The sequence below is a fragment of the Phalangium opilio genome, unplaced genomic scaffold (genome assembly GCF_054372755.1).
Source record: "Phalangium opilio isolate 3A_F unplaced genomic scaffold, DU_Popi_V2 ptg000017l_1, whole genome shotgun sequence".
Taxonomy (NCBI): domain Eukaryota; kingdom Metazoa; phylum Arthropoda; class Arachnida; order Opiliones; family Phalangiidae; genus Phalangium; species Phalangium opilio.
In genome coordinates this window covers 3,895,004-5,016,940 of record NW_028324151.1, presented here as the reverse complement: position 1 = coordinate 5,016,940, position 1,121,937 = coordinate 3,895,004, and the positions used below count along the sequence as shown (strand labels likewise).

Below are 1,121,937 nucleotides of genomic sequence, written 5' to 3'. Positions count from 1 at the left end.
ATTTGTGATCATTAATCTCAAATATGGTCTATATTTGTTTATTGCATTTTGCATAAGTTTATAAGTTATGTTCCATAAGTATGACACTACCTATAGGCCTACTTCGTAATAGTAGACAGAGACTTACAGCTTGAGATAACTAGTTCGAGAACGACGGAAGCGAGAATTGAAGTCCTACACTCGGTGGTTAATTTTGCAGGACTTCCATCTAGGTCCTATTTAGTCTGCATTACTAAGCCTTTGACAGCGCCTCACCAGGAAATCATGGCTTCACCTCGAATCCATATGACCTACCTCACTCACTTCAAAATTACAAGCTCCAGTTTGTAACCATGCAGAGATTAACAAACTTATGGAAGAAACATATCCTATTAACTTATGCATTTAGTTATACCTTTAAAATATAACTAACATAGTGTATATCGATTTTTTGGAATGTTGAACCACACCACATTTTAAATTTATGTAAATTTATTTTTAAATCTCCCGAAATAAGCGCGATTGGCGACGTTTTTCCTAGTACTCTAAAAATTTGTATAAATCCAGATAGCAATGTCTACGACTCACCAAGTTATAATTGGCTTAGTGGTTTTAATAGCGAAATTCTCGGGAAGGATCGAAACGTTTAGCCAGGGTCTAACAAGCATCGAGAAAGAAGAAAAAAAATATACAACTCTTTTTTATCAAGCGGAAGTAATGACTTACTTAAAAGCCTAAGTCAGTCATAACTACTTCCGCTTTTGACGAATCAAAAATTCCCCGTTTATAAAGAAGAAATAAAAAGAGATAAAATATAACATAAACGCCGGGATAGTATACTTTTGAAAGGGAAATTGAAACTACAAAAGTTTGGGTTTTGAAAAAATGTTTCAGTAAAGGTTGAGAATTAAGTGATCAGTTGTGGTAGGGCTACATTTCATTGGAAACGATTACATGAGCAATTCTTGCAGCTATATGGCTACTTTCGCAGCTTGATTTCATTGGAAGCGATTACATTAGCAATTCTTGCAGCTATAAGGCTACTTTTGCAACTAGACGGCTACTTTTGCAGCTAGACTTCGTTAGAAGCGATTACATGAGCAATTTTTGCAGTCGGTTCTAGAGATAATCACCTAAATAAGCAGCTGGAATGCGGCTCTTTAACAGCTTTAGCAGTCAAATTGCAGATCGATTTTTATCTAAATAATTTGCAAATGAATCTGCAGTGAGGTGCAGTCTAGGTTCAGACAAGATCCAGCCATGGAGCCTATTTAAGATACAGGCTCCATGATCCAGCCTAATATCCTAAAAACAGCAATTTTGCAGCTTATTAGCAGCCCTAAATTCTTGTACCGGAAGTTATCTGAAAAGCGAACAGAGAAAAGTTATAGAAATACCTTCTTTGAAAAGATGGGGTCGAGAAGAGGTCGCGAGAGTGTTGCCCTTGTGGAAGAGATCATATAATAAAAGTTGAGTTCGGAAGAACTGAGCAGAATTGTTTTTAGAAATTAGTTTAAACAGCCAAAATCTTTCGTAAAAATTCATACGTTTCACCTAGTTTACCCTCCCTTTTATTAAAAAAAATATACTATAATAAAATACATAAAAATTGATATATAATAAAGAAAAAAACATCTGTTCGATGGAAATGAAAGGCGAAAGACACGACGACGATAATGTTAAAGAGTAAATGACGTAACATCTGTCGAAATGGGCAGACTAGTGTCCTACGGGGGTATACAGTATATAAAACCACAGTAATAGGTCAGCGTGGCTTTCAAAGACTTCAGAAAAAAAAGCATGCAGCAGCTAAAGGCTCGCTTTCTCTATACAGTTGCGAAGGAAGGGAGGTCATCGCGGAACCATTAAACCTTATAGGAACCCAAGTATTATTCTAGCAACATTTTCTTCTTCTTATTCCATCAGGCCAAATAGGCGCCAGAGGCATACCCTTATAGCTTCCTCCTTCTAAAGGCTCTTTCAGACGATCCAAATTTTTGACTCCGCTCGATGGGTTAAAAAGTTGTATCAACTTGCCCAACTTTTGAAGGGAAAGTGTAGTAAATCCTTCCTTTTCACACGACTAAACTTTTACCGCCAAATGGAACTTTTTAAGCGCCACCTACTACCTTGGAACTTACGAAATGACCCGCGAAAAAGGCTTTTTTTAGTAATTCATTTTCATTGGCTGAAGAAATGTCAGCAAAAATTGGATCACTGTTCCAACTTTTCCTAGCCAACATTTTTCGACACTCAACTCATTCAGCGTCTATTCACACGATCCAATTAGTTGATTCAACTCGAGTTGACCCATCAAGCTGAGAGAAAAAGTTGGATCGTCTGAAAGAGCCTTAAGGCTCCAACCCTGCCTGCCTGCCTTACTCAGTCCAAAAAAGAGAAATAAAGCTTTTGATACCGCATTCTGTGTACTGTGTTGATAGTTTTGGGGCAAAAAAAAGAGGAAAACGAAAGGGGGGCGGCGACTCCCATGCAGAAAAAGGGGAAGTTGATTGCCCCTCAACCTTTGACGGAAGAAACATCAATTAGGGAGAATATCATTAGAGAATCATTGATTTATTCGCCTTTATCTAGAGTGTTTCTAGACGATTTCAATTATGATTAAGCTAACTCAACCGTTAGACCACCCTCTTGAAAACAAAAATCAGCCTACGCCTTAACACACAAATTATTAACTTTAGCCAGTCTATTACATGTACTAAACCGAAGTTATTCCCATCTACTTCCCATAAGTTTATTATAAGATATGTTCCATAAGTATGACGACACTATACCTATACTTCGTAATGGTAGAGACTTACAGCTCGAGATAACTAGTTGGAGAACGACGGAAGCGAGAATTGAAGTCCTACACTCGGTTAATTAATTTTGCAGGAATTCCATCTAGCTCCTATTTAGTCTGCATTATTAAGCCTTTAACAGCGAATCACCAGGCGTCGTCGCTTTACCTCGAATCTATGACCTACTTCAATCACTTCATGACAAGGTCTCAAAAACCAGTAACCAGTGACAAACTTATGGAACATATGCTTAACCTCGCGTTGATACCAATCAACCAACTAATGAAATCACAGTAGAAAGGAGTCAGAATAGTACTCAGGCCCGGCCCACAAAACCCACGTAGAAATTAACACGCGATATATAAGGACACAATGATTCCTCGGAACTGTATGTATTCCTTGTATAAAATTTTTGGAAGATCTGGTCAATAAGTAACTGTAATTGTCAAAATTTAACTTAAATTTATAAAGTGTTTGGGTACTACAAGATGTTTATCGCTTCCTCCCTTGAGGAGGAGAAGCGCGTGGATTTCAAAACGTTTATCTTTTCGGCTTCCGGAAGCAAGCGGTTAGTTATATAAGTAGCTCGATTTTGTCTCGATCGGGATGGAGAAGATACCCGGGGGTTTTTAATAGCAACGATTAATAATAAGGGCCGTCTAGCGCCACCGAAAAAAGCAAAAAAAAAAAAAAAAAATTAGGGAGTCATCCGTTGGTTCTTCCTTTCCCCTGCATGATTCTTCACCTCTCCGGCCGCGCCGCTATACAGTTATAGCCAAGACTTCCCAGTCTCCAGAAAAGAGAAAGCTATAGGGAGGGAGAGAGCAAGCGAACATGCAGCCGGCTCGAGACTAAACTAAACTAAACTTCTCGTTAACTCGCGGAGAAGACTGCTGAACACTGAAGAAGAGCGAGATCAACGACGCTTTGATTCTTTGAAAGAAATCCGCCCCGCTATTAATCCAATTTCACATCCCCTCTCTCTCGGGCAGCACACCCAGGTTCGATTCTATAGTAGTACTTGGTCGTGTCCGCTAGCCCGCCGGCTCTCAGACGATCAAAACGTCCTTTTATCCGCGGAAGAGAGTTAGAGAGAGGGTCTAGAAACGTCCGGTTGTAGGTTCCCCTCCCCCCCGCCGTCCATCGAAAGGGGCGCCAATAACGTAATAAGAAAGAGAGAGAGAGAGTAAAGGAGCTCGCCTTCCTCTTTAATATCGGCGAAAAACGGCCGTCGACGCGTTCTCTAGAGTAGGACTCGTTCCTTTTCGCCTAAAGCAGCCGAGTCGCGAGCAGCAGACACGCGAGCGAGTGGGGCTGACTAGCAGCGCCCCAGCCGGAACTCTTGTCGGGTGTCCAGCTACCCCCGGTCTGTCCCAGAAGAGTCCAGATGCCGGCCGGCGAACGGAGGCCCTTTTCGGCGGCCACTCATCCCGGTGGTCCCTCTCTCAGAGGAGCGTCCGACCTAGTCTGTCTCCTAACGGTTTTAGTGGCCGTGGTCAGCGCCTCCTTGCACCCGGGTGACTCGGACGCCGGGCCCAATTCGGCGGGAACCACTTCGGGGGGAGCCGCCGAAATTAGTCGAGCCGGGCCACCCGAAAGCCCGCCGCCGGTCACCGCCTGTCCGCGTTGCCTGACCCTGGCCGACAGACAAGAGGCCACAAAGTTAAAGGTCGAAGCCATCAAGAGGCAAATTCTGTCCAAATTGAGCCTACAAGCCAAGCCCAATATCACCGTCCCATTGGCCCCGAAAGAAGTCGTCCTGGAAGTCCTTAAAAAGTCCGGAGGATTGCCCCGGGACGTCGAAAGTCAGGGTCATTTCGACCATTTTCACAGCACGAGTGACGCCTATCCCAATGACGAACGCTTCCGGGAAGATAGGGACGATTATTACGCAAAAACTTCAGAAATTGTCGCTTTCGCCGAACCAGGTAATCATTATATCTATTTTAATATTTCAAAGATATAGATAGGCTTATCATCTCTTCCGCACTGCATAATATTATAATTGATTAACTTTAATCGTTAAGTACAGAGAGTTCAACCAAAAATTTAAATTCCTTATAGGAAAATAAGATTTTATAGGAGAAAAAGTGTTTTATAGGAAAATATGGGATTTAAACTGCTCATATATATCATAATATTTTGGCTGAAACTATGTAGAAAAATCTGAAAAATAGAATTTTACATTGGAATTTTGGTCAAATATAGTCAAATGTGATCTCAATAAAAGAGACGAGTAAATTTTGATAAATTTGAGCTAAACTATAAGAAAACTTCCCCAAACTTAGTCCAAAATATAGGATATTATAGGACCTTTCATGAAGTTATAGGAAAATATAGGACAGGTTTAAAAATATAGGATTTTTACAGGAATTATATATTTTACTACATAAAAAATGTCATAAAAAACCTCCCAAAAAAAACTGGAGCATTCCAATACGATCAATGTCAAATTACGTATTCCGACAATATTGGAATTTCCAAAAACCGGAGAAATTACATAAAATGTATAAAATATTGAACACGAGTCTGAGAGTCTCCTTGTCCCGAATAACTTAATGCAAAACATGTTTAATAATAAATATATTCGAACTTTAACCTTTCTCAAAAACATTTACGGTACTATTTCACGAGCATAATGTATGCAAAAACTTATGTATATAACGATACAAGCGTATATATTCCATGGCTTTTATAACAAAATCTATTTATATCTGAAGCTACCTTGAAAGTTTATCTACCCTCAACAAACAGTTGCACTATCATAAGCTTAAACGATATGTTCCTTCCATAAGTATGACACTACCTATACTTCGTAATGCTAGAGAGTCGCCAGCTCGAGATAACTAGTACGAGAACGACGGAAGCGAGAATTGAAGTCCTACACTCGGTTAATTAATTTTGCAGGACTTCCATCTAGCTCCTATTTAGTCTGCATTATTAAGCCTTTAACAGCGAATCACCAGGCGTCGTCGCTTTACCTCGAATCTATGACCTACTTCAATCACTTCATGACAAGGTCCTACACTCGGTGGTTAATTTTGCAGGACTTCCATCTAGTCCTACTTAGGCCGCATTACTAAGCCTAAGTCCATCTTAATTTCAATTTAGTCTGTACTAAGCCTTTGACAGAGCCTCACCAGGCGTCCGTCGCTTTACCTACGTCATTTCATGACAAGCTCCAGTTTGTAACAAGTGACAAACTTATGGTGGTGAACATATCTTATGAACTATCTAGTAGCATCCCAGATTTGTAATAAAAGGGGGGGGGTTCTGTTGGTCGGACAAACGTTAGGGATATAGTGTATTATGGCGTGACAAGGCGTGACCAGATGCGAACTAGGCGAGCTTCCGTGCTAAGCAACGACTAATTCCTTATGAAATATAAAAAAGAAACGTGAGAGAGAAAAAGAGCATCGGCCAGCCAGCCACTCAACTCACTCAGTCACTTCACGATACACTTTCCATGCTCATAATCTAGCAGTTTACATTCCGCTCATGATTATTAAATGATCCTATAGCTATAAACTCTTTTTTCTCAACTCAACCCTTGTTACAAAGTATCAAACATTACTATGGAATGGACTTTTATCAAATTTTTTGATACCCTCGTTGAATAAATGCATTTTCTTTTTCATTTTTTCTCAAACATTTTTTTTCCAACTTTAGGTCAGTCGTTCTTGCTTTCATTTTTCAAAAATTTGCTCTTTCATTCTTGTGTTATTGAATAACTAATCTAACCTAATATAATATGATATGATATAATACAATATAACCTATATAAGTATTGTCAAATTTTATAATACTAATTAGACTAATTAAAATGATATAATTATACTTAATTTGGAATATTTTTATTTGTTTCCTAACCTCCAGTTTGACTAGTTTTAAAATTACTTTCTAGTCAATTAAAATTCTAAATCACTTTTGATTAATTAAAAAATTGTTGCTCAACTTTCCATTAATTTAAGGATAATTTAAAAAAAATTGCTCTAGTTCCCAATAATTTCAGAATAATTTAAAAATTGCTTTACTTCCCATTAATATAAGAATAATTTAGAAAATTGCTCTACTTTCCAATCATTTCAGAATAATTTAAAAATTGCTCAGCTTCCCAATCATTTCAGAATAATTAAAAAAACCGCTATAGTTCCCAATCATTTCAGAATGATTTAAAAAATTACTATAGTTCCCAATAATTTCAGAATAATTTAAAAAATTGCTCAACTTTCCAATAATTTCCGAATAATTTAAAAAATTGCTCTACATTCCAATAATTTCAGAATAAATTAAAAAAAATTGCTCAACTTCAAAACCATTTCGGAATAATATAAAAATTGCTCTAGTTTAAAATCATTTCAGAATAAAAAAAAATAAAGAGGAGACTTTCCCAAGTTTAAATTTCTTGCACAATACAAACCCACTCTAAAGATTTTATGGCAATTCAAAGCTATTCATTTAAATTTTGAGCCCTATAGGCCTAGATATCAAATATATTCAAAACATGTCCTTCTAAATTACATAAATAATGGCTGGTTTTCAGGCAGTTATTTCAGGATATCTATGTCTCATTCAGAATGAGATATTTTGGATGGCAGTGCACTGGATTTTAATATTTGACCTTAAGTCTTGCCTCACTTGTGAAATTGTAAGGACATAAAAGACGAGGGGAAATTTTTATACTTAACATATTTCATTTAATCGCTGAAAATCAAATCAATAATTGCAACGATTTCCAATCGGAATCTTAAAAACTCCATATGATACCCAATTCACCTTCTAAGACCTTCTCATTTCAAAACTAAACTGATTAGAACAAGATGGCCCAAAAGCTTGGGTCCTTAATTCTTGCCACGTCGTTTCACTTCAAAAGAAAAAGTTTAATTCACCCGATTTGTTGGCGGTGAAAATTTAATGGATTTACTTCTTTGGGAAAAGTAACCTTAATTCCATTGATGCAGTTGTTCATTAAGAATTTCCACTGCCAAAATAATAGTCATGGATGATGTCCTAAATTAACCGACGCCGGTATCTAAATTTTTCTAGTACCGATACCGATTTTAACCGATTATCAACCGATTTGTACCAGTTATCAACCGATTTTTCCCAATTATCAACCTATTATTTCCTATCATCAACCGATTTTTTCCAATTATCAACCGATTTTTTCCAATTATCAACCGATTTTTTCCAATTATCAACCGATTTTTCCCAATTATCAACCGATTTTTCCCAATCATCAACCGGTTCCTCCCAATCATCAACCGATTTTTCCCAATCATCAACCAATTCCTCCCAATCATCAACCGATTCCTCCCAATCATCAACCGATTCCTCCCAATCATCAACCGATTCCCCCCAATCACCAACCGATTCCTCCCAATTATCAACCAATTTCTCCCAATTATCAACCAATTTTTCCCTATTATCAACCAATTTTTCCCTATTATCAACCAATTTTTCAAATTATCAACCGATACAAATCGATTAAGTAACCTCGAAAAGAATAATCGGTAAATTTACTATATCGGTCATACCGATACCGATCTCAGATTGATTTGGGCCCATCAATACAAAATAACGAAAATGTCAGCTAGTGAAAAACGTTTAAAACAAATCCTACTATTGAAACTACTAGAAATCCTACTACTAAACTAATAGCCCCATTGTATATTTGTGTCTAAAAATGGAGAGTATCTTTTCAACAAGAATACCATAAGAAATGCTTTATCACGTTGCTCTTATCCACGGTTTTTCCGCAAAACGCTGAAGATTTAGTGTCGAAAGAAACCAGTGACGACAGAATAAGCTTCCTTCAAAGAGATGCTTCAAATTTTCGAGTAAAATTTTATAAAATTCGAGATGGTTAAATTCTTTTTTGAGCTCGATTTTTTTTCCATTAAATTAGCTTATAGCTAATTTAATGGACTTCTGGCTATATGTAGAGTTGCAACAACCAATGGCACTCCAGCGTTCCAATTTGTAAATGACGCTTTCTTACAATAGCAAATTTTCAATAAATATTTAAATAAATTAGCAGTATTCAATAGAATATACTTGACGTTTTGACATACGTCGTTTCGCAACTTAAAAGGGCGATTTACCGTTAACCCTAAATTATTTAAAAACCACGAGAGAAAATATTTGAGAAAAGTTCAAAAGAAAGGTCACCCACCGCCTATAAATTATAAAATATTTCTATTCAAATATCCCTGAATAACTTTTAATATATTCAAATAGACCTATAATAAGATAGAAGAAAAAAAACATTCTTTTGAAATTTTAGCCCAAGGTTTCCTCTTCAGAAAAAAATTTAAATTAAAATTTTTTTTTAAACCTATTGAAAATTGTGGGGTGCAATCATGTTGAGAAATAAATCAAGGATTTTTCTTTGTCTCTTTTAACTTCTGTTAAACGTTTTTTAAATATTAAATTTAAATACATTTAAAATTATATACGGGTTCCCTTTAATTAGAAGGGGCGGGGCACGATTTAAGTTTCTAAACACGTGATACGTCTAATTTTTAAGCATTTTAATTAAACAGTAAGGTAGCAATTATTTTATAATCCGCAATTTTGGGTAAAAAAATTTTTAAAAACTCAAATATAGATTTAATTTGAATCTTTATTGGTTATTTGAGTGTTTTGGGAATGACCCCATAATTAAATTAATTAGAAATCATTGTCTAAATCAGTTTCTTAATTAAATTTAAGGGGTCATCCGTGAAATACTTTGACCAATCTTAACTTGAAAACAGTGCTCTTGTGGAAAACCAAATGGAGATAGAAGTTACATTACATTTTCGACACAAAATCGATTTTCCAAAGAATCCCCCTTAATTTATTTATCAGACTTATCAGAAACACCCTGTATATATAAGATATCAGACCTAATTTGCATATTGCTATAAATAGATGAATGTTTAAAATATTTAAACTTTTCATTAATTTAAATGATCTTTTGAATAAAAATAAAAATTAATAAATGCCTTTTTCTCTCTGAAGAAAATACAGGTTTAGGAATTAAAACGATTAGAATGTAACAAATATTTGCGATTAAAAATTAAAAGAAGGTAACAGATTAAAAGAAGAGTTTAAAAATTAAGAAAAACCTTAACTTTAAATGCCGACCTATCCCCAGATATCTGGGCTAGACAATTTTTTATCACAGCCCAATACCGAAAGGAAATTTAAAAAAAGAAAGATTAATAGGCGGTTTCTCAAACACCCAAATAGCTTAAAGACACCGTGAAACGGTTAGAAATAAAAAAAAAACATGTCTTATGTATGTATGTATTAATTTATCAAGCCATTTAACCAAGCCCCAAGGTATAAATAGGTAACAAGATAAGCGAGGAAATATTTTCCCCTTCTAAAAATATTGGGTTGAATTTCGGTATAACTCTTTACAGCACGCTTGAAGAAGTAATTGGTTCAATTATTGCCAGACGTGGTTTTAGAGTCCACTATGTCTCAAAGTCCGAGGGGCCTAACACTTCTCCGTGAAATCAAATGAAATTACTGAAATTCTTCAAGAATTAATTGAAGACAAAACATTTTAGAAACTTCTTCAAATTTCATTTATGTATAATACTACGCCTAGATGTACAGAATTTACGGTAGCCATCGATAAAAACGTTTAGAGATAATCAATAATAAATTCTCTGGCCAATAAAGCTCATATTATCTTAAAGGGAGGATGAAATGGAAAATATAGTGATTTTTTTTAAATATTCATCTGCGTAATGAAACATCCAGGATATGCGTCTCCGAATGATTTTAAAATTCAAATTAGTTTTATTGGATTTTATGGATAATTTTAAATTTGCATATCCGACCAATCACGTTCCCTGCCTTCTTATTAACAAAATACCCCTTCTTGTCCATTTTTAATTATTTTATAAGAAAAAGAAAAGATTGATGCGCTAGCTTGGGCCAAACTACCGGCTTTTTTATGTTCAAACTCGGTTTATGTAACCTTTGGGCTAAAATTGTGGCGGTGTGGTTCACTTAGAAGCGCCCATCGAGTCTGGTTTGACTTCGCGTCCGTCAAAGACAACCAAAAGTTTAGCTATGGTTTCCCCGCCAAAGTTCTAACAGGAACTAGAATTTATTTTAAAAAAAAATCCCGGTACTCAGAACTACATTGAAACGAAGTTATTCATAGCTCTAACCATGTACTGATAGCGCAAGAGAGCAAGAATGCAGAATTTAAGGAATTGCAGTGATCGGGTAAACGTTATGTAAACTCAGAATTTAAGGAATGTTAATGAAACTTAAAGTTGATTTCTTTATTAATCGAAAGACCGTGCGTATATAAAATAATGGAGTTAAAACCACGTTAATGTATCAGTCGCCAAAACATTATTAGCGCTTAATTAGCTTGGTAATTAAAGTTAGATACATTTAAAATGATGTTACGAAGAAAATATTCGACGACTCAAATAAAGTGATTAAAATATTTATCAACTTCTGATTGAAGCAGCATTTACCCGCACACAAGCTCTCCATTTTTTCCTCTCTTTTTTAGATGTCTACCGACTAGATAATTAAAGAGTAAGATATTTCGGCAGACGTTTTAATTATAATAAATGGATATTAATAGGTTTCAATTCGAAAACATTTAATTTATTTAATGAAAGAGCCGCAAGAAGTAGTCTGCCGGTTAAACGGTTTTAACAAGTTGTTAAAGACCAGATCGCCTAAAGCGCCATTAAAAAATGTCTTTCTTTTTACGGACACGTTTTTTGGGGTTCTTGGGAACGATCGTTTTATCACCGACAGACATTTCGGGTTTTCGAGGGTTTTAAATTGATGTCAAATAGCGGGTTCAGTGGATGAAAGAAATTGGGTAGTTTTAATGAAAGATAATGATTGTGGATGAAAGAAATTGGGTAGTTTTAATGAAAGATAATGATTGTTCGGAAGAGGGACCCATTAACCGTACCCGCAAAGTTTGAGGTAGAATGTTGAGGTTGTTGGCGTCAAGTTGACAATTTAAAGTTTATTCGCAGGTGCCAGCATCAACGGGCATAACTTGATTGACCTTCGGCACCCGCACGACAATCCACGGAGGTTGCAAGTCATGGAAGCCAAACTATGGATACACTTGCGTCCGGACGGAAACGCGCCTAATAATGAGTCGCACTCGGTTATTTACTTGTTCCGCGCCACCCGCAAGTCGAAGAGGGGCGGACATGGCGGAGACTCTTCGCTGCCGTCCACGGCCAGTTACAACACGAGTTCTATCCTAGATTTCGATCTCGAGCTCTTGCACTCGCTGTCTTTCAACGCCTCGACGGTCGGTTGGAAATCCTTCAACATGATCAAAGTGGTTCAAAAGTGGTTCGCCGAATCGCCCCAGAACAAATTAACCCTGCTGATTGATTGCAACTTGGGTTGCGTCGGGGTTGTGTCTCTCTTCGGAGGGGGGCGACACCATCATAACTACCCGTCCGACGCCGATTTCGGCGGGGGCGGCGATCCGTCGCGTCGCCACCGACACAAAAACCTCCGTCCATTCCTCGTCATCGCGACGCAACCGGCGCCTCGCCGGAGATCGCGTCGTCACGTCATCACGTGCAACGAAAACACGTCCGGCTGTTGCAAGCAGTCCCTCTACGTCAGCTTCAAGGAATTACATTGGGACGATTGGATCATCGCCCCCAAGGGTTACTACGCGAATTACTGCGTCGGCGAATGCGTCACTCGGACTCCGGACACGCTGGCCCATTTCCACACGCACGTCATCGAGGAATATCGCAGTCGCAACCCTTACGCCTCCATCGTCCCTTGCTGCGCTCCCACTCGCCTTTCCTCCATGTCCTTGATATACTACGACAACAATTCCAACATTATCAAAACCGATTTACCCAAAATGATCGTCGAAGAGTGCGGTTGTACGTAACGTCCACGGTGAACGACGGACATTTCCCCCGACCAACGCCGCCGCGCGGCAAGGTCCGCCTCGCCCCACGAGGCTAAAAATCAGATTCCACCTTGGCAGATGTCCTTGTTGGGCTTGTTAAACAACCGCGCGCGGTATCACGGACGCACCAAGGCTAACTACCCCCAATAAAAAACAATCCTTCCGGCGCCAAATTCAGCTGATTCCCGCGGAAGCCGACGACTAGAAGGTGACGGAAGTTAAGAGAAGGTCAAAAAAAAAGGTCGCGGAAATAAAACAAAACCATGTCATGGACAATTGAAAACTAAAAGTAAAAAAAAAACAATCGCCTTTCCGCTTCAAAAAATAACGCTGGCCTGGGTTTCGCAAATAAACGTTTCGCACCAAAATATATCAAAAATTTAAAAAAGAACTTAAAGATTCCCAAATGTCCTAAGTAAACTAAAACAAATTACGTTAGGAGTGAGTGATTCGATTATGGCCACTAAGCTAAACCTCACGCCAAAAACAATAATCGAGTTCCAAGAGCTCTTGAAGATCTTCGCGTCCAAACTACTACTTAACACGTTTCAAAAATTTAATTTTTTTTCTTCTTATTCTTACGCGCTTTAAATTGCGTTTCTAACTTAATTTCCTTTGACAATCTTTAATCTAATAATCGAGCTTGAGTTTCTTTGTCTTTCCGTGCCTCAATCAACGACCAGGGAGAAACAAACTAAAGAGGAGTAGTTATTCTTCGCAAGGACATGGAAACTTGCAAAATCCTTGCGTAACTTTTGCATTTATTTAATTACGAATTCCAAATGAACGCAAAAAATATTTGTGAATATCAATCAACACTTTGATAATATTCAGACTAGGAAGATTGCTACCATTTACAGCAGGAGGTCAGGCAACTTGTCGGACAAGTGCAGTACAAAGTAGCCTCGCCTCCTGTTGTAAGTGGTATCAATTCTCCTAGCCTGAAAACTATGTATACTCCTCTTTCCTTCGTTACTTCCCGACTATACGGTCAATGCAAAAAAAATATATTAAATTAAATTTACTAGATTGTGTTAGCCAACGTAACGTTACGCATGGTCGATTCTCCAAAGAAATTTGGACAATGAAAAAGAGAGATATCAAGTTTGGAAAAGATTTATCACTATTCTTGTTAAGTTTATCGAGTGCGCCAATCGTTACTTTTAATTAAAAAAAACTACGACGATACCTCTCTCTCTCTCAAGGTTTTTAAATTAAAATAATAAAGGTGTTTAAATTTATGTCCTTCTATAGACAAGTCAGAAGAAATCTTTCTCAACTCTTTTGCCTTGAACCGATATGTTTTAATCGAGAACTTATGTAACAACTGAGAACTTATATAAGAACTGAGAACTTATATAAGAACTGAGAACGTACGTTAGCTTGTCGACAAGGTTTTGGAGTCTAAGTGAACAGGGCATTGTGGGTAAAACAACAGAAACTGAGATAACGGTGATACTCTTCAATGTTCTCAGTTTTTGTATGTGTTCTTGATTTCATTTGTTCAACAGATTTTCAGTGAATTTATATTTTCAATGCTATCTCTGTTTAGGTATTGTTAAGGGCTGAACTATGGTAGCGATAATTAAAACTTATTAAGCCAATTAATTAAATTTTTTACTTAACCCTATATGAAGCGGACGAAATTTCGCCTCTCCTTTTGATTATGGTTTAAAAAAGAAGAACGTTATTGAGGAACTAGTCTTTGAGTGGGTTGGAAAACGCCAACATTCTGATTTAAAAAAAAAAGAAAAAATCTGGATGGTTTCTCAAAGACTACATATATTTTAAGTTTCATAAAAAACTAATTAAAAAATACATTTAATTGCCCCTAGTCACTTAAAAATGATGAAACAAAATTAAACTAATTCGCAAAAAGAAGGGCATCGAATAATAATAATAATAAAAGCTCAAAAACTTAAAATATTGTGAAAGGATTTAAATTAATTAGTGGTGACGAAAAAATTAAGATAAACTGTGATTTGAGGGGTTAATTATTATCCGTCCTATTAAATGATAAAAAGTCACGTGGAATTAATTAAAAATGTGTTGATTTTTTTTTCTTCCCAAAGACAAAAACTACTATGAAAATGTTTTCTATAATTAGTAAATGTTAGGTGTTAAAATAAAAAAGTAAACGGTTCAATAAACGCGCAAATAAAAAAAAAATATTAAATAAAAATTGCCTCCCAAGTTAAAAACGAGGCCTTAGGGTATAGGTCGGATATGTGATATTTCTAAAAAACTTTTTGACGCAAAAAATTAGGCTATGTCAATGAAACATTAAATAGATCTCAATAAAAAAAAATGGTAAAAATTTGTAGTTTCAAATTTTAAGTTGATCTGTTCTAAATACTCGTTTTCTCGAAATTTATAGAAATTTTAAATAATTTTTCTTCTTTTTAATAATTTTTGAAATGAATTCAATTGATACGATTTTATTAAAAATTAAATAACTTAGGTATAATGTTAATTTTTTTTCTTTAAATTAAACTATATAACGTTCATTTTAAGCTCCCTTAATTTGCGAATATGATCATTAAAAATTTCCTAAAATATTGAATTTCTAATTAAATTGTGTCATTTCACTTGCAAAATATAAATTAAGATTAAACTTAAATTTAAAGATTAAAATTGCTGATAAAATAAATTAACTAAGGCAAAAAAGTGGTGGTGTATAAGTCTTTCATATTAATTAATTCGTAATAAAAAACAAAAATAATTAAAAAAATTGTCTTTCAAAAGTGTTGAAATACGAAATTAGCGTGTCTTTTTGTTTTTCGGATTTTTTTTAAAATAGGGTTTAAAAATAATAATAAATATTAAAATAATAAAAAGGAATTTAATAAAAAATCCTATGGAAATATAAAAAAACATAAGCCAATAAAGCCTCTCGCATCAAGTGCCCGATATGCGACAAGACGTAAAATTTAAAATAAAATAAACGACCAATTTTGGAACCGAAATATTTTTAAACGAATATTACAAATTAAAAATTTAATATCGAAAATATTAATAAAATAAAAATACCAATAGAACTTAGGTCTTTGTTCGTCTGTAAAATCATTTTGTATTAACTTTGACAAAAAAAAGAAAAGAAATCGACAGTGCTTTTGGTCAGCATTTAACAAAACAAAAACGCCTTTTTGGAAAAAGTTCAAAATAAAAAAAAATAATAAATAAAAGAGAGAACTATCTAATAAATAATGACCCGTTATTCATAATCATATTCACTTCTTACATCATTAGTAAAAATACACTCAGATGAAGATAGGCTCAAATTACATGGGAGAGATGGAATATAGGCTCAAATGGGAGAAATAGAAAATAGGCTCAAATTGCGTGGAAGGTCGGCTCAAATTGTATGGGAGAGAGGGAAGATCAGCTCAAATTGTATGGGAGAGATGGAAGATCGGCTCAAATTACATGGGAAAGAGGGAAGATAGGCTCAAATTGCATGGGAAAGAGGGAAGATAGGATCAAATTGCATGGGAAAGAGGGAAGATAGGATCAAATTGCATGGGAAAGAGGGAAGATAGGATCAAATTGCATGGGAAAGAGGGAAGATAGGCTCAAATTGCATGGGAAAGAGGGAAGATAGGCTCAAATTGCATGGGAAAGAGGGAAGATCGGATCTAATTGCATGGGAAAGAGGGAAGATAGGATCAAATTGCATGGGAAAGAGGGAAGATAGGATCAAATTGCATGGGAAAGAGAGAATATAGGCTCAAATTACATGGGAGAGATGGAAGAAAAAATAATTTCTTCGTTTACTTATGACGGTAAGATAGTTGCGCTTCTAATTACGATAATTAAAATCTTATATAGTGTTAATAGCTACGACAAAAATCTAAATTCAATCTAATACGCTAAGAATCCTTTCGATAATTAAACTTAATAAACGGTTTCAAGTTAGGGAGAGCCCAACTTATTACAAAAATCATTTTTTAAAGAGTTAAGAGGGAGCCGTCTCGACAGTTCAAGTGGGCGTAATTCATATTTCAAAAAATTTAAATGCATATGAGAGAAATTGCAATATTTCGACGACTATACCGCCCTATAATTTAGAGGATATATATCCTTTCGGCTATATACAGAAAGAATTACCGTACATTTCTGTTTGGAATTTAAATCCTTTGTCGGCAAATTTAACTAATGCGAGGGAATCTTTTTCTCTGGGTGGTCAACCCGTTCAAGCACGTACAGACATCGAATGAAAAAAAATGAATTTGAAATCTAGGCTGAGAACCGTCATTTTTCTTACATAACCGATTGAGAAAAGACAAGCCAAGCCGGCAGCAGGGAGGTCTTTACTTAACCAAGAAGAAACAAGATGGCCCAAGGGCTCAGCCTTAATAGTAGCCACATCGTTATCTACTTAACTAGCACATAAATAAAATGAAAATAAATATAAAAACCCCAAACATAAAAATTCAGAAGTATCCGACCCCACAGATAAAAATTAAAAAATATCCTTCGCTACAGATAAAAAAGTATCACCCCCACCCCCGACACTTTAGAAACAAACTAAGGGATGAAAACTCAGACGTCCTACCAAGTCTCTATGGTTCAGTGGTAGCGTGTCTTACTGCTGCGCCGGCGACACGGCTTCAATTCCCGGGTGCGATGTGAAAATATTTTAATTAAAATAAAATCTCTAAACGAGCTCTGTTACCCCCTATTGGTGGGCTAAGGTACTATAGAGTTCCTTTTAAGCTAAAATCTGACGATAACGAAGCGAAAACTCCGGCCACTACTACTACTACTACAACGGCTTGGGTCAAACTAAGAGCCTCATCGTATACCACAATGTGGCTAAAAAGAGGGATAAAAGACACCGGGGCTTGAACTGCAGGGTTCATAAAAAGAGTTTCCTACTCGTATTCTTGGAAATAAGACTTAATTTCGGTAGATTTATAGTGAAAATTAAATGGCCTAGCTAGTCTAGACACAGTTGGTCTTCCTGAAAAGTCTAGTCAAAACATTCCAGATATAGAATCAAGTTTTTTACATGTATGGTCTCTTTAAAAAATGCGCCCTCGATTGATGGGGAGGTTATACGGTCTTATATAGATACATATTCTAAAAAAGGTACACTGTCTAGCAATTTCCAAAAATGATTTGTGCGGCATTAAGGGTATACGAGGGTTAGTGGCCCCAGGTATGGTTTTCTATACTTTTTACCTTCGACGCGTATATTACCTAATCGGTCCTTGGCACTCTTCAAGGTACCGTTTCCCAGATTACCCAAATTCGCTTCTTGCTCTTAGCAAGGTACAGCTTCCCTGATTACCCAAAATCCGTTCTTGCTCTTAGCAAGGTACAGCTTCTCAGATTACCCAAAATCCCCTCTTGCTCTTAGCAAGGTACAGCTTCCCTGATTACCCAAAATCGATACTTGGTACTCCCCAGGTAGTAGGTACAGTTTGTGGTAAGACATCTTGCCATCATCGAACACAATCGTTCAAACCAATCGCTTCTTGCATCATGGTAGGTACACATTACACTCCTCGACCAAAACCAAAATTATTTTGTACTAACAAAGTACCTATTTCGTGCAACAATCTACTAGGCCTACCCTCAAATGAGTTTAAGGTTGTTCAATTGCAGCACCAGCAAAAAGGACGTACTCTAACGCAGGTGCAATCAACTTTATTACAGAACCTTTACCCTGAAAAAATGCATGCACTAATTATCACGTAGAGCTGAATTCAAGGACTAACGTTGACCCCATAAAATAACAATTAACCACCAACCGTTGGTTGTAGTTCTTCTCGGCTCATGGGGTCAGGGAAGCCTTGGTGCTTTTACATTGCGGGGTCCCGGTCATCCGCTTGGCTTTGGCGGGAAGATTAATGTTCACTTAAGGGTTCTTAAATCAAGGGATGTAGTGGTGGTCAAAAAGAAGGGATCAAAACCAAGGTGGCATAATAATGATCCCCTCTACTATAGTCAGGCTGCGAGAATGAACCCCCCCAAAAAAAATATTTCTTGTCGGAGAAAACCCCTTTGAATCCTCGATTCGAAACATTACTCAACGAGGGCATAGAGTAAAGAGTTGAATGGAATGGCCCAAGGTATTGCACACGTTTAAAAGCCAAATATTGGTAACTCCAATCGACTCAAATACCCAAAAGCTTTAAAGCTAACCCAAGATTTACTGTTAAACAATAGAGAGCTTTCGATTGGGGGAGGAGCTAAGATACGTGAGATAATTTACACCGCCATATTGGTGGGTTCATTGCATAAACTCAAAATTTCCTGAAGATGGAGTAAAATTTATCTCAAACATTCCTCATGATGAACGAAATTCTACCTAAACATTCCTGGTGGTCCGAAATTTAGTATTAGGAGAGTTAAATAAGTTGATGAGATTTGTCAAGGTAGGTCAAACGAAATCAAAGTCGTAAACGTTGCAAAGGGGTACCTAAATAGAAAACTCGGGATTTTTCGATGTACATGGCTTTTGCACGGAAAGACTCGTGATATTCTGTCGAGTGTTTCCTCACGCGCTGGGAGTTAAAAAAAGGCACGTGTCCACGAGCTATCGTCTAGGTCTCGAGCACCGAAAGAGTGAGTCCCGGTCGCAACAGACAGCACGGGAGTTTTAATTGGCTCATGAATAATCACGAAAAATCTGGGGAGCTACGTATAGCTCCGAGCGAAGCCATGGAGAAAGATTTTCTCTTAAAGGCGCGCTCTTAAAAACGTGCATGCACCGTGCCTTCCGCTAAGTACCTTTTAGTTCAATCACGTAGACTCAATCCTTTTACTTGGAATATTAAAAGAAAAACGTCGTTTTTCTTACATATAACGAATGATTTTTTCCCCCTTTGATAAGCATCTCTTCTTAAGAGGGACCACCGGCTAGAAAAATTTCTATACCGGAGGGTGTACTTAAATTAAAGGAGATAGAGTCATTATGGACAACGACAAAAAGAGCCGACAACTTTTTAGGAGGTCTGCAGGGGTAAAAATTAACTTTTTTAAAAAAATATCCAAGAAGGGCCTAAAAAACGGTCTGGGATTGGACACCTATGAAGATAATTTGGGTACGGTTTTTGCCTTTTTATTTTTTGAAGTCTAAAAATACAGGGATGGGTTAAGCAGCTAAAGGATTAAAGACTTACGAAGAAAGAAAAAAACGTTATAAAGAATCAAGTTAATTTTAACGGTGATTTAGTATTTCATGGTCAATTTTGGACACACGTGTATGCAGGTTTATTTGGGTTAAGGCCCATTCACACTCCACAGTGGTAAAATCTTATATTCCCGTTGGTCGCTTAGGTATGTTCATTTCCCTGTTCCAAAGAGCCCAGCCAAAAATTTCAATTCTTTATAGGAAAAATGGGATTTTTTTCCCCTGAATTATACGATTTTATTGGCGAAACAATGTGGCTCCTCCCATTTTACATCTACATGGTAGAGGATTTTATTAAGTGGAAGGCTAGTGGGGCAGTAAAGCTGATTGGGCGAGCAGGGGTATTACGTTCGGTAGTAGGGTTTTATCCTGTACTGCTGTGTCCCTATTGCCATAGGCCAAAACGAATAATTTTAATTTTATCCTCAATTTCTGACCAATTCAAAAATCCACAAAACACCGTTTAAGTCTCCCTTTAAGAGAAAAACCTATAGAGGTATATTTACCCAATAAAAATTGATGACAATAGTTATGTATTTTTGGCGAGACAAGGTGAAATGAGATATTTATATTTTTCAGGTTCTTTGACCCCTTGTGTCTCTAGTCAGTCAGTCAGTCTCTCTTTCCTTAAACCATAACCATTTCTCCTTTACTTTTCAAGGCACAAGTATCGTAAAAAAGGAACACAGACAATAAAAGACTATGGAGTTTATAAACCATAGACGGGATAGGAAAACTAAGATTTTTCAATTTCACTTTATTACTTAATCCCTAAAACACATTAAACCTGTAAACAGTGACCCAAGCTTGTGGTAAACTGTCATAGAAATGACATTTTCGACTCAAAATTGATTTCCCAAAGAACCCACGCATTGCGCTTCGTTTATAAGTTATAATTAATTTAGAAATTTAGGGATAACCCACTTCAATTTAAATTACTTCATTAAGAAATTAAAAGACCAATAGTAATTTATTAAGGGGTAGTGACAACCCTAAAACATTCAAATCATGCCATTTGTTTAAGGGGTGGCTCTTATGGCACACTGTCATAGGAGATACATTTTCTATACGCAGTTTTCCGACTAGGAGAATTATTACCATTTACACAAGGAGACTAAGGTTTCCCACAGTTCGGTTCAAATCGGTTTTGGACAAAAACTGAAACTGAACTGAAACTTTTCAGTTAGGATTTTCAAGAACTGAAACTGAACTGAAATTATCAGTTCGGTTCAGCCAAGAAACCGAACTGATCAGTTCAGTTTTCAGTTATAACTGAACTGAACCGAAAACCCCAGATTGTAACTATTAACCGCTAACGTTTTCTACTACTACTAAATATTTTGGAATCGTTAAGTGCCATACCTTAAGAGTCGTGTTTATTTCACAAACTACTAATTATTAACATTGAACAATTTAACTTTGACTAATTAACTAATTATGATACCCTTTTTCTAATGTTGTTAATTTAAATAAGAACTGCTACTTCATGGAGTAGCAGTTCTTATTGAAATTAACAACATTAGAAATATTAAAATACCGTGGATCAGAAATTCAATATCTACGATATGATACCCTTTTTAGTTACTAATTATTGGTATTCTTTTAGCCTGTGTCTCTCTGCAGAGGGTCCCAGCTAATCACGGGACTTGAATTATTAGCTTATTTCTATGCATAATTAAATATACGCGACATAAATGATGAAATATGCGCGACTCTAATATGGTAACTTTACGCGACACATCCCCCAAAATATCATACAGCATGCAATACTAAACGATGCCAGTTTTCTATTGTTCAACTAAAGTTTGCGGGAACGTATTGATATCGTTTCTCGCGATAGATCGAAAGAGTACTTAAATATCTCTTCAGTTCAGTTTTCATCAGTTCAGTTTAAGAAATAAACCGAACCGAACTGAAAACTGATCAGTTTGGAGATGTGCAAACTGAAACTGAACTGAAGCAATCAAATCAGTTTAGTCCCTAAACTGAAACCGAAAATAACTGAACTGAACCGAAAACTGAACTGTTTGAACTGAACTGTGGGAAACCTTAAAGGAGACCAGGCTACTTTACGGACAAAGTGCAGAACTTACCAAGTAGCCTGACCTGTCGTAAATGGTACCAATCCTCCTAGACTGAAAACTGTGTATAGAAAATGGTAAAAACCACTGCACTGTAACACCCTGTTTAATCTCTAGTATATCAAGGTGTTAAAACGTAGACGCGAACGAGTGGGGAAAGTAAATTGAGCTCTATTGTTATTGTTTGCAGGTCCTCTTTGGAATGACAAAGTCCATGATGACAGCGAAAGAGAGAGAGAGAAAAGAAAAACTAGCTTTTATTAAAAGATCATTTTTTATCCACACTATACTGCACCGGACGGAGAAAAAAGGAAGGGTGAGGAAAGGGGGAAGTGGGGAGCGGAGAAGGAAAAGCCCGACTAGAAGACGGCGCCAAATCCAAAGAAGATTCTGCATCAAAAACCAAGGATTTACTCTCCACTACACCCCGCGAATATTCCACACAAATGACAATTTGCATGTCTTTCGGCAATTCATCCCTCAGTCGTTCAAACAAAACAATTTTAAAGGTGTAGTAGCAAAGGCGTAGATTTTGTGTTCAAACAAGCGTTGCACTACAGTCATTTGCATCTAAGCTTTGCCTATGAAGGGATTTTCACACTAAGCCTGTGGCTTGTTTTCAGCAGGTGCATGGTCCCTTTACAATGCATAGCCCCTATGCCACAGCTAACCAACAGCGCCCTACACTAACTATTACCGTTAACCTCTGCAAGCTTTGATGGATTTGGTTGGATTTAAAATTAAAACCATCATATTTAAATTATCATTCATGGCATCGGAGCATATGTTCGAATATTGTATCCTTCTTTATATTTTTATTCAAAAGTATATATTCCATGGTTCCTCATTTTTGTTTTAATCAAGCTAGAGAAGCACCATTAACACCCCTTACTGATGAACCAATAGTCCTTGTCCAAAACTTATTTTGAAAGTCATATGAAACTCTCCCTTTAAAATGGAAGACTCGAAACGATACTGGGCAAAGGCGTTAATACGTTTAAAGCCGAAAGAAATGAACGTTTTGAGATATTGACTTCTCCAGTTCTACTTCCGCCGTTTCTTTTCATCAGGGGGAAGGAGGGGAAGTGACGTCACAACGCGGTAATAATTACGAATTCAAGCCGTAGCGGTGCATGGATTTATAGTAGTCAGTCATGGAAAAATATAATAAAAAAAGGTCGTAAAACAAGGGAGAGAAAACGCTAATTATTCTACTCGCATTTCCAACACTGTGCGATTGGTGGTGGATATTATAACAATGATAAAATTGCAATGGAAGTTACTTGACCCCAATGCATGGTAGCCTAAAATAAATAAAACTCAACTGTGAATTGAACTTGCAAGAGGGTGAAGAAAATTCTATCGTGATGGTCCTTTCATTTAACAAGAAATAGATTTTAAAATCAAAGCATGGTCGATTTTCCCCGACCTTTTTAGACTCAATTGTAATATTTTAAATGTAACTAAACAATTGCGTTTAAATTGCATTTTTTGAATATTTAACAGGCAAAACATTGCGGAGCAAGCGAAGAGAGTTAAGCGATTTTAATGTCTGGTTAAACGTGGCCTCGGTAAAAGGCGTTTAAAAAGTCATTCAGCTTGATGATTGAATTGCAGATATTTTAGCTACTTTAACCAAATTCCCTGACCTTTTTGACCCCTTTTGATATTCCGTGACCTGTGGCAACCCTTAAGTAACTAGTCATAAACCCAATTAATTGTTCACAATTTTATTTCACGTGCAATTCAAACTAAAAAGCCAAAATTAAAACACCTCTGCGAGCATTTTCAATGAATAAAAAAAACCCTTAATTTTTATTAATAATATTCATAACTAAACGGCCTTGGAATGAAATTCTTACCCGGGACTTTTGCGGGTATCGATATATGGTAATTTTCATTTAATATATAAAGAACCAAAAAAAAATCAGTAAGTTTTATATAGAAAAGCTCGTCAATTTTAAATAGACGTTTAATTTGAAACCGGCGCCTATGATCCCGAACCTGTGGCGACTAGGTGTTGACGCGGCCTTGGCTTTGCCAAGAAATCCTGCAAGAATATACGAATTTATCCCAAAAACCTTTAACAAATGAAACTTTTCTTTAACTTTGCTTCCAGGTTTTCACACCTGTCAATTATAACCTTCAAATAGATTGACCCATTAATTAAAACAAATAATAGAACGCTAATTGCAACGTCAGATCACGTTAAGCCTTGGCGTAAAAACAAGAGTTTAAACCAATGAAGAAAAGCGACTGTGCAGTGTGCACGTGACCCTTAATATGTAAATACAGCCCATGATTCTAAACTAAGTTCATTTGCATATGGCTACGTCACCTACGCAGTCTCATTAAGGGGGACATTTAAACCCCCTATTGTTTGAAGGGTCAAGGGTTGGTTACTCTCATTGCTTGACAGTATATATTCGCGGGAGATTTGAATAAATTCGTGAACACGCGTAGTACAGTTGAGTTGGTTCCGAATTAAAAAATGGGGAGATTAAGAAAACTAAAATCGCCGGGGACATAGAGAAAAATTCTCATCGAATATATAGAAATAACAAAGAAATTAGGCCTATCCGAGTTACCTAGATAGAAAAAGGAGAAAAATATGAAATATTTGAAGATCGTCGGCGCCAAAATACCAGATGAGGCCTACTCTGCAGACACACTGTTGCCGCGTCTAGCTAATATAGCTACTATCCCGGAACCCACACAAAACCCGAGAACATGCAAAGATACAGTATGCCTCTTGGAAGTTGGATGCAACTAAGAGGGGAAAGACACGGGGGTAAACATTGCCTTTCATTTCGCTTCAATTTCGGTGCCTGCGCTGCAGAGGTCCTGAGAGAGTGCGGAGAGACGGCTATGGGTGAACCCCCCCCCCCCTTTACACCCCGATACTGAAGGTTGCCTACCCCTGTTTCACACCGAAGACGCTTATTTTCAAGCAGTGAAAACTATTAGTTCAAGGAAGGAAACCTAACTTGGAAATTCGTATGTTCTCGTGTCGTTTATGGGTTCTGGGCTACTATATCATTTTCAACGAGTCCCCGGAATTTTTAAGGTGTGGGTTGGTTTTTTTTAAACGATCTATTAAAATAGAGGGCCATTAAGCAGTTATGTTAAACATACATAACTTGATTAGAAATTCGTAAACAGGATCATTAAAAGATATAAGTTAAACTGTCTTTCGTTTGCGCTTTTACAAGCCAAATATGCTAATGTAAAGTCTGGCTCAGGCTTCACGACAACGAACACCTGTCAACTGCAGGTGAAATTAAAATAGATTTTAAAAATAGTAACAAAAAAACTATACAGTGAAATTTAGAAAGTTACCAGAAATTAAAGGGAATTTGCGTGCCCTGTCAATTATGCAAATGCAAATAAAATACCCATTTTCCAGACTTATTCAGAAGTCTGCGTTTCAAAAGTTTCTTTATATTTAAGGGTGAATTCAACAAATCGGAAGTATTCTGAAGTTTTCAACCCTTTTAACATTCGAGGAATTACGATAAGGCCTAGTTCTTGGAAAACATTTAGATATTTAAGTATATAGTTTCAAAAATACTGACACAATTATTTTTTGAACAGCTGAACATGCTTAATATAAAAAAATTCATGTCAGTATAGCCCTATCTTGGAACGAACACACTTTCAAACTTTTTGGAAAGTTAGATACTTTAGCACCAAATAAGTTACTAAAATGAACATTACAAGCAGACAATATATAAAGTTTTGAACTATTGCCGATCAATTGCACTCGATCATTTTCTGATTGCTACGGCGAATAATTTTCAAGCATAATGCGGTTTTGAAAAGGTAGATTACAGGCCTAACTTTGAACAGTCTGAGTCAGTCCTAATTTGGATCACCCCCTTCCAAATTTGGAACACCCCCTTCCTAAATTGGAACATCCAAAAATACAAATGCGAGAAATCCAAGACTGTGTAGCTAATAATAACCAAAATCTTCTATCAAATTACAAAAATCATCTTACGCCTTCAATAAATCGGTTAATTATTAAATTCAACGACTTTTCCAGGTTTTTCCATGAAATTTTGCATCATCGCTACGGTCGTAACCCAAATGTTTCAATAATAAAATTATAATAATTTTCGATAAATTCCAGTTAAAATAGAGAAGATATTAAAAATCATACTATTACTATCATTTACAGTTTCTCCGCAAGTAATAAATGGAATAATCTATTATAAGAGACCATGCAAACTCTTTAAATTCTTCTATAGTCCATCCCCATGAAAAATGTTCCTTTGTCGAGCCCAATTTAAATATTATCTACTTTAAAAAAAAGTTATAAAAAAAGGAAAAGAAACAGATGGAAATTGAGTCAACCCTAGCTATTGACACGCGTCACTCGCTCGTTATACTTGAACGAGATACAACACGACGACGAGCCAAAGAAATCGGGACAAGGAAATCTTCAAGCAAAGAAAAAGACAAGAGAGTGAGAGAGAGGAATTCTTGATCATTTTGGAAAGCGGTGCCGGCGTAGGCCTGATTTTTTACCCCGAGAGGATGATAATATAGAGATGAAGGAAGGAGACCAAGAAAAAAAGAAAACTTTCTCTCTCTCTCTCTCTCTCTCTCTCTCTCTCTCTCTCTCTCTCTCTCTCTCTCTCTCTCTCTCTCTCTCTCGACCATGGGATGATAGGGAAAAAGAGGGATGGATGGATAGAAAAACTAGAGAAAGATCAAAAGGAGTGTACGGAGTTAGAGGAAAGGAAAAGCATGCAGCAGGGTTGGGGACGCGACGCGGTCGCTCCAGAGAGAGAGAGAGAGAGAGAAAGAGAGAGCTATAGGAGAGAGATATTATTCGGACGACTCTTCGGCGCCTCTCAACGCCCAAAGAAGAAGAAGAAGAAGAAGAAAAAGATAATATTATATCCCAGATTTCATCGTCGAAGAAACGAACGAGTAAGGGATACGCGGCGGCAGCGGCGGAAAAAACAGTGCGGGGGCATTCGGGATAGCTAATAGTCATAGTGCCATTATGAATTGATTCAAACCTTACATAGTGAAGTCAGGGATAGATTTAATTTTAGAATTAGGAATGGAGAACGGTTAGTTAGTATTTACTTCAGTTATTCCGACTCATAGACCACCCAGTATAGAGCCCCTCCCTCCAACACGTAACGAAAAGTTTAAATTATCTTATTGGCTCGCTTAAACTACGTTTTGATGTCGTTGCTGACGGGGACGGCGAAAAATACGTAGTTTCTTTTTATCTCTGTCGCTATGACCCGCCTCTTCTTTCATACCCCTCCGTCCCGTGGAAGGGGATCCGGGACATAGATTACTCTGTTCTCTATTCCTACTTCTAAAATTAAATCTATCCCTGATGCGGTCTATAGACCCTAACCCCTGTGTATTGGTTTCTCTGTTTCTATTAAATGAATTTGTATATAGGGGCTTTACTTTATTAAAGCATCACCTGTCTTGAGTGTTTTAGGGATGACCCCTTAATTAAATTATATATAATCATTGTCTTTCAGTTTCTTAATACTTCCGACAAGCACAAAAGATCGTTCAATATTAGTGGAAGAATGGTTTAAATTCTTAGTAGTCGTCTTGGTACTGTACGAATAAGGATTTTATTAGCCAGTGAAACAGTTTTGACCTTTCAATGGCATGGAAACGTTTGCATCCCAAAAGCTATCGTATCATGTATAGTTATTCCTGAGCCTTCCTTTATACTTTAACCCGATTTTTGGATCAAGAAAATACTTCAATAATAAATAACGGGCTTATTTTAAATTGTAAAATCCCCAATACTTAATAATATTATATACAACCATTCAAGAAAACAAGAAATGTTTACTATAACCTTCTTATATACTCAAACTTGACAAAGTTCCTTGAATTATAGCATAAGTTTATAAGATATGCTCCATAAGTATGACATTACCCATGCTAGAGTCTTATATCACACTTCCTATGGTTCGTAATGCTAGAGAGTTGCTTACAGCTCGAGCTAGTTCTAGCAGAACGACGGAAGCGAGAATTGAAGTCCTACACTCGGTGGTTAATTTTGCAGGACTTCCATCTAGGTCCTATTTAGTCTGAATTACTAAGCCTTTGACAGCGCCTCACCAGGGGTCGCTTTACCCTGAATCTATGACCTAGCATGACAAGCTCCAGTTTGTAACCAGTGACAAACTTATGGTGAACATATCTTAGAAAGCACAATATCTATTGAAGTCTAAATCACATGCACAATTGCAGGTTTAAGAGGACTTTGATCTCGGTATGGGGCAAAAGTAACTTTATCACCACAAATTTCCCTAAGGCCAAATTAAGTTAATTTTCGTATCAACGTCTCCAGCAATCAATCAATTAAGTATCTTTATAATTAAGTGCCATCATCCCAGGTATACAAATATATATGAAACAGGGCAATAAATTTAAACGGCCTATTACAAGTAATTTATCTATTAAAGTATAGTGGACTCGGAGTGACCACAATAGGCGCCATAGGTCTCCCGATAACACAACGTCTTTTCCTTCCTCATTTTCCTTTGACATGATATTTAAAGAAAAGAAGCAAAAAAAAAGGAAATTTGTTCTTTTCAATGAACTCGTGTGGCGGCAACGGCGGCAGACTTAAATACATGTTACGTCTGACGCCAAAATTTGTTTACACAATGTTCTCCGGCGAAATTTATTCTCTGGGTAATAGCCTATTAGGTTTCTAGAAAAGAATGGGTTTGGCGGGAAACTCTTGCGATATCGCGTGAAGCGGTAAAAGAAGGAATTTTGGCGCCAAAACGTAAGTTATAATGGGAATGGGTCTGCCACGTAAAAGTAAGAAAGAAAGAAAGAAAGAAAGTCTCGTAGACTAAAAAATATTCAAATCACATAGTAACACGTGTATACGCATCTTGGCGGACATCAACCTTATGACCTTGGATTCACACCGGACCCTGACTACGTCATAAAACAAATTACAAGTATTACGGTCGACAATGGAATGAAACACGTGATTTCCCAGTTGGCCCCTAACCTAAAGACGAGCTTTCTAAAGCTATTATAGGTTTGAAGTTCGACTAAGTTAAAGACTAAAGTTCTATAGTGTCAAATTTGTTCAAATAGTTATTTAGAACATTATTAGTTCGAGTTCTGGTTGATAGAAGCCTAAATAGAGTGGTACTGAGAGAGGAGGAGCTAAGGGGACGTGACGTCAATATTGGTACAGAGAGCTTTCAGATGGGATAGTAGTACGTCACACCGCTGTTCTGGTAGCCATATTGGGTGGTCTCAGTTTCATTCCTGCTTTAAACCCACCAATATGGCAGCGTAAATTATGTCACAAGACTCAGCTCCTCCTCCAACTGCTATAGTCTAAATTGTATGGCCTGAGCTAACGACTTTCAATATGACCACCAAAACCGGGGTAAGAGATAAGAGGATGTGACGTCACGAGAGAGTTCGTAGTAGTAGACTATACATAGTACTGTTGTACAAATGACAATCTTATTTATCTATTGAACCCACCAAGAGTTCCCCCATTAGCGTTTAATTCTACAAAGTTATGTCCTAAACTTGGTCTATACATGGTTTTCAGACTAGTCCTGAGGATTGGTACCATTTACAACAGGACACCAGGCTACTTGGTGAGCACTGCATGAACTTTGCCCACCAAGTTGCCCTGCTTCCTGGTGTAAATGGTATTAATCCTCCAAGTCTGAAGACCATGTATATCCTAACCCACGTGGCACGGCGATTTAAGAACGTTTTATTTCTTAAATCGGTTTGTATCCGAAGAGAGTGGTAAAACGAAATAAAATAATAAATGCATTCTGGGAGCGGCGAGCTCAGCTAGGCGCCAACACAGCGGCCCAAGCAGGCGCCCCCCAACGTGCTTCGTGTACCGAAGCTCACACACACGATATATTTAACCTTTTAACACGCCACAAAGTGCTAATTGGTTAGGTAACCAAAAGACATTTCAAGAGGCTGACCCGTTAAGCCAGCCGTTTAATAGATTTTCGCTCAGCTGACTTCTCTCAACACGCAGTCCAGTCGAGAGAAAGAAAAGGGCGGGAAATAAGGGGTATGCAACCGCAGTCTTTTGCTTTTGTGGTATCGGCCTCTTACCCCCCAAACCCCAAATCTTCTCTAACTTCCTTTATATTTCATTAAATATTAAATCAACTTCAAATGTACTTAATTACAAGAGGATTAATTGTCATGAACTAAATTGTAGCATTAGTAATGGTATTTTGGAAGATTTAGATTGATTTTGGTCATATCAATAGAGTGCTGTCAGAAGCGCCGGTGTGACGTCACCCATGCTGTTTTCCCATAAAGAAAAAACGGTAACTGTCATGGCCGCCCATTGCTAAAGGCAGACTCGTGACGTTTAACCTTGGATCTGACGTCACAACTGACAGCACTCAATTCGGCAAATACCAAGCCTGTAACTCAATTAGAAACTGAATAAAAAAAAGGAGGGACTCACCACAAAATTTGATGACAGGAGATCATGTTAAAGTTCTGGTTCTGGGCTTCTTGCTCCCGCCAAAATATTCGAAGAATAGATAATATATTCATTAAATTATTAGGAAAACTATTGATAAAATCCATAATTAGGCTTATTTTTATCATTAAATATTACGATAAAATGATTTCAATCGATTTATCACAAACACGCGGACGTCGTCGAGCGGGTGCACATCAAAAGAAAGAACGAAAATTAAAGGTCTGCTAAAAAAAAATTTAAATGCGTTCAGCACAGCTCAGCAAACTTACCGGTTCTTCGGTTTATTACACTGCACCGGTAAACTGATTATAGATCCTGAACGAACTGAAAAGGTCAACCAATTAATTTAACCCTGGCGTTGATTGACCTTTTCAGAACTGGTCTAGTCGTCTGCTAAATGTAATTTAGGGTTAAAATTGATTAAATTTAACATTTTTATTGCATTTATTTAAATTTTATTAAATGTTTTTGCTATTTCTAATGAAAGAAACATTTTTTTATTGAATTATATAAAAGATATTAACAAAAATATGGCAAAATTGTATTTTAATTTATATAAATATACAACAAAATTATTATTTCATTTTCTACGTTTGAGCACATCTTGTAACACATTTTGAAGCTTCCTTTAATTTGTCAACAATTCCCTGTAATATTTAAAATAATTAATTAAATTATTATTAGATACAAATAAGGCCTAATTATTAGGCCTATTTTTTTTTAAACTTTAGGCACTAACTTGTAAATCTTCAAGAGAACATGAAAATGTCAATGTTTCTTGATCCTTTGAATCTGTCTGTTAGTTAAATCAAAAGATTAAGGTTAATTAGCTTTAATCTTAATAAAATAATTAATTAATCTTACCTCTGTATCTAAAGTAATTAAGTACTTTTGTTGCCCAACTTTGGAGACCCAACTATTCTGTAGAATTAATAGTTTAAAATTAAATTAATTAGAATTTAAAAGATAATATTAATAAATTAATTTAAAAGATAATATAAAAAATTAATTAATTTAAAAGATAATATAATAAATTAATTTAAAAGATAATAAAATAAATTAATTTAAAAGATAATATAATAAATTAATTTAAAAGATAATAAAATAAATTAATTTAAAATATAATAAAATAAATTAATTTAAAATATAATAAAATAAATTAATTTAAAAGATAATATAATAAATTAATTTAAAAGATAATATAATAAATTAATTTAAAAGATAATATAAAAAATTAATTTAAAAGATAATATAATAAATTAATTTAAAAGATAATATAATAAATTAATTTAAAAGATAATAAAATAAATTAATTTAAAAGATAATAAAATAAATTAATTTAAAAGATAATATAATAAATTAATTTAAAATATAATAAAATAAATTAATTTAAAAGATAATATAATAAATTAATTTAAAAGATTAAAAGATAATAAAATAAATTAATTTAAAAGATAATATAATAAATTAATTTAAAAGATAATATAATAAATTAATTTAAAAGATAATATAATAAATTAATTTAAAAGATAATATAATAAATTAATTTAAAAGATAATATAATAAATTAATTTAAAAGATAATATAAAAAATTAATTTAAAAGATAATATAATAAATTAATTTAAAAGATAATATAATAAATTAATTTAAAAGATAATATAAAAAATTAATTTAAAAGATAATATAAAAAATTAATTTAAAAGATAATATAATAAATTAATTTAAAAGATAATATAATAAATTAATTTAAAAGATAATATAATAAATTAATTTAAAAGATAATATAATAAATTAATTTAAAAGATAATATAAAAAATTAATTTAAAAGATAATATAATAAATTAATTTAAAAGATAATATAATAAATTAATTTAAAAGATAATATAATAAATTAATTTAAAAGATAATATAATAAATTAATTTAAAAGATAATATAATAAATTAATTTAAAAAGATAATATAATAAATTAATTTAAAAGATAATATAATAAATTAATTTAAAAGATAATATAATAAATTAATTTAAAATACCTTTATAACATAATCTTGTCGCCAATCAACATTAACTATATGAGGATAATGGTGTCCAATGCTACAATTTTAAATAATTAAAATTATAAATACAATATATTAAATATAAATTGTTAATTACCTTCCAAGAGACGCTTTGATCTTGCTTTTATTAGTCTTTAATCAAGATTAAGTTTTAGCATTTTAATTAAAAATTATATTATATTTTAATTAATTTAAATTACCTCATATAGTTTCATAAGAAAGGTTGCCCTCTTTTCATCAAATTGACAATCATCAAGCTGTGCTCTAAATTAACATTATTTAATGTTAAAACAATTAAGATTACATTTTTTTGTTAAATTAACGAACCTCAGAATTTGGTTATCGATATCTGACTTGGCAGCTTCTAAAATGAGAGTGGCAACTGAGGCATAGCACTGTTTTAACAAACCTGCTGCGACTCCATTTATATCTGGGGCTAAATAATAAGCGTTAAATGAAAATTCAGCGTTAATTAATTTAATTTAATTACAATTAAACTAACCTGGTAATTTGATCTGGTTTTGAGATGCTAATATACTGTCAAACACAAAGGTTGTTAATTTCTCAAAAGCCGGCTCTGGAATAGTATTTTGATCACCGGAAATAGTTAGACCGTCTAATATGGGCTTTGATAGTTCCATTTTATTAAGTAACTAAAAATAAATCAAGAATTATCTATAGTAATTTAAATTATTCATCAAACAAGAACTAAGCCTTGGCTTCGAAAATTATTTTCAAACATTGTTTGGCACTGAATAGTGGGAAGTCTCAATTTTATTAAGAAAAATAAATTTACCAAATATTTATTTGCGATTTAATTAATTATATTTAATTGAAGAAAGAGCTATTTAATATGAGAACACTATCTATTAATCAGTTTATCAATTGTAATCAGTGTTAAGCAGACGCCCATCAAAATCAAACCAGTTCTAGTTCAGTTCACCCCTTTTTTTCAAACATCGTCAAAATACCAACCGGGAAATTTGAAAAAGCTTTTACGACAGTATTCTCCTACCTAAAATGATTTATTCTTTTCAAAAAACATATAATCAATTAAATTTCAACAAAGAAATATACAAAATTTAAACAGTTTAATATTTGCGAGATTATTCTTTTCTCGCTACAGCGAAAAAGCACTTGGTATTATTAGTAATGCCCTTCAATCCATCCTTGTTGCTCAAGGTGTCTTCACCCATATCCGATACTTCAAGTCCAGCCTTTCTCAAAGACCTGTTGACCAAAGCCAAATCAAACTGAAGACACGGGAAAACGTCCTTCTCTATTTTGATATAATTCCCTCCCATGAAACCAGTTAAGACGAGATATCCCCTGGGTTTCAAGTACTTGGCAAGGTTTTTGGTGTATTGTATGAAATCGTCAAAGGTCACGGAGCAAAACTCGATGCAAGCGCAACTAATGATTACGTCGTATAACTTATCGTTGGACTCTAGCATATTCGTATCCGACACGTCACATCGTTGTACGTCGCGTATTTTAACCTTCAAACGACTTTCAATGGAGACAGATCCCTCGGACAAGTTCCTGAGAAGGAAGTTGCTTCAGATAAAACGCAACCCCTTAATTGCAACCCGGCAGCATGTACCCTACTTACTCGTATCCTTCTAGCCTGGCAATATGATGGAATAAATGTTTGAACTCCTGGGTGGGAACTGGTTGAACATCGCGATAGTGCTTCAAGAATCTTAGGTTGTCTCGCGATATGTCACTGAAGGATATAGAATCACACACCCTGCTCACAGACGCGACATGATGGACTGTTGGTCCACAACCAACTTCCAAACAATCTCCCCCGTTTAGTATGCCTTAAAATTAAACATATATATGATTATCTAACTGGACATTACGGATTTAGTTGCGTATTTCAAACCTTTTCGAAATGTTTCGTGAAGTTTCCTGAGCATGTACAAGTCCCAAGGAGGAATATCATTATCCGGGTTATAAAATTCGGTGAGATACGCTCCGGCACTAAAATCCTCTTCGTAATGCCTTCTTAGCTTATTTCTGTGATAGTCGAACGCCATAATTACTAGTTGATTCTGTAATTCCTTTTAAAATATACTCTGATATGTTGGTATAGTTACTAGATCATATTTTGAACACGTTTGTAGAGTGATAAGGTGAAATAGAAACAAAATAATGAAAGCCTAAGACTAAAAAGTTATTCCTATATGGCTTATTTTTACAGTTATCTCCAAATGTCCCCTCTAATCTTAGTCGAGTTTGGTCTTTATACCTTATCTCTTCAGGCGGTTTTTAGATTTTTGCACTCGTAGAAAAAGTTCTAGCATTAATTATAGATTATAATCAGAACGACCCTGAAACTCTAGTACAAACAAAAACGTAACTCATGAAAATTTAATAAAACATATTATCGATACAAGATACGCGTTTTAAGGTCAAGCCAGCGGAATGGCTGGTCCCTTGTTATAGAATGGTACCGCGAGATTATTACCATACTGGCATTGGCTACCGGTACAAATGGATCCTAATGGACAACAGTGCACTTTATCGGGACAGCAACTAGCTTGAGGTAGTGGACAGCAGCCCCATTCGCCCGAAGTCAGTTCGCAACAAGTACTTCCATCGGGACAAGCATACTGACCACCGGGACACGGAACTAAAGTGCCAGAGGTGGAGTTCTCGACATTTCCATCTTCGCTCAATCCCTATGATTTTGGTCTCAATATAGGGATTGCCCCATTTTTTTTAGATAATTAGATCTTACCTTTAAGACCTCCATTTTGTCAATTTTGTCGCAAGTTTGCTGGGCTAAATTACAAGTGGTACCCATCGGACAGCAATGCAAACCATCTGAACAGCATGCCGCGTTCGCATATGGGCAGCAAGCGCTATTTTCGGGGCCAACTTGGCAACAGGTTTCATTTCCACGACATATCTAAATCACCGTTGTTATATTTTCGATAGTTTTCAAAGTATTTAGTAGTGTTGTAATTTACCTCCCCGGTAGAGCAAATTTGGTTTGGTTTACTTAATTTTACTGAAGCTGTTGCGTTAGCTGCTATAAAGCATGTTCCGAGAAGACAAACGCTGAAAGCTGGACAGCAATTTATCTGGTCGTCGCAACAAACGCCGTTTGCAAATTGGCAACAAAAGTTTCCACCCGTGGATACGGGACAGCAGGTTTCATCTTTAAAAATTTAAATTCACGATGTATATACCTTTTCATTGGCAATATGAGCCCATACTTACCCCCTGGACAAGAACCACCGCTAGGACACTCTTTATTAACACCACTAACACTGTGGGCTTTAATCTCAGTCGCGAAACAATAAGTAATTGTAATCGAGACGCATAAAACTATGATCGCGAGAACCTTCATTTTGAAATGATGTACTTAGAATGATTCGTTTCAATGGACAACTTCGTGCTTTTATACTCTATTGGGTACTTGCAATCGTGCGAGATAGTGATGTAAAACTGTCATGACATGTTCGATGAATTAAGATCTTAGTTTTCCATCAGCTAAAGCTGGAGGTTGATGACTTTGATGACAAATTAAGTCTCGTTTCAATTTTGGCTTGGGTAACATTGCCAATTTCGTATTCAATACTAGAGCATTTACGAGATAACAATAAGAATAAGCAGATTGAATTTTTAATCTCATAACCCTTTCTTATCGTTTATTCTTATCCAATACGAATGTAGCAATAACTCAAGAGTTGGTCAACCATAAGCTCAGTGGTAAATTTTGTATGCTTAATTAATTAGGAAATATGATCTTATCGGTGAAACGGAGACGATTAAAAAATTATTAACCTAACGATATAATTTAAGTATTAATGTATGTTGTTGTTTACATTCATGATATTAGTTCTTTTATTAATTATAAAAGTATGTCATGAAAATTTAATAAAAGATTATCGATACAGGATACATATTTTAGGGTTTAAGTTGTTTAACCATCGGAATGGCTGGTACCTTGTTATAGAATGGTACAGCGTGGTTATTGGCATATTGACATTGACTACCGGTACAACGGGTCCCTGATGGACAACAGTGCACTTTATCAGGACAGCAATTAGCTCGAGGTAGTGGACAGCAGCCCCATTCGCCCGAAGCCAGTTGGCAACAAGTGTTTCCGTCCGGACACGCATACTGACCTCCGGGACACGGAACTATATTGGCAGAGATAGAGTTGTCCTCGACGTTGTCCTCAACCTTTCCAACTTCGCGGAACCCTATCATCGGAATGGCTGGTACCTTGTTATAGAATGGTACAGCGTGGTTATTGGCATATTGACATTGACTACCGGTACAAGTGCTCCCAGATGGACAACAGTGCACTTTATCGGGACAGCAATTAGCTCGAGGTAGTGGACAGCAGCCCCATTCGCCCGAAGCCAGTTGGCAACAAGTGTTTCCGTCGGGACAAGCATACTGACCACCGGGACACGGAACTATATTGACAGTTGTGGAGTTGCCCTCAACCTTTCCAACTTCGCGGAACCCTATCATCGGAATGGCTGGTACCTTGTTATAGAATGGTACAGCGTGGTTATTGGCATATTGACATTGACTACCGGTACAAGTGCTCCCAGATGGACAACAGTGCACTTTATCGGGACAGCAATTAGCTCGAGGTAGTGGACAGCAGCCCCATTCGCCCGAAGCCAGTTGGCAACAAGTGTTTCCGTCGGGACAAGCATACTGACCACCGGGACACGGAACTATATTGACAGAGATAGAGTTGTCCTCGGTGTTGCCCTCTACCTTTCCATCTTCGCGCAATCCCTATAATTTTTTATTTGAATACAGGGCTTGGACCCATTTTGAGAGTCCTAATATTAGATCTTACCTTTAGGACCTCCATTTTGTCAATTTTGTCGCAAGTTTGCTGGGCTAAATTACAAGTGGTACCCATAGGACAGCAATGCAAGCCATCTGAACAGCATGCCGCGTTCGGGTATGGGCAGCAAGCGCTACTTTGGGGGCCAACTGGGCAACAGGTTTCGCTTCCAGGACATATCTATATTACCGTTGTTAAATTTTCCATAGTCTTCAAAGTAATTAGTAAAGGTAAATTTACCTCTCCGGTAGGGCAAATTTGGTTTGGTTGACTTAATTTTACTGAAGCTGTTGCGTTAGTTGCTAAAAAGCATGTTCCGAGAAGACAAATGTAGGAAGCTGGACAACAATGTACGAGGTCCGAGCAACAAACGCCGTTTGGATAAGGACAACAACCTTGTCCACCCGAGATTATGGGGCAACACGTATCAACTTCGAAAAATTTAAATTTCAACTATACACCTTCCGATTATTAATTTAAAAAAAAGTCCATCCTTACCACCAGGGCAAGAACTACCGTCAGGACACACGTTATTAACACCACTAAGCTTAGCCGCGAAACAATAAGTAATTGTAATCAAGACGCATAAAACTACGAGAACCTTCATTTTGAAATGATGAACTTGGAATAATTTGTTATAACGGACAAACAGGTGCTTTTATACTTTATCTGGCATGGGTTGGGAAGCCCTGGGACAAAGGAGATAGTGACGCGAAACTGCTGTTGGAGGTTGACGATTTTACCGACAAAGAAAGTTTCATTTTACTTTTAGGTTGCGAATTTAGTATTTCGAGATAACAATTCCGAGAAAATACCCAACCCTTTTAGTTATCAGTTGTTATTTAATCAGTCTGGTAGGTCTGTCCATGCCTAAACCCACGCTAAAGCTATTTACGAGGGGTAGACACTCTGGATCTCTGTGTACACCTGAGTTCAGCTTTGACTGTGCTTTGAGTTCCAATCCTTCGGAACTCAGAGTTCAGCTTTGACAGTACATTGAGTTCAAGTCATATTGTACACCTGAGTTCTCAAGTGTCTACCCCCTCGGCTTTTTATTCGATATGTAAGATATAACTCAAGTGTTCTTCAATCTAATTACCTTAGTAAATTTGGAAATTATGTATGCTTAGTTAATTAATTAATTATTTAGATCATATGATTTTATAGAAATATATTTTACCAGGAAAAGGGAGTGATTACAAAAAATTATTAACCAAACATATCATTTAACATTAATTAATGTATGTTGTTGTTTAGATTTATGAGATAAGTTCTTTGGCGATTTCAAGTAGATTAATTAATTTTATTAAAAGTTTTGATGAAAGTTAGTAGATTGGCATTGACTTGGCTTTGGTCTTAGTATACCATGGAATGGAACGGCCGCTTCTTTGGCATTCCCCGGCCTTGCAAGTAGTACCACTTGGGCAACAATGCTCCATATCATCGCAACAAACCGCTTCTGGTAGAGGACAACATCCCCATTCACCAGTCCTCAATTTGCAACAAGTATTTTGATCGGGACATTGGTACTCTTCCCCTGGACATACTACGTTCCTTACTCGAGGTGTGGATTTGACCTTCTTGTACAATGGGGTTTGGATATTGGAACTTAAACAGCGACCTTGGGAACATTGGGTTCCTTCGGGGCAACAGTGCTCTTTGTCGTCACAGCAAACAGCTATCAACCGAAATTCTTTTAGATATGTCCTAATAGATTAAAGTTATAAGGATTTACCATCAGGCAAGGGACAACATCCCCATTCTCCCGTAGTTAATTCACAACAAGTGTTGTCGTCGGGACACTGGGACTCTCCATCGGGGCATACAACAACTCCAAGATTTTTAATTTTGGAAGCTAAACTCTGTCCAATGTATATCAAAACATTAATTAAAATTGCTAGCATTGCTAATCCGGGAAAGAAAACTTGGGAATGCAATTAAATGCACCTGTAACTGAAACATGGGTCTTGGTTCTCCCGCTTCTTGGCAACCACCTTTCTCGCATTTCATTCCAGAAGGACAGCAATGAACGTGGTCATCGCAACACACAGCATCAACTGCACATTGGGCGAAACAACAAAAGACCGAATTGTAGATGTTTGACCTCAAAAATGCAACAAGTGATCGGGTTAACTTAACACACCTAAAGGACAGCAACCCCATTCTCCGTTGGGTGTCTTGCAGCAACTACTGCCATCCGGGCAGGATTCCTTTCCTGAAAAACTCGTAAATTGAGTCGGTCTGTATTTAAGAAAGAATTTAAGAAATATACCAGATCCGCAAGGTACATCCGTGCTCTTAACTTTCTTGACCTTTGAACTCTTCATAATTTCAAGCTTGGGTACAAATGCGCCACGTGTGATGCATGTACCCTCGGACAAGTTACATACCGTATCTTCGGGGCAGCAGTGCAAATTATCGGAACAACAAGTAGCGTTAGGTAGGGGACAACAAGCGTACCTTTGGCCACCTACGCTACAGCAAGTTGAATCAGATGGACAACTCGACTATAGATACGGATTCAACAGTTAACTTAATTAATTGGCAACGTTTCAAATATCCGCGAGGCGATATTCACCTGTCCTCCAGGACAAACAACGTCCTTTTTGGGCAGTAGAGTAATGGGAACATTATAATGCGAAGTTTTAGGTACGCATTGATCACCGTCGCATTTTAATGACGGAGCGCAACAATGCTTGCCATTCGGGCAACAAACGGCACTGGGACAGTTTACAATTAAGGCTTGTTAATTGTAGTTCAGAATAGGGTAAAATTAAAAACCTTACTTTGTTATATTACAACATCCCCAAACTAACTCTGGTTGCATTTGCATTGGACAGCAAGTAGCGTCTTAATGTTGGCAGAAATAATGAATATGTAATTATATTTTAATTATGGGCCTACATCTAAATAAGTCGAACCGGACATCTCATTGCAAACGCGGAATCCGAAATTTTGTCCCTATTGTATTTGTATATGTTCCTTCTTTAATTTATATTTGTTCTTAGTTTTTTAATGAATAAGTTCATTAGGGATGATTAAATTTACGAGCATATCGTGTTTTTCGCTTTAAATTTTGAGTTTGCTGGCTATAAAAACCATACCGAGTTGAAATTATAGGATAATATAGGAATTTCTATGAAATTATAGGATAACATATTTTTTGGTAGTATTTTTCATATCTTTTAACTTTCCCATAGAAAATGTCTTTTGAATGAGAAATGTCCTTACTCCGACACAACAGTAAACACAAGTTCTTTCGTCAAGTACTTACAATCCACGCATATTTTTTCACCACCAGGACATACTACATTAGCCAAAGTCGCAGTAACCACCAACATAAGGCCCAAAAGAACCATATGCGAATACGACTTAAAATCGATCATTTTCGAATTAAAGTTTCCGAAATAAAATCTACAGATACCAAAATGAAAACCCAAAAACTTCAGTTGTCTTTTGTTATCAACATCATTAACATAACGAACAATTTAACCTCAAAATACTTACCAACTATAACGTCTGAAAGACTGTTGCCACCCGCGTCTAAAAAAACTTTTTAACTTTCGGATTTATATCTATCAAATCAGTTCTAAAATCTTTTCATAAACTAAGACTCAACTACTTCCTTGTAAAGTTAAACACAAACAAAAAAATCTCCTCTAAAATTTTTCGGGGTTTGAAAATTGATATAGGCAGTGTGATAAAGTTCAACTAAATTTTTATCTCTTGAAAAATTTTTTGTTTAGTCGTACCAGTACAAGAGTCAATATGGAGTGTTTAAATTCCTATTACGTTATTTAAGTTAAGTGGCCTTGTTTCGTGACCGACCACCCTCTTGGCATCACAAAAAAGAGAGACAAAAACACTTAAGTAATAACGGCACAAGTTCATAAGATAATGTTCCTTCCATAAGTTTGTTAATCTCTGGTTACAAACTGGAGCTTGTCATGAAGTGATCATTGAAGTAGGCAAAGCGACGCCTGGTGAGGCGCTGTCAAAGGCTTAGTAATGCAGGCTAAATAGGACCTAGATGGAAGTCCTGCAAATTTAAATAACCGAGTGTAGGACTTCAATTCTCGCTTCCGTCGTTCTCGAACTAGTTATCTCGAGCTGTAAGTCTCTGGCATTATGAAGTCATACTTATGGAAGGAACATATCTTATAAACTTTAAGGCTTAGTAATGCAGACTAACGAAGTGTCATACTTACCGGAACGTAGACTTATGTAACCGTTAAACATTTTTCCAACTGTCGCGTTATTGCATAACGGAATAATAAACAGTCAAAAAAATAAAATTTCTTATTCAAAGATTTCAAATAACTCTTTAATAAAACCTAACCAGCAGGTTTACTTTTTTCTTGTTTTTTTTCTCAAGGGACTTTTTTTTTTGTCACCAGGATACAAACCATGTTACAAACTTTCTTACAAACGTTATCCAAAAACTTTCCGCGACAAACTTTTAATCACCGTGTATACATATCTTTAGAGACAATTATCGTTAATTTATTCATGGATGTAAAAATGAATTCTCCATCACGGCAGGGAAAGTCTGACTTTTAATTACATGGCATTTGGATCCTTTATTTATTTATTTATTAAATTAATTTTGCATCCCATTCAATTAAAGCTTTCAATAAGGTACAGACAGCAAAGCTTTATCTAGAATATGTTTCATTTAACTTGACTAAAAAATACGTTGCTGCTAAAAACCATTTTACTTAATTAGATTAATCTAATTCGCAGTACGTTTACGTTAACGTAAAACTTTGTTGGCGAAAAGAAACCTTTAATTTTCCTCTGTTGTATTGACTAAAACCATGGATAGATTAAATTTTAGAAGTAGGAATGGAGAACAGAGTAATGTGGGCGCGCGTCAAAGTCCCGGACCCCCTTCCACGGGACGGGGGGGGGGGGTATGAAAGAAGAGGCGGGTGGGTCATAGCGACAGAGGTAAAAAGGAATTGCGTATTTTTCGCCGTCCAATGCAGTAACGTCATCAAAACGTAGCTTAAGGAGCCTATAAGATAATTTAAACTTTTCGTTACGTATTGGAGGGAGGGGCTCTATACTAGGCTATGAGTCGGACTGAAGTAAATACTAACCGTTCTCCATTCCTACTTCTAAAATTAAATCTATCCCTGCTAAAACATTTTCTAATGGTGTAAAAATGGCGCAAACATCAAAATAAAATTTGGAATTACTTGCACAAATTTTAGGGCCAAAATTGTTTCAGAAAAAAAAATATAATTAAGCACTAAATATAAGAGAAATAAATTTTCCCGTTTCGTTTTTGTTCGCAAACTAATAATACATAATTCACCACAATGTGACTAGGACACGCTAAAATAAGCTTATTACTATTTGGCTTTAAAAATTTTTACTGGGGGCGATTATAAGCGATTTCTTTGTTTTTCTATTTCCATGTTTTCTAGTTTAAATATATATTACATTATTTCAACAAATATTTGATTTGTTGTTGTACTACTACATTTATACACAATCTTTCAAAAACAATTTAAAAGTACGACAAAACTAAAAAAAAAAAATGTTACGATTACTTCAAATATACAGGGTGTTGTTCAAAAACGGAGGGTGGTAAGACCAAAGTACAATGATAGTTCTTTTGAGTTGAAAATGCCCTATGACATTTACCCTTAGGGCCACCGTTTTTTACGATTCAAGGACTACACTAATTTAAGGAAAGGGGGGGGGGGTCAAAACGGCCCATAGGTTAGTACGGTCCTACCGTAACTTTTGCTTTACAACACCCTGTACATCCTGAATCGAAATGAGAATTTTGAGATTTTTTTTGGTATTTTTGAAGAGAGATTTGATTTTAACGGTATACTAACTTTAAATTAACGTTTATTAAGATGAGAGATGAGGTGGTATTGTATTCAAAATTAATTAAAAAAAAAGATGGCACGTTACTGAGCTTAATTTATGAATTAATATTAATATGATTATCAGTGACTGTAACACCACCAAGGTATGGCTGCTCTTATCGTTACTAAAAGATTCAATCTTGAGGGAAAATATATATTTTATAGATCATTATTGACCATTTTGATTGATAAAAGATATTATAATTAATAATTAAATATAGACAAGAAGCGATATCTAGTTTACTACATTTCCATCTTTATCTCCAGTCCAAACGTAGCCCGTCCGGAGTTAATCCCCCCCTCAAAATTACAAACAGCGTCTCATAGGTTCTTGAAAACCCACGTCAACGCGACGCGAATGACGAAAATTACAGTCATATTTTCCGACTGCGGAGAGGCGAAATAGCCCGGCGTCTCCTTTTACGTCCCCCACCCTTGTATTTTGAAAGGGGACTGGGACTATGGCGCGCAAATACTTAGGCATATTTTACCTTCTCCCTATTAAACTAGATAGATATCGCTTCTTGATATAGAAACTGTTTAATGGAAAATTTTCAATAACTTGGGTTTATCGGTGATATGAAAATGAAAGGAATCAATATCAATTCGGGAGAGCAAATATAATATAGTGTTTTCAAATATTTAAAATTTAATTTATCAAACAAACAATTCCGAAACGACTTCCTTAAATAAATTCTAAGAAAAGTCATCGATATCAACTTTGAGATGAGCGATAATCTAAAGTGTTTGTTATTGTTTTTTAAATTTTAAGTAAATGCGCTTTGCTTTAAAGTTTTTATTTATTTAGACGATATAATTTAGGAACTTAAAAAGAGGTTCAAATATTTAATAGTATCAACGTTGTTGCTAATATTAATATTAATATTAAGAAAGATAAATTGAGATTAAGAAATAAGTTTCAAATTAAATATCAGATCAATAAAAAGTATAAGTGAGATAAAAGTAAGTAAGTGAGAAATAAAAAGAAAAAAACCAAAACAGATAAGGATGGGATTGTTTCAAATTTCGCAATAATACCTAACGATATCGGAATTTTTTAATGCAATCATTCCCTAAATCGACTACGTAAAGATGATCATCCGGTGTTACCGCGATTCCACTCGGTCTCTTTAACTTATCATCCCAACTGTCTATTGTAAATTTCAGATCTCCCGCGGCGTAATTATAGACGTTAATATAGCTTTTTGATTTGCAACTCCTAGTAGCTAACAAGTAACCTTTACCATCGTAACAAATACCCCCAAAATGTCCCTTTTTCTCCGTACCGGTAACTTCTCTAAGAAATTCCCCACTCGGACTAAAAATATTGATAACACTCCCGGCAATTAAGATTTCATCTTGGGGTCCGCAACATATGGAGGTTATTTCTTGGGTCTTACCATCAACTACCTTTTGTCTAATTACTTTCAACATTTTCCCATTTATATCAAGGACAAACACAGCGTGGGCCCCGTTATCCGCCACCAAAACATGACCTTTACTGTTAATAGCAACGTCAATTGGTTCAACAAACATGGCGTGAGTAAATTGGCTAATAAGCTCCCCGTCAAAATTAATTTGCGAGACATTTTTATTCCTCCAATTAATGACTAGAAGTGTATCACAGGGAGTGACGGCTAACCCTGTCGCGGACCTATCTTCCAACCCGGGTCCTTGAATGTATTTAAGCAACTCCATATCAGTAGTCATAACTACTATACGGCTATTTCCGGTATCGGACACCAAGACTAGACCATCCCTCTGAATTGAACACGTGGCTACCCCAACTGGTTGCGTAAGCTCTTTATCCATACAACCCCTTGACCCGTACCTTCCCACGGCATTGATATGCTCGGATACGTTTAAAGAGAACGGAGTTCCCTTAATAGGTCGTTCGAAGATAAAAATATGAAGTAAATGAGCTCCCGGATGATTAGGAGTGAATTGTATTTCGTAGGTACCATCATTTTTGTCTACAACGTGAGTTGGGACTTCGTCACCATTTTCGTGACGGAGTTTAGCGGTCACGGGGTCACCACCCGTTTCTTGCCATGTCCCGTGATAATCTACAGTTTGCAAAGTCGCTTTTGAAAGCAAATGCGCCGAGGCTTCTTCCAAGTTTGTGAAACAAAGGGAAGGCATGGTTTTGCTAGTTTTAATTTTGCCAAAAAGGGATATGTCTTTCTGTAACGAGTTTAAGGCCGAATTGTGTTTGCAGTCAAAACTAAGGAAGGAATTTTCCCTAGGATCTAAAAGTGCTCCGATTGAATCCATTTTCTCATTCAAATCGCTAATTTTCGAGCTAATGTTACGTATCTCGACTTGATGTTGAAGACCTGAACAATGAGTTTCAACTTTCGTTTTTTCGCTTTCGATAATGGACAGATGTTCTTGAAGGATGGTTTTCTTCTCCGCGCATATTTTCGCACTTTCCTCTAACAGTTCCGCCTTTCTCTTTTCAATCATGGAACAAATGTCCATGAAAGCTTCGTCTATCAACCTTAAAGTATCCTGCGAGTTTTGTTCCAATTTGCTTATTTCACTGTTGACATTTTCAGCCGCTTTTCCCAACTTATCCATGCACTTTTGCGCCTTATACAACAATATCTCGGACATTCTTTTAATAGCCGTAGAAAAGGGGACTATGGTATGATCGCATCCCCCATTTCCATTTTCATGCGCCCCTCCGGTACAAACGCAACAAAAGACTATATCGCATGTTTCGCAAAACATTAACTCTTGCGTTTGGTGTGTGGAACATTTTGGTATTATCTCTCGCCTTTGTCTAGACATTAAATCGAGTAATTGATTTACTAAAAAGCTCGGAGGTAAAGCGACTATCCCACCCCTGGGCATGGGTATAGTCTCTCTGCATATTGGGCAACGAAATGATCCAGCATCTCGAACACCAATGCCATCGGCGATTCTTTCTAAGCATCCTTGACAAACAGTATGTGAACAGGCCAAGAGTTTTGGAGTATGATTTGGTTGATCATTGTACAGGCACAAGCAACAAGCGCATGTTAAGAAGATGTCGTTGAAATCTTCATAGTCTAAAACAACATTACATTTTCATTTGGAGGGATGGTGCCCCATGTAAACTCAACTTTCTGAATTTTGGTGTCACAGGGTTCAGAGGAAATTATTATATTGAAAATCCCAGACTTTTCCACCTTATCTCTGACAACACCTTATCTCTGACAAAATTTTACCAATATCCCTGACCGTTTTTAAGGTGTTTACCAGAGCCCACTTCATCCCCCCTGGCCAGTGTTGGGCAAATCGCGAATGACGTTGTACTACCAAGCCGGGGGGGGGGGGTAAATTCGAGCAACGATCGAAAAATTCGCGAATTTGCCCACCACTGCTCCTGGCCCATATTTAGCATTGCTCGAAGTAGAGAGCTGCATGGAAAAGGTAAATGGAAATTTACCATGGTAATCATGGAAAACCGTGGGAATGGATGTGGTTAAATTGATATACATTTTAGTTTGGAAATGGTTGGTAAAATGTATTGAACCTATTTTCTATGGAAGATCCTAAAATTCTAAGAAGACTGAAAAAGGGTTTTGCCACTGAGTAATGGCAGCTCTCTGCCTTTGACTGTATTAGACGATGTATGGCAATATAACATAGGGACCACTATTACTCATCTCACTTAGTTTGTTGTAGCCTAGTTACTAGCTAGCTAAGCTAACAGTACCGTCTTCTAGCTCATCCTTTTATTACTTTAGCACACAGATTCACGGCTATTATAGCTGTCAATCAGTCCATTGTAAGTTTTCACGCCAAATTCTCAGAATAAATATTTAGGGAATTGACTCATGCTACTTGGCGACTGGCGAGCAAGAGTCCCTTAGTCCAGTCAGATTTTTCTACAGTTATTAAGCCCCTTATTTTTACTAAAATTCCCGATGCAGTGGTAATTTTGGGCCAGACTAAGACACTCAAGGCTTATATTCTTTCTAACACTATGGTATGGAAATGGTTTTTTGCTATTGTTCATTTGGAAATGCAATAAGGTTTCTTAATTGGGAATGGGGGTAATGGTTGAAACTGAAATGCAGCTCTCTAGCTCGAAGCGTGGTTTTACATACCAAACAAAATCCCTGACATATCCCTGATTTTTTTAGGAAGAAAGGTCTGAATTATCATTGACCTTTTCCCTCATTTTCCAAAATCCCTGACTTATCCAGGTTTTGTATGAACGATGCATAATAATATTGCTCGAAGCATGGTTTGATATACCAAACGAAATCAGTGACTTTTTAGAAAGAAACTTTAAATCCCTGACTTATCCTTCATCTTTTCTCCCATTTTCCAAAATCCCTGACTTATCCAGGCTCTGTATGAACCATGCATATTTAGCATAACTCTGAGCATGGTTTGATATACCAAACAAAATCCCTGAATTTTTAGAAAGAAACTTTAAATCCCTGACTTATCCTTGACCTTTTCTCCCACTTTCCAAATCCCTGACTTATCCTTGACCTTTCTCCCATTTTCCAAATCCCTGACTTATCCTTGACCTTCTCTCCCATTTTCCAAATCCGGGACTTACCCAGGTACTGTATGAACCATGCATATTTAATATTGCTCAAAGCATGGTTTGATATACCAAACAAAATCCCTGGCTTTTTAGAAAGAAACTTTAAATCCCTGACTTATCCTTGACCTTCTCTCCCATTTTCCAAATCCGGGACTTACCCAGGTACTGTATTAACCATGCATATTTAATATTGCTCAAAGCATGGTTTGATATACCAAACAAAATCCCAGACCTTTTAAGACACACTTTAGATCCCTGACTTATCCAGACTCCTTACGAACCCTGTGTCAATTCACACTCCCAATTAAGCATAAGTAGCTACTAATTTCATGACTAAACCGAGTTTTGAAACTTAGTGAGTAGAAAATTATACCCCAATCCCCAATCTTAACTTCAGCAATGCATAACTAATTCAAAAATATGTATATTCGGCCATTTCTTTAAAACTATTTAATATTAAATACGAGAATTAAGAACATGCAAAGCTGTACTTACTTATTGAAACAGTTTCAACTAGTGTTGAGGATGCTGACATCATTGTTATGGTTAATTAAGCGCTTGGCTCGTTAGTACTGTATTACTGAAAGTTTAGAGATACCAATTAAACCATTGAACAACATAATTACATTTCACGGCTATAAGCTTGGCCCCTAATACTGTTACGCAATAATTATGTATTTACATTTTGCGTCGCACGCGATATTATTATTAAGAAAATAGGCCTACGGATGTTGTGTATTTGTATGAAGACAAAGGCTTACCTTTTGAGTTTCTTTGTTAGCAAATGTATTAATCGTACTGGATTTAAGCCGTTACTTTCTTAAGATGAACCTTTTTCGAATTTTAAAACAGTTACAATGAGGCATTCCCGTTATAAAACTTCACCATCCACAAAACACTCGTAAAAAATCAATAACTTATTCAAATTTTGTTGTCACGACTGCCTTTTCTCGTCTGACAGGAAGCAATTATATTTTTTTAAAGATCGTTGAGTACCTACTTCTGATTGGATGAAGAAATAATTATAATCCTCAAGGTTAGCTTTTGATTGGACAAGACTACTTCCAGCTGTTACTTTCGTCAGGCGGGAAGGGTTTTTCCCGCCATTTTATGCCTGTCATAATTCTTACAACGATTCTTATTGGTCAATAAATTTATGGCGGGATACTTGTATATACATCGACCACGAGACTTACCCATGTGCGAAAAAACATGCCTTTTCTCGTCTGACAGGAAGCAATTACATTTTTTTAAAGATCGTTGAGTACCTACTTCTGATTGGATGAAGAAATAATTATCATCCTCAAGGTTAGCTTTTGATTGGACAAGACTACTTCCCAGCTGTTACTTTCGTCAGGCGGGAAGGGTTTTCCCCGCCATTTTATGCCTGTCACAATTCTTACAACGATTCTTATTGGTCAATAAATTTTTGGCGGGATATTTGTATATACACGGAGCACGAGACTTACCCATGTGCGAAAAAAACATTCTTAAATTCTAAAAATTAAAAGTAAAATTAATTCATACTAACTTTTAATGAGTGTAAAAGTTGTCAAATATCTTAAATTCTATATATCAAGGGGAATTTTTATATATACACTCGGAAATATTAATATTTACTGAAAATACTATCCTTTATAATTTCTCCGTCGTCGATCGAGGCTCTGAGAAATAAATTAACTCAAAGTATATAACAAGCTAGATCAAATTTATAAATAGCAGGATCACTTATTAATAATTACAAATACGTAAAACATATTTACATATTTCTTTTTTTCATCTATATTTAATTATAATTAATTATCAATCGCCTTTAAAACTCGAGGGACTCTTTCTTAAAAAATATAGAAATTATAATCACAGTGACTTTTTATATTTTTAATTTAATTTAATTTAAACACTAAAGAAACAAAAGAGGAAATTTGATTGTGTCCGGCGTGGCAGGGTTTTGAACTTTAAAATATAATTTATTTAGAGTGATATTCGTTATTTTCAATTGGCCTTATTCCTGATCAACGCCACCGAGGCGTAGCGGCGACTTTTGGAACTATAATAATACGGTAGCCAATTACAGGTGGCGCTGGAGTCGATGTACTCTGATGGAGATCGGTTATTTTCTATGTTTTGTTGATCTTTCTGAATCACGTGAATAGCCAAGGCTTAACGAGCGATATGGTTTTAAAAGTATTTAAAGTTGATTTTACCTTTCTTATTCTGTCTAATATTATGAAATAAGACTTTCGGAGTAAGTTTTCATTCGATTTTGGTCTATTTGGAGATTATTCGGTTAATAATAATTAGTTAAAACATGTTTTTTTGAAGTTGAAGCGGTAATAATCAAAACAGAAAATAACCGATCTCCATCAGAGTACATCGACTCCAGCGCCACCTGTAATTGGCTACCGTATTACTATAGTTCCAAAAGTCGCCGCTACGCCTCGGTGGCGTTGATCAGGAATAAGGCCAATTTCTCTCTCGCGTTTTAAATAAATTTAAGATTCATTTGGTTTTGTATTATTAATTTGATAAGGTCTAACGGCAGCCCCTATTCTCGAAGAAGAAGACGAAGAAGAAGAAGGGTATTGCGATAAAGCTAAAGGTAAAGGTGGGATATGACGATTTTTATCTTCGTTACTATCTAAACGAATGAAAGAAGAACGGTCCCAAGGCTGTTCGCCGGTAACGCGAGGGCTATTATGACTCGATAATAAGAACTCCGCTTTAGCGTTGGTAGAGGGAAGAAGATTGCTTCGATCAAATATTTGGCCCTCGCTAGTAGTAAAAATGTTACCAGAATGAGTGGAATACGACGAAGGCATAGGTGGTATGGCGGCCGAGGACACCGAGCTACCAGAAAATGCGTGTAAAGAAGGAGTACGAGCACTATCCCCGTGGTACAATGGCAGAGAGGTGGTAGAAGAAGAGGGAGTACCGGCCACGACTGTACTATTGCCACTAGAACTAAAACTATTGCCTTTGGAGTAAGTTTTGGAGGCGGAGGCGGAGGGTGTGCAGGCACTGATACCCATTTTAGCCATTTTTGGTTTTTCCATCGAACCACTCGGATAATACGAGAGACTCGCACTCGCGTAAGGCTTGGGAACGCCAAACAACAAAGGGGAGGTGGTTGGTTTTATGGGAGGTGCTAAGTCGCAAGCGTAGGAATACCGTCTTTGGTTGTGTATGCTTCCAGTCGACGGAGAATTGCTTGGCTTGACATTACGTAGCTGAACTGGACTAGATGAATTGTAGGATTTTGTACTTTGGTCTCCTTTCTTTAAGTTTAAACTAAGAGTATTTTCTATCGATGAACTAATGGAATCTAGTTCATCATCTGTACCAAAGACAATAAAAACCAAATTAGCCTTATTCCTGATCAGCGCCATCTACCCATAGCGGCGACTTTGAGAACTACTGTAAGCGGTAAGCCAATCAGATGTCGCTAAAATCTGGTAACGTCACTGACTGGCACTCTTTGGGGTCTTACCAAAAATGACGTCACCAGATTTTAGCGACATCTGATTGGCTTGCCGCTTACAGTAGTTCTCAAAGTCGCCGCTATGGGTAGGTGGCGCTGATCAGGAATAAGGCTAATTCGCTCAACTTTAACTACTACGAGATTGATCCTTCCAAGGTTTCAAACAAAGATACTGAGGGAGCGCTTAGTTTCGACATATCAAGAAAAACCTTTTTGAAAAACGAAACCAAGTGCTCACCTTTTGGGGGGGGGGGGGGTTAGGATTGAGCAACTCAACACAGTCACTAACCCGAATGGACGTTGTCAGTTTCCACTCTGGACGCGGAGGCGACGTTACTACTACTATTACTACTAGTAGCGGCGACTCCTTCGCTGACAGAGTCGCTATTGTGTTGCTTTCTATTGAGCAGATAAGTGAGGAATGAAGGATCATCGGCTACGTAATCTAAAAGATCTTCTTGCTCCAATTCCCGTTTCGCCTTTTCCCATTCTTTCTCAATTTGTTCCCATTCGACTCGACTTTGGGACGTAGAATGGTGTCGCTGATTCATATCCCTTCTTAGTAAAGCTTTGGTTTCCTTTTCAAATTTCTTAATTCTCTCCTGGGTTGATGTTTTTATTTTATCGTAAGTGTGATGGACAACTTCGTCGCCTATCAACCTGGAGATAAATAATTGCATCTTTCCTTTACAAAGATGGAATAAGACGCAACGTGATTGCAAAGTGACCCGACGCGATTTCAAAGTGACCCGACGCGATTGCAAAGTGACCCAACGCGATCCCAAAGCGACCCAACGCGATCCCAAAGCGACCCAACGCGATCCCAAAGCGATCCCAAAGCGACCCAACGCGATCCCAAAGCGATCCCAAAGCGACCCCAAAGCGATCCCAAAGCGATCCCAAAGCGACCCAACGCGATCCCAAAGCGACCCAACGCGATCCCAAAGCGATCCCAGAGCGACCCAACGCGATTCCAAAGCGATCCCAGAGCGACCCAACGCGATTCCAAAGCGACTCAACGCGATTCCAAAGCGACCCGACGCGATTCCAAAGCGACCCAACGCGATCCCAGAGCGACCCAACGCGATTCCAAAGCGATCCCAGAGCGACCCAACGCGATTCCAAAGCGACTCAACGCGATTCCAAAGCGACTCAACGCGATTCCAAAGCGACCCGACGCGATTCCAAAGCGACCCAACGCGATCCCAGAGCGACCCAACGCGATTCCAAAGCGATCCCAGAGCGACCCAACGCGATTCCAAAGCGACTCAACGCGATTCCAAAGCGATCCCAGAGCGACCCAACGCGATTCCAAAGCGACTCAACGCGATTCCAAAGCGACCCGACGCGATTCCAAAGCGACCCAACGCGATCCCAGAGCGACCCAACGCGATTCCAAAGCGATCCCAGAGCGACCCAACGCGATTCCAAAGCGACTCAACGCGATTCCAAAGCGACCCGACGCGATTCCAAAGCGACCCAACGCGATCCCAAAGCGACCCAACGCGATCCCAAAGCGACCCAACGCGATCCCAAAGCGACCCAACGCGATCCCAAAGGCGGCCATCGGTCCTCCGTGTACACCTACCTTCTTTCACCCCATCTTCCCCAATTAATTAAATAACAACTGAAATTACACACCTCTCTTCCACAGGTTCATCCGTCTGACTGTGTCCGCTGTCTTTTCGTTCATTTTCCATTTCGGCTATATCCTCTTCTTCAATGGACATTCTGTTGACGGTATTCCGTTGTCGGCTCCTTTCTCTTCCACTTCCGTAACTACTAACGGAAACTTCGTCGGGAAAATCTTTACTCGGGGAAGGAGGGGCCGTATCATTATCATTATCGTGTTGCTCCATTAACTTATGACCACCACTCGGTAACCCAAAGGGAGAACACGGTTCCGAATCACTATCGGAACCTTTTGAAAAATATCCGACGGGTCGAGGAAGCTTTTGATGATCTTTTCTGGTAGGGTTAGCGGATTTTCGACTGGCTACTGCCATCGTAGACAGAAAGTCACGAGAAAAGGAATCTCGATTTTTACCTATTAACGTACGTCATGACGTGTTAAGCAACGAGTCCCTATCATTTTATTTAATAAAACAACACCCAAGAGCGGCGGGGATTCATGCTACACGCAAAACATGCGGCGTCAAAAGTAGTAAAGCGAGGGGTCGGACGTTCGGCATTTTAGTGTACGAGATTTTAAGATTTCGGGATTTTAAAGGAGATTTTCAGATTTTGAACGCGATTTTCAGATTTCGAAGAAGATTTCGGAATTTTGTTCAGGATTTTCAGGGCTTTGGAACAAGATTTTCAGATTTTGAAGGACATTTTCAGGTTTTGAGGAAATTTTCAGATTTTGAGGAGATTTTCAGATTTTGAGGAGATTTTCAGATTTTGAGGAGATTTTCAGATTTTGAGGAGATTTTCAGATTTTGAGGAGATTTTCGGATTTCGAGGAGATTTTCTGATTTTGATATTTTAGGATGAGATTTCGGGATTTTACGTTAAGATTTCGGGATTTCTAGATTTTAATGTGAAATTTCGGGATTTTAGGTGAAGATTTCGGGATTTTCAGATTTTAAGGTAGGGATTTTGGGATTTCTCGATTTTGACGTGAGATTTTAAAATTTTCAGATTTTGACGTGAGATTTTAAAATTTTCAGATTTTGACGTGAGATTTTAAAATTTTCAGATTTTGACGTGAGATTTTAAAATTTTCAGATTTTGACGTGAGATTTTAAGATTTTTAGATTTTGACGTGAGATTTCGGGATTTCGAGATTTTCGAGAGAGATTTTAAACAGATTTCAAACGAAGTGTACGGGATTTTGACAAACGTCCGACCCCTCGTAGTAAAGTCAGAAAAATGTTATGATGACGGTTAGAGCAAGAGAAACATTCCAAAAAAAAATAAATTTTATTTATAATAATTAAAAATATTAATTAGCGCTACAAAAAATATATAAGGCAAGCATAATTTAGTTAAAAAAAAGTAAAATAAAAAGAATGAAGAGGAAAATTATATTTGGTTATATAAAAAAGCCGATGTCGCTGCGGGTTGAGAGGACGCAGTGTTGTTATTATTGTTATTAATAATGTTATATCTTTTTTTGACTTTGAAACTGCTAAATTTGGGATCAAACATTCGGATAATATTAAAGAGTTTATCCCTACCAAATTGAGCATTATCCATTTTTTGAACGTTTCGCAGCAAGGCTTCCGAATGCGTTATTGGCAAGGGATGCGACATTCTCCTGGCGCTGCTGAGATCTTTCAGGTACTTTCCATCATCGGGGAATTTATCACTGAACAGCCACTCAGACTGTAACGCGTAGATTTAAAGCTTTCTCTTTAAATTTTGGGGGCTTTAAAGTGTAATTAATTACGCCTAATTACGAAGAACACTTACGAAATTAATCATAGTTTCAATAATGTAGCACTGATGCGACATATCAGTAACTAATGATAACATGCTAGAATCGGAGGGGCGAACGAGTGTCGGGCCAAAAACGATAGCCAAGTTTCTCGATTCCATCTTAATTAAGTATCGCAAAAATATATAATTAACACACATATCACGGGGTTTATACAACTTTTAAAAAGTTTTTTATCATATATAACGTATGTTATCGAACATTTTGCTTAATTACTCGGCCCCTGTTCATTGTAACCCCAAGTATGTAGTATAGTTGGAAAGGGGACATATAGGACTATAACATATTCAAAGGACATCCCCGTATCTCTAGTAGAACCAGAGTTATGAGCCTCCAAAGTATAGTGTAATGTTAATCCTATGGAGGGAATGTTCACAAACATTTTGCTTAATTACTCGGCCCCTGTTTGTCGTAGCCCTAAGTTTTTAGTATGGTTGGATGGGGGACAAATAGGACTATAACATACTCAAAGGGCATCCCCGTATCTCTAGTAGACACAGAGTTACGAGCCTCCAAAGTTGGGTCTAATGCTATTCCTATGGAGGGAATGTTCACAAACATTTTGCTCAATTACTCGGCCCCTGTTTGTCGTAGCCCTAAGTTTTTAGTATGGTTGGATGGGGGACAATTAGGACTATAACATACTCAAAGGGCATCCCCGTATCTCTAGTAGACACAGAGTTACGAGCCTCCAAAGTTGGGTCTAATGCTATTCCTATGGAGGGAATGTTCACAAACATTTTGCTCAATTACTCGGCCCCTGTTTGTCGTAGCCCTAAGTTTTTAGTATGGTTGGATGGGGGACAAATAGGACTATAACATACTCAAAGGGCATCCCCGTATCTCTAGTAGACACAGAGTTACGAGCCTCCAAAGTTGGGTCTAATGCTATTCCTATGGAGGGAATGTTCACAAAGATTTTGCTCAATTACTCGGCCCCTGTTTGTCGTAGCCCTAAGTTTTTAGTATGGTTGGATGGGGGACAAATAGGACTATAACATACTCAAAGGACATCCCCGTATCTCTAGTAGACACAGAGTTACGAGCCTCCAAAGTTGGGTCTAATGCTATTCCTATGGAGGGAATGTTCACAAACATTTTGCTCAATTACTCGGCCCCTGTTTGTCGTAGCCCTAAGTTTTTAGTATGGTTGGATGGGGGACAAATAGGACTATAACATACTCAAAGGGCATCCCCGTATCTCTAGTAGACACAGAGTTACGAGCCTCCAAAGTTGGGTCTAATGCTATTCCTATGGAGGGAATGTTCACAAACATTTTGCTCAATTACTCGGCCCCTGTTTGTCGTAGCCCTAAGTTTTTAGTATGGTTGGATGGGGGACAAATAGGACTATAACATACTCAAAGGGCATCCCAGTATCTCTAGTAGACACAGAGTTACGAGCCTCCAAAGTTGGGTCTAATGCTATTCCTATGGAGGGAATGTTCACAAACATTTTGCTCAATTACTCGGCCCCTGTTTGTCGTAGCCCTAAGTTTTTAGTATGGTTGGATGGGGGACAAATAGGACTATAACATACTCAAAGGGCATCCCCGTATCTCTAGTAGACACAGAGTTACGAGCCTCCAAAGTTGGGTCTAATGCTATTCCTATGGAGGGAATGTTCACAAACATTTTGCTCAATTACTCGGCCCCTGTTTGTCGTAGCCCTAAGTTTTTAGTATGGTTGGATGGGGGACAAATAGGACTATAACATACTCAAAGGACATCCCCGTATCTCTAGTAGACACAGAGTTACGAGCCTCCAAAGTTGGGTCTAATGCTATTCCTATGGAGGGAATGTTCACAAACATTTTGCTCAATTACTCGGCCCCTGTTTGTCGTAGCCCTAAGTTTTTAGTATGGTTGGATGGGGGACAAATAGGACTATAACATACTCAAAGGGCATCCCCGTATCTCTAGTAGACACAGAGTTACGAGCCTCCAAAGTTGGGTCTAATGCTATTCCTATGGAGGGAATGTTCACAAAGATTTTGCTCAATTACTCGGCCCCTGTTTGTCGTAGCCCTAAGTTTTTAGTATGGTTGGATGGGGGACAAATAGGACTATAACATACTCAAAGGACATCCCCGTATCTCTAGTAGACACAGAGTTACGCGCCTCCAAAGTTGGGTCTAATGCTATTCCTATGGAGGGAATGTTCACAAACATTTTGCTCAATTACTCGGCCCCTGTTTGTCGTAGCCCTAAGTTTTTAGTATGGTTGGATGGGGGACAAATAGGACTATAACATACTCAAAGGGCATCCCCGTATCTCTAGTAGACACAGAGTTACGAGCCTCCAAAGTTGGGTCTAATGCTATTCCTATGGAGGGAATGTTCACAAAGATTTTGCTCAATTACTCGGCCCCTGTTTGTCGTAGCCCTAAGTTTTTAGTATGGTTGGATGGGGGACAAATAGGACTATAACATACTCAAAGGACATCCCCGTATCTCTAGTAGACACAGAGTTACGAGCCTCCAAAGTTGGGTCTAATGCTATTCCTATGGAGGGAATGTTCACAAACATTTTGCTCAATTACTCGGCCCCTGTTTGTCGTAGCCCTAAGTTTTTAGTATGGTTGGATGGGGGACAAATAGGACTATAACATACTCAAAGGGCATCCCCGTATCTCTAGTAGACACAGAGTTACGAGCCTCCAAAGTTGGGTCTAATGCTATTCCTATGGAGGGAATGTTCACAAAGATTTTGCTCAATTACTCGGCCCCTGTTTGTCGTAGCCCTAAGTTTTTAGTATGGTTGGATGGGGGACAAATAGGACTATAACATACTCAAAGGACATCCCCGTATCTCTAGTAGACACAGAGTTACGAGCCTCCAAAGTTGGGTCTAATGCTATTCCTATGGAGGGAATGTTCACAAACATTTTGCTCAATTACTCGGCCCCTGTTTGTCGTAGCCCTAAGTTTTTAGTATGGTTGGATGGGGGACAAATAGGACTATAACATACTCAAAGGACATCTCCGTATCTCTAATAGAACCAGAGTTATAAGCCTCTAAAGTTGCGTGTAAATAACTACCAGTGTGGTATTTTTTATAGTTGAAGCAACCCCTTCACAGTAAACTTATTCAAACCTCAGGCATTTCCCCGATTTCCCTGAATTTTAAGAATAATTCTAAACTTCCCCGAGTTTTCCATGTTTGTATGAACCTTGACATAATTAACGAACAAACACTAAATGTTCCCAAAAGAAAGAAAAAAATAATAATAATTCTTACTTTATTGACATCAGAATGATCCACGACTTTCTTAAGATGCCTGATGAGATAATTTAATGTTTCAAAGTGATGACGGGGTAACTGATGAACCTTTCAAAGTGAAAATAAAAAAAAAACCCATAAAAACCCACTATAGTAACTTCTATTTGCGAGAAAAACAAATTTAATTTAATTTATAAATAAATAAATAAATAAATAAATAAATAAATAAATAAAAGAAATGAAATTAATGTTTAACTTACGAGAGATTTTAAGGCTGAAAGACGTTGATCAGGTTCATCAATTTTACTGGCGTTGATGAATTTATTATACAGATGAGAAGTGAGTAAAGGTTCTGGAAGTTTACGGAAAAAAGCTTTGAGAAGACTAGAGACCACATTGACGTCATTCCAACGCTGATCTTGAAGATTAGATTGTTGGAATCCTTGATTGACTGTATCCATTAGCAAGGACACTGCCGCGTTATTTCCCGGAACTCTATAAACTCCCACCAACTCCAAACCGTTCGCTTCCACAATCCTGACGCATAACTCAACTACTAATGGCACATACTGAAAAGAAACAAATTAAATAAAGTTGATTAAAATTAATTAATTAAATCCAATTAAAAATACAGGATAATTATTATTTACTTCATTTTCCGAAGCAGGCGGACAATCTTCGAGTCGAACACCAATCGAAGCGCCTTTGGGTAAAACTTCCGCTTGCAAACTGTGCATCTTTTTCCATCCAGGAACGACTCTGCTCTTGATAGCATTCCCTAACTTCGGACCTTGACCTAATTCGTCTGTAATTAGGATTAAAAATAATACTTCATACAACAATATATATATATATATATATAACAAATTTAAAGGTTGTTCCAGCATCTGCTTCGCAACATTTAAGCAACTTTTGGGGAAGTTGCGTAACACAGTAGCGGTAGCAGTCTATATACTTTAAAGCGGGAAAAACCATTTGTTTTGTCATATTTCGACGTTTCCAAACATGAAAAACCATGTGTTTTGTCATATTTCGACGCCTCCAAACATGAAAAAACATTTGTTTTGTCATATTTCGACGCCTCCAAACATGAAAAACCATTTGTTTTGTCATATTTCGACGTCTCCAAACATGAAAAACCATTTGTTTTGTCATATTTCGACGTCTCCAAACATGAAAAACCATTTGTTTTGTCATATTTCGACGTCTCCAAACATGAAAAACCATTTGTTTTGTCATATTTCGACGTCTCCAAACATGAAAAACCATTTGTTTTGTCATATTTTCAAGTCTCCAAACGTAAAAAACCATGTGTTTCGTCATATTTTCAAGTCTCCAAACGTAAAAAACCATGTGTTTCGTCACATTTCGACGTCTCCAAACGTAAAAAACCATGTGTTTTGTCACATTTCGACGTCTCCAAACGTAAAAAAACCATGTGTTTCGTCACATTTCGACGTCTCCAAACATGAAAAACCACGATGTGTTTTGTCACATTTCGACGTCTCCAAACATGAAAAACCACGATGTGTTTTGTCACATTTCGACGTCTCCAAACATGAAAAACCATTTGTTTTGTCATATTTTCACGTCCAAACGTAAAAAACCATGTGTTTTGTCACATTTCGACGTCTCCAAACATGAAAAACCATGTGTTTTGTCATATTTCAGCGTCTCCAAACATGAAAAACCATTTGTTTTGTCACATTTCGACTTCTCCAAACATGAAAAACCATTTGTTTTGTCATATTTTCACGTCCAAACGTAAAAAACCATGTGTTTTGTCATATTTCGACGTCTCCAAACATGAAAAACCATGTGTTTTGTCATATTTCAGCGTCTCCAAACATGAAAAACCATTTGTTTTGTCACATTTCGACTTCTCCAAACATGAAAACTATTTATTTTGTCACATTTTAACGTACAAAACGTAAAAAATATGACAAAATACTTCTGCTAGCGGGATTTTGACAACAGCGTTACAAAAACTAGGTACTACCATTGCTTTTTAACATAAAAAACGCCATAAAAACTTAAAAATGTTCAGCTAAAAACTTTAATAAATAAATAAATAAATAAATAAATAATAAGTCAGCAGCCACTCTAACCTAACATCTCTTAATCCGTGTTAAATTATGATCCCTTACGTGTGTAAGAATTCTTTTTAAAGTTTTGGTTTTCGTAAGAAAGGTATTTTCCCGCTCCTAAAAGGTAATAATAATATTTTCTTTCCATATTTCTCTCTCACATTTCGGGGGGGGGGGGGGGTCGGGGGTTTTGATTTTAGAAATTTTGAATTTAGACCAAGAATGAAAAAAAATTGTGGATGAAACGTAACATACCCCCGTGAGAAGCTCTCCTAGTTTTAACAGTCGGAGGTTGACCTGTAGGAGATCTATGCCTGAAGGGAAGTCTAACGCCCTGGCGTGAAGGTAGCGGAGGAGAGACGCGGCCGTTATTACCATTGGCACTCGTCGTTGTTTGAATTGTTCCTATTTGTTGTTCGTAAGCGGCGGCTTTCTCCAATACACTCGCGTGATGCCATAGAAGTTCCTGTCCAAAAAACATTTTTGAACAATTATTTACAACCCCATCATCCAAGAACACTTCCTTTAAAACCGAGGGGGTCGGACGTTTGTCAAAATCCCGTACACTTCGTTTGAAATCTGTTTAAAATCTCTCTCGAAAATCTCGAAACCCCCAAATCTCACGTCAAAATCTAAAAATTTTAAAATCTCACGTCAAAATCTGAAAATTTTAAAATCTCACGTCAAAATCTAAAAATCTTAAAATCTCACGTCAAAATCTGAAAATTTTAAAATCTCACGTCAAAATCTAGAAATCCCAAAATCCCTACCTTAAAATCTGAAAATCCCGAAATCTTCACCTAAAATCCCGAAATCTCACATTAAAATCTAGAAATCCCGAAATCTTAACGTAAAATCCCGAAATCTCGTCCTAAAATATCAAAATCCGAAAAATCTCCTCGAAATCCGAAAAATCTCCTCGAAATCCGAAAAATCTCCTCGAAATCCGAAAAATCTCCTCGAAATCCGAAAATCTCCTCGAAATCCGAAAATCTCCTCGAAATCCGAAAATCTCCTCGAAATCCGAAAATCTCCTCGAAATCCGAAAATCTCCTCGAAATCCGAAAATCTCCTCGAAATCCGAAAATCTCCTCGAAATCCGAAAATCTCCTCGAAATCCGAAAATCTCCTCGAAATCCGAAAATCTCCTCGAAATCCGAAAATCTCCGTGAAATCTGAAAATCTCCTTCAAAATCTGAAAATCCTGAACAAAATCCCGAAATCTCCTTCAAAATCTGAAAATCGCGTTCAAAATCTGAAAATCTCCTTTAAAATCCCGAAATCTCAAAATCTTGGACTAGATTTCCAGATTTCTAAAAATCTGAGTCAGAATCTCAAAAATCTGGGGCAAAATCTCAAAATCTTTGTCAAAACCTTGAAATCTGAAAATCCCGTACACTAAAATGCCAAACGTCCGACCCCTCGTTTAAAACTGTGTTTTAGTTTTTACCTTTTCCGTTTCTAAACCAACTGATCTCAATGCTCGAAGCCAGTCGAGCATATTATTTTGATTGTCAGCTTGGAATAAATACTCCGTTCCATTAGCTAGTCTTAATCGTAGAACATTCTTTCGTTTTGTGTAATCGTGGGCTATACTGCCAAAGGTCGTTTTCAAATTTATTACTGTATCGTACAGTTCGGAATTATGCTACAAAGTTACACCAATCGAAGATTAGACATTGATAATATAACTAAAGGGGATCGTAAAGGTAAGGTAAAATCACCTCGGAAGTTTCCTTTTTATCTCTAAATAAATGTAAGCACGTCCCTTTAAATACAGCCCAGACTGTTCTCCAAGAACGGTCAGCGGAGCGCTAGAAGTTTAGGGGGGAAAGTTAGGGTAAAGGTCCTCGATAATCCCTTGGTTAAAGCAAGAAGTGATATCTAGTTTATTAGGGAGAAGATGCCTAAGTATTCGCGCGCCATAGTCCCTGCAGTCCCCCTTTCAAAATACAAGGGGGGACGTAAAAGAAGGCCGGGCTATTTCGCAGACTCTCCTCAGTCGTAAAATATGATTGTAATTTTCTTTGTCATTCGCGTCGCGCTGACGTGAGTTATCAAGAACCAATGAGATGCTGGCTGGTTGTAATTTAGAGGCGGCGGGGATTAACTCCGGACCTACGTAAGTTTGGACTGGAGATAAAGAGCTAGATTATAAATGTGGCCGCGAATTTATACCTTCTCCCTAATAAACTAGATATCACTTCTTGGTTAAACTTAGACGAGAACATTCAACTAACTTTTCCTTCACTCCAGACCATTTTACAAATAAGCCATCCTTGTATGCCTTTATGTTCTTCGGGTTCCTCAATATTTTCAGGTAAATGTATTGCCTGTTGTATTTTTGGGGTCTGCGATAATAATTAACTATCTTAATTAATTAATTAATTAACATCGTTAAAGGGGGGGGTCAAATGTCAATCAAAGTTATCTATAACCTTTTCCCCAAAGAAAGACTTTAATTTTTCTATCCGATGTTCTCGACTTTCATTAGCTGCTACCGGAAGTCTAAAGACATTGAATAAAACGTATACATTCATGGGCTCGTTTTAAATCAATGCCGTGTCATTTTTGAATTTGACATGATTTTAAACTAAAGCATACGGGACCTTTTAGCCGCCGCTTTTTCGTCATCTTCACTGAGATCTGACTCAACGAGCATACGCTCTCCAGCTGTCGCTTTGAGGTAGGATATCCTTCGAGCAACGTGTCTATCCTTGTCTTAATGATAAAGGAATTTGTCAAGAGTTGAAATTTAACGGCTGTTTAACCCAAATGTTACATAAACAGGGTTCATACAACTTTTGGAAAACTAATTTCCCTGAGATTTATGAAAGGTTTTTCCCCATATACTTCCCTGAGTTTTCCCAGGTTTTTCCCCTATATGGAGTATCCTATGGAGCAAATGTTAACGAAGAAGGGGTGGGGGCAAATAGGACTATAACATAATCAATGGACATCCCCGTATCTCTAGTAGAACCAGAGTTATGAGCCTCCAAAGTTAGTGCAATGCTATTCCTATAGAGGGGGGTATGTTTTTGAACATTTTGCTGAATTACTTGGCCCCTGTTTGTCGTAGCCCTAAGTTTTTAGTATGGTTGGATGGGGGACAAATTGGACTATAACATACTCAAAGGACATCCCCGTATCTCTAGTAGAACCAGAGTTATGAGCCTCCAAAGTTAGTGTAATGCTATTCCTATAGAGGGGGGTATGTTTTTGAACATTTTGCTGAATTACTTGGCCCCTGTTTGTCGTAGCCCTAAGTTTTTAGTATGGTTGGATGGGGGACAAATTGGACTATAACATACTCAAAGGACATCCCCGTATCTCTAGTAGAACCAGAGTTATGAGCCTCCAAAGTTAGTGTAATGCTATTCCTATAGAGGGGGGTATGTTTTTGAACATTTTGCTGAATTACTTGGCCCCTGTTTGTCGTAGCCCTAAGTTTTTAGTATGGTTGGATGGGGGACAAATTGGACTATAACATACTCAAAGGACATCCCCGCATCTCTAGTATAACCAGAGTTATGGGCCTCCAAAGTTTAGTGTAATGTTAATCCTATGGAGGGCGGTATGTTGACGAACATTTTGCTTAATTACTCGGCCCCTGTTTGTCGTAGCCCTAAGTTTTTAGTATGGTTGGATGGGGGACAAATTGGACTATAACATACTCAAAGGACATCCCCGCATCTCTAGTATAACCAAAGTTACAAGCCTCCAAAGTATAGTGTAATGTCAATCCTATGAAGGTAATGTTCACGAACATTTTGCTCAATTACTCGGCCCCTGTTTGACGCAAATTTCCCTGATTTCCCTGAATTTTACTAAAAATTATAAATTTCCCTGAATTTTCCCTGAGGTTTTTGTCAACTATTTATTTCCCTGATTATTCCAGGTTTTCCCTGTTTTCCAGGTTTGTATGAACCCTGATAAACTATTCTTTGAAACAAAATAAATATGGTACCCGTCATATGTTTCTTTCTATAGATAACTCCAGGTACGTGGTTTTGTCGCCCCCTGTAGCTTGGTGAGGTTGCACTATCACCTTTTATAAAAATAAGTTGGGGTTTATTGAACACACGTCATTTTTCATTGATGGGTCGGACAACCCATTCTTTTCAAATGAAAAACTAACTTTCATAATGGCAGACTCCCGACAATGGGGAGCAAGTTTCATCAATAAACTGATTCTCGAGGGAGTAACCATTAGCCGAATCACTCGACCTCTGCATTTGAACATAGTTTTTAAGTTGAGCTTTACTCGGTGGATAACTTTGTAGACTTAGAACCGAATTATCCATTCCAGGACTATTACCGGGACTCCCAATCCTTTCAAACTGCGCCGCCCTTTGGGAGACAATCTGACACGGACTAGGAGTCGACACTCGCGCAAATTCGTGTTTGTACATATTAGTCCTTTCTTGAGCCTTATCGTTGATAGAACCAGATTCAAATTGGTGCAAACGTTGAGCCACTAAATTGACCGCTCCATTTTGGTTATCGTGTACATCCTCTTCTAAACTGCCCAATCTTTCCTCGCTTTTGGCGTTACCGTAACCATTAGGTTCGCTACGAGTCATTCGAGAGCTTTGTCCATTGGGATGGTGATGATGTTTATCCTGATGCCACGAATGCGAGGCTTCCGCGAACATTTCCGGATCTGACCCCGCGTGGTCATCAAGGTGATGGTGGTGATGATGATGGTGTCGATGCGAATCCTGACCCGGTATAAAGGCCTTCATTGTTTTTGTAAGTAAAGAACCAAAACCTGGTTTGTGTCGATGATGGTGAGGGTGATGTTGGTCATTAACCGAATCTGACGACATTCTGATTGACTGTTTCGTGTAATCTGGTAAAAAATATGGCTGCGGTTGTTGTTGTTGTTGATGATTATGATGTTGCTGCTGATTAATCGAGTCGTACGAGCTTAAAGATTGCGTATGATGTCGACGGGGAGATTTATGAGGATACCACATATCAATGAGGAGTTTAGAGAAGGTATCTTGGAACCTATGCGGTCGAGCCACGATGGCGTTCGTAATTCCATCGCGTTGTTGTTGAGGGTACCTCGTTGTTGTGGCTGCGGGGTTAATGGGTGCGCTACTACCATTTTCCGCTAAAACGTCGTTATCGTAAAACACGTCGCTACTAACGCTACTATGAATGGATCTAGGTGGAGGAGGTGGTACCGTAGAGTTGTTAAAATGTTGGAAAGGCTTATTTACTTCTTCTAAAATTTCACTAGGATGAAATGTATCACTCAAAGGAGACGAGGTACTATTTGTCGAGTAGCTAGGAGTACCGCCGCGTAAGTCCGATATGTCCTTAACTGATGATTTTCGCGCACCACTACCACTTTGTTGTTGATAGTTTAAAGGTTTAACGTAGTTCGTTTTATTAATATCCAATTGTTTCGTTACTAAAACCGAATCGGATTGAACTCGGTTAGTTTTTTTCGCCTTGTTAACTTTGGCGTAAATTGGTTCGCTCGAATTTGTCGTATTATTAAAAGAGGCCGAACTAGTCCTTTGACGTTCCGCGGGACTACCTTGATAGAGCGAGGTTGGAAGAGAGCGATATTCCGGCGTTTCGTACGGTCTATCAACCGGTTGATAAGCGGAACCCGAAAAGTACTGAAAGAAAATACATCTAAACACACTTTTCCGTGATGATTTCACTCAATTATCCCAATGTTTCCCTATTACAGGGTTCGTACGAAATTTTTACATTGAAAATCCCTGACTTTTCCAGGTTATCCCTGACCAAATGTTGCCTATAACCCTGACCATTTTAAGGTGTTTACCAGAGCCAACTTCATCACACCTGGCTCATATTTAGCATTGCATGAAGAATGGTTTGATATGCCAAACCAAATCCCTGACATATCCCTGACTTTTTAGGAAAATGTTTTAAATCCCTGACTTATCCCTGACTTTTTCCCCTATTTTCCATATCCCTGACTTATCCAGGTTATCCAGGATATCCAGGTTCCGTACGAACCCTGCCTAAGCTTCAAAAACCAAAAAAATACCTATTCCACTTAAGGCATGTTCACCGTACACTTTCAAAATATATTTAATTCCTCTCCAATTCAATTCTCAAATTCGATAATACAAACGTTTTAATTTCCCTATTTCTTCTAGCCATATCAATATAACTAAAAAATACTACCATAGACGCTTCAATATTAATAAACAAACTTCGCTAAGCTACTTTCAATTGCATATCATATCATTTTGAGCCTATACCTACACCTCTACGTAATTAAAATTAATTCGTGCATGCAAACTACGACAAAATTAATAATATTAATGAAACGAAAATTAAATGAAATTAAATTAAAATTAAAAACCAAAAAGATTTAAATGGACCGTCTCACCAGTTGTAGGATATCATCTTCTTTAGGAACAACAAGCAAATGTAAGGTGTTTCCACTATTACGGACCCCCAAAATCGAATTTTTTTTATATAACATGGAAGAAAAAAACCAACAAAAACGTGCAAAATGTATACTACTTTGTTAATTAAATTTATTATTCTCGTAAAATAATTATAGAACGTCAAGAAGATGAAGTTATTTAAAGCCAAAACATGCGCGGAAAAAGAAAAAATTAGAGTATATTAATTATAATTAAAGAAGGCAATTTTGAGAGAAGAAAGTCAGATATTATAAAAGATGCTTTCAAAGACAAGAGATTCACGAAACAAAAAATCATTCCATTTCGGTAACGAACCTGTTTTGTATGAGATCAATTACTTCGCCGTAACTTTTGCCCGTTACTGTTTGGTTATTAATTGTAATAATTCGGTCGCCCGTGACTAGACCAGCTTCGTGAGCGGAACTCCCTTCTTTCACTTCCCGAACAAATATGGTATCCATCGCGTCTGTACTGTTTGATTGCCATGGTTGGTCTGTTGTTCAATTTTGTGTTTTGTTTTTTTAAAGCGTTTAAAACGAAAGTGTGGGAATTTGGACGAAGAGAAACTTAAATCTTATAAATCTTAAAACGAATTCGAGCGATTTCTATCTAGTCAATTAACCCTTGCTGGACTTTTTAATTGAAAACTTTCCAGTAGGTGTCCGGGAACGTTTTCGTGGTCTGTACCAAATAATTCAATCAACTTCAAATTCAAAGAGGTCTTTCTGAAGAATTCTTCGTGACCTCTTCAAGTAATTTTCCTTTTTGTGTTAAGTACTACATGTAACATTTCATCTGAAGCTAAGGGTGTGGGTCAGAAGCTGCTAGAAACGCAATGTCGCAGTTGCACATGGACATGGGTATGTACCAAATAATTCAATCAACATCAAAGAGGTCTTTCTGAAGAATTGTTGGCGACCTCTTCAAACCAATTTTTGTTTTGTTAAGTACTACATGTAACATTTCATTTGAAGCTAAGGGTATGGGACAGAAGCTGTTGGAAACGAAATATCGCAATTGCACATGGACATGGGTCTGAACCAATTCAATCAACTTCAAAGAGGCCTTTCTGAAGAATTCTTCGTGACCTTTCAAGGCATTTTAAATTTATGCTAAGTATTACATGTAACATTTCATTTGAAACTGAGGGTATGAGCCAGAATCTGTTAGGAATGCAATTTCGCAATTGCACATCGACATGGGCATGGGGATGGGGATAGGGGCTTCTCAAAGCTAGTAACTGCACTATGCGTCAGAATCGGTTATTACAACGTATAAGTCCAAGGGTAAATTAACCAGAATAATTATAATATCAATTAAATGAAAGTAATTATCTTACAAAAATCGTCTATTTTATAACTCAATGAAATCTTTGAAGGAATTTTATCTTTTTTTGGAGCAAGGTACCAAAGAAACGCCAAAAAAAACCGGGAATTGAAAAAAGTGAAAGAAAAATATTTCAACTAACCATGTACACTCACTCAAGACTCGCGGTATTATACATATATATATATATATATATATATATATATATATATATATATATATATATATATATATATATATAATTGCAATAATAAATATAAGTCTTTTAAAGAAAATTATTATCTCACCACTTTGGTTTTCTGCCAACTGATTCTGGAGAAGAAGGAAAACGAAAGAAAGAAAGAAATAAATAACGTTTTTATTTTTAAAAGAGTTAAAAAAAAGAGAGTCAAATTATTTTAAGCGCAATGTGCCAGGATAAAAGCGGCTCTGCTTAATGCGAATTTACGTTAAGTATATTTTAGTGGGTGGGATGGATATCTTAGTGACTTAAAGTATATATTTAAAGGAACGATTGATACCTTTATGCTATCTGGAGGATAGACGATAAAATGACGGAGAGTGAAGCCAAAGCCTCCGCTATCGCGATGTATTACCACCGTTCTTGGACCACGTTTATCGAAAGACTTTAATTTTTCCAAAGGAGTTTGTTGAGGTTGCGACGCCTAAACGATAAATAACAAACAATATTGTTTGTTTTAAGTTTATAAATTCTCGATTTAAGGAATTTAATCTGGCTGTATTTCAAACGCAAATTACTGTATTTAATTTGTTTTGGCGCTATAATAAATTGTAATGATATATATTTCTAAATACTTTCGCAATTCAATTGTACTTGAGAATGAAAATAGAAGGGTATAACTTAAACTTTCGGAAAATAATAACATGTTTCACGAAAGTGACTGCAAAGTCTCGATTTTGGTACAAAAAATACCACAGTTTTCGTTGAAAAGCATTTTATAGACTTTATAACTATCAGCAGAAGGGGGTAATAGATGAAGGATGACACTCTGTATTGGTCATCTTAACACTTTAGTTTATGTAATATGATTCTTCCCAGGCTCACGTACCCTTTCTGTTTGCTCTACCGCTCAAACTTCAGATGGGTAACTATCGCTCCGTGCTAGGGTGAAACCGTGAATTCTATAACTGTTTGGTACTAAATCCCTAGAAATCAACCCACAAACATTGATTGTCTTGACGAAGTTGACGTGGGACAAAAATCTACAAGTGCATGCGCCTTGGCAAATAGTTAAGCAGCGCTAATAGAGTAATGATGAGGGAACTATTTACATGGCGTATGTGATTCGGCGCTAATAGAGTAATTAGTAAACTTGCTATAATAAATGTTAAGGGATGTTGGGAAGAATCATGTTACAATTACCCCGTCCGCTTTGTGGTTGGTACACTTCTCTCGAAGAGAAGTATTATATACTTCTTCTAACAGTAGAAAAATCTATCGACTAGAAATTTACTCAAGTATATCAGTAAAAATTGAAAGGACAACACGTTTAGCTCTATCATTGAAAATTATAATCACGAGTGGATCTTTGATACGAGCACTTTTACATTTTTTAATAGTTAGAGACGTCAATATTTTTTTCTATTTTATGGTAAACAACTTATCTTAAAAATTGCTGCACATTTTATGGAATATTTTGAGCGATTTCCCATCAGTTATTCCAAATTTCGGTGGAACGTTTGACATCACATCAGATAAAACTTTACGTGCAATATAATATTTGGGACATTTTTTCAAAGGGGTACCGCGTAAAAAATAAACTACGTCTTTCACGGCACACAAATCACGAGTGTACGTACAAGTTAGAAATATTAATACATTTAGTTCAAAACATGTAAGCTATTTCAAAATCACCCCAAAGGAATTAGGCAATATCAAACATACAACCGAAAAATAAGATAAATTACTTTGGCAAGCTAGCAATCCGTTCAGTGGTTAAAAAAGCGTAAAAGAAACGTCAAAATTCCACGGTAATTATTTGTAATCAATTAAGAGAGTTTTACAAATTGGCGGATGGCACTTCGAAGACGAAAAGCGTGGTGGTAATCATTCATTTTACTTACAGTTTTAGCTAAAAACTTAAGAGTGAGGCTGGCAGTAGTGGTTTTTACGCGTAGGGTAAAAAGAATCGGAGTCTGGAATGGTATCAAAATTCAGCCTCTTAAGCGAGAGAGATCTACCGAGTCACTAGCTCGCTAATGAAAAAAAGCTTAGTACCTTCTTCACTTCTCCCACAACTAACTAACAAAGCGTTCAACAAGAGGGCGAGATATTTCTTATTTTTTTTCGTCTTAGCAAGTAGGTTGTGCCACTGACTATATTTAGATGTGTACTTATGTAAAGGGTATTCTACCAAAAGCACCAGCACCAACGACGAAAGACAGAGGGCCACCCTCTTTTTAAACAATTTACAAAAATCTACAGTCATATACAGAGATGTGTATATACTAAAAACGTAAGTTCATAAGATACGTTCCATAAGTTTGTCACTGGTTACAAACTGGAGCTTGTCATGCATGAATTGACGTAGGTTATAGGTCATATAGATTCGAGGTAAAGCGACGCCTGGTCAGGCACTGTCAAAGTCTTAATATAGGGAGCTAACAACTGGCTAGGGGGAAAGAGATAATCTGACGTCACGCAGCCTCTCTCTGGTTGGCATTTTTGCGCGTAGAATACCGTTTCCAACCGTTAGGGGGGATGAAACTCCAGAAAGTGATAGAAGGGTGTGACGTTTCAGGGTCAGAACTGTTAGCTCCCTATAGAATAGAGTAGTAGTGTCGGTAGAGAGGGGAGTAGACTGTTTATCCCTCCCTCTAGGCGCGATTTTGTAAGAGGGGATACTGTACGCGCCTGGTAGGGGGGATGACACTGAGCTAAAAGATAGAATAGAGTAATGTCACTATGTCAGTTCTACGTATCTCTTAGCTAAGTGTCATCCCCCTACCAGACGCGTACAGTATCCCCTCTTACAAAAGCGCGCCTAGAGGGAGGGATACACAGTCTACTCCCCCCTCTACCGACACTACTCTATGGTATGACGTTTGCATAGTAGAACTGACATTACTCTATAAATATGAAAAGATGGACTGCAAAATTAAGCACCGAGTGTAGTCAATTCTCTCGAACTAGCTCGAGCTGTAAGTCTCTAACATTACGAAGTATAGGTAATGTCATTCTTATGGAACGTATCTCATAAACTTATGCTAAAACCATACTTCTTATTCTCTAGCTACCTTGACATTTTGCCAAAGCTTTAGCCAGGCAACATAATGGTACGTTAAAAACTTAAAAACCTTTCCAACAATAACAAATGGCAAGATACACGCGCGCACACTTCTGCAGTACCAACGGAGAGGGTGAGGTATAATTTTTATTTTTTTTTTTATTTTTCTAAAAAACTTTTATGAGCAGGAATGTCAAGAGACAACGACACCCTCAAATATGCTCAGCTTCTTTGAGCTCTCGCGTACGCTAGAAATATCTACAGTGAAATTCTTCTAGTTGAAATACACAGAGGGGGGAAAAATGACATTAGCTCACCATCTTTCGTCTAGACTTTGTAATTTCAGTTCTTGTTTTAAAAAAAATATATATTTGAATATTCACAACCCCTTTTAAGATAGTTTATACTTGAAAGTAACGAGTTTTAAATTCTATTAATGAAAGGAATTCTAAACCGAGTGACGGAGAGTAAATTTTAAAACAACCGGGACTCCGGGAGTTGTATAACCCAGCCAGCTTTCACTCCGATTCAAGTTATTGTATATGTATTAAGGTAGAGGTTATTTTTGACAAAGGATGTTAAAACGTTAGTTATGAAAGCTTTGATAATAGATTACGAATAACTGATAAGGACACTCCTTTATATATATAAAAAAAATACTAGGAAGAAATATTGGGGGCAACACAATAGAGGAGTTTTAACTGTTGTTCAATGCATATTTTTATCACTTAAATGTTGATAAGTCTGATCCCAGCCATGCAGATTGCAGGGTTTATATACAACATTTTGACAATTATAATTCAGCCTTATCATGTACCTGTTTACTTCTAACTAGGACAGGTAGCTTAATGAATCAAAAAACATCTACTTCACAAAGGTCATAACCTTGTTCAGTTTCACCAGTCCATTAAAACCCTTTGCTGGCTATAAAGCCATGGGTTGATGGTAAATTTAGAGGGACATGGATAAAGAGCAGGGCATATTAAAACTATAACCAACAACATTCTATTTTTGACTTCCTCATTCTTTTAGATTTAAATACTGTTCAGTTTACTATGCTCTTTTAGTTAGAGTTATTGTCAAGTACGTGGAACATTTGAACAATGAATATGCACTAATTTCTGTGTCAATATCATACAGGTATATTTTAAGAATGACTTTTGAATGTTTGAGGCTTCTGTTACTAACAGGGGTTTATAGTACATCAATCAAATATATTAAAAACTACTAAAGCAATCAATGGCTTCCTGTGATCTAAATAATGGCATAGTTGCATATAAAATTGGGCTAGTTTGTTGATAGGGAGCATCAAACACTCTGAAAGTCTTCTAAGATAAAGTTAAACCCCAATTCTATCTGGGATTTTAGAAGAACACCAAAATAGCCCTGTATCTTTAATTACAGGTCCTGCAACACTACACTACACAACCCTTTCAATAAAAGCTGCATTGCATGACTCACACTGTGATTTCGTTAGGGTTTTCCCTTATTGGATTAAGAAGGGATTAAAATCCCATCTCTACGTAGGTCTATAGGCATTGTAAATTGTACAAGCTCATAGGTAAAGGAAACCATTACAAAATTTTCCAATCCATGATAGGCCTAACCCTAACACTACCTAAGCCTTTGTTAGTGAAATTAAAATGATTTCTTACCTGCGCAGACATTTTCCGTTATCTCATGTGGAATGATTTCTTGTAAAGTGACGCGTTAGTAATTCCAGATAATTATTTTTCTTGCAATTTAACACAGACATGTCTTTTGAATAATTTAAATAAAACTTGAAACACACCGCACAAGCGAGTAAACTACCCTTCTGGCTTTAAAAATTAAATGGCGCCCAAATAAACAAAAAAATGCACCCCCATAGACAAATATCTAGCCCACTATGCAGTTAAGTTGACATAATCTCAAAATCTTTGAATCAAGTAGAACTTGAAAACAAAATTGTTCAACTCGACCTTAAAGCGCAGGGGAAAGTGATAACAGTCATAACGGTATAACCGAGTCTGTTCAGTTCAGTTCGGCATATGCGACTTACCATTGGAGTTGCCCATGGAGTAGTTTTACTGGAGTGATAATGTAGATTCCTTAAAAGTGCCTTCCATTTGAATAGAACTCCTTGAATATTGCTCCATAGCAACTTGAGGACGCCGTAATGCAGTGTTCTCCATCTAGCGGTGATCCCATATTTTGACCTTCTCCGTTCCGTTTTAGGCTTAAGACTTATCTCTGAAATCCTCGCTTGTTCAACGCCGGGGTTGATTTGATTACCGTTTAATTAGTTCTAAATGAATATTAGTAATTTAGATTTAAGTATGGTTTTCCAAAAGCCCGTAGTTTCGGCCCTAACCTCCGCTAGAGCGGAAGAAGAACCCGAAGTAGAAGATGAAGAGGTTGATTTGATCGATCCCCAAGTTGAACTGAAGGAAAAGTGTGCTGAGGAAGCTAAATGTGTAGCACTAAATGAGCGTATGCAGGAATGTGCAGCCAAATTAAGCGCCGGTAAGTTAAATTTTACATTAATTATGCAAAAAAATCACGCAAGGTTAGTCTTAAAAACTAATAAAAATGATGTACCTTATATATTACAGGTGAAGGTCAACCGGGTGAAACTTGTACTGAGGAGCTTTATGATTTCTTGCACTGTGTGGATCATTGTGTTTCTAAATCATTATTTGACAAATTAAAATAGAAGTAAGTATTCCCTGGACCACTTTTAAACACTAATTAAATTTCTAATTAATTATTTTTCTCACAGCATTCAAGAAATTATTATATCATCTATAAAAAGCATAGGAAATAAAACACAAGAAAAGAAGACTAATAATAATAATGTAGTCTTTTATTAATAAATTATATTTAATTTGTGTCTGTTTAAATTAAATGAGAAAAATCAATTAAATAATCATGTTTTTGAATTGAAAACTTCATATTGTTTCAGTTGCTCAATAAAGCCTGCATTGGGACAAATTGAGGGTCTAGCTTCTTTAGTTTTGTTAAACGCTTCTTCATAACTTAATTTTAATCTATTCATGATGTAAGCAATGATTATGGTGGCGCTTCTTGAGACACCAGCATTACAGTGCACTAAAACACACCCTGATTTAAGAGATTCATCAATAAATTCAAAACATTCATCATAATATATGTCAATTTTAGTTTCAGGAAGGTCTAATATGTTTAGAGTCTTAACTCTAATCTTGAGATCTTTATTTAGGCTTAATTTGACTCCAGAACAGTTCAGAATGTGTGTTATGTTATTTTGTTTCAAAAGAAGTTCATCTTGGGCTACATCTTGGGAACCTTTTGAAATTACGTCATATTGATTTTAAGACTTGGTTGAATAAAAACAAAACCTCCAAAGAGATGACAGACAGACCTAAAAGTAGCCCCGGTAAAACGCGCCCAATTTGAATATCCGGTTTTAGGTCAACAACAAAGCCATGACCTTTCTCAGATTCAACATTAGAGGTCACAAAACTTCCATCAGCTGATTTTCTCTCAGTCACAAAGCTACCATCTATAAATTGAACTTTAGTTTCTACTTTTCTTAAAGCTTTCTGCGAGGGCAGTTTTTTGATATCATCAAGAAAACTCATTAAAAAAATTTATTCAAAATGACCTCTACATGTACTCCGCGACTAAGCCTTTCTCAGGGTCTCATCTAGGGCTGTACATAAGCATATTCTTTCATTAGTCAAGTTGACTAGTGAGCCACCCCCCCCCCCCGGATTCCGATTTCTTTTAGTAGTCAAATACCTTGGCTAGTGCCTTATGAACAACCCTGGTCTTACCCCACCAACCACCACAAAAAAAAAATACAAAACTGATGTCCCAAGGCGGCAAATTCAAAATGGTTACAGTTCATGATTGTATTTTATACTCGTTTTTTTAATCAGGAGTTTGCACTTGCTAAAAAATATGAAGTTAGATATTGCGAAAGGCAAAATTGAAGTTATTAACATCAGTGTAATTCAAAGGTACTAGTTCAGCCTTCAATTTGCGGATCGCTGTACTGGAATCATAAAATGGCCACCGCCGCGGAAGAAATTTCAGAAAAATACGCGTTGGAGGGCGTCAGTGACAATGACATTATTATGTCCATTGATCGCGTTTCTCTTATATTTTTGGTGAACCGTTTCGAACGTCGCGTTACCGCGGAACATTCAGCCGCGTCGAATCTTCTACCACATTCACCGAGTCGTGATATTACTAAGAAAGAAAACTTCAAAACTGCTGATAGAGTTGACATCTTGACCCTAGCTCAGAACCCCGACAGGGTTTTAGCGAGTAAATACCTCCTTTGTCGCGTTATCTCATTTGTCTTCAAAAGCACGACAAACGCCTGTTGCAAGAACAAAGGGAAAACCTGCGTTATCTTTTTGGCTGAGGATCCGCAGTGTGATTTGGCAATTCGAGTCAGAATATGCAATTTTTTGAGCAGAAACGAAGACGTGCAGAACTTGCTATGCGTGGGTTGCGTTGTTACCGTAAGAAACCCAAAAATCAAGATCATTACGAAACTTGATTTCTATGAAGTAATTTGTAAAAACCTAGAAGACTTCTTCATCTTCGGTACGGATTTGAAGAATACAATCTTCAGTAACTTAGAATTTGAAAAGCCCTTACCCGAAATAACGGAAGACAGTCCGGATGTTGAAGAAGTATTTATTGATATGCGCTACCAAGACTTCAGGCTGAGAATTGAAGAAGGTAACAGAGAGCTAGCCAAGAAGAACTACAGAAGGGCTCTGATTACATACGACGCAACCTTCGACATTTTCCCCAACCATCCTGAACTCTTGGTTAACCGGGCCACTGCCTATTTAGCTATGGGCATGTATGTTAAAGCCGAACAAGACTGTAATCAGGTGTTATCTAAAGAGCCGGATAATTACAAAGCCATTTCGAGGAAGGCGAAATCTCTCAACGGGCAAAAACGATACGACGAAAGTTTAAATTACTTGAAGGAGAGACTGGACAATGGAAAATTCGAGACCAAAACAGCTCGCAAGGAAATAAGTCGCTTAATGAACCACACAGAGTTGTTACTGAAGCAACGGGAATTGGGGGAGTACGATTTCTTGCGCTTGTACTCGAGTCGAATTTCAAGGACGCGCTATAACTACGCTGACTATGACAAATTGGTTACCATCTTCGAACGCCCAGAATTAATTTTCACAAACAGAGAACGAAAAGGATTGAAAATTAACCAGGATATTGAAGCGGGATCTTTGGTTCTCGCGACCCGTTCCTTGAATATCGTCATTCCGGAAGTTGGTGACGAATACGCCTTCAATTACGAATACGGGCGTCTATGGATTGATAAACAACATCCGATGAGTTACCTTCTTAGTTTAGGTGTTAAGAACGGTTTTAATGACAAGACTCTCGATGGAAAGACTGTTTACCAGATGTATGGAGGTCCGAAATACGGATACCTTGACAATTACGGTGAGATAGACAAACCCAGAATTGATGCCATTGTTAAGTACAATGGCTTCGCATGCCAAGAATTTCCTCCAATCTTTTCGCAATACGGACTCTTCTTCCTGCCATCCTTCATCAAGCACAATTGCATCGAGGCTAACGTTTTGTGGCGTGTAAATGGAGATTTCCTGATAGTTCGTGCTCTGAGAGACCTCAAACGGGGCGAAGAACTAATCATGGCTCACGTCGATCCAGCTAAGATGTATTCCGAACGCCACAACACGTTGAAAGAGATGAGAGACGTCGTTTGCCCATGTCCACTATGCCAATATGAAACCACCATACCGGAAGAGATGCGAAAGAAAAGGGAATTCGCTATCACCAGGCTGCTAGATTTCATTTCTGCTAGTAAAATTTTTACCGATCGTCCAATAGACTTGGAATTGCTTTTCGAGCACCTGAAAGAAGTAACGGACCTTGGCGACGAAGAACCTAGTCAGTACAGTGACGTCTTTAAAGCTGTGGCGTATTTCAACGTCTGTGAAATGGCCTACAAAATCTCAAACTATCCTCTGGCCCTAGAAATGGGTGAAGAAACGTTGAAATGCTTGAAAGAAGTTCCGGCAAGTCCATTGGTCCTCGAAACCTCCGTTCTCTTGGCGCATTGCTCAAAAGACGCCAGAGATAGGCAGGAACAAAAGAGGTTCATGCAAATTTACCGCCAAACCATGAAGCTTTATGAAGGTGTCGATTTACCGGAAGTTTGAACAGTTGATAAAGTTCCAAACCCGGAAGTTTATCTAAATAAATTTCAATTATTCTTTACCATTCTTTCCTTGTTTTGCAAATTGACCTTTCGATTACGTTTTTTTTTTAATTTCAATATTTTAATAAGAAATTCGTTTGAAATTGATAACTTTTTTTAGTACGAAGTTTGTTCAAAATTGATAAATTTTTGTAAACAAAGGTGATAAATTCTTGTAAACAAAGTCTATAAATGATTTTTATAACGTCATTCTAATTACATTTTACAAACTATAAGTGGCTGGAAACCTATTGTTGGGAAACTACAGTAGAATCCTACATTAGACTGGCTTATGGAACATCTAAGGTTGAATTTTAGTATTTTTAAATAAATAACTTGTAAATTAATTGTAAATGTACGCGTGTAAGCGAACCTTGGATTTTCTATTATAAGTAAACATTGCAAAGTCTACCTACTACATACGAAATAAACTTCATTAAATTCCTTTAAACATATATAGAACTTCATTGTTCACTACACCATGATTAAACGTAAAATAATCAAAATGAATTTCGAGTTAATCGCGTTATTTTACATCTTCAATAGTCTCTTTGGGGTAGCTTTAGGACAAAATGACCCTAAAGGTCGAAAGGACATCGCTAAAGAACTTGAAGCTAAAGGAATAAAAAAGTGCGTGGGTAAGTAACGAAACTGGGGGGGGGGTGAAAATTAAGACGTTCTAGTTAAAGTTGGTCATTCCAGCTTCGTCAAAATTACCCCTTGCATTGGAAGCTAGTCATTGCGATGGAACTTGTAACGTCAAAGTGGGGCACAACGTTTCAATGAAAATAGATATAATCCCGGGTAAGTTAAAAGAGTCAAACCATAAGTTTATAAGATATTTTCCATAAGTATGACACTACCTATACTTCGTAATGCTAGTCTTAGACTTACAGCTCGAGCTAGTTCGAGAACGACGGAAGCGAGAATTGAAGTCCTACACTCGGTGGTTAATTTTGCAGGTCTTCCATCTTCATATTTAGTCTATACTAAGCCTTTGGCAGCGCCTCACCAGGCGTCGCTTTACCCTGAATCTATGACCTACGTCACTTCATTATAAGCTGTCACAAATCAGTGACAAACTTATGGAACATATCGTATGAACATATGGTCTCATTAAATAATAATCCCGTATTAATTCCAAATTAGGGGCTTGCGCGTCCTTGACCATGAGGGCCCAATACTCTAGCGCTCTGACTGGTAACAACTTCTTACCAGTGGCACCAGGACCCATCGATTTATGCACTCAAGGAGTCAAATGTCCTATTCTACCTGGTCAAACAGTAAGCATACAAAAAAATGAACAAGTGATGCCATTGGTCGTAACCAAAGTAAGAAAACTAAAATTTAACACAACCTTGTTGTGATTACAACTGGTTTCAAAACCATTACCGTCATTACGTTACAGATGGAATTTCAGCTGCTCGTTCGTTTATGTTGCGAATCAGTCCCAGGATGGCAAGCTGCACTTGGCCCTAATTGCTCATTTCCGAACGATGAGGTAATGTGCGTCAAGCTTAAGCTTCAAGTGGACCCAGCGGAAATGCCCAAAATGCCTGCGTTTCAACCATTGCCACCAGCGACCTTCCCTGGATTTCCAGCTCCTGGAGGAACTGAGGTTCGCAGTTTTCCAGCACAGCCGGCTTTCCAGGGATTTCCCGGTTTTCCCGCTCCAGCCCCAGCCCCAGCTTTCCAGGGATTCCCAGGTTTTCCCGCAAACCCCCAGCCCGCCATGCCCCCGATCCAAGGCTTTCCTGCTAATCAACCAATCCCACCGCAAGGGTAAAATTCCGCTGTGGTTTGAGAAATGTTTACTTATTTGTACATCAACAATTATCAGTAATAAAAATATTGTCCGCGTATCATAACAAGATCAATGTCCATTCTTCCACGAATTCTTAATTTGTTTAGCGCGATCTCGAACAGAATATAGGCAAATTTAAAACAGCACGCTGAGTAAAATGGCCATGACGCAGACCTTTGTGATTAGCTTTGGATTATTTTTAATTTGGGGAGTTGGTGTTAATTGTCAATTGGAGAATAACGAAGTACGATCCTTAGTTCAAGCTTGTGGTAAGTTACATAACTAAATTACTGAGTTTAAATCAACGGTAATTAAATTTTGTGAACTCTGTTTGATTTTATAACTCGACTAATTGATCATTTAACCCCCAAAATTTGAGTCCATAAATTAAGCGACTTTCAAAAATGACGACCGTGGTAATTTCATATTTCTTTCTTAACTTCTAATTATGGTTACAGACGATACCACAGCGAAACCGCCATTAGCAGTTGCCGGAAGTTGCCCACCTAACCCACCATGCGTAGTTCAGAGCGTAAACGATCAACGAATGAACATCACCTTTTTCTGTGGTAAAAATTTTAAAATGACGCCATGCCTTATAAAGATTGGCGTTTTACCAACACAATTTTCAGTACATGAATAAATGGTATTTGTCATTGTGTACCCTTAGATCGGAACTGTGTCAACGTTACATCGAAGGCTTGGTTTCAACCCATCTTACCCGGACTCAACTTTCCCTTTATCCCATTGGCTTTGGTACAACCGAATGCCTGCGAAGACTTCAAGAATACATTGAAATGTCCACTGAAAGCTAACAATACCTATTCACTTATAAAAGCGGGTCCCATCTGGTTCATACCAGCTGTAAGTACTGTATTTAATGCGAAAACAAGGAGAATATCAAGTATCTCATGCAATAATTTATATTGAAATCACTTTAACTGATTTCCGCAGGGTACCTACGTATTAAAGTTGTCCTTGATTTGCAACGAGGATGAAAGCAGACCGCTGTTTTGCTTCATGTTTACATTTCAAATATCTATTTTACCACCCATAAGCTCCCAACCTCTTAAGTTTAATTTCAATTAAATGTAATCAAATTGAAGTATGATTGTAATGTAAGGCCGTTTTCCATTGGCTGCTACTAATGTTCCATGGAGCAATAATTAAATGTGCTTTTATTTTCACTCCATTAAAATTACTCCATGTGCACCCAATGGAAGGCTATTTTTGATTTCTCATTAAAAACATTGATTCCTTAAAAAAACCTGGTCTAAAATTACTATTTTGCAACTGTGAAAATACATGATTCACTTTAGTTTAATTGAAAATTATGACGGTTTCCTGTTCAATTATGGCAGACTCTAATCCTAAGATTGTTGGTGTTCAACTTGAGAAGGATGCGACGACATTGGAGTCAAAGAAAACGAGTGAATTGATAATGGAATGGGTTACAGCGAAAAGTGGAGAAATTCCAATTGACCTGAATAGGGTGCCGCCAATAATGAACCACGCCGCCTTGATAAACCACTTCAAATTCGAAGTAGAAAAGAATAGAATTATGTGGTTGAAAAGCAGATTTCGAGAAGAGGTAAGTAAATTAAATTATTTCCTTATAGGTTTTAATGGTAATAGTTAGTATAGGGCGCTGTAGGGTAGCTGTGGCCAGGGATAGATTTAATTTTAGAAGAAGGAATGGAGAAAAGAGTAATCTGGGCGCTCGTTAAAGTCCCGGACCCCCTTCCTCGGGACGGGGGTATGAAAGAAGAGGCGGGTCGTAGCGACAGAGGTAAAAGGGAATTACGTATTTTTCGCCGTCCCCGTTAGCAACGTCATCCAAACGTAGTTTAAAACTGAGCCAATAAGATAATTTAAACTTTTCGTTACGTATTGGAGGGAGGGGCTCTATACTGGGTGGTCTATGAGTCGGACTGAAGTAAATACTAACCGTTCTCCATTCCTACTTCTAAAATTAAATCTATCCCTGACCATTGTTAATCTTATTTACTTTTCTTTTCAAACGGCCGTCTACCCTTTAAAATTAAACAATAGGCAAGAAGAGTATCCCCACCAGGAACCAAATTAGAGCGACTTAAAGCGCGTCGCGAAGAATTGAAACGGCCGATATTTCGAGTCTCTAAACAAATGCTCATCAAAAACGCATTCAATTACCCAGAACCAGACGAAAATCATTGCGTAAACCCTTTCGCCTACGTAAGAAAATCCAAATTAGCTCCGTATAGACCACACGAACAACCTTTTTTGGAAGACGACCACATTGACACAACTCCAAGTAATATTATCGGGGATATCTGCCGTAAACACGTGGTTTGTAACAACCAAAATTATCAACGTTGTCCCGGTGATTTTGTAGTTTTACCACCGTATGACGCGTCTCGCGTTAGCAGCAGTAATAGTAGTCATGACTCGACAGCGAAATCATTGAATAATTTTAAAATGAATCGATACAAGTCTGGATACTTTGTGTCCAGCGACCAATTGAATTGAAATTATAAGGATTTTATACGTTACTTTATACGTCACGTGACATATTTTTTTTAAAACATTACGCGGTTGTTAGCAGTAATAGTAGTCCTGACACGACCGCTAAACCACTGAACAATTTTAAAATGAATCGATTCCAAGTCCGGTTACTTTGTGTCCAGCGACCAATTGAAATTATAAGGGTGCAATATTTTAAACGTTTCTCCACGTTACGCTACACATTTTAAAATATTACGCGGTTGTCAAGCTGCAATTGACAATTTTAATTGTTTTACTCTAAAATATACATACAATTGTATAATAAAAGTCTCTTAAGGTGAATTTTTACTTTTTAAATAAAATTTTTTTATAATAGGAAAAGATTTCACGTTCTTGCATAATTAAACAACTCTTTTCCTTGGTAACCGCATTTCTATAGAAACCTGTTTTTGGTTGTCTGTTTCAGCTGTTAGTGAAACAGTTTATTTGTATGTGGTTCGTATTATCTCATGAATATTTCAATCAATCAAAACTCTCACGCAACTAACAAATAAATTATATCAGAAGGGGATAACAGAAGAAGGATGACAAACTGTATCTTCTTAATACTTTAGTTATGTAACGTGATTCTTCCCAAGGTCACCCTTTTCGTTTGCTCTTCCGCTTATCAAACTTCAGATGGGCATCACACAGTGGGGTGAATTCTGTAGCTGTTTGGGTGTACTAAATCCTCAGCAATCAACCCACAAACGTTGATTGTCTTGACGTGGGACGAAAATCCAAAGGCGCATGCGCCTTGGCAAATAGTCAAGCGTTAATAGAGTAATGATGAGGAAACTATTTATCGTGTATGTTATTCCTTTTAGTAACCATACTCCAAATGTTAAGGGATGTTTGGAAGAATCATGTTACAATCACCACGTACTCTTCGTGGTGTACACTTCTCTCGAAGAGAAGTCTTATATACTTATGACTATATCTTCATTTTGAACCATCAAAATTTATCTTTCTTTGAAAAAACTTTTTAATAAGATTAAAAACGTTTATTATGACGTAAGTTGAAACGAAATGTGAATGGATGTATGAACAACAATATTCAGGATAAAATCATATAAATTCATTTCTGCTTTAGGAAAATTTTGAAAAATTCATTTCGTTTTCTTGCGTCAGAAATTACGCCGACGATTTTAAAAGTATCTTAACTTTTAAAGAACTCAGAAAAGTTTTGTTTCGCCAGCCATGCAATCGCAACTAAGTTCAAAACGGCAACAGAATATTTCCGAGCGCTACATGTCCTATGAAAATTATATAACGCAATTCAGAGCGTACACCTTTTATCTAAAATTAAGGTAATCTAATCTCAACTTATCTTATCGAATGACGTACATGAAAACTACATTTCAATCACAGAGCTAGGGAAAACAATGAGTGAAGTCATTAGGTGCGAGTAAAATTAGAACTTAGTTAAATATGAAGGGAGGTAAAATGGCGACCTCCGTGTTGCTGACCATTTTGGCCGCTACCATTGTGTCCGGTAGCAGCTACGAAACTTGTAAGTTTAATTGTACCTTTTCTAGAGAGAGCTTCTGAATCTTGAACTAAACTTCATTTCTTCAGATCACATGGACGCAATAACTAATTTGAGAACGATAAAATTGCGTGAACCAAATTTGGCCATCATCGTTAAAGGTTCCGAACATGAATCCTACCGTCCAGTTAAAAAGACCACCGCTTTAACCGTGATAGCCCAACCCGGTTATGACATGCTCGTTTCAGTGGCTTATTTCAATATACCAAAGATTCGAGGAAAATGCCAGGATCATATAGAAGTACAGTACCTAAGCATTAATGAATATAAAACTTCATCCAGGGTTGTCACAGTTTTTCATTTCAAAATTAACATTGTTTTTTAACTATTAATAGTTTGAAGGACTCGCTGAACCCGGTGACGATGTGGAAATGTGCGGTTCTCAAAACGAAATAGCCAAAGTATTTCATACTTCAGAGAAACGGGGTCCAAAAATCTTGAAAATCACTTTTCAAACGGTGACACGTCCGCAAGATTTTGATGAAAAGGCCAATTTTGAATTTGTCATTACAGCAGTGAAAAAATCAGGTATGTACGTTCAGCAGCATTTTATTGGTATGACCAGATAAACATATAGCTAATAGAAATCACTGTATAGCAGCCATTTTGTCAACGTATCTAGGCGGATTTTGTGGGAAAAGCTAGACTAATCATTATATATGACCAATTTTACTTCGCGAATAATATATCTCACTGCGCGTGCCTGACCTCGCGTTGCTACCAACCAATGAAATCACAGTTAAAAAGACGTCATTATTATGAGACGTGACGGATAACAAGTTCTCAAGCCCGGACCACAAAACCCGCATAGATATTAACGTAATAGATATGGGGGCACAATGATTCCTATTAGCTGTATGAATTCCTTTTCAGTTTGAGTTCATAGCCATACAAAAAGAGAGGGTGCAAGTACGGGTTTTATCTTGTTGTTGATCAATTTATATGACGCTAAACTGACAAACACCACCTGCTGTGGTACATCATAGGTCATTCCATTAATTCCAGAAACGAAAACAAACACCACAGGGGCGGGGGAGATCATCTTCTTGGGTTATTACCCTCGCATCAAGGACTACCGCTAGAGGCAGTTCGAGTTTAGTGAACTAGGGCTCGGTTTGGCGTTGCCTCTTGGTTAGAGCGAGGGGGATAACCTAAGAGGGGGGTCTAACCCAACCTATGTGTTGTTGGTTTCTCTGCAAGTAACCAATGAAATGGTCTATTGGTATGACAAATATTAAAATCACATTTCATAAAAATTCTAGGAAATTGCCGTGCAACAGAATTCCACGAATGCTCCAACAAGTACTGCATTCCAATTATCTACAAGTGCGACAAACACGACAACTGCGGTGACAACTCTGACGAAAATAAAGACAAATGTCCAGCTGAATTAAATTCCAAAAAACCTAAAGATCCGGGTCTATCAACATTCAGTCTTATAATCATAATCTTCTCATCCTTCGTCGGTTTGATTTTACTCGCCGCGATTACTATCTACAAATGTCGAAACAGACCAAGCACTTTACCGGGAGAACTAAGTCGAATATCGACTGTTGAAGGTCAATTACACGCCAGTAATTCCTACAACGCCGCCCAAATCCCTAACGACCCGAGAAGACCGGCTTCTACGTCACCAGTTAACCCACCCTACAGCCCGTATTATCAAAATGAAGGTTACCAACCGTACCAAGGTACGGCGCCAGACCCTGATGAGGACGCGGCACCTCCTCCTTATGAGGAAGCCATAACAATAAAGTCTTAAGACTTAACAGAAGTCCTGTTCTTGAAGAAAATCATTCCCTGACTTGTCTTTAAAATTTGTATTTTAACCTCAGGCGAAATTAATTAACATTAAGAGTTAGTTGGAGCTTAAGATATGCAAAATTTTGCCAAAGTAATGAAACTTTAAACGGTGGTTCAAATCTACTTTATATACTTTACCCAATATTATGGTCACTAGTTTGGTCATTTTAAATTCAGTTCAGCGCTATCTGGATTAGAAAAAAAGCAGCTCAGGTCAAGGTTGTCTAACTTTATTTCACTAGTGGATTAAGTCGGTCAAGATCGTCTGCTAATTTCATCTTGGAGGAGAGCGGTGTGATGGAGTAGCAGCCTTAGTGGCGTTTTGGTAGGGCATACGGTACGAAAACTACTACAATTCATGAGAATTTATTTATATCTTCAAATGGCGCTACGCGGCAGCACTTAACAATCCAATTACTTAAGGGCGTGCGCAAGGTATTCTGGGAGACTTTCACGGCTGTGCATGGCCCTTGACCATTACTGCTCCATTTCACCTCTCTCCTCCATTATTCCATCTTACCTATGGTCAATTTATACTAAAGATCATACTAAAGAATGTGCTTACGTATACAACATACCTCCAAGCATCAAGAAATAAATTAGGCTTAACAGTTCAACTCTAATGAACTCTCGCGTTACTTAACCCTTAAATTTTAATAAAAGGACCAACCCAAATATGGAACAGGAAATGTACATTGTTTCCTGATCAGAAATATCTCAAAAATACAGCAAAACATGGACGCTTAATCTTCATCGATGGTAATCATGGGAATAATTTAATTTAAACCTCAAGTACGGGACTTCTGCTGGCAAAGTCGACAATAAAACTCTATAGAACTCTGTAAATTTTGTAAAAGCCTCAATTACAAGAAGACATTATACTCGTTTACTATTATCTCTCTTTCTCGATTCCTCCTTAGCTGTCTCTCCCAAATCCCAAATAAATTTGGCAACTGATGTCTCGACCCATATTACGCTAGCATGTAGACGTTAAACGTCGCCAAAACACCTATACTCGTCACCAACGTCACTTGACATCAAAATATATCGTTTTAACACGTTAAAAACAGCCTTTACATCAAACCCACACGATGTTGTAGACCGCGGAAAAATATCTAATAGTCTCTATACCTGAGTTTAAAACCCTCAGTTACTTTTGTTTTAGGGGTAGCGCTACGTACATTTCAAGAATTAAAAATAAAAGATAGAGAGAGATGAAAAAATATGTAAATTAACTAATTAACAAAACGTTTTTAAGTATTCAATCGTTAATTGTTAATTTTAAACAAACCGGTGTAGAAAAAAATCCAATCCACGTACTTCAGATAAGTTTGCAAAAATACTTCTATAAATTATATTACAAAAGTTTTCTTTTAAAAACTTATCGTCAAAGGCTTAATGAAAGACGTTGTTATTTATTATAGTGTCGTTGCTAAGCGATTTGTTTTATTAATACTAGATTTATTAATTAAATAAATAAAAAAACAAATAATCACGTGAAATTAAGAAACCATAATAATAAACGGTATTCTTGACACTATCAAAAATGAAAACGAAACTAATAATAAAAAATCTAATATCAATTTTTAACTCCGCAACTACTGCAACTAAAATAACGGTGGTTTACAAGTACATCAACATACGGATATATAAAAAGGTACATATCTATAAACACGTGTTATATTTTTGCTAAAGACTCAGTGTCATATACCAGTATACCTTTTGTCGCATTCAATATCAACTCTGAAATATCAGCCTGTAACCTCTAAAAAAGATTCTAGTCATTCATTTTTGTTCCTCGACCTCAACTAGAAAGGTTAGTAGTGTCTCGCATCCACGCACCGCGCAGTATAATAATAATCTAAAATTAAACCTACTGAATACGTGAATAATTAATTAATTAGATCAACTGTTTTTAATTTGTGTAAATGACAAATGATATTATTTAAAATGAAACCTCTACAAGCTTCTACGTGACAACGTTTGGACATGAGAGATTAAATAAAACAGCGAATTAGAGTGGACTATTTTTTGTTCTTGAAAAAAGTTAAGAAGGCAAAGTTCTGATAAGAGATATTATAACGTCTTGATTGAGAAACTAGCGAGCGGCGTGCGATAATCTGATAAAAATTGAGGACTAAGATTTGGGTGTTTGCTAGTGGATTTTTATTTTTGATTTTTTCGCGCAGTGAAATACTACACCAGACATAAAGATAAATAATAATTATGTTGATCGTCATAAAAATGAGTCGGTTGTACGTGGTGTTCTTATGGAATTACTTCCTAAGTATCGGGATTGCGTTGTGCCATTATCATTACTTGGATTTTCCAGGTGAGTTTTAATTTCTATTTTAATTACCTCGAAGTATATAAGCTTACGTGTTGTTCGTGGGTGGTTTGTGACAATGTATGTATTTAATGATATAAGTCGAGCGATTCGTGACCCTATCCTGAACCTCTCACGCGATCAAGGGATATTAAAATGATATAACGCGAATCACAGCTAGGGTTCTTATGCAATTTTCGTATTGCGTATTCTTGAATTTCTGAAAGGTTTGTCAGAGATTAAGGGGGATGTTCTTTGGAGTCTTAAATTTTCTGTGACGTTTTGCCTTAAGAGACACTGTTTTCAAGTTAAGATTGACCGAAGTATTTTACGGATGGCAAAACAATGCAATGATTTCTAATTTAATTAAGGGGTCATCCCTAAAACGCTCATCAAATCATAACTTGAAAACAGTGTTCCTTGTGGCAAAATGGAGATAGATAGAAGTTATTACATTTCGACTCAAAAATGATTTCCCAAAGAACATCTATTCCCCCTTAATTTCTGACACAACCTTCAGAAACACCCTGTATACTTCACGTATCGGCTAACAAATCTTAGCATATGAAGCATAACTCAAATTTCTCTCGGTGTTGCCCAAAAACGGGCGATAAGTTGATATAATAATAGACTTAATACACGTTTCTAATCTACAAGTCTACTTCAAACTTCTTGAATTTGAGTTGGACTAATTTTGCATACATCATTTTTTATAGATTCCGCCGATTCATTATGCCACGAGCATAACAACCAAGTTTACATGTACTTGCACGGTCAAGAACATTCTGCGAAGATACTTAAAGCGACAAACACGGACCATTATCGGACAAGTACGCGGGAATGCAAGATAACCATCAGACCAGAACGTGGCTACGGAATAATCGCCTTCGTCAACCGAATAAACCTTAGAACTAACTCATTTCTAAAGTGCGAAGATTATGTTAAAGTGAGTAGATGGGAAGACGAAGTAGGTCCAAAATTTGAAAATGTGGCTTAGTTTTAGGTGAGATCAAATTAGATACTGGGTTTGGGTGTAAGTGTAGAAAATTGTACGCGCAGTTTAATTTGCATTTGCAAACGAATGATGCAATGAATTACTACACCTCTACTTCATAACCTTGGAAGAACACTGATTTAGCTGGAAAAAGGGGGTTCTATCCGGTATTTTTAAATAGTTTTAGGATTAAATATTAGTTTACGTATGTATTATAACAGGAATACATACAGCTAATTGGAAGCATCGTGCCCCAATAAAACTGTCTGGACTGATGTATTTTGCATATAGGCCTACCTCTTAAATTTTACGTTGACCATTTCAGATTGGTTATCGTGGTCATACGTCGGTCGAAATGTGTATCAAAGAGGGCACTCAGCTGGCTACTTACGACAATGGGACGCCACTCGTCATCGAGTTTTACCGGAAACAGATTTACGGTCGAAACTCGACCGTTCAGAATCATAATTTCGAGATCATCCTTACCCAGTACTCAAAGTGTAAGCGAAAAACATTTTGTGTTTTCTTTGTATAAAGATAAGATTTATCTTCTTTATCTTTATAAACGGCGGGCAATTAAGAGCGTTTAATTTATAGCTTACGAGGAAGACACGTTTCAGTGCAGTAATGGGAGAAATATCTGGAGTGCCTTAACCTGCGATTTGAAAAACAATTGTGGCGATGCCTCTGATGAAATGTGTTGGGGAAGTACGTACATATACTTGACATAAACATGTTCAGTTTGCCATGTAATGAGTGCCTTATATCGGTTCTCGGTGACCATACAAGTTGTTGCAAAAAGGGAGGGTGGTTGGATTGAAGTAAAATGGGTTTATCATAAGTTCATAAGATATGTTCCTTCCATAAGTTTGTCACTGGTTACAAACTGGAGCTTGTCATGAAGTGATTGAAGTAGGTCATAGATTCAGGGTAAAGCGACGCCTGGTGAGGCGCTGTCTAAGGCTTAGTAATGCAGACTAAATAGGACCTAGATGGAAGTCCTGCAAAATTAACCACCGAGTGTAGGACTTCAATTCTCGCTTCCGTCGTTCTCGAACTAGCTCGAGCTGTAAGTCTAAGACTAGCATTACGCAGTATAGGTAGTGTTATACTTATGGAATATATCTTATAAACTTATGATAGTACTTCCCATTGAAAGAGAAAATTTGTCTGAGGGGTTAAGGCAAGAGAAAGAGGCCAGGAAAACGTTTGTTGAGACGAAAACGTGATTTCCTGACATTGGAAATATCCCGATAACAACTCATTAAGTTATTTCAAAAACAAGTTGAAGTGTTTTAAGTGAAGTGTGTACTTTATCAATTATTTAACCGTGAGACGATGATTAATGTGTGGAATCGCGTTATCTCGAATCGGGAGAAAAATTTAAGATAACCTAAATAATATAAATTATTCCTATTTTTCCATAGATATTAAAATAATAATATTTCGAGTTTAATTAAATTGTATCAAACGTTCATAGATATAAACAAGTTGGGAAAACCAAAATATTACCTCTCCGAGTCAAGAGAAGAACTACTTACAAACTTATTTACCCAGATATGGAAATGTTTATTCTTTTTTTATGAACAAATACTGAAGTTATAATTTATGAAATATTAAAGCAGTATACAAAGCATAGCAAATATACTGTAAATCAGACGACATTTTACATCCAATAAGGATATACTTGTACACATTAAAATCATCCGATGGGGGAAAAACGGGAAATAAAGAGATAAAACTTTGGAGGGATATTACCTTTATCTGTTTGTAAAGGCCCAATTTGCTACTCCTCAACTGTATATCCTCTATGTTCAAAGCCATATTCACAACAGGGTTGCCATGTAAACACTATCCTCTCGTTTCACCTCAACAATTTTCTTAGTTTGTCAACATGACGATTAACGTTACATAACACCAAAGCTTATTTGTGGCTACACACACTGAAAGTAAACGTGCACCATAAAATCATGATAACACGAAGCTATAATCCGATAACGATCAGACCTTCACTGATCTGGGCTGCGTTCAGCAGAGCTCACCAATAAAGACAGCGGATTTTGGAAAACGTTTACCGGTGAGATCTGTCGTCATAGCTTTTCTCCGGTCATCGGTGTTTTAAAAATAAGCTAGCGCAATAAAGCGTGCAAGGTATAAAGGCTTAACAAAAATTGTATGATAACATATTTATGGAGATAGATAAGAACAACTTTTATAATTAAACATAGAAACTAACATATCTCTTAAAATTCTCGCGTGATCAACTGGTTTCACGTCAAATGAATAGCTATAGCCCCATCAGAATCAGCAAGAGCTATTTATATTAATTCCTCCATGTTTTTTTTTCGCCAAGCTGTGAACTACGCGTTTTACGACACGTTATCCAACAACCCGACTAATGTCTTTGGTGACCGTGCTGGCTCAGCGCTGAGCACCGTGACGTCAAAATTCAAAACCAAAATCCCGTTCTGTAGGACACTGCTAACAGCGCTGAGCTCTGCTTAACGCGGCCCAGATTTCCACCATGATTATAAAATCTAAGCCTGATTATTTAAAAGTGTAATTAACTTTCGGCTCACTCTGAACCGTTAATGTCTCTGCATTACAGAAACGAAAACCAAGCGTTTACTATTTGGTTCACTAGGCCTATTGACAAATGATAGTTCATTTGACCGATATAGTGGCGTTCTTCTTGAAATCACTTTAGAAAGGATTATGCTATAAACAGATGTAGTATAGCTTACGTAATATATAAACATCGATTTCAAATAATAATATTAAAAAATATTCTTGGGATATCAAAATGAAACAGAGCTTTATAGCTACAAAGCCACGAAAGGCATCGAAATTACGAAAAATATTTCCATATATTAATTATACATTATGAGAAAACAAAATTTTAAGGTTTTGTAGGATTTCTTTCCACAAAACAAAGCGAACTGCTAACGCGATGCACTAACGGACGGACATACACAGACTAAAACATAGACTGCTTTTTAACTCTTTCCGTATTAATTTTGAATTGATAAACAAGATTATCTTAAATATTAAAATAAATATAATTAATATTTAACATTTTCTTCGTTAGTTATTCGCCTTATTGAACGTTACATCGTTTTAAAAAAGAACAATTAAACATTCTTGAGAGACTTGACTAATATTGGCGTTTGAAATGAAGCATACGACGGTTGCTTCCCCTTACTCAAATAGGTAGTATATAAGGGTTTCGAATCGCAGCTATGGATAAGAACAGCGCAATTGCGTGAACCTTTGGTGGAAGCCCCACCTTAGGGAGGCCGGACGTTTCTCGTAACCCTGGCCGATCGCCGCGTATGTCTTAACATTAAGGATGATGATGGAGTAGAAGCCAGGTGTACAGACTGGCGTCCATGTGGGATGGACAATAAGAACAGCGCAATTGCGTGAACCTTTGGTGGAAGCCCCACCATTGGGAGGCCGGACGTTTCTCGTAACCCTGGCCGATCGCCGCGTATGTCTTAACCTTAAGGATGATGATGGAGTTGAAGCCAGTGTGTACAGACTGGTGTCCATGTGGGATGGACAAAAACAAAGACCAGAAGATGGTGGTGTTAGAAGCCAGTAAGTACAGACTGGTGTCCATGTGGGATAGACAAAGACCATAAGAGGGTGGTGATTAGAGGCCAGTGTGTACAGACTGGTGTCCATGTGGGATGGACAAAGACCAGAGGCTGGTGGTGTTAGACAGGCAATGGAGTAATAGCCTGCAAGTGTAATACAATTTCCGAAATTTCCGGAAATTGAGAACACGTTTGCTCCGATTTTCAAACTGCGAACGCGGTCCCCTGGGGTGTAAGTCAATAACAACAGACAGACAGACAGACAGACAGACAGACACACACACAGACACGTCGAAATTAGAACCTCTCCGTGACATACGTCACTCGGAGAGGTAAAAAGTATACTTCGTCGAAGCTTGTTCCCTGCTCGCGCTTTGCAATATGCGAACACCCCCTTTACCCTTAGAATCGTGTCGACCCCCTCTGCGCATGACCGTTTCACAGGGAAAACGCGACGTGAATAGGCACCTGAAGTGGCAGATACTAGCTTTAGTACCAAGAGGATTTTAGCATTTTAAAAGTCATATTGACAGACAATAAATTTAAGAAACGTTACCAAATAGGGTTTAAACAAAATTCTCACCTTTTTGAAGACTTTATACAAACCATAAACTTTCTGTTTTTTCAGAGACCAATATTGGTTCGCTGGTTGGAGCCGTAATTGGCGGTTTTCTAGTGATTTTTGTGATAGTGGGTGTATGCTATTGTTTGCGAAAGAGACATTTATCCCACAGTACCAGTGTTTCGACACTATATTCAAACTATAATTATCCAACGCCATTGGAAAGTACGGTTGTGGTACCACCCCAGGAACCCAGTTATTCGCCACTACCCCAAGAATACCCGCAAGAACACCCATTGTTTCCAAACCCCGTTACGGAAAAGGACAAATCGTAACCAACAACAATATATAAAATAAACAAAAAACACTTCAGGCTCTATGTAATTTGCTCAATTCTATTTCAGTGATATTAATACTATGTAAACTAACTTAACTATAGTGTATTAAGGCAGACATTTATGTATATTTAACGAAATAAATAATTCCATGAGGAGGTGGATCATTTTTAAATAAAAATAAAAGTTTTTAGAATTTGATCAATATTTTTGTCTTCGCAAAAAATAATTTCCACCGGACAAACTTAATTTAATTTAAGTTAATTAATTATATAGGCTTAATAATAAAATAGGCCAAAATTTAAAAATAAAACACTTCACTAACCTCTTAATTTATTCTCTACATAATTAACTGCCGTTTCTAAAGCCGGTTCCAATTTTTCTATGGATCCTTTTACCATAGACCTTTGTTTCGATTCTTTAAATTTAGCTACCGCGCGATCTTGTAGCGACGAACTTACGGTATTTGTCCAAGAATCGGCTGATATTTTATTCAAATACTCCTTCAAGAGATTAAAATCAATTACTGTAACTTAGTTTGAAAACAAAATATATTAATACCTTTGGGACCCAAGCGTAGAAACACATTTTACCCATCTCCCCTTTAAATACGATTAACGTTGGCTTTTGATTGTCGATTAAATTTAAATATTTTAAATAGAATTTTTCGTTTCCAGGGGTTTTAAGAATTGAAACAATGTAATTTTTATCTTTGTGGTTATCTTCGATAATTTTCCATTCCTCGTTCAACTTAAAACGTAATTAACGCAAGTTTAATAAATTAATACGTAGTTTTCAGACAAGGAGGATTTACACCAGGCTGTTTGGTGAAAAAGGTGCATCACCAATTAGCTTCGCCTCCGGGTGTAAATTGTATCAGTCCTCCTAGTCTGAATTAACTTCGTATAAATTAACTTACCAATTCGTTAAACATCGTTTTATGATATTTTCTAACTAAACTATTAATCTTTAATTCTAATTCTTCTAACTGAGCTTCGATCTTCATTTTACTTCGTAAGGCGATTGTGACATTTTTAAGTAACTATTTCGAAATAACCAATAATCAGAATATTTTTTCCCGTTTCAATTAATAATAGAAATAGAACTAACCGATCTAGTTTTCCTTATTTCTTTTAATTTCGCCTCAAATTCGTCATAATTTGACGCGTTTGCTTCTTTCAAATTTTCCACACATTTTTGCAATTCATTTGTGACATTGTGAACTTTTTCACTTTCCTCCATAACATTTTTCGCGTCTGAACCTGTCATAGCTCTAATACTTCTTATTGTTTGCGATAAGGCTTTTTGCCCAACAATAACGAAATTTTCCAAGTGACTTGTGTTATAAACGTGTCTAAAACAACACGAACACTCGTGACCCTTTTGAACTTCCCTCACATCCATTTACACACATCTCTAAATAATAATGAAATCAAAAAATGTAATTACGTTCCACAACAGAGCTCCTTTGAAGTCCACTGCTGATCTTTCGGATGTTTTATCACAATAACATTAACAACATCAGGATAAATTTCACCGGGAATCATAATTAAATTATCTTCGAATTGCGCTTCGATAAACGTAAGATTTTTTCGTTCAACTGGTAAACTCATTTTGATGCTTTGATTTAAATAATCCTCTAATTTCGTAACAATTTCGTGATTTAATCCACCCTTTAGAAATCAAGCGAGAGACAAACGAATTAAAAATTAAATTGCCCTTAACCTAATCTAATTAAAAATACGACAACAGACCTTACAAGTAAAATCAAATCTAAAATAGGATGAATTAACGCTGGAAGATTTTTGAATCGAATTGGGCAGTGTTTCCTTAATAACTTTGTTTAATAAATGCGTCGCGGTGTGATTTAACATGCAACCACGTCGGTGATTTTCGTCAAGTTGTAGATTAATTTCTTGACCAACTTTTAAAACACCTTTTTCAACCATTCCAATGTGTAAAACATAATCAGAAATTGTTTGGGTGTCACCAATAAAACAGACTGTATCCTAAAACCGACAAATAATTCGTCAAATAATGGCCATTTAGTCAGAGCAAGAAGTGATATCTAGTTTATTAGGGAGAAGTTATAAATTCGCCACATTTCCAGCTTTATCTCCAGTCCAAACGTAGGTCCGGAGTTAATCCTCGCCTATAAATTGCAATCAGCATCTCATTGGTTATTGAAAACTGACGTCAGCACGACGCGAATGACGAAAATTACAGTCATATTTTCCGACTGAGGGGAGGCTGCGAAATAGCCCGGCCTCCTTTTACGTCCCCCTAGTATTTTGAAAGGGGGACTGGGACTATGGCGCGCGAATACTTAGGCATCTTAAATCCTCCCTAGCAAACTAGATATCCCTTCTTGGTTAGACTAAAGTTGGTAATTACATCTTTAACAATGTATCCCTTATCACCATCTTGTCCTCCTGCCTCGCTATAAAAATTTGTCTTATCCAAAACGACTGAAAATTTATCTCCAACTCTAACTTCTTCGACAAGTTTATTGCCTTTAATTATGGCCAATACTTTGCTTTTAAGGGGTTCAAAGACGTATTTGTTATCGCAAAATGCGTAAGAATATTTAGCGCGATCGTCAGTGGCAGGTAGATTCATGTTTTTGAGTAAAGATATAAGTACTGTTCGCAATGAGTTCATTTGATCAATATCGCTAATCATTTTGCTCTTTTTCTGAATTAAAATTTAAAATAATTTGTTAAGAATGCTAATTAAAGTTAATTAGGCGGGGTGTTCCGTAAAAGGGTGATTATAGGAACGAAGTATAGCGGGTTCAATGGGAAATAAATTATGAGTCGAAAATGTCACCCAAAATCTCAAAAATAAATAGGGGAAAAAGGGACTTTTTAGGATAAAAATAGGGACATAAAATTTTGAAAGTAGGAACCAAACACTGATAAAACAAAATATCATCTTTAATACATAAAAATGTCATCAACTGACACGTTTGTAAGTATCAGTTGAAGTTAAGAACATAATATAATTGAAATTTGTTCCGATTTTCAACAAAATAGCAAGTTATTTCGGACTTCTTTTTTACAGATATTTTTGTTTGGACTGACGAGTTTTCGTTACTTCTTTGCAGAAACCGTTAACTCCCCTTGACTAACTACTAAATAAATGCCTCTTTCTGCGGTTTTTGTTAAATAGGGTTATTTAAAGGACTAAATACCGATTTTAGGATAGATTAAGGACCTTGTAGCAAAATACGGACTTTTAGAGACATAGTGGGAGCTCAGTAACATCTACGACATTTTGTCCTAATGGACACCGTTTACAAGTTCTGATTAGAATGTTTTACGAATGACCCCTTAAATTTAATAAGTTAGAAACTGAAATACTATGATTCATTCCTAATTTAATTAAGGGGTCATCCCAAAACAATCCTATTATATGTTGTAAACCGCGTGTCTCTTAGGGACTAATGTCACACACATACATTTTCGACTCCAAGTCGCCCAATAGAACCCACCGTACTTTGGTCCTATGACCTTTTTTTACGAAAACCCCTCAACATATTTTAATTAAGATTCGTACTTTTTCTTCATTTCGAAGAAACTGAAAAGTTTCCCAATCTACTTTAAGGCCATGTTCGGAAACCAACAATTCTATTAAATCTTCCTGAACACCATGTACGAAAAATAAATTCCAGGCATTCTCTCCTATATTTCATAACTTATTACAAAACTTAATTACCTTAAATTAAATTAACTAAATTTTACCGGAAAAAACGTGACTAGACGAAGCTGCCACCATTTTGTTCATAACATTAATGGCATTATCAATAATTTTAATAAATTTTTCTTCCTCTTCCGAAATAATATTTTTAACTTTTTTCAAATTTTTAATAAGTTCGGGGTAAGTTTCCCCAAGTTCGTTCGAGACAGTCGTTGCTAAGTCACTTAAAAGGCCTTTAGAGCCATTTAAGTCAAGTTTACTAGTCAACAACGCTTTTCTAATAACCCTCCTCAATATATTACTGTAAAGTTTTAATCAATGTTCAGCTCAAAACCTTTAACTACCAAAAACACTACTACTGTCAACGGTAAAAGCAAATTTTTTACCCAGCTCCAACTTCATCTGGTAAAAGACCATCAGCCAATGCAACAGTTATCATTCTAGAATGATCAGCGACTAACCTATAAGCTGAATCAACCTTTGACCCTGGTTGAGCTCCAACAGCACCTTTATAAGGTTTTATATTGCCTTTCTACCAAACACCCAATATTATAATCAAAAATCTACAACAACAATTGTAGATAAACCCAAAGTTTTACCAACATATCTGATAGTGTGTTACCACGAACTTTGTAGTGACGTCACATGCTCTTATCTCTTACCTTATTTTCAGGCGACCATATTGGCAGTCGCGAGACGTCGTCAGCTTGGGCAATACAAATTCGGGACCCAATATTGACGTCACAGTTTTACCCCCCCTAGCTTCGTGGTAGCACACTATATTATGGTAATCCTTCAAGTTAATCTACTTCTGATTAGATCATTACTCTTTGAATGACATCAAACAAGGGTTTGAACAAATCAGTATCATAGTTCGATACAGTATTTTGCAAAATAGCCGTCATTCTTTCAAATCCCATCCCAGTATCAACATGTTGCGTTTTCAAGTATTGTAAATCACCATTTTCAAGCCTATTCATTACGTTTGAACTTTAGTTTTGGGTTGACACTGTGAAACCCCAGAACGTAATACCTATTGTACTGAATAAAAACTAGATTCCATATCTCTGTCATGTCTGGTCGCCCTGTATTAACTCGCATTTTACCGATAATGGGATTAGAAGGGTTATGATCATAATGAATCTCAGTACAAGGGCCACATGGCCCACATTTCCCCATTTCCCAAAAGTTGTCACCCATTCCAAATGGTAAAATGCGATCCTCTGGAACGCTAATACAATAAATGGGTCCAATATAACCAATTTTTACTGAGGGAATGGAACTACACACTACAATGACAACAAAGTATCGAAGTAATTCAAAAATACCCAATTTGTTGCCAGACATCTTTACATTCCAAGTCAGGCTGCAATTTTTGCAACACGTCACCTCCAAAATAAGTAACATAAAGCCTTTCTTTTGGAAGACCATAAATTTTAGTGAGTAAATGCCATGCCATGGTGCAGGCTTCTTTCTGACAAAGGCAAGTCCCAATTAACAACAATTCTGGCCTACAATTCAACTTCCCACTGTCCTACTTTGAAATATTTTCCAAAAGACCAATTGCCAAGCATTTCAAAAAAGGTATGATGGTAAACGTCTTGCCCTACTACACTTAAATCATTATGTTTCCCTCCAACTCTAATACACTTTTGACTATTAGCGGCAGACTTTAAAGAGTGAAGCCATGTGCCTGATGGAACTTGGTCCAAGAATACAGACTTAAACTAGGTAGTTATAACATGGAAGAGTATTTAAATATTGACGAAGATGCCCCTTAAGTTCAAAATTATCATTAGAATACCTGGTTCATTCCTGCATTAACAAACAGTAGTGATGGGTCATTAAATGGAATGACAGAACTTGAAGGTATAAAGGTGTGTCCATTTTCTTTCACAAAATAGTCCAGAAATAACTTACGAACGTCCTTCGCGGGAAGGTATAAATATCTAACTAATTCGTAAGTATGTTTAGTCCTAAAACCTTTAAATCGCGTAATAACATTCATCTTCGTACGTTAAGCCTTGGCTAATTTGAAATGAAAAACAACTTTTAACGAATTTTCCATAGGAGTTTCGCGAAAACAGCACTTTAAACAGAAATTAAACGTTCAATTCATTACTAAAACACGGTTATTATCACTAATATTAATTAAATTACTATTAATTTCAACTAAAATATTGGTAAACAACACATAATACCCATACCGTGCAAACTTGAAAATTTTAAAAGAATCGTCTGCTTCTACATAACGGAAGCCGGCACTGCAGTTCATTGGCCAACATCCGGAATCCCTGGGAATCCAGGATCGATATTTCGATTGGTTGTTGTGTCTCAGGCTTCTTGAGGCGCTAAATTCAAATAATAAAAATAGCAAAAATACTAAGTACTTCTAACTATAACTTAATATGTCAAACTTATTTGTTAATTTTTACTTAAAAGTTAAAGCCGTCCATTATGCGACTAGATTATTATCTTTAGTAAGGAAAGTGAAGCCTTAACGAATTTTTCACGGATGAATAATTTTAATATTTGAAAAGATTTTCGCAAAACTCCAAAATTCAAGTTGACGCAAAGCGTCAGAAAATTATTTTTGCATGAATTGAGAAGCTAGAAGCGTAAAGAACTTATAACCCTATGGTTTTCCTTTGCACCTTTTACAGTGTTTACAAAAGCGGCGAAAAAGCATCTTGTAATATATTCATCTTTGACCCTAATTTCGCTAATAAGTTCTAAGTCAATGTACACTTCACCAATTTAATTTCCAAAACTTGGCCTTTGAAGTTTGGAAATGCTTTTATAATATTCCCTCAACGCAAAAGTCGTCGTAAAAGTCGTTTAGGAAAGAATGGGGACGCAATAAAACAAAATACGGTAAAGAAAGACGAATCAATAAAATGTTGAGCTAAAGACTAAATTACGTCTTAAACAGAAAATCAATTGTTTAACGTGACTACATTTATTTCCCTTCACAATTGTGTATGATTTATCATATTAACAACGTCGCCAAGGTGGCTAGGTCTATGTTAAGATTGTGAAGAACGATCTCCTTTAATGGAGCCGTTAAAAAGACCGGTAAAATAGTAGTATAACGCCTCCACGGATTTTTAAAAGTTTATAGTCGTTTCCTATAGTAAACGAGGTGGGGAACACGATGCCGTCAAAATTTTTCACCGCAAATGATTTTGAATTTTTTTTTTTTTTTTTATGAAAATTGCAATATTTTGGAAAAGGACAAATCTAATAGAAACCTAACCTAACCTAACCTAACCTAACCTAACCTAACCTAACCTAACCTAACCAAACCTAACCAAACCTAACCAAACCTAACCAAACCTAACCAAACCTAACCTAACCAAACCTAACCTAACCAAACCTAACCTAACCAAACCTAACCTAACCAAACCTAACCTAACCTAACCTAACCTAACCTAACCTAACCTAACCTAACCTAACCTAACCTGAACCTAACCTGAACCTAACCTGAACCTAACCTGAACCTAACCTAACCTAACCTAACCTGAACCTAACCTAACCTAACCTGAACCTAACCTAACCTAACCTGAACCTAACCTAACCTGAACCTGACCTAACCTAACCTGAACCTAAAATATCCCAAACATAATCTAAACAAGTGTATGCGCCCCAAATATCAAATATTAAAACAACCATAAGTAATATGTGCTACCTTTTTCTTTTTTTTTTTTTAAAAAAAAATCATTTGCGGTGAAAAATTTTGACGGCATCGTGTTCCCCACCTCGTTTACTATACGAAACGACTATAAACGTTTTAAAATCCGTGGAGGCGTTATACTACCATTTGGCCAAAAGACCACGAAGGGGCAGCAGGCTTATTCGGATCTAAACATTTTTGGTAACTTAATATTATCTCTTTCTCCATATTCAGGAAGTTGCTCTCATGTGTAATGCTAGCACATGACTTTTGAAATTAAACTTATTAACCTCTACAGACCATTAAATTAATTTCGGAAGTGAAAACTATGTACAAGTAACATTTTAACCAAAAACGCGTGTTCAAAAGACATACTGGAGCCTTGGCAATAACATAAAAATATTACAGTCTTTTTGCGACTTAGTTACCATTCAATTTTGAGTTTTTGGATCAAGCCAAGCCTCTCAAAAAGATTGGGAATATAAGGAAAATATTTTCCTTAAGTAATTTTAACCATTTCGCGACGAAAAGTTAAAAAAATAAATAAACCAAAGTATTTTCTCTAAAACTGTAAAAAAAAAACGTTAGGACTAGAAATATTTTGTTTCATATTAAACAGGACCGACTATAGCAAGGCTTAACTATAGTTTCATCGTGGTTTGTCGCTTTCAGTTTCTCAGATTTCATCAAAAGGCACATTCCATAAGTATGACACTACCTATACTTCGTAATGCTAGAGATCGACTTACAGCTCGAGATAACTAGTTCGAGGGAGAACGACGGAAGCGAGAATTGAAGTCCTACACTCGGTGGTTAATTAATCTTGCTAGGTCCTATTTAGTCTGCACTACTAAGCTTTTAACAGCGCCTCACCGGGCGTCCCTCGCTTTACCTCGAATCTATGACCTACTTCACTCACTTCATGACAAGCTCCAGTTTCTAAGTTACCAGTGACAAACTTATGGAAGGAACATATCTTATGAACTTATGATTTCATAGATGGAGTGAAAATGGGCGATACAAAAATTCCTAGGGATAGAAAGAGGAAACTCCTTAGAGAGGAGCGAAATGATATAAATTGAAGGAATTTAAAGTTAAAAGCCATATATATATTCCCAGATATTTAAATATATAAAGACGTCTGCCGCGTGCTGCTACAACGTATTTTCTGTTTAGAATATTCTATTTACCCCGCAAATATCAATATCTTATTGATTTAGACCTCGCTTTTAAAGGTTAAATTACATTGGAAAGGTTCTATTTATAATTTCATAGAGAACTCCATTCCTTAATCAACCTGAAGTATCTAATCTCTTGAGTTAATTTTTAATCAATTATTCATTAAAAATAGATTTTTTTGGGATTAGTTAAAACTTCAAACCTTTCTATTTATTTATTTTTTTTTTTTTCAAATCCATTTCGAGATTGCTTTATTTCCAAGTTAAAACGACTTCAAAATAAGACTCGATATTCTCTTCTTACATATACAGGGTGTTTCTGATAAGTCTGCATACCATAAATTAAGGGGGATGTTCTTTGGGAAATCGATTTTGACTGTAGAAAATGTAACTTCTATCTCCATTTTGTTTACCCAAGGGACATCCACTGTTTTCGAGTTAAGATTGGTCAAAGTATTTTACGGATGACCCCTTAAATTTAATTAAGAAACTGATTTAGATAATGATTTAATTTAATTAAGGGGACATCCCTAAAACACTTAAATCAAATCATAACTCGATTTGAAACAGTGTCCCTTGTGGTAAACAAAATGGAGATAGAACATAGAAGTTACATTTTCTATAGTCAAAATCGATTTCTCAAAGAACATCCTCCTTAATTTATACCGTCCAGACTTATCAGAAACACCCTGTATAAATAAAATAAAATGGTAATAACGGAGCCTTGTTAAGTTCTTTGACTTAGAGACAATAACACCTTTATAAAACAAATAACTCTTAGGACAAAGAAAGCGAAATAATAGGAAAGTCGTATCGTTTAGTACATTACACTTCAACAACAAAATGAAAATAACTTCCAGCTGCAATTTAGCTCGTTATTAAGTACCTTACAAAGGGAGACTGAAACCAACTATTTTTGAACTATTCTTCGTTAATTAATAGATTCATGATACTTCTAAATAAATTGAACATTTCTTTTAAATTAGAAAGAACGTATAAAATAATGAATATTATAAATTGAAACAGCGTTTCTATCTACAATATTAAAGAAGATACAAAGCAACTAAGATTTAATTGGCCATTCTGTGAAGCAGATGATGACGTCAGGGGTCTAATGAGACTGTATTAGAAACTGCATACCTCTGACGTCATCCGCATAGGCCCTGTAACAAACCGTAATTACTCGTAACCTCTTTAATATTGTGGATAGATGAATAGGTAATTCTAATTTGAAATAATCATTATTATACACAAATTATTTTTAAACAAGCAAACAATATTTTCCTTAAAATCAGCTTGATTTCTTGACACCTTTAAAAGGTATTTCTCGTTTTTATCAACGTCTATTTGGGAAGGTAAAAAATGCAATAAAATGACGCCAGAAAAGAGCATCGCATCCCATAATTCTAATATAAAAGAAATTAGTCCTAAGCTATATAATCTACAAGTGAATAAAAAGGGTATTCAGCTTCTGAACCCATTAACGGGTTCAACCTTTTCTAACAAAGGTCGCCCCATTTGTCTGTAGTAATTACATTAAAGGGATAGTAGTAACGATTGCAGTAACTAGAGCAAAAAAGGAAACGTCATAACAGTGTCGTTTTCTTTACGATATGCTACAACTAAAGACTATTTATTTGAACATCAAAATATATAATTTATATTTTTACAAATTTTGAATTTAAATTTCAATTAATATGTAAGCTACTATCACTTTAATGCATTAGGTTTATTTATTTATTCTGTTGTTTTTAATTCTTTCGAAAAGTCGGCTTTGTTTCGCAGTAAGTAAACATGAAATGAAAGGAAAACATGTTCTTTTAGGGTAGGAAATGACTGCGACGAAAGCTAATGGGACAACAACAAGTTGGGAGTGACCAAACGGATATATCGGTTAAATAGTGCTAAGAAGTTTACAAGAACGAAAAACTTTTTTTTAAATATATATTTTAAACATTTATAAACGAAAGAAGCGGAGGTATTTTTAATCCAAACTCTGATTATTAAAATTTCAAGAAATTATTTAAATTATTCAGAAAATAAAAAGAAGAAATATGGTGGATAAAAAAAATAAATAAAATAAAACTCCGTAAAATAATTTTCGCGAGAACCGAAACGGTGAAACTAATCTCCTAAAAGGTTGCCTATGCCTACGTTTCGTTGGCACATTTTATAAAACGCATTTTGGGAATAACTATCAAAGCGAAAAATAGCGGTTCCAATAAATCTTCGATTGAAAAAATCGTAAAATATTTAGCCAGTACTGTTTTAGGCGTACATCCCCTTTGACTGGCTTATTTCAAACCCAAAATTCCTTTGAAAACACGATACTTCAAAGGCACGTTTATGCCAAACAAAGCCACTCAATGTATTTAGAAAGCATTGCAACTTTAACGCCGTTTTTACAATTTCAAATATATTTATATTTTTTTTGTCAAATCCAACTTTGTTTTTGATGCTAACTTTGGCTTGAATGAGAGAAGGATGAAGTTTTCTTTTTCATTTATTTAATTTTTCACCTAATACCCGTCCGTTTGATATTATAATCAACAGGCTAGAAACGATAATTTGACAATCCTTCCAACCTAACCTAACCAAGCCTTTACCCAAACTTATTTAAACTATAACACACCATAAACATAATGGGATTACAAGTTAACGTCTTGTTCTCTTTCAACCAATGAGATCGAGGGTCGAAAAAGACGCCTACATATCGGAAATTGAGACTTGAGAGGAAAACGCATGAAGCCACAACAAATCTGCACGAAGATCTACAGAAAACAGCAAGATTATAGAAACAATTAGCCTTATTCCTGATCAGCGCCATCTACCCATAGCGGTGACTTTGAGAACTACTGTAAGCGGCAAGCCAATCAGATGTCGCTAAAATCTGGTGACGTCATTTTTGGTAAGACCCGAGAGTGCCAGTCAGTGACGTCACCAGATTTTAGCGACATCTGATTGGCTTGCAGCTTACAGTAGTTCTCAAAGTCGCCGCTATGGGTAGGTGGCGCTGATCAGGAATAAGGCTAATTGGCCCATGCACCCTCAAATAGGCCGCTTAGCAACTTATCGAAAATTACTATAATAATAGCGAGATTCAGATCTGCTAAACCATTCTATTTGAATCAATATCGGAGCTCAGAAGTTTTCTTTAGTCTCAATACAGGGTGTTTCTGAAAAGTCTATCAGAAATTAAGGGAGATGTTCTTTGGGAAATCGATTTTGAGTTGAAAATGTAATAACTTCTATCTCCATTTTGCCACAAGGGACAATGTTTTCTTGTTATAATTTGATTTAAGTGTTTTAGGGATGACCCTTAATTAAATTAGAATTAGAAACCATTGTCTAAATCAGTTTCTTAATTAAATTTAGGGGGTCATCCGTAAAATACTTTGACCAATCTTAACTCGAAAGTTGTCCCTTGTGGAAAACAAAATGGCGATAGATAGAAGTTACATTTTCTATAGTCAAAATCGATTTCCCAAAGAACATCCCCCTTAATTTATGGTATGCAGACTTTTCAGAAACACCCTGTATAATTGAAAGCTTCAAACTTTTCGCGCGAGTCTTCACTTGCAGCCAGCACGAAAAGACCATCAACAAATCGGATAACAAGGAAGTTAGTAAGAGAGAGAGGGAGAGAGAGAGTGAGAGAGAGAGAGTTAAGAGGGGCGAGTGGCGAGTGGCGGAACCCGCGCAGTTTTTGAACGGAATTCCACACCAGCGATTTTCTTACTCCAAAAACACAATAGCGATTTCTTATCAATGACCAAAAAAGGATGAAAAGTTATTTTGGGGGTTGCATGCCTTTACCCTATAGCCTATTTCCTGACTCTTTTCTCTTTCTACACAATATATAACTTCTTCAGACACAAACACAAAGGCAAATCAGATATTCATCATTTAAAGTATTTAAACAACTATGGTTTTCCGTCACCAAAGTTTCCAGATAGAACGATTGTCCTAAACAAAGGCGTAGATCACAACGTAGGGATGGATATACAGGGTGTTTCTGATAAGTCTGATAAATAAATTAAGAAGGGGATGTTCTTTGGGAAATCGATTTTGAGTCGAAAATGTAACTTCTATCTATCTCCATTTTGTTGACCACAAGGGACACTGTTTTCAAGTTAAGATTGGTCAAAGTATTTTACGGATGACCCCTTAAATTTAACTAAGAAACTGATTGAGACAATGATTTCTAATTTAATTAATTAAGGGGTCATCCCTAAAACACCAATCAAATCATAACTCGAAAACAGTGGCATGTATTGTCAATTCCATTTATCATTTTGAAATAGGTGTTTTCGTTAAAATTATTTATATTTAAAATGACTATACTTCTGTATGCGCGAAAAAATGTGTCAATTGAATTAGGCTATAGCCTTTGACCTCAAATATATCTTAGGTCATCAAGACCACGGATCATTAAAATATCTTTAATTAAGTTAGAAAGCGGAATAGGATTTCTTCCGACTCCCCAAAATCACTAGACTTAAAAAAAATAAATTAAAATAAATAAATGACTTTGGGGAAACGTTTAGCAATTAAAAAGCGTCATATTACTTCAATTAAGGAACGTCAGATTTTAGCATAAAGATCGAAAAGATCAGAACGGCACGGAATCCGTAAATAAGAAGAAAAAAAAGAAAAAATCCGATAAGAAAAGCATTTCTTTAGGGCCTTTTTGAAGGATTATCTAAAGGCAAAAATCTATCGGAGAAAAATATTTCTAGTTCAAGATTTTCTCTAGATTTTTCGATCTGAACGGAGGGGAGGAGAGAGGGGGTGTGATGCGGTTTATAAAACGTAAACTCTTTGTTCGCTGATAGTTTAAATGTTCGAACAGGCAACGGCTCATTTACGCGAGGCGCTAAAGTGAATCTCAACCCTTTTTTTTCCATCCCGAATAAAGGCGACATAGTTGAACTTTGACCTCTATATCATAAAGAACATTCCATTTATTCCAGTGGAGAAGTAAACACCTTCAAGGGGTAGATCACCTTCTTGGGTTATTTCCCTAAGGCTAAGAAGCACCGCTAGAGGCAGCGCGAGTCGGCTAGTGTGTTCATGTGTGTAGTTAACTTGGGCTAGCTCCAACTGGGGTTGCTTCTTGCAATTGTGTTTTGGTTACACTGCAAGTAATAAATGGAATAGTCTATTGCCTCAAAAAGGGACTTGGGCCTTGGCTGGCTCCCACGCGTTTTAAGGAAATATGATTTCAACTATATTTAGGATGATTTATTTTAATTGGTAAATGAAGTCAGTTGGTTTCGTGTTAATTCTAATTAATTAATGAAATAAATATTTCAAGTAGAAAATGGATTTAATGACGGATGATATAGTAAACTGATTGAAACATAACCCTTTTTTGGTATTCCATTTCGAAGTTTTGAGTGAGGTCTTTCACAAAACAGTAGAATGTTGTTTACTCATCTGTCGAATCCTAGAACTAAGAATTCAAACAAATCTTGATGGAAATTATCATATTGGTTTTAAAATCATTTTCCAATTTGTCATGGAATTATTTATTGAACGATTTAATCCTTCCCATCTCACTTGAATTGAAAATTATCGTTATTTAAGGAACACTTAAACGCCTATCTCGTGAGATGTGAAAATACATTGAGTTTTTCAAATAACAATTTGATGTAATATGTTTGGTACGAGGTAAAATACTTGTTCTTTCTTGCATTTAAGTATCACTTCGACTAGACTTAACATTAAAATCTATCTAATTTACATATTAAAGCGATATTTAAAACCATGTAAATGGTCCCTCTCGAAGAAGATAGGGCATTTGAAATCGAAATAAACGATAGTATCACAACAAAAAAATGTAAAATGTCTATCAAACCAGGAATACATACAGCCATAATAGGAATCTTTATGTCCCAATTTCTCCAACGTGAATTTCTACACAAAGGTGCAATGTGCAGGGAGATGGAAGTTTCGCGAAGTAACATTCGTCATGCCATACGTTTATAATTATTATGCACTAAGCCATTGACAGCGCCTCACCAGGCGTCGCTTTACCTCGAATCTATGACCTACGTCAATCACTTCATGACAAGCTCCAGTTTGTAACCAGTGACAAACTTATGGTGAACATATCTTATGAACTTAAGGTCATACCAAGAAGTGATATCTAGTTTATTAGGGAGAAGGTATAAATTCGCGCCACATTTCCAGCCTTATCTCCAGTCCAAACGTATTTATTTATTTCGGAGTTAATCCCTGCCTCTAAATTACAACCAGCATCTCATTGGTTCTTGAAAACTCACGTCAGCGCGACGCGAATGACGAAAATTACAGTCATATTTTCCGACTGAGGAGAGTGTAGCGAAATAGCCCAGGGCCTCCTTTTACGCCCCCCTTGTATTTTGAAAGGGGGACTGGGACTATGGCGCGCGAATACTTAGGCATCTTATACCTTCTCCCTAATAAACTAGATATCAGTTCTTGGTCATACATAACTTTTTCAAACAAAATCCGCCTAGATACGTTGCGAAAATGATTCCTTTTGGCTGTATGTATTCCTGATGAAACCTAAAATGGAAAGAGGAACCGCTTTAAGCTGAATCGATGAGACTATAAGATAGAATCTAGCTAAAATGGTAGCCGGCCAGCTATCTAGGGGTGAAAGGGGGGGGAGAACTCGGTTACCATTGATGTTCAAGAGAGGAAGACCCGCGCAGCGCTTTGGCCAAACATAACATCACCCAAAAAGAACAACTCAGACACGATGGCGTCCTGAGACGAGCGTGTACCCATACAGACAATAAATGTCTCTTAACACTACCACGTAAGTATGGGTTATCCACGTATTTAGCCGAGATTTGGGGCAAAGTGACACTGTTACGATACAATGGAAGATATTTTTGGTTGTTTCGGACCTCATCCACCATCACACTGCCGCCACGTTCTACCCCCGCACGCCAAAGTTTTCCATTCGGACCCCCGATTTATAGTATGACGTCATTTAAAGTGAGCAAATCATAATGCGCAAGTTTGTTAAGGTGCCTCCTGTGTGTTCTAACCCTTGTCCTTGTTTAGGACCGCAGCCTACGCAAATAAGAATTCTAATTGAGTAGGTTACGTTCGGACACATTGAGTTAGTGAGAATTCAAAATTTATGGTTCGTTGGTTTGATATATTCTTTTTTCTTACTTGACAATCATTGTTACTTTCAACCGATTTTACTGAAATTTCGTACACATGGTTATTATATCAGAAGGTAAAGCATAGTAGTTTTTGGTTTTAAATTATTTGCCATATTGGTTAATGGCTACCACTAACAGAAAGTGAATTTTTCTGAAGACATAACTGGGCCCATTAATTCGAACCGATTTGAGTATGCAGGGTAATTATGTCAAAATTTAAAGTGCGTTAGGTTTTGGTTTTAATTTGGTGGCCATATTGGAAAATGGCTACCATAAAATATAAACAAAGTTTTCCTAAACGATAACTGGGCCCATAAATTTCAGCCGATTTGAGTGAAATTTTGAAATCAGGGTAACTATATCCTACAAAGAAGCTATATATTACTTTTGCTTTAATCGGTGGCCATATTGGAAAATGGCGACCGAAAAATTAAACAAAAATTCTTAACTGCCTTCATTTTAAACATTTCACTGAAATATATTAATATAAGGTTCACAATATATCCTCTAGTAGAGCTAGTTTTATTGTTCGAAAATCGGAGGCCATTTTAAAAAATGGCTGCTCTGTTTTTTCTTCTATTTCTCTTACTCTATTATCAGTTAAGTATTTATTCAATTAAATCTTTAATTTTTAAGTATTCCAGCTTCAATTCCACTGTTTGAAAAAATCATTCGATCGAAGCATACAGTGTGATCATAATCACTAGCTCGCCCACACAATAAGTAATAACGAAGACAGTGAAATACATCCATTGGGAGGAGTTACGGTGTAGTCCCGCCCCCCTTTAATTCAGCCTCTGACGATCCACGGATGCTAGCTACTCTGTAAAACTTCCTCCTCAACTTTTAGGGAGGGGGGGGATACCGAGATTCCTGGGATATAAAAGTCAGGCGATCCGGGTCCCAGGTCCTTACTCAACTTCTAGATACCGAAGGAGCGAAATTCGAAAGAGACCAAGAGCGCGAAACAACCCTAGCTGTTTCTTCACCGTAATAGTACCATTCAAGTTCGCAAATCCCAGTCTTTAAGAAGTTATACTTAAACTTAACTAAAGTTTAAACGAACTACGACCCTCACCCAAATTAAATTTACTAAACTCAAATTCCTGAATTCCGATTTTTGGAAACACTTGATCGCTACTAGAACCAAATCCGAAAAGAGTAAGTTTTGAATAAATAGTTTTCTCGTGATTTGAAATTTGTGATTCTGTTTGTAAATGGTTTTCGTTTTCAATGGGGAATTTTACCGTATAGTCTAAGAAATAAGTTAGAGATGCGAAATTATCTTAATTTTTAAAAAGGGTAAACTACCTTTTCCAATTTTGGGAAAAATAAAATTACCGTTCTTTTGGTAATTTATGCTAATTTATTCTTTTACGGGTTTGTAGTATATTAAACCACCTTGAATTTTAAACACTTTATACCTAATTTAGTTGCTTTAAATAACGCTAACTAATGGGAAATTAAGGAAAAACTAAACTCTGAAGTAATAAATAGGGTAAGTTTAGTCTTTGGCAGTTTAGTACACTTAGTTTTACTCAAAAAGGTTTTGACTCGGAATGCCAAAATTTGGAATATGTTTGGTAATTTACAACAGTAAATAGTACTAATTTCTCCTATGGACGTTTGTAACCCACCACCGTGGTTAAAATTATTAATAAACTAATGAATTGAATGCAAAAAAAATGGTTTTACCACCGTTTTAAACCGTTTGGGAAAGGTCAAAAACGTAATATTTGTCTCCAGATGTTAAAAACAGAGATCTTTTTATAAGAAAATTCAATCATTATTCTTCAAAAACGGTTCAAAGTGTCAGGTGAAAACGAGGCTTCGAATTAATTGAAAAAAAAAATAATAATAATAATTAAATAAGAATAAATAAATAAATTCAAGAGTTCTAGACTGAAAATTAAAAAATAAATAAATTATTTAGAGGTTAGTATATTTTGTATATTTCCTGATAAGAGATAACCATGTGCAGAAAGATTTTTTTTGTAACATATTCTAAATCTCCACTATACCTCAAAATTTACGAGAGCGCTGTGAGATAAAATATTAAAGCCGCCGCACCAGGTCTATTTCATCCTCAAAAAGATAAATTTTTATTATAAAACCTACATTTTCCGGCGCCAAAAAATTGAAACTAACGACTATGAAAATATATTTTAGCAAGTGTTCGTGAAGTGAAATTTTAATAACTTAAGCTTGCACCGGGTCTCTATGTTCTCAAGGTATTATAAACCCAAGAATAAGGCTACAAACTATAAGAAAAAGAGGATATATATAATCCCTTTGGAAAACTATTAAGGTAGCTTTTGTCTTTGGTAGCAACTAAGATTGAAAAACGCTGCTGAGGTTTTAGAGATATACGGTAAGCTGAGAGAGAAATATATATTTGCCCCAGGAGAGAAGGAAGAGATATGGAGTGAGTTCTCAAGCGAAAGAGAAACTTAAAGAACACTAATTTAGACATTTTTCGTCTACTACCTATAGCTTAGCTTCCTCTATTCCCTTGGCTTGTTAGCAACGCTTCTGTGTGGGCATACAGGGTGTAAATTGTTTCTGAAACTGTCCGATTTTGGGTCAAAAATGTAACTTCTATTAAATTTTTGTCGCCCGGGTCGCAGTTTTCAAAGTTATTTATGTTTGGATTGTTTTAGGGATGGCCCCTTAATTAAATTAGAAATTATTGTCTAAATTAGTTTCTTAATTAAATTTAAGGGGTCACCCGTAAAATGCTTTGACCAATCTTAACTCGAAAACAGTGGTCCCTTGTGGTCAACAAAATGGAGATAGAAGTTATTACATTTTTAACTCAAAATTAATTTCCCAAAGAACATCCCCCTTAATTTATGATATACAGACTTATCAGAAACACCCTGTATAATGCGTAATATTCTTGGAAAGGCTATAATTTCCAATATATACACTATGAGATGTTCAAAGAGAACTAAACCCTTCAAAGGTTGGTTGAAATTAAAAAAAAAAAACATTACTAATAGTAATAAATAATTAAGGCATTTTTATAACGAAAAACATTTATATTTTTTTCCCATATAAAATATTTAAGCGCTATGATTTTATTAAGAAACTTTTAAAATGGTTTAACTCCATACACTCTTACTCCAACAATCAAGTTCAGTTTGCAATAGCAGAAGTTCCTAAGCGGTTTAATACGTAATGTTAAATCACACAGAAAAGAAAGCAGTCCTAACATCTCAAGCTCCTCTTAAACTAAGAGATAACAATGATATGTCGCCGAGTAAACTAAACCGGGTGGCCCCTTAACACGACGAAAAGTTTTGCATTTCAAATTTATCTCAAAATTTCAAAACTTTCTTGTTAAGAGAAATTCTATATTTAAATTAGAGTTGTCGTTAAGTGAAATAAAGTAATGTTTATATAATGTATTTTTAATTAAATTATATAAGGTAAATATTAATTTAAACTTTTAAATAAGAAATAAGTTTTCGAATAAACCTCGAATTGCATCCCCTTTAATTTGTGATGAAAACACCAAAGTTCAGAGGGAAAACCCTTTCTACAGGCGCTTAGCTTAAAATAGTGCTTTTCTCAAACCCCTGTAAGTTTGCTTCACTACTATATATTATTTTTCAAAATACTTTCTACGTCATCACAAAACCATCGCTATCAAGGGATTAATTTCCTATTTTAAACCTTGCATTAAAACTAATTAAATTAACCTCGATATAATGTAATTACCAATTAATTGGAATAAGCAGTCCTTCTAATTCTAAGTACTCCAGGCTATTAGATAGATCTTTCACCCAGTTTTACAAATTAAAATTAATTGTACACCCTTAATTAGATAACAATCCTAAATAATTAGTAGATACAAAATGGAAGGGAGGGGGAGAAGAGAATGGCAAACATTAACTTCGTTACCGAGTTAGAGAGTAGTTTCAGATCGTTATAAATTAAGTAAATATACTAAATGGGTTTGCTATTCGGGGTCCTTAGTCTTGCCTCAAGTGATATAATTATGATAAATTTTAAAAATGGTAAATACCTGTACTATGAAGCTAAACCAACCACTCTGTTCAAACTTTGTTCCCAAAAATAGCCTATGGCCTCTCACCATAGTTTAGTATAATTATCAATTAAGTTAATGGCTAATTAAAATATGAAGGGCTGTAAAAATTATTTATATATTTTCAGGTATATTTGAATTAAGGTATGAAAATATAGGAAAAGTTTGTTTTTGAAAAATCCCCAGGATAATTTTGTAAAAGTTTAACTTTAGAGTTTGATTAAATTCAAATGGAAGTCCATTGAATCTTAAAACAACTTAAAACTCAATTTAAAATTTAATTATTATTAATTGCATTTAAAATTGGCATTGATGGCTTTCAATGGGAATTCCCCGAGGTGAAATAATGCAAATTAACTGCATTAATAAATTAATTAATTAACAACAAATTATCTTCTGTATTTTGTTTGTTTCCCAATCACCACGTGAAAATTACTTACCAACAAAATATCAAAGTACCTGACCTCTTAAAATTGAACAACAAAACCATTAACGTTTGTCCCAATTATCTCAGTCCATTAAGAACCATATCCCGAACCAATTGAACTTCACCTGAACCTAAAACTAAAATATTCCAATTACAGGCTATGGTCTTAACATCAGATAAGTCAAAGCCTGGGTTAAGATCATAATCTCTGAAAGGATGAGGTTGAAAATCACTCACCAATAAACTACTTGAAACGAACAAAGACGTAAAGACGTAGGAGCTTAAAAGCTTGTAAAATCGAAATAATTATTTATTGTAATAGAAGCTGGAGAGAGAGAGAGAGAGAGAGAGAGAGAGAGAGAGAGAGAGAGAGAAGGAGAGAGAGTTGTGATCTTTAATACGGTGTTTACCTCCGGAAAACAGTAAAGCGCCGCTATAATTTGCGAATCCATCACATCTCTAAAATCCTCAAAGATCCTTTGATTATGATATGCAAATCAAGCAATTTATAAATTGGTATAGCCTAGGCCTTGTATACCCTATCTAAACTTTATACCGTAAATTTTAAACGTTATCTCGCGTGTTATTCCACGAGAGTGGTTTAATAAAAATATTTGTCCAGAAAACCAGGCGTTTTAATATATAAAATATTAAATATAAAATTTAAGGAGTTAAAATTTCTTGACAGGTTTGACGGGGACTTAAGATGCCTGAGAGTTAGGCTTGATAAATACCCTGTCGTTTATTAATGCAATAACGTATACAGGGTGTTTCTGATAAGTCTGGATGGCATAAATTAAGGGGGATGTTCTTTGGGAAATAGATTTTGAGTCAAAAATGTAACTACTATCTCCATTTAGCAGTCCGGGCCACTGTTCTCAAGTTGAGATTGGTCAAAGTATTTTATGGATGACCCCCTTACACTGAAATGCAAATACCCTAATGCGTAAAGTTAGCTACCTTGTAATTAACCCTCAGGCTACGAAATAAATTAAATGCAAATTTTAGAGAAATAAGACTCGTATCTTCTCCATTAACAGCAGGTTTTAAATTTTTAATGATATATTCGCGTTAATAAAATTTAATAAATCTTCATATCTCTGTCCTCTCTATCAAGATACTTCAATTGCTCGAATTAATTCTGTCCTTGTTAACATCCACCTTAAAATCTTTACCTTACTTATAAACCGTTTTCTATCGAATACTTAACTTAAAAGGGTATTTACAGGGTTCATACAACCTTTGGAAAACCGAGTTTCCCGAGTTTTCCAGGTTATTTCCCATATATTTCCCCGAGTTTTCCAGGTTATTTCCCATATACTTCCCCGAGTTTTCCAGGTTTTTCCCATATATTTCACAGAGTTCCCCAGGTTTTTTCCCATACATTTCCTAGAGTTTTCACGGTTTTATCCCATATTTCCCCGAGTTTTCCAGGTGATTTCCTATATATTTCCCTGAATTTTCCAGTTTTTCCCCATACAATGAGTAATGACAACGGGAGTGGTTTTATAGTTATTCAAAGCAACCCCTTCAGGAAAAAACTTACTTAAATTTCACAAATTTTCCTGATTCCCTTGAATTTTACTAAAAATCCCTGAGATTTCCCTGTGTTTTTGTGAATTATTTATTTCCTTGAGTTTTACCTGTTTTCCGGGTTTGTATGAAGCCTGTTTCTATGGCGAAATGGAGCATACTCTATTAGGCCCATATGGTTTTCGTAAAATTTTTAGTTCCCTTAGTTTTCCAGGTTTGTACGAACCCTGGGATATGTCACGATCATGTTTACTAATTGATCAAACGTTCATTCAGGCGTCTTTAATTCAAACAAACACCTTTTAGAAATAATAGGCCTTGTCCCGGGCGGGCGCCCGAGTTTGGAAGCATTTAATTAATGACTTTGTTGGTGTAAGTGAAGCTATAGAACTCTCTATAGCTGGACATAAGGTTAGTAAATACGGGATGTCGCAAATATTAGGATTTGAAACTCTCGGAAAGTGTATATACTGTAACAAGGGACCGAGAGAGAGAGAGAGATTCTATGGTTCCATCGGGCTTTGGGGATTCCGGTGATCTCCCAATGGGGGGGGGCGGAAATCTATCAGGGGCCCCTCTTAATACACAGTAACTAAACCGTGACTTGGAAACCTTATAATCAAAGGCCACTGTTTAGCGACTTTACACAGTTTGCGTCGAGTTTGATCGATGCCTATATAGAGTCATAGTAATTAGTTAACGCTAGTTAAAGGCTTATTAGAGAGACGATTCGAATATCATAAAGCTATGATACGCTATGATAAGTATAGGTTGGAAACAGGGTTCGAAAAAAATCCATGTCTACCGGGTTTTATTGGGTTTTTATTTATATTTAGCAGTTGCGCGAATTCAAAAGTTGCTGCTTAGAGAAAATCTTAAAATAGTTTTTATTAAAAATTAAAATTATTATTAAATAATACTTTTGAAGTTGAACTATAAAATTCAAAATCTTAATATTTTTCATTACGAAATTTATTTTCAATTGCCGAACCTGCAGGGGTAAATCCGATAATGTATTTCCTACCAGCCCCTGTAAAACTCCAACCCGCAATACACCGGTGTGTACTATATAATTTTATTTTTCACTTTAAATTCATATCTTTCTTGGTTTCGAAACTCAAGGCGGACCAATACTTATAAACATTATATATTTGCGATGTGTGCAAATATCTCAAATTAATCAGATGATAACTTAAACGATTAGTGCAGCTTTATTATGAATGAATGAGTGATTCGACCCATTGTTGGAAAAACATTTGATATTAGTATCCCAATAAGTATTTCTGTATTTTGTATAATTCAGATTAGTATTTTGATCCCTGTTTTGTCTCCATTTAATTTGTTTTAGCTTAATTTATTTTAAAATCAAAATTTCAATTGCCGAACCTGCAGGGGTAAATCCGATTATGTATTTCCTACGAGCGCCTGTAAAACCTTTACCCGCAATACACCGGTGTACGATACAAAAATATATTTTTTTTTAATATAAAATTCATATCTTTCTTAATTGTGAAATTTAAGGCGGACCAATACTTAAAAATATTATATGGTTATAATATATGCGGATATCTCAATTAATCAGATGATTAATTTATCTTTAACCATTAGTGCAGTTAATATTATAATTATGCCGATTAAAAGTGAGGTAGTTAATTGTTTCCTCGCGTTAATTAAGCAGTCCTTCAACTACTACGCATAAATTTAATTAAAACTATAAACGCGATTAATATTAATTAACGTTAGTTTGTATTATAAAATTCTGTTCTAATTAAATTTCAATGAAACGTTTAAAAATTAAATAATTGATTTACCCTAAAAGTTTTATAAATTACGTAATTGACTTACCCAAACTTTCAAAACTCCAAATTTTATTAAAACCATACAAGACCCTTCCGTCATCCATAAAAATCTGCAATAATTAAAAAAAAAACCTTTGTTAATTAAGACAGCGTAACGAAAGTAAAAGTTTAAAATATCTCGTTAAACCAAGCAATAAAAACGTAATCCAATATTGCCAAAGCTTATAAGTGTCAAACCAAAAGGGGATTATCTTGATTGAAAAATCACTTGAAAGAAAAGCCGGCCGCCTTCTTAAGAGCCGCGAGAAACTTTTCGCTTCCTCTAAGGGACAATACATCGTAAGAAAAAAATAATAATAATATAAGAGAAAAGAAAACCCGTATTCGAGGCAAAAGGGTTAATTGAATTATAGTCGGCTTAAATAGCTTTTCTTAAATGATATATATTTAATCTTAAAGAGGGCCATGTATTTATTTAAGGAAGAAATCTTACATAAAATTGAGTGAAAATTGTTACTCAATAATTCCAATTAGCTGTATGCATTCCGGGTCAAATTTTAAAATGCCAAACATACACAAATTTATTACTTTAATATCAATAAATTCTAATCTTATTGCGGGATTTAAAACTAGGGCTCTCATTGGTCAGGTAGATTTTTTACAAGTTGCAATGGAAACCAAAATAAACCTCTCCGAGTCGAGACGCAATTAAAAGGTACTTAAATAATTAAATAAATATAACTGATATTAATTTACCGTAATTCTAGTTAAATCGTTTTAAGAAACTTTATCCCTAAAATCATCGTCACTCGGAGAGGTAAAAACCTTTTAAACAGAAATTTCCACCTAAAGAAAGACAACACGATTTTCCACTCCTCTTACTAACAATATAATAATTCTCTCTGTGTTTGGACCTAAAGGGAGGTAGTTTCACCAACATTCACAAATTAATCACGAACGTCTAAAGTCACTAATACGAGCGAAAAAGGTTGCAGCGCGAGAAGTTGTTAAGTAGAAAAGTGACAGCGAGGTCAAATTAGGCCTTAATTAGCGCATCTCAGTCCAAAGCTTGGAAAAAGAAAAAAGCCCTAAGCTAAGACGCCCTCGTCATTGGTTGAAAGCCAAAGTAGAAGGAGAGAAGAAGAAAAAAAGATCCTTCTTAACGAGCTTAGTGCGGCCATGATAAGAAAACGACAAGACTTAAAGAGCAGCGCGTGTTAAAATGCTCTTTCAACGTCGACAGCGAGTCATTAATGTTCTTATAGCCAAGGCCTATATACTTTTTAAACCTCCCAAAGGGTGATGAACAATGGTGGGAAGAAACCGAACATGAAAAGGACATATAAAATTCAGGGCTTTTAAGAGATACAATGACGAACAACTTCATCAAATTCATCTTCGAGTAATCTATTCCATCCAGGCCAAAGAATATTTACGAGAATATGGGGAATAGTTGCAGGTTTTATAAGAAAATATTATGGTCTCTAAGTCATGTGACCTAGATGTATTGTAGGGTAGTATTCGCTTTGATTAGTCTAAGCCTTGGCCTTCGAATTTTTGGAAGCGAGAAAGTTACGCTTTAATATTAAACTGAACACTGATTCACATTCATTATCTTATACTTAGATTTTAAAATGAATGTGAATAAACTAACCTAGTCAAGGCCTAATGGCGTCGCAGGATTGCGAAAAGCAAACAACCTGCTTGCATCAGCCCACTAGATCACGCTTTATGCTTGAGCAGCTAAGGTGATCGAGTGGGCTACGGTTCAAGGAAATGCTCGGCTTTCATTCGCTCTAGTGAGATGATGTATAAAATGACGTCGAGGGTTAAATTTTCTCTATAATCTCCTCCTCTTTTATACAACCAACTATGTCACATCGTCACAGTCTTTAACCTTAAGCATTAGGGTTTTATAATTACCAACCCTAAACTATATTACTCCTTCGAGATGGATTGGTTTTACCTTACCAAGGTCACTTCACGGAAGATCCAATTGATCAGATACTTAAATTCTCTTCATTAACGTATCTCATTGAATCTCGCGTTTTTTCTTATTCTTTTCACTTTACTCACGCTATATCGCGTTACAATTTATTATTAATGTCTTCTAAAGTTATCTACTCAAAAAAAGAGACTCGGGAATTGTCGTGTAAAATCTCAATTTAAATGCAAATCTTTCAGATAGAAAATGAAATTTAAACGTAACCTTTTCTTTGAAAATTAGTCTTATTTTTTAAAAGAGACTCGATCGATCCTTGAAAGTAAAAATTTATTTCCAAGGCAAATACAAAAGAACGCGAAAGAAAAGAGGATGGCAGCAAGTTGAAATATGCTAATTTAAACAATAAAAGGTTTTGTTCAAGACGAATAATTGTTGCTGTACCGTGCGAGTACCAGCATGGATCCTTTATGTAATTTGTAAGCCTTTCTTAGTTATGCAAAAACCCACCCAAAGTAATAATGAACAAATTACGAAAGCTATTAAATTTTTACGACATCTAAAAATTTAATATCGAGATGTGAAATTGGAATTTGAGACTATTTGCATTATAAGGAATGCATACAGCTACCAGGAATCAGATACTGGTTTTCTTCCTAGGCTCACCCTATTTGTTTGCTCTCCTGCTCATCAAACTTCAGATGAACATCGCACCGTGCTGGGGTGAAATTTATAACTGTTTGATACTAAATCCCCAGCAATCAACCCAAAAACCTTGATTGTCTTGACGTGGGACACAACTCCACAAGCGCATGCGCCTTGGCAAATAGTTAAGCAGCGCTAATAGAGTAATGATGAGGGAACTATTTACATGGCGTATGTGATTCGGTTTAGTAACCTTTCTCTAAATGTTTTGATGACGTTGGGAAGAATCATGTTTCAATTACCCCGGTCGCTTTGTGCTGGTTCACTTCTCTCGAAGAGAAGTATTATATACTTCTGGCTGTAATTATTGGAAACTATTACCGTGAGTGATTTCTTGAATTCCAAATAAAAACTTTGGAGAATAAATGATATAAAATTTATATTTTAAACCATTTCAACGCAAGGGGGAGGCAAAAACCTTCCCATATTCAAAATGGCCCTCAAACTATAAACCTAATTTGCATACAGGCAAGACTTATATGATCCATTTGGCGCTCGGAAAAGACGAAAAGAAACAGAATGTTTCGAGCGATAAAAACTTCCATATATTTATTTATTCTCATCCATTTTTTTCATACGAAACGATATTATATTATTCAATCTAATTTACATATCCCGGAAATATTCCTCCTTTTTCGTTAGGCCAAGAAAGGCATTCATCGCCTCATTTTATAAATTGAATCTAAAATATATTTCTAGATTTTTATATTTTAAACCTGAATATTAAATCAGAGAGTTGTTTGCTTCCAAAAAATACGTATTTTATTTTACACGAAAAAAGAGATATCTGATTCTATCACAAAGCGCACCCCGCAGACATAAATCAAGACCCTGTCTGTTAAAACCAGAATATCGCGAAAATCAATCAAAAAATATGTATAAAGAGAAGAATTTCTCAACTGTCAGAAGTGAGGACTTTGTATAAAATTTTAGAATTTTTCCAAAAAGAAAAACAAAACATAATTATAACTTAAATTAAAAATGTTTGAATTGCAATATATTTATCAAGTTAATTCATCTGGTTAATTTTATAATGTCTACACGATGATTCCAGTTATCGGTATGCATTCCTGTCTAAACCCGTTCGTAATAAGCTTGTTGTGGTCAGTATCTACTGCAAAATATTGTAAGACTTGATATATTTGTGGGGAATTATTTTGATATAACGCAGGATTCCTTGCAAAGTATAAACATAACCAGATTGTGTAAGTATATAGAAGAGCCTGAGTATATCGCGAGCTACACTGACACCGTTTGAACACTATTTGCATCATTAACAAATAAATTGAAATCAGTCTATTTCCATTAATTGATATTTAAGAAACGGGGTCATAAAGTCATAGCATAAGTTCACAAGATATGTTCATTCCATAAGTTTGTCACTGGTTACAAACTGGACCTTGTCATGAAGTGATTGAAGTAGGTCATAGATTCGAGGTAAAGTGAAGACGCCTGGTGAGACGCTGTCAAAGGCTTAGTAATGCAGAATAAATAGTAAATAGGAAGATGGAAGTCCTGCAAAATTAACCACCGAGTGTAGGACTTCAATTCTCGCTTCCGTCGTTCTCGAACTGTAAGTCTCTCAGTAGCATTACGAAGTATAGGTATTGTCATACTTATGGAACATATCACTTATAAACTTATGCTTGTATGGATTTCGATATAAATTAATACAGACATCTCTGCAGTAGCCCACGATTATTTCCCGGCCTTTAATAGAGAAAACTAAAATGAAACCGCAGTAGGCACCACCAAGAGGGACGTAAAAATGGATATAGTAAGAGTCTAACATCAATTCGCGAATTATGGTATGTTCATGCAATCAGAACCAATAGAGAAAAAGGGCGGAAAATGCTGAATTAGCGAAATAAGAACGTATAAACGTACGTAGCAGTGAATGCTGGCCTTATACTTAAGACCCCGGGTTATGGCTATTAGTTCTATAAAGTGGACAGTAGCAAAACTTTATCGCACTCCCCATTTATCAGTCCGGGGTCCGGGGGTTTTTCTAGTGTCGCTATAGAGAAAAATAACGCCGGGTCTCTTATCATGAATCTTGCCAGTCCCGTTGGGCGGGCGCCACACTTAAATGCGCTTCCGGTGAGTCCGGATTGCCTGGAAGATATTTTTCCTTGTGTCCTTTACGGCGTTGGCGTTTATTAAAGGAAATGGCGGGAAATTCGTTGCAAAAGGAACAAACCTCAGGCTCATGGACGTCCTCGTGGATTGTAAAACAAAATATATGAGGGATAATGACAGGCAATAACTTATATGATATGATATCCGATATTGGGATAGTTCTGTCGCAATGCTACCGAGTGTTTAACTCTCTAGTTCAACCTGCCCTCAACCTTCAGGGTTGTAATAACCATGAGATAAGACCTTTCAGAATCACCCTGTATAGTTGAGCTTAAGGAGCAAATTAATTTCCGAAGTAGATGCAAATTTCAAGCTAATACCCTTTGGAAAATGTAATAAATTTGTAACATTAACGTATGACTGAGCCGATTTCTTAAGTTTGAAATAAAGTCAATATCCCAAAAAAGTTTCAATAAAAAACGTAAGGCGTTTTACTTATTTTCAAACTACAGAAATCAATTTAGATTATTTGTTAAATTCAACCTTGATAAGCTGCGAAAATTCGACATGGATTCATCAGTACACAAGAAACCCTGTTGCATAATTTTAACCCTTTCCAAGATTGCAAATTAAAAATACACGTGGAATCGTACAAATAATCCACATAAAAAAGTTCGAAAATTACATTCAATCGAAGAATCAGAATCTCATTTATTTTTCAACGCTAGATTTTATCTAGAGAGTGAAAGATAACTTGTTTACCTTAAAACCATCTTTGCACTGCAGTAGCTTATTCTTCAATATAATCTTATACCCTATAAGAGTATGTATGTTTGCTCGATAGAAGTCTAAAAAGTGGCACGGGAATTTCGTTATATCTTGTATTTTATAAACCTCAAGTAACTCGTATCGAATTCCCTATGTAAATTTGGCTAAAATGCAGAGGGATGGTCTAGAGGCTGCAATAGCAAATCCTTTTCAAAGACTTTTGAAAGGACCGCGACGTATAGCGAAGCCGCGAGCAAAAGGGGCCACCAAAACAGAATTCATCAATCTTCCAAGAAAGTATTTCCAAGTATATAGAAAGAACTAAAGGGGCGATTCAAGGCCCCTTCAGACTATAGACTGGAATCTAACGTTCATGCACGTCGGTGAAGTCGCTTTGCACGCTTAATTAGACACGTGACAACAACTACGTAAAATATTCGATTGGGTTTAGTTTTGAAAATTTTCATTTTAGTACATGTCGAGATGGCACCACCCTCGTTAGCACCTTTTCTATAGTCATAGCTCACTAAATCATGCCTTACTAACACGTGATCGAGTGAGATACGCATTAGCAGACGATGTATGAAAATTTTAAGGATTCTAGGCGCGGTATTTGTAATTTCATTTTGGATGAGCAGCTATTTTAGTATTCAAAAGTCTTGGCTCAAAAATCACCATATAAAGTCGTCTGCTTTTACGTCTGAACGTACACCTATGCTACCTAAACGAAATTAACAACTTGGCGTACGATTTAGCTCAGTCTGAATGGGCCTTAAGTGTGCGGGATTAGGGAAGCAGTCACTCGAAACTTGCAAGGGAGTTGGAGGAGGAGGAAACTGTAGAGCAAAAGTCTTAGCATAGTTTTATAAACTCCGTAAATCGAAAGAACTTAAGTGACTCGGATATTCGTGTCAACTGATCTGTATATAGTCAGTCGCGTTCGTATTAAACTTAAAAACGTTTTGGCCACCAAGAGAGCTGAAGATTTCAGAATTAATCAGTTCCCGAAATTATTTTAATTGTCTTTGAATCTCAAATTGAATTCACCCACATTGGTCCTAATTTGGACTTCTCACGCTTATTTTTGGGTGTTCAAAATTAAACACAGGTTGTTCTAAGTTTGGGACGGGGTGTTCCATTTTAGAGCTGACTGTTCCAAGTTAGGACTGTCAATAAAACACATTTTTTACTTGAAAAGTAGGCGTCATAGAAGTCGTACTGTGACGAATGTTCTATTAATATATTATTAATTATTACGACTATATTCTTATATGTAATTATTTAATTCATTTGTCGATTAATTTCTGGACACTTTTTCTAACAATGATTTTTGAACATTTGAATTTCCTAAATCCCTGCCTAAATAAATACGATTTTCGCAAAAGAATTATTTTTGTTATTATCCAATTTATCCCTTACTTCCGGGTCTTTCAGGGATTCCACGTAAATAAAAACTCTGAAATAAGTACTGTTAACGTATCACGTATTGTCACCCGTTCTAGTATAGTTCATTCCTAACTTTATATACGATCTATCAAATACTACCCCGCGTGTAACAAAACACCACTTCTGAAGGAGTAAGAAAAGTGATGGAAAAGGCGGCGCAAAATGACATTTTGGTACAGGACATTCCTTGAAAAATACGGTATAACCCAGCACTATATGTCGTGTAACAAGCCGCTGGACACTATTCGGAGTAAACACAGGACAGGTGGAACTGACTATCTCTTAAAGAATGGAGCGCGGGTCATGCACCCTTTCCTGGAACAAAATCTTATCTTACAATGAAGTTTCGGTCGGTCAACTGAAAACCAAAAATGAAATCGGAAAAGCCCAACAGAAGCTCTTTGTTATAGTCTGATAAAAATTGTTCTGATAAAGGCTCAGTGTGCTGATAGTCTATTATATAACTCGGGGGCGATGGTTTGGATCGAGTTTGTTTTTTGTCGTCAAAAAATTTCTATTTTTAGAAAGAAAACTAACGGTTTTTGTTTTGTCATTTAACAGTGACTTCAATCTCGAACATCGCCTTCCTCGCTGTCCTGGTTATCATTGTCTACTGCGGTGCATGGAACACCGTCGAGGGACGTTATTTGCCAACTAGGGCTGACGAATCCAGGAGGGAACAAATGAAGGAGGTTCTAAAAGTGGTAAGTATAAGATATGATGGACACTTACGATTCCTTATCGTAATATTATGTTTGAAATTCGACGCGGGATAAGTCGAAACGTTTCAGTAGCGAGTGAGAAGTCGCTTATATACTTGACCTTTTGACCCTAAGAAATTTTAGGAGTAAATTTTGGAGATAAAAAAATGTCCAAATTATTTGTTAAATTCTAGGTAATTTAATTAGTTTATTACAACTACCGATAATAAGTTTTATTAAAATTTTGAAAAAGTTAACTTTATACAGGGTATTTCTGAAGTGCAATTTTTAGTCGAAAATGTTCTATCTCTATTTTGCCGTCCGGGCCATTGTTTTCAAGTTAAGATTGGTCAAAGTATTTTAGGGATGACCCCTTAAATTAAATTAAGAAACTGATTGAGACAATGATTTCTAATTTAATTAAGGGGTCATCCCTAAAACACTTTGACAAATCATAACTCGAAAACAGTGTCCCTTGTTGCCAACAAAATGGAGGTAGAAGACTCAGAATGGCCCAAAGAAAACCCCCCTTAATTTATGCCAAACTTATTAGAAACACCCTGTATAAGAAAATGTTTCTTTTGAAAAGAAAGGGTTGGTTAAGATCGAAACTTCCTTAAAACGCGTTAAGTGTTCGGAAGTTCTTGAAAACCTTTGATCTTTGAGTCGAAAAGTTCAGCACGCGTGGCCAAAAGATTCAATTATTACCATTAACAACTTGGGGTGAAATTCAAGAGGGTTGACTTCCCATACAAGCATGCCCTGACTGAAGTGATGTATGCTTGAAAAACAAGTTCTAAACTCCTTTAAATTTCTCATCAAAGTAAGAACTGATCTTAACTGAAGATAGCTATAATGCGAATAGATTTCCAACTAAGTTTTTTCATTAAAAAAAGGGAAAAAGATAAACTTGAAATTGAAAATAACTCTCATATTTCATTTCATCATCTCATGGGGCATCGTCAATATCTTATATCTAAAATACATAAATCTTGAGCTAGGCCTATATGCCCTGCAAGGATAAAAGATCTAGGTAGGGAGTAAAAGTAAAATGATTTGAAAGCATCTGTTTTTACCCATACCCCGCAGACTGATTTTTATATCAAATCAGGTAATACGGAAGAAGATCTCTCAAAATATGGTTTTTCATTTTTCATAATGCACCAAGGGGACTAGATAAAGTCCCCAAAAACTTTAGCTGTACGGTGCAAGAGTCCATTAGCAGAGAGTAACAATCCTACCTTAAAGGCATGAACCACGCGTTACAGAAGGGGCGTGTCAAGAACTATACTTTGAAGTAGTAGTGTTACTATAATTCCCTGAGTAGTGATTGGGTAATATCACGTGACAATAAGCGTGTAACACTACTCGGCCGATAGATACATTGAAAATTCATGGTGATTCTAAATCCCAATGCACTGATAAAATTACGAATTTCACGCATGCCCAGAAGAGCTCTAATTTGGTATTCCGAAAAGCCAATGGAAAACGAAAGAGTCTGTGCGCTTAAAAATATGGGTGATGGAAAAAGTAATAGACCATAACACTCTCTAATTGTTATCAACTCTTGATTTTACCGCAGTTTAGACTAGAATGCAAAAAAAAAATATCCGCATCCATTTTTTTGACACGTTTGAAAGAGAGATGAGATTCAAAGTCGAGCCGAGAATTTTCGTATTTTCTTTTGTATATTTTTATCCCAAGATATAAAAATTACTCCTTTGAGAATAAGTTATATCATAATACAAAGTTTCCAGATTTATGAGTAGGAAACTTGGCGCTCTGCCTCTAACACATATCTTTTGCCCTAGTTCAAAAGATATTAAATTGATATACGACTTAGGAATAGTACGAAACACATTTTTAAATAATAAATGTTAAAAACTCTACTCTAGGTTACGTTTTCATATAAGTCTCAAAATCCCATATAGGGTTATGTAACTTCTGATTGAAATTGGTGCACTTTATGTCAACAACTAAAATCTGAGGCGTAAATATAATATGTATAACTTGAAGGGGATAATAGAAGAAACATGTTACAATTACCGCGCTTTGTGCTGATACACTTCTCTCGAAGAAAAGTATTGTACACTTCTGCAAGGTTCCCTGTATTTCTCGCTCCTTCAAAATATTTGAGAGGTTCTATAGGGTTTTAGCACTATAGTCAGGGTTCATACAACTTTTGGAAAACAAATTTCCCTGAAATTTCCCGGTTTTCCCCCATATACTTCCCTCAATTTTCCAGGTTTTTCCCCTATATGGAGTATCCTATGGAGCAAATGTTTACGAAGGAGGGGGGGCAAATATGACTATTACATAATCAAAGGACATCGCCGTATCTCTAATTATAAAAATATAACCAGAGTTATGAGCCTCCAAAGTATAGTGTAATGTTAATCCTATGGAGGGAGGTATGTTTATGAACATTTTGCTTAATTACTCGGCCCCTGTTTGACGCAAATTTCCCTGATTTGTCTGAATTTTATTAAAAACTCTAAATTTCCCTGAATTTTCCCTGAGGTTTTTGTCAACTATTTATTTCCCTGATTTTTCCAGGTTTGTATGAACCCTGTTATAGTGGCGTTTGATAACTTAAGTTTGATCTATTTCGCGTCCCCTCTAATTTGTTCTTAAGCTATAGGGAACTTTCAAGATTCTCTCCGATGTATTCCTTTGTCTCAAAACGTCCACTATCGAGACTCCTTTTAATTAAAGCCGAAACCACGTATTTTGGTTACTTAGGGAAAGACGAAAGTTGAGTGATTTTAACCAGAAGCGAAGGTTTTGTTCTGACTCTTTAAGTATCTTCTCTAATAAGAATTACAATAAAAGATCGTTAATGATAATGGCTCGGCTTTTGCCTTAATTACATTCAAGAGGGTGCTTCTAAAAGATAGTGAGATACGCGCGCGTTGGTGGTAGATCCTGACTCCAGTATTGACCAATAGGAAAATTGGAAAATACTGAAGAGCTTGGCAGCTATATACGAGTCAACAGTCTAAACAGTTTTTATTAACGAAAGGTTAGTATTGCAAGATGCTATAATTTTATCACTGCCTTAGTATTTCTAATAAAGACTAATACTTAGTCTAAATCTAAGAGCTCCTACAGAAGTATATAATACTTAGTTACCCATCTGAAGTTTGATGAGCGTGCAGAAGAGCAAACAAAAAGGTGCATGAATCATGATCCTGGAAAGAATCATGACATTGCATAACTAAAGTATTAAGATTATACAGAGTGTCATCCTTCTTCTATTATCCCCTTCTGATTATACGCATCGGCATTTTCACCCATGCTTAATTCAATGATCGCTTTTCAGTTCGCCCTGAAACCCTTTTCGTTGAAATTCGGCCTTAAAAGCTAAAGATATAAAAGAGGTAACAATTTATTCCGTAATAAGAAAGCGTAAGTCCCATAGCTCGAAAACGGAAATTTTAAGTTCTTGCCCGCGCATTTTTCCCTCCCAATCACGGACTGTCTAGGGATTAAAGATAAAAGAGAAACATTTCGCCAGGAGAGTCAAGTTCGACTATAAAAATCTAAAACCTTTTTCTCTTGGAAATTAAGTTAAACGCAGCGCGGGCGACATAAATATTTTATACAGACGAGAGAGAGAGTTCTAACACTTTAAGGGAAAAATAAGGTCTGAAAGGTCTGCATTATAAACAATAAAATCGTGTCGAGGGGCTAATCACTCGCATTTTCTCATGCCAGTGGCGTCGCTAGACCGTTTTTTGGGGAGGGGGCATCCCTGGCAAAAACTTGCCAACCATGTGCAGCAATAATAAATAATTCCATGGAAATAGTCTATGCAAAAACGGAAAATTGAAATTATCATGTCATTCAACCCTTTATTAACATAACATAGTTAAAGTAAACTGACCTAAATATTAAATCTAAAATAGACTATTTCAATATGCAATAGTAGATTAAAAACACAGCGCCCTTCAATAGCTATTAGCGTAAAGAATTAAAAAATAAAATTGGAAGAAGAAGACCCAAGACCAACCCCATGTCTAGAGAATGCATTAAGACTAATGACGCGCTTGCTTCTTTCGTGCTGCTCTAAGAACCCCTCTGGGAACATTCTAAAATACATTGGGTGAATGGGATTTGGAGCAGCTCGGACCATCCCAAAGAAAAACGGAATAAACTACACAGACAGAAGTCTAAGAAAAATCTGAGCGAATATCCATTTACAAACCAGCTAGAGATAGTGTTCTTTTACAGAATAAATAAGACTGTTTTAATGGGCCAAGAGACCAGTGTAATCCAACCCTCTATCTCAAAAGAGTTAGGTTATACCAAGAAGTAATATCTAGTTTATTAGGGAGAAGGTATAAATTCTCCACATTTCCAGCTTTATCTCCAGTCCAAACGTAGGTCCGGAGTTAATTCCCGCCTCTAAATTACAACCAGCATCTCATTGGCTCTTGAAAACTCACGTCAGCACGACGCGAAGGACGAAAATTACAGTCATATTTTCCGACTGAGGGGAGGGACGAAATAGCCCGGCCTCCTTTTGCGTCCCCCACCCTTGTATTTTGAAAGGGGGACTGGGACTATGGCGCGCGAGTACTTAGGCATATTCTCCCTAATAAACTAGATATCGCTTCTTGGTTATAGTCTAGAATTTTGGATTTATATTAATGAACATTAAGCACTTAGCTGTTGCGTGGCAAAGAACTTGGTCCTTGGATTCCCATTTTAAAAAGGGAAACGAAGAAGTTTAGAAAAGATTGCACTGCGTGGATCTGTGATGAAAAGACACGGGATGCTTTTTATCCTTTCACGGAATGTTTTTCATCTTTTTGATTAAGGTTAAAGTATGATGATAGGGGGACAAGTTCCATTCACGAAGGACGACTATTTCATCTTTTACGATTAAATTGAGAGTAAGATTAATCGTTATTCCGTTGTAAAGAAAAGTTTGTTTGAAAGGAACATAAAAATACTACCCCAAAATATTTTGGAAAAACCTTTCCGGAGTTGTGAAATGATTATGTATTGGAGTTTCATCAAAGGCAACAAATAGCGTATCTTTCGATACATAATCAAAACATTGTAAAGTTGTTATTTACGTTTCAGAGTGGCATCAAAGGGTAAATCGGAATAACATACATATAGTGAAATAGGAGAGCTGTAGGTGAGGACTGACGACTCAAAAGCCGAATTTATTGCATGGAAACAAAGCTTCCATAGCCATACACTATACGTTTAAGATTATCATAATTAAAGTTTATGAATTATACAGGGTACAAAGTAGCAATTAACGACTGATCAACATGGTTCTGCCTAGTTGTTTCCTATTGCCCGTTAGCGCTTATTTCCTTAGACCAATGGGAGAAATTTCACTGCATTTTCGTTAAAATTAATTACTCAAAATATAAGGGTGTCTAATTATGGTTCTATCTCCTCTAGAATCTACGTTAGAGTCTTGAAACCGTGTTCTATAAATAGACATAATTTAAATCTACAAAATAAGCCCTTAAAATATTCATTTGAAGCTACCAAACTCAAGTTATGACGATTTTAAGAGAAGTGTTCCTAATTAGAACTGTTCCAAGTTAGGGCTGGTAGCCCTAGTACTAAAAAAAATTCAAGAAATAGACTAAAAAATTAACGAATATTGCCCTATAAACAGACAGGTCTATTCTCCAATCAGGATTATGCAATAAAAATACACTATACTTGGAAAACAGCCCCACATGTATAGTTTAGTTTCTCTAATGGTTTTACAAAAAAAGCCATTAGCGAAATATAGGGGTCGCTGTATACAAGAGAAGGAAGGCTTTTACCTTTATGTGTATAAAATACTTAAGGGAATTTAGCGTTTTCCCAAAATAGAGCGGTAACACTCAATGTTATCTTCCCGTAGAGTCTAATATAGGTGAAGGTAAGAAGCTGCCAAGTACTTATGAAATAGAAAAGCTTATAAAGTAAAACCCCCTTGAGTAGATTAAAAGCATCCGTGATAAACTTAAAAGAGGATGCTCCCAAATACTCTTATAGAAAAACCAAGAACCCATATCTAGTTTACTAGGGAGAAGGTTTAAGATGCCTAAGTATTCGCGCGCCATAGTCCCAGTCCACCTTTCAAAATACAAGGGGGGACGTAAAAGGACGCCGGGCTATGTCGCAGCCTCTCCTCAGTCGGAAAATACGTAATTTTCGTCATTCGCGTCGCGCTGACGTGAGTTTTCAAGAACCAATGAGATGCTGGTTGTAATTTAGAGGCGGGGATTAACGTTTGGACTGGAGATAAAGCTGAAAATGTGACGAATTTATACCTTCTCCCTAGTAAACTAGATATCGCTTCTTGGAAACCCCCACCCCACCCCCAATAAAAATGTTTTCCGTAGAAGAATCACTACATAATAATCGAACATCTTGAGAAAAATAGACCAATTTACGATCGATCCACTCTTCCGCTATTTTGCCTATTTTTCTAAAACAAGTTTAAAAGAAGCCCTAATTAAAAAGGAATCACGCTTATCACTGAATTAAATTATAGTCCTGCATATAGTATGCTAATAAAGAAAATTTAAGCGTCTATCTCTAAATTCCAGTATTCAAAATTTATTATTAGCCCCAGCTACGTCAGAGGTATTATACTATACCACTACAGTGTCTTATAAAAGGCATGTTTAACTTCGTATTAAAACAAGCTAGGGATCAAAGGTCAGAACTCAGGATGCGATGCTACACCGGGTACTGGGTTCTTGACTTAATTATAAGCCTACTTTACTTAATGAGCGGAAAGGCCCGCGTCCGTGCAGCGGTCGTTGCATCTACAACCTCTTAACTTAAGCCTAATGAAAGACCGCTAGAGCTAAGTATATCCACTTCTCTTAAAGCCTGCCTGAGAGAGAGAGTTAAGAGTCGTTTAATCAACTTTTAAGAACTAGATTAAAATTATCTATAAATAAATTTTGTATGTCCCTTAAATTTATCTACGTATTTAGCTACTGGACTTGGCTCCCGACGGCCGAGAATACGGAGCCCCAGCTGAATTCGGAGGATACGGACGCCACCAAGCCATCGAAAAGAGGTCCGTCGTACAACCGGAACAAGTCATAGTGCCAGAAAATTCCCACGATTCCTCCTCCCACCAATCAGCGGCAGCCCCAAATCACTGATCGCTTATAAAGGTATGGTTAAAGCATAAGATTATAAGATATGTTGCTTCCATAAGTATGACACTACCTATATATACTTCGTAATGCTGGAGACTTACAGCTCGAGCTAGTTCTAGCAGAACGACGGAAGCGAGAATTGAAGTCCTACACTCGGTTAATTAATTTTGCAGGACTTCCATCTAGGTCCTATTTAGTCTGCATTACTAAGCCTTTGACAGCGCCTCACCAGGCGTACGTCGCTTTACCTCGAATCTATGACCACGTCACTTCATGACAAACTCCAGTTTGTAACCAGTGACAAACTTATAGAGAAACATGGTCTATAATTGGTTAGGGATTTTACAACATCGATAGGTTTCCCAAAAGGAGATAAAATGGGTATTTTAATTACTTTAGTTTGGTTGCGTGGTTAGTATTAGTGACCAGGGTCCAATTAAGGTATTTGGGGGCTGAATAATAACAACCATTCTTAAACTTATATGGGACCCATGTGATCGGCCCAGTTGGGTAATATAGAGACTATTTCAACCATCATAATAAGTTTAACTCGAAAACAGTGTCTCTTGTGGCAAAATGTCATAGATAGAAGTTACATTTTCGACTCCCAATGAACATCCCCCTTAATTCATACCAGCCTCATCAGAAACACCCTGTATAATACTCACTTTCCAATTTAAATTTAAATTTAAAATTAAACTTAACTCAAATACAAGAACTTGCATAAAGCTTAATTCAAGTCCGGAATTAATTAAATCTAACGCAACACGTTAACTACTATAACTTTCTTAATTGAACTCTCTCTAAAACACTTGATGAATTCCTATTCTAGCTACATCATTACGCCGACTATAAATTAAATCATATAATTCACTAAGTAATTATTCAATTACAGAAATCCCAATGGAAAGTTGAAGAAGAAGAATAAGAAGTTGGAGAAAGATGAAGGAATAAGGATGTTCTAGAAAAATCCAAAAAGAAAAATAAACCGGCCTTTCTGTTCGTTCATTCATTCATTTAAGTCAAAAACGTTTTATGAGTGATTACTCTTCGTATATATATGATCGTCTCTATTTCTAAAATTCCGAATTTGATTATACATACATATATATATATATAAATATAAGAAGATCTCAACTTTCAACGCCACTCCACCATACCACCTTCGAACCAAAACCAAAAAAAAAAGATAAAAACTCTTCTCTTTATTTTCCGAGTTCTTTCGCGTCGCTACGCTCATCTCGGGAAAACGCGGGAAATGTAATTAATCTAGTAAAAAGTTTTGCGCGCGAAAAAATATAAAAGAAAAAGGCGCCAAAAGGGGACAGGGAGGGGACGGAGTGGTACAGTACCTCGACCTTCCAAAGAACATTTCCTTAATGAAGAATTATTGCGAAAGCCATCGTGGCAAAAATGAGATAAATTATTCAAATTTTTCCTTTTTGAGTATATACGATTTTTTTTTTGTATCCATTTATAGTTTTATATAGGTCCTTGATTTGATTTTTTATAGCGACGCCGAGGATTTCGGAAAATTATGTATTTTATGGTTCGGGTTCTTAATTATTATTGTTATTCAAATTAAGGTTTAAGTTAAAAAAAATAAAAATAAATAAATAAATAAATAAAATTGTCTAAAATCTATATCGGTTCATGATTTTTAAAATATTATAAAAATTACGAAGAATATTAACAAATTTACGATTAACTCGTTGTAAAACTTGATTATTATATATTCGCAATAAAGTTTGAAAAAAAGGTATTCAGGAATTTGTACGAAAATTTTCAGTCATTTTTTGAAATTAAGCTTATTTATATTGAGCATCTTGGTTTTTCCAAACCGCTAAAAGACTACAACGAATAAATTTATTGTTCTTCCTATTCCTATCTACAGTTTCCTCCCCTCTCTCCAAGCTTTAACTTCAGTGCAGTGTTGCCAGGCCCTCTCTTTGCCACGTTAGTCAAGTATACTGATTAAAATTGAACTGCTAGCTCTTTGCTAGTATATTTTGGACATTTTCCTGGTCGCCATTTTAAAAGATGACAGCGTATTACCCAGCAGACCTTTGTCAGCAAAATCGGTCGAAATGTACGAGACTCATAAGGAAGGAGGCGGTATTTTTACATCATTTGAATATTGCGTAACTTTTCCCATTAAGTAAGTTTTAATTTCGCCCTATTATAAAAACTATTAAATCAAAATGAACTCCACTTCCAGTAAACTTTAACTTCTTCCTAAAGAAACATTAAAATAGTTCGAAAATTTTTCTTTTGCTTAATCTAAAGGACTAATTTTTATTCCAAAGAATACTAAACTATTTCTATGACTATGAATAAGCTGCTTTACAATATCAAAAACCTTGAAAAGTTGTTTCTTATAATTTTTTTTTCTTTTGGTTAAAAAATGCGACCATATAATGACGACGTGCTTCGAACCAAACATTTTATCACGTAATGCCGGTCCCAAGAGTCAGCCAAAAAATTCTAAGATTAACAAGGAAGCCAAATTGACAAGTTAGACGTTCATAACATAAAGTATATTAAATGCGAAATTATTTGACCCCTTTCCTTTCGAAAAACATTATCTCGCCAAAATATATATTTACGTGAACTAATGAACTTCTATTTTGATATGGAATGCACTAGAAGTAAATGAAGTCGAAGCTATGGTTTTATATAAATGATTTCAGTTGGGAAATTAGAGTAATTTAAAAACAGCATTCAATTCAATTTTAGTTCAGGGGAAAACTAAGATTTAATAATGCGTTGTCCGTAATTAATATTAATTACAGCATAAGTTTATAAGATATGATATTCCATAAGTATGACACTACCTATACTTCGTAATGCTAGAGAGTCCATCTTCCTATTTAGTCTGTACTAAGCCTTTGACAGCGCCACACCAGGCAATCATCGCTTTACCTATACATGAATTCATGACAAGATCTCAGTAACCAGTGACAAACTTATGGAACCGTATGAACTTAAGCTAACATTTGTCCTTGCGTAGGTAAGCTTCTTAGCGTAAAAATTCTACAATAATTTACAGCTGCATTTCGTAAATTACCGACTCGCTTTGCTATCCATTTCATTTGATAACTTCCATTTAACCCGGATATTCTCAAACAAAACCTTAAAAAGTTAGGACAATCCTTATGGCTTTCCGTAATAAAATCCGTAAATTTTCAAGAAAGTCCAAGCTCGGCATAGAAAAATTTGCATACAGTCAAATCAGCTATTTGACATCAAAACTCTCTAAGCCATTTTTGAGGAAGACGTATCTTAATTAAGGGAATAAAACTAAAATATTTTAAAAGCCGGGAAGAAGTAAGCCAAAAAAATTATTATAAAACTCTGTGTTTACTAGAAAATTTTCAATGACACGGTTTGAACGCGTGACATGGTCCGAGTTAATTTGAAAGCATTTGGATTCAAGCCAAAATCTTAAGCGCGTGTTTCTGTTAGGCCTAAATATAATATTTGCATTTTTGCAATTTTTGATGGCGAATTCAAACAATGAGAAGATAATGGTGGTGTACACTTTAAGATAAGTGCTGTTTAACAATCTAGATACAAACCAGTAAATCAAATAAGTAATTTAGAATTAGCCCTAGATTTATTACGAAATCATTTCAAAGGTCAAGGAAAAATCCCTTAAAGTTTCAGACTAGGAGGATTGATACCATTTACACCAGGAGGCGAAGCTACTTGGTGAGCACTGCATTTTGCAAGCCAAGTAGCTTGGTCTCCTGGTGTAAATGGTATCAATCCTCCTTTACAAAGAAAATATAACCAAATTTTTCCTCCAAATATAAGGAAAACAAAGAAAGAAATTGGCGTTAAATATAAGAATAAATTCAAGAAATTCCAAGGCCCATTAGCTCAGTTGGTTAGAGCGTCGTGCTAATAACGCGAAGGTCGTGGGTTCGATCCCCCCATGGGCCATTAAAATAATTTTCTTTCTTTTCTCTAGCGATTTCCCCTTTTAACCTTATCAGGGATAGATTTAATTTTAGAAGTAGGAATGGGGAACAGAGTAATCTGGGCTCGCGTCAAAGTCCCGGACCCCCTTCCCCGTTAAGGGGGGGGGGGTATGAAAGAAGAGGCGGTTCATGACGATAGAGGTAAAAAGGAATTACGTATTTTTCGCCGTCCTCGTCAGCAACGTCATCAAAACGTAGTTTAAGTGAGCCAATAAGATAATTTAAACTTTTCGTTACGTGTTGAAGGGAGGGGCTCTATACTGACCTATGCATGTCGGACTGAAGTAAAGACTACCCGTTATCCATTCCTATTTCTAAAATTAAATCTATCCCTGACCTTATATTGTTTCCACTCAGAAATTCAACATTTTTTTCTCTGATGGTCAGATGTTTTCAAATTAAGTTAACTTCCCATGCAGGTTTCCCCTAACCCTAACTATTTACAACCTACGTATATACCCAAACTAATCTCAAGAGAGACACTAATCATACATTCATAATTAACAATAAACAAGAAGTAGAATCCCTAGTAAGTACAGAAGAAAATAAAAATTCACAAAAAGGGTATTGACCTATTAACAAAGATCCACAAAAAAAATCTTCCAATCACGCGGATCAAAAGGTGTTAGCCAAAAATAAAACACCGCAATGCAATAACAGGCCCAGCTCAAAAGAGGTCGAGCGAAAGAGCTTGTATACTGAAATCGACAATGTTGCGGTGAGACCCAATTCAGCCAAAGCAACGAAAAACTAAAAGGTCAACCCTTAGCAGCTCCAAGTGTTGGAAGGCGAGGATGAAGGTCGTTGAAGCGTAATGAAGACAATCTAAGGAAGAATGACAAGAGAGAGATCTTTGGGAGCTTCTTATAGGACCGTCCGAGTATCCCTAAAATCGGAGCTAGAGACGCTCATCTTGGCTCATTAACCCGATCCAGGAAGAGTGAACCCAAGGATCCTCAATAGCCACGAAATGGTGTACGGTGTATTCATCGGACATCAAAGAGACTGAACAACTTTGAGAAAGGCGCCCAAATTACGCCCGCCGCATGTACATACCACATTGCATCGCGTTCCAACCCGCAACAAAGAAAGCCTCGCGCAGATAATATCAGAAGTATATAATACTCCTCTTCGAGAGAGAAGGGTAACAAAAACAAAAGCAGACGGGGTAATTGTAACATGACCCTTCGCAAAATCATTTTACATTTGGAGCAATTAAGGTTACTAAACCGAATCACATACGCGATAAATCGTTCCCCTCATCATTACTCTATTAGCGCTGCTTAACTATTTGCCAAGGCGCATGCGCTTGTGCGTTTTTGTCCCTCCACGTCAAGACAATCAAGGTTTGTGGGGGTTGATTACTGAGGATTTAGTACAACCAAACAGTTATAGAATTCACGCTAGCACGGTGCGATGACGCCCATCTGAAGTTTAATGAGCAGCGGGAGAGCGAACAAAAAGGGTAATTCCCTCGCCTGGGAAGAATCGTGGTACACAACTAAAGTACTAAGAGGATACAGAGTGTCACGCTTCTTCTATTATCCCATTCTGATGATATTGAAAAAAAGAAAAAGCAAGGGTAGGGGTCCTTTATCGAATCGCGTAGGATCGGATGAAATCTTTTCGGTACAAAACTATTTTGTCGCCTCATTCCTCTAATACGCTATAAGTAATTCGATATACCCCAGAAAGAAGAAACGCGAATAAATCGTGGGCAATAAATGTAATTGGACGAAAAAAAAACCATGTGCGCAATATTTCTCGTGTTTTTTCTATAAATACATAAAATAAAGGTTTTTTTTTTTATTCTTATAAAAAGTATGGTGAAGTCATAACTATGTTAAAGGGATTGTAAAGTTAGATGCGGCGAGTGGGTTAAAATTATTGGCTTATGTTAGAGACACGTGACCGAGGAGAGTCGTGGTTCAAAGAAACTTAGTTTGTTTTATTTCGAAAACTAACACTTGGAGCGAGTCACAATCTCGCGAAAAGAATGGGCTATAGGTGTTTAGTTCCACTCCACGTGGAGTCTATAGACCGTGGCGTCACGTGGTCTTTTTAATCGAAATAGTTTATAAAATAATGAATATAGCAATTGGAGCCATGTTTCTATCTACAATATTAAAGAAGATACTAGCAATTAAGTTTCCGTAATGGACACTACGCGTTAGGGGAGTACCACCTGACGGAATCGTCCAATAGAAGTAGTCCCCAGTGCTTCTCGGGAAAGCCTAACGCGTAGTGTCCATTACGGAAACTTAAATCGCTCGTATCTTCTTTAACATTGAAGATAGAAACATGGTTCCAATTTATATATTCATTATTTTACACGCTCTTTCAAATAAGCACGAATTCATTCTCCCTTTAAATGGGGCGTCACGAGTCAACATTGACCTACATAAAATCAGAGTATGATGTAAATTCAACTGGACAAAGAAAAAAAGATGTCTTACACAGAAAACGGATTTCGAGACTGAGCCTTTTATCCTAATAGACTATAAAAAGAAAATTCTCCTAAAAGATACCAGTTTTACTTCTGACATTGATGTAACGTAGGAAGATACCAACGCGACGCGGCACTACACCAACTATACCGGAAGGGACATTCACTAAGAAACCGGAAACACTAGAAAAGCGACGATACAACGGACAAACTCTTGGATTTACACGCTTGGGTGAATTAAGATTGAACGAAAATAGTAATTCGGAAATGCGCTGCTTCACGGTATGCTTGAAGACACCAAAGAGTAAGTGTTATTCAAGGATATCCGTAGATTATGCTTATTTTTGATATTAAATAAAGTGTTGGGGACTTTATTAAACCCGCATAACTAAAATGAGCTAGTTTCGCAAAACGGTAGAGGGTGATTCTGATAAGTCTGGTGGCATAAATTAAGGGGGATGTTCTTTGGGAAATCGATTTTGAGTCGGAAAATGTAACTTCTATCTATCTCCATTTTGCCACAAGGGACACTGTTTTCAAGTTATGATTTGACGAGTGTTTTTGGGATGACCCTCTTAATTAAATTAGAAATAATTGCCTCAATCAGTTTCTTAATTTAATTAAGGGGTCATCCCTAAAACACTTATCAAACCTTAACTCGAAAACAGTGTCCCTTATGGCAAAATGGAGATAGATAAAAGTTACATTTTAGACTCAAAATCGATTTCCCAAAAAAAACACGCCCCTTGATTTACGGCAGACTTATCAGAAACACCCTGTATATTAGCGACATTCTGGACACTTTTATGACGTCACGACTAAATATTAATATTAGAGATAATATGCTTATAAATAGTACGTATATCTTAGCATTGAAAAGGATTGGTACATACGAAACGCGACGACAAATCTATCAAACTGCCTGCTTATGTAAACGTTACTTCACCCTTAATGGACGTTGTCCTGCACTAATACTCTCAAATTTCGCCGCGATTTTCAACGGAGCTTACACTTTGTCAGGGTTCATAAAACCTTCGGAAAAATTATTTCAGATTTCCGTGCAAAATTACCTCAAGCCCCCCTATCCGATGAAGTGTTGTTGTTTATTTTTGTTATTGAAGCAATCACCTTACTCAAGCCTCATGACTTCACCTGATTTCAAATATTTTTACAAAACGTTTTAAATATTCTAGAAAAAAATATATATATTCCACCAGAAGGGGATAATAGAGAGAAGTATTATATAATTCCGATTTCACCGATATTTTAACCCGGTTTCCAGCCTCCAGGTTTGAAGCAACCCTGATTATACTGTCTTCTCGTATCTAGCATATTTTTCGAAGGCAAGGCCGATAGTAAAATATAACGCCTGACGCCAAGATTCAGAAACAAACAAGCAAATAAAAAAAAAATGGAAAGATTAAAAAAAAAAAATAGCATCCAATTCTCTTAAAAGGGCTTCCCCTCGATTGCAAAACAAATCGTGGTATAGCGTTTGGCAAAACAAAAAATGTCCTAACCAAAATATAAATTAGAGAGCCTTCCTAGCTCACTATGTATGTCAGCAGGAATAGATACAGATACTTGGAATCTGTAAGAAGTCATAGACCCCATACAAATTATCTTATTGAAAGCAAGAGGAAGGGCTTAAAACTTTGTTAAACCGCTCGCTCCCCCTTCCTAGCGTTTCATTGGCTATTTACTCGCTCGTTCACACAACGTAAAGATATAACTTCTTTACAATAGGGCTCTTCGCGGATAGGCCGATAGCTAAGTCAATGTCACTCGGCTTCTAAGTTCAAATACATTAGGTGTGACGTCAGGGGTGACGGTTTCTACATCTCCTCCCCTTTAGTTCAAGCAGAAAGGTCTGCAGAAAATGGCAAGTTAAAGATTCCAAGTGGAGGAAAACTATCTATTCCTAAATAACTATAATCTATAGTATTTGAGAGGTTTCAATGTGAAAAATATCGATCTGTTTACAATTTTCAATATTTCTAAAATATTAGAAAAATGTAGGTAATCTAATTAAAAGTAAATTTCTTCGAAAATAAGATTTAGTAGACATTTTTTTAACCCAAATTCGTGTATAATTTTGTGAACCAGAAAAAACATATTTTAGAGTTGGGATGACCCCTGGCTGGAAATATCGCTGATTTCATATAATTGCATTCTAAAGATGAGATAAACGGTAGAAAATAATGAAAATGGTATTGAAAGCCATGAAACGTATCACCTCAACTAGTTAGTACAGCGATGTACTAAAACAGGCGCAAACAAGCAAGCTGGACACTCAATCTACGCGCGGCCAAAAAGGACCACAACAAACGGAACGGTTCGATGTTTACATTCTGAATAGGCAAAGGCTTGGGGTTTAATATTTCCTTTTGTTTCACAGGATGTCAATGATATTTGATACCATTGCAAAGGTCGGGGGATTACTTTTCTACCCACGTATTTAGTATAGAGTTATATTGATCATAGTTATGTGGGTAGAGAAGCACTTTTCCAAACGACAACTTGACAAATTTGTGTTACAAAAAAGTGTCGTTGGGAGGGGGGAGGGTTGTTTAATAAAAATGGGTTACGATTTTTTGGTAACCAGTATGTATATTTAATCAAAAGTGCTTTTTACTAAAAAAAGGTAAAGGTTAAAGCCTAACTTAAAGGTTAATAAATAGAAGTAACCTTTTCGTGAACGCATGCCCCCATTATGATGTTTATCATACATTCTTATCTAGATTCTTCGATTGATCGATCAGTGTGCTATTAATTAAATGGGTGTAGAAGTGTGCAAAGCTAATTACTTCACTGTGGGACTAAGTATTTTCTGGTTTTAGTGGTCAATAAATGTTATAGAGCCCTGCACTAATTTAGTGAAATCGTCCAAATCAATTGCGTTTTACTTCAAATATTGTATTTCTAGATTTAAGGATGTTCTAAAAATAGTCTTAATTATTGGCTTGAAAATGAGGGACGAATTTATTTATTTTTTTTATATTTATATAAAATAGCGCGAGCTTAGTAATTAATTAAGACGTCTAGGTTACGCGAAAATTTATTTGTTACAATTTTTCCCGGAACAAAAAAAAATTGTGATTTAGGGGAGCTGGTTGGTGGGTCTAGAACCGAAAACAAATTGGTTTTGACAAACACTTAATCATACATAGCAGTCGCCCTTTTTCTCTGAAGTTGATTATGTATTTTAATTATGGGGGGAATTTTTTTTTATTCAAAATATTCTCTAGGAAATAAGAATATTTTTAATTTGGTATAATATTTTTGGGGAAATTGTGTGACTTTGTAAGGGCCAGTTTTGGTTCATTTCATACACCCTATTCTTTTTTGCTTTTTCAATTCAAAAGTATTTTAAAGAAATTTTAGTTTTCTTTGTTTTATAATAAAATCAAGGACTCATTTTTTTGTATCTAGTTCCTACAACCTCCATGTCCTCGAGGGTTAACCCAGCGAAACGGATGGAGATTTTAAATATTTTATCAACACCTTCCTGAACTCCTGATTTTATTAGCCCCACCCCCCAAAGACAAAAAAGGGTTTTACTCAACTTAGTCGCAGTTTTATTCCGAATCTTAAACTCCAAACTTGGGATTTATAAAACATTAATAATAAAAACTGAGCAGTTCAAAAGGAATTTCAAATATTTCTTTCTAGATTAAAAAAAACCTTTCCTTTTTAAGCACAGTCAAGAAGTGATATCTAGTTTACTAGGGAAAAGGTATACGTTCGCCACATTTCCAGCTTTATCTCCAGTCCAAACGTAGGTCCGGATTTAAGTCCCGCCTCTAAATTACATCCAGCATCTCATTGGTTCTTGAAAACTCACGTCAGCGCGACGCTAATGACGAAAACTACGTATTTTCCGACTGAGGAGAGGCGAAATAACCCGGCCTCCTTTTACGTCCCTCCTTGTCTTTTGAAAGGGGGACTGGGACTATGGCGCGCGAATACTTAGGAGTCTTATACCTTCTCCCTATAAACTAGATATTACTTCTTGGTACAGTGCAACCCCTTCACTCATTCCGTTATAAAAAACACTTCGAAGTAAGAACTTAATTTCGACAAAAATTGGTGATCAATTTGATAGGAAACAAACCGTACGCTTTTACCATGGATGTTACAAACTTTGGGGAATGTAATGAAAAAGTAGAGAAAATTGAACTACCTAGAAATGATACCCAATAAAATTATTACAGACAGCTGCTTCTTGATCAATGTCAATTCCAGTAACACTTAATTTAATCTTACGGTGGAAGCTCGCTCGGTTCAATCTAATCCAGCCATGGAACGAATAGATTCCTTCGTATAGGTGGGAACAGAAGGGGATAATAGAAGAAGAGTGACACTATGTATCCTCTTAATACTTTAGTTACGTAACATGATTCTTCCCTGGCGAGGGAATTACCCTTTTTGTTTGCTCTCCCGCTCATCAAACTTCAGATGGGCGTCATCGCACCCTGCTAGGGTGAATTCTATAACTGTTTGGTATTTACTAAATCCTCAGAAATCAAAACACAAACATTGACTGTCTTGACGTGGAGGGACAAAAACGCACAAGGGCATGCATGCGCCTTGGCAAATAGTTAAGCAGCGCTAATATAGTAATGATGAAGGGAACTATTTATCGCGTATGTGATTCGGTTTATAGTAACCTTGCTCCAAATGTAACCTTGATGTTGGGAAGAATCACGTTACAATTAACCTCGCCCGCTTTGTGGTTTGTACACTTCTCACTCGAAGTGAAGTATTATATTCTTCTGGTGGGACGCGGAAACTGAGAGAGTAGAAAGGGTATAACTATATTTTCACAGGGGTGCCTCCGGGGACGATAACAGACATTATCTATAGACAATCACAAATGCTATCATCAAAGTCCAAGTAAAATTGGGGATTGGTGCCGGAACTAGAGCAGGGAATCGACTCGAAATTTGCAGAAAATGAAAAGATGGAAGAAGAACAAAAAACAAGACTTCTAAGTCTAAAAAGAGTTTTTGCCAGCCCCCTACACCAAAACCTTTCCAAATGCAACACTAGCATCGAGATATAAATCCCTTTACGTGGATCTTAACCCTAAAATGATGGGAAGAACCAGAGGAAGAACTCCATGGAGGACGTTCGCGACAGATTCGTATCTATTTTTACGCTCAAAAAGGATAGCCATGAATCGCGAAGCAAAGATGAATTATGACTCTTGCTACCTTAATTGCACTGGCTAGGGAAAGTTCAAAATGGATGAGGATGGGATAGACAGCGTAAAAACTAGACTTTATCAGGAAAAGCGAGCGTTTGATTTTGATTTTGTCCTGGGTTAGAAAAATGAGCGATACCGTCTAGTTTCTCAAATTCAAATGATGTTTGTCATCATCAAAACGAAACAAAGAAACGCAAGATCAAATAAACAGACGATATCGAATGAGGCAAATTTTGCAAAGCAATTTTTAAGACAATGCAACACGAATGCAAACTTTCAGGGGCACGCCTCGCATCCATGCTGCATAAGTTCCCTTCCGCCACGAGAGGCAGCTCAAGCTCACTACATAAGAGAGATTAGCCAACTAACTCGGTCATGCCTCTAGCGGTGTCTCCTGGCGTGAGGGAAATTATCCCAAAGGGGGCTTGCCCCTGGAAGTGTACTTGTTTCCCTTATGTAATATTCGTATTGGTGTCTACAAAATTACTAATCCAGATTTGATTCATTTCTGTAATCGTTAATGCAGTCTTTAAAACTGTCAAAACAAGTCGATGAAGTGATCAATTTGAAATTTCAATTTAAACTTGTTCACGGATGACTGACGTATATACCCTTTCGGTATCTTTCCTTTTTAATATATTACATAATCATGCCTAAAGGGGTTACGATGTGAAATTCCCGGTAAGAAGACGGGGGGGGGGATTCTGGGACCTTGCAAGATGTTATTGAGGTCAAAAGAATCTTACGAATGCACCCCGGAATACGAACTAATGAATAAATGATGGGAAGAGTTGCATCATCTCCTCCATCCGAGAGGGGATGCGATAGAAAATATTTTCACCTCGACGTGCGGTGTCGTCGACTCCGATTTCAACGCGTTAAATATCTTTGTAGGGAAATCATCAAGGGGTATCGTAACTAACGCTTTAATTTTAGTTTGATAACTACAGTCTGGTTAAATGGGGTTTGTCAATGAAAAGATGTAACGTAGCCCGTTCTTAACTAGGATCCGAGTGTAATCCTCAACATGGACAAACCAGATTTATTTAACTTCATAAATAATAGATGGCGAATTTTAGATTTGCTTTGATGGGCAAAGGCGTAATGACGTGCACTCGTAAAGAGTACAAAAAAAGGAGTATATCGGGAGTCCTGCTTGACTTATTCTTACCAGGGATAGATTTAATTTTAGAAGTAGGAATGGAGAACGGTTAGTATTTACTTCAGTCCGACTCATAGACCACCCAGTATAGAGCCCCTCCCTCCAACACGTAACGAAAAGTTTAAATTATCTTAATGGATCACTTAAACTATGTTTTGATGACGTTGCTGTCGGGGACGGCGAAAAATACGTAATTCCTTTCTACCTCTGTCGCTATGACCCGCCTCTTCTTTCATACCTCCCCCCCCCTCCGTCCCGTGGAAGGGGGTCCGGGACTTTGACGCGCGCCTACATTACTCTATTCTCCATTCCTACTTCTAAAATTAAATCTATCCCTGTTCTTACCTAAGCCTAATTTACGTGAAAGATGCGCGAAAGTCAGGTACTCTAGTTACATATTTAAATAGAGATACTTGAGCCGGGAAAAATAGAAATATATGAAAAGCCACTTAGATCGACGATGAATTAACGAACCATAGCAAAATTCTCTTAAAAGAGATGTAAGTGATCTCTTTGGGCTTTAGTGGTAATTAAAAACGGGAAAAGTAGGTATATCTTCATTTAAAGTTGAATAGTTGATTTTAAGTAAAATAAAATATTAACAGTTTCTCTCAAAAGAGCAATTTGCAAACTAGAAAGCCATGGCCAATTAATTATTACGCAGTGTTATATAAGAACTATCATAAGTTCATAAGATATGTTCCATAAGTTTATAAGATATGTTCCATAAGTTTATAAGATATGTTCCATAAGTTTATGAGTTAGGTTCCATAAGTCTATAAGATATGTTTTTCACTGGTTACGAGAGCTAGTCATGAAGTGACGTAGGTCATAGATTCGAGGTAAAGCGACGCCTGGTGAGGCGCTGTCAAAGGCTTAGTAATGCAGACTAAATAGGAAGATGGACTGCAAAACCGAGTATAGTAGCACTCTCATAATACATAAAGACTATAGAGCTATGTCAGTTGAAGGGGGGAAACGTCACAGTTGGGCCTGCCAATAAACGGAGCCGGTTTTCACCCTCCCTACGTGCGGGCCGCTGAAGAACTCTATGCTAAATTTACCGCACAATATGGCTCCTAGGCGGGGACTGGCGAAACCACGCCTCAAAAGCTCTCCTTTTCCCCCTAATTGAAATAGCTCTATAGCGCAGGCGCAAAAAACGAAGTGGAAGGCAAATTTTCACCCCCTTGCCCTTCCCTTCTAGTTACATCGAAATGGTATATATTATATTGGCACCATAGAAGCCCTTAAATTACTTGACAATTATTCCTGTTCAAGGACAAGTACTCTAATTAAGCAAAGTTGTGTCAATTAGAACAATAACTCGTGATCACAGTGAATAAAACCACAATGCCTATAGGCTAAAAACAAACTCCATCGACTGTAACCTTAATTTTTTTTTCTTTTTTTTTTTCAACAGTGGGGACGATGTATTGTAGAAATAGATCCATTATATGTTTTAATCTAATTTGGAGTCGCCTCGAAACCTATTAAAACCCGGGTAATGACACTGACGAGTAGGGGCTAATTATGCTTTTGTTTTTGGGGTCCTCCATCCCCCATCAACAAAGAAACAGCTAATTAAGTTTTTCCGCGTTCATCAAACTGTTCATTAGGGCCAAAGAGGATAGGGTAGAAATATATGTCTATATGTATTTTTTGCGTTCACCATAAAAACAAAGAATGATAAAAGGGTGTTTGGAGACCTAAATTGCTTTTAGGAATACTGAGATTCGCTAAGCCAATTTTCTCTATTGTTAAACCTTGATTGTATGATTAAAAAGAATGTTTTCAGTACTTACGTATCTCCTTAACCATTCTGCTATAGTTGTGAATCGTCCCATAATCGAGTATTGAGAGCTTAAAATTACATGGGTGAACTATTGGTGCTCATCATGCCCTTGAAGTCAATTTTAATTGTTGAAGGTTATTTCCCAGCTGTAATAACAATAAATTTGATTTCTTTAGTGTTATAAATTTGGGATAGTAATGTAACAGTCCATTTCTTCTCTTTATTTGAAGACAATGAAATTCACCTTTTGTCCTCGTAAAGATGGTTCACACTGTACAGAGTTTCTGTTTATTACTGTAGAAGAATTTAGCTTTTATTCTACGTAAACTTCTGTTTAGCGTGTTTATCTTTACTTTAAATGTATTAATTCACATTAAAATTTCATCACAAAACAGAAAATTCTATGAAATTCATTAACAAGTTGGAATTATGGCTCAGTTCATCACCTAACCGCGGAAAACCGTTTGAACTTGCAACTTTTTTAAAACCGGAAAAGAATGATTATCACGTGATTTGTACCAGCCAATCACAGCCTAGAAAATGAAAACCGCGCCAAATAAACTCTTAAAATAAATGCTTTTTTATATTTAATACATTATGAAACGAAATATTTGATTAAAATTTAAGCTCAATTTTTTTGTAATTCAATGTGTATTTTTCACTAAATTAGCGCATTTATTAAAATTTAAAATAATTTGTATATTTCCGCATTCGCCACAAGTGCTGCCAGCACAGAGAATATAAGGGAGGAGTGGAAGCTCCCCCGCTCCACAAGCGTAAATAGTTATGTCTCGCTTAAATTATACTAGCGGCAAGGCTAGCGGTACGAGGGAGTTTCCGGCTCAATAGCGCCACCTACGATACCATTTAATGTCTCAAACGGAAATGCCTCGGTACTGCGCATTGAAGATGCGCGGTAGAAAAGCGAGACAAGTTTTGCCCCTCTTTCCACTCCTCCCCTGTACTCTCTTTGCTGCCAGTTCGCCGGAAACTCATTCCTTTACAAAGACGAACCGCATTGTAGCGTGTTCGTCGTAATCACATGTTCACAAATAATAATTAATTTAACCAATTTTCTATTTATTAAATTTTAATCTAGAGGAAAACTAAAACCAAAGGTAAGCGTTTAAATTTTAACTAGGAATTATTTCCGGCTCTTTTCCAATTAAACTTAGTTCTCAAAGATTAAATAAAAATGTTAGGCCTTGGTTAGTTGCTATGTAGTTTTTTTCAGGGTCCGCTATTAGTGACTAATAGTGTTACGTGTAATGCGGAGTATTCTGTTCAAACAAAAAATATTTATTTGGATTAATTTTGATTAAAATACTAAATATATTTTCGATTCGTTTAAATTTTAGCCGAAAATCATGCCTTCCGACTCAAAAAAACGTAGGGATGCTAAGAAAAAGGAAGCGGCAAAAACCAAACAAAAGAAACCCTTAACCAAAGAAGAAACTAATGGAGCCGATCCAAAAGATAGCGACGAAGAAATTACTGAAAACGGAAAAATTCCCGATGGTGAAGAAGCGGCCTTGGTTAAGAAGCTTCAAGAGGATATGGATTTGAATGCCCAAGCTAGAGCCTGTACCGGAGTATTAGCCGTACATCCTAGATCTCGTGATACAAAAATTGAGAATTTCTCAATCACATTCCACGGTGTGGAGCTTTTAGCTGATACCAAATTGGAATTAAACTGCGGAAGAAAGTATGGTTTAGTGGGACCTAATGGAAGTGGTAAGATCATACTATTCACGATGCTAAGAATAATGGCTTGACCGGTAAATATAAATAACATCCATGTAGGAAAATCAACTCTTTTGGCCGCAATTGGGCGTAGAGAAATTCCAATTCAAGATTCAATTGATATTTATCATTTAACTCGTGAAATGCCACCTTCAGAAAAGACCGCTTTACAAGCTGTACTTGATGTTGATCAAGAACGTAATCGTTTAGAGAAAATGGCTGAAGAATTAGCTCAGTATCATGATGATGGTATGTTTTACTAAAACCTAAAGGCGACTTTATTGTCCTTGACGGGGCCGCCTTTATTGTCCTTGACGGGGCCGCCTTTATTGTCCTTGACGGGGCCGCCTTTATTGTCCTTGACGGGGCCGCCTTTATTGTCCTTGACGGGGCCGCCTTTATTGTCCTTGACGGGGCCGCCTTTATTGTCCTTGACGGGGCCGCCTTTATTGTCCTTGACGGGGCCGCCTTTATTGTCCTTGACGGGGCCGCCTTTATTGTCCTTGACGGGGCCGCCTTTATTGTCCTTGACGGGGCCGCCTTTATTGTCCTTGACGGGGCCGACTTTACTGTCCTTGACGGGGCCGACTTTACTGTCCTTGACGGGGCCGCCTTTACTGTCCTTGACGGGGCCGCCTTTACTGTCCTTGACGGGGCCGACTTTACTGTCCTTGACGGGGCCGACTTTACTGTCCTTGACGGGGCCGACTTTACTGTCCTTGACGGGGCCGACTTTACTGTCCTTGACGGGGCCGACTTTACTGTCCTTGACGGGGCCGACTTTACTGTCCTTGACGGGGCCGACTTTACTGTCCTTGACGGGGCCGACTTTACTGTCCTTGACGGGGCCGACTTTACTGTCCTTGACGGGGCCGACTTTACTGTCCTTGACGGGGCCGACTTTACTGTCCTTGACGGGGCCGACTTTACTGTCCTTGACGGGGCCGACTTTACTGTCCTTGACGGGGCCGACTTTACTGTCCTTGACGGGGCCGACTTTACTGTCCTTGACGGGGCCGACTTTACTGTCCTTGACGGGGCCGACTTTACTGTCCTTGATGGGGCCGACTTTACTGTCCTTGACGGGGCCGACTTTACTGTCCTTGACGGGGCCGACTTTACTGTCCTAGACGGGGTCGACTTTACTGTCCTAGACGGGGTCGCCTTTACTGTCCTAGACGGGGTCGCCTTTACTGTCCTAGACGGGGCCGCGTTACTGTCCTTGACGGGGCCCCGTTACTGTCCTTGACGGGGCCGACTTTACTGTCCTTAAAGGCAAACAAATCTTAAAACCGCGTAATAACTTATTTAGAATCTCAAGACCAGCTAATGGATATTTACGAACGTTTGGATGAAATTGGGGCTGACCAAGCTGAAGCGAAAGCCGCTTACATTCTACACGGTTTAGGATTCACCAGAGAGATGCAACAAAAAAGATGCAAAGATTTTTCTGGTGGTTGGAGAATGCGAATTGCATTAGCTAGGGCATTATACGTTCGCCCTCATTTATTGCTCCTAGACGAGCCTACAAATCATTTGGATTTAGACGCTTGCGTCTGGCTTGAGGAAGAGCTCAAAACGTAAAAGAAAACAAAATAACATCCCAAGTGTCTCTAGTATTTCTGAAAAAATCGTTTCCTTAACAGTTACAAGAGAATCCTGGTGATCATTTCTCATTCTCAAGATTTTATGAATGGTGTTTGCACTAATATCATTCATTTGGAAAAGGGAAAACTGAAATATTACGGAGTACGTTAAAATAACGATTTTCGACAGTTTTAGGGTTTAAATCTTAATAGAAATGTTGAATTTTAATTAACCTTAAGGGTAACTACGATGCCTTTATCCGAACAAGAATGGAACTTCAAGAAAATCAGGCCAAGAGATATCTATGGGAACAAGCCCAAATTGCCCACATGAAGGTAAATATAATCCCAACGACGTCATTAAAACCCCGCAATTAGCGTTGGGACGAGAATGATGACATAAAAGGCCGAATTAAAGTGTCTTCGGTTAGAATTTGAGACATACATTTTGTTTCGTTCTAACCGTAGACTCCATGCTTAAAACCCTTGAAGCGAACTAAACACTGACTCTCCCTTAACGCAAATATTGCTATGGGGAAGGTTTTAATTAAATTAAGTTATTAATCTTAATTAAAGTAGAGAATGATGACCTAAAAGGCCGAATTAAAGTGTTGATTGAGCTAGAGACTGAAAAGTCTCGCTCATACGTTGACATCATGTTTAAAACCCTTGAAGCGAATCAAAACACTGACTCTACTTAATTAATTGAATAAATATAGCTTAACTCATTAATAATTGTTAAGAAAATGATAAGTATTATTAATATTTTTCAGGATTACATCGCCAGGTTTGGTCACGGAAGCGCGAAATTGGCTAGGCAAGCTCAGAGTAAAGAGAAAACTTTGGGTAAAATGGTTGCGGCCGGATTGACTGAGAAAGTGTCAAGTGATAAAGTAAATGACTTTCTTAATTAAGTTTAGATAGATTGCCCAGAAATTAATTAATATTTGATGTTCTTTAGGTGGTTAATTTTTATTTTCCTTCATGCGGAGATATTCCCCCTCCTGTTATCATGGTTCAGAATGTCAGCTTTCGTTACACCGACAAGGGGGTATGAAATGAACAGTTCAATTTGATGAAATTGTTCAAAAATTGATTAATTTTCGTTCCATTTTTTTTTCAGGAATTGATTTATAAAAATCTGGAATTCGGTATTGATCTAGATACTCGCGTTGCATTAGTCGGTCCAAATGGTGCCGGAAAATCAACCTTATTAAAACTACTGAGCGGTGATTTAGTACCCTCTGATGGCTTAATTAGAAAACATTCTCATTTGAGAATTGCACGATACCATCAGGTTAATATCAAAGGATGATTAATGAATTATATTTAATTTAAAAGGATTAAAGATAAAATGTTTCTTTCATAGCATCTTCATGAATTGTTAGACCTCGATGTATCAGCTTTGGAGTACATGATGAGGGCTTTCCCTGACATCAAGGAAAAGGAAGAGATGAGGAAGATTATTGGACGTTACGGTTTAACCGGTCGCCAACAAATATGTCCTATTCGTCAATTATCAGACGGTCAAAGATGCCGTGTCGTTTTTGCTTGGCTTTCGTGGCAAACTCCGCATTTGCTATTACTTGACGAACCGACGAATCATTTGGATATGGAAACGATTGACGCTTTAGCCGAAGCTGTAAATGACTTTGAAGGAGGAATGGTCCTCGTTAGTCACGACTTTAGGCTAATTAGCCAAGTAATTAACGCAGCAAAATTCTCCAAAAAAACTCTAAATCAAAACTCTAATGAATCATTCGTTTCTTTTCTACGTTGCAGGTAGCGAAGGAAATCTGGGTTTGCGAAAATCAAACTATCACCAAATGGAAGAGTGATATTTTAGGTTACAAAGAACATCTACGAAAACGTATAATGAAAGAAATGGATAAATTAAACGGAGTTAATTAACGCTTTGTTAAAAAATTAATTATTCCAAATTGTAAAACCTAGGAAATTAATTAATTAAAAAGTAACAAATTGGATTATTGTAATAACCGCAAAACAAAAACAAATTAACCTCTTCTGATAAAAACAAAAACTTAAACGTGTAAAACCTTTTTTAACTTATGTACCACCAGCAATTACCGGTTAATCCATTAAGGAATCTTCTTTTTTTTAAAAACTATGTAACGTGTTTGTTATAATCTTTGAGTTTCCGCTACTGGAAGTTTCCTTTGCATCGACATACGGTTTCACTCTTGGTTATATATTTATTTTCCATCTTTTGCAATGCAAACAAAACAGAATTGGTTGGCTAAATTCAAAAGTTATTATTGAACAATAAAGAAAAGCCCTTTAGGAATACACGTGTTTATTTATTTATTTATTTATTAACAAAAACAATATATAAAAATATTTTAAATATATTTGGAAGATACTTAAGTTAAATATGCGAGGGGTTTCTAACTTTTCTCACCATTTTAAACCCATTTCCATAAAACCGAGTTTGTTTTTCAGCCAGGGGGTTGAGATTACTTATATTCTCTACACTTTTATTTGTTGTTTTGTACCATTACCAAGTTTACGTGCTTTGGCTATTAAATCTATGACATTTACAGCGGCATCGGGAATCCTCGTGCCTGGTCCGAATATAGCTGCAGCTCCAGCTTCATACAAGAAATCGTAATCTTGAGGTGGAATAACTCCTCCCACTATCACAATAATGTCCCTAGAAATAATTATTTTAATTGTAATTAAAATTATGAATTAGTTTATCAAGGACAATCCGACCAGGTACAACAGAACTAAGGCAGTTCGTAATTAGTAATTGTTTCAGTTGTTAGGGAGAGGAGACGGGAGGGTTGTCTTGTCTAGTTCCTGGTAATTACTGTATAATTATTATTAATTAATTACTCTCTGTTAATTGCTTTCATAGCTTTGACCAAATCAGGAATGAGTGTTTTGTGTCCAGCAGCCAAACTACTGATCCCTACAACGTGGACATCAGCGTCAACAGCTTGTTGAGCTACTTCTTCCGGGGTCTATAATGATAAAAACCCCAACATGACGTAATTAACTACCTACTTTAAAGGAACTGCAAAGAAGGCATCGGTGGGTGGGTAAAAATGATTTGAAATACGTCACAAGACATCACGTGATGCCAAGATACAAAGACTCCTCATGGAGTGGAACTAGTTAACATCTAGTCCTTGTTTTTCGCGAGATAGCAGCGCCAATTCCATGAAGTGGTAGTTTTCGACATAAAACGAACTAAGCTTCTTTGGACCACGCCTCTCGTCGGTCACGTGCCTCTGACGTATTTCAAATAATTTTTACCCACCCGCCGATGCCTACTTTACAGTCCCTTTAATGCATTTTCCGACCGAACCACATAAAGCCATTAATCTGGCCCTTGCTTTGTTACAAACAATTAAGTACTTACTTGAAATAAAGGTCCGACATCAACATCAAATCCTAAATCAGCAAAACCAGTTGCTATAACTTTGGCACCCCTATCATGGCCGTCTTGTCCCATTTTAGCCACTAAAATACGTGGTCTTCTACCTTCCATGTCCACGAATTCATCAACTTTCTTCATGACTTTTAAAAGCTCGTTGTCTTCTCCGTATTCCGTCTTATAAGCGCCCGACACGAGTCTATCGGCTGCTATATGTCGGCCATAAACCTTTTCCATGGCGCTAGTTATTTCTCCAACTGTAGCTCTTTCTTTCGCGGCTTCAACCGCCAGACCAAGTATATTACCATTTCCCGAAGCAGCAGCTTCGGTTATGGCGGCTAAAGCTTGTTCAACTTTATCCTTGTTTCTGGTACTCTTGATATGTTCTAATTTGGCTACTTGTTTTTGTCTAACCATGGAGTTATCAACGACTAAAACCTCAATTGGGTCTTCCTTTTCCAAACGATACTTATTTACGCCGACAATAACCTCTGAAATATTAATTATAACTTTCATTTTTCCGCTTATTATGCCAATATTGCTGACGATATTAAGGTGTTCCGAATCCTCGACTTTTACCACCATGTTCCGAATCCCCGACATTCTACCACAATGTTCCGAATCCCCGACATTCTATAACAATGTTCCGAATCCCCGACATTCTACCACCATGTTCCGAATCCCCGACATTCTACCACCATGTTCCGAATCCCCGACATTCTACCACCATGTTCCGAATCCCCGACATTCTACCACAATTTTCCGAATCCCCGACATTCTACCACAATGTTCCGAATCCCGACATTCTACCATGTTCCGAATCCCCGACATTCTACCACCATGTTCCGAATCCCCGACATTCTACCACCATGTTCCGAATCCCGACATTCTACCACCATGTTCCGAATCCCCGACATTCTACCACCATGTTCCGAATCCCGACATTCTACCACCATGTTCCGAATCCCCGACATTCTACCACCATGTTCCGAATCCCGACATTCTACCACCATGTTCCGAATCCCGACATTCTACCACCATGTTCCGAATCCCCGACATTCTACCACAATGTTCCGAATCCCCGACATTCTACCACAATGTTCCGAATCCCCGACATTCAGGTTAAAACCCTGGAACGGAATAACTGATCATACCTTGAGCGCTATCAATCCTGGCTTGACGTCTAGCGGCGCATTCTTCAATTCTCAACTTAGGCATACCACTGGCAACTGCCTTGGCCATTCCACCCATTGATTGTACTTCATCAATAATGGTCTTAGCTTCATCGTATACTTCTTGGGTTAAGGATTCCATCATATACGATCCTCCCCAAGGGTCAATTACGTGTGGAATTCCCGTTTCTTCTTGCAATATGATTTGAGTGTTTCTAGCGATTCTACTACTGAACTTTGACGGTAAAGCCAATGCTTCGTCAAAAGAATTGGTATGTAAAGACTGAGTTCCTCCAAAAATGGAGGCCATGGCTTCTACAGTAGTACGAATGATATTATTGTACGGATCTTGTTCAGTTAAGGACCACCCTGAAGTTTGCGAATGTGTTCGAAGCATTAGAGACTTATCACTGCTTGGATTAAAGTTCTCTCTGATTAAATGCGCCCATAAACGACGCGCGGCTCTCATTTTTGCTATTTCCATATAGAAATTCATTCCAATTCCCCAGAAAAAGGATAAACGAGGAGCGAATTTATCAATGGTTAAACCAGATTTCAATCCTGGATAAAGATGACTGAATTAAGTTAATAATAAACGCGGCAAAACCTCCGTTAGCGTCATACCAGTTTTACAATACTCTAAACCATCAGCAATTGTAAAGGCTAACTCTAATACAGCGTTAGCTCCCGCTTCTTGCAAATGATAGCCTGATATGGATATTGAGTTAAATTTTTTCATTTCCTACAAAAAATACTTGGCCATCAGCAAGAATGCTAACCTACACGTTTGAATACAGGGTTCATACAACTTTTGGAAAACAAATTTCCCTGAGATTTATGGGAGGTTTTTCCACATATACTTCCCTGAGTTTTCCAGGTTTTTCCCGTATATGGAGTATCCTATGGAGCAAATGTTAACGAAGGAGGGAGGGGGAAAATAGGACTATAACATACTCAAAGGACATCCCCGTATCTCTAATATAACCATAGTTATGAGCCTCCAAAGTATAGTGTAATGTTAATCCTATGGAGGGGGAATGTTCACGAACATTTTCCTCAATTACTCGGCCCCTGTTTGTCGTAGCCCTAAGTTTTTAGTATGGTTGGATGGGGGGCAAATAGGACTATAACATACTCAAAGGGCATCCCCGTATCTCTAGTAGAACCAGAGTTATGAGCCTTCAAAGTATAGTGTAATGTCAATCCTATGGAGGGAATGTTCACGAACATTTTGCTCAATTACTCGGCCCCTGTTTGTCGTAGCCCTAAGTTTTTAGTATGGTTGAATGGGGGACAAATTGAACTATAACATACTCAAAGGACATCCCCGTATCTCTAGTAGAACCAGAGTTATGAGCCTCCAAAGTATAGTGTAATGTTAATCCTATGGAGGGAATGTTCACGAACATTTTGCTTGATTACTCGACCCCTGTTTGTCGTAGCCCAAAGTTTTTAGTATGGTTAGATGGGGGACAAATTGGACTATAACATACTCAAAGGACATCGCCGTATCTCTAGTAGACACAGAGTTACGAGCCTGCAAAGTATAGTCTAATGCATTTCCTATGGAGGGGTTTGTTTGTTTACGTTTTGCTCAATTACTCGGCCCCTGTTTGTCGTAGCCGTAAGTTTTTAGTATGGTTGGATGGGGGACAAATTGGGCTATAACATACTCAAAGGACATCCCCCTATCTCTAATATAACCAGAGTTATGAGCCTCCAAAGAATAGTGTAATGTTAACCCTATGGAGGAGGGAATGTTCGCGAACATTTTGCTCAATTACTCGGCCCCTGTTTGACGCAAATTTCCCTGATTTCCCTGAATTTTACTAAAAATTCTAAATTTCCCTGAGGTTTTCGTCAACTATTTATTTCCCTGATATTTCCAGGTTTTCCCTGTTTTCCAGGTTTGTATGAACCCTGTATTACATTACAAACGTACTTTTGATGTAAAGGAAAATATATCTCCTATTAACCTCATGGAAGGTTCAGGAGGATAAATGTACGTATTTCTAACCATAAACTCTTTTAAAATATCATTTTGAATTGTTCCGCTTAAATTTTCTCTTTTAACACCCTATAATTGATTTGAGTCTTACGTATAGTAATTAACTGCTTTGGAATTTTGGATTGGACATTTGCCAAAAATTACCTGTTCCTCGCCAGCTACTATGAACATGGCTAGAACTGGAATAACTGCCCCATTCATTGTCATGGAAACTGATATTTTATCAAGTGGAATACCATCGAACAATGCTTTCATGTCTTCTACACTATCAACTGCGACACCAGCCATACCAACATCACCTTTGACTCGAATATTATCAGAATCATACCCGCAATGAGTAGCTAAATCAAACGCAACTGACAAGCCTTGTTGACCCATCTTTATGTTTTCTTTGTAAAACTTGTTACTTTCTTCGACAGTACTAAACCCAGCATACTACATACCATACTTCGTCAAATTTTAACAAATACCTTTGTTAAGTTTAACAAATGCTAACCTGTCTTATAGTCCATGGTTTTTGAGCGTACATAGTTGGATATGGACCTCTGGTAAAGGGAAATTTACCTGGTAGCTCATCTTCAATGTTTAACGTATCATTTTTTGTATATAATGGTTTCAAGGTTATGCCCTCCGAAGTTGGTCTCATTAAGGTATCGATACCCTTCCCTTTGAGTATTTTCTCGGTGACAGCCACCCATTCTGGCGGTAAAGTTGAGGAATGTGCGTGTCGTAAAGACTTTTAAAACAATTGACCAATATTACTAATTATTATTAGGTATATGTAATCAAATTCGAAAGCAACTTTTTATTCCAAAATCGAAATTGCGTGTTAAGCCTTGGTCAAAATAAAGCAATATTTTTAGCCTTTTACTGCTTTTACCTTATAAAATAAGCCATAGTTTCCTTTGTAAGGTTTTCGGATTGAATTCAATACTTTCCACATTTTAATTTGTTAGTGTCAGACTATTTAAATAATTGTTTTCATGATAATTACACTAAAATAGAGACGAAAGTATTCTTCAAAAACACATTGGAAAATGGAGTCGTATTTTTGCAAAGTTTTCCCCGTTCCTATTGGTTGATGGCAATTTGCCAGCATGGAGTAGAAATAAGTGAGACTTCCTTGTACACTGAATGCACGTTAATGTAACGTTTACTTCTTACTCCGATACTAATACTCCATGGAAAATTTAAAAAGAGATGCAAGCGAGGGGGCCGTCGCTCCTTCAAATCTCTTACACCTGGTTTTTTAAATCATTCAAATCACATAAATCACTTCCCAAATCTAGAAAATCACATAAATCACTTCCCAAATCTAGAAAATCACATAAATCACTTCCCAAATCTAGAAAATCACTAAAATCGCTATGAAATCAATCAAATCCTTCAAATCGCTGCACAAATCAGTGAAATCGCTAGTAAATCATTCAAATCAGTGAAATCAATCGTAAATCAGTCAAATCAAGAAATCATCAAATCATTAAAGGGGCTGTCCGACCCCCTCTCCTTTTTAGTTTTGCCGCTCTTTAGAGCTGGAAAACTATTGTTCCGCCCTCTGTTGGCTGGACGGCTGGCTGGATTTGGTGTAACCGCATAATAAGATTCTTCATAAATAAACTTTTTAAATTTCAAATTTCCCGCGAATTTTCGACTCGAAATTCATCCGTAGTTCACCTTACACCTCATAGGTGGCGTAACGTATTTAATTTCAATTGAAATTATTTTTCCCGTCGGTGCCGGGGTTTGAACCTGCCATGTCCTAATCCATACGAGACGTCAGTGAAGACGGCCGAGCGAGCGCGTTACCACGAAGCCACGCTTGCTTAGTACAAAACCCGAGTTAAGTTAGACTGTAGAGTAGAGAGAGGTAGAAGTTTGTGGATCCCCACCCACCCTCCCCTTCCCGACGCGCGGCAACCAGCTGCGGCTGGATTTTGTAAGTGGGAGAGGAGAGAGAGTAGAGAGAATGACTGCCTAGCGCCCGCCAATAATTTTTAGCAATGCGATTTAAATCAATGAAACATACTCATTTAAAGTTAAATAATTATAATTAGCTAATATGATTATTATATTTAAAAAAAATTATATTATTTAAGTAATAAATTTAACGATAGTTGTTGAGAGATTCAATAGAGGGCAACATGAGATGTCATAAATAGACTGCGAAGTTTGCGAACTCCGTCTAGTCTGCCTATTGCAAGGTGGATGATCGATGATTAGTTTAATCAGGTGTTTAAATGTAACTTGATTCCGGCGATACCATTAATGACAAACGCAATCAACATACTCATGGTTTAATTAAAGTTAATTAAATTGAATTGCTCAAAGATAATTATAAAATTAAATCAACAACTCAACTATCTGCTCAACGATAATTTGGCTAGTTTTTGTCAGATTTGCTGTTTATTTAAACGTAATTAAACAATGGTTAAATACTGCAGCGTGTATGGGTGTATAAATAATGAGAGGTGTCCGCTTTCACCAATTTCCGCGCGACGTTAAATTGTCGAAACAATGGGATATAGCTTTAAAAATGGGTAAACCACACACCAAGTCCATGGTTGTCTGCTCCCTTCATTCCGAAATATGAACATTCAGGTATGTTTTAAGCGTATAATATTAATTTAAAACCAATTATAATTAGAGTTATTATTGTAGATAAGTTAAGTTACCCTCCCAGACTTGGACCTTTGGCTGTTCCTTCCAAAAAACTCCCGTTAAGGAAACATGATCAACAACAATAGTTCAAGGCTAATGGGAGATTGGAAAGACTGAAAAAAAAAGGAATCAGCTCTCACAATCTCCAACTTTGCATGCAAGTGAAACAGCTGAAATAAATGGACCAGCAGACGCAGAAATTCTAGCTGAAAGATTGGGGATTGATGCTGTTCAACAAACTACCGAGGAAACTACGACCGACAAATGCACCACTCCAAACCCCAATGATAAATCAGGGTTGCCACGGGTCAGGGAATTTGAAAATGGGCCAAAAAGGTCAGGGAAAAGTCAGGGAATTTGAAAAATTTCAGCAAAGTCAGGGAAAAGTCAGGGAATTTTATTTTAGTAGGTAAAATTTCTGGGGATAAGTCTTTATTGAAAGAGTAATGAAAGTTTCTTCTCATCCTCTCTTAACACAGAGTGAACTCTAGAGCAATCCTAAAAAATGTCTAGAATTGTTTTTGTAAAGTTAATGCTCTCTAAAGAAATCTCTCAGACTGTTATTTATATCCTAGATAAAATTTTTCTTAATCATTTAGGTGAAAATGGTTCTTAATCTTTTTGGTGTGAAAAATACATTGGAAAACTTAAATGTAGAGACTTTATTTAATTATAAGCACCACTTAAAACGTGCTGTAAACATTTACACTTTCGGCCGAAAAGGTCAGGGAAAATCTCAGAAAAAGGTCAGGGAAAACCTGGAAAAGTCAGGGAATTTGGTTTTGAATATTCCGTGGCAACCCTGTAAATGCATTATGGTCAACACCTTGGAAAATCATACATGTTATGTTAATGCTTCTAATGGAATATTGAATGCCCCCTCTATAATTTCATTAACAGGATTAAAGAGTACTGGTCTATTTGATGCAATCATTAAAAATATTAACAGTAAATTCATACCCCTTTTTCATGGACAAATAAGGTAGAGAGGGCCAAGAATGGGGGAAACTACGAGTCTCGAGATAGGGTATTTTTGACACTCATGAAACTAAAACTTGGCATTTCATTCACCGCTCTATCAGCTTTGTTTGGAATAAGTAAAGTTCAGACCTCAAATCATTTTAAATTAACTCTTACGCAGTTCCCAAGCTTGCTAAAACCCGTGAAAAAAAATGCAAATGAATAATGCACCCAAGACTCGTGAAATTTTGTAAAACAATTTTATTTAATAAATTTGTAAGATTCTATCACATTTTAAGGAACTTAAAAATATCACTTCAGCCTTATTTGCTCCATTATTTTTCCATTTCAAATAATTTGGAATGTAGTAATTAAAATAAGCAAAAAAACCTTTTGAAATAAGTAATTTGTAATCTTGGTTAATTGATTGTTAATAAATTTTTGGTCTTTAGGCACATATAACAAAACAATCATCTTCCAGTTTGAATAAATTACATAATGACAACTTTGAAGTCCTAAAAGGGCCAAACTAAGTTGCACTTGCCCATAATACATTTGTTTGGGTTTCAAAGAAAATGTTCTGTCCTTCTTGATTACGTAAGGAGTTTTCTTGAGGACTGTTTCTAAGTTTCCTTTTTCACCAATGACTGGACACTTCATTTCGACCAAATTATCGTTGACTAGACCGTCAGGGGAACACCCCAAGAATCGATAAGAAGGGTTGACTTCAAACCAATCTTCGTTACTTTTAAATTAGACTCTTTTTTAAAGCAACAAGAGTTTTTTTCGTTTATAATTCCATACTGTGTGAATTCATTTCCCTTAAAGTTTGACTGAAGAGCTTTTCGAATTTTTTCAGTAGGATCTTTTGGAAAATATGTGTAATACTCGTAGCAATTTTCACAAGAGAGAGAGAGCAACAGGTACTAAACAAAACAAAACAGTATGACCAATTTTATACTCGTGTTATGACCAAGGCTTAAGAGTTTACATAACTAATCTGGTTAATATTAGGGTGATTAGGTTTTCAACACTTACCATTTTTGAAAATATTCTCTTCTGAAAATTGTGGTTCATTCATTGCAAAAAATTTCGAGTACTAATTTTCATTAGGCACTTAATTATAAGTTTAAACGTCACATACACTGCCGTTGATGCTACAGGTCTCAGGCCTGCCATTTTTGTTTCACCTAGATCAAGCTTCGCGTTTTCTCCGGACGATGGCACTAGTGAAACTTTTCGTTCTAGGCGCGGAATCTGAGAAAAATTTCCTCACTAAGTTTTTACTTTCGCGAGTTTTAGAGGTTCGGAAAAGTATTGGTCCGACCCTGCCTGGCAGGCTGGGCGTACCTTCTACCACATTTTTATTTATAAATTATTTCCTTACTAAGTTTTTAGTTTCGCGCGTTTTAGAGGTTCGGAAAAGTATTGGTCCGACCCTGGCTGGCAGGCTGGGCGTCCCGTCAACCCCATTTTTAGTTCTAAAATTGTTTTATACTAAATTAAAATATATAAAATTGTTTTTAAATTAACTTTTTTGGCACAAATATTATGAGATTTTTGTAAGTTTTTTCGGTTCCAGCTTCTCTGATTAATTAACGCTTAGTACATCATAAACAAAAAGGATCTTTATCTCCACCATCCGTTTCCGTGTCCCGTCTAGCGTTGTTCTTTAGGGCTTATGCAAATTACTTCATTTCTATTGCTTCAAGTTTCAAGAGAACATGACTCGGGGCTAATTCTAAGCGCTTGTTGCATATTGCATATTGCATAAGCGTGCAATCAATGAATAATTTTAGTACCCAAACGCATCAATTATCCCACAAATATTAGGTTTGCAACAAAAATATCAAGAAAATTGTTCCATTTCATAGGACAGAAGTTGGTTATTTACTTGTTTCATAATCTATAACCCAAAATCAAGCTAGATTATTTTTGTTCATAATTGGAATGATATTTGATAATTAAAAGAAAAAATAACCGTAAAGTATATAGGCCGGGGTCACCTTACAATAAATTTAGCTAGCCAAGGCAAAACGTTAATATGGCCGGGGCCATCTTGTTTACCCACCCGCTATGTTAAGCTCTATGAGGAAGATCGTCGTTTGTCCCACTGTCCGAACAGCCCCTTTAAAATCACAATGAAATCAACAGCAAATCACTCGAATCCCTACCAAATCATTCGAATCATTAGCAAATCATTCAAATCACTACCACCATAAGTTTATAAGATATGTTCCATAAGTATGTCACTACCTATACTTCGTAATGCTAGAGGCTTAATGAGAGCTAGTTCAAGAACGACGCGAGAATTGACTACACTCGGTTTTGCAGTCCATCCTTCTATTTAGTCTGTAGTAAGCCCTTGGCAGCGCCTCACCAGGCGTCGCTTTACGAGAATCTATGACGTTTCACCTACGTCACTTCAAGACAAGCTCTCATTAACGAGTGACACACTTATGGAACATATCTTATAAACTTATGCTACCACATCATTCATATCCTCGACAAATCATTCGAATCACTAGCAAATCATTCAAATCACTACCACATCATTCATATCCTCGACAAATCATTCGAATCACTAGCAAATCATTCAAATCACTACCACATCATTCAAATCACTACCACATCATTCATATCCTCGACAAATCATTCAAATCCTCGTTAAGTCACCAGTCATTCAAATCATACAAATCGTTCAAATCATTTCCAAATCCTTCAAATCACATAAATCGAATCGAAATCATCGTAAAATCGTGAAAATCACTCCCTAATCATTCAAATCGGCTCCAAATCAGTCAAATCATTCTTAAATCAATGAAATCATCAAAATCGAGAATGATTTCAAATCTCGTACGCTCTCATGAGTAATGACGGCAGGGCCGGAAATAAGAAAAATTTCTTATAGGACATGTGTCCAGTGATCCCCTGTTTGACTTGAAAATTTATAGGACATTGTCCACTGGAGTGTGCAAAAATAGTACCCCATCTCCATAGTCAAGCTATCAAAACTTCGGAAAATTTATTGGTCAAACAGTCCAGTGACCCCTTTAGTTTTTAACAAAATTATGGGACATTTTAAAATTTTATTGGACAATGTCCAGTGTCCTGTGCTTATTTCCGGCCCTGAATGACGGCCCCCTCGGATGCAAGCCAAAAAAAAATTGGGCATTTAAATTTGTAGTCTGCTTACTACGAATACGAACTTCTTAAGCCTCGGCATGCCGGAAATTAAAGTGACTCCTTTGGGTAAATCGTGTTAATTCATTATAATTAATTAAATAAATATTACTAATTTTTAAATTAACCCTAAATATTTAGGAGCCGGGCAAGATGTTGGTAGAAGCTGCATCCTGCTTACAATCGGTGGAAAAAATATTATGATGGATTGTGGAATGCACATGGGTTATAATGATGATGTAAGTTATGTTCATTTAAACACTTATTAATTAATTAAAATTAACCAATTGACAATATATATATAAATCTATACAGCGGAGGTTCCCCGACTTTTCCTATATCGCTCAAGAAGGTGGTCTTAGCGAACACCTTGATTGTGTTATAGTAAGTCACTTTCATTTGGATCATTGCGGAGCATTACCATATATGTCAGAAATGGTTGGTTTTGACGGACCTATTTACATGACACATCCTACTAAAGCTATCTGCCCAATTCTATTGGTAAGTAGAAAGCCTATTTAATTAAAATAATCTCAATAAAATATCTGGCAACACTTAGGAAGATTATCGTAAAATAATGGTAGATAGAAAAGGAGAAACAAACTTTTTCACGTCACAAATGATAAAAGATTGCATGAAGAAAGTTATCGCTGTTAATTTACATCAAACAGTACAAGTAGATGATGAACTTGAGATTAAAGCTTATTACGCTGGACATGTTTTAGGAGCTGCTATGTTCCATATCAAAGTTGGATCGCAATCAGTTGTTTATACAGTAAGGAATCAAATTAATTCTTCAAACTTGCATTGTAAGGATGGAAAATTCCCAAATTCAAATTTCCATAGGGGGATTATAATATGACACCCGACCGTCATTTGGGGTCAGCTTGGATTGATAGGTGTAGACCTGATCTACTAATAACAGAATCAACGTACGCGACAACTATCAGAGATTCTAAAAGATGTAGAGAACGGGATTTTTTAACCAAAGTTCATGATTGTATCGAAAGGGGAGGAAAAGTAAGTTATAATTTAATTAATTAGACGCTAATTACTAATTAAAAGAGTATTGCTTAATTACTTTTAGGTATTAATTCCAGTTTTTGCTCTGGGAAGAGCTCAAGAATTGTGCATTTTACTCGAAACATATTGGGAAAGAATGAATCTCAAAGTTCCCATATATTTTGCAGTTGGATTAACGGAAAAAGTAATGTATAAATAAATAAGTTTATACTAATATTATATTATTTATACTATTTTGCTTAATTATTCGGCCCCTGTTTGTCGTAGCCCTAAGTTTTTAGTATGGTTGGATGGGGGACAAATAGGACTATAACATACTCAAAGGGCATCCCCGTATCTGTAGTAGAACCAGAGTTATGAGCCTCCAAAGTTGGGTCTAATGCTATTCCTATGGAGGGGTTGTTTGTTTACGTTTTGCTTAATTACTCGGCCCCTGTTTGTCGTAGCCCTACGTTTTTAGTATGGTTGGATGGGGGACAAATTGGACTATAACATACTCAAAGTACATCCCCGTATCTCTAGTAGAACCAGAGTTACGAGCCTCCAAAGTTGGGTCTAATGCTATTCCTATGGAGGGGTTGTTTGTTTACGTTTTGCTTAATTACTCGGCCCCTGTTTGTCGTAGCCCTAAGTTTTTAGTATGGTTAGATGGGGGACAAATTGGACTATAACATACTCAAAGGACATCCCCGTATATATACTAGAACCAGAGTTACGAGCCTCCAAAGTTGGGTCTAATGCTATTCCTATGGAGGGGTTTGTTTGTTTACGTTTTGCTTAATTACTCGGCCCCTGTTTGTCGTAGCCCTAAGATTTTAGTATGGTTGGATGGGGGACAAATTGGACTATAACATACTCAAAGGACATCCCCGTATATATACTAGAACCAGAGTTACGAGCCTCCAAAGTTGGGTCTAATGCTATTCCTATGGAGGGGTTGTTTGTTTACGTTTTGCTTAATTACTCGGCCCCTGTTTGTCGTAGCCCTACGTTTTTTGTATGGTTGGATGGGGGGCAAATAGGACTATAACATACTCAAAGGACATCCCCGTATCTCTAATATAACCAGAGTTATGAGCCTCTGAAGTATAGTGTAAATTAATTACAGGCCACAAATTACTACAAGATGTTCATAACTTGGACTAATCAAAAAATTCGGAAAACATTTGTTCAAAGAAATATGTTTGATTTCAAACACATAAAAGTAATTTAATTTTTGAAATTTAATATTTATTTATTTAATTTATTTTCCGTAACTTTTGAACTTATTTTAACCCTTTTAGCCCTTTGATCGGGGGTTTATTGATAACCCCGGTGCTATGGTTGTATTTGCAACCCCTGGAATGCTTCATGCTGGTCTTTCCTTACAAATCTTTAAAAAATGGGCCCCTAACGAGAACAACATGGTTTGTAGTTAATTAATTAATTTAATTTCCTTCCCAATTTAATATCAAAATAAATAACGTTATTTTTCATAATAATAACATTATTTAATTTATTTTTCATAATAATAACATTATTTTTCATAATAATAACATTATTTTTCACAATAATAACATTATTTCCTAGGTCATTATGCCTGGTTACTGCGTAGCCGGAACAATTGGCCACAAAGTATTGGGTGGAGCTAAAAAAATTGAGTTTGAAAACCGTCAAACTGTGGAGGTCAAAATGTCAGTCCAGTACATGTCCTTCAGTGCACACGCGGATGCTAAGGGAATCATGCAACTAATTCAACATTGCGAACCTAAAAACGTCCTCCTGGTTCACGGGGAAGGGTCCAAAATGGGGTTTTTGAAAAAGAAAATTGAAAAAGAGTTTGGAGTTGAATGTTATATGCCCGCGAATGGAGAAACGTGCACCATCAAAACTAATGTTGAAATTAATATTGATATCTCATTGAGTCTTTTGAAACGTCAAATGATTAATGCAGGTAATGTATAAAGCAAGATAATGGTTATGGGTTCATACAACTTTTGGAAAACAAATTTCCCTGAGATTTATGGGAGGTTTTTCCCCCCATATACTTCCCTGGGTTTTCCAGGTTTTTCCCCTATATGGCGTATCCTATGGAGCAAATGGTAACGAAGTAGGGGGGGGGCAAATAGGACTATTGCATAATCAAAGGACATCCCCATATCTCTAGTAGAACCAGAGTTATGAGCCTCCAAAGTATAGTGTAATGTTAATCCTATGGAGGGGATTTTGATTGTTTACGTTCTGCTTAATTACTTGGTCCCTGTTTGTCGTAGCCCTACGTTTTTAGTATGGTTGGATGGGGGACAAATTGGACTATAACATACTCAAAGGACATCCCCATATCTCTAATATAACCAGAGTTACAAGCCTCCAAAGTTGGGTCTAATGCTATTCCTATGGAGGGGGGGGGGGTATGTTCACGAACATTTTGCTTAATTACTCGGCCCCTGTTTGTCGTAGCCCTAAGTTTTTAGTATGGTTGGATGGGGGACTGTGACGTAATGTAGGCTTATCATCTAAGTTAGTTGCAGTTGAACTCTAACTAAACAGGGACAAATTGGACTATAACATACTCAAAGGACATCCCCGTATCTCTAGTAGAACCAAAGTTATGAGCCTTCAAAGTATAGTGTAATGTTAATCCTATGGATGAGGGAATGTTCACGAACATTTTGCTTAATTACTCGGCCCCTGTTTGACGCAAATTTCCCTGAATTTTACTAAAAATTCAAAATTTCCCTGAGTTTTCCCTGAGGTTATTTATTTCCCTGATTTTTCCAGGTTTTCCCTGTTTTCCAGGTTTGTATGAACCCTGAGTTAGGACGCGTAAAATGTAGTTATATTTGGTTTAAAACTTATTAGAACCCGATGCCAAGAGACCCAAGACACTACATGGTGCCTTGGTTATGGAGGACAATGTAAGTTTGTTCTGTTTAGATTACTTTAGAAACCATTTTAGGATTGATATTGGTTCGTTTTGGGATTTAGATTAACTATTTTAAACATTTAAGTGCATCAAATTAGTTGAACCAGAAAAAGCAATGGATGAAGCTGGTATTGTAGGTCATCAAATTAGATTTACATGTACTGTTCGTATGGAAGATACAACAGCTACAGCTTCAAAAATATCAGACTCTATTTATCAAAGAATTAAAAGGTGTTTGTTTGAGCCAATTGAATCCAAGTCCACTTTATTCCCGACGCGTGTGCCAAGGCTTAAATCGTGGTTTTAAACTTTTAACTGACAAATCTGCGTCGTCTGCTTCAGTATTATTAGTGCGTGATAAGCCTTGCCACCTTATTCAGTTATTCCGGATACCGACCCGTGGGCCAAGGCTTAAATCGCGTTTTTAACTGACAAATCTGCGTCGTCTGCTTCAGTCTTAGAATCGCGCCATAAGCCTTGGCGCGCGCATCGGGAATAAGGTGAATGGAAACGGGAAAGTTCTTACTAAGTTACTAACAAATATTATGGAAATATTCCATATTAAGTAAATTGAAGGACAAAAACATTCAATTACTTCCTGATGGAGCCATTGCTGTTATGTCTGTTTTGATTAAAGTGGACACCACAGATAATGACAATAAAAATGTTTATGTATCGTGGGCTTATCAGGTTTGTACAGTTTTCGTAGAAAAATGGATTTTTTCTGAAATGTAGGCCACTTGTTCACTGATGCATTGGCGAAATTTTATTCTTATAATTGTAGGATGAAGAACTGGGAAGTTATCTATTATCTCTTGTTCAAGGAATACGCGGAATGATACAGTGAACCAGTAAACCTTGGGCACTACTTATTTGTATTGTTGAAATAAATATTTGTCAAATAAAATAAAATTACTGTGTATTTTTTGGTTTGATTGAAAAAAATGAGTCCAAGGCCTATTCTAGTGGGGATTTTTCTCAATTTAAGCTGTTTGGGTAGCTTTGAGGGACAAATGAGGGGTGTAATTGAGTTCTATAAACGTAATTTGTGAAGTATTAATTACCATACAGCCGTTAAGCAACTCTACAATAAGCTAGGCCTACTTTTATTTGAGTTTAGAGGCTCTAAATCTGTCAAAATTATACAGCAACTTACATCTTTGTAGAAATAATTCCAACGTGGTTCTAATTTCGCTACAAATTTTATAAATTATAATGATAAAACGTAATTAAATTAATTATTCGCGAAACGTAAAGTATTTTCGACCAAAGCGTCAGCGGGCGCTCTTAATTTGAAAGTTTGGCACCAAAATGATGCCGCTTCTCATTGGCTGCTGCTAACAATCTTTCACCATGGAGCAATATTTGAGTAGACGTATCCACACTTTGTACATAGCTCACTCGATCACGCACTCGACAACGCAAGCTGCTCTCGCTGTAAAACGCTTATTTTACCATGAACGCTGAATCTCTAAAGGGACTGGTAAACGGAATAGATTTTTCTCTATAGCACGTTTGCTTTGTAAAAAAAATAAATAAAAAAACGGGTACGGCCAAGGTCGTTTAAATTTTTTTCAATAGGTTTTTGAAGAAGCACAAAAGACCGAATGGCCTTGAGTGTTCCCAAATTGACAGCCCCCATTCCTCCCCCCAATGCTATGCTAGAGAGGAATCGGTTTGTACAGTGGAAGGCGGGCGTTTTCCGGTCCCTTTAGAGATCCAGCGTTCATGATTTTACTTGAAGGGTGGCCCTGGAATGAGCTTTTTAAAAAACCGAGCTCCGAGGGGCCCCAAAACGAGCTTACAGGGAGAGATGGAAATTAATCTGCATAATTGAACATTATTTACATACAAAACAAACAAAATACTTCAAAATATTAGGCCTCAAGGTGTTTGACTAATTGGTTTTATGTACTAATCAAGAACCTAATATTCCTACATTTCAGTGAAAGAATGCAATAATCTTAAATCCTGATATCTGTATTACCATTACCAAAAGTACTTACACTAATTATATAAACAAGAGATACTCGAGGCCCTGAAGTTAATAAAGAGAGCAAAGTTCGCCTACAGATAAGGGCCTTCTTATGGGAATCCGTTTGATATAAACTGTACGCAACCATGTCGATGGCTCTAACTCCCACCCAAGACTTACTGTCGGAGAATACACCTCTCCTCAGGTAAATACAGTATGAGTATAAAACCAATATAAATATAGCCTGTCCTTATGGTACCGTTTATAACGAGATAAGATTCGTATTGTGTCGCAATAAGCCTAATTAAATTATGGCTTAATTACGCTAAATGACGTTCGTTGGAATTAAAAGGATGCGGTCATGTCCATAATAAATTTCTATTTCCATTCCGAGAAGAGTTTGAACCCAAGAACTATCTTTTCTCGTCATGAAAAAATTACTCTTGTAATGGCCAAGAGTCTTTGACGTTGTTTCTTGACGCATGAAAACGTTCCTCGATGTTATGGCCCAATATCTTTGACGTAGTTTCTTCTAAACCCGCTGTTTCGCGTGTTTCTGAACAACACGAAATTCGAACAAAATTAATATAACACAGGAACAGATGTGTATTACCTATGAATCATATCAGAAATATATTATACTTCTCTTCGAGAGAAGTGTAAAACAATGCGGGGTAATTTTAACATGATTATTCCCAACGTCCCTTAACATTTGGAGCAAGGTTACTAAACCGAATCACATACGCGATAAATAGTTCCCTCATCATTACTCTAGTAGCAGTTAACTATTTTCCAAGGCGCATGCGCTTGTGGATTTTTGTCCCACGTCAAGACGATGTTTGTGGGTTGATTACTGAGGATTTTGTACCAAAACAGTTATAGAATTCACCCTAGCACGGTGCGATGCCCATCTGAAGTTTTATCCGCGGCAGAGCAAACAAAAAGGGATCCCTCGCCTGGGAAGAATCATGTTACATAAATAAAGTATTAAGAGAATACAGAGTGTCATCCTTCTTCTATTATCCCCTTCTTTTCATATTCATATTGAACTTAGACTACAATAAAAGGCAGGGAGACCCCTTTACTTCCCTTCACGTAACGCTAGAATCCAACGATTGATCGTAACAATCTGTTTCGGCTAAAATTCGCAACGCAATCTAAGGTTTCACCTACAGTATGTATGGTTAAAAATATATCCTTGAAGTACTCGTCTAAACCGTAACGACTTGTAAAACTACAAGTATCATTTATCAGAGACTGGAATAAATAGTTAACCGTTGAAGTTAGAAATATTTGCAGAGCTCTCAAAGTTGCCGCGATATAAATCTCAAACTCTGTTATTTCTGTGGGTATATTTGAATTGTAAAGGTCTTTAATTTCAAGCAATTATTTTTATTAAAAGTTGGTAGATTACTGTATTTCGATTAGATTTAAGGCGGTTTTACAGTCGAAACTGCGTAGAAAACCACCTGAACTAAATTGACAAGACTTCAAACATGTAAGAATTTTAATTATTTACTTAATGTTAATACGCGGTGATCTTATAAGGAAAAGTCTTAACTTCCAAATAATTAACGCCTAGACCAGTCACCAAACCCGTTTAACAAGGAAGGTCAAATTTTCTTTGGACGTTACGTTTTTTCGAGAGAAGCGTAATTGTAACACGATTCTTCCCAACATCATTTTACATTTATTATAGCAAGGTTACTAAACCGAATCACATACGCGATAAATAGTTCCCCCTCATCATAACTCTATTAGCGCTTAACTATTTGCCAATGCGCATGCGCTTGTGTGTTTTTGTCCCCACGTCAAGACATTCAAGGTTTGTGGGTTGGTTGCTGAGGATATAGTACCAAACAGTTATAGAATTCACCCTAGCACGGTGCGATGCCCATCTTAAATTTGATGAGCGGGAAAGCAAACCAAAAGGGATCCCTCGCCTGGGAATAATCATGTTACATAACTAAAGTATTAATAGGATACAGAGTGTCATCCTTCTTCTATTATCCCCTTCTGCTACAGTTTATAACCGTTCCCAAGCCGCTCATAAACTATATTTAAAACTATTTAAGACGAAATAGTTGGCATTGAATAATATCGGTGCAATGACACTGCATTGTCTTTGTACTTTTCAAGGTACACTTTGCTAAATAGTTATCTTTAATTGGTGATTACCAATCGCTAAAGTTACGAAGAATTTTTAAAAGGAACCACGAAATAAACCACGAGACTTTCGATAAGAATTCAAAATCAACTTTGATCTTATTGTTGTACGTGGAAGGGCGGTTTTTCTCGCCAAAGGAACGTACTGCATTGTTCTGAAAATAAAATGTTTAAAGATAAAAAGTGGTTTTATGACCAACAATCAATGTTGTAAAAGAGTCACACTGTTTCATCTGACGCCTACACCGGGTCATAAATATTTCAGTAACCGAGTTCTAAATTTTGCTTGAATCCGTTCTATCGCAGGGATTTTAAAGAAATCCTTGAAAGATTGTTATATAGGTATAAACTTGGCGTAACCTTTATTGCCCCCCAATATCACGCGTTCCCTTCTCCCCTTATTGTACTTAAGTCACCGCGTCATAAACCCAATAAATCCCAGAACTGCATGCATGCACCAAAACCTTTTTATAATCTTAGGTTTATTCCTAAAGATAACGGTTTAAATTAAGTTGATTCTTTCATTTCGCCGCCTATTACAGACGATCCAACATGTCTATGAGAGTAGCGGATAGTCAGTCCTACCTGACCGACCCGTGAGTCTAATTAAATTAAGTTTTGGTTGGTATTTTTTATTCAATTTTACGTAAATTTAAGGGAAAAGGGAGGTTGCTGGGCTAGAAAATCTGGATTGGAACAGAAATTGATTATTTTCTCAGCGTTTTTGGGAGTAGCGTGTGTTGGGTTAATCATAGGATTGGCAGTTGCCGTTGGAAAAACTAAAACGGATTCCGATACTACAAGTTTGTGATCTACTACTTTTAATTCGGTTGTTTTTAAAACAGTATTACTAATCCCGTTTTTGCTTCATTTATAGCTACAGTTAGTACACCCACTTCTAGCGATGGTACGCTGCTACTCAATATTCACAGCGACTTTAAATTTTCTAACTGTATTTGAAACTTTTCAGCAACACCTTCAGGTATTCCTAGTACCACACCTGTGGGACTATGTACCAGTGAAGAATGTCAATCCGCAGGTTTGTACCGATTGCGAATGTAATTGTACCTAATGAAATGTGGTGATGGTAATTACTGTATGTTTCGTAATTATTTAGCGAATTTTTACACGGGTAATATGAACCTTACCATCGACCCTTGCGATGACTTTTACGGTTACGTTTGTGGTGGCTGGGAAAGCAAGAACGAAATACCGGAAGACAAGAGTAGTTGGGGCGTTTTCAATGATTTGAGGGTTAATTTGTCAAAAACGTGTATCGACCAATTAGACGTAATCTTATCAGACAACGAGACCAAAGACGCCATTTACAACGCGAGGAAAATGTTCAAAACTTGCATTGATACCGGTTTGTGCACCTCATTTTGTTAGTTGTTAATCAAAATAACATCGATTATTTTATTATGCTTTTACAGAAAATGTTGCGGAAGAGAAAGTGAAAGGACAATTACGTGGCTTCCTCATGGATGTAAGCGGTACCGAGACAATTATTTCAGTCAATGGTACCACCGTCCAACCTGGTCCGGACAAAAGCACAGTTGCTGATACTACTGGCGAGACAGATTCGTCAGATGCGACCACACCAGTATTACAGAACACAACCCCTACCAAGGAACCGGTAAACACAGATAGCACACCAAAACCCAACACAAATAAACCTTCCGAGACCAGTCCACCCACCAAAGAACCTTCCGAAACTAGTCCACCCACCAAAGAACCTTCCGGGACCAGTCCACCCACCAAAGAACCTTCCGAGACCAGTCCACCCACCAAAGAGCCTTCCGAGACCAGTCCACCCACCAAAGAACCTTCCGAAACTAGTCCACCCACCAAAGAACCTTCCGAGACCAGTCCACCCACCACAGAACCATCTGAAACTACCACCGTTACTGATCCAAAACCTGGCCCTGACCCTGGTCCAGATCCTGGTCCAGACCCTGTCCCTGCAGAATTTATGTATAACCAACCCTTGAATCGGCAGGTTAGATCCGCTGCGCAGTATGAAACAACTGAAAAATCATGGGTCGATATCATGACCACAGTCTCCAATAAATTTGGTTTTAGTTTCATTTTCGCCATTCAAATTGGAGCCGATATCAAAAACACCCAAGAAAATATTATCTACGTACGTTAAACTGTTAAATCACCTTTTCTATATTAATCCGAAGTTATCAACCATAATTTGAAATGGAACAATATTTCAACCTCCAAACCAAAATAGTTCTGGATGGGGTAGAAAATAACTTCGGTTTAAAGTGTGCCTCGACTTCAACTCAACTAATGAAGCGTTTGTCTATCTATCTTTCTTTAAAATCAGATTGATCAACAATCTTCTTTCCCTGTCGGTCGTTTAACTCTAATAAATGAAACCACCGAATCTGACAAGAACAAGATGAGTGCTTATAAAAAGTATATTACCGACAGCGCCTGCTACTTGGAGACAAGGTTTTGTGCCAATCCTTTAGGTGTAGCCGAAGAGGAAGCCATCCAAGGCATAATAGAATTTGAAAAGTTTTTGGCTCAAAGTACGAGAGACCCTGTCGCCAGACGAGACGCGAGTACTTGGTATAACCCCATGACCATTGAAAATTTGCAGACAAATCTTTCTCAAGTCAATAATCAAGTTAGTAAAAGTTTGATATAACAGTTCTAGTGTTCAGAGAAAAATTAATAGACACCACGTTCCTTTTCTTCGTAGTTTGATGTTCAATCATTCATCAAGGCTAACATTGAAGGAAACAGTAACTATACAGTTGATCAAAACACCATCATTATTGTCAAGGAGTTGGAGTATCTTAAGAAAGTTCTCGCCAGAATCGATGAATATGACGAGTAAGTTGGATTGGTTTTAACTATTCCAAGGATGGTAGTTGATATGAAATCAATCTGCAGGGAAGCTAAAAACTACATGCGCGTAAGATCGGTCCAATCCGTCGCACCTTACTTGTCCAAGGAATTCCGTCAACGCGAATTCGAGTTCAACAAAGTGGTCAGTGGCGTCCAGAAACAGACGCAAATCAAAGAAAAATGCTTCGATTTGGTTAACGGTCATTTTGATCACGCTGTCGGTCGACTTTACGTTGACGCGGTTAATTTTACCGAAGAAGCCAAATCAGACGTAAGATTTAGGCTTTGGACAAATTGTGAATTAGGCTTGAGTACTAAAAATTCCAATTTCAGCTGGAAGAAATGGTTAAGAACTTAGCCAATGCCTTCAGAGGTTTAGTCGAGAGAAACGATTGGATGGACAATGCTACTAAAGTAGCGGCCAACTTAAAGGTAAACTGTAACTATTACGACGTCACTAATGGCGATCAACTGACGACTGTAATATTGTAGTTGGATGTCATGAACGAAAACATCGGATACCCCGATTGGTCAATGGACGATGAAAAATTGAATGAATACTACAGAGTAATATTATAAGAAATCAATTGATGATTATCCCAATGTAATCGAACTATTGATTTCAAACCCATAGTTGAACGCCGAGTTAACTAATGACATGTTGGAAAACATCAAAACCGTTTATGGATACTCCGTACAAAAAGTATTGGATAAATTATCTAAACCAAACAACAGATCAGAGTAATTATTGAGTTCTTTAACATTTTGACGGTTGATAAAATTTATAATTTATTCATTTTTAGATGGGTATCATCAGCGTCCATCGTAAACGCCTTTTACAGTCCAAGTGCCAATGGAATTAGTAAGTCTGCAAGTTAATATTATATAGTCATTTCCTAAACATCACTTTTGACTTTTCCTCACAGCGTTCCCGGCTGGTATTTTGCAAGTACCGTTTTACAAAGAGAAACGTCTTAGGTAATTTGAAATGACTTTATTTCTAATAGTCGGGGCCCATCGGTGTATAAACATCCCTTCTCTAAGATTTTACTATTGAGGTCTTACATCTGTTCTTGCTAAAACTATTTCTAAATCTTTTAGAGCTTTGAACTATGGCGCTATTGGTTACGTTATCGGACACGAAATTACGCACGGTAAGATATTATAATCAATGGTGAATGGAAATAATCAGAAAGAACAATACTGTAGTGTCCAGTATGATATTTACCTCTTACTCTGCTAGATGTTATTTGTACTAGATTTGTTAAAAGTGATATTTATTCTTTAAAACTTGCGGAATAACAACTGGTAACATGTTCTGTATTATCGTCAGTTTCGGGGAAGTGTATTCATCCGCGAACTCGCGCCAAAAAAAGCGCAATTCTGGGATGGCGCAAAAAAGCCATAACTCGACGCCTCGCGAAACCCCTTTGATACGTACTTCCCTGTATTTACTTCCGGTGTCATTCATATTTATAGGATACGATGACCAGGGCCGCCAATATGACGCTGACGGAAATTTCAATAACTGGTGGAGCGAAGCAACATTGCAGCAATTTAATGACAAGAAAAAATGCTTCATTGATCAGTACAGCGAAATTACGGACGAATTAACCGGACTTAACGTAAGTTTAATGAAATGAATTGATATTATAAAAGCATGAACACCTAGACGATTGGATGACATGTAATGATTTGAAACTCATCTTTATCTTTGTTTATAGTTGAAAGGAGATCAATACATCGGAGAAAATATCGCGGATAACGGTGGAATTAGGGAATCGTACGAGGTATGTTAAACCTAGTTTTAATCCTTGATAGAGTTTAGAAAAGACCCAGTTTAGTAACGCTCTGACAGAAATTCACCTTTCGAAAATGATTGGTGACAGCTATCCAGGGTTCATACCCGACACCTGCCATTATGTAGCCCATCCCATGACGGACTAACTCAATAGACCATTTCGATGTAGGCCTAAATAAGTGGGGAAGACACGGTGGTAAAACTTTGCCTTCCATCTCGCATATTGGCGCCTGCGCTGTAGTCATTTTGTATCATGAGAGTGCGCAGAGACGGAAGGCCATGTATGCCCCGGAACTGAGGGTTGCCAACCCATTTTTTTACACCGAAAAGGTCTATTACTATAGTTAGACATAATAATTAATAACTTAATTGTGATCTCAGGCTTATATGACCTACGCTAGAGAAGAGGCGCTTTTACCAGGTCTAGAAAACTTGGATGACAGACAATTATTTTTCGTTGGAGCTGGTTCGGTAATTAAAAAAATTTTAAAACCATATTTAGTAACTTATGGCCAATCTCCTTTGAGTAACTAATTACTTGTCCGTAGGTTTGGTGTACCAAATTCCGTAAGGCTGCTTTGGAAGAACAAATTAATTACGGTGTTCACAGTCCTGGCATGTACAGGTAAATGAGGAACATGTTCAAATCAATTAAGGTTCATTTAATTAATACAGATTAATTAAATTAATTAATTGTTAACAGAGCGACGATACCCTTGAAAAATACTAAACAGTTCGCCGAAGTATTTCAATGTGAAAAGGATTCAGAAATGAATCCGGGCAAGAGATGCGAGATATGGTAGGTCATGATGGTAGTATTAGGCAGTATTGATGTTATCATTTAGGAAGGTGTACCAGGCCCGAAGAGGGCTGGTCCACCAATGATATCTAATTTTGTAAATAATACGATTATACCAACAAATCCTATTTATACCATATACCATAAAGTTGTAAACCAATTTTTATAAAATAAACATTCCAAGAATTGGTATTTAATTAATTAAAAATTTATATTTGAACATTTAATTATTTAATCTCGTCAATCTGCATGGCTTAAAAACAAGATCATGTAGAGTTACTAAGAGAAAAGGCATCCGGAGCTGACTGTTGCAACACTTTTATTACATTTTTGGCCGCCATTTTTCAAGATGGCGACGGATTGGAAAAATTCTTTCTTAGTGCATGCGTACTACTAAAGAGTAACGTCCCTGCAAATTTTCAGTCTTCTAAATAAAGCGGTTTGGACTGGGCCTTGATTATTGGTCAGTCAGTAAGGACTTACCAAATATATCCAACGCAAGATCAAAATTTCAATACTATCAGAAGTATATACTACTTTTTTTCAAAGCAAAGCGGGATGGGAAATTGTGACATGATTCTTCCCAACATCAGATCATTTGAAGCAAGGATACTAAATCGAATCACTACCATTTCATTCAGCCAAAATTTGAAAAGAATTTGTACGTGTTAATCCTAATTTGGAAATTAAAATTGAAAAGCACGTGTCATTTTTTTGGCGCCAAACTTGAAAGATCTTACGTCTGGTTCGCCAGACGTTTTCGCATATAGACGTTTCTCGGTCAATTTTTTTTTTCAACTCTAGAGTTATTATAAAATATCTCGGTCGTACGTGTATAACGAACGAAGGTAGTAAATATTTCCAGTTTTTCTTGATAATTATGTACCTTTCTTTCTATTGCGTAATAATTTTGTAAAAACACCCCAATTTTTCTTTGGCGCTCACTGTCTTTTGCACCGCCTTCAGATTGCGTAACGGTTACTGGCGCTCGCTTATTTTCTTCAATTCGCGTAACGGATTGAAGAGAAGACGTTATGTTTAATAATTCGTTTTAAATTGTTTTTAAACAGTCCAAATTTGTCTCGTACCACTTTTCAGAACTCAACGCGTGTTGAGATGGTTGGGGAAAGAAGTTAAATGGTGACAGCTTGATAATTATAGTACGGTTATTGTTAGGAACTAAAGTAAATAACTGGACGTAAAAGCAACTCTAAGCAAGATTTAACAAGTAAGATATTGACCTAATTAACGTTTAGTAGGATCGGGTTGCCATCTTGTAGGTAATATTATAGGTACACCTGGTTCTTGTTTCCAAACGTTTCTATGAATCTTTATTGATTGTTTTTAATTAAACTTACTAGTACAATTAAAGTTAAATATTATTATTAGTAATATTTAACTGCGCTGCTGTTAATAACATCAATGTTACTTTTATAATTGTAGCATTTAAAGTTTCCAATCAGAGAAAAAGTTAGCCTTTTATTATTATTATATTAAATATATTATAAAAGGGCATTTCCAAGTTTTAGAGAAGTACTTCCGGTTTATGGTTTATTCTCGGCGCTCTAATTGCTATAATTGTATTTTCTATTAAATTAAGTTATAGGGTCTTCCGTTAGTATTAAGTTAATGCGTGTTATCATAAGTTTATAAGATATGTTCCATAAGTATTACACTAGCTATACTTCGTAATGCTAGCTAGAGATTTACAGGGAACTAGTTCGAGAACGACAAGCGAGAATTGAAGTCCTACACACGGTGGTTAATTTTGCAGGACTTCCATCTAGTTCCTATTTAGTCTGCATTACTAAGCTTTTGACTGTGCCTCACCAGGCGTCGCTTTACCTCGAATCTATAATTTACCTCCCTCACTTCATAACAAGCTCCAGTTTGTAACCAGTGACAAACTTATGGAAGGAACATATCTTATAAACTTATGGTGTTATAGTAAACCGGAACTTAAAAAAAGCAATATCTAATAAAACGGAAGTAGAAACTGAAACCTCCATTACTTACTTACCATTTCACGGTTAAACTTCCCCTTCTGTTCTGTTCCAACTCTAAATAACTTCCTGAAAACCGCGCCATAAAATTTACAACGGTTCAAAATGAAGACTGTACACTTTTACTTTACTTTACAAACTTCCGCTAATAGTTGTAACAATACCTTGATAAAAAAGGAAGGCACGTTTCATTGATAGAGTAGATATTTTTTATTTAACATTCATTTTATTTCCTCTCTAAAAACGTTTGTGAATTTTCAGATAAAATTTTCTCTCTCTTTCACCCTCTCTGTAGTCGCAACAAATAGTCTCCGGAAAATTCAAATCATGTGGTATGTAATTAATGATAAAATATAATTAAAAATTACCATGACTTGATAAAGTTCATAATTTTCCATTAGGAGACACGAAACTCTGTTTGTCAAGTAAAAACCATGATCGTTGTCACAACATTACATCGATTTTGCGCAGTTGTTTTGTTGAATTCATTTGTACTGTAGACGCCGCGTGTTTGTGGAGGAAAACCGATTGAAGCCTCTACCCCGTAAACACGTAACGCGCGTTTTGGGATTTTGAATATAAAACTGAATAACTGGTATAAAGCACGCGGGAAACGCTGGAAATCTACGAGTTAAAATATATTGGTAAAACGCGACGGCATATCGCGTTACTCCAGTGACAAACCAGGCCGGTTCAATCCCGTATATCGTTATTATCATGTTTTATATCCGTGTCTTTTTAATCGTCTTTCTGTTCTACAACTGTAAAATCGTCCTTGGGAGATTGTATCCTATAGAACCAAGACATTCCTTATTGGTAAGATTCATTGTTTTATGTTTTTCTTTATTTTAAATAACTATAAACCGGCTGGTCCAATCGTACGCTGCACCAAAGTCGAGTTTATTTTTGAATGTGTCATCAGACACCACTATCTTTAGTTTTTGCAAAGTTCTTCTTGGGTTTTCGCAAGATATCCAGAAAAAAATGTATATTTTAAATTTTGTTGTAATATTTTTTTATAATTTATTTATTTTCGTTTGAAGTTTTGGCATACTAAGTACTCTAGAACGATGCAGTACCTTTACACTTACAGATAAACGTTGTTGAATTTCAGCCTACGCGATTAAGAGAACTTTGTTATCGCGTTTATGATGACGGAAAACTAAAATAAATAGAAACTGTCAAAAAATACTAAGAGCAGAAGATGTCAACCTAACCCCTCCCATTTGAACATAATCTAATCTAATCTAAACTACACTAAATTAACTTAACCTAACCTAACCAGTTACCAACCACTAATTCTATACCCAAACAAACCCTAACATATCCCTAGCCAAACAAACTGATTGAGAGTTGGTAGGCAACGGAAATCTCAATTAAATTAATTGAAATTAAAGCTTTTCATAAACCGTATCGAACAACATACTGTACAGTTCACCTGCTAGGTTATACAGGTGTTATAAAATTACACAGAGGAATCAAAATAACACTAAGCTAAAAAGCGAGGAGTAATAACATAAAACTATGACATGGTGCGGTAGAGTATAGAGGTATATATTAACACTCTTCCGTCTTTGTAAGGAGGGTTATCATCACAGGGTTTTATCAAGAAGTGATATCTAGTTTATTAGGGAGAAGGTGTAAGATGCCTAAGTATTCGCAGGTCATAGTCCCAGTCCCCCTTTCAAAATACAAGGGGGACGTAAAAGTAGGAGACCGGGCTATTTCGCCTCTCCTCAGTCGGAAAATATGATTGTAATTTTCGTCATTCTCGTCGCGCTGACGTGGGTTTTTAAGAACCAATGAGATGCTGGTTGTAATTTAGAGGCGAGGACTAACTCCGGACCTACGTTTGGACTGGAGAAAAAGCTGGAAATGCGGCGAATATATACCTGCTCCCTGATAAACTAGATATCACTTCTTGGTTTTATATACAAAGGATGGCAGCGAATTTTACCTCCGCACTGTAAACCAAATTTAAACACTTTTACTTCATCACTATTTCTCAGAACGGAGAATTCGATTTCGGGGTACCTCGACCAGATTATCCGGGCTCATTATGGCCTCTCGCTAACAAAGAAATTCTATTTTGGAGTCGGAAGTACTTAAACCCAGCTAACTTCCGATTGATAAGCGAGGCGATCGATTGCGATATCATATCGGAAGCCTTGAAACGCTACAAGGAACTATTGTTCTTAGATGGACCTACTCAATGGTCGAAGCTTCAAGAGGGGGAGCAACAATTTGAAAGATTGCAGGGGCTAAAGGTCATTGTCAACAATTACGACCCAAAGCTAGGACACTGCGGATATCCACAGATGAATGATGATGAAAGTTGTAAGTTTTAATAAAAGGGAAATGAATTAGATAGGGATAGGAATAAGTTTTGGCAGGGATAGATTTAATTTTTGAAGTAGGAATGGAGAACGGTTAGTATTTACTTCAGTCCGAATCATAGCCCAGTGAAGAGCCCCTCCCTCCTACACGTAACGAAAAGTTTAAATTATCTTATTGACTCACTTAAACTACGTTTTGGTGACGTTGCTCACGGGGACGGCGAAAAATACGTAATTCCTTTTTACCTCTGTCGCTATGACCCGCTTCTTCTTTCATACTCCTCCGTCCCGGACAAGGGGGCCCGGGACTTTGACGCGCGCCCACATTGCTCTGTTCTTCATTCCTACTTCTAAAATTAAATCTATCCCTGGTTTTGGTAACTTTGAGATAACCATCTTTTCTTACAAAATTATCAGAAGACCATTATGTAACATAAAAAATTGATTTCCCAAAGAACATCCCCTTAATTTATGCAGGATATGGGTTTCAAGAACTGACTTAATTTTCTAGATTCTGTGAAAATTTTCCCACTCAATCCGTATGCCGAAATAACATCCGAAACCGTATGGGGAGCATTAAGAGGTATAAATTTAATCATGATATTTAATCTTAATTAACTATTTTTAATTCGTAAATATATATATTTAGAAACACTTTAATTCTCACTTATAGGTCTGGAAACATTTTCCCAATTGATTTACTATAACGAAACTTTGAAACTAGTTAGTATTTACTGAGTTATTTTCTCTTAATTTTATGTAAATTAACATTGAATATTTATTAGCTCATTGTGAATGAAACCACCATTACTGACAGGCCAGCTTTTTCTCATCGTGGAATTATGTTGGATACGAGCCGGCATTATATATCCGTAGATGTACTAAAAAGCAATTTGGTAAGTTTTATGACCGTATTGTCTATTGTTAACCAATAAAGTATAATAAATTTGATGCCGGAATTTCATTGTCAATCCAAGGATGCTATGGCGTACAATAAATTCAATGTTTTCCATTGGCATATTGTGGACGATCAATCTTTCCCGTTTCAAAGTCAAATTTACCCGAATTTGAGTCTACTCGTAAGTGAAATCAGGAATTAATATATTTAAAAGAAGCAGGGATGAATAACAGTTTATTTATACTTGCAACGCTCCAAAACTTAACACTCCATCTCACCTCCTTCCTCTAAGATATATATAAATATATATTTTTCTACCTTCAGGGCGCTTATACTCAAAAACATATATATACGCATGATGACGTGAAGGGAATAATAAATTACGCCAGATTGAGAGGTAATTAATCAAAGATATTATTGATTAGAAACGTTTAGTGATTTTAATTTTATTGTTACGTTGTAATTCGTAGGAATAAGAGTCATTCCTGAATTTGACAGTCCCAGTCACACCCATAGTATTGGAAACGCATTTCCTAGTAATTATGCCTTTTTTTAATTTATTAAATTATTAAAATGACTTGGGTAGAAGAAGAAAGAATTAAACAGGTTATCATGGTTCTTTACGCATCTATACATCAGTTGTCACTTTGTACAAATATCCCAATTTATAAATGTAGGCCACATTTGTACCGTACCTTTACCATTGAAGAAATGTTTTACTTCACTTAATGAACTTTCATATCAAAGTTATGACATTTCGTATATTAGCGCTTCCGCCAATGAAGTATATGTAAATAATAAAACTGGAACGCACGTTTTTGAATCGAAAAACAATCAACGAAGTAGAATCCATGAATATATTTTTGTACACTACCTAAAATATTATTGTAAAGTATCAAAATTACCGTGATTTTTATCATGGTAAATTTTTAATGGTATAGTACCAGTTAATATTAGCAAAGGCAAACCTAACAGAAAGTGTGGCTATGGCAACATTCTCTGTATGATAAATTTTACGACTGTTCTTTGGTCTATCAATCAGCGTTCTACTTGAATATTACGTTACATTTTCTCTCTACCCATAGGGAATTTTTAAAACTATATTAAACCTAATAGCGCAGTCAGAGTAAATGACTTATTTAGATTTGAAATTTTATTTTTATTTAAATTTTAGACTTAATCACACCATGTTACGTCGATGGCAAAGCTCACGTTGCAAACGGAGACGAATATTCCGAAGACGAAGTTTTGAACCCCATTTTGGAAGAAACGTACGATTTCGTCAAGACGATCCTAAAAGAATTCCGCGGTTTGTTCAAAGACAATTTCGTTCATTTGGGGATGGACGAAACTAACCTTAACTGTTGGCAAGTTTCATCTAGTTTTCCATAACCATTTTCCATGGAGTGAGAGCATAAGTTTATGAGATGTTCCATCCATAAGTTTGTCACTGGTATCTTAGAAACTGGAGCTTGGCGCATGAAGTGATTGAAGTAGGTCATAGATTCGAGGTAAAGCAAGGGAGGCCTGGTTTTGGCGCTGTCAAAGGCTTAGTAATGCAGGCTAAATAGGACCTAGATGGAAGTCCTGCATGCAATATTAACCACCGAATGTAGGACTTCAATTCTCGCTTCAGTCGTTCTCCAACTAGCTCGAGTTGCAAGTCTAACACTAGCATTACGAAGTATAAGTAGTGTCATACTTATGGAACATATCTTAAAATAAACTTATGGTAAGAGTGAGAGGGAAAGTTCAATAAATACTGCTCCTTGGAAATGGTATATCGATTCAAATTTGGTCATAGAAATTGAACCTATGCCCAAATTACAATTAATATCAATAACAGGGCATCAAATCCAGATATCAATAAGTTCATTCAGGCTAAAGGTATGAAATCCGTTATGGATTTACACGAGTATTATTCCGAAAGAGTTTTGAAAATAGCCAATGATTTGGGATATAAATACGTCATCTGGGAAGATCCTTTAGAAGGTGGTGTGAATGTAAGTTTATTTCACTTTACAAATATAACATGCATATCTTTGAGTTCGAACTCATTGGCTGTTTCAGGTTAGTAAGGACGCTATAATTGAAGTATGGAAGCCGGCTCACGCGTTTCGAGCCAATTCTATTGTACAAAGGGGCTACAACGTCATTATATCGGCATGTTGGTATCTGAATTTAATCTCCTACGGACCTGATTGGATCCAATACTATAAATGCGACCCAGCTGATTTTCTTGATGGTGAATTTGTTTAAATTGAAGTTATTTCATCTATTTTATTACTTAGGATCTAGTTGCCATCTTTGTGGTGTTTGAAAGGGTCTATTGTTTGTGATTTATCGTTTATAAGGAGGGTCTCGAGATGTAATATATTTATAACCTAACCTTTGACCTATTCTACAGATATGAAATACCGTAACCAAGTACTTGGTGGAGAAGCTTGTTTATGGGCTGAATATATTGATAATAACAACTTATTGGAGACATTATGGTATGTTTAAATAAGATATAAATGGCATAATTAACGCACAGATTAATTTGTTCGTAAATTTAGGCCCAGGGCTTCCGCCGTAGCTGAACGTTTATGGTACAACGCAACGAAAACAACCGCTGCTGATGCCATAAACAGGCTAGATCGACACAGATGTAGAATGCTCAGGTAAAAAAGAATTCATTTTATGCAGAATATAATTATTTGCGGAAGTACATTCTGTCAGAAGTATATAATACTTCTCTTCGAAAAAAGTGTACCACCAAGCTGGGTAATTGTAACATGATTCTCCCAAACATCATTTAAACATTTATTATAGCAATGTTACTAAACCTAATCACATACGCGATAAATAGTTCCCCTCATCATTTCTCTATTAGCGCTTAACTATTTGCCAAGGCGCATGCATGCGCTTGTGCGTTTTTGTCCCACGTCAAGACAATCAAGCTTTGTGGGTTGATTGGTGGGGATTTAATTAGTACCTAACAGTTGTAGAATTCACCCCTCGGTGCGATAGTTTCCCATCTGAAGTTAGATGAGCGGGAGAGCAAACAAAAAGAGATCCCTCATATGGGAAGAATCATGTCACATAACTAAAGAATATTAAGAGGATACAGAGTGTGACGCTTCTTCTATTACCCCCTTCTGATTTTGTCTATTTTTCATTTGAATTTCGTATAGAAGAGGTATTGAAACTAAACCTATACTGAATGGATATTGCGGCGAGTTCGAAGTTACGCCTATTGAAACGTCGGTAGAAGTTCATGAATTATATCGAACTATTTTGATGAAAGTTCCTCGACCTTGGGAGGCTAGTCACGCCACTCTCTCAATAATTAGTATTTTAATAGTCATTATGTTTTTCGTTAAATTCGGTTTAGTCTCGAAATTAATTAAAATTATCGCGACAAAAATAAGACGTTGCCGGGTGCAATACACTTAAAAAAATAAATTTAAATTTAACTTTTTTCCAGGCGGACTTTTAGAGGAAGTAAAAATTGCTCAAATAACTTCCGATTGATCTATTTCAGAAAAAGTACTTTTTATTTTTTTCTGAATTATATCGTGTTATATACATAAAACGATAATTATGTATATTTTAATACAGTTGATTTTATACATGCTTTAATTAAAAAAAAATATGTATAATTAGTTAAAATATGTGTTTTACAAATTTGCTTTGAAACAAAAATATCGCGACGAAAATCGTCGCCAAAAACTTGTCAGTTATTACCTTTGACCCCGAATTAGGGCAGTTTGTTGAATTGACGAAAAGTATTCTACCCTCAACAGGCGTGAAGACCGGGCTGTATCTTTGAAGATACTCCACAATGATGTCCGTGTCCAAGTCCCCTAAATATTTAACCCAACCAAGAGTCCCGTTTAAGAAAAGTTACGCTAAGCCTTGGTTAACTTTACATAATACCTGATAGTAGTATATCTAGGGCGTACTTTTGGATACTGGTGTATCCGTCCCCACCTTGAACCGTGTAAGTTGGTATAGCCACGGTGTAATTGGCCTCATCTTGTACATCGAAGTATTTAGGAACCCTACATTCATTGCATAGAAGTTTCAAACTAACCACTCTTTGATTGGGAGGTTGACTTAAGTCGTATTGGACTTGGATCCCTTTGAAAACAAAAAGGACGTCTTAGGGAATGGCGGTGAACTTTTGACCTTGGTTTCAACCTACCTGAGACTTGTAGGAATCCTCCTGGAGGGTTCATCCCAGTTGGGTCGTAGTTTGCCACGGAATGTTCCATTATTTCACGAACACCTTTGCCGGGTAGTACGACCAAGTCGATGGTGTTGCCAAATGGCGCCACGGTTGTCACATCCTCCATGGTGATATTGCCTAGATGAAATTAGGCTTATGTTTACCGCAATTTAAGTATGAGGAAGGGAACAGTTTACCCTTGTTTATAATCTCGTCAATGGAAGCTCGAATTCCACCGGAGTTCCATATGCTGATACTGATTGCACTCTTCCCGGTGGTGTCGAAATTCTTCAACCGGAAATGAGACACGACAGCGTCTGTTAAGAAATTACCCATGTTGCATTCTTGCATCCTACAGATCGTTCTTTCCCCTCGTAGTAACACTCCCGTGCGTCCAACCACCTTTTTTGCTTGCGCGTCTACAACGGCCTTGTACGGAGCCAGAATTTCCAAGGATTTTTGATCTGCAAGTAATTGCGCAATTATTGCAGTTCTAGTGTTTCAGAACTGGTTGTTGGAAATTATACCTTCAGCAATACTGTTATCCAAGAGTATCGGATCACCGGACCAACTGTCTACGTCTCCATTATCCTTGAAATTGACTTTTAGGTATCCCAAGTACTTGCCGAAACAATAACCCTGTAAGACAAGTGCCTTGGACCCATCCCCTCGTGTAATCTCAATTGGATAAAGTCCTTGTGGCTTTTCAGATGATGGAGGGGGACCTTAATTGCGTTTAAATTTAATTACAATTATTATTATCTTCATAAGTACATTTACCAGTATATAGGAATGTATGCGAGTGTCCTCCAACTACGATGTCAATTCCAGGAACTTTTTGGGCTATTTCCTGGTCCCTCGTAACACCAGAATGTCCCAGCGCAATTATCTTGTTTATTCCAGAATCTTTTAATTTTTGGACAATTGGGGTTAGAGCCTCTACTTCGTCCACAAATTTAACCGTAGAACCTTGTAATTTAAATTCAGGTCTTTAAGTATTTTAATTTAAGTCTTTGGTGTTGAGGTAGGTTGAGTTACCAGGAGTAGCGAGGAAACTGGTTTCAGGTGTAAGGTAACCGACTACCCCAATATATTCAGTCTTGCCGTTTTCGGTATAATTGAACGTGGTAGAGCAACCAATTTTCCCTTGTAATCTGGGTTCATTGGTGACGTCAATGTTGCAAGCCAAAACGGGAAGACTAACTTCATCCAAGAATGGGACAAGTCCTTCGACGCCATCGTCAAATTCGTGATTTCCCAAACACTGAGTGAATCAAAATTTATTTAATTGGAATAGTTTACCTAAAAATATTATCTTGAAATGGTTAGAAAATATTAATTTTTTGATTTTTAGTAGAACTCCTAAAATAAGCCTTCAAAAATTCACTATCACGCCCGCGCCAAAAATTCAAAACGATCACGTGCGTTACGCATGCGCGACGAAAGAGAGAGAAATGAGAAATCGGAAATCAGAAACCGGATGTTGTTGAGAGTTTTTGAAAAGAGTTCGCGAATTTCTGTTGAAGTATCGTTTGAAAGTGCATGAATAATCGCGTTTTATGACCAAAAATATACTGAATTTGTGATCAAAATATGCCCAAGACTGTATATTATTTGTGGAATACTTCTAGGAAAAAACGGCGATGGATTTTTATTAGGTAAAGTGAATATTTTTTATTACAGCCAAGGCTTAACAATTTTAATGGGCTTTAAAAGGTTGGTTTTGAATTTCAGTATATGTTTTAAGATAAATTAGTGATAAGAAAACGATAATTTAGTTTAAAATTGTGTCACTTTCCTTTTGATCTTACTTAATATATTGAATTAAGTTGGTATGAAAGAGGTTATCTTAATGTCCGTGATATGATAACTTAAGTGGCTCAGAATGATGATAGTACGCTATCTTCCCTATTCAGTTTGTGCTTATCATACGCTTACCATAGCTTGGTAACCCAAGTAGTTAACAAAAACGGAAGTAATATTCGACTTGAAAATAGTATAGTAAGATGTTCCTTGAAAATAGTCGCCCGCGTTGAGAAATAGCACATTTTTCTCACTCTTATTGGCCCGAATTTCATTCACCTAAATTATAAACAAAATTTTTAATTAATTAATTGCGTGTTTTAAGCGTAATTAAACTACATGCCATTAAGTAATTATTAAATTAGCAAATCAAGGTCATAGGTCAATTATATAGTAAAGTTGAAACGTCATACTCTATTATTTATTAATAGGGAGGTAACAACTGGCTAGGGGGAAGAGATAGTCTGACGTCACTCAGCCCCTCTCTGGTTGGCATTTTTGCGCGTAGAATACCGTTTCCAACCGTTAGGGGGGATGAAACTTCAGTAAGAGATAGAAGGGTGTGACGTTTCAGGGTCAGAACTGTTAGCTCCCTATACAGTTCTCTCCTCCCACTTTATAAAACATATTGCAGTTGAGTTTATTTTGATATTTGAAATGCAAACACACGCTCTAGTTTGTGTCATAGCATGTAGTAGCAGAGGTAGTGGCTTAAGCTCTTTTTTCCTTAATTTTTTTCCAATTTTCTTGAAACGCAATTTATAAGCAATCACTTTAAAAAGTAGCTAGAATTTTTAACATCAGCATAAATAATAGCAACAAATACTTTTATATTCCTTTTATATTATAAGCAATCACTTTAAAAGGTAGCTAGAATTTTTAACATCAGCATACATAATAGCAACAAATAAATATTCCCTTTAAAATATAATACTTTAAAAACTTTTCTTTTGCAACACACATTGAATAGATAAACTTCTACATATTTTACCCCATAATAATTGCCGATAAGGAAACATTTAAATAAAATTATTTTTCCCCTTAAACAATATAAGGCCAGAGAGAAAAAACGCGTAGCTGTTTCTTCTTTATTTTAAATTTCATAGGTCAAATTTACCTTTGTAGCCAATCGAGCGGTTCCTCCTGTACATCCCCCTTTATCTGCTTCACTTTGGGGACATCTCCCCCCGTATTGGTTCATCTGTTCATAATGCGCGTGCACATCATTTGTGTGCAGTAATGTCAATTCGAAGCCACGCGTAACGCGATTAGTTACACACAATAATAGACTTAACGCGAATAATAACTTAACCCTATCCATATTAAAACGACGCGATATTCAATATTATTTTTCCTCCTAAATTCACAGGCTCATTTAGTTTTATTTACCTGTAAATATAGGCCAAGGTACGTGAAATATGCGATGATATTTTATCAAAACCGTGCGCGTATTTTTCCAAAGTCACAAACTCTATCGGGTTATATGACAGCAGCGCTTTTGCGCTAGGCTGTTTGTTGCATCTAATTCTGATAGAAAATGTAGTACCGATCGTTGCGTGAATAAGATGAATTACCTCAGTTTTCCCGGCGAATGTTAAAGGTGCATAGTGTGAAACAACACGCAGAGGATGTGGGATGCGCGACTAGCTCTTCTGTGGAAGAATGAAAGATGGGGTTTTTTTATACGTCATTATGTTCTGATAATCCAAAAGAATTTGTCGAAAAGTTATAACTGATTTAGATACTGTATAATCGGTATAGCAGATAAAAATTAGGGATTTTCCTGATCCGCTATCTTGTCTGTCATTGACAAACATAAGTATGCGTCTTTTAGTGGCAAAGATATTTTGAAGGGGGTAAGGGGGTTATATAATAAAGAGCTGTTTAAGATTAGAACAAATGATGCTCCAATAACTTGGGTGTTATTTATCTTAATTGATTCCCAGTCCAAGCTCTTCTAATCTTATTTATACAGGGTGTTTCTGATAAGTGTGGATACCATAAATTAAGAAGGGGGTGTTCTTTGGGAAATCAATTTTTAACTATAGAAAATGTAACTTCTATCTATCTCCATTTTGTTTTCCACAAGGGACACTGTTTTCGAGTTAAGATTGGTCAAAGTATTTTACCGATGACCCCTTAGATTTAATTAAGAAACTGATTCAAGACAATGATTTCTAATTTATTTAAGGGGTCATCCCTAAAACACCTAAATCAAATCATAACTCGAAAAACAGTGACCCTAGTGGCCAACAAAATGGAGATAGATAGAAGTTATTACATTTTCGACTCAAAATCGATTTCCCAAAGAACATCCCCTTCTTAATTTATGCCATCCAGACTTATCAGAAACGCCCCTGTTTAATAATAAGATTTTTAATTATAAAAACATATAATTATAAGTTACAGTTAAATATTTTACAAATAATTAAATAAATTCTTGTTAACAGTACTGTTCATCCTTGTCACAGACTCAACAGTAGTGGTTGCGTAAAAAATTGTGTTTTAAGGGGAGAAATTATTGGAAGTCTTACAGAAAAAAGCTTGTTAGGAGACTTGAACCAAATATTATTCTCTGCATCCCTAGATTTCTTACTATTTTTATTTTTTTCTCTCTTCTCTCCGCTGCTTTTAACAATGATTATTCAGTTGTGAAAAATATTTTGGGGTTTTAAGAGCGAGGTCTTATTTTATACAGGGTGTTTCTGATAAGTCTGAAATAAATTAAGAAGGATGTTCTTTGGGAAGTGGATTTTGAGTCGAAAATGTAACTTCTATCTATCTCTATTTTGTTTTCCACAAGGGACACTGTTTCAAATCGAGTTAAGATTGGTCAAGGTATTTTACGGATGACCCCCTTAAATTTAATTAAGAAACTGATTTAGACAATGATTTCTAATTTAATTTAATTAAAGGGTCATCCCTAAAACACTTAAATAAAATCTTAACTCGAAAACAGTGTCCCTTGTATCAAAATGGAGATAGAAATTATATTTTCGACTCAAAATTGATTTTCCAAAGAACATCCCCCTTAATTTCAGAAACACCCTGTATAAAAATACTCTTCTGTATTTTTAGCTAAGCGCGTAATCTTGAGGGATGTTTGGGGGGGGACACCACGCGGATTCGCATTGGTTTTTGCAAAATGAGTTATTAAATTAATGGGTTCTCACTCTCCGAGGGGTTTTCACGCAGTTGTTGTCTCTGGAGGTTGATCAGAGGTCGTCATCCGAATCCAAAACTATCAGGGATGCCTCTGATAGACAAAATGTCAATCGCGATACGCGATGAACGGTAGAGATAGGGTGGTACGTTAGGGTAATATCCTCGTTCGGTTGCACTTAGCGTTATTAAAGAGAGGGTCAAATGTAAATGAAATCTTATGAATTTTTTTAGTCTTTCTGTTTTCGTCATTGAATTATTTTAGCTCATTGCCCCTCCTTGCTTGCAAAGGACGTTAGTAAATAAATTAAGGTATTGTTCTTCATTGTTTTTAATTCAGACGAAATGCCCTACTTATTTATAACATGTGGTTTTTATTAAAGCCACATACAAATACCGCTGCATAAGTTTATAAGATGTGTTTCTTCCATAAGTTTGTCACTGGTTACGAACTGGAGCTTGTCATGAAGTGATTGAAGTAGGTCATAGATTCTGGTGAGGCACTGTCAAAGGATTAGTAATGCAGACTAAATAGGTAGATGGAAGTCCTGCAAAATTAAACACCGAGTGTAGGACTTCAATTCTCGCTTCCGTCGTTCTCAAACTAGCTCGAACTGTATCTAGCATTACGAAGTATAGGAAATGTCATACTTATGGAAGGAACATATCTTATAAACTTATGACACTGGTAAATAGCATATTGAGATTCCATAACGGCTTTACTGCCTTTCATTTCAAATTACATTTTGTCTCCTCTTTCATTTTTCACATCATTGAGTATATATGTCCAGCAATTTTTAATCAAATACATAGTTTGAAGACTAGGAGGATTGATACCATTTACACCAGGAGGTAAGGCTTCTTGTAACTGCATTTCTCCACCAAGAAGCCTGGCCTCCTGGTTTAAAAGATTTCAATCCTCCTAGTTTGAAAACAATGTACACAGAAAATTTTAATATTTGTACTTTGATTTGTGGTGTTTTAACAAATTATACAAAGGGTGGATTTTTATTAAAATATTTGGCATATTTATTTCTAGCGCATTCTAAAGTAATTTTAATATATTTTATTAACATTATCCTAATATTTATTTATCATGGTTCCTCTACAACTTCGTTAATCCTCCTTGGTTAAATTATGAAGTCTTCACCTATACTATTACAGTGCCATCTTTAGACAAAATATAAATAATTATTACTCGATCTCACTTCTTTAATTAATTTTAACAAATACGTCAAGAAAAATGCTAGAAATAGAGAAACATTTCACTTTTATAAATAACACGATATAAATGGGTTATTAGATAGTTTTAACTAAACTTCAATAGATGGCGTTCGTTTATTAGACTGCGCGATTTTGGGTGAGGGGTGCGGCGTGGTGCCTTTTATTGCCCAATGGTTGCGGCCACGTTTTGGCGCGGAAAAGAGTCTACCCCAATAGAGAGAGGGTTAAAATTTAATAAAGAGTACTCAAGAGTGAGTGCCGAAATAGTTTCCTGTATTTTACCCTTCACTTTCCTAATATAAATTTGAAATAGCAGCGATTGTAGAGGCTATGGTCTTCCTTCTTACACGTAGATAGAAATAATACGAAACGTAGCTTTGTACTTGGTGTCATTTCAAGCTGGGTTTTGAAATGAGCACGCTTCTCTCGAATCTTTTCCCATCTCTATCCATTTTTCAATTGTACTAATTTTCTTTTCTTTTTCTTCTTGCCTTTCTCTTCCCAAACTTCTTAAAAGCTATTAATCCTATTAATCTTGCCTTCCACAGCGCGAAATTCTAAACCGGATGATGTCAATTCTTGTTAGCCTTAAACGTGAAAGAACTTTTATAACTTAATCTTTATATTTTGGTTATAAGATTATTGTCTTGTTTTGCACAATCTTTGCTATAGCTCTTGGTTTAAGGTTAATGCATGTACCTGTTAATGGCACGTTAATATTACTATAGTCCTTGAGCGGCTTGATTTGACCAATGAAATGCGAAAATGTGAAACGTATCCAATCTTGGCCATGCAGAGCAAGATTTTTTTGGACGATTTTGAGTCGAAAATTTTCTATGGCCTTTTGCTCAAAGTTATGATTGGAGTATTTTATGGACGAACCCTTAAATTTAATTAAGACACTGAAAAGCAATGATTTTTAATTTAATTAAGGGGTCATCCGTAAAACACTCCAATCATAATTTGAAAACGTTGACCCGTCCGGCAAAATGGAGATAAAAGTTACATTTTTGACTCAAAATCGTCCAAAGAACACCCACCCTATCTTAATTTCAGAGCTGTGCTAATTAATTAGTTAGCTAATTGAATTTCTAATTAATTAGCAACATTTACTAATTGAAAATGGTAATTGAATTTTAATTACCTTGTGCTAATTGAGAAGTAATTCTAATTAATTAGTATGAATCGGAAAGGTAATTATCTAATTAAAATTTAATTAGATTTAGGATTAACTAATTAGCCAATTGGATTTTCAATTAATCTTTTACGCCAATTTGTTGTAAAAAATCGAGGAATTAACTCTTGATTCATCTATTTGAATATGAAAAAGCCTTATTATATCGATGAGAAAACCTTAGTGCTACTCTAAATTTTTCAGCTCCTCAAATATGAGAGAATACTAGTACTAGTAGAAAATTTCGTAGTTCGCAACTGCCCCATTTCAAAATTTCGACTGTTTTACCTACTCGAATTTATAGCAGTGCGCATGTATTTACTACTCAGGAGTCCATTATAGGTACTGTGGCAAGAAAATGAAGAAATGAGAAAAATTTTAAAATGACGGAAGGCTTGAGGCTTGTCTCATTTTTCGAGAATAATTCATGGCTTCCGTACCCGTTTTTCAATGGCATTAAAACATCACCAAAGTACTAAACCCATGAGCACTTCTAAACTTTTATGTTTACTTATGGTTTCTTTTTTACCTTAATTAGAAAATAGTAATTCTAATTAATTAGTTTGATAAATAAATGTCTAATTTCTAATTGAATTGAATTAGTTTCTATGTCTAATTGCTAATTTGCTAATTAATTAGTTCATAAATATTTCTCTAATTGCTAATTTACTAATTAATTAGTTCATAAATATTTCCCTAATTGCTAATTCTAATTCAATTAGTTGTCAGCTAATTAGCACAGCTCTGCTTAATTTATGACCAAACTTTCAGAAACCGATTATTGCGGCGTTTCACATTCCTTTTAATAACCCAAAAGTTATTCGAAATGCCTATGCAGATCGATCATTGCTTCAATATTTTGTTTTACCCAAACTTTATTATTATTTAAACGTTGTTTAATCTTATTACACTGTAAAAAAAAATTGGATTTTGATGTGGTGTATTTGTACCCTTAAAGGTATTTTCTTAAAAAAACACCTTAAGGTGTTTATTCTAACCCTATAGGGTGTCAAAACAAGCCTCAGGGTTCTCTGTTGGTGTGTTTTTGTACCATTTGTAAATATTTTATGTTGTGGAGGGTGTTTATTTATACCTCAAAAGGAATTTTTTACTTGAAAGTCACGTGCGCACGCGCCATCGTGAAATAAATTCGCGCGCGTCGCGTGCCATATTTTTTTAACCCTAAAAATTTCAAACTAGGCTTAGCGACACTCATTTAAGCGACTACGTCCATTTGAAAATTAGTTACGCTCACAAGTCCAACCAAGGTAATAATTATGTGTAATACATTAATATAAACTGTGTGAATTTTAAAAATGTTTCCAATTTCAGACTTGTTTGAATCAGGAGCCATAAAAACTAAAGTTCTGACTAACGGATCTCATCCTTTAAAGTAAGGCAAGCCTTTGGCCAGTTAATTTTAATTTATTCTATATTTTCAGCCATCAGAAGGCAACTTTTCCGTTTACACTTAGCATTACAAAAAATCATTACTGATGGATTAGTTCATGAATCACAACTTAAGTGATGTGAAATTTTGAAACAGCTGAAACCCAGGTTGGTATGAATTTAGGTATTTTCCACGTAAGATGTCAATGAAAAGAATTGTGGTATTTGGTCAAAAATGATAAAGTTTTAGGTAAGTTGTAAGTACATCCATAAGACTTTTGGAGTCCCGTTTTCCCTGACAAATCCAGGTTTTCCCCATATATTTCTCTGGCACCACCAAATAACTCCACAGGTTTTTTTTTGAGTAATAGTTTCAGGATGTATTTTAGAGTGGAGTAATCTTCTAGCCTCACGAAGTTGCTTGAATTTTACTGAAAATTTCCCTCAGTTTTTAGTCAAAAATTTATTTCCCTGACATGTCCAGGTTTGTATGAACCTGATATGTAAAATTTCATGGAATGCTTACAAAAAATACAGTAAATAGCAGTCATAACATCATGCCTTTAAAATGGAATCTTGTTGTGTAATGTTCTAGAGTGTTGTAACAGGAAAGGATTAAATTTAAATGTGAGTTTGAAAATGTCTAAAAACGGCGGTTTGATATTTTAAGATAATTTTAAATCAGTTCTATAATATTTTCATTGCAGGGTTATATTAATCGTGATGACTTCGACTGAATAATCTTTATTAAGTCAAAAAAGGTCGACCAACTATTCAAGCGGTTTATAATATCTGTTTCTGTGGTGGAAATTTTAGTACAAATGTAACAAAGTCATCTTTCTTTAATCAAATATTTTTTTTCTAAAAATATTGTTAAAAATCTTTGTTTTTGATTTGACTAGAGAAGATTAATTATGGTATAAATTAATTAAATTTTTATATAGGGGTGAGATATCATTAGTTTTTTAATATCTGGTTTCTTAAGAAATAGTTTCTGGTAAGTGTTTAGTTTTTCATAGTACTAAATATTTAGATTATCAGGTTTAAGCTTAATGTTCTAATAATTATATTGTAGTGTGAAATTAATTTATAGGCTTTAAAGTAGCTATTTGTTCAATAAAAATTTAATTTTTATTAATGAAGTATAAATAATTTAAAAATAAATCAAAGTGTTAAAGCATTTTAGTCCGAATCTTAATTGACCCCGATAAAGTTAACTATACACTGAAGTTCTTTTAAAGAATTATCACAATAGATACCTCATGGCTATAAAACTATTTCGTCGAAAATAATCACATTTCCTTGCTCAAACTTTTAAACCCCTTTAATTGTAATAAAATGCACCTTAAAATGGAGAAAAATAATATTTTCGGACCCCCGAGTCAAATTTTTAAGGTACGGGAAAATACCTTTAATGGTCTGAAAACGCACCTATAAATGGAGAAAGGGCGCTTTTTGCACCCCTAATTCGAATTTTTGATATCCAAGAAAATACCTTTAATGGTCTGAAAACGCACCCCTAAATGGAGAAAGGGTGCTTTTTCGCACCCCTGAGCCAAATTTTTGATATCCAAGAAAATACCTTTAATGGTCTGAAAACGCACCCGTAAATGGAGAAAGGGCGCTTTTTCGCACCCCTAATTCAAATTGTTGTTGTCCGGAAAAGCACCATATATGGAGTCTATTTATACCCCAATCACTCAAGAAGGGTACATATTTATTCCCTTCTGTTGCTTCAAAGACAAATACTATGTTACTAATATGTACCTATTAAGGAGCGAAAAATTACCCAATGGTATAAAAAAACGCCCCTTATCTAGGGGTTCACATTAATACCCTATATGAAGGGTGCGAATTCATACCTTATATGGTACGTCTGGGGTGGGGGTCGAAAATACCTTTATAGGAGCGTTTCCGCCACATTTTTTTTTACAGTGTACAACTTCTAATCATAACTGTATAATGCATAAGTATGAGCCTCCCGTGTGAGCTTTTTGCGCATGCTACAGCGCCATCTGAGTTTAAACGTTTCTTATACATAGTTTACAGGCATGGTGGATTCATGCCTTTAACACAAGGAGACCAAAAGACTTAGAGTGTAAAATCGTCTGCTATTTTACACTCTAAGTTGCCTAGTCTCCTTGTGCAAATGGTATGAATCCTCCTTGCGTGTAAACTATGTATCCATTTTTAGTCAGAAATTCAGAATAGAGGCGGGGCCTGCAGTGATTTTAGTCCTTAGTCGAGTCAGATTTCTGATGAAAATAGAGGTAATGGTAGGCGATGGTTTCTGTTAACTGCAAATCAGCCATTACGAGACGCACCTCTACACTTTCATAAAGAACTCGAGCTCTTAGCAAATTTCCTTTCGGCCCATACTTACCGAGAATATGATAGACTTATATTCTAAGTCGATAAAGGCTGACTTCCCGCAGAATATCAGCCTAGAAACTCGTGAAACTTTCTTTCTATTAAGGCTGTATATTTTATACTATATATTTGAAAAACCCCGTCCTGTACTTGATGGTTTTTTATTGGTCTTCGTGACCCACTTCGGAGATCATGGGCTCATGGCGATCGAGGATATCCGTAAAAAGATATACTCCTCTCCAACCAAAGTACTTTGAAAAAGATCTCAAGCTGCTTACGGAATATTAAGGACCATTTTGTCCGATCGTGTGTACACTTGTACTATTGTTTTATGACATAAACAGTGGTCGTTGAAACGAATATGTCAATATGTTATGGTTACGGTTTGGGTTTAATAGGTTTTTTTTGAAAAAGTTTTAAGTATGGATACATTATAGACAAGTATGGTATATAATAGAAAATCTATTTTTAATACCAAACTCCCAAAGAAGGGAACCTATAGCTTAATGACATTTTACAAAACTTTTTCTGTATGGATCGCGAACGCAAAATTGATTTTCGATATATTTATTTCGTTATATACTTTTATGCAGCCCGAAAACACGTATACTAATCGGGCCTAAATGGATTTTCTACTAGTCAATACCCATCAAATATTGTAGAATACATTTATTATAGTTCAGAAAACCCTTTCATAACTATTAGCATAAGTTTGTGAGATTTGTTCCTTCCATAAGTTTGTTAATCTCTGGTTACAAACTGGAGCTTGTCATGAAGTGATTGAGCTATTTAGGTCATAGATTCAGGGTAAAGCGAAGACGCCTGGTGAGGCGCTGTCAAAGGCTTAGTAATGCAGACTAAATAGGACCTAGATGGAAGTCCTGCAAAATTAATTAACCACCGAGTGGGACTTCAATTCTCGCTTCCGTCGTTCTCGAACTAGTTATCTCGAGCTGTAAGTCTCTCAGTAGCATTATGAAGTATAGCAAGTGTCATACTTATGGAAGGAACATATCTTATAAACTTATGGTTTAATATGAAACAAGTTGGGAAAGCTAGTGACAAATAACACGAGGTATACAGCGTTTAGTTGCGGTGATATTGGTTTCCAAACATTGATTGGCCCTTGAAACAAGGGAGCAATAGAGTAAGACATATCAGCAATTATTAGTACGTCCAACTAAGGGCTTTGTCCACGTATCCCAAATGGCCATGGAAAGGAAGACAAAGCTTAATTTTTAAATTAAAAAAAAAAACTGACAGAAGCTAGACAGTACTGCCAATTATTTCCTTTGATGACACTATTGCTCGCGACCTCCGTATTAATTATCCTTGAATTTTAGTTAACAAAGCCGGATATTACCAAGGACAAAAATAAATTTTTTCTATTATGATACATTTTTTTATTATCAATTTTGCGAAGTTACAGTTTTAACTCGATAGTTTAAAACAATAAATAAATAATTCTGGGTTTTGTCTCAGATCCGAGCTTATAAAGTATTCCCTATAATGTCCGATGATATAATGCTCCAATTTGGTGGCTTTCTTTTTGGGGTCGATTTGTCTCGAAATTCTCGATTTACTCACTCCCTTTTTGTAATTTTCGTAACATCTGCTCGCGAATGCGGTACATAAAAAGAGGATGATTTAATGTTGAATAATTTAATAATTCGGTTTCTTTGAAAAAGAGGTAAAAAAATGTTGTAGATCAGAGCGCCGGCCATAAGTTGGTTTCTCGTGGGACAAAACGTTTTTATTTATGTAACTAACTTATGTGTAATAGATTTCAAAGGTAGCAGACAGCGCCTGTTTTTATTTCCATTATATTAAGGGATAAAAATAGTTTGTTTTTATTATTTTTATTTTAAATTATATTTTTCAAATCCATTTGCAATAAGATTATCTGATCAGAGATTTGATTCAAAACAATTGAAAAATGTTGAGAAATAAAACCACTTATAATGGAAAAATAAAATACTTGAAGTAAAGTATTTTTGATGAAAGTTGACTAAATAAAAGTCTGATAAGTAAATTAAGGGGGATATTCTTTGGGAAATCGATTTTGAGGCGAAAATTTATAGAAAACTTCTATCTCCATTTTGTTTGACACAAGGGACAATGTTTTCGAGTTAAGATTGGTCAATATATTTTACGGATGACCCCTTAAATTTAATTAAGAAACTGATTTAGACAATTATTTCTAATTTAATTAAGGGGTCATCCCTAAAACACTCATCAAATCATAACTCGAAAACAGTGGCCGAAAAAGCGTGATGATAAGCGTACATTCACATTTTCTTTAAAAACGTTTCTTCCCAAAGAATAAGAAAGTAAATGTATAGTAAATACAAGCGATGTTAAGGGACATTACCTGTCCCAGTCCCGTTATGTACCAAACTCACAACAAAAAAACCCCAAAAGATAATATAGAAGAAAGAAAAAAAACTGTTCACATCTTGCATAAATGTAAGGTAAACAAGTCCCGAATTTTTATTACATAGTTTTTGTCCTCTTTTTCATGGGACAGAGACAGACTCGAGTCTGCGCGACTGTCTCGGCTCCCTTTGGGTATTATTGTATTGTATTGTATTTCAAATCGATTTGCTATTGGGGTTGGAAATATCGGAAGAAAGCAGTTTACTCCAGTGCCCTTCAACTTAAGAACGAGTACGCCAATAGGCGATATTGCATGAATGTAGAGAGAGAGAGACACACACACACAAAAGCTTTTAATGCCTATTTATCCCATGATGGCTGCAGTCTGCAGTCTGCAGCGTTGAAAAGAGCAAACTTCCGTTGCCGGTATCCGTTATACCTGTACAACTACCGTTCCTCGCTTCCGGCGAAAAAATGGGGGAAAATCCGATATAGCCTGCTCTAGAAATCACTGAAAATTCAAACATTATGTTGTTGGTTGGTTGCTCACGTAGAGTTTCTTAGAAAACCAACGTTAGAAAGATTTTTATTTTTCGGTCGTTCGTCTGTTTGTATAAATGGAACGGATACGGTGTAAAAGTATAAAACGTTTGACCACTCCTGGGACCAGGTGTGACCTATTGACCTTCTTTAAATATATAGGATTACTGAAATATTGGTCACTCCTTTCGTATCGAAGTATCGTTCTAAAACTTGAAGTATGTTCTCACATACACGCGTTTTTGCAGCAGGTGCTATCGGGAATGCATACAGCTAATTGGAATCATATGCCGGATTTTGTGGGATGAGCTAGCTAGACTAATCATTATGTATGACGAATTTTACCTCACTGGGCGTTCTATCTTACGCATGCGCCTAGGAATTCGCGTTATACCCAACCAATGAAACGACAGTTAGGATTCGGAAGACGCCGTCAGAACTATGAAACGTGACGCGTAGTAAGTTCTCAAGCCCGGTATACCCACAAAGCCCGCATAGAATTTAAAACAGGAGATATGAGGGCGCAATGATTCCTAGTAGCTGTATGCATTCCTGGTGCTATTAACGAATGTTTTGCTTTTTCGGGGATGATTCTCTAGGTTTTAATGGTCTGTTGCCAGATATAATGACCACACATGTATATAACCAATTGAATGACGTAATAGCTGAGATTCCTGAAATAGTATGACGTAGTTTTGAACGACCTAATGAGTTATTTCGAAACTAAATGTCTTCAAATTAAGGTTCATGGAATTTCTGTACCAATTTATATCGCTTTAAAATGGGCCATTTTTTTTCTTAAAAAAAAAATGGCAAATTACAGCAATATATATGTTTATCATCTATCTCATCATGAATTTACCATTAATCCAATTAAGTTTTTGATAGATATTGCCTAGAAATTTAAGAAACTCGAGGCCATAGACGTAGTATTGTGGGCTTTGCAAATGGATTTGGGACCGACTCAAAGTCTAGTTACCGTGCCTTTGGCACACATCCAAAGAAAGTTTTATTTCCAGCGGAAGTGTCCGTATAGTCTTAAAAGACAGGGATTCAGGGAAGCGACGCTCCCTCCTAAAGGCCACGTCCTTCTTTCTTCCGATAATGACGAGATAGAATATCTTTCTACTGAACTTTAGGGATGAAAAGGTCATAGGTTAAGAAAAATGCCTTATACCAAATCGTGTACATCTACCTACTTTTGGTCTACTTCTACTGGTTTTTTTTATTATTTTTTTGAGACCCCCTTTTTGACATTAAAGTAATGGTCGTTGTGACGTCATCATCAATGAATGCCCTTGATTGGCTTATCTTTTTTTATTGGTTATAGTCAGGCGGAGTTTGCTTGCTCTATTTCAAAATACGCAATTTTAAATTAAAAAAAATAATCATTAGCAATAAAGATTTTATTGAGATTGTTGGTAGCTTGGTAATGATCGGGGTTTTCGTCACCTCGTATCGTCCAAGTCACTGAAGGAGTATAATTTTAATAAACATATATATATATATATATATATATATATATATATATTTAAAATCAAATATTTAAAAATTTTCGAGGCCCTCAATGTTTCGGGTTTTTTAATTATTAAGTTAACAATGAAAAAATAACTCGAAAGTTTATTGTTTTGTGATTCCGAAGGCGGATATTATGCTTAACAAAAGCCATATTTGTTTCGGTGGTTTAATTAATTTTGAAGGCGAAAACTTTTATTAGAGTATGTGCAGTTTTTGAAGGTCAATTTTAGCATTCTCGCCTAGTATAACGTCTGCACACGCAAATGTTGTTTTCTCTGCCTTGCACCGGCGTTAGGGGCAAAGCTATAGGCCTAAGTCTGTTTAATTATCTTTAAAATAATGCCTAAAAGTTGTATTATTTTCATAAACATGGTTCGAAAACGACATTAGCTATGGGCACATATATTTTATAATGACGGTATAGGGGGCGTTTGCGTTGGTGTCTCATGGACCATATACTAGAAGCCCCTACTGCAAACCCAATACTTAGGCATTATAAGTTTATGATATTTTTAAGAAAGTGTCCGACAATTTGCATATTTCCTCTCTAAAACACTTTATGGATTATTTAAAGCAAGCTAAGTCGGTCCGCAACTCTGTTTGACCCACATTCTTAGGTCACGTTATGCTATACAAAAACATAACGATCATATATGATTTATCCTAGACCTGTCTCGTGCACAAACAGTCTCTGAGTCCTTGGTACGTGGACCAAATAATTATAAAAGAAAAATTATTCTCACTCAATTCTTTTTTAAATTCAAACTAAGTATGTTTGGTACACAAGTTTAACTACTTAGCATGCAAACAGCAATAGGTTATCAGGGAAAATTGCTTGGGCTTCGTTGTTTGAACAATATGCGGAGAATTGCTAGGAATATGGGCCACCAGCGTCGTTATTCTGTCTTGATTTACTCTTAAATTGAAGCCACCGTCACCCTAGCAATTATCACTGTCAAACCATGAATTAGCTCCGAAAATATTGGACAGTATGTCTGAATAGATCATCTCAGGAGGAAATGACAGATTCGAAGACAGTAGAAAGAAATGGAATAACTTTTCCCGCCCTTTTTACGTAAACGCGCCTAAAGTTCCCTAAACTTCTTGTGACGCGGTTGACGTCTTTGAAACATGACGTTGGTGGCAACGCAGCATGGACTCTGGTGGCTGGCTTATATAGGTTTCTCCGCGCGTACAATATCGAACCAACAGAAGCAACCAAATGTAATTCGCGCCACTGAGAATGACGTTGCTCTTCACCACCACCAGGACTCAGGAATCGTCGGCCCGCGCGCACGTGCAAAGTAGCGCCAAAAACAGTTTTTGGCGGTTTGTTTTCTGGATCTCAGCTACGGAGTAAAACGCCTCGGTAAAACGACTATAGAGTCTGTTCTGTTGAGTCAAGAGTTTTACACTCTCTCTCTTCTCTCTCTGTTAATCTTTATACGTGTTTCGCGCGTATACATGCGAAGTTTCGTACAACTGTTACATTCCTAACGCCGTTTTTCTGCACAACACTCGCGCAGCTATGGAACGTAATGTGTGATGTGTTGGATATATGAATCGCTTCCGCCAGTTCGCAACCCTTTTTATTTTGGTTTTGTTTCTTCAAAGGGTTATTTATTGAAGTTTTCTTGAGTTGTTGTTGTTAAAGACCGTTTTGCTAAATCCTTAATTCTCATAAGAAAAGGGGAAAAGCTGTTCGAACTTTCGTTTTTACTTGCGAAGTCTCTCTATTACATTTTGTGTTTAAAGTGAGTATGTTTCTCGCAACATTTTTCAACTTTTTTTCACGGTTTTAACCAGAAATAGATAAACGCGAAGTTGGAGTTTATAGAGCTGTTTTTAAAAATGATAAAAACACTCTTGTTAAGTTCATAAACTAGAACATTTTAGAGTAGGCTTTTTTAAACATATTATGAAGCACAAAACAGCGTGTAAATTAGGCATAACAACGCGATATTCTTATGAATTTTTGACCTATATTGGGTCAAGGGTCAGATACTGAATTCGTTGGCAGACTCTGTCATTGCATTAATTCCAGTTGGTTCTTAAGTATCTATTGTACCTTCCTAGCTCTTGAATTGTGAACAAAATATCAAACGGGATTTTTGCAAAGAAAGAGACAAATTTCATTACTTAAAGGCCGACATCCAGCAAAAAGTGTATGCAAAATGGTTCTTGAGAACTGAAGATGAACAATAGAAATCCTTTTAAATTTTTTCCCTCCCGAATTTAGTAGAACCCTTACAACGTTTACCCCAGAGGGGATTCGAAAATCGCACCATTCCATTGTTAGTCTCGATGCTCGGTTTCCAGTTTTGCTAGAACCAACCCTTTTCGCTGGAAGTCGGCCTTTAAATTAGTTAAGGATCATAATAAATTGATAACTTTAGGGTTATTTACTTTAGAATTAACGGAACCGTTTGTATTTTGTCGCGGAGTGACGGCTTCCGTAATTTTTCTGCTAAAAAGTTTAGTTTCCTTCACGGTGTTATATACACTCTGTTACTTGTCGTAAGGGTGCCAAACGCGGACCCGGCAGTGTCTTTCATACTCTACACAAGTTTTAAAGTTATCTTCTTTTTTTTTTTAAGAAAATATAGTATTTACCCTCGATAATACCTCTATTCATGCAGGAGGACTCGGGGAAGCTAATCTATTTTAAGAAAAAGGTTTTTATCTCTCTCCGCAACTAAACCTTCCGTAAAATATTTGTGTAAAACGTATATACGATTCTCCTCTCCCATCTCTAATGTATATAGTATTCTAGAATGTTTCCTGGATGAAGGTTCCCCCTGAATATAATCTACCTATAGAGTGCTGTCAGTTGTGACGTCAGATCCAAGGTTAAACGTCACGAGTCTGCATTTAGCAATGGGCGGCCATGACAGTTACCGTTTTTTCTTTATGGGAGAACAGCATGGGTGACGTCACACCGGCGCTTCTGACAGCACTCTATTCGTTTACAGTTAGTTATTTTGTTTTGGGGGTTATTTTCCTCGCGCCAAGACGTACCGCTAGAGGGCGCCGCGAGTCGACTCGTCCAGGCTGAGATATGTCCACCGGGCCAGTTTAAATATTAATTAATTACTTGGTGGTCTACTAGCCCTTTGGTCACTTTATTAATTAAAAACTATCCATGGTTAGTCATTTTAACTAGCCAATGTCCAGTTTTTTTAATTAAAAGTGTTGGGGCTCTACCGGCCACATGTCCACCTTACTTCTCTGCCTGGACTAGCAAGGCCACTTTATTAATCAAAAGCTATCCAAGGTTAACCACTTTAAGTGACCAATGTCCAGTTTTTCAATTAAAAGTGCTTGGCTCTACTGGACATTTTAAAAAAATTCCTTACTTCTCAGCCTGGACTAGCCCAGCCTCCCGCTTGTAGTGAACTTTTTCCTTCTTTCCCCCTTTTTTAACGGGTTATTTTCTGCCCTTTCAAAGGGCATGATCTTTATAGCGGTCAGTGACGCTAAGGGTTTTTCGGTGGGCTTGGATGGACTACGTCTTTGGAAAGGATGTACTAGTTTGATTTCAAAGGATGGGGCAGGGCTTCACGTCAAAGGGGTTATTTTCCATGAAGCCCTCACCTGCTAAATTTGTAAGGTTGACCCTTGAAGGCCCGATTTTGACATTTTTTAAATAGAGCATTGAGTTTTATAATCTCACCCTTGACCGTATTGTTATTAGGAAGGTTGGGTTTTCTGCTCATTTTTGTACAAGGGTCCTTGAACTTGAATTGAATAACCGATGAAAAATATAATCTTAAATAAATAAATCCCTTCATAGTACGGGTTAGACATAACTAAAATATTAATATTTATTTGCTTGCGTCTATACACCTGTATAAATGCGCCGCAGTGTTACGCGCGGTATAATAATACACGAAAGGTATTCTAAATAATGCATTTCTTACAGGTACGTGTATAGCAAAAAGCAATTCTCGAATACACTGATCCATTCCGTAGTTTCCACGATCTAATTTAAGTTGTTAAAAATGCTCAACCTTTTACTTTTACTCGAACTTGGCGTCGTTGGTATTTAGAAACCGTGTGGTTCGAGTTAGAGAAACGATCTTCGAATGAAAAAGAAAATGAAAATTGAATCTTTTTGGCACGTGTTTGAGGGTCGCCCCGAAAACCCTACGTCATTATTTGCTATAACTGCGCAGGACCAAGATCAATCTTAGTTTAATTAGGTTAAAGAAAGAAACGAAGTATAAGAAAAAAATAAACCAGGAAGTGATTTCGGGGAAAACGAAAGGTATGCCTACTTCGGTACTTGGCCTTTTAATTAACACACCATTATTTTGTGGTTGGTTGTTAGCGTGTGTCCGTAATTCGGCCTTGGCTTAATCACGCACATTGATTTACTTTATATACACCATTAATTTATGTTTGACGACTTTTACTATACCTATACATACCTTCCCTATACGTCAATAGTAATTGCGATGGAACAGATGTGCCGGTGAATTAAAAAAATATTGCCATAACTTACTGATTTATATCAGGGATAGATTTAATTTTAGAAGTAGGAATGGAGAACGGTTAGTATTTACTTCAGTCCGACTCATAGACCACCCAGTATATAGCCCCTCCCTCCAACACGTAACGAAAAGTTTAAATTATCTTATTGGCTCACTTAAACTACGTTTTGATGACGTTGCTGACGGGAACGGCGAAAAATACTGCGTAATTCCTTTTTACCTCTGTCGATATGACCCCGCCTCTTCTTTCATACCCCCTCCGTCCCGTAGAAGCGGGTCCGGGACTTTGACGCGCGCCCACATTACTCTGTTCTCCATTCCTACTTCTAAAATTAAATCTATCCCTGTTTATATCATATACCGTAATTTTACAATGCCGTAATTTGCCGTTGTAAATTACCAAACAGTTACCCAATTTTCTTAATTAACAAGAAGGCAGGTCGTTACGCGATTGGTCGGAAGTGTAAATTTTAAATTATCTTTATGAAATCTAATTAAACTAATTTGAATTTTAAAATAGTTTCGAGATATGAATTTCCTGTGTGTTTCGACCCCTATGCAGATTGGTCATATAATTAGTAGAAGAATCGATTTTCCTTTTCACTCTCCCTTTTAAGTGACATTTGTTCATGTGAAAAGTTCATTAATATACATGTATAGCTAGTGGCATTTTGTCAGTATAAACATGTTATGTGTCGATAATAGACCGGTCACTCACCCCGTTGCTCCCGACTTCGGCCAACCGAGAAGTTATCAGGCTGTGCATAGACACTTTGGTTTTTTTTTGTATTGTTCAATATTAGAACCTAATTCTGACCATCTACAAATGTCAGAGTTGCTACAGTAACTGGAAAGTCGCGGTAATTTTGAAAATGTGTACCTACGGCAGAGAATTTTTAAATTTTCATTAAAGTCATGGAATTTCCAAAAATTTTGTATATTATTTCGGAAATTTTCGTATAGATTGTGTGGACAGGTGTTGCCAGGTATTTGTGAGTGCGATTCAACCTCTATCTAGCTCGTAATTCTGCCCGATTCAGTTCCAAACCCGAGAGATGCTCTAATAACAAATTACTGGCAACATTCTGATTTTTTGTTTATATAAAATTTAACTGGGGATTAAAATGACTTAAGATGGTCAGAAAAAACGTGGAAAGTCAGGGAATTATTTGAAATATAGAAAATCGGTAGCAACCCTGACCCTACTTTAGTCGGTACAAAGTGGCCATGCACGTTTACGGTTTTCTAATCGCTTATTGCCCTAGCGATGTTCTTTTCGCTTGATAGAGTCAGCTGCTGAGACAGCTGGTTCTTCTGAATAGGATGGGTTAAGCTATTTAGCTTAATTAAAAGTCGAATATACAAGATTTAATTAATACTTTTTTCTAAGTCATTCGTTTCACCCTGTCACGATTTCATCGGGCTTCAAAGAGAGATTATGAAGGTTTGACGACGAAAAGTTAATAAAATTGACCGAAAAACTTGATACCCTGGACATTCCGAGCTTCGTGTTAATACCCGAAGTCGAAGCGTCGCAAATGTCACAAGAGTTAAGCCTAATTTAAAAATGAAAGATGAAAAGCACGTGTGATTATTCTCGCGCCATTTGAAATTGAAACGTCTAGAGCGCTATGACGTTTTACACGTGTTTTCTGGTCAAAATTAAACTCTTTTTATTAGCAATTTTGCGTATCATTTAAACTCGGTTTAGTTGTAAATGAAAATATGCAATGTTTTTTTTTATTATTTTTATTATTTTTATTATTTTCTCTTTTATTTCCATGATGCTAAAATATCTGCTGTCAAAAACAGATATTTGTCGTGACTTTTGGGTTCAAAAACTTATTCAAATTGAAAATCGATTTCAAGCAAAACTTTCCAGGAATTCTTTAACGAAACGATATTCAGGTTAAAAAATTCTCTTTGTAAATTAGAAAGCTTTTTAAACAAATATTTTTTCACGCGATATAATACTTATATAGGTATATACTTTTATATTGTTTTTATATACTTTGAGAAATACTTCGAAACTTGATAAACACCGTATGCAAGAATTTAGAAAACAAACTAACACTCATTTGGTATGAAAGTAAATAAATTCCTCATCCTCTTTAAATATTAGATGATATCCTCATCCTCTTTAAATATTAGATGATTTCCTAATCCTCTTTAATTAGCAGATAATTTCCTAATCATCTTAAACTTAATGAAACGTGCATTCTTTTCTCCATATATTACCTCTCTCTCAAAACTTGTAGAACTTTCTAAACTTTCATTTTTATAGGCTTAATTTTAGTTTTGATTCAATTATTTCATTTGCCAAACGGTTGATAACAACGGAACAACGATAAGTTTAGGTTAGGTTCAGTTCCTGTATATCAGAGACTTAGAACATAGTTTCCAGCGGAAGATGTACCACGTTTTTAACGAGTGTCTTGTTGTTTCTCGCAGCAATTCTCATCGAGGTTTTCTATATTCATTTCGCTTTTAAAAGGATGTTGTTTCCTTTGTAAAGCAGCATGCAGACACGTTAACCTTCACCTTCTTTTTCTTTACATTTCATCTTCTCCTTTGGATGTTTAAATCAAGTTTAATACTTCTTAAGGGGAAGAAGAAGAAGAAGACCTTGGGGTTTTGAAATTTATATTGTAAGTAATAAAATCAGAATGAAATATATTTTAGGGTTAAGGATTGTCTGTGGTGGGATGGTGACTTCTATATGGTTTCGCGCCCAATTACCCTTTAGAAACCGGTTTGGTTCTCAGCAGGATGTTAAGCGGCTCAAATACTATAGTTTTCTTTTTCGTGTCTATGCGTAAAGTTTCTTTCTGGCGCTGTGAATTTCAACGAAATTGTATGAAATTTTGAACACTAGGCCTAGTTCATTATGTTCTGTTCTAAAGTATAAGATATGTTCCATAAGTTTGTCAATGGTTACAAACTGGAGCTTGTCATGAAGTGACGTAGGTCATAGATTCGAGGTAAAGTGACCCCTAGTGAGGTGCTGTCAAAGGCTTAGTACAGACTAAATAGGACCAAGATGGAAGTCCTGCAAAATTAATTAACCGAGTGTAGGACTTCAATTCTCGCTTGTCGTTCTCGAACTAGTTATCTCGAGCTGTACGTCTCTCAGTAGCATTACGAAGTATATAAGTGTCATACTTATGGAAGGAACATATCTTATAAACTTAGGGCTTTATCTATTGCCGGTTGGTTTTTGGACATCTAGAAAATTTTCCACTCGCTTGAATCATATTTATTCTTCGTTCTTCTCAATCTTTGATTCTACGCTATATAATTATGTTTCGAAGAAAATCCAAAGAGTTTCCTCCTTTGGCAAATAATAGTATGAAATAAAAAAGGAAAAGATAGAAGCAAGATTATTGATTCTTGTTGTAATAGCAAAGTCTCCAAAGAGTCGGGGATTTAAATTTTGGTGGATCAGCCCTTATCACGTTCACCATCAGGATCAGGCTTAAACGTTGTCGGGACTATTGCAGTCGAGGCATCCTGTCCATCTTATCGGGATTAGGCCTTGGCGGATTTGCCACTAAATTTCTTGGCAACTTTCTCTATTTATTACGCAAAGCAAGCATTGTAGTATAAGTTCATAAGATAAGTTCCTTCCATAAGTTTGTCACTGGTAACTTAGAAACTGGAGCTTATCATGAAGTGATTGGAGTAGGTCATAGATTCGAGGTAAAGCGATGATTGCCTGGTGAGGCGCTGTCAAAGGCTTAGTAATGCAGACTAAATAGGACCTAGATGGAACTTGGTCCTGCAAAATTAATTAACCACCGAGTGTAGGACTTCAATTCTCGCTTCCGTCGCTCTCGAACTAGTTATCTCGAGCTGTAAGTCTCTCAGAAGCATTACAAAGTATAGGTAGGGTCATACTTATGGAAGGAACATATCTTATAAACTTATGTTCTATTTATTGTTCAGAGCAAGCATTGAAGTGAACCGAAAATGTTCATCTGTCTTTAAATTGCATTCAATTTTAAAAGTAAAATGAAATTATAAAGCATTGAATGTTTTTAAAGATACGATGATTGAATTTCGTACTATTTTGCATTTAAGGAAGTTATCAGAATGGCAAAAAAATCGGAATTTCATGTTTTAATTCAGTTAGCGAACAATTTTGCATATATATTGGATTACGCCTATAAACAGGGTGTGTTGGTGTTCCGAAAAGGGTAATCATAGGTCCGAAACACAATGGGATGGCTCTATGGGAAATACTGGTCGAGTTCAAAATGTAGCTATCTCAATTTTGCCATATTATGGCCACTGTTTTCAAGCTATGATTTGATGGGTGTTTTAGGAACGACCCCTTAATTAAATTAGAAATCATTGTCAAAATCAGTTTCTTAATTAAATTTAAGGGGTCATCCCTAAAATACTTTGACCAATCTTAACTCGAAAACAGTGGCCCTTGTGGCAAAAATGGAGATAGATAGAAGTTACATTTTCGACTCAAAATCGATTTCTCAAAGAACATCCCCCTTAATTTATGGTAAGCAGACTTATCAGAAACACAGCTCACTTTTGTATCGACAAAGCACTCTCCCACTTCTTTCCTTTCTCTTATAGGGTTTATAAGGTCCATGGTATTACGTATACCGTCTTACATAACCCAATTCGAAGCGGACTAGCGGTATAAAACTTTTTGGCATCCATAAATTAACATGGACCATCTCCCCTGAATAGCATCGTCAAGGCATAAAAGATTCAAGCTATAGAACGTTGAATATGGGGAGCTGATTTCCCTTGAGGAACTGACGGGTCCACCATATACTTCTACAGTATAATCATGAACATACTCATTTAACACGTAAATATTGATCTTGGTAAAACCCGGCATGGAAATTGTAGACAACATGTTTATTGACTAGTGCATGGACAACGTTTATAAACGGTATATCTAATTTGGGGCAAGCTTTAACACAGATAAATTGTATTAGTCTAACCATAAGTTTATAAGACATATTTCATAAGTATGACACTTCCTATATTTCGTAATGCTACTGAGAGACTTACAGAGAGCTAGTTCGAGAACGACGGAAGCGAGAATTGAAGTCCTACACTCGGTTAAATTAATTTTGCAGGACTTCCATCTAGCTCCTATTTAGTCTGCATTACTAAGCCTTTGACAGCGCCTCACCAGGCGTCCCTTTACCTCGAATCTATACCTACTTCAATCACTTCATGACAAGCTCCAGTTTGTAACCAGTGACAAACTTAGGGCCAACATATCTTATATGTCGTTAGATATTCATAAGAAAATAGGATAAATTCATATTCTTTCGGGATACCCTAGCGGTTCCGGACTGGTAAGACCATATACCATCCTTTACACTGGTCTTTCCTGTTAAAGTCCTAATTCCTGTTTAGAACTAAGCCTCGGCAATGGTATTGCCTTATAAGATAATACAAAAAATGATAATATTATTGTTTCCACCTATATATATATATGTATGTGTAGGGGTATGTAATCTAGGCGCTTATTTTGACGCTATTTCTATGGGGGGCTCCAACCAGACTGGTGACGTCGGTATAATGTTTTGCAGGCGCTCTGCACAGCGCGCGTAACTTCCGAGCCCAAAATAATATTGGCTCGCTTCTCGGAAACTCTACGTCCCGTATAATATAACTTTCCATTTTTTAAACTGACGTCATTTTTCAATATTAAAGATAGATAGGCCTATGCTGCGCAGTAGGTAAAATGAAGTAAAGGCCGAGTGTATTTCCCAAAAAATAAATAAATAATAATAATAAAAAAGTTCGCCTTGGAGTTGTAACGGCAACCAGTATGTTTGATTGAGGTTTTCCTTCGTGATTCGTCAGTGTTTGTGTCGAATTGTAATTTGCAGAGACCCAAGTTCAAGATGGAACATGGAAAATAGGGAATACAGGGTTCGAATCCAAAAAAAAATGCTCAAAATACCCACGGGCGGGTTTCATTGGCTTTTTACTCGCCATGAAAACCCTGCTCAAACTACCCACGAGCGCTTTTATTGGGATTTTACCCGCCATAAAAACCCTGCTCAAAATACCCACGAGCGGTTTTATTGGGTTTTTAACCCGCCATAAAAAACCCATCACTAAAATCTTAAATTTATTATGAATTTAAATGCAAAAATAATTTATTTTAAGAGATTTATTGTTTCAACTTCAATAGCATTGTTTTAATAATATTTATTATTTTTTATGAAAATTGAAAAATTTTAAGAATTTTTTTATTAAATTTTAAAAACCGAATAAAACTCTGCTGTGGGCTGGGGTTTTTTTTTTTTTTTTAATAAAACCCCATGATCGAAGACCCGGAAATATCAACCCTTTTTTCACTTTACGTTATGGATGTTTTTGACAATGTAACAATGCAGCTTATATAGCAGCTGAGAATGCTATTTCTTCGCCAACGAATGATGATACTATCAAATTTGATTAAAAATAATCGGAACCGATTAAGCGTTGGCATGTATTGAATTCTATTTATACTTTATATTGAAGGATGATGTCTTTTTTTTATTTTATTCGGTTTCCGCATTTTTTTTCTGCTGCAACGATGAGAAACTTAAGTGATAGTGATACGGCAAAATGTGGTTGAAATACAATATATGCTTAATAGTGACAAATGACTTTACAAGCAGGGTTCAGATTTGATTGTGGTCGTCTTATAGATTCTTCGTAAAATCTCAGATTAGTTTGAGCAAATTTTAGACAAAGTTTCATCGGGAATGTATACATTTAATAGGAATAATTGCGCACCCAAGCATCTTCTGTTAGTTTCTATGCACGTTTTGTGGGCCGGGCTTGAGTTCTTTCTGCCACGCCTCATAACTCTAACGTCTTTCTAACTGTGATTTCATTGCCTGGTAGCAACGCGAGGCGCCTAGTACCACCTGACGGATTCGTCCAATAAGGGTACTCCCCAGTGCGTCGCGGGAAAGCCTAACGCATAGTGTCCATTACGGAACTTTAATTGCTCGTATCTTCTTTAATATTGTAGATAGAAACATGGTTCCAATTGCTATACTCATTAATTAATACGCTCTTTCGATTTAAAAAGTAAGAGAGAAAAAATTCTAGATTAGATTTCCGACTGTTTCTATACGCGTTCTTTTTACCTTGTTTCGTTCCTTCTGAAGGTAATCGCTTTAAGTGACTTAGAAATCTCTTACATAAATTCTGATTTAAGTTCTTCTTTGCATTCTCTCTCCTCGTTCATGTGGTTAATGAAATGGAATCAAATGCATACGCCTTGCAAATTTGCTCTCTCTCCCTCTCTCTCTCACTCTTTCTCTCTCTCTCTCTTTCAGTAAAAACCTCGAGGAGTTTTTAAGGGTTTTTATTTTGTTTAAGAAAGTAAATGATCGTATCTCTAGCGAGATTCTAGAGTGTGTTCTTAATATGCACCGAAAATCGAGGGCAAACCATTAACACCACTTTCGGAAGCATTTTTTTATCAAGTGATTTCTTTTTAATTTTTTTTCTCTCCCTAAATCTAAAAGCTCTTTGTTTTTCAGCTACGCACTTTTAGATAACGCTCCAATTGGCCAGATGTTTCCGCTAGCCTTTAAAAAAAAATATTCGGAGCATAGGAAAACGTTGTGTCCAGTATACACAGGGTGTTTCTAATAAGTCTGCCATAAATTAAGGGTGTTCATATAAGATATGTTCCTTCCATAAGTTTGTAACAGGTAACTTAGAAACTGGAGCTTGTCATGAAGTGAGTGAGTTAGGTCATAGATTCGAGGTAAAACGACGGACGCCTGGTGAGGCGCTGTCAAAGGCTTAGTACACACTAAATAGGACCTAGATGGAAGTCCTGCAAAATTAACCACCACAGAGTGTTCTCGAACTAGTTCTCTAAGTCTCTAGCATTACGAAGTATGGGTAGTGTCATACTCATACTTATGGAAGGAACATATCTTATAAACTTATGATATTTCGTATTGATTCTTTTACCATCTCTTAGCAAATATCCTTTTCGATTTTATATTTCATTAGAGTATGATATTCTTGCGCTATATTATTACTATTATTAAAGAGTTTTTTCTTCTCTTCTCTCTAGAATTGATTTTGAAAATAACGCCTTCCTAACTGTTTTGCATTCATAACCCTTTCTTTTTCATTATCCCTTTATGATAAGTACCTTTCTTCCGATACTATCTTTGATTTTTCCTTGAATCAATTCTTGCCAGGAAAAGTCGATTCTTAACAAAAAGCCGCAACCTTGAGTCAAGTTATATAAAATAAGAAAAGAAAGATCTGAAGTCAGAAATTATTTACGACCGAATGAACCAATGTTCCATATATATATTTATTGTACAAATCACGGTACAGAAATTTGTCGAATAAGAGCTCCATTCGCACTGTCTTAGCTTGTCCGCCCGCTACCATATAGTAATATTAAAGGAGACCTAGTTACAATGTAAAGATACCTTCTTTCTTACTCCAGTTAATTTACTCCATTTAAATGACAATTAAAAAACGGCATTGTGTAGTTTGAGGATATGTAAAGTACAAAGTATTTTTGTCCGCTTTGATTGCAAAACGTTCTGACCTCTTGCAAATTGTTAGTATGACCATAAATTCATAAGATATGTTGTATAAGTTTGTCAATGGTTACAAACTGGAGCTTGTCATGAAGTGATTGACGTAGTCATAGATTCGAGGTGAAGCGAGGGACGCCTGGTGAGGCGCTGTCAAAGGCTTAGTACAAACTAAACAGGAAGATGGACTGCAAAAGTAACCGAGTGTAGTCAATTCTTAATTCGTGTTGTTTAAGAAGTAGTGGACTTTTCCAACATAGTGTCGTGTGTGTGTGAAGGCAATCTTCGCCAAAAAAATCTAATGATTCTTTATATATATAAATGGTTTTCAGACTAGAAGGGTTGATACCATTTACACCAGAAGGCCAGGCTACTTGGCGGTCAAAGTGCAGTACCGAATAGCCCCGCCTCCTGGAGTAAATGGTATCAATACTCCTAGTCTGAAAACTATGTATACTTGTACCCTCTCGATACATATTTTACGATGTCATACTGTATTTATACAGCATATATAAAACACGCAGGCATGTTCCCTTTAGCTAAGTGTTAACAGTATTTGCAGTTTCCCGCCCTTTATTTAAGACCAGCATCGAGTCCAGCACGCAGTTTACTCTAACCCTAAAACTTCGCCCATTTTTCAAGCCGTCGGTCATTTTGGGGTCAAGGTCATTACGATCGTTTGTTCTGATTTAAATAATGACCCATTGTGCGCACGCGCCAAGAGGTTCGAACGGTTCTATATCATCTCAAATTTATTTCGTGACATTAATTTTGTCACATTCAGAGTTGACAAATGAGATTAGAGAGACGCGGATTTTTAAATATTTTAAAGGGATAATGAAATTTTCATAGAAGTCGATTTTACTTGAGTCTAAGAGATTTCGGTTTGGAGGAGGGGTTAAGATTCTAGAGATATATTTACACGGCCATACTGATAGATTGAATGTAAGAGGAAAACTGAAATCCACCAATAAAAACAGATTTCAGTTGGATAAGAAGAACGTCACACCGTTCTATGTCTTACCACGATTCTGGATTTCAGCTTTCCTACTGCATTGAATCCACCAATATGGCCGTGTAAATTATCTCACGAATCTTATAGCTCCTCCCCCAAACGAAAGCTCTCAATATGGCTGCTAGAACAGTGGTAATTTAGGAGGGTGTGACATACCACTCACGTTCACTTTAAAATTCTAAATATATTCTTTGTTTATCACATCGATACATGAGAATCGACGTTACGCCCATTTATAACAAACGAAATATTCCACCGAAATTCGTGCCTTTAAAAATTTATGAAAGATTTAAGCGTAAAGAAACTTCACTGGCGTTTTTTCTACTCTTTTTTTTCTACTTTTTTTTGTGTCGCTTGTATAAGGGAAAGATATTCTGAGACTGAATTTGATGGAGTAGTTTTTATATCCTGTCGCCTTGGCACCTTCAATGAAAGCCATAAAAACTGTTTAAATCCTATTACAGGTTGCTTTGGTTATGGGGTAGAACAAAAATAGAAAAACGTTGCTTCAGTTTATAACTCTTTGATAGTATAATGCCAGTATTCAGCAAAAGGTGTATGCCTGTTTAGTCAGAGAAGAAGTCAGAGGTCATTTTGATAAAGTGAATTTATATATATATATATATATATATATATATATATATATATATATATATATATATATATATATATATATATATATATATATATATATATATATATATATATATATATATATATATATATATATATATATATATATATATATATATATATATATATATTTTTGTATTATAATGCCGGAATGGGTTGCGAAAATGTGAATTCCAGTGTTCCCAGACCGATCATGATGACTTTTGATATTTCGGTATAAAATGTGATATTATCAAATCACCATTAGTTTGGAAAAAAAGGTTGTTTTGGGTAAGTCACGTGCACCAAAGCTCTTTCTGTTAGCGTGCGGGAAAACGGTTTATCATTGGTCAATTTTTCGATCTCTCGTCCAAATTTAACATCAAAACATTCGTATTTTAAACTTGGTTTGACCATAAGTTCAACGTATGTCGTAGTTAGACTGCCGCGTATTGATCGATTTGAGCTATACATGTCTATTATATAAAAATCATATACGATTGTTTTGCACGAAAAACGAATCGGATGAGTATATCTAAAACATTAGTTTATTACTTCTTGGTGTTTATACATATTGGCTTATCTAACTTGTACTAAAGTTTTGACAAATATCGAAGTTTGCAGGCTTATACAGTGTGCCCCTAAAAAGTTGGTACAGTGGGATGGTTCTGGGAAATCAATTTGAGTCGAAAATGTAACTTCTATGATCGATTTTGCCACAAGGGACACCTTAAATTATAAGTTATGATGGGAGAGTTTTAGGAATGACCCCTTAATTAAATTAGCAATGATTGTCTTTCAGTTTCCTATATTAAATTTAAGGGGTCATCCGTAAAATACTCTGGACAATCTTAACTCGAAAACAGTGTCCCTTGTGGTCAACAAAATGGAGATAGATAGAAGTTACATTTTCAACTCAAATAGAACCCAATGTACTTTAGTCCTATTATTACCCATTTTGGAGTGTATGATAAGATCTAATACCGTTGGCGATTTTAGTATAATGTCACATTGTCTCTCTCTGTACAATATTTGCTCATACATTAGTGCGTTCGTTCGTTATACGTCGACTACATTTTCGATTATTAAAGTTAGAGAGCTTATGCTATATTGTTCTATTTTTAGACATTTGAATATAAGAGCTATATAGATGTAAACACCATTAGCCTAATATTGTTCGAAATCATAGTTTAATCGTGCTTTGCCCTACAAAGAGTATATACACTCGTGTTATGCATGAACTTGAATGTCTACAATGCATTCACATTCTACATTTACCCTTTTAACTCTTAACCCAAAATAAAGGAAGTTATAGCTAGACCAAGAAGTGATATCTAGTTTATTAGGGAGAAGATATAAGGTGCCTAAGTATTCGCGCGCCATAGTCCCAGTCCCCTTTTCAAAATACAAGGAGGGACGTAAAACGAGGCCGGGCTATTTCGTCCCCTCTCCTCAGTCGGAAAATACGTAATTTTCGTCATTCGCGTCGCGCTGACGTGAGTTTTCAAGAACGAATGAGACGCTGCTTGTAATTTTGAGGCGGGGATTAACTCCGGACCTACTATACGTTTGGACTGGAGATAAAGCTAGAAATGTGGCGCGAATTTATACCTTCTCCCTAGTAAACTTGTTATTACTTCTTGGCTAGACTGTCTAAAAGCATTGCGTTTCAGGTCGTTTTCATTGGCTTTGAAACCATTTATTTTTCGTACATAGAAACTAGGTCTTGAAACAAAACGGTTCGTTGTGTGTGCAGCCGAGAGTTTTTTGATTGATTAAACGTGCCGACGTTATATCCACGTGTCACATACACGAGCTGCTATACTCGGTTGTTATTTTTATATTTATTTTGAAGGAGCTCTAGTAATATATCGACGGCTCTGGTTTCAGTGTATGTGATTGCAATTGCTAAAGCTAGGTTGGTAAGTGAATTCAATCTCGGAAATAATGTTGGATATTGTTCCATGTAGTTCATGCTCAAATTCTGAGATGTGTTATTGATTTTTTTTTGGTTCCTCGAGTTTAAGATTGAAAGTTAAAGGGATTTTTGAACGCTCAGTTAAAACAGAAAGAAATTTTTTTAATTCCTCCTCGCATTTCGAATATCAAAACGATTTTTGGGTGCAATTTGAATTATTACAAAAATTGTTATCTTAAGGGGTGTTGTGAACCAATATCAACGAATTTTGTCTTATTTTAAAGAGATATACACCCCCTACGTCATTAAATTGAATTTGAAAAGTGCATTTTTAATTATACTTGTCCTTCAAGTATTAAGAGTGAATTTATTGTCTTCAATGACAACGATACTAAATAGTCGCTGTTCTTTAAAACATGTCTTGAAAAATAAAACGCTATTATGAAGAGCCCTTCCTCGTAACCATTTACCTCATCATAGAGGCTGAACTAACTGGGAGGGGCTTAACAGTGGTACTGAGAGGGGAGGAGCTAAGGGGACGTGACGTCCAAATTGGTAGTCTAAATTGTATGCCCTGACGACTTCCAATATGGTCTAAGAAAACCGTGGTAAGAGATAGGAGGTTGTGACGCCAAGAGAGAGTTCGTGGTAGCAGACTATTTACCTTTTTGGGGGCCACCATAGTGAAAGGTTTCCAAACTTTGTATCAATATATGTGTATATTTCTTTGCAGTTCCTTGGGTCAGTGCGAGGCTGCTTGTGTTTGAAGTACGATTTGAACGATAGCTGGAGCGGGTTCCGATGGGAAGAATCTAAATGCGGCTGGCTAATGCCGACCATACCATCACGTTTTCTGGCGTGGTGCTGTCCGTCTCCTAGTTCGAAGTGCATCCGCTTGTTCCTTCGAATCGTCCTCGTTGTTTTCCTGTGCGGTTTGATCGCCGACGGACTTCCTCCATCGCTGAGAGCTGACGAACTTTCCTCTCCATCCTTTTCCGACGACGAAGAGACCACTCCTTTGTCTTCCTCCACTCGAGGTAGGGACGGGTTGAAGCCACCTCGCTTTATTAATTATTAATGAAACATATCACGTACCCATCAGTATTCTGACACGCTGTCACGCTCTGTAGGATACTAGTTGACCACGCCTTCTTTTGTTACGAATTAACAGATTAAAATGGATGGAAAGAGAGTGTAACTGAATTAAAAAAAAATTGGTTTTTTTCGTCAGTTAATTTAATATGAAAGCTAGCATGCTATGAATTAAAAAATTCATTAATAAATAAACAAACTTTAATACAGAAGTAGGCTATATCTAAACAAATATTATTAGGCCTACAGGAAATACGTTTATGGGACAAACTCAGAAATAAATGTAATAGTTTACCTTCACTTTAATGGTCAAGGGGCGTGGCGGCTTCCGCAACACGTTCTCTATATAATTAAATAAGCCCATCCTAATATAAATTTAGCCAATTAACTTTTAATTCATTCCGTTTTCTGTATCTCTTCTACCGCTCTCAGATGCGTACGACGATGACCCTGAAATCCCAGAGGTGGCGACCTTCAACCCACGTTCTAAACGCCAAGTCGAGACGGAACGTTCCACGACACTGGACGCTAAAAGCACAACAACGGTGGACCCGACGTTGGGCATGTGGTCACCACCCGAGAACGACACGGACAATCACACCCACTCCGGACACCGTAAAGGTCACGGCGGGGTTCACGTGGCTCAATGGCGTTGGGAATATGTTAAAACACCCTTCATCTATACTACCTTCGTTATCACAGCCGGATTATGTAAAATAGGTCGGTGACCTTTGAACTTTTGACCGCTTTTTAATTATTATTTGACTGTTGGGCTTATGAGGCGGCGTTTATTTAATTATAGGTTATCATCACGCGGACTTTCTATCCTCCATAGTTCCAGAGTCATGGTAAATAACCGCGTTAATTAGATTAAGCCAATTAACTTAATTAATATTCATTAGATTTAATCCCGTAGCCTTTTAATTATTTTGGGAACCGCCGTCGGGAGCATTCTATAGTGAGTCTTGATGTTTTTTCTTTGAGCTTATGTTAACTTTTAAAGGGAGAGTGAAATACTTTGAGTGTAAAGTATAAATCTCTTTTATCAATCAGAGCGTTTAGAAGGTGAACCTCATGACGCCTAGTTATTTAGAAATTAGTATATTTTATTTATTTTTGAATATTTCACGACATAATTCCGCTTCTATCAAGAACCCATTAATCGACCCGATAACGTATGAATCTTACAGAGAAAATTTTAATAAGGAGAGGCCGATTGATGAAAAGTTTTAATTTATTTGCAAAGGGTCTTTCAGATTCAGACGATCCAACTTTTTGACTCAGCTTTTTGGGTCAACTCGAGTTGAATAAACTAGTTGGATCGTGTGAATAGATGAGTTGAGTCACCAAAATGTTGGCTAGGAAAATTTGGATCAGTGTATGAGGTTAATATAATAGCAGTATCGACATTTCACTCTCTCTTTGTTAAGTATTTTATATTACATCATATTTTTTTGTCTTACGTTGGAATATAATTAATCCTAATTAATCTCGTTATTAACTTTCCTCCTCTCCCCCGCTATTTTGTCTGGTTGATGGGGAACGTAGCGCTACGGGTTCCGAAAATTTGCTTCCACAGTTCGACTCCAGAACGTTTTTTCTCTTCCTGCTACCTCCGTAAGTCCATAATGATCCTTTTTTGTCCCTTCTCCCAACCCCTTCCTCATGCTTCATTATTTACATACACTGAAGCCTTTGACAAAGTTCCGCTTAATCCGTCCATGCGCGAATCTAATCTTTAAGGAAAAAAGGGCCCCTGGGCATTTTTTATATTTAAATCTCATGGACAATTAAAATTCCTTCTGAAATTATGCAAGGAACGAATAGCTCGGTCTATCTCCCTTAGATAAGACTTTATACTTACTGACTTTAATGTATTATTATTAAGGGTTGTTTATGCGTAGTTTTATTAGCTCTATTCATCATATTTTATTTATCGTTTCCGCCTTTTATCAATATTGTTTCTAATTGTGTGGACCATTAAAGTTCATATGGGGTAAAATATTACTCAAGGTATCCCCAAAACAAAACAAGTCGGGGTCGCCCACGTCGAGGTAGGACAACATAGGTTTCTGAATCATAAAATGTCTTGGTATTTGGAAACATTTGCTCATTTATTACAAGAAGGATTGTTATATACCACCAAAAGTAACAGGCTAATAACTATAAAAAGCTCATAGATCACAAAACTTCACAAGTGTACACTGTTGCATCACTTCTATTAAACCTAGTTCACACAAACGAAACACTATGAGATCACTCCTGGACCACTCCGAGTGAACTAAGAGTGTACCCTAGTGATCCAGAAGTGCTTTTATAATTTGCAGTGCAGGGCGATTCCCATGAAGGGCCAAGATTTAAGTTTCATGAATCGTGAGAATAGCTGAGATTTTTTCGATTTGTAGAGTTCATCCTCTCTTTAAAATCTGGAATTTATACAGGGTGTTTGTGAAAGGTCCATCAATAATGAAAGGGCGTATTTATTGGGCCATTTTGAGTCGAAAATGTTCTATGACATTTTTCCGTTCGGGCCACTGTTTTCAAGTTATGATTGGAGTAATTTACGGATGACCCCTTAAATTTAATTAAGAAATTGAAAGACAGCACTAATTTAATGAAGGGGTCATCCCTAAAATATTCAAATCATAACTCGAAAACCGTGGCTCGGACGGCAAAATGTCATAGAACATTTTCGACTCAAAATGGCCCAATAAATACGCCCTTTCATTATTGATGGACTTTTCACAAACACCCTGTATAGGGTAGTAGCCAATCTGAGAGGGTTAGTAATGTTGGGAAAGAAGGGTGGATGGGTAGGGGAGTTGTGAGATTTTTCGAGGGAACTTGTACGCGAAGTTTCCCCGGAGAAGATGAGTTTATTGATCGGAGAAAATTCCCGTGCCACCTTCAGGCTTTTGGGAACGCGTATATACTTAAAGAAGAACGATTTAGCGGTGCAAAATCTCCGTCGAACACCCACCTGTCGCTTCAGCCCCCCTCCTTGCATATATCATAAGTTTATAAGATATGTTCCTTCCATAAGTATGACGACACTTCCTATAGTTCGTAATGCTACTGAGAGACTTACAGCTCGAGATAACTAGTTCGAGAACGACGGAAGCGAGAATTGAAGTCCTACACTCGGTGGTTAATTTTGCAGGACTTCCATCTAGGTCCTATTTAGTCTGCATTACTAAGCCTTTGATATTCAGCGCCTCACCAGGCGTACTTCGCTTTAAGAAGGTGAATTTATGACCTATTTCAATCACTTTACGACAAGCTCCAGTTTGTAAGTTACCAGGAACAAACTTATGGAGGAACATATCTTATGAACTATATAGCCTTTCTTCCCATTTTCTTAGTTCCCAAGGTACTGGTTGCTATAGGTACATCAATGCCCCCATTATTGTTCTCTTTCTCGATAGAATCGTCCTGGAGTCGGCCTATTCCTTACATGACAGGGCTTTCTTTGGAAATTTGGGGACTATTCTATTATACGCCGTTGTGGTAAGTACAACACGACATCTTCCTTTTTAATGATTTGTTCATCGCCCTAAGCCCAGTACCAATTCTCTATTTATTCTGACTAATTTGAGGAAGTTCGAACCTTATATATCACACACAAGAAGTGATATCTAGTTTATTAGGGAGAAGGTATAAATTCGCCACATTTCTAGCTTTATCTCCAGTCCAAAAGACGTAGGTCCGGAGTTAATCCCCGCCCCTCTAAATTTAAATTACAATGAGCATCTCATTGGTTCTTGAAAACTCACGTCAGCCCGACGCGAATGACGAAAATTACGTATTTTCCGACTGAGGAGAGGCTGCGAAATAGCCCGGTTTCCCTTTTACGTCCCCCCTTGTATTTTGAAAGGGGGACTGGAACTATGGCGCGCGAATACTTAGGCATCTCATACCTTCTACCTAGTAAACTAGATATCACTTCTTGATGTCACTTTTGCCCATCATCATCAGAGAGAATTATGAAGTGTAGCACGAGGAGTAGAAGTTTAGATGATGCCTCTGTGGCTTTAGATTTCTACTTAATTTTTTAGTCGTAAATAGATAGGGATTGAGCAAATGAAAGTTATATACCTAAAGCACTTAGTTTTTAATTACGCATAAGTTTATTTAATTTTAATTATTGTTCTTGTTGTTTTTCGTTCTCTGTAGGGGACGTTACTCAATTGCTTCGCCATTGGTAAGAAAGTTTTCTTTATTACCTTGTTTAGTTTAATTTAAATGAGGCAAAATAATTAAATTATAAATATTAATGACTTTGAAAATAGGCGTAGTTTCATTTCAACTTTTATTTATTTAATCATATTAACTTTCTTAATTGAGTTTATAGCTTAACAAAAGTTGTCTAACTTACCAGGCTTAGAGTTTTTAAAACTCACCGATTAGTCATAGCAATTAGACACGCGTTGTAAACAATTAGCAGGAGGGGCTAATCACTGTCAAATTTCGCGTATATGCACCAATTTCGAATAACGTGTAATAATTTTAACACTGTTAAAGGCATAGCTTTTAAAGATTACACATTATAAATTTAGTACAGACAAAGGTACAGCCTGGTACACCGATTACACTTAGTGAACGGCCCCTCGAATTAGCACTCTTATCTTCTTTAATATTTTAGATAGAAAAATGGTTCCAATTAAGATATTAATTATTTTATACGCTCTTTCAATTAAAAAAGAAAAAAATAGCCCTTTAAGGTTTAATTAAATCAGAAAATTACATTCATTTCCCCCTTTTTACTTTTAAGGTCCATCTTTATACGGTCTTTCGGAATTAGGCGCCTTAGGTCCTCTGACGTTAGGAGCTTTAGAATGTTTGATTTTTAGCGCCCTTATCTCCGCCGTTGATCCAGTAGCGGTAAGGAAATTTCTTTTATAAACCTCGTCTATCTTTCTTCGTGTTTAAGTTGAAAACGAAAAATTACGTAAGATGAAAACTTCTTATTTTTACCTTTTTCTTATTTTCTTCATCTTTTCCCGCCTTTTCTCTTTTCAAAAAGGTCCTGGCGATATTCCAAGAAGTTGGCGTTCACAAAGCCCTCTATTTTCTCGTTTTTGGGGAGTCTTTACTCAACGGTATAAACGTGTCTAGAACTCTAGACAAAATTAAAAAGATTTATAATTATTAATTGTTTCTTGTCATCTCTAGAGAATTTCAAGTTATTAATTATATTTTTCTGGGTATTTTTTTTTTATTATATTTTTTAGACGCTGTTACAGTCGTTTTATATACGATGATGGTTGCATTAGCAGCCGAAAACTCAGTTACTGCCGGACAGGTAAATATGTCTCAGTTTTTTTAGTGAAGACACTTTTTGAGCTCATTTTAAATTAAAAGCTAGGCCTAATTACGTGGAAAAATAAATCGGAAATATGCCCTAGATGATTATATTTCTAAACTGAAACGCGGGTTGTAATATTGGCTATATATTTCGCATTGTTTTTTCAGTTTTAAATTAGCTTTTGAGCAATTTTTTAAATTAAAAAAAAATATCAATTTCAACCAAATTATTTCCATATATTTAAAAATTTGCAAATATTGAATTCTAAGATTTTCACAAAATCTCGTAATAAAAATAGAAAACAATTAAAATATTCGTGTTCTGCTCTAGCACGTTTAATACTCACCTCAGTTAACCCCCCCCCCCTGTAAAGGCGTTAGATAAGTGGCAATAAGTCGCAAGATGACTTGGTCCAAGTAGCTAGCTGAACTTTAACTTTAACCCTGTTTGATTTTAAACAAACTGTACAATCATTTTCTAATATTTTCTTTAAAAAAATTAGTCTCAATTTGAATATTTAATTTTCGATTTTCTTTAACAACTAGTGTTTGTTTTTCTTTTTGTAAGGTTTGAAATTATAGACCATTTAATTAATTCCAGACACCACCTTCTTAATTAAGTAATTAATGGAATAGTCTATTCCTTGGTTAGAAAGAATCCCACCCTTACCATTTAAAAAAAAAAGAAAAGAATTTTCGAAATCGAACATTTTATCGCTGAGAAACAAGTTTTATCGACATTCGAGTATTGTAGGTGAAGCCATCTTATAGGCGAACCCAATCCCATGTATTTTCAATACAACCCCTGTAGAAATGTTTCACCCGCTGAACATCAATGTCATCTGAAAAGCTGTCTACCAGTGTTTATATTTCATTTTATATTTTTATTATTATTATTTTTTTTTCATTCATCTGACTTGACAATCGTTAATCTTCTTCATTATATTGACTGTTTATGGTCATAGAATCCCACCGGGTGTTTATGACAACAACAAAAGGGCGTTGATTAATATTTTTAATTATTTGTTTTTTTTTATTTTATATAGTTGGGCTTGGGTGTTATTTCGTTCTTTTGCGTCAGTTTGGGAGGTTTAGCCATCGGATTGTTGATGGGGACTTTGACGGCTCTTCTCACCAAAAATACTCATAACGTTCGAGGTAATGATAATTTTGGCACGTCATAACACGCTTATCTCTAATTTATGCAAATTAGATGAAACAGAAGTTAATGTTTTTTCTTTACGTTAATATTACATAAATGATATTATGCGAGAAACTTTATGCAAATTAGATGAAGCAGAAATTAATGTTTTTTCATTACGTTAATATTACGTAAATGATATTATGCGAGAAACTTTAGGCAAATTAGATGAAGCAGAACTTAATGTTTTTTCATTACGTTAATGTTACATAAGTTATATTATGCGAGAAAATTTCATAAAGCTCATATTTTCCATTGGAATATAAGTTATTTTATGAATATTTGATGAATTGGGTAACCGTTTTTTGGCATAAAGTTCTTGCGGGGTTTTCTGTATTAAATTCAAAGGGTTGCGCGCATACCTAATTAAGTACTTAATGATAATTGTAAATTATTTCTTAACCTTTTCTTCCAATTAATTTACTTTTGTTTGTAATGGCTCGCTGCAGAAATACATAAAGCTTACTGGAATTATTGTGTTATATCCATTTTCACTCAACGTATCTAGGCGGATTTTTGTGGGAAGAGATAGCTAGACTAAACATTATGTATGACGAATTTTACCTATAGCGATTAACCTATCTCGTTACCTGTTGCACCTCGCGCGAACCTAATAACTCGCGTTAGAAAGACTCCATCAGAATTATGAGGCGTGACGTATATTAAGTTCTGAAGCCCGCCCACAAAATCCGCATCAGAATTTAACATGTTAGATAGGGGGGAGCACAATGATTCTTAGTAGCTGTATGCATTCCGGTTGATAGGTTGACACATAATAAATTGCTATTAATATATAATTTGTGTCTATAGTGGTGGAACCTCTGGCTATGTTAGGGATAGCGTACGCTTCGTATCTTCTTGCTGAAATGGTTCATTTTTCGGGAATTATCAGGTGTGTTTTGTTTTTACCAATTTGGTTAATTTCCCCAGAGAGTGGCTGGCTATTCACATTACTGGATTAATATTTTTTTTTTGATTTTTTGTTTCGTTTGATCAGTATAATTGGGTGTGGATTAGTCCAAGCTCAGTACGCCTGGCCTAATATTTCCCAAAAATCCTATACTACAGTCAAATATTTTAGTAAAATGTTAAGGTTAGTTTCATTGGGAAAAAAACATATACAGGGTGTTTCTGAAATAAGTCTGCAGCCATAAATTAATGAATTATTTTCTTTTCCTTTAATTGAAAATAGTGCCGTATGCGATACGGTTATTTTCCTCTTTCTGGGTATGGTACTGGTCAATGACCAGCATGTGTGGAACACCGCGTTTGTCCTTTGGTCAACCTTATTGTGCCTTATATTTCGTTTTGCTGGTAAGTTACTACTTCTTCATGAAGGAGAGAGACTATAAGATGGAGTAGTTATGTTCGTGGGTCGTTGCCGTCCCGTAGATGGAGGTACAAAGGCTACCTATTTAGAATACTACTCCATCTCATCTCCTTCCTCCAAGGTAACTTAACCTCTTGAGTCTTGACATTTTTTTTGTCGGAATATCTCTATCATGTTGAGCATCTAATTAAAATTTACCCTAAATTTCTCGGAACAGGTGTATTACTCTTAACTTATCTGGCGAATAGGTTTGATAGAATACGGAGGATTAACTTAGAAGAACAGTTTATTATGGTGAGTAATTATTTTTAATTAAAGGAAATCCTTAATTGGACACGTGGGTTTTAAAATCTTCTTTGAAGTTTTGTTCGAGGAACTGGTTTAAGGGATAAACGGAAGTTATTTTCGTCTTATTTTCAAAAGATACTCGAGAGAGAGGCTTAAAATTTGGGATTTCGAGGTTTTGTTATTTGAAACTTGTTACTAATTAGTCTGAGATTCCCTGTATATCGAGTGCGGTTTAAGTTTAGTCATTGTCCGAGGCGCTAATCACTCTAATAGTCCCTGTAAATCTATTGAGGTTTAAATGTAATCTCTGTCCAAGGTGCTAATCATTCTAATAGTCCCTGTAAATCTATTGAGGTTTAATTGTAATCATTGTCCAAGGGGCTAATCACTCTCATACTCGGTTTAAGTTTAACCCTTGTCCGAGGGGCTAATCACTCTCATACTCGATTTAAGTTTAACCCTTGTCCGAGGGGCTAATCACTCTCATACTCGGTTTAAGTTTAACCCTTGTCCGAGGGGCTAATCACTCTCATACTCGGTTTAAGTTTAACCCTTGACCGAGGGGCTAATCACTCTAATAGTCCCTGTAAATTAATTGCGGTTTAAGTATAATCACTGTCCAAGGTGCTAATCACTCTAATAGTCCCTGTAAATCTATTGAGGTTTAAATGTAATCATTGTCCGAGGGGCTAATCACTCTCATACTCCCTGAGAACTGCATCAATTATAACTTCAAATAGAATATTTTAATATTAGTTTTGTTTATGAAGTCGTAGTTTTTTAGCAAGTGTCCCACCCTTTGTTTAAGATCCATTACTCCCCATTTTCCCGTTAATGTTCCACCCCTCACTCTAGAGGTAGAGACGTTTTTAGACTTTCAATACGGACTTAAATCAATTGAAATAACATTTATATGTAAATTAAAGCGGTATTTCATGTAAAGAAGGAATGAATGGGCCTTAGAGTTAAAGTTTTAAACCTACCTTTTATCCCTAAACATTTCATGTCCTTTGCCATGATACTGTAATGTATTTTCGTAGTATATTTCGCCCACTCTTGGGTTTTATAAATCCTATAAGAAAACTGCTGGGCGCTTTGGCGACGCAAAAACCACGATCCTGTCATAAAACTCGAAATCTCAGCAAAAAACTTTTCAAAAACATCGTCATAGAAATTACCAAGAAGCGATATCTAGTTTCCTAGGGAGAAGGTATAAGACGCCTTTGTATTCGCGCGCCATAGTCCCAGTCCCCCTTTCAAATTACAAGGGGGGGGGACGTAAAAGCAGGCCGGGCAATTTCGCCGCCCCTCCTCAGTCGGAAAATATGACTGTAATTTTCGTCATTCGCGTCGCGCTGACGTGAGTTTTCAAGAACCAATGAGATCTTGGTTGTAATTTAGAGGCGGGGATTAACTCCGGACCTACTATACGTTTGGACTGGACATAAAGCTAGAAATGTGGCGAATTTATACCTTCTCCCTAAATAAACTAGATATCACTTCTTGAAATTACTAAATATTGCTATTTTTAAACTCTTAAATATGTTTTTTCGATGATTTTCTTCTGGTGAAAAAATTAACGTTATATAACGTTTCTAACAAACGCTATATATGCGCCTCGACTTAACTTAATCCATTTGCCGAAATGCCAATATGAAACCTCTACCATACGGAGACAATTTTAATGGTTCACGAATCGATAGCGTAATACGTTGTGGTACATACATTTTAGGGTTACGGTGGACTTCGTGGCGCTGTGGCCTTTTCTCTCGTTATCATGTTGGACAAAGAGACAGTTCCTCATAAGGATATGTTCGTCACCTCTACCCTGTTTATTGTTCTCTTCACGGTTTTCATACAGGTACTTATGCTCGTATTGTTGTTTATTGCGAGAAATAAAGTCCGTTCTGATTCTCTATGGTGTTAGAAGTTCGTAGCTTGAAGTACAATTACTTTTGGGTTGGGGTGACCTTTAACCTCAAATGGGTCGAATTATTGAACCCGGTCGGTTAGGAAAAAAAATGTTTTAGCGACTTGAAAAGTTCGTAGATAAGGCCAAAAAGTATGTCCTATACTTCCTTCACAGTTCCCAGCCTTTGGCTGTAGACGTCATGTAAAATGAGAAGCAAATGACCCTCCTCCTTACCCTTACACGACCTAACCAATCAGAGAAGAGCTTTTAGTGCGGTCGAATGCTTATAGAAAATAGTACTCTAAGCTAGCGATCCAAACGTTAGATCTTGGTACTAGAACTAGCATCGGCATTGTGCCTATAGAGTAATGTCAGTTCTGCGTATGCAAACGTCATACCCTTATATCTCTTAGCTCAGTGTCATCCCCCTACCAGGCGTGTACAGTATCCTCTCTTACAAAAGCGCGCCTAGAGGGAGGGATACACAGTCTACTCCCCTCTCTACCGACACTACTCTATTCACGAAATTTCCCTGTGCTACGGTCGTGATGGGGGGTCGACACTATTCTGAGGGTAAAGGGGGGTTTCTCATATTACACGGCGCGAGCAAACTTCGACGAAGTATACTTTTATGTTTTTATCTAAGAACCTTTGGTGGTATTAACACAGACGGTTCTCTACTTCATTTTACGAGCTTTCCGCGCTCTTCTACTTAATCTTCGTAAAGAGCAAATTCTGATTTTCAATCAAAGTAGAAAACTAGCACGTATTCAGACCCTAATTTCCGGTGTAAGGGGCTATAGGGTCTTTACGTGAATGTTTGCTTTGTACACCCTGAGAGTTTCATGGGCGATGAGGTTTTTCTAGGCTTTTCATGGCATTGAATGATTTTGATGATAATACCTGATTTAGGGTGGCACGATCAAACCCTTGGTTAATTTGTTGAAAATACGTCTTCAAACTGGACAAAAACATTGTCTGTTTGTCGAGATTAACACAAAGGTGGTCGATAGTGTTATGGCGGGTATTGAAGAGATAACCGGAAGTCACGGAGATAATTATTGGACGGTACGTTGTTTTACGATCATTTGAATTGACCGGAAGTGACGTGATTGTTTTTTCAAAAAAGCTAAGCCTAGTTTTCTATATATATATTTAGCACGTGTTATATTATTACGATGAGAAATATTTGAAGAAATGGCTAACGAGAGAGACCAACGAAAACGCCTTGACTAGAGTTTATACCAAACTAGTTCTGGCGTAAGTTTAACTAAATTCAGGGATAGATTTAATTTTAGAAGTAGGAATGGAGAACGGTTAGTGTTTACTTCATTCCGACTCATAGACCACCCAGTATAGAGCCCCTCCCTCCAACACGTAACGAGATGTTTAAATTATCTTATTGGCTCACTTAAACTACGTTTTGATGACGTTGCTGACGGGGACGGTGAAAAATGCGTAGTTCCTTTTTACCTCTGTCGCTATGACCCGCCTCTTCTTTCATCCCCCCCCCGGTCCCGTGGAAGGGGGTCCGGGACTTTGACGCGCGCCCACATTACTCTGTTCTCCATTCCTACTTCAAAAATTAAATCTTTCCCTGGTTTAAGTTAATTGAATTATAATTAATGGGAATCGAAATATATTTTAATTATAATAGAGATCACTTTGCTCATTTATACGGACCCGCGACGGTCATTGAAGAGAATCAACCATTAAAATTAATTGAGTAATTAATATTTAACATCTAATTTTAATTTTTAATCGTGACGTCATGGTGACGTGTTTTTTTTAATTCAATTTGAAGCGAAACGGAAGATATGGAAGAAGAGGAAGACGATGACATGTTGAGTGTCACGTGTTCCACCAAGAATGACGTAAATAACAAATTGAACGTCGATAAGTCCGGTAATTTTGAATTATATTTATTATTAATTTATTTTTCTTTATAATCGTGTACTAAATTACTAACACTATAATGAGTTAATTTGGTTATGAAAAAAAAAACTAATTTTCTTACTAACACTTTAAAACATATTTAACCTTAGCAAAGCACGTTCGTTTTGAAAACGGAGGTAAATTACTAACCAATTATCTCTCGGAGTTTGCAATGCTATATACTGTACCAAGAAGTGATATCTAGTTTATTAGGGAGAAGGTATAAGTTGCCTAAGTATTCGCGCGCCATAGTCCCAGTCCCCTTTTCAAAATACAAGGGGGGGGGCGTAAAAGGAGTCCGGGCTATTTCGCAGCCTCTCCTCAGTCGAAAAATACGACTGTAATTTTCGTCATTCGCGTCGCGCTGACGTGAGTTTTCGAGAACCAATGAGATGCTGGTTGTAATTTAGAGACGGCGGGGATTAACTCCGGACCTACTATACGTTTGGACTGGAGATAAAGCTAGAAATGTGGCGAATTTATACCTTCTCCTTAATAAACTAGGTATCACTTCTTGACTGTTCTTATTTCAAATTTGAGGACCCATTTCCAATTATGCATTGAAAAATAGTTTAGGCAGTGTACTCGCGTATTCTTGAGATGGACAGACGTTAGACGTTTATAAAAATAAGTGTCCAACCCCTCGGTAAAATGACGCAACTTTGTCTTGTACCTAAAGGCTTGTGTTGCAAATTCTGGTTGAAACCACTCTTTATAATCACCCATGTGAAATTCGTTAAGTTTAGTTCTTACCATTGATTTAATGTTTCATGCCAAATTTAGAAAATCGCAAAGCCTCAATCCAAGAATCTCCTCCCCCTACTCCTAAAAGAAGGAATACCATCGTGTCACCCATCGCTTCATTGCGCAGGCGCACTACATCAAGCGGTCCACCCCCCGAAGATGACCCTGGAAAGTTACTTCAAAAAGCCCTGCACAACAATCCTTATAATAAAGTGAGTTTATTATAACGGAAGACACGTCGAATGGGGGTTAACCTTTGACCCCCTGTTACTTAGCTCCATTTCAAGTATAACCCTAATTTGGTGGAAGATGACCACCAGGAGTTGTTGACTCATTTGAGAGCGCGTCGATTGCGAGCCCGCAGGTTGACCCTGGCCGCCATGAGTAGTCTCGGTAGTAGTCCATCCAGCTCCACCGAGGACTTGCGCATGAATACCGGAAGTCAATCCCTAAATTTGCCCGGCGACGCTAAGGTTTCCGGTTCCCCCATGTCCCCCGTCAAATCTGCCAGTCCCATCAATGACCAGACTATCAGCTATTTGTTGGAAAGGGCCAATCGGAGGCGCTCCATCATGAGTGGCAAATCCACTGGGTCCAAAATGGAGCGGGCCAACACGATAGCCTCTGGAGGATCAAGGGTTTCCTCTATCAGATCCAAAAAGGGCCGTGAAGCCGAGGAAACCAAAAGAAAGGTAGGCTATATTGATTAAATGCAACTTTTCCCGTCGAATACCTAAAAGTATATCAAATGAACCAGGAATGCATACAGTTAATTGGAATAATTGTGCCCCCATGTTAAATTCAATGCGGGTTTTGTGGGTATACCGGGCTTGAGAACTTACTACCCATCACGCCTCATAATTCTGATGGCGTCTTTCTAACTGTGATTTTATTAGTTGGTAGCATAGATAATAAACACCAGGATCAGAAGGTCGGGGGAGACCTTGCCGCGCTTTGTACAAACTGGGTAGGTTCTACTTCCGGAAATCAGCGCATGCGTACGGCGAGTCATGCACGAAAAACGAGCAGGCAGACCTCGTCTGCGCAGAAGCGGAAGTCAACTGCAGAAGTTTGGCGTGCGGCCCCCCCGCACAGGCGCGGCAAAGAGAGATACACTACGGATGGCATACCTTCCGATCCTTGTGTATATTATCTATGTTGGTAGCAGGTGTGGGAGTAAGGATAGACTAATGGCACCCCATGTTGTTTCCCCATAGAGATTAATACAGTCGAAGGCAGAGGGCTGCCATTACTCTATAGATTATTCGCGTTGTAAAATTCGTCATACATAATGATTAGTCTAGCACCTCCCACAAGATACGTTGAGTGAAAATGTGTACACAATAATTCCTATTAGCTGTATGCATTACTGAATGAACTTAAACAATACGAACATATCTTGAATTGAATTGCCCCTTATTTTATGAAATATTTTACGAAACGAAATGGGTATAAAAAATTATTAGTAAAAATATAAATCTGGGCTTCACTATGACTACAGTATTTCCAACAATTTTTAGGGGACTCCCGAAGTCCAGAAGTCAACTGTTAAACGTTTCTGAATAGACCTATCCATTGTTGACCTCAAAATTTGGGTGAAAATTCTCTCAGATTTTTTACAATAGTTCTAGAAATCACATTTCTTCAAATTTTAGAGGCACGGTTTATAAACCTTATTGTAGAACCCCGAATATGGATCACGATTAGATTACACCGTGAATTTATTAGTCTTAACCATGAATATCTAACTGGCGACCCTTTGAGTAACCTCTGTCCCTGACGCAGGGCCGTTGAGAGAGATTGCGGACCCCCTAGAAGATATGGGCCCCGGGAAAACCGACCTAATTACCCCTTCTCTCGACGGCCCTGCCCAGTGCCCAGATGGTATCAGATTTAGAGGAACGCCTTTTAGATGATCATAGTTCAACCATAACTCTATAATACTCTCCATAAGTATGGTTCTGTCGTAGATGGTGTGTTCTAGTAGCAAATATCCTTTTGACTCGTACTTCTGCAAAGAATTATAGGGCTATGGGCTAAACTCGATAAATCCATCAACGTCTTTACATTTATAACTTTCGACACTTGATTACAGCAGGGATAGATTTAATTTTAGAAGTAGGAATGGAGAAGGGTTAGTGTTTACTTCAGTCCGACTCATAGACCACCCAGTATAGAGCCCCAGCTACCTCCAACACGTAACAAAAAGTTTTAAATTATCTTTTTGGCTCACCTAAACTACGTTTTGATGACGTTGCTGACGGGGACGGCAAAAAATACGTAATTCCTTTTTACCTCTGTCGCTATGACCCACCCGCCTCTTCTTTCATACCCCCCCCCCGTTCCGTGGAAGGGGGTCCAGGACTTTGAAGCGCGCCCAGATTACTCTGTTCCCCATTCCTACTTCTAAAATTAAATCTATCCCTTATTACAGTTAGATCAATCTATTTTTTTCTTCTTTTTTAACCCAAATGTTTTAACCCTTTCTGTTTTCAGCTCAACGATAAGCGGGTCAATTCTGGCGAAAGTAGGGTTAGCTTTGGGAGTTTGGATAGTATAGGCGATAGCCAAGGGAGATCGGCTTCCCCAATTAAGAGACAAGCGACAAAAAAACCAGTGAAGGACCCAAAATTGAAGAAAAGTTTGACTTTTGACGTTTCATCACTGGATAACGAGGATATTAGTGATATAGACGAAATTGGAGAATCCAAATTTTGATCAAAATATAAATATAGGCATATTATCACCTATACTGTATTTTTAAATTAAGAATTCAAAACAGTGTCAAAGGTTAATTAAGATAAGAAAGATAATCGTATGTTTGTTAAACGGAATGTATACAGTATTTTTCGAAAAGGTTTATTTCAAATAATCCGGAATTAGCCTTATTCCTGATCAGCGCCATCTACCCATAGCGGTGACTTTGAGAACTACTGTAAGCGGCAAGCCAATCAGATGTCGCTAAAATCTGGTGACGTCATTTTTGGTAAGACCCGAGAGTGCCCGTCAGTGACGTCACCAGATTTTAGCGACATCTGATTGGCTTGCCGCTTACAGTAGTTCTCAAAGTCGCCGCTATGGGTAGGTGGCGCTGATCAGGAATAAGGCTAATTTAATGGTTGGGTGGTGGTTTTTGGGTGGTTTATGGGATTGAACATTTGAAAGTTACGTTGTTCAGGTACTGAACCGATAGGACACCGGTTTAAGGACCTGAACGTACGGCACGTCGTTATTGAAAACACTGTTGTTGCGCATATATAGTATAGAAAAATCATAATAAATTTTTAAGAAATGAAGTATTTTAGGGTCAGTGAACTTTTATATAAAACTCTCTGTAAAAGGGATATAGTATCGTGTATCCTTTTATGTTTCCAGGATATCCGGTTTTAAGGCGTTAAATTTCGCGCGCTTTATTTACTAGCGGATTGATGACTGGTCATTTTAAGAGTATATAAATATACATACATATATATATATAACCACTAACCGCCATTTTTAGACAAACCCCCCTTCCCCTCATAGGAAATCGTTATATTTGAGAAATTGTTGAGTGTAAAGATAAGAAATTTTTATTTTTTCTCCTACAATACATGGTAAAAAGTCAACTTTAAGTTGTAATCTACTATCATGATTAAAATAATGCTGTTGTCTTTAGATAAATACGTTGCGTTTTGTTTTAAAATGTACTTAAGGTATTTTAATAATTCTACAACGATATGGAAGCGAAATCATTAAACTAAACGTGAGTAATATCAGCTTAAAACCACTTCGCGTTTTGCGCCTTAAAATTCCCACGTTCCGGGCCTTGGTTAACTTTATAGTCACGTGACTCAATCGATAACGGCCTCTTATTGGTCGGCAGGCTGTCTGCTGTCGGTAGTTGATTTTTTTTACCTATACCGTCACCGTGCGCCGACGATTATTTTGTAATGGCTGACGAAGCTCCTAATGCCGAAAATACTGAAAAGGAGAAAGTAAATTCAAATGAAAAGAATGATGGACGTAAAAAGAGCCACGAACATAAAAAGGCGTAAGTTATTTGTGTAATTTATGCATGGGGAATATTAGAGAAAGTCGAAGAGAAGAAACGAAATGCTAAGCCTTGGCTATAACACGCTGCAATCATTATGCCCTATCCACAGCTTCCCTGAGCCGCCCAAGTGCTTTTAAATCTGTATAGTCATGATTTTAGGGGTTAATTGCGTTAATTACTTCCTTGTCACAACTTTAAACAATCGTAAAAATGCTCAACAATGGGTTATTTAGGTCCGATAAAAAGAAAAAGGCTCAGAAAGAGAAGCAACCTCCTCCCACGGAAGATGAAACTTCTGAATCAGTTTTAGAACAACAAATTAGTGAAATTAAAGTAAATTATTGCGTAGACACAATTAAAAAGGGAGATTATACAATATTAGACATTTATAGAAAGCTATGGAGGCAGCAAATTTAAATTCTATGCATCAAGGTCCCGCTAAAACGCGAGATGAAGCTTTAAGAAAACACTTTGAATTTTGGGACACTCAACCTGTTCCTAAATTAGACGAAGATGTAACTGCCAATGAGGCAATTGAAACAGAAAAACCTGTAGATGAAATACGTAAAGAACCTTACTCTTTACCATCAGATTTCCATTGGGAAACATTAGATCTAAATGAACCTTTAGTTGTAAGTTCTAAACTAATTACTTCAAGGCCAACTTTTTAACTAGTATCATTTTTTGGTGTAGTTAAAAGAACTTTATATTCTTCTGAACGAAAATTACGTAGAAGATGATGATAATATGTTTAGATTTGATTATTCTCCTGAATTTTTGAAATGGTAAGAAAGTGTGTTAATCTTTTATTTCATTTGGCAACTTAACGTCAATGTATTTAATTCAGGGCTTTGCAACCACCTGGTTGGCAAAAACAATGGCACTGTGGTGTTCGCGTAGTCAAAAGTGGCAAACTAGTTGGATTTATTAGCGCTGTACCTGCAAATATTAGGATATACTCAAAGTATGGATCGTACACTCGTACTTTTACAGGGTTCATACAAACATGGAAAACAGGGAAAACCTGGAAAAATCAGGGAAATAAATAGTTGACAAAAACCTCAGGGAAAATTCAGGGAAATTTCGAATTTTTAGTAAAATTTAGGGAAATTTGCGTCAAACAGGGGCCAAGTAATTGAGCAAAATGTTCGTGAACATACCCCCTTCATAGGATTAACATTACACTATACTTTGGAGGCTCATAACTCTGGTTCTACTGGAGATACGGGGATGTCCTTTGAGTATGTTATAGCCCAACTTGTCCCCCATCCAACCATACTAAAGACTTGGGACTACGACAAACAGGGGCCAAGTAATTAAGCAAAACGTAAACAAACAACCCCTCCATAGGAATAGCATTAGACCCAACTTTGGAGGCTCGTAACTCTGGTTATATTAGAGATACGGGGATGTCCTTTGAGTATGTTATAGTCCTATTTGTCCCCCATCCAACCATACTAAAAACGTAGGGCTACGACAAACAGGGGCCGAGAAATTAAGCAAAATGTTCCTGAACATACCCCCCTCCATAGGATTAACATTACACTATACTTTGGAGGCTCGTAACTCTGCGTCTATTAGTGATACAGGGATGTCCTTTGAGTATGTTATAGTCCTATTTGTCCCCCATCCAACCATACTAAAAACGTAGGGCTACGACAAACAGGGGCCGAGAAATTAAGCAAAATGTTCATAAACAACCCCCTCCATAGGATTAACATTACACTATACTTTGGAGTCTCATAACTCTGGTTATGTTAGAGATACGGGGATGTCCTTTGAGTATGTTATAGTCCTTGCCCCCCCCCCTCCTTTGTTAACATTTGCTCCATAGAATACTCCATATACGGGAAAAACCTGGAAAACTCAGGGAAATTTGTTTTCCAAAAGTTGTATGAACCCTGGCTGTTTTAACTAAATCCCCACTTATCTAACTGATATTTCTGATTTGATAATCACTAATCAGAGTTCAGAAAATGGTAGAAATTAACTTCCTTTGCGTACACAAGAAACTAAGGTCCAAACGCGTGGCACCGGTTCTAATCAGGGAAATAACTAGACGGGTCAATTTAGAAGGAATATTTCAAGCTGTTTACACCGCAGGCATAGTCTTACCCAAACCAGTTGGAACTTGCCGTTATTGGCATCGGTCTCTCAATCCCCGTAAACTTATTGAAGTTAAATTCTCACACCTGAGTCGTAATATGACCATGCAACGAACTTTGAAGCTTTATAAACTTCCTGAAGCAACAAAAACTGAAGGTTTCAGACCCCTAACGTTAGTTGATATTCCAGAGGCGCATAATCTATTAAAGAAGGTAATTAGGACAAAGAAATGAACAGTTCTAGCATGGATGAAGGATGCGCGTGAGCTTGAAATTTGTTTTCACTCTACAGGATAGGCAACTCCCTATCTCGATCGACAGAATATTCTGTATATACTCTGTTACAACATCGGTTGTCAGCACGCGCAAAGCTAGGTCTCTATGTAACGTAGCTTTGTACGTGCTGTCAAGAGACAAAAAACTTCAGGATCTTCAGGATTTAAAATATCCGCGAGATTTTTAGCTCGAGTGCACGGACCTCTAGGCCTTAGTTTCAAATACGTGTAGTAGGCTGTAGGCAATTTCACACGTATTTGAAACTAAGGCCTAGAGGTCCGTGCACTTGAGCTAAAAGACTCGCGGATATTTTTAATCCTGAAGATCCGGAAGTTTTTCGTCTCTTGATAGCACGTACAAAGCTACGTTCCATAGAGAAATAGCTTTGCGCGTGCTGACAACCGATGTTGTAACAGAGTATATACAGAATAAGCTGTCGTCCGAGATAGGGAGTTGCCTATCCTATAGCGTGAAAACAAATTTCCTCACGCGCATCCTTCATCCATGGTTCTAGGGTAATTAAACAAATTACACACATTTTTCTTTCAGTATCTGGATAAATTTGATTTGGTGCCTGTATTTTCGGAGGAAGAATTCGCTCATTGGTTTATGCCAAAACAAAACGTGATAGACAGTTTTGTAGTTGTGGTAAATATTCATTTGTTCAAGAGATTTCAGGCAATGTCTGATATAAATCTCATCCAATCTCAGAAAAAAGGGAAAGTGACGGACTTTGTCAGTTTCTACACGCTACCGTCTACTGTCATGCACCATCCTTCTTACAAGTCTTTGAAGGCCGCATACGCCTTCTATACAGTCAATAATGCAACTCCTCTTATTGATCTTATTCAAGATGCTCTTATAGTTGCAAAACTTGTAATTATTTATTATTATTTTTAACACAGAGTTTTTTATTAATTACTTGGTCTTATAATTCATATAAAATACTCAGGGTTCGTACAAACCTGGAAAACCGGGAGAAATCAGGGAAATAAATAGTTGACAAAAACCTCAGGGAAATTTCGGATTTTTAGTAAAATTCAGGGAAATCAGGCAGGGAAATTTGCTTCAAACAGGGGCCGAGTAATTCAGCAAAATGTTCGTGAACATTCCCTCCATAGGAATAGCATTAGACCCAACTTTGGAGGCTCGTAACTCTGTGTCTACTAGAGATACGGGGACGCCCTTTGAGTATGTTATAGTCCTATTTGTCCCCCATCCAACCATACTAAAAACTTAGGGCTACGACAAACAGGGGCCGAGTAATTAAGCAAAATGTTCGTGAACATACCCCCCTCCATAGGATTGACATTACACTATACTTTGGAGGCTCATAACTCTGGTTCTACTAGAGATATGGGGATGCCCTTTGATTATGTAATAGTCCTATTTCCCCCCCCCTCCTTCGTTAACATTTGCTCCATAGGAAAAAACCTGGAAAACTTGGGGAAGTATATGGGGGAAAAACCTCCCATAAATCTCAGGGAAATTTGTTTTCCAAAAGTTGTATGAACCCTGATTTGAATCTGTCCTATATTATCCTATATTCTTAATTTACATTACAGGATGGCTACGACGTTTTTAATGCCTTAGACTTGATGGACAACAAAGAATTTCTAGAGAAATTAAAATTCGGTATCGGAGATGGAAATTTACAGTACTACTTTTACAATTGGAGGTGTCCACCGATGCCAGCGGAAAAGGTAAGTAATTATAATACCCTAATTAACTCCATTTAAATTAAAATCTTAACTAATTAATCATTCTTTTCTTTATTCAGATTGGTTTAGTATTACAATAAAAAAAATTAAGTTTTTTTTTTTTTAATTTCATAAAGTTTAAAAAAATAGTAACATTAAAAATAAACAAACATGATAAAGGAGGACGCAATACATTAATTAATTTGGACCATTATATTTAAATTAATTAATTATATAAAATCATCATGGAGAATGTAGTAATTAATAATTAAATCAAACCCCAAAAGAAATAATGTGGCTAATTAAAGAAAGGGGTAAATGAAGCTCCGATAAAATAAATAAAAAAACCCCCATAGTGAGTCATTAATTACTTTTTCCAAAAAGCTTTTAGAGGACTTTGAGAGCTTAATTTTATTAATTACAATCCACTAAGTCTTAAATAATTAATTCCTAATTAAAATTAGTTGACTTGAGAATAAGGATAATTTATTGAAAATTAAAAGATATTCACGATACTGAGTAATCTTTCTACTCTGAGAAACAAATGATACAAAATGAAACAACAACCCTTGTAAGATATTTCCCGTTAAAACTAATAAGAAGAAAAATTAAAATACAAAAACAATATACGAGGTTTTTTTACCAAAACAAAGCATTTTTAAATTCATCTTTAACAGTCTATGGTAAAATTATTCCATCCACTTAATGCAAATACTTTTGCTGCCTACGTGAAAACAAATTTGAAATTAATGATAAACAAATTTGAAATTTGAAATTAATTAAGCATATTTTATTGAAATTAATGATAAACAAATTTGAAATTAATTAAGCATATTTTATTCTTTTTTCATTTTGCAAAAAATAAATAAAAACAATTATTACACCATTTTTCTAGGCCTACAAAGTCAATTAAAAAAGTCTCCTAAAGAGAAAGATATTAATTAACCAAAATTAATTAATTACAAATCTGATGAAAATTTCTCCTGAATGTTTACAACAAAATTAATTAAATAATAATTATTAATTAGTGAAATTTAAATTTAAATTATTTTTCATCTTTGTAATAAATAATTTATGACAAAATTATTATAATAATAATAATTGTAGAGTAGGTTTAATTTTTATTACGCAAATTGTTTTATAATTAATTAATTATTAATAGAGGGAACGCTTTATCTATTCATTAACTATGACGTAAATATGTTTAATTAATTAATCCACCTTATTTCCTTTCGCCGGAAGTTAGGCTTAGCTCGGGATTCATGGGGGGGCGAGTACCGGGAATAAATTTGTCTGTCGTCTGCTACAGTACATATTTTTGGCTTATGTAGCAGACGACAGACGAATTTCTTCCTGTTATTCACCCCCATGAATCCCGAGCTAAGCCTAACTTCCGGCGAAAGGGAATAAGGTGGATTAAGTTAGGGTAATGAGTGGAAAATGCAGTTCTCTAATTACATTTATTACGCCCATGTTTGAATTTTGAAATTTCCTCTCTCTCTCTCTCTCTCACTTGAACAAATGTTTCTGTTTTTACGTTCTTTGCGTGTGCCTGTAAAAAAACCATATTCTAAGGTCATAAGGAGGGTCAAAAGGGGTCACAAAGGTAATTTGTATATCTATGAATAAGTATATGCAGTTTGGAAACCCTAAGTATCACCCTTGGGCCCCTTGAACCCTCGTTTTGACCTTGGTCTATGGCACAATGAATGTACATCTTTAAAAAAAAAAGTTGCATAAAAAGGAATTTATTAAAAATTATCATTCCTGTATGGTAAAGAGTTAATTATTATTAATTATAGTTAATTTTAAAAAAATAGTTCAACCGTTAAAAGTAATTTTTTATTTTATTTTCCAATTTCTACTCCAGGGGCATGAGTTTATTGCTCCTTGGCGCTTAGGTTTATTACTCCATGGCGGCATGGATTCCCGCCATGTGCTCCGATGTTTATCCTTCATCTGTCAAATGTTTTTGCTGCCGCGTGATAATTTAAGGGCCAGTTAATTAACAGACATCATTATTAATTAATCAGCATAATTAACTTATGGGGATATAGAGTGCTATACTATTTAAACTGCCAATATTATTTTTGGGCACCCCAAACCCTTTTTTGGGTTTCATAGTACATGCCTAGCTTTTTCATGTTACTGGAAGTTCTGGAACCAAAAAAAAATCACACTTTCTCACATATTGATCCAAAATTTTACTTGAATCCTAATCATAACTCATTTTCTTTATTAAAATATGAAAATTATTCGAATCTGCAATTATGACGTCATCAACGCGAGTCGTCCTCACTTCGCGCCCATGTTCGCGCCAACCCCGCCCTCCCTCGTCCTCCCCAAGTTAAGTGGTTTTTGTTTGTGGGAACTTGTTAAGGTCGACGAGGTTAATGAATTTTTAATTTACGGTTTTGTGTTAATTTTGGTGCCCAATTAATGGATTGCTGTTTCGACAACCTTTTAAATGTAAGTAATCTAAGTATTTTCATTAATTATTTACAGTAGAACGGATTATTTTTGACAATTGAAAGTGATTTAAGTTTGGGGGCGATGGGGGTTAGGGTTAGCAACCTGTTGACGGGACGGGGCGCGGGAAGCCACTCACTCATGTCATGCCGGTTAACTTTTAACGTGATAGAAGGCTTTATTCGCATGAAATGATTGATTTAAGGGGTTATTTCTAGTTAATTTGATTGATTATCATTATAATCTTCCGTGATGGATAGATATTAAGCGTGATTGAATCTCGTAGGGCCTGGATTTGGGTGTTGTAGACTGCAATAGTCAAGAATTTTTTTTGTAACAAGGAAGAAATAATTTACGCCATTTTAAATTTTTTTGAAGAAGAAAGGGGGCGGGGATTGTCGAAGAGTGAGAGTCATAGGGTGCATTACTGGTTCGCGGCAGTCGTAATGAAATTTTGTTATAGGCTTTTAATATTTTATTCCAAATTAGAATACTTATTATTATAATTTATTTATCAAAACTAAAAGGTTTTAGGCAATAAGAGGGACCCGTAGACTTTATACCGGATTATTTTAGCTATGATTAGGTGTTTTTTTTTTTCATTTAGGGCTAGTTTTAGATTAGGTTATCATGCAACTCTATGCCGGTCTCATGGATGATTACTACGTCAGACCCTCAGTTCTGGCAGCCATATTGGTGGGTTATAGCATTCCTCCTTCACTCAAAATTAAAAACTCTTTTATAAAACTTTTATTCCAAACCCAGTCATAATCAAACTCCGTTCGTTATCTTACATCGTAACAAAAAGCACGACTCTAGTATTTAAAATATCGTCCCACTTATATATCACGTGACGTAACGTTTATTTTAGTGAAAGTATAGTACCCTCGTTGTAGTTTTCACTTGACCGCGGGAACCCAATGTACTTAAGAACTCAAAACCTATAATCTTGACACTTAAATCTAGGTCTCAAAGTAAAACGAAGTCAACCGAGTTTATGTACACAAAATGAGACGTAACGCTATTCGCCCACCTTGTACCTAACCCTACTCTTGGCATACAATAACCTAACTCCTAAAAGGAAATAATAATAATAAAAATAGGGTAATATGCCATTGCCTTTTTAAAACAAATATAGATCAGTCGTTGTACGTACGACCATGGTACGACCGGCCCTGACCTTATAATACTAGTGGTACACTTTATAGCTTTATTTTAGCGTTTTTTATCCCCTAAATGCCCTTCACCGGCCCGAGAATGTCCTCCAAAGATATTCTGGGTTATGTCCAAGGAACTCCAGTGCCCCACTACTCTGATAACATTCATATAAGCATCGTAAGGAGGGGGGGAATCAAAATGACTTTCGATTTCTAACCTTGAAAGATGCCAAGGATGTTTAATATGGTTCTTGCCTTCCCTCTCTCACTCGCTCGCTTTGTAAGCCGTCATTTATTAATATCATGAATTTATTCAATTCTACCACGAATATTGCACCGTATTTTTTCCATATCCATCATATTATTAAAAAGAAATATTTAATAAGGATTGAAAATATGACCTATGACCCCATGTAAATAAACCCATCAGTTTGAGGAGTATATAACCCTTTAGCGCACGCCATTATGTTTAAATATTATTAAAAAGAAACATTTAAAGGCCTTGAAATTCTGACCTATGACCCCATGAAAATAAGCCCATCAGTCTGTGACCTATGACCCCATGAAAATAAACCCATCAGCCTGTGACCTATGACCCCATGAAAATAAACCCATCAGCCTGTGACCTATGACCCCATGAAAATAAACCCATCAGTCTGTGACCTATGACCCCATGAAAATAAACCCATCAGTTTGGGAAATATATAACCCTTTAGCTTACGGCATCTATGTTTAACTATTATTAAAAAGAAACATTTAAAAGCCTTGAAATTCTGACCTATGACCCCATGAAAATAAACCCATCAGTTTGAGAAGTATTGAACCCTTTAGCGCACGCCATCTATGTTTAAATTTAATGAAATATTTCAACTTTTTCAATCTTTTCGGTGCAGGCATACTAAAATGTAAAACTCAAACACAGTGTATGAAAAATACCCCCATTTACAAACATGCCAAGTGCTATTTTCAGTTCAATATTCATGATTAAAATGAATAACCTCGTACAAATATCAATTATAATCCGCCCATTTTATCCCCGCGCGACGAGTGTGTGTGTGCCTATATTTATTTAGGTTGGGGGAGTTCATTGTAGCGTCACGTGTCTAGCCGGGCTGAGCGCGCCGTACCGTTAAGCCTCGCCGCCTCTCTCTCTCTCTCTCTCGCTCGCCTGCTCGTTCATCGTCGAGTCGTTCGTTGTTTCTCCCTTGGGTAACTTTACCTCTCTTGGCGTTTACTCGGTCAATGGGTTACTACAATCCTTCTCCTTGCTTTGGCGAGGCTTTCAATTCGGGGACGGCCGCCGTACTAAGGTGTACTAGGCTGGCTGGCACGCGTAAGGAAGACACTGACCGTTTGTCGTCGCTCGCTGTCCTCCAAAATTATCTAGTTCTCTCGTCTTCTTTCCTCGTAAATAACCTAGGCTTAAAGTGTAGAAGGGGTGATGATAGACGAAACCATCTTTTGGAATGATCCAAAGATGCGTACATAATTATGGCAAAGACGTAGTAACTCACTGTTATAACTATATATGCATAAGTTTATAAGATATGTTCCTTCCATAAGTTTGTCACTTGTAATTTTGAAGTTTTTGTAGTAGGTCATATATTAGGTTCGAGGTAAAGCGATGATTGCCTGGTAAGGCGCTGTTAAAGGCTTAGTAATGCAGACTAAATAGGACCTAGATGGAACTTGGTCCTGCAAAATTAATTAACCACCGAGTGTGGGAATTCAATTCTAGCTTCCGTCGTTCTGCTAGAACTAGTTATCGCGAGCTGTAAGTCTCTTCTGTAGCATTATGAAGTAAATAGGTAGTGTCATACTTATGGAATATATCACTTATAAACTTATGATATTAACAGTGATGAGTAGTTCTTTCCTGGTTCCCCCCCCCTACAGTTTATGGTTTTAAGTTAGTTATGGAATTTTTCCTCTCAAAATTCTCCCGTTTTTCAAATAGACGCGGCCACCCCTCCGTTTTAATAATGATGGCTTCTTTAGTTTAGTGTAGCGTGGTCAAGGCCAACTTCGAGCCCTCGATATAGTTCCCGTATTTTCTACCTCTCTGAGTCTCTGCCCTTCTAAAGCTTATGTTGACTTCTTTCTCTTATCTGGAACATCGATTTATATTAAAAGCATTCATTTTTTTATTCTTTTCAAGAGATGTGGGTTAACAATGGGAATCATCTTGGCTCGTGCCGGCCGCCGTTTTGAGGGTGTTTTTACAAGCAAAACGGGGTCAGTGTCAAGGTCTAGTTTTCTTCATATCGCCGCTTTAGTTTTAATAGATCGGTTGAATTCGGTTCAGGGACGTCGCCTTCGTTCACCGAGCGGCTCATTGGCATATTTTTTGACATGGTTTTATTTTTGTAGTCGAAATGAGATCTCTATATGACCACGCGAGGTCGTTTAAGTTTAATCTGCCCGAGAATGGACCCATTGGAGGTTTCCAAAGTCATTGGAAGAGTCTATTTTTTCTAAGGAAGAGTACTGTACTGTAGCAATTTAGGCCTACTTTGGAGGGTCCCATTTTTAGAGGGGATTTATTAGATAGGGCTGAGGATAGGGGTAAGAATACCATGCGAAGTCGTTTAAGTTCTATCTGCTCTGCTAGAGAATGGGCACGTTGGAGGTTTTCAAAGTCATTGGAGGAGTCTATTTTTTAAGGAAAGGTACTAGTAATTTAGCCTACTTGGGAAGGTCCCATTTTTAGAGGGGTTTTATTAGATAGGGCTGAGGATAGGGTTAAGGATACCATGCGAGGTCGTTTAAGTTCTATCTGCTCTGCTAGAGAATGGACCCATTGGAGGTTTCCAAAGTCATTGGAGGAGTCTATTTTTTTAAGGAGACATTTGGCCTACTTGGGTAGGTCCCATTTTTAAGGGGGGTTTATTAGATAGGGGTCAACATAGGGTTAAGAATACCACGCGAGGTCGTTTAAGTTTGATCTGCTCGGTCTCAGAATGGTCACGTTGTAGGTGTCCAAAGTCATTGGAAGAGACTATTTTTAAAGGAAAGGTACTATTTTAGGCCTACTTGGGAAGGTCCCATTTTTAAGGGGGGTTTTATTAGATAGGGCTGGGGATAGGGGTAAGAATACCATGCGAGGTCGTTTAAGTTTAATTTGCCCCAGAATGGTCACGTGACGTTGGAGGTTTTCAAAGTCTTTGGAAGAGTCTATCTTTTAAGGAGACATTAGGCCTACTTGGGCAGGTCCCATTTTTAAGGGGGGGGGTTTATTGGATAGGGTTAAGAAATGAATGATAGCAGTTACTGAATCGAGCAGAATACTACAAGCTTTTCAGTCTGCATGTTGTAGGTAGCAAGTGAATTACATTCGCCACAAATGACTGGCAACACTTGTTAGCACATTATCCATATATGTATACCGAACTTTAACTTACGAAGGCCTGAAGGAATACGATTTGCACTTGCAAATAAATTCGCAAGATTATCAGGACTTCATATTTTGAGAGAATTGACAATACAGTTACGCGATTTCACTGAAAATTATTTAGACTTCTGTCAGTGCTTTAACATCATTTGCGCAATCTGATTTCTATAGTGATTTGCCCAAGGATTTGCCCCTAATAACCCCTAGGAAGTTAAGAAGCCATGCTATATACAGTTTTCAAGCTAGGAGGATTGATACCATTTACACAAGGAGACCACGCTACTTGGAGAACAAAATCGCAGACTATAGATAATTTACACATATGGAGGATGGCTACCATTTACACCAGAAGGCCGGGGGCAACCTGGGGTCCTGGAGGACAAAAGCTGACGGGTTTTTGTCCTCCAGGTAGCCCGGCCTCCTGTGCAAATGGCATAAATCCTCCATATGTGTAAATTATCTACTTTGCCCTCCGAGTAAACTGTGGTCTGTCTCCTTGTGTAAATGGTATTGATCATCCTAGCCCTGAAAACTAATACTAAGTATAAATAGCCAGTAAAATCAGCCATATAAATAGAAAGTGTACTAACTAAGTTCGTATTAAAACTTTCCTCCGTATTACTATTTTTAATTCAAAAACAAATAGAATAGGGGGAAAATATTCCAGAATAATCCCATTTTGAAGAAGTGTCTTTAAACCAATCAGGGATGTAGAATGGCTCTTCAGTCTCTTCCCTAAGGTCGGGTGGGTGGGTAGAAGGGGAATGAGCAGTGCCATCAGTCGAGGAGGGAAAAATGAGGGAAAAACGGTCAAGGCGAATAAAAGTGAAAGTAAAATAATTCCAACTTTCCCAACGACGTAGTTTAGCCTTGGCCGTCTATGCTCGAATCGTCCTCGGAGCGCTTTTCTTTCGCGTCTCTTCCGCGGTTCGACCTAGAACGGAGCCCGAGTGATCTAGTTTCGTCGGCGGCAAGCTCCTCGTCACCTACTTTCTACCTCTTCACTTCCGCGATACGTCGACTTTAGCCTTGGCTTTCTCGCCTATACCCGAATGAACGAGTCGAAGTTTTAAATGTTTATGTTATGGCGAGGGGGGTGCTCGGAGTAAATGAATGGGGTAAAATTGCCTCCTAAACCCTATCACCCCTTCTTTTTAGTTTTTGGGATTAAAAGGGTTAGTAGTTAAGTAGGCGAGGACATTTATGTTTTATCTCGCCACGAGGCACGAACACTCCTCTCTATCTCTTCTTCTCCCTCTTTTTGTTAAAATGGCAGAGGTCTTGTTAGGTTTTTTGTTTTGTTTCGTAAGCTATATATCATCACCGTTATTATTTTTTTTTTATTATTAAAAAGGGGGTCAAGGAGCTTCGTCGGTTTAACAATTTTTGTTAATAATTATTGGATTATAGGAAGTTATCGCTGATAAATTATGTTTGTTCTTGAGAGGGATTTTTTTTCCCCGAATTTTTATTTATTTATTAATTTATTTGCGCGTGTTTTAATGTAATTTAAGTTCAGTTCAGTTTATGTTATCATCCCTGGTGTGGTTTTGCTAGTAAATCTGCGAAGTTATCCTTTATCTTTTATATTGGTGAGGTTTAAATCACCACTAGAAAACACGGTTTATACTTCTTATTTGAATATCGAGTATTTAATTTTCTAAATTGGTTTATTTATTTTTGAAGCCCATTTCTTACAATAGGGATCTAACAGTTCTGACCCTGAAACGTCACACCCTAAGTTCTATCTCTTACTGGAGTTTCATCCCCCCTAACGGTTGGCAACAGTATTCTACGCGCAAAAATGCCAACCAGAGGAGGGGGGGCTGCGTGACGTCAGACTATCTCTTCTCCATATAGCCAGTTGTTACCTCCCTATTGTTTTTTTTATAATTTTATAACACCAGTTTTTTCCTAGGTTTTCTTATATTCCAAAAATAAGTTCCCCCATCTTTGAATTTTCACTTGTCCCGCTGTCCCATAATTTTGGTTATAATGGAACATTCTTTGGTCTAAGACTGTCCCTGATTGGCTATCACAATTCTATCAATTTCCTTTTATAATTAATTAACTTCAGTACAGCTTTCCCCATTTTTTAGAACTCCACAAAGAATTATTAACTAAAAATAACTTAATTCTCTCCCACCCCCATTTCATCCTTATTTCAAAATGGACTCGTACAATATTATTGAATTCAACGCTCTCTATACAATTATATTGACGCTTTCACGCGCGCTCATTGAACTTTTGTACTTAAATAACCCCTTTATTTACCTTTTTGTATTATTATTATTATAAAGAGGCTTGTTCTTGTTCTGGTTTTTAAAAATACACGTTTTTCTAGGGTAAATATGGTTGGGTGATCGGGGTAAAGGGGTGTTTACAATTCAGTACCCTTAAGAGATAAGTACGTTAACCCATTGGCCGAGATCTAGTTAATTCAACCCGACTCTTCTATATATGTGTATATTATAAAATATACGGGATTATAATATAACCATGTTATATACATAAGTGCGAATCTAGGTTTAATGAACTTGTTGTACTTGTAAATGGGGGAATGGCAGGTCGTTTCCTTTGTCCGTTATACGGTTTACGATTATTTGATACAAGGTGTCATTAGACTATTCGCTCCAGCGCGCCATAAATAGTTTTTAGCGCGAACGGTCATCACCTAGTTTTGTTTTTAGATTTTTCCGACGAAACTTTCGATTTTTATGGTAATGTTTTGTAGTTTTGAAGGGCAATGAAAAGGAAGTTCTCGGGTTTTGATTCTTTGAAGGCCATGGAAGAGTCCATTGCGCTCAGACTCCCGTAATGTTATGGTTTAGAGCTCTAAAAGCGAAAGCGCTGTTTTTAAAATCGAAAGTGAAACTTTTATTTTTTTTTAAATGTCAAGGATAAATTTGTATTTTTAGATTAGTGTTTTTTTTTTATTTATTTTTTTTTTTTGGAAAGTTCCTGTCGTGTTTTCCGGGATATAAAATTATATTTAATATTGTAATGGGATAAGGCGTCATCTATGGGCAAGTTGAAGACATTTGTCAGGTTTAAGTCGGAGCAAATAAATAATTAATGAAATAAATAAATATGTAGGGTTTCCACAGTTCCTGGGTTTTGAAAAATGGATGAGAAATATCAGGGAGAACTCAGGGAATGTTAGAATTGTCTTCTGAAAGTCGGGGATTTTTTTTAATATTTTCGTGAAAGTCAGGGGATTTCTAATATTTTCGTGAAAGTTAGGGGATTTTTTAATATTGTCGTGTGAACCTCAGGGAATTTTAAAATATTGTCGTGTGAAAGTCAGGGATTTTTTTAATATTGTCGTGTGAAAGTCAGGGAATTTTAGAATATTGTAGAGGAAAGTCGGGGAATTTTAGAATATTGTAGAGGAAAGTCGGGGAATTTTAGAATGTTGTAGAGGAAAGTCGGGGAATTTTAGAATATTGTAGAAGAAAGTCGGGGAATTTTAGAATATTGTAGAAGAAAGTCGGGGAATTTTAGAATATTGTAGAGGAAAGTCAGGGAATTTTAGAATATTGTCGTGTGAAAGTAGGGGAATTTTAGAATATTGTCGTGTGAAAGTAGGGGAATTTTAGAATATTGTCGTGTGAAAGTAGGGGAATTTTAGAATATTGTCGTGTGAAAGTAGGGGAATTTTAGAATATTGTCGTGAAACTCAAGGAGTTTCGTAATAAATCTAGCACCAACAAATATATTTATACATTTAATTCATTAAACAAGTCATTTCTAACCACGATATTCTTATAATTTTCCACTGCAGCGGGGGAAAATTGTCCTGGGAAATGGCTTTAAACTGTCAGGGAAAAACCAGGAGAATTGAAAAAAAAAAATAATAATAAAATAAATCTGTGTATGAATTCTTGTTATTGTGGATATACGCGTGGTTTCAATTTGAAATATTCAAACATTCATTATTTTACGATTTTTTTTATCCTCGCAATAATAAATGCCTTAAAGAAAACACTAAAATCTAAATTAACCAAATTACACTGGCTGACGTTTATCCAGAGGCTATGGATCATTATAATATAGCAGTTGAGTTGCCTTATATGGTTTTTCTATTGGTGTCTATTTAGCATGAAACTCTTATATTAAGTTTTTCCGAATTAAAAAGCCGAGGCCGCGTTCTTAAACCCCGCGGGGACGTTGCACGTTACCCAAGGCAGCACCAAAGCGGGAGGGAATATGTATCATTAACTAATAAATACTCTATAATCATTGACTTAGCATTCCCATTAAAGAAGCTATATAGGGGAACCTGCAGAGGTTCTAATTATCTTTAAGTACTAGCTTCGTAATTATTTCTTTTACCAACGTCTCTAGCTCGGTTAAAATTCTTCCAAGGGAGGACGCAGGAGAAACCCGCCTTCCCTTTCTTTCTTTCTTTCTTTAAAAAAAAAAGTCAAATTTGGTTTTTGGGGTCCGCGCCACATTTGATTTAATTAGTAATTTAGTTATAAAATTGAGGTTTTTATAGTATTTTTTATTTTATGGAATTATTTTGAATTTTACGTTTGCAATTTTAGTCGGTTATAATTTGCAATAATTTTTGTTTAAACGTAATTGGCACAATATATAAAATCAGGGAAAATATATTTTTGTCTTTAACTATTTCGCCTGATTTCATCTTGCTTCTAGCAAAATTCATTAGATTATAAAATTTATATGTCCTGAATTAATTTTTTTCTATGACAATTTTAGTGTCTTAAGCACTATAGCTTATAAGTTTTAAAGCAAACATTCTGCGAAAATTGCTTGAAAAGGGGTAAAATTCATGATGAAAAATTAGGATATTTTAGGAGTTGCTATGAGTGAAGGCAAGCCCACTTACAGGCGCAAACTATCTAAGGTATTTTCTACCAGCCCCTGTAGAAGTGTTATACCTGCCATACATCGGTGCTTACATAGAAGCTTCATTGCAAGCCGAACCTATAATAGAGAGTTCTGAAACTTATCGGAAAAAGGCGTGAGGATCCCCAAGACTATTTGCACAAGTTTTAATTTCGTTAAGTTTAAATTTCACATGAACTGCTGAGCTTAATTTTGAAATGAAAATGCAGAAGCACATGGGGTTGTTTTTTCTCCCGCCACTTTTAAAGATCCTTTGTTTTTGTAGGCGTTTTTCATGTCAATAGACTAATTCGGATAGTAAAATAATTAGTAGAAGATGTTAGTTATTTTAGTTTACGCCAAGAAGTACCGCTAGAGGCAGCACGGGTTTTCTAGCGTCCGTCTGTACCATAGATCTCGTGCTTCAAACTGCGGTCATGTTTTTCTAAGGTTAAGATAACCATAACTCTCCCACTCCCACTTCAAGAGCAGTTTACAAACAAATACTTCATTGTATTTTAATCCGTATCGGATGTCGCTAAGCCTATTTTAAGGAGTAAACTAGCTTGAAACAATATCGCGATTTCTTCAGATGGTTTTATACTAAGTTTCGTAATTATTGCAGTCTTGAGACGTTAGTAACGTCACCTTTTGACCTTTGATAACTTTAGTGTTTATGTGAAGTTAACGGGTGGTGACGTTACTGTATTTAGGCTTAGCGTTTTTGTAACGGTAACTTCAGGAACCCTCTTACAGATGGCGGCACCATGTAACTCGCTGAGGAGAAATTGAGGAAAAATACTTTATTACGAAAGTAGGCCAATGTAGCCTATACCCGCGCGCGCCATTCTACGTTGTAGATGATTTTAGGTCACACTGGATTTTATAAATAATAAAAAACCTATAGTTTTAATCAATGCAAATCGAATTGGTGTGAGCGCAATTTTTATGTCACGTCATAGCCAAGACGTCACCATATGCGTCAGCCATTTTTTCTTTTGACTGGGAATTAAGACAAATGCCTTATAACTGAATAGTTAGACTATAATTAGGATTTAGCCCTTTTAATTAATAATAAACCTAAATCGGTATTTTTAAGGTATTACATTATTTTGGAATACTTCACCCTCCCTTTAAAAAATACATTAATTTCGTCATTATAATATTTATGACCCATAAATTCCTTTCCTTTTGCGCCAATATTATAATAAACCGGTTTTAGCCCTTTTTTAATAAAAAAAGTACTAAAGATTGAAGATAGATGGCGTTGGCGATTTGATTCCACTGATCCGATTTGCCTCCCTTCTATCGCCCTTATTCCATTAATCACGTCTCGCGAACATGGTAAACAGGGGAGCCAGCCAGCCGAAGGGAGTTACGTCGCAGAAATTCCCGCTTATTTCCCCCCCCCCCCTTTCAAGCTCATTGACGGTTGCCTAGCAACCGCCGCATTCTACCATACATACCACTCTCTAGCGTAGCCTAGCCTAGCCTAGGTTCTCCCGCGCTATTCTCGCGCCAAAAATTCCACGCGCTCTTTTCCAGATTGAGTCTCTCTTACCCCCCTCCACACACCCCCTTATCCTTCTTCCTCTCCTATATTGGTTAGGCCATTTTCTTTTTTGGGGGAAACTTGGGATTGGGAAGCCCTGTTTGACGGAGATTTTTGGCACGATTCACCGGGTCTAAATGCGTCGGATCGCCGCGAGATTTGTAGGGAAAATTACCGTCGAAAACTCTACGCTTATAGATTATGTAGTATGGGCGCCATTTTCTAAATTTTTGGTTGGGTTTGGTTTTTTTTATTTGGCGTTTTAGGGTGTTGGTAAATTGACTATGGAGGCATCGTTTTTATTTTTGAATAAATTATGGTTTTTTATATTAGGGTTCTGTATTGTTTATTGGAATTGTTTAGACAAATATTTGCGGGTTTTTTCTCGTGCAATGTTCAAAATTAGCCGAAGAAATTGGTGCTGTTTTTCAATTAGCATTAAATGATAGCTACAGAGGGACTTTTTCGGTTATGACCCCATAATTGGGGTGTCTCTTTCCTTCATTATCACTGTTGGTCCCCTACTTATTAAATTAATCCCATATATAAGGAAGAGCGCTTAAAGAAATTCGAAATGTTCGGATGTTTTACCATATGTGAACACTTCAAAGAGGGAGGTGTTACCAAAAGGGTGGTGGTATTGGGTATTGGACTGAAGTACAGTGGGATATATGTTGCCGATTTCAGTCGAAAATCTTCTTTTAAAATTTTGCCCCAAGTTTACAAGTTACGATTTGATTGTTTTACGGATGACCCCCGGTAAATTATTTTAAATATGGAAATGAAAGACAATGTATGATTTGCTATTTTAATTAAGGGGTCATCCTTAAAACACTCTAATCGTAACTTCTTTAGGGATGTCCGTTATAGGAAGGCAAAATCGGTCATAGAGGTTAGATTGTGGGGGAGAAATAGTTCGTTTTAAGGGGGGAGAGCTAATTTGGCACTAAAACCTTGCCGACCGAAAAACAAGGTTTCTAAGTTATTATTTAAGTCACTAAACCAAGAGTTGGTTCGAAGATGAAGGTCGAGTTTTAACAAGTAAAGTAAGAAGTCCAGAGTTATAACAAAAAAACACAACTAAATTTATTTTCCTTGCCTGCTAGTATAGCGAGGTCTTTCCCGTACAAGTTTTGAAAGTGAAGTGGTAATAAAAGGGTTAAAATTGTAATCTCTCTTTTTTACTCAGCGGAGCCTCCCAGTTGTTTACTCAAAAAGATTCCTCTCGCGTGGGGTTGCGGTAAATTTCCATCTCGAGGTGAGGTCCGATGAACTCTCTTGCACGTGTGCTTATTCTTTAGCTACGGAAATTAACCTATTGAATTCTAGAGTTTAGATCTATTGAAAGGGTTTTTTGGGGGCTCAGCGGGGATAAAGAGGGACTATTCACAAAGTAAAGAAAATATTCAAAATATAAAGGTTTTCACAAAATGATTAATAATAGATAACAGTTTTTTCTTGAAGGCGATTAAAAATATTCATAAACAATGACACTAATAATTCCTCATCAACATAGATTACATTTTCGACTTAAACATGATCGTAGAAGTTACATGATTTTCGACTCAAAATTGAACATAGAACATACATTTTGGAGTCAAAATTTGTCATAGACGTTACAGGGAAATAAACCTGGAAAAATCAGGGAAATAAATAGTTGACAAAAACCTCAAGGAAAATCAGGGAAATTTGCGTCAAACAGGGGCCGAGTAATTAAGCAAAATGTTCATAAACATACCCTCCATAGGATTAACATAACACTATAATTTGGAGGCTCATAACTTCGTTAACATTTGCTCCATAGGATACCCCATATACGGGAAAAACCTGGAAAACTCAGGGAAGTATATGGGGAAAAACCTGGAAAAGTTGTATGAACCCTGCGTTACATTTTCGACTCAAAATTGATTTCCCTTCGGTCCCTTTTTAGTTACAACACCCTGTATATTCCAAAGTACTAACTACATCCGCATCGATCGCCTATCTTGCCCTTATCTTCTTAAATGTTTTTTCTTTAACGTATGTTAAATGTTCCCACGCTTCTTTCCCTGGTTCTTGCAAAATTTTGGGTGTTTGTTTTTTTTTTCTTCCGCTAATTCGTCGTTGGTGGCGATAATTGGGAAGAAGATCCGCCCCTTTTCGACTTGGCGGCCCGCGTTACAACCGTTTTATTACCCCTCGAGAAGGCTGCTTTTCGCCTCTCTCTGCATGGGCTATTATATCCCCAAAAATACAGCGGTTTTAAACCCAAAAAGTTTAGGTTTTTTGGGGAAACAGTCCTATTATATTGGCCCTCTCTCTCCATCTCTTTCATCGGACCAACCTTGATTTACGATACCCTTAGACAACCCTCCAAATTTTGGAGCCCAAGCTTGGTCTCCTATATATGTTTCTGATCAGGGAATGGTCCAGCCCGGCCCGGGCTTCTATATACCAATACCGTGGGAACTTAAGTGTTGGTACACTTAAATGAATGTAAATGAATTAACTCCGCGTGGTGATAATGTTTTTAATTTTAAAGGGGCTGCATGCATGCGCGGAGAAGAGGACATTTTTGGGTGTTTCAGTTTGACATTTGGGGGTGCTATAAGTGCGCGAGACCATAACCTAACCTAAACCCCAAATTTCGCGCGCACCTAAGGTGCCGTTAACCAGAATGTTCCGTGGTAATGTTCACCCGAATGACGCTTTCAAGTAGCGGAAGTGTCATGGGCTTATAGGACCTTTGTGAGTTTGAGAAAGAAGGCATTAAAGAAGAATTAAGTGCAAGTTTCAAACTGATTCAAATTTAACTTGGGCCTTTAAGGTTATGATTACGGCTTTAGAAAGAGGTTCTGAATACCGCTTTAGAAAGAGATTGTGATAACGGCTTTAGAAAGAGGTTGTGATTACGTCTTTAGAAAGAGGTTAGGATTACGGCTTTAGAAAGAGGTTAGGATTACGGCTTTAGAAAGAGGTTAGGATTACGGCTTTAGAAAGAGGTTAGGATTACGTCTTTAGAAAGAGGGTTAGGATTACGTCTTTAGAAAGAGGTTGTGATTACGTCTTTAGAAAGAGGTTAGGATTACGGCTTTAGAAAGAGGTTAGGATTACGTCTTTAGAAAGAGGGTTAGGATTACGTCTTTAGAAAGAGGGTTAGGATTACGTCTTAGAAAGAGGGTTATGATTACTTCTTTAGAAAGAGGGTTATGATTACGGCTTTAGAAAGAGGGTTATGATTACGGCTTTAGAAAGAGGGTTATGATTACGGCTTTAGGAAGAGGTTTATGAAAACCCTTGTTCAGAAGCACTTACTGAACATTATACCATTTATCAAGTGTGCCTGAACCGACAAAGAGAGAAAACGATGGAAAATTGAGAGCTTTTAACTAAAACTTTAATAGTAATAGTTTAGCGTAAAAATCCACTTATGCTCGTAGACTGTGGATCGGGTTCATGTGGCTAACCTTCTTTCATTCAACTTTTGAATTTTTCTCGATCACCTTGATTGAAAAATTCCAGTCCAATATGTTACGATCAAATTCAACAATATTGTTTTTAATTAAATAAGCTAAAGAATAAATAACTTTTATCTTTTTAAAAAAATGAAACATAGTATCGAGTATATCAGTTAATTAAAATAATAATCTAGATTGAATATACTAGATAAAGGCTTGTTATTTTCTAGTTTATGATTTAAAAACGTTTACGAGGCAAAACGAATTCCCCCGCTGCTGATAAAACCTGATTAAATTAACGACCCCCAACACATTTTGTTTTTATAATCGTTCGCAAATAACTGCATGTATATACTCGTGTTCGGTTACTCGGTAACACTGTAGAGCTACGCTACTTTCTGATCTATGAGGTTTAACATTGTGTATTGATACGCCGTCAGTTTTGCTAGTTTTATCAAGTTAACTTGAACTATAGTACTTACATAAACATTAGCTATTTTTATGGTGAGACTTGAAACGCGTGATTTTATGTATATCCAACCGGTTTTCCAGGTAGCCCTTCGGTTCCAGAATACTTACTTGAATTTGCGAATCATGTTTTGACTTTTTATATTTTCTTGTAGCAAAGGTATACAGGGTGTTTGGTAAACCGATTTTGACTTCTCAGAAACACCCTTTATGTAAATATAGGCTTAAATTTAATAAAACATTAAGCCATATTTTTATTTTCAATATCTCTTTTTAATACGTATATAAGATTTCTACGGTAATATTATTTACAACAAACGATAAATTTTCTGGTCTTACAGTAATTATCGTAAAAAAACAAAAATATTAAACAATAGAGGAGGGGTCCGAGAATTCCTCGAAAAAGTTTTTTTCGTACGCGGCGGAATTAATATAATCAATATATATTTCCTATAAAGGCCGCGAAATATTAAAATAATAATAATTATAATTATAAAGGACTAGGTTCTTCTACTTTGGAACAACAAAAAATGCGGCGTTATTTTCTTTATACTTCGCCCCCTTTTAAACTATCCTACAACATATTTTTTGTTTTTGTTTATTACTTTATACCCTCCAATTAAACAAAACCACAAGGAAAAAGATTAAATTAGGGAGATTTTTGACAATTATTTCCCCCTTTTTAGAGAGCTACCCCAGCCAACGCCACGAAGCCAGTACCTTTAAGATAAAATTTTAAATGGCTTCTCTGTCAAAGTTTTCAATTCAGAAAAATTTTTCATTTTTTTTATCAAGTCTCAAGCTTTTTTTTTTAAATTACATAAACAACTATACATATACTTTTTATCTATTTATAATTCTCGTAGCGGATTAAATTTCTTACTTTCTTACTTACTTCATTACTTCCGCTTTTGTTTTTACTTCCGCTAAATTTTTATATTTTTTAAACGGATATAAGCCGTATTTTTATTTATATCCTTAAATAGGTTTTATATAAATCAATTATGTGCCCAATTTGTGTATCCGATTTAATTATTGTTTTAGAGAGCGTAATTATGTTAATTTTTATTTTTAATTATTGTTCAGGTTAACAGAAGTTTTTTAGTTTGTTGTGAAATAAGCCTGAATTGAAGTTTTTCTTTTTTTTTTAGAATTATTTATTAAAAGGTTTTGGAGATTTCTTATTCTTAAGAGTCTATTAAGCTATGTTTAAAAATATTTGGGCATCGGTTAGTTAATTAGTTTTATGAATTAGGCACATACTATCGAAATTTCATATTTTGAAAGAAGTGTGGTTTTTTATTTTTTTTTTTTGTATAATTTTAAATAATTGAAAGACTGGTATCAAAATTAGTATGTGTGAACACGTGACCTCCACGTGCGACTACGTTTTTTTAACCCTCACATATTTTTCAAATAATTGTCAAAGAGAAAGAGAGAGAGTTTGGGAGTTTTAATCGCCTAATTTCGATTAAAATTAATTAATCAATAAAAATAAAATGGCACGTGAAATTATAAGAGTGAAAATTAGTGTTAAAAGAATTATTATTAATTTTTCTTTCTTCACACTGAAGGAACCGTTTATCTAAACCAACCGGGATTGTTTAATTAAACATTACTTTATACAGTATAATTTCTACTCGAAATTCTGTCATTTTAAACTTATCTTTATCTAATAGCTCGAGAAATCTGGAACTTTATAATAGCTTTACAATCATTTATAAATTGCTATTAATTCCCTTTTTTTATTTAATATTATTTTGCGAGGTGACAATATTTACAATTAGAGAATAATTAAGAAATATATAGAACCAAATTGTTTTTGTACTAAAACTTCAAACGCTATAAATACATTACATACTCAAGTTCACTTTTCGAAGAGAAATAATCGATTTTTCCGCTAGTGAAGTCCACACGTTAACGCGTAATCGATAATGTATTTTCGATATTTAAATTTTCTCACGGCTTCAACCGATTTCTTTTTTTTTTTAATCAATTTTCTTCTGTGAGAAAAGCCAAACCGCATTTTTAAAATTTTTTTTTTTTTTACAATATTTTAATAAATCTTCATAAATTAGCACGAAACCTCAGGCAATTGGCACAAGTTAGTTTTACTAGTGGCTATATTGTTTTCTTAAGCCTAAACACAGCGCGACACGAACTTCAATTAGTCACTTTTACGTGGATCGTCTTTAGGTTAATTAGGAAATTAGGTAATCTAGATAAAGTGTTATTAGACCAACATTTGACGCAGTTTTTTTTGTCTATTTAATTTAGGACCTGTTATGATGATGATGGGCGTGATGATCAGTGGGCATCGATTTGATCACCAATTTTGGGATATCACCACCTGGTTGGTTTATAACCGTTAAGTTTTTCCCGCTACTACGATGGTGATAACTTCGCGAGGGATCGGATCTTTTCATCATGGATGACGAGGTACCCGCTATGTTAGAAGAAGAAGAGGAGGAGGATGACGATGATGCACATGAAGATGACGTAACTGGTAAGTTCAAGTTCATACTTGTAGAAGACGTCATAGTCATAGATGACGTCGAGGGAGTATTGGTACCACTTAGCATTTGGTTTACCGGATTCGTAATGATTTTAAGTGAGGGAACTTTATTGGGGGCTTGCAAACACGTGGCGATTCTATGTTTGTCCAAGACTGGTGGGTTAGCGACTAAATTTCTTTGACGACTTGGGATAGACGTAACCGGGCGATCGTGACGGGAAGCGACTGATAAGTCCAACGCCCCTATATTGTCTTTGGTTGGCTCGGGTATTCGCGATACAGCCGGTGACCCGGCTCTGTTACTACCACCGCAACCGGAAGCCCCCGATGACGCTGAAGGAGTAGGATGCGAGTGTTCCTTACGCTTGCGTTCAACCCCGCTAATGTTCTTGTTAGTTACCGTATGATGAGAATTTTGTTTAACAATCAAGGGTAATATCGTGGGTTGGTTGTTATGATGTGAAGAGTTGCATTGCGGTTTGTTGCTCTTGACGGTTTTACCACCGCCACTGTGGTGATGACCGCTTTGTTGTTGTTGTTGGGGAGGCGAGAACTGGCGATGAGGGTTGTAAATATGATATTGGGGTGACCCCGAGGAATTCCTGTGTTGCGGGGAATGGTAAACCGGAGGTTGTAGAAAGGACGCCGTGGTAGGAGGACTGGCCGATGGGGCGGAAGCTACTGTATTGCCCACAGCGGCAACGGGAGGTTCGGCCAATTTGGGACTAGCTACTGGGGGAGGTGGACTGCGGACGCTTTGCGCGTTTTTGTCCTCGGAAGATGAAGATGATGATGTCGTTCGTTGGACAGTCGGACATAAAGGGGTTTTAATAGATATGGTGATTGTTTTGTGTTGTGGCGGCGGTTGTACCACTTCCGGTTTGCTGCTGCTGCTTTCCGGTGCCTTTTTCACAAACTCTTCCTTATCGCCGCCATTGTTGTTTCCACCGTTATTATTTGACGAGTTCGTAGTGGTAGTGGTTTTGTTTGTACTTGGTTCGGTGGCTTTCTTAGTTTCCGTCACGGAAGCCTTACTGTCAACCGTTTGTGGTCTAGGCGTGGGACTTCTGGTAACCACCACTTCCGGAAGTATAATCTTCTTGTCCGTATTCACTTTCTCAATCTGGTTGTTTTCCAAATTGATACGGATCGTTTCGATCGGTTTGGGTTGACTTTCCCTGACCGATTCCGTTACGCTCTTGGGGATTGTAGACGCGTTAAGCGTCACGTTAGGACTCGCCGGTTTAACCACCACTTCTTTGGTCAAGTAACTGGCCTTGCTGTAGGTTTTTATGTTACCGCTTAAGAACTTGTCTCCGCGGCGCATATTATCATCGTATTTCTTGACTTCAACGACGGCTTTACGACTCAAGGCCTCGTTTTTAGCGCTTTCAAACAAATCGTCCATCATTTTAGCGCGGCTGCCCGTTTCTCTGGGTATGACGGTTTCAACCGGTGGAGTGAATGTTTTGGTAACGGTGATAGTTATTGGCGGTGACGTTGTCGGTACGCTTATCGGGGTTGACGATGACACTGGTGTCGTAGCCGTGGTGGGTGAAGGCGACCCTATATCATCGTCGCAACTGGATCTGACTTCGGTTCGACTGGAGAAGTCGCTACCGCGTCCACTGTCTGCCTCATCCGGTATTTCGGCTTCGTCGTCTTTGTCCGCTTTAGTATCCGGGTCTTCGGGAAGCTTTTCTTCAGGTTTTACTTCTTTCACTTTTACAACTGGTTCCGGGCCGGAGATTGCTGCCGGAGTTGACGAGGGTCGTTTTGGAACAACTTCACTAGGATTGTCCGAATTTTGAACTTGATCAGGCGGGGCTAAACTCGAGTACAGTGGCGATGTTGGGAGGCTTCTACTGTTCAAAGGACTTTCACTACTAGGCGTAAAACCCGGTATCACTAAGGTGGCCACTTTAATTTTACACGAATTCTCGCGTTTTGAGGTTGAACTTGTAATTTTTACTATGGTCTCATCCGCGGCCGGTTTCTCAGACACAGTTTCTGTCGGTTTCTCGACAATTTCTTCAACCGTTTTTGTCGGTTTCGTTACAATCGGTTCGGGTATCGGCGATTCCACCACGGGAGTAACGGAGGGCACTGGCGCGTTTTGGGTTGGTACCGGTTGTTCTACCGGAGGAATAAAGGTTTTAGTGACGGTAACTTCCATTGTCGGACTGGGGGAGAGAGCCGCGGTTGAAGAACTTCGTCTCTGTTTGTGAGACTTGTCCTTTTTCTTCTCTTTCACTTTGGGTTGTTTTGGAAACTCGCGGTATTTGACGTAGTCCTTGTTGGATTTCGTTACGGTGGATAATTCTTTGGATTTTGAAGGATTTTGCGTGAATGTGTACACTTCCTTGTACTTTTCCTTGTTTTTAAGAATCTCCTTAATTTTTATCGGAGGTTCTTTGGCCACCACTGGTACTTCCTTTTCGACTGGTTTAAATTCGGGCATGTCCTTGATTTTGACCGTTTGCGTTGTCAACTTGGGCATGTCCTTTAGTTTCGTAGCCATCTTAAGCTTCGGGATGCCTTCCTTTATCTTGGGTTCTTTGGTCTTTGAGGAACTTTTCCCCTTGGTACCATCCTTGTTCTTATGATGATGGTGGTGGTGGTGATGCTCCTTGGATTTACCACCTTCGCGAGATGACTTGTCCTTAACTCTAGTACCCGATTCTTGGGCCTTCAGGTACTCTTTTATCCTAAGCAACTCTTTGGAAGATTCTTTGTGTTTCGAATGATGCTTCGACTCTTTATTCTTGCCCTCTTTGTCCTTCTTGTGTTTATGTTTGGAAGATTTTCCCGAGGATGACTCGGACGTTGTCGAAGATGACGTAGAAGGGCTGGATAAAGGTGACGCGAAAGTGACTGACGCGGATGACGGCGAATGATGCGAAGAATTGGAAGGAGACTTAGAAGGGTCCGTCACCGCCACTTTTAAACACAGTCGCTTAGTACGCGGTTCACCGTTCGAGTCATCCAATGACGCGGAACGTTTCACGGTAGCCGGATTAACCGGAGGAACTATGGTCAAAGTTTGCACCAAGGACGTAGAGGCCGAACGTTTACTCGACTTGCTCATTTTAGGCTCCGTACTAGTCGACGCGCTGACCAGGATTGGTGGTTGCGGGATTTTCATCTTGGTTTTGACAGTTACTGGGGATTCTTCAACCTCCATGGGTTCTGGTTCCTCTTCCGGGATTGCGGGTAGAGTACCAACGCCGCCACTGTGGCTAGCCGGTACGCTTTCCGTAATTTCTTCTATGACCGGTTGTAATTGAGGTTGGGGTATCGGTTTGACTTTCCTCCTGATTCGGTAGAATAATCGCATTGGACCAATCTGTTTGAACGAATAAAACAAACATATGGGGGTTTTCGATTAAGTATAATGCACCTAATTTTATCCCAAGACAAAAACCTTTAAAGCCTACATTTATTGTAAAGAAAACCTTAAACCTTATACAGTTATGCCTCAAAATTAATTAGTTCATATTTATGAAGCCTAGAAACGTTTCTGGCTTTTGTCATCCGAATACAATCGGCGTCTAACAGTATAGGACCCCACTTTGTTCAAGTCAAAAACATGTCTTGGATTTACGAACTTTTTAATAGTCCCTGATCAGAAAAACAAAATATAACTTAATAGGATACTGACCCTTCTCCAAGAGTAAATGTAGGCAATATCCATCAGGGACAAATCGTCTTCAAGATATTCCTCCAGGTACATTATGTCCACCTACGCGTTTGTAAATAAACGAAAGATTGTTGTAAAAAAACCTTCAAAACCTTTTATCAATACACAGCCGCTAAGCGAGCTTAGAAATATAAATATGCCTACGGTATATGCATATTTTTTTTTATTCTTTTTTTTCCATAAAGGTGATTTGAATAAATAAACCATTTAAAACGCGGTGGGGAGACACTGACCTCGTAAAAGGGCGTTAGATCGTACTTCATGATAATGAGTTTCTTCATATGCGCCACTCGAACCGCTGCTTTGCACAGCAAGAATCGACGACTAGCAGCCTAAAGACATAATATAGAAAAAATAGGGGGACCAAGTTAAGAGCGAGTTGGAAAATGATAGGTTTATTTCTACGAGTCATTAACAATTAATTGAAAGGATGAAATCTTCCCTTGTTTGAAAGAGGTTTATTGTTTTGATATTATTATTGTTGTTATGACTTACATTATCATCAGATGCCGTCTCTTTCTCCGCGGCTTGGAGTTGTTCCTCCGTTTCAGGCCTTTGATTCGTGCTGGAAGTATGAAAATTTAATTGTTTTTGTTAATTAAATTGACTTCAGTGTGTAAAGGGTTATTTATATTTGTGTTGGTTTGTTTGTTTGTTTGTGAGAGGATTAAATTGGTAATTAGAAATGGTTGGGTACGAGGTAGTAACAGGGTTGGTAAGAGTAGGGGGAGAATCTATGTTCTCGGACAACCTGCTGCTATACTTTTAACATTAGCAGCACCTGCTGCTATACCTTAACATTAGCTGCATCAACTGCTGCTATACTTTAACATTAGCTGCAGCAGCACCTATACTTCAACAATCAATCGATGGTATCGCAAACATATTTTCCATAAAATTGTTATCTTTCCTACATTCAAATTTCTTATCTTATCTATCAAACCTTCATCCCCTTCACAAAGACGTAGAATTGTTATAACCATAACGAAATCATTCACCTTATATTCTATGTTATTCGGGGTCAGTGAAAAGCAGTTACATCACGACCTTCAAACTAGAATAATAGTTAATGCTTAGTTTAATGTATAACGGTATGGTTTATAGCAGTGCAACGTATATTATTGTATACATCTATCGAGGAAAATAATTAGTTTTAATCATATTTATTTAATTATTCGAAAAGTGGTGAATATTAAGATCATTCTAGACTATTTGTTTACACCCTTATCAGTATGATTTTTGACGAGAAATTCAAAATCATGCTAAATCTAATCGGTTCAGTTCCGAGTTTCACCTTTATCAGTAGTTGAATATCGATTGGGAAATTTTAAAATGCTTAACATAGACGAATCATATTCAGATAGATGTAACATCCGGAATAAAAAACAATATACAAATATCAGAAATCATAATATATGTAAATCAAACACCCTAGTATAGATCCACATCAGAAGTGTCCGACGGACCATATCTATTCTATTATTCCAATATTTACCATTCACACGCTATTTTCTTTACCCATTTTTGGGGGGGTTGGGGGGGGGGTTTATGATGAGTCATCCTTATACCCCTTATCTTTTAAGATTAAGAGCTATTAACCAATGAGAAGCCTGCTCCAGTTCTAGTTCTAGTTATAGTTTATCATTATCAGTATCAAATGTTTGAGGTGTATGTAAAGCGATTGATTAGGGTGTTAGAGATCATTTTCGTAAGACACGAGCTATCGACAAGTCATACATACATTAAGGAGATTAGAGTTTCGTTAAATCAGAAACTTTTACCCAATTTAAAATGTTTCATTGCGATAAATGTGACGCAAAGTTTCCCGCTAAAAGAAGTCTACTGCAGCACATACGTTCGCTCCATGAGAATATAAGGTTCGCGTGTGTTCAATGTTCGGCATCATTTACACGGAAAACCAACTTAAATAAGCACATCGAGAAAGTGCACGGTCTACCTCCTGGAACCTCTGATACCCCGCAAGGTATCTCTCTACCTAATCCGCTCACACCCGCCGAATCGGATCCCAACACCCTCACCCATTCTCCACCGACCTCTAACCAATCTAGGAAACGTCGCCATTCGGGTGGCGATTCTGCTACACCTGTTAAACGTCCATCACCGTTTCCAGAACCTCGAGATGAGTGGGAGGAGGTTGAAGCACTGGACGATGCCGTTTTCGCTGCCCGTGCGACCCCGAGTGGGGTGGAAACAGACGCATCAAGATTAATTAACAGTCACACCGAAGCTATTTACGGGTATATCGAGAAAAAACGTGAATCAAAGAAAGGAGTGAAATGGTACCTTGTTATTCGTGCTCGCTATACACGCTCCCTGGCCAATATCGACACCGTCGTCGAAGCTCTACCATATTTTCGTGGATTCACCTACGCTACACTAAGTTCTGATGTTATTCGGGATCAGATCTCAACCTGCATTCAAAAAATTGAGCAATCCATGTCCGAATATGAAGATAAGGGATCTGGATGGGTGTTAGATCGAATCGAATTTCTACAATTAAACATTATCGCGTACTCTCCACTGCAAGGAGGATCATACATTGAATTACCTCAATGGATTGCAGACAAGAAAGCCGTCATTAATATTAAAAACGACGACGACCGATGCTTTCTGTACTGTATTTTAGCTCAATTACATCCAACTAACATTCACCCTGAACGTGTTAATAAATATACGGAATTCGCCGAGGAACTGAATTTAGAAGGGATATCCTTCCCCTTTAAATATGATTCTAACAAACTGAAAAAATTTGAGAATGCGAATAACCTCTCGATTAACATCTTCGCCGTGGAAAAAATAATTTTCCCTATCCACGTTAGTGAAAACAAAGTAAAGGCGGAAAGACAAATCGATCTCCTATTACTAACCTGTGGTAAGAAACAACATTACTGTCTGATTCGAAGTTTAAGCCGGCTCTTAAGCGATTTGACTAAAGATTGTCGTTCAACATTCTACTGTCGCTATTGTCTACACCGTTTTTCCGGTGCCAACGCTAAAAACAACCACAGCAAACACGTGAAAGATTGCAACGTCCACGGACCTCAACGTATTGAAATGCCCACTGAAAACCCCATTTGTAGATTCACAAAGTTCGGATGGTGTATGAGGGTTCCATACGTTATTTACGCCGACTTTGAATCTATTATGCCTAAAGTCGATACCTGCCTGCCCGATTCGACACTGTCATCAACTACAACATTAGCCCATCACATCTCTTGCGGTTTTTCATATGTGGTGGTCGGCCCCGGCGGCAAGGCCAGTAAACCGGTTACGTATCGAGGAAAAGATGCCACGAAAGTCTTTTTCGATAAATTAGATGTCGAGGCGAAAACTATTCAGGGTAAAATAGCCGAAAAACTTCCGCTGAATCTATCAAGTGAGGAGGAAAAGACCCACCGAGAAGCGTCGACCTGCTATCTATGTGATAAACCCTTCACATCGAAGGACTGGAAAGTTAGGGACCATGATCACTACTTGGGGATGTATCGTGGAGCGGCACATAATACCTGCAACCTGAAACTGAAACCGCCGAATCATATTCCCGTCTTTCTCCATAACCTCAGCCGCTACGATGGGCATCTTCTAATGCAGCAGATCGGACTAATCAAAAATAAAAGAATCGATTGCATTCCGAGCAATAGTGAGACGTACATTTCCTTTTCGCTGGGACATCTACGTTTCGTCGACTCGTTTCGGTTTTTAGCTGCACCCCTGGAAACCCTCGTGGGGAACCTGGCTAAAGGAGGCTCCGATAAGTTTCCCATTTTAAATTCCGTGTACAACCCTGATGAGGTCGCCCTACTGTTGAGAAAAGGAGTCTACCCCTACGATCTCATGGACAGTACAGAACAATTCAACCGAGAGCAACTACCCTCGAAGGACAGCTTTTTCAACATTTTAACTGATACACCCATCAATGACAATGACTACGAACATGCCCAGAAGGTCTGGGAAACTTTCCGGATACGAAATATGGGAGAGTATCACGATCTCTACGTCACCGCCGATACTCTTCAGCTGGCTGATGTCTTCGAATCATTCCGGAACATTTGTATGAACTACTATAAATTAGATAGTGCTCATTCATATACGAGCCCGGGTTTCGCTTGGGAAAGCGCCCTCTATATGACGGGGGTGGAGTTAGATCTGCTGCTAGATCCGGATATGCATCTGATGATCGAGAGAGGGATTCGCGGCGGCGTTTCCATGATTACCCACCGTTTAGCGACAGCCAACAATAATCTCTTTCCCGATACATATGACCCAGAAAAACCCACGACCTTCCTGACATATTTAGATTGTAACAATCTATACGGTACAGTCATGATGGATCCCATGCCGATGAGGGAATTTCAATGGAGCAATTCCATCCCAATCGAGGATATACTCAAACACCCAGATGACGATAAAATCGGATACATTCTCGAGGTCGACTTGACATACCCTGCATCATTACATCACGATCATAATGATTTACCTCTGGCACCACAAAAGCGGTCTGTTGTAACCTCAGAGTTGTCGAATTATACGAAGAAGCAGCTAGAGCATTTGAATATCCCGCTGAGAGACTCCTTACCGAAATTGATCCCGGATCTTCACCCTAAAACCAATTACGTCGTTCATTACCGTAATCTGCGGTATTACGTCGAGAAAGGGATGAAAATCAGTCGAGTTCACCGAATTCTATCCTTCGAGCAGGGAACTTGGCTCTCCGAGTATATCGCCTTCAATACAGAAAAAAGAAAGATAGCCGCCAACGATTTCGAGAAGGATTTCTTTAAATTAATGAATAACGCCGTCTTCGGTAAAACGATGGAGAATTTGAGGAATCGAATCAAGTTCGACCTAGTTCAACACCCCAAATTAGCTATTAAGAAAGCTAGCTCTCCAACATTCGAAAAATTCACCATTTTTCATAATGATTTGGTGGGAATTCACTCAATAAGAAAATCAATCACCTTGAATCGACCTATATATACCGGCTTCACCATCCTGGATCTCTCGAAGCTACTGATGTACCGGTTCCATTATGACACCATCCGAGCACAGTACAACGATAAAGCCAAACTTCTTTTCACCGATACGGACAGTCTCACGTATTACATCGAGACGAATGATTTATACAAGGACTTGGCTCAAAAAGCACACCATTACGATTTCTCGGGGTACCCCACCGACCATCCGCTTTTTAGTAATGAGAATAAAAAGAGTCTGGGGAAATTCAAAGATGAGTTAAACGGTCTACCTATCCAAGAGTTCTGCGGCTTACGGCCAAAGATGTACTCCATTCTGTCTGCGAATGGTGAGAAGAAGACGGCCAAGGGCATCTGCAAAAGAGTTGTGAGGAAAAGCGTTTTTCACGCTGATTACCGAGATTGTCTCCTGAATCGGAAAATTACCACTGCAGAGATGAATCGCATCGTCAGTGCAAAGCATAATCTCTACACAATACGGCAAAACAAGCTATGCTTGAACCCATGCGATGATAAGCGCTACATACTTGAAGATGGAATCACGACCCTTGCTCATGGACACGTTGATTTACCAACATAGACCCTCATCGAACATAACTCTTGCTATTAATTTATATACATTTTTGAATATATTCTGTATAATTTTAGTATAATTCATAAATATTTGGTTCATATTTATATTGTTTTAAGTGTTATTAAAAGTGAAAATTAAAGTTAAATACATTATTTTAATGAAAACCTGACTGAAAATTTCTTTCCTTTAAAATGCGTCTTTATCGTAAAATTCTTATCTCCAGAATCCTCTATCTTATCTACTAAGCCTACACTTTTTTCAGTGAAAGCGAGCGCCAAAACCCTCTAATGTTCAGGAAGATACGATATAATGTATGTTTTGATATTATCGCAGTTTGGTTTCTAATATGTTTATAGGTATTTACATAACAGAAAACTCTTCAAATTACTGAATTCCGATTAATTTTTGCTCGTAGGAAACTAAAAAAAGCGGTTGAAAGTGACATGAAATGTCTATAGTTCAATTAAAAGTATCAGCAAAACACTAAAAATTGGTTAATGTTTCGCTAATTGTATAGTAAAAGTAACGTTATTCGACTTAAATACATCTGATATTATTAATAAATGACAATTATAAAACAGATAATGAAGTTGAATGACGAAAAACTGGTCGAAAGTGTTGCTAATATACTAAAATGCGGATCGAACTGATGTAAAATGAAAGCGCTCGATTGAAAGCGAACTAATATGACTATAAGAGGATCAAAGTGTTGTCAAACTACTTAAAGGTGGTTCCAATCGCATTCAATGGAACTAAAAAAGCAGTTGAACGTTCATGAAATGACTGAAGTACAATTGTAAGTATTGAAAAAAACACCAAAAAATAGGTTTAAGTTTCGTTAAATGTCTAATAAAGACCACACTATTCCACTTACATTATTTGTTTACATTCTTATCAGCATGATAAGGAGTGCAAACCTAGTTTGATTTCTAATATATTATAATCATTTAAGTAACAGAAAGCCCCTTCAAATGACTGAAATGCGGTTGATTTAGTTCGTATGAATCTAAAAAGTGGTTGAAAGTGTCATGAAATAACATGAAATCCTTCGGTTGAAAGCGAACTATTATGACTAAGAAAGTGTATCAAGATGCAGTTAAACTAGTAAAATGTTGTTGAAAACGGCGTCAAACGAATAAATTTCAATGAAAAGTAACGTGCAATGAATCATAATGTAGATAAGAGTTACGTCATTCGCCTAAACTACACTTGGAATATAAAACAATTTATAACTGTTAAGTCACAACCTGAGCGGTGAAGGGACGGTTCTCCGAATTCTAAGACCATAGGGGGCGCGTTTTTGAAAAAAAAGGTGGGTGGCGGCGCCCCCTACGGTCTTAGAATTCGGAGATCCGTCCCTTCACCGCTCAGGTTGTGACTTAACAGTTATAAATTGTTTTATATTCCAAGTGTAGTTTAGGCGAATGACGTAACTCTTATCTACATTATGATTCATTGCACGTTACTTTTCATTGAAATTTATTCGTTTGACGACGTTTTCAACAACATTTTACTAGTTTAACTGCATCTTGATACACTTTCTTATTATTATTATTATTATTGTTGATGAGGAGGGTACGCGCCCTAGCACCGATGCCAAAGGCATATTGTGCATCCTCGTAATCAGGCCTTGAATAGGCCTGTAGCTGCAGCGTAGCTAAGAATTCGCTCCACCGTGAGAGAGGAGACCCTCGAGGGTTCCAGGGTGTGTGAATCAAAATATTCTAATCTAAGCGAGGCGAAGTAGTCGCACTCGCAAAGTACGTGGGCGGATGTTTCTTCCATCTCCTGACACGACCTACAGAGAGGGTCGTCGGCAAAACCCATCAGATGGAGGTGCCTATTAAGCCGGCAATGCCCGGTCAAAAGACCGGTGGCCAGCCTAATATCCCATCTGCCGAGCGAAATTAGGTCCCTAGCACGAGACCTGCAGGGACCATCGACAAACAACTTTGTCTGTCTCTGGCCCTCCATGCTGTGCCAGAGCTGATTTTGTATGACAGTCAACCTGTCATGCAGACACCGTTTGACGTGCCTGTAGGGGATGGGGACGGCCGGCTCCGGCCCCAAGAGCTTGGCCTCCGCACCCCTTTTCGCAAATCTATCGGCTTGCTCATTGCCATAATATCCGCTATGCCCTGGCACCCAGTACAGCAGAACCCTGTTGCAGGATGCCAGTCGCGCTAGCAGGTCGAGGCAGCTACGCACCAGTTGAGAAGAAATCTGACACTGGTTCAGAGCGTTCAGGGCAGCCTGACTGTCAGAATAAATTCTCACAGTCCGTCCGGTATACCCTTTGTTAATACAGTAATCTGCGCAATAACAGATCGCGGCAATTTCAGCCTGGAACACACTAGCGAAGGTGCCCAGGCAAGCAGAAAAGCCGACCCTTGTGGTTTGACAGTAATAGCCGGCGCCAGCGCCGGAATCAGTCTTGGAGCCATCGGTGAACCAAATGGTTTCACCCCCAGTGCCAAGAGGCAGCAGGTTAGTCCACTCTGCCCGACTGGGGAAGTGGATACTGAATGGCTTAGTGAAATCAAAACTGGTGACGGTTTTGTCAGAGCACATCGTAAGCGACGGCTCAAGTGCGGCGTACTCCCGAAAGAGCTTCGTATGGCTGTAATCCCAAAGTCTTGGAACCCAACAGCCACTAATGTTGAGCCTGTAGGCTCCCATGACAGCCTCCTCCTCAATGAAGAGATGAAGAGGAAGCATGTCGAGGAGCACCTCCAGGGAAGCAGTTGGGGTCGATCTCATGGCCCCCGTAACACCAATGCAGGCAAGCCTTTGAAGCTTGCGCAGGGCAGCCTGCACCGTCTTAAGCCGGACCCTTGTCCACCAGACAAGTGCCCCGTAAGATAGTATGGGTCTGATGATCCCAGTATAGAGCCAGTGTACAGCCTTGGGGTTGAGGCCCCAAGTCTGGCCGACAGAGCTCCTGGTCCTCCAGAAGAGCATCTTGGCCTTCTTAATACACCGATCAAGATGCGGCTTCCATGTGAGTCTACAATCAAAAGTCACCCCCAGGTATTTCACCTCGGAGGACTTTGTCAGGACCTGGCCAAAGAAAGAGATATCATTGAACAGATCCTTAGTATTCTTCCTCGTAAAAGGAACAAGGACAGTTTTATCAGGATTAACGGTGAGGTTAACCGCCTGACACCATTGCTCCACGCTAGAGAGAGCAGATCTCATAAGCGCGGTAACAGTATCCGGGAACTTCCCCGTAAAGACTATCGCTACATCGTCCGCATACCCGAAGCAGCAACAGCCCCCAGCACCCCCGAGCCTCCCCAGGAGCTCGTCCACCACCAGGCACCACAACAGGGGGGAGAGCACTCCACCCTGAGGGCAGCCCCTGCTGGTAGTCACCCCTAGAGAGTCCCCAAGGAGGGACGCCGACACCTCGCGGTCGGTAAGCATGGACTTGATCCAGCGGCCAAGAGTGGCGCTGATGCCAAATCTCTCAACAGCTTCAGTAATAACCGAGCTAGAGACCTTGTCAAAGGCCCCCTCGATATCGAGGAAGACAGCCAGTGAAATTTCCTGAAACTCGAATGCCCTATCCAGGCAATTCGTAAGGCCGTGAAGGGCCGTCTCAGTGGATTTGCCTTTTTGGTAGGCAAATTGTGAAGAAGAGAGAGGAGTTACCGAAAGTACCTCGTCTCTGATGTACCTGTCCACCAACTTCTCCAGAATTTTGAGGAAGAAGGAGGTCAGGCATATGGGTCTAAATGCTTTCGCCTCGAGATAGGAAGCCTTCCCGGGCTTGGGAATAAAGATGACCCTAGAGCGTTTCCAGTCACGAGGTATGTGACCGAGAGCAATGCAAAGTCTGTAGATCTTGCATAGCGGAGAGGCGATGTGGTCTAAGCCCTCCTGCAAAAGCAGAGGGAAGACCCCATCGGGTCCCGGAGACTTGTAGGGCTCAAAACAGTTGACAGCCCACCGAAGCTTGGGAATCGTGACAACCTGTCTGGCTACAAGCCAGTCTTCCCTCTTAGCCCTGTACAAGACAGGGTAGAGAGAGTCAGGGTTTGTTGGATTAATAAAAGTAGAATCAGGAAAATGGACCTCCAGCATATGCTTGAGAGTCTCAGCCCCAGATTTAGTGTACACACCCTCCCGTAGCTTAATAGCATTAAGTCGATGTGTGCTGTCGTGCGCTAGAATCTTCATGACCCTAGCCGTGGCAGGGACATTGGAGATTTGCTCACAGAAGGTCCGCCAGGAGTCCTTCTTAGCAGCTCTAATGGCCCTGTTGTAGGCGTTAAGGGACTGCCTGTATCCAGCCCAGTCACCCGTGCGCTTGGCTTTGTTAAAGAGCCTGCGCGTGTATTTACGAAGCCGGCTGAGATCCGCGTTCCACCAAGGGACAAGCCTCGAGCGGTTGACGGTCTTAAGTGGGCAGTTCCGGTGGAACGACTCCATGATGGAGCACTGTAAATCACCAGCAGCCCGATCAAGATCCTTAGGTGAAGTAAGTTTAAGAGTGTGACCCCCTCCGTAGCGTAGGATTAGGTCTTCCCTATAGCCGGCCCAATTAGTCCGTTTTGGGTTGCGTATCTCCGTCCCCGCCGGGACAGAAGTAATCGCGACAGTAAAGCAGATGTGCCTATGATCCGACAGAGACGGTTCATTTGACACATGCCAGTTAGACACGGAAGACACGAGGTTTTCTGTGGCTAGCGTGAGGTCAATGACCTCCCTTCTATTAGAAGTAACAAAAGTAGGTTCATTGTTTTGATTAAGAATATAGAGTTTACAACCAACTAAATATTCTAGTAAATCATCACCCCTCTTGTTGCAGTCAGAGCTGCCCCACGTGATGTGATGAGCATTGGCATCGCAGCCAATGATTAGCTTGTCCCCTCTCTTTTCACATTGATTGACCAAATTGATCACCTCAATTGTCGGGAGAGAGTCCGCGTCGTGGGCAAAGTATGCGGAGGCAGCCGTGATAGTCAACTTGGCATGCCCAGTGGCCAGGACTAGATTCACGGCCGCCGTGTCCTGGGAAGTGTACAGCGGTAGAGAGATACAACAAAGATCCCTCCGAACCAAAATACACGCCCTAGGTCTAGCAGCAGTTTGGTCATAGAATAGTGACCCCGCCGCGTCAAGACCGAGGATTTTGCCATGGCAAATCCACGGTTCTTGTATGAGGGCCAGATCAAGACCCTCTATAGCAAACCTCCTGCAGAGTACCGCAGAGGCCGCCTTACTGTGGTGCAAGTTGATTTGAATTGCACGTAGCGTCCCCATGGTCCCTAAGAGAGGGGTTCAGAAGGGACCTAGCTACACCTCATCGGTCCCGAGAGGGCTAATGGCACCTCCCCCCCCGACAGGCGAGCTCCCAGTCCCAAGATCCTCCCCCTCACCAGGACCACTAGGACGCTCATCGGCTGAACCCCGAAGGGTCCCATCCGATTCTTCCAGTAGGGTGGACTCATCCATGGAAGAACAGACTTCCGAATGAGCCACCCCCCCCTCCCCCTCTGTGCCTAGAGCGACACCAGAGAGCTCCTCCGCGAGATCCCCCATCTCGCTAGTCCCACCCCCCGCCGCAGACTCGGCTACAGTGGTTTTAGTGGTTTCCGTGTTCTGAAGGAGTTTGAAGGAACCCTTGTCCACTCCAGTATAGCCCACGAAACCAGCATTCTTAATGGCTTCCAATGAGGAGCCATCAATTAGCAGTACCCAGTACCGTACGGCCCTGTCCACGTACGTCCGGATACATTTCCAGCGTTCAGTGGCAAAACCTGCATTAAGGACCTTTAGGCGCCGAAACAGCACCGCCGGCTCCTTGGTGATCTGGTCCTTGGTGCGGAACATTACCTTAAACGGCTTAGGGAGTTCGCTAGCTCTCATTACTGAGAGCACCGCATCCCCCACCACCGAGTAGGCTAAGTTGTCCTTCAACCATTGCCCAGTGAACGAATCCTCACAGGAGTATACTAGGGCCCCGGTCGTCAGGCTAAAGTTCGCAAGGCGCGGTAGAGGGCTCCCCGAAGGTATCCCATCCAGCGCCCTTAGAATCGCCTTCTGAATTGGGCCCACGTCTTCCTCCGTGATGACCGCCGTCGGATAGCCATACACTTTCTTAGTCATAATAGTTCGCTTTCAACCGAAGGATTTCATGTTATTTCATGACACTTTCAACCACTTTTTAGATTCATACGAACTAAATCAACCGCATTTCAGTCATTTGAAGGGGCTTTCTGTTACTTAAATGATTATAATATATTAGAAATCAAACTAGGTTTGCACTCCTTATCATGCTGATAAGAATGTAAACAAATAATGTAAGTGGAATAGTGTGGTCTTTATTAGACATTTAACGAAACTTAAACCTATTTTTTGGTGTTTTTTTCAATACTTACAATTGTACTTCAGTCATTTCATGAACGTTCAACTGCTTTTTTAGTTCCATTGAATGCGATTGGAACCACCTTTAAGTAGTTTGACAACACTTTGATCCTCTTATAGTCATATTAGTTCGCTTTCAATCGAGCGCTTTCATTTTACATCAGTTCGATCCGCATTTTAGTATATTAGCAACACTTTCGACCAGTTTTTCGTCATTCAACTTCATTATCTGTTTTATAATTGTCATTTATTAATAATATCAGATGTATTTAAGTCGAATAACGTTACTTTTACTATACAATTAGCGAAACATTAACCAATTTTTAGTGTTTTGCTGATACTTTTAATTGAACTATAGACATTTCATGTCACTTTCAACCGCTTTTTTTAGTTTCCTACGAGCAAAAATTAATCGGAATTCAGTAATTTGAAGAGTTTTCTGTTATGTAAATACCTATAAACATATTAGAAACCAAACTGCGATAATATCAAAACATACATTATATCGTATCTTCCTGAACATTAGAGGGTTTTGGCGCTCGCTTTCACTGAAAAAAGTGTAGGCTTAGTAGATAAGATAGAGGATTCTGGAGATAAGAATTTTACGATAAAGACGCATTTTAAAGGAAAGAAATTTTCAGTCAGGTTTTCATTAAAATAATGTATTTAACTTTAATTTTCACTTTTAATAACACTTAAAACAATATAAATATGAACCAAATATTTATGAATTATACTAAAATTATACAGAATATATTCAAAAATGTATATAAATTAATAGCAAGAGTTATGTTCGATGAGGGTCTATGTTGGTAAATCAACGTGTCCATGAGCAAGGGTCGTGATTCCATCTTCAAGTATGTAGCGCTTATCATCGCATGGGTTCAAGCATAGCTTGTTTTGCCGTATTGTGTAGAGATTATGCTTTGCACTGACGATGCGATTCATCTCTGCAGTGGTAATTTTCCGATTCAGGAGACAATCTCGGTAATCAGCGTGAAAAACGCTTTTCCTCACAACTCTTTTGCAGATGCCCTTGGCCGTCTTCTTCTCACCATTCGCAGACAGAATGGAGTACATCTTTGGCCGTAAGCCGCAGAACTCTTGGATAGGTAGACCGTTTAACTCATCTTTGAATTTCCCCAGACTCTTTTTATTCTCATTACTAAAAAGCGGATGGTCGGTGGGGTACCCCGAGAAATCGTAATGGTGTGCTTTTTGAGCCAAGTCCTTGTATAAATCATTCGTCTCGATGTAATACGTGAGACTGTCCGTATCGGTGAAAAGAAGTTTGGCTTTATCGTTGTACTGTGCTCGGATGGTGTCATAATGGAACCGGTACATCAGTAGCTTCGAGAGATCCAGGATGGTGAAGCCGGTATATATAGGTCGATTCAAGGTGATTGATTTTCTTATTGAGTGAATTCCCACCAAATCATTATGAAAAATGGTGAATTTTTCGAATGTTGGAGAGCTAGCTTTCTTAATAGCTAATTTGGGGTGTTGAACTAGGTCGAACTTGATTCGATTCCTCAAATTCTCCATCGTTTTACCGAAGACGGCGTTATTCATTAATTTAAAGAAATCCTTCTCGAAATCGTTGGCGGCCATCTTTCTTTTTTCTGTATTGAAGGCGATATACTCGGAGAGCCAAGTTCCCTGCTCGAAGGATAGAATTCGGTGAACTCGACTGATTTTCATCCCTTTCTCGACGTAATACCGCAGATTACGGTAATGAACGACGTAATTGGTTTTAGGGTGAAGATCCGGGATCAATTTCGGTAAGGAGTCTCTCAGCGGGATATTCAAATGCTCTAGCTGCTTCTTCGTATAATTCGACAACTCTGAGGTTACAACAGACCGCTTTTGTGGTGCCAGAGGTAAATCATTATGATCGTGATGTAATGATGCAGGGTATGTCAAGTCGACCTCGAGAATGTATCCGATTTTATCGTCATCTGGGTGTTTGAGTATATCCTCGATTGGGATGGAATTGCTCCATTGAAATTCCCTCATCGGCATGGGATCCATCATGACTGTACCGTATAGATTGTTACAATCTAAATATGTCAGGAAGGTCGTGGGTTTTTCTGGGTCATATGTATCGGGAAAGAGATTATTGTTGGCTGTCGCTAAACGGTGGGTAATCATGGAAACGCCGCCGCGAATCCCTCTCTCGATCATCAGATGCATATCCGGATCTAGCAGCAGATCTAACTCCACCCCCGTCATATAGAGGGCGCTTTCCCAAGCGAAACCCGGGCTCGTATATGAATGAGCACTATCTAATTTATAGTAGTTCATACAAATGTTCCGGAATGATTCGAAGACATCAGCCAGCTGAAGAGTATCGGCGGTGACGTAGAGATCGTGATACTCTCCCATATTTCGTATCCGGAAAGTTTCCCAGACCTTCTGGGCATGTTCGTAGTCATTGTCATTGATGGGTGTATCAGTTAAAATGTTGAAAAAGCTGTCCTTCGAGGGTAGTTGCTCTCGGTTGAATTGTTCTGTACTGTCCATGAGATCGTAGGGGTAGACTCCTTTTCTCAACAGTAGGGCGACCTCATCAGGGTTGTACACGGAATTTAAAATGGGAAACTTATCGGAGCCTCCTTTAGCCAGGTTCCCCACGAGGGTTTCCAGGGGTGCAGCTAAAAACCGAAACGAGTCGACGAAACGTAGATGTCCCAGCGAAAAGGAAATGTACGTCTCACTATTGCTCGGAATGCAATCGATTCTTTTATTTTTGATTAGTCCGATCTGCTGCATTAGAAGATGCCCATCGTAGCGGCTGAGGTTATGGAGAAAGACGGGAATATGATTCGGCGGTTTCAGTTTCAGGTTGCAGGTATTATGTGCCGCTCCACGATACATCCCCAAGTAGTGATCATGGTCCCTAACTTTCCAGTCCTTCGATGTGAAGGGTTTATCACATAGATAGCAGGTCGACGCTTCTCGGTGGGTCTTTTCCTCCTCACTTGATAGATTCAGCGGAAGTTTTTCGGCTATTTTACCCTGAATAGTTTTCGCCTCGACATCTAATTTATCGAAAAAGACTTTCGTGGCATCTTTTCCTCGATACGTAACCGGTTTACTGGCCTTGCCGCCGGGGCCGACCACCACATATGAAAAACCGCAAGAGATGTGATGGGCTAATGTTGTAGTTGATGACAGTGTCGAATCGGGCAGGCAGGTATCGACTTTAGGCATAATAGATTCAAAGTCGGCGTAAATAACGTATGGAACCCTCATACACCATCCGAACTTTGTGAATCTACAAATGGGGTTTTCAGTGGGCATTTCAATACGTTGAGGTCCGTGGACGTTGCAATCTTTCACGTGTTTGCTGTGGTTGTTTTTAGCGTTGGCACCGGAAAAACGGTGTAGACAATAGCGACAGTAGAATGTTGAACGACAATCTTTAGTCAAATCGCTTAAGAGCCGGCTTAAACTTCGAATCAGACAGTAATGTTGTTTCTTACCACAGGTTAGTAATAGGAGATCGATTTGTCTTTCCGCCTTTACTTTGTTTTCACTAACGTGGATAGGGAAAATTATTTTTTCCACGGCGAAGATGTTAATCGAGAGGTTATTCGCATTCTCAAATTTTTTCAGTTTGTTAGAATCATATTTAAAGGGGAAGGATATCCCTTCTAAATTCAGTTCCTCGGCGAATTCCGTATATTTATTAACACGTTCAGGGTGAATGTTAGTTGGATGTAATTGAGCTAAAATACAGTACAGAAAGCATCGGTCGTCGTCGTTTTTAATATTAATGACGGCTTTCTTGTCTGCAATCCATTGAGGTAATTCAATGTATGATCCTCCTTGCAGTGGAGAGTACGCGATAATGTTTAATTGTAGAAATTCGATTCGATCTAACACCCATCCAGATCCCTTATCTTCATATTCGGACATGGATTGCTCAATTTTTTGAATGCAGGTTGAGATCTGATCCCGAATAACATCAGAACTTAGTGTAGCGTAGGTGAATCCACGAAAATATGGTAGAGCTTCGACGACGGTGTCGATATTGGCCAGGGAGCGTGTATAGCGAGCACGAATAACAAGGTACCATTTCACTCCTTTCTTTGATTCACGTTTTTTCTCGATATACCCGTAAATAGCTTCGGTGTGACTGTTAATTAATCTTGATGCGTCTGTTTCCACCCCACTCGGGGTCGCACGGGCAGCGAAAACGGCATCGTCCAGTGCTTCAACCTCCTCCCACTCATCTCGAGGTTCTGGAAACGGTGATGGACGTTTAACAGGTGTAGCAGAATCGCCACCCGAATGGCGACGTTTCCTAGATTGGTTAGAGGTCGGTGGAGAATGGGTGAGGGTGTTGGGATCCGATTCGGCGGGTGTGAGCGGATTAGGTAGAGAGATACCTTGCGGGGTATCAGAGGTTCCAGGAGGTAGACCGTGCACTTTCTCGATGTGCTTATTTAAGTTGGTTTTCCGTGTAAATGATGCCGAACATTGAACACACGCGAACCTTATATTCTCATGGAGCGAACGTATGTGCTGCAGTAGACTTCTTTTAGCGGGAAACTTTGCGTCACATTTATCGCAATGAAACATTTTAAATTGGGTAAAAGTTTCTGATTTAACGAAACTCTAATCTCCTTAATGTATGTATGACTTGTCGATAGCTCGTGTCTTACGAAAATGATCTCTAACACCCTAATCAATCGCTTTACATACACCTCAAACATTTGATACTGATAATGATAAACTATAACTAGAACTAGAACTGGAGCAGGCTTCTCATTGGTTAATAGCTCTTAATCTTAAAAGATAAGGGGTATAAGGATGACTCATCATAAACCCCCCCCCAACCCCCCCAAAAATGGGTAAAGAAAATAGCGTGTGAATGGTAAATATTGGAATAATAGAATAGATATGGTCCGTCGGACACTTCTGATGTGGATCTATACTAGGGTGTTTGATTTACATATATTATGATTTCTGATATTTGTATATTGTTTTTTATTCCGGATGTTACATCTATCTGAATATGATTCGTCTATGTTAAGCATTTTAAAATTTCCCAATCGATATTCAACTACTGATAAAGGTGAAACTCGGAACTGAACCGATTAGATTTAGCATGATTTTGAATTTCTCGTCAAAAATCATACTGATAAGGGTGTAAACAAATAGTCTAGAATGATCTTAATATTCACCACTTTTCGAATAATTAAATAAATATGATTAAAACTAATTATTTTCCTCGATAGATGTATACAATAATATACGTTGCACTGCTATAAACCATACCGTTATACATTAAACTAAGCATTAACTATTATTCTAGTTTGAAGGTCGTGATGTAACTGCTTTTCACTGACCCCGAATAACATAGAATATAAGGTGAATGATTTCGTTATGGTTATAACAATTCTACGTCTTTGTGAAGGGGATGAAGGTTTGATAGATAAGATAAGAAATTTGAATGTAGGAAAGATAACAATTTTATGGAAAATATGTTTGCGATACCATCGATTGATTGTTGAAGTATAGGTGCTGCTGCAGCTAATGTTAAAGTATAGCAGCAGTTGATGCAGCTAATGTTAAGGTATAGCAGCAGGTGCTGCTAATGTTAAAAGTATAGCAGCAGGTTGTCCGAGAACATAGATTCTCCCCCTACTGGTAAGGGTCAGGGAAATACCTGGGAAAGTCAGGGAATTTCAAAAGAGGTCGGAGAAAGGTGAGGCAATTTCAAAATAGGTCAAAAAGGTCAGGGAAAAGTCAGGATATTTCAAAATAGGTCAAAAAAGTCAGGGAAAAGTCTGGAAATTGCAAGATTGGTCAAAAAGGTCAGGGAAAAATCAGGAAATTTCAAAATAGGTCAAAAAGGCCAGGAAAAAGTCAGTAAATTTCAAAATAGGTCAAAAAGGTCAGGGAAAAAGCCAAAAGGACAGGGAAAACTCTGGAAATTTCGAGATAAGTCAAAAAGGTCCGGGAAAAGTGTGGGAATTTTAAGAATTTCAACAGAGTCAGGGAATTTGATTAAAATACCCCGACCATAGTGATATTAAATCAATAAATGGGGTTTCCCCAATAGCATTTTAAAAAGTAATAATAAAATAACACACAATTTCTATCTAAACTTTTCTAATTTGGGCCGGCACTTGTTACATAAAAAGAAAAGAAAATAATACTATACACCATACACCCCAGCTGTTTAATAATACGCTTTATAAGCCACAATATCAGTTCCCCCCCCCCCTTTTGGCAGGGCTGGCAGTCGACGCGTCGCCTTGGCCTTTATCTATAAAGAACCCTAATAAGAAACGTCGGAAATGGAGGGCAATTCGTCTGTCGTCGCCTTCCTTACTTCCCTAAACTATAGCTTTCCTCGCGAGCGCAGTCTCTTCCCCGTACGGACCAAGGAAAGCAAGCATCCCCCCTCCCCCGCCCGTTTCCCCTTGACGGATCGATCGATAGGTTAGGTTTTCGGAGGAGGGGGGAGGCTATAGCTAGACTCCTCTTCAGAGAGGAGAGGAGAGGAGCGTCTCTCTCTGATATCGAAAGCAATTTGGACGCAGTTAGGTGTCATTTCAACCCCGTCAGACTCGAGGGTTGTTGCGGGTTTCTTTTCTTTTTTTGTATGCTGTGCTGTACTATAGGGTGCTGCGCCTCCTGGGTGTACCACCACCTTCTCCACAACTCTTCTCTCTCAGGGTTCATACCACTTTTGGAAAACAAATTTCCCTGAGATTTCCAGGTTTTTCCCCCCACATACTTCCCTGAATTTTCCAGAGTTACGATTACGAGCCTCCAAAGTTTAGTGTAACGCTATTCCTATGGAGGGGGTTGTTTCTTTACTTTTTGCTAAATTACTCGGCCCCTGTTTGTCGTAGCCCTAAGTTTTTAGTATGGTTGGATGGGGGACAAATTGGGCTATAACATACTCAAAGGACATCCCCGTATCTCTAGTAGAGCCAGAGTCACGAGCCTGCAAAGTATAGTCTAACGCTATTCCTATGGAGGGGGTTGTTTGTTTACGTTTTGCTAAATTACTTGGCCCCCGTTTGTCGTAGCCCTAAGTTTTTAGTATGGTTGGATTGGGGACAAGTTGGGCTATAACATACTCAAAGGACATCCCCGTATCTCTAGTAGAGCCAGAGTTACGAGCCTCCAAAGTATAGTGTAATGTTAATCCTACGGAGGGTATGTTCACGAACATATTGCTTAATTACTAGGCCCCTGTTTGACGCAAATTTCCATGATTTCCCTGAATTTTACTAAAAATACGAAATTTTCCTGAATTTTCCATGAGGTTTTTGTCAACTATTTATTTCCCTGATTTTTTCAGGTTTTCCAGGTTTGTATGAACCATGTCTCTACTATCTTCTCTGGTTTTCAATTTATTTTAGAGAAGGGTGCCACATTGGCGCTAATCTATGTCCCTATCTCTATTTCGATACTTTAGTTCTTCAACTTCTATCTAAATCTTCTTCTCCCCCTTTTCCTTCTCCTCCGACTCTCGCTTGCTCTTGGTCTTCCCCAGCATCCCCATCCCCAAATAGAAATGGATGGATTTAAGAAGAGTAAACTCTTTTGAATTGGAATGGAAAACCCTGTTCAAACGGTTTCTTTTTTATTTGAACTTCAACAAGGAAGGCATTGCTTTTAAAGGCTTGAAAGGGTCTTGTATTGATACCTATTTGTGGAATAGAATGTCGTAGTGGCGGGAAACTTTGGGGGTACCCAGGTCTTATCGCGTTTCAAAAGGGAGATCGAAATTCAGATTCTAAAGATAAGAGATAATTCAATGTGTCTATCCGCGGATTAATTTAGTTTTAATAAACAAATTATATTTCGTTCCCCATAACTTTGCGGTTCTTTGGTCACATGATATTAAAATACTTAATGATGGCAATTTTATCTGCACATGACTGAATCGGATAGAAGAACTACAAGCTTTTCAGTCTGTTGTATCGGTTGAATTGCACACGTCACAAATGACTTGCAACATTTATTTGCACACGTGAATTAACTAGCTGCATACTGCGTAGATTTGACCCAAAGTTCTGCAGATTCCCTGATTATTTTTGTTACCAGTTGATGGTCAATAGAGGTATAATTTTCTGCATCGTGCACTTTCAGGGTGACCTTTTTATAGGGTATAGATAAAATTCTCTGCACCGTTCACCTTCACTTTAAGACGCCATTAAGGCCCTAGGAGCTAGTATCTAGCTAGCTAACAAATGGAGAGTGAAAATTGCGCCATTTTGAGTCGACCCCATTACAAGGAGGGAGTTTTTTAAGCCTTAGGGAAGGAAGGGAGAGAGGGAGCTACTGCTGCAGTCTACGGAACTTTGGAAGGGCCCTTAATTGAAGATTAAAGCCTGGAATTGATAGCTAGTAGAGGTTTTTTTCTTTTTTTTCTTTTGGTTCACTTTGGCTTTCTTCATCGAGTGAATTGTTAGGTAATGCAGTGGACTCCCCGCTGTGATGGATTTAGGGAATTTAAGAATGTTATATACCTGACTGCCCGCTTCACGGTATCTTAACGAAAGTGCAAGTTTGTGTGGGTTGAACGAAACACGCACGAAGTTTGTGATTTTTAAAAATTTTCTTTAACTATATTTTATCTACGTATTAAGTTGGAAACTGTTTAAATATCAGTTTAAATGCTGCAGCTGCCATAGTAGAAGTCGTGATGCAGACAGATTTTGAAATAAGAATGCTGAATATATACGAGAAATTCCATTCATTTTCACCATCACCAAGAAGTGATATCTAGGTTATTAGGGAGAAGGTATAAATTCGCGGCCACATTTCCAGCTCTTTATCTCCAGTCCAAACGTATAGAGCTATTTCAGAGGGGGTAATGGCTACGTCACCAATGCTATTTGCCCATAGAGAAAACCCTCATAAAATGTCCGCCCTACACTCAAAGGCAGGCCCAATTTTCGTAGCAGACGAAATTTTTCCCTCACTGAAATAGCTCTATAGTAGGTCCGGAGTTAATCCCCACCTCTAAATTACAACCAGCCAGCATCTCATTGGTTCTTGAAAACTCGCGTCAGCGCGACGCGAATGACGAAAATTACAGTCATATTTTCCGACTGAGGAGAGGGGACGAAATAGCCCGGCCTCCTTTTACGTTCCCCCTTGTATTTTGAAAGTGGGACTGGGACTATGGTCTGCGCGAATACTTAGGCATCTTATACCTTCTCCCTAATAAACTAGATATCACTTCTTGATAAAATATTACAAGCTATCATCGCGTTTAACTTCAAAATACGTCGTTTTGAAACATATTTAATAATTCCGAGTACACTTATTCATAAATATAACTAAAATATTATACTTCTGATAAAACATTTCCTCTTTATCATTGCCCTAACTTTAAACTTACCTTACCTTACACCATAAAAAGCGAGAAGAAAATTACTTCCGGTTAAGTTAGTAAACGGGCGTATGTCACGATTTCACCTCGGTAACCCAACCCCTCAAAATATATAAAAAAAATCCCCCCCCCTCTCTGTAAGGAACAAGTGTATCAAATTTAGAAAACATTAACAAAATGAAATGGCTTTTAAATCTCCTTTTTTGCGTTGTCACGTCGGGATCGGGGATAACGATTCGGCACCAAGTTCAAATTCCGCCCTAATCTATATTAGTTTTAAAGGCAGGGAGGTGCCCTTACCCTGTTAGGGGGTACCCCATTTTTTGAACAATCTCGAGTCTATACACCACGGGATGAATTCGTTCGTTCGTTCGTTGCTAGGTTTTTCCCTGATTGTATGTATGAATGGCAGGGAGAGATTTTTTTATTCTACCCTCCTCTATTACTCTTATTATACTTTGGGGCCCACTCTCTCTCTCTATCTCTCTGTTGAGTTTGGATGGCTTTTATGTAAGTTACTGAAGTTCATTTGTGTTCAATGTGAGCGTGCAATGAGGGTAAAGGCTACTAGATGGCTTGGTTGCAGACCTGTTCAAGTTTTACAGGTTTATAATAAGATTACACTGCTATTTTTATCAGGTTTTTTTTTGTAGGCCAAAATAGGGCATCCGGGCCACTGTTTCGAGTTAAGATTGGTCAAAGTATTTTACAGATGAACCCGTTAAATTTAATTAAAAAACTGATTAAGACAATTATTTCTCATTTTAATTAAAACACTCCATCAAATCTTAACTCGAAAACAGTGTCCCTCGTGGTAATCAAAATGGAGATAGAAGTTATTACATTTTCTATGGTCAAAATCGATTTCCCAAGGAACATCCCCTTTAATCTATTTATCAGACGTATCAGAAACACCCTGTATATTCAAACTTCTAGACAACCAATTTGTAAATTAATTATTTCATTCCAATTTCAATCAAAATACCAAATTTCTATTTGTATAATCATTTTCCCACGCTCCTAAAACCCCCCTCGTAACCTTTCACGTAATGACTTTTCCACGTGTTACAAAACCATATACTTTAAAAAATAAAAATCGTGCTAAAGAGGACGGCGAAACTCATTTTGAAGTAGCTACCATTATAACTTATAGTTCATACCAAGATGAAAATGCATCTGATAATTCAATAAGTCTTTACCCCCTCTAATAGCGTACACCTACGTTAAATCTACGTTCTAACCTCAGTACAGTATTGAATTCTCAAATTGAAACAACATAAACTTATTTTCAACCTAAATCTACACCAAGGGCCAACCCTCGAAAGCTGAAAGCGTGCATTTTAAAGTATATATTACCCCTGCCTATTTATATGGTACGCTTTAATAATGAAAAAGAGAAAGAAGGAAAGGGACTTACCCGTAGCCGTATTCCAAAGAGAGGCTGATGTTTTCATCAGGATCGTAGATGACTCTTTGCTCTACGCATTCTCCCCGATCCTCCGGTGACGTCAGACGACCTGTATATTGGTGGGGAGGAAGAGAAAGAGAGAATCTTTTGTTAGTATTGAATAACCCAAACATAATGTTAGGTGGATACCACTATATTTTTTTAATGGGTGATACCGTCTATGCTATGTACACCCATGATTTGGGGTTGGGGTGTTTTTTTTTTTTTTTTTTTTGGGTGAGTATTGTTACGTTTTTCAATGGAGTTGTCTGCAGGAGGGGAAGTGTGTCGGAATTACATGTTGCGAGGTGTGGTTCACTCTCACCTGCGAAATTTCCGACCGACTTCTAAAGCCTTTTTTGTTATTTAAATGTGTTTGAAAAAAAGGTATTTTTTTTATTGTTTTTTGTCTTCATGAGTGATGGGAGATGCTTTATACTAAGTATATTTATCAGCGCATGTTCAATTTCCGACTAAAATCCTTGCCCCTCTAATCCTTTTCTAGTTTCCTCTAACAATTAAGAGTAAGACATAGAAAGAGAAATGATTTCACTAGTTAAATGTCATTTATTAATGAGTGACAAAGTTATCTGTCCTTTTTCGTTTAAATTCCTATAACAAGCGCCACGTGCCCCTTCGCTTCCCCGCGTCAAGCTGCTGTAAAAAAAATTGAACCAAATCCAGGGAATCACAATTTTAACGAGAACAGACGTCACTAACGCTGCTCCGCTCATCTCGATCCACCCCCCTAACAAAAAAAAAAAAAATATCGCGTGGGATGGTGACGTTGGTGCATGGGTGTAGTTAGTTGGTGGAGTCTAAGGTCCCTTCAGACTATAGTCTAAAATGTTACGTTCTTGCACGTCGGTGAAGTCGCTTTGCTCGTTTAATAATCACGTGACAACTGGCTAAATAAAAGATTCGCGGGTTTAGTTTTTGAAAATTTTTGCAGTTTCGTCGGGTTGTGTCGAGATGGCACCACAGTCGTTAACTCCATTTTCTTTAGCCATAGCTCACTCACTCCATCATTCCTTACTGACGCGTGATCAAGTGAGCTACGCTTAGCAGACGATATATGAAAAGTTTTAGAATTCTTGGCGTGCACGGGTACTTTTGTCATTTTGGATAAGCAACTATTTTAGTATTCAATAGACTTGGGTTTAAAAATCACCATATATGCGACTAGTTTTAAATCGTCTCCTCTGACGTCTGAACAGCTAAATGAACGTACCGACGCGACCGAATCGAAATTTACGAGGCGAGCGACGGGAACTTTTAACTTTGGTCTGAGTGGGCCTTAATTTTAAGATAGAAAAAAGCCAACGTTCCGAAGTCCGTGTCGCCGCATTCATTAAGACCGCACGGATGAATCCCTTAACTAGAACAGCACCCCTGCCCTAGCTGACTCGATCTCGTCTGAGTTTTGACTTTTAAAACGAAATCGGCGTGGCGGAATAATTAGAAATCTTATACCACCATTAAGGGCTACGTAAAAATTCTTTTTTTGAAATTTGAATTTTGAGTTATAGTCCGTTAGCACATTGAGTAACGATTCAGGGCTAGTTGAAATTAGAATTTATTTACGAATCCAACCAACTTGGATAAACAAAATCTTGTTTTTAATTCACTTAGAAGGTCCAGGACCTCATTTGGTGTTATTTTATAAGCTCGTCATAGCGCCATGGAGCCACCACCACTTTTCTTCATTTGTTATGCCGATTAAAGTCTAGACGTTTGTAATTATTTAACTGTTTTCTTTTTCTGTTCATATTTTTCTCTCTTTAATGAAACTATTAGAATTGCAAGCACGATTAATTGACAGCTATTAAATGAGACGCGTATGACTAGTAATGAAAACATACTCCATGGTTTGGCCGAGGTGCTAATCACTGTCAAATTCCCTTTACACAGATCACGCGTAATAATTTTTAACATGGGCAAGGGCAGGGGTTTTAAAGATTACCATGCACTTTAGTACAGCCGTGGGCGTGTACACAGCGATTACGCTGAGTGAGCGGCCCCTCGGGTTTGGCTATTTAGTTAATGGAATTTCTTTTCGTGATTGGATTTAAAATCAGAATGTGTCGTGTTTGTGGGAATTTTGAGCAATTTTACCATGAGTATAGAAACTACCATTTAAGGCATTTATTGCAGTTAATAGAGCGTACGAAATAGACCATTTCATTAATTCCAGAAGAGAAGAAAACTTTACAGGGGCGGGGAGATCGTTTATCTTCTTGGGTTATTGCCCTCGCGCTATGAAGCACCGCTAGAGGCAGCACGAGACGGCAAGCCTTCCTCTACGTGTAGTGAACTCGGGTGAACTCCGCCTGGCGTTGCTTCTTGGTACGAGGCAAATAACCTAGCCTCCCCCTACCTGTGTGTTGGTTTCTTTACAAGTAATTAATGAAATGGTCTCTTTTCTCGAATTTGCCTCGGCACCTTCTAGATCCATCTTTATAATGAACTGCAATTTGGGAATGAATATTTTGCAATTTTTTGGGGTTGTTACTAAAGAAAGTTCTCCCATTTAGCCAGCCTTTAGGCATTATTCGGGTGGCGTGAAATAAGAGTTCAACTTTAAACCACCATGCACCTAACTAAAGTGTAAATACCTGGGTGGTCTCTTAATAAAATTTCCGCGGTTTCTTGGGTTTCTAATCCCAAAATACTTGAGCGTCTCCCCTCTCTCTCTCTCTCTCTCTCTCTTTCTCCAAGCTCTTCATTAAAAGCGAAAATTTCTCTGATGATACCGTAATTTATAGCGTAAAGGCTGTTCAACTTGATCCAATCCAACAGCTCTCTTTTATAACGAGACAGCATTTTAGTCGCGGTTTGTATGTACTGAGCGTCATAAATCTTCCCCAAATTAGAACTAGAATTCCCCGTTCTCTTCCATTCCAACCTTGTGTGACAACCTCCCAACATCCTCTAAAAACCACCACCCAATGTGACAAAAAAATAAGCGCGTTTAATCAATTGACAAACGGGTGACGTCAGGTGTTAACTCTCATGTTTTATAGCGGAGGGACACGCGAGAAGAACGCGGTATCCAAGTTGATGGCCGCACCGCGAGCCAAATTCTCCTTGTGCCTGGATGTATAGATTTAACCATGGCCCAAATGAAACTAAATTAAACCGAAGAAATTAAATTTTCGGGTAATATTTAGTTAGGGTAGGGTAGATTAGATAATCGAGGACACTTATTTCTACAGCGTGTAACGGACGGTACCAAATGCAAACTTGTAGAAATGGCAGAAAGTGGTTCTGTGGTATGGAGAGCTCCGGTGACGTAGGAGAGTCACAGTGGAAAAAGATAACGAAGTATTAAAGTAGAGAGAGCTCTGATTGGTTGATCATAAAAGCTAGGATAGAGCGTGAAATTTAGAGTTGTAAATATCATACTGGGCACTATGGAATGATTACATCTATTCCAGAGAGTTATCTGTTACTGTCCTCTATTACCTTAGCCACTCTTTAGTGTCCTAATTGCTCTGATTGGTTGATCATAAAAGCTAGGAGACAGTGCGAGATCTAGAGTTGTAAATATCATACTGGGCACTATGGAGTGATTGCATCCAGCCTAGAGACTATCTGTTATGTCCTCTAATACTTAGCCACTCTTTACTGTCCTAATTGGAGTAGTAACGTCATTTTTGCTTCATGATTTTGAGAAGCGGGACTTGTATACATTGTAGTCACCCATACTATGTACATTATTACTTAATAACTTTGGTTTAATACTTGTACAGCCAGTGACAGTCCAGTGAAACCAGTGGGTGTAAAAAAGAGATACGGACTAAGAGATAGAGATACCCTCTCCGTCGACCCCCGGCGGTACGGACGTAGGGTCACGTGGACAACCGGGTTATAGGGGGCGCTTCAATGACTGAGAAGGAAGGATATTCGGTATCGACGGCGTAACCGACGTTTCAGCACGTGCGAAAATTTAAGGGGACGAGACCAGCCATTTCCGGGGTAAGCATTGCACTCGTCGTGCGTTCGGAAAGGCTTTCTTTTTCCGGGCGTCGTCGTCCCCCGCAAGAGGCTAAGTTCTTTTTCGCGAATGTGAAACCACAGAGGCCGCAACCCCCTACACTATTCCCCCCACCCTGGTGGCAACGGTTCTCCTTCCTAAACCGTTCCCGGGGTTCGCTCCCTTTTCGAGTCCCTCAAGAGTAAAGTAACAATCTCGGCCTCACCAGCAACCGTTTACATTTTATATCTCCATCTACTATCTCGGCTCCCAAAGTTACTCTATCTATACTAATTTTCTGGGGATATTGTTATGGTTCGTTCGCTTGCCAGGGGAGTGCCATTGGAAGGTTACCATGTTGGGAAGATCTGGGCGCATCTCTGTATTGGATTGTTTAAAAGAGAAAATAGTCCTGGAATAGATGGTACCTAGGGTACAATGTTTTTGTTAAAAGCAAAAGCGGTCTCCATCCATTTCCGGTTACGACAGTGTCAGAACTATAACTCGACTAATCAGAGACAGTCGCAAACGAAAGGAGTTGTAGTTAAAAAGCCCCTAAAATACGTGCAATGCAGGACCATCTATTCCCAGTACTAATTTCTCTGGTTTAACCTATTTAGAGATAACTCGGAGTACTAACTAACGAACTAGTCTCGTTTGAAGATTGGTTAGAGCCTCAACTGTGGCGCAACGATGTCCACTATCCAGGGAAAATAATGTACGTAGGGGCAAAATAATTTATAAGATCGAGACCCTCTGTGTTCCTTTATCGCGTCCTATGTCCTCCGTGTTCCTCTACAGAGGACATTGTCCCTTAATCGCGTCCAAGATCCTCCGTGTTCCTCTTCGAAGGACGTTGTCCCTTAATAGCGTCCAATGTCCCCCATGTTCCTCTACGAAGGACATTGTCCCTTAATCTCGTCCAATGCCCTCCCGTGTTCCTCTACGAAGGACATTGTCCCTTAATCTCGTCCAATGCCCTCCCGTGTTCCTCTACGAAGGACATTCTCTCTTAATCGCGTCCAATGGTAAACAATACCATTTTTGTAAAAATTCGCGTCAAATAATGGCCTTCTATGGTTTTACCAGGACAGCGGAAGATTACGTCGTACGCGCTGTACTTTACACTTGAAATAGACCGGGAATGATATGGGGGGAAAACCTTTTTGCGCTAGATGGCTCCCATCGGATATCTCGGTAAAAGGACCCGCCCGGGTGGTGGTACTTTGGTTTTACGTTACGATGGGAATATTTTGGTAAATCGAGTTGCACGGAGGGGAGAGTGAGAGTCTGAGTGCTTCCCCCTCTTCTCTCCCCCGGCCTGGACTTTAGGGTTATGGATCATGGTATGTTAGAGCGGGACTGCAGGGAGGCTACACTACACCGTGCGTGTATACATGGACATGGATCTAGTGACAGTCTTTGCAGTGTGTTTCTAACGTGGGATCTAATGAACGGGAAAGTTATTGAAGGGAAAATGTAGGCCTACTTAGAGGCTAGTCTCTCTAAGCCTTTGCGTCGTAATGTTGTTAGAGATGATTAAGGAATACGTATTATCATCAGTTTATAAGATATGTTCCGTAAGTTCGACACTACCTATACTTAGTAATGCTACTGAGAGACTTACAGCTCGAGATAACTAGTTCGAGAACGACGGAAGCGAGAATTGAAGTCCTACACTCGGTGGTTAATTTTCCATGCAGGACTTCCATCTAGCTCCTATTTAGTCTGTACTAAGCCTTCTACAGCGCCATACCAGAAACTATGACCTACATCGCTTCATGACAAGCTCTGAGTAACCAGTGACAAACTTATGGAAGATATCTTATGAACTTATCATGGTATTAGTTAAGAGGCCAGAGCGTTAGGCTTACCAGCGTCCGGGTGTTTTTCGTAAAATTCTCTACGTCTTCTCATTTCGTCAATGAAGGCCTTTGGTACCAGTTTGTAGACGATGTCTTGTAAAGTTTTGTCAGATCTGTTAAGGATAGAAATGTTCTTTATTAACTTAAATTATAAATACAGAATATGTTAGAAGATTAATTGATTCCACCAACAATAATTATTAATTAAACAACTAAGACATAAATTTTGTTTGTTCGCTTGACCAATCATTTTCAGTCTTACAAATTGGAAATCGGAAAAGTATAAATATAATTTAATCCTTCAGTTCAATATGAAACAAAGTATTTTCGAGTATATAATATATAGCGCAGAAGGATTAATTACGAGAAAGCCTACCTTAATGAGGCGCGGGCGGAATTAAGTCGCTTCCGCTAGCTAATACTTGCTAATTAAATGCCGCACTCACTCACTCCCTAGAGAATTTCCGAGAATTTTCAGGGATTATTTTTAATTTGAAAAGAGCGGAGCGGTAAAGGGGAAATTTGAGGAAACCTCGTCTTCGTGGGTGGTATTGACATTTTTGACTTGAAAAATAATCTTAAATAGTTAGTCTCTCTCTCTTTGAATTCAATGCGGTATTATATGCCGGAAAAACCTTGGAGCTGAACCGTTAAAGTTACGCTTTAATTAGATGTAGGCTGAACGTGACAACAACCGTGTTTGTGTTCTGTAGTATACGAAGGAGGAGGGAATTCAGCCAAACCCCTTTATTTATTTACTAAACCAGTAATTATCATGTCATTTTATAAACGTATGTCAAGAATTATTTTTAGACGATGATTACGGTATTTTCAAAGTAAAGGGTTATCCAAAACCTGCTGTATCTAAACCATTTCGAAGTTTTAAAATGAGTTTGTTTTAATTTTAAGCAACTAACCGCAAAATCTGACGTATAAACCCGAAACCTTTAGTACTTTAATTTAGTTAACTTTATTTGAGCGTATGATTTTTTTTCGCGCCAATATTTAGAAAAGCACGTGCGATTTATTTTATTTATCTTTTTTTTTTCGCGCCAAAATTGAAAAGCACGTGTGATTTTTTTTTCGCGCCAAAATTAAAAAGCACGTGCATTTTTTCGCGCTAAAATTGAAAAACACGTGCCTTTTTTGCGCCAAAATTGAAAAACACGTGCTTTTTTTTCGCGCCAATATTAAGAAAAGCACGTGTGATTTTATTTTTTTCGTGCCATAATTTAAAAGCACGTGCTATTACTCTCGCGCCAAATTGCTATCAAATACAAAACTAACCGATAAACACGTTCCGCAATCTTTTATTTTAATTCACAAGAACTTGTAGAATTTAGAATGAGTCGCGCATTGCCGTTTCCACCCAAATCAAACTGTAAAATAATCCTCCTACGGTGTGGTATTTTTAACCTAACATAATAATTAAAACAACACGCGTATCTTTGACTAACCCTAACGCTTAATTGATTCAATAACCCTAAGGGGAACATACCATTTTAAAAATGAATAATATTAAAATAGATTCAAGGCAAGGCTGGAGAAACTGTTTGGAGGCTGCACAACGCGAGACCGCGACCTCGGCGAGAGAAGTTTTACCTGAATCCCGTATCGTCGTAATTGCATTACGTTTTAGTGTGTGTATGTCAGTACTATGGCGTGATAAAATTATTCGGTCTATTTGACCTTGGGTACTACGAGGTTCGCGTTCGTAAAACATTCTCTCGCCAGTTACCCAATGAAATTAGTTAAAGCTCTTTCTTTCTCTCCCTTTTGCTCCTAACCATAACTAAAAAGGGGCCCCGCCCATAATCTAACTGCCTCGGGAGGGTCCGGGCTTCTCCTCTCTACGTATATCTAACTAAAGCCGACATCGAAGCTACCGTGTAATTTTTAGCAACCTATAGCACCCATTTTTCTGCCCCCCCCCTATGCCGCGTGTGTCCATTATTATTATGGATATAGCGCGTCATGGAGTTGTCGGACATTTGCCTTTACGTTTTGTTCTACCAAGAAGTGATATCTAGTTTATTAGGGAGAAGGTATGAATTCGCGCTACATTTCCAGCTTTATCTCCAGTCCAAACGTATAGTAGGTCCGGAGTTAATTCCCGCCGCCTCTAAATTACAACCAGCATCTCATTAGTTCTTGAAAACTCACGTCAGCGCGACGCGAATGACGAAAATTACAGTCATATTTTCCGACTGAGGAGAAGCGGCGAAATATCCCGGCCTCCTTTTACGTCCCCCCTTGTATTTTGAAAAGGGGGACTGGGACTATGGCCCGCGCGAATACTTAGGCATCTTAACGCTTCTCCCTAGTAAACTAGATATCGCTTCTTGATTCTACTTTGCCGTTATGATTTCCCATTAATTCCACTAAGGATTTTCATATTTTTCCCAGTTTAATTCATATTCTTTTTGTAATTTACGACTAATGTCCGACCCTTCGCACGTGCCACCCGTTCTTCTTTTGGAATATATATACAGGTGTGTTATGGCGGGTAAAGTTCCCGCGCTTTTTTTATTATTGAACGCGTCGTAGGTAACCGAATAGATTCGGCAGCGCGCGCTGAAACCGCTCGTGCTTTTTTCCTTTTTTTTTTTAGCTAAAAATCGATAAAAAGCAATCTTCGACAGAATAGAGCGGCGCACGCGCCGTATATAATACCTTTTCTCCCCCCCCCCACTCCTTCTGGGAGTAGACGGGGACACAGAGAGAGTGCGGGGGTCACGTGGCGGTTAGTTTAAAGGTCAACGACGTGAGGTTGCGCCTGATACTAAATGTTTCTGATAATACAATTAATACGTTGATATCAGTCACAGTGAAAAAGTGAGATTTCATATTGAATGGGTTGGGTTTTTATTTAATATGTAAAGGAATTTTGGAAAATAATTGTGGTGCACCCAGTGACTGGTCCCTCGGCGTCGCGAAGAATGTTAGTTACATTTAAAGCGTGACGTTTAATATGATTAAATTCGGTGTCTCTTATATTTTCCATGCAAATTATACACAACAGTATATATAGAAAAATAATGTCAGCCTCAATATGTCCCTAGCTGAGATAAACGTTATTTCAAAACACGGGCATCATCATTTATCTACAAGGGTTGCTTAGCTATTCGAGGAGGACCATTTAGTTTCTACAATCTAGTCTCTATACAGGGTGTTTCTGAAAGTTCTGTCAGAAATTATGGGGTGGTCTTAAAATTGTCGACTCGAAATCGTCCAATGAACATTCTCCCTCCCCCCTAATTTCTTGACGAGAAAGACCAATATTTAGAAGGTACGATCCCTCCTCGAATAGCTAAGCCACATTGTATCCTGAGTAGAATAATATTTGGAGGTATGCATTATTTTACTTCTAAGCCCCGGCCTCGCGCACTTTGTGAGCTATTATTTGAATGCTCTTTTGCCATTTCATCCCCGATGTTAGTAATAATAATAAGCTTTTGGCGGGAAACAGTGGCGCGCGGGAAAGGCGTCTATAATTCTCTTATTTCCCGCTCTTTTCTAAGGAGAGAATCTATATTTTCTCCTCCCACTCTCCTCTCTCTCTCTCTCTCTCTCTCTCTCTCTCTCTCTCTCTCTCTCTCAACAGTACATGTTATTTTCATCAAGCGTTCATAAAACAGGGTTCATACAACATTTGGAAAACCGACGACTTGCCTTAGTTTTCCGGAGCTAACAACTGGCTAGGGGTTAGAGATCGTCTGACGTCACGCAGCACCCTCTGGTTGGCAATTTTTGCGCGTGAATACTGTTTCCAACCGTTAGGGGGGATGAAACTCCAGTAAGAGATAGAAGGGTGTGACGTTTCAGGGTTTGAACTGTTAGCTCCCTATTTATTTCCCCGAGTTTTCCAGGTTTCTATGAACCCTGTAAAAGTGGAGATCGAGAGAGGGGGGGTCAAGGAAAGGCTTTCTTCTTGATCCCTCTTTTCCCTCGCAGACTAACAGGTGGGGATGATCTCTATGCACTCTCATCATGATCATACCCATCATTTTTTTAATATCTTTTTGATCTTTTCTCCGTTGGGAAAACACAGCTTTACCCCAGCTACACGCGTTTGTCTTTTGATGTTCTCCCGCATATTTATTTAAAGCATAATGTAATAATATTTGCCCTAACGCGTTAGGCGTTAGAGGAATGCCTTTATACGTGTATTGTTAAAACAATGTGCTTTGGTATTTTTTATACCTGTTCTATAAACTTTAATCAGTCCGCGGTTTAGCTATTTGAGGTAGAAAATAGTTTGGCAATGTAAGAGGAAATATATTATCATAAGTTCAGTAAGATATGTTCCCCAAAAGTTTGTAAATTCTGGTTACAAACTGAAGTTTTTCATGAAGTGATTGAGGTAGGTCATAGATTCGAGGTAAAGCGAGGGACGCCTGGTGAGGCGCTGTCAAAGGCTTAGTAATGCAGACTAAATAGGAGCTAGATGGAACTTGGTCCTGCAAAATTAATTAACCACCGAGTGTAGGACTTCAATTCTCGTTTCCGTCGTTCTCGAACTAGTTATCTCGAGCTGTAAGTCTCTAGCATTACGAAGTATAGGTATTGTCATACTTATGGAAAATATCTTATAAAGTTATGATATTATCAATAGACTCTTTTGCCGAAAATCTCAATCAATATCAAGAAATTAATTGACAGAAATGTCGGGAACGTATTAAGAAATTGTAGAAAGTATAATTGAATTTCTATGGAAGAAAACGCTACAACCAATCAGATACAGGAAACGAAATGAGAACTAATAAACCGTGTATAATAACACGTAGAAATGATGCGGCACCTTCTATTCCAGTTATACTATTTTCTCTACAGCGTCAGTGTAGAGAGAGAGAGAGAGAAAGAGAGAAAGAAAAAGAAACCCTGGAAACACACTTCCCTCTTTTATTTTTAAAAACGCGTTACAAAAACCAGGTTTAACTTCTTTTTATTTTTCTCTCTCTCTCTCCTTCTTGCAAAAGTATACATAGCTTCCTCCCTAAAGTTAAATTTGAATTATTCCATTCCCTCCTTACTCGATTTTTTTCCCGCAGGCTTCTTGCTTTGGCGCGCACCTATTTATCTTAGCCCCCCCCCTGCACACCTCTCCCCTCTATATCTTTCTGTACACTATTATCTGGGATTTGTACGTGGCCTACAGCCCCACTTTATTACACTAGGCTAGACTATACACACTTTTATAAATGCTGAACGTACCTATACAGAAGGAAGAGAAAAGACTTTAAATGAAAATGAAGTAAAAAAAAAAAAGAAAAAAAAAAGGTTTTTATCTTTTCGGTTTTAACGACGTAGGATGCCGATTGAATACTCAAGGAGTTTTTTATTTAATTTTTTTTTTAAGATTTTTTTCCCTAAAGGGATTGTAAAACGACTCGTATTATTTTACAGTTTAAAGGGAGGATGGATTTATTTTTTTATATTGATTCTTCTACTAATTATAAGACCAATTTGTGTAGCGAAACATCCTGATTTTAAAATTAAAATTAGTTTAAGATTTCACAGATGATTTGGAATTTGAAACTGACCAATCGCATAAAGCCACGCCCTTCTTGTCAACAAAATTTACGTATTTAGAATAATCTTAGACTAAACTACTCCGAGGCAACTTTTTGCGCTTTCGGAAATTTCATAACCCCTTCGTGTTTGTGATAGGGTGATTTGTACGTGGCGCCCCTAACCGACGGGCGAAGGAGTTATTAAATTAGAACGATAAACAAATACTGTAACGTTGCATCTTGCACATGTTTTAAATTAATTAAGGAAAATAATAGAAATTAAATATATATTAAACGTCCCCGGCGGGATTCGAACCATGGGTTGGTTGTCTCCCTCCCAAGTACTGACCGCGCTCGACGCTGTATAACTTATATAGTTTTAATAAGGGGTTTAGCATAAGGTTTATATGATACGTTCCTTAAGTATGTCAATACCTATACTTCGCAATGCTACTGGGAGACTTACAGCTCGAGATAACTAGTTCGAGAACGACGGTAGCGATAATTGAAGTCCTACACTCGGTGGTTAATTTTGCGGGACTTCCATCTAGGTCCTATTTAGTCTGCATTACTAAGCCCCCTTTGACAGCGCCAAAACCAGGCGTATGTCTCTTTACCTCGAATCTATGACCTACCTCATTCACTTCATGACAAGCTCCAGTTTATAACCAGTGACAAACTTATGGAAGGAACATATCTTATAAACTTATGCATGTTTCTGTATCTCGCGCCACTATTGTCGTCACATCGCGCGCAATTTTTCAATCAAATCTCGCGCCAAATCAAATTTAATTCGAGATGAAGCGTGCCACTGGTTATAAGCTTCTGACTACACACATTCAACCCACCCACTTTTTTTTCTGGCTCATAATTTAAACCAAGGATTTATGATTCGAGTGTTTATTCCCGGGTCTCTTTTTATATTTAATTTTTTTTTCTCTCTCATTTAATAGGTCACGATTTATTCTGATATACGTGATATTTTTTTTTCGGAGAGCTATACTTAGTTTTCAGACAAGGAGGATTGATACCATTTACACCAGGAGGCCAGGCTACTTGGCGGACAAAGTGCAGTACCAATTAGCTTCGCCTCCTGGTGTAAATGGTATCAATTCTTCTAGTTTGAAAAATATGTATAAGCTAAGACCGCGCTCTGTTTTGAATGATTTATAGTGAAACTTATAATTAGTGTACTTTTATATCTAAGAAGGGATGTAGAAAGGAGGGGGGGACTTAAGTGCTGAATTTCACAGTTTCTCAAGAGAAATAATTTGAATGAGATGATTAATTGTGTTGAAGGAATTTATTTATTTTTTTTTGAATTATGAATTCAAGTTTATTTTAAATTCAATATAAGGGTTGGGGTTGTTAATGGTTTAAGGCGAATTTAAGGAACGTAACCTGCCTTTTCTAAAGGGAAAGTAACCCTTTGCCACTTTGTGGAATGTGCAGGATTAAAGATTAAAGTTTATAATGAACTTTTTGGTTTGATAAAAGAATTTTTTCTTAATTAAAGTAATGATAACGTGAGTTTAAACTTACCTAATATGAAGTAACGGCTTCGTTTTGTGTACTTGTACATCGCAAATGGGACAAAACTTGCTCGTTTCCAAGTACTTGACGATGCAAGATTTGCAAACTGTTGAATGGAAAATAAAAATAAATATTTAAGTTATAAAAATAAATAAATAAATATTTAGCTTGTAAACAATAACACGAATTCTCATCACGTTTATTCTAAAATAACTCTTGATAAATATAAATCTCTATAGGCCCATTCAAACTACAGTAAAATCTTACGTACTTGTCGCGGTATACTTTCATTCCCTGTTCAGACGTGAGAGCAGACGACGTAAAACTTAAATAGCCGCTAAGCCGAACCCAAAATGGTTAACAAATACCGCGCCAAGAATCCTAAAAGTTTTCATAATATCGTCTGCTAATGCGTAGCTCACTTGATCATGCGTCAGTAAGGCGTAATCGAGTGAGCTATGCGGCTAAAGAAAATGGTCTAACTAACGAAGGTGGTGCCATCTTGATAACTGCCCGACGAAACTGCCAAAAATTTTCAAAAGTAAACCCGCGTATAGTCGTTGACACGTGTCTATATAATAGACCAATTCGATGTAACTAAGAGGGAAAGACACGTGGGTAAAACTTTGCCTTTCATCTCGCTTTTTGGCGCATGCGCTGAAGTCTTCTTTTTGTATCATGAGTGTGCTCAAAGACGGATAGCAATGTATCAACCCTCTTGTACGTCCCGATACGGAGGGTTGCTTATAATCTGCTACCACAAACTTTCTCGTGACGTCATACCCTTCTATCTCTTAAGTTATACCTCGATTTTAGCGACCATATTGGGAATCGTCAGCTCAGGCCATACACTTTAGACTATACCAATAGTGACGTCACGTCCCCGTAGCTACTCCCCTATTAGTACCACTCCATACACCCCTTTTTTTAAGCGACTTAACCGACCAACGTGAACGTAATCTTCTGAATGGGCCTTGTGTGAAACGTCTTGCATATAGTACATATGCCCATCATATAATTCAACAAATATTTCTACAAAACAGCTATAAGGCGCCCGCACGCTCCCGGGGGGAGGGGGGAGACGAACGACACTTGGCTTATATTTGAGGTTAAAAGGCCCTTTTGATATATATAGAAAGCCTCTACTCTAAAAGCCATCAAACAATCGCTTGGCCCAAAGTTTCTTCTTATATTCTCCGAAATAGAAATAGCAGCGTGAATCTCTTTAAGCTCTTTTTCTAGAAAATGTCGATGGAAGAAGAAAAAAAAGAAAAAAGCTTCCACTCGAAATTTGAAAAGCTAAATAAACATTCGGGGCCCTCAATATATACATGTATACTCGAACTTAAACTTTAGTTGATATAACATTTGGCCTTTTTTTTCTCACCATTTAATCTATACTTTTAGCGGCTTGGTTTATCGTTTTGAAACCTGTATATCTAAAGAAATTTCTGGGGTTTATTTTAAATAATACAAGTTCATCAATAACTATATAAGTTACGTTTTCTATTTCTAATATAATTCCTTTTTGGATATAGAAGTTGATTAAACCGAGCTTATAAAATAATAGGGAGTTCACAACTCGCTACGGGGAAGTCTGACGTCATGCATCCCCCCTCTGGTTGGCATTTTTGCGCGTAGAATACTGCTTCCAACCGTTAGTGGGGGATGAAACTCCAGTAAGAGATAGAAGGGTGTGACGTTTTAGGGTCAGAACTGTTAGCTCGCTATAAAACGAAAAGCTTCAATTGCCAATACGTCTAAAGGCGTGATAAACTAGCTATGCCATAGCAGTTTAAGTACTTATGGAGTTCGAGCCTCGAGCAGGCTTGTAACAAGCGCAATGCATATCTGCAATTGATTAGGTATTAAATAAAAATAGATTTGGACGCGAAGCAAGCGTGAACTTGAAAGGGTTCCTTCCACAAGTCGCTCTAACCTTACGACACGGGCTGATCAAACATTGCAACCCCCGGCAAGTATTTAACTTACTAAGCCCTTTTAACTTGATAACAGCCAAGGAAAATCTTTCAATGACATTCATTGTAAAGTCTTGCAAATTATAATTCGAAGAAATTAAAATGTCTTATGCATGCAGGGTTCGTACGGAACCAGAGATTTGGAAAATGGGGGAAAAAATCAGGGATAAGTCAGGGATTTAAAGTTTCTTCCTAAAGTCAGGGATATATCAGGGATTTCATTTGGTATATCAAACCATGATTACTTCGAGCAGTGCTAAATATGGGCTGGCCATCAGGTGTGATCATGAAATGGACTCTGGTAAACACGTACTTAAAATGGTCAGGGATAATGTCAAAATTTGGCCAGGGATAAGTTGGAAAAGTCGGGGATTTTCCATATAAAAGTTTCGTCCGAATCCTTGTATGATTGATGATAATTTCGCGTTTAATCTACTTTTGTCTAAGCTAGATACTAACCATAAGAAAGAAAGAATAGTCCTCATGCAGTTCTTGGGACTTAAAAACTTACGTTTTAGCAAGCTTTCTGACTAAAATAAGTAAAGGTATTTAAGATGGGTACTTACAAGAGTGCAAACACTCTACTATAGTTGTGGCGTCTATAAAATATCCTTGGCATAAGACGCAGGTCATGTTGGTATTCAATTCCGTCAGTTTAAGGCGCGAATTTCGATTCATGGTGACGCCTTGATCGGTCGCCCCGTTGGCAACCGAGGAATTAGCGGCGGCTCCTTGCGTCGTCTGCCGCGGCACGAAAATCTCTCTCTTCGGTAAAACGAACGACGACTCTTCTCGGTCGTCGACGATTCGAGTCTCCGCCGCTTTTGAAGCCGGAGTCTGGTTGGCTACCGCCTCGACCTTCTTCGAAGGCAGCCGAAGGGAGACCGAGTCTCGACCGTGACAGCTCGGAGGGAGCTCCGGCTGAGGACCGATCGCTTCTCGTACTCCTGTAAAACATAAATTAAAACGATTTTTCATTAAGACACGTGATTGGAGGAGACTTAATTACGTAATGGGTGTATGGTACACATTGTAAAGAAGCCTTTGATACCTTTAGAAAGTCAAAGGGACGCGTAGTTTTTAAGATATTAACAAATGTTCCCGGCTAAGACACGCAGCTAGGGGAGGAATTTTGTGCATACTTTTGAACGCGGGTTAATTATGATAATTACGGTATTGTTATGGGGTTTTTAAGGTAATGGGGTTGTAGTACACATTAAAGGGAACATTTTGGTACCACCAGATTAATTATGGGACCGATACTTTAAAAGATATTAACATTTTTAGGTGGGCGCTCGTAATACCACGAACTAACTTCTATAAATAATTTTGATATCAACTTATTCAGGGCTGAGTTCTGACTCACTGATAATCTCGGCGTTGTTGAAGATAAGGGATTTAAAATATCTTCTGGAAATATCTATGCAACAATTTAACATCGTGCGCGGTTATAGTAGATATTTAAAAGTGTTTTGTTATGATAGAGCAAGCACATTTATATCTTATCTTTCAATATTTATTTAATTAATAAGGCTCCAGGGATAGGGTCACGAAGCCACCAGGGTTTCGATACGACCCCTCTTTGTGGTATTAATAATATGTGGAATATCTTACTTAAAACAACTGAACATGGATGAATTTTTCCGCTTAAAATTCGCATCCTGATTTCTTAGACTGACTATACGATGACAAAATTGTTTAGCGCACTGTGACTATCTGCAGACAGTTTCAGCAATCTGTAGGTTCTTATCGGGTTAACCGCTCCTCTGACGAGTCCACGCATGCCCCGTTTGACCCGTAACCCTAGCTACGAAAGTGTCCTTGTGGAAAATATTCGAACTACATAAATAACTACCTGCCAATTTCTATTTATAAGCACAAAGGGTTTTTTCTCCAGAATTTCTTGCGAATTTTTCTAAGATTCCAGCGCACCTGCAAACTATTATGTACCCCCCCCCCGAGCTAATATACCTCGTGCCATCAGTTTGCAGTTTAACAGCGCTTTCTTGAACTATATAGCCAACCAGGGGCAGGGGACCGGGGTCTCCTTTACCTGAGTAACTTCTCTGGACTGTTCCCCTTATATTGACACTTACTTAGCCCTCCCGCGGGGACAACCCTTTCCTTTTGAAAAACTGGATATACAACATGATGGATTACTACTCTAGTTTTATTTTTTGAAAGGATTGCATTGCGTTGTTGAAGGACTTACTAGATGGTTAAGTTTTGGAAACGTGCATAGTAACTGTTAACAAAATCGGCCGCGATGAATAGCAATTTTTGCTTTAAATCCAAAATAGATATTTTTGTACAGGGTTTTTCTTATAATTCTGCCATTAATAGACCATTTGGATGACATAACTAAGAGGGAAAGACACTATGCCTTCCATCTCACTTTTTTTCACCTGCGTTGAAGTCTCTATTTATATCATGAGACTGTGCAGAGATGGCAAGGTATCAACCCCCTTGAAAAGGTATATTAAAGGGTATGTTCTTGGATCAAACTGAATGGATTAAGTGTCTACATCATTTAGTTTCGGAGATATGGGCCCCCGAAAATTATTTGGCCCCTAAAACAAGGACATATTTAAGTGTGTCGAGTAAGACATCATCAACCTTCTAAGAGCGTCATAATCGTAGACTTATCAGAAACACCCTGAATATGTTTTGATGAAACCGCCTTTATGGTTGACATGAAAGAGTCCCCGTTTCATTTGCCATGCACGAAATTTGGTCCCTGTTTCGAAGAACATTTCTTATCGTCGGATTTTATTTACCGCCCTCGGAATTACAATTGACCAGCTTATAGGCGGACTATTGGAAACTATCTATTACAGGTTATTCCGCCGCACACCTGAACCTCAAACGTCTAGATCGAGACTTCATTCTCATTCAAACAATTCCTCGACGTTCGCGTTCAAATTTTGGTCCCCTTTGTTCACGACGACGTTTCAATCTACTATTTATACTATCTATATAGCAGACGACAACTCGTTGTAATAACCCCAAAATACAGCAATGGCCTCTCCCCTAATACCACCACCACACCGCAAATATTATTAGAATCTTAGATGAAGTTATTGTTGACTCATGTGGGGCGAGTTAAAAAAGAAATATATATGGACTGTCGTCCGCCGTCACGACGTGTCAGTCATACTTTAACTAGCTAGCGTCCTTCAGAAATCTCTGGAGTAGAATACGTCTGCACCATCCGCTTTGCCATGGTTGGATATAATATATAATATTCACGGTACGGTACGGTCCTTTGCAGATATGAAATATATATATATGTTCTCGTTTGGGATTAGGCCCAAATCTACTTCACCCGCGCCAACCAAATCCCTGTGGCATATTTGAAACGCTATTTTTTCCAGCCCCGGCAGCGTAGCAACAGAAGCCCAAAGGCAACCCCTAGTTACCCCAACACGGCCCAAGGAAGGGGCAAAAATTCAGCTCCCGTAAAACGTATTTTCATGGAAATTTAATAAAAAAGACGAGTGGGGGATTCCGGAATGTCGCCATGGCAGCGTCTGTAACGTTTCTATTGGTCGTAATACAGAGGGAACCGGGGAAACTGCCTTTACTGGATGGCTTCCCAGTTTATCTTGTACTGGTGATGGTGAGAACGCACCCTGATATGTATGGAAAGCTGTTTTTCACGGTGAAGAATTGACAATGAAATAGCGTTCCTACTGCCTTTTACTTTGGTATCAAATAAAGTTGAAAATTCCTTGGTATAACGATGGATGATGGGACCAGAGAGATGGGACAAGGGATCAAGTCTATATTGAATGACAATCTGTTGAGCTCGGTTCAGCTACTTGCTCGCCGTGCCGCGCTCCCTTGGTTCCCTTATCAGGGAAAAAACCCGAGTAGAAAGAGGGAGGTGACAGAGAAAGCCGCGAGCGAAGAAAGGGTCTCTTTTTATTATAGTTGCCTTATAGACAGACTGACTGACGAGTTTCCGACATGTTCCCGAGGTCCCCAAGAAGGATTTGGCAAGTTTTTAAACTTCTCTCCCTCTCCCTCTACGTTCAATCATAAGTTTATAAGATATGTTCCGTTCCATAAGTATGACAATACCTATACTTCGTAATGCTTACTTAGAGACTTACAGCTCGAGATAACTAGTTCGAGAACGACGAAAGCGAGAATTGAAGTCCTACACTCGGTGGTTAATTAATTTTGCAGGACCAAATTCCATCTAGGTCCTATTTAGTCTGCGTTACTAATTAGGCCTTTGACAGCAGAGCCTCACCAGGCGTCCCTCTCTTTACCCTGAATCTATGACCTACTTCAATGATCACTTCAAAAATTACAAGCTCCAGTTTGTAACCAGAGATTAACAAACTTATGGAAGTAACATATCTTATTTACTTATGGTTCAATCCTTGTAGAGAAGGCTTTGAATTATTATGCCAAAGGTCGTGCCAAAAGATCGTTCCGCAGATTTTATTTCTTGTATACTATATAAGTATAGCATAGAGGCCGTACAAACGGTGGTTGGTAACGTGTTTTTTTAATTTTACACGGAATTTTTCCGTTTAAAATTTAAGAAACGGCACCAAAACCCCTGTCCCTGTCCCTGTCCCTGTCCCTGTCCCTGTGCCGGACGCGTCCGCGAAACGAACGCTTACGATAAGAGAGGGAAACCGGTCGCGTCCGCGAAACGTACGCTTACGATGAGAGAGAGAGATCGCTAGCGTACGCGGTGGCGATACGAAGCTCCGCGTAGAGAGAGAACTGCCTGCCTGGTATATTAGTGAGAGGGGGAAGAGGGAGAGGGGGCATCCCGCTCGGAGAGAGAGGAAAGAAAGGTAGTTTAAATCTCGCGGGCTTTTTTGAGTGAAGGGAAACAAGATGATAATTTTCGTGCACTACTGCACTTTTTTAATTTTACACGGAATTTTATTCCGTTAAAATTTTAGAAACGGCACCATGCGCGTGATACATCAGAGATTATGCTGAATGGTTAGGTTAGGTTAGGTTAGGTTTCGTAAAATAGAGGGGACGGTTTACGGTCATAGTGATTTCTGGTTTAGGGGATCCAGGATTTGGTTTTAGATACATTATTTGATTCGTATGGTTTTGAAAAATTATACTTTAGTGGGGTGCACAATTTAGTTTCATTAATATTATTTGAAATGTGACGTTATTAGAAATTAAGGGGATACACGATTGCGTTTCAGAAATGTTTTTAGTTGTACGATTTATTGGAGATCAACTATACGGGGGGTCACGTGAGCCGTGTAAAATTACTATTAAGGCCCAGCCCTTGGGCCATCTTGTTTCTTCTTAACACGGTCAACAAGTGGCGTTGCCTGGTGGTGGGAAGTGTCAACAGATAAAAACTTGTTTCTTAAGACTCCATCTCCTTAAATACAACTTTTCTTTTTATTTATTTTTTTATTTATCTACATCTTTATTGCACGTGGCCTCTTTCTTTTTAAAACCGATAATTTTTGATACGCAAGGCTAATCTCGCTTTTTAAGGGGTGTTATATAAGGTGTGGTATGGTGAGGAATTTTAAAGTTATTTAGAACAATAAAAACAAACGCGTACGAGCCTGAGTAGTTTTGTTGATTCAACCTGATTTGACTGGAATTTTTGTTTTCTATAATGAAGGCTTCTGTTGTAGTAGTTCTATAATTGTTTAGTCGGGTTTCGGGTATTGATTTTTTTACACAATAAATTGCGGGACTTTAGAGGTGTAACCCGTCTGGAAAGTTATGTCTCTATATGTGTTTGAGAAATAGGTCAAAATTAGTGGAATTATTATGAAGGGGAGGTTGGTTTTAAGTTGTTCTAACGGGGACACGCTGCCAAGTATAGCCATGGGCTGCCTGGCGCCGGGAGAAAAGAAAGAGGTAAGATGGAGTGGTAAGGATGATGATGGGTAGGGAGCTGCGGTATGCAATGAAAATCTCCCAGAGTACCTTGCGCATGTACACCCCTACTCTTCGGAAAAGGCGATTGTTAAGTGCTGCCGCGTACCGCTATTGAATTTGTACGAGAACTAGCTTCTATTTTTAAGACACAGGAGGGCGTCATTTACGTGTCCGTACCGTACGACCCTACCCAAACGCCCAAAGAGGATGCTGGGAGGACTTTGTTGCCGTCATGTAGATGGGGGACAGACAGACTGAAACGTTATAGATCCATTCCTCAATCCTTCGAGCATCAATTAGCTAACTAGCTGCCCTAGCTGATCGCCCTAAGTTTTAGGACTATGACAATTGGGCCTAAAAAAATCAGGGAAAATCGTTAAAAATGGATCATGTAAAACCTGGAAAAGTCAAGGAATTTGAATCTGTAAACTTAGAGTGGCAACCCTGTTACAAGGGGAAACAATATGGAAATTTTATCTGAAAATATTCCGGCAGCTCCGTTATAGCATATATATAAGAAGAAATTTAAGGCTGAAAGGAGCTAACAACTGGCTAGGGGAAGAGATAGTCTGACGTCACTGATCAGCCCCTCTCTGGTTGGCATTTTTGCTCGTAGAATTCTGTTTCCAACCGTTAGGGGGGGGGATGAAACTACAGTAAGAGATAGAAGGGTGTGACGATTTATAGGCTCAGAACTGTTAGCTCCCTATATTTTTTTCTATGAGTGAAGAAAAGCCAATAAACGCAAACCAACCAAAGTATAGACACGAAATGCAATGCCAGGAATTCTTCTTAGAAAATTCCAGCCCATCCGAAGAAGTCGCGATCCCCCCTAAAAGAAAACTAAACTGTCGAAACAAAAGGCGATTCATTCCTTGCAAGCAAGCAGCCACAAGAAAAACTAATCACGGAAACTAACTTCCCGCTCCCTTTCGACTTTGAGAGTGCGGGAAGAACTCCCAAAACTTCCAACAACTGATGATAAATATCTGAGGAAGTGAGACGGACGCGAGAGAGCTCTGTATAATCCCCAGAGTGTATACTATAAGCCTCCCATTTTTCCCCAGCAAAACAACCCACAAAAGAAAATAGATGGGGGAGAGCCAAACTTAGCTTATCGCGAGGGCTCCACGCCGTTTGGGTGCCGGCGTTTTAGTTTTCCTTAATTATTATTCTTTCACGGGTTTTGAAAAGTATACATTCCATTCTAGAGAGAGTGGATGGGACCTCAAAATAAACTGATGCATCCAACCAAATGTCAACGGAGCCTTAGATCAGTTTTACTATAGTTATTGTTAAGAAATGTACGCATATAAGCTTTGTATGACGCGTTATAGTCTGCTACTACGAATTAATGCAGACTTATCAGAAACACCGTGTATAATATTGAATTTCATATTTCTTTATTATTGTTCTAATTTCGTCCCTTCCATTTAAGGCGCTAAGTGACTACATTTGTCTAAAAAATAATAAAAAAAAATAAAAAGCCAAGGAAATTATAGAAATTTCTCCAATGGTAGGGCAATTATTAAACCGCGAAATGAAGAACGCCTTCGGGCTGATACCGTATATTTTAACACGAGTAAAAAGGCGAGCCCCTCCACATCAGGTCTCACTCGCGCCACTGTAATCAAGAACGCCAACCAAAGAGAGTAATCGTTATAGCTTGCTAAAGAATTAACCTTGAGGAATTAATTTATTTTTCATTTTTCATTTCAACTAGAGGATTTGAAAAATAATTTCTTATTTTTTTTTATTTTAATTCGTTCTTTAATGAGTAAATTCCTTTTATTTTCGTCGTTGGGAAACAATTAAGGGTGGTTTTTTTGTCCTTTGTTTTATTTAATTTTAATTTAAATTAAAGGGTTATACAGGGTGTTTCTGATAGTCTGGCAAAAATTAAGGGGGATGTTCTTTGGGAAATCAATTCTATCTCCATTTTGCCACAAGGGACACTGTTTTTGAGTTTTGATTTGATTTGAGTGTTTTAGGGATGAGTCTTAATTAAATTATATATAATTATTGTCTAAATCAGTTTCTTAATTAAATTTAAGGGGTCATCCCTAAAACACTCCATCAAATCATAACTCGAAAACAGTGTCTCTTGGGGTAAACAAAATGAAGATAGATAGAAGTTACATTTTCGAGTCAAAATCGGTTTCCCAAATAACATGATCCCCTTAATTTATGGCAGACTTATTAGAAACACCCTGTATATGGGGTGAATATATTTTCAAGGCTTTTAGAAGAATTGGAGGGAGATCTAATTAACTCGTAATTATAAGTTGTAACTAATTTTGGTTCTAGGGGTAATTAATATGATTAGCAACCAATTAAGGGTCCAGGAGCGTGTTGTTTTATATCAATTTCAAATTACGGACGAAAATCTTTTCCATTTTTATATTCGAGGGCAAGTTTTATAGTCTTACAGGTACTTTCTTTGAAATAGCTCGTTTTTGTTCGACGATATACAATTAAAATATAGTGATTATTTTTAATTACTTACAAAGCAATAACTATTTGAATATAAATTGGTGATTTTACAAATTTAATATCCATAATCTATCTACCTTGCTATTGGGAAGAATAATCCAAGGTTTTTACGTCGAATTATTTTACTTATGTCATTTCGATTAAAATTTTATTATCGACCCTTTGCACGATAAAATAATTAACGATTCTTATAAAACTCGGTTCTTGATCATCAACATTTTTAAATGCCAGAAATCGTTTATTAAACTTCTTATTTAAATTCACTATAATTTGTTATGACATATGTCAAATAAGCAATTATTTATATTATTTACGATGGGCGAGTACACTTTAATTTCAAATTTAATTTTTTGTTATTCTCAATATTCTGATTAAAATAAATAAATAAAAAGTCGCTTTATAAAAACATAAAATTAATTAGAAAGATTAAATCCCGCTTGCTTGAAAAGATCTCGCGATAAGCCTTACTTCTTAACTTATATTAAATTTAAGAATTAATCCCATAAAAATAAAAAAATAAAACCCCTAACAACTTCAGTAACAATTAAAATCGGCGTAAAATTTGTTTAAAATTAACAACTTTTAAACTCTTGCGTATAACGTCAAGTTAAACTGACGTTTCAACCCAACGTAATATACCTTTTTATAGTAGTAAATAACCTAATCTCCGTCTTGTTAAGTTGGTTATAAAGAAAGCCGCCGCCGCCGCCGTTTATTATTTCACCCCGTGGGTAATTTAAACGTCTATTCCTCCCGAACCCCGCTTAGACTAAGTCTAAGATCATTAGCGTAAAAATTTTCAAAGGCCGCCTTTCGCTTCACTACCAGCTTAAGGTGATACGTGATAGCAAACCTCTATGGACGTTTCAACTTAAACTTGAGAATGAATTCCAGGTTATATAACAAATCTTCTTCTCTCCATTCAACAGTACGAGAAAAATTTCTCCCTTTCAACGCCGCCGCTTACGCTATTTATACGTATACTTAACTGGGGAAGAATGACATGATTGGTTTGCACTGAGGTTTAAACGCGGTTACCAGGGTTACGAGTATAGTGTTAGAAGTCAATTCGTTATGGCATTTTTGGTGGTGCATAGTTAACGTATAGGGTTTTGAAGGGCTTTTTGATTCAATGATAATTCGACGAGTGAGAAATTCTGGAAAACGGTGCCACGCTCGCTCTGCTTGTTTAATAACCGATATAATAACTTGGTGTTGGGATGGGGAAGACCCCTTCTTCTTCTTATTGGCCCGAAGCGGTTGAAATCGTCTTTCGTACGTCACTTGATTGAGGTATTTCAACGTGAAATTCTTTGGGAAATCGATTTTGACCATAGAAAATGTATAACTTCTATCTATCTCCATTTTGTTGACCCCAAGAGACACTGTTTTCGAGTTAAGATTGGTCAAAGTATTTTACGGATGACCCCCTTAAAATTAATTAAGAAACTGATTTAGACAATGATTACTAATTTAATTAATTAAGGGGTCATCCCTAAAATACTCCAATCAAATCATAACTCTATTTGAAACAGTGTCCCTTGTGGAAAAATGGATATAGATGGAAGTTACATTTTCTATAGTCAAAATCGATTTCCAAAAGAACATCCCCCTTAATTTATGGTATGCAGACTTATCAGAAACACCCTGTATATAGTGTCAGATATAAAGAACCTTTATACTGAAAAAGCATACAGTTTTAACCTTCAATTGGATGAAATTACACCCTAAACTCAATGACCTTAGAAATACATTCATTTCCTTTTTTTCTGCTATCGCAATTCGAAAAACATAAATAAATGAAACCTTTTTACCCAAGTTTTATTTATTTAAATGTCGGCCTCGCTAGAATTAATCCGTACAATGGCCGGGCTCTATTCACCAAGCGCCGCTGCACCGTTCCGAATGTACACCTTTAATTTACATTATACAATATAGTTTTCAGACTAGGAGTGTTGATAACATTTACACCATGAGATGAGGCTACTCGGTAATGCACTTTGTCCACCAAGTATAGTCTGGAATCCTGCAGTGTAAATGGTATCAACACTCCATGTATGTATTGGAGGTCTACGCGCCGAGGAGACCCTTTGGGTGTAGAAGAATTAAGGCCCCGATCACATCCCGTCCTGCTGTATGTATGGGTTAGGTTGCAACTTAGGACTGGTTATAATTTGGGATAGCTATATGGCTACTATCGGTGTACGTATATAGTTAGAAGAAGTGTACTCTTCAAGGGAAGCCACGCGTTCACTTGGGTTTGGTTGCTTGGATCGGATCGGGATCCCCGGTCTCGCCGTTATTTCCGCTCTGTTGCACTTATTCCTATCACTCAAGCCCCAGCCCATTTCAACCCGCCGAAGCCGCCTTGGGTTGGGTCTCTTGCCAATCGGCAAAAAAAGGGAGATTAAATCGTATTTAAAATTCTATTTCTTGATTAAATGTAAGTTCATAAATAGCCCACGCGGTAGTAGTAAGGTTTCGGTTCAGGAAAACTCTGGTTTTTGAGAAATTCCTCCTAAGAAACCATATTTTAGTTAAAATTTAACAAATTTCATTTAGAAAAATTCCTGTTTCAAAAAATTACAACTGTATCACGAATCTACTCAGAAAAACTCCTGTTTTCACAACTTTCCACAGCAAAACTATACTGTTTTCACAACTTCACAACTTTCCACCGCAAAGCTAACTCTTTTCACAACTTCACAACTTTCCCCCGCAAAACTAACTCTTTTCACAACTTTTCACTGCAAAACTATACTGTTTTCACAACTTTTCACTGCAAAACTATACTCTTTTCACAACTTTCCCCCGCAAAGCTAACTCTTTTCACAACTTTCCCCCGCAAAACTATACTGTTTTCACAACTTTTCACTGCAAAACTATACTGTTTTCACAGCCTTCCACTGAAAAACTATACTGTTTTCACAGCCTTCCACTGAAAAACTATACTGTTTTCACAGCCTTCCACTGAAAAACTATACTGTTTTCACAGCCTTCCACTGAAAAACTATACTGTTTTCACAGCCTTCCACTGAAAAACTATACTGTTTTCACAGCCTTCCACTGAAAAACTATACTGTTTCAATTTCACATTTTCAACAGCCCTGTTTTCACAAAACCAGTTCTTTTACGATACAGCTTGGATAATGATTTTCCCCTCCTATAACTTCAGGTTAATCTACAATTTAAAAGAATAAATGGGTACCAAAACGTTGAGGACCAAAAGAAAAGCGAACTTTTAAAAGCGAAAGTGATTATATGGGGCGGAATCGAACTTCTTTTACGCTTTTCACGGCTATTTCATCCTCTAAAACAAGGTTAATACCATGAAACCTATAGTGCCGGTGTTCCTAATATATATATATAATTCCCCTGCCTTTGTGTTCATTGAAACATTCCCCACGAATAATATTTCCAAGTGTGTGTGGTCTCCTTCCTTCTTTCCGGCCCGATTGGTCCGAAAGATCAATCGGTTTTCTTGTAAGAAAAATCTTCGAATGATATAGAAGTCCCATGAACCAGTGGGGAGTTTAAAAAGATAAGATATAGTGCCCAATGTAAATGAGAAGCTAGCTTAAGTTCATAATAGAAATAACCCGCATACTAAGAAATGTCACAAAATGAAGTTGGTACATCGGTAAAATTAAATGTTTAAATCACAGCAAAGTACATTGCCTCTCGTTAAACTCACTGTAGTTTCGTATTGGGGTTTGTTTATAAATTATTCTGGAAGTCAATTACTCAAAGAAAGGTAATTTATGTTACGATAATATCTAAAGGGTAGGGCTTGATTTCTGGGGCTCGAGGACACGCAGTTTAATCATTTCATTTACGTGGGATACGTCGACATTTATAACTTAGTAATTAAAGGGTAGATAGATTAACAGCGCCAGATTAGATTGATTTATAATTAAAGTTTTAATGGATAAAGTTGGGAGGTTTAATCGTTTTTTTTTTTGTTGGAAATATGAGGTTGAGTTTTGCGAAATAAGTTATTTATTAACTGGTTGAGTTAAAGAGAAATAAAAATTTGATCATATTTTCAATGTTGGAAGTAAGCTTCGAATAATTTATCGCAAGATTTGATGAAAGTTCCGCGTGTCACGTAAATTTAGCTAACAAGAAGGCAGGGCGTTACGTGATTGGTCGGAGGTGCTATTTTCAAATTATCTATGAAATCTAATAAAATTAATTTGAATTTTTAATATCATTCGGAGGTATATATTTCCTTCATGGTCCACTATGAAAATTGGTCTTATAATTAGTAGAAGAATCGATTTTAAAAAATCAATTGATTTTCCATTTCACCCATCCTTTAAATAAGCTTTTAAAAATTATTGCCACTCTTTTCAGAACAGTAGAAATTTGAGCTAAAATTGACAGTGAATTTTGCACTAAAATTACACAAAGAACTCTTTTTCAAATAAAATACATAATTTTCAGGATTGATAAAATTTACACCAGGAGGCCTAACTACTTTGCACTGCACTTTATCCACCAATTAACCGTGCATCCTGCAGTGTAAATGGTATCAATCCTACAAGTCTTACACTAAGTTAAAAAGAGGCTCTCGTTCGAAATTATAACGTAAAACACCGGTAATTCAAATGTACACCACGTCATCCCTATTTTTCTCTATCTCTCTCTTTGATTTGAATCCCAAGATTGGATCTCTTGGGGCGGACAGGCGTATCTTCGAAGTGACACTCACTCCGTAACACCCTCTCTAAAAAAACCTAAACCATCTTGATACTAGGGACAGGGACCTCTATGAAAACACAAGGCGGAGAAGCGCTATAGGGTACGGAGTGGAGAGGGAATCCCTTTTGGCATATATTTTTAGAAGAACGTCCGCCATACGTGGCATGCATGGAAGGAAAATAGACAGGCTTCCATTATTCCTTCCCGGGCCGAGTACAACCGTATTTAATTCCTTAGTAAACTCGCGAAAGAAATAAGATTTTTTTAACTTTGCAAGGATGTATTTTATATTAAGGCTCATCAGTGCGTGAAGCAAAATGTCAGAAAAGTCGGCAAACAAACGCTTGGCTACGCGTTTATTACATTATAGCGGCATACAACGTGGGTACTTTTATCAGAGGTGTATTAAGTCGAAGTTACGCTTAGGAAATTTTGCCTTATAAGTGAAATCAAACTGTGAATATTATAATCTTATTGGATAAAGAACGTATAAAAGTTCCATGGAACTTCATCCTCGATCGCGTCGTCTGCTCAAAGATGTAACTTTGAGGGAAGGACACGGGGGTAAAACGTAGCCTTCCATCTCGCTTTTTGGCGCCTGCGCTGTATAGTCTTTTTGTATCATGAGAGTGCGCACAGACCGCAATGTATCGACACCCTTGTATGTCCCAATATTGAGGGTAGCTTACCTTCTTTCTACAACATCGGAATGGTCTATTGACGGAAAAAATGGGTTGGGTTGGCAACCCTGAGTATCTGGACGTTTAGATACATCGCCGTCCCTGCGCACTCTCGCGACACAAAATCTCTACTGCGCAGATGCCGAAAAGCGACAATGAAACATGGAACTCGAAGTTTTACCGCACAGAGCATTTTTCTCTTAATTCCATTGAAGTGGACTAATGACTCGGGGGGTCGCAATTGGACTGGCATTCGGACAAGCTATGACCAAGTGAAACCGTGTGACCTTTAAACAATGAACACTTCCTCCATGATTTAAGGAAGTCCTTCCACAACTCCACGTTCATTTACTTCTAATTTAATATTAAAAGAACACGATGCGAGGCGTTTTCAAGCGGTCGTCTCCGCTGCGTCAAAAAATAGGCTAGGGAACCACCCGCCGATTTTTCCACACAACCATTCATCCAAATGCATCGTGGCAGTGAACTACAGAATAGACTTTATAGAACAGGAAGGGCCTTGGCTGTTGGAGACTTGTGTATAATAACCATGAGACGGGCTTTTCAAAGTGGCGGAATGCCCGCGGGAGGTTTTGAGGTTAAAATCTTTTCTTGGTTCGCGCGTCGATGCCAAAACTAAAGTACGCAATCCTTTTAAAAGCGTCCATGCTCCCTCCTGATTCGTGGTGGCCGTTCCCCCAAGATCGATCTGTGTTCCGCTTTTTCGTTTGGAAGGTTCAGTGATTCAGCGCGCGGTCTCTGATGTTAAAGACCAATGCATGGGAATAATGGGTTAAACCGTGGCCACTATATAGCAGAAACGCGTGTGTCTTCACAGAAGCCATTTCTGAGTCAGGATTGTAATGGTGTTATAGTTAAAAAAATTACTCGAGGACGCCTAAGGCAATATAACAGTCCAAAGCATTTTCCTGACGTAGCCAATAATAGATCGAACTTTTTCCTGATGAATCCAATTATGGGCCAAAGAGTCAGTATCTTCCTGACGTAACCAATAATAGACCAAAGTATTTTCCTGATGTAGCCAATAATAGACCAAAGTATTTTCCTGATGTAGCCAATAATAGACCAAAGTATTTTCCTGATTTAGCCAATAATAGACCAAAGTAATTTCCTGGCGTAGCCAATAATAGACCAAACTATTTCCTGACGTAGCCAATAATAGATCAAACTATTTCCTGATGGACCCATTTATGGACCAAAACTCCGAGTATTTTCCTGATGTAGCCAATAATAGACCAAAGTATTTTACTGACGTAGCCAATAATAGATCAAACTACTTCCTGATGGCTCCAACAATAGACCAAAATCCCTTACTATCTTCCTGACGAATATAAAAATAGACCATCGATCCCTTACTATCTTCCTGACGAATACAACAATAGACCAAAATCCCTTACTATTTTCCTGACAGAACCAATCATAGACATCAAACAAAAATCTATAACACTATTTCCCTGATAGACCCAATAATAACCTAGCAAGGACACACTATAGAACGCAAAGGGTTTTTTAGCAGGCGCCGGAATGAACATGAAGGCACCTGCCCTTCCTGCGTACAAAAGAAAAAGGTCTCTGTGTGTACTCCCCATCAACCACCACACCACACTGGGGGATTCCCTGGGTAGAAAAACCTCCCAGGAACAATAAAATACGGCGGCGTATTCAGTCAGTCAGTCTCCTCCTGACTTGGCCACCCTACTGCCCCGTAAACGTGTTGACCCCCATCCATGTTTCATCCTTGTCAGTGTGTCGAGACTCGCAACCTGGTTCCCTTCTCCTCTTCATGCAGGCCGCGCTTCTGCCTTGCCTTGGGGATAATTTGTTCAACCGCTTGTTGGAGTCAGTTTAGGGAGAGAGAGAGAAAAAGAGAGAGAGAAAAAGAGAAAAAATTGTGAATGGGGAGAGGAGACAGGTGGGATTTTAGCATCGGAAAAATTACTTTGCTTCTTTCGCAAACCAAGGCTTAAGATGCGTGCTTCTGGCTCTTCCACCCCTTTATGGTCTTTGGGGTTCCCTCAGGGTCCTTTAAGGTATTAGGGAAAGTGAAGTGAAGCCTGCTCAGGGCGGTTGCTTGGTTGGTTATCTCTGGTTGTTTTCATCTTGGGTTTACCGCGGGTTATGGGTGGTGGTGGTGGACTTATCTTGGGTTTATTAAGTTTACCGCAATGCTTTGCCGCCTTTTTTTAGTTTTCTTTGGTTCCAAGAAACAGTTTCGTCTTTCGTGACCTTTTCACCGATAACAGAATTGGTGGGGTCTTTTTCTGTACGCAGTTTGTGTGTGGGGTTGGGACGGTTTACTTGTTGTCCCTTATCGATTGGAATGTTTAGGGAATTTTGTAAATGATGGTTAATGGTATGTACTTGACGGAAATGGCTATAGTTTAAAATATATGTCGGGGAATGTCAGGCCCGTAGCCAGAAACGTTACGCAGAGGGGGCAGTATTTTTCTGTGAGGGGGCATGGCAAATGGAATTTTTTTTGTAGAATAACATAAATATCAAAATGTCAGACAATAAATATTTCCGCAGGTATTTCATTATTGACACTCATTTAACAATTGAAAATCAAACTTTTTTTAAAAAGTTTAAAAAAATAAATTGTTAATAAACAATTCTAAATCTAAATTTCAAGTCAGATTTCTTTCAAGTGACATAGCTCGTCGTTAAAGTGAAAATACGCGAGTAGGGCAAGAAAAGCTTGCCTCGCAACTTCGCAAGTCGCTGTTGAGGCGTCAAATGTAAGTCTGTACCCCGAGGGGTCGGTCATTCATTAATTCCCGTACGCTACCCGTGAAATCCAACTTAAGAAATCCGAAATCAATGCTGATTTTGAAATCAAATAAAAAATCAGCAACGAAATCACAAAATCATTAAAGAAATCAAAAAATCAGGAAAAAAACACAAAATCTACTAAGAAATCACGAAATCAACATAAAAATCACGAAATCAGAAGCGAAATCACAAAATCGGTAAAGAAATCGTGAAATCCATTACAAAATTCACGAAATCCAAAATCCAAAGAAATCACAAAATCCGACGAAATCAAGGGGAAATTCTCAAAATCCGAGGATATCACGTAACAAATCTCAAAATCCAACGACATCAATGGAAATATCGTAAAATCCGTCGAAATAACGAGAAAAATAGCAAAATCCGACGGAATCATGGGAAAAATCTCAAAATTCGATGAAATTCATTGCATTTTATCGAATTCTGAAATCAAACGGAATCCGAAGAAATCAAATTAGATTTCGAAATCCCGAACACTTTTTCCAAAACGCCCGACCCCTCGCTGTACCCCGACATAATATTTTGGTCCTGGATGACAAAACCAGCGATATATATCAAGGATAACGACAAAAGCTAAAAAAAATTCAAGTGTATCAGGAATATACACAGATAAAGATAATAAAGTCTAAAATATGTTGATATACATTCTAAATAGTTTTAATATTTGTGTACCAAAATAAAAAGTTAATTTGATAAGGGGGCATTGGAAAATTTTTAGGGGGCATTTAGGGGCAAACCGAAATCTTATTTGAGGGGGCAGGATATATTTTTGAGGGGGCATTGCCCCCTGGTGCCCCCCCGTGGCTACGGGCCTGGGGAATGTAGTGGAACTATACTAATCGTCCATGGAAACTCATGGAATCAGTACTAAATAGAAAGTAATAGGTAGAAACATGGAGTACATGAATCACTCAAGGAATTGCTTGAAATTAACACGAAATCCAATCTAATTATTGAGCCGCTAACCCGTTAATTTTGATAATTAGCTGAGCCGTCGAGAAAGTTTGTGGAGCCCAGTAAAATTGACGAAATGGCGGGCCCCCATCAAGATCCGGGCCTCCTAGAAGGTACGGGCCCAGGGGAAACAGGCCAAATTGCCCACCTCTCTCGACGGCCCTGGTATTTAATAAATAAACATTTCTCATAGCCTAGAGCTTTATGGGAAGTAAATTATTTTATAATATTTATCAAAAGTTGAATTTAAATAAAATTCATCAACTTTATATTAAGGAAATGTTATCGTAATATTTCTCTTTTATTTATTTATTATTATTTGTTCAAAAGAACATTTGAATAATTTGAAATTGGAACTATAAAAAGGAGATATAAACCATATTCATTGACTAGCTTGGAGAATATATCCTAAAAATTGAACTTAATATTGCTTTATACTCCCTTTAAAAACAATCATTTCCTGATCAGTAACTCACTTGAACACAAAACTCCATTGTTAGTAAAATATATTTAGTTTTTTATTTTTTTCTTGCCCCATACAACAGAGGCAATATTTTTAAAACACGGAAAAAGTTTGCTTTTTCGACTCTCTAATCCGAAGAGTGAAGGCTTATTTTTCATTCTTTCTTTTTAATTGATATGGAAAATAAACGAGATATCTCAGAGGGAAAGTTGTACGTAGAAAGTTTTAAGAAGAGGGGGACTTAGAAAAGACAGGGGGCCATTTCTTATCGTAAATAACGAGTCCTTTTATTTAACTGTCCTTCCCCTCCCCTCCTCCAAGAGATAAGCGATGGGCGGATCTTAGCTGCCACTCAATCAAACCTAGGGGTGATTAGCCTATTTAATTTTTTTTTCTTAAAAGTCATTTGAAAAGAATTACTCTTTTGAGTAAGGAATGATTTCGAATTCGAGAAAACACTACTATGTTTGGATATATGTTTTTGAGACTGTGAATTAGCTTCGTTATTGGGTTCTTAATTATACAGGGTGTTTCTGATAAGTCTGGTGGCATAAGTTAAATTAAGGGGGATGTTCTTTGGGAAATCCATTTTGATTTTGAGTCGAAAATGTAGTAACTTCTATCTATTTCCATTTTCTTAGCCATAAGGGACACTGTTTCAAATCGAGTTATAATTTGATTTGAGTGTTTTAGGGATGACCCCTTAATTAATTAAATTAGAAATAATTGTCTTAGTCGGTTTTTTAATTAAATTTAAGGGGTCATTCGTAAAATACTTTGTTTGGCCAATCTTAACTCAAAAACAGTGTTCCTTGCGGGCAACAAAATGGAGATAGATGTTACATTTTCGACTCAAAATTGATTTACCAAAGAATTAACATAATCCCCCTTCATTTATGGCAAACTTATCAGAAACACCCCATCCTGTATTAGGTCGAATTTAATTGTATCCAATTAACAAGTATTAATTTAAAATAATTCTTAGTTTTGAAAGAATCTAAAGTTGGTATTCCGAATTTGAAATGATTTCAATTGATGCAAAATCTCACGAGATTTTTCAAGAACATTTCTCGCCAATTTCATGCATGGAATTCCATACATGAGTGATTAAATCCTTCCATATTTATAGATTTAATAATCCGGAATTCCAAGCTTCTGATTTACTCAATTTTCTATAGCCCTAAAAGAACAAGTTGGCCCACAAAATTGTCAGGACCAATTCAATTACGTGCCGAAATTATATAAAATGTATTATATATTGAAAGTACTTTAAACCGGTTCTTATTTCCATTAAGAACAAAAACGTAGACTTGCATTTTAATTCAATATTTTTAAAAATTATAGAAACACTCCATTATTTCTACTTGACCAAGTTTCGGTCTCATTCTGTAGATATTACCAATATATAATTCATCATTAATTTCTTTATTAAATATTTTTATATACAGTATATTAAAAGAAAATAATTTGATTAATTTTTTACCTCTCATCTAAAAACCTTTGATGAATGATTATGGGGGGAATGATTATGGGCCCGCGGAGATCTCTCAATTAAAAATCTATACCTATGCCCGCCAAAAAAAAATATATGGGTTTAATAAATACGTAGTAAGGTTTTCAAATAACTCGTTTAACCACTGACTGCTACTTGAAAAATTATTTTTCATTTAGGAAATTAAATGTTACGAAAGGTGGGGACTGGGGAGATTAGAAAAAAAAATTAATCACCAGGTACTTTTGGCTACTAACCCGATTTTTTTCAAGATTTATTTTTTTTATGTTTCATTTTCATTTTCACCATTATCGTTCAATCAATTTCTTATAATTAAAAACTTCAGCTTAATAATGTTGTATTTTCCGGTAAAAAGAGGGGGGGGGGTATATAATTCGATTTGATTGCGGGTTCAATGAAACTGGTTTCAAAATAGATACGTAATTTGTATTTTAATTATTTATGAAAATGTGTTCGAATTATTATATTTATTTTTCAGGGAAAACTCAGGAAAATTTATATTTTTTACTAAAATTTAGGGAAAAATATTTTAATTGTTAGTAGAATTCATGGAAAACTCAGGAAAATTTATAATTTATAGTAAAATTTAGGGAGAAGTCAGGGAAATTTATAATTTTTTAGTAGAATTAATGGAAAACTCTGGGAAATTTATAATTTTTAGTAGAATTCAGGGAGAAGTCGGGGAAATTTATAGTTTTTAGTAAAATTCAGGGGAAACTCGGGAAAATTTATAATTTTTAGTATAATTCATGGAGAAGTCAGGGAAATTTATAATTTTCAGTAAAATCCAGGGGAAACTCGGGGAAAATTTATAATTTTCAGTAAAATCCAGGGGAAACTCGGGGAAAATTTATAATTTTCAGTAAAATTCATGGAAATTTGTGAGACTAGATAGAGTAAGTTTTCTCTGAAGGGATTTGCTAAGAGTAAACATTTAAAACACTCCTGCAATTACTAGGTTACCTTGCACCTGTAAATATATGGAAAAAACCTGGAAATGTAAGGGAAAATTGGTTTTCCAAAAGTTGTATGTATGAACCCGGCCTAATACAGTTGACCTATTTGTCTAAAACTACATACAGCCTCTCTTATTTAAGTTGCAATCACGGTACATGTTCAACTCGTGTAATCTTCTCCCCCTTTGACTCCATCATACATACATACACGCCTGACAAAATTCCAGTCATGACTAGCTGCAACTGTTGGAGGATAATTTCCCCAGTAGTAGTTATTAATCAAAAACTATGGGGTTGGAAAATAATATAACCCTGTGTAATTTAGTCTCCTCCATCCACGAGCGCATTTCTCGCTGCAGCATCGCCAGTATACAAACCCTGTCATTTAGTTTTCAGGGCGTAAAGGATCTATCTATTCGTCTATTCCCAAATCCCAACAAAGAAGGTTCTCATCAGAGATAGATACGTCCGAAGTTATCAAATACTAAAGAGATTTCTATATACGTTGTAAACAGTATAAGAACATAAAAATAAGGGTCTCACGTGGTATTTGGGATAGAAGTACAAAAGGAAAACTAAGGGCCTGACCTTCCTTATGAAATAGATATGTGTGCAGGCCAGTGTTGCCAGTCAATCGCTATCCACAACAGACTGAAAAGCTTGTCTTCTGTTCAACGGTTCAACCCTGATCGAAGCCCAGTTAAAGTTAAGAAACGGGGGATGCAATTTCTCTATCACAACTATTTCTTATGAAATGGTCCCTGAAAGTCACGGTATTTTAAAATGATCACTTAGTCAGGGAATTTCATATTGGTTCGGTAATTTTTCTGTATGAACTAATTGCTTAAAAGTTCCAAATTTTTTACCTATTGAAAATTGTAAAAGAACTTTAGACTTGCAGAAAAAATATAGAAAAACCAGCGAGATTTGAAGTGAAAAATTGGTGACAAGCCTGATCCAATGGGGTATTTGCAAAGAAAAATAAGGAAAACTCTGCAATTGATGACTTTGGATTTTTATACTTCTTACTTTATCCATTAGCTAGCGAAGATGGACGCTGGTTATACTATAGATGCTATAAAGCGTTACTCCCTTTCCCTCCCCCCTCTGTTTTTGCAGAGGTCGCTAACAGAGAGCGCGGCTGGCATCGAGTCCTCGGTGATCGGTCAATGTCAGATATCTCGTATATTACTCTTGCATGGAGCACATTCGGATCTATCGTTGGGCTTTCTCTCTCTTCACGCGCCCTCCAATTCCGCCCATGATTCTCTACCCATCCTTAAAAATGGGCTTAGATGGCCATTAAACTCCCCTTGATGGCGCGCACGCTCATATAATATATCTCACAAACTAAGGGGTCTTATTTTCCAGGGATTGATGCCTGTTGGCCCGTATGTCTACTTGTTGTTAAAAGAATTACGTTCTGCGTACGAGTAATTGTCTTGATGACGTTCGTTGGGGGTAAGGGACTCTGGGGGGCCCATCGACTCTGCCATGGGGTCCGTGTCCCACGCTAAGCCTATGGCTTCTTCCGATAAGGAAAAGGCTAATTAATTTTAAATTAATCTTTGTTTTGAATTAGGTAATTAGTTTGAAGTGGGATCGTTAAATTTCCTAATTTATTTATTTGAAATTGTCATTATAATATGTAGCTGATGAAATATATATTTTTTCATTTCAGGTCGTTATTTCACTTCTGAATGATGATGTCACGGCGATGGGAATTTCTTGGAAGGGCCACGTTTGGTCATCGGCGAGGGATCAAGATTTTGGCGGTCCACCGTCCAGTGCACAACCGAGCTGCACGGAGGATCGCGGGAACCATATCACAAAGCATCTTCTAAAATGACGTCACTATGGTTCCTGAACGCGTAGTGTTTCGCGGGTTACTTGAACTTTGTGTGAACTTTCGGTTTCGCGACGCGTTTCAACTATAACCTTTGAACTTATCAACGCGGATTTATGGTCATCTACGAGTTCATCGGGACGCCGAAAAACGAGTGAGTACTAAACTAAACGCTGCGAGCGCGTTAACGAAATTTCAGGCTGCATAGCGCTGCGTTTACCCTTTCAATGCTGCGTCCCATAGTCCCTATCCTTACAGGCTTACGGTCAAAGCTCTGCGTCCCATAGTCCTTTTCCTACAGGCTTATCATTATAGGTTAAAGCGCGCGTCCCATAGTCCTTTACCCTTTCAAGCCATTACGCTGCGTCCCATAGTCCCTTACCCTAATCTGGCTATCTGAAGATCAAGTCATCATGGCGCCTTGAAACATTTAAAAGTGAGTAGTTACTTCATATCTCCAATATGGACTAACTGTTAATTATTTTTCTCAGGGAAAACCGTTCAACAATGTTCTATGGATTGCATGTTCAAACATAAAACCTACACTTGTTCATAAGAAACTGTTGACCAACCAAGCTGCTATGTAATTCAACCCTTGGTCGAGGACTTAGTCTTCAACCACACACATCTCGAATCAAATCACGGTAGGATTTGCCTTAGTTTTCATTCATTTTCTTTAAAGTAATTACCCAATCAAATGCACCCACCCGTTTCATATAGATACCAACTACTAAATGATCATGTTACCGCGGTCCCTTACGCTCTCGCGTAACTTGTTTTCGCGGTTTTTTGCCCTCGACTGACTGGTGTAGACTTCTTAATGCGTCTGCAGGCTTTCCCTATCACTAGTGACAACTATAGATATATCTCCGAAAGTCCGAAGTCGTCGTTTCGTTTTTACACGAAGGGTTTTAGGGGCTCTGATTAACCAGGGGGGGGGGGTAAGTGTCTAACTCGATTAACGCCAAAAGGGTGCCACTGGCAGTGGCACTACGACCAAGGTCTTGGGGGCGCAAAAACAAATTCGACTTTTTCCTTTTTGCCGAGCTGCTGCGCTGCGCTGCGTTGCTCTTCGGATAAACGGATTAAGGCTTTCTACCCAAAATTCCCCTCAAGCGACAAAAACAGGCAAATTCTTTTACTCGCCGTTTTTATCTGGAGATGGTAATTGACTTTGAGGGTATATGCGCCACGTTTTCATTCCAATGATGGTGCGGTTTTCTTACGTTGGTTGAGGTACACTTTCGTCTTGAAAAACATCGATAAGGTTCTTAGGGGATTTAATCTATCGTTTTTCACGCGGCACTTCTGATAATTGGATGAAAAAAAAGGAAAGTAGAGTCCCCGGAATTTCTCCATGCATCTTGAATATTTGAAAACAGGGTTGCCACAGATTTTTCATTTCAAAATTCCCTGACTTTTCCAGGTTTTCCCTGACCATCTAAAGCCAATTTCTTTGACCAATTTTGAAATTTACACTAACAGAAAAGTCAGAATCCATCATTTAAAAATTCCTTATTTATCATCAGCTTAGTACCTACAATTATACTAATTTAATCATAGTTTTTAATTGAAACTACTATGTAGTAGTTAATAAAACTTTATTAGGAACTATCAGAAACAGTTAATGTAGGCCTATAGAACCTTATCATTGTCCCGTATTTGAGCTGGTGCGTCTAGTTGGCTGTGACTACACATTTTCAAGTCAGTATGCCACGGAAATTCCCTGACTTTTTACACCCTTTTTCAAATTCCCTGACTTTTCAAGGATTTCCAGGTACTGTGGCAACCCTGTGAAAAGTTTCAAGAATCTCTATAGGCAAATTCATTTATAACAAACAGAGAAACCAACGCACAGGCGCGAGGTCGCCATTGGGGACGTTAATGTCGCGTTGGAATCAAATTTTCCCCAAGTTATTTCGTAAACAGCGATCATATATTGTGAGTTAAACAATACCCTATTGCTAATTAAACAGTTTAGGCTTCCGGAAAATAATGATGACACATTTTAGAAGCCGCATTTGGCATTGTGGTGTTCCCCTATTGAAACAACAGTCTACATATCGGTATGCTTTTTAGATAATCCCATAGTATACAAAGTTATCTTAACACTCTCCTCGGTAGCTGTAAGATATGAGTCTCTCTCTCTATAATATAATATACGCGTGTTGGAAACGAGATAGAGGTTTTCGGTTCGGTTTATCGGGGTCTTCCCCCTTTTCTCTCTCTCTCTTTCTCTCTCTAGTTCTCTCTCTCTCTTTCTCTCTGTAGTTCTCTCTCTCTCTCTTTATCCATTGTTTGTCTAGCTGCTTCCATACCACCGCCAAATGTTGTTCCGAAGCGAGAGAAGAGAGAGAGGACGAGCGTGGTTTGAATTCACGTCATCCATGAATTACTTTACGGCGCACGCGCCACCGTGAACCCATAAAAAATGTAGCTATGGCATTCTAGAGTTCTAGACGCCGAGGCATTCGCGGTTTTCTTCAAGACCCGGCCAAGGAGTGAAAAATCCGTCAGAAAAAGTAGAGAAATGTAGGTCTTTATCGGTTTAGATGTAGCGAAGGAATTAAATCATGCCCAACAGGAATGGGATGGGAAATACATATTACCAACCCGATATAATTAAAATTAAATTAATTAATGATGGGCCCAAGGTATTGTTTTATAGTTCAGGTTAGACGGTGGATTCCTTTCATTCTTTGGCTGTACTTAGATCGTTTTAATAGCTGTTTAAAGTTAATGATTTAGAAAGATATATTTTATATTTTACTAAAGAACATATGGAATTTACTACCATTGATGTTGAACTTATTTTGGGGTTCGTTTATACGAAGACCACGAGTCCCTTAGGTGTATTTTCTTTTAGATACTAATGCTTTTACTTTTATCGGGAATTCATACAGCTAATTGGAATCATTACACCCAAATATATCTTCCATGTTAATTTCTATGCGGGTTTTGTGGGTCGGGCTTGAGAACGCCTCATAATAATGACGTCTTTCTAACTAGGATGTCAGTAGTTGATAGTAACTTGAGGTTAGGCGCCCACGCAAGGTTCAGACTCGCAGCAAAATAGATTATTCGCCCGGTAAAATGATTAGCCTAGCTCGTCCCACAAAATCCGCCGCCTAGATGCGTTGAGTGAAAATGGCAAACACACAAGGATTCCTATTATAACTGTATGCATTCCTGCTTTTATCAATACAACACGTCGCGCAGTTCCCATCGACTATTTTCAAAAGTATATCGAATTTATCACAGCGTCGTAATCTTCCACTCTAGCTTTCGCTGTCTTGCAAAATACCCATGAACCCTACTGTAAGAGTCGTCAATTATATGAAAGTATGTGGTTGGAATATTAACCATGGATGAAGAAAAAAAACATATATATATATATATATCCATCTTGCATATCATTTGCTTATAAGTTGATTTCCCTCGTTATTTTTTTCACCTTGAGATTTATTGGATTACGCGGCGATAGAAACATCCTTGTCTGTCGAGACGATTCGAAGTTTGGTCCATTTTGATACGCCGAATAGGTTTGAAGCGTAGACCTTACGTATTTTTAATGGTTTTCATCACGAAGTCTTTTCGCCGTGCACGCCTATTTCCCGTCTTTATTCCTACTTCTTGCTTGGACGGATTTATTAGAAATGGAGACGCGACTGGTTAATAAATTAAAGGATATACAGGGTGTTTCTCTTAAGTCTGGATACCATAAATTAAGGGGGATGTTCTTTGGGGAATCGATTTTAAGTCGAGTAGCTTTTATCTATCTCCATTTTGCCACAATGGCCACTGTTTTCGAGTTAAGATAGGTTTTTTTTAAATTTAATTAAGAAACTGAAAGACAATGATTTCGAATTTAATTAAGGGGTCATACCTAAAATACTCAAATCAAAACAGTGACCCTTGGTTTCCCATAGAACATACCTCTTAATTTATGGTATGCAGACTTATCAGAAACACGCTGTATTTATTTATTTTCTGGAATGGTCGGATCTGGTGAAATGAAATTGGCCATGCGAGCGTTTTATTTCGTTAATGTATAGGATGTATTTTATTTTCTATACCCTTTTTTTAACGCGTTTATGTTTGGTGCTGGTGTATGGATTATTATTATCGGTTATATATAGGGATCGCTATTACTATAGGCATGCCACGCGGACGGACTCGGCTAGCTTGGACCAGTTGTTTTCCTGCGGAAATAAACGTTGAGAGAGCTATTTTCATTTCCTGAATTTAGGGCGGGGATATTTGTTGAAGAAGGGGGTAACGTCCTGTTATAGTATATACGGTCCCCAACCCGCTTAATTAATTTATTTGGAAACATTAATTGTAGTCGATTTATTAACTTTTCGGATGGGTTAAGTTATGGTATGACGTGTGCTCTGAATTCTTCATGATATTTCTGACGAGCTACCCAAATTCAGATTGAACTTTGACCCTTGGATTTGTGGTTATTATACTGTTTTAATGAGTTACTTCCTCACTAAATAATTAATTCTCTACTATAGTTAAATGGCAAGGTAGCTTAATTCCTCCATGAAAGGATAAACTCACTTTACATTTGAAATTTAAAATGGAAAGAAAATAATATGCATTCAGAAGATGAGTGTTTTCATATAGTGAAGACACTGCAGTTTTAAATTTTAATATAATCCTTGTTTGATTAGTTATTGCAACAGTTGGTTGTGATTATATATTTTATTTATATGAGAACCCAAGCTGAGTATACATCGCGTCGTCAAATCACTTGAAGTCTCTTATGAAATGAGTGAAAACGTTTTGAACGGAAAGGAACCATTCCACGCATGGGAACACGCAATTACTTCTTAGACAATTACCCATGTCCCTGCACCTTAACTCCCAAAAAACCCTAGTATACCAGCACCCATAACCCATACAGTTATTTTGAACATTAAAGTCCATACATGCCGGCCACAATGATTCAGTTGCTTGGCTTGACCACCAGAAACCCTTGTAAACCAGCACCCATAACCCATACAGTTATTTTGAACATTTAAAGCTAGATTCCCACTTGACCGAAAAAACACGGCGGAAATCACGCAGTCGACGGTAGAAATTTTAACTTACGCCGGCGTCCGGCGGTAGACCGTTCACACTACGACTGAATTTTGAGTTCGGCGGTAGATATTTTTCGATCACGTGACAGATGGGAGTGTTTTCAACGACATCTATTTCACACTCTGAGTAAAATTATTAAATATGGAAGATCTGTCGGAATCTGAGTTTTGTAGCGACACACTGAGAATTTTAAGTGTTTGTAATTATACATTACTTAGTTATTTAATGTATAAAAGCTATCGTCAGAGTCAGGAAAGACGATTTTGGGTACGTGATATATTTAAAAGGCGCCAAGAGCTAGGTTACCAAGCTACTTTAGTCAAAGAAATGCGAGAATTGGACAGCCAAAAACATTTCCAGTAAGCCTTGGCTTAATAATTTCTAGTGTTTAATTTAGTTTGCCTATGTTCAATATCATGTTTTTAATAGGTTCTTTAGAATGAATCGAGATGAGTTCGATGAGCTTCTTGCATTAGTAAGACCTCTTATTTATAAACCTGACTCTAGGTTTCGCAAATCTGTAACTCCTGAAGAAAAGCTCTCATTAACGTTAAGGTAAAATTGATTTGACACTTGACAAGTTGACAGTGTTGGCCCCAGTACCATGGTGGAGTAAGTCTACTTCCTTGGTGCCAACACTGTGATGTGGTTGTTAATTTATCATGCATTAGAAAACACATTTATAATCATCTTCACATTTATAAATAATCAGATATCTAGCAAGTGGCGACATGCAAATAAGTCTGTCCTTCGCTTATAGACTTGGGACCGGTACAGTTAGCAAGATAGTTAATGAAACATGCCGAGCCTTGTGGATCGTTCTTTCACCAATCTACTTGACGGTACCCAAAACGCCTGAAGATTGGAAGCTTATAAGCAGTGAGTTTCTGTCTCGATGGAATCTTCCGCACTGTGTCGGAGCCCTTGACGGCAAGCACGTCAACATTCAATGTCCTGCCAAAAGTGGTTCATTATACTATAACTATAAAGGAGGGTTTAGTATAATTCTCATGGCCTTATGCGACGCAAAGTACAAGTTCACCATGGTGGACGTTGGTGCTTTTGGAAGCCAGAGTGATGGAGGGGTCTTTTCTCGATCCAAATTTGGAATAATGCTTAGTAGAGGGCTGCTTTCGCTTCCTGACCCAGAATGCCTTCCAAATTCAAATCAAACATTTCCATATTTCATCGCAGCGGATGAAGCGTTTCCTCTAAACAAGAACATAATGCGGCCTTATGGAAGGAGAGGTTTAACATTAACTCAAAGAATTTTTAATTATCGTCTGTGCCGTGCGCGAAGAATTATCGAGAATACTTTTGGTATTTATGCAGCCAGGTGGAGGATATTTCACAAAACCATCCAAGGAAAGCCAGAAAATATAGACGAAATAATCAAAGCCACAATTTGCTTACATAACTTCATAATAACAAAGGAGTCTTTGAAAAACGAAGATCAGAAAATGTATGTACCCTCCACAAACTACGTTGATCGAGAAGGAATTAATGGTGAAATCATCCCTGGACAATGGCGAACTGAAATAGGACCTGCAAATGCTATCGTACCTCGACATAACATTCATCATTTAAACCGGCACAGTGTTAATGTAGGAAATATTAGGGATACTTTAGCTACATATTTATGTAACGAAGGGAAAGTGTCGTGGCAAGTGGAACGTGTAACCAAAGGTTCAGTCACACCATAAATAGGCAAAACAACTTCTTTCTATCTTGGCAAAGATTTTAACGTATTTATTTTTGATGACTTTCAATAAAGAAAATGAGAAACTGTTTTTAGAGCCAGAAATGAGGAACAATTATTTCATTAACCAGAATAATCAAACTTTATTGTTTTTCCAAATTATAAAATATTTTTTCTATTTCAAATCTTGCTTGGATTTGATCGTTCTTGGAAAGGATACGAAATCTGCCCATTAAACTATTGAAATAGTAAAAGCTTTCGTCTTTTTCAGACGTTTGAGTTGAGGCTAGTTGAGCATAAATGGTTTTCTCAGATAATTTTAACATTTTATCAAATTTGATGTCCATCTCAGTTTGTTTTCTTTTCCTTTGAGAGTTTGGGTGTTTTGCGGGTACATCAATGTCGTTCTTGCCCTGCAGTTTTGGGGACCCAACAGGTTTAGTTGAAACGGCGCCTGATTTTTTGGCGAAAGCACTCAATGCCATGTCATCATCTGGATCTGACGAATCACTGACAAAATAAAAGTCTCAGATGCGAGTTAGTTCTAACATACCGTTTAAATATAGACCAACATACATGTTGTCATAGCAATGTTCAATAGAATTGAATATTTGAGTTGCCATTTTATCTTGAGACTCTTCTGTCTCTTCGTCCTCTTCCTGACAGTCTTCCCTGACCGGTGCAACTGACGAACTACTTGAGGCCAGAGAATGACTAGATTCGTCTTCAATATTGGTTGATGTTCTTCAAAATAACAATTTAAAATTATAATTTAATATTTGTTTAAGTGTAATTTATCTTAATGTAATAACACAAGGCTTCTATGAGCAGGTTATTGTGATTAACAGCTCTTGGAAGCCCATGTAACTTATAAGGCCGTTTGGTTGTAGGATTACTCTCGTGATTCCATGGTTTGTTTTAAAAAAGAATCAAGAATAGTAAAAAGCTTCCACTTTGGTTGTGTAATTTCTTCAGCTCCAGCCCCGCTTTTTTTCGCTATATCAATAGGTTTTTTTTCTTTCCTGTACCGGTCCCTTATCGCTTTCCATGTGTTGTAAGCCTCAACACCTTTTAAATAGAATAGTTAATTTCAATATTCATACATTTCAAATGGCGTTTAGGAAGGTAAAATCAAAAGTGTGCTTACCAGATATTTTAAATAGGGCACCAATAGAGTTCCAGCGGTCGTCTTTCATAGTCGTATCTTTGTACCACTTGTCGCTCAAATCGTACAAGTACGGATATTTCCTTACCTCCTCAATAAAATCTTCTTTGTTAACCTCTAATCTCTTTTTACTTACAACTTCACTTTTCTTTCTTGGTGGCATGATTGGGAATTGCGATAAGCCTTGGTCACCAAGTTCTATTGTGATGATAGCTCTCAAGGAAATGCCGGCTATCTCGCGTATGCGTGCGCACTTTAATTTATGACGTAGCCAGTGGGATCATTTCATTGGCTGAGACACCGGCGTAACGCCGAACACGACCGAAAAAATAGAACACAACTTACGCCCGGCCGAACGGTAATTCCGTCGGGCTCGGCGTAAAGATTTTTCTGTCGAACCCCTTTCTGCCGGGTTTCCGTCGTGTTTTCGGTCGAGTGGGAATCTAGCTTAAGTCCATACATGCCGGCCACAACGATTCAGTTGCTTGGCTTGACCACGAGAAACCCTTGTAAACCAGCACCCATAACCCATGTGGTTATTTTGAACATTAAGTCCATGATTGCATGCAGGCCACAACGATTCAGTGTAGGGTATTCCCACTAGCATGCAGCTAGACGCGATAAAGAGACCTTTCATGGTTTGACCTTTTTTCGTGTAAGTTTGGGGAAGATAGTAAATCCCTGGCCTATTCTTTACCAATCTCTCTCCAAGGAGTTCCTTAAACTATATAGTAGTATAAGTTAAAAGGGCTGGAGGGGGGGGGGGGGTAAATGTTTTGAAGCTATATGCTGCAGTGCTGGCTGATGATGTATTTCTGCTACGGCGAGGCGCCGGTCCGGTCCGGGAGTATCAAAGGGCAACTCGCCCGTGCTCGTGTCATGTCTGTTCTGTTATCCGCTTGCCTACCTACCTACCTAACCTTATTGGGAGTCTGGGTGCCCCTGCGCGTGTATATAAAGCTCCTACAGTTGCTGCTGCCTGCAGCCTGCAGATCCGTGTCTCGGTCTCTCCGCTCCTAATCATCATCGTCGGAAGGGGCCCCTCTTATTCCGCCTCCCCCCAATATACCATTATGGTGTGCATGGCGGACGCCAGAGAACCCAATCCAACCCCTCCTACTTCAATACTTTGTATGAACGTATACTATTCCTTCTACTCATAGAATTAAATCGCGATCTTAAAGCAAAAACCACGTATTTCGAGTTACGACGTACGTACGTTTTAATTTTCCCAAATAAGGAAGTTTATAATACTTTCGCGTTGATTTCTGAATCCATTGATGCGGAAAATTGTTTTGATGATAGCGACGTAAGAAATAATTATACCTATTAAAATTATTAGAATACTTGAAATATTGGTGGTTGTGGTGGTGTTTGGTTAATCCGGTGGGGTTGAAGCCATTATTGCTCATGCGCAAAGAACGAAATACGTGACGTCGAAGTTCAATGGTTTGACGTTCAGATTGATTAGCAATTTACGCGACATCGTGGCAGACAAGGCATACGGAAATGATTGTCTAAAGCAATCAATTGACGTCTGACGTTAATTGGCGTTAGGTTTGCTTGTTTTTCGCTTAAAGTATGCCAAGAATGCATGCTCCAAAAAGTGGATGAATTAGAAAATTATGCGGTTTCTGTTAAAACGAGTTAGAAGCTGTGGATAAATTCAGAATGAACCGAAGTCCCTAATATTTTTACTTTTATTTGACCACTTACGACGTTTATAGTGCTGGTCAAGAAGATTTTGTCCATAGGGTCCTTCCTTGTTATAATATTATTCCTCAACTTGGTTAAAAACTCAATGTCGAATCAAAATTAATTACTACGTCTTTCACTGATTTGTTTTTACCAGAAACGTCTCGATCCACGTGGGTTTTGCTTGAAATAAATTTTCAAATGACGTATACGCTCTACGTCAGAAATCACCTCGTCTCCATCAGTCAGCTCTGTCTCTAACGCGCCCATTCCCATATCTAGTCTAGCTGTATATATTGTAGTACAGAGTGAGTGGGGTACGTCGTCTCTGATACCGAGGTGCTGCTATAGCTATATAGCGAAGTCTGACGCGTTGAGGTTGAACCTATCCTGACGCGGCCGTCCACTGCACCGGAATAAGGATAGCGCGCAGCGTGTACTGTCATTGTAAAGGTGCGGGCAAGCGTGCCGAACACGCCAAGAACCTTTTTTTTCTATATACGATATGAAATGTGCTGTTGGCTCTGGGAATCACAGAGTTGAACGATAACGTGCCATCGCTCGCGGGACCCCAGATGACGATTGCGTTCTAAACGTATACTATCTAGATACAAATTAACTCAAAGTTAATAACTAAGCCTATGAAATTCGGAAGCTAAGCTAAACCAATCTTCTTTTGAGAGTTCTAATTCTCTGAGCTTAGATACAGGAACGTCTTTCTTATCCATTGGATCAGATAGATGGGTACTTGCCCAGGGGCCCTATGATTCAAGTATATTTAATTGAATAGACCACTGCATTAATTCCAGGAGAGTTCTAAGCAATCACCACAAGGGCAGGGTAGGTCACCTTCTTGGGTTATTTTCCTCGCACCAAAAAGCACCGCTAGAGGTAATGCGAGTTAGCTAGCCTCCCACGTGCAGGGAACTTGGGCTCCGTCTGGCGTTACCTCTAGGCGCCTGGGGAAAGGGTTACCTCTCGTCTATGTGTTGGTTTCTCTACAAGGAATATTGGGTGTATACGAGGCCAAGTGTAATGGTTGTTATGACGGCACTGCTTCGATTTAATTTACTTCCGTTATATGGGGATGAAAAAACTCCTACGTCAATGACATAGCATGACGCGGAAGGTTGGCTCCACGGTTTATCCCGTCGTCGGGAAAGACTCGGGTTTACAGTAGTATTAAAGGCGCACGATGTCAAAAAAATAAAAAAATGATAGGAACCGCCGCTATGGTATTAGTCTAGTCCCCCTCCTTATTCTATAGTAATTCCGGCGCCTCTAGGCACGTATTTTTGTTCAATGGATAGGGTGATGGTTGTAGACTAAACACATGCAAGGACATCTGGTGGGGCTTGAAAAGATTCATTAAAAGCTAGCTTGGAGTAATTGGCGAAATGCGGTGCATGCGGGAGCTATAGCGCGCGGTCTTGGGGTTGAAATTAAAGCTACAGGGGCGTCGCGGCACTAATTGTTCCAGGATCGTAAGATCATTTTGGAATTAACGCGAGAGGCCCCAACTTGGAATTATATTAATGAAGATTTGGTTTGCTAAAATGGTGGGGCGAGATAACTCGCGTTGCGTCGTGGTTTTTTATCAAGTTTTGTTTGGGTCCTTCATGACAAAGACGACGACAGAGCAGATTTGCAATTATTTCTGGTGTATTGATTGATTTACCAATCCAGTACTTGTTTTGAATCCCTACCTATTTTCAAATTCTATCGAAGCTTCGAGACCATGGACCCCCTGAACTATCCACAATATCTTGGATCCTTCTTTAAATTTCCTAACTTAGAACTCCGTATACTTTAGGCCTTTGCCTTTCAAACAAGTATCACCCCAGTAATGACCATTCTCCTGGCCCCCTTTATGACGGTAAAGGAGTGTCTCTTGGCTTCTCACCATCATCGCAACAAAAGATATATAATTCTATGGTCTTTCATGGATGGCGTTGTCCTCCTAAATTGTCCTATCAGAGAGAAACAAGTAAAAAATACGATAGTTGACTGACTGATCGGTACCTCCCTTCATGGCCATTGTGCGTGTCGAAAACGGGGTCGCTATTGCTTGTATTTTCGCGACAAAAGTCGTAAAAAAATAGTCCCCATGGTATACTGATGATACAAGAAAACGGATGGCTACATGCTTTACGACCGTCTCAGTTAAAATGTGTAAACCTCCCGTGGCTGATGGTTCTACACTTTTTCCCGCCACCTTTATTATATCTTTTGACCTTCATAATGGTGTGTCCAGGCAGAGAGTTTAGGTGGGTTCGAACCTTAGACAAATAATATCGCAGTGGCAACAAATGTGCTGAAAATTTCGGATGAAACTGCGTCTATTTTGCGAGGGGGTAGACACTTGAGAACTCAGGTGTACAATGTCTTGAACTCAATGTACTCTCAAAGCTGAACTGTGAGTTCCGAAGGGTTTGAACTCAAAGCCGAACTGTGAGTTCCGAAGGGTTTGAACTCAAAGCCGAACTGTGCGTTCCGAAGGGTTTGAACTCAAAGCCGAACTGTGAGTTCCGAAGGCTTTGAACTCAATGCACTGTCAAAGCCGAACTGTGAGTTCCGAAGGCTTTGAAGTCAATGCACTGTCAAAGCTGAACTGCGAGTTCCGAAGGCTTTGAACTCAATGCACTGTCAAAGCCGAACTGTGAGTTCCGAAGGCTTTGAACTCAATGCACTGTCAAAGCCGAACTGTGAGTTCCGAAGGCTTTGAACTCAATGCACTGTCAAAGCCGAACTGTGAGTTCCGAAGGCTTTGAACTCAATGCACTGTCAAAGCTGAACTGTGAGTTCCGAAGGCTTTGAACTCAATGCACTGTCAAAGCTGAACTGTGAGTTCCGAAGGCTTTGAACTCAAATGCACTGTCAAAGCTGAACTTGAGTTCCGAAGGCTTGAACTCAATGCACTGTCAAAGCTGAACTCTTTTGAACTCAGGTGTACACAGAGGTCCAGAGCGTCTATCCCCTCGCTATTTTTTAAGGATATCTTTCGAAAATCGAGGAAAATGACCTTATGGAATATATATTTTATCCAAGTTTGAAATGAAAGTCATGGGTGCCAACCGCGCCATGTTTGTCAAACTATCACCTAAACTTGAAAATACAGAACTAAAAAAATATGAAGGTCGTCCGTGATATTCGGTCGTCTTGAAAGTTTACCGAATGGAAGGCATGGAAGCCACTATTTTGATACCACCCTTAAATAAACGGTGACCCAAGGTAATGCTCAGTATAGATTAAACTTGAAAAAATATTGAATTGAAAAGAAAAAAATGGCTCCCAACGTTATTGTGGCGCGTTACCAAGACGTTTTCTAGGGTCGATGGCGTCTTTTTTTATCCGTTTTTTTTTTTTTTTTTACTTTCCTTTTCTTCGATCGGGAGGGAGTTTTCTCCATTTTATTCCTCAAGTTCCCTTTTTGGGTCTCTCTCCTCTCGCTTTCTTTCCTCAACGCTATCTACTTCGTTATAAGCGTTCCGTTTCGCCTGATGGAATAAAACTATTTACAGCCAGCCACACCGAATAGAAAACGAAAATTCGAACTCGAAGAAAAAAATCCATAATATTATAGACTTAAAATGTATGCAAAATAAGACTTCGAAATTCAGGTTTATTTGATGTTAAAGATCTGTGGTCTATTATCGGATCTGTTTACAGTTCTAGTGTTTATTTGCTGTGAAAACATTCGTATCTGACGTAAAAACGACGCATTTTCTCTTACGTATACTATCATCCATGATTTAGGGATACTGATGAAAATCCATAATATTAGACTTAAAACCGTATGGAAAATAAGACTTCGAAATTCAGGATTATCTGACGTTAAAAATGCATTTCTGTGGTCAATTATATAATTTGTTTACAGTTCCAGTGTTTATTTGCTGGGTAAACATTCATATTTGAAGTAAATACGACGTAATTTCTCCTAGACACATCATCTTCCGTGCCTTTCGGAAATTGATGAAATTAATAGCTAATACGCGAATAAATTTCTACAATTAAAAAGTCAACCACTTCTCTAACGAAAGACTACGATAGTAGGTGTAGTGGGGGAGGCAAAAGTTTCCAGTTGAATTCATACACTCAAACGCTAATCAAACATTCAAACACAATCTCTTCAATTGATGTTGAAATTCCTTCGAAATGCTTGGTTTGGTTTACTATATACGTTTCCTATTATCTCCACAATATAGCTTTTCCATCGTAAATGACTGGAAAAATACACTACCGCCGTCCTTGTAGAGTAATACATCAGTTTATTTAATCCTCGTATGAATATTGAACAACATCGGAATTTTTTTCAAAGTCGCTACTTCATGGAAAACTTTTTAAATCACGTGTGAAAATGCACAAGACGATTTGATTAGTTAGTTTAATCTAAAACAGTTTTTCTTGTAGTGAAAATAAATAATTCCTTGAAAGTCCGCTAAGTTGCAACTACGTTGTACCTGAAACGTCACTGCGTACGTCACGTGGTAGTCACGCCGTCGTGATTCGCGAGAAGGGTGTCACGTGATGCTTAACGTCACGGATGACGCGTCTGTTACATAGAAGCAACTCCCTTTTTATACAAACACCCAAATCGCTAAAATATTCAGTATCAAGACGAAAGTTTTCCAAATCAAAGACCTTAAATTTTACTATATCATGGTTTTATTTTTCAGCATCCAGGCAAATTAAGTGTAATTTTCATGGATACATTAAACAAACGCGTGTTTCAACGTACAGGGGGGGTATAATTTTCTATCTCGTTCTATCAGATCTTACGGAAAGAATGTTACTCCTAAGTTTTACTACAAAAAATAAAGAAAAAAGCTAGCTTTTGTATCGTCCGACTGGGATCAGAATGTAGCCAACCGTCACAATGGATAATGACGAAATTGTTTTTGCTCGCATAATATAATGGCTACGAGAACTCGGCTACGTAGGGGTTTTTTGACGGAATTTTCTCATTCAAGGGGCTTGCTTTTGCTGCCATATGAAAAAGGGGGAGGGAAGGGAAGGGGAATAGTTTTTCCCATGGTATTGTATGTACGAACATGCGTGACATAACAAGCAACAAAAAATATATACGAAAATGAAACATAGAAAGGAACGTGGGACGAAAGACAACACGGTTTTTTTTTTTGTTATGAAGGGAATTGAGGGAGAGACAAAACAAAGGAGTACTTGTTATAAATCACAGAGACCTCAGTATTTATCACGATGAGACTAGTGTATGCGTGCGTTGATTTTAGAGCAGATGACTGATTTAACTCAAGCTCATGTAGTCTTTTTTTGTTAATTTTTGTTCTACAGAGAAAATATGTTCATTTTACAGTTTTAATTATCTTTAGTAATAATCTAATGACAGAAATTTGTCAATATTGACTTAAGGGATGAGATTAAGGTAATGATTCTGCATGGGTCCATTTAATTGTGACATCAGTTATATGTCAAGGTGACACGGGAAATATTTAGGCTGCATGCAGAGATGATGATTGCTTACGTAAGTTTGTAGCTAGCGTATCCCTTTTTACTGACGTCATATCATGGACAGACTGTTACGAGCTTATACTAGACTATACGCCCACATCGCAAAGTATCATCACTTACATAGTAGAGATGTGGAGAGAGGAATGGCAGAGGTGACGCCTCTAATTTTTGCTGAACTTCTACCGGTGAACCATAATGGGGCTTGGACTAACTAACGTATTTTGCGTACTCTCTATTTCCATTCGCTGCCATATTGGAAAATGGTGGCCAAAAATATAAAATCCTTCCTTTGTACAGTGCGTGTTTCAACCACTGTCATTAGGGATGCTGCACTTCAGGTTTCAATATATGCACCGCCATTTTTTAAAATGGCTGCCTTTGAATTTATGACTCTGTTTGGTTAATTGTATAATTTCCCTCAAGATAACGATACCTAAATCCTTAATTTTTCCAAAACATAATCATAGTGCTCATACTGCTTTCTCATCGTGATAAACACTTGAAAACCATGCACACACAAACATGCACCAAAATTTAGTTTAATTTAATCGTAATTACCTTTATTTGGGGAAAATCTTTCATAGTCTAACTTCATAGGAAAAATTTATTGAACATGGCAGCTATAAGTTTGCAATTTTGTGTCGTGGAATTTAGCGTATAATCCTTAAATTTAAATTCTTCTTCTTATGTTTTTTTAACGAGTGACTCGAGTTGACATATATATCCAAGGGTGCGCAAGTATTTCGGTTAAAATTATTCCCAGAGATTAAATATCAAGATAATGTCAATTCGAGGTTGTATCTTTTTTAAAAAACTTTTTTAACTTTTTAATGGAGCTGCTGGGCCACGTTTTTTATACGAGTGACATTGGAATGATTTTTATTTTAAATTCCGTATTTTTTTCTCTTTTTTTCGCTTAATACTTGGAGTGTGACAGAGGATAAGGACCTCCCGTTCACGTAGGATTTGGGAGGTTGGACTTTTTTTATTGATGGGTTGTTTTTTGTGTGTGTTTTTTTAATGTTTTAAACACAATGTTGGTTTGCACAAAGGCGCACGCTCACTGAAGTTGAAGCCCGAAATTGCACAACACGTAATCCAAAAGGGGTTTTCTTCTTAGCACTTTCTTGAATATCTTCGGTTACTTGAAAACCTAATCCATTGAGAGTGATTGTACTTTAAAATTAAACACCATGATTTATAAGAATTTTTATACGCGTTTTTTGTTAAGGCAATATTTGTTATGTTTGAAGGAGGTATAATTATGGTATTTTGAAGTAATCCAATGTGGTGGTTTCAAATCCATTGAGGTTTTCGGCTTGGGACATTAGATTTTGCATTCAGAACTGCAGTTTAAGCTCTTGTCGTCTGATAAGCTCTTGTCAACTGATTTGGCCTCTTGTCGTCTGATTTAAGCTCTGGCCAACTGATCTGACCTCTTGCCAACTGATTTGACCTCTTATCGTCTCATTTAAGCTCTGGCCAACTGATTTGACCTCTTGTCATCTGGTTTAACCTCTGGCCAACTGATTTAACCTCTTGGCAACTGATTTAACCTCTTGTCATCAGATTAAAGGTCAAGTTTATAAAGATTGGTCTTTCTAACATCTGTTTTAAGCCTTCGTCATAAACTTTCGTCTACAAACATCCAACCAAGCCTTAAGCTCTTTTCATAATGAAACATAAACTGAATCATATGATGGTATATCAAACTCGTTGTCACCACCAGAAATCCAATTTAGAAGAAAGATTCAACCCTTGTTGTTACAGTCATCACAAATTCACTTTCAAGAAACACACAAACACAGCACCAGGTTTTAATCACTTTCCACATAAGAGACGCACTGCACCGCACCAATCGAATAAATCATTTAATTCTTAAAATCACCACGCGCAACAAACACTATAAAATGATGAACATCATCCAAAAGTAATCCAAAGAGAAAGAAAATGCGATGGAGATGATATTTTTTTCAAGAAAAACGAAGATTATAATCCACGAGGGGGAACTTCATCCAACAAAATAATAAATGAAAAAGAAAAAAAATCGTACAGAAACGTGGAAGCGGCCGGAATTGATCCCTGTAAAAGCGCCGCCGCCGTTGGTCCCTCGAGCGATTCCGAAATATCCGAGAGAGGGGGTTCTCCTCTATCTCCTCTCTCAAAATGAACGCGATTCACGCGAAACTACTTTCAAAATATCAAGCTCAACGCCGGACTCAAAATCCCTAGCCTATGCCTCTCTCTCTCTCACTCACTCTCTTCTCTATTTTCTCTCTTATCCGCTGGTAAAAGCCGAGCTCAGCTAGCTCCGGGATGAGAGAAGCACGATTCCCGCTTGCCCGAAAATTCGTTCTCGCTATCGCAAACTTTCGCCCTTACCGGCCACTACGGGGCGCAACTCTGGAATAGTGTTCTTCGCTTTTGCGAGCGTCGAGCTCAGCCAGCTCGAGATCTCGAGCCTGAGATGGAGGAATGCGGCGGAGTCTATAAGGGAATAGTCCACTACCAAATATCCAGGGGAGGTTGTGTTCAGGTTTTTGGGAGAAAGAGAGTAAGTTCTCCGGTTTCGACAGCCTCGGGGAGCGAGGAACCCGAGCTTCGTGCTTAGAGCCTAGAGTTCTGAACTGCAGCAGAGAGGACGAATTTAGGCAGAGGGCGCGTTCACCGAGGATCAATGACGTCGTTTCACTTTACTTACTACCCTCCCCCCAAAAATGGGCAAATGGATTCTTTCTTTCCTTCGTTCGTATCTTTGTTGGATCCAGAAAGTGAATATATATGTGTGTGTGTGTGTGTGAGGAAGAAGGGTCCTATTAAAGAATAGCGCCGAGCGTCTTTTCAGGGGTTGCGTGGATCTTGCGAAATTGCCATTTGGTTTGGTTACAAAGGAAAATTTACGTTTTTTTTACTGTTCTTTTTCGTCTTTGTATTTTTTAGTTTTTCTGCTGGAACGTTTATTTTCATCCTATGAGGTAAAAGGATGTTGAAAGAGGAGGTTCTTGACAGTAAAAGTATATTGTCCTTCTCTCATATTCGTTCGTGTCTGCTCCGTATACTCGTTAATATCTGCTCCTTCGCATACTCAATATCTGCTTTTTGCCGTCTTCACACTTGATGTCCGTCAATATCATCACCTTCGCCAATAACTTCTCTTTCGCACATTCGTCATTAACTTCTTCGCCAATAACTTCTCTTTCGCACATTCGTCATTAACTTCTTCGCCAATAACTTCTCCTTCGCACATTAGTCATTAACTACTTCGCCAATAACTTCTCTTTCGCACATTCATCATTAATTTCTTCGCCAATAACTTCTCTTTCGTACATTCGCCAATAACTTATCCTCCGAACATTCGTCAATATCTGCACCGTTCATATTCACCAATAACTGCTCCTTCACACGCTTGTCAATATTCATTTTTTCCCGACTCGATAATACTCTACAAATTCCACAAAATCGTCACCAACCGACTGACAAATGTGTATTTCATTTATAGTAGTCGAACCATGTCAATTGACATTCGTAAACCAACCCTTCCTCTACACAAAGGCGCATCATCCCTTCATAAACCACGGCAATTGGCAACACACAAGTTCGTTCTATACGCTCTGTCTGAACGTTTTGTTCTGTCCGTTTTTGGTAATTCCGACAAACAAACCTTATAGTTGGGGGGTACGTGGCAGGCGCCTTTAGTCAGTGAGATACAGATACCATGAAGAGATAGTTTATTCTTTCGTGCTTTCATCATCATCATCTTTCTTTCTTTCTTTTGGCTCTTCCGAAAAAGAGAAAGGGATGCTAATCTTTCTCGCTTATCTACACCCTACTGTTACGAAACAAGAACGTGCCTTTTAGACCATCTTTTTTCTCTCACCGCCGCCGCGAACTCGACTTAACTTTATCATATTCTTTTTATTATAAAAATTGCAGTTCATCCTCTTTGTTGATTCGCATGTATACGTGAATGAACCTACGGGAATAGCTTTAATTCTTACAAGAATCTAGCTTAACAAAGAGAAATTAGTCGCTAACTCGTTATCAAATAGACCCATTCCATGGCTTTAGTGTATGTTTGGCTGCCTTTACACGGGTCTTATCCTCTCCAAAACTTGTTACACGTATCACATCAATTTGCATCTGAATTGATTCATGGGCCTAGATTACTAATTTGAGGAATTAGCGTAATTTTAGTTCAGTTAATTAACCTTTATTTAATACGGTTTTCATCTATCGTAAACTGTAAACAGTACATATCAACAGACTAACAGTTAAAAATGTTTACAGAAACCTAAAATTTCATGCCGACACAAACAGCAACAAATACAACTCAACTTCTTCGCCTTTAGCTATAGTGACAGCAATCCATGGATATGCAGTATTATAACATAACGCCTGCAGTAACCAGCCTGTTTCGTATATGCATTCCCGCCCTTTAACTCTACAAAAATAGGGGTCTCTTGCGCTACCAGAGCGCCCCCTGTCGGAGTATGGGGGCATAACTCACCCCAGCGCCTTCTGGACAGGAATCTATAGCAAAAGCGGCGCGAAAAGTAGACTGTTAGAGCCGAGCTCTGGAATAAAAACCTCATAGGCCTTACTTTCAGGCCTATTGGGAAACACATCTATAGGGGAATGGGAGTACCTCGATCATGGAGTTTCGACGAAGAAGGAAGTGTAGGCTTAGAACTTAGAGAATGCGTAGCACGCGGGGTTTTAGCGGGTACAAAAAAAAGGGGGGGGGCTCCTCCGATCCGTCGGAAAGGCCCCCGGTAATGTCTCTCTTTCTCTTTTGACGAGCGTCGCTATGGCGCGCATATCCTATCGGATTCCCAAAAGAGGGGGATCGGATCAACTTCAGAATCATCGGGGATCGACTACACCCCTTCCCCACACCCTCCTCTAATATCCCCAGGTTCAAAATTTAGAATTTTCTAAAGGCACCCACTCCACCTATATGGAAAAAACCTAATCGAGCGGAAGGGATGTGTGTGTGTCTATGTGGAAATATGGATTGAATAGGGAAAAAATATATGGGATATTGACAAACTCTTCATGTTTGAATGGTTTAATCAAAAAATGGATGGGGTGGATAACCTTATGTTTTCCAGCCTTTTCAATTAGGAAACCTTTTTATTTGTTTTGAACGATGGAAGTTAATTGAAATGATTGAATTTATAAACCATTAACATCCATAAATTTCTCTTGTAGTTAATCCCGCTCTCGTGAATTTCCATTGCAATTAATACCACTCTCGAGAATTTCCCTTGGAAGTAATCCCGCTCTCGAGAATTTCCCTTGCAAGTAATCCCGCTCTCGAGAATTTCCCTTGGAAGTAATCCCGCTCTCGAGAATTTCCCTTGCAAGTAATCCCGCTCTCGAGAATTTCCCTTGCAAGTAATCCCGCTCTCGTGAATTTCCCTTGCAAGTAATCCCGCTCTCGTGAATTTCCTTTACAATTAATCCCGCTCTCCTGAATTTCCTTTACAATTAATCCCGCTCTCGTGAATTTCCCTTGTAATTATAACCACTTTCGTGAATTTCCCTTGCAATTAATCCGACTATCGTGAGTCGCGAATTTCCATTGCAATCAACCCCACTCTCGCGAATTTGCATTGCAATTTATCCCACTCTCGCGAATTTCCATTGAAATTTATCCCACTCTCGCGAATTTCCATTGAAATTTATCCCATTCTCGTAAATTTCCATTGCAATTTATCCGACTCTCGTAAATTTCCATTGCAATTTATCCGACTCTCGTAAATTTCCATTGCAATTTATCCGACTCTCGTAAATTTCCATTGCAATTTATCCGACTCTCGTAAATTTCCCTTGCAATTAATCTCACTCCAGTGAATTCCCTTTGCAATTAAGCCTACTCTTTCGAATTTCCCTTGCAATTAATCCCATTCTCCAACTCTCTTACCATGATAAACCAAGCCCTCCAGCTACAGAAATTGAAATGAATCCATACACCTTTTCTCGCCCCCCAAGAAAACAAGTGAAAAATATCTGCAAGTAAAATCGTATTGAAATTCGGCAAAAACTTGTATATATTTCCAACCCTTTTCCCTTTAAAAGCCTATTTCTATTTGAAAATTCTCAGCCTGTACCGACACCGAACATAGCCTCCTTTATTATTCCATAAATTGGCGGGAAAGGAAATCCGCGCATCGCATGCGCGCGTGAAAATCCAAAACTGGAATATTTAGGTACACCAGAAAGAAAGAAAAAGCGGGAGAAAAAGAAAATAATATTATTTAAGTAAAAATAAAATCGAAGCCGCGCGCCATAGCTGGCATAATGCACACGACGAAACAGGTTGTTGGCAAAATGAAATATTAATTTTTCTTCCAGGCCTATCTCTCTAGTGTAGCAGCCTCTCCTATATGGTTTCTGTATCGAAGTTTCTCGTAATACAAAGAAACAACGAGGGCTCAGCTCTCTGCATGCGCAGGTGCATCTAGATAATCTTTGGCGCACGTTGCGTGGCGCGAAACTTATAGTCCGTAGGCGCGCGAGATATATGCGCGCTGTTAATACGTATGTACGTTTATTAAGACTAATGCATGCCGTCTGCCTACCTACTTACTTACTTATTGTTTGAATCTATATTTTTGTAAATTATATATTATATATTATATATTATAAGCGCATGATAAAAACAGGTGGTATATTTTATAATTTTCTATCAAAAGTTTTACCTTTACTTGTCGTGTCGTGTAGTGTATAGTGCCTTGATTTTATATAACGAATGGATTTGGGACGTACGTGTACAGTGAAGGATAGATTTATAATATATTGTACAATACGCGTGCAGTGAGCGTGAAAGAGATCAAACTATAATTTTTTATTTTGTGTGATTATTGCAATATTGCCGATGGATGAAATTGGTAAACTAAACTAGCTACTGAAACTATGTATCAAAATAATTAGAAATGAACAAGATTATGACTTTGATTTCACCATTTCATTTAAATGGATAGTAAGAAATTTAAATTTAAATCAAACTAATTCTTATTACGGTCTTGCTATAATTGTACGCTTAGCCTCATATCTGCTGTTTTGTTTAGTATATACCGATTTCTTGCTGTTGCCTGTTTTGCGGTTTTCAGACGAAATAAAAGTGTTAGTTCGATCTTTCCCACATTGTTACACTGCAACTTATGATAGGGGTTTTGATATACGGGTTCGAAAGGGGTCAAAAGTTCAATTCAGAATGTAAACTTAATTAACACGCTGGTTTGCCTTGGATTAGTTAGGTACAAGCCAATCACGGTTTCGAAATAGTTTGAAATTCGATTTTATAAACCGACTTTAGGCCTAATTTTTTTTATTAAATCATCCTTTCATGTTTGATATTTCACGAAAAATAAACGTGTTTGTAATATTTGTGCTTAATATTTAATGTAGTGAAAACTTTTCAAGTTATTAGGCAGGTTTGGAAAAGGCCATACTTAAAAAAGAATACGCGTTATCCACGAGTTTATTTACTTCACCGATATAATTACAAAATTATATAGCATTGTTATTTCAAAATCATGATTCGATGAAATATAAAACTAAATTGACAAACGGGCAATCGCAAATAGCTGACCGTGCAATCTCTTTGACGCTTTCCGGGGCAGATGTTCGAGTTTACGTTGGGTATATATTTTCTTCACGCGATTTTCAGTGAAAAAAACTGAAATAAAATGGAAAAATATACGCCACCAAGTAGTCATAGATAGAAATTACACGTGTTGGACGATCGACGTACTCGAATTACTGCTGGTAGGAAAACCCCAAAGGCCTTAATTCTTCTCACACTGCATGCCGTACTCTATCTCATTCGAGTACACACACACCAAGTTTTCGCCGGGAAGATGTAATAATCTATGACCATGCAGAGTCCCTCAATTTAAACGAATAACCATATTTAAAAAAGTGTAGAGATGAGATTCCCCTTGTGTGCTAAAACCGATCTCTCTTCTTGGTAAAAATGAAAATGGCCTTAGGCTGACAGCTCTAAAAACAGCCTCCCATTTTGGGATTTCTAGCACTCTGCGCCAGTTTAGTTTAGTAGTCGCGGACGCCGGGCGTGCTAGCGTGGAAAGAAACCCTCATATATAAAAGCAGGGCTAAAATTATCATCGAAAAACTCCGGCGAAGTTCCGAGAATTTTATATATATAATATTTTATACAGGGAGCTAGCATGCCTGGCTCTTAGACAGATAGGCAAAGATTGAGACTTGTCACGAAGACTCTTCTGGGATTGATTTCCGTTTGATTATTTAGGTCTTTTTCGTAAAAGGGGAATTTATATCTTGCATGCATGCACCGACTAAATAAACGTTTTACGATAGATAAAGACGTCTATACTGGTCTTATATTGAAAGGTTTTGTTTCGTACAGTTTTCTTTGTAATGTCTTGAGAACAATTAACACGAGAATTGGATATACGCCGCTGTTTTCTTACTGTGCTAAGCCTTTGACGTGATAACCTACATATTGACAACATCGACTTCACAAACTCCGATATATATATAGTAGCCAAGGTCAAACTTATAATTAAACGCTTTGTTTTCGCTTAAAAAGCGTGTACAAATTTAATAACGAAAGTTTTAATTATTCAAAGTATGTTGTTGTATCATTTTGCTCGAGATATAATTGGTGCCGAAACCCGGGAAATTAAAGTTTCAAATTTTCGAGTTATTAAGATGGAGGGAAGAGTCGAGTTTAAAGCTTGATTATTGCCTTATAATTAAACGCTTAAAAGAGCGCTTACGAATTTATTATAGAAAGTTCTAATTATTGAAAGTACGTGTATCATTTAACCGAAAAATAATTGGTGCCGAAACCCGGGAGATTAAAGTTTCAAAGTGTCGTGTTATTAAGAAGTTAGGACTGACTCATGTTTAAAATTTTAAATTTATGAGTATGAAACAGAAAATAGAACTTTTAATAACATTTTAGCGTATAATAAAATAAGTTTTACCGCTGCTTCGCATTTGCAACAACTCGCTGAAAGGTTTTTTCGGAAAATACTTTTATCACTTATAGTCGAGGGGACTTCTATAGGTTATTTAAAACATTTTCCCACGGATTCGTTCGAACCCCTTATTTGTTTATTGCTCATAAATCTCGGACTTTATTTCTATTTCCCGCAATAACACTTCGACGTTAAAATGTAAAAACATTTAGACTTTGAGACTAAATTGCACTTTAACCGCAGAATTTAAAATGAAAAGAGACCTCATAGGGCTTTAACCTTAATAAAAGCCGCGCCTGTAATCGTTCAGGGCGCCAAAGCTTATCCTTAGAATGACGTAGAAAGAAAGTCAAACAGCTAGAGTTATAGTGTGAAAAGTGACGAGGAGGCCGAAAAATCGATACTTAAAAGATAGTTTCATTTGTTCTCACTGCATGGGAAAGATTGCGAAACTCAACTTTATTGGCTATTTATAGTTATTTGAAGTTTTTATACGAAGAGTTTGCCTGTAAACTGATTTCGCAATTTTGATTACCAGCAGAAGATTACTGGGATAACGCGAAGCAGTACGTCCAGATTGTACGAGCCTAAAGATTACGCGGATTACCATCAAGATTACGCTACGATTACGTCATAATTACGAACTGTGTCAATTACACCATACGTAGTGTGTATAGACCCTCACATTTTGTGTTGACCATAGTATCACTGTTGAGTAAAACGTCTGAAATCAAAATTTAATTAAATGTACTTAATTGGTCCCTATTGTTTCCCTATACTTCTCACTACTACAATGTTGAGGAAATTAGGGGTAGCATTTTCCATTTTTATTTATGATACAGTGAACTTAACGAAGCTCTCCGTTTCTTTATTGTATTTAATAGTTATCTGCGCATGGGAAAGAAAATTGGTACAATAATATAAATACTTCAGCTGCTTTTATCATGGCGCCCGTTTGCCTGTCACAATTTTAGGGGCTGTCGTAATTCTATCACGGCGACCGTAGCGAGTTCCCCCCTTTTTTAAAAAAGGCAGAACCATTGTCTTCACGCTGTTATAGCCTCGTAAATTGGCCCGAAATATTCTAGGCACTCCGTTATGAAAAAGCATTTTTTTTTCTTTCTTTACTTGAAGAAAAACAACCGCAACCACCGAGCGACCTCTACAAAAACTTTATATATATAAAAAAAATGGTTTGAATAATGATAGTTCAGCGAAGAGGCAATCCATGTTAAAAGTGCAGGGTTTTTCTTTCTTTGGGGATAGGTGGTGCCATTACTGCTTGTAGGGGAATATCAAGTTGGCAAACCAACGGCGAATTCGCGTGCAAGGTTTATTCTTCCGTCCTCTTACTTCGAGGGGCACTTCACTCTCAGATTTCATGTATTGCTAGTTAAGTGTAATGATCGTTAAATTTAGAACAATGGCCCAGTGACTGTCCCCTCGACTAAGTCCCGCGAACGTCAATTGTTTATAAAAAGATAGGTGTAGTATCATCAATTTCCGAAAATTCTTTTGACGTTTCTTCCATTTTTGTTCTAACGATATATTATTATCGTAGGGTCGACCGTTTGGGTTTTATTTTTTGTTCACTTCGAAAAATCATCAATTTTTTTGACGCCCCTATTATACGCATTTGTCTAAATCAGTTGCACCGTAATACACGTTATCTTTCTGCTGATACTTTAACGATTGAAAGGTTAAAACTGTATTGAAAGAAATATAGAAGCAAGCAGATGGTTCACTTTGTTGTTATCGTGATGATGGGGACATTGTGAGAAAACATGGATGGATCTTTTGACCCCTACTGTTTCTTTTCTATGAGATTAAACATTGAGTATTCATACGCCAAAACCTTTAAACGCGCTTGAACTTGGGTGTATAAGACCCGCACTTAAACATCCTGAATTAAATACGTAATCTCGTGTGGAACCCGGTTTCTCCTTTCCATCAAAACTTGCAGAGGTTAACGGTAATAGTTAGTATAGGGCGCTGTCGGTTAGCTGTGTCATGGGGGCAAGCCACCACCCCTCTTTGCATTGTAAAGGCGTTAGATAAGTGGCAATAAGTCGCAAGATGACTTGGTCCAATTAGCTATGACAAAAAAACTAATTGCTTTATGTACTGTCTATTGCAGTTATATTTGACGCATTTTGCGCTATTGAAATTTTATTTCATTACGATTGTAAATTGAGGTTTTTTTGGATTACCTTAGGCTAAACGGTAGTTAATTTTAATTCTGATCAATTCAAGCTAGGACAAATGAGTGAAATTGATCAGCAGCCATTAGAATTCAATCATTTCGAACTGCAAGCCATCAAATCGAACAAATCTTTCAATAACATGCATGGGTTTGAGTTCGATATAATTCATCAATGTAATACTAATACGTTTGATCTCGCGCATAACCCGTAAAAACATGCGGTAATTTTAAAAAATTTTCGCCGCACACATCACATTCACAACCAGCAGATACCATGCAGTTCAAACATCATAAGCACGCTATTCATTACCCTTTAAATAATCAGTCCTTAGGCTGTGTAAAGAAGTAAAAAAGGGACGCATGATGTATGCTGCATCATGATGATGAAAAAGAAAGAAGAATAAAAAAATAAATGGTTGCCTCGACGAGTTTGAAGAACGGAAGGCCTTCAAGACTAGAGGCATGTCGTGACAAATGAGGGAACACGCCACGGCGGCGGGTTGCGCGTTTCTTGCATGCTTAATTTATCGAGCAAACTATATATGCGGAACAAGCTTCCAAAGCACTGTGAGTATACAGCACGGCCCCTTTTTATTCTAACGAGATATTAAACAAAAAGGAAAATCATATAATGGCCGCATATGAACGTACAAAACTCGGGACTTGATTTTATTAACGTGACTAAACACGTGCGCATGTGCTATAACTGATGATCCGTTGCATGCCGCAATTTTAAAAGCTTATTTTGCGAAGTAGAACTAGTGATTCTTGCCTCCATCGGAGTGGTGGTCCTATTTTTTCTTATATGGGGTCTCGTAGATAAGTAATTGATTAGTTTTGAAGTATTAATTTATTTCAAATACTAATTTACAGAATCGTGAGCACTTTCTAAGTTTATTATTACGTATCACGCTAAATTGTCTTCGATAATAAGCGTGGTAAAGGAATTTTGTTAGCTTGAAGGCATGTCATTAGGTGATTGGCTAGCCAGAAGGTGCAACTTTTAATGTATTGGTGAAATATAAATCTGTTTTAATTTTAATTTATTTTTTATCACTCACATCGTTCATTTTCGGAGTGTTTCATGATGAAGATGGGGATATTATTATAATTAGTAAAAGATGCGATAAAAATAGTACGAATTTCTTTCTTCATCCGCCCCTTTACTTTTACGTATAATTTTCATAAAAAATTAAAAAAGGAACCGAATAATGATTATGCTAATGGTTTAAAATTGTCATGGTTGTTAAAAACCGGGAAGGGAAGGGTTATACATTCATAAATATATCCAAGAAAAAAACTCCCCTGCAGATTTGAGCCGCGATATAAATGGTGCCGAAAAACCCGGGAGTTTTTATATTTTATTTTAAACAGTTACTAATTGTCCTTTAAAAGAATTTATCAAGTCTGAGATTCACGATCTCTTACTTCAAATCATTAACCGTCGTTAAATAGAAAACAAAAAAAAAAAATGTATGAAAAACTAGTCCCCACCTTAGTTGGGCGTACGTTTATAGTTAATGAAGGTTTACATCGGTAAAAATAAAACATGGCCTTCTACTTTAATCATCTAAGTGCGGATCAGATGATGACTAGCATTTTAATCATGTACACCGGAGAACATAGCTACTAACACTAGCAGCTAAGCTAAATTATCGCCTTTTAGAATATATAATTTTTTTCTTCGTACGAACAACTTGTTTTATAAAACTTTAATAATAATAGTTTGAGAAGGTTTAGAATGAGATTTCTATCTCAATTTTAGTCTGGCTGGCCAATTTAAGTGGGTTAATGGTTTTTACCATTTTTAAAAGATAAAGACATTTTGTTTGATAGTGCATGCGAGATAAATATTGAGACTCGGAATTTTATTATGCACACATGGTTTCGACATCGTGTCATCTCTTATTGACTATTCGATATTGATTTCAATATGGCAAATTGATAACTCGACGTATCTTTTACGAAACAATTTTTTTCCCAATATCTAATCGGTAATTTGTTAACGGATAAATGATTATACGCTTTATTTCAATTGCTTAGTAATTTACATTTTTTTCAACGATGATTACGAAAGATATTGCAAGTTTTTAATATGTTTCTTCTTCAATTACTTCCCAAGCCGGATTTTTTAAATAGTTATTGCGTATTGCAGTTTCTTGCATTTGCTACTAACTCGTATGCCTTTTAAGTCGTATTTTCAAACGTATTAAGCTAGTGCACTTGAGGGTAAAGTTGAGAGATAGATAAGTTGGTAAAGATGAAAGTGGTCACAGACAATTCAAAATGTAACTGCAGAGAACAGTCCTAATTTGTTTTCTTTTCTCTCTGTGATTTACACGTGGTTCTACATGTAACCTACTTGAACTCCGATACTCAACTGGTAGACATAGAGGTTTATAATTTTAAAAACCGAGTTATTAGCCCCAAAATTAAATTTTAATGAATTAAAGTAAAAACCCTTTCAAGAAATCACATCGGCAATTAGACATCCGAACGATCGAAACAAACTTTTTATGACATACAATTAGACAAGTTATTCGGCAATAACACGCCGCGGTGACTATTCTGTAACAGCAGCCATAATTCCTACATTAAGTCGTAACTGTGTAAATAAATCCGGTTGTTAATTAAGCGACATAAGTCATTCAGAGTCAAGGATCAGTAGCAATTAAGCGTTGACAAACTAACTAACTGGCGAGCTGGAAGCGTATAAGATTCGCTCGGTATCGTGACCGCGCGATTGAAAGAGCCATTAAGAAGGTAGCTCACGTAATGACAACACCCCTCCCCCTTAAAAAAAACTCTACCCTCCCCCTAACAGGCATGCATGAACCCACGTATATTTTTCCACACATTCTTCCACACGCGTCCGTATAAATTTGCATCTTTTTAAGTGAATTAAAACGTGGTGGTGCTGGCGGCGTCGCCCTTTCACCCTCTTTCCCCTAGCTGCGCTAGAAGCAGAGGCAATCTCCACCCTAGTCACTCGTAAGTAAGGGGCCCCCTTGTTCCCTGCACCGGTCAACATTAGGTGTACACGGGATATCGCGTGAGTGCACGGACGGTGTAGCGTATTTCTGCTCTTGGATCGGATCGGGTGACTGGAGCTCTCTCTCTGCTCTGCTCTGGTTCCATGGTTTCCTCTAGAGCAACTCGATTCAGCTCCATCATAATACGACAATGGGATAAAAGGGAAACCCCCATTTTATTAGCCCCTTTTTTCTCTTTCATTCATAGTGGGGTCCCTCTCAACCACCCCGAAAAAAGGAGAGTTTTTCAGAGTGGGAAGAGAAAAAAAATTGCACCCTCTTTGACAAGCCCTGGGTTTCCCTAGGTTCCCCCGATTCTAGAGACAAGGCGGTCCAGTAGCCACGCCTCGTGTACACACGGAGAAAGCGCACGCCATAGACGCATTTCGTATTCCGCAGGCTGGTCATCCCCGCTAGCTCGCTCACTGCTGCTTCGATCCGCGAAACCCCCTCTTTACAACAACCTCTCTGTTCCTTATCACGAGCAAACTTTTCCTCTTCTCCGTCTACGAGCCTCCGAGGTGCGCTACTCGCTAGGCCTTGGCTACTAACCAAGGCCCGAGAACTGCGCCACCACGCGGAATAAATCTACAAAACCCTCCCTCGCCCTTTTGGTTAGAGTTTTCCATCAACGATGGAAAAAAAACCAAAAACTTCACCCCAATTTTATTTTTTCCTTTTTTGCGATCTCCCTGGCCTACAGATGACGTTGTTGAAGTATATTCCGCCACTACCAACGCCATCCACGTCACTATGGGTTCTTCTGACTCTAAAAAGACTAAGAGCCATTTTCTTCCTCACTTCATCCCCCCGTGTCTTCCCCTTTAGCGTCATCTTCTGGTTTTCAGTATTTCAATTCTGAATTTCTGACGCTCTCCCTCCCATCAGCCCATCTTCTTTCGAAGCAGTTTTATCTCTATACAACTTGCAGTCCTCTCTCTCTCTCTCTCTCTCTCTCTCTCTCTCTCTCTCTCTCTCTCTCTCTCTCTCTCTCTCTCTCTCTCTCTCTCTCTCTCTCTCTCTCTCTCTCTCTCTCTCTCTCTCTCTCTCTCTCTCTCTCTCTCTCAATATTTCTCACGGTTGTTTAGTCTTTTCATCAGAATATTTTTTCTTGTGGTGATGGTAGACTTCTTGCTATTGCTACATTACATTTGGCAACAGAAATAGCTATGGAACTCTGGCGGTACTTGCGACTAGGGAAAGAAAGTTAAGATTAGTCTACTCCCGTGTCCGAATCAAGCTTGATGGACAGCGTGTCTTTTGGGAAATAAAGATCCTTGGCCTCGTTGGGTTGTTGCCGGAAAAAGGTTCTAGGAAAGTTTCACCCCATCCATGTTCTAGTAGACATCAAGGACTAACGGAATGTTAAGGCGTATTTTCAAAGGTGTCTCTTACGAACGTCAATATTGGGTGGCCAATAAAGGAAAGAGAAAGCATAGGTGTGCAAATAAACCAACCTTATCTACTTCAAATACACCCTTACAATAGAGTCTATTAGGGTTTTTGCGCCATGGCAAACTTACCATACGTGGAAATAATGTTAAAATTGTGTATTATTCAAATTTATTCATCGTAAAACCTCTCCTAGCACCTTACGAAGTACGTAGCGAGCGTAAAGCAAGCCGTAACCTTGATTTTTCACGATCAATATTTTGGGTGCAGGTTGAATTGTGTGGAAAGTCTTTATTTCCCGTTCTGAATATAGTTTTCCATTTGAGCTTCTCGTAGCAAATATTTCGATTTTACAAAATATGTTCCCAAAAACCGTATAAATCACGTTTGACCTTAAACCTTATTCCCAAAACTATAATGCCTGACCCTTTGGCTACATCAATGAGAAATACCCCTTCCTATTTATCGGTGGTCCATACGGTACCTTTCAAAAAAGGTCGAACGTTCCGAACCATAGATAGGGAAAAGCGGGACCCCCCCTAAGAATCTTTTTTTCCCCTTCCTTCATTCATCCTGTCGGATTTCCCAATTCTAAAAAAAGAGACCTAGGGCGTCTCGTACAGTACCGAGTTCGCGCCATCGCCATGGTTATAAACCGGGATTTGACGAGAGAATTTTGTGTCAAGAAGGGCGGGAGAGGGACCCTTAGTTTCCTTCCTTTTTCCTTCACCCGAATTCAGGAATTCCGAGCGGGAATCCCGACTCGAGAAAAAAGAATTCCCATCTTTTCACACGCCCATGCATACATGATTCGTAGAGATCTTTGTAAGACATTTTTCTGACTAAAATATTTTTGCCATTTTAAGATTGATAATTGATGCTGGAAGATTGTACCGTATTTGCGAGAACCTCTTCAGTATTTTTAAAAATAAGGTAGAGACGATTTTTTCGTCGATGGGATAAGTGGAAATTAATTTCATAATTCATTACTACGGTGATGGGAAAAATTAATCTTTTACGATCAAAAGAGCTCTAAACACAACCTGGGAATTTGATAAGGGATTCATTAAAGGCTAAAGCTAGTCAGGGGTAATTAAAAACGGAGTTAAAACGTTAGGGAAAGTTATTTTTGGAACAATAGCTTCTGCTTTAACTAAGCAAGACTTTTAAATGTCGCGATCCCAAGGAATTAAGGTCAAATTGACGAGGCCTTTTTGATGCAGGGTAATTGTGATAATTGGTCAGAAAAATTAACGAAAACCGCTCATGAAGAGCATGTAAATTTAGTCAGGGAAATTTAAGAAAAACGCTCAGGGAGAGCAAGTAAAGTCAGATGTAAATTCAGTCCGAAAACTTCATATCCATCATTTCGTATTTTGTCGCCCGTTTTCGTTACTTTGCCTTTAATTATATCCTGATTCCTGAATAGAAGTTTTCAAAACGTTTCACGTCACGAGTCTTTATAACTTCTGTGTAATTTACATTCTTAATTAGTAAGGCTTTACTTATGGTCTTAAACCCTAAAGAATTATATTACAGCTTCCAAAGCCTGGCACCGCAAATTATTCCGTAACGTACGTGACTCATTATCGTTAGTTGAATTCTTTTTTCGTTCGCTTCATTACGATTTGTTTGGATTTTTTGGGGTACCCTATAGCTCGCTCGCTCCCTTCGTGGTTTTTCGTTTTCTTGTGGCGAATACTCAAGTGCGCAGTGGCTAAAGAGTCGGCGGCCTTCGCTGACTTCCCTTTAAACGTAATTTGTAAGGCGGCAATAATGATGCAGTGTAATACCAGAAGGGGATAATAGAAGAAGGATGACGCTCTGTGTCTTCTTAATACTTTAGTTATGTAACATGATTCTTCCCAGGCTCATCACCTTTTTATTTGCTCTTCTGCTCATCGATGGGCACATGGCACCGTGGTAGGGTGAATTCTATAATTGTTTGGTATTTACTAAATGCTCAGCAATCAACCCTGCACAAACCTTTATTGTCTTGACGTGGGACGAAACAGCTCAAGCGCATGCATGCGCCTTGGCAAATAGTTAAGCGCTAATAGAGTAATGATAAGGGAACTATTTATCGCGTATGTGATTCGGTTTAGTAATCTTATGCACTCAAAATGTTGGGAATGATGTTGGGAAGAATCATGTTACAATTACCCCGCTTTGTGGTTGGTAAACTTCTCTCGAAGAGTAGTATTATATACTTCTGGTATTATCATGATAATTAAAAATGTAATTTTTACTCTTCGTAAGCAGCAGGATCTTATTAATTTATTTGCTGAAAATTGTATACGGACGTCATTGGATTGACAGATTAAGAAATTAATTCACGTTCATTTTCTTTTCTTTAAATAAAATGATGGGTTAAATTATTTTTTCCGTAAACACGAGGCAGGATTTCTTTTCCTCAAACTGTCAAATAGCGTAACAGGAGATTATAAATCATACAAGGATTTACTTGGTTACCCTCTCAAATTGTTTTTATTTCTTTTATTTAAAATGTTTAGAAATCATGGAAGCGTTTCGTAAATTATTTTTAAGCATGATTTAAAGAACTACAAGTAATAAGTAATAATTCAAATTTTATGACGTGGTTTTCAGAAAAACTAAGTGATTCAACGCACGTCAAAAAACAAATAACAATAAATTTAATCAAAATTCAAACAAAGTTAGTTATTCTATATTTTTGTTTACAAGACCTTGACAAAATTGCGGAAATATTTGTCAATTCAATTTTATAACCCTATATAATTTCGGTGCTTTATGAGCGAGGGATTTTAGCGTTGACCAAGAGTGCAAATACTTGACTTTATTAATATTTAAATTTTCAAATAATCTAAAATAGAACCTAATCAATCCGAGTAGTATGCAGGGTTCGTACAAAATTTTTGGAATGAAATTCCCTGACTTTTCAGGGTTATTCCCTGACTAAATTCCACAAATTTCCCTGACCACTTGCAATAACATACATGGCGAACATGTGAAAACCAATGTAAATTCACTTGAATCATTTTTGCACGAGTTATTGTTAAAAAATAACTATTTCGTTTAAATTTAACTTTATATAAGCAAAGCATAAATAACCGGAACGAGAGAAGCTGAGCTCCGTGAATTTGGGGCTCTGGTCAAATCTCAGACAACACATTTTCTGGTCACCCTTATACTGTTATCCAGACTTTAAATTTCCCTCCAATATACTTTTCCCTGACTTATTATGTCCATTTTCAATTTCCCTGACTTTTTACAGGATTTACAGGTCGTGTACAAACCCTGTATAATGTAAAATTTGCCCCCTCATGTGTTTTTTGGAATAACCTTTGTCCCCAAGGGAAAGTTTAAATCAACGACGCGTTACGCCAAAAGGCATCCTTATCGCCTGGAAATTTTGTGTCAGTCCATGTCCTGACATTGACATTCAATCATTCTCACACCCCGCGTTGATGTAACAATCCTCTAGAAAAAAATTGTAGATAAGGACGTAGTATATAGGGTGGGTGTCTTGTAGGTTGGTAACTAGGCCTATCCTGGCGGAATCGGACTCTCTTCAGTCTTCATGGCATGGCGTTGCGTTACGTATCGAGCCAACTTTGCAGGCAGTTTTGTACGAGGAGGGACTGTTTTTACGTTTCGTGGTGGCGCTGCGGCCTGGATCGAAAGTTCTAGCTTAGCTTCTTTGCCAAAGATTTCTTCCTTCGTTCAGCGCCCAAACTATCTTCTAGTTCGCCATTGCCTGAGCCACGGATATGTCTTCCTCTTTTCCCCTACAAGCTACAACACGCGAGTTCTCGCAGTGACTTGTAAAAGAAAAGTTCTTCTTCGGGTTGCTGCATGACGTCTCCTTCCTTACTTTTGAGGATGGCAAGGCATGAACAAGCGGAAGGCTTTGCTTTTCTACTTTTGGTTACGGCCTATTTCTATCATTTTTTGGTATTTAAGCGTTGGCCGCCTATATTATATTAAAATATTAAAAAGATATGGTCCTTTTCGAACTTATCCTAAAATGGAATCAACTTAGAATGTTTGAGAGATTTTTGAAGAGCATTGGGTAGTAGGAGAAACTGATAGAAAAACCATGTTTTCCTTATTAGGGTTCGGACAGAATTTTTGTATTGAAAAATCCCTGACTTTTCCAGCTTATCCCTGACGAAATATTGCCAATATCCCTGGGACCATTTTAAGGTATTTACCAGAGCCCACTTCATTCATCACACCTGGGCCCACATTTATAGCATTCCTCGAAGCATCTTCTGATATACCAAACAAAATCCGTGACATATCCCTGACGTTTTAGCCTAACTTTAAAATCCCTGACTTGTCTTTCCCATTTTCCAAATCCCTGACTTTTCCAGGTAAACCAACCAGGTTCCTTACGAACCCTGTGCTTAAGGTTCTATCTCTATAGTTGGTATAACGATGAAATGATATAAACGATATATACGTCAGTTACTATATTTTGAAATTCAGATCACACACACTCGCACGTATTACGTATACTTTCCCCTACACCAATGTCTGTAACTCAGAAGAATCTCTTCACAGATGGCGCGTTTCTTGCGCCTAAATAGCTCGAAGAAACGAGCTCTTTGTAATAATAATAAAAAGAAAGAAAAAGCGAAAGCAAAAGCGGTGCAGCTCTTGACTTTCTTATCGAATCTTGGTTTCTTGGCCGCCCAAGGGGAAGCGAGAAAAGGAAGAAGTCAAAAAGTATACGGTTATACTCGAAATTTGCTTTTCTTCTTCCTTTTTTTTAATTTCCCTTATTTTTAATATTAAAAAGAAAACTATATCGTGCAGTCCACGAATCGTGTTCTTTATATTTTAAATCGAATCAGCTGCACCCTCCCCGCGTCGTTCTATTTTGAATGGCTTTTTTGCGTAAACTCGTTGGGTGAAATATAGTTGTTATTGAAGGAAAAAAAGATGTAACTATACCGTGGGCTGATTAGACGTCGATTCTTTATCTCTAGGGGATTAATTTGGATGTTTTTCTCTGACAAATTTCGCCCCTTAATCAATTTTTCTTACGTATTCGAGGAGATAAAAGATAAGAGAAGCAAGCCATTTCTTTTTTATCGGAAAATAACGACGGTTGGCGGCGTCTAAATTTGTAGACACGAATTGGCTCGTTCTTTTTCAAGTTGCGATATAGGCCTAGTATAATGGCGTATTTGTACAGGATTTGGGAAACCTGGAGAAGTCAGGGAGGTTTAAAATGGGCCTTGAAACTTCAGGTAAACGTCGGGAAATTTAAAATTGGCTTGAAAGGGCAGGGAAACGGCGGGGAAATTTAAAATGGGCCTTGAAAGGTCAGGGAAACGTCGGGGAAATTTAAAATTGGCTTGAAAGGGCAGGGAAACGGTGGGGAAATTTAAAATTGGTCAGGGAAATTGAAAATGAGTCTGAAAGGTCAAGAACAACTCAGGAAAATTGAAAAATCGGATTGAATGGCGAGTATACACTACAGCCATACAGCTTCTTCAAAATTTATATTTTGGCATGGAAAATATTGAAAAATGGTCCGTGAAATATGGTCAAAGAAATCATGGAAAAGTCAGGGAATTCCATTCTGAAAGTTTTGTACGAAGCCATAATGACTTAGAACCTTTCTGTATGCTTTTAACGTTGGTAAAGAAAAGATACGATGAATGATGTTACGTAAGAAAACATGGTAGAACTGGAACGAAGTTACATCAATTCCTACTAACAAATGAATCCTTTAAACGGACTTTAAGTATAATAATAATTCACTAGATAGAGCTTAGGATATTAATCTTTAACACAACTTCACATCTCATTTAATTAACTAACCGTCTTTAAAATGACTTGTTTTTACAAAATAATTCACTTGAATAGAAGATATTACAAAGGCGTTGACTTGACTGTGACGCAAAGGAATTTGGCGCTAATTTAACTACTTTTTTAACGGGTTAGCGTGAAAAAATACTTCTCCAAGCACTATAACTCAAACGAAAGTTAATACCAGGGAAACCAGAATTCATTCGGTTATACAGGGTGTTTCTCGTAAGTCTGCATACCATAAATTAAGAAGGGGATGTTCTTTGGAAAATCGATTTTGAGTACCTTCTCCATGACATTTTTCCCTTGTACAAGGGACACTGTTTTCGAGTTAAGATTGGCCAAACAAAGTATTTTACGGATGACCCCTTAAATTTAATTAAGAAACTGAAAGACAATTATTTCCAATTTAATTAAGGGGTCATCCCTAAAACACTGTTTTCGAGTTATGATTTGACTGTGTTTTAGGGATGGCCCCTTTAATTAATTAAATTAGAAATCATTGTCTTAATCAGTTGCTTAATTAAATTTAAGGGGTCATCCGTAAAATATTTTGACCAATCTTAACTCGATTTGAAACAGTGTCCCTTGTGGTAAACAAAATGGAAATAGATAGAAGTATTACATTTTCGACTCAAAATTGATTTCCCAAAGAACAAACATCCCCCTTCATTTATTTATGGTATGCAGACTTATCAGAAACACCCTGTATATACCTGGAAAAACTTTTCAGCGATGTGAAAAAAATCGTTTTCTTCATGTTTGTAATACTGACTGTTGAAAAGAATAAAAAATGGGGAAGCCATCCATGTTTAGCTAGAGAGAGAGAGAGAGAGCGAGACGAACCGGTTTTCTTCACTCAAAAGTCGTTAAACGTATAAGAATCGGGCCCGACAAACCGCCATCGTAAGCCCTATACCTCTCTATCAAAATGGTATGCATCTCATTTGCATATTTGTAACTATAAATTACCGAATTCTTTACAACCATTTCGTTTTTGTTTTTAAAAAAAAAAAACATAACCCAAGCTCATGTGTCTAATAGAAACAGTCGTTAGTTCTACTCTTTAAAATTAAGACTAAATCCTGTTGTAATAAACAATTTGGGTAGTAGTCTCATTTGCATATTTACGAAGATTTGTTGTAGCTATAAATCACCGAATTCTTTACAACCGTTTAGTTCTTTTCGAAAAACAATTATTATAAAGTCTAGGATATAAACAGTCTTTTTTACAGTACATTGAATGAGATTTATACTTTTTAAAATTAAGACTAAATGCTGTTGTAAATTGTAAGAAACAAGGGCACGTGACCTTTTATGTTATATTTATTTAATTATAAGAAAATTACGTCTGAATAACAGATCAGAGAGCCTAACAAATCTCAGGTTACGGTTATGTGTAGTAATAATTTTAACTCTGTTAATGGTAGGGTTTTTTAATATTGCGCGTAATAATTATAGTATACAGACAAAACTGTAGCGTAACTTCAATCGCGCTGATTGGCTGGTGCCTCGAATAGAACTCGGAATTCGCATAATTTTAAATTTATTTTAAAATGCATGACGTCAAACCTTCCTTCGCGACTGTCAAAAATTTTAATATTAATATTAAAATGAATAATAGGTAACAATATTCTCTCTCCACGTCTTTGCTATTTAGTAAATAAATAACCTTGCCTTTCTACAAATTTTCATTTAATTAGCATTCATTTTCTCATCCCAATTATTAAGAATTCAAAGATTAAATTGAAGAATTTGAGAAAATTTAAATTTTAATTAACAAGAACTTGTATGAAGTATACGAAAAAAGTCGTAATTTCAATGAAGAATTCATGAAAAAAAAATACGGAGATTGAAAGATAAGTCGCAACAAGAAGTTCATTTTCGTACACGTTTTTCGTTAAATTTCTTTAAAACTTTATATGTCCTCGGTTAAATATATATAATTTTTTTTAAAAAAGCAAATTTCACATCGTAACCCTATATACTATACTGGGAGGAAGAATTTTTGGCGGGACAGAAATTTGAGATTATACCAACTATATTCCCGCCTCAGCGCTAATGTTAAAGCGAGCGTCCCGTGGTTTTACAACCTTGAATATGTGCGCCTATATGTACGCATATATAGATGCATTCCGCCAGTTTCCTATATTATGTGCTTCTTTAAAAAGTGCATGCGAGAGCACGTTCCGATACCGCGTTCCCTAAAACGGAAAGAGAAAGAATTCAGTTTATGAATTCTAGGAGCCCAGCGGTCTAATAATTCCTATAAAATCCTATATTTTTGAAAATATCCTATATAATTTCATGAAAAGGTGCTATAATACCCTATATTTTTGACTTCCAGTCCATGTTTTTCTATAGTTTAGTATCAAATTTTAGCTCTTTTATTGAGATCACATTTTATTTGACTAGACACCGAAATTGCGGAGCTTGCTCAGGATTTTTTTATATATTATATTTTAATTAAGTTCCTTTGAATTTTCAAAGTAAAATCCAATTTGTTATTCCTATAATTTCCTATAAAAACACATTTTTTTCTCCTATAACATCCTTTAATTCCGGAAAAAATTCCTATTTTTTGTATAAGGAATTTAAATTTTTGGCTGGGCCCTCTGTTTATATTAGGATGAATCTCTTTTTTATAAAATAAATGTTAAGAACCTGATACATTTATTATAATATTAAGAGAGACCAATCCAATAATGATGCATTCATTGTCTGCGTGTTTGTTTGTAACTATTGAGGCAGCATTTAACTCGCAAAACATGATTCTAACTACGCGACCCATTTTCTCCTAATGTAAATAGAACTCTTCTTTTAATTCTTTATTACCTCTCCGAGTGACGTATGTCACGGAGAGGTTCTAATTTCGACGTGTCTGTGTGTGTGTCTGTCTGTCTGTCTGTCTGTCTGTCTGTCTGTCTGTCTGTTGTTATTGACTTACACCCCAGGGGACCGTGTTCGCAGTTTCCGAATTGAAGCAAATGTGTTCTCTATTTCCGGACCGTATTCACAGTTCCCGGAAATTTCAAAACTTGAATCTATCCACAAATCAACTGGCCACTATTACTTCATCTGACTAGTCAATTGTCTATTCTACATGAATACCAATCTGTACTTATTGGCTTCAAACACCACCATTTTGTGGTCTTTGTCCATTCCACATAGACACCAGTCTGCACTTACTGGCTTCTATCACCATCATTTTCCGGTCTTTGTTTTTGTCCATCCCACATGGACACCAGTTTGTACACCTGGCATCTAACACCACCATCTTCTGGTCTTTGTTTTTGTCCATCCCACATGGACACCAGTCTGTACACCTGGCTTCTAACACCACCATTTTCTGGTCTTTGTTTTTGTCCATCCCACATGGACACCAGTCTGTACACCTGGCTTCTACACCACCATCTTCTGGTCTTTGTTTTTGTCCATCCCACATGGAGACCAGTCTGTACACCTGGCTTCTAACACCACCATCTTCTGGTCTTTGTTTTTGTCCATCCCACATGGACACCAGTCTGTACACCTGGCTTCTACTCCTTAAGGTTAAGACATACGCGGCGATCGGCCAGGGTTACGAGAAACGTCCGGCCTCCCAATGGTGGGGCTTCCACCAAAGGTTCACGCAATTGCGCTGTTCTTATCCATAGCTGCGATTCGACACCCTTATATACTACCTATTTGATGAAGGCGAAGCAACCGGCGTATGCTTCATTTCAAACGCCAATATTAGTCAAGTCTCTCAAGAATGTTTAATTGTTCTTTTTCAAAACGATGTAACGTTCAATAAGGCGAATAACTAACGAAGAAAATATTAAATATTAATTATATTTATTTTAATATTTAAGATAATCTTGTTTCTCAATTCAAAATTAATACGGAAAGAGTTAAAAGCAGTCTATGTTTTTGTCTGTATGTGTCCGTCCGTTGTTACAGTAGTGCGCTGCGTTAGAAGTTCGTTTTGTTTTGATGTGTAAAGAAACCATAATATTCCCTTTATCCTTAATATAAAGTGAATATGTGGAAATATTTTTCGTAATTATGATGCATTTTGTACTTTTGTAGCTTTAAAGCTCTATTTCATTTTGATATTCCAAAGATTTTTTTTAATATTATTATTTAAAATGGATGTTTATATATTACTTAAGCTATACTACATCTGTTTATAGGATAATCCTTTCTAAAATCACAGTGAATACAAGCACAATGCTGCTATGTTGGTCAAATGACCTCTTATTTGTCAATAGGCCTAGTGAACCAAAAAGTAAACGTTTGGGTTTGGTTTTCGTTTCTGTATGCAGAGACATTAACGGTTCAGAGTGAGCCGAAAGTTAAATACACTTTTAAATAATTAGGCTTAAATTTTATTATCATGGTGGAAATCTGGGCCGCGTTCAGCAGAGCCCAGCGTTGCTGAACGCGGCCCAGGGATTTTGTTTTTGAATTTTGACGTTACGGTGCTTAGCGCTGAGCTAGCGCGGTCTTCAAAGAAAATAGTCGGCTTTTTGGATAACGTGACGTAAAACGCGTAGTTCTCAGCTTGGCGAAAAAACCTATGGAGGAATTAATACAAATAGCTCTATGGGACTATAGCTATTTAATTGGCGTGAAACCAGTTGATCACGCGAGAATTTTAAGAGATATGTTAGTTTCTAATTTTAGTTATAAAAGTTGTTATCTATCTCTATAAATATGTTATCCTACAATTTTTGTTAAGCCTTGGTACCTTGCACGCTTTATTAGGCTAGCGTCATTTATAAAACGCCGATGACCCGTTTTTCCCCCATCGGATGATTTTAATGTGTACAAGTATATCATTATTGGATGTAAAATGTCGTCTGATTTACAGTAAATTTGCTATGCTTTGTATACTGCTTTAATATTTCATAAATTTTAACTTAAGAAACATTTCCATATCTGGGTAAATAAGTTTGTAAGTAGTCGTCTTGACTCGGAGAGGTAATATTTTGGTTTTCCCAACTTGTAAACTCTTGTAGCTGTGACTGACCATATTGCTGCATGTCTTAAAATACGTCAATATTCCTTATTTCTGGTTCATATCTGCATATACATTATTCGTTATAGTTATGGCGAATGCATAAATGCAAAGGGAAAGCGTATCTACAACTACAAGAACGTCAATGTTACCATAACATTTGTTTCTAAAATATAATAAGGACCTCTATAAAGAACTCTATGCTAATTGAATTTTTAGGGCCTTAATTGCACATGTCCACCAGGCTTAAAGCCCAGCTTCTTTGAAATTGGAAGCTTCTTCCACTGTTATCCTTAAAGGTATATACTCCGGGATAGAATTTTTCACTTTTAATTGAAAAAGTGTATAAAATAATGAATATTTTTAATTGGAACCATGTTTCTATCTTCAATATTAAAGAAGATACAACCAATTAAGTTTCCGTTATGGACACTACTCCTTAGGCTTTACCGCAAAGCACTGGGGAGTGCCTCTATTGGACGAATCCGTCATCCAATGAGGGCACTCCCCGGGAAGCCTAACGCGTAGCGTCCATTACGGAAACTTCAATCACTCATATCTTCTTTGATAATACAGATAGAAACATGGTTCAATTTATAAATTCATTATTTAAATAAGCTCTTTCGATTAAAAATAAACAAATATGATCCGGAGGATCCCTTCAAGTTCGCAACGCAATCTGAACCGCTTCGAAAAGAACAACCATCTTATTTATTATTTAGCAATCTATAATTTATTTCAGCGTCCCTTTAGAAACGCGCTTGTGCTAAAACCGTTATTCAGACACGCGTAAGACCGTTAAGAATGAAAGAAAGAAAGGAAAGAGGAGGAGATTGTGGAGAAGAAAAAAAGAAAAATCGATGAAGATTTTGGACACACAACCTTCTACACTTTCTCCCAGTGCCAAGCTTTTTCCCTGGCTCTTCCAATATTGCTGCCATATTTTGTCTCGAATTTAGTGAGCCTACAAGTTTAGCAAAAAATTGTCGTCGCTAGAGGCGCTGGCTGTCTGATGTTATGAACTATATGAAACTCTCGTAACCTTTTCTTTAAAATCCTTGGGCGTATAATGACATTTTAATTTATCATTAAAAAAAGAAAAAACCTCCCACGCGCCACTAATCACGTGAAAGAAGAAACACGGTTTAGAAAATTACATAAATAAAAATACATGTTATTAATATAATTAACATAAGTTCATAAGGTATGTTACTTCCATAAGTTTGTCACTTGTTACAAACTGGAGCTTGTAATTTTGAAGTGAGTGAAGCAGATCATAGATTCTAGGTAAAGCGAGGAACGCCTGGTGAGGCGCTGTCAAAGGCTTAGTAATGGAGACTGAATAGGACCTAGATGGAAGTCCTGCAAAATTAATTAACCACCGAGTGTAGGACTTCAATTCTCGCTTCCGTCGTTCTCGAACTAGTTATCTCGAGCTGTAAGTCTCTCAGTAGCATTACGAAGCATAGGTAGTGTCATACTTATTTAACATGTCTTATAAACTTATGATATTATTAATAAGCTCGTTGAACGAAATTTAATACTGTTAGTTAATTTTTCTCGCGTTATTACTCGCAAATTAACTTTTACATACATAGTTTAATTAGTTTTGTAAATATTAATTATAGTTGTATATTCTGGTTTGTCTAGCCATATTTATAATCGACGGGGTGTCTCAAATGTTAAAAATTATTCGAAAAACGTGGTGGATATATATGTGTAATAATTATCCGAGGATTTATTTATTTATTACCTGGCATTGCGTGTCGACGCTCGCTGCATGCTTTGATGATGTTTTTAATACACATAAAACCAGTTTCATTCAATTTTAAATTCGGTTTTGAATTTTGAGATATGAATAATTTAATTCGGTGTTAAAAAAATAAATATCGGCAGTATTTATTTAGTCTGAAAATCGTAAAACGTCGGAAGAAATCAGTGGTGTATACTAAACTGCGGACCGTATGAAAGTCCAGGAGATGTAAAATTAGACATGAGCAAGATATCAATTATAATTATCGTCTAATTAGATCATCATTGATTACAGCAGGTGAAATGAAATGTGTATACGATCTGGCTTATTTATAATTTTACTTTCTCCCATTTTCAATTTCATTGGTCTGCAATTTACCATACGGATTTAGTAGTATACAAAAGAGTCTTTCGCGCCAGTGACACCCTGTTGACACCTGACACCCTGTTGACACCTGACACCCTGTTGACGCCTGACACCCTGTTGACGCCTGACACCCCGTTGACGCCTGACACCCTCTTGGCACCTGACACCCAAATTGGCGCCTGACACCAAGATGGCGTCCTCACGCCAGATGGTACTGTTGGTACAGTTGGCGACTGACACCGAATTGGCGCCTGACACCAAGATGGCGTCCTCACGCCAGATGGTACTGTTGGTACAGTTGGCGCCTGACACCGAATTGGCGCCTGACACCAAGATGGCGTCCTCACGCCAGATTTTTTGGCGGGGAAAACCAGGGGAAAGCTTGACACCATGTTGACTTTGTGAATGGCGTGGAAATTTTCAATTTCGGCGTGGAAAACCAGGGGAAAGCTTGACACCAAGTTGGCGCCGTTGCCGCTGTTGACGCCGTTATCACTGAAGTCGCTTCAATCTCCCCTTTGACGCCAGATATTCAATGCGCGCCTTATCCTTATTGACTTTGATAAGGGAAAACATATGTTAGGCTTAAGACTAAGCGCCATATTTCCACAACTTCTCCTGAAACTAGAATTCAATTATGGCGCCAGATATTTGTGGGCGCCTTATTGACTTTGACAATGTGGCGGGGAAATACGTATGGAAAAATACGCGACCAATGGGGGTAAATAAGTGTGGGGAATTTTTCGTTTTCAATGGCGTCTTCTTATTTTCAAATCAATACGTTACACTTATCTGTCTAAAAATATCTAGGTATATTGGCTCGAATTTCTTAAATACGGCGCTGGAACCGTTATCTTAAATAGTATCCCTACACCTGCTTCAAATAGCGTATCATTAACGTAAGCCAAAACAGAGACGTACAATACAATGTGTTTGACCTAAAATATATTATTGGAATACACTATGTTAGGCTTAACATTTTTAACGAAGTAGGCGGGGAATATGAACGGAAAAAAGAGTGTTCGGTTTTCGGATACGACGGTGTACGTGATTCCTCAAGAGGACAGGGTGAACCATGAATTTCGTAACCTGCAATGGTTTAGAATGCAATTAAAGTGTAAATACGAATACATATTATCCCCGATATTGGAGTTGAAAATTGAACTTTTCGCTAACCCTTGTCTTACACGCGACTCGAGGCTTTCTACGTCACGTTAACTTTCGACAACGTGGTGGGAGGGGGAAATTATATATGTTAGGCTTAGAGATTAAGTGTCATATCGTCGTTCGTCAACGTGTTTGAGGATACCATGGTAAATACCCGGGTTCAGAGCGTCACGGTAAATTCCCGTTACGTCGTTGATTGAGAAAATACACCCATCATATCTTGGGTTATCGTCTCGCGATAAGATCCTATAAAAGACGCGGTAGTTTAAAAGATAAGTCATTTTACGACTCTTCAAGCTTTTCACCCCAGCTAACGATATCCACGTGTCATCACTTAGAAATGGACTCAGTTAAATTGTAAGTATGTTCTTAACAATATAGTTAACCCTTGCATGTCCATTTGTATCCAGACTTATAATTAGAGTATTCGGTTAATTTTTTCTCCATCAGGGACGGATCAAAAGCGTTCTCCGAAACTGACAATACGCCGGACACGCCTTCCTGTCCTATTTGCTGTAGTGAGGATGGTAGAATGAATTCACCCATTACTTTAGAAGCCGCCGTTAGACGAAACAACTTAAGACGAATTGAAAAATTTGGTGCTATCGGATGGGATAAAGATTACGGAAAATCCGAAAGGACTGCAGATCCCGAAACGGGGGATTTACTAATAAACCCCATACCGAATGAAGTCTATAATGTAGACGATGGTGAAGGTTATATATGGCAATACGTTAATGGCCCTAATATAAATTTTGGTTTGAAACACTTAGCGATGTACAGATTACTAACTTCTACAGTACAATTACCCGCAGGGTCATTAATTGACATGTATGCTAGACAGTTTCCATGTATCATAAATAAGAAGACCCATCAATTCAAATTGGAAGAATTTGCGGGAGATACTATCCTCGAATTTCCCGTACACCTCACACCACACAAAATGTACGGAATGCCAAACCCAAATATTTGCCATTTAGGGAGTTGTCACCCCCGCAATGAGGGGGAATGTAAATTTCGCACCTTTTATTACGGTGGATACGAATTTCATTGTCCATATCAGTACTTGAGAGTTCTGAACTTAGCTCTTCATATGTGTATGTTTATGGTATACAAAACTAACAAAACCGTAAGGAAAAATTATAGTGATGAAAACGACCTAGCTACGCATTATATATTCAAGGCCCTGCAGATTTGCAGGTTAGCCAAGTGTCTGTGTGATAACACTCACAGTTTAATGTTTCACGAAGTTCATTATCACATGAGATCCAATGACGCGAATAATTATTTCGCGAATAAGTATTTCGCAGACTTTCTTTAACTATGATTACCCCCGATCGGTTAAGCGAGGGAGTATAGTGTTTCAATAAAACGTGTTTGAAAATGCTGTGAAATTAATAGTTTAAACGATGTTAAAGCGCGAATAATAATTTCGCGAATAAGTATTTCGCAGACTTTCTTTAATTAATAAAACGTTTGTAAGTTCGACATTTTGTAGGCGAAGCATAGTGTTAAATGCTAAATAATATTTGTAGAATCTCGAATAAAAAGAAAATGGTTGAATGATATGGGTTTCTAATTATTTTACGTAGGTTTAATATAATTAATATTTTAAGCCCATTTTAAAACCTTAAATTTTGGCCATTTATTTAATTTTCAGCATTAATTCACATATCAAACGATATATATCAATAATAAGTACATCTGACATCACTAAAATACAATGAAACCCGGGAGTATTATTCACACGTACCCATCTCACGGTCCATGAAATCTTGTACATCACGGTATTCTTGGCTTGTTAAATCATCCATCTCGTCGGAATCTGGGAAATGCTCAAGCATGTGGATGTTCAAAACATCAAGGTCGTCAAACCATTTATCGCAGATGTAACAAGAAACTTTCGGAGGCGGTGTGTCAGGCAGCGTGATGACATCTGGTTGGTCATACTCTTTAATCGCAGCGACACACTCAAATCGATCCATGAGATCATGTAGGGTCTGATTTTCCTGGTCTGTTAAGTCATCGAGGGTAAGGATGCAGGAATGCGACGAGGTAGGAGGGTTGTCACCGGCAGGACGGAAAGAATCAGGAACAAAGGGGTATGCAACCCCAGACGTCACCTTAGACCCCTCAAGTCCATCCCCTTGGGCTGAAAGGACATTTCTATGGTCGGGTATACAAATAAACGGAAATATAGATTAGAATGGTGGAATGTTATTACATCATACAATTACACCTTAACTAAATATACCATCACTTACTGTACGTACTTGAAAATTATTAACTTATTCGCTATTTCACAGAGTAGCCCGTCTAAAATAACGAAGTTCCTCACACTAACCCCAATCAAACCCCACATCCAATAACCCCTCATGAAATTCTACACACTAAAAACCATACCCATAAATTACTAATAAATTATTAAGTGAATTCTCTAAATATAAGTGTAAAGGGATGGGTATACATTGTTAAGAGTATACTTACAATTTAACTGAGTCCATTTCTTTGGGTTAACACGTGAATTTCGTTAGTCGAGGTAGAAAGTTTGAAGAGTCGTAAATGACTTCTTCCTTTGACCTACCACGTCTTATAAACCATCCGTTTTATCTTAGGTTTCAATTATAATCGAATAAATGCACGTGGGGAGAGGGATTGATTTATTCGCAATATTTGTTGTGTTTCGGAAATAAGATTTACATCTTGCGAAAAACGTTTTCAATCAACTTAACCACACTATTGTTTACTAGACATGATTAGAAGAAGAAGAACATTTCCATTCTTTTTATCTGATGTTTAATCATGCGCGCGGGAAGAGGGTTTGATTTCTTCGCAATATCTGTTTGTTGCGTTTCGGAAATAAGATTAACATCTTCCGATATTTGTGTGCTGTTTAGGGGAAACATATATTTATGTTCAAAAATTCACTATTTCTGTTCAAAGTTTCACTATTTCTTGTCAAAGTTTCACTATTTCTGTTCTATGTTTCACTATTTTTGTTCAATGTTACACTATTTCTGTTCAAAGTTTCACTATTTCTGTTTAAAGTTTCACTATTTCTGTTCAAAGTTTCACTATTTCTGTTCAAAGTTTCACTATTTTTGTTCAATGTTTCACCATTTCTGTTCCATGTTTCACTATTTATGTTCAAAGTTTCACTATTTATGTTTAAAGTTTCACTATTTATGTTCAAAGTTTCCCCCAATTTCTGTTCAATTTCTCCCTTTTTCTGTTCAAACGTCCCCATTTCTGTTCAGACATTTCTGCGTGGGAAGAGGGATTGACATCCTCGCAATATCGGTCTGTTGGAAATAAGATTAACATCTTTCGAAATTTGTGTGGTGTTTAGGGGAAATATTTACTTACGCGTCGAAAGAAATTGTAAAATGTTTTTCTTTTACATCAATACGAAATATCTGTCTTTCTAAACTAATTTGTTCATTCAGCGTTGATGGTAAATATGGAGATAAGATTTAAAATAGGCCTACAAATAATTAAAAATTAGCTTAAAATAATAATTAATTCAATTCTCAGAAACATATATACTAGCAGCAAAGGTACCCGGCGTTGCACGTGAGCCCATAAGTCCGTCGGGGCGATTTAATTACTTTTGCCGAAATTCTACATCGCTTTACTAATTTCTATGGTTTTGAAATCGAATTTCAAAGTTCCATAACTAAAATTCTAATGTGATATAAATGTGTTGAATACCTTATTAGCTAATAATGTATGAATTCCTAGAATATAAACGTCTTACTCCTAACCGGGATACATTAATTTATAATTTTAAATTACTTTAGTATTGTGAGATTTAGAACTCTTGATAAATTCCTAATCCTACTGCAAAAGTTTATATCGAAAACGATTTTTCAAGGTGAAAGATACGTAGTGTAAAATGGATGATTTCAAAGTTCAGACTAAATACAAGAAAATCAATGAAACACCATCTCCTCATTAACATTAATTTATGTTTTGATATTATTGCAGTTTGGTTTCTAATATGTTTATAGGTATTTACGTAATAGAGAACGTTTTCAAGTGACTGAATTTCGATAAAGTTTTGTTCACAAGAAACTAAAAAAGCGGTTGAAAGTGTCATGAAATGTCTATAATTCAATTAAAAGTATCGGCAAAACACTAAAATTGGTTAAAGTTTCGCTAAATGTTTAGTAAACGTTTCGTTATTCGACTTAAATATATCCGATATTGTTAATATATGACTATTATAAAACAGATAATGAAGTTGAATGGCGAAAAAGTGGTCGAAAGTGTTGTTAATCTACTAAAATTCGGATGAAACTGATGTGAAATGAAAGAATTCAATTGAAAGCGAACTAATACGACTAAGAAAGTGGATCAAAGTTTTGTTAAACTACTAAAATGCGGTTCAAATCACATTCAAAGGAACTAAAAAGCAGTTGAACGTTCATGAAATGACAAAAGTACAATTGTAAGTAATGTGTTTAATATTTATATAAATTTTGTAAGAATATAAATACTTCTCGCGGATCTCAACAGTGTGTGAATGTTGATCACACGAATGTTAACAGTAATTGGTTCATTAACGCAACAAATGTGGATGATTACCAAGAAATAAACCCATTTGATTTCAATCGTGATTTAATACTATCATAACCAAAACCTCGGTACATCACGACGTTTCGAGGAGACCATTAGACACGTAATACTAGTCAAAACTCATTGGTGAGCAATTAACAATTGCTAATCTTGTTTGCAATATAAACCAGGGCTTTGAACGCAGAATTTATCCCAGTTTGTTTATTTTATCAGTAAAGATCTTCTCAAGACACACTTTCTTATCAGTTCGATAAATGGAAATTTTATTGATGATAAATTATAAAGTGCAACGCCTAATAATTCCGCATCTCTTTTATCAGTATCATCGTCTTTTCGATCTTACGTTGAAATTTCAAAATATCATTTAACCACTTTGGAACAGAAAAACTCCAATGCAAAAACAGATGGACACGCGTATTTTCAATAGAATATGATTTACCACAGACATTGGATGGAAGTGTCAGGGCTACCAATCTCATGACCGGGGTCATCCATTTTACACTACGTATCTTTCACCTTGAAAAATCGTTTTCGATATAAACTTTTGCAGTAGGATTAGGAATTTATCAAGAGTTCTAAATCTCGCAATACTAAAGTAATTTAAAATTATAAATTAATGTATCCCGGTTAGGAGTAAGACGTTTATATTCTAGGAATTCATACATTATTAGCTAATAAGGTATTCAACACATTTATATCACATTAGAATTTTAGTTATGGAACTTTGAAATTCGATTTCAAAACCATAGAAATTAGTAAAGCGATGTAGAATTTCGGCAAAAGTAATTAAATCGCCCCGACGGACTTATGGGCTCACGTGCAACGCCGGGTACCTTTGCTGCTAGTATATATGTTTCTGAGAATTGAATTAATTATTATTTTAAGCTAATTTTTAATTATTTGTAGGCCTATTTTAAATCTTATCTCCATATTTACCATCAACGCTGAATGAACAAATTAGTTTAGAAAGACAGATATTTCGTATTGATGTAAAAGAAAAACATTTTACAATTTCTTTCGACGCGTAAGTAAATATTTCCCCTAAACACCACACAAATTTCGAAAGATGTTAATCTTATTTCCAACAGACCGATATTGCGAGGATGTCAATCCCTCTTCCCACGCAGAAATGTCTGAACAGAAATGGGGACGTTTGAACAGAAAAAGGGAGAAATTGAACAGAAATTGGGGGAAACTTTGAACATAAATAGTGAAACTTTAAACATAAATAGTGAAACTTTGAACATAAATAGTGAAACATGGAACAGAAATAGTGAAACATTGAACAAAAATAGTGAAACTTTGAACAGAAATAGTGAAACTTTGAACAGAAATAGTGAAACTTTAAACAGAAATAGTGAAACTTTGAACAGAAATAGTGTAACATTGAACAAAAATAGTGAAACATAGAACAGAAATAGTGAAACTTTGACAAGAAATAGTGAAACTTTGAACAGAAATAGTGAATTTTTGAACATAAATATATGTTTCCCCTAAACAGCACACAAATATCGGAAGATGTTAATCTTATTTCCGAAACGCAACAAACAGATATTGCGAAGAAATCAAACCCTCTTCCCGCGCGCATGATTAAACATCAGATAAAAAGAATGGAAATGTTCTTCTTCTTCTAATCATGTCTAGTAAACAATAGTGTGGTTAAGTTGATTGAAAACGTTTTTCGCAAGATGTAAATCTTATTTCCGAAACACAACAAATATTGCGAATAAATCAATCCCTCTCCCCACGTGCATTTATTCGATTATAATTGAAACCTAAGATAAAACGGATGGTTTATAAGACGTGGTAGGTCAAAGGAAGAAGTCATTTACGACTCTTCAAACTTTCTACCTCGACTAACGAAATTCACGTGTTAACCCAAAGAAATGGACTCAGTTAAATTGTAAGTATACTCTTAACAATGTATACCCATCCCTTTACACTTATATTTAGAGAATTCACTTAATAATTTATTAGTAATTTATGGGTATGGTTTTTAGTGTGTAGAATTTCATGAGGGGTTATTGGATGTGGGGTTTGATTGGGGTTAGTGTGAGGAACTTCGTTATTTTAGACGGGCTACTCTGTGAAATAGCGAATAAGTTAATAATTTTCAAGTACGTACAGTAAGTGATGGTATATTTAGTTAAGGTGTAATTGTATGATGTAATAACATTCCACCATTCTAATCTATATTTCCGTTTATTTGTATACCCGACCATAGAAATGTCCTTTCAGCCCAAGGGGATGGACTTGAGGGGTCTAAGGTGACGTCTGGGGTTGCATACCCCTTTGTTCCTGATTCTTTCCGTCCTGCCGGTGACAACCCTCCTACCTCGTCGCATTCCTGCATCCTTACCCTCGATGACTTAACAGACCAGGAAAATCAGACCCTACATGATCTCATGGATCGATTTGAGTGTGTCGCTGCGATTAAAGAGTATGACCAACCAGATGTCATCACGCTGCCTGACACACCGCCTCCGAAAGTTTCTTGTTACATCTGCGATAAATGGTTTGACGACCTTGATGTTTTGAACATCCACATGCTTGAGCATTTCCCAGATTCCGACGAGATGGATGATTTAACAAGCCAAGAATACCGTGATGTACAAGATTTCATGGACCGTGAGATGGGTACGTGTGAATAATACTCCCGGGTTTCATTGTATTTTAGTGATGTCAGATGTACTTATTATTGATATATATCGTTTGATATGTGAATTAATGCTGAAAATTAAATAAATGGCCAAAATTTAAGGTTTTAAAATGGGCTTAAAATATTAATTATATTAAACCTACGTAAAATAATTAGAAACCCATATCATTCAACCATTTTCTTTTTATTCGAGATTCTACAAATATTATTTAGCATTTAACACTATGCTTCGCCTACAAAATGTCGAACTTACAAACGTTTTATTAATTAAAGAAAGTCTGCGAAATACTTATTCGCGAAATTATTATTCGCGCTTTAACATCGTTTAAACTATTAATTTCACAGCATTTTCAAACACGTTTTATTGAAACACTATACTCCCTCGCTTAACCGATCGGGGGTAATCATAGTTAAAGAAAGTCTGCGAAATACTTATTCGCGAAATAATTATTCGCGTCATTGGATCTCATGTGATAATGAACTTCGTGAAACATTAAACTGTGAGTGTTATCACACAGACACTTGGCTAACCTGCAAATCTGCAGGGCCTTGAATATATAATGCGTAGCTAGGTCGTTTTCATCACTATAATTTTTCCTTACGGTTTTGTTAGTTTTGTATACCATAAACATACACATATGAAGAGCTAAGTTCAGAACTCTCAAGTACTGATATGGACAATGAAATTCGTATCCACCGTAATAAAAGGTGCGAAATTTACATTCCCCCTCATTGCGGGGGTGACAACTCCCTAAATGGCAAATATTTGGGTTTGGCATTCCGTACATTTTGTGTGGTGTGAGGTGTACGGGAAATTCGAGGATAGTATCTCCCGCAAATTCTTCCAATTTGAATTGATGGGTCTTCTTATTTATGATACATGGAAACTGTCTAGCATACATGTCAATTAATGACCCTGCGGGTAATTGTACTGTAGAAGTTAGTAATCTGTACATCGCTAAGTGTTTCAAACCAAAATTTATATTAGGGCCATTAACGTATTGCCATATATAACCTTCACCATCGTCTACATTATAGACTTCATTCGGTATGGGGTTTATTAGTAAATCCCCCGTTTCGGGATCTGCAGTCCTTTCGGATTTTCCGTAATCTTTATCCCATCCGATAGCACCAAATTTTTCAATTCGTCTTAAGTTGTTTCGTCTAACGGCGGCTTCTAAAGTAATGGGTGAATTCATTCTACCATCCTCACTACAGCAGATAGGACAGGAAGGCGTGTCCGGCGTATTGTCAGTTTCGGAGAACGCTTTTGATCCGTCCCTGATGGAGAAAAAATTAACCGAATACTCTAATTATAAGTCTGGATACAAATGGACATGCAAGGGTTAACTATATTGTTAAGAACATACTTACAATTTAACTGAGTCCATTTCTAAGTGATGACACGTGGATATCGTTAGCTGGGGTGAAAAGCTTGAAGAGTCGTAAAATGACTTATCTTTTAAACTACCGCGTCTTTTATAGGATCTTATCGCGAGACGATAACCCAAGATATGATGGGTGTATTTTCTCAATCAACGACGTAACGGGAATTTACCGTGACGCTCTGAACCCGGGTATTTACCATGGTATCCTCAAACACGTTGACGAACGACGATATGACACTTAATCTCTAAGCCTAACATATATAATTTCCCCCTCCCACCACGTTGTCGAAAGTTAACGTGACGTAGAAAGCCTCGAGTCGCGTGTAAGACAAGGGTTAGCGAAAAGTTCAATTTTCAACTCCAATATCGGGGATAATATGTATTCGTATTTACACTTTAATTGCATTCTAAACCATTGCAGGTTACGAAATTCATGGTTCACCCTGTCCTCTTGAGGAATCACGTACACCGTCGTATCCGAAAACCGAACACTCTTTTTTCCGTTCATATTCCCCGCCTACTTCGTTAAAAATGTTAAGCCTAACATAGTGTATTCCAATAATATATTTTAGGTCAAACACATTGTATTGTACGTCTCTGTTTTGGCTTACGTTAATGATACGCTATTTGAAGCAGGTGTAGGGATACTATTTAAGATAACGGTTCCAGCGCCGTATTTAAGAAATTCGAGCCAATATACCTAGATATTTTTAGACAGATAAGTGTAACGTATTGATTTGAAAATAAGAAGACGCCATTGAAAACGAAAAATTCCCCACACTTATTTACCCCCATTGGTCGCGTATTTTTCCATACGTATTTCCCCGCCACATTGTCAAAGTCAATAAGGCGCCCACAAATATCTGGCGCCATAATTGAATTCTAGTTTCAGGAGAAGTTGTGGAAATATGGCGCTTAGTCTTAAGCCTAACATATGTTTTCCCTTATCAAAGTCAATAAGGATAAGGCGCGCATTGAATATCTGGCGTCAAAGGGGAGATTGAAGCGACTTCAGTGATAACGGCGTCAACAGCGGCAACGGCGCCAACTTGGTGTCAAGCTTTCCCCTGGTTTTCCACGCCGAAATTGAAAATTTCCACGCCATTCACAAAGTCAACATGGTGTCAAGCTTTCCCCTGGTTTTCCCCGCCAAAAAATCTGGCGTGAGGACGCCATCTTGGTGTCAGGCGCCAATTCGGTGTCAGGCGCCAACTGTACCAACAGTACCATCTGGCGTGAGGACGCCATCTTGGTGTCAGGCGCCAATTCGGTGTCAGTCGCCAACTGTACCAACAGTACCATCTGGCGTGAGGACGCCATCTTGGTGTCAGGCGCCAATTTGGGTGTCAGGTGCCAAGAGGGTGTCAGGCGTCAACGGGGTGTCAGGCGTCAACAGGGTGTCAGGCGTCAACAGGGTGTCAGGTGTCAACAGGGTGTCAGGTGTCAACAGGGTGTCACTGGCGCGAAAGACTCTTTTGTATACTACTGGATTTCTTTCGCCGCGGTACCGCGATTTCCAGACAAATAAATAAGTGTTGGTCTCTTCCAACTTTATTGTTTCGTTTCAGTAACACCAAATTATAATTTTACTCTCTCGAAGTTTCACTGGTCTAGCAATTTACCATACTTATTTTTTTCGTCCGCGGTACTGCGATTCCCAGAGAAATAAGTGTTGGTCTCTTCCAACTTTATCCTTTGAGTAACTCCAAATTATAATTTTACTTTCTCCCAGTTTCACCAATTGGTCTGAAATTTACCATACTTATTTCTTTCGTCAGCGGTACGGCAATTTCCATACAAATAGGTGTTGGTCTCTTCCAACTTTATTAACGTTTCAGTAATGCCAAAATTCATAATTATTTCCAACTTATTCCCAAACTTCTAATATTCGAACACTATATATCGTTTAACAACACGAGTTTTCCAAATATGAAACTGCAGAATTAACTTATTTTCAACATTTTCCAATTAATGTCAAAGAACTGACGTTATTTCATTAATTTTATACGTTATGCTGTCAAATGTTTTACGATCATTTTAAATATACTGTCAATCTTTATTATTTTAAAACTAACATCGAGTTAATTCCCTAATTAATCGATTCGGTCCTTAATTACAAATCCTTTAAAATAAACCTACGTATACGTCAATATCATCACGAGACTCGATCGTCATTAAATTTTTCATTATTATTATTATTTCTTAATTTCTCAATTGGGTCTGAAACATAACATACGCCATCATGATTATGGTTTGTAGAACGGTTCTTACATTGTTTACCTTTATATATATATCAAAACCTTGTTCAAACATCATTATTACGTATTGAAAACTCGCTTACAAATTGTGTAATAAACCGTGCATGCATGCAAACAATTTTTAAATGAACTCGTGTTCTACGGATATCGAGGCCTCAAAAGAATTATTAGAAAACACGTGTATAGATAGATATGTAGATAGGGGTACGTACACGTATATTACAAATTTATTAAACAATGGCGCTCTTATGTGTGTTTGTACGCCATGGCGTGCGCTATCCATTAAAATTCAGTACCCGCTTAGCTTAAAGGCTTTAAATTATATTAAAAAAAAATATAAGGTATTTCGTGGCCACTATAAAATTACCTGCCCGTCCATAAACAATGCTATAAACCTCCTATATAGTTTCCATCATAATTTAAAATACATACGTTTGGGTGGATTGTTTTAATTAAGTGGAAGGCAGGGTAATTGCAATTTTAATGAATTTCCTTGAGTTTCAACTTAATTCCTAATTAAACCGCGAATAAACTTGAAATATCTTTTTAAAAAAGCATTGTTCTTTATTTAAAAAAATTAAATTGCCTAATTTTCTTTCCTAAAACTATTTGGATATTATATTACCGATGATATCGTATTTTATTATAAAATGCTTTTAAAATTATGCAAATTTTACTTTATTTTTTTTTTTGGTTTTCCCAACGTGTGGGATGATACTAAAGGATAGACGTTTTTGGTAAAAAGTACAAGCTGAACTAAATTAGCCCTTAACAAGGTTTCGTCATTTTATTTCAACGCACGCTCCATACTTTACTTATTTAGTGAAGAAGTCTTAGAGCGCACGCGCCATTCTTTCGTATATTAAAATAGCCTATATAAATATAATTGGCCGTCTCTTACTGTTCAAAAAAGACATCTGTGTTGTTCGAAAACTCTTATATAGACGTTTTGAATATTATAAGGTTTTGGAATAATGGAATATCGCTTAGCTTTTTTGAAAAAAAAACTGCAGCTGCTATAAGTAAGAAGACAAATACTTAAACGCGACAGTTTTTGCCGCGATCTCTCTTCAATTTTCGTATAAATTCGTTTAGAATTAAGTAAGTCAACGAACCGTTCGCGAGTGAAACTTTGTTTGAATCTCGACTAGAGAGTTATCCCTATATAGAAAAATGTTTTCTCTCATTCAAACGTCAATCAAATCCCAATTGTAATTGTTGCGCATGGTTGAATTAATTGTTGCGATATTGTACATGGTTTAATTCCCTTAACTTATTTAATTAATCTTTCATTTAAAATGACTATGTCCCTGTCCCGACTTAATGAAGACACCTTAAAGTGAGGATGAAATGATTGAGAATATAATACGCTTCTGGGCATATTTTTTAGCTACGCTTGGTTATGTTATAACCAACCACACTAGGTTATGCGATACTGATATGTATGTGTGTCTGTTTGTTTGTTTGTGAAGCCTCGGTACACGAAAAACAAGCGTGGCTACAGTTGGTTATATTTGAATCGTTGTGATTAGGGGTGATTATGATGAGAGTTAATCGAGGGGTCGGTCATTCATGAAATCCCGTACGCTACCCGTGAAATCCAATTTAAAAAATCCGAAATCAATGCTGATTTCGAAATCAAACAAAAAATCCGAAATCAGCAACGAAATCACAAAATCAGTAAAGAAATCATAAAATCAGTAAAAATAATCACAAAATCAACAAAGAAATCACGAAATCAGAAGCGAAATCACGAAATCAGAAGCGAAATCACAAAATCAGAAGCAAAATCAGTAAATAAATCATGAAATCCATTACAAAATTCACGAAATCCAAAATCAAAAGAAATCACAAAATCCGACGAAATTACGGGGAAAAATCTCAAAATCCGAGGAAATCACGCGAAAAACCTCAAAATCCAACGAAATCAAGGGAGATATCGCAAAATCAGTCGAAATCACGGTAAAAATAGCAAAATCCAACGGAATCACGGAAAAAACTCAAAATTCGATGAAATCCATTGGATTTTATCGAATACTGAAATCAAACAAAATCCGACGAAATCAAACGAAATCCGATGAAATCAAATGAAATCCGATGAAATCCGACTAAATCAAATTGGATTTCGAAATCCCGTACACTTTTTCCTAAACGTCCGACCCCTCGGAGTTAATCCTCCATATATATTGAATAATCAGCTTTGATTTGCTATTTTGGCTACCTTACCTTGCAAAAACAAAGATTTCAATATTTGAAATGAAAATTGCGAAAAACACTATAAGATAAGGCATTTAATCATGAAAAATTTGGCCTATTATGGTCTAATTGACTGTATACAGTATAACAGTGTGATTAGAGAGTGATTATGCCTGTTAATTATTCTTATATATTGAATAAGCAGTTTTGATCTGCCAAGATGTAAATATTTGAAATGCAAATTGCGAAAAACACTAAGATCTTAGCATTTAATCATGAAAATTTGGCCTATTTTGAAGTCTAATTTACTGTACACAGTATAGAGCATGGTATTCGAACGTACCGTTAATCAATTTGTTCAGAAGCAGGTGTACACGATTATACAAGCAATTTAGGTAATTATGCGAAATTACTTAATCTTTAAAAGCTAACATGATTACACGTTACCCGTGTAATCTTAAAAAGAGTGATTAGCCCGGCGCTACTAGTTGCTACTGGTTTTCAAGTCAAACCATTTCTGCAATTACATTCTCATAAAAACCAAAAACCCTAATCAATCTTATAAATATGACTTATGCCTTTCAAAGGATATGACCGAGTATTTTAGACCACGATATTCCGTAGCTTATCTTAAAGGTAACGTTGCAAGTTCCTATAAGGTAACGGTTTTATATAAACGTACAGTCGAAATTTTCTGTAACTTCTATTTTATATCCGAGACATGAGAGATGGGAGGGAGTGGGTTCGACTTGTGGAAGATTTTTTTTGGGAATGGGAATATTTGGTAAAAAACGAAATAAAAGTTCGTCGGCGGTCACGTTTTCACGCCTGCCTTGAGACGGCGCAGTGCTCGGTCTCTTCATGGAGAGCCAGCCAAAAGACTCCGGAGTCAACCACACCAAATATCTCCTACCCAGTACCCAAGAAAGAAAAAATAAAAAAACATAACTCTCAAACACATAGACAGACATACACACTCGGATCTCTCTTTAGGATACAAGCCGGCTAAATCTATGGTGCAGCGGCTCTATAGCTAGCTATCTTGGGTTCTCAAACAGAAATAAACTAATCCAAAGTAACAAGGATGTATTGAATTTTACTTGCAAATGACTAGCTGGCAACATCTCATAAGGGTGGTTCTGATAAGTCTGATAAATAAATTAAGGGAGATTTATGTTTTTTGGGAAATCCATTTTTTAGTCGTAAATGTAACTTCAATCTATCTCCATTTTGTTTACCACAAGGGACACTGTTTTCGAGTTAAGATTGGTCAAAGTATTTTACGGATGACCCCCTTAAATTTAATTAAGAAACTGATTAAGACAATGATTACTAATTTAATTAAGGGGTCACCCCTAAAACACCTAAATCAAATCATAACTCGAAAACAGTGTCCCTTGTGGCAAAATGGAGATAGATAGATAGAAGTTATTACATTTTTGACTCTAAATTTATTGATTTCCCAAAGAACATCCCCCTTAATTTATGGCTGCAGACTTATCAAAAACACCCTGTACATTGGCAGTCTTTAAAACGATTCCTTTCAATTATAACAGATGATCCGTAATCAATGTGTACATAAAATCTTAACGTATATAATTAACCCTTCGATTACTGATTGACGACGGAGTCATTGAAGAAAGAAAAAAATTGGTTTTAATTATGAATACGTCGAGTTAATTCACTTCTGTTTTGAGTCTATTTTGGCGAGTCCTCTCTCTCTCTCCTTATTATGGATGAGATTAGGTTTAGCGCACATACGTGTTGGCCGCTTGCAATATTTTTAACCTTTCATCAACAATGACAAGCCGTTTTGCTGCCTCCCCTGTATTTTCGTAATCCCCCCGTATATACAGTTTGATCTATTGATTTCTCGATTCTCAACTTCTCTTCCGGCTTTTCATTATTAATTTTAAATTCGCACCTTGAATTTATAAAGTTGTATCTATGAATTCTTTTTACGCTAAATTTGACAAGATTTATAAAATTTAAGCTTTGCAAAATTGTAAAGTCATTTTTCTCGAGCAAAACTTGAAAGATCTTACGTGTGTAGGGTTGTTGTTATAAAAAAATCGATACTTAATCGAGTTACTCGATATACAAACGAGTATAAAGAGAGATTTCAGATGGTATAGTAGTACGTCACAACCTCCCAAGTCTTACCGCTGTTCTGGTGACCACCATATTGGGTGGTCTTAGCTTCATTCCTGCTTTAAACCCACCAATATGGCAGCGTAAATTACGTCACGAGGCTCAGCTCCTCCTCCAAATGAAAGCTCTCTATACTATAGCGCCCGTGACTACGAAATCCATAGTATTTTCCCTAACATCTTCAAAATCTCCAAAACTACACACAATCTGTGGTTTGTCCAGAATTTCTGAAAACTCTGTAGTTACTATTACCAGAAGGTTATAATAGAAGAAGCGTGACACTTTGTATCCTCTTAATACTTTAGTTATATAACATGATTCCTTTTTGTTTGCTCTATTGCTCATCAAACTTCAGATGCTCATGGCACCGTGCTAGGGTGAATTCCTTAACTGTTTGGTATTTACTAAATCCCAAGTCAGAAATCAACCAGGCACAAACCTTGATTGTCTTGACGTGTGGATGGGACAAAAATTAACACACAAGCGCATGCATGCGCCTTGGCAAACAGTTAAGCAGCACTAATAGAGGAAGTAATGATGAGGGAACTATTTACATGGCGTATGTGATTCGGTTTGGTATAACCTTGCTATAATATAAATGTTAATTCTGATGTTGGGAAGAATCATGTTACAATTACCCCGCCCACTTTGTGGTAGTTACACTTCTATCGAAGAGAAGTATTACATAATTCTGCTCTTACGATCGAGTTTACGTCATGTTAAAACACGATGTCTCCCAAAAAAGGCAAATGTAATTTCTTCATTTTAAAAAAAGAACTTGAAAGGGATCTAGCCTAACTCACTTTCTAGTTTTCATTCATGTCTGTCGCTATCAAAACATAATACCGATATTTCTTCGGGGCATTAGTTTGAAAAAGTACGAAGCGACTTTGCCAGTGTACCATGCAATATCGACTGTTTTGCCCGCAAAAAATATAAAACTATGCATGCGAAGATACAAAGTTATATACCTAGCAAGCTAGCTATATAGATAAGAAGTCGATATTGGGTTGACGTTAGCAATGTACAAGTTTTTCTTAAACCCTGGGTGTTCTTTAACTGGAAGGGCTCAGCTATGCAGAAAAGAAATAAGAAAAAACTTAAGTAAAATGATTAAAGAAATGTGTCACGTATCCAATTTATATTCGCGCAGATATTATTAAAGAAATACTTAAAAGTATCGTAAGATCGCTTTTAAAGTTGAAAAAAAATATAAATATGCTTTCAAAGCATGACCAATTCCTTACAGTGTTTCGATATTATTTTATTTCAATGGTGATTTCACGGGCAGGGCCGGAAATAAGCACGGGACAGGACACTGGACATTGTCCAATAAAATTTTAAAATATCTCATAATTTTTTCAAAAACTAAGGGGTCACTAGACAGTTTGACCAATAGATAGTGTTCACACATGGAGGATTCATACCATTTACACCAGGGGCGCGCTACATGGAGGACAAAAACTGGTCTGCTTTTGTCCTCCAGGTAGCTTGGCCTCCTGGTGTGAATGGTATGAATCCTCCATGTGTGAAAACTATCAATTTTCCCAAGTCTTGATAGCTTGACTATGGAGATGCGACACTATTTTTGCACACTCCAGTCAGTGGACAATGTCCTATAAATTTTTCAGCCAAACAGGAGGTCACTGAACACATGTCCTATAAGAATGTTTTTCTTATTTCAGGCCCTGTAATCACGTGGTGCATTATACAGGGTGTTTCTGATAATTAAGGGGGATGTTCATCGGGAAAAACTACCCCAACAATCGGGTAAACATAATTCAAATTTGAGAAGAAAATCATAAGTAAATATGATATCATAAGTATCTCTCTATCATTGTGAGGAATATTTCCAGTGCTACTCGTTACAGTGACATTTTAGTATCCCTTGTTTGAATATGTACGCGCGCGCCGACGCTGCCAGCCACTGCCACTAGAAATCGAAAATGTATGATCGTGAAGTAGATCGATTACCGGGCTGACTCCAAAATGTCAAAAAGAGCCGCGGTTGAAAAATGGACTCGCGCGTTTAATAATGAGCGCGCGTGTCCCGAATTACCTGCCTCTTTTTTGGCTTGTACCGGTACCGCCGCCATCCTTTACCTTTTATATACTAACAACAAAATACCTACTAATAATAAAGCCATGCCTCCCGGCAACCTTTAACTATAGCTGGACATTTGTATTATGATCAAGGATTCATTAACATTACTAAGAATATGGTCGCATTACTTATAAGAAATTGTACCATACCTTCGGGTATGTGCTTTGTAGGAAAAATTCGACCGCTTATGTTTGTTGTAACAGTCAGGCTTCGAAATAAGACAAGTCTACCAGTTTATTAATTCCGTTGGGACCACTTTATTACTGGACCAAATAACTACTTTAATAATTTTAACTTAAATACATAGAGTAAGGGACACTTACTGGTCCTTGGGCTATAGTTTAATTACTCAAAACACCACATGGGCCCATATTCTAGAGGACTTTAGGGCTTCGAAATAGGACAAGTCTACCAAGTCAAAAACCAGTATATTAATTCCGTTGGGCCACTTTATTACTGGTCCTTGGGATATAGTTTAATTACTCAAGACACCATGGGTCCATATTCTAGAGGACTTTCGGGCTTCGAAATAGGACAAGTCTACCAAGTCAAAAACCAGTATATTAATTCCGTTGGGCCACTTTATTACTGGTCCCTGGGATATAGTTTAATTACTCAAGACACCATAGGTCCTTATTCTAGAGGACTTGCAAATTTGTAACAACAAAAAAATAGTTCAATTACTAAATATTAAATATGAAACATGACCAGATTGAGGAGCTGAGATGCAGCTAGGGTTTAGAAACTTATAAGTCTCTACATATTCTTAGGATAACGTGTATGAATTCTTGGTTTTATTAACTTCTTATATTCAACAAAGTATGTCTGTAAAGAACTAGGTATACTTCTTTTCAAGTTTAGTATATAGTGACAGAGCAATTAATCTTAAACTTCAAAACTTTAGTTTGCGTCTCGTGTCGGTAAAGATTATAGTATACAAGTAGTTTGACAGAATATGCTTGGTTGAACTCTATAATCAAGTTCAATTGTATAAAGGTGTGTGTAACAGACCAGCTCTGCTCGAGGAAAATCTGGTTTTGTAACAGTCGCGGACTCGCGGTCTACTTATATAACTCCGTTGACAACATTTCAAACGTTGAATTGTGCCTATTTCTAAAGTTCTACAACTGAATTTTGAAAGTAATTATTATATAGTTTTAAAGAATTCATGATACAGGATTGTAAACTTTGCTATAGTGACTAGTCTATAGTGATACTTCTCCTATAACGTGTTGGTGTTCAGGTCCATTCAGACTATCTTACGTTCATGTCGGTGAAGTCGCTTTGCACCCTGAATTAGACACGTGACAACTAAGCAAAAGATTCGATTGGGTGTCGAGATAGTGCACCCCTTCGTTAGCGCCTTTTCTTAGAGATAGCAGACTCGATCACGCCTACTGACGCATGATCGAGTGAGCTACGCATTAGCAGACGATATAAAAGAAGTTTTAGAATTCGTGGCGCGGTATTTTTCAAATCATTTTGTATGTTCGGCTATTTTAGTATTCAAAAGGTCTTGGTTCAGAAATCGCCATATATGCGACTTGCTTTGAGTCGTCTGCTTTTACGTCTGAACAGTGAAATGAAGGTACAGACTACAGACGCGACTGAAATGAAATTAACGAGGAGACCCACGGTAACGTAATATTTTACTTTTGTCTCAATGGGCCTTTACTCAAGTACAATTTGTACAAGTCTAGGCGCTATTGGCGACTGCCCGCTAAGGTTTTTAACTTGAATACGTATAAGATCTTTCAAATTTGGCGCGAGAAAAAAATGGCACGTGGTTCTTAATTCGATTTTAATTTTCAAATTATTCTAGGCTAATAATAAGTAGGCCATAAGTTGTTTAAATTTCGATTGAACGGAAAAAAACTGAAATTCGGAACATCAAAGGGTAGCCGCGCTACACAGCAGCCTACACGTTTTTGCGGTCAATTTCTCAACCTATCTGTATTAAGTTGTCTCCTGATACCCAAAAATGAATATTACATAAGCATCTATCTATCTATCTATCTGAACGGTAAATTTTTACGTCGAGAGACAACTGCCAGAATGATGGAGTACACTCATAAATTAAATTAAATACAATTTATTTAATTTTACAGTGAGCTTGTTTAGTAGTTAGAGAGTTGTTTGAACTCGTTTCGTATAAGCGTACTAAATTGAATAATTTAAGGGGAGTGGCTGTATAAGTAGAATTTCGAGGCAATGTTTAGGATATGGCTTATTATATCTTGATTAGTAATGGTTATTTTTTATTTTTCGGCGGATGTTGCTGCATGCATTCGAAGTTTCCGGTATTGTTTCGATTTGTGTCCAAGTTCTAGAAATACTTTTAAGAGATTTCAACTTCCGGAACGTTATTGCGAAAGTATTATAAAAAGCAACACTTAACCGCCGATTATCGTGAAAATATTTTTAGAAATGGATTTAAAGAAATGGAAAATTTAAATTTTATTGCATTTTTATTTACTCTTTTTTGTAAAGACCGTGGAATTCTTTTGGTCATATGGGGATTGCCCCGAAGAGCCCAATAACGTCGTCTGCTTATCATTCCGCGGCCTCTTCAAAAGGCACTCGAGAATCTTATTTCGCGGAGTTGATATCCTTTTTTTTTGTCACAAGAAAGTTTACTTTTCGCATAGAATATCTTATAGTTACTTATTTCACAATAAGAAGTATTTAGGCGGAGATGTCTTTTTGAATTTATCGTTTATTTAGAACAAGTCCGTAAATGCTCTGCAAAACGTGACCAAAATAAAGCACGTCTACAGGCCTTGGCTTAAATTAAATGGCTGGGGCTCAGGGCCTTTATAGAAAAAGCCTGTTAAGGGTCCGCAAAACATGACCAAAATAAGGCCCTTCTGCAGTCCCTCGGTTAAATTAAATGGATAATGCTCGGGGCCTTTTAAATTTATCGTTAATAGAACAAGCCCGTAAATGTTTTACAAAACATCGACCAAAATAAGGCCCTTCTACAGGCCTTGGCTTAAAATTAAAGGCTGATAATCAGGGCCCGATATTTAAGGGTTTTTATTTTGAGGTCCCATGCAATGACGTGTATTATTGTCCAGGGCCTTCAACTAGTTAACTCCCCGCTCAATGGCTTCGAGTTTACTAAAGCATAGGTGCATGGAGACCACAATGGTCTATTACACGCTTTTGAGAAATATTAACGCTCCAAGGAGCCTATGTTTAAATCCCCAAAATCCACACGATTCTTTGGACCCAAGACGCCTGTTAGGTCAATTAATACTTATATCTCGCTGTTGTATTATACTGAATTGGTAACGCGTAAGTTAGCGCCTATACTTAATCATCATCATAGATGTCTATTCCGAAATCGGCATCGACTTCGAAAAAAAAAAAAACTAATATGGAGGAGACGACGCGTCGAGAAAAATCTCTCTTGGAAAAATAATAAAAAAATAAAAAAGCGATAACCTTCCGCGCCATGGCGGCTAGGAAGAAACGTCCTAGCGATTTAGTAGCAGGCAGCATCAGCTAGGCAAACGCGAAAGCGAGCGAGGTGCTCTCGCTCCTGCGCTACAGCGTAGTTCTACAAGAACCGAGGGCCGAGATGCCGCCGCAGCAGGCACGACATTTTCATCTGCATACGACTCAGTACCTCCCCCAAACTAAGTTCCTAGCGATTCACCGCTTATCTCTAGCGATTCGTGGTTTTTTGTGACGTAATCTAAACATTGTAGACTATACAGTCATAAACCGACTTAACCCCCAAATGTCAGGGGTTAAACGGTAATCGATGGAGAAGGTAGACCATTTCTCCCGTAGCGTTTCGCCACTATCGGGGAAACCTACCCGCTCTTGGCTTAATTGGCTAAAAATGCCACTTACCTTTAAGTTACGTTCCAGCGACGTGGACCCCTTTTAGGAGACCATTTGGCCCATCCCCTCCCCAAGTTTCAACTCCTTGACCTTAAGGGTTTAGGAGTTATGAACCCAAAACCCTTTGGACAGCGAGCCGAGTCCCAACGCCGCGAACGCGCGCCACGTCGTGCATTTTACGACAGGCAACGAAACAGCGCCAGGCTAGCTGAAAAGCCCTATTCGCCGGCCTAATTTAACCCCTGGATTAAACGCGCTCTGAGGTGACCCCTGGGTAGTTAGGGCCTGGACGACGGTGGGTGCTTAATCAGGGAGACTTTGAGCACCCGGAGTAAAGGTTGTAGGGTCCCTAAAGGCGCCGTCTTGGACGAAAGAGAGCTTATTTTTGAGGTGCCGCGGCGTTGGAATTCTCTCTCTCTTGCAGCTCCGAAGCCCGCCATGTTGTCTTTTCTCTAATGGAAGAACGCCCGTTGCTCGACCTACCCTCGCGAAAAATCGGGCCTGGTGCAAAACCAGAGACCCCTTGACCCCGTCCACGATCACAGACAGATAGAGGGGGTTTCAAAGATTCAAACTCACCTTGAGTTGACCTCCAGGCACCAAAATTAAAGGTGTGACGAGCAAAATCTGGAAGCCCTTTTTCAAATTTCTCGACTGGAAACAGGCCTTGGCCCTTGGTTGGATCGGCGGCGCTCTCTCGCTTTTCCTGTAGCTTTGGCTTGGCTGCTGCCGAGTTCGATGGGGATCCGTCTCTCTCACCGTTGCTAGCCGTATATCGCCGCTTGGATAACCGTGGTTGTGGATCGCCTCCGAGCTCTCTCTCTCTCTAGAGTTGCTCCCCCCTTTTCCAGAGCCCTGCAAGCTAGCGTTCTACGGGGGGAACGGCACAGCACTCGGGGAGGTCGTCGCGCGTCGGCTTCTCTCCTGCACGCCCAATGGTTAGATACGATCACGTGCTTAGTTACCCGGATCGCTTTTGCGAGGAGGGAGCTAGCAAATGGGCGCCCAGCGAGCAATGGCGGATTCTCAGTTTAGTTTTTCGGCCGCCAAGTTTTCCCTCTCTCTCTATCTCAATATAAAACTTTTTACGGGATATGGCTTGGCGTCCTCTTTGGGGTCCCGTGCAGGAAATTCCATCACGGGACTCACGTGATGTGGCGTGGGGTTCCTATAGGTGCCATAGGGGGAGCAGGCCCGGGGTACAGACTCTGCAGTAGAGTAGAGCTCCACATTTTTCCACAAGAACTCTCGGCAACCAAGTAGCCATTGTTTCGATTCTAAGAAATATTTCATACCTCTGGGGTCTGTCTGTTAGTGCCTACACTACACAGATAATTAGGCAAATATCGCTGGATGTCAAATACTATACCCAACGTTATTATGTTTCGCGTGAAGCAGGACCAACGAAACCAAAATTAATATTCCCCAGACAGAGGAAACCCCAACGTACGCCTTCGTGACTTGTCCGGAGTACTTCGGAGTAATATTTAAGGGGAAGCCATTTTTGCTCTCTATTTCTTTCATTGTTTTTCAACTTTTATTTGTCATCGGAAGGACAAAACATACATAAGAAACGTCAGAACGATATTTTATTTCTAGACAATTATTTCGGGCCCCAATTTGAAGTTCTATAACATTTTTCTGATGTTGCTAAGCGTTTAAAACCGTCGTAACGGGTATTCAGTCACGTGTAGACATTTTTCAGCCAATTACGTCTCAACGTTTTCTGATTTTTGGCGCGTTTTAAGTTAAGTTGGCGCTACAGCGCGAGCAGCTCGCGTCGTGATGCGCGTGATCGAGTAGGCTATAGTTGGCCACATCGTAACATATACCTCCGTAATTCGGCAACCGGCATGCAGAAATGGTCTTTAAATTTTTTTCGTGTTAAATTATCCATTTTTAACCAGACAACTAGATTTTTGTGGAACTCTTTTGCGCACGACGCCCTGCCTTCGCCTGTACTAAATTGCTTTGCGTCCGACGTTTATGAATTCCACCTTTAAATACAGCGTTATGAAAGATCCTGTACTCGACCAAGGCTTAGGAAACGTAATCTTCATTGGTGAGCCATTATTTCGTTTTATTTTACGCAGACTCGTGAAACGATTCAAATGAATCGTTGATAAATTAGAACAATTAGATTTGTCTGTGATTTCGCTATATGAAAACTATAAACTTAAGCCTTTGCCCTTTTGTCAAACATTTTACATGTTTGAGTCACGAGTGGCAGGGGTATTTCTTTTATTGTTATTATCTGAAACACAGTACGATTCGAATATTTTATTTATCCTTGATTTGAAGGAGGTATAAGAGTGTACAACGTCATTAGCGAAGTATCGTTTATCATGTGATTAGGCTTAACGCTCTGTACAGCGCCGGGGGTTTTAATCTTATCGCGTTTAGCAAATAACTTCCCGTATTTCCACTCTCTCTCTTTTGTTTGTAGCCTAGTATTTGTATACGGTCAAATGTACATCATTACGATGAGTTATTGGCCCCTCGAAAATTGTGGCCGTCTAAAACGTTATGAAATAAGTAAATAAATAAATAAATAGCAAAAAACGAAAGATTAAGGTCAGTTAATGCCTTGAAAAATGGATTGATTCGCGAAACTCGAAATGTTATAGCGGAATTGCATAGTTTATACTTGAAGCAATAGAAAAACAACTTAATATAGCCAACTCCTTAAAAGTAAACAAATATTTGACAGTATGGGAATGATTACTGAAGTAACTAGGTCTTTGTGTGACGTTGATTTCTACGTCATAGTTTTCCATCGACATTTAACTTCACTAATCGCATCTTTCAACGCCGATAGTTTTGCTTCAAAACCGTTGAATTTTGGTGCAAATATTTGGGGGAAAATTGCGTTTATTTTATGATAGGAGGGATTTGTTTTACAAGTATTTGATGCTCGCTAAGAAAGCTTTTTAATGCAAGTCTATCCATATTGGGGAATGCCGACCAGATTAAGATAATGAAACTCACGACGATGTAAATTTCTTCCACCTTTCTTAAGGTCTGTCATAAGTTAAGGGTTTGTTCTTTGAACGATTTCGAGTCTAAAATGTAACATCTATGACATCTTGGTGTTCGGTCCACTGTTTTCAAGTTATGTTTGGAGTATTTTACGGATGACCCAAGAAACTGAAACACGATTATAATTTCATTAAGGGGCCATCCCTAAAATACTCTAATCATAACTTGTAAACGGTGACCCTTAGGGTAAAATACCATAGAACATTTTCCACTCAAAAACGTCCAAAGAACACCCCCCTCTCTCCTAATTTCTGACAGACCTTTCAAAAAACCCTGTCTTTCTACGTAATAACTTCATATTTAATACACCATATCATTAGCTAGCTACACGAGAGGATTATGTTTTATCCTTACAACTATAAAATTTTAATGAAACGTATACTGACAGATACTGTCAGTGTCAGTATCCCTTGAGGAAACGTTTCTTGTTTGAACATAGATAAATGGAAATGTCTTATAGTTTTCCGCGTTTGTCTGTAACATTTAGGCCATTGAGGCAACGTTAGCCAATTCATTTTTTTCTTTTTAAATATTAATAAAGTAAAGAAAAAATCTCTCTAGAAAACCGTAGAAGTCGCGGCCTACATAAGAGAGCGCGCAGACCAGAGCCGGTACAAGCATAGCTTGCGTAATTTCTTTTTTTTTTATTTCCTACGTAACTTTTTCTCCCTTTGCATATAGAAAGCCAGTTTTTTTCTTTCTTTTTTGTGGTTAGTTTAAAGTGTCAATGACATGTAATTGATATTACCCCACGATGACCGAGAGACTTCGGCCGGACCTGCACGGTGTACAGGAAAATAGATGTACTTCGTTTGTTGCGCTTATAAATTTATATATTTATCATTGGCCTGAGAAACATAAGCTCTATTTTATTTTGATAAAAACAAGTTTTCAATTAGATCTGGATATATTTATCAATATTTGTAAATCATGTTGGTCGAAAGGCTATTAGATACAATGGGAACTTCCCCATTCGTTATAATCGCCTTTAGACCAAACCGTGTAAGCTCGATGTTGAATTTCACCAACTTTCACAACCTCGAGAACTAATTTCACCAACTGACATAACTTTGTCAACTAATTTCACCAACTGTCACAACCTCGACAACTAATTTCATCAACTGTTATAACCTCGACAACTAATTTCACCAACTACCATAACTTCGCCAACTAATTTGAATATAGCTACAGTATACTCCTGAGTATTTTAAGCTATGCTTTATTTGAAAACAAAGTTAGTAACTTTAATTTCAATATTTGGCCTTCACTCGGCAAATGGTTTGTTACATCGTGAAAAAATGTATTCACTAGGGCCTAATACAAAGCCACACATAGGTTATATTTTATTTTGATAAAAACAAGTTTTAAATTCGAAATATTAATATTTGTATAAGGAGTACTGAAAAAAAGCGTTCGTATAGTTGCTTTATCGACGTTTGCTCCTCAAATAGTTTGATATACGTGAAAATAATGACGCCGCGGGTAACAGCCATATAAACTCCAGGAAATTTATACGAAAATTTCTATTTAAAACCCGGAAATATCAGTGAAATTTCTTTCCTTTTTTTGGTTTTGAAAATTCACTTGGAACTGTTATAGTTTGATTGAAATGCTTGAAATATGGAATTTAATGAAGAATATCAATATGCTGGTGCAATTCCAAGTTTAAATTCCCTTTCGTCAAAATATTTTTACATTCAATTGCTTACGTGTTTGTTCATCATTTTAAAAATTCGATTTGAACAATTCAGAAAAAAATGCAATAATTTGTTTATATTCATGACATATTTGCGTTCTGACCTGTGATATCTCCAAAAATCTTTGACCACTTCTATAATTCTTATCAATTAAAAACAAATAATTATCGAAGTCAGCCCTTAGAAACAATAGAGATATATTTGACTCGATCCTTAATTACAACGTTTCAACAAATTTATAAGCATGAATTTAAGTGATAGTTAAATAATATTGAAAGGCAATTAAGCAACATTAATTCATAATACTTTAAACCTTCTCAGCCTCACGGAAAATCATGTCGTGGACACTTGAACGTTTTTTTAAAGTTATAACAATCCCTCGAAGCGATTCGGTTTCCCTCCTTCATATTCTCGAATGAATTATATTTAAAAATCATTTTCGTTAATACAAGCTGGCTCTGGCACCCCAAACACGTTTCCGTCACCGCTAAATGAAAAACCGTTGCTCGATCGTCTTAATTTCGAATATGAAGCCTTGGGCTATGGGTCTTTTACTCTCTTATCTTACTCAAGAACCCCTTATACCATTAAATCCCCCCAATGAATCTAGCTAAATCCCGTTCTAAAGTAATGTAATGGGGAATTTGAAAAATCTCTTTTTCGAATGATTCAATCTTTAATAATCTAATAGAATTGGATAATTTAGACTTTAAATCACGAAGTTTTATTATATTCTTTTAACAATGCTCACGAGACCAAGGTAATCTAGTCTTTAATGAAAGTTGTGGTTGGTTAAAAGAATGTTTTCAGGGCTATATTGTGGGTTGCGATTGTTATTGCAAGCTGCATTTCGCATCTTGTGGATAGGTTACTTGTAATGTTTATCGGCTAGTATAGTGTGCCATGAATGACCTATACCCTTAAAATATGTACCTAAAGGGATTACAAAGGTGGGTGCGGGTAAGAATGATTTGAAATACGTCAGAGACCAGTGACCGAGGAGAGGCGTGGTTCAAATTAAGAAACTTAACTATAACACTTCAGGGAAATGGCGCTGCAATCTCACGAAAACACCGACTATATAGGTCTCCTATCCCACTCCATACGGAGTCTCTGGATCTTGGCGTCACGTGGGGTCTGTGACGTATTTCAAACACTTTTTACCATACCCGTCGCTGTCTTCTTTGGAGTCCCTTTAAACAAGTTGATTGCGAACTTTCATATTCGATTGTGCATGCATGGACGGTAGAGATTCAAGGGACAAATAGGCTTTTTATTTCACTTTAAATTCAGCGTTGTATGAAAGTTATTGTATACGAATAACACTTGGGCGCCTGTCAACCTCAGTTACTTTTAAAGTTAAAACCAAAGTTAGATTCCAACATCATTCCATTCGTTTTGATTTTCGATATAGTTGTGTTAGTGCATCATTCGGGGCCGAAACTTGACATTTTGCTGACTTAAGAATTAAGATACTTTAATTCCCAAAATTAAATTCATGTGATTTACATCGATATTTCATGAAGCTATTCCTAATAGAAAAGGAAGGTTGTTTTTTAATTAAAAAATCTTCTTACAATAATGTATTTTAGACATTGTTAAAAGTCTTTTTGTATCTGTAATATTATTTGACCAAACTAATAAGTATTAACAAGACCAATGGAAGCCGCATGCAGTTTCGGAAGAAAAAACCCCAATCCAATTACGCCCATGGCATTGCCAAAAGCCAACGTATATCCGGTTCCCTCAAAACTTTTATTTCTGCACACATCTATTAGATTTTAGGGCCGTTGGTTGTCGACAAAATGGGGGATTTATGGACTTAGACGCTGCTGGGGCTAGGAGGCATGGACGAGGGTGATACGCCGGCATCAGTCTTTAGACCCACTAGTATTCAGACGAGGCTAGATTCAGGCTGCTGCATGCAGCTCTTGGTTCTTCTCGAACCTCAGGCGACACAGCCTTATAACTCTCGCTCGTGCCAAATACAGTACTCGGCCATGTACAGGAATAGATAGATAGGCGTAGAGGAGGAAGCCTCGCTCTCTTGGCTCTCTCTCGCTAAGAGGGAATTGCTGCTGGGGATATATCGATTTTTGCCCCTTTTCGACAAGGCTCGAAATTTTCCAAATAAAACGGCAGCTTTGGCTTATGGGAAAATTGAGAAACCTTTCTCTTTCTCTCTCTCCCTCTCTCTCCTTCTCTTTCTCTCTCTCGCTCTCTTTTGTTATTGATTGCCGCCAAGCTCTTCAGATAAGATCTATAAGAAAATATATCGAACAATCTTTCTCAAGCTTTGTTTATTACGCTTTAACAGTACTACCTCCCACGCATTGCTTATTTCCGTTGTAAATATAAATATGTTTATGATGACTAAACTGTAAATATCGAGTTTATCGTGCTGATATTTGAATTTCAAAACTCTATAGGCCTGGTATCGCTAAAGTGATTTTACGAGGAAAAATGTGTTTACCAGGGATTGTGGTTTTATCATTATAATATTTTTCGCTACTTATGGTTTTATTTCGGCATTTACTAATTATTTAGAGCTGTTTGTTATTCACGTGTTTGTGGATATAATCTGTTCATTATGTGCAACGTCGGGAAAGCCTGTTCAACTATTGTTAGCTGAACGCGACACTTCAGCTATTTGAGGTGGACTTCAATAGAAGCTCCCGTAACTGAACTGAACTGCTTATGTTGCATTTCCATCTATAAAACGGAGTTTATTTTGACTCCTGTTTTAGACGCAATATTCTACACCCTCAGTTCAGTGAAAAACTGAAAATCACTATTGCTCCTCAGTTAGATAAACCGAGCTAAACGACTCTGTACCACTCGTAAGAACTCCGGCAATTTTAATTCAGCAATTGTGTGGGTGGATTCAATGCTATAATTTTGTTCCTCGGAACAATTGAACGCAAGTACACAACCTAATAATAGTAATTGATGATTCGGCCACAAATATTGTACATTGTTCGAAACAATGCATGGTTAGATTAGATGCTATGATATTTTTTTTAATATTATTGACCAGTGGCCACTAAAGGGGCTAGAGAAATTTCCTCCGCAGTTTCTTAACTCCAACCGCCCCTCAAGATTGCCAGTAATTTGTCTGAGTATCTCATGCAGGTTTTGAACTAAGTTAATGATCACTGAATAGATCAGACTACAACAAGCTTTTCAGTCTGTTGTAGATAGCGGTTAAATAATTGCACACGTCACAAATGACTGGTCAACGTTTGTCTGCAGACTATCCATAGCTTCTTATACATATCTCTTCGGAATAATTTAATCTATTTTGGAAGAAATCTTTCTAATATCCCCCCATAGTTTAATAATTTGCTTATTTCCGTCCCTGCATGGTGTAATGTTACATCCTCAAGCACGAATTCATCAGTCATCGTAACAAATAATGATGAAATCCCTGGCTTCAAGAGTTAAATCCGGAACCAAGCAAGCAGTCCAAGCTCTCTTTTTACGTCACTGCCTACGTACGTACAAGGGTATATCACTTGGGTCTCCAGCCAACCGCGTTGCCCTGTCAAAACGATATGGCTTTTCCACCTCTCGCTACTTCGACGTCACCAGGAGATATAATTCGAAGGGCGCGATTATGGGGAGAGAGAGAGAGAGAGCTCCTGGAGACGAAATAAAAAAAAATCTCTGGCCTTCAAACAGACGAAATGCATTAATGCAATTCTGTTGTAGGGAAAAAAACCGGAGGGAATGGAACTTAGCGGAGATGGAAGGGAATATACAATATTTTTTTTTTATTTTCCACAGTAGGCGATAGCGCTACAACTACGCCAGTATATATATATGGTATGGCGTAGAAAAAGCTACACTAACTCCCGTTGCCTTCTTATTAGGGACGCCAAATCTCCACACTCGTCTCGTCTCCCGCTGAGGGTAGTTTTTTTCCCTCAAAACCTTTTCTCTCTTACTTTTTTTTTTCATTCCTTTTTTTCCCCCCAAAAAAGAGCTTGTTTTTCCACGATAAACTATGGTAGCACGGTGTAGAGGAAACGTACGTGTTAAACGTTCCTAGATGGCGCTGTTTCTGAAGGGCAATTTGTGTCGTGATTACCGAAGATCTTTGTGTAGATTAGTCAGACTGATTCGTGTCAGACATCATTGGTTATATACGGTACGGGGTGGTGTTGGGTTTTGGTACTTAGGCCTAGTCCCCAAAAGGTTGAATTTATTTCCAAAAAAACAAAAATGTTTTTGCTGCGGAGAGATTAGGAATTTTTTCGCAACGTTTTTTTTGTGGGGAAAAAACAGAGGGGACTGCCACTCGGCGTAAATGGTGTACAGGTAATTTTGAGAGTGATTAGTCCCTCGAAGAAAACTGTACAAACCATAGACTATTCCAGTAATTATTAGCAGAAATACCCCAGAAAAAGCATCGGTAGTGGCCCTACCATTTTGCCAAATAAGCATACATGAATGGGGGCAAGGGTTTAAGCTAACCCCGAATTGCCAAGACCCTTTTCCAACAAGAGGTGAATAATCCAGAGTAATTTGTGATTTTTAATTTGAATGTGGTGAACTGTTACATCATGGTAAAAGCCCATCTTTGTCCGATTCATATAGAGGTATTTTGATCCATTTTCGATATCAATACGAACGAGCATCTTAGAACACCTGTCCAAATAAAGAATTTATCTAAAGGTAGTGAGTGACATACCAATAGAAACGCTGTTATTGCTAAGCGTTTTGACGAACTATTTTTGAATTAAAATAACCGCGTTTATAGTTTACCTCTACATACGGCGATCGTTTCTATGATGTACTGGTTACCCTATAATTCTGGGTCAAATTTTAGTATTCCCGTAGTTTCCATTAGTGTAGTTGTGTATTATCAACTTTGATCCAAAATATTATTTCGAAGCAATTATTTATTTCATTGTGGCAGTAATTCAGTATTCAAAGTATATGATCCAGGGTTGCCACAGTACTAAGCTTCAAGGAATAAATGTTGGCGTATTGTCATGTTGTTGTACAAGCATGCCCTAATATATCATCAGCTTATAAGGACTTATAGCTCGAGCTCGAGCTCGTTCGAGAACGGCAAGCGAGAATTGAAGTCCTACACTCGGTTAATTAATTTTGCAGGACTTCCATCTAGGTCCTATTTAGTCTGCATTACTAAGCCCTTGACAGCGCCAAAACCAGGCGTACATCGCTTTACCTCGAATTTATGACCTATGTCACTTCATGACAAGCTCTCAGTAACCATGGTAACAAACTTATATGGAACATATCGGATGAACTTATGATATATTTATAAGTTCATAATACTCATTTCTAAACGCAAAATTTCCCATAAATTTTTCCTGCAGACTTTCCCACAAATGAAAGTGACAAAAATTGGTCATGAAATAATTATTTTAGACTGTCAGGGAAAACCTGGAAAAATCAGGGAATTTTAAAATTAGTAAATGTGTTTTCTGGCTGGGCTGGCAACCCTGAATTCGGAATTCAAAGTAGATGCGCTGCGCATTCGTATAAGATAGAATAATAATAATGGTTGATGCATACGTAACGTTTCTGTCTGCATTTAGGATATAATAACTAAGAGTAAGAGGTCGTTTAGAACTTTGGTGTAGAGGTCGGAGGAAGGAATGAAAATTTGGCTTCTTTCCAGCATGCAGCGTTCGTATATATACTTCGTAGCTTATTTATCCCTCCGCCGCTTCTGTAATCGGAATAGCGGAGGCTTTTATTTTCATTTTGGCTATAGGTGTGTGGGTGTGTAACACCTGTCTCTCACACAGAGAGTATAATAGGATTTGTTTTTTTTTTCCTGACGCCTAATTAACCGCGATTTAATTCTGCCTCCCTATACTCTAAAGAATATATAGTTTTTGGGACGCGAGAGAAGCGTACCAAATTGACAAACAATTCAAATTTACCTTCGTAACTTTCCTCCGATACTTGGTACACGTATACATACAAACGTTGGTTGACCTTTTTTATATAGGGTCTCAATTTCACGCCATATAATACTCCATACTCTAATTCGTGCAAGTAATTTGCCGTACACTGCAGCTTACTATGATGACGCTGCTGGGTTTTCTAATTTATCGGTAAAGGCGCCTTTATTCGAGAATGTTAATGTTGGCGCCATTTAAATGTATACTACGAATTAAATTTCAGTCAATTCCAATTTAACCGCTATATTTTTCTCTTTTATTATTTAACGCAATTTCTCGGCTGTTTGTTTGTTATTTGTTGAGATGACTCAACTCTGGTGTCGACATCTGACTGGTTGTGTACTAGAGAAACGATATAGTCGCTAGACTAAGTATGTCCGACAAAGAAGCGTCTGTCCTGTGTGGTTATCATAATTAACTCTAGTTTCCATCGCTCGGAATTAAAATAATTATGCATTCAACAAAGTCATATACTTCTTGTTATAAGTCAATAAAGACGTAATTAGATTTTAAGTAATGCGAGGTTTCAAACGGTCACTTGGAATGCTATGATGACCCCACAAAAAACTGTGTCTAATTCAGTCCCATTTGAAGTTATACTCGTTACATCATTCGTGTCTGAAGCGAGCGTGTTTCCTAGGAGACCCATCCCATAATCCACACGAGTACCCTATATGTACAGCACCATGCACTTCTAGAGAGACACCTCTCTGCACTTATCCCTCAGAGTTGTCGACGGTTGATACCGTGGCCGTGATAGTGTGGTGGAATTCTTTTTTACTCTCCCAAATTGAAATAAGCTGTAGGGTATCTATAACGCGGATCCACAGCTCGTTTATAGATGAGGCCCTGTTAATTTTTTCACGTCCCCCCCCCCCTCGCGCTTCGTTAAAAGTGATCTTTAAAGTCCCTACGCATTTTGCCCTCCTAGCTGTATAAGCTCGCGTAGATGGCGCGTGCCAGCTGAAATCGACGTTTGAATGGTTGCCCGCATCACTTCCAAAATCCCCTCACCCTTCACCCAGGCCCCGCTGCTTTCTTCTCTAAATACTCCCCTAAGTAACTTTTCCCAGCTGTCTACCCTCCCCTTGTTTTTTATCGATTTTTCTCCACAAACTGTACACTCTCTTGCTCCAGGACTTTTCTCTCTACCAAGCCCTAGCGCGCCTTGCCCTTACTTGCACGTCAGCAAAAACACTGGCGCGTGAGCAAAAATTTCCCGAGAACCTAGATGGAGATACAGACCGCCAAACCCCCTCTTCTACAGTCCACCCTGAAAGCACACTGCACGTAAATAGAGTTACCAGCTACTTGCCCTTAACATCTTCGAAAATAATTCATACTCTCCAGCTAGATCTGAATCTGACGCATTGGGTTACTTTAAAATTTAACCTATTTTAGACATCCATGAATTTCTATTCTATTTATTGTTCTGATTGGCTGTGGCAACTCTTTAATTTAGTCTAATATCTTACCTTTAAAAAGTAAATTAGGCTTTTGTACAAAGATTAAGTTAAGATATTTTTCCTTATAATGCTTCGAATTGGTTAGAGCGTCTCGCCATTTTGAAACGAATTTAAGCCTTCAAACATTGTCTTAATTTTACATTTACATTTAATCTTACGAGGTTTTGGCTTTTAGTGGAAATGATATTTTCGCTGGTAGAGAGAGAGAAAGTACCTCGGTTGCCCTGGAAACGGCCGGAGAGGGGCTATAAATGGGACCCCTATAGCGATCGTCCCTTGTCCCTAGGCTCCGGTATACTATAAGGGGAATGGGGCTAAACCTTAAAACCCTCTTCCAATCTCGTATAGGTCTAAAGCGGGGTTCGTTCGACTCTCCAGGTAGGCCTTTGTTCCCCCCCCCCTTGAGTTTTCAAGCAAAGGATGGAAAAGAGAAGCCTTAGGAAACTGCCGTTCCCTTTTGCCTGACTTCCCCTTTGTCTGCGGGAGCCGAGCAGCTCGTTTTCTCTGAACCCTTGTTGGCGGGAAATGGGACGAGCACTTGCCGCGGCGTGCTCACTGACCGTATCATATCCGTAAACTCGTCGTGATTAAACCAACTTGTTTTTCTGCAGAGGCACCACCACGTTTTTGGCGCGAAGAACTGAATGCTGCCGCCGCCGTTAGGGACCTCGTGCCTTTGATTATATAACACGTTTTTGGCGCGCGCCTGTCTCTGGAATTTTGATAGTAGGCGGTTCTTACAGATCTCATTTTCTGTAGCTTCTAGCTATACTATAGCTTGGTTGTAACTCCAATTAAACGGGTGAAATGAAATGATAGGGATTGTAATTGTAATTAGGAGGTTATTTGGTGAATTAAACATTTTTATCACATCGGGTCTCGGTTTTCGGAGTTGGGGCAATTCACCCTGGGCCTAATTGTAGCTTGCGCCTGATTTGCAATTCAGGTGGCTTTTAAAAGGTGTTACCGTAGATTGCATCTAACTATAAGACTTGCAAGAATTAATTCACGTTAACTAAGAATATTGACAGGCAATGATCCTAAAACCGTATCCTAGAATACTTCGTGACACTTAATTTATGATATAATTTTCATTAAACGTGGTCTAAATTCTTTAAGGCAGTGTTGTCAAACTTATGGTGAGGCAAGAGACTGCAGAGATAAAGAATAGCAGTTCGGTTCAAATCGGTATACTTTGACTGAAAACCCTGAATTTTCTCTAACCTCTTTAGTGAAAAAAATTCGAATAAACTATGCATTTATTCCAATTGAGAACTAAGAATTCAATATTAAAATGCTCTTTGTAAAACACGTTATCAGTGTTAAAACAAAGATTATTAGACGAATTTTCGCTTCAAAATACGCATTCTACAAGTATAACACGACGACGCGTCAAGAACATGTTATTAGTTCCTTTGGGTCTTATTTACTTATAACATCTTTTTTCGTTTAGTTTAAATTGATTGTCGGGCGTATAATTGGAACCTACGCTGACTTCAATTCAAACACTAGTGCGTTTTGTTCTCGCCGAATTAACCCGTTAAACCTGAGAATCCCCATCGTTCCTTGCGTTTCCCGCTCTTGTAGATTGATTCGAAATATACCGTACGTAACGTTTCATGGGAATTTTAAATTTATGATGCGTGTTTCCCCCCTTTGTGCATGGCGAAAGGACGAGTTAATAACATTTCTCTGAAATTTTGACAATTCAATAAGCGCTTGCCGATTGTTCGCGTATATGTAACCCTATTTCTCTCTTACTTACGTAATGGTATAAAACTCGATGTAGGTTGTCGAAAGGCGAGTTTCGAGCGACCCCATTTGCTATATGCCATATATCCCAACGTTTCCCATATTTTTTCTTTTGAGTAATGAATTGATTGTATTCGACGATTGATTGTTGAAGTTGATCTCTTACAAAATATTTAATGGAAAAGAAAGGTTGTTTTTTTTTTTTGCGTTTTTGTTTTGGTTTATTTATAATGGTAAAAGACGATTTATCGGAGCGTGAAACATAGGGTTCGTGTACATGAACATGTATGCAAATTTAGTTGAGGCCTGGATATATCAGGGAAATTGGTTTGGTTTGGGAAAGAAGTCGAGGAAAATTCAGGAAAATAGGTTTGGTTTTGGGGAAAGAAGTTAAGGAAATATCAGGAAAATTGGTTTGGTTTGGGAAAGAAGTCAAAGAAATATCAGGAAAATTTGTATCAGGAATTTTTTTTGGGAAAAAGTCAATATCAAGGAAAAGTCTAGTTATTTTGCAAATAATGGAAAACTATTTATTTGTAAAATTCCTAACCATGGACAAAGTAAACTTACTAGAAAGTAGGGGTTCGTTATTCAAACATCATAAACTGAATCTAAAACAACACACTTAACATTTCAATTATACCTAAACTAAGGGGTACGTCGTCGTTAAACAAGGGAATGCACTTTTTCCCTCGCTTATAACGACGACAACCATTTATTTTGCATTAACATTTAACGTGCCCTAAATTTTAATTTCTTTAATTCCGTCTATCCTAGCCTCGTAGATCGAGCTATGCCGCGTTGTCACAAATCCTCGTGGCTCCACAAACAACTTTTTAATATTTTTTTTTCTTTCTTTTTGGTTTATGAACTTCTGGTCTCAATTTTCCTCTCCTTGGTAAATGTAGTTTCTAAAAGCTTTCCCCTACTTAATTTTCTCTCTCTCTCGGTTTTTTATTTTTTTCAAAAGCCGAAGGAGAAACTACTTTTGGCATTTAACTTTAAAACTATTTTTTGCCCTATTTTAAAGATAGAATTTATTTTTTTGGTCGCGTGGCAGACAACTTCGAGGCCTTGGGTGATGCGAAAAAAATTATTTAAAATTTATATGTATATTTTTGCTCGCGGTGATGCGATAAATGTGTGGTGTATAGATTCAAGATTGACGCAATCTGAGTAACCACTTTTACTGACAGATTTGGAAAGGGTTGTTTTTTTTATGCAATTTTGTACTTCAATCCAACGCTAAAAACCCACTTAGCGGATTTTAAGCCACCAAAAATTAAATCATTTAAACAAATCATAGCTTCGGAGCCTATCTCACTTATAGAATAATGTGGAGCGTGTTAGGTTAGTTTAGAATTTAAAGAAAAATTCAAGCAATACCTAAAAATAGAAAGAAAAACGCTGACTACTGCCTTGCCGTTTCTGCTAGCCAGAACCCGCATTGGATTTGTTCAACCAATCCCGTGGGGTTAGGGGGTTCTGGCTAGCAGACGCCTCTAAACATGTCGAGGCAGTAGTCAATATTTTTAAGACTAATTGAATGCTAATTATTTTATCGTAAGAGATCATTTATTTCTTTTTAAAATTGAATGCCTTTTATTATTAGATAAAGGCCGTTCTTTTAATCTTTTCCTCTAGGACCGGGTTGTCATCGTGGAGCTGAAATGAATGGAAATTTGTGTTTTATTATGTTGCTACAGATCTACACATTATAAATTAATTAAAAGAACGGCCTTTATCTAATAAAAAAAAGAATTCAATTTTAAAAAGAAATAAATGATCTCTTATTACAAATTAATTAGCATTCAATTAGTCTTAACAATATTGACTACTGCCTCGACATGTTTAGAGGCGTCTGCAAGCCAGAACCCCCTACTCCCACGGGATTGGTTGAACAAATCCAATTATGAAAATTTTAAATCTTTAAGTAATTTTGTTTTTAACTTACTTAGAAAAATAACTAAACCATATACAGTCCCTTTTTTAATATAAATTTTCCTGAATATTTATTAAAATAAAATTCTGTTTAATTCCTTGTAGTTTAAGTATTTAAAAATAATTAGGATTAATTTCGCCTGCGTATTTTTCTCGAGTCTCGATCCATCATAATTTTCCCTTACATGGTGTTGAAATAAATGGGCTTCCAAAATTGCTACTTAATTTTTAGTCTATAGCTCTTTTTAAAAAAAGCCACTATTATCCAAAAAATATTGTTTTAATAGGCATGTTTTTTAAACGCGGTATTTCCCGCTTCCATTTAATTATCCGTTATCCTCTCTACCAATCTTTTCCTATTATTACTTTTAATAATAATAAACGTTTTGCACTAGTATATGCCATGCCCTGACTCGATCCTCCAAATAGCTCTACACATTTTAGAGGGGGTATATGCCCTATAGTTTATCTTTAATAACCTGTCGAGGATGGCTATAGCCCATCGCGCCATCGTGATCCAGTCGAGGGTAAAAATATATATATACATTTTTTTGTCCCACTCCAGTTGGAAGAGTCCAAAAAGTGCAACTTCCCCGCTGGAGTTTTCCGTAGGCAAGCGTGTGATTGTGTTCAGGGAACATTTAAGTTTCGAAAGTTTAGGTTTAGGTTATCTCAAACCATCATCAGGTGACGAAGACGAACACGGTTTCATATTTCCATCGATGGAGTCCGGCCTTCTGGGGCGCCTTTATTCTAGGGTAATTTTAGAATGAGTATAAAGCGGTCATACGTGGAAGTGGGAACTTAAATGGATTACCCCTTCTAATGGCGGCATTTCCCCTTTCGTCACCTCCTTTGTTTGTTCGTCTTAATAGGTGGGGTAAACGTCAGCCTTAATTAGACCACTTAATGCGTGTTTCACTGTTGTTTAGAGGTGATGGCTATTGCTGTTATGAGTCCGTTAAAACTACTAAATTAAGTCTGCAGCCAAAAAGATCCCTTGATAACTTTTATACCCCTTCACTTATTAATTCACTGCTGACCGTTGTCCATTCCATGGATGGTCAATATCGCTTACTTGTTTGGCATCAAATATAATTTCTCTCATGATGCCTTGAACCGTGAAGATAATACCCATTTAGAAATCTATTAGAGAAGGTAACCAAAAATAAGCTGAGCAAAGAGCCCCTGAAAACCTTAATACCCCTTCACGTATTAATTCACTGCTGACCGTTGTCCACTTCATTGATGATCAAAATCGTTTGCTTGTTTGGCATCGAATTTTATTTCTCTCATAATGCCTTGAACCGCGAAGATATTACCATACCATTTAGAAATATATTAGACAAGGTAACCAAAAATAAGCTGAGCAAGCACAACCTAGATAATTCATCCGTAGACGTAACTACTTCGTTATAACGTGAAATTTTCACATGCCCGTATTCCATTCTTCCCCACGCGCTATCGGGAAAATAGCCTTTCCCCCCTCAATGTACCTGCTTATGCGGTTCTCCCCATTCCGGGTTTCCATCTCGCATTCAAAGCGCGAAGGCCAGCTTCGTAACCCAACTTTTCCTTACTCTGGATGATTCCATTTTCCAAGAGGGAACGAAGTTGAGTTGGGGAGTAAGTTTCCCTCTATTTTTTCCCTCTACTAGTAGATTTCCTCTTCTCTTCTTCTACCACCCCATCTCCCTCCCGTGATCAATCTATTCCCCCCTCCCTCCCACGGGTTCCTAGTGTGGTTGGGAGAACCTTAGACCTCGACGACGTTACAAACGGGGCGAAGAGGCCCCTTCTCCCTCTCTCTCTCTCGGTAACGTTATGGAAAAGCACGACGTAGCTATGGCTATAGATTCTCGGAATTTAACCAATAAGACTAACACGGTACTAACGCCATCTAGGGGTGCTCCGAGGCTTTTAAAGCTCTTTTGGAAGCTTGTATTTGGAAAACCTATATCTTGGTCCTAGGCTCTCGTAAGGCTATTTAGAGTATCTCTTAGAAGGGATTAATTCCGTTATCCACGAACCGCAAATCCCGAGTCGACCGAGTGGATAATTTGAAGGGGTAAAGGGACCGACTCTTGACGGGGTTTTTGCGGTCCCGACGCCTATTTTTCCTCCATTTATAAAGGGTTTTTCAGAGGACATAATCTTTTGTTTCCGCGTTGCCTTAGCTTGGATATCGGCTTTCGATGAACAGCGCGTCTACACTGTTTCCTACGTTATGGTTCTCGAAACGTTGATGGGTGGGTGCCGGGGGAACATGGTCATTGTCTACCGCTGTCGCCATTTGGGCTGAAAGTATTCGCTAATCCTCCAGTTATCGTAATGGGTATTATAAGGGAACCAGCTTATGGGATACCCGATCGTACATTAAAAGATTCAATTTGTAAAATTTCTTCCGTAGGCCTATGCACTGTAGAATTTGCTTGATTCTAATATTAAACTTGTGTGCAAATGTACTATTTCCCTTTTTATGTGATTTAACATTTTGATTGATACAACTTTACCAGTTGCGCTTGTACAGAACTAGTTTGCTAGAAAGAAGCTTGTTGTAATCCGAGAGCCTTTATAAGTATACCAAAATGTTGCGGTTAGCTCCAAAATTCTGTTTCCCTTCAAACTGGTATAACGTTTGTTTCTTTTACTTTCCTATGGCTAGCTTCCGATGATAAGGATTAATTTAATTTTCTAAAGAATCTTGTTGGGTGATCGCTTAATTTTCAAATTTATGCATATTGACTTTATGCTTATGATTTTCAGTTTATAAATGGAATTTCTTTTAATTTCAGGTTTGTTATTTGACTGACTGACGGAATAGAAGGGCCTGTAAGTTTGGACATCGAGGGATCAAGAATTTAGCGGTCCAGTGCACAACCGAGCTGCACGGAGGATCGCGGGAACCAAATCAGCCCGCATTCTGACAATCTTTAAATGACGTCACTATGGTTCCCGAACGCGTAGTTTTTCGCGCTATTTTTAAATCGGGTTTCGCGAACTTCGTGTCGCGTTTCAATAGTTACTTTTGAATTTTACGCTATTTACGGTGCTCTACGAGTTCATCGGGATGTCAAATAATAAGTGAGTACCAAATGTTGTTTTCTCTTTGGCACGCATATTAACGAACTTTCAGGTCACAGCGCTGCGTCCTATAGTCCCTTTCCTTGCAGGTCAAAGCGTAATTGTGTCCCATAGTCCCTTTCCTTACAGGTCAAAGCGTATTTGCGTCCCATAGTCCCTTTCCTTACAGGTCAAAGCGTATTTGCGCCCCATAGTCCCTTTCCTTGCATGTCAAAGCGTAATTGCGTCCCATAGTCCCTTTCCTTACAGGTCAAAGCGTATTTGCGTCCCATAGTCCCTTTCCTTACAGGTCAAAGCGTATTTGCGTCCCATAGTCCCTTTCCTTACAGGCCAAAGCGTAATTGCGTCCCATAGTCCCTTTCCTTACAGGCCAAAGCGTAATTGCGTCCCATAGTCCCTTTCCTTACAGGCCAAAGCGTAATTGCGTCCCATAGTCCCTTTCCTTACAGGCCAAAGCGTAATTGCGTCCCATAGTCCCTTTCCCTACAGGCCAAAGCGTAATTGCGTCCCATAGTCCCTTTCCCTACAGGCAAAAGCGTAATTGCGTCCCATAGTCCCTTTCCCTACAGGTCAAAGCGTAATTGCGTCCCATAGTCCCTTTCCCTACAGGTCAAAGCGTATTTGCGTCCCATAGTCCCTTTCCCTACAGGTCAAAGCGTATTTGCGTCCCATAGTCCCTTTCCTTACAGGTCAAAGCGTATTTGCGTCCCATAGTCCCTTACTATAAATCAGTCTGCTAATCTGGAGACCACATTATCGTGGCACCTCATGATAAACTTAATTTTAGAGGTTGTACATTAATAGTAACCAGATAAAAATACTTTGGAGGGGGGTCTTAGTCTACTCAGAAGAATATCCTGCTGCGCTGCCTCTTCATGAGTCGCCTGCTAAACTTATTAAATCTCACGCTATACCTCATGAGCAACCGGTATCTTTGTAAAACTTACGACCGTTAAAATTCATTCAAGTTCTTAATCGATAATTCCATTCTATTTTTAATCAATACGAACTATTTTATGCCGTTCTTTTTGAATCGCTATATAAAAACATACATTAGATCTACTATGAATTAAGGATATGGTCGATCTTGGGGCCTCGTACACTCTTTATCCAAACGTTCAATTATCACTTCCACGCACCGTATATAATAAAATTGACAATCTTAAAAAGTAAAATTAAATATAATCGTCACTTAAAAACGCCATTAGACTTTAAACAAGATAAATGTATTATATTGTCGATTATATACATTTTTGTTTAGGGGAACTATCTTTACATCACAGTCATTAAACGTATAAAATGACGACTATTTTTGATGATGCTAAATTGATGACGGCGCGCTTGAACGCGTTCCTCGAAACGCGATGTCGTGTGTGTGTGTGCTCGCTGACTCTGAGCACGCTTCTTTTACTATATATGGAAATTGTTGCGTTTTAAAAAAAAATCTCCTAACTAGATAGAATGTATAAAAGACAGACAAATTGAGGACTCATTCTAGGATTGTCGGCGCCAACCATTTCAAGATTTCCTTACCCAGCTTTCGAGATAAACTCGTAAACGTGCGGTGGGTTTAATAAAACTCACCACTATACACCAAAGTTCTCAAGTCCCGTGCATGCATGCTTGCATGCACTTTCCGCTTTCGATGTGTAAGAGTACAATATATCTTGTGGTATTGTTAAGGTTTTCTTTTTTAGTTAGTGTAATTGGACTCGTCTTTATATACGGTGATACATTCCGGTATCTTTAAAAATCACGCGAGAATAGTTAGTAATTGTTAAGGCTCTATTAAAAGAGGCGATATTGTAACCGTTCATATTTTGAGTGGAGAGAACCTTATTTTTAATACTTATACTTTGCGGTTTAGGTTAGGGTTAGCTGACAGCATTAAGAGTTTCGTGGTTTGAGTTAGGGTTAGCGAGATAGCATTTTCGAAACTCATGGAAATTGTTTTTAATTGTATTTAACAATTTTTAATACTTTAGCAGGGTTCAAACCCGACACATGTCTCGCCATGAAACAAGGCACTCACCCTGATGCGCCAGGGAATCCCTTACCCTTTATAATTTATAATAATTATAATAATCGACTTATAATAATTAAAGGTGGCTAAGTAGGACAACGCAAAATTGAAATTGAAATGATAGTTTAATTTATAAAAACAAATCTACGTGTCATATGACTAAGACTAAGTTTCCAATGTAATCAGAAAGAGCCAAGACTTGATTAAATTCCTGGTTAGTATTTAAAGATCTTATCTTCATGCACTATCCGGATGTATAGCCTATAGAACCATTTTCCATGAAAACCTTAACGAAAACTCTAAAATATCAAATACCATGAAGTGTCTTGGTGATATCTGATACGAGAATAGCATAGCGTTCCGCTTTTCGTTTTTAATGGGCATATAAAGTTTTATGGATCTCTATTCGATTTCTTCGGAGAAGAGGGTGAAATAGACGACCATAAAAAGCCAAGGAAAATATCATCGGTAATAAAGTATGTGCCGGTATATCTATGGTGCAGCATGCCTGGCATGCGATCGATCGATCGCTGTGGCTCTCTGAACCTTATACTTATACCAGCATCGAGGTTTATTGTTAACGGCACAGGGGGTGTATGGGACGAGTGGAGGAATGATATAGGGTGCAGTGTATTGGTATATACTTAAAAGATATAGTTATTGTTCAATTTATTAAAGTTAATGAGGTAATTCAATGGGAAAGGAAGAAGTGGATGGTTTCTGTACATTGGGACTGCATGTGCTTCTTGGGGCATGTTCTGAAGAATTGGGTACTGTATATATTGGACACTGTGCGTTGTATTTGCCTGTTACGTTTTAGCGTCTTAGTTGGGGGTTTGTTTAAGCAGTTCAACTGTAGTTCCGAATCAATTTATTCAAGATAAACCGCCATAACTATAGCTCTTTGTGTCTAGCTGTTTCGTTGGCTACCTTTTGAATTACCCTTTGATCTCTGCATGCTTTATTCAGATTACCGTCTCAAATAGGTTACCTAACAGGAATTAATTATTCAAATTAAACTAAACGCTGAAATCTTATACTCTTTACGTATATTCTAATAATTTTTGCGCCAATTGTTGGGGATGAAATATATTTTGTATAAAACATGTACTTAAGGTTAAACCTTGAGAGGCACGACGGTATATTATGCAAATTACGCGAATAATGTAATTATAAATAATCGTGAAGTAACGTCTAACTGAGGGAGTAACCACTCCTATGAATTGTCTAGACTATATGGGATGATTACAAGGCGAATTCCCGTAACCCTATAGTTAATAGTTTAGTGGATAAACCCTTCGTGTGCTGTAGTCGCTACAACCACAACGCTTAGTTCATGAATACAAATTAAAATTACCTTGCCTTTCTTTAAAAAAAAAAAATTAAAGAACCTTGGCTCCGTTTTAAAATAAATCGTGAAAGAGAAAACCTCTTGGCTAACAACTCACAACGTTACTAACTTATCTGTCCTAAATTAAGCCTCTACTACTACTAGAAACACAGAATTTAATTTTATATAAAGAACTAGAAAAAACTGCAGATGCGATTTTAAGTAAGAATAAAAAAAAATTATATATTTAATTCATGGACCAACCAACTGTTCTAACTTCACTTTGAAGAAAAGCCCAGAATTTTTATATATTTTTTTTAAATGTATATAAAAGATAAGATTAGCATTAACGTCTTCTAGGAGTTGGCAGCATAATATACTCCAAGGCACACTGTGTCTCTTCTTTTGCGGAGTTCTATATAATTAAGTCTATTTTTTTTCATTTCGGGACACTCTTCTTTCGTGGCGGTATGTAGTGTATGTATGAAAGGAGGGTAAAATAATTCTTTTCATCTTTGGTTCCTTCCCTATTTGATGCCCCCTAATTTTCATCTTCTACCATCCGTCCATGAGTTGTTTACACCTCACTTCCTTCCCTCGGTAACTCGAAATCCGTTGTTCCATCACGTTCCTGGCTGCTTGCCAACCGTGTCACCGAGGCCGGTCAATGCCGTTGCTAGGTTACGGGTGCGAGTTCATTTTCCTCGTCAAGGGGAGTTCGTAGTACTTCGTGAGGGAACGTATTGGATGGGTGCGATAAATAAACTCTCTGATGTACTCTCCCCTCTCCTACCTCTCATGGAAAAAAAGTGTAGTCAGCTATAAGTACGTTTATCTCCCTCCCTTTTGAAAAGGGGGAAAGCAAAACAGCTTTTACCAGCCAGTTCGGCTCTCTCTACCTCCCCTGAATCTATATATATACTCCTGATACTCAAGAGTAGTATGCGGGGACTGCTTTTATCGCCGTTGGAATTAACATCGAATATTAATCCGCGTACGGTTTCGCTATATTGAAAACTACTATGAGATGAAATTATATAGCTTTTATCTCGAGTTTGTTTCACTTGGAGTTTGCAATTGGTGTAAGGGTAGCTGAAGGAGGATGGGTGGGCAAATTTGATAAGGTTGTTTTTTAGGGTACTGAATTTTTGGGTGTACCAACCAATGTTTACCTTTTATGACCGTACAAACGTGTACCTTAATTTGGAATATAGTGAGCCCTGTCAAAATTGATTTTTGTTCATGCTGGGTGTCATAATAATAAGTCAACATGAAGGAAATAATGCGAATCATCAAATGATGTCTTTCTGTACCTTTACTGAGTTATTTAAAATTTCCTCGCCGATAAACCCCTACGTAGTCTCGTTGTATCTCGGTTCTGACACTTTGTAGAGTAGACCACATTTCAGTTCAAACCATCATCTAATGAAACCTTTATTTTACTTAGCGTAGAATATGGGTTCGAGCCCATGGAATTCTCGGCTCGAATCTACCACCAAAATACCCCTTAATTTTCCACCCTCCCGGTTGGGCTCAATTCTTCCACGGCTTCCACCTCTTATTTTTCTCTAGGGAGTGGAGAAACTAATCGCACGACTTCTAATGTATTACCCTATACCTTTCCCTCGTATCCGTAGTCAGTGGACACGGCGTAGTTTTAGAGGAACCATAAACACGACCTCGTGCCTTTGAATTTACCCGGTGTTTTGCCGCGTTGTAACTATCGACTGTAGTGTTCTTTATCTCAGGGTTTCTTTTTATCTCGGCCCTTTTCTAATGGTTGAGGATTTTGTCGGATCTAGCCAAGCTCGCCTGAGGACGAAATTTTCCTCTACCACCACCACATCGTTGCGCTAAAATTGAGAGGAAGCTGGGACTCTGGGAGTAAACTTATAATTTAGTATAGTGGGGTGGCCTCTGGCAGCGCCATCTACTAATTGGAATGTTAATTATTTATGTAATTAGCATATTTAATTAACTCCTAGCTCTTATGTACATGGAGGAGGATTTGAAGTGGGCTTTAAAGTGTAATGAGGGTTAAATTAAGGTCGAGTCGAAGGGAAATTCGAGGATTTTAAAGGAATTATTTTTCCCAAATGGAATATTAGCGTTTTTCTAGGTTAAACGGAAGGGTAGAAGTACATTTTGAGGTTAATCTTAGTGATTGTTTTGGAGTAGGGTTTGATTTACATGTTTTACTTGGTCAGTCGGTATTTTTATTTGTGATTATATCACTTATATTGTTAAGTAAACATCAGTTGAGTCACTTTATAAACTGGCGAATATTTGCCCAAAATTGTTGAAATTTTCTTAAAATTATTCCAATCTTTGGGTCGCTAAAACCTCACTAAACCTCGAAGTGCTGACCTTTTTGAGCATAAAAAGTTCTCTCTCAACTTATAACCCATATATTTTTTACCTTTGCATTATTGCAATAACGTAGTTGTTTTCATTTAGTGGTAGACTCTTCAATACTCATAGAATTCCACGGTTTTATGTGTAAGTTCTGGTGTTAAAGACCCCCTTATTTGTTTGCCTGAAAAATTCTAATTCAAAGTTTGGTAGGCCCTAGAATTAGAACAGCTTAGAGCTGGTGATCGTAAACCTTTGCTCTCGTACGAACGTGTATACATTTAACTGAATTTATAGTTTCAAAACAAAATTCAAATTGAACTTCGAGCCTTCGGTACCCTTTTTGCATTTTTCTTCTACCGCAGCGATGACGAGCAAATACACGAAGATCTATAATATAATGAAGAAACTTAGAGAAGGTTTTTACGGATTTTTACGATTCAAGTTCCTTGATTAATTTTCGAGATATTCCGCAGTTCCCCTGAAAATGAAGCAAACAAATCAGTATTAAACATTATCTTATTATTTATAGAGAGAAAAAGCCATAGAAAACGGGTCCAAATCAGGTTTAACAAAAATCATCTTTCTCTTGACTTTGAAATCGGACTATTTCGACGTTTTCACAAACTCCAAGACCTAGTTGGCACTTTACACGGTGAGTATAGTAATACAACGAGGGATGAAAATATCTCCAGAGTCCCACCAATCTTGTTTTATTATTAGTTCATTTTATTTTCAAATTTCCCTGATTTAAGTTTGTAAGAAGGTTATTTTTATAAGTCTTTTTCCTGATTGGGGCGGGTGCAATGTCGACTTTTCCTGGGTCCGGGTCCAGAAGAAAAAAACTTGTTTACGTGTTTTTCTTTTACTTCCTTGCTCTCAACGGATGATTTGGCATCGGAGACGAAGATGGAGGCCAAGAAGAGGCTGAGGCCACGACGATAGCTAGCTAGACTGCATGGGCCCCTGAAAGTTTTTCCCAGTAAACACTGCTGCAGTCTGCTATAGCTAGATACGGCACGGCGCTGTGCATGCTCCCAAATTTCCCCAGTGGATAGAGAGAGAGGAGCTTGCTCTAACCTACTTCCTCCAAGGAGAGAGAGAGAGAGTGTGAGTGGAGAAACGGATGAGAATATGTATGGGATGAGGAGAAAGAGCCAGGGATGCTGCATTGATGGAGAGAGCGTAGTATCGAGCCATGGTATGCATGCGCGTGCTGCATGGGCTCTCTCTCCTTTTCAACATGACGGCTCCTAAATCTTTCTTCTCTTCATGATGCGGCTTAGTCCTTCCTCCCCTACGCCACCAATTTATACGACTTTTTTAGGCCCGCCTTGTAACGATGGATTGGAGGATATTTAGATGGGGTAATTCATTTTAATATTTTAGCCGCGTTATAGTCAACAATCTTAATTGTTATGAAGGTCTCAGTTGCAGTGGTCATTCGTGAGTGCAATTCAACCGTTATTGAGGCCCACATACAACAATCTGAAAAGTTTCAGTTGATCGTCCAGTCTTTTGATCTTAATGAATCCCTACTGTTTTTGACCCCAATTTTTTCCGTGGTTCAGAGAGCTGGCCTTAAGAGGAATATTACGTTGGTGAAGTTGATCTGTAAATACTATAATTGCACGCTTATATTTATTTTACTGTACTTTACTCGATTGTGAATATATGGTCAATTAGGTGCATAATGTGGTTTGAAGAGAAAATTATAAATTCTATTAGAAGTTCTAAACGCTACAGTTAATCGCGCAAAAACCGGCAAAAACTTATCCTAAGTGTGTTAATTAGGCTCTTGACAGTGCTACATAGGCAATAACACAATGACACAATAATGCCTTCCACTCTGGAATCATCAGAGTAAATACAGAATAGAACCCTGTCATTATTGTCCTGTTTAAAAAAATTTAAATCTTGATGATTGTGAGTTAAACGCAATTGGTATCTTAGCCAACTTGTTTAGTTGGGTGTATTGAGGAGTGAGGTGGAAAAATGGGGTGCAGAGTGTGTTCGAAATAGTCTGGGCCACGTCGGTATGAGGCACCCTTGCCTCTGAGGGCATTTTGAGAACCTCGGTTGCCTAACTCGAGGCGCGGGTTGCCATGCAAGGGGAGCTGGAATGAAAAGGGCTTTATAGTCCAGGGGTGCATGGTAAGATGCTTGTAGTGACATAACCGCGCTCGTTTCCCCTCTCTGTTCCTCTTATCGTCTATAGTTCCGCCGACATCCGCCACCAGTCTAATGGCGCTAGTGTTTTGCTAGCTGCGTTATTTTGCTCCAAGGGGAATGAGACTTTGTAGTCTCGTAGGACGACAGGACCGGGGTTGTAAAAGCACAGACGACGAGGGAGAAGAGAGTGAGGGGGACGGTATAGTGGAGCAACAACGCGTTTTTAACGAGGGCGTGACGAAGCAATTTAAAACGGATCAATGATAACCCAATGAGACTACGAGAACCCAGCGCCATCTCTAGACGCTCTGCTGAACTAACGAGGGAATGTTTTTGTTGCGTTTTTTTTAAATACCTTTTGGTGGCGTGCTCCGATATCGAGTACATTGAAGCCAAGGTAGCTTTGACTTATGCTCAAATGGAAGGCTGTTTTTTCCTGAAAATAACCTTGTGCTACTTAAACCCATACTATTTTCTCGTATAAAACGTAAATGGTGCGCTAACGGAACTGGAGATATTCCTCCGCCTGTTTCTTAAATTTAACCGTACTTCAGGGCTGCCAGCCAGTAATTTTTTTATTAGAGCATCTCCTGTATGCATAGCTTTGGAACTGAATGATCACTGAATCGAACAGAATCCTATAAGGTTTTCAGTACGTGTTGAATTGACTGGCAATGTCACTTGTCGGCACACAATCTATAGAAAACCTTAATGTTAAATAAATACAATGTCATCGAAGTCATGTGAAATACTTCAGTATTTAACGGCATCTTCAGATCTATTCGACTCCTCAATGTAGCTCTGAGTAAACTTTAATCTACAGCGTAATATTTTAGGATAATAGAGTCGTGGTCCCAGCTAGTTCATTTCATTGTTTTACAACTTTCAACTCCTATTTAATGCCTCCATGCTTCCCGTAGAAAAATCGGCAAAGCAAAGCCATCAATTCGGAAAAAAGATTTTAAAGTAACGAAAAGTTTACATTAGAAATTTTTAACTATCGGAAAAATAAGGCTTCACTTTTTCGTAACTCCATAACTTTGACGTGTAATATTTGACAGCTATTGTTGACATCCAACCTAAATTGAAACGAAACGAATATTCGGTCGATTGATTTATAGTCCAACATATCGGGAAGCTTCCACTCTCACTCTCTCTCGCTTTGTCATAGGACAACTTCCGTTCTATAAATAATTAAAAACATTATTGTGAAAAACCCCGTGTAGGAAAGACGAAGGTGGGAAAAAGAATATTTTTGAGTGATTGCTAAATCGATATAGAAATGTTTGCAATGTATATACAGTGTTGTTTTTTTGCCCCGAAGACTTTTGTAGTTTAAAGGTGGATCCGCACGCTAAAGAATACCATCCATCGGCTTGCAAGCACACGTGCATGCACGATCTTGACTTGCAATTGCCATAAGTGTGTATCCGGCTTTGTTTGCCTCAAACTTCCGTGAGAACTGCATGCAGAATATCGATGCCCGGACTATAGGGGTTTGTTTCGTATATTTTACCCTCGAACAAAATATCAAAGGTACAGTTAGATCTTCTATTGGAAGTAAATAATGTAAAGTAATTAGGGAGAATGTACAATTACCTCCTCGGGGTACATGCATCTGCAATGACTGGCAAGAGCTAATGTAACTCTAAGTCAGTCGAGAGTATGTAATCTGCACATCTATGTTAATGAGATTGGTATGGTATTTTTAATCACTTGACTGAATGAAGTTGAACTGTAAATTACGTAAGTTTGTAAAACCAATTTTATCCGGTTTCGTGAATGCGGCTATACCATATTGCCCAACAACTTATATTTATTTCGTTCAACTCTGAAATTGTAGGACAAAAACGAAAACTTTTAATGCAGAGGGCGGAGTTGTGACTTATGTTGGAAGTGTTTGGTTTAGTTCGTAAATCGTAATGTATAGTTTACTATACACTTGACATTTATATGCAGGGTGGCTTAGATATTCGAAGAGGGCCAGTAGCTTCTACCCATCAACCTAAACTGAGGATTTAAAAATACCATCTAAGACAGGAGTTAATATAAACTCTTCATTATAAGGAGATTCACCATCCTCTGCACTTCACTTGCTTGGGAACTGTGACAAAAAGAGATAGATTAAAGAATCGGTCCTAATCAAATAGCTAACCAACCTGTATGTAATATATACGTGACATTTTGTCATAACACGCAATTTCTGATTGATACGTGTCAGTTTAGAACTTTAGACAAAGCTCTATAACGTTTTCGTTTCAAAAATACGGTTCTGACCGTTTGATATGTGGGAGATTTATAGGTTTCTGGTATGTGAAGGTCATTGTAAATTACGTAGTCAGTCACTTATGGGGGACGGCAGTGATTATCTGTGCTTCTTCTGGTATGTCAAGCTCCCTCAAATCACAAATCCATGCTTAGTGTAATAAGATTATAAGAACATAAGGTTTTCCAATGATTTTAGATTTAAATTCGTGCAAATTTCGCCGATATGAACTCTCTCTTGAGCGACTGGACAGTTACGAAATTTGACCATTTTTGGGGGTTTACATAATCGAATAAATTGCACTTAAATCTTAAGAAGCTCGATCGTAGTCGTGAAATTTAACATTACATTTTAAGTTAAATCGTTTAATGGTGTTTGCGCGTCATGCGGGTTAATGGGTTTTGCGCATTTAAAACCTTTTTCGCAAATAGAGGAATGTCTATAAACGACCTATGGAATGTAAAGGCGGATACCTGCACGCTAAACTAAACTTACTTTCCATTAATTTGGAAGGACCGTAACTCTAGTGACTATATTGCTTTTGCGTGCAAAACGCGAGCTGCAAAGTGCAAACTTATAGCTCCGCTTTCAACAGAATTCATGTACTATTTTTATTTACGTTTCTGTAACATTTCTTACCTTTATAGTTAATTCAACTGAATATTTTTAATAATAATAAAACAAGAAGGGTTTCTCTGATAAGTCTGCTGTCAGAAATTAAGGGGGATTTTCTTTGGGAAATCGATTTTGAATCGAAAATGTATAACTTCTATCTCCATTTTGCCACAAGGGACACTGTTTTCGAGTTATGATTTGAGTGTTTTAGGTATGACCCCTTAATTAAATTGGAAATCATTGTCTCAATCAGTTTCTTAATTAAATATAAGGGGTCATCCTTAAAATACTTTGACCAATCTTGACTCGAAAACAGTATCCCTTGTAGGAAACAAAATGGAGATAGAAGTTATCCATTTTCGACTCAAAATCGATTTCCCTAAGAACATCCCCTTAATGTATGGCTGCAGACTTATCAGAAACACCCTGTATATATACGAGCTGCCTATCATTTGTATATAACCCTTGACCTGTTGAATTTAGGTCAAAGTTTGCGAGCGAAAAACATCAATTAATAATTATAATAAATGAACATCGCGTTCATATATTAGAGATAAACTAACCTATTTAATCACTTCTCCTTAATCAACTTCTATATATTTCCAATCAATTCTTAAACTAAAATAGTTTCTATGGGTTGAGAGCTTTTTTGTTCAGTTCAGGGTCTTGTTGTTCGTGCATGCCTTTTCAGACATCGCCTGACAGATTTCTATTTTTCTTTTCCCATTCAGATATTTAAAACGTTTTTTTTTGCGCTCTAACAGTGACAAAGCTCCTGTTGCCAATCCTCGAAACCTTAATATAAATTTACACTTTTTATACGTGCTTAAATATATTGATATTTAATACCATAGTTGCGAAACTTTGAGATTAATACATACTATGACGTTTTGGGTTCAACCTTGGGATGTTTATTCCCAAGCACGATTGGTTTATACATAGTTTTCAGTCTAGAAATATTGATACCATTGACACCAGAAGGCCCGGCTACTCTGCGGTCAAAGTGAAGTACCATGAAGCCTGGTCTCCAGTTGTAAATGGTGTCAATCCTCCTTGTGTGAAAGCATTCCAGGGAAAGGAACTTTTAGAGCAAAAATAGAGTACTTTAAATACCTAGAGTAATAACGTTTAGGTGGAATTTTAATTTTAAAATACGTTAATTTTTAATACCAGGGATAGATTTAATTTAATTTTAGAAGTAGGAATGGAGAACGGTTAGTATTTACTTCAGTCCGACTCATAGACCACCCAGTATAGAGCCCCTCCCTTCAACACGTAACGAAAAGTTTAAATTTACCTAGAGTAATAACATTTAGGTGGAATTTAAACTTGAAAACACGTTAATTTTTAATAACAGGGATAGATGTAATTTTAGAAGTAGGAATGGAGAACGGTTAGTTTTTACTTCAGTCCGACTCATAGCCCAGTATAGAGCCCCTCCCTCCAACTCGTTAGGAAAGTTTAAATTATCTTATTGGCTCAGTTTTAAACTACGTTTTGATGACGTTGCTGACGGGGACGGCGAAAAATTCGTAATTCATTTTTACCTCTGTCGCTATGACCAGCGTCTTCTTTCATACCACTCCGTCCCGTGGAAGGGGGTCCGGGTCTATGACGCGCGCCCACATTACTCTGTTCTCCATTCCTACTTCTAAAATTAAATCTGTTCCTGGTATAGCGAGTAAAAGTTTTTAATTAATTTTTTTTATATATATTATTTTTAATAATATTGTTTTTATTTTGAAACATAAGTACATATACTTAATAACGATTAAAAATATAAATACCCGCGCGGTACACGTAAAAGTTGAAGAAGTATACAGCGCGTTTTATTGTCCCTTTTTTAATGGCTGCATTTTTTGCCATACATATACTTTGACTGACGTACACGTAACATTGAATCAACGTCAAGCATGTGTCGCCTTTAAAAGGTGGTATTGATCTATTTTATTTTTAACAATCAACCTTGGATTCGGTCGCTTTCATGTCGCGATCAAGAACTAAAAGTATATATCATTATTTATTTGTCTCGAGTTTTTGATTATTATTATTATTTAGTGTATATACTTTTGAACGGCATTTTTTACACCCCAACTTTTCATATAAGGCACTCGCGGTGTATACAGGGTGTTTCTGATAAGTCTGATAAATAAATTAAGTCTGGGGATGTTCTTTGGGAAATCGATTTTGAGTCGAAAATGTAACTTCTATCTATCTCCATTTTTTTTTTACCACAAGGACACTGTTTTCGAGTTAAGATTGGTCAAAGTATTTTACGGATGACCCCCTTAAATTTAATTAAGAAACTGATTTAGACAATGATTTCTAATTTAATTAATTAAAGGGGTCATCCCTAAAACACTCATCAAATCATAACTCGAAAACAGTGGCCCTTGATTCCTAAAGAACATCCCCCTTAATTTATACCAGACTTGTCAGAAACACCCTGTATAGTTCGTACACAATTCACCGCGATTTTTGTATAATTATTATTATTATTATTTAGGACGGGTTGTTTGTTTGTGCATTGTACATTATTAAATACACAATTTATATTTATATATAGATATATTTATGCTGTTAAATAACATTTGATTATGATTATAGTATTAAGTTATTACTTGTTTTTTAAAATGATCGCCTAAAAGGCTAAAACCAAGTTAAAAATGTCACATTTGTGTATTTATACTTGACTTGACCCACGGATTTATAATTAATTGGAAGGCCTTTAAATGTTTCTTTAGCCCTATTTGATATCCGATTTAATTGTAATTAAATTAAATTAATGTCAGATCTTATTTATTAATTTAAAATAATATTGGTTTTTATTGTATATTATTTGAAGCGCATAGTTATAAATTTAACGTGAATGCAGGAATACAGTATTGTATAGGAATATACAATTATAGCTTATGTACACCGAAATGTTATTCGGTAATTAGCAATCACAGTGATGCAGTGTCATAATTATAATTTACAGGTACCGTTAATTATTTTAAATTATTCGTTGGGATTTATTTATTTTTTTTTACTTTAATTATTTCATAATTAATTTAATATCGTAATTAGGTTAAGCAAAAATATATACGCATTTCATTTAATTTAATTTAAGTTTGTTTTATAGCCGTTAATCATGTTTTATTTATACGATATAAAGAATGGTTTAATTATATTTTTAACATGTTTTAAAAAATTGTTCTTTGACCGTAACTAATCCGATCCACCATTGTTATTGTCCCTGCATATCAAACGGTCAATTAATTAATCACTCGAGTCGCTAGAATTTTAATGAAAGTATATTGTTTCCATTTATAATTCTTAATGGGCGGCTCGCTTGACCTGTATGGTCCGTCTCTTACTACCTCCACGGTTACCTTGTATTACCGACCGTTTTTGGTATCTCTGGTGTAGGTGACGTATCCTGGTGGTAGGGTTATCTCGCCTCCGTTTCCCGTTACTATCCTTACGGACGAGACGGTGACCGGTTGGGAGGGTTGATAAGCCGGGGTCAAAGGACGTGTCGGCGTGGTCAGTCTGCTGCAAACCTTGAACGGGGCGATGGCCGCGGCTAGGAGACGATCTTCGGGCGTAGTTCCCGTTGCGCCTTGTAAGGCTAGTTCCTCTATGATGGCGTCCCGGTGACAGGACTTGACCGGTTCGCTGCAACAGTCGGTGTTGGCCTCGTACGGGTATGAATCTTCTCCGCTCCCGGCGCCGCTTCCACCGTCTTTGCTGCTGTCCGATGTCCTTTTTCGAGCCACCGCTTTTTGGTAAAACATCACGTCCGGACGGATAATGCCTTGCGGGTCTTTGGCTGTGATGGAATTACAAGAAAATAAAAATTCTTTTTAGTTATTGATTTAAAGAACCGAATTTTTCTGTACTAAACCGGTGAAAGGCATGCACTAAAGGAAGAGTGTTTTTCTTTCTTTTTTTTAGGAAAGTTTGGTGCAAGGACTTGATCGATGTCTTTAAGGCACGCGTGGGAAAATGGAGTTCAGTTTTTTTTTATTATTGGTTTTATTTTTTGGATAAGTTGAAAAATTTCCACGAACATGCATATAATTCTCGGACATAATTTATTAAATTGACCTGAAAAAGTGTACGTGAACGTATAGTTATAGATTTGTCTCTATTTTTTTGAAATCAATGACTATAGCGTATAGTAGTTAGGTTCAGGTGTATGTATTGATAATTCAGGGGGTCACTGGCTTTGATTTATCAATATTTCCGGGTTCCCATTGACCACTATGGTATATACGCCTCCATGGATCAATTACCCCAATTATATGGATTACGCGAAATAAAAAAATCGAATACTGTATACTGATACTATTACTATTCAAGTACCTTAATTGTACGAATTTATGAAATAATGAATATTTGCAAAGGCTTTGGTTATAAACAACTTCTCATACATTGTCGACTTGAGCTTGTTTCAGTGAGCTTATATACACAAATTCCAGAGCGAACATGCTCAAAACTACATTCAAATACATTAAAATTCAAACTATTTTGCTCAAAACTACACTCAAATTCCAGCGCCCCATATCTTGCTCAAAACTACACTCAAACTCCAGCGCCCCATAGCTCGCTCAAACAAGCTACACTTCCCCTTTTTTATCAAGGCTGCTTCCATATAATGTTAACCATATCAAGCTTAATCCAAGACCATTAAACACATTGTTTAATGGTCTTAGGCTCAATAATCCCGGTTTGACCTCTCACCTGTTTTGAGAACGGCCGCCGGTATGGATTGCGCAAAGTTGAAAACGGCGGCATTTTTCTTCTTGCGACGACAGCACAGTACGCACGCCACTGCCACTGCCACGATAACACACGTCACTACTAGTAGCGCTATCCTGTAAAAAAATTTCAAATTAACAAAGTTAAATAAAAACAAAAACATGGTCAACATCTCCTCCAATTCAGAAGGTTTATTTTTTAAATTTAAACTCTATAAATAAATAAATCAAACTTACCAAAAGTACCATGCAGTATAGAAAGGTGCCAGGTTGGCGGCCTAAGCCTGCCGCCACTTTTATGAAATTTGGTGGTGACCTCTCGGCCTCGAATTCTTCGGGACCACTTTCTCTTGCACTGGGCGTCGATTCAGCACAAGTGCAGGGGGAGCTTCGATCGAAGTGGTCGTTCTTGGTCTTGTTGTTGATTGCGGCTGGAATGGTCAAATGCTCTGCCAAAGCTGCGGCCGCCCAGGCTATTCTAAAAGCCAGCTGTATATTGTCGCCGCGGCCCCCGATATCGACGTAATGGTAGCCGGCACGGAATGACCCACGGACGGCCAAGGGAGGGAAATAAGCGATGTTACGATCCAATCGTTCGTTTTTTTTTCATGGAAGAGACGAAATGGGGAAAAGTTCATGGGGATAATGGGAAAATAGAGAAATGAGAAAAACAATAAGAATTATGTAGCTATGTTTAGTAACTTAACCTCGTTCCAAAAGAATAATAATAATAATAATAAATAAATAAATAAATTAGTAGGCCTAGTAATTGGTAAGGTATTTTCATACTGTTTTGGTTGTTCAAAACATATTTATTGACTCCCGCTGTTTACCAGTGGAAAACTGTAGCGTATGAATTAATATTTGAGCGAGATACAACAGATCTGCCCTACGATATAACCAAGAAGTGATATCTAGATAACCAAGAAGTGATATCTAGATAACCAAGAAGTGATATCTAGATAACCAAGAAGTGATATCTAGTTTATTAGGTAGAAGGTATAAGATGCTGCCTAAGTATTCGCGCGCCATAGTCCTAGTCCCCCTTTCAAAATTCAAGGGGGGGGGACGTAAAAGGAGACCGGGCTATTTCGTCTCCCCTCAGTCGGAAAATACGTAACTTTCGTCATTCGCGTCGCGCTGACGAGAGTTTTCAAGAACCAATGAGATGCTAGTTGCAATTTAGAGGCGGGGATTAACTCCGGACCTACTATACGTTTGGACTGGAGATGAAGCTGGAAATGTGGCGCATTTATACCTTCTCTCTAGCAAACTAGATATCGCTTCTCGATATAACTAAGAACCAAAAACATTTTAAGTTTTTAACGTTAAGGCCCATTCACATTAGACTAACATCTTAATTTCACGTCAGTGAAGTCGCTTTGCTAATAGCTTAATTTGACACGTGTCAACGACTACATAAAAAGATTCGCGGGTTCAGTTTTAAAAAACTCCTTATGGCAGTGTCAAGATGGCACCACCCTCGTTAGCTATCACCTTTCTTTAGTTATAGCTCACTGGATCATACCTTACTGACGCGTGATAGAGTGAGCTATACTTTAGCAGACGATACATGAAACGTTTTAGGATTCTTGACTCGGTATTTCTTACTTTCTTTACTATTTTAGTATTCAAAATCATGGCTCAAAAATCATCTTATAATATGCGACTGTGTTAAGTCACGTCTGAACAACTAACTATACAATCGAATTTGAAAAATCTTTAAATATAGTGAATAAATTCCTTTCTTTATTGACCTCGTTCGGAAATCTTATATTCCCATAAGAAACCTTTTTGTTTTCGATTTAAGGAAGCACACGTCGCGCGGTTGTATTCGACCCGCTTTTTCGGATGGCGTGAGTGATTGGTTTCGTTGTAAGATTCCAATTCCATGCTTACTATGTTTTGTTTACCACATATCGCAAATGGAAAAGGCCGCACCCCAGTATATAGGCGCGCGTTACCATAACGACAGAGATTCGACTGGCCTTTAACTGTATATCCCATAATGTTGAAAGATATGCTGTGTTAAATTATCATAGCATCTAAACTCATTAGCTAGTAATGATAATATGAAAATAAAGCGATAAAATTGCTGTTAGCAAAAGCTCATAGATAGAACCATAAAGTATACTTTCTTTGGTTGTAGACGCCATGTAAAATGAGAAGAGAACGATCCTGCTCTAAACCTTTACACGAACGAACCAATCAGAGAAGAGTTTTTTTGACTATGGTGGCGATCCAAACGTTAATTCTTGGTACTAGAACTAACATCTGCCACTTCAGGAGCCTATTTACGCATAGACATTCGCAGTGGGGGGTCGACACTATTCTGGGAGTTAAAGGGGCGTTTCTCATATTACACGGCGCGATCAAGCTTCGGCAAAGTATACTTTTGGTTTTTTATCTATGTACCTTTGCTATTAACCTGCATTTTCTATGAATAATTTGCCCTTACGTAATGACGTAAGCGTAAGTTTGGCTCAAAACGATACTGTGATCTCTATATCTAATTGCAAACTGACTCGACTATAGGTAATCAAATGGAGGCAGGCCATGCCTCTATATTTTTTCGGTTTTAGAGGACATATGTTTTAACAAAGATGGCGCTGCATTCTGTTCAATTTCATATCGCATGGACAATTGGACAGGGTGTCTATGGCAAACCCGTACTCGTGTAAATTTTGTAGGGTTATGGTAATGATAATGATAATGGCAAAGCCCAAAAGTGACTCAATATTTTCGAAATCGTGAAGGAGATTAAAATAACCACCAAAGGCGAAATTATTTTCAATACCAAAATAATAAAGGTTATGTTTGTCTATATAGTAATGATGATGGTTTATAAAAGTCAATTGAACGAAGCAACGCGAAAACATTGCCGCAATAGCAAACAAACTGTTTCTGGCAAGTTATTAAATGTTCGTCCTGACCTTAGAATTATTTTCAAAACATTTATGTTGCGTGGACAAAGCTCATAAGTAACTTAAATTCCGTTGCCTTTATGCAAAATTTCTTGTGGTTTTGCATGGAAACTGCGGATCGCCAAGTTTATCGCAATTCTAAAATCATATTTTTCCACTTTGTGTTTATAGTTACTAATTGACTTTTCCTCACTAGGGACTGTTTCCGCGAAAGCTTTGACACAAATAACAAGTTTCGTTGACGGAAATAATGTTTTACTGGTAATTAAGGAATTTCATTAAATGTTATACTTAGTTTTAAATCGAAATTATACATTCCCATAGGTTAATGAGCGTTAATAAGATTATACAGGGGGTTTCTGAACAGGGATGTTCTTTGGGAAATCAAATTTGAACCAACCAGGCTGTACACCTTAACTCGAGCGTCACTTGAGACAGAACAAAACGCTTTAAATGGTTAATTACCTCGAAATTACTTCATATCTCCATTGTATTCGCCGCCATAATTGTAACGTAACGTTTTGAAATCGCGTTGTTACTAACGCGACCAACCGAATGCAGTTGTTTTCCCCTCACTCTCTCTCTTTATAAGAGTCCAACTGGCAAATAAAGAAGCTGGTTTTGCCTTCTTAAATATTGATCGGAAGTTAGAGACGCGCGGCTTGCATGCAACCTGTGGAGTTTCTTTCCTTTTGGTGTCAGTCGGAAGTGACATTAAAGCTAAATGCTATTTCGGAGTGATACCCAATGTTGATTTAGGTAGGCGATAAAGTAGTCCAATCTTTTTCGCGACTATAGGACATTGCGTCAAACTATTTATGGTGTAAGGGGAGATGAGTATATACTTTGAAAATTCATGTTGCAAAAGCGTTAATAACGAAAAATGGTGCACGCGAGTAATAATTTTTATTCAGTTCTGTAAATAATTTACTAGCTAATCTTCCAATTATTGAAAACTATTTTAGGTTTATCCGGTTTAATTTTATGGGTATTTTGAAACCAAATCGTTATACCTTTCAACTTTGCTATACTAAATGAACTCGTTTAAAAAGGTTAGTTTTTGGCATTTGTCCAACACCTCGGTACGAAACTAAATCTTATTATTTTTAAATCAAATATTTTTCTGTTTGAAATCACGCAATTTATTTTTGGCGTTTGTTTTCAAGGTTTTAGTATATTTGATTTCGTAATTGTTTCTTTTGAGCTTTGAAAGCCTAGGTACGTTGATAAATTGATGACTTTATAATGAATTTTCTGCAATATTTGCATAATATAAGGTAAACACGCGATGGTAAATAATTTATTTGGTGGTCTGTAGTATAAGTATTTTCTTCCTAACTATTCTTTTAAAATTGCCTCAACTACGATGTATCGGGTTATGCAACAGTCTGTTAACATTCTTGAAGACCATAATTTTCAACTTTTCTTATTCTGTTATTAGAGTTTATGCTGACTTTCGCGACAACATGTTTCCGAAAAACGCATTGACAAACCTTTATGGCGCGAAACTTGCCTCTAAATTGCAGGCTTGCTTGCTTAAAATTGCCTTAAACTATAATTCTCTTTAGTTAAGGTCAGATTTGAAGAAGGTGTACATGTTTCAACACACACTTATTTTAGTTTAATACATAAATCGTGTTGTTAAGGTTCATTTTTAAAAGTTTACTTTCTAACTGATAACACTTGTAAATTTGACCGTGAAACTTCGTGGAATAAATTATACTTGTTTAATTAAGTTGGTTCTGGTTCCCAGCCGCTCTTAGTTTTGTTAAACTTCTTTCGTGACGCACTTTGAAATATTCCATAAATAGTAACCTTTTGACGATAAGTATGACATTGCTCTAATCAGGGATAGATTTAATTTTAGAAGTAGGAATGGAGAACAGAGTAATCTGGGCTCGCGCGTCAAAGTCCCGGACCCCATTCCACGGGACGGAGGGGAATGAAAGAATAGGCGGGTCATAGCGACAGAGGTAAAAAGGATTACGTATTTTTGCCGTCCCCGTCAGCAACGTCATCAAAACGTAGTTTAAGTGAGCCAATAAGATAATTTAAACTTTTCGTTACGTGTTGGAGGGAGGGGCTCTATACTGGGCTATGAGTCAGACTGAAGAAAACACTAAAGGTTCTACATTCCTACTCCTAAAATTAAATCTATCCCTGCTCTAATTCTAAACTTCGTAAGGAAGGAATTTGTTTTGCCTGAAAACATAGGAATGTTTATAGCAATTAAAACGTTAATTGTTTATTTTATTTAGCGGCATACTTATTGTCGTTCAGTCTAGTAATAATGAAGTAAATGTTGGCAACTGAGCGTAGAGGTTTCACAAACACCCGCTAAAGTGACAACGGTACACAAAACCGCGCACGCCCCCATGTCCACCGAGATATCGCATGCTGCATGCACGCCTTACCAATGAAGGAACTCTGGGGTCTTTTGTCTATTGCTGGTCAAGGCCTATCGATTTTAATTACGGGCAAACCCTCCTCCTATACGTCTTCAGTATTGCCGCGTAGATATTTTTCCAAAACTGTCTGCTGTTCAAGAGACAATTTCGTTTTGCGACAGATAATTATATTAAGTTTTGCATATTGCGTTATCAAAATAAATTTTCTATTTTGATAAAGTTTGATTAGTCTTACGTCAAAATTATATTGGATGTTTTTATCTTCAAAATGTTATTCCGTAAAAACAATGTCAAAGTTATTAAAGTTTTGACATGTTCGATATAGTTGTCAAATTGCCATTTTAATCAAATTGACAACTTCGCTCGGTGGAATCAAAATATTCAAATTCAAACAAGAAGAGTTTTATAATATAAAGAGAGGTAAACACTTCAAATGTTAAAAGTTATGCACCCTTACTACGTCAATGATCAGTTAAAGTACGGACCCTTGGTTAAAGTAAAGGTCAATGATGTAATTTTTAGTTTTTAAATTGAGAAAACGTGTAAAATAATAAACAAGTTCATCTACAAAGTAAATTTCGGTCATTTTGGTCCAGATTTGCTATATAATTGTACATTGCCCCTATATGGTAGCTTTACCCCGTGAACTTATGTACGGTGGGTGAAACACTTTTACAGGGGTTAATAGAAAATACATTGTAAACATTTTCCCTGTAAGGCGGCTTCTCTTTGAAGGTATTTTATTTATATCAATAAGGGAGAATGATTTTCGGATTAATTCTTGGAGTTAATTATATTTTCATGTTAATTGATTATTGGAAATTGTAAATATGTTAGCAAAGGCAAATTGAAATAGCAGATAGTGAGCACGTACTGTCGACGGATTGGTTGATCAAGAAGGTTGAGAAAAATTATACTCTTCATTATAATCATCATATTGTGCTTTCATCCATCTCAGGGTCTTACCTTTTTATATCTATTTACTTAATTACGCTTGCAAAATGAATTTTATTACCGTCTAATTAAAACTAAGACTAAAACATTGACCCAAAAGCACCCAATGATTGATGTAACGCGAAGTTACGGTTGTAAAGGTTTGAAGCGAGTTAATGTTAGTATAAAGGTTGTAAAATGAAATGCTTTTATTACTGCTAAATATTTTATTTAATCATTGCAATAAAAGCCTGCAGTTAATACTGGTTTTGGTTAAAAGCCCAATTTCGGAAGCTGAACTGAATAACCTTAGGGGGTTATTTTCAATATGAATTATTTATTACTTCACGGATGAAGAGTTATATCGTACTGACATAAAACATTTTATGAATATGGGACAATTTTTATTATGTCCTATACCATAACTCCATAAAATTCTCTCCATAAGTAAGGATCTAAAGGATATTCCTAAATGTGTAGAGTGGCGTCTCCTGACGGGAAATTTGTCGGAGAACCCAGAAACCATCATAACCTACCTCTATCTCCATACCCGTAACAAGACTGGACAAAGATATTAAAAGCACACTGAAGTCTGTATTCTGTTTCAGTTTTGAGGCGCTTATTTTTAAACGTAGATGGCGTTACAGTCTCAATTTTCTCTCTCATAGACAATAGGCTCTTATGGTAGACGCGAACTTATGGAGAGGATTACAGGGTTACTATGGTACCCGGCATTTAGTGATTTAGTGTAATTATCTATTTCATGAATACCAATTTAACCTTTTTACCCCTGCAGGGTAGCATTATTTCCACGAAATGAATTTCAACATCATGACGTGTTATTAATAGACCTTCGTGCATAACGTGTTTGTTCATGATCTAAACATAAAATCGCTTTTTGTACGTCTGTACTGTACTGCACGCGTGAATTAACTTTTGACATTTTGAAGGATTTTCTAAGTTGAATTTAGAAAAAAGAAATCAAGTTTGGAAAATGGATTTAATTTCTGATAAATCTGGGATGTTCTTTGGGCTGTTTTGAGTCGAAAATGTTCCATCTCCATTTTGCCGTCCAGTTTTCAAGATAAGATTGTACATAGTATTTTACGGATGACCCCTTAAATTTAATCAAGAAACTGATTTAGACAATGATTTCTAATTTAATTAAGGGGTCATCCCTAAATCATAACTCGAAAACAGTGTCCCTTGTGGTAAACAAAATGGAGATAGAAGTTACATTTTCGACTCAAAATTGATTTCCCAAAGAACATCCCCTTAATTTATGGCAAACTTATCATAAACACCCTGTAAATATGCATGTTTTTCACAGAAATGAATCAATCACCATTAGAGGCAATTATTTTGAAATTGATTGAAACTAGATTCGCAAATATTTAGACACGACAAAACTACAAATTAAATTAGGAATGTTTGGTACTATACCTCCTTGGTCTGTTTTACATTTTGCAAATTCGCGTCATACCAATTTGATAAGGGGTCAAAAGTATATAATGACACATAACCACTTAGTCATATACAATTTAAATATTTTCAAGCCAAAGTTATTCAAATTTACATGTGATACAAATTTATAAACCATATAATATAATATAATAAATGTATCAATGACTTATAATATAAACCGCCCTAATTCTTCATAAGTACGTTAAATCAAACAAGGGACAATTCAATAAGAGGCTTTCCAAATTCCAACCTACCTCGATATATTTATCCGATTCGATTCTGTTGGCTTGTCTAACGGGCGGGTTGATGATCGGCAGCGTTGTCCTATCTCCTTCAAATCGAATCGAACGTTTACAATCCAAATCATTGGTTGCGATGCAAATCCTACATTTTGTAGTCGCGTGCAACTCGAGTGTCTTCCTTTCCAAAAAAACCGCGAAATTTCCTTTGGCGGGAAACTCTTAATGACTGGTGACGGACATACGTGTTCTGTCCGGTTCTGTCCGTGTTCTACGGCTACTCTCTCCGGTTCACCTCCTTGCACTCGGTACTCGAGGCAAGCCTGAAAGGTGGACGTATATTAAGCAAGCTTGAACTCGAACGAAAATAGCTTCTAAGTGCATTAAATTCAATCCCCTTTGTTTTCCCCCCACAGTTTTGCGGTATAAATCTATAATTCCAGGTATAACATCAGCACACGATGGGGGTTTTCATACTATGGATAGTAGGTTTCTTTGTAAGCTTGGTTGATTTTCAGCGCGGGCCCGCGATTGACGTAAGCGTAAGTTGGATTAAAAACTTGGCGTTTGTTTTGGTTTGTTTGGTATTGCGGAATTACCCTATTTTAGAACAGCCAATCATGTTAGGGGCTTGCGAAACCTCAAGGGACTTTGAAATTGACTGGCTTGCTTTCTCGGTATTGGTTTAATTTACTAGTAAAAGTAAACATTACGAGAATATGTATTTTGCTTTATACGTTTATTTTTAGAAGGTTTAATTTATAGTTTTGATCGACACCTTAACACTTAGTCTGGAAATGGTGACGGAATACATCTCTGCACTGAACTGTAGACCGATAATAAATTTGGTGTAAAATTATAAGCCAGATAACTTTAATGTATTTATTATCTTGAAGAATTATATATAGACCATTGCATTAATTCCTGATGGGAAGAAAACACTACAGGGGGCGGGGAAGGCCACCTTCTTGGGTAGGGTTATTTCCCTAGCGCCAAGAAACATCGCTAGAGGGCAGCTCGTGTTGGTTAGCCTCCCTCCGTGTGCAGTGAACCTGGGGTGAACTCCATCTGGCGTTGCCTCTTGGTTAGCGCGTGGGAAATAACTTAAGATTGCGGCCTCCCCTTTCAAGTAATTAATGAAATTCCGTGGGATTTTGTTAATTAATTTGGATTTCATTTTTAGTTATTAGTTAACGCAACGCAGCCTTTCTCGTAGTCCAACATACATCCTTAATTATTACTTTCTATTATTAGAAAACTAATTACCTTGTTAAACAGAGCAGTCTAACTAACCTTCGCAGTTTTATTGGTAAACCGTATAAACATATTTACAGTAGAAAAACTACTATATTTGGGACTAATTTTTGAAGGTCTAAACCCTATCCAACCAAACTAAATTTCGATTCCCCTCTGTAATGTGTGTTGATCGATGCATTTGACCCAACCAACCTTCAGGTTTTTTTTCGCTTTGGGTCTTTACCAGCACCCATAGACTCACATACCGCCATAGCGACCTTTTTACTTACTATCAGCCCCATTTTTTGATGTCCCCCTCTTTTTTTCCCGCCAAATCGGTCCATTTTCTCCGGTATTTGGTTTTCTCTTCATGGCCAGGAAGGCCAAGCCAACGTCGCGGAGAGGGGCCCATTTTCGAGGCGTTGGATACTTACGATATTCTACAAACGTGATTGTAAGCTATTCAGTATTATTGAGTGTATTATGTCCCTTTCCTCGGAGGGTGGGGTAAGAGTTTTGACAATCTCTCTCTCGCGCGCCTGTTCTATTGACGATATTCCCCACTGTTGGCTTTTTCGTTGTCATGGCAACGGAGACAAATCTGCAGACATTGTAGGATTTAGTCAATGTCATTTGGGACTGAAAATATGGGTAACTGGGGATAGAGAATGGTTTATTAGGAATCCCCAGCAAGATTGGTATGAGCTAAAAAAGGGAGGGCATTGGAGGGTGAGATTTAGTCTGGCATTTTTCTAAAAGATGTCACTAGGCCTACGTACTCAAAGGAAGTAATCCACGGTTGGTGGTTCTTGGTTGGAATAGAGAGCTTTCAGATGGGATAGTAGTACGTCACACCGTCCCAAGTCTTACTTGGCTGTTCTGGTGACCACCATATTGGGTGGTCTCAGCTTCATTCCTGCTTTAAACCCACCAATATGGCGGCGTAAATTATGTCACCCGACTCAGCTCCTCCTCCAACTGAAAGCTCTCATTTGGAACACTTTTCTATACCTATCAAATAGGTATTGACGCGTCACGTGCAAAAGTCAAATATTTATACCGTAAACATAACATTAAAATAAACAAAACGAAAATACTTTAATGCAAATACAATATTTATATGTCGATCCATCTACAGTGAGTTAAATGATTTAAAAATATGAGGTATGTTTATGGACTATAATTCTTTAATCATCCTTAGTTAATTTATGAGTTTTCAACACCCTTGTTTAATAATTATCTTAATAGGGGTTTAGTTTCGCTGTACGTTGAATCGTCCATATCCGTACCTCTCTGGATTCGAATTCGTTTGTTAAATTCTTCCGTTTCCATCGCGGTTCGATCGTAGCGTTTAGCTTCTGTTTCGTGACCTGTATATAAATAAACAATGCACTATTGTTATTATTCAAAATATTTTTTCGCCATTTCCGTGAATGGGAGAAATAGTATTGAATAATTTAGAATAATAAGCTCTAAGTGGAATTTGCCATTTTTTGTTCCAACTGGATACGTAATATTCCGAGATGAATTTTCTTAACAAGACGGCAGGGCGTTACGCGATTGGTCGGAGGTGCTAATTTCAAATAATCTATGAAATCTAATAAAACTAACTTGAATTTTATTTAAATCTTCGGAGATAAATATTTCCTGGATGTTTCACTATATGTAGATTGGTCTTATAATTAGTAGAAGAATCGTTAATAAAGAATCGATACTTGACTTTCCTTTTCACCCTCCCTTTAAAACTTAACAAGTTGGGAAAACCAAAATATTACCTCTCCGAGTCAAGACGACTACTTACAAACTTATTTACCCAGATATGGAAATGTTTCTTAAGTTAAAATTTATGAAATATTAAAGCAGTATACAAAGCATAGCAAATTTACTGTAAATCAGACGACATTTTACATCCAATAATGATATACTTGTACACATTAAAATCATCCGATGGGGGAAAAACGGGAAATGAAGAGTTAAAACTTTGGAGGGATATTACCTTTACGTGTTTGTAAAGGCCCAATTTTCTACTCCTCAACTGTATGCCCTCTATGTTCAAAGCCATATTCACAACAGGGTTGGCATGTAAACACTATCCTCTCGTTTCACCTCAACGATTTTCTTAGTTTAACAACATGACTTAACGTTACATAACACCAAAGCTTATTTGTGGCTACACACACTGAAAGTAAATGCGTACCATAAAAAGCATGAAAACACGAAGCTATTATCCGATTACGATCAGACCTTTCACTGGTCTGGGCTGCGTTCAGCAGAGCTCACCAAAAAAGACAGCGGATTTTGGAAATGTTTACCGGTGAGCTCTGTCGTCATAGCTTTTCTCCGGTCATCGGCGTTTTATAAATGACGCTAGCGCAATAAAGCGTGCAAGGTACCAAGGCTTAACAAAAATTGTAGGATAACATATTTATAGAGATAGATAACAACTTTTATAATTAAAATTAGAAAATAACATATCTCTTAAAATTCTCGCGTGATCAACTAGTTTCACGCCAATTAAATAGCTATAGTCCCATAAAGCTATTTGTATTAATTCCTCCATGGTTTTTTCGCCAAGCTGAGAACTACGCGTTTTACGTCACGTTACCCAAAAAGCCGACTATTTTCTTTGAAGACCGCGCTAGCTCAGCGCTAAGCACCGTGACGTCAAAATTCAAAAACAAAATCCCGTTATGTAGGACACTGCTAGCAGCGCTGGGCTCTGCTGAACGCGGCCCAGATTTCCACCATGATTATAAAATCTAAGCCTAATTATTTAAAAGTGTATTTAACTTTCGGCTCACTCTGAACCGTTAATGTCTCTGCATACAGAAACGAAAACCAAACCCAAACGTTTACTTTTTGGTTCACTAGGCCTATTGACAAATAAGAGTTCATTTGACCAACATAGCAGCGTTGAGCTTGTATTCACTGTGACTTTAGAAAGGATTATGCTATAAACAGATGTAGTATAGCTTAAGTAATATATAAACATCCATTTTAAATAATAATATTAAAAAAAATCTTTGGAATATCAAAATGAAACGGAGCTTTAAAGCTACAAAAGTACTAAATGCATCATAATTACGAAAAATATTTCCACATATTCATTTTATATTATGGAAAACGGAAATATTAAGGTTCTGAAGGATTTCTTTACACATCAAAACAAAACGAACTTCTAACGCAGCGCACTAGTGTTACAACGGACGGACACATATAGACAAACACATAGACTGCTGTTTTACCCTTTCCGTATTAATTTTGAGTTGAGAGACATGATTATCTTAAATATTAAAATAAATATAATTAATATTAAATATTTTCTTCGATAGTTGTTCGCCTTATTGAGCGTTACATAGTTTTGAAAAAGAACAATTAAACATTCTTGAGAGACTTGACTAATATTGGCGTTTGAAATGAAGCATACGCCCGTTGCTTCGCCTTCATCAAATAGGTAGTATATAAGGGTGTCGAATCGCAGCTATGGATAAGAACAGCGCAATTGCGTGAACCTTTGGTGGAAGCCCCACCATTGGGAGGCCGGACGTTTCTCGTAACCCTGGCCGATCGCCGCGTATGTCTTAACCTTAAGGATTAGAAGCCAGGTGTACAGACTGGTGTCCATGTGGGATGGACAAAAACAAAGACCAGAAGATGGTGGTGTTAGAAGCCAGGTGTACAGACTGGTGTCCATGTGGGATGGACAGAAACAAAGACCAGAAGATGGTGGTGTTAGAAGCCAGGTGTACAGACTGGTGTCCATGTGGGATGGACAAAAACAAAGACCAGAAGATGGTGGTGTTAGAAGCCAGGTGTATAGACTGCTGTCCATGTGGGATGGACAAAATCAAAGACCAGAAGATGGTGGTGTTAGATGCCAGGTGTACAAACTGGTGTCCATGTGGGATGGACAAAAACAAAGACCAGAAAATGATGGTGATAGAAGCCAGTAAGTACAGAGTGGTGTCTATGTGGAATGGACAAAGACCACAAAATTGTGGTGTTTGATGCCAATAAGTACAGATTGGTATTCATGTAGAATAGACAATTGACTAGTCAGATGAAGTAATAGTGGCCAGTTGATTTGTGGATAGATTCAAGTTTTGAAATTTCCGGGAACTGTGAATACGGTCCGGAAATAGCGAACACATTTGCTTCAATTCGGAAACTGCGAACACGGTCCCCTGGGGTGTAAGTCAATAACAACAGACAGACACACACACACACACACACACACACAACACACACACACACACACACACACAGACACGTCGAAATTAGAACCTCTCCGTGACATACGTCACTCGGAGAGGTAAAAATTACACCTTAATTTATGTCGTTCTACTGAAAATTTTTTTTCACCTTTCGGTAATCAGTAAAAAACATCTAAGGCGGCCGGGTGAAGCTTTAGAAAAAATACTAATTAAAAATAAAAAAAAGCACCTTTTCAAGTAGAGGCCTCTAATTTTTTTAAAAAAGAGAAATTTTTCCATTCCTTAAGGGAATATTCCATACGGTTGTCAAGACCTTAAAAAACTACCGAAAAAATACCGTTTTTCACTTTTTTTTTCCGAAGCGTGTTTTGAATTTTTCAATTTTTTAATACCTCGGTCCGATAAATAGTATCGATAACCGGTTTTTATGAGTGATAAACTTTGGTAATTACTCTCTAATCATATATTTTTAAGTGTTACCTTAACACCCAAAGAAACCTTTTTCTAATTGAAAACATTAATCGAAACCAATTTATTAAATGATTTCTTTCATGAAAGTGCTTGAAAATTCTGATTACGTTGTATTCCAACATGGACTTTTATGTAAAATTTTATCATGCACCAAGATTAGGTTTATAGATATCGCGCATGCGCTTTAAGGGCGTGAAACATTTACTCGAACAGAACTCTACATAGTTTTCAGACAAGGAGGAATGATATTTTTTTACACCAGGAGACCAGGCTACTTGGCGGACAAAGTGCAGTTTACCAAGTAGCCTGGTCTCCTGCATGTGTAAATGGTATCAATTCTCTTAGTCTGAAATCAATGTATATAGCCGTTGAATTTCACTCGCAAAAGCACAGCAACTTTTGTCCGCAGAATATCTATAGAGTGTAGTTTCAGCTTTTATAGTCCTTTAGCGCCTTGATCTGTCCGAAAGGTCACATTCATAACCGCAGTTTTTCATTGGCTAATCAAGGCGCATATCAAATTTTTTAAGCCAATTAAATTATACCGATTTAATTTTTGCTTCATGTGCATAACTTTATATGTAAAAGTTGGACAGTGTCCTTGGGTGGTGACTTACTCCAAATTCACTGTCCGTTTATCTCTAATACATCCCTAATTACAAAACCCTGAATTATCACATCCTGATCGCGGACAAAAAAGACAAAAGTTTTTTCCAAACTCAAAAACAAAAATAAGTGAAATAAGAACTCGTATAGAACAGCTCCCTAATCCCAACATAATTAACTTCAAGTCACGTTTCTTCATTAAAAAACGTAGGACAGAATGACAGGTATACCAAGGCCTTACGTTTTTTATCTTGTCATAGTTCATGGGTGATGGTTTTTTAAATAAATCCTTAAAAACAACTTACTCGCAGTTCCTTTGGATCGGTGCGAGAGTGTCCTCGAGTTTATTGTCAAAACCACGATTGCTGAAAATAAGGCCATTCCTCCGGTACCCCAAGCTAAGACGTAACGGTAGAAAAATATGCAGTTGTCGTTGCAGTAAACCCTGGTAAAGTGGAAAGGTTCATGGTGAATTAAACGATGTTGATGGAACCCAAGGGTTACTTTTAAACACTCACCCATGAAGATACTGAACTAGCAAAACACCAAGTCCATTTGACATTTTGTCGAAAAAACTCATGACTCCATAGACATAGGCGCCATTTTCCTATAATTGTGTAGGTTGAAAGGGAAGATCTTTTTATATAGTCTAAACCAGGAATACATAAAGCTAATAGGAATCTTAATGTTGCCATTTTTCCAAGTAACGTATCTAGGCGGTTTTTGAGAGAGGAGCTACGCCAATTATTATACATGACGTATTTTACCTCGCCAATAACTTATCTCTAAGCGCGCCTGACCTCGTGTTGCTACCAACATGTGAATTATAGCTATAGAAAGGGTTGACGGATAGTAAGTTCTTAAGTCCAGCCCACAAAACCCGCGTAGAAATCAATATGGGATATATGGTTGCAAAATTATTCCTATTAGTTGTTATTATTCCTGTTTAATCTCATATATACTTACAACATTTGTGCCTATTAAATCCGGTACGAAAGATAGAGAACAGACTACCATGGCTGAGGAACCAATTCCCACTAAAACGGCAACACCGTAAATACCCCTGGCGCAAAATGGGTAACCCTGATCCAGGCCAATCCATATGCAACCGGCAACTCCAAATATCACACCCAATATGTAGGAAGCCTAAAAAATTGCACTTTTATGGTCAGCGTAATACTTTGTACAAGAGGAATTAATCATCTTCTTTATTCGAAATTTCATAAAATTTAATTATATTGCAGTGCATGGGCCTTTCAATTAAACGGGTTTCTTTTAGTCTTACCTTTTTTCCAAAGCACCCAATGCTCTTTTTTAAAGCCAAAGACGCGGCGAACCCACTCAAGTTAATCACCAGCGGAATTTTGGCCATTAAATCCTAATTATAATCAAAGTTTATAAATTTCACATCGTTATCGTGGTTTGAATCAAAAAAACTCGGGATTCGAAATTGATTTCCCCTAAACTAGCTTGTGCAATATATTCATCTCCGCAGAACCATAAGTTTATAAGAACGTTCTATAAGTCTGTCACTGGTTACTGAGAGCTTGTCATGAAGTGATTAAAGTAGGTCATGGATTCGAGCTAAAGTGACACCTTGTGAGGCGCTGTCAAAAGCTTAGTAATGCAGACTAAATAGGACCTGGAAAATTAATTAACCACCGATTGTAGGACTTCAATTCTGGCTTCCGTCGTTCTCGAACTAGCTCGAGCTGTAAGTCCCTACCATTACGAAGTATAGGTAGCGTCATACTAATGGAACATATCTTATAAACTTATGGTAGAACCCCATTGGGTGTTTTAATTGATCCGAAGCACTCTTTATATAACTCAGTTTGTGGCGCTTTTACCAACCTGATGGGCTCCTAAAGACTCTTGTAGATAAAGTGGTATGAAAACGGTCGTGAAGTTTTGGCATAATCTCGTCGTTGTGTACAGAAGGGCGATCTATTTGCGTTAAACGGGAGAACGGGGTTTAAAATTTCCCCGTACCGAAAGTTAATGAGATTGAGGTTGTATACGAGACTATATAGTCTCGGGGGCCTACTTGATAGAATTTGGGCTCCTTCATCCAGTCGCTCCATGTCATTATGCTGGAAGAGATGCCGGCGATAGTGCCGCTACTGGAAGATGACGAGCTGGATGATGGTTCCTCATCCTCCCTTCTCCAAGGGATTCGAGTAGGACGTGGTTTTTCTTTGACACCCACTTGAAAGATGACCGAAAAAACGGTCCCGGCAATTGTGATTATCAATACGATTAACTGGAATTTTAAAGTGAAAATATAGTAGACCATTCCAGAAATTACATGTAGAGAAAGAAACCAACACACAGGCGGCGGAGACCGCGCCCTCTTATGTTATTTCCATGGCAACGCTAGACGGAGTCCTAGTTTGCTAGCCAACTCGCAGTGCCTCTAGCGGTACTTTTTGGCGTTAGGGAAATAACCCAAGAAGGCAATGACCTCCCCCGCCCTGTGGTGTTGCTTAAAATTATACGCCTACCAAGAATTTTCCCGCATCTTCAAAGCCAATCTTATCTTGATCTGCCGGACCCGTAGAAACGAAATCAAATACCATCCAAGCTACCACGTAAACCATTACGTCAGCGATCACATCAAACGAGTATCTATAAGCGAGCGCGCGCGTTGTAATTAATTTTAATTCACGGAGAAATTAGATAATTTGTCTCGAACCTAATTATATTAAGTAAATCTCTTTCGCCTTCGTCTTCGGTTAAATCGGGTATGAGAGCCAAGTGGGCGACTTGCGTCGCTGCCCAACCAAATTGGAACACGCAGACGAGAGGAATTAATAGAAAGAACATGCCCATGTTGGACGGGTGACCCGGACATCCGGGACATCCCGAGAAGATGAATGGGAAACTAATAATCACAGCCACTGTACCTGTATATTTGAAAAATTATAATTACCTGAAGTTATTTCGATGTTACAATAATTAGTAGGATTATACTTGTGGGAGGGGGCTGAAAATTGTTACCCCTTCTAAACTCGAAGGGTGATGAGAATTAAGAGGGGAACTGAGAGCTTGTCATGAAATGACGTAGGTGATAGATTCAGGGTAAAGCGACGCCTGGTGAGGCGCTGTCAAATTTGGGCTTAGTAATGCAGACTAAATAGGACTAGATGGAAGTCCTGAAAAATTAACCACCGAGTGTAGGGCTTCAAGTCTCGCTTCCGTCGTTCTCGAACTAGCTCGAGCTGTAAGTCTCTCTCTAGCATTACGAATACTTATGGAACATATCTTATAAACTTATGATTAGAGTTAGTACAAGAGCAATAACTAATTAATCATTCATAGTTAATTCTAAATAATTTAGGCGTGCTCTTAATTGAGAAATTAACTGATATCTTTACGAATCACGTGAATTTTTTTAAAGCCTCCATGCATCGTCTCGTGACTTCTTTTATCAATATTATATGCGTAACTCCAAAATTATAAAATATTTTAACAATAATATCGAATTTCGGTAACGCATTTCAGAACATCGGTGTGCCGGCAATGACTCTTGAATCAAAATGCCGCTATCCTTATAATTCTAACGAGTTTCTAAACGTTTTATCTTTCATTCCACTTCTGTGGTGCTTAATCAACTAATTTGTCGTCAACTTCAAGAAATATTTAAGCTTAACGACCTTAAGAACAAGATTATATTAAGAGGGGGTACTTTTGAAAGATAATAACTTTAACTTCCATATAGATTATATCGAATTACCATTTCCCAATCTAGTCTATCTTAAAGGTGTTAAATTTCCCCGTGTCCATTATTCTTCTCAGTAACTTAAAACGCGTTCGTGGCCTCGAAACGTCCGCTCAAATTAAATTCATTCTCGCAATCTACCTTTTCTGGCCCACAAGTTTCGGATTTTATTACTGGCCAGCCAATGGTGAGAATAATTGTTCAACCTTTTTGTGGTACTTGGATCCGTGGTACATACGGATTCGTATACTACGGTACCCCTCCTTAACGCGCCCTGGTTCCAAATGACGGAGAGTTTGTATTCGACGAGGGGCCCTGGTTAGCTCGTCATAAACATGTCAAAGTGTCAACCACCCCCAAAACGTTTCCGGATAAATTTCGCTTTGACATTGTCCAGAACAAGCCTTAGGCCTCTAGTGCCGCGTTCGGGATGATTTTAACGCCATCTATCCACCTTCTCTTCAGTCTTTTTCATCAATAATCCCTGGCCCTAGTCCCTAGAACGCCTCAAGGGATTTTGGGTCTAGAGGGGGAACTCTAACTCTGGGTTCGGAGACTCAAACTGGCATTGTGATTGTGTGAGAGGTTTCAGAGGATTTTACCACCACCGCTTTGTGCGTGTGTTGCGTTGAAGTTGTATAAGTCTCTCTTCAGTAACCTAACGACTTCTATCGGGAAACTGCGAGACGCCAAAAGTCTGTCCCACTTGGATTTGCAGTACTTCCGGAACTAACTAACCCGCCTGCCTTTACCATCTCTTATACTTAATTGATACTTTAAAATATGGAAATTGTGGATTTTCTTTTGGAACCGAAACAAGTGGTGGTTTTAGTTGACTTAATTAAAGTTAATTAAATAAAGATACGTAGAAACATATTTTTGTAGCTCTTTCTACTCCTCTTTCTATGGTTCTCATTGATGTAAATTGTCATATTTAAATTCAATCAAACTCCGTATTGTAAAACTGAACCACATGAACAAAACCTTGCGAGTTTCTATAATTCCTTTGCATTTAATTACGTCAAAATCTCCTCTGTACCCTTTGGCATTCCCCCTAATCCACCGCTGATGCTTCATGGCGTACCGGTTCAACTCTACTGCATCGCTCCATGAGACAAACTCGTAATAATCCATCGATATTCGTTCCCAACTCTCATCCTATTCATTCATTTTTGGGGGGTAATTCGGTTCGGAGACCAATTTCCAGTGTTGTTGGCGTACCACCTCCCCCCGGACAAATCTCCGCCTAAAAACCAACTGACAAGAAAGGAAGAGAGGAAAAAAAAACGGGCCCAAGTACCAGCAGCCAGGGTCTATTCCCCCTAAACCCCTATAACATAGAAGCGGGGCTGAATTCGGCGTATGTATTTGTATGGGGAGACCTCGGTCGGAGGGGTGCTGCATGGGGATCGATTTGTATATATGTATATAGGAATAAAGCGCCCTGGTTAGCTAGGGTCGACAACTCACCAATCAAATGTAGGCATTTCCGCCTTCCATACTTTAAGCAAAGGTGGCTTCCCCCCGCCGCGTCCCCTTCGTATCCAATCAGAGGGGTGGCTATCGCGTCCGCCACTTGGCCCACCATCAGAACTAGACCGGCTAAAGACGTGTCGAACCCTAGGACGAACTGTAGATAGACCATCAGGTAACTGAACCAGATGGACGCCGTCAGGTCGTTCAGGACGTGACCGACACCGTAACTGAGTCTTTGAGACCATGGTAAACGTCCTCGACGTGGCAGGAATGATAGTAAGTCCAAACTCTCTTGGTCCAACGACGATCGCCCTTCGCCGTCACCTGAAGCTCTCCTAATTCCCATGCTTTTTTTTAATTACTCAAAAAAACGTCACCTGAAAATATAATAAATCATGTAATTATGTTTCAAACACCCATAATTATGTTATAAAAATAAAATTATTAATTTACAAAAGAAATTGGTTTAAAAACCAATCAAACCAAAGCTATGCAAATTGATATTTTATACAAAAATCATGCCATGACTATGAATTAAAACGTGCGATTTTTTCATTTAAAATTACGGAAGGGTGTCATGTCATATCTACAAGGGACTATATTTTGTCCAAAACCCCAACAATTGACCATCAAATAGATTTATTTCAAAATAACTTCGCGTGCATTTACTTCTAGTAAGGTGTAAAATTTATTGGAAATCACGTATGAATTTTTTTAAGCCTGCATATATTTACTATTGCGCGAGAAGAGGTAGACACCTCAATTAAATGTTTAAAAGTGACACGACAGGATCCTAATTATCCCCCAAAAACGTGGTGAAAAAACCCCGAAAAAAACCTAAACGCTGGGAGTGGTTATCCCTTAGTAAACCCGTCTAGACAACTGTACAAAATTATAGCAAAATCCTGTATTTTAAAACCAAATTTTGGTGGTATTCCTTATTTTCTGAATATAGGCTATTAAGACTTATATTCCAATGGAGTTTTCTGAATTAATTTTGGGTCTTATTTCGTTGGAGAGAAATTTACAATTAAAATGTTTCCATAAGCTTATCGTTGCCTTATGGGTGATTTATTTCTGGTAAATTTTAATTATGCAAAAATACTGGAGTTCTATGCTAATTGTGGTCGTTATTTTCCCGTGATCATTGATTTCTGCGAATAGCCCAATTTTTAATCTACAATATGAGCCTTTATAACATTCATTTAAAGCACCCGAACTTAAGTTATGACAATATTAAGAAAAATGTTCCAAATTGTATCTGTTCGAAAATAGGCGACTTGTCGAAAACGTCGGAGTGTTTTACTGATGACTCCTTAGCATTGTCTGTTCAGGTAAAACACTCCAAACATAACTCGAAAAAGGTGGGGCCTCTGGACTTCAAAATATCATAAAACATTTTCGATTTGAAACCACCCCATAAATTCTCGCAGACCTTTCACCCTGTTTAACGGTGTTGTAGTAAATTTAACTGATAAATCAATCTGTTTCTTAAACGATGGAACGAAATAGAATTTTCCTAGGGCTATTTTATGTAATCTTAATTATAAATCTGTAGATACTTAAAGATTTTTATCACGACCGGTTCGATTTTGAGAAAATTAAAAAAATATATTTTTGTCTCACTTATAAGTGTTATTTAGAGAATATCTCCAACTCTCCTATGTGGGAATCGCACATGCCTTCAAAGTAGTATAAAAGCACACTCACGTTTATAATTATACGCATCCCGAAAATGTTATATAACACGCACGTTTTTTTGCAAGGTGTTGCCCTAATATTCTAAGGCTATTTATTTTTTGAATAATTTTATCCATTTGAAAACTTCGCAAATAAGTACGAAGAGTTTGAACTATGATTTAAATAACTTAGACAAGAATTATTCTTTAAAAGGAAGTATGAAAGTGTGAACTATGCTTTAGAAACTTCGAAAAGATACCCGAAAAATGTGAACTATGCTTTAGAAACTTCGAAAAGATGCCCGAAAAGCGTCAACTATGCTTTAGAAACTTCGAAAAGATTCCCGAAAAGCGCGAACTATGCTTTCAAAATTTCAAAAGATGCCCGAAAAGCGTGAACTATGCTTTAGAAACTTCGAAAGATGCCCGAAAAGCGTTAACTATGCTTTAGAAACTTCGAAAAGATGCCCGAAAAGCGTCAACTATGCTTTAGAAACTTCGAAAAGATGCCCGAAAAGCGCGAACTATGCTTTCAAAATTTCAAAAGATGCCCGAAAAGCGTGAACTATGCTTTAGAAACTTCGAAAAGATGCCCGAAAAGCGTGAACTATGCTTTAGAAACTTCGAAAAGATGCCCGAAAAGCGTGAACTATGATTTAGAAACTTCGAAAAGATGCCCGAAAAGCGTGAACTATGATTTAGAAACTTCGAAAAGATGCCCGAAAAGCGTGAACTATGCTTTAGAAACTTCGAAAAGATGCCCGAAAAGCGTGAACTATGCTTAAGAAACTTCGAAAAGATGCCCGAAAAGCGCGAACTATGCTTTAGAAACTTTGAAAAGAGGCCCAAAAAATGTGAACTATGCCCGAAAAGCGTTATCTATTCTAGAAACGTCTTAAAATTGTAAAACAAAGGCTTGAATATGAAGCATATTACGACCAAAATCTGTTAAAAAACAAACGCATAAATCCATGAAAATTTGCACTTACTTTTTACAATCATGATCACCATCACATAATGCGAAACAGTTAATTGAATTAAATTCAATCATGAAACGATAGTTTTTTAAAAACTAAAACCAACTTAAAAATAAGAAAAAAGGATGTCTTCGCCTCTTGGATTCCCTTTCAAGAATGGGGGATTATTCGGGATAGAAACGAACACGTGGTACTACTTTAATCACTATCTTTTCCTCTTTTTATTTTGACCCTCCACGTTCCTGCACTCCCCCCTCTCCCTATGAGAGGCCATACTATGACTTCGGTTTCACCGACGCCAAAGTGCTTAGAAGTACACGTTCTACATTAAAATTCGAATACCGTTCTATACGTAAGATCACCTTACAGGTGGTGCAAATGTACTCTGACTTGAAACAAAAATACTTTATTGCCCCCTAAATTGTATCGCCTCCCCAGTACGTCACTTATATAAGGCTTCATTACTTATGGACAACTCCTACAGTACGTAGGCCCTATAATGGGTAGAAATTGTCAATTCGGATGTAGGATATCCATAGTGTGTGCCCCCTCAGGTGTCATTATTAATAGTATCACATTTTAAGATAAAAGCAGCTTCATATTTTTTTTTTTGGTTTTTTATACATAGTTTTCAGACTAGGAGTATTGATACCATTTACACCTGGAGGCCAGGCTACTTGGTGCTTCATTTTGTCCGCCAAGTAGACTGCCGGCCTCCAGGTGTAAATGGTATTAATTCTCCTAGTCTGAAAACTACGTAAGTATTAATTAAAATGACTTTAAGCGACATAACTAGGACGTGTTAAAGATTCAATAACTGCTAATAGGCTTATAATGAATTGATTTTAATTAAACGCTAGTACGTGAATAATTTTGATAATAGCTCATTTGGGGTCGTGCTTCACGTTGAAGTACACGTTTATCGGTTAAAACGTCTGGATATTCTATAGCTGCTTATATCTTGGAGAAGGGATGTTTTATACTGGAGTAGCGTTACCACGAGAGGGCATTTTCCCATGCATGGCTGTAAAATTTACCCATACACCGGTTTTAGGTGCCACCTGGTTATAGCGACAAAAACTACCCACTATTTACACGTGACTAAGTTAGTAAAATATTTTCACCGAGAGGTGGAGTGCTGCGCTTAATGATTTCCGACCTTGAAAAGCATGCTGGGATTTTTAAACAGTTACGGATGCCCCCCCCCCCCCCAACTTTACCACTCCAGTATCAAACTTCCCTCCTCCAAGCCAAGGCAGAGGATTAAATTTTCCTGATTTTGTGTTTCGAAGTGCAGATCTTGAATAACACCTTTCAATAAATTGTGTAGACCTTAGGACTTTAAAATAATTTTTTAATTAAATTTAACGTAGGTCATATATAGTGAAAGAAATCATAGGCAATTTCAAGAGTTACTTGTCATCGAAAATCCAAGTTAAACCCTCTTTTGCACCAAAACTGGTTTTGATCTTATCAGAACCGTAAAAACTACTCGGTTTTTCAACTTTCATTATTGACGTGTTTTAGATACATTGTATTAAAGTTGTTACCAACGGCAACATGCAGCTTCTAACATCCGTGTGTTTGAAAATAAATAAAATAAAGAATCTTATAGATCATATGTCAATAATTATATAAGTTAATTGCCACACGTGATATAAAATTGCAATGGCTAAGGACAGGATCTCATCGTGCTGGTGATATGAGCTTGGAAAAGGCGTGGCTTATTTCACTTAATCGACGTCATTGGCTCTCCAGATCTTGAAATTAGAGGGTGCTTGATGTAGTTAACTGGAGACGTATGTATACTCGATGCTATTTCTCGTAAGAAAGAAAGTAGTATTTATTATAAAGCAATCACCAGGCCCATAAGTATAGAGTATACTGCAAAAATAAATTGTTAATTAATCAATGTCAAGTTTGACATAATCTGGATCTAGATCGAACGTTGTACGTTATTTTCTTGTTAGAAATGTTAAGAAATTGAAAACTTGTACGAAAATCTCTCTTCTCTTTAGACTCTTTAGCTATATTTAAGGTATTTCAAGGATGATGGGGGGAGCAAAGGCGATCCCATCATGCCTTAGATAATTCAAGTTTGGTTAACGTCACAAAAATCCCACACGTATTTTTCAGTTTCCTTTTTCAAGCAAGGTTTAACGAGGACAAGTAAAACTTGAACTGAACGAAAATTAAAATGCGGATCACGTCCAGAATTTCACGCGGTTTTCGGTTAGCGAAAGAGCTTAAACGTACTCAAGCCTATTATGAATTTGAAAAGTATGCGATTTTTTTAGACGCCATATTTGTATGAAAAAAAAATTAATCTTACGTCACACGCGTTTTTCGGCTGATTTCTTAAACTCTCTAGTGTCTTGAGCTCTCTATTAATTACCAAAATATGTTTATCGAGAATTTGACAATCCGTTATCAAATTTTAATATTAGATTTATTCGAGACCTTATTATCTTTTCCGCTCATTATCAGATCATGATTTTGGGTGAAATGGAATATTTCACTGGTATTCACCAACGTCAGCGTGAAAAACGTGACCATATTGAAACCATACACGCTACTTTCTTTTCTAATAGGTTTAACATTATGTGTTAATGCGCCTCAACTTTCGCATTTATATCAAGTGTGACTGAATATTTAGAGAAGAGTGTAGTGGTAAAGAAATACTGTTTTCATATTGATTGAGTTGACATTTTATACAACGCCATCTAGTGGAGAACTCGTATATTATATTAACTCGTTTCAAAAAATTTAATATATTAATATTCAGCAAATTAATTAGTGACCAAAAATGCCTTATTTAAAATAAGTTTAACTTTGAAATAACTATAACTACCTTCAAAATTGAATCGATTATTTTAATCAATATTGTTTTATTACTGTTATTTTTTTTATTGAAATTCCAGCCCCCACGCTGAGGAGAAATTTAATCAATTGCAATTTTATGCGTTCCCCTATACATAATTTATTATCCCTCCTTTATTATTTAAAGTTCCCTTTAAACAAAACAACAAGAGAACGTTTTAAGACGTAATTTATTTCGAAATTATGCACCGGTAAATGTTTATTTAAATCTATCTATTTTTGGATTTTATAAGGTAAACGTTATTTAATTCTGTCGTACAATGATTGAAAGTTAGTGAAACAAACTTATATTTTCACAATGGTACTGGTGGTACCCTTTACGTTATTTGAATTGGACACCATGACCATGATCCAATGACGGTGTTTTAGGTTCTTCTATCGCGTACCGACTACCGAGACCGGGATAGATGGTAAAGCTTTGCGTGGGGTAAAGATAAATGCGAATCGCTTTCTTTCGACACGAAGCCTCAATTTTTGGCCAATTGGGAAAAATATGGGGTTTTCAAAATGACAAAAAACGAACGAAATGTTAGGGACGTGTGGCGAGGTGCGCATCACAATGCGTACACCGTTTTCGTTAGATACGTGTTCAAATACAGCGTTTACAACGTCAACCGGTTCTTCAAGATATGGCATCTTCTGTATGATTTTGTCAAACTTTTCATTAATGGGTTTTTAGGTTATGTATAGAGCCCATTGTCCACCAAGGGACTATAAAGAAGGTATCGGTGGATGGATACGTCACAGGCACCACGTGACACCATGATCCAAAGACTACAACATATGTTGTTGGACTTTACATCTAGTCCTTATTTTTTTTTTTTTTTGCAGTGTCAATTCCCCAAACCCGAAATGGTAAAGTTTAAAATAAATAAATCGAACTTAGTTTGTTTGAACCACGCCTTTCTTTAGTACTGCCAAGTGTCCATGACGTATTTCAAATAATTTTATCACACTCACAGATGCCTCTTTACAGACCCTTTAAATCTGTGAGCTGCCCCTCGATTTTGGTTCGGATCCTTCCAGGGTTCATGGATGTATTTCTGTTTTATCCCATCAGTCTTCCGTTTCGTCCCTGAATCTATGTGGTTGTCATGGAAACGCCTTTTCCATCTTTTCTCATCCACAGCTTCTCCTCATCCTCTTTCGGGAGAAGGGAAGACTTCACCAGTCTTGTTCCGTTCCGAGTGAGAGATAGGGGTAGGGAGAAGAGATGCGATGTAAAATTCCTGCGTAAGCTTGGACGCGAGGTGCTGCGTTTTAGAAGGAAGCTCGCGTTTCCTCCCACACTTTCCTTTTCCAAATCTGAAATCTTCACTGTTTGCCATCCATTTCTCCTAGCACGGTTTTATACAGAAAGAGGTTTCAGTGTGTTTGTAGGCTTAACACTATTTTAAAATTGTATATTTTAAAATGAGTTGGGGGGTGGCGTCAGTTTTTAAGGCTTCCTTCACGTACCCTTATATGGTTTATTATAATATGAGGTTAAATTATATTTTGAATATTGGAATAAGTTCTGCTTAATTATAATATTGAGGGTTTTTTTTTTAATAATTTTCATCAACGTGCTTTAATTGATTAATTTCATTGACCTTGTCTTGGTATTGTGATTGAAAACGGGTGATTTTAAGAATTATCTTAACTGCAAACTGCAGCTTCCGTTAGATTGCGAGCCCGCGTCCTCAATTTATGCAGAGTAGTTGATTTGATTAAACCTTATTCAAAGAGCACGTTTCATAGAAATAAAATTTATTAGAATTTAATTCAAATTTTACTTTTTATGTGCAAATAAAAATTAAATTATCTGATAACGTAAACCGGAAAATAAGTTTCGGCTTAAATTTCTTAAAAGTATAAAAACTTGTATTTTTATCAGCTCCTTTTTCTGTTCAGAATATTGGTCTTAAATTACCCTATTTTCACATTTTAATTTGACAGTTCGAGAAATTTGTGGAATTTAATTTTTTTTAATTAAATTTCACATTAACCTGAGACTAATTTGAAATGAAAATTTAAAAAGTACGTGTGATTTATCTCGCTTGAACTTGAAATATCTTGTGTTGATATCACTAGACTTTTTCTTATAGACCCAATAAACCTTTTTTAGTCACATCGTATGATTTTATTTAAATTTCTCTCATTCTGTTTTACGGATGACAATTTCCCAACTGGTTCAAGGTATTCTGATAAGTAGTTTATAGAGTTATTTTGGGAAAGATAAAACAACTGTCAGTAATTTATAATAATATAATATAATACAATTTATCTGCAAATTATCATTGTCAAATTACGAATTCTAAATTACCAACTCACATGTTTTTCAGCATTTTTCAAGATGAAAAGCTAATATTGAGCCTAACTCGTTACGCCCAAACTATTGTAATTGTCTTGCCAGCGTGAACTTTTAATTATAATTAAGTTACGTACATGTTTTATCGCCAAGTCCAAGTTGATGACTTGCTATGGGGGAAGCCCACCGATGGATGATTTATAGTTATATCAGCACCTAAAGTTATTACGTATAAACGTGTACCTCATTTGCTGCGATGGCAAAACCATTCATTTATATATATATTTTTTTGCTCTTCTTGCTCGCCGAGCATCAGGGGCAGATAGGGTCATCTCAAACTAGAAGAGATAACCACATTCCCCCGGAAACTAATGTCTAGCGCTATCATCATTTTTTTTTCAGCCAGTCCTGACCCGCGTATGACCCCGGTCTCTCTGGACTGCTTTCCCTTAACGAGTTGTCTTCTCCCGGGATACGTAGAACCCCCTTCATAAAAAAAATAGGAAGCTGGCAACGCCTTTGTTTATACTTGTACAGTTTACCGAGTATACCCACAAACCAACAGGGTTGGAAAAAAGGTCATTTAGCCATTCATGATGCTGACAAGATATCTTGCACCTTATTATTTTATTTGCAAGTTTTTTTTGTCTTTTTTACTTTTCATAGTAATGTATGGGTGGAAATGTATCAATTTGATACCCATTGGCTGGGTGGTGGGTTGGTATCTAGAGATTGGAAAGGTGTGGATGCAATGAATTGGGATACATCTATTAAACACCTGCTTGTAGAGCTTGTATTTCGTGAAATTTACACCTTGTAGGTGTAAAAAGGGTCGGACCATCATATTGTTTGAAATACATGTAGGAAAGCAGTCGATTATAGAACCTATTGGCTCCTGTAGCGCCATCTTCCGTTCAAATAATTTAGAAACAAACCCTAAACCGAAACAAACCGTCGCCATTACAGTTACCTTCTTTTGGTGGTTGGAACAGGGATAAATTAATTATGAGCAGTACTTGTTGTGTAAGTACTTGTCGCAAGGAAGGGTTGTAAATTCTAAAATGTTTAGTAGGGCTTGATCCTCTTGTTTGGAGTGTTAGCTACGCGACTACATGTCTAATCGTGTTAGTTCAACGGAAAACTGGTTATTCGAGGAACTAACGGAAGAACACGGTAGTAGAGATATGCCTAGCCTATAGTTATACATTCCCGTATGATCATTAGGTGTCTCTTCACTTTTTACTTTTTTTTGTTTCGCTTTCATTATCCCGATACAAGTCACGTAAATTAATATTTTCGTATCAGCTAGGTGTGGTTGGGGTTGTCGAGGGCGTGAGCTAACGAAGTACAGTATCCATGTTTTCTAACTCGCTATTAAGGTAATATACGAGATGGCCCAACGGTTTGTGTACATAACTATGTACCCCATAACACTAACTAACAAACAAGATGATCCGATGGTTTGTGTACATAACTAGGTAAACTAACAGCACTAACGAACTAACAAACGAACAAAACATGATCGCGTGCCTAAGTGTGTTACATAACCATACCTAGCAAAAACGACTAGGTACTCTTTTGGAATTAACGATTTCACGGAATTTGAGCTGCTTAGTTAAACCGGAAGTAACGGTCAAAGTGGTTAGACGATATGTTGTCTGGTTCTTTCGTTTACTTTTCTGAACGCCATTTTCTAAGATGGCTGCTTATTTGAAAAATATCTCTAAATGAGTACCTGATAGTTAAGAGTAATGTATGTTTGTTCGAGAAAAGTTTCAGCTTCGTAGGTGAACCGCCGTGATCTGAACATTGATGAATCAGTATTACAGCTTTTACTTACGTAATAGATAACAAAAATGACTTCTAGGTGCTTTATAAAAGCTTGAACCACTACATTATGGTTAAAAGAAAGAAAAATCTGAAACCAGGGAACTCGATTCTAGGAAAGACTTATGAATCTGTCACATTACCTATGATTTATAGCGAAAAGAGGAGACCATTTTTGGTATCGTCTAACCTAACTCGTGTATTACATTTAATCTTCTGTGACGTACCCGCCTTTTTTTCGTTACCTTTTTTTTTTTTTTGTTCTTGTGGTTTTTTGGTTATTGTGTAAGACATATTTTGTACTGGGCATTTTGAATTGTACTTTATCTAGGTTTTCCACTCTCTCGTACATAAGTCATGTTACGCATTTTTAACTTAGTTTTTTCTGTATTTGTATCGTCAAGTATTCAAAACGTTTATAAGGGTTGTATGTTATTTGGAAAGCATGGAATACCTGGAAAAGTTGGGTAATTTGATGATGAGGTTGAAATGTCAGTTAAAATCAGGTAAATTGATAATGATGTTGAAATGTCAGTTAAAATCAGGTAAATTGATAATGAGGTTGAAGTTACAGTTAAAATCAGCAGGAAAATTGAAAGAAAAGGTTGAAATATCAGTTTGAATGAGGAAAATTAGAAATAAGGTTGAAATATCAGTTTGAATGAGGAAAATTAGAAATAAGGTTGAAATATCAGTTAAAATCAGGAAAATTAAAAAAAAGCTTGAAATGTCAGGTAGAACAAGAAAAATTAGAAAAAAAGGTTGAAATCAAAGTTAGAATAAGGCAAATTGAAAAAAAGGGTTGAAATGTTAGTTAAAAATCAGGCAAATTGATAATTAGGTTGAAATATTAGTTAAAATCAGCAAAATTAGAAATTAGGTTGAAATATTAGTTAAAATCAGGATAATTAGAAATTAGGTTGAAATATTAGTTAAAATCAGGAAAATTAGAAATTAGGTTGAAATATCAGTTAAAATCAGGAAAAAAAATAGAAATAAGGTTGAAATATCAGTTAAAATCAGGAAAAAAGAGAAATAAGGTTGAAATATCAGTTAAAATCAGGAAAAAAAATAGAAATAAGGTTGAAATATCAGTTAAAATCAGGAAAAAAAATAGAAATAAGGTTGAAATATCAGTTAAAATCAGGAAAAAAATAGAAATAAGGTTGAAATAACAGTTAAAATTAGAAAAAAATTGGAATTAAGGTTGAAATATCAGTGAAAATCAGGAAAATTCGAAATAAGGTTGTAATGTAAGCTACCCACTAAAAACATAGGCCTAGAGCTTATGATAATCTAAATGGCTTTTAATTCGATCTCGGGTCTTACGTAAGGGTTCTTGTTTGGATATAATAGGCAATCAAGCATTGTACCGAGATTTCAAGGCGAAATTACCGCTGAGTTTGATGAATATAATTGAGATATATCCTCACGCGGCACACGGCGCTAATGTATTGGCGTTCTATAAATAGCTTGTTTCTCGTCTACGGCTCGAATCGCCTTAGGCTTATTCTAATTTAATTCGGATAATGAATGCAGCAGGAACTCCCACGGTAATTAGACACACGATTACTTAGGCCTCGGTTATCTACTCACGTGGTACGGTGCTTCGTGGAAACCGGTGGAAACTAAACGCGGAGCTCCGATCGAGTTTCTATGTACCGAGCAAAATAGAATTCCTAATCATCTACTCGGGCTTTCCTGGAATTTCCAAACGAAGCCCGTGATAAATACTTAACTGCTGCCTGCTAGGTTTTGGCTCAGAAAAAAATAAAACCTATTTAATTGGAGTATTTCGAAGCGATTGTTTTCTCAATTTATTTATTTTTCTTGATAATCCGATGGAGATTTGTTGTTATGGTTGTTGTCATTGACTAGAGAGGCTGATTACTAAACGTAATCGGTAATGATTACGTAATCAAAGCGAAGTTGTTTGATCGTTTGGATGTTGTTCCAAATTTGAGGACAATTATAATTCGTTATCAAATTTGAACAAACTGCGTGATTGATATGAGTAACACTGGGGGGCAGGTTAACTAGAAGGGGTTTGATTGGGTTTTGGTCAAGGTTAGGACGAACTATATCCCTTAAGCTTCTATAAAGAACCTGCTATTCTAGACCCGTAAAATTTTAGAGTATGATTAACCGTTAAATAAGAATAGTTAAATTGAAAGTTTAAAAAAAAACATCGTCACGCGGATATTTGATATTGAGGAGCTCAAAGGCTAATTTAGTGTTTAGTACGTGTCTTATAGATTGATGGGAAACTCTTCCTGTTGTCCAGTCTTTCAAACCACCCCGTTAAAGCCGGGTATCCTAGCTATAGTTAACAATATTTCCGAGAAATTTATTTACGGAAATAAATCTTTCTCCCCTTGAGAATTCAATTCAAGGTCACATTGTCTTCGTCGTCGTTGTTAATGAGTAATAAGCGGAACTAGAGCTATAGAAACAAAAGCCGTGTACAGAAATAGAAATTGAATAGAGCTGGCCAACAATCAAATTATCAAATTACTCGGGTCAAAAAGTGCGGAAGAGAATAGGACGCGAGCAGGATGTAAGTCGAGGACGTACGAGACAAAATAGCTAGCTCGGAAACAAAAGGATAAGCAATGGAATCACTCGAGAGGAAATGGAAGAGATTTGGAAACAAAACTTTCACTCCTCTTATAATACCTTACCATAAGTTCGTAAGATATCTTCCTTACATAAGTTTGTCACTGGTAACTTAGAAACTGGAGCTTGTCATGAAGTGATTGAAGTAGGTCATAGATTCGAGGTAAAGCGATGATTGCCTGGTGAGGCGCTGTCAAAGGCTTAGTACAAGACTAAATAGGACCTATAGATGGAAGTCCTGAAAAATTAACCACCGAGTGTAGAACTTCAATTCTCGCTTCCGTCGTTCTCGAGCTGTAAGTCTCTAAGTAAGCATTACTTATGGAAGGAACATATCTTATAAACTTGTGATACTTCGAAGGCAAGCAGGGGTTTGCTCGCTCGCTTGGAAATTGGATAAAAATGAAGAGTTACTACGTAATATCCGGCAAATGATAGCCAATACTGGCGATGGTGTACCCGTTACATCCGTATTGAGATTTCCCGCTTCCTTATGAAGTTTCAGGGTAAACTGTCGCTTGTCGTTACAGTTTTAGATAAATTACTTCAACTATCTTTAACAGGGGGGAGAGTGTAGTGTCGTTAGACGCATCTGCACCCCAACGTAAACTCATTCGCGACGGGAGAAGGCGCCTCCTAACGGAGAAGAAAAGATTTAGGGGAATGGAAGCCGGTCTTTGGAATCGATGATAGCCAGAACTAACATGAGACTTGAGAACGTATGAATCATTAACTAACTATCTTAGGTCATATTCCTACTTTGCGCTGGCCGATATTGTTGCTTGCAATGAGATAACTCACCTGAAAATAGTTGGGACCAACAGATCAAAGCACAAGAGCCCAATTTTTGTGTTTAAACGTTCTCTGGTCATTTATGGGTTCTTGATGATAGCTGAAAGGGAATGTAACAGAAAATCAGAAGGATGGGAAAGAGTAACTGCTCTCGGTGACTGCCCTAACTGCGGTTGCTTCTTTTTTTGAAGAAAATAATCCTAAAGTTAGTCTTAACGGTGTTAGTCTCCCATTCCAGCAACTTCTATCCAATTTCTTCTAAACAATTTGATTAAAGGAACAGTATCACTTAAAGTAGGTTTAGAGCAAAATACATTTTAGTATTCACTGAACGTTTCTGGTCAGTTATGGAACTTATGACGTCATACCCTGGCTCTGGGTTCGTTTTGAGGAATAGGTCTCTCTAAAATTCCGTCCTTCGAGTTTCCCCATTAGTTATTTCCAATATCCGCTATGATTGTTACCCCTCCAAACCAAACTTTTACGTCACCAAACTTCCTGTACAATTCTGGCATCTTGTTTAAATTTCAGTTATTGAAAGATGAACTAAGTCTGCACCGACTGGCATGCGGTTTTTAGGTTTGAGATAATACTATACCTTTGTTGCAAGTACTCCTAGCTGCACGTGGACGATACCTCAGAAATTAAATATTCATGGGGAAAAAATGACTAAACCTTATATTTCCTGAAGAAGGTTGTTGAGGTACAAAGCATTGTCTTGAAGTTAAAATCGCGTTCCCTCGAGTTAATTATTTACATACATATTCGAGCTAAAGGATTTACATATTTTAGGGTTTGTATCTCTTGTTTCAAATAAGTTATGGTAAGAGGAAACGAGATTCGTATTGTATAAAATGCGCGTATTTTTAAAGAGAAGTTTAAGTTAGTGGGTGTAATTGCGGGTGACCTCCTTACTATTTTATTTTAGTGAAAATATTATGACTAAATGAAGATAAGGAGCCCTAGAGAGTTAAAGAAAATTGTTCGCTAATATTTACGTAGCTTCGTTGTTAATAATATCTTCAACAAACTGTCATAGAAAAGTGAGGTATAAAATAGTTAAGGCCATCAAAAAATTTGTTGTTCGTTTCTCGCTCCATTTCCGATTGCTCTGAGCTGTTAGTTCCCAAGTTAATGACAAATTATACTTTGACGTCACAGCTTTTGTAGACCATATACTTCTAGTTGACCTACATTTTCTTTATTAATAAACACCAACAGAAGGGGATAATAGAAGAAGGATGACACTCTGTATCCTCTTAATACTTTAGTTATGTAACATTATTCTTCCCAGGCGAGGGAGCCCTTTTTGTTTGCTCTCCTGCATGCTCATCAAACTTCAGATGGGCATCGCACCGTGAATTCTATAACTGTTTGTTTGTACTAAATCCTCAGCAATCAACCCACAAACCTCGTCTTGAGTTCAGTTGGGACAAAAATGCACAAGCGCATGCTCCCAATAGAGTAATAATGAGGGAACTATTTATCACGTATGCGATTCGGTTTAGTAACCTTCCTCCAAATGTTTTAGCTGATGTTGGGAAAAATCATGCTACAATTACCCCGCCCGCCTTGTGGTGGTACACTTCTCTCTAAGAGAAGTATTATATACTTCTGACATCACCTATTTTTCTTCACTCGGTTCTGTACTAAACATTTTCGCTAAGCCTTGTCTAACAGTACGTGAAGACCGAGGCTTAGCGTGTTTTCTTATGGAGCGCACGCTTCAAAACAAATGAAGCTAGAGATGATGTAAGAAGTACTTTAATACCTTCGTTCTTCTTCTCCTTCCGGTCAAGTGACCGCTGACCACTTACGAGTCAGACCGCGCGGTCGTGTGTCTGAAGAGTTGTTTCGTTTAGAGGGGAGTAAGTAAGTATAGACTAGCGCTGCACCAAGGGAGAAATATAGGGCAACCAAAGAATGATACCCTTTTTTTGAAACGGAAGTAAAGGCAGTAATAAGGAAAAAAAGAGACGTGCTGAGAGAAAGGAAGAAGAAAAAACGTGAAAATTTAGTTTAGCGCTCGTTCGAACTCTCTTCCGGTCGATTTTTCTTTCTATATATCCTTTCATTCACTTTCAAAGGGGTCGTGGTCCGCACCAAAAAAAGTCGTCTCTGACGATATGAAACTTAATGGTGTATATAGTCCAGACTGTGGGTTACGATATTTTTTTTGATAGAAAGTGTAATTCAATATGACCCTTTTCTGCTCCTTGACGGAACATCCGGGAGGGTATGTTAATCCAAAGACGCTAGATAAGGCTTCAAAGTTACCAGTCCGTATTGTTTGAAGCCATTATCTTCTTTGTTGTCAACATACCCAATCAATTTTTAGTCTTAAGAAGAAATCGTTTGAGGTGGTCCAACAGCAGACTCCGTTTGACCCCTGACTTTTAAAGAGAGTCTATAAGGTGATGTATGAAAACATGGGCTGGAAATGAGCAGAGGACACTGACTGGACATTGTCCAATTAAATTTTAAACTTTTTTGAAAAACCAACAAATTTTTCCCAAGTTTTGATAACTTGACTACGAAGATGCGACACTATTTTGTCACACTTAAGTGGACAATGTCCTATAAATTTTCCAGTCAAGGGGGGGGGGTAACTGGACACGTGTCCTGTAAGAACGTTTTCTTATTTCTGGCCCTGGGAACGATGAACTCGATGCAGAAACTCTAGCAGACAGACGTCGAATATGATTTAGGTTATCATCGTATGCTGTTTTTTTCTTTGAAAACGAGAAGGATTCCAACCAAGTTTTCGATAAATGACAATTTCAATTGCAGCCCTGGTGACATTAAAACTTTTCGATATCACTTTCTTCGGAACGTAGAACCATGCATTCTTTTCTTAGAAAAAGGGGGTTGGGGCCGAGCTTGAACCCATTTTCGATCGCTCGGTGTACTATAGCTTTTGGCTATATAGCATCATGGGGAATGTGCTCCCGAAAAAGACTCCACAGAGAACGCTTTTCCGGAACAGCAACACCAACATCAATTTTTGTACGCCATCATATAGTTAATGGAGTTCGTGAAAGTGATGAGGTAAAGTCAAAAGGTTCCTTTAACACCTGACCTTCGGTTCATTCAATGATTCCACGCGAATGAACGTTATACGTCTACCAGAAGTTTATCAACCCAAAGTTTTCAAGGAAACGTAGCTTGATATCAGAAGGGGATAATATAAGAAGGATGAAAACTACTAGGAGTCTAGGATGGAAACAAATTGTCATTCTTAACTTCGGTTTAATATACTCTCCGCGTTTTCCCATCTATTTTTATCCGTTCTCGGTTGTTACTCCTCTCTCTCTATCTCTTTCCCAAGAAACATTACAAATTTCTCTTTTTCTCTCAAAACTTCTATCCAGTTGCTGCGAGTCTAGGCCTATAGAAACTCCTTTTTTGTTAAATTTTTAAAGAACGTGGATGGATTAAGAGGAATGGGATTGTAATTAAATTGCGATGGAAGGAAGATCCGCATTTAGTTTGCTGCGTCTATTGACCTTTCGTGTATTTTATTTAATTCTTATTTTTGTTTTACTGTGAAAATCGTAATCTCTTTTGTTAGGTAGTTAGTCGCGAATTTCCCTCGATGGTTGGACCTAAAAGCCTAATAAATAAAGACCTAATTGAGTGCATTTAGACGGTTTCAATCCGAAATATAATATTTTTCCTGTCGTTAGATCGGAAGTACTAATAACCTTCGTAATAGGGCAATAACCTTTAAACCTTACGTAGGCATAGGGTTTTATTTAGTTTGGTCAAAAAGTGATATCTAGTTTATTAGGGAGAAGGTATAAGATGCCTAAGTATTCGCGCGCCATAGTCCCAGACCCCCTTTCCTTTACCAAGGGGGGACGTAAAAGGAGGCCGGGCTATTTCGCAGCCTCTCCTCAGTCGGAAAATATGACTGTAATTTTCGTCATTCGCGTCGCGCTGACGTGAGTTTTCAAGAACCAATGGGATGCTGGTTGTAATTTAGAGGCGGGGATTAACTCCGGACCTACTATACGTTTGGACTGGAGATAAAGCTGGAACCGTGGCGAATTTATACCTTATCCCTAATAAACTAGGTATCACTTCTTGGTTTTGGTATATGTATGTAGAGAAAGTGTACCTTAGTGAAAACTAGGGTATATCGGATCAGTTTCGCGCTAATGAGGATGCTATTTATTACGTCAGTTTTAAGAGGAATTCTAAAGATCAAATGTATGTTTATCCGTGTTTTATTTATTAATTTTGTGGTGATGATGAAGAGCTTCAAATTGAATGATTTTAATTAGAGCAAACATTTAAAATGTCGCTCAGAAATGAATTTGAGTGAACGTATAGAGATTTTTGTTGTAGCGTACGTCAAATGTGATAATAGATAATGTCGTTTTAACGCGGTGTTGTCATGGCGATGACTCGAAACCAACTTCGATAATTACGTTTTTAATTAAAGACATGTCATTTTGAAGGTTCTTGTTGTTGCGAAGAGTTGATATTTTCCAAACCTACATAACCAAACCTTATCACCTACCCTCTGAAAGAAACGTATTTTGGAATAAAGGGTCTTTTCCCGTTCCGAAGCCCAATTTTCAGATATGTAGCGTGAGATGTTTTAGGTCATAGGTCATCATATCAAAGGCAAAATTCAATTGGCATATATTTCAATTGTGTAGATCGGAAGTACCTAATGTTTTTAAATATAAACAAACCATTTCTTGTTCGAATTGAACTTCTTTTTGCAACTTTAACGTCAAAAATAGCCCAGTTTTAGGTCAGAGGTTATCATATCTAAGCAGAGGTGGCCTAATCCACCTCTGATCTAAGGCAAAATTCAATTGGCACATATTTCAATTGTGTAGATCAGAATTACCTAATGTTTTTAAATATAAACAAACCATTTTTTGTTTGTTTTAAGATCAAAATAGCCCAGAACATTATTTTCAAAATGATAAACAATATATTTAATTTATTGAAAAATATATTTAATTACGCCTCAGTCTATAATAGAACCTATCATAAATTTACTAATAGATTTATTTTAACATAAAAAATTCAATCGAAATCCATTAATATATTTAATTTATGGTAAATTAAACAAACATTAAAATGATCAACAACACCATCCAACTTTAGAATGACTTAAGCCCTTCTTTTTCCGTCTCTCTTTTAAAGTTAGTTAAAGAGAAAAAATTAATGAACGAAACGTTTCGTTCGTTAAGTACGCTTTGAGTGAGAGAACGGCATCCTCGTTATCAGTGGGTATATACGTAGTATTCAAATTAATCCGGGACCCTTTCTTTATCATGTTTATTTAAATCTGAACGGTCGTTAAACAAGCATTAAGTATGATAAAGGGGGGAGGAAGGAGGAAGGAATGTCCGGGCCTCGAGAGAAGAAAAGCTTAACTCTTTTATTCTTTGGTGTAATTACTTCTTCGTATAACAGAAGAAAAAAAAAAAGAAACACTTTAGATTATTAAATTCTTTCAGCGAGATAAGACATTTCATTTCCCTAGTACCTTCTTACCGACTTCGCCCCCCCCCACAGTTTTTCGTTTAGAATGTAACATGCATTTCAAGGTGTATTAGTTGAAGCATAAGCTTATAAGTGATATGTTCCTTCCATAAGTATGACAATAAATATACATCGTAATGATACTGAGAGACTTACAGCTCGAGATAACTAGTTCTAGCAGAACGACGGAAGCGAGAATTGAAGTCCTAACTACACTCGGTGGTTAATTAATTTTGCCGGACCAAATTCCATCTAGGTCCTATTTAGTCTGCATTACTAAGCCTTTGACAGCAGCGCCTCACCAGGCGTCCCTCGCTTTACCCTGAATCTATGACCTACTTCAATCACTGATGACAAGCTCCAGTTTCTAAGTTACCAGTGACAAACTTATGGAAGGAACATATCTTATGAACGTATGGTTGAAGTAAGGACGCCTAGGAAAGACTTTAGGATTAGGAGGTGTGACGGATACTAAGTTCTCAAGCCCGGCCCATAAAACCCGCATAGAAATTATCATGCAATTGCAGCCACAATGATTACTATTAGTTGTATGCATTCTTAACAGAATTTACAAATATTGGCACAATTTGTGTTATGCCGAAGAAGTTCTGTGAATTTTTGAAAGGGCGCAACTTGCAAAGCTGGTTTTATAAAACAAAAAAATCACTGCTCCATTAAGTTCAAGATACTCTTAAATTAGTGAATTTAGAAACACATTAGAAGTTTCATTTCACGGACAAGTACCCCAAAAACTAAATCAAGGAATTTTGAACAACTTCCAACTAAATGCAAATGATGCAACGCTCTCAGCGTATGTATGCTGCTACCATTAGGTCTTTCCCTTTTCTTCCATATATATTTTACCCAAAAAGTCTCTTCTAAATTCACTCACTCACTATCTTTGCAAATTTCTAAGGTGAAATACTCGGCGTAATTTTTTTTTAAAAAAAATAAGAACTAGCCTATACACCGAGCCTTGGAGGAGAACCAGAGAGAGAAAAGGGATTTATATTTGATTAAAACCTTTGGGGGGAAGAGAAAATCTGGAATCTCTTTAAGTCTTGCAAGGAATATATATATATCCCCCGAGTTACCAACCAATAAGGAAGGCGTACGAATCAGCGCATGCGTAGGAAGAGGAGACATTTTGTACCCAGAAGGCGGCTAGGATACTCAGTCGTCGTACTGTACATTTTGACCTCGAGGATGAAGTTTAAAAATAGAAACTCTTGATGGGATGTTTTCTCCGTAGAAATAAAATGAATCTTTCATAAGATTTATCCTGTAGTGGGAGAAGGAAGATATATTTTTATGGAGGCATTCCTTAGGGATGAGAAAGAAAAGGAAGATGCTGCTTGCTTATACTTACTTAGAAATCTTGTTCTCTTTACCTTCTAAAGAGATTGTAAAAAGGTGTTGACATTTTCGATAAGTGCTAGCAGTTGTCAGTATTTACTGATGTCAACAAAATTGATCAGAAACTGCCCATAGCTTGTTGTATTTATCCTCGTGTTAGGGTAACTGACTGACTCAATACACGATTAAGTTTGTTTTTGCTTCTCTTGAATTTGTGTCATTGCAAATGGATTATAGTAGAACAGGACAGAGTTTAAGCCTACTAAGTTTTTTATCTGTAAGATCTGTCAAATGAAATAATTAATTTACTAATTGGTTGTCTAGAAGTTAGGATATACAGGGTGTTTCTGATAAGTCTGCATACCATAAATTAAGGGGGATGTTCTTTGGGAAATTAATTTTGAGTCGAAAATTTCTAGAAAACTTCTAGCTATCTCCATTTTGTTTTCCACAAGGGACACTGTTTTCGAGTTATGATTTGATTTAGTGTTTTAGGGATGACCCCCTTTAATTAATTAAATTAGAAATATAATCATTGTCTTAATCAGTTTCTTAATTAAATTTAAGTGGTCATTCGTAACTTCTTTGGCGACACAATTAAGACGTAACCTTGCGTACCAATATCTCTTGTAATAAAGATTTCACGTTCACTTTAATCTCGTGTTTTATTTGAGGTTTATGACAAGGTTCCTGTTTCATGTTTTTTGGAAAAATTACAAACCAAACTCTGAAATACTTGATAACATTTTAAAAGTGCGATTAATAATATATTATTCCCGACGAGATAATTCTTTTTATTGCGTTCATTGTTTACTGTTTACTGGCTGTTAGCGTGTTAACCCCAAAATACCTTAAATTCCAAACAAAGTTTTAGATCTATTTCTTTTTCTTTTTTGAAGTCTGGCGTATATAACCTTTCAGGGACTTGTACGCGAAAAATTTTTTCTTTTAAAAATCAGTTTTGGAATGCGGAAGCGGAATTTAGTTCACTTCTAAGCAGCTCAAAGAGTATATACTCTGATAAATATTGTCTGGAAAATGTTTTGTTGCGATGAGTTAAATTTCCGTGATTGGTTTGTGGAAATCTAGAAACTGAAGTACATCATCCAGTCTGTCCAATTTAATCTTAATTTGTTATCTAACACAGCCTCTCTAAATTCGTCTTTTATTAATAAAAAATAAATCAGGAAATTGTAGAGGTGACACCGGGAATTATTATCATCTTGTTACTTTATATTAACGTCAACATAGAAGCCAAGCATCTCGAGTTTACTATAGTATCCGTTCACATATCGAAATTTCATCACTTTAAAAGAGGAGAGGTAAGGATTCCATGTGTCACCTCTACAATTTCCTGTCAGTAGTAATTTACTTCAAATAAGGAAAATACTAGTAGTTTATAAAGACATCGATCGAGGTCACGTGCACACATCCAATAAAGTATGTTTACTACTGCACTTTAAAAATAGACTAAACCCTTTCCAAATCCCATAAAATCCTCAAATAACAAGAGACATAACCTGGAAAAACCAAAATAACCCAGAACGTTCTCAAAACCTTCAATTTAAATAAAACAATAAAAAACCAAAATGCAAGATTTTCAGGAATAAATACAACTAATTGGAATAATTATCTCCCTATGTCTAACGTGTTAATTTCTACTCGGGTTTTGTGGACCGGGCTTGAGCAGTATCCATCAGGCCTCATCATTCTGGTGGAGTCTTTCTAACTGTGATATCATGAATTGATTGCTTTGTAGCAACGCGAGGTCAGGTGCAACAGGCGATCTATAATTCGTCATACATAGTTAATGATTTGTCTAGCACTTCCCACAAATTCCTCCTAGATGCTTTGAGTGAAAATGCCGACTACACAATTATTCCTGTTAACTGTATGCATTCCTGAATTCTAAATATTCGAAACACGTAATGCGGGTCATTTTAATAAATTCAAAATTTTGCCCATTTTAAAACGATAAACGTCTCTTTCCTATAATCTCTAGGGACTTAAGTCTTTTTTATTCATTCCTGGAATCCATTTTAAATTTAAAGGACTCGACTGCTAACCAAATTGGATCGAAGTTTCTAAACAAATCAGGGCGTAACTACCGTAAAAAAAACGGGTTCGAAGAAAACCCCCTTGCACGCAATTCGTTTGTAAGTTCAACCACTTAATAAAATACGCAAATTAAGAGCCTAATAGTTTGGAAAGGATTAATTGGAGCTCGTGGTCTTTAATGCTGCCTTTCTTACTTTTGAAATTGCATGCAATATCTCAGGATCTCTTCTTCTTCTTACTTTGACGTAGGGGTAATAAATTGAACCACTAATCTATCCCGTTCTTGTTAGAGATGAAAGAAGAAGAAAAAGGAAATTAAAATTAATTAAAAAAATATCGGCCAGCCTTTAAGGCTATGGTATTGATAAATTAATTAGTTCTCTTCCTCCATGAATATTTTAGTGAACCGCTACAAAACTTTGCAATTAAGGGTCAAGCTTGTTCAAGATTGGTTTTCTTTCTCCTTGGTAAATACAGTTAGCTAATGTATAGTTTTCTTACAGAACTCGAACCTTCCATAGACATATGAATGCTGCTAAACACTCACGTATTATCAGAAGTAAGATAAGGGACTAGAAGTACTGAGCTAACCAAATTCTTCACTTGGCGAAAGTGAATATTCTTGATAACACACCAACGGTTGGCCCTCTGGTAGCGGTTTTCTCTGAACTTTCCCTCCAAAACGTGAGACGCTCGCGGTGGTAGACGATCGAATTAGATTCAAGCACAGGCGTCCGTGTTCCGCGGCTTTAGGTTGAGGGGAAGGGGGTAGGAAATGTTCTTGGAACTCGACCAATTTTTTTCTCAGTAGTGTAGGCGCCATGGAAGCTGCATAAAATCCTGAAATTTGTTCACTATAGTGACAGGATCTATTACTTCTAGTCCCTTATCCTACTTCTGATATTATTAATATGCGGGCTAAGATAACTTTCCTTGGAAAAATTCCTGAATTCATATTGGCGTAGATTGATTTTTTCTTCATCTCACCATTGGGGAGAAAAAACAAAATTATATTTCTATGGTTTTACTTCTCTTCCAGAAGAATTTGACCCTCATTTTTAGTTCATCGATTTTATTCCATGATCAGCCAATAGCTTTTCGTTTATTGCGTCACGAGTTGGCAGCCGGAGTTAAGGCTCGTTTTCATAGAAGCTAGAAAATTCGAAAACGCTCACGCTTCACGAGCTTGAATACGCGCGGTAATGTATTTTTTTCAAACGTTTCCGCTTTCGCTCGAAATTTTCACGCAACTCGCGCCTATGAAAACGAGCCCTTATACTCTAAGATGGAAGCTTGAAATGAAAGTCACCCTATGGAATTTTGCCTTTAAATAGAATTTCTTGAGCTAAATTCCGGGTGACCTTTATTGATCTTAGAACAAGCCGAACAAGTTGTTCCATTGGTGATGGGGTTCGTTTGTTCGTAGCCAACATCGATCTGGGACCAATGGACCAATATACCATAAGACTGTAGTTGTTGTGGTTCTACCGTAAAATTGCACTGAACGTACAGTTTTGTTCGACATAGTTGATATCCTTCTTCATTTGATTGATGTCCTTGCTAGAGAAAAAAATAATAATACTTTTTTATATTTATATATAATAACTGAACCATACTAAAGTTGCGTCTAAGGGTGTGTGCTTCGTACAGATCCCATAAGTTAGAAGCTAAAGACCTAGTTTCGAAATCAAGTTTTGCTAGGAATGTGGACAAATTGCTCTGAAACTATTACTTTAATCATAAGTTTATAAGATATGTTCCTTCCATAAGTATGACACTACCTATGCTTCGTAATGCTTACTTAGAGACTTACAGCTCGAGATAACTAGTTCGAGAACGACGGAAGCGAGAATTGAAGTCCTACACTCGGTGGTTAATTAATTTTGCAGGACCAAGTTCCATCTAGGTCCTATTTAGTCTGCATTACTAAGCCTTTGACAGTAGCGCCTCACCAGGCGTCTTCGCTTTACCTCGAATCTATGACCTACCTCCCTCACTTCATGAGAAGAATAAAAATGCCTTTTTTAGATTTGTGTATATTTGTTCAATTTCAATGTTTAAGGATACATTCCTACAAAAGGAATGAGTGGGAAAAAAACGCGGGAAAGTTAAAAATTGGTGGCATGGGGGAAAATATACCGGAAGTCAACCAGAATTGACTCTATCACCCTATGCATTTAATACTTTCCCTGTACGTTTACAGGCAATGTAAGCTCCGAATGACGCAAGAATAGTATAGAGTTAAGCGGGGCGGAACGAGACCGCCCTCTCTTCTCCCCCCCATGGTGGCATCGCTTCGTTTTCTCCACTCTCGGTCTTCTTCGCTCACTCCATCTTGTTTCTCTCAGCTTGATAAATGTAGGGGAAGCTGCCTTTCTTATATTAAAATTGATAGTTCATCTCTCACTGGGAATTCCTCGTCTTTAAGGGTACCTCGTGAATTGTCTACCATTACACGTACGGAAGACTTAAACTGACGAAAACGTAAACTCGAGATTGTACCACAGTCAAAGGCTTAAACCATGCTATTTCAAGGCGCGCTTGTTTTAGCTTGAAACTTACTTTAAGCCTTGGTTCCTGGTTCCATCTCTTCCTGAGATGTTTCTAAGCGGGAAAAGGGTGGGGGGTACGCAAGTCAGGCGTATAATAAAACGACCGCAAGGCGTCTTCTACGTTTTCTTATATCTTCTATTGGGGACCTTTAGAGTTAATTTCAGGCTAGGGATTCATTCGATTTATTCCCGTTTAACCTTAGGGATGGTAGAGAGGAAAACACACAGACAATATAAGGGCATTACCAAAGGTATTAAGGAAACTATAAGGTTCGGGAATTCTTGCGATGGTTATTTTAATTTTATAATCCATTTACTGGACTTTCTGTATCCCTAGCTGGTTTAAGGAGTTTTTCCCACGGTAATGGGCGTTTTGACCTATTTAGACTTAATATATGTTTTAGTTGTTTATAAACGTAATAATAGGAACTTTAAGAAACACCTTTTTACGTAAAAACGTGTACAGACTAATGCCTAAGCCTTGGTACTTTGCTTAAACTGGGTAAATTAACGGTATGTTTATATAGCCAAGTATTTTATATGAAATTAGCCGTTGTCTAGGTTACCCAATGTGTTAGACTGTAAGATTTTCGCCAACTAAGTTTGGCTGGCTGGACATTATTGATTTCTTTTAAAAATGGTGTGAAAATCAATTATTAATGGAAATCAATAATACTTTACTTATTGAAATTTTCCTATTTTTGTTTATGAAATAATACTTAGTTTTATTACTAATCTTCCTGAGTGGTAGTAAATTCGAATTTTTGAACATTTGTAAACATTAAGTGTGTTGTAACATAAACCATATATACTTATATTTGAAGCACATTTAGACGTTATGAACGTTATGTAAAATTCCGTATTAGAAGTTTTAAAATTTTCTTGCCCCTATATGCTAGCTTCTCCCTGAAATTCGGTGTGTAGCGTGTGAAACACTTTTACAGGCGCTGGTAGAAAATACATGGGAGAGTTTCCCCTGTAAGCTTGCTTCCCTGTGAGTGCTCTTCTTCAAATTATAAATAATTACTGAGAACTAAATTTATGTAAAGCGCTAAATCAAGGACGATTAAGCATGATGTGGAAATAGGGTACTAAGGATAAATAAGAATAATGTGGGAATATAGCTAACTAGTAAATAATTATTATTATAATTAAATAAATACAAAATAGTTATAATATATTAAGATTCATTTTTAATGTCAACCTTTTTTTGTATTTGTACAAGACACATTTTCTCAAGACAGGGAGAAAAAGATTATATATTTATGTATATATGTATACCAGGAAAATGTTTTGTCGTTATCTCCGTTATTCGATAAACAATATTTTTTTTTATCATATTCTGCTTTTATCTTTTCATCAATATTTTTTTATTTCATATCGATTTAAGATCGTTTCTCTACATATTTTTTCTTCCATTTTCATCAGCTTTCGTTTAATATACAAGTGGCATGACCTTTATCTGTTTTTCTGTTTTTTCATGAACATTTTTTGTTGTTGTTTATTTATTTATTTATTACCTCTAAGTGTTGAAATATTACAATTTATATTCTTATTTTTTATTTTTTCACTCGTAATAACCTGCGTTTGGACCATTTTTTTTACGTTGTATTCACAATAATACTTCAAATATTTTTTCAAAATATTTTACCCAATAATCGCGGTTTATTAAATTAAATAATATGTTTATTTTATTTTTATTAATTTTTAATTTTATTCTGAGAAATTTTTAATCTGAGCATTTTCATGTTTTTTTTTTAACCAAAAATGGGCTGGAATAGTTTTTATTTTTTTTTTACAGATTTCTATCATACACAGTTCGTTTTAATACAGTTTTAATTTTTATTTAATTAATATGTTTAATTATCTACTCACAACCATAATTGGCTGACAATTTATTTTAGTACAAACTAATATTGGAAGTGATTTTAACTAGAAGCGTGACATAAAATTTTAATTTTTTAATTAACATCAAGTGAATGCTGTATTATTTAATTTAATTAAAAACTATGTAGTTAGTTGTATCCTTTGAAAGATCACATTTAAATACTGTTTAAATAAGAAAAACATCCCTTTCAAGTCTGCAGTTGAAATTATTTCAATTAATCAATTAAGTTAATTAATATGAGGTAAATAATTTTAGTTAAAAGTTGTTAATTACACTTGAAATTTTAATTTTTCTCCTTCATTATTTAGTTAAAAGTTACAATAGTTAATGAGCTATGCATAATTAACTATTCAATTAACAATGTCACGTTACTAGTTAATTACTTAATCACTTCCATATCTATAATTATATACCTATAACTGCTTAACTAATCACGGGTACAAATAACCACTAAAACTTTTAATTTCTTAATTTGTACTTGATTAAAAAATAATAGATAAATATTCGCGTATTAATTGAATTAATTAATTAATATCTAATTTAATGTTTTTTTGTTTGGCTTCTTCTTCCTCGTCGTCATCGTTATCATTTAATTAGTAATTATACACAACTTCCGTTTTAAATACTTTTTAAATATCCTTTCTTTTTAAAAACATCTTTTGGCCTTTGCACTAGATCGCTTAGAACTGACTCCTACAATAAAGGCGGAGTTTATGAGGATATAAGGTGTATCTTCACTTTAAAATAAAACACATTTATTATACGTAACAGTGTTTTTAAAAACAAAATCGTTAAAGCAACGTATTATCAATGGCAAATAGAAGTTATGGGAAGTGACGCAGTAACGAGAGTGTTGCCTATGAGATAGGGTAGAACGTATTTACTGCCCCACCGCGGGGAGAACTCGCGTATTAATACTAGCACTCAGGGAAATATATGGGAAAAACCTGGAAAAATCAGGGAAATATATGGTGAAGAAACCCTGAAAACTCAGGAAAATATATGGGGAAAAACCTGGAAAACTTAGGGAAAACGGTTGTTCTAAATTTGTATTAACCCTGGTAATGGAAATATATTGTCACAAAGCAGAGCTCTGATTGGTCGACCAAAGAAACTCGCGTCGTAAACGTAATACTGGGCCCTGCCTGAGGCTTCGTTAATCTCCCTACCTTTTTACTTCCTATTCTTTCTATTTGCCATTGGTAATATACCGCGTTGAGTGAGGGATATGTGTAGTTTCAGATGCGATCCCTCTTACTACTACCACGCCCTAAGAGTGTACCTGAAAATGCCTTTCTCCACCCTTTTTATTTCCCCCGTGAAGGTGGTATGAGTTATTTCTAAATCAAGTACAGGCTATCACTAAAAAAATGTCCACTCTTCTAAAGGTTATAGGGTCACGGATATCAGTTTTTCGAATTGTAGGGTGTGACTCAATGTTGTGTTTCTGATACAAGAGCAAATGATTAATAAATGTTGGTTTGGTTGCGGATTTGGATAAATCACGTTTAAATCTTTAAATTGATACGAAATAGATCGAAATCGTATAATAAATAAAAGGAGAATTGAGATCAGGGAGAATCTATAAAGGGAGAATCGAAATCGGGGAGAATTTATAAAGGGAAAATTTAAATCAGGGAAAATCTATAAAGAGGAATCTAGTCGAGAAACAAAATATATGACGAACTTAATTGTCTTAATATTTAGTTTAATTTAGTTAAATCAAAGGGCACTAAGGCTTCGGACGAACAAACTGCAAGGCCAAATATATTTACGAAAACTCTAATTTATGGTATATTTATCACGAGACAAAAACGAAATCTTTTATTGTCAGATTTCGAGCTTTGTAGATTTTTCCAAATCCCCAACTTTTTTTAAAATACCTTTTTGAATTTAAACAGCGACATTTTTCAAAAATTATAAAATTAAATCACAGTTTTATAAATGACCACCATCCAAATTACGATTACGTGGGAACTGGCATTTGCTTAAAAATTAATAATTGCAAAAATTGTGTTGAAAGGTTACGATTTTTAGGGAAATTAAAATCACAGTTCGAAGCTATTAGTTATTATAAACATATAAAATTATTTAATTCTTTTTTCTTTTTTGCAATTGCGGTATATTAAATCTTTTATCAGTTTATTTTAATTTTATAGTCCTATGGGCTTATATTATGTAGACCTTTTAATTATAATTAACCCAAAAATATAATATTAAAACACTATTATGAATACTTTAAACAAAATTACCCATTAAAACCTATAGAATTTAGTAATATCTTTCAAGAACATTTTATTAGCTTAACAGGCTAGTAATATGTATTCGTGAAAGTTTAAATTAAATTCGAAACGAATTAATTAAATGAACATGCGGTGTAAAATATTGCACGAGGCTTAAAATTTACTCAAAACAAGGAACCTTAGGTTACATTATTGAGCTTGCTCGCGTGTTTGTTTCGTTTAAAACAGAAAAATAGGCTTAAAAATAGAAAAACAAGGTAGAGCCAATTCTGTCATTAAGAAGTTAGACATATTTGATTAGGGTTATTTCGATTTTCGGCAAGTAAAGCTTAGAGTCGCGAGTTTACTAATGGGACTTTTCCCTCGAAAAGCCAAGCTAAATCGTTAGGCTTAACGCCCTCCCGTCTCTTTACAATTCTACTATTTCAATTCAAGCTTTCCCTTTTCCCAATTTTGATTCCCGCCTTCTTCCTCGTGGGAGGTTTGTGAATTTAGGCGCGAGCTGAGGCTCTCGTTAGTCCTAAGCCTATTTCTCATCTCTCTCTTTAAATAATCAGTTTGTTAATAAAGGGAAAAGCGGGAAGGAAAAGGCGCTATGCCTTGGTCACTAGAGAAAAGCAATCTTCAGCTTTCAACGGTATTCATCGGCGATTCGCGGATGCATTTTGTCGGACGTATACGTCACTTTCTGGCTGGCCAAGCGGCGACTGCGTAGTAAGCGGTTCTTTGGAACCTTACAGGGATCGATACGAGACCCTTCTCCGCCATTTTCTGCCGGCTATTCCGAGTATTCTCTACATCTAGAGGCTTCTAGATTCTCTTTTCTAACGCTTTGATTTCCCGAAACTTAAGCCTTAGCCTTGAATTATTCGTATGCTATGGGTAGATGTATAATTTTACGTTTCCCCCTTCACTGCTTTTCTCCGTCAATGCGATCTGTTTAGAATCTTAATGCCAGTTCTTCGCTCTACCTTTTTATTTATTTATTGAAATTGAAATTTTCCACAAACCCCGGCTATTATTTTTGATAAATTCGTGATTTTATTAATAATTTATACGTATATATATATTATTTTGGGAGTATTTCCTTAAGTCTACATTGCACAATCGGCCGAATAATAATTTATTTTAATTATTTATTTTTTTTAAACGCGAATTATTTTGGGATGGATTGAGCTTTTTTTATTTAAAGCTATAGGGATTTAATGGCAGTTGAGACGTCATTTAACGATTAAAAAATTACTTGTATTATATATGGAGTCATTTTAATTCAAAAATATTAAATATTATGTTATAAGGGTAAGCTAACAAACAGGGTGAAATGATAACGTGTATTTCCTATAGCCCCTGTAGAAATGTTTCACACGCTGCACACCAAAGCTCAGGGAAAAGCTCGTTTACAGGGGCTCGCTTAATAATATATTGAGAAAATAGTATTAAGTTATGACAAAAATTAATAAAAAAAATATCTTACACGGGGTAGAATGAAAATTAATTAAACAGTTAATTAAATCAATCATTAGTCTCTATTGTGTTCAGTGAAAAATGAGATTCAATGAGAGAATGCTAATTGGGAACTTAATGAAGCCATATACTATAATTGAAAGAGATTTTTTCTTGTTTTATAACTTGATATTATAATAATTTAAGAAATTTACCGAAGATCGCAATCTAAATTATTATACTCTTTAATTAAAATGCTCCATATATAATAATTCGTAATTAAATTGTAGTTGATATCGAGGAATTGCCAAATTTTAAATATATGACGTCACTTAGCCATAAAATAACACCCTATTTTTCTTTTGAAAAAAATCTAAATCATCAGCTTGTTCGAATTGTCTTAGCACCCCATCATTTTATAGTTTCACTGGCATTTTTTTCAATATTATTTCATCTTTACAATCACACCGTATCAAAAACATTTATAATATTTTCATATATTGTTCCAATCCCCATATTTCACAAATCCCTTTGGTTTTTTTTTGTTTAAATTGTGATAATTTTTATATAAGAACAAGACCATACTCGCGCAACTTTTTTGATGACTACTTTATAACATTTTTTTGTTTTTGTTTTTTTCGTTTGTTTCTATTTAGTTACGTTAATTAATTATTCATTTTTCAATTAAAACTACACGCTACTAAAAACTATATCGCCTCTACAACCTGTATCAATCTTTGTTGTTTTTATGTATTTATTGGTTAATTCTAATATTTTTTAATTTTTTTTTTTTGCATCTGAATGTCAGACATTTTTGAATTTTTCTTTAGGTTTATTTTGTTTGGTTTTTTTTTATTGTATTTTATGCTTGGTTTCTTGGTAAGAGTTTGCGTCTAGTTTCAAAGAATTCTGAGTGTTCTGACAGCTTGAAAAGCAATTCTGACTTTTTCCTAAACTTATCTCAAAATGTCTGAGAAACTAGACACGCTCAATTTACTTTTCAACTTATTTACAGTAACGTAAATTTATTATTATGATTCTGATTATGTGTAGTTCTTATTTCGGTTAAATATAAGATGTTTTAACTTGTGGGAGGTTAATTTTCCAGGGAGGAGAGAGTTAATTAATTAATTTATTTAAATAACTATATTTATATCAATATAATATAAATTAAAATGTTCTGCATTATCTCATAAGTTTAACGGAAGATTTTCTAAGTATTTTTTTCTTTTTTGTTATAAATACATGATTGTTTTCTCTTGGTTTGAAATAATAACCCTTTTGGCCTTTTTTTAATCCACTTTAGGCGAAACACTATCTTATATTAATTTTAAACATTTCCCCCATTTAATAACTTAAAGATAAACTCGTTATTTTGGCTTTGTTTTTTTCTTAATTAATGTATTATTTATCTGGATGGGTTGATTTTCATCAATTTTTTTCTGTATTTTTTGAATTCTTTCTATTAGAAAGAATTGTTGACTTTTGTGAGAAAGATGGTGGATCAGATTATAATCACTTTATAATCCCCATTTTTTTTGGTAATTCAGATATTGCGGATAATAATATCTAAGTAATAACGTTGTATTTTTTCAATCTATGAATAGATTAGATTAGGTTAGGTTGTGTTTTTTTAGATAACGGGGGAGCAGCAAGCCTTTAGCTCCGTAAAGACTTCGGTGAAGAAGCTGGGTTCGCTGTTAATCCTCAGCATGTTTCCGCTGAGGGAATTAATGATGACTAAGCAACGATCCCAGAACTTTTCCTTGTCCTCTTCGACCAGAAAGGGTTTCAGCGGGTAGGATATCTCGTTGCCCATGTAGGCGTAGGAGAGATAGAGACAGGTCAGCACCATGGCCTGCAATTCTCGTTCGCTGTCAATGTCTTCGGCAACGAGATCGCGGATCAACATGTAGAGAAAGACGACGTTGGCCGGGTTAATGAACGCGATGTCTTGCCAGCCTTGCAAGAGCAAGGACCGGTCCACAGTTCTGAGCCAAAGCACGGCGTCGCCCGGTTGGAAGTCGTGAAGACGGCGGCACTTGCGCGACAAGTATTCGCCCAGGCAACGAAGCAGTTCCGACGTGGACGCTTGGATGACCGTTTTCTTGCGCGGGCTGGGTAGAACGCTGGCCGATCTCGCGGCTGCCGCTAAAGCCGAAGAGGCGCACGTAATGGTCGTGGTAGTGGTGATATTTCCGTTGACCGTGCCGACGGAGGAGACGTTATGGTGGTGCGAAGACGGAGTGGTACCGGGCGGCACTCGAACCAGACCGTGAGCGGACAAAATGGCCGGTTTCGGGGGCAATGGCGGAGGCGCCGCTTTACCCGTCGACGAGGTAACGACCAAGTGGTTGTAGTTGTTCTGATTTTGCTGGAGTCCGCCATTCTTCTCGGAGTGTCGATTATCAGCGGGGCTGGTGGAATTCCCTTTTAGGTTGTAACAGGACAAGGATTTCTGTATGTTGCGGTTATTGTCGACCAGCGAGTTTATGTTATCCAAAGGTTGACGCTGGTTATGGTGCAGGTGGTGCTGATTGTGGATTTGTTGAGACGGAGGACATTGTTGATTTTTGTTCTTCTCGGCCGCCTTTTTCTTGCTAGAAACGTTGAAGTGTTTCCAGCTGAGGGCGTTGATGAAGAGGGAGTGTTTTTTCAAGGTATTGTTGTTCCCCCTGTCCCCTTGCTGCCCTAACCCTAGGACCCCGCCAACCCCTCCTCCGACATCTTTGCTCCCGGAGTTGACGTCTTTGCCATCGCGGAGCAGGACCCCGTTCGTATGGTTGTGGTGCTGGTGGTGGTGGTGGTTGTTGTTGTGGTTGTTATTATTGTTTATGTTCAAGTTTAGCTTTTCGCTGACCGACGATTTCTCCTTGTTTTTGACATTGTTGAGTTGCTCGTAGTTGAAGCTATTCAGGTTGTAGTCGCCGTACGCCGGTTTCCGGTCCCTGGGCGAGAAACTCAACACGGTGCCCATTTTACTCTCGGTGACGGTGGTGGAAGGAATTATGACGGTCTTACTCGAGGACGTTTTGGACAAAGAAAATGGCGCGTTAATTTACGCGTGATACGTCTAGTTTCTTTAAACTTTAAAACGGAAGTTGTTGTCCCTCGTGGGATTTTCTATGGCCACCTCTCGTAAAATCTTCTAATTACGAAAACTTTAACGAAGATACGAAATTATCGAGAAGGCGCGGTTCTGTTGATTTAAAATATGCTATTCAATCATTTACCACTTTCAATATTGGCGTTTATTAACGTAAAGTATGAAAAGTTTATTTATAGACCTAATATTGACATTACAGATAAAATATATTTAAATAAAATTAAAGTTGTCTCAAGTTGATAACTCCTAAAAAAATATTTAGACAAGGATGGTATTTGAACTTTGATATGGAAAATCCTAAAATAAATCTTGAATTAATAAAACAATGCACTCTATTAAAAAAAACAAGAAAAAAAAACATATCAATGAAAAAATCTTAATGATAGTCAAACAGAAGCGTGGGAATTTAAAATATTGGTTCGAGCTTAATATATATTCTAAAAAATATCGTGGCAATTTTCGTACGATAATAAATATCTTGGAAGTTCTCTTATCGCAAATTTAGATCGATTGACAACTTCGACTTATACATTTTTTCATGTCTAATTGGATTTTATTCCGAAAACACGGTTATAATCCAAGCTGTTGTCGATTTTTTAGGGATACCCTATGCGGTCAGACACACTATGACGTCATAAATTTTCGTGCTAAAAATACTTAGTAAAACACGATTTCGATTTGAAATTTGAACGATCGGAGGTTCATACTTTACGTTAACACGGAATACATTTTGAAACAAATAAAGAGACAGACACTCAATCAAAGTGAAATATAATATAATCTTACCCAAAAAAGACCACGTAGGAATTTTCCTTTCTGGGGTGGAAGGGTGCTATCCCACGAATACGAACAAACCGAAGCTTTTACGTAACTTTCGCGACGTCATTTCCCTTTTCCCCTTGGCTTGTAATTTTCCCTTTAAAGAAATCGTTCCTTTTTCTCGAAACAATCCCGAGTTTTGTCAGTCAAACTTATCATTTTTTAAGTGACGAACGAACAACTCTATCGGTACTTGTACGATTAATACTCGAATTTAGTCGTATATTGAGAGCATTATTTTTTAAAGGTCACTCTCGGAGACTGCTCGATAATGCGGAAAAAGGGCACCACCGAAAATGCCGTAGCAGCGGAGTGAAGAAAGCTTCGTAGGGGCGAGAGACGAGAGTCGTACGCGTCGTCCACTAACCCTAGATCCAACCAGATATCGAAAAATTTTCGTCTCTGGTAAAGGAGGGTGAAAGATACGCGCGAACGACTAGTTTCGATTCTCTTCGCTCCACACTCGGAGAGACTGAAGGGAAAGCCTGCAATAGCGCAACCACTGAATGGGCCAATCTCAGGGGCTGTTCCGCGATTCAATATAGACCGTAACCTAGCAACGACTCACCCAGAACCATAGGACAGTGGACTAACTAACCCAGCGAAGGCTATACTCTAACCATTCTAACGCGAACGTCTGGGTTTGCAAGGAAACCATCGTCAAGTTCCCCTTATTCAATAGAGTGGTACTGAGAGGGGAGGAGCTACGGGGACGTGACGTTAATATAGAGCTATCTCAGTTGTGACGTCAGTCCCTAGGTAAAAACGTAAGAGGTTAGCTTTGGCAGTGGGCGGCCATGTTTGGTACCGCTTCAGTTCTACGGGCAAATACGTCTATTGGTAGTCCAAATTGTGTGGTCTGAGCTGACGACTTCCAATATGGTCGCCAAAAGCTGGGAAAGAGATAGGAGGGTGTGACGTCACGATAAAGTGGGAAATGTATTCCTGAATTTGTCGATAGATAAGCGTAAGTTGATAAGAACAGACTCTTAGCTTTGAGGCTACGCATGTTGCTGCAGTTTCTTACTCCAACCCAAGTCCAAGGGAAATATTCAGAGAGAGAGAGAGGGATCAAATGGAGAGGCCTAGAAGTAGGTAGTCTCATCTTTACAGAATAGAAGGGAACACGACCGTATATTACGGAGAAATTCGGCCTGGGCAACTCATAAATTATTCACTGAACGATTCTCGCCACAGCTCTGAAAAATTAAATGTAAATGAATAGGCCTTGGCGTCTATATTTTCATTTGTTAGATATGTCCCTTTTTTTCGATGGATGCAGCGACTCGAATTTCAATGTTTTCGGGTTAGGCGTGGGGCTATCGTTTTTCACAATAACTCAGAGATACAATTGGGCTGTAGGTTAGCGATATCGGTTTTTCATCCATTATTTCCAGTCCTCCCACAGTGTACGACTGTCAGCTGGTAGAAACCTAAGCTGGCTTTTCATACGTTCTCAGTTCTTATATGGGTTCCTCTTTTTAAACATTATTCTTTGGTAGAAAGCTCTTTCGATTGGTGTTTATAACTTAATAATGTAATGTGTTATTTATGTTTTGGGGTAAAGTTCCCTCTTAGCACCAATGTGCAGCGGGTAGAACATTTATACAGGCGTTAAGCATTGTAAACTATCATTGGGTTCAAGCTCATGTACCAATCAAAAAACTCTTTACCTTGAAAATGCGTAATCGCCTTACTTTTAACTACACAGTACCTTTGCCATGATTCGGAATTGATTATAGTACAATTTCTACAATTTAAATCAGGCCTGGTTCTCCTCAAAAGATTAGATATCATTGAACTGTCAAAATCCCTTTAAAATATATGAATTGATTTCATTCTCAATTTTCTAAAATCCATGTAGTCGAGACGCTGTATATTTTAGTCGGGTATCAAAATTTCTCTGGAGAAGTGGGGTTACCATGGCAACGGGATCTAGGAGAGAGAAAAGGTTCGGCTTAGTCTGCCCATGCGTTAGTTTAGATCCATGATGTCATCTAACGATATAATCATTGGTTTAAAATCTATCCCTGCCCTTTTTCTAGCTACAACTTTTTAACAAGGTCCCCCTTAGGCGAATCTTCCCAAAGCTTACTCATCATATTAATATATTTTTTTATCAACGTTCTATAATATGAAGTAGTAATACTCCTTGATTAAATGGAATAGCATCCCTTGACAGTAGAATTTGGGGCTAAAAACGTTTTTTTTTTCTTTCACTTTTACGTCGTCGTAGGGTGTCATTTTCTTTGATATATTTTATAGACCTTTTGTCCTTGAGAAATACTTAAATTTTAGGGCCAATATTAGGCTTAATTCCATGACTATTGAACCTTTTTTTAAGCTATAATTAAGGTTTTAATGCATGTAGAGTTCTTAGTGATTCCAGTTCCAGTCGTCTGTCTTATCTTGACCCCTCCCATGACTTACAGATGATAGCTGGGATATTCATTGTCAAAATATGTGTATTCATGACTGATAACTGACATGAATAGCTAAAATAGTGTATTTCTTTATTTATTTATTTATTCTGCACAGGTCAGGAAGGCAAATAGACCCTTTCGAGGTAAAAAATGGGTAGGCAACCCTCAGTATCGGGACATACAGGGGGGGAGGGGGTTGATACATTGCCACCCGTCTCTGCGCATGCACTCTCATGATACAAAAATACTACAGCGCAGGCGCCAAATAGCGAGATGGAAGGCGACGTTTTACCCCCCATGTCTTTCCCTCTTTATCTTAGTTTCATCAAAACTGTCTATTCCCTTTTTTTGACCAGCAGTATAAGGTATTGGTAAGAAAAACATCGTTTTATTTTTTACTATTATACAAATATAGGCCTAGTTATTTTAATTGTTATGATAAATAAAATTAGTTAAGATGGTCTAGTCCTTAATACTTACCACTCTACCAAGATGCTAAGTAACTATAGACTTCTAATAACAACTAAAAGAAAACCCCATTATCATTCTTTCAAAGACGAAAATAAGTTCTCTTTATTATTTTTTTTTTCTTAACAAATTTTAAAATAAAAATTCAAACAGCGCTTTTTTAGTTTTTTATTAAATGAAATAAGGCAGAAAAAAAAAATATGAAGAGATTTTTTTATATTTATTTATTTATTTGTGGTTTTTGTTTTTTTTATTCCAAACAATTTTATAGGCCAAAAGAAAAAGAAACAGAAACAGGTCAAATTTATTTTTAGCATTTTTATCAAATATTCAAATTAGTTAAAAAGTTATAGTTGTTAAGTCTTTTATTTAGGATAATTTTTTCGCTTTATGATATAAAGAATCGACCACTTTTCCCATGCTTTGTATTGTTTCTAACGCAGCTTCGTAAGTTTTATCTACAGCTGTATCTTCAAATACAATGAGCACACCTTCACCTTGATCTAAAATACCTATTGACCCCCAAAAAATTAAAAAAAACTCCTAAAATCTGGAATAAAATCTTAATTAATTAATTAGTACTTAGAATTAATTACCATTAAATTTTTTATCCAAGATCATTTGAGATAGCTTTTTTTCAACAGTGTCCATTGGAAGTGCGATAGTTTTTGCTATGTGTTCAACCTAAATGAAGAAAAGGTGAAATTAAATTAAATAAGCTAATTAAATTAATTTAATTCCTTTTATTTTAATTAATAACCTGAACTCTGGAGTAAGGTTCAATAATACGGCAGAGATTTTGTTCAAGCATATTATCGTAAAGTCTATCCAAATGAGCTTGAATAATTGGATCTTGAACCAATTCTTTTTGATAAGTCACTAATGCGCTTTGAAAATCAGCTAAAGATCTTTTATGACTGGCTTGGGCAACGGCTTTCATAGCGTTAACTTCGCTACCCGCGTATCTCAATGCCAATTTGCCCAAAATAATAGAATGAACATCTTCCGGTCTACAAATTAGTGTTTTTTTGTTTTAATTAATCCCAAATTAATTAATTAATTAATAATTAGCTCGTGGTTTCCCTTACAAATTTAACATGACTTTGGATAACAACATGTACTTCAGGGCGGTTAATGCTTTGGGGTTATCAATGGAGTCATATCCTTCAAAAGCTTCGTAGAAATATGAGAAGGCTGTTTTGAAATCTCTTTCATCTGCAGCGTGCAAGATACCAGATTGCAAATCTAAGGCTGCTTGAAGTTTGGGTGGACAATAAATGGCATTGGCCGTTGTTCTCGCTGATGTTAAAGCGGCTCTGGCCCTGGGTAAATTGCTTAGGGCATGGTAGACTTTGCTTTCCAATAGTTGAACCTCGACAAGAAGGTTTTTGTCATCCAGTTTTTTAAGTTCACGAAGAAGCGTGCTGCCTAATTGTAGGGCATCTGTGTATTTACCGGTATCATAATACAAAGCGATTAATCTGGCCTCTAAAGACTGCCTAAGAAATGTTCTCTTTTCTTGTTTGGCCCATTCTATGCATTCATTGCAAAGTTCGACCTATAATTTGTTTTTTTGTTCCCTTTAAGATTATGCTCTTAGATCTAACCTTAATTTTAACTTACCTCTTTACCAGTACCGGCTTCCATGTCTAAAAACATGTCAACTAAGGCGCGTACCAATTTAGCGGCTTTAGCTTTACTTATTCGATTTACAAAAGGCCGGGATATTTTTATTAACGTAGCCATTTCTTCCGCTTTGCCATTTTCGCATAATTGTTTGCCAAAATCCAATATCTGTTGTTCTTTAATTTTGATGTTTTCTTCGTCCAAAACCTCATCGTGAAATTCGGCTAAAGTAATTTGTTGAAATTTAGAAAATATCTCCGACATTTAACAAGATTTTTGAAATTCAAAGGCTTAAAATTATTCGCATTTGCTTTTGTGAATGAAATATCAAATGAGTAAGCAGTTTAGAATTGCGAAGCCTTGGCCTAATTTAATGTAATACTTTTCTAGTATGTTTAAGAGTTAAAGAAATAGCGGTTTTGGGGAAAAATTGTTTAAATTATCGAAACTTAATTAATATTTACCAATTTGATTTATCATTTCTATTTCTTTCTGTTTGTGACCAGTTGAAATCGGACCGCGTTCGATAACCATAGCGCTTGCCATTTTTCCAAACTTTTTATTAATAGAAGATTGCTATTACTAGCATATATGATTACTAGCGCCTAGCAGAGCGCAGAGGCGTGGTGACGTAGCTAGCTGACAAGCTACTTTTACTCGGTGCGTTCACTTACCTAGAAACCGGTTTTTATCTTGATTAATATTGAAATTTCTTATTTATTTATTGGAAGCAGGTAAAAATATTTATTTTGTAACCAAAGTTACTGGCAGGTAGTATGTTCCTGGGAAATAAGGAATTATATATTTTATTACGATTATCCGAGTTTGTGATTTCAGTCAATCACGAACGCTCTTATTTTCGGGGTCATGAACCTTTTATACAAAATCTTTGTACCGTGACGTCACGTGACTCCGTGACTTAGCAGTCCGCGGGAACGGCCATTGAGTTGAGAAAATTACCACTAGAGTGGCCTTATGTTTTATTTTCTCTTTTTGTTTTTTTTTCTTCTGTGTATTTTTACTTTATATACAACTAACTGTGATACCTATAACCAAATGTATGCATTTCTTACTTTTATATACAATAACTGTGATAATCATAACCAATAAGACAAGGCGGTCTTCAAAAGTCAAACTATGACTTTATGTACCAAACAACAAACAAATTTGCGTTAAGCTGCCTATTGGGGGAACGGGGGACAACTTTTAAAGCAATGGGACGGACGGACAGGCACCAAGTTTATCAAACGATGGTGTCGCCATCTCGAAAACGAACTTTAAATTTCCGCCTTTAACATGTATTCTTGAAATTAGTCAAATTTCCCGCCTTTTCTGTTTGTTCCCTTTTTTGCACCGGGATGGCGCCACAAGCGCGTGATAGAGTTCATTTTGGTCTACATCCTTGCGGATGAAAGGCCACTCTAGTGGTAATTTTCTCAACTCAATGGGGACGGCGGCTTGGCGGGAAAGGAAGGGGGGTAGTGCGTTCAGTGCAATGTTTGCATATACCGAAACTAATGCTGGAAAGTGTAGATTTCAGGGGTAAACAATAATGCATATTACGTAGTGCTATGGCTATGGGTTACTCGATACAAATTTGATAAATGCATCTTCATTGAGAATTAATTTTAGTTTTTAAGATAGAAATTAAATGATTCAGGGGTGATAAAGCCTTTAGATCATGACTATCAAAATAAGTCTCTCTCTCAACACAGTTATGTGTAAAAATAAGATGATTTCTTTATGTCTCATATTTTTCATGGTATTTGTTGAATCTCACGGAAGTCAACAGGAATGCACACTTCACGCAAACACACCTAAAACCGAGCAGGCTCTTTTAAAACGACTGGCACCCCTATATGGCAAAACGTAAGCAGATATTTACCCCAAAAACAACAAATTACTGGTGTAATTTGTTAATTATTCATGTTTTAGACTTGAAGCTGTTGAGTATAATAACAAAGGAAAAGAGGAATTTTTATACAAAATAGGAATATGTGCCAGTCCTGACCCTGCTCTAACAAATTCAGGGGTGGTACAGTACAAATTTTCAAACAAATCAGAAAATTACACTTTGGGAAGATTTAACAATACAGAAATCATTGCTGGGAGTAAGCAAGCTCTGTCATAATCTTGATGATTATGTTGAGTATGCTTATGTGTCTTTATTTCTTCTTAGCCAATTGGCTTCTTTTGACTTATTTTGGTGGCGATAGTTACACAAATGTATGCAACAATTCAAGTAGAATGGCTAATATCATGATTGTTTGTGATCCTGAAACAATTGGAGTTAGTTTACACTTTTTAGTCAACAATTTCAATCCACCCTATTCCCGATGCGCGTGCCAAGGCTTAAGGAGCTTTTTTCTAACTGAGTCAAGATGCGTCGTCTGCTTCAGAGCCAAAATCTGGTAATATTTTGGACTCTAAAGCAGACGATGCATCATTTATGCCTTGTCACATGCGTTTAGCAAGGCTTAAAGAGTTCTGAGTCATGATGCGTCGTCTGCTTCACAGCCAAAATCTGGTAATATTTTCAACTCTGAAGCAGACGATGCATCATTTATGCCTTGGCACATGCGTTTACCAAGGCTTAAAGAGCTCTGAGTCAAGATGCGTCGTCTGCTTCAGAGCCAAAATCTGGTATTATTTTCCACTCTGAAGCAGACGATGTATCATTTATGCCTTGGCACATGCATAGGGAATAAAATTACTATTAGTAAATATATTTTAAAATATGTTAGAAAGATTTGAGAGTTATCGGAGAAACATTAGCCATGGAATCTCCCCATTGCTTTTATTGGTTTGAATTTGGAAGTAGTTTAGCGTGTGCTGAAAAAGAAGAAAAATTAAGCTCTGGTTCCATATTTTGTATTCTGTAAGTCTCTCGAGATTTATTGGTTAAAAAACAACGGCAATGTATATAATATTTATTTTGGGGTAGTGTTTTCACTGGATTTGGATTTTATTTGTTACTGGGATTTTTCTACCGACGATTTGTCGTTGGTGCCCAAGGCTTAGAACAAATTCCAAATTATTCCTTTTGGAAGGACTTTGGCAACCTCCAAGCTGTTAGTTTGCCTTACTTATTTCTATTTTAATTTTACCCCAAGATGTCTGTTTATTTTGAACAAGGAGTTTTTTAGACTAAACCATAGCCTACTCGATCACGCGCTCCTCGAGGCAAGCTACTCGCGCTAACAGTTTGCGTGATTGCGTCATGGAGCACGTGATCGAGTGGGCTATGTCTAAACAGATAAAAAAACGGACATATTGAGGTTATTCCATTTCTTTTAATTTTACCCCAAGATGGTGGATAAGAGTCGTCTGCTTAGTTTAAATAAAGATTTTTTAGTCTATGTAGAAAAAGAAAAAAAAAAAGAATTGACGCCATATTGGGGGTGATATCAGAAACCATACTTACTATGTTAATTCATAATTTTTGATATCATTTAAAGGATGGTTGTGATTTTGTTTGCCGATGTGGTGGAAGACGGGAACAAAATGCTTATAGGGGAATCAATGAAAATATTCCTCGAAATGAGGACAGGGATCGCGATGATCAACTTCTAACCATGTAGGAGGGACATTTTTTGCAGGATGCAGACCGAGTTTGTGATATTTTTGTTATTCAACAGAAAAAGTTAGTGAAACTCCTATTTAGAGTAAATAATCTCAATGCATTCTGGGTAAAAAGGGAGGGAACATTTTTAAAACTCGCGAAGATCTAGCAAGGAAAAAAAAAACCTATATATTTATTGAAAGAATAATAGAATATAGTACGAAAGTAACTAAGCCTTTGCAGAATTTTAGATTGAAACATGGTTAATTGCACAATTTTTACATTATAAGCTTATACTAAATACTTAAAACATTAGTTAGTACGTGTTATTTAATTTAATCCAATGATATTATGCACTAAAACTCGCTTAAAATGTATATAAACAAGTCGTAATAATAATATTAATTTCGCGCGTAATCAGTTAATATAAATGATATTCTAGTCAAATATTTGCCCATATTTATGTGTTTGGTTTGAAAGGGGTTTTTTTCTATAAACATTTATTGTTCTCAGTTTTTTCTAATATTTGTAGCATTTGTTTTATTAGTTTTTCATCAAATAAAAGTGTTTTTTGGTAAAGAAATTAATTTCTAAAATGTTCCAGCCAACCAACCGGGTTCAGACTAATATAAACGGTAAATTAGACGTTTTTGGCGGGAACAAAATGCATAGTTTTTAGACTAGGAGCGTTGATATCTTTTAAACCAGGAGGCCTAACTACTAAGTACCGCAATTTGTCTGCCAAGTAGCCTAACCTCTTGGTGTAAATGGTATCAATCCTCCTAGTCTGAAATGCGAAAATCATAGATGGCGCCAAAAGTCTAGTTGTTTTGTCCTTTTTGGCGCGCTTTTTGCTAGGCTTGCGCGTGCTAGACTTTATTTCACCTCCTGACTCCCACTGGGCCCCTGTCTGGTGTTCGAGTTCGACACAAAGATAACCTTTCGTAACAAAGAGGCCAAAAGTTGTCTGAGCTCCGACTTATAATTTTAAAATAATTAATTTAATTCAGAGTTAATTATTGGTTGTAAAATAGTTTCTGAAGAGATTATTCCTTATTGTTTTGACAACTAAAAATTGGTGAGTTTATTTTTAGAGTATTAAACGATATGTCATTAGTAGGCCTAACCTTTGGCAGCCAGGCTTTTAGACTAAAGAATAGAGTAGTGGCACTCCATGTTAACTACCCATAGAGCTTAATACAGTCAAAGGCAAGTAGGTGCCATAACCTTTAGCAGCCAGGCTTTTAGACTAAAGTGTAACGTAACGTTTAGACTAAAGAATAAATAGAGTAGTGGCACTCCATGTTAACTACCCATAGAGCGTAATACAGTCAAAGGCAAGTAGGTGCCATTACTCTTATAGACAGGTTTAGGCTTAATCGTAATTTTTGTATAAAATATTAGTTTGAATAATTACGTTTAATTTTAAAATTAGAGAATGGCTTCAATTGAGAATGTAGATATTTCTGTCAAAGCAACTGAAGAATCTAAAGGAGGGGTTAAGTTTGAGCTGATTTTAGCGGAACCAATGACCGCTACCCCACCTAAGGCGCGTGCCATTTCCCCCGCTGTTGAGTCTAAGCCCCTAACAGTTGAGGATATTGATAACAAGCTTAAAGCCGCGTTGGAAAGAAGGCAGTCATTGGAAAACCTTAGAGTAAACCAAATGAACGAGAAGTTTAGCAAGATCCAAGAAGCTAAGGAAAAACGACAAGAATATTTCGAGAGCTTCATCCAAAGCACGAAAGAAACCATCGAAACTAAGATGGAAGCTAATAAAGAAAATCGTGAAGCTTTGATTAAAGAGAAACAAGATAAAGTTAAAGCTGTTTTGCAACACGTTGAAGAAGTTCGTCAAACTGTTTCATCTCAGATTGAAGAATTGATGAATAGCATTGAACGCAAGATTGGACACGCTACCGAGGTCCGTGAAGCTCAAATTGCAGCTTTGCAATTACGTTTGAAAGAACACGATCAACATATTGAAAAAATCCGTAAATTTAACGAAGATCAAAAGGAGCAACTCCGTGAGAAGCAAAGCAAAAAGTTGGAATTGGCTGAAGAAAATCGAGCCATTATTCTGAAATTATTGCAAGAGAAAGTCTCCGAACGAATTAAACGAGTTGAGGAAGTTCGTCAGAATAAAATTGCTAATTCAAGCCAAAGTAACAGCAGCAACGATGTCACTCCAACTGACGAGAATCCAGCCTCCCTGGAGGAATTAGCCACTACCGCTGTTCAAAATATGTCTATTGATGCTGATACTAATGGAAATGAAAACCAGTTGATCATTAACAACAAAACTGATGAAGAAAAGGGAAACGATAACAAGGAAATTGCAGCTTAAACCCTTTAAACTTAAACTTCGCTCCGTCATTACCAAAAAAAAAAAAATGTTTCAAGCGAGAACCCAACCAACATTATTAATAAACCTTAATAATTAACTTTAAAGTTTAAACTTAAGTAAGATCTTAATAAAAAAAAAAAAAAACACTAATGTAATATGAGATTTAAAAATTTGTACCTGAAACTGTTGGGCATTATTTTCTTATATAATTATTAATTAATAAAATAATAACACAACTTAAGTATTGTTTTTTGTTTTGTTTTTTTCAGCCCCTTTGTGTGTAATAGTATTATTTTAATTTTCACAACAATTTTTTGTTTTTGTTTATTTCATTTCCTTTAATACAACTTAATGTTAATTAAAATAATTAATTGTAAATGCGTCGTCACCCAAAAAATATTGGTTTTCAATAAAATGAAATTAAAAAAGTGTTAATTATATTTTTAGTCATTTAATTGGCCTATTTTCTTCATTGATCCCTTTGCCTTGGATTAATGTGAACATCTTGATAAGGACTATTAATTAAGGACTCTCTTTAGATAATGAGACGTTTTAAAATATTTCGTTTATTTTTATATCAGAAAATATATATATGGAGAAATTTAATCATCTAGACTTTTTGATATCATATGGCGCTAAATTTTTTCCCGCCCGCATTCTTGGGTTCTGCTTTTATCCCTCATAACGCGGAGTCCATCCCATCCCAATTTGCAGTAAATATATACTGTTTTATCAAACCATCCCAAAGGAACTTAAGAATAACATGGAGGGTACATACCTTTGTATCCTGTATTTGTATTTCGATAATAGGGATTTTTACCGAGTTAATCATTTATTAGATGTTCGAAAATTACTTTCCAATTTTGTTTACAAGATTTTGAGGCTTAATTATGGTTTGTTTAAAAAAAAAAGATACTTAGATTTAATTTCATTGTAAAGAACATAAATTGATTTTAAGTACGTTCCCGGGTACATAGTATAGTTCATCCTTGGTTATGCATGAACCTCTACTGCGGAATCCTTATGAAACGAACTAATCTCGGTAATCTAGGGGTTCGTCGAGAAAAATCAATAATCTTGACCCCTGTACTTCCTTCCTTCGAGAACAAACCCTGTATATTTCAAATAACTCGTGTTTCTGTTGAGGAAACCCGCTTTCGCATCTCTAGAGTCTAGAGTCCTTATTCTAGCATATGGTTCTTTAGTTTCCCATAATTTTGGATCTCAAGAATTAGGTAAATATATCCATTGGAATGGAAAGCTACCGCTTATGCTTATCCGCTTTTGACATTCATTGCACGCAGCATGCTTATATAAGTTGTTTGTTCTGGTTCGAATCCAAGTTTGAATTTTTTTGAATTGGTACCTAGTCTTTCTTTAAAAATAAGAAAACTGATAGCGATATTGTACCGCACCCGCCTACGGCTAATTAAGAAGTGAAACTTCTGACTGGCTGATAGTCAACACCTCGTCCAAACCGCTTTACTTTTATACATTTGGTTCACGTTGAATTTAAATTTTCCAAAAAATAAAAGAAAGGTGAAAATGAGTATTACCATAAGTTTGTATGAGTTAAAGTCCTAAACTACTGATAATCAACGCCCAGCTCAAACCACTGGCTTTACTACTAACATAAGTTCATAAGATATGTTCCATAAGCTTGTCATTGGATATTGAGAGTTTGTCATGAAGTGACGTAGGTAGGTCATAGATTCGAGGTAAAGCGACGCCTGGTGAGGCGCTGTCAAAGGCTTTAGTAATGCAGACTAAATAGGAGCTAGATGAAAGTCCTGCAAAATTAACCACCGAGTGTAGGACTTCAATTCTCGCTTGTCGTTCTCCCTCTAACTAGCTCGAGCTGTAAGTCTCTAGCATTACGAAGTATAGGTAGTGTCATACTTATGGAACATATCTTATAATAAACTTATGCTACTAAGCAAGCTGAAATGTCGGTACTGTACTACTTTTTGCAATCATGGAAAATGGCGGGAAATAATATAAAATAAACTTTCTTATGGAATAACGTATCGAAAGATTTAACTAATATTTAGTATATTGATTCATTAGATCTTATGGGTTTTTGGGTTTGAATACGACAACATCTTTTAAAATGGCGGCCAAAAAACTAACTAAGACCGTCCGACTCCAGACTTTGTAACAGGCAACGTCATGGTCATGCAGCTCTGCTACTAGGCTCTGATAAACTTATGTTGCCTCTCCGTTGCGCGAATTTCGGTTTGGGTTAAATTGAATACAATGAAACTAGCTAATTTTCGTAACTATCGTTATCACTTTAAGAAAGGTTAGAGTGATGGAGCATTTTTTCGCAATTCTCCTTATACTTTATCTGTCCAGGTATTGTTTATATTTAATTGATAATCTATCGATTATCTATTAATGAAAAGGGAATTATCATTGCGCGTAATTTACGGTGTCTATTAATTGGAGTAAGAGTAAATCGTTCCACGAGACAAATTAATTAGACATTATCTCTCAACGAGCCAATTATCAAGTTCAGTCACTGGTTACGAGTTGTATTCCTTGAACCATTGAACCATAAGTTTCTAAGATGTTCCATTCCATAAGTATGACACTTCCTATGCTTCGTAATCCTAGAGACTTACTGAGAGCTAGTTCAAGAACGACAAGCGAGGAAGATGGACGCCATCTTCCTATTTAGTCTGTACTAAGCCTTTAACAGCGCCTCACCAGGCGTCGCTTTACCCTGAATCTATGACCTACTTCAATCACTTCATGATAAGCTCCAGTTTGTAACCAGTGACAAACTTATGGCCAACATTATCTTATGAACTTATGCTTGAACATAGTAGGGCTTTTTTAATTTTGACAGAACCTATGTTGCTATAAAATTTAGATAATATGTTCGGGTCAGGGGGCTTTGAAATAAGACAAGTCTACTTGCCCAAAACCAGTTTATAAGTTCGTTGGACCACTTTTTTTACAAACCCCGAACCTCACTGGGCCCAAGGACTATTTAAATTTCAACTTAAATACATCTATAGGGTAAGGGGAAGTGGTCATAAAGGATTAGTTTAATCATTCAAGACACAAGGGGTAACGAATCCGGAGGACCAGTTTGGAATAAAAAAATTCTTATTCCCACGCTGATAATAGTATTCTAGTTTTGAAGCGCATGACTAAGTAATTAAAGGGTTTTATTATGTTTTGGTTGAAATTTGAGAGATGAATTCGTTTAAAGATCTTTGAATCTTGAAAAGTGTTCAACACCATGGAAATTTTATTACTTTCCATGATAGACTTCATAACCCTAATTTTAGGTACATTTTTATCCAATCAATCACCGTTTGTTGATTAAATTTTGCGATTAGTTTTTTATGTGTACGTGACTGTTTCAGCACGATTCATGAACATAAAAAACCTATAAAAAATCAAACTTTATATTTTGAGAAAGGAATCACGGGACTGAAGTTAATTACGTGACACTAGAATATGCGCGTTATCACGTGACAGTTATTGGGGGAATCATAGTAAGTGTTGAAAGGTATAAAACTAGATTAACTACAGGTTAGAATTTTAATGTTTGCGCAGGTACAAAGCTCAGTACATCGTTGCATTTATAGCAATTCATTAATTTAGGAACGTTACTTAGTTAGTTCATTTGTGATTTATTAAGTTTTAATTAAAAATGGAGGGGAAATCATCAAATATACCATCAACGAGATTTGGTAATTATTTTAATTTAAAATTTTTATTAAATTAGTAAGACGATTCCTTTGTCAAATTTAATTTACTACCATCCTTTGTTACCCGCTTTGAGCTTAAGTTGACGTTGTCGTAATATTTTCTATGTTCACGGTCCTGCCCACCCCCCTTAGTACAGGTGTTACCAGGAGGATAATGATAATACTGATCATAGGAGGAGATATTTGAATGCGTTATTAATATATAACTAACAATGCTTATTAATTTATTCCGAGTTTCCTTGTTGGCTGAGCGTTATTTTTGACTTATTTTGCATGTAATAACCATATAAAATTAATTAAAAGTGGTATAAATCAGGCACAAGCAAGCGCAAGTTAAACTTTCGTATCCTGTTGCATGAAGTGTTATTCATCCTAGTTAGGGTTAGTAGTTAGCGTGTCCGTGTCTGCATAACTGACACAAATATTATTCACGAACTACATTCGCGATTTACTTAGCGAAATGTAACTGCGTCGCTTCAGTTATGTAAGTCTTATATATTACTTCTTTTATAATAGTTTAGAATGGTTTAAAAGTTTTGACATTATCAATTTTTCATGTTTTTGAGCGTTTTTCGTTAAGCCTTGGTTGTATAATGAATAATTAATAGGATGAGTTTGAAGTTTTACTTGTTTTACCATGTAGATTATTATTGTGCTTGCTTTTGCGTTTATCCACTCTATCCGCTCGTGAATTTTTGTGCTAAACATTTTAATCCATGGCCAAAGTTACTCCCGAACGTCCTTCTGGTAATGTTTTGAACTGTAGCCATATTGTAGTTGAATGCCCCCTGCCCTGCCCCTGATTAATTATAGAAGATATTAAAAGTCCGTTATCTGCCACCACAGTTCAAGCCGAAAGTGGCGGTACAAATCCTACTAATAACCAGCCAGCAACCACTATGGATCTTGAAGAACCTCAAAATGCTAGTGTAGGAGTACACTTTGTAATTGGATTTACAATTTCCCAAATCTTGGGTGTCATTTGCATCGTTCTTGTTTGGATCTGGACTGGAAATTACATGAAAGGTTTCGCGCAATCCAGTCTGGGTCTAAATTTCAACTATCATCCGTTGTTCATGGTTATGGGGATGGTATTTCTTTACGGAGATGGTGAGAGAAGTTTTTAACCATTACATATAAGGAACGAGCGATTTCAAAATCCTTCTAATACATCGTTTAGCCATTTTGGTTTATCGTATCTTGAAAAACACCTCTAAACTCCGATTGAAATTGATTCATGGAGGTTTGCACACTGCTGCATTCTGTTTGGCTATTGTGGCTTTAAAAGCTGTCTTTGATTCACACAATTACGCTAATCCACCGATACCAAATTTGTATTCGCTTCACAGTTGGATTGGTATAGTGACAGTAGTTTTGTTTTCGATGCAGGTATATTTTAATATCAAATGTTTATCAGGGTTTGCGTCAGAATTGTTTTAAAAATGATTTAATACTTTATTATTTAAGTTTGTCTTTGGGTTTGTATCTTTCCTCTTTCCGGGATTATCTCGTTCGCTAAGAAGCGCATATTTGCCACTCCATATCTTTTTTGGAATTTTGATCTTCGCAATGGCGATTATTTCCTGTTTAACAGGAATGACTGAGAAACTTATATGGACCATGTAGGATTTCTTCTTCACTTTTAATTACTTTAATCAAAAGTGGATGAGAGGAAAAGTATGAAAATGGCCAAAAGTCTCGTCATCAGAGTTTCGCTGTAGTTGACCGTTTTATTGGCGTAGCTATACTGGGCCTGTTCACTCCCTTAAAAAGTTAAAATAGGTCTTGTGTTAATTCGCGGTTACCGTCGTCTGCTATTGTGTATGCTAGAACTTCCTCGATTTGTGTTTGTAGTCAGGACAGAGTAGCTGGTAATGTTTTAAAAGGTATTTGAAGGTATAATGTGGATTTTAGTAAGGTTATCGAAGCCATAGAAGAGCGCATTAAACTAGATACGTTTAAAATAAATCTCGGTAATTTAGCTATAGCGCGAGCAGCTTGCGTCGTGATGCGCGTGATCGAGTGTGCTATGGTTAAACCAAGGAGCATAAATGTCTGAACTACTTTCAGTCGCGAGTTTGCAAGTCCATCAGTCACTAGTAAACTAAATAGTTATTGGCGAAACTTTGATGTCCGCGGTTTTTAACACAGGCTCTATGGCCATTGTCATACTTTCCCTCTCATCCACTTTTGTTTTAATCAATAACTTAATTTATAATCAAATCAACTTATTGATTCTGTAATTTCATTATTATATAAAAGTGGATTGAGTGGAACATGGGCTAAAAGGGAACCACCGTCAACGCTGGTGAACTTTTTGGGGCTTTGTATTGTCGCGTTTGGAGCTCTTGTGGGATACTTAGTAGCGATGCCACAATTTAAACGTAAACCACTTCCCGAAGAAGCTCATCTGAACATGATGGATAGCGGCTCTCTCAATTAAACTTATTTCTTTCTTTCTTATTCTTATCTATCAAATCTTATCACCAAAAAAAAAAAGAAAGCATATTTTAAGCCATTGTTGAAGAAATGGACAATTATTTTAATTATTTGCACGCGATATATTTATTTTTGTTATGTATGTAATAATTATTTTAAAAGCATAGCACGTCTCGGAGTCTAGATGGCGCCAGCGTCGCTGAAAGGCCGAAAGGTTTGTAAATATTTTAAGGGGGAGGTTGGGGGGATTTGGTGGTCCGTGTGGTGGTCCTTTAGTCAAACAACTATTTAATATAATAAAGAATATCAACCCCTTTTATTTAATAATCTAATATCGAGTTAATAGCACGAATAATTTCTTTTATGGCGGTTTAATAAAATTAAACGAATTCATAATATTTTAACTTAATAGATGGCGCTGAAATCAGTCTAGTCTTATTTTCAGGGAAATGATAGGGAACCTTAACCTCCCCTTTAATGTTTAAGAACTCTTACTGATATCGATTGAAATAACTTCGTGAAATTTGCCTTGTGGTTCGAAATCTGAAGTGTACGCTTTAGATGTTGTATAAACACTTAAATTGGCCCCTTTTTATATCCTAATGTCAGGTTGTTGTTATAATTGTCTTTAAGGAACAAACGCCAAGTCAAATATATGAAGTAAATTTGTGATATTGCCAAACTTTTGACCCCCCCCTTGTGTAAAATTTTTGATGACCTCTAAAATATACAAAGGCATATCGTTTCCTAAAAAAAAACAAATGGGATACTAAAAGACTGATATTAAATGTATTTTACTTGGAAGAAAATAAATTAAAAAGAGATAATAAATATTAAAGAATAGAATACATATTTATTTTTTGAAGGCTTACAACTTAGGTAAAATGGTGCCTAAGCTCGCCGCCATATTGGGATTTGATTAGGGTTAAATTGCGTGATTAATTAGGAAAGTAAATGATGGAAGGTAAGTCACCGTATGGGGTTTGATCAGAAGTAAATAATAGTTCTCTTTGAGAGAAGTATACCAAGCACAAAGTATGATTCTTCTAAACGTCATTTTACATTTGGGGTGCACAAGATTACTAAACCGAATCACATACGCGATAAATAGTTCCCTCATCAGTACTCTATTAGCGCTGCTTAACTTTTGCCAGGGCGCATGCGTTTGTGCGTTTTTGTCTCACGTCAAGGGATTGCTGAGGAATTAGTACAGAACAGTTATAGAATTTACCTTAGCACGGTGCGATGCCCATCTCTGTAGTTTGATGGGCGGGAGAGCAAATAAAATGGGGTGTAAGCTTGTGAGCAATCATGTTACATAACTATTTGTATTAAAAGGATACAGAGTGCCACCCTTCTATTACCCCCTTCTGTGGTTGATGTATGGGCCAAGTAATTGGTATTGTTGGACAGAAGAGCGTTCTGTCACACACACCTCGTCCCAAAATATGTCATCACATGAGGGGTATATTAAAATTAAATTTAGGATTTCTGGAAATCACCCAATATTTCCGAAAAATTACTAATTTGAACCAAATTATATAAGAATACGAAATGGCTAATGGCAATTTTTGAAAATCAGTTTGACATGAGTAATATTGCTACAATGTCGCGATAATATATACATATTTTCTTTTTATCTTTTAATGAGATGGTATAATTGAACCCTAAGGTATGAATTTTATTACAGTGTAAATGAGAATTTTTTGGGGAAATATTTGATCGGTGAATCGGTATTGACCCCAGGGTGGTGATTTCCGGCCCCCTACTTAGCCCCCTCCCCCCCTTCTGTCTGAGAATTAAAAAAGGTCTTTTTTTTCTACCGGCTGGTAAAAGTGGCCTCCCATATGATAATAAGGAACGATTTAGCACTTTACAGAGAGAGAGAGGTTTACTTGGCCCTCCAGGGGTGAAAATTCGGATTGCCTGTTTCTTTTGGTTTTGTCGGGGCAGACTTAAGAAGTCTATATCTTTGTTTGGGTGGGTTTTTTTTAGCGCTAAAAGACCAGACAGCCATATAGGTTAGAATGAAATAAGTATACATGGTTTTCGGACTAGGAGAGTTGATACCATTTAGACCAGGAGGCCATGGTACTTCGCGGACAAATTGCATTATTGACTAGATTGGTCTCCTGGTGTAAATGGTTTCAATCCTCCTCGTATTAGAAGTAATGATTCCACTCAATTTTTGGTAATATGGGGTTCAACACGCGATGTTGAAGACGGGGTCAGAAAAATACAGAATTGTATAGATTTAACTGAGTTGTACAATGGTCAAAATTCAGACCGGTTAATTGACCCTTTTAAGGCAGACAAGGATCTATAGAGGGCTTTCATTTGGGGCTATTGATACAGTATGTGGATGTCACACCTTCTTAGGTCTTACCACGCGGTTTTGGCAGCCATATTGGTGGATTTCAGCTTTTCCCGCGCGTGCAACCCACCATTATGGCCGTGTCTGTCACTAACAGAAAACCCTCCATGGATAGCATGCAGCAGATCACAAATGTCGAAAGTCATTTGTGACTCGTGCAATTCAACCGTTATCTACAACAGACTGAAAGGCTTGTCGATTCAGTCTAAAGTGACAAATATCAGTCATCGAGATTATGGGTGACAAATTTAAATGTGTCCTTTAGTTGTGCAAAAAAAATTACACTAGTTACCAACATGGGTAACAAAAGAATGACCTTGGGTATACAACAATTTTTTTCAGCATGCTTTTTTTGTGCCGATGTTAGCCAAAAAATTGCAGACAGTTTTCGATGTCTCGCGTTAGTCTGCAAGGGGTTCGACTATTTTTTAGGCCCGTCGTTACAAATATTTATACACTAGTTTTCATATGATTTATTTTTCTGGCTCAAGCCTTAAACCTTAAGAAAAAAAATTAGAAAGAAAGAAAACCGCAGCCACAAAAAAAAAGTTGTTCCAGACGGACTGCGTGTCGTGGAAATTTCAATTTTTCTCCAAAACAATTTTTTATTAAACATAAAAACGCGTCTAGGGCTGAGGAAATTTTATATTTTCCAGACAGACTTAAGTTGCTGTTTTTATGCTTTTTTATTTTTAAGTTGCGCGCCTTTTTAAAAATTTAAGAGAAATTTTATTCTCACCCAGGCGTCCTATATAACCTCATTCCTGACCTTAAACGTATTTTTCGAGATAGAAACAAAAATATTACGAAATCATTGAATTTATTAATAATTATATAAAAAGAACTATAACCCAAGACGCCCCTGGTGAAGCTGGTCCCTGTGGTGTTAGCTTTTCTCTTGGAATTAATGGAATGTGTTATAGTATATGTATTGTCCATTCGAGAGTTCGAGACGTCCGCTACTCGGCCATTATCTTGCTTCGTTTAAAGGGTTACCTTCGAAACCGGAACAGAACAGACTGTGATTTTTCCTTATACTTGGTCTACTCGGGTTACGGTTAGGCAAATATGTCGCCAGGAGATTCCCATCAACCCTTTCATTAATGAAGGGAACTCTTAGCGAATATCAATCGACCCATACTTATGGAAAATATTGTAGGGTTATGGTCTGCCTGATAGTGGTCTATTATACGATCTCTCTAGCAACGTTTCATCATCAGAACATCTTTTTGCAAACCTAATGAAATATCGTGCTCAGAGCAAGAAGTTCAACAAGTCGGAAGTGTGGTGCGCACTACCTCCTGTAAGCCAAGTTTCTGTGCGACAAAGTTTGAAAGAATACGACACATGTTGGCGATCGTCCCTAAAGGTACCGACTACCCCTTTGTCTGCTGGTGGTGTCTTGACCCTACCACCCTTTCCGACACCTAACAAGTAAACCTCATTCCTTTCCTGGTTAATCACGTGATGACATCTGACCAATCGCATCCATGCCTAAGACCCCAACCAATTTACATTGAAACCATTAATATTAAAAATAAGTTCAGCAGGAAACCATTTTATTCAAATCCTACTTCCATGCTATTTTCTATATTTAGACTTTTACCCTACTATTTAATTTAAAGTGAAAAATTATATAAATTTTTGGCAATTAGGTACCCAAAAAATTATTAGAAAATCCAGGGTAGAATTGTAACTCGAATCCTTTAAAGAGTTGGGGAAACTTGGAAGTGACCCCACTGAGCACATTTTCTCAACTCATTCTCGTGAATGATTTCACTGTATCCAAATTTTCGTCCTTCAGATATTCTGGAAAAGATGTAAACATACAGTTACGCGAATGAGACATATTTTTTTTTCTGGTTGTTTAAGTTCGCAATCAAAAGTGACTTTAAATTAATGAGTTCCGAATGTAGCCAGCAGCAGCAGCGTGTATAACTGCGTCTGAGAATCTGTCTGGATAAAAATATAATTTGGGGAACATTAAACCTAATCCGCGCCTAATATTTTGCGGAATATATACTAGCTGTATCAAAAGCATATAGAACGAACGTAAAGCAATGTGTACCCAGCCATTTTCTTAACATATCTAGGCGGATTTTGTGGGAAGAGCTAGACCTCAGACCACCTAACCGTGGACAGCCAATTGAATAGGGAGCTAGGTTTGCTTAGAGCAACCAGCGCTGGACACTAGCCCTGTGGCGGTGGGTGTAGCAAGTTTATTATCAAACCCTAGCAAAATAGTAAACTTCGGCGATAAATTGCGGTCGGTAGACGCTTGAGGGCGCGTGCTACGCATTGCCATTTGTTAACGCGGGTTAAACATGGCTTTGCTTGTCCATGGTTAGGTGGTCTGAGGCTAGAGTAATCATTATGCGTGACAAATTTTACCTCGCAGCGCGTTGCAACTTGCTTCGGGTTGCATACCAACCAATGAAATCACAGTTAGAAAGACGTCTGAGTTATGAGGCGTGGCGGATAGTACTCAAACCCGGCCCACAAAAACCGCAATAAATGTTTTTTCTTTTGCTCAGGGACAATGAGTATCAAGCATCGCCTACACTCTTCTTCTGGTTCACTTTCCGTTATTCCTATATACATTTGGTTTTACGGGGCAAGATGGGCCAGACAAGAAGAGAGAGAGGTGTTTGTAATACCAAAGATAGACTGTACGATAATGTCAACTGACTGCCAAAACTAATTACCCAAATCAATCAACGGAGTTCTTTCGAGCGGGCCGCTATTTCGTCCGCGTTTGGCAGCCTATACTTAAATTCGAAAGGCGGGTTATCTCATCAAAGCTATATCACTTCGTCAAGTCGCGCTCTCCAGTTACTTTGAAACGTCAATTTAAATGTGAATGAAGTTTATCAACTTAACCTGGTACCGAATGACCAAAAGATCCGTAGTTAATTTCGAGTCGAAATTAAAATACACGCTCTAATTTATACACGATTGCTATGTTTCGGAAAATAAGCAAAAACATTCTTTATACTAAATTAAGAATAACAGAGAGACTTAAATATTTCTAGAATTTATTAGCGACATTAGGAATATGTTACCTATATGCCTGTCCTGAAGGTTAATTTTTTCTTGGACTAACTTCCTATTACGCGACGTTATGACCTCGGTTTATGTACTTGGTGACCATTCAACCTCCTAGATTATAGATTTCGATGTAAGTAAGAGGGGAAGACACGGGGGTAGAACGCTGCCTTCCATCTCGCTTTTTAGCGCCTGCGCTGTAGTCATTTTGTATCATGAAGGTAAGCAGAGACGAATGGCAATGCACGTCCCGATACTGAGGGTTGTCTACCCTCTTTCTTTGCGTTGAAAAGGTCTGTTCTAAAAATGCAATGGATATGGGTTGATAATACAGAGTTTAGTAGCTAAATTAACTTCGCAATATTAAGTGATTAATTTAAATTTCAACAAATAACGTTGAAACTGTTGTAACCAAGATTAATTGGAATTATGTCTATTTTTAGGTTAGGATGAAATTCCCTAGACAATCCCGCGGCTAGAACAAAACGTAATTAAGATCATATATACTAAATACAGTTTTTGAAAGATGTCTTCCGACGATCGGGTTTAGGGGAGAGGTATAACTATAAACCTTTGAAGTCTGGGAGAAAAAAAGGGAAAATTATAAAAACGTCTGATCCCCACCAAATTGTATCAAGTTTTAGCCTTTTGGCTAAATTAGTAAATTCGCAGGCAATTAAAAAATACGGGGAGACTATTTCTACGAACTGATTATTTTCGCGGTAAAGTATTAATGAAATTCCACGCGTTCTTTAAGTTTCGTCATCGTCGTCTCGCCAGGTTCTTGTTACGTTTAGCCATAAGTTTATAAGATATGTTCCTTCCATAAGTTTGTCACTGGTAACTTACAAACTGGAGCTTGTCATGAAGTGAGTGAGGTAGGTCATAGATTCGAGGTAAAGCGATGATTGCCTGATGAGGCGCTGCTGTCAAAGGCTTAGTAATGCAGACTAAATAGGAGCTAGATGGAACTTGGTCCTGCAAAATTAATTAACCACCACCGAGTGTAGGACTTCAATTCTCGCTTCCGTCGCAATCGAACTAGTTATCTCGAGCTGTAAATCTCTCAGTAGCATTACGAAGTCATACTTATGGAACTTATAAACTTATGATTTAGCGTGTTTTTAATCGCTTGTTTATGTCTTGAAGACTTTTTTAGAGTTATTTTAAACCGTAATTATATTATTCTTAAGTGTTGAAACTTAAGAAGTTGAAAACAAATTAAAGCTTAAGTCGTATTTAATGGTTAAAGTGTCTTGATTCCAAGACGTGATGTCTAAGTAATCAAAAGGAAGTAATATTAGGACAATATTTTTTTTCTATTTTGAGAGTTCATGGTAATTTAAATATAGTTTCTTGGCATGGAACTCGGAACTGATGACTGAAAAACATGTTTACAGTTCACGCAGTTTCGACGGGAAGGGTTTTCAGTTGCTAATTTGAGATTCAGGAAATTATGAAACTTTATTTTCCCAATTGAAATGCATTTTTTCTTTAGGGTAGGGTGTAAATGAGTATAGGCAAGAATCAATATAAAACTTGGGAGAATTTCAACGAACTCATGCTTTTGCACTGCGCGCCCTACAGCGCAATGCTATGTTTGTAGGTTCTTAGGTTTTCTTATTTGGGTTCTTGGCATAGACCATGAATTGCAAATTTCTTATTCAAAATTATTTTTGAATTTTCTTGGCAATCTTGTTCATTTTATCATACTGTCGAATTTTCTTGCCATATTTTTATTTTCTTTATAGAATTTCCTGAAATAAGTCCTAAAAACTTCAATGTCACCAACCATAGTTTTATTCAACCACACTACATCCCATATTGAAAGTTGAATCGCAATAAAGTTAATTTTAACTGTCGCAATAATGTTAAACATAATTTGAAAGAAAGTTACGGTTTAACAAGGCTTATTTTGATACTAAATTTCAAATCTCGAAGGCCGAATTGACATAATTTAAGAAGAAATTCCGAGAAAACAAAGTCTCACGAGATGTAAACAAGGTTATACAAGTTGCGCTTCAAGATGTTTTCTTCCTTTGGGCACTTTTTCTCCCCGGTCCTTTACAATTGCGAATTGAATTTTGGGAAAGGGTAAAAATCTGGGGTGTGCAGATAATGATTTAGTGTAGTTCCAATACAAATCCTTCTTTGAAACCCGATTCGGTTAATCAATAATCAACTTTTCGGTTGATAAAAAAATAAACTTTGATTGATCTTCTTTTAAACAATTAATCGATTCAAAAATCATTTGTTTATTCGACTATTTCTCAAAACATTTTCACATCAAATCATTTCTTCTTGACTTTAATTGATAAGTTAATATTTTGTTCTGAAATCATTCATTTTAGAATTTCGCAAATTCGATTAATCGTTATTTCGAATCAAATGTGGTAGATTGAAAGTCCTCTAATATTCGCACACCCTTTGGTAAAAATGCTGAAAAAACGTTAGTTCCGAAACGATGATTTCCAAGAATCGAATATATCTTTCCAGAGAAAGTTAGAATTAAATGTCATAACCCTCAGCGATAAAATGCCTCTTCTTTTTTCGTAGTTTTTCATTCACCACGCGTATCATAATAAAAAATAAAAAAATAAATAGATATAGGCCCTATTTCATAGTTAGTTATCAATGAAGTAGGGATCATCGAATTTGTGTGTTAATTTTTCATTCAATCCAAGATTATACGTTATTTTTAGATTCATACATATTTATTTCCCCCCTTGTATTTTTTCAAAATCTTGAACACACTTTTCCGCCCATGCGTTTAAGCCTTGCCGGTCTTTGCCTTTTCAATTGAAAATTCAAAGAACCGTAAATATAAAAAAATAAATAAAATTAATCGGAAACCTTAAAGAAAAATGTTCGATTTGTTTTTATATATTTAAATATTTCTTTCAATTTAAATGTACTATGTATTTTTTGATGAGTTTGGTCTACGTTTCTCTCCTTTGACATGATTAAACTGATTGACATATTGACAGTGTGGTTTTTCAAATTGATAATAGATTTATATCGCCTCCGTTCTCTTTAATATTTCAATTTGAAATCAGATGAGTTTACGAAAATTGTGATTGGACATCCTATCCGTGTACTTATGTCAAAGTGAAGACGGGGTAATATACCCAAGGTCCCCTAGTTTAGAATCAGAAGCTTATAATTCACACCGAAGTTCACGTCAGAAGCCTCTCCCAATACCCTTCAAATATTTTTCCCTCTCTAATGGACAATTTCGATATAACTGCCTTTCATTTCGCTTTTTTGCGCCTGCGCTGTAGTCTTTTTGTATCATAAGAGGGCTTAGAGACTTATAGCACGGGTAGCAATGTATCAACCCCTTTGTACGTCGTCGAAAAGGTCTATCTCATCGCCTTTCGACTTCAAAAAGGTGGAAACAATTTCAACCCCCAGGTGTGTACTAAAATAGGGAGCTTTCAGGCATTGCTAGTTAGTAATTAACTCCCATGAAATACACTCCTGCTAGAACATGTATAAAAGCTGAGAACATTGGGCTGTATTATTCCCAGGGGGATACCTAAAATTTATGAGACATACTGGTGTATTTTTGGGAAAATACCATGCCCAATTTTGGGGTGTTAAGTCAGAAAGAAGTCTATTATTTTGTCAGCAAAGTTCAAGACCGATTTCTTTTACAATTCACCTTCCCTTTACATCAGTTAATCGCGAACAGTTTTAAAACTCACGCGAGAGAGTCAAACGGCAAAGTTTGGCGTGTATCGGAAGACTCTCTCGTACGTAGCAGATAGGCAGGCGACGGGACAAATCGGTCTAGTCTGTCTGCGTGTTTTTCATCCCAAAAGCGTCCCTCCGACGTGTACCAACCTCGGACCACTTTTGAACCTACCAAGTTATAACGTATCTTAACTATATTGTCGGTTTGCGCGGGGAGACGGCCGGGGAAGTTGAACCCCCGCTTTGTACGCGCCAACTAAATAGACATCAGGTTTGGTATAAATTGGGGGCACCGGCCATTCCTCAAAGTTCCGGAAATTCTCGTCTAGACCGTCTTAAGACCCCCGTTCAATCTGATTTTTCCATCACAACAAGCCCACAAAACGTCTGCACCGCGACGTTTACCCTTAAAAGGATACCCCATTATTAATTAAATACCTAATTTCAACTTAATTTAGTCCATCAAATATGTAGTAGACGACGCCCTTCTTCCAACCATTAAACTTAAAACAATGAAACTTTTTTAAAAATATAGGCTTATTTATTTTTTTTTCTCCGAAGTTTCCATAGAATAATTTGTATTTCATATTGTTTTTACCCCTACACGTTAGGCTTCAGTGTGAAGCTATTAAATGCTGCGGAACCAATAAAATTTAGTATTTAATCGTCTGCTTAAACTATAGGTCTTATTTTAACCTATTTGGTAGACATTTCTTTAAGTGTTAGCGTACAAATGTTTTTTTTTACAGTATGTACATTCGTAATTAATTTTAAAATACCAGATAAGGCAGAGCGTGCATGCATGCGACACTTTCTAACTACGTTCATGGGCTGTTGCCCTCTTATCTGTATTATGAATCAAGGTTGAAATTCCATCACGTTCAAAGTTAAGGACCGTTTTAACCCCATCATATCTTTAAGGTTAAATGAAGACAAGTTTTGTCTAACTGTTAACTGCCGCTATGATTAGTCATGGGATGTCTTTAAATATAGTAAAACCAAGAAATGATATCTAGTTTACTAGGGAGAAGGTATAAATTCACCATATTTCCAGCTTTATATCCAGTCCAAACGTATAGTAGGTCCGGAGTTAATCCCCGCCTCTAAATTACGACCAGCATCTCATTGGTTCTTGAAAACTCATGTCAGCGCGACGCGAATGACGAAAATTACAGTCATATTTTCCGACTGAGGAGAGGCTGCGAAATAGCCCGGCCTCCTTTTACGTCCCCCCTTGTATTTTGAAAGGGGGACTGGGACCATCGCGCGCGAATACTCAGGTATCTTATACCTTCTCCCTAATAAACTATACATCACTTCTTGGTAAAACCATGGGGACTAGCTTTCAAACCGTCCAATATAAACTATGGAAATTTAAGTTTTGCATTTTATAAACATTCTGACTGTGGTCAACCACGGGTCAACAGTTCGCCACCTTCGTAGCTCTGGTTTTTAGGGGGGGGGGGATTGTATAGCCTCAAAAACCTTGGTCGTAGACATTCTTATATTTAGAAGCACGAGCTCCTTGCCGCCAGGGATCCGAGCGCATGGACATGTAGTCAAAACAGTCTAGCTCCAATGTTATTGACCACAGATACCTTTTTCTTTTTTTTACCATGCAGGGGATTTCCAGGAACCCAGCCCCACTTCCTGTCTAGTTACCTGAATAGCCGTTCTAAATTTAATAATAGTGGCTGTAGCCCAAATAAGAATCGTCTAAGAAATACTTTTCTTATACATAGTATCACTCTCTCTTTAAGTTTGAAGTTCCATCTTTTGATACATTGTTAAATTTAGACCTATTTTTCTTGAAAAGATCTCAATTTATTTTCTCGGAAATCTTTAGATGTATTTTGGGAGATCGCCCGTATAACTATATCCACCCACAACTTGTTGCATTATATTGCCAATTCCAGTGGTAAAATGCACCATTGACAATGGTACAGTGGAGTGACATATAATGTAAAGGCTCGTAGACAACAAAATAAATTTGATAAAATATATTTTGAATGGAAGCAAATATATTTTATTCGAATCTAAGCAACCCCGTAATATTCTTCGTAAGTTTTTGCTACGACCGTGTCTGTTGTCTGTAGTTGCAAAATCAGTACGAGCGGTTATATTTGAAAATAGTACATTTTGTGTTGGAGAGATGGCGTTTAATAGTTACTTAATATACAAACCGTAACCCATGTGACAAGAAGAAACCCCCTTTCTCCTACAGTGGGAGGTAGGGCCACCCCACAATACGTCTCAGTAGACTATGCCTCTAGATGGCACAGCGTCCTATTCAATTTTGTCTCTCCATAGAGAATGCCAGGGCGGTAGACCCAAACTTATGGAGGAGATGGTAAGGTTGCGGTACCAAGCATGCGCGACCATTTATAAATCTCAAAAAGGTTACTTTTGAATCGGAGCTATTTCTAAAGTTCGCTTTTTTACAATTCATACAAAGCATGGCTTCCTGTTTGCGCTCTGTAAGCCCTTTACTTAAAAATAGTTTTATACCCAAAATAGATCTTTCTTTTTTTTATTTTTTGGGAAGGAACCACGCCCCTCTATTGACTTCATTTTCAAGGTTAAACTTACGCACGTATACACTCTCAAAATCACATATTCTTACACCTGGTACCAATTAAGTTATACAATTTTAGTCTCTTTGAAGCCGAATCGGTTTCAATTTGCCTTGAACGCGCCTTATTTCTTGGCGCGCTTTTTTAAGCTTGGGCCAATTGTATTATAACTATACAGTCACGTGGCTTAGTCTATTGTAAGTTTTGTCAGAAAACGTTTATACTAGGTCTTTTTAAAGAGCAAACTCGGTAGGGAAACTCTGTTCGGGTCGTGAACTTTAATGAATACTACACTTAACTTCGTGAAAGGTTAATGGGGTCATTTTCTCGATGTTTCTAAGGCAAAAATTTTATAAAAGGCAGACCCTTTGGTGTAAAAAAAAGCGGGAAATCAAAGTGTTCCATGCTAAATGACTGCACGTGACACGTGACAGGTATTAAGGTGTGAAGAATTGTTAGGATGCGACAGGACGATGTACTTGGCTGAAACCGTCTTAAAAGGATCATTAACGAAAAGGTTTTAAGGAGAACAGATAACCGAGCAGAGGACTAACAATGGACAACTGCATGCATCCATGTCGTAGCCCTTGCTCTATCCAAATTTCGAAGAGTTCTAGGCGGCCGTCGGCAACCATGAAGGCGACAGATCGCGCCGTACGACAGAATCATGTGCTATAAATCTCATCGTGTGCCTCCAAACGCGTGGACGTTCCTAATACCTTAGCACTTTCTTTTTCCTGGCCCAATTAGACCAAAAAACATCCTCCTGTCCAGGTAGCCATAAACTATCCTCTGTAAGAAAAGGTCCAAAAGGTAGAGGAGGGAAGGTGTTTCTTTCAAACCATAAATAAAATGCAATTTTTAAGAAAAAAAGAAATTGCACGTGTTCCAAAACATGGATGGGTCTAAACGGTTCCAAGATGACTCTTTTTGTGCAGGGGATATTTATAGAAGTTGAAAAGTAGCGCGCGGGCTACCCTTTTGTTAAAAATAGAAGAAAAAGACTGGTAAAAGTCTTTTAGAAAAACATCTTTAAAAAAATAAATGTATATCTGTACTTTAAGTGGGTACGATGACCGTTTGGGTTGTGGTGTCACTGATGAAGACAATATTAAATATTTTTATAAGATAAATTTATCGATACCGGTATTACTAGACTAAGGAAGATAATAACGAGACTAATATATGGAGTTTTTGAGTTTTCAAAGTTTTAGTTCATTCCGAGGGGATGCTCACACCATCGTGTCTAGAGACCCACCTTTTGAAAACTTGGGTGGTGCAGGACGAAACATCCGGACGATATATATGTGGAAGCAAAGACGTTAGAGATGTCTTCGTAGTTACTAATCCACTAAAGTTCTTTTGTTTAAAACCATTACTTAATTTACGTCTTTTGTTGTCCGCATACTGTCCGGCTGTCCCGCCTTAAGAGATCAAGTGGTCAAACACATGCTCTATTTTTGACAAGGGTCATATTCCGCTATAATACTCTTAATGCTTAAAGAACGCCACCGGAGGCTTGGGGTCGCGGTACCTTTGAAAGAAGTTCCAGTCCGCCTTTGTTCAGAGCTCCATCAAACCTCTGGTGGTGCCCTTTTATTTCTATATTTTCTTCGCTATTCTTACTAAATTTAATGTTCCTTATCATGTTTTGCAGTCAGATCAGGTCTTTCTTGTTATGATTCTTTATAGTATGAGTTTGTTGACTATACATCAAGGTAACCTGAGTGCGTAACACTTGTCTTACCGCGTTTTACATCCCCAACATTTGTACGTTTCTGGTAGAACAGAGTTAATGCATTTGTCTTAAAATGACGAAGAAGCTTTGAAAATAGATTTGATCATTCCATTAAATATCTGCTGAAAAACCAACGCACAGGGGCGAAGGCCACCATCTTTGTTTATTACCCTTCTGTTAGAGTTGGACACTTCTCACCAAGGGACAATCATATACTTCGGTTAAAAATGTTAGTATAATCTAGTGAATATTGAGAACCTATACGCAATATCGTAATGTCTCTAAAAATAACTTGTAATATTGACCTTAGGTCTAATAAGAGTTACTAAAGGCATCATTGACAAAATATCGAATGATATTTTTATGAAAAAAACATAAAATTCTTCAATTACCAAATATAATGATAGGCCTTCGGCTAAATGGTTAAATTAATTGAGGCGTACTAGTACAAATAATTAGAAAGCGGTTTGCCCCTTGATTTAATCGGATACTTTAAAAAAAGAAATTGCCAAATTTTTTTTTTCTTTTGGCCCTTTCCAAGAATTCATGGAAAATAAATGGATAATAGCTTGGAGCGTACGTCTCGTGACGTCAATTGTGACGTCAATACTTTAATCTAAAGATTAGAGATTGTTTAATAGTACTCGATTAATGAATGGGAAGACGGGGAAAGGAGGTAGACAGTGCATAATAGGTTTTAATAAGAATACAGTTTCCACAGAATTAACTCGGTAAACCTGGACGAAACTGAAAGGGTTGAGTCTAGGGTACACGGGGTTATATCGCGGTTATTTTTCTCAAGTAACTCGAATTTCTATTGGACAATTCTTAGATAAGGATCGCTCTGTTCTGTCCTGATCAAAATATTTACAATTCGTCGCGTTTATCTAGTGTAGGAAATGAATGAGGAAGAACAACTTTTTGATAATGTTGAAATTCGAATGAAAAAAAAACTATGACTGACACCTCAAGTTATCATTAATTCATAAGATATGTTCCTTCCATAAGTTTGTCACTGGTTACAAACTGGAGCTTGTCATGAAGTGAGTGACGTAGGTCATAGATTCGAGGTAAAGCGATGATTGCCTGGTGAGGCGCTGCTGTGAAAGGCTTAGTAATGCAGACTAAATAGGACCTAAATGGAAGTCCTGCATGCAAAATTAACCACCGAGTGTAGGACTTCAATTCTCGCTTCCGTCGTTCTCGATTTAGCTCGAGCTGTAAGTCTCTTCTGTAGCATTACGATGTATAGGTAGTGTCATACTTATGTTAGGAACATATCTTATAAACTTATGCCGGTTAAATGGACCTTGGGTTAATCTCAATGTACGGTTTGGTATTCGTAATTAATTATATGCAATAAAGAGAGAAAAACATTCGGTCATGTGAGGGCAATCAAATTTTCTTGTTTGTTTTTTTTATTGCGTTGCATAATTATTTGTAAATTCTTCAGAGGACTGCAGTTTTTTGACTTTGTAAAACGGAAGAGAGTTGATACGTCATTACTTTGATATGGAACTTTAGCTCGATTTAGGCAATATTTAATTTTAATGTTTTCAAGTTAAGATTGGTCAAAGTATTTTAAGGATGACCCCCTTAAATTTAATTAAGAAACTGATTTAGACAATGATTATATATATAATTTAATTAGGGGGTCATCCCCAAAACACCTAAATCAAATCATAACTTAAAAACAGTGTCCCTTGTGGCAAACAAAATGGAGATAGAAGTTATTCACTTTCTACTCGAAAATGGATTTCTCATAGAACATAAGCTCCCTTAATTTATGGTATGCAGACTTATCATAAACACCCTGTATATACCAAAACCTAGACCGAGTTTTCTGTTCTACTTCTTTAAAAAATACGCCAGACACAAATTAAGTAAAGCAAAAGTGATCTTGAAAATATTGACCAAAAATGATGTTGAATTAAGTTACGATAATTTGTATAAATTTCTCTTTTTAAATTCTGTTGATTTTTGGAGATACGACGTAATTTCTCCTTTTTGGCGCGGGATTAGCCTCCGGGACTATTAGAGGCTGGAACATTTTTCTTTCTTGATCCTAGAGAGAGGGGGAGAAGCCCAAAAAAAAAATTAAAAAGTTAAAAAAAAGAGAGTAAGAGTGAGATAGAGAATCAGGTGTAAGTCTGTCTGGTAGGCCAATTTCTTTTTTTTTTTTTCAAAACCAAAAAAAAACTTAAAGAACCAAAACGTCTCCCAATCCCCGGGGAAAGTCACGTTTCTCCTCCTCCCCGACTCTTACGCTATTAGCTCCATTTAAAAAAAAGCGCGAAACCCCTAACACAACTCATAGACAGATATTTTTTTGAAAAACTTTGGATAATGTGGCTGGCCTGTTGCCCTAACAAAAAGATACAGTGAATTTGTACTGCACCTCATTCTAAAACGATATAATCTCAACACGTTCGTTATGGACCTAGTGTGGACTGATCTCCTTTTGAAATGAAACGAATGGGGGTTGCCTAATGTAACAATATAGAGCATTTTATTAATTATAGTAGAGAAGCAAACATCACAGGGGCAGTGGAGATCATGGGTCTTCTTGGGTTCTTGGGTTATTTCCCTGGTGCAGAGAAGCACCGCTAGAGGCAGCGCGAGACGCTTAGCCTCCTTCAGCTTCTCTGCAAGTAATAATAGAATAGTCTATTGTAGACAGGTCTATCCCGTTCCCTTTATAGGGTTGCTAGAGTACCTGGAATTAAGCCTTGGAAAGGCAGTGATCTACAAAATTGTTGTGAAATGTCTAGTTTTACTCTACTAGTATTAGCATTAACCTGAACTAATATATTTGTAAGCTAATTTTACTATAGTCATTTTAAAAAGCAGCGTTGTAACTTTTCCACAAATGAAACTGGGGAAAAAGACCTTTGAACTGTCAGGAAAAAACATTAAAAATGTGTTGAAACAAAACATTTGCGGCAACCCTATTTGCGTTTAGCAATTACTAAAAACATTACTATCTTAGTTTAATAAGGTTTGATCATAAGATATGTTCCCCATAAGTTTGTCACTGGTTACAAACTGGGGCTTGCCATGAAGTGATTGAAGTAGGTCATAGATTGTGGTTAAAGCGACGTACGCCTGGTGAGGCGCTGTCAAAGGGGGCTTAGTAATGCAGACTAAATAGGACCTTGATGGAAGTCCTGCATACAAAATTAACTACCGAGTGTAGGACTTCAATTCTCGCTTCCGTCGTTCCCGAACTACTCATCTCGAGCTGTAAGTCTCTCAGTAGCATTACGAAGTATAGGTAGTGTCGTCATACTTATGGATGGAACATATCACTTATAAACTTATGTTTTGATGAAATAATAAGATTTCTAACCTATTAACCCACCCAAAAAGATATAGCTACGGAATAAAAAACATATATATATATACAAATTTTTCCGTAATTATTTGTCAATCACTATTGGTAGGAGTGTATGTATATACTGCGCATGTTCACAACGTAACGATCTTTAAGAAATTTGCGAAACGTTAACGTATACTACACTATATAGTGAAGGAAGCCACGCACACCGCTCTCCGCTCTGTATTCCAGAGAAAACTTTTATCCATCTACAAGTTTTAGTAGAGTTTTCCATCTATGATCCTTACGAAGTTAACTTTTTCTCTCTCTTTCTCTTTCTCTCTCTCTTCTGGGAGTCCTTAGTGAAGAGGGTATCTTTTCCCACCCGATAAGATCCCATCCCCCCAACGTTTCTGGTGATCTTTTTCATTCAAGAGGAGGTGGAGTAAAGTTCTCTCTGGTCTCGTGATGCTATATAAACGCTAGTAGGCACCGAAATTTTACGATATCATTTGAAAAGCTAGAGGCAAATCCATAGTAGCTCTCTCCCGCTAAACCAAACGGGGTACTACTATTCTCTTAGTATCACAAACTATACTACTCAAGTTGTTTTTTTATATAGACCTTAAAACTATATATATTTTTTATAGAAAGATAAAATTTAAAGAAACACCTCCTGATTATGGGTTTTTTAGCGAAACTCTTTTTGGGGCTATGCCTTATTTATTGTATAATGGAACGTGTCAAAGGTCAAACGGAGGTTCGGGTTCAAATTGGGGCCAATGATACGACCATTTTACGTATCGAAGACGAGAGAAACGCCACCCACGCGGTCATTTTACCCACAATTCTACGCATTTTAAACGCTTCTTCCTCGACCTACGACGAATCAAGGGGCATCTCCATCGCGCCACTTTCTAATACCCGATTCAGCGATTTGGAAAATGATAACAGCAGTATTCAACTCCAGCAAAGATACAGAGCGAGGTAAGATTAATTTATTTATTTTTTAATTACGCGTAATTAATTTAATATTCGCGTGGTTTGGTATAACGAGATGTTGGGTGGTGGTTTTTATGTTGTTTGTTGTTTATTCAACCCTCGTTGATATGTTTATTTCTTGGAATACAATTGATATCATATCTATCGTACATTGGAGTTTGTTCATGATTTTTTTTTGCTTTTTTGTAGACCTATTATGAAATAGGGTTAAGGAACGTTTAAAATTTAAATCGTTTGGCAACACTAAGTTTTAACTTAACTCTTTCTTAAGGCCTAGAAATTAAACGTTGTAGGCAAATATATTGCACAGTGAATTGAAATGTTGATTTGAAGAAAATCATCATCAGATTGAGTGGTTGCGCATGTGTTGAACTTGATAAATGATTTTTATAGTAAAGTTTTTAGTAAACACGCGTTGTTTTAAAATTTTAACAAAAAGGAGGAGATTAACGCGAGCTTATAGCTATTCACAAATTTAGGTTTTTTTATTCCTAAAGATTTATTTATTAACAGATTCATTTAATATTGAGTTAAATTTTCAAAATTTATAGCTTTAATATCGAACTTATTTGCCCTTAATTGAAAGATTAAGACTAAAAAGGGGTATAAAAATACACGCAACATTAGACCATAAAATTCCACTTATTTACAGTTAATTTAGGAAATATATAAAATGTAACTCTAATTATTTATTTTTAACTTAACTTGGAAGCCGTCTTTCCTAACCTCTCCCAAAAAATAAACAAAATAAAATCAAAAATTTCCTCGCGTTTAATCCTAGACTTTTCCAAATAAACCATGATTTTATATTTAAAACCACAAAACCACCAAAAAATACAACCCTTTTATACTCATCACACTGATTTAAAACAAGAAGGAGCATGAAGTATCTTGTTGTAAAACGAGGAATGAATAACCCATAAATTTTCACTAGCCGATTACTCTTGCTGCCGTTCGCTGACGGGAGTTTCTCCTAAGCTTCATCCATCCCTATATGTTATATAAATATATACCTCTCTCCATCCTCCAGAGTCGTAAAAAGCGGCTACTTAAATTCTCTAACAGACTTTGGAATTAAAAATCTTCTTGAAAACGACCATTTTTTGTATGGTTTTTAAATTGAAATTTTTGTCAGGAAAAGTTTAATTAAATATCTTTTGATATTTCAATTTAAGCTAATCTACCCGGTGGAATTGAAACCGGGGAGAGTTTCCAGTCTATAAACTAAATAGTCTGTGGCCTACCCTTATAAGATATCTGCGTGATTTTGTTCATATTTATTTTTTTTAAAAAAATATTCAAATTCAATTAAATTACGTTTAATTTAGTATAGTTAATTCTAAACTAGAATATACCCTTTTTAATTAAAGGGACCTAAGGTGAAAAGGAAACTCTAATGATTTTTATCAATTATAATACCAATCTACATAGTGAAACATCCGAAGAATATCTCCGAATGATTATAAAGTTCAAATTATTTAATGAAATTTCATATAGTTAATTTGAAATTTGTACCTCCGACCAATCGCGTAACGCCCTGCCTTCAGGTTAATAACAAAATTCCCGTGGCATGCTCTATGTCTCGCGCCACGATTGTCACATCACGCGCAATTTTGATCAAACCTCACGTGCTAAATTTCACAAATTCAAAATGGAGCGTAAATATCTAAATATCTTGAGTACCCCTTTGATATGATGCCTTTCAAGAAAAGAGTTAAAGAGAAAAAGAGCGAAAGAAATACATAACACTCGCGGTAGTCGGGGTACTTTATTTTTTATACAACAATTGACATCTTTGTTTTATAATTTAAAAGCGAAATATTTCAAAGTGGAATGAAAAAATAGTGTCGGACTGGGAAATGAGAAAATATAGTTTGGTTGCCGCTGGGGTTGTCGGGGAGGGGTCAAGGCTGGTCCAGTACCACCGATTATCACAAGACCTCTTTGTTGTCTGGCTTCAAAATTTACAGAATGCTCTATACGGATATGTGTATTATATATGGATGTTTTTGGGTACGATGTAGTAGTAATTAACGGGTGCCTGCGACTTAAGCCTGTCTCTGTTGCGCTAAAACGTTTTAGTCTCGTACGACTTTTTCGTTTCATTTCTCACATGTATAGTTTATGTTATGGTTATGGAGTCTTTAACACTAAACACGAGTCTGGTTTTCCTGAACTTGTGGAAGTGTTTCATCCAACCTTACCATTTTATAGTTCTGATGTTAAAAGTATACCACGTGTTCAAACTTCAAAGTGGTTCGATCCTTAGCATTTAAAGTAGCGGTTGAACAGGATGATAGGTGTTCCGCTTTTATTAGACATAAATATAGGCGTTAATTTCAACTTAATTTAAATGTAAAGTACTTCAGTTATACCAGACAAGCGCTCATTCTTCATTACTATTAAGCTTTAACTTAAACATATCGATGTGTTTTTATTGATATTTAAAATTGAGGAAATTTTTAATTAACGTTGGCCAAATTATGGAAAACGCCTTTTTCGATTGCAATTTTCCCGAAATGTTTCCAGACAGTACATCTAGTCAATAATTGTCAATTTCACACTCGTGTTATTATTGATCAGTTCTAAGATGAACACCACTTACGAATAGAGATATAAAATGACCATAATTAAGAAATTGTGATTAATTTAAAGTTTACGTATAGGTGATAGGTGATACGTCATATCTTAATTTACAAAGAAAAATCGCAAAGAAATGCCCGATAATCCGTGGGTTTTTGAACCCCGACCCAAAAATTGGCATTTCTCAAAATTCTCCTTTAGTTTCCAACCTGGAGCAAGGCCGTATTAGGTCCATAGCCCCGTGGTACAACAAAAAAATAAGTTAAAAAAGAAATTTCTCCGAAAGATTAAGTTGTTACGTTATAGTAGCGACACCACTTTGTGTAATGCAAGAAAGTATCTTCTTTGGATTGTAGACTATAGAAAGAAGCAGCGTCAAGCTTCGCTTAAAACTTCCGCCGAATTGAGCGCGGCTAGACTTAAAAGTAAGAAAAGCGTCGCAAGAGTGATATAAAGTTTCAAGTTGAATACGTTTTTTGGCCCACCAGACAAGGTTAATAAGAAGGAAATCCTTCGCAGCCAGACAGTATACAATGAACGAGATCAGGCCGAGGGAATAACCACTCTATTGACGCGTTTCATTCAAGTCTTCTTGCTGTAGAAATCAGCCTGGGTACTTACTTCTCCCCAACGCCTTGATGTTATGCAGGTATAATTTGTACAGAATTTACAGGCGCTAGTAGAGAGATCTTTAATTGAAAAAACAAAATGAAACACATTCATTGGTCACCGGACTTCGTAACTCATCACTTTAAATGTTCTAATTGCAACGACTTGCGGCAACCATGGCCCTGTTAACATTGCCACAAGATCAAATTAACCATCCTTTTTATAATAAATGTTGAAAATATCAAACCACTGAACGAAAAGTATACATCTTCATCATCAGGCGTTGATAGGTAGCTTTTCGCCTAGCAAAATGAGGACTAAATCAATGTACAAGAAATGTCAGAGTGGTTAGTCCCTTGAATAGGCCAGAATTACCTTTTCTTTTCTATTTTCAAAGCTATGGAGAGAAAGGTCCGCGCGAGACAGATTATATCTTTTGCTTTACTCAGTCAGTAAAACTTTTGGAAACACTTTGCGCTCCCGAGATTTTGTTGCTTATTGCGTAGACAACAATCCATTGAAATATCTGGCACCTTCTCAACAACACTGTTGCCATGTGAATATAATACCGGCTAGACTGTAATAATAACAGAGTTGCCAGCCATCCCTCAAAAAAAGTAGATTCTGAACATTACAAGCTAAAAGAGATATATGGCCCATCATTTTATTTCGCTCCATCAAAACTGCGGAAAGGAAGTAAATCTAAGTGGACTTACTAGGACCAAGAAGATCTATTATTTTCAATGGAAACAAAATTTATTTCCAATTAATCCATAGATCAAAGATGTCTGATGTAGTCTGAATATGATTTGCCTAGAGTTTAGCAATTACACAAGGTTTTTTAGGGATTTCATTGGGTTTTTAGCAGTTCAAAACGGTTTTTATGTTAATTACATGGTTTTTTAGGGATTTCATTGGATTTTTAGCAGCTCCAAACGGTTTTTATGTTAATTACATGGTTTTTTAGAGATTTCATTTGATTTTTAGCAGCTTTAAACGGTTTTTATGTTAATTACATGGTTTTTTAGAGATTTCATTGGATTTTTAGCAGCTCAAAACGGTTTTTATGTTAATTACATGGTTTTTTAGAGATTTCATTGGATTTTTAGCAGCTCAAAACGGTTTTTATGTTAATTACATGGTTTTATAGGGATTTCATTGGATTGTTATGTTAGAACACAGCGCAAAACGGTTTTTCAGGAATCAAGCAGTGTTTTTAGCAACAAATGGAAAATTTTTACTTGTAAACGGAGTTTTAAACAATGCAATTTTCTTATTTTTAGCAATAATCTTTTTTTTTTAACAAACTCATTAGGTAATTAAAAGAATTTTTTATGCAATTCATTATGATTCACTGAAATCTTAATCTCAATAAGGTTTAATTTGAGTACCATATAGATTATGTTTTTTTATGCTTTTGAAATTTTGAGAATATATGAAAATGTTTTCTCGGAAGTGCAAATAACCCTCGACTTAAACTTCAACATATCACGCGCCATATGATGTTTAAATGATAATAATTAAAATTAATCACTAATGATTAAATAAATTACCATATTCCCTTGAACCTCCTAAACACGATAAACATTTAAATTTTAATTATGTTACGTTAATTGGCTAAAATGAGGTAATTGAGAAAAAAAACTTGATTTTCATATCTTATTTATTTATCAAAAATATGTCGATTAAAAAAACCTGTCGCTAAAGGCCTTAGGATATTTTTCTTTAAAATTAACTTTGCTGTTTTGCAAATCCGGATCAAATGTTTTTCGATGATTGCTTTTAATGGTGATATTCGAAACCTGATTGGTTGAAAATTTGAACCAATTAGATATGAATGAGATAAACATTTATCGAATAACACGCAACCGCCTTTCAGACGATACGCCTTTTACCTAACAACACTAATCAAGGCGAGGGAATTTTGTACTGTCGCCAAAAAGTAGTTCCCCCTTTATCTCCCAGCCCATAATCTCAGACGACAGTGACTCTTATTATTTAAATAATCCTGTTTTTCTCATTTAAATTATATCTGAACTTAAATCATTTAATATATATTTATATTTGTGAAAAACATTTCTTCGTGGTATCTCCAGAACCCCATGACCTAAGATACTGAAATTGGTTTTGTATTGAAGTTGCTTTTAAAGCTTTCTTTTTTAATAAGCGGCCATGTTGGAAAATGGCGGACTGATAATTTACTAAAACGGAATATGGAGTCTATGGGAAATCAATTTTAAGTCGAAAATGTAACTTCTATCTCCATTTTGCAATAAGTAAACCCGAAACAAGTTACAAATTAGAGAAGATGCTTTAGGCATGACCCCCTGTATACTATTTAGCAATAATACAATTAAGCTTTTTAACCATATTTTAAAATTCTATTGCTTTGGTATGAACGCGACTTTTCCATCAGTGTAGGTAAAACAATCCCCGGATTTTCGGTAAAAAAAAAAAAAATAAGTCAAATTAAATAAATTTGACCTATGAAATATACAGTAGAATGAGGATATAAGAAATTTAATAGAGTATTATTCTAGTATAGTCTGGGAATTTTATTTGAAGACTGAAATATGCCGTTTTTATGTCGGAATGAAACCGATTTAATTCAAACAGATTAACTCGAAGTAATAAAAACATTACAAGGGTTTGTTCGTCCATTAATTCCGGAGGAGAAGCTAGCACCACATGGGGCAGGGGAGAGGTGACCTTCTTGGGTTATTTCATTCACTCCAGAAAGCACCCGCTAGAGGCAGCGCGAGTCGGCTTCCCTCCAAGTAATTAATGGAATGTTCTATAATTTTGATAACTTCGAGTTGGAATGACATCTGTTCTTAGAGTTGTTTTTCCGTGCTGGTTCAACCTAACACCCTGCCATTTAGATGGAGTCGAGTGAGTCGAGGACGAATGAAGAATTTTCCCAAAGTCTAGCCTGATTTCTTTGACGGGGTTATGGAGTTAAATCACGGCATATTTTTCAATCGTTTAATAAAAACATAGTCTGAGAATTTGGGGTTGGACTTTGTATTCTCAAATTTCAACACGTTCAACCAAGGGCGAAACACTTCTGTTGTTTTTTTGGGTTTATTTTTTTTTAGATGGGTTGAAAATTAGGAAACGATTACGGAATGTATAAATCTTGGTTGGAATGTTTCCACTCTAAATTTCATAGCAGACTATTTCCGGAATTGAAATTAGACCACTACCATAGCCGTTGCTGCCTACCTATTAACATTATAATAAAATTTGTTTAACGTTAATTTGTTTTGACTAATGCTGACAACTTTAAACCTGTCTGGGATTAATTAGTCTAAATCAATTTCTTTTTAGTAGCGTAAAATTATTTTAATAATATCGGTATTAGAATTTTCTGGTGAACCACTTGAGTCGCAATTCGTTAATTTCTTAATTGGACCAAACTGCTGTGGTTGATAACAGTACCACCAGGTACCACTAGGGAAAAGGTTTTTAGAAGTGGTTTGATTCAGTTCACTACAAGATTTGCCATTAAAAGTCTGTCAATAACGACATATCCTATAGACCCGTTACATTTTAAGCATGTTTTGATGAGTTTGAAAGTTGTTTCTTCAAGAAAACAACATCATGTGTGTATCTTAGTTAGTGTCAGCTATAGGCAACTCTTCTCGGTTGACAATCCATTAAAACACCCGGGTTACACCGGATAGCTTAGCTTGTGATCAATAAAAGTGTTTTAATAATGAGAAGGTATTAAATTTTAATTATTAAAATTATCCCCATTAATATGAACGGACGCATTTGATTATATTATCGTAATTTACTCTTAGACAACCAATTATCTTACCAAATTTCATTTAGATTTAATTTACTTTAAATGAACCGCGTTAAAACATTTGACTTTGGAGCGTAGAACAATCAGCCGTCTGTTTGATGACGTCATAGTATAATCTTACGTCGCAAATTTTATCAGCTCATTTTGCATTAATATAAGCGTATCACGTTACCAAGATCAAGGCCACTCTATGGCGAAATAGGTGTATCAATGGTATATTTAAGATTGAAGTCTTATAAACGACCCTCCAAAAAATTTGACAATGATGAATCGGCACTTGACTCTAGACGGACGGTTTTACTTTTCAACGCGCGTCTACTTTTTCCGTAGACATAGTCTAGAACCGAAAGTAAATAATAAACAAAGCAGACCCTGTAACTAGACACGTGGGGTATTTGTATAGTTCCCTCAAGTCCTTTTGAAGTGACAGTGAAACGTATAAACACTATATAATTTAGATAAAAAACTTAATATGTCGTGGCCGCGTGAACGAACATTTTTCCGTACTTCCAAGTATATTAGATTTTAAGAGTATCGCGTTTCAGTATCTCTTTACCAGGACCGTAATATTTCCCGCCGTTTTATAGCCTTATTGGCGTAAACATTAACTCTATGTTCTAATTTGGAATCGGTACAAAAATACACGTTTATAAACTACATCGTTCGTGTTGTTTATTTATGTTTACCACTTGTCTGAACGTTAAGTCATTTAACAAATAAAAATTTCACGGCGTCTGGTCGCGGGGTTATTCGCCGGGGCTGTTAATTCTTGGTCTGTCTGTTAATCTGAGAACTGTTTGTTGATTTATTTTTTAGGTATTTAATGGAATATTTATTTATTTATTTTTTATATTTCTTGTAATTTAGGAAAAAGCAAGAACGATTGTTCATGATTCAAGCCCAAATTTTGCAACGTCTTCAAGTGACTCCCAATAGAACAAGTAATTTAACATCGCCACTATTTTCGCAAGAAGAAAGGCAACGAATGGCTCAAATATTTGAGAGAATGCGCCAATTACGCCATCAAAATCACGGACATAATGAGGCTGAAAGATCAAATCAAATATACGCCGAAAGATTTCAAAGTTTCTATCCTTCATGTAAGTTAATAAAATTAGTTTCCTTTTTTCAGTCCGCAAGTTAAGTAACTTTGACCTTTAACCCTATAAAGGTCAACTTCCGAACAATACGGAGAGAAGTCTTTGGGAAGCACCCGGAACAATGCATCTGTACTACTCCATAATCTTCCCGAGACCATCGCAAACGACAGAAACCAGTATTTTGTCTTCGAAATTGAGACTATACAAGTTTCAAAGTCCAGAGGCTCAACAGTCCAACTGCGTCGATTGTGGCGGTATCCCTTCATCGTACCCATCCTTCCTGATACCAGCTCAAACTTTAACCGTTTCCGTGTACTATTTCACCAAACCAATGAAACTTAATCGTAAAGGTATGTAGAATTTAAAGTTCCTATTGTATTTTTGTCCGTCTCTATTTTTCCCTGATTAAGTCTTATGGGTTCATCTTGATTTAGAAAAGAAACGGTACATCGATTCCCGAGTGATAGCCGCCGATTTGGAAGGTTGGATCGAACTGAATATCGCCCCCTCCGTCCTACATTGGTATCAAAATAGACACAAGAACTTTGGTTTGGATATCGAAGTCGAAGACAATACCGGAACCAAGTTAGATCCCAGTCTCTATTTCCGAGTCATGAACTGTTCCGAAAATGCTTGTAAGTATTCCCATTTTCATTATGACATTATCATTCGTTTGATTATCGTTTTCACTTCGTCAGCTTATTGTTTTAATTATTGCTAATTAATTTATAAAGCGACATTAACTAGGCAACTTGATTACCATACTGGGAATGGGGTTGACCCGTCTAACGAAAGCATTAATATCGGTTAAGACATTCTTGGACAAAGGCTTAGCTTTGATTCGTATACGTTCAATATACTTTAGGCCTAATTAACTCGTAGCTAAAACAGTAATACGTTAGTTAATTGGCTTTTGCTTGTGATAACGTGACTGAGCTAATAAATTGACGTCATATCCCTCGCTTTCCTTGTGCTTCCCTTTTTCTCTGTCCACGTTTTTGTTGGCGTCATTGCGCAGCCGGTCGGGAACCGCCCTTCCCTAATTTGCTGGAAATACATCCAGACATGGCCGAGAACGAGTCATCTCTCTTCGATAACGAGACGTACCCGACCCTTGACCTTCAAACGAGGGAATTCTCACGCGAGCAAACACCAACAGCCCAATTACTAGTCAGTCCTCGATCAGGCCATCGAGGTTCCATCCCCGATTCACTCAACACTAACCAAACCCCCGGTGCCGATAGTAGGGCCATCAGAAAAAGGCACGCCGGTACCGTGTACCTTAGGCCAGCTTGGTACAGAGCGTGCCGTCTTAAACGCATCTACGTGACTTACAAAGGTTAGTCTCAACCACCGTGGCCTGATTATAACCAACCGAAGGTTTTACGAACCTTTGTCTTTTTATTTTTGTCAATTAGATTTGGGACTAGAGGACATGGCTTTAGACCCGGAAGGAGGTGTCAACGTCGGTTATTGTTCGGGTTCTTGCATAGAGGAGGACCATAGGACGCATCAGGATTTGGAAACTGTAAGTTTAGACACTGTTTTTTTAAGTGATGTTTTTCTGGGCCACGGAACGCGCAGTGCGTCATCATCTCGTGATTATTTTCAAGAGTTGTTTTTAACTTTTCGCGGGATTTTCCGCTTGAAGAGGTCGATGCGAGCTTGGGTAGACTTTCTCGGAAGTGTTGTTCGGGACCGGGTCCTTTAGAAGTTGAGGTTTTTTTTTTTTGGCAAAGCTTTTATTTGGGTGTCTGAGCGACTAATTTTGGATCTTCCTAGACCGGGTTTTTGGGTATGGAATGATGAGACTAAGTCTCTCAAACTGTTTTTTTTTCTTAACGTACTCCTTTTTACGCCGACCGAGACGTGAAAGTATCATGCAGCCACCTTCGAGCGATAGTAAACAGTGGAAGTGTTTATAACAGTTTTATTCTCCCCTACATCTCTTAATTTACTATCTCACCCATCCCACGTTTGGGGAGTACTTAATCAAGATCACATCTTTTTTCTCTGGAACAACTTAGATTTCATCAACAAGGAGAGATTTTATAGTACATACTCTTTCATGAATTCATTCATTTCAATCATGAATTGTCAAGTGCGTTCATTATTAAGGGTCCCTTTAAGGGTCCTCGGTAAGGATGAGATTAGTTATTTTTCATGACGCGATTAATCAGACAGGGAATGAGGTACGCTTGGGAGGTGACGGAAGGCGTAATGGGGTCAAGTTACCTCCGGCGACCATGGGGCAGTCGCCACCAAGTGTCTTATTCCCTCAAACTTTGTCGCCCAGAAGCTTGGCTTACAGGAGTACCTCACACTCCCAACATTGAAGTGCGTCTTTAACTGGCAGCAATACATATCATATGCTTGGAAAGCACCAAATATTAGATCAGCCCATCGCACCTCTTTATGGAAACCCCAACTGTTTTTATTATTCAGTAAATTTTTTCCACGGTAACGTTTCAAGATTACTGGTAAATTAGACTAAACTCTCGTTACTTTTATACAAAAACTTGCGTCAGACGCTTTCGCAATCGGGGTAGGGTCTCTTGTTGTTTTTTTGGCAAGCGGGTCACCCTTTTCAAAAAAGATGTAGTCTGATTCTTTCGCGGTGTATTTTTTCACCCTCTCAGCAAATTTTAAAAGTCGCGCTGCTCCTGTTATGTCGCGGTTTTTCCGTAGTCACAACACAAGCGACGCTGGAAACTGTGCAAAGAGAGATGTTTTTAAAGATTACGCGTAACGCGAATTTACCGGCGAGACTAATTATAGCCACTGTCATGCGGTGATTCCTAGAATTTCTTTTCTCGCATCTTGTTTTTTTACACGCGTTAGATGAAATTAGAGAAATCAAGGGTTTGTTTGGTATATCTCTTCATACAGACCTTTAAATTAATTTGAAGGATAAACTTGGGTATTTCAAACGTAGTAGTTAGAACCATGAAGTGATATATGGTTTATTAGGGAGAAGGTATAAGATGCCTAGGTATTCACGCGCCATAGTCCCATGCAGTCCCCCTTTCAAAATACAAGAGGGGAACGTAAAAGGATGCCGGGTTATTTCGTCTCTCCTCAGTCGGAAAATATGACTGTAATTTTCGTCATTCGCGTCGCGCTGACGTGAGTTTTCAAGAACCAATGAGATGCTGCTTGTAATTTAAAGGCGGCGGGGATTAACTCCGGACAGGCTACGTTTGGACTGGAGATAAAGAACTCGAAATGTGGCGCGAATTTATACCTTCTCCCTAATAAACTAGATATCACTTCTTGTTAGAACTTAAAGGGTTTTAAGCTTTTGGTGTTGTGAGGTTTAAGATTATGAGATGATGTATTGTCCAATAGGGGTATGTCTAAATTGTAGCCCTAATTGTTACGTTTATTCCTGTTTAGCGGGATTGTGTTGCAACGTCTTTTGTACCATTGCATTTGGAATACATGGATGAAGACGGCGAAGCAAGTGAGCTGATACTTCACGACATATCAGCGATGACCTGCTCATGCGCGGCGTAAAACAAACTGACCGAGTCCACAATAAGTAAAAAACTAAACCCCTCGGACCAATCATCGTTCGCCGATGTAGCTCATCTTTTTGAAACTGATTAGAAAAACGGTGTTCATCTAAATTTGTTTTTCAGTAGTTTTGTTTTGAAATCTGTTAATAATGATGATTAAGGAACAGTTAATGGCGGGAAAACCATAACCGCGTCATAGCTCCGGAGTTGTAGATAGAGTGAAAACATTTTTACGTACCGATTCAGCATTTTGGGTTTTTTTTTAAATATATATATAAATTATTACAGTCACCCAGAGTTTTGTTTTTAGAGCTTGTAGAACAAACAAACAAACAAACAAACAAACCATCGAGTAAATAACACACCCTCATTGATGACGTATGACGCGATCGTCCAATGAAAACGCCGGGACTCGTCGTCGAATCAAAATGACGGACATCAAAATAATTAAAAAAAAATATATTCATTTAATATTGCAAAGACCGGAGTTGTTAAATGACAGCAGTTTTTAAAATGAAATTTATTTACGTATTTAAATAAGAATTAAATATGGCTAACATTCCAGGAAATACGTTAACAATATACGTATGCCACATACCCCCTCTTACGGAAATATTTAATAATAGACCGAATACTTATTACATAATAGTGTCCTCTGCTTAGCTTTGACGGTGAAATTTTAGGCTGTCAATAATCAAACTTGGATCAAATGTTTTGGTCCAGAAACAATGGACCTTTTCTGAACAAATAGGATAATTCAGTAGAATTTGAATGGACATATTGAAATGGACAATAATTACGCTCCCGAAATGTCTCCACATAACATTAAGAGATATTGTAATCTTTGAAGTTTTAAGGAAACTTTAGTTTTCACTCCCATAAAATTACTCCGTGGGAAATACCAATAAAATATAAAATTGCAGACGCATTTTTCAAAAATTAGCTGGACATGTGGCCGCCCTCTAGATCAAAAACACTTCGATAAAAAAACTGGACAATGGCTACTTAAAATGGTTAGCCTTTGAACGTTTTTAATTAATCAAGTGGCCACAAGGGATTGACCCTGCTAACTGGACATTTGTCCAGGGCCACTGCGTCGTTTATCAGCCTACCACAGATCAGACAAAGTGTAAACTCTGACGTCACGAAATTGAATGAACGGCTAAGCCTTGGTGACCTTTTTTTACAGAAGAAAAAAAGAAACATTTATGCCTAGTCTACTTGCTGTTTTTTATTATTATAATAATCATAACAATAATTTCAATCATAAGCTTTGTATTTATTGTATTTTTGACCAACCGATGAGTGTAAAAAATGTTTTAATTTATTTATGCATTGACATTTAATGAAAACCTAAATCTCTCTTAATAATATTAAAGAAAAGACAAAAACTATCTTTAAATATTTAAAAATATATCTTCACATTTCCTTAAATATCTCGGGAAGGGTTTAATCTAACCATATTTCTGTATAATTAATGACATTTTAAGCAATACCGCATCACGAATGACGTCAATATAACACTTGACATCAGATGGCGCTTTAATTTAAATCATAAGCTTAAATTAAATTATAAAATTTAAAAATTAAAACCTCGATATTCGAAGTTTACTATAATATTTAATATATAGGCTCAGTTTTGTACTTTTAAAACAATATCGAATCTAACCCCATTTCACACACGCAAAGTCACAAATCAAGCGTAAAAAATTAGACTTTTTGACGTTTTAAAACGATCCAAAATAATAGGTCAAAATCTTACGAATTCTTTGTCTATAATAATTTGTTAATAGAAAAGCAGTTTTAAAAAATAAAAATACATAAAATCAAACATCGAATGAATTTTTTTGTCCTTTGGAAATTGAAAAATCATTTAAAAAGCCTTCATAGGGGATGAGAAACTGACCTCGCTGGGGGGGGGGACGTAGGATCTAATGTTTCAAGGTCATTCCAAATTAAAAAGCATTTTTTAATAGTAGGGGATGTAAATGAAATGTATTCCCTTCCCCAAACTGTGCCAGGGTCTATAAAAATATTCCCGCTGGTATCCTAAAGAGATGCCAAAGTCCATTCATATGCATTATTTGAATAAACTGAGCATTTTACTGAGCATCGTGGGTCATGTGACGTCATCTTGTCTCATTATCGCGTTGGAACTTTGTCGGAAGCCACAACGTTGTGCCGTTGTTCTATTTCCATGATACCAATGTGCAGCTGCTATCATTTAGTTTCGTTTCTAAGTTATTAACATTTAATTGAAATACATTTCAACGTTTAATAATTATTTTTTTCTGTGGGACATTGGAAGAACATTCATTATCGCGTTGTTTTAAACAATACTTATTCGGGAATATTTCGTATCAGCAATGCCTAGTTGGTTATTTGGTCTACTACATGGATTTCAAATGTTATCGTTGTGGTACTACGCCACAAGAATTCAATGGTGACCCAACGAGGGTTAGGCAAAGGATTTTAATTTTTTAATTATTATAAAATATGGCATGGAGGAATACGCGACTCCTTGAAAAGCGTAGGCTTAAATTTTTATTTTATTTCTATAATTAAAAAATAGCTCAGTTGAGATGAAAAATATTTTAATATCAAAAATGAGGAAGAAAAATTAAGTATAATATAGATATATCAGATATGTTAAAATTTCTTAATGACCCAAGATAACTGACAAATGTTTAATTGTCGGTCGTAGCCAATTTAAAGGGCTCTCAACCATTGACAAACGTCCACTGGAAAGATGGGACTCGCTCAAAGTGCTCTAAAATGGGGATTTTGTATAAAGAATATATTAGGGCAACGAAGAGCTATACTAAGTTTTAAATTCAATGTTTGTAAAATATTGCAAGAAGGAAAACTAGGGCGTCCGATTAGGTAAACTGATACTAATATGCAATTGAATGGGTTCCGTCGACGAATTATCTACAATTCCGGGGTAGGGTGGTGGGGGAGTTTCCAATTCTTTGTACGGAGGAGGTGGGTCTTGGTAATTGCTACAGTAATTGAGCCTTTCTCTGGGTATTTGGGTCAACAGTGATAATACAGCGGGTTCCGCGAGACGTTGTCGTTCAACCAAGTTGCTAGTTGTTGTTGAGGTGGTTTCCGAAGATGCGGAACTACATTTCAGTTTCCCCCACGTTATTTTGCGACAAGCTGTCATCATTATAGCGGTTGCGATCATTAGAGCGGCCAGAAATATGATGAATCGCAAACCATTTGAATCTAAATGGTGCGATAATAGTTAATATTTTTGCAATTTATGTTTTAAATGACGCGATGCGAATAGATTTAAGTACCTGGGTCGCAATTGCTTTCATCGCGGCCATTTTTGCAATTGACTCTTCGGTCGCAATGAAAGTTGGCGTAAATGCAGAAATCAACACAGTCGTAACGGGCCGGTTCGCAGCTTTGCTCTATCGCGATACTTAATAGATTAGACCACAAATTCTCAATACTTGATTATTTCCTTCATCTCACCGAACAGTCCCCACTTTTCACCGAACGCCGTGAAAGTAAACTCGAAGCCAGAGTTTTTTCCGACTCCGTCATTTTCTCCAATTTCTAACTCTATTTGTATGCCCCTTTTGTCATTGTTAGACTTTGTGTTAAATATCTCCAATGTTTCTGGTTGGCATTCTTCATTGTACACGGTGTCGTAACCATAACCGTTCCATACTTTTATCTGCAAAGGTTAGAAAGTTAATCAACATTACAAGAACATTGAATAATAACCCTATATTGCGTAAGTATGGGTACCATACGGCCATTTTCCATGCGAGACAAAATAAAAGACAAGATTAGAGCGTACCAAAGTGTTTACAAATCTATGAATTTCGCAATTATAAATAGGCTCAATTATCTAATTTTCCCCTTTATGGCCTAGATTGAAAATTATTGCGTAATATCAGAAGGGGATAATAGAAAAAGGATGACAGTCTGTATCCTCTTAATACTTTAGTTATGTAACATGATTCTTCCAAGGCTAACTCTCTTTGTTTGCTCTATTGCTCATCAAACTTCAGATGGGCATCGCACCGTGCTAGGGTGAATTCTATAACTGTTTGTTACTAAAACCTCAGTAATCTACCCACAAACAAGCGCATGCGCCTTTGGCAAATAGTTCGAGTAATGATGAGGGACTAATTTATCGCGTATATGATTCGGTTTAATAAACCTTGCTTCAAATGTACAATGATGTTGGGAAGAATCATGTTACTATTACCCCGCCCACTTTGTGGTACACTTCTTTCTTATATACTTCTGGTAGCATGCATAATATCCCATGACGTACCGTTAATTTATCAATGCATTCTCCTTGAGGTGTCTTCCTGAGGTTAAAGTACTGCGCGGAACCAACTAATCCATTGGGACGACGCACCGTTGTGGGTGGCAACACGGTCAGAAAGTACTTCCCTTGCCTAGGATACTCTCCGTTGGCAAGGGTTAACACCATTCCGGAGTAATGGCTGTTTTGCGATTGTAGCCTAATCGCGTTAGTGCTACCTTGGCTGCCCGGAAATCGACTCATGTAATCTATTAGAGAACCCAGATTTGTTACGTAATGGTGTCTAGACGCGTCATAGTTTTACGGTTAATACTCACGGTACTGGTAACATTGTATGACGGTAAAATTTAGGCTAATTAGGAAGACTAAAATTCCTAATTGATGGACGTACATTTTTCTTTAAGCTTCTTACATATTTAGTGTCTTGTTATTGACTGTCAATAGAGCTGCCAGGGCTCCTTTTTTATCTTAATTCTTGATTATTCATTATCTCTTGTACAGTACGTGTCGTAAAATTATTAGAGTTTTTATCGGTTATAACCGACTTGCTATATATACGAGTAATTTTGTTTCTGATTTAAAAATATGTCCTTCATATATTTAAGTACTCAGTGACACCTCTAGGGGGTTTTAATCTGTATGTGGGATAAAGCTTAGTTTCCTAAAATTATTTTCACCTTGAAATTGATTCTGGTTTCAAGGGTTATGGTTTTTTAAGACACTTGTAATGGTTATAATACAAGGAAGTTATACAGTTATCACGATTTGATTGCGTTTTCTGGCCACCATTACCCGAGATAATATTTCTTGATTAACAGTTACAAAACTATCATTTAAACTTATAGGTAAAACAGTTTGGGCCGGGACTTAATTATCATTCATTACTGTTTTGTTTCTCACTTACGAAGGACTTTCGTAATTGACTTATGCTTTCGTTTTATCATTTTATTTTTTTAATTCGACGCTACATTAAATGCTAGTAGTTTATGCTATCAAAAAGTTGATGGAGAAACTCAAACAAGATTGACACGATTATATTGGATTTGGTGTTCTATATTTACGATTGAAATCTTATTTACAAAATTTTAGAGACTGTCCAATTTGTTATACAACAACTAGACAGAATTAATATAATGTTAACCATAAATCTTGGTAGCTCGAGTATTTTGACCCATGGTCAAAGAATATCCTCTTAATACAAAGTATTTAAGGAATGATTTATACACACAACAGCTTATCTCGTTTTGTTTTGTAGAGCGGTTTAGTTAGCGACACAATCACCAATTAGCTATAACCCAATTTTAAATGTTAATGATGAGGAATGACATATTGTTTGAATGGTTTTTTAAAAACATTCTTAAATGACTTAACAATTATGGATGGTTATTGTTGACTTAGTTTGTTGAGTAAGCGGGAGGATGTTGTGGATATGGTTGTTGTTGTGGATATGGTTGTTGTTGAGGATATGGCTGTTGTTGAGGAACTTGAGGGTAAGGAGCTGGCGGATATTGTCCTTGTACGGGCATTTGTTGCATGTTCAATGGGACAGATTCCTGTATAGAATATCCTTGATTTTGTGGTGGAATGACTACAGTTGTCGTTTTCCTTCCGTATCTTCTACGTAAAATAATGAAACACGCCACTACGATGATGGCCAGAATAACGACTCCACCAATAGTGAACCCAACCACCATTCCTCCTTGAATTTTAAAATGTTTATCAGTTTTCTGGTAGAAGTGACATTAGTATTATGTTTTAACTGAATGACTTACTGTCCGAGCAAACTCCCTTCTCTTCGTCAGAATTGTCCCCGCAGTGGTTGATTTTGTCACATTTGAAGTCTTCGTTGATGCAATATAGATTTGAACATGCGAATTCGTCATCAGTGGGGTTGTCTAGAATTTGAACTAAGGTTATACTACTGGCCCATTATAGACAAATCAATACCTAGCTTTCACTAATTTGGATAGTATCTACAAATCAAAGGTCTTAGGCTAATGGTTGAAATGGAAGTGATCACGACGTTGATGGTATTTGAACTCAAAATCCAAACATATTAGCAAAACTCACTGTAGCAGTTTCTTGCCGCTGTCAAAGTGATCTCAAACATCCTCATTCTACGTCTTGACCTAAGTTCTAGTTCGAACACGATCCTGTTGTAATTAGCCAAATTATCGGCGTAAAAATGAGATGGCATTTCTTTGGAATCCCCAGCGTAGCGAGTATCATTGTATTTGCCTGTACCCATGATTATCTGCCATTCAAAAGCTATTAAGACTTCATTTTTAAATAATTTAATTTGTTTTCGTTACTTTAATCTGATCGTCTGATTTGTTGTCTTCCTCGGGTGTATCCAACCATTGGACAGTAGCTATGATACGATATCGGGAATCGGGAGATTTAACCGTAAAGCTGTAATTTCCAGCTTCTTGATATGGACCGTCAGACAGTTTCAATACTATTGACGAATCATCACTCGATGATTTATCCAATGTTTTGTATTTGTTGGATCTTTGTTGGACCAAATAATCTGAAAATGTAATCAAACTTTACATACCATAACTTCTGATATGCAAGATTTTGTCTGAAAGATTTTAGCCCGCCACATCGTACGATGTGGTAGGGTATTTAGATTGTCTTGGGATTGAAGTAATGGTTGTGGTCACGGTCGCTTCGTCGGTGTCAACATCCAAGGTGACCTTTTGAGTCAAACAAACTCAAAATAGGTAAATACAATTTGAGTTATTGTACTCGAAAGCAGCCCATACTTGGGCATTAATAGATGCTCAAATTCCACACCCATTAGGATGACCCAATTTCCTCTTGAAACACTTGTTCATCTCTGGAACTGTTCACCTGGTAACTCATAGACTTCAATGATAAAATATACTTACAAAATTTACGATCTCCATAGACCAATTGAACTAGTAGCAAAAGAGCTGCAAATTTCCATAGTAACGTATCCATATTTTAACAAACCGTAAGTTCACCGACAATACGAATTTTCATTAGTATTTCGTTATACTCTTTTGCAAGTCTGAAACCTTTAAATGAATTTATCACATTCACAAGTGCCTGTAGCCGGTCCCGAGATAAAAAGCTTTAAGCGGCAGATTAGGTAATAAGCATTTGTGGCATTTGTTGTAAGAGGGCCTTTTTATATTTTACTGATAAAACTGAGCCCTAGCCTATTCAGTAATCACTTTCCCATTTTTGCTCGTTGTAACAAAGGAAGTTTGCAATTACATTTTTCGCGGGAAATGTATTTCCCATTGTAATTAGTCAGATTGATGACGTTGTATATTAGGTTTTATTTAATTTTTTTATTAGAAATTTACAAGTATTTACAGAATTAACTTTAAAATTAAAGCTCTGACGTTAGTGTGTTGCGTGTATAAGTTTCATTGACTATTTGGTTATTAAATTTGAATATACAAAACATGTCTCTTTTGTGACATAGCTAAATCTATATTTATATATAAAAGGTGAAACACCTTTATGGACGGTTTATTTAATTTGCGTTGCAATGCAAAGGTATTGCGGATTTAAAGGTATAGTGTCGAAAACTTTATAGTTATCCTTGTTTTTGATAACTTAGCTTACAAAATTCGGTGTTCAAATTGATTTCACCTTTAAAAAAGGCACAATTGTAAAATTAACAAGCCAAACTTTGTATTTGACATGTCGAATATTAATATTTTATACAAGAATTAGTTAAAACATTTCAGTTATTTTTTGTAAAGCTCTACTGGCAACATTTTAGTGGGGATGTACTCCGTTGTAGGGAGGTGGTGACTGAGCGTAACCTTGATTGACTTGTCCTCCTTGTGGTGGGTAAACAGGGTAACCAGCTGCGGGATAACCCGGGTTACCCGTAGGAGGGCAACCTTGATTACCAGCTACAGGATAAGCAGGATTACCAGTTTGAGGATAGGCGTTATTGACTTGTCCCATTTGAGGGTATGAGGTAGTCCACGTTTGAGGTTGTTCAGGTTGTTTGGGGTAGGCGTTCTGGTTATTCCCAGTAAGAACGGACATAATACTTGTCCCACTTCCAGGTGCACCCGAGTTAGCGTTTCGTCTTCGACGGTAAAAGAAGAAACCAATTGCTGCCGCGCAAACAGTGAGGAATACGAGTGCAATTATCCAGCTAATTTTCGGGGTTCCGATCTTGAAAGAAGTGAAGCCATACTCTACACGCTTGCGTTTGCATTTCTTAGCTTCGTCACTATTGTCTCCGCAATTGTTGCGTTGATCGCATTTCAAATCTTCGTTGATGCAATAACTGTTTTCGCACGCGAAGTCGTCCTTATTGTCTTTGCCTGCAATTGAAAGATTTAGGTTTAGTTTTGTGTGGTGCGATTTTGACGGATGAATGAGGACATTACCGTTGCAGTTTCTGGCTGCTGTCAGGACAATTTCAAACTTTCGAAGTACCCTGGAATTTTTGATTTTAAGCTCGATGATTAGGCGGTTGTAACCCGCAGTTTCGTCCATGTAAAAGGAGCGAGGCATGTTTTTCGTGTCCCCCGAGTAGTGGGTGTTATTTTTGCTACCATTGGAACTGATTATCTGTAAGGTTTAAAAAAATACTTTATCGTTATGCCAATCGAAAGAGAATTAAGTGTAGGTTAACACCCCCGCATAATCCCACAATGACTAAGAACCTGTCGTTTCAACAACTTCTAACCAAGGTGAAATTAACTTCAACTCGGTACCTTACTCATAACATGTTAGTTATCTTTCTATAGACCACCACGCAAGCAGTCAAATTAAGACGGGATTCCAAGCTACATGATTTTATTACTCGTTCGTTACGTAATTTTCCCGTATGTCAAGGAAATTAACAGGTAATTTCTATTATCATAAATTTAAATTGTTTAAATTTAATTGAATTAAATCAAATCGATATTCAAAAATCGAAATATCAAGTTATTCCATTAACTTCCTTGTGCTTTGGAAAAATCGAACAATCAAGCGTATATACATACATATTTAAATTACTTGTGTATTTAGTTAATTACCCGTGTAGACTAAATCTAAAGCCTTAAATATTTTTACTAAACTATTTATTACAATCGCTTGACTATGGAATTTTTTTAAATTGCGAGATATAAAATATTTCTAGATAAATTTACTGATCTACATTATATTTAAATATATTCCAGATATTATATTATCATTCCAAAAGTCAACGGAATAATTTCAGACCAAATCAAGTAGCACTTTAGTTGTTATTGACTTAAATATACAACCGCGTTTAATTCAATATAAACAACAGTCACAAACGAAGCGAAATAAATTTCCATAATTTAACTATAATTTCAAAACTTGGTCTTACTTGTATGGAGTCTTCGCTTTTCGGATCTTCTCTAGGCGTTTTATACCAAATAACACTTCCCAAAATCCTATGATTTCCATCCGGTGGCAATATACTAAAGGCGTAATCACCTTCCTTGGGTGAAGAATTATCAGAAGCCCTTAAAACAACGTAGGAATCCTTTGACTTTGACGATTCTAAAGTTATAGTCTTATTTTTGGACGTCTTATACTCATCCAAATAATCTGTACACGAATACAAAAAATTAACCCTAATTAGGCTTAGCTAAAAAAGTCATTTAAAACTCTTTAGAAATCGACCTTGACGAATAAACGTCAACAAAACCTTCTACCCTAGAATTACACAACGAAGTTTAATTATCAAAACAGACTTACATAATCGTTTTCCATAACAAATCTGTATTATTAGAAACAAAACACTGTATTTAACTATGCAGATGTTCATGATGATATGTTAGTCCTTGTTACTTGGCCTAGTTATCGCGTTTTAAGTTTTCAATCGTTACTGAATTAAATTTAGCCACCAAATAAAGCTGTTATACATCAGTGATTCTCTCGTTTGGGGGAGAACAAAATTCTCGTTATACCTACGTATACGAACGACGAATGTAGGTACAAACGCATACACGCGACTTTAAGGAAATTCGCGCCACTACATGACTCGTTCTACGAGCGAGAACGGCTCACCAGCTTATTACACACAGTTGTGTAAAAAGAAAAGAGTTAAAATAAATCAATCGCTGTACCAGAAGTAATTAACTTGATGTAACTCTTTAGAACTGACGCCTGTAAGGCAACATACACATTTAAAGAAAAAATTTCATACTAAGAACCTCTTTAAGAACTTTGAACCTATGAACAATCAGCTTAAGGTTCCATGATCTCACTTTTTGAACTCGGTCCCTACAAGAACATAGATTTCTTCTACTTGAAACCTTTAAGAGGCCATAAAGCCCATAGCAATATCTCATTGAAGATAAGGGGAAGTGCTTAAATCTTTGTTTAACCACCCGCTCCTCGATCCTTCCTAGTGTTTCATATATATAGTGTTCACATATATAGGACAACCGTCGACCCTAGATTTACTCGTTCAGAACATGCAAAGAGAACTTGTTCACATTCGGGTTCGACACTCATAGGCCATGGGAGTCGCGACACAGGTCGGTAGCTACGTCAGATGTGACGGTTACTGCACCTCCCCTTTAATTCAAGACAAAGATGTAGTGCGAAGACCACGACCCAATTCTGTTTCTCAAAGTTCTCAGTTCTTATATGGGTTCTTGATCGTACTTCGGGTAATGAGCATTTGGCGATACGCATGGAGGTTTCATTCTTTTTTTCTATCAAAGAGCAACGCCCCACTGCATGGGGGTGTTTTAGTTCTTCGGGCGTCATTAGAACCGGTTGTGTTGCGTTGCATGCTGCATGAACCTTTAGTTTCCTGGATCGAATCGAAAGCCGCCGTTCCCAATTTTATTTGGCTCTAGCACGTTTTAGAGGTTCGATAAAGGGGGATGTGAATTGTGTCAAAAGGTATATGACGTCATGCGCTGTTGGGTTTATTTAAAGACTAAATAAATTAATTAATAAATAAAGTTCGGACAGGGTTTAATTGAATTTATTTAGTAATTACTTTATCATTACGCAAAGAATTTTGAATATTCACAATTTTCCGTAACTATTAAGGTTTTTGTGTTGAATAGACCATTACATTAATTTCAAATGAGAAGCAAAACACCACAGGGGGCCGGGTAGAGCGCTAGAGGCAGCGCGAGTGGGCTGTCCTCAGGTCTCGTTTTAGTGAACACTCGGGCTCCGTCTGGCGTCGACTCTTGGCACGAGGGGATTAACTCAAGTGGATGGCCTCTCGCCTAGGTGTTGCTTTCTCTACAAGGATTTAATTGAATGGTCTATTCATAAATCATTACATGTTCTTTTTTTCGTATAAATGAAGGTATATATGAATAACATGGGTTTTCTATATGTGAACTTTGTAACTAGTAATCAAACTTTGGATCTTCTCTACAAACCGAAAATGTCAATTATTAACGAGGAAACAATTACGGTTTTACACTTTACCATCCCTTAGTTAACCTAGAAATATTGATTTATTACTATACTTTATTTAATTATAAAAGTTTCGTATTATAAAGAAATATTCTGGATTAATAATTAATTTGTTGATGGAAGAGAATAGGGTTTGGTTAAATAGCAAGTAGCGTTTAAAAACACGTACAATTTCTTCGAAATTTAATCCTTTCCTCACATTATTTCGCTTTGAACTTATTAAATTTAGTATAAAACTTTAATTAAATTAATCTTTAAGCGCCATAATAACGTGGAATGTCTAGATGTGCTTGATATAAGGGTTGATTCTGAGGAGGTTGGGGTACTGGGTTGACGCATCTGCGATTTAAATAATATGCAAGCCGGCACGAATATACCAAGGTTATGCAGCCCATCGTGATTCCGAAAATGGTCCAAAAGCCTAGGCAAACTAAAAAAGCTATGGTATTTGGTGGGAGTTGAAGTTTATCTTTCATTGAAGGAAATTTACGTTCGTCACTGTTGTCACCGCACTTCCGCTTCCCATCTCGAACAAAATTATGGTCGATGCAACCTGTAGTTACGAAAGTTTAGAATTACTTTTACAGTCTGACCTGTTAATGACTTAATTGTTCCTCTCCCTGGTAACATTTCAACGTCAATCAAATTTACAGTAGATTTCATCAAATAAAATATGTTATCTTTGTTTCGGTACCGTATTTTTAAACACGTGGTGTGCATGCAACTTCATAGTTAGTCACATTTCGAAGTCCAATGTACAAATTATTTTGAATTCACGTAAAGGTCTTCGCAATCAAGTCTCGTGTGAAGTCCAGGCGAAGGTGACCGGCCTCGTGAAGTATTTTCAATTAAGTTAATGTCAGTTGTACAAGTGTCTTCGAAAAGTGACTCCTTTTTACTTCTCATAATGGAACAAAGCAAAATTGCGAAACTTACTCTGTCCCATGCGACGTCGACAGTTTCTGAAACTTGTTAAAGTTATTTCAAATTGCACGGCGATGGATGAATTAACTATTTCAAGAATGAATTTTAGAGACTCTTGCAAGGAAGGCTGCAATATCAACGGGTTAGGAAACTTAATTTTGGAGCAATCTGAGTAAATTAACTCGTCCGTCATGTTGCTTAACGTATTCCATTGACTCCAAACCTGCCAAAGACAAGATCGTAAACCATCTTCCATTCTTCCTTGATTAAGTGCAAAAGCCAGGGTTATAATGGACATCATTACCAATACCGCTTATTCTATCTTAATCCTTTCACTCCGTCAGTGCAAGTGTCCAGGATATTTACCTGTAGTTTGTTTTGGCACACTGAACTTTCATTTCCTATGAAATTGAATTTTCCCAAGGTTCCCACGATGCCTAGTTTGTAATTACTTGGTTTTATTGCAATTTCGAATGTTCCCAAATGTGGTAGTTCATGTTTGGAAGCCTTTAAGATAACGACGGAGTCTCCATTTGCCGTTGCACCGAGTGTAATTGTTGCGTTTTTCATTTTTGGGCATTCATCCATGTAGTCTGTAACACAGTCCGCGCAAGTAATTTTCATAATTGCTATTTGCCATTTATATCATGGATTTTATTCTACGCAGTCGGTATATGGTAATAAATTATGTTAAAATGGTTAAATATTTTCACTTACAAGTTTCACACCCTCTATTTTCTCGAATTAAAGAGAATGAAATTATGCACGGAATTAGAATTATTTGTATTTTCAGTGATATCCACTCCATTTAATTTGTTTTATTTATTCTTAACGCGGTTGCTACCCGGAAATAGATATATTTAAAAAGCTGGGTTTCGCAAGACATTGGAAATCGTATCTGCGTCAAATAAAACGACGTTTTCAAAAGCATCAACAGTCAAAACGACTGAAACTAAAGTCTATTTTCATTTGTTTCAAACATTTTTAGCCCAATATTTCTCCAGAAATATCCATGCAATCGCGCGGAATCACTATCTTCAGGAATACATAGATCTAATTCGAATAAATCTGTAGACATTTTCACTCAACCTATCTAGGCAGAGTTTTTGGGAAGAGCTATGGACTAATTATGTGATCTCTCTAGCTGCGCCTTGCAACTTTCACGCGCCTGACCTGCCGTTGCCGTTGCTCCCAACAAATGAAATTACAGTTAGAAAGGCGTCAGAACTAAGACGTGACTAATAGTAAGTTCTCAAGCCCGGCCCACAAAACCCGCATAGAATTTATGGGGGCACAATGATTCCCACGAGCTGCTTGTATTCCTGCTATCTTTACTCTACGTACTTGAAATACCATTTTTGTTTGGGTTTGTTTTTTTCCTATGTTTTGAAAAGTTATTCTATCAAAGTCTAGTTTTTTTTCAACTTGCTATTATGTTGCTATTTTCCAAATTAAAAAAGAAAAACAAAGCCTAGATTATTATTATTATGTTTAGGCAGCCTTTGACAAATTGAAATTTTACGCAAAACTTTACGATATTATGACTAACGTCCATCACAATACTTTTCAATAATGCCGTTGTTTATTATTAGATAGTAAAATTTACATAACTACGAAATTATATGTATAAATAAATATTAGTAAATTACTAGGGATGGTAAGGTTTTTCTGGCGCTGAATAAGGAGGTGGTGGAGGTTGCTGGTAGTAACCTGGGTTTTCAATACCGGCTTGATACATGGGTTGCTGTTGAGGTTGAAATTGGGGTTGTACCGGATAAGGATTTGGCGGGTACGTGTAATTCGGGGGTGGTGGAGGAGGGGCATGGCTTCCGTAAACTGTGACGTCATGCTGGTGACGGGATTGTCTCCTACGGCGATAACGTTTGCAACAAACTATGACACAGCTAAAGAGCATAATTGAGCTAATAACAATCGCTGCGATTCCCCAGCCGCTCATCCTAACTGAAACATTAAATTTAATTAAGATGACTTAGGCCTAATTTGTTGATGGTTATTTTTACTTGAACATGTTTCGTCGCTGTCGTCACCGCAGTTTTGCCTCCAGTCGCACTTAAAGTGCTTGTTGATGCATCTATGATCGTTACAATAGAATTCAAAGGACTTTGCGAAAGATGGAGCTATGTAACAAAGTATAAGACTCGATTTAGGCCTAGTAGTTGACAACTCGCGTCCTAATAACCGAAAGTTCATAGATTAAAACACAAAGTGTGTAGCGCCGTGTAATAGAAAACCCATTTTACCTCTTAGAATATTGTCGAACCCCTTCTGCGTATTGATTACCTTCACGACCGTAGCTCAGGGAACATGCGTGAATAGGCTCTAGTGCCAATAATTAACGTTTTTATCACCACCATAGAGTACTATATTCTATAAACCTTTGACCCCCCCCCCCCAAATAAAAAAACCTCTAGTCTGATTGATTAGTTGGTTTTGTTTAGGTTGAGAGGGGGATCGTTACTTTTCATGTAATATGTCGCCTACTGCCAAAGGCTGCATGGGAACTGTGAACGAAGTATACTTTTTGGATTTATGTATGAACCTTTGCTATAACATAATGTGCTTTCGTTCCTTTAAAAGGATCATTGGAGTTTTGAAACTTTAATGTATGAAGTACTTACTTGGGCAAGCTGTGAAACTGGTTAAGGTTATTTCCAAACCGGATAACAGCCATGTTGACTTCTTTTCTAGTTTGAAAGTTAGAGCAGTTTCGAAAGGGGGCGTCAACACTAATGACTGAGGAAACCTCTTTTCTGAGCAATCAGAGTAAATTAAAACTTCGCCAAAAGTGTTCGTCTTCCATACCTTTCAATCAAAACATTTTCATCGTTTGACATTAAGGACGCGAGAAAACTTAGGTGTTTATTTTCTCATACGATAACGGCTTACTTGTAATTTATCTTTGCAATCCGAGCCAATGTTTTTCTTCAGATTCAATTTTTGCAACGTTACAACGATACCTAGCATGACGTTACCCGGTTTGACAGTAATCTTGTATTCGCCGGCGTCTGCGAATTTATTTCTAGCAGCTTTTAATATAATTGAGGAGTCTCTACTCGAAGTTGGACCTAGCGAGATAGTCATGTCTTGTTCTTCAGAATAATCCTCCAAATAGTCTGGAAAACGGTTCTTTAGTTATAGATTAAAGTACTTAGGAAGAATTCTGCCGCTTACAAGTCCTGTAACCATGACTGATTTGACTTAAGAAAATCACAAAGATAGACTGTATTAGAATAATTTTAATTGAGGTCTTCTCCATGTTTAGAATCTTGTCCTTAGGCGTTGCTAAGCTTAAGTAGAGTGAATGTGATGTGATGTGATAACTACGCTAGTTTCATAAGAGGTTGATATATCCTTGGATTAAATAAACAAGGCTGATTAAACAATCGTTTTACGATTCTGTAACCCAACTACACACGTACCGAATGTAAAACTCACTATCATGTCTATACTATATAAACTCTTGATGATAGCTTTCTAGAATCAATTTCGTCGATAAGAATGATAAGGAGGCATCAATGCAATGATAAATGAAGTATCCCTAGTTTTATATCTCCAGGCTGTTATTCTTTCATGGAATTTTACATCAATACAATACTATCAATATATATATATATAGATAACTGTGCATGCTGATAATTTCTCTCTGTGATCGTACATATGTAAATAATATGGGTATATCTATTTATCTCAATAAGATACTTGCACTCTATATGTATATTAGGCTTGAAATCGGCAGGATAATTTTTGTTTTAGATAATCCATTATTTTTCTCAAATTTGGGAACTGTGCATACGATAGTAACTCATGCAGAGGTTGGAACTTAATCTTATTTGGGAGTTGGTCCTGGGTTAATGCAAAGCATAGGGCTGTTCCATTGGAATCCCATTTTATTTCCTGCTCTATGCTTTGTACCAAATAGGTTTCATTAAATTTTGTAATGAAGGCCAAGTTTAGTAAAAGATTAAAAATTTGGTATCTTTATTATAACTTCGCATTTAATTTCTTCTAGCTACACTTTTACATTTACTGAAAAAAATCACAGGTTAAGCAACTTCAACGTGTACGTGTGGCCACTCTCAACAGTGCATTGGAGTTAGTTCTACATAAATAATGGCCACAAGTACGCGTAAATTTGCTTAACCTCTTACAGTTTTAACATGAACGGTTGACACATAAATATCACTCTTTTAATAATACTTTGGTTAAAAAAATTATCGTTTATATTTCAAAACGATTTGCTGCCATTGTTGCTTTAGTTACAGTTAATGAAACTTAATTAAACTTTAAAGTCAGTTTCATACAGAGTAAGGTGGTGGAGGAACTGACGGTTGAGTTGGTGCACTAGAACCATTGTTAGATGTTACATCCGTCATTCGTCCGTATGGTACAACCATTGGCGGCATCATCATATCCTGGCAAGGTTTTCTCGTGAGTCGAACGCAGACGTAGAATGACAGCAGTACCAGTTTAATGACGATTATTATCCATATCCAATGATATCCAGAAACTGTAAATAAGAATTGAGCCATGTCATGTTAAACGGCCGTTATACACTACTAGTCAGGCGACCATCTTGGAAAATGGTGTTCAGCAATGATAGGGAGTAATATCCCAACTTATCAACCGATTTTATTGACATTAAGTAGAGATAGATTTCAATAATGGGGCTTTATAAAATACCCCCTCCCTATCTCAATGCAGTGTTGTCAAACCCTTTGTTAGCCAAGATTGTCAAGTACTATTACATATTGAACTACAAGCCTTCTCTCTGCAGTCTCTTGGGAACAGGTTTATGTATGAGACGAGCTGTATGGTTTATAATTTGATAATCCCGTCATGTTATAAAATGTAGGCTTGAAAAGTAAACCAAACATTCTGACGGTAAAAATCCTGTATATCCTATTTTACTTAAGTTTTTAGAACATTGGTTAAATTGAATAATTTCGGAATCAAATGATTTATGATCATGAAAAGTTGAATTGACCCCTCGAAAATGCTTCAAAACTGTATCTTAAAGGTGTAGGTGCAATATTATTTTACAATTTAAATACCTGAATCGTTTGCATCTTCTAAATAAGTATTAAAACCGTCGGTCGAATTGAGGCTGACCTCCTCTGGTAACCAGAGACCTTTATAGTGTTCTGTTGTATCCATTATTACTAAGTTAATCAAGAAAATTATAATATGAAATTCGATATTTCGTGGCTTAAAAACAACGCCTCTACACTGTCGAAATGCGAAATTTGGAATGCCGACTTAGTTCCCAACTGAATTCTCTATTTTGAAGAAAAGTTCACTCTTTTTAGGACCAGTCGTGAGAAGACGTCATTACGATTCTGAATTTCGTGGAAAACTGTTTCGTTTCGTTGTGTAATACCGGGTAAATATTGACGTGTGACAACCCGTGTTATCTACACTTAGTCTCTTACATTATCAAAGGTTCAAAGCTGCTGTTACTCTTCGTTTTAGAGTTGCTTGCTACAACTTGATCTTGATGTTCTTTCTATCCTAAAGTTGATAAACCGGTTTTGGTTCTTCAGATCGAACTTTTTGTGTTGGACTGGAGGTTTTGAAATAGTCGTATTGTTAAATCGTTGCATGTTGTGGTGGCATGGAGACTATAAACTCCAAGGAGTGGCAGCGCAAAATGATGATGTTGCTCCTAAATTGGTACATGAGAGCTTCCGGTCCGTTTATTTTGCTTAGCGGAAGTCGCCCTGTACCAGGAAAAAAGGGGCAACAAGTTGAGGCATTCCTTCCACTCCTTGGGGTTTATAGTCTCTATGGTGGTGGTAAACGTATGTTCTTAGTATGCATAACAGAATATGAAGAACGAAAAATACAGTTTTGGGTTGATTTCGAACACTTTTGAAATTATCGGCTTGTTAAACTGATTTTTATTACTTGTTTAGTTATTATTAAACTGTTACAAACACTTAATTCAACTTAAATATATTTGGATTCAAATTAAAAGTAATAGATGGCGTAATATAGGCCTACTTATACTTCGCTAAAGCAAAGTACTTTATTTCTGCGGGAAAAAGCACAAAACTTAAAATTCAAAGCTTGTCATTTGAAGTCATTAAATTTTCAAGTCCACCGTTTCGTACCAAATAGTGCCGAAATAGTGGGAGAGGCGAGTTTTTATACTTTTACAGGCGAGGTCAGAGGTGAAACAAGTTAAGGTGTTTGAACTTGGTTTTGCACGTGTGCTTGTAAAAGGTCAGAGGTTGAAAGGGATTATAAGCGATGGCTATTTACGGAGATAGAGGTATTTCAATTTACACAAAAGGGAAAGGGTTGTATAGAAATCTTTGAGAATAACACTTGTTAATTTAGAATTGTACGGTAGAAGTTTATAATGTGAAGTAAGGAGCACGTTTTGCGTAATTAAAGCGAGGTTTCGAATATTAGATTCGACAGAGGCGGTTGTGGTGGTGGTACTTCGGTTCGAGGCGGTTGCGGTGGTGGTACTTCGGTTCGAGGCGGTTGCGGTGGTGGTACTTCGGTTCGAGGCGGTTGCGGTGGTGGTATGGCGATGCGAAACTCTTGCCGCGGCACGGTTACTGCTCTATTTGGTTGAGTAAAACTCGTTTCCGTTTGACTTGCAGATGATTCTCGGCGATTTCGACAGTTGGAGCACTTCATCCACCGAGGAATGTACGGTAACTCTCGTTTTTTTCTGTATCTCATGTAGCAGTATAAGACCATTAACAATACCAGATATAATAGGAATATCATAAGACTCTTCGGTACACCTTGAATTTAAAATAGGTTAACAGTCAAATTTTACAATTCAAATCAGTTCTGGCATTCATTACCCGTCAAACAATATATCTTATCCCTTTGGTCCTTCTTGTTCCCGCAGTTTACTGTCCCATCACATACGAGGGTTTTATCAATACATTTTTCAGACGAACAGGAAAATTCGTAATCCGGCAAGATTGTCAAGTACTAATACATATTGAACTACAAGCCGGGGGGGTAGACACCTAAGAACTCAGGTGTACAATATGTCTTGAACTCAATGTACTGTCAAAGGTGAACTGTGAATTCCGAAGACTTTGAACTCAATGCACTGTCAAAGCTGAACTCTTTTGAACTCAGGTGTACACAGAGATCCAGAGCGTCTACCCCCTCGCTACAAGCCTTCTCTCTGCAGTCTCTTAGCTTACTAACTGCTTACCAAAAGTCTAGCAACATTTTGAGATCGGCTTTATGTATGAGACAAGCTGTATGGTTTTAAATTTGATAATCACGTCATATTATAATAAAATGTAGGCTTGAGAAGTAAACAAAACATCCTGACGGTAAAAATATATCCTATTTTACATAAGTTTTTAGAACATGGGTTAAATTGCATAATTTTGGAATCAACTATCATGAAAAGTTGATTTGACCCTGCGAAAATGCTTCCAAACTGTATCTTAAAGATTTAGGTGCAATATTATTTTATAATAATTTAAATACCTGGGTTCTTTAAATCTTCTAAAGAAGTAATAAAACTAGGACTGTTCACGAGCTCGAGCCAGCTCGGGCTCGTGACGAGCGAGCCGAGTTCGAGCCGAGCCGAGCCGCCACTTTTGCGGCTCGATTAATTAACGAGCGAGCTTTTTTATGGTCGAGCCGAGCCGAGCCGACTCGCGAGCCGGCTCGCGAGCTTAGTCACTGATATAGTGCTTTCCTTTTAGTCTTTATTCTCTCCACCAATAGCGTTCCGTTGTATTTTTACATGAAATAAAGCGTGGGAAAAATCTCTCGTCTCTAACCTTGAGCATATTTTAAAGAGCGGGTTTTACTGAACCACTACATTCCTAAACATGGGATGGCATTTATAGTCATTCTCAAGTTTGACGTTGGTAGTAGCAATTTTTTTTAAACATGTATATGTTAATCGAGCCAGCTCGGCTCGGCTCGATCATTTTCGAGCCGAGCCGAGCTAGAGCCGAGCCAAGACCCAGCTCGGCTCGAGTCGAGCCGAGCCGCCGTTTTTTTGACTCGAGCCGAGCCGAGCTTTTAAAAAGCTCGCTCAGCTCGGCTCGTGAACAGTCCTAAATAAAACCGTAGGTGGAGTTGAGGCTGATATCCTCTGGTAGCCAAATACCTTTATAGTTTTCTGTTGTATCCATTATTATTAATTATTATTATTATAATTATATTACTGTAAGTTGTCCTAATTTATTTTATGGCCCTCGGGAAATTATTCCCTTGAATTAAGTTTATTCTACTGAGGGTTACATTATTATTATTATTATTATTATTATTATTACAAAGTCAAACAAACAAATTATAATATGAAATTTGATATTCCGTGGCTTATATACAACGTCTCTACACTGTCGAAATTCGAAATTGGGAATGCCGACTGAATCCTCTATTTTGAAGAAAAGTTCACTCTTTTTAGGACCAGTATAATTCTGAATTTCGTGGAAAACTGTTTCGTTTCGTTGTGCGTTGCCTACGTAATAAGAATTCTTATTCCGTAGGCAACGCGTTGTGAAATACAGGGTAAAATTTGACGTGTGACAACTGTTTCGTTTCGTTGTGAAATACAGGGTAAAATTTGACATGTGATAACCCGTGTTATCTGCACTTAGTCTCTTACATTATCAAAGGTACAAAGCTGCTGTTACTCTTCGTTTCAGAGTTGCTTGCTACAACTTGCTCTTGAAGTTCTCCTAAAGTTGATAAACCGGTTTTGGTTTTTTGGATCGAACTTTTGTGTTGGACTGGAGGTTTTCAAATAGTCGTATTGTTAAATCGTTGCATGTTGAGGTGGTAAACGTATCTTCTTTAGTATAACTGAATATGAAGAACGAAAAATACAGTTACATTTTGGGTCGATTTTGAACACTTTGTGAGATATAAAGTTAAACTGATTTTTTTAATTATTAAACTGTTACAAACACTTAATTCAACTTAAATATATTTAGATTGAAATCAAAAGTAATAGATGGCGTAATATAGGCCTACTTATACTTCGCTAAAGCAAAGTACTTTATTTCTGCGGGAAAAAGCACAAAACTTAAAATTCAAAGCTTGTCATTTGAAGTCATTAAATTTTCAAGTCCACCGTTTTGTACCAAATAGTTTTCCACTTTAAGTGATTGGCATTTAGCATTATCTATTAACCACGGTATCGTAAGAGGGTGGTGGGTCATGAAAGTATTCTGGGCTTACGGGTGGTTGTGCAGGGAATTCCATAGGTGGCGCTTGAGGTGGTGCCGTTGGTAGGGCCTGACGTGGTTCCGTTTGTGCATCTTGATATGATGTAGTTATCATCACTTGATTTATTTCTATTCGAACTGATGGAGGAATTATTTGGAATCCAAATGTTTCTTGTGGAGGTGGTACTTCGGTTCGAGGCGGTTGCGGTGGTGGTACTTCGGTTCGTCGTGGTTGTGGGGGTGGTATTGCGGTGCGAATCTCTTGCCGCGGCACGATTATTGCTCTATTTGGTTGAGTAAAACTCGTTTCCGTTTGACTAGGAGGTGATTCTCGGCGATTTCGACAGTTGGAGCACTTCATCCACCGAGGAATGTACGGTAGCTCACGTTTTTTTCTGTATCTCATGTAGCAGTATAAGACGATTAACAATACCAGGCATATTAGGAATATCATAAGACTCTTCTTTACACCTTGAATTTAAAATAGGTCAACAGTCAAATTTTACAATTCAAATCAGTTCTGGCATTCATTACCCGTCAAACAATATATCTTATCCTTTTCGTCCGCGTTGTTCCCGCAGTTGTCTGTCCCATCACATACGAGGGTTTTATCAATACATTTTTTAGGCGAACACTCAAATTCGTAATCCGGCACTGAATCAGAATCACCTGAGAAATTATTTGAGAAATTATTACCTAACATCTATGGTTTATTTTCTGTTAAAAATGCTCTATTTTGCGAATAAATCCGACGAGACGAAACGTCACAATACCAGTGAGCACGTTTAAGAAGGAGCGTCAAAGAGGGAAGGTAACTTTAATGGCACAGCCCAAACTCTTTCTCTCTCTGTTGCACCGACTGCGCATGTGCCGAACTCTGATACAGCTCGGTATCGGTTTTGAGAGGGGGCTGACTGAGAACTGAACTTGGTCTGTCCGATCCTCGTCCTTAGACGTGCTCATTAACAATACGTAAACAAGCACGACAAAACTGTGAAGAATTAGGCCTCCAGTTTTTGGTTATATAAAAAATAGAACTCATATAAGACATGAGAACGTATGAACATCTATCTTAAGGTTCTAAGGTCTCGTCATACTTTCACTTTGGGTCGTTAAACATTTGCAATGACAACGCCAAATGGAACCGGAAATAACTTATGTGGATTCTTGACTTACAAAATAAGTTTTAGTTTAACTTACAGTAGGGATTGTAAATTGTGACGGTTATATGAAATCCTTTAAATATTTTAGAACTGTCTGCTATATCCAGATCGAAAAACAAGCTGCCGTTACTTGAGTCTCGATCAGCCTCAAAGCTAAATGAATTCGATTGACAACCACTGAAAATTAGGTTCTGCCTGTCATATCTGACGCTTGTTATCTGTCAATTAGTGCGTATGAATCAGTATTGAAATAATTAGTTTAAAAATAAAAGCGGATTCTTGCACGCTCGGCCAAGAAATATTTCAAACTCTCATACATTCAGTGTATCTTGGCAAGTTGATTCTATTTGTCTGAGATTTATGTACGATACTGTTCCTATTAAGGCGTAAGGAGTAAGAGATACCGGGCTAAAGGTTAACTTATAGCGGCCCGGTTCGGGATTTTCGTTAGAGCTTGTGGCTTTTAAAATGACTGCGGAATTTGCTTTGTCTTTCTTTCTCCATGGATGTGTTAGATCGTAATCTATCCTGTCAAATTCATCCATGTAATCTGAAATTAATGCACACTTATATTAATTGATCCAGCAGTATAGAGAAGAATTAGAAAGCTTAGAAAGGAGAGAGGTCAGATTGCTTAGAAACCAGCGTATCTATAACCATAAGTTTATATATGTTCCATAAGTGTGACACTACCAATGCTAGAGACAGTTCGAGCTAGTTCGAGAACGACGGAAGCGAGAATTGAAGTCCTACACTCGGTGGTTAATTAATTTTGCAGGACCGAGTTCCATCTAGGTCCTATTTAGTCTGTACTAAGCTTTTGACAGCGCCTCACTCACCAGGCGTCGCTTTACCTCGATTCTATGACCTACCTCTTTCACTTCATGACAAGCTCCAGTTTGTAACCAGAGATTAACAAACTTATGGAACATATCTTATGAACTTAATCATTATTAGCTTCTATTTTTAAATGACGTAGGGTCCGTTTATCAGTTTAATTTACTAAACCCTGAGGCGAAAATTATTTAAAACCCCAGAGTGAATTTGAATATCCGACTTTGGGTCACCGTCCCAATGGTTCATTTCCACTTTGGGAGGGTGTTTATTAATTTTCTCCTCGCGGTTTCGTTTTAATGACACTTTAAAATCTCTTATTAAGTTTCACACTTACATGTATTATAACCATGAGTTATTTCAGTAAACAAAATTATTAAAATTAATCGATATAAAATTATAGGGAGACTTGGGCCTATTATACGTCCCATTATGAAGCTGTTCTTTTAAAAAGTGTTGAGGTCTATTACTTTAGTCCTTATTGTCTAATCTGTTTCTGATCCGGTATGAATAATTTTGCAAATCTGATACGTAAAGATAAGGGTTTAAATTATTAAGGTCGGTTTTTCCCCGGGTTTATGCAATTTCCATAATTGAATTAACTATTGAACTTTCGTTTCATTATCGAAACTGCAGTCACTTTTATTAGATTACTGTATATTCGAGGGAAAGACGAGGGCGATTCGCGTTAAGAAGCTGCAGCCTTAAACAGCTTAAGTAAAACCAAAGGTGTTGTTAGATTATCACGTTATCAATATGACGCGTTTAATAATCATCATGCAATACATCATTCGGCGCTAGCTTCTACGGCAAGACGGACATTCCAAAGTGCTATTATCTATGCAATTTCCTGATTAGCCATTGATAATCTTATCACTGTTGTCCTGTTTTACGATACTGTGATACGTGAATAATTAACATCGTATGCTCAATCTTAAAGAGAAAAATGAAACGCAATTTTATTTCCAATATAAAATCAAGAAGTGATATCTAGTTTATTAGGGAGAAGATATAAGATTCCTAAGTATTCGCGCGCCATAGTTCCAGTCCCCCTTTGAAAATACAAGGGGATACTTAAAAGGAGGCCGGGCTATTTCGCCTCTTCTACGTCGGAAAATACGTAATTTTCGTCATTCGCGTCGCGCTGACGTGAGTTTTCAAGAACCAATGAGATGGTCGTTGTAATTTAGAGGCGGGGATTAACTCCGGACCTACGTTTGGTCTGAGTTAAAGCTATAGAAATGTGGCTGCGAATTTATACTTCTCCTAATAAACTAGACATCACCTTCTTGATAAAACTTTTTTATTTTTGTTTTTGTAAAGTTTGATTATAAGTATTTTCAATGATTCACTGGTTTTCAAAAGAAAAGTTATATTTTATAAATCTTACTCAATAGTTCAAGAACTTAATTTTGCCCAGGATTCATAAATAATACTTAGAATTATCACCTCTCAGTAAAATGTAGTCAAATTAAAGGAAAGTTGTTAAAGAATTAGGAAAATTGTACTTCAATTATCGTAAAAGGCTCTTATTCAAGACGGTTCGTTTGTACGAGGAATTAATCTAAAGAAACCGTGGAATGTAAAATTTGTTCCTTTGCCCCTCCCACTTAGTTCAACCAGATGACAAAAAACCCCAGTTGAATTATACATATGATTCATTCCAGACTGTAGTTTTATAAATAATTCTATGCCCAAAAAAATATTATTTATAAATAAATTAACATGTTGGTTTAATAGCGGTTTGTGTTAGAATTGACAACGGTAAAATAGGAAGGAGGTGGTTCTGAATATTGCGGGTTCATCGGTGCATTTGTCTCTTGGTCCGGGGGATAGGGAGTGGTCCATGGTTGAGGTAATTGTCCTTGAGGTACTTGAGGAGGAGGTTGATTAGTGGCCCATGGTTGAACAGGATATATACCTTGTTGATTTGAATATTGTGTTGGTACTATTTCTCGTTGTTGCGAAGTGACAGGAATGGTCAATGTCACGAGGCCTGGACTTCTCCTTCTATGTCGCATGTAACAGCTAACTGCGGTAACGAAGATGGAAAATACCACTATCACTATGATTCCAATTTGATAACCTTTTAAAGCTTGAAAAGGACAAACAAAAAATGTATATTATTATTAGACTAAAATATCACGTTAGGCTTAATGTTTGGCAATACCAGGTGAGCAAGTACTATCGCTCTCGTCCTCATTGTCTCCACAGTTGTCGCGTCCATCGCACTTAAGTTCTTTATATATGCATTTATTATACGAACAATAGAATTCATGGCCTTTTTTTAATGTTCCAACTGAAAAATATTAATACAAATACTTAAGAAATTATTCAATGTAGACAATTTACAATGAGTTCAAGAGTTGTCGAGTGTTCGATCTTCATTACAAGTATAACCATATTTCATAAGATAAGTTGCGTAAGTTTGCCAAGAGTTACTGAGAGTTTGTCATGTAGTGACGTAGGTCATAGATTCAGGTAAAGCGAAGGAGGTCTGGTGAGGCGCTGTCGAAGGCTTAGTAATGCAGACTAAATAGGAACTAGATGGAAGTCCTGCAAAATTAATTAACCACCGAGTGTAGGACTTCAATTCTCGCTTCCGTCTTTCTCGAGCTAGCTCTAGCTGTAAGTCTGTAGCATTACTAAGTATAGCCTAGGTATAGTTTCAAACTTATGGAACATATCTTATAAACTTATATGATTGCTTCCTTATGGAACTTCCGTTATAAATTTTTGTTTAATTCTATCATTTAACTTACATCCGCATTTATTAACAGCTGTGACGGTAATTTCGAAACTTTTAAAGGTTTTGTAACTGTCTCCTACGTCCAGTTTGAAAGTCAGACTGTCGTCGTCATAGCTAAATGCTGCATCAAGCGCAACTGTGAAACTTGATGAACGGCAACCGCTGAAAACTTTTTTTGCACGATTCAGGTAGTCTTCACTTTTCCAAATCTGAAAAACAAAAACAAACAAATCAAAAAAATATTTCGATAAATTAATCCTTGACATTTTTAATAGATAAAATCAACGTCATACTTCCAAATTGTCTATACAGGTGTAACCATCCTGTCTGAGATTAAGATCTTTCATCGTTGCTACTAAACCATAATTTTCAAAATCCGATTTTTTTGGGGGCGGTTTAATGGTAAATTGGTATCTTCCTTTTCTGGAATTTGTCATAGGCTTCAAAATGAGTGTGGAATCCATCGATGAGGGTAATCCGAGCGTTACACTTCTTGTATCTTCGTATATATAATCTGTAAAGATAAGTTCAATCGTCTGATTACATAAAAGAAGAAATGCATACGGCTAATAGGATTCATTTTGTATACATTTTCACTCAACGTAGCTAGGCGGATTAAGTTGGAGGAGCTAGACTATTCATTATGTATGATCAATTTTACCTCGCGAAAAATCTATCTCGCTGCCTCTTAATTCTACCTTGAGTGCGCCTAAATTCGCGTTTACCAACCAATTAAATCACAAATAGAAAGACCTTAACGAAGAACTATGAGACGTGACGGATAGTAAGTACTCAAGCCCGGCCCACAAAACCCGCATAGAAATTAAAATGGAATACATGGGGACGTAATGATTCCAATTAATTGTATGTATTCTCGTTAAAATTTATAGATTGATTCGATAAAATGTCGTTTAAAATACATAAAAAATTAATTCTCAAATAAATCAGAAAGCATAAACATTCAGAACGCAAGGCGTGTATTTTCTGAAGAATGTTATATTGGTAACAACCATACAGTATAATACTTCATACATTATTGTGGAACTTTAGTTGGAAAGAATATTTGCTACAGCGAGTTATTTCGCACAGGGGGCGTGTCCTGTGATGTCAATATTTACCTTTACCTGACTATATCACGCATTAATATCATTAAGGAGACGCGTACTTATTTAAAGAGTTATACCTTATGGTTATACATTATGTTATAGCTGATCTAAAGGAGGTAGATTTTCCCGTACATCGCAATATGTTAAATTCTAATCTAACTTATTACATGATTAAATGAGTTTGATTGAATTTACTTACATACTTGATATCCGTGGACAATTTGAACTAATAAAGTAATTAGAACCGTGATAGAAATACTTCCCATTTTAATTACGATTAGGCCTTGGTCTCTATAAATTACTCTGTTCAGCGGTTAACGTCTATTCATTAACAATATCGTATCTAATCTGTCGGAAAACCCGTGTGTTTTGCAAGTGTAAGGGTTTCGAAGAACTGATAAAGACTGTATAGTGTGTTTTCCTGCTTAACGCAATATCAGTGAAATTCATAATGCAAACATTTATTAGTAAATTTAACATCCTGTTAGATAGTTCCTCTCAAATAGCAATTTGTTTTTATTTTTATTTGTTTAAGATATGTTCCTGGTTAGGCAAAGTATTTATTTAAGTTAATTCGAAATGCTTTTTAGCCATAACTACGTGACCTTCAAAGAGGGGCGTGTCCTATGCGAAACTGTAGCCTTCGCCTATCCGACTCGATCAAGGAAACAAATAGCAGTAGGTCATGAATATATTCTCTTCCGGTTTGGAGGGAAAAAAACGTTTAAACTTTTCATTGCTGGTAGAACCTTTCTAGTAATGCATAGCGTACCTAAACTTGACATTAAAGCCATTATCATAAGTTTATAAGTCATATGTTCCATAAGTATGACACAAGCTATACTTCGTAATGCTAGATCTAGACTTACAGCTCGAGAACGACGAGCGAGAATTGAAGTCCTACACTCGGTTAAATTAATTTTGCTGGTCTTCCATCTAGGTTCTATTTAGTCTGCATTACTAAGCCTTTGACAGCGCCTCACCAGGCGTCACTTTACCCAGAATCTATGGCCTACGTAATGAAAAGCTCCAGTTTGTAGCCAGTGACAAACTTATGGAACATATCTTATGAACTTACGCTGCCACCTAATGTAGGCTTTCACAATATAAATGGAATTGACAAGAGTTACGTCACTTACTTACGTGTCACATCAATGAAACTATTCTCTCTGGAGATTTAAAAGTATACCCTCTTTCTGATCTTACCCATTGTTTATCAGTACTTAATTGTACCGGAAATAGTAATTTTTATTCAAAATAAATATCTGGTTTTACATTACAGTAAATCTGAAGTAATTTCCGTTATAAATGAAGTAAAAAACACCTTATACCTGCCCAATATTTCTACTTCTATTTGTTTGTTTACATTTTACGAATCAAAGTCATATTGCGTGATAATTCAACCCCTTGTTGACAAGTTTTCAAAGCGCGTACAGTCGAACCAATGAAAGGGTTAATCTTCCTTTAAGGAGAAACGTCAATTGAAAAATTGCGATATAATCGACACTGTTTCTTTGAATTAAATAACGAACTTGTGTACTTAATAGCGACTTCTATCATTACTATTTACAACAGAATCATAGGGAGGTGGTAAATCGTTCAACATTCCTTTGTCCGGAACTGGTTGCGCGTAAGGATTAGTCCATCGCCAAACTTGGGGCATTTGAGTTGGATCATGGTGTACGCAAGGCGCGGATGGTTGAGTAAGAGTTTGAGTCGGTGGTCTGGTTGCAGTTCTCGTGGTAGGCATGGAGATGACGCTTATCGTCTCTCGTGGTGTGCTTCTACGGTAAATAACGCTAGCAATGACCATCAGTATGAAAACGAATATTAGGATTCCCACTATGATGCCAATTCTCGACGAACTTAAGGACCCTAGTAATTTAATACATAGATGATTTAAAAGCCTGTTTCAAAACGCTCTAATGTGTAGTAAAGTTACTTGTGCATGTGTAAGTAGATTCATCCGTGTTATTCACGCAGTTTTGTCTTTCGTCGCATTTCAAGGCGTTGTAAATGCACGTTCCATTGGAACAAGGAAATTCGTAATGTCTTGGACCTTCTACGTGTAGGACTGAAAGAAAAGGCGGGTTTTTATTTCGATATCATTGGGGGGGGGGTCGAGCTCCTTATTGCAATAATAAACTCACAGCCACATCGTCGCAGCGTTGTGATGGTGATTTCGAAGCCTTCCAGCTTATTTTGACTGTGTCCAATGTCCAGCTCAAGAAATATACTAACTTCTCCACCGTTGGATTGATACTCGTCAATTACAAATGAGTCCGGTTTTGACAAACATCCGTGGTAGTGAATATCTTTAACAGAATCGAACCTTTTCACTATCTGTAAAATATAACCCTTGTTTGTCTTATGGGTCTTTACATTCAAATTACAAATAAGAGAGTTTTAGGTAAAATTCTTCTGACATTAAATCGAGACATTATAGAGATGAACCAAGGAATTTGTGGGTTACGATGATGCTGATAGATATGGGAAGAGCTTTCTTCGGTTAACGTCAACATTGTACAAACCTTACTAAAGTACCCACACATATCACCTTGGGCACGTGAACACTGGGATATAAGGGTTCCTTGGGTCACCTCTATAATTTCCTGGTCAAATATTATGTTAATAGGAAATCAACTAAAGGTCTACGGGTTGGCATAAAGCTAATTCCTATCATCAGAAGGGGATAATAGAAGGATGACACTCTGTATTATATACTTCTAATGAAAGTATTTGACACCATTACAATATCGTCAGTCTTTTAACTAAATTATTTATAAAGCTTAATACGCGCTAGAAATTATGTACGTACGTTGAGGTGGTCGCTGCAATAGGGTCTGTCTCTGGATAAGTTAAACATCTGTGTTGTAAATATCAAACCATTCAGTTCTTCATCGTATTGACCGTACGGGGGTTTTATTATTAAATGGTACGTCCCAATCCTTGGAAAACTTTTCTTAGACGCCTTTAAAACTATGGAAGAATCTTTTGAATCTGTATCTTTAAGTGTGATAATCTTCGCATTTTGTTTGACAGGGTATTGGTCCAAATAATCTACAGTTAATTTGTTCATTTATAAAGATATAAACTTAATTTGAAAGTTCATACTTACATGTTCGGTACGCTGTACTTAATTGCGTAAACGATATCAAGCATAAAATCCATATCAAAAACCGACGATGCTGTGTAATAAAGTACCACATTTTAAGTACTTTTTGCAACTGTTCAATGCAAATGACTTAACCATATTCTCTTGAAACAGTAGTTTGTTTCATTTTTGCTTTAATTAATTTTCAGGGAAAATATGTAATTCTTTTTCTCGTTAGTTCCGATCTAATCTCAAATATAATAAATTTCAACAAAAGATAAGGATTTAGCGTTATTTGGATTATTGCTCTGTGTGGCTAAGGTTCACTGTACGTCTTTATTGATCCTTCAAAGCCCTAATTGGACCTTACGAGCCTTGTGGTTGGTTATATTGGAATAGAGTTATGTAAATGACATTTAGAAAGTCGAAAGTAATCCGCGCTCGGTTCTTACGAAAAATAAGAGTCTGATTAAGATAAATTTTGTGAAATAATTCTACGTAAAATTTAAACTTGATATGTTCCTAAATATTAAATTAGAAACGGTTTCAAAGTTACGGTATGTTATCGCGAACAATTTTCAGTTGTTATAATTTTAATAAAATCGTAATAACATTTCGATATAGACTTTTCCAGTAATTACACACAGGGTTAATTCCCTCGCGTTAACCAAGAGGCAACACCAGAGGGAGCCCCAGTTCACTTCACGCAGAGGGAGACTAGCCGTCTCGCACTGCCTCTAGCGATGCTTCGTGGCGCCTGGGAAATAACCCAAGTGGTGTTTCCTTCTCTTCTGGCATTAATGAAATAGTCTATTATATAAATTAAAGAATTTTAATAATTTCCTAAGCTAAATATAAACGCGAGGAATAACAAAGCCTTCGAAAGACTAAATCGTAAAATATAACTGACATTAATGGCAGCTATGAATTATTGTGTCAAAATAAGAAACTTACTACAAAAACAGTTAGATCTTGAAGGCAGGCTATTTTTTTACTTTAATAAATACAACAGCAAGAACCAGAACAGGCCTTTGTAATTAGAGAAAAATAATTTTTAACATCTACTTACCAATCAGTATACCAATTACCGCAAATCCTAATAACATCCCCGCCAATAAATGGACGATTATGTAAAGTACAATTAAGTGAGAGTAAAATGTTGATTAGTGTACAAGTATAATGGGAAAACTTAATTATATCCTTATAAACCGGTGTTTAATAAATAATAAATAAATTTATAAGATTTGAAAACGATATTTATTCGAATTTGTCATAGTTAAAGGGTTATTCCCCGTTATCATTTTAAACTTTAACTTGTCGTTGAAGGTATGGAGTAATTAACCAATTCTTGTGGTGCGTGTGACGGTGGTAGTGAATACGACAACTTCGCCGGTTGGTCTCCTTCTCTGTTGAACTTTCGCTCGAATATACCAGTAACAAGGTACCGAAACGATCATGGTTATCACAACTCCAATGATGACTCCGATATTGGTGGATGTCACACCTAATAGTTTTAGATTAAAATTATTTCATGAATTCTAGAAAGAAAAAGCAGAAGTATATAAAACTTCTCTTCGAGAGAAGTGCACCACAAAGCGCGGTAATTGTAACATGATTCTTCCCAACACTAGAACATTTGGAGCAAAGTTACATGCACTTGTGGATTTTTGTCCCATGTCAAAACAATCTAGGTTTGTGGGTTGATTGCTGAAGATTTAGTAAATACCGAACAGTTATAGAATTCACCCTAGCACGGTGCGATGCCCATCTGAAGTTTGATGAGCGTGAGAGCAAACAAAAAGGGTGACACTTGGAAGAATCATGTTACATAACTAAAGTATTAAGAGGATAAAGAGTGCATCCTTCTTCTATTATACCCTTCTGGTTAAAGATAAAATCTACTAAACACTAAACCACTCAAGTAAAGTACGCCTAATTTGTTAATTAATTACTTTCTGAGCAGGTTTTCTTAGTTTCGTCGCTATTGTCTCCGCAATTATTTCTGCCATTGCATTTTAACTCTTTGTTGATGCATTTATAATTTTGGCAAAAGAATTCATTCCATTTCTTGAACTCTTCCACTATAAATATTGTAATATTTCTCATTAATTCTTGTTAAAAACCCCCTTTGACCTTATAATCCTTACCTGAACAAGGCCTGTATGTTGTAATAGTCATTTCAAATTGAAAGTATGTCGTGAGCGATCTACCTATATCCAAATGTATCATTAAGTAATCTTGAAAAGGGTTTTCAATCGCGAATGTAATAGGAATGTTTCTGCAATTCCAGAAGAAAGGCACGTTTCCATAACTGGAGTTAAAAAGCTGTAATATTTAAAATAATACAATAGTTAGTTTAATTTAGTAATTCGAAAACGCATAATAAGCATTTCAAATAGACAATTTTTACCTTAAGCGTATCTGTACAGATGGAATTACTCTTTCTGAAATTGAAGCCTTGTACTGTGGCTACGAGACCATATCGTTCATAGTCCTTTTTAGGTGGTCTTATTGTTAATTGGTATCTTCCCTGGTTCGGGTACGTTTGATTAGTACCTTTAATGATTATTGCTGAATCATTGTAAGAAGTGTCGCGTAAAGTGATTTCAGAGTTATGTATTTCCGGAAATCCGTCCATGTAAACTAAATATGGGGTCTATTACTTATTACCGCATCATAAGTTCATAAGATATGTTCCATAAGTTTGTCACTGGTTAAGCCCTGTCCAGACTGACACATTTTGCGCGTTCGCATCTTCGCTTGTTTGCAATATCGCTCTACTGTCCAAATTGGGTTTTAGTTACTTTGCGTCCTCATGTCGCGAAGATGCAAATTTCTTGCGACTAGGCCTTCGCGAGAAAAGCACCAATCACAGACGAGAGTACGGGTGGGGTGTGGAGGGTGTCGATTAGTTTCGCTTTTATCACTTTTTCACAATGGCGGAAGCAGCGTGCAGCTCAGTCGAGTCACTATTAATAAATATGGTCAACGTAGATGGCGCAATGATTTCTCAAAATTTATTGGCTCTCAGAATAGGAAAAGAAAAATAATTGCGTGTATCTGAACAGTAGGGCAAATATAAGGCGCGAACACGCGAGCCGGGGCTCAATGTGGACAAAGCTTTTTCATGAAGTGACTTAGGTTATACATTCGAGGTAAAGCGACGCCGGGTGGGGCTGTCAAAGGCTTAGTACAAACTAAATAGGAAGATGAACTACAAAATTAACCACCCAGTGTAGGACTTCAGTTCTCGCTCAGTAGCGTCGCTAGGGTTTGAAATTTGGGGGAGCTAAATCTGGGCAAACTAGTTATTATAAGAACTTAATAAAAAAAATTGCATAATAATGGGTTCATTGGATAATGTGTAGACCTTTAAAACTACGTAATTTTGTGTCAACATGAAATTATTCGTATTTTAAAGATATACAGCCTTTTATTGATAAAAACGGAACCGATTATGAAGGATTTTCACTCGTCTTAAGCTTATTTTTAGTTTTGGTTAGCTTTTAGTCCACACTATTGGAACTCCCTTCGAAAGAACATGAATCATTTTACTTGTCTCCATCTGCTCTTTTCTTCAAAATTGTACTGTTTGATATTGAAATTCATCTCTGCATGAATTTAATTTTTTATATATTGCCAAAGAATTTCAGGATGCTAACCACAATTTTTTGGTGGGGTTTACGGATTTTTTTGGGGGGCTAACTTTGGAATTTGGGGGGGGGGAGGCTATAGCCCCCCAAAAAAAGGCCTAGCGACGCCACTGTTCTCGCTTGTCGTTCTCGAACTAGCTCGAGCTGTAAGTCTCTCAGTAGCATTACGAAGTATAGAAAGTGACATACTTATGGAACGTATCTTACCTTCAATGAAACTTCTGCGTTGTATACGTACCAGTCTTGATTCCATGGCTCAGTTGAACCAACCATATTAGGCATAACGCTTGAAGCAAAAACCGTCTCATCTTTCTACTAGGCTAGAGTTGAAACACGAACTAAAAATTGTGGTATATTATTTCAACTTTTCCATATCATTGTATGTTTTAATCAAACCGAAAGTAGTGTTTTCTCAAACGTCATTGGCTAACTTGCATAGGGGGTAAGGGAGAGGAGAGAGAGCTTCTAAACATAGAGGAAACCCACAGTCAAAGGTGGAGGATCATCCTCGAGCTTTACTTTCCCCCTATCTACTTTTGATCTAACATTTATCTCAAATTCCGGTAAAGCGATTTATCTATGGGCAGATAAATGTTATTCGAATGTAGGCAACCGAATTTACTAAGTTGCTTATAGTAAGGCCGCTTCTATACCCCAACAGAGGCATTGGGTAATGATACCGTTGCGGAAAGCATTGAAAGTGGCACTGCAAAATTGAATTATTCCCCTTCTAGTATTAGCTATAATTCTTAATTGGCCTTATCAAATAACAATCAAGGAACAAATCTTATCTTTTTCCAACGAAATATTTAATTGAAATAACACTTATTAATTATTAACACTATATTATAAAAATACACTTATTACAAAAACCAGGTAGATGAAGAAGGCAGGTTATTTGTTTACTTTAATAAATACAACAGCAAGAACCAGAAAAAAAGGCAGAAATGACCTTTGTAATTAGAGAAAAATCATTTTTAACATCGACTTACCAGTCAGTGTACCAATTACCGCAAATCTCAATAACATCCCCGCCCATCCATAGACGATTATGTAAAGTGTTGATTAGTGTACAAGTATAATGGTAAAACTTAATTATATCCATATAAACCAGTGTTTAATAAAAAAAATAAATCTATGAGATTTGAAAACGATATGTATTCGAATTTGTCATAGTTCAAGGGTTATTCCCCGTTATCATTTTAAACTTGAACTTGTCGTTGAGGGTAAAGGAGTAATTGTTGTGGTGCGTGCACTGACGGTGATAGCGAATACGCTAACGCCGCCGGTGGTATCCGTTGGTCTTCCTTGTAGAACTTTCATTCCAACATAAATGTAAAAAGTTAGCAAAACGACGATGATGGTTATCACAACTCCAGAGATCATTCCGATGTTGATGGGTCTCGTACCTAAAAGTCGTTGATTAAAATTGTTATTTCATGACTTCTAGAAAGAAGTATATAAAACTTCTCTTCGACAGAAGTGTACTAAAATGATTCTTCCCAACGTCAGAGGTCAGAACCTTTGTTGCTGGGTTACTAAACTGAATTTTATGCGCGATAAAAAAATTCCCTCATTAGAGCTTAACTATTTGTCAAGGCGCAGTTTTAAATTTTTGTCCCACGTCAATACGATGTTTGTGGGTTGATTGCTGAGGATTTAGTACCAAACCGCTAAAGAATTTACCCTAGCACGGTGCGATGCCCATCTGAAGTTTGATGAGCGGGAGAGCGAACAAAAAAGAGTGTATGAGCTCGGGAAGAATCGCGTTACGTAACTAAAGTATTAGGAGGATACAGAGTGTCATATCCTACTTCTGGTAAACGATAAATAAATACTAAGCACTAAACGACTCAAGTAACCGTACGCCTAAATTGTTAATTAGTTACTTTTTGAGCAGGTTTCCTTAGTTTCATCGCTATTGTCTCCGCAATTATTTCTGCCGTTGCATTTTAAGTCTTTGTTGATGCATTCATAATTTTGGCAAGAGAATTCATACCAATTCTTGAACTGTTGCACTATAAATATTGTAATATTTCTCATTAATTCATGTTAAAAAACCCCCTGTGACCTTATAATCCTTACATGCACAAGGCCTGTATGTTGTAATGGTCATTTCAAATTTAAAGTCTGTCGTGAGTAATCTACCTATATCCAAATGTATCATTAAGTAATCTTGAAAAAGGTTTTCAATCGCGAATGTAATAGGAATGTTTGTGCAATTCCAGAAGAAAGGCACGTTTCGATAACTGGAGTTAAAAAGCTGTAATATTTAAATAATACAATAGTTAGTTTAATTTAGTAATTCGAAAACGCATAATAAGCATTTCAAATTTCTGAAACACATTGTACCTTAAGCGTATCTGTGCAGATGGAATTACTCCTACCAATATTGAAGCTTTGTACTGTGGCTACTAGACCACATCGTTTATGGACATTTTTTGGTGGCCTTATTGTTAATTGGTATCTTCCCTGGTTCGGGTACGTTTGATTAGTACCTTTAATGATTATTGCTGAATCATTGTAAGAAGTGTCGCGTAAAGTGATTTCAAAGTTATATGTTTCCGGAAATTTATCCATGTAATCTAAATATGGGGTCTATAATTTATTACCGTATCATAAGTTCATAAGATATGTTCCATAAGTTTGTCACTGGTTACAAACTGGAGCTTGTCATGAAGTGACGTAGGTAGGTCATAGATTCGAGGTAAAGCGAGGGACGCCTGGTGAGGCGTTGTTCATGGCTTAGTAATGCAGACTAAATATCAAGATGGGAGTCCTGCAAAATTAATTAACCACCGAGTGTAGGACTTCAATTCTCGCTTCCGTCGTTCTCTCTCGAACTAGCTCGAGCTGTAACTCTCTCAGAAGCATTACGAAGTATAGACAGTGACATACTTATGGAACATATCTTACCACCAATGAAACTTCTGCATTGTATACGTACAAGTCTTGATTCCATGGCTCAGTTGAACCAACCATATTAGGCATAACGCTTGAAGCAAAAAGCGTCTCATCTTTCTACAAGGCTATAGTTGAAACGCAAACCAATTGTAGTATATTATTTCAACTTTTCCATATCATTGTATGATTTAATCTAACATTTATCTCAAATTCCGATAAAGCGATTTATCTATGGGCAAATAAATGTTATTCGAATGTAGGCAACCGAATTTACCAAGTTGCTTATAGTAAGGCCGCTTCTACCCCAACAGAGGCTTTAACATACCGTTGGAAACCATTAAGAGTGGCACTTCAAAATTTAATTATTTGTCTTTAATATTAGCTATAATTTTTAATTTGCCTTATCAAATAGCAATAAAGAAACAAATCGTATCTTTTTCCAAACCAAAAATTTTATTAAAATATACATTTTTATCAGTCGGTATATTACGGTTAGGTTATCGAGATTACTACTCCAGCATATGGTATTAAGGCAGTGTTCTGTATGTTTGAGTAGGTTGAGACATCCTGCCATTACTAACTGTCGAGATCAAAACACGATTTCTTTGCAATCTGGACCTTCTACTCCAATACATGATTATTATTCCTCCTACGAACACCACACCGAATAGAGTCCCGAGAATCAGAGCGAATTTAGCCCTTTGCGTTTCTTAAATCGAATTGATTCATTAGAAATGAAACGCCCAGAAATTTTAGTAATACGCACTGCAATTGGCTCCACCATGCATGAACTCGTCACTAGCATCTGCGCAGTTTGATCTCCGATCACAGATAACTTCTTTCGTAATAAAGTTCCCATTATCACACTGAAACAAATACGGCTGATCGCGGTGTAATTGCTCTAAAAGTTATATAAATTTGCGATGCAACTTTCAAACACACTAGTTAAATCAACCTACTAATTAATTAACAGCGAATTCCATCTGAGCAAAACTCGGACCGAGCATGCGAACCATGGAATATGTGAAACCATAAGTTTATAAGGTATGTTTCATAAGCATGACACTTCCTGTACAAGTTCGTAATGCTAGAGACTTAGAGCTCGAGCTAGTTCGAGAACGACAAGCGAGAGTTGAAGTCCTACACTCGGTGGTTAATTTTACAGGACTTCTATCTTCCTGTTTAGTCTGAAATAAGCCTTTGACAGCGCCTCTCCTCGAATCTATGGCTCTCTCAGCAACTAGTGACAAACTTATGGAACATATCTTATGAACTTATGGTAAAACCGATGGAATTCGCTATATAAGTTTATGTAATATCACAATCACCTTTGGAAAACACCGTTAAAGTCAAATCAAACCCCCTTTTAATTGGGTCTATATCCATTGCAGTTTTCATGTCAACTTGAATCCCGCCTTTATTGGGAATTAAGTCAGTGAAAAACTGTTTTTCCAAGCTTTTACATCCCTGATACACTTTATCGTAACCAACTCCTTCCCATAATGATATCTAAGAATATCAAACCATTAGGCCTAATCACTTTAATTCACTGAAGCGTGCGTGCTACTACCGTACTATTAAAAATTACCGTGATATAGTCCATACATCTTTCATTACTGAGTCTTTCCAATCTCATTCCTAAATATTCTATTGAAGCTACTAAACCGTAGTCACCGTCTTGCGGCGGGTAAATGGTAACTTTACACGATAAACCTCTTGGGTAATCCAGGCTTCGTGATGATTTTATAACGGCAGTTGATTCGTAAAGGGTGTTTGGATCCTTTAGAGTTATGTTATGAATATTGTTTTTGCATAATTCGTCCATGTAATCTAAATTTTAATGCAGTTATAACGAATAATTAATTAATTATGTTCTATATTCTACTTCACGAATTTAAGAATATGTAAAAGTTCTGATAAAATACTTTTTAGTTCTGAGACACTTACATTTAGGATAAGATGAACGAACGCTATAAACGCAACTTAACAGTACATAACCAAAATTTATTAGCTTCATTGTTCTCGACAGTTTAACATCGTTTGGAGTTTTGAACCCGCGTACTGATTAGAGAAATTAAAATTGTTTTAGACTTTTAGCTCACGCAATCTTTGACCCGAAATCATACTGATAATTTCGTACTGATTTTGTTTATCAAATAAAATTAGATGTATATATATATATATATTGTTGCTTGGATAAATATTATCTTCAAAATTAATTTAAAACTTATACCGATTTAAGATTGCAATAGAGATAATGGATATCTAAAGCAATAGCAATGTATAAATTTCACTGAGAATATGCATTTTTTCCTGAACCTTTGGCGCTCAACGATTTTCCTATAGTTTGAATCAGAAATACTTAGATTTAATCTACTTGGAATCATAATTTAACTTTTAATTTTCTGGGCCTTTCGGCTTGAACTAAAGGGGAGGACATGTAGAAACTGTCACCCCTGACGTCACACAATGTATATGAAATTAGAAGCCGAGTGACGTTGGTGTAGCTATCGTCCTATCAAGTGCATGATCTTTTGCTTTGTGTGAATGAGTTTACCTAGGGTGAATAGCCAATGAAACGCGAGGAAGGAGGAGCAAACGGTTTAACAAAGTTTTAAGCCCTTCCCTTTACCTTCAATCAGATAGATATTGGTATGGGCTCTATGACGTCTTACAGATTCGAAGTAGAACAAATCTATATGTATTCCTTTTTGAACATGAAACCTTTCCACTGTTTGCTGTGATACAAATCAAATTGATGAATATTGTAAAAAAAAAATCGCGTAGTCCAAAGCCGTTTTTCAAAAGAGTTTCATATATAGGCCATAAATTTAAATATAGTCAAGATATTTGGCCTATTTTTCTTCTTTATTTGATGACAATGAACTGTCAGCCGATTCGTACAACGGATTTTCGGCTTCAACTTCGGCATTGGCAGGTTCACTATATTCAAACTGTTGCGTTTTGACGTCGGTTTCGTTTTCGAATCTTTCGGTTAAAGGAATAGCGGCTCCTTTCTCGGGGTATTCCGTTTCAGTTTGGGCTTCTTTCATGACCTTTTCTTTAGCCTTCTTGTTGTAGTGTCCAGCGATAAAGATGATGGCAGCTGCGATGGTCAAGAATACTATAACAAATCCTCCCAAGACAATTCCCAATAGCATCCAATTGGCACCTTCATCTGCCAGTAACGATAAATTAGTTTGGGGTAGAATTAGTTCATTATTTTGCATTTTATCATATTACCATGGTCGTCGTCATCGTGTTCGATTGGTGGGCAGTTTAACTCTTGTCCCTCGTCGCTGAAATCGCCGCAATTATCCCGACCGTCGCATTTTACTCCTGGGTTAAGGCATAGTCCGTTTTGGCACGTGAATAAGTCTCCACAGCCACCTATAACGTCAGGTGTCGATATAAAATGTTTCCGTAAGGTCTGGAATGCATACAGCTACTAGGAACCATTGTGCACCCATATCACTCATGTTAATTTTTACGCGGGTTTTGTGGGCCGGGCTTGAGAACTTACAATCCGTATGACGCCTCATAATTCTGATGGCGTCTTTCTAACTGTAGTTTCATTGGTTGGTAATCAACGCGAGGTCAGGAGCGCCTTCAAGGTGCTTCGCTAGGTAAAATTCGTCATACATAATGATTAGTCTAGCTAGCTCTCCCCACAAACTCCGCCTATAGATACGTTGAGTGAAAATGGATGTAACACAATGATTCTAATTAGTTGTATGTATTCTTGGTAAGGTATGTTACCTTTAGAATTTGTGTTATTTTGTTCCCTAACCGCGGTAACTACGAATGTGAATGGAATTCCAAGTGAATCTTTACTAGATTGAGATCTAATTCGTATTATCTCGTTCCTAGTGGTTATGTAGGAGAAATCAACCAAAGATTTGCAACTGTTGAAGATAGGTTTGGTGTCGTTAAATGTACCGACTGAAACCTGTGAAATGTAAACATCAATATATTGTTAATTGCTATTAAGTACTTTGCACAGTTCGAATCAAGAGAGAAACATATAGTTATCAACGTCAAACAGCTACTTCAACATGGGAGAAATGAGGTAAGATGGAGCGGTAATGATGATGGACGACCTGCGAAATCCACCGTAACTCTCCCAGTGTACCTTGAGCTCGCTCCTACCCTTTAGTAGGCGATTGTTAAGTGCTGCCACGTAGCGCCATTGTATTTATATGACTACTAGAGCCTTCTATTTTTAAGACAGAGAGGGCGACCTTTACGTTTTTGTACTGTACGACCCTACTTAATCGCTGAGGATGCTGGGAGGACTTCGGTGCCGTTCCGTAGGTGATGGTACAGAGGCAACGTTATAGGTATGGGGGTTTCAAGCTTGAACGGGAGCCAATAACGATTGTATAAACAACAAAAACAAATAACACATTACTATTGGTTAAAATAGCCCGCTTGACCAACCTCAACGTAATCTTTGCATGAACCAGTGTCTTTTGTCGATTCTACGCCTCCCGTAATTCTTAAACGAAACTCCCCAAATTCAGATTGGTATTTGGTTCGAGTAATATCTAGGGAACAATTCCTTTGGAACGCCGTGTGACGATGCGATTTGGTCCATGTGATCAAAGCTGTCGATAGGGGCGGTGGACGTTCCGGGTGTTTTACGCTAATTGGTAATGGCATGAACGTTTGATAGGCTTCGTCGTAATATTCGGTGCAAAACTCGTTCAAAAAATCTGTCAAAGATATAGACATTAATTTATATTCATACATTGTATCATTCATGGACCAGTGGACAGCGAACCATGTCCATTTTCTGTAAAACAATACGCGTGAAAGTGTAGATTAAAGTTAATAGCCGTCCGTAGCTGTTGGGGTGAAGGGGGTTAAAACTTCTGGTTCGCATATTGCTACCCGCAATTCCTTATGTTCCTGGTTGTTTTTCCCCGGAACTAATGGTGGACTTCTCCCCAACATTTAATCAAATGTGAATCTACTTCGGAATCTACATTAATCAAACTTTTAGTCACTGATACGTGATTTTTAGGAGCGAACGTGAAGAGCATTGAAAGTATCTAATTACTTAAAAACAAAAGAAAATTACTGGCCCGCAAAGTTCGTAAGAAATTTTGTAAAGCGAAAATGGCTTCTGTATGTAACTTGATACTTACAGATATTGTAAGTTTCATCTCGTCCTGATGTGAAAGATATTGTCATTAACAATAATGTCAGTATAGCGGTTGACTGGAGTTTCATTTTTGCTGCCATTTTGCAAATTAGGCTTAGCTAATTTTTGTTTTAATAACGAAACAGTGGTTTTTCTTAGGTAGGGGATAAGGTAATGTCGTGTTATCTGGAGTTCTTAAAGCGCGTGCGCGTAGGTGTTGCCTTTAAATAAGATTAGATAGCTCTTAAAAGTATTATGATACAAAAATATATACATAATTAAGAACCCATTTAAGGCCTGATAACTTTTAGAGGTAAAAATATAGCTGTAGTGCCATGCGTGATCTCGGGTTTTTGTCGCCTATTGTTACTCTATCCCGGTTCCGTCACGTGGTATTACTGCCATATTGGCAAAAGAGAGCTCGTTGAAACCTAAGGTAGCTGCCGTTCATATGGTCTCTGTTATTGTATAGGGAGCTAACATTTCTGACCCTGAAACGTCACACCCTTCTATCTCTTACTGGAGTTTCATCCCCCCTAACGGTTGGAAACAGTATTCTACGCGCAAAAATGCAAACCAGAGGGGGGCTGCGTGACGTCAGACTATCTCTTCCCCTTAGCCAGCTGTTAGCTCCCTATTGGTTCTTGCCTTACAGTATTGATAACATGAGTCGAATTTTGAAATTTTCCTAAGAAATTAGTATATGAATCTGAATAACAATGAAATACGATAAGAGAATCGATAAGACCTAACTATTTGTGAACTAGAAAAACATCTCGGTAATTGTAATTTAAAAAGTATATAGGTTCATTATTGATCGAAGTTTTAAATGTTAACTTTTTATTTATTGAAGATTTATACATTTTCTTTTATATTCAAACACATAAATCCTTGGTAACTTCTACGTGTAGCCCTTGCCTGTGGTTACTATGCGTGTATACAGGGTGTTTCTGATAAGTCTGCCATATAAATTAAATTTAATGGATGTTCTTTATGCAATTTTGCCTCACTGTTTTCGAGTTAAGATTAAAGTGTTTTAATGATGACCCCTTAATCGACTCAAAATTGATTTCCCAAAGAACATCCCCCTTAATTAATGGCAGACTTATTAGAAACACCCTGTATATAAAATAAGCGATCAAACGATGGGCGTTGACGATTAAGAATAAATAAATCCCCAAATAAACTGTTTAAAAAGGGTTAAAAACCGAAAGTATCAATAACATTTAACTTGAAAAACTTTGGAAAATGTTGTTAAGAAGAAAAAAATCCCCTTCAATTATTTGTAACAATTACAACATACGGAGAGACTTTAAATTATAAATTGTAGGTCAGATTCCAAAATGCGTTTATTAAGTAACCAGGGATTTTCCAGCACCTTGGGTCTAAAGAAATTAAGAATTCAGTATCATGTTGTAGGATGTTTTTAATCTTAGTTATATATCGTTGCATTTTGCAATTATTGAATAATATTGAAGCAAGAAGTGATATTCAGCTAGCTTTTATTCAGCTAGCTAATTGGACCAAGTCATCTTGCGACTTATTGCCACTTATCTAACGCAATATCTAGTTTATTAGGGGAAGTGATATCTAGTTTATTAGGGAGAAGGTATAAATTCGCCACATTTATAATCTAGCTTTATCTTCAGTCCAAACAAAGGTCCGGAGTTAATCCCCGCCTATAAATTACAAGCAGCATCTCATTGGTTCTTGAAAACTCACGTCAGCGCGACGCGAATGACGAAAATTAGGTATTATCCGACTGAGGAGAGGCGAAATAGCCCTGCCTCCTTTTACGTCCCCCCTCCTTATATTTTGAAAGGGGGACTGCGACTATGGCGCGCGAATACTTAGACATCTTATACCTTCTCCCTAATAAACTAGATATCACTTCTTGATTGAAGTATAATAAAATTTGGGTAAATTTATTACTTTTTAGTTTCGTAGAATTATAGACTAAAAATTACAAGGATTTCCAGAAAGTGAAAATCTTTCTTAAAAAGAGATATTTAAATAATTTAGGGTATTTTATTTTTATTATATTGAAAGATAATTCGGGGAAGGTTTTAGCTAGGATATTAAAGAAACTTGGGAATAATTCGATGTTCTCTCATTGGAAACTACCTGTACGTGATCTGTTTCATTAAAATTTTTGCAAATAATCTAACACCCCTTTTTTCTCGCCAATTGGTTGGCATTTTTTCTTTTCTTTTTTATATAACAAGGGGAAACTAATTGAACGCGACAACGTGGTGACCCCACGTGCGTCTTGTCTGGTTGATAGTGAAAGTAACGTGAATAATCGAATGGAATTATTTAAAAACTACCGTCTTTAACGACAAGGCTTCATTTTATATCGAACCTCCATCGATTATCGACCAGCTGATCGATTGTTAACATCGCGGGTTCGATATATATAATATTTAAAGACAATATCATGATTTTGATTCGTGTATTGGATAAATTATGGAATCTTTTAAGTTACGTTTTATCGTGTTTTAAAATGATTTTGCCAAATAAATCTAGTATCGATTCGGAAGCTGATAATTGTTCGTTTTCTTCGATTCCAAGTTTTGGAAAATATCTTTTGACTTGTACTTACGAGGTGTTGAATCCGGTATTATGGAACAGTCGAAAGCTAGGGACTACTACAAGTAAGATTTTGAATTTAATTTTGAACATGAAGTATAGTGTGGGAGCCCTGCAAAATTTTCTTGCTAATTATTTCGGATTCTATACCTATAGTTGCCCTGGAAATATTGAATGGAATGCATTTTTTGACCGGTGGCAGTGGCATAAGCAGAATTCAGTTTTTCAACGTCAAGTGTGTACTACTTAGTAAAGCTTCCACAGTTAAGGTTACAAACTTTAAAATATTTTATTAATTTTGAAACTGAGAAAATCTGGATTTTAAAATAACGAACGTTTCTTAATGCTGAAATATAGTTTCATTTAAATCAAACACTAATAATTAATATAGGCTTTGTTACGATGCAAAGAAAACGTCTCGAAATCTCCACAATATATATTCATGAAGCCTTGGTTAAGAAATTGTTTGCTAACAAGGTATTTTATTTATTAAAAAATCAAGGTTTAATTAGTTTATTAAATTTATAATTCTTCGCAATTATCCATTTAGTGATAAAGAGACTTGGAGAGTTCATCGTAAACTATTAGCCCCCACTGTTTACCCCAAAATAATCCAGTCTTACTTGCCTGTTTTCAAAGAGCAAGCTTTGGTCCTAGCCAATAAGCTGAAAGATTTGCAAAACCAATCTATAAACGCCGCTGATATCATGAGTTTTTGTACACTTGATATTATTATAGGTAAAGTGATAAGGGTTATACTATTTATATTACAAGGTTTACACTGATTCGAAAATCAAGTCATTTTTAATTATCATTAATTTCCCATCATAAATATAAAGTAATGAGAACGTTTATCAAAATATTTAGTCCGAAGTAGATAAATTTGAAGTTACGAAACTTCGATTGTAAAAAGAAGTTTCGGTTAATATGCCTTTAACCATAAATTCATAAGATATATTCCATAAGTTTGTCACTGGTTACAGACTCGCTTGTCATGAAGTGAGTTAGGTCATAGATTCTCGTAAAGCGACACCTGGTGAGGCGCTGTCAAAGGCTTAGTAATTCTCGCTCAAACTAGCTCGAGCTGTAAGTCTCTAAGTAAGCATTACGAAGTATGGGTAGAGTCATACTTATGGTACATATCTTATAAACTTATGCTTAAACGTCGTTAAAAATATGTCTAATTGTATGATCTAGGCTCGTTTAAACTAAATTTCGGAATGAAAAACTCTTAATTGGCATCTTATTTAACTGAAAAAGACTTGATTTTCATGAACTTCAAAGTTTTATAATAGCATGCAAATAGTTAATTCGCAAATTATGCCGATTTTAACGTGATTTCCATACAATTCTCCATACATGTTAAAAAGCAATTCGACTCAGTCGTTACGTATAGATATAAAAATTCCACATTTTTAAAAGCTATAACTTTTTACCACAGAAACGGCTATGGGGGTTCAACTAGGCCTTCAGAAAATGGAAGATTCTATCTACTTAGATAGCGTTCACACGTACGATCAAAAACGTTTCAAATTAGTATTCCAAAACCATTCACTCTTAAAAGAGTCCATAAAATTACTTATAATAATTTTCCATCACGTTTTGCACGTAGATTGAGCTTCTGTTGCATTGATAGAATTGGTAAAGTTTGGTATTGGCCCTACTGGTTATTTAAACTGTTCCCGCAAGGACGGAAATGGAGCAAAGCGCTCAATTACACCCGAAACTTCACCATGAATGTAATTAAAATCATAGTTTTCTTGTTACACGCCAATTTAAAATTTCATTGTGGTAAATGAAAGATATTGTTTTCAAGATAATCGAGGAACGAAAACGAGAACTATTGAAAGATAAATTCGCTAATAACAATGATATTGAAAATAAGGAAATCCTTGAAGGCGGCAAGACGAGGAATTTGTCGTTCTTGGATTTAGCGCTCGAATTGCATCTGGAAGATAAACGTTTCTCAATAGAGGACGTGCAAGATGAAGTTGAAGTTTTTCTACTTGGGGTAATTTTTACTTTGCACTCTGCATTTCATTCTACTCTCCCTGATCTCGTGTATAATAAAACGATTGCCTTCGTCAGAGAATTAAGGTACCAATTTTTACCGATACAGAACATCATGTAAAAGGTTGTGCATTGAATGTAGAAAGAAGCGCATAAGTTCCACAACTTTCGCTATCTTACTTTTGTGTTCATCATGACACTTTCCACTTGGTTTAGTGAATTGAATATACGTAACTCAATGGTTGCTTGAATCATTTTTGTTGCATGTACAAACTTCTCATTTCAAATGAAATTAGGCTTAGCAATCTCTTTCGTTGGTGAAAACTCCCGCAACTTAGTACCGTTAGTTTTTTTGATAGTGCACGATTCCTCAGCGAATCTAGAAATTATTTTAAATATAGGGACACGAGACCTCAGCCATGACAATGAGTTGGGCCTTATACCTCTTGGGTCAAAACAAGAGTGCCTTGAACAAAGTTCACAAAGAACTGGATGATGTCTTTGGTAATGATCCTGATGTACCGATTGAATTGGAACAACTCAAAGAGTTAAAGTACTTAGAATGCGTCATTAAAGAATCCGCTAGGTTGTATCCACCTGTTCCCGTAATAGGAAGAACTTTGGATCAGGAATTAATTATAGGTTTGACCTTTAACCTTTAAAAGTTAATCATTGCCTATAGGTGTTTCAATTAAGGTAATTTCCATGCATCTTAAATAGACGGTAAAGTTATTCCAGTCGGGACGAACTGCGTCATTGGCGTCACTCAGGTTCACCGGGATACTGATGTTTATACCAATCCCGAAGCATTTGAACCTGAAAGGTTTTTGTCCAATGGCGAAAATAATTTAGATCCCTACGCGTTTCTGGCATTTTCAGCGGGACCTAGAGGCTGTCCTGGTACGTTGTAATGTCAAGTAAATGTCTTGAATCATAATCCCTAATTAGTCAGTCGTTTTTTTTTTTCCAAAGGTTACAGATACGCCATTTTACAAATGAAAGTCGTTCTTAGTACAATCTTAAGACGATTCACGGTTTCTTCGGATATTCCGAGGGACAAAATGCTCTTAGGTTTTGATATGGTGCTTAGTCCCAAGGGTGGAATATGGGTCAAGGTTAAATCTCGATCTTGAAGAATTATAGCTATCTTTAAGTAGTATTTTCTCTGAAGCATGATCAGCCCATTGTAAATTTGACCTGCGTTTGTCACAACTTGAACAACAATCGTTTTCAGAATGTCAGATGCATTCATAGAAACATAAGTTCATGTTCCATAAGTTAGAAATCATACTGTTTTTGTGTGAGCCTTTGAAGTCACGACGAAATATACCTCATACGTTTTTTGTGTGTGTTACATCATCAATTCAAGATGAATAGCGTATTATAATTTAAATAAGTGTACTATTATATTTAATGTTTGTTTCCTAATAAAGAATTTGTTTTCACCTCATTTTGTGATAAAAGGCGTAGGTTTCTTCGTAATATTACAAAGTTAAGTGGAAAATAATCTTTGTTTTTTTTTTCTCCTTAATTTTTCCCAATAAGTCTATTTTTAGAACTAATTATCGGAAGGGACTCGCAACATTAAATATAAAATACCCAGCAATTAAAAAATAAATATAAGACGATCCTGTATTTAAAAGTTATTGAAAAAGAATTCGGTGCTAAACGCGGTAAAGCGTCAAGTTTTTATCGAATTGGCGTCCCATTAATATAATAGATATTAAATTTACATAAAAATTCCATATGACATATAATGAGGATCGCATGGAAATTAGTGTTTAAATATCCGTGATATAAGAAATTCGGGGGGGGGGGGAGGGAGTGCGTGTAATATATTAAATCAGTATGATACTTATTCTAAAGCATAATTAATCATTCGTGTTTTAAATTAAATCAATTCGATAATTTTTGAAACCATTTGATACGCAATAAATTGGGCGAAAAATAAAGAATTCAAAAAACATAAATAATATTATTTTTTTTTCTTTGAATTATCGGGTTTTTAATCAAAAAAAAAAAAACCTTAGAGTACTCAACACTTGTAAAGAAAGAAAGTCTTTATTCGTTAAAGGAAAAGTTTAGGTAACATAACATTACACCTTAAAATAACCAAATAACCACCTTTTTCGAAATATAAAAGGAATTGAATATAAAGAAAAATAACTTATCTCTTATTACAAAATAATTAGTACATTTAATTAGTCTTAAAAACAATCAAGGACAACTGCGCCATCAGCCACCCTTATCTCTCTATCTGTTAGAATTCAACCAATACGATAGGGTAAGAGGTTCTGGCTAGCAGACGCCACTAAAACAATGGCGGCATGCGCAGTAGTCCTTGATTATTTTTAAGACTAATTAAATGTACTAATTATTTTGTAATAAGAGATCATTTATTTTAATTTTAATATTTAATTCTTTTATATTTAGAAAATGGCTGTTCTTTTAATTAAGGTATAATATTATGTTACCCAAACTGTTCCTTTGATAATTGAGAAATCATCTGGATTTAATCTCGTAGCACGTACTGACCCACGGGTAATTTAGTTCCCTTTCGAAGGATTTCGTGAAATAATTGGATATACCTACAGTTTTTGTGTTGAAGCCCTTGAAATCAAATCTTGAGGTTATTCACAATTTCGGTAATAGTGTTTTTGTAACACTTTTAAAAGGTTCTTTTCAATATTATTATTTTATAACGTTTTGTATCTCGAGCCGGAAGGATGCACGACATAATGTATCGCGTTTTCGCACCATTTATTTGCGTTTTTGGTTTCATTAAAGAAACCCTTAAAATTAAAGAATCGTTTAAAACAATACCTGGTATAGAAGGAAACTTTCTACTCTCAACTTTCAAGTTTTTGCAACATTTATTTGCTTTTAGAACGCCGTTTCATAATACTTGCGTTGGTAAGTTATATGTATGATTATGTAAATATTTTTTATAATTCAAATGTTAATATTGAAATTATTTTAGCCGTAGCGGAAGTGTTCCCTGGTTTGAATAAAATTTTCGGAAGTGAGGGTTTATTTAAATTCTGGCTTTTTATCAGTCCAATTGTTCTATTGACAAAAGCGGATACCGTCAAAGTAAGTTTAATTAATTTTAATTTTTAACCACTTGTCCGGTGTCTAATTAACACGAGGTTTAATGTACTGAATTAGTCGTTGTTGAAATGCAAAGAAAACGTTGAAAAATCTATTCAGTATTCTTTTATGAAACTGTGGCTTCGTAACGGATTGCTTACAAGGTATGTAATTGGTTTACAGTTTTTGCAAAATTGCCATGGACGCTTTGTTTACAACATTTCAAATGTTTTCGATCAGTGATGTTAAAACTTGGAGGCGACATAGGAAACTTCTAGCTCCAACGATGTACCCCAAAATCATCGAATCCTACCAAGATATTTTTGAAGAACAATCTTTGACATTAGCTGAGAAATTGTCAAAAACCGCTGGTGAACCCGTAAATTTTTTGCCCCTTGTTAGTTACTGTACCTTGGACATAATTTGTGGTGAGTGGAAACCATTATCTTTAGTTCATTAATCCTTTGTTATGACATTTATAAAAATTCGAAATAGATTGATTTTAGAAGTAGGAATGGAGAACAGAGTAACGTGGGCGCGCGTCAAAGTATCGGACCCCCTTCCCCGGATAGGGGGGTATGAAAGAAGAGGCGGGTCATAGCGACAGAGGTAAAAAGGAATTACGTATTTTTCGCCGTCCCCGTCAGCAACGTCATCAAAATGTAGTTTAAGTGAGCCAATAAGATCATTTAAAGTTTTCGTTAAATGTGGGAGGGAGGGGCTCTATATACTGGGAGTCGGACTGAAGTAAATACGAACCGTTCTCCATTCCTACTTCTAAAATTAAATCTATCCCTGCTGAAACGTTATCGTAAAATTGTGTTTTAATAAATATTAAATTGTGTGTGTTAGAAACGGCAATGGGAATACAGCTTCATGTACAAGAAGAGGAAAATTCAACGTACTTCAAAAGCTTGCACAAGTAAGCTAAATTATCTGTCTGTCTGGGCGTAACGCTCCGATAGTGACTAGTTTGCGAATATTACGAAATATTTATATTCTTAATTTATGTTTTAATTAGGTTATGTTCAATATGCGTCGACAGAATGTCGAGGTGTTGGTTATGGTCTGACAGAATGTTTCTCATGTCGTCACGTGGTAAACTATGGAGGCAAGCCATTACTCATACCAGAAATTTCACCGAGAAAGTAATTAAGTTGTTTCATAAATTCAATAAACAGAATTAGAACTATAAGAAGGTAAATTGTTCTTCAGATTATAAAGGAAAGATTAAAAAGGGTCATATTTCGTCGGGAGTCGTTGAAAAACAATAACATACCTGTGGACATCGGTCAAACCAAACGAAGCTTACCATTTCTGGATTTGGCGTTGGAACTGCATTTGGATAAAAAGTCATTTACGTTGCAGAACGTTCAAGATGAGATTGAAGTCTTTCTACTTGGTGTAAGTTACTTTAAATTTGTTATCTTGGTAGGGTCGATTAATGAAAGTCAATCTTTTCAGGGCCACGACACTACGGCCGTTACTTTAAGTTTTGCCTTATACTTATTGGGCCTACACCAAGACATTCAGAGCAAAGTTTTCGATGAACTGGACTTGGTTTTTGGTTCCGATTTGAGCCTTCCCGTTACTGTAGCAAGTACCAAACAACTTAAGTACATGGAATGCGTCATTAAGGTTCGTTTGAATGTAACATGAATGTCAGAAGTATTTTTTTCTAAGAACTCATTCACGTTACTAAGAATATTGGCGACTGCGTACCTTTAGTCTTTGGTACGTTAGAACACCTTGCAGAGAAAATTAATCAATTAATATTGATTTAAAGTCTGATAAAATGTAACGAGGTCAGCATGGCATTTTAATTTAAAATTTTTAGTTGTAGATTTGATTAGTTTAATAGGAAATTAAATTGATTATGGTAAATAAATGGTCAAAAATGACCGCAATTTGACGGTCACGAGGTTGAGCTTAGAATTTGTAGTATATACATATTCTTAGTAACGTAAATGAATTCCAATCGGAATTAGGTCAAATTTGCTTAAAAATTATGTTCCCTTATGGTAGTTTAATCACTTGGGGGTTTTTGGCTTCAAGGCGATTAAGATTAAAATTAGGTATTCTTATCAGTTTCTCCAATTAATTTCTTGTACAGGAAACCTTGCGTCTTTTCCCTCCGATTCCAGTTATTGGTCGTAAAATCGTTGAGGACTTAACTATAGGTAAATTAATTTGACCTCTTGAATTAATTCAGACACTCGTATTAAGAAATTGCAATCTTCAATTTAAACCAATATAGGTAATAAAAGGATCTTGAAGGGCACGACATGCTGCGTGTTAATCAGCGAAGTTCACCGAGATCCCGAGATTTATCCAGAACCGGAAGTATTTAACCCCGAAAGGTTCTCTCAGAATGGGACCAATCCTCCTTTGGATCCTTTTGCGTTCTTGGCATTTTCCGCCGGACCTAGAGGATGTCCTGGTAAGTTGACGTCACCTCTTCTATAGGCCTCTTCGATGCAACCCTCATTATCGGGACATACAAGGGGGTTGATCCCTTGCCGTCTCTGCGCACTCTTTGAACCCAAAGCGCCTAGAGCGCAGTCGCCGATAAGCGAGATAGAAGGCCCCTATGTCTTTCCCTCTTAGTTAAATCATAAGATATGTTCCATAAGCTGAGAGCTTGTCGTGAAGTTACGTAGGGCAAAGGTTCTTGTAAAGCGACGCCTGGTGAAGCGCTGTCAAAGACTTAGTATGTACAGACTAAATAGGAGCTAGATGGAAGTCCTACAAAATTAATTAACCACCGAGTGTAGGACTTCAATTCTCGCTTGTCATTCTCGAACTAGTTATCTCGAGCTGTAAGTCTCTAGCATTACAAAGTATGGGTAGTGTCATACTTATGGAAGGAACATATCTTATAAACCTATGGATACATCGAAGAGGTTTATTTATCAGTCGAGGGACAAATATGAACCAAAGCATTGTTTTGGAAATTACAACCTTTAAAACATTATATACATATAGTCCCTCGAATGTGACTGTACCACATTTGTTCAATCACTGTTGACGAAAACTACTTTATTTCCGATTAGATATAAAGTTATATATTAGTCCGCCTACACTCTCTCTATTTTGTCAAGTGTGCTTGAACAAAAATTACAAATTATTCTTAAAAAACTTAATTATTTTTACGCCCCCGCCTTCTTGTAGGTTCAAAGTTCGCGATGTTGCAAATGAAAACCATTTTGAGCAACGTTTTAAGACGATTTTCCGTAAGGTCAACTCAACCTCGAGATAAAATCATTTTATCCATGGAAATGGTTCAAAGGCCGATAAATGGAATTAATTTAATATTTAAATCTAGATAAGAGTTAATTTTTATAACAATTGAGTTTAAAAATTCAATGAAAGAGTGCTTTCCCACCTTGACCTCTTTATGCCTTATTCTTCAGTTAAGAAATATCGATGTCTGTTATTTTTTTCTTTTCTCAAATTCCTCAGGGTTGCGGCGGGGCCAATTGAACATTAACCCTTTACGTGTAAAGATTAAACAAACGCGGACCGACCGGTTTTTAAAGCTAATACGTGATATAATAGTTTAATTAGCTATAGAAGAAAACTGTTCTGAAGTCATTAATGCGCTACATCTTAATATAAACCATGTTACTGTTAGCTAACTGCTATATATTGAATTATTTATGATATGTCGGGCCACAGTTTTATGTAGCGTAAGACCTTATATTTATTTTTCTTTTTGGAAATGTCCGTCACCACGAATTTGTGTCTACAGGTGTTATCCTTATCTACCCCTCTTCACTGTGACAGTATCATCACCCTATAATAACAATTCTTTGTGTCACTTCTATAATTTCTCAACGGAATTTTCGTGTATATTTGTTTGTAACAGTGTGTTTCATGGGAATTCAATTTTGAGTCTAAAATGTTCTATATGACATTTGTAATACTGTTTACGAGGTATGATTGGGGGGCTTTACGGTTGACCCCATAAATATAATTGAGAAATTGAAAGACAATTAATTATTGTGAATTTAATTGTTTAGGGCGGCCCATAGAACATTTTAAACTCAAATCGATAATTTTATTAGCTAGCTATATTCTTTTTAATCCCAGTACCAATATTATTGAGTGCAACTCGGTACATAACCGTAATCCTGATGTATTGAGTTTATATTATCTCAATATTCGTTTATGTAAATTTTTTTATAATTAAAAAATGCTTGCGTAATTTAATCTTGTTTTTACCCCTAGCGTGGGAAATTCTTTTTATCAGTAGTTCTAGAGTTACATCCTAGACTGCCAGACGCGGAGTTCGCTCATCTTACGAAGTTCAGAAATCTACAAGAAATTTGACAGTTGGAACTTTGAAGATAAAATGCTGTAAGTCAAAGGTTTGAAGGTTTTTTATTTTAATTAAACAAATTTTAATTCGATACGCCCCTGAAATTATCCTTGCAAAGTGAATCAGATTTCGAGACACGATTATTTAACACGATGAATATTAATTGGCATTCGCCTTCGAATCTTTTAATTGGGGTTGCCATTAAAAAATTTAAAAAAAATTTATTTTAAGAAAATTGCCTCAGTTTCGTGAAATGTGTAATGAATCACTTTTCATATACCATGCTTTCCAAGGTGCTTAGAGACTATAATTGGTTTTTTTTAAATTAAAGATATTAGTAGAATTTCACTAAACTACAATTAATTAACTAACAATTAAGGACGTAACAATAAAATTTAACCTATAATTTCATCCAAAGACCAAGGTCCTAAATTTTGTAGCCTAGCAAAACATTACACCAGAGCCTGTAACTCAATTAACAAGTCAACCATCCATCATTTCTAATTAGGCTTAACTAATTATGTCTTTATACTCCATTCAAACCCCCAAAAATGTCACTTTACATGCAGCCTAGCCATAACTTAGATAATATCATAATTTCGCCGTTTATCAGCGGTATATTAGTTTATTTAAAAAAAATAGGAAATCAGGGTCAGATAGGGTTTTGTGTATTCGTTTTATCTTGTTATCAGTTTGGAAGAGCTATAAACGAAAGATTAAAAAGCGAGGGACGTAACAGACGCTTAAGAAAATCCTCTACATTTTGGCCCAAAATTTACCAAATCTTCAAAATAATAAAAAATTAAAATCAAATCTAACACTTCACTCGAAATTTCATTAAACCTTACCTAAAAAACATCAAAAATCAAATAGAAATCTTTAAAAATATTACACCGTAATTATTGCTAGTGTCCAACACCTCGGGCATTCGGATAAAATAAACCCTTAACATTTGATATTTCAAAAAATTAATAAATAAATTTTTTATGTAGGCCTAGAGTTATAAGAAAGTTAAGTATTGCTTTAGAGCTAACTCCTCAACAATATTGAATCGCCCCAGTAATAAAAAATAAATATCGGAATCTTCTTTGAAATACAAAACTCGATCTGGTAAATAACCCAATTGTCGCCGCGACGTGTTAATCTTTATTACTAATTAAATTTAACCGAAATTAACTTACATTAAAAGTGAAACAAAAAACATCTCAGGGTCTGCGGAAGATAGTATGTCGGTCTTTCGGAAGTTTCGTTCGACTCGTAACCTTCGTTAACCATATTATCTTAACGTAGTTCCGTTTTTCTGGTAATTTTTCTTTTGTCAATAAAACGCCTTGACTTCCCCCGGGAAATTGATAGCAGCAGACTTCCACCCACATGTTCTCGGTAGTGCAGGCGGTGGCATGCAGAAGTGACGTGAACTTAGAAAAATAAGAAGACATTAATTAAATATACTAGCAGATATTACACCTCAAGATGTAACTCATTTCCTTTGGGGTTTTAATATTACGATATCCAATCAAACCGCGCTCACACTTTTGAATGCGTGATTAGCCTAACCAGTTGAGTAACAGGGAAGTTTTGGAAAAAAATTTTCTTAGCTTTCGTTTGTTGGCACGAGTTCATTTCCTTAGAGCGCGGGTTGGTTGTAAAGAAAAACAGTTTGTATGAATTATTTGTGAGGATTTTTTGGCGTACATTTATGGTTTTGGTTTCTTAGAATATATCCTTTCGATGGAGAACTTTGTGTCATTGTAAAATTGAATTGTAGATAACCGCAAAAATGAATTACCAATCGTTAGGTGTGTTAATGTTATTGTGCTGTCAATGGACATTGGCTACCCGTATTCAAGTGTCACCCGAAGGTGGTTATTCGGAGATAATAATAGGTATTGATCAAGATGTGGACGAAGATGAGGATATTGTCAATCATATTAAGGTAAATAAATAATTATTTATTTATTTACATATCTGGGGTACGCAGAAATTAAGGGGGTGTTAATTTTTTGCGATTTCGAGGCGAAAATGTAACTTCTATGACATTTTGACCTAAGGGACACCGTTTTCAAGTTTTGATTGGAGTGTTTTGAGAATGACCCCTTAATTAAATTAGAAACCATTGTCTTTCAGTTTCTTAGTTAACAGATGGATTATTAGCGAGGTAAAATTCCTCAAACATGAAGATTGGTCTAGCTTTTAAAACAAAATCCGCTATACAAGGATTAATATTAGCTGCATGCATTCCTGTTTCAAATGTGTGAAGTTTTTAATTAAGGAATACCCAAATTGTAGCACATGATAGAGACATTATTTAATGTTTCTCTCAACCACGGTTTAAAATATATATTTTTATGTTAAAGTGCCTTTAAATTGGTAAAATATAAGATAGGACGTTTTGATTAATTGCGCTGGTTCAAACCAAAAACCATTTAGACTATTTAACTAAAGGACTTTACAGACGATACAACATTTGACTCAACTAGATGGGTCAAAAAGTTCAGTCAGAAAAAATTCATCAGTGTTCAATTTAAAATTTGGTGATTCAACTTGTCTAGCTTCCGTTCACACGACCCAAGTAGTTTCCTCAACTCAAGTTGACTCATCTAAATGAATCAAAGGCCTTTAGTATATTAGTCAAAATTTCAAAATTTGAATAATTTACAGGAACTACTGACGGAAGCCTCGGAGATTTTGTACGTGGCCACGAAAGGCACTGTCTTTTTCGAAGAAGTGACTATTGCCTTACCATCGACATGGACTCATAAACCCGAGTACGAAAGCTCGTTGAAAAACAACATGAAAGACGCCGATATCGTGGTGGCCTCGTTGGAATACACGGATGAGCCATTGACCATTCAACCAGGAGGATGTGGGGAACAAGGTTTAAACATCCATTTGACGCCCAATTACTTGCGCAACATGAAGGAAAAAAGTAGCATCGCTATTAGCGGAATTCCAGGTTAGAGCTAACATGTTTTTAACTTTATGGTGAATAAAATTTTAATTACCTTAATATTGAAGGTAAAAGGTTCGTTCAAGAATGGGCCAAATTTCGATACGGTGTTTTCGAAGAGTTTGTCACGCAAGAGATGGAGAAAGATAAAAGGTTTAGCAGATACTACGAAGATGACACTGGAAAGGTTAGTGCTAATGTTATCAAGAATACCCATACAGCCAGAAAGGGATAATTGAAGAAGGATGGCATTCTGTGTCCTCTTAATAATTTAGTTATGTAAAATTATTCTTGCTAGGCGATGGAGCCCTTCTTGTTCGCTCTCCCGCTCATCAAACTTCTATTGGGCTAGGGGGAATTCTATAACTCGGCAATCAACCCACAAACCTTGATTGTCTTGACATGGGACAGAAACGCACTAGCGCATGCATGCGCCTTGGCATATAGTTAAGCGCTAATAGAGTAATGACGAGGGAACTATTTATCGTGTATGGGTGATTCGGTTTAGTAACCTTGCTCTAATAAATGTTTAAATGATGTTGGGAGAATCATGTTACAATTATCCCGCTTTGTGGTGGCACACTTCTCTCGAAGAGAAGTATTATATACTTCTGAATAAGGAATCTGGGGGAACTGGTATCATTGTGTCCCATTTTATATATTTATACAGAAAGTACCTTCCATATGCACGGCTAAAATGGGCGAAGAAGTTTTCTACCTTGACAAGCGAGGTCTACCTTGCGACCCTAATGTGAATCCAGTTGGTTGTTACTATCGTATGTACAACGAGTACGTTAGTGAAAATGCTTCCCTGATGTACACTGTCTCATTTGATTCGGTAAGTTTAAGTATTTAAATACTCGAAATAAAAAAACCATTTTCAAAGAAGTAAATCATCCAACAGGTTAATACGTTTTGCGACGACAAAAATCACAACAGGCGTGCTCCTAACAAACATAACATAGTGTGTGGTTACAAGAGTGTTTGGAACGTTATAAGCTCTCATAAGGACTTTAAAACCGTTCCGTAAGTTAATCATTATTATTGTTAATATTAATTAATTGAAATGAGGATAATAAATAACGTAAGGTGTACTTTATTTGTCTTAATTATAGAATTGCCAGCGTTTTTCGACCACGAAATACTGTTCCAAATTTCACTTTCGTCCGAACCATCAAAGATAGTGGCAAAACTGTTCTGATCTTAGACATTTCGGGCAGTATGGGGGTAAGTTTCAATAATCACACAAGCCAGGATTATGATGTTCCAGTATTGACCTTACCTTTGTAAAGGTCATATTATTATTCACTAAAGTTCATAGCTAAATTGTTCTTGGTCTGAATAAATAGAATGATGTCAAAAGGTTGAAATATCGGAAATCATAATCAAAGCTTAAGTTTCTGAATTAGTCAAATTTGGGTCTAACGCTTAATATAAATTACTTAGTTCTTCAATAAAGCTCCAATTAAGTTACTGCACCAAACTGCTACCAGTCACATCCTCGAATCTGTCCCAGACGGTAGTCAATTAGGTATTGTTGTATTCGGGACTAACTCCAAGACAACACACCCCATGACCAAAGTGGACAACTCTACCCGTAAAACATTAGCCGCGGCCATTCCCACTGAGGCGAATGGAGGCGGTACCGCAATTGGTAAAGGCTTATTGGAGGGACTTGAAGTTCTTAAACGGTCTGGAGTGGTTGAAGGAGGGGTCTTGTTACTGATCACGGACGGTGAAGAAAACGAAGACCCGAGAATTGCCGACGTAAGGGAGACACTTTTGGAGGAAAGGGTGGTAATCTCGGTCATTGCTTACGGAGACAAGGCCGATAAAAAGTTAGAGTCGTTAGCCTTGGAAACAGGTGGCCGGGCGAGTTTCTTTCGCGATATTACCAATGCTGAAACGGCCAATACACAGCAACTCAACGATATGTTGTTACAAGCCAGTACGGCTCAAGCCGACGTTAAGTTTGAACCAGTTAGAGTAAGTCGTTTAATTTCAGTCAAAACTTGCAGAGAAATGTTTTAAGCGACCCTAATTCTAAGATAATATTTTAGGTGAAGAGCAGCGGTTTCATTTTGCACACCCAAGAAACGAAAGACATAGTGATTCTTGACCACGAGCTGGGAAAGAACACTGTCTTTTATTTCGCATGGACCCGCGACGTCTCACCAGAAATAGAACTTATCAGTCCTTCCGGTATCCACTACAATTGGCAGAGTCAAGGGACCTTTTACGCAAAAGAAAAAAATAAAATTCGATACAAATTCCCGGATGCCGAAGTTAGTGAACATTCAGTTAAAGCGACCAGCTTTTTATTATAATCTGAACTTACGACTTTCAACTCACAGACGGGATCTTGGACTGTCGTAATTCGCAAAAGACTCGACGAAAATCCCGACATTACCTTCACTTTAGTCTCAGAACCAAAAGATCCTCGAAAACAACCAGTTAGAGTTAAGAGTTGGATGAGTAGTGTCGAGATTGACCCTGTGGCCAATCAGAGCTTCGCCCGGATTTATGCCAAGGTCACCAAGAGTGATGTGCCTGTTTTAAACGCTACTGTAGTGGCGATCATATCGGGACCAGGAAGCAGCAAGAAAATACGACTATCTGACGATGGAAAAGGTACAATATTGTTCTGAATCTGATGACAAAGAATTAAAGTTAGGTTAAATTTCCTTCTTGCAGGAGAGGATACCACTGAGGATGATGGTCTCTACACAGGGGCAGCAACTGTGAGTACTTTTACGGGTAACGGTCGATACACTGTCCGAGCACGAGTGTCTGGCAGCAAAAGAGGCGCCAGTTTGAAACTCCGTCGAAAGTACAAAACACGTAGGACCAAGAGTGGTAAACGACCAAAAAGGTCTTCCGACGTCGCCTTTGAATGGTTGGTAGCGGGAGGCGATGATGATGATGAAAACGAAGAAAATCCTGTTGAAACCAATCGATCCGAGCGAGATGGTGACGTGACTCGAGAATTCAGCCTTCCAGATGATTCGCCTGACGATGAAACCGATGTGATTACAACGGTTCAACCACTAGAAACGGATGAGAATGGTGATGAAATAGTTCCCGGATCTGATGAAGATGTTGACGAAGATTATGATGAAATAATTGAAGAAGAATTTATTGGACCATTTGAAAGAGACGAAGAGGCTGGTACGATTGTCGTTAGTAATTGGACACCTAATATCAAAGACACAGTGAAACCCAGTAGGGTTAGTGATTTGAGTTTAACGAATGATACGTGGGATGGTGACGCCAAAAGGGTGACCTTGTCTTGGACTGAATCCGGAGATGATTTAACTAATGAAATTGGTGAGTTAATTAAACTAAATTTTTCGTCCTAAAACTTACAAAGTTATTTTAAAAAAGCTACCAGCATTGAAATGAGAATGTCCAACGTTATCGACGACCTTATTGATCATTTTGACAATCAATCACTTAAAATTGATTTTCTGGATGGTGATTTGGTTCCTGGTAACCCTGGTGAGGTTAAAATGGTGAACCTATTGATTTCTGCTAATGTTCCGAACGTTCGGAACTACTTGGCAATAAGATATATTGACGAGGCTGGAAATAAGGGTGATGTGTCCAACATTGTTACTGTGTCTTTCGTAAAACCGTTGGGTAATTACAATTTTAGAAGAAGAAACGTAAAGAAATTTAATTAAAAGTTGTGTAATTATAGATATTTGTCAAAGAGAAGGGGACAACAAATGTGCAGATCTAAATGGATTTTGTGTCTTAGACACTTTAAAATCATCGGGTTATATTTGTAACTGCTCCTATGGGATACCTTTACAAAACGAGGGTGAAATTTGTACAGGTGAATGAATTATTTTAGTTAAATAAAAAGTGAGTAAGAACTAAAGTATAATATTATTTTAAAGACATTTGCACAGCTAAAGGAAAACACCTTTGTTCAAATTCTGATGCAGATTGCGTAGTAGACGAACCTGAAAATATAACTTTTAGTTGTATCCCTCGAAAAGGTACAGGTCAATCATATTGTTTTTGCAATTAATAAAATTTATGTCAAAATTAATTGTAGATTCATGTGAGTTGGGTGGCGATGTTGCCTGCGCTGTTTTTGGAGCAAATTGCGCCGTGGACCAGTCTGATAAATCTCAGTTTCATTGCGTATGTCCCGAGGGACAATCTAAAAATAATGACGGTGCATGCGTTGACGCTTGCGAATTAATTGGTAACCAAGAGTGTTCTCAAGTCAACGCTCTTTGCAACCTTAATCAAACTGACAACTCAACATACGTTTGCGAGTGTCCAGTCGGTTTGACATTCGACGTGGACGGTATATGTTCGGACATTTGCGTAACAAAAGGCCGAGAGATATGCGAAAATCGTCATGCTATTTGCGCCGTGGACGAGATGGACAATGGTACTTTCACTTGTCTATGTCCTGCTGGTTTATCTTTCAACGATGATGATAGATGCTCCAACATTTGTGAACTAAAAGGCGATAGTCACTGCGCGACATTAAGAGCTAACTGCCACGTAAATGACGAGGATAATTCAACCTTTACTTGTTTGTGTTCATCTGAGCTTACGTTTAACGACGAAGGTAAATGCGTGGATTCTTGCGAGCTGATTGGTGATAATCACTGCGCAACATTACGAGCCAGCTGTGCCTTAAACGAAGAAGACAATTCAACGTTCACGTGCCAATGTCTCGAAGGGCTTGAGCCTGATATGGACGGCATGTGTTTGGATGGCTGTGAAATTGCTGGTGATGAAATCTGCTCTACTAAGAACGCCACTTGCATTTTGAACAGCGAGGACAAGAGCGACTTTAGTTGCCAGTGTCCCATCGGACTCTTCGAAGACGACAACCAAATTTGCGTCGATATCTGCACACTCAAGGGAGACACATCCTGCTCGGAGTTCAAAGCCGAATGCGTCATATCGGACCAGGACAATTCTACATTTTATTGCAAGTGTCCAAAAGGCTTCTACGAAAATTCTGATGGTATTTGCGGTGACATTTGTGAATTGAAAGGTGACAGTGAATGTCAAAGTCGTAAAGCAGAATGCCGTGTTAATCAAACTGATACTTCAACCTTTTACTGTGAGTGTCCATCCGGACTATTTGAAGATGAAAACCGAATTTGTGGTGATATTTGTCGCGTGAAAGGTGACAGTGAATGCCAGGATTTTAGAGCAGAATGCCGTGTTGATGAAACTGACAACTCAACCTATTACTGCGAATGTCCCGCTGGGCTGTTTGAAGATGAAAACCAAACATGCGGTGATATTTGTCGAGTGAAAGGTGACAGTGAATGCCAGGATCGCAAAGCTGAATGCCGTGTTAATAAAACTGATAACTCAACCTATTACTGCGAGTGTCCCGTTGGGCTGTTCGAAGATGATACCCAAACATGCGAAAATATTTGTAGAACAATGGGAGATAATGCCTGCTCAGAGCTTAAGGCCGAATGCGTCGTATCGAGTCAGGAAAATACTACATTTTACTGCGAATGCTCAGCTGGTTACTATGAAAATCAGGATGGCATTTGCGGCGACATTTGCGAAGCGAAAGGGGATATTGAATGTCAGAATCTTAATGCAGAATGTCACGTTAATGAAACTAATAACTCAACGTACTATTGTCAATGTCCCATTGGTTTGTTCCCTGATTCCGATTCGAAGTGCGTCGATATATGCGAAATCGAAGGAAATAATAATTGTTCCGACATTAAAGCCGTTTGCGTCCCCAAATCTTCCGATAACAGTACTTATAAATGTGAGTGTTACCCGGGATTGGTCTTAAGTGAAAACGGTAAATGCGAGGACGTTTGCGAACGAGAGGGGAAGGAAATATGCGCCAAAAATAACGCGCATTGTGTTCTGGATATTAGTTGCGAATGCACGGACATTTTTTGTTCTATGTCTCAAGATAGTTCCAAATACACTTGCAAATGTAATGAAGGATTCACGATGGATGACAACGGAGTTTGCGCGGGTATATATTACTAGATTTCTACGGTCCTGAACCATTTAATTAAGTATTAATCTCTTAGATGCATGCACGATTAAGGGTAACGATATCTGCAACAAGTCTAATGCAATCTGCGAAGTCAAGTCTGATGACCCATCATCATTTTCTTGTGTATGTCCCACCGGTCTGGAAAAGAATGAGGAAGATATTTGTTCGGGTATGTTTAGTTGTTAACCTATAATCTTTGATGGTGATATTTTATCCTGGAATTAATGTAGATACTTGCGAATTGTTGGGTAACGAAATTTGTAGCGAAAAGAACGCAGTTTGCATTTTGGGGGTTGAACCATCAACTTTCAAGTGCGAATGTCCTGATGGTCTGCTATTAGATGCTGATGGCCTGTGTTTTGGTATGGTTGAGGCGAAAAAACTTATAATTTAAAATTTTTTTTATGAATAACGTGTTTTGTTGCTTAGATGTTTGTGTTGTTAATGGAAGTAAAGAGTGTTCAAAATTGAACGCTACCTGCGTAATAGACGAGTCTAACCCTTTATTGTATGACTGTCAATGTACCGACGGATACTCCAAATCTAAAACCACTGGTTCTTGTGTTGGTAAGTTTCACATAACTTTACAATGTGTCTTAGCTTATTGAGGTCAATAGGGTTCATACGTTGAAGCGACACGATGACACTTGGAGATGTGCGACGAGATTATACCATACACCAATATTGATTAAATTTTGATAAATTTCCATAGATGTTTGCCAAAGTACTGGCGATGAAGTCTGCGCACTTTTGAACGCCGTATGTACTGTAAGCCCGAATGAGGTTTCAACTTACAGTTGCAACTGCCCTGCCAATACATATCCGGATAGCAAGGGAGTTTGTGTTGGTAAGACTTCAAGCGTTTGATAACGTACTGAAAGCTTAGGTGTACGAATACTCAATGTTAAATCTCATAAAATAGAAAAGTAGCGTTGATCAAGTGCCCCTGAACATGAACATGATTTTATATTTATTTATTTTTTCCATCTCTACCAGACGCGTGCGCAGCTAGAGGTTTTAAAGAATGCGCTGTCCAAAACGCCAAGTGCGTATTGGATAATACGAACAAAAACGGGTTCACGTGCGATTGTCCGATTGGTCTATTTCGAGATAGAAATGGCGCATGTGCAGGTACATCGGTTAAATATACTTAAAATGCATTATTTACAACAAAAAATTAACTGACACTCGTAACAGATATATGCCAAGCAAAGGGCAAAGAAATTTGCGAGCGAAAGAAAGCCTTTTGCGAAATTAATCCGTCAAACCCTACAGTTTATTCTTGCAAATGTCGACCTCCATTTTCACCATTACCCAATGGAAAATGCACGAGTATGATTGTATAAAACCATCAGATTTGTAAAATTTAAAAAGTAACGAAAGAAAATCTGAACCTTCAGATAAAGACGTAGATGTAAGGATATACGACAAAAACCAGACGGTTTTGCAAGGACAGAAGGTGATCTTTAGATGTCGGGATGAGGGTAAGAGGAGACTTGAGGTGAAATGGGCCCGTAAGGATGGCCGCGCTTTACCATCACTCACCAGCGATCATCAGGGAGAGTTAACCATTAGATATGCCCAACCACATGATAGTGGCATTTATATCTGTCACGTGGTCGGCGCTCCGAACCGTAAAGGGTACAAAAAGAGAGCCAAACTACGCGTCCTTCCTGGTAACTTCTTATCATGTCTCATTTTTCAACTGACATTATCATAACATGTTTGTATTTTGGTTAGTTTCCTGTCCACCCAACACTTTTCAGTGTCGTAGTGCCAAATGTATCAATCGCAATCTACGCTGTAATGGTCGTAAAGATTGTCCCGGTTCTGATAACTCTGACGAACTGTATTGTCCTTGGACATCAGTAAGGCCTATCAAGCCCGTCACACCAGTTAACAGAGAAAGAATCACCACAACACCGTCCCCTTTTACACCATATAAATACGCTCCTCTTATGGGTAAAACCTCAAATCCCTGGCCATAAATAGGCTTAATTAATAACTAATCTCGTCTCCATTCTGCAGATGACCCCAATAGAGTCTCCAATGTGAATATAAAGGTTTATGATGGTGAACAATCCATAATTCAGGGTTAGTTCTTGATTGGTAAAAAATTAGATTAAAAATATTAAACTTAATTGGTTTTTGCCTGTATAAATGTCAAGGAGGTAACGCCATTTTCCGATGTCGAGACGAAGGTCCAAAAAGATATCAAGTTCAATGGTTAAGGGCAGATGGAGACCCAATGACCACGAGGGCTAATATAGAAGGCGGAAGGCTTAAGATTGTGGATGTCCAGCCCAGTGATGCTGGTTCATATATTTGTAAAGCCGTAGGGGCATCGCAATTGGACAGTGAAGCTAGTCAAACTGCGGTTCTAAAAGTGGAACCCTGCCAAGGATACTTTTGTTCAGTTGTGAGACGATTTAAACGATTCATTGGAAATTAAATACTTTTATTTCAAATTGATCACTAGTATCATTTATTTCCCCAAAACGTTCCTTTTATAAACTAATCGGTGACGACGAATGGGGGTAAACATGTAGAAGAAATGTTTTTTTAGTCAAAGGAACCCCCTATTTTTGGGGATGAAATTCAGGCCCAGGGGGCACCTAAATTTTAGCCTACGTGAAAAAAAAATTTCGGTGCCACTGAAACCAATTGACTCGATCATAACCTTCCAATATCATCATGATCTTATTTGATCAATGTATGCTAACTAAGTCGATAGGTTAAAATACAATTGTTTTACATACTTGTCTTAAAAGAACAATTTCGACTACTTATTCAACATCCCGTATACCTTTACCTCTTTTTATGAATTATATCGTCAGCGATATAATTATTAAAACCTTTGGCTAGACTTATAGTCACTATCTGTGATAAGAAATAGATATTTTATGTATGGGAAAAAACTATTTTCCGTATTGCAAAGACGCCGCTGTACAGATAATAAATATTAGTTGCTATTGCGGGCGTATGTAATAGAGAGTTATAGATATGGACTAAAACCCGATTAAAAGAACTTTTACTACCTTAGAGGTAAGATATTTACTCGAGATAGACGCCCTCGCACTCGTGCTCTACAATTTTAATTTTGCAAAATATACTTAACGCAAAGAACATGACAAAGACGTTTTAGCGCAACAAACTTAATTACACTTTCTTAAACTCTCTAGAATTGCGTTTGAAGTTTATCTGATAATTTGCTACTTCATTTTCGATTACTAAAACTAAATTAATTTGTTGCTAATAGAGCCATGAATGTGGTGATTTTTCTAACGCTCCTTTTGGGTCTCTCACTGGTACATTCGGAAATTATTTCACTTCCGGAAGATGGTGGATATTCAAATATTGCCGTGACTATCGGAAACGAAGTTGAGGATGATGAAAGCATGTTGACAGCAAAAACGGTAATTTATTAGAAAGGGAAATTGAATTTTCTTAATTTTCCATTGATATCTTGGTGATTGTCATACTTTTTCTCCTATTGTCTCTTGTAGGACCTTCAGACCAACGTTTCCTCCAATATAGTTTCTGTTCTGCTGAAAAAGGATGACACACCACCGGCAACTGTAGTTGACCTGACTATTTCAAACGTAAGCAGAGACGATGAAGGATTTAACTTCACCTTGCGCTGGACAGCGGCTGGTGATGATTTGTGGGAGGGAACAGGTAAGCGCAACTTAATCCAAATTACAATTATCAAGTAGCCTAAAGTACTTAACCTCCATGGTGTTTTTCTCAGCCGATTTGTTGGACTTACGCGTGTCCTCTCAACAAGACAATCTCATTGTTAATTTCACCGAACAGACGAAGATAAACGCAGATTCCCTTCTTAAAGGTAGTTTATTGCCAGTGGAAGGTGGTACGCAAATGGAAATATCTCTGCCACTTTCCAAGGATTTATTTCAAAATGTGACTCAACTTTACTTTGGACTTAAGTACTTTGATGAGGAAGGAAATGAAGGGAATGTGTCTAATATAGTTCAATTTGAACTGAACTCGATCGCGTATTCGGAGGGGGAGAGTCGGGAGATCAAGAACAGTCAGATGAAGCGAGAGGGGCAGACAATCACGATTGGTGTTATCATAACGATAGTGTTTATGTTAGGTGTACTTGCTGGATTGTTTTACTTTCTTAAACGTAACCATGATTATAAACGGGTGACCATGTACAAATCAAATGCTTAGATATCATCATAAGTTTATAAGTGATATGTTCCATAAATATGACACTACCTATACTTCGTAATGCTAGAGACTTACAGCTCAAGCTAGTTCGAGAACGTCACGCGGTTTTGCAGTCCATCTATACCTATTTAGTCAGTTCTAAACCTTTGCCAGCGTCTCACCAGAATCTATTATACGTTTCACCTACGTCACTTCATGACAAGTTCTTATTAACCAGTGACAAACTTATGGAACATATCTTATGATTATATCTACATATATTAAATCCCAGTTTTTCCTTCCAATGGTTTTAACCTCCTGAAACACACAGTTTTATGTGAATTCTCTTTGAATTTGTCAAATTCTGAATGAATAAACTGAATTTTTACAGTTTTTACTGAATTCGCATAAATGTTTAAGGAATTCGTGAGCATATTTTAATAAATCGTCTGAAGTTGTGAGATTCACTTGAAATTATAATACTTCATCATATAAGCCTTGAGCCACTCCCTATTATATTATAAAGACTTCGTGAAAATCTATAAGTTATTGAAGTTAAATATTTTAGAATTTTTTGGGGGGGGGGGGGAATTCCCTTGAATCATACTTGAATGCAAAGGGATATTGTTGAATTCAATTCACAGAAACTATGGGTTAAAATGCTATGTTTTCAAAATGTCTTAAAAACCCTTTCGGCTATTTTTTTTTTCAACAAGCCGTATACCCTTACCTTTTTTTTATGAATCTAATTTAGAACTATATAAGATTTTTTATCGTCAATTCCCTTTGGCTAGACTTAAAGTATAGTCAGTATCTGTGATAAGAAATAGATATTATATTTATCTGGTTGTACTCGTAACTATTTTCCTTTATTATAAAGACACCGGTGTACAGATAATGAATAATAGTTGTCAGCGTATGCATTACTTGCGTAGGTGTACCATAAATAGAGAGTTTAAGAAAATTACAACAAAAAATGTGCACAAAAACGTCTCCTATCCCAGACGTAACTAAGTTCTTAAATTTTAGTTTTAAATAATTTTTTAGACAAATACGTAACTAAAACTAAAAAGTTAATTACAGTGGGGAGCGTATAATGTGCCAGACGATTTCAGTACAAGTTTTTGTTTCAGTTTCTTAAACCCTCTAGTCTAAAATCACGTTTTGAACTTTAACTGATAACTTGACAGCCTTTAAAATTTATAAAGCGTTCTTTATCAGTCTTAAAGAAGGTATTCGATATTCAAATTGCAATAAATTAACGTCCGCAGTTCCTAAATGTCTTAATATCAAAATTCAACGCGGCGGCATTAAAGACCTTACTTGTTTAATTAAATTCGTAACCATTGCGTAACAGTTAGTAACGTTAAAGTAATTACCCGTCAGGCTCTTCAAAGGTTTTACTTTAAAATTGCCTCGCTAGAAGGAAATGACACACGAAACGTGATACTTATTCATCAAATTAGAAGGCAACCTTGATAAAAGACCGGTCTTTAGTTTCGATAACTAAAACCGAAGGGATAATTTAAAACGGAGCCGAGTAGTGGAAATAAAACTCTAGATTAATTGGCAGCTAATAGAGACATGAATGCGGTGATCTTTACAACATTCGTTTTGTGCCTGTCACTGGGGAATTCGGCAATTATATCAGTATCTATAGATGGTGGATATTCAAATATTGTCGTGGCTATCGGAAAAGAAGTTGACGAAGATGATAGATTGTTGACAGCAATTACGGTAATCATTTTTGTTCTTTAATATTTTGATTGGAATTTGAAAGAGTTTTTTTTTTCACGAAAAAATATAGTTTTAGTGTGGCAAAGAAAAAAATGGACAAGTGGCATAATTTTTCATTCATATTTATGTAATTGTCATGTTTTTTTCTTGTATTGTCATTTGTAGGAACTTCTGACCAACGCTTCTTCCTTTTTGTACACTGCAACCAAGGGGACAGTTTACTTTGAACAAGTAACTGTGGTTATTCCATCATCATGGTCACCTAAGTCGCAATACGCGGCAACTCTGAAGGATTACTCCGAGGATGGCCATGTGATCATAACCGATAAAGAAAACGACGAACCATTAACCGTTCAACCAGGAGATTGCGGTGAACCCGGTGAAAGAATCGAATTGACCCCCAATTACTTGCTCAATATGAACGACCCCTATTATATAAGCCTCAACGGTCATCCTCGTAAGTACACCGACATGTTTATGCTATAAAAAAATCAATCTGAATTATCTTTCAATTGCAGATAAAAGGTTCGTCAAAGAATGGGCAAAGTTCAGGTACGGGGTCTTTGACGAGAGCGTTACTCCTAAAGCTGCGAGAGATGATTCGCGTTTAAAAACCTACTATATAGATGAAGGAAATGTAAGATTGTCTAATTAAATATACATATATATTTCTAATGATGATTTGAGCCATGTAGATTCATCCCTCGACATGTACCAAAGACATTGGTTCAGTGGGTGACTTCCTGGCACAGAATATGCCATGTGATCCATCCAAGGAGAAGAATTGCGTATACAAGATACTTGATAGCATTTACGTCACTGATGAAGCCTCAATCATGTACTCCACCGCGTACGATTCGGTAAGTACTTATAGTTCACCAAAGTACTTCGAAAAAGGTATGAGAATGTAAAATTATTTGGAGTAGATAAACTCCTTCTGCAACGAAACCCAACACAACAAGAAAGCGGATAATCTGCATAAATTGAAGTGTCAATTTAAAAGTACTTGGGAGGTTATCACTAGCCACGACGACTTTAAGAATGAGTATATTTTCACAACATTATATAATTAGAATAAATTTTGACACTGTATTACTTATTTTATAGAGTACCCCCTTCAGTAGTTCCAAGAGATACGATACCAAAATTCCGTTTCTTGCGCGCAGTAAAATCTAGCGGGAAAACCGTAATGGTGCTTGACATATCAGGAAGCATGCAGGTAAGATGCCTAATCCGTAAAATCATCTTCGATCCTTGAAAAAATTTAAGGTGTGTTAAATTTTACAGGGGGTTCCTATACAACTACTACATCGTTCCACAACGAGACATGTCTTGAAATTTGCTCCGGATGGTAGCGAGTTGGGTATTGTTGTTTTTAGTAATAACGCCATAATTAAGCAAAGGATGACCAAAGTTACCAATGCAACGAGAGGAGCTATAGCTAGTCAGTTACCTAGTCAAGTCGGAGGTGCTACTGCTATTGGAAGAGGGTTACAAACAGGCCTGGAGGTACGGGATACTTTGAGATTTGGAGTTTTCATAATGTAAAAGAAAAACTTAATGCGTTTTAGGTTCTTCTGTCGTCGGATGTTGCGGAAGGTGGGGTGATACTTTTGGTCACGGACGGAGAAGAGAATGTAGAGCCATCCATTGAATCTGTATTACCCAGTATCATTCGGAAAGGGGTTGTGGTGAATGTCATAGCGTATGGCACTAATGCCTCGGAAAAGTTGGAGAAAGTGGCTCTTATGACTGGTGGAACCGCTACAATTTTCAAAGACATAAAAAGCGCCGAAGCAAATGTGGACGAGCTGGCTTTCAAGATTTTGGAAGCTACCGCTTCCCAAGCCGACATTGAATTTAAACCTCAGAAGGTATGGCCACATATTTCATTTCAAACACGAAGTACTTAAGTAATATTCTTCAGGTGAAATCCGAGAAATTGGTATTCAGAGATTCCGAAGAACTGACTTTGGACGTTCCGTTAGATTCAGACCTTGGAAAGAATACCGTTTTTAGCTTCAGTTGGAATTACAATGTCCGGCCTGATATACAACTGGTCAGTCCGACTGGGAAACAATTCGATCGGTTCAGCGATAAATTCTCCGGCACTGAAAAGCACGTGGAATATAAATTTGAAACTGCCGAGGTATAGTGATACCATTATGTTTGAAGTACATTTTATCTCACAGTGATAATTATCGTAGACTGGCATTTGGAAAATCATTGTTCGCAAGCAACCCACGGAAAACGTTGATATTTCATTACTTTTGGTATCAGCACCCGCCGATTCCAAAGTGAAACCTGTGATAGTTAAGGCGTTTTTGAACGGTTTTGATGTTGATTTTGCTCGAAAGAAAACTATTGTCAAAGCTTACGCCGAAATATATAAAGCAAAACAACACGTTCTCGGATGTGTTGTTACGGGGTTGTTTAACGGACCCGATGACACAATAGAGATTCCTTTGACGGATGATGGCAAGGGTAAGTATAACTCGACGAGGCTCTTTCTAAATCTAATTACTTCATAAATATATTGCTTCAGGGGGAGACAGTATTGCGGATGATGGTTTTTACACTGGTGTTTTAACCGAATTCAACGCCAATGGGCGTTACTTGTTTACTGCCAAAGTTTTTGGAGGGTCAGATGTAAGAATTAGAAAAGAACACAAAATCGGCAAAAGATCAATAGATTCAACCGACGATGTCCAAGACTATGACATGGTACCAATGCACTCCATGTTTGAACGGTTGTCCGAAGGGGGCGTCATTGTGGTTCGTAACTGGTCCCCTAATCTACCGGATACAACCAAACCAGCTAGAGTTGTAGATTTAGACGTGAAAAATTCCTCATTCCTACGTGGTGTCAGAACAGTGTCTTTGACTTGGACGGCATCCGGAGATGATTTCTTTAGTGGAAACGGTAGGTGAACGGGCTCTTCGAATTCGATTGAAACGTCGCTTTAAATTAGTATAAATATTTCAGCGAGCCGTCTCGAAATTGCATTGTCCGTCAACCATGATAGCCTATTTGAAAATTTTGAGGATCAGTGGAAGGCGAATATTTCATACCTTCTCGAGGGTAGTATCTCTCCCACGGAAGGTGGTGTCCAAACGGCAGCGACTCTCCTTATTCCGGAAGAACTATTTGTTGAGAGAGGTGATAACGCAACGTCAACTGCCGCGATACAACAGGTTTTCATCGCGTTGAGGTACATTGACGAAGCCAAGAACGAGGGAGACATATCCAATATAGTTTCTGTTCTGCTGATAAAAGATGTAACACCACCGGCAACTGTAGTTGACCTGACTATTTCCAACGTAACCAGAGACGATGAGGGGTTTAACTTCACCTTGAGCTGGACTGCGGCTGGTGACGATTTGTGGGAGGGGATAGGTAAGGCCAACTTATTCCAAATTACAATTGTCAAGTACCCTGAAGTACTTAACCTCCATGATGTTTTTCTCAGCCGATTTGTTGGAGTTACGCGTGTCCTCTCTACAAGACGACCTCAGTCTTCATTTCACCGAACAGACCAAGATAAACGCACAGTCCCTTCTTAACGGTACTTTATTGCCAGTGGAAGGCGGTACGCAAATGGAAATATCTCTGTCACTTCCCAAGGATTCATTTCAAAATGTGACTCATCTTTACTTTGGACTTAAGTACTTTGATGAGGAAGGAAATGAAGGGAACGTGTCTAATATAGTTCAATTTGAACTGAACCCGATCGCGTTTTCGGAGGGGGAGATGAAGAAGGGTCGGATGAAGCGAGAGACGCACGTTATCATAATTGGTGTTATCATTGCCATGCTTTTTATACTGGGTGTTCTTTCCGGCTTGTTTTACTTTTTAAAACGTAGCAAGCCATACCAACTGGTGACAATGTACAAATCAAATATATAGGCATAAGTCGATAATATAATGTAATGTAATGAATAGGTAGTACAACAAAATTTTACCTATTGTTGATTGATTATATTATTGGTTTAATTAAGGTAGCTAATAGACTGGTTTGAAAAATAGCAGCGAAGAATTTATAAATCTTGTGCCTTCATTTCTCCCATGTTAATTTTTGTTTGTGCCTTCATTTCTCCCATGTTAATTTTTGTTTGTGCCTTCATTTCTCCCATGTTGATTTTTGTTTGTGCCATCATTTCTCCCGTGTTTAATTTTTGTTTGAATTCGACGCGCGCATTGCGCAATGATTTTCCTAGCATCCCCCCTCCCCCCCTAAAAATTCAGGAGGACATTTTTAGAAGGTTCCTACACTTGTGTCTATTCCTTCATTGGATTTTACCAAAAACGGATTTATGTAAGAAGAACGTTGAACGTAGCAAATTCACTACCCATCCTCGCATACTTTATTGAGAAACTTCGTCTGCTTATATTTTGACTCCACCCACAAATTCTGTATATATAGCTACTTCTAGAGATCGAAATTTGTGGGTGGAGTCAAAATTTAAGCAGACGAAGTTTCTCAATAAAGTATGCGAGGATGGTACTAGAGGCTAAAGCTACGATCTGACGTTCTTAGTACATAAATCAGTTTTTTGATTTTACCAAGAAATAATTTTATTCCCAGCTTATTCCCAGTGAAATTAGTTTTGCCTAATTGACGGAATAGAGAATACCAAATGATTAAGACTCCTCAATTAAAATAAAAAAGTTTTTATTTAAAATACATATATGAAAATTAAATATTTTAAGGATCATCAGTTTTCTTTTTCTTCTTTTGAATTTCTTGTTCAAGCAACCCGACTCTTTTTTCTAATTCAGCGCAAACTCTTTCAATTTCATAGTTTTTACTGACTAGACCGACCCAACTGAAATAAAATTTTAATTATAATTAATAACTTAATATTTATTACCAAGGAAGGACCATTTTTATACCTTGATTCTAACGAGTATAACTTTTCCCCAGCTTCGGTTTGTTTGGACTTTCTTTGCCAATTTACATCTTGGATTTGTCTTCTCAGCTCCTGAAGTTGCTTTTGAGCTTGAGTCATCATTTGACCCAGAAGATTGTTATATCCTTTCCAAGCTTCGCATCCATACATAGACATTAACTCTAAATTAGCAATTCTCGTTCCTTGATGTTCTAATTGAGCCAAGGAATTTTCTACACATTCCGTCCAAGCTGCAATGTCCGTCATTTTCCCAGCTGGGGGTTGAGGTAGCTCGTAACGTTTCATACTCATCATTTCCATTGGTTGTCTGGCTTGAAGCCGCTCAAACTCGGCTTTCATAGTTTCTGTCTATCAAATCAGTGTTTCCAAGATCATTCAATAAAAGTGATTTTATTAATTCTCTGTCAGAATCTTACCTCAAAACTATGCATATTTATAGGTGGTAATTGTTCTAGATAATTTTTAGTCGGTCTATATCTTCTAGTCTCTTCTTCAACCATAGCTAAAACCTTCAAGAACAATAACATAACGTTAATTTATACCCTAAGCCTTGGTCAACGAAAATGTTTAACTAAAACTTACAGCTTCCCGAACACCTGGATCTTCATAACCTTGATCAATATATGGTAAAGCATCTACAATTACTTCTCCAGCCATGTTTAATAGATAATTTGCAAAAATATTGCAACTAAACGCTATTATTTTGAATAACAAAGTTGTATTTGTACCGGCAAACTTTACAAACAAAACCGTGTGGAGAATGTCGTCTGCTTGGGCTCCTTAAAGCATTCCCTATTATGGACCAGGCTGGGAAATAAGGATATTTTTTAAACTAGCGCTTTCTTTACGAACCTTGGGGACCAGTGACCCCACTAGTCCCCGAAATAATTAACTGGTCTCCGGACTGGTCTCCGGACTGGTCCCAGCCTTTGTTCTCCAATAGATTTGCAATTAATAAACTGGTCCCGAGGAACAGTAACCCCCACTTTTTGAATTAAAAAACTAGTCCAAGCAATTAATAAACTGGTTTTGGACCAGAGGAAGTGTGCTATTTCCCAGCCTGATTATGGACAGCCCTCTTCATCGTTTAAAGCTGTCTACTTTGACGTCTGCTACTTTTTCGCTGCTCTTATTTAAATCGTCAAAAGTCACGTGCGCGTTTATCCGGTATCTAATAAGTTTTTAATTGAATTTAATCGGTATGGCGGTAAATTTATTTGGAAAAATGCGTTCAGTAATCAGTTTAAACTGTAGGCTATCATTAATTGCGAAAGTTAACCGATATTCAAGTGTTGAAAACACTATGAACATTTTGCCTAGGCCTTGTCGCGCCTTTAATTGCGCGATGATGAAAATAGATCAAAATAGGCTTAACGCGACTACTGTTTCGCCGCCTCTGCAACTTTATTTTATTCGTTTTAAAAGTAAAAAAGGGAAAAACAGTTCGAAAAGAGCTGACACCCTGAGTGATGATGAATCAGATGATGAAAATCAAGATGAAGCCCAAGATGATGAACTTCCTGGTGTGAAAGACTACAAAGATATAAACGCGAACTTAAATTCGCTACGAATTGATGGTGTATTAAAAGCGGGACTTGGAATTCCTAAAGCTAAGATAGAAGAGGAGTTTTATGACTCTAAAATCTATGTAAATGGTAAAAAAGCATTGAAAAAAAGCTACCAAGCTCATGTTGGAGATGAAGTGGATTTAATCATTGGCCCTTCAAGTTTGAATCCGGAATTTCTACAAGTTGCCAGAGTCGTTATTAACAAGATAGAGCAAACGGATTCTGGTAAGATTATTGTTAAATTAAGAAGATTTAAAAATTTATTAGTTGAAGATTACACTAAAGTGTAAGAAACCAAGTTTTTTTGTTGCATAAAATAGATTAAAATTTAAATGTCATTAGTGTGTTAAATTAATTAGTGCTTAATCGGTTTTCACGACGACGTAATCTTTTCTTATAGTAACAATACTTAAGTAAATAACCCCGATAAATAATGAGCTCAAACACATAACATAAGAAAGAGATTGAAAGGCCTATTAACCAAGCAGTGAAGGTCTCTTCAAATGCCGATATGGTAATGGCATTAAGGAGGCCAATTGGGTCAGGTATTGAGCCAGAGTTTAAAGTAATTGTTGAAGTCAAGGTATATTCTTCTAACCACTTAGCTACCAAACCACTTTGCATTAGGGATGATGTTCTATGTAATGTGAAAAATACTTGTAAACGGATAAATATTGATCTATCTTCAATCTTACTTTAAAACTATTTCCTTCTTTAAATCGTTATCGAGGTATTTCCTCATTGTCATAGCCATAACCAAATTTCCAACTGACAGTGGTTGACTGATGTGAAAGTTACAATTTTCCGTGTTGTTTTCTAAACTAGTTAAAGCCATGCTGCTTGATTTTTCCGTGATTACTACGTGTTTTTTAGAGCAGATTTTTCGCAGTGTTGATTGAGATTGCAGTTCGTTTATGCTTAAGCGTTCCCCTTCATTATTAATTTTTGACCATACTTCCTGCATCATTTCGTCGCCTGAATGCTATAAACAAATCAAAACCGTTGAAAATTACGTCAATTTTGAGCTAAAGACCAATTGACAATAGAGTAGCGTCGGTAGAGAGGGGAGTAGACTGTGTATCCCTCCCTCTAGGCGCGCTTTTGTAAGAGGGGATACTGTACGCGCCTGGTTGGGGGGATGACACTGAGCTAAGAGATAGAAGGGTATGACGTTTGCGTATGTAGAACTGACATTACTCTAGTCTCGTCACAATTTTATGAGATATGTTCCATAAGTATGACACTTCCTATACTTCGTAATGGTAGAGACTTGCAGCTCGAGCTAGTTCGAGTGAGAAAGACAAGCGAGAATTGAAGTCCTACACTCGGTCAATTTTGCAGTCCATCTTCCTATTCACTATTCAGTCTGGTTTACTAAGCCTTTGACAGCGCCTCACCAGGCGTCGCTTTACCTACCTCCCTCACTTCATGACAAGCTCCAGTTTGTAACCAGTGACAAACTTATTATGGAACATATCTTATGAACTTATGATGAGATTAACGTTAAATATAGAAAAATCTACATATAATATTGATTCTATAACTGCTCCCTTTTCGACTATCGGTATCATTTTCGATTGTACAATGTCTTCCAACGAATCGCAGTTTTTCTCGGGCGATAATACTAAACTCGATAAAACTTGGCAATTAAATGCAAGCCCCATTAGCGTTGAAAGTCCAAGCCAAAACGCGAACAGCGTTTTTAAGAAATTTTCTTTTGGTATAATCGCTACGCCTAGAATATAATAATACAAATATAATTATTGAAACATTTTTACGCATCCCCAATTTACTTTGACCCATGGAGGTAGTGTAGAACATGAAATTAGCTTTCCAAACTGTCTTTTTCGGTGGCCGGATTTGTCTCAAAACCGCGGAAGCCAAACAGATGAAAATGAAAGAGGAGAAAAAAGATAACCACAACTAAAAAAGATGACGAGTTAGTTAATACTTTAGTCAGGGATAGATTTAATTTTAGAAGTAGGAATGGAGAATAGAGTAATGTGGGCGAGCGTCAAAGTTCCGGACCCCCTTCCACGGGACGGGGGGAAGGGGAAGAAAGGAATTACGTCACTATTTTTCGCCGTCCCCGTCAGCAACGTCATCAAAACGTAGTTTAAGTGAGCCAATAAGATAATTTAAACTTTTCGTTACGTGTTGGAGGGAAGGGCTCTATACTGGGTGGTCTATGAGTCGGAATAACTGAAGTAAATACAAACCGTTCTCCATTCCTACTTCTAAAATTAAATTAAATCTATCCCTGGTTTAGTTATATCAGAAAAAGGGTTGCAATCGTGCAGCCAAAATGAACGAAAAACTTTATTTTTAACCTCCCAAGTGAAAATGTTCAAAATCTTTAATTGCATCTTTTTGGTTGCGGATTTCTTGCTTAAAATTACGACCGAATCCATGTGAATTGGACTCGTGAAGACGGCGACCTTTGTACGATCTTGAGAGTAGGAAAAGGGACCCAAAGCTAAATCAGCTTCCTTTAAAAAAAAAAGAAATAATTTTTACTTAAGTTTAATTAAGAATGATTAACCCACATTTCTATGTAACATTCCCATCATCCCAGTAAACGTTCCGTCCGAATTTTCGTAACCCCATAGTTGATCGGGTGGTCTCTTCATCGTGTAACTATGTAATGAAATGTGATGTGAAAATCAAATGTTTAAAGCGATGTACAATGTGTTAAGGGGCGGGGCCTATATCAAATAGAGGTCAAATGGGCATGCGTGAATTTCGTAGCGTTATCACTGCATAGATGTATCTAAGAGGGAAACAGGGGGGTAAAACTGTGCCTTCCATCTCGCTTTTTGGCACCTGCCCTGTAGTCATTTTGTACCATGAGACTGCGCAGAGACGGCAATGTATCCCTTGTATGGTTGTCTACCCCTTTTTTACGCGCAAAGTCTATTTTGAATGGGTCATCGGCAATTCCGTTGAATCTATCCTCCCAGTGAGCCGTTTTACGCTTACAGTCACGTGAAATTACCCAATCACTACTCCAGGAAATAGTACCCCCACTACTACTTCAAAATATAGTTCTAGACACGCCCCCCCTACATAACGACGCGTGGTGCATCCCTTTAAATTTAAAATTGTAACAGAAACGGTATTTACTTGAAACCTATTTTATCCACTAAATGTTGCAAAACTTTAAACATCGGACCTTTCAAGCTTGTAATATTATCGTGTTCTTGTATTTCCAACCACGGTAGCCACTGTAAAATGCAAATTAGCTAAGCGATAAAATCAAACTTTTCTTACTAATTTTAAACGGAATAATAGCGTTTAAGTTAGCTTTGTTATTTAAAAATGGAAAATTAAATAGGCTGACTAGTTGATGACATCATACGTAACTGTGTCACATTTTGGTGGCTCACGACTGACGTTTGGTCTAACTAAAGTCACAAATCGACGTCATAACTGTGTCATTTTCCTCAATATGCCCCAAAAGATAATTTAAATCTCAATAAATATTTCTCTCGAAACATTTGGAAAAACAAAAAATGTTTGGATCCAAAATTTAATTATAAATTTTATACGCTACTATCCCTTTAATTAAGTAAAATAATAGTTAATAAACACTTAAATCTAACCTGGAAAACCGTGACTACCATATTCAAGACCATTTTTAACTAAAATCTTGATGAAAATGTTAGACCAAACAGGTTTAATTTGGTTTGATATGTAGTAGTCCAGAATCTAGAGACACAAAAGAAAGTGTTAGAAATAGATACTTGGTATCGATTACCGTGGGATCTTCACGTGCTAGAAAAGCTGTAAATTCTAAATTTCCTATCGGTTTTTCTTTCTCACGCTATTGTCCTACGCCAGAAGTAAATAGGGCCTACGCAAATCAATTTATGTTACTTATATACCACCAAGCGATCAAAGTAAAAACGTGTGTTTTTCTTCAAGAGTAAATTAATTTCAAGTAATGTTAGTTTTAACATAAGTTTATAAGATATGTTATATAAGTATGACACTTCCTGTACTTCGTGATGCTAGAGACTTACAGCTCGAGATAACTAGTTCGAGAACGACGGAAGCGAGAATTGAAGTTCTACACTCGGTGGTTAATTAATTTTGCAGGACTTCCATCTAGGTCCTATTTAGTCTGCATTACTAAGCCTTTGACAGCAGCGCCTCACCAGGCATTCCTCGCTTTACCTCGAATCTATGACCTACTTCAATCACTTCATGACAAGCTCCAGTTTCTAAGTTACCAGTGACAAACTTATGGTGAACATAGCTTATGAACTTATGGTTTTAGTTTGAAGTTACGCGATGTTTTATCACACGTTTAATATGATTGCTTTACAAAGCTACGCCCCTTTTTTTTTGCTGAAAATATGGCAAACTTGGATGAAGCTAGTAATTTAGAAAAATAGTTTAATGCCATGTATTAGAACAAAACATTTGTAATATAATAATTTTATTAGGCATTTTACATGAACTTTTTTTGCATAGTTAAGGGAAAACCTGGAAAAGTCAGGGAATTTCAAAAAGGTTAGAGAAAAGTCAGGGAATTATAAGAATTTCAACATAGTCATGCAGTGGGTAACAATTTAAACGCCGTTTTACCGAGATCACGTTTGACGGTCCAGACACCGAAATATAGAACAATAATATTTGGGCCTAAAAACGTCAGGGAAAATCGTAGAAAAAAATCAAGGAAAACATGGAAAAGTCATGGATTTTGAATCTGAAAATTTCGTGGCAACCATGTTAAGTCTTCAAACACGGAACGTGTCAATTCTGTTTCGAAACGAATGGAGTTTTCGCGTGTTGAATCTCGAAATCAGGTGATAAAACGCTGGTGCAACTAATTGCGCTCTTGCATCTGGAATCCGATTCCGAATTACTCGTTTTTCTTCGAGCAACTTCGACCTTATTCAACCTGAACGGTAAACGGCATCTTTCCGCGACAAATCCCATGATAGATACGAACATTCCGACAACCCATAGCACGAATGTTGAGTGAAAAGCCTTCAACGGTATTGGATCATTTTTGCCACGGTTGGCCACTCTCTCATCAGCCCTGGTTAAACACTCCGTAGCGTTGGTTGTGAATGTCTTTAACCAATGGATAACTACGCCACTTTCCATTATCATTGCAGTCCTGTGGAAAGCCATGCAATATTCGTTGCATTAATATAAATAAAATCTAAATTTACATCGTTTTTGCTAGCGTTATCAACAAAAGATCTCCCACCATTATGGCAAAAGTATCGTGCTTAACGTTTTCTAGCATATTAGATAATGCGCTATAAAGGGGCTAGATACTTTTCCTTCCCCGCTTCTTAACTTCAGGGCTGCCAGTAATTTGTTATCGGAGCATCTAATGCAGAAAATACTATAATGCCACAGTTGTTTGCCCACTATCTATAAAATAATTGACCCAAAGCAACTGATCTCCATTCCTACTTCTAAAATTAAATCTATCCCTGATTATATCTTACTTATTTCTCATTTCCCGTCTCAAATTAATATCCAAATCCTTTCGAACGGCCATTGCCAAGATGAAAAAATTAAAGGCTTCTTTACTGACGTGAAAATCGCAATCGACTTCCTGATCATTATTAGCATCAACGCGATCCCTTTTCGCCTGAATTGACAAAATAGATCGAACGGTTGAGGATTCCGTTACGATGACGTGGGATCGTCGGTAGACTTTGATCAAAGTGGGCTCGGATTGCAAATCTCTGTAAGTCAATCTGGTGTCAGGGTTCGAGTTCAGTCGTTGGCGTACACCGATTGACGTGGGGTCAGAGCCGTGCTCTATTATCGCTTCGATCGTACCTCCAGACTCGATGATGGGAATCATATCAGTGTTAATCAAGTCATTAAAGTTTTGTATGTTATTTGCCGTTAAGGTTACGAGACTTGACTGGATTTGACAGTTGAAACAGATTAAAATGAGTAAGGCGAAAGATAACCAGAATCCGAAGAGTAATTTAAGGTGACTTTGACGCGGTAGTCGAATGCCTAGGTTAAGATAATTAAGGGGTCTGTATCAAGGACATCGGCGGGTTGGTAAAATTTTATTTGAAATACGTCATTGACACGTGACCAGGGAGAGGCGTGGTTCAAAGTCTAAAGGGGATTTGTATTCGGTACTCACTTTGGCCAAGTAACGATGAGTAGAGTTGAACAATAGTTCTTGAAATTGAATACTTCGGAATGGTAAATATCCTTAAGAGAAAAGCCACAAAGCACACAGCCATCAACGTGAAAATTATAGCGATCCAGAGCTTATAAATTATAAAATACGTAATTTTTTAAAGTAAAAGTGAAAAAGAAACAACTTAGAAACCCAATATGTCACCTCTAAAGTAAAAATATTCATTAAATTAAACGCTCGACCTTTCGAGATGGATTGCCTCGATAAAATTGCGATAGAATCCAAATAAATTGGTGGCGAAAAATGCGCCACTTCGAACCTTTCTTCGGTTGTGGCGAAGGGTCCCAGCGCTAAATCAGCTTCCTTTATACACGTAATTGCGTGAATTTTACCTTATTTAATCATCAATTTACTAAAATCACCTTTCTCTCCAACATTCCCATCATTCCTGTGTAATTATTGTCCTTATTTTTCGATCCCCATTTGCGATCAAAAGGTTGTTTCAAAGTATAGTTGAATCCGATGCGAGTCGACATATGGTCCAATATTTCTCGCATCGGTCCCTTTAATTCCAATTTCTTATCTGGACCTTCGAGTATTTTCAACCAAGGTAGCCACTGTAAACAAAAGAAATGAAAGAGCTGATTAGTGGCCGGAGCTGAAAATCTCCTTGACCTCGGTTTAAAACCGCGATGACCCCAAATACCACGCCTTATAGGTAACCTTGAGGATCTTAAAAACCTTTAAAACGGTACCCCGGTGACCCAAGAAACCATTGATGCCCTCAAAAACGATTTCAATGATAATTGTGGTTAAAAACATACAAAAAAAATATATTTACTTGTTCAACAGCGACGATCAGATGCACGTTTCCGGCAACCATTGTAAATCAAACTTTCAATTACGTATTTATTGAAAATAGTAAATTTTCGAACCTCGCCTTAACCTCAAAGGTTTGTGTCTCTTTGTATCCTAGCATTACTAATTCAGGTTCACGTCCACGAATGACTTCGTGCGAAAGTAATGTAATCTATAATTTTATCGAACGACTATGGGTTCTCAGAATGTACGTGGGAATGTTTTTAATGACAAAAAATACCGTGAGTATATACGGAAACCGGCTATAAGGTAAGTCATTTAAAAATAAACATAAGCCTTTCCGAGTCTCTGGTAATTTCTAAAAGGTCTGGTGAAATTCCAAAAAATTCTCCACTTTCTGTGCCTAATTCGGTGGTAAGAAGCTTTGCGTAAATTGATTTTGCATTTCAATGCCACTTGAAAATGGATTTCACGGAAGAAATACGCTACATTGTATTAAATATTAAACAAGATCAGATGGTCTCAAACATAAATATTCTCATACTATTCTTTATAAACTGCTTTGAACAAGGAGCAGGTGGTGTTAAGATAAAACATTCTCACGCCCTCCTTTTTAAATTACTTGGTTTGTAAAGTAAGAAGTGTTTAGTTCTTTGTTTTGGTCGGACGTGCGCTGAAAACGAAATATACCGATAAACTTTTAACTTATTTCCAAAATGAACACGATTTGTGGGAGGGTCAGTCACACCATCTTATAGTTTGATCTCTTGAAATAGGATAGCGCAACTTTCAGTATGGAAAGTTGGCACTCCTCGCTATATTGTCATAGAGGCTAATACAGTCAGAAGCAGGGACATGCCGCTTCTCTACAAACAGCCACCAAAAATATTTTTAAATTTTCGCGGCTCATTCTTCTGATTCGCTCACTGCAGTCAAGGGCCCAGGGCCGGAAATAAGCACAGGACACTGGACATTATCCAATAAAATTTTAAAATGTCCCATATTTTTTTCAAAAACTAAGGGGGTCACTGGACAGTTTGACCAATAAAGTTTCCCAAGTTTTGATAGCTTGACTATGGAGATGTGATACTATTTTTGCACACTCCAGTGGACAATGTCCTATAAATTTTCCAGTCAAACAGGGGGTCACTGGACACATGTCCTATAAGAAATCTTTCTTATTTCCGGCCCTGGTCAAGACCAACTATAATATTAGTAGATTTTCCATGGAGTAGTTTTACCAGAGTGGAAATGAGAGTTTCGGTAATAATTCTTTTATTTTAGCTGAGTCTCCTTTAATACTGCTCCATGGTGAGGGATCAATTCAGTTCAGAGCCGGCCCAGCTCTGGGTTCAATCCTCCAGCCTGAGTAGTGGAGTGGAGCAGCGGAAGACGAATCGACGTTGTCTCCTTTTTCAGAAATAAAAATCTGTTATTATAGCTTAAAAACTAAATACCGTAGTAATTATTTATTTTAAGTTATAAAATATCATGGCAACTAATAGAAGGAATAGCGAAGAACGCCGTAATTCTATCGTAAGTCTTTTAATATCATTAAATGTTTGCCATGTGTACTTTTGTTTTGATAGGAGCCAAGGCTTAGAGCCCCAAATCGAAACCGAAACTTGGGGCCAAAATTTCCCTATTATTTATAAACCCTTATGTTTTTTTTTTAAGTTAAGTCTAATATATTAATGACATTTAATTTAAATATAACCAGGGTTTTACTGGTCCTGCCCTGGACGAAATCATTAAAGAAGTTAAAACTGTAAAAGGAAATATCAAAAAAGTTCCTGCTTTGGTAACTAGAACTTGCGCATGTCTTTGTTTGTTAAACCTTTTAAGTTTAGATAAATTATAAATAACCTATGATACTTTATAGCACGCTGGATTTGTCACGAAAAAAACCTTTTTAGCATACACCCCACCACCTTTATGGACTGCTTCCGATCACAATGGTAAGGGACACCCTAGCAGATATAAAGTAGCGGCTGAATTTGCCAATGCTGCTATTGAAGAATGGCTTTGTTCCACTTATTCCATTATAAAAAACCTGAAGTGGTTGTTACAACTACCTCATAGCAAGTAAGATCTTTGATATTAATTAATTAATTAAGGCATGGTATATATTATATAATTACTTATCATTAAAGATTTTGGTCTCAAGTGACTTACGATGATTCGGTACATAAGACCCTTCAGTCCTATTTATGTAACGCTCCAAGGTGTTACGACTTGTATAATCCAATGGAAGATCAGGGTTTACATCCCATTTGGTCAAAGGTCAAAGAGGATTGGTTAAAAATCCATGATTTAGTCTTTAAAATTTTTGTTAGGATGTCTACTTATAAAGAATCAAAGGTAGGTGTCTAATTTTGATTATATTTAACTATTACTTAGTTTTTTAATTAATTTTAGAATGCTCATATAAATCCTCCTGTATTTGGTGATCTTATTTACGATGAATATTTGTTTGACATTCCTACACTTTTGGATTTGTGCGTTTTATATGGAAGGGAAAATCAAGCGATCTTGAATAAGATGGTTGATAATGTTTTCTCGATTCAGCCAAAATATTTTGATGATCTAAACGCCAATATTATGGGTTTTATTAAGGTAAGGGAAACATTTTATGTTCTTTGGTATATTAACAGGGTTGCTAAAGGGTCAGGGAAAGTCAGGGAATTTAATAAAGGGCCAGGGAAAGTCAGGGAATTTAATAAAGGGCCAGGGAAAGTCGGGGGAATTTAATAAAGGGTCAGGGAATTTAATAAAGGGCCAAAAATGTTAGGGGAAGTCTAGAAAAAAAATTTTTTAGTTTAAAAAGACAATTTGACATTTGCAACTCATGGAAAATGACTAGAAAAATTTATTCATGGGAAAATGACTAGAAAAATTTATTCATGGGAAAATGACTTGAAAAATTTATTCATGAGAAAATGACTAGAAATATATTCATGGGAAAATGTACTAGAAATATGTTCATGGGAAAATGACTAGAAATATTCATGGGAAAATGACTAGAAAAAATATTCATGGGAAAATGACTAGAAAAAATATTCACATGGGAAAATGACTAGAAAAAATATTCACATGGGAAAATGACTAGAAAAATATTCACATGGGAAAATAACTAGAAAAAATATTCATGGGAAAATAACTAGAAAAAATATTCACATGGGAAAATGACTAGAAAAAATATTCACATGGGAAAATAACTAGAAAAAATATTCACATGGGAAAATGACTAGAAAAAATATTCACATGGGAAAATAACTAGAAAAAATATTCATGGGAAAATAACTAGAAAAAATATTCACATGGGAAAATGACTAGAAAAAATATTCACATGGGAAAATGACTAGAAAAAATATTCACATGGGAAAATAACTAGAAAAAATATTCATGGGAAAATAACTAGAAAAAATATTCACATGGGAAAATGACTAGAAAAAATATTCACATGGGAAAATAACTAGAAAAAATATTCATGGGAAAATAACTAGAAAAAATATTCATGGGAAAATGACTAGAAATATATTCATGGGAAAATTTATTAGAAATATATTCATGGGAAAATGACTAGAAATATATTCATGGGAAAATGTACTAGAAATACATTCATGGGAAAATGACTAGAAATATATTCATGGGAAAATTACTAGAAAAATATATTCATGGGAAAATTCACTTAATATATATTCAGGGGAATTAAAATAGAAACTGAAATATTTCTTGGTCATTTTATTAGACATTGGAAAATATAGAAGTCAGTCTTGGTTTATCGAGTAAAAGCAATTCAGAGAACTGGTTTGAACTAAAATCTCCCAATGCCAGAGAAGAAAAAGCCAAAATTGCATTACGCGAGTTCAAAGATGTTAAAGAAGCGGTTATGGATGTGGTGGAAATTTCCATGACCATTGGTGCCTTAATAGATGTTTTTCCCACCATTTCTAGTACTTTTCGCGGCCATAATTTTGAAATTAGGTCAGATATTAATTTTATTTTATTTTAATCCGACTTAATTAGTTAATTAGTTAATCCTTATTAATCATTTACAGAATAGCCGCGTTTTACGAAAAGGTTTTCCCAGTTTTGGAAGATTATCTGAAAGGAATCATGGAAAATGAACCCCAAAATTCAAAGTATTTCAAATACCTCATTCTTTGAATTAATTATAATTAATTTTAATTCAAATTAAAATTAATTAATTTAATTTTAGAATGGCCAAATTATTATTAAATAGAATTTCAATGGCAAAAGTGTCAATTTTGAAACTATTCCGCGATATCATATTTTCAACTTGTCTGCAACCAATCCTAGACTCAGAGTAATTCAGTTTTTTTTTAAGTTCAGTTCAGTTCAGTTCAACAATTAAATTAACTAACTCTATTTAAATAAACTATTTTAATTATTTCTTTTGCAAATTAATATTTAGTTCAAATGACAACCAAGTGAACGTTGATAATTTCCTCCAAGTTCTCTGCACTTGTTTGAGTGAAAAAAGGTAATTATTATTAATGTTTTCTGATTGAAGTGTTATTTAACATTGTAAATAATAATTAGGATTATTTTTAATTAGCTTTATCTGTGATTATGAAGTTAATTTTCCTTTTGAGGATGATGTTGATATGATATGCCAAACAAAATGTCAAGTGTAAGTGTATAGTCCTTTAATTTTACTACTATATGGGGGGGGGGTACAATTATAATTATTATCTGTTTAAATTTATTAATTAATTAACTTTGAATATAATTAGAGACGAAACTAGGACATCATTTATACAAAATAGTATTAGAGTAATTATGGGAAAGTCAGATACAAATGAAGCTAGCCCGCTCTATTTTGCTTTAAAGAAAAAGGAACAGCGGAAGTTTTCAAAAGTAAGTCCGCGTGTAGCTTAAAACAAAGGTTCAAGTAACGTAACATTTTACCTTAAAAGAATGGCCTTTTTAAAAAGGAATAAATAAATGATCTCTAATTACAAAATAATTAGTGCATTTAATTAGTCTTAAAAAAATCAACTGCCCCATACGCCATTGGTTGAATTCTTACAGGCTTAGAGAGGTAAGGGTTCGGGCTAGCAGACGCCACTAATCCAATAGGGGGCGCAGTAGACCTTGATTGTTTTTAAGACTAATTAAATGTACTAATTAATAATGAGAGATCATTTATTTTACTTTTTTTAATTAATATTTAGTTATAATAATAATTATAGTTAGAAAAAGCAGCCGTTCTTTTAATTAAGGTATAATCAGTTATGTTACCTGAACTATTCCTTGCTTTAATTAGATATATTTTTAATTATTAAGTTTTCCCTTTAATTAGGCTGAGGAAAGCGCGTCACTCACGGAGGACTACTCTTTATTGGGAGCAACGGCAAATCCGCAAGTTCAAGTTGATGGTGTTGAACTAGAATCACTCATGTCTAATATTCAGGATTTCTTTCCTGATATCGGACGCGGATTTATTCGAGTATAAAAAATTGTTTGGTTTTTAATTGAATTTATTTAATTAATTAATTATTAATAACAATTAATTAATTTCAAAACATTTGCAGTCGTGCCTTGAATATTATAACTTTGAATCGGAAAAAGTTATCAATGCTTTATTAGAAAATAGTCTTCCAAGTTGCCTCGCTAGTTTAGATCGAAATTCAGCAGTTTACCAGTAATTAACTTTAATTAGTTAAAACTGTGATCAGTTTTGAACTAAATCATTAATTGGGGATGGTTAATTAATTTTTTGGTTTAATTAAAAGGCCAAGTGTCAGACCAAAACAAACTTCATCTTTTGCCAAATCGAAACCAACCTTCACTGGATTGTTATCAGAAAGAAAGAATGTTTTTGATGGAGATGAATTTGACGTTTATTCCAGGGAGAAAGTTGACACGAGTAAAATTCATAAAGGAAAGTAAGTCGATTCTTATTTTATAAAATAGCAAACAAAAAATAATGCGTAATTTAAGTTTAATTGATTCTTATTTTATAAAATAGCAAACAAAAAATAATGGGTAATTTAAATTTGTTCACTAATTTTTTTTAATTGTTATTAATTTATTATTAAAGGAAGACGGGACATCGCGACATTTCTTCGTTACTCAATGATAAAGAAGATGTTCTCGCTGCCAAGGAAGTCTACAAAAAATTCGAAATTACGGTAACAGAAAGACAGGATGACTTTGAAGCTGCAACTGATGACATGTTTACTTATGATGACGAATATGATGACACTTACGATGATACAACTACTACAGCTTGGGCTGATGCAACAGCTCCTGGGGATGATGTGGCTTTTGGAAAGTATGTTAACTTATTTTTATTCTCTTAATTAGTTTAAATCCTTTAAGATTTTCTCTCTTAATTAGTTTAGATCCTTTAAGATTTGCTCTCTTAATTAGTTTAAATCCTTTAAGATTTGCTCTCTTTAATTAGTTTAAATCCTTTAAGATTTGCTCTCTTAATTAGTTTAAATCCTTTAAGATTTGCTCTCTTAATTAGTTTAAATCCTTTAAGATTTGCTCTCTTAATTAGTTTAAATCCTTTAAGATTTGCTCTCTTAATTAGTTTAAATCCTTTAAGATTTGCTCTCTTTAATTAGTTTAAATCCTTTAAGATTTGCTCTCTTTAATTAGTTAAGTTTAAATCCTTTAAGATTTGCTCTCTTTAATTAGTTTAAATCCTTTAAGCTTTGCTCTCTTTAATTAGTTTAAATCCTTTAAGATTTGCTCTCTTTAATTAGTTTAAATCCTTTAAGATTTGCTCTCTTTAATTAGTTTAAATCCTTTAAGATTTAAATTAAGTAATTGTTCTAGGAAATTCACAATCCCCCGAGTGTTAAGGACTAAAGAAGATGAGGAAGAAATAGATGAAGAAGATGAACTTCCCACAAATCCTAATTACGTAAGTAGAGTTTGTTTCCTCATTCATTTGGCTATTTCATTTCTCTAGGAACTGAAATGAACTGAACTTACGAAATTTAACCTACTTATCATAAAATTAAATAATCAATCAGCAGGACCACAAAATAGGTCAACAGCCACTAAAGAATGGTAATACGGACACTCATCAGTCCTCCAGTTCTTTTGGAGCAGCAAAATTTAGGTCCAACGATGCCAGTGAAGCTGGAGGTGCTGCCGGTAGCGGAGGATTTAGAAAGGGAAAGGACTTTAATAAACCTAAAAAGGAGTTCACAAACGTTCAGGGTAAACCTAAGGGTCAAGGACAAGATGATAAGACATTACACGCTCGAAGGTCAAAGGAACAACATAAGGGCGCCTATGGAAACCATAATAGAAAAGCTCAGGCTGATCGCAAAAGGAATAGAGGAATGATTCCAACGTGACAGCGTCTTAATAAAAAAATATGTTGCTAGATAGTTTAATTAATTAATTTCATCCTTCCAGTCAATTAACTCTCATACTTGTTTAATTGTTGCCTTTATAAAGGTTGTATTTAAATAAAAACTTAATGGGATGATTATAAAGTGTTTGTATAATGCTATACTTTTATAAAAATAAAACAAAATCTTTAAGTCTTAAGTAATTAAAAATATCTTGTTGATTAATTTATTTCTACTCAATTTCTTTTCCCATTCATAATCACTTCAGTAATCATGGTAAGTAGCTTTACGCGTGCTTGGGACAATTCAAGAATTAATTGTGACAATTATTTCTTCAGATTTCCAAAATATTTAGAAAGGTAATAAATATTTATAATATTAATGTGTATTTATGCTGTTTTATTGTGTTTTATGCTGTTTTATTGTGTTTTATGCTGTTTTATAGAAAATATTATATATTATTTTATTAGAAAATAACAGTAAAATTGAATTGAAACGCACGCTCCCGCCATATTTTGAAGTCTGCCTAACTTCAGCAGCGCCATCTAGCGGTCCATGTTTGCACCCAATAAGCCTATTCATTCTGGGTTCTTTTCGGGGCGATTTCCGTGGGAGCTAGATGCTGTGATTTTCTGAGCGATCTTTGCTGGTAAATATTTTGATTTTATTTATATTTTAAGGGTTAATTTTGATTAAATACCCAATTTTTATCGCAACCGATCGAAAATTAAGCGTTTCAAGTGGAAAATTTATGGTCAACCGTGCCAAATACATCTGTTAATTACGACCAAGGCTTAAGGGACTACGTTGACACCAGCTGGTGCTACTATTACCAAGGCTTAAGGGACCACGTTGACACCACGGAATCACGGATTCAAGGAAGCTCTTGCCTCTTTCGGTAGCTAAAGAGATCTTTGCAGGTAAATAATTTATTTATATATTAAGGGCTAATTTAAATTAAATACCAAAGTTTTATCGTAACCGAATGGGAATTAAGAGTTACAAGTGGAAAATAGGTTTGTTAATTGCTACCATTGTCTGTTTGAAGAAAACATAGCCTTAGTTGATTTTATATATTGGTTACCAAACATAATGGTAGTTATTTGGAACTCCATAGTTCTAAATAACTAATGCACTTTTGTTGCTTTGGTTATTGGCTGTATATTGCCCTTAACTGAAGCGAGTAGAAAACCTTTAACGGCAGAACTGTAGTTCTCTAAAATGTTTTCAATTAACAAATCTATTGGTGTAAATATGGGTGTCTAGGGCCGGAAATAAGCACATGCCACAACATTTTAAAATGTCCCATACTATTTTTAAAAACTAAATAAATTTTCCCAAAGTTTTGATAGCTTAACCATGAACACGCGATACTATTTTTGCACACTCTAGTGGACAATGTCCTATAAATTTTCTAGTCAAAGGAGTTAAGTCGTTTTTGTCTTTTGAGTATGTTATAGTCCTATTTGCCCCCCCATCCAACCATATTAGAAACCCAGGGTTACGACAATCAGGGGCCGAGTAATTAAGCAAAATGTTCACAAACATATCCCCTCTACATAGGAATAGCATTCCACCCAACTTTTTGGGTTCACAACTCTGATTCTACTAGAGATATGGGGGTGTCCTTTGACTATGTTATAGTCCTATTTGCCTCCCCCCTTTCCACCATAATTACACCCAACTTTGGGGGTTCATAACTGTGGTTCTACTAGAGATACGCGGAGTTTTTGCACACACTAGTGGACAATGTCCTATAAATTTTCTAGTCAAAGGAGTTAGTCTTTTTTGTCCTTTGAGTATGTTATAATCCTATTTGCACCCCCCCCCCCATCCAACCATATTAGAAACCCAGGGTTACGACAAACAGGGGCCGAGTAATTAAGCAAAATGTTCACAAACATATCCCCCTCCATAGGAATAGCATTCCACCCAACTTTGGGGGTTCATAACTCTGGTTCTACTAGAGATACGGGGATGTCCTTTGAGTATGTAATGGTCCTATTTGCCTCCCCCATCCCACCATAATTACACCCAACTTTGCGGGTTCATAACTGTGGTTCTACTAGAGTTTTTGCACACACTAGTGGACAAGGTCCTATAAATTTTCTAGTCAAAGGAGGGGACAGATGTTCTATATGAAAGTTTTCTCATTTCCGGCCCTGTGGGTGTCAAGCCCATTTGTTTTCACCGTAACAGCACCAAGAAAGAAGACAAATTTTATGGAATTTTAAGGAAACTTTCATTTTCGCTCCAAGAAAGTTACTCCATGGAATACGCCAACGGAAAAACGGTATTACTCCTTGGTTGGATTTATACCAATTAGTGTCGTCTGCTTTTAACACCACGAGGCTGTAATCTTGCGGGAGAGACCTTTGTTCTTGAGTAACCAACCGTCCGAAATTTCTTTCTTTGATTGGCATCGTGGAGTCAGGATAGTTCCATGCGCTGCTCTTGGAAATCAGGCCCTTCGCCGACGATCAGCCATTTTTCTTTTCGCCGTCGAGGAATAAATCCAGAATCTAGAGCCCTTATCCGCCATTGAATGTTCTTTTGGAGTCAATTTAGCAAGGCCGTGTTGGAATGAACAAACTTCTCAATGCGCAGCAAATGTAAGCCTTTTAATAATGATTAGCTTATTGTTTTAATAAATTCAGTAGTTTTAATGAAACAGGCAGTTAATTATTATTATTTACGTAAATTCAGTCTATTAAATAATAATTTTAAAATTAAATAAACCACGACCACGAGGTTAAGACATTTGAACAAGGCTTAAGAAATTTAGCTTAGATTATTAAAAAAATTTCATAGCAATATATCGCCAGAATTTCGCTAATTGTTTAAATGTATGGGATTATTTCGGTAAATTATTATTTTATTAGGCTAAAAGTAGCACTTATTTCCAATTTGGCATAGCCTTAATATTTGTTATTAATTTATTTTAATTTTTAGACACGAATTATTTTCTTGGATAATCTGTTGCTGGTCATTCAGATACGTTATCAAGTAGACTTGGAAGTTCATCCGATGTTAAGGACCCTCATTCCAGATGACATCTTTCTTGGATTTTCGAAACACGAGGCCTTAAAACTGATTGGACCGTGAAGTTTTTCCGCTAATTAACTCAATTTTATTCTTAAATTTAAACGGTAACTAGCCTACCCCTTTTAATTTTACGCTGTCAAATTTTAATTTATGGAACGCTTTAAATATTTTTTTGTTGAAAATTTTTGTAAACACCTCAATCGTTTTTTTCTCAATAAAAACTTTTTACCTTGGCTCACGTTATTTGTTTTCTTGAAATACTTTCGATATGAGGGATGGTTTGAATTTTTTAGGGTCTCGACTTACGGTAGTATTTTTGAGGTCCTTTTTAGGCTTTTTTTTTACTTTTTTAAGCAATTAAGCTTATTTTTTTTAATTTTTAAAAAAAATCGATCCTTTTATCATTTAAGCTTCTTATATAAGCTAAAAGAAGCCTAAAAGAGGGTCCCCAAAAATAGGCTATCTGTTTAGAGCTAAAAAATTCAAACCTTCCCTCTTAATCAAATAATTTCCAAGAAAACAAAAAACGTGGTTTAAGGCAAAATTTATTAAACAAAGTAAAAAAATCAGGTGTTTACAAAAATTTTCAACAAAAAATAATATAAAGTGTGCCGTAAATTGAAGTTTGAACGCGTAGAAAGAAACTAAGTAGTTGCAAGTATAATTCTAATAAAAATTTGAATTTTTCTAGATTCGGTTATGTTCATCGCCAGTAATTGTAGAGAATGGTTGCAAGGCCACATCAGGTTGAAAACATCTTGTATCGCAAATCCAAGGAAGATGTCAAGTGGAATGAGCGTCTCTAACAGCGGATGAACTCCAGAGTTTATCAAAGGTTGAAATCATCTACTAGGAAACGTCTCTGAATTACCAGCAACAGAATGTCCAAGAAAATCAGTCAAATCTAAAAATGAAAATATATTAATAACAAATATTAAGTCATTGCCTAGTAAGAATTAAAGGGGTCCTAACAAAAAATATTTTAAACTTTGGTAATGTTTCCGTAAATTATTGAAGGAATATTTCGTTAAATATTCCCATAAAAATCACACTAAATATTAAGCCATTACCAAATCGGAATTAAAGGGCTACTTGAAGGTCCTAGCAAAATAATAATTAAGGAAAGAATACCTTAGATTAAAATAATTTAAGAAAATATTCCCTTGAGAAAATTTAAGAATCGCACTAAATATTTAACCCTTTCCAAACCAGAATTAAGGGTTGCTTTAAGGTCCTAGCAGAATTATGATTTACGGAAACAGAATCATAGATTAAAATAATTTAAGAAAATATTCCCTTGAGAAAAATTTAAGAATCGCACTAAATATTTAACCCTTTCCAAACCAGAATTAAGGGTTGCTTTAAGGTCCAAGCAAAATTATGATTTACGGAAACAGAATCATAGATTAAAATAATTTATGAAAAAGCTAAGTAAAATATTCCCCTAAGAAAAAATTAAGAATCTCAAGCCTTAACTTTGCGTTCACGGCTCTCATAATAGGATTATTAAAAGGACTTAATTTGCACTAATTTACTATCAATTAACCCTAATTAATTTAAAGTATTTAATTAAATACCGCCATAAAGAAATTTTAAAATCTCAAATATTTAAAATAACTTAATTTGCACTAATTCACAATAATTTACTATCAATTAACCCTAATTAATTTAAAGTATTAAATACCGCCATAAAGATATTTTAAAATCTCAAATATTTAAAATAACGAGGGTATTTTTGAACTTTTGCGCGTAAATTAACTTAAATTAAAATGCCGGCATAAAGTAAAAGCTTAGAGATTAGTTCCAGGCCCGGATAAATTTCTTTAAAGGTTTAGCCCAGCCTAGTGCAACTTAGTCTCGCCCCGTTAAATCTATACTCGAGACTTAATTTAGTTTCGCGCCGTTAAATGAGACCTAATTTGCAAACAGTCGAGGTTTATTATTTACATAAATGTGGAATTTAATTTCCCCTAAAATAAGCCGAAGTACTAGATTTAAGATGTTCTAAATTAAGCCTTGTCTAACTGACCTCGTGTCTGGAAATTTCTTCATATTGTACTTAATTTTCAATAAATAAACATAATTAACTAACAATTAATTCTACCTAAATAATTTAAACTCTAGGATTAAATGAAATAATAAAATGCTAGCTGGATGGCTTTGGATTATTAAAAGCCTTAAACACACATACCGTAGTAGGCTTAACCTTTCCTGTTGGTTTCAATGTTCCAATGGACATTCAATGGCGGAGAGCTTAGAGTCTAGTCCCAACATCGGCGTAAAACGTGGCTTTCCATCTAATACTGCCTTCGAAAGTCAGGATTACGTGGAGCTGATCAAGGAACGATGTTGACTGGTCGCGAGCGCAGAGAGAAAAGAAATCTGCACAAGTGGCGTCCGAGTTTTATAGTAAATTCCGTCGTTGGGGGCGCTTCGAAGTGTGATGTGGGCGCTAATTCAAATAAGAGAACACACCGTTAGGCCTATATAATATATAGACAGCGCCCCTAGCGGCAAATTTGTTCATGTATTAGATGTCAGTAAATACGTAACTACGTATACAGCGCCCCTAGCGGCAATTTATGAACTATCTATTGCTTACAAGAATGTCTAGCAGAATTTTATCATGTTTTAGATGTCAGTAAATACGTAACTACGCATACAGCGCCCCTAGCGGAAATTTATGAACTATCTATTGCTTACACGAATGTCTAGCAGAATTTTATCATGGTTTATATGTCAGTAAATACGTAACTACGTATACAGCGCCCCTAGCGGCAATTTATGAACTATCTATTGCTTACACGAATGTCTAGCAGAATTTTATCATGTTTTTGATGACAGAAAATATGTAACTACGTATATGGTAAAATAATATTAACCCGTAGCCCCTAAGTTACCCATAATCCCAATCCCGTTCAAAATCGCTAGCTAGTTTTTAGTGAGTAGCCCCTCGATTATTACTCGTAATGCAGACGCAACCATTAATCCCCATACATTTTAAATCACCAATGAAACCCTATCCTTTTTTAAAGCATGAATAAAAATCACCATTAAAAGAAAATTTTCATTAGTGAATAGCCCCTCGACGCGCTGCCTTTAACAGTGCTAAAGTGATTACCGGGAACCTCTAATTAATCCATATTCCCAATCCATTTTAATCTAATTAATCAATTTTAAAATTCTATATATGCCTGTAACTTAATTGACAAGAATTTAAGGAATAAAATTGAGATTCATTAAATCGACGAACAATTTATTTATTCTATAGTACATTTGTGAAGTATAAACAAAAGTATATAGATATAAAAACAAAAAGTAAACTTCGTTGAAACTTGCTCGCGTCGTGTGATATGAGAAGCTGTCTTTTATCACTGAATGGCGTCGACCCCGTCCCCTCTGCTTGGCACTGGGAAGAAGACGTGAATTGGCTCATAATACAGCAGATGCTTGTATTTTTCTTTGAAATTAGAAAAGTTCATTTTTAACTCATTATCGTCATAAACACTAGTATTAATACATGGAATGCTTTAATTAGCAATTTAATATGTTGTAACAGTGTATATATAGAATATACAAAAACGAGTTTTGCTTCGCAGTCCTTAAAAAACTGCATTTATACACAATCCGTGACACTTTTTCAAACCCACAAAGGGCCAGAAAGTAGAAATTATCATACGTATTGCAGTTTCAAATTAAGTTTAATCGATATGGGAAATTGGGATTTAATCGCGTAGTTCAAACATTCGTTATGATTAGAAATTTTACAACAAAAACGGCTATAAATCGGAGTTTCGAGATAATTGAGCTTAAATTTTCACGTACGAAATTGTATAGAATATGTTCTCGTAAAAACTTATCCATGTCAAGTAATTAAGGCGAACAAATAAAAAATGAGCTTTTAGCATTTTAATTTTTCAGGGTGCAACAGAACACTTATTTAGTACAGACAAAGGCAGGGAGTTGCGCGCAATATAATAATAGTAATAAATTTCGTTTCGTCCGACGTTTATGAATTCCACCATTACGATAAAAATTTATTATTTTTATATAAAAAAAAATAAAAATACTGTTATTTGCAAAATTCCCGTTAAACTTGTCTCTAACGCGAAGGCCTAAATCATCAACTTCTTATAGGGTTTTACGGTCAACTAACAATATTTCCAAATATATACTCCACAGGGATTCCACGGTATTCGGAGGGAACGCGCGCGCTCAGCGGCACCTTTGAAGACAGGGCGCCGACGCGGTGGGGTTTCCCAGATGCGAAACTCGCTAAACTTCAAGGATGCCGTTTTAACAGTGCAGATACTACATACCAACGGGTTGGGAACCACCTTCAGGAGGGTTTTCCCCAAGAATTTAGTATTCCCCAGACAGATTGGAGAATGCGGAAAAATGGTACCGGAAACAGACGCCAAAGAAGCCGCCTATTTTGGGAATGCGGAAAGATTAACACTTCCTTTTTAGCTCCATCCACAATTATATCATGACTGACTTATAATTTAACGCCCAGACCGAACCGCTTTACCTAGGAAGTTGAAATTTCGCAGGGACGTTATTCTTAACTAGTAGATGATAATTAAGAAATATTTTTGTAATCCGCCGCCATCTTGAAAAATGGAGGCCATCCCTACCCTAGTCGCTATTTACGTTAATCGCGGAGTACTTATTAACTTATTAAGTATATGATTGTAACTAACCTTTAGCCCAATAGACGCGCGACAATAGCATGAATCCTCATTGGCATAATAGATCCACAAACCAAATGGGAGCGCGGTAGTACTTTTCGTACTTCATGAAACATGATACAGTATTAAAACGTAAAAAATGATCTTTATTGAACAGTACACATCAAATTCTCCTTATCAAAGCGCGTTTGTTTCTCTTTCGTTACCCACGTGTCCTCTGACGTAAACACGACAGACGTGTCGAATATTACTTAACGCCCTATTTTAGATTGTTTCTTCCATTCGAATGGCGACCACTCAACGGGTTCGAGAACCCATTCTTGAGATCGTCCACCGTTACATTTTTGTAGAGTTAAGCCATCCGGGCTTTGTTTACTTGGTAAATCCAGACACAAATTAGTAGACTGGTGACGAAGTGTTTTTTTCTACATTGCACATTATATTCAGTTCACAATAAAACTTACACAAAATGATTTACTTACCCATGGATCGTATTTCCAGTTTTGTCTCTTGATTTCAATGCAAGCCAACATGACAACATTCGTATCTACTTTTCCCTCCGGAGAATCTAAGCAAACTGACTCGTCGGACATTATTTTACCCTCTCTGGTGTAAACGAAGCACTTTATACCCAAAACAAAATAATTTAGGCCTACTACATTTATTTATTTATTTATTAAACTTCCGGTACCTGTTGCGGGTAAACTTCAATGACGCATTCCTTAACAGGTACTTTGCCTACTGTTTGCCTGACACCCGTCTTACTCAAGGGCCGATTGATACATTTTAAATTTTCTTCGTTTCTAATCTACTAGGCATAGTTTTTAAAACCGTATTTTTAAATTTTTCCCAAATAACTTCCGAAAATCAAACCGTGCACGTGGGCCTTACCTTTCCGAAAAATCGGCTTTCTGTTGGTAAAAAATGCTCCGGCCAGACATTGTCCAAATACCATTTAAAATTTTGGCACTTTAACCTTTCTCGTAGTTTCAAACGATTAGTTACATTTAAATTGGGACGCACTTTCGCAGCTTCTAAATTTGCGTAATAAATTAAAGTACACATACTCACCTTAAAGGATTGTTCTTAAGTTACTTACCATAGTTCAAAGTGTAAAAGAAATCTTTGTAGTCATCCATCCAAACTTCGGCAACTCGGGCCAAGTTGGAATAGAGAATAGACCCAATTCCACCATGTCCGGGAAACTTATAGGGCGAGGAACGTCGAAAAACATGGCCAACGTGAGAACAAGGAACTATCTCTACTGACCCTCCACACTGCCATATCTGTTATGATGACGCACAGCAAGTTCACTTTTTACTGGTTACAATAAGCCTCGAGTAAGTCACTAACCCTGAAAGACATTTCTAAATTTTCCCCGCCCCAAATATCCATTCCTTCGTCATACGTTCCCATCTCTTCAAAGTACTTCCTATCGATGGCAAAAAGACCTCCAGCCATGACAGGAGACCTAGTTACATAATTATGGATTAATATCCAAACGTCCACGAAGATATAGAGTGGTAACTGGGAGGGGAGGAGCTACGGGGACATGACGTCAACATTGGTATAGAGAGCTTTCAGTTGGAGGAGGAGCTGACTCTCGTGACATAATTTACGCTGCCATATTGGTGGGTATAAAGCAGGAATGAAGCTGAGACCAGAAAAGCGGTAGGAATCGGGAGGGTGTGACGTACTACTATCCCATCTGAAAGCTCTCTATAGTCAAAATTGTATGGCCTGCATGAGCTGACGACTTCCAATATGGTCGCCAAAAACCAAGGTAAGAGATAGGAGGGTGTGACGTCATGAGATAGTTCGTGGTAGAACACTATTAAGCATTATATTTACTTGAACGGTAGTGTGACGTCGCCCTTCCTTCTTCTTAACTCCTTTTCGCCAATAGGAAACCAGCGAAAATGAAGTTCCCAATTGAAGGCACCCCAATGAAGTTCGAAACTCTTAATGTAGGCGAACGTTTCGTCATGTATGATGTCAATAACTGGACAAACAACGCGCGTCCTATTTGGAGAATGCCGCTTCATTATGTATAGCAGTTGCAACAGAAATCCTGGTCTTGCTACGTCATGCGTGTGTCCATCCCCAACGGTAAACAAAAAGCGTTTCCCATCCCAAACACACAATGGTCTTACCTGTTTTGCGCGATTCGGGCTAGTAACGGTTCCAACCATCCTTCAGAGCATTCGCAATGCGCGTCCAAGAAGGTCAAGACTTGACCAGTGGCCCGTTTCCATCCTAAGAGCCTCGCTCGTATTAAGCCAGTACGGTTAAGTGACCGAACGACTTTTACAGGCACTGGTAACTTCTTCACGTAGTCCTCTAACGGCCTCTTTAGAAATTCTAGGAATATATTGATAAGATTTTCATGTACCTTAATTGCTACCAATTAAGATTAAGCCTACACCAAAAGCACAAATACTGTTTAAATTCTTTGTACAAAATTTATTTCAAAAGGAACTACAAGGTAATTTTTCATTTTTAATTAGCGAGAGAAGCGGTGCGCGTTAATTTCTTCTACGTGTTCAGGGTGGCACGTTGGACACAAAACATACTGTCCCGGACAAGCTGCGCACATATAACTGGTTTCTTTCCTAACACCGCGTTTATAACACCTGCGACAACGTCTCCTGGGTCTTGGCTTCTCCTCGGAAATAAAAATCAAATCGTGTCCATCAGCGGGCAAATTCAACCTCAAATCCTTGTCTCCAACATGCTCGATGGACATAACGTCTTGGGGTGAAACAGCGATAGGTTCCATGGGACCATCCTGTTCCACGATTTCGTTCAAATGATGATTAAAACTGTTATGGTCCGCGTAGGGAAGAAATAGAGTTGTACTATCAATCATTTCTTCTTCAACTACAGGTGTTGGGGTTAACGCTTCAACTAATAGTGACTGGATCAAGTCATTCCGAAACTCCAATAAACTGTCCTCGTTATGTGAGAACCTCGAGTTGAGAATAAAGGCAGTGTTAACCGTTAAATTTATGACGTCAATGATGATACGCGACCGCCAAGATAGTCTAGACCAATTGCGACAACGATTACCAAAATCGACATTGGTTAGAAATACATTGTTCAAGCCATCAAATTCAACCATGGCTTCGCGATTTTTGATTAAATTAACCAACAGAAGTTCCTTCTGTCCTCCTGTTGCTGATCCGTCTCCGACCTTAACTGACTTGACCTCAATGTCTATAAATTTCCAGACTGAGTTGATCCTGTCGCTTCTTCTCTTTTCTTTGGTATTGACATCTTTGGAGACCACGGCCAACTCCATGCCAACGTACACGTCACATCTATTGAACAACCTCCCAAAACCGCACGATTTTCTTAACAAATCCATGATAATGTCGACACTCTTGGCTCTTTCAGACTCCTTTTTGTGAATTATCTTCAATATTAGTCCGTCATCGTCAGTCAAAACGTAGATGGACGCTTCGACTCTCGACTTTGACGCGTCCAAGTATCGTCTTATGGCTACCTTACCCCTCCAGATCTGTTCTTTATTATTGTTGTATTCAATTCTTGAGTGGCAAAACTCCTCGAGTGATCCATTGATGGCTTCGATAAAGGTTTTGCAATAGTCACTGTCGCATCGTATGGCCTTGAAGAAATCCTCAACTTTCATGTTATCCAACCATAAGTTGGAAGAAAACGTAGTCTGATCAGTACTCCAGTACTGCACCATTTCCGGTAACTTAACAGCACCCATTTGCAGCAATAAAGCTAGGTATATTTTGGATTCCTTTGTCGATCCACCAAACTGATCCCAATCTCCCTTGCACTCCATCATCTCATAGACGGTTTCTGTGAAAAATAGCGAGATCCAGTCCTTGGGAGTTGAATTGACCGATAAGACGTTGTCCGCTTGGCTACGGTGTCCAGGGTCATCGTGAAACAGGAATGTGTTGAATATGTCATCATTCGAAAATTCCTCGTCAGTCAAAGAGGAGGAAATCTCTTCAACCTTGTTGTTGTTGTTTATTTTTGGCTTTTTGTAGAGTTGCACGGCTAAACCAGCATCAAATCCATCTAAAATAACATAAATCAATGATATTTAAACTTCAATAGGTAAAAAAGCGACAAGTAAACTAGAACCTAGTACCAAAGGCAAATAAAATAATATAAAGTGACGTCGCACTAAGAAGAACGACGTCACGTGTCTCTCAGCCAACGCAAAAGCAATTAGCCCCCCCCTTCAAGTATTCGATAAAAAACGCGGGAAAACCCAATTACTTTACCATGAAACCCCAAATTAATCAAAAGCCTAACTATTATCGTCGAGGAGAAAAAAGGATCACTAAATAAAACAAGCCTGAGAGAACTCGTCTCAAAACTAGATTTTGAATTCGGCGCCAACCACAGCCGACTCCATCACGATTTTTCCATGCGTGATCGAGTCGGCTCTGCATCAACCCACGTGTCTCACTATTAATTCTATTTGCCTTTGCTAAACATGGTATGAGAACCAAGCAGCAGAACAATCCCCCTTAATGATAATGTATCGGACAAAGATAGTAATCCCACCTTACCCTCCCACAAAAACTTTCCTTAAAATTACAAAATATTTTGGGGTTCAAGGGTTGGACGAATGATCAAATTGATAATTAAATCTCCCCGTCATTTTAGGGTTAATTTTTCTTTCTATTCCATGACCTTTTAAACTTACTCCAAACTATAGAAGCTAAATACAATCCTATCCAAGTGACTTAAGTTATTCGGACCACGCTGCAAAAACGAGAGAAAAGAAAAAAAACTCACTTTGACGCTGTTTAGATGAAGCCGGTGCTTGCATTTCGACACCAGGGCTGGTATTATCTCTCCTCTTCTGGCACTGAGTCTCAGCCATTACCGCCTCTCTCTTGATTCGAAAAGGTGGAATTATCGTCGTATCGCTTAAGGCCGTTGCGTCATAACCACGTTTATGTTTAGATCTTTTAGACATATTCATTATCTTTAAACGCGGGATACAAGTAGTTAAGCCTACTTTTAAGCCTAAAAACTCGGGAATAAACAATGCGGTACTGGTAGACCTCGCGACGCCGGTCTAAAAGTGGTCTTCGCTTTACAATCGCGAGAGTTCGCAACGCCGAGGGTAGATTACCGTGACGCGTTGGTGGTGACGCGAAAATTCCGGTTCAGCGCATGACGCGTCGATGCCTTTTCGTAAGGGAGAATAGTGAATAGGGGAGGACACACCAGGGGGGACGCGCGTCCGTCGACGGTCTCTTTCCCAAGGCAACGGCGGCGCGTCAAGGGATGCGTATCGATTTTTTGAAAGCTTGGAGAAAGGCCGAACGGGAAATGGTTTTCAGGACTTACTTCTATCGCTGGCATCATCCACTAGGATTATTTCTCGTATCAGTTGTCGGGGGGATCTCAATATGACGCTGTGTACTGTACGCAGTAGCGTAGACCAAGCCTCGTTGTGAAACACAATAATGACGCTCGTATCGGGAAGTTCCGATGTTGGCGGATAACTCAAACCACGGCATCTTTTATAATAAAACAAAATCATCACGCATTTTTGGTGCAAATGTTTTTTAACAAGCAAATAGATAATTTAAAACGTTTTAAAGGGGTTAAAAACCTGAAAGTTCATGGTATCTACTCTTTGAAATCCGCCGGAAGTAATTTCCAGGGGTTTCAAAATAACCCATCTTATCCCTGACTGTCTGACGTAATTTTCCCACTTTTATTTACAGAATATTACTATAGGAAAATTACCGAACCAATGAAATTCCCTGACGTTCATGACAATTTTCAAACTGACAACCCATCCCCTACTTTCCCGGGATTTTAGTTACTGTGGCAACCCTGTCTTGAAGAAAACAAAAATCCAGCCTTGGTTTTCACCGTCCCTTTACGGGAGGCACGACGCTTCACCCTCCTTTGAAAAACCCAAAATACCTCGTACGAGTACTTACTTTTCCTTTCGCACGTCCAAGAGAGAACGATTTAGGGATATCCTGTCGCTAGCCAGTATGTTGAATCGATTTATGCTGAACAAAGCTTTCATCTTATTACTTTCGTGCGGTCCCACGTGAACCGGTTGACCTTTTTCGCCCGCATTTGGTAAAGGTGAATAATTGTTTCTGTCCAAAATCTCTGAAATTAAAAATTGCGAAGAACAAAGTTGAATAAATGAATAAACACCAAAATTAATATTTATTAAATAAATTTCACTAATTACCTTGCGTTAAATTGGGTCCAGTTTCCCACGGTAACTCATTCCCTACGTAATGTCCAACTATGACGTGTATACCCTTCTTGTCAATGTATTCTTTCTGTAAATTAGTTTCGCGAATAATTCGCATGACATCAGTGTCGTCTGCTCCATCTGGCTTTTTGTGACGGAACAGAATGGTAATTAACGTTATCAAAGCCGGTAAGGTCAAAAGGGCCGTACAGGTTAGCCGTAAACGTCTACGGCAAACGCGAAAACAGTACATGACGTCATTTAGTTAGACTAGATTTTACAATCTGAAAAATAAACACTGACGTAATGGTCATTTAATAATACCACTTGGGTCTTTGGCGGACTGACTCGGCTTACCATTTTTACGTAATGTTTCACACGAGTTTCTAAGTTAACTTTAACGTAATTAAATTTGAAAGTTATTCAAGTACCACAGTCCAAAGAATACATTTTGGACATTATTTAAAAGCCGGTACAATTATAACGAGTTCAGTTTGTGAAAGAAATTTAAAATTCGGGGCTTAACCTTTTGACTAAAGCGAAATTCTTGAAAATCCGGTCCTAGTCCCACACAAAATTATTTTGGTAAAAGTTTCGCGCGAAATTATGGAGGCATGAAAAAACCAGAATACAAGATAGACAGACCACAGGTAAAAAATAGCCCGCCCTGTGACGCGAATAGCATAATACAACTAGACTGAACCTCCTGTAACTTCCATATAGGGGAGATTGACTACGTAACCAAATATTATGAAGATAAACTGGTTTTTAGCCAGACTACAGTAGAGGAATTTTAAATTAACGTACCAGATTATCTTGAAACTGGAAAGCGAAGGTCGAACATCGGAAACGGGCCTTGCCACAAGCGCCATGCATACTATACCCAAAGTTCAATAAACTCCTGATAACGCATAGAGGCTGAAAATTTAGGCTTACACTTGTACAAATAACAATAAAGAATTTCAAAACGAAGTGTGTTTAATGTCTTTTTCGAGATTTTTTTTTACAATTATAAATACAATGTTAGTTGGGTTTTTTTTATACAGTTTTACATATGAAATTAATGTACAATAATTTTAGATCATGTTTCAAAAAAAAAACCACTAAAATTAAGAAATTTTATCTAAAACACGTCACGAACATTTAATTGTTTATATTTTGATGAAATATTAGAATTTGAACTTCACGGGGGACAATGTTGATTCAATATTTACCACCACAAAGTTCTGGTGAAATGTCCGTGTGTGTTTTTATTTCGAGCTGGTGTACTTCGTAACGGCCTTGGTTCCTTCTGATACGGCGTGTTTTGCCAACTCTCCTGGCAATAGAAGTCTGACGGCAGTTTGTACTTCCCGAGATGTGATTGTCGATCTCTTGTTATAATGAGCTAGTCTGCTAGCTTCGGCGGCGATACGCTCGAAAATGTCGTTGACAAAGCTGTAAAAGAGAATTCAGGGCGTTTATTTTAATGCGGAATGACGTAATAATCATTGCTAAGCCTATTGTGATCATAAAAAACAACGAAACGTGGCGGGTAAAAGAACAACTAAGGCGGGAAATTCCACGCCAGCTGATCGAAATTGCGCCTATTTTTAAATACCTCTACATGTATAAGGAAAATAAACGATACAAGGCTGAAACTGTACACTATCGTACATCAGAAACCAGGGAATGAATCTAACACTAAATCTACACAAACAACCCGATTTATAATTACCTATTCATGATGGACATAGCCTTTGATGAGATACCAGTGTCAGGATGTACTTGTTTAAGTACTTTGTAGATGTAGATTGAAAAAGATTCCTTCCTCCTCTTCTTCTTCTTTTTGCCCTTGTCGGCCCTGACGGCCTTTTGGGCTTTCCCACTCTTTTTCACAGCTTTTCCGGAAGGTTGAGGGGGCATGGTGACGTCGAAACGGCAATCAAAGGTTCAGGAACAGACCGCCTAGCAACTGTACTATGTTAGAGGAAAGGCGAACTCCGTAGAAATGAATACGCTCCCTTGCCTCCAAAACCTTTTTATGTCGAGTCTCGTGCTTGAAACCACATTCTACGATCGAATCAAATCTCTAGACGGCCGTCCAATCCCAGCGCGCGATTCTCTAAATTTTCCGTCCGTTGAACCAATCACGGCGCTCGCCTAGCAAGAGGCATCAATTTCCTCTCTCTTGTTCCCCGTCAGCTTTAACTGGGAGTGGGGCCCGTTGTTTTAGTTACAAAGGTTATCCAGATAAACGTTTGTACAAAGTTCAAATATAATGCAACAATATTTTTTAGGAAATCAAACAATATTTCCGTTAAAACTGAACATATGTATTGAGTTTTTAATTGCTGAAAATGTAATTCAAACAATAGAACAATATTTCGCATTCGAATAATATTAAAGCGTATTAAAGTCTCTGTATTTGATGCTTTATACATAAGTAATGTTTGGACAATAAAATTGAACTCAACACAACTTTTGTGACAAAAATATATTCGATATAGGCTTAGTAGAATAAATCATTTAGAATTTAATCAATATATTTATCCAATAAGGCTTTTTTTCTGATTTCCCCCATTTAATTAATTACATGTAGAGAAAATTAATGGAATTGTCTATTAAATAATCTCGGGGATAGACTAATGGCACCCCATGTTATTTCCCCATAGAGCTTAATACAGTCGAAGGTAGAGGGCTGCCATTACTCTATAGCTGCCTCCCTAAGTATATTTTATCTCTCCACCAATGAACGCGTGCATCTAGAGACGCGGCGCGCTGATTGGAAGTTCGTTTCAAGTCGACTTTTGCAAACGCTCGAGGTATATAAACGCGCTGCGGCCGGAAAATGTTCAAATCTACTCTCTATCTCTCATTGCGAGAGAAGTTCTGTTGTCTACAAGTTTCCCAACTTTAATAAATTTATAATGAGCGGTCGTGGAAAAGGGGGCAAGGTATTTATATCTTTAATTTCGTTGTTAATTAGTTAACAATTAATTAAATTTTATAACTAATTTTAAAGGTAAAGGCCAAGTCGAAGACTAGATCATCCAGGGCTGGACTACAATTTCCAGTTGGTCGTATTCATCGTCTTTTGCGTAAAGGAAATTATGCCGAACGAGTTGGTGCCGGAGCTCCAGTCTATCTAGCAGCCGTAAGTTTTAATCTATTGATTTCCGTCGCGTTGTCAGTTTTAATTCCAAATTTAAGCCTTGGGATTTAAGCCTAATCGAAAATTTCGTTTTATTTTTCTGTTCTTAAAAGGTTTTGGAGTATCTCGCCGCTGAAGTGTTGGAGTTGGCGGGAAACGCGGCTAGAGACAACAAAAAGACCAGAATCATCCCGAGACATTTGCAACTCGCCATTAGAAACGACGAGGAGTTGAACAAACTCTTAGCGGGAGTTACCATCGCCCAGGGCGGCGTGTTGCCGAACATTCAAGCCGTACTTCTGCCCAAGAAGACCGAGAAGAAATAAGGTGGCTCCGTCTAGGCGCTGTAAATAGAACTTTTCCGTCTCTTTGGAAAAAAAAAAATCTCATCGACACACCCGAACATTATATTATATCTTCGTGCTTTCGCGTTCGTATTAAGACAAAAAAAATCTTTATTATTAGAATGTAAATAAATTCGTGATTTAAAAGAAAAACCATCAGCTTTTTTCCTATGTTATAAAAAAAGTGTATATATTTCATCATGTCTGGTATTTTTAAGGAAAAAAAATAACGTCCTAATAAAACAAATTATTTAAGTCCGAAATTATTGGTCTCGTTCTTAATTTTAAGCTTATAACACTTAATTAATATTTGAATTTTCGAAATGGGTATACTTTGAACGAATAAGCATACACTAAGAAAATAAATATTAACAAATAATGTAGATTTTAGCTTCAGTAAAAATGATCTATTTCTTAATTTATTTACTAATCTAACCATGTTTGTGTGAACCCTGCACATGGACTGCAAAGCAAACGTGACATTCTTTCATAATTCTGATTATTTTATCAAAGGCTAACAGATTAGTGCAAATATTTCAAGATACAAAAAGAGTGAATAATATATCTTGAACTTTGATAACGATTAGTCAAGCTCCCATTCTCAAAGTTCACCACTAATTTTATCTTTCTACCAGTTGCTTAAATTGAATGTATTATCTTTTATGCAAATTTCGTGGGTTTCATGTCTAAACTATAACTGTTAAGTTTACCGTGGGAAAATAAACAAAAATGTTGATAAATCTACATTAAACGGTTAAGCCTTGGTCAAAACAAACCTACGTAACTCCATGGTCCATGGATATAGTATAGAAGCTTACGCTTCATGGATATATTACTGTAGCCTTCGGTAAGGCAATTCGATTTTAACCACATTTATGTCATAAAAATCCGTGAGGTTGGAGACAGTCTGGGAAATAGCACACTTACTCTGGTCCAAAACCAGTTCAAGAAGTGGGGGTTACTGGTCCAAGGAACCAGTTCAATAATTGCAAATATATAGGAGGACAAAGGCTGGGACTAGTCCGGAGAACAATTTATTTCGGACACTAGGAGGGGGGGGGGTCAGTGGTCCCAAGGAATAGTTTAGAAATATCTTTATTTCCCAGACTGGTTGGGGGTACAAGCTCGCTAATGACGTAGAATTGGTAGAAATTGAGGCAAATTTGTTTTTCTTTCGACGCGCCTGTTACGCACCTCCCCCCCCTCCTCTGAATATGCTTCAAATTCTACGTCCCAAACGCTCGTACTGTACCACTCACCTCCCCTCCACTAAATTTGCCTGAAATTCTCACAAACCAGGTAGATAAAGGAATAAATGTCATGCGTTTTAAAGGTGTGATATATCCATGAAGCCTAAGGTTCTATACCAGGGTTCGTACGAAATCTTTACATTCAAAATCCCTAACTTTTCCAAGTTATCCCTGACCAAATTTTCGCAATATCCCTGGCCATTTTAAGGTATTTACCAAAGCCCACTTTTGACACCTGGCCTATATTTAGGATTACTCGAAGCATGGTTTGAAATACCAAACAAAATCCCTAACATATCCCTGACTTTTTAGGAAAAACTTTTAAATCCCTGACTTATCCCCCTATTTTACATATCGCCGACTTATCCAGGTTTCATACGAACCCTGCAGTATACTAAATGGTTCTAAGACTAAATACCTAAGCCTTGGCCCATAACACGAAAGGTTTCTAGAACTTTTAAATACGAATATAAAGCTCAGGAATCATAGAATGTTATTTATTCTAGCGCTGTAGGAGGCTTAGTAATAATATCATGTAATTTGGGGGCCTGGATTTAACTTTGATTAGACTAACATAATCATTTTGTTTTATAAGCCTACTTCAATTATTAAAGACAACAGGATTTAAAAGTACTTGAACGTACAAAATAAAGTTTATTCGGAGAAAGTAAATGCGGTTCAATAATTTACCAATGTTGATAGTCAAAATAAACCATTACATCACCGAGAATGTTATGAAAATAAGTATGAACAATACATTTGAGATAAAACCTCTATATCAAAATGTGGGGTTGGCCCTTAAAAGGGCCGTTTTTTTTTTAAATTTTTTTTTTTTTAGTTGTTAACGGGAGATAGCAGGAAATTTAACCACCGAATCCATAGAGGGTACGGCCTTGTCTCTGTAAGTAAACAAAAGACAATTTGGGTTAGATACATAATTACAATAAAGACTAAACACAACTAAAGGTTTAAGAGAAATAATTAGAAAAACATAATTACCTTCAAAGCGTAAACAACATCCATGGCGGTGACGGTCTTTCTCTTAGCGTGCTCGGTGTATGTTACGGCATCCCGGATAACGTTTTCAAGGAAAACTTTCAAGACTCCACGGGTCTCTTCGTAGATCAAACCGGAAATACGTTTTACACCTCCACGACGAGCCAAACGACGAATGGCGGGCTTGGTAATTCCCTGGATGTTATCTCGAAGAACCTTTCTATGACGTTTGGCTCCTCCTTTACCCAATCCTTTGCCTCCTTTACCTCTTCCGGACATTTTAGAAGTGCGAACTTAACTTTTACAACGAAAGCTGGGAGAATATCGCTCGTCTGTACTCGATGAGAGCAGAGAGAAGAATGATACTCAACCCGCCAGACCCTACGCTTTTATAGGGTTTGGCGCGTGACGTCAGCGCGCGGACGGAATCTACAGAGGTGGTTTTTCAACTTGCTATTTGCTTCAGCCTTATCATATTCGAATGCAAATAACATTATACTTTTAACTGTGTTTTACAAAATAATATTTTTAAATTTTAGGCCTTACATTTTTCGATTTTTTTTAGACCAGTATATTTAAAAACAGTATATTTAAAAATGAATTTACTATTTTTGAAGACAAAAAATAATAGCCCTAAACCACTGCCGAAGGCCGGAGAACTAGGCACGCTAGGTGTAACGTGATTTAGGCCTATTTCGCAGTTTTCGTCTATTTTTAAAAGACAAATATTCGGTTTGAAAGCATGTCTAATTTAACGTTGTGTAGACTTGTCACACGAATCTCGCCGGAATTTGCAACGGGCCAAGGCTTAGCAAAATTTAATTCAAAATCGGGATTAAATTAAAATCATGCGGACTAAAAATATACCCAGATTATATGCACACTAATAAGAGTGGATGGGATAAATGGTAAAAGTTAATTGCAAATATATAAGCCTATTAAATTAACAAATGTTATTTCTAAGATCATCTCAAGAGAAAATTCCACGAAAGTAAATCTCTCTCAATGTTTACAAATAAGCCCTTTCACTGCATACTTGCAATGACATGAATAAGAGAGGTAAAAATCTCGGAGCTTAAATTTTCACCGACTTGAAACGGCGAAATATTACCCAATGAGATCCCGCCATTTCGGGCCAATCAGAGGTGAGCAAGATAGCGCGGAAAAATTGTCAAACCATTTCGTGGAGTCGTGGACCGTCTCCAAAGGAAACTACAATGTACATTTAGGTATCTTCCCGCCAAATTCAACGCAAAGTATTTTGTAAGATATGTCTTATCTCAACCGTTGCATTCTAGTGATGGGTTTTTTCCTCGTGTTATTGATTTTTAAAACCCACGTGCCAAGTAATGTCATTTTTCAACATAAGTTTATACTAAGGTTAAAGGCAGGGGCCATGTTTGTACCTTTGACATGTTTAAGCTTGTACCTAGAGTGAATTTCAGTAAACCCTTGACCCAAAATTTTGAATTAAAACTAAACTTAGGCACCACATTGCTGCAACTAGTTGGACGTTATGTTTGCTGACAGAAAAATATGCTTTCACAAGAATAAGCCTAATTTGAATAAAAACGAAAGTTTTTCCATAAAAATCTGTTCTTTTTAATGATGAATAATGTAATAAATACAATGAAATTGTCTTATTTCAAGACATTGATAATTTGTGATTATTAACCTTGATTTGCTTACATAGTAGGCAATATTTACAGTATTTACACCTTATGATTTTAAAAAGTTGTAAACTTTTCTCTCACCGGAACTGATGGGAATGAGGTTTTAAAACAATACATTTAGGGGCGAAACCAATAGTTCAAAATTTGGGTGGCCCTTAAAAGGGCCGTTTTTTAAAACTTTTTTTTTTTTTTGAAAGTTCAAATTTTTTTACTTCTTGGCGGCAGCTTTCTTGGCTGGGGACTTCGCTTTCTTCGCCTTGGGGGACTTGGGCTTGGTAGCCTTCACCTTCTTGGGCACGGCCTTCTTCTTGGGGCTCTTGGCGGCAGCGGGTTTCGCGGTTTTAGCCTTGGGGGCAGCCTTAGCCTTAGGCTTGACGGCCTTCTTCTCAACGGTCTTTTTGGCTTTGGTTGGTGAAGCTTTCTTGGCAGCCTTTGGCTTAGAAGCGGCGGGTTTCTTCGCCTTGGGTTTCTTCTCGGTGGCTTCTCCTTTGGTTGCTACACCCAAACGGAAACTTCCGGTGGCACCCTTTCCTTTGGTCTGGACCAAACTTCCATTTTCAACGGCGTTCTTCAAGTACTTCTTGATGAAAGGCGCCATGCGTTCGACATCGACCTTGTAGTTGGCGGCGATGTACTTCTTAATGGCTTGAAGAGAAGATCCTCCGCGTTCCTTGAGGGTCGAGATGGACGCGTTGACCATAACGGCGATCTTAGGGTGGGCAGCTGGGGCCGCAGCCTTCTTCGCGGCCTTTGGTTTAGCAGCAGCGGCCTTCTTGCCCTTCTTGGCAGCAGCCTTAGGGGAAGCGGCAACGGGAGCAGCAACAGCAACTTCGTCAGACATGGTTGAAAGTAGTACTTGCGATTTGCAACCTCAAAACGTCAACAGCAAAAGATTCGGGATCGGTCTGGACTCGGCAAGAGAGAGAACGGTTATGAGTTTCTCCCGCTAGGATTCGGCGCTTTTATACGAGCGGTCAGACTTCAGGCAAACACGATGTATAAAACTTTTCGCGCGATCTCTTCTCTCTCGCTTCGTTCGCTCGCGCCTCGATGTGTTTCCTCGCTACGGAGAACCGCTAATTGAGGCGTTAATAATTAACTGACCGGGTCGTGACCTATCTTAATCGAAAGACGACATTTTAATCTATAATCTCCGAAAGATTCAACATTCTAACCCAAATACTCTCCGAGATATAGTCATCGGAACATACTAATCGACCTTCGCGAAACGCGTTGTTTCGATTATAATTAAATTTAAGTACTTAATTATAATCGGAAACTAGGAAATATGGGTATTAAATTAAAGTTTGAAATCAGACGGTTCGAACCGTGTATTTTTTTCCGGTGTCATACGTACTGGTGTATTAGAAAATAATTTCTAAAGACGGACGTGTAAGCACACTGACTGACTTAGGGCTACCACCCATAGACATATTTAAATGTGATTTTAACAAATTTAGATTAAGTTTAGGCTTAAAATAAAAATACAGGCCTATTCTACAAGAATTAAAGTATATTTGTGATTTTTTTCAGATTTTTAATCGCATTATTTATGGGTGAAATAAATTATTAAGATTTAGTAAGCGCTAAGCCTAACGTTGAAAATAACGCCTAGGAAGGCTCCCAGCTTTCTGTGTATGGGAATAAATACGAATTTAAAAATTTAATTTTAATTAAGTTTAGGACTACCAAATTTCAGCCATGATTAGTTAATAATGTAGAATTAATTTTGAAGTCAAAACCTGGTGAAATTAGGCTTAATTACGGGTGTTTAAACGGTATTAAAGCTCGAGAATGCTACAGAATTTTTCGGGAAAGGAGGCCATTCGCTTCTCGTCCAAAAATCTCACCAAGCTCGATTTTTGGCAAAGGCGCGCCATTTTAAGTACTTTGAATTAATGCCGTTTTAATCATGATTAAAGTGAATTAAGTCGTGGGCAAATGTAGTAATGTATCTACGAGGATGCTCCGGGTATTTAAGACCAAAGTTAGGCATAAAATAGACGTAATTAGCTGTAATTTTGTACCCAAACGCGGTGTTATTTTCGAAATGTGTTTTGGAGATGAAAATTCAGTTTGAGGAAAGGACGCCATAACTACCTACTCTCGGATGATAGAATTATTTTTAGAATAGAGTAAAATTAATATTAAAAATTAAGTTATTAATGAAAATAAGATTCGATTATGCTCCCTCTACATTAGTTAATTAAAGTTAATTAGGGATTAGCGCTATTTATTTTTAATAAGAAACCTTAGAATCGCAACGATTTCTGAAGTGGTTTGTTTTGGTTTTCAACTTAAAAATTTTATCTCGGTCACTTTTAAAGATTTAAATGGCCAAGTTTTCAATGTTGCAGATTTAAGGGTTAATTTGAATATTTAGAATCACTCATAGAATTAATCTTATTATTAATTAGATTAAAATTAATTAGATCAAAATTAAGATTAACCTTATTGTTTTAAGATACATCTAATCGTGTTTTGTAATTTGGTTTCAAATTAAAGCTTGATTAACTATATGGTTATTTTAATATGTCGCAATCTTGGAAGGGATGAAAAGTGCTGGAGGAAGGCGGGATTTTGGTTTAAAATTGCGCCATTTTCAATAATTGGTTCTATTGGTTAACTGCTTAATATGTTTAGATTGTAATCTCTATTAGCGCTCGCAGCCTTGGAAGGTATCAAGTGACGGGGTATTTAACTAGATAACTCGACCCCATTCTAGGTTGCAACTTCAGTATTTTGGGTTTAAGAATAAACTGATTATACTTAATTTTATGGCATCTGTTGCACTCTAGAAAGGTATCGAAACCAACACAGAAAATACGTATTTTTCTTTCACCACGTGGCTGGAATTTCTTGCACTCTTGCAGAACATGAAAATTATTCCCTAGTCTGTAAATCTGTTTTTAATATTTGAAAATATTTAAATAATTCATAGGTATCTTTCGCACCCTTGAAAGTTCTTTAAAAATTCCTTCAAACTCAGTATTTTTATATGGAAACGTTATACCTTCCTAGATTGCACCTTTTTTAGTAGCTTATATTCAAGTTACAATCTTGGAAAGGCTAACATTCGGGAAAATATATATTAAAAAAACCATTTGAAGATGATTGGTTTGTCCTTGATTCGAATAAAGTAAACATTTACTGGGTTTTGGAAAAATGCCAATTCGGGTATAATTATAAAGGGACAGTTACCTTAAATAGAATGCGAGTGGAAAAAAATAGGTACTGTTCCTTTTCGATAAAAATATAAGGTGTTCTTCCCTTTATAACCAAGAATTTAATAAAAAAATGTCACTTTGAAGTTTGAAAAACAGAATTTTCTTTTACACTGAGATGTTAGAATAAATTAGGCTTAGCATTCGTATTCGTATTGTTTTTGGACGTTTCCTGAAACGATTTTCACGCAAACTAAGACTGAAAGTTTATGAATGTATTATCTAAGCAAGGTGACGTACCGATGACGTGTGACGTCACGGTGCCTCAACTTGATAATATTTTTTCCTCAAAAACTTCACTTCCCAGAAGGGTTCAAATTACATCTTCCAACCAAGGAAACCGGTTGCCAAAAGCGATGGGAGCTGATTACATCTTTTTTCATCCATTTCAAGAATGGATTTAATTAATTCATATTTGTTGTAAATTGTTCTAGAAGTCATTGTTCCTTAATATAAGCGTTTATTTTTAGTACAACCATGTTGAAATGGAATTAATTTTGACATTAATTTTTGACTAAGTACTTAACTAACGAATACCATATGGTATGTATTAGGGTAAGGGCGATGACGTGGTAAGGCTGTAACGAATGGACCATTTCTATGAAAGAAGAAAGCTACATAATTTTCCTCTTTCGTGAATGCTTTGGTTAAACCCATGGAATGTAGTTACGCCTCTTTGGCATAGAAATGGCCCATGAAACTCCCGCGCGGTTCTTTCAGGCTTTATACAATAGTTGCACCTGGATGTACTGTACCATATGGATATGTTAAGGTACAAGCTTGGAAATTCCCGGGAAAAACCTGTGTTTTAAGCTGTAAATGATAAACATTCCTTAACCCTAACACTAACACAAAATTCTATGATTTCCTGGCCAACCTCTCTGCAATTATATAAAAATAGTGTCCGACCCCTTGTACTATATACAAGTGAAGCCTTGAAAGGGACCTAATTCCTTAATAAAAACCCAATATTCTATGGAAATTTTAGGTCTTCTTAAATTACAATTAGGCCTAACTAATCTAAAATATAGACCTAGTTCTTTTGTAGACTATTTTAAGGTTAAAAACCGGTTTTTTCCTCGAGTGCATATAGCACAGTTTCACCCTTTCTTAGACTGTAAGAAGGCCAAACGAGGTCACGTAATTTTAAATGTGGATAATGGCGCGAAAACTGTTTCAGAGCGGAGCGAGAGAGATGCCCTATTTTTTTGAGCCATGCTCAATCAACAACACCACATATGAGTCTCTATAAAGAATAGTGTACAAGTAAAATCGATTATTTAAATTTAGTAACCACGCGCCATCTTTATTTTAATCCTAAGCCTAACTTGATTATAAATAAAAATTAATCCTTTATTATAAAAATTAATACCCAAAGAAACTAGGTCGTATTCTCGTAGTGTAGAGGTACAATATATGACGTAGAGATTTCAGAATCCGCGCGTCTACATTGGCGCCATCTATACATTTATTTTAAGCCAATTTTTTAACATAAAAACATTAAAATAAAATTAACTGTTATAAACTAATAATAGTCAATTATAATTAGTAAAATAATGGTATAAATAATACTTATTAATTCGTTATAACGCTTTTTTAATAGAAGGCGCGATCGACAAGTTTGATAAAAGCAGACGCATCCTATTAAACCGGAGATGACGTTTACTAGTAGCGTAGTATGGGGGAGAATCTTTTTATTTTGGCCTCAGGTGCATTGTCGGGAAAAAAATTGCGCTGAAATGTCCGCGACACGTAACGCGTTCGCGTTGTTATGTACATTTTTGGAGCTTTTTTAGGACTGATAGACTTATCGGAAGGTCAAGAGGTCAGCCTAATAGATCTAGGGTAAGTGTTTACGATTTTCTATGTCATTTTCGGAGGCGCGAAGTCCCTTGTTTAGGCTTAAAGAGCGTTCGGTAAATCGAACCGCCCACTTTCACTCGCCGGGCTCCCGGCGTTCGGCGCGCAGCATCTCCGCGGTTTTCTTGAAAATTACCGATGGTCTTCTAAGCCTCGGTCCTATTTTTATCTCTGGGATTCAGACCTAAGTTATCGGTGCTGGCTTTAAAAAAGGTATAAGGGGTTGACGGACAGTAAAATACGAAGAAATTAACCTACGGTAACCTTGGGCTATCTACATTTTTCAGTTTTTTTTTATTTTTAAACGTGGAGGTTATTTTTTTTTAACTGCCTGCCAAGTCTAGAGAAATGACTTCAGAGATAATACCTGGAAAACGTACTATTCTCTATGGGTTTTTACAATTTTTATTGGCCTACAGGTGCACATCCGTCTCCAATATGAGAATAACACGTTATTGTTTCACAAAAGTTTACGAGATATTAGAATTTTTTTATCTTTGATAGATATTTTTATGGTCGTAATTTTTTATTAGTAAATTACATAATAATAATAATAAAATGGACGTTTAAAATATAATTTTCACGTACGAATTTTAGTAAACAATTTTAATTATAGTGTTTGAGAGGCATTAATACAATAACACCAAAATTTATTCAGTAGAGTGACATGCCAAGCCACAAATAGAGTATTAATATTATGCTAATTTTTAGTAGTTATTTGAAAAATATTTGATGGAAACGAAAACATAAGTTTATTAGATAATTTCTGCGGCATCAATTCAATTGTAGTCTTTGAGTACCTTAAAATTCATGGAGAAAATCCGGTTTTCCATGATGTAGTTTTCACGGAGTGTCTTCAATAAATAAAAACCGGTTTTTTCAATGAGATATTTATATTCCCACGTGGTGGTTTTATAACCAATTATCAAAACAACTGTCCTACCTCTCGTTACTATCCGAGTAATCGGACATTAGCCCCTAACTTCAAAGGATATTTTTAGTTCTTAAATTATGGGTTCAAACCTAAAAAAAATAAAACAATTTTGAATTCAAAACGAATGACAATCGTAGCCTCGTATTGAACGATAAAAATATCGATTTTCCCATTAGTGTTTTTAGAAGTTGGCAAGAAGACCACCATTCTTATATATTTTCTTTGTGATTTATAGCGAACAATATTACACGCCCCTAAAAAGAGAGAATCCTACTTTCGACTTTGGTATTTTTGTCCCTCGGGTTCCACCCCCCCCCCATTGGTTAGTAGTACTCTAGCACCAGAATCGACCACGACCCACGGAGTATAAAACCTCACCAAGAGGTGCCAGTCAGTGGTAAAAGTTCCGTCGCCGCGGTATGGGGTGATTCGGTGAACTACTTTTTGTTAGCTTGCCTCTATTTTTTTGTCATCGGTTCCTTTGCAAAAAATGCAATTTCATTTTTGTTTTGGGGTTTGGGTTCGGGTTCATATCGTGATCCTAAGAAATCTTCGGGTGTCTTTTATAGACTCAAATAAAGAAAGGGGGGGGGGGTATAAAAAGTTAACCTTTTAACAGATGGCTATGACAATGTAACGTGGCCAACTGACTCATCCTCCACAAAAGAGTTAATCTAAGTTCATAGCTTGATAATAATCAGATATATTTTTACTTTTTGAAAGAAACATGTGAAAGAAAAATATTTTGGGAGCTTAGTTCGACTTTAGGTATTTTAGAAGATCCAAGAGCTTGCTGTGATTTAGTAAAATATTCAGGGTTGACACGGTACTTGGAATATCATGGAAAATTCAGGGAATTTGAAAATGGGTGGGAAATATGGAAACGTCGGGGAATTTTGAAAATGAGTGGGAAAGATCATGGAAAAGTCAGGGAATTTTGAAAATGAGTGGGAAAGATCATGGAAAAGTCGGGGAATTTTGAAAATGAGTGGGAAAGATCATGGAAAAGTCGGGGAATTTTGAAAATGAGTGGGAAAGATCATGGAAAAGTCAGGGAATTTCAAAATAGGTGTGAAATATTATGGAAATTTCAGGGAATTTGAAAATAGGTGTGAAATAGTATGGAAAAGTCTGGGAATTATAATGGAAAAGTCTGGGAATTATAATGGAAAAGTCTGGGAATTATAATGGAATAGTCTGGTAATTATAATGGAAAAGTCTGGGAATTATAATGGAAAAGTCTGGGAATTATAATGGAAAAGTCTGGGAATTTTAAAATGAAGTTCTAGAGTTAAATGCTTGATATTAGTTGAATTAAAGACGGCCATAGAAGAAGAAGGGATCGAAAAAGGGGTCATTCTTTACCCCGTATCTCCCCTCCCCCCTACCAATTTCCTTTTTGTGGACGTCATTTTGCTGGATAAAGATAATACAACGATGGGCCGCGATATTTTCAAAGCGTGTATTTCATGAAGAGTAGATAAAATGAGTATAAGCTTCCCTTACCTTATCTATAGTCGGCGCAGAGTGAAATAACGACTTGTGAAATAACGACTTCAATGTTGAAAATTTTCAATTATTCGGACACTCTCGAGATGGCACCACATCGTTATCGCCTTTTCTTTAGCCATAGCTCACTCGATCATGCCTTGCTGAATGATTGAACTACGCTTTAGCAGACAATAGCTTCCCCCTCTCAGTAACACTCCATATAACAACCCCCAGTGCAGGGTGGGAAATAAGGATTTGTTTTCAACTGGACATTAGGCCAGCAACCCCCCTGGTCTGGAGTAAATAACTGGTCCATGACCATTGACCAAGGCACGTTGTCTGCTAAACTAAAGAAGTGGATAATTAATATATTTGAGTTAATGTCTGGACTCTGGTTACCCTTGAATTTTCTTAGTGACCCCCCTCCGATTTAATTTTTAAACTGGTCATTTGCCCTGTGCCACCACCTTATTTCCCACGCTACCACATTGATCCAAACCGCTAAGCCTAACCTAAAACGTCCCAAGGTCCAAACTATAGTACTCTAGTTTATGAACTCTTTGTAAGATCGCGCATGTAGCGAGTGTTGCGTGACTGGAATGAACTCGCGATGTTTCACTTTCTCATTTTAAGTAACGTTGCCTCCTCACTCGCCCCTGTCTTTTCTTGGGCTTTATATACTAAAGATTATCCATGACGTAAGGTGTTCGCAAAATGATTTTCTTCTAAAACATAATACATACCTTCTCTCTTTCACTCAGCTCGTATATTTTATTTCGGTTTTCGGTAATGATTCGCTAAAAGTTTTTATATTATCGTAATAAATATTACTGGTTTAAAAACAATTTATAAACGAGGTCATTGGAACGGTAATTGAATTAAATTTTATGATAATACCAATACATATTTCCGTTTTTTAAAATATTCTTTTTTTTTGTTTAATCGTGTATGGTTATTGAAAAGGGTTAAGTTTTAACAAGAAGCGATATCTAGTTTACTAGGGAGAAGGTATAAGACGCCTATAAGTATTCGCACGCCATAGTCCCAGTCCCCCTTTCAAAATACAAGGGGGGACGTAAAAAGGAGGCCGAGATATTTCGCCGCCTCTCCTCAGTCGGAAAATATGACTGTAATTTTCGTCGTCATTCGCGTCGCCGCGCTGACGTGAGTTTTCAAGAACCAATGAGATGCTGGTTGTAGTTTGGAGGCGGCGGGGATTAACTCAGGACCTACTATACGTTTGGACTGGAGATAAGGAGCTAGTAGAAATGTGGCGCGAATTTATACCTTCTCCCAAATAAACTATAGATATTACTTCTTGGTTTTACTTAAGTATAGTTAGTCGTAATTAAACTGGCAAGTATAGTGGAATTAATTCCACCGATAAAAGATTACCAATAAAAATCGGCCCAAGTTCGAAAGTGCATTGCTCGTCGCGTTAAAATGGTAAGAGGTCGTCGAAATGGTTGACCTTTCTCCCTTGTCCCTATAGTCCATTCTATAAGGGGAACTGAAGTGGGCAATAAAAAAACAACTCGAGGAAATGAAAATGGGAAGCGACTCTTTTTTTACAACCCCAGCTTCCCTAAGATGGAGATCGTTTAATCAAATAGAACTAACGCTGTTAAAAGCGTGGAGATTGATTATTCAATCTTTCTCGTGTACTTAGTATATCCTCATTGCGCCCGCCTTTCAATCGTATTACATGCAATTAATTAAACGAAAAGTGATGTGATGTGTGTGAAAAGACATTTTAGTTTTCTTGATTAAGGCTTTTATCTATAATGAATTTCGTTCGTTGCCTCAATAATAGACCATTTCAATGTAACTATGGGGGAAATTCACGGGGGGAGGGTAGGATTTTGCCTTCCACTTAGCTTTTTGCGCCTGCGCTGTAGTGTTTTTGTATCATGAGAGTGCATGCGCTGACTCAGAGACGGATCGCAATGTATTGCCTACCACCTTTTTACGCCGAAAAGGTCTATTTCCTTGAGTATTACCTGGAATTTATTTACTTATTTATTTAAAAGAAACATGAATGAATAACCATCCATGTATGCCCACTTAATGCATATACGGACATTTTTAAAATATCTCATTTGATGTACAGTACCTGTTTAATGACGTTGCTGATTTCGATTTCAAAATGACGGCCAGAAAAGTAGTACTTAAAAATATCCTAACGGCAATGCCGAATTTCTTTACTGCTAATAACCAAAAGCCCTATTAAAATAGGTTAGGAGAAATGGGATGGCTTTAAAGTCATGGAAAACCCTTTAAAATTCAGGGAATTTCGAAACACCGAGAGACTTTATACACTTTACCACCCCCCCTCTCCACCCCTTGACAAACAATCACGGAAATTTAATTCCATCCTATTAAATGAATTTAGAAATTAACTTCAACTATTATTTAATTTTAGACGCGTATAATTATACAATCATGCATACATAATATTATACATGTATTAAATACAGCCGTATTCGTGAAGACCTATTTAATAAACCAATACTATAATACTGTATCCCTCTAAGTTTCCCCTAGCTTTGTCTTCGTTAATTTATTCACGTCGTATATAATCGCTACCGTTCGGTTCGTTCGTTAATTGATCGAACAGGATAAATTAGCATTTATCGATTAAGGTAGCGGCGATGCGTATCGGTATCGACATAAGTTTATAAGTGATATGTTCCATAAGTATGACACTACCTATACTTCGTAATGCTTCTGAGAGACTTACAGCTCGAGATAACTAGTTCGAGAACGACGGAAGCGAGAATTGAAGTCCTACACTCGGTGGTTAATTAATTTTGCAGGACTTCCATCTAGGTCCTATTTATTCTGCATTACTAAGCCTTTGACAACAGCGCCTCACCAGGCCTACCTCGCTTTACCCTACATCTATGACCTACTTCAATCACTTCATGACAAGCTCCAGTTTCTAAGTTACCAGTGACAAACTTATGGAAGGAACATATCTTATGAACTTATGGTATCGTCTATAATAGATTGATATGGTGTGTCTAGTTAGCTCAGGTTTAGGAAACACGAATTATTAGAGGGACCATTATAACTTCCGTTGGAGGTCTAGTAACGTTCTTCCCGCCCAATTCTAGCTTAATCGTATTTATCCATCATTATATTGTGTAGCTTTCCGCCGGAAAACAATATTGTTTTTGGGTGAAAATTAATAAGAATCTCATTGGTTAGATTGTACGACTCGAGAGCTAAGCCTAATTAGTAAAGGCACTTTGTTTTTTTGGTGCCAAAATCGAGGCCAAAATTCGCCAGTGGATGCAGACAGCCATTAGGGCGTGAAAAGGATCCGAAAGGGGTATTGTTTATAATAGAAAATAAATATGGAATTTGGAAGGTGGTTACCGTGGTTGTAGGGGCTGAAGTACAGCGAGTTTTATGGGGAGATTTGAGTGGAAACTGTTCTATGGGAACCCTAAACAAGATGTTGGTGTTATTGTTAGTGTTTTACGGGTGACCCCTCAGTTTATAAAAGCCGAGTATTATGCAGGGATAGATTTAATTTTAGAAGTAGGAATGGAGAACGTTTAGTATTTACTTCAGTCCGACTCATAGCCTAGTATAGAGCCCCTCCCTCCAACACGTAACGAAAAGTTTAGATTATCTTATTGACTCACTTAAACTACGTTTTGATGACGTTGCTGACGGGGACGGCCAAAAATACGTAATTTCTTTTTACCTCTCTCGCTATGAGCCGCTTCTTCTTTCATACCCCCCCCCCTCCGTCCCGTGGAAGAGGGGTCCGGGACTTTGACGCGCGCCCAGATTACTCTGTTCTCCATTCCTACTTCTAAAATTAAATCTATCCATGGTATTTGTTTAGTCTTTTGTTTTGGATATTTGTACTTGAAATCTTGAATTTAGTCTTGTCAAACTTTAACTTTAGTTTTAGGTATCTAGGGGTAATTAAACCCAGATTCTCTGTAATTCGAGTACAGATTACGTGTATTTATTACATGTACAGCGTACATTGAGCCCCTTCCCCTCCCCCCACGTGTGACGCACGAGGTAAATTGAGTTTAATTGTTGTATCAATTATCTGTAACTCGAGACTCTTGTTTGGACTCTGCACGTGCAAATTAGACTGGAATTGTTCTTTCTGTTGTTGGCAAAAGTTAAATTCATCTTCATAGCTCTTCATTATTATAAAGGTTTAAAATGATTGGTAATTTTAATAGAAAGGAGCTAGCCTTCTTTGTTGTTACTATTAGGGTCTAAAAATAGCGAAAAGTCTACGAAAAATATAATCAATTTCAAACGAGAAACCATATTAGTTACAAATCGATCTTTCTATCTCTACAAAGATTAATTAATACACCTTGGGGAAATTTAAAACTATTGGTTCTTAATTTAATTTAATCATAAGTTTATAAGATATGTTCCGTTCCATAAGTGTGACACTACCTATACTTCGTAATGCTACAGAAGTGACTTACAGCTTGAGATAACTAGTTCGAGAACGACGGAAGCGAGAATTGAAGTCCTACACTCGGTTAATTAATTTTGCAGGACTCCCATCTAGCTCCTATTTAGTCTGCATTACTAAGCCTTTGACAGCGCCTCACCAGGCGGCGTCGCTTTACCTTTTACCCTGAATCTATGACCTACTTCAATCACTTGATAACAAGCTCCAGTTTGTAACCAGTGACAAACTTATGGAACATATCTTATAAACTTATGATTTAAAAGAAAAAAATATCCACTTACAATGAAACTCTGGAAAATTTTACGTTAATTCCTAATACCAACAATTTCCCAAAGTATCAAAAGATAAAAAGGTGGATTTAAATCTATGGACTATTACAGGCAAAGAATGTACTATACTATCAATTAATGTTTTACAAAATGTATAAAACAAATACTGCATGCAGCTTATAATGAATTGCAAATTGCGGGTGAAAACTGGTTTATACGGGGTTAAAGATCAAAGGTTCTACGCGGCGGCGGTCAGAGAGAAGACTCGTGGTCTAAATTGGGAGCCAGAGAAATTAATGGGGCGACTCGAATTAAATCGCCTAATTGACCATGTTTCGGACTCCCCCCCCCTCCTTCATCCCCATCTCCTTTTCCTCTTCCTTCCCCTTGGGGCCAGCCAGGAGGGCATGGGGTGACGTCGAATTGAGGAGCATCAACTGAAGGAACGAGAAGAACATTTTGCTTCGATTCAAGGACTATAACAATCTATTGGGACTGGTATCTGTCGACGTTAAAGAGATAAATAATTTCAATTAATGATTAGTGTGCGAACAAGTGTCGCCAGGACTTTATTTGTGACGTGTGCAATTCAATCGATATCTACAAGAGATACTGGAAATATTGTAGTATTTTGTTCGGTTCAGTTCCAAACCTGCGTTAGATACTCTAATAGGGAGCTAACAGTTCTGACCCTGAAACGACACACCCTTCTATCTCTTACTGGAGTTTCATCCCCCTAACGGTTGGAAACAGTATTTTATGCGCAAAAATGCCAACCAGAGGGGGGGGGGCTGCGTGACGTCAGACTATCTCTTCCCCCTAGCCAGTTGTTAGCTGGCAACCCTGAAGCGCATGCGCAGTTAAAGTTAAGTAAGAGGGGGGATTAAATTTCCATCAACCACGGAAATTGGTTTTACTAAATTACGAAGACCGATTTCAACAATTAATATTGATATCTAGTCCCACTATACAAATGGAGTCCATGTTCATCTAAAATCCTCCCATCAGAGTTATACCCAAAAGGGGCTATCTAGGATTGTCGCTTTGGCTGTAGGGGGGGGGGAGAGAAAGGTCAAAGAGCGAAGAAGGAATTGCATGGGATTTAGGTTAGGAAAAAATGGACGTAATTAGATTAATTAGTGAGGAGAAGCAATCAAGCCAACTCGACCCTTTTTGATCCCTTTTCTCAACCCCCTTTACTCCCCCTGCCGGCATTTTATTATAACTTTTCTTTCTTTGTCTAATTTATATTTCCTCGGGAGTTAAAACGTTCCAAAGTCCTTTGAGGCGGCTTTAGCAGCCAAATTTTTGGTTTTTGTTTTAAGCTTGGGGTTTTATTTAAAGGGGTTGTGAAATTATGAGATGCGAGGATTTTTTGTTCTTCATCCTATGCGACTATAGTCTGCTACTACGAACTTCCTCGTGACGTCACGCCATCCTATCTCGTAATTACCTGAGATTTGGCGACCATATTGGAAGTCGTCAGCTCTGAGTCGTGTAACACGAGCTGTAGGCCAGCGTGTCCTAGGATTAGAATCTATTTCGAAACTGATAATTAACATTTTAAATAACAATAAAAAAGGTGCTAAGCCTTAACTGTTTTGTTGTTAACAATAACGACTAATATTGAGAATAATATGAACCGAACCGAACTGACTTCAATAGGGACTTCCTACAGCGTCATTATGGTATGTTTTTTAACAGAATGAAAGCTATATAAGCCGCTCCTCCTGGTATGTTTTTTAGCACTAGCGATGTTGCATGAAGTAGTACTGCCAAGTCCCTATTCCAAAATCCAGTACTACTAAGGGAAAAACAACTTACAGGCGAATTTTTTTTATTGGTCTATTTAGACTTCCAATATTGACGTCACGTCCCTGTAACTCCTCCCCTCTCTCAGTACCACTTAGTTACGCAATTTTTATTTGTAAACATTTCAATATTCCTTTAGAATTGGGGGAGATTTTTTAAAATGTATCTAAACACAAAGGCAATGAGAAGCGGCTTTCTTTCCCAATTAAATGGGATACAAACTACTATATACTTCGATCGCTATTTTTTACTCTTTTTACTCTTTTCTCTCTGTAAAAGAGAAAGAGTGAGAGAGAGAGAGAGAGAGAGAGGAGAAAGAGAAAGAAAGAGTATTAAGGGATGTTACGCTTGGAAAGAGGCACACAGACCCAGAAAATATATATATATATATATATATATATATATAGGGAAACAAAAACCATGCCCCGAACAGAAACTGGTATAGTCTGCAAGAAATGTATGTCCAAGACTATAAGAGAGCTAACTATATCATTCTTTAGGTAGACCTTACGTATATACGTAAAAGAAAGGACCCATATTCAACCTGAGAACGACATATTTGTTTTAAAAGTTTCAGATTTAAATTCCCTGGTTGTTTCTTGTGATTTTCCATGAATTTTCCAGGTCAAAACTCAGTTTTTTTACAGCATGTTAAGTTAAAGGGAGAGGTTAAAAAACTAGTTGGTTAAAAAAAAATTTTTAGATCTAATCTGACAATATATATATTGTATAATATTCATTGGTTGTTAGTTTGATAAAGACCCGCGGGTCGAAAGCTCACGCTTTAATTTTATTGATCTGTTACATCAATAAAAATTTGATTTTATCCATGTGTTTCCTCCGTTGAAATTGTTATATTAAGTTCAATTCCCTGGTTGTTTCCTGTGATTTTCCATGAATTTTCTAGGTCCAAACTTAAGTTTCACAGCATGTTAAGTTAAATTCCCTGGTTGTTTCCTGTGATTTTCCGTGAATTTTCTAGGTCAAAACTTACGTTTTACAGCATGTTAAGTTTAAAAACACATTGTTAAATTTTTCGTAAACCCAAGTGAGCTTTCCCTACTAATATAAAAGTCTGACTTTTCCATGATTTCGTTAAAATTAAAAATTAAAAAAATCAGTCATTTTGTTACATTAAAAAAAAAAAAAAAAAATTCATGGACAATTCCATGACCTTTTTGACCCATTTTTTAAACTACCTGGACTCTTCCACGTATTCATTGTGAAATGTTGTGGCAACCATGTTAGTTTTCCATTAGCTCATGCTCCGGGAACATAGGAATGAATGAAAAACACAAGAAATCACTGCACAACCCAATTTTATCTTCAAAGGTTCTCTCAGTTCATATGGGTTCTTGGTAAAAAGCTCTTTTTCTCTGGCTCTGTGTTGTCTTTAGGGACGAAACTGTTATAAGAAAAGAAAAAAATAAAACCCGTATCGATTATGGGTTCTATTCCATCGATTGCCGATATTACTTCGTTAGGGATTTTCTAGTAAACTTCGTCAAGAAATAAACGAGCGAGGGGCCAACCACCCACCGTAATCGGTGTAGACCTTCGACTGTACTAAATTGATTAAGATTTAAGAGTAATATTTAAAACCACTGACCTTGATTCAAACATGTTAAAATGATTACTAGTCATCCTTTATCGGTGTACAAGGAACTTTGGAGTGGTTATCCCCTCGTAAACAAGGCCCAAAAAAACAAAATTATCGGATTTTTACCCCGCTTTCTTTAACTCTTTTTTTGGTCTTCTTCTGTGGAAAGGTACGTTAGGATTTTTTTATAGGTGAGATTGCTAGTCCTGAGTGGATAATGAAGGAATTCATTTAAATCTGGTCAGGTTAATTACGGTTAAACATGAATGTATAATATTCGATTAGGTGGGATGGGATGGAGATGGACTTCTATAAGTTTATAAGTGATATGTTCCTTCCATAAGTATGACACTACCTATACTTCGTAATGCTACTGAGAGACTTACAGCTCGAGATAACTAGTTTGAGAATGACGGAAGCGAGAATTGAAGTCCTACACTCGGTGGTTAATTAATTTTGCAGGACCAAGTTCCATCTAGGTCCTATTTAGTCTGCATTACTAAGCCTTTGATAGCAGCGCCTCACCAGGCGTCCCTCGCTTTACCCTGAATCTATGACCTACTTCAATCACTTCAAAATTACAAGCTCCAGTTTCTAAGTTACCAGTGACAAACTTATGTAAGGAACATATCTTATGAACTTATGTTATCAGGCATGTCACGTGCACTTTTAGCCAGGTAGATGTATCTCCGTATCATTATTAAATTGCAAGAAAAAAAAACCCAATAAAAATACCGAGGAACAATGAATTGAAATCAGATAGCGTGTTAAGATAGAAAAATAAATATTTTAAATCTCATTCACGCGAAACATTCTCATTCCAAAATTTACGTAATACATATATCGATGTATCAGGTAACTCTCTAAGGACCAGATGGCGCAAGGTTCCCTATAGCTATAGTGACCCTCAGAAAAGTCAGGGATTCATGTAAAACTAGTGAAAAAAAAATATTTTAAGGTCAGTAGAGATTTAGGCCTCGGTGGTCAAACCAGAAATTTCGCCCCGACAGTTTACATGTAATAAAAATTACGATTGAAAAGTTTTTTTGGAAACTTTAAAAGAAAAGAAATTTTTTTATCTGAAATTGCCTCTTCAGTTAAAAACTGGTTTCTTAGAAATTCCATCTAGGCCTAATATACCTTTTTTTAAATAAAAAATAAATTTACGCAAATAAAAAAATAACTTAAGCCAAGGTTCAAGGTGAAATCAAAATGCTGTAGCATGCATGCATGCCAAGACATATTTAGGTCAATGTTATTAAAATTATTTAGATATTGTTTCTTTATAATACTTGGTCGTGTTAAGGAAATTCTTTGACACTATCGGACCTTATAATTTGGGAAAATTTAAAGGGAATATAAAATTTTATTTTCTATTTTTGTTTCCTTCAGCAAGGCGACCCCGACATGACCCTCTTCAAATTGTTTTAACCCCAAGTATTTAGTATCCTTGGAAAGAGGAGAATTAGGGCTATAACATACTCAAAGGACTTCCCTGTATCTCTAATAGAACCAGAGTTACAAGGTGTAATGTAAATAACCAATTTTTAATTTTATTGAGAGGATGTTTATGATCATTTTGTTTAATTACTCGGACCCTGATTGTCGTAACCCCCAAGTACTCAGTATCATTGGAAAGGCCAGAAATAGGGCTATAACATACTCAAAGGACATCCCTGTATCTCTTATAGAACCAGAGTTACAACACTCCAAAGCAGAGGTATCCAAAATTAATTTTAATATTTTAAAATACGAGTTGGTGCAAACAAGTCCAAGATAAATTAAATATAAGATAGCTATAGCAAGAGATACATCACACAAACACACGTGTAATTACGTCATCAAGATTCTCTCTTTCTCCTTCTCTAACTGTCATTTTAGTTGGATTTTAGGTTAAATGGAAAAGCTATACGCGGGGAGATATATCCTATTAGCTAATTCGTTAGCAACTCGAGCCTAATCACCCTAAAGCAATTAGGACTGAAGTTACCCAATAAGAGAGATGGAAAGAGGCAAAGAGGGGAGGGGGGAGATAGAACACAGAAAGCTTTACTAAAACCTTTTGGATAGAAACTTCATCCTGGTGTCCGAGCGTGCATGGTTATCTTTATTCGGGGGGGGGGGTCCTTACTGAGAAAAGGAGCAGCAAAGCGGAGCGGTCAAACGTAAAGAGAGTAATTGACATCTACTGGCAGCCTCCACTATAGCCCCGCGTCCGCGTCTAAATGGGATAAAGTGATAAATATATATCTATATATATTGAGAAAGGATCGACTAAAAGGAACAAGGCATAGAGTATAGCACCACCCAAAAGAGATGACATTTTCGTGGTGAAAGTCGACGGTGCAAACCCTCCCTCATGGGATCTTCTAGTCTTATCAACTCATTCATGAATGTTCTTTATACCCAACTAAATCTCAGCCTGACAAAATTCTCCAACTTCTTATTTTAAGTGAAATATAGAGTACCAGGCATAAGTTTATAAGATATGTTCCTTCCATAAGTTTGTCACTGGTAACTTAGAAACTGGAGCTTGTCATGAAGTGATTGAAGTATAGGTCATAGATTCAGGGTAAAGCGAGGGAGGCCTGATGAGGCGCTGCTGTCAAAGGCTTAGTAATGCAGACTAAATAGGACCTAGATGGAAGTCCTAGCTGCAAAATTAGCCACCGAGTGTAGGACTTCAATTCTCGCTTCCGTCGTTCTCGAACTAGCTGTTTCGAATTCAAAGCCAAAAATCAGACGAACCATAGATTACCAATTTAATTAATTTAAACTAAGCCTAAGTTAGACAACAACAAATTGTTTATATAAGTCCCTCATTTTGATTTTCTTCTAAATATTTACATTTACCCTTTGAAACTTGGGTCGTTTCAAGGTTTACCTTAACCTTACCGTTCGTCCATACTTTGCGCTCTAACTTCTTTCCGATTTGGGCGCCGCGTGTAACGTGCTAAGGTAAGGTAAAGTATTCGGACACTTTTGCGCTGTGTCAATATTTTCTCGGGCCTTTTGTCAAGAAGAAGCAAGCATGCAAGGGGCTTTTCGCGTGTTAGTCCTCGTATTTCTCGTCAAATGGCCCGAGTACTGATAGGGGGCGACGACGCGCTACCAACCACCACGCACCCTGACCCCCTATTCACGCCAGACTGACCTCGCGTGTGCTGCTAAAGGTTCCGTACCAACCTTAAAATTCAATACTAAAGAATAAACCCAATTGATACCTCTAAGAAGAACTTCTTTAACGAAACAAAAGTCGAGGGGAAGAAGCTAAATTCGCAATAAAGGTTAAGAAATTTTATAAATTGTGATTGGGGGAAAATTACGTCATGGTCATCCTCATTAAAGGGTTAATATCGCGCAAATAGATCATTAAATTTGGTTTGGTATTTTTTTTGGATTAAATTTAAAAAATAATGCGTCCGTCAATGTGTTTAATTCGTGCCGTCATTTTGGGGGCTACATACAACGCGTCTTATCCACAATATGGCGTGGCGTTCGACGCATTATACCATGGTTATCCTTTCATAGGTACAGTTAACTCAGTTTGAAACGAGACACACACAATTTAGGGCTTGAAGGAGTATATATATTACATAAGATAAGATACCGCGACCCAAGGACGGCTCAGCTTTGGGGTATAACGGGTAGAGGGGTAAGGGGAAGAACAATACAAAATGCCAATACGTCTTCGTGAGGAAGTTTTATCACGAAGCAAACGGAGCCGAAAGTCTCACTCAAGCCTGTTCTTTCTACTTAAGCCGCTTCGGTATAGAACGACAGTCCCAAGTCTTAGCTACTAAGTGACTAGCCGCGACCTAGAAACATTTACCCGGATTAGAGATGGCGTCGATTTGATGGGATTACCCCCACTCACTATATAAAGGATAGCCTTTACTGATGGAAGAATATCTGAAAAGTCTGAACCAATGGGAAAGGGGTAGCGTGAAAGTATTTGAAACAGTGACAGTTTTTCGGTATGGTTGCATGATGACCTTTGACATTAGAGTATTCCAATACCTAGAATGAAAGTTGCAGGAATAGTTTAAATTGCATTGGTGTATGTAAAAGCTGACTGGTCTTATGAACTTTGTCCTCTCTTACTTCATCATGATGAGAGTTAAAGTTAGTACAGATTGAAAGTTGAGGAATAGTTTAAATGGCAGCTGGTGCTACGATGGTATACGTCTATTACCTCAATTTCGTTATCATATGACCTTTGACGTCTTCCTTCCTCGATCTTGAGGACTTTTAGTATCATGATGTACAGATCGAACTTTTAAGTAGAAATAGTTTAAATTGCATTACAAAATCACACATAAGTATAAGTGGTATTCATCAATAGTCCCAATTTCAATTGATCAACGTTATGACCCCTTACTAGATCTTATCTATTCGCAATTGGCTATACCAAACGTGTACTTAAGAACCTAAAAGCTTATAAATAAATTTTTAGGGTTAAGTACCTAGAATAAACTTTATTTTTAAATAAATTTTTCCTGCAAATTTTGCGGTTTTTAATAACGCTTTTGAAGTTTTGCCGAAAGCGCATTTTCGGACTGTACGCTAAGTTCGTTCTTTCATTTCAAAAATTGCAGCCGGAAGTTGAGTATATCCTAGCAAAGTTGAGTGTATGACAAAAGGCGAGGCGCGCGTGCGTGTATGGTTTTTACATGCTGGCGAGCGAGCAAGGGACGGACGGACACCGAGAGTCCACTATATATATTAAAGTATACTAAAGTAAAGTCACGAATCAAGTGGGGCGAATAATTGTTGCGTCATTTCCGCCTGGACGAATTCATTTATTTTATTTCTTTTTGGGCTTTAAGAAAAATGTCAAGAAGTGGAACAAAAGAATCGCTCGCTTGGCGTAGACTCACTCGATTTTCTTTCAGAATTCCCCCCCTATCCGCTTTCAAACACCCCTTTTCGCCCCCCCCCCCACTTCTTTTTCTTAACTTTTCCCGAATCCTTCAAAAGTTCGTCGAGTGTTGTTTGTCCATGCCTTCTCATCTCTAGAAGTATAGTTGACTACTCTAAGACCATTAACCCCAATGGACTCGAATGACCATTAGGTCGCGTGACTTGTTCCTTCACTAGGGCAACTTTAATGGATTTATACATTTATAGCATTTGAGTCCGTGGGTTTTAATGGTTTTAGCCTAGGTTTACTGGATGGGGTATATTTTAGTTTTATCCTTTCCATTATATTTAACTCTACATCTTCTTCTTTTTACCCCTCGATGGTTCTATCTGATAGATCTTGAAGAAGTTTCGTCTCACTATAAGAAATCGACAAAGTTTAAGTCGTGGTTGAGAAAATTTACCGAATTTTGCGACTTCGTCACTAATTTTATAATTGAACGTATTGTTTCTATTCTATACATAACGAGCGTCGCGCTTTAAAGTGTGTCTGACCAATCATGAAGCACCACACTTTAGAGTATCTCTCAAAAGTTCATAGATTAAAAAGCAAAAAGTATACTTCGTCGATACTTCCTGGCGATGTGTAATACGAGAAACGCCCCCCTTTACCTCTCAGAATAGTGTCGACCCCCTCTCTGCGTATGATTAATTTCAGGACCGTAGCACGTGAATTGGCTTCTAAATTAGCAGATGCTAGCTCAAGTAGTACCAAGAATTAACGTTTGAATCGGCACCATAGAGTACTATTTTGTTTCTGTAAACCTTTGACCTCGAATAAGCTCTATGATTGATCAGTTTTTCGTTCGTGTAGAGGTTAAGAGGAGGGTCGTGGTTTTCTTCTTCTCATTTTACATGGCGTCTACAAGTTACCAAAGACTGGGAGTATACTTTTGGTCTTTATCTATAAACTTTTGTATTTCTTTCTCTTTCCTGAAGTTTTCTTTTGAAGTTAAAAACCTAAAAAAAAAGCCTATTGTTTCAAAAACTCCACAGATCAAAATAATTAGGCCTAGACTTGATACGGACGCTAAGCCTTGGCGTGTCAAGTTTGGCGCACTGACCTAGAAAGATAAATTGATTCCTTATTGACTAAAACGATCAGAGAAAGTCGAAGAAAGTGGTTGGTGAAAACTAAAAATGGGGTGCTAAAGAAGAAACGTATAATGTTTGTACGCCATTAGCTCCTTAAGAACAAAACCCTAGTGATGTGCACTTTTTAGCGATGGCTTCTTGTGTAGATATCGAGATAGAGTAGTTAGGCCTAGAAAGATGCCCGGGAAAAACCAAGAAAGCCAATCTAAAAGAGCACAGGGATGAAGAAGGGTAGAAAATCATTCGCTATAAGCCTAAGAACCTACGTTAGAAGCCATTATTCAGAGGTTGAAATCCCTACAAAAACAAGATGGAGATAGGGATATACACTTGATCCTGTTCAAGGAGAGTTGGCAATCTAAGTTTACCTCAACCTTAGATGCGGAGTAATACAACATATTGCGGCTTGCCAACTGAAATTGAACAGAGAGAAGGTTAATTATATCTAAAACTAGGTCTAATAATTTTTTTTAGTAAAAACCGATTGAAAGACAGTTTTTTATAGCAAAAGTTCAAGTTTTTAATGGAATTCTTAAGAGCTTAATTATTCTTTTTTTATTAATTTTCCCGAACGTGAGTTCACGCCATTTGACCCCTTTAATTAATTAACGGCGTCATCTTTTGTTTTATATGAAAAAAAAAACCTATTTCTAAAACTAAGTTTGAAAATATTTTAAAAATTTACTTCTCGAAGAAACATTTTTAATTTTAACTGAAATAAAATAAGTAAAAAAGTAAAAAAATCTTATATAAAGGGAATTAACACCAGCAAGAATTTTTTCTAAGATTTCAGAATTTTCTTGGTGTTTTTACATTATAGTATAACCCTTCCTTAGACTGCAGCAACAGTATAGAGTAATGGCACCTAATGTAAAATACTCATATATTTTTATAGAGCATAATATAGCTACACACTTCGCATTGTTTTTATGTTAAAATAGGCAAGTCTCTTCTAAGGTTGGTTTCTACGTTAATAAAGGCAAAGACTAAAGAAAAATTAATCGATAAAGAATCTCGAGCACCAATGAAAAGACAGAAAAGATCGCCAAAAGAAAAAAATCAAAATGAGTTTCCTTTTATAATAAGAAAAATTCCTTTTAATTTGGGAAACTAAAAAAAAGAGAGAGTAGAAATATACTCCAGTTGGTTTGAGAAATGAACGTTTAACGAATTAGATTTAATTGAGTTAAAGGTACGTTTATACCCTCATGTTTATTCTAATCCAAGCCTTTCACTTAACTAGCTTCATTTTGAGTAACAATCTATAAGAAGCATTGGTGGCGTCAACTGTGCCGCCTTTGTTCCAATTTTCTTTGTTCTTGGTTAGTGACACCCTTCTTTCTGACCATTTTTACGCTTTTTTTCTTTCTTTTATTTTCTAAGACACTATGCCTAGGCCTATAAGCTTTTCTCGCCCAATTTTTTACTCTTTTTATCAGTTTTTCACGTAACCCGATAAAAGGTCTTTTAATAAAATAAGGTTACAGTGAAAAAGTAAAAAAAGAAAATCTAAGAATTTTTTTAATTAAATTTTTGCAAAAATAATAGAAAGTAGCGCCAAATAAGGTCATAACAAGGAAAGGTCAAGAATAGACGACCTTTAAGATTAGATGCGTTATTTGTTGCAATGTGACAGGGCTGCCATATTATGATTACCTGAAAACCAGGAATATACATACAAGGAAGGCAGGGAATTTCATATTAGTTTGTTATAATTTTCAGAACTAGTTAAGTGCACGGTGCTATTAACTGTTAGCAGAAGGGGATAATAGGAGAAGGATGGCACTCTGTATCATCGTATGAAACATGCTTCTTCCCAGGCTCTCCCTTCTTGTTTCTCCTAAGTGTTCTGATGTTGGGAAGAATCATGTTACAATTACCACGGTCTGTGGTGCACTTCTCTCGAAGAGAAGTATTATATACTTCTGGTGTTAGCCACAATTTTCGAACTTTCTACAAGTAAAAGAAAGGAATGGCTGAAACGGCCAAGAAAGGTAAAATTCTAGAATATAAAGCGAAATATCGAATGGTGCCAAAACCCGGGAATATCAATTGTTACCACCAAAACGAGGCCTAACCTTTATGGACAAAGTGTGTACTCTGTCGATTTATATGTCAATTTAGGGCCCCCTTTCGCCAGAAAAACGTCACATAGTGTGCGGTTTCAATTTGTAGTCTTGACAGGGCTTTGACAACCAGGCAGGCGGGCATCTGACAATACAGAGCACAATTAATAACCTCGATATACCGTTATATTTTTGGTTGTCAAATTGAGAACGGATTTTTATTGGTCCCTGGGATGTACTAAACAATATAAACGTATACCATAGACAAATAAATAAATTATAGGGACATGCGCAAAAGCCTCGATCATTTTGAAGCAATTCGCATATACATGTTTAAATATAAGCACTACCTCCTATATAAGAATCAAGGCCCGAGTATGCTCCCTCGTCAGATGGGGATTTGGACTTGTATATAATTGTGCGGTTTCCCCGTGAGGTGGAGCTCGTTTCAGGATTTCTTATTTCAAATCACGCCCGTTCGCATTAGCACAATGACTTTGACTATTTGGCCAACATTGGTTAATTAGAACTATTTTATGTTTAATATTAATACCAGTTTCATACTTTTAATTTATAATTATAGGCAAGCTTAAAAAACAGGTTTTATTAAAGTTGAAAAATAATTTTATTAAAACTCATTGCATCAGTTTTAATTTTAAAGTTTTAATAAAAACAATATCTATTAAAATTCAAAATTGTCTTATCAAATCTTTTTGTAACATTGTTCAATTATTTTTTTTTTCATATGATTCTTAAGCCTTTGCACTATGCCTGGATTATGGTAGTGGGTGGGATGTAAGAATCAGTCGTATAAAGTAAAGAGGGATGGTAAAACAGTGGAAATTAAATTTCACAGAATTGTTGTGAAAAGGAGAACGAGTTAGAAATCGAAAATGTTGGAACTCCAAAGACGGGGAAATGTAACATGCATTTCGTTAGTGGGTATCGGACCCTGGTCGGGAATCGGCGGCCCTCGCGGGGAAAGCGCTCTTTTTTGAGGGGTTGCTCTCGTGGTTTTACCCGGCCCTGCTTGGATACCGACATTATTTATGAAGCCGACGCTAAGCCTTGGTTATTAAGGGAAATAGTTTCGATATTATAATTTTTTAAAGCTTCAATGTGCATGTGTTTTCTCCAGTAGGATTTAAATATAATTCCCATATTATTACTAACTTTTTTAAGTTCCAATATTTTTAGTTTATCATAGTTTAGATTCAAATTTACTCCGTTATCTACAATCCCAGCTATTTCTCCGTAACCCGAAGGCGTCGTCTACACGTGATAGCTGTGACGTCAAAGTCTGGAAACGAGCGCCGCGCTGCGTCTAAATCCCGCGAATTAAAATGCCTCATTTCGAAGGTAAAAAAATTCCCATACTCGGGCCTTGATTCTTATATAGGAGGTAGTGATATAAGAGGAGTTCATATCGTTTTTCAAAGATTTCCGAAAAAAAAACCATGTATGGTTTCTCTTCACAAACTAAAGTGCACTTAGGCACTATATATAATTCATCCTAAAAAATAATACTCTATTCATTCCTGTTGTACCTTATATACAACGTTGAGGCGCATTAATATATAATGTTTAACCTTATAAGAACGAAAGTAGTTTTCTCAAGTGAGGATAATCAGTGATATTGAAAGAATACCTAAAAAATCTCTCTCAAACTGAGCTGTTGTTTTCTGCAGGGAGAGATGCAGGGATTTATAAGTTAATAATATACGTTCCATAAGTTTGACACACACTTCCGACCGAATGTGCTTGCTATTTTCAGATAGACATACGATAATGGATGATTCTATAGCATACATCTACTTCACCTATTTTTACCCTTAGACTAAAACCACAACACCAGGTGTTTGTAACTTTATGAGAATCTATAAACAAGGTTCATACAAACCTGGAATTGCCCGGGAAATAAATTGACAAAACTCATGGAAATTTATAATTTTTTTGTAAAATTCACGGAAATTTGTGAAGTTTTAAGTATGTTTGATCTGAAGCGGTTGGTTGAACTAAAAAAAGAAAAACATTCTCGTATACGGTAGTACTAACCCCAAAAAACTACTCCTGCAGTTATTAGGCGGCCTTACAACTGGAAATCTCAGGGAAATAAAAACCTGGAAATGTCAGGGAAATCGGATTTCCAAAAGTTGTATGAACCCTGTACGACATATCACTTACAAAATCCCCAGCTCTAAGTGACCTACTAACTAGTTTCGAATCATAACTGTACAATGCAGAAGTATGGGCCTACCGTTGGACTAATATTTTCGGCATTATCTATGGGGAAACAAAATTAGAGACTGCGGCGCCATCTACGTAAAATATTTCCCTTTCATTTGTCGAGTCGGGTTAAGCGTAAAGATAGTGATCACAGTAGTAGGAAATAAATGATTTATGTTTAAGTCAAATCCGCCACTAGATGACGCTCCTCTACGAGAAAAGAAACTATCCTTTCGTTTCATACTTACGCGGATTATAAATAATAGACTTAGGTTGAAACTTTTATTGAATATTTGTAACAACATTACGAAGCCAGTTGGACGAACCAAAGAGAGAGCTTTTTAGGGTTATCTAGAATATGTATCTCTTAGTGGGGGTTGCTTATATAGAAAAAGTTCTATATATATATATAAAGTAATCTCAACCAGCGGGGGGTATAGTCTCCAACTAGATAGATAGATATATATTTTTTTCTCCTTTTCCCATCTCAGTCGACGTCAGTGTAGCCGCCATTATTTGGCCCTACTGGGAATAGATGGCTTCCCATTCCGATCACAAACATCTGCCCTGGGAGCGAGTCCTTTTTGGAAAAAAGAAAAGCGGAGAAAGAGCTAAACGGCGCATCCGAATGCCCCCCCCGCTTCCCTGGTGTAGTAGATAAATATAAGTACTTTACTCTCTCTCCCTCCCTCTCTCTCTTATGTAATTGTAAGTAGGACCCCACCCCTTCAGCGACAATTCAACCAATATACGCCGCTTAAAATCAGGAATACATACAGCTAAGAGGAATAATTGTGTAGCTAGCCATTTTCAGTCAAGGTATCTAGGCGGATTTTGTGGGAGGGGCTATAGACTAATCATTATGGATGACGAATTTTACCTTGCGCATTTATAGTCTATATTGCTGCCTGTTGCACCTTGCGCGTGCCTAGGAACTCGCGTTGCTAATAACAAATGAAATTGCAGTTAGAAAGACGCCATCAGAATTATGAAGCGTAATGGGTAGTAAGTTCTCAAGCCCCGCATAGAAATTAACGTTGGAGATATGGGGGCAAAATTATTCTTAGTAGCTGTATGCATTCCTGGTTGTATTTACCTAATAATTAATTAACTTCATATATAAAAAAGGCTCTACTAGCTAGCTAGTACTTTTAAAAACCGAATTTCCCTCAAAATTTCTAACCCTTGGCACTAGGGGTCATATGACGCGTCACTCACTCTATTCAGAGTCTTCAAATGGTCCATCCAAGTGATAGGAATTATTTTCTTCATTTTCCAATAAAATTCTCAATATCAGAAATCAGTAGGAATGATTCTTACTTGACCTTCAACACCCATCCATATCCTCCCAATAAAAAGGCGCAAAGAATGCGTTGATCGTTTCCGGAACAGTGTCCCTGCCGCCACACAGAGGTCAAGAAAGCCGGCGAGAATCCACCCAAGGAGGATGGCTATAGAACAACAAATGACTTTGTCGGTGAAGGACTGAGAGAGGAGGGAATCGAAGGCAGCCAAGATACCACCGAGTGGAAAAAGAAAAGGAAAAAAGAAGAGCTAAATTGGTCCCAGGCGATCTTCGTTTTAAAAGCAAGGGAGGCGCTAAGATTTATACTTTATAACGGAATTTTGCCGCGGCGAGAGGACGACGCCATTAGGACCGGGGGATCGACCCCTTCCTTATTCCTATATATGTATGTATATATACGTACCAAGGCTGTCAAAAAGCGGGCTAACCGAGTACGAATGGTCAGGGCCAAAAGACCGTTTTGTCTTAAAGACATTGCTTCGGGAAACTTGCTTTATGTACAGGGTGCTTCATCCTATGGTATTGTGGAAAAGAAAGTCCGGTATCGGTACAGGATGTTATTAAAATGGTGATAGAAATTTCGAAGTTTTAAATGGCGGCGCCCCATCCCATCCCTAAAACTTTCTAATCATAAGTTCTAAACGGGGTCCTTTATTGCAAAATGTCATCTCGACTCAAAACCCCCAATAGAACTGATTTTATTTCGGTTCTACCACGTGACCCTTGTAGGTCCGTAACACCCTGTAGATAATACTCAAGATCCCCTGGTTAGCTTTCCCACAATAATGCCATACCATACGAGGCACTCGGGAATTCCTTCAGTGTCTGAGGTAATTGGGAACCCGGCACTCTTTCAGTCTCTATCTATATCTACAAGAGGAGGAGCGGAGTATGGCTTGCTTTTGTTTCATTAGGACTGTTCATTGGAGCCCATGGAAGGTTTTTAACACCAAAAGGAATATCTGTTAACGTCAGGTTTCCACTTGGACTTTGTGTATAGAGTTTCCTGGGTGAAATGAATTACGTACGAGGTTACTTCTTCTTCTTGCCCTTTTTGGGTGGACTTGTTCGGTCAAAGTTAAAGATGGGAGCCACTAACAAGGGTACGCCGTTAGCTTATGGCGGTGCCCTTGAAAATGCCTTCAGTAAATCCAGTACTACTACTACTACACTCTTTACTTCTTCGACTGCTTAAATGCATTCCCAAGAATCGTACCCCTAAATTATGCCTTCAATGGTTTTAGATTGGTGTATATACCACTGCCAGGGGAACAGTTTCTTTAGTGCGTACCACACTATGTATTCTTGGAAACCATAAGATGTTTTTAGGGAAAACAACGCGAATTTTACCTTTCAAATTAAAAAAGAGAGTTGATGAAGTAATTTACATAAGTACCTCTAAAAGTTTCGCATTTTTCTATTATTATTAGTTTAAGTGTTGAAATTTCTAAAATTCTTGTAGATGGTAAGATTTGTAATATGAACAATCTTTAAGTATCCCCCTGATGTTTCTTAAGTTAGTTAACTGGAGTATTTTTAAATACGGTTAGATTATAATTAGGTAGGTCTTTAAAATGTGTTTCAAACTTACTTACCCAAAACTTTAAGACATCAACATTTATTCCTTATTTCGGATTATTTCCACTTGTGGTTTCTCTTTTCATACAAGTCTTGATAACAAACAGTTCATAGCAATCCACAACCACATGATCTTAAACGCCTCTAAAATTGAAACAAAACAACCTTCGCATTAAAATTTGATTACAGGTCAAATTCTTATTAAAACTCTCTAATAAAACCTTCACGATACAATTACAATTCCCAAGCCTAAAATTAAACATTACGTTCCAAATAATCACTACACCATAAACGGAAATGTCAATTAGTTATAATTATTTTTTATTTTAGAATAATTAATGTCAGTAAATGTCAAAACGTTAAGCCTAATTGTTAATATCCAATTATATCCGCAAAATTGCATTAAGGTTTTGAAGGATATATATTAATAATATTAATTTAGATTAAATTAAACCACTGTCTATATATGATATATATAAACTTATTCATCCTTATTAGATCTAAAATAAATCGAAATGAAGTGAAATATAAATCCACTCGCAGTATACTCTTTATACATCAAAGCATAAGTTTATAAGATAAGTTTGTCACTGGTAACTTAGAAACTGGAGCTTGTCATGAAGTGATTGAAGTAGGTCATAGATTCAAGGTAAAGCGAAGACGCCTGGTGAGGCGCTGTCAAAGGCTTAGTAATGCAGACTAAATAGGACCTAGATCGAAGTCCTAGCTGCAAAATTAATTAACCACCGAGTGTAGGACTTCAATTGACTCGCTTCCGTCGTTCTCGAACTAGTTATCTCGAGCTGTAAGCAACTCTCTAGCATAGCATTACGAAGTATAGGAAGTGTCATAAACTTATGATCAAAGTAACTTAGAAACAAATAGGCTTCTGAACGTTGCATACCAAGATTGAACCGCAAAGCGTATAACGTTTGTCGCTAAAATCTTCCCTTTGGGGAATATAATTGAAATTCAATTACGAAGATAAATTATATCATTTGCACGCGCCGCGAAATACGTATAAGATCAAATTTCACGAATTGAAGACGTGTAGTATAGTACACAAATAGACTGTTTTGACACACAATTAGAGCCATTTCCTGTCAGCCCTTTGTTTAGTTTACCATTTGTCAAAGGTGGGAAAGCGCGTGCCAAACGCAGACTCGAGCTCGCGCTGAAATGAGCCGTGTTCAAAGAGGACAAAGACATCGGTCAAACAGAAGGGATACTTACTCAAGAGTTGCTTGCAAGGGGATCAAAATTATCATCGAAAAGTTTTTTTTTTGCTTTTTCTATCGGTTAATAGACCATTTCGATGTAACTAAACGGGGTAAAACTTCGCCTTCCATCTCTCATTTTGGCGCCTGCGCTGTAGTCTCTTTGTATCATGATAGTGGGCAAAGAAGGCAATGTATCAACCCCCTTGGATGTCCCTGCCGACAAGGCTTAAAAATACAGTATCTGGCTGACTTGTGTAACGGCAAAATTTAGAGGTTTGTTTACAGTCGTACAAAGAACTTTGAAGTTTCGAATTTAATTGAAAGATTTGAGTGAAGAGCCCCTCGCGGGGGGTTAAGCCCCTTGGGAAATACTTTGAGTATTAATTAAAACGTTCCGGGAAAACTGTCGATAAGGCGAGGGCTTTTAAACAATTTTGTAGCCAAGGGTAACGAGGAGGGGACTCTATGATGTCACAGTGTTGCCTTAAAGGCCGAGATCTATGCAAACCCTAAAGGAGAGATGGATGGAGTGGTAACTAAAGAGGGAAAGACACTGGGGTAAAACCTTAAGCACCATCTCGCTTTTTGGCACCTGCGCTGTGGTCTTTTCGCATCATGAGAGTGCGCAGAGATGAAAATGTATGTTCCGATACTGAGATTTCTCTACTGCCTAAATTACATCAAAATAGTTTATTGATTATCTAACAGTTCACCTAGAGGGCGCTCCTTTCGCAACTATATGTTTTCAGTTATCTTAAGTTTGCACCCCATGGTATCTTACCCTCTTATTTACACTAAGTGCTTTATAGAGCGTCAATATCTTTGTTCCCTTCAGTTCAGTTCACCTCCAACACTTTTTGAGTTTGGATCTCGTCCTTTAATTTCGAGAAAATGGCGCGAAAAGCCGTATTAAGGTATTTAAGCCTTTTTCCAACGCGCTCTCGTGCGTCCATACATATATATAATCATTCCGTATTAATGAAGCCGACGACACAACCGAGCTAGCTTTGATTATAACGTTGATGGGAGAGTGCGTTCCAGCACCGCGGTCTAAACCTCATTTTAACTGATTTTCTCCTATAGTCTCTTGTCAGTGGTATAAAAAGCGTTGACAACTCCGTAGGGGATTAATATAAAGTGACACGGATTGTAAAGAGGACAAAATGTATACAAACGTACCGGTTCTTAATTGTCTAAACCTTGAAACAGCTTTAGTGTCGACAGAAAGGCTAACAACACACTAAAGGGTTTCGCGATATGGAAAATGGTTGAGGATTAAATCATGAGGAGCGCCTCGCCTCGCCCAACTGACGGATTAACTTAGCACGGGAAATGAGTACCTTCGTAGCTACCTATTGTCATTTAAGCAAGCGGTAATGGCTGATAAAACGTTTTCAAAATTATGGTGGTAGGATTAAAATTTTCGAGGGTAAAATTATGTCTTTTCTTTTCTTGCTTTTAAATTGTGGTTGGGGCTATAGCAACAGGAGGGAGTTTTAAAATGACAGAGAGTGTTCTGGAGTGAACTAGAATTTTATAGAGTGGTACTGAGAGGGGCGGAGCCACGGGGACGTGTGTCAATATTGGTATAGAGAGCTTTCAGTTGCAGGAGGAGCTGAGTCACTCTCGTGACATAATTTACGCTCCCATATTGGTGGGTTTAAACTGCAGGAATGAAGCCGAGACCACCCAATATGGCTACCAGAACAGCCAAGTAAGACTTGGGAGGATGTGACGTACTACCATCCCATCTGAAAGCTCTCTATAATCTAAATTCTATGGCCTAAGCTAGCTGACGACTTCCAATATGGTTGCCAAAAGCGAGGTAAGAGATACGAGGGTGTGACGTCACGAGATAGTTCGTGGTAGCAGACTATACCGCCAGCCTAAACTTCCACAGTTTTGGAGAAAGGGGATTGAATTGGTTCCTTGTTGTCACGTGGGTTACTGTTTGTATATTAAGTTTAATATGGCGCCCTCTCTCCAACACAAAATGCACTATTTTACAATGGCTTTAAGTAAACCAATCTAATCTAATTAAACATTTAATTTTAATTTTAAACTAAATTAAAAATTAAATTCGATATTAGTAATGTTTCCTTTCAAGTACCTTCACGAGATTACATCGCTCTCAGACACACAAAGAGAGAACTAACTATCCATGCACATTTCAAATTTGAAAAGGGGCCCTAGTTTAATGAAAAATGGTAATTTTTCCGTTGGGGCTTCAATTAATGATTGCTGTTCCGTTTTAAAAGGCTTTCATTTAAACCTCTCCCTCCCCTAGAATTCGCTAGGTCGCACCACCTACAAAATTTTATCGTACTAGATAAATGGGCTTCGATATTAAAGCTTTTAAAGCTCCCCCTAGAACCTACTACTACTAGCCGCTCTTCCAATTGAGTAGATGAAAAATTCCTTTCATTTTTAAAATACGATCTAAATTGGAGCGATTAATTATCGGTGTTTCGTGGGAAACAAGTCCAAGTTCTTTTAATTTTCTTGATTTGCAAAAATTGTTTTCAAATCGTGATGTGGAAGTTTCACATTTATTTAAATTGTCTAGACTTATTTTTGGTTATTTGAGGTTTGGATATTGGTATGTGCATAAGTTCTTAAGATTTGTTCCATAAGTTTGTCACTGGCTTCTAAGAGCTTGTCATCAGGGATAGATTTAATTTGAGAAGTAGGAATGGAGAACAGAGTAATCTTGGCGCGCGTGAAAGTCCCGGACCCCTTTCCATGGGACGGATGGGGTATGAAAGAAGAGGCGGGTCATAGCGACAGAGGTAAAAAGGAGTTACGTATTTTTCGCTGTCCCCGTCAGCAACGTCATCAAAACGTAGTTTAAATGAGCCTATAAGATAATTTAAACTTTTCCTTACGTGTTGGAGGGAGGGGCTCTATACTGCGCTATGAGTCGGACTGAAGTCAATACTAACCGTTCTCCATTCCTACTTCTAAAATTAAATCAATCCCTGTTGTCAATGAAGTGAAGTAGGTCATAGATTCTGGTAGAGCGACGCCTGATGAGGAACTGACACAGATGTAGATGTAAATTTGTCTGTTATTGGACTATGTTACAGAATTCTATCGAAAATAACATAATTCAATGTACTCTTTTTGAAAAATTTAAATATCTTAATTCTCCGTATTTTTTTTTTTTTTTTGGAAGTTTGAATCTCTTGCCATAAGCTTTATCTAAATCCTTTCTTTCTTACTTTCTCTTAAGAAAAAATAAAGTTGTTTTGAAAAAATCTTCGATTACTAAGGTTGAAAGTCCGTTATATCCCGTTTAAACTTTTCCATTGGCAAATATAAGCAAATAAAAAGAAAATCCCCCAAGTATAGTTCTTATATACATACATGTATACATATTTACAAGCACTTTTTATTCGATGATGTATTTGTTTATCGGTAAAAGCACTTGGACACTCAAAAAGATATTCGGGATTTTCTTTTCTTCGAAATCGTATCAGAAAAAGAAGAAATATTCAGAAGAGGTTGCTAAAAAATAAAAAATAAAAATACAATTTCGAAATTGTGAACCCCAGTAGAGTAGTACAGAAAAAGAAAAAGATTTCATTTTTTCGTATCCACTTAACCTCTGTTTGAATAAATGCACTTAAATTAAGGGACATTAAATAATGGATGGAGGCATTTTTTCGATCGTTGACCTAATAATATTCATTCTTTTTTTTTATTATGGATTTTTATGCCCACTTTTTATGTTATTTGTAAACAACGTACGTAAATACATCTTTGGTTGCATGGTATAAGAGGGAATGTTTTAACTGAATATACCTAGACCTTTTCGATGTAAAAAAGAGGTAGGCAATCCTCAGTATCGGGATATACAAGCGGGGTTGATAGAAAATTGCTACCAAAGCAATGATGGAAGGCGGATTTTAAGTTATATCGAAATGGTCTATTGTAGTAAGGTTTTTATCGAATGTATATTGAAAATTTAAAGGGATACATATTTTAATCGAAAAAGCGTATCAAAATAATGAATATAGCAATTGGAACCATGTTTCTAAGTACAATATTAAAGAAAGTACAAGCAATTAAGTTTTCGTAATGGATGGCACTACGCGTTAGGCTTTCCCGCTAAGCACTGGGGAGTTCCCCTATTGGACGCATCGCCTAATACCACCTGACGTGTTCGTCCAATAGGGGTACTCCACTCCTCAGTGCTTCACAGAGAAGCTAAGGACTTTTTATTACCCCGCAAGTTTACTTTAAAATAGATCATAGCAATTCATATTTATCAAAATCAAATTAAAGAAGAAATTAATTAATTAATCTAATATTTTCCTTATTAAAATTTGGAGATCTTCTTTGTTGTAATTATTATCTTCCTTCCGGTCCAGGAATTGATTAGTAATTTAATGAAAGTGCCTTACAAAAAACCTTGGGTCTTTTCATTCGATTCCATTTTTTACGATTTTTGCTATCAAGAGAGCACTTCCCTCTTTGTTTGAACTTCATATAATCTTTTTTGCCTGACATTTGGGGACCCCCAAAAATTTTACTTTTTCTGTCGCGTCATTTCCAACTTTTCAATCATAATAATGACTCGAATCTCTGGGCATCAAATTTCGAGGCTTTACTTTGTGAGTCGGGCCTTGCTTTATTAAGAGTGCTCGATGCTGGTCGGGCTAATATTTTCTCCGTTATAAATTTTTACTCTTTTCTGAAATGGACTTTTTAGGCCTAGGTGCACTTTACATTTTATTTCCTAAAAGATTGGGAGGGTGAAAAGTATTTTTTGATATCAAATTTCATGTGAATATGAGAGTAGGGAAGTTTAGATCAAAACATCTCAGGGGAATATTAGAGAAGATCGTAATTATGTTGATGTGTCATTTAAATATCTTAATTATCTTGAAATATTATTAAAAAATTGCAATTATCTTGAAATATCATTAAAAAAATTGCAATTATCTTGAAATATCATTAAAAAATTGCAATTATCTTGAAATATCATTAAAAATTGCAATTTTCTTGAAATATCATTAAAAAATTGCAATTATCTTGAAATATCATTAAAAAAATTGCAATTATCTTGAAATATCATTAAAAAAATTGCAATTATCTTGAAATATCATTAAAAAAATTGCAATTATCTTGAAATATCATTAAAAAATTGCAATTATCTTGAAATATCATTAAAAAATTGCAATTAACCTCAAATATAAAGTAACACACTTAAAGATTAATTAATTAATAAATAAATACTAAATATCAGCTAGGAAATAGGTTTTGGTAAACTATATCTATACGAACCCTTTATAACTAAAATAAAGCACAGCTCTTTGACTAGAACTATAAGGACATTATCATTTCCACGTTGGTTACGTAACGTTTTAATTCTAATATCAATGATGTCCCCTTGAAAAGTCGACGACTAGTAAGTCAGTCAGTCTATGAGAGAGATTCCCCTCATTTTGCACGCTCCCTTAAACGTTCAACCAGGCATGTTTGAAATACGGGTATATAGACTCTTTGTGGCTTGTAAGGTTTGTAAATATACATTTCTAGAGACCCAAAATTTACTGGGAGCGAGCGCAACGAGCTGGTGAAGTTTATGATTACCTATCTCTTGTTGTTATCTCAACCCTTATTTCATAATAATATTTTATAACCGCCGTTTATTTCGGAGAAATTTAAATAAAATATTTTTAAAAAACAAATACAAAAGAGAGATTCCCCGTTATATTTTCCTCTCGAATGAAATTTCACGCTGTGATTCATTCTTCTTACGTATTCGTAATTTTAAGATTTAAATTATAGGACTTTAAATAAATTCGTAGTTTAATAACTGGATATGCGGGACAAATACCGACCTTAACTGATTTCGTAAGCATTAATAAAAATATATTTAGTTTATACGCAAATGTTATCTTTAATTTCGCTTTTGGTTTCCTTCCTTCAATTCAAATGGGGATAGGAAACCCCTAGAGTTCATCTTTTCCACCAAACCTTCAATGATTATGGAGGTACTTATCTAAATAATGAACCTCAGAAGCTTTTGGAAAATGTTGTTGAAGTAAATAATACACAAAAATAACGATGAGTATTAGTCGATTATAATATACCGGATTATTATTTATGATTATATGACAATATACAAAAGATCTTGTCTGAAGCAGCTAACCATGGAGTATTTATCGAATATTTATTGATTATTTATCGATTATCTAATAATTTTCATCGATAATTTATCTATAATTTATCGAATATTTTATTTTATCGATAATTTATCTAATATTTTTATCGAGTATTTATCGATAATTTATCGAATATTTTATTTTTATCAATTATTTATCTAATATTTTATTTTTATCGAGTATCTATCGATAATTTATCGAATATTTTATTTTTTATCGAGTTTTTATCGATAATTTATCAAATATTTTATTTTTATCAATTATTTATCTAATATTTTATTTTTATCGAGTATTTATCGATAATTTATCGAATATTTACTAACAGTAAAATCGATTATCGGTACGAGTACTTGTATCGATACTCGATCGAGTAACTCGACGATGTAAACGAGAGTTCTCGGCCCGTGACTACTTTGAACAACCCGAAATTCCAACGATATAAAAGAAAAACAATGAAATGAAATTCCTAGCAATTTCCCATAAAGAAAATTGAATAACTAACAATAAATAATTTAGTTAAACAAAATTACAGTAGTTAATGAAAGAGATTCGGGAGAGGGAGATACGGTTCAATTGACATTCAAACATTACGATAAAAACAACAGTGTACCCAAAAGTGTATCAACGCGAAGTTATAAGTAACTAATTCATTCTCGCCCATAAAAAACAGATAGATATAAAATTACAAAAACTTAGCATTTTATTAACTTCGGTTTAATCTATTCTGTACCCAATGTTGCAATGAATCATTAGAATCTGTAGGAGTACTAGAGAATCCAAAACTAGGAAGTATACAGTATACAACGGTTGGAACCTTTATTAACAACACCACGCGCAACTGTTTTAATATTTACCATCCTTGAACGGTACACATTACAACTACAGTTGTCAGTCCCCAACCTATATTGTGAATATCCTTGGAATTTCAGTAATACATGGCCACATCGGAGAAAGAGCGGCGGGAGGTTGCTTTTCAAACGGTTATGGTGTTCTCAAGAGCGTGTCCATAAGCGCTAAACCTCCACGCGCCAAATTTCAGAGACAGCGATGAAAAATAGAGAGCGTACAGTACGTTCCTTGAAATAAATTGCGCCTTTATGCCGCTTATGGTAGAGGAGATAGTGTAGTAGGTACTGCGTATAGTGTCGCGTGCCGTGATGCTCTAACACATTTTTTCCCGCCTTTTCTACCCAAACGAGGAAAGCGCGCGCGTGAATTTCTCCCGCGCTTTTCGCCGAGGTTTATGGTTTCCCCAGCGCGTGCGTATTTATACTTAGCGTTTCATGATTGCTGAGAGTTCGTGACCTTCGTATTTTTCTCAAGCCTCGCGAGAGAGTGGACAATTTGACATCAATTAGTTTTGGCGTGTGATTGTTAATTCGGATTTTGTGACTATATTATTGAACTATATACGTTTATTCTAATTAATACCAATTAAGGTAAGATGAAATTGATATTTTTATCTATATTGACTTCTTTATAATGATGATGGCTTTGATACCGCGATGGTTGTGACGTCACAAGGGCTAAAGTAAACATTATTGGCTTGATTAATTCACGCTTGAAACTAAGATAATCATCATAACCGTGTAATTTTATAAAGGGTACTCGTTATCATTATTTAATTGAATGAGTTACTAATTAGGAAATTAACTACTTGCCTAAATTAAGGGGGAGTTTAATATATAAAACTAATTAAAAATATTCTTATATTAAAGCTTGAGTTAACGCTTAATTTGAATACTGTAAAGGTAATATACGATATACAGTATTTACAAGGACGAGGCATTTAACTTTCGAAATTTTAAAATTTGCATAATTTCTTAATAAGTATATGACATATTTTAATAACTATTAAGGAATTATTATAAATTAAAATTTCACAACCCACGCTGTACACATGCATACTTAAAAGTGTTGTACATGTTGTTAGAACTAAAGGGGGCTAAAAAATTCCTCCCCCTCTCATAGATTTTAACATAAATAATGTAGTGTTGTCAGACTCTGTAATTATGTTAGAAAAATACTGATTCAAACTGAACTACTACTATAGCTTAAATTCTTAATTAACTTTCTTGCTAATTTATTTAAAACACGAAAGTAAAAAGGGAAACCATCCTTTTAAAACATATGCAAAAAATAACCTAGTAACATCCTAAATTTACCAGCCGAGCAGACGCCTTAACTCGTAACAATGTATATATTCTTCAGGGCTGTACGCATAAGTACACATAAACAGTTGATGCAGATTTGTTTGTCTCATTTAAGAAAAAAAAAAACCCGGTAAAAAAACTAAGAAATTTAACTAAATTTAAAGTAAAACTTTTTCTTTCAAATTCTAAGACTATTCTTTTCGTATAGAACGAGGGGCTAATCCGAGGGGGTAGACACTTCAGAACTCGGGTGTACAATATGTTTTGAACTCAATGTACTGTCAAAGCTGAACTGCGAGTTCCGAAGGCTTTGAACTCAATCATTGCACTGTTAAAGGTGAACTCTTTTTGAACTCAGATGTACACAGAAATGCAAAGCGTCGACCCCCTCGGGCTAATCACTCCCCTCAAATTAGTTGAAGAAGTGGCGTTTGCTTCGTTTCTGAATTTAATGAAATAAGTCTATTCCGTTTAGTAACGATCCCCTCGGTATAGACATATCACGCTCTCTTTAAAAAGACTTGAAAGTTTCGCATTCGCACCACGTGACGTAATCTACTGTAGTTCAAACAAAAGTCAGTGCTCAGCTATATTAACTATACACGGCCACGGTTGACGTCCAGACTATAGACTTTGAATTTTACAAACAAGTCAACGCACTTTATTTCTATTATTTCTACCCTTTTCTTTTGTATTCGGTATGCATTTTTAACAATGAACCTTAAGCCTCGGTCTCTACTTTATCCTTCTTTATGAACTTCCCTCTTGCCTGGATGTTACTTGTAAATAGGTCAGAAAAATGTTTGTTAGGATTTTTACAAATTAAAGAAAGAATGAGAGAGTTAGGAAAAAAACACGGATTAACACCAGCGCAATGTTTATCGTGCTGTTTTCAAAATGTTTTTAACATTTTTTTAACACAAACAGGAGTTTTGTCTATTTTAAACCTAAAAGTACATTGAAAGTTTTAGGGCTATACTTTTTATTTTTTGGTTAATTCTTGTTTCGTTACGCGTCGATTGGTTAATATTTTTCTTGATCATTGTTAACAATGAGTGAGAAAATAAGCATTACAAAAGAATAGAGACTAACATCCGGTTGGTTGGTTTGGTTTTGGGGTTTATTTTATGGTTAGGCTTAGATATTATAGAGATTAATTGTGGTGGCTGCGGTTATAATGAATTTTTTTATAATAAGAATTGCAATGTTGGAAATGGGTGATTTTTGCGGTAAATATTGGTTAGGGATGGTATTGGAAATTAAGCTTTCTTAGGTTGTTTACGAGAGATCGTTTCAGGAGAATTTTAAAAAATTATTATTTGTTGATAGAATTTATTTATTTATTTATTTTTTTTGCATTTAGCTTTCGAAGTTAATTTTATGTTCTTAATTAAATTAACCGTATAGTATACCGTCCTAAACTCACTCGTAATGAAATTATAACGATTTAGCCATGGTTAGCTGCGAAAGTAGAGAGTTTAAGAAACTTTCCATAAAGATCTTTGAAGTATAAGGCGTGAGATAAATCATGAGATAACATTTAAATTTTTGTTATTAAAATTAAATTTAACACATACAGGTATTTAATATAACGAATTAACAAGTTGATGTGCCTGTACAATGTCAGTTTCTTAAACCTTCTATAATATAGTACACAAACTACAAAATTTATTAAAAAAAAATCATCAATTTTTATAAATATGGTTTCGGTTCGTTTGAAAATTTCAATTATTTTTATATTAACAGTTTTTTCCTAAGCATTTTTTGCCCTATTGAAAAATTAGGGCTTATTCTCTTTAAATATTAACCCTTGTATTAAATCTTGCACTAGGCCTATACCTTAAAATAAATAATAATAAGAAAGAAACCAGCGAGAGGACAAAACGATGCAGAGCATGGCTGCACAATTTGTAAAATTTATCATTACAATTACTCTACCATACACAAATATAAAGGATTACCCCTTTGAGTACGAAATAAAAAATAAAAAAATATGATTATGAAAGTTGCTCGTAGAACGGAAACATCGTGTAAATCTAGCCAATCTGACCATTAAAAGGACATTACGTGGAAATCTACTGAAAAACGAACAAGTAGAACCTGCATGACATAAGCGCTTTAACAAAAGTAAATAAATCGCGAAGTTATATGCAATGAAATATCCTAAAAATTTTACAATATTCATTCATTCTTCAAAAAAATAAAAAAATTATGGGTTCATACAACTTTTGGAAAACAAATTTCCCTGAGATTTCCAGGTTTTTCCCCATATACTTCCCTGAGTTTTCCAGGTTTTTCCCGTATATGGAGTATCCAATGGATCAAATGTTAACGAAGGAGGGGAGGGGTAAATAGGACTATTACATAATCAAAGGGCAAATTTCCCTGAATTTTATTAAAAATTCTAAATTTCCCTGAGGTCTTTGTCAACTATTTATTTCCCTGATTTTTCCATGTTTTCCCTGTTTTCCAGGTTCGTATGAACCCTGTCTTCCAAATTTGGTCCGTATTCTTTTGGGTTTTAATAACTTCCGAGGTTAATCTACATTGTCCATTTTAACGCTAAGCCTAACCCTGGATATACCTTCCGTCCGGTCATCTGCCCAAGTACAAAATTGTGTCCCTTTAGCGTTTCTAGTCACGCTTTCGAATGTTACTGCCTGAATTTTGATTATCTGTAGAAAAAAAAAGAAATCTAACCTTTCACAGATACATACCAAATCCCAATTCACCTTGACATCGTTGTTAAAGATACAGTTTCAATGGAAAACTATCCGTATCTAGGGACTAGAAACGTTAGGGGACATTGGGAATACCATTTTTTCCCCTTTTTTTGCGCATTTCCATTTCTTCAATCCCGATTTTTGCCGTACGTGTTGCTCTCATTTTGAAAATGCAATAAAAGCAAAAGGCGGGTTTCCAGACTTTTCTATGAGAATTTAGGTTAAGTTTCTTTTACCCTTTTTCTATACTGAATTTTGGAATTGGGATTATTTTTTTTTTTTCACTGTGAGATGCAACTGTACATCGAAGTTACATACACCTAGTAAAATTAGGGTTAATTTAAATATATGGGTTGACACTTTCATTTTTAGTGAAGATTCGAGTTGAAATGATGAATCTCGATATATGTCTACCGTTATATAAAGATAACCTTTATTCAAAATTGCTTGCATTCAAAAACATAGCTTCCAGCTTCCACTGTATTATTAAATCAAGGTAAAAAATATTCGCACGTGCATTAGCGACTTCAATTTTTAACCTTAAGTTTCTACTGTTATTCAAACATAATTTAATAGAAAATTTCTTACATTAAAACAACCCTTATATGTAGTATAAAGTCAAGATAAAAAATATTGGCACGTGCATTAGCGACTTCTCTCAATTTTTCACCCTAAGTTTCTACTGTTATTCAAACATAATTTAATAGAAAATTTCTTATATTAAAACAACCCTTATATGTAGTCTAAATTCAAGATGAAAAATATAAAGCTCGAGATCACGGGGCGCGTGCGTGATATAAATTTTTGACATATATATCATCCCATATGTTTTTTCTCTGTGTGCTTTTTCAAAGACTCTAAAGGTAAAATATACCTATTTGATTTTTTTCTTCTGCCTTTTCCACCCCAATATATTTATAGCATTGATGTAGATTGTGGGAGTAGAAGCAAAAGCGGCGGGTAAGCTAAGCTCGCTTTCGCGGTCACGTCGGCCTTTTATCGTCGCACGAACTTCCCGCAGGTGTCAAAGTTCGACACACTCACGTAGAATATAAATTATATCACGTACGTAACGTAGGATATTAGCCCCCCCGGGGGGAGGGGGGACCGTGCGGATGCTCCATAATTAACAACCTTCGACTCCGTTATATAAAAAGACCCTTGTTAGAAGCCTAAGACGTCTCAGAATGGACTAAAGATAATTTTATTTTAACTAAGAACCGTATTATCATGTTTATTTTTAACTAAAAACGGTAATATCATATTTATTTTTAACTAAAAACGGTAATATCATATTTATTTTTAACTAAAAACGGTAATATCATATTTATTTTTAACTAAAAACGGTAATATCATATTTATTTTTAACTAAAAACGGTAATATCGTATTTATTTTTAACTAAAAACCGTAATATCGTGTTTATTTTTAACTAAAAACCGTAATATCGTGTTTATTTTGAACTAAAAACCGTAATATCGTGTTTATTTTGAACTAAAAACCGTAATATCGTGTTTATTTTTAACTAAAAACCGTAATATCGTGTTAATTTTTAACTAAAAACCGTAATATCGTATTTGTTTTTAACTAAAAACCGTAATATCCTGTTTATTTTTAACTAAAAACCGTAATATCCTATTTATTTTTAACTAAAAACCGTAATATCCTATTTATTTTTAACTAAAAACTGTAATATCATGTTTAGTATCTGTCCCTTCAGTGAATGACTTCCATTTTCGAAATATGTTTTCAAATTAACAAATTAGCACGTTAATTTTCGCATTAAACTCAATTAAAACCTCATTTTAGTCGAATTTAGCGAACAAGACTAATAAAATTAGTTTAATATCTGTCCCTTCAGTGAATTACCTCATTTCCCTACATGTTATATCCCTATAACGCCTGGAATACTACTTTTCCCTGAGCACCGGTGTTGTGCTAGAAAGCCTTTTGACAGGCGTTCTATGGAAAACCAATGTAAACGAGTTACCCCTATAAGCCAGCTTCACTCGCGAGTTCTCCTAGCCTATTTATTTTTAATACCTTTTTGATTAAATATAAATATTTGAAATTCGTTAGTAGAAAGTCTAATTTGGTACGTAATACAAGCCGCGAAATTCAAATTTACCCTTGGCAAATATTGAATCTGTCAAATTAAAATTTTTCCATTCGACTTAAAAGAAGAAATACGAGAAAGAACACAGTGTGGAAGAGATCAGATAGAACATTTATTTTAATTAAACATCGTTGGACGAGTGTTCAATTAGAAATTATTAGTAACATAAGTTTATAAGTTATGTTCCGTTCCATAAGTATGACACTTTCTATAAAAAATGTATGGCGGAAGTTTGCGAATTTTAAGACAAAATAATTGCTTATCTCGTTTGATCTTATCCATACTGTATCGAAACCTCGCATTTCAAGCTCGAGGACAGAATTTCTTAATTTATCCGGCGTCACTATTCCACGGAGCGTGGCCCCTCCCTTCTCACCATCCCACCCCCGTTTTTAATTAAAAATTATTTGAGCAAGAGAAAGTATTAAAATAAAATAGAAAAAAAGGTCCCGAAACGCGACCGCCAAAATCGTGTGACATCGGAAACGAAAATGAAACCTCGCAATATATATATATGTAATACCAAGAGAAAAACTTTAATGTCGTGGACATTTTCCTTGACATTTTCTCTAGAAAATGGAGAAAAGTTTAATTAATTTAGCTCTAATTTAAATTAGAAGCCTCGTGTGTATGGTATTATTGAAAATAACGTTGGGGGGAGGGGTTTAGGGGCTGGTAATTTGTGACCTGAATTACACTAATTTGAAACGAGAAGCGCTCGATCTTAATTCATTAAACCGAATATCATGTTTCAATCCCGGAGGTACTTCCGGTTGAGTCTGATCTACTTGGTTTTATATAATCGAGTAGGATTTGACAAGTAATATCTGGGATTCCCGGAAAAACCCTTGAAAAATCAGGGATTTGGAAACGTAAAATAATAAAAGCGAATTTGAATTACACGTCAAGGAATTCTAATTTTTTTATAGAAGTTAGGCAACTTTATATAATTCACGGTACTTGCTTGCACTTGTCATTTTTAAACGCAAAATTCTGATTTTCTTACATTGAATAAAAGTGGAAAAACTAGTTAGGCACAAGTCATGGAAAAGTCAGGGAATTTTGAACGATAACCAAAGTTATGGAATTTTATATAATTCACGGTACTTGTACTTGTCATTTTTAAACGCAAAATTCTGATTTTTTTGCATTGAATTAAAGTAGAAAAATTGGTTAGGCAAAACCCATGGAAAAGTCAGGGAATTTTGAACGATAACCAAAGTCACGGAATTTTATATAATTTACGTTACTTGTAATAGTCAGTTATAATTGCAAAAATTAAGATTTTTTTTCTAGAAATAAAAGTGGAAAATTTTGTCAGCGAAAACCCATGGAAAAGTCAGGGAATTTTGAAATTATAAAATTAACCAAATCCTTCTTACATTCCTTAATATTTCCAATTAACACTTAGTCCAATATTTTATATGCTCTTTGGAATAAAAAAAAACAAAGTAAAACAACTGCACGAGACCAAATAAAAAAGAAAATGGTCGCTAATGCGCCGACGCAATAAAGTTGTGGCTGTATGCAGTATATAAACTAATATACGATGATATAACCCTTATGGGCAATTGAAAACGGTTCACTAAATTAGCTATTTTAAAAAAGGGGGAATGAAGGAGCCCTTTAAATTGGACATTCCATAAAACGTACTCGGTGCATGTGGTGCATGGTGGTGGAGAAATATACCAACTTGGGTTGGATGGACTGGTGTAGAAAGTTTAGGGGAAAAGGGTCCCCCATTTTATATAAAACATTCTGAATCGTTACGGTCATTTGAATCTAAGAAGAAACCCATGAGAGAGAGAACATACTAAGCTTAAAGCTTATAGTACTCAATTCAATCTGCTTCAGAATGCAGTACTATTTGAAGTTGGTTCATGCCTTTTTCAAACCATTGCAGCACATACAGGGTGTGTTTAAAAAACAATATGGTGGTAGGATCGAAGTACAATGTGATGGGAAAATAATTTTGATTCCAGGGTTTATACAAACCTGGAAAGCTCAGGGAAATTTAGATTTTTTTTTTTTTGTTTTAGTAAAATTCAAGGAAATCAGGGAAATTTCTGAGGTTTGAGTGAAGTTTGATCTGAAGGGGTTGCTTCAACTATAATAAAGAACTCCCATTGTTATTTCTCCATTTATGGGAAAAACCTGATAATCTCAGGGAAATAGTTGACAGAAAACTCAGGGAAATTTAGATTTTTTTTTGGTTTTAGTAAAATTCAGGGAAATTAGGGAAATTTCCGAGGTTTGAGTGAGTTTGCTATGAAGGGTTGCTTCAACTTTTAAAAAGCACTCCAATTGTTATTACTGCATATATGGGAAAAAATCTGGAAATCTCAGGGAAATCGGTTTTCCAAAAGTTGTAACTTCACTGATATTTTATCTGAAGGGAAGCCCTAATTAAGTTACAATGACCCCTTAATTAGCATTATCTTTTAGTTTCTTTAATCATTACTTGTTTATAGTGGTCCTTAATTAGGTCAAAATGGCGATAGAAGTTACACATTTTCGACTCAAAATTGATTTCCCAAAGAACGTCCATCCCACTCACCTTCTTCGATCCTATGATTACCCGGGCCTTTTTTCTTGGAACACCCTGTATTACAAGCCTAATTGCATTCTGGGAAGTGAAGTGAACTCTTAAGTTATTTGCCTCGAGATGTATCCCTCCGCGTAGCTTGAACTTCAGTGCAAATTAAGTCCCGAAATAGTATACATAGAGGGAGTCTTATTGGGCGAGTTATAATCCGGGACTGCAGCCGTGCGTTTTCGTTGTGCATGGTCCCTAACTGCCAACAACCCAAAAACTAAATTTATCCCGAACCTCGTTTAAATTAAATGACGCGGAAATCTAAAATTGTCCCCCTTGGCCCCTCCCCCCATCCCCTCCCACCGCCTTAAATACGACTATTTCTAAACCATTCCATTCTCGACCCTTCACTTCAATATATATACGTCTACGTTGAATTGCCGAGAAATTTAGTATTATCAGAAGTTGATTATAAAGAAGTGATCAAAATATACATTGCAAAAATATTTTTCCACTGTTATTTCAAGGTCAAAGGTCTCGTTATATATTATATGGATTTCGGCTTGTATTATCACATAATTTTAAAGTATTATTTATATATCAATCTTCAAAGGTTAAAAGTTCATATTTGGATCAGTTAAAGGTCAAAGGTGACGCCGCGAATTCTCGTGCATGGGTTTCGGCTTTGTTAAGGCAATTTTTTAAGTATTAAATGTTATTTATATATCAATCTTCAAAGGGTTAAAATTTCATATTTGGATCAATTAAAGGTCAAAGGTGACGCCGCGAACTCTCGTGCATGGGTTTCGGCTTTTGTTAAGGTGATTTTTAAGTATTAAATGTTATTTATATCAATCTTCAAGAGGTTAAAGGTTACCCAATAAATTCTGAAAGACCCTATGCAATTTATTTCGTTTTTGAGATGGTTATAAAGAATCAACAAAAATTCCAATTGAAAGAAACCATTATTGGTCCCTTTAAAGCCAATAAAAGGCTGAAGATATCTTTCTATTCCTATTGCTATATTTTCTATAGGTTGAGTAATAGACTAACTTAGGTTAGGTATCGTTTTAACCCCTTCACTTCATGACCTTCTGTTACGGCTTAAACCCGTGAACATCCTCTAAAAGAATCCCTACAACTAACGAACCCAACTTCAGCGGCAACTGAATTTTACATCAAAAAATACACGCTAAATTAACCTCTAGAGAGAACCGATTTATTAATACGAAGAATAAAGACAAAAAAAAATAAAAAATAAAAAAAGGATTTTTCCATCCTTCTTTAGAACTCCCACGACCAATCTCAACCCGTTAATTAATTATTCATGACAGTGATAATTATTTTCAAATTTTTAAGCCTCAAGGAGACTAGGAAAAATCTTTTGCAATATTAGCAGAGACTCCGCGGTTCTATAAGGAGGAGGCTTGGATAATTTAAAGCGTAAAAACCGTTACCGCATCGAAAGAAAGGTAAAAGTCCAGCCTTTGGTATCCAAGCCCTTCACAGTTTCTTTACATAGATCATAAGATATGTTCCATAAGTATGACACTAGCTATACTTCGTAATGCTACTGAGAGACTTACTAGTTCTAGCAGAACGACGGAAGCGAGAATTGAAGTCCTACACTCGGTTAAATTAATTTTGCAGGACTCCCATCTAGGTCCTATCAAGAAGTGATATCTAGTTTATTAGAGAGAAGGTGTAAGATACCTGAGTATTCGCGCGCCATAGTCCCAGTCCCCCTTTCAAAATACAAGGGGGACGTAAAAGGAGGCCGGGCTATTTCGCTACACTCTCCTCAGTCGGAAAATATGACTGTAATTTTCGTCATTCGCGTCGCGCTGACGTGAGTTTTCAAGAACCAATGAGATTCTGGTTGTAATTTAGAGGTGGGGATTAACTCCGGACCTACGTTTGGACTGGAGATAAAGCTGGAAATGTGGTGAATTTATACTTTCTCCCTAATAAACTAGATATAACTTCTTGGTCCTATATTGTCTGTATACTAAGCCTTTGACAGCGCCTCACCAGGTAATCATTGCTTTACCATGGATTTATAATAGAAGCTTACGCGTAAGCTTCTATTATAAATCCATGGCTTTACCTTGAATCTATGTCCTACTTCAATCACTTCATGACAAGCTCCAGTTTCTAAGTTACCAGTGACAAACTTATGGAAGGAACATATCTTATAAACTTATGATAGATTCTATATTGGATACCATGCACCTTCCTCTCGATCCTCGAAAAATTTTGAATTGCAAATTAACTATTTTTCACGTACTAGAAGCTAGCCATATATCAGTCAAAATTTTCATTTTTTTCTTTCTCCGCTTTAAAGATATATTCCGCAGTTTCCTTCATAGAAATTTTTTCCAGGGGGATACATTTTAATCCCCCATTCTCTCTTTAGTCCTTTAGGCGTCAGCGATTCCATCTTGGGTCCTCCAAAGAAATGCGCTAATGTTGTATCTCAAGTTTTGGGTGGGTTTTTCTTTAAGTCTTTGATTTTGGAACGTTTTAATGGTGCAGGGGGTTTTCGAGAAATACCTCGGTGGAATACAATAAATGCAAAATGATCTTGTATATCACGGGGTTTTGGGAAAACAATTCCGAAATCTTTACATGGGGCTTTGCAAAAACAATGTCGAAATTATCTACAATGGGTTTTTGGAAAAACAATGTCGAAATTATCTACAATGGGTTTTTGGAAAAACAATGTCGAAATTATCTACAATGGGTTTTTGGAAAAACAATGTCGAAATTATCTACAATGGGTTTTTGGAAAAACAATGTCGAAATTATCTACAATGGGCTTTTGGAAAAACAATGTCGAAATTATCTACAATGCGTTTTTGCAAAAACAATGTCGAAATTATCTACAGTGGGTTTTTGGAAAAACAATCTCGAATTATCTACAATGGGGTTTTGGAAAAACAATCACGAATTATCTACAATGGGTTTTTGGCCCTTTTGTGAAAAACGAAATATACCAAGTAACTCTACTTCTGTAATATTGGGAGTTACGACATCCTTGCCCTTAAATTGATCTTGTTTATAAGATCTAGACCCTGATATAGAAACTAGGATGATAAATGTATAAGCAGCACTTTTATTTGCTATACCGGGAAGCGGCTCACGCGTCGCCTAGGTCGGCGTCGTTTTCGCCGTCTTTTAAGAATAGAACCATAAATCCTTGTCTCTTTTTTATTTATTTTTTTTTTTGCGTAGCTACCTCCTATAAACCTCCCAACCCCTGACAAATTAAAAAACACATTTATATGGAAAACATTTCTATCCCCTCCCCCCTCCTCCTGCAACACGCGCTCCAGACTTTATGAGAAAATTGTCATAAGATATGTTCCTTCCATAAGTTTGTCACTGGATACAAACTGGAGCTTGTCATGAAGTGATTGAAGTAGGTCATAGCGATGATTGCCGGGTGAGGCGCTGTCAAAGGCTTAGTAATGCAGACTAAATAGGACCTAGATGGAAGTCCTTGCTGCAAAATTAACCACAGAGTGTAAGACTTCAATTCTCGCTTCCGTCGTTCACCCTCGAACTAGTTATCTCGAGCTGTAAGCAACTCTCTAGCATTACAAAGTATAGGAAGTGCCTCATACTTATGGAATATATCACTTATAAACTTATGACTAAACCTGCAAGAAGGGACTCCAACCGAGAGGCTAATCACTCAGAGAGTTCCTGTAATAATATTAGCACTGTAAAGCCTGTTGACACCTAGTGATTGATTGATTGGCCCCTCGGTGTGAAAGGCTTCTCCATCCCACAAATACTTACTTAATCAAGAAATAATTAAATAGTCTACATATGACCGACTTATTAAAAAGGTATTTTTAGAAACATCCAATTAATTAATTAAATATTCCGGCACAATATTTATGAATTTTTCGACTTTATATAATTAATAAATAAACCGAATGAATATAGTCTCATTACAATATGAAGAACATCGATAAGGGTAGATCTAATATATTAGTACCCCATTATCATTTCTTTGGTGTGGCAAATTATGGTATTAAGAACCGCGATGATAGCATATAGCCCCATTTTCCCAGTAAAGAAATACACCCAAAGGCTCTTAACCGCTGATGGACCATAAAACAAAGAGCCGCCCCCCTCTAACCACCACGAACTCGAGAGAACCGCATCACAAATACACACATTTAAAACCCAATGCAGGAAGCCAAGGCTCCATCGAGCTATAGCCTGAAAAAGGGGATCATCAGAATATAAGCTTCTCAAAGCGACAGACCACAATAGCCTATCTCTTTACGGTTAGAAGTAGATTAAAATAGAAGTTAAGGTGGTCGTTAATTGACCCCCCTGGTTTCAAAAGTCGGGGGGGGGGGGAGGTAAATAGAGTTTGGTGTGTGACCACCTTGTTTAAGATTGGCCATTGTGGACAACAATGTTGTTAGAGATGACTTCAAACAATACAGACCAAATAGTTGGTGGACTGCTAACGTTGAAGCAATATCTAACGTCTTTGCATAAGTCTTAACAGTACGAGAGAAGAGAACCATTTTAATCCGAGTCATATGGATTGAAAGGTTAATCAAAGTTTGACCTAAATTTTACAGCACTTCAACAATGAATCTACTTCGACCACAGTTACAAAGGCCAAGGGCTAGCTTATTAAGCGAAAAAAATAATCAAATGTGGCATGCCGCTAACCATTACGTTGGTACGTGTTAACCCGTTGCGCCCCCCGTAGCGATGTCCTACATGCCCCTGCCCTAGCTTTCCTTATGGGTTGGTTCCCTTTGGGGCATGATATTAGCCCTAATCGAAGGAAGCTCCGTTATAAAAGGGGTGGGGGTTTGGGGGTCGTCTACCCCCGAAGATGTAACGTGGTAGCACTGGTGGCTGCGCGAATGAAGGTTTCTCCTCGTCTTCATCGGGACGCGCGCGTCGGCGACACATTTTCTTTTGATCCTAACGAGGCTCGTCTTCTTTGGGCCGCGCGGCTTGCAGCAGGGTACGTAAAACGAAATATAGAATTAATGGAGGTCCATGTTCCGTCACGTGAGAGAAAAAGGGAACGGGGGGAGGGGGAACTTTCGTAAAGGTCATTCCGTAAAGAAAGGTCATTTCTCCTCCGGGCGGAAAGAGACCGATCCAAGAGGGACACGGTTACCTTTGGAGTCATAACGTTGTAACTCCGTTAGATATCTAAAGAGTTAAATGATAAGAATCCGAAAGATTGTACCAGGAAGAAATATAATCTTAGGAATAAAGACTATTCCAGAATAGAGGCAAAACACCACCTTCTTGGGTTATTTTAATCGTGCCAAGAAGCGCCGCTAGAGGCAGTGCGAATAGGCTAGAATCTTACCTACCTCTGTCTGTTGGTTTCATTGTAAGTAATTAATGCAACTGTCTATAGACGAGTCGTCCCCAAAAAGATCGCCATAGAACATGGAACACGTGGGGTTGGGAAAGATGAGGATGACGTCATGTATGTCCAAGCTTTAACAAGTACAACAATTTAAGAAAAATGACTACAATATCACCTATTCCACAAAGATAACCAACCAAAAATCCTTTTTAGTCCTCTCCTCAACTAAGATGCAACGTAGTTTTCGATATTTACTTTTCTACTCGCATTTTACTGATACCAAGCTTCGGTATAGCATAGAATATTCGTTTTCCTAATAGAGATAAAGCTATCTTGCACTGAAACACAGCACCGGTATTTGCCGAAACTACCCCTAACTCTTTGACAATTTTTTCCTATCGGAAACGGGTAAGCGAACGGTTGGAACGGAGTCAGGTGGCATGGCCAAAAACGAGCCAAGAGAAGAAAAAAAAAAAAATGGACCAAGAGAGAGAGAGAGAAAAAAGACATCGGGATGGTGAGGGATCATTGGAAGCTGAGAAAAGAAAAACTTTACTCTATCCCCGATTTTATTTTCGATAGCCCGTACCTATTTTTTATCCGGAGATTTTACTAGGGTCTTATAGTAAATGATACCCTTGGTTAGCCTTGATTCTAGTATAATTTCAACCCGAGAAATAGCATTACGCAGCCTGGCTCGGTGTACAAATGTTCGATTTGGTTCTATACTGGACCTATTTTTGGTTTTCTTTCCCTATTCCGATGGACATCAGACAGACGTACGTACGTTTTCGGGGAAAGGCTTAAGCTCTAGGAAAACTAACTGCATGGTCGATTCTAAGGGCGCTCCGTGGATTTTAGCCTCAAGGTATTTAGGAAATGAAATTGGATACGTGTACCCATATATATACAAACACACACCCAATTTCTCTTTATGTATAAACTCACAATTTTCAACGACAAAAATCGATTTCAAAATGTTGTCCGAACAGATTTCTCGAGCTTATAGTTTGGTTCTATTCAGATAATTTTTAGTTGCGGTTCAAAAGGATGTTTAATTGAAACTAGGCTTAGTAAGTTCGAAAGAAAACTGATTTAAAATAAGGTTTTACCGTGTTGGGGTGAACTGATTTTGAAATCGAGGCTTAGCAAGTTTGAACCAACATATTTTCAAAGGTAGGTTTAGTAATATGAATCAGAAGATTTTAAAATCTAGGCTTAGCAAGTTGAAATCAGCATATTTCCAAATGTTGTAGGCTTGGCACGTTGAAATCGGCATATTTTCAAATCTAGGCTTTTCAAATTGAAATCGGTATATTTTCAAATCTAGGCTTAGCGCGTTGAAATCGGTATATTTTAAAATTGAAATCGGTATACTTTCAAGTTGAAATCAGCGATGAATTTCAATGGTTTAAGAAAGTTTGAATCAACAAACTTCCAAATCTAGACGAGGCTTAGCCAGAGACTAAAGTTCAAAAGGTTTAATGAAAGTTTTACATTGCAAACCAGTTTGAAATCAACAAATAAGTTCAAATATAGAAAGATATGAGGAATTTTTACCTCAATTTTCATCCTTACATTTGAAGGGCATACATAAAACCGTTAACTTGTTACTTGAAACCAAATAACACGTGTAAATATGAGTATGAGTGTGAGTGTGATGTGTGGGTCGTCCTAACTTAAAAATAGGTATGTACCCTTATTGGAGTGACGGACAAGAATTATCTGACACCAACCGCCAAGAGTGGGTTACCTTCCGTACGCGGTGTAGGGTTCTGGCTGGTCGAGATGGGTTGGGCCAAATGTCCTCTTCTTCCCTTATACTTTTCCTTCTCAGTTTCTCTATGCGATGGTATTTTTGGAAACGACAGAACTGTAAAAAGAGGTCGACGGAATCGATATCATCTCAACTCGGCTGCTGCCCGCGCGCGTTACAGCTCCGTTTTCTTCCCAGTATCCAAAGAGAATTATACACCAAGAGCGGTGCAAGGACCAGTCCCAAAAAATTCCTGGATTTTTAGTTTCATTTTTGCTTCGAGAGATGTTTAAGAGAGATAAAACGACAGGGTTTATGTTCCAAAATCATCAGAAAGTCGTGTGGCGCCCACTCCTGCTGATATAATTCTCTATGGTTTATACGTCCAACTCCAAACGTCACTGCATTCTCTAGGCCTAGCGAATATCAAGGGAGACGGTTGCAAAAACTTAATTGAAACTCTAAAAGCTACTCAATCAATATTGATTTAACAAATATGGTCATTCCATGTTGTCCATGGAATTCTCAGGACCTTATTATGACCCCTACGCGATTTCCTGGAGGTCAACCATAGATTTCTCATCCTCACAGCCACTGGATCGTTTTTTTTCGTTTTCCTTTGTGACATACTTTCCCGCGCTTTTTAAAAGTCACCTAAATCTCTTAGATAATGGTGACATTCTTTTATAATGTAGTCTTATAGTTTTACGAGAAAACAAACCCGAAATTAAAATAATATTAACCATATGTAATTTAAAACTGTAAATCGACTCGTGTGCCTTCAAATAATTAGGCCTACATGTGAAGCAGACGACCTTTAGTTTAGTGGTAGTTCTATTGGACGACTAGTAATTTAAGCTAATTGATGATATCATCTTTAATATTGTAAATAGACGCTTAATACTATCAACTTACATAAGAGCCTAGAATATTTTAACCAAATACTGTTGCTCACTAATTCTAAGTTAGGCTTAATATCAGTTTCCCCAAGCTGGTAAAGTTCTTAATTACAGGAAGTGACTTTTATTATTAATTACTAAATGAATGCAAAGAGAGAAAGAGGAGTTAGTTCTCTGCAATCACGGGGGCCCCGGAGAAAATTCCCAGTACAGAAAAAGGAGTTTTTCTAGTTTTTCCGTATATTTGTTCTTGGAGGAAAGATGAGAGATGGAGAAGAAATCTCCATACCTATACCGTAACCTCTGCAGCCCCATCTATACGGCAACAAAGTCCTCCCAGCATCCTCAGTAGCATTTTGGTAGGGGTACGAAAACGCCGACGATGCCCTCTGTGTCTTAAAAATAGAAGCTAATTCGTGAACTATTTTAAATGGCGCTAGGTGGCGTAGGTTCTTCGGGATTCCTCCATTCATTGCCACACATGGCCCACGAAAATTTCTACTCCATCACACCACTCTCCTTGAAGATTTTTCTTCCTAAAACTAAAACCGAACAGAATCCTAGCTAGCGCGCCATTACCCCAGGGCAAAGAAAGTCGAGCAGTAATATTGTTCCTTAACAAAAATCCACAAGAAAAAAATACCCAGAAAGAACAGCTATGGGGAGGGAAAGAAAGTAGATGGGTCCCTAAAGTATACCAACGTGCCACTACGGCCGCGTGAGCACTGTGTTTGTGCGCAAGCATACATACATACATACATCCAAGTACTTCAAGATGATATTACACCAAAGTCAAAGCCTAGTAAACATGATAACTGTACAAGCATTCTCTTTTAACCAAGGATAACTTCAACCCAAGGTAAACGTTCACGATGAAAAAAAACCCCCAACAAAACAGCAAACTATGCTTTGCTAAAAGGGAAATAGACGAAGCTGCTAATCGCGACCGAAAACTTATTTTTTTTTCCTTGAATCTTTTTTTTTTCTTTACACTTTTCTCTAACGGTTTTTGCCTGCTTACTCCTTTGCAAATGTAGCCAGCACCCACTTTGCAGTACGTACAAGGGTTAGTTATGACACTTCTATCTGCTAAGGCTAAAGAAATAGCTACGGATTAACCTCTGTTGTGGTGTAAACACACTCCGAAAGCAGGCTTAACGCGAGAGCCAAGGCTAACTCGCGTCAGTTCGTCGTCCCTAAAGGTTTTTGCCGACGCCAACCAAAAGTATAGTTTTAGTCAGGCGAGACATGATTAACGATAGAAGACGAGAATGGCTCAATTATCGCAACCCCTTGATACCATCGTGAACCCGTACATTCTATATGAATATAAGAACCTAGGGTAAACAACAGGGAACAACTCTAAAGAATACGTTTCATGGTGCCTTGAAAGAAATGGTAGGAAAAATCCCACGTGGACTAAGATGTTTGGCGCGAAACCAAAAAAAATCACGCGCGCTTTTCAAATTTTCATTTTAAAATTAGGCTTAACTTCTTATGAAATTTGAAGTTTACAAATTGAAGTGCAAAACGTTTTTCGTGGGCTTCAATCATGGGACCTAACCTCACTAAACCTATTTTAAACCTAATCCTAAACCTAGCAAACCAAAACTTTACTCGAAACCCCCATTACGAACACTCTTAGCCATTTGACCTTCATACCTTTCCTCAAGGTCAGGATGACGTACAGCGCCATTTAGCCAATTATCTTTCCATACCCTTGCTGAACTTTGAAGTTAGTTTAGATCAAATAGTTTAGACCACCGGCATGCACCAGTGGGGTTAACCTCGTCCATTGTCGTTCTTAGTTAGGGGCGCGATGAAGTAAAAACCTGTACTACCCTTGTCGTCATGTCGTGTTGTGACACACGGTGACGAGCTGGTAAGCTTGTTGGGCGGAAAAAAAAGCGTCATATACGTCAATGCCGTTCACTATAACCAACTTCAAATTTTCTCCTAGCTGGTTTCATTTGTCCAGAAAAATATTTATACAACCAAAGGTGAATAGAAATAAAAGAGAGTAAGCAGTAAGGAGGGCTCGCCTTGCCTCTGAGTCAAAGCAAAATATATTTACTAAAACTCGCGTATAAGGGCTCATCTTTCTCTGCCCTCTTATTGGTTGAAATATGATGAACCGGATATCAGGAGGAAATATAACAAATAAATAAGTAAAAAACTCCCAAAATGTCTTGCCAAAGCTGCTAGCTTTAACTCCCCCTCTTTATAACCTCTTTCGTGTGCGAGAGAGACACTACTGAGAGAGAAGAAAAGCTAAGTAGAGAGCTGATTGGTTGAGCAAAGATGCTAGAGAGAAGCCGCGACTTAGCATCGCATCGTAAACATCGTTGTACCTTACCCTCTCTTACTTACATTTGCCTTTCATACCTAGAACCTTTTATTTCTTTTCTTTTTAAGAAAGGGATCGACTTTCATATCTATATATAAAGAAAGAATAGAGGTTTTTAATATAAAGCCCGATGCCCTTTTTGGGGGATCAAGATAGAGAAAGAGGGGTTAGAACTTATAACAAACGAGCTATCATGATTCGTCTGACTCGCTCTTTCAAGCGAAAAACGCACCCCCCCCCCCAACCATCCCCCCGTCACACAAAAATCAAGAAAATATACCTTTATGAACTCCCCCCCCCCTCCAAATATCAAAAACTCATATAAAATGACACCGTAAGTTTATAATGCAATAAGTAACCATAATCCGGGCAAAGCCGCCATCGGGTTCTATTGGCAATTTGAGTCGAAAATGGAAATTCTATGACACTTTGGCCCTTAGGGTCACCTTTTACAAATTATGATTACAGCGGTTTATGTATGACCCCTTAAATGAAAAATCATTGTCTTTCAAATTTTAAGGGGTCATCCGTAAATCACTCGAATTATAACTTGTTTTAATGACCATAGTTATGGAAAAATGTCAAATATAAGTTACATTTTCGACTCAAAAATCAAAATCGACTACTAAACTTCGATCCCATAATTGATCCTTATTGATAGGAATACACCCTGTATATTTTATATTTGACTAAAGCAGTCTTACAAATTAATTTAATTGACAATGACTTAAACTAAGCATAAAAATACAAATAAAATTACAAGGATAATTTATTCCTAATTAAATCCGCGCCAATTAAAGCAGGCCTTGTTTAACGACGAATTAAAAGGCTTGAGGATTTATAAGAGCAGGGGGGTTATTCCAAATCCCAACAGACAGAACGTGAATTTTGTTATAATGTCGTTTTAACAAGTGAAATTCAAAAATGTTTTCCTCCCCCCCCCACCTTGCACCCCCCCCCTCAAATTACAAGTGACGTTTATCCTTTGTAATTGGCGTGAGGAACTTAGTTATTATTAATGTAATTCTATAGAAAACTCTTGTTACGTATGTACGTCGAGATACTCAACGGCGCCTACCCCCTTTTGCTAACCCTTGGCTGGCTCCCGGCCACAATGGATTGTCAAATAGACAACGCGGAGCTTTTAATTAGAGACGAGAAATGCTCGAAAAGGAATATATATATAGCGTAGCGTAACGTTAGGCCTTATCCCTCAGCAGCTTTGTTAATTAACATCTCTTTTGTATCCTCTTTCTCTATTTGCTAATCACGTAACGAGTCATTTTGAAAGATAACTTGGAATTTTAAAATTCTGTTACAACCTAAGAAAAATAAAACAAGTTTGGTTGTTTAATTTATCAACAGTTCAGTTCTGTTTTTCACTATGATTTAATGGTATTTGGGATATTATAGTAAATATTTTAAACAAGTTGGTTAGTTAGTTAGTTAGTTAGTTAGTTAATCAACAGTTCAGTTCAGGTCTGTTCTCCTCTATGATTTAATCGTATTTAATGGTATTGGGGATATTATAGGTATTTTTTAACAATTAAGTTTATTGGCGAGTTTACCAACAGTTCAGTTCTGTTTTCCTCTATGATTTAATCGAATTTAATGGCATTTGGGATATTGTAGGAATTTTTATAACTATTAAGTTTATTGGCTAGTTTACCAACAGTTCAGTTCTGTTTTCCTCCATGATTTAATGGTATTTGGGATATTATAGGAATTTTTTTATTACAAGTTGGTTGGTTAGTTTACCAATAGTTCAATTCAGTTCTGTTTTCCTCTATAATTTAATCGGATTTAATGGTATTTGGGATGTTATCTTTGAAATAGATTTATCATCGATTTCACAATCCATATAAAACCCATGTTTTTTAGTTCGAATTTAGAAGAAAATAGGCCAGATTTCATTGTATTTTGACCTATTTTGGGGGTTCCAATTCAACTAAAAGGTCGTTGGTAACAAGTTGGTCGGTTCATTCACAAACAGTTCAGTTCTGTTTTCCTCCATAATTTAATCGGATTTAATGGTATTTGCGATGTTATCTTTGAAATAGATCTGGCATCGATTTCAAAAATCCGTATAAAATAAAGTCCATGTTTTTAGTTCAAATTTTGAAGAAAATAGGCCAGATTTCATTGTGAATTTTGACCTATTTTGGGAGTTCCAATTCGACTAAAAGGTCGCAGATGTTTAATTCAACTTTTTTTAGAAGAATTATTAGAAAAGTTTCCATTGCAAAAATCCAGCAGGAAAAACAATCAATCAATAGGGCCAAAAACCACAGGGACTCAAAAGTCAAATTTAAACCTTTTGGATCCAGAAACCTAAAAATACAATAAACTCTAACCCTAAATCGAATTAAGTCTATTTTATGGTAAACAGATTCCCCTAAAATATATATTTCCTGAGACAGCAAGCTCTGGGTTTTCAAAACTTTCAAACCACCACAGAATAAACGAAACGAAAAGAAAGAAAAAAATAGAAAAACTGGAGGCAAAAATGCGATCTCTATCGAAAATATTTCTGCATCACCATCTCTTTTGTTTAGACCGACAGGAATTTAGCATAAATAAAGGACGAGGGAGCTAGCTAGGGCTAGGCGCCGCCACCATTTCAATATTATAGGAAAAATATAGTAGGAATGGTGGGAAAAGTTAGAGGTTCCCCAAAATGTCAAGGGGAGGTCAGAATAGATCCGAGAGGCGGATATAAAGATCCTTGATCCATCGCGGACTGTGCAACGCCGCCACCAGAGATTCTTTCTATCGGAAGACGTTTAAGAACGGGAAATTTCTTACACGAGAGGGTTGTCTCTCTTCCTCTCTTCTACGCGATGCGCTTTCTACCCAATTTTTACGCCCTCAAAATTCATTGGTTTTAAGGTTTATTTGGGTAAAGGCATATGAAGGAAAAACAACGCTCATTTGATGTCTAAAAATCTCAGTCTCAATCTCGTGATTTTTCAAGGTTGGGCATCGTTGAGTGGAGCCACCTCTTGGAGGAAACGTTACGCTAGTTTAGTTAATCACGTGTAAATAGTAGTAGTTCTTGTTGCTTTAACCAGGTGGCGCCTAAAGGTTATGCCCAACCTAAAACCGAGGCACTGCGCTTGTCGCTTACGTTAAAAAGGTCTATGAAATGGCCTAAGCTAACGACTTCCAATATGGTCGCTAAGAACGTAGTCTGCTACTAAGAACCTTCTCCTGACGTCACGTTACACCCTCCTCTCTCTTACCTCGGGTTTGGCCACCATATTGGAAGTCGTCAGCTAGCTCAATCCATGCAATTTAGACTACCAATATTGACGTTACGTCCCCGTATTTCCGCCCCTCTCAATACCACTGTATAGAGTATGATTTCTACTCCAGTATAAACGTCCTCCAAGACTAAAACCTCTTATTTCCTTTCACCACGAATTAAAAAGACAATTAAAACCATCCTAGGAGATAATTGGGAACTTATAGTTAAGCCTTGTCAAAAAAATCAAAGGTTTTTCGCATTGTCATTGCAATCTTGTTTTTTTCCAATGCCGCCGCTCTTCCATAACTCGGATTGACCAAGGCTTAAGGGTTGGCGGTTTTTTTCCTTCTATATTATGAAAGAAATACCATTGCAGCTAGGCTATCCTTTCTCGTTGGGGTTTTTCTAGTATAGAAAGGGGTAGGTAGGTAGAGGGGGGGTTGTCCAATCGAAAAAAGGCAGTCTAGGCCTAGAGATGTATATCAGCTTCCGATCTAACTCAAAGGGGAAAGGGAAAAAGGACCTACCGGATTTCCTATCTATTTCGCAAATTCCACTTGCTCTCCCAGTCTCCAGCCTTTTTTTTTATTCGCGGCTTCTGCTAAGCTATACTACGCCTCTGATCTATATCATATGGAAGGAATATCAGTAAACTACAATTTCAGAAAACCGTCCGCTCAGTAATATCAGGGGTCAAACTACTCCCTGACAAAATGCGTAAATATAGCACTCTGTTAAGCCTAACGCGAACTATTTAACTCTTAAGCCTTGGCTAAAGGAATTACACATCTAAGCGCACTCACTTAAGCCTAACGCGATCCCTTTTAACTTAATCTTAAGCCTTGGCTAGAGGAATTACACATCTAAGCCTTGGTCCACCGATATCTCTAGTTTTTTAAAATCAAAAATAAAATAAATTACGTTAGAACAAGAGTATTTTGAACAAATTTGGGATGAAGGGAAGGTCCAAGATAAAAATAAAAATAAAATTGAGTCCAAGTTTGAGAAGAAGTTGATATAAAAATTGAAGTTTCTCTCCTCCATAGCATCAGCCAGAAGCGATAAGAATTTCTTTCAGGTACTTTTTTTTTTAACTCAATTCCGTTTTGTGTCTCGAGGGAGAATTAAATGACGGGACAAGAGATATAGAAAAATTTCTCCTTAGTCCCTCCACCAAGTCCTTTAGCTCACAGGGACCGCCGTCAAGGATTGTCCCCCTTTAGGGCCCAAGTTCCAAAAATATAAAAGGAGAGAAGTAGTCCTAACTTGCCGAAATCCCCTCCCATCTCTCGATCCTTTTTCTCCAAAAATCCCCTTTACTTTTCAAAGCCTCGAGCGCCGCAAAACTTACCCACACCAGATGAGTGAGTGAGTACAGCCAGGGATATTAGATGTTTTAAGAGGGATGAGCAGCTAGAGCCTTATTACGTACATTCTGACGCGCGGAGGGTTATTTTAACGGGAGTCTACAGCGCGTGCAGTCTCCCCAATTTTTTTGCGTCCCACAAGACCTAAGCCGTTCCACAGTTAACGCGCCTATTTCTCTCTGATCTCGCTGGCTCCCCCATAGTCCTTGATTTGACATTGTATGGTACTAGAAATCCGGTAGACCCTACTGCGCATGACACGCCGCCGATAACAATTCCACAATTTCTCCTCTCACTTCAAATCCCTCTTAAAACATTTATTATCCATGGTACAGCCTGAAGAGATAGAATTCGTTCCTTCTAACTTTCAATCGAAAAATGATTTTCATCTAAACGATTTTGAAGGTGAAGTTTCCGTTAATGAAGAAGTGAATGCGATCAACTGTGTAATATTTTTACCGTTTTTAAAGTTAAGGTAACCGCACTGCCAGTTAAACTTTTGGTTATCGCGAATTCTTCATGGTTTAATACAAAGTTTAATCTTGTTGATTAGGGAAGGTAGAAAACTTTGAATAAAGTTGATGAAAGAGAAACTGCTTTTCAGTCAAAGTTTTAATTTTTATCTCTTGAAATTTGTATCGATTGGTAATTTTGGGAGTATGAAGACAATTAGTATAAAGAAATTTAGGGGGAATCAAGTGCTAATTAACATGTTTTAAAAATATCGTGTTTGATTAGGGGGTGTTAGGGGGGGGGGTAAAGGCGTTAGTTATGTTACCAAACAAACAAACAAACCGGGGTCAGGGGTCAATGGCATCGCGTGCTTTCAAAATTTGAATTCCCTATCATGAAATACGCAGTCAATAATAGTTCAACTTTCCCCGACCGACTATATAGAGAACCCCAAACTTTGAAATGCAGCGGGTCAAATGTATTTTCCAATGTTTATTCCCATAACGCTCTAAAATGCGACGGTATTTACATGATAATATGTTGCAGTTAGGTTCGAAAACATTCTTCAAAGATAGCAATAAAAGTATATTAAATCAAAAGTTATCAAATCCGGAGGTCATAGTCTCCTCTTTATTAAGTATTACCATAAGTTTATAAGTGATATGTTCCTTTCATAAGTATGACACTTCCTATAATTCGTAATGCTACTGAGAGACTTACAGCTCGAGCTAGTTCGAGAACGACTAGAGAATTGAAGAAATTTGGCTTCGAGTTAATTTACTTTTGATTATAGTTTTCCCCCAAAACTCAACCAAAGCAAAGCAATGAGAACGAGCGAGCGACCTTTGCAAGTCGGAGAAAATACGCCCCAGTAATTTCAACAGAAAAAAAAGTTTTTATTTGACTCCCTAAAGTCGAAATCGGCTTAAAAATATTTTTGCGAGCTCTCAGTCTCTCGCAAACAAAATCGTACCACGATAGATGGCAGCATCTTTCTCATTTAATTCCCATAGGATGAACTCAAAGAAAATAATACCAAGAATGCATACAGCTAATTGGAATCATTGCGTAGCCAATATCTCAATGTATTTAGGTGGATTTTGTGGGAAGAGCCAGACCAATCATTTTAACTCGCACATTTATAATCAATCTAGCGCACGCGCTACAATCTTACCTAGCCACGCTCTACTACCAAGCAATTAATAAAATCACAGTTAGAAAGACGTCAGAATTATGAGGTGTAATCAAAGGATAGTAAGTTTTCAAGCCCGGCTCACAAAATCGGCATAGAAATTAACTTGGGATACACGGGGGCACAAGTATTCCCATTAGCTGTATTTATTCCTGATAAAAGGCATTGGTAAAAAATTATTCCAAATAGTTTTAATTTGAACAAGAAGTCTCGCGGGATCCGCGGATAATCTAAGCAAAAACATTTTTAGCCTTTGGGGAAATTTGAGAGTGAAATTTAGATTTCTAAAAATAAATAAATTGAAGAGAGTCGTATTTATAAGTAAATAATTGCATAAGACCTTAATGAGGTTTTAAGTAACTCGATTCGGGTACACGGTGATTTAATCCCAATTTAATTTGAGACACGGTGATTATCAAACTCGGTCGACATAAAAACAACAAATTGGATGGATTACAGGATAAATTAAGATCAAAAGTAATTAAATTTCGATTTGTAAGCAATTAAAGGGTATTTTTGTTATTGTTGTTTACTAATAGTCAAGGAAATATAGGGGATTTTAGGAAGTAGTACATGGAATCAAGGGAAATTCCAGGAAACTTTAAATAATTAATTAATTAATTTAGAATATTTTAAATTAGTCCGGGAAATTAAGAAATAGTCCCGAATATTTACAATTATCCCTAATATTATTATTAGGGAGATTTATGTTCGGGGAATATTTTTTTTAATTGTTATCTTGAAAATTAACTTAAAAACCCATGGAAAAGTCATGCAATTTTGTAGTTAGCAAATTTAACTGTCAGCATATTTTTTCTATCGAGTTTTATACTAGTTGGAATACACATGATCCTTAGCAAAACATACACCAATTATCTCCGGTTGATTTTAAAAATGTATCGCGAAACTTTCACTAAGTAGAAATAGTTTATAATTAATCATTTATTAGTGATAAAAAATCACTAATTAATATTCTTCTTAAACCCCCACCCCCTCCTTTAATAACCATGCAATTAAACCCGTAACCTTGACCCCGAAATTCCATTTAATGAAACGGCGTCTACCAATTTAGTTAGGCTTAGCTTCATTTCCCCATCATTATCACAGCAAGGAACTAGCTAAAGCTGAGAAGATCAATATGAAAAGAACCATCCCAACGTTACCCCTACCAGTCAGTCAGTCCTAACAGACGGCGGAGCTTCATTAAAAACAAAACCACAAACACAATGTAAAGGTCCAGAGATTTTTCCAGAAAACGTCGTCGTCGCCGTCGCCGCGAGTGTCAAGTCTAACAAGACCACAGCGGCGACACTAGACGTCACTAGTTTTAAGAAAAAGGCCCTTAGAAAAAAAAAGAAGGAAAAAAAACTCCTAAACTTTATTTCAAACCCTGTTAGGTCAACGGCCTAATGCTTGTTCCGAATGACAGCTTGCTATAGGGGGTCATGTTAAAAAATGATGAGTTCTAGAGCTAAAAGAACTTCATCTTCCAGCAAGCAGCCTCTCCCAATCCCTTAGGGATGGAGGAAGATGCTGCAAGATGAAGATTCTTTTTTGGTCGACTGAAAAAATAAAATGACAAACGGGTGTACGGTGACTTTCAAAAATGAAGTGGTGATTTAGTTTGTCTTTAAAATAAGTGATATTAAGATTGCTCGGGTTTTGTCTCTTTTGGTCAAACCAAGAAGTGATATCTAGTTTATTAGGAAGAAGGTATAAATTCGCGCCACATTTCCAGCTTTATCCACCTCCAGTCCAAACGTATAGTAGGTCCGGAGTTAATCCCCGTCGCCTCTAAATTACAACCAGCAGCATCTCATTGGTTCTTGAAAACTCACGTAAGCGCGACGACGCGAGTGACGAAAATTACAGTCATATTTTCCGACTGAGGAGAGGCTGCGAAATAGCCCGGCCTCCTTTTACGTCCCCCCTTGTATTTTGAAAGGGGGACTGGGACTATGGAATACGCGAATACTTAGGCATCTTATACCTTCTCCCTAATAAATTAGATATCACTTCTTGGTCAAACTAAGTGTAAATTGTTAGTGAACATTGGGTGGTCTATAAAATTTAAAAACGCAAATATGGGCTACCAAATTTTGGCCCCTTTTTAATCGCCATTATAGCAAAATTTAAAATATACACCCAGTTTTAAGTTGACACTATAGAGACATTCCTTTAACATTGACCCATGGATGGAGTCTTTTCATTTGGGTCTCCGATATCGGACAGGGATCGAAATGGAGTTAAAATCGTCCGATGAAGAAAAATGGAACTTAGATATCTTATTTCTTTTTTCTTTCTCTCTCAATCGCCATCACCAAAGAGATACGGTATATCGGCAGCTCTACTACTTCCCCTTGAGCTCTAATATACTATCAAAGCCACGGAGATGCCATCACTGTATTTTTTTTTTTTTTCTTTCCATCTTAGGCTTTTTGATCGAATTCTTCCGGAATAGGGTTTGGGCATGGGTAAAAGGGGTTTCGGTGTAAGAAACATGGTAACAATAAGTGTGAAACTTTTAACTACCGTCACTTCTATGGAAATTTTTGGGGGATAGACGGCTACTTAGCCCCCCCCCCATTGTGTTTGAGTGTGAATTAGGCTTTGGATTAGGGTTAGATTAAATTAAATTTAGTCTTATTATTAGGGTTAAATTAGGTTAGGTTAGTTTAGATTCAGTGATGGGGGTCAGGTTATCGTTTTCTAGCCCAAGTGTCGTACTTCTTGTTGTTGTATAACTTCACTTATGGTTTCGGGTTTGGGAAAAAGTTATATATCTTATTTTTATTTTACGTTTTTGGCGTTATACTCTTACATCATTTTCAATCTCTTGAATCTCCTTTTTTAAATCAATTTTTTTTTTTCAACTTAACAAAAAATTTATATTGACATTTTGATTTTTGGAATAAGCTAGTGATAGTTTTGGGCTCTTATTTGATTATTAAAATGTATGTGTTTTTATTTATTTACAGGGTCAAGTTTGATTGAATAGAAGAAAGAAAAAGAGGTTGCAATACCAAAACAACGCTGGAAGCTCGAACGTTCAGAACCATTTTAAAGTAAGATATTTTTGATATCTATTTCATCTAAAAGCGTTAGATTTCCTAATTTTTTAAATGTTTGGGAGCTCATATCTCTGTAACTAAATGCTGTAGACCCCATATTATTTGAAATTTTCAACTCAGTCAGTTCAACTCAAAGAACTGTACAACCTTCAATTTATTACCAACTATAGAAACACCCTGTATAACACCGAATACTTAGGAATTAACCTATAAATAACCAATTATCTCGCTAAATAAAATATAAAGACCAATATAGTTTTTTTTTAAAGGCTTCAAAGGGTTATGTACCCAAAGCCCAAACTGGCAATACATTATCTTTGATACCTTAAACTACACAGTGCACCTAGGTTTAAGTTGAAGGTAAAATTACTTAACGTACTCGTCAAATTCCATGGATATATCCCAAAATATAAATGGGTGCTTACACATATTGGCTACCAGCAAGACCCCCTCAAATTTAGGGTGGTTTGACCTTTTATCGTATTGCAAACTTGCAGCGAAATGAACTTTGTGACTATTCATTTCCTATGAAACTTTGGATAGCCAGTAAGACCATAAAAGTCTCGGTATAATGTTAATATAAAAGTAAAATTCAAAGAATGCAGTGTCAAAGAAAACCGACACGTTTTTGGTTCTTCAGTTTTGGGGAACGTGTATGCCCTAGCTACCTTTACTACTACCTCATTTTGGCGGTAGTTGCAGGTTCAGAAATTCGTTTTTCTCCAGTCTAAGTAATGGGTGTACTATAGCACGCGTGAAAATGTTGCTAACATCATCTGTCATAAGCATTCCGCTACGTGAAACCAAAGGCAAATAGACGTAAGGGAAAGTAAAGGGGTAGATACTGGGGAGGTTAACAAAATCCTTAAATCACGGAGGGAGAGAAAGAAAAGTGAAAGGTAACTTGAACGGCGCAGTCCTTTCTATATCTCACGCGCACCCACCTCGGCGCAAAAAGGAGGGGCCAAACGAAACGTCACGTGACACATTGCGAAGGAAATTCAAAAGTGTAAAGAAGAAAACCCGGTTAGAGGGACTCAGGGAGGGCAGTGAAAACTTTTTTTTTGCTGGCCCTGAAGCAACATAAAACACGTCGCCTACCACCTCACTTTCAGTTACTTCTATGTATCTTTGGTAACACTATGGTCTACCTTTAATGTTACTTTGTTTTTCGCTTTTGTCTGTTTTCGGCGTTGCACGGAAAAAACCTTTTTACATAATGTTCTTTACGTTATATTTTACAAAATAAGCAAGACTGGCAAAATTGCTTTACGACATGCTTTTAAAACGTTCAGTATAGTTCGGTCGTAAAATAGTACACTATTCTAAAAAAGGAAATTTCTAACAAATTTGAAGAAAACGTGGAATTTTAAACTATATATACATTTTTTTTACAACCTGCATTTTAACGGTTTTACTCTTGCTAACAGGTATTTTGTTTTTAAATAAATTGGATTTACTGGAGTCTAAAACACGATCAATCTTCAAATATTTAAGTGTTAATTCGGTTCAAATTAAAATCCAGTTAATTTTTAAAGAAATATCGAGAATTTGCCATTAATTGGCTTTCGGTCCATTAGAAGTTAATTAATTTTAAGTTATCTAACTATTAATTGGTCCAGGAATACATACAGATACTAGGAATCAACTAAATCAAAGCTTAAGAAGTCAGAATCATTAGACGTGACGCATAGTACTCAAGCCACGCCCACATAGAAATTAACATGGGAAATATAAGGGGACATAATAATTCCAATTAACTGTATATATTCCTGATCGGGCACATAACAGCTGAAACAGTTCATATAATCACGTGAAACTATCCCTTTATCTAAAGTGCAAAATCGCAATAAACTATAATCGTTTTTGGTGGACAATAAGCTATAGCTGCCGATGAGCTAGCTATAAATTTCGAACATTCATCTCATTTTATGTTTTTTCTCTTGGTTCTTTTTCAAAATAAAATGTAACGAAATACTATATATAAGAATTTTCTCCATTTCCCCCCAACAGCGATTTTGATATAAATCAGTGGACGTAAAATGTCCCCCCTCCCCTCCTCTCCCCCAAACACCACCTACCATTTATGTAATCGATATAAAAGCTTCATAATAGATCACTGTAAAAAATATCGCGATATTTATCGTTTCGAGAAAAATTTATAAACGCGTGGCATTTTTATGGTTTGACCCAATTTTAGGATTTCTGGGAAAAGGCTTTTGAAACTGCTGACGTTAAAAGCTGCGAATTCATTGGTTATTTTCAGTTATTGACGTCATCCAATTCAATCTCTAATGAACTGGTCAATCAAGAATAAATTATCATAGAGAGCTGGCAATAAATAAATAAATAAATAAATGCTTTATTTGGATATCCTTTTAAGAGAAAAATTCTTGTTTACAAAAGGGTCCTGTTAAATTATTTTCAAATATTATAGATTAATTAAATTTAATTTAAAATCCATTTAAAAAGGTTCAAGTAGTAGTATTAGTTATAGGGATTAATTATAACTTCATAAATTATTTTCTTTGGCCAAAATTTTAAGGTGATAATTTACTATTTATTAACGCGATAAATAACTTTTAACTTTTGATTAATCTACTTCTTATAAAACGCAAATGTTTCTTAAAGATAAGGGAAGAAAGAAAAAGCGCGCGGATCGAGAGCCGAACGGCATTTTCAATTAACGTAAAAAGGTCTAAAGATTAATTTCTCAAGCCAAATGTGCAATACTACTAAAAGCTAAACCCATAAACCAAGCTGGTTGATTTTCAAAACCAGTGTTTCAATATTGAACTGTACGGAACTCTCATTCTGGGACGAAGTGGAGTAGAGACTATCTCTAATTAAATCTGTACTTTCCGAGGGCTACTGTTGTTGTTAATGTTAATGGAATTGGAATAATTTCTTCCGCTTAAAATGCATAGCCCAGCTTCCTTTGCCGCTGAGCCATCATTTAAAGCCAAAATGTGTCTTTTTTGGTAACACCAGAATTAGACACGAGGGCCTATAGTTTATCTCTCTATACCCATTTAATTCCGAGAATGTGAAATTAGAAAATTGTTGGCACAACCTTTTTTTGGTTTTTTGGTTTGAGTGCTACTCGCGCATTTCATCGTGGTTTTAGGTGAAGCTTCTGGATACCTAATTAATTGGCCTATTCCGTCCTATACATAGGGCAGGGTTACCAGATTCAAATTCCCTGACTTTTCCAGATTTTCCCATTACATTTTATTACGATTTTCCCTGACGTTTTTAGGCCCAATTGTCATAATTCTAAATAGAACTAAACTAAAAACTTGCGTTTAAATCGCATTATTGAATAATTAACGTAAAACTTTGCAGAGCGAACGAAGCCACCTCCACGATTTTGGTGTCTGGTTAAACGTGATCTCACTAAAACGTCGTTTGATGTTTGATCCGCGGATATTTCACCCTTTTAAACCTAATTCCCCAACTTTTCCCTAACTTTGTCAATATTCTTCAAATTCCCTGACTTTTTTCGCCCATTTTGAAATTCCCCGACTTTTCCAAGACCAGGTTCTCCCTAACCTGTAGCAACCCTGGTAGGTCTATTCCGTCCTATAAATTGATCTATTTTTCCTATAATTTAAAATTTTTTTATATATAAATTCTACAATCCTTATTGTGTTTTTGGAGCCTCTTGGTTGTAAGCCAGGTTAGCCAGCCAGCCCATGGCTGCAGTACACGTTTTTATTTCAGTCTGAACTTTGCCCTGTACTGAACTTGTATATAGGCCTACGTAATTGAATCCGACCCTTCATGTACCCTCCTACAGATATACTCTTTCATTAGAAATTGCTTGATGTAGAATTGTGGGGTACTAAGTCGCCTCTTATTTTTTACGATCCCCGGCAAAAGTGTCACGGGAAACGCGTCCTACACTTCCTGCTACCAGAGTAGGGTGGCCCCTCTACATGCTCAAATCCTCGCGCCTAAAAGGAACTGTAAGGGTTCGATAATGCCTGTACTAAGAGCACCCTTCCCGCACCCTAAATTTGCTCTTAAGTTGAAGCTACTTTGATTGAGCAGAGAGTTGCTTTAGAAAAAAGAAAAAAAATTACTTTCCAAATTTAGTAAAAGGGATGGAAGGGGATCTTTCATAAAGAAAGCATTTAATATGAATAGATTGATACCCTGTCAAGTTTAATGACGCGTGTAATGCGTTTCTACCTTTTTAAGCCTCGGTTAAAGAGTCGGTGACTTAAATATATACTATTTAAGTATGAAAAGAAGTGAATAGAAAGCCAATCATTTGACGCAAATAATTGCCTAGCTGCGACTTCAGAATCAATTCCAGGCAAACAAAAGATAATGCCTATCACAGTTGTGACGTCAGTGCCTAGATAAAACGTCACGGGCTTTAAATAGCTTTGGCATGCAGTGGACGGCCATGTTTGGTACCGTTGTGATGTGACGACACACTAAGGGCTTTAATTAGCTTTGGCATGCAGTGGGCGGCCATGTTTGGTACCGTTTTGGTGTGACGTCACACTGAGGCCTTTAAAACAGCTCTATTATAACCCTGTCATATTCATCCTAAGTTAGGGTCGAAGATTTGCTACACGCACGCCTTTCTTTATAAAGGGTAGGAAAAGAGCGTCCCCTGGTGGGCGAATTTTCCGGAAACAGAAACAAACCATTGCCTATGTATACTGTGATCTGATCTAAAGTTATCTCTCTACCAATACCCCCAATTGTTGTCTACATCATCTTGTATATTTTCCCAGAGTCTATGGTGTCCCGTCTCTTCTCTTCTCCATTCTAAAGTTTGTTTCTTTATGTGAATCATTGTAAATCTCTCCTCAGTCTCTTAGGATCCCTTGGCGCGGGTGGCGTTAGAGTTAGAGAGTATATCTTTCTCCAGAGCTTCTCTATTTTCCCATGCATCTTGTAAAGTAGAAAACACGGCGGGGCAATAAATGAATCTACTTTGGTTTGAAAGGGAGAAAAGTCTCTTTTTTAATTTTACACGTAATTTTAATTACGGTAAAATTTAAGAAACGGCACCAAAACCCCTGTCCCTGTCCCTGTCCCTGTCCCTGTCCCTGTCCCGGACGCGTCCGCGAAACCGGTTTCGAAACGAACGCTTACGATGGGAGAGAGAGAGGGAAAACGAAAGCGTGCGGGGAGAGAGATCGCTAGCGTACGCGATGGCGATACGAAGAGAGATGGAACCCAGATCGGAGGGAAACGAAGCTCCGCTGCCTGCCTGGTATATTAGTGAGAGTGGGAAGAGGGAGAGGGGGCATCCCGCTCGGAGAGGAGAGAGAGGAAAGAATGGTAGTTTAAATCTCGCGGGCTTTTTTAATTTTACACGGAATTTTAATTCCGGTAAAATTTAAGAAACGGCACCAAAACCCCTGTCGCTGTCCCTTTGTGCGCGTGATACATCAGAGATTATGCTGGATGGTTAGGTTAGGTTTCGTAAAATAGAGGGGACGCTTTACGGTCATAGTGATTTCTGGTTTAGGGGATCCAGGATTTTGTTTAAATACATTATTTGATTCGTATGGTTTTTAAAAATTATACTTTAGTGGGGTGCACAATTTAGTTTCATTAATATTATTTGAAATGTGACGTTATTAGCAATTAAAGGGATACACGATTGTGTTTCAGAAATGTTTTTAGTTGTACGATTTATTGGAAATCAACTATACGGGGGGTCACGTGAGCCGTGTAAAATTACTATTAAGGCCCAGCCCTTGGGCCATCTTGTCTTTAGCAAGCAAGGACTATAAAATATAAAACTGTTTTTTATTCTAAAACCGAACTCTACGCTCCCAAGCTGCGCGATACAAAATAGAAAATACTCTACTGAGGACAGATATGTCGAATTGAGTCACAAAAAGCCGCGACATGTGTCTCCTCTTCTCACTACTCCCAATAGTAAAATATGCACGTGGACGAAAGCGCGCCAATTTTTTTCTTTTTCCCGCGCGTTATTGGCAAGGGCACGTGTTTGACGGCGCGGAACTTCAATTTATTTTTTTTTTTTGAAGGGAATATCACCTCTTCCTTCAACCTTCGGTTATACGAAATGATTACCAAATTTTTTCACGACGCATCTCCCATTTTTTGTTATCCCTGCTTCATTCGTCACCAAATACGTAAGCGTAAAGTGATAATGAAATGACTGTTAAGTCTCTGAAATGAAGTTGGACCCAACTACAGTGGGTTGGTTCTATGAGAAATCAATTTTGATTCGAAAATGTAATTTTGCAACAAGCTTGGACCAACGATTACAAATTATAATTGGAGTGTTTTACGAATGACCCCTGAATTAAATTAGCAATCATCGCCTTTCGTGGGGTCATATGTAAAACACTTAAATCATATATTTGTTAAATCGGTTTGAAAAGTGCGGACTTCGTTGCATATAGAGAAGATTTTTTTTTTGTATTTCTGGGCGCCATTTTTTAAGATGGCGGCGGAATGGAAAAATCTTTCTTAATACGCGCCTACTACTTATGAGTAACGTTCCTGCAAATTTTCAGCCTTCTAGGGCAAGCGGTTTGGACTGGGCGTTGATTATCAGTCAGTCAGTCAGAACTTTGATTTAAATAGATATAGATTTCTTGTAGCAGCACAGTATCTCTTTAAACATCTCGTTCTCCATGTAGGCCCAGTATATTTTTTTGGGGGCAAAAAGGGAAAGAAAACTTATATAAAAGGGGAAGCGCGGGAACAGGGGCAAGATGATGGTTGTCGCAGTAGAGAAACCATTAGATTTTACGAGGTTTCTTCAGTTCTTGTCACACTAGTAAGTTGGTCCTAACCGACCCAGACCGGGGGTCCCCATAGAGGAAGGAGCTGAACAAAAGCGGCTTATAGAGAAAATATGATTCGATAATGTCAAACCAGAAGAATGCTATAAGTCAGGGGAAGAGAAGGGAGTTTAGGCTAGAGATTTATCAGGGCGTCAATAGATGGCGCCGACTAGCGTTCCTTTATATATACAAAGGAAACCCAAAAAAAGAAGTGTTTCTTTTTAAAGGAGACGATATAACATTGCCACAAACATTTTTTATACAACCATACTACTATTGTAAGCTAGACAAAATAGATTTCAAAAGGGGACAAATTTCGCTCGGTTTGTGCAACCATACCATGGATTTTGTAATAGATAGAGCATAAGTTCATAAGATATGTTCACCATCCATAAGTTTGGCACTGGTTACAAACTGGAGCTTGTCATGAAGTGATCATTGAAGTAGGTCGTAGATTGAATTGCACACGTCACAAGATGATTGGCAATAATTGCCTTCAAACTATCTATACGGAATATTTATTAAAAGATCCATTGCATGCATAAATCGTCCGTATTTAATATTAAATATTTGTCTATCTATTTAGAATATTTAAGCCGTGATATAAACCCAAAGAAATGAAGCCCTACAGAATAACTTATATTCCACTATGAGAATTCAGACACTAGTAAAGTTTCAATTTCAGAATAAATACGTACCGACCTTTCATATAACTGAATTATCAAATTGGGACGAACTTTAAACTTAACATTTTTAGGGTACCTTCTCAAAGATGGATTTTTTCTATACTTCCAAGCGTGTTACGGGTTACTTTAAAGGCCCAGTCTCACGTATGAAAGAACTATTCATATCTTTAGTCCCTCAAAGACCTATTCTAAACTATCAATTACATAGAAAGTACTCCTTTAAATGGGTATGTAACGCAGCGCATCTCGCATCGCGTTGCGGCCTCATTTTGTAGATGCCGAGGTAAAAAATTGTTATTTGCGGTGTGGATGCCCTGGCCTTTGGCATAGGTAACGTGGAAAAAGGCGGGAAAAACTTTGGGAAGAAGGCGCGCGCAAAGATTGCGCCAGATTCATTTCAACCCCAGAATGCAACATCCTCGCTTAAATATACTAGTTAGATATAGAGAGCGTAGCTTCGTACTTATAGCAATCTCCGCTTGAAATCAGTATGCGCCAAAAGAGAAAAAAACAAGGAAAAAAAATGCCTAATCCATTATTATTATCTTGTTTTGTTCTTCCGCCTCGCTTATAACGCCGTAAAAATGTCGTCCGAGAAGAAAACGGGACAGATTTATAATTCCGGAGCATAGAGAGGCACTCTCTCAGCTCAGCTCTCTCTTTATACACAAAAAGAATCCCACGCAGCTTCTTACCATCCCTATATAACTCCAAAATATTTGGGGACGATATAAATGTCTAGGGGCAGGACTAAACGTCGCAATTATTGTTCTAAATGTTTACAATTTTCTAATTAAATAACGGAAAATTTTACTTTGTATTCCCTTAATCACTCAGGGAACCACAAACTAATAACAGAAAGGAATAAGCCACTCGGATGTAACTAAAGAGGGAAAGACACGGGGGTAAATCTTGGCCTTTCATCTTGCTTTTCGGCGCCTGCGCTCTAGGCGTTTTTTGGGTTTCTGAGATTGCGCAGAGATGGCAATAGACCGTTTCGATGTAGCTATGAGGGAAAGACACGGGGGTAGATAGAACTTCACCTTCCATCTCGCGTTTTGACGCCTGCGCTGAAGTCTTTTGTTATCATAAGAGTTCGCAGAGATCCCTTGTATGTCCCTATACTGCCTACTTCCTTTTTTACGTCGGAAAGGTCTATTCTATTGCCTTTCACCGATGAGGTTTCTGGCGGGAGTTACACATAATTGCTAACGTTATACCCTCTTGTATCAACGATCACGTGAAACGTGCCTTTTGCACGAGGAAAGATGCGCGTAACTGCATGTGCGAGCCATAATTTCGTAGATAGACTTTGTTTATTCTTGATGAAATGTTTCGCCGGGCAGCGGCCGATTCTTTGCGTTTCAAGTTTCCATTTGTTTTCTCTCAATCCCTGGGGAAAATTTGACAAATACAGCGGCGTATGTAAGGGGGCAAGCGGAGCAGCCGCGAGAAATCGGGGAAATTTAGCATCAATGATCCGTTTGTTTTGTTTGATTATCATCTTCCAACAAAACTGCATGCAGCTTCAGGCATCATAGGCCCGGGATTGGGATTGGAAAAAGGAGTACTGGTGATGGTGCATGGGTGGGTGGTGCAACTGAGTGTTCACTTCCTAATGTTTACAAACTGTAGCAGCGTTCTTATATTCTTGCCAAAATCCCGCCCCTCCTAACAAGGGATTAACTCAAAATTATCAAAATATCCCCATTTAAACCCTTTAGTAATGGAATATTAACAGCTGAAAGTAATTTATGACAGACATTTCACGCCATCAGGACTAGACGAATATCTTAATTTTAAAATTATATATAACCTTATAATGCCTAAGTATGGGTCTGCTGTAGAGGCTTAGAGTATCGGCTTTGTTCAAGAGAGACAACAGCGCCATCTTTGTAAAGATAGTATGCCGTCAAGCGTTGCCAGTTACTTGTGTTCATAGAACTGATATCTACAACAGGCTAAAAAGCGTGTAGTTGGGTTCAGTTCAGATCATAGACGTTTACGACGTAAAAAAGGGAGGGGGGAGGGGTTGGCAGAAATTAGTATCTGGACATACAAGGGTGTTGATACATTGGCGTCTCTGCATGATCCAAATGACTACAGCGCAGGCACCAAAATGAGAAATGGAAGGGAAGTTTTACCCACGTGTAATTCCCTTTTAGTTACATAGAAATGGTATATGCAGTTGAAAACATCGCGTTAACCGACTTCCGTTCCTTTGAGACCGTATATTGTAAGAGTAAGGAAATACAACCAATCCTTTCACGCCTTATCACCTAACCTCTTGCACTATGAACAATAAGCAAGGGGGTAACCTTTGAACCCAATGTCAAGTGAGGAGCGTTCCGGTGGTATAGCGGGGAGCGGGACTTTTGCTTTCTCCGGCAATCCGCATCTCTCTCTCAGTTCTGTCTCTAACAATCCCCGAATCTCTTTCTCTCTCTTTCGCTAAATATATTAGAAGTTCTAGTTAAATAAACAGGCCGACAGATTTACAGGAACGAACGCTAGTGAGTGCAGAGTGCTGCTACACATCGGGTTTTCTTCGTTCTTTTTGTAGTCAGTCGTCTGTCTAGTATATATTTCTCCATATTGATTTTTTGCTTCAGAACGTCGAGAGATGAAATTAGATGGAGCTAGCCTAGGAAGGATTTGTTCCGGTCAAATCATTTCTCGCTATTTGATGTATTGTTTGGTGGGGTTAACAGAAATAAATATATCTTTCATCATACACGGCAATGGGGGAATGTAGTTAAGGTGGTCAGATGTTCGGACAGTCGCCTTAGGGCAGGGGGTTCGGACGCAAATTTTATATTGAAAGTCCCTGACTTTTCCAGCTTATCCATGACCAAATTTTGCCAATATCCCTGACCAGGGATAGATTTCATTTTAGAAGAAGGAATGGACAACGATTAGTATTTACTTCAGTCCGACTCATAGACCACCCAGTATAGAGCCCCATCTCCCTCCAACACGTAACGAAAAGTTTAAATTATGTTATTATCTCACTTAAACTACGTTTTGATGACGTTGCTGACGGGGATGGCGAAAAATACGTAATTCCTTTTTACCTCTGTCGCTATGACCATGACCCGCCTCTTTTTTCATACCCCTCCGTCCCGTGGAAGGGGGTCCCTCCGGGACTTTGACGAGCGACCACATTACTCTGTTCTCCATTCCTACTTCTAAAATTAAATCTATTTCTGCCCTGACCATTTTAAGGTATTTACCTTACGAGGTTTCGTTCTAAGTTTAAAAATATTTAACCAACCATTTATTTCAAACAACTAGTAACAACGGTACGACAAAAACCGACCTATAGTTCATCCAAAAACCGACCTATAGTTCATCCAAAAACCGACCTATAGTTCATCCAAAAACCGACCTATAGTTCATCCAAAAACCGACCTATAGTTCATCCAAAAACCGACCTATAGTTCATCCAAAAACCGACCTATAGTTCATCCAAAAACCGACCTATAGTTCATCCAAAAACCGACCTATAGTTCATCCAAAAACCGACCTATAGTTCATCCAAAAACCGACCTATAGTTCATCCAAAAACCGACCTATAGTTCATCCAAAAACCGACCTATAGTTCATCCAAAACATTACGAGAAAAAATAAGAATTCGAAAGAAAAAACCCCAAACCTAATAAATCATTTTATAAAAAGGTCAAACATTTTTTGTGTGGCGTCGTCGGCGATGTGTACAATAGCACTAAGTCTTTTTGTTTCCCAATATAAAGAATCGAAGAAATAAAGAAAGAAAGGAAGAGACCAATGTCCGTCCACGGTCCGCAATTGGAATCGACCCGTGTTCGATACAACCAAAAAGGAAGTTATATAAAAAATATATAATATATAGAAGGAAGTCCCAGATATCCTCTAAAAAAAAGGACCCAAACCTCCAACCAAAAAAAAAGGGCTAAAAAAAGGCTTAGGGCCAAATGACACAACCATTCACCGTCGTCCCCTCACTGAATCCCCGGATATAGAACTCTAGGAAAGGTGCTGTATGTTGTAAAGGCAAACGCGGACGCGGGTCAAACATAAAGATCAAAATGCGTCAATTTTATCCGTCAATGATATCGAGCGACAGAATGATGCAGGAATCTATCGAATTGGGTTCGGTGGGAAACGGTCATCATTTGAAGTGATACTTCAGCATCTTCCTCCGTTCTGGGACATGTCTTAATTTTAGGCGCAATGTTTAAGAAATTGACCTGAAAAACTTGTAGCTTCCTAAACGTTCTGAGCTTTAGTTACGTTAAGTTTTAATTTCAAAAGAACTTGCACGTGTTAAGTCTAATTTGAAGATGAAACCTGAAAAATCACGTGTGACTTTCTAATTTTTTCCCTCCAAACTTGAAACGTATTCGTTAATTTCGTACACGTTTCGTAAAGACATCCGCAGACAATGCGTCATCATGACCTCTAAGACAACTCTCAAGGACATGGTATCAATTCGTTCAATAGACTATTTCGATGTAACTAAAAGAGGGGAAGACACTGGGGTAAAACTTGGCCTTCCATCTCGCTTTTTGGTGCCTGAACTGTAGTAAATTTGTATCATGAGAGTGCGCATAGACGGCACTGTCCTTGTACGCGTCCCGATACCGAGGGTTGCCTACCCCCTTTTTTAACGTCGAAAAAGTCAATCCTTAACAGTCTTTATTTGTTTCGAACAATTAAGACGAATCTCGAACCCAAATTTCCCCATCACTTCATATTACGTCCTTCCCTTTGAAATTGATTCCTGGTCTACACGTTTCAAAATTACTTCTGGGGGGCAATCCCTGGACACGCGCAGGGTGTGTGTTTATATATGTGTGTGTCCACTCTCCCGGGGATTCTTACACTATTATCCGAAATGAAACCTATCGGGACCTTGTTTTCTATACTAATTTTCCAAAAAGGGGAAAGGGAAAAGGGAAAATGCTGAAGGGGTTAAGAAGAGTGGTCCGAATCTGAGTCACGATACTATATAGTACAACAACTCGTTCGTATATAGCATGGCTGTGCAGCAAGAAGAATTATCAGTATTGATCAAACAAATAAAACCCCGCCAACCACACGGAATTGGGCGTCAAATATCGGGGTTTTCTGATTTATCGGGGTGCTGTACAAGGTACAGGTCTTAATGCAATCGATGACCGGGACCCCCCCCCTTTTACAGCCAACCAACGATATCCGTCGAATTATGGGTAATGGAAGGAAAGGTGATGCCTGTTATGGGTTGGGTCTCATAACTCCTCAAGCTATGTGGATATTCTGCCTTAAAGGGGTAGTACTTAGCGATTATTTGGACTATCCATCGCAACAAGGTTTGGGTACGCGAAAATGTGAAAAATTAAGTCCAATAAGTTATAGTTTAGTTTTGTTATTTGAAAATGGGGAAAATAAAATAGGGGAAAGTTCACTGCAGGGTAAGGTGATGACGCCATGCCTCATGTGGCGTTTGGTCCATCTGAACTTAGCGATTCCAAAGCTCCACAAAGCGTACCGCGTGTGATGACGTAACTAAAGCGAAATTTAACAAACCGCCGTCATAGCCGCGTTACTTTCTTCACAGTGTTGTCAAAGATAATTTAAAACCTCAATTTTCAAACAAGATATTTTTACTTAAAGGCCTTCATTGAATAATTTTTACCACTTAATGATCTACACATAGTTTTCAGGGTAGGGGGACACATACCATTTACACAATTAAACAAGGCAACTCGTAGGACAAAGGTGCATACCATATTGTCCTAAAAGCACACTGGTCTCTTGGTGTAAATGGTATGAATCATCCTAGCCTGAAAACTATGTATTATGTGTGCCACTAACCCTTTAACCATTCATATTGTCTCTCATTACGAGGACAGACTAAGGAATATTATCATCCCAGTTCAAACCCGAATCGAACTATCTTCCGCTTACATTTAACCCAAGGTTTAGTTAGTCTGAGTGGTATGCCTTTAGTGAAGCCCGGGACTCATACTACGTCATACCAGTTCAAAACCTATCGGGAATCAAAATCAAGCCATTGGGGGGGGGGAATAAAGACCAAACACTAAATTCAATAAAGACTGGGAGGAGGAATGAATATTTGCCATTTCCTTGTCCCAGCACGAGCTAAGCCTTGTCACACTAAGGCCCCTTTGAATTCAATATTTGCTCTCTGTTATTTGGTATTCCTTGAATTTATTCAATTCTGTTACGCGTGTTACAGAGCCCGAAATATCCAGATTTATAGATTTTATTTTCAAGATTCTTGGGTCAATTAAAGTAATTCTCGCGTAATAATTTGGTTGGTTCAAGTAGAAATACGGAGGGAGCAGCATCAACTTTTGGGAGCAAATGGAGAGGAGAAAATTGCCTCTTCGGCCCATCTTTCCCTGGTATATTTACTAAACGCGTAAAATTTACCAAGAAGGACCGAATAGGGAATGCTTTGGATGGATTTATTTGCGTGAAATTAAGCAAAAGTCAAAGACGTCTGTGACGCACGTGACCAGAATGACGAAATTACATTCAAAGACACCAGTGATTTTATTTATACGAGATTTGCATTTTTGTACGCATGCGCCAATGGGTAATTACGTTGTCAAGGGGTTACGTAACCTTTTACTTCTCCAAAGTTGGGGATACGTACAAAAAATCTTTGTCGAACTTCAAGTTACCATATTTTCATAAAAAGGGATTATGCTTAGAGGAGAGGGGTGAGATTGAGTGGTACGTAGCCTCTGTACCCGCCCCATCTACGGAACGGCAACAAAGTCCTCCCAGTTTTGGTAGGGTCGTATGGCACGGAAACGTCTACAATGCCCCCTGTGTCTTAAAAATTAAAGCTAATTCATGAGAAATAGCTTATATTTTTAACAATCGCCTACCAAAAGTAAGGGCGTGCGCAAGGTACTCTGGGAGACTTTCATCGCCACACATGGCGGGGCTTCTACTCCGTCTCACCTCTATCCTCCAAGATATAAACACACCAAACATTCCCACGCTTTATAAGCATATTTCACTCCATATTCCATCTTTCCAAGGCTTAGAAAAAATACATACAGAGGGAACCCTAAATATTCCCAGCATAGAAAGAAAAAGAGAGAGAGCAAAACTTGGATGGAGTATAGTTATTTTAATTATCCTTCTTTTAAATTAAGGTCTAATTAGGGATGGTATTTTTGGGAAGGAAATACAATGGGGAATAGTTTGCTAGAGCTAAGCCTTGGTTTCCTTCACAGAATGAATCTAGCTTTATTTTGCGAAAAATCCACCACCACAACGCTGCGTGCCTACAGTTCAGAGAGAGCGAGAGAGAGAGAAAGAGACGAAGATTCAGGGACAGAGAGAGAGAGAGAGAAAGAGACGAAGATTCAGGGACAGAGAGAGAGAGAGAGAAAGCCGGTTGGGAATTGTAGGGGGATAATTCTAACGGAGAAGCGGTATGAGCCGAGCAAAATCTCCTCTCTCAGTCTCAGTGCTGAAATAGGCACTGCGCTAAGCGGTTGCCTTTTCCGTGCACTACTATATACCATTTACTCTTGCGTTTGGTTCTAGTCTTCTAGACTGTGCGCGCAGTTCAGTTTTCGCGACTCTAGAAAAGAATCGACGTTCGTTCGTCCGTCGGAATTTCTAGGATCGTAGGGTCGCTCTGTCGTTTGGTCCCGGAGTTCTTCTATTTCTTCTCCCGCTAATACCTTCTCTAGTCTACTCTCTCTGGCTTTTTGATGAATGGTTAGTTCCCCTCGGTTCTGGCTGGGTTTCTCGCATTTATTATTAGACACTTAAGAGGAGGCAGGAACCGGAAACGAGGCACCCATCGTCCCTATCACGTTTTTATTTTTTCTTTACTTCTTCAAACGGATAGGGATTTCGGGATAACCTTTCCTAAATTGAGATTGAGATTTACCTATCCAGTTTTCTTCTACACTCTCTATGACTGGTGAGAAGCTTTTTACGTATATCTTTATTGGTGTATAATGAGATGTGGTTTTGTCTGTTTGTTTGTGTGTTTGTTAATATTTTGTGGGTGTATAAATGTTTGTTTCTCTGTGGTTGCCGGTAACTTTGTTTACGAAATAAATATTAAATAAATAAAAGGTTTGTCTATAACTTATGTAAGGTACTTTTAAGTTGTATATTTGGGGTCATAGATTGTTAAACGTCGAGCGACTTGAGTTTCAAAAGAACAGTTATAAGTACTAATAAAAGCCCATGTTTCTATTCAGTTAAATGCTGAAGAGATTAATAGAAAAACCGGGGTTTTTTTTTTATTAATTTTGGTAATTTAGGTATATTACCTTAAAATTTATCCATTGCGTTTACGATGTCGTTCAAAATTTAGGGCAATTTTTATCTCGAATATTCGGTCACTTTCAATAACACTAAATCCCAAATTTAATTAAGTAACTGATTTAGACAATGATTACATATAATTTAATTAAGGGGTCATCCCTAAAACACTCAAATCAAATCATAGCTCGATTTGAAACAGTGATCCCTTGTTGCCAACAAAATGGAGATAGATAGAAGTTATACATTTTCTATAGTCAAAATTGATTTCCCAAAGAACATCCATCCCCCTTAATTTATTTATTGCAGACTTATCAGAAACACCCTGTATATATAAGTTTTAATTACGATAATGACTTAATTAAATACTATACCTAGTGAAGCAATTAAACATTTTATCGCTTTACAATAACACTATTTCTCCAATTAAATAATTAATTTATTCATAAACTAATCAGAACCCAAGTAACTTTGAAATTAAATTATGAAAATTGCTTGGTTTAATTAAGTTTTATTTTTCTTTCGGTTTTATAAAACTATTCATGTACACCGAAATAAGGCGATACATAATTTTATATAAAAATAGATTAGAGCTATACTCTACCTTAAAGGCTATTAATTTAATTGCAAGGAGATAATAAAAATGTTAGCCGAACCTAGTTAGAGTCGTTAACACACACCCTTACTTAATAATTAACTCATCCGGGACACACTTAAGCGATATTAAAAGCCGCGTTGTCTTTCTTTTTTTTTTCTACGCTAACAAATATTTTCCGGCGACGCCCGAATGCCTTCACTTCAAACACCCTTTTAATATAGTCTCATGGCATTCCTTGTTATTTTGTAAAAGGAACCAATATAGCCAATGGTAAACTAGTGCCATTATCGTAAGTATAAGTTTGGGTTTGAACAACCCTAACGTAAGTCCTCTCCACAAATACTGACTGCCAATGCCAACCAACCACCAACTGCGGACGGATCTAAATTTACCTACCTCCGTTGGGGATAAAAGGGTTTAGGCCTAAATGAACTAACACTTCACTTAGGGCAGATTTCCAAATCAAACTTCTTTCAGTTTGTGGCTTATTCTTTTTTTCTCGTTCGAAAAAGTACTTTGCCAAAATATTTTTATCAAAATTATTTTTTTATATCAAAGGGATATTGAAATAAACGCGTATACCAAGTCGTTCATATTAATATTCAGATCCTAAGTGTTGAAGAAAAGACATCTTTCAGCAACCCTTTAAAACCAACGTTTCCCCCCCCCCACCCCCAATTTCTTACCAGTCTAGTCTGGGTTTATTTTTAAGTAACATTAAATTTTCAACCAAGTATCAAATTTTCGCAAAGATATTAAATAAACTATTTTTAAACTTTAATAAAAAATAGATTATTTATAACCCTAAAAAACTATTACTACCATATTATTGTCGAATTAATGTATTTTTTACACGCGGTAGGCCTATATTTGGCGCAACAAGACTAACAGAAAATGATCTATTTTTGGTCTACTACCGCGTTGATCCATTTAGGAAAGATGGAAACTTTGCAATAGTTACTAGACCTGCATTACATCTTTCTAGATTTGCAAAAGCACTTTCCATGAGGGCCTAAATTTGCCCTTTGCACGCGATGCTTTTGAAATTGCACTGCAATAATCCGCCCCCCCCCCCTTTCTACGTCACACACGGTATCCACCAATAAAAACCTCCCCTTTCTAATACGCTAGAAATACAGTACAAAAGACTTTGGGTTTAAACATGGTCCTAGAGGTCAAAGAGCGCGCCTACCACTCGCGCTAAAAACCTCTGAAAGACTGAAGGAGGTTATAGTTAGCAACTTCCGTTTGTAGCGCCAACTATGGTTATGAGTTGTATAGTTAGCAGTGTAATTTGCATGGATATTAGTTAAGCCAACCTTGGCTAATTCCTGGTCATGTCCAGGGACGTTTCGAAATTCACGGATCACATTTATGTTACAAAACACTTACCAAAGTTCTAGTAGCCAAGTAGAGACGTGTCTGTGAAGTCCGTCAAGTTGTTCCATTGTCAAGGTGCCTATTGTGCTATCTTGTCTATTAGATAAAAAAACGTTTTAGCCTATTTTATTTATAGTTTTTTTATCTAATTGAAAATTGTATAAATAGTAAATGATAAATGATAAATGTAAATGAGCACATTCTGGCATGTAGTACAACAAGAACGGATGTTTTAATAAATATTTTATGATAGACTTAGTAGTCATTACTTAAACTTTAACCACCACTCCAATATACAACAATGGCGACGGATTGTTACTATAGTCTGCCAAAAATAATTACAATTAATGAATTACTAATTACTAATAAAATAATAATGGTAAATTATTAATAACTAATACGTACTACAAATATTTAAATAGCCTTGGGTTCATTGTAGATTTTTTAATTTAACCTTTACCCTCCTATGACACCTTATCGCTCAAACTATATTGAGCTATAAAATATATACACTATTTTTAGTTGTAAATAAAAACAACCCTTGAATTAAACAACACTAAATAAAAATAAATTCGAAACAGATTATCGTTAATTGTGTATAAATGACTGACTACCCTAAAACAAAGCCCGCGCTAATAATGTGTCATATTTTCTTTCCAATATAATAGTGGAAGTAGATGAAACCGAAGTGTAATTAAAACAAAGAAAAATATATACATATAATTTAAATACCTAACGTAAAAATATTTTCAAACCACGTGTCCCACCTTAACCGAGGCTTAACGCCAGCCATTTAATACAAATTTCTGAACAATATCACGACTGTCATGTCACCGATGCATTAATAAACTAAGCCGTGATGATGGCAAAACGAAGCAGACGACACAAATACCACCACTAGGCGGTATAATATCGCGTTAAACTACTTCCGCTAATAAGAATAATACGCCGAGATACTTAAAAAACAAATTTCGCCCATTTTTTAAAAGCGGCGCGGTTCCTTGACAGGCAAGGCGTAGAAAACAAGGGTAAAAAAAAAAGGCAGCTGTTAGCCGCTCGTGCTAAGCGTTTATCTCGCGCCTATGCTTAGTAGTAGTTTTTCCTTTTTCTTGGCCAATCAATATAGGCGAGATAGTGGGGCGGACGAATGGGCGGCCAAACTTGGGCAAGTGCGAGGAGAGAGAGAAAGAAAGGCGGCAATTTCTTTTTCGCGTGAAGGAAAACGCTTTATTTAAGAGAGAAAAAAAAATTGAGGTGCTCTTGGAATACACACAGCTAATAGGAATGTGTAGACATTTTCACTCAACGTATCTAGGCGGATTTTGTGGGTGGAGCTAGCTAGACTAATCATTATATATGACCGTTAGTTCGTATACGATCCATAAATTTGTCACTAGTTACAAACTGGAGCTTGTAAAGTGAGGAGGTAGGTCATAGATTCGAGGTAAAGCGAGAGACGCCTGGTGAGGCGCTGTCAAAGGCTTAGTAATGCAGACTAAATAGGACCTAGATGGAAGTCCTGCAAAATTAATTAACCACAGAGTGTAGGACTTCAATGCTCGCTTCCGTCGTTCTCAAACTAGTTATCTCGAGCTGGAAGTCTAAGACTAGCATTACAAACTGTATAGGTAGCGTCATACTTATGGAACATATCACTTATAAACTTATGGTATGACGAATTTTACCTGGCGAATAATCTACCCGGCTGCCTGTGTTGCTACCATCCAATGAAATCACAGTTACAAAGTTCTCAAGCCCGGCCCACAAAACCCGCATAGAATTTAACAAAAGAGATATGGGAACAGCACAATTATTCCAATTAACTGTATGCATCCCTGTTTGTATATAGGCGAGTGTGCTAAGCTCGATTACAGGAACAGACCGGGGGGGGGAATTGCGACGAAATAGGGCGGAAAATTTGTTGTCGCTTTTTATTGGCAAGGTAGTGAAAGGGGGGGCGAGATGGCGTAAGTATTTTGGGAAAAGAGGATTAAATAATTAATACCATCCACGTGGAGCAGAGAGAGAGAGAGAGAGAGCTTGGGTAATCATCAGGGGGATTTATCAGGATAGAAAGCCACTTTCAAAAGGGGGGGAGGAGGAGTTGATGACGTGCGTGTGACGTAATCCCTGTACTCAGACGGGGCAATTAAGTGCCTATAAAGGCAGTAAAGTGTGATAGATAGGGGTTTAAACTATTGACCATAAACAATTAAACAGAAATAAATTGCAAGCTTAAATTTTGAATAAATTATAAGAAATTCAGATTCGTATCTTCAAATATTGCTCCTTGCTTACAAGTCCTTAAAGTATTAATAACCTATATTGTTTTACGTGTTTATTTAGAGTTTATTTAAAGTTTATTTTTAAGTGAATAAAATTAGGTGATAACTTTGAGTTGATTATATGCTCAAATCGTAAACCAAATAATTTCCCAACAGTAAACAATACTTACTTGTTATTAAAATTAGTTTAACATTCAAACTATAAAAGAGTCCATCCAACATCCAAGTTTACCCAGCTTCTTTATATAACAAATGCAACAAACAGTAATAATAACGACACACGCAGAAAGTTCAAAGTCGGTAATAATAATAAATCCAAATGGGGATACAAACTGAAGTGAATTAATCGAAAGTTAATAATAAATATTTTAATAAACGCTTTCTATTGATATTTTTAGTATATCGCGCCACACAGGGTGCTTTTTGAAAGGGTCAGCAATTAAGGTTTAAGGGACGATTTCAAGTCGAAAATATAACTTCTATCTCCATTTTGTTGACCACAAGGGACACTGTTTTCGAGTTAAGATTGTTAATAGTATTTTACGGATGACCCCTTAAATTTAATTAAGAAACTGATTAAGACAATGATTATTTCTAATTTAATTAATTAAGGGGTCATTCGTTAAATACTTTGACCAATCTTAACTCGATTTGAAACAGTGTCCCTTGTGGCAAAATGGAGATAAATAGAAGTTACATTTTCTATAGTCAAAATCGATTTCCCAAAGAAAATCCCCCTTGTATATAAGTTGCAAGAAAAATTATATTGTCCCATTTACTTTGATAACTTTGAGACTTAATATATTTCAAAATATATATATACATATGCATATTCAGGAAGTGACCACCACTCGCTTCAAATATAGGAGCCGATGTCATAATATAAAAGACAAAACTCTTAAAAGGTATACAAAGCAGTTAAGGCTTTAGTAAGGCCATATACCGTTACGTATAGCCTGAAGGCGTTTACCAAGGGTAAGGGGTTAGATATAGGGCACGGACATAACGTCCAACTGGGGCTCATTCCTTCCCCCATTAAAAGGACAGCGTCTTACTTAATCCAATTAAAACTTCTCCCAAGGAAGTAAGAAAAGATCTAAGACTTTCCGAGCTCTGGAATAACAATTTCTAAAGGACCCTCTTTACGACCTTTTAGCCGGCCGCCCCCCCCATTTCCATTGACTTCCCACCCTCCATCGTATCGGGCCCAGAAAACAATAACTTCGTTACTATTCCAGTATCAAAGTCTAACCATAAGTTTATAGTGATATGTTCCATAAGTATGACAATACCTATACTTCGTAATGCTACTGAGAGACTTACAGCTCGAGCTAGTTCTAGCAGAACGACGGAAGCGAGAATTGAAGTCCTACACTCGGTGGTTAATTAATTTTGCAGGACCAAGTTCCATCTAGGTCCTATTTAGTATGCATTACTAAGCCTTTGACAGCAGCGCCTCACCAGGCGTCCCTCTATGACCTACTTCATTGCAATCACTTCATGACAAGCTCCAGTTTCTAAGTTACCAGTGACAAACTTATGGCCAACATATCTTATGGTCTAACTAAAGCCAGTTGGGCCTTGTTGAATTCCGCTTAAGTTTCAAGCTGCAAAGGCCCGAATATCTCACGGTGTGTGTGTACCGAGCTTTACGTCGGCTTACACTCGTTACCCAAGTAACGCAGAGAGTTGGGTAATAACAACCCAAAAACGTAAGTTAAGTAAGAAAAGAATAATGGGAGGTAAAGGACTATAGAGCTTCGATGTTTGAAGAGTGCACACTGCAGGTAAAACCCGCCCGTAAAAAGGTCCAAAGACTTTTAAGAGTTACTTGGATATAAAAGTAAAACTAACAAAAGATCGTTATCCCGAAAGTTAAAGCGATTACTAAGTTTTTATCAGGGTTTTATCGAACGGAAACATTCTTGCTATGATATTGTTTAACCTTTTAAGTTGAGTTTATATTTTAGTAAAAACAAACTTTAGGTTATTACGGAAGATTCATTATTAATTTCTAAGCCTAATTCGAATCGAACTCTTTGGTTTGTTAACAAATAACTAAGCCTAACTTTGAAGGCAGTATAAAGAGATTGAAAAATCATCTGCTAGCTCCGAGTTTAGTATAAGTATAATTAATATAATATCATAGAGGTAATTAGGTGCATTCACACGAAATTTGGGTCTTCGTACCTCATTTTAACGGATTTAGGCACAGTAGAGCTTTATGCAAATCACTAAGCCTAACTTATGGCATGGGGAAAAACCATGGGAAGGCCGCACTAAAGAGGAGAGAAATGGCAGTCTAGTTGGAAAAATGTCATAAATTAAGACTAGTACAACACAATTATTCTAATTGATTATTAAAGTAATTAGAGTAATTACGATAAAACAAGTGCTTCGATAATAAAACAATTCCGTGGCGCAGTTCCTTTAATAGTCTTAAGTACGTTGTAAATAACAACAAAAAAGAGTTATGTTTCCCTTCCTGAAAAACTAGGCAATTTCCCGCCATATATCAACCACGTGGACAAGATAACAATAATAATAATACGTGACTTATAAATAATACGTGAACCTATTATCAATTTATAAGTTCAAAGTGAAGCTATACACCGTCGTTTTGTTTTAAATTAGTGGGGCATGCTGGGTAACTCACTCAATCTTGAAATCTTTAGTTGCATTGCATTTCTCTGAGTTGCAATACCCACAGCTGCAAGCTGCAAGAAAGAAATAGTTTTCCTAGGGAAGATTTGATGGAGCTAGTAAGTTTTTTTCTTCAACTATTTTATTTTCCGCCTCTACATCCTTAAGATGGATCCGTTATTCGTAAGCGAGTAAATTTCAGTTCTAGAGTGCAATGAACAAGTTACCGTTTCAGTCTCCAAGCCATAGGGGTTTTGTAATTGGTTAGAACGTGATAGACCAAAATCCAAACACATACCAATAACCTCAGCTAGGACCTAAAAATGAGCACCAAAATCTAATTCCTTTACTACACTCACTAACTTCTCATTTTGACCCAATACCAAGAAGCGATATCTAGTTTACTAGGGAGAAGGTATAAATTCGCCACATTTCTACTATAGCTTTATCTCCAGTCCAAACGTATAGTAGGTCCGGAGTTAATCCCCGCCTCCTCTAAACTACAACCAGCATCTCATTGGTTCTTGAAAACTCACGTCAGCGCGGCGACGCGAATGACGAAAATTACAGTCATATTTTCCGACTGAGGAGAGGCTGCGAAATAGCCCGGCCTCCTTTTACATCCCCCCCTTGTATTTTGAAAGGGGGACTGGGACTATGGCACGGCGCGAATACTTAGCCATCTTATACCTTCAAGTCCCTAGTAAACTAGATATCGCTTCTTTCCAGAACTTTAGCTCAGTACATAGTAAAGAAAAAGAACAAAGGTGGAGCTAGGTATGTAATGCTTTGGGAGGGGAGGAGGAGGGGGGGAAACTTGCATGAAATATATTGAGAGAAAGCGCGGGAAATGGGAGCTCTAGATTGTACGTGAGCGCTTAGTTATTGACGGTTGCACGAGACAAAAATCGAATTACTCGCGGGGCTGGACCAAGCTCTAGAGAAGAAGGGCCCTGAAAATAGTCTATACGTGGCTTTTCGCAGATAAAATAAAATTCTGATAAAAATAGGCTTATATATATATATATATATATATATAGCGGAGCAAAGAAGCAATGCAAGAAGCGTCTTGCTTCAAGAATAAAGGATGGATTGGTTGCTGGTGCACTGGTGGTGGAAGGGCTTGCCAAGGAATGAGAGATTATTCAACTAGATTCTAAGCTAGCAAGCGCATCAAAAGTTTCGCAAAAAGAACGATAAATTTCGATAATAAACTAACTTACTTACTTTGGTTTTAAATACATTATATAAAGATATTGACCATAAAAAAAACCCTTTCGACTGGAGATAAGGCTTTTGCTACAAAGGCGAATTAATAAAAGACACAGATTATTTTGAACTGATTACGTGAAGTTCATTTTAAACCGCTTTAGTGATCATTTTGAAATTGTGCTTATTTGCAAATCAGAACTGATAATCTTGGTATTTTATCACCAAGCCCCTTTCATCGCAGCTGTAAAACCGAGCCCTGTAACACTAACCCTAAATTTTGCACTAAAATTAGATTATATTCTTCAAATTCACAAATAAATTTCCCTAGAGCAATTATACTGTTTACAATGAACAAATTTAATTTAGAAAATTGAAATTCTAATTAGAAGTTATAAAGTTATTCAATACGTCTTATGAAAAAAAAAAGTAATAATTTTAAACGAAGGAAATTTTGCAATTTAATCTTACTTAAACAAACTTAAAGCATACTCTTTGAAAATTATAATTAACGGGGCTTTATACCCCCTCCTTCTTGGAATATATGAATATTTTAAATCTGAGCTACAATCCTAATCTTTTTAAAATTCTTACTTTATTAAGCCAAGGCTTAAGGCTTAAAAAAAAAACTTTCCTCTCATAGAAAACGGTTAGTAACTTTTATCAGATATACAAGTACACTTTTCTCTACATCACTCGGGATTAGTAGCAGGAATAGATACCAGGTTAGCCTGCCTTTGGTTGTAATGACAAGTGACATTGTAATCCCCGTATACGCGTACACTAAAAGTAGATTGCTTTACTCAAGTTGTTTTTTACCCAACGGGCGGACGGTACATTTGTGAGATTAGACATTCCTGAAAAGGTTTAAGTGGTTGCCGACGGGGCTTCCAAGTGCATACTTGCTGGTCTAGCTAGAGAGGGACACAAATTAATTTCATCCAGAGAATGCACCGTGTATGATAGTTACTCAAGGGAACGTCTTCATGATACTTTGGTTTTGGTTACGTTACTTAAGTTGACTTGATTTGATTAAAAACTTAAAATTAAATCTATGCCCAATACTTCTCAAAGATAATCTTAATATTTTTGGCAAAAGTTCTGACTGAATTTGAAAAATAACTTAAGCCTTGTTGGATTTTTTGGCGCGCTTTTAACAATTGATCAAAGTAATGACACGTGATTTAATTTCGCGCGCTTTATGAAACGCACGTGCTTTTTGTGAATACTCGTCAAGCCTCGGTTTTTTTGAATTTTTAAACTTCACGTGCTTTTAATTTCGCGCTCTTTAATAAAACGCACGTGCCTTTTGTAAATACTCGTTAAGCCTTGGTTATTTTTTCTATTTTTAAATTTCGCGTGCTTTCAGAAGTGATAAACTAATGTCACGTGATTACTAAATACATCTCTATCTTTCAAGTTTCCCTTTCTTTGAGATTTATTGTAATATACATACATTCAAGTCAAGATTAAATTCATATTTTCCGAAGCAAGTAAGATTTAAATGGATTCAGTACTTAGTAGACAAGCTTAAAATAAAAAACAATATATTTCCAGAGCGCTTAAATACTCCGGTCGTTAAACAACTTATGGAAATTACGAAATGAAGCAATGGCGTTTCGGTAAAAGCTCTAAATATTTATGGCGGCGTCCACTCTTTCCTATAACAACTATAGTTTGTAATTTAAAATGGAAATTAAATTCACAAAACGTTTTATACAATATAAAGTTATTAGAAAATCTTCAAAAATGATTAATGTACGTTCCGTTTAGGATTAAGGGTAAAAATAAGGGGGGGGAGGGGTAAGGGGGTTCAAGGCAGCAGACTACAGAACGGTTAATGATAGGATAAGGACCAAGGACCGCACCCGAAAATTTGCAAATCCACCTACACCGTCCAAAAGCTCGCACGGACTTGCGAGCGTATTATTATGTTATGCATACATACTCTGCATGCTTACATAGGGACAGGTGAAGGCCCCTTGTCCCCCCCTACTTCGCCCTTTGATTCCTCTAGGGTAGTCCTACTCCACTTCCACTTCCTCTAATCCCCCAGCGGCAGGGTCTTCCCATTGACCTGCCTGCCTTACTTTGCTGCCCTAGTTCGGTCTCAGTTGAATTCACTATAGTCTGAAATACGGGTGCACGGGTTCTCGCCCCAAAACTAGACCGAAGTTCATGGGGTGAAGTTTGCAAGTGGTGTGTATATAAGGAAAAAATTGGGTTCAAATATTCATGGAATTCATTGTTATCAGTAAAACTCATGGAAAATTAATTAAGAATCTGTTGTTATAAGTATAGTTCGTGGAAAGTAATTAAAATTTGTTCTTATCAGTAAAATTCATGGAATACTATAGACTTCTTACCAGTAAAATTCATGGAAAAGTTATTAGTTCTGGTCTTGCATGGTAAAATTCATGGAAAGTTATTAATTCTAGTCTCATAAGTTAAAAATCATGGAAAAATTATTACTTCTATTCTTATAAGTTAAAATTCATGGGAAGGTTATTAGTTCTGGTCTTATAAATAAGCATCTCTTCTCGTGAATTACAATTCATGGAAGGCTTCTTAATATTCTTGTAAAATTCATGGAAAGACCTAGTTTTCAAATCTGTGCATATAGAAGCAGTTCTTATCAAGTAAAATTCATCTGCAATCACCCGCAAAACCACCATTGATTCCGTGATTTTTTCTCAAACATCAAAAAATTCATTCTTTACTTCAAATAACGGACCAGCAGGCCTAAAGCGAAAACCTGAAAGCGGCCCTCATTCTACGGAAGCTAGAATCGTGGTAGAAGATCGATATAGACACAATCATACTTCGGCAAACATTAGGAAAACTTATTACAAATTTACTCCCACTCTCTTACTTACTCTCTCTCCATCCCAACGTACTATATATATATATATACGCCATTTTCTCTCTTAACGCTAAACCGTGCAACCTAAGTTCCATCCTCCCGTCCCATTGGACGAACGGTTCTCTCCCCTTTTCAAAACCTTATTTCAATTTCTCCGAATTATTACATTCGCCCGTAAACTCAAGCCTAGGCTATATAGCTTCTACGAGAGCGAGAACTTTACCCTCAACTAAACTAATACGTGTACCAACCAAGGCCCGTAACACCTGCAGACCTCGTTTACAAAATTTTCATATTTCCAACCACCGCTTTGCAGGAGAAATGATGCTATATAGACCATTTCATGAATTACTAGCGCAAAGCCCAACAAACAGGGCCTGTTATTTCCCTCACGCTAACCAAGAGGCAACGCCAGACGGTGTACCCGAGTTCACTACACGTGGAGGAAGGCTAGGCGACACGCGCTGCCTCTAGCGGTACCGCTTCTTGGCGCGAGGGAAATGCACGAGAAGGTGATCTCATCTCCCCAGTCCCTCTGATGTTTGCTTCTCTTCTAGAGTTAATGGAATAGTCTATTCGGTGATGGAAAAGGGGGGTATTTAGTTAGCCTGTAGGATTTCATATTTTTGTTTATTATTCAACTGTTGTTGTATACTAAAGAGCTGGTAACGAAAGGTCTATTCAACAATTTGAAACATTCGAAAACTATATTTCTATAGACGAAATGCAAAATTACACTTTCTACTCTGATTAGCTAGATTTTAAGATACGTTTTCTAAAGTGGTTGTGACTTGTAAAATCTTTAGTTATATTGAAAAGGTTGTCTTATTTGGCAACTTTAATCAAAAGAAAGTTTGGCTGATACTCAAAGTGCATAGTTATTCCGTAAGAGAGGTTGTTAGGTTTCTGGTCGCTATTTTCCAAGATGGCCGGAGATAGAGGAAATAACCCTTTAATACCCGCTATTTGAAGAGTAATATCCTTTCAAAAATAGTAGTCTCAGCAGTAGATAAAGCAGATTCGGCTGGATATTGGTCAGTCTTATATACATTTATAGTTGACAAAGGCACTGAGAGAAAAAACTACCGTTGAAATTACAGTAAATTCATGGAAGTAGAGTAGCCATGACTCTCCTGTAAATAAAACTCCTATCCGGTATAGTGTTTTTACACCCAAACATATGTGGTATTTACATTATCAATTCCTGTAAAGTTCATGGAGGCAGCTCTGTTAATTTAACAGCGAATCCTTTTTTAAATACATTAACTGTAAATGTAGATTTTACTAAAAACGTGTTGTTTTAACAACTAATCTCGTAGAAAATACATACAAAATTCCTGTCTATTTTACAAAAGGACCAATGCCGCTTACACAGAGCGTGTGGTAAAATTTACGCGAACTAATTAATTCGGTTTTACTGAATAGTTGAAGTAGTTTTATGATGAGTGTAGTAAAAAATACGTGAAATACTCCTGTTTATTTCACATCATTTATATGACAGTTCTAACAGAGGTCTCGTAAAAAATACGTTAAATGCTCCAGTTTATTTCCCATCAGTTATATTGTAGTTTTAACACTGATCTAGTGAAAATTACGAGAAATACTCCTGTTTATTTCAAAACAATAATATGATAATTTTAACAGGGATCCATTAAAAATACGTGAAATGCTCTAGTTTATTTCCCTTCAAAGACATGGTTGTTTTAACAGGGGTTTATTAAAAATACGTGAAATGCTCTAGTTTATTTCCCTTCAAGGACATGGTAGTTTTAACAGGGGTCTATTAAAAAATACGTGAAATACTTCTGTTTATTTCACATCACTTATATGCTACTTTTAACAGGGATCTACTAAAAAATACGTGAAATGCTATAGTTTATTTCCCATCAAGAATATAGTAGTTTAAACAGGGGTCTATTAAAAAATACGAGAAATACTCCTGTTTATTTCACATCACTTATATGCTACTCTTAACAGGGATCTACTAAAAAATACGTGAAATGCTCTAGTTTATTTCCCATCAAGGACATGGTAGTTTTAACTGGGGTCTATTAAAAAATACGTGAAATACTCCATTTTATTTCACATCACTTATTTGCTAGTTTTAACAGGGATCTAATAAAAAATACGTGAAATGCTCTAGTTTATTTCACATAATTTATATGATAGTTTTAATTGGGATCTATTAAAAAAATTGGACAAAATTTATGTTGAGACAAATAGTTTTTATTGTACGTTTAAATTGTTCACAGCATATCACTTTTAATAAACGAGATGTACTTAATCCTGACCTAGAAAAGAAATATTTATGTGGTTTATACGATTAACAATTTTACACAACAAAATACGTTACTTTCAGTCCAATCCAATTCAGAGACTTTGTTGATAAATCCAATGACTTTTGGGTGAACATTATCTTTTTTGTTTTTATTTATTTTTGCAATAAATCTATGTGGAACAACAATAATTTTAATAATAAAACATGATTATATACTCAGACGAATCATTCCAGTATAAGTACATAATCATAAATGTGCCAGTACGAATAATGTGCTACTAACAGTCTTCACAATATTCTGACCCTTATTATTATTTTTGAATTTTGTAGAAAAAAAGCGCGTGTTATAATTAATTCCCTGAAGTTAATAGTTCTAAAACTTCGTCATTAAAGGGAGCATGCAATGTTGAAACAAATTCGGTTTGATTCATTTGGAATGATAAAAAAAGGCTCAAAACCGTTATTAAAAAGACTGCTTACTATTGATAGATACATTATCCCTAGTTATGATTCACCATGTTATGATCAACTTATGCATTTATTATTAAATTATGTAATTAGCTATACCTTTGAAAAAATTCCATTGTTGAAATCACTCCTTCTGGATAGCAAACATTTTGAATAAAATAGGTTGAAAATAGCATTGCCAGAGCAGTTCCAAGTTTTTTGACGTCAACGTGATTGTTGACTATTTTGCCATCAGAGGCAAGCATCAGCCCAACAGCTTCTGGCAAGCTTTCCCCTGGAAAAATTTTAGATTTTTAGTCGATCGAATAAAATTTAATTCTAAGCATTTTATCTTACCATATACGACCAAGCAAGGCTGTAATGGCAGTTTCGTTTCCACTGTTTCTTCAGGAGTGCCAGGCTGTATAAGGATTAAATAATATCAGTGTAATTAATACAAACTGAAGGAGTATCTAGGCTAAGATTGCCACCGCCTGTGGAATCCTGGTGCAGATAATTAAGCTAGTGTTTATCGTAAAAACGTGTTTACCTCAAAAACCGGGAAAATTATTTCAGGGTTTTCTTTGAAGTGGTTCATAATTAAACTTATGATAGTTCCAACCACCATCTTATCCTCTCGCTTTTCTTTTAGTTTTTCCATGCTCTTTTTGCATATTTCTTTTGTGCTTTTTGCAAAAAATAAGCAAAATATGTTGCTTCTTTTAGTAAAAAAATTTTCAAAGAGAAGAAAAACATTCTTCCCTAACAGTTCTGTAATGTGTATTTTCATTCCCGAGGTTTCAAACAGAAATGGCCATAGTTTGATTATTTCCTCGATTTTTCTGCCATTGTTCAAATCCATCCTCTGAAGAACATAGCTTTGCAACATTTTAGCCTCCACTACATTTGAATTTGGTTCCATTTCTTTAGACATTTTAATTAAATTCTCCCTTATTTCTTCACATTTTTTATAATCTAAATCACTAATGTCTGGATTGAACTTAAAATCACTTTTTGCCATCAGGTCAACCAGATGCGTCTTTTTCTTTTTGATTTCTTTCATTCGTGGCATCACTTGCTCGCGTTCGCGAGAGAGATTTTCCAATCTTGTAATTAATTGCACCTCAAAACTATAGAAGCCGGAACCAATTACCTCTCCGTCAATTTCATCTTTAATCGCGAAAGGGAAGCTAGTAACAAATTTGGAAGCGACCTTTCGCATATCTCCTCGGCTTGGTCTACTACAATGTTTTATAGCATCGTCCACAAGAGTTCTGACTACTATGTTTCTGAATTTTGGAGACAGTTTCACAGCACCAGTTAGCTTTGCTTGGGTTTGTTTATTGAATATTTCCAATCGCGGAATATAGTTTTCACACCAAGTGCCGACGTTTGTTTTTTCAGATACCTACAGTTATAAAAATTGGATTAATTCCCAACCATGTGATTGATGGTAAACAAAAAGCTAAGGTCTGAGAATTTACCGTTGCGGTACTGGAATTGGAAGCCATTTCATCCGTTGATATATCCAAATCTAAAATTGAAACATGAATAAGATTACCCCCAAAATAAATATTTCATGATAAGTAAAATCAGAAGTCTATAAATAAAATCGAAATCGAAAAACTCCCGTTCATACTCCTTGGGTAGGGAGAAACGTTTTTTTTTCTTTCCGATGGATATTTAAGGTCTGAGAAAAGCTACCACGAGGTTGCGAATGTATCGCGCTCCTTCAGTTCCTTTACACAAGAGAAGGTTGTCCCAGACCCCAATTTGGGTACTTCCTAGGCTAATTTAATGAACTTCTGATAATGTCTATAATACTGAAGCCGTCGATGAAACAATAGGTTTGAATTTGAAACGCGGTCCCCAACTGTAATCGTAGTAATAATTGACTAAGGGAGACTAAAGAGAGCTAGGTTTATTTGGAATTATTCTCATATTTGCGCGGCATAACGTCAGAGGTGAAATAACAAAGACCAAAAATTTTTAACACTGCGTCCGTGCTAGTTTGATAAATTCACGCTTAACAGTATTTCGTGAAGACCTTCCAATATACCAACCTTTTTCTGAAGAACAATTAATATAATCCAAAAGCCTCCTCGACTGGATTGGTTTTAGAGGTGTTTTGTTGAGATCCATTAGTGTGATATATTTCATGTCTTCAACTTTCTCCACCCCTATTTCATCGCTTTTCAGATATTCAGTTATTTCAAGCACAAGGCCTTCTGCCAAACCAGGCAGAGCTTTAATTAATAAGTTTTTTACATCGCAATTAGCCATCCTGAAAAACAATTGTATGTATGTATTTATTGATTTTTGACAACTTAATTTTACTGTGAAGAAGGCTATCGAAAAGAAAGAAAACTACTTTAAAAATAGCTACTTAGAATTGTCACAATCTTAAAAAAGTCAGGGTTTTACGCAGGATGTAGGATTATTCTTAACTTAAATTGCCAGTTCAGTAAGTACTGGTAAGACCCGATGATGTTAAAGATCGGCGTAAACGCTCTTTTCATTGCAAATTCCCTGAATTTGGGCACTCGTTTGCTTCGATTCCCAAACTGCGAACACGCATACGACATATACACACACTCACCCTCACACACACACGGACACGGTCCTAGCAGAACCTCTCCGTGACATACGTCACTAGGAGAGGTAAAAAGATCCGCCAAACAACTCCATTTAACAAGTAATAATTTTATAGATCTTTGATACATTAATTTTCCTAATTTGAAACGGCTTTAATAAGAATTATACGCGAAACCTAACGTATACATATATTTAAGGATGGTAAACGCTGTGCTTAAGGGTTATGATTTTTTGGCCGAAAATGCAATAACATGTCAAGGGATAGAAGTCACAGAGTTTAAGTATGTTTAAAATTCGGCTTTGATTCAACTCGTATAGCTCAAAGACATGTAACTTCCAGTTATATTGAGAACGAAACAATGAAGCAGATATGTAAACTTCATCGGATTTGTTTTGAGCAATAATCAATGTTTCTATTCGTCCAAATAATATTTCATCATGAGATGCTTCTAAAACTACAAATTGGCCACGCTCATAAAGAGTACCTTTAAAGTCGATCTTTGTTGAGCATACAGTGTGCTCCATTCTTATCTTTAAATTTCTAAGTTTTTTTATTAAATCCAGCGTAAAACATTCCTCTCGTAAAACCTCAGAATTATAGCACTTTAATAAATTAGGAAATGGAGAGCCACTTAAAAAATAGGCTTGCTGAATTTGATGTTTTTCGGCTAAAGTTTTGGTTAAATTTATGAAGTTTTTCGTGTTTTGCGCGTATTTTTTATATGTAGAGTGCTTGCTTTCAAATCTAAGTGTCCACACTCGAATTAATGGTCCGAATTGCAAAATTAGTTCTGGATAATGCTCAAGCAAGTAATGATGTTTGGCTTTCAGTTGATAGCCCGGAAATGCCTTCAAAAGATCTTGTTTATACACTGAAAGCATTACTGACAAAGAAACTACTTCGTACTTTGATATTTTGGGAGCCGTTACAATTTCTACAATCTTTTTAAGTTGCAAGTAAAGTTTCCAAACTGAATCGGTGTAATCTCTTATTTTGTCTTTAAAAATTAAAGATAAAAGCCTTAAAAGGCACCAAATCTGGGAAGCATCTCCAGATAGTTTAATGCCACTAGCACTTCCACTACACGGTTTATTACCAATATCTTTCCCTTGATAAGCAAAATTATTTAACGCCCAGTTGTAATAGTTCCATGAAAACCACTTTTTCTCCCCTATGAAATATAGTAGAAAACGGTGCAAATCGTAGGCCACTACCCCTTCAAACAAATCGTGCGCTAGGCATGGAGCCAAAGCAGGCATACAGACGTGAAAATGATTTAACTGGTTAAAAACTGAATCTACTTTAACACCTTGGTGACTTTTGATGCCCACATTAATTCTTAGATTATCGAGATTTTTATTGTAACTTGCTACAGTTCTCCTAGGATAGTGTTTGTCCTCATGTAGCTCATCTGCCTTTATGTGGCAAAAACGACAAACATAACCTTTTGAAAAACTCATATTAAATCCACCGATTTCGTGGTTACCAAGGTTATCACCAACAATACAGGTTACGACTACTTTGTAATTTTGACCGTTCACCACTATCCCTTCCGTTTCAAGCACCTTTAGATCGGAAACCAAGTATTCAAGGCATTTATTGCTCCCAAAATTTTTAAAATTTGAGCTTCTGCATAGCAACATTAACTGAATATGATCTACCGTCGATCTAAATTCTTTGGGAATGTTTAATATTGTGTAGTAAACGCCAACAATTTTGTGTATGCATTTAGCTGAGCCTAGCGCGTTAACGGTTTCAAAAGCGTCTGTAAATGCTACTACATAGAGAGTATTGTTATTACTTTTGTAATTATAATCGTTTTGAAATTTTTTCCCATCACTAACATCTTCCAATAAGTAATTTTCACCCTTCACGTATGTGGGTTTGGGGCAGATCAACAGTTTATTAACTTCCTTGTTTGAAATAAGGGCTGTTAAAGATTCTTTCACCGACACATAGTGTAAAAATTGTTTTTTTCCTTTGTGATATCCAAGAAATATAGGAACTGGTTGAACATAACTTAAATTGTTTTTGTAAAACTTGTGCCTTCGGTGAATCGATTTAAAGTTCTCATTTGCTTTTTCAAATGAAGTTTCTCCAGAGCATATTCCGAGAACCTTTTTAATTATTTCGTCATTTACCCCACTGCTCTTGAGCTCAGAACTGATTTTATCAACCATGCAATGTTTCTCTAAATATTTCAAATCCGACATTTCTTCGGCAATATATTGCACAGCAGAACTTGGGAGAAATTTCTTAGCTTGTAGTTTCAGATAGAATAGTCCGAGGTTGTGAGAAAACTCATCATGGCATGATTTAGTTTTATCTAATTCTGTTTCTGAAATATTTACAGCATCACGCGTGCTTAATAACCCTGAATCTTCGCCTTTGGCATGACAGCTAGTATCTTCACTCAGATTTTTATCGCCTTCTACAAGAACCACATTTATTTTATTTTCTCGTCTTATTATTGGTAGTCTGTACTGCGATTTGTGCACTCGGCTAAAATGACAACTTAACGAACTCAAAGATTTATATTTCCGAGAAACACATTCTTCAACTGGACATGCGACTAACGATTCAGTTTCAAAATGTTCTTTTGCGTGACAGTAGAATTTTTTAAGATCATTACATTGGTAATCGCAATTCATCGCTGTGCATGCAAAGTTACTTGGCAAATTTTGATTCAGCACTACATCTTCACCCTGGGATGAGTTTAAAAGTTCTTTGTGCAGCCTGTAAGCGTGACTTTTGAATGATCCAAAATTTGAAAAGGTTTTTTGACATTCCGTAAAACCACAGTAAAAACTGGTATTGCAGAGATGTTTGTGCATAGAACAGTGTCTGAAGAAGGTGCCATATGAGTTTGATTTAAATGAGCAGTCACTTAAAGAACATTTGAAAATCATCGTACACGATCCTGTCAATAAATAGTATTTCTTCAGCATAAAGTACAATAATTCAGCAATATAAAATACAGCATCCAAGTTGTGACTTGGAAAGCAGACATTTCTTGAAATATTAATGATGACATAAGTACATTAACTACAAGTAACCAACTTTGAATGGGATCTATGAGGGACGTGCTTGTCCGCCTGAAAAAAAGAAACCCTATAGTCTCTCTAGAAAACTGTATCACCAATACCATAAGTTTATAATGCCTCTAAGTACTCATATTGCTTCCACTTCTATGGCAATAGTGTTTGTCTGGCTCCCTTTAATGAAACCCTATACTCTCTCCGTATCATTTATCACCTCAACTTCAATACAAAATTGTACCGCCTAGCCTAGCGTTTCTTTTATCCCTTTTAGAATGTTTCAGGACTGAAACCGCCTGTATCTCACGACAGAGAGGGATTTGGGGTTGCTCAAGTAAAATTCGTTCCCCCCCCCCCAGTGCCTGCCTATACGAAACGTAAAACTTTCCTTCATTCCACTGGATGATTTTTTTTTTGGTCTCGACCGCTTGGTTGCTGCACCGCGACAGAAATTTCAAAATTTTCTCTCTTCGGATCTTAGCGCTATACGAGTTCTGACGTCACAGTAGCCTGCAGAAGATGCCCAGTTGTAACCTGTATTTGTGTACTTAGAGGCATTATAAACTTATGCCAATACCAGTAAACTTTAACGGACAATGCCGCCGCGTAATGGTTTCCCCTTAGTAAGAAAATAGGAAAAAAACCGAACGAAACTCTTATGAAGAATCTAAGAGAGGTTAGTTCATCCCCCCCCCAAAGAAAAACGTTTCTTTATAAGAGGAGAGTTTTCATTTGATGTGACGAGTAATATAGAGATCAAGCAAACGACCGAAAAACTCGTACGAAAACACTCAGCGCTCTAGACATGCAACAGCATAATTTTTTTAAGTTTTAATTTTTTCAAAAACGGGTGTTTCCTCTCTACTTTCACGTATGTCTTTTAAAAAATTAGACCAGTACGCCAAGGATGTTACGAATTCGCCCTACACGTTTTCGAACGCGTATTTTCGGATGTTTTCTTAATCTATCTATTATCGAAAACAAACTCTCTCGACAGAAAGAGTGGGCCCTCCTTACAAACATTCCGACCCCCCCCCCCCAAAAATTCCACCCTGATATAATTACCTTTTAGCTCGCGAAGGGCGCCACTAGGGAACCGAAACTTCAAATTTTCACTCTAGCGGAAATACTTATAGTTCATGTACTTCTGATGATGAGGATATTTATAAATTCTAGGGATGTACCGATACCAAAATATTTTCAAGGAATAAGTTACTTCTGGTCCATATTTTTACTATAACGCTACTTCTTGTTTAACAAGTGAGCCACACCTTTCCCAAAAACCGAGATAGGACTTAAGTTAGACCATATCATTTGATTTAGAAGGGGTTTTAAGACGAAATAACAAAAATGGTTCTAGGTGATAGTATCGGCCGATATAATGGCTATACCAATATCGGTGCATCCCTAAATTAAATTCAAGCGTATATAGCTTCTCCAAAACTAGATTGGGAAGCACACAGTGTCGATATTTTATAATTATTTATAAGAATGATGTACAATTCCGAGTGAAAATATTCCAAAATAGTATAATAATTGAAAGAACTTGCACTTGTCTTTGGGATTATTTAACTTAGTATTCTGGTTTGAAAAGTGAAATAATAAGTCGGATTAAAAGTGGAAAATTTTTAGGTTATATCATAAGTACGCCACTCCCTGTTTTTAAAATTCTTAAATCTTCAATCCCCATATACTAAAGAATGGACTGAGAACGCGCCAATATTAGTTTACGCAGGGACTGTGGGAAAAATTACTGTGGATCAACGTGAACCCCTTTGGTGAGCCATAAAAATATTTTCATGTATGCTATATTCATTATATTACCCCTTTAAAATTGATCAAAGCGCGCGCTATCATTGCGCTAAAGCTTTGGACTCCAAGGAGGGATACAATGGAAATAAAACTAGGTTCTGACCGAGTATCGCTTCCATGGCATAGTTATGGCTAATAGTTTTACTTATGATTAATAATTTTACTTATGGTTGGTTTCATTGGTAAATGAGAAGGATAAAATCCTTATCCTTGCCCCAGAGAAGGTGCGACTCCCACTGTCCAGTGTCCACAACACTGCCCACTCTCATTCTTATTAAAGGGAGGGTGAAGAGAAAAATCAGGTGGTGTTTTTAATTATTCTTCTACTAATTAAAAGACCTATTTGCTAGTTAATGATTCAGGAAATATATCAGAATCATTTTCAAAATCAAACTAGATTCAGATTATAACGCGAGATGTGATAAGAAATACGCGCGAAGTGACAAACGTGGCGCGCGACAAAGAGCATGCCACGAGTATTTTGCTAGCTGGAAGGCAGGATACGATTGGTTATAGGCGCTGCGTTTAATGTAACATTGAAAATCTAAATCTATTTTTATTAATAAAATCTTTGGGAGATATTTCCCGATTTATTAGCTAAACCGATTGGCCTTACAATTGGTAGAAGAATCGATAAAAAAATCACTTAATTTTTCTCTTCACCCTCCCTTTAAGGGGTAAAACCCCAAATACTTTAGCTTTCTTCTTAGCCAAGGTCGACTATAAGCAATACTTGTGCAGTAAAGTATACAGTTCCTTCGAATGCGCGCGATGTTTTTCACACGACCCGCCTCTGAAGTTTCGGCCCACGCTTTCGATTATATTTCGGAATTTTTAGATATATTTAAATCGAGGGGGGCTGACACTCGGGGACTCCGTGCACACCTGAGTTTGCAGAGTTCAACTTTGACGGTGCATTGAGTTCAAGCCTTATTGTACACCTGAGCTCTCCAGTGTCTACCCCCTCGATTTAAATAATAGCTGAGTCGGCCGCACTTCGGGCGACCTGCCCCAGCTACCCTACGGGCGTTTATATATATATTTTAATTTGGACTTCAAATTTTCAAATTACAAATTTTAAGAGTTCGGATAAGCCTACTTATATTTCTATTTTTAATAATAAAGGAAGTCTGGTCATAATGTAATAATATATTAATATTGCAAGAAATGTCTATTTTCAAGTTCCATCAATGGGTTAAGAGTGAACAACTTAATCCTTATCTTGCTGCGATAGGGACTTGGCAATTTGGGGGTATTTCCACCCCTGCCGCCATTCTGGTATTCTTTTTTGCAGAGTGGAAGCTATTTCCGCCCCTCTTCTAACCCCCTCTTGGTATACTTTCTACCTAGAGTCGAAGCTAGAGTGAGGTTGCATGACGTAGTACTGCCAAGTTCCTATTCGACGCGTTACGCGTATAACCTACCGGCTACCCTATACATAACATAGCAGGCTTTAGCCTCTAGTATCATCCTTGCATACTTTATTGAGAAACGTTTTTGAGTGACGTAGTTGCAACGTCATACATTCTCGTGAGGCGCTGCCAAAGGCTTAGTAAAAACTAAATAGGGAGATGGAATGCAAGGCCGCGTGTAGTCAATTCTCGCGTCGTTCTCGAACTAGCTCTCAGCCTTGCTCTCAGTAAATCTAATACCGTTTTCCTTTGGGTCCTCGCGGAGCGCTCCCATGGAGGAATAAAACTAGGAGATCCTATTCTTCAAAAACAGTCTTCAACGAAGCTGAAAACTACTACTACCATTTTTATTGCTCCCTGGGAGCGCTCCGCGAGGACCCAAAGGAAAACGCTATTAAGCGTTAAGAAGTATAGAAAGTTTCATACTTATAGAATATATTTTTAAACTAATAATTAAACAAACCCTATTAAAACTACCTCGATAATACCGAAAAATAACAAATATCTGACATCTGATATTCAAGATAAGAAGATCATTTTATTTACCTTTCAATTTGATCCAGTCTTGTTTTGCGGTTCTGGTTAAATTCGATGTTTGTTGGACCTTAGCAATCTTTGTCCTCTCACTAAAATTATTAAGTGTGGTTAATAGAGTAATTTCGGTTGAGAGGGGGAGTGAACCGTTTATCCCCTGTTTCGGGGGCAAGTTTGTGTTAGAGAATACTATTTGCTCCTAGCAGGGGGATATCACTAAGGTAAGAGATAGAGGGTTATGACGTTGCAGTGTATAGGAAAAACATAACTCTATATTGTTATCTCCTGATAGTAAAACAGGACTAGAAATTATAATTTGCTTGTCGGCCTGTCCTTTGTATTTATATACTCATTGTGAAGCTTCAATGGATATGTCCAGTTTTTGATAAACCCAACCCTCATAACGATTACTACGTATAATTAAACAAGGCCATGAAACTTAATGGGCCCACAGTTTGTGTTAAGATATGTAAGAATAATATGGAAATTTGTATCTGAGACCTTGACAAGGTTACGTTAAAGTAGATCTATATCTTTAAATTATATAAATGTTTAAAATTTAAAATTAAACTTACCAATTAATACTCAGCCGCTTCGCAAAAAAGGTTTCTTTGTCCGAAAAATCTAGGGCAACTGGGCAACCCTTTATAAATGAAAATTTTTTCAAACTGCCAACGACTGCAGAGTGATTGCGCGGGGGATTTTGCAAAGGGGAGGTCGCCTGGTACTAAAACCTCTAGCAAAGACTGAAAAACGTAAATCAGCCTTTTGGGGCTGGATGGGAGAGAAAGTGGAAAATTTTGGATGAGTCGAATCCCATCATACTGTTTGGATTGGGGGGGGGGGGCACTCAGTGTTAGCATGCCTACTGATATGTGTTTGGGGTTTGGGTTAGAAATTCGTAAGGGGCTAGAATGTTGAGGTATTTTAGTATCTTCAAGCCACTATATTTAAGGCTTTTACCATAGATGAAAAATTTGTCCCACAGTTCCCACTTAATGGCAGATCTCTACCTTTGGCAGTGTGGGGCTCTGTTGGAAGATAACATGTCTGCGATTATTCTAGAGTATAAAAAGGGATGGGGAAGTTTGGAAAATCTGTATATAATTTTCACCAGTGATTTTAGATTTCATGGTATAATTGTGCGCATTTTCGGGTTAATGTCCGACCATTTAGTGAGTAATGCCAGAAGTATATAGTACTTATATTATCCCCTTACATAGAATTTAGCTTTTGTTCGAAATGCGATTTTCAAAATAAAATAAAACATTCGCAAACTATAATTACAGTTCATCCTCGATGGATGTAGGACAAAATTTTATGAGCAATTGCTGGTCCAATGATGTTGTTTACTTCTTCAGTGTGCGGTAATACGGTGTTAACAAGGTTGATCATTAAAATTAGATGGTTTAAAAAATTTGGGTTGGCTGTGTCTAAATTTCGGATTATTTGAGCGAAGTTGCGGGCAATGTTTAAATTAATTATTCTTTGGTGAACAGGATCCTTCAAAATGAAAATACCTTGGTTTAATTGAAGTATTTACTAAAAGTTTAAGATTTCCGGTAAAATGTCTCACCATTTTAGACTGGACTTACTCCCTCAAGGCTCAAATGTTACTATGTCAGAGTGTGTTGCAACAAATAAATTCGAACAAAGTAGTACCCACGTGATCCCCTCCCACCCCACGCTCCCAAACCCCGGGTCCGAGGGGCTAGTCATTATCAATCGTCAAAATGGGGTAAATAATACCTAACAGGAATCACTGATCTTTAAAATATGGATTTTGCAGGTCTAAATTTCGTATTATTTCTGCGTATCTTAGGGCCATGATTAGATGAAATTGTTGTTTCCGTTCCGTAGCAAAATATTGTTAATATTTTAATAATCGTACTATTATTCTTATGCTTACAATAACGCCTCATCATTTCCAATAGTGTCCACCGCTATAGGAAAAAGTGTTTAAATTTTCCGAAATACTTCGGTTATTCAGATCAGTATATTCTCATCCCCCCCCCCTTTGGCGAAGTTGGTATTGGTACTATTTTAATAACGTAAGCTGTAATTGTTCCATATTCAGAAATTTTCAAATTATAATAATAAGGATTAAATTAAAGAACCAACTTGAGTGAAAGAAAGAAGAAAATTATTTGAGAAAGTGGTGGAAAAGCCTTTCCGATCTGAAAAATAATATCACCATTCACCAACAACGCTAAATATATCAGAGATCTTACCAAGACTATGAACAATATTTTTAAAGATTCTATTCCCTTAATTAAATGGAATATGCACTACATTGGAAATTCCTCTTTCCGAATTCCTGGGGTCAGGGGGGGGGGAAATTACTCAAAATACCCTATACAGATATTTGGTATTGTCATTTGTCAACTTGTTAAGAAAAGAAAATAAAAAGCCCACAGCATTCATGCAGCCATGCTATAGCATTAGAACGTATAGGAAGTACCAAACTACTGGAATATATCTTATAAACTTATAGTATCCCCTAAGCCCGAACAGATGCAAAGGCACGGAGCCGGTATTGCTCTATTGAATCGTATTCGAGGTGCTCATCACACTCGGATTGCCTGTATACACCGATTACTGATTACGCATAATCATTTAAGCTTTGCCAAAAGCGGGGCTTTTAAAGATAACGCGTAATCATTTTAGCACTGCTTGTACAACGATTACGCTGAGTGACTGGCCCCTCGATCTTCCTCGACTTCACCAGTTTCTGCCCTGAAGGAGTTATCAAAAGGTGGAGCCATTTTTTCCAAGAATGGAAAGACTACGCGTGACCCGTCATTTTGTTGTAGGCCTCTCTTCTTCTAAAGAGTTCAAGTGCAACAAAAAGGGTTTATTTAATATGGTTTTTGAAATTAATTTTGTTTGGTGGTTTAACCGAAAATTTTCAGTTTCCAAATTGTTCATCTCTCATTCTAACGTTAGATTGTTTTTAAATTCTGTATTCAGAAACACATGATTATGACTAGCGAAATCAGGTTTAACTTTTAAAAACGTGTCAAAACTTGTTGATGTCTATACTCACTAATAATACCAAAAACGGATTTATGAGTGGAAGAACACCCGAGCATAGCTTTAGCCTCTAGTACGTATGTGATAATAAACTTAAATTATACTGTAAAGGGTGTTTCCGCCAGAGTAAAAAGGGGGAAGAAATAGGGGGCGAAAACCGGTTTTCAGGGGATGTCAACATGGCGTCCTAACGTGGCCAGAGCGGGCAGCCGGCAAGGGGAGAGGAAAGGGGGAAGGTAACTTGACGTCACGCGCAAAGACCCTATTCTAAATTGCATACCTTATTGTTCGTCTAAAATTAAAGCTTAAAGAAGGCTCCTCCCAGGCTTTTACATTTAAATGATGGAGGGTTTTATAAAGATGAAGGCTAGTGGAGGAGTAAAGCTGATTGGGCAAGAAGGGCCGGTCTTACTTTTGGTATCCCGAGTTGATGTGTCCCTATTGAATGAAGCCTTAAATGGTTTAATTTCAAACCTTTTTAGAGCAGGTATATGGGAATGAAAGAAAAGTATTGAAACCATTAATGGTTTGGATTTTTAGTGAAACTCTTACTAAACTGTTTTGGGTCGTTAAAACCTTCCAGGGGTTTTGGAGATTTTAGAAATCTTAAACAAACCATTTTCAAACGGTTATATTATTTATGCACTGATAAGGAACAGTTTGTTGAAATTTACAAACTAGCATGTTGGAACTACAGGCTTCCTACCTGAATTACTAAATAGGAAATGTCCCGTTTTGAAAACAACAAGTAATTGGTTAAAAATGGGATACATTCTATTATTAGAATTTTATATCCTTCCCGTAAATTCAACTTTATCCTGTTATTTTTATGTACCTGTAGATGTATTCCCCAATCATAAAGAACAGTTTGTGTAAATTACAGACATGAGTGTTGGAATAACAAGCTTCATATGTTAGTTAGAAAGTAGGCAATACCCCGTATTCTGAACGAGAAGTAACCAGTTGAAAAGGGAATATATAATGTATTTCCAATTTTAAAGCCTTCACATACATTCAACAATATCCTGATATTTTTACGTGCCTGTGGCTGTATTCCCCAATGATAAGAAAAAGTTAGTTAAAATTACAAACTAGCATGCTGGAACTACAGGCCTCCTACCTGAATTACCAAATAGGAAATGCCCGTTTTGAGAACGACAAAGAACTGGTTAAAAAAGCGATACATTCTGTAATTAGAATTTTACAGCCTACACCTAAATTCAACTTTATCCTGTTATTTTTACGTGCCCGTGGCTGCATTCCCCAATCATTAACAACAGTTTGTTGAAATTACAAACATGAGTGTTGGAATTACAGGCTTCATGTGTGAATTAGAGTGTAGGAAATTCCCCGTTTTGACAACGAGAAGTAACCAGTTAAAAAGGGGATATATTCTGTAATTCCACTTTTACAGCCTCCACGTACATTCAACATTATCCTGTTATTTTTACGTGCCTGTGGCTGTATTTCAAGAAATACCACACTGATGTAAAAATAACTACGAATATCGTGTAGAAATAACAAATGAATCTGTTAAAATTACAGGTCTTACACATCAATAACCAAATACTAATAATTCGGTAATAAAAACAAAATATGGCTGCGTAAAAACTACACGAAAATCCAGTAAAACCGTCACTACAGGCTAATTTGTAGATTTAACTGAAGGCATATCAGTTGAAATAACGACTTTTTCTCTCAGTGGGTATTTAAAACTTAATACAACTTTACTCAAAAGTGTGTGTGTCTACATCCCTTTGAAAAATAGATGTAAATTTTCATCTCAAGCAGTTTCGTATTAATTGTTTCTTTTCCTTTCATTTTGTATACAGCTTGGGGGTTAAAATTGCGAGTTCTAAAATTATAAAGCGCCGTGCGATAACGAAGGCGTTGAAACGTTAAAGCTCCAGAACTAGGCGAATATTCTCCCCAAGATTAACGGAAAGGGATAAGCCAAGGCTAAACCGTTCCGATATAGATAGATATACTAAAAGTAGGAGGCGGAGGTGTATAACAATGCAACAATGATACTGCAAGGCACACTCAAAATCGCTGAAAATCGTTTTCCCCTTTATACGTATAACACGGGCCAGTTTTGAAACCTAAGGGTGTAATTATCCGTTGTTTCCGGGCTATTTTAGATTCGCGTCTTTACTAAATTCCATACGTAGAAGTAGATAAACGCGAAGTAAGTAGTATCAGGTCTAGAAATTAATTAAACAAGTAGAAATAATATGAAAGAAATAAACTTTTGAAACTATGTGAACTGAGTTTTCTGGAAGAGTTACAAACTCAAGTCTGTATTCAAGGTTCATCCAACATGATTTGGAAAAGCAATTTCCCAAATATTTCCAGGGGTTTTTCCCCCATGTATTTCCAGGGGGTCTTTTCCCATGAATTTCTCTGATATTTCCATGTGCATTGTGCAAGACCACCAATACTGCTGGTGTGGTTTTTTAGAAGCAATAACAAAGAGGGGTTATTATTATTAGTTAGACCGCAACAACCCTTTGGGCCGTGCACCTTAATACTTGATAACTTTGAAAGCGTATCAACTTCTGATAGCGTATAGCCCCCCATGCACTTATTCCTTCGTAATCTTGGTAGAACCATTCTCTCCCTCTCTCTCTGCTAACTTTGGTTGCCACGAGAAGGCTTTGAATTCTCCCGTTAATTGGAGAAAGCTGCGAGGACTAGTTACGAAACTGTATAGTTGTCCACGTAGACACTTTGAACAAGCAGAAAGGCATTACAAGCAGGACACAGTCATGGTCAGTTAAGCCTTTCCCCACATTCAATCCACCTGAGTGGACATGAAACAGAGAGAGAAAGCGAAAAGGGAAAGATATCCGAAACTAATGTTTATCTCTTAGGTTTCAAATTGATTCGAGAATTAGTTCCAATTGGGGCTTTCACCGCGCGTCTCCGCTTTAGTATATGAACTTTGGCACTATCTTTAACGGTAACTCTTGGGAGAAACATTCAACCCCGGCCCTCAGTTCCGAACTAGCAGTTCTCGATTCCTACCTACTATGAGATTCCTCGGGTATATTGTACGGTCCAAGATCTAACTTAAACTTAAGCCCGCATCAGGCCTTCTGAAACCTCAACTCTGGAACATTTGCGGGTTGGCGTTCGATTGCAATGAAGCGTGATATGGACTATCAATTTTAAGGGAAAGATAGATTCCAATTTCTACTCTAGGGGTTTTTAATGGTATTACCAACACAAAAGACTCTTATTTCATTCATTGATAGCATTCGTTAATGATAATACGCTTTCGAAGTTACGAACTAAAATATAACTCTTGGAAATCCGATTTACCTGAGTTTTCCCCATATATTTACCAAGTTTTCCAAGTATTTTCCCATAATAAATTTCCCAGGTTTCCCCCATATATTTCCCTGAGTTTTCCAAGTATTTTCCCATAGTAAATTTCCCCGAATTTTCCAGGCTTCCCCCATATATTTCCCCGAGTTTTCGCCATATATTCCTTGATTTTTCCTATATTTCCCTGCGTTTTCCCCATATATTTCCCTGCGTTTTCCCCATATATTCCTTGCGTTTTCCCCATATATTCCTTGAGTTTTCCCCATATATTCCTTGAGTTTTTCAGGTTTTTTCCCCATTAGTTCTCCAGATTTCTTTCCACATATTTCCCTGAGTTTTCCAGGTTTTTACCATATATGGAGTAATAAAAACCGGAGTGCTTTTTTATAATTGAAGCAACCCCTTCAGAACAAACCAATAAAAAGTTCCCTGACTTTTCCTGGACCTTCCAGGTATAATATGGCAACCCTCCTTTAACTAACGCATCCAATAATAATAAAAATAATTCCTTCATCATAAAAGTCTATATAATCACATTGCGTAACACGACCGCGTCTCTTCTACAGAATTACTTTTAAGCTGTGACAGGCCGTTCCTTCATACAAAACCATCATACTAACAGACGTTACCAATTTTTCTAGCTACCACAGGGTAACCCTTTTTTCTTCCCGCCAATTTTTCTAGCACGTTCCGATCACTAAAGAATCATAATAACGATGGAAGATGATTGGCGCGTGAATGGGAGACCACGTGGGGTAGGGGAGGGTGAAACGCGTTTTATATTCTACGGAAGCTATAGCCGAATTCCGGAAGCTATTCGACATAGAACCATAGTTGGGGAAGGAAATAAAAAAGTGAAGTTATTTTTTTTTCTTTTTTACCCTCTTCTTTTTTCTGGTGTCAAAAAATAGTCGGTGACAGCCAAGATGACAGACTCGTATACACTTGTACCCTCCCTGGTGATAGCGCTATATAGTAAAAAAACTTGTAGATGACGTATATACGCCTATATATAGAAGAAAGAAAGAAAGTGCTGGCGTTCAGCGCTGGCTAGAAAAAAAGTTCTTAACTCCTGTCCCAGTGTACGTTGAGAGACGGAAAAAATAAACGAAAAAAAAGAGAGATAAAAATACCAAAGGCTGTCCTATAACTCCTAAAGACATCGCCGGTTCGCGCTGAGCTAGTTTTGAGTTTTTTTTTTCTTTTTCTATGGAAGAGTTGAAAGGTTTTTGGTCCCGTGTACTGTTCGGACTTAAGCAATTGTTGGGCCGAAAACCATATAAGTTCATAAGATATGTCCATTCCATAAGTTTGTCACTGGTAACTTAGAAACTGGAGCTTGTAATTTTGAAGTGAGTGAGTGAGGTAGGTCATAGATTCGAGGTAAAGCGAGGGACGCCTGGTGAGGCGATGTCAAAGGTTTAGTAATGCAGCCTAAATAGGACCTAGATGGAATGGAAGTCCTGCAAAATTAATTAACCACCGAGTGTAGTTATAGGACTTCAATTCTCGATTCCGTCGTTCTCGAACTAGTTATCTCGAGCTGTAAGTCTCTTCTGTAGCATTACTAAGTATACTTAGTGTCATACTTATGGAAGGAACAAATCTTATAAACTTATGGAAAACGTTATTAAAACTTACGATTGTAAGCATACTTGCTTCCAGAGGAAACATTTCTATAGCGAAGAACCAGCTCAATTTTCTGAGGGTTGAACTTATCGCTGCTGTTAAAGCTAGAGATCTTTGTACATAAACAAGATAAATAAACCATTCATTCACTATAAGAAATTAAGACTAAATACAGACTTAACGAAAAGAGTTAGTTACAATGTATCTATCTTCAATATTAAAGAAAATACAAGTAATTAAGTTTAATTCCTGGAGCTCAAACGTGAAGCGAATAAAGTACTCTATTTTAACGCCTAGTACCACGTGATGCGTTTCCCCGGTGTTATCCAATATAATCCTTTACCACAACGCCATACGCTACAAAGATAGGCTTAACAAGTGAGCTCCAAGACGTAAAAAACTAAGCACTGTGAAGTGAATAACGTTGGTGCAATCAATTCTATTGGACGACTAGTAACACGTGATTGTTTTCTCTGGTGTCGTCCAATAGAATGGTGGGCTACAGTACGTAAAAAACTAGGCACTCATATCTTCTTTAACATTGTACATAGACACGTGGCTATACAATTTGAAATATTCGTTGTTATTTCGAATAAAAACAAGAACAATTTACAGTGACATTCGAAAATGATCAGAATTGAACTCGATGAACGACAGAACTTTCCCCAGAGGATCTGTAAAAACTAGTAATCTGTCACCTCAATTTTAAAATTCTTTCCAATAAAATTGTCTTTAAAAAAAAGAACAGTTGATACGAACGAGGCACCTAAAGTTACGTTAGGCCTAGCGTTTGAAGAAGAAAAAAAAAGGGTTAAAATTTCTTCTTGCGAAGCTAGCTAGTGTGTGAAAGGCATGACAAGATTCGAAATGACATCTGGACGATTTTTCCTCTCTCTCTATCTTTGCCACCTTATATCTTTTTTTTTTATTTTTAAACTTTGCACCCTATTGGAACCAGGTTGAAATGTCAATAGGTACAAAGTCAGCAGTCAGGTTCCCCCGTAACCCTTGCACTTTGATGGATAAGTCATTTCATCGCTGTCATTTCAACCTGAGACGCGAGAAACTATTTTTTACGTGTATTTTTTTTAGTCTTAGTAAAGTTTTATGATTGTATTTGGGAGTTGGAACTGTCAGTAAAAGAGTTACAGTGGGGATGCTTTCACTGTATTTTATTTCTTCAAATAAATTGGCCTAGAGCAGCACGGTTGAGTGTCAGACTTTTGAATCCGTTTTTATCAGGGTTGAAACCAAATTTACAAAAACCAAAATTTTCCTTTTTGTTTTTAAGCGTGCACATTTTCTGTACAACGAGCATCAATTTCATGTACTAATTAGGGGTAATGGGTTTAATTTCGCTAAAGTTTAAGTTTTCCATGATTTTTCTCTCCTGATTTTCCAAAATAATAGTGATTTTTCCCTTACACGTAATGGATTTTCAAATTTTTGCTGTACCAACTAAATTTTCCTGGTATTTCATCTGTTTTCCGTGTTCTTTACGAACCCTGTTTGATATCCTCTAAAAAAGATTTGATTTTCTATGACACACCATACCATATTTTTATGTAACTCTGTCCAATACGGTTATAAAAATCCAAACCGGGTCACGTGTTGAGCAGCTGTATAAAATTCTAGGTTGAAAGTCTATTCCCTCTGTCTATCACAATTTTCCCAAATAAAACTTTTCAATTTATGGAATTTTGTACAAAACAGTAGCCCCTGTAAAAATGTTTCAACTGCTGAACTCCGGTGTCCAGGGAAAAACAAACTTTTAGGGGGAAAACTTGCAGAGGGTCAGTATTATAATTCCCTTTTTGATGTAATAATTTTTTTAATTAAGTCCTGAACATTTGTTCTCTAATACCTTTAGACTGACTTTATGGCATTTGGGGTTAAATTAGCCGCCATCTTTTAAAATGGTGGCCCAAAAACCAATAAAAATGTCCTACCCGATGCCTTTTCCCACTAGTTTTTCGAACAAACTACCATCGACACTCATTAAGCCTTGGTCCTATAAATCTTTAATGGTTTTCTAATTAAATGTTTAAACTTTTATTGGCCGATAAGAAATCAATAAAAATAACATCTCGATGTATTCTCCCTTAATTACCAATTAAACTTTCAATACCCCCTTTCGTAATTAAATGAAAAGAAAGAAAAGAAAAACTACATCTACCCACCGCAGATAAAAACTTTATGGACAAAAGTTTAAATTAAATTTTCACGCGCCACCCAAAGCATTGATTAATCACGTGTGCACGCGTGTTGATGTCGATGTCCAATAGAAAAGAGGGGAGGGAGAGGGTTGAACGGCGGGAAAACCGAGGCTTAATTGCAGCTAGCTAGGCCTTGGCCTTCCTTATTCCATACTGTATAGTTTCGTTACGGGGGTGTAAAGATTAAAACTGCAAGATAAAAGAAGCATTAAAGACAGCTCCTAGCACACGACGACTTTTTTTGTCATCCAAAACTATATCAACGACGACAAAACAGATACCTTTCATTATGTCCTTGCCCTACCTCCCCCCGTTACAACTTTATTAGTTAACCCTTGAACGCACCTATAACCGGAAGAAAATTAACCTAAAGTTATATAAGTCGGTATATCATTTTAATCAGCGTCCATCTTACAAAATGGCGGCGATAAACGTAACCTACGCAATAACTTAATTAAATTTCAACCAATTTCACTGAAAATTTGTTCCATTCCCTGTAAGCCAATTACGTTTTGCTTAAGTCATAATTTTATATCCCTGTCAAAAATAAGGTTTTAAAACATTACCCCTAACTTCTTTAGTACGGGTACAACGAATATTCCATAGAGGATAAGCATGAGAGGAGTAAACACTTTATCCTTTACCATTACATAAGGGAATAAATATCTCACCAAATATTTACTATTCACTTTCGGTTTTATCACCATTGGATGATGATTACCTTCCGTACAAGGCATATCATTGGTTGAAAAATGTCGTCTGCTTTACTATATATTCTCTATGGAGGCGGAGACTTATATTTAGACAAAGGTAACCACGTGTCTACCAAGAAACCAAGTGTACATCCTGAAGTAGCTCCAATACATTAAACGAGAACTGAATACAACAACTTTCCACTCCTCTAGTGTATATCCTCTATAGACTAAATGACTGCCCCATTGTCAAATAACATAAGAGGCATTTGATAACGTGGGAAAACTTACATTAATCTACTTTTGGCGTAACAAATTAATTGTGAAAGAGAAGGATGAGGTCGTAGAAGGTGAGGGCGTATTAAAAGATCATTAGCGAAAAGGCAAGAGAACGCGAGCGATAACGAGAAAGCCATGCAACCTCCGATGATTGTTTTCCAAAAACTCCTTTGAAAGTATAGGTGAGCTGTATACCGTAGTACACTGTAAGTTCGAAGAGACTAACTACTAACTAAAAATTAAATATGATCTTATTCTGGGAACACCTTATCAGTATGCAGCTATAGGTGCACATGCTACGTACGCCAAAAAATATTAATCGAAAAATAATTACTTTCGAAAAGTCAGCCAATTAAAAATAGCTTCGGCCTTAATTTCGGCACCAGGGGGGGGGTAATTCCGCCCGCCCATGCAGGTCTCGAACTCGATCCGCCGGAAATTGAGGAAAAATATACCGTTTTTAAAAATTAAGGTAAAATTTCATATTTCAAGATAGACCATAGGTCAGTCCTTCACTGGTTTACCTTAATTACAAACTTCTTCTGCCTTATTGGGTGTAATTTAATTAATTATTGCGGTATGTAATTAATATATGAGAGCTCAAAATTTAAATTTAAAAATATTTTTTTTTTTTTAAATTTTGGTATAGTTCAAAGGGTTCAATTTCTTCACTTAATTAATTTAGAACTTTAAAATTAAAAACTAGAATTTAATTATTAGTTTTATTCTGGCTATACAAGTAGTGGGTGCATTTAATTATCATTTTATTAACGTTACCGCGAATATGGCATAATGCACCTCAAAAACATACCTAACTAACCATATGACACGAGTAAATTGATCTGCCCAAACTTCTGGTATAACCAAAATAATTCCAAGTGAAAATATATCTAGCCCAAAGAGGAGAACTAAGCCTATAATAACAACAAAAGGGGCAACTAATTTTCTTAAAAGTTTACTGAATTCGCCATACTAAATAGGGGGTTAAGACTAGATATATATACAGGGTGTTCCCGAAAAGGGACTGCAATTATAGCACCCCGAATTTCAGTGGAATGGATGGGAGATAAATTTTTAAGTCAAAACTTCTTTACCGATTCTGTCACAAGGGACATCGGTTAGAAGTTATTGAATAGAGTATTTTACGAATGACCCCGTTAAATTTAATTAAGAAACTGATTAAGACAATGATTATATATAATTTAATTAAGGGGTTATCCCTAAAACACTCAAATCAAATCATAACTCGAAAACAGTGACCCTTGGGTCAAAAACTCAAAATAGAGATAGAAGTAAGTTATATCCATTTTCAACTCAAAATCGCCCATAGCACCCGATACGACCCAATGGGCTTCGGAACACCAGGCAACACCCTGTAGGGGACTTTGGTATACTAGCTGCGCAATTTTACCGTAGAACTTGGAAACCCCCAAAAAAGAGTAAAAGAAAGATTTCTGTTGCTTCCCACTTGAAGAAGATGGATTACTGGAATAAGAAAGAAAGAAGGGAAGAAAATTGCCCGTTTTCTCCTAGCTGCAAGAAGAGCAACGAGCAGCAACCCCCCCCCTCCCCTCTTCTCAACGTTTTAATAGTTTTATTTCCCGCCATTTCCTCCTTTTGTACTCCTCCGCTTGTACTCTCTGTCTTCTACCCCGTGATCTTCTTCGGAGCTAGTCGCATCCATTATCCGGGATGGTACGGTCTCGTGACACAACGTTAAAAGTTGCAACTATAGCCTTAAGGCTTTGAAGCCTCAGCCTCAGCCTGAACTCAAGTTCGCGGGGTAAAGTTTGCAATGTCGGGTCGCGAGCGCGAGCTATTTTTTTTTAGAACGCGAGGAGTTGAACTGATTAACCACCGTCTTTTATCTTTTTCCTCCGTTCACTCTGGTACATACGAAATTGATTTATCTTCTTATCTTTTAAATATACGCGAGGATCCGAGGTAAAAGGGATTTGGCGTTTTCAATGCCTCTTTATAATGTCAATCATTTGGAAGAATTGATTTGCCTATTCTACAAACAGTGGATGGTCCATAGGAATTGTAAATTCTATTTTATAAATGAGAATTTTGTCAAATTTCTGCATTATTTACATGGTATTTTGGAAAATATATTTTTTAGTTATATAGTTCTCTAACTTTTTCATGATTTTTAGGAACGTTTTTTTATTCTCTAGCTTTTCCATGATTTTTAGGAACAATTTTTTTTATTCTCTAGCTTTTCCATGATTTTTAGGAACAATTTTTTTATTCTCTAGCTTTTCCATGATTTTTAGGAACAATTTTTTTATTGTCTAGCTTTTCCATGATTTTTAGGAACAATTTTTTTATTCTCTAGCTTTTCCATGATTTTTAGGAACAATTTTTTTATTCTCTAGCTTTTCCATGATTTTTAGGAACAATTTTTTTATTCTCTAGCTTTTCCATGATTTTTAGGAACAATTTTTTTATTCTCTAGCTTTTCCATGATTTTTAGGAACAATTTTTTTATTCTCTAGCTTTTCCATGATTTTTAGGAACAATTTTTTTATTCTCTAGCTTTTCCATGATTTTTAGGAACAATTTTTTTATTCTCTAACTTTTCCATGATCATCTTTGGGACCATATTTAAAATTTGTTAGGCCTAACCTTTGGATGACCTTTCCAACCATTTCAAACCCTCGAATTATTTCGTCAACTACTTAAATTTTCTAAAATTAAACTAGCTCCGAAGTAGAAACAGAAAAATTCTCAACTTTTAATTAATTAAAATCAAATAAATAACTATGCCGAACCTTTATTATTAATTAAGAGTCTAGCCTGGAGCTTATCGAGTAGACGAACTCTGTAGTAGCAGTAATAGTAGCCTAGTACTCCATTGGGACATCCAATACCGTCTCTTCGAAACTGCGAATATGTTAAAACATAGAAATACATACGATCCCCAACCCAACCCAACACAATATTTGTCGAAACTTCTCAGTTTTCTTTTACTTATTTTCTTAAAATACAGGAGATGTTCTCCGAGATTACTATTTCGGACGGGAGCGAGATATACAACTCCCGTCCCAAAAGCATCTCATGAGACACGAGAGAGAGAGACTCGGAGAGACTGGAAAACATATTCTAAGATGCAATATTTATGATATATTATACTGGGAATAAATAGAACTTCATGATTTTAGTTTTTAGTTTTTTTAAATTTACAACGAAGCAAAATATGTTTCGAATTTTCGTCATAAGATTTCCCTTGATAATATTGTATACTTTTATAAGAACAAAATATTTTAATGTAATCAGAACTACGATATAAAGTCTAGGAAAGATACGTATAATTTTTTGTTTGTCTTATACAATTTTAATTTCGTCTGGGATTCCGGGAATGATTTATTTTGAAAAAATGAAAAAATATTTTATTTTTTTTCGTTTTCAAAACAACCTTATTCACAATAACGTGACACGTTCTCTAGACACGAAAATTGTTAAAGAAAGGGCGCGAAATTTCAAATTGAAACCAAGGCTTAAAGAATATATTTTAAACGCCTCCTCAAAGCACGTGATAAGGTGAAAGGTTAGCGAAGGTGAAAGGTTAGCGAATTTCAAACTGAAATAAAGGCTTAAAAAGAATACATTTTAAATTTTTTCTCAAACCACGTGACATAGGACGAGAGGGGCGGCACTCAGAGTAACCAGTGTACACGTATGTACCTTTTAATGCATTTAAACGATTACTTTAATTATCATTAAAAGCCCTGCCCTTGACAGTGCTAAAATAATTACACGTAATCCGAAATAAGTGTAACAAATAATCTGATAGTGATTAGCCCCTCGCTTCTCTCATCCACCAGTCACGTGTTTAGAGAGAAAAACTAACTTTATAATGTTCAAAATAAAGCTAACATTTTCGCCAAACATCAGACAGAAATAGAATTAAGATTTACAAAAAGGGGATATGAACGGAGAAAGTCTAGTCCTAAAAAGGGCGTGTTAAACTAATTACGAGAAAAATAATATCACGTTTACTTGAGAACGAAATACGACGATAAAAATCACTTTACTGATTACTTTTCCCGCCTTCTTTTTTTAGCCATAGAGTTCTATTTTTAGATTTATATATATATTATTTTCTACCGTCACAAAAATTGCCGTAGTTTACTTTGGGAGTCTCGAGAACAGAGAATCGAGAAGAAAAGTTCAGCCCGAGTTTTCCCAATTCCCTTATTCCCTATCCTATCATATCTTCTTTCCCAATTGAGTAAACTCCGATTGACACGCTGAAGTAAGATTCCTTTATCATTCTATCCTATCTACGTCTCCCGCACCTTCTTCCCGCCAAAAAAAGCACGCGCAACTTTTAAGAACCTCGTGCCTAGCTCGTGCTCTGGATATTTTTCAAGCTGAAAGAGTACTACGTGCAAAGGTTAAAGCAAACGGTGAATTTAAAGATAGGTTGAACCTTTATTAACGTTGCGCTTTGGTGATTGAAACGTGCTTAACTGTTCCTTAAGAAGAGAATAGCGTTTTTGGAAAATTCCGCACGTTTCGCATCTTCAACTCGAATTTTATGAAAAGAAGAAATCGAAAAGACGTTTTTTTCCAAAATACAAAAAAAAAAATCTTTCTTCTTTGGGTTTTTTTTCTCTCTCTCTCTCTCTAAAGCTTGACATTTCCGTGCGTTTTGTTAAGTTAGTTTAAATAAAAATATACCTTAGATTTATTTATATATAGATTTAAATTTTAGAAATAATCTAGATTTTTATATCACCTGTCGAACAATAAATAAATTCAACAAAAACGCAAGAAAAATGGAGGAAAACTTTAGATACTTAGAATATGCAAGGGTTAGGGGAAACCACGTGATTATTGAAGGTGTTGTCCAGGCTCAAATATCTAAGAAGCCAACATGTATTTTTCTATAGACATGTTAACTAAAAAACCGCAAAAAAAATCAATTACTTTTTAAGTTTAAATATATCTTTAGTTTAATTAATCCCCTACAGGTTCATTCTTAAAGATAACCAAGGCTTAGAAAACCCAGATAAATTAGCCTTATACACTAGGTAAACGTATCTCAATAGAAAATCCCACTTTAAAAAGAAATAAAAACCACCATGCACTGTATCGGTTTAGACCGGGTTTATTCTTTAAAACTCTTTTGAATTAGCAGCTCTAAGCGCTTAATTTGTAAAGGCTTAGGTTGATACTTAACGCCTTAAATATTGGTTCGGATGGATGATATACTTGTACGGTATGATATAGGGGGAAATAAAAATTGTATCAAAAGCGGTGGGAAACTTTCATTACCGCGCAATTTTAACAGTGCAGGCCACTCAACTTTGCAAGTTATAAAAGGTTGGATCATGGAGAAGAGGTGGCTATACCAAGGGGAAAAGTCATTTTTTAAGTACATTGCCTGGATGAGAGAGGGAGAAGCCCAATTTGTTCGGGTAGGGCCGACCTAAAGATACAAGAATTTTTTTATCTACCAAATTGTATTTTACAAACGTAGTTATGCATGCTGAGTGTGTCCGTGTGTGTGTGTGTGCAGACTGGATACACGAAAAACAAGTTTGTATGACTGGTAATATGAACTACTTTATATATACAGAGGTGTTTCTGATAAGTGATAAATAAATTAAGGCGGTTGTTCTTTATGAAATCGATTTTGAGTCGAAAATGTAACTTCTATCTCAATTTTGCCACAAGAGACAAGGTTTTCCAGTTAAGATTGGTCAAAGTATTTTACGGATGACCCCTTAAATTTAATTAAGAAACTGATTTCAAATTCAATTAAAGGGGTCATCCCTAAAACACTCATCAAATCATAACTTGAAAACAGTGTCCCTTGTAGCCAACAAAATGGAGATAGATAGAAGTTACATTTACGACTCAAAATCGATTTCCCAAAGAACATCCCCCTTAATTTATGCCATCCAGACTTATCAGAAACACCCTGTATATGACTAGTAAATAATGCCAGCTTATATGCCTACCTGTGTAAAGCCTACTAAAACGTAAGCCCACTTTAGGGTATTAATATTTCAACTTAATTAAGCACTCTGGTCTGTGGCAACCAACCACCAAAGTAACCCGATTAAATCAATAAGTTCGTATAGGCATTCAGGGTTAATTTGCATAAACCGCTGGTTAATATCTACTTTAGCGATCCTAAAATCAAACCCGGCAATCTGTCAATCATTAATCTCAATCTTTGATCTAAAACACTCTTAGATAAAATCTAAACGAGTTAGTGGGAACGGAGCGGAGCGCGCTTTTAAAGGTCTTTGCCGCATATACGTTAACTTCTCCTTTGGATATAAAAAACGTCTGAGAGGAAAAAAAAATAAAAAGAAATGGCCTTGAGTGGTTCGCAGGGAGGTATAGCTCAGGTCATCCTCTAGCCATTTAGCATCACCGTTTCTGACCATTAGACATTGAAGTACCCGGCAAAAGGGGTGATTAGAATAATTACAGTAAGGATGGTGGGAGGGAGGTATAGTAACAAGAGTGCATCATAAAAACACGTAGACTTTGGAATTTACGACTTGCAATATTTTCGTTCTGCTGTACATTTGTCTTCCAGGCACGATATCTGCCCTAAATCTGATCCGAATTGACCGAAATTTTGTACACTATTTTACAACATAGTATAGAAGACTTCCATAGATTTTTATTTTAATCGGCAGCCATCTTGCGAAATGGCGGTCACAAACGTCAAAAGAAATCCTGATGCAATAACTTAAGTTAATTCAACTGAAATTTTGTACAATAATTCAGTAAAGCCTATAACAGAGCTGAATAGATATTTTGATCGTCGGCCATTTTGTAGAATGGCAGACAGACGTAATATACGTCTCCTATATATATTTTCTCGCTCGGCCGAGCCCAATCCACGAATCACTTAATTCCTAGATTATCCACTCTTGGGTTTACAGTATACACCAAAGATAAATGGGGGAAATTTTTTTTTCATCCCATTTTATTTCTGGGAACTCACTCTCCATCCTCTCTCATCCTCATCCTTTGCTCTTGCGCTTCCCTATAGGTTCACAATCCATCGTGCCACTTCGGTTCAAAAGAGGATGGTAGAGAATAGAGGGAGATCTGGGGGGGGATGGAAGGCAGCTTAGTATTGATCCTCTGTTCTATATATATCGAGAGAAGGGGGAGTTCGTCAATGTATAAGTAAGTAAGGCTGCACGGGCTTCAAATAGACAAGCCCCAATGAGTTCTATGTTTAGAAATGCCTCTCCTCTTCCAATACCAAACCACCTTTATGTTCTTCTATCCTGGATCCCTATCTTCTCAAAGGATTAAGAACTCAAGGATAGGGAGAGGGGGGCCAAAAAGGGAATTAACTTACTTTTACAAAGTTAAAAATATGTCGATATTAGGGTTTAAGACAGAATGTAACGAATGTTATAGAGTGAGGCGATTTTGAGACGAAAATGTAACTACATTTTGTTGGCCACAAGGGACACTGTTTTCGAGTTATGGTTTATTTCAGTGTTTTAGGGATGACCCCTTTAATTAATTAAATTAGAAATCATTGTCTAATCAGTTTCTTAATTAAATATAAGGGGTCATCTGTAAAATACTTTGACCAATCTTAACTCGATTTGAAACAGTGTCCCTTGTGGCAAACAAAATGGAAATAGATAGAAGTTATTACATTTTCTATAGTCAAAATTGATTTCCCAAAGAACATCCCCCTTAATTTATGGTATGCAAACTTATCAGAAACACCCTGTATGTATACTATATACACCTTTTTATACAGAAACTATTGGGACGGGAATACCCTGAAATTCTTATCTTTAAAAGAGGATCTTTTATTAGCTGAAATTAAACGATTCAATGACAGTTTTTCTTTCGGGTCCAAGAGTTATCGGTATTGGTTGGTTTTTTTGCTCCCTCTTCTTCAATAGGCCTTGGCAAACGAAAGAAAGAAAGAAAAGAGTACGCGTAGGGAAAACTGGATGTTTTTTATCTAGGCCAAACACGAAATGAAATGCAAAGCGATAAATTCGAGGTAGAAAAATCTCCCCATGGGTTCCCCTCCTTTCTCTTTCTTTTTTTCTTGTTTTATTGATAAAAAGTCTGTGATTGATCACTTTCTTTGAGATGAAATATTATTGTTCGAGGAATGGGTCATTTGTTCGCCATTATTTGTCATTTTAATAAATAGTTCCTAGAGTTTTATGCGGATTTAAAAAGGTTTAAGCATGGTTCCCAATACCGAAACGAAAACGACAAATTTGGTAATAACATGGATTATTTATCTTTTTTTTTTTTGAAATAAAAAATGTATCATTGTCAAATGGGTTTAGAATGCTTATGAATTAGGGTTAATATGAATATAATACGTTCTTGAATTAGGCTTAATAAAGTTATAGTTTTCTTGAGTTGTGCTTAATGAAGTTCTAACGTAACTGTTCGAATTTGGCTGAACAAAACTACAATATACTTGCTCGAATTTGGCTGAACAAAACTACAATATACTTGCTCGAATTTGGCTGAACAAAACTACAATATACTTGCTCGAATTTGGCTGAACAAAACTACAATATACTTGCTCGAATTTGGCTGAACAAAACTACAATATACTTGCTCGAATTTGGCTGAACAAAACTACAATATACTTGTTCGAGTTAGGCTTAACAAAACTACAATATACTTGTTCGAGTTAGGCTTAAGAAAACTCCAACGAACTTGTTCGAGTTAGGCTTAAGAAAACTCCAACGAACTTGTTCGAGTTAGACTTAAGAAAACTCCAACGAACTTGTTCGAGTTAGACTTAACAAAACTCCAACGAACTTGTTCGAGTTAGACTTAACAAAACTCCAACGAACTTGTTCGAATTAGGCTTAACAAAACTCCAACGAACTTCTTCGAATTAGGCTTAACAAAACTACATTGAACTCGTTTCAATTAGGCTTAACTAAATTTAAATAAGTTCTCGAATTAAAGTAAGGCAAGGTTCAAATAATGAATGCCCCTTTAGGATTATAAAACTTGTCATAGATTCAACTCGAGAATCCTGATGAGGGGCTATCAAATTAACTCGGGCTTAAATAGGAATGGGAATACTTCCACGTCTAGTCTCGAAACAATCATTCAGAAAGGCTTGGCAATTATCTTAAAAAGAGAGATCCACCTCTGACATCACTTAAAATTGTACTAACCCATCACGGATAGACGGAATAAGAAAGGGATTTAATTTAAAACCTTAACGAATCTCAAAAATAAGTTAGACACAATTCGCCCGAAAATCCGACAATCCTAACGAACCAAACTTATTCAACATTCTTCCATTCCAAAGCGTATATCTTCTCAAAACCATCCCTTCCTTAAAGGGAGGATGAAACGCAACATCTATAATTTTTTATTTGATTTTACTGCGTGCATAATAAAAACAAATCTTACATAACTTAAAATTAAAAATTCTGTAATGACATCACACTAAAACAAAAACGACTTAAAAATTGAACGACATGAAGACAATACCCATTAGCCTCCCTTTAAAAAACCCCTTTTGAAGGGGCATAGCTGTGGAAAAGTCTTGAAATGAGGGAAAAATAGGGAAAATTTGAAGCAAGTACAAACCCCCTCTAACGAGCTGATCCGAACCTGACCCGTCCCCTTCCTCTCAGCCTCTCCCAATCCTTTGCTCCGTCCGCATCTTTACTTATACATTCAAATGTCAACTTCACAACCAAAGTTGAGGAGGGGTGAGAGGGGGCAACGAAGACTAGCGAATTTAGGGAAATCTCTCCCTGTAGAAAAGGCTTAGCATCAATCCATCCCCATACCACGGTACGTGAAGTTTAAAAATTCTCCCAAGCATATTACGGACCCAAGTTTAAAGTTGTTTTACAAGGGTTTAGAAACTTTTAAAACGATTTATATTTAATAGACATTGGCGCGTTTTGACTTGAAGGAGATAGGAATGGAGTGGTAACCCCCATCCATACCTATAACGTTGCCTCTGTACCCCCATCCATACCTATAACGTTGCCTCTGTACCCCCATCCATACCTATAACGTTGCCTCTGTACCCCCATCCATACCTATAACGTTGCCTCTGTACCCCCATCCATACCTATAACGTTGCCTCTGTACCCCCACCCACGGAACGGCTCCGAAGTCCTCCCAGCATCCTCTTTGGGCGTTTCGGTATGGTCGTACCGTACGGAAACGTAAAGGACGCCCCCTCTGTTTTAAAAATAGAAGCTAATTCTCATATAAATACAATGCCGCTACGCGGTAGCACTTAACAAAACAATCCGCCTACCGAAGGGAAGAGGGGTGCGCGAGGTACACTGGGAGATAGTCAGCGCATTCCGCGGGTCGCCCAATATTTCATTACCAGCACTCCATCATACCTCTTTTCTCTCTGGTTTTAAACGTGAAAAGCGCCACAAGATGTCGTTATGGCCGTAACAAACCTTTGGCGCTTTTTTCAAACGGTCATAGCGACGTCTGGCGACCTTATCCTCGCGGAAGAAATTGCAAATGCTGGGTTAAGTGGCTTAAAAATTGTTCAATTTTCATACGAGAAAATTTCAAATTCACCCTTTCCTCAGTTTCTAAGGTCTCAACTACCGCGACAGAATCTCCGATGCGTACATTGTCGCTAAACCATAACACGATGACGGAAAGGGAGAGACGGAAGGTTGACTTCCTGAAGGGTCAAATGAAGTCGCTAGCTTCGACGACGTTATACACTATAGCTATAGCTAGTTTAGGGGGAAACTTTAAAGAGAGAAAGATACAGTGGAAAAAAAGGTTAAAAGTTTAAAATTGGGTTCGCTTTTGAACAATATATACAAAACCGTATATTCCTGAAACATATAGACATATACTGTTCAAACCGTAAGACGTAAATTGCCATGACCTTTAGTCCTTTACTGACAATAAATGAAGACTTAAGATTTTTATGTGAAGAAAAGGCTAATTAATTAATTAATATATATGCTGGATTGTATAGTCAATTTGTCAGTGCCTTAATTAGAGACAAAATTCCTATTCAAACGTCCCAAATCTCTATATTTGAATGCATATTTTAATTATTGTACCACACGTAGTTATTAAGATAAGTAATCGTATATTAATTTTCCTCGTTAAATTGCAGAGATATTTAAGAGGAAAATCTCACGAATATACCCTTAAATCGAAGCCCTCGTCAATATTTAAGTCGTCGTCTTTCATAGGAGCTAGGAGTGAAAAGAGAAGAGGCTTTGATATTTTGGGCCTTGTAAAGTTTTGAACGAGCGAGCTGGGCTCAGTTCAATATTTAGTCAAGCGAACCCCCCCCCCCTTAAAACTTTATTCACTATTCAGCGCCTTCAAAGTATATTTAACTATGATGGATACAATGAAATCAAGGACCAGTAACGTAGGGTTAAATATTGTTTTACGGAAGTTCATATAGAGGTTGTTAAAAGTTTTCAAATTGCGAGTTTGTTTTTCTTTTCTTTGTGGTATTATATATTTTGGAAGATCTTATATTCTTTATTTTTAAAATATTTGGAAATATATACATACATACCATTATTTTATTGTGTATCACTTGAGATCAAAGAGGCGATATAATTCTCAAAGATCTTATTTTAAAATTCAAAAACGAAACCAATCGAAAATTGACTAATTAAAGACCTGTCCCTTCACATCCGTAATCAATATTTACAATAAATTATCCCTACAATAAAAAGAGAGACACGTAAAACAGATTTCAGATATTTTCTGCATGCAAAACAACCGAAAACTAATCCTTATCAATGATTGGTCAAATTCTTGGAAGTTGAGATTAAGATTAAGACAAAATTGCCAGCCTGATCTCCTTCCTAGAAATGGGTCAGCTACCTGACCAATTATAATTTCTTAATTAAACTCTACCGCAACTTAATTAGGGTCACGTGGAATGCCCTTTACAATTACAGTTCCCAGTCTAAAAAGAATCCCTCGAAATTTAGTTTCAATAATACCATAGATAGATAACGATCCAAGCTGGCAACTATCATTCGAAGCTCTTTTGCTTACTTGCATGGCGCCAAGCATCTAAACGACCGTTTTCAAAATATCAAATAGACACGTTTGAAATTCAAATGGGCCTATAGTAGTAGATCATTCGGGGGAACGATTCTATACCAAAATAAAACGGGGGGGAGTTTATAAATTTTGACCTACAACACCAAGAAGTGATATCTAGTTTATTAGGGAGAAGGTTAAAATTCGCGCCACATTTCCAGCTTTATCTCCAGTACAAACGTAACGTAAGTCCGGAGTTAATCTCCGACTCTAAATTACAACCAGCATCTCATTGGTTCTTGAAAACTCACGAAAACTCCGACTGAGGAGAGGCGAAATAGCCCGTCCTCCTTTTACCTCCCCTCTTGTATTTTGAAAGGGGGACTGGGATTGAGGCATGCCAATACTTAGGCATCTTACACCTTCTCCCTAGTAAACTAGATATCGCTTCTTGACAACACTATAGGCTACTTTTCCCAAATGTAAATTCATGCCTAAATTGACGTCTTTATCGTCTTACCAGAAGAACTGAACTGAAAAAGGCAATACAATGAATCATTTCAAAGATTGCGTGGTCGGAATAAGTCATTCGTTTTAAGCCTATTTTCGTCTACAGACTATATCTATTAATATCACAATCCTTTCTCTCTGTACAGGGTGTTTCTGCTATAAATAAATTAAGGGGGATGTTCTTCGGGAAATCGATTTTGAGTCGAAAATGTAGCTTCTTCTATCTGCATTTTGCCACAAGGGACACTGCTTTCGAGTTATGATATTTTCAAAGTGTTTTAGGGACACCCTGTATATATTTCGTTAGAGCTAGCTAGCTAGGCCTAATGGTACTGTTCATTTAATATTATTCTTAAGAATATGACCTTAGTTGGCCTTTGAGGTTGAGAGGTCCAATTCTATTGACTTTGCGAAGATTGTTTAGCCTTGATCTATAACCTTTTAAGACGTCAAAAGAACAGAGAGGTCCGAGACTCGATCGTCTTAAGTACCCAAATATTCCTCAATATTTAGGGAAAGTCTCCGGAGTGTTTTCTTAGAGAGAAAATTATAGGCAAGTGTTAGACCCCTCGATCCAAGAACACTCCAAACTCTCGGGAGCTTTCAAGAGGGCTCTGCTGAATATTTCATATCGGGGAATAAACCTACGAGTTATAATTTATAGATATATTGTGTGCCGTCCTTTTAACCCTTTGCTAACACAATCTATGTACAATTTATACTTTTGCCCATGCATATATCGAAGTTAATTAATAGTAAGTTACAGAAAATTATAACGGAATTTTTCAGGATGCAAGAATAATTTTCCTTCAACTTAAATCAGTTTTACCTTTAAATCTCTAGATTTCGTTAAAGGGATACACTGGACTACAATTTTTGATTTTAAATCGAAAGAGCGTATAAAATAATGAATATAGCAATTGGAACCATGTTTCTAAGTACAATATTAAAGAAGATACAAGCAATTAAGTTTCCGTAATGGATGGCACTACGCGTTAGGCCCTCCCGCGAAGCACTGAGGAGTACCCCTATTGGACGAGTCGCCTAGTACCACCTGAGGGATTCGTCCAATAGGGGTACTCCCCAGTGCTTGGCGGGGAAGACTAACGCGTAGTGCCATCCATTACGGAAACTTAATTGCTTGTATCTTCTTTAATATTGTAGATAGAAACATGGTTCCAATTGATATATTCATTATTTCATACGCTCTTTCAATTAAGAAAAATTAAATTCCAGCCCGGTGTTTCTCTTTAAATATTTGGAACTGAAACTACACCAAGAACTGCACCAATTAACACCAAAATGTAAGCAAACACCATGGATACTACTAATTATCACTAATAAAAATTTCAAATCATTTGGACTAGAATAAACACACGTACGTACGTGTTCATAACAACTTCTGTATAATCAACTTTCGTACATCTATTTATATATATAGAGTAACTAAAGGGTTGGAAGGAAAGGCTATTAAGCATGTATCTCATACAAGAAATACCATTTATTTGAATCGTACATACCATGCAAGTTTTGTTTTGTTTTACTCTTCATTATACACACTGTAGCGAACATAAAAAGAAATGTATACTATATATATATATTTTGGAAGGAACTCGCATGGTTAAGCAACGAAATCTAATTGCCTTTCTATTTAATTAAAATGACGTTATAAATAAGCCGCGTATACACCTAGACTTGGTACATATATATATCCCTACATCCGTCACGCGTAATTAAATGGCGGTACGAGAATTAAATTTCCATCTTAAAATATCAAATGAATGTTTGGTTCGATGACATATTAAACTAAAGCATCTTTAAAAGCTATATACAATCTAATATTTCCGTTTCAATTTGAGGGAATTTAAATATTTTAAAAGGGGGAATGAATTTGAAATGGTTTGATGATTCGATATTTTATTTTTGGTAATCCTTTATAAACTTTTGGGATTAAAATATCAATAAGGAAAAATTTGAATTAAGAATTTTTAGTAATGTATTTTAACTAACTAATTAATCATTGATTCTATATTTTCTAAATATTATTGTTAATAAATTTAAATGGGTTTTGATTTTTGTATGAAATGAAATGGGTTATTGGCTGTAGGGTTTTCAGTATAGTGTTTGGTCGCTCAAGGAGTCCTGGACTGTCACACTTGTGATAAAGGTTTTAAATTACTGTATTTTTGGTCCAGAAACCCATAACTTTAAAAAAAATACCATATAATTGTTTTTGGGCCAAGGAAGACTCCAATAACAAAAAGGATTCCCACTAAACTTTTTCAAGGCAGAATTTAAAAAGATAGGAAAGTTTGGTGGCTTTTAAGTAAAAGACGTGTGGTCCAAATTCCAAATATAAATCTGGACGACCGTGGTGACTTCTCTGGTCCAACCTAGCTCCCTCCATAAAAGTTTTGCTATCCTCTCTTTTTCTTATAGGTTCTTTGATATAAAAACTTCACCCCATTTTCTATAGCATATAGCCAAGGCCTAAACTTATTTCAAACGTAGAGTACAGTTAGGAGAAAGCCAAGGCTTACATCAGTTACGATTAGGGACAGGGGTCACAATTTTCAGAAGAAAACAGCAGACAATATACTAGAATTAAAAGTTTTCTTTACGGGGTCTTTTACCACGCCGTTTCTTTTGTGGGTACTTCTGGATACTCAAGATATTTTTTTTACTAGCAAAAACTTGGCGTAAAGATTTTACTCTTATTTTTACCATCTCTTAAACTTAAAAACAAGCAAAGGTTCTTATATAAAACCAAGTATAATATTTCAAATAGTATAACCATAAGTTTATAAGATATGTTCCGTTCCATAAGTATGACACTAAATATAGTTCGTAATGCTAGAGAGTTGCTTACAGCTCGAGATAACTAGTTCGAGAACGACGGAAGCGAGAATTGAAGTCCTACACTCGGTGGTTAATTAATTTTGCAGGACCAAGTTCCATCTAGGTCCTATTTAGTCTGCATTACTAACCCTTAGACAGCGCCTCACCAGGCAATCATCGCTTTACCCTGAATCTATGACCTACCTCACTCACTTCAAAATTACAAGCTCCAGTTTCTAAGTTACCAGTGACAAACTTATGGAAGGAACATATCTTATAAACTTATGGTATAACTACAACATGAAGTACCCTACCCTCCAAATGACTAGATATATAATACAATACCTATAAACCACGAAAAGAAATTATTGATAGAAATATAAAATCGTAATAAAAACTGACAGACATAAACAGACTTAGAACAACCCCTCCTTAATTCGTTTCCTCTATAAGAATAATATATACTCCATCATACGGAACTAGGAGCTATATCCTCATTTAGAAATTTTGGGACTTGAAAGGGTAGGGAGTATAACACTATTGTTTCAAAGAACCATACATAGGAAAGGCTAGCTACTTGTACTCTTTAACTATATCACTATTTGTAGAGAGGAGAGGCCGAAAAAAATAAGTAAGGCTTTTATTCGCTTCTCTGCAAATAGAAAACGAATTGGAATGGGCCGGAGGGTCGTCGTTACACGTTTCCGCTTCCGTTAAAAATCCAACGCATTGCTCTCTCTCAGTTTCCCAGCTCTTCCCGCCATTACTGACCGCGTTCATATAGTCCATTATTGCCGCCTCAGCTTTTTCACATTTACTTGTACAACAATGGATAGTTATTAATTCTTTATCTAGCTACAACCTATTTCTATACAGGGTGTTTCGGATAAGTTTGGTATAAATAAATTAATTAAGGGGAACATGTTCTTTGGAAATCGATTTTGAGTGGAAAATGTAACTTATATCTATCTCCATTTTGTTTGGCACAAGGGACACTGTTTCTAATCGAGTTATGATTTTATTTGAGTGTTTTTGGGATGACCCCTTAATTAAATTATATATAATCACTGTCTTTCAGTTTCTTAATTAAAGAATTATTTTATGAGTTTTGTTTGCTAGTATTTCATTGGCTTCCCACTGCAGGGGTTAATTGTTATTTCATTGGTTAGTACCAACGAGAGATTGTTATACATATTGATTAGTCTAGCTAGCTCTGATCACGAAATCCGCGCTTAGATACGTACGTTTCCTAGTAGCTGTATGAATTCCTGCTAAAATATATTGTAACGTGAAACTCAACAAAGTTCAACACAAATTTATCTTCCTAAATTGAAATTCCTCAACTTGCGTAATTACTTAACGCAATAACTAAGAAAATTGGGTCCAAACCCAATGAAATTTTCAACTTTTACTATAAGTTACCAAGAGTGGCTACTTGTTTCCTATGGTAACTAAATGAAATACATAATGCAAAACGCTGCTCTTATAACGTCGCGTTCCTTTTAGACGGACTTTGGTCTATGGTTATGGGGACTTTGTCTGTCTCCCCCTCTCTCAGGAGACCCCTGTATTTTTCATCCAAGGGTCGGGGGTCCTACACCCTGAAAGAGGAATTGGGGGTATGGTATAAAGGCGGCGGCGGGTCATTTTTGTCGCTCCGTTTAACCCTGCTGCGTCCGAATATATCTGTCCCTTAGAAACATCTATTTTCCCTGTCCAAAATCCAGAGCATTATATGACTACCGCGGCCTTTTTTGGCTCTGATTTAAGGTTGACTTGATTCGCAGATCCCAGAAAAGCTCAGCAAAGAAAAATAAATAAATAAAAAACCTTTTAGAGGTCGGTCCGATGGATTTTTATAGCTTTAAGGCAAAAATGAAACAAATTGCAAAAACATATAAGTTACGACTTAAAAAAGAGAGTGCACGTGAGATATGATTTTAAGTTTGTTTTTGAATGTTTTTTTTTTTTGAAAAACAAAGTTGTTTTCGTAAGCGCATCATACCATGGGGTTGTTTTTAAACCATGGAGATTTCGTAAAAATATATAAGATTTGTGTCAAAATTCTACTTTTAACAAAAAACTAAAGTTCATTATTTAACGTGGGTATTTTTTCTTGTTTGTTTCTTTGCAGATATATATTGAAAAACCAAGAAGAAATTTCAAATTTCCCCGCCAGTTGCCAATTTAAAAGATTAAAGTAAGAAACAATACATTTTCTATTCATAGTTATCAGGCTAGAAGGATTGATACCATTTACACCAGGAGGACAGGGTACTTGGAGGAAAAAATGCAGTACCAAGTAGCTTCGACTCCTGGAGTAAATGGTATCAATACTCCAAGTCTGAAAAATAGGCATTACGCAATTAACATTGTCCAAACATGATACTGTATTACGACAAAACACGACTAAGGTCAAACAAAGGTCACCCCATACAATATCCACGCTGTCGAAGACACATTTTCGCGAGTTAACTTCGGAAGTAATTATTTCAAAATATAAATAAACATTTCCTCGCACAAATTTCAGGTTAACGTAAACAACTAAAGTAAACAAATTTTCCCAAAACTAATAAACAATAAACACATATAGTAACGATTAAGTTTCTAAGCTTCATATCCTGAATTAATATTAGATCTATTTACTTCTAAGTACAAACCCTGGGATATTATACGTAAAAATACACATACTCTACAGTACAAAGTCTATAGGCATAGAATTTCTTTAAAATATTGGGGACAACTCTGGATATTTCAAACTTCTTTCAAAAGTTTCAAAAAGCATACATACATATACTAAATAATTCAACGTTAACCCCCTGAAGGACTGGGAGTATAACCGTTGAAAAACTTCCATTAGAAAATATTATGCACCCTCGATATTACCCATGGTGCTTTACTGCAATCAAGAGAAGAAGACCAACGCTCCCCTGGACCCAAGTGTACCAGGGATATGGCTTGACACACACAGCAGTAGTAGTAACTTTGAACAAACATGAAACACATTGGAAACTACCCATTTTTACAGAGTGGTAAAGATCAGGTCAACGGTCATTTCCTTTGAGTTAAGTCCTTATAACGAACTGCAGGTCTATGGAACTGATAAGTAAAAATTGTTAAGTCAAAGTTCTGACTGATTGATAAGTAACGCCCTGGTCAAACCGCTCGACCTAGAAGTCTGAAAATTTGCAAGGACATTACCTTTAAGTAGAAGGCACGCACTATGAAATATTTCTCCAAACCACCGCCATCTTGAAAAATGGCAGCTAAGTACTTCTTTAGCTTCATGATCTCTTCCATACTGTATATCATCAGTACACATAGGAGTATACAGAGGACCCGAATATATTTTCCGCAAGACCTAGCGATAGCTGCTCTCTTCCGGAGATGGGCTATGGGCCTAACGTCGTCCCCTCTTCATGAATAGTTGATCAAAGTGAAACTAAACTAAAAAAATCTCAATTTTTTTAGGCGGAATCAAAAACTCAAAATGTATTCCAAGAACTAATACACGGATACCCAAGTCCCAAAATAACCTATTATTTCGAGACAATAGACATTTCCATTTATTACTTGCAGATAAAGCAACTGGCCACAGTGGGGGGGGGGAGGTCGCCCTCTTAGCTTATTTTCGTGGCGCTAACCAAGAGGCAACGCCAGATGGAGTTCACCCAAGTTCACTACACGCGTCAGAGAGGCTAGCCAACTCGCGCTGCCTCTAGCGGTACTTATTGGCACGAGGAAAATAACCCAATAAGACCCGCGATCTCCCCGTCCCTGTGGTGTTAGCTATCTAGCCTGTTGACGAAAGTTGTTTATATCAGAACCGAAGACTATTTTTTGACACCTCAAGGCCCTGAATTTTTGCGACAGTCGTTTTAAAAACATCCTGTATACACTCCATAAACCATAGCCTCCTTCAAACATAAGCTAATCAAATACTGCATTTATTTAGTCCCCTTGGAAACAAACCCACTTTGAAGAGAAGTTTTCTCAGATTCCCATATCTACTTATATATTATGAAAAGAGCGTTATGTGCTATTTTTAGATAATTTGAGCTAGTGTACCCGATGCTACGAGTTGATGCTACGAGTTGATACACGAGTTAAGGAATCATATTCTATTTTCCCCTCAACATAATTTCATTGAATCCAAAATGCTATAAAAACAAACAGACGATATTCCATTTGGCGAAATTTCATAAATTTCTTTATGAGAATCTTTTTCCCCTGAAGGCTTGCACAGCAGAGATCTGAAAGCTTTTTTTATTTGCTATCTTCAATTTTCCTAGAATAAGCTTTTTAGACGATGTACATAAAAGGGCTAAAAAAAAGGCTACCTTGGATTTTAGGCCTAGGCCTAGGCCTTGGATGAAACTAAGGGATAAATAATCCAATATTTTAGTATAAAATTTGGGAATAATGAAAAATTTTAGTATAAAATTCGGGGATAATGAAAGATTTTAGTATAAAATTCGGGGATAATGAAAGATTTTAGTATAAAATTCGGGGATAATGAAAGATTTTAGTATAAAATTCGGGGATAATCAAAGATTTTAGTATAAAATTCAAGAATATTCAATGATATTAGTCAAAGATTCAAGAATAATCGATGATATTAGTCAAAGATTCAAGAATAATCGATGATATTAGTCAAAGATTCAAGAATAATCGATGATATTAGTCAAAGATTCAAGAATAATCGATGATATTAGTCAAAGATTCAAGAATAATCGATGATATTAGTCAAAGATTCAAGAATAATCGATGATATTAGTCAAAGATTCAAGAATAATCGATGATATTAGTCAAAGATTCAAGAATAATCAATGATATTAGTATAAAATCCGGGAATAATGAAAAAGTTTAATATAAAATCCAGTGCACTTTCAGAGGCTTATCTAAATAAGTTTATTAAAAAAGAAACATGTTCATAAAATATGATCTAGCAATATTTAAATGCCGAAGGTTAATTCCCTTAGCACTTTGCTGAATTTTCCAGTATACCATAGATGAACTATAAATTCCAAGGCATGAATTGAATTAAACAAGTTAGTCTATTCAGAAAGTGTAGCTTATATAATATTATGCAGTTCCGCAATAGGGAGAACGTGATAGAAACTTATGTAAGAGAGAGGGATGCGGAGAGAGAGATGGAGAGACTCGTAATATTGAGAGAGAATACATAGATTCTTATGACTTCGTTAAAGGATGTTAAGCCTTTGCCATTGATGGGAGCGTACAAGGAAGGATTGCATGAGAGAAATTAATACCCAGTTATAAGCTGGAAATATCGTCGATTAATAATTCAAGTCAGATCCTCGTTCCTCCTACGCGGATTAGAGGTATAGAGAGAGATCGGTAGCCAATCAGAGAGTAATATATGCATAAGCAGCCTATTATTACCTACGTCATAACGGATTATAAAGACGGCTTAAATAAGAGTACGGTACGCTATATACAGGGTGTTTCTGATAAGCCTGCGTGGCATAAATTAAGGGGGATGTTCTTTAGGAGATCAATTTTGACCATAGAAAATGTAACTTCTATCTCCCTCCATTTTGTTTACCACAAGGGACACTGTTTTCGAGGTATGATTTGATTTGAGTGTTTTAGAGATGACCCCTAGTTAAATTAAATTAGAAATCATTGTCTAAATCAGCTTCTAAACTAAATTTAACGGGGTCAACAGTAAAATACTTTGACCAATCTTAACTCGAAACCAGTGTCTCTTGTGGTCAACAAAATGGATATAGATAGAAGTTACATTTTCGACTCAAAATCGATTTCCCAAAGAACATTCACCTTAATTTATACCAGACATATCAGAAACACCCTGTACAATTTAAACATAAAATTTTAATCCTTCTCCATATATTTCAAACTAACTTATCCAAAACTTGATAAAACAAAAAAGAGAATTTAAAAATTTAAAAAAATTAATTCAAATTTTATTTATTTAATGTAAGAAAGAAAAACCCCTCTGAGTTTTCCAAATTGAATTTGAATTAAATCTGTTTCATACAGAAAAAGCGTTTCAAAAATATGCGAGAGAAATCTGTTTTTCTTCAAGCTTGGATAAATTTTAACACCAGTACAAAGAGCGTTGGGGATAAGTAAAAAAAAAAAAAAAAACCCTTGAAGTTGAAACCTTAAGGGCCAAGAAAGAAATGCAAGCTAGTGAACAAATGGTTGATATGATTATACAATAGGCCGGCTAATCTTGGGCCTTGCACCCTCGAGGAAATTTAAGGGATCTTTCCAAAAAAACACCCAGAGTCCCCGATAAAACTATTTTACAACCCTTAAGTCTAAAACCCAAGAAGAAAAATAATATGGTTTACCTAAATGTAAAATAGCATTTCCAGCAAAAAGTAAATTAACTTGAAGATTTTAAACGCCTAGTTACTGAGGTATTAGATATTAAAATGATATTGGATATTTATTTTAAATATTGATAATATAACGTTTATTGAAGGTCAAAGGTTATTTAGGATAGTAGATAGATATATATAACCGTCTATTTATTTTTAAATATAACTTTAGTTTAATTTACTTCTGATCGTCCATAGAGATTTGCACAGGCAAGTTAAGGGGATAAAAACAAAATATGAAATTTTGTATATTTTTAAGAAGTGGTTTGTTTTTACCTTAAAGTAAATTTGCATTGCAATTCGTCTAGCAAGCTTATCGGCAATTTTTATTTTTCCTCAGTTTCTTTTTCATTTGTTGTTTTTGTTAAGTGGAGATACAAAACACCTTAAAAATACACAGTTTTCAGACTAGGAGGACTAATACTATTTACACCAAGAGGCCTGGCTATACATGGAACTGCGTTTTGCCTGCCAAAATAGCCTGGCCTCCTGGTGTAAATGGTATCAATCATCCTAGTCTGAAAAATATGTATAAAGATAAGATAATCAACACAGTATTTCTTTTGGAATTTATCTCGATTTTAACGAGGGGTTAACCACTCTCAGATTACGGAAAACCGTCCTTTAGTACCTCGATAAAGCCGAGTGATTATACCCTCGAATTTTGAACGAATTTCAATAAAGAGATAAACAAAGAAAATATTAACCATATTGGAATATAGGCTAGGGTTAAGATAAATTAGCACACAGAAATAGGCAAAAAAAAACTAGATTATATTAAAAATAGAAAAAGGTTTCAGAATCCCTTTAAAATTGCAAGTAAAAAATCCTTCACAGAAAAACGCAACGTTTACCTATACATGGAAATTTTGCTGAAAGCAGCAATAAAAACGTTAGGGCAACGTCGTACGGTAAATTTAAGCGATAGATAAAGGGAATATTTTTATAAGTTAAAAAAAAAAAAAAAAGTAAGTGGTCAGCTGTTAGCTTTATTATTATATATACAGTGAACCCAAGCTATTTACTTCAAAAGGGTGTAGAAGCTGTATGGGGAATAATTTCTAACAACCCCAAGACCCCAACTGGCTCTAAAGCTGACTCGGAGTGCGGGGGGTCATTCAGGGTCATGAGTGGTACGAGTCCTTGCTGTTAGTTCACGCAATCATTTAAGCTTCAATCAATAAAAAAACAGAGAGGGGATTTGAACTGAACTAAAGTAGTTGACAGAGAGTAAAGTAGTATAGGAGGGACTTGAGACAGGCCAAGGGGCTGCTGGCTGCCCTTGTATCCTGGTGAAAACCATGAGAAGGGCGAACGGATATAGAGAAGGAACAAAGCCGGGGTTGAAATCAATCGACCGTTTAATCGTTTTTCCATTTCTGTGGAGGCATCACTTTTACCAGTATAGTTTTCTGTTACCATCTCTAATATTAAGGCAACTTAATGCCAATGACGTCACTGTCAGCTGGGGTATTGTGAAATTCAATGCGTATGTTAATTTGAACTTGTCTCAGTGTGTTTCTGGGATGTATTTGAAACATTATTTGCAATAGTAAGTTTGGAGTAAGATTTTTCTATATGTGCATTTTAAGCTAATTGAATCAAGAAGTGATATCTAGTTTATTAGGGAGAAGGTATAAATTCGACATATATATCCAGCTTTATCTCCAGTCCAAACGTAGGTGGTCTGGAGTTAATCCCCGCCTCTAAATTACAACCACCATCTCATTGGTTCTTGAAAACTCACGTCAGCGCGGCGACGCGAGTGACGAAAAATTACAGTCATATTTTCCGACTGAGGAGAGGCTGCGAAATAGCCCGGTCTCCTTTTACGTCCCCCCCTTGTATTTTGAAAGGGGGGACTGGGACTATGGCCCGCGAATACTTAGCCATCTTATACCTTCTCCCTAATAAACTATAGATATTACTTCTTGCTTGAATCCAACATTTATATTTGAGAATGCATAAGCAATATTGTAACACCCTTATAATAGTAATATTCTTATATTTGTCACACTTACGAAGATAATCTTACTTATATAATTAACTTTCAAAAGAGCGACTGAGAAAGAGAGAAATGAAAAATAAGAACTTAACGAGCCGAGAAATTTAGCTCTTATTTTGAAACAAAGTGAGCTTTTAGGGGCAATCCCCTTTTGTAAAAATAAGATTAAGTTTGTACATAACATCCAGCTATTTAATGGGGCACTTCAAAACTGACACTTAACGTTTCTTTCCTCTGAATTATATTGTATACGAGAGATGGGAACTAAATAAATAAATAAATACGCAAAACAGAACCGTACGACAACTCGTCTCGTGTAGAGAAACTGCTTAAATTTCAATTTTGAAGTACACTACATATCCCCTAGTACACTAAGGGTAGAAAACAAGGAAATACATCTTATTATTAAGGTTTCTATAAAGTCTCTTAAATTTTTCTTCCTAATCTTAGCAAGGAGAGAGAGAGAGGGGGGGGAGGGAGAGATAGGGAGAGCGGAAAAAGGAAACTAGGTAATATTACAATCCAAACTTCCTTAAATCTTAGGCAAACGTCTCCTCCTTTTCTTCTTCTTCTAATTTGCATAGGGGGCAAATTTCCTTGTGCTCATTGCTAGCATCTCTCTCTCCTCTTTCTCTGATTCTCTCTCTCTCTCTTCAGGAAGCGAGTGGGTTTAGTCGGATTTAATTCCTTTCTGGCTTACAACTAGCATAATAGCACAAGTTCATAAGATATGTTCCTTCCATAAGTTTGTTAATATCTGGTTAAAAACTGGAGCTTGTCATGAAGTGAATGAGGTAGGTCATAGATTCGAGGTAAAGCGAGGGAGGCCTAGTGACTCTGGTGAGGCGCTGTCAAAGGGGGCTTAGTAATGCAGACTAAATAGGAGCTAGATGGAAGTCCTAGCTGCACAATTAACCACCAAGTGTAGGACTTCAATTCTCGCTTCCAGCTCGAGCTGTAAGCAACTCTCTAGCATAAGTGTCATACTTATGGAAGGAGCATATCTTATAAACTTATGCTAGTAGGGTTTGGAAATGGAGACTTCTTTTCCTTTCTTTATAAATGTTCCAAAGGAAAAGCTAGATCTTATACAGAAGGACGTTATCTAGCTTGACTTGTATAAATATTCACGTGGGGGGTCGAGCGACTTTCTTATGACTTTTCTTAAAACTTTTCCTAATTAGGGAGGGTATGATAGAGGAAACCGGGGTCGTATACTAAGTACTGACGTCGTAAAAATAGACAGGTTAAGCGGGGTTAAATCTCCAATAGGTTTGTGGAAAAGATATGGTTCTTAAGGAGTATGTTCTGTAGCCGATTTCGAGTCAAAAATGTAACTGCAATGACATTTTAACCTAAGGTCAACCGTTCACGAGTTATGATTTGAATTTAGTGTTTTAGGGATGACCCCTTAATTAAATCAGACTTGTCTTTCAGTTTCTCACATAAATTTTAGGGGTCTTCGGTTAAACACTACTCATAAACAGTGACCCTTGTGGCAAAATGGAGGTAGAAGTTACATTTTCGAATAAAAAGTAACACATTTCAAACATACCGAATTCGATCCAACCACCATTTTTAGTGAACACCCTGTATAATTCTCAGCTGAAACGATAAATTTGCTTAAGAAACCAATTGGTGTTCAGGGTATTAACATGTCTAGCGAAAGTTTCTCGGTTTAGGCGGAATATCGCCTAATTTTCCGACGAAGGAAAAAAAAAGAAAAAGTTCTAACATTCCTGAGACATGCCCTATTCAATTAAATGACCAAAAGTTGTATGTAAGGTGACAGCTAATACGCGACCGGCGCTAGATTAAAACCTTTATTAAGATAAGGAAGAAAAAATAAAGGTATGTAGCTAGGCTAATTAGAAGTTGAGAATTCTTAAGTAATGGGGACATATGGGGTGAGGGGTCATCTGGACATTTTAAAGGAAATGTGTAACCCTACATTTGTTTTCGAAAGGGCATAAATTAAGGTTTAAATATTTGACCCTATAGCTATAGCTTATATCATCTTGAAAGTAGGGGTTATTTTTTCTTTAAACACAATAAGTTTTCGGGATCATGTTTTACGAAATGTATTATCAAATTCAAGACATGTTTAAGAATTAAGTCTTTAGATAAGATTAGACCAAATCTTTTGTACCTAGTTCTTAACTCCCAAGAATTGAAAGATGAGAATAGCTGAGTAAAACTGTATACCCAGGATGGATTAGCTTTTCGAACTCAGGGGTCAATATCTTCTATAATCTAAAGTGGTTTTCTACAGCTATGACAATTGAACTAAACTGGTGGATGCAGAATTTTTCTTGCCTCAGTTCGGAGCTAGGGCTTAGTGACACAGTTTACAAGTTATGATCATTGGAGTATTTTAGGGATGCCCCATGAACCCATTAATTAAATTAGCAACCATTGCCTTTCAGTTTCTTAATTAAATTTAAGGGGGTCATCCATAAAACACTCCAATGATCATAACTAATTGTCAAAATGTTATAGAAGTCACATTTTCGACTCAAAATCGATTTCCCATAGAATCCACCCATTTTTTCTAGAAAATCCTTTATTACAGAAGGTATCTGTCCTCAACTATCTAACCCACTCTCTATACACGAAAGAAATCTAATAAGCTTTCGCTATAAATTCATCCCATTAGGGATCGAGGATGAGATGAAGAAGAGAGCGAGAGAGAGCAAGAGCGAGAGAGAGAGAGAGAGAGAGAGAGAGAGAGAAGGAAGGGGAAAATTTCTGACAAAACGAATCGGCCTCATTTCCCAAAAATTCTATATGGTATAATGAAGTTTTATATTGGCTCCTTCCCCTCTAAGTCCCTCTATAAAATCCAATTTTTATCCCCCACCGTTCCCCTCTAACATACCTACCTACCCTAACTTCATAACATAGATATTGAAAACAAGTAAAAAGACCGTTAAGCCTTATCATGAATACATAAAACTAGCAAGAATCATTGTGCCCCCATTATCTCCACTGATAATTTCTCTGCAGGCTTTGTGGGCTGGGCTCAGTCGTCACGCGTCATAATTCTGACGTCTGTGATTTCATTTATTGATTCATAGCAAAGCGAGTTCAGGCGCACGCGCAGCGAGATAGACCATTCGTGAGGTAAAATTCGTCCTACATAATGATTAGTCTAGCTAGCTCCTCCCACAAATTCCGCCTTGATACGTTGAGTGAAAATGGAAGTAGCACAATGATTACAATTAGTTGTATGTATTCTTGGCCTAATACATTAAAATATTCATTCGATAAGCCTAGCTGGTTTGAAATTTTTATAAATTTCAAGCGTCACCCAAATGAAGCTTGCCTTTTAATTACGATATCTATGGGTATAGGGTTCAAGCCTGGGTGCATGATGCAACCGCCGCCAGGGGAGCTAAAATGTACAATTTATAGCTTAAAAGGAAAAGTTGGTTCCGCGGGGATGAATCTGTGTGTGGGACTTTTATTCCGAGTCGACCCCGTTAATAGAGCGAAAGGTATACCAATAAGAGAGAGATGGCCTTAGTATAACAATGATATTAGGTTAGTTATCCAACTTCACTCGTTTCCGCATCATTAAATAGGGACGCACGAACGAAAGGGCGAACGCAATTATTATTTCGTTATCCCCTTCCTTCTGGCAACTTCGTCCTCAACCAATTTGGAACGAACTTATAAAAGGCTCTGCAAAATATTTCAGATTAAGCCTATTTCCACCAAAGGCTTTTTTTGTAACCTCTTATGCCATCGAAAATGAGCCAGTTTGTATATATCTACCAAGAATTTAACCTTACGTTCGTTATCTAAAAACCTAATTTGTTAAAAAAAGTTGTCATTAGATGGCGTTTAAAACCGATCCTCTTCTAGAACTTTAGCTTCAGCCTCGTTCGGGCCTTGGCCAAATTTCACGATGAAATAATATGGTGCAGTTTGTATGTTAACGAAGAATTTAACCTTTTAATAACTAGACTCTTGTAGGACCCTAGCTTAAGCCTTGTTCGGGCCTTGGTCAAATGTCACAATGAAAAGATATAGTACAAAAAGTTTGTATATTAACGAAGAATTTAACCTTTTAATAACTAGACTCTCTTGTTAAGCCTAGTTCGGGCCTTGGTAAAAATTCACAATGAGAAAATGTACGGTTACAGATAAGTTCTGTCTGTGTTCCTTCCACATTGAAGAAGTTAGGCTTAGGGGCTATAAAGAGCATGTTCATTTCGCAATAACAAGGACCGAGTAGCCAGCCACAGCACCCAGCCAGCCAGCTTCCTGGCGTATTTCTAAAGTGCCTATATTGTGCAATACACTACAGCAATTGAATGCAGGAGGGCCCCCATCCTCTCATACAGGATATATATATAGAAATCTTTTTTTTTTTTTTTGTAACTCCACTTCTAAGCGATATTTTATCGAATCTTTTATAAATGTATTGTGGCGGGTGGGAGTTGAAATCAGTGCTACGTACGATTCTTTCTATACAGCAAAAGAATTTCTTTTCGTTTCCTTTATTGGTGCGGTACAATTGCCTGCCAACCGCAATATGACTGGTTATTGTTAAGAGATATCAGAGAGACATTTATTTTCCTTATAGTAAGAAAAAGGGGAGACCTATTTATTCCGAGATTTTATTGGGAAACCTCCGAGGGGATAATCACTAATCACTCGAAGAATTTCTTGTGTTAAGTTTCGCCGTACGTCACTGTTGATGGTATGGATCGCGCAGTATCGTCTCCATGGGTTAAGAGTGACCAACAAGATCCGGAGGGTATGTCAACCAAAGTTATCAGTCCTGAACCAAATTTGGTCAGTTTTGTTTTAAGTCATATCTAAGGTCTTTGTTGAAGACATACCTGTCTTAAGATAAGCAGGTGGCCAAACACCAGTCGCTATTTGACCCCTGACCTTTAAAAACGGTCTATTACGCGTAATTTCGTCTAGAGTTCAAAAGGTTACGTCAAAGAAAATGATCGGATTTGTTATTATTTTTTAACTTAAATTTCAAGTTGATTTTCTAAGAATTATTAGATGGATAAACCTCATTAAAATATTAAAAGACCCGAAAAGATTTTTAATATTTGAGAGGTAATTTCAAAGTACATCGCCATTAACAATTAAACTTGGTAATTTTGAAAGATAAATTTTGCATCAGAGAGAGCTCGGGATTTTAAATTAAACAAATAAAACTTTCATACGTCCGTTCTCAAGTGCAAATATAGATTAGTAGGAAGCCATTGCAATTACGAAATTAAATTGCGGCGAATTCTAAGTGAATATAAAAGTACATTATTGCGAGTGAAACATCTATAGCTGCTCCCTTAGTCATATATGACAAATTTTTCAATGTCAATAACTCTTTAAAACCAGCAAGTTGAGTGGGATTATGCATACTTCTAATTATATAATTCCAGTGTCAGAGAAGACTTATAACTTACGTAGCACTTGTAAATTTGTTTTGTCCCTACACGCTTAATCTATGGCAAATATTCTAAAAAATGGCGGGAAAAATAGTGCGCCAAAATGAAGCATGGACCAATCCTTTCAATAAAAACAAATAATATTCCTCAATTTCTACACGATTAACGAAAACTACGCACAACTACAGATTCTAAGTAAATATTGGAGTTATAGAAGGATAATGCAGAATACGATTTCCAAACTCACTGCACCGACAGACACAGACACCCAGTGTTCCTAAGCTAAGTCTCTATACATCTCACTAACAACAAGACAATTAGGTATTGCCTAACTTTCCCGAAATGAAGGCTTGACTTACAGTACATTCCGACCGATACGACCTTTCGAACCTTCCGATTTATTAGACCCATTGGGTGATATAACGCAATCAATGCTTTTACCCAGTATATTTCGTTAGACTGATTCCCTTTTACCGCCTTCCACATCATTAACGATTGCAAATCGTACACTGATAAACATACACTATTCCTTTATCCGAAGGAAAAATTAGGGGTGCGTGATTCGAAGCAACGAAGCGAAAGTTAGGGGTGGGTTCCCTTTAACCTTTTCCCTCCATTTATATATATAAATACCAAGACTAATGGCAGTTACCATGCCAAGACTGCATTAACGCCTATGTGAAAATAACACTGGGTGCCATTTTGGTATCGTTTATCCCATCCCTACAAATCTACGGTAAGCCTTGGCTATCTTTCAGTTAGCAGTGCCATAAGTTTATAAGATACGTTCCATAAGTATGACGTCACTACCTATACTTTGTAGTGTTAGAGACTTACAGCTCGAGATAACTAGTTCTAGCAGAACGACGGAAGCGAGAATTGAAGTCCTACACTCGGTGGTTAATTTTGTAGGATTTCCACATAGTCCTATTTAGTCTGCATTACTAAGCCTTTGACAGCGCCTCACCAGGCAATCATCGCTTTACCTCGAATCTATGACCTACTTCAATCACTTCATGACAAGCTCCAGTTTCTAAGTTACCAGTCACAAACTTATGGCCAACATTATCTTATGAACTGTTACGGTAGTGCATTTATAAATGGAATATTCTTATTGGGATGAACTCCGGCCCCATTTCTAATGGTACCTTACACAACAGACATTGTCCAGTTAGTGTTAGTTCGGAGCTGCTGGAACTTACTCGCATCCATCCGTACTTAATAAATATTTCAGGAGGACGAGTCTCTTTCCTTGTTGAAGGTAATTAAGCGAAATGGACACCCGAGAGTTAATTGTTTTTGCGCCTTTTTTTAGGTTGGAATCTTTTTAGACCTAACAGAGAGAAACACTATACTTGTGTTGAAAACTTATACCTACAATTAAATGAATTATATAGCTAAAGTTTTTACGCGTTTCTTTCAAGGGAGATTGTTTGACCACTGTCCAGTACGGTTGTAAATAAATATAGCATTTACTATGAAAGATATAAGCCCAAGCGTATAAGCCACTTAAAAAAGAAAAATAACGTGACCGCGAGGTCCAAAACCAATAGCTTTAAGTATCTCTGGGGATGAAAGGCTGCTTTCCAGCAACACCCATTAGACCAAATCTACGGTAATTATGAAGAGATAACGCATGAATAAACCATGAAAACTAGGCGTTTCGATAGTATGCTGACCCCTGGTGACCTGGAGGTCAAAACGAAATGATTTGGTGTCACTTTGTCACCACTTTGATGATAGCTTTCCATCTAAAATTTATTAATTTTGTTGTTGCAAATTTACTGTCGCGAGGCACTATGGGAAATCAACCCGCATAAAGGTTCCACAGTCAGAATAAACTATTCCACTAGTATTGGTATGAGGGAAATAACACAGACGGTAAGACGCCATCTTATGTTAACTATCAGAACTAGTTAGCAACCAACAGATTCGCATACTACATAGCCAAAAATACTAACAAAGAAGGAGCGATTTCTTCTTTATAATTGAATGTAACCACCATGCACAATGGCGAATCAATTTAATTAGGAAAAAAAAAATCCACCACTATTTTTTCATCTATACTTAAGTTGCGTAAAAACCATTGTTTTCTATATACATATACATAAGCTAATGAGGTACGCAAAAATCGATTGTCAAGATGAAGTGGAGAAAAAAACCTACAACGCCCACCCTAATTTTCCAATAAACCAATAAATTTTTTTATCTAAGACAGAGCGAAGAAAACCTCTTTACCAAACTAAAGAAAGACTATACTTTCTTCACCCTCTTAAAAGCCCAGAACAAAGATTTAATCAAGTTGATTTGATTACAATAAAAAAAAACCGTTGGGTGACGTAAAGAGAGAGAAAAAAAATAATTATTGGGTTTACAATCTTACCTAATTTAATTACAATTCATATAATTTTGTAGTCAAAAGTTGGTGGTGCTAATTTAAATATTTATAAGACTTATTCGTGTCCTAAATAGGGTAATTAACCATAGATTTATTATTTAAAAATTTCCTTACATTTCCAGGTTTTCACTCACCAATACGTATTGACCTTTTCCCCCTGACTAATTTGCATAATTTTATGTATATTTTTGATAAAGTCAGAATGTTGTGTTTAAAAATGACTAGTACTATTCTATGTAATTACTACAATAGGAAAATTACAGAAAGAGTTTCGAAATTCCCAAACTTTAGGACAATTTCATAACTCCCTGACCCACCAAATGGTAAAATCCCCAGGCTGATGACAGGTACAGACATAAGCATAAATTCTCCAGAAATAATAACTACAGCGCATTTTTGGTGAGCGCGAGACTGGGTGGCACCCACACTTGTGTCGATACTCTATAATCCTAACACCAACAGTGCCGGCGGTACGTTCGGTATAACCCATTACCGGCCCAATATTGGATTAAAGATCTAAAGGATTTCGAGAACTCGGCAACTCCTTAATATCCCCAGATAAGTCTTAAGTAGAAAATAGGCTATTTATATAGTGGCGGTCAACCATTATCACGTGACAGTACGATCAAAGTAAAGGCCCCCGTCTCTCCCAGCCAAGTTACTAATCCAAAGTAGAAATGACGACAAACAAGGAAAGCCTGATGGCTCCTCACCATCTTAAAGGCCGACTTCCAGCGAAAAAGAGTTCTCGCGAATTCAAAACCGAGCATCGAGATGACTAACAATGTACATAGCGACCGTACCGATTTTCGAATCCTCGCTGGGGGGCAAAGGTTGAAAGGGTTCTAGCCAGTCTGGGAAATAAGGATATTATTTAAACTAGTTCTTTGAACCGGTGACCTCTATTGTCTGAAATAATAAACTGGTCTCCGGACTGGTCCAAGCCTTTGTTCTCCTATAGATTTGCAATTAATAAACTGGTCCCGAGGACCAGTAACCCCCCACTTCTTGATTTCCCCAGACTGGTTCTAGCTAACTGAAAGCCGTGCAATGTGGTTCCAAGGATGATGTCCTCTGAAGGAAATTCTCTATTGTGTATCTTCAGTTCTACAGAATCACATTGCACGGCTTTCAGTTAACCCAAGATCCAACCTTTACCCCAGTGGGGATTCGAAAATCGTCACGGTCTCTCCGTTGTTAGTCTCAATGAACACACGGTTTCCAGATTGCTAGAACCCTTTTCACTGCTGGAAGTCGGCCTTTAACGAATAAATCGATTAAAGAGTTTCTAAGCGTCCGAAAAATAGCCCGGGCTAATTTGGGTTGGAGTGGGGGTGGAGATAGAGGGGGGGATAAGGAACACATCACCTAACCTTCCTTCCTAGTAATTCTTTCAAACCTACTGATCCTATTTATCGGTAAAAGCGTGCGCTAAGTATGGAGGGCATTAGCGCAAAGGCCCGTACGGACTAAGATAAATGGTAGAAGATTGTACGAGCGCGATGTGACGAGTCTCTCTCTGCTCTAACCAAGCCCAGGGCACACACACACACACACCCTTTTTCTTTTGTTTTTTTGGATATAAGATCCAATGTTTTCTTTAACCAGAAGTATGAGAAAGGACTTAGGCACACAAGGCCCACATATCGGCTAAAACATTATTGACTTTATAAGACGAGAGAGAGAGAGAGAGAGAGAGTGCATGGTGGAAGTGAAGAGGAAGTAATTGGATCGTGTCAAAAATACAGTTTCCTCACACAAAATTTACTGTTATCTTTTATAGTATTACTTAAGTCTGTGTTATCTCAAGCAAATTTTTCATTATATCAAAATGAAAGGAGTAATAGTAGAGTCAAATTAAATTAAAATTAAAATTACACGCGCGCGATGTGACCATGAACCTTCTAGATTGATGGTTCATGATGTGACAAACGTGACGCGAGACGTGGAGCTTGCCACGGAAATTTGTTAACAAGGGCAGTTAAGATTTCTTGTACCCTTTGTAACAGCATAATAAATATCAAAACAATGTACTCACCATAACTTTACTTTCCAATTACAGTGTCTCGATGGTCAACGTCATGACGAAAAGTTCCTCAACATCTCAAGAAGACCAAGACAAACCGGTCGCGTCACGTCATCACAAACTCGGTGCCTAGTCGATCGATCCTCTTCGTGAACATGACTGCGCTACGTTTTTCCTGACAAAAAACAAGCACCATTAAAAAAATTAGTACATTTTAAAAAATAATCAAAAATATAAACTTAATATAAAAAACACACCAAAACCCACCCTAAACCGAACCGAAGCCCCTCCCAAACCAAGCAACACAGGACAAATTATGGTTCATTCCAACCAGACAGGGTTATAATTACAATTAACTGCTTTGATTCCGTGTAAATCTTTGCCAGACAACACGCGCGGGTTATTCAATCATTAGTAATTTAATTAGGCAAATCGACTACTCAAAATGGTTCGCGTTAGGATGCATACTCTTAAAATTGTGCTGGCAACGTCGCTAGTGTGGTTCATGGTAGGCGCCATATTGCTCATGTATTACACGGACTGTATCGGTAATGGACCGGGTTGCGAACGATTGTCCAATCGACGAGGAAGCGCGGGTTCCAATGGCGGAAGATTACCCGGAAGTGGGAATTCCGCCGATCAGGCCATGATGGGGGAATCGCGCCGCGAAGAAGACCCGGACACTGATCAAGTGCCTTTTGTCAAGTCACCCAATGCGCCCAAAGGCGACTTTGTCAAATGGGATCTCGTCGGTAAGTGAAAAAATAAAATGTCACAATCTATTCTGGCTGGGTTCAAATTATATAAGTTTATAAGATATGTTCCATAAGTTTGTCACTGGTTATAAACTGGAGCTTGTCATGAAGTGATTGAAGTAGGTCATAGATTTGCGGTAAAGCGAAGACGCCTGGTGAGGCGCTGTCAAAGGCTTTGTAATGCAGACTAAATAGGACCTAGATGGAAGTCCTACAAAATTAACCACCGAGTGTAGGACTTCAATTCTCGCTTCCGTCGTTCTCGAACTATAGCTCGAGCTGTAAGCAACTCTCTAGCATTACGAAGCATAGGTAGTGTCACACTTATGGAAGGAACATATCTTATAAACTTAAGACTTAACCGACTCCGTTAAAGGGAGGGTGAAGTAGAAAATCAAGTGATTTTTTATCGATTCTTCTACTAATTATAAGACCAGTCTGCATAGTCAAACATTCAGGAAATACTTCAGAGTAATTTTAAAATTCAAATTAGGTTCAGATTTTAAGGATAATTTTAAAGAAAGTCCTCCGACCAATCGCGTAACACCCTGCCTTTTTATTAACAAAATTCTCGTGGCACGCTCCATGTCTCGCGCCACGATTATCACGTCGCGCGCGAATTTTATCAAATCTCGTGATAAATTTCCTTCAACACGGAAAGTGCGACGAGAATTTTGTTAATAAAATGGCAGGGCGTTACGCGATTGGTCGGAGGACCTTCTTTAAAATTATCCTTAAAATCTGAACCTAATTTGAATTTTAAAATCACTCTGAAGTATTTCCTGAATGTTTGACTATGCAGACTGGTCTTATAATTAGTAGAAGAATCGATAAAAAATCACTTTTTTCTACTTCACCCTCCCTTTAAGTATACAATTTTCGCTGTTTATACTATACAAATTGGTAACAAATCCCGAAAAACTCGTCATAGAATTTAGCCACTATGAATGACTTATTTTAGGTCACTTTATCCAATATTGCGCCTTCATTTAAGAATTCAAGAATCGATGTTTAACTTTAAAATCCCCAAAACTCACCAATTATATAATCAATCACGATGAAAGTGGCAATTTCAATCTGGTATTATCAGTATTTCGCGCCCAAAATTATATCGGCAAACAATTAAATTTACGCCACCAAAGTACTTGTAAAACAAGTATATAGCTCCAAACTCCCCCCCCCCCTATCATTACGGCACTTCAAACTATACTAATTGAAAAATCAATCATCAACCAAATTTTCCCCCAGCCAACACAACCGAACTTTGAATCTTGACCTCGGGAGTTAGGACACTAGTCTAAAATTAATCAAACCCTCCTTGTACAAATAAACTCACAGCGAATAATTTCATAATTACCATTTAATGATAACAACTTTAACACCCCTTTTTTAAAAGTAAAAAAAAAAAAAAAAATTCAAAACCATAATTTCAAAAAATATTTCTAAAAACATGGGTGCTAAAAATAAATTTAAAAGAAAATTAAAATAAAACATTTGAACGTTATAAATAAGTAATTAAGCTTAAAAGGGGTTCGTCCCTTTTAACTTCCTAAATCAGGATAAAAAAGGAGGGAGTCGCAATTGTGAAATACGTCAAAAACAGAGCCACGATTTTCCAAAAAAAAAAAAAAAAGAAATAATAGCTAGAAATACAAGATCTATACCGAAAAAATGATAGAACTAGAGTTGGGTAACACACACAAAAAAAAGTTCGATTAAAAGAAAAAGAAGAAAGCTTTTTAGCGCGGTTCTTTCTTTCTCTCTCTCTCTCTCTTCTTTCTGAGAATTTCTGCGGGAAATGGCGCAAAAACACACATTTAGTTCAACTAAGTTTGCAACACAAAGATAGGTTGTTACTGGCTTAACAATATCCACGTGTATCTCATCGCAAGGAACAAAGTATATTGCTTTCTCAAAATGAGTTTGCAATATAATTGAAGCTTATGGATTTGGGATTATTTTACTCGCAGAGATTTGTCACACGAAGTAAATTATTTCATACTGAGTGAAGAGAGGGGTAATTATCGTTTTGAACGCCATTTTTAAAGATGGCGGATGGGGAGGGATTATTCAAAGAAAAAACCACGCAGGCAGCTAGTCTACGGGTTATAGAGATTCCAAAGGAAGTTTTTGGTTAAATCATTATTAAGAATAATTCACGAGTTAATGACCTTGCAACACTAGTTTCAGCTTTTATTAGTAATAGTTAAGCAGTTTGTGCTGGGCTTCGATTATAAGTCAGTCCTGAGTCAAAACTGATATAAGACAATTAGTGAACTCGTTAGATTAGGGTAAGTGGAAAATTTCTACTTCCGCGTTACACGCCGTCCGGAAGTTACTTCCTAACACGATATTGAATAACTATCTCAAAAATATAATGTTAAACACTTCAGGTCTGTCATTGATTTAAATCCCATATAATTTCTAGAGCATATGATGCTATAGATAGCGTTTGTTCACACAAGTGTTGGCCTGTCATTTATGACGTGTGCAATTCAACCTCTATCTACAACAGGACTGAAAAGCTTGAACATAGTATTCTGTGTTCGATACAGACCATTCAGTACAAACCTGCTGAGAGCAGGAGATGCTCTAATAACAAAACGCACGTGGTTATTAAAGTTAAGAAACGGCGAATTTAACTTCTTTAGACCAGGCTTTAATACGCACAATCTAGGCAGGCCTATTCATTCACATTATGGGTTTTTGTCTAAACTTTCAAGAAAATTGCGATGCCTTGAGATGGCCGCGGAGTAAAGCTAAAGCTCCGTGCATGGTATAAGAAAGATGCGTCGCGCCTGCGCTCCTATTAATTCTAGCTGTCACTAACAGACCAAAACCGTCCAAAGGGAATTAAAAGGAAAAGAGAACTCTAGTGTTCTGCCAGTGAAAAGAACCCAGAGAGAGAGAGAGAAAAGAACTCCGTGCTGGAAGAGGAGACAAACCTTTCCCAACCAATAAAGGCCGGCCGGACAAGCTACCTTTTAGGCGCGAGCACAGAAATGGGCGCACTTGCATTGCATTTGTCAGATGATTCGGCCCCCTAAGTTATGCCAAGATGCTAAGATGCGATTTCTTCCTTCCTTCCTCTAACCCTTTTCTAGGAGTCACTTCTAGGAGATTTCTGTTTGCATTAAATGGGAATATTATACGCGCAAGGACTTAATGGTCGTTCCCCTTAAAATATTTTAGTGGAATTATATTTAAAATTTTTAAGGATTTATAGGAACTTTTTTTGGACGGTCAGATTGTATTGTATGGGTCATTTCGAGATATATTAATTTTTAGAGAAATATTTGCGATTGTCGCAAAAAAGGTACGTTTTCGTTCAAAAGGGTTCTGCAAATCAAAGTGCAATACAAAGAGGGTCCCAAAATTAGCATTTCGCGATTTGAGTCACAAATTTTGCAATTAAGTCACAGATTTCGCAATTTCTTCAAAATAATAATAATAAAACTTAAATAAATAAATGAATAAATCTCCCTTAAGATTAAATGATTTAACTTCGCATTTTGTATCTAAAACTTCGCGACAAGCAAACTGCATTTTCTTGAACACCGCTCCATATCCAAGTAAAAATTTCTACAAAATTTATCTACGTCCAAATTACCCTAAACCAATTTTAAACTTTAATTAAATAATACGAACCCGTTAACAAAATCTGCGTAATTAACCAACCGGTCAGTGTCAATTATAACAAAGAACTAATTATTTAAAGACAATTTATAATACCCAAATATAATTTACTGGAAATTTCAACACGTAACGAACTAAAGTTAAACATCAATGTTTAAAACTTGAAGGCAGGCATTCAGGCAAGCAGGCACCCCTTTGACAAACAGTAAAAATGTTTACCCAAGTGCAAATTTAAATTGCAAATGATGTTATGTGTGTTTTTTCTTTGTCCTGTCTTTCGCCTTATCCTGTTCTGAACTTCTATCCCGTTTTCCAGGCGGTACAAGCTAAGCTAAGCTTCCCAACGGGTTCGCTTTTGCAAAATAATTGATTATTTCGCTTGAAATAATCCTTGCATTTTCAATTTTGTTTACGTATGGATAGGAAGGGGGGGGGGGTGTAAAGTTTAAAAGAGGGTTTTCAGAGCTGCCTGCCTTTTCCATGTAAATTAAATTTTCCTTTCAAATTATCTCCAGTTCACTTTCAAACTCGGTGGGTATTTTCTATTACGCATAATACGTTTTAAATTTTAAAACGAATTTTAAAAGTCTTTTAAAATAATAAACAACTATAGTTGAAATAAGGTATGCTGTATTTGTTTATCAAATCCACGAACGATGTTGGTATTTTTCTCTATACATAAGTTCATAAGATATGTTCATTTCATAAGTTTGTCAGTGGTTACAAACTGGAGCTTGTCATGAAGTGACGTATAGGTCATAGATTCGAGGTAAACCGACGCCTGGTTAGGCGCTGTCAAAGGCTTAGTATAGACTAAATAGGATCTAGATGAACTGCAAAATTAACACCGAGTGTAGGACTTGAATTCTCGCTTGTCGTTCTCGAATTAGCTCAAACTGTAAAACTCTACCATTACTAAGTATAGGTAGTGTCCAGGCCACTGTTTTCAAAGTTAAGATTGGTCAAAGTATTTTACGGATGACCCCTTAAATTTAATAAAGAAACTGATTGAGACAATGATTTTTAATTTAATTAATTAAGGGATCATCCCTAAAACACCTAAATAAAATCATAACTCCAAAACAGTGTCCCTTGTGGCAAAATGTCATAGATAGAAGTTGCTACATTTTCTATAGTCAAAATCGATTTCCCAAAGAACATCCCTATTAATTTATGCCAGCAGACTTATCAGAAACACCCTGTATATATATTGAATTTCTGTTGCTATTGTTATAGTTGGAAAATAACTATAGCCGATGACTGAATTAGAAAGAAAATCAAAGGTTATCTATCCATTGTATTAATTTACAAGAAAAAAAAGGTCGTTACGTAAAACTTTGTCGCCTTCCTATAGCCTACATATAAAAACGTTAACCCTAATTATGTTCCTTGCCTTGAACTTCCCATTCTTAAAAAAAAAAATAATAATAATAAAAAATTGAATAATCCAGTCAAAAATTCACCCGGCTTTGCCTTTGATGCCAGTTTCTGGTTAAGGAGGAGCTAGCTACATAGACATAGAAGCTTCTTGGTCCATCGTTTGTTAGATCATTGAGCCGAGAAAACTCAAAACTCCCGAGTTCCTCCTTGTAAAAAAAAAAGAGAGAGAGAAAACCATCCCGCCCATAGCCATACATACATCCATGGAGCTACCAGAATTTTCCTAGGCTATAGAATAGAAAGTGTTACAATCGCTATAGTTGGGGGGACGCGCGAGAGAGAGCGGAGGCCGGATTTGTCGCGCGAAAACTATCCATCATAAGGATGAGACCTCGTTGAAAAGAGACGACGTAGAGAAGAGGATCATGGGATGGGTAGAAGAGAGAGAGAGAGATGAGCAGCGCGAGTAGACTCTGAGAGTAGAGAAAGAAGACAACCTGGGGCGTAAAACTACATACTTCCCCTGGACTAATATGGGATGAATTTCGTGGGAGGCCTATAACCATGCATGCTCCTCTGAATGTACCGTTATATTCATAGATGGTGCTGCTAGCCTACCCCCCCCCCCTGTAAAAAAAGTGTAGGAGCTAGGGATGAATATATCTCGCGCCTTTTTTTTCTGCCTCTCACCCTCATCATCCTTCGCGCTCGAGTTATACGCCATCTATTCTCCTTTTTAATCCCTTTGAATTATAGGGGTTTTATGGTGTACTTATTTTGAAAGTTTAGTTGCTTTGATTACTTCATTGTTGGCCATGTTATGTCAAAGGTTAATAATAATAACATAGTGTAGTTCCCAGTATGATATTTTCAATGCTAAGGAGAGAGGTGAGTGAGATGAAGTAGAAATATTAGTGGGCCATGTGCAGCAATGAAACTCTCCCAGAGTGCCTCACCTTTGATTGGGGATTGTTAAGTGCTGCCACGTAGCGCCATTTAAAAATAGATGCTAGGTTCTCATGAATTAGAACTCTTACTATTTTTAAGACACAGAGGGCATTGTCTTCCTACGACCGTACCAAAAACGCAACTGAGGATGCTGGGAGGTCTTCGTTTCCGTTCCTTACATAGGTGTGGTATGGAGATGGCTACTCCATCTCACATCTTTCCTCCATGAAAAAAGTGTAGAGAGATGCTTTGATTATCCCAATACTGTCTATAAATAACAGAGTGTGTGGCCTTAGTAATGATTTCTTCAACATATCATTGAGTTTAAAATAATAGGGAGCCAACAGTTCTGACCCTGAACGTCACACCCTTCTATCTCTTACTGGAGTTTCATCCCCCCTAACGGTTGGAAACAGTATTATACGCGCAAAAATGCCAACCAGAGAGGGGCTGAGTGACGTCAGACTATCTCTTCCCCCTAGCCAGTTGTTAGCTTCCTATAAAAAAACGCAGCCTCCCACGTAGATAAGAAAAGAGCAACTCATCCAAATTAAATTACAATCCATAATTAATTAACCTTACACTTTAAGAAAGGTCTTGCTGATCTTGTTCGCATTCTAGAATCTAGAGTGTATGATGTCGAGACCCCCAGTTTTTTTTCCTATTCCGATTATCAGCTTTATTTCTATGTGTGTGTGTTCCTCTCCTCTCGTCTCATCTTGGTCGTAGCTTCATCCCTTTTTTCCACTCTATCTCTCTCTCTATCCTATCCATAATGCTTTTTTAACGCGAGTTCTTTTATGATTAATGTACTAGAGGACTAAAAATAATATACTCTTTTCAGTGGTGGTGGTGTGGTGTCGGTCTTCCCAAAGTGCTAGCTAGGGGCTTGAACTATAGAGGTTTTTTGGGGTGATGAAAAACTTGATTATTCTATTTTTATAACCCGACCTTTTTTTCTACTTTCATCCCCTTTATTTTGAACCCCAAGATCATAAATATTATAAATTAATAGCGTTAGAATTATGTTAAAGTGTTATAGAAACGTAATAATAATAATAATAATAAAAAAAAAAAATTTCTTAACTCGTGGCTTAGAACAATTCAACTGGATTAGATGAAAGTCTATGCATTTGTCTTTGGTACTAAACAGGAATAATTATGTTTATAGCAGTATTTTAGAAGGTTTAAAATACATTTTTTGTTCCAGAAAGGGTGCGGTAGAACTCAAGTACAATGGCATAGTCCTTTGGGAAATCAATTTTGAATCTAAATTGTAACTTCTATGACCGATTTTGCCACAAAGACCACAATAAACAAGTTATAATCATTGCAAGAGTGTTTTACGGACGGCCCCTTAAATTTTAGCAAAAAACTGAAATTCAAAGCATATTTAATTAAGGGGTCATCCATAAAACAATCTAATCGTAATTTTTTATGGCAAAATATCATAAAAGTTCAATTTTCGTCCCAAAATTGATTTCCCATAGCAATCACTACTTTGGGTCCTACACCACCCTTTTAGGGAACACTAATAAAGTTAGCCCTAGTTATTTGACAAGACATAACTTTAGCCTATTTTAGTCTAAAACATATGCGTAATAATTCACTGTTATCACGACGCGCGTCCCCAAAGATTCATCTTGTTTGACGTTAGCTAGTGCATGTCGCTCTAGAGACTCTCATACCAAACCAGTCCAGAATACATTATACCCCACCAAAAATACCCAAAAATGCCGCTGCTCGCGAATCGTGGTCCGCAACTTTTTGATGAATAATTTAGATGCATCTAGATTCTTCCAGAAAGTGTTTCCGCGGCAAAAATAAGGAATTTCCTATATATCCCCCCCCCCCTTTTGGAGGAAGCCCTGGAATAAAAATATATAGGAGAAATAATGCTTGTTAGGCCTTTGCCTGTACATACTACCATAAGTTTATAAGATATATTCCATAAGTATGACACTACCTATGCTACTGAGAGACTTACAGCTCGAGATAACTAGTTCGAGAACGACGGAAGCGAGAATTCAAGTCCTACACTTGGTGGTTAATTTTGCAGGACTTCCATCTAGCTCCTATTTAGTCTGCATTACTAAACCTTTGACAGCTCCTCACCAGGCGTCTTCGCTTTACGTCGAATCTATGACCTACTTCAATCACTTCATGACAAGCTCCAGTTTGTAACCAGTGACAAACTTGTGGAACATATCTTATGAACTTAGGCTAGTATAACAATAATTAAACGGGAACTCTACCATACAAATAATGGAGTTGTGTTTGACAAGCTGTTTGCAGGACTACCATCTTCCTATTTAGTCTTCATTACTAAGCCTTTGACAGCGCCTCACCATGGCCTCCCTCGCTTTACCTCGCATCTATGACCTACTTCAATCACTTCAAAATTACAATCTCCAGTTTCTAAGTTACCAGTGACAAACTTATGGATGGAACATATCTAATAAACTTATGATAGTCCCCATTTAAAAAGGGCTGACGTTAGGCCTAATATTTTAATAACAAACTTTGGAAAGTCGTTTATTTTCTGCTATACGAGAAAAACGAGAGAAAACCTCTTTAATAGCCCAACCAAAAAGGTACAGCATTAAGCAAATCCCATACGATATATAAGCGCGAGCCTTTTCCATCCAAAATGAACGATATTTCTCATAGAAGCGGAGAATATATATCTCTGTCTTTATTTTCCCCCTAAAAATAGACCTAAACAGAAAGCTGGCGTAAAGCCGTAAATACTATTGAAACTAACCTTAACCCGCCTTTAAATATGGTAGCATCTCACGCTGAAAAAGGTTGAAAACATTACGCCTTCCCGGTCTAAGCCATTGGACGATAAAATCTAGTTTTCTTTTTTTTTTTATTAATACCATTTATCGATTCTTATTCGATTCTCTCCTGGCGTTATTAACCTCTTTTTGCGCCCATATACTTTAGTACCATCAGCGTCAGCGTAAGCTACAGCCTACTCGTACATATCGACCAAAATTCCCATAGAAGCGGTGATTTTTCCATAGGAATGTTTATCGCTTCTAAGAGCATTAAAAGGGTATGGCAAAGGCAATCTTTATTCGTTAGAAGGTCCTAAACAAGAAGTATGCATTATTTATTTTGCGAATTAGCTAGTCTGTGGTCTGTCCAGCACTCAATAGTTCCTTATAGGATTTTATAGTAGAAAATGTGTTTTTATAGGAAAATATAGGACTACAAAATGCTGGTATAATAATAGTATTTTGGCTTAAACTATGTAGAAAAAATCTCAAAAAAATTATAACAAATTGTGTTTTACTTTGAAAATTCAGAGGAACTTAATTCAAATATAAATTATAAAAATAATCCTGAGCAAACTCTGCCATTTCGGTCAAATCTAGTCAAATATGATCTCGATAAAAGAGCCAACTAAATTATGATAAATTTGATGCTGAACTATATACGAAAACTTCCCAAATTAAGTCAAAAATATGGGATATTTTAGGACCTTTCATGAAATTATAGGATAAGGTAGGGCAGGTTCAAAAATATACAATTTTATATAGGAATTATAAGACCACTGGACTCCCTGCAATCAATAATTCCAGCAAATACTTCATCTACACTTTCTCAAGTTCTTGATTTAACCTAATCCGATGCTTGAAACAAACTTAAAACAATAACACCTCTTCCTCTCCTTAAAAGTCCATCATTTCACAATGCAACCAAACTAAACCACCATTGTTACCATACGTTGGTTCATCTTGAGATAAAATTCGAGAGCAGTTGGGTACAGATAAAACTGTAAAGCAGGAGGCTGCCCTTCGAAACTAAAGCCGATTAAGCCAGCAAGGGAGAGAGAGAGAGAGTTAAGGAAAAACGCGTTGCCTCGTAAGGGTTTTCCTTAGCCCCCCCCCTAAAACCCTAACCCTAACCCATCTTAGAAAAGTAGCTAGCTAGCTACCGGCTATTTAATGGGAAAAGGCTTTCTTCCAACCCTACCTAAAAAAAAGCAAACCCAAGGATGCTTTGGGAGTAGTAGTCTGGTATGGGAAGTAAATAAACGTAGGAACGTCCTAGAACAAAGCGGAAACTTCCGCCTAACCTATACCGATTTCCCCCCATCAAGTTCCTTTCTTTGGTTATAAGCGTGTAATAGCACTTGGATGTTGGGCCACTAGGGGGCCCCCGAATAATAAAAAACCTTCCCTATTAAAACAGTTGGTGGGCTCAAGGAGAAGAAGCAGCATATACGATAACGGGAATACAATAGATTAACGGCATAAAGGTGATGCGCGAGATGACGGAGTGCTCCGGTGCATTCTTGTTTATAAGGGGTTTTTATTTTTCTATTTCTGGACAATATAGATTATTTTACTGACTGTATTTTCTTACAAGTCTGCCAGATATTCAGGACTCGGGATGAAAGCAGGAATGCATACAGTTAATTGGAATCATTGCGTAGTCATTTTCTCAATTCATCTAAGCGGATTTGTACGAAGAGCTGCTAGACTAATCATTATATATGAACAAATTTTACCTCGCGCTGCTACCAGTCAATGAAATCATAGTTTGAAAGACGTCAGAATTATGGGGCGTGACATATAGTAAGTTATCAAGCCCGTCCCACAAAACCCGCATGGAAACTAACTTGGGATATATGGGTCTCAATGATTCCTGTTGACTTTATGTATTCCTAATTATAATTATAAAAATAGTAATAATTGAGGACGCAACACTATGCATTATTATCTAGGGCAACGGTGGTGCCAGTAATTTCAAGCAATATTAATTGAAGAAGTGTGTAATTAATCAATAGATTCATTAGGAAGGTGTCTTCGAGGCATGGAAAAACCGAGGGTGGTATACGAAAGACACAATGAGGGAGCGCACTTTTTTTCTATCAGTTACTTTCACAGCAGTCATTCATAATAGCTAGAACAGTGGTGAACCCCTTTTTCTTTTGTCTATTTCCGTTGAATACAATGCTCTCGTCATCAGGCCTTTGTTAGGGGGAAGGGGGGAGAACCCAAAGAGAACACAGGTAAAGGAGTAGATATTAGCTCATGTTAATAATTGGTGAATTAAATTCATTCCTTCTAATCGAATGCCATATTGAAAATGGCGGTCCAAACGGTAAATCAAAATATCCTGACGCGATAACTTCATCGAAAATTCCAACCAATCCAATTAAAATATTGTATATACACAGTTTTCAGACTTGGAGGATTCATACCATTTACACAAGGAGGCCAGGCTACGGGTGTTACGCAAGGAAAGGAGGGTCAAATGCCAGGCCTCCTAATGTAAATGTTGATAGTCTGACGTCACGCAGCCCCTCTCTGGTTGACAACTGTTTCCAACCGTTTGGGGGGATGAAACTTCAGTAAGAGATAGAAGGGTGTGACGTTTCAGGGTCAGAACTGTTAGCTCCCAATAGGAATTCAGAAAACTTTGTCCAACTTGGAACACCACTTTGGTCAGTTTCCAAAAGAAAAAGCTGCGACTCCTTTGCTTTCTCTCTCTCTAGAATCTTTGGGAAACGTCATCTTGAATACCTCCCCCCCCCCTTCACCCCTTTTCTTATTCTTCGAACTTAATGTTTCTGATAAACAAAAAAGAAAAACCTATCTTTTCTTCTGCTTTCTTGAGTAATGATTCCCTTATAACTCGATGAAAAGAATTTTTGCGCCTTTTTTCCCCCGGTTCATACCGTGGGATCCCGCATCATTGTCGTGAAACGGGATTTTTCACTTTTTTTTTTTTGTTGAGTAGAAAATGGTCGTTGGTAAGGAAGGGTGTGGTTTCTTTTTTTTTTTTTTAACTTTTTCACACATTTCACGGTGGATTATTCAAATTTGCCGGGAAGTAGACAACTTTTGTCATTTATCATGGAGATAAATTGAGAGAGAAGGAAGGAAAAACAAGGGATATTGGGTAATTTTTAATTTTTCAATAAGTTAGAATTTAGTGAATAAGTTGATTTTTCTAGTTATTATTACTTCATTTTATAATTAAATCCAATCAAAAAAAGATCCTTATACATTAAAGACAGACTAGAAGGATTGAAGAAAACATTTACACCTGGAGCCGAGGCTATTTTGTCCGCGAAATAGCTTGGCCTCTTGGTGTAAATGGTATCAACACTCCTAGTCTGAATAATTAAATAAATCATTAAAATTCAAATCATCTATTCTTTTTTATCAAATAGTCTAATAATAATAATAACATTCCCTAGCTGATTTTTCATGAAAAATAATTAAGGTTTTCAAAAATTATTATGAAATTTTCCATCATAATCATTTCCTTTTTTTTTCAATCCCATATTAGCACGAACTTTGTATGCTTGTAGAAGTAGCTAAGAGGAGACAATGTTGGTGTAAATTCCCTTAGGCTCAATAAATAGGGGGATATGGGGCAAAGAATAAAAAACTGCCCCATAGGGAAATTCGTTAAATTACCGGAAGAACGGGAAAAGAACCTAGAGGGATCCTTATTTTCTTTGCTTCACTATTTCCGCAAGGCTAAACCAAAAAATTTCCATTCCCATTAAAAAGCAAATTTTTTCCTAAATTTCTTTTATTTTTATTATTATTTTTTTTTTTTAGTTTTTATTTTTGCTAGAAGATGCACCGTGGTGGAAAAACAGTTATCTTGCGGGGGTTGTTTTTAAAGTATTTTTTTCTTACTTCTCTTTCAGCTATAGTTCCTTTCAATCCCAATTCCAACTGTCCAAATGTACTAAACGAAAAATCCAGCTACTTCCACCATAAGTTCATAAGATATGTTCCTTCCATAAGTTTGTTAATCTCTGGTTACAAACTGGAGCTTGTCATGAAGTGAGTGAGGTAGGTCATAGATTCGAGGTAAAGCGAGGGACGCCTGGTGAGGCGCTGCTATCAAAGGCTTAGTAAAGCACACTAAATAGGACCTAGATGGAATTAAGTCCTACAAAATTAACCACCGAGTGTAGGACTTCAATTCTCGCTTACAAATGTTCTCGAACTAGTTATCTCGAGCTATAAGTCTCTCGGTAGCATAACGAAGTATAGGTAGTGTCATACTTATGGAAGGAACATATCACTTATAAACTTATGGTTTCACGTATGCGTATACCGCCTTGCGCCGTTAAAAGGAATGAAATTACATCTAGGAACAAAAAAACAAACGCGCAAACACGAGATCTTTTAAACTAGTATTTTGCATTCATTCCCGGTGGGGAAATAGTTGGGTTTAGTTCATTTAACCATGGAGGAATAATACTGTAGAGGGACCCCCCAGCGGTATATTCAAATATTGGACCAGTGAATTGATTGTTTTCCCAATTGCATGCAATTTAATATTTGTCAATATGTTTTAATAATATTAATTATTCGTTTATACTTAAACCATTACTTGGTGAGCTCAATTGAATTTTGGTCATAGACAATGTGACCTTTGACCTATAATATAGCTTCTTCACTAGGTAGATGTTTAAAGTAGCTTTAATTAACAATAATGATCGAAACTGCCTAGTTATCGCTTATAAACAGCATTAGTTTCATCATTACCTTTGACCCCTGAACCCAAAATCGCCACGCTTGATTCTTGAAACAAAGGTCATCTTTGACCTGTAATATCTCAGAGCCTGGATATTATGGAATTATAGAAAACTAGCTTCTTCACTGGGTAGATCCTTAAAATAACTTAAATTAACAATAATGATCGAAAGTAACAAAGTAATCGCTTAAAAACAGCGTTAGCTTCATAATCAGCTTTGACCCCTGACCCCAAAATCTCCACCCTTGAATCAAAGTTAATAACAAGTGAGGTAGAGAGTGAGGCGAAATGTGAGTCCCTTTGCAGTCAGATTGACGTATGGTTTAACCTTAACGAAGAACGTAGTTTTCTACACGGACAATTTAAATATCCGCACCCCGAATTTTTATTTGAACTTGGTTTTCATTTCCCCTTTTTTTCTTCTTTAGTTTGTACAATTTCCTGCGTATATATGTACGTATGTATATTGGGGTAATGACGAAGTTGCGCCTATCGTATGTTTGCTTAATGATCGGATTGCTATTAAGCCTGTTTGTTTTATTCTAAAACTTCTTTTTTCTCCATTCGATATGGATTTATTTTTTTCTTGGGTGTACCTTGAAGAATTTATATGGAATGTTAGAGGAAGTTGGGAAGCGTTAAGAAACAAGCCGGGGTTACGCAATCACGTTCATTTTTAAAAACCCAATACTTAAATAACTTCCTTTAAATAATTTCAAGAAGATAAAAATTTTAGGTATAGAAATTTTTCGCTATACTTCGAAAATTAATTAAATAATATACTTAAGACTTAATTATTCTTAATGAAACTTCAAAAGGCACACGTTGAATATTTACTTGTTAATTTAAAATTATTCCGAAACGTAAATTCATTGTACTTTATTAGTTATTAGAGTTCGTGGAATAACAAAATTACCATGCGATAAATTTCAGTTCAAATTTGTAGCAAATTTAATTTTTCGCTATACTTCCAAAATTAATTAAATTAAAATACTTAGACTTAATTGTTCTTAATGAAACTTCAAAAGGCGCACGTTGAATAGTTACTTATTAATTTAAAATTATTCCGAAACGTAACTTAATTGTACTTCGTTAGTAATTAGAGTTAGTGGAATGTCAAAAATACCATGCTTTTTCTATAGGACGCTAAGCCTAAAAAACAGTATTATTATTTTTTCGTTTAAAAACTCGATTAACGGGAATTAACCCGACTTCATCAAGTGTTTTTCTTACTTAAACTGCCACTGCCAATTGCCAAATGGTCTTGAACAAGAATTCCACCGTGTGGAGTAGTGGTCAACGTTGACCATTATTGTGTCTAAAATATTTAAGCCTTTGAAAAGAATGTACACAGTAAGGACTCTCAAAGGAGGTTAGCGGAACTTTGATAGGTGGGCCTTGGCCTCGTACAGCTAGGAGAAAAGCATTCATTCAATGCCGCATTTGTAGTAAATCCCTCGATTTGATCTGGAAATTCCTATTTGGGGTAAAGCCTCTCTAGAGATCTAGGGGCGACCGATTCACAGTTTAAAAATCGAAAAAGAGCTTTGTACTTTGCGGAGAGAACCTAGTCCTTATCTTTCACCAACTTTTAAATCCTTTCGAATTCCAGTCAGGGACGGGTTTCGGAGAAGGAAGGAAGGAATGAATCGAGAGAGGCTTTTATAAAGCTTAGGTGGGTGTTATTTGTCGCGTGGAAATTTTACAAAACCTACTTAATCCCGTGTACTGAACCCAACATCCAACTTCCCAAATTTTCCTCGCGTGATTTAAATTCAACAAAGATCTATGAAGTTTGAGATTTACACTTTTAAAATTGTTTACATTTAAAAGAGTACTATTCTACAGGGCCGGTAGGCCCTTGTAGATATGACTTGATACTCTTCTTTAACGTTAAAGCAAAATTCACATGCTTTTTCCAATTTTCCTATGGATAGAGTAGTGGCACTACATGTTAATTTCTCATAAAACATAACGTAGCCAAAGGCAGGGAGGTGCCATTACTGTATACGTTAAATTAAGGAAATTTGAAAGTATGTTCAAGTTATATATTTGAAGCAGAGCGAATGTAGATATATATTTTGGGAGGTCAAAGGTTAATGCTTGTTTCTCAGCGATAGTTTGGCCCATTTAGATATTTACGCTTTTTCAAATTAGAGTCTACATTTTTCATTTAAAAATCTGTATCTGGGACTAAGCCCAATTTTAAAAATTCCAACAATGGACTGAGATATTGGACTTGAGGTCAAAGGTCACCCTGTATAAGTAAGGCGAAAGGCCTATTTCCTATTGTTTTCGAAATATATAGACAACATCGAGGCGTAAGATTATTGTCGGAATATGCAAATATTATATTAGAATTTAACCTTACACGTGCACAAAAAAAAATCGGAACAAATTGATTACGTTCACACTCCTTCCAATTTAACCTTGAACTACGCCTAAAACCTATACACGCGGTACACCCAAAGGGTTAACAGCTTCAGACAGTTATTAATCTAATTGACTGACATAATATAAGACATATTTCAACTCTCTCTTGTACGTTTCCCAATTCCTATTTTCTACAACCAAACTAACCCGTCAATGCCCAGAAACGTGGCTAGATTCTACAACTACAACTATAACGGAACAGAAGTTCTGAATATAGAACCATAGATTTATAGAGCGTAGTAGCTCGCAGTTGTCCATTATATCCAATTCTTGGACAACTTGATACGTTTTCCGGCATAGTAAAATTCGATATTCGCTTAGACAGCTTGTCACTCTACAGAGATTTATATTTCAAAAAGAGCTTTAGGCCTTTGCAGCTAGCCAGTCAGCCTCAAACAAAATTCTTTTTTCTTCGCTGTCTTTCTAACTTGCCAATCCCTAGTTTTCCGTCTTCATCTGTCCGTCTAACCGGAAAAAAATTGTTGGGGGTGGATGAGTGGGTGGTAGAGAGTTTCGTTCGTAACTATGCTTTGCTTCGTCAACTTCTTTACCCCCCCCCCCCAGCTTATTCTTTACTAAAAATGTGCGGGCAACTCTATTAATCTAGAGTGACGAATGATCACGCACCCCAGCTTCTATGCTACCCCCCATACACATTTTATTTTTTATTGCAATCCTTCAAAAGGTTGATCCCGAATAAAAGAAAACTATTAATAAATGCGGTCACGACTCTATATATTAAGCCCTGTTCGGACTGAAACATTTTTAATCCAGTTTCATATATGGTTCAATTTGTGATATTGGGTGTATTATTTTATTTGAAAATGGCGGAGGAGACGACAGAAAGGTGGCGTTTTTAGCACACATGACGAGGGGGTTTCCTCTAGTATTCGCCATTTCATTTGCAGGACATTAGCATGGAGAAGGAAAGTTTTATTCTGGAGTGGTAAACTCTACATTGCTAACACAAGAGGGCGCTTTTCCCAAGCATGCACGTAAAATTTACCCATAGGATCCCGGTTTTTTGATTGGGGCAACAGCTTTAGGTAGCACCAGGTTATAGCAACAAGAACTACCTACTGTTTACACGTGACAAAGCTATTAAAATATATTTGCACCGAGAGGTGGTGGCTGTACTGAATGATGCCCAACCATGTAGAGCCTCAGCATTCTGGGATTTTTTTAAACCGCTATTGAAGACCTGCAACTATACCACTCCAGAATCAAACTGCCCTCCTCCAATTTCTCGTACTTCAACGTGAAAAGCCTTTAAATTTTGTCAGGAGAAAAACGAAGAGATATTTTAAGTGAGATCAAAATTTCGAGAAAGATATTATATAAACTTCTTTATAAAACTTTGTTTCTAAAAACAAAAAGATTACGACTTTATAACTACATCCAAAATGTCTCAAGTTTGGCTTCTGAATAGATTGTGTTTTGACATAAATAATTTAAAGAAAACAAAAGACCCATCATAAAATTGTCTTGTCAAAAAACTCCCCCACCCTCCAAACCCCCCCCCCCCCCGTTTTCCAGAGTTGTAAAATATTTTCAGTTTTATTTGAGCTTATCTTAAAGAGAAGACAAAATAGGTTCATAAATAAAAACAACCCGTTCCCTTTCTTGCGTTGTGCCTTAAAATATGATGTAATACTCTATTTACCAAATACAATTAAGCCTTCAATTAACCAGACAGTCTTAGTAAAATTATAATTGAAGTTGGCATCGTCGAAACTTGAGCAAAATAATACATATAAATTAGTAATGGATTACATACACACCGAACCATCCCTTTAGAAACAAAAACTACGAAATAAACTTTGACAAAGTTTGATTGATAACGTCTGGGAAATTGCTGGCTACGAACTCAACTGTCTCCTCAGTAAAATTCGCGTTTTCTGCGAGCAATATTACTTCGTGAAAGTGGGCCATGGAGAGAAAATTGGGGAAAACTTAACTACATATAAGCCTAGGCTAAACAGCGAGAGAGAGAAATTGCAAATAACATTAAAACTTAAACCGTTCTTCCCTATCATTCTTATTTGCAGAGTACCGAACGAACCCTTCAAGTTGGGCCGGCGAGAATGGCCGGGGAGTGAACATCCCCAAGGAAGAGGAGAGTCTCAAGAACGAAAAGTTCAAGCTCAACCAATTTAACCTCTTAGCCAGCGACAGAATCGCCCTCAATCGCTCCTTGCAAGACGTTCGCATGGACTCGTAAGTTGACTTCCAAGCCAGACTATTAATTAACCTTTTGGACCTTTTAACCCTCGTGGGAGAACGGACGCAACCCTTGTATTAACAAACTACATCAGGCACCATGCACTATATAGATACCCTTTAAATTAACTAGGTTGCATAGACCGTTCCATTAATACCAGTGTAGAGAAGAAAACACCACAGGGGCGGGGAGACCACCATGTTAGGTTATTTCCGTCGCGCCAAAAACCACCGCCAGTCAACTCGGGCTCCGTCTGGTGATGCCTCTTGGTGCGACTTAAATAACCCAAGATGGCTTCCCTGCTCCTGCGCGTTGCTGCTTTCTCTGCATCTGCATGGAATTAATGGAACATGGTCTAAGTGGCCTTGTTCGCTGTAGGAATTAGTTCTATTACTTAGTAGAGAGAGGTAATCTACCGTTACGTCATATAGTAATAATAGGATAATTTGCATAAAATAGAGACGATTTATACCAACATAAAGGGGGGGGAGTTAATTGGAAATAGTATAGTTAGTGGTGTTTATATATTGCACGTGCTTAGTTTAGCGTATGATGAAACAACAATGTTTAGCTCAGGCTTTCCAGATACTATGTTAATTAACCCTGTTTTATGTTAAATTGGTTAATATGCATATGGTAGAGAGCTTTCATTTGAATGTATGGTGGATAACACCCTCCTAAGTGCATGGATTAAAAGTTTTCATGTCGTATTCAATCCAACACTATGTCCGCGTACAATACGTCACGATCCTTAGGCTAGCTCCTCCCCTAAACAAAGCTCTCTATTTATGACTTTGCCATATTATGCAATTCGATTTAAAGGATTTAACTTTAAAACTAAATCACCCATTGCTTAAAACACAAATTCAAATTCGAAACCCCATGCATGATCAGAACAAAAAAGCTCGACCGAAAATCTCCCATTCGAAAATCCATTCGCCTTTGTGCTGTCTTTGCCTTAACGCGTGGTATATCATTCGTCTTTCTCCGTATAGATGCAAAAGCAAAACGTATTCCAAGTATCTGCCCACAACAAGCATCGTGATAGTTTTCCACAACGAAGCCTGGTCGACTCTCTTGAGAACCATCTACAGCGTCATTCGAACGTCCCCCCGGGCCCTACTCAAAGATATCATACTGGTAGACGACGCCAGCGAAAGAGGTAAAACAATGGCAGCCTCATACCTTTCGCTTCATTGGGTTCTATGGGAAAAATCAAACTGGGTGCCATTACGACCATACCCGTAAACACGAATGGTCCGACGTCTAGAGCTCTCGAAGGAGGAATTAAAGGAAAGAAAAGGCTATCTCTTACGCGGTTTTTCTTTTTAAAACTGAAATGGGGGTCCCCTTTTTCTCTTTACTTCCGGAACATCGGCTGTAAAACGGTATAAAAGGGACGGGTCCTGGGTTTTTCGATAGCGTTATTTATTGGTTTTTCGTGGCTGTTCTAATGGGTCCGTCGATAGTCCTAACCTTTCCCCGATATTTTTGTCTTTAAACTTCAAAATATTTCAAAAAGGAAAGGGGTAAGCTTATACCATGGATGGTGAATTATAAATATACATAGTTTTCAGAAAAGGAGAATTCATACAATTTACACCAGGAGGCGCGGCTAATACTTCTCTTTGAGAGAAGTGTACCACAAATCGGGCGCGGTAATTGTAACATGATTCTTCCCAACATCAAGGTTACTAAACCTAAACACATACGCGATAAATAGTTCCCCCATCATTACTCTATTGGCGCTTAACTATGTGCCAAGGCGCATGCGATTGTGGATTTTTGTCCCACGTCAAGACAGTCAAGGTTTGTGCAGGGTTGATTTCTGAGGATTTAGTAAATACCAAACAGTTATAGAATTCACCCTAGCACGGTGCCATGACGCCCATCTGCAGAAGTTTGAAGGAGCAAAAAAGAAGGGTCAGCTTGGGAAGAATCATGTTACATAATCTTAAGTATTAACTTAGAGCATACAGAGTGTCATCCTTCTTCTATTATCCCCTTCTGCTATTAAGCAGAAGAAAGAAGAAAAAAAACCAAAAGCAGTTTTTAACTTATTGATTCCCCGCGGTTTATTTATAGAATTTCTGGGGAAACAATTGGAAGATTACGTTGCCAAATTAGAGGTTCCTGTCAAAGTACTACGAACGGGCCGTCGTTCCGGCCTGATTAGAGCCCGTCTTTTAGGAGCAGCCATTACCAAGGGACAAGTTATAATTTTCCTGGACGCTCATTGTGAGTGTACGCGAGGTTGGCTGGAACCCTTACTGGCCAGGGTAGCCGAAGACAGGTACACATAAAAAAGAACCCAAGTCCCACGAACCCTTTTCCTCCCCTACCCCAATTAAAACTATTTATAAAACTGTTCGTTCCTTCGTTTCGTTATTACAACAGAACGAGGGTTGTCTGTCCAATTATTGATGTCATTAGTGACGAAACATTCGAGTATGTCACGGCTTCCGACATGACGTGGGGTGGATTCAATTGGAAATTGAATTTCCGTTGGTATCACGTCCCGAAACGCGAAATGGATAGACGGAAAGGAGACCGATCGTTACCATTAAGGTGGGTATAACGATTACTTCGTCGTTGTGTAACTCGGGTTTAAGTGGATGGATAATTGGTTTTTATCTAATTACGCTTACCTTCGTTAAATTTAGGACGCCAACCATGGCTGGTGGATTATTCGCCATTGACAGAGATTACTTTGAAGAACTTGGGAAGTACGACGAAGGCATGGATATCTGGGGAGGAGAAAATTTAGAATTATCATTTAGAGTATGTTCACTTTAATTGCTTTTAATTATACTTAATTGACAAAATTATACACTTAAAGTAAAGAACCATGATGTTAGAGTTGTTTCCTTTTTCATTTAATCGAAATAACATATCAGCACTTAAGAACTTTAAGTGGTAGTTCCAATTTGAATTATCAATAGACCCTCCCTCTTTAAGGGTCAGGGGTCAAATAGAGAGAGTGTGTTTGCGTCCCCCTTTGAAAAGCGTCCATTGAGATAGACGCTATACTTGAAACAATTCTAACATGAAGTTTTCTTTGCAAACCGATTTAAGGCAATGAATTTAAAAGAATGATTGGATTCATTTAGATATGGATGTGCGGTGGAACATTGGAAATCGTCACGTGTTCTCACGTGGGTCACGTTTTCCGTAAATCAACCCCGTACACCTTTCCCGGTGGCACTAGCCGAATTGTTAATCATAATAACGCCAGATTAGCGGAAGTGTGGTTAGACGAATGGAAAGAGTTTTACTACGCCCTCAATCCTGGAGCCAAACAAGTCGATATCGGGGACGTCTCCGAACGAAAGGACTTACGAGAAAGGTTAAAGTGCAAGAGTTTCCGTTGGTACCTTGAGAATATTTATCCCGAATCGCAAATGCCTTTGGATTATTACTATCTTGGAGAGGTAAGATATAATAATGCGTCATAAACGTTATTCACCTTTGTGATAAATATTACAAAGATTTGGGGGCACGTGCCACTATAGTAGAAACGGTTCTTGAAGGTTAAACCTCCCAAGGTCATAGAGCAAAAGGGTCAAGTAGTTAAAGACAGAGAAGTCTTGAAAGAGTCTTGTATGGTTAACTGGTCACTTATTTCAGTTGATAATGTCTCTCAGTTGGTCTGTCGAAACCAAAGACCAGATAAAAGACTTTTAAAACGGACAAGGGTGAAGGGTCATCATTGCAATCAAGTGACCAATGGATGGGAAGATAAAAAAATGACATTACTGTTCAACTGCATTCAATAAATAAATCTGCATAATAGAAGGGGGTCCCTTAAATATTTTGCAACTTTTGGAATATAACTAGTTTTATCAGTGGTTTTGGTTTAAGACCATGGCTCAAGATGAAACGTACAGCTCTTGAAAACCCCACACTGTTTCGATCATAAGGACCCGTCCCGATCAATACTTGACCCCCTTTCCTTCTTTCCTTCATATTGACAGATCCGAAATTCGGACACTAATAGCTGCCTGGACACTTTCGGTCGAAAGAGCGGCGAGAATGTGGCCATGGGAACGTGTCACGGACTTGGCGGAAATCAGGTTTGTTGGAAGTCTTCCAATACTTCATATATATTATATTATATTAAGTCAATTCCTTCGCGAAATAACATCCCGATTCTCTCCCAGTTTTACGATAGGAAATAAATGATCAATTCCATTTCTTATTATTATTGTTTTTTTGTTTTTCTTTCTCTACAGGTTTTCGCTTACACAAAAGGAAAACAAATTATGTCCGATGATAATTGCTTGGACGTTTCATCGTCCAGAGGAAATGTCAAGCTTATACGCTGTCATGGAATGGGCGGAAATCAAATGTGGAAATACGACAAAGAGGTAACATTGTCTTTTTTAGTGTCTAGACATCGCGAGTGTTTATGGAATAGTTTGAATTGCAGTACAACAATGTTCTTAGGAAGGCATAGAATTTCGGGTTGTTATTATATTTCAAAGCCAATTTTTCTGGTCTAAATTATGTCCCTTTATCAACTATTATTATGTCTGTCTTTCTATAAGTAACGCTCTAAGTTAATTCCACAAAGAAGGGTTTTACTTTTCGGGCCGCCATTTTAAAAGATTACGGAAATCGAAACCAAAAAGATACAAAGCCGTCTATAAGATACTAGCTGTTACCCACGGAGATTTTTTAAATTTCTGGGCGCCCTTTATTAAGATGGCGGTGGATTGGAAAAATCTTTCTTAGTACGCGCCTACTACTTATGAGTAACGTTACGTTCCTGCAAATTTTCAGCCCTCTAGGGCAATCGGTTTGGGCTGGGCGTTGATTATTAGTCAGTCTGTTAGTCAGGACTTTGATTTATATAGATATAGACAAGGAACCTGTGTTCGACTTGTAGATTCCCCCCCCCCCCCTAGAAGTTTGTTTCTCCCTGGACACCGAAGTGCAGCGGTTGAAACCTTTCTACAGGGGGTACTAGATACAGATGTATAAATGTACTAATCCATACGTTTTTTCTCGTTTTCAGTCCGGCGTTATTCGACATATAAACACGGGCAAATGCTTGGACAAACCGAGTGAAAAAGACTTGAGTTTACCCGTTTTACACGAATGTAACGGATCTAAATCTCAACAGTGGTTAATGGAACAAAGATTCAAATGGCAAGCTAATTAGCGTATAAATTAATTGCCTAATTAAACAATTTCCCCCGCATTGAATCTAGCGTAAAATGTTTCCTAAAAAAACACTAAAGTCAAATAAATAAAAAAACACGATATCTTACAGATATTCAAAAACTGAAATACAGTAGAAAACAATACTAAAACTAAAACTAAAAAACGCAAAAGTGAACTTTCGGCATTTTTATGAAAGGGTAAACAAATAAAACAAATTATTAAAAGAAAATACCGAATTTCGCCAACGTCCAATTATAAAGAATTTAATAGGATGTGAAGAAACGAACACTAATTAAACTAATTGTGGGTGGTTAATTAATTAATTCAATTAATTATCTACGAGTTCTCATCACCTGAGCAGTGCCTTTTGGACATTAATTAAAAGAATTGAAACTAAAGAAAAAAGAAATTAAAAAAAAAAAAAAAAAAAAAAACTGATCCAGGGAGGTGACATTTTTGTGATAAATACAATAATTTTTTTTTTTTTTTTTTTTGGCTTTGAGTGGTATTTTTCACCCTAAAAAAATAGTTCAGTTTTATCTCCTATTTATAATATAGTAGTAGGTTTTAGTGGTTTTATGGGTGAAAAAAAAACTCCCTAAATATTGTTATAAAATACAAACCTACTGGTTCATTATTTTTCAGTAACATTCCAATTATTTTCATTATTGTTGTCAAATAATAATTAAAATGGTTATTAGATAATTTAATTTGGGATTCCGATGATTAAATATATATATATATATTAATCTCATTTAAATATTATCTATCTATATATACACACAATAGTTTGTAGGTCTTCCAAATTAATTAAGATTAAAATTAATTATATTAAAATGACGAAAAAAGTGCCAAAAAAGAAAAAATAAAGTTAGCAATACCAATGTTACTAAAAAGAAAATAAAAAACGATTATCTAAAAATAATAAATATGAAATATTATTAAAGAAATAAACAAGTTGGTTAATAAAGCTATATTTTAAAAAATAATTAATTAAATTTCTCAGTAGAATCCCAAATTATTTTATCTTACCATTTAAATATGTTTTGGGGTATAATTTTTGGGGTTTATTTCAAATTAATTAAATAAAATTACCAAAAAAAAAGTTATTGGGTTTATATTAAATAAAAAAAAATAATAATAAAGATGCCAAAATATTTATTGCCGAAATTGAAATAATTAATTTTAAAATAATAATAATAATAATAATAATTTTGGGTATTGTTTAATTTTTAAAATCTTATCCTTTTTTTGTGAAATTAAAAATATTTAAAATTTAGTCAAATATTTTAAATAATAAAATATATTGACTAAATCTGCAGTATTATTTAAATTTCATTAATTAATTTTGGACTTTAACGGGGTGTTTCTTTGTTTTTTTTTTCTAATTTTAAATTTTGAAATTAAGGTGGTTTTTTCGGTTTTTTTTAAAAAATATTTTCTATTAAAATTATTTGTTTTAAACCCCGCTACTAAAATAAAAAAAAAAGTTAAAATAGGTATGTATGAATTTATTTAATTTCATAAAAATAAATTCAAATTTCAAAGGGGTTTTAAAGCGGAGTTATTAAAAAACAAATAATAAATAATTAAAAATGGTTCATATTATTTTGTTAATAAAATTCCATAAAAAAAAAAATAAAAAACATTCCATAAAAAACTTTATATCCAAACTGGATTAGATTAAAAAAAATTGAATGAACGATAATTAAAAAATTTGTAAAATTGTATTATAATTAGATGATTAAGAAAAAAAATGAACAAAAAAATCAATTTAATGAAAATTTTGAAAAAAAGGAAAAAAAATTAAAATTTTTTGAGTTTTTTTTGGTAGCATTTAGGATCCAGTACCTTTTACCTGAAATATTTGTTTCTATGTTTGTTTTTCTTTGCGAAAAGACGAGTTTGTTATTTTGTACTTGAGTACAAAACGAAAAAAAAGAAGATATTTTTAAAACAATTTTGGAGTTTTTTTTTATTGTGTTTTTTCGGTTTAAAATTTAGGATTTGTTTTACGAAAATTGATTACAGGAGAAAATAATAATTTCTAAAAAAAAGTCTGAGATAATTACGAGTACAGACATTCCTGTAAAAAAAAATATATTAACTAAATAAAATCGCGTCGAATTAAAATTGATCGCGATTTGCGATGACCATTCAAGGTTTTTATGGTCAGAAGAATTGTAAATGTATTTAATAAAAAAAAAATGAAAAATTTGTTTATAAAATACGACTGGTAGTGGTTACTATTAGAAACTTAAGAGTAACGTATAATTTTCTAAGTTTCAAATCATAAACTGTTTAGTCAAAATGTCACACAACATTCTTGACTCAAAATCACCCACAGAAAGTAAGAACCAACTGTACTTCCTTTATGGATTGGGGAATGTTTGTCATCGGAAAAAATAGATCATTCCTAAAGATTTGATCCTGTTAGACTGCGGAACAATGTAAAACAAGTTTCTGTTTTGAAGCCATAGAAATGACTTCGTATTATCTAATGCCCTTTAAGGGTCAGTCACGTTTGGATTTTATTCCTACAAAAAACAAGCCCAAGGAAGTAAGTAAGGGTACACCTTTTCTAAGTTGACTACATCGACTACGAATTCAGAGAAAAGTTTATAAGCGTGGTTTTAGGAGTGAATACCACCTCGGGTTCTTAACCCTTTAAATAGGTATATATTAGTGGTTTAATGGGTGTGGCACTTTTCAATATTTTTTTTTAAAAAGAAAAAAGGAAAAAAAGAGCTAAACTAGAATATTTTATTTAAAATTTTTCGAATGATAATTTAAAATAATTAGAAAAACTAGTTGTCTATCTACGATATTAAATTAGGTTAATTTACTGGAGCCTAAGCGTGAGGTTAGTTAGTGAATAAGGCATAGAAAAAATAAACGTGGTCCAAAATAGAATTTTATACCCCCAACGTCGTCTGCCTTACACGTGGGGTCAAACCAGTGCCGGAAATATGAAAAATTTCTAATAGGACATGTGTCCAGTGACTAACCCCTTTGACTTTAAAATTTAAAGGACATTGTCCACTGGAGTGTGCATAAATAGTGTCGCCTCTTAACAGTCAAGCTATAAAAACTTCTGAAATATTTATAGGTCAAATGTCAAGTGACCCTCTTAAGTTTTTTAAAAACATTTATGGGACATTTTATAATTTAATTGGACAGTGTCCTGTGCTTATTTCCGGCCCTGATTCAAACCCTTGCAATAACTCAAAACGCTAATATCATCTTTTATATTGTAACTAGGAACACGGTTCCAATTTAAAATAATATATAATAATTTTACAAATTGCCTTTTCAATAAAGAAAACAATTCTGCCTTAGAAATTTCCCATAAATTCAACCCGGAAACAAATTTTGCGAAGGTTACTTAATGAATACCATTTCATCTTCAGCGGTTTTACAATACGCAAAACCAACCAAAGAGTCCCGATTGTTGAGAGAGAGGGAAGGGGTTACGAATTTGGTGAATGGGCCAAGGTTCTCCCAAGACTATAGCTGTCTGTCTTAGGGATTTCATCGCATTATCAATTTATATCTGTATTGTTTATTAATTGTTCAAGACACTATAGGGTTTATATAGGTAATTTTAACTTTAAAATAGCGGATGTAAAAGAGAGATAGAGAGAGGGGGATTACGTCAAGTTACACTCCATCGCGTTTCTATGGCCTCCTTACTCTACCTGTCCATTGTTATCTAGTAATTTTAATTTCACTTTCGCAAAAACCTAAAACACAACTCCATTATTTGTATTGTAGAGTTCCCATTTAATTATTGTTATACTAGCCTAAGTTCATAAGATAAGTTCCATCCATAAGTTTGTCACTGGTTACAAACTGGAGCTTGTCATGAAGTGACGTTCTAAGGTCATAGATTCAGGGCCTGGTGAGGGGCTGTCAAAGGCTTAGTAATGCAGACAAAATAGGACCTAGATCGAAGTCCTGCAAAATTAACCACCGAGTGTAGGACTTCAATTCTAGCTTCCGTCGTTCTGCTAGAACTAGCTCGGGCTGTAAGTCTCTATACGAAGTATAGGCGGCGTCATGCTTATGGAACGGAACATATCTTATAAACTTATGCTTATAATGCAACTCGTAAATGAAAAAGGCTTACAGAATGAGGTTGGTTATAAGTAGTTTTCAAGTTGTTAACAAATTAGTAAGTTAAGAAGTGACCAATGGAGACTTATTTGTAATATAACTTTAAGTTATATACTTATGTTTGTTCCTAAAATAAGTGATTGATGTGTTTGGTTGGCGTTTCCCGTCGTCTATGATTTTTAAAAGTTCGACAGTTATGTATGGGGAAGTTCAAAGATCGAAGTTGGGGTTGATCAACTTAATTAAGTTCATTTTGACACCAAGTGTTTCGTAGAATTTTATAAAAAAAATAATTGACAAACCAAGCATGCGTCGCTATGTACGTTTTTGTCCCTAAAATTCATATTACTCTATTTAAAATGCAAGAAATTAATGAAATGATCTATTATATAATCCCATCCTACAAAACGTTCCGAGATTTTTCAGACTGTCAAGCTGATTTTTTTTTTTTGAAAAAGATAAATGATAAAAAGCAACAAACGCAAAGTTGTTGTAGTAGGTAGTAGTACACCTGCATGTATACAAATCTTAATTCTTTTGAATTGAATATTCAATAAACATTTCCCCTTTACTCACTTACCTCTACACTAAATTAATAAATAATCAAGATACACCACGGGTCCGTTCTTTAAAAAAAGAACGATTGCAATCTGGCGAAACCAAAACCCAAAGAAAGAAAAAGGAAAACTATATAATACAAAATATTAATTACCAATATAAATTATATATTGACTTTTAGATTTTGAACTCATTTTCAAATGATTTTTAAACCTTTCATTTAGTTAAGAAGAGGCAAGAAGTGATATCTAATTTATTAGGGAGAAGATGCCAAAGTATTCGCGCGCCATAGTCCCAGTCCCCCTTTCAAAATACAAGGGGGGACGTAAAAGGAGGCCTGGCTATTTCGCTGCCTCTCCTGTAATTTTCGTCATTCGCGTCGAGCTGACGTGAGTTTTTCAAGAACCAATGAGATGCTGGTTGTAATTTAGAGGGGCGGGGATTAACTCCGGACACATCTACGTTTGGACTGGAGATAAAGCTATAGTAGAAATGTGGTGAATTTAATAACTTCTCCCTAATAAACTAGATATTACTTCTTGTAAGAGTTTTAAGCAAAGACAGCGTAAAAAACCCGGTGGGAGGGGGGAATACAAATCTGGGGGGTGGATGAATATCCATCGGATACGTTTCAAATTTCCAAAAACGAAAAAAAAAAACTTAAATATATTTTTTTCTATCCATTCAGCAGAGACTAAATAATCCGAAACCTCTGTGAAACTATTATGTTCCCCTTTGGGAAGTAAGTTAAGTAAAAATTTTAGAAGAAAATGTGAAAGCCCGTGAAGCGTAACGCATGCGCCTAGCGGGGGTGAAAACGGAAAAAGGCGCGAGAGAGAGAGAGAGAGAAAGAGAGAAAATTTTAAGCGCGCGTTTTTAGTAGTAAAAGCTTGCTTGCTTGCTTTCATTTCGTCACAGAAAATAGTGCAGTGTACTAAAACTATTTATTCTATGCCCCAAAGTTACGTGTTATGTCTGGTTGGTGGTGGCTTATGGTCTTTTTAAAAGGATAAATATATATATATGTGTATATATAAAAAATGTATATCTAAACAAGCTTGCAAGAAAAAAAAACAAAATTGTATATATATCTTCTCCGGGTAATGTTACTGGTTGGATGATAAAATATAATGTTTGGAAAGAAGACACTCAGAACTTGAGGCAGGAGAACTTTCGGGGCGTCTGGTGAATGTGGTGGTGTTACTGATATAGAAGAATGCGGGCGACTTAACGTTATGTTCATGTTTGAAAGTTACGAAGATATGTTCATGGATTTACTCGAAGGATGGTTTGATATTAAAGGTAATTATTTTTTCTTTCATTTAAAATTTTAAATTTAAATCTAGAAGCCACTTCCTGATAATCAATAACGCTTCAAGAACCAGGGGTACTTATTTCTATTTCTATGTGAAATCAGTTAGAAAGAACCAATGTTGGAGTGCTATTACATAGAATAGTGTGCAGTAAAAAGGATAAGGAAATTTCTAACCGTGCACGTTTCTTAATTTTTACTGCGGTTCAAGGGTTGCCAACCAGTAATTTGTTATTAGAGCATCTCCTGCATGCAGCTTTGTACCTGAAGGATAAATACTGAATCAACACAGAATACTACAAGCTTTTCAGTATCTGTTATAGATAGCGGTTCAACTGCACACGTTACAAAGGAAACGACTGGCAATACTTGTCTGCTCACTGTCAATACTCTATTAATAGTTTTAATTGCAGTTAAGTTTGCAAAGTATCGTCCGTTAATTATCGACACACTTTTCATAATTATTTATAGTTTAATTTACTGCACTTTAAAAGTATATTAAGAAGGGGGTCTACTTCCAAATTACCAAGTATTGAGAAATACACCTAAAATGAGATGGTTTGGTATTCCCAGTCGATAAGCGATAATACAGAATTTTCTAGAGATTTTAGCAATCGAAAACTGAAAACAAACAAGATTAGTTGATCCTAAATTTAACAATACACCGTTGATATTAATATTAAAAATATAAATTTAACCCTCAATCAATTTTAAACAAATTATCCCAAGTATACCGCGAATTATATTCCAGTAGACACTTCTATAGCCAAGTTTGATTAAAGTCTATCTTTTGATAACTTTAGTTTTTTCCTTTTTGGGTAAGACCAAAATAGAACGATTAATTTCTCTATATAGGAATTGTCAATTCAATCGCGTGTCGTTCGGACTCTATAGAGAAACCTGTGTAGGAAGCGTTCACATATTTACACGAGAACAGGTGTCCATAACGGACTCTTTCAGCTTTAGCAAATTAAATATTTACTGGGGCTGAAATAACTTAGCAAGTACTATAAGAATTATCGACAAAATCGATCTGCCCATTTCAATGTAATAGGCCTACATAGTGTGCAGATATTAGTTCATACTGTAAGAAAAACAATTCCCTAATACACCCATTTTTCCAAATCCCAAACGTTTCAAAATTAGCGAAATTAAAATTCTGTGTAAAATTAAAAATTCAAACGCTATTATTTCAAAATACCAGATATTCTTTTCGCTATACCTTCAAAAATAAAACCCCCATAAAAAGAATAACTCACCGAACCCTCTTATCTTCCTTCAAAGTAAAAATAACCGTTGCGTTTTATTATTGTTATTATTATAAATCGTTCAAGCTATTTAATCAAATTAGTTCCGTTTATAATTAATACGCCCCAGTAATTAGCTTAGTAAAAAGAGAAAGAAAGAGATGAAAAGAAAAACGGACGGAAAACGTAGGAAGCGACTAACTCGAGGAGATAAACACAATTTTCCTTGCATCACCAAACCCCTAAAAAAAACTTTTTAAAAAGAAATTTCATTGGAAATATTCAGTCATACTCATTTTGTAAGTTAAGGGTTTAGTTCATACTTCAAATTCGAATGACTATATAAGGACTCGTGGGTTGCAACAAACAAGAACGCGTTATACGGGTTAATTACACGCAAACGCTTCTAATTCGTTCATACCCAATTAAAACTTTAAGTTTACTACATAACGTCGTTCATAAACAATCTTAATTAGGATTAAGTGACGGCGCAAAAGACAATTTAAGTTAGTTACTTGTTGTCAGCCCTTGAAAGGCATTTATGTTCTTTAAGAGGTTTGTAATTTAAACTGTTTAAAATTCATACTCTAAGGGGGAGTCTAAGCCACTTAAGGGCTATAAGGCTTGTAAAACTGAAGTCTTTCAGAAACAATAGGTGTAGGTGTTGAAATATTTTGAGTGTAGACATTTTAAATATCAAAACCTTGACCAATTTAAAACACAAATTAGTAAGCTAAATTCAATCCAATTTATATTAGGAAACAAGGTTTGATAAGTCTAATTCAACCCAACAAGGTTGCCAAATTACCAGACTTAAAGTAATTTTCCCTAACTAATGTTTCCCTGATACTTCTAAAATCCCTGATTTCCCATAAATTTTTAAAATCCCATATTTTACACTCACGCTTTTGAAAAATCTCTAATTACCTGAAGTAATTTTACCCCGATATTAAAAAAAAAAAATCACAAATTTCCCCAACTTTTCCCTGAAATTTTTAAAATCGCTAATTTAACCCTGACATTTTTAACATAACTATAGTAATTTTCTTTCCTATGTTAGAACCCAACCTTAACAGTAAATTATCACACACATTAATAACAATCCAAAACTAATTAAAATAACTTTTAACTTTATACCTAACTTGAAAAAAAAAAAAAAAAAAATACAAGAAAAAGAAACTAATCATGGAATGAGTCACGCCTTCATTAGCATATCTAGCTAATAAGTTAAGAGTGTGCTTACGTAAATAGTCACCCGAGTATATGACGTAACATATATAATTAAGTAAAGGAAACGTTGCGAAGCATTAGTTAAAAAAAATAAATCCGACATTAAAGGTACCAATGCGATTAAGGCGCGTGCCATATTAAGTCGAGCAAGTTCGAGGGGCTAACCACACTCAAGTTCACTGTACACTTGCTCTGGTTCAAAACCAGTTTATTAATTGCTTGGACTAGTTTTAAATTCAAATAAGTGTTTGTTACTGCTCCTAGGGACCAGTTTATTAATTACAAATCTACAGGAAAACCAAGGGGGAACTAGTCCTAAGGACCAGTTAATTATTTTGGTCACTAGGGGTAGGAAAACTAAAGGGGAACCAGTCCTAAGGACAGGTTTATTATTTTGGACACTAGGGGAAGGAAAACTAAGAGAGAACCAGTCCTAAGGACCAGTTTACTATTTTAGACACTAGGGGGAAGGAAATCTAAAGTGGAACCAGTCCTATGGACCAGTAAATTATTTTGGACACTTGGGGAAAGGAAAACTAAGAGGGGAAGTAGTCCTATGGACCAGTTTATTATTTTGGACACTAGGGGGAAGTAAAACAAAGGGGGGAAGTAGTCCTATGGACCAGTTTATTATTTTCGACACTAGGGGGGAAGGAAAACTAAGGTGGAACCAGTCCTATGGACCAGTAAATTATTTTGGACGCTAGGGGGGAGTAAAACTAATAAGGGGGAACCAGTCCTATGGACCAGTAAATTATTTTGGACACTAGGGGTAGGAAAACTAAGGTGGAACCAGTCCCAAGGACCAGCTTATTATTTTGGACACTAGTGTGTAGAAAAACAAAGGGGGCACCAGTCCTAAGTATTATTATTAGTAAAGTCGTGTACACTGATTACGCCGAGTTATTATCCCCTCGTTTTTTTTTGGTTTTATTTTTATATTTTTAAAGAGCGTGCCTTGGAATATTAGAAAAAGCAAAAAGTTGATTCCGCTTTACTGAATCGTTAATGAAATGCAAAGAAAAAAGGTTACGGAATGCAAATCTCTCTCTAATAAGAGTACACGTATGTTGGGCCTGGAAACAGTTCATCGCTGGCTGTTCTTAAAATAAACAATAAAATGCAGTCCGCCTTTAATTAATTCCAAATAAAGATACGCTAATGAAGCTATTTAAATACAATTTCATTTCTTTTTTTTTTTAGTTTGTTTATGCATCCCAAAACTTTCTCTGTTAAGCCGTATCATCTTACGAATTCAATACCAAGAAAGCCGAGATAACTTTCCAATATGTGTAAGAAAATGGGGAAAAATATTAAAAGCAGATACACCCGAAGTTATGAAATGGATTAAATAAAAAGGGCTTTCTGACAGACCGCAGAATTAATCTATGACGTTTCACTTATACGTCACTTCATGACAAGCTCTCAATAACCAGTGACAAACTTGTTAAAACATATCTTATGTTAAACTATATCCTATTTTATGATTTGACCATAAAATTAACCAGAAACATCCAGAAGGATGGCATTACATAATATCTCATAACTTCTCTGTTATATATTTCTGCTAATCGATTTCAAATCATACTTAAAATGGAGGGGGGCATACATCATTTCTCGCGCAGAACTTTAAAACTGAAATACAAAAAAGCATATTCTAAACAATAGCCGTTTTGGGTGAATAAGTTTTCTGTCAAACCTAGAGATTCGTTTTCCAACAAAAATAATAAGAAAATATGAAACATTCCCCAAAATATTTCAAGTTGAAATCGTACCAAAGAAATAACGGTAGAAAGTGCTTTTAAAAACTAACGATACCTCCCTTCCATATCAGTATATTCAAATCTTGATAAACTATATTTTAATATTTCACCAATTTGATAAAAAAAAAATAAACATAAGCTATAATAAACACGTCAATGTTTTCTGTCGAAAAAAATCTAAGAGTGATTTTATTTTCGCAAATGGCATTTTTTCCTCAATTTCAAAGTGTTTAGTTTAGATGGATGCTATACAGGGTGTAAAAAAAGGTCCAGGGTAATTACAGGATCTTAGTACAGTGGCATGGTTCTATTGGAAATCAATTTTGAGTCGAAAATGTTCTATAGCATTTTCCCTATGGGAACCCGAAACAAATTATGATTAGAGTGTTTTATGGATTACTTCATAATTAAATAATTAAATTAGTAATCATTTTAGGGATGGCCCCTTAATTAAATTAGCAATCATTGTTTTTCAGTTTATTACTTAAATTTATGGTGGGTCATCCATAAAACACTCCAATCATAACCTGTAAACCTGGTGTTTTCCAGTTTCTAACTTAAATTTAAGGGGGTCATCCGTAAAACACTTTAATCATGGCCTTTAAACCCGTGTCCCTTGGTAACAAAATGGAGATTGAAGTTACATTTTCGACTCAAAATTAGCCTTATTCCTGATCAGCGCCATCTACCCATAGCGGCGACTTTGAGAACTACTGTAAGCGGCAAGCCAATCAGATGTCGCTAAAATCTGGTGACGTCACTGACTGGCGCTCTAGGGGGGGGGGGTCTTACCAAAAATGACGTCACCAGATTTTAGCGACATCTGATTGGCTTGCCGCTTACAGTAGTTCTCAAAGTCGCCGCTATGGGTAGATGGCGCTGATCAGGAATAAGGCTAATTCATTTCCCATGGGACTGAATTACAGTCCTAGGCTATGGGAAATGAATTTTGAACTGAACTTTTTTGAAGCACACCCTGTACATCGCGGCAACAACCTCATGCCCAAAAAACAAATCGGTTTTTCAACCTAAGTAAGGTACGTAAATCGTCTTAAAAAACTCACTTTTCAAGGGAGACAACTAAGCATTTTTAAAATAAGGGATATTTAATATTTATTTTGTGCTTGGACCCAACTTCCTTCCTGGTTCGAACGAGCGCGATACGCTTGGTTTGAAATTTTCAAGGTTAACAAAAATACCGAAGCCTGGCATTGCATTGCATTTTACCAAAAATAGTTTTTTTTATGGTTTTGAAATAATGGGGCGTATCGAAATGGGTATTTTCTTTTCTTTTTTTTTTTTTCACACTGCAGGTACACAATAATTTGTTGATTATATCTATTATTTTCGGATTAATGATGCCAAAACAGTACTTAATGATAAGCCCGTAGTATATGGAATGATCTCTATGGGGTTCGTAATCCGGAATTGTGGTCGTACGGTGTAATACGAGGAGTGAAAGAAACCGGACGTGGAACTAATTTAAAATTAATTTTCAATGTTTGGGTTTTATAAATTGATCAAAATATTATTGACCAAAACAGTCAGTGAAGGCCATGTACCGTATAGATCATTCCATTGATTACTTTCGAAGAAACCAACACAATTCTGATTGGTTCCTGCCTTTGACAAGTTATAATTATCGCCTACAAGATTAGCCAGCATGTTAGGGGCGCCGACATTTGCTTTAAAACCATTGGATTAACTACCAAAACAGTCAAGGTATCGGCATCGTTTCCAATTAGAATTAATATGTCGCCCATTTCATATGACCTTTGAACTACTACCAATGACATAGAAATACAAAGCCCTCGCTAACTAGAGCATAGCCTAAAAGAGGCACCACTTAAACATCTCTATCAGTATTACCATAAGTTTATAAGATATTTTCCATAAGTATAACACTACACCTACTTCGTAATGCTAGAGAGAATTGAAGTCCTACACTCGGTGGTTAATTTTGCGAGACTTCCATCTAGGTCCTATTTAGTCTGCATTACTAAGCCTTTGACAGCGCCTGACCAGGCAATCATCGCTTTACCTCGAATCTATAACCTACCTCAATCACTTCATGACAAGCTCCATTTTGTAACCAGTGACAAACTTATGGAAGGAACATATCTTATAAACTTATGGTATTAGAGATTAAATGACGATTGAATTGAATACCCTCAGTAACCAGATATTCCAAAATATTCAAAAGAAAACAAGAACTTTGAATATGCGTCTACTTCCACGTACAAAACCAATTTGACTCACCAATTCTAGGATAAATGATAAATTTACGAATCACAAACGCGTTTTATCTCTATCACTCACTATTCAACCGTTTAAAAAAAATTCTAAAATAAAACTAGGCTTAGCTCTATTTAATTTCTAGTTAACGAGAAGTAACAAACCACTTCCCACCATTACTAAACTATAAACGACGCACGCGCGCCTTTATCACTCTCACAATCAAAAGGAAACACGTGACTGGCTGCAAATTTTCTTTATCCCAAAGAAAAAAAAAAAAAAAAAAGAATTTGTCAAAATAGACATCACCCCTTACCCTCACCCTAAATAGGGACTAGGGAGGGTCAAGATTTTCAGAGAGAAAAAATGTTTTAACCCCATATCGGACACTCGTAAATTTTCTGGGTGTTTGGTAGGACAAGAAAAGACCAATTGGGAAAGTATCCAGCCACTCTAGGGTTTCTGGAACCATCTAGGCTTCGACCCCCGTGACAAAAACTAACGGGAACCAGCCGGGAACCTGTCCAAACCGTAGATCAAGTAATACGCGCGCTTCAAAGTAACCTTTAGCACCGATCTTGAACTTAACTTCCCCCCAAAAAAGGAGATTGTGGGGGGCCCAAACTTAGAATTTTCTTTTTTTTCCATTTGACAGTCAAGGGTAATAGATTTCAAAATGAGGTTGTATTTCCTTTACCAGTCATCAATCATACGACTGTGAGTGTGAAATGGCTTGAACAGTCTGTTAAAACGAATTTTCTCGTGACGTCAAAAATTCCTATCTTTTAACTCGGTTTCGGCGACCATATTGGCCTGAGTCGTCAGCTCAGGCCATAGAATTTAGACTATACCAATATTGACGTCATGTCTCCTTAGCTCCTCCCCTCTCAGTACTATGAGAGCTTTCAGTTGGAGGAGGAGCTGAGTCTCGTGACATAATTTTTTACGCTGCCATATTGGTGGGTTTAAACTTTAAAGCATGAATGAAGCTGAGACCACCCAATATGGCTACCAGAACAGCGGTAGGACTTGGGAGGGTGTGACGTACTACTATCCCATCTGAATTTCTGAAAGCTCTCTATTGACTCTTTTCAATATTGTCTGCTTTGAAGTAACATCCGGTATGTGAATACATAGACGTTAGATGGGGCTTCAAAGTTACCAGACCTTGGTAGCCATTAAGGGTTACTTACTTACAAACTTAAACATCTTATTAAAAATACTCCCAAAATGGCGAATATGGGACCGACGAAGTCCCAACGTTCCAACCTATCCTTCTGACTTCGATTTATCTTGGTTCGAAATACTTGTAGAGTCGAGTTTTCGCAAGTTTATTTATGGGGGGCTTTAGGGGGGCGCGAAAACTGTATCAGCACAGTAGGGTAATGAGGGAAGCCTCGCATTTCAATAGGCGAAAGTTTTTAACAAAAGAAGAACCACCACCCGCCTCTCCTCAGTTTACACGCGGTCCTGGGAAATATTTCCAAAGTGCATCATCCTTAGCCCAGGCAGGCAACTATAGTATAAACTTGGTTAAAAGGATTTTTAGTTTAAAAGTAAATTTGCCATCGGAGCGAAAGGGAGGTTTTTTGCAATATTTTTGACTATTTTATTTTGAAAAAAATAATTGATTCTGGAAATTTCAAATTACGTAACTAAGTAAGAACAAATATATTTCTTTTTAATAGTTTGTCCTGTGATCTAAAACCAATAGAGAGGAAGGCATGGCGAAATTAGACAACTTCATTACTTTTCTATCTTCCACCTTCGTCTCTATTGGTTCTAAAACAATAGATGGTTTAAAATAATAATTATATTTTTGATTATAAACAAATTAATAGAAAGTACTTCTTTAGTGGTTTTTAGTTTTTAATACTGTTCTGTGATCTAGAACCAATAGAGAAGAAAGTAGGGGTGAGATTAAACAATGTGATTACCTTGCTCTATTGGCTCTAAAATAATAGCTCTAATTAATAAAATAATAATTAAAAAAAATAAAAATAACCATAACCATAACCCTTGGAATTAGATTATTTAAAAACATAAATTTTCTAGAATAAATATTTATCAAATAAACTCTGTGATTATCTAGGTCGACGATACTGCCAATGTAATAAAAAACATTGTTATTACTTAACTACTAATTGATTAGTTGCATTGGTAGCACCGTCTCCCTATTTTTTCTCAGAGTTAATCCATTTAAAAAGGGATTGGTTTCTTTAAGATTTGTCAGTATTCTACGGGGAAAAGTTAGCGAAAGGTGGAACAAGATGTTAAGCAAATGCAGGATGTATACCATGAGTTCCTCGGAAAATGATTTGATTGAGAGTGATGTAATTAAATTAATTTTAAGTATTATTAGTTTAGGAAGTACATCAGGGAATAGTATTCTTCGTTATTCAATTCTCGAGGTACCGGACATAGGGCCCTCCCTCTCGAAGGTCGTGGTCCGATCAATTACTTTGAAGAGAAGAATACTGTTCCATGCATGATTATGTTGCAAGGCAGTACAAGGGGGAATTTAAGTTCTTGGGTTTACTAATATTTCATAACTAAAGAAAATTTTTAACTTTCAATTCTAGCGCCAACGTAGAAGAATGGCCAGCTTATCCCCTCAACCCTCCGGTTGTTCCTGGCACTTGGCAACCTATCTCGTAGGATGGTTCCTATCCGCTTGCGGTATCGGCCTGATGGTTTTGTCCAGTGACCCCGTAACGACAAAAGGCAACTGGCTAGTGGTCCTAGTAGCCGGCATCTCGTGCGCGACATTGGGCGGAGCTTTGATCGTCGTCGCGGTCTCCATACCGGATAAACGATCCGATTGGTGCAATCAAAACGGTAAAAAGAGACCCAACCCCATCACGGGCGCTAAAGTGGGCATTTGCAAGAAGCACGAAGGCGTTTACATCCGGTTTGACGCGGAAAAACCCAACGAAAGCGCGAATGGTCGTAAAAACAACAACAACGGAAGCAGTCATCATCAGACGACGGTTCCGATTATCAGAATCGAACAAGCACCGCCGGAAGTACCCTTTAAGTCGTCAATTGTCACCCGCGAAACGGACTTTCTGTACAAGACCAGGTCATTGGACACCCACTTGGCCTACCCGGCCTCGGACAAGTACAATGGTAACATATACGTTCCCCCGCCAACTAGTTGGAGCAGCACCTTAACCAGGGCTTCCTATGAAGACTTAGACGTTAATGAGAGTACCGCCATCATGTTTTACCGCGAGACACCCGTGTGAACTTTGACCCTTCCCTTGTCGTAGAATCATTACTTATGTACTGATATGTACATACATAAAACTTTTAACAAAACAAACTGTTATCGACTTTTGTTGATACTATTTCTATTTTTAATTTGTTTTTTTTTTAAACTAAATACAAAGTTCATTAATCTAATTTAGATGAAAAAAAAAAAAGAATATATTTTAACATTGTAATGTACCCATGACCAAAATATTAGTGTATTTTATTATTTATAGCTTTATCATTCATTGATGTAATCGGCTAAAAACATTTATTATCATTTGATAATTTGTCAAAGATTAAAATAATCATTTGCTGGCGTTTAACAAATTGGGTATATCATGATTTACTTAATTCTTCGAGTACATCGTAACCCTCCTCCTACCTAATTAAACCAGTTAAAACTATAATTAGCTGCTAGCAATCTGCCACCATGAAGCAATATTTAATACAAAAGTTACTCAATGGAAAACGGCGTTAGACTAAATAACAACATAAATTTATAAGGTATGTTCCATAAGTATGACACTTCCCTACACTTCGTAATGCTAGAAGCTTCCTGAGAACAAGTTTGAGAACGACGCGAGAACTGACTACACTCTGTTTTACAGTCCATCTTCCTATTTAGTGAGCCTATACTAAGCCTTTGACAGTACCTCACCAGGCGTCTCTGACCTAGTTCAATCATTTCATGACAAGTTCTCATCAGTAACCAGAGACAAACTTATGGAAGATGCCTTATGAACTTAGGGCAAAAAAAAACCCAAGAATATCAGAACACTTCCCTTTTTTTTTTTTTTTTTCCACCTACGAGCACTAGTGCTTAGCCGTTAGGCCTTGAGCACCAGGAAGAATGGAGCGGGAGACCCTACGCGGCCCAGCACAGACGGGGGCCGCTAGGTCGTATGTGGATAAGCAGGGAAGGAAATGAGGTTTACTTGGGGGGTGACGGAAGGTGGAATTGGGGTAAGTCACCTCCGGCGGACACGGGACAGTCGGCACCTATAGGGTAGGATCGCCGACATGTGTCGTATTCCCTCAAACTTTGCCGCCCAGAACACTTCCCTTGGTTAAACCTAGATGTCATTTTACTCTATTGCTATAATTGCCACGGAAGGTTGCCATAGCAACAACGACGCGGAAAAACGGTCAATACAGTGACAAACCCCTTCAAACGAAATAAATGATCATTAAAGTATGACACGTGACACGTTTAAGATTCGCGTTCGATTCCTAATGCCACGCTCTCGAACCAGGGGAGAGGCGACCCCAAAAAGAAACAACGCTACTTTCCAAGTTACCACCAACAAACCAACAAAACTATAATGATCTAACGTTACAGGGACGCGCTGCTGCCTGACACGGGTTAGTCAACTCGCGCGATACAGTTTTGTACCTGTTGAGCTTTGCAAATATTATATATATATTGGAATCGAATAAATACCGCGGCTATGAAACAGTCATAAAACAAGTACTGTACGATACCCAATTGGAATTCAGTTAGCGGAGTAGGCCATTCGAAATACAGGTATGTGGTTTTTTGCGCTCTTAATTCCTTGACATTACAACATTTTTCAGGGCATTTTACCTGATCACGTATAGAATATATAGGAATTTTTAATTATTCTTGAAAATTGCTAATAAATTAACCTCAGCAGGACCCAGAAATTTTGTCCTTTCCCTAAATTTTAGAAGTAATATTAAAAAATATTCCATTGAATAGTTTTTTAAATTCAAAATTCTACGAATTTCAAAGAAAAATGTCGGTTGAAATAAACATTCCTGGCTTTTTTTCCACAAAATAATGGCATAATTTCAAAAACTCTATAAATAATTTTCATAACTAATTAATATTGCTAAACAAATCATTCATAACCTATTTATTTGAACGAATTTCAAAGTTTGTTCCATGAGATTTTGTCTCAGTATGAACGAACTTCCCCACGTCTTTCCTGGACATTCCAGGAAGTCCGGGAATAGCAACGGCATATAGATTTATCAAATAAAGTGCCGTGACAGAATGTCAAAGAAAAAAAGGATAAAACGTAATAATAAATTAAGACCGCTGATTGGAGGACCAAATGAACTAGAAAAGAAAGCGAAACTGGGGTCCACCCCACTAACTCACATTCATTCTCTTAAGTCTATTTCCCTTTAGCAATCGCGATATTAAGAACAGTATCTTGAGACGAAAAATTCCGTGGGAAAATATTCAAGAGTCCACCAAAACAATACTTAACTACGTACCTACGAAATACACTTGTTTTTCTGATGATATTGATTAAGCTAGCTATGCCTAGCCCTTAGTAACAACAACTTAGTAAAAAAAAAAAAATCTTCTTATCAAGGATATTTTTATTATTTACCGCTTGCACAAATGAACTTGACACTTAAGCCTAAATTCAAGGTGGTAGTTTAACGTGCAGGAACCGGAAATCATATGGCGGGTAATTCCGTGATTGCACCAAAACGCCTATTATAAATATTATCAATTGAGCGTAAAAAAAAATTATCTAGGTAAAGAAAAAGAAACGCGGCAAAGGCAGCACGCGCACGTTTCTAGAGCACCGCGCCCCTGAATGCTAACTTCCGCGAGATACGCCCGAATCTGAAACGAAAACGCTCCTACAGGCGTTCACTCATTTTTCTCCCAGATCTCCAGATTTTCAAAGTGAATATGGATAACTTTAGATTCATATTTTCCTCATCCAATTCCTTAAAATTTAGTCCGTTTTCCATTGGCATTTTCTAATCTATGGAGTAATTTTCTTGGATTGACAACGAAAGTCAGTTTAAAATTGCATTAAATGAATCATGCATCTATGTCTAATTTAATATTGCTCCATTGGTGGAAGGAAGATTGTTAGCAGCCAATGAAAAACGTCATAAGATTTACAAAAAGCACGGTACGGTGCGAGCAAGGGGTTTGGATTATAGTATATCAAGGTCCTTCTATATTTCTAAGCACAGATTAAATGTAGATGCGAGTGGAAAAGTAAATAAGGATATGTCTTTTATATGATATAGGCATATCAAGGTTCTTTGAAATTTTAATGTGATAAAAATGATGTGATTTAGCGGATTACTCTAGTCCTCACTGTTTATTATTTCTTCGCTGATCTTATTTAAAAAATAAGACATTAAAGTCAATTTCTTTGATTGATTCATCCATCAATACCAAACAATGTTTATTAATCTTTAATTTCCTATTTTCTTTTCAAACCTGCAGTGTTTTAAAACAAAACAGGTTCTTTCAAGAGACGAAAGTTAAGGATGGGAATGACCAAAGGAGTCCGGGCGTGTTGCGGAGCGTCAGCCGTGGCTATTCTAACAGGGGTCATGGTGGCCTGCGCCGGGGTCATCGTTATATTAGTCGCCACTTACAACTCTCAAGTTTTGGATGAAACCACGTGGGCTTGCGTCGCGGCAGTCGTCGCCGCCGGTTTTGCCATAGTGTTTCTAGCTATGTTGGGTTGCGCGTGCGCGGCTTGCGCAAATGGACCTCGATTAACAGACGACACCGAAGTGGTCGATATGACGGATAATGAAGACGACGATTGATAATAAACAAAAATGGCAGCCGAATGATCAATAAATTGAAACAGAAATTAATTTAAAATATTGGAGGTATATAATTAGCAAATTTAAAAATATTTCTAAATTAAAATTTGACACTGCCTTTGATGCAACCAGGACTATCTCTCTGTATTAATGCAGTACACCGCTACGTGGCGCTTAAATCCCCAAGTTATTTTCTATGGAGTTTAGCGCCACGCAACGGCGTACTGCCTTGAACCCCAACTCTCCAATTTAATTAATTTCTTAATCAATCTTAATTAAAATGAAATCAAAGAAATAACCCGCCAGTATTAAAAGTATACAGCCTTAAAAATGTGTTTTTGGAAATAAATTAAAATTTCAGTGTGGTTTGTAAATTTGTATACCCCCTCTATAATTTTACAGTGCTAAATATATATATATACAATTTTTTTTTAAATGTATTGTATTGTTAAGGAAAAAAATATTTCGATCAAATTTTTCATGAAGAAAAATCAAGGTATAATTATAGTCCCTTCAACAGAGATGGAGCAAATCTTAAGAGATACGTATTTGATGATGTTATGATTAGGACAGTGGATGGATTAAGATGGTCTTTTGTACACGCTTTATACCCTCTTCAGACAACGGTTCCCACAGATATTTAATTTCAAAATTCCATGACTTTACCGGTATTTCCCTGACAAAATTACCTAGTTTCATTTGTAGAAAAACCAAGATTATTTTGGCAAAAAAATAAATAACTATTACCATGACCTAATTTTGAAATTCCTGACAATTTACACCCATTTTCATTGCCCCCCCGACTTTTCCGGGTATTGCAGGAACTGTGGCAACCCTGTAGATCAGTCATTAAAAATCATGTCTGAAGAGGGTATTAAAATGTTAACTGACATGCTTTAAATGTTGGATAATACTGTTTTTCACTTTTTAACATTACGTATAGCTTTTGTATAATCATTACATCATTTGGAAAAAAAGGCATTAAAATCTCATTAAATACCATTAATACATTAACAATTCTATAACCTCGTCTGGCATCATTTTATAACTCATTTGAATAAAAAGACAAAAGAAACAGTCGATCAACTACATTATATCTGAAAGTTTACAATTTGTGCCTTACAAGGCAGGGTAAACATTTTTACAGGGGCTCGTAGAAAATGCATTAGCTCTTTCACCCTGTAAGTTTTCTTTCCCCTCTTAATCGCCTTTTTTTAAATTCGACCTTTCGAAAATTTACATTTGACCCCTTTCATAGAAAATATCTCTAAAAGGAATTTCGCATTAGCCTTTCTAGGTAATATAACATTTCTAACTCTGTTACGCCCGAGGGGCCAATCACTTCGGTATAAAATTTTCCAAATGAAAATGAGCGTCTTTTCCATGTTATCCAAATGTTCCCAATAACCTATGACCATTTTTAGGCGTTCACCAGAACCCACTTGATCATCTCTGACGACCCATATTTAGTATTTCTCGATGCGTGGGTCGATTTCACCTGACTTATCAATGACCTTCGACCCCCCCCCCTTTTCTGAAATCTCTTATAAAGGTTCCTTACACATCCTGCACAATCTCCACTACTTTCAATAATCACACATGGGACCCAAATGGCTATCGTGTCTGACGTCATTTACCACACAAAGCAAAGGGACGTAACAAAGCGAGCGACAAAACCAAAAAACAGTGAATTTTTTTAAACTGATACTTACATTTTCAAGGAAGACGATCGAATTGGTTATCCAAAGTCCGTGATGTCACAAACACACACGCACAAACGCGATGTTAACCTATTCCGCGTTAAGTTCACAGAGCTAAACTTGGTAAATAAACGTAAACGAGACTCTTTTAAAAACTTTTAACCGCGTTTGGGAAACTTTTTCAATCACATTTTTACGTTCAATCGTGGTTACAATGTCACAGTACGTTGACAATCAACGCTTAGTAGTTTTCCCACGACCCTCTAAGTAGGACCGTAATAAACTTGAACCCTCGTTGGTCGGCCTCTAGCTGCTCCACCGGTGAGGCGGTGACTTGAAGAAAAGATGTTTCAAGGTGCCATGATCCGTGTGGTGTCCTCCAGATTTGCGCATTAGGGTTAAGGGACTATGGGACGCTGCGCTTTGACCTGAAATTTCGTTATCGCGCACGCAGCACTATGGTTAAAACTGACTGTTGCGGACTAGGGTTTGGGACTATGGGAGCTGACAGGGTAAAGGACTAAGGGACGCAGAGCTCTGGTATGAAAGTATATAAGCTTGTAAGGAAAGGGCTATGGGACGCAGCGCCCTGGCCTAAACGCTAGCTAATGCGCGCGCCATTTTATTCACTCACCAATTAAGCTGGACATCCCGATGAACTCGTAGATAATCGAGTAAAGTTCAATTGTGACCGTTAAAACGCACCACAAAGTTCACACTAAGTTCAAAGTTTAAGCTGCCCGTTCGGAAAGATCACCAAAATCTTTATCCCTCGCTGATGGCCAAACGTGGCCCTTCAAAGAAATTTCCGTCAAAGTTCACACAAAGTTTAAGATGCGCGTTCAGGAACAAATCGTGGCGTCATTTAGTTTCGGTTCCGCGCGTGCACATAAAACCACCAAAATCTTGATCCCTCGCTGATGGCCAAACATGTACGGCCCTTCAAATAAATTTCAATCATGACGTCATCCAGTCAAACAAAGGCCTGAAATTAAAACCAATTGATTTAATTTAAACCCAATTTGACCCGTAATCCATTTACAGAGAATATCAATCAAGAGTGAATACCCCCTCGGTTACGCCTCATTTACTATATTCTGAGGGACAAACAATCAATAACTTTCTTTTGAGCAAATGGCTTCGGAGCTTTAGTGAAGCGAATAATGTTACGTTCGGCATTATAAGGTGTTTATTGGGTCAGGGTTTCTTTGGATACAAAAAAGCCTTTGTGTATTCGTTCCATATTTGTATAACGTAAGAGTGATTGTAGGTTTTGTTGTAAAAAAAGCCTTTTAACCCATAATTGAAAGGTTGTATAAAATGTACAAGTTCATAGAGTTGTGTCACCTATAACTTCTTAGTTTTTAATTTAAAACGAGTAAGTTTTCAGAATTTCCCTTCCAGTCGTTTTGAAACGTCTTAAATCAATTCCAGGAAGTTTCCGGTTCGTCCAAAAATAATTAGGCCAATTCCTAAACTTTTCCAACTCCTCTACCCTGACATTTCCCTGTATTGCTTCCTGTTTCATGACGTTTTCCCCCTTTCCTGGAAAACAGGAATTTTTTCTCCAATTTCCTAACGACTTTAAACCACAACTACGATCGAATACCTCAAAACTTTTTAATTAAGATTAATATCTAAAATTCCTTAATTAATTTCAGAGTCAAAACATCATTTTCATAAATTAAAAAACACCACCAAAACCAAAAAAATAGGCCAAACAATGTCACGCAATTAGCAAAATATTAACCCAAACAAGATGCACAACGGTCCAGAATAATATCGAATTTCATTTAGGCCTATAACTCATCCCAAGAAGAAACATCCATCATATCCACCAATCCCTCCCGAACACTTCCTGACACTCGCAAACCATCCTGTCAGCGCCCTCCTCTCTCATTACGCAATCTATTCTCGTTTTATCCTATAACGTCAACGCCACAAAAAACCAAAAACCTCGGACGTTCTTCTCTGGTTGCTCGTATCCATTCCATACCCACCATTCCGGCCAAAAATGCCTTGGTAACCATAGCAACGAGAGAAACAGAAGCCAGAACGCGCGGGAAAGGTAAGAAATGAAAAATTTTCGCGCTTTTTGTATAGTTGACGCAAGCGGCGCAACTCTGCTGGATAGTTAGTTAGAGTTTTCCCGCCCATTTTTGACCAACGGGGATTGGACCACCATGGGCAGCGGGACTCTAGCACGCAATGTCCTTGAATGCGTGACGAAAACAATATACAAACGAGCGCGGCGGAGCTGCCCACGGATTCCGCGCTCGCTTAATTTAGTGTATGGAGCTCTTCAGAGTTACTGACAGTTCCGTTACTAAATTTGGAAGCTTTTCGCGCCCTTTTTCTACGGTAAGGTAATAAATTTTGCCTTGATGAATAGAGTTTCATCTTTCTTTGTGATTTAACATATTCCCCGAAAAAACAGGGTAGTGACGCAGGTATCTTTTAATTCGCAGACGGTGGACGGTGACAGGAGAAGGATTTCGCGGAAAAATATGTCAGAAAACGTTAAACAAAAACCTAGCGAGAAACGCGGGAACTTTCAACAATTCAGCCAGCGAATCGAGCGGGAAAGAGCGCGTGGAATTGGCACGTGCACCCATTGACAAACCAATTTCCTGTTACGAGGTAAGACTCCATAATTTATTAATTAAACTCTTAATCAATTGAGTGCCTTCGCTACAAATGGTGTAAAACAAAACGAAATTGGATGTTCCTTTTGCAGTTAAGAGCGCTGTTAGAATAATTTATAACAAGTGCTCTGCCACTCCTTTTTGCAAAAGCGAACTATAAATGTTTAATGACGAATAATCTTTCGAATTATTGATAAAGTTGAGTCATTCACTCCGACTCCAATCGAATTTTATAACAAATAAAAAAACCCAAGATCAATAGTCAAAATTATCATTGAAATGTGACAAATTTTTTAAGATTTTTTAAAAATTTTCTAATGACTAATTAATTACTCAAAGAGCCCTTTTCTTCCCTTATGCCAATTAGCTAGATTGTTTTAAGGTAAATTCCGTTTTAGAGAACCAATACTTTCACTGATTAAGTTATTAATTCTAAGGAAGGCTTCAACTTCTAAAAGGAAAATTTAACTTCTGAGGACCCCTCTAATCTTTCTAGACTGTTTGCCCCTATCAAATAAAACAAGAAATTAAAATAAAGCACTATCCATAATTGGCTAAGCATTTGGCAACGTGGTGTTGTTTACAACGTTGTCGTTCGCTTGTTGTTTTGATCTTCCCTTGGGTTTAGGTTAGGGCCTAGTAACCATAAATACCAAATAGGAATACATCAAGCCCGGTCCCAAATAAATTAACATGTGATATATTTGGGAGCACGATGATTCCTGTTGGCTGTATGCATTCCTGATCTCAATAACAAGAGTATTTGGGGGGAGGTGAAAATATAGATCACAGGGTTAAATATAAACAGGAAAGCGGATAATGACGCAAAAACAAACGCTCCCATAATGGAACAGTGGCTAAATAAAGATCAAAGGTAGACTATTAGGAGGACACACACTAAAAAAGCCATCAATTTTATCTTCTTTTTCTGTTTAACCTACAGAGAATTTTCCCAAGGGTCAAGGGGGAAACCGGATAATTAGAGTAAGGTATAAAAATGTCGTTAAAAAGTCATAATCCAATTTAGTCAATCCCAAAATATCTACGGAATAATTTTACAACCAATAAAATCTTGAAGAAACAAAAATTATTATCTAAAGTAATTTTGATGTTCAATTCCTTCTGTTTGGGGACCATTACCAAAGGCGGGGTGCACCTTCTACGACTATCATAAAAATCTCAAGAGATATTGGAACGTATTGGAATATACAGGGTGTCGATTTCCCAAAGAACATCCCCCTCAATTTATGCTACCAGACTTATCAGAAACACCCTGTATATTCTAACCTTTCACAACATAGGGGATAATAGAAATTCACGTCGGTGGAATGGTCAAGTTTCTTGAGGGACAAAATCCATAATGACCTAATTTAGCTATAAGACCCTCAATTTAGGTCAAACGAGGGAAATGCACGGAATACTAACATAAACTCGACACAAATACGTCAAGTTTGAATAATTTGAGTGACTTTGTGAATTAAATACAATTTCCTCTACCTATATGGGCGCCATGAACCCAGGGACCTCAAAGTTAAAGCTGTTTCAGACCCCTGAAATATCTGGGGTCCCTTAATCCATATTGTACAGTAAACAACACCGAAAACTTGGATGTCCCTAAGGTTTTGCAATCAATATCGTTGACTTAACGTGGAATTATCTTTGCGCAAAGGCTATTTTCGACCGACGCTAAAATGTCCAGTTGCAACAACAAATTCAGTCTTTTAATCATAACGCAAAACCGTGCATGAGGCAACTACTTTTATAGCGCAAGATAAGGTCAAAGTATCGAGCGAGGAGCTATCCCCGTAACATATAGCTATTTCTTGCATTATTTAGAACACGATAATTCCTCATCAACAATTAAGTCTACTCATTAATATTGAATAGTTTGGTTTGGAAACGTTTCTTTGACACGCTGGGGGATGAACGTATAATGACGTCATAATTACGACAATATTGCTTGTTTCTGCCTTTAATTCAATTGCTTCTAAGTCAGAGGACACTGAACGAACGTCTATAGAGAAAAATGCATTCCTGTCAGTGTTATAGCTAATGAATAGCCGAGTTTCCATTATAAATAACGTTTGTTCCGAGTCTCTCTGTTCTCTAATAGCTAATACGTGAGAGGGGACGGCCTAAGTAACACTTAAACACCTTCCGTCAACAGACTTTTCGACACTACGTATCTAAAAATGTAGCGGTTTTTTCCCAATTCCCGGAACTGGTCAATATACAGTTATTACGTATGACCAGAGCTAGCAATGCAAAAATGCATATGTCGTTGACCCTGCATGCATTGTAGCTTCTCGGAAGTATATCCCAAACATTTGATATTGAAGGCATTGAACTTGGCAGCAATCAAGCCAATCATATCGCGTTTCTTGTTCCATGTAAATATCGAGAGCCCCCAACAAAGTGTTGGGACAAACCCCGTAATTTGATTGAAGTATATCGGATTTTCGTGCATGCATGCCTCTTCTAAAATCTATATTTGCACATTTCGATTGTTTTTTGAGGTATAGCGTCAACCAAACTGTAAAATTACTCTCACGCGTTTTGCCATAGGGTAGAGGTTTCTTTGTTGCATGAAAATAGACAATTAAGCGACGGTTAAGTTTGTAAACCGTATTTGGGCAGCAATTGTCTTTGAATAGAGGTTAACGGTAATAGTTAGTATAGGGCGCTGTCGGTTAGCTGTGGCATAGGGGCTAGCCACCACCCCTCTATGCATTGTAAAGGCGTTAGATAAGTGGCAATAAGTCGCAAGATGACTTGGTCCAATTAGCTAGTGAACATCGCCTAAAGTTAGTTAAATACGCGCGATGTCCTTCGCTAAAATGGTTTGGTTCAGTTAAACGCCATGTTTTCCTAAAATAGTCGGGTTTTTTGAACAGGGTGTCAATTTCGCGATTAAATTGTACCACCATTGATTGATTTAATAGCAGTGCAATAATTAAGATATAATTCCCATAAAAGGAACGGTCAGTTGCGCTAAAAAACACTTTTGCGACATGTTGTGTAATCTGGTTCGTAACTGTCTGGGTAATTACTCAGCAACGCGTAATTAGTTACTGGCTAAAGATTCCATTTAGTAGTAAATTTATGGGTTTACCTTCTACTTTCAGATCTGAGCTGACACTACACTGACAGAAAAACCTACTTAGAAAATAAAAGAGAATGCTCGCTGGGGTAACTCCTCACCAACACAACGACATTAAGAAGAAAAATGCTAAGCCTAAAAAAGGTCGTACTTCATAGCTACATTCTCGAGTGTGGATAACAAGTACCTCCTCAAAGACAACAGGAAATATTAAACCAAAACAATACCATAAACTGAATCAAAATAAAGAAAAACATCTAGTCCCAGACTCCCAGGTGCATCAATCAAACTCGCCGCGAAGAATTGACGTTGTTAGTTAAGCGAACTACAATTTTAAGTTCAAAATGCGTCCGGGTACGAGAGCGTGTTACGGTGGTGCAACGGTCGGTGCCTTTTCGGGTATCATGATGGCCGCAACGGGGGCCATCTTGGTCCTCATTACGGCCTATCAGAACCAAAGAGTGGACGAAACCGAATGGATGGTAGTGGCCATGTTGTGCGCTACGGGTTTTTTCATTCTAATAATGTCTCTAATGTGTTGCGCGTGCGCGTTGTGCCGACACGCTTCGGCTTCCGAAGAAGCCCAACAACTTCTAGAAAGCAAAATGTTTAACGGGCGTGTTCATCCGATGGACACGCAAGACGCTATATGGACAGTCGAAGGTAGCAGACCTTCGTGGGAGTCACCCACATCTTCGATACCACCAGCCGAGGATCTTAATTTAGAAGATGTAGTACCAGAGGCGGAAGAAGAAGAACCGGAAGAAGAAAAGGCTCCCGAACCGGATGAGGAACCAGAAGCCGCCGCGGAAGAGGACGCTCCCGAACCGGAAGCGGATGAAGGCGGGAAAGATGAAGCGGAAGAAGCGGGTGAAGAGAAGAAAGAAGAGGAATAAGTGATAGATGTTGACAATAATGGGTGTGACCCGTGTCGTATGACTAACTTGGCTAATAAGTCGAATTTTAATAATCAAACAGGGACGGTAGAATGAAGGCCGGTATTAAAAAACATTGAAAATATTCAAGTGAGCTTTTTTATATAAATCTAATAAGCTTAATTTTCACGTTACGAGTGAAATTGAAATAAACTCGCACACATCTAACATTGCCTCCCGACGTTTGATACTTTTTAAATAATAATTATAATGAAAAATAATGTTATCTGTTACTGAATTTATATTTATCTAAAACTAATTGTGATATTTATGTCTGTATTTGGATTGATTAAAATTGTTTTAAACATAAATTCGATACCTTGCATTTGATTAAAATAATCAAACAGGGTTCATACAACTTCTAGAAAACTGATTTCCCTGAGTTTTCCAGTTTTTTTCCATATGTGTTTTATAAATTGAAGTAACCACGTCATAACAAACTTACTCAAACCTCACAAATTTCCCTGTGTTTTTTGTCAAGTATTTATATCCTCGAGTTTTCCAGGTTTGTATGAACCATGATCACAGTACAAAAATAAAAGCTTGTAACCTATCAACGTAGCGTTAAAATTAGGGGAATAAACCGTAATAACTGACCCCCCCCCCCATTGTATTTATGCTGTGATAGTTTAGGTTAGTGTAATGTTCCGCTAGGTCTAGCCAGGGAGGTTGAACGCATGTACAAAGTACAGTTGATCAGTCTTTGGACCGAGATTTGTTAAAAAAAAAAAAAATTAAAATCAGTCATTCAGCTTATCTAATTTTACGGGTTATTTAAAAAAGGTTGATTAAACGTCGGCCTTGTTTCAATGAAACAATAGTTTCTAGTATACTACATATCACCAAGTTTTCAAGTTTATTCTTAATTAAATGGCTTCCTTTGAAGATATTTTGCAAGCGTTTAGGACTGCCGAGGAGAGGCGATACACGGAAGATGATTTGAAAAGAAGTGTGAATAAGAAACTACAGCTTTTTGCCCACAGCCAAGCAACTGCGCTATTTCATAAAGATGATTATTTTCTTCAAAGAATCCAAAAAACTGCGCGAGTTAGAGAAGACCTGGATAAAAATCTGAAGCCCGAAGACTTGGTTGACATTCAAAGTCTAACGAAATCTGTCAACCAGACCCTTGATAGTAAGCTTCCACCAACATTTTTTTCTTTTTTCATACAACTTTTGGAACTTCCCTGAGTTCTCCAGGTTTTTCCCATATATTTCCCCCGAGTTCTCTAGGTTTTTCCCAAATATTTCCCCTGAGTTCTCCAGGGTTTTCCCTGTTTCTATGAACCCTGGCAAGATACTATGAGCATTAAAACTGTAAACCTAGTTAATTACTTATTATATTTCACGACAGAAAAGTTTCTACTTTGCCGTTTACTGGTAAAACCATTGGTAAATACCCCTGTTGTTTTTGTCGTGGAGGATTCAATTGGAAAGCACGCTGTCACTGTGGTCCTATACTTCAATCCATTACCGATTTCTTTGTTCTCCCCAGGAACGTATTTGACCATTCTAAACCCCACTTTCAAGGTCTACGAATCAGGCTGCATTTTCGTAAGTTGCACTTCGTCTCACCAAGAGTCACCATATTCATTAACTTATAGAGAATTTTAATATCTTCGTAGGTGCCTTGTTACGATCCAAATGAAGTCATTGTCCTTGCAAGAGACCAGATAAGTCTTATACTTCCTAACCTAAAATGGCATGATGAAGATTATGACGAAGAAGAAGATAATGACGAATCAGACGAAGATAGATCAGTCATGGACTTTCGCAACGAAGGCAACAAGCTCTTCGTTGCTGGTAAATACGAAGAGGCTTTGAAAATCTACTCGGATGGTCTCGATTTGGACCCCAACAACGTGGAACTACTTTCAAATCGTTCCTTGTGCTTACTGAGACTCGAAAAATACGAAGAAGCCTTGGAAAACGCCTTACAATGCCTGAAATATAATCCCGTCCACGAGAAAGCAATCTACCGGGCTGGTCAAGCTTACTTTGGCCTGAACCAATACGAAAAAGCTAGAGATCTCTTGACCGCCAAGATGGAACTACTAAATCCTCCTATCAAGGTAATCGAGGATCTTTTGGCCAAGGCTAAGGAAAGAATCTTACAACGTGACCACGGAATTAACGAAATGAGCAAACACGATAAGGATCGCCAGGAAGCAGTCCTTAAAAGTATCAACGAAGGTAACAAGCTCTTCGCTGCTGGTAAATACGAAGAGGCTTTGAAAATCTACTCGGATGGTCTCGTTTTGGACCCCGACAACGTGAAACTACTTTCAAATCGTTCCTTGTGCTCGCTGAGACTCGAAAAATACGAGGAAGCCTTGGACACCGCCTTACAATGCCTGAAAGGGAATCCCGTCCACGAGAAAGTGATCTACCTGTCCAGTCAGGCTTATTTTGGCCTGGGTCAATACGAAAAAGCTAGAGATCTCTTAAGTGCCAAGATGGAATTACTCAATCCCCCTAGCAAGGTAATCAAGGACCTTCTGGCCAAGGCTAAGGAAAGAATCTTACAACGTGACCAAGGAATTTACAACATGCCTGAATTCTATAAACATTGTATGGATCCAGTTATTTACGATATCGCCGAATATTACGGTCCCGTTAAAATAGATAATGCAGGGGAGAAAGGTCGTGGATTATTCGTGACTAAAGATGTGGAAGCTGGGACATTACTTCTTTGTTGCAAAGCGTTTGCCCACTACATTGCTCCACCAACCGCCACCACTGACCAAGTTATGGAAAGTTTTATTGACCTGGTTGTTGAAAAGATCAAGAAGAACCCGGAAAAGGGTAAAGACCTTTATCAATTATGGGCCGGAAAGGAGATGGGCACTTTAGATCCTAAGAAAGACAACTGCACAGTGGTCGACAGGGAAAGAATCCGTTGTATCGTGAAATACAATTCCTTTAAAGATACGGTCAGGGATTGTGACCGTTACTATTTGTTCATAACCCCTTCGTACACCAACAATGATTGTATCGATGTCAATTGCCCCATGACGTTTTACGGAGACGTATGCATCGCAAGAAGCGCTAAGCCTTTGAAAAAGGGCCAGGAAGTTTTGTTTAGATATACGCGCGATATTATTCTCGATAAAAATTTCAATTGCGTATGCGCCCTTTGCAAATTCGAAAGTCAAGAACCGATTGAGGTTCGCCTTAAGAGGGACAACCTCCTGCGTTACATCCATAGCACTACATACTCGAAACCCAACGATCTTGCTCAAGATATCAAAATAATAAGGGAATTGAGCGATGGATCACCGTATTCCGCGCATTATCTCATACCTCTGCTTTATAAATTGGGAAAAATGTACTGCGATCGGGAACAGTACAGAGAAGCTATGAAACCCTACGAAGAGTTGTTAAGAGATTGGCGCAATTGCAGCCGGGATTACTTAAATGAGTATCTAAGGGTTTCGGTCGATCTTTTTACTATACACCATCTTCTCAAGGATATTCCCAATGCCAAAAAGGTCAGGGAAGATGTCTTAGAATTGACCAAGATCTGCTTTGGTTCTGTCGACCTGTCAGCCTTGGAATTAATCAAGCGTTCTGTTACGAAAGTGCTTTTTGATTATTAGGGGGCTTAAACCACGTTGCTCAAACTATCCCGTTTCCGACCTATGAACTTACCTCTAAATCGCATTAACATTGGACCTTGTAAATTTGATTCAAACTTTCTACCATCAAGATTGGATGTAACCAAGGCCTAACTAAAATGGCGATAATGCCAACAAGCCTTGGTTTCATCTTTACATCGTGAAATATTTTCCCAAAATTACCATGCATTAGAAAATATTAAGCTTACATAACAGAATTATTTGTAATCCAGTAATAGACTAAAAATCGCGATTAAAAGACACAAATCCCGCCGACAGGAACAAACTAGTTCCATCTTGAAGTTCAAACCCCCCCCCCTCCCCTACCGCATTGTCTCTTTGAACTCTACCTCTACATCGCGACCGCATGGCATGGCTTTCCCGCCCGCATTGTAATAAGACCAAGGCTTAATAAAAAATTCAACATGCAAACTAGTGTCAATTTCATCTTTACATCGTGAAATATTCTCCCAAAATTACCATGCATTAGAAAAAATTAAGCTTACTTAACAGAATTATTTGTAATCCAGTAGATATCTTTGAAAATAATTAAACTTAAAATCGCGATTAAAACACACATAAATCCCGCCGACAGGAACAAACTAGTTCCATCTTGAACTCACATCCCCCCACCGCACTGGCTCTTTGAACTCTACCTCTACACCGCGACCTCATGGCTTTCCCGCCCGCATTGTAATAAGACCAAGGCTTAATAAAATTTACAACATGCAAACAGGTGTCAAATTCATCTTTACATCTTAAAATCTAACTGAAAAATACGTCCACAACATCGTCATGCGTAAGAAAATATTAAGCTTACATGATAGAATAATTGGGGATCCACTTGAAGTCTTCGGAGATAATCTCAACTCGATTAATTGCGGGCCATAATTAAAACCGAAACTACACGAACACGCATCCATGCCGCCGGCTCGAACTAAAATGGAGCCAAAATGGCTTCGTTATGGTTAGTTTCGGATCACGTGATCAGCGTCAGCCAATGAGAACGCTGCGTTTCTCGATCTTAGCATGGTGGAGGAGGAAGAAGACGATTTCTATCTAGGAATAGGCTTATTGAAAAAAATAAACATGTCGCCGGGCCAAGAACATTTCACAAATTTTAATGAATACACGTATTTCGCCACAGATTATAAATTTACGTAGCATTTTTAAAAATTAAAATATCTTGATTATTTCTGTTGAAAATAGTGAAACATTTTTGATTTTTTTTTGTTGTTGTAATAAAAGTAATAAGTACAGAACATTTTGAGCAAAAATACACGTAGAAATATACCTAAATTTTTATAGCAAAATACCTATTTACAATTACACCCTTTAAGTACATAACGCTGCTTTTCCTTTGCACATTTTGACATTTGAAAGTGCCTAGGCTTAAACCCTAGCTAACTAATACCTTAACCAATACTGAAATTAAGAAACAATTATCTCGTAAAAGGCTATTATTACAGAGAGATTCACGTTAATCTACAAGTAACTAAGACATTCACTAGAGATTTACGTACTAAGACCTTAGTCCTACATAGCGACATGGTTTCACCATGGATGAAGGATGCGCGTGAGGAAATTTGTTTTCACTCTACAGGATAGGCAACTCCCTATGTCGAGCGACAGAATATTCTGTATACACTCTGTAACAACATTGGTTGTCAGCACGCGCAAAGCTAGGTCTCTATGTAACGTAGCTTTGTACGTGCTGTCAAGAGACGAAAAACTTCAGGATCTTCAGGATTTAAAATATCCGCGAGTTTTTTAGCTCGAGTGCACGGACCTCTAGGCCTTAGTTTCAAATACGTGTGAAATTGCCTACAGCCTACTACACGTATTTGAAACTAAGGTCTAGAGGTCCGTGCACTCGAGCTAAAAAACTCGCGGATATTTTAAATCCTGAAGATCCTGAAGTTTTTTGTCTCTTGACAGCACGTACAAAGCTACGTTACATAGAGACCTAGCTTTGCGCGTGCTGACAACCGATGTTGTAACAGAGTATATACAGAATATTCTGTCATTCGAGATAGGGAGTTGCCTATCCTGTAGAGTGAAAACAAATTTCCTCACGCGCATCCTTCATCCATGGTTTCACTCATTAACTACGAGTTAAAAACTAAAATTAAATCATTAATTAGTAATTCTAAATTACTAATGTGAGAAAATCCTTTTAAACATGGAAAGATTGGCACGTTAAGACTGTAAAAGTGAACTATTTCTTTTTAAAGTTAAAAAGAAATTGTGTTATTTATAATTTTATATAAAAATTTGACGTAGGATACATGTATGTATGTAAAAAATATTTTTCAAATCTATACCTGTATAAAAATTGAAATTGAAGATTCTCATTTTCCAAATATAAAAAATTTCATCACCGGCAGAACAAATCTAAACCTTTTCACCGGGATGATTTTTATAACCAACCGAGATTTCAGATTACTAAAAAATGCAATGCATTGCGTTAAGATTTTTCTGTGTGTCTGTTTTCTCTACAAAAAATTATAACTATCTTCGTAGCGAACGGATAACGTTACTTAAAAATAGGCTTAACATTTACGGGAATGTTTCATTCAAGTTTATAACAACATATCCTAAGAATAGTTACTTTTTTTTCAAAGTAGAAATTTATAACAACATATCCTAAGAATAGTTACTTTTTTCAACGTAGAAATATTTCGTTCGTTTTTATCGTAATATATTTTTTATCTTGAATATATATATAATATTTATATCTTTATTAAAAATGGACGGCCGTTAAAAAAGTGATTAAATAAAATAACAAAATAAAACAACCTTAATTTGTTTATCATTTCGTTAAAATAAAATAAAATGGAATGTTGCGAAAGATAATAATAAAAATTGTGAGTGAAATAAATCATCATTCACCAAAACACAAAATTAACTATCACATTCGAGTGTGTCACGTGACATTTCCCCCCCCCCCGTCTAATGTTATGTTTATCTTATAAAATACGATTAATAATATGGAGAAGATCTAATCCTATCCTACACTATCTCAAAAGATATCAGATCAGTTCCCAAAGCCATTGATTCGTAGATTTGTAGCTTCGTTAGAATAAAACCATAATGAGGTTAACTAACACGGTAACACGATCATGGAATGGAGATTAATGAATTTTTAACTATCAATAAAACCGTACGGTGATTATAGTTCTGTTAATTTTAACTGAGGACTTACGTAAGCAAGCGTCATCAGTAAACCCATGACACGGGAACCCATTGAGATTCGGTACTCAAAGCTTCGATGGCTTCTCTAAGTTGTTCGAAAGTCTTGTCAAAGTTATTGTTGACTAAAGTGGCATCGAAAAATTTCGCGTAAGCCCGTTGAAGACGTCCGCTTTCTTCTATTGTGGCTCTCAGGTCTTCGTCCTAATTATAAAAAATTAGGAGTTAATCCATCCAACTCCTATTTCAAACATAACTTCAAGTTGAACGATAAACTTACTTCATAAATGGATGCTAAACTTTCCAATGTTCGTGCTCGCCGTGAACCGTGTCTACCCATTGCTCGTTCAAACTGCAATGCAATGTAAAACGAGTGTTTCTAAGAGTACCGCATTGAATTGAATAATAAATTACTTCAAAACTTACCGTCAAACTCCTCATGGACGCGTAACCGTGATGTTTCCCATATTCGTGCATTTGTCGTAGTTGATCAGTATGAGGCGCAGCGATGAAGACAACGTAAGGCATGAATTCGGACGTTTTGAGCATTTTTAACGACTGTGGATTGCAGTCTAAGATGCACATTTTCCCCGATCTAATAATAGCTCGAATAGAATCTAATTTTGTTCCGTATATGTGTTCGCCGTGTTCTCCCCATTCCAGATACTTGTTCTCCGCAATATCAGCCTCCATCGATTCGCGAGTGACGAAGAAATAGCTCTTACCATCTTCCTCATCCTCTTTAATTGGACGACTCGTATCTGAACAGAACCAAGGATTAAACTTATCCCTTTCAATAACATATCCCTGTGTAAAAATTGAAACTAACGTGGTAAAGGTGCGGCGTAACGTCTGGGATCACTAGCGATAAGCTTAGACTTTAAAGATCGTCGCCCAACTCCTTGGGCACCAATCAAAACTAATGTTTTGCGATCAAATGGTGGCATTCTAGCTACTTCTTCATAAAGTAGAAGCTCTGCCTTGTCGAATTCTACCCGAAATTACGCAATTACAATTAAGTATTTGCAACACTGTCAAGGCAATGAGGATCCAAGTACATACCGGCATTTGCCTTGCTTTGATACATAGTCTTTCGTTTCTTTTTCGTAACTCTTGTTCCACAAATTCCCGTCTTAGTCGCGTAATCAAACTCGGGTCGAACGAAAGCCCTCCTTCGTTCCTCCAATTCCTCAGAAGGTATCAACCCAGCTGGTCCCAATGAACCAACTTTCCTAGCTTGCCACCAATTCGGGTCTTCCTGATTAACAATTTGGAGAATATCTCCTTGATGAAATTTAAGGCCAATTTCTTTGCAAGGCAACAAGGTATCTTTGGCGGGATCGTAACTGTACAACGCTTTTAAGTAGCACTACAAATTTGGAACGAAATTTGAAGACAAGATGTGGATGGTAGAAATACCAAATTTACCGGAGCTGGTGGAATTGAATCGTGAAATGAAGGCATGATTTTAAAGGTAACGCTGCCTTGAGCTTTTTTAAGATGGGATGCCAGTTGTTCCGGCGTATGTACGTCAATACCATTAACCTCCATGATGGTATCACCAATATGAAGGAGTCCTTGCCGATCTATTATACCTCCAGCCAATATCCGCGCAATTTGCAACTTATCATCCTCAACTTTGACCGTAATTCCCAATGGTTCATCCTCGTTCTTTCTAATACCAACCAATCTTATATCCGATGAAAGGCCATTAGTGGATGAACCATCCGAGGTTGCACCCGACGGTGCCCCTAAAGAATTATTATGGTAACTGCCTGGTTTCTCCGAAGATTCGTTATGTGGTTCGTAGCTTTTAGTGGCGATAATGTCATGAGCGTCCAACATGGACCCAAAATGTGGGTTACTAAGAATATCAGCCAATTCTTGGGCTTCTTTTAACCCAACCTTCCGACAGGTTGTGCGAACTTCTTTAATGAGATGTTGGTTACCAGTCGCGACTGGGTTGACTGAACGATTGCTAACTTCTAATCGGTCTTGAAGCTGTAACCAACTGAGTTAAACCTTGCACCCGGGAAAGGCTACTTCTAAAATTCTTACTTTGACTAAAGAACTCATGATTGGTGATTGCATTAAACCTTTCAAGAAAATGAGATCCGTATCCCTCGCTCCCACTCTACCATTTAAGTCGTCTATATTTTCCCTTACATGATGAAAGGCCGCTACAAAATTACCAATTCAGATTTGAATAAAACATAATCGCGTTATAAGGTTCAAGGGTCAAATGAATATTCAGTAATTATATACAGTTTTCTTAAGTGAAAATAATTTTGTTTTAACAAATTTTATCTTTGTTCTTCAATATTCATAACTTAATTTAAAATCTTACAGTTTCTTTTAACTTGTAATTTGCAAAGTTTTGCAAAGTCAAAACACTCTACTCGAGGGGGAATATTGATTTTTAACGTATCGCGCTTAAAATTTGCATTTCAACACTCACGAAAAGAGATATTTTGAATATATCACTACGAACATAAGTTCATAAGTAATTTTCCATAAGTTTTTCACTAGTTACTGAGAACTTGCCACGAAGTGACGTAGGTGAAACGTCACTTATCGCTCTAGCATTACGAAGCATAGATAGTGTCATACTTATGGAACATATCTTATAAACTTATGGTACGAATAAATAAACTTATCTTATAAACTTATGGTACGAATAAATAAACTTAAGGGCAAAATATATCATGACGCATCGAACGTGTTTATGAATTAAAAACAACCATAAATCGATCGACTTTCAACTTATTTTTAATGTACTTAAAAACTATAAATTAGCCTTGAAAATAAAAAAAAAATAAAATAAAATAAAGAATTTGGGATCCCATCTTTAACATTTTTAAACAATCTTATGCCCTAAGGGTCTTTGATCTTAAGGAGACAAGAAAACAGGTCCTTCAAAAAAAAACTTCTCCAATCGTCCCCAATATTACAAGGTCAGACAAGTTGGAAAAAAAGTAATGACAACGCTTAAAAGTGGGTGGTACAAGCAAGTAGCTAAAACATCGATTCGCGACCGTTAAGAAATAAAAAAGTAAATTTAAAATTTTTCGCTGACAAGACATGATCAGAACAAATTTTAAAATTAATTCTACACGAGTTTACATTATACTTTATAACGCTTTATTATTTATAATAGAACGTTTTTCAACGCTATTTAAAGCGGAAAAACCATAAGAGCATAAGATATTTTCCATAAGTTTGTCATGGTTACTGAGAGGTTGTCATGAAGTGAGTGAGGTAGGTCATAGATTCGAGGTAAAGCGACGCCTGGTGAGGCGCTGTCAAAGGCTTAGTAATGCAGACTAAATAGGAAGATGGACTGGAAAGTTAACTAGCTCTCAGTAAGTCTCTAGCATTACGAAGTATAGGTAGTGTTATACTTATATAACATAAATTATAAACTTATGGAAAACCTTAAAACAAAAAACCACGTGATAGCTCATGCATGACAGCTACGCTACTCTATATATTATAACATCATACCGGTACACACATTTTGTGGCTTCAAAAGCGGTACATACAACCGGTACATAAAAACAATTTTTATAGGTTAGGTTATTCAAACCACATGCCTTGTTATAATAATAATTTTGAAATTAACCGGGGGTTCAATGGACCATCCTTCAATTCCGGACGTAAAATATCTATAAATTATGCGGCTATATTCAGGAAGCCAAATAATTCAAGTTGATATAAGGCTTAACTAATTCTAATTTACAATTTAGATATTTTATTACTCAAAACCACGGTACTCCGTAAGGTAGGATTGTGCTGGTAAGCCGTGATTTAAATGGGGACGAAGTACTCCCCAGAGTCCCCAAGTATAAGAAGTACGGTTAATTTATGCAAATTAACTTGTTTGGCTTCTTTGAGGGGGTCAAACACTAGTCAAAATTTCAATATTTATATAAATAGGTACAAGTGAAACCTTAAAATGAGGTCTAAAAATCGCCTAAAAACATCTAAAATCTGTGGGAAAATAAAATGCCCAATCATAGTCTAAGTCATGGGAACTTTGTGTCATGCCCCATTGAAGAACGAGAGAAGTCCAGTAACTGAAGTATACAAAACCATCTCCCAAACACGCCCACATAATATAAATAAACTAATACACTAGACCATAAGTCCATAAGATACGTTCCATAAGTTTGTCACAGGTTAATGAGAGCTTGCCACGAAGTGACGTAGGTGAAGCGTCCTAGATTCTCGTACAGCGACGCCTGGTGATCCTTTACAGACCAAATAGGAAGATGGATTGCATAACTTAGTGTAGTCATTTCTCGCGTCGTTCTCTAACTAGCTCTCAGTAAGTCTCTAGCATTACGAAGTATGGGTTGTGTCGTACTTATGGAACATATCTTATAAACTTATGACTAGACTAAACCACGTGGAAGCGCGAAAATCATAATATTCAATTATAATTTTTACTTCAAATAATGGGTGTTTGTTAAAACAAGGATATCAAAGGAAAATAGGGCCCCTTGAGGCCAAGTATGCAAGTTTAAAGGGGCCTACACCCAAAAGAGAGTCAAATTTCGTGAGAACCAAGTATAATATTAATTTAATCTATGAAAACTGAAGACTTACTGCCTTGTTTTTGTTGATTTAATCTTTCGATGCTTTTAAGCAAATCTTGCTCATCATCTCTACGACTCCCACAGATCACCATGGTTACCGATTTTGTATTTTAGGATGTAGCACGATAAAACAAAACGCGCGCTTTACAACCTAAACGCGAGCGAACACCTTTCCGACGCGAAATGACGCTACATAGAGCTTTGGCTTGTAGGGGGTGACGCCCCGAACGCACTATAGAGGAGAGGCTTTTTTGACTAGGGTATCAGTGTTTCAGGTCTAAAAACGTGAGTGGAGGACCGTGGTTTCCGTTTAATAAACAATAGAGCTATTTCTAAATACAATTGAATAGATAGTTGCTAAGCCTAACGTTTAGTAATATCATATACGCTGCTTCTTTAATTTAATGTCTCTGTCCGTACTTAGCACCAAACATGCACGCTCCGATAAAGCTAGCATACTTTGTGGTTCTTCAAGGCCTAGGCTTAAATGGTTGGGCAAAAAAATAAAACACCCACTTCTTCGAAATGGCTAAAATTCTTGTACTTGAGGAGTAGAAATATAGTCAAGGTATAGAGATAGAAGCCAACTTAGCCAAGCCCCTTTTTCGAAAGCATTCGTATAGCCCGGGGCGAATAAACGCTTCAATTTTTCTTTTCACAGCGGGAAGGCCAGGGACAGTCTATTCATTTTTTATTGCGGCGTAATGTTACCGTTAAGAACAACGTACCGAAGCATTTTTCTTTACTTGTCTGCCCCTCAAAAATGATTTCCCCTAACAAAATGCTGACGTAACAAAGTCGTAATATTATTCCCTCCCCTTTTTCCTGCACTTTCATGGGCACCCCTATCGGGCGATCGTATAAGATTTGTTTACACTAATATTTATATATCGGGGATATTATCGTTATCTTCAATTATTAACATTATAAATAGGAATAAAGTATAAGCATAAGTTTATTTATAATTTGTAAAAACAAAGTTATGTAAACTTTAACTGAAGAGGGACAAATATACAAAAAACTTGGTAGAAACAATTATAATAAAACAACAACGCTTACCCAGGCCAGTTTCCTCAGCGATAGGCATATTGTTTTGTGATTCTGTAAGTTTAATACAATTAGGTTAAGTCTTAAGTCAAATAACTTTAAAAATCACTAATATTAAACTAATTTGGTCAGATAGTTAACATTCCTTGATTAATCTAGCAGGGCATTCACTAGGCACACGTCTACTATTTACAATGGCCATTCAACATAAATTATATTCTTAACTATTGTGTTTCAAACTCACTAAAGCATGGATACCAACCAAGTAAACTAATACAAAAACTACGACCATCTTCACCCCTTAATTTATAATAGCCTCACCCGCCCTACCCTAAGCCTTGGCTTCAAAATACATGCTAGATCAAAAACAATTCTTACCGAGTTCTTTCCGCGGAAACAATTTGTTTTTTTGACGAATAAAGATTAACTATCACTACTTTACCTAATATTACCTAAAATTATCTAATTATTAACCATAATATAGTAATAAAACCGAAATTAAAAACGAGATTAGACAACGCCTTCACTCGCGGCCAGTTTACGTTCACGGTTGAGTTCACTTCCGCTAGGAGACCAAGGTCAAAGGTCATCACTATATTTCCAGCGGTTGCGAAATATTTACTAACGTCCCTTGTTAGTAATCATATCATTTAGCAGTTAAATTAACAAATTAATTCATACAAGAATGGCTACGTTGCCTGTAACTGAACAAGTAGAAGAGGAAGCGTCCGAATTACAGTTTCCAAAAGGTAGTTTTAGATTATATTCTTTACTTAAATTAATAATATATACGAGCCAAGGCTTAGTTGCTAATCAAAACGTTTGATCTTCTTTTTTTAAGAGTTTGAAAATGCCGAAACACTTCTTATATCGGAAGTAAATATGCTTTTGGAACATCGTAAACAACAAAATGAGAGCGCGGAAGTTGAGCAAGAACTCTCAGAAGTGTTTACCAAAACATTAAGTTATTGCCAAAGGTTCAGCAGGTTCAAAAATAGAGAAACGATCTCTGCTGTGAGAAGGTAACTAACTCTTTACATCCTAAACACCACCATAAGTGAAAAACTAATTTCAAATTATAACTCTTAACAGCTTACTAATGCAGAAAAAATTGCACAAATTTGAGCTGGCCCAATTAGCCAATTTATGTCCTGAAACCCCCGAAGAAGCGAAAGCATTAATACCTAGTTTGGAAGGAAGGTTTGAAGATGAAGAACTGAGACAAATCTTGGAAGATATTCAAACCCAAAGGAGTTTCCAATATTAATAATAACAACAAATGATCATTAAATCTTTAACTCGCATGTTCAACATCTAAACTTTCTTTATTATCTTGTATATATGAAACAACATTGACAATAAAACATTTTTTATCACAAACATCGAGAGATTTGAGTTTAAAATTTTTAAAAATGTAAAAAACTTGAAAAAGTGAAAAGAATTTAGCTTGGAAAATGCTTATATAAAACACGATTAATATTTATGAGTTATGTTATGTATATTAAATATATGAAATATAATTTATAAAACATGAATCGAAACGTGTGAGCAAAGTAGCTGATTGAAATTTAATTATGTAAAACTGTGCTCAAATTTTATTTGGATTTGTGAATAGAGTAATTTCTTTCCCATATATGGCAACAAGTCATAACCCTCTATCTCTCAGTCCTCACCTTAATCACGTGATATCCTCCCTTCCGGGGGGGGGGGCAAATAGTATTCTCTCTTACAAAGTTGTCCCCAACATTAGGGGTATACAGTTCAGTTCACTCTACCGAAATTACTCTATTACGTTAAACCTTGTTAAATATTATTTAAACCTTATTTGTACGGAACCTGGTCCTGGATAAGTCAGGGATTTGAAAAATGGGGAATAAGTCAGGGATAGGTCAGGGACTTTCTTCCTAAAAAGTCAGGGATAGGTCAGGGACTTTCTTCCTAAAAAGTCAGGGATAGGTCAGGGACTTTCTTCCTAAAAAGTCAGGGATAGGTCAGGGACTTTCTTCCTAAAAAGTCAGGGATAGGTCAGGGACTTTCTTCCTAAAAAGTCAGGGATAGGTCAGGAACTTTCTTCCTAAAAAGTCAGGGATAAGTCAGGGATTTCGTTTGGTATATCAAACCATGCTTCGCTTCAAGCAATGCTAAATATGAGCCCAAGTGTGAATGATGAAGTGGACTCTGATAAAGACCTTAAAATGGTCAGGGATATTGGCAAAATTTGGTCAGGGAGAAGCTTTAAATTAAAAGTCAGGGAAGGGATTTTTCAATATCAAAATTTCGTCCGAACCCTGTAAAGGCATATTATAGAAAAAACCTGAGGGCTATTTAAAACTACTGAGCAAACGGGTAGAATCTATGTGAAGTGTAAATGTGTGAAAAATTGCGAATTCCCAAATACATTGTTCGATGTCTTCTTGTGAATTAGGTTAATCCTTATTTAAATATTATTTAAAACCTTCTTAAAGGCATATGATTGAAGAAAACCTGAGGGATAATTGAGGTGTAAAGTGTATGAAGGTTTTATAGTACCTTCATGAGCGTAATCCATAATTATTTGTACTATTATTAAATGGAATGGAGATAAGGCGAATTATTCTGGCTAGAGATGTGAGAATACTCGTATAAAGATATTAATATTATTATTATGCATAAGAGAATCACACATTCGAAAGAGAGTCGTGAAAAAAACTCTCTCTCTTTATAGCACCTTCATTTCACTATGAGATGTAACCATCAAATCTCTCTGAACAAACATTTCTTCGATAACTTCCCAAAGGCAAGAGCCTTTAGGATAATCATTATCAACTAAATTTACCAGATAATACGAAGATTGGATATTCTTTAAGATTTTACGAGATTGCGAATTCTCGGGGTACAATTTGGCCCATTGTTCTTCCCATAACGCGAAGGCTTCATCCTTCCAGACTTTGAAACTAAGAGGGTCGACTACAGTGGGTTGAATAATCTCTCGACCCGGGAAAACGCCCCATGTGACTGCAATTGGCATTTGTTTATGGCAATTGTTAAAATTTTCAGTGCCCTAATGAAGAACATAAGTTAGAAGAGTAACTTAGTCAAATTTTATGAAATCATACATTATGATTAACAATATGATAGTTGACTTGCGGATATCTTTTTAAAACGTCTTTCAAAGCCTCAACATTACGTTGGCAAGTGAAAAATTCCAAATACGCCTAGAATTTTTTGACATTTAAGATTACCCCTTTAATTATCTGTAATAATTGCAGGGGTGTGCGAGTACTCGTTAAGTTCGAGTACTCGGTTCGAGTATCGAGCAGAGTACTCGACTCGATACTCGATAACAACACATTGAGATACTCGAGACAGATTCGAGTAGCTTTTTAACATTTTAAATACTCAACAAATACTCGAATCCGAGGCTTACAACTATAGCAGACGATGAGTTCATGAGCATTTATTTTGAAAATCACCTGTTCAATGTTTAATTGATCACTAACAATCTTTTTGAACTAGTTAGATATTAGATAATTGAACATCTTCGTTCGTTATTTTCAAGAAATTTACAAAAATTGCTACTCGACAAGTCAATATTTGAGACTCGATAATTACTCGAAAGAACAAACAAAATTTGACCTATCTAAATACTCGATACTCGAAAGTATTTTTGAGACTCGGCTCGATACTCGATAAGAAATTAGTTTCGATACTCGGACTCGGCTCGAAAACGAAAAAACGGGACTCGCACACCCCTGAATAATTGGCGTACTTTCTGATAAACGTAACCTCCCGGCATCCCCCAACCAACAATAGGATCGCCAGAATGCGCGCCATTCACATTAGGTTGGGAGTTAATAGTTAAAACACCTTGCTTATTAATAACCCCTAGTTGGTCAGTAATTCTGGCCGTTTCCGGGTTTAGCTCTTCTTCGTGCCATGGTAGCTTCGTCACCTAATTATAATTTCTCTATAAATTTTGTACGGAGAAATAATGCGTACGTGCAATTACTTTATATCCTTGTTTGTTTGGTTTCCCTACAACGTAACTATAAAATACATCCCAAACATCTTGTTCACAAGTAATTTCTTTCCCCCACATGTTTCGGAGCTCTTCTTTTGGACTTTTACTGGCCATGAAGAACAAATAATAATCCTTTAGTTCGCCAAAAGCCGGAGATTCGGAATTCCCCCAACGACCATTAGGGAACTCATCCCAACATTGAGTTCTATAAACGTAGGTCTTGGGGCGAGAGCTCCAAAATATGGGGCGGACATCCTCGGAACAACGTCTGGTAAGAAGAATTATTCATTACCCGGAACAATTAGCCTTATTCCTGATCAGCGCCACCTACCCATAGCGGCGACTTTGAGAACTACTGTAAACGGCAAGCCAATCAGATGTCGCTAAAATGTGGTGACGTCATTTTTAGTAAGACCCCGAGAGTGCCCGTCAGTGACGTCACCACATTTTAGCGACATCTGATTGGCTTGCCGTTTACAGTAGTTCTCAAAGTCGCCGCTATGGGTAGGTGGCGCTGATCAGGAATAAGGCTAATTAACAAACAGAATTTAAATTACCACCACAGTATTTTTACCTGTGATTACCGGAGGGTGGCCATGGTAAAGGTTTAGGAGGAGATTTACTCCATAGTCCAATTTCTTTAAGTATAGTAGTTGTTGCGATCTCTCGGTTAAGAGTGTAAAAGTGAATGCCATTGGTTAAACCGGATCCTAATATTTGTCTGCAAAGATGAATGCCGTGTTCGATACCGTATTTACGAACTGCTTCGTCATTATCTTTAATAGGTTCAATATGGTTGATGATTTCTTGTGGAATGAAAAGTTTCGATAGTTTGACTATATTTTTCATTGAATCATAGTTCTGAATGAAGATATGTATCACAAAAACAGTTATTTTGTGTCCCTCAATATTTTTACGTATGGGTGTACCTGAATAGGCATTATTCCAGGTAAAATTGGAACCTGAATTCCAATATGTCTACAATCGTGAACGAATTTGAAAAACGTGTCGGCCAAGAAAAATAACTGCGTGATAATGAAATCAGCGCCTGCTTCAACTTTCGCCTTCAAATTCATCAAGTCATCTTCGTATGACAAAGCGTCAGGATGTCCAGTTGGATATCCAGCAACTCCAATAACAAAATAATCCCCAAAAACTTCTCGAATATGTTTGACAAATTCAACGGCGTATTTGAATCCGTCAACGGGTGGTTTCCATCCCTCTGTACTTGGCAAATCCCCTCTTAATGCCAAAATATTTCTAATTCCAATTTCTTTCGCTTTATGCAATTGACGCGTAACGCTTTCTTTGGACTGATTGCAACAAGTGACGTGTAACATTGTTTCCAAACCGCAATAATTTAACGCCGCTCCAGCAATAGTGACGCTGGATGTTTCACAATCATCGTCATGCATTCCCATTGTATGCCATGTTATGTCACAAAAGAGGGGACCCCCTTGTCTCATACGATCAAATCTAAGTAGTTCAACGTATTTTTTTTAATTTTCTACCCTAAAATTTCGCCTTTAAAACGCGTTTAAAAGCACGTTCCAGGGTTCATACAACTTTTGGGAAACAAATTTCCCTGAGATTTATGGGAGGTTCTTCCCCATATACTTCCCTGAATTCTCCAGGTTTTTCCGTATATGGAGTATCCTATGGAGCCAATGTTTACGAAGGAGGGGGGGGGGGGCAAATATGACTATAACATAATCAAAGGACATCCCCGTATCTCTAATATAACCACAGGTACGAGCCTCCAAAGTATAGTGTAATGTTAATCCTATGGAGGGAATGTTCACGAACATTTTGCTTAATTACTCGGCCCCTGTTTGTCGTAGCCCTAAGTTTTTAGTATGGTTGGATGGGGGACAAATAGGACTATAACATACTCAAAGGACATCCCCGTATCTCTAATATAACCACAGTTACGAGCCTCCAAAGTATAGTGTAATGTTAATCCTATGGAGGAAATGTTCACAAACATTTTGCTTGATTACTCGGCCCCTGTTCGACGCAAATTTCCCTGATTTCCCTGAATTTTGCTAACAATTCTAAATTTCCCTGAGGTTTTTGTCAACTATTTATTTCCCTGATTTTTCCAGGTTTGTATGAACCCTGTTATCAATAAACGCAAAATTAACCTGGATAAGAGATTAATCGCAGCTGTTTTGGTTCTAGGAGGGAAAAACTCCAAGGAAAAGAAAAATTCTCCAGATTCTATCTTCTTTTTAATTTTATCTTTCAGTGAGACGTAAACGTTGGGTAGGGGAGAAGCGCCTCTTGATGAAGGTGATTTGGGGCTATTTGAACCGGAGCTACTCGAATCTACCCCTCTTTCCAATTCTACCGTTAACTTATGGCACATGGCAGCGATATCCTAAAATCCAGTTAGTGGAAATATTGAACTTTTCTTAGCGAAAAAAATAAAATATAACCAACCTCCGAGTCTCTTCGGTAATCATGGTAGGTTCCGTTCACTGACATCTTCTATGGATATTTAATTATTTACGCGTGATTACGTTAATGGTCTCTTTATACGGTGTGGTGTTACACTAGATGCATACGAGTAACACGTGGAGATAGTGATGTGAATGTGACACGAACAGATAAGAAGCCGGCGATATTCTACTTGATTTAAATTTATTCCTTTATCAGTTCCGAGGCCGCTCGAAATAACGAATTTATCAATATTTACTTCTATTTCTGAAAGATTACCATAATCTCCACCCCCGCGAACTCTTCGACTATTAATATTGTTGTCATGGGCAACCCGCGCCCTTCTAAGCCGCAAGCGAAACGCGCTGCCGACTCTGTTGACAGCTACGAATCGACTGATATTTGGACCAATAAGAATAAGGGAAACATAACTTTTAACCCCCTTCAATGGCCAATCATAACGAAGTCATTACAAAACCCTTAGATGCGCGAAAAATTTAAATAGAATTAATTGCAATCGATATTTATAATTTTAATTAGGGTAATTAAATAAATTTATGACTATAATTTAATGCATAGCTCAATCGATCGCGCGCTTAAGTTATGTTTAGTACATGGAAAGTATAAAAGATGTCACTGAAAGAGTAAACTAATCTGTTTCCCATCAAAACAGAAGTGAAGTATCTCGGTGGGAGCGCAGGCCTTGGTAGGGGGAAAGGAAAATATTATCCAGAAGGAAAAAAACCGAGTGACCTGTCAGTAGGCTTTCCGCTGCCTGGCAACTGCTGTTTTTCGCCTTGGGTCTATGGTTTTTGGTGCGTCATTGTTCGGGGTACAGTGGTACCAAAAGGAAGGCCAATTAATTAAAGTTTTAACGATTTAAATGGAAGGTTAACTAGATTCCATTGTAGTAGCGAGATCGATTTTATCGCGAGTTTAGAGTCGGGAGAGTTTTCGGGAAGATTCGTGTGTTGTTTGAGCGAGTTATTCGATTTAGGGTTAAAACTATTTATTATTTACTCTTTCGGAATCGTGGTGGAACTGTGGAATCTCCCGATAATTAATTGATAAATTTAATAGATTTAGATTGTATAGAAATAGAAGATAAAAGTGTAAAGGAAAGAACTTTGTATTTCTTAATAGTGTAATAAATACAAAGCAATTAAAAATGAGTGAACTCACGCCTGATGAGGTAAGTAATTTCCTAGTTCTTACTTAGTGGTTATTTCACAATAATCTTATACTTTTTCCCCCTTGGGCTGTACTTGTATTAAAAGTCTATTAATAGATCTTATAAGGTCTCTATCAAAATATCTTAAAAAATATTGATTTCCGTCAGATTTATTACTCTAGACAAGAACGGATTTACTTATAGACTATTAATATAAAAAAAACGTATGTTCCGATGGCTAACAAAACTGGTTTTTTGCATGACTATACAGTATTAAATTAAAATAAAAAAGGCATCTAATAATAAAAAAAATGCACGTGAATCCGGACCATTCCATAGATAGTTTCACAATAATAAATTAAGGTTATATTAAATCTATACTACATAAACTATTATAACTGAAGCCATGTAAAGCAAATCCCATTGAAATATAGCTGAATCATGAAAACATGAATCATTAAACGCGCGACCGTGAAGCCCTTTAAATCTTAAACATATTGAATTATTTCGAATTTTATAATTAGGATTAAATGATTAATTAATATAGGCCTAAGTGGAGTTGTTAATTAAGAAAAACATTAGTTATTAATTAATTAATGATTGCAAACCATTTAAACATTAATAATTTATGCCAATATAAGTCGTATTCGTATTCTTACCAAACAGGTTTCCCAAATTTTTCGAATTTAAAAAAAAATTGAAAAAAATTAAAAAAACATTTTACAGCTAAGAAAAAGAAGATTAGCTCGATTAGAAAATCGTTCTTCCTTATCGGGGACTCCTCCCTCATCTCAAGAAAATAACAATAGCGAAAACTTAGGTAACCCATCATCGCAAGCGACTGCCCTAGCATCCACTCCAATAGAAAATAGCTCAAGTGCGGAAAATAATCAAACAACGGCGGTGGATGGAAATCCAAAATTAAACGAATCAAACTCTGTGGTCAGTTCGAAGGACTCTAGTCGCGAGAATACCCCACCTCAAATTGAAAAGGACCCCGAAGAAGATACAAAGTTAGCTCCAGTCTTGAAACCCTCAACCGTTTTTGACAATGAAGTCGATGTACAAAGAAAACAATCCATCGAAGGAATTGCCTTTCCCAAACCCATTGAACAGATTGAATCTCAAGTTTGCGAAAATCAGAGTATGGATACCGATAATGAAACCTGCGAACAAAAGTAAAATCTTCAAAAGGGAAAAGGGGCAAAACAAAATCCAATGGAAAAATTACAATTTGATAAAAAAAACCACATATGCATAATATCATGGGGTTTTACCAGAAGGGAATAAGAGAGAAGGGACACACTTTATATCTCCATAATGCTTTACACTCGTAACAACAGTCTTACTAACCTCAAATCAACTACCCATCACTGATTGGCTGCTATCTCACTTCTGTCGTAGCTGTGACGTCACATAAGAAGGTGACGTCTCGGTTGACGAATAAAAAGTAGTTTTGTTTACAACTTTACATTGAAGGAGATAAAAATGGCCGAATTTCATGTTGATAAACGAAATCAAGCTGCGCAATTAATTAATTTAGATGCACGGGAATTGAGAACATACCAAAATCAGATAATTTGAAGTTAATAAATAGATGAAAACTAATTATTCTTTATTAATATTAAAAAAAAATATTAGTTTCAATAAAATACATACTTGAGGTTATAATTACATAAGAACGAAACATCGTCAGCCCTAAGCCTTTGGAGAATGAAAATCTAGCAGACAAATAGGCCGCCTGATACCGCGGAGAACTTAAAGAACTATATTTGCAGTAAATTGGTTAAAAGCTGTGTACTTGCGCAAAGTTTTCGCGGTTTTCTTGAGGTTGGTCGGACTCTCGTTACCAAAGCAGTCTCTAATGTCTCCCTTCTCTCTAATGTCTCCCTTCTCTCTTATTCCCTTCTGGTTTTACCGTTTTCGAAATTTTCGATCTCTTATTTTAAGATTATAGATCAAAAAGTTGAAATTTCAAGTTTGATAAAAAGTGTTGCGTAATATTTCCAGTGGAACTATATCTCTATCAAATAATATCAAACTAATAAAACTTTGTATGTATGTAAACTTTGAACAGTTTAATTTCTCAAATGGATGTTGATTCTGGTATAGAAACAATGGAAGTTGACGAATTAGATCGTAGAGATTCAGTTAAACGACAAAGGGTAAAAAAAATAAACCCTCATTCGCAACAGACCAACAAAATCTCATCTAATTACTTAAAATCATAGGATAATAGTATCGGAGGCGATATAACGGAAGAGCAAATTCAAAACACACTTTGCAGAGTTTTTTGCGTTAATTGGAAAGAGGGTACATCAAATGAAACGGTTTATTTAGCAGACTTAGCGAGAACTATATCGGAACAATTCGATTTGGGTATATATTTAAATCAAATTTTCAATTTAATCCTAAGAATAATCACAATTTAGCGGGATTGATTTCATAGGTAACGTAAAAGATCTTATCCAACAAATCCTGATGGAAGCTTTAATGCTCTTGGCAAATGGTGAAAACCCATTCAAAAAATGTCGACAACCTCCATTATCTCCTCTAAAAGGATTAGGAAACTCTACAGGGTTAAAGTGAGTTCGCAACCCTTCAAGAGTTGTTTCGGTAACAATTACGAAATTAAACTTAGAGACATTAAACAACCTCTCTGGCTTAAAAATTCTCAGTCAATTTTCTACATCAATTATTTTTTGGCATATTTCCCAAAAAACTTGGTTGCACTATTTGTGTCAATGTCGGGAAATCTAATGAAATTTGTTGGGTTTTTTTTTATTTATTTCTAGTTCGGGTCTATCGTCCCAAAGTCCTTTGCACTCTCCGGTTATCGGCAGCGCGCCCTCTTTCGTTTGCGAACAACAGACAAACAGCGATTTATGCCAAGTTGAAACGTCGCCAGAAAACGAAATGTTGGTGTATTTGATGGAGTGTTACGCTAGAGTCGGGGTCGAAGAGAGAAATTCACCTAAAGTAATACCTACAATCTAGAAGGATTTGGATAACGTGACATTATTGTCATAGATTCGAACAACACTAAAAAATAAATACCTTTCTGTTTCTTCAACTCTCTTTTCAGAGAACTAGCATTCCGCCTTTAAGCGATGTTTTGTCTGATATCCGAGCATTATGCATTCAACACGCGTTACTCGTTTTGAAAGGCGTCCTAACATTCCCTAGGTACATACACACACATCCCTAACACTAATCACCAACTAGTACCGATCATTGCATTGCATTGCATTGCATTGCGAACTTTAATTAATTAATCTTTTGAATTACTTACTTCTTGTAGGCCAAGTTCTAAACAATCCCTGCTCTTACCCTATCTCTTATCTCAATCGATGCCACGGGGTTTTCTACACGATTTGGTCTCAGTTTTGCATAATGATCAACCTTCCTTTCACGAGATTTTTATGCCGCTACTAAATAGTATGCTGTTAGCAATGAGAAGGTGTTCCATGGTATCAGATTCCTTTAAATTGCCATTGCAAACCCTATCGGAACTCTGTGAAATTCGTTGCGGAAATAGCGGAAGCAATAGGCCTTTTTGCAACCTTGTAAATAAAAATCATAGACTTAATAATAGACATAACAAAGAATAGTCTAAAATTTGGCCTATTACTTGTAAAAAATAGATGGTCCAGAGTAAATTATGGCTTCCAGACCCAATCACCAATTCAATTGGACGCGAAGCAACCAAATTATCTTTTTTGGGACCCTTTTTAAGCCTTTCGGTTTTTGCCGAAGATGATGTAGGTTTTACAAACTTAAAGGGACTGCAAAGAAGGCATGGGTGGGTGGGTAAAAATTATTTGAAATACGTCAGAGGCACGTGACCAAGGAGAGGCGTGGTTCAAAGAAGCTTAGTTCGTTTTACTTCGAAAACTACCACTTCATGGAATCGGCGCTGCAATTTCGAGAAAAACAAGGACTAGATGTCCAGTTCCACTCCATGAGGAGCCTTTGTATCTTGGCATCACGTGATGTCTGTGACGTATTTCAAATAATTTTTACCCACCCGCCGATGCCTTCTTTGCAGTCCCTTTAAGACCGAAAACACACTAAACTAAACGCATATTACATTCTATAGCCCAAAATTATTGAGACTTTCTTCAGTGGCAACACGCTAACATCGGAAAACACTAGATTAGTCAATCAATCATTGCAGCATAATTTAGAAAACGCTCGAACCGAATTACATCACATATTTCACGCCAGTTTAGTCAATACTGGTAGTAGAGATTCCGTCATGAATTACGTGACAATGGTACTTAAAAGAAACGAAAAAAGGGCCCAACTTCAAGTTGAAGATCGTTTAGTCGCCAGTGATGGATTCATGCTCAACATGCTCTCCGTCTTACAAAAATTGTCAGTCAAAATAAAATTGGATAAAGTTGATTCCTGTTATCCTTATCACCCGAGATCACGGGTTGATATTAAAACGGAGACAAGGATTAAATTAACGAGTCCCGAGGCTGTAGCTTGGGCTGAACAATTTAGTACGTCACAATAATTCTTCGACAAGGAGTTCTTCAATTCAATTCTAAGTAGACCTTTTTAATAACGCAGGAGGTGGCCCAAACGCAACCTGGCCTGATCCAAAATTCCCTACCGAATGTTTCTTCCTGACACTTCACTGCCATCATTTGTCTGTGATTCCAACCATGAGACGTTACGTTCGACGTATCCGTGCTACGAGAGATCTTCAACGTTTTGCCGAAGAAACTCAAGCTTCGGAACCATTATGGGCCCGTTTACCCTCTGCCGAAAGGAACCGCCAATTAATTCGCAAATGGAAAGCCCAAGCGAAAAAATTAGGAAAAGCTAAAGCAGCGGCTGACGCTGGTCTTCTCGATCAAACTCTATTAAAACGTTGTTTAAATTTCTACAATTCCGTGGTTGCTATGTTATTAAATATGCTTTGCGGACCGACAGGGCCGAGTTTGCCCTTACCAGAAACGATTCCCAAAGAGTTTGCCGCCTACCCTGATTGGTACATTGAAGATATCGCCGACTTTTTGTTATTTGTTGTACAGTAAGTTGTTGAAGACAATCAATTAACATATCCTTTTAAGGCATTGTAACGTCGTTTATTACCTAAACAGGTATCAACCCCAAGTAATTGAAGCCAACATTGGTCAAGAAATGATCGCATTCCTGATAGTCTTAGTGTGTTCCCCTCAATACATGAACAATCCATATTTGGTGGCCAAATTGGTGGAAGTCATGTTTATGGCTAGCCCAAGTATCCAACCTTATACCGAAACCTTCCACGCCCAAATTTTGTCTCATCGTCTAGCTGAACAACACTTAGCCATTGCCCTAGTTAAATTTTACACTGGTAGGATCATCAACATCGTAAAAGTTACCATCGCGTACTAATCCTTCAATATTCCATCCAGATGTTGAAACAACCGGAGCTAGTAGCGAATTTTATGATAAATTCACTATTCGTTATCACATTAGCGTCTTGTTCAAGAGTCTCTGGGGAAATTCAGTTCATAAGCAAGCCCTGATCCAGGAATCAGTGTATGATGGATTCATAGTAGTCCTTGACAACGAGCTCGGCTTTATAACAAACCGTTAACGGTTCTTTCTCTTTCAGTTCTGGCAAACAATTCATTAGATTCATCAACATGTTAATGAACGATACAACGTTCCTTTTAGACGAAAGTTTAGAATCATTGAAACGTATTCACGAAGTTCAAGAAGCCATGGAAGACAGAGATTCATGGAATAGTCAATCCCAAGACATTCAACAAACTAGACAACGCCAACTTTCAACTGACGAGAGACAGTGTCGTTCCTATTTGACTTTAGCCAGGGAAACAGTCGATATGTTGCATTATCTCACACTTGATATTCAAGAACCGTTCCTAAGACCAGAGTTGGTGCACCGACTTGCCGCCATGCTCAATTACAACTTGCAACAACTTTGCGGATCAAAATGCAAGAATTTGAAAGTGAAAAACCCCGAAAAATACGGATGGGAACCAAAAAGACTGCTTGATGAATTGACTGATATTTATTTGCATTTGGATTGCGATAGATTCGCGCAGGCAATTGCCAATGATGAAGTAAGTGCAATTGCAATTGGAAGCGAGTTTACGACAATGTTGCTGTTGATGTTTAAACAACCCCCAAATCTTTGCAGAGATCATTTAGAAAAGAATTATTTGATGACGCAGTTAACAGAATGAAAAAAGCCATGATTAAAACTGAAATACAAATCATGCAATTCCAAGATTTGGCATCGAGAGTTGAACAATTCCAAACTCAGAAACATCTATCGGAGATTGATTATAGCGAAGCCCCCGAAGAATTCAGAGGTAATTAATTAACTCTGATATTATTTGACCTTTTTGAACTCCTAAGACTAACTAACAACACATTTCAGATCCTTTAATGGACACTTTAATGGAAGATCCTGTAATATTGCCCAGCGGTACTGTCATGGACAGACCAATCATAGAACGTCATTTGCTCAATTCTAGCACTGACCCTTTTAACCGTAAACATTTAACCGAAGATATGTTAATACCAGGTAAGATAACTAACCTAGAAAGTAGAAACTCATTAAAGGGAGGGTGAAGTAGAAAATCAAGTGATTTTTTATCGATTCTTCTACTAATTATAAGACCAGTCTGCATAGTGAAACATTCAGGAAATACCAGCTCCGAATGATTTTAAAATTCAAATTAGGTTCAGATTTAAAGGATAATTTTAAACAAGAACTGCCGACCAATCGCGTAACGCCCTGCCTTTTTGTTAACAAAATTCTCGTGGCATGTTACGTGTTGAATGAAATTTATCACGAGGTTTGATAAAATTAGGCGCGCAACGTGACAATCGTGGCGCGAGACATGGAGCATGCGTGCCACGAGAATTTTGTTAACAAAAAGGCAGGGCGTTACGCGATTGGTCGGAGGACCTTCTTTAAAATTATCCTTAAAATCTGAAGTCTGAACCTAATTTGAATTTTAAAATCATTCGGAGACAGTATTTATTTCCTGAATGTTTCACTATGCAGACTGGCCTTAAAATTAGTTGAAGAATCGATAAAAATCACTTGATTTTCTACTTCACCCTCCCTTTAAACCTAATTAATCATTAAACACAAACACCACGGCTTACTTTAGCGATTGAATTGAAACAACGCATACAAGAATGGAAACTTTCCAAACAAGCACCTAATTAATTAATTAATTAATTAAGTTAGTGACCAAAATTTAGGAGGCTTTTTTTTTAAACTAAAAATTAAGAAACTGAACTTAATTATTACGTCAATAATAAAAAGCCCCCCCCCCCGGGGGTTAATCCCCTAAAATATTGCTGTTAAAAAAATCTTTAAGTGTATAAATAAAAGTGGGGAGAAAAACCAACGATAAATTCAATTCGGCTAGTACTAAATAAAAATAAACAAACAATTTTGACCGTTTAACAAACAAAACAAATCAATTCGTTTTTTATGTATATTGAATAATTAATACTAAAAATCCTGCCTTCGTTTTAATTAAAATCTAAACTGTTCCGAAAACTAAAACTAATTAACTTTCGTTTCGTGGTTCGTTATTTTAAAAACGATAATTAATTAATTAATTAAGATACCAATTTTTTTTTCTATATATATTTCTTCCACATTGTTCCTTTATGTAAAAAAATTAAAAAATAAATTTTAAGCGCAATTTTTTATCGTTGTCTAAAATATGTTTATTTTTCGCGACTAATTTCAATTAAGTTAACATTCAGGTTTATAACAAAAAGATCTGTACACCAAATTTGGTCTATTTTTCATCTACAAGGTAAGTCAAAGCGTTAATTGGGAGTTTTAATGGGGTAGATTATAGGAAACCTGAATTATTGCCCTCTAACGCTATTTGGGAGTAATTATACCGAATTATCAAAAGATTAGGCGCAAATATAAGATAAAGTTTGTCTAGCCTGATCAACATTGACGCGAGACAGATATAAGGACCTTAACATCTGCTCAACAGGGGAAAGGTCATCATCTTTGGTGATACTACCATCGCGATAATAAAAAGTAACCCCGGCTAAAGCTACGATCCAAAATAGGAGTTCGTTATCGGAAGGGTTCGAGGTATTCATTAGGGTTGAGCTTAAACTAGGGTCATCTTCGATTATTTTACCAAACCATTGTGGTGGTCCGTGCAAAAGCATTTGACAAATGTTTGCCGCCTCCACTGGCTCGAGTCTCTAAGATTGAGATTGAGATTTAACGCAAATTAATTAGTTTTAGAGCGTCAATGATACACTCTACAAAAAGAGTGTACCAACCTTTTTGGTTTCTCGCTTAAGCATATCTTTAATCAATTTAGTCAAAATTGCCGGTTGATGAGAAGGTAACGATGGCAATTCTTGCTCGGTGTAAGTCGAGCTGTCCAAATGGAATGGAGTAGAACCGCGATAAAAAGGGTTTTTGCCACCAAATATTTCGTAGGCGATGGTACCAGCCGCCCATAAGTCAGCCTTTTTGTAATCAATAACCGTACTATTGCTGGGAATGGCTGTGGCCACTTCCGGCGCCATTAAAGCCGCATTCCCCCATCGAGTGACATCATCAGAGTTTAAAGATAACAGTAACCCATTATTTTTATCGGCTAAACAACAGCCAAAGTCTGTGATGACCAAGTGAGGGTTGGTTTCACCTACAATGTATCGTAACACACACGTGTCAAAATACGTTACGTTTGTACGAGCGTACGGTTTTTGCACACAGAAATATTTCTAACCAACCATAAGTTAGATCCAACAGAATATTATCCGATTTCAAATCTCGATGGGAAACTCCACTTTTCACTAAATGAAGTATCCCTTCCAGAAGTTGCGCTAAAAGCAGAATTGATACACGTGTGCTCTGAACTTTTTGATCTTGCAAAAAATCCCGTAGAGAACAAGTGTATCTAACCAGGAATATTGGTTTTTAAGGTCAAAGGTAGTAATCTTGACCTTTTCATTGAAGAAATCCTACAAATACCTTTTCATTACTAAGAAAAACGTCATATTACGCCCAGAACCTTGGCTATTTAATCTTTCAGGCAAAGCGTCTGGGTAAGAAATAGGTCCTTCGGGTAAAGATGGTACCCAATCAGCGAAAGCGCATTTCATATCAACAATATTTGGATGTTGAGGGAGTCTGAATTGATTTTTAAGCCATTGTAAGGATTGTACGTCTGGAAGGAATCCAGCTTCCGCTGGGACACTTTCTCTATACATCGCCCTCCAGATAGTGGTGGCGTTTGATTCAGCGTCATAATTAAACATCATTTTAATGGCAAGGTCGTATTCGCCAAAGGAACCCTTAACAAGGTCATCGCCACCCCGAATTGTTTCAACTGAAGTTGAAGCTGTATCTTTATGAAAAAGATACACAACATTGAAATCACTGATTGTGATGAAAATCTGCGTGTTTTTGTACCTAAACCCGATTGACCCTTCCATTTGCCAGCATAGACAACTGCATTGGCACCTTTCGCTATAATTTTACCCAATTCGAGATCGGCAACTGATATTTTAGCATTGTTAAATATAATTGTATCGGGTATTTTTGTTGGAGAAGGGGTTCGCTGAAAAGCTTCCTATATATTCCAATTGAATTGAATTGAATTAAGTACCACCCAGTTTTAAAACCGTAGGATTTCAATCCTTACGCGTATTTCTTGACAGACAACTTCTAACTCGTCTTTCTCAGTTAAAAGCGATGGTTCTTTAGCTAACCCAAATCCTAACAAAGCAAAACTGGTACCAGTTCCAAACATCAACCTCTTGGCAGCGTTTCTACGTAAATCGGCGGCCAGACTTTCAGTGCCGCACTTGGAAACCATCCGACTGACCAATGATTTCCATGTTTGGCCACTTCCAGTTCCGCCTTTAAGAGTCGCGATTCTGGAAGTCCGCGACAATGGAGCGGCGGTGGCAAGTTGTTGATGGGCTTGCTGTTGAACCACCGATCTCCCTCCATTGATTAAACGACCCCTCGTAGTTGACAACTCCTTTACAAACACCCTAAACCAAGCCTTGCCATACTCGAAACAACGACTTACTAAGTAATTAGCCACTGGTGGACCTTTTTCGCTACATTTAAAGGACCTAAGTGGTCCTTTTTTCAACACGTACTTCACCAATTGAACCTTCATTGGTTATTTAATAAAGTTCTTTATCAATTTCATACCAAATTAACTTTGTCTTCCCTTCCTACGTCTTCAATGTCGTAACCGGGAACTGAATCTAAAACAAAAACCCTGCCTTCACTAAGCCTAAAGGCCGCCGAACTACGCAATAGTCCCAAAGATCAACCGGAAGTAGTAGTTGCCATAGCAACGCAGTTTGTTTATGTTATTTTTTGGCGCGAAGCCACGTGCTTTTTCTAAGATGATGGGTGAATTTACATCACTAATTCCGGCTAGATTCTTAACAATAACTTCTCACTTTGTTATTTTAATTACAATATTCTTTGCCAGACAGGATAATGTTAAGGCAACTACAGAATGGTCCGAAAATGATTTGGACTTCAATACAAAAGACAAAGAGTGCGTGAAATAAACAAAAATTTATTTTTTTTTCGATACATTTTAAAAATGGTGCACATTTATTTAGACTTCTGATAGGTTTAACAATATCCATCATTCTGTTGGGATACGAATTGCTGGGATTTTTTTCAGGAGCTTCGATGTTTTCATCCACACAATCCCTTTTTTGTAAATAATTATAACTGCCTTATTGCCATTTCCAGTTATGCAACAAAATCTACAATAAATTGCATCTCCCTTTCAGCAATAACGTGTCACGCAACTGCAAGTGTGTGTTTGGCAATTTTTGCATCGGATTCATGGCCCGTCTCTTCATTCTGGTGGATTTTCGGATTTTGCTCCGCCTTTCCAGCTTTTGTTGAAACTATGATACTAATAGGTGTGCTTCTACTGAAGAAAAGGGTGTAGCCGAAAAATGTAATTGTGCCAACAAATCATCAAGTGTCTTGTTCGATTAAAAGTTGATCTCTATGCCATAATCCTTCACAAATGAGGCGTAGTATATCGGCACGATGTTTGGGGTAATTATCTTGCCGGGATAAAGTTGGAATTCGAACAACAGGAATTTTCCATGTAATTTCGAATCTAACGATATCTTGATGTGAAACTGAGACGGTTTCTTCTAAACTCCAACTAATTTTACATTTTATAACTTTAATTTGTGATGTTCGATCAGAAATGTATTTTGAAATAAATGTACACTATTACCCGGTAGCCCCGGCTAAAAAGAATGGTTTGTTTTCTTTATGACTTTGAAACTCCGCAAATATCTGAGGTAGATTTTGGAATGTTTCTAAATCATTGCACGAGAACAGTATCAAGACTGCATCAGCATTTTCGGGGCAATTCTATTCAAAAACAGGCAGTGACACACGAGAATTTGCTTGCTAACTTTGGTATTATTCTATCAACATACTTGCAAGAGTTCGCTACCTTGCTTACGACCTTTCACCCCATAATCCCAAACGTCTAAATGAAACAATAGTGTTTTCTTGGGGCTTGAATTAGTTTCGCAGGGACAGTAAATGGACATCATTTGAGTCCCTAAACGCCTTAAATATTAGCTAACACACTCTGAAATGTTTTGCTCCATGGTAACATACCCAGGGTTTGACCCTGCTGGGCTTCAATGTCTAAACCCGCCAACCATGAAGTCAATGTTGATTTTCCCACCCCAGGTTGTCCAGCAATATAAACCTTATATTTGAGCTCGTCCACGGATATGGGCAAGTTTGGCCTTTCCAACATACCTGTTTTAGTTTACTTGGTTGTAATTAAATGTGTCCTTTGACCTCTACAGAGCTAAGAACGGCATATTCACCCAATAAGTTATCATTGGGAATGTTGAGTTGTTTTATGAGATCCAATGTATGTCCATTATGTTCTAAACTACTCGAAGCCATATTTACTTATATCTTGTTTAATATTACGTTTAACTATGGTTAAAATAAATGATTAAAACAATCATAATAGCACCCAACTTCGGGTAATCACTAACGACTGCACCTGGCACCTCTTCCGGTCAAACCATGGCGCGAAGTTCTGTTATGAAATACATTTACAGAGTCACGCTTATCGTCAGTCCGTTTTTGCCGTCCCTTTAAACTAGGCGTCGTCTGCTAATTCCTATACTAAAAATACACGTGCTTTGCCGGTTCCTTTAAGAGTAGTAATTTTTGACAACAAAGCTCATTTCTTTGGAATAAAATGGATGTTACTGAAGAAAATAAGTATTTTACAATCCTCTACGGTAGTCAGACTGGAACTGCCGAAGATTTATCGAAGAGAATAAGTTGGGAAGCCAAACGAAGACATTTATCTGTGAAAATCAACTCAATGGATTCATACCCATTCCAAAATCTAATCGAAGAACGATGCATTTTATTCGTATGCTCAACTATGGGGCAAGGTGAGGAACCAGATAACATGAAAGCCTTTTGGAAGTTACTTCTACGCAAGAGTCTTCCAGCCAACAGTCTGGTAAGCCTTCATTTCGGAGTAATTGCACTGGGGGATTCTTCATATTCTAAGTACAATTTTGTGGGGAAGCGACTTTTTAAACGTCTGCAGCAATTAAGCGCGGTACCCATTATGGAAATCGCGTTAGGAGATGATCAACATGAATTAGGACCAGACGCGGCTATAGACCCATGGCTTGAAAAATTCTGGTTAAAATTAGAACCATTATTTCCAATTGAATATGCCAATACCCCACTAAGCAAGGACATATTACTACCACCAATATACAATATGGAGATTCAGAACCAAATAGAAGTAGATGAATGTAACGAAATATCATTAGATCCAACCCTAATTAAAACCAAAGTCATTTCAAACGAACGCGAAACGTCCCAAGACCACTTTCAAGACGTTAGACTATTAAAGATTGACATCAACAATACTAATTTAAAATACGAATGCGGGGATGTCGCTATTATTCAACCAGTTAACCTTGAAGATAATGTTGAAGAGTTCTTCAAACTTGTCAAAGTAAACCCAGAAAACATTGTCAAACTTAGTCCGAACCACAAGGACACTGAACTGCCATCTTGTCTAGAAAAGCCACACACTATTAGGGAAATTGTTCGAAAGTACTTCGATATCCAATCAGTTCCTAAGCGTTCCTTCTTTGAAATATTCCGGCACTTCAGCAAGAGCGAATTAGAGAAAGAAAAACTAGAAGAATTTTGTACCGCGCAAGGTCAGGATGAACTTTACACTTATTGCAATCGTCCGCGTAGATCCATATTAGAAACATTAAACGATTTTCCCGATACAACACCGCACATCCCTTTCGAATACTTCTTCGACTTAATCCCACCAATCAGAGCGCGTCACTTTACAATCGCCTCCTCTCCATTGGCTTACCCCAACGAAATACACATTCTGGTCGCCGTCGTCAAGTACTTTACAAGATTACGAAAACCGCGCCTTGGTTTATGTTCAACCTACATGTCTATTTTAAAACCGGGTGAACTGATTGATATTGGTGTAAAAAAGGGAACTTTCATTTGGCCACCACGAGAAGTACCGGCGATTTTAATTGGTCCTGGAACAGGATGCGCTCCATTTAGAGCCTACGTTCAAGAAAGATGTCATAAAGGATTATCTTCTACGTACATTTTTCTGGGGTTTCGTAACAAGGAGGGTGATTACTTATGCAAGGATGAATGGATTTCTTTCGAAAAGGATGCGGTAGTGGCGGGGAAAATCTCAGTCTTTACAGCGTTCTCTAGGGATCAAGAAGACAAGATTTACGTTCAGCACAAAATCCTGGAACAAGCTAATCTTATATGGAAACTTTTAAGAGATGAAAAAGCTTGGATTTTTATAGCGGGAAACGCTAAACAAATGCCGCAAGACGTTCAAAAGGCTTTCTGCGAAATTTTTACTTTGAATGGAATGGATGAAAAGGAGGCCGAAATGTACCTTAAACAACTCGAAAGGGAGAAAAGACTTCAATTGGAAGTTTGGGCTTAATTAGTAAAGATAATTAGAGTAAATTAAAAAGTATATTATAACCCCTTGTATTGTAATTTAAATGCGAATTAAAATATTTATGATCTTTAATTTGATCACAGTGAGTGCGTTTACTCTTTGTTAGAATCTTAAACAGTAAATCTTAACTTTCTATCGCGTCCATAGTTGTTCACAAAATACACCGGGAAATAAGGGTTTTCTAAGGACAATTGAAACGTTTACAAACTTACTAAATTCATAAGTTTATAAGATATCTTCCATAAGTATGACAATACATATACTTCGTAATACTAGAGACATACAGATCGAGATAACTAGTTCGAGAAGGACAAGCGAGAATTGAAGTCCTACACTCGGTTAATTAATTTTGCAGGACTTCCATCTAGGTCCTATTTAGTCTGTAGTAAGCCTTTGACAGCGCCTCACCAGGCAATCATCGCTTTACCCCGAATCTATGACCTACCTCACTCACTTCATGACAAGCTCCAGTTTCTAAGTTACCAGTGACAAACTTATGGTGAACATATATTATCAACTTATGCTAAATTGTATAGCAATTCAAGGCTATATTATTTCCCAAAGTGCAACGGAAAACCATGGGAAACTGAGCAGAATTTCGTAATGGATAGGCTTGGTTGAATTACCTTAAACGCGGGAGTCGATCCTCTTGGAAAAGTACGCCGCTAAAATGTATAATTATTCCACTCCCTTCCTTCACCGCGTTTTAGTTGAGTTTGTTTATCCATTTCAACGGGAAGTCTAATTAAATCCTAGAGGATTTAGCCCGTATTATTAATTAAAACACCATCCGCCCACCCATCGTCATCGCAAATTCGTGACGGGGGTTCTAATCCCATCGTAGAATAGGTGAAAAGGTTGACAGCCAGAACAAAAGCGAACGCTAGTCACTATAACGTTCAAATGGTCAACGGTTCAACTGTATTCATCGCGTCTCTATGAACGCACCAGTGGAAAGCCAAGGTGAGAAACTTTCGGAATATAAAATGAATTTTCTAATCCTACAGAGAGAAACATTATTCGACAAACTTTAGTATATAGCTAAAGGGGAAATTATTACTGCAAACAAAAACGTGTTAAGTTCGAGTTATCAAATTACGCTAAATTGTTGCAGGCCCAGAACCTTTAACGCAATTATTTATCGCATGATCAGACATAGTAATCTAATGAATAATATTATTTAATTAATTAATAAATAAGGGTTAATACGAAGAATTTAATTAGATTTGGGTTAATATTATATGCGAGGAAGAACGGTTTAATCTAAGTGCAAACTAAATGAGTGTGAAAAGAGACCAGTCACAAAATGGTTTGGTAAAAGATTTGTTTTAAAACTGAAAAATGTATAAAACATTTTCGGATTCCGTAGGTCACCCCTCACTAAAACTAATGGTAAATTTCGGTCCACACATTGCAGATCTCGTGACAAGTTACCAAACGTTTCCCAAAGTGATATTGCTACGGAAACGGTTGGAAATTTTCTATTAGAATCGCGTTGCAAAAAAAAAAATACTCTCGGATATTGTTTTTTGGTCAGAAAGTTCTCTCATACTTTCTCAGAGCTTTGTAAGACAAATCGAAACTGTGAGAACCTTGGCGAGAACCCTCGAGGATTTCAAAGCTTTATCCCCCTCTTTTCACGCTCCAATCCATAGCCGATTCAAGCGCCTCTATGGCGAAAAGAAGGGTATGATAAAATTCGCGTTCCAACCTCTTAGAATCCCCATCCCGTACCCGGGATCCCCATCTCATTTAGAAGAGCGAGAAAACCCGGAGAGGAGTGTCAGGTGAAATTGGTCTACTCCATAAACGTTTTAGCGAAAAGCAAGGATGGAATAACTGTAGGTAAACAAATAAACCTCGAGTCGAGTGATTTTGATCGTCTCAAACATCTCAACCTGAATCATGGCGCCATCGGAATGAATATGAAGTGTTGCAATCTTGTGAAATTTCGTAGAAATATCATCAAATAATCATACTAAATTTGACCCCTAAATCTAAGGTAACTATTTCATATTTAGAATAAAATTTATTACGAACAAACGAAAAAAAAAATGGTTTTGAACTTTGATAATGAGACTTCATCGGTTGGAGGGGATATGGTAGACCTTGTAGGCACGACGCCGTCATCAAGTAAAGACAGTCGCGATGAAGATTTGGCAGTTATCGAAATAATCGTGCAAGTATTTATTATGGTTTGCGCGTTAGCCGGCAATTCCTTCGTACTAATCGCCTTATGGCGTCAACGTCAAATTAGACCCTTATCCCGCGTCTATTCCCTAATGGCCCACTTATCAGCGGCCGATCTTCTTGTCGCCTTGCTCAACGTCTTACCCCAGTTAATTTGGGACATCACTTATCGCTTCCAAGGGGGCGACGAACTTTGTCGGGCCGTTAAATACTTCCAAGTATTTGTCTTGTACTTGTCCACCTTTTTGATAGTGGCCATGGCCCTGGATCGTTACTTGGCGGTAACTAGACCGTCATTCGGACACCGTAACGATCAGTTTTCCATCGTCAACTTGTTGGTGGTTTCGGCTTGGATATTAGCGGCTCTGTTCGCCATTCCTCAACCTTTTATATTCCGTTTACAACCGGTACAACCGGATTCACCAGTTACTGACTGTTGGGCGACATTCTTGCAACCTTACGGCGCGGAGGCCTACGTTTTGTGGTTCGTAGTGACCATTTTCGCCTTGCCCGTTTGCGTCATCTCTTACTGTTACGGGACCATCTGCGGTGTTATTTGGCAGTACGATAGAAGAATTCGCTCACGGAAAAAGAAACAGGCAAAAAATGCCTCCGTTCAACTTAACACCCTATCAGCCAGCGTGGACAAAGATAAGGTCACCTCGACTGACAGTAACAAGGATGACAGTCACACATCGCGTACGGGCGACTCACTGGCCATTGTTATTACTCAACAGAAAGGCGCAACTTTGAATTCTGCAATTCCAGGTGGCAAGCAAAAACTGACGGCCCCATTGAGTAAAGCCAAGATGAAGACCATTAGGTTAACCTTAACCGTGGTCATTTGCTTTTTCTTTTGCTGGTCGCCGTTTTGTTTCGCTCAAGTTTGCTTCGTTTTCAAGCCACCACCTCCGGGTAAGTTTTTAAATAACCTGTGACCCCTTGCTATGACTTTACTCGCAACATAAATTTTGTCCCCAAAATGACAGATAAGGGCGGCGATATCAAAGGGACTGATCACTTTAGAGCTGCATAATCGTTTAATTAAGAATGTTTATACCCTCGGAAAGATTCAAATCGTAATCTTATGTAAATATATTCTATTATGGCTTTGACATTTCGCGGGGACAGTTGATTCGGACAAGGGATAATTATAAACAGATGTCGAATGGGTCGTTTAACCAACTTAATGATTAATTGCATCAAATCGTAACAGAGTCGCCACAGATTTTCCATTCCCAAATAACCTAACTCTTCCTTCAGGTTTTCCGGGACAATTTTTCAAAGTTGATTATTTGTAGAAAAGTCGGAATGTTAAGTTTAAAAATTACTAGTGTAACGAATTAACAAATATATTAACTTATGCTGGAAATCCCCTGACATATTTCAAGCTCGTTTTCAAAATCCCAAGCTTCCCAGGGACTATGACAACCCTTGCATAATCCGGTTTCGCGCCAAATCCCCTAATTAATGGCCTCAACTTTGAGAATTTATGATTGGATATAAAGTTTATAATTAGATCAAAAGTATTCATTATCAATTAAGGACGACCTATAAACGGAACAGTACCTTCCATATAATAAATTCCTTTTCTGGAGGTCAAGGTTCTCTAGAAGCCTTTTTTTCCTTCTTTAGCAACGCACGCTTTATAAAAAGACTCTCTAAGTTCTAAGCCATCGTAATCATCCAATCTAAAAAGCTGTAAATGAGGAAATTGTCCGTCGCCGGCTCTCTCTTAACAAAACATTCTACAGAAACACGCCGTCAAAATCAGTCGCCTTTTCAAAAACCCCTAGGGACTCCTCCTGCGAGCAAATAAAGAAACATACCAAAAACATAAAGCTTTCTGTAGACGTTGAAACGTTTGGGGTAGAAAAAGACAAACGAATATCGCTAAAAAAAGAAGACAAAAGTTTGCTTTAGAAGAACTTCTAGATTGAAAAACACTTTCACAATCGAGGGGTTTAACACTTTCAAATTCCCGTGTCTCTTTAAGGGTTTCGAATATCTTTTTAGGAGACGAGTTGATACAATAAGCCTCAAAATCCTTTGGGTATTATCGTAAGTTTATAAGATATATTCCTTCCATAAGTATGACACTACCTATACTTCGTAATGGTAGAGAGTCGCTTACAGCTCGAGAACGACGGAAGCGAGAATTGAAGTCCTACACTCGGTGGTTAATTAATTTTGCAGGACTTCCATCTAGGTCCTATTTAGTCTGTACTAAGCCTTTGACAGCGCCTCACCAGGCAATCTACGCTTTACCTCGAATCTATGACCTACTTCAATCACTTCATGACAAGCTCCAGTTTGTAACCAGTGACAAACTTATGGAACATATCTTATGGTACTGTGGATGCGTTTGAGGCATGTTTGAAGAATTTTCTAAATGAACTTTGAAATTCTAAACAGGACAAGCTTTGGGGAATAAACCTCAATTATTCCCATCCCCCACGTCCCACCTATCTTTACAGTACTTCAAAGTGACCTTGAAATACCAGAAAAATACAAGACCGACCAAAAAATTTATGTCGGTCCACGCACCTAGTGATACAAAAATGTACCCTTTATCTCGTGCCACCGTTTTTTTGTACTTGACAAAAAAATCAACCGCGCAGCTTTCCTATCCCTTGATGGTTTATATGATCCATGGTTTTAAACAAAGAAAACTCTAAAAGTATTCTCTGCCTGACAGTCAACGTCAAGTTTTAAGTTCTCTCGCAACTTTTCTCCATCAGATCTTATCACTCTTTCCAAATTATAATCCTCTGGCGAGAGCAGCCGACACTTCCCGAGTTCCTCCTGGACGGCTTAACAGGTATCCTTTCCACTTAAACCGCTACTGAATTTAATAGTTATTAACTTAAAGCATCTTCTTACACTCTAATTTACGGATCCATTAAATTTATATATAAAAAAAATGTTCCCCCTAGAGTTACAGTTTAGCAAAACTCTTTTCAAAGTTTGTAAGTGGTTATTACCCTTGACATTTTTATAGTTTTAAGAACATTGATGTGCACTAAAGAGGCTAGAGAAATTTTCTTGCCCCGTTTCTTAACTTTAACTGCGCATGCGCTTCAGGGCTGCCAGTAATTTGTTATTAGAGGATCTCCTATCTGTAGGTTTGGAACTGAATCGAACAGAATTCTACAAGCTATTCAGTCTGTGGTAGATAGCGGTTGAATTGCACACGTCACAAATGACTGGCAAACTTATACGTCTACGTAACTTATAAAGCTATAATTTAAATTTTAAACAAAATCCAATAATTTTTTTAAATCCCTTTGAGATATAAAATTCTAATGAAATTGCAGATAGGCTTAACGTAAAGGCCATAATTTCTTGAAATATTACTTAACACACGTGTTATTCTGGAAAATCCAAGTTTTCTTTTTTCTCAAAACCATAAAACCCTTTGACATTTAAATCCGTGAAAACCTTTAATCGTCTCAAAATTCTATTTTAGGCGTTCAAAAATGGGAAAAAAACTTAAAAGAAAATTGTCTTTACACTTAAAGAGTCTTAGTATCTAATCCCTTAGATAAAAAAACTTCCCACACAAAATTTCGCGAGTAGTAGCAAATCTGCGAAATTCTCACGTACTAAAGTACTAAACTGAAGCATTACCCTAAATTACATTAAATATTTCAGCAGCGTTTCGCAGTTCCCAGTGTGAAAACATCTTAGACCTAACTTAGAAAACCTTTACGTGACTATATAACATCGAGAAAAACGTTAAGCCTAAAAAGTAATATTAGGCCTAACCCCAGCCAGACAGTGATGGAATTAAATAATTCAAGCCGCTATTTCGCCAAAAACCAACCAACATTATTTTTGTTCCTCTCTCATCAAGATGCTAGCCCTAAAAAAATCCCCACGGATTATAGGATAGTCCGTTAAATTATTTCGTTACGAAGATGATTTTTTGATATATGGTTATGGGCTAGGGTTTATAAATGATCTTATTTATGGAACAAAGAACCCATATACGACTTGGGAACGTATATAACAATAAGCCTCTTCGATGTAACTAAGAGGGGAAAGACACGGGGGTAAAATTTTGCGTACCATCTCGCTTTTTCGGCGCATGCGCTCTAGACGAGGCGTTTTAGGTCCGGAGAGTGAGCTTAGGTGGGCAACACCCTTCTATGTCCCGATACTGAGGGTTTCCAACCCCCTTTTTTTTTACATCGGAGAGGCTTATGGAGGGGGAAAAACGTAACATCACGGTGTACACTACAGCCCAATTTTATCTTTAAACGTTCTCGGATCTTCTTTGGGTTCTTGATGAAAGTACAGAAGTAAATAAACCCAAAGCTATCCAAGACATAGCGGTGTGGATAACTTATATAATTTTGCTTAATTACTCGAGCTACGATTGTTGTAATATTAAGTATTTAGTATAGTTAGGAAAAGGGAAAAAGTAGAACTCTGTCATACACTAGAAGTGAATTCGTTTAAAGGGGGCACTTTACCACTGGTCAGAGATAACAAATTGATAACAGAGAGTTCATAAACTTTGGACGAAAATAAAGTAGTTACTGGGTAAAAGATGCAATGAGAAAATATAACTCGCTAACTAAGTGTCTCACTTTATCACCTTGGGACCCTGAACGGACGAACGTATAACCATAAATTAAAGGGTCATGCAGGTTCACTCGGGACCCTTGATAATAATGATGAATGAGGATGATTACATACCCTACTACATCAAAAGGCCAAAACTTTATTATATATGTATATTGAAAACTTAACGCCACTGGGGACCGTTACTAAAGGATGGCGAGACAATAATTTGTAATACGAACCAAGCCTCAGTAATTATGGTAGCATTGATTGTGAGCATAGACCATATCGGTATAACGTTAGAGCTAACTCAACTTCCAGCTTTATAACAGGCCTTAATTCCAAAAAATAAAGTGTACCACCAGTATTTAGATGCGTTCCACTCAAATGCCGTTAATTGTACAAACAAGAAACAGTTAATAGAAATCATTTGGGTATAAACGTGAGTAGAAGTCTGTTTAGATGAAGGAAACACAATCTCTAAACAAATAGTTACTATAGAAAAAAATAATTAACCTCCGATTTAGGCCTAGTTTTGTTTATATAAAAAGAATTTGCTCTAAGGGTTTTTCTTTTCTCAACCAAATAGAGAATTTTGTTTGTTAAGTCTGACCTGAGGTCTGACCTAGTATTCTTTCTCGTACTCAAAGGATGAAAAAGAAACGTCAAGCCCTGACAACAATCAATTAAAAGGAGAAGAAAAAAAAACGTTAATTAGTTTGCTTTCTAATTACAAATTATTCTGGGATAGAATATTCTTCATTGTGGATTGATTTCGGGTTAGGCCTAAAATACTTCATAATAAAAAAAAACCCTCCCAAAGTTTTCTGTGTTTAGTCGCTGCAAATTATTCAAATCTCAAGGGTTTCCATGGTTACAGCCAGGGCGTTAATGAACATTGCGGCTTAACGTCCCTTGAAAGACATACAGTACTAAGCTTTAGTGCAGGCGCCATAAACCCAAAAGCAATAATCACTCATAATTATGGTCTCGATCAAGAACCTAGGAATACATACAGCTGCAAAGAATCATTGCGCCCAAAATCCCATGTTAATTTATATATCCGGGTTTTGTGGGCCGGGGCTTGAGAACTTACTATCCATTAATTCTGATTGCGTCTAACTGTGTGAGGTCAGGGTTCACCGCGCAGCCAGATAGATTATTCAAGAGGTAAAATTCGTCATACATAATGATTAATCTAGCTCCTCCCACAAAATCCTCCTTGATACGTTGAGTGAAAATGGTACATATGTAAAACAATGATTCCTAGTACCGCTATGTATTCCTGGCTACTGGCTTAAACGTAATCATTTCAGCAGCACAATAAACCATTCCAAGGTTTTATCACTTGGAATGGAATTTTTGTTGCGCCGTTACAAACCGCGATAATCAGCTTTTAGGCTTAGGACCTAAACCTAAATGTCTACTTCATTTATACGAAAACGAAATGGTATTAATTCGTGTTGTTCGTCATTAGACAAATGATTAGAACTTGAACTTCTGAGTTAAGAAATAAGAAAGAAGTATTAGCGCGCCTCGGGCCCTAAGATCTTTTTCGTTATTTGTAATTCCATCTCTAACGAAGCGTCTTCGTTCTCTTTCTAATTTAATTAAAAGATTCTCGGAGATTCCATTCTTCTTAATTAAATCAAGAGCTGATCCTCAATATATGTATAATTTTGGCTTACAATTTTAATTATTTCATTACATACTCTAACTTTCACGTTTTATAGTTTTGGGTTTTTCTTAAATTTAATTAAGTTTAAATAAGTAAATAGTCATTGGAAGGTCGGGGACCCGAATTCTTTAAATTCAATTAAATTAGTAATAAAAAAAATTGTAATTTTGATTATTCATCGACAAATGAGTGATCTTCATTAGCTCGGGTTAATTTGCATATCGTAAGTAAAGGTACTAACTGAGTTACTAATTGAACCCTCGGAGTTTTACTAAGACCTTTACTAACTCACTAAAAGAAAGATTTTGCCCCAATCCGCGGCCATATTGTAAAATGGCGTTCAAAAATATTTAAAGCCTTCCTTACCGCTAGTATTAATCATACTTCTTCTGTAGCGAAGTAATAAAAAAGGATTAGTATTGGGACATACATTGCCATCCGTCTCTGCGCATGCACTCTCATGAATACTGATAGAATGAGACTAAAGCGCAGGCGCCAAAAAGCGAAATGGAAGGCAGAGTTTTACCCCCGTGTCTTTTCCTTTTAGTTACATCGAAATGGTCTATCGTTGCCCTCAAAGGGTTATAGCTGACGCTAGAGTTTACTTCAAACAACGTTAATCTCAACGCAGCAACGAGAAATGAATCATACTAAATTAACAATGCACCATTCCATAGATAATCCCAGAAATAATCGCCTAATTTCATGGTATTACCCATGAGTATCATATCATCCCGAATAATACGTAACCGTTGCCATTGGAGATATATTTTTAAGGGTTGAGATTAGGGAGTATAAGATGCTAAGATGAAAGCAGGGAACCCGTTCTATTTTTCCAACAAAATCCGAAAATCCCCAAGATTATACTATCCAGATTTACCCGAAGGCAATATTGTTATCAGTTAAGAATAGAAGTTTATATCTTAAAGTTTAAACAAAGAAAATCATTCTTGGTCAAAGGTTATTTGTGAAAGAATGATTTATAAACCCGAATTTTCGATTGGATGGATTCGCAACGCTGTGTGACGTCTCAATAATTGTCGCACATAAGAACGTGGACATGGGGCAGTTGTACGGTTGGACCGTTTGATGTAGGTCAAAGAAAACCCCGCTCTTTTAGCCACATTTTGCAGGAATTGTTTTTCAGTACCAACCCTTGCTTATTAGAAGAAAAAAAAGCTTTTAACAAAAAAAATGCATATTGAAAGTCCTTACATTATTCGAAAAAAAACCCACCAAAATTACTACATTAGGGAAAATACTATCAACAATACACAATTCACGTTACAGCCTATTGTGGAGTTTTCTTGCTTTTTTCCATTAAAACATCGATTTATGATTTTTTTTTCCCCAAAAAGCATCATTAAATATTTTGTTATTTTATTTTTAGGGAAAAAGAAATATTGGAAAATAGCTCCTAGAAAAAGGATATTCAATTTGGGGTTGTTGCTAAAAATGGAAAACTAAAATTTAGACTCTTCAAATTTTCAAGAGAGGTGAAAATTACATAGTATAGGAAAACGTCTACTTCACAATTTACACGCCAAGAACAAAAAGAGCAATCAAAAGTTGTACTTTTAATTAACCTTTTGCGTGATTAAAACGCTAGTCCGGGTTCCGGGATACGTAAAGAGGTGGGAGGGGTTCAATAGGAGAGTACCAGTACTTTCCCTTCCAATGGATGTCGTCCTTTTTGCACCTAGGTACGACGAGCGGTCATGAAGAAAATTTACATACACGGTGTTTCAAAGAGGTTCAGAGTGAATTATCGGACGAGTGGGATGGTTCTATGGGAAATCAATTTTGAGTCGAAAATAGATATAACTTCTAAGACATATTACCCTAAAGGGGCATCGTTTAAAAGTTATAAACATTGGAGTGTTTTAGATATAAGTTACCCCTTAGCTTTGTCTTTCAGTTTCTTATACTTAAATTGAAGGGTGGTCATGATAACATGAAAACGTTGGCCTAGAGGTCAAAATGTCATAGAAATGATAGAACATATTTGTCTCAAAAACTAATGGCATAGAACTTGGGATCCTACCGCACCCTTTTGGGAAAACCCTGTATTTTATTCTCAACTTTAGGTGGGAGCTATAAAACTTTATGTTTGCGTTAATATTACGTGTGTCTTTTATCGGTTGTTCGAACTAGAGAGAGAGGATAAACTAAAACAACACTTATATTTAACTGGAACTCAAATTGAAATATAGAGTTTTATGATATATATTAAACTTCTTTCCAAATAAAAACATAAAAACACCAACAAATAATAATAATACTAAAAAGCAACTTCCTATTCACGACCTAGCTCTTAAACTCGAAAATAATAATAAAAAAAAAAGATGTTTGTGCTTGCAATTAAACCCACCGGTCTTAATGTCATTTCAGGGCAAAACATCGGAGCTATTCACACAATCCTGTTACTATTGGCTAGCCTGAACAGTTGCACCAACCCTTGGATCTACCTGATGTTTAGCGGGAGTTTATTGAACCAATTACGCAACTGTTGCGGCCTTGGGGTCAGAAGGGCTCGACCCGGAGACGAAGCCAGCGTAGGGGACGAAGAACCAGCGCCGCTTTCGGATCATCAAGACAAACGAGCGAAGAAAGGAAAACAATCCGAGGATGTGTCTTCCACCGGACATACAGATTGCACTTAATTAAGTGCGACCACAAATGGTTATATCTAAAATTTCAGCCCGTTGCCCTTTCCTGTGGGTAGGTCACTAAACTATCTATGTATACACAAGGTACAACGGTACTAAGTTAAAAAGATATGTTCCATAAGTTTGTCACTGGTTACAAACTGGAGCTTGTCATGAAGTGACGCAGGTCATAGATTCGAGGTAAAGCGAAGACGCCTGGTGAGGCGCTGTCAAAGGCTTAGTAATAGGAAGATGGAAGACCTGCAAAATTAACCATCGAGTGTAGGACTTCAATTCTCGCTTCCGTCGTTCTCGAACTAGCTTGAGTTGTAAGTCTCTAACATTACGAAGTATAAGTACTGTCATACTTATGGAACGTATCTTATGAACTTATGCCCTGGTCATTGCTAAAATGGTTACGAGTAAACCGTGTGTACAGGGAAAATGAGAGTGAATGTCCCCTCGATATTTTCCCAGCTCATTTGAAACGACTTTGGCCTATGGCAAACCTTATCTGAACTTGATACGAAAATAAATAGGGTGGAAAAACATCACCATCTTATTACTTCTTCGGATGATGAGAAAATTTTTGGAAATTGGTTTTATGATGAGAGTTCGAAACTGCATTTCCGAAAGATAATATTGCGTCCACGAAAATGGAGCCAATATTGTTTAAGGCAGAAAAACGAGAGTGAAAATTGGGTGGGTTCGAATTTGAATAATATTCCCTAGCCCCGAGCGCTTTGGGTGTATTGGTTTAAAATAAATAAACCAATTTTGGGTGTAGCAAATCCAAATGTCATTTTGATTAGGAGAGTTTGGTTTGGTAAAAAAGAGAGACGTGCAAGGTTGGAAAGGATCTGATTTTCTATGGAAAGAATGGGGTTTCATTGACTATTTCATATCATTCTAAAGTTGTGAGAGAAGGTGTAAATTTTTATAATTCTTTATTACGTCTATGCGAGTTTAATTATAATTTAAAGTAAGATTGAAACTAAACGTGTCAATAAATAATACGGCGTGAAAAGTGTTAAAATTTCTGTCAAAAATGTGTCAACTGTTGTAACAATTAAATAATATATAATTAACCATAAATATTCGTCGCCTATTTTAATCATTTAACTGTATATCTTTAAAATTTTAATCATTCAAGTCTGACTGTAATTAATTCTAAATTAAATGTAATACGTAATAAATGTATCTAATTAATAAAATATCCTTGTTAATGTAATGTCTATAATATACATAAATAACTCCTTTAGGACTCAAAGAAGAGCCAGACGGAATGACGGAAATAAGGATGAAATTTTCCGCATCCTTTTCCAATGAATAATTCAAATATTTAAACCTAGGTGTCACTACTATACAGAGAGTTAAAAAATAAATAACATACCTTTGAAGGGGAAGTCAATGATCTAATGGGGAGGGAATAAAGAAAAAATAAAGCTTGGGTAGGGGTGCCGGGTGCGGTCCCGTAAAAAGTAAGTTTGAATTATTTTTAAGAGTTAACGCGCGTATGTAATTGGTTGAATCACAACACGTGGTTTTTGTTTACAAAAAGAAAACACCCATGCACGTTCTTAGTGCCTCTTGAGATATTTGAAATGCCGATGTTAAATTTATTTATAAAGCTTACCGTCACGTAATAGGGCTTAAAACATTATTAATCATGAATTGCACCTTCCATAGGGCGTATTATGGTGAACAACTCGTTTAATACGTTTTAATTACACTTAACTCTAAGTATTTTGATTTAATTACAGCCCTGATGTCATATTCCAAAGAAACCAAGCTACCTCTATACCCAATGACAGTCGGATTCGGTTTTACTCTTTTCACCTGGCTTTTCGTGTACTTTGACGGTAGGCAACCAGGCGTGATACCAAGAAGGTAATTAAATTAATTATTAATTAATATCTTTAATTAGCTTCTTAATTATATCATAATTTTTGACAGAAATAACTTCAATAATATTATGGCAATATTAATTGGAGTAACCGTGGCAATTATAGTTTATTACGATTTGTAATTTAATTTGCCTATCGACGGAATTTTTTAGAAAATCAAAATGAATATTTTTAAACTACGCTAAGCCTTCAAACTTAAAAATATTACTTAGTATTATTTACTAATTTTTTTTTTGGCCTAATAATGTTTTTACAACATTTTTGACTTTTGTACCTGAATATGCCTGCATAGTTACAAATATATTTTCTAATAATGATTAAAAAAATAAGCGTGAATAATAAAAAACAACTTTTATTAAATTTTATTTGTTTATTATTTATTATTGTGGTATTGAAAAACGTATGAAATCAACTTCAATATCTTTACTCTTTTGCTTATGAAATTTATAGGACGATGGTAAGTCATATCTTAGTTGAGAAACCACCTCCATTTTGACACCCCAGTCCTTGCTTTTTAATTTAATGTGCTAATTAAATGCGATTAAATCAAAAAAAACTCGTAAAATTTTAACGAAAAAAATTACTACCTCTCTTGTTGAGCTTTTATGTAAACTGTACACTGCAGTATTAGCCATTGAAAAAGCCACTTTCAAAAATTCCATATCAATCCCTAATATTATTTAAATTCATTAGCAATTTTTACATTTAATCCTAATCTAAGTCTAGTTAAAATACCTTTGTTATTTTTGGTACCAAAGGGTGGATTCATAATAACAGTATCAAACTGTTTTTTCCACGTATTTTCAGACCCTACTATATCTAGTTGAAGTAGATCTATGTTTTCAATTTCAAACTCTTCAATATTATCTTTACTTAATTTTAAAGCATCCTCGTCTATATCTAACCCTAAAACGAAGCTAATTCCGTACAAGATTTAAAATAGGCCAATTGTTAGGCCTAATTTTAGCAGGTATAAAAAAATCCATACCTAGCATCGAGTAACGAAGCTCCTATTGATAAAATCCCACATCCAACACCTAAATCGGCAATCATCTTATTTTCAATATCGCCGTACTTATTTTGAATTATATGCAACATATTCGCTATAATTTTGAATAAATAACTCGTCAAAAAAGTCTTGAGAATAAATAAAGTTGTTTTTTTTAAAAAAAATACCGGATATGTGTGGACTGGTAGGATATTGCTCGAATTTTACTTTAGGATTTTCAAAGTTACTGACGTTTTGAAGCAAACTTTCCAATTGTTTAACTTTCATCTTAAAATAAAAGACAAAAAACCGGAAAAAAATCTGCATAAAACATTATGCAAATTCGTATTTTGGCGCGGAAAAGAAATTTGGCGGGGAAAAAGGGCGGGAAACGGTAAAGGGGGATTTGGCGCGCTAAGACGTCTACCGAGTCTCTCGTGCGTGTACACGGAACGGTCCACAGCGGGAGCGGGAAATACAGCGATGTCAATAAAGAAAATGGCCGCTTCGATGCGAAAACTGTCGTGATTGAGCGCCTTTTAACGTATTTCTCTAATAGTAAATTTTAGTTTAATGATCTTTATTTATTTTTAAACTTGTACAAAATGCCGGAAACCGAAAATTCAACTGAAACTGTACGTCGTGGCCGCGGCAGACCTCGAGGTGCCGGTAGGCCTAAAAAGGTTCGACAAGAATGGAAAAATACTAGAGCGGCTTTAGAAAAACTGGATAATTTGCTCAAATGCAAACTTTGGTATGTTTTTTAAATGAAAAATATAAGCTTATACGCGGTTGTCTGACTTTAAACACGAATTTATCAAAGTCTCCCATGAATAACTTATGTTTCTCAATATACTGTTAACGTAAACATAAATTACGTAATAATTATACTGCATATTTTAAACTTGCGTATACCTTTTCTTTAAGCGCTAACCAACTGAAAGAACCCCATTATGTTGGTAGTTGCGAACACACATTTTGCAAGTTAGTTAATTTCTTTTCCTACAGCTCAAGCATTATGTATATTAAAAAAAATGTTTATATCCCTAAAGATCATGCGTTGAAGAATATTCTGGCAAACACTGTCCAGAATGCAATGTACCAGTATTGGCTAGAGAATTACAACGTGATGTCACTATTTCTAACGTAATTAACTATTCAAGCCAGCTTAAAAACGTTATAAATCAAGATGAAACAACGTCGAACAAAGATAACTACGAGTCTAGTAGTGACGATTCTCTTAGCCCTATTACGACACGTAGAAATGGTTTGCAAGAAGAAAGTAAAAACGAAAATACTAAAATGGAAGTTGATGACAATGACAAAAATGCTGCGGCATCTTCCCCATCCTCTACGAGATCTAAAAGACGTTCAGGTCTCAGAGCAACCCATTCTAGCCCCCCGCCTAAACACGTTGAAATTTCCGATCCCCATAAACCAAATACATTGAGATTAAAACGCAACATAAAGGGTGAAACCCCATTGCATTTAGCAGCTATCAAAGTTAGTACCGCGTGAATCTACCAATAGAGTGCTGTCAGAAGCGCCGGTGTGACGTCATCCATGCTGTTTTCCCATAAAGAAAAAACGGTAACTGTCATGGTCGCCCATTGCTAAAGGCAGACTCTTGACGTTTAACCTTGGATCTGACGTCACAACTGACAGCACTCTATAGAGTAGTGGCACTCCATGTTAATTTCTCATAGAGCGTAACGTAGCCAAAGGCAGGGAGGTGCCATTACTCTATATTTACACGTACGAATGTCTTTGATTGATAAGTTTTGATTGAATATTCAAAAACTACTATAGGGGGATGTAGTAACAATCAGACGTCTTTTACATCAAGGAGCTAACCCAAATGAAAAAGATAACGCGGGTTGGACACCGTTACACGAAGCGTGTCATCACGGCCACATCACTATAGTAGAAATTCTCTTAGACGGAGGGGCATTCATTGATATACCAGCGTGCGATAATGAAACCCCATTACACGACGCAGTTAGCATGGGAAAAATTGATATTGTAACCTTATTGGTATCCAGAGGGGCTAATATCAATGCTAGGTAGTTACCGTTACGCTAACTACGTTAAAAATTGAAACTAACTTAAAGGATTGCAGAAATTCCGCTGGGATTACACCCTTGGATATGTCAAAAACTGAGGAAATGAAAGAGGCTTTAAACACTCCGGTGAACTTGCCTAGTTCGGGACAAAGTACAAAATCAGTTAGTTTGGTACCGAAAATAGAGGACATCATTTTGCTCAAAACTGGTTTAAATCAAGAGCAGGAAGAGGAACTGCTTAATTGCGCTGAGATTTTAAACGCAACTATTGTTGAGAAATTTACAGATGATGGTAGTTAAATTAACTAATAATTTAATTTACTTCTATGCACTTTTGCAAAGGTTAAAGGGTATTTCTCTTTTTCTAACATAGTAACTCATCTAATATGCGTGTGCGATGAAAGAGGACATTGCCAAAGAACTATGAAGTTCTTGCAAGCGATACTAACAGGAAAATGGATTCTAAATTATACTTGTACTGTCCCTTTTAGTTGTTTAACTACTTTTAATGTTAGGTATTAAATGCAAGTTTTCAAAAAATAGGGGTTGAGGAATGTATCGCATTTCGTAGACGCGTTTTCGAAGAACCATTTGAAGTTATTGGGAATAAAGTAAACCCCCTGAGCACTTACGGACCTAAAAGATCTAGATTAAACGCAGTGCAACAGGTAATATAACTCTAGTTAAACTAAATTACCGCAAAAAGTGTTTAACCCTTTGATTTTCGTTACAGTTTCCACCTTTGTTCGATGGATGCTACTTTTACTTGCACGGAACTTTCCAATTCCCATCCCCCAATCGCGAAAATCTAATAACCCTGATCAAACTAGGCGGAGGCGTTATTTTAAACCGCGAACCTCGTCCAGCTACCGCTACCACCATCAACATCGTCCCTTACCACGCCATCAAGGACGAAAATGGTTTCATATCCCCCGCTAATCAATTTATCGTCTATCAAGACATCATTCCACCGAGACTTAAATCAAATTGTGATAAATACATCCGTTGCGTTACATTTGGATGGCTTTTGAATTGTATAACTTCGTATCAATTATTACCACCAAATTAAAAGAAAAAAACTTCCAATTCATAAAAGCAAAGCTCAAGTTATTACATAAAAAAAACATTGCCTTAAACTGTACGTCAACTGAGATATATTTCATTTCGTTTATATAAAATGACTTAAAACATTTAAATGTTATCTAATTGAGTGGTCTGTCAAATTTGCGGTTTCCATTTAAGCATTTTGTCTTATTTATTTTACAAATAAAATATTTTTCTCTTCTCTTTTTGGCCCAGGCGTCTTTGTCTTTATCTTATTCATGATAAGCCTATGCTAATTTTAATTGATTAATACTTCCCTAGGCCTATGCTAATTTTAATTGATAAACACTTCCCTAAGCCTAATGCTAATTTTAATTGATAAACACTTCCCTAAGCCTATGCTAATTTTAATTGATAAACACTTCCCTAAGCCTTTGCTAATTTTAATTGATAAACACTTCCCTAAGCCTTTGCTAATTTTAATTGATAAACACTTCCCTAAGCCTATGCTAATTTTAATTGATAAACACTTCCCTAAGCCTATGCTAATTTTAATTGATAAACACTTCCCTAAGCCTATGCTAATTTTAATTGATAAACACTTCCCTAGGCCTAAATTAATTGAAATTATAGATAAGATTAATAATTAGGTTCTTAAATGATGGGACAATTCAGGTGGACACTTAAGAAACGGTAAGTAATCGACTAATCATAAGTGTTTTCTTTGAGAAAAACTCAAGATGCATGTTAGGCTTAGCGATACTCACTCTCGTTTTTGGTCTTTCTTAAGGGCTTTGAGAATTGACAGCAGGTGGGTAAATTAACTCTTATATAATGAGGGAAATACTTAAATCGTCGATATGTCGTTGCCAGTCGCGCTAAATTATATAACTACCGTTTAAATATGAGAATTAAGTGAAATAAATTGAAACTCGTGCTTTTATGGGGGCCGCCATCTTGAAAACAATTGGGTTAAAGTAGATAAACGTTTCACCCAACCACGTGGCGCGATTATTAAACAATTGTAGTAGTGGTTATGGTTAGAAGTGCCGTAAATATTTGAAATATATTATATGCATAAAATTAATTGGGATAAGCCTATTTATGCGGGTTAAAATGAATTGATTAGACTTTTCTCCTAGGGTCCTTGAACTTTAGTGGTAAAGTTTTGTTTTAAAAGATGTCTCTACAATGAATTTGACTTTTTTCGTAACTATGGTACGCCTTTCCACCTTGTTTTGTACAAATAGTGGGGGGTGATGTCAATGGTTGGATACTTGGGTTAATTATTTATTGTACTGTCACTAAAACCAACAGCCGGGTTGTCAACGCTCGATAAAGAAAAATATAGTACGTTCCATCGCTTTGCTTATTCCACCCACCACCACCACCCTTCCTCCAACAGGGAAATAGGTACGAACCGCAGGTGCAACGCACAATGCATCTATACATCAATGTCTACAAAGCTTAAACGTTCTATTTAGCATTTTACAATTGGAAGATATAATAAATATATTGAAAAATAATTTTAATATATAAAATTAGGAATATTGTCATTCGCAACAACTTGTGTACGTGTTAAGCCTAATTGGAAAATTAAAACAGTAAAGCACGTGTGATTTTTTATTTTCTCGCGCCAAAAAATTAAAAGCACGTGTAGTTTTATTTTCTCGCGCTAAAAAATGAATAGCACGTGGATTATTTTTATTTTCTCGCGCCAAAAATGAAAAACACGTGGATAATTCTTTATTTTCTCCCGCCATTCCAAACTTGAAAGATACAAGTTATTAGGTCGGTTTTTTTAAAACTCTACTAATTTATAGCGCAAACGTATTGACCTCGGTACCCATAAAGACCAGAGTGTTAGATCTACCATGTTCTAAATATAATTTCAGAGGCGGTGAAATAAAGGAAACCACGCCCGTAAGCGTTATTCCCAACTTATTTTGATTTTGTAACCATGGTAATGACCGCAATGAAAACATTATATCATAAAGAACGCCTTAAGGCTTGGGAAAGAAAAAAATCTAAAGAATTCTGTATGAATAACAATAACTTAGTTTACATAAACTAATTTTTACAAGATATTGATAGCTAGCCCGCTCTAGGTTCTCAACTTGTGGTATTTTTTCTAAATTTAATACAAATCACTAGTGGACATGCGCGTTGTTAAGAGAAAAGGGGCGTGTTCAAACTATAATCATTTTACGTCTCATAAAACTAAGCACGAAAGCTTGGGCTTTTTTACCCTGTCCCGGTTGGTGGTACAGTATCAAACCCAAAAAGCCCATAGAAGGTCAACAGGCGAAACCAGGCTGGCAATTTGAATTCAAATTATGATTGAAAGACATTGTCATGATAAGACTGGCCGGACCCATCCTTTTCTGATACCTTATAAAGTATCCTTAGCACGCTACCAAATCTAAACTCCCCTGCTTGCTAAACTGACTGAAGTCAGGAGGAACCTCGTGAGACCAGTCCGTCGTGATTAACCGTCTAAGACGCATTTTAAAGTTTAAACTTTTTGAAGTGCATTTTAAACGCTACGCTAATTTTAATGCCTTCCTAAATGGGAAAATATTTCGAAAATAATAAAGACTGAATAGATTTAATGGTCTTCAGAAAATATTGTAAAGGGAGTATAAATTACTGAAGTAAAATAATGTACACAATTTTTAAATTTCAACCTGGGTATTTGCTTTAAATTTAAAAACAATTATTCTTAGTAGCTGTATGCATTCCTACTATAAACAATAACCCAAAACGTAAGGTTTCCATGATCTCCTAGATTTATACAATAAAATTATATTAAATAAAAATACTACTTCGTCAATTTTAAATTTTGACCTAATTTCACAATTTTAAATTCCAAAACGAATCCCCGGAAGTTGAAAATCAAGTACACTACATTCCTATCAACCTATACACCAATAACCAATTCTCCCCATGGCACCCCAACATTTCCCACAATGCACTCACTAAGGGGGTGTTAAAGGGGTATACAAAAGAAGACTAAAAACGGGGTAATAAAAATCATAATGCCATCATCAAGCTTTCCAACGAAAAGGACCACACCAAAAAATCTGTTAAGTAATAGAACCAATTAAGCACAATATATCATAGGAAGAGGTGTTAAAGACGATATTCTAGGGTTAGCATTTGCCTAGCCTGTATTAAAACAAGACGGCCCAAGGGCTCGTAATAGTAGCCATATCGTACGAGTGAATAGCCCCTCTATACCCTACCCTAATGAGTGGATAACCCCTCTATACCTTACCCTAATGAGTGAATAGCGCTATCTTTTTCAATGCTTAAATGATCTACCGTGCATAAAATCAGAGTGAATAGCCCCTCGATTCCCTACTCTAAACAGTGATTAAATTATAACCGTATAAATTTACTTATGCTGTAATTCTAATATTCCGGCGAATCGAAGAACAGATAGTTTTTAGTGATAATCCCCTCGATGAGTTTACAACATAGACTTATGCCGATGCACACTTATCGCATCTTATAAATTTCTAACAAGGACTTATGCCCAGAAACGTTTGAAAGAGAAAGTTTAGTTATTGTGATTACGCATTTTAGTGATTATCCCCTCGAATTACCTTTAGCAATGCTAAAATGATCAAACGCATAACGCTCATTTAACACTATGTTAGCTCTATCTAAACCCACATTTGAATTAACCGCCAAAACGTTCCAGTCAAACATAACATAGATGACGATAGCTACCGAACGAGAACGAAAAACGGGGAAAATCGTTATCTATTTAATTAGCACATACATAAAAAACAACATAAATATAAAAACCCCAAACATACAAATTCATAAGTATCCGACCCCACAGATAAAAATTCAAAAGTTTCCGACCCCACAGATTAAGAGGTACCCCACCCCACATCACCCCGACATTTTAGAGATAAGAATAAATAATAAAAAACTCGGAGTTTCTATCAAGTCTCTATGGTTCAGTTGGTAGAATGTTTGCCTGTTGCGCCAGCGACCCGGGTTCGATTCCGGGGTCTGACCTGAAAAAATTTTAATTAAAATTAAATCTCTAACCGAGCCCAGTAACCCCTATGGGTGGGTTGTGGTAATATAAAGTTCCTTTTAAGCTAAAATCTGACGATAACGAAGCGACAACCCCGGCCACTACTACTACTACTACGACGGCTCGGGTCAAACTAAGAGCCTATCGTATACTACGATATGGCTAAAAAATCCACGCGAGCCACCCGTTAATGGGCAAGCTATTCAAGGCTCAAGAGAGAGACAGAGTATAGTGCCGGCCTCGGGTTTGGTCAAAATCCGAATAATCACAAAGACCCTTACTCTCTTTCTCTCTCTCGCGGGGGCCCTCTCTAACCTTACAAGGCCTAGAATCTACCCGGTCCTAAAACCAGGTGGGGCTTGCTTTTAGCTAGGGCGTATTCTTCTCGAGGGAGAACAAAACTGTGGTCAACGTAGAGCCATAGAGGATGTAAACCCCGGTACCCGGGATCATAAATTAACTAACTTGGAGAATCTATTATATTAAAAGAGTTTTGACCGCTGATACGACTTGATATGACGCCACTGTTAAGCTAAGCGATAATCAAACTAAGGAGACGATGGATGGACATTAAAAAAGGTGGTATAGACTAGTGACACCCCATGTTATTTTCTCATACAGCTTAATACAGTCAAAACTGGGGGATTAGCATTAGGCTATTGGTCATTTCGCACAATAGAATATTAAGGTTATAATAGTTCTGCTCGTCTCTTTTCTTAAATAGTTACTAGTAGTTAGATATCTAAGAGTTTTTAGTAGTTTACCTTCCATAAATTACTAGTAATTAAAAAAAAAATAGTAATACCATTAATTTCACGTTGAAAGATTTTGACTCAAAAATATTAAGCATTAAAAGTTTGCTACAAAACAATCCTTAGTACAATTCTAAATCCATCTTTCAGAGTCTAAGGTTCAATACAAAAATTCATATGCTTCCCATAAGACAGTACACCTGGGTACATAGTTTATACCCTCCTTGTCTTCTCCCCTTTTGGTGCACCCTTCTTTTTACTTTTATGTATATATATATATACAGTATACCCTGGAGCTGAAATCGATTAATTTAGTACAACTCTTTTTCATTCTTTTAAGCATAGGCTTAAAATGCCATCGAGCAATTACTTGTCGATTAGGTATTACAAGAGAGAGTGGGGTTCTTCGTGCGACCACACGCTATTGTTTGACCCAACCCCGGAATTATACGCGTAGTATGTATATTATATATAAAAAATCGCCCTTATGATAATTATAAAGCTTAGCCTTAGTATATAAAATAAGGTAGTACATGGTACACGAGGTGTATAAGTTCATAAGGTATGTTCATTCCATAAGTTTGTCACTGGTAACTTAGAAACTGGAGCTTGTCATGAAGTGATTGAAGTAGGTCATAGATTCAGGTAAAGTGAAGACGCCTGGTGAGGCACTGTCAAAGGCTTAGTAATGCAGACTAAATAGGACCTAGATGGAACTTGGTCCTGCAAAATTAATTAACCGAGTGTAGGACTTCAATTCTCGCTTCCGTCGTTCTCGAACTAGTTATCTCGAGCTGTAAGTATCTCAGTAAGCATTATGAGGTATTGGAATTGTCATACTTATGGAACATATCACTTATAAACTTATGATGAGGGGTATAAAGTAATTCTTTCAGTATAAAGTTTTACAGCCGTATCTGATTCTACGGAGCGATAAGGGCCCTGACTTCGGAGAAGATTATTATAGCTAAACTAGGGTGGGGTTAAGTTTTACACGCGTGTACTAAGGACCGTCCGTCCTACGTCACTGCGATCTTTCTCGATGTCCTGGACACTACTGAACCCGAGAATATCTCATACTCTCTAAAGGTGAACTGCTCACAAACATAAATAACCCTTTCTATAATTCATGGGAAAAATACCTTATTTGTTTCGAAGAGTCAATAGGAACATTATAAAAATTACAATTATATTTAAACTACTATGAATAAATACAATTGGAATGGTTTTTTTTAGAAAAACGAAACTTTACAGAAAAGCAATCATATAGGGGCAAAAGCTCCCAGCAAAATCCAATCGGCCCCTGTAGAAATGTTTCACCCTCAACACACCGGTGCTCAGGGCGAAGCTACCATATAGGGGTAAACCAATATAAAAATTATAAATTTCTATTTTCCCTACAAAAATGATTTAAATTCGTTAAGGTCTTCTTTTTGAAAGCGTTCTATATAATTTTCTGACTCAATTGACTGCATACGTCATAATCGGGTTAGGGGTCAGTTCAAACATAATTCTAAATAAGAGGGGACATTTTGTTAACGATTATTGCGGTTAATGGGGTGAAACGTTAGAGTTCCCCCCTCCCTCCCTTTTAAATGACCATTTGTAGAACTTAAGGGATAAAGGAAACGAATTTGGCGCCATTTTCCCTCACGAAACATATTGCTAGCGAGCGAAAAGGGACACCAACGCTTTAAAATAATGGTCAAGAAGACCAGTTCACATCACTGATAAATGAAATTTCACGCTATCATGGTATTTCAAAGGTACAGTCAGCTACAATGCGAATGGTTCACGAAATACTAAGGTGATTTACGTAACGAAATACAGCAAAAATAAAGGCGCACGATAATATAAAACAAGATGGCCCAAGGGCTGGGCCTTAATAGTAATTTTACACGGCTCACGTGACCCCCCGTATAGTTGACAACTAAAAACATTTCTGAAACACAATCGTGTATCCCTTTAATTTCTAATAACGTCACATTTCAAATAATATTAATGAAACTAAATTGTGCACCCCACTAAAGTATAATTTTTAAAAACCATACGAATCAAATAATGTATTTAAACAAAATCCTGGATCCCCTAAACCAGAAATCACTATGACCGTAAGGCGTCCCCTCTATTTTACGAAACCTAACCTAACCATCCAGCATAATCTCTGATGTATCACGCGCACAAAGTGCAGTAGTGCACGAAAATTATCATCTTGTTTCCCTTCACTCAAAAAAGCCCGCGAGATTTAAACTACCTTTCTTTCCTCTCTCTCCGAGCGGGATGCCCCCTCTCCCTCTTCCCCCTCTCACTAATACACGGCTCACGTGACCCCCCGTATAGTTGATTTCCAATAAATCGTACAACTAAAAACATTTCTGAAACACAATCGTGTATCCCTTTAATTTCTAATAACGTCACATTTCAAATAATATTAATGAAACTAAATTGTGCACCCCACTAAAGTATAATTTTTAAAAACCATACGAATCAAATAATGTATTTAAACAAAATCCTGCATCCCCTAAACCAGAAATCACTATGACCGTAAAGCGTCCCCTCTATTTTACGAAACCTAACCTAACCATCCAGCATAATCTCTGATGTATCACGCGCACAAAGTGCAGTAGTGCACGAAAATTATCATCTTGTTTCCCGCGAGATTTAAACTACCTTTCTTTCCTCTCTCTCCGAGCGGGATGCCCCCTCTCCCTCTTCCCCCTCTCACTAATATACCAGGCAGGCAGTTCTCTCTCTACGCGGAGCTTCGTATCGCCACCGCGTACGCTAGCGATCTCTCTCTCTCATCGTAAGCGTACGTTTCGCGGACGCGACCGGTTTCCCTCTCTCTCTCATCGTAAGCGTTCGTTTCGCGGACGCGTCCGGGACAGGGACAGGGACAGGGACAGGGGTTTTGGTGCCGTTTCTTAAATTTTACCGTAATTAAAATTACGTGTAAAATTAAAAAGGGCGCGCAAAATTTCGCGTGATCTCGCTCAGGGGGTCCCGTCGGCCGGATCGCGTTCTAAGGTATATATTCCGGAAGTCCCGGTCGGTTGCTTAAATTGGTCTCCCACTTCCGTCGTCGTACCTTTCCGTACTTTCCCGCCTAAAGGCTATTTCCGTACAGGTAAAGATCGCGCTAGAAAAATAGGCTTAGCTCCAGCATAATCCAGCAGGGGACTAAGAGGTCAGGTAAAACAAAAATGACCATTGAGTGACAACGTCATCCCCCCCCCTTCAATCGTGTTCCCACCACCGCAATCTCAATAATTCCGCGAAAAACACCTCAAAGGTTAAGCCCAAGAGTTAGACAAATAACACATCACAGGTAACTTTTAAAAGACCTTATATATCGAAAAAGTATTTGAAACAACGCTTCAAATGTCCCAATGAAACATTTTGTCTCTAAGGTATAATTCGTTCACGTGACCAGACATAAAAACGCGCGCTAGAAAAGACAGCTCCCATCATCCCAAAAGTCGTATCAGAAAAGCAAAGACTAAGCTTTCATCCTTTCCTAATATCCTGCCGTTCTCATCCCTCAGTTATTGAATGAGGCAGGTGAAACGCGTTTGCTCAATTATACCACCAAAGATTCAAAGAACTAAGCCTAATATTTTTTTGGCGCGAGCTCTAGCCTCTACAATACCTTTTTTCGCGCGCGAAATCTTGCTTAGTTGGCGCGCGTGCTCTAATCTCTACAATAGGATAGGGAATCACGTGACGATTATGGCGGGAAAAAATTACAAGCATGCACGTGTATAAATAATACACAACAGGGGAGGGAATAAGGGGAGGAAATCCAAAAATATGACATAGAAAAAAAAGTCCACCACATTCTTCTAATTAAAATACCCGTGACTCTTATTAAATTTTTAAAAATCTCCTGAGAGGTATAATGTATAGGAGCCTTACTTTGGGTTATTAAAACGAAAAGCAGCATCGTCGCGCTCATTTGAGCTTCATGGGGTAGAGGATTTTTGTAAAAAAGCAAAGGAATTGAATGACAGAGCCTCGTCAAATAGTGTAGACATTTTTTGGCCTGGCTCCATTTTTATAGACATTATTTATGAAGCGTTCGATCGTTAATAATATAATAATAAAAAAAAAAGAAAATGAGTGTGAGAGAGGTGAACTTTACCATCCAACATGGCGGCAATTTTATGGGTGTGGTTACATGTTGGGGGTCGCGTGCGGGACCTAAGGTAAAGAGGCGCTGAAACTAACTAGAATCTTCAAAGAAGATACGAGAAAATAAGTTAATCTACATTGTCAAGCAGACGATGTTAGGGTAGTACCACGTGAGGGACTTTCTCCTATCCTATCTGCTTAACAGATAGGTCTGACCTTGAAGGAGGAAAGCTTGATGGTGCTTAAGATTTTACAATAGAGAGCTTTCAGATGGGATAGTAGTACGTCACACCCTTTCCCAAGTCTTACTGGTAGCCATATTGGGTGGTCTCCTGCTTTAAACCCACCAATATGGCAGCGTAAATTATGTCACAAGACACCAACTGAAAGCTCTCTATTTTCCAGTTACTAGAAAAGAAACGGTTCAAAATATTGCAAAACAAAACACAACAGATAAATTCGAAGTGTCACTCTCCCTTTAAAGGTGTAATATAGGCTTAGAAAGTTTCGAAGGCAAGGTAGTAGTGGTGGGGGGGGGGTAGAGATATAAGGGTGGGAAGGTTTAGGGGACTTTTCGAGTCACTGACGCCCTTCCTCCATAGCTGCTATAATAGCATAGCACAGCACACAGTTAGAGATAGACCGCGGTGGTGGTGTATAAGGGTGAAGCTTGGCCCACCCCGCAGTTTTTGACACCAAGAAAACAGGGTAACCGCTCCTCTATACTATACCAAAACCACATATGCTACAACCATACCACCGTAACTACGTCACGAATTTCTCCTACCCTTAGGATCGTAGTAGTCCGGCCCGGCCGGTCGGTCGGAACCCAAAAGTTCTTCTCTACATTAGCTAGTTCTCTTTACTAGGTACGTTCGGATCACACCGAGACACCCGATTTTTATTGCGTTGAACAGAATACGGGCGAAGAGTTCGAACAAAAGAGGAGAGTGAGATTTTTCTTTCGCCTCAGAACTGAAGGGAAAGAGAGATGATTTCCCGGCGCAAACATTTTATCAATTTTTTCCCAGTTCAACCTGGAGCAGTTATATCTTTATCCGGGACGATTTCAATATTTGGAAAAGAAGAAAATTTCGCTCCTTTTTCTAAATAAGATAAGTTGATTTTCATTTATGTACTTTTTTTATTTTTGGTTCGGTGTTTTGTGGATGGATTTAATTTCACTACTTGAACAGTAAATTATACACTCTATTGCCAGAATAATGGTGGTAATTATCGCAGTAATTAATAATTAACTTCGGTTTAAACCAAAATTATTTAAAATTGTTTTATACCAAAGATTTACAGCGCCTTTATAGGACATTTGTAGAATTTTTTGAATGGAAAATATTTTTAGGACTCATAACTAAAAATTTAAAGTAATTGTTCAAACTGTTAAATATCGCGACTAAATTAATTTAAAACTAGATTAAATTTGGGGAAAACATTTCACGCTACTTAATGAAAAATTTAAAGTTACTTTTAAGAGTTAAATCGGTTAAATATGGCGATTAAATTTGAAACTAGATTAAATTTGGGAAAACATTTTTCGCTACTTCTTAATTTATTAGAGGGGTTAGTTTTTACTTCATTCAGCCTTAGAATTGGTGTAAAAAACCATAAAAAAAACCCGATTTTTCTAATGTTAAAAAGGGTCCCTTCCATGACTGTTACATTCTATATAAACTTATTAGTTTTTCCCAAGCTTATAAGATACTTAATTATTAGTTTAAATAGTTTTCCGGAATATTGCATAAAAGTAGTCAAGTAGTAGTTTTTCGCCCCTATACATTTTAACCTGATCTACACATTTAATAATAAAAAATGTAAATCAAAGTCAATGACGTAGGCTCCCATTTAGCCTTCGAAAATAATTAAAAATGAAAAGCTAAGCAGCAAGGGCCTTTGGCTTGATTTTACAAATAAAATAAGTACAGGGTTTTTCAAGGGAAGCCGCGAACACTTTCCTGCTACAATTCTTGTATCAAAACCATTTTTAACCGCACTACGAAGTACGAACAATTCATTTACTCGCCCTTTATGTTTGTAGACAAGATTACGAGGTCTGCGGCAAAAACACAATTTTGCAACGTCATATATTGTAGCTATAGGTGTAGAAGAGAGACCTTAACAATAAACTACTACACCTTAACAACAATGGCAAATAAATGTAAAAGGTACATATCTACATTTTTTTTATGCCAAGGAATTAATTTCATTTTACCACAAATATCGTTTCGAAATCGATAAATTTCTATGCTGATTCAATACGGAATTTAGGCCTAAGGGGTTATTTTAAACAGTGTGTTTCTGATAAGTCTGCAGCCATAAGTTAAGGGGGATGTTCTTTGGAAAACCAATTTTGAGTCGAAAAATGGTAATAACTTCTGTCTATCTCCATTTTGTTTAACACAAGGGACACTGTTTCAAATCGAGTTAAGATTGGTCAAAGTATTTTACGGATGACCCCTTAAATTCAATTAAGAAACTGATTGATATAATAATTTCTAATTTAATTAATTAAGGGGTCATCCCTAAAACACTCAAATCAAATCATAACTCGATTTGAAACAGTGTCCCTTGTGGCCAACAAAATGGAGATAGAAGTTACATAATTTTCGACTCAAAATCGATTTCCAAAAGAACATCCCCAGACTTAATTTACGACAGAGATAGATCATTATTCGCGATGTAAAATTCGTCATACATAATGATCAGTCCATAGCTAGCTCTTCCCACAAAATCCGCCTAGATACGTAATTAACGTTCATAAAAATGTCTGCCTTACACACGATGATTCCCAGTAGCTGTATACATTCCTGTGAATATAATACAATTTAGATAATTATCTAACAAAGCCAAGAATTTGTCCCTTCCTTTGGATGTTGTTAGTGTATACGTGTTGTTTCCCAGCAGCCAGCGAGTGACTTGTCGTCATAACTCCAAACGAGGGCGACTTACACCTCCCAGGAGATAATACCAGTCTCAATAATAATTTTTTATCTCAAAAGTGCTCAGCAGCGTTTGTTTAAACTCGAATTAATTCCCATAGAGGGTGTTTTAGATAATGGAGGATAGGTGCATGCTCTTTTATTATAGTCCGTATTTATCTATACTGAGTCGTTAAGTGCCCGAATTTAGCCTCACAACACCTTACAAAAATGTATCCGCGTCATTGGTGGGAGGAACCGCAGATGTCCGTGGAATTTAAAACACGTGTTAAATTAAATTCAATATAATGTAGTCGAGAATTTCGGTTTTTCTAATTTGATTGTGGATTAAGTTATTAAGCGGATATAGAAGTTATTTCTTATTGAGAGCTAAGAAGAATGAGACGCAAAATTGGGAAGCGTTGTCTGCAGGTAGGTTTCAAGTTTAATGTTGTCTATAGCAGTACGGTTTGAACTTAGGTTTAAGTTAATTGGGATTTATTGTATAGCAATTAATTATATTTAAATAAATCTAATTAATTAAAGTGTCAGTAGACGTGTGAAAATTTATAGGAATTTAAATTAAATATTTGTAATTAATTTCATCATTGAAGTAAAATAATTTAGAGTTATACCGATGCGGGAAAATTAATACAATATTAGCAATATTTTAATTGAAAGTCTCAAATCATTTAAATTTTAAAACTTCAACACTGCCTTTGGAAAAAAATTATTTATTTTTAACGTATCGTCTCCTTTTGATAGAGAAAATTTAATTTGAGTTTTAAACCAAATTTTAAATTAAATAACCACATTAACTCGAGATCACGCGCTCTGATTTAGGATCTAATTCATATTAGATTTCTTCATCAAAACAGATATAGGAAATATGTCTAAATTAAATAGGAAATTTAGTTTTAGATATTTCACATTTTTTACCAGCATGCGATTCACGTTTATCAATTTCCGAATTCAGCACGTAAACCACTTATTCGAGACACCTCGGTTAGTCCCCAAAAGTAGACAATTAGCCTTATTCCTGATCAGCGCCACCTACCCATAGCGGCGACTTTGAGAACTACTGTAAGCGGCAAGCCAATCAGATGTCGCTAAAATCTGGTGACGTCACTGACTGGCACTCTCGGGTCTTACCAAAAATGACGTCACCAGATTTTAGCGATATCTGATTGGCTTGCCGCTTACAGTAGTTCTCAAAGTCACCGCTATGGGTAGATGGCGCTGATCAGGAATAAGGCTAATTGAATGAAAAAAAGCCAATTATATTTGGGACAACATATGGTTTGCAAATTAGAAGGAAAAACACAATCTAATTTCTATTATCCTAAAACAAAAGCCACGTATATAGAATAAAAAAAACCGTTTTCAAAGTAATCATTAATCACGAATTTAACTCTGGCAACAAAATTTCATAAATGCATTATAACTAAGACTAGATAGATGCACACATACATACACGGTTGGTATTGTATAACCATACTAATTTTTAATCATTTTAAAGACTACCCCCAAAAGTTTTTCGGTATAAGTGAAGCGTGTGTTGGGGTAATATGTGCCCCTATAAGCTGGACGAGCTCTTTGTTTTTTGAAGTACATATGCTACCATATTCATTAATAAAACAGCTCTTCTTTACATAACGGTACCATAACCCGAAGTTATCAAAATATTAAATTACATAATTTGAACTAGCAAATTCAAACTTGAACCCAAGCAAATTATTTAGACAAAAATCTCCAATTATATTACAAAAAGGCCCTGCATTTTTCAAGTAAAACTTAGGACGGTTTTGAGTCAGTAGTTTTCCCTATACATAGTATGATTAATACAACTTACACCAGGAAGTCAGGCTACTCGGCGGACAAAGTACAGTACACCAAGTAGCTTCGCCTCCTAGTGTAAAAGGTATCAATACTCCTAGTCTGAAAACTATGTATAAATAATTTATTAGATATTTTCATAATTTCTGATTAAACTACTTCTGGTAAAATACCACACCACACCACAGTACAGCAGATGCGCTGTTTTAGGCATGGCCACCAGAATGGAGCCCGGACATAAACCTAATCAAAAGACAAAAAAAAAATTGAGGAAGATTCATTCCCCCCCCCCTAAATATTTGCCGCCCCCATTTTGTTATACTATTATCGTCATATTCAAGCCAACGGGCTCGTTGCCACGAGGCAGGTGTCATGTTGATTTTTACACCTGCGCACTCCCCCTCCCCTAACACCCTCTCACTCCTTCACGAGTTTCATCTAGTTAATATTGGCTTCGATAGAAGTTAATTTACGTAAAGTAAATTAAATTAATCTTCCAGTTTAATAGTTTCAAGCACTTTATCCAATAATCTTATTAAAACTTTTGTTCAAGAGTTTTTGCTGTAACTTGCACTGCTGTTGTAGATAGAGGTTGAATTGCACTCGTCACAAATGAATGGCAACACTTGTATTGCATGCACACTATCTTTATGACCCGGCAGTGAGTGTAGACGTCACCCTCTATCTAATAAAGCCCGCCCCCACCCTGGAATAAAACCAACAACAACAGCAGAAGAATTAAATTTATCATTTAGTCTACAGAATATATTTTGATTTACGCTAGAGTTGGTTGGAGGAATGGGAGGACAGTTTTGAGTTGATGACAAATGGACACATAAAAAATACACTGAGTTCCCCTCATTTTGACAAGCGCGTCTATACTCCTCAAAGATAAATCTTTACAATGTCGAAAAATGAAAAATAAACCCATTGTTTTTCATATTAGATTTTAGACTAAAATTGTTGGTGGGGTATGGGAGATTGGGTTCCTTGTTATTTTAGGGTCAACAACGCCCTTTGTGATATAAACGTTTCAGTTTCAGTCTATTTATAGCGACATAAGGCAAATTTTATATTCTTTATTTATTACACTATCCCTTTAAGCAACCAATAAGGTCCCGCGTTATTACTAACAACAGAAGTAACCCTCAATTAAAAGTATGACACACTCATGAAACAAAAAAAGCTTCAACGGTTCACGAAGACAGCTTGGAGAATTTCTACAATAAATATCTAGGCTATTGGCACAATTTCAAATTAAAAACTGGTCAATGTTTCTATACCAATTTCGCTCAATAGACCATTTCGATGTAACTAAGAGGGAAAGACAGGGGATAAAACTCCGCCTTCCATCTCGCTTTGTGGCGCCTGCGCTGTACTCCATTTTGTATCATGAAAGTGCGCAAAGAGACGGATAGCAAATGTACAAACCAACCCCCTTGTATGTCCTGATTCTGAGGGTTGCCTACCCCTTTTTGCATAGAAAAGGTCTATCCAAAACACATTTAACTGCAGATTAAACCTAAGTTCCTTATCCGAGACGCGATCATAAAAGGAAGAAGCTATTTCCGTCTCACTTATCTCTAGAATACCACCCATCATATAGTAGTAAATACACAAACTTGAAAAAGAGACCACCTAAGGACTGATAAAAAGGTAAGAGAGAGGGGATAGATACAGCGTCAATTTTCACACTCAACGACAGTGGGTGTCGGCGTTCACCTTCTTTGCGCACCTGTCCTACAGACGATATATTTCAAAGGGATGTGTTTTTTTTCCTAGATCGGTTAGAGATGGGGCAAAAAAATACACCGAAGACTTGGATGGATTATCCATTGGTATGTCAATCAAATTTTAAGGGGGAAATAAAGTAGAAAAACTGGGCTCTTTAGTGAATAAACAAATTACCCCGTCGTGTAAACCCCTTAACTCAAAGGACGTGCCAAGAGAGAAAGAGAGAGAGCCACCACCAATGGGAAAACAATATTAAACAGACTACGCGGGTACGGTTGTGGGTGATTCATCCTTTCGATGGCACTCGACCGTCGAACACATGGACGACCAAGTGATGCTCTCTCGCTCTAAAACGATTTTTTCCTAGGGTGTCGCTCTGCTACAAGAGGCGACTAAAGTTGCCTTATCGGTAAGGATTAAAACAACCATCCGCGATATAATCTTTTAATCCGGGTGTTATACAGAGATATTTAAAGGTTGTAAAAAAATTATATGAAGTTGCATAATGAGGAAAAACTGTACATTCTAGCGATAAATGCATGCATGCCTTCACTTCGATTCGATTCATTTTTCAAAGTAAAATTCTTAAACAGTTCGTGGTAATTTACGTTGAATATATGGAATTTAACTTTAATTAACATCTTTAATATAAAATTCCACTGCGGTAATTTTCGAATTAATTGGAAAATGAAATTTCCAGGGATTTTCCCGTACTTTCTTATCTCATTTTCAACTGTCGATATACTTCTTTGAAAAATAACTTATTACTTTCGCTCCATTTTTTAATTTTTCAGGTAATCTATGGACCCTATCTCGATTAACATCGTTTCTGTATTCAATTTGAAGCAAGATTTCGATCGAACCAACCAGCATGGCAACCAAGAGGATTAAACTATCACCGTCCACGTCTTAACATCGATTTTGAATTCGTTTATTACGCGTGATGTATGCAAGTAATAACGGATAACTAGCCACAAGCTCACTCGTGCAGTATGGACAAAGCCTAAAATAAATTTGTTTTGTTCGTTCGGCTCGAGTAAGGCGGTGGACTTTAAAAATCATCAAAAATTACGTAAAATTGCACTATACTCTGCAAACAACAAACTACAAAACGTGCACATATCGCCTCTTTACAAGACCTAACCAACTGTATACAGTTTCCTCGTAAGTGTGACAAAGACTTCTTCAAACTGGTAACGAATATTGCTTAAATTTCTTGTGTGTCCAAACAAAATGGAGATATATAGAAGTTAAATTTTCTATAGTCAAAATCAATTTCCCAAAGAACATACATCCCCCTTAAATTCAGAAACACCCTGTATAAAAAACCCCCAGAACGTAATAGGCGTTAACTACTAAAACAAAGTATAACAAACCCCAAGAGAATTCTGTATAAAAAGGGGTGTTGGGGTTTGGTAAAGCCATGCCCTCCAAGCGGCGTGTTAACGTAACTAATCTAATTGAAAGGCAAATCTCGTCAAGATTTATATCTGGATAATTATTCACCGGCGGTTACTAATAATCTTTCACCATCATCGTGGCCGGCCGGCAGCGGTCATTATAAATAGCGTCACGACCTCCAGGCCCAAAAACCTTTCCTCCCCAGCCAAATAATTGTTTTTACCTTTAACAACTACACTAAAGATTTAACTAGAGAAGGTAGAGTTCGCATTAGTATGAAATATGATTTTCGGTCCCGTAAAGGGAAGGTGAACTTAAATTGCGTGGATAAAAATGCCAGGCCGCCGAAGATGTTCATAACTAAAAGGTCCGATATTGAATAGAGCCTTTTTCCATGGGGATTTTGGTAATACCTTCGAAGATTGGTATAGAAAAGTCAATCTACTTGAAGAAACTTAATTAACAAACCTTCTTCCGCTGACCCCTTAGAACTATGATTTTTCTTGACCACATCATGACCTAGCTCCATCCCTTGTCATTTAAAATTATGGACCATTTCGATGTAACTAAGCGGGGTAAAACTTTGCCTTCCACCTCGCTTTTGGCGCCTGCGCCGTAGTACTTTTGTATCATGAGTGTGCATGCGCAGAGACGTCATTGTACTATCCCCCTTGTATGTCCCGATACTGAGGGTTGCCTATCCCCGGTTTTACGTCGAAAAGGTCTATTCTTTCAAAATAATCCCCTTATAAAATAACAAATAACGCTTTGAAATAATTTCAGGCTAATATTGTGCAGTTCCAACGTCAGCATAGTATTTCATTAGGAAACCTTATCATATCCAACCTCCCTTTTTAAGCTTATAATAACAAAACGGTTCAATTTTGGAATTATAGAATAGGCGGCGTAGAGTATAATACACGCAGAGAGGGGTGAAAACTTTCGTAGGTAGAAAAGTAATAAAACAAAAATTACAAAAGCTAAGCACGAAATATCAATTTCCAGTTCATAAGCGCGGGGTTACGACCTCCTCTCGCCCCCTCCCTCACCTTCTGACTCTTCCTGTTATAACCCAACATACCCGAAACAGCTATAGCGTAATCATAGGCGGGCGGGGTACTTTTTATATATACAGAGGATAAATTAAACGATACACGGTTACCATGGAAACAACCACTGAATTCTTTTAGACCAAATCCTAACAATACAATCTTGAATATATATATTTGTTTTTATTTAAACAAGGTGTGAATATACATTTATATATAGCTTTGAACTTCGTTTATTAGGACCCTAATTAGCATAACCTAACGTTGACAGGGTTGCCATGAAATTTTCAGATATAGTTTCCCTGATTTTTCCAGGTTTTTCCCTTAATTATTTTACGATTTTCCCTATAGTGTCGCTTTTGGGCCCAATTGTCATTATTCTAAATATAAACAATTGCTTATAAATGTATTTCGGTGTCTGGTCAAACGTGTTCTAGCTAAAACGGCCCGTTTAAAACGTCACCAAGCTGGATTGTTGAACCACAGATATTTTAGTCATCCACTTTAACCAAATTCCCTAACTTTGTTCAAATTCTTAAAATTCCCTGACTTCCCATTTTGAAATTCCCTGACTTTTCCAGGTCTTCTCTGACCTATGGTAACCCTAATTGACCATGGTTTAAAATAGGAATGAATCTTAAGGAAGGGGGTCAAGAAAGGGTTTGACCAAGTGGCGTTGCTTGATCACTTTCTTATATTGCGTGATTAAGTCCACGGCATAATGAGGGAAAAACGGCGTTCAATTCTTAGTATTTCATAGCTGCAGTAATTAAAGGCTTAAAATTATCTAGGGAGCATACGCCCTTTTTTTATTATAATAAACCATGTACGTCACGAAATACGACGTTCAAACGCCGCATAATTATAATTTCTCAATATATTTTCTACCTTAGGAAACTTCCGCTAATGGTCTTAATGAAGTTAAGTTCGTGCAATCGTGTTATAATTGTAATCTAAATTTATATAACGAATGAATTAATTTCAATAAATGTATTTGAAGCGATGCGACAGTAGCAATTTTGGGGCCGTAGGTCAAAGGTTATACAAAGATAACACTCCTAATACTGTTTATCATATATGACTAAACCGATTTCGATATATTTTTTAAGTTATCGAAGAGATTTCAAAATCAAATGTTTGCGAGATGTCAAAGTTCAATTTCAAAAATTCGATATGTGCTCTTAGATATTTAAGGTTAAAGGTCACCCCATATACAATTCCTTATCTATTTTTAACTGATTCCAACTACAGATTGAAGAAAACAACCAGTTACAATTTCCGTAAAACGGTGTTGACGACGAAAATTTTAAATTGGTCAAAAGAAAGCTGAAGCTGTTTATAGACTTCTAGATATAAAATCACAACCAATTGCTTTAAAACCCCCATAGGAAAAATACCACCGATTTTGTTTATTATTGAGAGGATAAGTATAGGAATCTTTGTTAGAAGCTTTCGGAATATGGGAACGTTTTATGTCCGTCCATATTACAGAGAGGAGAACTGGGGCTATTTTGTACAGAAAAGTCAATAGCGAGCCTTGCTGCCTGCCTCCAATGATCAAATCTTTGGAAAAATGCGGAGATCGACCCATGGGAGGAGTATCTCGAGGGTGGGGCTTAGAAAAGAGATCGCAGGGTGTATTTGGGGGGTTACATTGCTTCGAAGGGGCCACACCCCCTCCTACAACTTGAATAATGACCTTTTTAGGGCTATTTTCTCTTTGGCTACGTACAGTACGAGTTAAACCCTAAACCAGGTCTTCTTGGGCTTTTCTCCCTTGGCCGTTTTGGGGGATCAGTAAAAAAAAGGGACTCCAAGCAAAAGGAAAACTAAATCCGAACTACACCCTGGCTATTTCGGTACCAAATGCTTTTATTCACCTATTTTTATGCTAAATTACCATTCAACCCATAATGCATTCCGATTCTACAGAAATCACGCGATGGTAGGGGATTACTCTGTTAGAAAAACCTTTGAGATACAAACACCACAGTATGCATCAAGGTCATTCTAAAATTAATTTGAGGAATCGTGTTTAAAGTTAGGCGAAAGGTTGGAAGTAAATGAGATATATTTCTATAAGCTCGCTTAGTCGCATGAATTACTTCCTTTTAGGCCCTATATGTTTTTGAAAACGAATTCTCTACATTACAACAGTTTGCTTACTTTGCGCAGGTGCAAATTGACGACTGAGCTGGCAAACTTTTGATGTGCCAGTTCAACTTCTTATCATATTACACAAGACCTCAGGAGAAACTTTGAAGCCTCATACTTATTGATCTTATGTTTTCACTTAGCACGCTAAGAGGGGAGAAGACCGTTGACTCTCTCCATGGTAAGTGGTACGTTACCGAAGAAAGAGAAGAGTATGACGTCGCCATACGTAGGAATGTAATTACTCTATAGTTAAGGATTTTGAAACCATTGACTTGACGTAGAGCCCGTCACTAAATGAACTTTGCGCGGAACTATGGCGTTATGTCTTCATGAAAATGTTCATAAGCCAACTTGAACTCCTCACGTGATTTGAAAAAACTCCACTACCAACACAAACGCAGCGTAACAACACCGTTGTACCACACGTATATGGTTGTACTTCAAAAATAAAGACGAATACCATTGGTTTAACACAACTTTTATGAGAGCCAGCGCATCCAAAGTTACAAGCCTACTAAATAATTACCTTCTTTAATAGGCTAAAGAAGAATAAAGTGTTTAGTTCTCTAATCAGTAATTTACTGACAGATTCCAGATATTATAGATTTATATAATAATATAAAAAAAAGAAAAGAAAAACAAAAACATTTCATCATATTTGTGAAATAAAATCAAATATAATACACAATTTTGTTGTAGTTTTTTTTAAAAATTATAGCTCTTTTTAATAAGGCTAATTATTCATTATACCATTAGTCTAGACTAATATATATTTTTCTTCGGGGGGAAAGGAGGGGGAAGGAAGGAGAAACGGGGGGGGGAGCGTTAGTAATTAATTCCTTTGTACAAAAATCATTATTAAAGGTTAAACACCACAAATTGTGGGAAAAGGGTACGGGTACGGCAGTAGTAGTAGTAGTTTTATTTTCACTTTGTTAAAAACATTCAAAAAATAAAAAACAAAACAACCACGAGTAGTTATGTCACATCACAACGAAGTGAGTTAATTAATTAAGTTTCGACAGGCATTTTATTAGAAGAGGGTGTTGGTGGTGGTCGTATTCGTGTACCGTCAGCAGCGATGGCCGATTCCTCCTTTGCCGCAGTTATCCTGCCACTTTGATACTTTATACGATAAAACACGCAACCGTTTGCAAGATTTTAGTATAAAACGAAAAATTTACAATTTTTTGAAGCAAAATCATTGCGGTATCCCTTTAATTTGCCAATTGGAAACGTTTTGCCTCTCGATACCAAATTGGGCCATGATTAAAAATCGCAATGCATTTCGCCACAAAGTTCTGTACGTTGGTTGAAATCGGTAATTTTAAAAATCATTTACCGAGCCTCTTATACTCGACTGTCCATCCTGTGTAGGATCAACGATGGGTATAGCCGCTTTGGCCCGTCTTTGAGGGTTCATTCTGACGGGTAGTAGCTGTTGGCTTTGGGTGTTATAGTAAGTGACGCCACCTCGATAAACTTCCTGAGGTTGAGAGACGAGTACGGCGGCGGCAGCAGCGGGGCCCATGGGCCCAGCGGGGGTTACAATGGGTGGCGAACTGGTCGGTGGTGGACCATTATATTGTTGATAAGGGTATTGATGCATTCCCGAGGGAGGTCCCATCATGGTGGGCGGGGGATGAGGATTGGGACCCGGTAAGTAATTAATTATGGCCGCCGCCGCCGCCGGGTTCGTTTGGGGACCTTGTTGCAAATAAGGAGGCGTCAAGGCCACGGGTTGGGCCGTTGGAGGGGGATACATTTGGGGTGGTGGTGGTGGTGGTGCGTTACTTAAGGAAGGTCGCATAGCTGAAAATTAGTAACGAAAACGTGGTTGGTTCACATTTCTTTTTGTTTTTTAAGTAAGTAATTAAACTTTGCGTAGGGAGGGAGGGGAAAAAAAGCATGCGAGAATATTTGGAAAATATATGGGTAGAGTACGAACGATAATAAAATCTGTTTAACATCCTAATTACCGAAAGAAGGTTCTTGATATGGTGTATTGTAAGTCGGATACATTGGCGAACCCGTAATCATTGGATTAACCGCATTATTGTGATTAACGGGTGGATTATTCGAACCGGACATTCTGTCGGGATAAACTGGAGCTGCTTTGTAATCTAAATGAAATAAGAATGGTTCCTTCGATGCAACCGACTTTCGCCCCCCCCCCCCAAAAAAATTTTCTTATACTTACTGTTAGGCTTTTCGTAATATTGTTGATTTTGGCTATGGCTATGTCTAGGTGGCGGTTGATTTTGTCTAAAATTACCGCTGGACTGTGGTGGATTTCCATCGGGAGCCCTACTTTGTCTTAATGACGAGTATCTTTTTGGCCTATTCTCGGCGTGACTCTTCAAATTGTGCGGCATAATTACTTCTGCAATGAAATTAATCAACCTCAGATTATCGCAGTCGGAACAACATTATGAAAATTTCGTACCATCCATTTTAGGAGGAGGAATCTCGTTCATAATTTGATTAATTTCCTCTTCCCTGGACTTTGGCCTTGCTGGGACATCATCCATAAACTGATTCCTCTGATGATGATAATTAGGCCTATAAGGTCTCTCACTACGATTCTTATCAACAGTGTAACCCCGTCCATTTGGTCTTTGGTTATAATTGTCACCCTTTCCTTTGACCGCGTTGTTGAAGTTATCCCGACCTCGACCTCTTCCCCTTCCTGGTGGTCTTTGAGGACCTCGATCAAAATTCCTCGGAGGTGGCTGATGTTCCATTCTTTCCTCCTCTCTCATCGTGTTCGGTTTCATTTCGTTCGAATTTCGACGGTTATTATTGTATCGCGAGTTTTCAAAAGTAAGAGTTCGGACGCCTTGAGCTTTATCCATCTCTTCCTTCTCAACTGACGGTGATTTGAGTGTTTGTTGTTGTTGTTGTTGCGCTGGTGGGAACGGGGCTTTAGTTCCGCGGAAATTCATGATATTACTATCTTTGGTTCGATCTTTTTCCGTTTCCGTACTTTTAATTGGGTTATTGGTAACGGACATAAGGGGTGGGAAATCTTTATCCAATATGGAAGCGGGAGGTTCGTTATTGTTTTTCTTATTATCGGCGTAATCCTGATGAGGAGTTCCACCATCAAAGTGTTCCTCTCCGTCATCATCCTCGCTGGCATTATCCGTCCCCCGTCTACGATTATTCACCCTTCCTTTACCCCTGCGAGCCCCTCTTTCATTCTTTCTCCCGCGTCTAGCTGGTTGCCTGAAACTGCCCTTACGTCCGTCACTCTCGGATTCCTGTCCAGATTCGCTGCCACCCTTGTGATACGCGTCCTCGTCTTTCCAGTTACGCGTGTATTTGTTGGGGCCTCGACCATATCTCCTTCTCCTCCTAGCGCGAGGTGCGCAGTCTTCAGTTCGAATGTCATAACCATAGCTGTTCAGCAATTCATCGCGAGACTTGGGTGCTTGTTCGTCTTGGTTAAACATATCGTGATTCCATCGACCATCTTCTTGCCATAGTTTTTTCTTTTTTAGCTCTTGCCTAAACAATGAAATAAACATTCAAGTACTCCTACCCCCCAAGCCCCAAGACGGCGGAGATAAGAAATAACTCACTTTTCAGTTTCAACTACTTCAGGTTCCTTCTCTTCCTCAACTTGTTCTTGATCAGACATAAGTCTGTCATCGTGTTCGTAGAAGGCCCCTTTTTTGGGGATATACTGAGGATTTCTTCTATCCTCGTCATCATCTAAGACTTTTTCTTTATTTGGAGTTGGAGATACACTCTCCTGTGACAAAAACCCCCCAAAATCTAATGAGTATCTTGTCTTTTCTTAACTCATTAGACGTCTTTACCTCTCCATCCCCTTGTTCTCGTTCACCCTCTACATATTCCTCCCCATCATCCTCATCATCTAGCGTTTCTTCCTCTTCATCGTACTCTCCATCTTCCTGGATGTAATTCTTCTCATTGGGAGAGTTAATGTCCCTATTAACACTTCCATAGTCGACTATAGGCTCAGTTCCGTATTCAATCGTTACGTGTTTATCAAAATCTACATCTTCGTCATCTAATAGAACGTTCTCATCATCGTGGAATTCTTCTCCTAATTCAGCTTGTTCTTCCATGCCCCCTTCATGTCCTTCTTCGTCAAGTAAATCACCTTGAACTTCCCCTGAATTATCCAGAAACTCTCCTAAACTTTCACCATCGACTAATTTATCTTTACTAAGATTTGAAACGTCATTCTTTTGTTCCGGGTTTGTTGTGAGGTTAGAAATTTGTTTAGCAAGTTCGTTAACTTTTTCGTTAGTAACATTTGCGCTTTCTTCTTGGCTAGGTTTCAACTCTGTTGGTTTTTTTTCAACCTCAACCAATTTATCTTCCTTAATAGACAGTTTTTCTAATGCTAACTTGTCCTCAACCCTTTCGTTTTTTACAACATCGGACAGAGCAATTAGTTTTTCGGTAGAAAGTGGCTCATTTATTAATGCATCATTAGATTTAGAATTCATTTTAGAATCTATTTCATTAGCAACCGTATTTTCTGGACTATTTTGTTGTTTTTCAACCTTTACAGTATTTTCTGCGTTATTTTGATGTTCCTCAACCTTTACAGTACTGTCTGCATTATTTTGCTGCTGTTTCTCAGCAATTATATTATTTTCTGCGTTATTTTGTTGCGTCTCACTCTCAACCTTTACAGTAGTATTTTGCGTTTCAGAGTCATTATTATTTTTAGGCACAACTTCCGGGGAAGGGGAACTTGGTTTATTTAAATCTAATTTTGACTGTGATGCTTCGCTATCTTTATCAACTTTACTATCATTCTCATTTAAATCCTCCTCCTCAGCACTTTCATATTCCGATTCAGGCCCACCGTGCTTTTCAATTTCATGCTCCTATAAATTGTATTAACGATATACTTACGAAAGAATCGGCTAACAAGTGAATAAGTTTCACAGTCTGAGAGAGACCGTCTGACATTAACAATAACACTTACCGGAGATTTAGGAACATCAGGCGTAGTAGATTTGTCACTACCTTTCTCTAAATTATCTTTACCCGAAACCAATTCATCCTCAATTTTGGTGGTAGGTTTTTCAGTTTCTTTCTCAGAGTCTATACTCTTTTCAGGTTCGGCCATTGAATTTGGTTATTAAAAAAAAAACGCGTTTATAACTCTATACTATACTTCAACAAAAAATAACACGCACCTAGGCCTTGGCCTACTATCGCGAAATGAGGCCGAGATTGTATTATTTTAAACCTATCAGATCGAGCAATCCACTTAATTTTTATGATAAATATTGACCGATAATATTTATTTTAATTTGAAAGGTACTATTAAAGATTAACTACTATTAACCAAAAAGTACCGGAGAGCGACGGACTTAGGACAGCACCGATAAAATGTGCATGTGCAAATTCGCTGCAGGGAGGCGCGCGTGTCGTATCAATGTAAGATTCGGCGGAAAATATAACCGAGGGGTAAAACGAGGAAGATATGTTTACGAACACTATGTTAATTTATCAAAATTGTACCCTGATTTGACTGTAGTCATCAGTAAATATTGAACTTGAGAACATACTTCGCCTTCCCTTATCTAGTTTCATAAGTTAACAAACTATTCCAACCCAAAACAAATAATTCCTATCTTCTCAACACAAACAATACATTCTTTCAAAATCAACAAAGATCGTGATTACTGATAAATATAGCTATCAATTCACACTATCATTTCACCATACACTCCTTAAGGCTTAAACACACACACACACTATTAAAAGTTCGAAAATCTCACTCACCCACGCTGATTTGGCTCTTGATTTAGTCCAGTTTTAATAACAGTTCACTTATTCTTGAATATCCCATCAAATAGTTCAACAATTAGTCTTTCAATTGTTCTTGTTTTCACCATTAACTTCAGTCAAACAAAGGTAAGTCAACGTCGTATCCAGTTGAAAGCAGTTCATTTGGGGTTTTTAATTGTTCTTGAATATCACAACACTTAGTTCACTTATTGTTCTTTTCCACCATTAATTGTTAGGTTAATTATCCACAGCAAAGAGAGTATAGTATACTCTCTTTGTTCACAGGCACTTTAGAGTTCGGTCCCCATTATCAATTTCATCATCGTGGGAGAATATGAACTTTATGAACTCTTAATAGTTTTGGTTCAATCCATTAGCATCTTATATTGATACTATGAAATTACCACTTTTATCTTAATACTGTCATCCCTAGTTCGAAATACTAATCCGAAAATAGTTAATTACGTTTAATTAATGTTCAACTAGTCACAAAACGTCCGAACAAAGACACCTCGTTACGATCGGATGACACCACCAGGAAAATGGCGGCCCGGACTATGACGTAAACTAGGGATTTGGCGGGACAACGGTGATTCACTGAGGGTGGGAGGTCAGAGGCCAGGCAGGGGGCGGGGAAAGAGAGACGAAAGGCGCGTAAAAGTTTTCCAAAATGAAATTGAATTGTTTTACACGGTTTTCAATTGGATACTAACATTCTACCAACACGGAGCAATATTTAAGGAGATTTTAACCAAATTATGGGATTTTTAATGCAACTTCAGTTCCCACTCCATTGAAATTACTCCACACTGAAAATGCCAATGGAAAAGGGAATTAGTCAAAGTCTTTTTGGTTTTCCGATGTCTTAAACAAAATCTATATTTAAAATATAATAAATGATAAAATGTCTTAACATATAGGCCTATTATTAAAATATTATAACGAAAAAAAAATTCAAAGGATTGAAAATTGTAAATGTAAACTATGAATGGTAAACTAATTTAAGCAGACGACAAGAGCCTACTCATACACGAATATCATTGATAGTACGTCATATCACTAGAAGAAGGTAAACACGCAAATGTCTCATACCAATATCGATTAATAATTAAGGTAAATTATACAAAATTATGTATATTAATTGATATTTTCCCCACTTGTAATAAGTCTGGGCTCAAACAGAAATCAAATTTAACTGGTTTTCAGGCGTATTTTATATCAAAACATGCTTGAAAAGGGGCCTATTGCGGAAAAATGAAAGATAGGCGTTTTCTGGAATATTTAAACCAAACACCTTCGCCTATACCGTAAAAATATGATAACGGATTACATTCCTCTCCTCTTCCCGACCAAAATTAACCATAATTCATCAATCACATCACATCACTGTAGTTATTACAATTCAGTATGTAATTTATAATCACTGCTATGTCTACGCTAACGAAGGCTCAAAGATTAGCTATCGGAACATTCATTCTCTTACTCGTTGATCTATTATGGGTGGCCTCTTCTGAATTAACGAAAGTAAGCTACATAATAATTCAAAATTAAACCCAAAATTAACTTAAAATCTATTAATTATAGTACATATTTAAAGATGAAAACTTTGGCAAACCATTTTTTACAACTTATATCAAAACGTCAATGTTTATGGTGTACTTATTCGGATTTCTTTTATGGAAACCGTGGCGCGATCAGTGTTGCAAGCGGTTAAATAGCACAACGAGTAATGGCAGCTTATATTCCGTAAGTTCCTTTAAGTTTAAATATTTTAAAACCTAACTTAATTTAAATTAAATTAAATTAAATTAAATTAACTATAAAATTAAATAAATTACCGAATAGCTGTTAGAGCCCGATTGTACCGATGACATAAATACAGCCCTACATAGTGACGAAGATGGGCGAATAATTAATGGGGAACCTCTTCTGGTATTATTATTTAAATGCATTGAACTTTAACTAAAACGTTTAATTAGCCTTATTCCTGATCAGCGCCACCTACCCATAGCGGCGACTTTGAGAACTACTGTAAGCGGTAAGCCAATCAGATGTCGCTAAAATCTGGTGACGTCACTAACTGGCACTCTCGGGTCTTACCAAAAATGACGTCACCAGATTTTAGCGACATCTGATTGGCTTGCCGCTTACAGTAGTTCTCAAAGTCACCGCTATGGGTAGATGGCGCTGATCAGGAATAAGGCTAATTCTAATTACTATTAAATTAAACTTAAATACAGAGCGAACCAATGTACATTCCAATTAAATTCCATGATGGTGGTGATAAGAGTAGTGGCAATGAATCAGACGATAGTGTCTTAACTAAAGGCAAGGACTTACATTACCTCGCGTGGTAATATTAATTAACTAAGTTAACTAATACTCTTTTTACAGTTAACAGATCCGTTAGGTTTAGTAAACTAACAGAGGTGCGTCACTTATCAGATATGCAAGCTGAAGATGCCTTATTGGCCAGGTTATCATACGCGGCTACAATGAGGGCCCATGAAGTAGCTATGAGAGCCGCGAATAAACTAACAGTTAGACAAGTGGCCAAAGTGGCTTTCATGTTTTCCCTTCTGGTACTAAAATAAGTTACTAAAGAACGCGGGGAAGAATATACTTACTCTCTAACTAATTGTTTCAAATTCTATTGTAATAAAGTGGTTTATCGGAAACTTATCGTATCAAGAGGCATTATTAGACACTGAAGCGGGAATAGTCAACGTTCTCTCATGTTCCAGCGGTCTTTTTACACTTCTATTAGCCGCTTTATTTCCATCAAATAGCAGCGATAAATTCACCCTATCTAAATTATTAGCCGTTATAATAAGGTAGGTTCTCATTATTAATTGCCTAATTAATTTCAATTTCAATCTTTTCCTAATTAATGTAAAAAATAATTTCACTGCAGTTTAGTTGGCGTGGGACTTATAAGTAGTGCCGATGAAGAAAAAGCATTTCACGGTCACACGTTACCAGCAGGGGCGTTATGGACCTTAGTGGGGGCAATATTTTACGCCGCCTATTTGGTTTTTCTACGTCGGCACGTTGATAATGAAGAAAGAATGGATTTGCCAATGTTTTTCGGATTCGTCGGATTGTTTAATCTGTTGCTGATTTGGCCCGGTTTGGCTATTACGCATTTTACAAACGTAGAAACGTTTCAGTGGCCGAGTGGGAGACAGTGGGCCCTTGTACTTATCAATGGTCTTATAGGAACGGTCATTTCGGAACTGTTGTGGCTTTGGTAATGTATTAATTTTATATTTTAAACTACGTAACATAACTAAAAGAACGGCAGCTTTTTCTAAATATAAAAGGAATTAAGTGCCATCCGCCATTGTGTTGTAGTGGCGTCTGCTAGCCTGAACCATTTACCCCCACGGGATTGGTTGAATTCTCATAGGCTGAGAGAGGTAATGGTTAAGGTTGGTTCGGGATAGCATAATATAATATAATAATAAAACGCTTTTATTGAGATATTCTTTTCAAGCTAGTGTAGCCTGATTTACAAAAGAGTCTCGTTTGTTAATTTAATATAGATTATAAATTAAATACCGAAAGTTAAAATATATACAGTGGACTGATACTTTATAAGTTAAGTAATTCTTTAAGAGTTTAAGATTGGAGTGACTTTATGTAGACCATGGCTTCTTTTTTAAATGACTTAAGGTTCGTACAGTTTTTGATCTGTGCAGGTAGTTTGTTCCATATTTTTAGGGAATTTTCTTTTAGACTAATTTTACTAAGCTTTCTGCCAGTTACTCCAGTTTCAGTATAGAAATTACTGGAACAGGAACGGGTATTGTGACTATGTACTGAGGACGGTTTTATAAAGAGTTCAAGGATGTATTCTGGGACCTGCATTGCATTAACTTTATACATAAAGCAAAGTACTGCAAGCTGGTAGGACTGTTCGAGGGTTAGCCAGTTTAATTCTTTCCTAGCTGCAGTAGCAGAGTGGTATTTTGACACTTTACAAGCGAAGCGTGCGCAATGATTGTGTAGTATTTGTAGCTTCTGCAGTGCCTTAGTGCCGGCAGTGCCGTAGAGAAGTAGTCCATATGTTGCAACAGGTTGGATTAGAGTTTTGCACAGTGTATTTGCAGACGCCTCTAAACCAATGGCTGAGAGATGTAAGGGATAAGGTGGGTTCGGGATAGCAGACGCCTCTAAACCAATGGCTGAGAGATGTAAGGGATAAGGTGGGTTCGGGATAGCAGACGCCACTAAACCAATGGAGGATGACGCAATAGTCCTTGATAGTTTTTAAGACTAATTAAATGCTAATTATCATTTGTAATAAGAGATCATTCATTTTAATATTTAATTCCTTTCATATTTAGAAAAGACCGTTCTTTTAATTAAGGTATAATGTTATGTTACTTGAACTTTTCTATTAATTTAAATTAAATTACTAAAAACTAATTATTTTAATTTAATTAATGTTTTCAGGGGCTGTTTTTTAACTTCGTCTCTCATTGCAACTTTAGCCATATCCCTAACAATTCCTTTGACAGTTTTATTTGATATCCTCCTCAAACAAGTTAGTAGTACTTAATTCTGATTAAACTTAATATTAAACCGATTTATTTAAGTCTAAATTAAGTACTTAATTAATAAACCAATTGAAATTACTTACTTGACTTTTAGGTGGAATATCCTCACATGTTCTTCATAGGCAGCTTACCAATGTTAGCTTCATTCTTTGCCGTAACTATTTTAGCTCATTATGATAACTGGGATCCCATCTTGGATATTTTGAGAAAACTTTGCGCCTCGTGTTGCTGGAAAAGGCAAAGATCTCTAAGGTAAGCTTTCATTTAAAATTAATTTCCCCTTAACGCTAATTAATTAAATTAATTTCCCCTTAACGCTAATTAATTAAATTAATTTCCCCTTAACGCTAATTAATTAAATTAATTTCCCCTTAACGCGAATTAATTAAATTAATAAAATTAATTTCCCCTTAACGCTAATTAATTAATTAATTAATTAATTTAATTATAATCTAAATTAATTAATAATTAATAATTTCACTTCCCCAAAGGTTACAAGAAGCCGATAACGAACAGACTGAATCATTAATAGGTGTTAACAGCGAATATACGTGAAATAAAATCGTTTAAACCAAAGTTTAATTAAATTAAATTAAATTAATTAGGTCTAATTAAATTAAATATTCTGCCTAATTAATATTAAATAAATCGCGAAAATAAATTTAAAAAAAAAAAACAAAATTAATTGCATTTAGTTTAAAAACGGCTAAAATTATCAATTGTGACTAAACGAATTTTATAATTATAATTAAACTTAAATAATAATTAACTTTTTAATTAGCAGCTCAGGTGGTTTGATACCTTAATTAACGCGAGATAAAAGAGTGACTTGACAATTTTTGCTATTTTATTTTTAGAATATTATAAATTTAAATAAAAACTATGAAGACTAAATTAATGAACAATTAATTAATTAATTGGGATTTAAATTAAATTAATTGAAATCAAGTTTTCTTTTGTAAATAATATAGAATAATTTATGGAGGACAAAAAACAAACTACAACTCTTGTATAGAAACAAATTTTATGGCTGTTATAAGTGTGTGATGAATGTATGTGATGAAAAAATTAACTCTTAAAAGATTAATTAATTAATTAACATAAAATTAATACATACTTTCGTTTAGGAGGAATTCCGATCCGATGTCCCTAACCCTAAATATAAATATTTCTAAGCCTAAGTTTTACTTTGCCGCCAACCAATGTATAGCTACAAAAACAAATACAAATTACGTGTGATTACTGATTATACCGAATAATAATTAAACATATAACGCGTGAAAACTATTTTTGAAGATTTAAAACTAACTAAAATTAACTAATCAGGTCCCGGGATGACTGATGTAAAAAAAATAAAATGCTTTTTTAAAAATAACAACCTGACTTCACTGAACTCTTCCTTCCTTTCTACTTAAATGAAATTTCAGCGCGCAGTACGCAGTTGGTTTTATAGTGTACTACCACGAAGCTAGGGGGGAAAAACTGTGACGTCAATATTGGGTCCCGAATTTGTATTGCCCAAGCTGACGACGTCTCGCGACTGCCAATATGGTCGCCTGAAAATAAGGTAAGAGATAAGAGCATGTGACGTCTTTACAAAGTTCGTGGTAGCACTCTATAGGTACGAATCTACGGCGGAGGGTTACACGGGTGTCTAATAAATCACCCCACCGACTGGCGACTGGGCCAACAACTTAAATGGGCCTGCAAAAATCACCAAATATTTGTTAAGTTTTTGGTCCTAATAATCTCATGGGCGACCATGGCGACACTCTGTCCCCTTGGTACTAAATAATTATTTTCAGCGCCTTTTTAGAACTACCAGGTAATACTGTCTTACTCTTACCTTGGGGTTGGGGTAACCCCCGAAATTCTCACGTTGTATCTGAGAATATGAACACGTGACAAGACCATAAAGAGTTTTGGTGGGAAAACCAATTCGTTCTATTCAAGGCAAGGGACTAACCACTCCCGGTCCCGGATTACACCTGACACAAAATACATGTGATAAATTTGGCAATGTCAAGTGGTTGAACTGACGTGTTTTGTTTAGAGTGAACGCCCCCTCAATTGAAGGTTATGGAGATTATAGTATAGAGATGTCCACTGGACGCTAAGGGTTGGGAAGTTTTCACTCCCCCCTCCGAAAGGCTTGATGGAGACGTTTTTCTTCAGTGGAACAATAGTTAAAAACACCCTACTACGTCATACTGGAGCCCTGTCGCTCTGTGGAATTTTTTAGAGCAAGATAGAGTAATTCTAGGGCAGTTTTTGGGTTTCTACTTTCTAGGTGAATGTTGTTCGCAGTGGCGACGAAAAGTAGCCCGGAGTGCACTTAAAGTGCTCTAGTGTAGTCAGTGCAAGTCCCTATATAAGTACTTACAAGTCCAGCTTAGAGGGAGAGACTCCCAAGTTGCCCTTGAACCGTATTTTATATTTAGCAAAAACCTGAGATTTTTTTTTCTTTGACATTATGGGAGGGTCAGGTTGATTCTTATCAAGAAGGGATTACTGGCCCTATAGGAAATACGGCGCCAGTAGCTTCTGACGGTGCATTACAAACAATATTGGTTTAAAATATTTGGGTTTTCTTTATTATTAGAGTGTCAACAATTCATATGGGGGCCCGTCAAAAATATTGAACAGAAACATTTACGTATTTTCTTCACGAGATAATCCGTGTTTTCTGTCAGTGTGTGTATGTGTGTGGGGAAGTGTTTCTTTTTAAACAATTATACATATTTTGTTAGAGACACAAAAAAAGGAATTGCTAATAAACATTCACAAGGACATATTTACTCAAACAGACTAGTGGTTTCTTTTGTAAAACTAACTTTTCTTTTTCTTTTAAATTATAAAGTTCAGAAACCTGTCGAAATAATTTTTTGTATCTTCACACGCACACGTTATTCAACTAAAAAAAAAATTCATAAAAATTTCCGACACCCTAATTTGTTTTTCGTAAATTATTATTATAAAGTACAATTTTATTTTTTTTTTTCGTTTTTAAATTTTAAATCAGTTTTTTTAGGATATATCGTGCTACATAAATAACTCGTAATTTTGTTATTATTTTACATATTTAACCTAGCCTTATCTTCCCAAGGTGAAAAATAGTGAGAGCTAAGCCTTGGTCTATAATTTCCGGAAGTTTGAAACTTTGAATATAGCTAAGCCTAATTTGATCTATTCTTCAGATAAATTCATTAGTAGCTAAGCCTAACTCGGTCTATATTCTCTACAGAGGAGAGAAAAGAGATTGATAAATCTTGGAAATTAACGTGACAATCTGACAAAACACAAAAAGGGCGGGAAAAACGAAAATTCATCATCGGGATTTAATTTAATATTGGAAAGGGACCGGCCCCGGTTAAATCAAATTATTACTAAGTTTCCTATCAAAGTATTAATTATAATTAGGCTTAGTTAAAAGAAAATAGGGGGATATATGGCTTGTTCGAGTATTTTTGGAAGATTTCTAAGATAACATTATATAGGAAAAATACAATTTTCATCCCAGATTTTTTTTAGAGAAAAAAAAATGGGTTTTTGCTTGTTAAAACCATTTTGGCGCGATATAATTATTATATATGTATGTATACGGTTATTATTTAAGTGTCTGTGTAATCAGATCATGGTTTCGTTTTGTATTACGACGCAAAATGAATCCAAAAAAGAGAAAATTACGCGATAAATGTTCCAGAAAAACAAAAGCTTCGGTTTTTAAATTACGCGGCGCGCGCGCGATATTGACGTCATAAGCGCTGGCGTCACTCGATTGGTTAATTAAAAACTATCAGTTGATCAATGTCTAACCATGCCATTGATCATTATATTAGCCAGGGCGTTTCGTCGTCGCCTCCATCGGCCCAAATCTTTGGCGTGATAGCGTAACTGATGGCACCAGTCTCGACTTTCTTTCGAATCCTCGCACTGCAAGATTCGTGACAAAATGGCGGACCATTTTTTAACATTTACAAAAATTTCTCTCAAATTAGCATTAAATGCCAAGCCATGGATGTTGCAAATGACAACTAGTCTACTGTTAAATCAGTAACTAGGAAACACTCTGTGCGGTGTAAAGGGTTAGGTTGCGAAACCAAACCAAGATGGCGGCTATCTGTCGGGTGGTTGAGTGGGTTTATGCCATAGGGTATGGAAGCCACGGAGCATGCGCTAAAACTACGTAAATATGCCACTAGAAACCGCGTGAACAACATTTTTACACTACCGTCCGTACCCCAGAGGTAGTTCAACCTACTACCAAAATCCAAGCACCAAAAACCTAATTATGCATCCGAAGAAAAACCGTACACCTATAATCAATTCATGCTATAAACTATAATCTAATTTAGTGAGAAGGCAATAATTAATATCTAATAATGCAGTGTTTGAAATTATCTCCCAGCAGCGCAAAAGGGTAGCGTCAAAACACTAGGGCCTCTTTTATAATAAAAAACTTAAAACTGGTTTTTCAGTGGGAAAATTAATTTTTTATAGTAGAATAATAATAAAATAAAAAAGGACAAAGTTTAAAATAAAAAAAGAAAAAAAGACAGATATTCATGCTAGGAATTTTTACGTGAAAATAATGACTAGAGCCATAAAGAAAGTTGGAAAGAAAAAGAGATTCCTTTGTCGGCTTACCTTAAAGACGTAAGCTTCTTTAGTGTGAAACTCTTGAATCTCGAATGAATCTTTCTCGCCTTCCCAACAGCTGATGACGCAGCTTCCCAGGTGTAAGGGGCCCTATCATAAAATAATCATTAAATCATTAATGAGTTTGATGACATTCGAAACGGTATAAGTGATAATGCTCAATTTTAGCGAAGTGTTTGTATCATTTTACAGTCTATAAAGCGTGTCAAAACTATTTTAATCAGAAGGGGATAATAGAAGAAGGATGACACTCTGTATCTTCTTAATACTTCAGTTATGTAACATGATTCTTCCCAGGCTAACCACCCTTTTTTTGGGAAGAATCATGTTACAATTACCCCGCCCGCTTTGTGGTACACTTCTCTCCAAAAGAAGTATTATATACTTCTGTTACGAGTAAATAAAAAACGAAACATACCCTAAACTGCACTAATCGTCCATTCTTTTCCCGGATGAGTAAAAGAGTAGCGTCTCTAATTCCCGTATTGCGAGGAAAGAAAACACCATCTTCATCGTCGGCCGTTTCCGGTCTGTAATTGGCGTTGGGTTTGCCCAGCGTTACCAGTAGACCGTGTAAGGGGGTCAGTTTCAAAGGCTTCACTTTCTTGTTGCCTTGAAGGCGAGCTTCCGTCGAAGTGTTGGTACCGTTATGGGTGCCGTTAGGGCCCGACCCGGACCCGTCACCCGCTGGAGAGGAAGGTGAGGAGAGACCACTTTCGCCCATTTGCAAGCTGTTACGGTGAGATCCGACCACAGTGGCGCAAAGTAGACGACCGGCTAAAACGAACCTGACTTCGTCGCGATTCCATTTCAAGATTTCCAAAGCCATCTATAATATGGGCGATAAATAATAGGACTTTGTTGACTTTTATCGGACAAGGAGTACTAATACATAGGAGTATCTATTTCCCTCTAATTACGCCTATAAAATATAACAGCACTTGGTGACATTAACAAATCACGCGTAAAATTAATTAAATAGCTTAATTGGTATTGCAATAAACAATACCTACATTGTTAACGGTATTCATTAAAACAGCAGTGCTCGATTAAAAATTTTTATTTCAAATCTAAATTTACTCTACTTAGACCCTTATCAGCCTCAATTCCGGAATATAAACTTTATTTTCAGTACAGCCGCCTTTTAGCCTAAATAAGTCGATGTACTAAGTCAGGAGGACAACGGGCAATAGCAAGCAGTTCATCGCTACATTTTATCAAGGGTCGCAACAATAAGTACGTAAGTTTTGAAATAAAACCGGATTCCCATAAAAAAACAAAAAAAACACTCATCTCCTCAAAATTCCATATCAATCTTAAAATACACGATCATAGGTACGTAAGAATAGGTCATTGTGTCCTCATGTTCTTTTTTGCTTTTTAAAGATGAAGATTCAAGCGATAACTTTAAAACAATTGATTCAATCATAAGTTTATAAGATATGTTCCTTATAAGTTTCTCACTGGTAACTTAGAAACTGGAGCTTGTCATGAAGTGAGGGGGGTAGGTCATAGATTCGAGGTAAAGCGATGATTGCCTGGTGAGGCGCTGTCAAAGGCTTAGTAATACAGACTAAATAGGACCTAGTCCTGCAAAATTAATTAACCACCGAGTGTATAACTTCAATTCTCGCTTCCGTCGTTCTCGAACTAGCTCTCATACAGTAAGTCTCAAGTTAGTATTACGAAGTATAGGTAGGTGTCATACTTTTAGAACAAACACATCTTATAAACTTATGATACAATATATATATAGGCCTATATACCTTTCTGAGTTTGATACTGCTGATATCGTCAACGACGTTACTGAGCCTTCTATGATTAGAGGATGATATGTTCGATATCCGCCTCCATATCCTTGTGGCTCCCGATCCTTTAGTTTGCTATAAGATTAAGGAGACAAAAATAGACCACACATTAAGATCGTCAAATGCTTTTCTTAAAAAAAAAAGATAGAACAATATATTTTCTTATCTATAGAAAAATATCGCCTTGTACCAGCAATCATAGATAAATATCTTCTCTATAAATAACCTAACTAGTTACTTTTTTTTAAAAAAAAATAATAATTTAAATATTTCTTCAAGAATGCGATTAAATTTGACAGAAACTAGTTTTTCTTCTACTGTTGGAGAGAGACTGGAGGGTCTTTTGATTTTAATATTTTTCTAGTGACTTATGGATGGTGGTGGTGATGGTGGTTGCGACGAACGTTTAACTTTCAAGGAGACTAAAGTAATTAACCCGTTTTCGACTCCTGAAAGGAATTTTAACAAGTTCTCAATATTTCTTTTTTCTTTAAGTTAATTTAAAAAAGGGGAGCAATTAAAATTTTTCGAGTTGCAGTGTTGTAATTCTGATTTCATTAGAGATGCAGCTAGGGAACCAAAGAAACTGAACAGACAATGATTTATAATTTAATTAAGGGGTCATCCATAAAACACTACAAACTGTGACCCGGACGGCAAAAATTCAAGATTAATAATAGAACACTAAGAGCTTAAAAATGAATACAATTTAACTATCAATTAGTATTAAACGATAGAAATACCTTCAGTTTGTTCTTCCAGCTGTTAAAATCGACAGTACACAAAATGTTCGTACCGTTACTCCTTGTCATATTTGCTTATTTAAATAAAAACGTTCAAGCGCGGGTCGTTTAACTCTGCAATAATATACACCTAACGCAACCGATGTTGGTTTGAGCTGACGATTTTATGGAAATGTATCTTTCGAATGCCAAAGCAAAAACTAAACCCCAATGCGTTCCATTACAAATGTTTCCCCCATCCGGATGACGCGCTTGAGTCATTCCAATAATTCTGTTCCGTCAATTTCTTGGCAGACTAAAAATACCTGCCAAAAGATGCCTAGTCCAGTAGTCCTACTCGAACGCCTCAGAGATGATTTTATTTTTTTTTTATCTTTTTGATTATCATTATAGGTAAGATATAAGGTAACCCTTATGTTCAGTCAGTCATGTGATAGAATTTCTTTGAAGGAAGTATAAACGAATGCGTCGTTGCCCTAGACGTGTTTTCCTCGTACGGTTGTTAGAAAGATTAATTTATTCAATAGAAACTCGATTGAATCATTTTAAAACGTATTAGGTATAAGGGTATGTGATTTTGAATTTATAATGGGGATGATTGATGTAAGTAATATCTTGGATGTGTTATTTGACGAAGATATAGCTACGTGATGAGGAACCAATCAGATAGGGACTAGTGATTTCGTATCGGATTGGAGACATAATAATAAGGGGAAGAGGGATAAATTTGCATAATGACTAATTTAAATTAATTTCAAAATATATATGGAAATAGACGCGGAAAATTGGGCTTGTTAGAAAGTGGATATCGCAATTTGACCTTGCCCGATTTGAATGTATTCTTAATGCTTTCCGGAGTTGAAAATTTGCTTAATTAATTAGTATAATTAATATTAATTAGATAAATTTTGAAAGTAAACGAAATCGCCGGTGAGCTAATAGCTCAATTATAACTCGAGAACTCGACCAATTTTTTCAGATTGTTTAGGATTTGAGTAGGGGATCAAAATTTGCATAAAGAATAATAATGGCTTGCAGTAAGTCAAGTTTCGCTAAATCTTAACAAAATTGCTTATATAACGTTTGTGAAACTACAGTATTTGTAAAACTAACAGCTCAACAATTTAAAAACCATTTTTAGAGACGCCTTTCTTTATAAGCCTTCCAAGAACTAATTTTTAAGTTCAAAGTTTAAGTTATAAACTATCACCTTTAAAGGCGTTGTTCGGTAAAAAAGCAACATACCAGAAAAGACATTTACCTGATTTATGTGTTCGAGATGAAGTTCGATTTTCTGCTGGGCCTCACGCAGGGCTTCTCTGTCTTGGTGATGATAAGGAGTGACTTTATGCAGACGAGATAATAGTAAGGGGTACTTTGTGACCCTTTGAACCGGGACCATCAAAAAGGCCGGCAAGTTCATGCGTCGAAGTAAAGTGTTCTCCATTTGGGAAACGCGTAGGAAGATCCGCAATAGTTCCTTCTCTTTCTCCAAGTTAGTTAACAGAAGCGAAGCCGAGGCCTGAACCACCACGTAAAACAAAACTAAATTTTAACCCTTTTAACACTTTCCTCCCAACTTCATCATAAATTAGTTATAAAAATGGCGCGAAAATAATTAATGAACATCCTGCATGGTGAAAAGCCAGTAAGGTAACTCAATTTCGATGGAAATTTGATTAACACAAAGTTAAACTTCGTTCAAGTAAAAGTACATAGGTTTAAGCTAGATCAGGGTTCATCAACTTTTAGAAAACCGATTTCCCTGAGTTTACCAGGTTTGTATGAACCCTGTAGATTCTAACGTAATACAATTTCAACAGAATCAGATGAAGACAAAGTATTCAAAGGCCTAGGCAATTGCCGCTTTAATTGTAAGGAAAATACGTGACGTTTAATAACTTCGGGTTAAACTACTTCGAGACAAAATCGCGGCTATTTCTAGCGATGATTAATTAATCTTTAAGCGTTATTCTCTTTCATAAAAACGTAGGCGTAAAAATGAAGTATCATCTCTTACCTGTCTGACGCAATAGGTTTCGAACGCGTGTAACATCGTCGTTGATTCGAGAAAGAGTTTGCCAATATTGACGGTGGTGTAATCCTGATACGAGAAAAGAAATATTTTGCGGAAAGTTGTTTTAGAAAACGTGTTTGGTACCATACAACATCCTATTTTCAATATTTGACGTTATAGGCCTACTCCGTCCGTCAAGTTATTTTGATTTATGAATTTTATGAGAATGACTCAGACTCACTTCGTCCCCTTGTTCAGTGGCGATATCTGTGGCATCGTGGAGCTTTTCGGCGAACTGTCCATTCACCCTGACCAGTTCGTCCAGATTGAGGAAGATCGCCTTTAAATGCTCCTTGGTCAAGAGACCAGCCACTTCCATGGGACGTTGAAATTCCTAAACGGGACGTTAGGTTATAAAACGTTTAGGCTAACACTTAACCATCAAAACATTAATACTAACCTCTTTAATTATTCTCAAATCACGTCCGTATTTCAACTCAGTCTCAACAATCTCCGAGATGATCTCTTTCCTTTCGGCCCTTCTTCGGTCGCACTTCTTACAGACCAATGGACAAAACAACTGTCCGGAGAGTTCATCTTCGACTGGTTCCACGGGTTGATCACAATCCGCGCATAAAAGTTCGTCTTCGGGGGCTCCGTCTTGACCATCGGCCCCGGGAGGTTTCTTGGCCACGAAGCGTCTTAACCGGACGCTAGGCTTAGAGGTTTCTGTCCCGACACCACTATCGGCCCGTTCAACTTCCGCCGAGGAAGCCGAATGACCGTTGGTCACTACCTGATGGTTGTCTTTCTCAGATATCGCGTCTTGTTCTTTGTTGACATGGTCGATAACTACACCATTGGTCACTATACCAGTAAAGGGCTTAAGAATGAATTCGGAAGTCTCTCCATTATGATGTCCACTATCCTCCAAGTCTTCGTCGTCAATATCATCGTCGTTACCACTATTGGCGCTACTTCCGGTACTGGAATGACTCAGGGTGCTTATCCTATTGTTACGGTTATTCTCATCACGTTCCCTTTTGGCTTCTTCTTCCATTTCGTTAATTTCCGTTATAAAATCTTCTGATAAGATGATACCACGTTCCTTAGCGTCCTCCAAGTAGTGCAGAATCTCGGCCCTTGATGCCCCTTCGAAGAATGACCTGGGTTGACCATCGCAAGGCGAGAAATCGTTGGACATAATGAAGTCACTAAGAGCTGTAAGAAACAGAATGTTTTTATTAGAACCAATGAATAAGTATCAAGTTCGAGGGTCATCATGTCCTTCAGAAAGGACTGAAGGTCAGTGGATCGCGTTACATTGCTACAACCCACGTCTGATGTTATGAAGTTGTTTATATAAAGAGAAATCTTACATTTATGTTTCTTTTCTTCAACGGCCACGTTATCCGGTAGTTCTTCATAGATTGGTTCACCCGATCGAGCATCGTCGTAAATATCAACTTGGGTGACTTCGATATCGGGAAGATTAATTTCGGCGTACATTTCGCTCTCTTTATCGGACACGGACGCGGCAGCGGCGGCGCCATTGACCTCTTTGACCTCAGTTTCAGGGTTATTCGTCCGTTGCTGATTCGCGAGGCGATTTTCTGGTTCCGTTTCGCTTGACAATCCAGGCAATGTTGGTGAACTTCTAGGGTTACTAACTTCCTCGGTGGCCGGTTCCGGTTGGCTTGTCTCTTCCGTTTTCGCCGTAGAGTCCGATGACTGATTTTCGTCGACATTGACGTAGAAAGTGCTAGACTGAAGAACCCCCAACCGTAAAGTTTTCTTAATTACACTGTTATTTATGTAAAATTTTACGTAATTGGGTGGTTTTTTTGATATAATTTATGATGCCTAAAACTCGTGTTTTGTAACTAAAGATTAATTAGGCTTAACAAGAATTTCTAAGGGCATTATAACTAAGCCTATCATTACTTATGACGTATTAAGATGATGTAATTACCGAAAGCTTCAGCACTCGTTCTTCAACGTGCCCCTGCTTGGACACTTCCGTCCGTTTAGTTTGACCTTGGTTATTATCATCTTTGGGTTTTGTAGTAGTAGTAGTTGTAGTAGTGATTACGTCATTACATTTGCCGCCATTTCTTAAGTCTTCGTATTGTTGCTGCTGCTGATGGTCAGGGATTGGGAAGCTCTCAACCTTCCCCCGCTGACCTTTGGCGGCGTTCTCGTCAAAATGGCGGACGGCGAGTTCATCACGTTGGATGTTTTCCACTGATTGGGAAACTCCTGACGTTGATGACTCGAGGTCAATAGGTCTTGGCACTGCGGGGGAAGGCTGCCCGTTTTTTTGGGCCGTCGTGGTTGGCGTTGCTGTAGATTCGGCTGCTGCTAAGAATCATAAAAGAAACCAGGAAATAATTGATTAAATAAGTCTTTGCGAGCGACGAATTATCTCTAAATATCTATGAACTCTGTTTGGCTTTTTCAATGGAGTCGAGCGTGAGCGCACGCTTCGTTCGGAGCCCACCCTGTGTGCCTAATTATAATTTCAAATTCGAGCTAATAAACAAAACAGAACTAAAGCGCTATTTTTTGACGTAATTTGAACGTCAAGGGTCTGTGACTCCTGAGATTATAAACTGTACTAGAGGCCTCTCTCTCTCCTGTCTCACTCACTAATGTTCCCAGGTGATATATGGCAAAGATTCTGGGTTACGAAAATTTGGGTGAAGAATTATTTTTTCTGAAGACAGAGTTATTCAAGATAATTTTAGGCCTTGAACTAAGTGTAATTAGTATCCATAATACAACGATATTGCGCTTTCAAAATTGTACAAAATCGCGATAAATAATTGCAAATTCGCGATAAATAATTGCAAATTCGCGATAAATAATTGCAAATTCGCGATAAATAATTGCAAATTCGCGATAAATAATTATAAGTTCGCGATACATAATTGTGAATTTGAGATAAATAATTCTAAAATTGTATTAATTAAAAATAAAAATTATGAACACTTTACGCAAGACTTAATTTAAAATTGAAACAAGAATGTAATAAATTAGAAATAAATTATCCTAAATTAAAATACCTACACTACTAGTTCTATTGTTTAGACGAAAACAAACAAATTATTCGGAAAAGCAAAAAAAAAAAAAAAATTCAATATCGTTATTTTTTTTTTGTTTTTCGCAACAATATTTTCCCTCTTGGGCACGTGCCATTATTGAAAAAATCATTATTAAAATTTAATGACATTTTCCTCGTGTCTTTCGAGAATACAAAAGAAAATCAAATTTGCTTTCGAATAATTTGATATTTCACAAGGATACCTTGACGACGACGACGGTAATCTGTATTTTAGATATTTTTCCCGAATTTTTTGAAGGCCTGTTCAAACATTAAAAACTGGAAAAACCTAATAACAACAGAAGCGCAGTGTTCGAGTAAAAAAAATAAGTTTTAAAAGGAAATAAAAACACGTATACATAGGCATATAGATAGGTAAAAATTAAATAAAAAATAAAATTCACCTCAAAACTCAAAAACCCGGATTTTGAAAAATACGCTCTTTAGAAATAAACTTTTAAAAAACTAGGATGCACTTAAGCTGCTGCTGGTTTTTGTTCAAAATTTAAAACTAACTATGGAGCTGTTAAATATAATCTAGAAAAATTATTTGAGGGTGGAGAGGTGTTTGTTATTTTTGTAAAATTTAAAATAGCGTGAAGATGAAAATAATAAGTTAAATTAAACTGACATTCCTTTAATTTTGTGTTTGTGCGGAGTTAATAGATTTTTTTCAATTAATTTTGAAGTTAATTACACTTAGCAAAAATTAAAAAGTAATTTTTCAAATAATTAATATTTTATAAAGCAATTTTGTCAACTTATCTTCCAACATTTTTAATTAGTTTTTATTAATAACCGTCGGAAATAAAGTTAATCACACTTAGCAAAAATTAAAAGTAATTTAGAATTAATTGATATTTTATAGAACAATTTTGTCAACTTTTCTTCCTACATTATTATTTTTTTAATTAGTTTTTATTAATAACAATCGGTACCAAATCCTCCAAAATGAGTTGTTATTAGCTCGATTATTATTTAAAACCAGAAAAAGATTCCGAGATTTAGATTTGTTAAGCCTAAATAAGTTTAAGAAAATCTCCTTATTCTTTCCCTTCATTTCTTTCAAAAATTCAGAAATTTAGAAATTCAAAACACAGGCGTTTTCTTGTTTTTACTCTACGCAGGTATAAAACGCGAGTCTATCTTTGCTTGAATGACATAATGGCTTAATTCGACCAAAAAAACCACCCAAAAAAAGTGACTACACCTTTTATTATAAATGATTATTTGGGTTGACGCTTTTTATAATAAAGAAAGAATTTTTTTAAAAGATTACGGGAGATATCACGTCTAAGTACGAGACCACGACCACGAGTGGGTCGTGGTCCTAGCGGCGAAATTAAATTTTAAGTATAGGGTATCGTTATAAAAATGAGTTTTTAAACACATTTTTGAAGATATTTAAGTGAACTAGCACTATACAGGGTGTTTCTGATAAGTCTGCATACCATAAATTAAGTCTGGGGATGTTCTTTGGGAAATCGATTTTGACTATAGAAAATTTCTAGAAAACTTCTATCTCCATTTTGTTTTCCACAAGGGACACTGTTTCAAATCGAGTTAAGATTGGTTAAAGTATTTTAGGGATGACCCCTTAAATTTAATTAAGAAACTGATTCAAGACAATGATTTCTAATTTAATTAATTAAGGGGTCATTCCTAAAGCCCATCAATTAAGTAACAAATACCGTCTCTTCATATTTGAAGTGAAAATAATACCCTAGAGTAACGATAAACATTTACCACATTTCAAAATATGAAGGAAATATTTAAACAATGGTAAATTACAAAAAAAGTCAACAAAACGTGACCCTCAGTTTCTTATCCTTGATTTACGATATTATGATTTCAATATATACCACACTTTTAAAACTTCATTAGCGTGACATCGCGTGAAATAATTCAATGTCGAGCAACAAACCCGCTCACGTTAAATCGTGACATCTCATTCAATCCGTGGAATTTAAATTTAATAAAAAATAAAATACCGTTGGTAACTTTATGAACACGTTAAATTGTACCATGAATGCCAACAATGATTCCCCTCTTTTGACCCAGAATTCATTCATGAAGTACTTATTTCTAATACAATATCACCATAAGTTTATAAGATATATTCCATAAGTATGTCACTTCGTAATGCTAGAGACTTACAGCTCGAGATAACTAGTTCGAGAACGACGGAAGCGAGAATTGAAGTCCTACACTCTGTGGTTAATTAATTTTGCAGGACCAAGTTCCATCTAGGTCCTAATTAGTCTGCATTACTAAATAGTTTGACAGCGCCTCACCAGGCGTCCCTCGCTTTACCTCGAATCTATGACCTACCTCCCTCACTTCATGACAAGCTCCAGTTTCTAAGTTACCAGTGACAAACTTATGGTGAACATACCTTATGAACAATATTCATGGGATAATTCATATCTAAATGGTAAACTGGTAGGTAACTTAGTGCGAACTTAAGTCTTATAACAGTAAAGAAAGAAAGAAGTCAGAGACTCAGACACAAACGAACGGTTATCTCGGTCAAGGTTGAACCATGCAGTCGCTCGTCGACTTCACTGGAACGCGAGTGCAAAAATCTAGAGTATGGTAACGTATAAATTTATACCAACGTAACTCGACACTGGTATCTAAGAATTAACGCTACCTTGAATACCTTTGCTAATTGTATAAGGCAAAACTGGCATAACTAACGGTTAACGAAGGACAACCACTTTATACTATACAACCGCGGAAAAAGAAAGAAAAAACCCAAAGAGCATGAAATCTTATTAGAGGTAAAACCAGGTATCTCTACAGGCATTAATTTCATGAAGATACGTCGTTTTGACGTTTAAAAATTATGAAATGGTATTACGGTACCCTCATTCGTCATCGTCTCGTAAAGAAAAACCCGGGATCCATTTTAATATCTCTTTCTTTCTTTCTCTGTCTTTAAACTTTGCTTTTGATGTCTAAAAGAAGGTTAGCTTCTTAACAAAGGGGAATTTCAAAATTCAAAATTAATACGGCGGCAGCCTACGTATTTATTCGATTTTTATTTGAAGAAACCGGTACCTCCAATTTATTATCTTATCATTTTATAACAGCCGAGAAATATTTATGCTTAATTTAATTTTTTTCTTTCCTTTTACTTAAATTTCTTAACGCCAACCATTTCGAATTATCGTAATGTCGACCTGGATTCTTGCCTAATTCATAAGGAAAAAAATTTCATCTCATTTTTTTTTTCCAAAATTCAAAATTTGCTTAAGTAACAATTTTCCAATTTTCAAGATTTCTTTTTGATTTAAATGTAATTTTCACTTCGCAATTTTGAAATGTTTTTCGTAAGGAACCTTATCTATGTATAAATTAACTAAAAGTTTAATTTAATTAATGAAGTTTGAACACTCAAATCGTAACTCGAAAACTGTATCCCTTGTGGCAAAATGGAGATAGGAGTTTTTAGACTCAAAATCGATTTCCCAAAGAACATCCCCCTTAATTTATGGTATGCAGACTTATCAGAAACACCCTGTATATTTCTATATTTAATTTGTAATATTAAACAAATGTTGATTCAGCGTTCGTAAAATACCCGCAACCATCATTAAAGTAACCTATTTAATATTCAATATATCTGTTTGAAAACCCTACGGATTAGAAATTCCATTAGATTTAATAAATATTTAACCACCACTACTATACATTTACATTGGGTAACGGATTTCTTAGATTAGTCCTATCATAAGTTTATAAGATATGTTCCGTTCCATAAGTATGACACTACCAATACTTCGTAATGATGCTATGCTGAGAGACTTACAGCTCGAGATAACTAGTTCGAGGGCGAACGACGGAAGCGAGAATTGAAGTCCTACACTCGGTTAATTAATTAATTTTGCAGGACCAAGTTCCATCTAGCTCCTATTTAGTCTGCATTACTAAGCCTTTGACAGCGCCTCACCAGGCGTCTTCGCTTTACCCTGAATCTATGACCTACCTCCCTCACTTCAAAATTACAAGCTCCAGTTTCTAAGTTACCAGTGACAAACTTATGGAAGGAACATATCTTATAAACTTATGTCCTATAAGATATCAACGAAAATTAAAAAATATATATATTTTCTCTGCAGATCTTGCAAAACTAGCGATACCAGAACGAGAACGAGATTTCAAGCATTTCCTAACTATAGTACTTAAGCGAAGATAACTGGATTTAAAAATAAAAAAAAAATAAAAAATAAACGTCAAACAACATATTTTAATTCAGGTTCTTCTAGTCATGGTATGATAGTAAAGACTTAAGTAAGATCCGCGTGAAAAATGGTTGTTTCGTCTAGGGTCTTCGAGAGTCTAGACCAGTTTTGGCTATCTACGCGTAGCTTCATTAGATCACCTCTTCTTTTACTGACCGATATTCGCTTTGAAAAATTGAGATAAAAATCACCCTTTTTCCACACCTGTATTAGAGTTTATAATCTCGGTTTAACACTCGTCATATAACTGTTTAATTGTCCTGGCCTTTACGTGTACGATAATTCAGTGTCCTCAATTATATAGAGGTTTTAAGGACCCTCAGTCAATTAAGGTACTGTTCCATGGGTTGAGATTGTTATCAACTATGGCCCTGGGTGCCCTCAGAAGATATTAGGTTACCGTGTGTTGACACTGGTTACCGATGTTACGTCATAGATTCTCAGGCCTTATATATTATAGAGAGCTACGTCTTACCATTGGTAGCCATATTGGTGGATTTTTAATTAGCAGTATCTCCGTTAAAATAACCTCATTAATCTTATTAATATAGACTAAATACTTAAGGAGAGGGACTATAACCCCCCCCCCCTTTCCAAAGAAATAGGTCAAAATAGACCACTCTCAAAGGTCAAGTGTAAAACAGAGTCTGTTGTTTGGAAGGGGTCTATTAGTTACTTGGATACTGATGTTGTGTTTCAAATCAAAATTTTCCACTAATTATTATACCTTATTTTTGAATATCTAACGAGTGTTACAACCCTGAGTACCCAAAAAAACACTTTTAAAAGCCACTTTAAAAAATGTCCTACAGAGGCTTATCACAAACGCTGTTAGCGTTAATGAGTGCAACAGGATTTTTCGAGACAATTTACGAGGCCAACTTATAATACTTACAACTACCGAGTACAGACGACTACACACAGAGTGTTGCGTTCCCTCCAAAAACTATAAACTTCGACAAAAAAAAAAACACGAGTGCGATTAAGAAATATGCCGAAGGTAAAACAGTTCCTAAAAGGTAGCGTTAAAATGTTTTCTTTTTTAGCGGATTACCCCGTAAAAAAATGTTTTAAAAAGAATCTAGCCCATATTCCTCCGCTTCAAACATACATATACAAGTTCCGCCCAAAAACTTAAATGCCTCTGGGGTTTGCTTTAATTTTAAATAAATCAAAAATGGTTGCTCTCTATCTAACATTGATATTAAACCCAAATTTAATATTAGATAATTTACCAATTTTAAAATTTTAAAAACGGAAATTCGGGATGAATTGTTTGTAATTAAATAAACCAAAATTAATGGGGAAGTATTATTTAACTTCCTGGAAATGGAGGAGTTTATTTTTAAACTTTCACTTTTGAATCAACAAACCATTATTATAATCTCCGCGCCTAGAGGAGATAACATTTAAATCCAATTAAAATTTAGGTTCTTTTAATTTTTTTGTTATTATCGTTTTGTTTATGATATCACGTATTTCTATATTCAAAGTTAATTTTAGAATTTATTTGTTTTAAAAATAAATTTCAATCTAATTCTTTTAATCAAATAAAAGTGTGCTACTGTAAATTAACTTTAAATATAAATAATAATCAGATGTTGAATATTTTTGAAAAAAAAAAGGGGTTTTAAAAACATTTGAAATCTCATAAAGGCTAGTTAGTTATATCGGAACAAAAGGACTTATTTGTGTGTTGAAATCGTGCTTTTTTTCCTCACGAAATTCGAGGCACGCGAGACATAGGAATACCAAGAAATAGGGGTTGGTCATTCACTCATTTTTGAATATTAAAAATAAGAAGAAAAAACCCCTTATGAAACTTGTTTAAGTTCCATTTTCCTGTCTTCCCAAAAAGAATTTGTGTGTGCGGTACTTGCACGATTTGGTAATTTTGCAAAGGGAAAAATTTCAACAACGTATAACGACGTGATTTACACTGTTTTGAAATCTAACAATGAAGAGGTTTAGTCACGAAGGGGGGAGGGGATACCCGTGTTTATATACTTAAAGTCCATAAGTACTTAACATTAATGGCTATGTTAAACATGACCCAACAACAAGCATTTCAGTATCCCTTGAAAAAAAATAAATGTATAAGGAACTAACCTGGATCAAATTCCTTGAATTCGATGCCAGAAGTTCGTTCTTCCGGTTTATTGGAACTGGAACCAGTAGTCTCACTAGCTCCGCCACCGGAAGTAGTATTCGTCGTTGAATTATCACTATTCGCGTTACTGTTAGGGTTCCGAATTGTCCAGGAGCTTCGTAGCGAGCTGGGACACTTCAAGTACGTCTCTACACTTTGAAACTCTTCACCAATCATCTGAGGATCGGTCCTCGAAGAAGAACCGGAAGAAAGGTTGGTGGCTTGACTAGGCCCGTCATCCGATTCCGATTCGGGAATGACGGCGTCTTCGGCAGCCACTTCCTCTTCGGAATCCCAGCGATTGTCTTCGATGTGTTCTATCACCAAGGCTTCGTCGTTCTGTCCTACACCAAAGCGCACTTGCTTGGAACTTCCGCTCGTTGAACCACCGCTACCGTTACCACTACCGGAAGTACTCTGCGACGACGGTGTCTTCTTTAAAATAGACCTGACGGTTAAGTTGGCCAAACCGGATGTGGCCACTGGGCTAGGAACATCCGTGGTTGTGGTTGTTGTGGGTATGGGAGGAGGGCTGGTAGTCGGTGGACTGACCGTAGGCAGAGGGGCGAAAGTGGACATGGGCATCGGCGTAATTTTTGTCGTTGGAGAACGGGGTGGTAAGGGAGGAGGTGTTATTTCAGAAACAGCGTAAGGCGAGGCCACCTTCGTAGCGGACGACGGTAGAGGAGGGGGTGGAGGTGGCGGAGGCGGTATTGTAGGCCTTTCTAGCGTCCTTTTAGGAGAGAGATTACTCTTGTCGGGCGGTGACAACGCGTGGTTGGTATTCACTCGCGGTACACTGGGTATCGGCACGGCCAAAGGTCGCGTCGGAGAGTGCGAAACGCGGTTGATTCCGGCGGAATTGGTCGGCATAGGAGGCGGTAAAGGCGGCGGAGCTGGATGATTCTGGTAAGAATTAGAGTTACTAGAGTTATTGTGCATCTGCGGCTGATTGAAAGTAAGAGGTGTCGCGAATCGCGAGGGCGAACTGGAAAATGTTCTACCGCCACTATTAACGCTGGCGCTCGTGGCTCCATAGGTACTATTGGAGCTGTACAACGACCCTTGGTAGTGGGAAGAAGAACCCGAGCTGGATTGTGGAGGTGAAGAATACGCCGAAGATAAAGATGAGACCGAAGACGCACTATTGGAGAAACGCGAAGGGGGTGAAGTGGAAGGGTTGCTGCTTGCCGGGACTACCACGTTGGGTTTGCGAGCTGGAGGAGGCGAATAAGAGATACGCAAGTCCTTGAACTTGGAAAGATCGTAACTCGCATCGCTGTCCTCCTCATCGTCATCGTAGTCCGGTTCTGGGACCGACACGAAACTGAAGAGAAAGTAATGGCCATTTTACTATCTCACTCAATTTGAAAGGGGTACCTTTCTAACCACGAACATGTACTAATATTTCAACTTACCCATCATCAGAGTCTATTCCCAAAGGAGCGACTGGTGCGATTCTAGTTGTCCCGGCCAACTTCCTATTACCACCGTGAGAGTGAGGTCTCCCTCCGATGGACGTTTCGGAACCGCCAATTCCCGGGTCACTCTCAGATCCCGTGGAACGTCTTTCTTCGGACCATCGAGGGGCTAATTTTTTGTTCTTCTCGGCTAATTCCTCGACGATGTTATCACTGAGATCATCCTCGTCAGCATCACTGTCCATTTCGGCCGTCTTAATGTACTGCTTGACCATATCGTAGGCGGTCAAATCGCACTCCAAGATGGATTTCCGGGAGGCTACGGAACTGAATTTGTTGGCCTCTAATTTCTTACGGGTACCGGTACTCATGCCAGGAGGTGAAGTGATACGACGGTTTCCAACATTAATCTTGTTCGATGACTCGGAATGATGTCTGACGTGTTTGTTATTGTTATTATTGTTGCTGCTGCCAGAAGTTTGTTTGTTGTTGGGAGGGGAATGTTTGGGAGAGTGGCGTCGAGCGGGAGAATCGGTTTTCTAAAAATGAAAATACAAACATCCGTTTAAAACACGAATAAACAAAAAAAAAGTGAATTTAACACAAAATTAGAGAATCTAATAACTATAAGGTTAATTTATGTAATTACCTGATTAGAAGACGTTGCGGAAGGTGGGGACTTCAACTCCCCATCCAACCTTTCCTCTGTCAGAGCATAAAGCTCAATTTTCTCCGGCAAAATGCTTTTCCTCCTGGGCGAAATGGACCCACTTCCGCTAATACTGGACGAACTTGTAACTCTCAAAGACCCTCCTGGTCTCGGTGGACAAGTGCAAGGTATCGAAGTCGGCGTTTCTGGAGGCGAAGACAAAGCACTAGACATTTCCTGAGCCACATCCTCGTAGATGGGCTCTCCGATATTCAGGAATGTTTCCCAAGGTGAAACCGAAACCCGACCAACCCTCCTAGGGGCGGTGACGTGTACACCACCCAAAGCAGCCGCTGATCCTCTTCGGTTACTAGCTTGCCTGGCACCCGTTGATCCTCCGTACAGCGCGGCGTATGACGGTGGAGGAGGTCTTAGTTCACCATAAATGGCGCTGGTTGACAAGGCCGAAACAGACCCGTACTTGTCCCTCGGATGTCGGTAATAGATGGGACTAACTTCGTCCGGGTATTTGGGACCCTTCGTGGAAGACCCTTGCTTTTTCCCGATAGTTCTCTTAGCCAAGAGATGTAATTGCTTCTTCAACTTCCCACCAGCGGTTGAAGGATTAGTCGGGGACCCTTGAACGTTGACTTGCGTCAAGGGATGACTTGAAATGGCCATTGCCGGATGATGGTGCTGTTGAACGGGCACCATTCGATGATGAACCGGCGAAAGGTGTATGGGCATCCGGTGAGGAGACGGATGTCCTGGTGGATGCCTTGTCCCCTCAAAGTGCATCCTCCGGTAATGGTCTTCGACCAGCATGTCTCGGGAACGTCCCAGGGACGCTTCAATTTGGAGACGTAAACTCTCCATTGATCTTTGTAAAGGTTATTTTAGGGTTTTAACGCCTAAAATAGTCTCGGTCGTCGGAATTTCGAATAACATCGAGGTATTCTGTAAAACAAACGAAAAAAATAAAACCATTATTTAACGAACTGAATTATTCTTAGTTAGATCCGCGTTAACAATTTAAATTTTAACACCCGTTTAGCTCACTTAAATAATAAATGAAATGGAAGAATAACTTCAAAACGATTCGTTAACGCGCGGTAATTAAGACGGGAAAGATGAAACTTAACTCAATCAAGTGTTACAAAGACTACTACTATATGTTCGTATTAATGAAACACTAGAAATTAAAAAAGATAACTTTTTCCTTCAATAGAAAAAGTGTTACTAATAAAAGTAAAGATTTATAGTAAAAATAGGTTAACATTAATAACTTTTAAGGTTTTTTCGTTAAACTTATTTTGAATAAGTTTAATGGGACGTATAGAGAGTTCGAGCCATTTGGCAAGAGGTACCAAAAAGTAACATTTTTCCTTGTACTTTGAATCAACTGCAACTTTGACTATAAAAACCCCCAGAACAAAAAACAAAGAATTCTTATTTTTATTATTTTTTTAAAACAGCAAACATAACAATGGTTGCTCAGTTAGACTAGTACCAAACTACAAAAACGTAGTTGTATTTCTGTAACTAATTTTCCTGTAAACTTATAAACATTTTTGAAGAAAATTTTCCGACTTCTTTAATTTTTTTTTTTCATTGTCAAAACGGTGGCAAAAAGTCTTTATAAGAAAATCCCCTAAATTTGGGTCAAACAACGGTACGACGTATGGGTCAATTAGTCAGCAAGAAGGGGGGGGGGGTTACTTCCGAATGCGTGAAACTATAAGAAACTAGTATAACTAGTCAAAGAACTTCTCTATAAAGTAGATTATCGCGAAGTTGTTAAAAATAAATTAATGTAATAAAAGTTAAAGGATAAGAGAAACACGAGGGTTATTAGACTTTTGTTAATTTTGAAAATCCCTAGTGTTGAAACAACTAAGGGTGAAAAAAAGAATGAAATTCGTACCTGGGAACTAAAAAATCTGGTGGTTCAGCAGATTATTTTGTAAGAACTTAGAAGCTTTTTTTCTGGGTAAAAATGGGGGTTACTTCTACAATGGTTGTGATTTATTATCATACCCAAAATCCTTTGTTTCATGCTGGTAAATTTTCTTTTTTTTCTTCTAATCAAGGGGAACCTCTATACTCTATCTCTATAGTACAGTTAAAATTAGGCAGGGCCTTGGTTCGTTCGTTCGTTTACGCAACGTCAGTAAGTACTGTATAATATAATGAATAATAAAATGGAGAATAATGAAGATGAATCAAAAATGCATTATTTATTACGGAAATACGAGACCGAAAGAGCAAAAAAATAAATGATAATATTGTGGGGGATAATCTGGTAATTTTTTTTTTTTTTTCACTAAAATATTTGGGAAATTCTGAAGTTTACTCGTTCAAGCGTGGATTGAAATGCAGCCTAGGAAACGGTTCGGTTTTAAGTATATAAAGGGTATTATTTTGTATCATATTAAGATTGAAAATACCTATAAATATTTATGCAGATGATAAATAACTTCAGGGTTAAACTCTTGTATAATGACACTTAAAATAGTCAGTTAATATCCGCGTACTACGTACAAATCTCTCCTAAATCTTGAAACTCATGAACCATGAAGCGACTATGAAACACGTGGTGAGATATAGAAGTACAGTTTCTGAGCTAATTATTAATTTCTTAATTATTGAAAGCGTTATTGCATTTTACAATAAGTACAAAGCGTAGTTACAATCTATTAATTTAAAAATATATTAAAAAGAAAATCATATTTTAAAACACAAAATTGATTAAAAATTTAACGAATTCGGTAGCTTATTCGGCAGTGGTAAAGATACCAAAAACAAGTTGATAAAACCAAAAACAGTACCTCTCGTCTTAACAAATATAATTCAAGAAAAGAAGACCGTAAACCTAAACTTCACTTGTCTTAAAGGTTGGAAAAAAAAAACGACCATTTAAGTGATAGAATCATTTCACGAATTCTGTTGGATGCCCGGTAGTTAAATAGTGGTGGTAATATCGTTGATAAGGCTTCATGGCACTGCACGCACTGCACACTCGCGCGCTTTTTCAGAAGCGTAAACAATAAAATAAAAAACTTTCAAGAATTTCACGCGGTACGGTTTCTTTACGTTTAAACTTTTATGCTCTTGGAATTTTATTAGTTTCGCTTGCCCAAGCATTATGCGAAAAAAAGAAAAAATATGCTGTGTGTGTTTTAAGAGTTTGAACTCGTGATGGCGAAGAACCGAAGTCAAAAGTACCCGCCCTTTTTCTCAGGGGTCGTGCACCTCCGTCGAGGTATATAGGAAGCAAGGAAGGGGCACCACCATAAAATATGGGAACTAGGAAGACCGGTAACGATACTGCCCAAGGAGAATTTTTTTATCTAAATCGTTTATTTTGCTAAATTTTTTCTTCTGCTCCTTGGAGGTAAGGAGACTGTTCAAAGAGAGACAGTGAAATTTTATGTTTGTGTGTTCGATATTATCGATTGTAAACTAACGAAGCCTACCAAGGGAACGGTAGACGTCTGGATCTATTTTTGGAGTAGACTTTTAAAAAATAAACAAAAATAGGGATAATGTATTATGTTTTGGAAGGGTTTACGTAAGAGGAGCCGTTGTTGGTCAAAGGGTTGTGTTTTACTAACTGTGATTGGTTGGACAAGGGTTGTTTTACGAAGGGAATTAAGCTGTGATTGGTTGAAGTTGCACATTTAAAAAAGTCAAAGGAAAGTGATAGGTTCAGGCCTCTGGTTCGGGGTATTTCCAAATAGGGAGCAAGTCTGTGATTAGTTGAGGGTACATATTACGTAATACAAATAGAAGCTGTGATTGGCTGTGGGTGCAAATTACGAAATTTAATGGGGAGTGATAATTCAATTGGTTCAGGGTGTTCTCGAAATACAAAAGAGTGCAAAAGATGGGACCACTTAAACCTCCAATACAGTCCCCTACGATGTTCATTTCTCAACCCTCACACAACGCGCATGTACCCAACTTACAACCATAGCCAAAAAGAGCGCAATGCACACAATGCCTCTCATAATATGTACCTGCCGTTATTCATAGACCCAGCTAGCCACCAGACCTTTTTTTCCCGAAAACGTGTGTCAACAAAACCCAACGTCGACTATGAGGTCCTAAAAAAGAAGAATCCCATACCAACAAAGGGTCCCCAATGTAAAGGCGCGTGCCCACTACCTACGCCAAAAACCATGAAACAGAGTTTTGTGTGTTAAGGGCAAAGAAAGCCTTTTTTCTTTGCCCAGCAATGCCAATGCCAAGTTACCAACCCATCAGTCTTAGAGACTTGGTGGCTATTGCTGGCGTGCCGTTATATTGATTTTTAGTACTAACGCTATCTTAAAAAGGGTGAAACTTCACAGTTCGAAACACGCTTTACATATTGCAACTGTACTCCTTTCAAGGGTGGATTCTAGTATAGTCTGAGAAATAGGAACTTTAAGAGCGTAGGGTGTATCCCAAAGAGAATGTACTCTCTCTTTCTCATCCGGCTGATAAAGACGCTGGTTAAGTTGGTATAAAAGGAAACTCAAACCGCCCATAAGATATTGTTTTTCGCCGCAAACTGCATCATGGATACTTCGTAAATTAGGTTTGACATGGTAAAAAAAGAACCTCGAGAAAAGGAGAGAGTTTGAAATTGAGACGGACATATTCTAAATCCGGTTGGGAAGAAATAATGGTATGTGGTGTATTTTTAGCCCCGAATTGCGTAACTTCTTCCCACACTTTTGCGAGAATAAGATGTAGGAGCTAAAGTCAATGCGTAAAAATCAATATGTCTATAACAGATACGTATGTAGTTGTTCCCTATAGGGTTAGTAAAAATACCGAAAATAGAATTTCACTTTACATCACAAGAGAGAACTAAGTCAAATACTTATGGGTGGACAAACCTAAGTTACATTTACTGCAGGATTTGACAGTACAAAGAAATCTATAAACATGAACCTAACCAAAAATGTTCCAATCTCCAAAGTGCTTCAAAAGTTTAACTAATTTCTTATTGGAGAGAATTAAAAATGATTACGTAATATCGTCTAGTAATATTCAAGTATAACTCTGATTGGACGACCAAAGGAGGTATAATAAAGCATCTAAAAGCCTCTTCGATGTAACTAACTAAGAGGAAAACCCCTGGGGGGAGGGTAAAACTTTGCCTTACGTTCCACCTCGTCTTTCGGCGCCTGCGCTCTAGGCGTTTTGGGTCAACCTCCGCGTATGTCTGATGGGGTCATATTGAAGAAGTTTATTAACTATACACGCATTCAGTTATTTACCCTTGGTATTACGTTATCTTTACTTATGTTATAAGATCCCCTAAGGTAAAAACCCACCGTCAGTGTAACACGACCTAAGTCGTAACCATATTGAATGAAGTATCACAAGCATAAGTTTATAAGTGATATGTTCCATAAGTATAACGACACTACCTATACTTCGTAATGCTAGAGAGTTTCTTGCAGCTCGAGCTAGTTCGAGAGAGAACGACGGAAGTGAGAACTGGAAGTCCTACACTCGATGGTTAATTAATTTTGCAGCTAGGACTTCCATCTAGGTCCTATTTAGTCTGCAATACTAAGCCTTTGACAGCAGCGCCTCACCAGGCCTCCCTCGCTTTACCCTGAATCTATGACCTACCTCACTCACTTCATGACAAGCTCCAGTTTGGAACCAATGACAAACTTATGGAATGAACATATCTTATAAACTTATGCCAGGTATATTACATAACGGATAAAGTAAAGGGTGAATGATGATACCCTTTCATTTTACCGGCAAAGTTTCTTCTTTACCAAGTCATAATTCCGTTGGTTACCCGAGAAGAAAATAACAATATTTTTCTTTGGCTTATACGTAATTTATCATAATATTACTATCCCTTTTTTTATTATCCGGATACGCTTACGCTTTTTAGTCCAGTCTAGACTCCGACGACGCGGTTAATGACGTGTACAGCACGCACATGAGCTACGTAATGTTCTTTCGAATATACTATTTCCTAGTTTCCATATTGTACAATGCATTCCAAAAAACATAATATATTGGCAAGAAAAGAAAGCTCGCATACTTCCCAAAGGCGTATCATATTTTGCGTTGCTATGGTTCCAAATGGTAGAAAATACAACTAAACTGTTATGATGACTTTTTATGAAAAGAGCCTATACTTTCTATGAAAACCATTCCATATGGTTCTTCTGTGTGGTGGAACAAGAGGTTAAATAACTTTTCTTATTACAAGGCGTAGTTTCGTGAATTTTTTTTAACCCTTTTTGATGGACTTCCGGGGATGAAGAAAGCTATAGCAATTATAATTTCTAATCAGTTTTCTTTTTCTGACTAACAAATCAGGATCGAGATAAGACCTTTTAAAATAAACTGAACTGGACACATTTTTTAAAGTTCCTAGGAGACTTCTGAGACTGCAGTACCAAGAAGGTATTTATCATGACATCAGAACGTTAATCAAAGGTATCGCGTTTAAGTAAACAATCTGGTTTCAGGTTGTTTTTCTTACTATTTTCGCTGGGTTCCCCAAGTGCATTATGGGTTATTATGACCTTTTCAACCTAAACCAAGTGGGTAGGCAACCCTCAGTATCAGTACTTACAAGGGGGTTGATACATTGCCATCTCTGCGCACTCTCATGTTACAAAGAGACTACAGCGAGATGGAAGGCAGAGTTTAGTTGCATCGAAATGGTCTATGAAGTATACTTTCCCTTCGTTGCCAAATCCTGATTCAATAAACAGAGGTTTACAAACCACAATCAAGGAAGGAAGGAAGGAAGGGCGGGTGGTTTATAACTCGGTTTAAAAAGAAGTTATTCCCAATGTTAGCACGCATTAATGTCCCCTGCGGAATTCCTGAACTGGAACAATCAAGTCTTCTTCAACAAAAACGAATCAATCTAGTTTTTGTCTGTCTCTCTTTTTTTATCATTTGATGTCTATAGAAAGTGTATAACCGCGAGTCCTTCTGCAGGTTGAGGCCATGGTCCGATGATGAAGTTAAGTCAATTTTGCAGCAGGAAGAGTTGATTGAACTCCGGGGTCCTCTCCACTATACTCTTTGTGACCACCAAACGATAAATCTCTTTGGACTTTTTATTATTTTTTTCTTTTCTCGTTTAGTGTACTTATCAGACGGAATTAAGGTTGAATCTTTTTTTTCTTTTTCGGATCGGTTTAGAAGATGCTTAACCTCGAGGGGTAAGATATTCGGTAGGCTCCTCGCAATGTCTTGAAACCTTTGAAGAAATATGTGACGAAATCATGAAATTTTCTACGATATAAGTGACAAAATCTTCGATAATAATTGCGAAATCTTCGATAATAATCGCGAAATCTTCGATAATAATCGCGTAATCTTCGATAATAATCACGTAATCTTCGATAATAATCACGTAATCTTAGATAATAATCACGTAATCTTCGATAATAATCACGTAATCTTAGATAATAATCACGTAATCTTAGATAATAATCACGTAATCTTCGATAATAATCACGTAATCTTCGATAATAATCACGTAATCTTCGATAAAATCACGATATCTTCGATAAAATCACGATACCTTCGATAAAATCACGATACCTTCGATAAAGTCACGGAATCTTCGACAAAATCATGGAATCTTCTTCGAAATCACGAAATATCTGACGAAATCCCGTACGATATTTTGACTGTGGATGTCGGACCCCTCGACTTGTGTGGCGTATTGACATCGAAGAACCACGGAAAAACTATCGCGTGCGGATATATATTTTTTCAATAGCAAAGGAACGAATGCAGCAGTCTGAACCCTTATTTGTTCGCCTGGAGTGTTATGGAATTAAAATTTCTTATTTATCTTGCAGGTAGTAGCGAAGAACTCTCCAAATTTAATTAGTGGTCTTCGTTGTGGTTTCTATTGGACGACAAGTACTTTCTTTTTCTTCATATATAGACATATAAAATTGATAGTAAGGCATTGAGCTTAACGTACAATAAAAGCCATAACATGAAGTAAAATAGTCTAGACAGTAGACACGAAGAATTTTTTTCTACTTAATTTTCCCAGAATGAATTTGAATTATTAACCGTTCACGGCAACTAAGTTGACGGAAACTGTCAAAAAACCATTTCCAAAAATGACAAATCACAGACCTCGTAAACTTAAAACTTAAAATAATTACACCAATTTTCTTTAAATAAAAATATCAAATCCTTCCGGTATAGTCAAAATTCAGAATACATTTAAATATATTTTTCCCATCTCATTATGTATAGTACGCCGTGGACAGGAATTCCGTTATAAAAAAACTTCAACTTTCCCACAAATTATTCAAGGAAAACGTCTGGAAAATTATTTCCAGGAATAAAATTAAGAAAAAAAAACATATAACGAAAACTAAACCCCTTAAAGCAAAATGAAATAAGTCAAGCAGGGAAAAAAAGCGAGTAAAAGCAATACATATTAAAGATGCATTGACGATGATACAATCAAAGGGCTGAGACTGCCAATTCTACAAAGGTATCTTTCTATTAACAGTATAGAAGAGGCGATAATCGTCTCGTGAAATGGAAGTTCACGTGCGGTTTAATGAATTTAATCAAATGAAACACGAATAATGAATGTAGTATAACTTATGTTGTGGTAAAGAGACTACAACTACAGCCTGCAAAATCATGTTAAACACGAGGAGGCATGGCTTTTGCCTCTACCAGGGAGTCTGGCCTCCTTGTGTAAATTGTATGAATCCTCCTTGTCCGAAAACTATGTATTGGCGATTCAGAATATTCATGGACCACCTTCATAAATTCACACAGATTCACGAGGAAAGAATAGACGCAATGACAATGTAATTATCCTTCAAAAAACTGTCTTTATCCATGGGATTTTTCTTCAGTGTAACGAGTTTTAAATTAACACCGCCGTAGGTCGGAGCCATCTTTCACTACCGGCCGCTATAGCTGCGTGTCTCGAAACGGAAGAATGGAGATTCCGTTCCGGTGATGGTGATGTGTTGATATTACTAGTTATAATATACCTAAGACAACCTTATCTGGCTATATTACAACTGGGACAGACGGCTATCTTTACCTATAGTACCAGTCTCAGGTAACGTTGACTAATTCGTAAGATCATACAAGACACCGATAGAAAACGTTCGTCAATGTTTGTATAATGTTTGGCTAAGCATCACTAATTTCAGAGACTCGGCCGGCGCACAGTAAAAAAATGTGTAACAAATACAAAAGACTTCGACGGTTGAGCTTTGAGAACGATAACCTTTGCTAAGCCTAACTTCGATTGTTTCCAATCTTAATTTTTTATAAGTTACAAAAAAAATATATAAAGATGAAGAAGTAATAAAAAACAATAAAAAAATGTTTGAAACATTTTTCATTAATTTTATCTTTACTTCCGTCAACAATCAAAAAGACGTGCTTTTTTATTTGTTCAGTTTTAAAACTTACCCAAGCTTGTCAACAATTAAAAATTTAATTTTCCAACGAATGAATTAAATATAATTTTGATAATTATTTGGGGTTTTTACGTGGAATTTTGGAAACGAAAATAAATTTTAATTGTGAAACATTTCTTTAATTCTTTTTCTAAAATCCTGTTGTGACTGTAATTTTATAAATAACAATACAACTAGAATGCAATAAACAATGCACCTCAAACCTTTAATTTATAGTATCATAAATAAATAAATTGATACCTTTACTAGTTAGTAAACTGCCCAATAAGACAGACAGACATAAAAATATGTCAAAAATTGTCTACTTAAGAACTGTACTCTACTTATGGTTATAACTTTAACCCTTTACAGCTATTTTTTTCTGACACCGGACTTAATGCACCAAGTAACGCACGTAAAACAATTGTTTAAAATAATCTAAGATATTAAACTTCCGGGATTTTATGTTTAAAGAAAATCTACGCGCTTAATAAAAAGTCCCGATAAATATCAAAGTTCAGACGCGTGATAATGAACAATTGTATTATGATTTTATGTTTTTCTTTCTCTTTATATTTCTTAATATTCACGTCTGCTAGCTTAATTAGGTGTAAAGCTAAGCCTAAATTCGTCAAGCTTGGTTCGGTGCAGCATTTAAAAAAACACGAACGAACGAATGGTGGAACGAATGCGATGAAAAAGCGATTAAAAAGTTGAACTTTATCGCATCACGATCAAAATTTACAACTAGAAATTATCGCAGTATGCTCAAATCGGTTTGAATTTGAACCCATCGCACGTATTGTACGAATTACTAAGTGTGTTACTTGTTACCCATGACCTAACGGCGCTCCTAAAGGGTTAGGGAGAGATGTTTCGAGAGATTTAATTACTTAAGCCTAATCATTAAAGAAAACCTCAAAGATGATTGACTGGTTGGTTATATTAGACCGTCGTCTGCAAAACTTCAATTAAAACCCTTTACTATTCCGGGCCTAATTGCGCGGGAATAAACAGATACGTTAGGCTTAGAGAAAGTTCTTCAAATATAGATAAGAACTTTAGGAGGAGGCCTCAATAAGAAGGAAGACGTTAAATTTTAAATTCCAAGTTTTATCCCAATGTTCAAGGTTAAGTAATTTACGGTCCTACCTAATTCTGTTCTTTACCGTCAAATATACCGGTATAATATAAACTCCAAAATCCAGGAAACTACAGCTGAATAATAAATACTTTAGATTTAATCTAATTTGATACCGCTATCTCAAACGGTGTGACTTTGAAACGAAACGGATGTACTTGTATTGAGTTTTCAAGACAAAGAGGGGTCTATCACTTCACCAAATACATTTGAATCCCTATTTAATTAACCAAGGGTTAAATGAAGTGGATTGTCCCTCAGTTATTAGGACAAATACACTTTGAGTGGCGTTGCGGATATTTTTGTCGCTTCCAAAGTAGCTCAAAGACTACGAAATATAACATCAAAAGTTTAATAATAATTTAGAGCTACCATTGCATTTTATCTCCGAGAATAGCCTAGGTAGGGTTAAAATTGAATTTCAGACAAGGAGGGTTTCACACTATTTACGCAAGGAGACCCGTCTATTTAGAGGACCAAAGTACAGCAAGTAACTTGGCCTCCTTGTGTAAATGGTACGAATCCTCCATGCCTGAAAACTATAAGTATAATAAGGTTCCATTATTTAACCACGATGGTGCCACTTTATAACTAGAAACTTTCATGGCTACCTAATAACAGAAAACTTAAAAAATAATAAAGCCTAGATGAATTCTTCTTGGTAGACAATATCAGTTGGCAGCGTTATTAACGCGGTTTGACCCAATTCTAACTTTAATTTTCAATCCTAAAGCGACATTGACTTTAAATAGCTCCATTACTTTGGATCATATCACGGCGGGATTCACGGTTTATGTCGCTTGCCGTTAAATGTTGACTTAAAAGATATGGAGTAGACGAGGGGGAGATTTTCCCCGTGAAAGTTATCGACTCACTCGCGCTGCTAATACCCACACGTAACCAGAAGCAAATAAGAATCAAGAAGTTAACAACTGAAACATCAGAGTTACAACTTACAATTCAAAAGTAGCAATTTGCATCGTGCAGGCTTCGAAATAAACCAAGCATAAACAAGTCAAAAAGTAGTTTATTAAATCGTTGGACCACTTTTTTTAATTCAAACCCCGAGCGTCACTGGTCCCAAGGACCACTTTTATATAAACGGTAAGGGGCACAGATCCTTGGGCCTAGTTTAATCATTTAAGACACCAGGGGTCCCTAGTCTGAAGTGAGGACCAGTTTGAAAAAAAAAAAAAAAAAAAAAAAGAATCCTTATTTCGAACCCTGACTCGTTGCTTCTAAGAATCTAAGTACATTTTACTGTCGTCTGCTTTATCGACTGCTTATATTCAAATAGTAATACGAATACTGAAACACGAAACAAAGGCTTAGCGTGTTCAGTTTTCGGTCTTCTTTAGTTTAATTGCCTACAAATTTTACACAATTTCCGACATTTATATAATACTTTGAATAGCTTTGACTGGAAAGTATTATAAATTTATTATTCAAGTTTGTTATTCAACGACTTCACCTTTTTTGTTTCAAATTGTTTAACACTGCGTTTACAAAGAGAGTTACTAACTTCCCCCAACACGTAGAGATGATAAACTGACTTCTGTTAAACCCTTTCTAACCCCTACGTCCCCGAAATCCCACTCTCTACGGACTAGTAAAGCAAAGAGTAACGGAACGTTGCAAGGGGTTTATATAAAGTTTGGTGGTACTTAACGCTGCTGCAAGGGCTCCCCGTTTATTCAAATTAAGATTTAGCCCCATTTTAAAGTGGAAAATACCTCTAGGGGAGTTTGGAGAACCGGTATCAAAATATGGCGTAACTTTACAGCTTACTTAGCGAAATCAGTTTTGGGTTTATACATATTCGACAAAAGTTGCACCTGAATAGACGCATTGGGGCTTTTTAAAAGATATATCATACACCTCTCTCGCAAAACATTATTACGATCTTTAAACCTAATTTCTCTAGAAAGGAAGGTAGCCAAGTTATTGCTTGGGCCAAGGTTTGGTTTAATAGTTAAAGATGTATTATATAAGTTGTGTTATATAAAAAAAAATTATTTTCAACTCAAATAATGTTTGGTTGAATCATTCACTTAGAAAATTACTTTTCTTCTTATAACTCTAAGCTTAGCGTTAGACACTCTTGAAATGACATAAATCTCTGTAGAAACCTTACGAAAATACCTACAATTCAACTCTGAAACTTTCTATATACCCAATAACAATTTTTATGACGAAAATCACCTGGACGGAAAAAAACAAGAAATGTGGAAGTACGCTTCCATAAATCCGAGAAAAATGGGGAGTAGAAATTATCGTGATAAAACACAACCACATATGTAGTCCCTCCTTCAAAATATACTAAAAGTTATATTACGCAGACATGGCCGCAAAAAATATAAGAAACAATCTTTTTTTCTTTTTGCTTGAAAGAACACCTTACGTTTTTATAAGTTATCGAAGGCTATAGATTGTTTTCACAAAATGGGCTAGAAAAAATGCCTTCCCCCTCGCAGCTTTAACTTTAGTTCAGTTCAGTTCAGTTAGTCAAGAACTGATTCGAACTGAATCAATAGAAGTTCTCAATACAGTCTTTTGGCTCACCAACGGTCTGGCAAACACTGGTCTGTCCTTTCATTTCTGGGTGTAAGCCTTGAGGCATTATTAATGCATAAAATACGTCACTAAGCCTTGGTCCCTTTGTTACTCTATATATTATGTACACGTGACATAAGACAATTGGAATATTCGAGTAGCTTCCATTAAGAAAGATCATAGATATAAGAAATAAATAAATAAATCAGACTTGATTATATCATGACCTCAAATGTTTCCTGGTCAACTCAGGACCATTTATGATTGAACCATTTATAGTTTGACCTATGACACCTAAGTAGAGGTACTGATAATTAGATTACCATGATTGAACACACGGTGTCTCTTTGGTCTAACCCCTGTAATACTTCATTCGACATATCTAGGGTGCGCGCGCAAAACACAATGACAAGCAATCTCTCAGCTTGATTAACCAAGAAAATGAGATCGAGGAAGGAAAGGGTTAGGTATAGGTATAGGAGGGAATGAAGACAAGTAACGGCGGTACCTGCCTTCGACGGCTTAAAGAGTTATGGGATATAAAGAAGGCGGTGCTATTACTCCAAAACTAAAAGGGAACCAATACAACGAATGACCCTTAACGGGATTCTTCTTCTGAGATATTCTTCGATCTTGATTCTATGTTGCATACAAAAAAGAAGTACAGAGATGGGGAACATTGGTTTTAATAACTACAGTCCCGAAGAATCAGAAGTAAATTAATAAAATTATTGGTGAAGTTATCAAATCCAAGGGTTTTGGTTTCATACAATTGGGAAATATATGTTGAGTCGAAAATGTAACTTCTATCTATAACATTTTGCCACAAGGGACACTGTTTTCGAGTTAGGATTTATTTGAGTGTTTTAGGGATGACCCCTTTAATTAATTAAATTAGAAATCATGGTCTCAATTAGCTTCTTAATTAGATTTAAGGGGTCATCCATAAAACACTGAAATCTTAACTCGATTTGAAACAGTGTCCCTTGTGGCAAAGATAAAGGTTACATAATTTTCGACTCAAAATCGATTTCCCAAAGAACATCCCCCTTAATTTATGGTATGCCTGACTTATCAGAAACACCCTGTATATATTTCTTAACAAGAATTTGATAACATATAGTAAAGTATTAATTTACTTCTGACACAATTAAGGCAACTAGAACGACGTCATCGCCATACATTTTAGGGAGTTGATTATGATTTAATAATACTCTAATTGTTCCAAGAAAGGGTTAAGCCGCGGGGAAAAGAAGATGTGGAAAGGGGTATGTACGTACGTATATACTTGGTATACGTTTTCATTTCAATATTTATATATATATATATAGATAGACAAATTTTATAATTTCGGTGGCGTACTATCTGAAAACTGGTACCAAATGCGGATCTTCTAGTTCTCCTTGAGCCATAATAACTTACTAAACACGTAGTATACAAGTAACCGACTTATGGAGTAATGGGAGCCCTCTACCTTCGACCGTATTAAGCTCAAAGGGGAAATTTACATGGGGTGCCATTAGTCTATGACAGCCGGCCCGTATAGCAAATATAAAACGGGGGTGATGTATAAATTATATCTAACGGTAAGATAAACGTAATGTGTATGGTGGTACGTTTATGGTTCTGTACTCTCTGTCTTCAAGCGTTTTAAACAGATAAAATCATCTCATATACTTGCTCCTATACGTTTTAAAGTACATAGATTCAAAATTATTTATAATATCTATTAGTAAACTTAAAAACCTCAAATTTTGCGTTATGCCGAGTCCGAGGGGGTAGTCATTTAGCGTAATCGATGTACAAGGATGTACCTTTGACTGTACTAAAATGATTACAGTGAACAGGCTGAACAGGGACTCTCCGAGTGGTTAGCCCCTCGCGTTATACAGGGTTTTTGTTCCAAAATAAGTGGTAGGTCCGAAGTAAGTCAGTGGGTTCTATTGGTCACTGAAAACAAATTACGATTTGATGGGTTTTTTATGGATGACCCCTAATTAAATTAGCCATTATTGTCTTTCATATTCTTAATTAAATTTATAGGGGGTCATAAATAAAACACAGATTCAATGTTCGTAACTTGTTTAGGGGGTGTACCCTTCTGTCAAAATGAAATAGAAGTTAAATTTTAGACTCAAAATTGATTCCACTGTTGCACTTCAATTCTACCACTGTTACCACAATATTTGGAACACTTTTAACAATTTTGATACAATTCAGCGTAAGGCAACAGAAAAAAGAAATTAAACAAACCCAACACGTAACAATAAAACCCAAAAGCTGCCACCGCGTATGAATATATTCTAGTTAAAAACATTTCAAAAGGACCACCTTTTTCGTACCTAACAAATAAAGTGAAAAAGTTTCTTTGTTGTTAAAAATATAGGTCAGTTTTCTTCAGTTGTTAAAAAAGAAAGAAAAAACCCCAGTTATCTCAATTAAAAAAAAAACCCCAAAAAGCGCATGCACAACGGTTTTCGTTGTTTAACACATTACGATGTTACAAAGTTGACTTGTCCTAACATTTAAAGAAACCCAAATTAAACCTTACGTAAATCTGAACAGGTTAACCTGGTAGCGGTATTAACGTTTAACATATTTCTTTTGTCATTAGATTTAGTGACGATTCTTTCCCGGAAATGGCGCCGGCGGAAGGAAAGAAACGTTGGCGGGGTGAACTTCCGGCGAGTGACATCACTCAAATGTTAGTTTTGAAAAAAACCTCGCTAATATTAGGGTCTATAAAAGAACAGAGTCACGTGATCAATAAGGTTCAATGGTCTACTACAGGCCATACATTGAATTTCCCGTAGGATTAACTCCATTGTTACAAAGGAAGTTGGAACTGAATGGGATTCGACATAAAGGTGAATTCGAACGTTGATGCAGTTTAATATATTACGAAAAACATCTGCCTCCGAGGGTTATGTAATGTAACATTTAAGGGGGGCCGAATAAATTTTTTAACATCAATTATTTAACGTTTTTTTCCCTTGAAATTAATGTAGTTTACATACCGGAAGATCATGTCGTAACGGACATCTTTACATGATATCTACCTTCTTTTCATAATACGGAAAATCCGGTATAATATAAACAAAGACCTTAAATATGGCTTCAAACAATAAGGACTGGCAACTTCGAAGCCCAATCAAGGTTCTATCTTAACCCTAATCTAGCAGACGATACTTTGCCCCCCCCCCCCAAAAAACCCCAACTAAAATTCAAATAAGTAACTATAAAGCATAGGGGATGAAAAACGATATTAAAATTAAAATTGAAATTAGCATTTAAAATTAGTTCATGTTTTAGTTCGTTCGTTTTATAGTTCCTTAGTAGCTCAAGTATAATTACCACGAACAAATTTGCAAATTTTTTGTTTAAAATGAAAAAGTGGTCGCGCTGGTATGCAAATTAGATCCGAGTTAAAATTTAGCAAAAAAAAAAACAGCGAATATTTTAATGATCCTAGTTTTTAAAAAAGAAAAAAATAAAAAGATAGTGTGGTGAGATGAGGGCCACACGGAGGTAGCCTAACCTGGCGAAACACATCACTTCAACCGAGGGGCTAATCACTCGCAGTGTTCCTGGACCATGATTTTAAAGATTTCAGATAATCCTTTCGAACAGTCAAAGGTACATTCCTGTACACCGATTACGCTAAGTGATTAGCCCCTCGATTTCAGCCAAACACCGAATGAGGTCTTTCTCCCCATTGTTTCAACAACTCATAAAGAAGAACGCTGCAGTTTCTCAAAGAGAGATTATTTATCAAAGACAGTCGGGTCAACTCGGATGGAGAGAGAGAGGTATTAAAACACAAAGAAAAAACTGTATACTAATTAGTTTTTTAAAAACAAATTTTACCAATTCGTCTGAATATTGTTCTCAATTACTTTGTGAAATAAAAAAGGGTTATCATTTATTGGGAAGGCTTTTTAGTTCCGTCGGGAAAATTAAGGGATGTGGTGGTAATTAACATTACGTATAGGCCTAATTGTTCCACTTAATTTACAATCAAATATCTGGATCATTAATATTACTAGAACTAGACGCCTTGATTACCCTAGTTTCTTTATATATTTTTCAAAGGTGAAGTTTGTGGAGGGGGGTTTGAATGACGAAGATAAATTCATTCATTTTTAATTCTTGAATGATTTGCTATTCTAAAGGTTTCAAACAGTTTTTCTAATATCTTAAGCCTATATAGTTTCAAACAAATAGTTTTAAGGCTAGGCGTAGGAGGGTTCATACCATTTACACAAGGAGACCAGGCTACTTTGACGACTAAAGTGCAGACTATTTAGTCCTCCAGTTAGACTGGTCTCCTTGGGTAAATGGTATGGTTCATCCTAGCTTGAAAACTAAGTATATTTAAAAGCATATCTTAATGTTTATTAACCAATAAATAATTTAAAGTCTAATCAAACATTTGTAAACATACAAATATTCTAATTTCTAAGCCTTAGTCTAAATTTAATTTTCGCAAACAATCAATAAAGACACTAAGCCTAAACACGAATCGAAAAGACGTTAAGCCTAACCCTTTCCCGCTACCCACCAATTAAGTTTGCTAAGCCTAATGCTAACATAACTATAATAAATTCTCCACGTAACATATTGAACCATTCCAAAATTTAACCGAGTGGATGACAGGGCAAATTGGAAAATAAATAAAAAAAAAGGGTAGAGAGAGAGAGAGACTGCTGGAACCGGATTGATATTAGGCCATAACGATAACACAAGTTAAGTGTACAAGCGAGTAGCGTTGCTATCCCGTGGCTTTTAAAGTACTACTTAAGAGAGATACGTAATTAAGGAAATATAATAATATCCTTACTGAAATTGATGAGAGGGTTTGTACTTAAGTTAAGCCTAAATAGTAGAACGCGCGGGGGAGAAGTTTTAACAGATTCAATCAACGGGTAATAAGGTCAATATACCTGGGCCACGAGTTTAAAGAATTTTTAATAAATTAAAAAAAGGTATTCAAGGGGTTGGAAACTTGCATAGAGAAATTAGTATATTACATTAAAGGAAGGGTTAACTTCAGTATTTTCTTCTTTTTATTTCGATATAGCGTAATTTAGGGAGCTATGTCCGACCCCTTGTCGTATGTCGTGTAAAGATACGTTTCCTCATTAAAATTTGTCATTATTAATTTATGATTAAAGCGTATAGTAGTATACATGTAGGTCTCGGGAAACCGGGTTAATACACGTGTGTGTGTGTCTTGGTGGAAATTCGGTGAACTTCAAAATTAATCGCTGCATGTATAGTAAATTAATCCAAAACAGCAGCACGCTTATGGTATGGTTGTGACGTAGTTTAAACGTTCTAAATTGTTTCCCAAAATATAACGCCTAACCATCAATCAAAATTTTTGTAATCTCCTGATGAAAAATAAATGCCAAATTTTTGTTCAAAGTTCCGTTTTGAAATTAATTAGTTTAGTTAATTGTTCGGAACTGTTGAACCTGAACGATTATTTTATTTCTTTAAAAAAAATGTTAACCCAGAATTATTTTGTAGGAAAAATATTTTTCGCACGTAAAACTAATAAGGATGTTAACTATATATGTTTTAAACTGCAAAATGTAGGAAAATATATTTGAAAATAAATAGACCAATACGAATATTACCTACAGAGAAACAAACTTCCAGGGGCACGCCTACATACTGGATAATTTCCCTGTCGCCACTAGACAACACTAGAGGCAGCCCAAGCTCACTGCATCTGAGAGGCTAGCCAACTCGGTCATGCCTCTAGCGGTGTCTCCTGACATGATTGAAATTATCCACTATAGAGGCGTGCCCCTTTAAAGGGAGGGTGAAGTAGAAAATCAAGTGATTTTTTATCGATTTTTCTACTAATTATAAGACCAGTCTGCATAGTCAAACATCCAGGAAATACTTCCGAATGATTTTAAAATTCAAATTAGGTTCAGATTTTAAGGATAATTTTAAAGAAGGTCCTCCGACCAATCGCGTAATGCCTTGCCTTTTTATTAACAAATTTCTCGTGGCACGCTCCATGTCTCGCGCCATGATTATCACGTCGCGCGCGAATTTAATCAAATCTCGTGATAAATTTCATTCAACACGTAACAAGCCACGAGAATTTTGTTAATAAAAAGGCAGGATGTTACGCGATTGGCCGGAGGACCTTCTTTAAAATTATCCTTAAAATCTGAACCTAATTTGAATTTTAAAATCATTCGGAAGTATTTCCTGGATGTTTGACTATGCAGACTGGTCTTATAATTAGTAGAAAAATCGATAAAAAAATCACTTGATTTTCTACTTCACCCTCCCTTTAAGTTTGTGTCCCTGCATGTAATATTCGTATTGGTCTATTGGCTTTCAACCTTGAAAAGTTGAAATAGCCCTAAATTTACACAGAAAAACATGGGTTTCATAGTTAATTTTGGTAACTTTCGTACCATTAACTGACTATAACCAAAAATCACATTGAGATTGTTTAAATTTAATTACATTAAATTGAATAAATCGAATAAATCCGATCACGTATCTAAAATTGAATTCAGATAAAAAAGAGGTTACCAAGGGTGTCAGCTAAAAGTCACGTGTTGTCAAAAAGAGCTACGTCAACGCCAACCCAATGAAAAAAAAGGAAACCTTGTTATCTTAACACCCATCAAAAATAACTAGGGGAAGAGAAAAAGTCATACTGACACGAGGAAGTATTCCTTTGTATGTCGGAAGTAATAAATCTCAAGGGGAATTCGCATAAATCAAAAAACGTGGGAATAAAACATAGATAAAAACCACGCGGAATCAAACACGTGATGTGATAGAGGTGCTGGGTCGATGGTGAGGGTAAGGCGAAATAAAGGGTTTGGTTCCGGAGAGAGATCACTGTCTCGATTTGAAGACAGGCTAGACTCTTCCCATACGGAGCTTATCGATCTACTTCTGAAAAATCCCAGACATGGACATCCCCAGGAAAAACAAAACTTCCGAAAAAGTCCAACGTACACGTTCTAGAACCTTAAAAAGCGCTTAGTTAAGTTGTTTCGAGACGGAGTTTTGTAGAGATGCGCGCTCAGCGTGGCTTGAAAGTTTTGTTTTCAATTTCAAAGTACGGGTAACACCATAAGTTTATAAGTGATATGTTCCTACCATAAGTATGACACTTCCTATACTTCGTAATGCTACTTAGAGACTTACAGCTCGAGCTAGTTCTAGCAGAACGACGGAAGCGAGAATTGGAAGTCCTACACTCGGTGGTTAATTAATTTTGCAGAACTTCCATCTAGGTCCTATTTAGTCTGCATTACCAAGCCTTTGACCTCGCCTCACCTCGAATCTATGACCTACCTCACGTCACTTCATGACAAGCTTCAGTTTGTAACCAGAGATTAATAAACTTATGGTGAACATATCTTATGAACTTATGGTATGGGTAACAGCTAGCCAACACACCACTTGGCACTTCCGAAAACGTTCCCAACATTATCTCCCATATCTGGGATAAAGTAACAGCACTCTTCAGCATTTTTAAAATAATATTTTATGAAATACAACACAAGTTGCCATTTCAACAGGTTTTTTTAGAAAAGGATATTTGCAAATTCAGATATATTGGTAGAAGTAAATTAAACGAAAGTAATTAAATAAATAAACTCCGCATTAAAGTATATGTTCTTAACGGGGTTTCAAGGTTTCCTCGCGGTTTACCTTAAATGTCTCTATTAACGACCGCGTGTTTTGAACAACAAACATCTAAACATCATCATAAAGCCGAGTCTGCGATAAAACTAGTAACAAGCGAGGCTTTGGTCAAACTTTCACGTTCACTGCAAATTCCCCCTTGACCAATGGATACCCAATAACAAAAAAAAAAACCATAACGGTCTTTCCACTATAGGGAACTAACTGTACAGAATAATATTAGAGAAAACGGTCATTGCCAACCAAACCATGGATACTTCCAGCAAAAAAAAAAAAAAAAAAAAAAAAAAAAAAACCCTATAGAAACAGAACTGTTAACTGCGCGTCCATATGGCTTCCAGAAAATGTAAAGGGCATATATATATATTTTTTATTAAAGCTACATAGATGGATGGAGAGATAGCTACCAATAATACCTCAGTGGGGATGGAATAATGCCTTATTCTTTTCATTTTACCCTTCGCAACAAGGCTTGGTTTTCTAATATTCCGATCACGTTTTTTTGATCCGAATGGGAATTGGTTTAAAAAAAATACAAGAGTCATTCTCTAAAGGTCTTCAAAGACTCTCCCCTGTTATCCCTTGCTTTAACAAACAAGTAATTCTTTGTATAATGATAAACGAAAGTGGATTAAACCCCAAGTTAAAATCCAGGTCAATCACTGAATGGTCAGCTAATTAAATATTAATTTACATTTTCGACTCTCAAAATTTATTTACCACTGTACTTCGGTCCTTCAATTACCCTTTATGAGCACCCTGTATTATAAATATATAACTTCGAAATAATTTACTTCTGGTATGATAGAGGGGTGGGAAGGGGGATCTACTTTTTCTATCTTCTCATGGTTGCACGCGATATTAAAAACATTATTGCGGCATAACATAGGTGGGGAGAACCAATCAAAAAACGGCTTCTCACGTGCCTCGCGGCCATCATCGAGCTAGCTATATAAGGTTTGGGAATCACGAGACACAATAGAACGAAATAAAAGAAATAAAAAAAAATAATAATAAAAAAAACCCTCCCTCGCCGCGCTCAATCGACGTTAATATCGAGGGACAGTAAGTAAGTAAATCGAGGAGATTGTATGGTCCACATTGTTCAATTTGAATTGAATTGAACTGATCTAATTAATATGGGTATTTCATTTCAAAGTTTAAGCCTAAAACTTGAGAGAGAATTTCATTGTTAAATACACCACCCAACCCAAGAAGGAAACCATTGTATTAAAATTAAATTAAACAAGTGAATTCATTTTTTTGGACAGAGAAAGAGAAACATAAATTTTGAAAATATATTCATTTGTTTTCAATATTTTCTGTTACACTTCAAGAGCGAGAGAACAACAGTTTTATAAATAAGAATAATTTTCACTAAATACATTAGCATCCTAAACTAAAATAATTTAAAACACAAAAGAAAACCGTCATCTTGAACCTCTAAAACGACATTCCATCAACTTATTCGCTAAAGAAAATATACTTCTAAATTCTAAAACCATCGTCTGAAAATAATAATACCCATTAATTACAAACTACATAATATTAAACTCCTTAATCTGATCTAAAAAATTTTAACACACCCATAATAATATTTACTCTTACGACACTCGGATCATCCGAGTCGGATGGTTATTTATAAAAAAAACCGTAATAATTTCAACTCTAAGTTTAAAGATACACGACATTTTTTATAAGACAAACTAGTTTCGGAAACATTTAATTTAGTATTAAACCGGTTTAAAAAACACTTATTTAAAAACTAATATAACAACTACCAGATATATATAAATATATCCGAAATGGATAATAAAAGAAGTGTGAGACTCTGTATCCTCTTAATACTTCAGTTATGTAACATGAATGATTCTTCCAAGGAGAGGGATCACTTTTAGTTTGCTCTCGCGCTCATCAAACTTAATTAAGATGGACACATGGCAACGTGCTATTGTGAATTCTATAACTGTTTGGTATTTACTAAATCCCAAGCCAGCAATCAACCCAGGACAAACCTTGATTGTCTTGACATGGAGGGACAAAAAATTAACAAGCGCATGCACCTTGGCAAATAGTTTATGATGAGGGGAACTATTTATCGCGTATGTGATTCGGTTTAGTAGCCATAATAATAAATAAATGTAAAATGATGTTGGGAAGAATCATGCGCTGGTACACTTCTCTCGAAGAGAAGTATTATAAACTTCTGATATAAAAATATATATACATTTTAATCTTCATTAGATAATAAATCAAAAAAATGTCAACCGGTAGCCCATCCCGATGACATAACTTAAATTCTTCTTTCTTTAAAGCTTTCATTTTCTAACTTTCTCGCCCTATAGAAGAGCTAAAGAAGAAAACGAATGTAGCAGTAATATCCATCGATAAACCAACACCGTGTTTGATATCACGGAGCTGATTACACCAAAAATTCGAGTCAGGAATTCTACCACCGAGTCCAGCAGTCAGCCCTCTATAACTTAACTGAGAATAAGTGTATATATAAAAAAATTTTGAAACATCGCGAAAACGTTGTTTCGTTTGGCGCCGGAAAGGCTGAGTGTAAAATTGCTCTTCGTTCGTAACGTTCAACAGGACCTGTTTTATCCCAGCCTTAAAACGTATGTACCTGGCTCCAGTTTGAACGTACGTATAACCGAAGTCGGCAATTGGAAGTAAATAATAGTATATTTTAAAAGTGTTACGCCATAGAAAACCGAAGCAATAAGTTTTTACAAGATATGTTTACAGCATTTAGTTCGAGAACGACAAGCGAGAATTGAAGTCCTACACTCGGTTAATTAATTTTGCAGGACTTCCATCTAGGTCCTATTTAGTCTGCATTACTAAGCCCCTTTGACAGCAGCTCCTTACCAGGCGTCTCTTTACCCAGAATCTATGACCTACTTCAATCACTTCATGACAAGCTCCAGTTTGTAACCAGTGACAAACATGGAACATATCTTATGGATTTATGACTATACTAATATCAGACTGAAATATGAATTTCACTCATGGATCAGATTGACATTAGAGGTATCGTGAGAAAGGTTGAAGGTTAAATGAAAAAAATATTTACATAAGTGTTTACATAGCCTGTTTACTGTTAAAACGTATGGACGTTACTATCTCTTTCCAACTTGGACAGTCCATACAATGTACTTCGACAAGTTCGACTACGTGTAAGACATGCTTAGGAAAAAATTGCAGCACCTCGAGGATTACCTAGAGGATGCTTTACTCCCAATTCTGAACTTCTCCAGACACTCAAAAATCGATAGACAACTAACTAAACGTTAGGCCTAAAAGCGGCGTCAGTTGTACCTTGCACGCCGCTTCGGTGTTAGCATTTTAAAACCGTTCATAAATACACTGTCAGAGGAGCTACCGGACCCTACCCTAAGTCTTAGAGCAAATGACAACCCATTTCGAGTACCCTTCAAAAACAATACACCCTGCCTTTAAACCTTGGTTCATTTTCAAGTTGAAACTGATTCGGGACACTTTCATTGGTGATTGTAGTCACGTTTGCCTATTTCCTGGCTCAATTTTTTTTTTCAAACCGCTTCTTTTTTTACCCTTCTGAGAAGGTTTTAACGTTTTCTTGTTTAAATATAGAAGTTTACTGATCGGTTGCTAAAACGTTATACGATTGACATAACCAACCTGTTACTGTAACAATAGCGTCCTTAAGTACTTAGCTCTGGGTCAAGGGGTTAATGTATTTTTTCTAAAATAATAATGGACTATTTGAATTATACGACAGGTCATCCGAGGTCCGTAACGGTCTTGTGTTAATACTTAATAGTGTTCTTAAGACCATTAAATAGGTGTAATAAGTTCAGGTTCTATAAGTAAACCATCTAGGGTTGAACTTGAAGTTCAGGTCTCTATTGTTTTAAAATTCCAGGTGCATTATTAAAGGTAAATTAACTAAACCATTAAGTCATAGTGAATTATTGAGAAATGCATTTCGATTGTGAAAGGGGGTAACACGTGACATAGTGGTCTGAATACTAGGTCAATTCTATACTGTACAACATTTTGGAGGAATGTAACGTAAGACAAGTAAGTACTTGCGGGGATAATACGTCTAAATCCGCTTCAAAAATAGATCAAACTTGTAAACTTCAGTAATTTAACTTAATTGTTACTCTTTTAATTATTCTAGATAGGTATGGGCTCCAAAATATTTGATGCCAACCAAGAAACGATATCTAGTTTACTAGTGAGAAGGTATAAATTCGCCACATTTCTAGCTTTATCTCCAAGTCCAAACGTATAGTAAGTCCGGAGTTAATCCCCGCCGCTTCTAAATTACAACCAGCATCTCATTGGTTCTTGAAAACCCACGTCAGCACGACGCGAATGACGAAAATTACAGTCATATTTTCCGACTGAGAAGAGGCGAAATAGCCCGGTCTCCTCCTTTTACGTCCCCCCCTTGTATTTTGAAAGGGGGACTGGGACTATGGCGCGCGAATACTTAGGCATCTTATACCTTCTCCCTAGTAAACTAGATATCGCTTCTTGTGCCTACAAAAGGAAAAATATTGTCCAATCCATGTACAACGTTATACACGCTACCTGACTTCAGTTGTCTACTAAACTTAAAATTTCCGGACCGCTAAAACTCTAGTCTTGACACTTTCCCACGTTATACTAAGTTATTTAAAATAAATTGATATGGCCGGTTTGGTTTTAGACGGACGTTTAATAGCGGGAGCCGGAAAGCATATCGAAAATTGCGAGGTCCGGCCTTGCACGAGTTTAGATAAGGGGGCATTGTTAATGGAGTCACCCACTGGATCCGAGCTGGCCGCGCTCTTTTCACCGATTATCCCACAAACAACGTCGAAAACAATTTGGCGACTCGATAAATTATCGCGTCTGCCTTAAAACTTTGTAGCCACTGAAGCGAGCGAGAGAGCTAAAACAAGGCTTATTGAGCACTCTAGTCTAGTCCAGTCCAGTGGTCTTATCGCTGGACCAGACGAAACGAAAACATTATTGAGCTTAAATTCGCTTCAGGTATGAAGTTATTTAAAATGGTAAAGGTGATTAGGAGGTGAGAGTGAAACTGACATTTGAAGCAATTTTCAAACCAGAATGTCGTCTACCTTGCTTATCTGTGCGTAACTATTAAATGATTTCGATTATATTTACTTCTAATCGTAATATAATCAATTTTAATTGATGCAACGTCATTTGTATGGAGTAAAACATATCAAATATGAAATTATTTAAAATGGAAAATGCATCGAACGCTGGAGTATAAATCCACCTTATTAAGTATCACCGGAAGTTAGGTTTATGTCGGGAATCGTGAAGGGGAGTAACGGGAAGAAATTCGTCTGTCGTCTGCTACAAACACAAAACATACTGTAGCAGACGACAGAGGAATTCCCTCCCCTGAGTCCCTCCACAAATCCCGAGCTAGGCCTAACTTGGTGGATCCAAAGATTCGTTAAGCCTAGTTGTTAAAAATTTTGAAATTTCGCACGTCATGTGCTTTGCGAATACATTAAAATACTTCTTAAGCCTTGGTTAAAATTTTGAATTCCACATGGCGTAATGCCACATGTTAGATCACGAAAGGTTTCACCTTACTCATGGTACAATGACGAATGTCGATTGTACACTTTTTGCTTCAAATCACTTCAATTATATTTAGGATTAGAAGCTCTATCTCTTGAACTAAACTACTCTTTCCTCAAAACAGTCTCACCTATCTATAAGTCTGGGCGTCAACTATAAATTGGACCTAAAGCCATCATTTAGACAAGGAAGGACACGTTTAATCCCCTTAGCGACAACTTAGTATAGGATGTAGATGCATGCAGTAACATTAACGGGCCGGCGTCTGCTAGCTACGAGAGAATTGGTTGGAGGATTTTTGTCGCAATCTTTAATTCCCAAAACCCCCTAGAGTACTTTAGGCCCATGCTAATTAACTTTGTCCTCCATCTAGACGAGAGCACCGTGATCGAATTCTCTATTACATTCATTACAAGAAAAGAGAAAGACAAAAAAGGAAATGTTTGTCCTATGTTTCCAATAATTTAAAAGTAGATTAATTATTAATCAACGCGTGGAGGAAGTAGGGTGGTTTTTTTCTATATCATTTCCGAAATCCCACCACAACAGATAGACCTTTTTCGGAAATATTATTTCATTAATTACACTGATGGAAATGGAATTTTTCCGAGCCTTTTCACTTCCTCAACTTCCTCCGGATTTATTTAACCATAAGTTTATAAGATATGTTCATCATAAGTTTGTCAGTGGTTACAAACTGGAGCTTGTCATGAAGTGAGGGAGGTAGGTCATAGATTCGAGGTAAAGCGAGGGTTGCCTGGTCACTCTGGTGAGGCGCTGCTGTCAAAGGCTTAGTAATGCAGACTAAAACAGGACCTAGATGGAAGTCCTGCAAAATTAATTAACCACCGAGTGTAGGACTTCAATTCTCGCTTCCGTCGTTCTCGAACTAGCTCGAGTTGCAAGTCTCTTAGTAGCATTACGAAGTATATGTAGTGTCATACTTATGGAACATATCTTATCAACTTATGGAAAAACAAATGATATTATTCAAAAACAGAAAGTACTGGCGCATTAATACACAGTTGTAATTACTACCGCGGAGGTAATGAAAATAGTCGTGGCAAACTGATCTTGAAATGGATGTAGTTAGATTATATCGTTTAATAGTTAGGGTATGTACTAATTTCACCAGGTTCTTTTTTTATTTAAAGAGTCATTACCGGTCTGAGTCATTAAGGGAAAAATTTTAATTGCTACTGCAGGGTTTTAAATGGAATGCAGCTGTAAATAACGCGATAATATGTTTTTATGCTTCATATTCATGATTTACTTTGATTTAATTTTAATTGCATTCGGTATTGTCGCTATGAATTTTAATTATGGGTTGTTAAAACTTGTCGAAGAGTGTTAATTGCTATAGTTGACCTTCTACTGACTGACATGTGAGACCCGTTTCTCTTGTCTAGACTCTAGAGCTAATAATGGTAACGGTAAAACGATAGAGTAATAGTTGCCAGTAGTTTATAAAGGAAATTCTTTTACGCCCAATTAGTTCTATTTCAGAAAACATTTTATTTTAACTAATCGAATAATATAATTGGAGCCAAAATTTTTGAGGAATTTTAAAAGTTTCAAAAAAAATTATAATAAATTCGTTTTAGATAATTCAACATGAGAAGGGATAAATTTTAACGTATAAAATGCATTTTTTTCTGCGTTAAACTTTACCCTTTCCAAGGTTGTTTAACTTTTTAAATATTTCAAAATTTGACTAGTCTAAAAATTAATTATTTCAAACCAAGAAGCTAAAAAAAATTAAAATAATTAAAAAACATTTAGGTACCTTGGGGCCAAACTATTTGGGAGGGGTTGGATCCGAAAAATAATAAGAAAAAATCTTAAGAAATCTTTGAGATCTTGATTGTTCTTGTGTTTCTATAACACAAGCCCAAAACCACACCTCACCACCAGATGTTACTCTGCAAACCAGCTAGCTTAATCTCATCTTGGCCTTAGAAATACATACTAATGAGGAGGTTCTCACAATGCTATTTATAGACAAGATTACTTGAGACTAGAACAAGGGAAATCAATGGTTTCACAGCCTTCAATAGAACTCTCAGGTAAAAGTGACTAAAATTGATATTATCAACAGAAATAAATTAAATCGAAGTCATCGTATTTAAATTGTTTTCTATTTCGTTACAAGGATATTTTCCTTGGAAATATTGTAGTATTTGGGCGACTTAGAAACCAGAAAATATTGTTTAGTCGCTTCTAAGCAGATCAAATACAATACATAAATTGAAGGGACCATTCATAAAACACTCCCAATATCAAAACTTTTAAACGGTGCTTCTTAGGGCAAAACATGTTATAGAAGTATAGAACATTTTTTAGACTCAAAATTGATTTCCCATAGAACCATCCCATTGTACTTGTCCTATAATCACCCTTGACCTTTTGGAACACCCCTGAAAAGCGTCAATGTAGACCATTTTTCGCACAGTACACCAAAATTCAAACCTCATAAAAACACAGCCGGATTCAAAATTAAAATAATTAGACGATAACTTTAGTCAAATATACTTCTAGTATTATTATAGAAAACCGTGAGAAGATATTACCCACTTTGAATGAAGGGATAGTAGTTATAAAGTCAAATGAATCAAGGTTAGTCTAGACCGTTATTTAAGGCATAGAGACTACCTTATATCCTTGCCAGTAATCTCAGGTAAAAATTGATAAATTAAGGGACTTAATAACTGGGTATATAAAAGGAAGACATAGACACAGGGAGGAGGGGGAATAAATATCGTCTTGTTTTTAAAGTAATAAATTTATATCCAAAGCTGCCTCATCCCCTTGAACGGTGGCTGGCATGGCTTCCTAAGCCATCAAAAAAAGGTAAAGAAAACCTTGAACTTGAGAAATGACCGCGTATTCGTCTTTTTCTCACACCGGGACATATTTCTTTCTTGGGGCTCAATAAAGGAGAGGGAGGAAGTCTATACATTTTATTAGAAAAATTTCTTATCAAGTTGGGATGGACCCAACCCCAACTAACATTTGTTAAATATTAAATATTAAAATTTTAAAATACAAAATACCTCTCCTTTTGTCTTCACTTCAAAAATAAATTGAATTTCTTTTATATTATTATTATTTTATCGATGTAAATATATCGATTGTTACTAGACGTTTATTATTAATTAGATGTGATGAATTAAGTAACTTAAATATGCATTATTTGTTGCTAAAGACAATTCTAAAGTTATGGAGAGGGGGGGGTTCAAATTGACGAAATTCGTAATCTAGTGGCAAATTATTTCGACGAAAAGAATTTGTTTTAATTTTAGTAAATTTTATAGAAATAATTAAGCTATGGAAACTCTTAAATATATAGAGTGTCGTTAATTGAATTTACTTAATTTTAAGTGTTCAAATCAGGTCAAATTTGACTAAAAGACCAGACAAAATCAGTCATCAATCGCACCCATTAATGAACTTCAAATACCTTCAAATCAAATTTGGAAAACTCTTAAAATTATTTATTACTATACTTAATACAATTATGTCATCCTTTATCTACCTTAAATTATTAAAATATTCACATCTCATATTCCAATACTAATATAATGTTGTCGACATTAAAATGGACATAACCTAGGTAGTAACACGGTTCGTTCAACTTTTGCGAGGATGCAACTTTTTAAAAACCCCAAAAGTAAAAAAAAAAACATTTGTTCATTTCACGTATAGTTTACAATAGCTATTAAAGCTCTAGAATTAATAAAGAATATTATAGATTTTATAGGAAATTTATATTTAAACTTATTGTATATTAGAAAAGCTACATGTGCGACTGCATGCCGTACCACGGTTTCGGTCTGGTTCATAATCAGGACTTAATTCTACCAGTGTATTTTTTAGACCTAGCTATTTCATTGAGAAGAAAAAAATTATCTTTTATATTGGAATTCAATGGATGATTTTTACGCACATTGAAAAATAATAAAAAAAATTTTTTTTTAACTTTTTTCGATAAATAAATGTCCAAAATATTATTTTATATAAAATATAATCTAAAATAAGTTCCAATCGACCCCCTTTTGAAAACCTTAATATATATAAACTAATTGAAAAAAAAAAAGATTTATTTTTTTAATATAATTATATTGGTTTAAAATGAATCTATTTAAAGTCTTTTAAAAAAATAAGTGATGGGGTTAAATTTAGCTATTTGAACTTCTTTTATTAATTGATGCAATAAAAATTAAACTTAAATATATATAAAAATAAATTATTTCGATGTTTTTATTGGGTTTTTTTTTCTAAACAGGCAATCAATTATTTTAAGAGAATTTACGAGTTTAAGACAATTATTTGATGTTACTTCAGGGCAGAATAAAACGCAATGCAAGCAAGACGTTATTGTAAATAATGCAACATTTAATGCACTCAGAGCATTTATATTTGCAAAGAAAAATCATAGAAGAACGTGTTTATGTCGTGTTTTACTTGATTAGTGTTTTTTACCTTGAAACCTAAACTACATACATATTAATATTATTTACCGCAATACCTTAAGTTACAGGGTCAAAACAACCATTACAATCTCGATTAAATAAAATTAATAAAATTTATGGAAATAAACAACTACCTAGCCCCCCCCCCCCCCAAATAAAAATAAGAAAAAATGGTAAAAACCCTAAAGCCGTACGGTCGACTTAAGTCATGGGTAGAGAAAACAAGTTTCATTAATTGCCATAGAACATAACCTTTAACCTCAACGGGCGCTAGAGAACTAGAGTATCGTCATTTTTCTTAAAACGTTGCTTAAAACCATTAACCTCCCTTCCTTGGAACCCCTGTAGAGAAAGTGGACATGGGGATTCAACAACTTTTGCAGAAAAAAAAATTCACCAAGGGCAAGGTATCATCAGAGAATCATTACCAGCAACATCATGGGATTCGTGTTATATTACCAAGAGTTGGTTGGCCCTTTGGCTAAATATTTGTTGGGAGTGAAAGACGAAAAACACACCGGGGGAAACAAGTTCAAAGGCCTTTTTTGGATCTTTTGCGTGGTCAGCAACTATAAATAGAAACGCATGCACTATCCTACGATGGGCTGCATGTTCTCTCTCTTTCTGTCTACCTATAAGGAGTCTGCATAAACAGTTTTTAGAACATCCCAAATATGTATATACTCGTTCGTGAAGTCCATATGCTCTAGTTAATGTGGTGCATTTTTAAACCGCAACTGGTATGGTTTGTTTCATCAAAAGCTTTGACTTTCTTAATGGTTTGTTCAATTTCTGTTTTTTTTTCAAGGATTAGCTCATATTTTACGAGTTATTGCAAGGGAATTTACAAAATTTACGTATTGTACAGTAAAAATACCCCCAATTTACGTATTTAACCGTGAAAATACCCCCAAATTAACGTATCTCACCGTGAAAATACCCCCAAATTAACGTATCTCACCGTGAAAATACCCCCAAATTAACGTATCTCACCGTGAAAATACCCCCAAATTAACGTATCTCACCGTGAAAATACCCCCAAATTAACGTATCTCACCGTGAAAATACCCCCAAATTAACGTATTTCACCGTGAAAATACCCCCTAAATTTACGCATGTCACCGTGAAAATACCCTAAATCTCAAAATACCCGCTATTAAATAATAATATAATCAATCTAACAATTACACAGTTAAGCTCGCACATGGACTTTAATTAATTCAACCTCTACTAGCTCGAACCCAAAAAATTAAAAAATGAAAAATAAAACACGTTTTTATTTTTTGAGCATGTAAAATGTAAACCTCAGCCTCAACAACTACGCGTCGGGTCGTGGTACGGCATAAGCAACTGGTAGTTCTAAAATAACCAAGCCAACCAGTAAAGTAGCTTGGCATGGTATACTACAGCGGTAAGAGAGTCGAGGTCAAAATAGGGTCAAGCATAAATGTTTAGCAATAAGTATTTATGTGAGAAGGGAGAGAAGAAAGTTAATTTGTCATCTAAAGACGTCAAAAAATTTGAGGTAAAGAGGGCTGAACAAGTTGGGGAAGAAAAACTGGATATATTTCAAATATTTCCGAGAATCTCTAGCATGAAGTTTTCCCTTAAATTAAATATAGGGTAGATAAGCAGAATTAATTCAATAGCACCCTTCAATACTAAACTTGTAAAATTGAATTCCAACTGGCAGTAAATTTAAAAGAAAATATTCACATGAAAATGCGAATAACTTCATAACTCCCAACCAAGGATACCTCGTTCTAATGGGAGGATTAATTTTTAAGGGTTCTCTTGAAAACTGATATTTAATTAATGACTTTGATATTAATTTTATTAATATAGGAGAATTAAGTACTGTTTTGGCAAAAAGAAAAAGAAGAGAAAGAAATAAAGAGAGCCTTGATCCGTTTAATATAGGGTTAATCAACGATTTTAAGGTTTTTAATTAATTATTAATTTTATTTTCTATGCAAAATTATCGGTGGGTGGTTACGAAATCATTTTCCAATAAATTTATTTAATTTTTTTTATTATTTTTTGATGGCGATCTACTCGGTATGGCTAGTTTGAAAAAAAAAGATCGTAACAGGTTATTTCACCTTCGACTGCATAGATTAAAAACCCACATAATGAGCGCATGCACCTACCTACTCAAATGGAGCATGCAGGGCAACTTTATACGGGTCGAGTTCGGACTATACTAAACCCAAAATTTCATTGTTTTTAGAAAATTAAGTAAATTTTTTAAGTAACCGATGTTATTCTAAAATATTGTACGTACACTTCTTCATATAGAGGATTAAGTTTGAAAATTAATTTGAGTAATTAAGCTCAGATACGAGTTATTTTCAAATAGCTATTACGTTATAGAAATTTTAATTTTCGAAACTTTAACCGCTCTTTATGCAGGGCTGCCAATAATTTGTTATTAGAGCATCTCCTGCAGCTTCGAAACTGAATCAACTTGAACTCAACTATGACTGGCAACACTTGCCTGCACACTAATATTATCCTCCAAAGAAGTATCGACTCCCCTAGATTAATTTTACACATCAGAAGATTAATAAACTTAATCACGATTTGATTAAATCTTTCTGGTACCAATTAAACTTTAAACACACACAAGAAACCTCCAAAACCCAGCCAAAATCACATCAATAACCCTTAACCCTTCCCAGAGGGCCACAACATAAACATAAACAAAAACAAAACAATTGAAAATCAAAACTAATAATTACCTTTCAAATTTAAATATCATCCATCCAAAAACGCAAACTTAATATTTATAATTATTGCCAAGTTTCAAGGCGCGATAATCACGATATCAAATTAACCTACACATCCATAGTAAAACTTTGAAAAGTAATCCGGAGTATTCCTTGCACACACAAATATTACAGACACGAGACGTGACGCGACGAGTGTCAAGTTAATCCCGTTAAAACTTTGTAATCTGTAAAGATTACCGCAAAATAAAAATTGACAAATTTATTTCCAATCGTTTTTCCAATAGCAATTGCAACAATGAAACCGCCGGAAACATTTTGTTATCATCATTTTGTCCTCATCGTGGGACGATTCAAACGACGGAATATCCAACATTTCCCAGAGAGGGAGAAAGAGAGAACAACAGAAAAGGACGTTGATAGCCAAAGGGGATCCCGAGGAGCTTGGTTTGATATCAATTTTTTTTTTTTATTATTTCGTTTCACGACTAGTGGTGGCCCCAAAAACGGTTATCAAGGGATGATTACCACGGATGAAGCTACGGAGCGCGTTTTAGTTCACCACCTGGCACGGGAGTTCCCAAACGAACAGTGAGAGACTAACAGGAGCAACACATTACAGCCAGCGACCTCGCTCTCTATAGAACAGGTGAGACGCGACGGCCGTCTTAGTAGGAAACCTACTACCATTTTCTACTACCGACTTCGATTATTTTTCGGATGTTTTTAAGGAATTTTTCGATCATGGGAATGGGATATGTTTTTGACAAGTCAAAACGCGTTGTCATCGCGAATGAGTTGAGTTTACGGTCGGTGAGACGAGTTTCGTCATTTAATTTAAATTATGGTAAATTTATTCAAATGAGGGGATTTAATTACCATCTATTAACCTTTGCATTTAAATTGACGTTATCAAAAAACGTCTATTTCATTTGTTAAGTATTTAAAGGGTTTGACACCCAAACAGGCTAACTTATTAAAAACAGATGCAGCTGTTTTCAGACTCAAATGAATTATTGTGAATTTTATTAAAATGACTTCAATCCTACGATTAGACCCAATGCTTAAGTAAGTATAATTTACTGAAACTTCCAAGTGAATTTCGTTATGGACAAGTGTATGGTTTTCTATTGGTCAAAAGTACCCGGAGAATTGAAGAAATACCATCCACTACTGACGGATATCGTAAGCTAAATGACCACAACATGGGAGACTACACGATAAAACTTTTGACTCAACTGGGAGACTACACGATAAAACTTTTGACTCAACTAGATGGGTCAAAAGGTTAAGTCAGCAAAAATTGGTCAGTGATCAATTTTTAATTTGGTGATTCAACTCATCCAACTTGTGTTCACACGACCCAACTACTTTAGTCAACTCAAGTTGCCTCATCTAAATGAGTCATCTTTACATTCCCATAAATCTTTTAATCTCTGATATACACACTTCTGAAGACTAGAATAATTATGATTTATCATCACTAATGGCTGTAATCAATACGTCACGTGTACAGTTTAAACCCTTTAACACCTTAAAGTCGATCGACCATTTCTCGCCATAACGCAACTGTTGCCAATATTATGATGAAACCAAAGGTAAAACTGGAGCTCGTGAAGCATGACGTGATCATAATCAAAACAATGAATCTCAACCATACAGAAGGAAAACCCCTACTAAATTCCTACTATACTCCACTCTACCTGCCTAAGCGTGTCGGACACAAAGGTAAAAACGGGGAGGAGGGGTGTTTCTGGGGGAAGTCAGGGTGGCACAAACTCAAACTGAAAACCTTGTCTGCTTCGTGAACAAACCCAAAACCGATAAAGATTTCTAGTTCTCAAAAAGTGGGAGCAACGCAGACAACAGTACTGACAGTAGTACCTTAATCTCTATGGTAAGAACTATAGTTAAATTATACACGTTGCTGATACTGTATACATCGAGCTAGAAAACTGGATTTGACGTAACACGTAACAACCCATCTCGAATACGTAAAATCCGTGGCACCCCGACTTGTTCTTCCCTTGACGTCAATACACGTAAGGGGTGAACAGTGCCATTACGCCATTTAGCCCCGGTTCTCCTCAGGGCGATCAACTATTTCGCGGTATGGTGGGAAAGCATTAAGAAGAGGGTTGGTATGGTGGAAGTACTTTGGTTTTTTTTTTCAACTTAACTCTACACCACGGTTAACTGACAACCAGTTACCAATAAATACGTTGGTATTTAGTACAGTCTTAGACTGATTTTTTTTCTAAATAGCAGAAGTCGCGTCGGCGGCGGCGGTACCACGAGTTTCCTGGTCACGTGATATAAACTTTCAGACTCGCGTTAATACTAAAACCGGGTTTTGCTATTCCGTTGCGTACCAAGCCACTAGTTGCAGTATGACTTGCAAAAAGAATGGTTTTGTATTGGCAGATGTACGTTAACTGAAGTAAGTCTGACGCTGTATTGTAACCGAAAGTTTGCAAATAAAGATGACTGGCGTTGCATTATGGGATAGGTCATTTAAAAAGGGTTTGAAATAATTTTTGGATCATGCGCTTTATACTTCTTTCAAGACATAGTTTTCAGACTAGGAGGATTAATACCATTTACACCAGGAGGTCAGGTTATTTGAAGGACAAAGTCCAGTACCAAGTAGCCTGGCCTCCTGGTGTATGGTATCAATCCTCATAGTCTGAAAACTATGCATTGACGCAATTTAACTGCAAATCAAATAATATAAACGCTATTCAGTGGTTGATCATTCATGATCACATGGCAGTAACTTCTTGTGCACAATTTAACTTTAATTAAAGTACTTCATTATGTAATAGTTCAATAAGTACCAGCTCATATCTGACACAAAAATTAAGTACTCTCTTTCACTTCAATTTATGTACCTCTGACAATACAATCACTATATAACATAGGAGATACATCCATTTAGTACTAAGGACAGGTAAGCAACTGCTTCTACCTGGAAAGATCACCTTTTTTTTTGGACCCTTCAGTCTCTCCCGGCCCCCCTGCGCGATCTAATGTACCTATAGGAAATCTTACAACCGTAATCCGGATATGGGTCAAATGGGAACCTGCATCATGGTTCTCTATACTGCGTTTCGAATCGCTAATATCGGGTAATATACATACATCTTACTTTAATATATAAATGGATGGTTCCTAAAAAGAAGGGTGGTGTTATGTTATGTCTACCTGTAGCTATCGTTTATATATATGAATATAATTCATCTTGATATTTATTATTGTGGTTTCTTAAAAATGGTTCAGTCTTTCTTCCTAAGGCTTCGGAACAACGACGTAATCTTTTCCGATTGTGCAAGATTTATTTTAATTGGTATTTAATTTTGTTTGGTGGAAGACAGTTTTATTAAGGTTTCTTATATTTGATTCAATTAAGTGATTTAAAGACATGTATTTAAATATCTTTAAACTAATTAAGGCGGAGGAAATATTTTAATTGTGAAATTTTCTAAAAAAATCTCTGGGAATTTCTCAAACTTCTTCATACTTCATCAGAGAAGGAACAGTTTAATCGAACTAAAATTAGGCCTACCTTGAAATTGGACTTGATAAAAATGGAACTATGTCAGGGTCAGGGTAGCAAACAAATTTCAAAATTCCCTTACCATTTTTCGGGGCTTCCCTGAGTGACTAACGTGATTAAACTTTTCCCAAAATAATTTTCCCTCTTCACTTTGAATAGAATAAAATGAGAAATTTGTGGATTTTCCAGGATTAGCCGGAACTGGGCAAAGTTATAAAAAAGAGGGTGTTTACAGACACACCTACAATTAAACAGTTAAAAATATATCTTCTCTATTAAAGTAAGGATTAATATGAATTTCATTCACTTAACAAATGTGTCGTAACAGGCCCTAGCAGAAACCCAAATCTGCAACCCTAGATTACTACTATAGAGTGAACCAGTGAAATATTTGCTTCTGCTAAAAAAACACACATACGCACGTCTGACCCAGTACAGTACAGTACAATTTTTTCGGCGTACCCCAAAACCTAGTACAGACTGGCGTACACATCTTATCACTACGGACGAGCGAAATCTAGGTATGTACGAACAAACACAGCAACAACAATAACAATAAAGTCTGAAAATACCGCCAAAAAGTTTGGTTACTAGAGATATAGTGGAGCAGAGCTTATTAAAACTTTTTATCTAAAAAATGTTTGAATAGAAATAAAAATACTTCAAAGTAGAGAGGACTATGGGATTGTCTGCCTACGCGAAAAAAAATGAAGTCAGGAGTGGCACAGCACAGTAAGGTTTTGGTGGTGAAATTCGAGAAATTTTCGCATTCGCAGTTCATCAAGAGATGAGCAGGGGATGGGAGAATAATACGCAGAAATATATTAAACTGAAGTTTTGTATGAAAACTAACAATAAGTGAAAAAAAAACATCGGTTTAATCATGAGTTCATAAGATATGTTCCTTCATAAATTTGTCACTGGTAACTTAGAAACTGGAGATTAACATTAAGTGATTGAGGTAGGTCATAGATTCGAGGTAAGGCGATGGTTGCCTGGTGAGGTGCTGTCAAAGGCTTAGCACAGACTAAATAGGACCTAAATGGAAGTCCTGCAAAATTAACCACCGAGTGTAGCACTTCAATTCTCGCTTCCGTCGTTCTCGAACTAGTTATCTCGAGCTGCAAGTATCTCAGTAGCATTACGAAGTATAGGTAGTGTCATACTTATGGAAGGAACACATCACTTATAAACTTATGGTTTAATATACTTTTTCTAAACGGCACGAAGACCACTCCTAGCTGAATTCTAAAGTACAGTCTAAAAAAGTTAGAACTCGGGTGTAAAGGACCCAAAGTAAATACAAGTTAAAATGTTTTTTAGGTTAAAAAAATATTTTTTGAACTGAATATAAGCCTAGGCATAGTTACTATGAAAATATGTAACAATTCTTATACTTTTACAACATTTTTCTTTTAATACCATCTTCCACCAGCACCAGAACTCTCTTCAAGCTAAAAAAGAAAACTCCTCAAGAATGTGTGTGCTGTTTTTATTATGATAATAAAATATGGAAACGTGCCTAGCCATATTTTTCAATTGTTATTAAACATGTATGTATTTTCACGCTGCTTCTTGCGAGAGAAGAGTTTCAATCTAAGTTTATCTAAAAAATTTTCTTCCCTTATCTAGACTCGAGCACCTTCGAAAAAGCGACGCTCAAGAGAGCTTTGGTGCAGTGGTGCTCGTAGGAGAAGAAGCTACTTTACATTTAGGGAATTCAATAAAACTGAAGAGAAATTTAAGTTAAAGGTCTTTTTGTAGAATACTCTGAGATTTGTTGGCCAAATATAAAAGAGATTCTTCATTATTACAATACTAATAAGGTGGCGCCCAGTAATCACCAGGGTCATGAGTTAATAATATGTTAGCTCATGCCAGGGTTCATACAACTTTTGGAAAACAAGCACCTACAAGCACTTAGAAGCACCTACAAGCACTTACAAGCGCCTACAAGCGCCTACAAGCACCTACAAGCACCTACAAGCGCCTACAAGCGCCTACAAGCACTTACAATTTAAGGATCTTATTTTGGTGGAATTGTAGAAAACACTCCAAGAGATTTTGGCCTATTATAATACTAATAAGGTGCCCATTAATCACGTGGCCAAACGCTAAAAACGTCATCAAGTATCAGTTTGAGGTAAGTTCCATGCAGGGTCATTTGGGGTCAAGATTTTGACCAAATTTGCAAAAGTTGGAATAGAGTTTAGGTTTCAAATCATGGCTCGGACAATCGATGACGTTTAAAAGCTAAATCTACGTGAAACAACTCAATAACATGGACGCAGTTAAACGAGTGGGATATTTGAAAAACGTGATAAAATTGAAGAAACATTTCTAACGGAGTTTTCATCTCCCTAAAGCAAAACAAAGTGCTAGAGAGAGACACACACAAACCTATCCCACGTCAAAATTAGAATGGATTAAGTACTATAAAAACAACCCACGTTAAATCTTGCCTGAAAAGAAATAAAACACCGGATCGCTCGCCCGCTCGCTAAATAAAAATAATAAAAAGACCATTCGGTTCGACCACGCGCGCTTCCTGGGTTTTAATAACGCTGTCACCTGTCTCTAAACTCAATACAATATCACATACCATCAGCCTAATTCCCTACAGTAACCAGTTACGTGGTAAAGCTCTAAATCTCTAATCCAAAAACGAAATAAGTCCAGCTTACGCAACGCCCCCTTAAGCCTCGTCCGCACTATATTCACGACGTCGAATTTTCACAACAAACTCTCCTCGAAGTCGAAGTATTTTAATTCAAAGTTAGTTTTCGCTGTAACATTAGTAATTACTTAAAAAATATTTTTAAAGCTAGTTGTGCATATCACGAGAGATGCAAGGCATTCTGGGTTGTTTTGGCAAGAAATATACCCTTTTTACCCCTAATTCAAAGTTATTTTGAGCTGTTATATTCACAATTACTTTATGTTTGAAACGACTGATCTATGAAAACTAAATGATTAATCCACTTTTATAAATCTTGAGAAATCCAACTGAGAGAGGGGTCAATTTTATTTCGGATTATCCTGAAATCGGTTTTAAGAAAGGTCTTAAAAGGGTTTGAAACGACTGAACTATGATAACTAAATAATTAATCAACTTTTTATTAAATCTTGAGAAATTAAGTTAGTCAATCCGAGAGAAAGACAGAAAAAGAAAGAGCTAGAGAGGAACCCGTTTGTAATCTAATTTTACTCCTTCTTCCTAGCTCTCCTTCAAAATTGGTGTAAATAGACTTTAATCGGTCGTGTATCTAGAAATTAATCTTAATGATTGTCATGCACGAAGGAGAAATACTTAAATACTTAACTGGTATACAAGAGGGACATTAGCCTCGTAAAAAAATGAAGAAAAAATGAAAAACACCTCACGAATGCAAACAAATAGAGACATTACTTCTTTTTTTGGAGGATACTTAACTTTTCGGCGAAGTTGGATTGGAATAAGACTTGACTTGACTGACCGTTTGGGATTATGAGTTAGCTTTAAAGTTATTTTGTGGGCGTAAACTATACGTTTTAAAAGAGAGGGAGAGAAGAGGCCCCTGAGGTTTTATTTCCAGTTTAAGGTGTTGCTCTACTAAGACGCAATACAATGGAGTAATATATCCCCTTGGCCCTAAGCTAGAGTTACTTCGTTTTTTTAAAGGTAAGATTGAAGGTAAAAGGTTTCTTGAGTTTCAACCATTCATTACTGCTAAAAAATACCTGAATCAATCTATAACCAATAAATAATTCTCAAATTTGAATGGGAAATTAATTAGGCCTAGATAGCCTACTACATTTATCTAAAAAACTATAGAGCGAAGATATTACCTCTGGAAGATTTCATCCCTGTTAGGCAAGCCTCAATTGCGTAACTTGGATTGGATCTTCCAACCAAGCTCTAGGGTTTGTAAATTAAAAGTTAATAGTTAATCATTCATGCAAATTTGATGAGAGAATTGTTAATTATTTAGCAGTAATTAATGATTTAAAGTGAAAGCTCGATTCCTTGGAAAATTATATGAAATTGAAATATCTCGCAAGATATCATTTAATCTAAACGTAAGTTCATAAGATATGTTCCTTCCATAGGTTTGTCACTGGTTAGAAACTGGAGCTTGTCATGAAGTGATTGAAGTAGGTGATAGATTCAGGTAAAGCGAAGACGCCTGGTGAGGCTTAGTAATGAAGACTAAATAGGACCTAGATGGAATTCCTGCAAAATTTATTAACCACCGAGTGTATGGGACTTCAATTGACTCGCTTCCGTCGTTCTCTCTCGAACTAGTTATCTCGAGTTGTAAGTCTCTCAGTAGCATTACGAAGTATAGGAAGTGATGTCATACTTATGGAATGGAACACATCTTAAAATAAACTTATGTTCTAAACAATTATTATATTTGGACAGTTTCACCCTCCCTTAAAAAGAACTTTTTTCTTTTATAAATCTTCCTGTTCACGTTTGGCATATACCTAGGTTTTCAAGTGGCCAGCCCTCATTTTTAGCAATGCATCAGGTAAAAAAGCAAATTGCGAGTTTAAGACTTCAGTGGCACGCGCTTCGCGGGGGAGATTTCGAATTCAGACGTTTTTCAGAGAGGAAATTGAGGTTTCGCCCTGGAATTTTAACGTGAATATTTTCTAGCTGGTCATACCATCATCTCATTTTCTACTTCCGTATATTCGAGTGGACAACAAAGGAAGAAGAGAATGGGGATGCTGCCATCGGATGATCCAGTTTCCATCCCATACCCAAATATAACAGAGAGAGAAAAAGAGATAGAGGGGTTGGACAGGCGTTGATTGTTATTTTCGAATTTTTAGAAATAATTTTAAATTTTAGGCAACCTGAATGTAGTACTAGCCCATGGACACCCGATATGAATAGACCTTTTAGACGTGGCAACCCTCAGTAATGGGACGTACAACGGGGTTAATACATTGCCATCTGTGTCTGCGCACCCTCAATCATGTTATACAAAAAGACTACAGCGCAGGTGCCAAAAAGCGAGATGGAAGGCAAAGTTTTACCCCTGTCTTTCCCTTTTAGTTACATCAAAATAGTCTATTTAAGAATTTTAGACAGTGTACCTACTAAATGAACTACACTTTATCTGTAAGATGTCCATCCTTGAGCCCTTGACGTTGCTAAAATGATTCCACATAACCCGTAGTATTAAATTTTAATGATATATTCAATTAACTGACTGCATTTTCCAGGTATTTCAGGATGTACCAAGTGTTCCGAAAAGTATAATAGAACCGAATTAAGTACACTGGGTTCTATGGCCAATTTCGAGTACAAAACATTTAAAGCGAAGTTTCCGAGCCCTTGTCTTAAATTCAAGCCCGCCTTCCAAAAAAGGGTCAAATCCTGACGATTATTCCATATATAATCTGATTTTTAAATTTGAACGTGTCTTTCGATATACCGGTTTGAAGGGTTATATTTTTGCATATATTGACGAGCTTATGCTGCAGAGAACGTTTTGTAGTCTAGATTTAGCTCGGGAGATTGTTTTACCAAATAATAATATGGATATAGAATCGTGCCGTCACACTTTTAGAGGATTACTAGCTTGGAAATAAGTGAGCTAACTATCTTTAGAACAACAGACGAAATTTACGATTACTATCTATATTCACCAAAAATATGTTTGAACCAATTTTCTAAATAAATTTAAAAACAAACACCTATGGAATAATTTACGATGTATGCGGGTATAATAAAGATTAAAATTCTTGAATATTAACTTAAAATTAAGATCTGATAATTGGTATGTTCAGAATTTAAGATTTATCAGAGAGAATTGTTATAAGAGAAGTAAACCGAGCCTGCATACATAACTTCGTGAAATTAATATATTTTTTACTAAGGCCTTTAGTTTTGAACGAGGGGTAGACACTTGAGAACTCAGGTGTACAATATGTCTTGAACTCAATGTAGTGTCAAAGCTGAACTGTGAGTTCCGAAGGCTTTGAACTTAATGTACTGTCAAAGCTGAACTGTGAGTTCCGAAGGCTTTGAACTTAATGTACTGTCAAAGCTGAACTGTGAGTTCCGAAGGCTTTGAACTCAATGCACTCTCAAAGCTAAACTCTTTTGAACTCAGGTGTACACAGAGATCCAGAGCGTCTACCCCCTCGGTTTTGAATACAAAGAAAAATCTCAAACCACAAAATTAATAATTAAAATTAAGAAAAGGGACTATTCTATTCTTTAGTCGTAATCTGTGAAATCAACATTAAATCTATTTTAAATCTGTTGAAACGAATTGTTTTCTGTCAGATCTATACGCTACCTTCAATTGGTCAAGGAGTTAAAAGATTTAAGTAAATACAAATTACCAAATCGTGTCGGTTTATATAAAAAAACAAAAATTTAATACATGTAATATATTTCGCTATATAAAAATTTAAAGTTCATATTTCACCTTCTAAAAAACCCTGATATTTTATTTTAAAACGGAACCAACCTATCTATTACCCAAGAAAGCATAAAAGATAAAATGTCTAAAAATATAAATGACGCCAGAATAACACACAAAATAAAAGAAAAGAAAAGAAGTTTAAGAAAAATTGTAATGTAAAGCAGTCCCATAAATCTAGCAAGGTTAACCGTGAGTTCGCGTGTCTTCAAAAACGTCTGCAAGGTTTTGTAGTACTGTACAACCAAGGAGCGATATCTAGTTTACTAGGGAGAAGGTATAAATTCGCGCCACATTTCCAGCTTTATCTCCAGTCCAAACGTATAGTAGGTCCGGAGTTAATCCCCGCCGCCTCTAAATTACAACCAGCAGCCATCTCATTGGTTCTTGAAAACTCACGTCAGCGCGACGCGAATGACGAAAATTACAGTCATATTTTCCGACTGAGGAGAGTCTGCGAAATAGCCCGGCCTCCCTTGTATTTTGAAAGGGGGACTGGGACTATGGCGCGCGAATACTTAAGCATCTTATACCGTCTCCCTAATAAACTAGATATCGCTTCTTGGTAGTACTGTACAACAGTTTAACTACAAAAGCAAAAATAAATGGCCCTGAAGGTATTACAGTAGATGGTCGAATGGTATAATAATTTCATAATGGGTCTGGCCGCGGTCGCCGCTACAAACTGAAAACTAAACGCTATAAATAATTAAGACCAATTAAAAGATTTCGGCGAAGCTCTCTTATAATATCGTTGTCGACAACGTATGAAAAATAATAATCACTTTCCGTGGAAACCATTAAAAATAAAAATACATTTTTTTCGGGAGCGGGAGATCTCAAAAAAGGAATTTAAATTAATTGAAAATTTATAATGGAGCTAGGTTGGTTATAGCCAACCCGCTATTTCATAATCTTACGTTGCTACCTAGGAGTCAAAAATTTGTATTTATTCCCTGAGGGTATAGAATACTTTAATAAACTTACTCTCCTCTGGTTTTCTTCTTTGGCGAAAAACTTAGGATTGACTACCTCTCATCATTTACACCTTATTTTTCGACAAATTTTACACCAGTCATGTCTAAATCTTACTTAAACGCCTAAATCTTAGACAAAATTCGTCCCATTTATGTGACAAGCTTCGTCCCATTTATGCCTAAATCTTAAGACAAACTTCGTCCCATTTACGCCTAAATCTTAAGACAAACTTCGTCCCATTTATGCCTAAATCTTAAGACAAACTTCTCCCCCGGTTTACGCCTAAATCTTATACAAACTTTAGCAATACATCTCCCCTTTGCACTAAAATCTCAACTTTACAAAACGCTAACTTGATTAGTGGGTCAAATTACACACATCTTTTTATTACATTAAAAATCCAAAAAGATATTTGGTAGCTGGATGAACCTGAGCATCACAAAAATTAAATCGTGACTTTACTAACCTTCCTACAAATATCATCAAAGTAAAAAAAGAAACTATTTTGGAAATATAAAAATTCCGGAGAAAATATTCCTCGGGTAAATATTTGAGCCGCATGGCGCCAGTCATAAGAAATAAATCCATTGTTAAGACTACAACCACGAAGTACCGCGTGATTGCAAACGTGGAATCGAGTTATAGAGGCCCACATCACATCCCAGAACATTTATATCAAAACGGACAACCCCGCATCGAGAAGCCCGTGGAGACTTTAAAAACACATTCCACCGATAAAAACGATGCTCATCCCAATGTAAATCCTAATAAATTTAGAATACGCTTCGAATAACGTTACCCCTGCCTTTGGCCTGTAGTATCAATACAAATTGAAACTATCACATCATTGAAAGGGTGGCTTTTACCGAACAATATGGAATATTTTGGCGGGCAGGAATAAAGCGAAATCTTTCGGGGCGAATAAAGAGGTCATAGAGGTCACGTTTTTAGAAACTTAGGTGAAAGCATATAGAAAGTGTAGCCATAAGTTTATAACATATATTCCATAAGTATGACACTATCTATATAAGTTCGTAATGCTAGAGACTTACAGCTAGAGCTATAGTTCGAGAAGTCCTACACTCGGTGGTGGTTAATTTTGCAGGACTTCCATCTAGGTCCTATTTAGTCTGCATTACTACCTTTGATGCAGCGTCTCACCAGGCCTCCCTCGCTTTACCTCGAATCTATGACCTACCTCACTCACTTCATGACAAGCTCCAGTTTGTAACCAGAGATTAACAAACTTATGGAGGAACATATCTTATGAACTTATGGTGTGGTGGTATATACCATGAATGCCTTAAATAGTGTCTGCTTTTTATACTGACGAGAAAAAAGCTTGCTGGCTTGCTTGCTTGAGGCATTTATATACACATTTGAAAGAAAATAGTTTCTCTACAGTATTTACTCGAAAAATATCAAAGGAATTCCAGAAAGTTTTTCGCCCCATCGGAACTGCTGTGATAAGGAATGGGATGCTGGAGGGGGGGGGGGTTATAAAAGGGTGCTAACTCTTTCAAGGTAATATTTAAAATATGTCTGCTGGAACGAAATAAGGAATTTTATGGAAAACACTCGGAATCACATGTTTGCTTATGTGTTTATAGTTGGTTCGGTTGGATTGAATAGTTTGGCTTGCAAGAAAAATAAATAAACAAGTTATAGATAGTAAAAGATAATGTTATCTTCTAACATTCGTTGATATTTTTGAGTGACGTAACTCTGGTTGATAAGAAATACAGACACTTTGATAGCCTCATTTCTTTCCTTTCCAATGATACTAAATGCTTGGGGTTACAGTAATCAAGGCCCAAGTAATGAAGCAAATTGTTCATAGACATCCTCTCCATAGGATTAACATTAGGTTATTTGCACCAGACCTTGTAACTCTGGTTCTATAAGAGATATAGTTAAGTCCTTTAAGTATGTTATAGCCCTATTTATCACCTTTCCAGCGATACTTAATAATTGGGGTTACAACAATCAGGGCAGGAGTAATGATGCAAAATGTTCATCCTCTCCATAGGATTAACATTAGGTTATTTGCACCAGACCTTGTAACTCTGGTTCTATAAGCGATACAGGAAAGTCCTTTGAGTATGTTATAGTCCTATTTATCCCCATTCCAATGGTCCTAATTACTTGGGATTAAAACAATCAGGGCCGAGTAATTAAGAAAATTAACAAAATATAACCTTATCAGAATCCCAATCCTTAGAATTCCCCTAACCACGCACAGGGAAATGCCTTCAAGGCGTGATAGATAGCCCTAGCTAAAGTTAAATTCTTTTTCAACGATACTAAATATATTTGTTTAAAGCAGATAGCCCTTTGAAACAAAAATTCACGTGTTCTAGATCTAGGCCTACATACCCTAAACCGGCGATTAAATTCAATGACACCAGTAAGGTAAAACAAACAACGAAATCGGCTAGCCTACACGAGCAAATGACTAAAACGTGACTTTTCCAAAAAATTCCGCACCGAGTATGCAAATATAATCTAGGATCTCTCAAATAATTATCATTTTCTAAAAGAAAAGATAAAAAAAATAGGACCTAGACTTCATCATCATCATGAAATAACACTAAAAATGCCACTTAGGCAAATAAAGCTTCGTTAAACCTATTATACAAACAAGGCAGATATATATATTTTTTTTCTTTCAAAATACAAGCTTGCTCCATCAAATTCATGAAGAAAAAAAAAATAGGAAAAAATATTAAATTAGGTAAAAGGCCTGGTAACCTTGACCAGATAAAAAAATATGATCGATTTGAAATCCTCTCCTATAGTTGTAAGCGGAAAAAACATCCAGAAAAATCTAAAATAACGATCTTTTGAATAAATTTCAATAGAGGGGATGAACGGATTAGATGAAAGCTTTAAAAATAACTATTCTTAGAAACCTTAGCTTATTAAGATGATTGAATTTGAGTTTTAAAGGAATGATGAAATGCAAATAAATAAATAAAAGTAGGCCTATAGCTTGAAAAGGAAATATTACAAAACGGGGGCGATGCGCAGTGTCGTCTGCTTCACTGTTAGGGTTATGTGGAAAACAAAGACGATATATAGGGCTTCAAAGTTGCTAGTCCTGCAGCAAAGTACATTTGTTTGTAGCCATACACTAACGTCCAGTGTGACTCCACAAACCAATCACTGTTCTGTCTTTAGATAACAAGGTGGTTAAACACGAAACACTATTTTACCCCTCCGACCTTTTTAAGGATCTATTAATTTTTAAGTTTGTTTAATTGATGTTTAGTAATTCAATTATCAATAAAGAAGAACGGAGATTTTGCCATAGTTAAAAATAAAATAAGATAATAATAATAATAATAGGTTGGGCCCAAAACCAAAATTGGGTTAATTGAATGAAAATTTTCCTTGCTTTCAACAATCCCTGCATAATAATAAACTATTAAAACTATAGCTATAATTTGCAATCATTAACACAGGGCTTCATTTTCTGCAGAGGCAAAACTAGCAAAACAATATCTCGCAACCTAAACAGTACAAACAGAATCTGAAAATATTTCATAGAGATGCGATAAAAAAATAAAACAACTCAACTTTCCATTTCAAGTAAAAACAGCTTTTCACTAGCAGACTTACTTACAACATCAAAATACCGAACCAAGTCAAATGCATGAAGATTAAATACTTAATTAATTTGCCCGCGGCTAATTCCATAAGGTGTGGTGGTGAATTTTCCAGACCCAGAGTATATATTTTTCATCGAATATTTCAATCGCGTAGGCCTAAGTTATGAGTTGACCAAATCTTTTGTAAGAAAAATCTTCGTTAAAGGTGGATTTAATTCGTATAAATGCAAGGCGTGTAGTAGCTCCATAATTTCAATCGAAGTAGTCCATGGTACAAAAGATAAAACGTGACTTGCGAGTTAATAATCTATGATTTTCATTCCTGCATCTTCACCCTGTGGTTTACCAAATTATTTTCTTTCTTTTTTTATTGTATACCTTTGAACTGGAAAAACAGTTTTCGAGATTTAAACTAAATAACAGTTTTGATTAAGAGCAGACTGTTAGGCACCTTTTGCACTTGTTTCGCAATCCATCAGAAGCCCATATCTTCTATAATAAATTGTAGATAGTAATGAAAGTACTGCTAACTGACTACCTGATTGAACTGGTAAACAACAACTCCCAGCGCAAACCGCTTTACCTACGTAGATGAAATTTTGCAGGGACCTTACTCTTAAGTATTAGGTAGGCGTCAAGAAATATTTTACGAATCCGCCGCCATCTTGAAAAATGGCGGCCGGAAATGTAAATATTCTTTTTTATTGAACTTCTATTTTTCAACAGATTTCGTTAATAATTCGTATATTGGTTCCGTACGAACTCTGGGCAGGCTTTATGGTTTTTTGGGGGTTCAACTTGAGGCAAATATTTCAAAAAAATTAACAAAAATGTCTCGACGGGCAATGCAGGGACTATATTCATGACGCAATTCAAGCCAAACCCTTTCCTTAAAAATTCCAACAAGAAAAAAAAAATACTAGCAAATGAAGCATGGAATTCTCGAAATGATGCAGGTATTATTAAGTAAGTACTTCAATTAATGGACTTCTGCTCTCACGCGTCATTAAAGCGGGGTTACTGAAACCACCGTCATAATCGATTTGGGTCTGTTATTTTTTTTTTTTTTTTGTTCAACTCTGAAATTATCGTCTGGAGAAAACTGAGTAGAGAGAGAAAGTTTATCGCCGAATAACAGACATTATAAAATATTGCCAGTGCATGGAATTTAGTATCTTTTTCTTTCTTGAAAACTTTCATTGTTCATTATCGTAAATAATAACAAAAGCACGCGCTACGGTTATAAGAAATGGAAACCCAACTGAAATTTTGGGGTTTTGGAATTTATGAGATACCGGAATATCCCCCTAAGGGATTATGGTGAAATAAATCTTCAAAAAATGGTGTTAAGGTGCAAGCAAGGTGGCGGTTTAGGATTTCTGACATTAATTTCCAATATATCCTATCAAATTACACGATATCAGAAAGGGATAGTATCGTGTAATATTATTAAAATATTGTTTAATTATTATTTTTAATAAATTTTGAGTCGAAAATGTTTTAGAATATTTTGCCATACTACGATTAGCAACAAAAAAAGCAAAACCAAGGAGAAATGAGGTAAGATGGAGTGGTAATGATGATGGGCTACCTGTCTGTGGAATGCACTGAAACGCTCCCAGTGTACCTTGCTAATTCACGCCCTACCCTTTGGTATGTAGGCGATTGTGCTAGTGCTGCCACGTAGCGCCATTGCATTCGCATAAAAATTAGCTTCTATTTTTAAGACAGAGAGGGCGCCTTTTACGATTCCGTACTGTACTACCCTACCTAAACGCCACTAAGGATGCTGGGAGCACAGCGGTGAGGTAGGTGGAAGTATAGAGGCAACGTTATAGCTAATGGAGTTACCACTCCATAACTCTCTCCTTCAAGGCAGAACTAAGGGCTCAATTTTCACATGATATTTTTCAAGTATTTAAAAATATACCTTAACCTTATTTGGTAATCGAATTAAAGTTAAACACCACTATCCCTTTAAATTTAACAACACGTTTTGTGATGGAAATTTTACGACTTTGGTAGGCTCTTTTTAAAGGGGATGGAGGAAGCTAGGGAGAGAGGTTTAAGTGTAATTAGGTTATTTTAACTGGTTTCTTTTCACTCGCACGTTTTGTTCTTACAAAAAAATAAATAAATAAAATATTGACATAAATATTTACAATTCCCTTAGTAGTACAGCGGTACAACAAGCCTAATTCGGTAAGAAGAAGCAGGTGTAATATTAATATTTGTACAATTTTTCAAAAGTTCACCAATGCCTAGGCCTAACTAACGCGATTAGAGAAGGAAATACACAAAGCAGGTGCATTTCTTACACGTAGGAGTCTTATAAAATCGTATAAATAAATAATAAATAATAAATAATTAATTTAAATATATTAAATTAAGTATAAAATTATAACTAGGAAGGTATTGTGTCTGTGTTTGGGAATGGAATTCGAACGAACAGCTAATCTTTTAACTTCGGTTACACTTTGAAACCGATTTCAAAAGTAACATTTTTAGATGTTAACCATTGACATCTTTAATGAGATAATGCAATTATTATTGCTTGAAATAGGTTAGGTCTCTTTCTAAAAAAGGGTTCGAAACGCTTTCAAAAAATCTAGTGTGAACACGGCTTAGCAAAGGACAGGCTACAAAATATGAAATTTAAAATATTTGCGCCAATATTCCATTGAAAATTATCAATTTAATTGAAATAACTGGCCCTAACATTAGTTAAATATTTCCCAAATAAAATCAAATTCAAATAATAAAAAACCACCTTTCGAAACCCAAAATCATGGAATTTAACATAAGAAAATTTCGAAAAATAATCCCACTCAAATAATGTCATATTTTCTTAAATTTAATCTATGCCAACTAAAAATATTATCGAATAAAAAAAAATATAAAACAAAATAAAAAGAAAATAAATAAAATTTAGGTCAAAATTAACGGAAATACGCAATATTACTACACGCACAGCTCGTGCACGATATAGTAAAATTAATTTGCATAAAATAAATTAGCTAATTAGATGCAGCGGGAAACATTAAGTCAAAAATTTAATTAGCCCGCGGGATGCGAAACTAAATTTTCTTCTTTAACTACTACAATATTTTAACGAATATAAGCGTAGAAATCTTATAATAGCGTTATAATTTAAGAAGGAAAAAAAGAAACGACATTAATTAACTAATTAAAATATACAGTAAGATATCGCCCGTGGTCCTAATAATATTCTACCAAATTTATATTATACAGGGTGTAAGAGGCAACTCAAAATATAGAAGATTTTTGACTCAAAATTGATTTCCCATTCAAAACTCCAGCTCTACTTCGGGGTCCTATAATTACCATTTTATAACACCAGGGATAGATTTGATTTTAGAAGTAGGAATGGAGAACGGAGTAATGTGGGCGCGCGTCAAAGTCCCGGACCCCCTTCCACGGGACGGAGGGGAATGAAAGAAGAGAGACAGAGGTAAAAAGGAATTACGTATTTTTCGCCGTCCCCGTCAGCAACGTCATCAAAACGTAGTTTAAGTGAGCCAATAAGATAATTTAAACTTTTCGTTACGTGTTGGAGGGAAGGGCTCTATACTGAGCTATGAGTCGGAATAACTGAAGTAAATACAAACCGTTCTCCATTCCTACTTCTAAAATTAAATCTATCCCTGATAACACCCTGTACTTATTCTTTCCTCTTATACTGGTTCGGGATGTATCGACTAACATCCGGTCATCCCTTCGGGCGTTATCATTAGAAAAGGTCTTGAGAAGAGATTCGGTGTTTAGAAATATAATAATCTCAATTAAATAGGTATCCCAAAACCGAAGGAGTTATCAGGAAAAAAAAAATTGGGAGGAGGGTTTGGATTTCTGTCAAAGTGTTTTGAAAGTGAAATAAAAAATAGCGTGTGTGTCTGCATGCATGGTCAAAAATTCAAAATAAAACTCGTTTTAGAAATTGAAGGGAGACACCCCTTTGAGGGGACTCGCTATGTTTCACTTCACGAATTACTATGTTTATTTTTTATCTATTTATTTAAAGAAGATTTTCAAACTATGATTAATTAATTTCATATAGAAATGAAGCTAACTATATTTAGAATTAAATTACCTGCGACACCCTATAGGTGTAGGAAGAAGTGTCTTAGGGGGCAAAGGTTTAACCAGTTTAACACTTTCGAAAGAGTATAAAGTCACCCTTCCCAAGGAAATAGAAATTTAATCCGCGCAATAAACAAATATTTTCCTGTACTGTAAATTACGTTTTGTTTATTTCATCCATAGCTAAGAACTTAAAGGGTTAATTGAAAGAGCGTGTAAAATAATGAATAATTAAATTGGAACCATGAACATTTTTATCTAAAGAAGATACAGGTAATTAAGTTTCGGTAATGACGCGTAATGGACACTAGGAGTTGGGCTTACTCGCAAAGCAGTTAACGAATTTTCAAAGTAGTGAATTTAGCTCGTTAACACCCTTAATCAAATTTAAAATAACTTATTTTTCTACTTCATTCATTATCCCTTTAAAATAAAAAAAACTGCATATTAATTTCTACTTAATTTTCAGTAAAATTCTAACAATTCACCAAAACTTCTAAAAACCCTAAACTACTTTACGAACGCATTTCGTCAGCATAGAAAATTGTAAAATTAATTTACAACATTTAAACTAAAATTTAAAACCCAGAATAAAAAATAAAAAAAATCATAGAAAAATTCGGTATAGAAAGTTGTCATTAATTTACCACTTTTAAACCCCAAAAAAATCATGAAAGAAGAAAATAAAAAATACCTCCGTATCCAATTTCTTTGGATTAAGATTAATCATACAAAAAAAACACCCCTAAGATCATATAATATATTTCTTTTAAGTGCAAACGGTACCATAGCGAACCGAATTGAACCCCGAATCTTCTTAAAAGATTACTTCTCTTTGATATAACACAAGTAAAAGTTGCTCAAGACGACGACCGACATCTTAGAAAGAGAGAGAGGGATAGATAAAGGTACACGTGACCTACCAGCTCTTTCAAAAAAGAAATAAAACCCTTTTCCCAAATAAAAAGAAAGTAAAAAAAAAGGTTATCTAGGTGAAAAGGTGGAAGGCAACAGAATCGGATTCACTGAAAATCACTCTTTTTCTATAGGGAAGTCTAGGCAACTAGGCCTTTGCAGGGATACATACAGAGTAATGGGAATAATTGTGCCCCAATATACAATCCATGTTAATTTCTTTCTATGCGGGTTTTATGGGCGGGGTTTGAGAACTTAGTACCAGTTACGCCTTATAATTCTGACATATTTTTAACTGCGATTTAATTATTTGGTAGCAATGCGATGCGAGGTCATACGTAATTATTAGTCTAGCTCCTCCCACAAAGCCCGCCTAGATACGTTAAGTGAAAAGGAGTACGCAATTATTCCAATTAGGTGTATATGTATTCCTAACCTTTTATATATGGGAGTTTCTGAAAGAATTAATACTAGAGTAACGAGTTCAACCAGGGCTTTCGCTCCCTTCTTCCGCCCCCCCTCCCGGAGTTGGGGTCAATTTAATGGGACACTTTCTTGATGAGCCTCGTGATATATCGAAGGACGTATCCCACCCCCCTCCCCTCTATCCATAAAACCTTTTTTATACGGTATTAAAGTGCACCAAGGTACAAAAGGGATGCAAAGGCGAAAAAAAGGTTAACTGTACTACCAAGTAGTAGGTAGTGAAAGTAAGTATACGGGTTGAATAATGGGATTGCGACGACTTAGAACCGACTTTTATTTATTTTTTTTTTTTTTACTTTTGAATTTTTAAGAAAGAATTTAGATCTCTTCCTTAAAACTCTGATATAAGTTGGTATTATTTAAATTAAAAAAAAAATAAAATTTTGAAATACCTCTTCATTTCAATGAAATTAATATTATAATTCTTATTTATTTTAATATTATAATTCATTCTAGAATATTTATTTTAATATTATAATTCTTTCTGGAATATTTTTTTTAAATTCCATTCTAAAAGGAGCGTATATAAAATGTATATATATATATATATATATATATATATATATATATATATATATATATATATATATATATATATATATATATATATATATATATATATATATATATATATATATATATATATATATATATATATATATATATATATATATATATATATATATATATATATATATATATTATATATATATATATATATATATATATATATATATATATATATATATATATATATATATATATATATATATATATATATATATATATATATATATATATATATATATATATATATATATATATATATATATATATATATATATATATATATATATATATATATATATATATATATATATATATATATATATATATATATATATATATATATATATATATATATATATATATATATATATATATATATATATATATATATATATATATATATATATATATATATATATATATATATATATATATATATATATAATATATATATTATATATATATATATATATATATATATATATATATATATATATATATACATATACATATACATATACATATACATATACATATATATATATATAATATATATATAAATATATATATACATATACATATACATATACATATACATATACATATATATATATATATATATATATACATATACATATACATATACATATACATATACATATACATATACATATATATACATATACGTATATGTATATATATATATATATATATATATATATATTATATATATATATATATATATATATATATAATATATATATATATATATATATATATACATACATATACATATACATATACATATATATACATATACATATATATATATATATATATATATATATATATATATATATATATATATATATATATATATATATATATATATATATATACATATATATATATGTATATATATATATTTTATATACGCTCCTTTTATATATATATATATATATATGTGTGTGTGTGTGTGTGTGTTTGTTAACTTTTGAGGGCAATTAAAATTAAATTCTTCAATTAATAAAATAAATAAATAACTATTGAAGATAAAAAAATATTTGTAAAAAAAAAAACCAAAAACCTAAAACCCACTTTTAAAATATATATTTATATATATATAAAATTAAATAAAAACTAATTTAATTGAAAAAGATGGAAATCAAGAAAAGGAAATTGCAATAATAACGGGAACAATAATATCCCAAAAATAAAATATACAATTACCATCTAAATTCGACCATTATACTGAATTCCTTGACCAAGATTTTCTCTCATTCATTCAACCAAGCAACCATTAATTCATTAAATCTAAATCACCCATTTTTCTCTTTCTATACATCTTAAAAAAATAAAATAAAATTCAATTATATAATATAATCTAAAATTCTAAATATACTCTAAAACCTTAACGTTTATTTGCCAACTAAACCCATGGGCAAAGCTTTGCAGTTCATTTACCCATCGCAAGAAAAAAAAAATATTAAAATTGCGGGAATTCCTTTGCGCATGCATTTTTTGTTCTAATTGTCCATCGAGCTTTGATATACACAATCCAAGGAAAGGGAAACGGGCGACAAAATGACTTAAAATAGCGTAATTATCCGGTGCAGCCGCTTTCTTTAAAAAAATACTATAAAAGAAAAGAGGTGACATTCCCGCTGCTACAAATTCCCGCTAATAAAATAATAAGAGAGCATTGTTTGTTCTCACGGTGTTCCTAGCACTAACAGTTAATATAAGCTAGTTCCCGTCTCAGCGGTCAAGCGTGGCGACCAAGAGAAAGATTTAAGACAAAATTACTTTATTCTTGGAATATAGACGAGAATTTCTTTGAATTTTAGCAAGAATATTGCTTGTAACACCAGAGATAGATTTAATTTTAGAAGTAGGAATGGAGAACATTTAGTATTTACTTCAGTCCGACTCATAGCCCATTATAGAGCCCCAGCTCCCTCCAACACGTAACGAAAAGTTTAAATTATCTTATTGGTTGACTTAAACTACGTTTTGATGACGTTGCTGACGGGGACGGCGAAAAATACGTAGCTCCTTTTTACCTCTGTCTCTCTTCTTTCATACCCCTCCGTCCCGTGGAAGGGCTGTCCGGGACTTTGACGCGCGCGCTCAGATTACTCTGTTCTCTATTCCTACTTCAAAAATTAAATCTATCCCTGGTAACACCCAGTACAATCATCTTAATATAACAAGTTGATTATTCATGATGAAAACTGATCCAATTCATAATAAAACGAGTTAAAAAAAATGGTTCTACGTGTAGGAATGAAAATGAGGAGAAATAATATTGTCTAAAAGTTTCTCTACCTTCCCCTTTTCATATATAATTCTTCTAGTTTTGATCTTTTGTCTTTTCCAAGCATCTCTCTCTCCCTCTCTCTCTCTCTCAAGGGAGAGAGCGAGAGAGAGAGAGACGTTTCTCTATAGTTATACACAGTACTTCCTCGTGAATATAACGATTTAACTTTTTTCCCAAATGATTATAGCCCCGATTTCTACTCTAAGCTAGATAAGTCAGGCTTATAGAATTTTTAACCTTTGACCTATTTTGTTTGAGGAGTAAACTACCCTCGTTTTCGTTACGGGAGGGTGAATTTTTGTGGTATAGTAAAAAGATAGGGCTGGTATGCGTGGGCCATATAAGAGAAACCAGCTTTTGTTATAACTTTTAACTTGACGAACCAAATTCTAATTTCGAAAACGTTGTTAAAAGCATTACGAAACGTTTTAACCATCTTAAAACGTTTCAACAATATTATGTATTTGATGAAGTATAACGTGAAACTTACATTTGTTTTATCTATATGGAGTTATTTTTAAAATTTTATTTGCTCTATTTTCAGATATTTTAAATTTACCATCAAATGCAAATAAAAATGACGAAGTTTGTGTCAAGTATTGTGTTTTTCGTAATTCCAAAATAACAATTATGGCTCAAGGAACGGCTCAAATTAACAATTATGGCTCAAGGAACGGCTCAAATTAACAATTATGGCTCAAGGAACGGCTCAAATTAACAATTAGGGCCCAAAGAACGTGCTCATTAACAGCTAAGGCCCAAGAAACGTTCCAATTCACAATTAAGGCCCAAGAAACGTTCCAATTCACAATTAAGGCCCAAGAAACGTTCCAATTCACAATTAAGGCCCAAGAAACGTTCCAATTCACAATTAAGGCCCAAGAAACGTTCCAATTCACAATTAAGGCCTAAGAAACGTTCCAATTCACAATTAAGGCCCAAGAAACGTTCCAATTCACAATTAAGGCCCAAGAAACGTTCCAATTCACAATTAAGGCCCAAGAAACGTTCCAAATCACAATTAAGGCCCAAGAAACGTTCCAATTCACAATTAAGGCCTAAGAAACGTTCCAATTCACAATTAAGGCCCAAGAAACGTTCCAATTCACAATTATGGCCCAAGAAACGTTCCAATTCACAATTAAGGCCCAAGAAACGTTCCAATTCACAATTAAGGCCCAAGAAACGTTCCAATTCACAATTAAGGCCCAAGAAACGTTCCAATTCACAATTAAGGCCCAAGAAACGTTCCAATTCACAATTAAGGGAATAAGGGCCAAGAAACGTTCCAACTAACAATCACGGCTCAAATAACAAAATATCCCATCCTTCATAAAACCATTACCAATTTATCTAACCCCTAATCATTAGAAACAAATTAATATTTCAAACTCATACCGACAGAGAATCATTGAGACAGCGCGAGTCATTGATTGCTTTTCTTATCTAACAATAAAACCTTAACCAAATTAGTTCCAACTTCTCAAGAACAATTTTTTTTTTGTCTCTAGGACAATTAAGACAAGCTGTACCTCTACGTTACACACGTAACTACGCGCCCTATATTTAATAACAACAAAAAAACCCTCTCTTGGTGTTACAGGCCGGGCCAAAATGTACCAGTATATTTATTCCAAGGTGGGTTAGGCCTTACACCAAAAGCGAGGGTTGAATATTCCATCAAAAGGTGGAGTCGAAAATAAAACCTTTCATGAAAACAACCTAGGGACCGCGGCCTGATTACAATTAAAATAATCTACGCTCGCAGGCATTTTAACATATTAAAAAAGGTATTGAATATCGACTTGAAATTCAAACGAGTTAGTTGGTACACTACAATTATAACTTTATAAGGCATTTTCGACGTTTTAAAATGTCAATAAATATCTAAAAAATGCGATTGCAAAATATATTATAAGAAATAATATTTTCAAATATTTTTAAAAAAAAATTTTAAAAAAAAATAAAAAAATAGACCCACGTAAGGCGGAAATAATCTAGATATGATGACGAAATTAAAAATCCTTCAGGGCTAAAAACAAAGTTAAAATTTATATCTCCAAATTTGTAATTATTATTATATACCCCTGTGTCATTTTTATTTTTAAAACAACGATTATATATTAGAATCAAAGGTAGAATCAGCATTATTTAAACCATATTAATATATAGATACACTTCGCCTTTGAGCTATGGTATCATTTCAACGTGAGACAAACAATTATTCTTTCCGAGTGCAATGAAGTTTTTGCTTTTTTAAAGCAAAATTAAGATGTTATAACCCTTATTAGATTTTTTAAGCAAATAAAAATTATTCTAAAAAATAAAAAAATAAAAATTATTCTAAACTCTCGATCTAATTTCGTTATATATTTATATTATAATTTAATCCCAAGTTGGCCCCTCCCAAAATCGTACCTATATAATTTCGCGATATCTTTAAAAATTTGCATCAAGGATTACCACATCCTCGGTAAATAAAAAAAATTAATTGCCTAAAAAAATTTTGATAGATTTATATGCATCCCCTTTAATTTTTTTTATCACTTTTTTTTTAATTTTTCTTTTCCATTTTAAGAACTGGTTTTTCCGTTGGAATTTTCGTAAATCGGCACATTCTAAGCCGCTCAAAGTGTATACAGAATACCTTCCACTATATTTACTTCAATTTAAGTATTCAATAGATAAAAGGCTTGGGCGAATTGCTACATTATGTTAAACCTCGTACGAAAAAAAGTAGTACTAGATGTCTTTTCAATTTTAAGAATTGTTTTTCTCCGTTGGAATTTTCTTAAATCGGCACATTCTAAGCCGCTCAAAGTGTATACAGAATGCGTTCCACTATATTTACTTCAACCTAAGTAGCCAATAGATTAAAGGCTTTGGCGGATATGTACATTACGTTAAACCTCATACGAAAAAAAGTAGTACTAGAAGCTGACTTTTGATGCATAGTATATCTCTATGAGCACTAAATTTTTAACAATCTTGAAAAGGGTAAAAAATCAGCACATTTTATAAAGAAACCCGGATAATTCCAAGAATGTTTAAATATATACCCTAAATTACCCTGGAATTATGCAAATAAAATAACCCAACTTATAGTAAGCTATATACCAACAAACAAACAAATAAACACAGTTATTTTGAATAAATAATTTAAAAAATTCAAATTTTTCAAACAGGGGGTGAGAGGGGGAAGGAAGTTAAATTACTAATACTAAAGTCAATTAAGGTAAGACCTCAGTAAACGCCGACCTAATTTGTTGCAAGAAAAAACAGATAGAGAGAATCCGAACACGCAACTATAACCGGTATTGCAGGCTGACAAAAAAACAACGTATTCAAATTAGGGGGTAGTTGACATTCCCTTAAAAATTATTATTTTTCTTAAATTCGTGTTGAGTTATAGGTAATCTTTATATTTATTTTTTTTAATAAAAATTGCGACATGGGAGTAAGTTAATTTCTGAACCGGTTTAGGGGAAATTATATTAGCATTTAAGAGAAACACACACAGAGACTGAGAGTAATTTTCTTGTTGATATCAAATATTTTGTGAAAAACGAAAAAACGGCTTTAGTTTATGTACATACAGAAGGGGAAAAAAATTGTTTTCTACTTTGCTAAGCCTAAATATCCGATCCGGAAGTGTAAGGGATATATATATTATATTTTAAATAAATTCGCCATGTACGTGACTATGCGAATGATTTTACTTTGGGGGTTTATAATATACAGGGTGTTGTTTCCGATAAGTCTGCATACCATAAATTAAGTCTGGGGATGTTTATTCTTTTGGAAATCGATTTTGAGTCGAAAATGAAATGTAACTTCTATCTGTCTCCATTTTGTTGGCAACAAGGGACACTGGTTCAAATCGAGTTATGATTTGATTTCAGTGTTTTAGGGATGACCCCTTTAATTAATTAAATTAGAAATCATTGTATTAATCAGTTTCTTTATTAAATTTAAGGGGTCATCCGTAAAATACTTTGACCAATCATAACTGGAAAACAGTGTCCCTTGGGACAAACAAATGTCATTGATAGAAGTTTCTAGAAATTTTGTACTCAAAAATTTATGGCAGACTTATCAGAAACACCCTGTATATGTATAAACGGGGCTAAAGAACTCACGAAACGGACCGTATTTGAAGCAAAAAAGCAACCAAGAAGGGAGAGAACAATAACAATAATAATTTCAAATCTTATATATCGTTCCCGTAAATAAACAGACCACCCCCGTAAAGCCATGCACGAAATCGTACAAATACAGTAAACGTAGTTGAGAATCAGAATATCTCAAAAGAATGGAGCGTGTCCAGTATATATTTTATACTGCGACTGCATGTTGATTATTTTAACAGTTTGTGGACTATTATGGTTGCTGTTGAATAATAGTTTCGAGGTACACATGACTTTCATGCGTTCAGTCGTTACTAATTTATTAATTTGTTTTAATTACTCATTTAGAGGATAATTCTAATTAAAAACCCTTCTGCAGTTTCGTTACATAGGTTTGTAATTAATATTACCTATCTAACGTTAACATGAAATATGAAGCTCGGAACCTTTTCATTCATGAGTCATCAAAATGCCGCGGTGTAAATGTAGGTTTGAGCCGAAAGAGCCTATGTTTGAAGACCACCCATGTGTCATGAATGGTTTTAACTGTAAAAATCTATTCGCGAGTGGTACACGATGTTAAATGTGTATCTCTTCAAAGGAGAAGACGTATTTGTAAAACACGATATGGGTCTTTTGCAAAGTCATAACTTAACAAGTGCAAAAAAAAATCAGGGAGTTCAAAGTTCACAAACTTCAACGTCATGATGAACCTGATGTAAATACATTTCCTTTTACATAATGCTAACCAACTTTAGTGTCTACAACTTCACGCTAAAATTAACCTCAACCCAACAAATCTTGATTGTTATTCAGAAAACCATAACTTAACAAGTTCAAAAAAAAATTATTCACGGAGTTCAAAGTTCACAGTTCGCAAACCTCAACGTCATGATGAACCTGACGCAAATACATTTCTTTCACATAATCCTAACCACTTCAGGTCTACATCTTTACACTATAAACCCTTGCTGAACCCAACAAATCGTGATTGTCATACTATACCACTCACCTTTACTTCCGTATAAATAAAAAACTTAAAAACTAAAACAAAACGCAGGTAAATAAAATATTGTGGACTTACCCAAACACGTATAAGCGTTGTTGAGGGGGTGACTCCTTTTTCGTATTTCAACGCACGCACACACCTTTTGAAAGAAAATATAAAATAATCCTTGCGTCAGAAACCGCAATCAAAAGAAATATTAAATTTAAAACAGAATATACGACGAGCGTAAATAAATATCCCATACACTGTCCGATTTAAATCAACAACTGATACCGAAATTACTCTCCCCTTCTCACTCTTAAAATTTCTCTCTCTCTCTCTCAAAATACAGACAATAAAATAATTCGGGACTGCCGGTTGGTATTGGTACACTATACGCGTTAGTCTTTGCTTGAGATTTTTCATCAAAGTGGTCCACCCCAATTTTTTCGAAGAAAGATATTTCATTCCCACCCTACTACCAAAAATTCAAAGCGTAAAACTTCCCCATCAATTTTCAAGACAAATAGATTAACCGAAAATCAATTTCCCTTTTAGATCTCTCTATATCCCACAATGCTTAGCGAAAGTGGTTTTAAACTTCCTAAAGGGACGTTTTATAAAGTCGTCGGTACTGTACATATTTGCCTGGTTAATATTTGTTAACTTCGATTCGTTACCATGCAGGGTAGCTGGATAGTCAGGCGCTTTTTCATTTCAAAATTCCCTGACTATTCCATGGTTTTCCCTGATTGTCTAAAATAATTCTCCTGGACTAATTTTAATTTCCACTTTTATTTGTAGAAAAATCAGGTTTTGCGTTTAAAAATGATTAGTACTTGTAAATGTAAGAGTTCATGAAGAAATTGCATTTTAAAATTTAACAAAATCCCCTGACAAACAATTTAAAACACAAAATCCCCTGACAAACAATTTAAAACACAAAATCCCCTGACAAACAATTTAAAACACAAAATCCCCTGACAAACAATTTAAAACACAAAATCCCCTGACAAAAAATTTAAAACACAAAATCCCCTGACAAACAATTTAAAACACAAAATCCCCTGACAAACAATTTAAAACACAAAATCCCCTGACAAACAATTTAAAACACAAAATCCCCTGACAAACAATTTAACAAAAATCCCCTGACAAACATATTCAAAATCCCAGATTTTCCCGTTATTTCCAGATACAGTAGCAACCCTACAACTACATAATGGCAAAACTTCAAAAGATCTCCTCCCCAATAATAAAACAATATTAGAAAAACAAAATAATTAAATGTCACTAAGACCAAAAACAAGCCCATAATCCTGAACATATATTAATTATTCAAAACACCAACCATTATACGAAAAATAAAAGTTTAAATCAAACCAGTCACAGACTATAAAAGTAAACAAAATTCAAAAATTGACGCCAAGTCAAGTTGGAAAGTGTGTCAAAAGAAAACCTATCACTAAACACTTTTAACCAACCATATAGAACTAACCTCCGCACCTATGTTGTTAAGGGATAGTCCACATTTGAAACCTGTTTAAATAAATAATAAAAAAAAGGAAGAAAAAAGAAACGCGTCCGATACACGCACGAGCCATTTCCTAACCCTAACGTAACCCGTTCCTAACCAAAATAATAATCATCCTTTGGACAATAATGGCACACAGCCTTAATTACCCGTAGAGTCGACTTAAAGCAAAAATACTAATGTGCCATTACTCGTTTCGAAAAGGCGTGACATCATCGTAAAGTTTAAAAGGGGGTAACCGGACTTACGCTTAAACAGAAGTAAATAAAGGTGAAGTTATCAAAACTTAATTTGATATTGCGTTCTTATTGTACAATAAATGGTTTAAAGTTATTCAATATTTGCCGGTAAAATTCCAGCAATTCAATGAATTGCAAGTAAAATTTTAAAAGAATGTGTTGCCTGAAAGTGGCTAAACGGATATACAATGAGTGTTCTGTTATAAATTAAGGGGGATGTTCTTTGGGAAATTTTGAGTCGAAAATGTAACATCTATTACATTTTGACACTCTGCATTAATAAACCCTAAAAATTCCTTTTTATGTGTCAATTTAATCCTTTCAAAATGTACCTTCACTATGATAACTTCGAGATAATCTATTTTACATAAAAATTCCCCGGGCAGGCGACTAGTGAGTCTAGTCTCTAATGGCAGTCGATTAATTTTTGCACAAAATAAAGGAGATACAAGTAAACACATAGACCTACAGTCTATGGGGAATTAAACCAGCAACAAACTTCGACCATCAAAATAATTTTTGTCATTTACTTTTTATTATTATTTTTTTTTAATTGTTAAAAGACGACAACATTCCGGCGGGATTTTTAAGAAGTTCCTTAAGCAATTGCTAATTTTTTTTCTAGCATTATAATTCGGTAAAGTGTCTGCGTTCTGTATGACCCAGATTTTTCAAACCAGCTAGGTTAATGAGACCAACTTTGCGAAACGTCTAAATTTTTTTCTCTCTTTCTCTATGATAAGGGATGTAAATTTTTTTCTACGGAGTTCCTTCATCTCCTTATTAGCGTAGCATCCCTGGCAATTAAATCAAATATAATTGCTCATTTTGTTATATTACCCCCACGATTAACGGAAAAGGGGTTAATTATAAAAAAAATATGTTCATCATTAATTTTCCAATGAGGTTCATAAATAAATGAGAAAATAAAAATTAGTTTGGCTAATTTAAATACAAGCTTAAGTTAATAAGTAAGATGTGGTATTTTATTTTTTATTATAATCAAATATGGCAAATATGAAGTAGATAAAAATTGGAATTCATAGGCAACGCAATTTAGTGTTGCAGGTAAAAGCAGGGCTTGTAGCGCAACACCCTGCCTTTGCCCGTACTAAATTGCGTTTCATCCTAGGTTTATGAATTCCATCTCAAAGGGAGGATGAAGTGTTTTCTATCGATTCTTCCACGGGAATTTTGTTAACCAGAAATCCAGGGCGTTACGCGATTGGTTGTAAGTGCTAATTTCAAATTATGTATCAAATCTCAAACTAATTTCAATTTTAAAATCACTCAGACAAATTTTCTGGATGTTTCTCTAGTGCAAAATCAATAATAAAAAAATAACTTTATTTTGCTTTAAACCAGCCCTTTAAAGCCCCTTTCTTAGTGCCTACTCTCTATTACTTCTATTTGCTCTTGTTACACAAAACATAATTCACACTTCACTCGACCAAATCTCAAAGTTAATACGCTCAAATAAAGAAGCGTTAATATGTAAAATAATCCAAGAAAATAATAAAATCTGAAATCATTATACACGCTGGCGATTTCCAGCTGGCCCTGCTGACGTTGTATCATACCGTATCAACCATGGGATCGCCCGAAAAAAATCATAAATATGAGGAGAAAAACAGTCCAGAACCAACTTAAACGGAACCAAAAACTAGGGGCATTATTATTAATATAAAAATGCAGCTGCTTGCCAGCCACACAAATTTGCTTGAGCAGAAAAAATTTGCATTTTTCTCATAACAATTTCGAGCAAAAATTCCGCCAGAAAAAGAAGATCATCGCGAGATCACGTGGGTAAGTTCGAGACAAAAAATACTTCATGGGAACATCACTCACTAGAGGCGCGTTCACACGTCAGACACTTTGAAGGGACACGTCTGTTTTCGATTTAAGATTGGCCAAACAAAGTATTTTAGGGATGACCCCTTAAATTTAATTAAGAAACTGATTTAGACAATGATTTCTAATTTAATTAATTAAGGGGTCATCCATAAAACACTGAAATCAAATCATAACTCGATTTGAAACAGTGTCCCTTGTTGTCAACAAAAATGGAGATTGATAGAAGTTATCCATTTTCTATAGTCAAAATTGATTTCCCAAAGAATTCATCCACCTTAATTTATGGTATCCCAGACTTATCAGAAAAACTCTGTATATGCAGTAAGATAGTCCCTATGGAATGTTTTATTTGTCTACAACGATGTTCACCAAAAAAACCCTTGAGAAAATACAGTAGAATACACGCTTTCTTTGTCTGCCCCTTTATATAAGCTCAAATATTCTGGTATTACCGCAAACAAGAGAGAGAACCCAAGGAAAGAAATATTTTCCCAAAATTAAAAAAAAAAGAAAAAAACCCTAGATATTTTAATAAAAAAATTATGGGTAGAACAAGGCCACCTTTTTTTAATTCACGAGAATCGGAGTACATTATATTTCAGGCTAAGAAAGCAACGCTATCGAAGCTAAGTTCCTAGCTAAGTTTACAGTACTACCTATGGCAAACTCAGGCTGAATTAAACTTAGGTATATAAAAAAATTAAAACCTAACCGAGCTTGCAAACAATTTAGCAAAAGGCATCCACCAAAACAAAACATGTACGGTTCCATGACCATCAGTTAAAGGGTATCTATTAACAATAGGGAAAGAAGAAACCAATCCTTGAAATGCATCACGTAAGTGATAAAATCACGCGTAAAATGGGCTAAACACAGCTGACCTTCAATAATAATAATAAAACCCAAGAGGATATTGCAATTATAATAAGTTTGTCTGTCTGTCTATTAGTGACGCTCTTACAGAGGTTATCTTACAAAATAAGATGTAACGACCCTATCCAAGGAAGGGGCGTATCGTCTGCTACTACGAACTTACCAGATTGGAGGTCTTCAGCTCAGGCCATGCAATTTAGACTATCAATATTGACGTCACATCCCCCTAGCTCCTCCCATCTCTGTACCACTGTATCGATTGGGTATTTGTACAACAAAGACGTTAGATTGGGCTTTAACGTTGCAAGTCCAGCCACACTCCATCACGTTTGTTGTCCACATAGCTACCAATGTATGTTACTCTATTTTTACCCCCAAACTTTTAAAAAGCTCTAATTAAGGCTGGATTCTAACCCGGACCCCAACCTATCACGGCGAATCGATTAAAAAACTAGAATTTAAATATCAAATGCATGTCATTATCATAAGAAGCCTAAAAAACAAGGATGATTAAGTATGGAATGTACATACATCGAGAGAAAAATTTATAAAACCGCTTGGAGGAAAACTAGAAAATAGATTCAAGTAAACTTTCTCTGAAATTCAACATAAATTTTTAAGATATTTAAAAAGTTTTTCTTCTAGGCTACAGATTGACAGTATCGAATATTATTAGGGCAAAAAATGGCATTATCGTGAAATTCTATCTTGATATTGAGTGAAAACGTTTCGGGCCTCAAAAATATATATACATTTTTTTTTAACATTTAACTATGTGAAGAAAATACATATTATTGATCTTTCGAAGCGATTACACGCGTTAGGAAATTTTTGGGGCGAAAACAAATGGTGGCGTAAAGGACATACTTAGGCATATAGTAGCGCAGCGCTGCATTATGGGTGTGTATACTTTGTATTAGGTGTTGGCTTGTATTTTGAAACTCCGTTATGTTACACATTGCATCGAAGATTATGACATTTACGTTACGAGGTTATTCCTCGAGTAACCTAGACTTTTTAAGACTTTAAGTCAAGGGGGAAATCCCCATTGTCAAGAATTCTGATGTTTTTGACATTTAGGAAACTTTTTTTTTAGGTTTTTTTTTTCATTTTCTACGAGAGTATAGGGTACTATCTAGATTTGAAGTTTTTTTTTTAGATGCAAAAATTGTAGGAGGGATCCGGGGCCTATTTATAGAACTATCACGTGTTGAAATTTTGGCCGTAGAAAATGAAGGGTGGGATGGGATTGGATTATAAATTTAATTATTAATTAAGAAAATGTTAAATATATATGGGGTTCTCCAGAACCTATACTGGAAAACAATGTGTTTGAAAGTGTGGAAATTTTTGGGATGTGTATAGCCTAAGTTAAGGAATTTTAAAATTATCATTAATGTCAAGAAAAATGTTTAAAATTGTTGTAAAAGTCAGAGAATTTCAAATATTTTGATAATTTTCTTATAGCACTATCAAATTTACAACTAATGTATTTAAAAGAGGATGGTACTAGTAATTTTAAACACAGTTTGACTATAATATTAAACAAATAAAATTGAGATTAGAATTAGTCATAGAAAATGACTTCGCAAGTCCTGAGTAATGCTGGAAAATTCCAGTAAAATGAAAATTACGCTAGCTTATACTTTCACAAGGGTTAAGGACTTTTATAATTAATCATACAACTAAAACAATCATTCTTTTATAACTTTCCGCTGCAGAGTTCAATTCCTTTAAATTGAAATCTCGCGCATTTAGGCTGGGCATACTTTTCATTTTCCCCTTTGGAAAGCGCTAGCTGCCTCAATAATGTTTTAAAAGGGGTAAAAAGCTAACGGTAGCGAAGGACCTGTATAATTACGAGGAAGCTATTGTTAAAACGTTACTCGCTGCTCTCTTATAGTATTTGGCGCTTTAAATCAGTGGCCCGTAACTACACTTGACTTTTTTTCCGTTGACAACGCGCTTCGCACCATCGACCATCCTCAACCGAAAATAAGCATCGCGTCGCCGCCCCCTCAACCCCTGCTAGGTATAAACAACTAAATCCTAACCTAGCAGACGACGTCATCGAGAGTCACGTCATCGCACGCAAACATTAATTGAAAAACAACATAAGTTCATAAGATATGTTCCTTACATAAGTTTGTCACTGGTTATACAAGTTGTCATGAAGTGATTGAAGTAGGTCATATATTCGAGGTAAAGCGAGGGACGCCTGGTGAGGCGCTGTCAAAGGCTTAGTAATGCAGACTAAATAGGACCTAGATGGAAGTCCTGCATGCAAAATTAATTAACCCACCGAGTGTAGGACTTCAAATCTCGCTTCCGTCGTTCTTGAACTATAGCTCGAGCTGTAAGCAACTCTCTAACATTACGAAGCATAGGAAATGTTATACAAACTTATGGAATATATCTTATAAACTTATGATAGAAGGGTGGTGGTGGTTAGACCCTATGCTATAGCTAACCGACAGAGCCCTCTACTAACTATTATGGTTAACCTCAGCAAGTTTCGTAATCCAAAAACCAACGTGATTACGAGCAACGATCGGGCCAATAGAGTAGGAGGTAATCCATGCATGATTCGTGAATTTCTTCCCTTTCAAGTCAAACCAATTTTAAATTACGCGGATTTTCTGGCATCGAACCAAAGGATAACGGAATACAAGATCGAATCGAGCAAGTGTACAGATTTCAAATTAAACGTTACGACATCGTACGCGAGAGAGGGAAAAACGATTATTAAAAATTTTATAAAGACGCCCAATTAAAAAGGGATTTAAATGAAGGCTACTTTGACATCGAGTCTCGACATCCAAGGTCTGAAACCCTGGATGGAAATCAAAACGAATTTAAACCCAAATTTTCCGCGGACCTTTCATAGAATAACACGTGTACGATTTCCTTTCGCAAAGAAAACAGGACTTAAAATTATTATTTCAAAACGATGAAGTCGCTGAATGACTAGTTTAATAATTTTTTTATGATGTTTTCTTATCAATAGGGGTGATTATTATCTGGCCATTCTAAAGATTTTCCTCAAAAACAGAGACTAAAATGAATCTAAATTGGCAGTGCATGGGATACCGTTCAAGTACTAGCTTCCACCTCAACACATTAAGTATATATGCATCAAGTACTACACGTTGTGGTACAAGCACACTTAAAAACCACATGATAAATCAAAATAGCTTCAGCCGACTTACCAGTATCTTATTTCCATATTGCAGCCTCACTCACAACTTGCCAGAATTTTCCATCCTGACGTCATTCAGTCAAAAAACGACCTGAAATTAAAACAAAAATTCCATTGTTACAGATAGGAAAAAACCCACACAATTTTAATAAACGTTAATTAGAAAATTTAGAAATATCTTACACTTTGCCTTCCCTTTAAAACACCAAAAAAATAGGTATAATAAACAACACAAAAATAGTGGCAACATCCCAAGCCTACTACTACCACTACTAATAATAAATTACCTATTATAATATTCATGTTTTAATGTTATATTCCTCTGAAAACATAAAGTCACTGATACCAAAACAAAAACTCTATTCATAAACTTAAAAATAAAGAAAACCCAGCCCGTTCTCATAAATTTAGAAAGTACAGAGCACAAATTCATGATATCTTCTTCCATTACACAAGAAGCAGGGTCTTGGTGAAATACGACCACTTTGTCCTGGTTAAACTAAACTCAAGGTTCTACTATCATTGTATTGTACAACACCATTACCCCTCTCCCCAAAAATATCTAGGGCTATGTCGTTGCTTACAATAGGTATGTGTCTAATAATAACAACACATCATTGAAACAAGGCGAAATAATGGTGTGTAACAATTGACAACTAACTAAAGGAGGAATCCCGTAAACATAAAAGGAACTATTATTTTTTATAAGGGGTTTCTCGTAAACTTTGACAATAAATAAGAAAAAAGGGTTACTAGGGCAAAACAATACAGAGAAGAAAAAAAAATTAACAATAAATAAACATATTAATAAATATGTATTTGATTCATTACTCGGTGTGAATGGTTAAAGAAAAGGCTATGAAGAAGCTAGTTTTGTCGTTCTTATTCGGAACTACGCGATGGTTTATTCAGAAAAATGTTTGTTTGCTCTTAATTAGCGGAAATTCGTTTACTTCCGAATTAGATATTTTACCAAATGCATGATTTATATCAACAACACTACAGAAGTGGATTGGTTTGGTGTTTAGTTCTGATTAGGTTAAATAATTCTGTTTTATTTCATAGAGGTTACGTAATATAATTTGATTAAATTAAATTATCAAAAATTATTTTTATTTTGAGTGAAGCTTTCAAGGACCCCCTAATTAGCATTTATGCAAAAATATTGAGATAACCTTATTTGATTGGCTAAGGGCACTTGATCCTTGTACGTGTTTCTGTTTCGTGTCCCGCTAGATTTAAAATATACTCATACACTAAATGATTAATAATCACTTGGAGTAGGGGCGTTGCTTTTTTAGTAATTGCTAAAGTAAATATTTAATTATGTTACATTTGTTCTCTCGGTTCGTTCTATGAATTTTTAAGTAACTAGTCTAGAATCAACTTATATATATAATGTATTCATTAGGGAAATTATTTAATCGCTTAAGTGTATGTATGTGTGTATGTGTGTACAGGGTCCAGTTTACCTTTCGGGCTTTTAATTTTTATTTATTTAATTTGAACCTTTACATTAATTAGCCTCTTTTTAACGTGTTACTTCATCTTAACAAAACAGACTGTTCCTTTTTATATTATTATTATATTATTAAATTTAAGAGCTATGATAAAATGTGTTCTGTTTTACTTTAAATTAAAATTAAACAGCTTGAAAAATTATTTTTAATTGCAATATTAATGCCCGAGACTGGAAACCTTAAAGAGCTTCCCGTCTATGTAGACACTAAACCCTAAATAGTCTATGAAATAGAACGGTCTTAACAGCCTTGATAGCTAGGGATTACCTTAAAGTGATTTTAATATAAACATATATATTTTTTAAATGTTTCACAAAAACTTTCTTGAGTTTAATTTTACCAATTTAATTAAGATTAGAAAGTTTAGGGTTTTTAACAAAATTCCTATTGAAATTTTGCCCCAAAACTCAAATAAACATCTAAGTTAAAGACTAGTTGTTTCACATTTCACGCTAAATAAAAATCAAATCTAAATATTTCCGTTTAAAAATAACTTGACCTGTTTGTTTTATTCACGATTTTGACCTTGAAAATAAAATAAGATGCGTGAAATGATACGTGCGAATCATTAATTATAATCGGTATAGATCTATTCCTAATTCATATACATTAATTAGGCATACAAAATTAAGTTAACAAGAACGTAAAATATTTTTCACGTAATAAAGAAAGAAAGAAGGTCGAACTAATCAAAAATATCTTTCCCCAATTAGCAGAAAATGTATCGGCTGGCTTTTTAAAAAGAGATACTTAGAAGATCTCTAGAATATTTCAAATACACGCTACAGGATGTTAAATAGCGTAATTTAAAGGCCGACTTCCAGCGAACAGAAAACCGAGCATCGAGACTAAAATGGAGCTACCGTGCACCGATTTTCGAATCCCCGCTGGGCAAAGTTGGAAGGGAAAGAAAAAATACGGGAGGAAAAAATAAAAAGATTTATATTGTTCATCTTCAGTTAGCTTGGCACCCTTCCAACTTTTGCCCCAGCTGGGATTCGAAAATATTCACAGTCTCCCCTTTGTTAGTCTCGGTGCTCGGTTTTCAGTTTGCTGGCACCCATCCAACTTTTGCCCCAGAGGGAATTCGAAAATATTCACAGTCTCCCCTTTGTTAGTCTCGGTGCTCGGTTTTCAGTTTGCTAGATCCCTTTTCATTGGAAGTCGGCCTTTAAGCAAGCGTCTCTTTAACTAACTACGCAAACATTTCAAAAACGTTTTTCGTTCATCATTTTGAAAATATGGTCCTTTCAATAAATGATGGAAGAGAAGATATGGGTCAGTCTCAACTTTCGTATATTTCGAGAGATAATAATAAACCTTAAAAGATGTTTTTATACACCTATTTAGTATAACATTTCTATATTATTTTATAAGGGAAAATTATTCGAATTATACTTTATAATTATGGGCGTATTGACGGACGAAAAAGTGATACAACTTATATACGTAATTAAAATTACATAGTAACAAAATTCACTAACGCAAAATAACTTTCATAATACCCCGCAGGCATAGGGACACGCTTTTCATTAGCTTTTATAATTTCTTGTAAATATCACTGACCTAAAGATGTTTCCAAAAATAAATTTATTTGTAGAAATATTTGTGTTTATTTTCGAATTACGTACGTGGAAATTATTTCAAAATTTATGTTAATTAGTTGTGAATTTAGTGTATATAATTTTATAGAGATTATGTTCGGTATAATTAATCGTAGATATATTTGAAAATAATTAGTAAAGAATTTCAAAAATATAAACCCAATTTGGGAAAAATTTCTTAATTAAAAAATAAGTTAATTGTTTTGGTTTTTCAATAGCACATATATACATTGCAAAACAGAACTTTAAGGAAGAATGAAGTGTAATTGTAGTTAAATTACACTTAATTTTGAAACCAGGATCTATAGCTTGATATTTGTGTGCCAACAACCAAAAGAAATTCATGTTAAATTTAGGCCTAACACCAATTTTCAATTTAGATTGTAACATTTCACAGAAATTGTATTTCTAAAGCAAATAAACTAAGCTCACGCCTTCGCAAGAATTGAAAAAGAAGATTAAAGATAAAAACCTTGTTATAATTCGAACACAACAAAATCTGCAGGATAAAATCAAGGACGATCTGACGTTAAATAACAAGTTATTTTTTCCCCCGATTCTGGAAACTTACTTCAGTTAAAATATTAAATTATAGTCGTTTTTCCTTCAACTACATCGGATGATAAGGAAAAAATCGTCAAATAAATCTTAACGGTCTCTGATCTAATATTATTATAATAAAACAGCCGGTATAATTTTCAGATTTCACTTGACGCATAAGTTTGAATAACTAATTTTTACCTGCTAAATATAATTCACGAATAACAGTTATTCTCAAGTATAGAACTGTAAGGATTTGACCCCCCTCCCATTATAAAAACAAGGTCACTTTTAATTTTACAAGTCAAAAACGAGAAAACTCTCGTGTCATTCTCAGGCTTCTAAACTAAACTGACCAATTTGCATACCAGTATAAGCAACCGATTTCGAGGAAAAATACCACTGACTACCAAAGAAAGAAAGGAAGGAACGATCGACCCCCACTCTATAATTTTCAAAAGTAGCTTAACTAGCTTGACTCGACAACGAGCTTCGACCTTTGATTGCAGGAAAAAAGGTATTCACTTGAGTCAACCTCACTTGCCACGACTACCATTGGAACGAACTAGGGACCCATCTCTTCTACGCTACTGACAGGATAGACTGACGGTTAATTGAATAACCCACGAAATGAATGCGGTTGGTTGGCTATCGAATCAATTCTTTCCTCATCCTCAATTGGTCCTTGTGTCAATTACAAAAGGAATAGTTCAGGAGATTTAAATTTAGAAACACTTAACCACTTATAAAATCGTTAAAAAACTCGTGAGATTTCCTTTAACCGATCACTATGGCTTAAGTAACAATTGATTTTTAATTTTAGAAGTATTCAGAGTAATCGAATATTTAAAATCAAATTTTTTAAGTAGCTCTCCTTTGAGATGAAAGAAAGTTATAAGCAGGTATAATTGCTAGGGCTAACGTGGCACCAATGGACCAGCGTCTAGGCATCGTGCGCAACGTTGTATTCGGCGAGGGGGTAGACACTTGAGAACTCGGGTCAGGTGTACAATATGCCTTGAACTCAAGGTACTGTCAAAGCTGAACTGTGAGTTACGAAGGCTTTGAACTCAATGCACTACCAAAGCTGAATTCTTTTGAACTCCGGTGTACACAGAGATCCTGAGTGTCTACCCCCTCGGTATTCGGTATCAGAGGTGTTAAAGTAAGAAAATTGGTCCTATTGTCACCCTAGCAACTCTCACGGCCAACTGGATGATAAATTATAGTTGACCTAATTTTTTTTAACACATTACAGTTTTGTAATAATAATTATAATATTGGGGATAGAGAAGCTGGCTGGGGGAATTAATTTAATACAAATAAGGTAAAGTTATAATAGTTTTTCTTTGAAATTTGTGAGGAAATATTTACATATTAATACGTTCACCATGTGTTACATAAACAAATACTAAGTGTTCCTAGAAACGAATATAGCCTGAAATTACTTGAAAAAACCACCCGGTCCGCGGTTTAACGTACAGGTACAGTTAGTTAAAGTTATTTTAATAATCTCACAGTTTTTTGTAAGTAAATATTTGAATATAGAAGCCCTATATAGCCAATTTCGGAAATTGCATACAGAGAAACCAACACACAGGGGCGAGGTCAGTGTACAGACTTCCATACAAAGCTGTGTATTTGTATTTCTTGTTTTAAGGCGCTCTCTACGCTAATCTATTCATTATATTGTTATTATTTATAAAAAACAATTCCTAACAAGGTATTCCTATAATATTACGAAATAGATTAGAAAGGCATCGAACTTGACCACCCACATAATGTAGGTACATCCGACAAGTCGTTTACGTTTCGAAGAAACAAGAAGAAAAAAACCAACATATTTATCCAAAAAAAGCCCACCTATACCCCAACCCAAGTCAATTTTAGGTAAAAGCTAAAGTCACTATACTAACAAAATTCAAACGAAATGCATACGCCCCTAAACTATCAGGATTTTGCCCTCAAGTCTCTATATACTGCGCAGTCTTGAATAAAAATTTAAATTAACAATTTATTGCGCCATATTTTAATATTTTGGGGACGATCTTTTTTCTCTTTCATGAATAAATTAAATTATTTCATGAATTAAAACAAAAATCTCAGCAGCCTTAGTGTGACGTGATGCTATTTGCCCATAGAACAAAAGAGGTACCCAAGATGGTCGCCCTCTGTCAAAGCTAAGCCTGTGTGTGACCTTTTACCTAAGCACTGACGTCACAACTGAGATAGCTCTATTATGATGATGGTCTAAGAACTTCAATACAATTTTCTCTCCAATGTACGTATTGAATTTATTCATGAACTTTCACTCTCTTTAACGTTTTAACCACTTAATTTAGGGTTAGCTATAAGTTTTCATTACACAACATAATAGAAAAAGTTTACTTTCATTGAAAGCCTTTATCTAAAAAAGGAGCAAATAAATTTTGTCAAAAAAATAATCGCCACTGGCAAATTTGTCGCTGAATTGTATAATATGGCCATACGTCAAGTAATATTATTTTTCTTGGTTAAATAACCTATATTTTTCGCTCATTAGCTTTAGTCTAGCTTAGGAACCGTAAGTTATTATAACCCCCCCCCCCTACAGAAAAAGCCGAGAAATTTTAGAAATTATGACAAATAATGAATTTACAAAGGTAGTGGATTAGCCAATACAATGTTTGCGGCAACTGTCGAGGCAGGTAAATTGTCAAAATGATTTAACACCTTAGAATTATGAAGAAACCGTTACCTAATTAAGCTGCCAGCCTTTACGATTAATTAAAATTTTAATCGCCAAAGGGAATGTAAGAGTGTTAATGTTTGGGGTACGATGCTAACCTAATCTAAATTATTGTATATTATTTAAAATTAATAAATGTATGTTCTTATTCGTATTAGAATATATAATACTTTTGGAAGAAGCCAACAGTAGGTCAAAAAAATTGTAATAGACAAAAGAAAGCCGTTAAATATTAGGCCTAAAAGACGACCAAGGCTTAGTAGAACGCAGACTTTTATCCCCCATTAACCTTTGACCCCATGCATTGCGCTTTCAAAATCACGAAGAGTTCATCACAAACGATAGAAAATATTTTTAAAAACTTACATTATTTCCTTAAAATCATCTTCATAGAATTTCCTCGTAGTCATCGTATCAGTTTATTAAGCCTTGACCTTGAAATTGCATATAGGATGATCATAGGGCACATTTTAGGGAAAGTTCAAAGTCTTCAATCCGAAAAAAATTACAAAGATTTGTCAATTTATAAACTTCTTAAACGTTTTATAGGTTATTTAGCTCTAATAACTTACAATTTATCTAATAATTTGACCTATTTCAATTAAAAATTTACATTAATTATCCCACGTAACGAAACCCGGCATTGATTTATGGGGTGTCATGAAACAAAGAAATTGAAATAAGCGAGGCCGCCGAGACCCGAGAGGAGGCGAGGGAACCAGCCAATCATAGGGGAGGTAGGGAACAGGCGACAAATTACGTCACCTATGCAACTTTTTTCCGTTGTGGATTGAAATTTTGGTTTTAAAGGTTATCCATTCGGACTAACGTATTTTTTTCCTTTAAATGTATAAATAATATAAGAAAAAAATCCCAAATAAAACTGGTTTGATTTTATCCTGATAAAAAATACGTTTCCGGAAATTCCGGATGGTTTAAAAACATAGAAAAGAAGTCAAAAATCTAATGACACCTCCATAAATTTCCGAAGAATATAATAAATTAATTCAGGTATACTTCTTCACCCCTTTTCAATAGAAAGTATTGGCAAAATTGGGAAAGAAATTGGTAAAAGAAACATTTTGCGTGAAAGATATTTAAAAAGCTATTCAAATCTAGTTACAGCTAAACAAAAAAATAAAGGCTAGCTACTTCTAGCAAGGATATTATTCTGTCCTAATTCTATTACCTGAAAAAAATTCACCCTAACCCATAAAATAAAAATCAAAACGAGAAAATCTTGTTAAATTGTTCAGTGGTAATATCTGGTAATATTCACAGCGCGGGGGTAAGTGAAACGAATTAAGTTCAAAGTATTTAGCTTTAAAAGGAGAAATAAGTACAAGTGTTTCGCGGTTTTTCAGGAGAATTAAACCTAGGCCTAATTAAAATTCAGGCAATGGCAGAACGAGACAACCAAAATAATTCCCAAGCTAGGCCTAATAATGAAGCCACGCCGATAGACTACGGACAAGTTTTATCCCATTCCATAATGTCTATTTTTAAAAATAGCCGTACCGATGGTCTAAAACAACATTGCTACAATATACTCGGCGTAACTAATTACTACGATGGCGAAAGGGTGCTAAAAGAAAAATATGAAATGGTATATTACCTTGAATTCAATATTCTTAAGTCAAAATCCACGATTCCATTTGATTGACGTTCGTTAGGCTTAGCACGAGCATCATGTTAAGTTCTCTCTGATGGGATTGGGGAAACTAATATGCAAACTGAAGAACTTAACCACTCCCCCGTACCAATTTGAAAAAATGCTAATTTACAAAATTGCATTCATATCGTGGGAAACTGCGTAAAATTTAAAATATGGTGAAATTAACAAAATTTCTTTTTGATTAAAAAGATTAAACAAATGCGCGATAATTCTGCGCCTGAAGTAGAAGCACAACGAATTGACGATAGTTCTGAAGATATGCCTAATGATGAACCTGATGAAAATTATGATGATGAACTCGAAAGTCAGAGTGAAGATGGAGATGATGAAGATTTCAACTCTTTGGAATAATTAACTTTGAATAATTTCAATAAACAAACTTAAAGTCAAAAACACGGAAAATGTGGGAAAACAAATATTTTTTGCCTATTCTTTTGGTGATTTAAATAAAAGTACAGGGAAATAGGTCAAATAAGAGAATAATGCCAAATACCAAAAACGTCAAAATAAAACGAAAATAACTTTCCCCAAATATTCAAATTTACTATATGTGTTTTTCTAAAGTGAAAATGAGTTTATGGTTTTAAAATTCTCCCATAGAACGGTTGACTAGGGTACCATGAAGAAAATTACACCTTTGCTCACTCAAAAACCAACTTATACTTTCTCCCGCCAAATACATGTCATTTTATGCAAAATTAGCATCGTAGAAACAGTTTTTTCGGTGAATAATTTCCTTAGACGTAAGGTAATTGGCAAAAAGTCAAAAGAAACATTTTAGTTGGCCAAGTTCCTTTTCGAAACGCATCATAACCTTTCCTTTAAATTGTGCGGGTTTGTAAATTAGTTTCTCCCGACGCCGTGACCCCAAATCTAGCAGCACCGTACAGCAACGAAAAGTTCGCGCTTTCTTTCCCCCTTCTGCCCTCCCTACGTGCTTTTGTAAAGGCGGCAGACGGGCTGGAGATCGTAAATAATCCCGAAAAACATGTCAATATCACTTTTAAACAATAGTTAAAAAGTCTAAATTAATTTTTGATAAAGATATATACCTTCCCATCAGTGTAAAGTTATTAATAACTTTTAAAGCTTCCGTAAAGCCATGAGTATAAACTCATCAAATGTACTTAGTGTAAGAATTTGGGACCCAGCCCAAGTCTTAGCGGCCCATTTAGGGTCTCCCGCGGTGAACCTTTTAATAAAAAGTTTAAAACAAATCTCCTAATTCTGTGATACTTCGTAATTATACCAAATTTAAATTAAAAAATGATTCAATTACTACTTCTTGCAACATCGACGGTCATTTTTAATCTACAAATTGGTAAGTTTTATTTTATTTTTTTTTATTTATTGTGGTTCAGGTTGTTGTGGGTGGTTCATATGAAGCCAAGTTTTCTATATATAAAAAGAGACACCTGTATAAGCAAGGCATCTTTCGATGTTGGTCAAATTCAAATCTATTTATGGCAAAATTCGGTTGAAGAGAAATCCATGGCTTCCTTTAATGTTACCCACCCAATCACCATCTTTGTCAGTTTCGGTCTTTTGTTAAAGATTTAGACCCCAAAAAATCTAAACCCCTACTTCCTCTCTGAACTATTAGTAACACTCGTTGCGTCAATTTATCCTTAAAGTACTAAGGAAAGGTTTGGGGTCTACGACTTTCATCAGAGGGGCCAGTTCTGACCCATTGATAATAAGGCAAGTTAGCCTGTCGTGTTACGGTTCCTTTGTGACTCTAATGCCCAACCCTCCTTTTGACACCTTGGTAAACTTCTTTGAACTTACACCTGGAGTGGGGAACCGACATTTGAATAGATTTTTATGCCCCCCCCCCCTGAAAGGTTACTAACATTTTTTGAGAGTTTGGCTGGCATTGCCAAAGTTGTTACCAAATTTTAAACTTTAGTCATGGATAAAGGAAAGAAGTTATAGGATCTATTTCGCGATTTCACTTTAAAATGAAGTTAAATCGGTGACCCGTGCGTAGAAAGTTGTGAAAAAAAAAATTCGGTGTTACGTTTAAATTTGTGTTTAAACTAGTTTGAATTTTTGCCTTAATTTTGCAATTAAAAATTTATTAATTGCGTCATATTTGCTCAAAAAATACGTGTTAAATTCGCGTTAATATAAAAACATTAGCAATGCCTCCCAGAAAGGGGAAAAGAAAAACATTCCGTCATATTCCCCTCATTCCTGGTGTGTTTTCTACCTTATGTTAAATTTGGGAAATACATGTCGTGATTTAAACAACTAGTTTGAATTTTTGCCTTAATTTTGCATAAAAATTTATAAATTGCGTCATATTTGCTCAAAAAATACGTGTTAAATTCGCGTTAGTATAAAAACATTAGCGATGCCTCCGAGAAAGGGGAAAAGAAAAACATTCCGTCATATTCCAATCATTCCTGGTGTGTTTTCTATCTTATGTTAAATATCGGAAATACATGTCGTGATTTTAACAATATCCGTCAAGTAAGCTAAAAAAAGTGTATATATCTATCTTTCAGATCCGGTTAGTGCTAGCACATTACCGTTAGATTCGCCCCGAATTTTGATCAGAAATGCTAGTACCCTATACCAGTGTCATATGTGTGAAACAACATTATGTACCGATTTGTTAACATGTGACAACGCATTAATGGTAGGGAGTTAAATTTGGCCTAAAAATTTAAGACCCCCCCAAGTTTTAGATCTAATATTCTCGTAAAAATTCAGTGTTACAGTTATAGTGTAATAGACTCGTATGGTAAAACCACGTATCACAAGGGTTGCGTTGTAGATCAAAATCATATTGGATTCATATGCGGTACCAAACATCACGAAGACAAAACCCAAAATACTCAATACAGCGGGAAATGTTGTAGGGGTGATTTTTGCAATAATGGATCGTTCCCAACATTAGCCCCCAAAACTATACAAGGTACATCCTTTTCGCTAAGTTCGTTCATAAGATATGTTCCATAAGTTTATCGCTGGTTACTGAGAGCTTGTCATGAAGTGATTGAAGTAGGTCATAGATTCTTGTAAATCGACGCCTGGTGAGGCTCTGTCAAAGGTTTAGTACAGACTAAATAGGAAGAAGTTGAAGAACGCTTGTGGTCAATAGGGAGATAACAGTTCTGACCCTGAAACGTTACACCCTTCTATCTCTTACTGGAGTTTCTTCCCCCTAACGGTTGGAAACAGTATTCTACGCGTAAAAATGCCAACCAGAGGGGGGCTGCGTGACGTCAGACTATCTCTTCCCCCTAGCCAGTTGTTAGCTCCCTATTCTCGCTTGTCGTTCTCGAACTAGCTCTCAGTAAGTCTCTATCATTACGAAGTATACATATTGTCATACTTATGGAAGGAACATATCTTATAAACTTTCGGTTCGATGTAATTAAAATTTTACTTACAGCGCCCAGTAAAGCGGAATCCAGTGAATTGTCTAGGATGTTGATACCGGTCTTGATACCAGTTGCGGTGTTAGCGATCGTCACGGTGATTGTAGTATTAGTGATCAAGAAATTCCTCAAGAAACGTTTACCATTAAGAAATTCGGCTAAACGTTTCTACGAAGATGACTTAACCGCGATAGCGGCGGATGATAGTACCCTTAGAGAAATGTTGGACCATTCTATCACATCCGGTAGTGGCTCTGGATTACCTCTTTTGATTCAGAGAACTTTAGCTAAACAAATACACTTAATTGAATGCATCGGTAAGCGATTGCGTACTTCAAGTCTTGTCTTACCAAACAAATTAATCTTTCGCGTTTTAAATTGAAGGCAAGGGTCGTTTTGGAGAAGTTTGGCGAGGTTCTTGTCGAGGTGACCAAGTTGCTGTCAAGATATTCTTCTCAAAAGACGAAGCGTCGTGGTCGAGAGAAACTGAAATATACAGCACGGTTTTGCTTCGACACGACAATATCTTGGGTTACATTGGTTCGGACGTTACCTCGCTTAACAGCGTGACTCAATTATGGTTGGTGACGCATTACCACCAATTAGGGTCACTTTACGATCACCTTAATCGCGTCACCTTTGATACCCAACACATGATGCGTTTGATTTTGTCCTCCATTTCTGGCATTGTTCATTTGCACACCGAAATTTTCGGTACCAAAGGAAAGCCTGCCATTGCCCATCGTGATATTAAAGTTAGTTTAACCTTCTTAATTTAATTTAAATTAACTTAAAAGCATTTATATTCACAACTTTAAATAACCTTAACTTAATTCAATTTCCAGTCAAAAAATATTTTAGTAAAGTTGGATGGATCTTGCGTTATCGCTGATTTTGGTTTAGCCGTAATGCACACTCAAGAAACGGGACAAATGGATATACCGCAAAACCATCGTGTTGGAACGCGTCGTTACATGGCTCCTGAGATCTTAGACGATTCAATTAACACGACTGTCTTTGAAAATTTTAGACGAGCTGATATTTATGCCTTTGGTTTAGTCTTATGGGAAATTTGCCGAAGATGTCAAAGTGGAGGTTTGTACAGAATAGTTTCTAACGATTTTCAGCGTTCAACTAACAGTTTTAACGATAGGTATTGCTGAAGAATACAAACCTCCATATTGGGATTTAGTTCCAAATGATCCTAGCTTCGAAGATATGAAGAAGGTGGTCTGTACTGACCAACAAAGACCGGCGGTACCAAATAGGTGGACATCAGATAATGTAAGTTTTAAAGATGAGTTACTTAATGAGTTAACTTAAAACGTTCTAATTACGTCTGATGCTTCATTTTCTCCGCAGAATCTTATGTCTTTAGCTAAAATAATGAAAGAATGTTGGCATCCGAATCCATCTGCTCGTTTAACCGCGTTAAGAATAAAAAAGACTTTGGGTAAATTAGCGGTAGCGGATGCAACAAAAATTTCAGTTTAAATTTTATCGGTGAAACGTGAAACGGTGAGAGTGTTGTAGCGAAGCAAAAAACCCCGTGTGTTTGTTAGTTATTATATTAAGACAATGGTATATTTTATATACGAAAAGACTTTGCGCGCGCGTTATGGTAGGAATATATCGTCGGTAGGAATAATATAATAATTGTCTCAAACGTAATTAATTAACTACACTACACTATCCTACCCCGTTTTTAATAATGAACTTCAGTAGTAGGAAAGTTTGTGCGTTTTGTTTGTTTGTTTGTTTATTCCGTAATACGCGAGAATATCCCAGTTATTTTTCGTTGTTAATAGTGTTAACTTAAAAGGGACTGCGAAGAAGCTATCGGTGGGCTGGTAAAAATGATTTGAAATACGTCACAGGCACGACGTGACAACAAGATACAAAGACTCCACATAGTGTGGGACTGGACATCTAGTCCTTGTATTTCGCAAGATTGCAGCGCCAATTCCCTGAAGTGTTTGTTTTCGAAATAAAACGAACTAACCCTTACCGAAAAAAACCCCTCTAAACACGTCTTCAGCCCAACCTAAGATGTGTTTTAGAGGTGGTATTTTCGGTAAGGGAAGCTTCTTTGAACCACGCTTCTTCTCGGTCACGTGACTCTGACGTATTTCAAATAATTTTTACCCACCCGCCAATGCGCTCTTTACAGTCCCTTTAAAGATTAAACCAGAAGTAGGATGAGACTAGAAGTAAAGAGCCTCTAGCGTTGGAAGTAGATTCTGGCACTAGTGAACAAATTTGAGGATTTTATGCCACCGCTTCCATGGCGCCTACACTAGAGAGAAAAAAATTGGTCGAGTTCCAAAAACATTTCCTAAACCCCCCCTTCCCCTCAACCTAAAGCCGCGGAACACGGACAAGGCGGGTGCTTGAATCTAGTTCGGCCGTCTACCGCCACGAGCGTAGATCACGTTTTGAAGGGAAAATTCTGAAACCGCCACCAGAGGGCCAACCGTTCGTGGGTTATCAAGAATATTCACTTTCGCCAAGTGAAGAATTTAAATTTGGTTAGCTCAGTACTTCTAGTCTCATCTCACTTCTGATTAACGTAATAGCAAAGAAATCTTTTGCTAATCCCCGTATTATTATTATTATTAGTGCCAAGGTATTTTAGTTTTAAATCATTGTTGTCTATTTTCGCCTATTTTCTTAGTGGTTTTATTTTTTTTTTTAAACGTATGCCAATATGTATAGTATATTAACTGGCTTTATGAAAGCCATTCATCCTATATGCACTTCCACCACCACCACCACATCTACCTTTCAAAGAAACAAGAAACGATAGTTTTTAAATTTAAAGAATCCTCATTGGCTTTTAAGATATAAATTAAAGCGCTTTATCATTAATTAATTATTGTAGTGTAGAATTATTTTTAAATGTTTGTATTTAGTGTATAAAGTTACTTTTATATTAAAAAGAAAAAAAAATAATAATAATAAATACGTACCCGAGTGATTTCTTTGTCTTGCTTTGTGAACTTTGAACTTACGTTACAATTAGGTAGTTTCGTGCTATTGGGGTAAGTAAAGGTTGTTGCACTTTTTATCACTTATTATAGGGGATTTACGAGAGGTATTTCTGTGGGCGCTGCCATAACCTGTCGGCGGCCTTTAGTCAGTGGCTGACATTCCCTGTCGTTGAACGCGCTCCGTAGCCTTGGCAGAACAACTCTCCGAAAAAGGGGGCGGTAACCTCGTAAGTCCCGTATAGAGTGCTGTCAGAAGCGCCGGTGTGACGTCACCCATACTGTTTTCCCATAAAGAAAAAACGGTAACTGTCATGGCCGCCCATTGCTAAAGGCAGACTCGTGACGTTTAACCTTGGATCTGATGTCACCACTGACAGCACTCTATAGTACCATCAGTGTTGGTTTCAAGTAGAGTTCGTACTGGGGGGGGGGGGGTTATTAATCGGGGTTGTGGTCAAGGTATCGACGAAAACCACAAGTCGAGGGTCTGGGTCGCACGCGTCAGGGTAAGACAACATATAGGTTTCAGGATTGCAGTAATATTATCAAAAATCGTAAAATAATAATTTGGAAATTAGCTTTAGCTTATTTACTAATAAGGGGGATTATTATATATCTCTACTGGTATCGGGCTACGCCATTTTAAAAGAAGAGGTAAAGACACCGGTCCGCGACGTGCAGTATATAGAGAACCACAGGGAGTGAACTTTGGACTCGTATATTTCAAAAATAGACCAGCCCAATATTTAGCCCAAAACATCAATGGTTCCAGTCCAATTGCAATATAATTTTTTTAATGATTTTGCCAAATGTTGGAGATTTCTAAATAAACAACTAACAGCTAATGGTTGCTACATAGAAGTGCATTTGGCGGTTTTCCAACCCAAAACAATGTGGCATCACTGAAGAATTAGTTGACTAAAAAAATCATTGATATTGGTTTCGCAAGTTAAAGGAACTCTAGACTGTAGTCAAAGACTACTTGTACGAATTCGTATACCCAATGACACAGTCACTTACTCTAGGCCAACACAAGTCAGATTTCAAAGTACAAAACTATGAAACATTCGACTTGATTGGCCAAAACAAACCCTTATAGTCTTACACCACCACGAACTTCGTCGTGACGTCATATTATACCCTCCTATCTCTTACCTCGATTTTGGGGACCATATTGGACCCTTAGTCGTCAGCTCAGGCCATACAACGTTGACGTCGCGTCCCCGTAGCTCCTATTGAAATGCGTCTATAAAAAGCCATACACGTTTCACATTTGAGTTTTTAATTATGTAATGGGTAATAAATAGTATATACATAAATATACATCGTTTTTTTTTTCTTTTTCTTTTTTTCTCTACTAATTTGGATGACAGTAGTTAGTAGTCGCGGGTTTTGGTTTGTTTTTCTTTTTTTTTTAATCAGAGAAAAAAATACAACCCTTTTCTTTCGATAAAAGGGTTGAAAATCTCCAGTCAAGATGAATTTTTAATTTGGTTTTTCTAATAAGACAATAATTTTAGAAGAGAGAGATTGAAAAATTGAAATACAAAACATAGAGAGACGTTCGTTTTGAAAATTAAACACATTCGAAAACGTTAAATTCGGAATTAATTTGATTTTTTTTTCTTTTGTTTCCAATAAATCGGATCAAGGATGCTTATACATCATTTACATATCGAACACACGATTTTAATGAGACCTTTTTATGTTAATTAATTAATATTTGCTCAAATGCAAATAATTACGCAGGGTGTTAATCAATTGAACATCGTACGATGATGGAATTTTTTTTTTATTTTTTGCTTGAGACTGTTTTATTTTTTTTTCCTTTCGTAATAATAATAATTATAATTAACTACACCCTGATTACGCGCATGCGCTCAATTAAAAAGAATGTAATATTCATTAAAAAAAAGTTTTAAAAAAATAAAATGGTAGGAGGAGGTATTTTGTATGGCTTTCTTAAAAAAAAAAAAAAAAAAAAAAATAAAGAAAAAAGAAATTGAAAATTTTCACTCACGCAGCTGCGCTTAATATTAACGCGCGTTTTAACACAAAAACGCAACGCATAAAAAACACACGCAAAAATTGGTGACGCAACCGCGATCATAAAAAAAAAAAAAAAAAATTGGGAGACTAGTTCATTCATTTATTTATTTAAACACATTTGATTTGTTTGTTTGTTTGTATTTTTAGATTTAATAATAATAATAATAATAATAATAATATGGTTGGCACTTGGAAAAAAACAAGAACGTAATAGTTTCATAGTTTCTAGTTTGTTTGTTTGTTTACGCTGCAAAAACTCGCGCACATTTTAGGAAGAAGCGCGGTAAGAATGAAATAAAAAGGCGTCGGACACTTCATAGCGTAATGTAATCTCTAAGAGTTTTTAAGAATAAATAGTTAATGTCTGGCACAGTGTTGTTGTTATTGTTGTTTTTCTTTACTTTTAGCGTTGTTTGTCGCGTATCACCCGGCAACAACGACTTTCAAACAAAACATTAACGGAACTGAACTGAACGGAACGGAGAGGAATGAAATTCATTTAAACTTAAGCGAAATATGGAAGATTTTGTTATCGTTTTTTTTTTTTTTTTTTTTTAAATTCCGTTGTTTTTTTAAATGTTAAATGTTTGTTTTTTTCTCTCGTTAGGTTTAGTATTGTAACCAAAAACAGCTCGTAAAATGGGGGATGATTATGAAGAACGTCTTTTTAGGGGGGTAAGGGGGGGGGGAAAGGACTAAATGCGATTATTTCCTGTAAACTAAACTGGAGTACTACTACTAGACGTCTCTGGTATAGTACTACTGGAATCGTCGCAACTTTCCAAAACCTTTAGTAGAATAATAATAAATAATAGAGAATTAATTATTATTATTATTATCAGAAGGGGATAATAGAAAAAGGATGACACTCTGAATCCTCTTAATGCTTTAGTTATGTAACGTCATTCTTCCCAGGCGAGGGATCCCTTTTAGTTTGCTTTCCCGCTCATCAAACTACAAATGGGTAACTCTCGCACCGTAAGGTGAATTCTATAATTGTTTGGTATTTACTAAATCCCCAACAATCATCCCACTAACCTTGATTGTCTTGACGTGGGACAAAAATGCGCAAGCGCATGCATGCGTCTGGCCAAATATTTAAACGCTAATAGAGTAATGATGAGGGAACTATTTATCGCGTATGTGATTCGTTTTAGTAACCTTGCTCTAAATGATACGATGTTGGGAAGAGTGACGTTACACTTACCCCGCTTTGTGCTCGTACACTTCTCTCGGAGAGAAGTATTATATACTTCTGTTATTATGTTAATGCAGCATAATAATAACAAGTTAGGCCTGCACGTTGTTGTTATTGTACCCAAATATCAAAGCTCTATCACTAACAATGTGGAATAGTGATAAAATGTTAGGCCTGCATATACGTCATAGTACCCACATCTTATCTTAATAAAACATCACAAGTTATAGTACTAACCTTAATGAGATTATCTAGACCAAACAAATAGCCGTCTTCGTGATTTCCTAGCACCCATTTTGATCTGTGATCAATAGTAACATTCTCCGGTACAGGAACAGTTTTCGCAAAATCAATCATCCATACTCCGACTCTCTGACTATCGTAAATCAGCAGTAAACTGCTACCAATCACCTTAAAACAAATTAAGGAACAATCCGGTTGTTATTTTCGTGCAACTCCGCTGCTACCAACAACCATAATTACGTTTCAGGTCTTATCACCGTTAATATCTTAATTTATATAGTTGTAAAAGGTTGGTAAGTAAGTTTAGTTACCTCGTGATTTTTGAAGAAATCCGACTGTTGAAATTTGGTCCTGATACGTTTCACTTTCTCTAAGAATTGTTTGCAGACCCGCTGCTTGTACTCCTTGTCTTGTCGGTCCCCACTTAGGAAAGAGTTCATAACTTCCGTTACTGTCTCGACGCTCCTAACGAGTTTAAACTCGGTGCTTGGTTCGAGCTGATTCTCTTTCTTGTATCCTTCAATTCGGAATCCCAATGTCGAGGAAGAACTCAAGTCTTCGCGGAACTGCATGTAACGTAGTTTGGTAATGGCTTCCGTCTCGCGTTCTTCGGGTGTTGGAGCAGCTGGATCGACTTTGACCATCTTCTCGTAGAGATCTTTCCTAGCTGCTAGATTCTGGACCTCGCTTTCCAGAAACGTCCTGTTTTAAAAGTCTCACGAGTTAATTCCTAGAAGTTTGAAAATTCCTCAAGAAAAATCAAAGAAAGATGTAATTACCTGGTCCCCATTTTGATATCCATAATGGCAGGGTTCTTAAAATTGAATAGTAGATCCTGCATTTCAATAAAATCTGAGGTTGCATCGAGTTAAGGAAGACATATCTTTGATAGTGTTAACTAACTACGTTACGTTTCATTAGTAATTAATAAAAAGGATACGGTCTGATTGATATTCTACGCAGCGATAGAATTTGGGCACAAGATCCCGACAGGCTTCAGTCTCCTTCATTAGCTGTTCGTAGGTTTCGACTTCCGTATCCATGCCGGAACCTCTTTTCTTCCAAAGTGAACCTGGACCAGCCACGGCGAAAGACCCTTCGTGACCCGATAACTGAAACCAGCTGTTCGATCGGTTCTTGAGCAAGACATCGCTGGCGGGAGCGCTCAACTCCAAGGAATTCTAGAGGTGGTTAAGGAAAGGGGAAATATTGTAATACTATTCTAAAAGACTTAACTATTTTGAAGCCAGGGAATTTTGGACAATGGGTAACACTAAGCCGGGATGGGGTAACGAATATGGCTCTAATGAAAAGTAGCCTACCAGTGCTAGCAATTGTAGCAGGGTTAGGTCATTGAAATCTACATTCTGAGCTTTGCCTTCAAGCCAATAAGAAGAGCAGCAGTCTAGGGTTGGTTGATGGTCGCCTCCTACCATGCCGCCGCAGCTACTGGCGGTCACCACCGCGCCATTTCCACCATTGGAACCATTTTGGAGATCGCGAGACGAGCAAGAGGAACTCTTCTTGGTGGAAAAGGCGTTCTTGGCCAACTGCTTCCACTTTTTGCGCGACGTCTTTTTATGTTGTTGATTGTTATTGTTGTAGGCGTGAAGAAGCGAGTTGTTGTGATTAGCGTTAGCCGTTGTTTGAACGCCCGGCGCGGCTGGTGGACCAATTCCAACGCCTCCGCCCAACTGCAAAAGGTGATTGTGATGGTTCGCCGCGGTTCCCAGCACCTCTCTGGACTTATTGGCATTCTGCAAAAACGAAGTCAGCTCAGCGGCTTTCTTGTCTCCCGCATTGGCTGCCTACAATAGGAAAATGGAAAGGAATAGGAAAATTTAGGTTGGGAATTCTATCAAGAGACCTACGGGAACTCAAATCTAACCGATTATAAACAGTCGAGCAGGTTTCCAATTAACTACGTAATCCCGAAAAAACCTACGTATACAATTCTAGTATAACCCAACACATCCGTTCTAAATCGGATTCGTTTCATAGTTATTACGAAGCAATAACCTTTTGGTACTTGATACCGATATTAATAAAACCCCCATTATATCGAAGACCCGTAATATATCCAACTAAGCAGAATAGCAATGACCTTTTTCCGGATAAGGCCACTCACTAATCACAGTCTAAAAGGAATTGGGATCCTAATTTCTTTTTCCAGGCACAGATGTAACAAACCGTTAGGATAGAAACTTTGTGGATGAATGGGTTTTGGGGGAAATCACTACGGTAGCTATACCTTACAGCCAAAGGCTGCTCCCATGCCCAATAAAAATCGGGGAGCCGTGAAAAAGCGAGAATCCAGGATGATGGTTCTTTGGGAGACGTTCCGGAGATACCTATCTTACTTACAAATTTCTTTTGCCCAATATCACGCTCGTAACCCTAGAGTAGATATCTCTCTTTTTTTCTTGGTCCCTTTCCGTTCTATCGCTTTAACAAGATTACGCAAAATGGATTTGCAAAGAAGCTATTCCGAGCTCAGCTTTCTACAACAGAAGACAAACAGCGCGTGACACCCAAAAGAATGTTTCCTCCAAGTTATAAGTTAAAACTAGATTAACCTCGAAGTTATCATGACTAAATTATATTACACAGGGGATAATAGAAGGATGAAACTTTGAATCCAATTAATACTTTAGTTATGTTACATGATTCTTCCCAGGCAGGCTAACCTTTTTCATTTGCTCAACTGCTAATCAAACTTCAGGTGGGCATCGAACCGTGATAGGGTACTAAATCCTCGGCAATCAACCCACAAAAAAGATATTCGTTACAACATACCCTTTCTAGATGTCAATCTCTAGTGATATTGTGATAATTTCGGGTTTATTAACTTCTAGAGAAGAAAAGCTAAAGATACCTTAGAAATGCAAGTTCAGTTACAGTCACCAGTAAACGAAACGTTAAGTATAATGAAATAAAGTCGTACTGGTAGGGATCAATTTTTATAGAGAAGTATTATACATTTTGGGTCGGACTCGGATATTGCGTTCACATACGAAAATGTATATGTAATATGTTTCCACATAACACCTGCGATTATATATATATGGACCAAAAGTTCTAAACGTAAAAGGGGCGGGGACAAGTGAGTACAAGTTCAAAGCGACAAGCTATGATTTATAGTGAACGTAATTAGTTACTGTACACGCCATAACGAATAAGCCCTATAGTGTTCATTCAATAATTGTGAGAAACGTGAATAAGCTAAATTATCAATTTGAATTAGTTCCGAGTAAATATGAAAGTTTCTGAAAGAGAAATAGAGATGTTTCTACATTCTGGAAAGCTTTCTTCCATATTATGCACGCTTGTACCTGACTAAAAGAATCAGCAAATTTACCTTCCTCTTCCATGGGTCATGTGACCAGTAGCCACAAGCAATGGACCCATGGGAAGAAAGTTTGAGCAATATTTAATTTATCAAATCCTGAAGTAATTTTTCGAAAACAGAGTTAAGAAGGGCTAGATACTTTAAAGCATAATTTGATACGTTTAATTATCTAAAAATTAAATTTAAAATACATCTGATTAAGCTTTTGTTCATTATTGTTATCAACACACTGACGTCAACAGATATCCAAAAAATTAATACCTCTCTAGAATTTATCATTTTCAGCTCTTCCGTTGTCATTATTTCAATAAGAAAATAAATTATCTTAAGAAACCATCCAGACTTTTAAAAGTTCAACAGGTCAAACCTCCTCAGACTTAATTTAAGTTTTTCTTTACCAAGAACTTGAATCTTGTTCCTTACTTAACCAACGTAACCTTTGTCCCTAATATAACAGGTTTCGCTACACTCAACTCTACCACCACAAACTCAAGCATCTTTATGGAACATTATTAAATAAAACTACCACCAACCAACCTTGGGGTGAAGTAAGAAGTTTATGATGGATGATCAATTGAGAAGCGATACTACATTAGTTGGGGCAAAATTAAGTATAAATAGAAGAGATACGACCTTCTTACGTCTCTGTCTAATCAAACCGCGTTGACTTTATTTGGTAGGACGGTAAACCACAACCCCAACCAAACTTGACACAGCGTACAATATCCTCTCGAATTGTAAAAGGCTTAAAACGGAAATAGCTAGTTGCGGAGATTCCTACGTGGTTTCAGTATCCTGCTGGGAACAGACTGAGAGAGACAACTTAAAAATTCGGCTTGGAACTAAAGTAAATTAACTCGAAATGGATAGATATTAATACATCCCTATAGAAGTTATCAGAAACAAGTAACTTAAAGTATTCTTGTACATTTTCATTATATTGAAAGGAAGGCAACTCCTTTTATATTTGTGAACTGCAACCTACAATAACTTCGGACTACTTTGTAACGTTCTCTCTTTAAATGACGTTGGTATTCTATTGAAGTACGTATTACGTATAAGCCAAGAGCACCCTTAACCAATGTATCACGCGTTCAACTGACAAGTCAGGGTCAAATACTGAGAATCTATAAAAGAAATAGCTGCGTATTTCTTTTTTCGTACAGATTTAAACCGTCAAAACAGGATTATGGCAAAATATGAACAAACGATTTGCCAAAAATATCACATCAATTTATTTCGTCTTCAAATAAAATCCCTCTTTACAATAACAATATTTTTCTCAAAAGAAATTACTACAAAGATTGTAGTAAAAAAACACCCATCTTCTGACGTAGATAGGGGTTTTTTTTATACTTGCCTTCATTGTAAATTTAGTAAGATTGCGATGTCTAATTGAAATCCTTGGGAAATTTAAATTAATAATAATAATAAAAGAAAGGGCATTGAAATTTAATTAATTTTTAAAGATTTGGAATTAAAGTCAAGTTGGGAAAACTCCCGTTTTCCATAAATTATACAATGCACCCATCGCAAGGTTATAGAAATAATGAATAAGGTAAAATTTTCATACTTTTTAGAGTGCTTTTAGAATAAATTATCAAATTATTTTTGGATGAATATGCAAAAAAAAACGTTGTACGTTAATGAGATAGTAATAGACATTCCCGGGTTTCGGCACCAAATTATTCTCTATATTAGTTTTTATAAACCTACTTCAATCTATCAAAAAATATTGCCTTTCTTATTTTCCCACAGTTTTATTAAACCTAAAATAGTACTTATATTATAAACAAATAAATAAAATAGATATGCAATGACCTCTTACGACATATAATTCCGATAAAAATAATAATATAATTCCGATAAAAATAATAATAGCGTCATAAATTTGATCCAAATACAAAATTAGAAAGCTATTTTTCTTTTAAAAAAAGTGACTCTCTCTTGCTCTCTAGAGAGAGTCGGATTTCATCGCTATTTGTATAAATAAAATAAAATGAAATAAAAAAGCGGTTTTGTATTACAAATCGATATACGCGATAAAACAAAAATCGGGACGCACGAGTATCTACATCATCATAGTCGACGACGAATGACGCAAATTCTTACGTTAAACGGAGCGATTGGGCAAATATCGAAATGTATATCAAAAAGAAAAGAAAAAATAATACAATCTAACGCTTCTATTTTTAGTTCAAGACGGAGGGAGACTTAAAGAAAAAAACAGTTATGACGTCACCACCCGGTGAAACTACGTTTTATTTATACTCCATTTTCGAAATATTTCCCGATTTTCGAATAACAAAGGTAACTTTTTTCGGTTTAATTTTTTTATATTTCTACGTATCTAAAACTATGGTAGTCGAAATAGACCTTTTTCAAAATATGGATGGGGGTAAAATTGAGTATGGTGTTTGACCACCTTGTTTTTCCTTAAGACTGAACATTGGTAGGTAATTTGAAAACAATGACGTTATAGTATGGCTTCGAACAAAAGGACTTTGGTGAAGAAATGGTAACTATTAAGTAGACTATACTTCGGCCCCTCACCCTTTAAAAATGGTCTATTAAACGCTAAGTACTATCCCTTTTACGGAATTTTCGCGGGAGCTGATAGAAAATACACCCAGTCCTGAACGTAGGCATTTTTCCTAAACACGTGTACCAAGCAGTGAAAACATTTCTAAAGGGGCTCGTAGTAAATACATAGCCTCAGTAAACACTGCAAGGTGGCTTCACCCGACATACTGACAGTTACCAAGATGAAAATATTACATTTACAAATCCTACTTCATGACGTTAACATCCGTTTTAACTAAAACAAAAATAGGAGACGCGAATCTTGTACAGGAAACAAAAAAAATAAAAAAATAAAAAAAAAGATTCAATTTACACCGAAAAATTAGAAATTCAGTATTCAGAAAAATGTTTTAATTTTTTCTTCGCCGCCCTTTTAGCCTTCAATCGCGTCGTCGTCGGAGATGGGAGGACGGAAATTGGGGAATGCTTGTCAATGTAGATGTAATAAAAATAAAAAAGTTACGATTCAAGTTTACGTTTATAAGTATACAAGCCCCATCATCATCATCACCATCCAATCCATGGAGGACTCAAGTCGAGAACACGCTTCTTTTGTATAAGTGTGTAGAGACTCGAGAGAGAGAGAGCACCGCAACGTGAGCGCCCATGACCCTATTCGGGTCGGGGTGCCTTGCCTTTACATCAATATATACACACAGAAAAGAGGAGGAGGAGGAATTTTTCAAATTAAAACGAGGGTTCTTTACCGTCCCGAAATTTGCAAATTAAATTTTGAATAAATTAATATTTACACAGAAAATTTTCTATTTTCTCTTTTTTTTTCAAGCTAAAGAAATAAATTGAATTTTCCATATCTTTTCAGAGCCTTAATTTCATTGCATCTTTATTGATTAGGTTTAGGGGGCTTGGATGTAAAATGACCATTCTATAATAACATAGATCATAAGGTATGTTCCATAAGTTTGTCACTGACCACCATAGACTCAATACGAGTTCAGTTGGGTTAGGTTCAATTGCGGGGTCAGGCTACCGTCTTTCATTGCACCTTTGTTGATTAGAGTTAGGGGGCTTGGATGTAAAATGACAATTCTATAATAACATAGTTCATAAGATAAGTTCCATAAATTTCTCACTGACCACCATAGACTCAATAGGAGTTGGGTTAGGTTCAATTGGGGGTCAGGTTACCGTCGTTCATTGCACCTTTGTTGATTAGGAGGGGGCTTGGATGTAAAATGACCATTCTATAATAACATAGTTCATAAGATATGTTCCATAAGTTTCTCACTGACCACCATAGAATCAATGGGAGTTCAGTTGGGTTAATTTCAATTGGGGGTCAGGTTACCGTCTTCTAGCTAGCCAGCAACTGGCGCTCACAAGTTCGGAAACAGCTCCCTTAGTTCAAACTACGTCCCTAACACTGTCTTTTCAATCCCCAATCTACTACAATACCCTATAATTCGCTACTTCCACGACGTCGCTAAGCTTGTTCTATTAATTTCTCTTTTTAATTTTTAATTCATTTGGTCTCGACACGACATTGGCTATGATTATTCAGTCGTAACCGTGAAACGTTTCAGCTCCACCTACTTTTAATTCTAGACTCTTGTTTGAAAAATGTCTGCGCCTTGTCAAAAGTCTAATATTTAGTTTTTTTATTATATCTTTTTTATTCTGTTTCTCTTTCCTAAGTGGTACACGTAGGACTATTATTGGAACAACCGATCACTTTATTTGCAATGACCTAGATTGCGTAATCTAAATTTTGGAATCAGCTACGAGAACGAAGCCAGCAGCGTGAACGCAAAAAAGAGTGGTTGGTGTGAAGAGAAAAAGGCGTAAGTTGAAAGACAAATTATATTAATTCTATTGCTATTTAAGAATTGAAAAAAAAGCATATATATTTTTTATCCTTTCTGCTCATGCGCGTTAGACATCAAAGACAAAATGCGCACCGAATTTAATTTAATTTAATTCAACTTAATTTAAATGGAATCTCAACTTCCCCCAAGAGTCTAAATTCTCTCTACAGACATTTAAATCTGAAACCCACGCATTTTTTAGGGTCCTTTATTTAGAATGTATTTTGATCAGATTATTTTATTAAATTACAAAGGTTGAAAGTCAAATTTCAACTTATTTTTAGAATAATTAAATTAGTTTTAAGTTACGAAGTTCAGTAAACTGTAGTTAATTACATATTTTCCCACTATTTCTTTATATTTAAAATAACAGCGGTTGCAACCGTTATTTACTTTTAAAATAACAGCGGTTGCAACCGTTATTTACTTTTAAAATAATTCAATTAAAATTTAAAAGTAATTTTCCATGACCACTTTTATTTGCAAAAAAATCAGAATACTTGGTTTAAAAATATTATAGTTCATGCTAGAACTACTATAGAAAAATTACCTAACAAATTCTATGAAATTTCCTGACTTTAAATTTCGTAAATTTTCTTCAGGTTTTATATTAAAATCCTCATAGATATATCCAGGTATTATGGCAACCCTGAATCAACATTACGCCTGCTTAGTAACCCAGGTATTTATGGGTGTGAGCCAAAATGAAATTCCCAAGCCACCACCACCACCACCACAAAAAAGAAACCATTGTCTCAATCTTCCAAAGTTCAAGAAGAAAAAAAATTCATGTCTATTGTTAGAACGGTGCTAAGCCTATTCATTATATTTCAAAGCCTAACTATAGGTAATATCCATTATCTCAAATCTAAACTTAATGAATAACGGGGTGGTATAAATCTCTTTGTATTTATCCATGTGACCTCACGAAAAATATAAATTAATAATACACTTAATATCCATCCATCCATTGTTTCAATTAAATTTCTTAATCGGGGCGTTCTAGACGTTTATAATGATTAAGCTGACGTAAGCTATGACCTTAATTATTTCCTTTTAATTAGTGATTCGTGTATATTTGGATAAAGAAAAAATAAATAGAGAAGAAAAAGTAAAAAGGATCTAATCCTGGATTGCACGAACGTCTGTCTGTCTGTCTGCGAATTACGTATTTAGCTATGGGCAGCCAATAATCTATGTCGGATTAGCTGCATTGCGACGGTGTATTCTAAATACTTTTTCTAAATAAATATAATGTCAATGAACTTCTTAAGAGTTAGATCATGGCAAGATTCAATAATAAAAATAAAGTCGAAAATGTTCTTTGGCCCCTAAGGGTAGAGTTATGATAGAAGTGTTTTAGAGATGACCCCTTAAAATTAAGTAAGAAACCTAATTAAATTAAGGAGTCTTTCCTAAAACTCTTCAATAACTCATAACTTGTTTAAGGTGACCCTACTTATGGCAAAAATGTCATGGAGGTTACGGGTTACATTTACGACTCAAAATCGATTTCCCATAGAAGCCACTGTACTTACATTGCATAACCATAACATATTACTAAGCCTAATTCGTAATTCCCACGCCACATAAATTAGCTCATATCTGACATCATCATCGCCCCTTCTTATCTTGAAGAGTCTTGCAATTGAACTTTGGAGAAATCAACACCATCAATAACTATATAAACTTTTAAATACATAACCATAACAACATATTACTATTAACAATTCGTAATTTCGACGTCACATAAAAGTGGCTTATATCTGACGTCATCACCCCTTCATTTTAAAGTGTATTTCGAACTAAACTCGAAACTAAACTTAAAAAAAAAAAAAAAAACCATCACCACCATAATGTTTTTATAAACGTTGAATCTACGTGACAAATTTCTAGCGGCAACTGAGAGTCATATTTTTTATATAAAAAAAATAAATAACCCAATTTATGAAGTAAAAAAATAAAAACGTACTGTATATAATAAAACGGTACCAAGAAGTGATATCTAGTTTATTAGGGAGAAGGTTTAAATTCGCCACATTTCTAGCTTTATCTCCTGTCCAAACGTAACGTAGGTCCGGAGTTAATCCCCGCCGCCTCTAAATTACACCCAGCATCTCAAAGGTTCTTGAAAACTCACGTCAGCGCGACGCGAATGAGTACGAAAATTACAGTCATATTTTCCGACTGAGGAGAGGCTGCGAAATAGCCCGGCCTCCTTTTACGTCCCCCCCTTATATTTTAAAAGGGGACTGGGACTATGGCGCGCAAATACTTAGGCATCTTATACCTTCTCCCTAATAAACTAGATATCACTTCTTGGTATCGCGTTTTTTCATAACAAATTAATTTTTTTTTTTCATTCTCTCTCTCACTCACTCCATTCTGCCCCTCATCTGAGAACCATTTTAGAAAACGGATTTGACCGTGACGGAATAGAGTTACAAGGATACGGCAGAACACGCGTTATATATACACACACATTAATATCGTTTCATATTCCACTATAATATACTTAATTTGTTTGTTCGTTCTTTCTTTCTTTCCATAATTTGAAGAGCGCGTGTGTATTAATGGCAGATATTTACGTTAAACCGTATTAATATCTAGTTTAAAATAATATGAGATGCCATGGCTATATTTTGGTCAAGTACACGATGCTTAAGTTACAAACAACATAATTATCAATTAAGATTATCTTAAGAAGTCTTGAAGATACTATTTTTGTGTTTAAAATGAATTAAGGCACTATACTGTAATTATAACGTTTGAAGGAATTGAACTTTGGAAAATTTTAAATATACATTAATTTTGTTTAAACAATAACAAGGAGTTACGAAAAATTAAATTCACTGATCAACGTCAATTTAACTTCATTTCTTTCAAAGTTCAAACATCTTTTAAGGTTTCTACAAAATTTTGAGATTGAAATTCCCTAATTTTTGTTTGAATGCTTTTTGAATTTCCCCGAGTTTTCTATATAGGTTTCCCTAATATTCACTATCATTTTTATAAATTTCCCTAATTAATTTAAACTGGGTAATCACAATTAAGACTAAGAAAATTTATTTCATCAATTGCACTAGTACACAACTATAAATTATAACTCTTCATTTTAAAAAATAATAAAACAATAAATGCAATATTAAATGCACATTATTTTCCTTAAATAACACCTATAATTAACAAAATAATAATAAAAAAAACTTACATTAACTAACATGAACGTGAATCTAGCCAAGTTCATTTTACGACGAATATTCGAAATCCTTTTGCGATGAATCGACATCATTAAATCGCGTAATTTAATTATCTGAATTTAAGAAAAACTAAAAGAACTTTTCCGCTTATATAAAGTTGAACCTTTCTCATCAAAGAACGGTATCTAATAACACCTGTTGCTTCTCACTGATATATATGTATATACAACACTGCGACGAACGTTTTTTGTGATAATTATTTCTCGCGTATTTCACGAGCCGCGTAAGTAAGTTTCCGGCGAAAAAATTTTAGAATTTCACGAGGATAGAGGATAAGAACTCAGTTTTTGTGACGTCAATGGAGAACGCCTGACCTATAATACACGATGATATTGAATACTAAGCTGTATCTAGCTCGAATAAAGCCGGACTTCCGACTCCGGGGATTTTATAAAGAATTAAAACTTCCGAAATGCTTGCTCGCTTGCTAGCGCTAGCAAAATTCTTTTTAAAAATGAACGAAAAGAATGCGTGTATTTACTATTTATCGCGTAGGACGAGCGTACTCAAGTATGTAAACAATTTCAAAGCATGTTGATGAAAAATGCTCTGACGTAGATGCGTTGAAAAACTGTCGTCATTCGTAACGCGAAACGTTTTAAAACTCAAATAAACTATTTAATTTCTAATCAGTTAAGCACACTTTATTATATTTTCAATGTAAACATCTTTGAGTTTGAGTTTATATTTATATTTATATTGGTTACGAAATAGTTTATTGCCTTTGTTAATTAGTTACTCAGCACAAAGAGGATATTGGGTGGGGGGCTACTCAAGACTATCGAACTTTACTCTGTTAACTGTAAAGAGTATTTCCAAGATGCTAAGATGATGTACAAAGTGTTTTTGATAAGTCTTCATACCATATTTTAAGGGGGATGTTCTTTGGGAAATCGCTTTTGACTATAGAAAATGTAACTTGTATCTAAATTTTGTTGACCACAAGGGACACTGTTTTCAAGTTAAGAGTGGTCAAAGTATTTTACGGATGACCCCCTTAAATTTAATTAAGAAACTGATTTAGACAATTTCTAATTTAATTCAGGGGTCATCCCTAAAACGCTCCATCAAATAATAACTTGAAAACAGTGACCCTTGTGGCAAAATGGAGATAGAAGTTACATTTTCCACTCAAAATCGATTTCCCAAAGAACATCCCTCTTAATTTATGGTATGCAGACTTATTAGAAACACCCTGTATATCAAGCAGGAAATTCTTATTGCGTAACGAAAGATGTAGGAGGCGCTGGTATCATATCCCTTTTATTGAAAATACCATACCCGAAGTATTTCCAGCTTACTAAAATACCCTAATAACCCCTAAGACGCATCACAAAGGCAAGTTTATCCTTACAAAATGCATGGGCCATGGAGAAACGTGGCCAAAATAATTCCGTTCCATGAGTCACCCTTTGGAGTCACCTATTATAATTTCCTGGTGCAACTTACATTTCATACATAAAATGAAACAAGTCAACGAAACGTTTTAAGTGTATTGCATTGCATTATTTTTAATTAGGGGAAAATTTCGGCCTGTGTAGCGTAATCGTTCTTACAATTCTTACACCGAAATTCAAATTCAAATTCTAACGTTGGATTCTAATACAACTAATCATACAGGAGCTCGTAGTGATTCAAGGGCAACACAAATAAAAACAACCTTAAAATTGACAGGGGAAATTGAATAGAACAGATTATTAGCCTACCTAGGCTTGGCACGTGAATTTCGCGACACGTGAGAACACATTTTCATTTTCATTTTCCCCTTCCGACAGTCGTTAAACGACACGTAAAGACACGTGATAGTAAAATTACCCCCTTTTTCTCTACTTCTTCAAACAAATCGTAAATTAGTAGGACTATACCATCTAAATGACTTTACAGACCTATACTCTTCCGTCTCTTTGAACATAAGTAAGCGAAAAGATAAAAAAGGGAAGTAAATTAAACTAAAGTTATGAATAAATTATTAATTTTTCTGATATGAATTGTAAACAATCATATCCGTGATCTTTGGTTTGGTTAGCTGTCCCATTCACTGTCCACTGAACTTCCGGTATTTTTCTCTGCCCTCTTATTGGTTGAAACCGGATATTAAGAAGGAATATATAACAAGTAAATAAAAAAGAGACGCAAGACCTCCTTAAAATGCCTTGCCAAAGCAATCTACTCTAGCTTCAACTCCACTTCTTTATACCCTCTTTGATTAAATCTTCCAAGATACTTCAATAAAAACTAACGTAAATCTCAACTCTGTCCGGGTTTAAGAGAAAGAAACATACGCATAAGCTTTAATGGCGTACTACGGAAAAAAAACCTGTCACAAAAACTCATTTTGAATACAATACAACCTCTCCTATCACATCCCATGATTCCCATCCCACCGTCATCACTAGAGACAACAGAGACACTCCTACGTCAATTTAGATAAAACCACCCAAGATGCATGGAATATTTGCCCAATAAAATTTCCAAAGTTGGTGGCAATATTTTGCATAAATAAATAACATCCAAGATCGTATTTTTTAAAAAATTCCCCATTAGATATTGTAATTTCTCATAAAAGAAAAAACAATACTTTGTTTTGAAACTTCAAACTTCGCATTCAAGGTTTTTGTTTTAAAGTAAAATATTTACTTTCGAATCTATTTTTATACCTGGCTATTAAAAATTCGAGATATTAGCATCATCAATCCGCAGGGAATAATGTCCTGGCACTTTAGGCTATTTATTCACCGGGCCCTAATACAGTTAAAGGCGGGAAACTGCCTTCATCATAATTTCTGCTTACATAAAAGCAATTACATTTTATGAGTCCATAATATAAAATTATATAGTACAGAGGGTTATCGTTATAATTTCACTCGTATAACGACGAGGTATACGTAAGTTGAACGTTAAAAAGTAAGCGTTTGACCTTTGAATGTGACGAAACAACCACCACAAGTCATAGGAGTACTAAGTGTATACTTATAAATGCATTAACTTTCATATATGATGACATTGTCAAAATTATCAAAGAGATGATTTTAGGCTCAGTTTCGTTCAAACTCAATTTCTCCATGAGTCTAATTATAATTAATTCCCACCCCATACCAATTTTATAACTATCTATTTGCACTACACACTGAATCATCCTTGATTTCACTCTAAGCTTTATCATAAACATATTTTTCAGGTTAGGAGAATTGATACCATTTACACTGCAGGAAGCCTGGCTACTTATTACTGCACTTTGTCCGCCAAGTAGCCTGGCCTCCTGGTGTAAATGGTATCAATCCTCTTTGTCGGAAAACTAAATAAGTACATTTTGATAGAGCCTGTAAGCTAAAATCCGCCTTGTCAATATGTTATTACTAAAGTTACAAATCCTTCGTAAACTAAACGGTATTAGGCGTTAAAATTATTGAAAATATAGCTTTTGACAACCAATTACAGACAAGTTAAAAGCTTTAAAACCACTTTAGAATAACGGGACATGTACCTCTTCAACAGCGCTTAAGGGTTGACAGTAAGTCGTAATTAGAGCATGCAGGCTTGAAACTAAATGATCACCGAATCGACCAGAACTAGCAGCTTTTCAGCCTGTTGCAGAATTGCACTAGCAAATTTCTGGCAACAACACTTGTCCGCACACGCCAAACCCAACAGTACAAAGTGATTTACATTACACAGCGCGTGTTAATGTTAATTTGACACAAGTTACAATATGACCTTACAGTAAACTAGTTTTCCGAAAAACTTTACAAAGAGTCTAGAGAAAGCCCCCTTTTTTCTTCTTTAAATTCCCAAGGCTTAAACATTAAGTTAAAAATTAAGAGAATATGTTCTGGTTCTATAGTAGTAAGTAGTAAACAAAACAATTTGCGTGCGAGAAAGGCTTACCCATTGAGCGTTTAACCAATAAGTCTTCATGTTCTTGTAATATAGCCTCCTTGCTCGTAACCTTTGGGGGGTTCTACCTCCCATAACTGTCACGGCAAGCAAATCAAGTTCAACAGCCGACCGTCTACAAAAAACCGCTTCCCGAATTTACGTCCGAGTCTGACTAGCACCAAACCAAGAGTCCAAGTGAAGTGACGTTTGCTAATCTCTAAAGTTTCCACCCCGGGTCGTCCTGAAAGGGGGGACTTCTTACGTCTCCCCACCTGACAATTTTTATTTATCTTTTTTTCGTCGGCGAACTTTCGTGATTTTCGTGGCCGAATTTACATTTTGTTTTACGCAAAATTTTACGGAAAATTGTATTTTTTAAAAGAACGCGCCGTATTCCGCCGAAGTTTCGCGGTCGGTGAAAACAAGCGTTCTGGTGGATATACGATAAGAACAAAATCAACTAAGCGCTTTGCTCCAGCGAGCGAGGATATAATCATAGGTGGGGAGGGAAGCCAACAAAACCTCCATTTAGGCAGTTAGACCGTGTACAACCGTGGCGTAAAGTAGAATAATCCAAAGTCTTCATAAAACACACGTGGTTTCTCCTCACGCCTATAGATACTTTCATAAGTTCGTAAAATATGTTCCATGATAAGTTTGTCACTGGTTACAAACTGGAGCTTGTCATGAAGTGAATGAGGTAGGTCATAGATGCAGGGTAAAGCGAAGACGCCTGGTGACTGGGGCGCTGTCACATTTGGGCTTAGTAATGCAGACTAAATAGGACCTAGATGGAAGTCCTGCAAAATTAATTAACCACCGAGTGTAGGACTTCAATTCTCGCTTCCGTCGTTCTCGAACTAGCTCGAGCTGCATGTACCATTACGAAGTGTCATACTTATGGAACATATCTTAAAAACTTATGATACTTATCACTGTTGGATCTATAATTAATTTCCACCACTCTCACTATGGGCATTAACTTAAATAAAGTGTTGTCAGGCCCTTCATTTAAAGTGTAGGCCTAGTACAAACCCTATTCTGAACTATAACCTCGTTTATTTGAACTTAAAGCCGAAATTTAAAATCGAAAAGCACGTGTAATAATTCCTAATATTTCTCACGCCAAAATTTTAAAGATTTAATAAAGAATTTCAGTTTAATTTACTTTTGTAGCTACAGGGCAGGGTAGGGGACTGTTGAGTGTGTTTGGTGTGTTGTGTGTGTGTATAGAGTGCCGTTTCTAGTTTAGTGAGCTGGGAGTATTACAAGCGAGCGAGCGAGCGAAGGGAAGAAGAAGAACGAGGGCATTCGTTTCTTAAGGTCACCGGAATTAATTTTTTTTAACAAGAATTTTTTCCTTTTTTTTCTCTCTCTCTACTATTTTTCTTTCTAACTTCCAATTCGAGACAAGGGCGAGTTTATTAGGCAACTAGTGCCACCGTCGTTCGATAGTTTTAGTTCCTTTCATAGTTCCTGGACCATCGTAACATAAAAACCCGGACTCTGCTTGCTATGATACCGTTTCCAAAAATAAGTTAAATAAGTCAACTTATTTTTTTATTATTTATTGAGAACTATTTAAGTCCTTGATCCTGGATTCTCGCCTATGTTAGTATAGTCATCCGATAGTTATTAATTGCGGTATGGTTAGTGTGAAATTAACCAAGGTCGAAGGTCAAATGTGAGATAACGTAGCTAACATTCTTATTTTTAATTATAGACATTTTAAGACTACGTCGTCAATTATCAGAAGATTTCAACTTTGACCTGAGATATTTGAGGTGAAAGGTCACCTAGTCAATTAACACTTCATTCACGCGCACCTCAGAAATAATTATTTAATTATAAACAATTTATTATTCTAATTGGATTTTCTGGAATTAACCGTAAAAAGAAAACAGAAAAATCCATTTTCAAAATGATAAAATAAATTAAAACTTCCAATTGATTACGAAATACGGATAATCTACACCACGTGACGTTTGACGGCAATACCTAGTCTGTGTATAAAGATGTCGAAACCATTTTTTTTAATTACTATCTCATACAGCTGTAAAAACCAGTAATTAAAAAGCGAGTTTAACACTATGTCGATCTATATGGTTATGGTTCCATTTTAAAAAATTCTCTTTGCTCGAAGTCAAAATCTGTACAGCATATTATAAACATTATAGCAAAATGTATAATAGCAACGTTCGGGCTTTTATAAAACCTCACCTTTTAAAATATCTAACTCCCTGGGTGGGCATAAAAATCTCGCAACTATATGAAATCATGATAGTACGAAATAGTTCAGAAATGATCGCAATAAAAAAACTATTACCGGATTTTTAAAAAGAAATAAATTAGGCCTAAGAGATAATACGGTAAAAGTTTGGCAAACGATTTGGCGTAGTCGTTTATATTTAGAAATCATTTACGCACACGAACAAAATCAGGGCTCTGTCGAAATAGATTTTTTTTATATATTAGAGTTGTTTATATCGCAACGCGCGTCTTCGAATGACCTTTAAACTCCAGACGGGGGTTACTTTGTATCATCATATATTACCATGAAATTAATCCATAATCTCCCGAATAAGTAAATGGATTTTAGACCGTATTCTTATGAACTTGAAGGAGAACGGTATGGAGTGGAAACCCACACGTTGCCTCAGTCTGTATCCCCACCTATGGACCGGCACCGAAGTCCTCCCAGCATCTTTAGTGGCGTTTAGGCAGGGTAGTACAGAACGGAAACGTTAAGGACGCCCCCTATGTCTTAAAAAAGCTAGTTCTGATACAAATACAATGGCGCTACGTGGCAGCACGTGACTTAATAATCGCCTATATACCAAAGAGTAGGGGGGATGCACGCGCAATGTACACTGGGAGAGTTTCATTCCCTCGTTTCGCCTATCATCATTTCAACTCCATATCTCTATTCTCCCTGGTATAAAAAAATCTTCAGAAGTACAACAAGTTGACGAAAGAAATAGGCATTATGAAAATGGTTATTCAAACGCGCTGTGAAAACAACGCTTCTATTTTTAATTAAACAATTCAATCATAAATTGTTAATTGTTTAGGGTGTCCTTTAGGGCAAAATGTCATTTGTCAAAAATTTAAATATTCCACTTAAAACAGACCATTTTAATAAATAATACAGCAACATATTGAATTCAAATTAGATACGACACGCCAAACACTGCCTCTATTTTTAACTCGCTAATTAACAATTGAAATATTCTCCGTATAACGATCTCAATTTGTAACTCATGAATATTCACGAGAAATTAAAAGCAAATTCATGACGCGTATAATAAACATTAAATAGAGGAGAAGGGAAGAGGAGGAGCTCGTTTATTTTATCATTTAAATGTATCAATGACGTCAATGGAGAGACCCCACCCACTCCCCTCTCCCCTCATTTTATCGTGTTTTAACAAGGGAGAGATATAGATACAGTGATGAAATTATGCAAACGACTAAAATGATATTAGATTTATAATTTTTTTTCCCCAAAAAAGATAAAACGTGATGGATACAGATTTTTCCCCATTAAAATTATCGGCATTAAAATCTTACAAACAGAGATACAAGAATCTTGTTACTTTGGGTCATTTACTAAGTGGCGTTTTGAATTACTAAATAATGCCAATGAGAGGGCAAGGTTATCAAAAAATAAGACGCATATACTGTCAAGATTTAAAGGGATACTGAAACGCACCAAGAAACTATACCAAATCAGGGATAGATTTAATTTTAGAAGTAGGAATGGAGAACGGATAGTATTTACTTCAGTCCGACTCAAACTCCAGTATAGAGTCCCTCCCTCCAACACGTAATAACGAAAAGTTTAAATTATCTTATTGGCTCACTTAAACTACGTTTTGATGACGTTGCTGACGGGGACGGCGAAAAATACGTAATTCCTTTTTACCTCTGTCGCTATGACCCGCCTCTTCTTTCATACCCCCCCCCGCTCGTCCCGTGGAAGGGTGTCCGGGACTTTGACGCGCGCCCAGACTACTCTGTTCTCCATTCCTACTTCTAAAATTAAATCTATCGCTGACCAAATTAATTATACCCTTCTTTGCAAACCTGAAGAACCAATTAAGTTTTCTTTTTGAAAACAAACCCCATATTTAATTTCGTATCTAAAACTTGTAATTAAATTAACATATACCTAATTAAGGGTATTAAAAGTTTGCGTATTCTTCGATTAAAAGAAAGCGCTGGTTCAAGGAGAAAATAATCATTATTTAATTAAGTAGCTTATACCAAAAGAGCAAAAGAAATCAATTAAAAAATTAAAAAAAAGAAAAGCGCGGGGTAATCCGTGAAGGGAAATAATTAAAACTAATTAACAGTAACTAGAAGCTTGGTGGATTTTAACCTTTCATCTCAGGCATTAACAAAGCCGTCTAGATAAAAATCACGACCCAACAATTACTGCCAGCGAGTGTGTGCTAGCGTCGAGATAAGGAGCTCAACGAAAATTAATTATTAGAGGCTATTATACCCCAGTCTTGTTCGCCGCGGTTTTATTTTAAGTGATAACAGCGTATTGAGATAATAATTCTCTCTTAGAGGAAAAAGTGGCGTACCCCTTGGATTTACGAGCGATGGTTAAAAATTGCTTCAAATGAAAGTTCAATATAATCGCATAGGTATGTTCCATAAGTTTGTCACTGAGAGCTTGTCATGAAGTGAGTGACGTAGGTCATAGATTCAGGGTAAAGCGACGCCTGGTGAGGCGCTGTCAAAGGCTTAGTAATGCAGACTAATAGGACCTAGATGGAAGTCCTGCAAAATTTATTAACCACCGAGTGTAGGACTTCAATTCTCGCTTCCGTCGTTCTCGAACTAGTTATCTCGAGCTGTAAGTCTCTCAGTAGCATTACGAAGTATTGGTAGGTGTCATACTTATGGAATGGAACATATATTATAAACCTATGACTAAACCCGATATATCTTCCACCGTAAATGGATCATTCTGGAACCTATTAAAGGGTGTTAAAAGCAGCCAGTCTAATTTTAGCAGTATGGTTTGGCTTCCTGTTGTCGGAAACACTTCCGTTTCGCCACCAAAAAGATTTAAAAATTTGTAAATAATAAGTTACACAGGATGCGATGAAGATAAAATTTTAGCTAAAGGCTTACCCTTGACAACAGCGTGTACTTTATTTACTCGATTGACTCAAAGTCTTCAAGGTGTTTCCCCCATAAAAACAAACATAACAGAGCAATCAATGAATGATGCGATGCCCTCAAGTGATAAAATTGGACCGGCAACAACAGCCATCAGCCATGTAATTTCCCACAGGGTAAATCTTAACCTTTGAACCCTTAAAGTGCCTAATAATGGTCCCTGTCTAGGCTTTGAGTCGGGGTCGGGTCAGAAAGAAACTTGTCGCCAGTCGCCAGGAGCGAAAGTGATAACGTTTTCCATTGGGGTAATCTCCTTCGTGCCAAGAACCAACGCCAGACGGTTCCCGAGTTCACTACACATGGGAGGCTAGCCAACTCGAGCTGCCTCTAGCGGTGCTGCTTGGTACAAGGGAAATAACACAAGACCATGGCCTCCAATCCTGATGTGAGTTTGCTTCTCTACTGGAATTAATGAAACAGTCTAGACCTATAAAGCCTCAAATGCCGCAATAATCCTTTGAAGAAAAAAATCCCACAAAGGCTTGGATTAACTTAAACCTCAAGGCACTAGGAAAGATATCGGAAGCGGATCTGTTAAATTTATGTGAAAGTCCAGGCTATCGTTAGCTATGGTGGTAAATTAGGGCTTTTTCCAAGCTTTAGTCACAACCATCTGTTCTATTTTAGTGACGTCAATCCATTCCGAACTGGGGGTTCATGGATGAGTTTTGAAGAAAATGCGGGGTTTATAACATAATTGGTTTTTTTTACCCAAAACCTACACGAGACTTTTTTATATATATAAAAATCTCTTAAATATAACATTAAAATGCCACCACCTGCGTTGCGAACATGCCGATTTTGCTCACGTGGGTTGCGTAAGTCTTTTTTTTTTCTTAGAGAACCACAAAACACGTCATTCGGTTCGGTCGGATCTCGTATGAAATTTGGAATTTGAAAAGAGGGCCTACGCGCGTAGGGTGCTAATTTAAAAGCTTTAGTTTTCCAAGAGAGTATATACTATACTGAAGAGTCAGAGCTGTAGGAATTATGGAGAAGGGGATTGGTACAGCGCCAGTCTGGATCTGGACGGACGAATAAGTTAGAATCCACGGGCGGTGACATTAAAATTAACATTAAATAAATTAACTATTTAACTAAAGAGGTAGGATTATGCGTTACACGTGAGCAATTTATTTTTGTTAGCATTCCTTTTACTAGGATTGCAAATGTTTTTGGAAGAGGTTTAAATAAAGTTATGCTTTAGACTTACAGCTCGAGATAAGTAGTTCGAGAACGACAAGCGAGAATTGAAGTCCTACACTCGGTGGTTAATTTTGCAGAACTTCCATCTAGGTCCTATTTAGTCTGCATTACTAAGTCTTTGACAGCAGCGCCTCACCAAGCCTCCCTCGTTTTACCTCGAATCTATGACCTATTTCAATCACTTCATGACAAGCTCCAGTTTGTAACCAGAGATTAACAAACTTATGGAAGGAACATATCCTATGAACTTATGATATTATACATATTGCACTTTCACAATTTTAAGTTAAACAATTTCTAAATTTCCCTTGAAAAGCGAATGGGTGTTTTTTCAGGCGACAAACTTGAAATATCTTACACGTGCCTAAAACTCTATAGTTTTAAAGACAATATATTAACTTAAAAACTAAACGGTAAATCCCCTTAGCTGATAATTCCAAATTTCAAGAAATAACACCCAAATACCGTATAGCTCAGGTAAGTAAATAAGCAACGAATATTACCTTTGTTTTGTAGTCTATGTGGCATTTCCCGTTATGAACGCGAGAAGAATGCAGTTTTGCTGGCAATATCATGACTATTATGACATTAAAAAAACAATTTCCATAAAATCTATATTACTTTGCGTGGAGCGAGACGCGATGCAATTCGACATGCGCCGACTTATCGAAATCTAGCAATTTAAGCTAGGTAAGTTTGAGAACACTAAGCTAGCTTCAAAAGGGTGAAAAAAGCGGAGGCGATGGTACGAACACACACCAACCATTCCCGCCTTCGTGTAGCGCAGCGTTTAAAATTCTTATACATTAGAACCCCTGGATATAATAATAATAAGTCTAATCGTATACTGAGGTGGCTTGGAAGAAGAGGTGAGATGGAGTGGTGAAATGATGACGGGAGATCTCCAGCAATGAAAGGAAAGTCTCATGGCACCTCGCGCTTAGGTAGGGGTCGTGCCTGTCGGCTGTTGACTCCCGCCTTAGGATGCTGGGAGGACTCGGTTGCAGTAGATGGGAGGTACAGAGCCAAGGTTATAGGTACGGAGATCTCATCTACTCCATCTCATCTCTGTCCTCTAAGGTGGTAGTGGATTTTTTTTCTTTTCAAGTTACGTCCCGGGCAAATATGTACCCGCCTATATTTGCTACGTTAATCACCTGTCACTGTAGACAAAGGCAATTTAAAAGCCCGTCACTTTTAAGAGTGTATAGTCGAACGATATGGAATAGTAGCTTTAAGCTATAATACAGTTCGAGGAGTTGTCAAAAGAAAACTTAGTGACGTCAATTGGGTGACGCAAAAAGGAAACGTTTGGGCATATTTTTACACGCTAGATTAGAGACGCCGCTAGGCCTTAGTTTCCCTGCTACCCATAATGCCATGTTTTGGTTTAGAATTCGCGTCGGACCATTACCCGTTTTCTTTCTTAATTTATTTCCAAAAAAACGAAAAAAGATTTAAAAAATGTCTTTAAATAAATGCGAATTTTACCTGAGTATCATTAATAATAAATATAATTTACATTTAAATTGGTTTGTTTACCTATTTATGATTTCTCTTCAACGCATTTATGGTTACGTATATATATTTAATTACGAGGAAAACTGTCAACTAAATTACTTTTAATTGGAGTTAAGGTAAAAATGGTTATCATCGATCGAGAATCGCGATTAAATCAAAACTAAATATATACGAATAAATTATAAATGATTAATTGATATTAACATCTTATTTACATTAAAAGGAATGACGTGTTGTAATATTCACGAGAATAACAAAGTAATTAGCGGTATCAGAAAAACCGCATCAGAGTTTTTTGTTTCGCAGACTATTATGAAAATAATAATGCGTTAAGTAAATATGCTGTCACAAGTTCGATAAGCGGAGAAGTGTTGCCAGTCATAATCATTTGAGAGTGCAATTCAACCGCTATCTACAACAGACTGAAAAGCTTGTAGTAATCTCTACGATTCAGCAATTATCATTCAGTTAGTTAGTTTCAAACCTGAGATGCACTAATAACCTTTTAGGATGGACACGTAATTACCTCTAGCTATCAGTAAGTGACAGTGTCACTATGCCACCCTGCATGATAATAATTAGTTACCCACAAATAAACCTATCCCATAGTGTTACGCCTCCCGTAGCAGACGACTTTTCGATCTGTATATGCTCGGATCGAGGGGTAGACACTTCAGGAGTACAATATGTCTTGAACTCAATGTACTGCCAAAGATGATCTGTGAGTTCCTAAGGCTTTGAACTCAATGCAGTGTCAAAGCTGAACTCTTTTGAACTCAGGTGTACACAGAGATCCAAAGCGTCTACCCTCTCGGCTTTTTTATAGCCACACTTTAAACTTTCTTAAAAAGCCAAAGATGATCTGTGAGTTCCTAAGGCTTTGAACTCAATGCAGTGTCAAAGCTGAACTCTTTTGAACTCAGGTGTACACAGAGATCCAAAGCGTCTACCCTCTCGGCTTTTTTATAGCCACACTTTAAACTTTCTTAAAAAGCCAAAGATGATCTGTGAGTTCCTAAGGCTTTGAACTCAATGCAGTGTCAAAGCTGAACTCTTTTGAACTCAGGTGTACACAGAGATCCAAAGCGTCTACCCTCTCGGCTTTTTTATAGCCACACTTTAAACTTTCTTAAAAAGCCATTTTAATAACTTCGCGTTATTCTCTCATACAAACACACCCTTGCAGGCAATCATAAGGCATTTATCCGTATTCGATAGAAGTATAAGTTTCAAAGAAAGAAGGAAGGAAAACAATCACAAAATGTGGCCCTTTTTCCGCGCAGTTGCGCTTAATGAGCTATATAGCTACGGAGGTGTGCGCCGCTATCGAAAAGCCAATACGTAAAAACACAATTGGAAGGCAAAACTACTCATTGGGTCGACAGTCGACACTCGCAAAAAACCAATCGAAATTTCCGGGGACCAAACACGGACTTTGACAATACTAGAAACAATTCCACAAATCGCTAATTACAAAAGCAATCGTTTTCCTTTCTTTTTCTGTGCCTTTCCCAAGTTTTTTTCCGTTTCATTCCCCAAATCCCTGATTGACGGAACAATGATCGGTTGCCCCTCATTCAATCGAACCATGCTTTGACGTCACTTCAAAAAGATAAAGTGATAGTGGAGTTTGTTTTTCGACTACAAATGTTTTGGTAGTTTTAAATACTTCAGAAGTTCGTAAATTAGTTTTTTAGTTATTTGAAAATGAAAAATCAAGAACTTTTAATGATATGATATATAACTGTGTCTTTTTCTTACGAATATCGCCAAAAATTCTTTAAAATGTAATTTCCAAATCTGAATTTCTCAATTTAAAAAAAAAAACATTAAATTACTGATTTTTACATGTTACCTTCCCTTTAGGTACGATTTTCGCGGCTAAGGCTTGCGCAAAGTGGGAGGACATTTGCCAGGTTAGTGCACCTCTGAGGGGTCGATCACTCAGTGTAGTCATTGTACACACAGTATAACTTTGACTGTACTAAAGGGGTTAAGCCCACCACGAAGCATTTTTTTCATATACGGTAATGCTATTGACCGCATACAGTTAACACGGAGTGCCACTATTCTATTGGGAAAACGCTGTCAAAAGAATATAATGGGGTGAAAGAAAAGTTCAAGGCGAGATTTTCCCAGATATCAAGATTATTATCCGACCCCTTTTAGGGCCCACAAACTAACTACACACTGACATCTAAATGACGTCAAACCCCACATATAATTTATGTATTTTTAAAATATTTTCGCAGATTCATCTCAAAAAGGATGTTGGCTTTTAGAACATACATCCGTCCTGTATTAATTCCTGACATATCCTACTGGTTTTTTTCTTTTTATTTTATTTCATTTCACATCCAAAATAGTTGGAAGGCCACGCATTCTCCGTACCAAAGAGATGAAGGCCATAAACTTCGGGGGCTTATTTGATTGTAAAACGTTATTAATTAAAGTTTTGAACCTCTGAACCGGTTATGGCAACAATCTCCCTCACCATCAAAGCACGTCGGTATGACGTCAAGTTTGAAAAATTTAACATAAAACAAAATAAAGAGATTAGAGAAGTTTTAAGTCATCCCACAGTTGAGTTATCAACTCAAGTTGCAGACTATAGCAATAGTAAATTATTATAGAGCCAGGCACCCAAGTGATCCCCAACTTCCCAATTTGGACTTGGGACTTACCAACCTTCAGAAACTAGTAAAAAATATTATACAATAGAATCCCTATCTTTGCAAAAAAGCGCCAATCTTTGGTTGTCCAAAAATGTTTCTATAAACCACCGTTTTTTATCAATATTGATCGATTAGCCCCAAGGTCCTAAGGACGTCAGTGGCCAGACTTACAAAGGCCTTAGGGACCTCCATCATTGTCGAGTATAAAACCCCAGAAAATAACACCAAAGAAAAGAAATACCCAATCTCAGGATTACAAGAGGAAAGGAATCTTGGGTTTTCGCAAAAACTGGACAACAGCGCAAAAGGTCACAGACAAAGTTCAGGGGGAAAAAAGTCAATGATGGGAAAGCCGCTGGTAAAAAGCGATAAAAAAGTGTATTTATATTCTGTTCTTTTTACCTTTTCGAAATATCTTACGATGGTCAAAGAAAGGTCATTCAGGGTTTTGGCCAAAACCCCTAACATATAACAGTCCATAATCAATAACTTTTAGAGACACTAGACAACAAAAGTCCGATGAAAGCACTTTGTTTTGATCTTTAAATGTTAAAAACGTTTGTAACGAAGTTTAATGGTCGAACGCAGAAACGTTTTTCGAAAGATAAATACACTGTTCACGGCATATTTTCAGTTTGTTTTTCTTAACAAGATTTGACCTTTCGCGACGCAAGAAGTAAGTAAAAGGTTTCCGTGACCTTTAACCTTACTTAATTTAATATCAACAGTGAAATGATTCCATAAAACCCGAAAATAAACTACGAGCGCAGTCAGATAGTGACCATTCCGTTTTTAACTCTAATAAAACCGCTCGCGTTACTCTACAACGCATGCGCGGCACGTATTCCCCAAGGCGTACTGCAACACAAAAACTGTTCAACTCGCAAAAAGAAACGAACTGAATTTCGAGCAAGGGCACCACCGTGTGTCAATCAAAAGCTGATTTGATATTTCAAATGATTGATTCCATCCCCTTATTATGGAATTAAAGGAACCATACCCATAAGTGTTGCATCTACACAAAACACTTTTACGTGCAGAGATAAGAAAGACACTTGATGACGCGACCCCCGCTTGGTTATTTCTTTCTTGTTTTGATATCTATTTTGATTTAAAGAAAAATCATATTGGCCTCTCTACCATTCTATCCTGTACACTGATACAACAAGTCCTGTAGGATTAGGGTTATCCAATGATTGGGGGCATTTACTCACCCTATCATAGATACTATGAAGTTATTTGTACTTATTTCAATTGGAAAAATGACGCGCTAGTCGTTCTGTAACCTTGGAGGAAGCAGAGAGGTTAGATGGAGTGGTAATCTCCATACCTATAACGTACCCTCTGTACCTAACCCCCATCTAGTTTCAAATGGCGCTAGGCGGCAGCACTTAACAGTTCCTCTACCAAAGGTAGGGGCGCGCGCAAGGCACCCTGGGATTCTTTCATTTTTACTAGTACTTAGCTATAGAGAGCTTTCAGATGGGATAGTAGTACGTCACATCCTCCCAAGTCTTACCGCCGTTCTGGTAGCCATATTGGGTGGTCTGCTTTAAACCCACCAATATGGCAACGTAAATTATGTAACGAGACTCGATCAGCTCCTCCTCTAACTGAAAGCTCTCTATTTACTGGAATTACTGGGCCTTAGCAGAAATAAATTTAAATATTTCAGTATAATTTAGTAATAAATCATTTCGGAGAATGCAAGAACCGACAGGAATATCGGAATCGTTACATTTCAAATGAAATAATTGTAGGCGTTAATTTCTTTTTAATTTGCATAATTAATATTATACGCGTTGTCAAGGGGCCGGGCTAATACCCGGGTTAACATTCCGAGAAATACCGAGCTTCCCGGGCTTCGATATAGCGGGGATTCCAAACATGACGCACTGTTCGCCAACGCATCTAGGTTATTTATAAACTAAGTTGAATTAAGACCTTAAGAGGATTCCGCTGCACCATGCACTCGACGAATAACATTTTTCGATAAAAAAAAATAACAACTCGAGGTTTTTCAAATTGATACTGATTATGATAAAAGTCAGTCGTCAGTCAACGCGGGAAATAGATAAGACGACATAATATTACAAAAATAGAATCTCGAAAACGTTGTCGCGTTGTGATTGAATTAGATCACGGAGTATCTTGACTTATATCATCAACAAGTTACGAGAGTGTCTAACTAAAAGTATACTTAAGTCGAAACGAGATGCAATCATGGTTATGATTATGAGGAAAAAACTTTCATTAAACATTGCTGAAATGTATTGAAACCTTACTCAATGTGGCGTAATACGAGCAATTATCTTATTATTAATTATTACATCGTTTTTAGACTAGGAGAATTCATACTATTTACACTTGGAGGCCAAGACTTCAGGTGTTACACAAGGAGGTAAGACTCCAAGGTAGAGTCAAAAGCCATGTGTAAATGGTATGAATCCTCCTATGCATAACCAAGCGAATTTATGACAAATGGACCAGTACGTCCCTACAAAAACGTCATTAAAATGTGCAGCCAATGATTGTTGGTGTAAACAATTCCTGCGTAATAGTATAAGACACCCGTGGCATGACATGGGATGGGATATCTTTTGGCCTTGCATTCAAACAGCAGTTAGGCCTAATTGAGCTAACATTTTCAATATAGATGCATTCCATCGCAAGGATAACCACTCATCAAAATTAAACATAAGTTAGCTAGACACTGTCTATACCTAAATCAAGTCGACGTAATTAAAATATTTTTGAGAATGAGATACGATCATAAAACTAATATTTCTGCTTTCTGGCAAAATTGGCAGTTACAGCAAAAACCGCAAACCTCCGTGAGCCATAAAATTAACGATTTACGTAAACCAAAAAATGTAAAAGATTTTTAAACCTAATCAAACCTACACTTACACCCATAACCAAACCTATGCCTAAACTAACAGGGGGTCAGTTCAGTTTGTTGTCTTTTGTTAAAACAAACAAAATACCATTAACAATTAATTAAAAAAACAGAATATCTCACCTTAATCAACACCATGTCATCACGTACAACCGGACAAATTAAAGTATTCCACAAATTCAACAAAGCTATATCAGCGTTCATATCCAAATTACGTCTTCTTAATCACAAATATAACCGCGCGACTGAAGTTTGAAACGTTCTAAAACTTAAAAGGCTGATGATCACAATTCACAATCCACCCACCAATATCGAGTTCCAAAGATAAAAATAATCGAATTCGCGTCCGAACTCCTTTCAATACCTAGTGCCCTAGTGGTCAGATAATTTTCGTGTCTAAAACCGTTGGTTAAAAGATTGCAACAGGATTTGGCGCAAACGACTCAAGGGAGAAGTATACACCTCTAATTTCCGGCGTTTCAATTTTCCTCCTTACGCCGAATTTCCCGCGAAAAATCCCTTACAAATTATCCTGAATGAGACACAGTAGTTAAAGACGTCGACTCATCAAATATACCATACCGGGTATGACTCAGGATCTTAAAGAGTTAAGGAGTCAGTTATTTTTTTAAAAAAAAAGATGTATCTGATTCATTACTTTAAATGATTTTTTTTTATGAAGAGGCGGACAAAATTCAGGGAGGGGTCTATTTAATAATGGTAAAAAAACAGGTTTTTAAGGAGTTAAAATATCAATTTGATGATCAAATAGGCATCAGGGGGTTATAGATGAGCGTATGGATACTCTTATGTTAAATGTCATTACAAAACAAAGTATACTTAGTTTCCACTAAAGGGGTTGTTTTTAGGTTTTATGAAGTCCCCTCCCCCTGCAGTGTTGCCAGGCCTTTGGTGAGACGATAGATATGGGCTAGCAGTTCAGTTTGAATCAGTACTTGGCTCACAGAGAGCCTGACAACACTGCACTGAAGCTTAAGCTGAGACATGTGGGAGGAATTTTCTATACCCCTTACGTTACGTCACCGAGATTCATTAGCCAATTAATTATTAGAAAATGGGCAGGAAATTTACCGGTTATCAAATTTTCAAAAAGTGTTACTGATTATTGATAATTTCCCAGTTTATTTACTCTTTGTTTTCGACATAATTTGATCGACCTTCGTATTTACTCGTGTTTTTTATCAGTAGAGATTAACTTTTCTATTTTGTTTATTGCGTGTCAAACGTCCGTTACAATTTTTTAATTGATTATTATATATATTTATTAGGCCAGCGTCTGATCTAATTAACCTAATTAGCCTAACAATGGCCTAAATTTAAATATATCGTTTTTCATTGGCTAGCAGCCGCTAAACCCATAGAAATAATCATGGAAACCTAAGAAACGTTTAGTTTAAGTCAACTTTCTTTACTCCATGGAAAACTAGGCCTGCTTTAAACATTTTTTTCTTTTAAATTAAAATCGCTGAAATTCCCAGCGCGGTTTCGCTTTAGAAAAAAACTAAAAAAGTTAAATGAAACTTTCGTCACTAGAAACTTTAAAATTTGTTTTTCTAAAAACCTCTCTTAGAAACTCCATTTCCCAAAAGTAAACAGGCGTTGAGGCATATTTACTAAGGTAAAAACACATTTCTTTGACAGACATATTCAAAGCAGTTAATGGGTTAAAAGAAAATATGTAAATTAACACGAAATTTCAATTATAGTATATTTTCTTTTCATAGTTACGAGATATTTCATATTTTCAACTACCGATTACCGAATCGGTTATGCTCTAACAAAGATAATTTCGATTTAATATACTTTAGACTAAAATTATATATATAAGCCGCTAAAAGCTTTTGAAAAAGGGTTAAAAATACAGGATGGAAGAGATAATTTGAAACATAACTTAAAAATACATATTTTGTGTTATTTTAAAACTTTAAAATCGCAGTACTGACGACGGAAAAAATGGGTATAACTAAACCCCAGATCTATGAAAAATTGAAAATATAAGAAAATAGTACTAAATAAACAAAAATAAATAAATTTGTATTTCCACTAATTTTAATTTAAATGAGAACTTTTATCTAATATTTTTAAACCAATTTCTAATTTTAACAATGAGTTTCAAAGGGTCTACAATTTGGTATACCGATTTCTCCCATCGTCAGAACGGCGAATTCCAGAAAAAAACAAGTGTTGTTGTTAGTGGTGGTTATATCTTTCCCACACTAAACTAAATTATGTTGAGAAAATATAAATTTTTAAAGAAAGAAAGAAAGAAAGACTAGTTGTATTTTTAAGAGGGCGAGAGAGAGAGAGAGAGCGAGAAAAATTGCTAAAAACAAATTTCACGTTTTTCAAAAAGAAATAACAGCGCGTGAAAATGGAACAACGCCTCTTTTAATTGGGACCCCTGTTTTTTCGATTGTTACAAAATAAAATATAGGGGCACTACTATAAAGGGTTAATAAAAGCTATTTGTATCCATAATTCATACATAGTTTTCACACAAGGAGGATTGATACCATTTACACCAGGAGGCGAGGCTTCTTGGCGGACAAAGTGCAGAACCAAGAAGTGATATCTAGTTTATTAGGGAGAAAGTATAAGATGCCTAAGTATTCGCGCGCCATAGTCCCAGTCCCCCTTTCAAAATACAAGGGGGGACGTAAAAAGAGGCCACCGGGCTATTTCGCAGCCTCTCCTCAGTCGGAAAATATGACTATAATTTTCGTCATTCGCGTCGTCGCGCTGACGTGAGTTTTCAAGAACCAATGAGATGGCTGCTGGTTGCAGTTTAGAGGCGGAGATTAACTCCGGACCTACGTTTGGACTGGAGATAAAGCTTGAAATTTTACCTTCTAGATATCACTTCTTGGCAGAAGTACCCTGGATTCCTGGTGTAATTGGTATCTCTACTCCTAGTCTGAAAACCATGTTAAAAGGGTTAACATTTCACTATGTCTTTAAAACATAACCCTACGCGTTTTACAGAAGTATAACACGCGTGAAACTAAGTACACGTGCTTAAGTATTCTACCATAATCTTTAATTTAAAACCGCCCATCCGGCGGCTATATCCAGGGGACCAGTAAATTTTGGTGGGGGGACAATTTCGTGGCAAAAACATTCATTCACAAGTTAAGCGTGGGCATATTAAGCTAGTAACGTCTTAAACGACCTTCGTGTATGTGTGTATGCGTGTATGTATGGCGCGCAAAAGAAACGGAACCACATTCCATAGTTTCATTAAAAATGAACAAGCTAATTAGCCACTTGTCACTTCTAAAATTAGATATTTAAGAAAAAAAAAATAATAAAACATGGCGGGGCTTTCTCTATTTACTACCACGCTTTTTCTTCAAATTACTTTTATCGAATTTCAAGGGAATATAACCCGTTATACCTGTTAATGGTGTTTATGGTTGTGTTGATATACAGGGTGTTTAAAAAAATTAGTAATTATAGAACCGAAGTACATAGAGTTTGGTTCTATGGGAAATCAATAAATTTGAGTTGAAAATGTAACTTCTATGACCAATTTTGCCCTAAAGGTCACCGGTTTACAAGTTATGATTCTAGTGTTTTACGGAGGACCCCTGAATTAAATTAGTATTTAAGTTTCTTAATTAAATTTCCGGGGCCATCTAATGTCCATGCAAATTGTCATAGAAGATACATTTTCGACTCAAAATTGAATTAATTTTTAATTGATATTAATCTCAACTGAAAATTCGTGACCATATACTCTCAACTTCATTAATATTTAGAGCTAATCTACTTTTAATTTGATTAAAATATCATTTCAATTTCCTCTTAATTCTTTGGTAATATCGGAAAAATTAATTATTTGGGTCGTAATTTCCGTAATAAGTTTTGGGGTTTTTTTTCCTAATTTGTAATAAGGAACTCGAGTTATATTGTTTGCAATATAATTCAACGATATTGTAATAATGGGAGAACAGTGCATCCTGCTCCGATACAAGATAAGATGCGGCAATACACCGCCATACAAGCATCATAATATATATTAATGCAAATACTCCCAACTCCCTCTAATGTAATAATCCCCAACTGTTAATATAATCGAAATTTGGAAATTAGATAGCTTATAGTTCAAAACCAGGAACAGATACAGCCATAAATTCATAAAATATGTTGGCCATAAGTTTATCACTGGTTACAAACATATCTTATAAACATATGATACAGCTAATAGGAATTAATGTGTAGACAAATTCTCAACGTACAAAGCGAAAGCAGGGATAGATTTAATTTTAGAAGTAGGAATGGAACACGGTTAGTATTTACTTCAGTCCGACTCATAGACCAGTATAGAGTCCCTCCCTCCAACACCCGCCTCTTCTTTCATACCCCCCGTCCCGTGGAAGGGGGTCCGGGACTTTGACGCGCCCAGATTACTCTGGTCTCCATTCCTACTGCTAAATTAAATCTATCCCTGGCGAAAGCTAACTTTTCTTTAATAATCTATCTCATAAATCAAGTTTATTAGCCTGAAAAAAAAAATTAATATCGCCGATCTTATATTAATATTATACTATTTTCCATATCTCAAGGCAGTATATCAATTTTAATTAATTATTATATTATAAAAAAAGAAAGGAGGGATTAAAAGGATCAAATCATTACGTGAAAAGCTGCTATAGCCGAGGAATTTATTTATTCATTAATAAAGGATAGTTAATTGAAAAGGGAACGTGGGAATTCAATCAAAACAAATCCCGTGGAAGCTTTCTTATGTTTAGCCTGAAGGCTGCTATTGTCATATTAATCTCGGTAAGCAATATATACAGGGTGTATCATGGGCCCCCGACTTTGAGTGGAAATTTTCGACACTATTAACAAGGTATGATCTTTGGTGTGATTTTTATTTACAAATGAAAGATAATGATTTCTAATTTTATAACAGTTTTAGTTCTAAGATTTTGGTTCCCATGCCATGAACCACTTTTACAAAAACTTTCTCATACATTTTCTTAGAACTGATTTTTATCTATGGCTCTCATCAACTATATACTCTATTGTTGTCCGTTCCCTCTCTGCGTGGACCGACCGCACCTTAGGCGGCGCGACAGAGAGGAACCTTTTCTCTTACTGCTGGTAACCCGTAACCCCTTTAAGCTGGTACCCAGAAATGGGCGCCAGGATACCTGGATGCCAGAGTGTCCCATTAATAACACTTTGACAGTCGTTGGGACATAATTGCTTCGGCGTGTGTGTGTGCTCGGCTCTGTAGAGTCGAGACACCAAAATTTAAAGAAGAAAAAGAGTTCAGATTTGAAAGTAGCACCGGCCAGAAGAAGACCTTTCTCGATCTCCGGAAAAAACGCTCGCGATATGCGAATGCATAAAAGAATTAGTGCGGTCAGCCGGTGACTCCCGCGGTTTCGCGCCTCCGAAGAGTATCTCCTGTCGGGTGATGGACGCTGCGCGGTGAGTGTGAATAATAATCAGGGTACCAGCAACCCATTATAAATTTATTAGTTATGAAACAGCCCCATGAGGTGCACCATGGGTTTAACGTATGTAAATACAAAGTTGATGAGTAGCCAGTTGTTTAATTAACTTTACGTTAAATAATTAAATACTGTCTAAACAATTCTACACATGTCTATTTTTATTAAACCTACACCCAATGGCAACGATTCTCCCTCTGCAATCCTAATTATTTTCCCCTAGACTGCATTGACTTTAATGGACCACTACCCCACGGTAGCTTTACCTATAAGTTTTGAAGGACCGAGTGGAGAAACGTTTCATTTTGGGGGTCCGTCCGGGATATTATTCCCATTTAAATAATTAAAAGAACCCGTAATTAATTTTTGTTAATAATGATGCATAGGTGTAGTACAGTGCACAACTGTTTGCCATTATTAATATATCTATTTTAATTTCCTTTACCCCTACGAAAATTTGTTCATTTTGATCGATGCATGTTTTTATGGTCGTAGAAGTTAAGGTAACGAAGTAATGATAAGTTAGAAATACATTATTTTCTGTAGCTCTTCGGTTAATTGTTAAATTTTGACTTATTTGGTACGTAATTCTTAGGGAAGGTTACGGAAATTTAATTTGTTTAACCGTCGAGTTTGAATTTGTTTTTCTTATCATAAATCAGAAACTATTTGTTTTGAAGGGTCAGAACGTTTATTAGTTTCTAAAGAATTTCTTTTTATGTATTTTGAAGGGTCAAAATCTTAAATTTTATGTTAATTTTATTTTGAAGGGTCAAAAATAACTACAAGCAATTTTTTTTAGAAATAGTCAATTTACGGTGTAAATTTGATTTTTGAGTTTTGATTTTGGGTTTATATATTCGTGCCACTCACATGCGTTTCAAGCCCAAGCACGATTATTGTTTTCCCCAATTTAACCGAGATCTAAGCTGTGCGATTTGCTATAGGGATTTTAAGAATTTTGAGAGAAGCGAACGAAAAGAGCGTAGGTCGAAGGTTTCCTTTGTTGTACCTTCTAAGGCTAATAGGCAGAAGTTATCAAAACGTAACATGGCGTCAACAAGTAGGCCTAATTCTGCTGCTTCCAATGGTGGAAACCAGTCAGTTGCGAGCACTCCGCAACCTTCACCCACTAATTCGCGTCCGCCTTCCCCTGTAGGAAACCCAACGGTACAAAACCCTGTACCGCCTGTACCGGCTAGCGACCCTGCAATAGTTGCAATGCAGGCGCAAATGCAAGCCCTTATACAACAAGTCTCTTTGTTGACTCAACAGATGGCTTCATATCAACAAGCTAGCGCCGCACCTCCAACTGTGGCACCCCTAGTACAGCCCTTGGCGCAAGCGCCTAACGCGCCAATTTTAAATTCAAACGCGAATGTTCGCCCAAACACCCCAAATAGTGTTTCGAACGCGTCGGTGGTACCCCCAGCGGTAACTACTCCAATTTTTAATAGTTCTGGTGCGAATGGGTCAACCATTTCGCAAAATCAGAATAACATGATCAGTGTTAGCCAAGGGTCGGCACAAGCACAATCTAACATGGCAATCCCTAGTTCGTGGGTTCCCTCTGTTTCAATGCCCAACTTTTCAGGCGCCACTAGTGGGTTGGGAACAAAAGAATTTTTGTTAAAAGCGCGTCAAATTTTAATAAGTAGAGACTGCCCAGAAGATCTATTTATAAAGCGTTGGATCCCGACTATGTTAACGGGAAGTGCTTTAGAATGGTTGGATACTCAACCTTCATTTGCCACTTTTAAGGAGTTTTCCGATGCTCTGAAAGACGAGTTCCTTAGAGAGTCTGATGACGACTTTTTATTGGAACAAATCGATGGTAGGTTCCAAAAACCTGGAGAATCATCCAGTACCTACGCGGAGGCAATGCAAGCCTTAATGCGAAAGTTGTCAGAGCCCCTCCCAGTTCGCGAACAGATTCGTTTAATTAAACGTAATCTTCGCACGGATATCAGAAAACCTCTGGCATTAAAAAAATATTCACGTGTGCGTGAACTAATTGCTGACGCAGTAGCAGTCGAACAAGTAGATCAAGACCCACGTGGCAGAGACGCGGGGTCTTCTAGTCAGAAAACTTCAGCTCCTAAGAGCAAACCTGAAGTAATCTGCATGAAATGTGGCAAACATGGCCACTATCAAAATTTTTGCCCCGAAAGGCGCGAAAATTCAAAATATAGCGCACCCGTGAGCTCTTTGGACCCAAAGGCAAAACCCTTTTTGCCAGTTTGTATCCGCTGTGGTGTAGAGGGCCACATTAAGCCTAATTGTCCCAAAAGACATCTTAGTAAGGGAAACGCTCACACCGGGGGAAAAGAGAAGGCCGTTCCCCCCGGAAATCGTCAATAGGCCAAGATGTAAATAGCCATATTGCGGGAGAATCAATTCTTCCCCAATTGGCATGGATTCTAGTTAAAGTAAATGGTCAGGAGAAAATCGCACTGGTCGACCCAGGATCATCTGTGACGTTAATAGATAGTAGTTTTAAGGGAGAGATAACCCCCCTATCTAAAACCCGTCAGCGGCATCGCTTAGGATTTAGATTAGCTAATAAAACTCGCGTGACGTCAGCTGGGTCGGCGAAAGTTTCATTCTCCCTTCCTGGTTTAACAGAATCCACCCTTGTATATTTTGTAAATAATTTAGTTTATCCTGTTATTATTGGTATGGATTTTATCCAAAAATGTGGCATGGTTGTCAACTATCGTGATATGCGGTATTACTGGTGCGATGAGCCCGGTGTAAAATACGACTTCTTAAAAAGTCCTATTTCTGACCCACATTTGAAAGAGTTACCGAGTCCCCCTACTTTGTGTCCCGTGGAGATTGACGGCGACGATCTAAAGAAAGCCTTATCGGTAGCCAAAGTATCGGAGGAAGAGAGAGACGCTTTAGAAAATCTAGTCTATAATTACCAAGAACTTTTTGCCTCGGTACCGGGTCGGACAAAAACCGCTTCCCACTATATTGACACTGGCGATGCCAACCCGATAGGGTGTGCCCCCTACCGCTATTCCCCTTGGAAAAAAGAGAAAATAGATGAGATAGTTAAGGAAATGCTTGTGGACAACTTGATAGAACCCAGCAATAGTCCTTGGAGCGCACCTTGTATTTTAGTAACAAAGAAAGACGGTGGTTATCGGCTGTGCATTGATTACCGGAAGCTGAATTCTGTAACTATTAAAGATTCTTATCCGCTTCCGAGAATTGATGACATATTAGAATCAATTAAAAGACCGAAATTCATAACCACCCTCGATCTTAAGGCGGGATACTGGCAGGTTCCTTTGGACCCCTCTAGTCGCGACAAGGCCGCATTCGTTACCCATAAAGGCTTATTTCGCCCCAAGGTTCTTATGTTTGGCTTGTGTAACGCCCCCGCCACATTCCAACGCATGATAGACCGATTGTTCGGTCCCCTCAGACAGGAAGGCGTTAGTGCCTACCTAGACGATTTGGTAGTTATTTCTGAAAGTTTTGAAAACCATTTAGCTACCCTAGAAAAGGTTTTTAAAATCCTTTTAGATGCGGGTCTTACTGTAAAAGCTAGTAAGACTAAGTTTTGTTTAAAAGAGGCTCCACTCTTAGGTCACATTGTAGGACCGGAGGGTATTAAAGTGGACCCCGCCAAAACCACCGCACTGAGCGAGTTACCACCTCCAACTACTATTAAAAAGTTGCGCTCATTTTTAGGTTTAGCAAATTACTACCGACGCTTTATTAAAGGGTTCGCAACATTGGCAACTCCTTTAACAACTTTATTACATAAAGACGTCGAGTGGGTTTGGACAGAAACCCAAGAAAATGCTTTTCAAACTATCAAGACTGCTTTAACATCTGCACCTATCCTAGCTGCCCCCGATTTTACTATCCCCTTTATTGTCCAGTGTGACGCTTCCAATACCGGTCTTGGTGCCGTTTTGATGCAAAAGAGGGACGGTAAATCTCATGTAATTCAGTATGCTAGTCACACATTATCTCCCACGGAACGCAAATATTGCACCACTGAGCGCGAAGCCATGGCTGCAGTATTTGCAGTTGAGCAATTCCGTCCGTATATAGAAGGTACACATTTTGACCTTTATACTGACCATTCCGCATTAGTTTGGCTATTAAAAACTCCCGATCCAACCGGTAAATATGCCCGTTGGTATGCTAAACTTCAGGCATTTAGCTATACGGTTCACCATATTCCAGGCGCTAAAAACGAGGTAGCGGACGCGTTATCCCGTTTAACCTCGGCTACAGAAGACGATTCGCTGGCGATTCCGATTCTGGAAACCGAGGGTGTAACAGCCGCGCTCTTAAACACCGAACCTGAACCCATTGCCTTTGATAGGGAAATTTTAGTAAGCGAGCAGGCTAAGGACGATCGACTTGGCCCCATCGTTAGCTATTTATCGAACAACATCTCGAATTCTGACGATACGTCAGAAGAAATAGCCAAATTAGCGAAACAATGTAAAATAATTAATGGAATTCTCCACCGTGGTATTTCAAAGAACGCCGATGTTTCCGAGGAAAATTTTAAAATTTGGGTACCAAAAGCCTTATATAAGACCGTACTCGCGTTAAATCACGATATACGCTCCTCTGGACATTTAGGTAATTTTAAAACCTTAAAGCGTGTGCGCCAAAGATACACCTGGGACGGTATGATTCGCGATACGCGAGAATACGTTCGTTCGTGCGAACTCTGCCAAATGCATAAAGTCTCCCAACAACCCCCTGCCGGTCTATTGAAGTCAGCCACTATCAGCGACCCATGGACCGTTATAGGGATTGATTTGAAGGGCCCGTTCACACCCAGTAAACGGGGTATGACACAACTTTTAGTTGTAACAGATATTATGACAAAATGGGTGGAGGTTTTCCCACTTCGGCGCGCCACAACTAAGAACGTAGTAAATGCCCTCGTGGACAACGTTTTTAGTCGCTTTGGGTTGCCACTGACCGTTGTAAGTGACAACGGCAAACAATTTGTCAGCAAAATTATGCGTGACACATTTAAACTTTTAGGCATTCGTAACCGGTATACGTCATTTTATTCCCCCCAATCTAATGCTCACCCCGAACGTACTAACCGTACCCTCGGAACTATGATTGCGACATATGTCCAAAATAACCATAGCGATTGGGATATTGGAATACAGCAGTATGCTATGGCGTTACGTACAGCGACCCAAGAATCCACAGGATTCAGCCCCGCCTTTTTAAATTTCGGTCGTGAAATTCGCACTGCTGCCGATATTGGCGACGCAGTCCCACCTGATAGCGTTACTGACGTTAAGAGTCTCAACTCTTACGCGCTATCTCTTAAAGAGAGAATTTCAACTGCCCTTGCCTCAGCCAAAGTGAACTTAGCGGCTCAGCAGGCTCGCCAAGCTGGCTACTACAATAAACACCACCGTGATGTCGATTTAGCTGTGGGTCAGTTAGTATGCAAGCGAACTCATTTTCTCTCATCCGCTGGAGCTCGTTTCTCTTCAAAACTTGCCCCACGTTTTGATGGTCCCTTTGTAATCGCACAGAAATTGTCCCCCTTAACTTATCGTTTAAAGCGTGTTAAAGGTGGAAAGTTGTTGAAGGGTACTTTTCATATAACCCAGTTGAAACCATTCGTCGAGCGTCAGGCCGACGATACACCGTCTATTGATAAAGAAAATATCACTTCAGACGATAAGGTTGCGCGTACTGCCGACCAGATTGATAGGCCAGATAGCGTTTTAAGTGAAATTAGTGATGATACGACCGATGGTCAAAATGAACACGTCCCTATTGCACGTAACCTTAGGCCTCGTGATCCCGTTACCGGTCGGGTCACTTTAAAGAAATAATTATATTTCATTAATTTGGGCGAGTTATCCCCATAATGGGCTTAGTCCCTAGTTGTTTTAAACACTTGTGTACACATCATTTTTGAATTTGCTTTGTTTTGATTTGTTGAACATTTGTATTATAGTTAATTACGATCTACTTATTCAGTGTTCATTGTCAATGTCAAATGTTAATTATTTGTAGCTCCACTTTACGTATTGCGATCGCTGTATATAAGTATAATTGTTATCTATAATCTGACGTGTCCTGGATTGTCACGTTATTTGATAATATAGTTGCCCATTTTCGTAGCAATGTTTGCTTGTTTTATTATTTTTCGAAATTTTTGCCCCTCAATGTTATGTAATTTGATGGATCATACTTTGTTTTGTGTCTATGATTTGGCAACTTAAAATTAATTGGTTTTGTTTAATTTTCACCATACCTTGCTGCTTCTCACTATTGTGGTTTCAATAGTTAATTTTCAATTTAATGTGTTTAAGGGTAGTTTATTATGCAATTTTGTTTTGACTATGCATCATTATCCCTTTTTGTGTATTTTATTGGAACCCATGTGGTTCATTTGTGTCGTCTAACTCCCTGTGTCGTTTCGCGAGGACGCTCAAAATTAAGTGTGGGGGAGTTATAACAGTTTTAGTTCTAAGATTTTGGTTCCCATGCCATGAACCACTTTTACAAAAACTTTCTCATACATTTTCTTAGAACTGATTTTTATCTATGGCTCTCATCAACTATATACTCTATTGTTGTCCGTTCCCTCTCTGCGTGGACCGACCGCACCTTAGGCGGCGCGACAGAGAGGAACCTTTTCTCTTACTGCTGGTAACCCGTAACCCCTTTAAGCTGGTACCCAGAAATGGGCGCCAGGATACCTGGATGCCAGAGTGTCCCATTAATAACACTTTGACAGTCGTTGGGACATAATTGCTTCGGCGTGTGTGTGTGCTCGGCTCTGTAGAGTCGAGACACCAAAATTTAAAGAAGAAAAAGAGTTCAGATTTGAAAGTAGCACCGGCCAGAAGAAGACCTTTCTCGATCTCCGGAAAAAACGCTCGCGATATGCGAATGCATAAAAGAATTAGTGCGGTCAGCCGGTGACTCCCGCGGTTTCGCGCCTCCGAAGAGTATCTCCTGTCGGGTGATGGACGCTGCGCGGTGAGTGTGAATAATAATCAGGGTACCAGCAACCCATTATAAATTTAATAGTTATGAAACAGCCCCATGAGGTGCACCATGGGTTTAACGTATGTAAATACAAAGTTGATGAGTAGCCAGTTGTTTAATTAACTTTACGTTAAATAATTAAATACTGTCTAAACAATTCTACACATGTCTATTTTTATTAAACCTACACCCAATGGCAACGATTCTCCCTCTGCAATCCTAATTATTTTCCCCTAGACTGCATTGACTTTAATGGACCACTACCCCACGGTAGCTTTACCTATAAGTTTTGAAGGACCGAGTGGAGAAACGTTTCAATTTAATTAGGGGGTCACCCATAAAACCTTGGAGGAGATAGGTGAGATGGCGTCGAAATCTCTCAATAACTATAAGATACGCCTCTGTACCCCCATCTAGGGAACGGCAACGAAGCCCTCCCAGCATCCTCAGTGGCGTTTAGGTCGAGTCGTAAGGTACAAAAACGTCGACAATGCCATCTGTGTCTTAAAAATAGAAAAAATAGAAGCTAATTTACGAGAAGTAGCTTCTATTTTTAAATGGCGTTAGGCGGCAGCACTTAAACAATCCCCTACTAAAGGTAATACCGTGCGCGAGGTATTCTGGGAGACTTTACATTGCCGCACATGACCCATCAACAATTCCACTCCATGTCACTTCTCTTCCAAGGTAAAACACTACAATCATAACATTAAATAACTTTTTAAGGGTGGCCTTTGTAGCAAATTGTCATTGAACATTTTCGACTCAAAATCGTCTATAGAACCCAATGTACTCAGTTTGGTCGTTACATCTTTTATGAAACACCTGGTATACTGGGTGGAAAAGCGCTGCTGGTTTAAGATTATTAAGGATTTTATCTAAAAAGTTAATCTAAATAATTATTAAAAAAACTTCGCTCGTTTAAGACAGTTGGCAATGTGGTACGTATGTACGTAAATACGTTCTCGCTTAACTCAAAAAAAAAAAAAAACTAAACGTTGAACAGAAAATTCCTTAAGAATATTCCATAAACAGTAGTTAAAAAAATATAAAAATAATAAAATAACATAAACTGTGTTGGAGATAAAAATCATCAAAATCCAGTTTGAAACTAAACTTTAAACGGAGCTGTTGATTTAGCTATATAACGTTAAAATAAACTTTTGGGACCATGCAGAAATGTTACATAAACATCTCGATTTTTGCGCACCCGGGCTATTTTTGGTCACGGCTAGCTGTCAAATGTTACCGATCAAAAATATCAAAATTATATGCTAAAATAATAAAAATAATAATAAAAAAATCTCGTATGACGTTCAATATAGTTTAAAAATGGCATGTATATCAATTTTCAAAAAAAAAAATAAACTAAAAAAAAACTTGCTACATTGTGTCTACATTCTTACACGTAGTAGCATGATTTGACTAAGAGAGAATTTTATCTTGCAATGACGTCAATGGAACTGAAAAAGGCCTAAGGGCTATGTTAAAAAACACATTGCTCACGATAATATATCAAATTAAAAAAAATCTAAATTCATTTGTAAGAGATAAAAAAAATCGTGGAAAAAATAAAATAAAAAATATATATAAAATAAAAATCTTCTTTTTTGACGTCATTCTTAAGGAATGATCATTTTTCAAAAAAAAAAAAAAAAATAAGAAGTTAATTTGTTTTCCTTCTAATAATAAGGATATTTTGTCTAAACTTTTTAAATCCATGTTTGTTGTTAAAGCGTGCTTTTGACAATAGATCATTACATTAATTACTTTAAGCAAAACCAACAAACAGGGCGCCAACCAAGAGGCAACACCAGACGCCGGAGTTGACCCGAGGTCACTACACGCCAGAAGGTAGGCTAGCCAACTCGTGCTGCCTCTAGCGGTGTTTCTTGGCGCCAGTGAAATAACCCTATCCAAGAATGACCTTCCCGCCCCCTGTGTTGTTTCCTTCTCCTCTGGAGTTAATGGAATAGTCTATTGCGCAAGTTCGCATTAAAACCATAAAGAAAAGACCCATCTTACAGAGGAGCAAATAAAATGATTCGCTTTTTGAAAAATGTCTAAAATTAGATTCAAAACAATTTAAAATATCATAGCATCTAAGCGGCGTGAAATACGCCAATTTTCCCTGCAGAAACTCGCTCCAATAAGAATTGTGTACCGTTTTAAAGGTCAGGCCTCTCAAAGACTATAATATATTCATGATTTCGAGCTGCTTGCTACAAATACCATGCATACAAATAATCCCGGCAAGTCTGGGACCTAGAGACCCTTTAGTATTAAACGATACGATACCATGGTAGTAAGTCCATACCCGCTAATGGAATGCAACGCTTAATCGAATTTCAAGTTGAATTTATACCATAAACAAACTAGGAGACGCGTCATAAGCCAATTTGATTTAAAATACATCAAGATACCCTTTCACTATAGGATAAAATATAAACATGAAAATAAAATAAGTTAAAATTTACGAAGTTGAGAATAAACTACGTTATGAAGGCGGCGATGGATAATATACAGGGTGTTTCTGATAAGTCTGATAGATAAATAAATGGGAAATCAATTTTGACTATAGAAAATGTAACTTCTATTTATCTCCATTTTTGTTGGCTACAAGGGACACTGTTTTCGAGTTAAGATTTTATTAGTTTCTTAATTAAATTTAAGGGGTCATCCATAAAATACTTTGACCAATCTTAACTCGAAAACAGTGTCCCTTTGGGCAAACAAAATGGAGATAGATAAAAGTTACATTTTAGACTTAAAATTGACTTTCCAAAGAACATATGATCCCCCAACCCTTAATTTATGGTATGCAGACTTATCAAAAACACCCTGTACATATAAACGAAAATAGAGTTAAGGTGCAAGTACGTCTAACCCTTATTCAGGGGAAGCTTCTTAACCCGAAAAACACTGCAGAGAACGTTGGTAAATACACGTAAAAATATTCAGCCTTTTCAGAAATTCCAGTCGAGATTCGGACGGTGGAAGCGAATAAATTTCCATAAATATACAGTACATCTCATCCTCTTTTCATATCACTCTCACTCTGCCTCTCACCGCATCTCACATCGCATCGCATCTTTCGGATAATATTAAAGGGGATAAAACGCAACGCAACGCAGACATGACACCCCTGTGGTGGTATTCAAGCATACCACTTTTAATACCGTTAAAGTTTTGGTGGGATACGTCACACACACCCATGCAAGCTAAGCCTTATTTTTCTAGCCCAGCATCTTTGTAATAATATATAAAAATTTCGAAGGACGTTAAACAGCTAGCGAGAGGTTTATGAAAATCCTAGAGACGGATTTTCGACGGTTCATTTCAGCTTAGTGTTCAGTTAGTATCAAAGGTAGGACGTGACTAACACCAGAAGTATGGCAATAAAATGTTTGCCATACTTTGATGCTAATCTATACTAAAACTTCCCAAACTAAGGAAAAAATGGGATATTATAGGACCTATCATGAAATTATAGGATAATATCTATAAGACAGGTTAAAAAGTATAGGATTTTATAGAAATTATAGGACCGTTTGGAATTTTCTAAAAAAATAACCAAAGCAAGAAACAACCCCAAACTAAACTCAAATCCCTTATTTTTTTTCCCTTTTAATTTTTTGTACACTTCATTAAATGATCTTCGACACCTATACACCTCCAATTGAAAGGATACTAGACTTTAAATCCCTATAGATGCTTCCATGGCTAGGTAATCTTCAGATGAAATGAGCTAAATACTTGGAAACTTGGCCACTCGTGAAGACAGCGTTCACGGAGTTTGCTTAAGGGTGGTGGAGTGGTGGTGGGGAGATAGAGCTTAGAACAAATAAGGGGTTGAATCTTCTAGAGAAGATTGAAAGTTGAGGCGACCGAGCGAGAAAAGACTCCACTCCTCTCCTCATGCTCCTCCAGTTCTTATATTGACATAGAGAGATAACAACCAAACCACCAGGGATGTGAAATCCTTATTACAGCAAGATCCAACCAAGTTCGTTCTATTTCAACTAAAGCCTTTATTCCCAAATCCTCGTGACGGGATTAAATAGAAATTTCATCAAAACTGGATTTAGTGTTTGTTAAGGGGGATATAATACCATAAAACCGGATGATTCCTTGTACACAGTGCAAACAAGAGAGTTATATTAAATTTAGACTTAAAATTGATTTAAAATCATGTAATAACAACTCAAGGTGAATGGTGGTTCATTCGGAAGTATATTAAGTGAAGTATAATCAAGAAGTGATATCTAGTTTATTAGGGAGAAGGTATAAATTCGCCACATTTAAATTCTAGCTCTATCTCCAGTCCAAACGTATAGTAGGTCCGGAGTTAATCCCCGCCGCCTCTAAATTACAACCAGCATCTCATTGGTTCTTGAAATTACGTATTTTCCGACTGAGGAGAGGCGAAATAGCCCGGCCTTCTTTTACGCCCCCCCCCTTGTATTTTGAAAGGGGGACTGGGGCTATGGCACGCGAATACTTAGGCGGCCTTCTTTTACGTCCCCCCCTTGTATTTTGAAAGGGGGACTGGGGCTATGGCGCGCGAATACTTAGGCATCTCTTATACCTTCTCCCTAATAACTTAGATGTCACTTCTTGGTGAAGTATAATCAAATATCTACTAAATAAATGCTTTTATTCAGCGGTTTTTTTTTTAAAAATAGGGTGCGATATAAGGACCAAATAATGATTTTAAGGTAGATTAAGGACCTTGCAAAAAATAATATGGACTTTCAGGAACCTAGCGGGAGCCCTGCAGTGGTTAACCAATTAGTTAACCACCCACCGAAGATACTTGGGTAAGGCTAATATTCAAAAACCTTACCAGTACAACAGCGGTCCAATCAAGATATTCGCGTATTTTTACACGAAAAATTCGTACCGCTTCGGATAAAATCATACTTAACACTATACAATAGCGGAGACAACGTCAAACGGCTTTCCATCTAACAACCATACATGCAAGTACAGCGATCATTATGTTTAAGGTAAATGTACTATATAACCTCGTATCTACGTACTATACGACAACGCCGAGAACGAACGGGATTAAAAAGGGATATCCCCGCAGGTATGGCGCAATTTTAAACAGAAATGCATGCACCTGTAAAATGTTCTCAGCTATAATTATCGACCTATACAATACGCAATCCTCCTTTATCTAGCAGGTGGTTGGTTTGGTTTCTTAGTTCAGAATGGATACTTTACAACAGCTTTAGTAACTATCCAACACCACGCGGCTTAAGTCGAAGGTTATAAGGTTTAAATTATGAATTAAATAATCCTTTATATTGTTATTAAAAATTTCGTGAACTGTCTCAAAATAAATTTAAAAATAAAGCAAAATTTTTTTAATTCTAAATTGCAGTTTCACTTTGGAGTGTTATGGGGAACACCATTATCAGATACCTGACAGCTCAACTTCTCCCCTGTCCAACGATATCTAATTACATGAATTATACCCATCGACGCGAAGGCCTTACGGAGAAACGAGTGATAAGGAGAAACATTTCATATCAGAAGATAACGAACGGGTGGACTCTAGTTCAACCTGGAGAATGCAGCAAAATTAAACGCTACACAATCTCCGTTAACATAGACTGAACAATACCTTTAACTAGTATAGTAAATTACAGCTTATATTCGGATCTCTTCTATGAAATACAGACAGTCCGCCCCTTAAGCCCATAAATCTCGCGACATACGTTCACATCAGAGTCGCGGTTGGGTCGTCCGTCCCAAGGTTAGTCGTCGAGTGAAGAAAAGACGAAGAGGTAAATTAATATAACAGTATAACTTCGGTAACTTTGAAAGACAACTGACGTAAGAACAGTTGTCACGTGACCTGAATTGATGGACAGCCGAAATAACCAGCTATACTCGTAATAATTCAGACACCACAGATTCAATTACGTGTATATACTTCACTGACTTCAATTTAAAATAAGATTTCATTCAACCCTTTGGGCCCTTTAGTAAAATCATCAGTGAACAATTACTTAATTACTTATTGTATCATTGTTGTTGATTTAAGGTTGTTAACTTGTATCATTATTCATAGAGCGTTTTTTGAGACATTTTAATTTCGTGGATAATTTATGCAAAAATAATTTGAAAAATATGCAAATCGAAAAAAAGAACGATTATTTTCCCAACCCAAAGTTGCAAAGAATCAGCGCACAATATTTAAAAAGCATCCCGTTTTCCCTGTTAATTTCAACCTTTGATGGCACCCATGGTTAAAATTGAAGCATAATTCACTAAGGACTTACATAGGATTAAAATAAATTGAATAATTCTTACAGGTAATAGCAGATTTCTCCTCTCAGACGGCGACTCGGAATGACAAGAGCGAACGGGACTTCCAACGGTGGCCGGATACCGATAACGTTGACCAGAAGATTCGGATCGCCGTTTCGGACGTCCGCCACAACAACAGGGGCTAGAGCAACGCTCCAAAAACAGAGACAGTCCGTCTAAACAGTTCCTACTCCTAACTTTATCCCTACTCTCTCTTCTCTTCCCGCCGTCGGGGCTGGAGACGACGGGATCCTTAGAAGCTGAGGGCTGGACCAAATCGGAATCGGTTCCCCCCTCGGTTATTCTTGTCGCTCCATCATCATCTCCGTTTAACGGCGACCGCGTAACGTCAACGGGTACGTTGTCGTCGTCGTTGGACGTGGAAGAGGAAGCTTTGTTGTTGTCCTTGTTGGTTATTGTCGAAACCGAGGGCGGCCCGGTTACGGCGTTTGCATCCACACCTAGCTCCGTTTTGGCGCTTGGTGCGAATTACTTAGAATTGCCGCGTTCTCAAAGCTGCTGGCGAACCGACGAAGTAACGTCGACCGCCAGGCGATGGAAAGACCACTCGCCATCGCGAAAGGATGTTGGTAAATGAGTGATGCTAGAGCTAGAGAAAGGGAAAGCCAACCAAATCTAGGGCCTCAATTCACGACAGAGAGAGAGAGAGAAAACTCCGAGTCGAGCCGATAGAGAGAAAGAGAGAGGGGGATTTTAAGGAAATGTTACGTACGTTAAACCAAAGGGATACCGTATTATCATACTCTTTCAACGCGACTCTGCAATCTAAAGAAGTCTTTGTCTGACGTGGCGTGCCAACTTATCTTCCCTTTAGATACCCAACTATATAAATTGTATAAAAGAAATACGCCCCCGAAACGGAACGAACGGACTGGGAAAAGATGTTAAATTGCTAATAAGGAGGGGGGAGGGAGATGGATTGAAAATGGTAGGGAGGGAGGGAGTTCAATTTGCGGTATGGCACTTTTATCTAAAGGAATACTTATTATTTTTAATTAGGAGAATTTTATTATTAAATTATTGTTTTTAATAAATTGAAATATAATTTTAATAAAGCTTCATCATCGTGCATGTTGATGGCAAATTTTATTTTTGGTAAAACACTACGACCAATTAAGGAAATCTGAATTTTAATAACGTAATAATATATGCATATATTAGAAAAAATTATCTTGACGGTGTGATAGTAGAATCTAGCCTTAGAAGTACAGTACAAGGGGTTGCAAAGGAAATTTTTAGATTCAAATTTCCCGAATTTTCCAGATTTTTCCCTGATACGATTTTCTCTTGACGTTTTAATTTTAAAGCCCAATTGTATTATTCTAAATATAATTAAGGGTGAAATAAGTAAACAATATTACTTAAAATCCCATTTTATGAATATTTAACAACGTAAAACATAGATAAATGTGCACTTGGCCTCCACGATTTCGGTGTCAGCTCAAACATGATCTGTGTTAAAACCGTGGAACCGCAGATAAATTTAAGCAACTTTAATCCAATTCCCTAACTTCATTAAAAGTCTTAAAATTCCCTGACTTTCTCGCAGGTCATCCCTGACCTCAGGGAATAAATTTAACTACCTAATGTAAAATTTAATTGTAAAAAAGGTCCAACCGCAATCAAATTCATCTCGTTTAATTTACCTTAACAGTTTCACGGGCATCCCAACCCAATTCAGTATCTCTTAAATTACACAAGTGCACAAGAGTTTTTCGCGAAAAAACTCGCAATAAAAAAAAGTGAAGAAGGCACTCCGCGGTTTAAAATTTTCATTACATTTCAAGTCCTTCGCTATGGCAGGCGCCTACAGAAGAACTCGGATTGCGTATAAAAAGAATTGGATAGGAAATTTTGATCAGACTGTCGGAGGAACGTTTTCATTCTCCTGACCGATCATTGAAGAGGAGAGGAAAGGAGAGGAGGGGGATCAGGGAATCAGGACCACAATGGCATCGCAGCCCCCCAAATTCTTTTATATTGGTGGAAAAACTTGAAAGTGAAAAAGAAGGCGGCCAAGGGTTTGGGGGGGGGGGCGAAATAGTGGCAGTGACGTAAATTGGTTAAAAGTGCGAGGCGCGCTTGGAGGAAAAAGTTTAGTTGCGGGAACTAGTAAAAAGAACTTTTACTTATTATATACAGGGTGTTTTTGATAAGTCTGGTGATATAAATATATATATAATCATAACTCTATTTGAAACAGTGTCCCTTGTGGCAAAATGGAGATAGAAGTTTTCTAGAAATCTTTGACTCAAAATCTATTTCTCAAAGAATATCACCCTTAATTTATTTATTGCAGACTGATCAGAAACACCCTGTATATATTTTCTTATTATTAAAAAAGAAACGCCTTCATTTATAACTTCTTGTACGGGTTCTCTTTTTTTCTTATCGAGTAGTTACGGAGAGGTGAATTTTAATTTCTTTTTAAGAACTTTTAAAAGTATTTATGAATAAGGGTTGTAGAAAAGATAATTTTACGCCAATCCAATTATCTTCTTAAGTCACCCTCCCTTTAAAAGAAAAATAAAAGTAAAAAAAAAATGTCAAAATAAAAGTTTAATATGACGTTAAATTATTTCCATATGGAGTTATGTACACATTAACGTTGTTGTTTTGGTCCTTCTAGAGAACGATTGGGAAAAGAACGGAAGAGACAAAAGTCGTCATTAAATTTATTACGATTGAATGCGTATATTTTAAATTACCCCTTTTCCCCCCATTCATAAAAGAAAAATAAAATTATTTCACGCCAAAATGTTTTGAAAACGATTTGGGTGGTAAAGTCATTAAGAGATTGAATGAAATGAAAAAGGAAATTAAGTGAATTTAATATCAAATTCCCTAGGGATCGATCAATCGAAGGTTGCGGTAAAATTTCTCAACAAATAGGAAACGTATCTCAATGATAAAATATTTTTTAAAATATATACAGAGTATTTGTTCCAACCAAAAAGGGGTAAATAATTATTTGACAGTAAATTATTTTTAATCAACCAGAAATCTTAGTCCAGTATAGAAAAGTTCTAGTTTTCAAAGTAATGAAGAAGTGATATCTAGTTTATTAGGGAGAAGGTATAAGGTGCCTAAGAATTCGCGCGAGGCCATAGTCCCAGTCCCCCTTTCAAAATACAAGGGGGGACGTAAAAGGAGGCCGGGCTATTTCGCTGCCTCCTCTCAGTCGGAAAATATGCCTGTAATTTTCGTCATTCGCGTCACCGCGCTGACGTGAGGTTTCAAGAACCAATGAGATGCTGGTTGTAATTTAGAGGCAAGGATTAACTCCGGACCTACTTACTATACGTTTGGACTGGAGATAAAGCTGGAAATATGGCCCCGATTTTATACCTTCTCCCTAATAAACTAGATATCACTTCTTGGCGTAAGATATTGGAACTTGACGGTAAAAGATTTTGGTTGAAGAGATATTTTTACACATGGCATTCCCCTATCAACTGCAGCATCTCCCATATATTATATGTATGCCTTCTTATAATTTTCTCATTTGTCAAATAAGTTTCGCGCACCAAAAAAGAAATTTATCCTTCATATATCGGAAGGAAACGCGGGGAAAGGGAACCGGAAGTAATATGGTACGTTCAAAGAGAATCCGCCGACTTAAAAGGATTTGAGAAGCAATTCATTTCCGGTAATGCAATATAGCGATGCGGTATAGAATTTAAGGTGTCCCTTAAGAAATGTTGGTGGTAAGTAAATCTAAGAAGGATTTAAAGTTGGTAACGGAAGTGGTCACATCATTTAAATATTCATATAACCTAATTTTACTTAGATTTAAGAAATATTTATATCTCATGATTTTACTTTGAACCATTATCAAATTGTACCTACTCTATCCTTTCCTTTGCAAAAAAAACCATCTTTTTTTTAGAAACAAACTTTGGCAAACCACCCTCCAACAAAAAAGAAGTAAGTGGGAACATGGGCCGAATGCCTGCATTTAATAGCGCAGGATGGTACTGATTGAGCAGCGTTTTTCAAAGCACCACTCTTTCTGAAAAGGATGGTGCGGGCAGCGGGATCGTTGAAGAAGATTAGGTTTCCGTAATAGGCCTAATTCCATCGAGGGTGCTGCCATAAAGGACAAGCATCCAGCAGTTTCGTTTCACCCCGCGCGTACTAACTTTGGTTTCGCCATCAAACCAAGTCATTCGATTCCGCCGCTGCTGACGCCGCAAAATAAAAATGTTGCAGTGTATATAAAAGAAGAGGAAAGAGATACAATCGTAAATTAAACCGAAGTAATCGTATTCAACGTCTATTTCTCCAGTTTAATACTACAAGCTTCGAAGTCCAGGCCAGGGATTTGACTGTTTAAAACCTATATAGCTTAACCATGAAACTCAATCTCATATCTTCCTTCTCGGACGAAATTTTTATATTGAAAATCCCTGAATTTTCCAGCTTATCCCTGAAATATCCCTTACTTTTTAGGACAAAACTTTAAATCCCTGACTTTTCCAGCTTATCCCTGAAATATCCCTTACTTTTTAGGACAAAACTTTAAATCCCTGACTTTTCCAGCTTATCCCTGAAATATCCCTTACTTTTTAGGACAAAACTTTAAATGCCTGACTTATCCTCCCACATTTTCCAAATCCCTGACTTTTCCAGCTTATCCCTGACCAAATTTTGCCAATAACCCTGATCATTTTAAGGTGTTTACCAGAGTCCACTTCATCATTGACATCTGGGCTCATATTTAGCATTGCTTGAAGCAATCATGATTTGATATACCCAAACGAAATCCCTGACTTTTCAGAACAAAACTTTAAATCCCTAACTTATTCCCCCCCCGGTCATTTTCCAAATCCCTGACTTACCCATAGTCAGTACGAACCCTGTTAGCGTTACTTCGATTTAATCGACTTCTTGCCAGCGTACTATATCTTTCTCGCGCCTCACACTACTCAATTCACGCGCCAAATGCAACGTGTATACATATTAAAAGGGAGGAGGGGTATTTGAACTCCCCAATGTTATTCATTGAAAGTGGGTCAACCTTATCATCATCACCCCCAATATTATTAAAATGAAAGGGGTGGGGTTCGGGCTGCTGCTGCTCCCACTAGGCTAAAGTTTCCGATTTATTAAAAGGACGTCCGTCCGTCAAGTGACAAAAAAAGGTCCGCGGCGTCTTAATTGGGGGGTTAAAATAACGAAGGACAATACGCGCGATCTGACGGAGTGACCACGTGGTATGGAGGAAAGGCCAAAGTTCGATTTATTCAAATTAGCTTTGCGCCTCACACAAATCTCATTATTGGACAAACATCGATAAAGGGGTTCGAACGGAGATATGTAAATTCATCTCATTAGATGTTTGCGGTTAAGAGTTAGAATTTAACACCTTGGATTTAGCTTAATTTAATTAAGGTTAATCGCAAAATTAATTTTAGATTAATGAAGGGTTACACAGGTCAAGCGGTTTGGTCTGGGCCTTGATTATTGGTCAGTATAAGGATTTCGGTTTTAAGTATTATTATAAAACTTCAAAAGTGTATTTGGTTTTTTCTCCTCTTATGTTTGTTTATAAACAAAGAAATGGAACGGTACTTTCCAAAAACTCAAACCAAGGTTTCTTTCGTAACTTATGATAATAATCGCTAACGGCATCTCTAATGGCCATTGAAAATTTCCATAAAACATAAACAGTAGCAAATAATCATTGTTCAAATAGTACCAAAGTACAAAAGAACGTAAAACGTTACAACAAAAAAAAGTAATAAGAAATTACTAAAATTTTTATATTTTTTCCCCTTAAAAAGAAAACGTGATTAGAAAAAGAAAAAAAAAAAAGAAAGAAAATACAACTTTTCTTTAGCGCGTTTTGTAGTGGTATCTTGTAAACGTGTTAATGCCCATTCAGACAACCGTTCACGTAGGTGAAGTCGCTTTTCTCGCTTAATTAGACACGTGACAAGGACTACGTAAAAGATTCGCGGATTTAGTTTGAAAACTAATTCTCAATTTTCTCTCGCAGATGAGCACCACGTCGTTTAGCGCATTTTCTTAGCCATAGCTCACTCGATCACGCCCTAAGTTACTGACGTGTAATCGATTAATCCACTCTTTAGCAGACGATGGTATTAAAAATTTTATGATTCTTGGCACGGTATTAGTCATATCATTTTGGATATTTGGCTATTTTAGTAAGTTCAAAAATCTTGGGTTAAAAAAACACCATATACCCGACTCGTTTTAAGTCGTCTGCTATCACGTCTGAACAGGGAAATGAACGTGCATTGCAGACGCGACCGAAACGAAATTATCGAGTCTGAATGGGCATTTACGTTTTGCGGTAGTAGTACTAGTAGTAGTAAAAATATACGTGATCAAAATTTATGAGCGCCAGAAGAAAAATGCCAAAATGACGCAATTCAAAAAAAACCTGGTGCGGTTGTGAACTTGTGTATGAGAAGAACAAGGGAGGTTTTCGCACCTGCTAGAATTTCGACCAAATATGACAAGCAGCAACCCACTTAGTTTCTTTTTTTTTAACAATGCCGGAATAAATATAAGTTATTCTTTCCAATAGGTACACCTTAACTTAAAATATTAGTTTTTGCAAAGAGTGTCAAAAGTTTGAAAAGGTTAAAGAGTCTTTCCCAGAGTGATTCGCTGCTTACGAGTATAAAGTCCCCGCAAGTATAATTCTAAAATTAATTTATTAATTACGAGCGTTTTATTCTGCAGAAACCATTAAATTTTCATCAAAGACGAATATAAATTAAATTAAAAAAATGAGGGAGCAAATTACGATACAGGGTGTTCAAAAAAGGGTGGCAGTGAAGGAGTGTTTTACTATACTTTAGTCCTACCTTTTTGAAACACCCTGTATAACTTTCACTGATCAACCAATGAGTAACGAACACAGATTTTCCTGTTCATTAAAAATTTATATCTAAAATTAAGGGACTTTAAAAAGAATTTGCTAAAATTATTGGTACATTGCTCCTCAAAATAGTAAATAAATAAATAAATAAATAAATAAATAAATAAACAAATACAGCTGCACAAACCCGGAATTAGAAATTGGTATGGTAATGGTAGGACAGGATATTTAATTTGTTATCAGTTAAATTACGTAAACCAAAATTGCATTATAGTATTTTTAATATTATTATCACCTCTTTTTAAACATCCCGTTTCCCAAATAAATAAAACAAGACGGCCCAAGGGCTCGTAATAGTAGCCATATCGTACGAGTGAATAGCCCCTCTATACCCTACCCTAATGAGTGGATAACCCCTCTATACCTTACCCTAATGAGTGAATAGCGCTATCTTTTACAATGTTTAAATGATTTACCGTGCATAAAATCAGAGTGAATAGCCCCTCGATTCCCCACTCTAAACAGTGATTAAATTATAACCGTATAAATATACTTATGCTGTAATTCTAACATTCCGGCGAATCGAAGAACAGATAATTTTTAGTGATAATCCCCTCGATGAGTTTACAACATAGACTTATGCCGATGCACACTTATCGCATCTTATAAATTTCTAACAAGGACTTATGCCCAGAAACTTTTGAAAGAGAAAGTTTAGTTATAGTGATTACGCATTTTAGTGATTATCCCCTCGAATTACCTTTAGCAATGCTAAAATGATCAAACGCATAACGCTCATTTAACACTATGTTAGCTCTATCTAAACCCACATTTGAATTAACCGCCAAAACGTTCCAGTCAAATATAACATAGATGACGATAGCTACCGAACGAGAACGAAACACATGAGGAGCGCGGTAGAAAAGTCGTTATCTATTTATCTAGCACATACATAAAAAGAAAATAAATATAAAAACCCCAAACATACAATTCCATAAGTATCCGACCCCACAGATAAAAATTCAAAAGTTTCCGACCCCACAGATTAAGAGGTACCCCACCCCATATTACCCCGACATATTAGAGATAAAAATAAATAATAAAAAACTCGGAGTTTCTATCAAGTCTCTATGGTTTAGTGGTTAGAACGTTTGTCTACTACGCCAGCGACCCGGGTTCGAATCCCGGGTCTGACCTGAAAAAATTTTAATTATAATTAAATCTCTAACCGAGCCCAGTAACCCCTATGGGTGGGTTGTGGTAATATAAAGTTCCTTTTAAGCTAAAATCTGACGATAACGAAGCGACAACCCCGGCCACTACTACTACTACTACTACTACTACTACTACTACTACTACGACGGCTAAACTAAGAGCCTATCGTATACTACGATATGGCTAAAAATACCCCCCAAATAATCCGACCTTCACCACCATAACGTGTAGAATCGGTTTTTCACCCTCGTGCCCTAGCTGAGCTGATGTTGTGGCATTTTTTTTTATTTTTTAAATGCACACCAAACATTTAAACGATTTACGCCAAGGAGTATTTTTGCTCAATTCCGGATACGTTCTAGGATGTGCAACATGAGATAAAAGGGGCGGTAGTCGTCCAAAAGCGCTTATTGTTTCGCGATGTTAAAAAAAGGGAGATTTTTTTTCTTTTCCAAGACAGAGAGGGAGAAGATGGATAAATCGTGATTTACCGCGAATTTTTAAACAATTTGTGACGTCAATGGGGACCTCCAATTAAGATTAAAGACTAACGAAGCGTGAATTTCTACACAAATATTGATGGTAACGTGGAGGGGGGAAGGGTAATGAATGGGGGGGATAAGAAGAAAAAATTAAAAGAAAGAAAATAAACCTAGGAAGTTTGGGTTGGATCAATGCGAGATTAGACAGCGTTTCGAATTCAAAGAAGTGTATAATTTGCCCCTAAAGAAGTATGGCTGAGGCATAATTGATAACACCAAATATTTTTAAAACGTAGAGGGTAAATTAGAAAAGGGTTGCAACCTTGAACGTCATAATGTGGTACACCCCGTCCCCGACTAAAGATGTACTTCATAAAAAGGAGGGTAGTACATTTGAAATGTTCCCACATATGTTCGGCAGAACTAAAAGTGTATTAGCTGGGGGAGGGTGTTTATTCTTTATATTTGAACCAATCGCGCACTACTTATAGCTTTTTCATCGCTTAACAATTGGAACACTTCACTTTAACCAGTCTCTTAAGGGGTACTGAATGACACGTCGGTACTTTACTTAAATACTTCTCTTTACGAATACTAATATACTTCTATTGAGCTTTCCGGGTAGAGCATATGCTGCCATCTAGTTTTATCAATACGAAACTTGGATATCGTCCAATATTTACGTAAAATAGGCGCTAATTACGAGACAATTACGGCGGTGTCACGTGGTTTAGATATTATCGGTAGTTTATAAGGTTTCAAAGCTATATAAAACTTATATTTTCCCTATGGTCAAATTTAAACCTCTTATTGCCTACTAATTATGTTTAAACATATGCCCAATTAATTAAATATTTACAGAACATACTTCTAACAATGATGATTAAACATTTGAGCATTGTTTCTATATGAAAACCTGTTTAGTCCCTGCTGTTACCCCACTAAACATAATGTTAATATAACCAAATGAAATATGTTATGACAGGGTCAGGTTATTCAAATTACAGATGTACTCAAGAGCATTTCAACTTGTAAACAAGTAATACCAATACATTCATGATTCATCCCACAGGAAATTAAAACTTTTAAAAACAAATCCAAAACCCTCTAGTGTGCAAATACTTTTGACATTGCACAATTTTGCATCATCACAAGTGTAGAATGCCTTAGGCCTTATTTTGTAAAAACTTCATTTAAACCATATCTTTTAAAATGAAGATAAATATCACCACGTCCCTGAGTATCTAGGCTGTACCTTGTTTAGTAAAAGTATGATAGAAAACAAACTGAGGCAACCCATAATCTAAATGGATGTTTTTATGACACTAAAAAAGCACTTTCACTAGGCCTAGTAGAGCATTAATAGTTGACGAGTCTTAACTACGTATGTTATAATTAAAACCTAATTAACCCAACCCACAACACGACACGACACGACAAAAAGTGTTAAAAGGAAATAATCCTACCTGAAACCTGAGCAAGTATGGTACGTAGAAAGTGCTGTAGGTAAATGGAGGAAAAGCAGTTTTGATTGTCGTAGTTGCCATTATAATTTCCTTGGTCGCTGATTCGTTGATTAAGATTGAAATATTATTAAGATTGACGTGACAGAATCGCAGTTCATTGACGTAGGGATACCGTTATTATCACTTAAACCCTGTGTTAAATATAAATACAAAGAGATTCTTCACTACAACCCGGTTAATATTATAACACCACCGCGATCTACGTTAGGCCTAACGAAAATTAACATATAATTACCTATTATTTCGACGAATAACGATATAAGGGGTTTAATTTACGAGGAATAATCGTCAAAAACGCGAATAGGAAAGTAAAAAGCGAATACTCTTTATCATAGAGATTTAGACGCGAGAGAAACGAACTTTACTTAAGCCTAACTCGAAAAATCGTCTGTTACACGCCGTAGACTCAGCCTTCCCTTGGATCGTTTAGCGGGGGGACGGGAAATAAGCTCCCGTTACGCCAAATAGAACAGTGCGGCGACTAAAGGAGTAATATATTCGCGCCAATTCTGCACATATCTTTGTTTGAATTATCCTCTTCAGCAACTTATTTATTGTCGAAATGAGGGAAAAACCTTTACAAGAGTTTTATCCCTTGAAAAAAAAAAAAAAATACACGAGTGGTATTTTTACCCCTGCAATCTGCATTTTTTTTTTATATTTCAATTGACTTGGCACTCCATGTAAATTTCCACAGAGCATAGCAAGTAGCTGTCAATTCTCTAAAAATCATTAGCAACCCTTAACAAGTGTTGTTTTTAAAAGAACAATAGGTTATTACAATCCATATTACAGAAGAAAAAAAACCAACCAACATACTAGTTAGTCTAATTGCCAATTTAAATGCGAGTAAAGAGATGTGGGCTATCATTAACGGAGTCAATAAGGACCTAGTAGAGATAATGTGACGTCAGAACAGCTGCGTATTTTGTAGAACAACCTTGAATAATTTATAATATTCGCAAAAAATATAAATAACTTATGGTTATTAATTACTTTTGTCACCAAAAAAATATATATAGCTTTGAAAAATTATGACTCAAGATAAGTAAATGTCCACACCTCTTCCCATAAATTATATTACAAAATTTATACGTCTAAATGTATGACGTAATGATCTTTAAAATTATACGTCTATTTTTCTTTAAGCATCTCTTCAAGGCCCTTTAATTCCGCTTTGTTAGTCATAATTTCCGACAACATTTCATTTAATAATTTAATTTTTTTCCCTTACAAAAAATAGGCCCACGTAATAAATCAAATAAGATAGGGCGGAGGCTGCCTATTGATAGCGTCATAAGACCTACTAAATATTTACAGCTACCCTGGTTTCAATGCCCTTTAATTTGTGCAATGTAGCCCTAGAAGTAGTGAACGTAAGGATAGTCCCTTCCTATGCCAGGGATATTTTAAAAATAGCTTTTTTAGCAAATAAAAAATTAATATAACAAACCCTTAACTATGCTATGTACTCCTCCCACGGCGAAATGCAAAATGTCAATGCCCCATACTTAGCCTATAGTGAAGGGGTCTTAAATTGTAACAGCACAAAATATCAGAGAAAGACTTGAAAACAAAAGGATTTTGGAGTCGAAAGATATGTGACTTGCAATTTTGAAAGGAGTAGGCATAGGCCTACTTATAAATAAGAGAATTTTAAAAAGCAAAGCGTGAAATTCTTATAAAATTAAAAAAAATAATAATAAAAAAAAAACACCCATTGGCAATTTACGTCTATTTTAAAATTCCCAATTTGTTTTTGTTTTTCCAAGTGACGTGGCGAAAATAGTTTGAAAATATCAAAATTCATCCGTATTTCTTCAAAACTTAAAAACAACAAAATTCATTTTAACTTTTACCATTTTTCACTGAACAGTGTTTCAGAAAAAAATATTTTAACCAATAAATAAAAAAAGTTAAGTTTCATGGACAAATAAAAAAGAAAAAAAAAATGCTGGCCCCCGTCATTGGTAAAAATTAAGTAGATTAACACAAAAACTTAAACCATCAATCATTATTTCAAGGTCATATTAGAGAGCACACACGTATTTCATAACATAGTGTACACCTACATTAGTTCTAAATATTTTGGTTTTATCTACTTTGCACTTTGCAGTGGGTAATAAAGTACTTGGGCCACTCTCCTTGATTCTAAGCCGATTCTAGAAGAGGTGGATTAATTTTCCAATGTTTTTTTCATACCGTATTTAAGTAACTGATAAAGTTAATCAGCCTCTTAACGGGAGACAAGATTAAATTATAAAGAAAAGAACTGATCAGGTATCAGAAGAAAAAAAAACGTGCCTGATAAAAATTTCATATTTTTTTTTTGTTTGGTTCTTAGAGGAGACATTCGAATACAATACAATAGATATTGGTTCAATTTAAGATAATATTATGACTAAACCTACAGATAATTTTAATATATACTATAAAATTCACGTGAGCCTCAGGTTCTTTTTTCTTTTGTAAATTTTTTCAATATCCATAACATGACTTTTTCAAGACAGTTTTAAAAATATAGATTTCATTATCCCTTTAAGGGGGCGTTTACAAAGTTGTATAAGAGAACGAAATCAACACATACTTCCTGGATCTAAATACGATAATTTAGAAGAAAAAAAAAAACACACATCACATCGTAGATACATTTCCTTATAAGATGTTTATTTTTCCGTCTATGAAGCCTAAATTTAACCATCTCAAGCAACTTTTACTTTCAAAAGTGTTAAATAGCAGTTTGACTTGTTATATAAAGACCAATTAGGGATGTGCGAATAATTTAGAACTCTTTTAATTAAAGATTAATTGATCGCCTTTTACAATCGTTTAAACCAAAAAGTCAAGTAAAATTGTAACATTTGGTAAAATATTGTCATATGAAGGAAATTTATTCGATGATTGGTTTTAATCGATTAATCAGAAGAACTGAATAATTTATTATTAAAAAAAAAAGGTTTAATTCAAGATCTAGTTTAATTAATTTAATACGATAACCTATTTAAATTTTCGTATATTATTAATCGACTTTTGTGGTGATTAATAGTTAATAAAAAATTATATTCAAAATTTGGAATAATACAAACAAATTTTAATTGAATACAGACACATAATTAAAAAAATTATATCGCACACCCTTTTTACTTATCATCATGTATCGAATTAATTTCACCGCAAAAAACCAAAAATAAGATCGACGTCATAAAATTTGAATGAATTTGCAGATCATTTGCCGACGAGTTGGGAGGTGTAGGGTTATAGGGGGATTGAAAGGAGAGCTAAATTTTAAAGATCATAGGAGCTTTGATAGGATGTGTGGCATATTGAACGCGTTAAAATTAATAAGGATGTGCGTAGGTTCGCTTTTATATATATGCCCAATACCATCACGTAATAATAACATTATCGAATTTCTTTTTAAGTCTAAAGTTACACACTCTCAAAAGAGACAAGGACTATACAGGGTGTTTCTGATTATGAGTCGAAAATTTCTAGAAAACTTCTATTTATGAAATTTTGCCACAAGGGACACTGTTTTCGAGTTATGATTGGAAGGAGTGTTTTAGGGATGACCCCTTAATTAGTTAAATTAGACATCATTGTATTAATCAGTTTCTTAATTAAATTTAAGGGGTCATCCCTAAAATACTTTGACCAATCTTAACTCGAAAACAGAAATTTTCGACTCAAAATCGATTTGCCATTGAACATCCCCCTTAATTTATGGTATGCAGACTTATCAGAAACACCCTGTATTTATAGCTCGACTTGACTTGACTCAAGGCCTAATTTAAACCAAAAATAAAGAAGAAGAAAAAAAATCGGAAGAGATGTAATGTATCAAGACAACCCTTTGACTTGTAGTCCCCTATATGACATTGACAAGTTAGTGACCGTCTATGGGGAATTAAGCTTCATTTCTCGACAGTTGTGTAATATTACCTAAAATATTTAGTATCTATCATACGATAAACTTGTCTTGTGTGATATCTTTAAATGATTTTTTTATATAAAGGGTTTTCAAAAAGGGTAAATTATAGGTCCGAAGTACACCCTGTATATTTTTATATTAGCTTCTTCTATACGAAGTTTAACTAGTTTTGTCTTAAATTCAAATCCTGTTTATTTTATGACTTTAAATTCAAACGGGACGTAATTAGCTAAATTATAATTATACACCAGTAATTGCGCTTAGCAATTTTTAATTTATTTTCCCATCCTAATTAACCTGGAAGATAGGTCTCTATATAATTAATAATTAAAATGGAATACAGGGTGTTATTGATAAGTATATCATAAATATATAAAGTTACATTTCATTTTCCACTCAAAATTGATTTCCCAAAGAACATCCCCCTTAATTTATGGTATGTAGACTTATCAGAAACATCCTGTACACCTTAAAACAGTCTAACAACCAAGATAAGATAAAGAGACAGACCATTATAGTCGACAAACGTCAACGGTCAGAATCTCTCTTCCTTACATTTGTCAAAACTGTTGTCCAAAAAAAGATGATTATATTACTGTACTTTCTCTCTAAGTTGATCTCACACTTAACTTAAGAAACCGGTAAATATAATAATTACCAAGTAAAAATTTCGGGGGAAAAAGAACAAGATAAAAAAAAGCGAAAAAATATTAATTTTTAGAAGAATCGGGGTTGGTTAGTTGGCAAACCTGCTTTCGAGACAACTCTATGACGTCAATGGGTTGACCTTCCGAGGGCAAAGAAAAAAGTTAAAAACAAATTCCTAACACTTATAAATCCGAGATAGAACTTGTTTCAAGACGAGAAGTAAATATTAATGTTGAACGATTTAGTGGTTAAATATAGAATTAAATTTATGGGAAATCATTTACTTTCGCATTAAAATTGTTCCTTAAACCATTCAAATACCAAATTTAACCACAATTGACGTCAGCAGCAATAAAATACATTTCTTCGACTTGGAATCTTAAAAAGGCTATAGACCCCGTACTAATATCTGCTTGAAGGTAAGGGGAAGGACTTAAACTTTGATAAAACGTTAGCTCCATCTTCCTCGCGTTTCATTGGCTATTCAGGTCGACCCTAGGTCTACTCGTTCAGAAATAATTCGGGTTAAACGCTCATATGTATGACGTCGCTAAGTACCTCAAGTTCAAATTTAATGCAATATGCATGACGTCAGGGGTGACGGTTTACTCCCCCTTTAATTCAAGCAGAAAGGCACAGAAAATTACAGTCTGTTAAATATTCCAAGTGGAAGAAATCTATGCATTCCTGACGTCATAAGATATTTGTCGATATACTAAATTTATGGACTATATAGTATAATTGTTCATTTTCCAAAACAAACAAACAAAAATTTAATATTTAAAGTAAAAGTCAGATAGAATCAGAAACTAAAATCCCCTTAAATTAAAATCAAAAAATACACAAGAGAAGAATTTTTATTTAAAGATATTTCTATAGAGAAGATAAATATCTTATGAAATTGGGCTTTGTGTATTACGGAGATTTTAATCTATTTTGTTACTTAAATAAACAAAAGACGACTTGTATTTTGTCCCCAACGGAATGATGACGGATTATCTGTTTCTGTTAGTTTAATATCGTACCATTCCCGCAAGTAATGACATTTTAAAGGGATAGTCGTGAGTTTAGATTCAACACGGTTTTTGGTAGAAAATTTTCTCAAAACAAAGGACAGTGGAGTGGTACTGAAAAGGGAGGAGCTACGGGGACCGTGGGACGTGACGTCAATATTGGTAGCCTAAATTGAGACGACTTCCAATATGGTCGCCAAAACCGAGGTAAGAGATAGGAAGGAGGGTGTGACGTCACGAGAAAGTTCGTAGTAGCAGACTATATAAAACAAGAAACGCTTTCTTTTTGTACAACACTCTATTCAAAAACCAGATGTTTAAAAGGCTCTTTTGCCACTATCCATTTAAATAATCCATGAGTCATTTAGTCTGAGAAAAACAAAGCATTCTATCGGATTACTCAGGCGAAACTTATTGCCTTTTTATCAAGAAATCGTGTAGAAGATTTAAAGATTATGACAAAGTTATTTTACTGGATTTGGCAGCGTTTATATTTTGACAATATAAGTGTTTATGGGAATTTAACCTAAGTGCTACTACTCGCGGCTTATAAAATAACCATTACAATTAGGTTCCCTCAACCTGTGATGGTACTAAGACACGACGACCAATATTAATGAACTTCATTGACGTCATCGTATGATTTAATATATTATTACGAGAACCCATATAGGTACTGAGAAGATTCAACTATAGTGGCGTGCACACCGTGATCTAAAACTGTACTTTTCCCCACAATTCCCGGTAAGGATATAATGACCTTGGGCAAAAGTATGACGAGATGGAAATTCATACGTTCTCGGGACTTAAATGGGTTCTTGTTAATACCGGTCATGCCAGGTAATCTTTACAAAAATTGATTATTTGGCGCCAAAAAGTAAGCCAAAAAAATTTATTTAAATTAATGGTAAATTTCATTTTGGGTACCCCGCAGTTGAAAAGAAGTAAAACCACATTGTTACATACCTGATCTGATGTATCCCAAATTAATGATAATAAAAACCTTGGAAAAATAGCTAGACCCGGATTAAAATTATTATTTTACAGTCCCTATGGTTAATTATTAAGTTTACTATTTCCAACGATGTGTGAACTCTGACCTTAGATTATTTGGTGACGCGTTAAGCCTGATATAACAGGTCAAGTTTAAGAACTTAACCCTAAAGATTATTACAATATGAATTTTACAGTTACCATAGTTAATTATTAAGTTTACTATTTCCAACGAAGTGTGACCTCTGACCTTAGATTACCGGACAACGCGTTAAGCCTGATATAACAGGTCAAGTTTAAGAAATTAACCCAAAAGATCACAAAATATGAATTTTACAGTTACCATACTTAATTATTAAATTAACTATTTCCAACGATGTGTGACCTCTGACCTTAGATTACCGGACGACGCGTTAAGCCTGATATAACAGGTAAAGGTTATGAACTTAACCCAAAAGATTACAATATGAACTTTATAGTTCCCATGGTTAATTATTAAGTTAGTATTTCTAACGATGTGTGAACTCTGACCTTAGATTATAGGATGACGCGTTAAACCTGATATAACAGGTAAAGTTTATGAACTCGACCCATAAGATTTCAATAAAAATTAACTAGAACCAATGTATAATATTTTACAGTCCCCTTGGTTAAATATTCCCAAATTTGTGTGACCTCTGACCTTTGATTATTGGTTAAAGGGTTAAGAATAAAAATAATTGGTAAAGCTTATGGATTAGACCCCATAAGATGTGAAATAATTTGATATGCTTATAAATAATCGCATTTAATATAGAAAGAAAAACGACAAAATAATAAAATCATAAAAATATCAAACCAAGAAACAGGTGGCCTTAAGAATTTTAGAATTCCATAGACATGTCTGTAAAAACAAACAAAAACCATGTTTTTGTAATGGTTGTCTACGGAAATTAGGCCTAAAAATTCCCGGTTAGAAGCAACCGACCATAAATAAAAGATTAATTATAAATATTAATAAAGTTTTCCCGCCTAATTTGAAAAAAAATATTCTTAAACACAATTCGCGCCAATTTTTAAAAAAATATATGAAAACATTGCACCGGTGGCGCCATCTTCCTAATAAAGTTAGACTTACACGGTTTCCCGCCTTATTTGAATCTTTCGCGCCAATTTATAAAGCATAAAGCGAAAAATTGCAGCGGTGGCGCCATCTTCATTTTTAAGTTTGAAACTTATTATACGCGCCAAATTTAAAACCCAGCGAACATGCTTAATTAAAAATTATGAAAACTGTTAATTACCTTTTTGTTCCTGCAACTTTTCTTTCCACGAGCATTCCAGCTTGTTCAGAAACTCCTGGAAAACTTTATACACCGATTTCAAGCTAGTTTTTTGGTAATCTTTCACATTGGATGAATCCTCCGATGAGTGCTCCTTATCATAAGCATCTGCTTCCACAAACAGTTCACTAAAATGAATAAAAATAATTAAAATTAAATTAAATGACAGCATTTAAGTTGAAATAAAATATGTTTGAGTGCTTAAGAAATTAAGCTGAAAAATTTGAACAGCTTTTGGTTGAAACTTTAAACAATATTTACCTGACTTTGACAACATTTGTTGGATCCAAATCGTCAACTAATTTTGGATCAAATGGTATTGCAATTTGACCAGTTTTGGGATGAACACAAAATGGTCCTTTAAGAAGATGATTGATTCCTTTTGTGACATTTATATCCAAACGTGGGAAACAGTACTGTATTTTAATTTCCTCTAACGGATGTGGAAAGGTCTAAAAGAAATCCAATAAATTCAATAAAGTGACTTTAATTAAACTTAAAATAATTAAAGTCTGTATTGCATACTTGTTTTGCATTTGTTGTCGAAGCCACGCATCTTTCCAGCATCTCCCATCTCTTGACACTGTTATTCGGACACTTTAACAACTGGGCCAAGGCATCTTCTTGAGCCTTGGCATTATCTTCAAAGGCCAGTTTGCAAATATTGATACACTGTTCTTTCGTCTCTAGAATATTTTGATCCTCCAGCATGACTTTGGTAAAGTATTCGTCAATTACGTTTAGGCTCCGTGTAATCCACGGTTTCAATTCCGCACATTTTTTAGTAAGATGGACCTTCTTCTGTTGGTACGCTCCTCCCTTGACCAAAGATAGGTAGCCAATAATGGCTGATCTGGCTTTAGAAGATAATTTTCGCGCCTCAGCGTCGCAAATCCAGCAATGAATCCCTCTTCTTCCAGAGAAAACCCATAAAAGTTGTTCGTAACCAAAATCTTCCCGGAACGAAACGTCTAATATTTTGACAGCCATTGCCATAAGGGGCCAACAAAGTTTGCAAATATCTCCGCCACTACAACACGTTCTAATATCGTCGTAATCCGTTATGTCAATATCTATAACTACTTCTTTTTCAACAGCTTCAAAGATATCGAGATGACGATTGCCTTTTGGCTAAAAATTGTTTAATTTCTTAGCTCTAAATAAAACTAGTTGGTTAAAAGGTGTAAATTATTACTTACAGCGCAACTATAAACCGCTCCAATGTCAATTTTATGTGGGATTGTATTCTTTATCTCTGTTTCCATTTCTTTTTCATTGTTAAATGACATGTAACGAATATAAACATCATCTTTCAATGTGAAGGAAAACTCTCGTTTTGAAAAGTAACTCTTGTCAACTGTAATTAAACGCAAAAAAATATGTAAATACAACGCTATTTAAGTTAATTACCGAAAATAAATATTATTATTATTATTATTTTAATGAAAATTACGTTGTGTCTCACCATTTCCATAACTAAGCCATTTGTAATATTGATTAAATGGGAAAAAACGGCTGTAATAAATTGGGAGAATGTTTTCCAGATCTTGGGGGTCATATTTGTCGGATGACATATTTAAAAATGGTTAAATTAACTTTCCTTATTATTAATAAACAATTTATAACCTTTAAAACCTTCGAGAAGAAACGTAAACACAAGACGTATCACAACTATTTTCGCCCGCCAAAAACTTAGGCTTAGTGGAACTCATGAGCCGTCCAATAGATGGCGAGAAGAGCTCGACCGAGAGGCGGGAAATAATAATTTTAAAGGGAAGGTGAAACGAACACGAATTTTGGATTTTTTTTTGGAAAAGTTTATTTTTAAGTAAAGCTATCGAATATAATATTTAACTGCATACGATTAAATTTACTAAGCCTAATGTATATGCATGTGCGTAAATAAAATAGATTGAAAACTAGACATTAATGCCTAGAACTAGTTTTTCTGCATAAGAACTGGAGAAATAATTGCTAAAAGCTAATCGAGCTTAATTATATTGCATCAAGTGCAAATAATTATGGTTTTGGTTAAAGTACGGATAAAAATATGCAAAAACCATTAAACAATTAGACCTAAACCTATTTGAAAACGTTGGCAGGATTCTATTATCTAAAAATTTGCCGAAAATAAACTTGTAATCCAAATTATCAGAGCTGCAAAATTTAACTCGAAGGTCTTTTTAAGTGCACGTCATAAGATTAATCCTAATCCATCATATGGTCAATTCTCATGAAAAAGGAACCAATTAAACACGAGGAACTGATAGACAATAATCCCAATAAAACGCGATAAATTTTATTAAGATAAAAACAAAGTAATTGGACCACTATAAAAGAAAAAAATCCCACCATTCCCAAACACTCTTGATTCTAATTAGAATTAAGGATCAGGTAAAATTAATTTCCCATTTAACGAAACAATTAAAATTAGTTACTTAAACCTTTTCTCTCACAGGATGAAGGTTCTAGCTTTACTTTTTGTGATTGGCTGCGCCTCGGCGTCGTTTTACGACGGTAAGAGATTAAAAATTAAAATACTCAAATAGTTTTCTTAACTAGTTTTAACCCTTAAAATTAACTAATTAATTTATTATTAGACGCCCATTAGTTACGATTAATATGATAAGGAAATTATACAACTATACTCTTTGAGGGGCTTGGAAGCGACTAAAAATGTGAAAAGAAAACTGAGTTTTTTTCCAATTATAAATTGGTTCTTTCCAAGCCGCTCAAACACTATCGAATATAAAGCAAACTAATATGGTCTACGCTAAAGATTTAATCAAATGCTTATGAAGTTGATGGAATACCTTACTCAATATTAAGGATAAAACACGTGGAAAAATCTGGGCTTATCATTGAAAGGAGTAGATTTTAATATAGGAAAAACATGTTATTTAATAGAGGATTTACCCCTTTCAAGGCTGCGTTCTCATATATAAATATATTGGAAAGGTTGACTTAGGATCAACCTCTATATATATAACACCATAAACTAATAAATGCGCCTGATAAGTTAATGCCTCCGTGCTGTATCTACCTACATCTTAAGGGCGTTTAAGAAACTATTTGTACCGCCTTGGTTAACTTATTGATCTATTATTAACTTATGATAATATTTCCTTTCTACTCTGATACATCTTAGCTTTGGATCACGCGTCCGATGAAGTTGTCGCGGACTTCCTGTTGGGCATGGATTTTGCCCCCTCTCTTCAGGAAGCTGTCGGAGGATTAGGATACAGTAACAACGAAGAACTCTACGCGTAAGTTACCATCACTCTTACATGACGTCTACGTACTGACAAGTCGCTAGAGACTATAGTCGCGTATTTGTTACCTATAAGAGTGACTGACCAAGTCACCAAGGCCAGGAAAACCTTAGATATATCTTACCTATAGCTATAATGGGTCATGGGGTAGGGTTGGGTGATGCTAAGGGCGCGAAAAGATACTTGTAAATCGTAGTATTTAAAAGTTAAAGCAAATTAAATATTCAAAGGACTTCCTTGAAGAAAAAAATTAAGGTTAAAACCTCTCCGGACATGAAGTGTATATCAAACTGAGAACATCTTATAGCTTTTATTCGGATTTGATGATGAAACAGAACAAACCCTGGGCGATCTCAGCGCAGTTCGACTGAATTCGCTATTAGTATACAATACGAGATCTAACAGTCTATAGAACTCTCACCTAAATTAATTACACCAAAGTTTTAATCTAGGAAGGTTGTGTCTCGGGCATCTTAAACACCTTGGCATATGCTAATATGTACCTCGACATTAAAATAAATTAGAAGCACTTTTTTTCTCAAGGATGACCCCCTTTAACCTGGCTTGCAAGCTGCTACGTGCCTGTCAAGGCAAATTTTAGCAATTTTTTCCCACGTGTCGTGTCGCTTTTAGACCGGCCGGGTTAATTAGGAGTTGAAGAGCTTGCTTCAAGATTTGCCAGGCCTATTTAGAATTTCTCTCAAAACCTTTTTGGGGTCTAATCACCACGTACGACGTTTTTAATTCTATCCTCGTTAACCCTTGGGTCTTAGAGAAACTTTTCTCAAGTGAAATTTTATGTTTAAATCCCGTATTACCTGTCACTAAGCTCAAAGTATAAAGCTGTAGTATACGCCTACGAATGTTTCTGACCAGCAGAAAATGGGAATATAAATTTCGACAAGTGCCAATTAAGAAAATATTACTTTCTTCAAAAGGTTTTCATTTTTAATTACGGTGCAGTCAAAAGCACAACGGATGATGGAAAAATTTTAATTACAGATAACCCCCGTGTTGTGTTGATTAATTTGGGCTAAAATAATTAAGGATAACAAAAGTTTTTTGGGGATAATTTGAAAAAAAATCTATTCAAAGAAAATTACTGATAATGTTTTGTTTACGGTTTCTCTATAATGAGGTAAAAATTACGTAGATCCCTTAATTAAAATAAAAGGAACAAAAAAACTAATTTCAATTCTTAAAATTAATCAAAATTAATTGATTCCGAGCAGTATTACAATTGGAAATTACACGAGGTCCTTGAAGGGAAAATCCAAAAAAGAAAAATGAAAAGAATTCTCTTTTCATTTTTAGTAAAAAAAAAAATTATTTTCAATTAGGTGATTGTTTCAATTACAGACTCGAAGAGGACATTAAAACCGAACTAGGCAAAACATTGAGGGAAAGTTTAGATGAGGTTCTAAACCGAATCAGAGAACGCGTTGAAAAGGGAAAAGAAGTCGGCCGTGAACTCGTCGAAAAGGTCAGTAACTAACCATGCGCTAAGAAAGTCTAGAAAATAATTAGACTCCTCGATAACTAAACTACCACCCAATCAATCAATTAATAACACCTTCCCATCTCTCCATCGAGATTCTCAATAAAACTAAAAGTACTCCATTTAAACACCTTAAAAGCTCTCAGTTCACAGAGTGAACTGGTATTTGTACGATGTTCTTTCGACTATAACAATAGAATTATAAACAACAAAAAAGGGATAAGACTCTGACAGTTTCGAACAAAGTAACGAGGGCAAAAGACAAACAAAAAATTCCAGAAGAATTTTTACAGTCTTCTCTCTCGACGTGATTTTTTTCTCAGCTAGCTGGATTATTTCTTAAGGATGGATATAAAGGTTTTAAAAACTTATTTCTTAAGCTACACTGCCCCAAATTTTCACTTAAAAGAAGTGGAATATTAAGGGTTATGTTGAAGTAATTACATCCGTACCTTAAAAAGGGAAAGGTCATAAAACATAACATTAAACCTTAAGGGCCTTTTTCTAAATATAAAAGGAATGAAATATTAAAAAATTAAAATAAATTAAAATTAGCATTTAATTAGTCCTTAAAATAATCAAGGACTACTGCGCCATCCACCTTTGGTTTAGTGGCGTCTGCTAGCCCGAACCTCTTACCCCTTACCTCTCTCAGCCTGTGAGAATTCAACCAACTCTGTTACTCTCGTAGGGGTAACAGCTAGACGCCACTAAACCAAAGGCGGCACGGGTCCTCGTTTTTAAGACTAATTATATGCTAATTATTTTGTAATAAGAGATAATTTAGTTCTTTTCAATATTTAATTATTTTTATATTTAAAATAATGCCGCATAGCAACTAAAGTTTTCACTATAAAGTAGCCTATACAAAAGCGTACGTAAACTTTTAAAAAATATATATATTTTAGTCCATGATACGCCTGGAGAAGCAAAAATAGAAGCTTAACCCCTTGGAATTTTTTAAAAGAATTTGATTTATTAGGGGTTTAGGACCTTCAGTACCTAACTCAGCCCCTTCTTACTCAACAAGGATATACGGAAGTCCCTCCTAAACAAGGCAGTAGAGCCTTGGATCCCCTTAGATCCCCAAAACGGCTTAGGAATGCCGGCAAGAATTTCGCGTGAAAGAATAAACTACACACACAACAAAAAAATATTAAAATAATAATAGGGGAATATTCCGAGATATTTTCAGGCCAACGGAGAAGATTATCTCTTTACGCCTCGACTAAGAACTATTTATCAAACGTTTAAGTAAAAGAATGCATCTATAAGGAAGAATGCCCGAGGTTTTATCCAACATACTTCTGCCAAGGCTTAAGAAGCTTCAGGATAAAAGTATTGATTATTTTTAACTACAATAAGGTGTTGATAGTTTTAAAAAAATAACACGGTTAAGTTAGTTTATTTAGATAAATTCAGCCTAAAGACTGGCGTTTCCTATAACCATTGCTGTAAGGCAGGTGAAACATTTCTACAGGGGCTACGGGGAAATACATTACTACTTTTCCCCTATAAGACGGCTTCCCCGAATAGACTTACAGATTGGATCTTAAGAGCTAGAATTAAAGTTAGGAGTTCTAGTACTGTTTCTATAGAATATTTAAGCTTATAGTCCCTATAAAATTAGACGTTTCTTCTTTTGTCCACAAGTCTAATAAGGAATTAATATAGTTACTAGGAATAAATGTGTAGCCTTTTTCAATCGACGTATCTATGCATATTTTAATAAATCATTATGTTATGAAAACTTTTACCTCGCGAATTTATAATCTATCTCGCTGCCTGTTGCATCTTGCGCACCCAATAGGAACTCGCGTTGCTACTAACCAATGAAACTACAGTTAAAAAGACGCTATCAGAATTATAAGGCGCAATTAACGGATAGTAAATTCTCAAGCCCGGCCCACAAAACCCGAATAGAAATTAACATGGGAGATAACTGGGGCTCAATGTTTCCAATTATCTATATGCATTCCTAGTAAAATTTCACCCCAAACTTAGTCCAACCTCAATAGGTTTACAAAGTCGATAAAAACCAAAGAGGGTTGCACGCGATTAAGACGGTAACACGCGAATTCTACAAATCAAACACATTCTGCCCACGTCATCAAATTCAATAGAATAAGGGCCATACTCCGTGACATTCAAACTATTACACTACAACCCTTTTTCCGCCATTAGCTTCTAGCGCGGATAAGACATCCCCCTTTCTAGAACAATCCTATCCACACAATAGCAGAGAAAAGATTCACGCAAAAAATAAAAGTCCTCCACGCTAGGAGCACAAAGAGAAATAGGCGACCATTTTCGCTGCTCCCTTGGTACTTGATTTTTTGTCTTCCAAGATTTCTTTTCTTTTTATATATATGGTGTAGATAATAATAGTAGTAGGTTATCGTAGTGGCTATCGACTAACCCTTAACTTGGAGCTTCAATCTTCCCTCAATCTAACGGCTTCTATTTTCTGAATTCATGGGGAATTGGAGGAAAGTCTATCTGGGCAAAGGACTAGTTGTCCAAGAATTTATGACCTTCTTTTGTACAATCCATCATCTAAGGAATTTTTTCCGCTATTTTTGTAAGGCATTGTACTTACATAAGAAAAAAATATGAGTGAATGTAGTGGATTTTACTTTGATATTACAAAAGCCGTTAAAACATGTACAGGGTGTTTCTGATAAGTCTGCTGGTATAAATTAAGGGAGATTATGTTCTTTGGGAAATCAATTTTGACTATAGAAAATGTAACTTCTGTCTATCTCCATTTTGTTTTCCACAAGGGACACTGTTTTCAAGTTATGATTTGATGAGTGTTTTAGGGGTGACCTCTTAATTAAATTTAAGGGGTCAGCCGTAAAATACTTTGACCAATCTTAACTTGGAAATTTACGATCCTAACATCGATTTATTTTAGACATTAAATAGACGTAGATATTCTAAAACTAACACCTAAAAATCGAGCCCCTGTTCTAATTACATTTTGGTATAACGACCTTTCTGTAATTAACAATAATCTCCAGAGTTTATCATCGAATATTATAGGAAATTTGATAATTCTCCTTTCAATATTATTCGACCAGAAGAGCTATAGAAATTTATCTCAATTTTGTGCTGTTTGGGCTTTCATTTAGTATGAAGGCGCGAAGGGATTAACGAAGAGAGTTCGTATTTCGATTTTGGGTTTTCGCGGATAATTTAGTGTTTCCCCAAGTTCCCCCCCCCCAATCCAAAGGAGACCAAACCAAAGTGACGAAGCCATTTAAAGTAACACTTAAATGCTTCATTGTAAAAATCGCCAATGAACGTAAGAAAAGGGGTAGGCAACCCTCAGTATCGGGACATACACGGGGGTTGATACATTGCTATCCGTCTCTGCGCATGTACTCTCATGATACAAAGAGACTACAGCGCAGCCGCCAAAAAGAGAGAAGGAAGGCAAAGTTTTACCCCCGTGTCTTTCCCTCGTACGGTTTCGGTTCCGTTTTTACGATTGAAGTGTAGCTTATAAAATAACGTTTCGGATATGTTAGAGTCCCTTTAAGTTTATCGGTTGCATCTCCAGGCAAGCTATAAAATCCTCCAGAGCTTTGGCTAAAGCCTTAGCTAAACATTATCATCACTGCAGTAACTATTTAAGTTACTGAAACTACAGTAACGACTTTAGCTATACGATTTCCAATTTTGTGTCGTTGGGGAATTGGGTGATTTCTCTGCATTATCCAACGATTTTCGCTACTAAACAATCAATACATAATCAATTCCTGCACTATTTTCAAATACGTTAAAATTTAGAGTGTTGTAAAATTTCCCATTCAAATGTTTGAACCTCGTCCTGCAATGAAGCCAGCCAAATTACTATAAATTTCAAAACAGGTGTTGTGAGTTGTGACCAAAGTAAAATTGGGTAAACACCCATTACGCAATAAACGTCATCAAAACCTAGCTAGTTCATCCCAATATAAATATGCATTAGTAATATACTAACAGTGTATGTAATAATATTCGTAATGTTTTGCCTTACACGCATTGTAAACTCAACTCAAAACAAAGAATAAATCTGAGAGGCAGAACGATTTCAAGCGTATAAGATATAAATCGTCATTTGGGAGTTAAACCATTCCGGAGGTTGAATAGAGAAGGAAAATTTTTACACCCAAAACGTGGTATCTTTTATATCTAAAATATGGAATTGTTACGACCTTTTGCCTCTTAATCCTGGATCGTTTACTGCCTTACAAAGTCAAAGCCCTATTAAGTTAAACGAACCATTTGAGACAAAGTACTGTACCACTGGAACAACCTTAGAAAAGGTGACATTAGTAGAGATATGTTATATTACCTCCAGTAAATATTAAATTTCAGTCTTAGAATGAACGTTTTTCGAGTGTAAATATCCCTTTTAAAATTGGAATTTTAGACCGTTCTTAAGTTGCGCGAAAGTGTAGAAAAAATAAAAGTAAAATAAGTCGAAGTTACAAAGCGAAAATTAATTCCTAAACCAAAAGGCTTCTCATTTTTTTCCCATATACATAGAGAAAACATTTCCTCAATTAACATAAGTTCATGGGATATGCGAGGATATGTTTGTCACTGGTTACTGAGAGCTTAGGTGAAACTTCATAGATTCTCGTGCAGAGGAGACGATGACTGAGTTTGATAACTTTGGATTAATATATAATTTGATTTCCTGCAATACAGGCCAAAGAAATCAGCGAAAAACTGAAAGAAGTTGGTCAAGAAGCCGGCAGCAAGGCCAAAGAACTTTTAGAGAAAATCAAAGAAAAGGCACGTGACTGGTTGAAAGAACTTTTGTCCAAAATTGGACTTGGAAAAAGAAGTTTGGTATCCGACTTACTGGAAACCCTCAGCGTACGCTCCGTCTTGCAAAGACTAGTCGAAAAGGTAAGGCGTGATAAAAATATCCGTTCTTCCTGACAATTGTTTTTACAATGGCCCTCACTCGAACTCGAGCCCACGCTCTTTTGACAACCGAGAGAGAGAGAGAGAGATCATAGGTATTTTTTTTGTACTTCATATTGACGCAAAGTGCAGGTAACGTAATAGGCCTCAACCTGAAGAGAACTTCAGAGTAATATATATAAAAGAAATGTAGGACACTTGTGGAAGATTTAGAATTCTGGATGTGATATTATTCAGATGCGTTTCAAAAAACTTAAGGGTTAACATTTGAGTAGTGTCCTATTTTCTCTTCAAGCGTATATATAGTTTTCATCATCTGAAAAGTGAAGTGTTTTGAATTTGATAGAACTCTTTGAAAGTACTTGATTCAATTTGTAGCTACAAAATGATGACAGAAAGTGAAGTCGTCACGAGAGCGTAGGCGACGTATGATTTGCATTCCCTCGAATTTGCGAGGTAAACATCACACCGCGCGTGAATAGCGTCGCTATGGCTGTGACGCGAGAAATGGCGGAATTTTTCAAACCCGTGCATTGATGTGTAGTAAGCTTAACTGTTACTTCCAGGACCTTTTCAATTGCTAATATGTCAAGTTGTTTTGCGAGTGTTATGGCAAGAAATGTTGTCAACTTCTTTCCAAGCTCCAATACCCAAGTTATAAATATAAATCTTATTACATTTATTTATGCTTCTTAGCTTTATAAGAGAAGCTTTTGAAAAGATCAGAAATCTTATATTCTATACGCAATAAGAATTCTTAATATTGCGTAGGCTAGCTTTAGAAATAATTGACTTAAAATGGTTGAAACGCGTCTAGCTCAAAGAAATCGTGAACAGCTCGCAAAATTCAATAACTAATTCAACTCAATACCACAAACTAAAGAGAAAATAGGTATATTGCAAAGCATTATTTAATAGATACCTTTTAGAAGTTTCAATTCGACTATTTAAAGTTATTTATTATTCGTGTTCCATAAAGAAGTTAAGAAATTCAGGAACGAGTTCCGTATATCAATATTTAAGTTTCCCTATATCAAGAAACTTGACTAAATGAATTAAAACAAATGAGCTAGCACCAAAGGGAAAATAGAAATTCTTGTAAGCGAAAATATTAATTCACTCCCTTTTCTAAAATTAATTTCGGTTTTCCAGATCTCTAACAAGTTGAATTTGGAGCAAATACGCGAATACGTCAAGAAATTCTTCGGAGAATTCAGCCAGGTAATTGAAGTGAACACCTCCTTTATTATAAGCTAGCTACCACTGTGGTCTAAGGTAATATCGACTGATCCTTTTTGATCCCATTAGCTCGGTCGCAAGCTTTTGGAAACTCTGAAACTCAGAGGAAAGGCGGCTATCAAGGACCTAATTTCCAACATCTTACCCCAAGAAGAACACTTGGATGAAAGCGATTACGTCTACGAACTTATTCCCGTCGAAGATGCCGTTGCCCCTCACATCCAAAAAAGATGGGTTGTCGTGGCTAGAGCCGCTTGCATGCTTATCAAATACGTAAGGATCACTACTTGACCTTTGCGCAACCTTTGAAGCACAACCCGCTTAAATCTATTTACAGATTGGTCTCGGATGGGGTAAGAACCAACTCCAAAATTGGATTGATAACAACGTTGAACCTGACGTAAGCCATCAGAACAAAAACTAAATAAGAATCGACCTTAACTACGTCACACTTTTTCAAATATGACAGTGGCGCAACAAGATGACCGTCGCTTTGAAGGTCGGTGTTCCAGTTTTGAAGAAATTGTTGGGTCGTTTCTGCTACGCTGCTCCCGAAGGACCAGTTGACTTCGAACTCGTCCCCGTCGAAGATGCTGTCGCCCCTCACATCCAGAAAAGATGGATTGTCATTGCTAAGGCCGCCTGCATGCTCGTCAAATACGTAAGAATGAGTTTGGACTCTTCAATACCTCGAGTCTATGGGTCCCGAAAGTTTTTAATGATAGATCAGGAATGTGTCAGTTTCACATGTTCAGTAACTTCAATTTGAAATATAAGGTCCAGGGCTGATAGTTAGTTCAAACAAAGGTCGAACGAAGTATAGGAACTCTAATTCAAAGATGCTACTAGCCATGACTCATATGAACCTAATTTATGACAATCGTTTTACAGATTGGTCTCGGATGGGGTAAGAACAAGCTCCAATCTTGGATTAACAATAATGTTGAAGACAAAGTAAGACAAAAGATACCTTCCAAGAGTTATATTCAAACAAATTGACGTAATCATTTTCTTAACACTATATAGTGGCGAGGCAAGTTGACCGCCGCTTTGAAGGTCAGTGTCCCAGCTTTGAAATTCTTGTTGGGTCGTTTCTGTTACGCCGCCGCTCCCTCTGGACCAGCTGACTACTCCTTGGCTCAATTATGGGAAAAAATCAAGGAATTCTTCCGTGGATTGGGATTGGAAGTTCAAGAGAGATTCTTCAACTTCGCCATGTGGGTGCGCGAAGCCGTTGGACAAGGAGTTCTTACCATGAAGGAGAAATTGGACAAGATCAAGGGAATCGCAAAAGAGGTAAGCAATAATAATACTAGGCCTTTGCATGATTCAAAAATGGGAAATAACAATCTGACAAAGTTTATCGCAAAAGAGGTAAGCAATAATAATACTAGGCCTTTGCATGGTTCAAAAATGGGAAATAACAATCTGACAAAGTTTGTCAGATCGATATTGCATTATATTTCCACGTGAAAAAATCTCCACGAAAGAAAATACTGCGAACATATTTAATAAATAACATTCATTTGAAAATAGCTCTAAGCCTATAGGCGAAATAAGAATCAAGTCCAGTCGTTCGGAAGAATTTAAAATAACTTTACGCTTTCTTAAACGAGCTTAAAGAACGGAAAATAAGATAGAAAAATAATCTAACGAAGGAAAAAAAGAGGGGGGGGGGAATAAGAAGGGTGGGTTTAAGTCGGATGAACTCAAACCAAAAATAATTTTTTTGAGTAAAAATAGTTTTTAAGTTTATATAGCTCAGATCTTGAAAAAAATAAAAAAGGAAAATTCAATTTTGAAATTTCAAATCACGTTCACAATTTATATTTTTTGGAGGGTATACGTGATGTGTTTATCATTCTTCGGATCACATCTCACGTACAGAATTCAGTGCGTGTGATGCTACACTTTACGCGCTACCATTCAGGTTAGACTATACTCTAGATTATTTCCACATATGCTACTTAATGAGATATAGTTCAACAATATTATAAAATTGACCTGGCTAGCTTTGCGTCCAGTTGCATCAATAAACGCCATCGTGTATAAGTTTACGGACGCTATATGGGCGTTAGAAATAGTCCCTTTGAACTTTAGTGAAAGACAATATAGAGGACAGAGTAAACGGCTCCCCAGAGATGGCAAAGAGTCAGGTGGGCAGACGACGTTTAGTTTCCTAGCCAAGTTACTTCAAGAAAGCAAAAAAATTGGAATTTTATCCCAATAGAATTTTCGTACCTCATTTCGAATGCCACGCGCGAATGATTCCGCCGCCCAAAAACTTCAATTTCCAATAAACGTCAAAGAAAATAGTGAAAACAAATTCCATACCCAACCCAAAACAGAACCAAACGGGTCCGTCACGCAAAATTACGTTTCAGGTCTATAAACAGTGAATGCGCTTCAAAAGAATAAAAATAACCTACACCTATTCGGACCATTGTCTAAGATGCCAGAGAATTTATATATAACCCATTTCAATTTTCCCAATATAGATTGTTGAAAACGCTAAAACCATGAGCAAGGAAACTGCCCGAGAGGCCTTGGAATTTTTGCAACCTTACAAAGAACAGTTGGGATCGCTTTTCGACGATGCCAAGGAAGCCATCAAGAGAGTTTTGGGTAGAGAATTCTAAATGGACTCTCTTTCTTTGCCCCAGAGATAGAAAGAGACGTTCCAAAATTATATTCCAAAATATGTCATTTTGAAAACTATCCATCAAAATATTTTTGAAACGATATTTTTTTAAATTTTTTAAATATAATATTAGATTATAAGCCTGTTAACCTTATAGGCCTGTACAATAAAAATAAACGTTAAATTAAAAGAAAAAGAAACGTTTATGCCATTCTTTGCGAAAATACGAATTCTTCATCATCTTGATTCAAAGATGAAAACATCTTCAAATCAATAACTTATTCGAGATTTTTCCCCAAAGCACGTTCTGATTGGCTAAGGCGATTTATCTATTAAAAATAACTCTCATTAAGATGAAATCCAAAACTGAACATATAAAACATTCCGTTGAATATTCCCAATTATAATTAAGAAAAATTGTTTCAGGAAAGATTTTAAATATATCTTCATTTGAAAATAAAATTACGCTAATTAGCATTTACCTTTTATCCCAAGAACAAATACTCTGTGGTACAATTTTAAAATTAACAGCCCTTTCTTTAAGAAATATTAAGAAACTACAACTAAAATTTAAAAATGAAGGCAATATTTTTATCTTAACGAATTACATAAATCTCTACTGCGCTGAAAATGGGGGGTGAAGTCACGTGTGCGAACAGTAGAGTGGTGTGGTTCGGCCATCCATCGGGAATTTAATGTTATTCAGAAATTATCATACATTAAGCCACCCAACAAGAACCTTCATTAATCATAATAAATATGAAGACAGGAGAGCTACTTAAGAATTCACTTCACCATACGTATTTGCATTAATACCGTGAATACGGTAAACTGTTCAGGGACGCGAGATAAGTTATCAATGACACTAGCTTTCACTTCATTAAACGGGATAACACGAAAATAGAGACTTATTCCCACTCCAAACATAACTCGAATACAGTGTCCCTTGTGCCAAACTCGGTCATAGAAGTTACAACATTTTCGACTCAAAATTGATTTCCCTAAGAACATCCCACTAAATTTATGGCACAGACTTATCAGAAACACCCTGTATAGCGAACAAGGTGAGTCATTTACAAAACGTCATAAACTCCATTATATGGAATTGAGACAAATAGGAACACTCTGTTTCCAAATCCCAAAATGAAAAATATTTAAAGAATTTCCTTAGAAAAATAACAAAGATTGTATAAGTTTATGGAAACTTGGAAAATCCGCTCGAGTTGGAAACGAAACATTTATATTCCAAAATCTCTCTTCCAAAATGAAATTGGTTCAAGAGGGAAGAAGCGAACCAATTTCGAGGCAAGTGCTACGTAGCCTTATATAAGAAAGACAAAAGAATTCATACAAATCTAACCAAGAATTTATTTATGTTACTAAGAACAAGTAAAAACCTAAGATTCTTAAAGGCATCGTAGCATTCTTTGCCTAGATAAGTTGAGATTAAGGCCGTATGTAGTCTTGGATAAAAATTTAATATTGAAATAAAGTGCACGTTTTACAATTCAGACGAATTTTCGCTACAAAGTATGCGAGGATGGTACCCGAGGCTAAAGCTACACACTCACTTATTCTCAGTAACGTGAATAAATTCTTTATGCATAATTTTCAGACTAGGAGGATTTATACCAATTACACTAGGAAGCCACGCTACTTTGCAGTATACATTTACAAAGTGCAATACCAAGTAGCCTCCCCTCCAGGTGTAAATGGTATCACCCCTATAGTCTAAAAACTATGTATAGGTAAAAAATATGGAATTTTTTGACGACTTAGATCGTGTATAGGAGTATAAAATGCAAATCCGGTGCGGATAGGGTTTTTTCTTTTCTTTTCTTCTAAAACATGAAACAGGCCGAGAGAGGATGGGGATGGGGATATAGCTACTGTCTATATTGTTGAATAATATAACACTGTTACGTGCGTGACAGGCTTTTAAGGGACGAATAAGGGGTTTCTTGTTTGATATTTGACATTATTCTTCAAAATCCATCAGTCAAAATCTCGGCTCAAGATGGTAATCATTCAGTATGTATATATACGGATATAAAACAGCGCTATCTTGATCCCTAAAAGCATCTTGATCTTCATCTTTTGACAACGGGGGTTTAAATTTCACTATGTCCTTTAAATTTACAAATAAAAATTTAAATATCTGGTTATCACTTCAGTGACTCAGTCCAGTGATTATCGCATTTTTTATAATGGTTTATGAAACTTGTTGCAAAATATACAGGGTGTTTCTGATAAGTCTGGTGGCATAAATTAAGGGGGATGTTCCCCTGGGAAATCAATTTTGAGTCGAAAATCTATAACATTTTGCCACATGTTTGATGTGTGAGTGTCATTGATCTACATTTCACTATCCCTTTAAACTGACGAAAAACTATGCGAAAACAAAGCTATTTTAGGAAAGAAACTTGGTATAGTAAAACGTTTTTGTTACACGAACCGATGTTAGAAATCTCACGGATATAGAAGTTCTGCAATAAGATTAGTGTTTGTGTTAGATAAAGAGAAACGTTACTTTCTTTAACGACACCAATACTGTCGAAATTGCACCACATTTAGATCCTCTTCTGGGCCTTTAAGAGGATATTAGGATTTAAGGAAACAGATATTTCCAACCCAGTACAGTTCTAAGTATATCAGGTAGGTGAACATTTAGAAACTTGAGTTTAAGCAAGTTTTTACGACCGTTATACTTAATCCAATAAACCTTGAATCCCATAAAAAGCAAAAAAATAACCAATGTAGTATAAAAGGAGAATTAAGGATAAAATGTTTTAAATCTATATTTAATTGTAATTGAAGAAATATCAGTTGAAGTGACTTAAATCCATTTCAACGTCAGAAATACCATAAGTTCATAAGATATGGTCCAAAAGTTTGTGGCTGGTTACAACTGGAGCTTGTCATGAAGTGATTGAGGTAGGTCAAAGATTCGAGGTAAAGCGACGCCTGGCTTAGTAATGCAGACTAAATAGGACCTAGACTTCAATTCTCGCTCGTCGTTCTTGAACTAGCTCTAGCTGTAAGTCTCAAGCATAGGTAGTGTCATACTTGTGGAACATATCTTATAAAGTTATGGTATTACAATTACAATGGTAGGAAAATTTTAGGGGCATATTGAATAATGTAGTAAAGATCCCCTCGCTAAAACTCTACAGATAACTTCGAATTAACCTACTTCTAAATATGAAGTTTAAATCGCAATATCACTTTGTTCCTTCTAAATTAAAGCCAGCCAGCCAGACTTACGTTGGCCAGTGTAACGTGTTAATTTCTTCTCTCAGTTTTAATTACCTTTCGGAAAAGGCATAATTTTCAATTAGGTAAACCATTCTGATGTTCTGAAGGAGATCGGAGCGTGTTTTAATTAAAATATAACCGACCCACAATTGCCACCCCATTTTTAATTGCGTTGCCAGATTTGTTTACCTATTCTCTGTCTTCAATGCGATATTTTTAAAATCGCTTACGCAATCAAAATTAAAATGAAAGTTAAAGAAAAAAAAACTGTTGCTGAAAGGATCAAATTCTCGTTAATAAGAAGACAGGAGTTTTGGAAAACTTTAGCCCCTATCCCTAAAATATTTTTTGCTTTTCTTTTGAATAATAAGGGATGCGAGTGACGCAAAATTTACAAAAGTATATTATCATAAAGTTTTCATTCTTTCAATAAAATTTTTTTCTGTTAATTACAATATTGAGTTAAAGAATTAATAAGGTATGTATAACTTCGCTGTTAATTTCCTTTCGATTCTAGGGAAGAGTAAAGATTAAGAGAGAGCTTAAGCCATGACTAGAAAAGGGGATTAAACAAGGAGAGCTCAACCTTTATTAGTAGCAAAGGGTTTGTTTTCATATAAATTTATTTTTGAAGGAAATTTAATATTATAAGCTCCTCTAAAAATAAAATGGCTTCACGAACTAAGGATTTAACTTCATGTTGGATTAAAGGCTAAATTAATTTAAAAAAAGGAGGTATATAAATGTTATTATATTTTTTAGGATGAAGACTATATTTTTCATAAGCCTATGCTTGATTATTTGCGCTACGGGGGACAGTTTCTACCAAAATGGTAAGTTAATGTTTGACGACAATATCTAATTTACAACGTGGAAAATCTTCTAAAATAAGAACAAAAGTCTCTTGGTAATAAATAGTGTCAGTTCAATAATAAATTTGCCAGCCTTGCATGGTTAATTCTTTTTTAACTAGGGAACTGATTTGAACTGAACTACTTAGATTACCAAGGGTACACAGAGGGCCAGAAATAAGAAAAAATTCTTATAGGACATTTGTCCAGTGACACCCCCTTTGACTGGAAAATTTATAGGACATTGTCCACTGGAGTGTGCAAAAATAGTGTCGCATCTTCATAGTCAAGCTATCAAAACTTCGGAAATTTTATTGGTCAAAATGTCCAGTGACCGCCTTAGTTTTAAAAATTTTATTGGACAATGTCCAGTGTCCTGTGCTTATTTCCGGCCCAGACACAGACTCTGTTCTAGTTGTACTCTAACTAATCGACTTTTTACAGCGCTCACAGAGATTTCTGATGAAGTTTTTGACAAGTTTCTTGTGGAACTAGAAGATGTTACTAGTTTGGGAGAAGTCTTGGATGGTTTGGCTTATTCAAACGAATTAGAAACTACCAAGTAAGATTTCATAGCGATACAAACCCCCTTTCCCCTTCATAAAGAATGTTTAATTAAAGAGTATAAAAACCCCACGAGGCAAAATAACGCTTCCACTTGACATAAAAATATAATCTCTTTTCCCACCAAACACCAAGCAGCTTGTGGTACAACGACATTCAAGAAGAACGCGGAAAAACTTTGCGAGAGACTTTGGACAAGGTTTTGCAAAAGATATGGGATGCCATTGAACACGGACGTCAAGTTAGCAAGGACCTGACCGATAAGGTTAGTAAACCCAACCACGGAACTCAACCGCCTTGCCCCCCCCCCATTCTTAGCACTCAACTCGAGAAGTAGATGACAATAAAGTAATCGAAATCAGTGTTCATGAATGGAACGTGCATGGCTAGGTGGGAAGGTACAGTTCCCGATACAACTTAAGTACCTCCCATATTTTCCCTCCAAATGGTGGATACTTTACAGACTGTGGGGAAATAGATACCCGATTGGCTAAGCTATGTCCGACCTTGAAGGAGAGAATCCCCATACCTATAACGTTGCCATCATTATAGCCACTCCATCTCACCTCATTTCTCCCTGGCCTGACGCGTTTAGTAGCCGAGATGTTGACCCCTTTACCCGCATCCTCTAATGCAATGAATTTGACAACTATACTGCAACTACGGTTTAATCCATTTCTGAAGACAGTTTAAGATTCGCCGTTTACTGTAGTTGTAGTGTTCGCGATGATTCGATTAATAAAGTGATGTGTTACAAAGAATGCTTTCAAATGAAAGCACTTTCTGTAGAATTTTCCCAGTCAACAGCTATGGTATTTGTTCATAGAAGGTTTACGGATAAAGTTAAGAAGAGTGACGGGGGAGTTGACAGTTAAATAAGCAGCGAGAAGGTCGTTCGCGCGCCAACTTGTTTACTCAGACCTTCCACCCCCATCCGGGGGTTACTATAGCTGCAGCGGTTTCCAAACCCAATGATCCGACCCCCGACTCTTTAATAAAACGGTTTATTTTGAGGAAGATGTTATCAAGAAGTGATATCTAGTTTATTAGGGAGAAGGTATAAGATGCGTAAGTATTCGCGCGCCATAGTCCCAGTCCCCCTTTCAAAATACAAGGGGGGACGTAAAAGGAGGCCGGGCTATTTCGCCTCTCCTCAGTCTGAAAATATGGCTGTAATTTTCGTCATTCGCGTCGCGTCGCATACGCGAGTTTTCAAGAACCAATGAGATGCTGGTTGTAATTTAGAGGCGGCAGGGATTAACTCCGGACCTACGTTTGGACTGGAGATAAAGAGCTGGAAATGCGGTGAATTTTAACCTTCTCCCTAATAAACTAGATATCACTTCTTGATTTTATGCAGTATAGCTGATTTTTCGAAATCAAACTCGGATGGAGATAAGAACGTTATGGCTAAAAAAAATTGAGAAGTGACGGAAACGACACATTCGCAAAATAAATATTATAATAAAGTTATTTTTATAGTAAGCTTATTTCCAAGCTAAAAATAGGTTTAGAATAAATTATGATTGAAAGTAGACTAAGATTTTAATTTCGATGAAAGGTATGTTTGTACAATGCGTTATGTAGTGGTCTATCTACAATCAATATAGCTGTACTGCGCAAGCGTGAATTTCGTAGCCTTATCAGTGTTTTGGAAGGAATATATTCGCCGCTTACAGTCACGTGCCATTGCCAAATCACTACTGCGTGTTATAGTAACGCTACTACTTCAAAATGTAGTTCTTGACACGTGTTGTACATCCCTTTAACGTTTTGATCGATTTAAATACTCGAAGATATGGAAAATTGGGCCTAATAATTAAGTTTATCATGGGAAGGGGTTGGAAAATAAGCAATGCCTCTAATTCATTCACCGTAAAGGCCTTATCTTGCCCTAAGGATCTTTACGGGTTTATTTTTAAAAGGGAAAAAGAGTTCGGAACGCCAAACCCATCCTCAAGGTTCGTTTTTCCGATAATTAAGTGGAATTCATTGCCCAGAAAGGCGGGAAAGCGAAAAATTCGTTAAAACAAATAAATGGGGAAAGAAAAAGCGCACCGTGTTCCAACTCATCGAGAACTAAGGAGTAAAGATATCGGTAGAAACTATAAGGCTCAACGTGATGAAAGCAAAATACGAGAAAACACACCCGTTGAGTTCAATTAGGGTGTTAGTATGGAGAATGGAAAAATACTCCATCCCACAGAGAGAAAGGGATAATGTTATAAACGTATTTGGGATTGCGCTGAGCAAACACGCGCTGTATATTCGCATTGGGATGAACTTAACTATAGCCTTAGTTGGAACCTATTCCGAGTGATGTTGAAAGAGAGAGAGAGGAGAGAAGAGAGTTGGTAAATGGGATAAGATGGGTATAGTACATCCTTGGGAGGATCAAGAGCAATTGGAGAATGGATGGAGAGAGAGGGAGGAGGGGAGTCTGCGGTAAGGACCTTTACCCCGTAGATCAATATTTTAAGGTAGATAAAAAAACTACCCCCTCACTACACCTTAGTGCACTTAAAGAATCAGAGGGGTCAAAAAAATTACCCAGGAAACTATACCAGTTAAAATTTAACCAAACCCTGAATTTCTTCTCTTTTTCCCTCAATATTTTGTCCAGATTATTCTTTAAATAACCATACTTCATCATTTAAAATGGAACTAACATTGATAAAGGCAGGAAAGCGATGGTTGACTATAAGTTTATCCCATATCCCCGGGTATTATGGTACTGGCTCCATTTGTGTTGAGTTTTCCAAGCCTATTAAATGGATGGAATATTGCCCATGGAAAATATTTTACTTAACTATATATACTATGGGAATTTACAGGATATTTTTGGTCTTAAAATTATGAGAAATGTAGACCGAAATCTCTCTCTTTGTGACCAGAAGAACATAATTTACAGTAAATAAGAAAGCGCTTCGTCTAAGTATTTATTTTAAGCTAAAAATGATTAATTATAGTATGTGGTCATAACAACATTTCAAGGTCAATTGTATTTGTTTCGTACTTTAATTTAAGATTAAAATTAAAGTCGAACTAACTTAGGAAATAGTAGGACGTTTTGTTGACGGCGTTCAGTTAGACAAACTGATCACATAACCAGTCTCTTTGAACCTACATAGGGTGTGAGGTCGACCAACAATTTTAGGAATGATCTATTAGGAAACACTGATAATTTTGCTATAGTTGCTAACTTTCGTTTACTTCAAATAACATTCGTCTGTGTAGGTCTGTAGGATATAAAAATTCTTTCCAAAACCGTAAAAGGTAGTATATACTATTTTTACACGGGGCATATACGCCTGAAATTCCTTTTCCTACATCGTTTATATTTTTTGGGATTCTCAAGGTTTAAAATTTCACTTTGAAACCATCTTCTTGAGAGGTGGGTCGGTGGAAGGGTAGGGTTATTTCCACATTTCTTCGAGAGTCTAATGCGTCAAAATAAACTTTTCGCAGATATAAGAACGAAAATCGCGATATAGATACAGTCCAAGTGGAATGGAGCATGTATACAGGGTGTTTCTGATAAGTCTGATAAATAAATTAAGGGGGATGTTCTTTGGGAAATTTATTTTGACTAGAGAAAATGTAATAACTTCTATCTATCTCCATTTTGTTTTCCATAAGGGACACTGTTTTCGAGTTATGATTTGATTGGTGTTTTAGGGATGACCCCTTAATTAAATTAGAAATCATTGTCTTTAATCAGTTTCTTAATTAAATTTAAGGGGGTCATCCGTAAAATACTTTGACCAATCTTAACTAGAAAACAGTGGCCCTTGTGGTCAACAAAATGGAGATAGATAGAAGTTACATTTCCGACTCAAAATCGATTTCCCAAAGAATAGCCTCCTTAATTTATGGCAGACTTATCAGAAACACCCTGTACAACTCTTTGTGTATAAATTCAAAAGAGAGACCAGGGTACAGGTATAGTGTAAAGAGTTTTGTGGCAAGGTATAGAACATTGGTTTTATAAAGGTATTTTTCTAGTCTACAGAAAGGCAAAAAGGAAGTATCTTTAACACGTACGGAATGTTTCAGTTACGAGGTTTTTGCGATAAATATGTAAATTATGAACATCTTGGGGATTTTTTTGAATATATCCTCTCTTCCACATCATTAATTCAGAACAATTCTCTCTGCATTTTGAGGATGAAAATAGTTTTTTGAGGGTCATAAAAAAGGTGTATACTACGTATATATGTTTGTCCCTTTTTGGCATGTGCAATGAAACCAAAGTTTCTAACTAAATTATAGTTTATGCGCAATGCCTCCTTGGTTTTGACAGTATCGCCTTAACTCCATCCATTCTTGAAGCAAAACGAAAAATTCGGTTTTATTAAGAAGTAGATTAACCCGAAATAACGCAACTTATTCCTATACAGTCAACAATATAATATAATATTAATGACAGCTACAAGATTTCAAATTGATATTAAATAAAAGATTTTGATATCGATAACTTCGGGTTAATTTAACATTGTCTTCATATTTTGTATTGCAGGCCAAGGAAATCAGCGATAAATTGAGAGAATTGGGATTGGCAAGAGGAAACAAAGCCCAAGAACTATTGAAACGCATCAAAAACAAGGCCACGGAGTGGTTGAAAAAATGGTTGGATATATTTGGACTGGGGAACGGTTCATTGTATGGAAATTCGATTCGACCTACGGATGAGGTGGATTCAATTACCCAGGAAATGGAAGAAACAGTAAGGGTTATGCATTTCCAGATCATTTTGAGTTGATTGGTGTCAGTTTTATCTCTAAAGTAGAAACTAAAACCCAATAGGTACCAATAATAAGGGGAAATTGGTCTATTGTTCAAAGGTCCAATTGATTGGCTAAAAACCTATAAAATTGTTTCCACGAAATTTCCAGAATCAAATTTCCTTAACTTCTCCGAGCTTTCCCGTGATGTTTAATGACCTTTTTAGGACTAAGTTGTCAACGTTAACAGTATAATAAATCAACTACGCAACGCTGTAACGTTCAACATTCAAAATATAAACCCAGGGAAATCCTGCCCATTAAAATCAAATTCCCCTATAGTTTTCCCTGACCTTTTTGACCCATTTTTAAATGTCGTGACTTTTCCACGTTTTTCTTGACCTCTGACAACCCCCGTACAAAAACAACCCCAGCATTTTGTTTATAGAAACCGTTAACCCTTAGATAAGAGAGGACACGGAGGTCACGTTCTCTCATTGAACCCCATAACGGAGAAGATCAATGAATAATAAATATAGCCATTATATAACAAACATATCAAAGGTAATTTATAGATAATTTAAGAACAGAAACTCTACCACCACTACCATGCTGCATCCCATTTTCATTCATTACTAATATCATAAGTTCATAAGATATGTTCCATATAAGTTTGTCACTGGTTACAAACTGGAGCTTGTCATGAAGTGATTGAAGTAGGTCATAGATTCAAGGTAAAGTGAGGGAGGCCTGGTGAGGCGCTGATGTCATAGGCTTAGTAATGCAGACTAAATAGGACCTAGATGGAAGTCCTGCATGCAAAATTAACCACCGAGTGTAGGACTTCAATTCTCGCTTCCGTCGTTCTCCCTTGAACTAGTTATCTCGAGCTGTAAGCAACTCTCTAGCATTACAAACTTGTATAGGTAGTGTCATACTTATGGAAGGAACATATCTTATAAACTTATGCTAATATGTGGAGGAGCCGGGATAATCTAGCATTTTGGGTTTGGAGGAGTAAACGCCCTAGAAAATGCGATTTCAATTATTTCAAAAACGATATTTTGTTCGTGATGAAAAAATCCAATTTAAAAGGGGAGATAACTTATTCAATATTCGAACACACACAGATTTCTTTGGAATTGATGAATTTCGCTGGCTGGATTGTCGAAATCATGGTTGCCGGTTTCGAACACGCCCAAGATAAAATAATCAATTTACAAGATGAAGCCAGAATGGTAATTAATTAACATACATCAACTTCATATTATAGAACCTCTTTCATACTATATTATTTTAAATTAAGATTTAAAATAAAACAGCGCACCGCAAAAATAAATAATGGACTTCTAATAGTAGAGAAAAAGTAAAATCAAAAAACCCAAAAAAAAAAGAAAGAAAGAAAAATTTCGTTGAAATCCCAATTTAGAGTAAAAGTATAAAAAAACCCAATACGGGATTTGAAGAATACCAAGAAATTTATTTATGAAAAATATTATTTTGCTGATTCCTCCATTTTATTTTTCAAATTTCTTTCTGATTAAAAAAAAAGAACAAAAGGAAGAAATTCGTCACGCGATAGAATACTTTATTTATTCAAATTTTTCTTTTCCCGCAAGTTTGATATAAGACCATTTTGAAAAAAAAAAAAAAATATATATACCACGTTCTCATTTGGGTGGATTCAGGGTGATATTTTTACAAATTCAAAGAAAACTAAAATCAATTCTTTGGGTTGACATTTTCATTTTGCCTTTCCTGTCACGAGTTCGATATCTTTCTTATCAGCGAAAAACAAACCAAAACTCAATAAAAAAGTTGAATGAAAAATAAGTTGGTAGATTCTACAAAGGGACTAAATTAATTTTTATTTATTTTTTTATTTTTTGAAAACAATTGTTAACAGCCTAAGCCTTCCTAAAGAGGATAATTAAGGCCGCTATTTTACTTCAAAACTAAAAAGTTTTCTTTCAAGTTTTAAACTAGCTTTAAAAGAGATAATTATTTTCTTGATTTCTAATTAATTTTATCTTTCTTTCAGATTGAGAAGGAAACCGAAGAAGAATTTGAAGAAGCGGCTTTGCAAATTTTGCAGTTATTTTTAGAGTAATTTAGTTTTTAATTAAATCTTTTGTTAATTAGGAGTGTCATTTAATAATCCTTCAGGATTAAAAATTGTTTGGCAACCCAGATAACTAATTAATCAATAAATAATTAAAAACATCAATAAAATTCATAAGCCCTTTGGAGGTCAAAGTTCGGGGCTTTGAAAATAAATAAATAAAATTGTTAAGCTATTACGTACAAAAAAGGGGCCTATACGAAAGTAAGAAAACATTCCCTTGGTAAGACTTAAAGAAACGAATTGTCTATATAGTCACACACTAGCACTAAAAGATCTTGGCAAAGCTTTTCATTGCTGTCGAGTTTACAGGAAGCCCTAATTCTTCCTGCTCTACTGGGAGTTGCAAAGCATTTCCAGTTGAGTATAAGAAAAATCAACAAAATCCAAAAAGTAGCGATAACTAGTAGGCCTATAAAGAGACTGAAACAGAAAGATAAAAATCCCAGGCTTTGGTCCAAAAAGAACCAGAAAAAAAGAAAAAACACTGTCTTTCGAGCGAGCCTCTTTAATTTTGAGAGAGCAGAGCACTATTGCATTCAGGCTTTATAAGAGACGGACAAATGGATTTCCTAATAAAATGGTCTGCAGCTTCTAAAAAATATAAAATTAGGTTCCGGTTCTATAGTGAAAAAGAATCTCGAAATACTTCTCTCTTGAAGTCGAATCTCGATCAAATCCAAAACTAATAAAATATAATACGAAAGTCTATCTCTTGAAGTAGGATAAAATATTTTGCCATTCTTTATAAACTTCACTAACTTCAAATTTGATTCGTTATACATAAATTTTCTATGAAAAATAGGCTGATTTACTGTTTAATGAGATGTAATTCTTTGGTTTGACAATAATTCAGACTTATTTACGCTTATTTTTTGTTAAAATCTAAGCATACGTAAAGGTTTAGACATATTTTCAAGTTCTTTTCGTATTTTCTACACGTGCAGGCATTTTCACACCATATTTTTACTTCAAAAAAGAGGCTTCGAATAATCATGAGAAATCGGTTTGTAACAAAAGGATAAAGAATTACTTAGTCACTATATGAAAATACGAAATATAAGACAAATTATAAAACGAATAATATTATATATATATATATATTTCACGCAGTTCCATTGTTGGAAGTCAGTCCTAAAGAATTACATTAAATTCAAGTAAAAGCATAAATTATTCAAGCCTTACATTGTAATCTATGGAGGGGGTATTACGTTACTGTCATGGGACTTAATTAATCCAAAATAATTAATTTCAACCAAACCCCCCCCCCTCCCAAAAAAGAGGGGCGAAAACTCTCTCTTGTCCTTCCTTATCTAGCTCCCCTAGAAAAGGAACTTTTTTACTTTTTTATAAATAGATTATTTAACGATATTGAGCTACTAAAGAAGAATGCTGGAAGAAGGAAAAACAATGATAAAGGTTCCGTTGAGAATATATAATACAAAAAGGCTTTGTCTGCATTGCCTTCATTTAAACGGATAAAAAGAAGATGCTTTAAAAAGGAACCCGTCTTAAGAGAGACTTTTGTTTGACAAGCGAAGGAAATTAGAAAGATTGTATACAAAAGGATTTCAGAAGATTATTCGGAAACCAAGTTTTTAGTTTTACTTGTGACGCGTTTCGGTTAAGCCTTTGTTTAAACAGATTTTGATTTCAAGGGCGGTTAGGTGATTCTTCTGAACGTGAAGTTCATTTCCCGCCTTATAAAAATCGTTAGTTTAACAGAATTAACCAATTATAACTATTAATAATTTATCACGGGATGCTTATTTAAATTCCGCGAAATTACCCTTTCATAATTAAATTAAATTTAAGCCATCTTCCTTTAAACGCGTATTATAAATAATTAATATCCCACATCAAAGCTGATTAGGCTTTAGCTTCAAAGGAGAAAATTCAAAGCGAAATTCTGGAAGGTAAACTAAGTTGACCTATTTCTGAAGAAGAGCCTTATAAGGTTAATAGTCTACAGTTAGGCTTAAACAAATTGGCGAGGGGGCATCCGTAAAACACTCCGAACATAAATTGAAAACATTTTCGACTCAAAATTGCTCTCTTAATTTCTGACATACCATTCAGATACACCCTGTACACCACCAAGAAAAAGTTCAGTAACTAAAACTTTGAAGACGATTTTCATCAAAGAAATTTCCGTCTAAAAATCACACACAAAAAAGTTCACAGCTGGAGGGCTTCGATTTAAGAAGAGATATAATAGACATAAAGAAGAAACAATGAACGATAGTTAATGGAGCCTATAAAAGGGCGAAGAAGCGAGAGAAAGTTATATATGCTACCATCTTACTCCTTTTTAAGGATAAAGAATATTTTCTTATTGGCTACCTCATACATAAGGGCGATTTTTCCCGCTTTATTTTCTTTCCATCCATGGCTAGGCATGCACTACGTCAGCCTTTATTTTGATTTATCTTAGTGGCGGAACCCATTCCATGGCGACAGTCAAGCTAGCTATTTCCAACTTACTTCTACCCAGTAAAAACGCCGCGAAAAAGTGAAAATATCATTCAGTTCATCTCAGTTGGAGGGTACATTATAAGAAAAGAAAGTTTGCCTACTCTATAATTTGGAAAACGTATTGGAAAATGGAAATTGTCTATACTGGTATATTGTAGACTAAATTTGGTATGAAATATACGCGTGGGATATTCTAAAATAAGTAATAACCCGAGGTTACGACACTTTATCTGAAAATTCAAGGAAGTTCATGGCATTAAGTTTATTTTCGAGTAAAAATATAGTAGTATCGTAGTAGTAGTGTAGTTTAAAATGTAAAAATTAGGCCAAAATAGGCTTAGTGATGTTAAAACTTCATGACCTTGTAAAAATGTAAAAATGTAACCCATAAGCAATCCCAGTTGGAAATAATTATATATTACCTCTTTTACAGCTTAAGGGGTACTAAAATGTGCACAGCAAGATTTAATTTAAAATTCCGTTTAAGTATCACTTTAAGCGTGCTATAGATAAATATAAATTTAATATTGTTATCTGGAACCAAGCTGCGGTAGATACTTCAGCTGGTATCTCTCTCAAAACAACAACTCCATCATTTAACCATCAATTTCAAAAAGAATTATAAACTTTTTCTTAAACGCTATATACATGGGAAACGTAACGTTCTAGCTACCCACTAAAAGTAGGCCTAAAAGAAAGATTCAACAGCTTGTTCTTTCAATTTATCGGTTTTATACAACGATCCTGTAGAAATATAAAATAAACTAAGTGAAAAATCGACTTTGAGTTTCGATGAACCATAGGTTATATAAAAACCGCAAGAAAGAAGAAACTTTTGCGCTCAAACTCTAGTCTAGACCTTGGCCCATCGTGGTGGTAAAAACCAGATAAATTGCATCGATATGGCAAGGCGAAAAGGCAAAGGATCTAGCACGTGTGGATCTTGGCAAGAGCGATTTCTTATATAAATCAGATCGCCTGACTAGTTTTCACTCTGTTATTTTGGCGGGAAACGCACCCGAGGAGATTGATGAATGAAAAACGAACCCTGTGTGGATTTAGTATCAGAAAGTAGAGTGTGTTTGTTCGCGACAACTTTGGGAATAAAAGGAATAAGGATAAAAGAATAACGCTGTTTATCCATTGACTCTATTCAATATCTTTTAAAAGATAAACTATATTTTGTTTAGATACAAGTTTGCAGTCAGTGTATGGAACTGATACCAGAAGAAATTTGGAGGAAATAAACAAAAAAGGTTGAAATTCTTAAAAATTCCCTGACTTTGTTGAAACTCTTAAAAATTCCCTGACTTTGCTAAAATTCTTAAAAATTCCCTGACTTTTCCAGGTTTTCCCTGACCTGTGGCGACCCTGAAGAATACGTCTCATTTTAACTTCCAATCTAATTCAATACGCTTCTTAACCTCTCTTCCTTCTTCCTGGAGAAAACATTAATATTTACTTCAAGTTATCTACATCGGCACAGCAACTTCCTGTCAAAGTAAAGGATTACCAATTGTTCCCCAGTACACTTTACTTGATCTATACCTCATGTAGCTAAAGAGGACTAGCTTCTCTTCGGATGAAAAAGAACAGAAACTGGATATCCAAAAGGAAAAAGCTATATTTGAAGAATCAACGCAGAATTCGGAAGCTCGCCTTGGTAGCAAAATGAATGGTTCCTTCCAGCGGAAAGAGCCTAGGTGACTAATCAACCGAACGGACAGAAAAATTGGTGGCAAACTCGACGGCTGAGGCAATAAACACTGATGTTGTGTTAGAGATGCGACTATACACAACGTGTCTCTATAACGGTTTTGGGACTACTTTTATATCTACCAAGTTTATCATTGTGTATTATTACACCCTAGCTTTCGCTATACTGTCAAGTGCATTTGAAGAAAAACAATTGTCAACATGGAACGAAAGAATGTTTGCCCAAGTTAGGAATCAACTTTTTCAAAGAAAGTTGTGACGCTTCAGGGCAAGGCAAAAAAGACAGGTTTTTTTTAAAGTTTGGGAACAGAAATATATTCTAACATACGTGAAGTTTTGAACGTTAATTTTTAACATGTTTATAGAAACCCTGCACGTGAAAGTACTTAACCATCGACCTACGTTCTACCACAAGTTTCATTTCAACCTATCCTAGTGTATGCTGGATAGTTTCAAGTACGATAAAGTGGTTAGTTTGGAGGTATAATTGGGACATTTGTTGAGAAACGTGACAGAATGACCACAAGTGATCGAATAAAAAGAGAACAAAAGGAGGGTCAATTAAGCTTGGTCCGCAATCCAAGAGAGATTTTTCCACCTTTTTCAAAGTCTTAACGATCCGTTTCGATACTCCAAGCTCTACGACGTTCCTCTAAGCCTTTGTCGACCAAGGCTTAAAAACGCCCATTTCCCTATCCTTTCTCGCAGTCTCGGTAACCCTAAACCTGGCTGGCTGGGTGTATTATTACGCTAATAAGGTTACCAATGAATTTCTCGATAAAGAAAATTCAATTAGAAAGAGAGGCTTGCTTACGTCAAAGTTGAAATTAATGGGCAACTAGAAACTCGTTAAATTTTATACAAATAAATTCAATTCTTTCCTTGCAAATTAAATAAACTCTTCAAGATTTGATTTTCCTCGATATAGATAAATACGGAGTGCGTATATTAAATAAAAGAACGTATGTAGAGCAATGAGGCGTAACGAATGAAAATTTTCAGGTTAAATTAGGAACGCAAATATACCTCTAGCGTTACGAAATTTGCAAGATACATTGTAAAGTATTTGACAATAATAAATGGCTTGGGAAATTAATTCGCTTTGTACTGCAAGCTCCGTTTTCAAATATTATACGAATGACAAAGCCGAAATAAACTGTATTTCCCTAAAGCCAACATATAGGGGCACAATCTCAATGCTATTTTCCATAGCCCCTGTAGAAATGTTTTTCCTGCTATACATAATTGCCCGGCGGAATGTTTAACTATAGGGGTTTATCATTAGAATTATTCTATCCTATAGCAGAAACCGTGGAATATTTTCAAATAGTATCAAAATATCAAAACAATCAAGCGCAATAACATTTCCTTTACGAACTATTTAAGTATTAAATAAACATTTGAAAACTTTAAAGTCGTCGACGTCAACATAAAAATCGCCAAAAGCGAAAAACGTTGGTATATACAAAACTTTCATGCTTATAAAAACGTAAATATTGACGTGGCGTGGTAAACGCTAACCCTAAAATCCCCAGAAAATGGTTTTCTATTGATTTCCTTTTAGCTTTTTTCCTCTTAAGGACCATTCAGACGAGAGTAAGGCGTGATCTAGTGAGCTATGGCTAAAGAAAAGGCGCTAACGAAGTGGTGCCATCTCGACACTGCTAGACGAAATTGAAAATTTTTGAAACAAAACCCGCGAAAATTTTACGTATAGTCGTTGACACCTGTCTAATTAAGTGATCAAAGCGACTTCACCGACGCAAACGTAAGTCTGAACGGGTCTTTATAAAGAAAGTATTTAAGTCAACCTGAATCCAACCCCATAAGAAAAAAAAACTAAAAAGTAAACGATTTTCCAATTCCGAATTTTAGAAATTCGTATTTATGGAAAATTTGTTTTATGTTTCATGGATTTAAGGAGAGTGAAGTTTAAGTAGGTAGATGCCTTAAAAAACAGGATGACCTTAAGGGAATTCATTTTTAATGGAAAGTTTTTTAAGGCTTAAAGAAAGGATTTGTGGCGTGCGGTTAAACGGTTCACTGATCCGATCGAAGAACCAATCAGAATACAAAACCTCCGAGGTTTTATGCTGGTACAGACGAAATTCGAGTAAAAGTTTTGAGGGGTAATAAAACTTTTAAATCTAATCCGATTCCCCAATAAAAAATAAATGGCAACTCCATTAGTCAATAAATATTTTAGACTTTAAAAGAAAAATAAAAAACCTATTTATTTCTTCTGGTTTATCGAATCAAGCTAAATGCTGAGCCTATTTTAAATTAGGTGAAATGATAAGTTGAATTTTACGAAGTGAGATAATTGAATATACAGGACTTTAAGACCATAAGCAAGGAGGGGTTCGTACAATAACAAGACGGTGATATTCCCTTTAAGATTATCTCGTGATTCCAACTACCTTAGAGATTTAACCCAAGGCTAAATATTTACAGATATTTAAGCTTGGATTAAGGTGACG

General features: G+C 36.6%; 85 protein-coding genes, 14 long non-coding RNA genes and 1 other non-coding gene across 163 annotated transcripts; 52 read left to right on the top strand and 48 right to left on the bottom strand.

Annotated features, from left to right (window-relative positions):
• Positions 1-3,494: 3,494 nt before the first annotated feature.
• On the top strand, positions 3,495-15,839 carry LOC149702653 (inhibin beta B chain-like). The gene is made up of 2 exons (XM_089866519.1): positions 3,495-4,705; positions 11,792-15,839. Exons 1-2 carry the CDS (start codon positions 4,165-4,167, stop codon positions 12,682-12,684), a joined length of 1,434 nt encoding a protein of 477 aa, XP_089722645.1. The 5' UTR covers positions 3,495-4,164; the 3' UTR covers positions 12,685-15,839.
• Positions 15,840-30,959: 15,120 nt separating this feature from the next.
• On the bottom strand, positions 30,960-33,424 carry LOC149702652 (COMM domain-containing protein 3). The gene is made up of 9 exons (XM_089866517.1): positions 33,283-33,424; positions 32,989-33,139; positions 32,814-32,922; positions 32,687-32,750; positions 32,584-32,618; positions 32,463-32,523; positions 31,295-31,351; positions 31,170-31,226; positions 30,960-31,077 (listed from the first exon to the last, which is right to left on the bottom strand). Exons 2-9 carry the CDS (start codon positions 33,125-33,127, stop codon positions 31,018-31,020), a joined length of 582 nt encoding a protein of 193 aa, XP_089722643.1. The 5' UTR covers positions 33,128-33,139; positions 33,283-33,424; the 3' UTR covers positions 30,960-31,017.
• Positions 33,425-33,498: 74 nt separating this feature from the next.
• Positions 33,499-34,759, bottom strand: LOC149702651 (indolethylamine N-methyltransferase-like). Its single transcript, XM_089866515.1, has 3 exons — positions 34,375-34,759; positions 34,099-34,309; positions 33,499-34,028 (listed from the first exon to the last, which is right to left on the bottom strand). The coding sequence occupies exons 1-3, from the start codon at positions 34,526-34,528 to the stop codon at positions 33,593-33,595; spliced, it is 801 nt and encodes a 266-aa protein (XP_089722641.1). The 5' UTR covers positions 34,529-34,759; the 3' UTR covers positions 33,499-33,592.
• A 129-nt stretch (positions 34,760-34,888) lies between these two features.
• LOC149702650 (uncharacterized) lies at positions 34,889-41,189 on the bottom strand. Its single transcript, XM_089867138.1, has 17 exons — positions 40,822-41,189; positions 40,589-40,728; positions 40,101-40,164; positions 39,893-40,034; positions 39,587-39,821; positions 39,458-39,529; positions 39,262-39,371; positions 39,050-39,176; positions 38,646-38,992; positions 37,813-37,969; positions 37,555-37,745; positions 37,324-37,494; positions 36,416-37,259; positions 35,718-35,825; positions 35,465-35,664; positions 35,233-35,403; positions 34,889-35,173 (listed from the first exon to the last, which is right to left on the bottom strand). Exons 2-17 carry the CDS (start codon positions 40,698-40,700, stop codon positions 34,904-34,906), a joined length of 3,321 nt encoding a protein of 1,106 aa, XP_089723264.1. The 5' UTR covers positions 40,701-40,728; positions 40,822-41,189; the 3' UTR covers positions 34,889-34,903.
• Positions 41,190-41,609: 420 nt separating this feature from the next.
• Positions 41,610-49,035, bottom strand: LOC149702649 (tripartite motif-containing protein 3-like). The gene is made up of 3 exons (XM_089866513.1): positions 48,510-49,035; positions 48,244-48,328; positions 41,610-46,252 (listed from the first exon to the last, which is right to left on the bottom strand). Exons 2-3 carry the CDS (start codon positions 48,284-48,286, stop codon positions 44,238-44,240), a joined length of 2,058 nt encoding a protein of 685 aa, XP_089722639.1. The 5' UTR covers positions 48,287-48,328; positions 48,510-49,035; the 3' UTR covers positions 41,610-44,237.
• Positions 49,036-49,439: 404 nt separating this feature from the next.
• RhoGAP19D (Rho GTPase activating protein at 19D) lies at positions 49,440-72,831 on the bottom strand. 4 transcript variants are annotated; one of them, XM_089866511.1, is made up of 22 exons: positions 72,630-72,831; positions 68,248-68,391; positions 68,014-68,038; positions 67,740-67,787; positions 66,716-66,893; positions 66,361-66,415; positions 64,117-65,614; positions 63,946-64,026; positions 62,588-62,699; positions 62,417-62,486; positions 62,219-62,329; positions 61,703-61,792; positions 61,429-61,626; positions 60,354-60,444; positions 58,542-58,696; positions 58,152-58,460; positions 57,910-57,999; positions 54,644-54,769; positions 54,409-54,556; positions 52,868-53,273; positions 51,516-51,886; positions 49,440-51,082 (listed from the first exon to the last, which is right to left on the bottom strand). In XM_089866511.1, exons 1-22 carry the CDS (start codon positions 72,639-72,641, stop codon positions 50,241-50,243), a joined length of 5,160 nt encoding a protein of 1,719 aa, XP_089722637.1. In that variant the 5' UTR covers positions 72,642-72,831; the 3' UTR covers positions 49,440-50,240. The 4 variants fall into 4 exon arrangements, with proteins under 4 accessions (XP_089722637.1, XP_089722635.1, XP_089722638.1 ...); XM_089866509.1 differs by having other exon boundaries at positions 60,234-60,444; positions 72,630-72,830; XM_089866512.1 differs by lacking the exon at positions 72,630-72,831 and adding an exon at positions 68,486-68,648 and having other exon boundaries at positions 60,234-60,444.
• Positions 69,432-72,623, top strand: LOC149702648 (uncharacterized). 4 transcript variants are annotated; one of them, XR_016381791.1, is made up of 5 exons: positions 69,432-69,718; positions 69,814-70,046; positions 70,108-70,915; positions 70,981-71,107; positions 71,163-72,623. It is a non-coding gene; the product is annotated as an uncharacterized LOC149702648 (long non-coding RNA). The 4 variants fall into 4 exon arrangements; XR_016381790.1 differs by having other exon boundaries at positions 70,981-72,114; positions 72,379-72,623; XR_016381789.1 differs by having other exon boundaries at positions 70,981-72,623.
• Positions 72,832-73,169: 338 nt separating the features above from the next.
• On the top strand, positions 73,170-73,947 carry LOC149702646 (cytochrome b-c1 complex subunit 6, mitochondrial-like). Its single transcript, XM_089866518.1, has 3 exons — positions 73,170-73,479; positions 73,569-73,671; positions 73,736-73,947. Exons 1-2 carry the CDS (start codon positions 73,266-73,268, stop codon positions 73,667-73,669), a joined length of 315 nt encoding a protein of 104 aa, XP_089722644.1. The 5' UTR covers positions 73,170-73,265; the 3' UTR covers positions 73,670-73,671; positions 73,736-73,947.
• On the bottom strand, positions 73,802-74,740 carry Mkp (MAP kinase-specific phosphatase). The gene is made up of 2 exons (XM_089866516.1): positions 74,357-74,740; positions 73,802-74,280 (listed from the first exon to the last, which is right to left on the bottom strand). The coding sequence occupies exons 1-2, from the start codon at positions 74,574-74,576 to the stop codon at positions 73,883-73,885; spliced, it is 618 nt and encodes a 205-aa protein (XP_089722642.1). The 5' UTR covers positions 74,577-74,740; the 3' UTR covers positions 73,802-73,882.
• Positions 74,741-77,693: 2,953 nt separating this feature from the next.
• Positions 77,694-80,308, top strand: LOC149702644 (uncharacterized). Its single transcript, XM_089866514.1, has 6 exons — positions 77,694-77,850; positions 77,915-78,016; positions 78,362-78,543; positions 78,621-79,585; positions 79,687-79,880; positions 79,971-80,308. The coding sequence occupies exons 1-4, from the start codon at positions 77,694-77,696 to the stop codon at positions 78,996-78,998; spliced, it is 819 nt and encodes a 272-aa protein (XP_089722640.1). The 3' UTR covers positions 78,999-79,585; positions 79,687-79,880; positions 79,971-80,308.
• Positions 79,174-81,666, top strand: LOC149702643 (uncharacterized). Its single transcript, XM_089867137.1, has 5 exons — positions 79,174-79,285; positions 79,475-79,585; positions 79,687-79,884; positions 80,378-80,607; positions 81,069-81,666. Exons 1-5 carry the CDS (start codon positions 79,174-79,176, stop codon positions 81,522-81,524), a joined length of 1,107 nt encoding a protein of 368 aa, XP_089723263.1. The 3' UTR covers positions 81,525-81,666.
• Positions 81,667-82,705: 1,039 nt separating this feature from the next.
• LOC149702642 (uncharacterized) lies at positions 82,706-85,510 on the top strand. Its single transcript, XM_089866505.1, has 4 exons — positions 82,706-83,052; positions 83,118-83,329; positions 83,424-83,616; positions 84,351-85,510. Exons 1-4 carry the CDS (start codon positions 82,971-82,973, stop codon positions 84,848-84,850), a joined length of 987 nt encoding a protein of 328 aa, XP_089722631.1. The 5' UTR covers positions 82,706-82,970; the 3' UTR covers positions 84,851-85,510.
• Positions 85,511-87,001: 1,491 nt separating this feature from the next.
• On the top strand, positions 87,002-92,893 carry LOC149702641 (uncharacterized). Of its 2 annotated transcripts, none has more exons than XM_089866507.1 (5): positions 87,002-87,223; positions 87,934-88,163; positions 88,537-88,711; positions 88,809-88,919; positions 89,692-89,847. In XM_089866507.1, the coding sequence occupies exons 1-5, from the start codon at positions 87,118-87,120 to the stop codon at positions 89,814-89,816; spliced, it is 747 nt and encodes a 248-aa protein (XP_089722633.1). In that variant the 5' UTR covers positions 87,002-87,117; the 3' UTR covers positions 89,817-89,847. The 2 variants fall into 2 exon arrangements, with proteins under 2 accessions (XP_089722633.1, XP_089722632.1); XM_089866506.1 differs by lacking the exon at positions 89,692-89,847 and adding an exon at positions 92,439-92,893 and having other exon boundaries at positions 87,008-87,223.
• On the bottom strand, positions 92,748-98,756 carry LOC149702640 (alanine--tRNA ligase, cytoplasmic-like). Of its 2 annotated transcripts, XM_089866500.1 has the most exons (16): positions 98,211-98,756; positions 97,945-98,133; positions 97,735-97,880; positions 97,440-97,637; positions 97,234-97,378; positions 96,793-96,938; positions 96,451-96,707; positions 96,266-96,390; positions 95,102-95,401; positions 94,462-94,716; positions 94,157-94,380; positions 93,818-94,061; positions 93,627-93,749; positions 93,269-93,457; positions 93,033-93,210; positions 92,748-92,951 (listed from the first exon to the last, which is right to left on the bottom strand). In XM_089866500.1, exons 1-16 carry the CDS (start codon positions 98,412-98,414, stop codon positions 92,878-92,880), a joined length of 2,997 nt encoding a protein of 998 aa, XP_089722626.1. In that variant the 5' UTR covers positions 98,415-98,756; the 3' UTR covers positions 92,748-92,877. The 2 variants fall into 2 exon arrangements, with proteins under 2 accessions (XP_089722626.1, XP_089722627.1); XM_089866501.1 differs by lacking the exons at positions 97,735-97,880; positions 97,945-98,133 and having other exon boundaries at positions 98,211-98,345.
• A 724-nt stretch (positions 98,757-99,480) lies between these two features.
• Positions 99,481-100,229, bottom strand: LOC149702639 (uncharacterized). Its single transcript, XR_016381659.1, has 2 exons — positions 99,922-100,229; positions 99,481-99,889 (listed from the first exon to the last, which is right to left on the bottom strand). It is a non-coding gene; the product is annotated as an uncharacterized LOC149702639 (long non-coding RNA).
• Positions 100,230-109,333: 9,104 nt separating this feature from the next.
• LOC149702638 (uncharacterized) lies at positions 109,334-132,795 on the top strand. The gene is made up of 4 exons (XM_089866508.1): positions 109,334-109,584; positions 123,735-123,877; positions 130,843-131,028; positions 131,909-132,795. Coding segments are annotated over exons 1-3 (318 nt in total). The 5' UTR covers positions 109,334-109,583; the 3' UTR covers positions 131,017-131,028; positions 131,909-132,795.
• A 2,089-nt stretch (positions 132,796-134,884) lies between these two features.
• On the top strand, positions 134,885-134,958 carry TRNAI-AAU (transfer RNA isoleucine (anticodon AAU)). Its single transcript has one exon. It is a non-coding gene; the product is annotated as a tRNA-Ile (tRNA).
• An 11,627-nt stretch (positions 134,959-146,585) lies between these two features.
• LOC149702636 (ATP-binding cassette sub-family F member 2) lies at positions 146,586-151,244 on the top strand. The gene is made up of 11 exons (XM_089866503.1): positions 146,586-146,726; positions 146,967-147,342; positions 147,412-147,600; positions 148,664-148,931; positions 148,998-149,100; positions 149,178-149,273; positions 149,711-149,830; positions 149,899-149,988; positions 150,061-150,234; positions 150,307-150,639; positions 150,720-151,244. Exons 2-11 carry the CDS (start codon positions 146,976-146,978, stop codon positions 150,846-150,848), a joined length of 1,869 nt encoding a protein of 622 aa, XP_089722629.1. The 5' UTR covers positions 146,586-146,726; positions 146,967-146,975; the 3' UTR covers positions 150,849-151,244.
• Positions 151,238-156,577, bottom strand: LOC149702635 (methylmalonyl-CoA mutase, mitochondrial-like). Its single transcript, XM_089866502.1, has 9 exons — positions 156,398-156,577; positions 156,014-156,253; positions 155,662-155,952; positions 155,452-155,586; positions 154,134-154,251; positions 153,492-154,070; positions 152,323-152,828; positions 151,794-151,921; positions 151,238-151,608 (listed from the first exon to the last, which is right to left on the bottom strand). The coding sequence occupies exons 1-9, from the start codon at positions 156,458-156,460 to the stop codon at positions 151,425-151,427; spliced, it is 2,244 nt and encodes a 747-aa protein (XP_089722628.1). The 5' UTR covers positions 156,461-156,577; the 3' UTR covers positions 151,238-151,424.
• A 453-nt stretch (positions 156,578-157,030) lies between these two features.
• LOC149702634 (uncharacterized) lies at positions 157,031-159,427 on the top strand. The gene is made up of 2 exons (XR_016381787.1): positions 157,031-158,115; positions 158,176-159,427. It is a non-coding gene; the product is annotated as an uncharacterized LOC149702634 (long non-coding RNA).
• On the bottom strand, positions 159,379-161,189 carry LOC149702633 (uncharacterized). The gene is made up of 2 exons (XR_016381788.1): positions 160,174-161,189; positions 159,379-160,061 (listed from the first exon to the last, which is right to left on the bottom strand). It is a non-coding gene; the product is annotated as an uncharacterized LOC149702633 (long non-coding RNA).
• A 1,090-nt stretch (positions 161,190-162,279) lies between these two features.
• IntS11 (integrator complex subunit 11) lies at positions 162,280-167,168 on the top strand. Its single transcript, XM_089866504.1, has 13 exons — positions 162,280-162,387; positions 162,460-162,557; positions 162,634-162,819; positions 162,878-163,093; positions 163,165-163,338; positions 163,406-163,525; positions 164,450-164,545; positions 164,625-164,747; positions 164,911-165,274; positions 166,183-166,238; positions 166,332-166,477; positions 166,813-166,936; positions 167,031-167,168. The coding sequence occupies exons 1-13, from the start codon at positions 162,360-162,362 to the stop codon at positions 167,091-167,093; spliced, it is 1,794 nt and encodes a 597-aa protein (XP_089722630.1). The 5' UTR covers positions 162,280-162,359; the 3' UTR covers positions 167,094-167,168.
• A 1,117-nt stretch (positions 167,169-168,285) lies between these two features.
• On the top strand, positions 168,286-176,061 carry LOC149702631 (neprilysin-1-like). Of its 5 annotated transcripts, none has more exons than XM_089866496.1 (22): positions 168,286-168,426; positions 170,930-170,983; positions 171,045-171,190; positions 171,265-171,294; positions 171,358-171,426; positions 171,505-171,753; positions 171,821-172,023; positions 172,387-172,530; positions 172,723-173,028; positions 173,104-173,237; positions 173,298-173,523; positions 173,586-173,684; positions 173,745-173,819; positions 173,887-173,993; positions 174,056-174,114; positions 174,179-174,230; positions 174,354-174,406; positions 174,732-174,877; positions 174,977-175,042; positions 175,435-175,524; positions 175,602-175,678; positions 175,757-176,061. In XM_089866496.1, the coding sequence occupies exons 1-22, from the start codon at positions 168,368-168,370 to the stop codon at positions 175,854-175,856; spliced, it is 2,544 nt and encodes an 847-aa protein (XP_089722622.1). In that variant the 5' UTR covers positions 168,286-168,367; the 3' UTR covers positions 175,857-176,061. The 5 variants fall into 5 exon arrangements, with proteins under 5 accessions (XP_089722622.1, XP_089722618.1, XP_089722620.1 ...); XM_089866495.1 differs by lacking the exon at positions 168,286-168,426 and adding exons at positions 169,776-170,360; positions 170,432-170,729 and having other exon boundaries at positions 171,821-172,530; XM_089866492.1 differs by having other exon boundaries at positions 171,821-172,530.
• On the bottom strand, positions 176,047-179,925 carry LOC149702630 (uncharacterized). Of its 8 annotated transcripts, none has more exons than XR_016381781.1 (6): positions 179,813-179,925; positions 178,020-178,970; positions 177,094-177,924; positions 176,593-177,031; positions 176,336-176,526; positions 176,047-176,261 (listed from the first exon to the last, which is right to left on the bottom strand). It is a non-coding gene; the product is annotated as an uncharacterized LOC149702630 (long non-coding RNA). The 8 variants fall into 8 exon arrangements; XR_016381780.1 differs by having other exon boundaries at positions 178,020-179,017; positions 179,813-179,919; XR_016381779.1 differs by lacking the exon at positions 179,813-179,925 and having other exon boundaries at positions 176,593-176,851; positions 176,941-177,031; positions 178,020-178,265.
• Positions 178,538-184,743, top strand: LOC149702629 (beta-hexosaminidase subunit beta-like). Its single transcript, XM_089866497.1, has 14 exons — positions 178,538-178,671; positions 179,865-180,192; positions 180,703-180,774; positions 180,865-180,914; positions 180,977-181,087; positions 181,169-181,270; positions 181,414-181,486; positions 181,560-181,625; positions 182,264-182,456; positions 182,936-183,092; positions 183,160-183,334; positions 183,497-183,584; positions 183,648-183,752; positions 184,266-184,743. The coding sequence occupies exons 1-14, from the start codon at positions 178,573-178,575 to the stop codon at positions 184,525-184,527; spliced, it is 1,881 nt and encodes a 626-aa protein (XP_089722623.1). The 5' UTR covers positions 178,538-178,572; the 3' UTR covers positions 184,528-184,743.
• On the bottom strand, positions 184,610-188,889 carry LOC149702628 (snake venom 5'-nucleotidase-like). Its single transcript, XM_089866498.1, has 10 exons — positions 188,223-188,889; positions 187,241-187,384; positions 186,341-186,566; positions 186,083-186,271; positions 185,830-186,027; positions 185,500-185,766; positions 185,279-185,440; positions 185,011-185,214; positions 184,819-184,937; positions 184,610-184,707 (listed from the first exon to the last, which is right to left on the bottom strand). The coding sequence occupies exons 1-10, from the start codon at positions 188,424-188,426 to the stop codon at positions 184,699-184,701; spliced, it is 1,722 nt and encodes a 573-aa protein (XP_089722624.1). The 5' UTR covers positions 188,427-188,889; the 3' UTR covers positions 184,610-184,698.
• LOC149702626 (Na(+)/H(+) exchanger beta-like) lies at positions 186,817-234,920 on the top strand. 4 transcript variants are annotated; one of them, XM_089866489.1, is made up of 25 exons: positions 186,817-186,960; positions 218,188-218,491; positions 218,979-219,266; positions 219,349-219,394; positions 219,463-219,504; positions 220,074-220,163; positions 221,972-222,053; positions 222,720-222,747; positions 223,318-223,427; positions 223,570-223,645; positions 223,778-223,848; positions 224,897-225,008; positions 225,862-225,943; positions 226,049-226,144; positions 226,244-226,365; positions 226,599-226,675; positions 228,402-228,530; positions 229,494-229,649; positions 229,741-229,841; positions 230,239-230,307; positions 230,386-230,486; positions 230,627-230,653; positions 231,300-231,472; positions 231,536-231,952; positions 233,757-234,920. In XM_089866489.1, the coding sequence occupies exons 2-25, from the start codon at positions 218,284-218,286 to the stop codon at positions 233,976-233,978; spliced, it is 2,925 nt and encodes a 974-aa protein (XP_089722615.1). In that variant the 5' UTR covers positions 186,817-186,960; positions 218,188-218,283; the 3' UTR covers positions 233,979-234,920. The 4 variants fall into 4 exon arrangements, with proteins under 4 accessions (XP_089722615.1, XP_089722616.1, XP_089722614.1 ...); XM_089866490.1 differs by lacking the exon at positions 186,817-186,960 and adding an exon at positions 202,068-202,612 and having other exon boundaries at positions 220,095-220,163; XM_089866488.1 differs by lacking the exon at positions 186,817-186,960 and adding an exon at positions 202,068-202,612.
• On the top strand, positions 193,577-195,420 carry LOC149702627 (uncharacterized). 5 transcript variants are annotated; one of them, XR_016381778.1, is made up of 4 exons: positions 193,577-193,933; positions 193,998-194,058; positions 194,141-194,681; positions 194,762-195,420. It is a non-coding gene; the product is annotated as an uncharacterized LOC149702627 (long non-coding RNA). The 5 variants fall into 5 exon arrangements; XR_016381777.1 differs by having other exon boundaries at positions 194,108-194,681; XR_016381774.1 differs by having other exon boundaries at positions 193,998-194,681.
• A 213-nt stretch (positions 234,921-235,133) lies between the features above and the next one.
• Nmt (N-myristoyl transferase) lies at positions 235,134-241,153 on the top strand. The gene is made up of 10 exons (XM_089866499.1): positions 235,134-235,290; positions 235,527-235,626; positions 235,686-235,925; positions 235,987-236,078; positions 236,141-236,257; positions 237,260-237,611; positions 238,224-238,322; positions 238,386-238,550; positions 239,240-239,377; positions 239,455-241,153. Exons 1-10 carry the CDS (start codon positions 235,190-235,192, stop codon positions 239,473-239,475), a joined length of 1,425 nt encoding a protein of 474 aa, XP_089722625.1. The 5' UTR covers positions 235,134-235,189; the 3' UTR covers positions 239,476-241,153.
• Positions 241,154-256,953: 15,800 nt separating this feature from the next.
• LOC149702621 (uncharacterized) lies at positions 256,954-389,998 on the bottom strand. Its single transcript, XM_089867136.1, has 10 exons — positions 389,951-389,998; positions 389,441-389,687; positions 301,107-301,487; positions 298,571-298,667; positions 291,525-291,628; positions 285,645-285,744; positions 263,413-263,482; positions 263,151-263,249; positions 262,879-262,959; positions 256,954-262,563 (listed from the first exon to the last, which is right to left on the bottom strand). Exons 1-10 carry the CDS (start codon positions 389,996-389,998, stop codon positions 258,976-258,978), a joined length of 4,815 nt encoding a protein of 1,604 aa, XP_089723262.1. The 3' UTR covers positions 256,954-258,975.
• Positions 259,066-524,797, top strand: LOC149702613 (bone morphogenetic protein 8B-like). Of its 3 annotated transcripts, XM_089866479.1 has the most exons (10): positions 259,066-259,208; positions 322,685-323,285; positions 323,341-323,493; positions 407,494-407,782; positions 519,216-519,448; positions 519,520-519,798; positions 519,883-520,083; positions 520,467-520,787; positions 520,867-520,976; positions 522,845-524,797. In XM_089866479.1, the coding sequence occupies exons 4-10, from the start codon at positions 407,769-407,771 to the stop codon at positions 522,962-522,964; spliced, it is 1,278 nt and encodes a 425-aa protein (XP_089722605.1). In that variant the 5' UTR covers positions 259,066-259,208; positions 322,685-323,285; positions 323,341-323,493; positions 407,494-407,768; the 3' UTR covers positions 522,965-524,797. The 3 variants fall into 3 exon arrangements, with proteins under 3 accessions (XP_089722605.1, XP_089722604.1, XP_089722603.1); XM_089866478.1 differs by lacking the exons at positions 259,066-259,208; positions 322,685-323,285; positions 323,341-323,493; positions 407,494-407,782 and adding an exon at positions 510,793-511,330 and having other exon boundaries at positions 520,512-520,787; XM_089866477.1 differs by lacking the exons at positions 259,066-259,208; positions 322,685-323,285; positions 323,341-323,493; positions 407,494-407,782 and adding an exon at positions 510,795-511,330.
• LOC149702624 (uncharacterized) lies at positions 329,755-331,251 on the bottom strand. Its single transcript, XM_089866483.1, has 4 exons — positions 330,787-331,251; positions 330,536-330,707; positions 330,216-330,383; positions 329,755-330,149 (listed from the first exon to the last, which is right to left on the bottom strand). The coding sequence occupies exons 1-4, from the start codon at positions 330,965-330,967 to the stop codon at positions 329,783-329,785; spliced, it is 888 nt and encodes a 295-aa protein (XP_089722609.1). The 5' UTR covers positions 330,968-331,251; the 3' UTR covers positions 329,755-329,782.
• Positions 366,605-369,241, top strand: LOC149702623 (uncharacterized). Its single transcript, XM_089866476.1, has 2 exons — positions 366,605-368,032; positions 368,126-369,241. The coding sequence occupies exons 1-2, from the start codon at positions 368,016-368,018 to the stop codon at positions 368,994-368,996; spliced, it is 888 nt and encodes a 295-aa protein (XP_089722602.1). The 5' UTR covers positions 366,605-368,015; the 3' UTR covers positions 368,997-369,241.
• LOC149702622 (uncharacterized) lies at positions 375,078-377,696 on the bottom strand. Of its 2 annotated transcripts, none has more exons than XM_089866474.1 (2): positions 376,287-377,696; positions 375,078-376,193 (listed from the first exon to the last, which is right to left on the bottom strand). In XM_089866474.1, the coding sequence occupies exons 1-2, from the start codon at positions 376,301-376,303 to the stop codon at positions 375,323-375,325; spliced, it is 888 nt and encodes a 295-aa protein (XP_089722600.1). In that variant the 5' UTR covers positions 376,304-377,696; the 3' UTR covers positions 375,078-375,322. The 2 variants fall into 2 exon arrangements, with proteins under 2 accessions (XP_089722600.1, XP_089722601.1); XM_089866475.1 differs by having other exon boundaries at positions 376,283-377,693.
• LOC149702620 (uncharacterized) lies at positions 420,375-432,833 on the bottom strand. The gene is made up of 7 exons (XM_089867047.1): positions 432,756-432,833; positions 431,499-431,576; positions 431,269-431,430; positions 423,640-423,774; positions 423,523-423,563; positions 423,269-423,402; positions 420,375-422,354 (listed from the first exon to the last, which is right to left on the bottom strand). Exons 1-7 carry the CDS (start codon positions 432,831-432,833, stop codon positions 421,921-421,923), a joined length of 1,062 nt encoding a protein of 353 aa, XP_089723173.1. The 3' UTR covers positions 420,375-421,920.
• On the bottom strand, positions 433,569-445,782 carry LOC149702619 (major facilitator superfamily domain-containing protein 12-like). The gene is made up of 11 exons (XM_089866473.1): positions 445,646-445,782; positions 442,972-443,354; positions 440,476-440,686; positions 440,285-440,408; positions 439,828-440,043; positions 439,635-439,727; positions 439,066-439,158; positions 438,747-438,926; positions 438,299-438,387; positions 438,086-438,225; positions 433,569-433,859 (listed from the first exon to the last, which is right to left on the bottom strand). Exons 2-11 carry the CDS (start codon positions 443,321-443,323, stop codon positions 433,726-433,728), a joined length of 1,632 nt encoding a protein of 543 aa, XP_089722599.1. The 5' UTR covers positions 443,324-443,354; positions 445,646-445,782; the 3' UTR covers positions 433,569-433,725.
• Cdk5alpha (Cdk5 activator-like protein) lies at positions 468,684-477,610 on the bottom strand. The gene is made up of 2 exons (XM_089866469.1): positions 476,979-477,610; positions 468,684-476,285 (listed from the first exon to the last, which is right to left on the bottom strand). Exon 2 carries the CDS (start codon positions 476,061-476,063, stop codon positions 474,720-474,722), a length of 1,344 nt encoding a protein of 447 aa, XP_089722595.1. The 5' UTR covers positions 476,064-476,285; positions 476,979-477,610; the 3' UTR covers positions 468,684-474,719.
• Rpn6 (regulatory particle non-ATPase 6) lies at positions 480,056-482,148 on the bottom strand. Its single transcript, XM_089866470.1, has 6 exons — positions 481,993-482,148; positions 481,526-481,752; positions 480,991-481,460; positions 480,663-480,912; positions 480,499-480,586; positions 480,056-480,414 (listed from the first exon to the last, which is right to left on the bottom strand). The coding sequence occupies exons 1-6, from the start codon at positions 482,072-482,074 to the stop codon at positions 480,272-480,274; spliced, it is 1,260 nt and encodes a 419-aa protein (XP_089722596.1). The 5' UTR covers positions 482,075-482,148; the 3' UTR covers positions 480,056-480,271.
• Positions 483,046-485,601, top strand: LOC149702616 (cation-dependent mannose-6-phosphate receptor-like). Its single transcript, XM_089866472.1, has 6 exons — positions 483,046-483,397; positions 483,464-483,639; positions 483,708-483,817; positions 484,273-484,406; positions 484,473-484,599; positions 484,987-485,601. Exons 1-6 carry the CDS (start codon positions 483,210-483,212, stop codon positions 485,107-485,109), a joined length of 858 nt encoding a protein of 285 aa, XP_089722598.1. The 5' UTR covers positions 483,046-483,209; the 3' UTR covers positions 485,110-485,601.
• LOC149702615 (uncharacterized) lies at positions 485,989-487,872 on the top strand. Its single transcript, XM_089866471.1, has 2 exons — positions 485,989-486,168; positions 486,526-487,872. The coding sequence occupies exon 2, from the start codon at positions 486,529-486,531 to the stop codon at positions 487,435-487,437; it is 909 nt and encodes a 302-aa protein (XP_089722597.1). The 5' UTR covers positions 485,989-486,168; positions 486,526-486,528; the 3' UTR covers positions 487,438-487,872.
• On the top strand, positions 488,524-493,665 carry LOC149702614 (ferric reductase SjCytb561). Of its 4 annotated transcripts, XM_089866485.1 has the most exons (6): positions 491,519-491,646; positions 491,806-491,909; positions 492,009-492,272; positions 492,343-492,551; positions 492,630-492,784; positions 493,425-493,665. In XM_089866485.1, the coding sequence occupies exons 2-6, from the start codon at positions 491,879-491,881 to the stop codon at positions 493,603-493,605; spliced, it is 840 nt and encodes a 279-aa protein (XP_089722611.1). In that variant the 5' UTR covers positions 491,519-491,646; positions 491,806-491,878; the 3' UTR covers positions 493,606-493,665. The 4 variants fall into 4 exon arrangements, with proteins under 4 accessions (XP_089722612.1, XP_089722610.1, XP_089722613.1 ...); XM_089866486.1 differs by lacking the exons at positions 491,519-491,646; positions 491,806-491,909 and adding an exon at positions 488,524-488,672; XM_089866484.1 differs by lacking the exons at positions 491,519-491,646; positions 491,806-491,909 and adding an exon at positions 491,124-491,144.
• Positions 524,798-525,542: 745 nt separating the features above from the next.
• Positions 525,543-527,790, bottom strand: LOC149702612 (uncharacterized). Its single transcript, XM_089866481.1, has 5 exons — positions 527,578-527,790; positions 527,267-527,508; positions 526,453-526,657; positions 526,272-526,388; positions 525,543-526,197 (listed from the first exon to the last, which is right to left on the bottom strand). The coding sequence occupies exons 1-5, from the start codon at positions 527,651-527,653 to the stop codon at positions 525,833-525,835; spliced, it is 1,005 nt and encodes a 334-aa protein (XP_089722607.1). The 5' UTR covers positions 527,654-527,790; the 3' UTR covers positions 525,543-525,832.
• Positions 527,791-528,218: 428 nt separating this feature from the next.
• LOC149702611 (uncharacterized) lies at positions 528,219-530,416 on the bottom strand. Its single transcript, XM_089866482.1, has 5 exons — positions 530,155-530,416; positions 529,573-529,790; positions 529,331-529,514; positions 529,033-529,155; positions 528,219-528,959 (listed from the first exon to the last, which is right to left on the bottom strand). The coding sequence occupies exons 1-5, from the start codon at positions 530,225-530,227 to the stop codon at positions 528,655-528,657; spliced, it is 903 nt and encodes a 300-aa protein (XP_089722608.1). The 5' UTR covers positions 530,228-530,416; the 3' UTR covers positions 528,219-528,654.
• Positions 530,417-530,551: 135 nt separating this feature from the next.
• On the bottom strand, positions 530,552-533,474 carry LOC149702610 (uncharacterized). The gene is made up of 4 exons (XM_089866480.1): positions 532,976-533,474; positions 532,602-532,825; positions 531,649-531,832; positions 530,552-531,582 (listed from the first exon to the last, which is right to left on the bottom strand). The coding sequence occupies exons 1-4, from the start codon at positions 533,043-533,045 to the stop codon at positions 531,020-531,022; spliced, it is 1,041 nt and encodes a 346-aa protein (XP_089722606.1). The 5' UTR covers positions 533,046-533,474; the 3' UTR covers positions 530,552-531,019.
• Positions 533,475-534,200: 726 nt separating this feature from the next.
• On the bottom strand, positions 534,201-537,004 carry LOC149702609 (uncharacterized). Of its 4 annotated transcripts, none has more exons than XM_089866465.1 (5): positions 536,309-537,004; positions 535,958-536,184; positions 535,604-535,814; positions 535,158-535,220; positions 534,201-535,106 (listed from the first exon to the last, which is right to left on the bottom strand). In XM_089866465.1, exons 1-5 carry the CDS (start codon positions 536,397-536,399, stop codon positions 534,922-534,924), a joined length of 777 nt encoding a protein of 258 aa, XP_089722591.1. In that variant the 5' UTR covers positions 536,400-537,004; the 3' UTR covers positions 534,201-534,921. The 4 variants fall into 4 exon arrangements, with proteins under 4 accessions (XP_089722591.1, XP_089722592.1, XP_089722593.1 ...); XM_089866466.1 differs by having other exon boundaries at positions 534,201-535,097; XM_089866467.1 differs by having other exon boundaries at positions 534,201-535,088.
• Positions 537,005-537,151: 147 nt separating this feature from the next.
• Positions 537,152-547,908, bottom strand: LOC149702608 (uncharacterized). Of its 2 annotated transcripts, none has more exons than XM_089866461.1 (7): positions 540,664-541,200; positions 539,032-540,119; positions 538,784-538,963; positions 538,499-538,725; positions 538,231-538,414; positions 537,613-537,729; positions 537,152-537,553 (listed from the first exon to the last, which is right to left on the bottom strand). In XM_089866461.1, the coding sequence occupies exons 3-7, from the start codon at positions 538,866-538,868 to the stop codon at positions 537,240-537,242; spliced, it is 927 nt and encodes a 308-aa protein (XP_089722587.1). In that variant the 5' UTR covers positions 538,869-538,963; positions 539,032-540,119; positions 540,664-541,200; the 3' UTR covers positions 537,152-537,239. The 2 variants fall into 2 exon arrangements, 1 of the variants encoding a protein (XP_089722587.1); XR_016381773.1 differs by lacking the exons at positions 537,152-537,553; positions 537,613-537,729; positions 538,231-538,414; positions 538,499-538,725; positions 538,784-538,963 and adding exons at positions 544,960-545,250; positions 545,314-545,448; positions 545,980-546,160; positions 546,260-546,492; positions 547,114-547,908 and having other exon boundaries at positions 539,562-540,119; positions 540,664-542,139.
• LOC149702603 (cytochrome P450 4V2-like) lies at positions 545,045-571,477 on the top strand. 3 transcript variants are annotated; one of them, XM_089866460.1, is made up of 11 exons: positions 545,045-545,157; positions 568,000-568,082; positions 568,174-568,286; positions 568,409-568,494; positions 568,568-568,755; positions 569,459-569,528; positions 569,630-569,756; positions 569,834-570,028; positions 570,429-570,669; positions 570,748-570,927; positions 571,000-571,477. In XM_089866460.1, exons 3-11 carry the CDS (start codon positions 568,197-568,199, stop codon positions 571,158-571,160), a joined length of 1,338 nt encoding a protein of 445 aa, XP_089722586.1. In that variant the 5' UTR covers positions 545,045-545,157; positions 568,000-568,082; positions 568,174-568,196; the 3' UTR covers positions 571,161-571,477. The 3 variants fall into 3 exon arrangements, with proteins under 3 accessions (XP_089722586.1, XP_089722585.1, XP_089722584.1); XM_089866459.1 differs by lacking the exon at positions 545,045-545,157 and adding an exon at positions 559,716-559,859; XM_089866458.1 differs by lacking the exon at positions 545,045-545,157 and having other exon boundaries at positions 567,036-568,082.
• On the bottom strand, positions 548,482-551,015 carry LOC149702607 (uncharacterized). Its single transcript, XM_089866463.1, has 5 exons — positions 550,831-551,015; positions 549,819-550,039; positions 549,539-549,734; positions 548,947-549,075; positions 548,482-548,871 (listed from the first exon to the last, which is right to left on the bottom strand). Exons 1-5 carry the CDS (start codon positions 550,895-550,897, stop codon positions 548,510-548,512), a joined length of 975 nt encoding a protein of 324 aa, XP_089722589.1. The 5' UTR covers positions 550,898-551,015; the 3' UTR covers positions 548,482-548,509.
• Positions 555,063-557,707, bottom strand: LOC149702606 (uncharacterized). Its single transcript, XM_089867135.1, has 5 exons — positions 557,617-557,707; positions 556,136-556,368; positions 555,873-556,050; positions 555,678-555,806; positions 555,063-555,229 (listed from the first exon to the last, which is right to left on the bottom strand). Exons 1-5 carry the CDS (start codon positions 557,684-557,686, stop codon positions 555,063-555,065), a joined length of 777 nt encoding a protein of 258 aa, XP_089723261.1. The 5' UTR covers positions 557,687-557,707.
• LOC149702605 (uncharacterized) lies at positions 560,769-562,390 on the bottom strand. Its single transcript, XM_089866468.1, has 5 exons — positions 562,230-562,390; positions 561,871-562,112; positions 561,611-561,791; positions 561,049-561,183; positions 560,769-560,991 (listed from the first exon to the last, which is right to left on the bottom strand). Exons 1-5 carry the CDS (start codon positions 562,297-562,299, stop codon positions 560,810-560,812), a joined length of 810 nt encoding a protein of 269 aa, XP_089722594.1. The 5' UTR covers positions 562,300-562,390; the 3' UTR covers positions 560,769-560,809.
• Positions 562,851-565,485, bottom strand: LOC149702604 (uncharacterized). Its single transcript, XM_089866462.1, has 5 exons — positions 565,433-565,485; positions 564,723-564,997; positions 564,042-564,231; positions 563,526-563,672; positions 562,851-563,460 (listed from the first exon to the last, which is right to left on the bottom strand). Exons 1-5 carry the CDS (start codon positions 565,476-565,478, stop codon positions 563,138-563,140), a joined length of 981 nt encoding a protein of 326 aa, XP_089722588.1. The 5' UTR covers positions 565,479-565,485; the 3' UTR covers positions 562,851-563,137.
• Positions 571,478-572,520: 1,043 nt separating the features above from the next.
• LOC149702602 (cytochrome P450 4c3-like) lies at positions 572,521-577,057 on the top strand. Its single transcript, XM_089867134.1, has 11 exons — positions 572,521-572,940; positions 573,008-573,120; positions 573,196-573,281; positions 573,358-573,545; positions 573,970-574,039; positions 574,139-574,265; positions 574,333-574,521; positions 574,582-574,755; positions 575,231-575,297; positions 575,375-575,557; positions 576,289-577,057. Exons 1-11 carry the CDS (start codon positions 572,754-572,756, stop codon positions 576,444-576,446), a joined length of 1,542 nt encoding a protein of 513 aa, XP_089723260.1. The 5' UTR covers positions 572,521-572,753; the 3' UTR covers positions 576,447-577,057.
• Positions 577,058-578,508: 1,451 nt separating this feature from the next.
• LOC149702601 (uncharacterized) lies at positions 578,509-588,871 on the top strand. The gene is made up of 25 exons (XM_089866457.1): positions 578,509-579,100; positions 579,156-579,374; positions 580,100-580,394; positions 580,457-580,575; positions 581,059-581,226; positions 581,293-581,414; positions 581,504-581,615; positions 581,835-582,374; positions 582,449-582,673; positions 582,743-583,019; positions 583,083-583,715; positions 583,773-584,027; positions 584,089-584,226; positions 584,291-584,392; positions 584,452-586,377; positions 586,436-586,570; positions 586,632-586,763; positions 586,831-586,968; positions 587,114-587,248; positions 587,398-587,532; positions 587,599-587,733; positions 587,802-588,077; positions 588,142-588,363; positions 588,430-588,495; positions 588,570-588,871. The coding sequence occupies exons 2-25, from the start codon at positions 579,219-579,221 to the stop codon at positions 588,851-588,853; spliced, it is 6,726 nt and encodes a 2,241-aa protein (XP_089722583.1). The 5' UTR covers positions 578,509-579,100; positions 579,156-579,218; the 3' UTR covers positions 588,854-588,871.
• Positions 588,872-589,527: 656 nt separating this feature from the next.
• On the top strand, positions 589,528-590,776 carry LOC149702600 (uncharacterized). Its single transcript, XM_089865788.1, has 3 exons — positions 589,528-589,817; positions 589,908-590,079; positions 590,153-590,776. Exons 1-3 carry the CDS (start codon positions 589,665-589,667, stop codon positions 590,596-590,598), a joined length of 771 nt encoding a protein of 256 aa, XP_089721914.1. The 5' UTR covers positions 589,528-589,664; the 3' UTR covers positions 590,599-590,776.
• A 1,274-nt stretch (positions 590,777-592,050) lies between these two features.
• On the top strand, positions 592,051-592,969 carry LOC149702599 (calcium-activated chloride channel regulator family member 3-like). Its single transcript, XM_089867133.1, has 3 exons — positions 592,051-592,314; positions 592,480-592,771; positions 592,833-592,969. Exons 1-3 carry the CDS (start codon positions 592,162-592,164, stop codon positions 592,967-592,969), a joined length of 582 nt encoding a protein of 193 aa, XP_089723259.1. The 5' UTR covers positions 592,051-592,161.
• Positions 592,970-593,015: 46 nt separating this feature from the next.
• Positions 593,016-596,733, top strand: LOC149702598 (calcium-activated chloride channel regulator 1-like). Its single transcript, XM_089866450.1, has 10 exons — positions 593,016-593,174; positions 593,241-593,359; positions 593,422-593,533; positions 593,602-593,823; positions 593,886-594,188; positions 594,242-594,463; positions 594,522-594,798; positions 594,860-595,237; positions 595,301-595,711; positions 595,785-596,733. Exons 1-10 carry the CDS (start codon positions 593,070-593,072, stop codon positions 596,219-596,221), a joined length of 2,586 nt encoding a protein of 861 aa, XP_089722576.1. The 5' UTR covers positions 593,016-593,069; the 3' UTR covers positions 596,222-596,733.
• A 237-nt stretch (positions 596,734-596,970) lies between these two features.
• Positions 596,971-597,995, bottom strand: BCAS2 (BCAS2 pre-mRNA processing factor). The gene is made up of 4 exons (XM_089866456.1): positions 597,808-597,995; positions 597,642-597,734; positions 597,209-597,573; positions 596,971-597,141 (listed from the first exon to the last, which is right to left on the bottom strand). The coding sequence occupies exons 1-4, from the start codon at positions 597,880-597,882 to the stop codon at positions 597,021-597,023; spliced, it is 654 nt and encodes a 217-aa protein (XP_089722582.1). The 5' UTR covers positions 597,883-597,995; the 3' UTR covers positions 596,971-597,020.
• A 321-nt stretch (positions 597,996-598,316) lies between these two features.
• LOC149702594 (mitochondrial transcription rescue factor 1) lies at positions 598,317-607,115 on the top strand. 2 transcript variants are annotated; one of them, XM_089866454.1, is made up of 2 exons: positions 598,317-599,018; positions 607,027-607,115. In XM_089866454.1, exons 1-2 carry the CDS (start codon positions 598,427-598,429, stop codon positions 607,113-607,115), a joined length of 681 nt encoding a protein of 226 aa, XP_089722580.1. In that variant the 5' UTR covers positions 598,317-598,426. The 2 variants fall into 2 exon arrangements, with proteins under 2 accessions (XP_089722580.1, XP_089722581.1); XM_089866455.1 differs by lacking the exon at positions 607,027-607,115 and adding an exon at positions 605,900-605,947 and having other exon boundaries at positions 598,319-599,018.
• Positions 600,523-602,628, bottom strand: LOC149702596 (putative glutamate receptor). Its single transcript, XM_089867046.1, has 6 exons — positions 602,396-602,628; positions 601,917-602,017; positions 601,340-601,430; positions 601,124-601,282; positions 600,564-600,716; positions 600,523-600,528 (listed from the first exon to the last, which is right to left on the bottom strand). Exons 1-6 carry the CDS (start codon positions 602,426-602,428, stop codon positions 600,523-600,525), a joined length of 543 nt encoding a protein of 180 aa, XP_089723172.1. The 5' UTR covers positions 602,429-602,628.
• Positions 603,247-605,622, bottom strand: LOC149702595 (glutamate receptor U1-like). Its single transcript, XM_089866453.1, has 5 exons — positions 605,346-605,622; positions 605,128-605,286; positions 604,924-605,053; positions 604,262-604,787; positions 603,247-603,921 (listed from the first exon to the last, which is right to left on the bottom strand). The coding sequence occupies exons 1-5, from the start codon at positions 605,478-605,480 to the stop codon at positions 603,552-603,554; spliced, it is 1,320 nt and encodes a 439-aa protein (XP_089722579.1). The 5' UTR covers positions 605,481-605,622; the 3' UTR covers positions 603,247-603,551.
• A 22-nt stretch (positions 607,116-607,137) lies between the features above and the next one.
• Positions 607,138-613,295, top strand: LOC149702593 (activating signal cointegrator 1 complex subunit 2). Of its 2 annotated transcripts, none has more exons than XM_089866452.1 (17): positions 607,138-607,278; positions 607,463-607,543; positions 607,625-607,827; positions 607,896-608,103; positions 608,161-608,358; positions 609,494-609,729; positions 609,804-609,887; positions 609,965-610,072; positions 610,181-610,249; positions 610,325-610,399; positions 610,503-610,626; positions 611,072-611,218; positions 611,304-611,413; positions 611,505-611,657; positions 611,813-612,046; positions 612,559-612,646; positions 612,762-613,295. In XM_089866452.1, exons 1-17 carry the CDS (start codon positions 607,234-607,236, stop codon positions 613,086-613,088), a joined length of 2,490 nt encoding a protein of 829 aa, XP_089722578.1. In that variant the 5' UTR covers positions 607,138-607,233; the 3' UTR covers positions 613,089-613,295. The 2 variants fall into 2 exon arrangements, with proteins under 2 accessions (XP_089722578.1, XP_089722577.1); XM_089866451.1 differs by having other exon boundaries at positions 612,759-613,295.
• A 284-nt stretch (positions 613,296-613,579) lies between these two features.
• On the top strand, positions 613,580-618,228 carry LOC149702592 (uncharacterized). Its single transcript, XR_016381772.1, has 6 exons — positions 613,580-613,734; positions 613,818-614,005; positions 615,262-615,378; positions 615,520-615,697; positions 616,038-616,234; positions 616,822-618,228. It is a non-coding gene; the product is annotated as an uncharacterized LOC149702592 (long non-coding RNA).
• A 2,718-nt stretch (positions 618,229-620,946) lies between these two features.
• Positions 620,947-627,874, bottom strand: LOC149702590 (polypeptide N-acetylgalactosaminyltransferase 1-like). Of its 3 annotated transcripts, none has more exons than XM_089866443.1 (12): positions 627,402-627,874; positions 627,039-627,342; positions 626,773-626,953; positions 626,168-626,340; positions 622,975-623,182; positions 622,673-622,843; positions 622,175-622,292; positions 621,921-622,107; positions 621,713-621,855; positions 621,513-621,629; positions 621,304-621,444; positions 620,947-621,246 (listed from the first exon to the last, which is right to left on the bottom strand). In XM_089866443.1, exons 2-12 carry the CDS (start codon positions 627,295-627,297, stop codon positions 621,073-621,075), a joined length of 1,872 nt encoding a protein of 623 aa, XP_089722569.1. In that variant the 5' UTR covers positions 627,298-627,342; positions 627,402-627,874; the 3' UTR covers positions 620,947-621,072. The 3 variants fall into 3 exon arrangements, with proteins under 3 accessions (XP_089722569.1, XP_089722568.1, XP_089722570.1); XM_089866442.1 differs by having other exon boundaries at positions 627,039-627,328; XM_089866444.1 differs by having other exon boundaries at positions 621,713-621,852; positions 627,039-627,328.
• LOC149702591 (uncharacterized) lies at positions 623,264-626,161 on the bottom strand. The gene is made up of 2 exons (XM_089866445.1): positions 625,607-626,161; positions 623,264-624,877 (listed from the first exon to the last, which is right to left on the bottom strand). Exons 1-2 carry the CDS (start codon positions 625,794-625,796, stop codon positions 623,325-623,327), a joined length of 1,743 nt encoding a protein of 580 aa, XP_089722571.1. The 5' UTR covers positions 625,797-626,161; the 3' UTR covers positions 623,264-623,324.
• Positions 627,875-628,004: 130 nt separating the features above from the next.
• LOC149702589 (histone H2B-like) lies at positions 628,005-629,049 on the bottom strand. Its single transcript, XM_089866447.1, has 2 exons — positions 628,762-629,049; positions 628,005-628,481 (listed from the first exon to the last, which is right to left on the bottom strand). Exons 1-2 carry the CDS (start codon positions 628,947-628,949, stop codon positions 628,295-628,297), a joined length of 375 nt encoding a protein of 124 aa, XP_089722573.1. The 5' UTR covers positions 628,950-629,049; the 3' UTR covers positions 628,005-628,294.
• A 777-nt stretch (positions 629,050-629,826) lies between these two features.
• Positions 629,827-630,784, top strand: LOC149702588 (histone H2A-like). The gene is made up of 3 exons (XM_089866448.1): positions 629,827-629,980; positions 630,049-630,180; positions 630,291-630,784. The coding sequence occupies exons 1-3, from the start codon at positions 629,954-629,956 to the stop codon at positions 630,501-630,503; spliced, it is 372 nt and encodes a 123-aa protein (XP_089722574.1). The 5' UTR covers positions 629,827-629,953; the 3' UTR covers positions 630,504-630,784.
• A 1,610-nt stretch (positions 630,785-632,394) lies between these two features.
• On the bottom strand, positions 632,395-633,140 carry LOC149702587 (histone H4). The gene is made up of 2 exons (XM_089866449.1): positions 632,771-633,140; positions 632,395-632,670 (listed from the first exon to the last, which is right to left on the bottom strand). Exons 1-2 carry the CDS (start codon positions 633,044-633,046, stop codon positions 632,635-632,637), a joined length of 312 nt encoding a protein of 103 aa, XP_089722575.1. The 5' UTR covers positions 633,047-633,140; the 3' UTR covers positions 632,395-632,634.
• Positions 633,141-634,345: 1,205 nt separating this feature from the next.
• On the bottom strand, positions 634,346-635,391 carry LOC149702586 (histone H1-like). Its single transcript, XM_089866446.1, has one exon. The coding sequence runs from the start codon at positions 635,279-635,281 to the stop codon at positions 634,649-634,651; it is 633 nt and encodes a 210-aa protein (XP_089722572.1). The 5' UTR covers positions 635,282-635,391; the 3' UTR covers positions 634,346-634,648.
• Positions 635,392-640,260: 4,869 nt separating this feature from the next.
• LOC149702584 (uncharacterized) lies at positions 640,261-783,665 on the bottom strand. 4 transcript variants are annotated; one of them, XR_016381760.1, is made up of 6 exons: positions 661,723-662,248; positions 653,970-656,523; positions 653,780-653,910; positions 650,130-650,298; positions 649,969-650,058; positions 640,278-649,897 (listed from the first exon to the last, which is right to left on the bottom strand). It is a non-coding gene; the product is annotated as an uncharacterized LOC149702584 (long non-coding RNA). The 4 variants fall into 4 exon arrangements; XR_016381759.1 differs by lacking the exon at positions 649,969-650,058 and having other exon boundaries at positions 650,219-650,298; XR_016381761.1 differs by having other exon boundaries at positions 640,278-650,298; positions 653,970-656,315; positions 656,377-656,523.
• LOC149702585 (uncharacterized) lies at positions 728,848-740,391 on the bottom strand. The gene is made up of 12 exons (XM_089867045.1): positions 740,337-740,391; positions 739,724-740,263; positions 739,336-739,534; positions 738,773-738,852; positions 731,432-731,652; positions 730,853-730,902; positions 730,380-730,776; positions 729,919-730,292; positions 729,726-729,789; positions 729,489-729,663; positions 728,997-729,091; positions 728,848-728,934 (listed from the first exon to the last, which is right to left on the bottom strand). The coding sequence occupies exons 5-12, from the start codon at positions 731,649-731,651 to the stop codon at positions 728,924-728,926; spliced, it is 1,386 nt and encodes a 461-aa protein (XP_089723171.1). The 5' UTR covers position 731,652; positions 738,773-738,852; positions 739,336-739,534; positions 739,724-740,263; positions 740,337-740,391; the 3' UTR covers positions 728,848-728,923.
• A 293-nt stretch (positions 783,666-783,958) lies between the features above and the next one.
• Positions 783,959-809,803, top strand: Pgant5 (polypeptide N-acetylgalactosaminyltransferase 5). The gene is made up of 10 exons (XM_089866426.1): positions 783,959-784,265; positions 802,235-802,403; positions 803,403-803,569; positions 804,493-804,700; positions 804,805-804,975; positions 805,071-805,188; positions 805,518-805,838; positions 806,382-806,480; positions 806,640-806,774; positions 807,425-809,803. The coding sequence occupies exons 1-10, from the start codon at positions 783,959-783,961 to the stop codon at positions 807,569-807,571; spliced, it is 1,842 nt and encodes a 613-aa protein (XP_089722552.1). The 3' UTR covers positions 807,572-809,803.
• A 3,328-nt stretch (positions 809,804-813,131) lies between these two features.
• Positions 813,132-823,616, top strand: LOC149702582 (uncharacterized). Of its 3 annotated transcripts, XM_089866433.1 has the most exons (3): positions 821,432-821,693; positions 822,259-822,367; positions 822,617-823,616. In XM_089866433.1, exons 2-3 carry the CDS (start codon positions 822,305-822,307, stop codon positions 823,280-823,282), a joined length of 729 nt encoding a protein of 242 aa, XP_089722559.1. In that variant the 5' UTR covers positions 821,432-821,693; positions 822,259-822,304; the 3' UTR covers positions 823,283-823,616. The 3 variants fall into 3 exon arrangements, with proteins under 3 accessions (XP_089722561.1, XP_089722559.1, XP_089722560.1); XM_089866435.1 differs by lacking the exons at positions 821,432-821,693; positions 822,259-822,367 and adding an exon at positions 813,132-813,549; XM_089866434.1 differs by lacking the exon at positions 822,259-822,367 and having other exon boundaries at positions 821,433-821,693.
• A 462-nt stretch (positions 823,617-824,078) lies between these two features.
• LOC149702581 (uncharacterized) lies at positions 824,079-827,355 on the top strand. Its single transcript, XR_016381658.1, has 2 exons — positions 824,079-824,814; positions 826,516-827,355. It is a non-coding gene; the product is annotated as an uncharacterized LOC149702581 (long non-coding RNA).
• Positions 827,356-830,696: 3,341 nt separating this feature from the next.
• Positions 830,697-835,450, top strand: LOC149702580 (uncharacterized). The gene is made up of 3 exons (XM_089865787.1): positions 830,697-830,908; positions 831,016-831,187; positions 834,318-835,450. Exon 3 carries the CDS (start codon positions 834,637-834,639, stop codon positions 835,186-835,188), a length of 552 nt encoding a protein of 183 aa, XP_089721913.1. The 5' UTR covers positions 830,697-830,908; positions 831,016-831,187; positions 834,318-834,636; the 3' UTR covers positions 835,189-835,450.
• Positions 835,451-835,726: 276 nt separating this feature from the next.
• Positions 835,727-839,457, top strand: LOC149702579 (uncharacterized). The gene is made up of 3 exons (XM_089866422.1): positions 835,727-836,362; positions 836,582-836,781; positions 836,853-839,457. The coding sequence occupies exons 1-3, from the start codon at positions 836,098-836,100 to the stop codon at positions 838,824-838,826; spliced, it is 2,439 nt and encodes an 812-aa protein (XP_089722548.1). The 5' UTR covers positions 835,727-836,097; the 3' UTR covers positions 838,827-839,457.
• A 492-nt stretch (positions 839,458-839,949) lies between these two features.
• vari (MAGUK p55 subfamily member vari) lies at positions 839,950-848,213 on the bottom strand. 2 transcript variants are annotated; one of them, XM_089866428.1, is made up of 9 exons: positions 848,060-848,213; positions 847,694-847,735; positions 844,095-844,216; positions 843,465-844,037; positions 843,099-843,405; positions 842,866-843,027; positions 842,463-842,797; positions 842,317-842,388; positions 839,950-842,240 (listed from the first exon to the last, which is right to left on the bottom strand). In XM_089866428.1, exons 2-9 carry the CDS (start codon positions 847,719-847,721, stop codon positions 842,064-842,066), a joined length of 1,776 nt encoding a protein of 591 aa, XP_089722554.1. In that variant the 5' UTR covers positions 847,722-847,735; positions 848,060-848,213; the 3' UTR covers positions 839,950-842,063. The 2 variants fall into 2 exon arrangements, with proteins under 2 accessions (XP_089722554.1, XP_089722553.1); XM_089866427.1 differs by lacking the exons at positions 847,694-847,735; positions 848,060-848,213 and adding an exon at positions 846,645-847,486.
• Positions 848,214-848,249: 36 nt separating this feature from the next.
• Positions 848,250-849,061, top strand: Polr2D (RNA polymerase II subunit D). Its single transcript, XM_089866440.1, has 3 exons — positions 848,250-848,430; positions 848,523-848,703; positions 848,774-849,061. Exons 1-3 carry the CDS (start codon positions 848,367-848,369, stop codon positions 848,946-848,948), a joined length of 420 nt encoding a protein of 139 aa, XP_089722566.1. The 5' UTR covers positions 848,250-848,366; the 3' UTR covers positions 848,949-849,061.
• On the bottom strand, positions 848,988-854,693 carry LOC149702576 (methylenetetrahydrofolate reductase (NADPH)). The gene is made up of 9 exons (XM_089866423.1): positions 854,380-854,693; positions 854,124-854,309; positions 853,826-854,061; positions 852,611-853,157; positions 852,256-852,542; positions 851,670-851,949; positions 851,430-851,612; positions 850,777-850,875; positions 848,988-850,721 (listed from the first exon to the last, which is right to left on the bottom strand). Exons 2-9 carry the CDS (start codon positions 854,166-854,168, stop codon positions 850,380-850,382), a joined length of 2,019 nt encoding a protein of 672 aa, XP_089722549.1. The 5' UTR covers positions 854,169-854,309; positions 854,380-854,693; the 3' UTR covers positions 848,988-850,379.
• A 207-nt stretch (positions 854,694-854,900) lies between these two features.
• Ube4B (Ubiquitination factor E4B) lies at positions 854,901-862,990 on the top strand. Its single transcript, XM_089866420.1, has 17 exons — positions 854,901-855,312; positions 856,018-856,469; positions 857,369-857,456; positions 857,523-857,670; positions 857,741-857,876; positions 858,087-858,270; positions 858,377-858,477; positions 858,593-858,857; positions 858,936-859,052; positions 859,391-859,799; positions 859,870-860,335; positions 860,406-860,641; positions 860,703-860,829; positions 860,906-861,377; positions 861,455-861,629; positions 861,698-861,844; positions 862,440-862,990. Exons 1-17 carry the CDS (start codon positions 855,289-855,291, stop codon positions 862,496-862,498), a joined length of 3,606 nt encoding a protein of 1,201 aa, XP_089722546.1. The 5' UTR covers positions 854,901-855,288; the 3' UTR covers positions 862,499-862,990.
• Pink1 (PTEN-induced putative kinase 1) lies at positions 862,986-865,454 on the bottom strand. 2 transcript variants are annotated; one of them, XM_089866424.1, is made up of 6 exons: positions 864,969-865,454; positions 864,737-864,896; positions 864,296-864,671; positions 864,055-864,221; positions 863,596-863,966; positions 862,986-863,514 (listed from the first exon to the last, which is right to left on the bottom strand). In XM_089866424.1, exons 1-6 carry the CDS (start codon positions 865,452-865,454, stop codon positions 863,209-863,211), a joined length of 1,866 nt encoding a protein of 621 aa, XP_089722550.1. In that variant the 3' UTR covers positions 862,986-863,208. The 2 variants fall into 2 exon arrangements, with proteins under 2 accessions (XP_089722550.1, XP_089722551.1); XM_089866425.1 differs by having other exon boundaries at positions 864,296-864,665.
• Positions 865,455-865,650: 196 nt separating this feature from the next.
• Positions 865,651-866,469, top strand: LOC149702573 (transmembrane protein 107-like). Its single transcript, XM_089866439.1, has 3 exons — positions 865,651-865,847; positions 865,915-866,015; positions 866,092-866,469. Exons 1-3 carry the CDS (start codon positions 865,651-865,653, stop codon positions 866,253-866,255), a joined length of 462 nt encoding a protein of 153 aa, XP_089722565.1. The 3' UTR covers positions 866,256-866,469.
• LOC149702572 (ciliogenesis and planar polarity effector 2-like) lies at positions 865,849-867,462 on the bottom strand. The gene is made up of 5 exons (XM_089866436.1): positions 867,169-867,462; positions 866,951-867,097; positions 866,764-866,891; positions 866,556-866,695; positions 865,849-866,480 (listed from the first exon to the last, which is right to left on the bottom strand). The coding sequence occupies exons 1-5, from the start codon at positions 867,248-867,250 to the stop codon at positions 866,285-866,287; spliced, it is 693 nt and encodes a 230-aa protein (XP_089722562.1). The 5' UTR covers positions 867,251-867,462; the 3' UTR covers positions 865,849-866,284.
• On the top strand, positions 867,461-869,423 carry LOC149702571 (NADPH-dependent diflavin oxidoreductase 1-like). Its single transcript, XM_089866429.1, has one exon. It carries the CDS (start codon positions 867,555-867,557, stop codon positions 869,325-869,327), a length of 1,773 nt encoding a protein of 590 aa, XP_089722555.1. The 5' UTR covers positions 867,461-867,554; the 3' UTR covers positions 869,328-869,423.
• A 1,783-nt stretch (positions 869,424-871,206) lies between these two features.
• LOC149702570 (oxytocin receptor B-like) lies at positions 871,207-881,523 on the top strand. The gene is made up of 2 exons (XM_089867132.1): positions 871,207-872,450; positions 880,174-881,523. The coding sequence occupies exons 1-2, from the start codon at positions 871,400-871,402 to the stop codon at positions 880,443-880,445; spliced, it is 1,323 nt and encodes a 440-aa protein (XP_089723258.1). The 5' UTR covers positions 871,207-871,399; the 3' UTR covers positions 880,446-881,523.
• A 399-nt stretch (positions 881,524-881,922) lies between these two features.
• On the top strand, positions 881,923-882,697 carry LOC149702569 (uncharacterized). Its single transcript, XR_016381757.1, has 3 exons — positions 881,923-882,130; positions 882,194-882,320; positions 882,387-882,697. It is a non-coding gene; the product is annotated as an uncharacterized LOC149702569 (long non-coding RNA).
• Mettl5 (Methyltransferase like 5) lies at positions 882,674-887,415 on the bottom strand. 2 transcript variants are annotated; one of them, XM_089866437.1, is made up of 6 exons: positions 887,200-887,415; positions 883,514-883,613; positions 883,326-883,440; positions 883,073-883,254; positions 882,925-883,007; positions 882,674-882,864 (listed from the first exon to the last, which is right to left on the bottom strand). In XM_089866437.1, exons 2-6 carry the CDS (start codon positions 883,611-883,613, stop codon positions 882,718-882,720), a joined length of 627 nt encoding a protein of 208 aa, XP_089722563.1. In that variant the 5' UTR covers positions 887,200-887,415; the 3' UTR covers positions 882,674-882,717. The 2 variants fall into 2 exon arrangements, with proteins under 2 accessions (XP_089722563.1, XP_089722564.1); XM_089866438.1 differs by having other exon boundaries at positions 882,674-882,847.
• On the top strand, positions 883,749-886,675 carry LOC149702568 (BRCA1-associated RING domain protein 1-like). Its single transcript, XM_089866430.1, has 8 exons — positions 883,749-884,079; positions 884,253-884,309; positions 884,378-884,828; positions 885,135-885,388; positions 885,445-885,680; positions 885,762-885,863; positions 885,932-886,056; positions 886,122-886,675. The coding sequence occupies exons 1-8, from the start codon at positions 883,931-883,933 to the stop codon at positions 886,455-886,457; spliced, it is 1,710 nt and encodes a 569-aa protein (XP_089722556.1). The 5' UTR covers positions 883,749-883,930; the 3' UTR covers positions 886,458-886,675.
• A 17,629-nt stretch (positions 887,416-905,044) lies between the features above and the next one.
• Positions 905,045-907,188, top strand: LOC149702566 (uncharacterized). Of its 2 annotated transcripts, none has more exons than XR_016381763.1 (2): positions 905,045-906,178; positions 906,495-907,188. It is a non-coding gene; the product is annotated as an uncharacterized LOC149702566 (long non-coding RNA). The 2 variants fall into 2 exon arrangements; XR_016381762.1 differs by having other exon boundaries at positions 905,045-906,371.
• On the bottom strand, positions 906,939-912,103 carry LOC149702565 (uncharacterized). Its single transcript, XM_089866421.1, has 8 exons — positions 911,449-912,103; positions 910,301-911,347; positions 910,061-910,233; positions 908,923-909,986; positions 908,677-908,859; positions 908,456-908,599; positions 907,819-908,288; positions 906,939-907,601 (listed from the first exon to the last, which is right to left on the bottom strand). The coding sequence occupies exons 1-8, from the start codon at positions 911,590-911,592 to the stop codon at positions 907,488-907,490; spliced, it is 3,339 nt and encodes a 1,112-aa protein (XP_089722547.1). The 5' UTR covers positions 911,593-912,103; the 3' UTR covers positions 906,939-907,487.
• Positions 912,104-912,243: 140 nt separating this feature from the next.
• On the top strand, positions 912,244-918,200 carry LOC149702564 (solute carrier family 35 member F5). 2 transcript variants are annotated; one of them, XM_089866431.1, is made up of 12 exons: positions 912,244-912,386; positions 913,270-913,373; positions 913,467-913,784; positions 913,845-914,006; positions 914,106-914,192; positions 914,501-914,588; positions 914,655-914,842; positions 914,925-915,094; positions 915,175-915,510; positions 916,719-916,809; positions 916,917-917,074; positions 917,314-918,200. In XM_089866431.1, exons 3-12 carry the CDS (start codon positions 913,689-913,691, stop codon positions 917,375-917,377), a joined length of 1,440 nt encoding a protein of 479 aa, XP_089722557.1. In that variant the 5' UTR covers positions 912,244-912,386; positions 913,270-913,373; positions 913,467-913,688; the 3' UTR covers positions 917,378-918,200. The 2 variants fall into 2 exon arrangements, with proteins under 2 accessions (XP_089722557.1, XP_089722558.1); XM_089866432.1 differs by lacking the exon at positions 913,270-913,373.
• A 1,189-nt stretch (positions 918,201-919,389) lies between these two features.
• On the bottom strand, positions 919,390-971,858 carry RhoGEF64C (Rho guanine nucleotide exchange factor at 64C). 2 transcript variants are annotated; one of them, XM_089866418.1, is made up of 14 exons: positions 971,262-971,858; positions 937,619-938,575; positions 936,967-937,508; positions 935,509-936,875; positions 928,022-928,410; positions 927,429-927,816; positions 926,510-927,270; positions 926,291-926,443; positions 926,053-926,136; positions 925,294-925,554; positions 923,248-923,364; positions 921,900-922,310; positions 921,470-921,571; positions 919,390-920,755 (listed from the first exon to the last, which is right to left on the bottom strand). In XM_089866418.1, exons 2-14 carry the CDS (start codon positions 938,492-938,494, stop codon positions 920,627-920,629), a joined length of 5,580 nt encoding a protein of 1,859 aa, XP_089722544.1. In that variant the 5' UTR covers positions 938,495-938,575; positions 971,262-971,858; the 3' UTR covers positions 919,390-920,626. The 2 variants fall into 2 exon arrangements, with proteins under 2 accessions (XP_089722544.1, XP_089722545.1); XM_089866419.1 differs by having other exon boundaries at positions 928,022-928,407.
• Positions 971,859-971,968: 110 nt separating this feature from the next.
• On the top strand, positions 971,969-976,735 carry LOC149702562 (uncharacterized). 5 transcript variants are annotated; one of them, XR_016381767.1, is made up of 5 exons: positions 971,969-972,317; positions 972,391-972,847; positions 972,912-976,101; positions 976,241-976,358; positions 976,438-976,735. It is a non-coding gene; the product is annotated as an uncharacterized LOC149702562 (long non-coding RNA). The 5 variants fall into 5 exon arrangements; XR_016381766.1 differs by having other exon boundaries at positions 972,391-975,326; positions 975,455-976,101; XR_016381768.1 differs by having other exon boundaries at positions 972,391-976,101; positions 976,438-976,557; positions 976,632-976,729.
• An 18-nt stretch (positions 976,736-976,753) lies between these two features.
• On the top strand, positions 976,754-983,380 carry LOC149702561 (uncharacterized). 3 transcript variants are annotated; one of them, XR_016381771.1, is made up of 4 exons: positions 976,754-976,948; positions 977,012-978,466; positions 978,895-979,102; positions 980,023-983,380. It is a non-coding gene; the product is annotated as an uncharacterized LOC149702561 (long non-coding RNA). The 3 variants fall into 3 exon arrangements; XR_016381769.1 differs by lacking the exon at positions 980,023-983,380 and having other exon boundaries at positions 978,895-979,196; XR_016381770.1 differs by lacking the exon at positions 980,023-983,380 and having other exon boundaries at positions 977,003-978,466; positions 978,895-979,196.
• A 16,042-nt stretch (positions 983,381-999,422) lies between these two features.
• LOC149702560 (uncharacterized) lies at positions 999,423-1,014,259 on the bottom strand. Its single transcript, XR_016381756.1, has 4 exons — positions 1,013,990-1,014,259; positions 1,013,784-1,013,905; positions 1,007,036-1,007,116; positions 999,423-999,486 (listed from the first exon to the last, which is right to left on the bottom strand). It is a non-coding gene; the product is annotated as an uncharacterized LOC149702560 (long non-coding RNA).
• Positions 1,014,260-1,014,404: 145 nt separating this feature from the next.
• LOC149702559 (uncharacterized) lies at positions 1,014,405-1,015,485 on the top strand. The gene is made up of 4 exons (XM_089866417.1): positions 1,014,405-1,014,428; positions 1,014,537-1,014,705; positions 1,014,782-1,015,023; positions 1,015,282-1,015,485. Exons 3-4 carry the CDS (start codon positions 1,014,817-1,014,819, stop codon positions 1,015,441-1,015,443), a joined length of 369 nt encoding a protein of 122 aa, XP_089722543.1. The 5' UTR covers positions 1,014,405-1,014,428; positions 1,014,537-1,014,705; positions 1,014,782-1,014,816; the 3' UTR covers positions 1,015,444-1,015,485.
• Positions 1,015,486-1,016,017: 532 nt separating this feature from the next.
• Positions 1,016,018-1,021,439, top strand: sax (type I BMP receptor saxophone). 2 transcript variants are annotated; one of them, XM_089866414.1, is made up of 8 exons: positions 1,016,018-1,016,413; positions 1,017,603-1,017,736; positions 1,017,811-1,018,015; positions 1,018,496-1,018,798; positions 1,018,866-1,019,236; positions 1,019,327-1,019,576; positions 1,019,635-1,019,765; positions 1,019,844-1,021,439. In XM_089866414.1, the coding sequence occupies exons 1-8, from the start codon at positions 1,016,359-1,016,361 to the stop codon at positions 1,019,973-1,019,975; spliced, it is 1,581 nt and encodes a 526-aa protein (XP_089722540.1). In that variant the 5' UTR covers positions 1,016,018-1,016,358; the 3' UTR covers positions 1,019,976-1,021,439. The 2 variants fall into 2 exon arrangements, with proteins under 2 accessions (XP_089722540.1, XP_089722541.1); XM_089866415.1 differs by lacking the exon at positions 1,016,018-1,016,413 and adding an exon at positions 1,016,982-1,017,503.
• A 1,297-nt stretch (positions 1,021,440-1,022,736) lies between these two features.
• Positions 1,022,737-1,072,660, bottom strand: LOC149702557 (inositol-trisphosphate 3-kinase homolog). Its single transcript, XM_089866416.1, has 7 exons — positions 1,072,177-1,072,660; positions 1,026,284-1,026,769; positions 1,025,902-1,026,142; positions 1,025,741-1,025,813; positions 1,025,273-1,025,663; positions 1,024,956-1,025,129; positions 1,022,737-1,024,308 (listed from the first exon to the last, which is right to left on the bottom strand). The coding sequence occupies exons 2-7, from the start codon at positions 1,026,395-1,026,397 to the stop codon at positions 1,024,240-1,024,242; spliced, it is 1,062 nt and encodes a 353-aa protein (XP_089722542.1). The 5' UTR covers positions 1,026,398-1,026,769; positions 1,072,177-1,072,660; the 3' UTR covers positions 1,022,737-1,024,239.
• A 16,968-nt stretch (positions 1,072,661-1,089,628) lies between these two features.
• On the bottom strand, positions 1,089,629-1,091,883 carry Prim1 (DNA primase small subunit). Its single transcript, XM_089866412.1, has 6 exons — positions 1,091,643-1,091,883; positions 1,091,377-1,091,534; positions 1,090,703-1,091,308; positions 1,090,439-1,090,629; positions 1,090,139-1,090,305; positions 1,089,629-1,089,738 (listed from the first exon to the last, which is right to left on the bottom strand). The coding sequence occupies exons 1-6, from the start codon at positions 1,091,749-1,091,751 to the stop codon at positions 1,089,719-1,089,721; spliced, it is 1,251 nt and encodes a 416-aa protein (XP_089722538.1). The 5' UTR covers positions 1,091,752-1,091,883; the 3' UTR covers positions 1,089,629-1,089,718.
• A 431-nt stretch (positions 1,091,884-1,092,314) lies between these two features.
• On the top strand, positions 1,092,315-1,103,748 carry LOC149702555 (uncharacterized). Its single transcript, XM_089867131.1, has 11 exons — positions 1,092,315-1,092,694; positions 1,093,326-1,093,443; positions 1,094,809-1,094,932; positions 1,099,649-1,099,852; positions 1,101,023-1,101,091; positions 1,101,179-1,101,382; positions 1,101,447-1,101,509; positions 1,101,579-1,101,845; positions 1,102,001-1,102,063; positions 1,102,136-1,102,405; positions 1,103,608-1,103,748. Exons 1-11 carry the CDS (start codon positions 1,092,637-1,092,639, stop codon positions 1,103,746-1,103,748), a joined length of 1,581 nt encoding a protein of 526 aa, XP_089723257.1. The 5' UTR covers positions 1,092,315-1,092,636.
• Positions 1,103,749-1,106,220: 2,472 nt separating this feature from the next.
• LOC149702554 (uncharacterized) lies at positions 1,106,221-1,115,343 on the top strand. 4 transcript variants are annotated; one of them, XM_089865783.1, is made up of 7 exons: positions 1,106,221-1,106,405; positions 1,107,768-1,107,838; positions 1,108,301-1,108,418; positions 1,108,556-1,108,685; positions 1,112,940-1,113,146; positions 1,114,275-1,114,382; positions 1,115,186-1,115,343. In XM_089865783.1, the coding sequence occupies exons 2-7, from the start codon at positions 1,107,769-1,107,771 to the stop codon at positions 1,115,252-1,115,254; spliced, it is 702 nt and encodes a 233-aa protein (XP_089721909.1). In that variant the 5' UTR covers positions 1,106,221-1,106,405; position 1,107,768; the 3' UTR covers positions 1,115,255-1,115,343. The 4 variants fall into 4 exon arrangements, with proteins under 4 accessions (XP_089721909.1, XP_089721912.1, XP_089721911.1 ...); XM_089865786.1 differs by having other exon boundaries at positions 1,106,223-1,106,405; positions 1,108,559-1,108,685; XM_089865785.1 differs by lacking the exon at positions 1,106,221-1,106,405 and adding an exon at positions 1,107,455-1,107,483.
• The last annotated feature ends 6,594 nt before the right edge of the window (positions 1,115,344-1,121,937 follow it).

What these genes read in the sequence shown, in the direction of transcription:
- LOC149702596 (XM_089867046.1), bottom strand. Translation starts at nt 602,428, where the DNA reads ATGGTCTTGAATATGGTAGTCACGGTTTTCCAG. An exon ending in TGGTAGTCACGGTTTTCCAG is followed by an intron (nt 602,018 to 602,395) that starts GTTAGATTTAAG and finishes TGCATTTTACAG; the next exon opens with TGGCTACCGTGGTTGGAAAT. An exon ending in GTGGATAAAATAGGTTTCAA is followed by an intron (nt 601,431 to 601,916) that starts GTAAATACCGTT and finishes TTCATTACATAG; the next exon opens with TTACACGATGAAGAGACCAC.
- Rpn6 (XM_089866470.1), bottom strand. Translation starts at nt 482,074, where the DNA reads ATGGCAAGCGCTATGGTTATCGAACGCGGTCCGATTTCAACTGGTCAC. An exon ending in AACCTTACTCCAGAGTTCAG is followed by an intron (nt 480,587 to 480,662) that starts GTTATTAATTAA and finishes TTCTTCATTTAG; the next exon opens with GTTGAACACATAGCAAAAAC. An exon ending in CTTGGATAAAAAATTTAATG is followed by an intron (nt 480,415 to 480,498) that starts GTAATTAATTCT and finishes GGGGGTCAATAG; the next exon opens with GTATTTTAGATCAAGGTGAA.
- LOC149702652 (XM_089866517.1), bottom strand. Translation starts at nt 33,127, where the DNA reads ATGGAACTATCAAAGCCCATATTAGACGGTCTAACTATTTCCGGTGAT. An exon ending in TTCTTATGAAACTATATGAG is followed by an intron (nt 32,619 to 32,686) that starts GTAATTTAAATT and finishes TCTTGATTAAAG; the next exon opens with ACTAATAAAAGCAAGATCAA. An exon ending in ATCAAAGCGTCTCTTGGAAG is followed by an intron (nt 32,524 to 32,583) that starts GTAATTAACAAT and finishes TTAAAATTGTAG; the next exon opens with CATTGGACACCATTATCCTC.
- LOC149702600 (XM_089865788.1), top strand. Translation starts at nt 589,665, where the DNA reads ATGAATGTGGTGATTTTTCTAACGCTCCTTTTGGGTCTCTCACTGGTA. An exon ending in GCATGTTGACAGCAAAAACG is followed by an intron (nt 589,818 to 589,907) that starts GTAATTTATTAG and finishes TGTCTCTTGTAG; the next exon opens with GACCTTCAGACCAACGTTTC. An exon ending in TGATTTGTGGGAGGGAACAG is followed by an intron (nt 590,080 to 590,152) that starts GTAAGCGCAACT and finishes TGTTTTTCTCAG; the next exon opens with CCGATTTGTTGGACTTACGC.
- LOC149702599 (XM_089867133.1), top strand. Translation starts at nt 592,162, where the DNA reads ATGAATGCGGTGATCTTTACAACATTCGTTTTGTGCCTGTCACTGGGG. An exon ending in GATTGTTGACAGCAATTACG is followed by an intron (nt 592,315 to 592,479) that starts GTAATCATTTTT and finishes TGTCATTTGTAG; the next exon opens with GAACTTCTGACCAACGCTTC. An exon ending in AAGCCTCAACGGTCATCCTC is followed by an intron (nt 592,772 to 592,832) that starts GTAAGTACACCG and finishes TTTCAATTGCAG; the next exon opens with ATAAAAGGTTCGTCAAAGAA.
- LOC149702590 (XM_089866443.1), bottom strand. Translation starts at nt 627,297, where the DNA reads ATGTACTGTTTTCGCGTTTGCCGTAGACGTTTACGGCTAACCTGTACG. An exon ending in CTTTTACACTTTGAACTATG is followed by an intron (nt 621,856 to 621,920) that starts GTAAGTAACTTA and finishes ACGCAAATTTAG; the next exon opens with AAGCTGCGAAAGTGCGTCCC. An exon ending in ACTGGAAATACGATCCATGG is followed by an intron (nt 621,247 to 621,303) that starts GTAAGTAAATCA and finishes TGTGCAATGTAG; the next exon opens with AAAAAAACACTTCGTCACCA.
- LOC149702619 (XM_089866473.1), bottom strand. Translation starts at nt 443,323, where the DNA reads ATGGGAATTAGGAGAGCTTCAGGTGACGGCGAAGGGCGATCGTCGTTG. An exon ending in TTGGGTGCTTTGGAAAAAAG is followed by an intron (nt 438,927 to 439,065) that starts GTAAGACTAAAA and finishes GCAATTTTTTAG; the next exon opens with GCTTCCTACATATTGGGTGT. An exon ending in CTAGTTCAGTATCTTCATGG is followed by an intron (nt 438,226 to 438,298) that starts GTGAGTGTTTAA and finishes CCACTTTACCAG; the next exon opens with GGTTTACTGCAACGACAACT.
- LOC149702608 (XM_089866461.1), bottom strand. Translation starts at nt 538,868, where the DNA reads ATGGAGAAGACCTCAATTAAAATTATTCTAATACAGTCTATCTTTGTG. An exon ending in CAGTCATGGTTACAGGACTT is followed by an intron (nt 538,726 to 538,783) that starts GTAAGCGGCAGA and finishes ACCGTTTTCCAG; the next exon opens with ACTATTTGGAGGATTATTCT. An exon ending in CAGTTTCACAGCTTGCCCAA is followed by an intron (nt 537,730 to 538,230) that starts GTAAGTACTTCA and finishes TTTGTTACATAG; the next exon opens with CTCCATCTTTCGCAAAGTCC.
- LOC149702589 (XM_089866447.1), bottom strand. Translation starts at nt 628,949, where the DNA reads ATGCCCCCTCAACCTTCCGGAAAAGCTGTGAAAAAGAGTGGGAAAGCC. An exon ending in GCTATGTCCATCATGAATAG is followed by an intron (nt 628,482 to 628,761) that starts GTAATTATAAAT and finishes TCTCTTTTACAG; the next exon opens with CTTTGTCAACGACATTTTCG.
- LOC149702646 (XM_089866518.1), top strand. Translation starts at nt 73,266, where the DNA reads ATGAATATTAGTAATTTAGATTTAAGTATGGTTTTCCAAAAGCCCGTA. An exon ending in TGCAGCCAAATTAAGCGCCG is followed by an intron (nt 73,480 to 73,568) that starts GTAAGTTAAATT and finishes TATATATTACAG; the next exon opens with GTGAAGGTCAACCGGGTGAA.
- Pgant5 (XM_089866426.1), top strand. Translation starts at nt 783,959, where the DNA reads ATGGTTCGCGTTAGGATGCATACTCTTAAAATTGTGCTGGCAACGTCG. An exon ending in ATTTAGAATTATCATTTAGA is followed by an intron (nt 805,189 to 805,517) that starts GTATGTTCACTT and finishes GGATTCATTTAG; the next exon opens with ATATGGATGTGCGGTGGAAC. An exon ending in TGTGGAAATACGACAAAGAG is followed by an intron (nt 806,775 to 807,424) that starts GTAACATTGTCT and finishes TCTCGTTTTCAG; the next exon opens with TCCGGCGTTATTCGACATAT.
- LOC149702607 (XM_089866463.1), bottom strand. Translation starts at nt 550,897, where the DNA reads ATGGGAAGTATTTCTATCACGGTTCTAATTACTTTATTAGTTCAAATT. An exon ending in CCTGTATAGACAATTTGGAA is followed by an intron (nt 549,735 to 549,818) that starts GTATGACGTTGA and finishes TTTGTTTTTCAG; the next exon opens with ATTTGGAAAAGTGAAGACTA. An exon ending in AGCTGTTAATAAATGCGGAT is followed by an intron (nt 549,076 to 549,538) that starts GTAAGTTAAATG and finishes AATATTTTTCAG; the next exon opens with TTGGAACATTAAAAAAAGGC.
- Mkp (XM_089866516.1), bottom strand. Translation starts at nt 74,576, where the DNA reads ATGAGTTTTCTTGATGATATCAAAAAACTGCCCTCGCAGAAAGCTTTA. An exon ending in TTTACCGGGGCTACTTTTAG is followed by an intron (nt 74,281 to 74,356) that starts GTCTGTCTGTCA and finishes TAATTTCAAAAG; the next exon opens with GTTCCCAAGATGTAGCCCAA.
- LOC149702588 (XM_089866448.1), top strand. Translation starts at nt 629,954, where the DNA reads ATGAGCGGTCGTGGAAAAGGGGGCAAG. An exon ending in GTCGTGGAAAAGGGGGCAAG is followed by an intron (nt 629,981 to 630,048) that starts GTATTTATATCT and finishes CTAATTTTAAAG; the next exon opens with GTAAAGGCCAAGTCGAAGAC. An exon ending in CTCCAGTCTATCTAGCAGCC is followed by an intron (nt 630,181 to 630,290) that starts GTAAGTTTTAAT and finishes TGTTCTTAAAAG; the next exon opens with GTTTTGGAGTATCTCGCCGC.
- Cdk5alpha (XM_089866469.1), bottom strand. Translation starts at nt 476,063, where the DNA reads ATGGGCACCGTGTTGAGTTTCTCGCCCAGGGACCGGAAACCGGCGTAC.
- Ube4B (XM_089866420.1), top strand. Translation starts at nt 855,289, where the DNA reads ATGAGTGAACTCACGCCTGATGAG. An exon ending in AATGAAACCTGCGAACAAAA is followed by an intron (nt 856,470 to 857,368) that starts GTAAAATCTTCA and finishes AACTTTGAACAG; the next exon opens with TTTAATTTCTCAAATGGATG. An exon ending in CGAAGATATGTTAATACCAG is followed by an intron (nt 861,845 to 862,439) that starts GTAAGATAACTA and finishes GGCTTACTTTAG; the next exon opens with CGATTGAATTGAAACAACGC.
- LOC149702606 (XM_089867135.1), bottom strand. Translation starts at nt 557,686, where the DNA reads ATGAGACGGTTTTTGCTTCAAGCGTTATGCCTAATATGGTTGGTTCAA. An exon ending in TCTGTACAGATACGCTTAAG is followed by an intron (nt 556,051 to 556,135) that starts GTAAAAATTGTC and finishes TAAATATTACAG; the next exon opens with CTTTTTAACTCCAGTTATGG. An exon ending in TAAGAAAACCTGCTCAGAAA is followed by an intron (nt 555,230 to 555,677) that starts GTAATTAATTAA and finishes TAAAACTATTAG; the next exon opens with GTGTGACATCCACCAATATC.
- sax (XM_089866414.1), top strand. Translation starts at nt 1,016,359, where the DNA reads ATGATTCAATTACTACTTCTTGCAACATCGACGGTCATTTTTAATCTA. An exon ending in AGCCCCCAAAACTATACAAG is followed by an intron (nt 1,018,016 to 1,018,495) that starts GTACATCCTTTT and finishes TTTTACTTACAG; the next exon opens with CGCCCAGTAAAGCGGAATCC. An exon ending in CCGAAGATGTCAAAGTGGAG is followed by an intron (nt 1,019,577 to 1,019,634) that starts GTTTGTACAGAA and finishes TTTTAACGATAG; the next exon opens with GTATTGCTGAAGAATACAAA.
- Pink1 (XM_089866424.1), bottom strand. Translation starts at nt 865,454, where the DNA reads ATGAAGGTTCAATTGGTGAAGTACGTGTTGAAAAAAGGACCACTTAGG. An exon ending in GAAGGGTCAATCGGGTTTAG is followed by an intron (nt 864,672 to 864,736) that starts GTACAAAAACAC and finishes TTTTTCATAAAG; the next exon opens with ATACAGCTTCAACTTCAGTT. An exon ending in TTTTTCTTAGTAATGAAAAG is followed by an intron (nt 864,222 to 864,295) that starts GTATTTGTAGGA and finishes ATTCCTGGTTAG; the next exon opens with ATACACTTGTTCTCTACGGG.
- LOC149702611 (XM_089866482.1), bottom strand. Translation starts at nt 530,227, where the DNA reads ATGGATACGTTACTATGGAAATTTGCAGCTCTTTTGCTACTAGTTCAA. An exon ending in AATCAGACGATCAGATTAAA is followed by an intron (nt 529,515 to 529,572) that starts GTAACGAAAACA and finishes TTTGAATGGCAG; the next exon opens with ATAATCATGGGTACAGGCAA. An exon ending in GAAGGGAGTTTGCTCGGACA is followed by an intron (nt 528,960 to 529,032) that starts GTAAGTCATTCA and finishes TTAAAATTCAAG; the next exon opens with GAGGAATGGTGGTTGGGTTC.
- LOC149702615 (XM_089866471.1), top strand. Translation starts at nt 486,529, where the DNA reads ATGGCTTCAATTGAGAATGTAGATATTTCTGTCAAAGCAACTGAAGAA.
- LOC149702586 (XM_089866446.1), bottom strand. Translation starts at nt 635,281, where the DNA reads ATGTCTGACGAAGTTGCTGTTGCTGCTCCCGTTGCCGCTTCCCCTAAG.
- LOC149702614 (XM_089866485.1), top strand. Translation starts at nt 491,879, where the DNA reads ATGGCCAAAGTTACTCCCGAACGTCCTTCTG. An exon ending in GGTATTTCTTTACGGAGATG is followed by an intron (nt 492,273 to 492,342) that starts GTGAGAGAAGTT and finishes TACATCGTTTAG; the next exon opens with CCATTTTGGTTTATCGTATC. An exon ending in GAGAAACTTATATGGACCAT is followed by an intron (nt 492,785 to 493,424) that starts GTAGGATTTCTT and finishes ATTATATAAAAG; the next exon opens with TGGATTGAGTGGAACATGGG.
- LOC149702609 (XM_089866464.1), bottom strand. Translation starts at nt 536,399, where the DNA reads ATGGAGTGGATATCACTGAAAATACAAATAATTCTAATTCCGTGCATA. An exon ending in AAATAGAGGGTGTGAAACTT is followed by an intron (nt 536,185 to 536,308) that starts GTAAGTGAAAAT and finishes ACTGTGTTACAG; the next exon opens with ACTACATGGATGAATGCCCA. An exon ending in TGTGCCAAAACAAACTACAG is followed by an intron (nt 535,815 to 535,957) that starts GTAAATATCCTG and finishes TGTCTTTGGCAG; the next exon opens with GTTTGGAGTCAATGGAATAC.
- LOC149702612 (XM_089866481.1), bottom strand. Translation starts at nt 527,653, where the DNA reads ATGTACGTCCATCAATTAGGAATTTTAGTCTTCCTAATTAGCCTAAAT. An exon ending in TGAAAAGTGGGGACTGTTCG is followed by an intron (nt 526,389 to 526,452) that starts GTGAGATGAAGG and finishes GTATCGCGATAG; the next exon opens with AGCAAAGCTGCGAACCGGCC. An exon ending in TGAAAGCAATTGCGACCCAG is followed by an intron (nt 526,198 to 526,271) that starts GTACTTAAATCT and finishes CGCACCATTTAG; the next exon opens with ATTCAAATGGTTTGCGATTC.
- LOC149702642 (XM_089866505.1), top strand. Translation starts at nt 82,971, where the DNA reads ATGAAGGGAGGTAAAATGGCGACCTCCGTGTTGCTGACCATTTTGGCC. An exon ending in CGGTAGCAGCTACGAAACTT is followed by an intron (nt 83,053 to 83,117) that starts GTAAGTTTAATT and finishes TCATTTCTTCAG; the next exon opens with ATCACATGGACGCAATAACT. An exon ending in TACAGCAGTGAAAAAATCAG is followed by an intron (nt 83,617 to 84,350) that starts GTATGTACGTTC and finishes TAAAAATTCTAG; the next exon opens with GAAATTGCCGTGCAACAGAA.
- vari (XM_089866427.1), bottom strand. Translation starts at nt 846,726, where the DNA reads ATGGTGATCTGTGGGAGTCGTAGAGATGATGAGCAAGATTTGCTTAAA. An exon ending in TCAAAGCAAGGCAAATGCCG is followed by an intron (nt 843,028 to 843,098) that starts GTATGTACTTGG and finishes AATTTCGGGTAG; the next exon opens with AATTCGACAAGGCAGAGCTT. An exon ending in GTTTAGCATCCATTTATGAA is followed by an intron (nt 842,241 to 842,316) that starts GTAAGTTTATCG and finishes TTTTATAATTAG; the next exon opens with GACGAAGACCTGAGAGCCAC.
- LOC149702593 (XM_089866451.1), top strand. Translation starts at nt 607,234, where the DNA reads ATGGCAACTAATAGAAGGAATAGCGAAGAACGCCGTAATTCTATC. An exon ending in TGCCAAACAAAATGTCAAGT is followed by an intron (nt 610,400 to 610,502) that starts GTAAGTGTATAG and finishes GAATATAATTAG; the next exon opens with AGACGAAACTAGGACATCAT. An exon ending in AACAGCGGAAGTTTTCAAAA is followed by an intron (nt 610,627 to 611,071) that starts GTAAGTCCGCGT and finishes CCCTTTAATTAG; the next exon opens with GCTGAGGAAAGCGCGTCACT.
- LOC149702587 (XM_089866449.1), bottom strand. Translation starts at nt 633,046, where the DNA reads ATGTCCGGAAGAGGTAAAGGAGGCAAAGGATTGGGTAAAGGAGGAGCC. An exon ending in ATGTTGTTTACGCTTTGAAG is followed by an intron (nt 632,671 to 632,770) that starts GTAATTATGTTT and finishes GTTTACTTACAG; the next exon opens with AGACAAGGCCGTACCCTCTA.
- LOC149702605 (XM_089866468.1), bottom strand. Translation starts at nt 562,299, where the DNA reads ATGAAGCTAATAAATTTTGGTTATGTACTGTTAAGTTGCGTTTATAGC. An exon ending in GATGTATGGACTATATCACG is followed by an intron (nt 561,792 to 561,870) that starts GTAATTTTTAAT and finishes TGATATTCTTAG; the next exon opens with ATATCATTATGGGAAGGAGT. An exon ending in TTTAACGGTGTTTTCCAAAG is followed by an intron (nt 561,184 to 561,610) that starts GTGATTGTGATA and finishes TATAACTTTTAG; the next exon opens with AGCAATTACACCGCGATCAG.
- Nmt (XM_089866499.1), top strand. Translation starts at nt 235,190, where the DNA reads ATGGCTGACGAAGCTCCTAATGCCGAAAATACTGAAAAGGAGAAAGTA. An exon ending in ATCTAAATGAACCTTTAGTT is followed by an intron (nt 235,926 to 235,986) that starts GTAAGTTCTAAA and finishes TTTTTGGTGTAG; the next exon opens with TTAAAAGAACTTTATATTCT. An exon ending in AATATTAGGATATACTCAAA is followed by an intron (nt 236,258 to 237,259) that starts GTATGGATCGTA and finishes ATCACTAATCAG; the next exon opens with AGTTCAGAAAATGGTAGAAA.
- LOC149702610 (XM_089866480.1), bottom strand. Translation starts at nt 533,045, where the DNA reads ATGAACATCTGCATAGTTAAATACAGTGTTTTGTTTCTAATAATACAG. An exon ending in TTGTTATGGAAAACGATTAT is followed by an intron (nt 532,826 to 532,975) that starts GTAAGTCTGTTT and finishes ATTCGTGTACAG; the next exon opens with ATTATTTGGATGAGTATAAG. An exon ending in AGCAGCCAGAAACTGCAACG is followed by an intron (nt 531,583 to 531,648) that starts GTAATGTCCTCA and finishes TTTCAATTGCAG; the next exon opens with GCAAAGACAATAAGGACGAC.
- LOC149702565 (XM_089866421.1), bottom strand. Translation starts at nt 911,592, where the DNA reads ATGGCCGAACCTGAAAAGAGTATAGACTCTGAGAAAGAAACTGAAAAA. An exon ending in CTGATGTTCCTAAATCTCCG is followed by an intron (nt 911,348 to 911,448) that starts GTAAGTGTTATT and finishes TACAATTTATAG; the next exon opens with GAGCATGAAATTGAAAAGCA. An exon ending in GAAGTAGTTGAAACTGAAAA is followed by an intron (nt 909,987 to 910,060) that starts GTGAGTTATTTC and finishes TTCATTGTTTAG; the next exon opens with GCAAGAGCTAAAAAAGAAAA.
- LOC149702591 (XM_089866445.1), bottom strand. Translation starts at nt 625,796, where the DNA reads ATGAATATGTCTAAAAGATCTAAACATAAACGTGGTTATGACGCAACG. An exon ending in TTCATCTAAACAGCGTCAAA is followed by an intron (nt 624,878 to 625,606) that starts GTGAGTTTTTTT and finishes ATGTTATTTTAG; the next exon opens with ATGGATTTGATGCTGGTTTA.
- LOC149702651 (XM_089866515.1), bottom strand. Translation starts at nt 34,528, where the DNA reads ATGGCGTTCGACTATCACAGAAATAAGCTAAGAAGGCATTACGAAGAG. An exon ending in TCACGAAACATTTCGAAAAG is followed by an intron (nt 34,310 to 34,374) that starts GTTTGAAATACG and finishes TTTAATTTTAAG; the next exon opens with GCATACTAAACGGGGGAGAT. An exon ending in GCCAGGCTAGAAGGATACGA is followed by an intron (nt 34,029 to 34,098) that starts GTAAGTAGGGTA and finishes CTTCCTTCTCAG; the next exon opens with GAACTTGTCCGAGGGATCTG.
- RhoGAP19D (XM_089866509.1), bottom strand. An exon ending in TAGAAAGAAACATATGACGG is followed by an intron (nt 62,700 to 63,945) that starts GTACCATATTTA and finishes TTTATCATTAAG; the next exon opens with ACAAGGATAGACACGTTGCT. An exon ending in ATAAAAAGGAAACTTCCGAG is followed by an intron (nt 61,627 to 61,702) that starts GTGATTTTACCT and finishes GTAACTTTGTAG; the next exon opens with CATAATTCCGAACTGTACGA.
- LOC149702579 (XM_089866422.1), top strand. Translation starts at nt 836,098, where the DNA reads ATGGCTTCCTTTGAAGATATTTTGCAAGCGTTTAGGACTGCCGAGGAG. An exon ending in TGTCAACCAGACCCTTGATA is followed by an intron (nt 836,363 to 836,581) that starts GTAAGCTTCCAC and finishes ATTTCACGACAG; the next exon opens with AAAAGTTTCTACTTTGCCGT. An exon ending in ACGAATCAGGCTGCATTTTC is followed by an intron (nt 836,782 to 836,852) that starts GTAAGTTGCACT and finishes ATATCTTCGTAG; the next exon opens with GTGCCTTGTTACGATCCAAA.
- LOC149702602 (XM_089867134.1), top strand. Translation starts at nt 572,754, where the DNA reads ATGCACGACATAATGTATCGCGTTTTCGCACCATTTATTTGCGTTTTT. An exon ending in CAAAAGCGGATACCGTCAAA is followed by an intron (nt 573,121 to 573,195) that starts GTAAGTTTAATT and finishes GTACTGAATTAG; the next exon opens with TCGTTGTTGAAATGCAAAGA. An exon ending in CGTTGAGGACTTAACTATAG is followed by an intron (nt 575,298 to 575,374) that starts GTAAATTAATTT and finishes AAACCAATATAG; the next exon opens with GTAATAAAAGGATCTTGAAG.
- LOC149702598 (XM_089866450.1), top strand. Translation starts at nt 593,070, where the DNA reads ATGCCATGTGATCCATCCAAGGAGAAGAATTGCGTATACAAGATACTT. An exon ending in ACTCCACCGCGTACGATTCG is followed by an intron (nt 593,175 to 593,240) that starts GTAAGTACTTAT and finishes TATTTGGAGTAG; the next exon opens with ATAAACTCCTTCTGCAACGA. An exon ending in ACATATCAGGAAGCATGCAG is followed by an intron (nt 593,534 to 593,601) that starts GTAAGATGCCTA and finishes TAAATTTTACAG; the next exon opens with GGGGTTCCTATACAACTACT.
- LOC149702628 (XM_089866498.1), bottom strand. Translation starts at nt 188,426, where the DNA reads ATGGATAGGGTTAAGTTATTATTCGCGTTAAGTCTATTATTGTGTGTA. An exon ending in CAGTTTCCTCGCTACTCCTG is followed by an intron (nt 186,272 to 186,340) that starts GTAACTCAACCT and finishes TTAAATTACAAG; the next exon opens with GTTCTACGGTTAAATTTGTG. An exon ending in GGATAACAGTATTGCTGAAG is followed by an intron (nt 185,767 to 185,829) that starts GTATAATTTCCA and finishes AATTACTTGCAG; the next exon opens with ATCAAAAATCCTTGGAAATT.
- LOC149702629 (XM_089866497.1), top strand. Translation starts at nt 178,573, where the DNA reads ATGTTTTATATCCGTGTCTTTTTAATCGTCTTTCTGTTCTACAACTGT. An exon ending in AACCAAGACATTCCTTATTG is followed by an intron (nt 178,672 to 179,864) that starts GTAAGATTCATT and finishes ACTATTTCTCAG; the next exon opens with AACGGAGAATTCGATTTCGG. An exon ending in ACCCGAATTTGAGTCTACTC is followed by an intron (nt 181,271 to 181,413) that starts GTAAGTGAAATC and finishes TTCTACCTTCAG; the next exon opens with GGCGCTTATACTCAAAAACA.
- LOC149702621 (XM_089867136.1), bottom strand. Translation starts at nt 389,998, where the DNA reads ATGGAATTTCCTGCACGGGACCCCAAAGAGGACGCCAAGCCATATCCC. An exon ending in AGTAGAGTGTTTGCACTCTT is followed by an intron (nt 298,668 to 301,106) that starts GTAAGTACCCAT and finishes TCCATTCAACAG; the next exon opens with TTTGCAAATCTTGCATCGTC. An exon ending in AAGCCGTTACTTCATATTAG is followed by an intron (nt 291,629 to 298,570) that starts GTAAGTTTAAAC and finishes TATCCTTAACAG; the next exon opens with ATCTGACAAAACTTTACAAG.
- LOC149702626 (XM_089866489.1), top strand. Translation starts at nt 218,284, where the DNA reads ATGCCGACCATACCATCACGTTTTCTGGCGTGGTGCTGTCCGTCTCCT. An exon ending in TCCATAGTTCCAGAGTCATG is followed by an intron (nt 219,395 to 219,462) that starts GTAAATAACCGC and finishes TTAATCCCGTAG; the next exon opens with CCTTTTAATTATTTTGGGAA. An exon ending in AAATACTCATAACGTTCGAG is followed by an intron (nt 225,009 to 225,861) that starts GTAATGATAATT and finishes TTGTGTCTATAG; the next exon opens with TGGTGGAACCTCTGGCTATG.
- LOC149702595 (XM_089866453.1), bottom strand. Translation starts at nt 605,480, where the DNA reads ATGCGAGAAATATTGGACCATATGTCGACTCGCATCGGATTCAACTAT. An exon ending in TGGGAATGTTGGAGAGAAAG is followed by an intron (nt 605,287 to 605,345) that starts GTGATTTTAGTA and finishes ACGTGTATAAAG; the next exon opens with GAAGCTGATTTAGCGCTGGG. An exon ending in TGAATATTTTTACTTTAGAG is followed by an intron (nt 605,054 to 605,127) that starts GTGACATATTGG and finishes ATAATTTATAAG; the next exon opens with CTCTGGATCGCTATAATTTT.
- LOC149702636 (XM_089866503.1), top strand. Translation starts at nt 146,976, where the DNA reads ATGCCTTCCGACTCAAAAAAACGTAGGGATGCTAAGAAAAAGGAAGCG. An exon ending in AGTGGGACCTAATGGAAGTG is followed by an intron (nt 147,343 to 147,411) that starts GTAAGATCATAC and finishes ACATCCATGTAG; the next exon opens with GAAAATCAACTCTTTTGGCC. An exon ending in CCCAAATTGCCCACATGAAG is followed by an intron (nt 149,274 to 149,710) that starts GTAAATATAATC and finishes AATATTTTTCAG; the next exon opens with GATTACATCGCCAGGTTTGG.
- Polr2D (XM_089866440.1), top strand. Translation starts at nt 848,367, where the DNA reads ATGGCTACGTTGCCTGTAACTGAACAAGTAGAAGAGGAAGCGTCCGAA. An exon ending in CGAATTACAGTTTCCAAAAG is followed by an intron (nt 848,431 to 848,522) that starts GTAGTTTTAGAT and finishes TCTTTTTTTAAG; the next exon opens with AGTTTGAAAATGCCGAAACA. An exon ending in ACGATCTCTGCTGTGAGAAG is followed by an intron (nt 848,704 to 848,773) that starts GTAACTAACTCT and finishes AACTCTTAACAG; the next exon opens with CTTACTAATGCAGAAAAAAT.
- LOC149702572 (XM_089866436.1), bottom strand. Translation starts at nt 867,250, where the DNA reads ATGGCTTCGAGTAGTTTAGAACATAATGGACATACATTGGATCTCATA. An exon ending in TCCCAATGATAACTTATTGG is followed by an intron (nt 867,098 to 867,168) that starts GTGAATATGCCG and finishes AAACTAAAACAG; the next exon opens with GTATGTTGGAAAGGCCAAAC. An exon ending in AAGGTAGCGAACTCTTGCAA is followed by an intron (nt 866,696 to 866,763) that starts GTATGTTGATAG and finishes GTTTTTGAATAG; the next exon opens with AATTGCCCCGAAAATGCTGA.
- LOC149702568 (XM_089866430.1), top strand. Translation starts at nt 883,931, where the DNA reads ATGCCGGAAACCGAAAATTCAACTGAAACTGTACGTCGTGGCCGCGGC. An exon ending in TGCGAACACACATTTTGCAA is followed by an intron (nt 884,310 to 884,377) that starts GTTAGTTAATTT and finishes ATATCCCTAAAG; the next exon opens with ATCATGCGTTGAAGAATATT. An exon ending in GATTAAACGCAGTGCAACAG is followed by an intron (nt 886,057 to 886,121) that starts GTAATATAACTC and finishes TTTTCGTTACAG; the next exon opens with TTTCCACCTTTGTTCGATGG.
- LOC149702571 (XM_089866429.1), top strand. Translation starts at nt 867,555, where the DNA reads ATGGATGTTACTGAAGAAAATAAGTATTTTACAATCCTCTACGGTAGT.
- LOC149702554 (XM_089865783.1), top strand. Translation starts at nt 1,107,769, where the DNA reads ATGAAGACTATATTTTTCATAAGCCTATGCTTGATTATTTGCGCTACG. An exon ending in GGACAGTTTCTACCAAAATG is followed by an intron (nt 1,107,839 to 1,108,300) that starts GTAAGTTAATGT and finishes GACTTTTTACAG; the next exon opens with CGCTCACAGAGATTTCTGAT. An exon ending in AACGAATTAGAAACTACCAA is followed by an intron (nt 1,108,419 to 1,108,555) that starts GTAAGATTTCAT and finishes CCAAACACCAAG; the next exon opens with CAGCTTGTGGTACAACGACA.
- LOC149702603 (XM_089866458.1), top strand. Translation starts at nt 567,866, where the DNA reads ATGATTTTGATTCGTGTATTGGATAAATTATGGAATCTTTTAAGTTAC. An exon ending in GTAAAGCTTCCACAGTTAAG is followed by an intron (nt 568,287 to 568,408) that starts GTTACAAACTTT and finishes TAATTAATATAG; the next exon opens with GCTTTGTTACGATGCAAAGA. An exon ending in TACACTTGATATTATTATAG is followed by an intron (nt 568,756 to 569,458) that starts GTAAAGTGATAA and finishes TTTTTACCACAG; the next exon opens with AAACGGCTATGGGGGTTCAA.
- BCAS2 (XM_089866456.1), bottom strand. Translation starts at nt 597,882, where the DNA reads ATGGCTGGAGAAGTAATTGTAGATGCTTTACCATATATTGATCAAGGT. An exon ending in ATCCAGGTGTTCGGGAAGCT is followed by an intron (nt 597,735 to 597,807) that starts GTAAGTTTTAGT and finishes TTGTTCTTGAAG; the next exon opens with GTTTTAGCTATGGTTGAAGA. An exon ending in TAAATATGCATAGTTTTGAG is followed by an intron (nt 597,574 to 597,641) that starts GTAAGATTCTGA and finishes CTGATTTGATAG; the next exon opens with ACAGAAACTATGAAAGCCGA.
- LOC149702601 (XM_089866457.1), top strand. Translation starts at nt 579,219, where the DNA reads ATGAATTACCAATCGTTAGGTGTGTTAATGTTATTGTGCTGTCAATGG. An exon ending in AAGGACTTTAAAACCGTTCC is followed by an intron (nt 581,415 to 581,503) that starts GTAAGTTAATCA and finishes TCTTAATTATAG; the next exon opens with AATTGCCAGCGTTTTTCGAC. An exon ending in ACCCAATGGAAAATGCACGA is followed by an intron (nt 587,734 to 587,801) that starts GTATGATTGTAT and finishes CTGAACCTTCAG; the next exon opens with ATAAAGACGTAGATGTAAGG.
- RhoGEF64C (XM_089866418.1), bottom strand. Translation starts at nt 938,494, where the DNA reads ATGGAGAGTTTACGTCTCCAAATTGAAGCGTCCCTGGGACGTTCCCGA. An exon ending in AAACCTATTGCGTCAGACAG is followed by an intron (nt 925,555 to 926,052) that starts GTAAGAGATGAT and finishes GTGGTGGTTCAG; the next exon opens with GCCTCGGCTTCGCTTCTGTT. An exon ending in ATCTCGAACACATAAATCAG is followed by an intron (nt 923,365 to 925,293) that starts GTAAATGTCTTT and finishes TTAATCTTATAG; the next exon opens with CAAACTAAAGGATCGGGAGC.
- LOC149702635 (XM_089866502.1), bottom strand. Translation starts at nt 156,460, where the DNA reads ATGTGGAAAGTATTGAATTCAATCCGAAAACCTTACAAAGGAAACTAT. An exon ending in AACCATGGACTATAAGACAG is followed by an intron (nt 155,953 to 156,013) that starts GTTAGCATTTGT and finishes TATGGTATGTAG; the next exon opens with TATGCTGGGTTTAGTACTGT. An exon ending in CAGGATTGATAGCGCTCAAG is followed by an intron (nt 152,829 to 153,491) that starts GTATGATCAGTT and finishes TTAATATTTCAG; the next exon opens with AGGTTATTGTCGGCGTAAAT.
- LOC149702559 (XM_089866417.1), top strand. Translation starts at nt 1,014,817, where the DNA reads ATGGCAGAACGAGACAACCAAAATAATTCCCAAGCTAGGCCTAATAAT. An exon ending in TAAAAGAAAAATATGAAATG is followed by an intron (nt 1,015,024 to 1,015,281) that starts GTATATTACCTT and finishes TTGATTAAAAAG; the next exon opens with ATTAAACAAATGCGCGATAA.
- LOC149702644 (XM_089866514.1), top strand. Translation starts at nt 77,694, where the DNA reads ATGATTAAACGTAAAATAATCAAAATGAATTTCGAGTTAATCGCGTTA. An exon ending in AGGAATAAAAAAGTGCGTGG is followed by an intron (nt 77,851 to 77,914) that starts GTAAGTAACGAA and finishes TGGTCATTCCAG; the next exon opens with CTTCGTCAAAATTACCCCTT. An exon ending in GAAAATAGATATAATCCCGG is followed by an intron (nt 78,017 to 78,361) that starts GTAAGTTAAAAG and finishes ATTCCAAATTAG; the next exon opens with GGGCTTGCGCGTCCTTGACC.
- LOC149702650 (XM_089867138.1), bottom strand. Translation starts at nt 40,700, where the DNA reads ATGATCGATTTTAAGTCGTATTCGCATATGGTTCTTTTGGGCCTTATG. An exon ending in ATGTTGTCCCTTGCCTGATG is followed by an intron (nt 38,993 to 39,049) that starts GTAAATCCTTAT and finishes TTCGGTTGATAG; the next exon opens with CTGTTTGCTGTGACGACAAA. An exon ending in AAATTTGCCCTACCGGAGAG is followed by an intron (nt 37,495 to 37,554) that starts GTAAATTTACCT and finishes ACGGTAATATAG; the next exon opens with ATATGTCCTGGAAGCGAAAC.
- LOC149702641 (XM_089866506.1), top strand. Translation starts at nt 87,118, where the DNA reads ATGTTGATCGTCATAAAAATGAGTCGGTTGTACGTGGTGTTCTTATGG. An exon ending in TCATTACTTGGATTTTCCAG is followed by an intron (nt 87,224 to 87,933) that starts GTGAGTTTTAAT and finishes CATTTTTTATAG; the next exon opens with ATTCCGCCGATTCATTATGC. An exon ending in AGTGCGAAGATTATGTTAAA is followed by an intron (nt 88,164 to 88,536) that starts GTGAGTAGATGG and finishes TGACCATTTCAG; the next exon opens with ATTGGTTATCGTGGTCATAC.
- LOC149702653 (XM_089866519.1), top strand. Translation starts at nt 4,165, where the DNA reads ATGCCGGCCGGCGAACGGAGGCCCTTTTCGGCGGCCACTCATCCCGGT. An exon ending in TGTCGCTTTCGCCGAACCAG is followed by an intron (nt 4,706 to 11,791) that starts GTAATCATTATA and finishes GTTTATTCGCAG; the next exon opens with GTGCCAGCATCAACGGGCAT.
- LOC149702570 (XM_089867132.1), top strand. Translation starts at nt 871,400, where the DNA reads ATGGTTTTGAACTTTGATAATGAGACTTCATCGGTTGGAGGGGATATG. An exon ending in TTTCAAGCCACCACCTCCGG is followed by an intron (nt 872,451 to 880,173) that starts GTAAGTTTTTAA and finishes ATGTCATTTCAG; the next exon opens with GGCAAAACATCGGAGCTATT.
- LOC149702557 (XM_089866416.1), bottom strand. Translation starts at nt 1,026,397, where the DNA reads ATGGTAGGAGGCGACCATCAACCAACCCTAGACTGCTGCTCTTCTTAT. An exon ending in CGTAGAATATCAATCAGACC is followed by an intron (nt 1,025,814 to 1,025,901) that starts GTATCCTTTTTA and finishes ATGCAACCTCAG; the next exon opens with ATTTTATTGAAATGCAGGAT. An exon ending in ATTTCTTCAAAAATCACGAG is followed by an intron (nt 1,025,130 to 1,025,272) that starts GTAACTAAACTT and finishes ATTTGTTTTAAG; the next exon opens with GTGATTGGTAGCAGTTTACT.
- LOC149702649 (XM_089866513.1), bottom strand. Translation starts at nt 48,286, where the DNA reads ATGATGTCAGCATCCTCAACACTAGTTGAAACTGTTTCAATAA. An exon ending in AGTTGAAACTGTTTCAATAA is followed by an intron (nt 46,253 to 48,243) that starts GTAAGTACAGCT and finishes ATGTTGTTTTAG; the next exon opens with ACTATGAAGATTTCAACGAC.
- IntS11 (XM_089866504.1), top strand. Translation starts at nt 162,360, where the DNA reads ATGCCGGAAATTAAAGTGACTCCTTTGG. An exon ending in ACATGGGTTATAATGATGAT is followed by an intron (nt 162,558 to 162,633) that starts GTAAGTTATGTT and finishes AAATCTATACAG; the next exon opens with CGGAGGTTCCCCGACTTTTC. An exon ending in GTATCGAAAGGGGAGGAAAA is followed by an intron (nt 163,339 to 163,405) that starts GTAAGTTATAAT and finishes AATTACTTTTAG; the next exon opens with GTATTAATTCCAGTTTTTGC.
- LOC149702643 (XM_089867137.1), top strand. Translation starts at nt 79,174, where the DNA reads ATGGCCATGACGCAGACCTTTGTGATTAGCTTTGGATTATTTTTAATT. An exon ending in GAACATCACCTTTTTCTGTG is followed by an intron (nt 79,586 to 79,686) that starts GTAAAAATTTTA and finishes GTGTACCCTTAG; the next exon opens with ATCGGAACTGTGTCAACGTT. An exon ending in AAAGCAGATTTCGAGAAGAG is followed by an intron (nt 80,608 to 81,068) that starts GTAAGTAAATTA and finishes ATTAAACAATAG; the next exon opens with GCAAGAAGAGTATCCCCACC.
- LOC149702638 (XM_089866508.1), top strand. An exon ending in TGAAGGAGGTTCTAAAAGTG is followed by an intron (nt 123,878 to 130,842) that starts GTAAGTATAAGA and finishes CTACGTATTTAG; the next exon opens with CTACTGGACTTGGCTCCCGA.
- LOC149702604 (XM_089866462.1), bottom strand. Translation starts at nt 565,478, where the DNA reads ATGACAATATCTTTCACATCAGGACGAGATGAAACTTACAATATCT. An exon ending in CATGCAAAGATTACGTTGAG is followed by an intron (nt 564,232 to 564,722) that starts GTTGGTCAAGCG and finishes TACATTTCACAG; the next exon opens with GTTTCAGTCGGTACATTTAA. An exon ending in ACACGATGACGACGACCATG is followed by an intron (nt 563,461 to 563,525) that starts GTAATATGATAA and finishes CGTTACTGGCAG; the next exon opens with ATGAAGGTGCCAATTGGATG.
- LOC149702582 (XM_089866433.1), top strand. Translation starts at nt 822,305, where the DNA reads ATGTTAAGCAAATGCAGGATGTATACCATGAGTTCCTCGGAAAATGAT. An exon ending in ATGATTTGATTGAGAGTGAT is followed by an intron (nt 822,368 to 822,616) that starts GTAATTAAATTA and finishes TTTCAATTCTAG; the next exon opens with CGCCAACGTAGAAGAATGGC.
- LOC149702620 (XM_089867047.1), bottom strand. Translation starts at nt 432,833, where the DNA reads ATGGACCGATTTGGCGGGAAAAAAAGAGGGGGACATCAAAAAATGGGG. An exon ending in GACAGAACCGGACAGAACAC is followed by an intron (nt 431,431 to 431,498) that starts GTATGTCCGTCA and finishes TTGGAAAGGAAG; the next exon opens with ACACTCGAGTTGCACGCGAC. An exon ending in TATACTGCATGGTACTTTTG is followed by an intron (nt 423,403 to 423,522) that starts GTAAGTTTGATT and finishes ATTTTTTTACAG; the next exon opens with GATAGCGCTACTAGTAGTGA.
- Prim1 (XM_089866412.1), bottom strand. Translation starts at nt 1,091,751, where the DNA reads ATGTCATCCGACAAATATGACCCCCAAGATCTGGAAAACATTCTCCCA. An exon ending in GAGCGGTTTATAGTTGCGCT is followed by an intron (nt 1,091,309 to 1,091,376) that starts GTAAGTAATAAT and finishes AACAATTTTTAG; the next exon opens with CCAAAAGGCAATCGTCATCT. An exon ending in AAAGTTGCAGGAACAAAAAG is followed by an intron (nt 1,089,739 to 1,090,138) that starts GTAATTAACAGT and finishes TTGTTTTTACAG; the next exon opens with ACATGTCTATGGAATTCTAA.
- LOC149702576 (XM_089866423.1), bottom strand. Translation starts at nt 854,168, where the DNA reads ATGTCAGTGAACGGAACCTACCATGATTACCGAAGAGACTCGGAG. An exon ending in CTGGAATAATGCCTATTCAG is followed by an intron (nt 852,543 to 852,610) that starts GTACACCCATAC and finishes ATCTTCATTCAG; the next exon opens with AACTATGATTCAATGAAAAA. An exon ending in CCACCCTCCGGTAATCACAG is followed by an intron (nt 851,950 to 852,255) that starts GTAAAAATACTG and finishes TCTTCTTACCAG; the next exon opens with ACGTTGTTCCGAGGATGTCC.
- LOC149702616 (XM_089866472.1), top strand. Translation starts at nt 483,210, where the DNA reads ATGACTATCAAAATAAGTCTCTCTCTCAACACAGTTATGTGTAAAAAT. An exon ending in GCACCCCTATATGGCAAAAC is followed by an intron (nt 483,398 to 483,463) that starts GTAAGCAGATAT and finishes TTCATGTTTTAG; the next exon opens with ACTTGAAGCTGTTGAGTATA. An exon ending in TACAGAAATCATTGCTGGGA is followed by an intron (nt 483,640 to 483,707) that starts GTAAGCAAGCTC and finishes ATTTCTTCTTAG; the next exon opens with CCAATTGGCTTCTTTTGACT.
- LOC149702613 (XM_089866477.1), top strand. Translation starts at nt 511,026, where the DNA reads ATGGGTTTTTTAGCGAAACTCTTTTTGGGGCTATGCCTTATTTATTGT. An exon ending in TCAAAGTTTCTATCCTTCAT is followed by an intron (nt 519,449 to 519,519) that starts GTAAGTTAATAA and finishes AACCCTATAAAG; the next exon opens with GTCAACTTCCGAACAATACG. An exon ending in CGCATCAGGATTTGGAAACT is followed by an intron (nt 520,977 to 522,844) that starts GTAAGTTTAGAC and finishes ATTCCTGTTTAG; the next exon opens with CGGGATTGTGTTGCAACGTC.
- LOC149702573 (XM_089866439.1), top strand. Translation starts at nt 865,651, where the DNA reads ATGTTATTTTTTGGCGCGAAGCCACGTGCTTTTTCTAAGATGATGGGT. An exon ending in TTCAATACAAAAGACAAAGA is followed by an intron (nt 865,848 to 865,914) that starts GTGCGTGAAATA and finishes ACATTTATTTAG; the next exon opens with ACTTCTGATAGGTTTAACAA. An exon ending in ATCCACACAATCCCTTTTTT is followed by an intron (nt 866,016 to 866,091) that starts GTAAATAATTAT and finishes TCTCCCTTTCAG; the next exon opens with CAATAACGTGTCACGCAACT.
- LOC149702564 (XM_089866432.1), top strand. Translation starts at nt 913,689, where the DNA reads ATGTCTACGCTAACGAAGGCTCAAAGATTAGCTATCGGAACATTCATT. An exon ending in CTTTCATGTTTTCCCTTCTG is followed by an intron (nt 914,843 to 914,924) that starts GTACTAAAATAA and finishes ATTGTAATAAAG; the next exon opens with TGGTTTATCGGAAACTTATC. An exon ending in AAAAGGCAAAGATCTCTAAG is followed by an intron (nt 917,075 to 917,313) that starts GTAAGCTTTCAT and finishes ACTTCCCCAAAG; the next exon opens with GTTACAAGAAGCCGATAACG.
- LOC149702640 (XM_089866500.1), bottom strand. Translation starts at nt 98,414, where the DNA reads ATGAATGTTATTACGCGATTTAAAGGTTTTAGGACTAAACATACTTAC. An exon ending in TTAATGCAGGAATGAACCAG is followed by an intron (nt 98,134 to 98,210) that starts GTATTCTAATGA and finishes ATAACTACCTAG; the next exon opens with TTTAAGTCTGTATTCTTGGA. An exon ending in TGTTTGATGTCATTCAAAGA is followed by an intron (nt 96,939 to 97,233) that starts GTAATGATCTAA and finishes GGTGTTTGGTAG; the next exon opens with AAAGGCAATATAAAACCTTA.
- LOC149702585 (XM_089867045.1), bottom strand. Translation starts at nt 731,651, where the DNA reads ATGGCTAATTGCGATGTAAAAAACTTATTAATTAAAGCTCTGCCTGGT. An exon ending in GGTTGACCTGATGGCAAAAA is followed by an intron (nt 730,293 to 730,379) that starts GTGATTTTAAGT and finishes AAATGTCTAAAG; the next exon opens with AAATGGAACCAAATTCAAAT. An exon ending in GCCTTGCTTGGTCGTATATG is followed by an intron (nt 729,664 to 729,725) that starts GTAAGATAAAAT and finishes AAATTTTTCCAG; the next exon opens with GGGAAAGCTTGCCAGAAGCT.
- LOC149702594 (XM_089866454.1), top strand. Translation starts at nt 598,427, where the DNA reads ATGGCGGTAAATTTATTTGGAAAAATGCGTTCAGTAATCAGTTTAAAC. An exon ending in GATAGAGCAAACGGATTCTG is followed by an intron (nt 599,019 to 607,026) that starts GTAAGATTATTG and finishes CTTTTATTTTAG; the next exon opens with CTGAGTCTCCTTTAATACTG.
- Mettl5 (XM_089866437.1), bottom strand. Translation starts at nt 883,613, where the DNA reads ATGAAAGTTAAACAATTGGAAAGTTTGCTTCAAAACGTCAGTAACTTT. An exon ending in TACCAGTCCACACATATCCG is followed by an intron (nt 883,441 to 883,513) that starts GTATTTTTTTTA and finishes TCAAAATTATAG; the next exon opens with CGAATATGTTGCATATAATT. An exon ending in ATAAAAGCTCAACAAGAGAG is followed by an intron (nt 882,865 to 882,924) that starts GTAGTAATTTTT and finishes GCATTTAATTAG; the next exon opens with CACATTAAATTAAAAAGCAA.
- LOC149702631 (XM_089866492.1), top strand. Translation starts at nt 168,368, where the DNA reads ATGTCGATGGCTCTAACTCCCACCCAAGACTTACTGTCGGAGAATACA. An exon ending in AATTGAATGAATACTACAGA is followed by an intron (nt 173,820 to 173,886) that starts GTAATATTATAA and finishes TCAAACCCATAG; the next exon opens with TTGAACGCCGAGTTAACTAA. An exon ending in ACGAATTAACCGGACTTAAC is followed by an intron (nt 174,878 to 174,976) that starts GTAAGTTTAATG and finishes CTTTGTTTATAG; the next exon opens with TTGAAAGGAGATCAATACAT.
- LOC149702580 (XM_089865787.1), top strand. Translation starts at nt 834,637, where the DNA reads ATGCGTCCGGGTACGAGAGCGTGTTACGGTGGTGCAACGGTCGGTGCC.
- LOC149702555 (XM_089867131.1), top strand. Translation starts at nt 1,092,637, where the DNA reads ATGAAGGTTCTAGCTTTACTTTTTGTGATTGGCTGCGCCTCGGCGTCG. An exon ending in CTCGGCGTCGTTTTACGACG is followed by an intron (nt 1,092,695 to 1,093,325) that starts GTAAGAGATTAA and finishes GATACATCTTAG; the next exon opens with CTTTGGATCACGCGTCCGAT. An exon ending in CTTGCATGCTTATCAAATAC is followed by an intron (nt 1,101,383 to 1,101,446) that starts GTAAGGATCACT and finishes ATCTATTTACAG; the next exon opens with ATTGGTCTCGGATGGGGTAA.
- LOC149702624 (XM_089866483.1), bottom strand. Translation starts at nt 330,967, where the DNA reads ATGCCACCAAGAAAGAAAAGTGAAGTTGTAAGTAAAAAGAGATTAGAG. An exon ending in TGCCCTATTTAAAATATCTG is followed by an intron (nt 330,708 to 330,786) that starts GTAAGCACACTT and finishes TCTATTTAAAAG; the next exon opens with GTGTTGAGGCTTACAACACA. An exon ending in GAACATTGCTATGACAACAT is followed by an intron (nt 330,150 to 330,215) that starts GTATGTTGGTCT and finishes TTATTTTGTCAG; the next exon opens with TGATTCGTCAGATCCAGATG.